The 1,040,883-nt window shown below is 44.2% G+C and overlaps 3 protein-coding genes, 1 long non-coding RNA gene and 3 pseudogenes across 9 annotated transcripts; 3 read left to right on the top strand and 4 right to left on the bottom strand.

Annotated features, from left to right (window-relative positions):
• Positions 1 to 70,808: 70,808 nt before the first annotated feature.
• LOC143803968 (alkaline phosphatase-like) lies at positions 70,809 to 115,819 on the bottom strand (annotated as a pseudogene). Its single transcript, XR_013220966.1, has 11 exons — positions 115,705 to 115,819; positions 109,217 to 109,342; positions 107,996 to 108,111; positions 105,341 to 105,515; positions 99,706 to 99,877; positions 99,486 to 99,620; positions 98,182 to 98,251; positions 97,592 to 97,730; positions 94,841 to 95,031; positions 71,440 to 71,556; positions 70,809 to 71,180 (listed from the first exon to the last, which is right to left on the bottom strand). The product of XR_013220966.1 is annotated as an alkaline phosphatase-like (transcript).
• LOC143808984 (trans-acting T-cell-specific transcription factor GATA-3 pseudogene) lies at positions 95,183 to 96,287 on the top strand (annotated as a pseudogene).
• A 6,785-nt stretch (positions 115,820 to 122,604) lies between the features above and the next one.
• LOC143810566 (U1 spliceosomal RNA) lies at positions 122,605 to 122,758 on the bottom strand (annotated as a pseudogene).
• Positions 122,759 to 125,875: 3,117 nt separating this feature from the next.
• On the bottom strand, positions 125,876 to 570,997 carry DIS3L2 (DIS3 like 3'-5' exoribonuclease 2). 3 transcript variants are annotated; one of them, XM_077290196.1, is made up of 22 exons: positions 570,846 to 570,947; positions 566,062 to 566,601; positions 527,945 to 528,103; positions 526,397 to 526,527; positions 517,961 to 518,014; positions 502,714 to 502,815; positions 439,871 to 440,051; positions 401,928 to 402,028; positions 389,718 to 389,965; positions 368,637 to 368,810; positions 284,447 to 284,526; positions 259,727 to 259,839; positions 248,649 to 248,756; positions 247,893 to 248,126; positions 212,981 to 213,060; positions 142,863 to 143,046; positions 141,414 to 141,500; positions 139,843 to 139,990; positions 134,030 to 134,160; positions 133,724 to 133,828; positions 133,514 to 133,615; positions 125,876 to 127,107 (listed from the first exon to the last, which is right to left on the bottom strand). In XM_077290196.1, the coding sequence occupies exons 2-22, from the start codon at positions 566,579 to 566,581 to the stop codon at positions 127,009 to 127,011; spliced, it is 3,141 nt and encodes a 1,046-aa protein (XP_077146311.1). In that variant the 5' UTR covers positions 566,582 to 566,601; positions 570,846 to 570,947; the 3' UTR covers positions 125,876 to 127,008. The 3 variants fall into 3 exon arrangements, with proteins under 3 accessions (XP_077146311.1, XP_077146312.1, XP_077146313.1); XM_077290197.1 differs by having other exon boundaries at positions 570,842 to 570,856; XM_077290198.1 differs by lacking the exon at positions 566,062 to 566,601 and having other exon boundaries at positions 570,846 to 570,997.
• On the top strand, positions 481,576 to 520,559 carry LOC143808007 (uncharacterized). The gene is made up of 3 exons (XR_013221858.1): positions 481,576 to 481,673; positions 520,074 to 520,133; positions 520,319 to 520,559. It is a non-coding gene; the product is annotated as an uncharacterized LOC143808007 (long non-coding RNA).
• Positions 570,998 to 823,853: 252,856 nt separating the features above from the next.
• Positions 823,854 to 838,900, bottom strand: COPS7B (COP9 signalosome subunit 7B). Its single transcript, XM_077290195.1, has 7 exons — positions 838,768 to 838,900; positions 833,585 to 833,768; positions 833,002 to 833,077; positions 832,379 to 832,467; positions 831,839 to 832,041; positions 826,256 to 826,361; positions 823,854 to 825,457 (listed from the first exon to the last, which is right to left on the bottom strand). The coding sequence occupies exons 2-7, from the start codon at positions 833,744 to 833,746 to the stop codon at positions 825,299 to 825,301; spliced, it is 795 nt and encodes a 264-aa protein (XP_077146310.1). The 5' UTR covers positions 833,747 to 833,768; positions 838,768 to 838,900; the 3' UTR covers positions 823,854 to 825,298.
• A 74,846-nt stretch (positions 838,901 to 913,746) lies between these two features.
• PDE6D (phosphodiesterase 6D) lies at positions 913,747 to 1,039,452 on the top strand. Of its 3 annotated transcripts, XM_077290194.1 has the most exons (6): positions 938,092 to 938,596; positions 938,759 to 939,014; positions 1,025,530 to 1,025,618; positions 1,029,579 to 1,029,704; positions 1,036,267 to 1,036,372; positions 1,038,284 to 1,039,452. In XM_077290194.1, exons 2-6 carry the CDS (start codon positions 938,968 to 938,970, stop codon positions 1,038,363 to 1,038,365), a joined length of 450 nt encoding a protein of 149 aa, XP_077146309.1. In that variant the 5' UTR covers positions 938,092 to 938,596; positions 938,759 to 938,967; the 3' UTR covers positions 1,038,366 to 1,039,452. The 3 variants fall into 3 exon arrangements, with proteins under 3 accessions (XP_077146307.1, XP_077146309.1, XP_077146308.1); XM_077290192.1 differs by lacking the exons at positions 938,092 to 938,596; positions 938,759 to 939,014 and adding an exon at positions 913,747 to 913,838 and having other exon boundaries at positions 1,025,497 to 1,025,618; XM_077290193.1 differs by having other exon boundaries at positions 938,092 to 939,014.
• Positions 1,039,453 to 1,040,883: the final 1,431 nt, after the last annotated feature.

Raw genomic sequence — 1,040,883 nt, 5'->3', positions numbered from 1 at the left:
CCTGGTCTCCTGGTTTTTGCAAGATAAGCTAAGTTCTGCTTTCTTATTTTTGTTCATTTGCATTTGCTCTTATTTTGTTCCAGCTTGTTCAAAATGTGATTTCTGTTTTTGCTGGAAGCTCTAGGGGGCTGAGATTCTCCCCCCACACCGTTAGTCGGTGCGGGGGTTCTTGGATATTCAGCGTGGATATTTTTATAGGGTTTTTGCTGACCGCATAAGTCCTCTTCCTATTTTCTGCTATTAATTAGTGGGCCTCTCTTTGCTAAATCTAGTTCATTCTTACGTTTGTCTTTTCTTCTTGCCTCACCGTTATTATTTGTTGGGGGCTTGTATTATAATTTTGGGGTCTTTTCTCTGGAGGCAAGTGAGGTCTTGTTTTCTCTGAAAGGGTTAGTTAGTTCTCCGGCTGGTGCGAGACGTCTAGAATCAACGTAGGTACGTTCCCCGGCTACTTCTAGTTGTTGTGCTAGGATCAGATATGCGGTCAGCCAAGTTGCCACTTCCCTATGAGCTGGTTTTTGTGTTTGCGGACTTAGCTGGAAGTCCTGAGATCCTCTACCACTAGGATTCATAACAGTATTCCAGGCCTAAAAAGTGAATATTTAAGTCATTGCAGAAGCGGGATTAAAAGAAAAGAAGTTCTGAGTTTTTTTTTTTTGGTTTTTTTTCTTCTTCCCCTTTTTCTCTGAGTGGCTTGAAGCTCTGCTGCAGACATGAATGTTCAGACTCTGATTACTAGTGTGGATCAGCTTGCTGCACGAGTGCAGGGCATTCAGGATTTTGTTACTTGTAGTCCTATGTCAGAGCCTAAGATACCTATTCCTGAGCTGTTCTCTGGAGATCGATTTAAATTTAGGAATTTTAGGAATAATTGTAAATTGTTTCTATCTTTGAGACCTCGTTCGTCTGGAGACTCAGCTCAACAAGTTAAAATTGTTATATCCTTCTTGCGTGGCGACCCTCAGGATTGGGCTTTTTCATTGGCGCCAGGAGATCCTGCATTGGCAAATATTGATGCGTTTTTTCTGGCGCTCAGATTGCTTTATGAGGAGCCTAATCTTGAAATTCAGGCAGAAAAAGCGTTGCTGGCTATATCTCAGGGCCAGGATGAAGCTGAAGTGTATTGCCAAAAATTTCGGAAGTGGTCCGTGCTTACTCAATGGAATGAGTGTGCTCTGGCCGCAAATTTCAGAAATGGCCTTTCTGAGGCCATTAAGAATGTTATGGTGGGTTTTCCCATCCCTACAAGTCTGAATGATTCTATGACTCTTGCCATTCAGATTGATCGGCGTTTGCGGGAGCGCAAATCTGCTAATCCTCTGGCAGTGTTGTCTGAACGGACACCTGACTCAATGCAATGTGATAGAATTCGGACTAGAACCGAACGACAAAATCATAGACGTCAGAATGGGTTGTGTATTTACTGTGGTGATTCTACACATGTTATCTCAGCATGCTCTAAACGTCTAACAAAGGTTGTTAGTCCTGTCGCCATTGGTAATTTGCAGCCTAAGTTTATTTTGTCTGTGACTTTAATTTGCTCATTGTCTTCCTACCCTGTTATGGCATTTGTGGATTCTGGTGCTGCCCTGAGTCTTATGGACTTGTCGTTTGCCAAGCGCTGTGGTTTTGTCCTGGAGCCTTTAAAAAATCCTATTCCTCTTAGAGGAATTGATGCTACGCCATTGGCGGAGAATAAACCGCAGTATTGGACACAAGTGACCATGTGCATGACTCCTGAACATCGGGAGGTGATTCGTTTTCTTGTTCTGCATAAAATGCATGATTTGGTCGTTTTGGGTCTGCCATGGTTGCAGACCCATAATCCAGTTTTGGATTGGAGGGCTATGTCTGTGTCAAGTTGGGGTTGTCAGGGAATTCATTGCGATTCCCCGCCGGTGTCTATTGCTTCTTCTACTCCTTCTGAAGTTCCGGAGTATTTATTGGACTATCAGGATGTATTCAGTGAGTCCAGGTCCAGTGCCCTTCCTCCTCATAGGGACTGTGACTGCGCTATAGATTTGATTCCTGGTAGTAAATTTCCTAAGGGACGATTATTTAATCTGTCTATACCTGAGCATGCCACAATGCGTTCTTATATAAAGGAGTCTTTGGAGAAGGGACATATTCGTCCATCTTCTTCCCCTCTTGGTGCGGGGTTCTTTTTTGTGGCCAAGAAAGATGGGTCTTTGAGACCTTGTATTGACTATCGGCTTCTGAATAATATCACTGTCAAATTTCAGTATCCTTTGCCACTATTGTCGGACTTGTTTGCTCGGATTAAAGGTGCCAGTTGGTTCACCAAGATAGATCTTCGTGGTGCGTACAACCTTGTGCGCATTAAGCAGGGAGATGAATGGAAAACTGCGTTCAATACGCCCGAAGGTCATTTTGAGTACTTGGTGATGCCTTTTGGGCTCTCTAATGCTCCTTCAGTGTTTCAGTCCTTTATGCATGACATCTTCCGGAAGTATCTAGATAAATTTATGATTGTTTATCTGGATGATATTCTGTTTTTTTCTGATGATTGGGATTCTCATGTAAAGCAGGTCAGGATGGTGTTTCAGGTTTTGCGCGATAATGCTTTGTTTGTGAAGGGCTCAAAGTGTCTCTTTGGGGTGCAGAAGGTTTCCTTTTTGGGTTTTATTTTCTCCCCTTCTACTGTGGAGATGGACCCAGTCAAGGTCCGATCTATTCATGATTGGACTCAACCCACGTCTGTTAAGAGTCTTCAGAAGTTCTTGGGTTTTGCTAATTTCTACCGTCGTTTTATTGCTAATTTTTCTAGCGTTGTTAAACCTCTGACGGATATGACCAAGAAAGGTTCTGATGTTGCTAATTGGGCTCCTGCAGCCGTGGAGGCTTTTCGGGAGCTGAAGCGCCGGTTTACTTCGGCGCCTGTTTTGTGCCAGCCTGATGTCTCACTTCCCTTTCAGGTGGAAGTGGATGCTTCTGAGATCGGTGCCGGAGCTGTTTTGTCGCAGAAAGGCTCTGGTTGCTCTGGGATGAGACCATGTGCTTTTTTCTCTAGGAAATTTTCACCTGCTGAGCGGAACTATGATGTTGGTAATCGGGAGTTGTTGGCCATGAAGTGGGCATTTGAGGAGTGGCGTCATTGGCTCGAGGGAGCTAAGCATCGTGTGGTGGTCTTGACTGATCACAAAAATCTGATGTATCTCGAGTCTGCTAAGCGCCTGAATCCTAGACAGGCTCGTTGGTCATTGTTTTTCTCCCGTTTTGACTTTGTGGTCTCGTACCTGCCTGGTACAAAGAATGTGAAGGCTGATGCTCTTTCTAGGAGCTTTGTGCCTGACTCTCCTGGCGTCTCAGAGCCGCTGGTATTCTTAAAGAGGGAGTAATCTTGTCGGCCATTTCTCCTGATTTGCGACGTGTGTTGCAGAGATTTCAGGCTGGTAGACCTGACCCTTGCCCACCTGATAGATTGTTTGTTCCTGATAAATGGACCAGCAGAGTTATTTCTGAGGTTCATTCCTCGGTGTTGGCAGGGCACCCTGGGATTTTTGGTACCAGAGATTTGGTGGCTAGGTCCTTTTGGTGGCCTTCCCTGTCGCGGGATGTGCGTTCTTTTGTGCAGTCCTGTGGGATCTGTGCTCGGGCTAAGCCTTGCTGTTCTCGTGCCAGCGGGTTGCTTTTGCCCTTGCCCGTCCCGAAGAGGCCTTGGACACACATTTCCATGGATTTCATTTCAGATCTTCCGGTGTCTCAAGGAATGTCTGTCATCTGGGTGGTCTGTGATCGTTTTTCCAAGATGGTCCATTTGGTGCCCTTGCCTAAGTTGCCTTCCTCTTCCGATCTGGTTCCTTTGTTCTTTCAGAATGTGGTTCGTTTGCACGGCATTCCTGAGAATATCGTGTCTGACAGAGGATCCCAGTTTGTGTCCAGATTCTGGCGATCTTTTTGTGCTAAGGTGGGCATTGATTTGTCATTTTCATCTGCCTTTCATCCTCAGACTAATGGCCAGACGGAGCTAATTAATCAGACGCTGGAGGCTTATTTGACATGTTTTGTTTCTGCGGATCAGGATGATTGGGTGACCTTCTTGCCATTGGCTGAGTTTGCCCTTAATAATCGGGCTAGTTCCGCTACTTTGGTTTTGCCATTTTTCTGCAACTCTGGTTTCCATCCGCGTTTTTCCTCGGGTCATGTTGAACCTTCTGACTGTCCTGGGGTGGATTCCGTGGTGGATAGGTTGCAGCGGATTTGGAATCATGTGGTGGACAACTTGAAGTTGTCACAGGAGAAGGCTCAGCATTTTGCCAACCGCCGCCGCGGTGTGGGTCCCCGACTTCGTGTTGGGGATTTGGTTTGGTTGTCTTCTCGGTTTGTCCCTCTGAAGGTTTCCTCTCCTAAGTTTAAGCCTCGCTTTATTGGTCCTTATAAAATTTTGGAAGTCATTAATCCGGTGTCTTTTCGTTTGGATCTTCCTGTGTCGTTTGCCATTCACAATGTGTTCCATAGGTCTTTGTTGCGGCGGTACGTTGTGCCTATGGTTCCTGCTGTTGAGCCTCCTGCTCCGGTGTTGGTTGAGGGCGAGTTGGAGTACGTGGTGGAGAAGATCTTGGACTCTCGTCTTTCTAGACGGAGGCTTCAGTATCTGGTCAAATGGAAGGGCTATGGTCAGGAGGATAATTCCTGGGTGGTCACCTCTGATGTTCATGCGGCCGATTTGGTTCGTGCCTTTCACGCTGATCATCCTGATCGCCCTGGTGGTCTTGGTGAGGGTTCGGTGACCCCTCCTTAAAGGGGGGGTACTGTTGTGAACTATACTTTTTGGCTCCCTCTTGTGGCCACTAGCGGTATGGCACTTGGATTGTCTTTCCCCAGGTTGGTACCCACCTGGTTCGTTAGGCCTTGGGTGTTCCTATTTAAACTTCCTGGATACTCAGTCTAGTGCAGTGATGGGCAACCTTTTGAGCTCGGTGTGTCAAAATTCGCCAAAAAACCGAGCATAACTTGGGTGGTGTGTCACCTTGATAAAAAAACATAATTTTGCGACATGTATAGTTTAAATAACAAATATGTATAATTAGAATTAACTTACCTGCTTAGTGACTTCTTTGTTCATCTGTCAGTTGGTTTCTTTTGTTGGTCTTGCTATTATTTAACTTGTGTGGGGTGCCGTGAACTAAGATAAGTGAGGGGGAGGGGGAATTCTTCCAGTGATGGCGAACCTGTGGCACTCCAGCTGTTGCAAAACTACAATTCCCATCATGTCTTCACAGCCAAAGCCTTTGCTTTGAATGGCCAGCCATGATGGGAATTGTAGTTTTGCAACAGCTGGACTGCCACAGGTTCGCCATCACTGATGCCTCCCTCTCACTTATCTCAGTAATGGCCAATGACACCCCACAGTTCACTGGATGATGGTTGCTGTAGTAGTCACAGGGCCTCCAGACAGCAATCACAGGGCCTCCAGACAGCAATCACAGGGCCTCCAGACAGCAATCACAGGGCCTCCAGACAGCAATCACAGGGCCTCCAGACAGCAATCACAGGGCCTCCAGACAGCAATCACAGGGCGTCCAGACAGCAATCACAGGGCCTCCAGACAGCAATCACAGGGCCTCCAGACAGCAATCACAGGGCCTCCAGACAGCAATCACAGGGCCTCCAGACAGCTATCACAGGGCCTCCAGACAGCTATCACAGGGCCTCCAGACAGCTATCACAGGGCCTCCAGACAGCTATCACAGGGCCTCCAGACAGCTATCTCCTCAGGCCTCAGAAGTGCAGCCTGGGACTTCTGGTCGGTGCAGCCTGGGACTTCTGGTCGGCGCAGCAGGGAGCAGTGCAATGTCGCCCAAACAACACAGATCCGACGCAGAGGCCTGGGACTTCCGGGAGCTGCGCCTGGCCTACCGGAAGTCCCAGGCCTAGACGCTCTGCACCGGAGCTCTGTTGTTTGGACCCACAGACCTCCTGCATGGCATCCAATCTGATAAAAAATCGGATCGGATGCCATTATTTAGCATTCCGATACCGCAAGTATCGGGTATCGGCCGATATTTGCTGTATCGGAATTCCGATACCGAGATCCGATACTTTTGTGGTATCGGGTATCGGTATTGAAACAACATTAATGTGTAAAATAAAGAATTAAAATAAAAAATATTGCTATACTCACCTCTCCGACGCAGCCTGGACTTCAGCGAGGGAACCGGCAGCGTTGTTTGCTTAAAAATCACGGTTTTCCTTCCTTACTTGAAGTCCCGGCTTGTGATTGGTCGCGTGCCGCCCATGTGACCGCGACGCAACCAATCACAGCAAGCCGTGACGTAATTTTAGGTCCTTCAGGATTTTAAAATTACATTCCGGCGTTGTGATTGGTTGCGTCGCGGTCACATGGGCGACGCGACCAATCACAAGCCGGGACGTCACGGGAGGCAGGACACGCGCGCATTTTAAAATGCGCGCGTCTCCTGCCTCCCGTGACGTCACGGCTTGTGATTGGTCGCGTCGCCCATGTGACCGCGACGCAACCAATCACAACGCCGGAACGTAATTTTAAAATCCTGAAGGACCTAAAATTACGTCACGGCTTGCTGTGATTGGTCGCGTCGCGGTCACATGGGCGGCACGCGACCAATCACAAGCCGGGACTTCAAGTAAGGAAGGAAAAGCGCGATTTTTAAGCAAACAACGCTGCCGGTTCCCTCACTGAAGTCCAGGCTGCGTCGGAGAGGTGAGTATAGCAATATTTTTTATTTTAATTCTTTATTTTACACATTAATATGGTTCCCAGGGCCTGAAGGAGAGTTTCCTCTCCTTCAGACCCTGGGAAAGAAGCAATTTCTATGGGACCGCGGCCGGCGGCCGGCGTGTCACTGAAAATGACTACGCGTGTCAGCACTGACACGCGTGTCATAGGTTCGCCATCACTGGTCTAGTGCCTGGAATCGATGTAATCAGTCTATGTCTGTTTTCTCCTGACTCCTGGTCTCCTGGTTTTTGCAAGATAAGCTAAGTTCTGCTTTCTTATTTTTGTTCATTTGCATTTGCTCTTATTTTGTTCCAGCTTGTTCAAAATGTGATTTCTGTTTTGCTGGAAGCTCTAGGGGGCTGAGATTCTCCCCCCACACCGTTAGTCGGTGCGGGGGTTCTTGGATATTCAGCGTGGATATTTTTATAGGGTTTTTGCTGACCGCATAAGTCCTCTTCCTATTTTCTGCTATTAATTAGTGGGCCTCTCTTTGCTAAATCTAGTTCATTCTTACGTTTGTCTTTTCTTCTTGCCTCACCGTTATTATTTGTTGGGGGCTTGTATTATAACTTTGGGGTCTTTTCTCTGGAGGCAAGTGAGGTCTTGTTTTCTCTGAAAGGGTTAGTTAGTTCTCCGGCTGGTGCGAGACGTCTAGAATCAACGTAGGTACGTTCCCCGGCTACTTCTAGTTGTTGTGCTAGGATCAGATATGCGGTCAGCCAAGTTGCCACTTCCCTATGAGCTGGTTTTTGTGTTTGCGGACTTAGCTGGAAGTCCTGAGATCCTCTACCACTAGGATTCATAACAGTCAGATCACTTTCAACCTTGAGTTTATCTCACCAGTTCACTCAGATAGTATAATCTCATGAAGCTCCTGTTTGTGTCTACAATCTGCATTTTCTTCATGGCTCATACCTGAGATTGACCCATCATCTGCTAGAAGTATAGGCTCTATGGACTTATTTACAGTCTAATGCTCCTGCTTCAGACTGCATCTTCTCTATAAACAAATTTGCATGTTCATCTCAGTTGTCAGTGATTATCCATTTGCTGATTAACCATTCATTTGCTGTAAGCATATCTGCCTTCTGGACTTGTTCATATCTGCAGGGCCGCCATCAGGGCATTACTACCTTTACTGGTGCAAGGGGCCCAGTGAGCAGAAGCGAAAAAGGAGGGGCCCGGACTGCCTGAGGCACGCTGGCAGAGTGTCTGATCCAGTCCGGTCCATCCTCTTTTCCTTCTTTGTTAACTCAATGGATGTTCGAAGCGCGTAGCTGTGTCTACACTCATGATGGAATGTATTATTATTTTTTAATCCAATAAATTTTTGCAAGCTTCGAAGCTGAATCATTTCCTCTCTTCATTTCTACAAGTGGTTCCTTGCAGAGCCGTGCTTCCTGGGACACCTAGCTGGGGTGAGCTGGTTAATCCTTTTTGCATAAGGAGTGTGCAGACTGTGTGTTTTAATGTGTGTATTGTGTCTGTGCTCATGCAGATGTCATGTATGTATAAGTATGTGCACTTCTAAGTTTAGTGACAGCAATTGAGACTCTCTATCACACTGGTCTCTCTGTGAGCCTGAAGTCTCTTTTACAATGTAGGTCTATGAAGCCTTGTTCTGATCCCCCATAGACTTACATTGTAAAAGTCACATCTGAGCAGGGCCACCATCAGGGCATTGCTGCCCTTACCGGCATATGGGGCCCGATGAGTAGAGGGCCCCAGGGGCATGAGGATCCTGCCAGTTTAGTAACTGAACATGCGTTCTAGGACGCACACTCAGTTATAATCTATTGCCACCAGCTAGTTAATTACCCCCAGAAAATCACAGGCCAGCAGCTGACGTCTGTGCGCAAGTAATGTGCTCTGCAAGAGGTGCTCTAGATAACTGTGTTACTTCCTGCAGAGGTGAGTACTGGCTGAAAGAAGTGATGGCGGTCTGTACTGAATGATGAATAAAAGCGAAGATGAAGGACTTCAGCTAGAGACGTCACTGGTAAGTCAGTATATTAAATGTACACTTACACTATACACTGTATATTATCTACAGAGCTCTTGTGTATAATGTCACTGGTGATCCCTGTATTACCAGTACACTATATACAGAGCTTCTGTGTATAATGGCACTGGTGATCCCTGTATTACCTGTACACTGACACTATATACAGAGCTCCTGGATATAATGTCACTGGTGATCACTGTATTACCTGTTCACGATATACAGAGATCCTGTGTGTAATGTCACAGGTGATCCCTGTTTTACCTGTACACTGTGTACTATGTACAGAGCTCCTGTGTATACTGGTACTTATAGCAAAATTAGTATTGTGTTTTTTTTTTTTTTTATTAATGATCAGTATTGTAGTATTCGGTCCCTATGTGGTGGTAATATGTGGTCTAGTCATATTGTGGCGGAGAAAAAGAATAACGCGGTCAACCTTCTCTGAAACTAAGCTCTGTCTTCATTGCATCCAATTTTCCAGCCATTAAGCAGGACTTCGCAGATTCCTTTTTTGAAGGGAATCTGTCACGATATTTGACCTATCTAAACTATTAATATGGACATACAGGTTATTGACTGCAGAGGAGAATGGTGCCTGAATGTCTCATATCAAATGCCTTGTTGAGAAATCATCTTTTATCACTTTATGTAAATGGCCTTTTTCAGGCTCTGGTGAGAATATTGCCTGGAATATAACTCTACCTCCAGAGATTAACCCCTTAACCCCCGGAGGTATTTTCGGTTTTGCGTTTTAGTTTTTTGTTCCCCTTCTCAGAGCCATAACTTTTTTATCTTTCTGTCAATATAGCCAAATGAGGGCTTGTTTTTTGCAGGACTAGTTGTACTTTTGAACAACACCATTGGTTTTACAATGTCGTGTACTAGAAAATGGGAAAAAATTCCAAGTGCCGTGAAATTGCAAAAAAAGTGCAATCCCACACTTGTTTTTTGTTTGGCTTTTTTACTAGGTTCAATAAATGCTAAACCTGACCTGCCAGTATGATTCTCCAGGTCATTACATTATTCTCCAGGTTCACATACATCAAACATATCTAGGTTCTTTTTTATCTAAGTGTTGAAAAAAAATTCCAAACTTTGTTTAAAAAAACAAACAAAAAATGCCATTTTCCGATACCCGTAGTGTCTCCATTTTTTGTGATCTCGGGTTGGGTGAGGGCTTATTTTTGTGTGCTGAGCTGACGTTTTTAATGATACCATTTTGGTGGACATACGATCTTTTGATCGCTCATTATTGCATTTTAATGCAATATCGTCGCAACCCAAAAAACGTAATTCTGGCATCTTGACTTTTTTCTCGCTATGCTGTTTAGTGATCAGGTTATTCCTTCTTTTTATTGACAGATCAGGCGATTCTGAATACGGCAATACCAAATATGTGTATGTTTAATTTTTTTTAATTGTTTTATTTTGAATGGGGCGAAAAGGGGGGTGATTTGAATGTATATATTTTTTCTAACTTTTTAAATATTTTTTAAATATACTGCTCAGATCGCCTCTATGTAGCAGAATTACTCACTTGCTATGAGCGCCGACCACTGGGTGCCGCGTACAGCAATACGGTAGTGACAATCCTAGAGGTCTCCAGGAGACCTCTGGTTGTCATGCCAATGAACCGGTGACCCACGATCACGTGATGTGGGTCACTGGTAGGTGGGTTTCCGACCTGATGGCAGGAAGTGCAAGTTAAATGCCGCTGTCAACGTTTGATAGTGGCATTTAACGGGTTCCACCCGTGGCTATTCCGGGCACATACTAGCTGTTCAAAACAGCTAATATGTACCGGGAAAGAGGTGGGCTCACCGCCGGAGCCCACCTCAAAGGGAGGGAGTCTGACATCAGCGTACTATTACGCCCGATGTTGGAAAGGGGTTAATATAAATAGAAGGTTAGTTGCCAGTGTGATGTGTAATGGCCGCTCACTGCTCTCTTGATCCCACTGCAGAGCTGTGTGTGATTATACCTGATACATCTGCAGGTTCCTCTCAGCTTCTGGAATGCCCACCAGGGCCATGGGATACTCGGTACCGGGTCCAGTACTTAAGGGGACGTGTCACGGCAGCGACCCGGTCCGTGGTCCTGGGCGCCCATGTAAAGAGGATATTGATTAAAGTTTATGTTCATGACGCCACCTGTGGTATTCGGTCAGTGGGGACAGACGCTGCTTAAAGGGGTCCTCTGGGGTGATGGTATGGCAGCTAAATGGTATAACTTCTCACAGGTGAAGTAGATCCCCAGGGCTCCCGGTGTATAGGTGAAGATGGTGCGAGGTGCAGTAAGGAATGAGGACACAGGTTTGCAGTCTCTTTACCTGGTTTACTGTAGCTTCAGGCAAACGCAGTCCAGGGCACCAGATCACAGGACAGGCAGGGTCCAGCCAGCTTGGAAGCAAATCCAGAGTCCCCTTTACCAGGTGGAGATGAAAGCCTTCCTCAAAGTGCAGTGGTGTTGTAGTCCCTTACTGCCTATGGCATCTGATAAGGTCCTCACAGTTCTTCTCTGTCCCCCATATAGGTTAGGACACAAACCCGTATGACAGGTGAAGCAGGCCTTTTTACAGGGTCTCTATCATGACCCGGGCCCTGTTTATATCACTGTGTCTCCTGGGTGTAAAGGCGGACAGGTAACTTGAAGTTCAGCTGTCCTGCCGGTTTCTGCTATGCCGCTTAAAGTATGGCACGGCATCGGTCTTCCGGCTACCGGAATCTGCGCTAGCCAGGGAGGTAGCCAAATCACTGCTCTGCTCCCCTGGTGTCACTCTCCTGTGCCTTTTCTCTCCTGCACACTTTCCACAAGTTGTTCTTTCCTTCTAAGTTTCCTCTCTCCATGAGCTGTAGTACATCTGAATACACTGCCCCTTCAGACCTTCTGACATCCGTCTGCCTTCGTCTCTGTCCTCTGACAGAATGCTCCAGTCTGCCGTCTGGCACTAACTGTCTCTTTCCCTCCAGATCAGAATGTATTCATAGGGGAGTTCACCCTAAACCAGGTTTAGAGCTCCCCCTTCTGGCCTGGAGTGTGAACGTGTTGTGTGTATGTGATTACCTGGTGAAAGGTATCCTTCATCGCTTCCATGCGTGATATCACTCTACCCATGAGGAAAGCAATGCCACTGTGACAACCAGGACCCTGGGGCATCCCACTTCCATCTTACAGGCAGACAGGGTTTCAATATTGTTGCAATCTAGCATAGCTCAAGAGCTGCAAAAAATGTATTTGGAAGAGAACACACTTCATTTCCATTTTTTTTTTTTAGTTATATTTTTGAAACAATTTTTTTCTTTACTTTTGGCATGCTTCAATAGTCTCCACAGGAGACTAGAAGCTACTATAGCCCGATTGGCTCTGCTTCATAGAAGTGATGTTTAGATCGGCTGTATATAGCAGATACTCAATTGCTATGAGTGCTGACCACTGTCTTCAGGACACCTCAGGTTGTCACGCCAACACACCGGTGATCCACGATCACGTGACAGGGGTCACCGGTGTGCATATTTCCAGCGTGATTCCCGGAAGTGCAATTTAAATGCCGCTGTCAGAGTTTGACAGTGGCATTTAACTGGTTAATAGGCGTTTGCTAGAATGGAAGCCTATGGCGCCGGATCCGTCAAATGATGGAATTCGGCGACGGATTCTGCTTTTTTTTAACTGAGTATGCTCCGATTTATTTAGGATTCAATTAGCTGGATCAGCTAGTTGGATCCAGCGAAAAAACAGATCCGTCGCATCAGTGTTTCACAATCTGCGACGGATCCGTTTTTTTTTCGACATTCGACATATTGTGACTGATGGCAAAAAGCTGATGTGTGAAAGCAGCCTTAATGAGATCTTTTGTGGTGTCCTGTAGCATGATGTTCTAGTATTCATGACAACCTAATTTTCTCCAAATACCTATACTGACACTGTCTTCATGTCAGTTTTTATTTTGAAAAGACTGAAAAAATAATAATTTTTATGCCAAGCTGGAAGAATGTCACTTTGAACCTGACATACCAGCCTTTTTAGATATATCATTTTATCTGATGATCTGTATATGGATGCTGAGGTTTCTGCTATTTTGGATTGGCTACAACCCATAGATCTCAAAGCCCTCCAAACAGTAGCGCAGGTACCGGGGGGACAGAAGGTGCAAGCGCTCTGGGCCCGGAGTTCAGAGAGGGCCCACCTGGAGCTACACTACTGCTGCTCACCGATACAGTTACATCCTGCGGCAGAGCAGGGAGAATCGATCTCCCTGCTCTGCTGCCCGGCCGCTTTGGGGCCCCTGAGCAGGTGGGGGGCCCGATGTCAGCAGTGGGTCCCCGCCCATCACCGCAAGGTCCGCTGTATCGGCATTTAGCCGATACAGCTGACCGCATTGACGAGTGAAGGAGAGCGCAGCGCTCCTTCTCCCATCACCCCCCTGTCAGCGTCTGACGTCACTAACGCCGACACGGACAGTGGGCGCGGTGACGTCACCACCCGGCGCCCGCTGTCAGGAGATGAGTGGGAGCGCAGAGCACCGCTGGAGCAAGGAGGAAGAGAGGTGAGTATTTATTTGTTTTTTTATGTGGGCTGCCTTATACTACAGGGTCTGCCTATGAGGGTGCTGCCTTATACTACAGGGTCTGCCTATGGGGGTACTGTCTTATACTTACAGGTTATGCCTATAGGGATACTGTCTTATACTACAGGGTCTGCCTATGGGGTGCTGCCTTATACTACAGGGTTTGCCTATGGTGTGCTGCCTTATATTACAGGGTCTGCCTATGGGGTGCTGCCTTACATTACAGGGTCTGCCTATGGGGTGCTGCCTTATACTACAGGGTCTGCCTATGGGGTTCTGTCTTATAATACAGGGTCTGTCTATGGGGTGCTGCCTTATACTACAGGGTCTGCCTATGGGGTGCTGTCTTATACTACAGAGTCTGCCTATGGGGTGCTGCCTTGTGCTATAGCGTCTGCCTATGGGTGCCGCATTGTGCTATTGAGTCTGCCTATGGGGAGTGCATTATACTATATTGAGGACTATCTGGTGCATTGTACTATATAGAGGCCATCTAGTGGGCCATCATACAGTGTGGGAATTACAGTGAGGGGGCCATCATACAGTGCTGGAGCCAGCAAACAATTTGGGGGCTACTAAGGGGTCAGTATACTGTGTGAGGGTGCATTACAGTGAGGAGGCATCATGTTATGTATAAGAATGTATAAGAGAGCATCATACTGTGTATAGTGGAGCTGTACAGGGGGGCAGACTAGGGACATTATTCAATTTGAAGTGGGCACTTATTGTTATAGGGGAACTCAGGTTACTGTGACTATTAAAGGGGCACATAGGGCAATATTACTTTCTAGAATGCTTCCTGAATGCTGCAGCCAGGATCATATTCCTCACCAACCGTTACACCGATGCCTCTACCTTGTGCCAGTCATTACACTGGCTAACCATCCACTCCAGTATCCAGTACAAAACTATTACCCTCATCCACAAAGCACTCCATGGCTCAGCACCACCCTACATCTCCTCTTTGGTCTCAGTCTACCACCCTACCCGTGCCCTCCGTTCTGCTAATGACCTGAGGTTAGCATCCTCAATAATCAGAACCTCCCACTCCCATCTCAAAGACTTTACATGTGCTGCGCCAATTCTTTGGAATGCGCTACCCAGGTTAATACGATTAATCCCCAATCCCCACAGTTTTAAGCGTGCCCTAAAAACTAATTTGGTCAGATTGGCCTACCGCCTCAACGCATTAACCTAACTGTCCCTGTATGGCCCATTTAAAAAAAAAAAAACGTTAACCATAATCAAAGTTCCTTGCATCATGTTCTCATACAATTTATATAGTTAATAGCCTCTGTGTCTGTACTGCTACATATTTAGGCAGTTAACTGCTTCTTGCAGCTTTACATCCATGAACACCCAAGCCTTACACTATGGCTGGTACGAATAACTAAAGCAATTGTTACCATTCACCTCTCGTGTCTCCCCCATTTCCTCATAGTTTGTAAGCTTGCGAGCAGGGCCCGCCCTCCTCTTGGTATCTATTTTGAACTGTGATTTCTGTTATGCTGCAACGTCTATTGTCTGTACAAGTCCCCTCTATTTGTAAAGCACTGCGGAATATGTTGATGCTATATAAATAAAATTATTATTATTATTATTTCTAGGGAGTAAAATGTGGGCACTGTTTTCTAGGGCACTTGCACCCGGGATTACTATAATTATACACTGCGTGCAGAATTATTAGGCAAGTTGTTTTTTGGATCACATGATACTTTTTATACATGTTGTCCTACTCCAAGCTGTTCAGGCTTGAGAGCCAACTACCAATTAAGTAAATCATGTGATGTGCATCTCTATAATGAGGAGGGCTGTTGTCTAATGACATCAACACCCGATATAAGGTGTGCTTAATTATTAGGCCATGTTCACACTTTGCGGGTTTTACCGCGGATCTGCGGCGATTTTGATGCTGCGGGTCCGCAGCAGTTTCCATAGCGTTTACATTTACATGTAAACCCTATGGAAACCGCAATCCGCTGTGCACATGCTGCGGGAAAAACCGCGCAGAAACGCAGCGGTTTACATTCCGCAGCATGTCACTTCTTTGTGCAGAATCGCTGCGATTCTGCACCCATAGGAATGCATTGATCTGCTAACTTCCCGCATGGGGCTGTGCCCACGATGCGGGAAGTAAGCGGATCATGTGCAGATGGTACCCAGGGTGGAGGAGAGGAGACTCTCCTCCATGCCCTGGGAACCATATTAGTGTAAAAAAAAAAAGAATAAAAATAAAAAATAATGATCTACTCACCTCTCAGCACTGCACGCGGCTGTCCGGTCTCAGGGTTGCTGTGCGAGCAGGACCTGCGGTGATGTCGCGGTCACATGACCGTGATGACGCTGCGGTCACATGACCGTGACGTCACGAAGGTCCTTCTCGCACAGCATCTTTGGAACCGGACCGCCGCGTGCAGCGCCGAGGAGATCGCAACGTCAGAGGGTGAGTATAACCATTTTTTATTATTTTTAACCTTACTATTGATGCTGCATATTGCTGCATATGCAGCATCAATAGTATAGGAGTAAACCCGCAGCGGAAACCGCAAAACTAACCGCGATAAATCTGCAGGGATAACCGCAGCAGTTTTGCCCTGCAGATTTATCAAATCTGCTGCGGGAGAACCCGCAGAGGACCCCGCAAAGTGTGCACATAGCCTTAGGCAACTTCCTTTCGTTTTGCAAAATGGGTCAGAAGAGAGATATGACGGGCTCTGAAAAGTCCAAAATTGTGAGATGTCTTGCAGAGGGATGCAGCAGTGTTGAAATTGCCAAACGTTTGAAGTGTGATCAACTAACAATCAAGCGTTTCATGGCAAATAGCCAACAGGGTCACAAGAAGCGTGTTGGGCAAAAAAGGCGCAAAATAACTGCCCATGAATTGAGCAACATTACTGGAGTATCAAAATCACAAGGTGTGTGATACTCAGGGACATGGCCAAGGTAAGGAAGGCTGAAAAACGACTACCATTGAACAAGAAACATAAGATAAAACGTTAAGACTGGGCCAAGAAATATCTTAAGACTGACTTTTCAAAGGTTTTATGGACTGATGAAATGATTGTGACTCTTGATGGGCCAGAGGCTGGATTAGTAAAGGGCAGAGAGCTCCACTCCGACTCAGACGCCAGCAAGGTGGAGGTGGGGTACTGGTATGGGCTGGTATCATCAAAGATTAACTTGTGGGACCTTTTCGGGTTGAGGATAGAGTGAAGCTCAACTCCCAGACATACTGCCAGTTTCTGGAAGACAACTTCTTCAAGCAGTGGTATAGGAAGAAGTCGGTATCATTCAAGAAAACATGATTTTCATGCAGGACCATGCTCCATCACTTGCCTCCAACCAGGGCCGGACTTAGCCCAAAAGGCGCCCTGTGCGAGACTGCAGGACGGCGCCCCCCCCCCTCCAAACTTTGAACGAAAACAATAACTCTTTAATATTCACAACAACACGTTTACTTAGAAAACTTGTGTTTCCCTGCAAAACACTTGAAGAAACACTAATATTGCAATAACGGGAATTATAAAGTGCTTTAAAGCGGACCAAAAGGAAAAAATGACGCTTGGTCCAAAGCCATATGGGCTGACAGCCAATCAGAGTGCAGAGCGGCGGCCTGCAAGGCCAAACACCGCCACACCATGACCAGATGACATATTACCACCACAGTGATCGAATAATATCAAATACAAGGAACGAATACCACAACATCATGACCAGACCACATATTACCACCACATAGTGACTGAATACTACAATACTGATCAATAATAAAAAAAACCACAATACTATCACCATAAGTGCCATTATACACAGGAGATCTGTACTTAGTATGCAGCGTCTGTGTATAGGTAATACAGTGATCACCGGTGACATACACAGGACCTCAGTATATAGTATACAGTGTATAGTGTCAGTGTATAGGTAACACACTGACTCACCAGTGACATCTCTAGGTGAAGTCCTTCATCTTTCATCCCGCACAGACCGCCATCACTTCATCCAGCCAGGACTCGTCTCTGCAGGAAATAACACAGTTATCTCGAGTTCCACTTGCAGAACACATTACTTAATTTTCCCAACTTCTACATTACACCACATGAAGAAGGCGACATAGTGTCACTCTACACAGCAATAGGACCGCCCCTCCATTTAAAACAGTATACTCAAAAAATAAAATAAATACATCACTGCAGTAATAATATCCCTTAATTAGCCCCTGTGGTAATAATATTCGCCATCCTGGCCCCCGTGTGTCTCATTCCTGGCGTCAGCCATATATTCTCCCATCCTGCCCTAATGAGTATCTATCCTGCCCCATATGATCTTCCCATCCTGCCCCATCTGTCTCCATCGTATCCATCCTGCCCCATCTGTCTCCAATCCTGCCTCCAGTGTCTCCAGTCATGACGCCATGTCTGTCATCCTGCCCCGTGTCTCCATTCTGCCCCTGTGTCAAGCATTCTGCCCGTGTCCAGCATTCTGCACCAGTGTCCAGCATTCTGCACCAGTGTCCAGCATTCTGCACCAGTGTCCAGCATTCTGCACCAGTGTCCAGCTTTCTGCCCCTGTGTCCAGCTTTCTGCCCCCTGTGTCCAGCTTTCTGCCCCAGTGTCCAGCTTTCTGCCCCAGTGTCCAGCTTTCTGCCCCAGTGTCCAGCTTTCTGCCCCAGTGTCCAGCTTTCTGCCCCAGTGTCCAGCTTTCTGCCCCAGTGTCCAGCTTTCTGCCCCAGTGTCCAGCTTTCTGCCCCAGTGTCCAGCGTTCTGCCCCCGTGTCCAGCGTTCTGCCCCCGTGTCCAGCGTTCTGCCCCAGTGTCCAGCGTTCTGCCCCCGTGTCCAGCGTTCTGCCCCCGTGTCCAGCGTTCTGCCCCAGTGTCCAGCGTTCTGCCCCAGTGTCCAGCGTTCTGCCCCTGTGTCCAGCGTTCTGCCCCCGTGTCCAGCGTTCTGCCCCAGTGTCCAGCGTTCTGCATCAGTGTCCAGCGTTCTGCCCCAGTGTCCAGCGTTCTGCCCCAGTGTCCAGCGTTCTGCCCCCGTGTCCAGCGTTCTGCCCCAGTGTCCAGCGTTCTGCCCCCCGTGTCCAGCGTTCTGCCCTCGTGTGCAGCGTTCTGCCCCAATGTCCTTTCTGCCCCCCTGTGTCCAGCTTTCTGCCCCCCCCTGTGTCCAGCTTTCTGCCCCCCAGTGTCCAGCTTTCTGCCCCCCCCTGTGTCCAGCGTTCTGCCCCAGTGTCCAGCTTTCTGCCCCCCAGTGTCCAGCTTTCTGCCCCCCAGTGTCCAGCTTTCTGCCCCCCAGTGTCCAGCTTTCTGCCCCCCGTGTCCAGCTTTCTGCCCCCCCCGTGTCCAGCTTTCTGCCCCCCAGTGTCCAGCTTTCTGCCCCCCCCTGTGTCCAGCGTTCTGCCCCAGTGTCCAGCTTTCTGCCCCCCAGTGTCCAGCTTTCTGCCCCCCCCGTGTCCAGCGCTCTGCCCCAGTGTCCAGCTTTCTGCCCCCGTGTCCAGCTTTCTGCCCCCCTGTGTCCAGCTTTCTGCCCCCCAGTGTCCAGCTTTCTGCCCCCCAGTGTCCAGCTTTCTGCCCCAGTGTCCAGCTTTCTGCCCCAGTGTCCAGCGTTCTGCCCCAGTGTCCAGCGTTCTGCCCCAGTGTCCAGCGTTCTGCCCCAGTGTCCAGCGTTCTGCCCCAGTGTCCAGCGTTCTGCCCCAGTGTCCAGCGTTCTGCCCCCTTGTCCAGCGTTCTGCCCCAGTGTCCAGCGTTCTGCCCCCCCGTGTCCAGCGTTCTGCCCTCGTGTGCAGCGTTCTGCCCCAATGTCCTTTCTGCCCCCCTGTGTCCAGCTTTCTGCCCCCCAGTGTCCAGCTTTCTGCCCCCCCCTGTGTCCACCGTTCTGCCCCAGTGTCCAGCTTTCTGCCCCCCTGTGTCCAGCTTTCTGCCCCCCTGTGTCCAGCTTTCTGCCCCCCAGTGTCCAGCTTTCTGCCCCCCTGTGTCCAGCTTTCTGCCCCCCTGTGTCCAGCTTTCTGCCCCCCAGTGTCCAGCTTTCTGCCCCCCTGTGTCCAGCTTTCTGCCCCCCTGTGTCCAGCTTTCTGCCCTGGGCCCCCCCCCGATCGCCGCTCTCAATAAAAAAAACAAAAAACAAGTTCTGCTTACCTGACCGCGATCCTGCTCTGTCTGGTTATCGGTGGGGGCGGCCATCTTCCTGAGGCCGCACGTGCGCAGGTGGAGTGCTCTGCTGCCTGGGGCTTCAGGAAAATGGCCGTGGGATGCCGCGCATGCGCAGATGGAGATCGCGGCGGCCATTTTTCTGAAGCCGACATGCGAACAGGTAAATTCTGCGCCGCCGGCGACCCGCCCCCCGCATTGTGCCGCCCCCCGCATTGCGCCCCCCTTCCTACGCCACTGCTTGGCGCCCTGTGCGGCCGCACAAGTCGCACAGGGCAAAGGCCGGCCCTGCCTCCAACTACTCCACAGTGTGGCTGGCCAGTAAAGGTCTCAAAGAAGAAAAAATAATGACATGGCCCCCTTGTTCACCTGATCTGAACATCATAGAGAAGCTGTGGTCCCTCATAAAATGTGAGATCTACAGGGAGGAAAAACAGTACACCTCTCGGAACAGTGTCTGGGAGGCTGTGGTGGCTGCTGCACGCAATGTTGATCGTAAGCAGATCAAGCAACTGACAGAATCTATGGATGGAAGGCTGCTGAGTGTCATCATACAAAAAGGTGGCGGTATTGGTCACTAATTTTGGGGGTTTTGCTTTTGCATATCAGAAATGTTTATTTCTAAACTTTGTGCAGTTATATTGGTTTACCTGGTGAAAATAAACAAGTGAGATGGGAATATATTTGGTTTTTATTAAGTTGCCTAATAATTCTGCACAGTAATAGTTACCTACACAAACAGATGTCCTCCTAAGATAGCCAAATCTAAAAAAAAACTCACTCCAACTTCCAAAAATATTAAGCTTTGATATTTTTGAGTCTTTTGGGTTGATTGAGAACATAGTTGTTGATCAATAATAAAAACAATCCTCTAAAATACAACTTGCCTAATAATTCTGCACGCAGTATAGAGAGGTGCTTTAGAATTTAGAAGGCACAGAGAACCACACAGCAAGTGCAGTAATAGGGACACATACGGCAGCAGCAGCTCAGTATTGGGGTATCAGGTGCAGTAATAGGGACACATATGGCAGCAGTGGCTCAGTATTGGGGTATCAGGTACAGTAATAGGGACACATACGGATGCAGCGGCTCAGTATTGGGGTGTCAGGTGCAGTAATAGGGACACATACGGCAGTAGCGGCTCAGTATTGGGGTATTAGGTGCAGTAATAGGGACACATACGGTGCCAGCGGCTCAGTATTGGGGTATCAGGTGCAGCAATAGGGACACATGCGGCAGCAGCGGCTCAGTATTGGGGTATCAGGTGCAGTAATAGGGACACATATGGCAGCAGCGGCTCAGTATTGGGGTATCAGGTGCAGTAATAGGGTCACATAGGGCAGGAGTGGCTCAGTATTGGGTTATCAGCAGGATGAGGAGTTTGTGCAGGTTGGGAATAGATGGCGATGGGGCTGGAATATGAGATGTGAAATGTGTCTTTGTTGTATTCTTTGCAGGTGAGTTGTTGCTGGAAGAAGTTGTCATGTCGGTCTGGGCCAGATGGAAAAGAGGGGAAAAGTGAACGATTCCTTCAAAAAGGACGTCAGCGGTAAGTCACCATCTATAACTGTGCTGTGATCATTTATATCTTCTGTAGGACTGATATCTACCACTAACCATATGGAGGTAATATCCATGTTGGTCTTTATATACTGATTATTTTCAGTAATAGTGCAGTCATCTGCTGAGGCTCTCCTACATCAACTATTAGGGTGCGTCACCCAGTTGTAATCAAGGTTACCTGGTTAGGGACCCACTTAGAAGTTTCGCCCCCTTTGAACCAAAACACTAGCTACGCCTCTGCATCCGCCTATGTGTGTGACGTTGTAGAGATCAGACTGAACCAAAGAATCCATTTTGTCTTCCTCCTGAGAAATCTGATAGATACAGCAAGAAGTATATTTCTGCAAACTTGACATCTTCTTTGTTTTGTTAGTAATCACGCGCGCATTCCTCCTTGAAATTGTAGCTTTTTTATCCACATACCAAATAATTGTAACTCTACACTAGAATAGACTTGCTTTGTAAGTGATTATGAAATATGAGCGCTTATGCGCATGTCTGAAAAATGTCTAAACTTTTTATCTATATAAAGAAGGGATCGTGCCCAGTGAGGAGAGGCGTGCTCTGAGGCCATCCCTATGTATGAACACACAACCTTTGTGCTGCGTGTCATTTATTTGGATCCCATCCAGGAAGCCAGGGACGGAGAGGACTCAACATTCTTTGGCGCCCGAACAGGGACCCGAGGCGAGAGTATCTACTCAAGATTCACCTGTGGATACGGACAACGGAGATCTGGGATAATGGACGGCAAATGAACTGAAAAACCTGGCCAGGTAAGAGACATTATTAGTTCTCTTTTATCTGCCCTGTATTATCCGAAAGATCTCTATGAGCCGTGTCACGCTGGGTTAGTCTAGTAGTGAGTAGATACCTATAAAACTCGGGTTACCATATTGTATAGATTTATAAGTCCTGTCCCTGGCAGTGTGTGAACAGTGTGAAGGTTGTGGCATGTTGTGAAAGAAGAGCAAAAGTACGTAGAAAATAAGCCGAAATAGTTGGGGTATAAGCCTTATACACGGAAGTCAGCCTAACTGGGTCATGTGCTTGCGTCCTTTCGAGGAGACCTCCGCCCATGCTTGACTATTCATTAAGTGCTTAACCTCCTTCATTTCTGGATAAGGTTTGATAGAATGAGCCCAGGACGCGGTTTCATGAGCCTGGGACAAGTATGCTAACTGAGACAGAAAGTTTTGTGATCTGTATGGTGTTGCTGAGTCTGTTTGCATGTGCAATAGCACTCAAGTACGTCCTGCATATTAGAAGAAACGGAGCAGACGAGCCTTTCAATATTTTAGCTCCCTAGGAGAGAAGGCAACGAGACATCACCACAGAGTAAGTGGTTGTCCAAACGTCACCTAGGGTAGTCATAGCTAATATTGAAAAGAAAAATGGGAAATAAACAGACAAAAACTGTCTTAGGACAAGTGGAAGCAGCAGATATCATACAGGAAAGATGTGGGAAGACAGTCAGAAGACAGATTAGAAGGGTAAGAGAAAAATTGGGAATTTCAGAAGCACTTGTGTTCAGCACAGAATGGGAAAGAATGAGCAAGGAACGAGGTAATAGATGGATTTTTGTAAGTTTGATTGTCTAGACAAAGGAAATTGTTAAGTTGCTGGAAGATTATTTCTTTTTGGCGCAAAGCCAATTTTTTAGAAATCCTTATAACTTTTTGTCTGAACATAATTTTGAAGTTCTGTTTTTATCAAAGTGATATGTTTTGATTGATAATTCTTCGTGCAAAAAATTAGCATTTGGCATTTTGCCAAGTTTTTGTTACAATGTTTGAGAAACAAAAGGAAAAGTTCAAAGCCGCTACTCCAGACTGGAGGACGTTAGAACAACCAAATATTGTGAAACAACGATGTTTAGGAATAGCCATGGATATAAAAGAAAATCATAAGCCTGTCAGAATAGCTGAGGGTTATGATGGGGTAATTCGAACACTGCCATATACTGTGCCCCTAGAGGTCTCATTAGGACCTAAATGTTTTGCATCCAGATTTTTGTATGCCAGAGGTGCCCCAACATGTTTGTTGGGAACTGATGTCCTAAAGAAATTAGAAGCTAATATCAATTTTAGGAAAGATGGCACAGTTATGTTGACTATCCCTGATGATGCAGAATCATTAGAACAATATGTCAGAATTCAGGCTTTTGAGGATTTTACGGAAGAGAAAGAATACACCACAGATCTAGACCTCTCAATGATCCCAGAAACACTGTGGGCACAGGGTGACACTGATGTGGGATTATTGCATATCTCTCCTGTAAAATTATCTGTGCAACCAGGAACTGTTCTCCCACAGCTCAGACAATACCCTGTGAGTGCCCAACAGGAACTAGCGATTACAAAACAGATAGAGGAATACAGAGAGAAAGGAGTTTTGGTAGAGATACAATCACCTGCTAACACTCCTCTGTATCCAGTCAAGAAGAGAACTCTTGATAAGAGTTCTACACCCAAATATCGTATGGTACATGATCTAAGAGAAATAAACAAGGTTCTAGATCCAATCACCCCAGTTGTACCCAATCCTCATACGTTATTATCACAGATACCAGTCAGTTCTCAAGTATTTACTGTAATAGATCTTTCAAATGCATTTTTCTCGGTTCCTTTACACCAAGATAGTTGGCATTTGTTTGCATTTACATTTAAGGGCAAACAGTTGGCGTGGACACGCCTTCCACAGGGAATGATACACTCCCCTACTCTTTATTCAAATGCCCTACAAACAGTCCTTCAGAGGTTTGAACCTGAACCACAGGTAGTAATTTTGCAGTATGTGGATGACATACTACTTTGCTGCCCAGATCTAGAAACCGCAGAAAGGTCCACTGTAAGTTTACTATGTTTTCTAGAAAAAGAAGGGTGTAAAGTGAATAGACAAAAGCTACAAGTTTGTCGGATCAAAGTGGTCTTTCTAGGTCATTGCATTTCTCAAGGTAAAAAGCATCTTACACCTCAAAGAACTGAAGCAATAAGACAGATGAATGAGCCTAGAAATCATAAACAGCTACGAGCATTTCTAGGAATAGTGTCTCATTGTAGACAATGGATTATACATGCCAGTCAACTAATGCAACCACTGTATGACTGTGTAAAAAGTGAACCTTATTTGTTGACAAAAGAAGGTCAGATTTCGTTCCAACAATTAAAAGATGCCCTTGTTTCAGCTCCAGCGTTAGGGCTACCAGACTACACCAAACCATTTCAGCTTATGGCTGCAGAAATTGATTCTCATGCTACAGGAGTTCTTACTCAGAAGCATGCAGGGAAACAAAGACCAATTGCATATCTTTCAGCAAGGTTAGATCCAGTAGCTAGGGCAGCGCCAACCTGTGTACGTGTAGTTGTTGCTGTCTCACTATTGTTGGACAAAGCATCAGAAATTGTCCTAGAGTATCCACTCACAGTTCAAACTACACATGATGTTTATGGGATATTAAACCAGGTCCAACCAAAACACATTTCCATGGCCAGACATTTGCGGCTACAGTGTTCTTTGCTGCTCCCCTCTACTATCACATTTGCAAGGCTTCAGACTCTTAATTTAGCAACACTGCTACCTCTCGAGTCTGAAGGGGGGAATAAGGACACTGATCCACACGCAAATTTTTTCCCTACAGACACACATGATTGTACAGAGCTCATTTTACAAGAAACGGTAGGCTTACCCAATGTATCTGAAACACCACTTCAAAATCCAGATTTAGAGCTGTTTATAGATGGTAGTAGGTTTGCAGATGACACAGGTAACTTCCATACAGGGTATGCAGTTGTGTCAGAATCTGAAACTCTCAAAGCAGAACCGCTTCCACCGAAACAGTCTGCACAAGAAGCAGAACTAACAGCATTGATTGAAGCACTAAAAATAGCTGAGAATCAGACAGCTAATATATACACTGATTCTAGGTATGCACATGGTATTGTGTTTGATTTTGGAGTAATCTGGAGAGCTAGAGGTTACATGACAGCGTCAGGACAACCTGTAAAACATGCTTCTCTGATCAAACAGATCTTAGAGGCTGCACAAGAAACAAAAGAAGTAGCAGTAATTAAGGTAGCTGCACATGTGAGACTCGACACTAGGGAATCTAGGGGAAATGATAGGGCTGACAAAGCAGCCAAAGCAGCGGCAGTTAAACCCTTACAACAGGTCCATACTGTAAACCCCACAGAAAATACTGAAGATAGACTAAGACAAGCACAGGAAGATGCAGGAGAAGAGGAGAGGGACAGGTGGAAAAAGGAAGGGGCAGAAGAACAAGCAGGAATTTGGAAGAAAGATGGACTAATATGTCTACCTAGAGCCTGGTACCCGATTGTAGTTGGTGGACTGCACCACCCTACTCATGTGTCTGCAAATGCAATGACACTGCTGGCAAAGCAAGTCTGGTTGGCTCCAGGTTTTGGCAACTATGCAAGAGACTATTGTGCTGCATGCGCTATATGCCTGGCACATAATCCCGGACAGACAACAAAGACCCCTATGAAGCACCACGTCCGACCTCTCTACCCGTTCCAGCGATTACAGATAGACTTTATCCAGCTGCCAAAAAGTAATGGGTATGAGTATGTGCTGGTGTGTGTGGACATGTTCTCAGGGTGGCCAGAGGCCTATCCAGTTCGGAAGGCTTCAGCTAAAAACACTGCTGTAAAGCTAGTTGCCGAACTGATACCCCGTTACGGTCTCCCTGAAGTGATCGAGTCAGATAGGGGTACTCATTTTACTGGAGAAATATTTCAAAATGTACTGAAAATGTTGGGTGTTGAAAGTCAGTTACACACTCCGTATCATCCTCAAAGTTCTGGTAAGGTGGAACGCATGAATGGAACTTTAAAATTAAAAATACAGAAAGCCATGGCTGAAACAGGAAAGCCTTGGACAGAATGCCTTCCACTGGCCCTGTACTCAATACGCAATACCCCAAGGGGTAAGACTAAACTGTCTCCATATGAAATTTTATTTGGCAGGACTGCCAATTTAGGATGTTATTTTCCACAACAACTTGTATTAAATATTGAGTCATTGACTTCTTATGTACAAAATCTTCAGAAACAATTAACTAAGGTGCATGCACAAGTTTTTGCTTCCCTTCCAGATCCTGACAACACTGAAGGAAGTCACAAGTTGGAACCAGGTGATCAAGTCTATGTAAAAAGACACACCAGAAAGGCTCTTGAACCAAGATTTGACGGACCCTTCCAAGTCCTGTTGACAACACCTACATCAGTCAAGCTTGAAGGAAAGGCATCATGGATACATGCAAGCCATTGCAAAAGAGCAGTATAAAACTCATGATATTGATGTTAATAGTATTAACCACAACGAAGGCATGGGAAAGACTAAATTCTCTAACCCCTTTGAACAATAGATTCGTACAACATCATAGAAAATTAGTGCATGATTTGTTAAATAATATGCAACCTTTGGCAGATTGTTGGATCTGTACCCATTCACCAGTATCAGCTACAAGTATACCTTTTCTAGCAGTTCCCGTGTCAGCAGAAGAAATATTCGCTTGGCCTGATTGTTCAGACAAACTGGCCAACAACCAAACTGGTAATACTAGGCTGTGGAATACTACAATCGCCATACCAATTGTGGGATGGGTAGAATTTCCTTGGTGGCAGGGTAATCTCTCAGGGAGTAATACACATCTACAATATTTAGCATTCAGGGGAGGAAAATGGGTACCTAGAGATAAGACTAGATTAACTGATTTAGGACAGGTCCCCACAGAAAATCTACAGCTCAGTTTCAGTACAACCGTCCCTTCCTCTGATGCTTTTAAACCTGTAGTATTGGAAAGATACATACATAATAGAAAATGGGAACATTCTGAGTTGTTCCCCCAAGGTGATGCAAACAGTTGTACAAGTAAGCCAGGGAACCTGATTTGTAATGAATCCGATGAGTATGTCAAAGGAATGCCTGTATGTGGGAATCCCGCAGCCGGGTACTGTAGTCCTTTGGGACAAAAACCCTCTTGGTGTATGCTTCAGAATGTATCTAGTTTTGTGGATTTGGCTCATAGATTGGTATTACAGCACTCAGCTTTATGGGATCTGCCTGAAGGTACATTTTGGATATGCGGAGAAGGAGCATATAAATGGCTTCCCGTAGGTATAAAGGGTACTTGTACATTAGGACGCCTAACCCCGGCTACTTTCATAATTTCAAATAAACAAGTGAATATGCAAGCCGTGCCCAAGCACACACTGTATAAAAGAGCTGCAGACAATTCACCACGTCCTTCGGGAAGGCCACATATAGTACAGATGGGAATTTCTAACAAAATTGCTAGTACCATTTTTATTTATCCTATGTTAACACAAATGTGGGATAAATTAGTTAGAGCCACGGATTATCTAGATGATCAAATTTGGGATATATTGGATATACTAAACACTAGTATAGCTGTACAGAATCAGCTTATAATAGTCATCAACCAACATACTCTGGTATTGGATTACCTAACTGCCTCACAAGGGGGTATGTGTCAAATCATTGGACCCACCTGCTGTCATTATATAGACCCGAATAGTATTATGAGTATGACATTTAAATTAAAAGACGTACAACGGCTCAGAGATCAGTATGACAAAGACAATGACCAGAACAAGGATAGCTGGTGGTCTGATACCTTCTCATTTCTTAACCCAGCCAACTGGTTCAGAGGGATCAGTGGGTGGATTGCTGGGATTATGCAGAGCATAATACATATAGCTATAATTATTGTAATTATATATGTATTATTCAAGATTGTGCTCAAGGGTATCTCAGTATGCACAGATAAATTTTGTGTAATAGATGCAAGAGTATAAATTTTCTTCTTTATTCTTATGTTATCCTCTAGTGATTCTAATTAATATTACCGTACTAATTTTTGTTTTTATATTTTAGTATACTGCTAAAGAAGAAAATAATTTGCGATAGAAGAATTACTACTAGATTTGATTCTCTTATTAAAATATAAGCGTATATATGTGTAATACCAAAAATAAAGGCTTTGTCTTTGGCCCTGTGGTAATATATAAAAAGAATATGTCAAAGGGGGGAATTGTAGAGATCAGACTGAACCAAAGAATCCATTTTGTCTTCCTCCTGAGAAATCTGATAGATACAGCAAGAAGTATATTTCTGCAAACTTGACATCTTCTTTGTTTTGTTAGTAATCACGCGCGCATTCCTCCTTGAAATTGTAGCTTTTTTATCCACATACCAAATAATTGTAACTCTACACTAGAATAGACTTGCTTTGTAAGTGATTATGAAATATGAGCGCTTATGCGCATGTCTGAAAAATGTCTAAACTTTTTATCTATATAAAGAAGGGATCGTGCCCAGTGAGGAGAGGCGTGCTCTGAGGCCATCCCTATGTATGAACACACAACCTTTGTGCTGCGTGTCATTTATTTGGATCCCATCCAGGAAGCCAGGGACGGAGAGGACTCAACAACGTCACAGGGCAAGAGGATCTCAATGGCAGGGAGATGAAGTGATGGGGATCGCCGAACGCAGCAATCTGTGAGTGGAATCTGACTCTACAGGCAGCAAAAAACTACTGAGGGGAACAAAGCCCAAAATATGTGTGACTGCTATGAGCATATACGTATAGTGAAACTGAAAACAGCATGCTCTTATCTAACATTGACAGACAGGAAGCGGTTACTTCTTTGCTGGACTGGGCGGGCCCCTAAGCACTCTGGGCCCCGTCGCAGCTGCTACCCCTGCAACCTCGATAGTTACATCCCTGATGATAATGACTAATGCTAATCACTGGGAATTGATACCCCCAACTATCTTGAGAATGAGGATCTGAAACTTTAAAAACAGGACTCCACTCATTGTTTTTTGGACTTCTAGAAAGGAGTGAAGGTCAAGTATGCACACCACCACTCCACTCAAGATGGGGTTCTGCAAAGCCCTGGTCTTGTACTTCGGGTCCTTATGCTTGCATTCTAAATGGTTGGACCTCCAACGATAAACAAGTTATCCTGTATCGCATGGATAAGGGATAACTCACAAAATTGGGAAAACTATTTTAATTTTATTTCAGAAAATTAATCAAACCATAAGTGAATCTCCTGCTTCCTAGTAGGGAAACCTTTTGTTTCTTCTAAATATAATATACTTGAATATCATCTCCATATAACATAAGTTTCACAAACTGGTAACCATTCGCACCATTTTTTCAATCTCTACAATTAATTTCTGCCAAGGATTCAATTACCACAGTGTACAAGAGGGGAGACAGAAGACATCATTGTCTAGTTTCTCTTTTCAAAGATAAATCTGTCAAGATCTTTATATAAAATAGTGTTCCAATGTAGAAAATTTCATGGAAACCAAGCTCCTTACATCTGAATTCAATTGTGAGATTGGATGGTAAGATTGTATCTTTCATGTCCCTGTTTCAACAGTTGTTTGCCATCAGCTTTCTCGTTCCTTTGAAACCACATTATTGCTCATCAGCAAAGCCAAATGTTCATGTACTGTTTATGCGTGAGTCGGAAGAGGTAGCTGACTGTAGAATGAGCGCTCAACTATCAGTTATCATGTGGGTATAACCGTCTATGTCTTAGATAGCATAGCTTTATACCTTTATCTTGTAAGATATGTTGTATGAGAACATCTTGGTTAAAGGTTGTTGTTCTGTAATCATGCTCATAACAATGATATAATGGTTTAGTGCGTGTAATCATTATAAGTCAGATATCTCCTGGCTCAGGCCACATAACTATTAAGTTTCTTCCAGCCTGCACAAATTCATCACAAAGTTCAGTCAATTTGATATGAAGCCATAATAATTCAAGAAGATCCACCTGCATAGCATTGGGTTCCAAGTTTATGTTACTCAGCAGCAGTTTTCATGAAAATTATTTGCAACATTGGTAACAAGCTTTGATTTTTATCCAATAAAAAAGGCTAGATAGGGTTAAATTTTGTAGAACATGCACTTAAAATTGTTACTTTTTGTAAAAAAATGTCCATAGAACACCCAGAGCTGTGTTTACTGTATACCAGAATGTCCTATCGGGAATATCAGAGATATTTTCTTAATACAGAACTACAAATCTCACACATAAAACACAAATGTAAAAGATATTATGCTGACCACCTACAGTTACAATTAGAGAGCATAGGAATAGAGATGAGTGAACCCGTAATATGTTCGGGTTCGTTGGATTCAGCGGAACTATAGTTCTACATTTGACTTGGCATTCAAACTTAACCCCAAACCCAATAGAAGTCAATAGTGATCCAAACTTCTGTGCTTTAAAATGGCTGTAAAATCATCATAGTAAGGGCTAAGGGGCTGAAAAATATGGGGGGGGGGGGGGGGGGGTTTAGCCAAACAAGTGCCCTGCAAACAAATGCGAATAGGGAAATGACTTAAAATAACATTTAATTTCTCCCAAAATAAGACCCCCACAGAAGAGGAAGGTCTAAGCCACATAGGCCCCCGTTACCTCGCCCCTCTCCTGATCGACCCTGTGAGTGGCCTTGGGTGCAGTGGGTCATGGGGCAAAGCGACCATGGTGTCCTCTAGAGGTCATTCACCTTAACCTTTCCATGCAAGGGTTGTTTGATGTATGCTTGCCGCTTCGGCACCTGCCAGCACAGTGAGCAGCTTTCCCTTCAGATCAATCCCTCTGTGCCGTATGGGCTCCATTCCATGGTGTCCACAGATAATAATGGATAATCAGTATTCTATTCTGAAGAGGTAGTCTGATAAATGGCTACCACATCCAAGGAAGGCAGCACTCAGCCAAATTAACCACTTAACTGAGTCAACAGTTGATATTGCAAGACAAAATAGCCATCCATGACACTTTAGAGGCTCTGTCATTGGAATGAGCAGATAAATCCTTCAATGAGCATCTATTTGAGAGCAAGTCTGCTGCCAGCATCCAAGGTAGGAGCTTGTCTTGAGGGTGTGTCCAGCAAGCCGCGTGTGCGTGTGTGTGTGTGTGTGTGTGTGTGTGTGTGTGTGTGTGTGGAGCGCTCTCCAGGAGCCAGGAAGCAAGACCATGTCCTGCCTCTCTACTCCCCAGGAGGAGAGTTTATTCATGGGAAGGGCATGGAGCCTCAGTCTCCTGCACCCTGGTCTACACCAATGAGGGGCAGGGAGGCATCATTTTTGGCTGAGGACTCTAGCCCTGGGATATCCTTGACACATAGTGTGGCAGCATCATGCTGTGGGGATGTTTTTCAGCAGCAGAGACAGGCAAAATGATCTGAGTCGAGAGGAAGATGGATGCTGTGAAATACAGGGATATTCTTGAGCAAGCCTGCTTCAGTCTGTCAGTGATTTGAGACTGGTATAGAGGTTCACCTTCCAACAGTACAATGATCCAAGGCATACTGCTAAATCAACATACAAGTGGATTAAGAGGAAATGTATGTGTTTTGAAGTGGCCTAGTCAAAGCCCAGACCTTAATCCAATTGAGAATCTGGAGTCAGACTTGAACATTGCTGTTCACCAGAGGAAACTTTCAAACTTGAAGGAGCTTGAGCTGGTTTGCCTTGAGGAATGAGCTAAAATCCCAGTGGCAAGATGTAGAAAGCTCATGAGGAGTTTTCCAAAGAGACTTGCAGCTGTAATTTCTGCAAAAGAAGGTCCTACAGAGTACTGAGTTCAGGGGAAGTGAATAGATATGCACACTGAAGTTTTCAGTTATTTTGTCCTATTTGTTGCTTGCTTCACAAGAAAGAAAAACAAACATTAACAGTTGTAGTCGTCGTGTTCTTTGCATAAATTGATACAAACCCTCAAAAAAACTGTGAAATTCCAGGTTGTGAGGTAGCAAAACACTGAAAATGCTAAGGGGGTGAATACTGTTGCGAAAATTCATTGTTCTCAGTTTTGCCAGGTGAAACCTGCAGATGTGCTGTTAATTACATGATACCGTATGGGGACAGATTGATCAAGTGTTGGCACCCTTGAAAATTGTTCCAGAAATTGAATTATTTCTCCCAGAAAATTATTGCAATTACATATGTTTAGTTATACACATGTTTATTTCCTTTGTGTGTATTGGAACACAAAAAAATAGAGGGGAAAAAAAAAGCAAATTGGACATAATTTCATACGGATTAACATACTCATGTGTACTCAATGCCAAAACCCTGGTGCCTGAACCTGGTGAGTGCCCCCCCAGTAATTGCTGTGATCTGAGCACTGTAGTTTGCAGTGATTTGCCACCTCTGCTTTGATAATAGTGAGTAGTGGTGACAGAAGGAACACCTAGCTGTAAAATGTGAACTGTGAACAGAGCCTAGTTCACAGCTAATCATGCCACAGTACAGGAGAAGCGGTCGGCGTCAGACCATAGTCTCCTATCCACTGTAGATGCCATATTTGCTGGTTGAAAGTGTCACGATCAGATAATTAAGCTGCATTTACACTGAAATATAATCATGAACAAGCCTTCTTCAGAACATCTGATTCACAATAATGTTTTAGTGTAAACAGACTGCCGATCATCCGATAAACAAGCAAAAACCTTGCTCATTGGTGTCATTTCTCTTGCAGAGTGCTAAAGGTCATTGTTCTCATCAGTGCGTCATCCTGTGTAAACAGAATTTACACTTTCGAGAGGAATGGTAGCCTATACGCACAGGACGATCTATTACAGATCACCCTGCGCTTGGTCGCCTTTGGTCTGCCTCTGGTAACAGGTTGGTAAATTAAAGGTTAATGATCGGTTGTTGTTTAGTACTACCAGTTGATCTGAGTAAATCAGGGGTGGGCAATTCATTTTCCAAAGGGGCCACAGGAGATACTCATACTGCTGTGGAGAGTTAAACCAATTAGCTGAATTTAAAGGGAGCAGTCCAAAACCAAAGGTGAATTTCATTCTAAATCTAATATATAATTGCCTAGAATACTACTTCCTGCAATTTGTGCCAACTTCCGTGGCTTTGTCCGGAGCTAATGTCCGGAGCTAATGTCCAGAGCTAATGTCCGGAGCTAATGTCCGTAGCTAATGTCCGGAGCTAATGTCCGGAGATAAGTGACGTCACCAGTGTCCTACACCCAGGCAGAGCACAGTGGCCCCAGGCAGAGCACAGGGGCCCCAGTCAGAACATGGGGCCCCAGGCAGAGCACAGGGGCCCCAGGCAGAGCACAGGGGCCCCAGGCAGCATATGGGGCCCCAGGCAGAGCACAGGGGCCCCAGGCAGCATATGGGGCCCCAGGCAGAGCACAGTGGCCCCAGGCAGAGCACACACCAAATCGGAGGCCGAGGGGCCCCGCCAACCAAATCGGAGGCCGAGGAGCCCCGCCCACCAAATCGAAGGCAGAGCGGCCCCGCCCACCAAAGCGGAGGCCGAGGGGCCCGGCCCCGCCCACCAAAGCGGAGGCCGAGGGGCCCCGACCACCACATCGGAGGCCGAGGGTCCCCACCCACCAAATCGGAGGCCGAGGGTCCCCGCCCACCAAATCGGAGGCCGAGGGTCCCCGCCCACCAAATCGGAGGCCGAGGGTTCCCGCCCACCAAATCGGAGGCCGGGGGTCCCCGCCCTCCAAATCGGAGGCCAGGGGCCCCGCCCACCACATCGGAGGCCGAGGGGCCCCGCCCACCACATCGGAGGCCGAGGGGCCCCGCCCACCAAATCGGAGGCCGAGCGTCCCCACCCACCAAATTGGAGGCCGAGGGGCCCCACCAACCAAATCGGAGGCCGAGGAGCCCCGCCCACCAAATCGAAGGTCGAGGGGCCCCGCCCACGAAAGCGGAGGCCGAGGGTCCCCGCACACCAAATCGGAGGCAGAGGGACCCCGCCCACCAAATCGGAGGCCGAGGGGCCCCGCCCACCAAAGCGGAGGCCAAGGGTCCCCGACCACCAAATCGGAGGCCGAGGGTCCCCACCCACCAAATCGGAGGCCGAGGGGCCCCACCAACCAAATCGGAGGCCGAGGAGCCCCGCCCACCAAATCGAAGGTCGAGGGGCCCCGCCCACGAAAGCGGAGGCCGAGGGTCCCCGCACACCAAATCGGAGGCAGAGGGACCCCGCCCACCAAATCGGAGGCCGAGGGGCCCCGCCCACCAAAGCGGAGGCCGAGGGTCCCCGACCACCAAATCGGAGGCCGAGGGTCCCCGCCCACCAAATCGGAGGCCGAGGGTCCCCGCCCACCAAATCGGAGGCCGAGGGGCCCCGCCAACCAAATCGGAGGCCGAGGGGCTTCGCCAACCAAATCGGAGGCCGAGGAGCCCCGCCCACCAAATCGATGGCCGAGCGGCCCCACCCACCAAAGCGGAGGCCGAGGGGCCTGGCCCCGCCCACCAAAGCGGAGGCCGAGGGGCCCCGCCCACCACATCGGAGGCCGAGGGGCCCCGCCAACCAAATCGGAGGCCAAGGGTCCCCGCCCACCAAATCGGAGGCCGAGGGTCCCCGCCCACCAAATCGGAGGCCGAGGGGCCCCGCCCACCAAATCGAAGGCCGAGGGGCCCCGCCCACCAAAGCGGAGGCCGAGGGTCCCCGCACACCAAATCGGAGGCAGAGGGACCCCGCCCACCAAATCGGAGGCCGAGGGGCCCCGCCCACCAAAGCGGAGGCCGAGGGTCCCCGCCCACCAAATCGGAGGCCGAGGGTCCCCGCCCACCAAATCGGAGGCCGAGGGTCCCCGCCCACCAAATCGGAGGCCGAGGGTCCCCGCCCACCAAATCGGAGGCCGAGGGTCCCCACCCACCAAATCGGAGGCCGAGAGTCCCCGCCCACCAAATCGGAGGCCGAGGGGCCCCGCCAACCAAATCGGAGGCCGAGGGGCCCCGCCAACCAAATCGGAGGCCGAGGAGCCCCGCCCACCAAATCGAAGGCCGAGCGGCCCCGCCCACCAAATCGGAGGCCGAGGGTCCCCGCCCACCAAATCGGAGGCCGAGAGTCCCCGCCCACCAAATCGGAGGATAAGGGGCCCCACCCACCAAATCGGAGGATGAGGGGCCCCACCAACCAAATCGGAGGCCGAGGAGCCCCGCCCACCAAAAGTAAGTGCGGCCCCAAAAGTAAGTGCGCCCCCGGGTGCAAAAGTAAGTGCGCCCCCGGGTGCAAAAGTAAGTGCGCCCCCGGGTGCAAAAGTAAGTGCGCCCCGGGTGCAAAAGTAAGTGCGCCCCCGGGTGCAAAAGTAAGTGCGCCCCCGGGTGCAAAAGTAAGTGCGCCTCTGGGTGCAAAAGTAAGTGCGCCCCCGGGTGCAAAAGTAAGTGCGCCCCCGGGTGCAAAAGTAAGCGCGCCCCCGGCCCCGGGTGCAAAAGTAAGCGCGCCCCCGGCCCCGGGTGCAAAAGTAAGCGCGCCCCCCAGTCCCGTGTGTGAAAAGTGCTGCTGTAAAGCTGGTAGCGCTGTTCAAGCACCATGTATTTCCTTCAGGAAATGCCCATCTAATATATAATTGCCTAGAATACTACTTCCTGCAATTTGTGCCAACTTCCGTGGCTTTGTCCGGAGCTAATGTCCGGAGATAAGTGACGTCACCAGTGTCCTACACCCAGGCAGAGCACAGGGGCCCCAGGCAGCATATGGGGCCCCAGGCAGAGCACAGTGGCCCCAGGCAGAGCACAGGGGCCCCAGGCAGAGCACAGGGGCCCCAGGCAGAGCACAGGGGCCCCAGGCAGAGCACAGTGGTCCCAGGCAGAGCACAGTGGTCCCAGGCAGAGCACAGGGGCCCCAGGCAGCCTATGGGGCCCCAGGCAGAGCACAGTGGCCCCAGGCAGAGCACAGGGGCCCCAGGCAGCATATGGGGCCCCAGGCAGAGCACAGGGGCCCCAGGCAGCATATGGGGCCCCAGGCAGAGCACAGGGGCCCCAGGCAGAACATGGGGCCCCAGGCAGAGCACAGGGGCCCCAGGCAGAGCACAGGGGCCCCAGGCAGCATATGGGGCCCCAGGCAGAGCACAGGGGCCCCAGGCAGCATATGGGGCCCCAGGCAGAGCACAGTGGCCCCAGGCAGAACATGGGGCCCCAGGCAGAGCACAGGGGCCCCAGGCAGAGCACAGGGGCCCCAGGCAGCATATGGGGCCCCAGGCAGAGCACAGGGGCCCCAGGCAGGATATGGGGCCCCAGGCAGAGCACAGTGGCCCCAGGCAGCATATGGGGCCCCAGGCAGAGCACAGTGGCCCCAGGCAGAGCACAGGGGCCCCAGGCAGCATATGGGGCCCCAGGCAGAGCACAGTGGTCCCAGGTAGAGCACAGGGGCCCCAGGCAGCCTATGGGGCCCGAGGCAGCATATGGGGCCCCAGGCAGAGCACAGTGGCCCCAGGCAGAGCACAGGGGCCCCAGGCAGCATATGGGGCCCCAGGCAGAGCACAGTGGTCCCAGGCAGAGCACAGGGGCCCCAGGCAGCTTATGGGGCCCCAGGCAGAGCACAGGGGCCCCAGGCAGCATATGGGGCCCCAGGCAGAGCACAGGGGCCCCAGGCAGAGCACAGGGGCTCCAGGCAGCATATGGGGCCCCAGGCAGAGCACAGTGGTCCCAGGCAGAGCACAGGGGCCCCAGGCAGCCTATGGGGCCCCAGGCAGAGCACAGTGGCCCCAGGCAGAACATGGGGCCCCAGGCAGAGCACAGGGGCCCCAGGCAGAGCACAGGGGCCCCAGGCAGCATATGGGGCCCCAGGCAGAGCACAGTGGTCCCAGGTAGAGCACAGGGGCCCCAGGCAGCCTATGGGGCCCGAGGCAGCATATGGGGCCCCAGGCAGCATATGGGGCCCCAGGCAGAGCACAGGGGCCCCAGGCAGCATATGGGGCCCCAGGCAGAGCACAGTGGCCCCAGGCAGAGCACAGGGGCCCCAGGCAGAACATGGGGCCCCAGGCAGAGCACAGGGGCCCCAGGCAGAGCACAGGGGCCCCAGGCAGCATATGGGGCCCCAGGCAGAGCACAGCGATATTTTGGACCACTGTGCGGTGTTTCAGACCCCCTGTGTGATGTCTGGGGCCCTGTTCTTAAGTATATTAAAGATTAAAGTAACGTATATTAAAGTATATTATAGATCAAATTTGACACGTTTATGAGCACCATTGAGTGATATACTCAAGAATGACATAATTTTTCAACATTTTATGGTTTCAAACTGTAAACACTCAGAGTTTTTTTTACTTCAACCAGAAAACCTTAACGGTTCATAAAAAACTTGACTGTTCAGGATATGATAAAAGTCATAGTATTCTGAATCTTTAACTTATAAAGATACCTTTACATGGGGTGATTATTGGTTCCAGAGAGGCTTTCGGCCGATAATCGTACACATGGCTGGTGACAGGACAATACAATATAAACGTTCAAAGGTAAACACTGATAACATTAAAATCTAATATATAATTGCCTAGAATACTACTTCCGGCAATTTGTGCCAACTTCCGTGGCTTTGTCCGGAGATAATGTCCGGAGATAAGTGAAAGACAAAGATATATGCCTTCGTGGTGCGCGGCACTTTTCTGATTGGTTGCCGCCTGCCGCGAGCGACCAATCAGAAATGTGCCGTACTGTCAAGAATTGTCAAGAGCTGGTGAGTGCAGCCATTTTTTGTTCTTTCTTACTATTATTTATTAATTGTATTATTCTTACATTTGAATAAATAAAGTATATATGGATTCTAGACTCCCGATTCTTTAGAATCGGGCTGCCATCTAGTGTACAGTATATCATTTTAATGTAAAAATCGAATATCCTTTTCTAATATACTTTGATTAAAAGTTCCCTAACATACCCTCTTCCATTTTGAATTCCTGTCTGATTTTTTTGTGCGTGTTTTTTTTTTAACTTCCATTAACCCTTTGATTGAAAATCTCCAGTGCTTGGTGGAAAACTCAAATAAGCTGTCATCAGTGGCAGGGAGGGTTTTAGACAAAGTTGGGCTCTAAGCAAAAGATAAAAATGGGGCCCCAAATTCTGCACTCAAAAAGTGATTTTACCAGTATGTCCACTAAGCCATAGCTTGTATAATAAGGCATGTGGCTGATACCTGGCAATCATGCATCCCACCAGGTATCTGTAGATGAGACATCATCCATTTATGTCACCTCCTGATGCATAAATGAATAATTCCGGAAAAGCATTTTAAGTAAAAAAGATTCCCTTAAAGGAGTTATCCTTTGAAAACAAATGATCATCTGCCAACCAGATAGTTGATAAGTTATTGATCAATGGGGTCTGACCATTAATTAGCAGAACAGGAAAATGTTATCCCCATTAGAATGACGCAGCAGTGCACATGAGATCTGTGCTCCATTTACTTCATATGATGCAGCCAACCTCTACACTCGGCTTTTTCTGGCAAAATGAATGGATTGGGGTTAGATGTTCGGCGTTCTGATGATTGTAGTGAGTTCAAAAAGTCGAATACCCACCGATCAGTAACTTACCGCCTATGTTGTGGATAGGCATCCAGTGATCAGTCCTGTGTCTGGCTAAAGGCTCATTCAGACTTCTGACTGTAATGTATGATTGTTATCCATGTTTTTCATGGATAGTACTTGTACCTGTGATAGTCTTTGGGGCCATTTCTAGTCACATGAAAATCACAGAGATATGTTCGATTTTGATCCGAGGGTCAAGTGAAGTGATGCTGTTCTGTTTCACAACTGCTAACATCCTTTCTCCTTCACCCAGGACAACACCACGGAGAGAAGGGATCCGCCCTTCAGGGACAGGAAACTTACAGATAAAAGGGTGGTACCTCTCCCTCGCATCAGTTGGTTTCCTGTCCCTGACTAGGAACCTTCAGTTCAGCGTACCTAGAATGAAGATCCGGATGAAGATGGTCCAAGCCCGGCCAGTCCGGTTCAGGCAGCGGGGAGGCCCCTGCCGCAGCTGGTGCCCTGAAGCCACCACCGCTGGGACCGATGAGTCTTGCAGGGTAAGCAGGAGGGAGCGCAGCCACCTCACCAGATTTCAGGTGCAGGGCTTCTGGGTTTCCGGCCAGGGAACACGCTGAAGTGCCCCCTGACGACGCGGTCGGGGGGTCACATGAAGAGGAGGTACTTCTGGGGTAAACCAGAAATAGGGCTGAGGACGCCGGGCAGCTATTTTAAAAAAGGGGGAAAGCGTAGAGAAGCTCTCTGCAACAAGCAGTCCCTGGCATGATGGAGGACAGCGAACCACAGCAGCAGCAACCACCACAGCAACAGCGCCAGAGACAACTGAAACCGCAACCTAAGAGGCATGATTCTGAAGGCAAGTAGAGCAGACGTTACAGCAGCCATTCTATTATTATTATTTATTTATATAGCACCATTAATTCCATGGTGTTGTACATGAGAAAAAGGGTTACGTACAGTGTTATAGATATCCTTTACGGTAAACAAATTTACAATGACAGACTGGTACAGAGGGGAGAGTACCCTGTCCTTGCGGACTTACGTTCTACTTAGCAGAGCAGAAGATCCAGCACAATGGACAAATCTCCGTCCTCAAAAAGCCCCTTAGTGGATTCTGTTCCTCCTCCAGAACCAAAGGATGCGTCTAATTGGTGAGTGATCTTCGTGAAAGTTCACCTTGTAGTTGGGGTCCCCTTTTTTCTCTTTCATTATTCAGGGAAGGAAAAGAGTGGGAAAATCCAAACACAGACGTTGCCCCATGTGTAACAAATAGTTACCACTCTCCTGGGATAAGAGACTATGCCTTTCCTGCATAGAGCAAGTGTGGTGTGAAGAGACCCCAAACTTCACCTCTGAGCTAAGATCGGTGATTAAATCAGAGGTCGAAAGTACCTTTAGATCCCTCATGCAGGGGGATAAGGTCAGAGAGCAGAAAGCCGCCAAGCACCCCCAGTCTGAGTCCTCTAGCTCTGAGGAAAAAGACTTGGATCTATCAGACTCTTCCTCATCCTCAGATGATGACGTGGGGGGCACCATTGTTTTCCTTTGGGGGAATGGCCCAGAAAAAGTGGAGATCCATTCCCCTGAATGAAAATATACAGGCCCTGATCAAAAAAAGAGTGGGAGAGACCTGATAGAAAAAATTATTCAGTACCATCCCTAAAAAGGAAATACCCCTTCGAGGATACAGCGTCAACATCCCGGGATAAAGCCTCGAAATTAGATGTTGCGGTAGCAAAGGCCTCTAAGAAATTTGCCCTCCCTTTCGAGGACATGAGAACCTTAAAAGACCCGTTAGATAAGAAGGCAGATTCCTTCCTTAAAGGGGCATGGGAAACATCGGGGCATAATTTTAGGCCCGCTATAGGCCTGCACCTCTACATCCCTTATGATCTGGGTGGATGAGCAAGAGAAACAGCTCTTGGATGGGGTGCCCAGGAATGAAGTGCCAGAGTCCATTCCCTTGATACGGGGGGGGGGGGGCAGCAGTCTTCTTGGCAGATTCTTCAGCCGACTCAGATTAGCATCTAAGTCTGCAGCTCTCTCGAATGCAGCCCGCAGGGCACTTTGGCTCAAATGCTGGCCGGGAGATCTGCAAACGAAATTAAAATTATGCTCAATCCAATGTGAAGGAGAGTTCTTGTTTGGAGAAACACTTGGATGACATCCTCCAGGCGGCAGGTGATAAGAAAAAAGGTTTCCCTAACCTGGCTACTCCCACTTTCAAAAGGTCCTTTTGGAGTAGGAAATCTGGAGGAGGCCCCCGAGAGAGCAGAGTAGATGGGAAGAAGGGAGGAAGAAAGGCAAGGAATTCCTCTTCGGAAGTTCCTCTCGTGATAGTAAGCCCTGGAAATGACAGTCTTTCCCAGGTAGGGGGGCAGACTATCCCATTTCCTTCCAGCCTGGGAGAAAATTTCAGAGTCCCTGGATATTAAATCTTATCAGGGCGGGCCTGCGGATAGAGTTCCATTCACTCCCTCCACAGAAATTTGTCATGACTCCCCTATGATCCTCTCCAGAGGAACAAGAGGCCCTGCAGTGCAAGGTTTTGGACCTAGTGAGCAACGCTGTTCTCCTGGAGATCCCTCCTTGAAAAAGGAGGGAGGGATTCTACTCCCCATTGTTCCTGGTAAAGAAACCAGAAGGGTCATACCAGACAATTATAAACTTGAGGAAATTGAACGGGTATGTAAAAAAAAAATGTTTCCAATACAAGGCCCTTCCATTCAGTTTAGTGATAGTCCCTCGGGTGTTTACCAAATTGTGGAGGAGGCTATGGCGCACCAGAGGGAACAGGACATTTTGATCGTCCCTTACTTGGACGACTTTCTGGTAATAGGTGACTCAACCCAACTTTGCATAAAATAGCTAGACAGAGTAATGACTACCGTAGTAGATCTGGGCTGGCTTTTAAACCTAAAAAAATCATGGCTCGAGCCAAAGACTGAACAGGAGTTCCTAGGACTGATATTGGACTTCTAGAAGCAAGAGTGCTGCCTCCCAGTAGAGAAAAGGGGGACAATTATAGATTGGTTATCAAGAGCCTCACAAAACCCATCCATGACTTTGAGGAAGGCCATGTCCCTGTTCAGTTCCCTTACCACTTGTTTGCCAGTGGTCCAGTGGGCCCAGATACACACTGGGGACCTCCAGTGGGACATTTAAAAAAAAAAAAAAAAAGATCTCACTAAAAAGTCACTTGGAAGGGCGCATGACTATTTGGCTACTATTCGTTCCCTGAGTTGGTGGGAAAATATAAGCAATCTAACCAAAGGGGTTCCTTGGGTAACAAGAGTGTCCTGGGTAGTTACCACAGATGCAAGCCCCACTGGATTGGGGGTGCTCCTGGGAAACAAGGTTACTCAGGGGGTCTGGAAGGGGCAGGAGCTCGAGGTATCCTCAAACCAAAAGGAGCTACTGGCAGTGAGTTATGCCCTGTTAGAATTCCTGGTTACCCTGCGAGGTCATCATGTACGAATATTTTCAGACAATCAGGTGGTGGTGGCCTATCTAAACCATCAGGGAGGAACTAGGTCATGGGTACTGATGAATGCAACATCTCAGATTTTCAGATTGGCAGAAAGCTATCCCTGTCGGCTTTACACATTCGGGGGGGGGGGGTAGAGAATCACAGGGCAGACTTTTTGAGCCGCACCCAGTTGAAACAAGGCGAGTGGGTGCTGAAGGAGTCCGGTTTCAACCAGATTGTGGAAATGTGGGGTCTCCCGGTCATAGATCTTTTTGCCAATATCACAACGTGAAGGTAGACTCCCTTTGCTCCCTAGATCCCAGAGGGAACCATCAGGCTCTAGATGCCTTTATGAACCCATGGAATCAGAGCCTGGCCTACGTCTTTCCACCAGTCATGCTCATCCCAGCGGTTCTAAAGAATATCAGGGAGGACAGGGCAAGAAAAACACTGATAGCCCCCTTTTGGCCAAGAAAAACTTGGTTCTCCTGGCTGAGGATGTCGTCTATGACCGATCCTTGGGTTCTACCGAAGATACCGGACCTTCTTTTTCAGAGACCGGTGTTTCACCCTCAAGCAGTGAACCTACATTTAACAGCATGGAATTTGAAAGAGCGCTGTTGAGGGATAGAGGGTTTTCATCAAACTTGGCCTCCACTCTGCTCACGAGTAGGAAAATTGTCACCACTAAAGCTTATAGTAAAATCTGGAGGAAATTCGTATCCACCTCAGGGGTGAGAATCCAGGATGGATTTCCAATTATGGCAATCCTGTAATTTCTGCAGAAGGGGTTGGAACGAGGACTGGCAACTAGCACCTTAAAAGTTCAGGTAGCAGCTCTAAGGGCATTATATAATTAAGACATAGCAGGCAATTCATGGGTAGCGTGATTTATTAGAGCCTCTGCAAGATTTAGGCCCATTATCAGCCAGAAATTAGCACCATGGGATCTAAATTTAGTCCTATCAGCCCTAACAGGTCCTCCCTTTGAACCTTTGGATTTGTTCCCTCTTAAGGTCCTGTCCCTTAAAATGGTCCCTCTAGTGGCTCTAACATCAGCCCGGAGAGTAAGCAACATACAGGCCTTATCTGCAGGCCCACCTTCACTAAGATCCTAGAGGATAGTGTTATTTTAAAACCTGACCCTGCTTACTTGCCCAAGGTAGCATCTCAGTTCCACAGGTCCCGAGAGGTAGTCCTTCCTTCGTTTTGTTCTAACCCCAAAAATATGGAGGAAGAAATATTCCACACCTTAGATGTGAAAAGATGTTTGGTTCAGTACCTAGCATCCACCCAGGGGTGTAGGAAGGAAGTATCTCTCTATGCTTTCTGTGGCCTACAAAGGGACTCAAGGCCTCCCAGAGTACCTTGGCGAAATGGATAAAAGATACAATATCGTTGGCCTACTCACCTAGTGGGAATGTTGCCCCGGAGGGTCTGAGAGCTCATTCCACAAGAGCAGTGGCAATCTCCTGGGCAGAAAGGTCGGGGGTATCCATAGAGTAGATCTGTAGGGCTGCCACTTGGTGATCACCTTCTACCTTTTTCAAGCTCTATCGGCTGGACCTAGCCTCTTCTTCTGAACTAACCTTTTTGAGAAGGGTTATACAGGCTGTGGTGCTGTCATGGGGGTAGGAGAAAGACATAATTACTTACCGGTAACAGGATTTCTCAGAGCCCATGACAGCACCCGTTTATTCCCTCCTGTCAAGTGTGGGTGAGCACGCTTTCACTGTTTGTGGTGTGATTTATGTATAAACATGGTGTTTTCTGATAAGCAGTATGATAAAAATATGTAATTGTTGTCAATAACCTGGAGGTAATCCTATGCTCTGTAACCAACTGAAGCGAGGAAGAGGTACCGCCCTTTTATCTGTAGGTTTCCTGTCCCTGAAGGGCGAATCCCCTCTCTCCGTGGTGCTGTCATGGGCTCTGAGAAATCCCGTTACCTGTAAGTAACTATGTCTATCTCCTGCATTGAGAACGCCTGATCAGTGGTGGCAGGAAGCAAAGAAAACTGTCCAGGCATGATCACCCACTGCAGAAATATGACATCATACAGCATGATCACAGCAATGTACTTATCAATAACCCTGACTTCTGACCAGGAGAAATTATCTGTCGGACTGAATTTGCGCCTGACCATAACTTTGACCTTTTTTCCACCTAGTTGGATATTAATAAATTTGTTCGCAATCTAATGGTAAAAAGACATTTCTGGACTTCTGAGTATCGGGAAAGTACATCACCCAATACTGTAAATGAATTCTCCTGTTTGAATTTTCCGGTACAGCAATGTATTATCTGATTACAGTAATTACAGCAGGAATCCCAACCGGACAGATATTCCGTGAACTAGGTCACTGGACTAAAAAACAAAAAGTCATTTTTACCCTATTAATTCTAGGGTGCAATGTATGGATAAGTTTCAGGACAGTAGCTAGAGAGAGCTGAAAAAATTACAGTCATTGGTCCACTCTAATCCTAAACATCGCAATCTTCCTTTTACACAGAATAAATCACTGCAAAAATTAAAAAATATGAAAGAAATAGTCTTAAAAATGTTAAACAAAGGAGGTGTAGTGGTGATGATGGACACAGAAGTTAATAGAGCACAAATCCGTGATTTATTGAACGATAAATCAACATATAACACCTCTCATATAATCCCACTTAGATTTTTTTGATTTTCCCCAAAAAAGTTAATAAACCCATAGATGAAGGGTTTGCACTAGGGGATTTAAATGAGAAATAAAAAGAATTTGTATTAGTCGAACATCCAGTTCTTCCCCACATCCACAACCTGCCCAAAATTCATACAGGCACAGACCCCTGTTGTGAATTTGGATTCTGGGCTCCCCCGGTGGCTACTGGTGGAATTGAACTTGTGACATCATCTTCCCTGTTCACCTGTTCTGATTAGATCTGGGTGTCGCTATATAACCTGGCTTCTCTGTTAGATGCTTGCCGGTCAACAATGTTATCAGAAGCCTCTCTGTGCTTGTTCCTGCTCCCAGACATCTACTAGATAAGTTGGACATTCGTCCATGTTTTGTTTTTGTATTTTGGTTCCAGTTCACAGCTGCAGTTTCGTTACTGTGTCTGGAAAGCTCTTGTTGATCAGGAATTGCCACTCTGGTATTATGAGTTAATGCCAGAGTCCTAAAGTAATTTCTGGATGTGTTTTGTTAGGGTTTTCTACTGACCATGAAAGTATGCTTTCTGTCTTCTGCTATCTAGAAAGCGGACCTCAAATTTGCTAAAACTATTTTCCTGCTGCGTTTGTTGTTTCATCTCATATCACCGCCAATATATGTGGGGGGCTTCTGTCTCCTTTTGGGCATTTCTCTAGAGGTGAGTCAGGTCTTATATTTCCCTCTGCTAGCATTATTTAGTTCTCCGGCCGGCGCTGGGCATATAGGGATAAAAAGTAGGACATGCTACCTGGCTACTTCTAGATGATGCGGTAGGTTTAGTTCATGGTCAGTACAGTTACATCTTCCAAGAGCTTGTTCCTATAGAGGCTTATGCTAGTTCTCTGGCCATGGAGATCATGACAGTTTGACCGGCCCACTAAAGGGTTAAAATCCTTGGCTGAGAAAGGAGAGAAATAAGAAGTCTGCTGAGAGTTTTTTTTTTTTTTTTTTTTTTTTTCCTCTGTGCTCTTAATTGGATCACTTGCCAGTCTGTCTATGCTGCAGTCTTTCTTTTTTTTTCTCTCTCCTTATAATCTTTGAATGGCTTTGTGTTCACCTGTTAATAATGGATCTTCAGAGTGTAACTGCAGGTTTGAATAATCTCACCACGAAAGTACAAAATTTGCAAGATTTTATTATTCATGCTCCGGTATCTGAGCCGAGAATTCCTTTGCCGGAATTCTTCTCAGGGAATAGATCTAGCTTTCAGAATTTTAGAAATAATTGTAAGCTATTTTTGTCCCTGAAATCTCGTTCTGCTGGAGACTCTGCACAGCAGGTTGGGATTGTGATTTCCTTGCTCCGCGGCGACCCTCAAGACTGGGCTTTTGCATTGGCACCAGGGGATCCTGCGTTGCGCAATGTGGATGCGTTTTTTTTGGCCTTGGGCTTGCTGTATGAGGAACCTCATTTGGAACTTCAGGCAGAAAAAACTTTGATGTCCCTATCGCAGGGGCAAGATGAAGCTGAAATTTACTGCCAAAGATTCCGTAAATGGTCTGTGCTTACTCAGTGGAATGAGTGTGCCTTGGCGGCTACTTTCAGAGAGGGTCTCTCTGATGCCATTAAGGATGTTATGGTGGGGTTCCCTGTGCCTGCGGGTCTGAATGAGTCCATGACAATGGCCATTCAGATCGATAGGCGTCTGCGGGAGCGCAAACCTGTGCACCATCTGGCGGTGTCCACTGAGAAGACGCCAGAAAGCATGCAGTGTGATAGAATTCTGTCCAGAAGCGAGCGGCAGAATTTTAGACGGAAAAATGGGTTGTGTTTCTATTGTGGGGATTCTACTCATGTTATATCAGCGTGCTCTAAGCGTACTAAAAAGCTTGATAAATCCGTTTCCATTGGCACTTTACAGTCTAAATTTATTTTGTCTGTGACCCTGATTTGCTCTTTGTCATCTATTACTACTGACGCCTATATCGACTCTGGCGCCGCTTTGAGTCTTATGGATTGGTCCTTTGCCAATCGTTGTGGGTATGATTTAGAGCCTTTGGAAACTCTTATTCCTCTGAAGGGGATTGACTCCACCCCATTGGCTAATAATAAACCACAATACTGGACACAAGTGACTATGTGTATTAATCCGGATCACCAGGAGACTATTCGTTTTCTAGTGCTGTATAATCTACATGAGGATTTGGTGCTGGGATTGCCATGGCTGCAGTCTCACAACCCAGTCCTTGACTGGAGAGCTATGTCTGTGTTGAGCTGGGGATGTAAGGGGACTCATGGGGACGTACCTTTGGTGTCCATTTCATCATCTATTCCCTCTGAAATCCCTGAGTTCCTGTCTGATTATCGTGACGTCTTTGAAGAACCCAAGCTGGGTTCACTACCTCCGCACCGTGAGTGCGATTGTGCTATAGATTTAATTCCGGGTAGTAAATACCCAAAGGGTCGTTTATTTAATCTGTCTGTGCCTGAACATGCTGCTATGCGAGAATATATAAAGGAGTCCTTGGAAAAGGGACATATTCGTCCATCGTCATCTCCCTTAGGAGCCGGTTTTTTCTTTGTGTCAAAAAAAGACGGCTCTTTGAGACCATGTATTGATTATCGGCTTTTGAATAAAATCACGGTTAAATATCAATACCCATTGCCGTTGCTGACTGATTTGTTTGCTCGCATAAAGGGGGCCAAGTGGTTCTCTAAGATTGATCTCCGTGGGGCGTATAATTTGGTGCGGATCAGGCAGGGGGATGAGTGGAAAACCGCATTTAATACGCCCGAGGGCCACTTTGAGTATTTGGTGATGCCTTTTGGTCTTTCTAATGCCCCTTCAGTCTTCCAGTCCTTTATGCATGATATTTTCCGCGATTTTTTGGATAAATTTATGATAGTGTATCTGGATGATATTCTGATTTTTTCGGATGACTGGGACTCTCATGTCCGGCAAGTTAAGAGGGTTTTTCAGGTTTTGCGGTCTAATTCTCTGTGTGTCAAGGGTTCTAAGTGCGTTTTTGGGGTTCAGAGAATTTCCTTTTTGGGATATATTTTTTCTCCCTCTTCCATTGAGATGGATCCTGTCAAGGTTCAAGCTATTTGTGATTGGACGCAGCCCTCTTCTCTTAAAAGTCTTCAGAAATTTTTGGGCTTTGCCAACTTTTATCGTCGATTTATTTCTGGTTTTTCGGATGTCGTTAAGCCATTGACCGATTTGACTAGACAGGGTGCTGATGTTGCTAATTGGTCCCCTGATGCTGTGGAGGCCTTTCAGGAGCTTAAGCGCCGTTTTTCTTCTGCCCCTGTGTTGCGTCAGCCTGATGTGACTCTTCCTTTTCAGGTTGAGGTCGACGCTTCTGAGATCGGAGCTGGGGCAGTGTTGTCGCAGAGAAGTTCTGACTGCGCCGTGATGAGGCCTTGTGCCTTCTTTTCCCGTAAATTTTCGCCCGCTGAGCGGAATTATGATGTTGGGAATCGGGAGCTTTTGGCCATGAAGTGGGCGTTTGAGGAGTGGCGCCATTGGCTCGAGGGGGCCAGACATCAGGTGGTGGTATTGACTGACCACAAAAATTTGATTTATCTTGAGACCGCCAGGCGCCTGAATCCTAGACAGGCGCGCTGGTCATTATTTTTTTCTCGGTTTAATTTTGTGGTATCGTACCTACCAGGTTCTAAGAATGTTAAGGCGGATGCCCTTTCTAGGAGTTTTGAGCCTGATTCACCTGGCAACTCTGACCCCACAGGTATTCTTAAGGAGGGAGTTATCTTGTCAGCTGTTTCTCCAGACCTGCGGCGGGCCTTGCAGGAGTTTCAGGCGGATAGACCGGATCGTTGTCCGCCTGATAGGCTGTTTGTTCCTGATGATTGGACCAGTAAAGTCATCTCTGAGGTGCATTCTTCTGCGTTGGCAGGTCATCCTGGAATTTTTGGTACCAGGGATTTGGTGGCAAGATCCTTCTGGTGGCCTTCCCTGTCACGAGATGTGCGAGGCTTTGTGCAGTCTTGTGACGTTTGTGCTCGGGCCAAGCCTTGTTGTTCTCGGGCTAGTGGATTATTGTTGCCCTTGCCTATTCCTAAGAGGCCTTGGACACACATCTCGATGGATTTTATTTCAGATCTGCCTGTTTCTCAGAAGATGTCTGTCATCTGGGTGGTGTGTGACCGTTTTTCTAAGATGGTTCATTTGGTTCCCCTGCCCAAATTGCCTTCTTCTTCCGAGTTGGTGCCCCTGTTTTTTCAAAATGTTGTTCGTTTGCATGGTATTCCTGAGAATATCGTTTCTGACAGAGGAACCCAATTTGTGTCTAGATTTTGGCGGGCATTTTGTGCTAGGATGGGCATAGATTTGTCTTTTTCGTCTGCTTTTCACCCTCAGACTAATGGCCAGACCGAGCGGACTAATCAGACCCTGGAGACATATCTGAGGTGTTTTGTGTCTGCTGACCAGGATGATTGGGTTGCTTTTTTGCCATTGGCGGAGTTCGCCCTCAATAATCGGGCCAGCTCTGCCACCTTGGTTTCCCCGTTTTTCTGTAATTCGGGGTTCCATCCTCGATTTTCCTCCGGTCAGATGGAATCCTCGGATTGTCCTGGAGTGGATGCGGTGGTGGAGAGATTGCATCATATCTGGGGGCAGGTGATGGACAATTTAAAGTTGTCCCAGGAGAAGACTCAGCTTTTTGCCAACCGTCACCGTCGTGTTGGTCCTCGGCTTTGTGTTGGAGATTTGGTGTGGTTGTCTTCTCGTTTTGTCCCTATGAGGGTCTCATCTCCTAAGTTTAAGCCTCGGTTCATCGGTCCGTATAAAATATTGGAGATTCTTAACCCTGTTTCCTTCCGTTTGGACCTCCCTGCATCCTTTTCTATTCATAACGTTTTTCATCGGTCGTTATTGCGCAGGTATGAGGCACCGGTTGTGCCTTCCGTTGAGCCTCCTGCTCCGGTGTTGGTTGAGGGTGAGTTGGAGTACGTTGTGGAAAAAATCCTAGACTCCCGTGTTTCCAGACGGAGACTCCAGTATCTGGTCAAGTGGAAGGGATACGGCCAGGAGGATAATTCTTGGGTCACTGCATCTGATGTTCATGCCTCTGATCTGGTTCGTGCCTTTCATAGGGCCCATCCTGATCGCCCTGGTGGTTCTGGTGAGGGTTCGGTGCCCCCTCCTTGAGGGGGGGGTACTGTTGTGAATTTGGATTCTGGGCTCCCCCGGTGGCTACTGGTGGAATTGAACTTGTGACATCATCTTCCCTGTTCACCTGTTCTGATTAGATCTGGGTGTCGCTATATAACCTGGCTTCTCTGTTAGATGCTTGCCGGTCAACAATGTTATCAGAAGCCTCTCTGTGCTTGTTCCTGCTCCCAGACATCTACTAGATAAGTTGGACATTCGTCCATGTTTTGTTTTTGTATTTTGGTTCCAGTTCACAGCTGCAGTTTCGTTACTGTGTCTGGAAAGCTCTTGTTGATCAGGAATTGCCACTCTGGTATTATGAGTTAATGCCAGAGTCCTAAAGTAATTTCTGGATGTGTTTTGTTAGGGTTTTCTACTGACCATGAAAGTATGCTTTCTGTCTTCTGCTATCTAGAAAGCGGACCTCAAATTTGCTAAAACTATTTTCCTGCTGCGTTTGTTGTTTCATCTCATATCACCGCCAATATATGTGGGGGGCTTCTGTCTCCTTTTGGGCATTTCTCTAGAGGTGAGTCAGGTCTTATATTTCCCTCTGCTAGCATTATTTAGTTCTCCGGCCGGCGCTGGGCATATAGGGATAAAAAGTAGGACATGCTACCTGGCTACTTCTAGATGATGCGGTAGGTTTAGTTCATGGTCAGTACAGTTACATCTTCCAAGAGCTTGTTCCTATAGAGGCTTATGCTAGTTCTCTGGCCATGGAGATCATGACAGACCCCCCCCCCACCTATGAGACCCATAGTCACGGGAATACGGTCTATTATTATTATTATTATTTATTATTATAGCGCCATCTATTCCATGGCGCTTTACATGTGAGGAGGGGTATACATAATAAAAACAAGTACAATAATCTTAAACAATGCAAGTCACAACTAGTGTTGAGCGATACCGTCCGATACTTGAAAGTATCGGTATCGGAAAGTATCGGCCGATACCGGCAAAGTATCGGATCTAATCCGATACCAATACAAGTCAATGGGACTCAAGTATCGGACGGTATCCCTGATGGTTCCCAGGGTCTGAAGGAGAGGAAACTCTCCTTCAGGCCCTGGGATCCATATTACTGTGTAAAATAAAGAATTAAAATAAAAAATATTGCTATACTCACCTCTCCGACGCAGCCTGGACCTTACCGAGGGAACCAGCAGCCTTCTTTGCTTAAAATGCGCGCGTTTACTGCCTTCCGTCACGGTCACATGGGCGGCACGCGACCAATCACAAGCCGTGACGTAATTTTCTAGGACCTGAAATTCCTAGAATTAGGCATTCAGGACCTGAAATTACGTCACGGCTTGTTGTGATTGGTCGCGTCGCCGTCACATGGGTGGCACGCGACCAATCAGAAGCCGTGACGTCACGGAAGGCAGTAAACGCGCGCATTATAAGCAAAGAAGGCTGCCGGTTCCCTCGGTGAGGTGCAGGCTGCGTCGGAGAGGTGAGTATAGCAATATTTTTTATTTTAATTCTTTATTTTACACATTGCTATTAATCCCGATACCGATTCCCGATATCACAAAAGTATCGGATCTCGGTATCGGAATTCCGATACCCGCAAGTATCGGCCGATACCCGATACTTGCGGTATCGGAATGCTCAACACTAGTCACAACTGGTACACGAGGAGAGAGGACCCTGCCCGCGAGGGCTCACAATCTACAAGGGATGGGTGAGAATACAGTAGGCGAGGGTAGAGCTGGTCGTGCAGCAGTTTGGTCGATCGGTGGTTACTGCAGGTTGTAGGTTTGAATTGTGGGAATTCCCTAGCAACCAGGCAACCCCACATGTACTTATGCTGGCTAACAGCTGTAAATCATTCAGCTGCGGCGATGAAAACTAAATCTCCGAGCACTAAAAAATACTCGGAGGACACCCGAGCGTGCCCGAAAATTCTCGAGTAACGAGTATATTCGCTCATCACTAATCAAGATCCAACATTGTTCTCCATTTTGGAACCAGGATACTCCATTGTAGCCAAGAGAGCACAAACTATAGGGAATATTGTCTCTCCCAGCTTTTTTCATCTAGAGCAGCTTTGGATAGCTGGTTGTCTTACTGGGATTTTTTTCAAATGTGGCACTACTAACTGCCACATACTCTGGTCACCAAAACTTTTTTTTAATTATGACAAAACATGCTCTTACAATATAAGGAAATGTATTAATTGTAATACACGTCATTTATGCAATCAATTGTTTGGCATGCAGTAAAATATATATTGGTTCCACTGTATTTCCGAACACATCAAGGACATTATTAGTACTAATTCGGTAAATCGCAATATAGCACATGCTTCCCATCATTTTATTAAACACCACACTAGGCAAACTGCATTTTTTCAAGTATATGACATTGTGAAAATCTCAGATCAGTTCGGGGAGGGGATTATAGGAGACGGTTAGGCACAAGAGAAGCCTATTGTATGTATCATATGCGTATTATATATGCGAAAGGAAATTATGTATCATTATTGCTCTTCGCTAGGACATATTCTCTCTGTTCTTTGATTTTATCTTATTTTTTACTGTTCTTTCCTTTTTTGTTTGTATTTCTATTTTTAAACCAAGCCATTATGGGTCACATGACATGATTTGTTGACCTCACCTTTGTTTCATTCATGGTGTTCCAAATTGCACTCAAGCAGTGTTCACACCAGCTTTGACAAAGAACGCCTGTGTTGTGTTCAAAACGCGTCGCTTTATGTCCTCTTTTTGATGCACATCCATACCCTGCATCAGATTTCAACCTCTGTTGGATCTTGTCGCATGATGTTAGTTTTGAAACTTATTACTTTTTAATCCATATTTTTTTACATTAATAAATACAAATTTTTAATTGTAGCTGGAACATTTCCTTCATTTCTTTATTGATATTGGAGAGCAGTGATCAAAAATGGCTCCAAATGTCGATACACACAGCACATATCAGAATGAAGGTCATGTACAGTATATCATGCAACATATAAGTCAATAAAGCATGCATCAGACAAAAGACCCCTATAGCTAAAGTACAATCAGTCTGCTACTGTGTCTAGAAAAACATTGAAGTGGTCGGTGCAGACAAAGTATAGACAAATCACAAGTATGTATCAAAAAGCCCTAAAAGTTAAATGCATATTTAACGGCTATCACAACTTAGGAGACAATTGGTAATAAGTGCCCAAAATAGTTTTACACAAGACCATTATTGTATAAAAAAGTCAAGATGGCAAGTCGGTAAATGGTGTGTATAAAATACTTGAAAAATGCAGGTATGAAGGAATATTCAACAGTATATTGTCTATATAGGTGTTAGCACCGGAGAACATAACTAAGGTAAGTAAAATAGCCAGAGGCAAAACGTGCGTTGGGGTTTTGGACACATAATCCCCTTTATTTTACAATTGGGTAGCTGATTCATTACAACCAAGTGCTCCTTCACTGTATGTCTTCTAATACAATCCTGTATTTTGCAACACTGTGAATTCAACCCCTTATATATCTACTAACTTTAGTTTTGTTTTCCGTTGCTAACACCTCTGTAGACAATATACTGTTGGATATTCCTTTATATCTGCTTTTTTTGAGCACTTTATACACACCATTTACATACTTGCCATCTTGACTTTTTTATGTGATAATGGTCTTTTGTAAAACTGTTTTGGGCACTTATTACCTATTATATACTACGATGTGATAGTCGTTTAATGTGCATTTCACTTCCCTTATTTTTTGTACAAAATGTTTTTGGACGTATTAATAAAATATTCAAATTTTTAACATATTTCTATACTTTTTTGGGTGGTTTTAATTTACTCTTTCTTTCTATTTCTTTCTTGGTTGCTCCTCCTCAAGTAAGTAAGATGCAGCAGCTGAGCTCAACAGCCGTGCACAGAGAACTCCTGAGTGCACAAGGCGAGATGGAAGGGGAGAGAGGCCGAGTACATGGCACTATTCAGTTTCCTCAATGCCCTGCAAGTCCTGCCCCCTCTCTGATTTGGTGATCTGACGGGAGAGTGAACAGGAGCCCAAAGGGAGGTGGGAAGTCACCCTTGCTGCAGTCTGCCGCCGATCACACAGATCATACATAGCTAAGGGCCATGCTTACAACAAGGGGCCCCTCTCTGGATTGGGGGTCCTGGGCAAGTGCCCAATCTTCTGCCGCATGACAGCCCTGGTAAGGGGGCAGAGACTGCACTCACTGCCTCAGCCTCCTCTCTGAAATGAAGAATCACCAGTGATGTCCATTTCAAGGGCTGGGCTAATCCCTGCTCTACTGATAATACGCTAGTTATAAATTCCGACTCATGCTCAATATGAGCTCTCTATGTGGCATTCCTTTTGAATGCATAGTGACAGTGCACTCCCTTGCAGGCTCTAAGGAGGAGTGACAAGCCAGAAAGAGAGCGCACTGTCAGTGCCAATTGTAAGGAGACAACTCAGTGGGCAAGGAATAGCCCAGTCCCTGAAACAGATGTCACTGATGCTTCTTATCAAGATGGGGAAAGCAGCTGTGGCAGTAACCACAGCCTCTACCCCCTGATGACGTCCCATGTAAGTATCCCAAAATGCACTGGGATTCTCAAGCAAAACATCATTGGAAGTAAAAAAAAACAAAACACGCAGACAAGAAGTTAGAGTAGAGAGGAAAATTAAATAGACATTTAGTATGAACTTCAGCAAAGGTTTTTGATTGCTCCTTTAATTTTGCACAATATTAATTTTATCGCTTTATAAAAAGCAGTTGATTAGAAGGCTAATTTTCATCCAGAAAAACATGTTTTTTTCCACATATATTGACATCCTTATGGCATCCATTTTTATACATCAGAAGTGAATAAAATTTACAAGAACAACTACATTTTTCTGTGTTAGTAATAAAAAAAGTATCTGTAAAAATTGATTGCTATACAGATGATTCATATGGGATCAAATATATATTTTTTGCACACCCATAGACGTTAGTAGGCGAGTATAACATGGCAATCGGTGGTAACCGAGGGAGAGTTACTTGTTTCTTATGCCCCGGCACATGACATGAAGGTGGGGGTCCTGACTGGGTGTGTGGATTTGTACTATGTTGCAGATGACTTGGGTTGGCCAGGACCAGATGTTGAACAGTTCAATGAGGGAGACCACCAGCCAAAAAAACCCTTTTTGTTGAACAATAACTTGGTGGGATTATCTACAGTAGATAGCGGGTACACAACTTTATGAACGTTTCCTTCAAAATGCAGAACATTTTATACAGACCAGACGTGTAGCTAGGGTTTTGGTTCAGGGGAGCGAAACTTCTGAGTGGGCCCCTAACCAGGTAACCTTGATTACAACTCCGTGACACATCCTAATAGTGGAGGAGAACCTCAGCAGATGACCTCGCTATTACTGAAGATAATCTCTATTTCAAGACCAATATAGATATTACCGCCATATGGTCAGTGGTAGATACCAGCCCTACAGAACATATAAGAGATCACTGCACAGTTACAGATAATGACTTACCGCTGACATTCTTTCTGATGGAATCGTTCACTTTTCCCATCTTTTCCAACTGGCCCAGACTGACATGACAACTTCTTCCAGCCACGACTTGGCTGCAGAGAATACAACAAAGACATGTTTCACTTCTCACATTTTCAGCTCCATCACCTATGGGACTATTCCCAACCTGCACAAACTTCTCATACGGCTGATACCCCAATGCTGAGCCGCTGCTGCTGTATGTGTCCCTATTACTGCACCTACTGTGTGGTTCACTGTGCCCTCTAAATTCTAAAGCAACCATCTACTGTAGAATATTGTGATGCTGGGTGCAAGTGTCCTAGAAAACAGTGCCCATGTTTTGTACCCTAAAAAGTAATAGTGCCCTGTGTACTCCTTTGATAGTCACAGTAACCCAAGTTCCCCTATAACAATAAGTGCCCACTTTACATTTAATAATGTCCTAAGTCTCCCCCGTACAGCTCCCCTATACAGTGTGATGCTCCCTCAATGTACATATACTGACCCCTTAATATCCCCAAAACTATTTAATGGCTCCAACACTGTATGATGGCCCCATCACTATAATCCCTACAAGGTATGATGGCCCCCTACATAGCCTCCATATAGTATAATGCACCATATAGTCCTCAATACAATATAATGCACTCCCCATAGGCAGAATTTATAATATAATGGCCTCCATATAGTATAATGCATTCCCCATAGGTCTCCATATAGTATAATGCACTCCATATAGGCCTCCATATAGTATAATGCACTCCCCATAGGTCTCCATATAGTATAATGCACTCCCTATAGGCCTCCATATAGCATAATGCACTCCCTATAGGCCTCCATATAGTATAACGCACTCATAGGCAGCCTCTGTAATATAATGTAGCCCCCTCTCATAGGCATCCTCTCTATTATAATGCAGCCCCCTCTCATAGGCAGCCTCTATTGTAATGCAGCCCCCCTCTCATAGGCAGCCTCTGTAGTATAATGTAGCCCCCCTCTCATAGGCAGACTCTCTATTATAATGCAGCCCCCTCTCATAGGCAGCCTTTTATAATATAGCCCCCATAGGCAGCCTCTCTATGATAATGCAGCCCCCCATAGGCAGCCTCTCTATTATAATGCAGCCCCCCATAGGCAGTCTCTCTATTATAACGCAGCCCCCATGTGCAGCCTCTCTATTATAATGCAGCCCCCATAGGCAGCCCCACATTGGCAGCCTCTCTATTGTAAAGCATCCCCCATAGGCACTCTATTATAATGCAGCCCCTATAGGCAACCTCTCTATTGTAATGCAGCCCCCATAGGCAGCCTATTATAATGCAGCCCCCCATACGCAGCCTCTCTGTTATAATGCAAACCCCCATAGGCAGCCTCTCTATTATAAGGCAGCCCCACATAGGCAGCCTCTCTATTATAATGCAGCCCCCCATAGGCAGCCTCTCTATTATAATGCAGCCCCCATAGGCAGCCTCTCTATTATAATGCAGCCCCCATAGGCATCCTCTCTATTGTAATGCAGCCCCACATAGGCAGCCTCTCTATTATAATGCAGCCCCTATAGACAGCCTCTCTATTATAATGCAGCCCTCATAGGCAGCCTCTCTATTATAATGCAGCCCCCATAGGTAGCCTCTCTATTGTAATGCAGCCCCCCATAGGCAGCCTCTCTATTGTAATACAGCCCCCCATAGGCAGCCTCTCTATTGTAATGCAGCCCCCCATAGGTAGCCTCTCTGTTATAATGCAGCCCACATAGGCAGCCTCTGTTATAATACAGCCCACATAGGTAGCCTCTCTATTGTAATTTAGCCCCCCCATAGACAGCCTCTCTATTGTAATGAAGCCCCCCATAGGCAGCCTCTCTATTGTAATGCAGTCCCCCATAGGCAGCCTCTCTACTGTAATGCAGCTCCCCCATAGGCAGCCTACTATAATGCAGCCCCCCTAGGAAGCCTCATACTGGATATTAAGTTGTACCAATAGGGCTCTATTGGCAGAAGATACTTACTCCCTACTCATCTCACAAATAGTAACTGAGGAAGGTCCACAGGACCGAAACTTTTTATTGTTAATACTACACAATAAACCTTACAGCATCCATACTTAAGTTGAGTGCCGGGTTTTGTTACATTTACTATAAGGAGTGGGAGCCTACCCGTGCACCTACGACAGCAGTGCTCACGTCTAGTTCACCGCATATGATCTTGTCCCTGACATCCTTATAAAGCTCTTTAGTCTTGCCCATGTTGTAGAGGTTAGAGTCTGACTAATTGAATCTGCGGACAGAAGTCTTTCATAAAGGTGACTATGTAAGTTAGGAGCGTCTAGCTGGTCTGTAGGAGCCAGGACTCTTTCTTAATGGTTGGTAGGGGATCAAATACTTATTTCTCACTGCAAAATGCCAATAATATTATATAATTTATACAATGTGATTTCTGGATTTTATTTTTAATATTCTATCTCTCAATGTTAAAATTAACCTAGCCTCAAAATTATAGACTGTTCATGTCTTTGTCAGTGGGCAAACTTACAAAATCAGCAAGGGATCAAATACTTATTTCCCCCACTGTATGTTGTCAGTATGGCTGGAACTTAACTTCTCTGTCACTGATGCTTCGGAACTCCCGCCTGGGGCACTTTCTTTATCTCATGTATTCTGTCCCATCTTGGCCTCCATTTGATCACTCTGTCCTCCTGTCGGTTTTCCTTTTCTTTTTACTCCGATTCATGCTATCCACCGTCTCGATCTCTCCTCACTTCAGGACACCCATGTCATGCTGCACTGCTTTCTGTTCAGACCTTAGGCCTACTTCAGACCCACACTAGGCCCTATCTGACATTTTGACAGGACAGTCTCTGTCCCTTCACCTTAGCCCCTCCAACTCTCTGCTAGCCCCAAACTAACTATAACTCTCTCTACTGTCTGGCAGAACAGAATAACAAGAAAAAAACAGTGTGCGTGATAATAGACAATCAAATACATCATATTCCTGACGACTGTATTTTCGGTCCAAGTGCTCTCCATGAAAAAAACAAACCTGACCACATACAGACAGCTCTAGGATCAATGTTATGCAATTGCGCCATTCAGATTACAGTTTAATACAGACCAAATTTCTACATGAAAGAAATCATGGCACATACTGATCTCATGGACAAATTGCCCATGTTCCCCCTTGAAGAATGTGCATATTGTTGTATTGTGTAATGTGAACTGTGACATGTGTAAATATTGGTGTTATTCTGTTCTGACATGAAAACCACAAAAAGAGGAAAAACCTCCACTATTCAAGAAAAAAACAAAAACAGGCAGCGATGCTTACCTGTCTAACTAGGCCTCAATACAATTGCACTAACAGGGTGCAGCGGACCCAAGTAAAATGGCAACTGCATTCCTTGTGTGAACATTGCCACATACAGATTATTTTTTTGCATGGGTGTACCACACTGCCAATCCCTGATTGAAGGCTGGCTGTCTCATTAGGTATTATTGCACCTGTGCAGTTGCCATTTTACTTGGGTCCGCCGTACCCTGTCACAGTTCACATTACACAATACAACAATATGCACGTTCTTCAAGGGGGAACATGGGCAATTTGTCCATGAGATCAGTATGCCGTGATTTCTTGCATGCAGAAATTTGGTCTGTATTAAACTGTAATCTGAATGGCGCAATTGCATAACATTGATCCTAGAGCTGTCTGTATGTGGTCAGGTTTGTTTTTTTCATGGAGAGCACGTGGACCGAAAATACAATAGTCAGTAATATGATGTATTTGATTGTCTATTATCACGCACTCTGAGCTCTGCTACATCCAAGAACTGAGTACAAACACGCGCTGTGGGCTTTTCAGACCCCCCCCACTTCACTCTGCCTGAAAAATTCTTCTTCTCTCTTGCCTGCAGGCAACTCCCTCAACCCTGCATGCAGCTGTAATGTGAAACCAGTGTGCTGGGAGCAGGCCTACTCCGCTTTGTGTAAGAGCATGGTAGGGGGGGCATTCCCTTTGTTCTCTTAAACTGGAATATAATCGCGCAGCTTAGGTCTGGAAGCAGGACAAATACATTTTTGGCTTCTGCATCGGCTGGGCCATCACGCAGTGTATTTTCTAAGAGTAGGGACGGAGAGACTGATTAAATGAACCCCATATCGTGGTGAGCATAATGATAATTGTGTCATTCTTCTACGAGGTTTATACGGCGAGTTATGTCTAGAAGTCGCTTGTCAACCTTAAGAAAGGGGAGTATTCAGCGTCTGAGTGAGGTCACCACAGGGGGAGTGCCTTGGTTTTGGGCACAGGGATAAGTGAGTGAGACCTCCTTCACCAGTCTTTGTCCCGGGTGTAGCTGAGAGTCACATCTGTCATGCACTGGGATATATGCCCTTACCCCAGCCGCATGGTCAGCCATGATATGAAAGAACCGTAAGTCTATTTTCTTCCGTTAATCCCGTTTTATTTGTAATTGTTTGTACATACGATACTTGTCTTCCTTTATAATATATTTTTACCCTTTTGTAAACACTCCCTACCTTTTGAGTAAAATATATAAAATTACTAGCTTTGTTTCTCCTTGCTCTATAACGTACTGTCAAGTCCTCTGAAGTGAATTACGCTACAAATATTGGTTGGCTCCTGACCCCTTAATTCAGAGATAGGAGCTGGTGGCAGCGGAAATTGTCCTGCGCTTTTGGGGAAAACTGGCAGCGACGGACGGCGTTGATAATTATTGTTCCCGCCTGAGTGGTAGTTATATCGCCCTCGCTGCAGTGTTCCCTTTAGCCAGTACATAGTAAGGCAGCCTTTCTGGTGACTAATTATCCTAGGTGCAGTACCCTGACTGACCAGAGGGTAAGGAGGGCGGCAGAGAGCTGCCAGCTCCAAACCTGAACTTCGAAGTGTGTTGTGAAATTGGATTTTGGGCTCCCCCGGTGGCCACTGGTGGAATTGAACTGGTGTGCATCATCCCCTCTGTTCACCTGTTTCCATCAGTATGTGGGAGTCGCTATTTAGCCTTGCTCCTCTGTCACTTCCATGCCGGTCAACATTGTAATCAGAAGCCTTTCTGTGCATGTTCCTGCTGCTAGACAACTCCCAGCTAAGTTGGACTTTTGTCCTCGTTTGTTTTTGCATTTTGTTCCAGTGCACAGCTGTAGTTTCGTTTCTGTGTCTGGAAAGCTCTTGTGATCTGAAATTGCCACTCTGATGTTATGAGTTAATACTAGAGTCTTAAAGTAATTTCAGGATGATGTTTTGATAGGGTTTTCAGCTGACCATGAAAGTGCCCTTTCTGTCTTCCTGCTATCTAGTAAGCGGACCTCAATTTTGCTAAACCTATTTTCATACTACGTTTGTCATTTTCATCTAAAATCACCGCCAATATATGTGGGGGCCTCTGTCTGCCTTTCGGGGAAATTTCTCTAGAGGTGAGCCAGGACTATATTTTCCTCTGCCAGGATTAGTTAGTCCTCCGGCCGGCGCTGGGCGTCTAGGGATAAAACGCAGGCAACGCTACCCGGCTACTGTTAGTTGTGCGGCAGGTTTAGTTCATGGTCAGTTTAGTTTCCATCCTTCCAAGAGCTAGTTCTTATGTTTGCTGGGCTATGTTCTCTTGCCATTGAGAACCATAACAGTTTGACCGGCCAAAAAAGGGTTAAATTAATTGACAGAGAAAGGAGAGAAAAGAGAAGTCTGCTGAAGATTTTTTTTTTTTTTTTCTTCCTTTCAGTTCTGAGTGTGCTTGTAATTGAATCTCTTGCAAGTCTGCCTATATTGCAGCCTTTCTCTCTCTCTCTCCTTCTAATCCTGGAATGGCTCTGTGTTCACCTGTTTAAAATGGATATTCAGAGTTTAGCTGCAGGTTTGAATAATCTCACCACGAAAGTTCAAAATTTACAAGATTTTGTTGTTCATGTTCCTATATCCGAACCTAGAATTCCTTTGCCTGAATTTTTCTCGGGGAATAGATCTTGCTTTCAAAATTTCAAAAATAATTGCAAGTTGTTTTTGTCCCTGAAATCTCGCTCTGCTGGAGATCCTGCTCAGCAGGTCAGGATTGTGATTTCCTTGCTCCGGGGCGACCCTCAGGATTGGGCTTTTGCATTGGCTCCAGGGGATCCTGCGTTGCTCAATGTGGATGCGTTTTTTCTGGCCTTGGGGTTGCTTTATGAGGAACCTCAGTTAGAGCTTCAGGCGGAAAAGGCCTTGATGTCCCTATCTCAGGGGCAAGACGAAGCTGAAATATACTGCCAGAAATTCCGTAAATGGTCTGTGCTTACTCAGTGGAATGAGTGCGCCCTGGCGGCGAATTTCAGAGAGGGTCTCTCTGATGCCATTAAGGATGTTATGGTGGGGTTCCCTGTGCCTGCGGGTCTGAATGAGTCCATGACAATGGCTATCCAGATCGATAGGCGTCTGCGGGAGCGCAAACCTGTGCACCATTTGGCGGTGTCTACTGAGAAGACGCCAGAGAATATGCAATGTGATAGAATTCTGTCCAGAAGTGAACGGCAGAATTTTAGACGAAAAAATGGGTTGTGCTTCTATTGCGGTGATTCAACTCATGTTATATCAGCATGCTCTAAGCGTACTAAGAAGCTTGATAAGTCTGTTTCAATTGGCACTTTACAGTCTAAGTTTATTCTGTCTGTGACCCTGATTTGTTCTTTGTCATCTATTGCCGCAGATGCCTATGTCGACTCTGGCGCCGCTTTGAGTCTTATGGATTGGTCCTTTGCCAAACGCTGTGGGTATGATTTGGAGCCTCTTGAAACTCCTATACCCCTGAAGGGGATTGACTCCACCCCATTGGCTAGCAATAAACCACAATACTGGACACAAGTGACTATGCGGATTAATCCGGATCACCAGGAGATTATTCGCTTTCTTGTGCTGTATAACCTACATGATGTGTTGGTGCTTGGATTGCCATGGCTGCAATCTCATAACCCAGTCCTTGACTGGAAAGCTATGTCTGTGTTAAGCTGGGGATGTAAGGGGATGCATGGGGATGTACCTGTGGTTTCCATTTCATCATCTATTCCCTCTGAGATTCCTGAATTCTTGACTGAATATCGTGACGTTTTTGAAGAACCTAAGCTTGGTTCATTACCTCCGCACCGGGAGTGCGATTGTGCCATAGATTTGATTCCGGGTAGTAAATACCCTAAGGGTCGTTTATTTAATCTGTCTGTGCCTGAACATGCTGCTATGCGAGAATATATAAAGGAGTCCTTGGAAAAGGGACATATTCATCCTTCGTCATCTCCCTTAGGAGCCGGTTTTTTCTTTGTGGCTAAGAAAGATGGCTCTTTGAGGCCGTGTATTGATTATCGGCTTTTGAACAAAATCACGGTTAAATATCAATATCCGTTGCCACTGCTGACTGATTTGTTTGCTCGCATAAAGGGGGCCAAGTGGTTCTCTAAGATAGATCTCCGTGGGGCGTATAATTTGGTGCGAATTAAGCAGGGGGATGAGTGGAAAACCGCATTTAATACGCCCGAGGGCCACTTTGAGTATTTGGTGATGCCTTTTGGTCTTTCAAATGCCCCTTCAGTCTTTCAGTCCTTTATGCATGACATTTTCCGTGATTATTTGGATAAATTTATGATTGTGTATCTGGATGATATTTTGATTTTTTCGGATGACTGGGACTCTCATGTCCAGCAGGTCAGGAGGGTTTTTCAGGTTTTGCGGTCTAATTCCTTGTGTGTGAAGGGTTCTAAGTGCGTTTTTGGGGTTCAAAAGATTTCCTTTTTGGGATATATTTTTTCCCCCTCTTCCATCGAGATGGATCCTGTCAAGGTTCAGGCTATTTGTGATTGGACGCAACCCTCTTCTCTTAAGAGTCTTCAGAAATTTTTGGGCTTTGCTAACTTTTATCGTCGATTTATTGCTGGTTTTTCTGATGTTGTTAAACCATTGACTGATTTGACTAAGAAGGGTGCTGATGTTGCTGATTGGTCCCCTGCTGCTGTGGAGGCCTTTCGGGAGCTTAAGCGCCGCTTTTCTTCCGCCCCTGTGTTGCGTCAGCCTGATGTTGCTCTTCCTTTTCAGGTTGAGGTCGACGCTTCTGAAATCGGAGCTGGGGCGGTTTTGTCGCAGAGAAGTTCCGATTGCTCCGTGATGAGACCTTGTGCTTTTTTCTCGCGTAAATTTTCGCCCGCCGAGCGGAATTATGATGTTGGGAATCGGGAGCTTTTGGCCATGAAGTGGGCTTTTGAGGAGTGGCGTCATTGGCTGGAGGGGGCTAGACATCAGGTGGTGGTATTGACTGACCACAAAAATCTAATTTATCTTGAGTCCGCCAGACGCCTGAATCCTAGACAGGCGCGCTGGTCGTTGTTTTTCTCTCGGTTTAATTTTGTGGTGTCCTACCTGCCGGGTTCTAAGAATGTTAAGGCGGATGCCCTTTCTAGGAGTTTTGAGCCTGACTCCCCTGGTAATTCTGAACCTACAGGTATCCTTAAGGATGGAGTGATATTGTCTGCCGTTTCTCCAGACCTGCGGCGGTCCTTGCAGGAGTTTCAGGCGGATAGACCTGATCGTTGCCCACCTGGTAGACTGTTTGTTCCTGATGATTGGACCAGTAAAGTCATTTCTGAGGTTCATTCTTCTGCGTTGGCAGGTCATCCTGGAATCTTTGGTACCAGGGATTTGGTGGCAAGGTCCTTCTGGTGGACTTCCCTGTCTCGAGATGTGCGAGGCTTCGTGCAGTCTTGTGACGTTTGTGCTCGGGCCAAGCCTTGTTGTTCTCGGGCTAGTGGATTGTTGTTGCCTTTGCCTATCCCGAAGAGGCCCTGGACGCACATCTCGATGGATTTTATTTCGGATCTTCCTGTTTCTCAGAAGATGTTTGTCATTTGGGTGGTGTGTGACCGTTTCTCTAAGATGGTCCATTTGGTTCCCCTGCCTAAGTTGCCTTCTTCTTCCGAGTTGGTTCCTCTGTTTTTTCAAAATGTGGTCCGTTTGCATGGCATTCCGGAGAATATCGTTTCTGACAGAGGAACCCAATTCGTGTCTAGATTTTGGCGAGCATTCTGTGCTAGGATGGGCATAGATTTGTCTTTCTCGTCTGCTTTCCATCCTCAGACTAATGGCCAGACCGAGCGGACGAATCAGACCTTGGAGACATATTTGAGGTGTTTTGTGTCTGCAGATCAGGGTGATTGGGTTGCTTTTTTGCCTTTAGCGGAGTTTGCCCTCAATAATCGGGCCAGCTCTGCCACCTTGGTGTCTCCTTTTTTCTGTAATTCGGGGTTTCATCCTCGATTTTCTTCTGGTCAGGTGGAATCTTCGGATTGTCCTGGAGTGGATGCTGTGGTGGAGAGGTTGCATCAGATTTGGGGGCAGGTAGTGGACAATTTGAAGTTGTCCCAGGAGAAGACTCAGCTTTTTGCCAACCGCCGGCGTCGGGTTGGTCCTCGGCTTTGTGTTGGGGACTTGGTGTGGTTGTCTTCTCGTTTTGTCCCTATGAGGGTTTCTTCTCCTAAGTTTAAGCCTCGGTTCATCGGCCCGTACAAGATATTGGAGATTCTTAACCCTGTGTCCTTCCGTTTGTACCTCCCTGCATCTTTTTCTATTCATAATGTTTTTCATCGGTCATTATTGCGCAGGTATGAGGTACCGGTTGTGCCTTCCGTTGAGCCTCCTGCTCCGGTGTTGGTTGAGGGCGAGTTGGAGTACGTTGTGGAAAAAATCTTGGACTCCCGTGTTTCCAGACGGAAACTCCAGTATCTGGTCAAATGGAAGGGATACGGTCAGGAGGATAATTCTTGGGTGACTGCCTCTGATGTTCATGCCTCCGATCTGGTCCGTGCCTTTCATAGGGCTCATCCTGATCGCCCTGGTGGTTCTGGTGAGGGTTCGGTGCCCCCTCCTTGAGGGGGGGGTACTGTTGTGAAATTGGATTTTGGGCTCCCCCGGTGGCCACTGGTGGAATTGAACTGGTGTGCATCATCCCCTCTGTTCACCTGTTTCCATCAGTATGTGGGAGTCGCTATTTAGCCTTGCTCCTCTGTCACTTCCATGCCGGTCAACATTGTAATCAGAAGCCTTTCTGTGCATGTTCCTGCTGCTAGACAACTCCCAGCTAAGTTGGACTTTTGTCCTCGTTTGTTTTTGCATTTTGTTCCAGTGCACAGCTGTAGTTTCGTTTCTGTGTCTGGAAAGCTCTTGTGATCTGAAATTGCCACTCTGATGTTATGAGTTAATACTAGAGTCTTAAAGTAATTTCAGGATGATGTTTTGATAGGGTTTTCAGCTGACCATGAAAGTGCCCTTTCTGTCTTCCTGCTATCTAGTAAGCGGACCTCAATTTTGCTAAACCTATTTTCATACTACGTTTGTCATTTTCATCTAAAATCACCGCCAATATATGTGGGGGCCTCTGTCTGCCTTTCGGGGAAATTTCTCTAGAGGTGAGCCAGGACTATATTTTCCTCTGCCAGGATTAGTTAGTCCTCCGGCCGGCGCTGGGCGTCTAGGGATAAAACGCAGGCAACGCTACCCGGCTACTGTTAGTTGTGCGGCAGGTTTAGTTCATGGTCAGTTTAGTTTCCATCCTTCCAAGAGCTAGTTCTTATGTTTGCTGGGCTATGTTCTCTTGCCATTGAGAACCATAACAGAAGTGGGATATAGAAAAATCCTCTTCAGAAAAGAATCGGGGAAACCAAACAACCCCGGTTCAGGACATATTGGTGTGAGGATGGGGATGATAAAGTTATCCTCCCTGTGATTCGTGACAGTTTTTTTTTTTTTTAATGGAGAGCAGTTGGACTGAAAATACAGTCATGTGAACGTAGTCTGAGAACAATAAAGCTGTTGCAATAAAGCTTATCGTAACAAGTGTTAGCAGTTGATCAAGCAATAAATAATTTGGGAGCATTGAGAAAAAAGTTGTTTGCCCACCATTGTTCTACATGAATAGATCCAGATCGCATATGGGCAGGGCTGCCACTAGCAATTTCGAGGCCCCATAGTGGCAAAATAATCGGGACCCCCTGGAGACTGCCCAGGCTCCACACCAGCCCCGCCTCCACCCTTCAAATCTTCCACAGTCACACCACCCACTCATAGAAAACCTCCACATCTGCGCCACGTCCTCACCAATCACACATTAACAGTTCCTATCACCAGATCACATACATAGCCAGCAGCTTTTGTTTTGGCCAAAAGATTTTTTAAGTCGCCACCACAACAAGGTAGACTCTTTTGGCTGGGCCCTACTCTACTGTAACCTATTAAACATTTGTTAAAATATGCAATACAATTTAGATATATTTTTAAATTTTTAAAATGACCAATAATATCACATACAAGGGACAAATACCATCGCACCATGACCAGTAGAGATAAGCGAATTTGCTCGGGTTCGAACTTATTCGGCAAGCTATAGCACTTGCCGAGTAAACTACAGAGGGAATCCGGCTTCCTGGATCGTGCCGGCCGATAAGCTGATCGGAGCCGAGGCTGCATGTGTCGCGACTATGTCACAGTCATGACACATGCATGGAGAGCCTATTTGTTGGGTCTTCATGCATGTGTCGTGACTGACACAGCCGCCACACATGCAGCTGCGGCATCGATCAGCTGGCGAGATTCAGGAAGCTGTGTTCCCTCTGCAGCTTACTCAGCAAGCACACACTATAGCTTGCCAAATAAGAGGGAATCTGAGCAAATTCACTCATCTCTAATGACCAGATCACATATTACCACCACAGTGACCGGATAATATAAAATACAAGGGACAAATACCACCGCACCATGTCCAGACTGTTATGATCCGGTGACCTTGGAGCCGCATGAGACTCTCAGGAGTAGGTGGAACCTGTACTGACCGCAAACCCTAAACTGTCACCGCAACTAGAAGTAGCCGTGGGGTGTACCTAACACATCCTAGACACCTCGACACAGCCGGAGGACTAAATACCCCTATAGATGGAAATGGGAATTCTATCTTGCCTCAGAGCAGAACCCCAAAGGATAGGCAGCCACCCACAAATATTGACTGTGAGTATTAGAGGAAAGACACACGCAGGCAGAAATCAGGATTTAGCAAAAGAGGCCACACTAGCTAAATAGGAAAGGATAGGACAGAATACTAAGCGGTCAGTATTAAAACCCTAAAAATAGGGCGGCAGATAATACAAAAATTCCACCATCTAACTAAAGACATGGAATGTATATCAGCATCTCCTGAGAATCCAACTTGACTGAAATATCCAAACACAGTCTAAGCTGGACAAGAAAAAACATTGAATAGTACTGAATTGTAAAGCACACAGCATGTGTGCTGCAGAAACAAAACCAGACACTTATCTTTGCTGATTTGGCAGCAGGGCAGGAGGAACCAGACAGAGATGCAAAACCTCCAAGAACAATGGACAACTGTCAAGGGCTAATGAATCCTGCACACCTAAATATCCCAGTCAGAGCTGCAATCAGCAGGGACACCTGCCCAGGATTGCAACCCAGGGACAACTGCATTACTACCAACAACCACCGGAGGGAACCCAAGAGCAGAATTCACAACACCAGACCACATATTACCACCACATGGTGACCAATAATACCACATACAAGGAACAAATACCACCACACTATTACCAGACCACATATTACCACCACATAGTCACCAAATAACAGCACATACAAGGAACAAATACTGCCACACCATGGCCGGACAACATATGACCACCACATAGTGACTGAATACTACAATACTCATCATTAATAAAAGAACACAATACTAATATCACCATAAGTGCCATTTATACACAGGAGATCTGTACTTTGTATGCAGTGCCCTGGGTACAGGTAATACAGTGATTACCGGTGACATTATACACAGGAGCTCTATATATAATGTATAGTGTACAGGTAATACAGTTATTACCGGTGACATTATACACAGGAGTTCTGTATACAGTATCAGTATACATGTTATACAGTGATCAATGACATTATACACAGGAGCTCTGCATATAGTGTCAGTGTACAGGTAATACAGTGATCACCAGTGACATTATACACAGGAGCTCTGTATATAGTATATAGTGTATAGTGCCAGTGTACAGGTAACACACTGACTCACCAGTGACATCTCTAGGTGAAGTCCTTCATCTTCACTTTTCATCTTCATCCAGCACAGACCACCATCACTTCTTCCAGCAAGGGCTCGTCTCTGCAGGAAATAACAGTTATCTAGAACACATTACTTAATTTTTTCCCAAATTATACACTACACCAGATGAAGAGAAAAAAGGCGACAGTGTCGCTATGCACAGTAACAGGACCGCCCCCCCCATTTAAAACAGTATCCTCAAACAATAAAATAAATACATTACTGCAGTAATAATATCCCTTAATTAGCCCCTATGATAATAATATCCCCCATCCTGGCCCCCATGTGTCTCATTCCTGGCTCCAGCCATATATTCTCCCATCCTGCCCTCATGAGTACCCACTTTGCCCCATGTGATGTCCCTGATCCTGCCCCATGATCCTGCCCCATCTGCCTCCATCGTATCAATCCTGTGCCATGATCCTGCACCATGTGTCTCTATCCTGCCCCATGTGTCTCTATCCTGCCCCATGATCCTCACCATGCATCTTCATCATGCCCTATGTGTCTCCATCCTGGCCCACATTCCTGCCCCATCTGTCTCCATCCTGCCCCGTGTCTCCATCCTGCCCCAAGTCTCCATCCTGCCCCGAGTCTCCATCCTGCCCCGAGTCTCCATCCTGCCCCGAGTCTCCATCCTGCCCCGAGTCTCCATCCTGCCCCGAGTCTCCATCCTGCCCCGAGTCTCCATCCTGCCCCGTGTCTCCATTCTGCCCCGTGTCTCCATTCTGCCCCGTGTTTCCATCCTGCCCATTGTCTCCATTCTGCCCCATGTTTCCATCCTGCCCCCTGTCTCCATCCTGCCCCCTGTCTGCATTCTGCCCCCATGTCTCCATTCTGCCCCCTGTGTTTCCATCCTGCCCATTGTCTCCATCCTGCCCCCTGTCTCCATCCTGCCCCCTGTCTCCATCCTGCCCCCTGTCTCCATCCTGCCCCCTGTCTCCATCCTGCCCCGTCTCCATCCTGCCTCCCGTCTCCATCCTGCCTCCCGTCTCCATCCTGCCTCCCGTCTCCATCCTGCCTCCCGTCTCCATTCTGCCCCGTCTCCATTCTGCCCCCGTGTCTCCATTCTGCCCGCTGTGTTTCCATCCTGCCCATTGTCTCCATTCTGCCCCATGTTTCCATCCTTCCCCCTGTGTCTCCATCCTGACCCCCGGTGTCTCCATTCTGCTCAGTGTCTCCATTTTGCCACGGGCTTGCTGCTTTCAATGAAAAAAAAATCTTTCTCCTTACCTGGTCGCCGTCCAGTGCCGATGTCCACCCCAGGCATTTCAAGTGCGTACTCGCCGTCGAATGATAACGACATCATACGCCGGCTATGTGCGCGCTGATGTCAGTTGCCATCTTCTGATTGGCTAGCGGCTTTTAACTATTGCTGTGCGGGCCCACACAGCAATACAGCTTCAAACCCCCTGAAAATAAGGTAGTCATTTAGTTTGTTTCTTTCTTTCTTTTATGTAACTTTGTTCAGGATATCTAGGATTCTGAAGCGCTGAGCTCATGTAATAATGAATATGTAATTATTACTGATTTAAACCTCAGAAAAAAATACTTGCTTTCTAAAGCTTTGTCCTTATATGCATCCTCACTTATTTCATATTGTATCTTCTATTCCAATAAGGAATTATGCCCATAAGAAACATGGCAATGTGATTTCATTCTGCTCTTCGATTTGTTCCCAGTTGTTAGAAGCCAACATTAATAGTCAGTACGTTTCACACAAGTAGTGTCTGCTGTTTCGGAGGAGACGCTCCCTTTAAATGGAATTGTCCTGCATGCTAACAAACGTAATGCAACAGAAAGAGGAAATTCAAATTCTTTTTACTACAAAAATGTTTACAATTTCTTACTAATCAGTAAAAAGAGCTGTAAAACAAGCCTAGCTTTACACTTTTGAAAATATATCTGGTAGTGGCAAATAGATGCTGAAAATACCAGTAATAAGAATTTATGATTTTTTTTCAGTTTATCGCTTGTATTTGATAACATAACACAGAAAAGAACAGTAATGATTTGCTTTATACCTTTATACCATCTCAGAAGGAATTTAACCCCTTTTCTCTTAGACTAAATGCCAGAATTTCTGTAACAGGTTAAATACAAATCATTCAAAAGATTTTTGTAAAAAAAAAATATATATATTGAAAATAATCACCTAATAATATAAAACAAATTATATTTTTAACTTGTAAAAAATGGCAGAGTAAAAATAGTAGTAAAACCTCTTATGTATGTGCCATTTAATTTTCTAATGATTACACAAAACATCAGTGTCTCCCGCACCCAAATAAGGTAAGAAGATCTCTCCTGCCCCCTACTGGATATAGCTGGAATATTGTTTTTCAAGTCATGCAGTACATTGAAAACAGTTACATTCTTAATTATTATTATTCATTTTTATAGCACCATTTGCAATGCATGAACGTTTACAGTTGTTATAAAGAAACTTTCAACAGATAATTTCCAAGTAAAGTAATTTTTATAATAACTGTCTTAGCCAATGTCAAGGGATCTTAAACATAATAACTATCCTTACTATTTGGACTGTTAATAAAATGCATATAGACACCGACTAAGATTTACAATTAAGTAGTTTTATTCAGTAATAAATTTAATAAAAAATCATGATCATCAAAATTACAAACAGACTATATGTATCTGAAATTCTCCAAGATCACAAATGCTTTATTTCTACCACCATTATTACAGCCGCAGCAATAAAGGTAGATGTTTCAGAAGCTATTCAGTGGGCAATTTAGCCTTTAATTGTTCACAGTCTGTATACGGCTCCAGACAGCCTGCATAGGCCATTACGTGGGCAATGTAACTCTGTTCATGGATGCCATGAAAAAGATGGGCAAATGGGCCTTTAGCAAAGATTGCCACATCCTCTCCTCCATGAGTCTCCAACACTAGTGGTATAGCAGCCTGCTGTCTGTAATTATTGGCTTCTGTTGAACAAAAGTAAGACAAAGTTTCAGTTATGGTGACAACCACATCCCAAATTGTGGAAAGAGAAAGAGGTAAAAAAAAGAAAAATGCACCATTTGTTATATAGAACAGGTTCTAAATGTACTAAAATGAAGATTTACTATCACAAATATTGCATTTCATCTCCGTTCATTGTCTATGCCTGCTTTATTTCACCTCTGAAGAAATCAAGACATATTCCCGTCAGGGACGTATCAATTATAGCATGCTGGTTAATACCTGTGTCAATATTTGTGATGTCCTCCCGTACTCCATTAGTGAGTTTAAATCCGAGTCCATTTCCATACAAAAGGCTAGTGAAAGGTTTAATGTCACTGGCTTTATTTGGCGCCAAACCTACAAAGATTAGAAATAAAGGAATAATCTTTTTGGCTATGTGGTGCCTGAAAATAAAGTGGATGAACTTTCTTTATAAATGCTTCATTGTTTTTTTTATTCAGACAACTTAGATGGTACAAGGGTTGTATTCAACACCAGACAGGGACAAATAATCCCACCGGCCCACATATTATAACACTTTCCCCCACCATCAAGGTACAATGCAAGGTTCAGTGAATTTTATTTTACTTAGTTATGCCCTTCACCACTCACTTATAGGAGTTGTTTGAACCCATGAATGGAGTGGATTGACTTTCGCTCCATTTACACAGAGCCATGGTTTTTGGAGGTCCCAGTGGTCACCCACAGTGATGAGATAACTTCCAAACTTGAGAACTCCTTTAAACAAGTTGTCCTAGATTAATTTTTAATTGCCCATAGAATACTGGCCCTCCCCAAGTCAATTGCTACCAATCCTTATATAGAACAGGAGAAGTGGTACTGTGCAGTGTAAATATACATAATGATATAGAAACTGAGAACTACACCCAGTATACAGGACAGGAGAAGTGGTACTTATATAGGATAAAATGAGGCTGCTGTATAAACATCACATACAATACACTGTGACTCCTGTACATATCATATAGGATGCACTAACACTGCTGTATACATCAAATGGGATACACTGAGGCTGTGTTGTATAAACAACATATGATACACAAAGGGTCTGCAGTATATACATCACATAGGATACACTGAGACTGCTGCATATATCCCAAAGGAAACACTGAGACTGCTGTATATACATCATCACAAAGGATACATTGATACTCTGATTCATACTTGATACTCAGACTGCTGTATAAATCACATAGGAGACAATGAGACTGTTGTATATACATCACATAGGAGACATTGAGACTGCTGTACATGCGTCACACAGGATACATTGAGACTGATGTATACATAAAATATGATACCCTGAGACTTCTGCATATATATCATATGAACTGGCATGCTACTGTTCATTATATTGCGAAGGATACAGAGACTGATGCATATATATCACATCCAGGGCCACCATCAGGGCGTTAATACCCTCACTGCTGTAAGGAACCCGGTGAGCAGAAGTACAGAGGGGGGCCCGCATCCAGTCCGGGCCGCCCATATTGTGCTTTTCCTCATTGGGCCCCAAGGTGTAATAAAGTGCTGTGCACCACGGCGCACACTTCAACACTGGGAGATTTTCCGGAGCTCCACGGCCATATACTCAGAATGGTGCAGCGCCCCAGGGTCTTGGTCGTTGCAGTAATATCATTCTCCTCTAGGGGGGAGTGATGTTACGTTTTGAGGCAAAGAAGGACAACTGCATCCAGGTATCACAAACATGCAACACATTTCATACTCCATGCCACCAGGGGGAGCTATGCTCCTATTTATTAGGGCACTTCTTACACTTAGGTAAAACTGGTAGCCTGGAGAGGGAGGTAGTTAGTTGCTGGCTGAGCTTTGCTCAGGTAGTTGGTCCCTGACAGGGGTGGGATCCTGTCAGAGATCGAGGAGAAGGACACAGAGCTGTGCCTGCCCTAACTGCGGCAGCTTCTAGGAAGAAGACACTGAAGGAGAATTGTATTGCAGAGAGGGTGAGAAGAAGTCGTAGCAAAGGAGTGGATACCAGGAGAAGTTCTGCCCTACACAGGCTGCCTCCTTCTGAGGTGCAGGATCCCGGTAGCCAGAACACCGAGGGAGCAACGATACTTTATGCCTTGCTCCAGAGACCGGCAGGACAGCTAATTTCACGTAACCTGCCCGCCCTATACCCAGGAGGCAAGGTGGCACCACTTAGAGGCTGGGGCATGATAGAGTCCCTGTAAAACGCCTCAAGCCACCGGTCATACGGGTTTGTCCTATCCATCTGGGGGACAGAGAGACATACCTACAATATCTGTGAGGACCTTATGAGACGCTTAGCAGTAAGGTACTACAACACTACAGCGCTAGAGGAAGGCTACTGATTTCTACCTGGATAAGGGGACTCTGGGCTTGCCTACAAACCGGCCGGACTCTGAATACCCTGTGGTCTGGTGCTCTGGACTGTGGATGCTGAAGTCTACAGTAAAAGGTAAAGAGACTGCAACCTTGTGTCCTCGTTCTTCACTGCGCCTCTCACCATCCACACACTGGGAAGCCCTGGGGATACACTTCACCTGTGGGAAGGTATACGATCTAGCTGCAATAACATCCCCCAGTGGACCCCTTAAAGCAGCGTCGGTCACCCTGACCGAATACCACGGGTGGCATCACGAACACTTCCCCCATAAAGATCTTTCCCTTTAACACGGACGTCCCTAGGGCCACGGACTGGGTCAGCCACCATGACATCCCTCTGTGAACCGAAGGACCCGGTACCGAGTACCCCACTGCCCTTGAGGGCGATCCATCTTTTGGCATCACGAACAGGATCTACTTAAGCCTGAAAATCAGGTCATGTGCGCCCAGAGACTGTGCCAGAACGGTGATTTATTAAAAGACTTGTTGCCATTTGCCGCCAAAATTCCTGCCAAAACCGCCGCCATTATAGCACCACGAGGAGCGCAGGAGAAGAAAAAGGGCGTGTCATAGTGGGCGTGAACTGACTGAGCGCGCGAAAAATAATGGCCGCCCAGTCCAAATACCTCTGTACCTTGAGGACGTGTCCGTCAGCAGCCGAGATCCGCCTCCAAATCCTAAATAGAGGGAGGAGACCAAGGAAAAGAAACCACCCCCGGAGAAGAGAGCGGGAAAAGGACCAGGAAGGAGCAAGCCACGTGGAGGATGCCATGGCCAGCCGTCTGGAACCAGACAGTGGGTTAGAGGCCGAGGACTCTCCCAGCCACCTGGAAAGACACCGTGGCCAGACATCACCCGTTGGCCCTGACTTCCTGCAGGCCGGCGTGGAGGAGTTAATAGACCAGCTCCTGCAGAAGTGGCTAAGCGCCAAGGCCACATGTCGGACGGCAGCCACGGAGGATCCACCAGCATCGCCTCCAGCACCGCTCCCAGCACCGCTGCAGACTCCGCTACCAGCAGAACTGACCAGCACTGAAGACACCGCTGCGGCAGGTAAGGATGCCAACCCTGCCCCGATGACCGAAGAGCTGCTGATAGGCCCGGTAGCAGCGACACCTCCCCGTGGGTCCAGCCGGCTACAGCACCTCGCTCCCTGGGACCAGGCCATGGGGTGGAGCAGTTTCTAAAGGCCCCGATCCAACCCGCCAGCCTGCCTAGTGAGATCCATGCAAAGAGTCGTATACCGCTGGGTGAATCCCGGGTCAGATTTTATGGGGTTCCCCAGGACGGAGCAGCAGAGAGACTGTGGAAGTCTTAAGTTGGGAGGACTATCAGGCCCAGCTTGCCAGCAGGTGGGAGGAAAAAGATGAAAGATACCAGGCCCAGCGCAGAGCCTTCGATAAGTGGAATTTGCAGGTTAAAGCTCAGGCCGCAAGGCACAGCTAACCAGGCCCAGCGTAAGCAGGGCACCGTGGTCACTTTCAAACTGCAAGGAGGCTGGGGTTTCATAAAGGAACAAGGGTTGTACGCTGAAATATTCGTTAATCGGAGGGATGTGGAATCCCATCTCTGGGAAGGACACCCGGACAGGGACCTGTATCCAGGAGATAGTGTCACCTACACCAGGCACTTTGGTGAAAAGGGATGGTTTTCTTTAAATGTCCACAAGCGCAGAGACTCTATGACACCCAGCTCCAAAATACCAGCTATGCCTCAAGTTGCAACAGCGCCACCTTGTGCCAAAACTGCAGCCACCCTCACTACTCTTACAGCTACTCCTGCTTGCACCCTTACAAGAACCACCGTATGCACTGTTACTACCACAGAAACTGTTGTGGCTACGGAACCAACAGCTATATCCACCAAAGCCGTTGTAGTGGAGCAAAACTCGGTGGGCACTCAGACCCGTCTGGAGCGAAGGAGCCCCATATGTAGCACCTGGTAGCTGCCAGTATCCTAAAGGGCTACCTCCACCAGTGCTACCTCCAGAACTGCAATAGAACATACCAAACAGGAAAACTGACTGTAAATAGTTCTTTAACTCTTTTGCTGCTTTAAACCTGACCAGGGTTATTTCTTAAAGGGGTCCCATGTTAAAGGGATCCTGTGTTCTCGCACAAGTTACTTCCCATTTAAAGAACACTTGAATCATGGACGGTGAATGGTTCAAAAACTGTCTTGTAAATCGTTTGCACCTTCTTAAAGGTGCTTCCTACTGGTTTTACAATGGAGGCTTTTATAGAGACTGCCTCCAACAGAGACTGCTGCTAATCTCGTTGTGAGAACTGCTTTGTTTTTCAGGACCTGAAGAAAAACCCGTTGGTGTGGCAGAATTCCGGGTCTGGATACACATCTTGTAGCCCGCCCAATACCAATGTTGGGGGTTCGTAACGGGTCCCTCGCATCACGTCACTCATGTTGCTAAACTGACTTGAATATTGATGTGATTGATATTGCACTACCTCATTGAGTTATCTGAACCCATAAAGGGTTCAATGTTTGATTGTTGCACTTTGCCAGAAAGTTAACATATTACAGGGTTAATATAGCAGATAAAGTTAAAAAAAATTGAATTCAGATAGAATTGTGGTTTACATAGTCGGTAGTATGTAGTTGAGAATATAGAGCACTTTGAATAAAAATTGAGATTGAGTTAGATGAAAGAAAATGTTTACTGATGCACTTTTGAATAAACTGAAGGAAAATGCAGTGAGCCCGTGGGGGATTGATAGACAGTCCTGCATATGTGAAGAAGAGTTAAAATAATCAGATGGTGATTTCCACGTGAATAAAGAAAAATGTTGATTTGCACTTTAAGTTTTAGGATAGTATACTTGTACGGGTAATTGTAATTCATAATTAATAATTGTTTTCTACTTTTATTAAAATGGGCCCATAATGTACATAATGTTTGTTATGCAACGTTCAAGTGACCTTACCTCCCATAAAGTGAAGCATAGTTAAATTTACTTGTTTCATAGCATTTTAAAAATAGCATTTCTTTTGCTAATGTATTGTTGTTTTCTTTTCCCAGTCCCGGAGTACTGGATTTAACGGTGGGAGGGAGTGCAGCGCCCCAGGGTCCTGGTCATTGCAGTAATATCATTCTCCTCTAGGGGGGAGTGATGTTATGTTTGGAGGCAAAGGACAACTGCATCCAGGTGTCACAAACATGCAACACATTTCATACTCCATGCCACCAGGGGGAGCTATGCTGCTATTTATTAGGGCACTTCTTACACTTAGGTAAAACTGGTAGCCTGGAGAGGGAATTAGTTGCTGGCTGAGCTTCGCTCAGGTAGTTGGTCCCTGACAGGGGGGGGATCCTGTCAGAGATCGAGGAGAAGGACACAGAGCTGTGCCTGCCCTAAGTGCGGCAGCTTCTAGGAAGAAGACACTGAAGGAGAATTGTATTGCAGAGAGGGTGAGAAGAATTCATAGCAAAGGAGTGGATACCGGGAGCAGTTCTGCCCTACACAGGCTGCCTCCTTCAGAGGCGCAGGATCCCGGTAGCCAGAACACCGAGGGAGCAACGATCCTTTATGCCTTGCTCCAGAGACCGGCAGGACAGCTAATTTCACGTTACCTGCCCGCCCTATACCCAGGAGGCAAGGTGGCACCACTTAGAGGCTGGGGCATGATAGAGTCCCTGTAAAATGCCGCAAGCCACCGGTCATATGGATTTGTCCTATCCATGTGGGGGACAGAGAGAGAGACATAACATCTACAATATCTGTGAGGACCTTATGAGACGCTTAGCAGTAAGGTACTACAACACTACGGCGCTAGAGGAAGGCTACTGATTTCTACCTGGATAAGGGGACTCTGGGCTTGCCTCCAAACTGGCCAGACTCTGCTTACCCTGTGGTCTGGTGCTCTGGACTGTGGATGCTGAAGTCTATCTACAGTAAAAGGTAAAGAGACTGCCACCTTGTTGTTATGATGACCTGGTGGTTAGGAGCACTAGGAATGACCTGATGAGCAAACTAGTAATACAGGACAAGCTCTGGGAAGTGGGAGCTCTGCTGACCGCAACCCCTAATCCTATCACAACAACTAGAAATAGCCGTGGAGCGTACCTGACTCTGCCTAGACGCCTCTTCACAGCCTAAGAGCTAACTACCCCTAAAGATAGAAAATAAGGCCTAACTTGCCTCAGAGAAATTCCCCAAAGAAATAGGCAGCCCCCCACACATATTGACTGTGAATTAAGATGGAAGTCACTAACACAGGAATGAAATAGGTTTCAGCAAAGGAGGCCAGACTTAACTAAATAGACTTGAGGATAGAAAAGGTATCTTTGCGGTCAGCATAAAAAACTACCAAAAACCACGCAGAGTGTGCAAAAGAGACCCCGCACCGACTCACGGCGTGGAGGTGCCACTCTGCATCCCAGAGCTTCCAGCTAGCAAGGCAGAATCATGATAGCAAGCTGGACAAGAAAACAGTGGTAAACAAATAAGCTAGCAGGGACTTAGCTTTTGCTGGAGTAGACAGGTCATCTGAAAGATCCAAGAGAGAACTGAACCAGTACTAGGACATTGACAGCTGGCATCAAGTAACGATCTAAGTGGAGTTAAATAGAGCAGCCAGCCTAGGACTAAACGAGGTCAGCTGAGGAAGGAACCTCAGAACCAGCGGCTCCACTCACAGCCACCAGAGGGAGTCCATGGACAGAACTCGCCGAAGTACCATTCATAACCACCGGAGGGAGTTCGAGAACAGAATTCACAACAGTACCCCCCCCTTGAAGAGGGGTAACCGAACCCTCACCAGAGCCCCCAGGCCGATCAGGACGAGCCAAATGAAAGGCACGAACAAGATCGGCAGCATGAACATCAGAGGCAACCACCCAGGAATTATCCTCCTGACCATAACCTTTCCACTTGACCAGGTACTGAAGTTTCCGTCTCGAAATACGAGAATCTAAAATCTTCTCCATCACATACTCCAACTCCCCCTCAACCAACACCGGGGCAGGAGGGTCGATTGAGGGAACCATAGGAGCCACATATCTCCGCAATAACGACCTATGGAACACATTATGGATGGCGAAAGAAGCTGGAAGGTCCAAACGAAACGACACAGGATTAAGAATTTCAGAAATCTTATAAGGACCAATGAAACGAGGCTTAAACTTAGGAGACGAAACCTTCATAGGAACATAACGAGACGATAACCAAACCAAATCCCCAACACGAAGTCGGGGACCAACACAGCGATGGCGGTTAGCGAAACGTTGAGCCTTCTCCTGGGACAATGTCAAATTGTCCACCACGTGAGTCCAAATCTGCTGCAACCTGTCCACCACAGAATCCACACCAGGACAGTCCGAAGGCTCAACCTGTCCTGAAGAAAAACGAGGGTGGAAACCAGAATTACAGAAAAAAGGCAAAACCAAAGTGGCTGAGCTGACCCGATTATTAAGGGCGAACTCAGCCAAAGGCAAGAAGGACACCAAATCATCCTGATCAGCAGAAACAAAGCATCTCAGATATGTCTCCAAAGTCTGATTGGTTCGCTCGGTCTGGCCATTTGTCTGAGGATGGAAAGCCGAAGAAAAAGACAAATCAATGCCCATCCTAGCACAAAAGGACCGCCAAAACCTCGAAACAAACTGGGAACCTCTGTCCGACACGATGTTCTCCGGAATGCCATGTAAACGAACCACGTGCTGGAAAAACAATGGAACCAAATCAGAGGAGGAAGGCAATTTAGGCAAAGGTACCAAATGGACCATCTTAGAGAAGCGATCACAAACCACCCAGATAACTGACATCCTTTGAGAGACAGGGAGATCTGAAATAAAATCCATGGAAATATGCGTCCAGGGACTTTTCGGGACCGGCAAGGGCAAAAGCAACCCACTGGCACGAGAACAGCAGGGCTTAGCCCGAGCACAAGTCCCACAGGACTGCACAAACGAACGCACATCCCGTGACAAGGAAGGCCACCAAAAGGACCTAGCCACCAAATCTCTGGTACCAAAGATTCCAGGATGACCAGCCAACACCGAACAATGAACCTCAGAGATAACTCTATCAGTCCATCTATCAGGGACAAACAGTTTCTCCGCTGGGCAACGGTCAGGTCTATCAGCCTGAAACTCCTGCAGCACCCGCCGCAAATCAGGGGAGATGGCAGACAAAATTACCCCCTCTTTGAGAATACCAGCCGTCTCAGGAACTCCCGGAGAATCAGGCACAAAACTCCTTGAAAGGGCATCAGCCTTCACATTCTTAGAACCCGGAAGGTACGAAACCACAAAATCGAAGCGGGAGAAAAACAGCGACCATCGAGCCTGTCTAGGATTCAACCGCTTGGCAGACTCGAGATAAGTCAGATTCTTGTGATCCGTCAAGACCACCACGCGATGCTTGGCTCCTTCAAGCCAATGTCGCCACTCCTTGAACGCCCACTTCATAGCCAACAACTCCCGATTGCCGACATCATAATTACGCTCAGGAGGCGAAAACTTTCTGGAGAAGAAAGCACACGGCTTCAACACAGAGCCATCAGAGCTTCTCTGAGACAAAACAGCTCCTGCCCCAATCTCAGAAGCATCCACCTCGACCTGAAACGGGAGCGAAACATCTGGCTGACACAACACAGGGGCAGAAGAAAAACGACGCTTCAACTCCTGAAAAGCCTCAACGGCCGCAGAGGACCAATTGACCACATCCGCACCTTTCTTGGTTAAATCAGTCAATGGTTTAACAACACTAGAAAAATTAGCGATGAAGCGACGGTAAAAATTAGCAAAGCCCAGGAATTTCTGAAGGCTCTTCACAGAAGTAGGCTGAGTCCAATCATAAATGGCCTGAACTTTAACAGGGTCCATCTCGATAGTAGAAGGGGAAAAAATGAAGCCCAAAAATGAAACCTTCTGAACTCCAAAGAGACATTTAGACCCCTTCACAAACAAGGAATTAGCACGAAGGACCTGGAACACCATTCTGACCTGCTTCACATGAGACTCCCAATCGTCCGAAAAGACCAAAATATCATCCAAATATACAATCATGAATCTATCCAGGTACTTTCGGAAGATGTCATGCATAAAGGACTGAAACACAGATGGAGCATTAGAAAGCCCGAATGGCATCACCAGGTACTCAAAATGGCCCTCGGGCGTATTAAATGCTGTTTTCCATTCGTCGCCCTGTTTAATACGCACAAGATTATATGCCCCTCGAAGATCTATCTTGGTGAACCAGCTAGCCCCCTTAATCCGAGCAAACAAATCAGACAGTAGCGGCAAAGGGTACTGAAATTTGACGGTGATTTTATTGAGAAGGCGGTAATCTATACAAGGTCTCAGAGAACCATCCTTCTTGGCCACGAAAAAGAACCCTGCTCCCAACGGTGACGACGACGGGCGAATATGCCCTTTCTCCAAGGACTCCTTTACATAACTCCGCATAGCGGCGTGTTCTGGCACAGATAAATTGAACAGTCGGCCCTTCGGAAACTTACTACCAGGAATCAAATTAATAGCACAATCACAATCCCTATGAGGAGGTAGGGCACTGGATTTGGGCTCATCAAATACATCCCGGTAATCTGACAAGAACTCAGGGACTTCAGAAGGATGGGAAGACGAAATTGACAACAATGGGACATCCCCATGTACCCCTTGACAACCCCAACTAGATACAGACATTGATTTCCAATCCAATACTGGATTATGGACCTGTAGCCATGGCAAACCCAAAACGACCACATCATGCAGATTATGCAACACCAAAAAGGGAATATCCTCCTGATGTGCAGGAGCCATGCACATGGTCAATTGAGTCCAGTACTGCGGCTTATTCTTGGCCAAAGGCGTAGCATCAATTCCTCTCAATGGAATAGGATACTGTAAGGGCTCCAAGAAAAAACCACAGCGCCTGGCAAACTCCAAGTCCATCAAATTCAGGGCAGCGCCTGAATCCACAAATGCCATAACAGAATAGGACGACAAAGAGCAAATCAGAGTAACGGACAAAAGAAATTTTGGCTGTACCGTACCAATGGTGGCAGACCTAGCGAACCGCTTAGTGCGTTTAGGACAATCAGAGATAGCATGAGGGGAGTCACCACAGTAAAAACACAGCCCATTCTGACGTCTGTATTCTTGCCGTTCAGCTCTGGTCAAGGTCCTATCACATTGCATAGGCTCAGGCCTCTGCTCAGAAGATACCGCCAAATGGTGCACAGTTTTGCGCTCACGTAAGCGTCGATCGATCTGAATGGCCAAGGACATTCAGACCAGCAGGCGTGGGAAATCCCACCATAACATCCTTAAGGGCTTCAGAAAGACCCTTTCTGAAAATTGCCGCCAGGGCACACTCATTCCACTGAGTAAGCACAGACCACTTTCTAAACTTCTGACAATATACCTCCGCTTCATCCTGACCCTGACACAAAGCCAGCAAGATTTTCTCTGCCTGATCCACTGAATCTGGTTCATCATAAAGCAACCCAAGCGCCAGAAAAAACGCATCTACATTACGCAATGCAGGATCTCCTGGCGCAAGGGAAAATGCCCAGTCTTGAGGGTCGCCACGTAGCAAAGAAATAATGATTTTTACTTGCTGAATGGGGTCACCAGAGGAGAGGAGTTTCAAAGCAAAAAACAGTCTACAATTATTTTTGAAATTCAGGAACTTAGATCTATCCCCAGAAAACAAATCAGGAATTGGAATTCTGGGTTCTAACATCGGGTTCTGAACTACATAATCTTGAATGCTTTGTACCCTTGCAGTGAGTTGATCAACACAAGAGGACAGACCTTGAATGTCCATATCTACACCTGTGTCCTGAACCACCCAGAGATTTAGGGGAAAAGAAAAACAAAACACGCTGCAGAGGAAAAAAAAAAAAAAATGGTCTCAGAACTTCCTTTATCCCTCTATTGAGATGCATTAACACTTTACGGGCCAGCTGTACTGTTATGATGACCTGGTGGTTAGGAGCACTAGGAATGACCTGATGAGCAAACTAGTAATACAGGACAAGCTCTGGGAAGTGGGAGCTCTGCTGACCGCAACCCCTAATCCTATCACAACAACTAGAAATAGCCGTGGAGCGTACCTGACTCTGCCTAGATGCCTCTTCACAGCCTAAGACCTAACTACCCATAAAGATAGAAAATAAGGCCTAACTTGCCTCAGAGAAATTCCCCAAAGAAATAGGCAGCCCCCCACACATATTGACTGTGAATTAAGATGGAAGTCACTAACACAGGAATGAAATAGGTTTCAGCAAAGGAGGCCAGACTTAACTAAACAGACTTGAGGATAGAAAAGGTATCTTTGCGGTCAGCATAAAAAACTACCAAAAACCACGCAGAGTGTGCAAAAGAGACCCCGCACCGACTCACGGCGTGGAGGTGCCACTCTGCATCCCAGAGCTTCCAGCTAGCAAGGCAGAATCATGATAGCAAGCTGGACAAGAAAACAGTGGTAAACAAATAAGCTAGCAGGGACTTAGCTTTTGCTGGAGTAGACAGGTCATCTGAAAGATCCAAGAGAGAACTGAACCAGTACTAGGACATTGACAGCTGGCATCAAGTAACGATCTAAGTGGAGTTAAATAGAGCAGCCAGCCTAGGACTAAACGAGGTCAGCTGAGGAAGGAACCTCAGAACCAGCGGCTCCACTCACAGCCACCAGAGGGAGTCCATGGACAGAACTCGCCGAAGTACCATTCATAACCACCGGAGGGAGTTCGAAAACAGAATTCACAACACCTTGTGTCCTCGTTCTTCACTGCGCCTCTCACCATCCACCATCTACACACTGGGAAGCCCTGGGGATACACTTCACCTGTGGGAAGGTATACGATCTAGCTGCAATAACATCCCCCAGTGGACCCCTTAAAGCAGCGTCGGTCACCCTGACCGAATACCACAGGTGGCGTCACGAACACTTCCCCCTTAAAGTCCTTTCCCTTTAACACGGACATCCTTAGGGCCACGGACCGGGTCAGCCACCGTGACATCCCCCTGTGAACCGAAGGACCCGGTACCGAGTACCCCACTGCCCTTGGGGGCGATCCAATGGCTGTGTAGCTCCAGCTCCCTCCGACTTCTCTAGACTTCTGGTCAGGTGACAGAGAGTATGTGAAGATGTCATCATGTACGCACCGATATGTACAAGCACCACTGGCCATTGCCAGGACACCAGAAGTAGAGTTGCGCCTGCAGGGGATCGTCAATGTGGTAAGTATGAAAAATATTTTTGTTTTTTTCTTTATAAAATTAATTAAATGGGTGAGGGGGACTATAAATGATGAAGTGAGGGGAAGGAGGACTGCAAATGATTAAGTAAGAGGAGAGGGGGACTGCAAATGATGAAGTGAGAGGGGAAGGACACTGGAAATGATGAAGTGAGGGGGAGGGGGACTGCAAATGAAGTGAGGGGGACTGCAAATGATGAAGTGATGGGGAACTGTCAATGATGAAGTGAGGGGGTGGGGGACTGCAAATCATGAAATGAGGGAGACTTCAAATTATGAAGTGAGGGGGGGAGGGGGACTGCAAATTTTGGAGTGAGGGGGTCGGGGACTGCAAATGATGAAGTGAGGGAGCGGGGGAATCCAAATGAAGAAGTGAGGGAGGAGAGGTGGACTGCAAATGAACTGGGGGGGGGAGGGGGACTGCAAATGATGAACTGATTGGGACTGCAGATGAAGTGAGTGGGAAGGGGACTGCAAATGATGAAGTGAGGGGCACTGCAAATGATGAAGTGAGGTGGGGGTCGGGAGACTGCAAATGATGAACCGAAGGTGGGGACACGGACAGCAATTGAATTGAAGGTGGAGAGTGGGGAAAGCAAATAAAGAATTCAAGATGGGGTGGGGAGAGCAAATAAATTGAAGGTAGATGGTGGGGAAAGCAAATGATGACTTGGGAGGCTGGAGGAAGAGCAAATAATGATCAATTTTGGGGGTGGGGGAGTAAATGATGTATTGAGACTGGGGATGGTGGACAGTAAATGATGGTGAATTGAGGGAGGGGACAACTAATCATGAGGAATTGAGAGTGGGCAGCAAATAATGATACATTGAGGGTGGCGGAGAGTAAATGATGTATTGAAAGTGGGGGAGAGCAGTGATAATGAATAGAGGGTAGGGGTGGGAGAGAGAATGAGAGACATGACATAATGAAATGGGGCAGAAGTATTGAATTGAGGTAAAGAGTACAGGTGCTAATTAATTTATATATTTATTACATGGGGAAAGCAGCTATTTATAGTTGCTGGAGGCACATTGGTGGATTACAATTTATATATGGAATGGTGGGTTGCATAATAACTACTTAAATATTAATGGTGGGTAAACGTCTGTATTTAGCTGTGTAGTGTAAAAGAAAGGGAAAAAGTGGGTAATGTGCTCTAGAAGTGGTGCTCTAGGTAACTATGTGTTATTTTATGCAGAGATGAGTCCTGGCTGAAGAAGTGATGGCGGCCTGCACTGGATGAAAAAAAAAAAAAAGCAAAGGTTAAGGACTTCAACTAGAGATGTCACTGGTGAGTCAGTGTATTACCTGTACACTTACACTATATGCCATGTACAGTGCTGCTGTGTATAATGGCACTGGTGATTCCTGTATTACCTATACACTGACACTATATACAGACGTCCTGTGTATAATGTCACTGGTGATCACTGTATTACCTGTACACTAGGAAGAGAAAGACGCATTCTCTTGCTATAATGGAGGTGCAGACTGGACGTTGATTTAATCCTCAAACGACATCATAAAGATAAACCGTCGCAATCAAAAATGTATATCTTTAGTAAACAAAAATATTTATTTCAATCACAAAATAGTGCAATAAATTCACCGCAGTCAGGTCAAATGAGGAAGGCAAAGGTAACGTTTCGACCCTATCTTGGGTCTTTTTCAAACCTTGCTCATATGGAAGGTGTCATGAATCCCCAATGGCTAGGGATAGCACAGGATAGGCAAGTATAAAAAATATCGGACGAGCTCTAGGGTGATGGAACCTGGGCTGACCGCTGCCCTACGCCTGACAAACGCAACTAGAGATAGCCAGGGAGCGTGCCTACGTTGGTTCTAGACGCCACGCACCAGCCTAAGAGCTAACTAGTACTGCAGAGAAAACAAAGACCTCACTTGCCTCCAGAGGAATTAACCCCAAAGATATAGTTGCCCCCCACATGTATTGACGGTGAAATGAGAGGAAGGCACACACATAGAGATGATGTATATAGCTTTAGCAAATAGAGGCCCGCTGAAAACTAGAAAGCAGAATGACACAAAAGGGGACTGAGCGGTCAGCAAAAAACCCTAATCAAAAAAAACCATCCTGAGATTACAAGAACCCATGTGCCAACTCATGGCACATGGGGAGAACCTCAGTCCACTAGAGCAACCAGCTAACAAAGAGACATTCTAAGCAAGCTGGACAAAAAACCAAACAACAGAAAATCAGCACTTAGCTTATCCTGAAAGATCTGGGAGCAGGTAGGCAGGAACCAAACAGAGCACATCTGAACACATTGATAGCCGGCAAGGGAAATGACAGAAAGGCCAGGTAAAATAGGAAACACCCAGCCTCTGATGGACAGATGGAAACCAAAGGCCGCAACCCACCAAAGTCACCCAGTACCAGCAGTAACCACCAGAGGGAGCCCGCAAACAGAATCCACAACAGTACCCCCCCCTTGAGGAGGGGTCACCGAACCCTCACGAGAACCCCCAGGGCGATCAGGGTGAGCTCTATGGAAGGCGCGGACCAAATCAGTCGCATGAACATCGGAGGCGACCACCCAGGAATTGTCCTCCTGACCATAACCCTTCCACTTAACCAAATACTGGAGTTTGCGTCTGGAAACACGAGAATCCAAGATCTTTTCAACAACATACTCCAATTCTCCCTCCACCAGCACTGGAGCAGGAGGCTCGACCGAAGGAACAACAGGCACCTCATACCTCCGCAACAACGACCGATGGAACACATTATGAATAGCGAACGATGCTGGGAGATCCAAACGGAAAGATACAGGGTTAAGAATCTCCGAGATCCTATAAGGACCGATGAACCGAGGTTTGAACTTAGGAGAAGAGACCTTCATAGGGACAAAACGAGAAGACAACCACACCAAGTCCCCAACAAGAAGTCGGGGACCCACGCGGCGACGGCGATTAGCAAACTGCTGAGTCTTCTCCTGAGATAACTTCAAATTGTCCACCACCTGATTCCAAATGTGATGTAGCCTGTCCACCACCACGTCCACTCCAGGACAATCCGAAGACTCCACGTGACCAGAGGAAAAACGAGGATGAAACCCCGAATTACAAAAAAAGGAGAGACCAACGTGGCCGAACTAGCCCGATTATTAAGAGCAAATTCGGCCAGTGGCAAAAAAGCAACCCAGTCATCCTGATCAGCAGAAACAAAACACCTCAAATAAGTTTCCAAGGTCTGATTAGTTCGCTCCGTCTGGCCATTCGTCTGAGGATGGAATGCAGACGAGAAAGACAAATCAATGCCCATCTTGGCACAAAACGTCCGCCAAAATCTAGACACAAACTGGGATCCCCTGTCAGAAACGATATTCTCCGGAATCCCATGCAAACGAACCACGTTCTGAACAAACAAAGGAACCAACTCAGAGGAGGAGGGCAACTTAGGCAAGGGCACCAAATGAACCATCTTAGAAAAGCGGTCACACACAACCCAGATAACGGACATTTTCTGTGAAACCGGGAGATCAGAAATAAAATCCATGGAAATGTGCGTCCAAGGCCTCTTCGGGATGGGCAAGGATAACAACAACCCACTAGCTCGTGAACAGCAAGGCTTAGCTCGAGCACACACTTCACAAGACTGCACAAAGGTACGCACATCCCTAGACAAGGAAGGCCACCAAAAAGACCTGGCCACCAAGTCTCTTGTACCAAATATTCCAGGATGACCAGCCAACACAGAAGAATGGACCTCGGAGATGACTCTACTGGTCCAATCATCCGGAACAAACAGTCTTTCTGGTGGACATCGATCCGGTTTATCCACCTGAAACTCCTGCAATGCGCGTCGCAAGTCTGGGGATACGGCGGACAATATTACCCCATCCCTAAGGATACCAGCAGGCCCAGTATCTCCAGGAGAGTCAGGCACAAAGCTCCTGGAAAGAGCATCTGCCTTCACATTCTTTGAACCTGGCAGGTATGAAACCACGAAATTGAAACGAGAAAAAAATAACGACCAACGAGCCTGTCTAGGATTCAAACGCCTGGCAGACTCAAGGTAAATGAGATTCTTGTGATCAGTCAAGACCACCACGCGATGTTTAGCACCCTCAAGCCAATGACGCCACTCCTCAAATGCCCACTTCATGGCCAAAAGCTCCCGATTACCCACATCATAATTGCGCTCAGCGGGCGAGAATTTTCTAGAGAAGAAAGCACATGGCTTCATCACCGAGCCATTAGAACTTCTCTGTGACAAAACCGCCCCCGCTCCAATCTCGGAAGCATCAACCTCCACCTGGAAAGGAAGTGAAACATCTGGTTGACACAACACAGGAGCAGAAGAAAACCGGCGCTTAAGTTCCCGAAAGGCCTCCACGGCCGCAGGAGACCAATCAGCAACATCAGCACCCTTTTTAGTCAAATCAGTCAAAGGTTTAACAATACTGGAAAAATTAGCAATGAACCGACGATAAAAATTAGCAAACCCCAAGAACTTCTGAAGGCTCTTAACAGATGTAGGTTGTGTCCAGTCACAAATAGCCTGAACCTTAACGGGATCCATCTCAATAGTAGAAGGAGAAAAAATGTACCCCAAAAAAGAAATCTTCTGGACTCCGAAGAGACACTTTGAGCCCTTCACAAACAGAGAATTGGCCCTCAAAACCTGAAACACCTTCCTGACCTGTAGAACATGAGACTCCCAGTCATCAGAAAACACCAAAATATCATCCAAATACACAATCATAAACTTATCCAGATATTCACGGAAAATATTGTGCATAAAGGACTGAAAGACTGACGGAGCATTGGAGAGTCCAAAAGGCATTACCAAATACTCAAAATGGCCCTCAGGCGTATTAAATGCGGTTTTCCACTCATCACCCTGTTTTATCCGCACCAGGTTATACGCACCACGAAGATCTATTTTAGTGAACCACCTAGCCCCCTTAATGCGAGCAAACAAATCAGTAAATAATGGCAATGGATACTGGTATTTGACTGTAATCTTATTCAGAAGGCGATAATCTATACAAGGCCTCAGGGAACCATCTTTTTTTGCCACGAAAAAAAAACCTGCTCCCAGAGGGGACGAAGATGGACGAATATGTCCCTTTTCCAAGGACTCCTTAATATAATTCCGCATAGCAGTATGCTCTGGCAGTGACAGATTAAATAAACGACCCTTAGGGAACTTACTGCCAGGAATCAATTCTATAGCACAGTCACACTCTCTATGGGGAGGGAGCGAATTGAGCTTAGGCTCCTCAAAAACAACCCTATAATCTGACAAAAACGCAGGGATCTCCGAAGGAGTAGATGAAGCGATAGAAATCGGAGGTGCATCATCATGAACCCCCTGACATCCCCAGCTTAGCACAGACATTGTTTTCCAGTCCAGGACAGGATTATGAGTTTGTAACCATGGCAGACCAAGCACTAGTACATCATGTAAATTATACAGTACAAGGAAGCGAATCACCTCCTGATGAACGGGAGTCATGCGCATGGTCACTTGTGTCCAATACTGCGGTTTATTCATAGCCAATGGTGTAGAATCAATTCCTTTCAGAGGAATAGGAACTTCCAGAGGCTCTAGACTAAAACCGCAGCGTTTAGCAAATGACCAATCCATAAGACTCAGGGCAGCGCCTGAATCCACATAGGCATCGACGGAAATGGAAGACAGTGAAAAAATCAGAGTCACAGACAAAATGAACTTAGGCTGGTTTCACACTTGCGTTTTTGTCTGCAGCGTTTTTTGCACAAAAAACGCATGCGTTTTTTTTCCTATATTTAACATTGAAAACGCATGCGTTTTTTTGCACATGCGTTTGGTCGCGTTTTCAAACGCATGCGTTTTTTGTCTGCATGCGTTCATTTTCAAAAATGCTACCTGCAGTATTTTCTTGCGCGTTTTTTTGCCGCGAAAAAACGCATGCGTTTTTTCGCGGCAAAAAAATGCATTGCTGTCTATGTAAACGCATGCGTTTTTAAGCACATGCGTTTGTTTGCGCTAAAAACGCATGCGTTTTTATAGAAAAAAAACAGAAAACACACTGAAAAGCCACCCACCACCATCAAGGTGATAAAGGGATCCAAACCCTAACCCTAACTCTACCCCTAACCTCACCCCTAACCGTTTAATGAACATTTTCTGACAGTCATATTGCCACGTATTTAAGTGCCACGTATCACGTATTTCAGTGCCACGTATGCCACGTGCCACGTATTTAAGTGCCACGTGCCACATATTTAAGTGCCACGTGCCACGTATTACAGTGCCACGTGCCACGTATTTAAGTGCCACGTGCCACGTATTTAAGTGCCACGTGCCACGTATTACAGTGCCACGTGCCACGTATTTAAGTGCCACGTGCCACGTATTTAAGTGCCACGTGCCACGTATTTAAGTGCCACGTGCCACGTATTTAAGTGCCACGTGCCACGTATTTAAGTGCCACGTGCCACGTATTTAAGTGCCACGTGCCACGTATTTAAGTGCCACATGCCACGTATTTAAGTGCCACGTATTTAAGTACCATGTATTTCAGTTGCACGTATTTCAGTGCCACGTATTTCAGTCACGTTTAGGGTTAGGGTTAGGGGTAGGGGTAGGGTTAGGGTTTTCTTGTTTTTTCTTGTGTTTTCTTGTGTTTTTCTATAAAAACGCATGCGTCTAAAAAACGCATGCATTTTACCGCGTTTACATGCGTTTTTCACACATGCGTTTTTTTTAAAAAACGCATGCAGACAAAAACGCAAGTGTGAAACCAGCCTTAGACTGCAGAGTATCAATGGCAAAAGATTTATCAACCCTTTTTGTGCGTTTAGAGCATGCTGATATAACATGAGCTGAATCACCACAATAAAAACACAAACCATTTTTCCGCCTATAATTTTGCCGTTCACTTCTGGACTGAATTCTATCACATTGCATAGTCTCAGGTGCCTGTTCAGAAGACACCGCCAGCTGGTGCACGGGTTTGCGCTCCCGTAAACGCCGATCAATCTGAATGGCCATAGCCATAGACTCACTCAGACCTGTAGGCACAGGGAACCCCACCATAATATCCTTAATGGCCTCAGAAAGACCATTTCTGAAGTTAGCAGCCACTGCGCACTCATTCCACTGAGTAAGCACCGACCATTTCCGAAATTTCTGACAATATATTTCCGCTTCATCATGCCCCTGAGAGAGGGCTAATAAAGCCTTTTCAGCCTGAATCTCTAGGTTAGGTTCCTCATAGAGCAATCCCAATGCCAGAAAAAACGCATCCACACTGAGCAATGCAGGATCCCCTGGTGCCAATGCAAATGCCCAATTCTGAGGGTCGCCCCGTAGGAACGATATAACAATCTTAACCTGTTGAGCAGGGTCTCCAGAGGAGCGAGATTTCAAAGAGAGAAACAATTTACAATTGTTCCTGAAATTCAGGAAGGTAGATCTATCTCCAGAAAAAAACTCTGGAATAGGAATTCTAGGTTCAGACATGGGAGTGTGAACAACGAAATCCTGTATATTTTGAACCTTTGCCGCGAGATTACTCAGGCTGGAAGCCAAACTCTGGACATCCATGATAAACCGCTAAGATCAGAGCCATTCAAGGGTTAAGAGGAGGTAAGAAGCAGCTAGACAGCAATTAAGGGCTAGGCAGCAAAACTCTGAAGGAAAAAAAAAAAAAATTTCCCTTGAACACTTCTTTTTCTCCTGCTTCAGCCCAAACAATTAACACTTTGTGGGCCGGCTATACTGTCATGAATCCCCAATGGCTAGGGATAGCACAGGATAGGCAAGTATAAAAAATATCGGACGAGCTCTAGGGTGATGGAACCTGGGCTGACCGCTGCCCTACGCCTGACAAATGCAACTAGAGATAGCCAGGGAGCGTGCCTACGTTGGTTCTAGACGCCACGCACCAGCCTAAGAGCTAACTAGTACTGCAGAGAAAACAAAGACCTCACTTGCCTCCAGAGGAATTAACCCCAAAGATATAGTTGCCCCCCACATGTATTGACGGTGAAATGAGAGGAAGGCACACACATAGAGATGATGTATATAGCTTTAGCAAATAGAGGCCCGCTGAAAACTAGAAAGCAGAATGACACAAAAGGGGACTGAGCGGTCAGCAAAAAACCCTAATCAAAAAAAACCATCCTGAGATTACAAGAACCCATGTGCCAACTCATGGCACATGGGGAGAACCTCAGTCCACTAGAGCAACCAGCTAACAAAGAGACATTCTAAGCAAGCTGGACAAAAAACCAAACAACAGAAAATCAGCACTTAGCTTATCCTGAAAGATCTGGGAGCAGGTAGGCAGGAACCAAACAGAGCACATCTGAACACATTGATAGCCGGCAAGGGAAATGACAGAAAGGCCAGGTAAAATAGGAAACACCCAGCCTCTGATGGACAGATGGAAACCAAAGGCCGCAACCCACCAAAGTCACCCAGTACCAGCAGTAACCACCAGAGGGAGCCCGCAAACAGAATCCACAACAGGAAGGTCATGAAGAGAAATTGTGCATAAATGGTACAAGAATCCCGGTAGGGCAGGGGTGGGGAACCTAAGACCCCAGGGCCATTTACGGCCCTCGATGACCTTTTATCAGGCCCCCAAGCAGATTCTCAGGGACCGCATTCTTGGGCAGGGAGGTGTATTTTGATTGCAACCAGCTCATTAATTTCTTCTTGCCCTGTTGGCACACACATGCAGGTCATGAAGAGAAATTGTGCACATATGGTACAAGAATCCCGTTAGGGGCTTGCGAAATACGTTGATGTAGACAGCTGTCTACCTCAACGTGTATCACAAGCCCCTAACGCAGGAGTGGGGAATCTTTTTTCTGCCAATGGACATTTGGATATCTATACCATCCTTTCGGGGCCGTACAAACGCTGCCCACAAAGTACATCCTGACTCTGGCACTGGTTTCAGGATGTAATCTTTCATATCATGCCCTTCAGTGTTCAGTAGTGAACACTGCATGTGTGTGCTAACAGGGCAAGAAGAAATTAATGAGCTGGTTGTAATCAAAATACACCTCAATGCCCAAGGAGGAGGTCCCTGAGAATCTGCTCGGGGGCCTGATAAAAGGTCATCGAGGGCCGTAAATGGCCCTGGGGCCTGAGGTTCCCCACCCCTGCCCTAATAAACAAGAAAGTGAAATATCACATGGTCATAAGTATTCAGACCCTTTGCTCAGTATTGAGTAGAAGCACCCTTTTGAGCTCTATACACTGACACTATATACAGAGCTCCTACGTATAATGTCACTGGTGATCACTGTATTACCTGTATATTGACAGTATATACAGAGCTCCTGTGTGTAATGGCAATTAGTATTGTGGGTTTTTTTTATTATTAATAATCAGTATCGTTGTATTCAGTCACTATGTGGTAGTGATATGTGATCTGGTCATGCTGTGGTGATATCTTTTCCTTGTATGTGGTATTATTTGGTTGCTATGTGTTGGTAATATGTGATCTGGTCATGGTGTGGCGGTATTTGTTCCTTGTATGTGGTATTATTCGGTTACTATGTGATGGTAATATGTGATCTGATCATGGTGTGGCAGTATTTGCCCCTTATATGTGGTATTATTCGGTTACTATGTGATGATAATATGTGATCTGGTCATGGTGTGGCAGTACTTGCCCCTTGTATGTGGTATTAATCTATAACCATTTAGCAGCAATATGCGGTCAGTTCGGCCACAGGTCGGTATTATTCGGCCACTATGTGGTGGTAATATGTGATCTGGCTATATTGTGATGATATTTGTCCCTTGTATGTGGAACTAACGGTAATTTTAACAAATGTATGTGACTCATTCCCTTAAAAAATATATAAATAAATATATATATATATATATATATATATATATATATATATATATATATATACATATACACATACATACACACACATACATACCTTAAAAGAGTATTGGATATTTTAAGAAATTTTTAATAGGTTAGAGTAGAGTATTGCGAAACGCGCATGGGGTGTGGTGGACTCCTGGATTCTTTCCATTGTTTTTGGTAAATTTATGTTCTTTAATGTATTAGACATGTGTTTAAGATGGTTGTACTTGGATATTGTGCATGCCGGTATATATGGCACATCTAGCCTTATTTATTAATACCCGGCAGATGCTTGTTCTTTCTGTATGTATTTATTTATATATTTATTCACTCATTGGTATAGAGGTTATAGCACTAGCTAGGAATAAATAAACAAGTGCCATCTTTTGTCTTTCTTCCCAAATTCTACCATCTTTTGCCTAAATGAGAGTTATATCTATACACTAGTATTTATATTATTAGCATCCAGGTCCGTCCATCTTTTTCCTGTGTTTGTTGTTTCTCACCTTTGCCTGTTTCGGCTTTTTATGACCATGCTTAGTCTTGTTTTACATTTTGTCATTAATAAACATTATTCTTATATTATCTGCATGTGGTGCCTCTCTTTGTAGGTGTATTTAGAGTATTGCCTGGCCAAAAGAGTCTACCTTATGGTAGCCGCATAAAAAAATCTTTTGGCCAAAACTAAAGCTGCTGGCTATGTATGTGATATGGTGTTAATGTGTGATTGGTGAGGACATGGTGCAGAAGTGGAGTTTTTCCAAGAGTGGGCAGTGGGTCTGTTGAATATTTGAAAGGTGGAGCAGGGGTGGTGTTTGGGCGGAGTCTCAAGGGGGGTTTAAAATTTAGTCAGTATGGGGCCCTAAAATTCCTGGTAGCAGCCCTGATCACAGCATAGATACTGAGACTGCAGTATATACATCACATAGCATACATTGAGACTGCTGCTATACATAACATTAACCTCATCTCAGGAATTCACCCAGAGATTAAAGACGGGGGAAAATGAAAGGTTCCTGGGTGCCCAGAGACACTGAATCAACTGCCACATCAAGGACAAGATAGCAGAGTGAAAACTCCCCCACAAAAACGGTTCTGATACTGTCAGAGCGGACTTATGACTATATTTATTAATAAAGTAAAAAAATGTAAAAAAACATAATTTCCTTACCAAAAATACTATTGCCACGGTCTGTGTAGCCACCAAAGGTGAAGACGTGTGAGTGGTCTTCGGTCACAACAGTCAGGGTGTCAGAAACTGATGTGAGTTGTCCAGCTAAACAGATAGCTTTGTCAAATTCAACTGCTTCAGTCAATGAATTTTTAGCATTCCCGTCATGGTGTCCATGGTCGATTCTACCTCTTAATTTCAATTCAAAAGGGTAATTGGTATCAATTTATAGGAATCACAAACATATGTTTAATGTACAATTCATTTATCCATAACATTAAAGTATCCTACTTTATCATTATATTTTTAATTTCAGTGGAACTGTATGTCAAAGAGTACAATATGTGGATTAATCAGAGACTGTAATAAAAAGTATAAGAAAAATAATAACCAAAATTAATATGAATACATTGTAGATTAGGATTTGTCATATGCTAAGTGCTCTTTTCTTCTCACCAACAGGTCACTGACTGCACTGGATATATTACTCTAACTTCTTCTTTATTTACTACTTCATCTGATTGGACTTACTATTTTGCTGTGGAAGTTCTGCAGCAGGTCCCAGGTTGTGGTGGCCCTGGAGGTCTTTGCTACCCACCAGCCTCACTGGGTCAGTCACCACCATCACCCGGCTGTACTAAATGGACAACACCCTGAGTCCCATCACCCTGGGATCAGTCACTCGTACATCGATCACTCGCAATATCCTCTTACAGAAGATATGGATGTACTTTTAATATCAAGAGCCAAGGAACCCATGTACCTTCCTACTACAGCAACTCCGTGCGAGCAGTGCCGAGGTACCCAGCTCCACATCATGGACAGGTATGTCGTCCTCCTCTTCTACATCATTGGTTGGATCACAGCAAGGCTATAGGAGGACCTCATGCTGCATCACCATGGAACCTTCCTCCCTTCTTCAAGACCTACAGCCCACCCGGACCCTTACTGTCTACCCTCCAGTTTCATCATCAGTATCTTCCCTGGTTACCGGACATTCAAGCCCCCACACCTCTTCCCTTTCCCCCCCGCAACACTACCAAAAGATGTCTCCCCAGACCCTTCCATATCTAACACTGGATCCACAGTTAATCGTCAAGAGGACAAGGATTGCATCAAATACCATGTGTCCACCAAAACCATGAAACTGGAGTCATCTCACTCCAGAACCTCATGGGGAGAGTCGTCTTCTGCCCACTACAACATCTCCAACTACCAGTCCTATGTCCAAGACTACAGTCCAGAACTCTTTGCACCAAACTTAATTGGGGGATCTCCAACAAGCTTCCCATGTAAATCTAGACCAAAGACACGCTCAAGTACAGACTTCTGCACGCAACAGTTTCATTGTTTATCCAGCAACAAGGAGTTTAATAGGGTTCGGATGTGGCCAGGCTGCCCCGAGGACAGGAGAGCGGATACCCTATACACAGTGAAAGCCCTATGAGCTTGCAATTCATTAATTGCAATGATAGTCAAAAATAATCTTTTATTAAATTGATACATGTCCCTTAATTTGCACACACGCTATACTAATTGTATTGGTCACTGACATATACATATCTAACTATTCTGCATCTATTTAATGTATGTAAACCATGTCTTCTGTCCTGTCGGCTCCTGCAGTGGATTTACAGAAGCCGATGGATGGGTTGCCAGCTATTAATCTCTCTCTCTCTTTGGCCGCCAGGGAGAGATGGATTGATGGCTGGTGGTTCGTTTGTCGGCTTCTGTGGGGTCGCTGCAGGAGCTGACAGGATAGAAGACATGAAGTCTCTGCAATCTATCAAAACTTTTGTGCATGCCCTCATCATCTCCCTCCTCCATTACTGCAACACCCTCTTCCGCGGCCTCCCCGCTAACTCTCTTGCACCACTCCAATCTGTCCTCAACTCTGCTGCCCGGCTGATCCACCTCTCTCCTCGCTACTCCCCTGCTTCTCCCCTCTGCAAATCCCTCCACTGGCTCCCAATTCCCCAACGAATCCAGTTCAAACTACTAACACTGATCTACAAAGCCATCCACAACCTGTCCCCTCCCAATATCTCTGAACTAATCTCCCAATATCTTCCATCACGTAATCTCCGATCCTCCCAAGACCTACTACTCTCCTCCACACTTATCCATTCCTCACACAACTGCCTCCAAGATTTCTCTCGAATATCCCCCATCCTCTGGAATTCCACGCCTCAACACATCCGATTATCCACCACCCTTGGATCCTTCAGATGGAATCTGAAAACCCATCTCTTCAGGAAAGCGTACAGCCTGCAATAACCATTCTGCCGCCTCACCACCACCCGAGCTGCCGCACTCCCGACCTTCTGTCTCTTCCCCATTATCCCATAGAATGTAAGTCCGCAAGGACAGGGTCCTCTCCCCTCTGTACCAGTCTGTCATTGTAAATTTGTTTACTGTAAACGATATCTGTAACTCAGTTCGTAACCCCTTTTTCATGTACAGCACCATGGAATTAATGGTGCTATATAAATAAATAATAAAAATAATAATAATATCTTATAATGGGAGTCAAGTAAAAAGCCATAATATAATATACTGCTTACTTTACATACTATATTATGTGTTATTAGTTTTAGAGCTCATCTACTGTATTTACTGGGATATTACATTTGGACTATCATTCTATTTTGCTTGCCCATTTTCTGACTCTCTTGGCTTATTTTATAACTATAGTGATGATAAAAAATATATATTTTTAGTGATTTTTTTTCTATATTTAAAATGTTATACTCATCTTCTACAAATAGAAAAAATACATTGGGATTTTTGCTCAAGATTTTGATGGCCTTTTCTGTCATTTCAGCAAGGGATGAGTCAGTTGAAGGGTCACGACTCAGTTCATATTTCATGTCTTTTGGCTCAAAAAGACCTAAAAATACAAAGTTATGAAGTTTTGTTAGTAAAAACATCCCATCTATGTTCTCAAAGTGAGAGGCTTGACAAAGTGTTGTTTATATCATTTAGGCAAGGTCTGTCTACACCAATGTTTTCCAGACCTCATGGCCCCCCAATAGATAAGGATTTCCTTAGTTTGGACATATGAGAGAACCTGTGGGAATTTTTGATACCTTGATAGTAATTTCCATCACCTTTTCAATAGTGAGGAAATCCTGTATACATGATCTTCTGGGAGGCCGTGAGACCTGGAACTTGGGAAACACTGGTCTACACAGTGCAGGTTGTCAGCATAAGTGGCAAGCAATTAAGTAACAACTATGGGACAACCACTTGATACTGTGGGTCTCAAGTAGTAAACATACATTGCCCCTTTTTAATTCCATGTTCTCAATGTATAAATATAAATATAGAAGACTCTTTACCCATGAGATAATCGGTTGTATTTTCATTCACTGCATCAAAGTCTGCTTTATTCCGCACATATTTGGACCCCTGTGAGGATAAAATTACCATAAATAATGATGTTTAGTATGATGAATATAACTAAGGTGTCATATACACTATCTGATAATAAACAAGTCGGTTCCTGTGCAAACACCTGATGGACGAGCAATGGGCTTATTTGTTAGCTGCATTTACACTGGACGATTACAGCCATTAAATGACTGCCTTTCGACTACCTGAAAGCCGCTCGGTGGTCTGTACATAGCCGGTTTAGGCAGGATGACTGCACTTCCATATGCACAGAATAATCGTTAATACAATCGTTACGTGAGCATAAAATATCATTGTTCCTGGCAGCACCTTTCCTGCTTACATAGGATAATGTGTTGTCGAGAATGAGGGTCTTAAGCAAGCTTACAAATCATATCAACCTACTAATAATTGGGTGATTGGCGGCTTGTTTAAGCAAGACATTAATTGAAAAATAATTCCAAAAATGCTTGTTCCCAATCATCATCCAGTATAAATGCACCCCAACCTTGCTTAAAAAATCATACTTCTCTGCAGCATATCATCTTGTGTTAGCAGGACATGTGCTGGAAAAACAATTATATTCTAGGCTCACAGAACTATCGTAATATCAATTGTTCTGTGCACATGGAAGCGCTGGAAACCTGTCTCATCAAGCTATTAAACGACAGATGATCAGAGTAGAAGTATCCAATTGATGGTGGATTTTTAGTTATGATAGGACAGACCATTTAAATTGTCGATATTGATTTTTAGGATTGTTATATTCAATAGGTGTCACTACAGCTCAAGTCCTCTAACCTTCTGAAGAGGATATTTGCATATTTAGATTCCCAGAAAAGTATTGCATGGCCTATAGGTCTCCTTAAGTCAGCTTGATACTCTCCACAATGAGAAATATTTACCCTTTAGGTACCTATTCGATGCCTCTCAACCAGCCAAATCAGATCATCTGCTTTGCACTGAAGAGGGGCAAACACCCCAAAACACATGTCTGCAAATGGAGTGTCAGGTATTACTCCTTATCCTAAATCATGTGCCAAGGCTTTTTAACGGGTCGAGATTGTTACATCCAATAGGTGGCACTCAAGTTCCAGTCATTTTTCTCTCTGAAGAGGCTATTTGCACGAAGGAAGTCTGTAACATATGAATGTTCCCATTGGCATTGGATCCATTAATGTATAAATGAGTTATTGTGACTGCAAGTACTATGAGACTTTTCAAGTTTCCATTTAACAGAACCATTTGTTACCTCTCTTTTGTTCAACCACAGATCAATTAGGTTGAGTCCATCTTTTCTTACAGCCTGGCTTGTAATGCTGGTTGGGTATTCTGGGCCAGGTGTTCCTTTTGGATTCATGTAGATTCGGCCTCCTCCCAGAACTACCTGTAAATAATATAATATAGATCAGTAATGTTACTCCATTAAAGACCCTTTTATACACCATCACATATTGTGTACGTCTAGTTACATTAATATCTGTATTGTGCACCAGCTGGTACGCAATGTCCTTGCAGCCATTGTTAATCATACTTTGGTCATCTCATTGTCAGAGTACCATTCTCGGTTTGCGCTGTGAGAATAGGCAGCAGCTGGGGAAGCATGTTGGACGTGGGTGGTTGTCACAATACCTACAGATTTACCTGTCAAATAGGAGGAAATGGAACAGTTACATCAGAACTAGTAAAAGAATAACAATAATATAACAGATAAAAATATAGTTCTTACCGATAACGGTATTTCTCTGAGCCCATGACGGCACCACGGAGAGAGGGGATCCGCCCACCAAGGACAGGAAACCTACAGATAAAAAGGTGGTACCACTCTCCCGCATCAGTTGTTTACTAGAGAACGATGGGAGACTATGGAACAGCTTATTAGTTTCAATATTACTTAACTTAATTGAGATACCGCCTGACTTATCATAAAATAACCTATGGCACTATATTAACGTGCACACCCATAAGTGAAGGGAGGGAATGTACAGGTGCCGTCATGGGCTCAGAGAAATACCGTTATCGGTAAGAACTATATTTTTCTCTGTCGCCCATGACGGCACCACGGAGAGATTTCATAGATTGTACATTCAGGGAGGGACCACTGCTTCCAGAACCCTTTTACCGAAGGTAAGGTCTGAAGAGGAGATAAGGTCCAATCTATAGTGCCTATAGAAAGTGGAAGGTGATGACCAAGTAGCAGCTCTACATATCTGGTCAATAGAAGCTCCGGCCTTCTCCGCCCAAGAAGCTGCCACTGCCCTCGTTGAGTGAGCCTTGACCTCCCCTGGAACGGACATTCCACTTGATGAGTATGACAGGCTGATGGCGTCCGTGATCCATCTCGCCAGAGTGGCTTTGGAGGCTTTTTTCCCCTTTCGGGACCCTGAAAGCACACAAAAAGAGAGGCATCCCTCCCTACTCTCTCTGGTGGCTTCTATGTACTGCATGAGGCATCTCCTGACATCTAGTGTATGTAACGATTCCTCCTCATTTTTTGGGTTAGGACAAAAGGAGGGAAGAGATATCTCTTGAGATCTGTAGAATCGGGATGCCACTTTTGGGAGGTATGCTGGGTCTATTTTGAGAATAACTCTATCCTCTAAAAACTGTGTTTATGGAGGGTTAGCAGATAGTGCCTGTATGTCGCTAATTCTACGAGCAGATGTGAGGGCGACTAGCAGGGATGTTTTGAGGGATAGGAGTTTTAACGGGACATCCTCCAAGGATTCGAAGGGTGGTTTAGTCAGTGCTTTAAGGACCAAATTTAAATCCCATTGAGGGGCAGTTTTTATTGGAAGTGGCCTCGATCTACCTGCTGCCCTGATGAATCTTGAAACCCATCGATTACCTGCCAAATCATAATTAAACAGGGCTCCCAATGCTGCCACATGGACTTTCAGGGTACTCGTGGCTAAACCGATCTCCAACCCGTTTTGTAAAAATTCTAATATGGTTTTAAGGGGGACTTCTTCCCCTATTTTGGTGCCTGATGATGACAGGAATTTTTTCCATATCTTCCCATATTGCTTTGTTGTTACCGGTTTCCTACTTTGTAAAAGAGTGGATACTAGTCCTGGCGAAAACCCTCTATCTTCTAGTAGCTTCCTCTCAAATGCCAGGCTGTCAAGTGTAAGCTCGTAACTTGTGGATGGTTGACCGGGCCTTGGGAGAAGTAAGCCTGGAAGGTCTGGGAGTACCCACGGGTCGGATATTGACATTCTCCTCATCCAAGAGAACCAAGGTCTCTTTGGCCAGAACGAGGCTATTAAGATTACATGAGCCCCGTCCTCCCGAATCTTCCTCAGCACTGCCGGAATCAGAGCAAATGGGGGAAATGCGTAGGCCAGCTGATGCAGCCATGGGATCAGGAACGCATCCAGAACTACTGTATTCCCCCGAGGAGTTATGGAGCAGAAGGAGGTTACATTTTTGTTTGTGTTGTTGGCAAAGAGGTCTATGTCGGGAACCCCCCATTTTTCTGTAATCTGGGTGAATACTGTCTGATTTAGCTCCCATTCCCCTTGCTTTAGACTGGAGCGTCTCAGAAAGTACGCTTTGTAGTTGTCCACTCCCCTTATATGCAGACTTGTCAGGGATAGAAGGTTGCCCTCGGCTATCTGAAAGATTTCCTCGGTTACTTCCATCAGATTTTTGGAGCGAGTCCCCCCTTGGTGATTCAGGTATGCTACTACCACTCTGTTGTCTGACATGACTCTGACGTGGTGAAAGTGAAGGGCCCCCAAGAATTCCTGCAGGGAGAACTTGACCGCTAGGAGCTCTTTCATATTGGAAGATTCTTTCCGCAGGGATGTCGACCAGGTGCCTTGAGCTACTAGGTCGCCCAAATGAGCCCCCCACCCGCTGGGGCTTGCATCTGTTGTCAGTATTTTTGAGATTGGGATTACCCACTGGACTCCCTGGGAAAGATTCTTTTGCGATGCCCACCAGATTAGTGACTGAGTTGTGTTTGGAGATAATCTCAACTGACTTTCTAAACACCCTCCCAGAGAGATCTCCTCTGACAAAATCTGCCATTGAAGGTGTCTCGAATGGAGCTGAGCACATTGGACCGCAGGTATGCATGAAGTCATGGACCCCAAGAGGGACATAGCCTGACGTAGAGTTATAGAGGGGAGAGCTTGTATTTTTGACACTAGCCTTATTATTCTCTGTATTTTTTTCCCCAGGAAGCCAGCATTCTTCCTTTATAGAGTCCAGAGTGAGACCTAGGTATTCCTGGACCTGAGAAGGCACCGATCTGGACTTTTTTAAGTTTATTAGCCAGCCCAGTTCCTCTAGAGACCTCGTTACTGTTTCAAGCTGATTGCTGCAGTGTTGGGGAGAGGAGCCTATCACCAAAAAGTCGTCCAGATATGGTACAATCAAGGTGTCTTGCTCTCTGAGATGAGCCATCACCTCCGCAAATAATTTTGTGAATATTCTCGGGGCTATTGCTAGTCCGAAAGGTAGGGCTGAAAATTGAAAGTGACATAATATCCCCCTGATATGAACTGCTATCCTGAGAAACCTCTGGTGATCTAGGTGGATAGGGACGTGACAGTAGGCATCCTTTAGGTCCAGGACTACCATGAAACACCGAGGAAACAGCATTTTTATAGATTACTTTATTGTCTCCATTTTGAACGGTTGAACCTCTAGGCCTTTCTTACGGGTTTTTTCCACTCTTTTTGATTAGTGCGGAAATGGTCTCATCAAGAGGAAAAGCCCTCTTCTTCTTTTGCTCAAGACCCCTGAACATAATGTCCTGGACCGACCTTTTGGGGTGAGAGTCTACTAACCCCATAGTGCTCCTGACTGCTTTTATGAGGCCATCGGTGTCTTCCAAGGGGAAACAGCTGTGACCCCCAGAGGAAGAAGAAGATTATGAAGAAGAAGAAGAGGAATTAGATGAATCTGAGTCCGCATCATCACTGTCTATATTAGACACCGGAGACGGGGACCTGTGTCTAGTCTTCCTCCGTTTTTTCCCACTCTTGTGTCTTCCACCTGATTTGTAATCAGGGTTTTAAGATCGGCTGCAAACCCGGGAAGCCCCTCGGAAACTGTTTGCTGTATACATATATTACAAAGTCTCTTCTCCCAGGTAATTGGAAGGTCTTCTCTACAAAGGGCACAAATCCTATGCTTAGTTTTTCCTAAGCTTTTCTTCCCCTAGAGTAAAAGAGACAAAATAATACCCTTAGGCTGCGTGTCCATGGTCAGGATGGCCGGCGGTATCTCCGCAGCGGCGAAGCCGCTCGACGCTAAGCCCCGCCCCCTTCCTGGGACGCAATGATGCCGGATGTGTACTGTACACATCCGGGATCATCGCACCCCTCGCCATAGGGCCTTGTGATATTACCTGCGGCGACGCACGGACATGCTGCGATCTGAAAAGACGCGCAGCATGTCCGGAGTCGCAGGCCCGCCGCGTGTGGGTTTCCACGCATAGCGGACACGGGATTTCAAAAAATCCCCTCCACTATGCTGGAACATCTGGACGCTGCGTGTTTGACGCTGCAGCGTCAAACACGCAGCGTTTACTTACCGTGGACACTCACCCTTACTGTCTCTAACTTTCACGAAGATCACTTACCACCTCAAGGACCCATAAATACCGGTTGGGGATGCTCTGCATCTGTCTTTTTTCCCGACGCCGTACTGAACTCCTTGCTATGCTGGGACCTTTGGCGTTCTTTACCGGTGGTATCCTGGTGTCCCTTTTGTTGTCGCCGTTTTAGCTGCTGCTGCGGTGATGCTGGTGGTGGTGGTGATTCTGGTAAGGGTGATGCCAGGTCGCTCATAGTTGACTGTAGGCTGTGTCTTACGTAGGCTGCTGTCTTGTATTGCGGCCGGCTAGTGCTGCGGCTTGTGCTGCGGTTATTGCTGTGGCTGGTGCTGCACTGGTGCTGTGGCTGGTGCTGTGGCTGGTGCTGCGGCTTGTGCTGCGGCTCTTTTTGCCCATGGATGGCTGGAGCAGCTTGCTTTTTATGCGGCAGTGATTCCCGCTGCTTATTTTGAATTTGCGACTGCGCAGAAGCGCCTTGCCTGCCCGCTGGCGCCTGCGCGGAAGCGCCGTACGATGTTGCCTGCGCAGAAGCGCCGACAGCCGGCATCCGCACAGAGGAACGTTATCGTCTCCTAAATCCCGCGCACGCACAGTTGGCCCAAGATGGCGCCGCGCATGGCGCGCATGAGACACTGCCCACTGGAGCTCCCGGTCTCTTGCAGCCTGCTCTTAATGCGCGGTCCCTGCACGCTGGGCGCTATGCAGTGTGCAGGCTGATGCTTTGAAAGGGAGGGCCGCGCCGCTTCTCCCGCAACCACAGAGGGACCCCCCTGGATGTTGCCGCTGCTGCACCTTACCTGGGGAGGTGACCGCGAACTCCATGTCACCTCCCCCGCACACCCTAGAGGCCCACTAGCCCCAGCGGTGGCACCTCGGGTCACCACACCAGCCGAGGCAGGGGGACCCCCGCTGCCTGAGTCGGACTGATTGGCCCCGGAATCCCACGACGATCTTCTTCTGGTAAGTCTGTAGGTCTCCCATCAAGGACAGGAAACCAACTGATGCGGGAGAGTGGTACCGCCTTTTTATCTGTAGGTTTCCTGTCCTTGGTGGGCGGATCCCCTCTCTCCGTGGTGCCGTCATGGGCGACAGAGAAAGAAATAATGGAGAGGAGGAAGTGAATGAAACAGAGGGGAAAAAGAGGATAGTGAGAAAGAAGTAAGACGTGATGAGAGAGTAGAGGACAAATGGAAAGAAAAAAAAAAGGAGAATAAGCCTAGAATTAATGTATTATAAGAAAAGCATCTATTGTTTGAATCAAGTTTTAATGTTGAACACATTTTTTTATTTTTCATTTTGGTGTTTTTTGTTTTCCTCATTTATATTCCATTAACTATATTTACAACCCTTCCTGAAATCTTGCAGCTTTTACTCTGGTTACTGAGCCTCACACTCTCACAACTGATTGACATTTTAAACTAAATATCCCGTATGTATTTAGTATTGCTGGGATGTTTTAGGACTAAATGTACAGCAAAAAAAAACAGTGGTTGTGAGCTGTCTAGTTAGTCACACAGGAAACACATGATGTTTCTCACCTGCTAATTTAGCTCTGTGAAGTATGGATTCAACTTCATTTCTATTGGCGCTTGTACAAACTCCATAATTTGCAGCTGCGCTCACACCCAGGGATCCAGAATTCGTTTTTACCCCGCACAAGTAGGCTGTACCTGTCCCCGCACTGTCAGGGACCTGTGCATCCACATTGTACACCTGCAGTATAAGTAACAGGCAGTATCTTATAGTCTAAAAATGCTGCTGTCATTTATGAGTGATTAAATTGGAAACTGGATCGTGTACCTCTTATTTTAAAGCTCCTGCTTAATAGAGGTTTCCACTTATGATATTTTCCCCCAGACCACCCCCTGCATCTCCAAACATCTGATCTAATCTTCAGAATGAAGAGCTTCCATTTTTAAATGCGCCTTCTGACTGGAGCTATGTCAGACACGCTAGCAACCATTAAAGAAGCACTGCCACCAAAAAAAATTATTCTTTCAATATATTGCAGTCATCATATTATATAGCACTGTGTACTTAAAATTGATAATTTTACCCTTCTATCCAGTCAATTATTCTCTTTTCCGTTAGGTCTATGACATCACTTGATTAAAAACTGACTAACTGAATCCTTCTGAGCTCTATGCAGAAACAGGAGGTAAATTTTCTCTGGACAGGTCATAAGTCACTGCAAAAGTCCCTGGCAGTGTGAAGGAGTGGAGCAGATGGGTCAGGAGTGGAAAAGGGGGATCATAAATGCACGGAATAGAGACATGATTATTCTATATGGAGCAGAGAAAAGAGAAGAATTAGCTGGGTAGAAAGGAAAAATCAGCAATTTTAAGTACACAGTGCTATATAATAGGATAACTGTAATAAATTAAGAGGATAAAAAGTTTGATGAGAGTGCTTCTTTAACATAATATTGATTCACGGGCAGAGTGTTCACTGAAGATGTTATAACGTGTAGAAGATGGAATGCCCTATGAAGTTGGGGCTAAAGAATGTAAACATCAATTACTTTCTTTACTAAAAGGGTCCAATTAAGCTTTGAAAAGTGATAAAAATTTGCTGACAAAGTGGGCAGAGTTGGGGGGACAGGAGGTGTGGTATTCACTATGCCACAAATGTTACTTCAGTCCCAGTAGAGACTGCTGTAGAGTTTCTCGTGAGGAGCACACTGAGGTGTACTCCACTCGTCCAGCACTTCTGATTCATGAAGAGGCATATGTGTCTTTATTCTGGCTGTGTCTTTATTTACCATATAACTATAGGATTAGTAATGGATAGGTGTCGTTTAGGTGCCTCTCCATTTCTAAGCCGTGGGCTTGATCTCACCTGACAATACAAAAATAGCTATGGAGGATATCCCAATATTAAAACATAACATATACCACACATAAACCCAATGTCTCTCTTCTCATTAGGTTTATATGTGGTATGGTGGATGTCCATAGTAGGGCTTACTTGGGGCCTGTCCTTGTGAGGACAGGAGTCCTGCAGGGGCACACCAGGGAAGATAGTGGAAGTAAACTTACCCCCACCCCTTGACCATACTTTTGGACCACCATTCTCCAACTTTGGAGATTGAGAAGCAAACTGCTATATTGATACGTCCGTCCATATTGGTAAGACTGATCCAATTTTTATTCTTGAGCACCGGTTCACTGGAGCACTTTTGGTTTATGTTTGTGTTTTGTTGGTATCCAAGATTTTTTAACTTTATTATATTAAAGGTTATGTTTTAATATTGGGATATCCTCCATAGCTATTTTTGTTTTGTCAGCTCTGAGGGTACAGAAACAGTGTTGCTTATCGCACGCCATAACTATTTATACTCACCTGACAATACAAAGGTGATAACAACCACACAAATATGAACCCTACTTGCCACTGCTACAGGGCAAGTGGGAAGAGCCGGGAAAAGCATCAGAATTGGCGCATCTAATAGATGCGCCTTTTCTGGGGGCTGCAGGCTGTTATTTTTAGGCTGGGGGGCAATATCCATGGCCCCTTACCAGCCTGAGAATACCAGACCCCATATGTCTGCTTTAGAAAGGCTGGTTGAAAAAAAAATGGGGGGACCCCATGCCGTTTGTTTAAATGATTTATTTAACTAAATAAAAAATAAGGCATGAGGACCCCTATATTCTTGATAACCAGCCTTGCTGAAGCTGACAGTTGAGTGTCGCAGCCCCCAACTGTGAGTTTTTACTGGCTAGTTATCAAAAATACAGGGGAACCCATGCCGTTTTTTTTTTGGAATTTTTTTTTTACATCACAGGAGCTGGCTAATGAATACTCCCATCAACTGCTCTTGCTCTCTTGGTTATTAACGGCAGCAGGCGTCTGATGATGGGATCTGTAGTTCCATCAGCTGACACCAGTGACCAGAGGTAAACGTTATACCTCTGATCACAGCTGAACGTTCAAAGACAGCGTGGGAACCGCGGCTCTCTGATCAGCAGGGATGATTTCACCGCCGATCAGAAGCGGTGTTTGCCGCGCTGTCATGCACATAACAGGATGGCAAACATTGGATGTTTGGGCCCCCCCATTCAAGTGAATGGGGTCCGGGTTCGGGTACTGTTCTGGTACCCGAACCTTTTGTAACTGTTCAGTCGAACCTGCCGGACCCGAACATCCAAGTGTCCTCCCATCTTTAGTGTTATCGCCATAATTGCCATCCTCACCTTTGAAAGAGTAACATGAGGAAACTTTTCCATCTCTAATATATTCTCCTCCCCTGGTTGTCCTGCAAGTTGTCCTTGGTATATACGAGCCGCAGTAATTGTAGTTACCCTCATTCCTGAAATTAGATACATTGCATAGAGAAGCATTAATGTATACGATTTTACAGAAATCAGCCTTATTTATCATTCCAGTTGTGATATTGAACACTATCTCTGTATAGAAAATGTATAGAATACCTATAGCCTGCTGAGTAACTGTATATAGGAAGTGCATACTGCATGGCTTGTGCATTTCACATTACACTGCTGAATTACATTACACTGGATGTGTGATAAACTCAATAAAAAAACACTGCTGAATTACATTACACCGGATGTGTGATAAACTCAATAAAATGTATGAATCATAAAAGTATTTTGGATGGTAAACAGTACATATGTCAATTGCTATTTACAAGTTTATATAAAAAGCTACAATAGAAAGGGTGCAAAATAATCACAGCTGATATCCCGAATTTGAGAAGGAGTTGTCCATAAAAGCAACAGAAACATTTTAATAAAAAGTAAAATGACTCGCTTATTTAATTTGCAGTTATAAAGGGGAAAAATGTTTCCCAACAATAATGGCCCCATTCATCATTGCATTTTTGCCAGTTTTTGGCGTGAAAAACTCCCAAATAGTGAGTTTTTTTATTTGCAAGAAATTCATAAAAGGATTGCACCTTTTTTTAAATTACAGTAGTCTTTTGTGGTTTAGTTCGTTTTCTGATTTTTACATTAATTTGGCTTTTCCAGATTTTTAGAATGTCACACTTTTTTTGCTCAAATGTACTCTAGTCCCTTCTGGAGTGTGTTGTATACCACATATGTTTGCAGAAATTTTGTGGAACACATAATTTTTTTTGCCTAAAATGGTGTAAAAAAAAAAGGTTAAGGACAAAAATAATAAAGAAAAAAAACACGGGGGAATAATTGCTTGTCGATTAACCACCAGAATGATTTCTCTTCTCACGGCTAACTAATGTGTATGAGAGACTTTAGCTTTAGACAGCTGTTTAATTAAAGTATATTTGCCAAGCAATCCAGATTCCAGTACAAAATAGATTGTATAATTTCTACTTCTGCCATTTGGCAATAATTGGCAACAACATTTTTGAACAATATTTTCCAAATGGGGAGAGCCCCAGCGTCGCACCTGTATCTTCCCACCACCACAGACACCTATTGGTGATAACTTAGCATCTCCTAAAAACATGATGAGGTTCTTGGCCTTGTTGACATTTGGTTTCAGATTCAGGGCAGCTGCCAAAGTCTCCTTGGCTTGGTACTTGGGGGTCTTCTCAGCTTCTATAAGTCACAATTAAATTATTAATTATGTATGACTAGATGGTGGCCCGTTTCTAACGCATCGGGTATCCTAGAATATGTATGTAGTTTATTTATGAAGGTTTCAGAATAATGCAATGAATACACAGGATTCGGCCAGCCGGGCACGACCAATTAGCGAAGCGTGGTTCAAATCCCATGCCAATTCGCGGCCGGACTGGGCCTGTCGCTGATTGTTCGCGGCCAGCATGCTGCGACCAATCAGTGAAGCCAGGGCCAGCTGCAGATTTTTGAGGGCCCCGGGCGAAAGAGTCTCACAGCCCACGTAGCATATAACACAGCCCACGTAGCATATAGCACAGCTACGTAGTATAGAGCACAGCCACGTAGCATATAACACAGCCCACGTAGCATATAGCACAGCCACGTAGTATAGAGCACAGCCACGTAGTATATAGCACAGCCCACGTAGTATATAGCACAGCCCACGTAGTATATAGCACAGCCCACGTAGTATATAGCACAGCCCACGTAGTATATAGCACAGCCCACGTAGTATATTACACAGCCCACGTAGTATATTACACAGCCCACGTAGTATATTACACAGCCCACGTAGTATATAACACAGCCCACACAGTATGTAACACAGCCCACGTAGTATATAACACAGGTCACGTAGTATGTTGCAATGTGGGCACCATATCCCTGTTAAAAAAGAATTAAAATAAAAAAGTTATATACTCACCTTCTGGAGGCCCCCGGATCCAGCCCTGGCCTTTAGAGATGCTCCTCGCGATGCTCCGTTCCCAGTAATGCCTTGTGGCAGTAACCCGTGATGATGTAGCGGTCTCGCAAGACCGCTACATCATCACGGGTCATTGCCGCAATGCATTCTCGGAGCGTCGCGAGGAGCGGGAAAGGCTGCTGCGGATGCCGGAAGGTGAGAATTATTTTTTTTTTATTATTATTTTTAACTTTATATGTTTTTACTATTGATGCTGCATAGGCAGCATCAATAGTAAAAAGTTGGTCACACTTAGAGAGCTCATGGCAGCGTTAACGGACTGCGTTACACCGCATTGTGCCACGGTGTAACGCAGTCCGTTTATCGGTCTGCTAAAACGCTATGTGGGCGCTGACTGGAGGGGAGTATGGAGGGGACACTGACTGGAGGGGAGTAGGGAGGGGGCAATTCACGGCCAGACTGTGCCTGTTGCAGATTGGTCGTGCCCAGCCGGCCGCGACCAATCAGCGATGCGGGATTTCCGTGACAGACAGACTGACGGAAGTGGAAAGCAGACAGACGGAAGTGGACCTTAGACAATTATATATATATAGATGTTCCAGGATACACGTGTAGTTTTGCAGGCGACGCAGCCACCACACGGAACACAACCCACCCGCCTTGGGAATCTGTCGCCTGCCCAAACGTGGATCGTGCTGATACATTCAGTAATTCTGATGGGACAAAGTTGTACAAAATTAACCATCATATAACCTGTACAACAAGATATGTGGTATATTTTGCCACATGTCCTTGTGGGCTTATATACATCGGCCTTACATCGAGACAACTTAAAGTCCGTATCAGAGAACACGTTTTGGGCATTGAGGCGGCGGTTACCCACACTGAACCAACCACCCTTAAAACAATCCCTCGCCACTTTAAGTTATTTCATAACTGTAATAGTGCTCTTCTCCGAGTACGTGGCATTGATTGTATTAAGATCAATATCCGGGGGGGGAATCTGTCCAAACGCCTTAATCAGATGGAGACCAAATGGATCTGGCGGTTGAACACAGTCCATCCATATGGCCTTAATGAATGTCTCTCCTTTGTCCCTTTTCTATAAATTAGTGCTGTTCTCAAGGGTTGGCTATTTGTGCAGGTTTCTGTACTGTTGGCATTTTAACTTTTTTTATTTTTGTCTTGATTTTTCTTCTTTTATTATGTTTACTTTGGTAGCATTATCATGCCTGTCACCGTGTCATCTACTTGATAAGGAGTTCCGGTGAAGCTGAGGATCATCGTTGGACCAATTTTCTATGTGCCCTCTTCAACATGGACTTTGTTATTTGTCATAAATTCATCTTGTATATGCGCGCACATATATATATATATATATATATATTAATGTTTATATGTATAGAGAGATATATATACACAATATAAGGCTATGCCCCCTGGTCTAGGGGTGCGTTGTTATATGCTCATCATGGTTGTAATGATATACACTGTGTCATATAATTTTTTGCTGTGTATTTTGTTCATTATGTACTTATTACTTAGATTGAATATACACATTGTTGTCGTTTTTCTATACTTATATGGCTATTGAAAATCTTTATTATTATGTTTATGGGATTATGTAACGATAATGTGTTGTATGGTGACTAGTGACCATGTTGTGCATGTATTATATGCTTATATTTGGTTGTATATTGGTATACAATATGCAGTATGGCTATAAATGTATATTATTTGTTTTCATCTTCTTTTCTGTTACATTTTCGCATTTTATGCCCTATATATATTGTGTTATCTATCTATTTGTGCGCAGGAGATGTTTTAAATATACTTTGTTATTACATCTGCATGTGCTGGCACTTTTGCCAGCTTGTAATATGGCTGCATTGTAACCTTGGTCCATGATATGGGTGTAATTTCCCACATCCTTTGCAGCGTTCCCTTTTCCAATATGGCCGCACCAATACTTCCTGTCATGCGCACTGGGTCACTGCCGTACTTCCGGGTCGCGGTCCGGGGTCGGATCACATGGGCCCATGTGTTTCCGGCGCCGGTCTGATGCACTGATTGTGCGGCACCCCTGCGCATGGGCTATCTTTAATTACTGGCACTATATAAACTCCATCTTGTGGGTGATTCGGCACGCCCCCTGAGGAAGGACATCGCCGAAACGCGCGTTGGGGTGGGTCTGGAGTGGATGCGCTCTCCCCAGGACAGCAGCTGGTAGGACTCCTTTAGTTTACATTGTATACTTATATCATGTGATACGTACTGGCTGGTTCACAAATTTTTTTTTTTTTTTTTTTTCGTGTTCCATTTATGGCATACTTATTGAGTCCTAAAAATGTAGCAGTAAGCAAATTATGTTATGCTCTGCCTGTCTGCTGACTTGTGGTGAGGTGCCATTTATCTCCAGCCATACGGTACATGTTACCTGCATCTTTTATCCACCATTTCTGCATTCCTTGTTGTTATATCTTTTATATTTATTTAATAAAGATTTTTGTACATTTTGGACATTTTCTTGCACCATTTTTTTGGCAGCAAGACTATAGGACAAGTAGGCAGTGAAGGGAATATATCAGCAAGAGTTCAAACCCCAAACTTATATGTGCATATACATTTTTCATTTTTCAAAGGAAAATCTATTTTAAACATGGCCAGTCCGGTCCTCTGTTACTGAGAAATGAGAGTTTGAATTGATATGTATATGAGGCTGTAGATCTGAAGCCTCTGTCACTCCAGCTCTGTTCCTCGTGCAGCACTGCCTCCTCCTGCTTGACTGACAGCTTCTATGCTGTGCGACTTCAGACAAATGAGCTGTTAGTCAAGCAGTAGGAGGCAGTGCAGGTAAGGAATAGAGCTGGAGTGACAGAGGCTTCAGATCTACAGCCTCATTTACATATCAAACACTGGCTTCAAACACTGATTTCACAGTAATGGAGAAACAGACTAGCCATGTAAAGATATTCCTGGATTTGTCTATAAAAGAGCAACATGTGCATATACGATAAATAGCATAGTGGGTGAAATTAAGACAAACTATCTTTAAGATTGTACTATAGTAAATGTGCCATAATGTATAAAACTAAATGAGAAAAAAAAACTGGGAAAATAGCGACACAGCTCATAAAAATACCCCATTATTGCAAACTGTTTACAGAAAGCTTCCTTTATTCAGACTAAACCATTTAAACTTGCATTACACTGTGATACCGCGAGCTTCCCTTACAATGTGAAGCTATAGATGCACAAGTAGAGGAATATTGGAATTGGATGCATTTTCGAACAATGTCCGGTCACTGCCAATGACACCATATAAATGAGAGTTCTCCATTTTATCTTCCAATGGAAGTTGGTGTATATTTCTTTCTATAGTGCGTTATCTCTTATCTCAGAGCTGTGGAGATTATTGTATTGAAGATTCTAATTAATTAATATATAGTACATACAAACCAGATACAACACACAGTACAATGGTGATGTCTCAACACTAGTTATCTATTCAATTAAGCATTTTCCTTTTGTTAGCAGCAAAGGCAGCAACTTCAATTCAGCCGCTGTAATGGCATATTTAGAAATACTTATTGACTGTAAAGTATTCATGTTGATTGTCGCTCATTTACTCACTGCATGGGGAAAATGAATTGTTAATACAGTTGTCCTGGTCCCACGCGGCATCATGTTGTCAGCAGCACATCACCTGTTTACATGGGACAAGGTGCCGAAAACCAATGCAAATTTTTATGCCAACATAAATTATCCTATCACAAAACAATTGAGCACTTGGCTCGTTAGTTGTTTCATCATCAGCAAATTTCCATGGGCTAAGAAATGAAAACGAGTTTCTTATGAGTATCGTTCACCAAATATCAACCTGGATAATAAGAGCCTTATTAATAATAATAGTTATTATAATAATTGTATTTATGTAGCGCCAACATATTCCACAGCACTTTACAATTAACCTTAATTGCGTGCAAGTGTCTCACTATTAAAGGACGGCAAATATCTTTAGGCAAAAACTGCGTGTTTTGTGTCCTACAATATCAAAGAATTCTCAAGTGTTTGATGATATTTAAAGAAAATGTGTTCACAATATATGGAAATGAAAATGCTGAATGAATTCTTATTACAAATTAATGAGATTTATGTTGCTTCATGCGGCCCGCAAGCACTGTAGACCCCTTGGCATCCCTGCCTGGGTCAGGGGATCTGCCGACAGCATTTTATTTCAGCTGAATGTGCGTCCTTAGAGGTACATTCAATTGAAATGATGTACCTGCTGTGGTGGGGGAACCACAGCGGCGGAGCTGCGGGACACAGAAGGCAGGAGCCTTCTAAACATTATAAATATTCACTGCTCTCCTAGCCTATGGGAATGGAGAGTAGTGAATATTCATTCTCTTAAGCAGTGGGCAGACGTGATCGCAAGGCCGCAGGAAGCCGGTTACTGTTCCCGCTATTAAAAATCAATGAATATTCACTGCTCTCCACTCCTATAGTCCCAGTGTGGACAGCAATGAGTGTTTCAGCAGCTGTCCTCTGCTTCTAAGCAGCGCATGATGTTACTGCCATATGCTGCTTAGTAGCATAAAATCAGCTGCTGGTATCAAAACAAGACGCTGTGAGGGAGCGCAGGCAAGGTAACGGGACCTGGATGTGGACATAATTACAATATGGGGACAACTACAATATGAGGACCTGGATGGGGATATATCTACAATATGGCGACCTGGATATGGGGACATGGATATGGGAACATGACTACAATATAAGAACCTGGATTGGGATATAACTACAATATGGGGAACTGGAGACATAACTACAATATGAGGAACTGGATGGGGACATAACTACAATATAGGTAAATGGATATGGGGACATGACAACAATATGAGAACCTGGATGAGGAAATAACTATAATATGGGGATATAAATACAATATGAGGACCTGGATGGGGACATATCTACAGTATGGGGACCTGGATATGGTTACATAACTACAATATGGGGGTCAAAACTACAATATGAGTGTACATTTGTTGTCACCATATCCATAATGACCCAATCTCTAAAAAATTTTTAAAAACACAGTAAAAATGTTCAAATGGTGTATAGAAAAAAAATGGTATCCCTAAAAATTTTACTTTCTCCTTCAAAGAATGCGGCCCTCCAAATTAAATTTTTTCCTATTTGCAGTCCATATACCCAGCCAAGTTTGAGACCCCTGCAATAGAGCAATTATATAAGCAGTAGTGAACAACATAGCCAACATAACACAAAAGTTATTGTTAATTTCAGGGGAAAGAATGTTTCCATTGTGTAGGGTGAAATTAAGCACATAGATCCAGTATTTGCTCACCTAAGGATATAGCTGCTCCTGCACAGATTGGAAAAATGCATAAGGCCGTGAGGAGTATCGTCAGCGAAGTTTTATGGAGCAGGTTCATTTTCTCCAGCTGTTCCTTCACTGGTCACTACTCTGAGCACAATCTTTCCTCTGTCATGCTCTACCTATATATACAATGATCCAGGACATCAATTCCTCCACCTTTGAACTGTAGTGTAGGCAAGAGTATCAGAAAAATAGGCATTTATATTTATATTTAGGCATATTATATTTATTTACTTTGTTCAAGGGAGGTCTCGCATTTCCAATATTTAATGTCACACGTGGATAGCAATGAATCTTGAGTAGCAGAACGTGCTTTGTGTGGTAGTGATTTAGGAGAGATGAATGCCATGCTTTGTGACGGTCATTTGTGCATTCAGATCTTTCTTCAAATAAGGGAGCATTTACCCATTTGTATAAAGAAAAACTGAGAAAGGAATCTGCAGAAAACTTTGGTAAAGAATATAAAGAATATGCACGGCAGAGAACAGAGGCCACACAGAGCCACATCGGGCACCAACACATCAGAAATAGTCTCCCTCCAGAACATTTTGACTACGTCTACAGAGCTCCCTTGAAATACAGCCTCTGGCTTGGCTTCAAAGGAAACTGTAAGCAATCAGATGATCGCAGGTTCAAATTGAAAGCGTCGTGAAGGGGGTTAAAGGGACTGTCAGAGCAAAATGACTATTCAGACCAAGTGCAGGCACTCAGTGCACCATGGTTTGGCCAAACATTTATGTGCACCTTCCCACCTGTTTTCTCTGTATCTCTAACCCCCTCTTTGAGTGACAACTCTTGCTTTATAGAGAAGGGTGGAGATAGGAGGAGAAAAAGTAGGGGGGAAAGGTGCACATCATTGTTTGGCCATGCCAAGGGTACATTGAGTGCCTGTATGAGAATTTTGCCCACTGATCAAGTTATCGGCTGCCTGTTTTTAAAAAAGATTATTGTGGAAGAATGTTCTTAAGAAAATGATTAAAGATGTTTTAACTAATTTGCTGGATACAATTTTTCTGTGGAGGACTTATGCACGGAGTAGATTGACATCTTCTACTGTGGGAGTACATATTGCTTATGAAGTTTTGATTAAGCTGGATTCAGCGTTTTATCTTTATGCACTCCTGATGGTTTACTGAGGGATCTCCTCATAAACCTGGATCAGCACATCGGGCAGCTCTTGGCCAGTCTAGCACGTTACTTGGTGTCGTTGGATGCAGTAATACATAATGTCCCAAAAGTTCTCAATTGCATTCAGGTCTGGGGAGTGTAAGGGCATCAATGCTCGTTAGCCAGAATGTGTAGGCAGTTTCTGGGTAACAGAGGCATTATTCTGCACTAGTGTTAGGTCTGACAATTGCTCTGAGGATTATCATATGCCTATCATATGGAGGTCTGTTCACCCTTCCAAAGATATGCCATCCACAGATCATCACTAGCCCACCCCTAAGACCTCATGCTGGATGATGTTGCAGGCACCATAACGATCATAGCACCTCCAGACTTTTTCACATCGGTCACATTTGCTCAGTGTGAACCTGCTGCTGTTTGTGAAGAGATGGAGGCACCATTCGCTGACCTGACAATTTTGTTGTTCTTCAGTGATTGCTAATAAATCTGCATGGTGCTGAGCTGTGAGCAGAGGTCCCACTACAGCTCATTGGCCCCTAATGAACTCTGCTTCTGACAGTTTGGTTAGAAACATGCATACTAGTAGCCCACTGGAAGTTATTTTGTCAATATTCCTCCTCACACAAAGAAGCAGATACCGCTACTGCTGCTGGGTTGATGCCTTTCTTCTGCTCTGTCCTGGCATTCGCTCCAAACTCTTGAGACTGTGCTGAAAGACACAGAAAATGTCTTGAGATGGAATGTATGGATGTGTCATCCTGGAGAAATAGCCTTCACATAGTCCTTCAAATCGTACAATAGCTCCCACATAGCCCTGAAAACAATAATTACCCTAACAGCCCTACAAACAGTAATGACCCCCCTGACACACAGCCCTTCAAACAGTATAATAATCCCTTCCCCCCACATAGACCTCCAAACAGTATATTGCCCCCTACATAGCCCTGCAAATAGCATGTCACCCCCACATAGCCCTCCAAACAGTATAACCCCCATAGACCTCCAAACAGTCTAATAGCCCCACCTAGCCTTCCATATAATATATTGGCCCCCACATAGCCTTCCATATAATATAATGTTACCCACAAGTACTCATTGAATAAAAAAATATATAATGCGCACCTCTCTTCATTAACCACTGCTCTGGTCTGCTCAGGGTGTCATGGTCATAGTGCCCGCTGTGGTGATACACAGAGAAAGAATGATGGATGAAGGAGCATCAGCGTCAAGGATGCCGATGCAGTTGAAAGTGCAATGCTGGGTAAGAAGAGGGGCCCAGTCCCAGTGCTGGCACTGGGACACCCAGACTCATGAGCCCTATAGTGGCCAAGCGGACTGCCGCCATTGGTGGTACACCACAGCATGTAAATGAGGCTTTATTGTGCTGCATGTGAAGTTTATAATAGCAGCACCTGTTTATTTTAATTATTTTGGTAAAACCTAAAAAGATGCATCAACCGATGGATCAATGAAACCTGAAAAGTATATGTTCTTTTGTAGCAGTTGAGGTGTGAGAAAACTGCATGAAAACCACATGCAGAGAAATACATGGTGATTGTTAAGGCTTTTATCAGGTAGTTGTAGCCCATACGTTAAGGGTATATCACTTTAGTTAGGGAATCCCAAATCTGTCAAAAAAAACCTCAGAATTATCACGGAGAGACTAAACAGCTTGCATTATGTCCTGACACAAATGCACAAACAGGATGCAGCGGGTCCCCCAAGATAAAAGCAGTACAGGTGCAAAATACTGAAAACAAGCCACTTACTAACCACCCACCATGCATTTATGGGGCGGCTGCCTGGTATTTCAATTGCACACGTCTGCATAGGGTGTCGTTCACACCATTACGTGAGATATACCTCTAACCGTAGAGCAGCCTATTACCGACGCCCCTCCTATTACATCAGGCGGGCTACAAATAACATATGTGCATCCACAGGCTAGACACCGCACATTACCCAGCCACCACTGGAAAGACCTGGCCTGCACCCTGCAAAAAAATTGATTGTGCAAAAAAGATGTACATTTTTGGCCAAAATACACAAGCTTGCAACCCATGTCATGGGTCCTCATTATCTTGCGAGTCCTACACTAAACCCTTCTCTAAATTCAAAACGTTCATTTCACGAAGGAAAAGAAAATTACCAGGGTGTCATTGACACCATTACGTGAGATGCATATCTATAGCAGCCTATTACCGATGCCCCTCCTAGTACATCAGGTGGGCTACCAATACCATATGTGCACCCACAGACTAGACACCCCACGTTACCCAGCCACCACTGCTATATGGATAGGGCGGCTGCTATACGGATAGCGGTGCACCTCACATAATGGTGTGAACCACACCCTATGCAGACGTGTGCAGTTGGAATACTAGGCAGCCGCCCCACGGATGTTTGGTGGGTTAGTAAGTGGCTTGTTTTCAGTATTTTGCACCTGTGCTGCCCCAGCTTTTATCTTGGGGGACCCGCTGCACCCTGTATGTGCATTTGTGTCAGGACATGATTTTGCAAGTATGGCTGTTTTTTCTCTCTCAGCGATATTGCTAATTTTCTTTTCCTCTTTCGGTGAATTAAAAAAATAAATAAATCAGGCCTAATGTTCCACATGGTCTCTGCATAATCTTGCAGCCTGCTTTACCAACCATACGTTAAAGCAATTAGGTACATGGAAGTGCGCTAAAGTTTACCTTTAATTTGGATCAATAAAAAAAGCACCAGAACAAATGTGTGCCTCATTAGCCATAACACAAAAATGTATGTAATCGATTTATTATGTGGATAAGACCTTGTCCGGTTCATCAGAATTTAACTGCACTAAACTATTTTCTGCCAAACATTAAAGGGGTTGTTCACTACTTTCATATTGATGACATTCTTATTATAAACACCAAGGTGGGAACCAAGGAATTGGCGCAGTCTTTGCCACAGGCTGTAATCAAGGTGAAAATCTTCAAGTGGCTTCAGTGAAGATTTATTTATACCAATAAAACCCATTAAAAAAACATATACACAACACATTTCGGCTGAATACAGCCTTCTTCAGGTGTATAACAAAAATGAACTAAGCCTTTCTTATATCTTCCTCTCTCAGGGAGAGGGAGGGAGTAGAGGAGGGAAAAGTAGCAGGAAAAGGAGGAGGAGTCATACATTGTATGTTTGACTCATTTTGTATTTCAATTTAAGATGTTACAATAAAAATAAATATTTTTAAAAACAATATGGCCGTCAAACAGATGTCTTTTTGTATATCGAGAGCAGAATGTAATATATCAATTCATCACGGAGCAATAAGTGCACTGATCAAAAACATAAGGGGACACTTAAACAACACAATATAACTCCAAGTCAATCACACTTCTGTGAAATCATGCTGTCCAGTTATGAAGCAACACCCACTGTGAATCAATTTTTCCCTGCTGTCGTGAAAAAGGAACTGACAACTGGTAGAAATTATAGACAATTAGTAAGACAGAGAAGAGGTTCTGCAGGGGGTGATCACAGACCATTTCTCTGTTCTTATTCTTTTTGGCTGTTCTGGTCACTTTTGCATTTTGTCGTTGCTCTCAACCTTAGAGGTACTGTACAGGAGCATGAGGTGGTGTCTTCAACCCACAAACTTTTCTCAGGTAGTGCAGCTCATCCAGGATGGCACATCAATGCGAGCTGTGGTAAGAAGGGAAGCTGGGTCTGTCAGCAGTGTCCAGAGCACGGAGCAGATACCAGGAGACAGGCCAGTGCACCCAGAAGTGTGGAGGGTGCCGTAGGAGGGCAACAACCCAGCAGCAGTACCACTACCTCCTCCTTTGAGGAGGAACAGGCGTAGTGCCAGAAGCTCTGGAAAATGACCTCCAGCAGGCCACTAACATCCATGTGTCTGCTCACACTGTCAGTAACAGACTCCAAGAGGGTGGTATATAGGGCCCAAATTCCACAAGTGGGTTTTGTGCTTACAGTCCCAACACTGTGCAAGTCGACTGGCATTTGCCAGAGAACACCAAGATTGTCAGATTTGACATTGGTGCCCTGTGCTCTTCATGAATGAAAGCAGGTTCACACTAAGCACATGTGACAGACGTGAGAGTCTGGAAACACTGTGGAGAATGTTCTGCAGCCTGTAACATCCTCCAGCAAGACCGATTTGGCAATGGGCCATTAATGGTGTGAGGAGTCATTTATTTGTAGGTCCGCACAGCCCTCCATGTGCTGGACAGAGGTATCCTGACTACCATTAGGTACCGGGATGAGATCTTCAGACCCATTGTGAGACCATTTGCAGGTGCAGTGGCCCCTGGGTTCCTTCTGATGCATGGCAATGCTAGCCCTCATGTGGCTGAAGTGTGTTAGAATCTCCTGCGTGATGAAGGCATGGATGCTATGGACTGGCCCGCCCGTTCCTCAAACCTGAATCCAATCGAGCACATTTGGAACATCATGTCTCATTCCATCCACCAATGCCTTGTTGTATTACAGAATGTCCAGGAGTTAACTGATGCTTTAATCCATATTTGGGAGAAGATCCACCTCATCAGGAGCATGCCCAGTCATTGTACGGAGGTCATACGGGCACGTGTCACTTGTCTTGAGCCTGAAATTTGATTTTCCATTTTGAGTATCATTCCAAATGCAGGCCTCAAGAGGATATTAATGTTGCTTTACATTGATCATTTTTATGTTTTATTGTTCTCAACACATTCCACTATTTAATGAAGATTTGCAAATGGAATATTTCATCCAGTGGTATTTTAGTGTTTCCTTTATTTTTTTGAGCCATGTACATACATAGCATGTTGTCATATTAAAAAAATATATATATAATTATATATATCTTGACATTCACTGTTCCTGTTAATTGCCATTTCCTAATTACATTTCAAACTGAGTAAAGGGCAACTTGAAAAGACTCATCTTTTAGCATTCTCCTGCTTTGTGGGACTCTATCATTTTCATAGTGTTACGCAGCTGCTTAGAAGAACCCATGGCTGCGGTTTTTGGCACAATGTTAGAGGAGGCTGACTTTTTATAAAGCTGAGAAATTTGCATTACCTGCCTATCCGAACAGGTTTATGGCTTGCTAATAATAATCCTACAGGTTAATTAAAGGGAACCGGTCACCCCCAAAATCGAAGGTGAGCTAAACTCACCAGCATCAGGGGCTTATCTACAGCATTCTGGAATGCTGTAGATAAGCCCTCGATGTATCCTGAAAGATGAGAAAAAGAGGTTATATTATACTCACTCGGGGGCAGTCCCGCTGCAGTCCGGGGCCTCCCATCTTCTTACGATGACATCCTCTTCTTGTCTTCACGCTGCGGCTCCGGCGTACTTTGTCTGCCCTGCTGAGGGCAGAGCAAAGTACTGAAGTGCGCAGGAGCCGGAGTGTGAAGACAAGAAGAGGACGTCATCGTAACAAGATGGGAGGCCCTGGACTGGACCACGACGCCCACCGCAGCGGGACCGCCCCTGGGTGAGTATAATCTAACCTCTTTTTCTCATCTTTCAGGATACATCGGGGGCTTATCTACAGCATTCCAGAATGCTGTAGATAAGTCCCTGATGCTGGTGGGCTTAGCTCACATTCGATTTTGGGGGTGAGAGGTTCCTTTAAGGTCTGAAAACCTTTGTCAAAGTTATCAGAACACACATCTGCAACGGTGCCAAACTTTTGCAACAGCCCATTTTCCTTTTTGTAGTTTTTAAAATGAAAAAAAAAAAATAAAAAAAAAATCAAAAAAAAAATCACAATATATTTATTTTTTTGCCTATATACAAAGTAAAGGTGTCATCTTTAACTTTAGAGATAATTTCATCTTCAACTTGGTTAACTGTTCACAATAACAGTAATTTTGATCAGGGGTGCCCAAACTTTTACATGCCACTGTATACATTTACACACAGTATTATTCATTTATATAGTATATGGAAAAAATGTGGCACACCTATTAACCATATGTATAAACTCAAGCACTTCGCCATGCAGCCTGCCTTTTCTATTTTAATCAGGGGAAAGCGCAAGCGCTGTCCCCCACTACCACAAATGATGCAGTCGAGTTTCCCGCATTTGGGGAAATCACAGGGGTTAGCGCACACTCGAAGTGCAATGGATGAGCCTCACCCTGGGAGGACCACCTTAGTGATCATGGTATCTTCTGCCTTCCCTTTTAAAGGGAACCTGTCAGCAGGATTGTGCTGAGAAACCTACAGTGCCAGGTTGGCGCTATTATACTGATTAAAATGATACCTTGGTTGATGAAATCAATCTTGTGGTGGTTGTTTGACTGAAAATAAAGTTTAAGGAGATTCTCGTGCTTCGGGGCGGCCTGTTGAGGGGGAGGGGGTGGGTCTTTATGTGGTGCTCTGCTAACAGTCATCTAAAGGAAAGGACAGCACAAACTATAACAGTCCATTATTATGGTGAAATAAATATTTTTATTAATTATAATATATAACGGCAAGTGAGGTAGAGGTGGGGAAAGGATACCAGAAAAAGGACACACCACAAGGGACAAAGAGGATTGCAAGTTACGGTATATTACAAAAAGCAGTATAATTGATGCTACACAAAGTAAAATAAGTAAAATTGAAAATAAAGTGCTCTTATGCCAAATGACCATTGATGGTGTGAATATGTCAGAATATTGCTATGACTGGTATCTCAATATAAAAGGTACGGCAATCAAAAAGAATAGTAGATATGTGCAGATATCAGGAGGGAGGACTGTAATGTGGAAAAAGTGCATGTGCCAAAGAATTTATGAGATGTTAAATAGCCACAGCCATCTATAATATTGATTGAGTGACGTAGTAAAAGTATAGAAGTTAACACTGTGATGTTAAATAAAGTCCTCTTATGATTACCTGATGCACGTGGTGTATGTCCCTTCGATGAATCATGCTACAGCCATACATATAAATATGTAATCAGAGCCCCACAAAGCCCACAGGCTGCTGCAGAGCATGAGAAACTTATTAACTGAATACTACAAATAAAAATTTAACAACCACAAGTCGGATTTCATCACCCAAGATATCATTGTAATCAGTATAACAGCGCCAACCTGACACTGTCTGTAGTTTACCATGCACAGTCCTGCTGACAGGTTTGCTTTAATGGTATAAACCACTTTGATCCCCTGAGGTGGTCAGTAATTAACATTTCATCTATTTCAGACATGCCTGGATCTAAGGATTTCTTTACACACATACAGTTGTGCTCGAAAGTTAACATACCCCAGCAGAATTTATGGCCTTTTTTCAGAGACTATGAATGATAACACCGAAACCTTTTCTCCACTCATGGTTAGTGGTTGGGTGAAGCCATTTATTGTCAAATTACTGTGTTTTCTCTTTTTAAATCATAATGACAGCCCAAAACATCCAAATGACCCTGATCAAAAGTTCACATACCCTGGTGATTTTGACCTTATAACATGCACAGAAGTTGACACTAATGGGTTTGAATGGCTAATAAAAGAAATATCCTCACCTGTGACCTATTTACTTGTAATCAGTGTGTGTGCACAAATGATGAGTTAAATTTCTGGGATCTAGACAGACTCTTGCATCTTTCATCCAGTCACTGACATTTCTGGATTGTAAGTCATGGAGAAAGCAAAAGAATTGTCCACGGATCTACGTGAATAGTTAGTTGAACTGTATAAAACAGGAAATGGCTACAAAAATATATCCAAGGAATTGATAATGCCACTCAGCAGCGTTCAAACTGTGATTAACAAATTGAATATCAGGGGTAATGAAAAAACAAAACCACGGTCAGGTAGACCAACACAAATTTTGTCCACAACTGCCAAGAAAATTGCTCAGGATGCAAATAAAAACCCACAAATAACATCAGCTGAAATACTGGACTCTCTGAAAATTAGCATTGTGGCTGTTTCAAGAGGCACAATAAGGAAGAACTTGAAAAAATAAATGGGCTGCATGATCGAGTCGCCAGAAGAAAGCCATTAGTGCGCAAATGCCACAAAGTATCTCGCCTACAATACTCAAAACAGCACAGAGACAAGCCTCAAAACTTCTGGAACAAGGTAATTTGGAGTGACGAGACCAAAACAACTTTTTGACCACAACCATAAAACATTACATTTGGAGAGAGGTCAACTAGGCCTATGATGAAAGGAACATCATTCCTACTGTAAAGCACGGAGGTGGATCGTTGAAGGTTTGGGCATGAGTGAGGTACAAAGGCACAGGAAACTGTCAAAGTTGAAGGAAAAATTAATGCAGCACATTATCAGCAAATACTGGAGGCAAGTTTGCAATCATCAGCCCGGTAGCTGCGCATTGGACATACTTGGACATTCCAACATGACAATGATCCAAAACACAAGGCCAAGTCGACCTGTCATTGGCTACAGCAGAACAAAGTGAAGGTTTTGGAGTGGCTGTCTCGGTCTCCTGACCTCAATATAATTGAGCCACTCTGGTGAGATCTCAAGTGCGCACTTCATGCTAGACAGCCCAGGAATTTACAGGAGCTGGAGGCTTTTTGCCAAGAAAAGTGGGCAGCTTTACCATCTGAGAAAATAAAGAACCTCATCCACAACTACCACAAACTGACTTCAAGCGGTCAGTGATGTTAGAGGGGGCAATACACGTATTAAGAAATGGGATATGTGAACTTTTGATCAGGGTCATTTGGATGTTTTGGGTTTTCATTATTTAAAAAGAGAAAACAGAGTCGTTTGACAAGAAAAGGCTTCACCCAACCACTAACCATGAGTGGAAAAAAAGTTTTGGTGTTATCATTCATATTCTCTGAAAAATGGCCAAGAAAGCAAAAATTCTGCCTGGGTATGTAAACTTTTGAGCACAACTGTACATATGAGGTACATGTTGAGAGTATTTCCAGATGAATATCTCTGATTTATATTTAAAAAAAAATCATAACTACATCAAAACAAGAGGGCCTCCTATTTGGAAGAATGTCGTCAATTTAACGTCAGAAAAAAAAAAGGGACAAATTAGAATTTTTTTTTCGCACAGTGTTCTTAACTGGGACTGAAAATGTCAGATACACAGTCCACCCACTATTAGGATGCATTTGTCTTATTAAAATTACAGACATTTTCTCATTACAGTTCCTGCACAGGAAGTTGAAATGGATCAATGTTACAGTATAATAAATGGTTTTATGTCTATTACCCATATTTCTAATATGGAAGTAGTAGTAACATAAATGTAGTTCAAATTGGGTGTTCTACATTGTATTATCCGGCGGAGACATCCTTCACAGAGATCGAGACCTTAAGACAAGACAGCAGATCATTTTATTTAATTGTGGATTACAGAAATCAGGAAAATACAAGTCTAGACTTATACAATACTGTCGAACACAAAAGATGGGAATAAGAAGCTCCTTACAGCATGTACAGTATGCAGAAGGTAGACCACGAGTACGGTAATACACAAGTAGTCGGGTGACAGAGATAACCTGTGCAATTATGAGACCGCAACTAATAATTTAATAAAAGAAATTAAAAGGACACAAAACTCCAGCTCATGTCTAATCCATCCATCTCTGGCAATAGTTGGGTATATTCACATCTATCACAAAGTAAATTAATAGTGCAAAATAAAATCCATCAAAAGTTGTAAACATTTTGCTAAAAGATAGAAATAACCCAAGAACAAATAAAATATAAATATTTTGTTAAAAAGTGTAAAAATGAATTTCCAAGTCACTTTTTTTAATGTATATTCCATGAATATGACATAGGAAAGGTTTTACCATCTTCAAACAAAAATAAATCTTAAAGGATCGGTGCACAATCTATTCTTATTGCTCCAGTGAATCTAAAAAACGTGGCAGTGTCATAATAAAATGTCACTGTTTTGTTTATGTTTGGGATTTTTAAGCTGCTAAAACTCTTATGAAAACTGTTTCTTCATGGTAAAAGACTAAACGAACCCCATATAATTTGATCCTACAAATTTAGTCTAATTCAATTATCTCCTACTTGACAGTAACGTGTCCAGATCGATGCCAGTATGAAAACTGGATCAGACAGGTCACAAACGGCAGAAACAAAAGGATAGGAGATATTTAAGTATTTAAGTCCATATGCAAACTTACATTTAGATGCACTGGAAGCAAAAATAGTAAAAATGTACCTATGCCTTTAATGAAGACAAGAAAGCCTCTATGCCATGTTCATCCTCTAATCCACAAAGAAATATAAAGAAACGGGGCAATTAAAATGCTAAATAAAAAGACAAAAGAATGAATAAAAACATCATATTGTACACTGTATGGCCAGTGTGTAGCACATCACCGCACAATCAGTATAACTCAGCCAATTCCTTGCTTTGGATATTGCACTGAAGATAAAATAAGCATTTCATGAGACGTGGGAAAACCCGGTGCTCCGAAGGGTCCAGATCTCAGTTTGCAGCTCCAGGTCTTTTTAGCACTGCCGTGTACTTCAAAGGCACATTATCTGACTTCAGAACCACCTCTAATAACGTGAAGATGCTAATTACCTGCGGAAGGATAGAAAATGGTTTTCCAGTTAGTATTGTGTCATAGCCTAATATTTATGTATGTAGTAGCGGCATTCTGCACTTCTACAACTATACTCAGAGCTCACATCATTACCTTCTCTCCACAACTACATCAAGAAAAATTATATTCATGATGGAAATAGGAATAAACTAGACAAAAACTGGATGGCGAAAAATGTGTGACAATTGGCGCCAAAAGTGACGTTCCATGGAACACGACACACATCACCTTTAAAAAAATTCTAAGTTATTTTCAGAAAGTGCCCATATGACTAAGCAATAAATGTGTTTGTTATATTATGCATGCTCCAACAAAAGATCTATGGCCTCCATGCAGAGAGAATGGCAGCGATGTGTATGTGTATTGGCAGCTATGTGGGTGCAGCAGATTCACAGCAATAAATACATGTAGGGTTTAAAGGCATCCCTAACAAAATATATTGAAAAGTTGGAGCACATATTGGCTTTTAAAATAGAAGGTTTCACAGAAGTCTATTTTTGTCCTCTCTCATTCTGGGGTCCTCTACCAGAGGCCTGGGAGTTCGAGGCTCCTGCACAGGATCTTAGTTGTTCCCAGCATTGCACTTTTCTGGACAGAGTTCAGATGTTGCTCCTGAGATCTGTGGTAGCCATTTTCCCAACTTAGGAGTCACTGCTCCATGTGCTCCTATCACCACTGGAATCACTGTTGCCTTCACCTTCCACGTCTTCTCCAGTTCTCCTTTGAGGCCCTGGTATTTCTCAAATTTTTTCTTTCTGATGTTGCTGTCACTTGACACTGCCACATCTATTATCATTGCAGTCTTCTGATCCTTGTCTACTATCACAATGTCTGGTTGGTTAGCCAACACCTGCTTATTCATCTGGATCTTGAAGTCCCACAGGATTTTAGCCTTTTCATTCTCCACCACTTTTTCTGGGGTCCCCCACCTGGACTTAGGGGGACTTAGCCCATATGCTGTCCAGATGTTCCTGTATACAATCCCTGCTACTTGATTAAGGCGCTCAGTATATGCTGCTCCTGCTTCCATTTTCCATCCTGCCACTATGTATTAGACCGTTTTCTGAGGTTTCTTTGCATAGTCTGCACCTTGGGTCTTGTCTTGTGTGGTAGATTCCTGCTTCTATGGATCAGGTACTTAGTGCTTGCTCTTGTGTCGCTATGATTAGTGCCTCGCAGTGCTGTCTCAAGAGTCCAGCTTTCTCCAGCCATTGGTATATTTCTTCATGACAGCCACCTCCATTATTTGTCGATGGTACATCCCATGCAGCGGCTTGTTTTGCCATGGCGCTTCACGTTCCTGTTCTTCCTTTCAGATCTGTTGTGTTGCCTTAGTCTTTCTCTCAGCATCTCCTCTTTTTGTGCCATTTTTCTGATGTATTCCTGGATATTCCTTGTTTCATCCGTGATGGTGGCTTGGATGCTTATCAAGCCTGGCCCACCCTCCTTTCTGTTGGTATACAATCTTTGAGTGTTAGACTTAGGGTACCGTCTCACAGTGGCACTTTGGTCGCTACGACGGCACGATCCGTGACGTTCCAGCGATATACTTACGATCTCACTGTGTCCGACACGCTACTGCGATCATGGACCCCGCTGAGAATCGTACGTCGTAGCAGATCGTTTGAAACTTTCTTTCGTCGTCAAGTGTCCCGCTGTGGTGGCATGATCGCATCGTGTAACAAAGGTGTGCACGATATTGTATACGATGTGCGCACAGTAACCAACGGCTTCTACATCGCAAATACGTCATGAAATTATCGCTCCAGCACCGTGCATTGCGAAGTGTGACCGCAGTCTACGACGCTGGAGTGATAATGGAGCGACGCTGGAGCGTCACGGATCGTGCCATCGTAGCGACCAAAGTGCCACTGTGAGACGGTACCTTTAGGGTGGAGACCTCCAGGCATTGCGAGGAGCATTCTTGTCTTCGCATCTGCAGCTTCCATCTCTTCTTTTGGCCAGCACACTATGCCAGCAGGGTATCTGATAACTGGCACAGCATATGTCTTGATGGCGCGGATTTTATTATTCCCATTGAGCTGGCTTTTCAGGACCTGTCTTACACTTTGATTTTATTTGGATATTGCTGCTTTCCTTCCCTCGTCATCATTGTTACTGTATCCCTGTGTGATGCAGAGATACATGTAGCATGTCTGCACATCTGCTATATGCCCTGCTGGTAATTCCACTCCATCAGTCTTGACTACCTTGCCTCTCTATTACCAACCGGCCGCACTTCTCCAGTCTGAAGGACATCCCGATGTTTTCACTGTAGATCCTTGTCAGGTAGATCAGTAAAATTGATGTCTCGTTTGTTTTTCACATACAGCTGGATGCCATCCATGTTGAAGAGGTGGCTAACAGTACTTCCACTCCTGAACTTGTATCCATAGCCAGACTACTTATCTGACTGAGTGGATTCAAGTCTATGCTGATCAGCAATGGAGACAGTACATCACCTTGGTATATGCCGCATTTGATGGTCACTTGTGCTAGTCGTCTTGAGCTGACTTCCAATGTTGTACTCAATAGCCCCATTGAGTTTTTGAGGAAGATTCTTAATTTCCTGTTTACATTATAGAGCCAAGCATTCACAGCTCCATGTGTGTGGCATTGAGTAATACACTTTCCTGTAGTCAATCCAGGCTGTGCAGATATTGCTCTGTCTGGATCTTGAGCGAATGCTCTATCTACTAGGAGCCTTTCTGAGCTGGATTCATGTACTGGTTCATATTCTGTAGCTTAATGGCTATGATGCCTGACAAGAGTTTCCATGTTGTTTTAAGGCAAGATATTGGGCGGTAGTCGGATGGAGCGGTTCCTTCATGATCAGCACTGTTCTTTCTTGTGTTAGCCAAGCTGGGTGGTGCTCTGCTTCTAGCAGGTGGTTCATCTGCTTTGTCGTGCGTTCATATACCGCTGTTTGAATAACAGGGAATTTATCTTCTTGGCCTCAGCTTCTCTAGTGTATCTCCCTAGTCTTGCAGCAAGTGCTGTGAGCTTTTGTGTAATAGTCTCTAGGGCCTTTGTACTTATCCAGCTTGGTTTTATTCTTGATCTTTACACCCCCCTTTTGCATTTCTGTTAGTCACCTTGACCTTTGTCCCCAGTCTTTTCCAAGGGGGGGGGGGACTTACTTTTGTTGTTCTTACTGGTTGTATAGCCAAGTAATCCCATGATTGATGAGGCAGTAGCATAGATCAGTTTATGAGTTTGAGTTATGGTGGTGGTAAGTGCTCTATTGGCATCTTCTAGTATACTGTCTCTGGTGGTGTTTCTTTGCGCCTTGGCAGTCGATCTCTGATATTGATGGGGTTTAGTTAATCTAAGGGTAAGTTCACATTTGCGCATATGTGCGCAGCGCATCATCTGCATGCGCAAACGCATGCAAAAACTAGTGCAAAAGCATTCTTATGCAGGAGTGCAAAAAACGCTGCGTGTGGATGCGGTTTTTGCCTGCGTTTGCGTTTATGAGCATGCGTTCGATATTTACAGGAGGGCGTGTCTCAATCAGTTCCTGGACATGCGCAGTCCAAAGTACACAAGCGCATCGAACGCAAGGACATGCGCACGCATGCGTTCTCATAGACCGTAATGCATTTTTTAAACGCACTCATCCGCATGCCTGCACATATTTGACGGATTTTTGACGCTTCCAAAAATGCAACATGTTGCATTCGCTGGACCCCGCCGCACACCGAGAAACGACGCATGCGAACTGATGCAAACGCACGTCCCTGCGTATGCCATGTTAAAGATAGGTACGCATGACGATCTGTGATGATACGCTGCGCACAGAGACGCAAATGTAAAACCACCCTAAGATCTTCTGTTTTCAGATCAGCTGCAGTGCTCTCTAGTTCCAGGATTTTCAGGGGTTGCATCTGTTGTTCTTCTAGGTCTTCCTGTGGTGTGGATCTGCAGTTGATGCATCTCAAGTTGTAATAGTAGCGCTCTATTTATGACACTGAAACTAGTTGTTTCTCAGTCAGTGGAAAGGCAGGTCTTGTATCCAACCAGAGTTTCCTCTTATGCTTCATATATCCTCTCTTTTTTGGTCTGCTATTATAGTAGCAATTCATCAGATACAGTTTTGTTTTGGTCTTGTTCCAGTGTTCCATTTATCATCAGATTCCATCATTGTACCATTTATCATCAGATTGTCCTGACGCAGACCTTGTTAATCCAGGCGATGTCTTTTTGTTCGTGACACTCTTTAGTAGTCTTGCATGCCTTTTCTTGAAGTTCAGTCTATCAGACATCTCCAAGACTATTGTTAGTATACACCGTTGTTCTAGAAATGGGTTAATAATAGCAGCCATATCGAATACATCTAATCAAGACACGACTCCCAGTACTGTAACCATAAAAAAACAACACGTGCACCGCTCCTCTACTGAGCACACTATCGGGGATGCCCTTTAGCACCACATGTATTATAGAAATCAGGCAAAGGCCAACGAGATAAGCTAATAATTAGCTTTCTGGACCAAAGGCTCACTAAATACCACTATGGAAATTGTAATTGTCAAATCTTTATTTTGCCCCGTTTTATAGTTGTGCAGAGAAAGAGCAAGGTTTTAAAACACACATTTACATGGATTCTGCTACAGAGCATAGCCCTGTTTATAATCTAGAAAACAAAATTGAGATACTCAGTTTTTCTACATCCCAAAATTTCTAACAACCCAAGGAATAGCTGAATTACAGTGGGTGCACAGAAAAGCTACCAAGCTCATCAAGGGAATAGCTGGAATGTAGTACCAAGACAGGTTATAACTAGGGAAGAGCGAAAAGCTTTGGATAACTCCAAATGGCTGCATCAGGAACCTGGAGCGCTCCCGATCAGATGTTCAGCGCCGCAGCTGCATGTATAGCGGCTGTGTGACAGTCACAGCACACAGGCACGGAGAGCCTAACACACAGGCTATCAGCGAACAGCTGATTAGCGGGAGAGCCCCAGGAATCCGGGTTACCGATGCAGCTATTCAGTAAGCGCTATAGCTATTTGGATAAGGAGTTATCTGAAGCTATTCGCTCATCCCTATTTATCACAGATGTAGATTCTTTACAGTAAGAACAGCGATACTATGGAACTCTGCCACAGTGTGATGTAATGGTTGTTTCACACACAAAAAAAGTACATGGAGGGAGGGGCCTGGAAGCCTTTTTCAAAAAATATAATATTACAGGCTATGAGTACCAGATTCTGTTGATGGGATGTTGACCCAGGGAAATAGTCTGATTGCCACATGTGGCGTCAGGAAGGACTTTTTCCCTGACTTTGGTAAATAAGCATTTGCCTTATGAGGTTTTGCCTTCCTCTGGATCAATATGTTCGGTTGTAGGTTGAACTTGATGGACCTGTATCTACCTTCAGCCTTAAAACTAAGAAACTCAGACATACAAATCTAATCACTCATTATCTGTTCCTGCTCCAAAATGAAGCAAGGCTGTACAAACTATCTGAAGCTGCTTCCATAGCATACCGTATTTTTCAGACTATAAGAGGCACTTTTCCCAAAAAAAAATTTGGGAGGAAAATGGGGGGGGGTGCGTCTTATAGTCCAAAAGCAGGCTAAATGGGGGGAAGATGCATCAGTGGTGTAGCAGCGTCCATTCCTCAGGGAACCTACAGCAGCATAAGTGTGGCGATGCTGAAGCTCGCTGTCTGTGGTGAGCAGTGCGGAGTGCATCATTGGTTTCCCTGCTGCCATCTTCATGAAGCCGTGGGCCGCCAGAGGCGGAGAGTGGATTGAGATCTCGCCTTACCTCTTGTGCTCCATTTTCCTGAGGCTGTGGGCTTCAGATCTCAATGGCCCTTGGCTTCAGGAAAATGGCAGCCGAGAAACCAATGATGCACTCGGCTCTACTCACCGTGGACACCGGGTCGCAGCATCACCACATTTGTGCCGCCGATATCCTGAGGAAGGGACCCTGCTACATGCAAAGTACTCTGCTCACCGCCGACACAGGACCCACAGCATCGCACCGCTGGGATACCCCAGGACTGCAGCATTGCCCCACTTCTGCCGCCGCCGGCTTCCTGAGGAAGGGACCATACCTCCTGTGACCCCGCTCTAAAACAGCCGGCCCTCAGGTTAGATACCTTAAATTCGAACAATAAGATGGACCCCCATCTTACAAATTTTTGTATTTATTTTTTGCCAGTGAATTTCACTAGTTAGTGAAATTCAGTTATGACAATAACAATTGTTTTCCACCAATCACCGTATTTTTCAGACTATAAGACCCCAGCATCTTATAGTCTGAAAAGTACGGTGTTTTGTGGAAAACAATTTTTATTGTCATAACTGAATTTCACTAACTAGTGAGTCCGATTATCTGGATGAACTAATAATTGCATTCTGTCCTGCTTACCTGCTTCACAGGTCCATGTCCATCTTGTTCTGGACTCCACACAAGCGTCAACTCAGGCTTTTTGCCCACTTGCTGGAAATGTGAGCTCTGGAGAGGTAGAGCCTAAATAAGACACACAAGACCAGTCAATTAGGAGTCATCCATCACTAGCAGCACAAACTGTAATATATGATCTACGACTTATATTCCATTATTGCTCCACCAGCTTACATTACAATAAATCCGCTTCTGAACGCCATATCTCAGGACCAAGACATCAAATGCTTCATTTAAGACCCCCATAACCATGGCTTCTGACTCCAATGGACCACTCTCCTGCAGAAAAATCACAAGATATATATATATATATATGTTAAATATATTGAGGTTTTCTTTTTATTTTACTTTGGTTTTAAATGGTAACGGGAAAATTTTGAGAAATATTTTCAAAAGAAAACGTGTATTTTGCCACCAGGAAATATCTTGTCCAGTGACGACTTGCTGATATGTTATATTAAAATGTAGTTTGAGTCTCACCTTTACAAATACAGAGAAAAAGAGATCCGCACTTAGTTCCTGTACCCTCTTAGATGCAGTTTTGCGGTCATTACAATGGTCGGCCTGATTCTGTATTGCCTGTTGCATTAATTTCAGTGGTGGTCCGCGCCCTAAAAAAAAAAAAGTTAAATAAAATAAAGGTTCTCTCATAAATAACCAGAGGATTGCTGAAGAAAGCAAAGAATTGTCCTCCGCTTTGTATAGCAGTCTTAAAGACAATGAATGGAGAGGTGACCACCACTAATCTGGAAGGAAAACTTCAGATTACATTTCTCAGAATCGTCGGGGGGGTCCCAGATGAAAATCTTAAGGAAATAAGTCTCATCCACAACCTATAAAATTGTTCCACGCATAATTTGACCTGTGGTTTAAATGATACCATTTGTAGCGTGTCAATTCTGATATTGATTTTCGCTGCAGATTTGCCCTCTTAAAGGGAACCTGTCAGCGGGTTTTTAGACTTCTATACCTTTATATTACAAATCTGTGTCTCCAGTGTCTTGGAAGCCACTCTTATGCAATTGAGATTGCAAGAGCAGGGACTTGGACTACACTTCCAGATCTTTGGCCTCTTTCCCGGCACCGACTTCCTGCCAGTGATTGACAGGTCACTTTTCTGTGACCACCGGCTGACATCTCATGCAGGCGCTGTCATTTTCAGGGACGGTGCATGAGCAGATGGATATTCTGGTGCTCACAATGACATCAGAATGTTACTGCGCGTTTGAGTCACCTTAAAAATGATGGCACTTGCGCGAGATGTTGGCCAGGGGCGAGCAGGTCACGGAGAAGAGCGATCTGTCAAGCATTGACAAGAGTCCAGAGCGCGGAGGAGAAAAGTCCAGACCAAGCCCTTGCACTTGAGAGTTAATTTACAGAATTTGCGGATGGATTATGGAACAATGGAGACGTGGACTTACAAAGGTATGAAAGTAATCATTAAAGGGAGTCTGTTGACAGGTTTTAAGACCTCAATGTAGCATTATCACAGTAAACTGACGAAAACCGCTGGTTTACATGTAGACAAAACAACGACAAAACAAGTAACTCTGCAGACAATGAGCCAGCAACAAATTTCTGTGCTATGTCAGTACTTTGAATGCAGCTCAGGACTGAAGGTTCCTTCATCGTGGGCAGATAATCTGCTCATAAATAGTCAGCACTGTGATGATATATGCAAGTACAATAAACGCCAATCATTGCTGCATGCAAATGAACGTACAACTGTATGGGGATAAAAGACCGTAACTCTGCAGCACATCCTGTTTATAAGAGGGATTGTGCTGTCAACCAACAAGGATATTTAGACTAGCATAAGAAAAAATTTTTTTTATATAGCGCGAACATATTCCGCAGCGTTTTACAGTTTAAGGCTACTTTCACACACAGCATATTTGCTGCGTATTTTTACGCGCGCGTATTTTGCTGCTGCTTTACCTGCGTTTTTTTACGCAGGCAAAAAACGCAGCTGCTTTCACACACAGCGTTTTTTGCTGCGTTTTTTGCAGCTGCGTTTTTTTCAGCATTGTGTACTGAAAATAAAGTTTGTTTGAAAAAAAAAAAAAGGGGAAAAAAAAAAAAGAGTCATTGAGGTCATTTCCTGTCTTTATGACTCAGAATACAATACACACTGGAGTTAACATCATGTCGATTCTGCCAGCTGCAATGGCCTTGAGCCAAAGACGCCTCAGCAAGCGGAACAGACATCAGCTGGGGTTTACTAACCCCACTGTCACTAACCCCAGGTTACTAGGGCAGGCGTCAGTCAGACGCCCCCCCTCGTAACCCTGTACGGTAAGGGTATGTTCACACGATCCTGATTTCAATCCTTTTTTTTCAGGACAAAAACCGCAGCTCTTGGCAGAAAACGCAGGTGCGTTTTTGGTGCGTTTTTGATGCGGTTTTTAGTGCGGTTTTTTATGCAGTTTTCTCTGCAGATTGTCTGTGTTTGACACAAATAAAGCTTTAACTGCAGTGGGGGAAAAAAAAAAGAAATGATGTCATTTCCTTGTCCAACCCTTTTCTTCTTCCATCCTTCATTTTGGGACTAAACACCAAAATGAGTGGACGTGTTTTGAATGACAGCGCTCCGCAGAGTGCTGAGCGTAGGCCAGATCACAGCCCGCGGATCCAGCTCTATCCAGCTATTTAAGTCTACGTTCACATTTGCGGTCTGCGCCGCAGCGTCGGGCGCCGCATGCGTCATGCGCCCCTATATTTAACATGGGGGCGCATGGACATGCGTCGCACTTGCGTTTTGCGCCGCATGCGTCACTGCAGCGCACGCATCCGGCCGCAGAGGACGCAGCAAGTTGCATTTTTGCTGCGTCCAAAATCAATCAAAAAAAGGACGCATGCGGCGCACAACGCAAATGTGAACATAGCCTAAGTGCCACGTATTTAAGTGCCACGTATTTAAGTGCCACGTATTTAAGTGCCACGTATTTAAGTGCCACGTATTTCAGTGCCACGTATTTCAGTGCCACGTATTTCAGTGCCACGTATTTCAGTGCCACGTATTTCAGTGCCACGTATTTCAGTGCCACGTGCCACGTATTTCAGTGCCACGTGCCACGTATTTAAGTGTCACGTGCCACGTATTTAAGTGCCACGTATTTCAGTGCCACGTATTTCAGTGCCACGTATTTCAGTGCCACGTATTTCAGTGCCACGTATTTCAGTGCCACGTGCCACGTATTTAAGTGCCACGTATTTAAGTGCCACGTATTTCAGTGCCACGTATTTCAGTGCCACGTGCCACGTATTTAAGTGCCACGTATTTAAGTGCCACGTATTTAAGTGCCACGTATTTAAGTGCCACGTATTTCAGTGCCACGTGCCACGTATTTAAGTGCCACGTGCCACGTATTTAAGTATCACGTATTTCAGTGCCACGTATTTCAGTGCCACGTATCAAAGTGCCACGTGCCACGTATCAAAGTGCCACGTGCCACATATTTCAGTGCCACGTATCAAAGTGCCACGTGCCACGTATCAAAGTGCCACGTATCAAAGTGCCACGTATCAAAGTGCCACGTGCCACATATTTCAGTGCCACATATTTCAGTGCCACGTGCCACGTATCAAAGTGCCACGTATCAAAGTGACTGAGCGCCGGCCCTAAACTGAAAGTGAAAGCAGAGCGGTGACGTCACCGCTGTGCTGTTAAGGCCGGCGCTCAGTCAGTGTCAGGAAGCAGAGGCTGGGGGACGCGCAGGTGAGCATGTACTGTTTGTTTTTTTTACTTTTACGCTGGTAACCAGGGTAAACATCGGGTTACTAAGCGCGGCCCTGCGCTTAGCAACCCGATGTTTACCCTGGTTACCCGGGGGCCTCGGCATCGTTGGTCGCTGGAGAGCGGTCTGTGTGACAGCTCTCCAGCGATCAAACAGCGACGCTGCAGCGATCGGCATCGTTGTCTCTATCGCTGCAGCGTCGCTACACACGCTCTACACACACACACACACACTCACACACTCCATGCTGCTTCACTGGGGGGCGGGGCTTCCCTCTTCCTGTCCGACGTCACGTCCGGTCCTGGGTGTCTGTCAACCCCTCCGTACAAAGACGCCGACACCCAGGACAAAGGCGCTGTGTGTGCACGTTAATATGGGGCCCTAGGGGGATACGCAGACACGCCGCTGCGTAAAGAATTGACATGTCAATTCTTTTTACGCCGGCGTGTTTGCAGACAAAAGCGCCGCGTTTTTTTGCGGTGTGTCTGAACGGCAAAGTGAATTTCTCATTCACTTTGCCGGCAGACGAAAATGACATTGCGCATTTTTGAAAAGCGCCCGCAAAATAGCGCTCAAAAATGCGCTATGTCTGAAAGTAGCCTAACAGTTCATACACAAGTCATAAGGAACAAAGTCAAAATAACAATAATTAAAGCAAAATAAGATGACCCTGCTCATAAGTACAATTGACAGTAAACTAGAATTACAGTTTTGGCTTACTGTCCGATTTCTCACAGTGCACTTCAATTATTGCACAGGAAGGGTCGGAATTCAAATTTTATGCCGGAATATGAGACTAACTCAAAAACAGCACAGCAGTGCAGTAAGCTAGTACTAGCTAGGTATTCATCATTTTACTAGATTTAGATAAATAATCTGACCAGCAGGGCAGCAGGACACAAAGTATTCCGACAATCTATGGGAGGCCGATGTCCATATGATCCATTAGGGGAATACAGATTAGACAGAGGAGGGGTCATCTGCATAAAACTACTTTTCACAGTGGAGGTTTGGAAGAATGAGAAGTCCTCAGCCTGACGCCATGCAATGCTACAATTTCCAATAGAAATGTATGGCCAGTCGCCCCTTTCACTTTCAGAAGTTAAACACAGAAATTGGGTTCAATATATACATGTTATGTAGCATGCTGTATGGATCCATCAGTCTCTTTTCTAGATGAGGACACAGGCTATTTAGTAACTGAACATATTCCTGCACTTTCATTAAAAGTATATTGAGAATGATCATTTATTATGATTAGACTTTTTAATGAAAGCTTATTTTAACGATTTGAGGTTTGAAAAATCACTACAGATATAGGATGACTATCTTCAGTACAATGCAGTTTCTGCAGTAAGGTCAGTGGTAGTGGCATACGGCGTGTACATGTATACATGGAGGACACTTGTAGTAGTGATTGTTCTGTATGCACAATATATTCAGGTGTGCATTTAGACAAGCTAATGATTATGAATGGCTTTGCACTGATTTGCTTGCTCCACAAGATAGGTGATCACTTATTTTTCGGTGGGGAACTTACACTAATTGAAAGAAGGGGGAACTTTTATTTCCTTTGGACTAGAGCAGCAGTGCACATGCTCGATCTGTGCTTCAATTTTTCCTTCTGCGGCTGCCGAACACAGCTCTTGGCTTTTTTTTGGCAGCCCCATATACAACGATGGTGCGATTGTAGGGCATCCGACCAGCTACACTATTTATAGAAGGGATAAAAGTGCCCCATCAAGGATAAAATAAATGCTGCTCTGCCGATCAGCACAAGTCCCAGCAGTCAGATGCCCATCAATCACCTATCCAAATAAAATTATCCCCTTATCAGACTAATGAAATCTGCATCCATCTAGTAACAGCAGCGGTGGGAGGCAGAGAACCTAACAAGTTCCCTTTAAAACAAAAAGGTGGAAATATATCAAGGTTTTACAGAATAAAGTGGAGGAGTGCCCATGGTAACCAACCAAAAGGGCAGTTTTTACTTTCCAAAAGGCATCTAAAAAAGGAATTGAGAAATAATAATAATAATAATCTTTATTTTTATATAGCGCTAACATATTCCGCAGCGCTTTACAGTTTTTGCACACATTATCATCACTGTCCCCGATGGGGCTAACAATCTAGATTCCCTATCAGTATGTCTTTTTGAATGTGGGAGGAAACCGGAGTGCCCGGAGGAAACCCATGCAAACACGGGGAGAACATACAAACTCTTTGCAGATGTTGTCCTTGGTGGGGTTTGAACCCAGGACTCCAGCGCTGCAATGCTATCCACTGCGCCACCGTGCTGCCCATCTAAGAAATCTAATTGGTCACCATTGCCATCTGCTCCACTTTTTACTCCATAAATCTGTAACATTTCAAATGGTTTCTTTCTGTGGCGGTTTGATTACAAAATGGATCCATGGATGTTTAGATAATGAAAAATAAAAAAGTGATACCAATATGAACAGTGTCTTACCCAGAATATAAGTGTAAGGATTAATAAGAACGGACAGCATGAATAGAGGCAGGTTATTGTAGTTTCCTTTATTCTAGAAAACTCACCTATGGCAGCAGCAAGAAGCCGGTGAACTATGATGTCAGCATAGCGCCTTATGGGAGAGGTGAAGTGAGTGTACAGAGGAACATTCAAGGCATAGTGATGGAATAAGGCTTCATCCTTGAGCACTCCAGTACAGAAATACACTGCCATCTACGGGAAATAAAACTCATTATGATCACAAAAATAAGGGAATCCCAATGTCATGTGCACACAGTAATGTAGCAGTACATGGGACTCCATCAGAGCTAGCAGCATCTTCTTATATAAATAATGCGGTATTCATTACAACAGAACAAAGTCCCATGGAAGTCTGTGCTGCCTTTTAGTTTTTTTTTTTAATTTATACTACACATGAAAATGGGCAACTGTGTAATTTATCCCATCATAGAAACCGGCCTCTTTCTCCTTCTGGATTGATTTTGAACTCTAAGTTCAGGGGTAAAATCTGTATTCGATGAAGACAGACCTTCATATTACCGAGATAGGAGATGGCAGCTAGTGCTTTGAGATTCTATGGAGAGGAGCTAGAGGGGGACACAGACGTTCTGCTGCACTTACACTTTAAATCTATGGCATAAAAAAAAAAGTTCAACTTTCCAGAAAAGTTACAACAGAATATCTGTCTTTGTATCTCCTCCCTCCTTCCTAGTATCCTATGATCAGCCACTGCCATCTACCTTCCCAGTAATGGCAAAGTGTGTATTCACTGAATAAGGATTTTACAGATTTTACCCTTGAAATAATAATCAGTCAAGGGTGAGAAAGAAGCAGATCTCCCAAAAAAATGTGCTACAAACCTGCTTATTTTCACGTGCACTACGGATTTATGAAACAAAAATTAAACTGGCAGCGCTCTTGAAGGTTATGTTCACACTAACATTTTTGAGTCAGTGTGCTGACCACGTCCCCGACGGACTATACAAGGATAGACTGACCAATCAAAGCCAGTGCGCTAACGCCCATTAGCAATTTTTCACACGGAACTCAAAAAAGAAAAAAAAAAAGTTGCGGTGCACGAATATTTACAATGCGGATAAGAACAGTGAGCTGCACAGAAACCCAATCATGACCGGCTCAATAAAACATAAATCATCTGAACATAATCTATAAGAAAGTCAATATATACACATAAGCTCACGGATTCATAGTAAAACTGGTAAATAGTAAGTATCTCCCATTCCAATTGATAATCCCACAAAATATAACTTTTAAGCCCTTCCAGTAAAAGTGTATTGCTAGGTGTAAAAGCCCATGATAGGAAAAATTATTTTTGGGGAGTGGAAAATCTATACTTGTGCAAGGACAGAGCACATTTTGCCAGATCTCCACTAGGACTTTGGTTACCAACAAACACTCTATGAAAATGGTAACCTCAGGAAAAAGACTAAAGCAAATTTAGTACGAAACCCCTATTCGATGTGATTTCTATGGTGGAGGAGGTGCAATAAATGTTAATTTATTACAGAAATTAAGAGAAATAATAAGTAATTGAATACAAAGTGATACCATCCAATCATTGAAAGGGTCTACAAAATCTGGAACAGCTAATGGCTACAAAATGAATTTTTCTCACCTGCATAGGTCTGGAGCACATATTGGTCAGAACCTCTTTGCGGGCTGTAGAATACTCATCTGCACCAAATTGATCATTCAAGCTTTTCTGCATGAAAATAAAGGAGAGAGAATATCTGCCACTGAGTAACAACTTGAGGACTTCATTAAAAGTAACCATTTTTTGCTGGCAAACCTCTAAGGCTACGTTCCCACGGTCTGTAATCGGCAGCGTTTTGGATGCAACACATGTCCACTGCGTCCAAGGCGCTGCCGGCTTTTTAACGCAGGTGATTCCGTATGTGTTCATTGAACCCAGCGGAATCACCCCGTCCAATACATTGTACAGGTGATATTTATCTTGTGGAGACTCGCGTCTTTGCAAGATAAATAGACATGCTGCGGTCTGGAAAGATGCTACATGTCCATCTCTGCGGGTGATCGCAGGTGTCGGTGCACGCAGAGTGGCTAGAGATGGGATTTCTTAAAATCCCATCCACTATGATGCAACATCTGGCTGCTGCAGGTTGGACGCTGCAAATGTACGCAACGTCCAACCCACAGTGTTTACTGGTTTACTGACCGTGGGAACGTACCCTGACTGCTCTATACTGTACATATCAGATAACCACAATTAATACAACATGTTAAAACAAAGGCTGTGAGTTTGGGAAGTTTTATTTCTCTTACTCTTTCAGATCGACTTTTTTGTGGGTGGTGGGGGTTCAGTCAATTTTGTTTTTCGGTCTTGTTGCATTCGTTGACCTAATTTGTCCCAAATTCCTTGAAATGTGCTTGGGCGCAGGGGGGATAAGTGCGCGTAAGTGTCAGCGTGTGTGTGTGTGTGTGGGGGGGACTGACTGTCATTTGCACAAATAATTGCAATTTCTAAAAAATAGTGACAACGGATTAATCAACTGAAAACATGTGGAAACCGTAAATCCTGTCCAGAATTAATAAAAAAAAAAAAAAACACATAAAATAAACTTAAAAAGTGAAACAAATTAAAATAATAATAAGACAAGCAAAAAACAAAAAAAAACAACTAAGGAAAACACAAAAAAAAGCACAAATGCAGTAATGAATTTGGCCCCTTGACTCAGCAGCATAAATATAGGAGAGGTGACAACATTCTCTATCACCAATTAAATATCCCAGTTACCAATGTTTTTTTTAACTAATTAGGGTCTTAAATTGATAGAAAATAAATTATATCTTTCTAAATTCTTGTGAAAGTTAATAATTCTACAATAATAACAGATTTTCTTTTAAACCTAATTCCGTACAGTTTTATCAACCATCATTGACTGCTCACCTCTTGTATTAACTATTCAACCGCTTTAGAATAACCTGATGGTTTTTTGTGGCACAAGAAGAAAATTTGCAAAATACAGTGGTTTAGCAGAATTGTGGGCTACCTCCTGTCGTTGGGGATCCCAGCACTTACATATTTTGCTTGATTTTCACTTACATGTAAAGTTCCAGAATTGGTGAAATCCAGTTCAATTCCCATTTGGTCACAGAATTCTATCAAGTCATTCAGCAACTTTGTCTGTGGGGGAGGGTGGCGACGAAGCAGTGCCAGTTCTGGAAAGCGGTGGTAAATTTTATGAGCAGCTGCCATGTTTGCAAGCAACATGAACTCTTCCACCAGCCTAAACAAAACAGAAATACATGTATGAAGGATCATCGAAAATAAAGAGCCAGTTTAAATACTCATCCAGTCACTACTTCGCAAAATAATTTATATTCTCAAGCACAATTATTACTTTAAAAATCAGTATTTATATTTAATGTGAAAAGTAATACATGCAGTCAAGCCTTATGAGGGCCTTCTAACGAATGCTAAAATTAAATTAAATACAAACCAAACTATTAAAACTTTACAGATTGTCAATCAAAAAAACAAGAAAAAAAAATGTGCATTTCAAAACTCAGAAGAATAAAAATGGCCAAATGTGTCACTATATGGAGCTTCATTCATGGAAACACCATATTGTTCCCAAGAAGAATTTGGTGCCTCGCGGATTCTATGGCTCTGTTCACACTCTGGGCAGGTTGACACATTGACCACACAGCTCTAACAGTGTGAACAGATGCATGGTTGTTTTGCAAAAGGTCAGAACTCATGTATGAAAATATCAGCAAAATAGCTTCTTTTTTTTTTAATATTGAAGATGGGTAACAATAATTTGCTTAGGTTTCTAAATGTGTGTCATCTCCATAAACAGTCTAAACAACACAAAAAAAGGATGATACATGGTCAGACAAAGTATTATAACAAAATATATACTTTATTGATAACAATAAAACCAAGTATAGGGAAGGAAATGACAGTGGCTACACAAAGGAGACGCTGTAAAAAATAGTAGGAGGCTCGTACACAGGAATATCAGTCCTCAAAGAGTAAGGTATATAGCCTAAACATACATTCATAAAATGTGCTGGCAAAGTACATAAAAAATCAGCAAAATATGAAAAACAATATAGAAAAAAAACAAACAAACTCAAAGTAAATAGGAATGTGAATGAATTGGCCTATAAAAGGTGGGACACAAAGCTGAGAGCAGCAATATGAGGAAGTGTCCAGAGAGCCATAAAAGTATGGCCACCCATGAGCTACCGATATACTACATCATAATATGCAACTTCCCGTATCAACAATCGCCAAGATATTAATAAATAGCTGCCACAGCTAAGTACCCACTGCAATGAGGACTTGAGGATCCTGGGGACGCGCCTCCGCCCCGGGAAGTTGCATATTATGATGTAGTATATCGGTAGCTCATGGGTGGCCATACTTTTATGGCTCTCTGGACACTTCCTCATATTGCTGCTCTCAGCTTTGTGTCCCACCTTTTATAGGCCAATTCATTCACATTCCTATTTACTTTGAGTTTGTTTGGTTTTTTTCTATATTGTTTTTCATATTTTGCTGATTTTTTATGTACTTTGCCAGCACATTTTATGAATGTATGTTTAGGCTATATACCTTAGTCTTTGAGGACTGATATTCCTGTGTACGAGCCTCCTACTATTTTTTACAGCGTCTCCTTTGTGTAGCCACTGTCATTTCCTTCCCTATACTTGGTTTTATTGTTATCAATAAAGTATATATTTTGTTATAATACTTTGTCTGACCATGTATCATCCTTTTTTTGTGTTGTTTTCATGTATTTGACGATTGGTCCCTTAGGTCTTTTTTTACTAATGGTACAGATTGCTGTGATATTAAGCGTTACCATGGTAATTGGCTATACAAGTTGCTATCCATAAACAGTCTGTGGCATCAATGAAATCTCAATTTAAGCAATGGATGACAAACGTCGTGTTCATATTAATTAGGTTATGTTTACAAGTTATTTTTGTCTTGAGTTTGTTTCTGAAGCCAATACCTTATCTCTTGGCAGTAAAAAAAGCTGCAGTTAAAAATGCAGGTTTGCTTTGTTTTTCAGAATCCCTAAGTTCAGATTTTGAGCATGAACAATACAAGGTGTTAGACCACCATGCAAGACATACATGAAACCAAAAAACATTTTTGGAAAAAAAAATGCAATGTGATCAAATAATTTAGGGGGGAAAGGTTTTTATGTCTGAAAAAATAGTGACCATTCTGAACAAAACAGCTGGATTAATGTATGAAGCACAGCCATGAATTAAGGTTACACGAGTTCATGAATAAGTACACAGTTGTAGAATGTCATTGGTCCGGCATAGTTTACTTTCACGTACTGATAGGGCATTGAAATGGTAGGGCGTTGTTTACTTTAACACATCACTAATTTAATTAAACAGCCATGCTCATGTGGTCATGATGGCTCATTATGGTCTATACTCAGGAGAAATCACAAATATACAGGTGTTTCACATCCTGCAGTACCAGTTTTTTTCCATTAAAAATGCTGCAAAGATCAGCAGAGTTTTTGCACTCAATCATTGCTTTCTATGAATGAAAAATGCTGCAGAATTGCTGAAAGAATCGACATTCCGCAGTTTCCAAAAAAACAGCAGTTTTCCAATTCAGTCAGAAAACAAAACAAGAGTGAGATTTTTAAAATCGTATCACTTTTGCTGCTGTAAAAAGCAGTTTTTAATTGCTATAAAAAAAAACGCAGCAATAAACACAACAAAAACCGAAATGTGTGAACATTGCATTGCTAATAAGGTAAGGCTATGAAATAGGAAGTCGCAGATACGTGCATATCTCCAGACAGGAGCATTAAGAGGTGAGCCACTATTTTTTTTATTGATGGCCTATACGTAGGATAGTTAATCAATATATGATCGGTAGACTGCAGCACCCAGCACCCTCCATCGATCAGCTGTTAGCAGTGGCCACAAGCTCTCAGATGCTACCGGAAGACAGCAGCTTCGTCAATATTAACATCTGAATGGGAGTGGATCTGCAGTACACGGCCGTGGCCACTACAAAAATGATGGAGCTGCTGTGTTCTGTCAGCATCCGAGAACTTCCACCCGCCAGTCACCACTGACCAACGGGGGTGCCGGATGTCACACCCCCACAGATCAGATCTTCATGGGCTAAATAAAAAAAAAAAAAAAAAAGGAGTGGCAAACCTCTAACAAATGCATTTCAGTGGAAACTGTACTGATATGGAAAGCTGTTGAATTAATCCCAACACAAAAGACAACATAACCACTTAGAACTGAACAGACTGCATGCTGTTATCTGAAAAGCAGATTATTAGGAGTCATTAAAGATGACATACGAGGGAAACTCCATTACATATAGCAGGAAAGTCAAGTCATACCTGAGAACTCTCTATACAAGTGTCAATTACAGGATTATTCATTAAGGGCATAGAGGTAGCGATTTCCACAAACTAGCAAAGGAGATTTTTCTTTACATTTCAAAATGTCTTGTGGTATGTGCAGATGATCCGTAAGTGGCAGCGCTTTGGACGCAACGCATGTCCGCTGCTATTGAACGCAGGTAGGTGATTCATTGAACCGTGTGCAATACATTATACGGGGGAAAATTCTCTTGCGCTGACTCGCGTCTCCGCAAGATAGACATGCAGTCTGGAGAGAGGCGCCGCATGTCTGTGTCCGCGGGTGTCTCTGGATGCATAGATCCACTATGCTGTAACATCTGGACGCTGCACAAGTACACAGCGTCCAACCCGCAGAGTTTACTGACCGTGTGCACATAGCCTTAAAGGGAATGCATAGTTAGTACAAGTCTTATTGTTTAAGTTTTTATGTTCAACAAATTCTAATTTTCTTTTATATATTGCACATTACTATCGAAAGTGAGGGTGACTACTCCGACTTATCAGGCCAATACTGCCTTTGGAGATCACTTTTCAGTAATCATCAAAAATTAGTTGATTCTGCTCCAGACTACAGGTTATGGTCCATGTGGTGCTGTTGAGCAGGTTGTTGAAGCAAGAAGCTTAATTATGCACAGAAAATGGAATTAAATCTACAATCGCAAGAAGAAAAAAAAGAAAGCTTCTAGCAGCTTGTATGTATACAATGGATGCTGGTCCAAGGTCCAGCTGTTCTCACAGCCCAAACCTCTAATCACTGTTCCTTTGGGTGGTAAGAGGAACAGCGCTTTCCAACAGAGCTTGTAAGTGCTGCTTTGCAGCTGGCCAGATCACTGAATTTCAGACAGTTTCTATTCCCAGCCACTCCTCCGATGCTGCAGAGGTTAAGCTGCCTTGGCTTGCGGCATCAGAGAATTTAGGCCAGAGGTGCAACAGAGACAGGTCCAGACTGTTAATTAAGCAGGAGAGCACCGTATAGCAAGCACGAAGATGGGAGGATGAGGACCAGTTCAGTCATGACAGGCAATGGTTAACCAAACTTTTTAATATGTCCAAACCAATTTGTTTTTGTGGTATTTTTTCTTTCAAGTCTCTTTAATGTCATAATATTTGCAAACAACCATACTTTTCAAGTGCAAACCTTCATGGCTACCGAGAGAAGCTATTGTGGCTACAGTAGACATGAATGATTTTAGAAGTCAAGCTTTTCAGCATACAGAGACAAGTTTGCTTTCATCACAAACGGTATAACAAAATGTTCAAGTGGCGTACACATCTTTAAACAGCAGGTGGCAGTGTAACTCCTGCGTTTATGACTCATGTAATACCAATTTCGGCAGGACACAGAACCCATACAGATACTAGGGGATACATGCTCCTTCTAGGAATCCGAGAAAGAACAAAACCCTGCAATCTCATCCATTTCTAAAAAGTTCCATGATCTATTTTCTATCTAAGGTCAATCGTTACAAATTTAACAGATGGAATTTTTCCATTTTCCTTAAAAGTTTTCTAGCTTTTTCATTACGTTATGCTGGTTCACGGCATATAAAGTTCTCTTTTCCAAAAATCATTCAACTTTCATTCGTTCCAGTTGCAGAGATCAAATTATCAACTTATTTGCGGTCACGGAGGGCTGTCCTGCAGTGATGGGGTAAATTAACAAAATGAAAAGAAAACATGCCGAGAGTGAAATCTCCATCTGCTCTCACATTCCCAAAGAGGTTACACACAGAGGGTTATGCTCAATAGACTCGAAATTATCCTACTGCCGCGTCTCATTAGACCAGGGGAAGACACAGGGATCCGCAGATCTTGTGCACTGCCCATTTTGAGAGAAGGAAATCGCATCTTAAAAAGAGAACTACGTCACCGCGCTATTTCAAAAATCGGTTTGTGAGTTTGGAATTAAACTTTAATGTGGTTAATACAAATCTAAAACAATTACAGAAAGAAAGTCAACAATGAAAAGTAGCCAATGTTGGCACATTTCCACTAAATATTACATTCGCATGTGGCGGCAAGTCCATGCAGAAAAGTAGTCACTGTCTAGTGCCACTTGGTTACCGAAGAGCCTCGATTCCATGGTCATCCTTCCAGGATGGACCCCCATTCCTATCTAGGCTTATGTAAAAATAACTGGAAGCGTCCATCTCTAATCTCACCGACTGTAAAAATCCAGCTTTATTTCTGTCTCCCATCACATTACCCTCCCTTCTCCAAGTTCGGGAGACATCATTGAATTCGGGGACAGATCGCAGAGATGAAGATAGAAGTGGATAGAATTGGTAAGGGGGGAGTTTTAGGAGCAGTTTAAGTTTTAACATCTTTCCTTTCAAGCCTAAATTCACACACCTCTAAAATCGAGATTAATACTAATCAGCGGGGTCACCTGAACCGAAGAGGAGGAATATAAACCAGCTCACTCGTGATGCATAAGCTGAGTTTCGGGAGCACGGACCCGCTGTGTCCGGGGGTGTAGAATCCAAAAGAAGAAAATGTCCAACTTCACCGAATCCGTGAAAAAAAGTTTTCTTTATTCACAAACTTAAACATGGAGGATACAAACTGCAGCACAAACCATATGGGTACAAATCTCAACGCGTGATGTCATTATTAAGGGAGCTTAGTCTCCAGAAACGCGTTGAGATTCGTACCCATATGGTTTGTGCTGAAGTTTGTATCCTCCATGTTTAAGTTTGTGAATAAAGAAAACTTTTTTTCACGGATTCGGTGAAGCTGGACATTTTCTTCACCTGAACAGAGCAAACTTCTTTTTATATGCCTACGAGACCATTTGCTCAGGTCAGACTGATGATCGGCATCTAAGCACAGACAGTGTTTCAAGGACAATCTCCTATAAAAAAAATGCTATGTTTATATTCATAATTTCTTTCATTTGTGCAGTAGCACAACCACAACTATATAGAAGTTTATTAGAATACAGCACCCTCTAGTGGTAATTTAGATTAACTAGTTTAATATTTGATTTGTACATATCCTCAAATGTCTACCTTTTGTTTTACGGAAAATGGAGTACAATAGATGGTAGATTGACGTCATGTCTACTAAAACATTTCTGTTTGAATTTGTGCAGATCAGCAAGGCTTAAAATGTCACAATATATCCGTATGGTCTATGTCATATGATTTTTTTTCTTTTATTTTTATCCTATGTGAGAATCTAGGAATCAGACAATTGACTACTACCAAGTAGCTCCATGACCTCCAGATAACCCTTAATTGCGGCTGAGACCCTCTGCAAACAGGTAATTAAAGTTAGCCATCTGATAGATTACAGATACCATTTCATAACTTTCAGAAGGAGGTGACAGTTTTCTGGCCCTTGCTTGCCTGTGTCACAGAACTGGAAAACAAAGAACTTTAAGCTGCTTTGTATGTTATGAATTCTGAGGCTTTTATGAACAGCATAGACATGACAGATAAAAGAGTCATTTTTGGAGTCGTATGGAAGTGGTGAACATAACACATTGCCTTACGTCACTGGGCTGTTGCGGTAACACTTTCAAATATCGTACAGATGGATGATGCTATCCATGCCATTTTTTTTTAATCTATAGAAAGGTATAAACGTGACCGTAATATCTACCTCCAGGGGGCCTCCAGGGGCAAAGATATCATAGAAGTTAGGGATCCCATAATTTTCTAAAAAGAACTAGCTACATCCTTTGACTAGCCCTGTTAGGAATCATTGGAGGAGAGGTATGTGGACGCAAGTTGTGTGAATAAAAGCAAATACCAAACGTTGGTCAGTGCCAGTTCTGGGAGATCGTGCATTGTGGTTCGTACTGTTATGCCCAAAAAACTAAGAGCTCCCCTTCATAAGAGACAGAGCCAACACTGCAACATCAGGTTTACTATATTTCTTCGGTTTAACCTTTTATTTTATGTAATTAAATATACTGCATTTTGCCATTTTGTATATTTTTTTATAAACAGTCTACTTTTTGGATTAAATAAAAAAAAATGGAATAGCTACTTTTTTCTTGCTCAAACCGCAACCCTGAAGCAATCAGTACACTATTTGTAATCGGTGTCCAATCGACCTGCACAAATAAATGGTAGTGGCAGCTAGTTACGTTTGCTATTGTGGTGGGGGCAGTGACCATACCAGGGTATGTATATGTATGTATGTCATTTCAATTAAAAAGAATTGGATGTGTATCTACTATATGCTCACTGTAAGTTCCGCAATAAGTGGTAGTAGTGAAAACAGCCATGGCCTCATCCATGACTCGCCGGTCAGATGCCTGACAATTGGAGGTAGAGTGTTCCCTGAAAACTTGGTGCCAGCCGGGAGGCCTACGTGATTCTCCTGGCTGTTCTCTGACAGTTCTTACAACATTCTGTGGAGAGAAGAGAGGAAGGAGAAGCAAGAGACAGATACAGATTCATGTGCAAGTCCTCCCGAATTAACTGCCTTTGCCGCTGCGTTTTTCCTACCGTGAAATGCAGAAATGGGGCAGAAAATTCTGCAAATAGTTCACGCGTGTACTTACTCTTACACTTTAAATGACAAAATCATTAACATTTTTTCACACATCTCATGTCACCATAACTCCCACCCCACTTTTAAAGGAAGCAGGAAAGAAAAAAAAACTCTGAATCGTCGTCATCCCAGGGAGTATCAACAGGCTCAAATTGATGATTGCCCTCTGTTGTCCCATAAGCATACAGCTCTTTGTGAACAGATTATATCTTTCACCTGACCTTTCTTATATAGGCTTAAGAATATACAGTACTGCTTTCCACCAATAGATTCTGCAGATGCAGCAGAGCGCTGTACTGATAAGTTCATCTCTAGAGGAGGGCTATACTGATATGGATCATTCTCTCTCTGTGACCGCTTCAGCCGAGACTCATCTCTTGCTTTCAGGGTCAGGACAAGCTCTTTTGGCACTGAAGGTAATAGCTTCAAAATGTACGCCCCCGGTCTACAGTCCAGTGTGAGACTGCGACCACACATTCTGGCAATATTGTGGCTGAGCCAGACATGGTTTGGATAGTTAATAGCCACATATGAGCACTAATGGCAGCACTTTCACTGCTCTCATTTGTAATCTGATGGAGATGTAAGTAACCATAGCCTGATCGCTAATAAACAATTCACACAACTCTTACTACTTTAGTAAAAAGGTGAATGTTCAGTTACACGTACACACTCTGCACATAGCAATACAGAAGTAAATGGAAGACACGGACGCTGCCGATAAGGACTGTCCAAAGAATAGAGGATATAATTAAGACTCCTTTATTGTTAAGAAATTCGGGCAACAAGTTTCAATAATGAAATTATATCTTCATCAGGCCTGAAAGGTGAATTTCATCCCCCACTAATCATCTATATCTCCACTTTATTGGGTTTAATGTGCTAGGAGGCGCCATGTCTATCTCTTGCAATGATGGATACCCGCTGCCCAACTATAAGACATACAAATAAAAAAATACATCATGCACACCTGTATACACATTTGCCATGCCTGTAAACATCCCTCACAACTGTATACATTTCTTTACACACACTGCACATAGTATACATACTCTGCACACACCTATATACACTATATTCAGGTATGGAGGTTTGTTGGCAACTAAAATCTTTTGAAAGTAAGCAGTACTTGACAGTCTCCCCATTTAGCTAGTAGTTGCGTGATCTGAACTCTCGTGGCTGTGCCATGTTTCCTACATTGTGGCAGTGCCTTGAGAAACTTGCCCAGCACTAATACAAATCACCTGAGTGAAGCAGAACAAAGTTAGAGGGTGTGAGAGGCTCTGCTCTTTAGCAAGTGTGTGCTTCCCTTTATCAATCCTTCATATCTGAAAGAACTAACTTCCTGCTCTTACAGAGTGCAGAGTGGCTGGACAAAAAGTTTAAAGTGTTACTCCTTATTGAAACATAAATGTAAGGGAAAAGAGGAAACCATAGAGTCCGCTCACTGGATCAACGTTGTACTGAAACTGTGTGCTACAACCATGAGTAAGGCGTAGCTGAAACGCGCTAGTTGGAGACCACTGGAGGAACCACTAGCGTTTTAGGATGTCTAAATTTCTGACGTTTTATTCATCTGACTCCTCGCTGGAGATTTTTTTTCTTTGCCGCATACTCCTTATTGCACTCTCACATTTAAAGTTAGATGATGTCATAAGTGGGTGTACCTTTGTCTACTATTGGTCCCGGCTCTGTCTGCAAAGGGCTAACCATATACAAAGAGCTGCTGGATGCTCTACTACGAGGAATTAGAACATCTTAACTTGTCTCAACCAGTCATTGAGTACTGGGCACATCAGGAGATTGTATACCAGATCCTGGAGGCCTTGATGGATGGACTCCAGTGACCACTAGAAATGCGTTACCTATATTCATCCAGGTCCATTTTTAACGTTTACTGTGAAATTTATCTTCCAATTCTGGTGTCACAGTTCGCTGTTAAATAATGGTACTTCCATTAATACTATTTATCAAGCATGTTGTCCTTCAAGAGATCTTGTGATGTTTACGTACGTAAAAAGAATTCTACTCTTTGTAATGGACTCTCAATACAGAAAAGATCAAGAGGTCTTCGCTGGAATACAGCAACAATGAAGAAAGGAAAAAAAAAACAACTATGTTGAAATTGAAATGTTAAGTAAATTATAATAGAGAAAAAAAGGAAACATTTAAAAAAAAAAGTGTAGGAGGGATGTGGAAGAAATAGTAAAAATGATTGCCAAACCTATAGAAGATCATTAGGTCATTCAATACCCAATTGGCATCTTAATGAGTCACTAATGAACAGGTATCAAATATCAGGTCTTGAAACCTTAATGAGGTTTGAATTGCAAAAGGACCAGCAACGCAAGAAAATGAATTAAAGAAAAAAATAATTAGATGTATGTAGTGCACAAATCCCTCGGCGTCCAAACTGTCTTTAGATGGCTGCAAGTTACAAAATGTTTCGAAACTATGGCTCATTTTGCATTACCAGTTGGGAGAAAGCCTACATTGAAGAGATTATGCAGTATGATTCCTAGCTCACTTTCACTTGTAAATTCAGTGTAGAATGATGAGAAAGTTATGTCTGTCATTTCATTTTAGCATGCATTTGTAGCAGACAAGATTCCCCTTGTAGTGAAGAATGGCCCTCAGGAAAATATATACAGTAAAATTCAAAATTATTCACCGTCATTGCAAATAACGTTGGTTAACGAAATGAACAAACTTTCTGCTGTTTGTAATAATCCAATAAAACAATTTAAACAGTGGGATACAATTACATGTTTTCTCAAAATTAACAGAGAATTATATTTTCAGGACTACCGCAGACTCAGAATTATTCAGCCCCTCCATGACAAGAGAGACCTTTGTTATGACCTGCTGAAAACAGGATGTATAGCAAGACACCGGCTTCTGGTAGTGTTCCCGAGGAACCCTCTCTAATATACATGGGCTTACATAATTCAACCACCTTCTGCAAATCCCAAAGATTTGCTCTCAGGTTAAAGTAAGGTGATTGACAGTCACCCCAAAATCGTTAAGGACTACCTCTAAAACCGAGTCTTGTCCTTTTTGAAGGTCCAGTTACGCCAAAACTTCACCTTCCTCATAGAAGGATTTCCTAAACCTTGATTGAATCCAAATTGCCATATACAGGTCCTTCTCAAAAAATTAGCATATAGTGTTAAATTTCATTATTTACCATAATGTAATGATTACAATTAAACTTTCATATATTATAGATTCATTATCCACCAACTGAAATTTGTCAGGTCTTTTATTGTTTTAATACTGATGATTTTGGCATACAACTCCTGATAACCCAAAAAACCTGTCTCAATAAATTAGCATATCAAGAAAAGGTTCTCTAAACGACCTATTACCCTAATCTTCTGAATCAACTAATTAACTCTAAACACATGCAAAAGATACCTGAGGCTTTTAAAAACTCCCTGCCTGGTTCATTACTCAAAACCCCCATCATGGGTAAGACTAGCGACCTGACAGATGTCAAGAAGGCCATCATTGACACCCTCAAGCAAGAGGGTAAGACCCAGAAAGAAATTTCTCAACAAATAGGCTGTTCCCAGAGTGCTGTATCAAGGCACCTCAACGGTAAGTCTGTTGGAAGGCAAAAATGTGGCAGAAAACGCTGTACAACGAGAAGAGGTGACCGGACCCTGAGGAAGGTTGTGGAGAAGGACCGATTCCAGACCTTGGGGAACCTGAGGAAGCAGTGGACTGAGTCTGGTGTGGAAACATCCAGAGCCACCGTGCACAGGCGTGTGCAGGAAATGGGCTACAGGTGCCGCATTCCCCAGGTAAAGCCACTTTTGAACCATAAACAGCGGCAGAAGCGCCTGACCTGGGCTACAGAGAAGCAGCACTGGACTGTTGCTAAGTGGTCCCAAGTACTTTTTTCTGATGAAAGCAAATTTTGCATGTCATTCGGAAATCAAGGTGCCAGAGTCTGGAGGAAGACTGGGGAGAAGGAAATGCCAAAATGCCTGAAGTCCAGTGTCAAGTACCCACAGTCAGTGATGGTGTGGGGTGCCATGTCAGCTGCTGGTGTTGGTCCACTGTGTTTCATCAAGGGCAGGGTCAATGCAGCTAGCTATCAGGAGATTTTGGAGCACTTCATGCTTCCATCGGCTGAAATGCTTTATGGAGATGAAGATTTCATTTTTCAGCACGACCTGGCACCTGCTCACAGTGCCAAAACCACTGGTAAATGGTTTACTGACCATGGTATTACTGTGCTCAATTGGCCTGCCAACTCTCCTGACCTGAACCCCATAGAGAATCTGTGGGATATTGTGAAGAGAAAGTTGAGAGACGCAAGACCCAACACTCTGGATGAGCTTAAGGCCGCTATTGAAGCATCCTGGGCCTCCATAACATCTCAGCAGTGTCACAGGCTGATTGCCTCCATGCCACGCCGCATTGAAGCAGTCATTTCTGCCAAAGGATTCCCGACCAAGTATTGAGTGCATAACTGAACATTATTATTTGATGTTTTTTTTGTTTGTTATTAAAAAACACTTTTATTTGATTGGACGGGTGAAATATGCTAATTTATTGAGACAGGTTTTTTGGGTTATCAGGAGTTGTATGCCAAAATCATCAGTATTAAAACAATAAAAGACCTGACAAATTTCAGTTGGTGGATAATGAATCTATAATATATGAAAGTTTAATTGTAATCATTACATTATGGTAAATAATGAAATTTAACACTATATGCTAATTTTTTGAGAAGGACCTGTAGATGTTTCAGATTTCCAGTGTGAGAGGAAGCAAAGCAGCCCCAGAAAAAAATCGAGACAGCACCATTAATCATTGCAGACAAGTTTTTCTTTTCAACCTGTGTGTTCTTCTTTACCAAGACATACTGCTGATCTGTAGGCTTGAAAAGGTCTAGACTTGTTTTAGCACTCTTCAGAACAGTCACAAAACTTCTGTAGCTTTATTTATACGTAGTATAGCGTATTAAATCTGTATACCGTATATACTCATGTATAAGCCGACCCGAGTATAAGCCGAGGCACCTAATTTTGCCTCAAAAAACTGGGAAAACTTATTGACCCAAGTATAAGCTGGATGTGCATTGTTCCCTAATCCCTATTCTGGTATGAATGGTTCCTCATCTCCGTCCTTCTATGCATGGCTCCTTATTACCATCCATGTATGCATGGCTCCTCATTCCCATCCTTGTATGCATGGCTCCTCATTCCCATCCTTGTCTGCATGGCTCCTCATCCCTATCCTTGTCTGCATGGCTCCTCATCCCCATCCTTGTCTGCATGGCTCCTCATCCCCATCCTTGTCTGCATGGCTCCTCATCCCCATCCTTGTATCCATGGCTCCTTATTCCCATCCTTGTATGCATGGCTCCTTATCCCCATCCTTGTCTGCATGGTTCCTTATTCCCCATCCTTGTCTGCATGGCTCCTTATTCCCCATCTTTGTGTGCATGGCCCCAATGAGAAAAGCATTTGAAAAAAAAAAATCCTACTTACCATCTCTGCGCACCCTCGCAGCATCTTGTTCCGATGTCAGCAGCTCCTGTGACCAAGCAATCACGTGTCCCCGCTCATTAAGGTAATGAATATTCACCTCTCCACGCCTATAGAAGTGGAGAGAGGTGAATATTCATTACCTTAATGAGCGGCACCCGTGATAGCCGGGCAGCTGCTTTGAAGCAGACGACTGATGCTGACACTATGCGCGTGCTATAATAGAAATGAATGTTAACTGCAAGTGCAGTGAATATTCATTTCTTTTTAGCAGCTGGCACAGGCTTTAGCTGCAGCAGCCGCCTTCTGTCTCCTGTCACCCTCTGCTCCCCCTCCCCCGACATCTTCTGGGAGAATGACTCGTGTATAAGCCAAGGGGGTATTTTCAGCATTAAAAAATATGCTGAAAAACTCGGCTTATACACGAGTATATAAGGTAATCAATTTTAATATATTTTTATTTCTATAACGCCAACACTTTCCGCAGCATTGTACAATTCAGTGTTTTAACAATGCTGCATGAACCAGTCACCAGTATGTGTACAAATACAGAAACAAAGTGCTACTGAGAGTATGGAAGGGAGAACAGGGAATAGTTAGTGAAGAGACAAGCCAATCTAAAGAAATGTGTTTTTAGGACACACTTGAAAGTGTGGATAATGTCAATTACAAGGAATGTCTGGGATAGTATGTACCAAAAAACTGGTACAGCACAAGAGAAGTCTTAGAGGAAGTAATGGGAGATACAGTTTATAGCGGATGTTAGTCTTAGATCATTAGTGGACAGAGAATATGGGTAGGATGTAGAGGACTATCTTTGTAAATTTGTGTTTTTATGGGTGAATCTATTCAGTGGAGTGAATAATTCAGTGACTGCAACAAACATCAGATGTGACAAGATTTAAGACTGACGTGAACAACGCAGGTGGTGTGCTGGAGTCAAATGCTCCAGATTTATAAAGAAACATACCCCTTCATGTGTGCCTAACTACAAATCCTACTCCAGTCCCTACTGGAGCAAGATTTTGTGGGGTAGCAAATACTGCCGATCGTCAAGAATCTGACCAACGGCGTTCACTATGCCCCAGTCTAACCCAATCTCTACCCACTTTGTCAGAGCTGGGCAAAAATGACTTGAGATTGCCAAATTGCTAAATTTTAGCGCAACCTCGGGTTGCACCAAAATTATGTGTCTTTTCAAAGATTTTGACTCAATAACTGTGTAAAAGCTTTGACAAATTACTTTTATTTTTGGAGAAACCACTTTTGTTGTGTAGGGCCATTTAAATTGTTCTCATCTGATTGGTTTATTGCAAACAGAACATTTGTAACTTTTGCTAATAAACCTAACTTGAAATGGGGGTTGAATAATTTTGATTGCAACTGTATATACGGAGGGCAGACTAAGCCTCTACAACAAGGCTGCAACTTGATAACCGAAACAACCCATAGAGAATGAAATTCTGAATTTACGAAACAGGATGAGGTGTTTGCAAGGTAGAAAACTAGTGCTACACACCTGTTTTAAGTCCACGTGGAACTTGGAAATTTGGTATTTAAAAGTTTTATTAGGCCTTTGATGTGCAAACCATCTCTGGGCTGAGAACTGGATACAGCAGAGATAAAAGGAGTACCGCAGGAAAAGGTTTACAAATGTTATTCTATAAACTGGTATAGGAAAGTATAAAAGAACAGCAACTATTACTACTGACAGACTGGACCTTCTTAGCATGTCTCCCTATGGGTTTGACTGTTCATTTGCAGTATAAATATTTATAAAGCGTTAAGGAAGTCTCTGCAGCATGTACAGAGCCATAACTTCTAGAATTTACAATAGGTTATTTATATGGAGCCCCTTACCCAAAAGTAAAGCCTCATAGCTCTAGTGGTCAAATGTTTACGATTTACAAAGTAATTTCACAATTTAACCTTATTCTGTATTACTTTGATAGTCCTGAATTACCATAGTGTTTAAATTAGGTTTTTACATCACGTGCATGGCTTTTTTCATACCATACTAAATTAGTAATTTTGCAATTTTTACACTTGCAACTGGTGCATATGTGGATTTGTATCCCCTGTCCTTTCAGGAAAAGTTTTCATCAGGTTCCTTAGGCTATGTGCACACTGAGTATTTGCTTTGCAGAAATTTCAGCAAGGTTTCTGCATCTCTTGGCAGCAAAATCACGCATTTTGCTGCAATTTAGGGTGCGTTTTTGACGTGGCTTTGTATGCGTTTTTTGCATGCTGTTTTGTACAGCAATGAAGGCTTTTTTTTACCTAAATAAAGACATTAAAAAAAAGTTGTATGATGTAATTTCTTGGTTCAACACCACCTTTTTCATTCTGATGCAGTGGTATCAGAGTAATGGAATTAGGGCTTGGTGTCAGCAGCTGTCTTTAACACTAAGCCCTAGGCTAAGTAATGAAAAGGTGTCAGGCCAACACCCTAATAAATAAACAAAACACACACACACTGTAACTAGCCTATGTATGTAGAATAGTGTTGAGCGATACCTTCCGATATGCAAAGGTATCGGTATCGGATTGGATCGGCCGATACCCAAAAAGTATCGGATATCGCCGATACCCGATACCAATGCATATCAATGGGATACAATATCGGAATGGTTCCCAGGGTCTGAAGGAGAGGAAATTCTCCTTCAGGCCCTGGGATCCATATTCATGTATAAAATAAAGAATAAAAAATATTGATATACTCACCCCTCTGACGGCCCCGGCTCTCACCGGTCCAAGCGTCTGCCTCCGTTCCCTAAGAATGCAGAGTGAAGGACCTTCGATGACGTCGCGGCTTGTGATTGGTCGCGTGACCGCTCACGCGATCAATCACAAGCCGCGACGTCATCGCAGGCCCTACACTCACTCATTCTTAGGAACGGAGGCTGCCGGTTACATCGCTAAGGTCCAGGGTCCGACGGAGGGGTGAGTATATCAATATTTTTTAATTTGTATTATTTATTTTTTACATGAATATGGATCCCAGGGCCTGAAGGAGAGTCTCCTCTCCTCCAGACCCTGGGAACCATACGCACCGCACACTTCCAATTCCGATATCGCAAAAATATCGGAACTCGGTATCGGAATTCCGATACAGCAAATATCGGCAGATACCCGATACTTGCAGTATAGGAATGCTCAACACTAATGTAGAATGAAACTACATAGGCTGTAACCAAGTAACTCGATTTAAAGAAAAAGAAAAGAAAAATTGCATGGGCTCCCGCATAATTTTCATAACCAGCAGAGGAAAAGCCGAGGGCTGATGTTAATATTCTGGGAAGGAGTCCATAGCCATAAAGGTTCCCAGGCTATTAATATCAGCTCACAGCCGTTTGCTTAGTCTTTACTGGTTAGTTTACAGGGAGGACCCCAGAAAAAAAAATTGACATAGGGTCCCAATATAAAATGTAATCAACAAAGGCTAGGCAGACAGCTGCTGGCTGATATTAATAGCCTAGGAAGTGGTCATTGGATATTGCCCCCCCTGGCTAAAAAAATCAGCTCTCAGCCACCCCAGAAAAGGCACATCTATAAGATGCGTCAAATCTGGCGCTTAGACTTGCTCTTCCAACTTGCCCTGTAGCAGTGGCAAGTAGGGTGATGGTTGGGGGGGTTGATGTCACCTTTGTATTATCAGGTAACATCAATCTCACAGGTTAGGAATGGAGAGGCGTCAATAAGATGCTCCCATTACTAACCCCATAGTGATATTTTAAAAACACACACGCAGAGTAAAGTCCTTTATTTGAAATAATAACAGTTCTTTATTGAATCTAAATTAAACCACTCACCGAATGCCTATGTCTCCTACAAAAAATATAAAATAAACCACAATATTCCTCACCTGTCCGCAGAGGAGATGATGCATAATGTCCCACGATGATCCTGATGACAGAGCAGTCACTGATGTGGTTAAACTTTTTACTGTATTTAATAGTCCCCTTAGGAGACTTGAACCTGCAATCTTCTGATCACTTGCGCATGTATAGAGAAAGTCAAGATCTATGAATGCCAGGCACGGGGTACTCGCCCGCAGCTTTTAGAGGCATGTGATGGCAGATAAAATCAGCCATCAAACTGCCAGGAAAGATGCCGGCTCAGCGTGCGAGCCCAAATCAAAGGCAGTGACATGACATCTGACGTACATGCACATCATATGCCGTGAAGGGGTTAAACCAGACCTGGGCAAAGAGCCCATGGACAGAGACATCCGTGGGGCTGGAAACCAGAGGTCCACGGGCCACACCGTGCCCGCCTGCTCGCTGTCTCAGTTGTCTCTATAGGCGCTGAATGCATTGGTGGAGGAGGGGCCTCCGGCCACTTCCACCACAGATCAGCGTCTGAAACAGCTGACGCGATGACATTTCATCGCTTCAGCTGTGTAATGCAGAGTCAACGCACAAGAGACAGGGAGAGAGGCAGAGCGCTGGGAAACGGTACCGAGGCGAGTATGTGGTGGTTTTTTTCCCATGTGTATGAGATTTTTGGGTGGACATGGGGAGGCTATGAGGCTGTCGTGCAGAACATGGGGAAGCTATGGGGCTGTCGTGCAGAATATGGGAAAGCTATGGGGCTGTCGTGCAGAACATGGGGAGGCTATGGGGGTGACATGCTGCACATGGGGAGGTTATGGGGTGACATGCTGCACATGGGGAGGCTATGGGGGTGATATCCTGTACTTGGGGAGGCTAAGGGGGTGACACTTCACATGGGGAGGCTATGGGGGCCTCATACAGTATATGGGGAGGCTATGGGGGCCTCACAGTACATGGGGAGGCGGTGTGAGCCTCATACAGTATATGGGGAGTCTGTGGGGGCCTCATACAGTATATGGGGAGGTGATGTGGGGCCTCATGCAGTATATGAGGAGGTTGTGTGTGGCCTCATGCAGTATATGGAGAGCTCATGCTTTATATGGGGAGGCAGTGTGGGGCTCATGCAGTATACATAGGGAGGCTGTGTGGGGCTCATGCAGTATACATAGGGAGGCTGTGTGGGGCTCATGCAGTATACATAGGGAGGCTGTGTGGGGCTTATGCAGTATATAGGGAGGCTGTGTGTGCCTAATGCAGTATATGAGGGCAGCACGGTGGCGCAGTGGTTAGCACAGCAGCCTTGCAGCGCTGGAGTCCTGGGTTCTAATCCCACCTTGGACAACATCTGCAAAGAGTTTGTATGTTCTCTCCGTGTTTGCGTGGGTTTCCTCAGAGTACTCCTCCCACATTTCAAAGACATACTGATAGGGAATTTAGATTGTGAGCCCCATCGGGGACAGCGATGATAATGTGTGCAAACTGTAAAGCGCTGCGTAATAGGTTAGCGCTATATAAAAATAAAGATTATTATTATTATTGTATATGGGGAGGCTGTGTGTGGCTAATGCAGTATATGGGGAGGTTGTGTGGGGCCTCATGCAGTATATGCTGAGGCTAAGTGGGGCTTATGCGGTATATAGGGAGGCTGTGTGGGATTCATGCAGTACATGGGGAGGTCTAATGCAGTAAATGAGGAGGCTGTGTGGGCCTCATGCAGTATATGGGGAGACTGTGTGGAGCCTTAAACAGTAAATGGGAGGATGTGTGGGGCTCATGCAGTATATATGGAGGCTGTGTGGGGCTCATGCAGTACATGGGGAGACTGTAGACCTCATGCAGTATATAGGGAGGCTGTGTGGGGCTCATGCATTATACAGGGAGGTTGTGTGGGGCTCATGCTGTATATGGGAAGGCTGTGTTGGGCTTATGCTGTATATGGGGAGGCTATGTGGAGCTCTTACAGTATATGAGGAGCTGTGGGGGAATTCAAAAGATATACAGAAGGGGTTGTTCTCCGGTTCAAACGATATATAGGGGGTGAGCAGACTTAATTCTGCTCAATATTAAGTAATACAATTAACATTAATATACACTAGTGGCCAAAATTGTGGATACACTTGAAGTTTTTAATAATTTTCTAGGCTTCTGGATCTTTAGGTGATCTTACTTGCTTGACTACATACCATATATACTCGAGTATAAGCCAACCCAAGTATAAGCCGAGACCCCTAATTTTGCCACAAAAAACTGGGAAAACTTATTGACTCTAGTACAAGCCTAGGGTGGGAAATGCAGAAGATACTGGTAAATTTCAAAAATAAAAATAATTGAGACATCAGTAGGTTAAGTGTTTTTGAATATCCATATTGAATAAGGAGCCCCATATAATGCTCCATAAAGTTCACGATGGGCCCCATAAGATGCTCCATATTAAAATAAGCCCCATAAGATGCTGCATAAAAGGTTAATGATGGCCCCATAAGATGCTCCATAGAATATTATGCCCCATATAATGCTGCACACAGGTTGATGGCCCCATAAGATGCTCAATAGAATAATATGCCCCAAATGCTGCTCCATAAAGGTTGATGGCCCAATAAGATGCTCCATAGAATATTATGCCCCATATAATGCTGCACAAAGGTTGATGGCCCCATAAGATGCTCCATAGAATACTATGCCCCATATAATGCTGCACAAAGGTTGATGGCCCCATAAGATGCTCCACAGAATAATATGCAACGTATGCTGCTGCTGAGATTAAAATGACTGACATACCTCTCGTCGCTGGGAGCCAGGTGCCGATGTCGCCGCTGGCTCAGGCCCCCGGCACTTGCAATATTCACCTGTCCCCTTTCCACCGCCACGCGCCGCTGTGTCTTCCGGGTCTCTACGGTGACTGTTCAGGCAGAGGGCGTGCACTAACCACGTCATCGCGCCCTCTGACCTGAACGTCACAGCCAGAGGACGTGGAAGACAGAGCGGTGGAACGGGAACAGGTGAATATCGCATGGCTCACCCCCCCTCCTGGCGCGGTCTCTCTGTATGTCCCTGCTGCTCCGATGGTCTTTGGCGCTCACCGGCAGCTTGTTCCTGTGTTCAGCGGTCACATTGTACCGCTCATTAAAGTAATGAATATGCACTCCACGCCTATGGGAGTGGAGTTGTGTCCATATTCATTACTTTAATGAGCGGTACCACGTGACCGCTGAACACAGGAAGAACTGCGGGCGCCGGAGACCATCAGAGAAGAAGGGAAGTGCAGAGACTGCGACGGGAACAGGTGAGCATGATGTGACAGCAGCCACTCCTGCCGACCCCCTGAAACAATAACTCGAGTGGAGCACTTTTAGCCTAAAAAAAATGGGCTGAAAATCTCAGCTTATACTCGAGTGTATACGGTAATTATATTTATAGCCCAGAGGCGCAATCTGTTACTAAAGATATCGGGTGACTAGTTTTCGATATTTTGTCGGTAGTTTTTATAATTTTGATAAGAAATACTTTACTTTATTCTTTGTGAGTAAAATTCATAAATGTTTAGTTATATGTTAACTTTTCTTTATGTCCACATTAAATTAAAAATAGTGTTTTAAAGATACAGTCGTCACTTTATCCTTTCAGTATAGGTCCTACAGGCTTTAATTTCTTTACAATCTTTTGAGAATTTTTATTTCTTGCATTTTATAAATATTTAAATTTAATTTTTTAACTGAATAATTCTAATTGTCTATTTTGAGCTCAAACTCCTGAATGATTGTTTTTTTTATTTTTTTTTTTAAAGATTTTAATCATGCCAGCCACAAAGAGGTCTAATTGGTCTCCAAAAGAGAGCTATTGTTTTGAGGAAGGAGGGATAAAACTGCTAGGAAGATGGGTGGTGGAGCCACTGCTTCTGGAGTGCAAAAGCTGTGTTCACGTTTTGCCGATAGCTGCAGCATCAAAACTAAAGGTACCTTCACACTAAACGATATCGCTAGCGATCCGTGACGTTGCAGCGTCCTGGATAGCGATATCGTTGAGTTTGACAGGCAGCAGCGATCAGGATCCTGCTGTGCCATCGTTGGTCGGAGCAGAAAGGCCAGAACTTTATTTCGTCGCTGGATCTACCGTAGACATCGCTGAATCGGCGTGTGTGACACCGATCCAGCGATGTCTTAACTGGTAACCAGGGTAAACATCGGGTTACTAAGCGCAGGGCCGCGCTTAGCAACCCGATGTTTACCCTGGTTACCAGCGTAAACGTAAAAAAACCAAACACTACATACTTACATTCCGGTGTCTGTCCCCCGGCGTCCGCTTCCCTGCACTGTGTAAGCGCCGGCCGGCAAGCAGATTACAGCGGTGACGTCAACGCTGTGCTTTCCGGCTGGCGCTTACACAGTGCAGAGAAGCACAGCGCCGGGGGACAGACACCGGAATGTAAGTATGCAGTGTTAGGTTTTATTACGTTTACGCTGGTAACCAGGGTAAGCATCGGGTTACTAAGCGCGGCCCTGCGCTTAGTAACCCGATGTTTACCCTTGTTACCAGGGGACTTCGCATAGTTGGTCGCTGGAGAGCTGTCTGTGTGACAGCTCTCCAGCGACCACACAGCGACGCTGCAGCGATCGGCATCGTTGTCGATATCGCTGCAGCGTTGCTTAATGTGACGGTACCTTGAGAGTGGAAGAGGAAAGAAAAAGGCAACAACTCTAAAAAGAGAGAATTGTTAGGCTAGGCTAGTTTCACACTAGCGCTCGGCAGGGCTGCGGACTTCCTCCGTGAAGCCCCGCCCACTGCCGTGCCTCTTCATTCCGCTCCGCCTACGGCTGCATGCATCCTGCGTACCCCATCTTTAACATTGGGTACACAGGCCACGTGGATGAATGCGTAAGGCTCCGCATGTGTCGTTTTGAAGCTGCGCAACTGCAACAAAATCCCAACATGTCGCCTTAGCCTTGCAAAACAAAAGAGCATCAGCCAAAGAACTCAACCAGCTCTTGCATGATGGAGAAGTTTTTGTGTCGGATAGAACAGTACGTAGCGGATTACTTGATGCCGGTCTTAAAGCAAACACACCAAGGAAAAAGCCATTCCTAAATGTTAAACAGAGAATTAAGAGATTTTCCTGGGCCAAAGAACATCTTAGCTGGACAACTGAAAATTGGAAGAAAGTAATCTGGAGCGATGAAACAAGAATATTAATTTTTGGTAGTGACGGAGTGCGTTACATTCGGAGAAGGCCAAAGGAAGACTGTCTTTCAGCGTGTATGACCGCTACAATGAAACATCCTGAAAATGTTATGTCCTGGCATGGAATTGGGAGAATACAGGTCCTTGAGGGAACTGTAAATGTTTCAAAATATATTCATGATGTCTTTGAACCAAAGCTCATCCCATCAATTCGTGACCTTGGCAGACAGAAATTATTTTTCAACAGGATGGAGCACCATGTCACACTGCAATGCAATGTCTAACATGGTTTAAAAGCAAATACATTTCTGTGCTTTCATGGCCCGGAAACAGTCCTGATCTTAACTATCGAAAATCTGCAGTCAAGATTAAAGCGGTTGGTTCTAGTAAGCGACCGAACAACAAACAGGCATTGATTGCAGTTGTTATCAGGTCCTGGTACCATGTTATAACCACAGAGTACCTGAGAAGTCTTGTTGAATCAATGCCAAGGAGATGCAAAGCTGTTATCGATGCTAAAGGATGCCCTACACGCTACTAAAGAAAGAACACATCGGGATAGCATGAAATTACAATATTAGGACGTGATATTTTGATACGGCCATTCAGCTGTTCTTATAGAAGTAATGAGATGTTTTGTATTATGGTAACCTTTTTTCTATGTAGAGGTGTTCTACCTTAGACTACTTGCAGCATTATTGTTATAAACACTTTGTATGATAGCATGCTAAAAACTTTTAAGTGTATCCACAATTTTGGCCACTAGTGTAATTACCAATAATATAATAATTGTAATATATAGATATTAATATTGAGAAGAATTAATTTCAGCCTATTGGTTCGGACCTCCACAACAGTCACGGTCTCATGTGGCCCCTCGGGAAAATTAATTGCCCACCCCTGGGTTAATAGGCCATTTCCTTAAGATCATTTCACTTAAAAAAAAAATAAATAAATAAAAAAAATTAAAAAAAAGGACGATGGAAAAGCAAAGCTGTCCAGTTTCTACTTAAAATTTCATTCTATCGTGTTAAAAGTTAACAATGATGTACAAAAGTAAACAGATGCTTCCCTCTATCGCTTTAACCATGCTGCATTTAACAATGCGGAGCACATTACTTATGTCTGCAAACTCAGCATTCAGGAGATAATACTCTTACAATTGACTCAATACTTCACTTAGCATCCTTCCATGATCCCTTATCCTCAGCCATTATCCAACCTATTAGTAACCCAAAGAAAAGAAAATTTGGTCCATCTTAGACGCTCATCCATAACAAAATAGTAACCCAAAGAGAAATCGGACACAGGAGCATATCAAGTAACAAAGTAACAAGCTTTAGACAATTCATAAAAACATCAAACAATACAAGTAAAAGGAAGAATAAAAAAGGGGAGAAAAAGGTCTGACCCACTGAGGGATTACGAATATTTTTTTACTATTTAATGTGCCTCAGTTTTACAGCCTTTGTCTTATGCTTTTCTTGCCCCTAGGATTTTGTGCCTACTTTACCATACCTTTTAACCCCCTTTTTTATTATTTCTTTCTACTCGTATTGTTTGATTTTTTATGAATTGTCTAAAGATTGCAACTTTTTTACTTGATATGTCCCTGTGTCTGATTTCTCTTTGGGTTCCCAAACCTATTAGTAGCTTTCAGAAAAGCCTCACTTTTGTCAAACAGTGGTAGAGGAAAAAGTCTGCATCTCTCAATAAAACCATGGATTTTTACGCCGGACAATGCTCCATTGCATGCATTGCAATGCTTGGCTGCCACAGATCAAAAACAATGACATGGCCCCTACCTCACCTGACCTAAACCCTAGAGAACTTGTGAGCCCTTCTAAAACAGGAGATTTACAGTGAAGAACAATACATATACCTCTGTGAACATTGTCAAGGAGGCTGTGGTTGGTGCTGCCCAAAAAGTTGACCGTCCAGATTAAGAAACTGACAGACTCCTAGGATGGAAGGCTCATGACTTAAAAGGGAAAAAATATTAATTATCAGTAACCAACATAGCCACCAATTATTACAAAGAAACTGCATTACTATATATTAAAGACACCTGGCTTATTAGACCCAGGTCATAGAAGCAAAGCCATCACAGCAACCTCAAATACACATGGTGTTTCCATATATACACACAAAAGTACAGATCTACAATGTCACCGAGAAAGACAATGTGGGTAGTACATTTCGGGTGGGTACATACACAACCTGACGGGTCAGGTGTAACAAATGGCGCCAGCTCCATGGTGTGAGGTGGAGCTGACATATTCATTACTTTGATTCCAAACCCCAAGTGGCCTCTTTCCCTATTAGCATTTTCATGACAACTAATTAAGCAGCTAATCTGCAATGGACGCGGGTCGTTTCCCACATGGACAAGAAAGCGTGAGGAGCTTTGTCCAGCTATTAAATTGTAATTTGCAAGGATATAAATAGCAGTGTAGTCAAGCAGTGATGGCTTTCTTGTCAGCGGTATGGAAATGAGATCCTATCTAACCTACGGAAGCATTAACCTCTTAAATTCCATACTGTTGGGAGTAGTATGTTATTTCCGCTATGCTTAATGACACCTTTGTCATTGCAAAAACTGTAACCACATCATTACTGAAAAGAAAAAAACGTAAATTTGTCGGTGTACGTAAATTTATATATATATATATATATATATATATATATATATATATACATACACTCACTGGCCACTTTATTAGGTACACCTGTCCAACTTCTTGTTAACACTTAATTTCTAATCAGCCAATCACATGGCGGCAACTCAGTGCATTTAGGCATGTAGACATGGTCAAGACAATCTCCTGCAGTTCAAACCGAGCATCAGTATGGGGAAGAAAGGTGATTTGAGTGCCTTTGAACGTGGCATGGTTGTTGGTGCCAGAAGGGCTGGTCTGAGTATTTCAGAAACTGCTGATCTACTGGGGATTTTCACGCACAATCATCTCTAGGGTTTACAGAGAATGGCCCGAAAAAGAAAAAAAATCCAGTGAGCGGCAGTTCTGTGGGAGGAAATGCCTTGTTGATGCCAGAGGTCAGAGGAGAATGGGCAGACTGGTTCGAGCTGATAGAAAGGCAACAGTGACTCAAATCGCCACCCGTTACAACCAAGGTAGGCCTAAGAGCATCTCTGAACGCACAGTGCGTCGAACTTTGAGGCAGATGGGCTACAGCAGCAGAAGACCACACCGGGTACCACTCCTTTCAGCTAAGAACAGGAAACTGAGGCTACAATTTGCACAAGCTCATCGAAATTGGACAGTAGAAGATTGGAAAAACGTTGCTTGGTCTGATGAGTCTCGATTTCTGCTGCGACATTCGGATGGTAGGGTCAGAATTTGGCGTAAACAACATGAAAGCATGGATCCATCCTGCCTTGTATGGAGCATCTTTGGGATGTGCAACCGACAAATCTGCGGCAACTGTGTGATGCCATCATGTCAATATGGACCAAAATCTCTGAGGAATGCTTCCAGCACCTTGTTGAATCTATGCCACGAAGAATTGAGGCAGTTCTGAAGGCAAAAGGGGTCCAACCCGTTACTAGCATGGTGTACCTAATAAAGTGGCCGGTGAGTGTGTGTATATATATATATATATATATATATATATATATATATATATATATATATATATATATATATATATATATATATATATATACATACATACATACATACAGTGGGGCAAAAAAGTATTTAGTCATTCAGCAATAGTGCAAGTTCCACCACTTAAAAAGATGAGACGCGTCTGTAATTTACATCATAGGTAGACCTCAACTATGGGAGACAAACTGAGAAGAAAAAAAACCAGAAAATCACAGTCTGTTTTTTTATCATTTTATTTGCATATTATGGTGGAAAATAAGTATTTGGTCAGAAACAAAATTTCATCTCAATACTTTGTAATATATCCTTTGTTGGCAATGACAGAGGTCAAACGTTTTCTGTAAGTCTTCACAAGGTTGCCACACACTGTTGTTGGTATGTTGGCCCATTCCTCCATGCAGATCTCCTCTAGAGCAGTGATGTTTTTGGCTTTTCGCTTGGCCACACGGACTTTCAACTCCCTCCAAAGGTTTTCTATAGGGTTGAGATCTGGAGAATGGCTAGGCCACTCCAGGACCTTGAAATGCTTCTTACGAAGCCACTCCTTCGTTGCCCTGGCGGTGTGCTTTGGATCATTGTCATGTTGAAAGACCCAGCCACGTTTCATCTTCAATGCCCTTGCTGATGGAAGGAGGTTTGCACTCAAAATCTCACGATACATGGCCCCATTCATTCTTTCATGTACCCGGATCAGTCGTCCTGGCCCCTTTGCAGAGAAACAGCCCCAAAGCATGATGTTTCCACCACCATGCTTTACAGTAGGTATGGTGTTTGATGGATGCAACTCAGTATTCTTTTTCCTCCAAACACCACAAGTTGTGTTTCTACCAAACAGTTCCAGTTTGGTTTCATCAGACCATAGGACATTCTCCCAAAACTCCTCTGGATCATCCAAATGCTCTCTAGCAAACTTCAGACGGGCCCGGACATGTACTGGCTTAAGCAGTGGGACACGTCTGGCACTGCAGGATCTGAGTCCATGGTGGCGTAGTGTGTTACTTATGGTAGGCCTTGTTACATTGGTCCCAGCTCTCTGCAGTTCATTCACTAGGTCCCCCCGCGTGGTTCTAGGATTTTTGCTCACTGTTCTTGTGATCATTCTGACCCCACGGGGTGGGATTTTGCGTGGAGCCCCAGATCGAGGGAGATTATCAGTGGTCTTGAATGTCTTCCATTTTCTAATTATTGCTCCCACTGTTGATTTCTTCACTCCAAGCTGGTTGGCTATTGCAGATTCAGTCTTCCCAGCCTGGTGCAGGGCTACAATTTTGTTTCTGGTGTCCTTTGACAGCTCTTTGGTCTTCACCATAGTGGAGTTTGGAGTCAGACTGTTTGAGGGTGTGCACAGGTGTCTTTTTATACTGATAACAAGTTTAAACAGGTGCCATTACTACAGGTAATGAGTGGAGGAAAGAGGAGACTCTTAAAGAAGAAGTTACAGGTCTGTGAGAGCCAGAAATCTTGATTGTTTGTTTCTGACCAAATACTTATTTTCAACCATAATATGCAAATAAAATGATAAAAAAAACAGACAATGTGATTTTCTGGATTTTTATTTCTCAGTTTGTCTCCCATAGTTGAGGTCTACCTATGATGTAAATTACAGACGCCTCTCATCTTTTTAAGTGGTGGAACTTGCACTATTGCTGAATGACTAAATACTTTTTTGCCCCACTGTATATATATATTGCATTTACAGTATAAGTTTAGTCTCGGTCACAGTTACGATAGGTGGACAGTTTTGGCTTGCTGAACGATGCTAAGCAAGCTCTAAGGAAATGCATCCCAACTCCACAGTTCATATTTGCACTGGTCACACTTAGACTTACGTTAAACTACCACCACTAAATGACATGTTGAATACCAAACGAGATTAACATGCAGATGTTTTTTGTATGACACTTTTATACAAAGAGGGTATGTTTAAAAAGGTTGTCCACTACTAGGATAACCCCTTCTCAATCTAACCATTTGCCTCCGTTAAAATAGAAATGCCTTTACTCACCTGCCATGCAGGTGCAGTTCCAACGGTGTTTTTTTAGGTGACGTGAGCCCTGTGCCCAATCAGCGCTGGAGTCGCTGTCCCCACCTTCAGACATATAAGTGATCGAGAGGAAATGAGCGGCCAGCTGAAGGTGGAGACAGCGACTCCACCGGTGGAACGGAAGTGCTGACACGGCTGGAACAGCGCCGGCATAAGAGGGGAGTATAGATGTTTCTATTTGAAGGGGGGGAAACATTCAGATTGACAAGGAGTTGTCCTAATAGAAGACAGCCCCTTTAAAGATACCCTTTTCTAGTCAGTCACTGGAAATTGTACTTAGGAAATAATTTTAATAAAATATTATAGACCTCACTGAAAATAGGTTTTATTTGCACAGGAAAGTGCACATTATCATGGAGTTTAACAATTTATAGAACCTGAATTTTTACACACAAAATAATGTGAATGTATTTAGCTTCCAATTATTTGTTCCGTGTACTATAACAGTTATCTAGTAGTGATGGTTTTCAAATTACCGTATGTGTGTTTCGCAATACAAAAACCCTTATTACTATAACAAGTTTATTTTTGTATAACAGAGAGGGGCTCCACATCAGCATACTAATCCAAAGTGGAAAGTGATAAAGAGCGCTTCCAGGTCTGGAGGACCTGTCCTGCAATACATATGCTTGGAGTCCTATCAGGGAGAACACTACAATCACTATTTTCAGATGACCCTTAAAATAATTAGGCACAGTCCAAAGTAGACAAGCTCTTTAAAAGGAATCTGTCAGTAGGATGAACCCTCCTAAGCCGTCTATATGGGCATGGGGGGCCATAGGAAGCTGAATAAAATGATACCATGACATCTGCGTTCTGATGACTTATTGTAGAGAAATTAAAGTTTTTATTAATATATAAATTAGGTGTTAAGATCTCTGTGCAGGATGGAGCATTTTCCTAAAGATTAGGTTCAGAGCTCATTTAAGGCTATGTGCACACGTCAGGATTTCTAGCAGAAATTTTCCTGACAAAAAACAGACATTTCTGCCAGAAATCCGCATGCGTTTTTTTCTCGTTTTTTGTGCGTTTTTTCCAAATGCATGGAATTGCGGGAAAAACGCAGAAAATCCGCAAAATTAATGAACATGCTGCTTTTTTACCGCGATGCGTTTTTTTAGCAGAAAAAAAATGCACCATGTGCACAAAACATGCAGAATGCATTCTGAATGATAGAATGCATAATGCATGCGTTTGAGTTTTTATAGCGTTTTCATCGCAAAAAAAAAACGAGAAAAAACCTGAACGTGTGCACATACCCTTAATGTCGCATGTTCCCCTGTTTGTAGATTGAGCTCCTTGCATGTGTGACATCAGGCACCATCACTAAAATCTTTATATATTTTTTCTTGCACATTTTTCATCTTTTGCAGGATGCAGCCAGGACCCTTGGTGTTAACTTGGGGAATTGGGGTGAGCGTCCTTGTGGGTTGCACTTGTATAGTGCTCGGCAGCCCGCCTGATTAATAATATGGGAGTCACTAATAGGCTGTATACCAGTGTGCGTGTCATCTGTGTGACTATGCAAATTGCCTCTGCGGAAAAAACGAGGACTTAACTCTATAGCGCCACCTATTGGAAGTAGCGATCCTACAAGTCACAATCAACCCTTTAACGAGTCGTGCAATATGACTTAGGATAAAAGCCAAATCAGTATCTCAATTCGCAGACACGGTGTTTCGGGCTGTTGGCCCTAGTCAGTGCGAAGCATGAGAACTGATTTGGCTAGGTGAGAGGCTCTGGACTGACGCTCAACACAAGCCTTATCCATGTGCATTTATAATTGTAGGCAACCAACTCCTCCATGAACGGTAGGCATGTGTGGTTGTCTTCAGATGGAGTTTCTTTACTGTAAGGATTAAAAAAGGGTCTGGGTTCCTATAATATAAAAAATGAAATGTATTCGCTTTCTAGAGATGAGTCATTAATCAAGGGGTTTACCGTAATCTAATTGCCATATACGATCTTGGAAAGAAATTTGCCCCTAGAATGAGCCATCCCAAATTATTGCTATTTACAAAGAGTTGGTTGAATGTTTGTGAACCCTTCAGAATATTCCATATTTTTGCATAAAACTATACTAGAACACATTTTCACACAAGTCCTTTAAGTAGATAATGAGTCAAAAATATTAGGACGGTCATTTTTTAAATGTAGAAAAAGATCCATTACCACTTGTCTGAGTGGCAAAAGTATCAACTGGAGGAAAACAGTTGATAAAAACTGCGCTACTGGTTTTGTGTTCACAAATAAAATTCCATAAACCGTTTCAGATCTATGAGGCTTTAATCTCAGTGTTTTTCAAAGTTAATATACTCCATCAGGAGAAACGAGTTGTTTTTACCAATTTTCTTCAATCCATTTGATTACTATGTTGATTTCTAACCTATTGGTGTTCAAGACAAAAACTAAAAAGAAGAAAAAAAACAAAAACAAAAAACAAATGGCCACAGTGTGAATGTGCTCTTACCAATTGCACATGTTCGAGTATCTTCCAGCTCAGGTTTTTGTTTTTTCTGTAATCTTTTGTTGTCTGCACAAACATGGGGTGTGCCCCTTCCCCTTCTGATCCAACTATCAATCTGCATAGCTTCCCATGGATGGGTGTCTTATTCGGGACTCGATCCTACTTTTCCCTTATTCACACTTGTATGACACATGGTAAGGTTTTAATGGACAAATTATGACTATCCCTGTAGGATACAGTGATGTGGTTTACTGGCTTTCATGCTTTTTTTTTTTTTTTTTTAAATCAAAACAGCTTTAACCAAGTACTGTATTTACATGTACCGTTAACTCATTGACTTGTGTAGGGTCTATACTATTTTGTTTTATTCTTGGGTTTTGTCTGTGAAATGGCCACAGTGTGAACATGCTCTTACACTTTGGATGAATTCCAGCTTATAGTCTGGCTCAGGCTTTTGGTTTTGCTATTGGTGCTGCAGCAGCAGGTACTACTACCTTCCAAAGAGCAAACATTTGTTGTGCTTCACACTCCTCACAAGGTGAGATGTTATTACATCTTTTAACACCTCACTGATTTATTGGTTAAGACCCTATTGCGCTCGCCATGTCCTTCTCGTTTCTCTAGCGGCAAAAGTATGCGAGCCCATAGGATATGCAGACAATTTGAAAGTGAAATTAAAGTCTGGTGCTTACAGTCAATGAGATAACAGGTGTGGATGGGCTACGTGTTTATTAATTTCCTGTTCTTTAACAACTTAATGACCGCAGATACGCTTTTTAACGGCGGTCGTTAATGGGCATTATTCCTCAGCGCTGCTTTTTAACGAGTATAGCGCCGCCCGGTTGCGGCAATTCCCACGGGTGTCAGCTATGTATGACAGCTGACTCCCTGCAATATCCGCCTCAACCGATCAGGGCCTATTAACCTCTTAAATACCGCTGTCAATCAAAACACCAGTATTTAGGATGTTGCAAGGGGGTCACAAGAACCTTTTAGTAACAGGACCCCAGCAATGAGAATCGTGGGTCCCAACTGCTACATGGTACCCTGAGGTCAAGGGTAGGTAGAGATGAGCGAATTTGTTACTCTCCCTTCTTATTCAGCAAGCTATAGCGCTTAATTTCCAAGAGGAGCATTGCATGGCCGTAAAGTTTCCTTACAAATTGGGTAAAAAAAGTACCAAAAACATGGTTTATGCTGTTTTTGCTGCCAACACCTATTTGTTGCAGACATTTCTGCTGCAAATACCCTGAAAACTGATCGTATTTAGACTAATGTAAAACACAGTGCAACCTCTGGATAAAACTGATCGATAGATACAAGGAGGTAAGTCATGAAACAGAAGTATGTCAAAATGAATGGAGTAAATAAACTGGAGTGCAGTAATATTTGGTGGCATTACATAGCAATGCAAATATGTTCATTAGTCATTTTCTTTCAATGCAGTAAATTAATCAGAAAGACAAGCAGGCAAAAATGAGAGACCTTGCGGAGACCTCCCACGCATGAGACACTTTACACTGTTACTTCATCAAATGGAAACCTGGACTAATCCTGACATTTATATTGTTCTAAAAATGAAGGCAAGAAACTGTAGATGGAAAAATACACAATTTATTTCTGCTATGTAAGTATGCAAACGTATTAACTTATTTTATGGCAGCTAGCCCTTTATAAGATTACAATTCAGTGATAACCAGGGCGCAGACAAGGTTATTGTGTACCTGTTGGAAACATTTTTCTTTATAGCCACATACGCAGCAAGTCAGACCATATCTGTTGTGCATTTTCATTAATATTAACCACTTTAGGACAATCTAGCTTTGCACTTAAGAGAAGGACACTTTTTTTTTTTCTATTTCCACATTCCAAAAGTAATCATTTTTCCCCCCAACAATGAGGGCTTACAGTGGCTTGCAAAAGTACACCGCTCAAAAAAATAAAAGGGAACACTTAAATAGAATATAACGCCAATAAATCAAACTTCTGTGAAATCAAACTGTCCACTTAGGAAGCAACACTGTTTGACAATCATGTTCACATGCTGTTGTGCAAATGGAATAGACAACAGATAGAATTTATTGGCGAATATCAAGACACTCAATAAAGGAGTGGTTCTGCAGGTGGGGACCACAGACCACCTCTCAGTACCAATGCTTTCTGGTTGATGCTTTGGTCACTTTTGAATGTTGGTTGTGCTTTCACACTCGTGGTAGCATGAGATGTACTCTACAGCCCACACAAGTGGCTCAGGTAGTGCATCTCATCCAGGATGGGACATCAATGTGAGCTGTGGCAAGGTTTGCTGTGTCTGTCAGCATAGTGTCCAGAGGCTGGAGGCGCTACCAGGAGACAGGCCAGTACACCAGGAGACGTGGAAAGGGCCATAGGAAGGCAACAACCCAGCAGCAGGACCGCTACCTCAGCCTTTGTGCAAGGAGGAACAGGAGCAGCACTGCCAGAGCCCAGCAAAATGATCTCCAGCAGGCCACAAATGTGCATGTGTCTGCACAAACTGTTAGAAACAGACTCCATGAGATGGTCTGAGTACCCGACTTCCAAAGATGGTGGTTGTGCTCACAGCCCAACACCGTGCAGGACACTTGGCACTTGCCACAAAACGACAGGATTGGCAAATTTGCCACTGGCGCCCTGTGCTCTTCACAGATGAAAGCAGGTTCACACTGAGCACATGTGATAGATGTAACAGTCTGGAGACGCCGTGGAGTGATCTGCTGCCCGCAACATCCTTCAGCATGACTAGTTTGGCAGTGGGTCAGTAATGGTGTGTCGCATTTCTTTGGAGGGCCGCACAGCCCTCCATGTGCTCGCCAGAGGTAGCCTGAAGCTATGGTCTGGCCTGCCTGTTCCCCAGACCTGAATCCGATTGAACACATCTAGGACATCATGTCTCACACAATCCACCGTCACATTGCACTACAGACTGTCCAGGAGATGGAGGATGCTTTAGTCCAGGTCTGGGAGGAGATCCCTCAGGAGACCATCCGCCGCTTCATCAGTAGCATGCCCAGGCATTGTAGGGAGGTCATACAGGCACGTGGAGGCCACACGCACTACTGAGCATCATTTCCTTGTCTTGAGGCATTTCCACTGAAGTTGGATCAACCTGTAACTTCATTTTCAACTTTGATTTTGAGCATCATTCCAACTCCAGACCTCCGTGGGATATTAGTTGTGATTTACATTGATAATTTTTAGGTTTTATTGTTCTCAACACATTCCACTATGTAATGAATAAAGATTTACAACTGGAATATTTCATTCAGTGATATCTAGGATGTGGGATTTTAGTGTTCCCTTTATGTTTTTGAGCAGTGTATTTATGTACACCATTTTATAATTTTTTCAGTGATTTTTCAGCATTTCATTTGGTTTAAGTCTGAAACACTGCAACACCATTTTATTTTTCTGCCATTCCAATGCAGATTTGCCGATGTGCTTTAGATCATGGTCCAGTGGCATGATCCGGTTTCAGTCAAGCTTTAGCTTTTGGATAGAGGTCCTCACAGTTGACTGACTACAAGGTGTTCAGGTCCTTTGGCTGCGAAATAAGCCAAAATCATCAGCCCTCCACCACTGTGCTTGACAGCTGGTATCAGACGTTTGTGCTGATGAGTTTGGTTTTCAACAGAAATGATGCACAGTATTATGCTTTTATCTCTATCAAAAGACATTGCTCCAGAAATCTTGTGACTCCTTCATATGTAAACTTTAGCCGTGCTGCCATATTCTTTTTAGAAAGAGGCAGTTTTTTCCTGGCAAACCTTCGAAAATAAGATATTCTTTTCAATCTTTTTCTAATTGTGCAGTCATGAACTTGAACATTTAACATGCTGAAGACTGTAAAAAGTGTGAGATGCAGCTCTTTCTGCAATTCTGAGATTGGAGTGACCTTGCTGGGGTGCCCACTCCTGAGAAGATTGTCTTCAATGTTTTCCACCTGTGACTAATTTTTCTTACTGCAGAATGGTGGAGTTTCAGTTTTAGAAATGGTCGCCTAACCCCAATAGAAATTGATGAAAAGAAAAAAATGGTTATCCAAGACCACTCTTCATGTCTTTCATCCTTGCCATTGTGTTAACATGTCAGAATGCTTGCAGACCAGTAAATTGCCAAAACTTTTGCTTTTATAGCGGTGTTGACCCTTTCTGATTAACAATTAACGGTATTTGATTAGCAGCGTTTTTGACACCCTACTTCAGCAATTTAACTAGTTTTAGTTAAATAATTACATGGTGAAATTTACCATGTGTTAATCTGAAGTTGTGTTTAACCAATTTTTAAGACCTAAAGACTATATGTTTTGGGGTTTGTTTATTATGTCCTGACACGCAACCATAGAATACTCCTTTATCTACAAAAGATGGTGGACAAAGAGTTAACGTGAACTGCTACAGCTGGGTCTGCCTAGTGCTGCCATTCCAGGAAATGGTGATCTGAACTACAGAAAACCATGAAGGAAGGTAAAAGAAAGGCTACAAAAATAACACCCTGCTGCTTAAATGGGAAACTGAGGCACTGGTTCCCATGAAAAGATGGGCTTGCCAAACCACAGAAAGATAAAACACTGTGCATTTATGAGGCTTTTTGCTGTCCTGTGATCATTTCTGTTATCTCAATGGAAAACAGCAGAATATATGCAAGAGTTAGAAAAACCTCATTAGAAATAGGAACGGGCAACACGTTTGTTGGCAAAGGCATTTGGTATTGTTAAATTTGAACATTTCCAGTACGTCAAAGTCTCGTGAAATCAACATTTATACCAATTCTTCCACATACTAAATTTCTATAAATAAAAAGTAAGACATCATACCAATAGTTGGAATAAATTTTGCAAAATTAGGTCACACGCACACAAAAAAGTATTCCACATGAAGGATAAAACAAAGTTCTCATAATTTGCTCATGATTTTGTGGTTGAAAAAATTAGGCCGGGTAAGAATTATTTTCAAAAGCTTTTTAAAGAGAACCTGTCAGTATGCATGATTTTGCATGTTAAAGTAAAAAAAGGCCATAATGGCACTGTTATACAGATTAAATAGATACCTTTAATGGAAAAATTAGTATGGTGTTTTTTTTAAAATCCGCATTTGGAGTGTTCATGTAATGGGCGTTAGGTGTGTAGAGGTGGAGCTGTGGGTAGGGTCTTGGCCCAGCCCCTACGCCTGCCTCTGGTGCCTGTACAGCAAGTCACTGCTATGTGAGTGACCTGCCTACTGCTTAAACATTCACACCGCGCCGTCCTCGCTTCGGGTGGTGCTTCCGCAGACTGAGCTCCCTGCTGTCTGAACCAACAAGGCATAGGTGGCGGCGCATGCGTACATTGAGATCTCAGCTGTCTTCAGTAAAATGGCTCTGGCAGCGTATGCACAGATGAGCTCAAAGTATTCAAAACACTATTTAAGAAATTTGTTAACCCTGCAAGTGCTTCACATGAATAAATGCAAAGTGGAATGAAATCAATTAAAAATTACAAAAGTGCTTTTTTTAGTCTCAAATTTTAAATTACAAAAAGGTAACAGACAGTAACATCACTAGCATAAAAAAAAATGCTAGATTGGTCGCTGGAGATTCGGGCCTTCAGGCAAGAAGTTGAGAGAAGGTGCCCAAATCTCTAGCGGCCTCCTCAATGAACTCTGAACACTGTTGGCATCATGTTGATGCTAATCTCATGATCGAGGAAGGATTCATAAGCTCACTGTTATCATGCTCCTTATTTGAGGCCACAAGCTGCTGTAGGCTTCCAGCTTACAAGACACCGCAAAGTGCCATGTGTTGTACAAGTCAAAGGAGGAAATAAAGGCTGCATTGGACGGGGAAATCAAGATTTAGCGAGAATACGTTTATTGTGTTTTTATTTTTTTATTACAGTGGGGGCATCACACCATGTGTGGGGGCTATGGTTATCATTGATTGTGGGGCAGTGAATAATGCTGTGGGGGTGAATCATACTATGTATGAGAAGCATTACACTGGTGACATTGTGGCAGCATCACTCTGTGTGGAGCACTATGACTTTGTACTTTGCTGGTAGCACTGTGTGGGGGCTTCTGCACGGCATCATAATATATATATATATGACATTTTTGGGTGCATCATACTCTATGTAGGCCGCCTTTTTGATGTTGCTCTCACTTGGCACTGCCACATCTATTATCATTGCAGTCTTCTGATCCTTTGTCTACTATTACAATGTCCGGTTGGTTAGCCAACACATGCTTATCCGTCTGGATCTTGAAGTCCCACAGGATTTTAACCCTTTCATTCTCCGCCACTTTTTCTGGTATCTCCCAGTTGGACTTAGGGGGACATAGCCCATATGCTGTGCAGATGTTCCTGTTTACAATCCCGCTACTTGGTTGTGGCGTTCAGTATACGCTGCTTCTGCTCACATTTTGCATCCTGGTGGTTGGTGGCTTGGATGCAATGGAGAACAACATTGAAAGTCATAAATAAATTAAAAAAAAAAAAAAAAAAATTATATATATATATATATATATATATATATATATATATATATATATATATATATATATATATATATATATATATATATATATATATATAGTTATAGTCTTAGTTACTCACCGGTTAACGGTGTTTTTCGGAGTCCATGACAGCACTACGGAGAGAGGGGATCCGCCCTTCAGGAACAGGAAACCTACAGATACATAAGGGCGGCACCTCTCCCACGCATCAGTTGGTTTACAGAGCACAAGAGGACCACCAAGGTCAATAGCATACATAATAAACAATGATACAAATAACTAACTATTCACTACCCGTGAATTATATAAATAAAGGAAGAGGTGTACACCCAGAACTTAAGAAGACGGGAGGGTATGTACAGGTGCTGTCATGGACTCCGAAAAACACCGTTAACCGGTGAGTAACTAAGACTTTATCGGTCGTCCATGACAGCACTACGGAGAGAATTACAGAGAGTAACTAACTAGGGAGGGACTACAGCTTGCAGCACCCTTACACCAAACGAAAGGTCAGAAGAGGCACCCAAGTTCAATCTATAATGGTTATAGAATGTGTGTGGAGAAGACCAAGTAGCAGCCTTACAAATTTGGTCGATCGACACCTCCAATCTTTCCGCCCACGAAGCCGCCATAGCTCTAGTGGAATGCGCTTTCAGACCTTCAGGCGCCGGCTTGCCCTTTGAGATGTATGCCAGCGAGATAGCCTCCCTGATCCATCTAGCTAAAGTAGATTTTGATGCCCTGTGACCCTTCCTACTACCCTGATAGGACACGAATAGGGCGTTATCTATCTTCCAGGGATCAGTTACTGCCAGATATTCCAGGATACATCTTTTTACATCTAAAGTGTGTAGCTTCCTTTCCTTATCGTTAGTAGGATTGGGGAGGAAGGATGGAAGAACTATTTCCTGTGTTCTGTGGAACCTGGACACTACTTTAGGAAGATATGCTGGATCAGGGGATAGTATCACTCTATCATCCCTAAGCTGCATGTAAGGGGGAACCCTGGATAATGCTTGGATGTCGCCTATCCTACGCGCCGATGTTAGGGCCACCAGGAAGGCTACTTTAAGTGATACATTTTTAATAGAGGCTGATGCAATTGGCTCAAATGGGGCCTCTGTCATGGCTGAGAGGACTAGGTTCAGGTCCCATGGCATGACCCTATTCTTCACCATTGGCCTGGACCGTTTTGTCGCTCTGATGAATCTGCTGACCCAGTTATTCTCAGCAATGTTGCAGCCAAAGAGGGCCCCTAAGGCTGATACCTGCACTTTAAGTGTATTTGGGGATAACCCCATATCTAACCCTTTCTGTAAGAATTCTAAAATCTGGTCTATTGGTATTGACTGACCAGCTATTACCCCCGAGTTTTGAAGGAACCTCTTCCAGATCCTAACATAAATCTTTGTGGTGATTATTTTTCTGCTCTTCAGTAGAGTGTTAATGAGGCCCGGAGAGAACCCCCTATCCTTTATCAGCGCCCGCTCAAAATCCACGCCGTCAGATGAAGGCCAACCGCCCGAGGATGGTAGACTGGGCCCTGGGACAGGAGATCCGGGATGTCTGGCAAGACCCATGGGTCGGATATCGACATAGCCCTCAGGCATGGAAACCACGTCCTTCTGGGCCAGAAGGGGGCAATTATTATCACTGTGGCTTTGTCCTTCCTGATTTTCCTCACCACCAGAGGAAGTAGAGACAGGGGAGGAAAGGCGTAGGCTAGCCTGAAGTTCCAGTCTATGAGGAGGGCGTCTACTGACAGAGGATTTTCTCTGGGGTTGAGAGAGCAGAATTGTGCCACTTTCCTGTTTTCTTTTGTGGCAAACAGGTCTATTTCTGGTTGACCCCATCTTTCCACGATGAGGTTGAAGATGGAGTCGTTCAGGGACCACTCCCCCTGCCTCAATGTGTTGCGGCTTAAGAAATCCGCTGTAGTGTTTTCTGCCCCTCTTATGTGAAGAGCCGTCAATGAGAGAAGATGTTGCTCTGCTAGATGGAATAGACGATCTGCTACGCACATTAGGGATTTGGAACGAGTCCCGCCTTGGTGATTTATGTATGCCACGGCGACCCGATTGTCCGAGAATACCCGCACGTGGTGGCCCTGTAGATAGATAAGGAGTGATTTAACTGCCTGTTCCACAGCCGTTAACTCCTTTAGGTTGGAAGACATTTCTATCTGATCCTGATCCCAAAGCCCCTGGATCAATGTATCCCCCATGTGAGCCCCCCATCCAGAAGGGCTAGCGTCCGAGGTGACTATACGAGTTACATTATATTCCCAGGGGACCCCTGTGGACAGGTTCTCTTGGACTAGCCACCATCCGAGGGATATAATAGCGTCTTGGGATAGGGTCATCAGGCTCTCCAGACATCCCCCCAACCTTTTTTGTTGTAACAGCACCTCGCCCTGAAGTATCCTCGTATGATACTGGGCCCATCGGACCGCTGGAATACAGGACGAGAGAGAGCCCAACAGAGACATGGCTCTTCTAAGGGACATGGTGGGGTTTTTAGAGGCATTCAGCACCTGAAGGTGCAGGCGATCAATTTTCTCTTGAGGCAAACGGCATTCCTGAACCTGGGAATCCAGAGTCAGGCCTAAAAATCGCTGCACCGTCATGGGCTGTAAGCGTGATTTTTTGACATTTAGCATCCACCCCAGACGCTCCAGAGCAGACATCACTTTATGTAACTGTTCCAGACAGTGATCCACCGTTTTACCTACGATAAGGAGATCGTCCAGGTAGGGGATTATTAGAATGTTGGACTCATGCAAGTGAGCCATAACCTCCGCCATAACTTTGGTAAACACTCGAGGGGCGACCGACATACCAAAGGGGAGGGCCCTATACTGGAAGTGTCTGATTACCCCATCCAACCTTACCGCCACCCTCAGGTATCGTTGGTGACCTGCATAAATGGGGATATGGTAATAGGCGTCCTTCAAATCCAATACTACCATAAAGCAGTTTTTAAACAGCAGCTTTATTGCGGTGTTAATAGTTTCCATCTTAAATGATTGGACGGTCAGGAAATTATTAAGAGCCCTAAGGTTAATAATTGTTCTGAAGGAGCCATCAGGTTTACTTATTAGAAATAGAGGAGAGTAGAATCCTCTACCCTGTTCTCCTTCCGGAACCTCTGACAGGACATTCTTACTGAGCAGGTCGTGAACTTCTGCTTCCAGGGCCGCCTGTTCTGCTGGAGAGGACCTGAGTGGGGTAACTCTGAAGAAGTTCTGAGGGATGGAGGAGAACTCTAGCCGCAGACCCGTGGCTATTAACCCCAAAATCCAATCACTACTGGAGATTTTGGACCAGGCCGGGTAGAAGGCAGATAGTCTACCTCCCACCGGGGCGACTAGTCATTGGGGTGGTTTTTTGACCTCACGGGATGGCTCCTGACGTCCTCCACCTCCAAACATAAATCCAGTACCTTTCTTCTTTTTCTCATCCCATCTGCTCTGGTCTCTGGCTGGTCTCCTCCGAAAGAATCTTTTCCCTGTGAAGGGACGCCTGTAAGAGGTAGCTGGTAGATTGGGAAACTTTTTCTTCTCGTCTCCAGCTTTCTCCAGCAGTTCGTCTAGGACTGGACCAAACAGGTATTCCCCTTCGCATGGGATAGAGCACAGACGGGATCTGGATTGAAGGTCACCTGGCCAACATTTCAGCCATAGGGCCCTGCGTGCTGCGTTTGATAGTCCGGCCGCCCTAGCCGCCATTCTTGCCGAATCCGCAGATGCGTCCGCGAGAAAGGCAGCGGCATTCTGAATTGTTGGCAGGAATTTCAACATAGAGTCTCTGGAAACACCGCCTTCCAACTTAGACCCTAGCTGATCCAGCCAGACCATCATCGATCTGGCTGCACATGTCGCAGCTACAGCAGGTCTCAGGGCACCCGCCGACATCTCCCATGTCCCTTTAAGGAATGAGTCAGCCTTCTTATCGAGAGGGTCCTTTAGGGAAGCCATGTCGTCGAAGGGGATAGATGATTTTTTAGACGCCTTAGACACCGCTGCGTCCAATTTCGGCGCCTTATCCCATGTATTCACCATGGGGTCCTCAAAGGGATATCTGCGTTTAAAGGCAGGTGGAAAAGAGCCTTTCTTCTCCGGTTTTTTCCATTCCCTTTTGATGAGGTTCTGGACCTTGTCATTGAGCGGAAAAGACCTACGTTTTTTAGGGTCTAGACCGCCAAACATTAGGTCCTGTGTAGAGAGTTCTGGCCTTTCATCAGCCACCCCCATGGTGGATCTAACTGACTTAATAAGTTTGTCCATTTGGTCCAATGGGAAACAGAACCGGTTAGACTCCTCTTCCGAAGAGGACGCTGAGGAGACAGAGGCGTCTGACTCATTCTCCCTACTAGGGCCAGCGGACAACTCCGACTCTGAGGCGCTAGGCTCCCTTCTTCTTTTGGAAGACTCCCCCCGGGACAGGGATTTCAGGGAATCTTTCACCTCCTTCCTGATAATCTCCCTAAGGCTTGATGTGAAATCAGGAGACTCTTCCGCCACCTATGGGAGCGGAGAAAAAGGCTATGTAATTTATCTGGCGCTACCGCTATCAGTGTTCCCATCAATTTATTTCCTACCGTCTGCCGTACACACGACTGACAAAGTCTCTTAGGGTAGGCGTCTGGCAAAGGGCAAGCGCATAGCGCGCACTCCTTGTTTTTTGATTTACCAGCGCTTTTTTTCCCCTACGGAAATAAACATAGGAAAAGACTGCATCAGGGTACATTCACGAAGATCTCTTACCCAGGCAGTAGCGGTAGGTACCGGATTACTGGGGGGTCGGTCCAGATCCTTCTGCTTAGATCTGCGACTGGTCTGGTTACTGCGTCCGCGGGTCTTCAGCTGGGGGTTCGCATGGGACTTCTCCGAGGATCCATCCTGCTCCTGCTCCAGCAGACCGACGGCAGCTTCCGGCTCCTCCATAGCTGCAGATGGGCTCACAAGCAGTGCTGCAGCATTCTGTTTGGCTATAAATAGCCCTCCCCCGGATCCGGAATCAGTGCAGGTGTGTGGCCAAATCCACCCCCCCGACTTGCAGGTGACTGCTCCACCCCCCCCTGCACCCAAACGCCCCCCCCCCCGCCCCCGCCGCATGCAGGACAGCGGCGTTTTTAGAAAAAAAACCGGCCGGCGTTTGACTTCCGGTTTTGGCCCCGCCCCCTGCGCGTCACTTCCGGTTTCGGGCAGAACGCTCAGAAACGTGCCCGGAAGCCGGGGAACGGTGCCGCCGGACCATCCAGCCGCCCCCCCGCTACGCCACCGCCGCTTCCACGGCCGCAGCCCAGCGGTGACCGCGGCAGAGGCCGGCGTCCGACCCCCAGCTCCGGTCCCGAATCGAAAGGAGCACACAGGACGCCGCGCTGCACCGCACCGACGGGGATCAGAGTGGGGAAGACCGAGGACCAGGGGGGAGAGCGGACCCCGGGGGGGGACATACTCACCTGCTGACCACTGGGGATGGACCTCCTCCGGACGTCGCTCCACACTGCACCGCTCACTGTCGTGGAGCCCTACCCGGACCCACCGTGGCGCTTCCAGGGACCCGCACTGCCCGAGGTAGGAGACCCCCTCGCTACCTGGGTCGGACAGCCGGCCTGGGTATTGATAGGAGAAACGAAGTCGTATCTGCAGGGAATCCTGTCCTCCAGGAACAGGAAACCAACTGATGCGTGGGAGAGGTGCCGCCCTTATGTATCTGTAGGTTTCCTGTTCCTGAAGGGCGGATCCCCTCTCTCCGTAGTGCTGTCATGGACGACCGATAAATATATATATATATATATATATATATATATATATATATATATATATATATACACACTCACCGGCCACTTTATTAGGTACACCTGTCCAACTTCTTGTTAACACTTAATTTCTAATCAGCCAATCACATGGCGGCAACTCAGTGCATTTAGGCATGTAGACATGGTCAAGACAATCTCCTGCAGTTCAAACCGAGCATCAGTATGGGGAAGAAAGGTGATTTGAGTGCCTTTGAACGTGGCATGGTTGTTGGTGCCAGAAGGGCTGGTCTGAGTATTTCAGAAACTGCTGATCTACTGGGATTTTCACGCACAACCATCTCTAGGGTTTACAGAGAATGGTCTGAAAAAGAAAAAAAATCCAGTGAGCGGCAGTTCTGTGGGCGGAAATGCCTTGTTGATGCCAGAGGTCAGAGGAGAATGGGCAGACTGGTTCGAGCTGATAGAAAGGCAACAGTGACTCAAATCGCCACCCGTTACAACCAAGGTAGGCCTAAGAGCATCTCTGAACGCACAGTGCGTCGAACTTTGAGGCAGATGGGCTACAGCAGCAGAAGACCACACCGGGTACCACTCCTTTCAGCTAAGAACAGGAAACTGAGGCTACAATTTGTACAAGCTCATCGAAATTGGACAGTAGAAGATTGGAAAAACGTTGCTTGGTCTGATGAGTCTCGATTTCTGCTGCGACATTCGGATGGTAGGGTCAGAATTTGGCGTAAACAACATGAAAGCATGGATCCATCCTGCCTTGTATGGAGCATCTTTGGGATGTGCAGCCGACAAATCTGCGGCAACTGTGTGATGCCATCATGTCAATATGGACCAAAATCTCTGAGGAATGCTTCCAGCACCTTGTTGAATCTATGCCACGAAGAATTGAGGCAGTTCTGAAGGCAAAAGGGGGTCCAACCCGTTACTAGCATGGTGTACCTAATAAAGTGGCCGGTGAGTGTATATATATATATATATATATATATATATATATATATATATATATATATATATATATATATATATATATATATATATATATATATATATATATATGTGTATATATAAAATTATTATTATTATTTTTTTCTTTAAGTGATGAGGGGGTTGTATGGGGTGATAAATGATCATGGGCTTAAGTATTACAGTACATATCACCCTAGCAATGCCGTGTTCCTTTAGCTTCTAATTTTTTTTGGACCCCTGCAATTTATTTAGCAATTTTTTGAGTACTTGAGAACTGTTCAACGAAAAAAAAAGTTACTTCCATCCATCTTTTAGTTTGAGATATTTACAATGTCATGAAGTTGGCAGACTACTTTACTTGTCTGTACGATATACAAAAGTAAAATTAAAAACATAAGAGCTCTAGTACTCAAGAATACTGAAAAATACCTAAAACAAAATACCGTATATACTCCAGTATAAGCCGAGAATTTCAGCCCATTTTTTTTAGGCAGAAATTGCCCCTCTCGGCTTATACTTGAGTCATACCCAGAGGTCAGCAGGGAAGGGGGAGCGGCAGCTGTCTAATAATACTCACCTGCTCCTGGCAGGGTCCCTGCACACCCCTGGTTCCCAGGCGCCGGCAGCTTCTTCCTGTAATGAGCGGTCACATGGTACAGCTCATTACAGTAATGAATATGGACCCGGTTCCACTCCCATAGGGGTGGAGCCACATTCATTACTGTAATGAGCAGTACCATGTGACCGCACAATACAGGAAGAAGCTGCCGGCGCCGGAGAACCAGGGACTGCACCGCACCAGGAGCAGGTGAGTATAACGCAGTGCGCAATATTCACCTGTTCCCCGTTCCACCGACGGCCGCTGCTGTGTCCTCCCCGTCCTCTGCAGTGATGCTCAGGCAGAGGGCGCGGTGATGCGATTAGTGTGTGCACCGCCCTTTGCCTGAACGTCAGTGCGGAGGACGGGGAAGACATATCGGCGGCCGTCGGTGGAAAGCGGACCGGTGAGTATAGCAAGTGCCGGGGGCCTGAGAGGTGAGTATGTCATTTTTTTTTATATTGCAGCAACAGCATATGGGTCAAATGTCTGTATGAAGCATCTTATGGGGCCATGTGCAGCGTTATATGGTGCAAATATCTGTATGGGGCATGTGCAGCATTATATGGGGCAAAAATCTGTATGGGGCCATGTGCAGCATTATATGGGGCAAATATCTGTATGGAGCATCTTATGGGGCCATGTGCAGCATTATATGGGGCAAATATCTGTATGGGGCCATGTACAGCATTATATGGGGCAAATATCTGTATGGAGCATCTTATGGGGCCATGTGCAGCATTATATGGGGCAAATATCTCTATGGAGCATCTTATGGGGCCATAATCAGCATTTGTGGAGCATTATACGGGGCAAATGTCTGTATGGAGCATCTTATGAGGCCATAATCATTTGTGCAGCATTGTATGGGGTAAATGTCTATATGGAGCATCTTATGGGGTCTTAATCAACATTTGTGCAGCATTATATAGGGCACATTTTAATATGGAGCATCTTATGGGGCCCATCATAAACTGTATGGAGAATTACATGGGGTTCCTGATTCAATATGGATATTCAAAAACAATTAAACTACTGATGTCTCAATTAATTTTACTTTTGTTGGTATCTTTATTTTTGACATTTACCGGTAGCTGCTGCATTTTCCACCCTAGGCTTATACTCGAGTCATTAAGTTTTCCCAGTTTTTTGTGGCAAAATTAGGGGGGTCGGCTTATACTCGAGTATATACGGTACTAAAAAAGTGCTATGATTTTGCACAAACAATGCTGATTCTTTCCTAGACAAAAAGTTAATTCTACTTATTACCCATATAGTATACGATTTACAAAAGAATTTTACTATTTATATGTACATCACAATTTTTATTAAATATTATTTAGCAATATTAAAAATGGATTGGACCCCTCTACCTTTCACTGTGTAGTAAACAGACCAAGGGTACGTTTTTGGAGCCATCATTTTTTTTTATTTTAAAAGTTGCTCCATAGGGGTGACTTGGGGATACTGGAACAGAGATTGTGGGAATAAATTAAATTTACCAATTCCCCTTTATGTAAAACTCAAAAAAGAGGACAAAGTAGTGACCAATCCTGTTGGGTTTTCTTTGTATATTTTCTTTTTATAGGAAGAAAAAAAAAAAAAAAAGACTTTACGAACATCTGATTGTACTTTGGAGATGAACTTACAAAGTACAAAGATCTCGACTGCTTAAAGCATTACCTGTTACTTCCTGAAAGTGGCGCCCAGTGCATGTAGCAAACACTAACACTATGTATTACCCAGCAATATTAGGTCAGGTCATAAGCAATGCAATTACATCTCTACAGCCCTGATAATGCAACCTTATAAGGAAAAAATGCACTGTCAAAATACACACACAAATATTGAAGAGGTTGTGCTTTGCTTGGACAAGGTTTTCTGAAATGCAGCAGTCATCGGAGTAAAATAAAAAAAAAGCAAACAAAAAAACAAACTTTATTCTCCTCTCCCCTTTCGGAGCCATTTAAGCAATGTCGGCACTAATTATCCTGGACCTTGCATGAATTAAGTCACATGAGCACTGAAGCCAATCAGAAGTCGCTAATGACTGCAGCATTCTCACCTCTGGACCTCCATGATTCACCTAGGGGGAAGTGTGAGCGGGGTCGCTCATTAGCAGGCACTGATCGTCATGTGAACACTGCAGTCGCTGTCACGGAGCGCCGGCACCCACATTGCTAGAAAAAAAAAAACTGGCGCAGGAGGCAAGTTCTAGGTTTTAGATTTTACTACAAGACAAACTCACCCACACATATACTAAAAAGAGGTTTTTGATGGATGCTTAAGAGTGGCATTGGTTTGCCACAGATCATGTAAAAAATAAAGCTATATATACACGGATTATAAAACACACACACTAGTCTACTATGCCATTACATATCTTTTTCTGGTATACTGCTGTCCAAATGGAAGCCAAACAGATATTGGTTCGGCCTCTGCACAATGGACATGTTGACGCATGCCAGGTGTATACGCAAACTCTTATGCAAAAATACACTATGTACATGGCTTTCCTCATTTGAGTAATGGAAGCTTCAGATTTGACAATTCTAAGGATCCAAGTGACTTTAATCATAACAATTAGACAACAGAGTCACACCATCTCCAATACAGAAGGAAAACTAGTGAACTGAACAGAATACACAGAAGAGCCACTGTAGCACCAGGGCCGGATTTAAGAGGTGGGTGGCTCGGGGCCCATTGTGGAGGGAGGCCCATTTTTCAAGGTGTTGCAGTATGTAATGCAAAAAAAAAACCCAAAATGAAATGAATCATTTACGCAGAGTAATTCAGGTAAAATCATTCATTTTTTACAATCCAGGCACTTTCCTTGATTTTCGTGCTGCAAAATCACTAATGATGTCAATTAAAGGGAACCTGTCACCCGAAAAATCGAAGATGAGTGAGTATAATATGACCTGTTTTTCTCATCTTTCAGGATACAATCGGGGGCTTATCTACAGCATTACAGAATGCTGTAGATAAGCCCCTGATGCCGGTGGCCGCAGCTCATCTTCGATTTTTGGGGTGACAGGTTCCCTTTAAGTCCAATTCACGCAGTACTGTATATCTGACTCAATGCTCATGATAGCCAAATTTACACTTACTGAAGAACCAGAGTGAAGTCCTGCCGCGCTCCGCGGTGGAGAATCCTTTTCTCACGTCGACATCATGGCTCCGCCTCCTTCCTCGAAGGTAGCTCAACAATCTCTCACCTGATCTAATCTGAGGGAACGATGATATAGCTTAACAGGTAGCGCCTAGAAGCTTCTGTTGGGATCGGAGAAGGCTGCTGCATGCCATAAGCTAAGCATTAGGAACAGGGAGGGTACTAAGGAAGTCTGGCTAGGCTAGCCAGGTCAGTGGATGCTGACGCAGGTCAGGTGCCATGACTCTGCTGCTGTGCGCCAGCCACTGAGATGTAGGACCGTAGCCAGGTCCAAGGAGTTGGTGGTAAGTTATAGAAGGAAAAAGGAGGATTACTTACCGATCAATATTGCTGGCCAGGAGGTTGAGATTGTTGAGAGCTACAAACATTTTGGGGTTCACCTTGACAGTAAACTCGATTGGAGGTGTCATACAGAAAAGGTTTACAAGAAGGGAATGAGCAGACTGTACTTTCTTCGGAAGCTCAGGTCATTCAATGTGTGCAGTAAAATGCTGGAAATGTTCTACCAGTCCGTTGTGGCAAGCGCCATTTTTTTTGCTATCATATGCTGAGGCAGTAGTATGCGAGTATCTGACGCTAATAAGCTCAACAAACTTATCAAGAAGGCAAGCGCGGCTGTTGGCCTCCATCTGGACTCTTGAGGAGGTATTGGAGGATAGGATTCAGAAGAAGTGTAGGGCTATAATGATCAATAATACACCCACTATACGAGCTGTTCTTGAAGCAGAAGAGCACATTCAGCAGCCGTCTAATCCTACTAAGGTGCAAGAAGGAGAAATACAGGAAATCGCTTGTACCTACTGCTATGGGGATGTATAATCATTTCCTAAGGGTGGTAGACAACAATGACTGATTGCTGGTGTACTAATGTCAATTAACAGTGACTTATATACCTGAACTACCCATATTTATTTGTTATGTAATGTTGGTATACTTGTGCAATGTTGGTATACTTGGTATATTTTATGTACTGCTGTTTGCATTGCTGCTGTAATACCGTAATTTCCCCCGGGAACAATAAAGTGTATCGTATCGTATCTTACACTTTCAATAGTTTCTCTTTTGTTAAATGTTCCTTATCATTAGAAACCGTTCACAGCAAAGAGACGTGTATTTTACATGTTTTGAGATATTTATCCCTATATTGGTGGGGGCCCCCGCTTGGTGGGTGGCCCAGGCCCTTTGGGCCCCCCCTAAATCCGGGCCTGTGTAGCACAAATGGCTGAAAAAATTAATAACTGCTAGGTTACAAAAGTGTGACAACACACTTGGTATCCCAGTCTCCTGTACATGGAGCTACAGAAGGATGATGGTGACCCTTGATCACCAACGAAAGCACTTACAGTGGGCAAATAAGCATTAGTAGTGAGTCAATGAAAGAAGCTGGAGTAATGAAAGTGGATAGCCTGGACTCATAAAACATCTTAACCACTTAATGACCGCCAATACGTCTTTTTACTGACCTGAGATATGAGAGAATAGCATCCCTATACAGGTGACAAACCAGCAGCAGTCAGCTGTACACTATAGCTGACAACTTGCGGTATCAGCCACAATCCGTGTTGGCACCGTCCATATCTGTTTAACCCCTTAGATGCTGCTGTCAATAGTAATTGTATCATATAAACTGTTAACAGAGTGAGGGGGAGCCACACATACCAGGACATGACAGGGGAGCCAAACATAGCAGGACAGGACGGGGGAGCCACACATACCAGGACAAAACGGGGAGCCACACATACCAGGACAAAACGGGGAGCCACATACCAGAACAGGAAGCCACATACCAGGACAGGACAGGGGAGAGCCAGATACCAGAACAGGACAGAACGGGGAGAGGGGGAGGGAGCCACACATACCAGGACAAAACGGGGAGCCACATACCAGAACAGGAAGCCACATACCAGGACAGGACAAGGGAGAGCCAGATACCAGAACGGGACAGAACGGGGGGAGGGGGAGGGAGCCACACATACCAGAACAAAACGGGGAGCCACATACCAGACCAGGACAGGACAGGGGGAGCCACTTGCCATGATAGGGATGAGGGGGACAATGCATACCCTGCTTACACCATGTTCCAAATTATTATGCAAATTCTATTTTACTCGGATCTTCCTAAATGGTTGGTGCAAATATCTAATAAAAGTCATCACCCATTAGAGTATACATCGAATTTTATTGAAGCAACCTCCCAATGATAACAGTATAATCTCCAAAATGAATAAAAACTCAAAATGCACTGTTCCAAATTATTAGGCACAGTAGAATTTATAAACATTTGATATGTTTTAAAGAACTGAAAATGCTCATTTGTTGAATTTGCAGCATTAGGAGGTCACATTCACTGAACAAAAAAAGCTATTTAACTCCAAAACATCCTAACAGGCCAAGTTACATGTTAACATAGGAACCTTTCTTTGATATCACCTTCACAATTCTTGCATCCATTGAACTTGTGAGTTTTTGGAGAGTTCTGGTTGTATTTCTTTGCATGAAGTCAGAATAGCCTCCCAGAGCTGCTGTTTTGATGTGAACTGCCTCCCACTCTCATAGATCTTTTGCTTGATGATACTCCAAAGGTTCTCTATAGGGTTGAGGTCAGGGGAAGATGGTGGCCACACCATGAGTTTATCTCCTTTTATGCCCATAGCAGCTAATGACTCCGAGGTATTCTTTGCAGCATGAGATGGTGCATTGTCATGCATGAAGATGATTTTGCTCCTGAGGGCATGTTTCTGCTTTTTAGACCATGGAAGAAAGTTGTCAGTCAAACTCTATTTACTATGCAGAGGTCATTTGCAGAGGTCACACCTTCAGGAACCTTAAGGCTATGTGCACACGTCAGGATTTCTTCCGGATTTCGCGTTTTTTTGCTATAAAAACGCGACAAAAACGCTTTAAATATGCATACATATGCATACCATCATTTATAATGCATTCCGCAATTTTTGTGCTTATGTTGCGTTTTTTTTTTCGCGGAAAAAAATGCATCGTGGAAAAAAATGCAGCATGTTCATTATTTTGTGTTTTTCTTGCGGATTTCCCACTATATTATTGCATCCCAGAACCTCCGGAAAGAATCCGCAAAAAAAAAGCACAAAAAAAGCGATAAAAACGTGAAAAATCAGCATGCGGATTTCTTGCAGAAAATGTCAGGTTTTGTTCAGGAAATTTCTGCAAGAAATCCTGATGTGTGCACATAGCCTAAAGGGCCCTACCAGCTGTTTCCCCATGATTCTGGCCCAAAACATGACTCCTCCACCTCCTTGCTGATGTCACAGCCTTGTTGGGACATGGTGGCCATCCACTACTCCATCCATCTGGACCATCCAGGGTTGCTCGACACTCATCAGTAAACAAGACTGTTTGAAAATTAGTCTTCATGTATGTCTGAGCCCACTGTAACCGTTTCTGCTTGTGAACACTGTTTAGGGTTGGCCGAATAGTGGGTTTATGCACCACAGCAAGCCTTTGAAGGATCCTACACCTTGAGGTTCAAAGGAACTCCAGAGACACCAGCAGCTTCAAATAACTGTTTGCTGCTTTGTAACGGTATTTTGGCAGCTGCTCTCTTAATCCAATGAATTTGTCTGGCAGAAACCTTCCCCATTATGCCTTTATCTACATGAACTGTCTGTGCTCTGTTTCAGTCACAAATCTCTTCACAGTATGATGATCACAAGTTTTCGTGAAATATCTAATGTTTTCATACCTTGTCCAAGACATTGCACTATTTAACGCTTTTCAGCAGCAGAGAGATCCTTTTTATTTCCCATATTGCTTGAAACCTGTGTCCTGCTTAATAATGTGCAACATTTTTAAGTAGTTCTCCTTTAATTAGAATCACCTGGAAAACTAATTATCCCATGTGTTTAAGATTGATTTCAGTGATCCATTAAGCCCTGAGACAATACCATCCACGAGTTTATTTGAAAAACAAAACAATTAAATCTTTATGACACTTAAATGAAATTTGAAAAATAATTTGGAACACTGTGTATACTCAAGTCAAGCTTACCCAGTTTTCCGTGGCAAAATTAGGTGCCTTGGCTAATACCAAGTTTCGCTAATACTCGAGTATATACGGTATAACAAAACAGAAAAGTCAAGAAGAGATCCTAAGGGGAGAGGAAGAGATGAGCAAGGTTTATGAATCCACCCAAATTCAGGTATGTACAAGTACAATATATGGTGTCTTCATCACAACAGAAGGATTGAGGAGTACTCCGGGTAATCTCTGAAAAAAATCCATCCTTTGCCAAGTACGGAAAAAGTTGTCTGAGCTAATTTTATTATAAGCAGAAAGTCTTTCCATTCTACACAAAAAATCCATTTCAAGAGACATTCTTAGATAGATGGCGTGAACCTAGAACGCTAGTGTCTGGGAATGACTGTTCTAGTGGCGGATAAACAGTGTCTCAGCAATCCTCTTTTGTACAGGTCTATGATCTTGCCTCTGACATCCTTAAAAAGCTCTTTAGTCTTGCCCATGTTGCAGAGGTTAGACTGACTGAGTCTGTGGACAGGAGTCTTTTATAAAGGTGACTATGTAAGACAGCTGTGTTTAATGCATTTAACGAGTTCATTAGGAGCATCTGACTGGTCTGCAGGAGCCAGAACTCTTAATGGTTGGTAGGGGATCAAATACTTATTTCTCACTGCAAAATGCAAATAAATTTATATAATTTATACAATGTGATTTTCTCGATTTTATTTTAGATATTCTATCTCTCAATGTTAAAATTAACCTACCCTTAAAATTATAGACTGTTCATGTCTTTGCCAGTGGGCAAACTTACAAAATCAGCAAGGGATCAAATAATTATTTCCTTCACTGTACACATACAGATACATACATACCTTTAGAAACTTGCCGTCGGGGACATCGGCACACTATGAGGGTCCGATGCCAGTGGCCTTGAGTGGGGGGCCCCCCATTCCTCAAGGCCCCGGTACTTGCAATACTTATCTTTTTCCGTTCCTCCATTGCAGCATCTTCTGAATGACATTTCAGGTCAGAGGGCACGATGACGTGACTAATGTGTGCCCTCTGCTGTGAACAATCACAGTCAAGAGAGCCGGAAGAATGCGATACCGAGGAGCAGCTGCCAGCGAGGGGAAGTGTTTAATTTTTGTTTTGAGCAATGTCTGGGGCCTATCATATACTGGAGCATTATATGGGGCCCATTATATACTGTATGGAGCATTAAATGGGGTCCATTCTGTATGGAGCATTATATTGGCCCATCATATACTATATGGAGCAATATATGAGGCTCATTATGTATGGAGCAATATATAGGGCTCATGATACTGTATGGAGCACTATGTGGAGCCCATAATATTGTATGGAGGACTATACGGTCCAGTTTCTGAGCTATTGTAGAATGTACAATAGATATCACTCATGTATTTATATGATTACCTTGTAATGTTTTCATTTCCTGTTCTGTCCAGATGTCACCGTATCCCAGAATTCCAAGAGGAGGAAATTAACAGACTGCGATATTGGGACACCCAAGTGATGTGTGTCTCAATATGGAAACTGCTGCTGGCACCAATCTATTGCACAGTACCACCAGCAGAACACCGTCGCACCACAAACACACACTCTATATGCCGTACGCACCACAAACACACACAGCGCCTCTTGGGCGGTACCACCAGCGGAACACGGTCGCAAACACTTCGCCGCCGGGATCAGCCGAATGATTCACTGACTGCCTCCATCTTTGTACAGGAGGAGCGCATGCGCAGTATTAATGTGACCGCCACTGTTTGCACAAAGATGGCAGCAGTCTGATTTACTGCGCCTGCGTGAATTACGTACAGGTGCAGTGAATCATTCGGCTGATCCAGGCGGCAGATGCGGGACGTGTCTACAGGCAGAGGAAGCCGGTCATTAAAGGGGTTTTCCCACGAACGAAAGTTCATTTTAAAAATTGACTGTCTGACCGTGTACAGAGCATACCACATCCCCTGGGCAGGGGAGGAAGCAAAAGGCAATACTGACATTACAGCAGGGGATCACAGAGGATTCATTTTGTGAGGTAAAATATTTCACTGACTTTTTTAAAAATATTTGACCTCAAAATGTATCCTCTGCAATCACCTGCTGTAATGTCAGTATTATCTGTTGCTTCCTCCCCTGCCCAGAAGCTGTGGTATGTTCGGTACACGGTCAGACACAGACAATTTTTAAAATGAAATTTTGTTCGTGGGAAAACCCCTTTAAAAAGCAAACAGCAACGTCAACATGGCTCCTCATAAAAAGTACAACAATGACAAAGAAAGGAAAGCAGCAAAGGCACAACGTCGAAGATAACAAAGGGCAAATGAGACTCTTGAAGAGCAACAGGATCGCTGGGACAAAAACAATGCATATAAACGTAGGCGCTAACCTGGAACTGGCCATTATCGCCCCAATCTGCAACTTACATACAGGGAGTCGTGTACCAGCTGCATAGTTAGGATTCCACAGGTTACCCTATCCAATTCTATAAACGATATAGACAACCTATTTAAGATCATCAAGTGAGACAACAGCCTGATAATGACTTAAGGTTCTCTAATACAAATTAACTGTCGCAAAATTTCTATAAAGTGCCTATCATCGCTAATGTTCTCTAAAAAATCCAAATTCATAGATTTATCCCTGTCTTTCTAAAATAAGAAGCTGCAATTCCAGAGAACAAAACTTTCACAAGTTTAAGACAACAAGAGCACAAGTTACAGAGGAGAGGTCAGAAGAGGCATAGAATGCCTCACCGCAGAGAAAAAGCCAGGGAAACTGCTGGATATGGTGTCAGGGGGGCTCCAAGTTCAACCAGAGTGCATCATTCAGGTCAAGTCTATGTAAAGCTGAGGAGCACAACTACAGATCAGAATTTAATGTACATGGGAAAATGGCTTGATTGCTTAAGTTTGAGACAAAAATATATGTGATAAAACACGGCACTTCTGGAGAAAAAGGTGCTGAAGTAGGATCCAAAGCAGTCAGTAATGATGCAAAAAAACTTGGCACTCGTATTGATGTATTCGACTAAATTAGTATTTTATTGTAGAAAATTGCAGACAAAATAAAGAAACGTTACGGCTATGATGCTTAGTCTGAGCGGTGGATACCGCAGACTCTCTCCTTACGCTGCCCTATACAATTTTGCCACTTCCAGACAACTGTTGAAGGTCTAGCTTTGACCGAAACGTTTGTTTCTTTCTTTCGTCTTGAATTTTCTACAATAAGATACTATTTTTGTTGAATACATCAATACAAGTGCCAAGTCTTTTTGCTTCAGTACAAAGGGTTAAGCTGCCTGAAGCCTACTTAGCAAAAAATAAAAATGTGTCATCATTCAAATACTGGCATTTCCACACATTTGGTCAAACTCCAATGCTGCTATTATGATAAATGTAGCAATATCACCTGAGAAGAGGTAAAAGGTCCGGTAACGTCACCCATTTTCTCAATGGGTGAAGGAAGGGGGGATTTATGACAGGTATACCAACAACGTGGGAGAACTTAGCAGTTGCATCACTGTTTAATGTGCAAGACATCATAAGCGTTAGCTCATGGAGGAACAAGACAGCCTTCATTGCCATAGACAACTCTAGACTTGTTCCCATGAGCTCATCCTTGGCACGCGACAGGTGAACATTGTACACAAGCTTAAAGGTTTAACAAGCTCTTCACTAACACAAAGGGCAATATTTATCAATCAAGTGCACATGCAGAGATCTTATCAGCACAAACAGCAGCAGAACACAAGCGCCTCCAGGCAACGTCCATGTGATGGAGCTGTAGGTGAAGTCTGCTGCACAAAAATGTGGCTTACAGACTCGAGAGTTATTTTTAGAGTAATAAAGTCAATCTGCTTACTAAAACATAATTACTCAAATGTAACACTGAAAATTAGTCATTTTTACTAGAAGGAATATTCATGGTGGTAACCTACACGCTTCTGCTTGATTTATCTTTCCAGACCCTTTGTTCCATCTAGGAAATTATATAGGTTTGGAAGTGACTACAGCTGAAATTTCGGACTGCTGCCATAATAATACAGTGACATGTCTGATGTTGATGAAGGACCAAGGAACGTTTGAATTTTGGGGGCATTTATCTGGTATGTTTCACCATGCTCAGATGAGTTTTCTGCAAACTTGGGCCACGCTCCCAACTTCAGTATTTGGTGAGTTTTTTTACATCAGTATTTGTAAGCCAACACCAGGAAAGGAGTAGTCAGAGGAAAAGTATAATAGAGACTCGTCACCACTTTGGGCAGTACGGTGGCTCAGTGGTTAGCACTGCAACCTTGCAGAGCTGGGGTCCTGGATTAAAATCCCACAAAGGACAGCATCTGCAAGGAGTTTGTATGTTCTCTCCGTGTTTGCGTGGGTTTCATCCGGGTTCTCTGGTTTCCTCCCACATTCCAAAGACATACTGATAGGGGACAGCGATGATAATGTGTGCAAACTGTGCGCTGCAGAATATGTTAGTGCTATATAAAAATAAAGATTATTATTATTCTGTATTTTTCACTCACTCCTCCTTTTGGCTTACAAATACTGATGTGACATACTGAGCCTTAATCAAATACCTAGAAAAAATGACTTCTAGTGAGTGTAGAATAGGTTTTCAGAAGCCATCATGAGGGTGAATTAGTCACAAATATTAACTTGGCCACAGATATTGTAACAGATTCATCAAGCAGTTTGACATAATTTTGGTCTAATACCACTTGAAATGTTGTAAACTTTTTTGCCACTTCTGCCAATTTTCTGAAAAGTGGGTGGGTCTCGGGTGGGGCGAGAACAAGGTAGATAAATTCCTTATAATTTACAACAGTGAAGTAGAATAAATGATGATTATATACACTAACCCGACTGGGGTATATTTGTGGTACATGGCCACTAAAAGATAAAGAAAATTCATTCATTACCTGTTCCCGGACCACCTATTGATTTTTATATGTTTGGGCTGTCCCACTCTTAGGCCATGTGCACACGTTCAGGATTTTTCGCGTTTTTTCGCTATAAAACCGTGATAAAAACGCGAAAAAAACGCTAACCTATGCCTCCTATTATTTACAGTGTATTCCGCATTTTTTGTGCAAATGTTGCGATTTTTTCCGCGAAAAAATCGCATCGCGGAAAAAAAAGCAACATGTTCATTAAAAATGCGGAATTGCGGGGATTCCGCACACCTAGGAGTCCATTGATCTGCTTACTTCCCGCACGGGGCTGTGCACACCATGCGGGAAGTAAGCAGATTATGTGCGGTTGGTACCCAGGGTGGAGGAGAGGAGACTCTCCTCCACGGACTGGGCACCATATAAGTGGTAAAAAAAAAAGAATTAAAATAAAAAATAGTGATATACTCACCTTCGATGTCTTCCCGCCTCTCAGGTGCATGCTGCCGCTTCGGTTCCTATAGCTGGTGTGTGGTGAAGGACCTGCGATGACGTCACGGTCCTGTGATTGGTCGAGACCGGTCATGTGACCGCTCACGTGACCGCGACGTCATGGAAGGTCCTGCGCGCGCACACCATCTATACGGAACGGACGCCGGTGAGGAGATCAGCTGTCTGCGGGTGAGTATAAGCATTTTTTTTTTTATTACTATTTTTAACATTCTATCTTTTACTATAGATGCTGCATAAGCAGCATCTATAGTAAAAAGTTGGTCACACTTGTCAAACAGTATGTTTGACAAGTGTGACCAACCTGTCAGTCAGTTTTCCAAGCGATGCTACAGATCGCTTGGAAAACTTTAGCATTCTGCAAGCTAATTACGCTTGCAGAATGCTAAAAAAAACGCGAAAAAAACGCAAAAAAAAAAAATGCGGATTTCTTGCAGAAAATTTCCGGTTTTCTTCAGGAAATTTCTGCAAGAAATCCGGACGTGTGCACATACCCTTACTCTCCAGTGGCTTTCTGTTGATTACCATCTACGCCTTCTTTGTCGCTGTAATAATCATGACTGTATGTAACATGGTTTTCCCCTAAATACCGATTTGTTACTATGTGGATGTGAGCCCCTTGTTTTTAGGTATTATTCCACATTGCTCTGATTTTCCTTGTTATCACCTGAATGTTAATAAACTTGTATTTTTTTTCACCACCCCATAGGGTTTGACTTTATGATCGGATCTGCTCCTCTTTCTTTTCTTCATGAAGACTGGCGTACAAAATGCCAATAAAGACTTATTCATTGAAGCGCTGAATATGCCACGATTTAAGATTCTGGATTGGGACGCTCCTCAACCCTTGGAGGTACCCCCAACTCTCCCTCCGATTTGGAGCAGGAGAGAAGGAAGGGGTTGAAGAGCTTGAGGGGACAGAGGAAGCTTTGTGGCCCTTCCACCTCCCAGACCACGCTGACTTTATCCAGTTTAATGCAGCACTCTAAGGGTATGTGCACACGCTGCGGATTTTGCTGTGGATCCGCAGAGGATCTGCAGCTGCGGGTCCGCAGCAGTTTCCCATGCATTTACAGTATAATGTAAACCTATGGGAAACGAAATCCGCAGTGCACATGCTGCGGGAAAAAACGCGCGGAAACGCAGCGGTTTACATTCCGCAGCATGTCAATTCTTTGTGCAGATTCTGGTGCGGGTTTACACCTGCTCCAATAGAAAACTGCAGGTGAAAACCCGCAGCGGAAACCGCAAAAGAAACTGCGATAAATCCGCAGTAAAAACCGCAGCGGTTTTGCACTGCGGATTTATCAAATCCGCTGCGGAAAATTCCACAATGGAATCGGCAGCGTGGGCACATGGCCTAAAGCCTCTCTACTTGGCATTGAGAAATCTTTAACTTGTACCAGCCGGTATCATTTCAATTTATAAATGCTTTGACCTGTGCCGTAATTTGGTATCCAGGATATAATGCAGTTACTAGGCTTTTAGAAATTAGTGGCAAGTTTCGTGATTAGTTATAGTCCTTCCCTTCTGGTTAGTTTTTGGGGCTTCTCCTGCATATTAGATATACAGGGGATAACGTTCATATAGCTTTTTGTTATCGTTAGGGCTATCAAGGTAGCCTATTTTTTTTTAAGTTATCTAGTGGGCTCATTTATTGCCACATGAGTTACCCCCCTGCCAGGAATTTACCTGGGAATATTGATCTTTATATACAGAGTTATATGTCATGGATTAATGCTAATTGCTGTCTCACTAGCCTCTCATGTCTCTTCCCTCCACTTGCACAGACCCCCTTTTGAGGTCGTGGTTCCCACTGTTAGGCCGGGGTCAGACTAGCGTATGGCATCCGATGCGAGAGATGCTGCGAGCGGGAGCCGAGTGTCATGCGTCTGTGCTCCGAGCCTCTTGCACGGAGAAAATCGGAGCACAGCTGCGGAGGAGGCGGAGAAATGAATTTCTCCATCTCCTCAATTGCCAAGGTCAGCATATATCGCACATCATGTGGATCATATCCGAGTGATATGCGTGGTCTCACTCGCACCTATAGGCTTATATGGGTGCGAGTGAGCCGAGACTTGGCCGAGTGTCGGTGACAATCGCAGCATGTTGGAATTTCACTCACACATTGAAAACAGCAGAGAAAAAAAACAGTGATGTGAGCTGCCCCATAGAGGAATACTGCTCCGAGTGCTATGCGATGTTTTATCGCATAGCACTTGTCCGTATTCATCACTAGTGTGACCCCGGCCTTAAGTAAAGAGTCTTGCCTGACCAGGGTTCTCCTGAGGAGTTGGAAATGGCTCGTTCCAGTGAGTCTTACTAGTGAGTAATATATTCAAAAGAAACCTGAAAACTCAATAATTTATCAATAATAATAAATTGCACTTTTTCACACATTAGGTTTTAATCATGACGAGTCTACTGTCTCAACGTAAAATGTCTTAGCTCCCCAAAGAAGAGGAAAGTAACTCTGCAGGAGTTGAAGAATCAGAGAGCAGACATAGCCTGTCTGCAGGAGACCCACTATGATTAAGTCTGAAAATTTCCACATTGCAGCTAGTCCCTTCCCTACTGCATACTCCGCCTTCAATAATAAAAGAGGGGGAGTGGCGATTTTAATTTCAACAATTTGTCCAACGCAGGTGACCAAATCTCATTTAGATCCGGGTGGCAGATATGTCATACTAGAAGCTCTTTTTGGAGGTAAACCAACCCATTATTTTATGCAACATTTATGTGCCAAACACGGGACAAGTACATTTCCTGAGCAGGGTATTTGCCATCCTCCAGAACTTAAATCTAGAATCTTTGGGGGTTGGGCGGTGACTAACATTCTCCTTCTCTAAAATTTTTGACAGACACTCGGTTATAGGTAACCCTGTGAACTTGGCTCCTCATGAACTGGAGCCTTGGAAAAGTTCCCACGCTCGAGTTCATATGAGGACATCCAGCAGAGGGCGCATCACCGCAACTCAAGGTAAGTACAGATCATCCTGCTTTCCTCTCAGCACCCGGGGTTTACAGGCACGAGCGAGTGCTTTAGCACAGCTCCTGGCTGTAAAATGATTTAACCCCTTCAGATGGATTTACTTCGTGGGTCGTGACAGATCATCTGAAGGTATGTATATTGTTGGTTTATTATTTTTCACAGCGAGGGTCTTCAGGTGGATTGAGAGAGCAATAAAATATTAAAACAACCTGTGTGTTTATTTCATTAAAATACTTTTTAATAATGTGTGTGTGTTTTTTTAACCCTTTCATACAATTGGATTAATAATGGATAGGTGTCATAATTGACGCCTCTCCATTATTAACCTGGCTTAATGTCACCTTACAATAGCAAGGTGACATTAACCCTTCATTACCCCATATCCCACCGCTACACGGAAGTGGGAAGAGAGTGGCCAAGTGCCAGAAAGAATAGGCGCATCTTCCAGATGTGCCTTTTCTGGGGTGGCTGGGGGCAGATGTTTTTAGCCACGGGGGGCCAATAACTATGGACCCTCTCTAGGCTATTAATATCTGTCCTCAGTCACTGGCTTTACCACTCTGGCGGAGAAAATTGCGCGGGAGCCCAAACCAATTTTTTCCGCCATTTAACCCTTTATTTTAGCAGCTACAGCGCCCAAATTTTGCACATACACACTACTAACATTAGTAGTGTGGAATATGCAAAAAAAAAAAAAAAAAAGAAAGAAAAGGGGATATGAGATGGTTTACTGTATGTAAACCATGTCTCATATCCTGTCGGGTTTGTGAAGGAGAAATGAAAAGCCGGCAATTGAATTACCGGCTTTTCACATATATCGCACGGAATTAAATATAAATACAGAATATATATATATATATATATATATATATATATATATATATATATATATATATATATATATATATATATATATATATATATATATATGTATATATATACACATGTGTCTCAATTACATATATATACTGTATATATGTTTTAACGAACATTTGAGCACATAAATCCATTAGATGTCGGTTTTGCAAGCCTGCGAGAAAATATCGCAGTACGGATGCCATACGGATTACATATAGAGGATGCCATGCGCAAAATACGCTGACACACTCTGCCTACGGATGACATACGGATCACTATTTTGGGGACTTTTCCGCGTATTACGGCCGTAAAAAAAGGACCATATTTACATACGCTGAGTGTGAGGCCGGCCTAAGGGGTTGGGTAAGAACTCTGCTAAACTTCCACTGGAGATGTTAACGGCGGCCAGGTGATTGAAAGCATTGATAACAGGTTAGTCCTCCCTCCTATTAGAATCTCCTGAGCAGCCTTTCTGATATTCGGCAAATGGAATAAATGACTGCTATATTGAATGGTAGAGCTAACATTTTTGACACTGAGCCCCCTGGGACTACTTTTGGGCACAACATAATATTTAACATCTTCGCTTCCCCTTTCCTTCCTTTTTTTCCCCTCGTAGTGTAAAAGTGTTTTGTAGTCGGTCTGTTTGCAGTTCTTTCTGCAAGATGAGCATTATTAATGGGTGTGAAGACATGCACAATTTTGCACAGGTTACCTGGGAGAATGGATGAGATCTCCATAAATAGTCTGTATAGTAATACATATTGTGTTATGTAGGGAGGTTATGGATACCTCCTATTTTTTGTTCATGTATTTTCACATTCTCTAACCCAATGTTTGCTATGTTGTATGCTAAACTTTACTTCAATACAACTACAGAAAAAAGAAAAAGATTTTTATTCTTTAACCCCAGGGCCATTTTCAATTTTCGTTTAATCCTCCTCTTATTCCAAGAGCCATAACTTTTCTTTTTCGGTTCACATAGCCATATGAGGGATTGTTTTTTGCTGGACAAGTTGTTCACTTGAATTGCATCATTCATGAGATGCATTGGAAAGTGGTTAGAAAATAAAAGTGCTTATTTGTACAAACTTCTGAATTTTTTTTTTTTTTGGCAACCCCCCCCCCCCCTCCCCATATATACAATTTTTTCTAGTGTCACAATTTTCCAAGACCCCGTAATGCTTTAAACGTTTTGGGGTATAGAGCCGTGTTTTTGAGCTCTAAGCGGACATTCTTGATGATGCCATTTTGGGGTATATATGTTTTGATCGCATTTTATTGCATTGTTGCGGGGCTTGGGATATTTTTTGTGTCATCGGACATTTACGAATGCATGATACCAAATACAGTATGTGCTTATTTAAAAATTTGTATGGTTTTATTTTTAATGGGGCGGGGGGGGGGATTTGAACTTCTCATGTTCTTATTGTCATGTATTTATTAGCCCCCTTAAAGGACTTAAAGCTGCAATCATCTGATCGCTAGTGCTGTACATAGCAGTGAATCAGCAATGTAATGGTGGAAAGTATCCGTTTTGATTTTGTGTTGGACAATATAGTATTTGAGAAGGGGGAAATCTTAAAATTGGAAAAGACTTAACCATTTAAGGACAGGAGAATCTGATTCTGAGCTTTATTTTTTCCTCACTTTATTCCCCTATTTTTGCTTCGACATCAGGGCTTGTTATTTGAAGAAAAAAATATATATATATTTTGCAGTTCTGACTTTTTGGTGTTCTATTTTCACCTTGTTCAATGATCAGTAAAAATTACCTGTAAACATATATACCAAATTTGCACTGATTATTTTTCTGATCGAGTGAAAAAAAAATCTGAAATTTGTATAAAAAAAATAAAAAATAAAATAAAAAAAAACTGCCTTATGTTTTTTAAGACATGACCGCTATACATTTTTTTAATGGCTCTAAGTGAGGGCTTGATATTTGCACGGTGAGCGAGCTGAATTGTTATTGATAATAAAGGGGTGCATAGACTGATAGCTTCTTATTGCATTTTAAGTTAGGGAAGTGTGGTGACCAAAAAAAGAAAATTGGTTGCTTTGATTATTTTTCTCTTTACAGTTTTTAACAACAGCAGTTAATAGATTGAACTTTTCCGAACATGGTATTTTTTTTTTTTTACTCGACTCCAATTTTTCATTTTTTTTTTTTTTTTTCCATATTTCCAAGTTTGTTATCTTCAGTGTCTGACATGTATTCTCACTGTCCAACAAAACAAAAGTTGGCAAATGAAACAATTCTATTGGTAACTAATTATTTAGGTCAGCATTAGTTATAAGTACTGGGGAAGCAGTCTTGACTTATAGATTTTGGAAATACACATATTACACTAATGAACAATTACTGCCTTTTGGATGTTGAGCGCCAAGCTATTTTCCTGAAAACAAATCAAAGCTTTGTCATGGCCTCATTTATCACTATTTAAAAGGATGTATTACTGTTACTTGTTAAATTATATGCCCGAAAGTACAGACTGTAACAACCATCTTCTAAATACACACTAGTTTAGTTTTCTTAAATGTGAATGAAAGCCAATCACAGCCAGTACGAAAGCTACAGATTGTCCGCTCATCATCATCCACACCTGGTTTGCATCTTTACAGTTTAACTAGATGACAAAAAAGTAACTTGAATAAGAAAGCGCATTTTCCATTCCATGTGCAGCAAAGAAACCACCTGGAGGTTTAAGGCTGGGAGAAATCTAGGATACATCTTATTCCACCAATAACTGTTCCGATAAAAAGATTAATGGACATGACTTCATTGCCATAACACTACACAATCGTGATAGCACGCATACAAACCCGCTTTGAGGATGACAAGACAACACATGTGTAATGCACATAGTACATAGCCACTAGGGATACTTTGTCTATGACAGCACACTGCTACGGAAAGGAATAAAAAAAAGTAAAAGATTCTGGATAGGTTTAGCTTGGCCCATGAAATCAATTAATTTGCCATGACTTTTTACAGCTTGAAAATCCTACACAAACAAATATAACCAATCTAGTTTTCATGTAAACTCTTCACATCCTAGAAAGACATGCTCTTATCTCACATTCAGTATTGCCATATCTGTTAAAAGTTTAAACTTAAAAAGAAACAAAAAAAATAAAACATTTAGCTTCTCAAAATATTTCACAAACCATTTTTTTTTTCAGTTTTACCGTATTTGTCAGATTATAAGACGCTCTGGATTATAAGATGCACCCCAAATTTTGAGGAGAAAAATAAGAAAAATTGATTTCTTAATAAAATGGTGGTGCTTCTTATAATCCATTAGTCTTATTGCTTACCGGGGGTGGTGGGTGCGGGGGGTCCCAGGGTCGCTGCTGGAGGAGGCAGGAGTGGGGTGATGCCGCAAGCTAGGATGAGGTGGGGCTCCGATGTGCGGTGTGCTGGTGCTTGTCCGGTGCTGCTGCCGGGTGTCTCCGTTGCCCAGCACTGCCCGGGGCTGTGACGACATTTTTAGACAGGCCAGAGCCCCGGTAATTCCACGGTGTGTGTGTGTGTGCGCGCGGTGGACTCCGGGAATATGGCCGACACGGGGAATATGGCCTCCGCCGGAGCATGCGCAGATGGTTATGCGGCCGCCGGCTATATTCCCAGAGTCCACCACACACGCACAGGGAGCTGTGGAATTACTGGGATTCTGGCCTGTCGCAAAATGTCAGCAGAGCCCCTGCAGCGCCGCACACCCACACAGCACCGCTGGGCACCGGAGACACCCGCAGCACCGGCCAGCAACCGCTGGGCACCCGGAGACACCCCCCTCATCCCAGCCTGTGGCCTACACCCACGGTATCGGTAAGGCATGTTCACTTTGAAAGACGCATCCCCCATTTTCGCCCTAACTTTGGGGGGAAATAAGTGCGTCTTACAAAGAGAAAAATACGGCAAGTTTTTTCATAAACTATAAAAAGCAGCAAAAGCATAAAAAGCCTATACATTTTGTATAATCATATTGACTTGCAGAAACACATCAGACTCTCGCCTACCACGGAAACCTTCAAAAAGGACCTGAAGACCCACCTCTTCCGACAAGCCTACATCCTGCAGAGATCCTTAGTCTGATGAACCACCGCATGACCAGCTCTACCCTCTCCTAGTGTATCCTCACCCATCCCCTGTAGACTGTGAGCCCTCACGGGCAGGGTCCTCTCTCCTTCTGTACTTGTGTGTGCCTTGTTTTGCTCATGTTTATTGTGCTTGTCTATATTTGTCCATTTCACATGTAAAGCGCCATGGAATAAATGGTGCTATATAAATGAATAATAATAAAGAGTCATTTTCTAAAGCATAGTGAAAGTTCTAAAAACAAAATCAGAACAATGGCTAAACTGTGTGTGTGTGTGTGTGTGTGTGTGTGTGTGTGTGTGTGTATGTGTGCGCGCGTGTGTGCGCGCGCGCGCGGGGGGGTTCTCTCCATTCCAACCCACAAGTAATTTCTTTATCAGTTTTTTAGCACTTTATATTGCAAAGTTTTTTTTTAAGTACCGTAGATACTCTAGTATAAGCAGAGTTTTTCAGCCCCCCTCGGCTTATACTCGAGTCACTGTCGCTTAGTCTAGGGGTGGTTGGGTACTGGGCAGGTAGAATATTTAAGATGTCGACACACAATCAGATCATGCATAGGAGGAATCACGTGTGCCTGACTATTTACCATTTTTTTGGGCTGAAAGTCCCCCTCTCGGCTTATACTCGAGTCATACCCAGGGGTCGGCAGGGGAGGGGGACCGGGGGCTGTCTAATTATACTCACCTGCTCCTGGCGCAGTCCCTGGTTCCCCGGCGCCGCAGCTTCTTCCTGTACTGAGCGGTCACATGGTCCTGCTCATTACAGTAATGAATATATGGCTCCACCTCCCATAGGGGTGGAGCCGCATATTCATTACTGTAATGAGCGGTTACAGTGACCGCTCAGTACAGGAAGAAGCTGCGGCGGTGGGGAAGCAGAGACTGTACAGCGCCAGGAGCAGGTGAGTATAACGGGGAGGGGAGCGCTACGCGATATTCACCTGCTCCTCTTTCTGGCGCCACTCCGTCTTCAGCGTCTTCTGCAGTGACGCTCAGGTCAGAGGGAGTGGTGACGTGGTTAGTGCGCGCCATTTGCCTGAACGTCAGTGCAGAAGAGGCTGAAGATGGAGTGGTGCCGGAATGAAGTCAGGTGAATATTGAAAGTGCCGGGGGCCTGAGCGACGAGAGGCGAGTGTGATTTTTTTTTTAATCGCAGCAACAGCAAATGAGGCAAGTGTCCGTATGGAGCATCTTATGGGGCCATAATCAACGTTTATGTAGCACTATAAGGCACAAATATCATTATGGAGCATCTTATGGGGCCATAATCAACATTTGTGCAGCATTATATTGGGCAAATGTGTCTATGGAGCATCTTATGGGGCCATTATTAACCTTTATGCAGGATTATATGGGGCATATTTTAATATGGAGCATCTTATGGGGCCATCATAAACTTTGTGGAGCATTATATGGGGCTCCTGATTCAATATGGATATTCAAAAACACTTAACCTAATTAATTTTACTTTTATTGGTATCTATTTTTACTTTTGACATTTACCGGTAGCTGCTGCATTATCCACCCTAGGCTTATACGCAAGTCATTAAGTTTTCCCAGTTTTTTGTGGCAAAATTAGGGTGGTCGGCTTATACTCGGGTCGGCTTATACTCGAGCATATACGGTATCCAAGTTGAGTGAACCACTAATTAATGAGTGTGTTAATAAATGTGAAAAAAACAATCTGGACATGATAAAGAATGGCAAATTAGAGTGCAAAAATCTATGAAAGATATATTCTGGAAACCGTGTGAAAAGTGTCATGTGTAAGAGTGTAAGAAAACATAAAAGTGAACAACCAATAACCCTATCGGTTAGAAAGGCTAAAGAAAAACAGAAAACTGAGCCAGAGTATGACTTGAAAACATGCATGATGTAAGAGCATGTTCACACTGGCCATGGAAACAAACAAAACCAAAGGAAAAAAACAACAACATGTGCATATACCCTAATGAAAATAAATAAGTAATAAAGCAAGTGCATTAAATAATTAACATAGGGTACTTGGTAAACAGTATTTTTGATCAAAAAACGCATAAAGCTGTTCCACCGCGCCAAGGTGTACCCAACTGGAACAGTAACTACACTCTCTAATGTTAGAAAAGCTGACCACAAAAACTAAAAGGGTTAACTAGTGGGTTAACTAGTGGGACAGTTTTATAGGTCGGGTCGTTGAGGACGCGGTGATAAGTGTGTAGTTTTAATGTTTATTTTTTTATACAAATATTTATTTATAGATACAATATCTTGATGTTTTATTATTTTTGATAAATATCTTTACAATTATTTATTTATTTTTACCTTTTTTTACCTTTTTTTTTTTTTTTTTTTTACTTTGTCCCAATATGGGAAGATCATTTTTTGCAGGCTGATCGCTTCTACAGCTTAGGGATACAGCAGCATTCCCATGCTGTAGAAACTGTCAGCTATGCACTGCCAGAGAAAGTTGCTGATCATGCCCTGATCAAGCAACTTTTTTTAGCTTTGGTGACCTGGATGTCGTCATAACGACATCGGGTGATCATGACAACGATCGTGACCCCGTGTCACGCCACGGGGTCTCCGACCCAAAGGCAGAGAGGCTCTCATCCCTCTGCTGGCTCCGATAGCTTTAGTTCACAGAATATAGAGGGTTAAAGTGCCAGGAGCGGGGTGAGATCGCTCCTGGCATTAAGTGTAGGTGTCAGAATCAGCGGACACCCAGTGGCGATCGCCCACGCACAGTATGTGCGCGTGGGCGATCGCCATGCAGTAATAATACATCCCTGGTCAGATAGGCCCAGGGCACCGGTAGGCATTGTTAGGACATGTCAGAAAGGGGTTAAAGCCATCTTTGGACGGGATAGGAATTTAGATCATATCACCCCCTCGGCAAATGTAACTAATGCACTGTTTTCTGAAACAAACTGTTTTTAGTCTGGTTTTATTTATTTTTGCATAGTCTTTTTCTGTGTTTTTTTTTTTTTGTTTTTTTTATGAGATGTCTCACCCCCTCCCATTTTGTCTCTATGCCTGAACCCGGAATATCTTGTCATTATAGGTTTTACCCCACCAAAAAAAATCTGTTCTACCATCATGGTTACAACTAAGGGAAACCCCGTGGATCTCATTATCATTTGGACTGACCCGCTAATGTAACACTATGGCACTTTTAATTTATCTTATTTTAATTTAATATGGCTGTTGTGCGATAATATACACTAATGTCCTGGCACTGATGCAAAATTTTTTCTTCATACAGGGGTGACCACTGTTCTTTTTATACATTTTTATTAATTATTTGGATTGACAATTGGTTGGTTAACAGCACAATGCATCTTTATTTTTCTTCACTTTTTGGTATTGTTACCTATTTTACGCTTTCATATTTCAGTTTTTTATTTTTTAGAATGCTACACCGCTGATAATATGAACTGTACCACCCCACAGGAATTTATAGGTTTTTGTGATCAGCCTTTCTAACAGATACAGTTATTGGTTGTTCAATTTTACGTTTTACTACAGTCCTACACAACACTTTTCACACTTTCCAAAATATATCTTTCATAGATTTTTGCACTCTAATTTACCATTCTTTATCATGTCCAGATAATTTTTTTTCACATTTATTAACACACTCATTAGTGGTTCACTCTACTTAGTCAGATATATCCCAACACAGGACACCATTCACACTGCTCAGAATCAATACTCTTTCTTGATTTTACTGCACTTTTATCAATTATTTCTTACTATGTTCCATTGGTTTCTTTACATTTATCATTTATTGGAGGTTAACATACTCATCAATTACCGGTATATATTCTTTTCATTTTATAGGTGTTTTCATCATACTTATTTTTACCATTTCCATTGTCTTCAATAGTAGATAACCAATTAACTTTTTTCATTCTGTTTCCATCTTGGGTCATCAAAATACAGAGGATACATTACCTGATTTCTTTATAGCGGCGAGATGAACTTCTACATACCAATGAAGGGGTGGCCTAATAGCATCACTGGTAACCAGGAAGTGCCGTTACGCAAATCTCAATCACCAGCTCACGTGATGGCACACTATGACAACGGCATTGCTGAGACACATGACAACGTAGGGAAACAATGGCATTACCATGTTATCAGGACGCATCGCATCTCTGCTCATTGGATCACATGTTCTAACAACATGAGGCAGCGATGACACAGGAACCGCAAGGGAGGTGCTTTTCTTATATGCAACCATAACAATGGCGTAATCAATCACAGGTTGCCATGCGGCGGCAAGCAATAATCAGGCACACGTGATTCCTCCTATGCATGATCTGATTGTGTGTCGACATCATAAATATTCTCCCTGGCCAGTACCCAACCACCCCTGGATGAAGCATTTCAGTGTAAAACGCGCGTCGGGTGTGGTGGGTCCTCGGTAACTACTCCTGAGGTAAATACCTTTTACCATGTACTTCCTTTATTGTCTGATTTGTTCACTATATGACTGGTTTAACCTCATGAGTCTGACTGGCAGCATTATACGCTTTTGACTACTCAGTCTTAATATGGCAATTTAGCCCCTTTTTTGTATTACCACAAACTTTCTTGTGGTGCTGCTACCAGTTTTCCACAGGTATACATACATCTATTGCCCAGCCATTTATTCTCATTTCTAGACTGCTAATATAGCTTACATCTATTGATTTTTTTTCCTGTACATTATTGGATACCCTAAGTGTTTGGGACCACTTACATACATTTGCAATATGTACAGAGGACTGTATTAATATATGATACTCCGAGTATATATCAATGATTATATGCTATCTGGGTGTACCCACTTTATTAATGTACCAGTGTGCTTTCTCTAAGCAATTTTAGTATATATTTAATAAACTTTATATACTTTAAAAAAAAAAATGTATACTCGAGCCTCATTGTAATGTTTTTTCTATGCTGTTTTTGCTTTACCGCCAAAATAATGAGGGGATAGTTTGATGTACTTTATGTAGCAAGTTAAATAATGGTTTTATAAACTAAATTTGTTCCGCTAAAAATGGCCCATCATATGGCTATAAGTACAAAAAAAAATCTTTAAAAAAATTCATGGCTTTTGAAAGCTTGGTATAAAAAAGGTGAAGTGAAAAAACAAGAAATTGCTTACACAGCGCTTTTCTCAAGTTATTTTCTCAAGCATACAGTACACAAACACCAGCAGTGCAGGCATATCAACAAGAGCGGCTTGTCCCGATTTCCATCTACATTATTTACTCACTTGTTGCTGTCTCTGTAATTGTAGATGTAACAGCCTTGAGGCATCCCACTCTCTTTGTCTAATGTGAAGGAAAGTTTTAGCTGTGAAAGATTAAAATAAAATATTAGTAGGTATTTATTCTAAAAGGTCTTTCATCATCTAATATAGCCTGGCTAAATCACGGTAGAGCACTGGCCACTTGACAACACAATGACAATGCTTATAAATGGTTATATCATCATATATGTTTACATTATTATTATAATATTATTCTTATTTTTAGAACACCATTGATGCCATAGTGCTGTACATGAGAGAGGGTTACATACAAGATACAGATATAAAATAGTGAACAACCTAACAATGACCGACTGATACTGAAAGGAGAGGGCCTGGCCCTTGCGGCTTACAGTCTTTAAAATAATGGGAAAGACGACCGCTGGGGGCTGGTATTCTCAGGCTGGTAAGGGGTCATGGACATTGTACCCCCCCCAGCTTAAAAATAACAGCCCACAGTTGCTCAGAAAAGGCGTATCTATTAGATGCGCCAATTAGATGCACCAATTCTGACACTTTTACTGCCTCTTCCCACTTGCCCTGTGGTGGTCCTTTATCAGTCCGGCACTGGCACTTGCAAAGCAAGAGAAACAGCTGGTAAACACTCAGGTGACCTTACTGTTCTTGTTGACAATTAAAAAAAGTAAATGAAAAAAAAAAAAAAAAACGCATGGGGGCCCTCAATTTTCATAATCAGCAGAGGGAAAGCCAATGGCTGGGGGGCTTATTGTTGATATTATGGGAAACAAACAATATACATAAAGGTTCCTAGGCTATTAATATCAGCTTACAGCTGTAGGCTTAGCCTTTCCTGGTTATTAAAATGGGGAACCCCTCCCCCCCCAAAAAAAAAAAAAAAAAATGTTGTGGGGTTCCCCTGTATTTTTGATAACCAGCCAGGCAAAATTGACAGCTGCGGGCTGCAACCCCCAGCTGTCAGCTTCAGCAAGTCTGGTTATCAAAAATAGAGGGGTGCCCACACCATATTCTTTACATATTTAAATAATTAAAAACAACGGCGTGGGGTCCCCCCCATTTTTAGCAACCAGCCAAACTAAACAAGACAGCTGAGTGCTGGTATTCTCAGGCTGGTAAGGGGCCACAGTTATTGGCCTCCGAGCCTAAAAATAGCCTGCAGCGGCCCCACAGAGAAGGTGCATCTATGAAATGCACCAATTCTGGTGCTTTGCCCTGCTCTTCCCACTTGCCCTATGGCGGTGGAAAGTGGCGTTCATATTTGTGGGGTTGATGTCACCTTTGTATTGTCAGGTGACATCAAGCCCATGGCTTAGTAATGTCGAAGGCATCGCAGTTCATTTGCCCGGCTGATAACACAGCCTCTGTGACCTCAAGGCTTGTCACTGATGCTGCGCTCGCAGCAGCTCATTCATCAGTTGTTCTCAGCATAAACTGTCGCATTTTGGCACCGTCCAGGTTGAAAAAGGTTTATTCCCCAGACTCAGATTACGGCGTGGGACAGAACTACAGACAGGTGAGGAATATTATTGTTTTTTAATTTTGCTTTATTAGAGGAGACTAGGGATTTATTGGAATTGGCGTGAGGCGAGTATAACTGTTATCTAATATATAAAGCTGAATGTGTGTGTGTGTGTATGTATGTATGTATGTATGTATGTATGTCCGGGATTGGCATCTGAACCGTAGCAGCTACAGCCACAAAATTTTGCACAGTCACACGTCTGGACCCCGAGAGCGTCATAGGCTATGTTGTGAGGTGAAATTTTAACCCCGCGCTTTCCAATTCACCAAACAATTTTGCCCCTATCTACATAATGGGGAAAAAGTGAAAGGAAAAGTGTTGGAGGCGTCGCAGCTACAGGCACAAAATTTTGCACAGTCACACGTCTGGACCCTGAGAGCGTCAAAGCTATATTGTGAGGTGAAATTTTAACCCCGCGCTTTCCAAGTCACCAAACAATTTTGCCCCTATCTACATAATGGGGAAAAAATGAAAGGAAAAGTGTTGGAGGCAAATTAACAGCTGCCAGATGTGAACAAGGGGGACTTAAAGAATGACAGCGATGGCACCAAAGAGTATATACTGTACAGTTGCTAAGGTGGGGCCCCAACATGGGATAATCACACCACCACGGGGATATGAACACACACACAAAATGCGCCACACACTACCACGTGCTCGAACACATATACCACCCTCAGTGCACATTTCACCACACATACACCAACCTCGCCACATAAAAGTAGAAACACAAAAGTCGCCGCTCAAAACTCGCCACGCGCAAAACTCTCCACATGCAAAACTCGCCACACGTGCAAAACTCGCCACACGCAAAACTTGCACACGCAGAAAAATTGCCACACGCAGAAAAATTGCCACATGCACAAAAGTTGCAACACATGCAAAAGTTGCCTCACACAAAACTTGCACATACTCAAAAGGCACCACACATAAAACTCGCCACGCGCAAAACTCGCCATGCGCAAAACTTGCTGCACACAACTTGCTACACTAACCTGTCACATGCAACTCGACACACAAAAAGTTGCTACACGCATGTCGCCACACAAAACTCATCTCACAAAAGTCCCTACATGCATGTCGCCACACGCAACTCAACACACACAACTTGACACACGAAACTCGCCCTAAAACACACACAAGTCTGGTATCCTTCAAAAATAAAAATCTGATTAATAAGCAGACAAACTACAAGAGCAACAAATGTACCATATAGGAATCCGGCAGCTGTCAGTCACATGACCAGTCTATTATGTGTATGTGTGAGCTAATATATACTGCCAGGGGGTGGGCTTACTGTTGGCTGGGGATTTATCAGGCTGCCATTTTAGCTTACAAATACTGAGGTAAAAATACTGACCAAATAACGTGTGAACGAGGGCTAATACAGGAGGAGATGGCATACAGCTATATACTATATACAGGAGATGACACAGGTATATACTATTTACAGGGGAGATGACACACAGGTATATACTATATACAGGAGGAGATGACACACAGATATATACTATATACAGGAGAGATGACACACAGGTATATACTATATAGAGGAGGAGATGACATACAGGTACATACTACATACAGGAGGAGATGACATACAGGTATATACTATATACAGGAGGAGATGACACACAGGTATATACTATATACAGGAGCAGATTACCTACAGGTATATAGTATATACAGGAGGAGATGACACAGGTATATGCTATGTATAGGAGGAGATGACATACAGGTATATACTATATACAGGAGATGACACACAGATATATACTATATATAGGTGAGATGACACACAGGTATATACTATATACAGGAGATTACATACAGGTATATCTAATATATAAAGCTGAATGTGTGTATGTATGTATGTGTGTATGTCCGGGATTGGCATCTGTACCGTCGCAGCTACAGCCACAAAATTTTGCACAGTCACACGTCTGGACCCCGAGAGCGTCATAGGCTATGTTGTGAGGTGAAATTTTAACCCCGCGCGTTCCAATTCACCAAACAATTTTGCTCCTATCTACATAATGGGGAAAAAGTGAAGGGAAAAGTGTTGGAGGAAAATTGACAGCTGCCAGATGTGAACAATGAGGACTTAAAGAATGAGAGCGATGGCGACAAAGAGTATATACCGTACAGTTGCTAAGGTGGGGCCCCGACATGGGATACTCACCACACACGGGGATATGAACACAAACACAAAATGCGCCACACACTACCACGTGCTTGAACACATATACCACCCTCAGCACACATTTCACCACACACACACACCAACCTCGCCACATAAAAGTCGAAACACAAAAGTCACCACTCAAAACTCGCTACATGCAAAACTCGCCATATGCAAAACTAGGCTCACGCAAAACTCGCCACACGTGCAAAACTCACCTCATGGAAAACTCACCTCATGCAAAACTTGCACACACAGAAAAATTGCCACATGTACAAAAGTTGCACCACATGCAAAAGTTGCCTCACACAAAACTTGCACATACTCAAAACGCACCACACATAAAACTCGCCACGCGCAAAACTCGCCATGCACAAATCTTGCTGCACACAACTTGCTACACTAACCTGTCACATGCAACTCGACACACAAAAAGTTGCTACACGCATGTCGCCACACAAAATTCATCTCACAAAAGTCGCTACATGCATGTCGCCACACGCAACTCAACACACACAACTTGACACATGAAACTCGCCCTAAAACACACACAAGTCTGGTATTGTCCTTCAAAAATAAAAATCTGATTAATAAGCAGACAAACTACAAGAGCAACAAATGTACCATATAGGAAATACGGCAGCTGTCAGTCACATGACCTGTCTATTATGTGTATGTGTGAGCTAATATATACTGCCAGGGGGGAGGGCTTCCTGTTGGCTGGGGATTTATCAGGCTGCCAATAGCAACCAATCACAGTTCAGCTTCTATTTTGCTACAGTTAATTAACCTGAGCTCTGATTGGTTAATATAGGCAACAAAGACATTCTCAGTATAACAAAGCTAATATATGTTGTGAAATTCTTCTATTAGCTTAGTTTTTGCCTTTTAATAATTACATTTCTATCTATTTGTTTTGTGGTTTTTGTGTGCAGAATAAATTTTTGTTAACACATTCTATTTTGCTAACAGCAGTCATTAACCCGGGCGAAGCCGGGTAGTACAGCTAGTTTTTAAATAAAAAAGTAAAAGTGTGTTTTGTTTAATTTATAATAAAAGGCTTTATTTTGGCTGTGTGTTTATTTACCATACAACTATAGGATAGTAATGGATAGGTGTCTTATAGATGCCTCTCCATTACTAAGGTGACCTCAACCCCACCAATATGAACCTTACTTGCCACCGTTACAGGGCAAGTGTGAAGAGTCGGGCAAAGTGCCAGAATTGGCGCAGTTAATAGTTGTGCCTTTTCTGGGTGGCTGAAGGTTGTGATTCTTAGGCTGGGGGTGCCAATATCCATGGCCCCTTATCAGCCTGAAAATACCAGCCCCCTGCTCTATCTTGGATGGTTGTCAAAAATGGGGGGATCAAAAGCCATTTTTATTTATTTAAATAATCGCTGTGGGGACCCTCTATTCTTACAAACCAGCGTTGCCAAAGCCAACAGCTGAGGATGCAGCCCCCAGTTGTGAGTTTTGCCTGGCTGGTTATCAGAAATACAGGGGAACCCATGCAGTTTTCTTGTTTTAATTATTTATTTACAATGCAGGTGCCGGCTGATGAATACTCCCATTAGCCGTAGCCTGCTCTCTATGTTATTGGAGGCAGCAGGTGGTACCAATACCGGAAGTAAACTTTATTCCTCCGATCATAGCTGCGGGCTCACGCTGTCATTTGAAAGTGTGGAAATAACGGCTGTCTGTCCGGCGGTGATAATTTTACAGCCGATCAGAAGCGGTGTTTGACCTGCTGTCATGCACATGACAGCATGACAAACACCCGGTGTTCGGGGGGGTCAAACCCGAAAAGTAACACGGGCTTCGTGGTGAAGTCATTGTTCGGTGTCCGTGTCCGAACAGTAGGAGTTTGGTACAAACGCCGAACTTTACTGTTCGGGTTCCCCCATTCCTAAATGGGGGACATTCGTGAGAAGTTTTGGAGGTGATTGGGTGAGGAACTTAAGTGTCGAGGAGAGAAAGAAATCTTGGGAGGACTAGAGGTTGTGTGTTGGAACATATCGTGACATTAGTTCGGTGACATACAGAGGAGACAGATTATGGAAGACTTTGTACAGGTCAGTGCTGGCAGTTTCAACTGGATACATTGGGAGCCAATTAATAGATTTTCAGAGGAGAGGAGAACAGTAACGTGGAGAGAGGTGGATAAGTCTAGTAGCAGAGTTTATGACTGGAGCAACACAAGAGTGTTTGCAGGGAGGCAGTGGAGAGGAAATTGCAGTAGTCAAGTCAGGAGATTAGAGAATGGACAAGCATTTTAGTAGATTCAGCATTGATGAGAGGATGGATTCTGGAAATGAGTTTGTGGCGGTCGGACGTAGCAAGAGCTTGGATGTGTGATTAGAACAACAGGGAAGAGTCTTGGGTAAGTGGACTACTGCCACATTTACATGAATTTAATGTTAAGGCTACTAATAAAAACAAAAATCTTAAAAACTAAGTGATTCCTAAAGCATTTGTTCGGTTTTAAAAATATAGAGGATGATGAGACAATGACAAGGTAAGCAATAAAAAGCAGTTTGTACACAGCAGTGAGCTGTAACGTCAATTTTGCAGCAGTATGTACAAGGTAGTCTGAGACACACCTGTCACTGGTTTACACTGCTGTTCTCTGCTTCTTCTGATTGGCTGCTGCGCATAAAGCTTATCGCAATAAAGGCAATACAAATAAGACATTTCCAGTAGAATAAATGAAAAACAAATATTGCACAGATCCCACCAGTGGAGGGGGGGAGGAATGTAATCTTTACAGAAGGATTTTGAGAATTCGAGTTTGTGAAAACAAGCAAGATTGCAATTTACGGTTTATTAAAATTTGTAGTATTTATGAGATATTGACACTCCACAGCTTGTTGACTAGGAGGCCGACCACTGCTGCTGTCTGCACTGAAGCTGCTGGAGGTATCTGGAGTGCACTGTTGGCTCCTATTTCCTGGGTTGTCTGAAGTTGCTTTAACGCAGGTGTAGGGAATAGTGATGATGAGCGAATATACTCGTTACTCGAGATTTCTCGTGCATGCTCAGATGTCCTCAGAGTATTTTTTAGTGCTCGGAGATTTAGTTTTCTTCGCCGCAGCTGAATGATTTACATCTGTTAGCCAGCATAAGTACATGTGGGGGTTGCCTGGTTGCGTATGCAGCATCAATAGTAAAAAGATCTAATGTTACAAATAATAATTAAAAAAAAAAAGGTTATTCTCACCTTCCGACGTCACGGCTGTCCTCGGCAGGTTCCGGTGCCAAGGATGCTATGCGAGAAGGACCTGCCATGGCGTCACGGTCATGTGACCGCAACGTCATCACAGGTCCTGCGCTCATACCAACCCTGGGACTGGAAGCTGCCGCGTGCACCGCACACAGGCGCCAGGAATTCAAGGGGCCTTCGGAAGGTGAGTATATGTTTATTTTTTATTTTAAGTCAATTCTTTTCTTTCTTTTTTTTTTTTTTTTTTTTTTTTAACAGGGACATGATGCTCACATTGCTATATACTGCGTGGCCTGTGCTATATACTGCGTGGCCTGTGCTATATACTGCGTGGCCTGTGCTATATACTGCGTGGCCTGTGCTATACACTACGTGGCCTGTGTTATACACTACGTGGCCTGTGTTATACACCATGTGGCCTGTGTTATACACCATGTGGCCTGTGTTATATACTGCGTGCATGGGCTGTTATATACTACGTGGCTGTGTTATATGCAATATGGGTTGTTATACACTCCGTGGGCTGTGCTATATACTACGTGGCTGTGCTATGTACTCCGTGGGCTGTGGTATATACTACATGGCTGTGCTATATACTCCTTGGTCTGTGCTATATACTATGTGGCTGTGCTATATACTACGTGGCCGGCCGCGAACAATCAGCGACAGGCGCAGTCCGGCCACGAATTGGAACGGGATTTGAACCACGCTTCGCTAATTGGTCGTGGCGGCCGAATCCTGTGTAATCAATGTATTATTCTAAAATCTTCATAAATAAACTACATACATATTCTAGAATACCCAATGCGTTAGAATCGGGCTACCATCTAGTATGATAATATACAGTGGGGCAAAAAAGTATTTAGTCAATCAGCAATAGTGCAAGTTCCACCACTTAAAAAGATGAGAGGCGTCTGTAATTTACATCATAGGTAGACCTCAACTATGGGAGACAAACTGAGAAAAAAAAATCCAGAAAATCACATTGTCTGTTTTTTTATCATTTTATTTGCATATTATGGTGGAAAATAAGTATTTGGTCAGAAACAAACAATCAAGATTTCTGGCTCTCACAGACCTGTAACTTCTTCTTTAAGAGTCTCCTCTTTCCTCCACTCATTACCTGTAGTAATGGCACCTGTTTAAACTTGTTATCAGTATAAAAAGACACCTGTGCACACCCTCAAACAGTCTGACTCCAAACTCCACTATGGTGAAGACCAAAGAGCTGTCAAAGGACACCAGAAACAAAATTGTAGCCCTGCACCAGGCTGGGAAGACTGAATCTGCAATAGCCAACCAGCTTGGAGTGAAGAAATCAACAGTGGGAGCAATAATTAGAAAATGGAACACATTCCAGACCACTGATAATCTCCCTCGATCTGGGGCTCCACGCAAAATCCCACCCCGTGGGGTCAGAATGATCACAAGAACGGTGAGCAAAAATCCCAGAACCACGCGGGGGGACCTAGTGAATGAACTGCAGAGAGCTGGGACCAATGTAACAAGGCCTACCATAAGTAACACACTACGCCACCATGGACTCAGATCCTGCAGTGCCAGACGTGTCCCACTGCTTAAGCCAGTACATGTCCGGGCCCGTCTGAAGTTTGCTAGAGAGCATTTGGATGATCCAGAGGAGTTTTGGGAGAATGTCCTATGGTCTGATGAAACCAAACTGGAACTGTTTGGTAGAAACACAACTTGTCGTGTTTGGAGGAAAAAGAATACTGAGTTGCATCCATCAAACACCATACCTACTGTAAAGCATGGTGGTGGAAACATCATGCTTTGGGGCTGTTTCTCTGCAAAGGGGCCAGGACGACTGATCCGGGTACATAAAAGAATGAATGGGGCCATGTATCGTGAGATTTTGAGTGCAAACCTCCTTCCATCAGCAAGGGCATTGAAGATGAAACATGGCTGGGTCTTTCAACATGACAATGATCCAAAGCACACCGCCAGGGCAACGAAGGAGTGGCTTCGTAAGAAGCATTTCAAGGTCCTGGAGTGGCCTAGCCAGTCTCCAGATCTCAACCCTATAGAAAACCTTTGGAGGGAGTTGAAAGTCCGTGTTGCCAAGCGAAAAGCCAAAAACATCACTGCTCTGGAGGAGATCTGCATGGAGGAATGGGCCAACATACCAACAACAGTGTGTGGCAACCTCGTGAAGACTTACAGAAAACGTTTGACCTCTGTCATTGCCAACAAAGGATATATTACAAAGTATTGAGATGAAATTTTGTTTCTGACCAAATACTTATTTTCCACCATAATATGCAAATAAAATGATAAAAAAAACAGACAATGTGATTTTCTGGATTTTTTTTTCTCAGTTTGTCTCCCATAGTTGAGGTCTACCTATGATGTAAATTACAGACGCCTCTCATCTTTTTAAGTGGTGGAACTTGCACTATTGCTGACTGACTAAATACTTTTTTGCCCCACTGTATATATTTTTATATTTCGGCCACAGTTGCGTTACATAACCAATTTTTCCCCAAACAACCAAGGAATAATAAATGGACAAGGATCTGATGGCCCATTTTATTAAGGCAACCTTGGGAGGAGTTGTACTATTACATAACACTCTCCACCACCAGCTGCAACGCTCTGCCCAGTTTTTTTTTTAATGGACTGCAGTGGCTATGCCATGACTACTGTACACAAGACCTCTGCTGCCAATTACTGGGCTCATTCGCGGTTTACGAGCCAAGTGATTGGCGGAAGTGGTCATCTACTCGGACTCTGTAGTCATGTCATAACTGCAGCTCATTAACAAAAAGACTGGGGGAAACAGAAGAGAGCTGATGCTGGAGCAATGTAGGGAGAGTACAGCAGAGTTTGTGATTTTTAAACAGTTGAAGCTGATTGGTGGGGGGGGGGGGTCAAATTTCTTCCTTAGAAAATCCCGTTAACTTAGAGGAGAGTTTTAACGGGAAGAAGTTGTCTAGACGGTCTGGCAGATGGGGAGACTGTAGTGTGAACTACTTCACTATCAAAAAACGTCACCTCTAATCTAATTTTTTATTAATTTGGGAATTTCACCATCCACGAGAAATGGATTGTTTTACTGGATGTCAGGTGTCATCCTACTTGCAGCCATGTGGCATCTGTTTTTATCTTAAACTTGTTTTTTGTTCACAGTAGAAGTGCGTTTGTGGCTAAGCCAATAACAAAAATATAAAAAGACCCCTGGAAGGTGAAGTTTTATTCAAATTTATCAATGAGCAACAGGTCAGAGTGACAAGGAAGCAAGAACGAAGCATTCCAATCTGTGTCCATGTTTCACAGATCCCCACTGAATTGTTTGGTCGAGTCTGATCCACAAACATCAGATTAGAACGTTGAGTTTCCGATCTCGCTTGTTCTGCAATTTTCACAAATGTATCAATATATCCTTTCAACTCTGTCAGGTGATCAGCGTTAAGTTTTCACGAAAATTGGTTGTTCTTATGAGCGATCACTCTCCAATTATCATCCCATGTAAACAGGCTGAGCAAGCTGTAAATACAGGCCTGTACAAGGGTCATTACATTTTTGCATTGGTCACTTATACTATTACATAATAAGCACAACCCATTTCTCTCACCATTATGCAACGGAACCTTTTTAGTAAGGGATGAAGGAAGGTGGATTTATAGTTGCAAAATAGGAATGTTTCCAGAGAGATCAACAATATGTTTGGTCCTCCAAGTTATGTCACCAGTCTAAATTGGTTGGCACAGATGACAGGCTACAGGAAGACTTTTTAGCTTAAAATATTTGCACATAAGTAAAGCAGGAAACTTTCCTTGCAGTATCCTTCCTCTTACCCTAATCGACTATGTAAATTCCATATAAAAAAAATTATCTAAGTAGCCAAAGGCTAAATATACAAGATGATAAATGGATTAAGTCGTTTTATTCTGGTTTAGCCATGTACATACATTTTGGTTTTGTAGCTCAAAAGGGAAAAAAACAGCATTATAGCAGAAAGTTATAAACTGCTTGTATGATGCAGGCCATATACAACATTCAATAATTAGGGGTCACACTGAAAATTCATGACAACTATCAGTGGGGTCTAACCAATATTCACTAATAGCTAGCTCTGAAGGGCAGCTATCACAAAATCCCCTTTTAACTAAACATTTGTGTAGTATTTGTACATGTCTCTATCTTTCCCCATTTAGGATTTCATCAACTATATTGGAAAAAAAACAACAAATAATTCATTATAACACTTAAAGGGTAATTAACTTTTTTTACTCTTAGATATAAAATCCGCATAACTTCCATTTTGTCATCTTGCAAATGCATCCTGTTCCGAAAAGGAGAGGTAGTGGTTTTATTTGCATTACAAACAACCCGGTTACATTCTGCTCATGCTGAAGTATGTGGACAATGCTAGCACTGGAGGCGTTAACATCATTGGGCAACGCAAGCGCTGTCCAGCCAAAAATGTATTGGTGTGGCTGGGTCTTGTGGTGACACACAACCAGGGATTGTATTTTCTAACAGAATAGCTAGTCAGCAGATCTAATCAGCTCCATGCTGTAGTTTATTGGACAACACCACTTCCTATTTAAACTCCCAAAAGTCTTTGAGATTCTCTCAATTCTCTACTATTTACGCCTTCCTGCTTTATATTTGTTGCTGACCTTGGTTTGACTTCAGCTTCCTCCGACCAGATGATTCTGCCACTGACCTTGGCAACCTGCCTGACCTCATCTCTGTCCCCAAATTTTGTCTTGTACCTGACCTTTTTTGTTTTGACCAGATAAACTGTCCATAGAAGCACTATTAAGAGATGTCAGGTTTCCATGTACAGTTTGCCATTACAAATCTCAGCAGCTAATCAGAAAACCCATCAGTTTCCCATTGTCCCATTATAGAATTGTACAGGTAACGCATTACTTTAATACATTTTTGCCATTTAAATTTCTTTAACTATAACTGAGGATACTAAGCTATATACAAAAACTAATAGGGAGTTGCAAATACTTTCCAGAGTTGGGCTTCTATACTTACAGTCATCAGTGTAATATTCCAAACAGGGAAATGTTCCAAAAATAAATGGCTTTCAAAAACGTAAATCTATGTTCGTAATTTTGTGGAGAAACCATTAATTCCTCACATCAGGTGAAAGATTAACATCCTAGTGGAACACTTTCTTTCTAGTATTCTACATGTTTGACTTCTCAGACTTTCAGATAAAAGCAAACCACAAAATAATTTAATGAAGACTATAGTACACCGATTGTTGCTTTTCAAGATGTAACATACTGATTCACCATATGGAAAGAAGGAATCTCAACACAATGAAAACAAGTCTCAACTTCCTAAAGACCAAAGAGCCGGGTTCTGCCATATTGTAGTTAGACATTCATCATAATCATCAAGCACCACTGAGCACAAGTTGCTTTATAGTTAATCTGTTTGGAAACGAAATGAGGAAAAAAAACAAATGCACATTAGTAAACCAACATCAGTTTCCCATATTATAACTTTTTGTAGAAATCCTCTTTTAAGGACATTCAACTTACTATTAATACTGCCACTCGTGGGTCAAAAAATCTAAAGTGAGACAACAAGAAGCAAAATGTATCTTAGGACAGCATTGTGCTGGCAGCAGGGACGCCAGATTTGTTACAAAATAAACAAGCAGAGACTCATGGTACATTACTTTAAAAAGATCATAAAAATTCATTAGGCAGTATACAAAGTGCCTTGTCGCCTTTCGGTTGACAAGTGGGGAAGGCTAAAGTCTGATCATTGCAATGTGCATGACTGAATCACAATAGAGAACATCACTCACGCAGCACAAAACCAGGCACACACAATAAGTGTTAATACTCATGGGGCCACCTTTAAAATGATTTGCCATGGGCTCTGGTATTCAGTGGAAAAGACTGCCAATGGTCCATTGTGTCGAAACCCTGACTCCTCCAAACCCTCCCAATATGTCCCATTTTCAGGCTTTGAGAACTTCACCTCTGTAAATGGGATTTAGATGTTCTGTGGACAGGGTGTGAGAAGCAGTATTGAAACTGCAGGGCAACTTCCCAAAAGTGCCTTTGTGCTCCCGGTTTTCTAAGTAACAGCAGGAGGCTTCCTCTCACTTCTATGTGTACAAACACAGTAGATGCCATTGGATGATGGGTCACTTAGTGGGAAGGAACCATCCTTCTATTTGTAACCTCCACATTTTCTACATCCAGCAGGCAGCTTCCAAGCTTTGATGTTCATTTGGTTTAAAGCTGTTCTCATCCATCACTGACACCAAGAGGTTCCATAAAGGCCTGGGAGTTGGTTCACCTCTTGATAAACTGTAGAGCCTGAACCTAAAGTGCATGCTTTTGGCCAGGGGAATAGAACCAAGTACACAGCCACACATCTTAATTTAAAATCAGGAATATCTATTTTCAGTCCTTTAAAGAGACCTATACTAAACATTGTGGAAGAGGCACTGGGGTGTTCAACTCTCTAGGCACTAGGTAAATTAGTGGGAACATATTACACTTTGAAAGAAATTGTAGATATTTGGCAGTAAAAGCACTCTGTTGTACTAGAAGTAGAGAAAACCTTTCAAACTGCATGCTATAATCAGTACAAACGAGAATGAAGCCGAGAAATTTCATAATTTAAGCCTTCTCCAAATTCATAAAAGAAAACTAATCTGCCATATCAAAAGGAAACATTACAAAAAAAGTCTACATATCTCCTACAGTGAAGTCAGTGATATTTCCAGTAATAAAGGAAGCCAACAACAAACTGCAATACTCCCAGCTCCTCAACTACTATCAATGTTTCCACCATAGAATGTTTGATAGGTGACAGTGACACTTGACCTAAGCCAACTAGTCATCAGTTGCCTAATTTGGGGCAATCAGAAGATCCACAGTTTAATATCAACTTAAATGAACATTTTGTAAGTACTGAATATACCGCATACGACTGGCAAGAATTGGACTTTGACAGCTTGCAATCTACGGTAAATCCCAATAAATTAAATTATTCACAACAAACAACTAAGACCTTACAGGGATTCCTATTCATATATACACGCATTTTACCTGGATGGCATAAAAGTATACCCAATTTCACAATTCTAATCCATAAGCACTCTAGCACTGCTGGCCCATAGCTCTGTTGGTCTGTGTTTACACTGGCTGCCGCTGTTAATGTGCGGTCAACAATTGAACAGGAAGGCAATATTACCTTTTGGCAGAGCTGAACAGTAGTAGAGAGAGGAAAATGTAAAAAGCTGCCTGGACCAGCCGTGATATTGCAGCTCGTATTTTCCTACTTGTTGGAATCACACATGCAGAATTTGTGGCAGCTTTCTCAAGCAAAACACAGAATGAAAACTATGAAGGAAAGACTGCGACTCATCTCTTTGTAGTGACCTCAATCTGGATCAAGTAACTTATTTATTTATTTTAAAGATAAAAATACTGCGGCAAAAACTGCCAGACAAATTGCATATATATTAAGTATGGCAAAAAGAGTGATGTTCAATACCACATCAGACAGAACAAGGTTTTGTTTAACCCCTTAAAACTAAACTGATAACTCAAAAATAAGCATGTGAATGTTTTATGTTCAACACTTCAGTGCTGCATCTAGGAGTGAATGAGGAACGCAAAAACGTGCTGAGAGGGTGGGTGCCTGCACTGTAGGGACTCTGCAGTAATATTAGTTTCTAATCTCTCTTTGTCCTTTATGTCATAGAAATGCCTGCACTGGTCTTGAGCTAATTGATTAACTATTCAATGAGGCGGATTGGTCGTGGACCTTAGCAGATGCCCCCTATAAATTCTGATCTGGCTAGGGAGAGCACATGTGCAATATATTTATAAGTGCAATATTTCAAAGTGCATTTGCAGTTAAACAGTGCAGGAGACAGGTAAGCTGTACCATGTATTCAAACAAATATGCTACTTGATCATTTGTAATGCATTATGTATTGGTCATATCACTCTGCATCATACATATTTTAACTCTGCTTTATCTCAATTCTTCCACTATCAGGATTCAAACCTGGCAGCTCTTCCCTCAGCTATTCAGCTCGCTGGGCAGTTCCTTGCTAAATCAGATAACTAGTACCTGTGTTGTTCCTGATGGTCTCCACCCTGAGTACCTGTGTTTTTCCTTGATGATCTCTACCCTGAATTACTGATTGAACATCCTACTTTAGTCTACTGTAGCTCCTTTCCACCAGCTGCTTATCCACAAGACACTACTGCTCCTCCGTGTACCGACCTCTGGCTATATCCTGACTACGCTACCTGCTGGTGCTGCCCCTAGTGGTTGTAATATTACTACTCCAACTCAGTCCATAACACCCGGCCCTCCAACACATTCTGTGCATTCTCTCCACATCAGCTCCTCCCTTCTCCCATGTATAACTGATGCTTTGACATTTTTCACTCACCCCAAACCATCCATACCACCATACAGCACTCAAAAAGTTCATACAAATCACTGCAGCACCTGCTCTATTTTCTCCTAGTTGCTGGCGACATCTCCCCCATCCCTAGGCCTCCCTCTACTAGTATACATAACTGTTTTCCAGTTGCATATAAAAACTCTGCTAATCTTCTTACCTTACAGTGCATGCCCTCTCCCATCTGTTAATTGTGCCCTCTGGAACGCACGCTCAGTATGTAACAAGCTATCTTGCATTCATGATTTTTTTTTTTTTTTCATTCCCTTAACCTTTTGGTTCTCACTGAAACCTGGCTCAAGCAATCTGACACCACTGCTGCTGCTCTCTCGTTTGGTGGGCTGAAATTTCCACAGGTCAATTTGCCACAGAAAATACCCATAGTGTGTGGATGAGTAATTTAAAATCTCATCCACTTTGCTTCTGTGAAAAAACTATCTGCATTTCTTTAACTCAGTATCTGCAAGTCAAAGCCAGTATAATAGAAACACGTCACCACTTCTACATTATTCACCCACTCCTTGTTTTGGCCTACAAAAACTGAGGCCACATGCACACGTTGAGTATTTGATGAGTTTCCTATCTTAAAAGGTATGTGAACACATTCAGTAGTTGCAGCAAAAAATTCTGCTGCAATTTATGTATTGACAGAAAAATGGTGTGTAAAAAACACACTTTTTTGCTGCAGATTTGTTCTCACTTTAGTTAAAAATGCTGAAAGAACTGACGCTGCAGATTTACATCTACAAGGAAAAAACGAGCAACGTGTGCATAAGACTTCAGTTATCTCATTTGGTCGATACTAGGAAATCGTTCAGGCATTGTGACAAGACTGCACAGAAATAATCCCCGAAAAAAAAAAAAAGTAAAGTGGACACTAGTGATGAGCGAATGTGTTCGGACAAGGTGTTATCAGAGCATGCTCATGTGCTAACCGAGTGACTTCAGCTTGCTCAAAAACATATGTTGGGAGTCCCAGCAGCTGCACGTCTCATGGCTGTTTGACAGCCGCAACACATGTAGGGATTGCCTGTTTGTTGACACCTTATCCGAGCACATTCACTCATCACTAGTGCGCACATATCCTTAAGTGGTTTTACATGCTATAATAAGGAGTATGAGTAGATACATTTTTATATTTTCGAACACTGATCAGAGATGAAAATTGTTCGCTAAGCAGCTATAGCAGAAAGGATAGGAGAACAGAACAGTCACTTGTGTAATTTTTTTTTAATTTTTAATGCAGAAACACAAGTGTGAACTTAGGCTTTATACCTTAAATGGTCATGTTCTAACCACCGTATATAAGAAACCCGAAAACAAATCCAGCACTACAATTAACCACAAGGTTAACACTAGGCAGATACCTGAATTCAGTGAAGAAAAAAAAAAATGGTTTGTTTGGCCCACCCAACAATTATGCTTCCAGCCAGTTTTCATCTGACATTAGCAGAATGTGTGGCACATGGACTGGATACCAAGTAGTATGTATCACCCTGGATTTTCATGAACGCTAACTATGATAAAGCTGGCAAATATGGTAAAGTGACAATGTGTTTATTTTAAGTCTCTTTAGTTGAGAGGTGCCAGACACCGCATAAAGCACACGGCGTTAATCTACCTGCATGAGAATAAGCTTTTCAACAAGGGCAAGGAAGTTATATGGAAACGCTCTTAAATTAAACACTTTTCATCCTAAAAGCTGGCGAATCCACAAATGCCTCCTCCGTTAATATATTACACTTTTATTTCTAAAAGTATAACAACATTCTTTTCATCTTTACCTGTCATGAGATTACCCAGATGAGGATGGATCACATATGTGACCGAGCCGCGGTGGAATGACATCACTCAGAAATGATGGATTGTGCGTGCCATTAGATTAGCTTTCAATTGCAAATGAAAAGGCAGTTTAAGGCAGCTAAACAGGGAAGACATTTTCTAAGCATGTTATGCGGGCATGAAAAATCTACCATTTTTCGAAAGTTTTATAGTCCAAAAGGTAATTTTCCGCAAATAAAAGTATGAGAAACCGAGGCATTTCGTTGCCTTGTATATATTTGTTGCGTAATGAAGAGGCACAAAACAAGCAGTAAGTAATGAATGTGTAACTTTATGTGCCCTTTAGCCATTTTCTTCGTGTGAAGCATATTTATACTATACATTGAAAAGATCCCAGAAACTGCTACAAATTGGGAATATAGTTCCTTAAAGAGGCACTCCCACTAAGTTTTTAATTCATTAAATGTGTGTGTATGTGCATGTAATGCAGTGCGAAGGGTTATATACTCGCCTACCGCTGCTCTCTCACACCGGTGCCCATCGCTGTTCTGCTCCTCTTCTCTGTGACGTCGCCGCTCTGCAGACTCTCTGGGTCACACTTCTTTGCGTGACCCGAAAGTGACTTTTTGACAATAATGCTAGGAAGGGTCAGAACAAGCCTCCATAGACTTTCATTGTAAAAGACTTCATGATGAACTCCATGTTCCATGCGTGAGCCGGCTAAATGGAATTGTGGTGACGTCAACTGAGAAAAGGAGAAGAACGGCACTGGATACTGGAGAAAGCAGTGGTAGGTGAGCATAGTAATACACTCACACTACATACATACACATGTACTGCATAAACAAAAAAACTTAGAGAGAGTGCCTCTTTAACTAATCAAAGATTTACAGTATATATATATATATATATATATATATATATATATATATATATGTAAAAAAAGCACCAATTTAAACATATCAGAATGGTCTACGGCTATGGTCAAACTGCCTTAAAAGGCTATATTAGCAGATTCTGCCACATGAAGACAAAAGCGTTGTACGCTTGTTGTCACATAACTGAGGGCAACAAAACTGAACCCCAACAAGCAGCAGCAGATGAAAGTTGATAAGTTTGTTATATACGATAACCCATAACGAAAAATGATGCAATGACTTACAAAAGCACTGGTATAGAACAAACACACAAATCAATAAAGTGCAGAAGAAAGATAATGGACACAAATAAGGGATATAGAACTTTTATTAAAGATGAATTACAGAAAGATGTGTGTTCCAACACAGTAAACTAAAAAAAAAAAAAAAAAAAAAACACGTGCTGGTGGGTGAACCACAGGGAGACCCTCATATAGAAACAGCTAGTCACAAAGTAAACTTTAAATACATAAATTCCACTACTGCTATACCAAAAAATCATAATGGTACTTAAAGGGCTTGGACCCCAATTAAAACAGAAACAGTGTGCACACCTCCCATGGCGGTGCTGCTCCGCTACTCTTGGAGGATGACCTGACCTTTGTGGCATCATGTCCCAGCTGCAGCCAATGAGTGGCTACTGTTTGGCTGCAGCTCAAGCAGCTTTGATAAAATAGTAAAGGCTGCAGCCAAACAGTGACTGCCCATTGCAGCGGGCACATGAGACAATATGTCAACCTCTGGGAACAGCGGTGATGGCATTGCTGGGACAGAGACGCTACGGAAGGAGAGTAACCACTTTTATATTTTATTTGGGGTCCTGAATTGATTAGGCAGGGCTTGTTAGAAGTGGACAATCCCTTTAATATTTTTGATCCAAAGTGTATAAGCCAACTGGTAATGACAAGGTTACCTCACTGGAAGCACCCTAACTATAGTCTCACCTCTCTCTATGGCCGACTAGCTCTCAAATTAACGAAGACAGGATCCAATTTAGCTACTGGACAGTATGCCTTTCACATACACCAATAATTTTGTATAAAAAGTAAATTACAAAAAAAAAAAAAATCTTTAATTCTGCTTTCAGCAATCACAGATTGGTCGCATACATAAAAACAATCTGAAATTACAAAAGAACATTTTTTTTTATTACCTATAGCACCAAGCATATCTCCCAGATCAGTTTTTGAGGGACAATAGTTTTGGATTAGTTTCCATTACTTTGGAGCTGAGCAGACTTAAGAAATCTGCAATAAATGTACAATACTACAGTCATTTTAAAAAAAGCAAAATTATGGTCAGATTTTAAAAGCCCCCCCAATTGTATCCAATATCATAAATCAAGGATAGACTCGTTCCTTAGAAATGGAATTCCATTCCTCACAGCACTTCAGCATACCACTAAGCGACATTCTGGACCACGTATGTAAATAAATGTAATACTTACAACATAAGGCTCTGTACTGTATATACAAATTAAGAACTCTTTGATTTAATAATTTCAACATGCTCCAGAATAAAAAAGAATGTACAATTCCCAGTGCAAATCAAAGGTTATAACTTAAAACAAACTATTACATGCGTACACTAGACCGCAATGGCAAGCAGAGTGGACCTACAGCCAGTATCAGGAAAATTTCAGAGGGGCCAGGTAACCAACTCGACCCCTAGAATTTTACTGATCACAGATTTTAAAGCTAAAACCTTAATAGAAACATTTCCTACATAACGGTGGCTCCTAAAAATATAATTTTTTTATTTTGACTTGCTTTTTTTAAACCACTGAAAAAGAGTACCCAGATAATTTTTCCAGTGCAAAACCCGGCAGGAATTTGAGTATATTCCTCTGTACTGGAGATTGGGACCTCTACAATCAGCCGTTGCCAATATACTCCTTTGGCACATTTTGTCTGGGCATTTAGTGGATGCTTACCATTTGGTACTCTGTTTTACATATGTTTCTATTTAATTTACCTACTATATTATGCTTATGAATTAGATTTTATTCTAGGTTATTGTATATGCCTAGTTTGGGCAAAAATATATCACAATGGGCACATTACTATCTGGTATCTTTTATATCTACCGGTATTATTATTATTTATTTATATAGCACCATTAATTCCTTGCAGTTGTACATGAGAAGGGGTTACATACAGGGTTATATATATCATTTACAGTAAACAAATTTAGAATGACAGACTGGTACAGAGGGGAGAGGACCCTGTCCTTGCGGACTTACATTCTACGGGATAATGGGGAAGAGACAGAAGGTCAAGGGTGCGGCAGCTCTGGTGGTGGTGAGGCGGCAGCTCGGGTGGTAGTGAGGCGGCAGAATGGTTATTGCAGGATGTTAGCTTTCTTGAAGAGATGGGTTTCCGGGTTCCGTCTGAAGGATCCGAGGGTGGTGGATAATCGGACGTGTTGAGGCGTGGAATTCCAGAGGATGGGCGATATTCGGGAGAAATCTTGGAGGCAGTTATGTGAGGAACGAATAAGTGCGGAGGAGAGTAGGTGGTCTTGGGAGGATTGAAGATTACGTGAGGGAAGATATTGGGAGATTAGTTCAGAGATATAGGGAGGGGACAGGTTGTGGATGGCTTTGTAGATCAGTGTTAGTAGTTTCAACTGGATTCGTTGGGAAATTGGGAGCCAGTGGAGGGATTAGCAGAGGGGAGAAACTGGGGAGTAGCGAGGAGAGAGGTGAATTAGCTGGGCAGCAGAGTTGAAGACAGACTGGAGTGGTGCAAGAGTTAGCGGGGAGGCCACAGAGGAGGGTGTTGCAGTAATCGAGGTGGGAGATGAGGGCATGCACAAGGGTTTTAGTAGATTGTGGGCTGAGGAAGGGACTGATTCTGGCAATATTTTTGAGCTGGAGGCGACAGAAGGTGGCAAGAGTTTGGACGTGTGGTTTGAAGGACAGGGCAGAGTCGATAGTTACCCCGAGGCAGTGGATTTCAGGTGAAGTAGAGAGCGTGATGCCATTTACCATAAAAGACAGATCAGGTAGGGGGGATACGCGAGATGGTACCTCTCAATTTCACAATTAGGCCTCCTAATGATCAGGAGATGGGGAAACACATCGAGCCACAAGATACAGATATGGAGATGTACTTTATGATTGAACAACGAAACTATAAGTTTTATCTAGTTTTCTATATATGGTGTGCTCTAAACACTTCTTAGAAAAGTGAAAATGTTGTCTAGACTACATTATTTTCTAGGTTATCTGAATATCTAGGGACAAACAGGAAAAGTTAGGGTGAGCCACCGAAGACCAGGGGCGTGCCAACCTCCGCTGGTAGGCAGGTAGAGCCTAGCGTACATTCTAGGGACTAATATGCCCATTTTGTGGTATACAACCTGGGATGACATTACTGACCCGACATAACATAGAAACCAATCAGATCTGTGAAAAGGTATTAGCCAATTTATAACAATTAGATTCATATTTATAGAATATCCTGTTATCAAAGAATGGTTGGGAACAGAGACCCTCTTTTTATGTATACCTCATGCAGACTCCGGCAGACAAAATCCATTTTCTCACTGTGCACAGGGTTGACTGGGCGCATTTTAAATACTTTCTAAATACAATTCATGTTTTTTAAGAGAATTACATACACTTCCCGTTAATTTACCCTTTTTTCTCAAATTAATTGTTGCTTTCTAAGTATTTGCGACTCCTTTGGCACATTTTGACTGGACAGTTAGTGGATGCTTACCGTTTGGTACTCTGTGTTTTACATGTGTTTCCATTTAATTTACCTACTATATTGTGCTTACGAAATACCGTATGTTTTTATTCTAGGTTATATTTTTGCCTAAACTAGTAGGGCTCAGAAATTAGAGCCAAATGTGCTAAACAACTTCACAACTAAGGATCATCCAAAAAGGAGTTGGCTCATTTAGTTGTTAAAGGCATTCACTAAAGAGAATAATATAATAACATTTAATCTTTATCGCCATTTATCAAATCATGAAGGCTCATTCAAAACTACATTTTTGGGAAAGCATAACATTAGCCTTAGTAGTGCATTGTATTCTTCTGTTTGGTGGGTTTTGTAGGTATTTCCAATAAGTGCAACTTGTGATGGTTTTCAAAATTTTCAGGAAAATAAAAATAAAAGTTCTAACAGTTACCATTTTTTGTCATTCACAAAGGATCTCAAACATATCTAGAAAACAGTGGAATACATGCATTGGTGACAAATTTTGTGATAGATTTTTGTTCTAGCTACTCAGTACTGTATGAGGATTGTGTGACTAGATTTTAACAAAAGTTTAGATATTATATTTTATAACTTGTATTATAAAAAGGTAGAAATATTTGTATTTTTAAATTAGAAGACTAGGTTTTGTGACATGTATTTCCAGTTAAATATTTCAGAATTAAAGGAAATTAAATTCTTCTGAATTCCCAAACTAGTAGCACCCTCTCATGGTTGATTGACAGGTCAGTGGCCAGTGAACTAGAGATAATGACTAGTGATGAGCGAGTATAGTCCTTGCTCGGGTTTTCCCGAGCACGCTCGGGTGGTCTCCGAGTATTTGTGAGTGCTCGGAAATTTAGTTTTTATTGACGTAGCTGCATGATTTGAGGCTGCTAGGCAGCTTGAATACACGTGGGGATTCCCCAGCAACCAGGCAACCCCCACATGTACTCCGGCTGGCTAGCAGGCATAAATTATGCAGCTGCACCGACAAAAACGAAATCTCCGAGCACGCCAAAATACTCGGAGACCACACGAGCGTGCTAGGGAAAACCCGAGCAACGAGTATACTCGCTCATCACTAATAATGACCCATCAATTGACCAGTTGGTGCTCCATAACCTAAATGACAGGTTCCCTTTACTGAATAAAGTACTTTCCATTAGTATCACTGGACTGACAGGTGGGCAGTCACACTTCATTCATAGGACTCTCAATTAAGATTCCCTATCCGTACATCTTTGGAGTGTAGGAGTTAAGAAGAGACCATGGAGGAAGCCCGTGCAAACATGCGGAGCATAGAATCTCCATGCAGATGTTGTCCTTATACAGATTTTAACCCCGGACTCAAGCACTGCAAAGCAATACTGCTATCCCCTGAGCCTGGCGCAGCCCTCTAAGGGTTGGTTTGTAGGTCTGTAAACCGTGACAATTAGGTCCGCTACAGACATGGCTACAGAATTTTACTTAATTACTTTTTGCAAAATTGTGTCTTTTTACGCCAGATGCAATGGATCAATATAAATAAGAAGCATTTAAAGGCACGTGAACTAGAAGTGTTTCAGGAACACTAAAATTAACAAAAACCTCCAAAAATATGTACAAATGATGTAAACAATTTAGTTTGACAAAAAAAGTATATTCAAAGGACATTGTGGGGAAAAACTTGTGAACCCGACTACATGTCCCACAGGGTCATCTAAAGCAGGTCCATGACAGATCTAAAATTGTCACACTGTATTGGACCTGTTGGCATTGACTACTTACAACGGCAGTTGAGGTTTCACGAGAAATCTAGCGTCGTGACTGTCTAAACAGTGCACACATGGGGATAATCTGCACATCTTTGCTTCCCTTTTACAGGTATAATTCTGGAATCTATAAACACTTGGTGAGAAATGTTTTGCTAAACTCTGTCACAACCTGTTCTGTTTGTTCTTGCATTGGGCTGCTCTTCTGTCTGGTGTCTTGTCACTTGACAAGCAGAGGAAATAGGGCTCGGCATTTGTTTTCTTTAACATTTGGTATAATTTTGCTGTATTATTTTTTACAAGGCTTTTAAGCTAAAATTAGTAAGGCGTGAAAAATAATAGCTGATCTTTGGAGGGCAAGTGAAGTAAGGAAGTTTGTTTTAACCTGCAGGCAGCAGTTACAATGACTGCTTATCTCGCCTGCCAGTCAGAATTCATAACCCATTCAATGCCGCAGAACACAAACGTTAGGATTAAAAGATAACCTGCTCCCCTTTAAGTAATACCCCACACGGCTTCAAAGCTATATATGGGCCTTTATAGTCAGTCCACACTTGTATGGTCTTCACCAAGGAGGCATTTCTCACAGAACTCTCGGGAGGATTGTCTTTTGCCTGCTCTGCAATATTACCCTGTAAGCAACACCCCAATATTCACATCTCCCCAGGAATTCAGACTTCAGTCTTAGAGAGGTATTCACACTAGACACGTAGGACCCAGCAGTTCTGAGACCACCTTGTAGTTGGCTGCTGGCATGCATGAATTGGCCAAATTATGTGCCAAATGTCTCAATTTTTTCCTAGTATCCACAAGCAGTATTGCTATTCATATTTTATATATTTCATATTGACATGCTTTAGGACTACAGAGTAACTTTTTTGCTTATTGCAGATGTAATATATTAATTAGACAAAGTTATTTTTTCACCCCCATTTGCTCTGTAAACATTTTATATTTGCACATACATTAGCTCTCAGACAAAGAACCATTGGTTTTCAGATGGAAAATGCTTTATTAAAAGCTCAAATCCCTTTTCCACCGTTCATAGTAATGACAATGTTTAGGATGGTGTGATAAATCCCAAGGGGTTTCAGCGTTCTGAAGGGAATCTCATCAAGATGCCACCCTTAAAGGGAACCTGTCACCCCCCCAGTCGTTTCAAACTAAAAGAGCCACCTTGTGCAGCAGTAATGCTGCATTCTGACAAGGTGGCTTTTTTAGTTCTGGGTGCTGTAACTAGAGAAATAATCCGTTTTATACTTTGTCAGAAATACCTGCTCCTCAGTCAAGTGGGCCGGCGTTTCCCCCCTGCTTCAGACAGCACACAGCCGTCACTCACATCTTCTTGGCGCCGGGCGCCGCCTCCTCATCGCTGTTTTGAAAATAGCCGGCGCCTGCGCTCTTTTTTCCTGCCTGGTGCAGGCGCAGTGAGCGCTGCCCGTCTTTCCTCATATGCAGCCCAGCTGACTGCGCCTGCGTGGCTGCCCTGCCTGTGAATCCCAGCCCCGCAATGTGAATAAATCATAAGCTACTGCGGGGCTGGGAATCACAAGCAGGGGAAAAGAGCACAGGCGCCGGCTATTTTCAAAACAGCGCTGAGGAGGCGGCGGCGCCCAGAAGATGTGAGTGACAGCTGTGTGCTGTCTGAAGCAGGGGGGAAACGCCGGCCTCCAGGACTGAAGACAAGGTATTACTGACAAATTCAAAAAAACTGATTATTTCTCTAGTTACAGCACCCAGAACTAAAAGACCCACCTTGTCAGAATGCAGCATTACTGCTGCACAAGGTGGCTCTTTTAGTTTGAAACGACTGGGGGGGGGGTGGCAGGTTCCCTTTAATCCTTGGGCGATTTCATTATTTTCTTCCCTTCTTCCAAGAGCCATAAATTTAGTTTTCCGTCCACATACCCATATGAAAGCTTGTTTTTTTTGTGGGACAAGTGGTACTTTTTAATGATATCATTCACTTTATGTTATGCACGGGAAAAAAAAGTGCAATTTCACAATTTTGGGGGGGGAATTGGAGGTTATTTATTATGTTAACATCACTTATCAGTAAAACTGACCTGGCAATGCACTTAGACACGGGCCTGCCAATGGGAGAGTGGAATGACCCGCACCCCTGCTGGTGTGTGTGAAATGCCATTGTCAGATGTTTACAGCAGCATTAAAAAGGTCAACAGCTGCGGGCTGAGCCCACAGCTGTTAAAGACACATGATAGCCGATTAATTCTGCCATCATCAGCAGGGAAAGATGCGGGCTCGGTGAGTGAGCCCACATCAAACTCTGAGACACAACATAAGACGTAAATGTATGTCATATGCCATGAAGTGGTCAAGCTATAAGAGTATGTAGCATTTTCAAAGACAAGTTTAACAATGCCTTTCATGGCCAGTCCACCAGTGAGAAGTCAGTGTTTTAACTGATATACAAATTGGGCTGAAGAACTATTCGTAGCTCTGAAACCACTCCAGCTCTATCCCCCGCCCAGCACCGCTTAATGAAGCCTCTATCCTAAAGGAGCTGTCAGGTAAGCAGGAGGAAGAAGTGCTGGCCGAAGAATAGAGCTTGAGTGATAGAGGCTTCAGAGCCACAGATCATTTTTCAGCTTCATTTACATATCAAACAATGATTTCTCAGTAAGGGAGGGCCAAAATGGACCATGCAAAGCTGATGCTGGACTTATCTTTTCAAGATAAGTCCAGCAGCTACATGGGCATATAGTCTGGGGTGTGAAATCCTGCTGACAAGAGTCCCTTTAAAAGCATGTTCATTCTGGAAGTCGGTGGCAAACCAAGCTCAGACTTCAACAGTGAGATCTTCATTAGTACATCTATGACATACCATAAGACTCTATTAGTAGGACATTGCTGAAGAAAGGTGTCAAAATTATGGAGAATAGGAAACGATTATTCGTTTGAGATTTTAGTCCTTACTACAATCTACTTATTAGAAATGGAATAGCAATAAAGTGGCTTACAGTGGTAGGAGATTTGGTATGTATGTATGTTAGATGAAAAAGGTGGGAAAAACAAGATAGTCTAGTAGTTATGACACCTTTTAATGGCTGATAAAAATAAAATAAATGATGCTACAAAGTAAGCTTTTGAGACTTGTTCAAGGTCTCTTTCGAAGACATGGTGCAACAGTTTCGGCTGAAACAAATATATGCGCACAAAATAATCCATCTATCTATCCATCCACTAAAAGGTTTTTCACACAGATTAATCTTTTTATCAACTGGCTAGCAAAGTACCAAAAAATTTTTCTTTTAAATAAAAAAAGGTAAAATATAAAACAAGCAAACTGTGTTCCTATGAAGAGAATTATGCATTTTGGTGAATAGAACTGAAATCCAAATAATGCCATTTAAGAACAAGTGGATAGTTGCTTATCCCCAACTAGGAGAAAAAAAAATAGTAGCAAATCTTCAGCATTTTCCAGGAATATTTCATATGTGGGCAATGAACCATATAATAGATGGAAGGAGCATGTCTAGAATAAGTTTGCAAGGAGTGAGGAAGTGAGAATCAAGAATAAGTTCTGGGGGGGGGGGACATTTCAATGTTGTTACGTTGTCATCCTTTTCTTTTTTTAAGTTATGCTGCTTCCACAAATAAAATAAAAGAACTTACTCATCTCCCCAGCACCATTCCAAAGATACTGACGCCAGGTCTGCCAACGCTCGCATGACACTTATTACGAAAGCACTGCGGACAATTAGCAGCCGGTCTATGCAAGTTTCAACTGGACTTTAAAAATCAAATGTAAATTGCTTGTGCAACCATGTGGTCATTAACAATAAGCAGTCAATTTACACCAAACTTCTAATTATTCAGTTAAAAGTCACTGCAACTCATTAAGTGTCTACATCTTGGCTGTGGGGGCGTGCTGACGGCTAGATAGACCCTTACACTGAGGGCTGGGCTCAGACGGCTGGACTAATACTCAGGCCATTCATATCCACAGATCCAGCTCCATACAAGTGTAGGAGCTGACAGTACAATTTGTGAGAGCAGGAACACTGGTTATTTTTGGACAATGGAGGTCTCCAACCTCTCCCACAAGACATGCGGTCATAGTTGTAGAGAAGGCTCTGCCTGCTGGATTGGGATAGGCCAATCCTTCGGTTATCTGTGAAATAAGCCGCTGCCAGATAAATCCAAGTCTCAGAGAACACCGGAACGTGCAACTAAGCCGAGTGCTCCTATGTATGAGGGAGTCGTGAAAAATGATGAAAGCTTATCATTCAGCTCATGTGTGGACTTTTTTTGGCTAATTAAAGTAATGAGAAGTAATGGCAATCTAATCAACTATTCAATAAGGAAAATAAAATTTAACAGCAAGCCTTAAACATGTATAGACAATCCTTTCGACACATTCTTTCAGCATTTAGAAACGCACATGCAAAATCATGTATTGTATGTAAAGACCCTTCATAGATGTAAATGACCCATAACAATATAATTACCCCATCAAAGAGTTACTGTTCACTTCATGAGATAACTGGGTGTGTTCTATTCTAGATACTCATAAGACCAAATGCTACACAAACTTCAAGGAATGTCAATGTAATGTGGATGATATCAGAGTAATAAAGCCATCAAACCCCTTCTGCCAGTCATTGAGACAGCTGAATTAGCCGTACTTCTAAAGAGCTCATCAAACTACTGCTTGCTAGACTCTTCCCAGGATGTGCACAGTAATTCACTTCACATATGGAAACCCATGACTGTAAAGTATTGAAAGGAACGCCATGTGCAGGAAATATTGGCGCACACACATTCTGCAGCTTTCAAAATGTAGCAATCAATATTGAATATCTATTTTGTAAATTGAATGTAAATGAAGATGTAGCTGTATCAAAAAAATAAATGTGGGTTTTGGGTTGAAACGATTGATGTGTCTCTCCCCCGGCATCATTGGGGAAGATTTGGTCAACCAGTCTATGGTCTATGGGGTTCTCATATTACAGCTTAATTCTGAGGATTTGGCCAAATTATATAAGGCTTCTTTCACACTTGCGTCGGTACGGGTCCGTCGCTAAGCGTCGTCGCAACGTACCAACGCACGTTGTCAAAATGTGGCATGACATGGGCAGCAGATGCTTTCAACGCATCCGCTGCCCATTCTAAAGTCCGGGGAGGAGGGGGAGGAGTTCCGACCGCGCATGCGCGGTAGAAAATGGCGGACGCAACGTACGAAAAAACATCCCTTGAACGTTTTTTTTTGTGCCGAAGGTCGGCCAAAACAAGACGCATCCAATGCACGGCGGACGCGACGTATGGCCATACGTCGCGATCCGTCGGCAATACAAGTCTATGGGAAAAAACGCATCCTGCGGGCACATTTGCAGGATCCGTATTTTCCCAAAACGACGGATTGCGACGTACGTCACATGACGCAAGTGTGAAAGAAGCCTAATGTGTATAGGAGAGTGTATGAGTATCGATCAACAAAGCTCTTCAGTGTATGGGAGAATGGCCAAGATGGCTGTCAGTTAAACCATCAGTCACAGCCTTATTCGCTTGACAGCCATCTAATGTGTATTGGCAGCTTTAAGGGGCTGCAGAGAGCTCTTCAATTTTCCTTCTGTACTGATGCATTCAAGGATACTGGCAACACTGTGACCCTCCACACAGTTTATATGGATATGTGTGCCCGCCGCACAATGTATTTGGGCAATCAAATCATCAATATCTCCTGCTGGCAGCTCTCTTTGCAGTTGATGACCAAAGACATCCCAGATGTTCTTGATGGGAGATAAATCCATCGACAGTGCAGGCCATGGCAGTATGCCAAGGCAATGCAAACTGCACACAGTAGTATGAGCAAGATGGAGCCTGACATTGTGTTGAAAAACAACTGAAAAAAAAACACATGTTCCAGCTTCTTAGAAATAAAATTGCAGATTTATTGAAAAATTCTTTAAAAGTGCATACTCCACGGATCTCACAATAGCCCCGGGAGGAAAGCGACGCGTTTCGACTGCAACCGCAGTCTTTATCCAAGCTGATCTATCCCAAAGCCCATGTGGACCTATATAGTACTATGCACCAATAAACAGGAAGTAACACATCACATGATTAAAAGGTCCTGAAAGGCTAAAGCAATTAGATACAAATGAACACATGAAAAAAAAAAAAAACAACACAAATAAATTTCTTATAACACAATATAATATTGATTACTGGATTTTACACAGATTTCAATAATGAAACATTATCTCATTTCAGATAGACTGCAATCTACATGGCTAAAGGCTGTTTCAAGTGCAACACAACTAATTGTTCGACATGCAAACACATGGTTACTATGAAGTCTTTTCAAAATTATAACCATACTAACTCATTCCAAATACAAGATTTTATAAATTGCAACACTCGGAATGTTGTTTATAAAATTGACTGTACCGCATGCGACAAGTCCTATATAGGGTGTACTGGACGAAAATTTAAAAAAAAATCGCATTACAGAACATCTATATGACATTACAAAAAATACAAATCGCAACATTTCATCTGCGGCTAAACACTTTATTGATCATCGCACACGGAATACTTCATTTTTTCGTGTATTGGGTCTGGAGAAAATAAAAAAAACCTTACCGGGGTGGAGATATTCATAGAATGTTATTAACCCGGGAAGCTTATTGGATTTTTGTTTTGGGCACACGTTTTCCGGGCGGCTTGAATCGTAGAAATGAGATAATGTTTCATTATTGAAATCTGTGTAAAATCCAGTAATCAATATTATAATTGTGTTATAAGAAATTTATTTGTGTTTTTTTTTTTTTTTTCCATGTGTTCATTTGTATCTAAATGCTATAGCCTTTCAGGACCTTTTAATCATGTGATGTGTTACTTCCTGTTTATTGGTGCATAGTACTATATAGGTCCGCATGGGCTTTGGGATAGATCAGCTTGGATAAAGACTGCGGTTGCAGTCGAAACGCGTCGCTTTCCTCCCGGGGCTATTGTGAGATCCGTGGAGTATGCACTTTTTAAGAATTTTTCAATAAATCTGCAATTTTATTTCTAAGAAGCTGGAACATGTGTTTTTTTCTGCTGTGAATCCATTGCCTTTCAAGACTGAGTTCCGTGCTTCCAACAACCGGTGAGCTGGCTTGTCCACTTTTTTCTTGAAAAACAACTCCAGGGACAAACTGGAAAAATGGCCGCACCAGAAATTCCATGACCAAATCAATATTACTTTATGTCAACTGACACCATAATCATGGTGGTAGGACCACTGTGATGTTCCTTTGAGAAGTAGTCTCCAGACTATTTCGTCCAAGAGAAAAGCAAGACTCATCACTGAAGATGATAAACTTCTATTCCTTCTTCCCATTGCAGTCATGCTCTGCACCATGATAGACAGATAAATGGTGAGAGGTCAATGAATAGAACTTCACAAAGCAACGAAATACTGGTCCTACCTCCTAGGATTATGGGATTTTCTATATTTTCATGATTTGCATATCCTTAACATATCTACGGATCCTGTGATATCCATAAATCCGACTTTCTTTTTTTTTTTGTTGAAATTTCAATGTTCCGGGGCATTACTTTCTATGCAAGTCATCCATTTACATGTATACACTTGACCCCTAAATACACAAATGTTAGACTAGAATGACCACTTGCTCATTATCTGCAGTGACCTTCTATCCCATTTGTATTAGAAGCATTCAATATTAATTTCGTAACATTAATGGCGACAAGAAAAGTGATGTAAACTGCATTTAATCTATCATGGTGCACTTTGACAGTTTGACTGATTTTCTAATGCATTATATGACTAATGCCCTGATCCAATGTAAGCAGTAGGATAGGCAGTGTACTTACCATAATTAAATACAGGAGAACAGGATATCAATGTTTGTTCTTTTTTTAAAGTAACCATTTCAGAATTCTTATTTTTTTGTTTTGCTATTCATCTTGAGCATAAAATCACTTAAAAGGGAACCTGTCACATTGTACATGCAGTGCGATTTGTGGTCAGCATTGTTTAGAACATGAGACACTAAGAACAATACATAGGTTTGTTGGAAATAATTCAGTACAACTTGTAGTTTGCTGAGGTCCCTCGTGTTTGACTATATTTAAAGTCCATTGGGAGATCCTACTCCGTGAGTGGCAGCCATCTTTGTATGCACAGTCATATAGGGGAACCTGTCAATCAATGAACAGCACCACCCACTGAACTTTTATTTGGCTTGAAGTGCCTGGTGCTTATATACATAGGTTTTACTGCAACTTCTCCCCCAGCAAATGTACATCAATCTGATCAGATCCTCCTGCTCTATAACATCCTGCCTGCAGGTCAGATATCATTTTTTCAACATGACTGGTTCCCTTTAACTCTACCTCCTAAGTTACAGACTGGATATATAATTCAGGCCACCGAATGGCAGAACTTGCAGAAAACGAGACTTGTGTAAACGTGCTGCTGAACAAGCCAGTGATAAACCCATCACTGACATTGCACAGCTGTCACTATGCAATAGGAGATTCGAGAGGGAGAATTACTGAATCAAGTAAAGCTTTGATGTGGTAAAGTTTGTTAAAGTGCTTTGACATAAAATCTCAGTTTTATAAAAGCTCACTACCACATAAAATTAACCTCAAACCCAATTAATGCAAAAATAAAACCATGATAGATTCTATATTAAATCTCAAAATTATATACACTCATATATACATATGGCTTAATTCTAGAAATAATCATACAAATATACATCTCTCTCTCAATGGAGAAAAAGATGCATTTAAAAAACAATCAAACAAAAAAAAAAAAACGAAAAATACCTCTTCATTCATCAGCATTTTATCAATGCCAATTTTGTTTTGTAAAGGGGAATTTAGAAATAAGATTACATTTTGCCAAAGCCTTCCAGATCAAATTTCAAATCACATTAACTTTATACAACTGTGTTCGCATTGAGATTCATTTTATTATTATTTTTTTTAATTCTCCAAAAAGCAGAACTCATGGCTAAAGTATCAGACACTGGTTGTATGTATGTTTCACTGCGCGGTGCTTTAGAGAAAAATCTACTTTAAAAGTTGCCGGGGACAAAGCCGATGCCTTGCCGAAAAGGCGGGTTCCCAGCGGCTTCTGCTTGTCCGCTAATGGCTGACAGGTGTCTCCCTACACATGAACGCAGGTAGAGACCTGACTTAACTTGACACCCGTGCAGCTTCGTCCCCGCGGCTTTTAAAGAGTTTTTCTCTGAGACGCAGCGCTTAAGTGTAAAACTTATATGGCTGAAATTATACAGTCGATGTATTAAACATGCTGCCCGTGGTTTGGGCAGTACATATCCAATGTCAGGTTCCCATTAAGAGACAAGAACGTCAACGAATTTGATATCAGCATCTATTATTTTCAAGGACTAAAATACATTTACATCCACTTTCATGGCATAAATTATCATGCATTTGTGGGCAGTGTTTGACCATGCCACTCCCAGCTAAGCTTTGCTGACTTTTCAAGAAATTGGGGAAGCAAACCAGGAAAAGCAGAAAAAAAATAAGTGACCACATTGACAACAAATAATTGCTCAAAAATGTTTGATGTCAAGCAGTTTTACATCCGAAAGCCAGCTAAAACTGCTTCATGAATTGGGGCCAAAGATCTTCCTAAATTTACATCATTTGTGCCCTGTAAAAAGTGGTAATGTGTTTTTTACTACACAATTATCTAATATCACAATATTATACATTAAACATATACAGGTCCTTCTCAAAAAATTAGCATATAGTGTTAAATTTCATTATTTACCATAATGTAATGATTACAATTAAACTTTCATATATTATAGATTCATTATCCACCAACTGAAATTTGTCAGGTCTTTTATTGTTTTAATACTGATGATTTTGGCCTACAACTCCTGATAACCCAAAAAAACCTGTCTCAATAAATTAGCATATCAAGAAAAGGTTCTCTAAACGACCTATTACCCTAATCTTCTGAATCAACTAATTAACTCTAAACACATGCAAAAGATACCTGAGGCTTTTAAAAACTCCCTGCCTGGTTCATTACTCAAAACCCCCATCATGGGTAAGACTAGCGACCTGACAGATGTCAAGAAGGCCATCATTGACACCCTCAAGCAAGAGGGTAAGACCCAGAAAGAAATTTCTCAACAAATAGGCTGTTCCCAGAGTGCTGTATCAAGGCACCTCAATGGTAAGTCTGTTGGAAGGAAACAATGTGGCACAAAACGCTGTACAACGAGAAGAGGTGACCGGACCCTGAGGAAGATTGTGGAGAAGGACCGATTCCAGACCTTGGGGAACCTGAGGAAGCAGTGGACTGGTCTGGTGTGGAAACATCCAGAGCCACCGTGCACAGGCGTGTGCAGGAAATGGGCTACAGGTGCCGCATTCCCCAGGTAAAGCCACTTTTGAACCATAAACAGCGGCAGAAGCGCCTGACCTGGGCTACAGAGAAGCAGCACTGGACTGTTGCTAAGTGGTCCCAAGTACTTTTTTCTGATGAAAGCAAATTTTGCATGTCATTCGGAAATCAAGGTGCCAGAGTCTGGAGGAAGACTGGGGAGAAGGAAATGCCAAAATGCCTGAAGTCCAGTGTCAAGTACCCACAGTCAGTGATGGTGTGGGGTGCCATGTCAGCTGCTGGTGTTGGTCCACTGTGTTTCATCAAGGGCAGGGTCAATGCAGCTAGCTATCAGGAGATTTTGGAGCACTTCATGCTTCCATCGGCTGAAATGCTTTATGGAGATGAAGATTTCATTTTTCAGCACGACCTGGCACCTGCTCACAGTGCCAAAACCACTGGTAAATGGTTTACTGATCATGGTATTACTGTGCTCAATTGGCCTGCCAACTCTCCTGACCTGAACCCCATAGAGAATCTGTGGGATATTGTGAAGAGAAAGTTGAGAGACGCAAGACCCAACACTCTGGATGAGCTTAAGGCCGCTATTGAAGCATCCTGGGCCTCCATAACATCTCAGCAGTGTCACAGGCTGATTGCCTCCATGCCACGCCGCATTGAAGCAGTCATTTCTGCCAAAGGATTCCCGACCAAGTATTGAGTGCATAACTGAACATTATTATTTGATGGTTTTTTTGTTTGTTATTAAAAAACACTTTTATTTGATTGGACGGGTGAAATATGCTAATTTATTGAGACAGGTTTTTGGGGTTTTCAGGAGTTGTATGCCAAAATCATCAGTATTAAAACAATAAAAGACCTGACAAATTTCAGTTGGTGGATAATGAATCTATAATATATGAAAGTTTAATTGTAATCATTACATTATGGTAAATAATGAAATTTAACACTATATGCTAATTTTTTGAGAAGGACCTGTATATGTAAAGAAAACTAAACTTTTACCTGGTCCAGTCTTAAAGCGCCATCTTTAAATCGTTGCCTGCGTAAATTCTTTGCAATAAGATGCAGGTTGAGAACGGCCTGCTGAATCTCTTCAACTGTATGATCTGGAGACACTGGCGGCAGCTCCTGCACATCAGGCAGTCTGTCCGGACGCTCAATCATGCTCTGTGCGTGGTCATAGCTCAGCTTCACACAAGAGCAGATAACACTTCGACCAAACCACTCTTCAAGGATCTAAAGTGTGATCCAAATAAATGCATATTAGGCCATTAATAAATAGAATTAGAACAATACACCCATTGGGGCTTATGTTTAGTTTTTCCAGCAAATGACTCAAATCAGCAAAAGCATAAACTCACAGCGCTGTTCAGATTGAAATATTGTGTGTAAACGTATAGCTACAATGTAAAAGTCAAACAACTAATCTTACACCGAATTCATAAGACATTCTTCCAGTGGTCAATATTAACTTAAAGCCTATCACAATGAAAAATCCAAGCAATCAGAAAACAGAAAGGATTCAATTTGAAGCAAGGTTAAAAATAACGTAATATAAACTATAATTAACATTGATCGTCAGGACTGTACGTTTGTGGGTATGCTTATCTCTATTGTCCATTACCTGTTAATCAGAAAACCGATTCAACACATAAAAACATAACTGCTGAAACTGAATTAAACACAGTCCTAGTGATCGAGTCCTACACATCCCTTTATTCGTTAATATTTTAAAATTAAATTATAAGCAACACTTACTTTCCCCTGTGGAGTGACTTTCCAGATGACAGAAAAAGTCAGTCTGTCTGCCATTGGATTTAAGCTGCAAAGCTCTTCACAAAGTAATCTGGGCAACATCGGTATGACCTGCAACACAGAAAAAAAATTATGACAATTAAGTTACGGGATAGCATGGTATGTTTTGTAAAGCTTGCTGAATAGAAACTACAATATGGAGTATCATTATAAAATGTTAAGTCTGTCCAAAGAAAATTATTGCTGACACGTGGATGCATCCTACAACTTGTAGGTTTTGAATTAAAGGGGTATTCTCATCTCCAAGATCCTATCCCAATATGTAAAATGTCTAACAATATTAGCAAATGCCTCCAATTAGAAATGTAGCAGTTCTTCTGATTCGCTCTGTCGCTTATGGATGCGCCATTTCTGGGGCGGCTGAGGGCTGATGTTCTTAATGTGGGAGGGGGACAATATCCATGGCCCCTTCCTAGGGTATTAATATCAGTCCACAGCTGTCTGGTTAGCCTTTTCTGGTTAGTAAACATAAGAGGGACCCCATGTGATTTTTTTTGTCGGGCTGTCCCCTATAAAAACCAGTAAAGGATAAGCAAATCACTTTGAGCTGACATTAATGGACTGGGAACCTTTATGACTATTGGCTCCTTCCCAGAATATTAACATCAGCCCCCAGCCGTTGACTTTCCCTCAGCTGGTTATCAAAATAATGGGGGAACCCACACAGTTTTAACATTTTTATGTTTATTATCAAAGACGGTAAATTACACACACACACACACGGAAACCTTAGTTCAAAGCTTCAAGGTATTCCTGCAGCTGGAAACACAAGTAACCTTAAAGTGTCCCTCAAAATTTCCCCATTAGGTTTCTGGGCCTCGCAGCAGCCAGGAGACCCCCGTGGTTGTGAACTCAGTTAATCCTAAAGGTTACCAGAGTTCACAGCCAACGGGTCTCAAGGTAACTTGAGTGCTGGAGTGCCAGACATGCGGTCGTTCATCACTAAGGCAATTTAATGAAAATTCACCGCACACTCTGCATTTTTGTGGCGATACCAAAAAATTATATTTATTTGCAGTTTATAGGAACAGAAAAAAATAGAAATAGGTAAAGCGCAGGAGAAAATTCTAAAGCGACTATATTTGAGTGATGTTTTGACCTGTCCCAGGTCTTATTCAATACGTCGTTGGTAATACCTTAGTCATATAGATAGATGCAGTTTGTATGGGGCTATTTCCCTGATCAGGGTAGTGTGCAAAGTGAGCTGCATAGTCCCCAAGATGAGAAAAATATGGCACTCTGCTTTAAATCACATTACTGGCGGTGCTCCCGCACCTTGTCTGGCCTCCTGCTGCTGCCCCAGAAAAGGCACATCTATTAGATGTGCCAATTCTGCGGTTTGCCAAGCTTTTCGCACTTGTCCTGGTGTGGTGGGGCAAGTGGAGTAATATTTGTGAGGTTCATGTCACCTGACATGAAGCCCAGGGGTCAGTAATGGAGAGGGGTCTATAAGATACCCCCCATCACTAACTAATTTGTGAAAATTTAATATAAAAAAAAAAACCTACACACATGAATAAGTGTTAATTGAACAAAAAACAAACATAAGTAAAAATCCTTTATTTGAAACAAACAGACCTCATCCTCTTTTACCCAATTATTACTGTAAAATTAAAAATAATAAAACACCATATTCCTCACCTGCCCGACGACAATGCATTTGCCCCACGAAGAGGCCAACTCAGCTAAACATCAATTTCACAACTGAACGGTGGCATGACGTGACAGCTCAGCTGTGAATCCGGGAGACACTGAGCTGAGCCTGAGAGCGCAGATCAGTGACCTGCTGTCACGGTCACCGACTTCACTCTGTCTGCCGGATTCATGGCTGAGCGATTCCATCATGCCACAGCTCAGCCATGCAATCCAGATGTAGCCAAGTTGGCCTCTTCATGGGACAAATAAATTATCTTCGGACAGGTGAACAATATGGTGTTTTATTATTTTTAATTTTTTATCAATAAATGGGTAAGAGAGAGTGAGGTGTGTATTTCAATTAAAGAACTTTTCTCTGAGTGTATTTAATTTTTTGAGCCAGAAATGTCTGGGGTGACTGCGGGCTGCTATTTTTAGGTGGGGTGGGTCCAATATCCATGGCCCCTTACCAGTATGGAAATACCAGCCAAGAGCCATCTGATTTAGCTTGGCTGGTTGTCAAAGATGGGGGCATCCCAAGGCTGTTTTTTTTTATAATTATTTAAAAAACTGGTATGGGACCCTCTATTTTTGATAAACAGCCAATATAAAGTTGACAGCTGGGGGCTGCAGCCCGAAGTCAGCTTCACCTGCGCTGTTTAGCAAAACACAGGAGGGTCCCACGCCATTCTTTTGTTTTATTTATTGCACAGGCAGCGGCTGATGAATACTTATCGTACGCTTGTTTTCACTGCTATCATTGAAACCAGGAGTAGGATGATGAGTAGGATGATGAGTAGCACTCATCACCGGCGGTAACAGATGCTGGCTCACACGCCATCATCTGTACGACAGTGTGGGAACCGTAGCGCTCTGACCAGTGGTAACGAACTTACCGCCGATCAGAGCCGGTGTTTCTCGCGCTGTCATACAGATGCCAGCCTGGGAAATGCCGGATCTTCGGGCTGCTGAACCTAAACAGTGACACGGACTTCAGGGAGAAGTCAGTGTTCGGGGTCCATGAACAGACACTACTGTAGATATTCGATACGGACCCCAAACATTACCGTTCGGGTTCGCCCATCCATACTGCTGACATGTCCTCTTTCAAAAGGAATTCCTATCTTGTTCATTTAGGTTATTACCCACAGGTTATGCCACAAACCTAGAAGAAGGTCCCGCGTCTCCAGTGTCAGAAGCATGCATCAGAGACCACTATACACGTTAGATAAGGGTCCTATTGTAACCTTCGCTTAATATACAATTAAGGCATGTCTCAAGAATATGACTACAAAGGACAAGCTGGGAAACCCCCTCTAAACATTTTGCACAGTTTTTTTTTTTTTTTTAAGCTCATGCTCACTGTATGTATGTATGTATGTATATATGTATATGTATGTATGTGTATGTATATGTATGTATATATGTATGTATATATGTATATGTATGTATATCTCGCTGAGGATCTGTTTATACCAAGGAAGGTGACGGGCACAAGGGGGCATTCTTTGCGTCTGGAGGAGAGAAGGTTTTTCCACCAAAATAGAAGAGGATTCTTTACTGTTAGGGCAGTGAGAATCTGGAATTGCTTGCCTGAGGAGGTGGTGATGGCGAACTCAGTTGAGGGGTTCAAGAGAGGCCTGGATGTCTTCCTGGAGCAGAACAATATTGTATCATACAATTATTAGGTTCTGTAGAAGGACGTAGATCTGGGGATTTATTATGATGGAATATAGGCTGAACTGGATGGACAAATGTCTTTTTTCAGCCTTACTAACTATGTAACTATGTAACTATATGTATGTATGTGTGTATATATATTATATATAAATGTATATTCATGCTCTGCTGCAGAATGATAGAAATTTTTATCAGGATTTGGGACCACAATCTAGGCCTATTTTTTGACCAAACTATTTATGTGGACAACATGTCTTTCGTTAAATGTAATAAATGCATGTTTGTTACTAGCCACGACTAGCAACAAAACCATTATATAGAAATTCTACTAGCATTTGGTGACGATGTACATGAATATTTCAACCTTTTGAAAGTTTTTGCAATATTGAAATTGTGACTTGAGGCAGTCATGAGTGTTCTTAGAATGACAGCATTAGGTAATGCAGCACATGCTCCGACAGAGGACGTGCACCTTTACACTAACTATAGATAGGAAGTAAGATGATCCAATACTTAATAACTAGGCTCCTGGGTGTGCTGAGGATTACAGTAAAACTGAAAGCAGATAATGTATCTTTCACAGGTAGGGAATTACCCCATCAAGTGTTACTCAATGTCAAAGAACATAACCAAGCCCTTAGCATAATCCTGCTATACAGTTTACAGTGGAGATAATCCCATAAATAAACACCAATGATCAGTCAATGAGCTAATCACATGCATATGGGACATGAGATGGTGCCACAATTAAAGGGACTTTCACCAGGTGTGCTGCTGAGAGCAGCATAATGTAGGAGCAGAGACCCCGACTCCAGTGATGTGTGACTTACTGGGCTGCTTGTTGCAGTTTTGATAAAAATAACCATCAGCAGAAGATCACCAGAGGATTAATAAAACCTGCTGCCATGTAATCCACTAATAATTTATGAGCTCTACATAACGACATGCCCACAAGAGATCAGCAGCCTTCTGCATATGCACAATGTACACAGAAAGCTGTAATGCAGTGGTGTGGTTGGGGTTATACAGAGCTCAGCATTCAGAGAACTAGAAGATCTACAGAAAAACTACAGCACCCAGTCCAGCAAATGATATCACTGGAATCAGGCCATCTGCCCCTAAATTATATTGCTGTCACATTGGATAGCAAAAACCTACTGACAGATTGCCTTTACCAGGTGCTGTCATGGGTTCTGGAAAATCCCATTACTGGGGAGTAACTTAGATTTTTTTTCCTTCACCAATGACCGCACCACTTGAGAAATTTATAGAGAAAACAATCAACCTTAGGGAGGGACCACCACTTGCAGAACCAGTCTACCAAAAGTTAGATCAATTGAGGAGCCCTTTCCTAGCCCCTTGAAAAGACACAAAACGATTGTGTTTTCCTCCACTTTTTAATTGCTTCCATATATTCAATTAGGGCCCTTCTAATATCCAGAGTGTAGAACTGCTGCTCTCTTGGGTTCCTAGGACTATTAAAAAAAGAGGGAGGTATAATTTCTTGACTTCTATGGAATCTCCACTTTTGGTAGGTAGGAAGGATCAGGTCACAAAACTATGCCATTTTTAAAAACTTAAGCGTATGGGGGATTAATCAACAAAGCCTGAATATCGCTAACTCTATGAGCCAATGTTAACGCCATTAGGGTTATATCCTTTATGGTGAGAATCTTAATGGATAACTCCTGTAGGGACTCCAAAGGGACTTTGTGCTTCCTAAACTAAATTCAAATCCCAGGAGGACTCTCTGGACTAGTGATTGGTCTGGATCTATCACAGGTTTTAAAAAACCTAGTTACCCAACTATTGGCTTCTAGGTTATAATTATACATTATTATTATGGCTGAAACCTGAGCTTTAAAGCGACTGTCACCGCAATTTGGCGGGATATTAAAATGAGTTGTTACCGGTCAGATGGGGGGGCGTATCCTCGTAATTTCTCAACCCCGTCCGTCCCTTTTTTTCGCAATAGTTTAGTGCATAAGAGTATGCGTGCACCATAGTTGGCGCGTGCGCCTGCAGTCTTCGGTGGCGCACACGCAGTATGCTTTGCCCTACTGCGGGTAAAGCCGAAAAGCATTACTGCGCATGTGCCCGCGCACTATGTTCTGGAAGTATTTCGCTGTGGTGCACGCATACTCTTATGCACTAAGCTATTGCAGAAAAGAGGGACAGACGGGGTGGAGAAATTACAAGGATACACCGCCCATCTGACAGGTAACAACTCATTTTAATATCCCGCCAAATTGAGGTGAGAGTCCCTTTAAGGGAGCTGGCTCCAACACTTTTTGGAGAAATTCTGGGATAGATTTTATTGGAACTTCTCCGTCCAGTTTCTCCCTCGAACTAGATAGAAACTTCTTCCAAGTTCTACCACATATTCTTGTGGTCACAGGTTTCCCATTTTTCAGAAGGGTAGATGCTAAGCTCGGGGAAAACCCCTTGTGTTGGCAGCAATCTCTCAATATCAAGACTCAAAGGGAGACCTGAAACCTGGGGATGATCAACTGGGCGCCAAAAGAGATTTGGAATCTCTGGCAGGATCCAAGGTTCTGAAATGGACATCTTCCTCATTCATGAAAACCATGGTGTCTTGGGCCAAAACTATTAGTATCACCCTTGTGCGATCTTCCCTCATCTTCCTCAGTACTGACAGTATCATTACTATAAGAGGAAAGGCATAGGGAAGGCAAAGACATAGGCTAGGTTGGACCTCCACGATATCTAAAAGGCATCTACAGCATAAGGCTCTTTCCTTGTGTTTAGAGAGCAGAACCTGTTCACTTTCCTGTTCCCCCGGTTGGTGAACAGATCAATGTCTGAGACCCCCTACAGACCTATAACCTGTTGGATTTAAGGACCATTCCCTCAGTTTCAACTGATTCAGACTCGGGAAATCTGCCTTGTCGTTCTCCCTCCCTTTTATGTGTAATGTGGTCAAGGAAGATGTGTTCCACTATGCCAAAAATGCCCCCTGTTGTTGCCGTCAAGGAGTAAGATCTTGTTCCCCCTTGATGGTTTAAATATGCCACTGTCACTCAATTGTCTGACCGCATACTAAACATGACGGCCCTGAAGGACATGGAGAAATTTTTCTTAATGCTTTTCTCACTACACTAATCATTTTCTCATGTTGGAAGTACCATTTTCCTCCTGGTTCACCCACACACCCTGGACTACAGAATCTCCTTGATGTGCCCTCCAACCAGTCGTACTTGCATCCGTAGTTATGACATTGTTGATTGGACATGACAATGGAACCCCTGCTGATCAATACTTTACGTTTAACCACCACAACAGAGCGTCTTTCGTGGTAGAAGATAAGATATATGCTTCCTTCTAAACACCTACCTAGCTGCTCTTTTCCCTCATCACTTCCCACTGTAGTTGCCAGGAATGGAACTGGGCCCATAATGCCGGAATGCATGAGGTCAGGGTTCCTAACAACAACATTGCCCTCCTGAGAGATATAACCGGTCTGCTTACTGCTGAGTAAACTAAAGACATTACTTAGTGCTTTTTCTCCTCCGGTGGGAAGCACGTTTTACTTGTCGAGTACAGTATGAGTTGAGTGTTTCAATGCTCCATTGACTTTCCTACAATCCAAAAAACCTTCCAGATATGGAACAATCAGTGTCTCTTCCTATCGAAGATGAGCTGTCATCTCGGACACAATTTTGGTAAAACACCCTTGGAGCCATAGAGAGACCAAAGGGTAAGGCCCTGATTTTGAAATGTCTTAACTTCCCTTTTGTAGGTAGAGCCACCCTTAGAAATTTTTGGTGATATGCATTTATAGGCACATGGTAGTTTGCATCCTTTACATCCAATACTACCATGTAGCAGTAGTCCGAGAATAGGAGTCTTATGGTAGTCTTTTTACTGACTTCATCTTGAAGGAACGATAAACTAAAAATCTGTTTAGGCCCCTTAAATTAATAATGGTCCTGAAGCCCAATCCATATTCTTTTTTTTATTTTTTTTAAATCAAAAGAGGGTGGAATAGAGTCCCCTGACTTCTTCTCTTTCCAGTACTTCTCAAAGGACCTTCTTCTGAACCAGATTTAGAACTCCATTTCCAATGAAGATTGTTCTTTCTGGCAGATGTTATCAAGGTTTCTTGAGGGATTGAATGAAATTCCAGCTTCAGGTCTTCCCGAATAATGCCCAATATCTAGAAATTCTCTAGGCCACAAGAAAAGAGTGAAAGCCTTCCCACTACCTGGATAATGGGGCCACTGGGAAGTCATCCTTCCCCCTGAAAGAGGGACCCTAAACATGAATCCTGGATTGTTCCTCTTCCTCTTCTCCAATCTCTGATTTTTGGGTGGCTTCATTCGGTTATATTTTTTTTTTCTTCTGAAAGGACCTCCCTCCGTACTCTGGAATGGAACAACTGGAAAAACCTTCTGTTAGCAGCTTTTTCTAGGATGTCATCTAACGTCTGACCAAAGGGGAAACCACCTCCGCAGGGAATGGAAAATAATTTAATTTTTGACTGTACATTCACTGGAAAACATTTCAGCCATAACGCTCTCCGGCTAATCTTGCTGCTAGTCTCTGAGTCATCTGCCAGAAAGGCTGCTCAACCTTGAACTAAGGGCATGTTAGCAAGGAATTTTTCACCAAGCAACGTTATCTTTTAGTTGTTCTTCCAACTGCTGTTACAAGAACATCATGGATCTCGCTGAAACAAGCCCCTGCTATGGCGGGTCTCAGAGCACCCACTTAGGTACTTCTCAATCTGCCTTCCTATCCAATTGGTCCCTAAGAATACCCAGGTTTCCAAAGTGTAATGTAGACTTTCGATTACTTGGCTACTGTAATGTTTGATTTTGGGTTCTTATCCCATTATGTATTAACCTCCTATCCAAAGCTGCTTGTTGGGCTCTCCATGCATGTGTCGTGACTGTCACACAGCTGTGACACCTGCAGCAGCGGAGTCAAATCGCTGATCAGCCGGGTGATCCAGGAAGCCGGATTCCCTCTGCAGCTTATTCGGTGAGCACTATAGCTTGCCAAATAAGCCCTGACCCGATCAAAATCGCTCATCTCTACTCACCACCCATTGTTACTCTAGGGTACCGGATTTGAAGGCTGGATCAGGTCACAGATGTTCCTTTCTGGAGTCTCTGGACCTCTGGCTGGTCTTACTGTCAATTTTACGCTCGTGTGACTGCCACTGCTGCGTCTGCTTCTTTGATGCTATGGTTGTAGCTGCTGTCGTCGCTGCTGTTCTCCATTTAGACTTCGAGGAGTGCTGGAGCAATATCGCTCCTATCACAGCCAGCACTCTTAAATAAGGTGCCCACAGAGAGTCTCCCTGCCTCCACCCGGACAGCTCCAGAAGCTAAAGTGCCACTTTCGGTATACATCACTCGAAGCGCTCATTATCAGGGTGCGCCATCTTGCATGTGTGGCAATCGGAGATAATGCTGAAGCCTACTCCGCTCACCCTCGCCTATCACACCAGCTTTCAAGCCCTGAGTTGGAGCCGCCAGGACCCAACATGTGCCACGGGCCAGGTAAACCGATTGTCCAGCCACCAGGTCAGGCCTGGGACCTTTTTTCATCATCATCTGTCATCTTGAGGTCTCACATCAAGGACAGGAAACTGAACTGATGGGGGGGGAGAGGTGTTGCCCTTTTATTTCAGTGGGTTTCCTGTCCTGAATGGGTAGATCCTCTCTCAGGTGTGTGCTGTCATCGGCGAAGGGAAAAATAGCTCTTACTCATTTCTGGTATAAGGTCTTGAAATCACAAAAAAATAAATTAAAAATGAACAGATGATAGTTTTAGCTAAACATTGGCAATCTGTGTGAAGCAGTACAGCCATGTTAAGTAGGTGGCATATTATCACCATTCAACTTTTAATGTTTGCCAATAGCGAGTCTTGTAACATTCCAGTTTTGTCCATAAATATTGGAACAGTTCGTAGATAAGGAATGCATGCTTTATTGTACTCTGATTGGGGTCTGGTTCTGTGTTATGATGCCCAATAAGGTCTGAAGTGCAAATTCCTTAATTGATGTAAAAAGACAAATCCATGTGACACATTCATTCCTGCACTAAGTGTATCAAAGGTTGTCAATTTTATAATCCCAAATTCTACTGTCTCTCTGAGATTTGAAGTTACCTTTCAATACAAGTAATTTCAGGTCCATGTTGCTATGATCAGGCATACAAAAATGTATTGCCACAGGTAGATTCATTCTTTTTTCTCTTATTGTGTGGCGGTGAGAATTCATTCTTGTTCTAAGCTTTTGCCCTGTCTCCCCAACATACAGACCCCCAGTTGGACATTTAGTACAAATAATTAGTTACACCACATTAGATGTGATGCAGCTGAAAGTACCTGTGATCTTGTAGTCCTGATGTGAACGGGGGATATTTATCTTGTCCGTGGTCATTATAAATGGACAGGTTTTACATTTTTTCTGGTTGCAAGGAAGGGTTCCTGCAGCTGTTGGAGAGGACAAGGAGCTTCTGACAATGATGCTTCTTAGATTTGGGGGCTGCCTAAAACACAGTAGGGGGGGTCTGGAAAAATCGATTGTAATCGGGCATCTTTTTGTAGTAAAGGTTGTAATTTCCGTGCAGCTCCCCTTAGCACCTCCAGATTTGGATTGTTGGTGACTACTAGAGGTACCCGGATATTTTCTTCTTTAGCTTTGTAATGTAGCAGGTGAATCCTTGATATTCTGCTGGCTCTTTTGATCTGGTTTTCAATGGATGGTAGCCCTGATTCAAAAAGGTCTTTCTGAGGCGACCAATGTGTTCATCCCTATCCATGGGGTTGGAACATATACGATTGTATCTGATGGCTTGGCTGTAGACAATAGAGTTTTTTATGCGTTTTGGATGGAAACTGTCCCATTTAAGGTATGATGGACGGTCGATTGGCTTCTGATACAGGGATGCCTCTATTTCATTGTTCTACAGCTTAATGATGATTTACAAAAAGTTAATTTCAGTACAGGAGGGTTAAGTTGATGGTGGGATGAAATTGATTAAACTGTTCATGGAACGTCTTTAGCTGTTGCTCAGACTCTGCCCAGATGATTAAAATATCATCAATGTAGCGGTAGTAGGCCAGAGGCCTGATGGTATATGAGGACATAAAGTCGCTTTCAAGCTTGGCCATGAAAAGATTTGCATACTGTGGAGCTATTTTACTTCCCATTGCTGTGCCAATCTCCTGTAGATAGATCTTGTTGTCAAATTCAAAGTAATTGTGGGTGAGGATGAATTTTTTTAAGTTTCACCACAGAATCAGCATCAGTCCCTGTGTTTTCCATGAAGAATTTGCAGGCATTTAATCCATCCTGGAATTTGCACTTCAGACCTTATGGGGCATCATAACACAGAACCAGATCCCATTCAGAGGACAATAAAACATTCACTCCTTATCTACGAACTGTTCCAATATTTATGGACAAAACTGTTTATCACTCTCCCAAAATGTTCTGTGCTGTGTTGTGTATAAATATATGATTCTTCAGATGTTGTATTAGTCTATGGCTGATGAAGAGACCTGAGTAGCCTCGAAAGCTTGCAATTTGTTACCATCTTTTCAGTTAGCCATTAAAAGGTATCAACCACTGAGGACTCAATTCCAAAATATTACTGTACCTGTTAGGAATTCTCACTATGGCAAACTTGGCGAGTTTTACTTCTACATATTCACAAAACAACTTTCATACCTTCTGTACAAGGTACACACTAGTGGCTCTTTCACTTGCCACTAAATCCAGAGCGTTCCCTTCATCAACAAAATAGCTCACGTCTGCAATATGGACTCCAATTTCAAAGGTACCTGTATAAAAACAAAAAAACTGATTCAATTCAAATGTCTAACTATATGCAGTTTATTAACCCTCAGAAGTGTTTTTGTGCTAGTTTAAACATACGTTTGTACACATAGGATTGGGCTCTATTTTAGCTCACCCGGCAGTCATCAAGTACCAGCACATGACTTGTATACTTGCGGTTATGCACCAACCACTTTATTCCTGCTCCCTCAATTGCATAATGAGAGATGCTGAAGAGAAAGGAGTCAGCATGTGATCACAATAAAGGAAATCGGGTGTTTTCCATAAATTAAGAAGGTTTTCATGCTCAGAACAAGGTTCTGCAATGCAATTATCTGCAATCACACTATGTGACAGAAGATTCCAAAACCCTGACAGTGTGCAGTAGACATAATGTCAAGATTCCCCTCTATTTCCAGCTCCAGCGGGTGGTCACATGACTGCAAGTACGCGATTTCCTTATCTGCGGCCTCCATTCAATGCTCTATTTAGCAACAGGTGAGAAGTTGGCATGTTATTGCAGGTGTGTAAACCACATATTTGCTGTCATGTGCCTCCAGCAAGAGCTGGAAAAAGAGAAGAATCTCATTGCAGAAATTTATAATGTGGCCAAGAAACCCCATTTATTCACATTGGATTGGCACAAAGTGAAAATTACAATTTTTCCATAAAAATGCCATTTCAGTGCTTAGTATGTTGTGCCAATCTTAGGCCACTGCATAGACCCTTCTCTGACCTTTATGCTAGGGTTTCTTGTTTAGGTACACCCTGCACATATGCAACTATAAGGCTCAGAAGTGAAAACATCAAACATGTTTTCAGCCTCATTTAGTGATTGACCCAGTAAATGGCCACAATTGCAGAAGCTTTGAAGTTACACGAGAAAATTCTTCAGGAAACCACACACCTCAAAACACTTATTATGGGGAGCAGTGAACATAAGAGTTGAAGGAAAAAGTTCAGCAGCACTGTCCTTTTACATAACTGGAGGGCGATGTGGTAAGAATATTAAACGGAATCTGTCACCAGGCTTTTGCCACCTAATCAGAGAGCAGTATAATGGAGAAAGAAACCCGATTCCATCAGTGTTTCACTTACTGGGCTTCTTCCTGCAATTTTGATAGTCTCCAGCTTGTACAACTGTGATTTTATCACTAGAGGACTAATAACCCTGCTGCCCTGTATAATCCTGTCCCCACCACCGATTGGCAGCTTTCTGCCTATGCACAGCATACACAATCGGTGATGTGGGCAGAGTTCAGAGCTCAGCATTCAGAACTGGCAAATTTGCACAAGATAAAACAGGGATATGTCAAAACTACATCAAGTAGCTCAGTAGGTGACAAATCAATGGAATCAGAAGTTCTGCCCCAACATAATGTTGTTAAAGGGAACCTGTCACCCCCCCCCCCCCCCAGGCATTTGTAACTAAAAGAGCTACCTTGTGCAGCACTAATGCTGCATTCTGACAAGGTGGCTCTTTTAGTTATTGGTGCTGTAACTGCAGAAATAATCCATTTTGTAATTTGTCTCAAATACCTTTCATCAGTCCTGGGGGCAGGTCTTTCCCCCCTGCTGCAGATGCCACACGGCCGTCACTCATGTCCTCTTGGCGCCGGGTGCTGCCTCCTCAGCGGCGTTTTCAAATCAGACGGCGTCTGCGCTCTTTTCTCATGCCTTGGGCAGGCGCAGTGAGCGCTGCCCGTCCTCTGTCCTCATTTGCTGTCTAGCTGACTGTGCCTGTGCGGCCACCCTGCCCGAGATCCCGCCCCGTAGTCTCTTCTGATTTATTCACACTGCGGGGCTGGGATTCCTGGGCATGAGCAGTGCATATCTAAGCCTCTCACTCATCTCCCTCCGCCTTCTACAGACTGTGTGTCAGCTGATCCCTCATCCGTGGAATCGCCTGGAACCTTGTCAAATCCTGACAGCTGGTGTGCGTGTGTTTTGTCTGTGTGTTTTTTATGTTTGTGGCTAAGGCAATTATGGGGGTGATCATTCCACGGATGAGGGATCAGCTGACGATGCACAGTCTGTAGAAGGCGGAGGGAGATGGGTGAGAGGCTTAGACACGCACTGCGCATGCCCGGGAATCCCAGCCCCGCAGTGTGAACAAATCAGAAGAGACTGCGGGGCGGGATCTCGGGCAGGGCGGCCGCACAGGCGCAGTCAGCTAGACTGCAAATGAGGACAGAGGACGGGCAGTGCTCACTGCGCCTGCCCAAGGCATGAGAAAAAAGTGCAGGCGCCGGCTGATTTGAAAACAGCGCTGAGGAGGCAGCGTCCGGTGCCAAGAGGACATGAGTGATGGCGGTGCGGCGTCTGCAGCAGGGGGGGGGAAAGACCTGCTCCCAGGACTGATGAAAGGTATTTGGGACAAATTACAAAATGGATTATTTCTGCAGTTACAGCATCAATAACTAAAAGAGCCACCTTGTCAGAATGCAGCATTAGTGCTGCACAAGGTGGCTCTTTTAGTTACAAACGCCTTGGGGGGGGGGGGGTTTGAGGGGGTGACAGGTTCACTTTAATTGTGGGAGCAAAAATCTGGTGAAAGATTCCTTCTCCACGTTTAATTACTTACCAAAAAAGGACAAAGGTTAAGATTTTAAATAGTTAAACTACACTGTGTTCAAAATTATTATGCACATTGGATTTAAGTATCAAAGATTTAATGGTTTTGTTTTTCAAATAAACTCGGGGATGGTATTGTGTCTCAGGGCTCAATAGTTCACTGAAATCAATCTTAAACACATGTGATAATTAGTTTTCCAGGTGATTCTAATTCAAGGAAAACTACTTAAAAATTATGTTCCACATTATTAAGCAGGCCACAGGTTTCAAGCAATATGGGAAATAAAAAGGATCTCTCTGCTACTGAAAAGCGTTAAAAAGTGCAATGCCTTAGACAAGGTGTGAAAAAAGGGGGTATTTTAGGAAAACTTATGAGTGATCATCATACTGTGAAGAGATTTGTGACAAACAGAGCAAAGATAGAGTTCATGCAGATAAAGGCATAATTAGGAAGGTTTCTGCTAGGTGTAGGATCCTTCAAAGGCTTGCTGTGGTGCATAAACCTACTATTCGGCCTCCCCTAAACAGTGTTCACAAGCAGAAACGGTTGCAGAGGGCTTAGACATACATGAAGACTAATTTTCAAACAGTCTTGTTTACTGATGAGTGTCGAGCAACCCTGGATGGTCCAGATGGAAGGAGTAGTGGATGGTTGGTGGATGGCCACCATGTCCCAACAAGGCTGCGTCGTCAGCAATGAGGTGGAAAGTCCTGTAGAATCATGGAGAAACAGCTGCTAGGGTCCTTTAAAAATCTTGAAGGTGTGAAAATGTCCTCTGCAAAGTAAATAGAGTTTCTGACTGACAACTTTCTTCCATGGTCTAAAAAGCAGAAACGTGCCTTCAAGAGCAAAATCATCTTCATGCATGACAATGCACCATCTCATGCTGCAAAGAATACCTCTGAATCATTGGCTGCTATGGACATAAAAGGAGATAAACTCATGGTGTGGCCACCATCTTCCCCTGACCTTAACCCTATAGAGAACCTTTGGAGTATCATCAAGCAAAAGATCTATGAGGGTGGGAGGCAGTTCACATCCAAACAGCAGCTCTGGGAGGCTATTCTAACTTCATGCAAAGAAATACAAGCAGAAACTCTCAATGGATGCAAGAATTGTGAAGGTGATATCAAGGAAGGGTTCCTATGTTAACATGTAACTTGGCCTGTTAGGATGTTTTGAAGTTAAATAGCTTTTTTGTTCAGTGAATGTGACCTCCTAATGCTGCAAATTCCACAAATGAGCATTTTCAGTTCTTTAAAACATATCAAATGTTTAGAAATTCTACTGTGCCTAATAATTTGGAACAGTGCATTTTGAGTTTTTATTCACTTTGGAGATTATACTGTTATCATTGGGAGGCTTCTTCAATAAAATTCAATGTATAATCTAACAGGTGATGACTTATTAGACTGACTCATTTGGACCAACCATTTAAGGAAAAACGAAAAAAATATCATTTGCATAATAATTTGGAACATGGTGTAAGCAATGGAATGCTACATTACGAAACAGGAGCATATGGGGGTGATCACAGCAATGAGGGATGTCCACAGCTTCATGAACAGTTAGGCTATGTGCACACGTTGCAGATTTTGCTGTGGATCTGCAGCTGCGGGTCCGCAGCAGCTTTCCATGCATTTACAGTACAATGTAAACCTATGGAAAATGCAATACGCAGCTCCCATGCTGCGGAAAAAAACGAGAGGAAACGCTGAGGTTTACATTCCGCAGCATGTCAATTCTTTGTGCGGATTCCACAGCGGTTTACACCTGCCCCATAATAGGAATCCGCAGGTGTAAAATCGCAGGTGGAATCCGCACAGAATCCGCGGTAAATCTGCAGGTAAAACAAGGTGCCTTTTACCTGCGGATTTCGAAAATCCGCTGTGGAAAATCCGCAGAGCTCCTTTCTACGTGTGCACATACCCTTACGATCTAAGCAAAAAAAGCAAGAGCAGTGAAGGAAGCCGGAAATAAGAAGAGCATGGTTAGAGTATCTGCCCAAGAACATTAGGACCTCAAAAGCTAATCGGGAACTTAATCATTCTGATTCACATTAATTTCTTGATTAAGTGCTGATAAGACCAATAAAATATGAAATGACATGTTTGATGGGATACATCTGGAAGATGACATGATACTCTTGAAGTTGAGTCACTGTACACAAGCATCAGGCATCCATATGCTAACCTGATAGTGGGACAGAAGGCGAGTGACCTCCTCCTGTCAGACCACAATGGACCATATCATTACGTGGGCAAAATGAGGGTTCGGTTCTGGCAACTAGGACCATTAACCCCTGGGTGATTTTCAGTTTTTCACTCCCTTTCTTTCAAGAGCCATAACTTTTTCATGTTACCAGCCATATGAGGGATTGCTTTTTGCGGGACAAGCTGTACTTTAGATATACACAATTCATTTTGTGACAATGTACTGGGAAACAGGAAAAAAACTCCAAGTGCGGTGAAATCACAAAAAAATGCAATTCCACAATTTTTTTTTTTCTTTTTTTTTCTTTATTTACCATGTTCGATATATGGTAAAACTGACATAGCAATATGATTCCTCAGGTCAGTACACATTCCAAACATCTATTGGTGAAAAAAAAGTTGTAAAAAAAAAAAAAAAAAAAAGGGGGGTGGGTCGCCATTTTCCCAGACCCGAAACGTTCTCATTTTTCAGGATCTTGGGCTGTGTGGGGGCTTAATTTTTGCACCCTGAACTGACGTTTTTACTGATACCATGTTGAGGTAGATGGTTTAATCGCCTCTTAGTGTACTGCCTTTTATTGCAATGTTTCAGCAACCCCAAAATAATGTTAGCCTGGTGTTTTGATTTTTTCTCATTTTTCCATTCACCGATCAGATTACTTTGATAGATCAGACATTTCTGAAACTGGTGATACTAAATAAATACTCCTGGCTGTCCTGATAACCTGTAGGTGCCCTGATCACGCAATGGGGGTGCCAATGGAAGGGATCAATAATGCGCTTCCTGTCTGCGCATATTAAATACTGCTGTCAATGATTGACAGATAGAAGATCCACCCTCGGCTGTTTGAGGCACTTGATAGCTGATTAAATTAGCCAGCAAGTCTGGGTAAACATGTGTGACCAGTGTGAGCCTGCATCAAAGGTACGGCACCTTAAGGGGTTAAACAATGATTGGGACATTCACCTCAAATATGATCATTTTAAGAGTGTGGACTTTCTTGATGTGTTGGATTCTCATTTGCATTCTAATCTATTACTGAAGTTCTGGATCCTCATGTACTTGTGTAGACACCCCAACCATCGACGCCTTGTTGCCAGGACCCACTTACCATCATTCCTAACCCTTTTATATAAGCAGAGACTGCATAACCCAACCAGCCTCATGTGACAATGTGGCATGCAATCCTATTTATATTGCGTATGAAAAGCAAGAAATAGGAATATTAAGACATGAACTTTAATACATACTAAAAATAGCCTAATCAATAATAAACCAACAAAATCACGCACCACCTATCGTGTCACAATGTGAACAAAATATCAGTACCCAAAAATCTCAACCTTACAATAGGTGTGATTAAAAGCAGAAAGATAACCCCCACTATACACCCTCCAAAAACCTCAACCTTACAACAGGTGTGATTAAAAGACGACAGCCCCCACTATACACCCTCCAACATGGCACATATTGGTGGAATACAGTCCATGTAATAAAGCAGGGATTGCATATAGTGATAAAAACGCAATCTAAAACTATCTCACGAAGGTATATGTAAAATTAATTTGACAGCTCAAAGGTCCATCACCAATGGCACTGGGAGGGGTCCAGACACCCACTCATCAATAGTGACCTAGGGAAACCAATTACTCCCAGGGGGTACATTTAGGAAATTGCTATTGAACTCTAAAAGTTCATAGCTTTTGTTTGCTGCCGACAGACCTGGATTAAAAAAAAAAAAAACTCTTTTGCAGAACGAGCTTTACCTTCAAATAGTACTTTGGTGCATGTGTCTCTTTTTGACTACTTTATTATGGAGGGGAGGTATCCCCCCAAAAGGCAGACATTTTAGAAGGTTTCCCTCCCTCACCCAACCTCCAAGGATCACAAACCTAGATAGACCTAGCTCAGGGTGTTACTAGTGATGAGCAAGCATGCTCAGGTGTTCTCTTGGGTGTGTTCGAGTAATATGTTAGAGTCCCCACGGCTGCATGATTTGCGGCGCAACCCATGGAGGAATTGCGGAACTAACTGGCAATCCCTATTATATATATATATATATATATATATATATATATATATATATATATATATATATATATATATATATATATACATACATACATACATACACATACATATACATACATACATACACACATATATTGTGTCGGTCTCAAATTTATTACTCGTACACACCAGCTCATCATGAGTTATGAAAGTAGTAATTTTTATTTATTTAAAAAAAAGAAAAATTCTGCTGTTAAATATATTAAAATGGAAAAATATATATTTTCCCTTAAATTAACTAGTAGTTTTTTAGTCCCAGTACAGGACTCGAATGTATGATGGTTTGATATAATACACTACTGTATCGTAATTGGCATAGTGTCTTTTAAACCCCGCTTCTGTAGCTGGCAGACCCAGCGACCACGTGTTATCTAAGCATCCTCTCAGGTGACCAGCACTTGTTTTAGCAGCTATAATACACACACATCTTGGTCACATCACCTTTTGGAAAGTAAATTTTGTGAAGACCTATACAGAATTGGTTTGGCCTTTACTGAAGAAATAATTTAGCTCTATGATAGCTTAAACTAAAATATTTCTGAATTGTATCCTCTGCGTAAAATCTTGACAGCCGTAGAGGACTAGAAAACCAATGGTGTATGACAAAAGAAAACAATCAGTGACGCAGAAGACTGTCAAAACTATTGGACTGGAAGATTACAAATGCTGCAGTCAGAAGCAGCTGACAATATCATATCTCATCATTTATGAGAATTAGCACTTGGTCAATGGAGGAAAAACCATAAATCCATGTTGCAGTTTTGCACATGACGTGTGCCCTCCTAACCTCTTCCTTACTTCATAAGGTGCAGATCTCCCTGCAGCACCGAGCTGCTAAGCTCGCGTCAGCACTACTCAGAAAGCTAATTTAATAAGCCCAGTGTTATCCGCCTGAACTTTAAAGCTGGGTTATACAACCGACAAACTGAGAACGATCTCATGACATGAGATAACAGGAGCAGGCAGCCAATTCAAACAAACTGGAAGAAAGTTCAGGATATCCCCCACGGTGGGGAGCCTTTAGCAGACCCCTTGAGATCCCCAACTCTTTAATGGAAGCCCCAAGTAAATATTTGGTTACATATATTTACATAATGTATGCGGTCAGAACCCAGGACGTGATGGCTACGCCTGAAATTTAATGAAAAAAAGAAGAAAAAAAAATAGGAAAGGAAACAATTTTTGTTTCTATGTGCACGATTAACTTTATAAAAAAAAAAAAAAAAAAAACATTTCCACAACGATCGGCTATATCAAAGATTTCTAGCAGCGGATCTGGATCCCACATATCCGAGTTACACACGATCTCCATAATGAGACACAACTGTAAAAAGTACTAAAAGTACTAAAGACCACCCTACAGCCCTAATTTCAATGGAACATAATGTTTAACAGCAAATTAGGAAACTAGAATTCAATTATTTTGACATTAAAAGAAAGGCTGATAGTGATAAGGGACATCCGGTCGTCTGATAAAAGTATGCTATTTGCATACATTTGGTTACATGCGAGAGAGCAAGTCTAGAAGGAATGCATCCGAAAGTAAACCAATGCATTACTTATGGTCACATGATCGCCTGCTCTCAGCGGCAACCCTAGAGAACCCCGACTGCATGCGGTGCGAACACAGTAAGGATTCACTATGACCGCAGACTTCCATCAGAAGACTAGACAACCGCTTTAATTCCAACTTAAAAGTAGTACTTCAGTATTTTTATTCATTCTGTAACTATTGCCCAACATATTCAGCTATGATTACTTTATTGCTACATTATTATCTGTCTACACAAAATAATACAAGTGTCCTCAGAGAAAAAGGTGTATGTAGTGTAGTGTGTTTTAGTATACTCGCCTATCGCAGTCTTCGCCAGTACCCAGCACGTCTTCTATTCTTCTCAGCTAAGACTCCGCAATGTAAACTATCTGGCTTACTCTATGCGTGAGCCGGAAAACTCTTACAGTGGAAGTATATGGAGCCTCGTTCTGGCGCTCCATAGGCTTACAATTCAAAAGACACTTTTGAGTAACGCTCAGCAGTGTGACCGGAGAGTCTGAAGAGCAATGATGTCACTGAGAAGAGGAGCAGAAAAGCGCTGGATCCTGGAGAAGGCAGCAGTAGGCGACTATATTAAAACATTCACTCTACACTACATACATGTTTATCGAGAAAAATAAGTTAATGGGATGGCTTCTTCACGTGGCCTGTGAATTAGGTGCATCGTATACCATCTTAGATGCTCACCAAGACTGGCGCGCACAATGCTAGAGTTAATTTTTTCTATTTAAAATAGTGCTATTTATTCCATATGCAAGAAAAGGTATACATAACAAAAAAACAAAGTACAATAATCTTGAGCATAACGAGTCACCGACTGGTACAGGAGGAGAGAGGAGAGAGGACCCTTTATGGTTTTATTCGCTGCCTCCATTCGGCAGAAACTGACAAGCATTGTCGATTTGGTGCTTGGTGCACCCTTGGCATGGCCAAGATGCTCTAAGCACTGGCCTACCCAATGGTTTTACATGCCCCAGCCTCCTTCGTTGGTGGTGGACAGCATGGACTTGACACTAAGCATAATTAGTATACCAGATTAAACGTCTAAATCGCTGCAGCCATTCAATATCTCATCCACTTCACTTGAACATGCTGAATTTTTTTATCCACATGCAAGTGGAATAACTGCATATAAGCACCCTGAGAATTTAGCCTAAGGCTGGATTAATATATCGGTGTTTTATGGTGAGAGTATGGACCTCAATGCATAAACCGGAACCAGATTGTCTGACCCGAACTGAACTCATATATACCTCACAGAGGTGTGAATTCAGCCCAAAGGTTATAATTTTACATGGATTATATCCCCTACAATGCTAGGTGCTTAGTAGATTCTACTGTATACTGTCAGTTTGGGATGACAAAAATTTAATACATTAAGCCACCAACAGAGGGGCTGCATTGTTCTTAGGGTTAACGTCATCATCTCTTCCAAGTGCCCCTTCAGGGAAATCTCATTCCCTAAAACATTCCATTGCACGACCCTGAAATGGAATTGGGCCCACAGAACTGCCAGCATGCAATAACCTAGGAGGGACATTGCACTCCAAAGGCTATGTGCCCACGTTGCAGAAATGTCCGCAGCATTTCAGCAACTCCCTGCCGCGGGTAAAACGCATGAGGATTTCACATTCGTTTTTCTGCAAAACACAAGCGTTTTTAGCTTGCAGAATGCTTACGCTTTTACAAGCGATTTGAAGCATCGCTTGGAAAAATGATTGACAGGTTGGTCACACTTGTCAAGCATAGTGCTACCTATGCAGCATCAACAGTAAAAGATAGAATGTTAAAAACAAAAAAAATTAAAAAATATGGTTAGTCTCACCTTCCGATGGCCCCCGATCTACCAAGCCGGTCCCGGTACGTTCAGTTCCCAGGGATGCTTTGCGCGAAGGACCTTAGTGACGTCACGGTTGCGTGACCGCGGCGTCATCTCAGGTGATTTGCGCAATGCATCCCTGGGAACGGAAGCCGCCGTGTGCACCGCTGAGAGCCATCAGAAGGTAAGTATATCCCTATTTTTTATTTTAATAATTTTTTTTTTTTTTTTTACAGGAATATTGTACCAAGGGCCTGGAGGAGAGTCTCCTCTCCTCCAAACCCTGTGTACCATCCGCACATGAAGCGCACACTTTACATACGTAAAGTGAGTGTTTCAATGCAATCCTAGGACGGCGGAATTGCCGTGATTCCGCAGAAATAATGAACATGCTGCGGATTTAAACGCCATGCAATTCCGCAGCGGGAAATTCCACAGCATGGGCACAGCAACTGCAAAATCCCAGAGGATTGCATGGGAATGCGGTTTTTAAGCATTTCCGCTGCAGCAAAAACGTGGCGGAAATGCATAAAAAACGCAACGTAGACACATAGCCTAAGGGACATGGTTGGGACTTCCAAGTCTTTTGATACTCGATTCTGAATTCTTTCCATCTTGTTCTCAAGAGTCTTCATTCAAATAAATTATTTTTTTGTGATTTTATTTTTGATAACTGGTTTAGTAATATGGGGTGTCTGATAGACACCTCTTCATTACTAACCCCAGGGCTTGATGCCAGCTGTGATTTTTAACAAATCACAGCTGACATCAATCCCAACTACCAATACCCAGATTGCCCCCACACCAAGGCAATTGGGAACAGCAAGGCAAAGCGTCAGAACTGGCGCATCTAATGTGATGTGCCACTTCTCAGGCAGATGAGACCTGGTATTTTTAGGCTGGGAAGAGCCTAATAACAATGGGCCTTCACAGCCTGATAGCATCAGTCCGCAGCTGTCTGCTTTACATTTGCTGGTTATCAAAAATAGAGGGGACCCCAATTCATTTTTCATTAGCTAAATACAATCAAAGTAAACTACACACGCAGCGTCCAATCTGCAGCGTTTCCTGACCGTGGAAACATACCCTTATGGGAGGAGGAAAGCTGATAGAAGGGTTTGTAATGTGAGACATCTAAACTCTGCTGCGCTGCCTCTCCCCTCACAGGGACATTATCTGAAAGGTACAAGACATCTGTGGTTTTTAATTATTCAGGATGGTAGAAACGGAATGGTTTTATGTCATACATCTCTCACACTGAGAAACCTGCTTTACGCTACAGGGTATTGCTCCCTGGCTATGATCAATAAGAATCATAATGGGTTAAGTAGTACATACGCCCAGTGAAAACCACCTTAGAATACTCACTTGGACTTAAAAGTTAACTCATTAGGTTCCAAATACGGTACATTAATTGCCAAAGTCTCCACAGCAGAGGTAAAGTAAAAAAAAAAAAAAAAAACTTTTTATAACTCTGCAGGTACTAGTCTATCATGTCTCCAGTTCAACATGAAAATTTTAGTGAAAAGTCCTCTTTATGAGACTACTTACACCAAAACTGGAAGTGTAGATATTTTTTTTAATAAGTTCTAAGGCTATGTTCAAATGTTGTGTTTTTGCTGCTTTAATATGCTGCGCTTTACAGTAACAGCAAAAGCTATGAGATTTCAGAAATCTAATGCACACAATATTTTTTTTTTTATCCTGAACTGGAAATCGCTGCGTTTTTGAAAACTGCAGCATGTCCCTCCTTTCAACGTTTTCTCACCCATAGAAAGCAATGAGTAAGTTCAGAAAAAAACGCAGCGCGTTAACATAGCCTAACATTGCAAGAGTAAGATCCATTGGAAAAAAAAAAGATATCATATTATACAAGAAAAGATTATAGATTGGGTTCACTGGAATTCATTTTTTTCTCCATTTGCTAAAGTGTATAATTAAGGTGGCAAGTTTTTAATCATCTGCAAAAACAAGTCAACAGAAAGTAAATATTTTTCAAGTTTTCAATAAACTGACAGTCGAGTGGATTAAAAACTACAAGCGTGTATATAGAATCCTGAGTGTACATGTAGACTACGTTTACTAACTCCAAGACCTGCATAGCTGACACGGTTGCAATCTGTCTATGAAAGGATTAGGAGAACACACAGACTGACTCTTCAGGGGTATAATTCCAATTTGGCCATGGGCCAAATTCCACGTCACATAATGTAGCTGTCAAGTGATGTCATGTCACTGGCATCCCTTTGTATTGAAAGCAAGCATCTGGGGTGCAGCACATAAAGAATGACATCACTGCTGAGCGGACTGCATTAGAGGCATCAGCAGCAGATGGAGCCCAACATAAAAAGCAAGCGACTCTCAAACAAACAGTGCTGACTCTGCTTTTTCCCCTTATATTGGTAGCCTGGCAGGTTCTTCAGCTCACCCCGCAGCTGGCACAAAATGCACGCTTCATCTCCAAGTTCCTCCAGTACAGCTGCCCGAGCCTGGTGGAAGAAATCTCAAAGCTGCGTTATTTCTTTTCCCTCCTCTGTTGGTGCACTTTTACTTTAGACAGATTGAATAATTAGCTAAGTCAATCATATTCACTTAACGTACACTTCTGGATTGGATTGAGAGCATTTACCACCAAGGGTAGCCAAATACATTACATGAAGCCATGCTTAAAAGGGTTTCGCTGGAATCTATTGATTTTTTTCTGTCACACTAATCCGCTGACACAAGGCGCCATGGCACACCATGCCCCTGCATCAGACACAGCTTGCAGTACCATTCACTGCCACTACACCATGTAACTGCGCCACTTCCAATGTACTAAGGTCCCTTTAAATCTGCTGATCTGTGTGGATGTTGGGAGTTGGACTAGCAATTGAACATAAATTGATAGACTACCCAAAGGAGCGCTTAAATAAAATATATTTTAGCCCCAGAAAACATTATTAAAAAGAAAATTATCACCTATATTTGTTATTAAATAAAACCAGATGGTTAAACACTTTTTAAAGCGCCACTCCAGACGGATTTTATCTTCCAGCACTGGAGTGGTGCCTGATTAATATTACAATAAAGCTATTTATATGTTTTATACATGTTGATCGTGTTGCGCCTTCATTGTCTCTATTGGTACTAGTTGTTTGATTGTGAAGAGGATCATAGTTATTTTATTTACAGAGGAATTGTTTTGGTGGGATACCATTATTGTAAGTTCCCTGACACCAATCTTCTACTTACCAGCCGCTGTCTTCAGCTGTTCCTGGTGCCACTCCAGTCCCAATCCACCATCTTGAGGTAACGGTCACAGACTCTCAAATGTAAATCTATAAGGGCCTTGTCCTGGCCTCATTCTGGCTCTTAAAAACTTACATTGAGAAGTGACCTCCGGCTCGCCCAGTGAAGACTGGCACAATTTGGCAGGTTGACAAGAAAAATAAATACTGTACCCCTTAAAAATTAACTTTTAATAATTAATGTAAAAAAAATATTTAAAATTTGCCTCAATCCAAAAGGTGCTTAATTATCCCCACTGGACCTGTTAGTCAGTGGACGTTGAGCGGGGGGATGCCAAACGCTGCTGCCAGGTAGTAGGTTCAGCACAGGGATATAACAAGGGAGCGATAGCTACAATATATGCACCCAATTGTGCCTTTGGTATGGATTGGGGCCAATTGTAAATGTACATTTTTTTAAATTAATCATTAAAAGTTATTTAAAAAGGGTATTTTTTTTCTTGTCAAAACTGTCTATATACTACCTTAATTTTATATAAGCACGACTTGGCAGGTCCGGCAAAAGTAGACAGGAGCGGCGCAAACTGCAGCTGAAAACGTACCTTGTGCGGGGGTCATTGTCAAGGAGGAGGAGGACTTGGGCAGTATCCATTATTTACTGTGAATGGTGGATACGATGTTATCCAAAAGAGCTTTTACCTTTTATTTTGATGTGTTGTGTAATAATTAGATCACGGCTGAAAAGAGATCTTCACAGGACACAAAAGGAAGAATCAGGCCATTTTAGTAACAAGCCATTTTTTTTTCCTCTTCATTCTGTTATGGGAGAGCGCAGAGCTTGGGCCAGTGACATGACCATGTAACTGTCAATCTTCAGGTGTGCTCCACCCTCAGCACCTCAGAAGCCAGGAGATAGAGGAACGACGTGCTCCAGAAGATGAAGGATGTGTTCAGGTATTTTTTGCACATTTTAAGTAGCATATTTGGTGCCTGAAATGTTCAGCATAATGAATGGGATTGCTGAAGTCTCTTACCCACGCTGCTTTAAAGGGCCACTGTCACCCCCCCCCCCAGCCGTTATAAACTAAAAGAGCCACCTTGTGCAGCAGTAATGCTGCATTCTAACAAGGTGGCTCTTTTGATTCATTTATTACCTCAATAAAGCGTTTTAAAAATTGGCCACAAATACCAGATATTGTACCTGGAGGCGGTCCGAATCGTCCTCTATCAATCTCCCAACTGCCGTCACTCTTCTCTTCAGGGGCGATGGTCGCCGCCCCCTTCGCGCTGTTGCTTCTTAAATCCGGCGCCTGCGCTGTGCGTGCCTGCCTGGGGCCCGCACTGTGTTATTCATTATGCACAGTGCGGGGCTGGGGTTCCTGGGCATGCGCACTGCGCTGTTCAGACGCTCCCCCGGTCCCCCGCCTTCCAGCATTGCCGGAATAGCATTAAGCTACTTACGGGTAGCTGCGTTTTTCGGAGGCCCATGACAGCACTACGAGAGAGGGGATCCGCCCTTCAGGAACAGGAAACCTACAGAGATACAAAAGGGCGGCACCTCTCCCTATGCATCAGTTGTATATTAGAGCCTGAGAGGACTACCGCGGTTAGTAGCACACAAATATTATATACAGTTTATATACAAAACTTAATCCAATACAAATACCACACGTGAGATCTATATATATCTCATTATATACATTATAGGAAGTGCAACCCCCCGTGAATAGGGAGGGAACTAAGGGTGCTGTCATGGGCCTCCGAAAAACGCAGCTACCCGTAAGTAGCTTAATGCTTTATTCGGACTCCCATGACAGCACTACGAGAGAATTACAGAGATGTAAAACTACCTTAGGGAGGGACTATAGCCTGCAGCACCCTTAACCCGAAGGTGAGATCAGAGGAGCACCCCAAGTCCAACCGATAGTGTTTGAAAAAGGTGGAAGGGGACGACCACGTAGCTGCCTTACATATCTGGTCGATTGATACTCCAGATCTTTCCGCCCAGGATGTAGCCATGGCCCTGGTGGAATGCGCCCTCAGATTCTGCGGAGCCGGACCTCCACCTGCAGTATAAGCCAGAGAGATAGCCTCCCTAATCCACTTCGCTAGTGTGAACTTTGAAACTCTAAGCCCTTTCCTAGGACCTTGGAAGGATAAAAATAACGCATCCTCTCTCTTCCAAGCGTTAGTGACTGTGATGTATTCTAACAGGCATCTCCTAACATCTAATGTATGGAGTAGTTCTTCTTTGGCGTTAGAGGGGTTAGGGAGAAATGATGGTAACACTATCTCCTGTGATCTGTGAAAATGTGAGGCGACTTTTGGCAAATAGGCGGGGTCCGGTTTTAGGACCACTCTGTCCTGTAAAAACTCTGTATATGGGGAGAGTCTAGAGAGCGCTTGAATGTCCCCTACTCTACGAGCAGATGTTATCGCTACCAAGAACGCTGTCTTGAGGGACAATAATTTAATTGAAGCAGAATGTAAGGGCTCAAACGGTTCTCTAGTCAAGGCTGACAGGACTAGGTTGAGATCCCAAGGTACCGACCTGTTCTTGTGTATAGGTCTAGCTCTACTAGAAGCTTTTATAAACCTTGATACCCAATAGTTATTAGCAACGTTACAAGAAAACAGGGCCCCCAGGGCTGAGACTTGTACTTTTAGTGTACTCGTGGATAGGTTTAACTCTAACCCTTTCTGCAGGAATTCTAAAATTTGGTTAATTGGTAACCCTTCTTCAATTCTGAAATCTGAAGAGGCCAAGAACTTCCTCCAGGTTCTAGAGTAGATCTTTGTTGTGATATTTTTTCTACTCTTCATAAGGGTATCAATTAAGTTTGGGGAAAAACCTCTGTTTTTTAATAATGACCTCTCAAACACCATGCCGTCAAATGGAGCCCCTTCACTTGCGGATGGGTGATCGGACCTTGATGGAGTAAATTGGGAATGTCCGGAAGTACCCAGGGGTCTTCCACCGACATGGTCCTGAGCCACGCGAACCAAGCTCTCTTGGGCCAGAAAGGGGCGACCAGTATGACCCTTGCTCGGTCCTCCCTTATTTTCCTGACCACAAGAGGTAATAGGCCCAGCGGGGGAAACGCATAAGCCAAACGGAAGTCCCATTTGATCAGGAAGGCGTCCACTGCCAACGGATTCTCCCTGGGATTCAGAGAACAGAATTTTTTTGTTTTTCTGTTGTCCCTGGTGGCAAACAGGTCCACGTCTGGATGACCCCACATGTGGACAATCTGACCGAAGATGTCTCTGTTCAGGGACCATTCCCCTTGTTTTAACGTGTTGCGGCTTAGAAAGTCCGCTTTTATGTTTTCTTTCCCTTTTAAATGTAGAGCAGTTAAAGATAGTAAATTGCTCTCTGCTGTCTGGAGAAGGCGGTCTGCTACTTCCATCAGAGCTTCGGAGTGTGTTCCACCCTGGTGGTTTACGTAGGCTACTGCCACCTGGTTGTCGGAGAGGATCTTGACATGGTGACCCTGTAGATACACGAGGAGTTTTTTAACTGCTAGCTCAATAGCCATTAACTCTCTCTGATTGGAGGAAGCTGATGTTTGAGGGTCCCATAGCCCTTGAACTACGATGTCACCCATGTGCGCCCCCCATCCCGTAGGGCTGGCGTCAGTTGTTATTACACGAGTCACATGTGTCACCCAGGGAACTCCTGCCGACAGATTGCCTTCTACTAGCCACCATCTGAGAGATGTAAGTACTACTGGACTTAACGTCACCTGACCCTGCAAGGACCCCTGTAAGGCTCTATCATTGTCCAGAACCTCAAACTGTAAAGGTCTGGTATGGAATTGGGCCCAACGGACGGCAGGAATGCACGAAGTTAGGGATCCTAACAGTGACATAGCCTGTCTAAGGGTCATGGATGGTTTATTAATCGCCTTCAACACCTGTTGTTGAATGTGGAGTAATTTATCAGGCGGCAAACAGCATTGTTGGGTCTCTGAATTTAATAACAGTCCGAGGAATCTCTGAATTTTTAGGGGCTGTAAACGGGATTTGTCATAATTTATAATCCAGCCCAGATGTTCTAGTTTGGCTATGGCTGTCATTGCTTGCGAAAGGCAATGATCTGCTGAATTCCCCACAATAAGGAAATCATCCAGATAAGGTATTATGAGGATATCGGATTCTCGCAAATATGCCATAACCTCAGCGACTACCTTGGTAAATACCCTAGGAGCTGCAGAAATGCCGAAGGGAAGGGCTCGATATTGAAAATGACGAACCATTCCCTCTATAGACACCGCCACCCTCAGGAACCTCTGGAAGTTCTCATGGATAGGAACATGATAGTATGCGTCCTTAAGATCTACAACTACCATAAAGCAGTGTTTGAACAATATCTTTATTGTAGTATTGATAGACTCCATTTTGAAGGTTTTATTAACCAGGAATTCATTAAGAGATTTAAGATTAATGATGGTCCTAAATGACTTATCTGGTTTTTGAATCAGAAATAGAGGAGAGTAGAACCCTCTTCCTCTTTCTGAATCTGGGATCTCAATCAGCACCTTTTTAAGACATAAATTGGTGACTTCAGCTTCCAAAGCCGTTTGTTCAATAGAGGAGGAACGCAAGGGGGTTAATTTGAACTTATCCTGAGGCCAATGGTCAAACTCCAGTCTCAGGCCGTCTGATACAATGCCTCGGACCCAGTCACTATTAGTGATGTCAGACCATGCGGAAGAGAAGGCTGCCAATCTCCCTCCCACAGGGATTGCTAGTCATTGGTCTGACTTTTTACGTTCTTTTGAGGAACGGCGGAACATATAGCCCGTACCTCTCTTGCGTCTATCCTCCCATCTGAAATTATCTCTCGAGGGTGAGGACGCGCGTTTCCTTCCGCGACCAAACCTCCTTCTGTTGAAGGGGCGACGGTAAGATGCTGATGCCAGATTAGGGAACTTCTTCTTGTCATCACTTGCTTTTTCAAGCAAGTCATCCAGAGTTGGTCCGAAGAGATATTCCCCTTTACAAGGAATAGCGCAGAGCTTGGATCTTGATTGGATGTCCCCGGACCAACATTTTAACCATAAGGCTCTACGAGCCGCGTTGGAAAGACCTGCTGCTCTGGCCGCCATCTTGACAGAATCCAATGAAGCGTCCGACAGGAAGGCCGCAGCATCTTGAATTACTGGGAGCGCATTCAGGATTGTATTCCTGGACGCACCTTCCTTAAGTTGTGACTCCAGTTGATTCAGCCAGACCATTAAGGATCTTCCTGTACACGTTGCGGCCACCGCTGGTCTCAGAGATCCAGCCGCCATCTCCCAGGTACCTTTAAGAAAGGTGTCTGCCTTCCTATCAAGCGGATCTTTAAGGGACCCCATATCCTCAAAGGGTAATGCGGCTTTTTTGGACGCTTTTGCCACCGCAGCATCTAGCTTAGGGGCCTTGTCCCAGGTATCAACCGCTGCATCCTCAAAGGGATACCTGCGTTTTAAAGCTGGTGGTAACGAGCCTTTTTTCTCCGGTTTCTTCCACTCTCGGAGAATTAACTCTTGAACTTTATCTATCACCGGAAAAGATCTGCGTTTCTTATGGTCTAATCCGCTGAACATTAATTCCTGCCTGGAAGGTTGAGTTTTTGGCTCTTCCAGGCCCATCGTACCCCTGACCGATTTAACTAGTTTATCAACTCGGTCCAGCGGTAGACAAAAACGGCCAGAGTCCTCTTCCGATGACGAGGAAGAGGGAATAGAGCCATAGGAACCTTCCTCTCTTTCTTCCTCCGAAGACTCAGAGATTAAGGGAGTTCTAGGTTTTGAACTTCCCGCCTGGGATAGAGACCGCAGGGATTCCCTTACTTCCAGACGGATCATCTCTTTTAAGTTAGCCGTAGTTGCAGATTCTTCCGCTACCTAGGGGAGGACAATAAGGTGATACCATCTATCCGACCTGATGTCCCTTAACCCCTACCACACCTGTAGACCTCACCGTCTGCTGTATACAGGGGGCACATAACTTTTTGGGATAAGAATCTGGTAAGGGGATTCCACATAGGGCGCACTCCTTATGTTTCGTCTTTGCACTTTTCTTCCCCTAGAATGACAAAGTATAAGGGGGCCCGCGTCACTGAGTGAACATTCACGTAGATCACTTACCAGTGTACGCCAAGAAAGGTACCGGAACACGAGGGGGTTCTTTCCCAGTCGACGCTCTCGATCCCTGCTTGGACGAGCTTTTGCGGCTGGACTGGTCACTCCTGACATGCTCCTTCTCCAAGGGCTTCTGTCGCACCTCCAGTAGCTGAGGCTGCTCACCACCACTCTCCATGATGGAAGTGTGACCAAAAGCAGGGCTCTAAGTCCGATACCTGCTTAAATCCCCCTGGGTTCCGGTCAGCAGGCTGCCTGGCGTCATCCCATTGGTTTCTGCTTACCAGACTGCAGCTGGGAGGTCAGCGGTAGTTAGTGGGGAATCCGGTGTCCAGGATCGATGGGCGCCGCCATCTTGGATAGACTGCGCATGCGCAGCCATCCAGTAACCCGGAAGCGCCTGCCGACTCCGCCCCCGGCGTCACAGCACTCCGGAAACGCTCCTGAGAGCGGTGCAGGACGCCGGAGATGTGCGACAGCGCTCCGGTCGGCGCCGCTCTCCCGTCACCGCTACCCCACTCCACCGCCGCACCGCATCGCTGCAAGAACCAAGGGGGGAGATATACTTACCAACGCCGGCATAGAATGGAGATCAGGCAATCCTCCGGACCCTGCTCCCTGCTGCCATACGCCACCGACGTGCAGTCCAGCCAGGACCACCGTGGCGCCTCCAGGGACATCCGCACCGGCCGAGGTAGGAGACCCCCCCGCTACCAGATTCGGCCGGCCGGCCTGGGATCCACTACGGAGAATTTCATCTGTAGGATCCTGTCCCTCCAGGAACAGGAAACCAACTGATGCATAGGGAGAGGTGCCGCCCTTTTGTATCTCTGTAGGTTTCCTGTTCCTGAAGGGCGGATCCCCTCTCTCGTAGTGCTGTCATGGGAGTCCGAATAAATACAGGTTTCATTGCTGACGTTTTGAACAGCCACAAAGAACAACGCTGGAAGGCGGGGGACCGGGGGAGCGTCTGACAAGCGTTCCTGCGCATGCCCAGGAACCCCAGCCCCGCACTGTGCATAATGAATAACAGTGCGGGGCGGGGATTCAGGAACAGGGTGGCCGCACTGCCCGCACAGGCGCAGTCAGGCACCCTGCGTCTGAGCTGTGACTGACAATGAAGACTGCGCCTGCCCCAGGCAGGCACGCACCGCGCAGGCGCCGGATTTAAGAAGCAACAGCGCGAAGGGGGCGGCGACCAGCGCCCCTGAAGAGAAGAGTGACGGCAGTTGGGAGATTGATAGAGGACGATTCGGACCGCCTCCAGGTACAATATCTGGTATTTGTGGCCAATTTTTAAAACGCTTTATTGAGGTAATAAATGAATCAAAAACTAAAAGCCACCTTGTTAGACTGCAGCATTACTGCTGCACAAGGTGGCTCTTTTAGTTTATAACGGCTGGGGGGGGTGACAGTGGCCCTTTAATTTCATGCATGTGAATTTACCATTTTTCACTTAAATGAGTGTGTGAAAAAGCAAGTAAATGCGTGTATTATATGTAGTGTTTTTCCCACCACTATGCTGGTTTTCGCCGCAGAAAAACCTTACAAATACGACATGTGTAAGGCCATGTTCACACAGTGCGTTTTTTACTGCAGAACCGCAGCGGTTTTGCCGCTGCGGTTCCGCAGCTGTTTTCCATGCAGGGTACATTACAATGTACCCCTATGGAAAACAGGAACCACTGTGCACACGGTCCTGAATTTCCCTTAAAAAGCCGCGATGAATCGGTGCGGGAAAAAAGAAGGAGCATGTCACTTCTTTCCCCGAAACTGCAGCGGTTCTGCACCCATAGACCTCCATTGTGAGGTCAAACCCGCAGTAAAACCCGCAGATCAAAAATATATCTGCGGGTTTTATTGCGGTTTGTGGTGCAGAACCGCTGCAGCCGGAAGTGCGGGGAAGCGGCCGGAAGTGCGTGGGCGGAAGTGCTTGGGCGGAGAGACATGGAGGCATACCGTCGCATGGGGGTCGTGTCGGCCGTTTGATTGAATTGGTATGTGTGTGTGTGTGTGTATGTCTGTGTGTGTGTCTGTGTGTGTGTGTCTGTGTGTGTGTGTGTCGCCATGCGACGCTAGTGCCACCATTGTGCTAAGTCGCCGTATGGGACTACGACTCCCATCCGGTATTAGGATGGGAGAGTTGTCCCTGTGTCCGGCGACTTAGCACAGTTGTAAAGTTACACCAAACACCTACACACAATACACATACATGACACACAGTACAGTACATACAACACATAACACAGTATATACTCACCAACAGCACACTTGTAGGCGAAGCCCTCGATCCTCCAGGAAAAAAATCACAAAATAAAAAATCAAATTCATACTCCCTGTCCGCAGAATCCATAAAACGAGTGTCCCACGCCGATCCCCTGCTCTCCGGCGATACACTGCCAGGAGCGAAGCTCCTAGCAGTGTATCGCGTACTGTTCCGGAGTTCAATGACTCCGGCGTCTCGGTTAACGGCAGTACAGCTGCGTTGAACTTTCCCACGCAGCACTGCCGTTAAGCGAGAGTGCCGGGGTCAATGACCGCCGGTAAACTCGCTCGCGCATGCGCAGTGACACACCGACAGGAACTATGGCTCCTGTCAGTGTGTTGCTGCAGCCGTGGAGAGCAGACATGTCTCTGGATGTGTCTGTTCTCCATGGAAAATCTTCGTGGGATACGTGGCACTTAAATACGTGGCAATTAAATACGTGACACGTGGCACTTATACGTGATACGTGTCACTTAAATACGTGATACGTGTCACTTAAATATGTGGCACGTGGCACTGAAATACGTGATACGTGGCACTGAAATACGTGGCACTTAAATACGTGGCACGTGGCACTTAAATACGTGATACGTGGCACTTAAATACATGGCACTTAAATACATGGCACTTAAATACATGGCACGTGGCACTGAAATACGTGGCACGTGGCACTGAAATACGTGATACGTGGCACTGAAATACGTGGCACTTAAATACATGGCACTTAAATACGTGGCACTTAAATACGTGGCACTGAAATACGTGGCACTTAAATACGTGGCACTTAAATACGTGGCACTTAAATACGTGATACGTGGCACTGAAATACGTGGCACTGAAATACGTGATACGTGGCACTTAAATACGTGGCACTTAGACTATGTTCACATTTGCGTTGTGCGCCGCAGCGTCGGCGCCGCAACACACAACGCAAACAAAAACGCAGCAAAACGCATGCACAACGCTGCGTTTTGCGCCGCATGCGTCCTTTTTTTTTATTGATTTTGGACGCAGCAAAAATGCAACTTGCTGCGTCCTCTGCGCCCGGATGCGTGCGCTGCAGTGACGCATGCGGCGCAAAACGCAAGTGCGACGCATGTCCATGCGCCCCCATGTTAAATATAGGGGCGCATGACGCATAGCTGGATAGAGCTGGATCCGCGGGCTGTGATCTGGCCTACGCTCCGCACTCTGCGGAGCGCTGTCATTCAAAACACGTCCACTCATTTTGGTGTTTAGTCCCAAAATGGAGGATGGAAGAAGAAAAGTGTTGGACAAGGAAATGACATCATTTCTTTTTTTTTTTTCCCCCACTGCAGTTAAAGCTTTATTTGTGTCAAACACAGACAATCTGCAGAGAAAACTGCATAAAAAACCGCATCAAAAACGCATCAAAAACGCGCCAAAAACGCACCAAAAACGCACCTGCGTTTTCTGCCAAGAGCTGCGGTTTTTGTCCTGAAAAAAAAAGGATTGAAATCAGGATCGTGTGAACATACCCTAATACCAATCACTGCTTTGTGACGACTTCTTGGACAACCCTTTAATGACAGTAATCATTCCTATAAGCTGAACTGCTCTTTCAAATAGCAATTTGTTGCAATAAATGCAGAAGAGAGCAATGGTTCTTTATTCAGCTATGAAAATGCACACAAGGGCTGACCGCAGTTGTCAAGCTATTGAAAGACTTGATTCAGGCATGAAACTTCACATTCAGGGAAAACATTTCATCATGACCCAAACCATTAATGTCCTATTGGTGTGGTCTGGATTTTTCACTGTCACATTGATAAATTAGTCCTTTTTGCTAATACTTGTTTTGCAGATAAATAAAAAAAAAACAACCACATGACCAGTGTAAAGCAACCCTCCAGCTTGGTATTGAAAATGGACTACATTTTCACTCTGACCGGTGCCCTCAATTTACCTCTTCCACTCAGATCGATGTTCCGTTACTCTCCATGATGGCCGCCACTTTAGGATCTGATGAGTACTCCATAAGGAGAAGCTGTCAGAACAATTGAGCAATGTACAGACAAGGCTGTAATGGTGCTGTAATACTGATTAAAAAGGAACCACAGAGTGGATTTCTTCAAAGGCATCACATTAATCAGCAATATAGTTGGTTTCTAACGAGCTTTCTGGGCGCAAGGGCAAACTGTGGGTAGGATCTTCGCCTGCTCTGTCCCCTCCGTCTGCCTATAATATTTCATTGACCTGCTTCCTGTTTGAAATTTTTATTTGAAGATACTATATTGAGCAGAGATCTTTATCTGTGCATGTGCTGCCTCTGGCCCCATTTTATTGAAGACCAGAAGAGTGGCCGTGAACTCAAACTGCACCCATGCTGCCTATGTCAATGATGGAAGCGGCACAACATTTCAAACACTGACCCGTCATTCAAATACCAGAGGCAGGCGGAGAGGCTGGGGCAGGAGAAAACACTACCCACAGTCCGGCCCCTATGCACAGAAATGTCATCATAAGAAAACTTCAAATGCTGATTGCAGAAATCCTCTGTGGTTCTCGCTTAAAGAATTTTATCTGCATTACAGCGACATTATGGCCAGCGATTGCTGAACATTGATGCAAACTCCTCCTACAGCAACCACAGAGGTGGCCCAGGGTCAGATTCCCCCAAAGATCAAACATTAATTGTCTATCCTTTTAAAAGGGTTATCAATGCTTAAGATACAAAAGTCCCAGTAACATATTTAAAAAACTAGATGACAAACATGGATATTTTGAGTCCTACCATCGGGGAGTGGTTTACAGGATAGAGCATCGTCCAAGTCTCTAGCAGTGGCAGGGTCAATGGTGAAGATGCACTCTTTCCTACGAAAACAAAAAGGAGAGGACATGTTATAAACTAGAGAATAGCATTAGGATACATCAGTGTTCTACATAACTGAAGAGAAGCTGGTATGGGGACAACCTTCCAAGAAGAGTCTAAATGGTTTATTGTGACGCTCGACCATTCCCCGTCTGCTAGTCACAGGAGAGCGATCCTGCAAGTGTCAGTGTCACAATTTTAGTTGTGGTCAACATTACTGCCATCCCTGTATATTAAGTACACCATGTAAAATATCTTCCATATTTTTATATATATTATAAACACATTCATGTTTGATGCACAAGACAAAATAAAAAAACAAATTGGTAGGGAAAGGCTTCAAAATTGACAGCAATGCCAACATCCGCTGTTTAGTGATTTTTGTCTCATTTCAAACTGATCTGCGAGTAGAAATGAGCCTCACCTGTCCCACATCTTGCCACTGCTCACTTGACTTTAGCCTATGAACGGCAACTTTAATGCTCAACCCCTTAGCAAAATTTGCTGTACACTTTACTGTGGCTATACTGTGCAGAGTGGACTCAGGAAAGCGGGGGAGCTAGCCCTGTTCACGACAATTTGACCCCTTTGGGTATGTGCACACTGACTTTTCCTGGGGGTACAATCTGTATCCTGCCTAAACAAAAAAGCGCTAAATAAAAGTGTAAATGAACAGTCACATACATTTTTATATAAAACTGACTTTATGTTCAGTTTTTAGGAGCTTAAAAGATGCAACGCGGTTAAAAGAAGAGACTTGATCATTCTTCAGTCTATCACTAGTTTATAGAAACTTTTGTAGGGAAAGACTATGCAAAAAGCTTTCAGGGAACAACCAAAAAGACAAAAAATGAGACTTCATAACAAAAGACGCAGGTGTGTCCTGATATGTCACTAAATCATATTATGTGCAAATATCCTTACAAGTCGCTTTCATTCTTAACAGTAGCAATTGGGGTGGGGGTCCCCCCAACACCCATAGCCCTTCTCAAAATCAATCATGTTGTTGTCAGGGCAGCTAAGAGAAATATGCTGCAATTGTACAATGTTACAGTGCATTGTATAAGCGGTCAAGTGTTCTCAAATTCAAGTACCCTTAATGGATTTATAAATATAAAGATCTTCCAAACATATTAAATAAAAAAAAAGCAAAAAGCTTGGAGAGCTGTATTTGGACATTTTCCTGAAACCTAAGTAGTGAAATACGAAGGATAAACTGACTTGTAATTAGCCAAACTAATGGAATCTAAAAATATTTATCCCATATGCTGCACCCAAAAAAAGGGAGGGAAAAAAAAAAAACAGCGACAAAATGCCACTGACTGTGCTTCCTCTTCTGGACCCAGAAATGTGATCACTGTGTGTAGGGAGTAGTGATGAGCGAATATACTCGTTACTCGAGCTTTACGGAGCACGCTCGGTGACCTCCGAGTATTTTTTAGTGCTCGGAGATTTAGTATTTATTGCCGCAGCTGAATGATTTACATCTGTTACCCAGCATAAGTACATGTGGGGGTTGCCTGGTTGCTAGGGAATCCCCACATGTACTTATGCTGGCAAACAGATGTAAATCAATCAGCTGCGGCAAGAAAAACTAAATCTCCGAGCACTAAAAAATACTCGGAGGTCACTTGAGCGTGCTCAGGAAATCTCGAGTAACGAGTATATTCTCTCATCACTAGTAGGGAGAGTGCACGAGCTGCTGGGCTCTAGGAAACAGACATAAATTGTACAGATGAGAGAATGGTTTTCTCTGCATTAACTGGGGCTAATCTAACGGTCCCAGTTATAGGAAAAATCAACAATAGTATTTGTGTGTTCAAATGCCCCTCTCCCACCACAGATTTGTTGTCATAAAACCCAGACATGGACCAGAGCGACACTGGAAACCAGGGAAGACAGGACTGAGTATATTAACACACGTACACTACATACACATTTACATGGGATTAGCCCATAAAAGTTTCCTGGAACTACAGAAGCCTGTTTTCACGTTCCTGACCAGGCCACATTTTTCAATTCCGACCAGTGTCGCTTTAGGTGGCAATAACTGACATGATGCAACATATTTCAGTTATGTTTTTTTTTTTGTACATATTGTACTTCATATTAATGGCAAATTTAGGTTGAGATGATTTGCCTTTATTTATGAAAAAATTGAAGATTTGATACTTAATTTTTAAGCCCTTAAAACAGATGGTCATACCACTAAAAATAATTATCATTTGCCAAATGTCTGCTTAACATCCGTGTTATTTTTAAAATGTTTTTGATAAAAATGAATAAGTGTTAAAGGTTTAGCAGCAATTTATCATTTTTTAAACTAATTTTATTAGAGGCCACTTCCCATTTGAAGCGACTTCCGCATTTTTTACATATCGGCCCCTAAAAATGACCCCACTTTAAAAACTTCACCCTTTAAGATATTCAAAACCACATTTAGGACATTTGTTAACCCTCTAGGTGCTTCAATTAAAACAAAATAGAAACAAACAAAAAATTAGTTAATTTCCACAAAAATTATGCCTTCACCTCAGATTTTTAATTTTCACAACGGTAACATGAGAAAATGGACAGTACAATTCGTTATGTAATTTTTCCTGACCATGCCAATAACCCATCACGTGTGGAGGAAAGGAGAACTCATTTCAATTTTGGAACACAATTTTGGCTATAAAAGGTTACAGACACCATGTCACATTTGCGGAACCTCAAGAGGTGCCAGAACAGAAACCTCCACAAGTAAAACCATTTTGTAAACTTGTTGCTTTAGGCCCAAATGTTGCATTCTCACAAGGGTGACAATCAAATACTTCAGAAACCATTTCCATTGTTTCTATCTTTTACAAATAGCTACGGTACTTGAATTCTGGAGCGCCATTTTGGCTGGAATGAATTGCGGATGCCATGAGAAATTTTAAGAGTCTCTGACATGCCAAAACAGCTGAAACCACAAAAAGTGACACCATCTTGTACACTACGCCTTTCAAAGGAGTTCATCTAGTGGTATAGTGAGAATTTATAACCCTCAGACGATTCACAGAATTGTATAACATTTGGGCTGCGTATATGAAAAATAACCAATTTTTACCTAAAATATTGCCTTGGTCACAAGTTTTTAATTTTCAAAACCGTTAACAAAAAAAATTGGGTAACAGTGTAAAGATCGTTTTCTCCTGAGTACATCAATACCTCATATGGTCAAAAAAAAATTTTGAGGGACAGCGTAAAACTCAGAAGGGAAGAGGCATCATACAGGCGTGCAGTTTTTGATAGTATGATTTGAGAATGACATGTCACAGTGGCAGAACCACTGAGGTGTCAGAAAAGCGGACCCTACCCATTAGTGTCCATATTTTACAAATTATACTCCTGAATAAATTCATCTATGGGTGCAGTGGGCATATTAACCCCACAGGTGTCTCACAAAATGTTATACCATTGGGTAGTGAAGAATGAATAATTATATTTTTACCACTAAAATGTTGTTTCAATCCCAAGTTTTTAATTTTTATGAGAGCTAATAATATAACTTATAGGAAAAAAGTGCAGATAGTGTCTTATCTCACAAATAATGGGAAGGTTTTAACAGTAAAAAAAAAAAGTGCAGATAGTGTCTTATCTCACAAATAATGGGAAGGTTTTAACAGTAAAAAACTGCTCACCAGATGTAGGTATATTCACAAGACTATAATGCCAGCTGCTGCAGATCCACCGGTGGGCACGTGACAAACAGAATCGCTATATAAAAAGATTTGTGGATTACAGTCCGTGCTGCCAGCTGAATGAGAATGGCTAAGCCCTTGAGGTGCCAGAACAGGAGAGCCTCTCCATGTGACCTTATTTTACAAACTAAAACTCTCAATGAATTCATATAAGGCCACGTTCACAATTTGGTCAGTACTTTAAAACCGTATTTGGAAGTCAAAATCATGAGTAGAAAGATCATAAAAAGTATAATAAAACAAAGTGCACGACTTCTGCATTTTGCACCCACTCCTGGTTTTGGGCCACAAATACTGATGGAAAACATCGACCAAATACTGAACGTGGCTTAAGGGTGCAGTGATCATATTCAAATCACAAGTGGGTCACAGTATTTTATACCATTTAGCAGTAAAAAAAAAATTTCATTTTTTAATTTTAAAAAATACATATTTAGCCCCAGATTTTACATTTTTACACAGAGAAATTGGTAGAAATCCTCAATTTCTGCTGAACAGAACATGGCAATACCTCATACACTACCGTTCCAAAGTTTAGGATCACTTAGAAATTTCCTTATTTTTGAAAGAAAAGCAGTTTTATCCAATGAAGCTGACATTAAATGATTCAGAAATATGCTCTATACATTGTTAATGTGATAAATGACTATTCTAGCTGCAAACGTCTGGTTTGTAATGCAATATCTTCATAGGTGTATAGAGGTCCATTTCCAACAACCATGTTCTTATGGTACTTTGTGTTTGCTAACTGTAAGAAGGCTAATGGATGGTTAGAATACCGTTGAAAACCCTTGTGCAAGTATGTTAGCACAGCTGAAAACAGTTTGGCTGATTTAGAAAACCTATAAACCTGACCTTCCTTTGAGCTAGTTGAGAATCTGAAGCATTACATTTGCAGGTTCCATTAAACTCTCAATATGGCCAGAAAAAAGAACTTCATGTGAAACCCGACAGACTATTCTTGTTCTTAGAAATGAAGGCTATTCCATGCTAGAAATTGCCAAGAAACTGAAGATTTCTTACAACAGTGTGTACTACTTCCTTCAGAGGAGAGCACAAAGAGGCTGTAACCAGAGTAAAAAGAAGTGGGAGGCCCCACTGCACAACAAGACTCGCAGATTAGAGTCTGTAGCTTGAGAAATCGACACCTCACAGGTACTCAACTGGCAGCTTCATTAAATAGTACACACAAAACACCAATGTCAACGAATACAATGAAGAGGCGACTCCGAGATGCTGGCCTTCAGGGCAGAGTGGCAAAGAAAAAGCCATATCGGAGACTGGCTAATAAAAGAAAAAGATTAATATGGGAACAAGAACACAGACATTGGACAGCGGAAGATTGGAAAAAAGTGTTATGGACAGAAGAATCCAAGTTTGAGGTGTTTGGATCACACAGAAGAACATTTGTGAGAGGCAGAACAGCTGAAAAGATGCTGGAAGCGTGCCTGACGCCATCTGTCAAGCATGGTGGAGATAATATGATGGTCTGGGGTTGCTTTGGTGCAGGTAAAGTGGGAGATTTGTACAAGGTAAAAGGGATTTTGAATAAGGAAGGCTATCAATTCATTTTGCAACGCCATGCCATACCCTGTGGACAGCGCTTGATTGGAGCCAATTTCATCCTACAACAGGACAGTGTCCCAAAGCACTTCTCCAAGTTATGCAAGAACTATTTAAGGAAGAAGCAAGCAGCTGGTATTCTATCTGTAATGGAGTGGCCAGCGCAGTCACCAGATCTCAACCCCACTGAGCTGTTGTGGGAGCAGCTTGACCGTTTGGTAAGCAAAAAGTGCCCATCAAGCCAAACCAACTTGTGGGAGGGGCTTCTGGAAGTATGGGGTGAAATTTCTCCAGATTACCTCAGCAAATTAACTGCTAGAATGCCAAAGTTCTGCAATGCCGTTATTTCTGCAAAGGGAGCATTCTTTCACGAAAGCAAAGTTTGAAGGAGAAAATTATTATGTGAAATAACCTTCGAACCTTGTCAAAGTCTGGACTAGATTTTCAATTCACTTGGCAACTCATTTAATTAATAAAAGTATGAGTTTTCATGGAAAACACAATTGTCTGGGTGAACCTAAACTTTGAAACCGTAGTGTATATGGTTGTACTGTGTTGATAAGAGGGATGGAGCGTTATTTGACTCTCTGAGCACAGATTTACCTAGCACAGTTTTTGAACTATGTACACGGCTTCAAAGTGCCAAAAGAGCAGAATTCCCACTCACGTGACCTCTTTTTGGAAATTACAACCACCTGGGATTTTATCTATAGGAGTAGTGATAAATTTGACACCGTGTGCTTATTCCAGAAACAAGCCACAATGGATGTTGAGGAGTGAAAATTGCCTCCTGGGGCGCAGAAGGGGGGCATTTAGATTTGGGAGCGCTGAATTTCTTTTTTTTTTTTTTTTTTTTTGGGGGGGGGGGGGGGAGGCGAGGAGCCATTTTGTTTTTCCAGAGCCTTTGTGCTACCAGTAACAAGGAAGCCCCATATATTCGTTTTTAACATATGACATACCTGAGTACAGACTTTTTTTTTTGTGGATTGATATGGATTAGGTACATTCTACATAAAAATTTGGATCCCATTTAGCCTGTACCCTACAATGAGCACTTACATCGGGGTTTCTATCTAAATCTGAGTGAGGTGATTCAGTTCAAACCCCCGATGGATCCATTCATAAAGACGCAGAGTAAGGCTAGTTTCACACTAGCGTTTTGCTGAGCTGCGGACTTCCTCCGTGAAGCCCCGCCCACGGCTGCTCAGCTCTGCCCACTTCCGCATGCGGCCTAGTATTTATCTTTAACATTAGGTACGCAGGTCGTGTGGATGTATGCGGATGCCTCTGCATGCGTCATTTTGACGATGCGGCGACCCGCGTAAAACGCAGCTGGTTGGAATTTCTTTGTCTCTGCAGCATCAAAACGATACAAGCGGAGGCATCCGCATACATCCGCACGACCTGCGTACCTAATGTTAAAGATAGGTACACAGGCCGCATGAGAAAGTGGGCAGAGCTGAGCGGCGGAGCTGCCGCCGTGGGCGAGGCTTCACAGAGGAAGTCCGGAGCCCTCCGCAGCTCAGCAAAACGCTACTGTGAAACTAGCCTTACTCTCTGGCATTAGTCTGGTCTCTGTTCAGCAGTGTCCTTTTCAGAGGTGCACAAAACTGTGGTTCTTTTACGCATGCTTAAAAATACAGACATTACACAATCATAGGCCAGACGGCATCCAATGTATCTCCATTTACCTCATTATAGGGGATTTTCCATCAGGGGCTTTGTCTGAAACACGTATTTCACAGAATTACATGGAAATCCCGATGAAAGTGCTCAGCGTAGAGAGCAGGATAAATGTGGGCCAAGCCTTACTGCGATCTTTGGGAGGCTGAACAAAACCGCAGATCAATAATTGGTTTCAATTTTTACGCCTTTTTATACCCATGCAGTTTAAGTGATTAGACTACTTTTATACTTGGGGTCGGAGCGATTACAGTGATACCAGATTTATATATTTTTGGGGTTTAGCTATTATCACACACTAAAAGACGCTTTAATTGCAAAAACAAGTTTTTGCATTGCCATATTTTGAGAGCTATAATTTTTCTATATATCTGCTGACCGTCGTGTGAGAACTTGCTTTCAGTAGTATGAGAAAGTTTTTATTGGTATCATTTTTGGGTACATAAATTTTTTGATCACTTTGTATTCCGAATTTTGGGAGGCAGAATGAACAAAGAAAAACATTTTAGGAACTGTTTTTTAATGCCATTCAGTGTGGTAAAATTGATAATACAGCTTCATTCTTCAGGTCAGTACGATTACAGCAATAACACATTTTCACATTTTTATTTTTTATGTTTTGTTGGTTTACACAAAAACAATTTTATATTGAAGAAAAAATTGTTTTTGCATCGCCATGTTTTGAGCGCTATATCTTTTTTTTTCAGCTGACAGCTTTTTTTCAGCTATACCATTTTTATATACAATTGACTTTTTAATATGTTATTGCACTTTTTCCTGTGACATGATTTAATACCATATTTTTTCCACGTTTTTATTTTTTTACAGTGTTCATTGAAAATGGGTTAAATAGTGAGTTTTCTAGATCAAGTCATTCTGGATGTGGCATTACCAAATGTGCACTTTATTTTTGCTTTTACATAAATATACATATTTATTAAGATAATTTTTTTACTTTTCTTGTTCTTTATTTTGCGTTTTTTTATTTTATTTTTTTTACATTTTTGCAATTATTTTTACAATTTTTATTTTATATACTTTTTGTAAACTCGTATACATTGCAATGTACTAGACCTGTCAGTGTTACACTGACAAAACGCCTTTTAGACCTTACTCTTGGCATGGTTTAATAGGCCCCCGTAGTTGACAGACCAGGTCATTATTTGACATCCTGTTCTCATGGCAACCATTAGGCCCCCCGCAATTATGACAAAGAGGAGACGATCAGGTAAAATAGCCCCCTCCCTCTCCTAATCTTCTAAATACATCTAAAAAAAACAACAAAAAATGATCGATGTTTCTCAAACATTTTCTATGAACAGCAATAGGATGCAACTATGAAGCATTTAATGTGCTACCTGAGTTTTCCCTTATCCATAGACATGCATGGGTGAATGATTCAAAGCTGGGATCAAAAATGGATATTCAAGTCTATTTTGTGGACACTATGCAAAATAAATAAACAAACCAAGCAAATGAACTGTGCCATATAATGTATAAGGTATATGTCCTATCCATGAAATATATCGATGGGACACATGAGAAAATCTAAGCATGAATGGAACCTTTAGCTGCATTTAGACAGTCCATCTGTGCCAGTTAAACGACAACTGATACGTGTAAGCACCTTGATCGATTGTTTAAGCAGGACTACCGCAGTTCCATATAGAATGATCACCAATATAAGCTGTTGTGAATTAGACTTTTTTGGCTCCCTCTTGTGGTCACTAGTGATATGACTCTGGGATTGTCTTTCCTCAGTTTGGCACCCACCTGGGTCGTTAGTCCAGGGGTGTTGCTATATAAACTTTCTGGATTCTCAGTCCAGTGCCTGGCATCGTTGTAATCAGTTCCTTTCTGTTTGCTCCTGTCTGCTGGTCCTGGATCTTGCAAAATTAAGCTAAGTCCTGCTTCCTTGTTTTTTGGTTATTTGCATTGCTATTATTTTTTGTCCAGCTTGTACTAAATGTGATTCCTGATTCTTCTGGAAGCTCTAGGGGGCTGGTGTTCTCCCCCCGGGCCGTTAGACGGTTCGGGGGTTCTTGAATATCCAGCGTGGAAATTTTGATAGGGTTTTTGCTGACCGTATAAGTCATCTTACTACAGGTCCTTCTCAAAAAATTAGCATATAGTGTTAAATTTCATTATTTACCATAATGTAATGATTACAATTAAACTTTCATATATTATAGATTCATTATCCACCAACTGAAATTTGTCAGGTCTTTTATTGTTTTAATACTGATGATTTTGGCCTACAACTCCTGATAACCCAAAAAACCTGTCTCAATAAATTAGCATATCAAGAAAAGGTTCTCTAAACGACCTATTACCCTAATCTTCTGAATCAACTAATTAACTCTAAACACATGCAAAAGATACCTGAGGCTTTTAAAAACTCCCTGCCTGGTTCATTACTCAGAACCCCCATCATGGGTAAGACTAGCGACCTGACAGATGTCAAGAAGGCCATCATTGACACCCTCAAGCAAGAGGGTAAGACCCAGAAAGAAATTTCTCAACAAATAGGCTGTTCCCAGAGTGCTGTATCAAGGCACCTCAATGGTAAGTCTGTTGGAAGGAAACAATGTGGAGAAGGACCGATTCCAGACCTTGGGGAACCTGAGGAAGCAGTGGACTGAGTCTGGTGTGGAAACATCCAGAGCCACCGTGCACAGGCGTGTGCAGGAAATGGGCTACAGGTGCCGCATTCCCCAGGTAAACAGCGGCAGAAGCGCCTGACCTGGGCTACAGAGAAGCAGCACTGGACTGTTGCTAAGTGGTCCCAAGTACTTTTTTCTGATGAAAGCAAATGTTGCATGTCATTCGGAAATCAAGGTGCCAGAGTCTGGAGGAAGACTGGGGAGAAGGAAATGCCAAAATGCCTGAAGTCCAGTGTCAAGTACCCACAGTCAGTGATGGTGTGGGGTGCCATGTCAGCTGCTGGTGTTGGTCCACTGTGTTTCATCAAGGGCAGGGTCAATGCAGCTAGCTATCAGGAGATTTTGGAGCACTTCATGCTTCCATCGGCTGAAATGCTTTATGGAGATGAAGATTTCATTTTTCAGCACGACCTGGCACCTGCTCACAGTGCCAAAACCACTGGTAAATGGTTTACTGACCATGGTATTACTGTGCTCAATTGGCCTGCCAACTCTCCTGACCTGAACCCCATAGAGAATCTGTGGGATATTGTGAAGAGAAAGTTGAGAGACGCAAGACCCAACACTCTGGATGAGCTTAAGGCCGCTATTGAAGCATCCTGGGCCTCCATAACATCTCAGCAGTGTCACAGGCTGATTGCCTCCATGCCACGCCGCATTGAAGCAGTCATTTCTGCCAAAGGATTCCCGACCAAGTATTGAGTGCATAACTGAACACTATTATTTGATGTTTTTTTTGTTTGGTATTAAAAAACACTTTTATTTGATTGGACGGGTGAAATATGCTAATTTATTGAGACAGGTTTTTTGGGTTATCAGTAGTGTTGAGCATTCCGATGCTGCAAGTATCGGGTATCGGCCGATACTTGCTGTATCGGAATTCCGATACCGGGATTCCGATACTCTTGTGGTATCGGATATCGGGTATCGCAACAACATTAATGTTAAAATGTGTAAAAGAGAGAATTAAAATAAAAAATATCGCTATACTCACCTGTCCGACGCAGCCGGGACTTCAGCGAGGGAACCGGCAGCGTTGTTTGTTTAAAATTCGCGCTATTACTTGGTTACGTGAATTCCCGGCTTGTGATTGGTCAGGTCGGCCATGTTGCCGGGACGCGGACCAATCACAGCAAGCCGTGACGAAATTACGTCACGGCTTGCTGTGATTGGTCCGCGTCCCGGCAATATGGCCGCCCTGACCAATCACAAGCCGTGACGTCACGGGAGGCTGGACACGCGCCCATTTTAAAATGAGCGCGTGTCCAGCCTCCCGTGACGTCACGGCTTGTGATTGGTCAGGGCGGCCATATTGCCGGGACGCGGACCAATCACAGCAAGCCGTGACGTAATTTCGTCACGGCTTGCTGTGATTGGTCCGCGTCCCGGCAACATGGCCGACCTGACCAATCACAAGCCGGGAATTCACGTAACCAAGTAATAGCGCGAATTTTAAACAAACAACGCTGCCGGTTCCCTCGCTGAAGTCCCGGCTGCGTCGGACAGGTGAGTATAGCGATATTTTTTATTTTAATTCTTTCTTTTACACATTTATATGGTTCCCAGGGCCTGAAGGAGAGTTTCCTCTCCTTCAGACCCTGGGAACCATCAGGAATACCATCCGATACTTGAGTCCCATTGACTTGTATTGGTATCGGGTATCGGTATCGGATTAGATCCGATACTTTGCCGGTATCGGCCGATACTTTCCGATACCGATACTTTCAAGTATCGGACGGTATCGCTCAACACTAGTTATCAGGAGTTGTAGGCCAAAATCATCAGTATTAAAACAATAAAAGACCTGACAAATTTCAGTTGGTGGATAATGAATCTATAATATATGAAAGTTTAATTGTAATCATTACATTATGGTAAGTAATGAAATTTAACACTATATGCTAATTTTTTGAGAAGGACCTGTATATTCTGCTATTAGTCAGTGGGCCTCTCTTTGCTAAATATCTAGTTCATTCTTACGTTAGTCTTTTCTCCTTACCTCACCGTTATTATTTGTTGGGGGCTTGTATCCAACTTTTGGGGTCTTTTCTCTGGAGGCAAGAAAGGTCTATCTTTTCCCTTCTAGGGTTAGTTAGTTCTCCGGCTGGCGCGAGACGTCTAGAACCAACGTAGGCACGTTCCCCGGCTGCTGCTATTTGTGGTGCTAGGATTAGATATATGGTCAGCCCAGTTACCACTGCCCTATGAGCTGGTTTTTTGTGTTTGCAGACTTGGTATGTATTTTTGAGACCCTCTGCCATTGGGGTCATAACAATAAGCTTTCTGTTGACAAGACAAGGAGCTGCCAAGAACAATGATCTTTGAGCAAGCCTAATCATCACACCCAACAAACGTGTGATTTGCAGTTATATTTATACAGCATAAATGCTACCTTAAAGTTAACGTAGAGGGCACAAAATCATTCTCCAAGGTGTTCATTAAAATAACTGGGTAAACGAGATACATAGGCACAAGCAGAGGGACCCCACTCTAACTTGAGACACTCCAAGTCAAATGGTAATAAAGCCAAAAACTACTATCAAGCAAAAGAGCTCCATGACCAGTGCAATACATTTGAGATGTCTGTACATCACTTTTGAAATTGCAAAGTCAGCAGAAAAAATTTACACTATTTACTAAGTTACCCTTAAAGACTAAAGCAGAATGTACGATTGCGTAGTTTTCCTTTTGTCAAATTCACCTCTCCAAGAAAAGACTGAAGTATGGATTGGCAGCAAGTACCATCTTGGCTGATCTTTAAGACCTGCTCTTAACCAAAACCTCTACTTATTAGATCTTCTGCAATGTGATCCAACAATGAACACTCCAAGTGCTACATTTAAAGCACTGTTGCCAATATCCACTGCTTTGATCTGAAATGAAGGATTAGGCTTTTGCAAAATGCTCACATGAGAAGGAATACAGGAGGATTAGAGGCCTGGTCACTGGTATCTCCTTTCATCAAGATGAGAAATTAGGCATTTAACATCAAAATTTCAGATTTAGATTTTAAAATCACTTACTGCTTGTATGATATAACTACCTTATAAAAACCATGTAAAAAACACAGAATAAATAAAGAGATTGTCATGTCACGAATCATTAAACCTCTTCATGTTAAAACTAGTTTTTGATATTTATGCTGATCCAGTTTTTATTCTTCATTTCATTATTCCATTCCGGGAACTATACCTTCTTTTCTTATTTGATGTAGCCATATGAGGGCTTGTTTTTTCGGATCAGTTGGATTTGTAAGGCTGCCTTAGAGGCAGTATTTTGGGATGCAAATACCCTACCTCTTATGGGTGGAATAGAAACAGTATTGCAATTCTGACTATTTTTGTCTTGTGTTTTGGTGTGCATGTTTTAAATGCAGAGGCAGCCTAGACGTTCCCCAAATTGTCACAATAGGCGTGGATGCTGCATCCCATCACACAGGCATTTCTCTTTGTCTATGGCTTCAGCTTGGAGAGAAGAAACTATGATAAAGGGATTTAACTGCACAATGGTGATTCTATTCGTAATAGCATTGACAGTACTGTACAGGGGCTGACACTGACAACTTAGGGCACCTGTTCAAGAAATACGTCTGGGCCTTCCTCCTTTCTCCGGCATGCCGCTTATGAGGACGGCAATCTGGCCATGGGACCCCCGGAGCCTCTGGCTCTGAGCAACAGGCCAGATTACCCTCAGTATCACTGCCCTACAAGCAGTGACGTACATAGAGGTCACCATAGCAAAAGATCTATTTGGGGCCCCTCACACCTCTAAAAACATTTTTTACTGAAATGGAGATATATATCTCAGTTAGGATTCGGTTCTGCTGAGCCCAACCATGTATATATTATATTAAAATTATATGTCCGGTATCTATACCATCTGGTATCTGATAAAGGGTTATTCCCCAAATAAGTCAATTCCCCATTTCCTCACTGATAAGGGATAACTTACTGACTTTTGGGGGACTGACCACTGGGAGCCCCAGCAATCCTGAGAACAGGACTCAGCAACTCAGCCATGAATGGATTGGAGGGGCACATGCTTGATTTCTACTCTATTCATAGTCATTGGAACTGATGGAAATAGCCAAGCGCAACGTTCAGCAGCTCTATAGATAATGGAGAGCAGAGGCCAAGCAAACATGCTGGCACCGGGCCCCTCCAACTCACAGGCTCCATAACGTGTTGTGTCCAGATTGAGTGGGCATCGGCACTTGTTGGGTGCACCGGGTGGTGACACCGGCCCTGCATGCCTGTAAGTGCGCCCCTTCACCTCTGTGCCCCGATGCAGCAGCACAGATATTGGAATGTTCTGCGGTTTGTTTCAATAAAACAGTTTTAAACCCAGCTAAACACCTGCTTCACTTTTTATTTGCAAACAGGGCACATTACAGATACAAACTTCTGAGACAACCGTTATCAGTAGTATGATTTAAAGAGTAATTAATGTACGACAATAATGTGCTTCAATCTACGGTGTCAGAAATATGCCAAGTACAAATGTTTTTTCCTTTTCATCTAGTAAAAAACCAATAGCTGGCCATACACATTAGATGGCCATAGGCCGACAGTTATCTCAGCTGACTCACACATACATAGGCGCGCTCGTTCTGCCAAGCGTTTAGGTGTTCTCTATGAGAAAGCCGCTGGATGACACGTCAGTGAGAACAATGATCGGAAGTCCAAAATCGTACATTCTAGATCAACATCTCTCCCGACCATCAGTTGGCCGGCACATCAACACACATTATCCAGTCTGTTGAACAGGTCGATATCATGGGGTTCAGCCAAGATCAGTGCAATGCATTTGAGGTCCTTTAGAGTAAAAAGTGCCTTAAATGTACCTGTATTCAGATACGCTTTATAAACCAAAGAAAATTTTTTAAAGTTTGTGCCACTGAAAGGAAGCCATAGAAGCTTCCCATAAGTAGATTAAGCTTAGGGACCTTAAAGGACACTCAATGCTGTAGTGAAAGCTATGGGAATGTATGCCATTATGGTAACGTAGCCACAAAAACCTCTCTGACATATTTAAGTCAGAAACAAGGGCTATAATAAGCCCATATAGCAAAAGAAAGTATACCTACTCAAAGCAATATGTTATAACTGGAGAAAAACGAGTTACACTAGGTATGAATAAAGTGAAAAAAAGTTCAAATTTTATTAGAAATACACATAGTATAAGCCAAACATTAGACATAAATGGAGTACAATGGTACATGTGCAAAGATAATACATAAAAGTAACCAGAAAGCCCTCCAATAACCCAAGTCACTTGGAGCCTATCACTCCATATATAAAGTGCGTATGCATAGTATAGGGGCACAGAAAAAGAGTATCCTGCCAAATGAGAGTCTATCTAGTACCACAATGGGAAGATAATTATTTCATAGGGAATTGGCAGTAACTCAGTGCAGACCAATCTATATCTAAAGTGCATATGCATAGTATAAGAGCACAAGGCAATAAGTGTTCTGCCAAACAAAACCCTATCCAGCGCCGCAGTAGGAAGATAAGTGCTTCGTGGGGAGTTGGCAGTCACTTACCGCTGACAGGGGTTGGAGGGTCCTGGGACAGATGTGCAATTAAAAGCTTTTAATTGCACATCTGTCCCAGGACCCTCCAACCCCTGTCAGCGGTAAGTGACTGCCAACTCCCCACGAAGCACTTATCTTCCTACTGCGGCGCTGGATAGGGTTTTGTTTGGCAGAACACTTATTGCCTTGTGCTCTTATACTATGCATATGCACTTTAGATATAGATTGGTCTGCACTGAGTTACTGCCAATTCCCTATGAAATAATTATCTTCCCATTGTGGTACTAGATAGACTCTCATTTGGCAGGATACTCTTTTTCTGTGCCCCTATACTATGCATACGCACTTTATATATGGAGTGATAGGCTCCAAGTGACTTGGGTTATTGGAGGGCTTTCTGGTTACTTTTATGTATTATCTTTGCACATGTACCATTGTACTCCATTTATGTCTAATGTTTGGCTTATACTATGTGTATTTCTAATAAAATTTGAACTTTTTTTCACTTTATTCATACCTAGTGTAACTCGTTTTTCTCCAGTTATAACATTATGGTAACGTGATGGTTCTCTAAACAAAAACAAACCTTGGAAGGACAAAGTTGTACTAATGCACAATAGAAACTAGATCATCATACAGAAAGTGCAAATAGTCCACTCGTCTCTATCACTTGAGGATCCATGCATGGAGAATTCAGAGGTATCCAGCAATAGAAACAGTCATCATAACAGGTAACCAGCAACAAGAATACATTACAAGCATTTCTTCTTATGAAGAGACTGTCCAGGCCTGTACTAGGTGACTGCACACTTTAAATCCTGACTGTGTGCAGAGAGCTGAGAGCTTGTGGTCAGGATCCTCCGGCACTGCTGGTGCGAGAGAACAGTCACGTGATGTATGCGATTTGCAAGCTTTTGCTCACATGCCAACTAAAACAAGCTCGTTATTTCACTATGATTGAGATAGGAAGAGCACATCTAGTTGTGTATATTGCGGTCACATGATTGCCTACTCGCAACAGCAATACTGGAGAATCCTGACCGTGTTCGCACCATGTTGCTAGGATTCAGAAGACTGCTTGCAGAGAGAATTCAGACTTTCATCCCAAGTTTGGACAACCACTTTAAATAGATTTCTGTTCATGGACACCTGTTCTTACGATTTTTATTACTACATTATCACACAGTTTCAAAGGTATTTATTAAAAATAAAAAAAAATTTTAAGACTTGAAAAGTTGAACTTTAGCATATAAAAACCCTGAAACCAATAGAATCCCCACCCACCATAAGAAAGGGAGTGAGAATAGAGGGTCCTAATATGCTGCCAATGGGTTTAGAATACTGAAATTAACCTTTTTCCTTTTTAATTTAGAAACCTGTAAAATCGTGACTGCTCTGTTTAATTCCCTGTGCATGTTTATTTTTTAGTGAACAAAACGCCTTCAAATTCAATGGCTGGTTCTGCTCCAGGTGAGGAAACTGACAGTGTCCTTACTAATGTATTACTCCACTACAATAATAAACCATTCCAAAAGAAGGTCCATTTGGAAGTCTGTACAATCTATTCTAACTACTTGCTTACAAATTTGCTGTCAAGGGGAGTTAACATTGACCAGATTTTTTGATATTTCGGAACAGACAAAAATATGAATTTATGTATAATGTGGTCGGAACAGTTCGTTGTCATAAAAATCTAACACACTAAAGTCGCAACCAGAAATTTCTAACATCTTAGTCAGGCACATTCCACACAACATAACCATGTACCCATTGGTAGCTCGAACCATCTGGACTGGAGAACGCCACCTGGCTACACTATGCAATAAACAGGCAAGGCTGGTTTCTTTTGTCCGCCAGGTCACCTGACCTGATAGGCATATATGAAGCAGTTCACTAAGGTCAGGAGAACAGGCGGTTGTCGGGCTAAATAGTCCAATTTGAGCACAGTCCTTACTTCATAGACTTGTGAAACAGTTTAAGGCTTTACACTTGCCATGATTCTTAAATCGGTAGGTCACTCTTGCACTTTGATGACCACATTAGAATAGGATGCCGTTCTATAAACTGAAAATATTAAAATTAAATAAAACCAACATTTTATTATAACCAATTTATAACACTGGTCAACAGCATTTTTGGTGCCAAAGATATTTCATCGAATTTAGGGTATTTTTGGGGTGCTGATTCTGAATATGTCATCAGTTTTGCCAGATTGGCTCAAGTTTTTGAGATTTTTGGTATCTTATTTATAGCACTTGTTGGTAAATGCGACGCATCATCTCATTAATTTCTTTGGATTAGTACTTGAACTGAGCAGTTCTCAATATAGTTTTGTGTTAATTAGTGTTCTAAAATTTTGTTCATAGCTTGATTTTTGCACTAACTTTATGTTGTTGTCTGTTTTCCAGTGAAAAGCATGAACTCATCAAGAAGAAGTTGTCTTAACGATCCAGACTCATTCTGTTACATTTGTGGTGAATACACACTGCCAAAACATAGAAGAAACATAACAGACTTCGTAAAAAAAAGTGTATTTTGCCTATTTTGGGGTTATGCTTGGGGACCAAGACAAGTTTTGGGCACCACACATAGTGTGCAAAGCATGTATCGAATTATTACGAAAATGGAGCAAAGGACAAAGAAAAAGCTTCAAATTTGGTGTTCCAATGGTGTGGAGAGAGCCAAAAAATCATCATGATGACTGTTATTTATGGTAAACACAGGTACAGGCACATCTTCACAATGAGGGACAGGCCTTCTTGCAGATTCCATGTTACTCCCATTTTCGTTTCTTATGCTTATTGAATCCTTGCACTTGCACTGCACAGAAATAACAGTCAATAACAGCCGCCAATCAGCGACGGGCACAGTATCGACGTAGATGTCATAATGGTTGCCATGGCGACGATGATGTCATAAAGGTTGCCTCGACCAATCAGCGACGGGCACAGTCTGCCGCGAATTCTGGAATCATCATTGTCCATATACTACGGGGACATGCATAGTCTAGAAAACCCGATGCGTTAGAATCGGGCCACAGTCTAGTCTACTATATAATTGTCTAAGGGTCACTTCGGTCTTTCTGTCTGTCGCGGATATTCATTGGTCGCGGCCTCTGTCTGTCATGGAAGCCAAGTCACTGATTGGTCGTGGCAAAACGCCCACGACCATTGCCACGACCAATCAGCGACGTGCACAGTCCGGAAGAAAATGGCCGCTCCTTACTCCCCGCACTCACTGCCCGGCGCCCGCATACACCCCTCCGGTCACCGCTCACACAGGGTTAATGCCGGCGGTAACGGACAGCGTTATGCCGCGGGTAACGCACTCCGTTACCGCTGCTATTAACCCTGTGTGACCAAGTTTTTATTTATTATTGATGCAGCCTATGCAGCGTCAATAGTAAAAATATCTAATTTTAAAAATAATTTAAAAAAATAAAAAATGATTATATACTCGCCTACGCCGCCTTTCCCGCTCTTCGAGATGCAAGCGGCATGTTCAGGTGGCAAGGATGGTCTGGCAGAAGGACCGGCCATGACGTCACGGTCATGTGACCACTACACGGTCATGTGACCGCGACGTCATCACAGGTCCTGCACGACAAGGACCTGCCGTGACGTCACGGTCATGTGACCGCGACAAGGTCACGTGACCGCGACGTCGTCACACCCTGGGACCGGAAGCTGCTGCCTGCACCACACACAGGCGACAGAGCTACAACGCGCCTGCGGAAGGTGAGTATATGTTTATTTTTTATTTTTTTAACCTGTGTCATACGTGGCTGGGCAATATACTACATGGGATGTGCAATATACTACGTGGCTCTGTGCTGTATACTACGTCACTGGGCAATATACTACGTGGCTGGGCAATATACTACATGGCTCTGTGCTGTATACTACGTCACTAGGCAATATACTATGTGGCTCTGTGCTGTATACTACGTCACTGGGCAATATACTACGTGGCTGGGCAATATACGTCACTGGGCAATATACTACGTGGCTCTGTGCTGTATACTACGTAACTGGGCAATATATTACGTGGACATACATATTCTAGAATACCCGATGCGTTAGAATCGGGCCACCATCTAGTATGTGTATGTATATATATATATATATATACACACACACACATTTTATTAGTTTCACACGCATATTAGTGGAAAAGAAAAATCTATATAGGAAAAAAAAATGTGTCTGCTAAAACTTAGAAAAATTAAAACTGAAAAGAAAATAAAAGTGGTAATTAAGGTCTTTTTAGACAGTCATTTAAGCCGAAATGAGGGATAGAGTATAAAAAAAAGAAAAGAATGGTCCTTTTCATTGACATCCACCTCAAAATGATATAAAATTAAAAACACTGCTACTAACACTGAACATGACATTCCGATACTATATGGAAAATCTACATAAATAATCTTTAGCTGTGAATCTTTAGATGTGAGATTGTGTATAGATGTATAGAGCTTACCAATATGTATTTCCAAAGATGTCCCTATATAACTATATTAGCAGCATTGCCAGATTGGGCAGCCCTGGTCCCGTGCTGTATGCTTAGGGGACTGGTTGACTTCAATGGTTACGATAACCCCTCTATTATGGCAGATGCCCTAACAGAAGGAGGCTGGTTTAGCTTTTGAGATAAGCCTTTCAGCAAGCCCCCTTCACACACAACATTAAGGACGTGTCAATACTGAACAGTGTGTTAAAGGGGTTGATCACTACTTGGACAACCTCTTCTTGCTTTAAATGTTTTGCCTCGATAAAATAAAAAAGCCTATATTCACCTCCGTGTTGGCGCAGTTCCAGCAGTGTCAGCACTCGCGGCCCATTAACATGTGTCCCCGATGCCCAATCGGCTATGGCCTCACTCTCCCAGACTTTGGAAAGATCTTACATGAAGAGGAAGTCCAGGCTCCAACTGGGCTCTCAATTTCCCTACGTATTCAATTCGACAGGAGGCGGGAACAGTGAAACCAGAGCAGATTGTAGGCCGGTGTCACGTGTCACATCAATAGAACGGGAGCCTCAGGGAAAGTGTCAACACGGGAAGGGCACCAGCATGGGAGGCGAGTAGAAGGTTTTTTTTATTTTATTGCAGCCAAGTGAGGGGTATGAGAAGAAGTTGTGCAAGTATCGCAAGTTCTATATACTCCCATCAGAAAGACATTTAAAACCGTTATTTTTTTTGAAGTGAGGAAAGAAAAGTAAAAAATATCAACCTTATCTGTATGTAAAGTTGCTTTTGCATCATTGGGGCAAGTTAAAGTTACCATTAAGTATGGTAAAAATCAGTTACAAGACTATAGAGACATTTATGTGAACTTTGATGACATGGAAAATGACTGGAACTACTTCAAGGCTATACACAAACCAAGTCCAACAGCTCGGAAACGTCAGGACTTGTTAGGTGGAAACTACAATGACATATTGAAGTTGATGAGAAAAACAGCGTATATTTATCCTGATTGTCACAGCAGCATCCAAGCCTTTATCATCTGCTAAGTAACTAAGCTCAAAGTTGCAGAAAGCAAGAAACGAAATGAAAAAAAAAGGAAAAAAATGCTTATGTTGTGTTTAAACTTGCAAATCAAGAACGGTTGTCTTGGAAATTGATAGAAATAGTAGACAGTGAAGAAGTTACAAACATTTCTCCACTTCGAGAAAGCACATAGACCATCACAGGACAAATCAAATGGTCTTGGAAAAGCTACCAACAAATGAGTCCTCAAATTTTCCAGATGCATTTTAAAGGGAAGATTTAAGATTTCAACTGTATCCCTTTCAGCTTGCTGCTGCTTACATGTATTGCACAGACAGAAATAAAAGTATCAAATATATACAGCTAGATTCAGAAATATTTGGACAGTGGACGAGTTTTGGCATTTTAAAGGTTTACCAAAACATTCAATATACAGTTAAATAATGAAAATTGGCTCAAAGAGCAGACTACGGTAATTAGAGAAAGGGTTTAGGAATTACAATTCATATGTAGCTGCATCATCTTCAAAAGCTCCAAAAGTAACTGGACAATTATCTCAAAAGCTCTTTAATTTATTGCATTCCCTCATTAATCCATTAATTGAAAAGGTAAAAGGTCTTGAGCTGATTCCAGGCGTGTCATTTGCATTTGGAAGCTGTTGCTGTAAACCCACAAAATGTAGTCAAAGGAGCTCTCAATGGAAGAGAAATAAACCATCATTAGGCTGAAATACAAGAAATAATCCATAAGAGATAGCAGAAAAGGCCAAAAATCAACCGTTTGATCCATTGTGCAAAAAAACAAAAACAAAGCGGCACTGGTGAGCTTGGGAATTTAAAAAGGTCTGCACGTCCACAGACGACAACAGTGGCAGATGACGGCAGAATCCTTTCCATGGTGAAGAAAAACCACTTCACAACATCCACCCAAGTGCAGAACACTTCAGGAAGTAGGTGTAGGCGAATAGAAAACTGCATAAGAGCAAAAACATAGTGTTCACAACAAGGTACTAACCTGTAATTAGCCTTAAAAATAGAAAGGAAAGATTAGACTTTACCAAAGATCATCTAAAGGAGCCAGCCAGCCCAGATCTGGAAAAGCATTCTATAGACAGATGAAACTAAGATCAACCTGTATCTGAATGATGGGAAGAAGAAAATATGGAGAAGGCTTGGATCGGATCATGATCCAAAACACACCATATCCTCTGCAATACATAGGTGGACACAGTGTGACGGCTTGGGCATGCATGGCTTCCAATGGCACTGGTCACTAGTGTTTATTGATGATGTGACTGAAGACACAAGCAGCTGGATGAATTCTGAAGTGTACAGGGCAATACTTTCTGCTCAGATTCAACCAAATGCAGCATCGTTTCTTAGACTATGCTTTACAGTACAGATGAACCATGACCCAAAGCATACTGAGAAAATAAGCCAGGAGTTGCTTTTTTTTTGTTTTGTTTTTTAAGGAAAAGTAGAATATTCCGCAATCGCTGAGCCCATCAACCCCAACGTGCATACATTTCATATGCTTAAGGAAAACCTTAAGGCTACTTTCACACATCAGGTTTTCGCTGTCAGGCTCAACCCGGCTAAATTTAAAAAAAACGGATCCGGCATTTTTTTTTTTCCCATATACTTGTATTGGTGCTGGATTGCGCCGGATGACATTGCGTTTTGTCCGTTTTTCACCAGATCCGGCAAATTTGCAGTTTCCGGAAAAAAGTCCATAGCAATGTTTTGTCTCTGGCGAAAAAGCTGTTTGCTAGAATGGAAGCCTATGGGAGCCGGAAGGTGCAGGATCCAGAAAATGACAGATTCCGGCTTTTTAAACTGAGCATGCTCCAAATTTTTTTTTATCCAATAATTAGATATGATAGCCGGATCCATCGAAAAAATGGATCCGTCGCATCAGTTTATCGCAATCTGCGCCGGATCTGGTTTTTCCAACATTCGCCGGATTGTGCCTGATTAAAAAAACCTGATGTGTGAAAGTAGCCTAAGGCAGAAAGACCCACAAACAAGCAACTGAATTCAGATTGCCGGAAGCTGGCGGAAGGCGCGAGCGCATCGTCGGACTACAGAGAGTATAGCAGTTTTTTTTTAATTATTATTATTTTTAATATTATTTTTTTTTTTTTTTTTTTTTACTATTGATGGTGCATAGGCAGCATCAATAGTAAAACGTTGGGGACACACAGGGTTAATAGCAGCGGTAACGGAGTGCGTAACCGTCACCGCTGGCATTAACCCTGTGTGAGCGGTGACCGGAGGGGAGTATGGAGCGAGCGGGCGCCGGGCACTGACTGCAGGGGAGTAGGGGAGAAACTAATCGGACTGTGCCCGTCGCTGATTGGTCGCGGCAGCCATGACAGGCAGCTGGCGAGACCAATCAGCGACGCGGGATTTCCGTGACGGAAGTTGCCGACAGAAAGACAGACGGAAGTACCCCTTAGACAATTATATATATATAGATGTCTATAGGCAGTGAGGTGCTTATCACGGAAGGGGGCAGAGTTGGATTTGGGCTTACATGCTGCTGTGTGAGCAATTATAAGCTCCTAGACCAGTCATTGCAAGTAAACAGGGAGAATGATAAGAGGCATTCCTGAAATCTGTGTTTTATCCATGCTGTCTTCAGATTACATAGCATAAACCTGCTGACTGATTATCATAAAATGTTAATTTTTAAAGGCAAAGTTAATTTGTCCAATTACTTTTTAGCCCCATAAAATGAGCAGGCTTTGTAGAAAAATGGTTGCAATTCCTAAACGTTTCACAGGATATATTTGTGCAACCCCTGAATAAACCTGAAATTCTACACTTCAATTGCATCTCGGATGTTTCATTTTAAATAACAAAAGTGGCTTGCAAAGCCCAAATCACAGATTCTGTCACTGTCCAAATATGTTTGGACCTAACTGTATATATATCATGATATGAGGAATTATATAAAAAAAAAAAAAAAAAAAAAAAAAATCAGTAAAACACAAAAAACTAATTTAAGAGACAGGTCATTTTCTGAACACAGCTCTCCTGTGCTTGTACTGTGACATCAGTATGTTAAATAAAAACTTTGAAACAGAAGGAAAAAGGTTACTGCAACAATCTATAGTACTTCTCCAGTTTAAAAATTAAAATCAGATACCGTATTTTCCGGCGTATAAGACGACTTTTTAACCCCTGAAAATCTTCTTAAAAGTCGGGGGTCGTCTTATACGCCGGGTGTATATGGTGGGTGGGGTGGGGTGGGGTGGGGGGGGGAAGTGTTCCTGATGACGACGAGGGGGCGTCTCAAAGGAAAGTGCGTGGAGTATCCCCCATTATCTCATCGTAGCGCTGCAGCGTGGGGTCTCTGTGCTGGGAGCGGCGGCTGCTGCTCCTCTTTGTGCCGCGTGGGTGCTGTGCTGTGGGGCGGCGGCGGCTCCTCTTCTGCAGTGTGGGGCCTCTGAGCTGTGGGGCGGCGTATCTTCATGCAGTCAGTCGGGGCTCCTCCGGCATCTCATTAAAGCCCGGAGGCCCCGCCGGCAGCTGCATTGATGCGATGCGGTGGCCTCCGGGAAAATGGCCGCTGCTCAGATTCAGATCTCGTCTCCCGAGATCTCGGGACGAGATCTGAATCTGAGCATGCGCCGCCCCCAGCGGCCATTTTCCCGGAGGCCACCGCATCGCAGCAATGCAGCTGCCGGCGGGGCCTCCGGGCTTTAAGAAGATGCCGGAGGAGCCCCGACTGACTGCATGAAGATACGCCGCCGCCCCCGCCCCACAGCACAGAGGCCCCACACTGCAGAAGAGGAGCTGCCGCCCCACAGCACCCACGCGGCACAAAGAGGAGCCACCGCTCCCAGCAGAGACCCCACGCTTCAGCGCTACGATGAGGTAATGGGGGATAGTCCACTCACACTTTCCTGTGAGACGCCCCCTCGTCATCGGGACCACTCCCACCCAAAAGGCACATTAGTCACCGGCCCTATAAGACAACATACGGCGTATAAGAAGACCCCCGACTTTTAAGAAGATGTTATATTTTAACTGGAAAAGTTGGGGGGTCGTCTTATACGCCCAGTCGTCTTATACGCCGGAAAATACGGTACTAAAGCACCTCTCCCCATACACAGACTAATATAGGCCAAAGCTGTCCCAGAAACACTAACTTTTAGAAAGGGCAACACTCCACAATCAAACGAAACAATGACCCCTAAGACAGTAAATCTCTTAGGATCAAGAAGCGTACAGAAAAATATTGAATATAAAAATCTTTATCAAATACACAAAGAACATACAAATAAGGTGGCTCATGCCAAGAAAATACACAGTAATAAACTTTGTGGGCAATATACAGGATAGCTAAGAGTAAATGGCTAAATTAAATAGTCCTGATACATACACTATGAAAAATAAATAATAGACAGTCATACAGAGTTCCAAATAAAGTGCCCAAGGTGGATCAAGCCAAGTTATTAAATGGTATAAATGGAATTGCCTAAAACCAGAAATGCTGATAAAGTCAACCAGAGGCAATGCTGCATCTCTCCACCCCAACGCGCGTTTTGCCTTGCTTGGATACGCCTCCAAAAGCAAAGCGAAACATGCCTAGAGGTGGAAGGACGCAGCATTACTTGTTTTAGGTAATAACTCAGTTCCTACCATTTATAACTTTGATCCAACTTTGGAACTTGCATTTGGAACTCATGACAGTCTATTGTTTATTTTTCAAAGGGTGTATACCAGAACTACTATATTAGCCAGTGACTGCTAGTTACCCTGTATATTGCCCACAAAAGTTTTGACACTGCGTCTCTTCTTGGTATGAGGCACCTTATTTTTATATTTATATGCTTGTTAATAAAGATTTTTTTTATGAATCAAATATTTTTCTGTACACTTCTTAATCCTAAGAGGCTTACTGTCTCAGGGGTCATTATATTTCAAACACACAGATAGCCTAATGTGTATGGGGGGCCCAGATAATGGATTTTTTGGGGTGTTAAGGATCCGGCGTGTTCAGTTTTGGACTGCAGATCCCTTTGTTCTCCCAGGGATATGCTGCCACTCGTTTCTGGTGGTGACTCAGAACACACAAGTGCTTGAGCAAATTAGCGCTTTGGTGTAAGGGAAAGCCGGCCAAGATGGCTTCCAGGTAAACAATGGTCTGAACTATCACAGTTACATAGGTTGAAAAAAACCTAGGTCTGCCATTATTAACTCTTGTGGTAGGACATTCCACAGTCTGACTGCTTTAACTGTAAAGAACCCCTTTTAGACGCCTATTTAGCTGCTGGAATAGCTTTTCCTTCACCCGTAATGAATGCACCCTGGTCCTTTAGTATGACCTTTGGAAGGAATAAGTAATGTTCAAGTCCTTTGTACTGACCACACACATTTATACATGTAAATGACATCTCCTCTGAAGCGGATTTTTTTCTCATCTAATCAAGCCCAACTTTTCCAACCTCTTCTCATATGAGAGGCCTTCCACCCCTTGTAATAATTAGAGTTGAGCGAATTTGTTCGGGTTCTCTTATTCGGCAAGCTATAGAGCTTGCTGAATAAGCCACAAAGGGAACCCAGCTTCCTGGATCGCGCCCGCAGATCAGCTGAACGGCGCCGCAGCTGCATGTGTTGTAGCCAATGGCATGGGGAACATTACATCTTGTCATTTAGAGGGAAAAATTGATTCAATTAAATTTATAAAAAGAGATACAGAGAGATACAGAGAGATACAGAGAGATACAGAGAGACACAGAGAGACACAGAGAGACACAGAGAGAGACACAGAGAGAGACACAGAGAGAGACAGAGAGAGACACAGAGAGAGACACAGACACAGAGACACACAGACACAGACACACAGAGACAGAGAGACAGATATATAGATATAGATAGATAGATAGATAGATAGATAGATAGATAGATAGATTCAAGATTCAAAGAAGCTTTATTGGCAGGACCAAATACACATCAGTTTTGCCAAAGCAAGTGTATAAAGGCAATAGGGATAGGGACTGTGGGGTTGTTGGGTAGGAGCTGTAGGGGAGGTGGATGGAGGCAGATCCATTGTGGGGGCTATAGTCCATGGCATAGGGGAGGAGGATCGGGGCAGATCCAGGGTGGGGGCTATAGTCCATGGCATCATGGCTGTCTTTCTCGCAGTCTATGACATTCGCTCACATACCGCGCTGCTATCTCCACTGCTCTCTCCTTCTCCCAGCAGGATATATGTCTTCTCTTCCTCCTTCATGGTGATGAAGTCCGGGAAGAGATGTGAGAGTCTCCTGAAGTGAGTGTCCCTCACTGCTGAGTATTTGGAGCAGTGTAGCAAGAAGTGGGTTTCGTCCTCTATGGCCTCCTGATCACAGTGTTGGCACAGTCTTTCCTCCCTGGGCTTGTAGTTCTGCCTGTGTCGGCCACATTCGATGGCCAGACTGTGGGCACTGAGTCTATATCGGCTCAGGATCTTGCGATCTGCGGGGTTCGGGAGTTTCTCCAGATATGGGGCCAGTCTGTAGTCTCTCTGTAGGCTCCGGTACATGATCAGTTTCTGTGAGTTGTTGATATTCTTCCAGTCACTGACATACCTCTCCTGGCCTTCTTCTGCCATCTTCCTGATTCCGGCTTTTGTCAGGTTGCTATGATTGGTGTTCTGGTCCGGTTGGGTTTGGCTTGGCTGTTCCGAGGGTTCTGGTTTTTCTGTTTCACCTGCATGTATCAGTGCTTTATGGTGATGGGAGCTTGGATTGCTCCTATGCAGGTGAGCCCGGAATGACAGCACCCTCTTTAGAATTGTTGGGTGTAGAGGGAATCTGCCCAGCTCGGCCCGACAAGCACTGTTGGAGGTGCTCCGGTGGACCTGGAGAAGGTGCTTGCAGAATTCCAGGTGGAATATTTCTGTTGGACTGGAATCCCACCTTGACCAGTCTGGGTAGGTGTGGGGACCCCAGACTTCGCTGCCATACAGGAGGATTGGGGCGATGATGGAGTCGAAGATTTTTAGCCAGACCCTCACTGGTGGCTTCAGATGGTAGAGTTTCCTTTGGATGGCATAGAAGGTTTTGCAGGCCTGGTCTTTCAGGGTCTCTATGGCTTGTTTGAAGCTCCCTGACCGGTGAATCTCTACGCCCAGGTAGGTATATTTGTCCGTTCCTGTGAGGTCGCAGTTGTTGAGGACAAATGATGGGTGCTGGTCTGATCTTCTCTTTCTCTGGAACACCATGGTGTTGGTTTTCTTTAGGTTGACCGGTAGAGCCCAGGTGGAGCTGAATTTCTCTAGGATTTTCAGGTTGTCCTGAAGGCCTTTCTCGGTTGGTGACAGCAGCAGCAGGTCATCTGCATACAGCAGGAATTTCACCTGCGTGTCGTGGAGGGTGAGACCAGGTGCTGAGGAGGATTCCAGGGCGGTAGCCAGCTCATTGATGTAAATGTTGAAGAGTGTTGGACTTAGGCTGCAGCCTTGTCTGACCCCGCGGCTCTGCTGGAAGTAAGCAGTTCTTCTGCCGTTCACACTCACGATGCAGCGGTTCTCGGTGTAGGAGCTTTTGATGACATCATAGGTCTTTCCTCCTATTCCGCTCTCCAGCAGTTTCAGGAATAAGCCCGGGTGCCACACTGAATCAAAGGCCTTTTTAAAGTCCACAAAGCAGGCGTATATCTTCCCATTCTTTGTATTGTAGACGTGTCTCTGAATGAGGCTGTGCAGAGTGTAGATGTGGTCAGTGGTTCGGCATGAACCCTGCTTGGCTCTTGCTGAGGACGTTGTGCTCGGTGAGGAAGGTGAGGATCCTCTTGTTCAGGATACTGTTGAACAGTTTTCCCAGGTTGCTGCTGACACATATGCCTCTGTAGTTGGCTGGGTCATACCTGTCCCCACTCTTGTGGATGGGTGTGATGAGGCCTTGGTTCCAGGTACGAGGGAAGTAGCCAGCACTCAGCACAATGTTGAAGAGTTTAACCATTGCAGCCTGTATTTCTGGTGGGCTGTACTTCAGCATTTCTGGTAGGATTCCATCCAGGCCACCGGCTTTTCTACATCTTATGGAGGAGAGTCTCTCGGCTACTTCCTGTAGCGTTATAGGTGTATCCACCGGGTTTTGGAAGTTTTTCCCTCCATTGCTTTTAGTTTCGCCATTATGTTTTCCTGTTCTTGGCTTAGTTCTTCCTTTGGAATGTCTTTATAGAGGTCTCTGAAGTATTGGAGCCAGAGGTTGCCATTTTGGATATGGGTGTTGTTTTTCTTGTCTTTGGTGCCCATATGGTTCCATATTTCCCAGAAGGAGTTGTCCTGGAGGGCGTCTTGGAGTTGGTTAAGCTTGGCAGAGATGTAACTCTGCTTCTTCCTCATAGATATATAGATATATATATATATAGATATATATATATATATATATATATATATATATATATATATATATATATATATATATATATATATATATATATATATATATATATAGAGAGAGAGAGAGAGAGAGAGAGAGAGAGAGAGAGAGAGAGAGAGAGAGAGATATATATATATAGAGATATATAGATAGATATATATATATATAGATATAGATATATAGAGATATAGATAGAGATATAGATAGATAGATAGATAGATAGATAGATAGAAATACACTTATAGAAATACATAGATATACATATATAGATATACATATAGATATACAGGGTGGTCCAAAAGAAGGTGGACAGAAAATATTTATTTTGATTTATATATTATTATTTATTGTTATACATAAAATTATATTTACTAACACAAGCATAGCATTGACATTTAAAAATTTTATTCTGAATAATACAAAGGCCCTTAAATTTTATCAACGCAGGTGCTCAAACTGTTTTCCATCACAATTTGCACAGCTTTGAAATCTGCCTCTTACGCTTCGACAAACATTTTTGCACAAGTCTCTTTGGGTATTAATTTCTTGAAATGCATCTCTTATGTAATTTTTAAATCACTGACACTTTTTGGTTTTCAACTATAAACTTTGTCCTTGAGTACTCCCCAAAAGAAAAATTCCATTGAGGTCAAGTCTGGTGAACGTGCCGGCCAATCAAGTGGGCCTGGTTGGTCAATCCATTTAATAGGAAATGTTTCATCAAGATACTCGCGGACTACTCTTGAATAATGTGGAGGGGCCCCATCTTGTTGGAAATAAAGGTCATTTGAATTAAGCTGTTGCTGTAACTGGGGAACAACTTGATTCATTAGAATTTTGAGATACTTCTCTCCTGTGATTGTTCCATAAAAAAAAATGGTCCAAAAACACCAAAAATTGAAATACCACCCCAAACATTAACACCAGGCTCATTTAGTTGTTGCTCTAATGTTAAATGCATGATCTCATTGTACCAGTAAATACAATTATGACTTAATATGGCCAGATAATTTGAAAGAAGCTTCATCACTCCACATACTGTTATCTAAAATTACTGGATTTTCTTAATTTTCGTTAAGCATAATCTCACTAAATTGCAGCTGTCTGGATCATCCTCCAATAAACCATGAATTAGACATGGACAATAAGCTTTCCACCCAATAGATTTCAGGATTCACATGATGGAAGCTCGTGAAATTCCCAATTCTAAAGAGACTCTTCTAGTGGACTTTTTTGGACTCTGAACAAATGTTTCAGCAACAAGTTGTTTATTATTTTCTGTACAGGCTGTTTTGGGTCGACTAGTTTTTGGAGCATTAAGGATTGAGCTAGTGGCATCGAATTTGTCACGAATGCGGTAAATGGTTTGTATCTTTGGGGCTTGAGTACCAAATGTTTCAACCCAATTTGCTCCAACTGTTTCAGCATTTTCAGATTTCCAGTACTCTTAAAATCCATTTTCTTTGATCTGTATTAAAATTTATTTGCCATTATGGGTTATCTGAATTATCTGAAAAGAAAACAGATTTGGGGGAGATTTATCTGTGAAAACTGGATCTGTGAAACTGACTCGGTTGCCCTTAGCAACCAGATTCCACCTTTCATTTTCCAAAGAGTCTGAAGAATGAAAAGTGGAATCTGATTGGTTGCTAAGGGCAACTGAGTCAGTTTAAAGTTTACACTATGTTTGATAAATCTCACCCTTCATAACCCTATTACACATACTGTCCACCTACTTTTGGACCACCCTGTATAGTAACTTCCTTTTTTCTTTAGGGTATGTGCACACGTTACGGATTATTCACGGATTTTTCACATTTTTCGGCAGCTTTCCGCAGCAAAAACGATTAAAAAACGCATACATTAAGCATCCCATCATTTTTAATGGTTTCCTTAATTTTTGTGCACATGTTGCGTTTTTTTCCCACAAAAAAAAAAACGCATGCGGAAAAATAAGCAGGATGTTCATTAATTTTGAGGATTTTAAGCGGATTTCCCACTATATTATTGCATTGGGAACCTCCGGAAAAAACCGCTGACAAATCCGCACAAAAAAACGCGCAAAATACGCGACAAAAACGCATGCAGAATTCCTGCTGAAAACCTCAGGATTTTCTCAGGAAATTTCTGCATACTTTCCGGACGTGTGCACATAGCCTTAATCTGTATTTTTATTGATTCTCCAGAAGTAAGTTTACAAAATTATGACATAAAACAAAAAAATCAATACAAAACAGTTTTACTAAACATTCTGTTAGCAGCAATGAATGATCTCAACCCTAAAGAGTTCACCTCTTATGGTTACATATAAACACTGATGACAGCTAGACAAGACAGGACATTGACAGAGTCGGAAGGGGGAATGAAAAAACAAAGAACAGTGTCACTCCGATATTTCTACATGAACCACTTTTCGTAATTAAAGCCATTAACAAATTATTTGCACCCAATATGTGTACCAAGGAGACCAGATAGCAAAGCGCTCCATTGTGTTATTTAATAGAGCTGTAAGGTATTCCATGCTTCACACATCTTGTATATATGTGTGTGTGTAGTTTATTATCTGACGGGAATTCAGTTACCGTATTTTCCGGATTATAAGGCGCACATAAAATGTTGAGAATTTCTCAGAAATAGAAAGTGCGCCTTATAATCCAGTGCGCCTTATATATGAACCCAACAGTAAAGAGAGAGGTTCATACAGGATCCTTTACCTCTATCGTGGGCGGCAGGGGTCGGCGGCGGCATACCACAGCACCACCATGCTCCTCCCCCCCGTGCGCCTATGAATTTATTCTTCACTTGGACAAACACAAAAAAATACCGCGCTATAACCGCCCCACTAAGGAGGCTACTAGTGCATGAATACCCTATTGGTATATATAAGACCAACTGGCTGCGGGCCCGAAGTGAAAGTGAAAGTACAAATAAAGTGCACGCTTATATTACGCCCCTAATTGGCACCTGGTTCCACAGCACAATCTAGCTCCAACAGTATTAATATTTACTCACATCTACCTGCTTAAGGGTAGAGGATTACCTACTTCAGCCGCAGGGTTGATGAGGCTGGCGTGCAGGGGTCCCGTGACGTTCCTATACAGCAGGTGGGGCGGAAGAGATGCTTTGGCCGCAGGGTGGATGTGACCGGCGTGCAGGGTTGCTGCGCCGCTCCGGATCAGCGGGTAGGACGGAGGAGGTGTGGGCAGTGCAGAGCCAGAGGCGCCCTGGCCGGTAGCGACACTGGATGCACGCAAGAAACAGGACGGTGGCCGATATCAGTCGGCCGCTCGACCTGGCAGTGACGTCACTAGCTACGGAAGCAGCGAAGGGTCAGATTCAACCAACGCGTTTCGAGGTGGGACGCACCTCTTCGTCAGGGTTCTTCACTTGGGTTTTTACAGTATCCATAAATGGATTGAGCATTACGGCCACCGTAGTCAGGAGCCACACTGAGTGATACTTACAGCTCTGTGCGCAGGATCCTTGCAATATATCTGTGCTTTAGCGTTAACTATACCCACTACCCCAAAAAATGCCTCCTGTTAAGAGACATGCTTATGATGCAGGTTTCAAGCTTAAAGCTACAAGTTATGCAGTAGAGCATGGAAATAGGGCAGCTGCAAGAGAATTCAACATTAATGAATCCATGGTGCGTAAGTGGAGAAAACAAGAAGATGCCCTCCGCCAAGTAAAGAAGACCAAACTGAGTTTCCGAGGAAAAAAAAGCAAGGTGGCCACAGTTGGAGGACAAAATAGAACAGTGGGTTATGGAACAGAGAAACGCAGGTAGAAGCGTCTCCACTGTCTCTATTCGACTCAAAGCCACTGCTTTAGCACGTGACATGGAGATCAAGGACTTTCGAGGAGGTCCTTCATGGTGCTTTCGTTTCATGAAAAGGCGTCATCTCTCCATTCGCACCAGAACTACTGTGTGCCAGCAATTACCAAAGGATTATGAAGAGAAGCTGGCCATTTTCCGCACCTACTGCATAACCAAGATAAATGAAAAGAATATCCAGCCAGAACACATTATTAACATGGATGAGGTTCCCCTCACTTTCGATATCCCCGTAAACCGTACTGTTGAGAAAACAGGGACCAGTACGATATCTATACGTACCACAGGAAATGAGAAGTCATCTTTCACTGTAGTTCTCGCTTGTCAGGCTAATGGCCAGAAACTACCACCCATGGTAATTTTCAAGAGGAAGACTTTGCCTAAAGAAAATTTTCCTGCTGGTGTCATCATTAAGGCTAACCCAAAGGGCTGGATGGATGAGGAGAAGATGAGTGAGTGGCTGAGGGAGGTCTACGTCAAGAGACCGGGTGGCTTTTTTCACAAATCCCCATCCCTATTGGTCTGTGACTCGATGCGCGCCCACGTGACCGATACTGTCAAAGCCCAAGTGAAGAAAACTAATTCGGAGCTTGCTGTCATCCCTGGTGGATTAACCAAAGAGCTCCAGCCGCTAGATATCAGCATCAACAGGTCATTTAAAGTTAAATTGCGAGCTGCATGGGAGCATTGGATGACAGAAGGTGACCACACATTCACCAACACAGGGAGGCAACGCCGTGCGAGTTATGCCACTATGTGCCAGTGGATCGTGGATGCCTGGAAGAATGTATCAGTATCCAGTGTCATCAGAGCTTTCAGGAAGGCTGGAATCACCACTGAAGAGCCTAGCAGCAGCAACGAGACCGACTCGGATAATGAAGAGGAGGACCCCATGCTTGATTCCGAAATCGCCCAACTGTTCAACTCCGACACTGAAGATGACGGATTTGATGGATTTCTGGTGGAGGAATGAACTGAAAAAGTACGGTAAACGTTTTGATTTGCAATTACAGCTGAACCAGTTGCAAGTTATTGTTAAAAAGTGTAATAAATTTTGACTTGCAGTCTGAGCAATGGTTTATTTAACGGTAATGTGCTGCGCCTTATAATCCAGTGCGCCTTATATATGAAACAAGATTGCTTATAAGGCGCTCATAGAAAGTGCGCCTTATAATCCGGTGCGCCTTATAATCCGGAAAATACGGTAACCTCTACTTGCACGCTATTAGACATCCAGCAGCAGTAGTCATATGCATTAAGGGTATGTGCACACGTTGCAGATTCTCTGCAGATCCGCAGCGTTATTTGCGATGCAGATACGCTGCAGATCCGCAATTGATTTACAGTACAATGTAAATCAATGAGAAAAAAAAAATGCTGTGCACACTTTGCGGAAAAACCGCTGCGGAAACGCTGCGGTTTAAAAGAAGTAGCATGTCACTTTTTTGTGAATCTGCAGCGTTTTTGTACCCATTCCATTATAAAAAAACCGCAGGGGTAAAAAAACGCAGCAAATCAGCAAGAAAACATCAGCAAAATATATATAGTAGACATTGTCTTTACAGTCTCCACTAAAAGCTAGATAGCCAGTATCTGCAAGTAAGCATCCCATTTATAATCCTTTATGTTATTATGAGAAACTGTGGGTGGTTATTGCATGGAGTCTCCCCAGCTGCCAATTAAATGGTCATTATTGACCGCTCAGAAGTTGAAAACTGAATAGGGCTGCTATGTAAATGATTTGGAGGGCGTCACAGATTAGGCAGCACATGAAAGTCTGAGGGGTGGAGCACATTGTAGATTAGGCAGCACCGAAGGGTTATACTGTTGGACTGATTATATAGTATTAGATACTACAAATATTAATTATGATGATTGTTTAATTAATATTGAATACTACTGTATACAGTATATGCATATGAACACAAATCTCCAAACAATCTTGTAACAGTTTAAAAATTAAAAAAAAACAAAAGTTGATAACATTCTTCACATAGCAGCTCAAAGAATTATAAAACTGAGCAATTTTATATAATAAAAAACATTATTGCAATTTATGGTTGCAAGCGACTACCTGGTAGGTCTACTCTCTGTATCTCAGTAGCTGAAACCTAAAATTGGTGTGAACAGGCCACCTGTCCATACAGTTTAGAAAAGTAATACCCAGTGGGGTGTTCCAAAAGTCCACAAGTGAATATCCCAGGGTTTATTAGCATAAGGCTTCGTAATTTCCTCTTCTTGGATAGTTCAGCCCAAATCTTAAGTATGACCCTTCTCCTGGGGCCAGAACAATTTAAAAAGTGGACCTCTGGGTTTGCCATCTTTCCCTGTTTCTCCTACGCCTGCTAATTTTAGCTCATTGTTTTCTATTTTGGCAGCTGAAAAAGCGACGAATGTAATTTTACCTCTTGCCTCAAATTTCTACTTAAAAAGTGAATACAATGTCCTGTTTATAATAATAAAATTGTTAACTGGCAAAGAAATTGAGAAAGGAAAGAAAAAAAAAAAAAGTATAAAAAAGGAAAAGAAAAAACGAGGAGAGGCCAAGCAAATGGAAAATGTAAAGCAAGCAAAGTCTAAGAGCCAATTCACGCTAAGTGTGAGCAATTGTCCCAAATACGTATCACATATTGAGTTACTTAGAAAATGATAGATTGGGACAGAGGCGAGGCGTAGCTAGGGTTCTGGTTCTGGGGGGTGAAACCTCTGAGCGGGTCCCCTAACCTTGATTATAACTGGGTGACGCACCCTAATAGTGGAGGAGGACCTCAGCAGATGACAGCGATGTTACTGAAATTAATCTCTATATAAAGACCAACATGGATATTACCGCCATATGGTCAGTGGTAGATACCAGCCCTACAGAACATATAATATCACAACACAGTTACAGATGGTGACTTACCGCTGACATTCTTTCTGATGGAGTCGTTCACTTTTCCAGTCTTTTCCATCTGGCCCAGACCGACATGACAACTCCTCCAGCCACAACTCAGCTGCAGAGAATACAACAAAGACATTTCACTTCTCATATTTTCAGCACTGTCCCCAACGGGACTATTCCCAACCTGCACAAACTGCTCATCCTGCTGATATCCCAATACTGAGCCGCTGCTGCTGTATGTGTACTTATCACTGCACCTATTGTGTGGTACTATGTGCCCTCTAAATTCTAAAGTAACCCTGTATAATATAATAATGCCGGGTGCAAGTGCCCTAAGAAAACAGTGCACATTTTGTCCCCTAAAAAGTAATATTGCCCTGTGTGTGCCCCTTTGACAGTCACAGTAACCAGAGTTCCCCTATAACAATAAGTGCCCACTTTACATTTAACAATGTCCCAAATCTCCCCCCTGTACAGCTCTCCTATACACAGTATGATGCTCTCTTATACACAATATAATGCCCCCTCATTGTACATATACTGATCTCTTAATATCCCCCAAACTGCTTTATGGCTCCAACACTGCATGGCCCCCTCAATGTAATCTCCACACTGTATGATGGCCCCCTAAAGAGCCTCCATATAGCATAATACACCAGATAGTCCTCAATATAGTATAATGCACTCCACATAGGCCTCTATATAGTATAATGCAATCCCCATAGACTGACTATATTGTATAATGCATTCCCATAGGCAGACTATATAATATAATGCACCCCCCATAGGCAGACTCTATATAGTATAATGCACTCCCCCATAGGCAGAGTATATGGTATAATGAACCACCCATAGGTAGACTATAGAGTAATGCAGCCCCTAATATAATGCACCCCCATAGGCAGCCTCTACAGTATAATGAAGTCTCTAATATAATGCACCCCCACAGGCAGCCGCTATAGTATAATGCAGCCCCCAATATAAAGCACCCCCATGAGCAGCTTCTATAGTGTAATGCAGCCCCTAATATAAAGCACCCCCATAGGCAGCCTCTATAGTATATTACACTCCCATAGGCAGCCTCTATAGTGTAATGCATCCCCATAAGCAGCCTCTATAGTATAATGCACCCCCATAGGCAGCCTCTATAGCAGTGTTTCTCAACTCCAGTCCTCAAGACCCCACAACATGTCATGTTTTCAGGATTTCCTTAGTATTGCACAGGTGATAATTTCATCACCTGCTCAAGCATTAATTCCATCGCCTATGCAATACTAAGGAAATCCTTAAAACATGACCTGTTGTGGGGTCTTGAGGAGTGGAGTTGAGAAAAACTGCTCTATAGTATGATGCACCCCCATAGGCAGCCTCTATAGTATAATGCACCCCTCATAGGCAGCCTCTATAGTGTAATGCAGCCTCAACAAAAAAAAAAAAAATACTCACCTCTCCTGGTTTCTCAGCTGCCTCCGGATCATCACTGGACTGCAGGTGCCGAGTAGTGACATCATCGCGACCACTGTCAGTGTCTGAATTCAGAAGCTGACAGGGGGATGATGGGATAGGGAGCGTAACGCTCTTTCTCCCATCAATGTGGTCAGCTTTATCGGCTAGATGCCGATACAGTTGAACTTGCAATGATGGGCGAGAACCCACTGCTGGCACCACCTCCCCCGCTCAGGGCCCCCATAGATTCTCCCTGCTCTGCCGCAGGATGTAACTGTATCGGCACGATGTGCATGTCGTTTCAGTTACAGTAGCATAGCTCTGGGTGGGCCACTGGATTGAGACTTTGAGGGAAACAGAATGGGTGTTTTCAACACACCAGTTTCCACAATACAAAAAAACAAATTAAATCCTAAAATACATTTCTAATGTATAGCCATTAATACAGCCAGCACAGTTGTCCGCAAGGTGGTCCTTTATTTAAGCCTTTGTCAATGGTCAGGTTTACACCCTTTCCTTCACAGACATTAGATAGACTGTTGAGTATTCAGCCATCATCTATCCCACCAGAATCCTTTCATACACAGAATGAAGGGTTCAGACAAGTATTCCTGTATTTTCTATGAGATTGCACTGCCACAATAACTGGGCAGCAGCTTATCTCCCGCTAAATAAGATGATCGGCAGTTGAAATTCCAACCCTGGATCCTTTTCTCCCCAGAGCAAACAGTTGGACGCTTCAGCTGACTTCATTGTAATGCTTATGGAGACATGTATTACTTTTGTTCTGAACAGGCTCATCAGCAATTGCACTTCTCTGTCTGCTGTTTCAGGTAGACAGTGGCCGAACCACATGTACCATAACTGCAGCTTCAGACAATTAGCAAAACCAGTTCCATTTCAGTGTTCTTTTTCTTATTAGGGCAACATACTTAAATAGTATCCACCACTTTAATTTTTAATTTAGAAATCAGTAGTACACATGAAAATAAGAAACTTTGTAATTTATCTTAGAAAATTCTGCTTCTCTCCCCACCAAGACTGATGTTTCACTCACAAAATTCTCAACTCAAAGGCAAAATCTGCATTCATTGTCTTCATTACCAAGATAGGAGATGACAGTTGCAGCTGAAGTTTCCATGTTTTCTAATTGATCACCCTAAGATGATAGAATACCGAAGGCACAAAAGCCTAAATAGATATCAGACTAGCTACCATCAATGCAATAATGATGACAGACATTTTTTGAATACGTCTGCATGAAAAGTAAATACAACCTCTTCTGAATATTGAAAATTCGAGCCAATCAGCAAATTTAAGAAGCATTTCTTTTCAGCACCACAAAAGTTCATCTATTTTAGTCTCTGAACCAATTTGGATATAGAACAGAGTAATCTGGCCAGATAATACCGGGGAACATAATTCGTTGTGTTAGATATGACACTTGGATATTGACTAACTTTTGGTAACTGAATCCAAAATTAATCCCAGTTTTTCTCAATCACAACTTTTTAAGCTTCAAGATTCCCTCCCTTTGTCTCGAAAAAAAAAAAAAAAGGTACAAGTAGAAAATAATGCAAAGAATAACAAATGTAATGTTTATTTAAAGCTTTTTTGTTCATACAAAGGATATATTGTTACTTTAAGTCAAATTGCGTGCAAGTAGTAAAGTATGATATGTAATAGATTTTCCATGAAGTGTTTTCGAGAAGGAAGTAATCAAAATTGCCAGACGAATCATCAACAAGATTATATACACAGACAACACATTTATAGCAACAAGAGTAGATAAAATGAAGGACTTATTAAGGAGTGTCAAGCTGGAAAGCTCGAACATGGGACTGCTACTCAACACAAAAGATATTGAGTACTGCCAGGTAAGACCAGGACACATTTGAGGTTGAGAGTGATGAACTGAAAGTAGTAATTGGACTACAACCTACTAGGATTGAAGATCACACAAGATGCTGCGATGACAACAAAAGTCAACAGGAGTATCGCAATGGGCAAAACAACAATGAACTTACTGGACAAGGTGTTAAATTGAGAAACATTTCACTAGCGACGAAGACTGCTTGCACATAGTTTGGACTTTTCTGCGTTAACATATGAATGTGAAACATGAACGATAAAGAAACAAGACGGAACAAAAACGGACACCTTCAAAATGCAGTGCTGGAGAAGGGTGACCTCAATAACATGGATTGCAAGAATAAGGGTATGTGCACACATTCAGGATTTCTTGCAGAAATTTCCAAATTTCCAAAAACCGGAGCTTTCTGCCAGAAATCCGCATGCGTTTTTTTTTTCCGCGTTTTTACCGGAGCTTTCCCAATGCATTAAATAGCGGGAAAAACGCGAAAAATATGCAAAATTAATGAACATGCTGCTTTTTTTACCGCGATGCGCTTTTTTCACGGAAAAAAACGCATCATGTGCACAAAAATTGCAGAATGCATTGTAAATGATAGGCTGCATATGTATGCGTTTTGTATACATTTTTATAGCAAAAAAACGAGAAAAAAAACGAGAAAAATCCTGAACGTGTGCACATACCCTAACAAATATCGACTTTAGAACAACAGAAGGAACAAAGTGAAGAGGATTATAAGCAACTCTATGGCTTGATACAATCAATAACGGCAGAGAAGACTCTGGCAGACTTACCGTAGCTAGACTTGAACTATATCCATCTTCCTACAGATCATTCATCAAGTGGCCATGGCTCGAGATTAAGCCAAAGGCCAATAAATAAGGTATAAATAAAAACCTGGAAGACAGCCAGAGGACTCCTCTGACCCACATTCTGTTAAAGGAAACCACCTTCAACCACCTCTCTCCCGAGCACACTCCGTCCCCTGTGCGCTCTTATGGGTCACCTGGCATACATCCACCTTTCACTGGGAGAAAAAGTGTGCAGGACAGAGCCTTCATCACTGCCCAGAAATGATTCCTCTACAGGATAGTCCACAGGGTCATCCTGGGCTTTTTTTTAACACGGTCGGTCCCACTCAACTGGGTCCATTAGACCTGATTGCATGCAGATCTCATCTTCCACCTAAGCCCAAGATAGCCCATCACCTGAAATGGAGTGCCAATTCACCTTGTAGGCTCTTCACTTAAACTTATTCTATAGCGATTAACATAGACCAGCAACCTCGGCCGACCTACATTCTCTAATGCTGTTGATCCCCACTAAAGATATCTCAACTTTAATTACCCAATCACAGAATGTAAGCTGGAATTCGCCCAATTCCACTCTGAACTCTCAACACTCACTTCCAGGGTTGATACATTATCCCATTCACAAAAATCCTCCTCCTCGGCCATACAAGCTCTGAAGGACACAGTGAATCATCACTCTGTTCAACTACATGCTCTTCAACAAGTATAGATTATCTTGAAAATAGAAATAGGAGGAACAACCAACATATCCAAGGACTTTCTGAATCAATCAATACATCGGACATTCCCTTTGTCCTTGCATCTATTTTTAATGATCTCCTAGAGCATCCCCCTGGGACACATATTGAACTCTATATGGCTCACAGAGTTCTACGCCCACCCAACCCAAATGACCCCCACCCTAGAGATATTTGCAGTGTCCACTTTTTTGCACTATAAGAATCCATCCTAAAGGCAGCCCGGAAGAAAAAAATCTATAAAAACCAATCCGAATTATGCCATATCTTTCCAGTTTTACTGTCGTGCAAAGGTCTGCTTTGAATCCACTCCTGGATGTCCTACGTGATAAGAACATGGTCTTCCGTTGGGGGTTTTCCCTGTAAGGCTACTTTCACACTAGCGTCGGGCCGAGGTTACCGACGCTAGCGTTCTCTGCGCCGCACAACGGGGGCAGCGGATGCATTTTTCCAGCGCATCCGCTGCCCCATTGTGAGGTGCGGGGAGGTGGGGGCGGAGTTCCGGCCGCGCATGCGCGGTCGGAAAAAGCGGACCGTCGGGAGCAAAAAACGTTACATGTAACGTTTTTTGCTCCCGACGGTCCGCCACAACACGGCGCAACCGTCGCACGACTGTTGCGACGTGTGTCAATGCGTCACTAATGTTAGTCTATGCAGAAAAAACGCATCCTGCAAGCACTTTTGCAGGAAGCGTTTTTTCGGCAAAACGACGCATTGCGACGTATTGCAGTTAACGCTAGTGTGAAAGTAGCCTAATCTAACGGTTCGGAGGGCACCAGATCATTTGTTCTACGTTCTCCTGAACGACTCCCTACTTTACTTTCCGGATTGAACTTCCTGAATGGTCTGAGCGGTCATCTGGAGCCCTAGGCCCAACATAGATCTTCTTCTATCTCCACATCTGCCCATCAAAAATGCCTCCCGCCTAGAGAAACATGCTAGAATGGTAAACGAGGTCACCAAACCAGACACCAACGCATGAAAGTCCACCTGACTGAGCTTTATGGCTCATCTAAATATACTCCTTGTGTGGGAATATAACATTGCTTGTCTGCCTTCTCCTGCCTAACAGTTAATGTTACAGTGGGGCAAAAAAGTATTTAGTCAGTCAGCAATAGTGCAAGTTCCACCACTTAAAAAGATGAGAGGCGTCTGTAATTTACATCATAGGTAGACCTCAACTATGGGAGACAAACTGAGAAAAAAAAATCCAGAAAATCACATTGTCTGTTTTTTTAACATTTTATTTGCATATTATGGTGGAAAATAAGTATTTGGTCAGAAACAAACAATCAAGATTTCTGGCTCTCACAGACCTGTAACTTCTTCTTTAAGAGTCTCCTCTTTCCTCCACTCATTACCTGTAGTAATGGCACCTGTTTAAACTTGTTATCAGTATAAAAAGACACCTGTGCACACCCTCAAACAGTCTGACTCCAAACTCCACTATGGTGAAGACCAAAGAGCTGTCAAAGGACACCAGAAACAAAATTGTAGCCCTGCACCAGGCTGGGAAGACTGAATCTGCAATAGCCAACCAGCTTGGAGTGAAGAAATCAACAGTGGGAGCAGTAATTAGAAAATGGAAGACATTCAAGACCACTGATAATCTCCTTCGATCTGGGGCTCCACGCAAAATCCCACCCCGTGGGGTCAGAATGATCACAAGAACGGTGAGCAAAAATCCCAGAACCACGCGGGGGGACCTAGTGAATGAACTGCAGAGAGCTGGGACCAATGTAACAAGGCCTACCATAAGTAACACACTACGCCACCATGGACTCAGATCCTGCAGTGCCAGACGTGTCCCACTGCTTAAGCCAGTACATGTCCGGGCCCGTCTGAAGTTTGCTAGAGAGCATTTGGATGATCCAGAGGAGTTTTGGGAGAATGTCCTATGGTCTGATGAAACCAAACTGGAACTGTTTGGTAGAAACACAACTTGTCGTGTTTGGAGGAAAAAGAATACTGAGTTGCATCCATCAAACACCATACCTACTGTAAAGCATGGTGGTGGAAACATCATGCTTTGGGGCTGTTTCTCTGCAAAGGGGCCAGGATGACTGATCCGGGTACATGAAAGAATGAATGGGGCCATGTATCGTGAGATTTTGAGTGCAAACCTCCTTCCATCAGCAAGGGCATTGAATATGAAACGTGGCTGGGTCTTTCAACATGACAATGATCCAAAGCATACCGCCAGGGCAACGAAGGAGTGGCTTTGTAAGAAGCATTTCAAGGTCCTGGAGTGGCCTAGCCAGTCTCCAGATCTCAACCCTATAGAAAACCTTTGGAGGGAGTTGAAAGTCCTTGTTGCCAAGCGAAAAGCCAAAAACATCACTGCTCTAGAGGAGATCTGCATGGAGGAATGGGCCAACATACCAACAACAGTGTGTGCCAACCTTGTGAAGACTTACAGAAAACGTTTGACCTCTGTCATTGCCAACAAAGGATATATTACAAAGTATTGAGATGAAATTTTGTTTCTGACCAAATACTTATTTTCCACCATAATATGCAAATAAAATGTTAAAAAAACAGACAATGTGATTTTCTGGATTTTTTTTTCTCAGTTTGTCTCCCATAGTTGAGGTCTACCTATGATGTAAATTACAGACGCCTCTCATCTTTTTAAGTGGTGGAACTTACACTATTGCTGACTGACTAAATACTTTTTTGCCCCACTGTATATTTGAGTGATAACCTTTTTGTTCCTCAGATCTCCTGTTAGGGCTTCCACAGCACTGGACCAACACCTGGGAGCCTGAATACATTAATATTTCTACTTTTCACATGTTGCTTTAGAATATTATAAAACCATAAAAATATTACAATAGCTTATTTGTATTGACCAATAATGTGATACTTCTATATGTCTGGTTTCATATTTAAGTACTGTTCACTATAGACTATTTCACTATTGTTTGGATGCCGGTAGTTTAATATATAATTTTTTGTCTCATGTAATTGGAGATCATTCATAGCATGTCTACCCTATTTGCACCCCCATTAGGCTGGTAGCCTCTACCTTCCCTTGTATGGCTATGTATGCTCCTTATACTTGATTGTAATGGTTTAGTTCCTATTGCAGGGCTTTCCCTTGCATTTGTTCTCCTCACAAGTCTGCATGGTTTATTTTCTCACTCTTTTTTCGCTATTTTTGTTTTTACCTGGGGACCAGGCATCACTCCTCCGCAATGAACATCCAACTAAACAAATGGCGGATCTAAAAGTCACCTCTTAACGCAAAGGGACTCAATACCCCAGAAAAGCATGCCCAGATTCCCCACCACATTCACCGACAAAAGCTACACATTATTGGTTTTCAGGAAACATTTCAAAGCAAGTAACCCACCTTTAACTAAAGATGACAATTACATTACCTGGCATTTTGCTCATAACCCAATTGCTCACTCTAAATGCGTGGCAATTGCCATCCACAAATCCCTCACTCAGCAAGTCAGACTGTGCTGTGGACAAGGAGGCCAGGCACATTATCCTCCACCTGTCAGCAGATGGACAATTGTTTACAATCATTAATATGTTTGCCCCTAATCAAGACCAAGCTACTTTTATTATCAAGCTGGTTGATACTGATATTCCTCTTGTTAGAGGCAGTATTATGTGGGTATCTCAATGCCACTCTTGACCCAGGGTTATACAATTCTAAAAAGAAATATCTCATATACAGTAATTAAGCTTATCAAAAGGGCTCTCCTTCAGAAACAACTATGTGACTCCTGAAGAATTAAACACCATGCTCATTGGAACTATAGCTTTTACTCCATTCCCCAGAACTTGTACAGCCAACTGGACTACATCCTAATCCAAACTAGCGCCCTGCTGTGGCTGGTGTCAACCAGTGTGGGTAATATTCTCTGGTCAGACCACGCACCTATATTTTGCTCCCTTAAAATACCCTCACTTACCAAAAAGGGTGATCCTGGCGGCTTAACAAGCCGTTATTACACTCACCTTGTTCCCCTGACATACATTTTTCCATAACCAATTTCAACTCACACCACGTGTCTGATAAGACGGCCCCTTAAGTGTGTCCCGATGGGGGGGGTTTATCAAAAATCAATTACAAAAAGATAGGGCGCAGGTCATTAAAACTGCTCTTCAAAATTATGAACAAGCTAGAAATAACTCAAATAAGCTTTCTCCACTGAAACCCTTAGGGTACGTGTCCACGATCAGGATGGCCGGCGGTACCGCCGGAGCGGCAAACCCGCTCGGCGCTAAGCCCCGCCCCCTTCTGGGACGCGATGATGCCGGATGTGTTCACTGTACACATCCGGGATCATCGCACCCCTCGCATAGGGCCCTGTGTTATTCCTTGCGGCGACGCAGCGTCGCCGCAAGGAACACGGACATGCTGCGATCTGAAAAGACGCGCAGCATGTCCGGAGTCGCAGGGCCGCCGCGTGCGTGTTTCCACGCATAGTGGACACGGGATTTCAAAAAATCCCCTCCACTATGCTGGAACATCTGGACGCTGCGTGTTTGACGCTGCGGCCCCACGCAGCGTCAAACACGCAGCGTTTCCTGAACGTGGACACGTACCCTCAGAAATATACTCAAAGCTAGAATGGAAGTCAGACTTTGTTGGATTTCTCCCATAACAGGATATTGCAAATAGGTCTCCTTAAGTTTTATGAATTTGTGAATAAGCCAGGGAAAATGCTAGGGGATTAAAGTCCAAAGGGAACCAAAATCATACCCCTTGTATTAAAAGCCCTCGTGGCACTTTGGAAAATACTACCCCCGAAATAGCTGACACATTTAGGTCATTCTATTCTAAATTATATAACCTCCTGACAGGCAGAGAATTTCCCCTCAATATCCTCGCCTTTTAAAAAAACTGGGTATTAAAATAGTGGCTGGCCTGGAGACCTCATTTTCTCATACAGAGATAATGGAAAAAGGAAGCCTACCAAATAATAAAAGTCCAGGCCCAGATGGTTTACAACTAAATTTTACAAAACTTATGGACTCCTCCCTGTCACGGGTTCCTTCTCCGGTATCCCACAATCAACAGAGCAAGAGAATAGTGAACAATTCCAAGACCTTTATTTAGGCAAAACACGAAAGGTCCATATATACGATCCATCACACAAAGGGTTACATATTCCAGAACACGAATGCAGATCAGTTACAGAATACAAGTCCAACAATCCAGCACAGAGGATGACAGTCCATATTCCCTTCTTTCTCTCTCTGACGTGCTGTCTTCACATCATGGGTTCCACACAGGATCTGAATTCCCCCCAGCTCCTGTCCTCTCCTTATGTCCAGAAGTAGTCAGACCAGTTGTGGCGGTTTTCAGGCCTCCCACACCTGACAAAGGTGCCTGGTGGATTAAGGCACTACAGGGGGTCATTGTTTCAACAAGCTAGTTCAATATGTCATTAGCATATTAGCAAACAGGTTTATTCACTGACCCTGCCCTGTGGAGAGATAACAGTACAGGAATGTGGGGGCTGATATCAGATGGCAAATAACAGCCATTCATCAATTGGCAAATAACTCATACTACAAGAGAGCACCAGGATAATAAGTAAAGTATAAATATACACAAAATTATATCCACATAACATATCACACCATCACACTCCCCTTTTCCTAGACAGTCCACGATCACGGATGTAGCGGTCATTCACAAAATAGTCAAGGACCCACCACTCATGTTAGAGCTTTTGCCCAATTTCCGCTGCAATACCGGACGTGTGCACATAGCCTTAATGTTTTTCTGTGGTATGACTATCTGGATTAAAAGGGATATTCATTCAAAGTTTGAAAATTGCTAATTCCTTTAACATTTGTCAAATTTTTGATATTTTTTTAACAAATAAACACAAAACATATTGACCTAAATTTACCATTATTATAAATTATAATATGCCATAAAAATAATCTCAGTCACTGAGATTTGTTGAAGAATTCCAGAGTTATTACCACATAAAGTGACATTGGTCAGATTGCAAAAATTTGACCCGGGCACTAAGAGGTTAAACACTTTTCCTCCATCAGTGAAAGACCCTGTTGTACCCACCCCTTAGATTATGAGGGGGGGGATGTGTGTCCCCCTTCCCCCGCCCACATTACCAGAACCAACACAACTTCCCCCCTTTTGTGGGGCTTGGAAGAGAGAACTACTCAAAACTTTTACACATCAATGGATTAAATCTTTTTGCCTTTCCCACAAGTCTGTAATTGCATTCAAATCGCAATAAACTAGTTTTAAGATAGTCTCCAAATGGTCCCTCTCTGCACTGCACACGTAGTACAAAACCATGACTAACATTTGGTGGTCTTGTCCGGATCTAGGAGTCTTGTGGGAGGATGTTATTAAAGTCATTAAACTGATGTACAATAACAAATTGTATTGTAACTTACACATATCAATGGATTTGATTCCACTTCATCCTCACTGCTGGAACTAATACCAGACAATCCCCAAACAGGTACCTTCTACATGTTGCCTAAAATACATAAAGAAGGTAATCCTGGGAGGCCTATCATCTCTGGTTTCGGGACTTTAACAGAGAATCTCTCAGGTTGGGTGGAGAACATTCTGAAACCCTTTGTGAGGCGCACACCCAGCTATTATCCAGGACACCACGGATATTCTTTGCAAACTGTCAGCGCTGGGCCCACTTCCAGAGAACACGCTACTAGCCACCATGGATGTAGTGTCTCTCTATTCAAACACTCCTCATGAGGATGGAATTGCAGCATGTAAATATTTCCGTCAAAAGAACAATCTAGCAACAGAACCAACACTGCAATTTATCAGGTTTGTGCTCCATCACAACTATTTTTCTTTTGGGAACAATTTATACCAACAGTGTATGGGCAGCGCCATGGGAAGCAAAATGTCCCCACAATATGCTAACTTATTTATGGCGAAACTAGAGGAAGAATTTTTGTCATCTTGTTCTGTTAAACCTTTTGCATACTTCCGCTACATTGATGATCTGCTAATAATATGAACAGGCTCAAATGATGATTTACTCACCTTCCACAATAACTTCAACAAGTTCCACCCAACCATCAAGCTCACCCTCAACATTTCAAAGACCCAAATACATTTTCTGGACATGACCATATACACATCAAGGACAATGCCATACAGACATCCATCTACCACAAGCCCACCGGACGTCCGGCTTATCTTAGATGGAACAGCTTTCATCCAAGACACACAAAAAAATCCATCATCTAGTCAAGCTCTGAGATATATTCGGATCTGTTTAGACAGCAAAGACAGGGAACTACAGCTGCGATCACTGAGGAATACATTCCAACAACAAGGATACCATCCACCGGTAATAGATGAGCAGATCCACAGTGCTACAAGGATCCCAAGAAACAGCCTCCAGGATTACAGAAAGGATAACAGGGTACCTCTTGTGGTCACATACAACCCCACATGAGCATCCTAAGGAAAATTGGTACTGATCTCCAACCCATATTCCATAGAGATCACAAATTGAAAGACATATTCCCAGAACTACCACTTATGTCCTACAAACATCCCCCTAACTTAAGGAATCTCCTTGTCAGAAGTGTCTTGTCACCACCATCAGTGACTGGCACATTCCCCTGTAACAATAAAAAATGCAAAACGTGTACCCACATATTACCAACAGATATAGTCTGTGTACCAAACACAAATCAGGACTATAAGGTCATGGGTTCCTTTTCTTGTACATCCTCCAACGTGGTGTACATGATACAATGTATGAGGTGCCCTGGAAGTATCTATATTGGGGAAACTATGCAAAGACTACAAACTAGGATGAATCTACACAGACACACAATCAGGAATGAAATGGACACACCTTTGGGAAAACATTTCTCTGGACCTGGACACAGTATGACAGATTTAAAAGTCTTAATACTAAAAGGTAATTTTAAAGACCACAGGGAAAGAAAAATTTGGGAATGCAAACTAATGATTATGTTTAATTCGTTGACACTAGGACTCATTTTAACACCTGGATTTAAGAGTCACTACATGGATACAATTCACACCTCCAGACTGACTCCAGATAACTAAGAACATTAAGGTACCTTCACATTAAGCGACGCTGCAGCGATGGCGACAACGATGCTGATCGCTGCAGCGTCGCTGTTTGGTCGCTGGAGAGCTGTCACACAGACCGCTCTCCAGCGACCAACGATGCCGAGGTCTCCGGGTAACCAGGGTAAACATCGGGTTACTAAGCGCAGGGCCGCGCTTAGTAACCCGATGTTTACCCTGGTTACCAGCGTAAAATGTAAAAAAAAAAAAAACAGTACATACTTACATTCGCATCCCCCGGCGTCCGCTTCCTGCACTAACTGAGCGCCGGCCCAAACAGCAGAGCGGTGACGTCACCGCTGTGCTGTACTTTCACTTTACGGCGCTCAGTCAGTGTGGGAAGCGGACGCCGGGGGACGCGAAGGTGAGTAAGTACTGTTTGTTTTTTTACATTTTACACTGGTAACCAGGGTAAACATCGGGTTACTAAGCGCGGCCCTGCGCTTAGAAACCCGATGTTTACCCTGGTTACCAGTGTAAAACATCGCTAGTATCGTCGCTTTTGGTGTCAAACACGACGATACACGCCGGTCTGACGACTAAATAAAGTTCTGAACTTTGTTCAACGACCAGCGATATCACAGCAGGATCCTGATCGCTGCTGCATGTCAAACTAAACGATATCGCTAGCCAGGAAGCTGCAACGTCACGGATCGCTAGCGATATCGTTAAAGGCCCCGTCTCACACAGCGACGCTGCAGCGATACAGACAACGATGCTGATCGCTGCAGCGTCGCTGTGTGGTCGCTGGGGAGCTGTCACACAGACCGCTCTCTCCAGCGACCAACGATCAGGGGAACGACTTCGGCATCGTTGAAACTGTCTTCAACGATGCCGAAGTCCCCCTGCAGCACCCGGGTAACCAGGGTAAACATCGGGTTACTAAGCGCAGGGCCGCGCTTAGTAACCCGATGTGTACCCTGGTTACCAGCGTAAATGTAAAAAAAAAACAAACACTACATACTCACCATCTGTTGCCCGTCAGGTCCCTTGGCGTCTGCTTCCTGCTCTGACTGAGCCGCCGTACAGTGAGCTGAGAGCAGAGCGCAGCGGTGACGTCACTGCTGTGCTCTCACTTTACGGCGGCTCAGTCAGAGCAGGAAGCAGACGCCAAGGGACCTGACGGGCAACAGATGGTGAGTATGTAGTGTGTTTTTTTTTACATTTACGCTGGTAACCAGGGTAAACATCGGGTTACTAAGCGCGGCCCTGCGCTTAGTAACCAGATGTTTACCCTGGTTACCAGTGAAGACATCGCTGGATCGGTGTCACACACACCGATTCAGCGATGTCAGCGGGACCTCAACGACCAAAAAAAGGTCCAGGCCATTCTGACACGACCAGCGATCTCGCAGCAGGGGCCTGATCGCTGGTACGTGTCACACATAGCGAGATCGCTACTGAGGTCGCTGTTGCGTCACAAAACTTGTGACTCAGCAGCGATCTCGCTAGCGATCTCGCTATGTGAGACGGGGCCTTTAGTGTGAAGGTACCTTTATTCCCACTGCCTCTCCATTTGTAAGAAAATGCCTAATTTGATTACCTTGGCTTATCTATGGACTCATCACACTTTCCACCCCTTAACAAATGTCCTGCTTTAGCATTCTTTAAATTTTGTGCTTGTTTCTTATTAATCTATTTGTAATCTTGCCTGAAGAAGGAGCCACTGTGCTCTTAAAGCTTGCAAACATATTTTCTGGTTAGCCAATAAAGGTATCACTCCTAGAATACTTCTGTCATCATTGGGCAGAAAAGTATTCACATCGATAAAGTCATTAAAGAAATGAATGGGGTGTCGATTCGCTCTACCCCAGGGAAAGTACTATTGTACGTTTCCCCAAGTCCAAATCCTTCTATTAAAAAAATATATATATCTTAATATATACTTACTTTGTAATGTCTTCACACCCTGCTCCGTCCAGATGTGTCCGGATCCCAGAATTCCAAGTGGCGGAAGTTTACCGACCTCCATATTGGGACACCCAAGTGATGGGTAATCCAAAGTGAAAATTGAACAGCGCTCCAGCCGGGTGTAGTAATATCGTAGAAAAGGTATTTATTCAGCCATGATAAAGCGACGTTTCGACCAACAATCGGTCTTTTTCAAGCAAGTGATGGGTGTCTCAATAGGGAAACTGCTGGTGATACCAGCCTCTTGCGCGGTACCACCAGCGGAACACAGTTGCACGACACACACTGTATACGCCGTACGCAGCCTCTTGCGCAGAACCACCAGCGGAACACCGTCGTGAACACGCCACAGCGATTAGCTGAATGATTCACTGACCGCCGCCATCTTAGTACAGGAGGAGCGCATGCGCAGTTTTAATGTGGTCACAGCCATCTGTCTGCACAAAGATGGCCGCGATCCGATTTACTGCGCTTGTGCAAATAACGCGCAGGCGCAGTGAAGCGCTCCGCTGATCCTGGAGACAGAGGCGCAAAGTGTCTAAAGGCAGAGGAAGCCAGTCACAGAGGAGCTTTACCGCGAACAAAAGTTCATTTTCAAAATTGTCTGTGTCTGACAGTGTATGGAGCATACCACATCTCCTGGGCAGGGGAGGAAGCAAAAGACAATACTGACATTACAGCAGGGGATCAAAGGAGGATTTCTTTTGTCAGGTAAAATATTTCACTGACTGTATTTAAACAATATATTACCTCACAAAATGTATCCTAGGCGATCTCCTGCTGTAATGTCAGTATTGTCTTTTGCTTCCTCCCCTGCCCAGTGGTACAGCAGTGGTGGAGAGAGAGTAAACAAGGGGGAGAGCACATGGGGTACACAGGTCAAAGAAGAGATGACATGAGAGGTGAAGACAGCAGATGGGGAGAGAAAGCGCACAGGGGTGAGGTGACAGCTCAAATGGGACAGCACATGAGGGGAGAACACAGCTGTCCATGATGCTACCACAGCATCTTGCAGCGGCATGCTATTCCATCCGGTTTGCATTTAGTTGGACCATCATTTATTTTTCATCAGGACAATGACCCCAAACACACCTCCAGGCTGTGTAAGGGCTATTTAACCAAGAAGGAGAGTGATGGGGTGCTACGCCAGATGACCTGGCCTCCACAGTTACCAAACCTGAACCCAATCGAGATGGATTGGGGTGAGCTGGACCGCAGAGTGAAGGCAAAAGGGACATCAAGTGCTAAGCATCTCTGGGAACTCCTTAAAGATTGTTGGAAGACCATTCCCGGTGACTACCTCTTGAAGCTCATCAAGAGAATGCCAAGAGTGTGCAAAGCAGTCATCAAAGCAAAGGTATATATATATATATATATATATATATATATATATATATATATATATATATATATATATATATATATATATATATATCTAATATATAATTGCCTAGAATACTACTTCCTGCAATTTGTGCCAACTTCCGTGGCTTTGTCCGGAGCTAATGTCCGGAGCTAATGTCCGGAGCTAATGTCCGGAGATAAGTGACGTCACCAGTGTCCTACACCCAGGCAGAGCACAGGGGCCCCAGGCAGAGCACAGTGGCCCCAGGCAGAGCACAGGGGCCCCAGGCAGAGCACAGTGGTCCCAGGCAGCCTATGGGGCCCCAGGCAGAGCACAGGGGCCCCAGGCAGAGCACAGGGGCCCCAGGCAGCATATGGGGCCCCAGGCAGAGCACAGGGGCCCGAGGCAGCATATGGGGCCCCAGGCAGAGCACAGTGGCCCCAGGCAGAGCACGGGGCCCCAGGCAGAACATGGGGCCCCAGGCAAAGCACAGGGGCCCCAGGCAGAGCACAGGGGCCCCAGGCAGGGCACAGGGGCCCCAGGCAGGGCACAGGGGCCCCAGGCAGAGCACAGGGGCCCCAGGCAGAGCACAGGGGCCCCAGGCAGCATATGGGGCCCCAGGCAGAGCACAGTGGCCCCAGGCAGAGCACAGGGGCCCCAGGCAGCATATGGGGCCCCGGGCAGAGCAGTGGCCCCAGGCAGCATATGGGGCCCCAGGCAGAGCACAGGGGCCCCAGGCAGAGCACAGGGGCCCCAGGCAGCATATGGGGCCCCAGGCAGAGCACAGGGGCCCCAGGCAGAGCACAGGGGCCCCAGGCAGAGCACAGGGGCCCCAGGCAGAGCACAGGGGCCCCAGGCAGCATATGGGGCCCCAGGCAGAGCACAGTGGCCCCAGGCAGCATATGGGGCCCCAGGCAGAGCACAGTGGCCCCAGGCAGAGCACAGGGGCCCCAGGCAGAGCACAATGGTCCCAGGCAGAGCACAGGGGCTCCAGGCAGCTTATGGGGCCCCAGGCAGAGCACAGGGGCCCCAGGCAGCATATGGGGCCCCAGGCAGAGCACAGTGGCCCTAGGCAGCATATGGGGCCCCAGGCAGCATATGGGGCCCCAGGCAGAGCACAGTGGCCCCAGGCAGAGCACAGGGGCCCCAGGCAGCATATGGGGCCCCAGGCAGAGCACAGTGGCCCCAGGCAGCATATGGGGCCCCAGGCAGAGCACAGGGGCCCCAGGCAGAGCACAGGGGCCCCAGGCAGAGCACAGGGGCCCCAGGCAGCATATGGGGCCCCAGGCAGAGCACAGTGGCCCCAGGCAGCATATGGGGCCCCAGGCAGAGCACAGGGGCCCCAGGCAGAGCACAGGGGCCCCAGGCAGAGCACAGGGGCCCCAGGCAGAGCACAGGGGCCCCAGGCAGCATATGGGGCCCCGGGCAGAGCACAATGGTCCCAGGCAGAGCACAGGGGCTCCAGGCAGCTTATGGGGCCCCAGGCAGAGCACAGTGGCCCCAGGCAGAACATGGGGCCCCAGGCAGAGCACAGTGGCCCCAGGCAGAGCACAGGGGCCCCAGGCAGAACATGGGGCCCCAGGCAGAGCACAGGGGCCCCAGGCAGAGCACAGGGGCCCCAGGCAGAGCACAGGGGCCCCAGGCAGCATATGGGGCCCCAGGCAGAGCACAGGGGCCCCAGGCAGCATATGGGGCCCCAGGCAGAGCACAGTGGCCCCAGGCAGCATATGGGGTCCCAGGCAGAGCACAGTGGTCCCAGGCAGAGCACAGGGGCCCCAGGCAGCCTATGGGGCCCCAGGCAGCCTATGGGGCCCCAGGCAGAGCACAGTGGCCCCAGGCAGAACATGGGGCCCCAGGCAGAGCACAGGGGCCCCAGGCAGAGCACAGGGGCCCCAGGCAGAGCACAGGGGCCCCAGGCAGCATATGGGGCCCCGGGCAGAGCACAATGGTCCCAGGCAGAGCACAGGGGCTCCAGGCAGCTTATGGGGCCCCAGGCAGAGCACAGGGGCCCCAGGCAGAGCACAGGGGCCCCAGGCAGAGCACAGGGGCCCCAGGCAGCATATGGGGCCCCAGGCAGAGCACAGGGGCCCCAGGCAGCATATGGGGTCCCAGGCAGAGCACAGGGGCCCCAGGCAGCCTATGGGGCCCCAGGCAGAGCACAGTGGTCCCAGGCAGAGCACAGGGGCCCCAGGCAGAGCACAGGGGCCCCAGGCAAAGCACAGTGGTCCCAGGTAGAGCACAGGGGCCCCAGGCAGCCTATGGGGCCCCAGGCAGAGCACAGGGGCCCCAGGCAGCATATGGGGCCCCAGGCAGAGCAGTGGCCCCAGGCAGAGCACAGGGGCCCCAGGCAGAGCACAGGGGCCCCAGGCAGCATATGGGGCCCGAGGCAGAGCACAGGGGCCCCAGGCAGCATATGGGGCCCCAGGCAGAGCACAGGGGCCCCAGGCAGCATATGGGGCCCCAGGCAGAGCACAGCGATATTTTGGACCACTGTGCGGTGTTTCAGACCCCCTGTGTGATGTCTGGGGCCCTGTTCTTAAGTATATTAAAGATTAAAGTAACGTATATTAAAGTATATTATAGATCAAATTTGACACGTTTATGAGCACCATTGAGTGATATACTCAAGAAAGACAATTTTTCAACATTTTATGGTTTCAAACTGTAAACACTCAGAGTTTTTTTTTACTTCAACCAGAAAACCTTAACGGTTCATAAAAAACTTGACTGTTCAGGATATGATAAAAGTCATAGTATTCTGAATCTTTAACTTATAAAGATACCTTTACATGGGGTGATTATTGGTTCCAGAGAGGCTTTCGGCCGATAATCGTACACATGGCTGGTGACAGGACAATACAATATAAACGTTCAAAGGTAAACACTGATAACATTAAAATCGAATATATAATTGCCTAGAATACTACTTCCGGCAATTTGTGCCAACTTCCGTGGCTTTGTCCGGAGATAATGTCCGGAGATAAGTGACGTCACCAGCGTCCTACACCCGCTCAGGGTGGACAAAGATATATGCCTTCGTGGTGCGCGGCACTTTTCTGATTGGTCGCTCGCGGCAGGCGGCAACCAATCAGAAATGTGCCGTACTGTCAAGAATTGTCAAGAGCTGGTGAGTGCAGCCATTTTTTGTTCTTTCTTACTATTATTTATTAATTGTATTATTCTTACATTTGAATAAATAAAGTATATATGGATTCTAGACTCCCGATTCTTTAGAATCGGGCTGCCATCTAGTATATATATATATATATATATATATATATATATATATATATATATATATATATATATATATATATATATATATATACACACACACATATACACACACACACACATATCCATTGTCATCTTTTGCTGCTAAAGCAGTGCTTCCACATCATAGGAAGCCAACCAACCCTCCTTTTATGGAAGAATGGTTTGCTGAAAAATCCTCGATCCACCGTATGGAAACTTTCATCGCTTAGACTCAATTTTAAAACAATATGGCTATTAAATTGTTTCACTAGGAGGCCTTTCTTCCCCCCCTTGTACAGAAATATTTTGAAATAGGGCACACTTTGCCCACTGAGTTTTATCTGGGTCCACACGCCCTTCTCTTTGCTAATGTTTGTCCTAACTATCCTCCTATATGGCCCATCCCATCCATTAATTTCAATATGATGCTGGGTCCTCAGGTCTAAGCTTTTTGACTTTTCAACCAAATCCTTCTCCCCTACCTCCCTCCTTTTCTTTTTTTCTCCCCCCCATATTCAGCGTTTCCTCCAGGTTTATATTCCCTTTCACATGTCATCTGTGACTTAAAGAGGCACACTATCCCTCATTCTCTCGTTGCTGATTTATCTACTGTCAATGTCACGAGACATGTATAATTTCACGGAGATATTTCTTGAAAAATTTCCAATAAAACTCTAAACATAAAGCATTTTATGTTGCTATAATAAAGAAAAGAATTATTCATTTTGGATTTTTTTTTTTTTTTTTACAAAGCATCCGACAGTATAACTTATCTTGTTTCTTCACATGATTGATAAAGGGTAAGCTATTAACCAGCTTTTAGATCAATAATACTCCTTTGTCGCTGTAGATTTTAGGGAAGTTCTTTTTAAATTTTCAGTAAGACACTTGTTTATGTACTTCATTTCTCCTTTGGTTCTGTTTAACGTGTCCTTTCTAGCATTACATCTCTGTACATTTTATGTACTAGAAAGTACAGCTCCCAGACAGATGGAATCTTAAACACCCATTTTTCTTCAAGATTTTGGTGCATAAAAAGCAGATTAAGAATTAATTTGAAGGGATGCAGAGCTCAAATTCTGATAGACTTTTCAGATATGCAGGGAATTCAAGAGACACTCCCATTTGTCAAAGTTTCTGATCCTTGCCTGCAAACAGCTGGTGTCCATGTTGGTTGGAATTTGTTAGGTGGATCCTCAATGCCTTAGGTGTTGTGAATTCTGCTTTTGGGTTCCCTCCGGTGGTGGTAGGTGGTAATGCAGTTGTCCCTGAGTTGCAGTCCTGGTCAGGTGTTTCTGCTGATTGCAGTCCTGACTGGGGTATTTAGGTGTGCAGGATCCATTAGTCCTTGCCAGTTGTCAATTGTTGTTGGGAGGTGTTGGACCGCTGCCTGGTTCCTCCTGCCTTTCTGCCAAATCAGCAAAGATAAGTGTTTGTTTTTTTTCTGTGGCACACATGCTGTGTGCTTCATGATTCAGTGCTATTCTTTTGCGTTTTCTTGTCCAGCTTAGATTGTGTCAGTATTTTCTCAGTCTTGTTGGATTCTCTGGAGTGGCAGACATACATTCCATGTCTTTAGTTAGATTGTGGAACTTTTTGTATTATCTGCTGTGGATATTTTTGGAAGGGTTTTAATACTGACCGCTTAGTATTCTGTCCTATCCTTTCCTATTTAGCTAGAGTGGCCTCTTTTGCTAAATCTTGTTTTCTGCCTGCGTGTCTTTTCTTCTACTCACAGTCAATATTCGTGGGGGTTGCCTATCCTTTGGGGTTCTGCTCTGAGGCAAGGTAGTATTCCTATTTCCATCTATAGGGGTATTTAGTCCTCCGGCTGTGTCGAGGTGTCTAGGGTATGTTAGGCACACCCCACGGCTACTTCTAGTTGCGGTGTTAGTTCAGGATCTGCAGTCAGTATAGTTTCCACCTACTCCAGAGAAAGTTTCATGCGGCTCCAAGGTCACCGGATCATAACAGTACAACTGGCCAAAAATGAGCTAAATGCATCTCAGAAGAAGGGAAGAAAGGTGTTGAGCCATTTTTTTTTCTGCAGTCTGTTTTGTCTTTTTTTCCCTCTTTATTTATGGGTGGCTGAGGAGTCTTGTGCTAGCATGGATGTTCAGGAATTAGCTTCTCGTGTAGACCAGCTTGCTGCTAGGGTACAGGGTATTTCTGATTATATTGTTCAGACTCCTGTTTTAGAACCGAAGATTCCTACTCCTGATTTGTTTTTTGGTGACAGGTCCAAATTTTTGAGTTTAAAAAACAATTGTAAACTGTTTTTTGCTTTGAGACCTCGATCCTCCGGTGATTCCATTCAGCAGGTTAAAATCGTTATCTCCCTGCTGCGTGGTGATCCACAGGATTGGGCATTTTCCCTGGAATCTGGGAATCCTGCTTTGCTTAATGTAGACTCCTTTTTTCAGGCTTTAGGATTATTATATGATGAACCGAATTCTGTGGATCAAGCGGAGACCTTGTTGGCCCTGTCTCAGGGTCAAGAGGCGGCAGAATTGTATTGTCAGAAATTCAGAAAATGGTCTGTGTTGACTAAATGGAATGATGATGCTTTGGTGGCAATTTTCAGAAAGGGTCTTTCTGAATCCGTTAAAGATGTTATGGTGGGGTTTCCCACGCCTTCCGGTCTGAGTGATTCTATGTCTCTGGCCATTCAGATTGATCGGCGCTTGCGGGAGCGTCAAACTGTGCGCGCTGTGGCGTCGTCCTCAGAGCCAATTCCTGAGCCAATGCAGTGTGATAGGATTCTGTCTAGAACAGAACGACAAGGATTCAGACGTCAGAATAGGTTGTGTTATTATTGTGGCGACGCTTCTCATGTCATTTCAGTCTGCCCTAAGCGGACAAAAAGGATCGCTAGTTCATTTACCATCAGTACTGTACAACCTAAATTTCTGTTATCGGTGTCCTTGATCTGCTCATTGTCCTCATTTTCTGTCATGGCGTTTGTGGATTCAGGCGCCGCCTTGAACTTAATGGATTTTGAGTTTGCCAGGCATTGTGGTTTTCCCTTACAGCCTTTGCAGAACCCTATTCCTTTAAGGGGGATTGATGCTACACCTTTGGCTAAAAATAAGCCTCAGTTTTGGACACAGGTGACCATGCCCATCAGGAAGATTGTCGATTTCTGGTGTTGCATAATTTGCATGATGTTATCGTACTGGGTTTTCCGTGGTTTCAGGTACATAATCCTGTGTTGGATTGGAAGTCTATGTCTGTTACTAGTTGGGGTTGTCAGGGGGTTCATAATGATGTTCCTTTGATGTCAATCTCCTCTTCTTCCTCTTCTGAAATTCCAGAGTTTTTGTCTGATTTTCAGGATGTATTCGATGAGCCCAAGTCCAGTTCCCTTCCACCGCACAGGGACTGTGATTATGCTATTGACTTGATTCCAGGCAGTAAGTTTCCTAAGGGCCGACTTTTCAACCTGTCTGTGCCTGAACATACCGCCATGCGGAGTTATGTTAAGGAGTCTTTGGAGAAAGGGCATATTCGGCCATCTTCTTCACCGTTGGGAGCGGGATTTTTTTTTTGTTGCTAAGAAGGATGGCTCCTTGAGACCTTGTATTGATTATCGCCTCTTGAATAAGATCACGGTCAACTTTCAATACCCTTTACCTTTGCTTTCTGATTTGTTTGCTAGGATTAAGGGGGCTAGTTGGTTTACAAAGATTGACCTTCGGGGGCATATAATCTTGTTCGTATTAAGCAGGGTGATGAATGGAAAACTGCATTTAATGCGCCCGAAGGCCATTTTGAATACCTTGTGATGCCATTCGGGCTCACTAATGCTCCATCGGTTTTTCAATCCTTCATGCATGATATCTTCCGGACTTATATTGATAAATTCTTGATTGTGTATTTGGACGATATTTTGATTTTTTCCGATGATTGGGAGTCTCATGTGGAGCAGGTCAGAATGGTATTTCAGATCCTTCGTGACAATGCTTTGTTTGTGAAGGGGTCTAAGTGCCTCTTTGGGGTGCAGAAGGTTTCTTTTTTGGGGTTCATTTTTTCTCCCTCATCTATGGAGATGGATCCGGTTAAGGTTCAGGCCATTTATGATTGGATTCAACCCACATCCGTGAAGAGCCTTCAGAAATTTTGGGGTTTTGCAAATTTTTATCGCCGTTTCATTGCTAATTTCTCCAGCGTGGTTAAACCCTTGACCGATTTGACGAAGAAAGGCGCTGATGTGGCAAATTGGTCCTCTGCGGCTGTCTCTGCCTTTCAGGAGCTTAAACGCCGATTTACTTCTGCTCCGGTGTTGCGCCAACCGGATGTTTCCCTTCCGTTTCAGGTTGAGATTGACGCCTCTGAGATTGGGGCAGGGGCCGTTTTGTCTCAGAGGGATTCTGTTGGTTCTTTGAAACCGTGTGCCTTCTCCCGCAAGTTTTCGCCTGCTGAACGCAAATATGATGTCGGCAATCGGGAGTTGTTGGCTATGAAGTGGGCGTTTGAGGAGTGGCGACATTGGCTTGAGGGAGCTAAGCATCGTATTGTGGTCCTGACTGATCATAAGAATCTGATTTACCTCGAGTCTGCCAAATGGCTGAGTCCTAGGCAGGCTCGATGGTCCTTGTTTTTTTCCCCTTTTGATTTCGTGGTTTCGTATCTTCCGGGTTCTAAGAATATTAAGGCTGATGCCCTTTCTAGGAGTTTTTTGCCTGATTCTCCTGAGGTCCTTGAACCGGTCGGCATTCTGAAAGAAGGGGTGGTCCTTTCTGCCATTTCCCCTGATTTACGGCGGGTTCTTCAGGAATTTCAGGCTGACAGACCTGACCGCTGTCCTGTGGGGAAATTGTTTGTTCCTGACAGATGGACTAGTAGAGTGATTTCTGAGGTTCACTGTTCCATGTTGGCTGGTCATCCTGGTATTTTTGGTACCAGAGATTTGGTTGGTAGGTCCTTTTGGTGGCCTTCCTTGTCGCGTGATGTGCGTTTTGTGCAGTCCTATGGGACTTGTGCGCGGGCCAAGCCTTGTTGTTCCCGTGCTAGTGGGTTACTTTTGCCATTGCCGGTCCCTGAGAGGCCCTGGACGCATATTTCTATGGATTTTATTTCAGATCTTCCGGTTTCCCAGAGGATGTCGGTTATCTGGGTTGTTTGTGACCGGTTTTCTAAGATGGTTCATTTGGTGCCTTTGCCTAAATTGCCTTCCTCTTCAGATTTGGTTCCGTTGTTTTTTCAGCATGTGGTTCGTTTGCATGGTGTTCCGGAGAATATTGTGTCCGACAGGTTCCTTGTTTCTAGGTTTTGGCGGGCCTTTTGTGCTAGGCTGGGCATTGATTTGTCTTTTTCTTCTGCATTTCATCCTCAGACAAATGGCCAGACCGAGCAAACTAATCAGACCTTGGAGACCTATTTGAGATGCTTTGTGTCTGCTGATCAGGATGATTGGGTGGCCTTTTTTGCCATTGGCAGAGTTTGCCCTTAATAATCGGGCTAGTTCAGCTACTTTGGTTTCGCCTTTCTTCTGTAATTTTGGTTTTCATCCTCGTTTTTCTCCTGGGCAGGTTGAGCCTTCTGACTGTCCTAGTGTGGATTCTGTGGTTGACAGGTTGCAGCAGATTTGGGCTCATGTAGTGGACAATTTGGTGTTGTCTCAGGAGGAGGCTCAACGTTTTGCTAACCGTCGTCGGTGTATTGATTCCCGGCTTCAGGTTGGGGATCTGGTTTGGTTGTCTTCCAGTCATGTTCCTATGAAGGTTTCTTCCCCTAAGTTTAGGCCTCGGTTTATTGATCCTTATAGGATTTCTGGGATTATTAATCCGGTGTCTTTTCGATTGGCGCTTCCGGCCTCTTTTGCTATCCATAATGTCTTCCATAGATCTTTATTGTGGAAATATGTGGTGCCCGTTGTTCCCTCTGTTGATCCTCCGGCCCCTGTGTTGGTTGATGGGGAGTTGGAGTATGTGGTTGAGAAGATTTTGGATTCTCGTTTTTCGAGGCGGAGGCTTCAGTACCTTGTCAAATGGAAGGGTTATGGCCAGGAAGATAATTCTTGGGTTTTTGCTGCTGATTTGGTCCTTGCTTTCATCTGGCTCATCCTGATCGGCCTGGGGGCGCTGGTGAGGGTTCGGTGACCCCTCCTCAAGAGGGGGGTACTGTTGTGAATTCTGCTTTTGGGTTCCCTCCGGTGGTGGTAGGTGGTAATGCAGTTGTCCCTGAGTTGCAGTCCTGGTCAGGTGTTTCTGCTGATTGCAGTTCTGACTGGGGTATTTAGGTGTGCAGGATACATTAGTCCTTGCCAGTTGTCAATTGTTGTTGGGAGGTGTTGGACCTCTGCCTGGTTCCTCCTGCCTTTCTGCCAAATCAGCAAAGATAAGTGTTTGTTTTTTTTTCTGTGGCACACATGCTGTGTGCTTCATGATTGAGTGCTATTCTTTTGTGTTTTCTTGTCCAGCTTAGATTGTGTCAGTATTTTCTCTGTCTTGTTGGATTCTCTGGAGTGGCCGATATACATTCCATTTCTTTAGTTAGATTGTGGAACTTTTTGTATTATCTGCTGTGGATATTTTTGGAAGGGTTTTAATACTGACCGCTTAGTATTCTGTCCTATCCTTTCCTATTTAGCTAGAGTGGCCTCTTTTGCTAAATCTTGTTTTCTGCCTGCGTGTCTTTTCTTCTCCTACTCACAGTCAATATTCGTGGGGGCTGCCTATCCTTTGGGGTTCTGCTCTGAGGCAAGGTAGTATTCCTATTTCCATCTATAGGGGTATTTAGTCCTCCGGCTGTGTTGAGGTGTCTAGGGTATGTTAGGCACACCCCACGGCTACTTCTAGTTGCGGTGTTAGTTCAGGATCTGCGGTCAGTATAGTTTCCACCTACTCCAGAGAAAGTTTCATGCGGCTCCAAGGTCACCGGATCATAACACTTAGGACCAGGTGGGCATATGAATACCAGGTGCTGATGCAGCAAGGACTTGGCATACTCAAGAATCTCTGATGCAGCAAGACAGTTGAAGTGGAACCCAGTAAGTAAAAAAGCAGTATGCACAGAAGTAGGAGCACACCAGAGGCTAACAGTCTCAATCCCAACAGGTGTCAATGCACATACCCACAGGTTTGTCATGGAACTTCCAGCACCACTGTAGTGGTTTCTTTTTTTTCAGCTCTGGAGTGGTGCTTCAAATTCAAGGTCATTGACGCTTAATTTCAAAATTACCTGCTGGCGTCTTCACCTTATAATCGGCGTCGCTCCAGTCCAGAGGTGTCATATTGTGATCACAAATTTTAACTACCCAGAAGTAATGAGCTGTCAAAGCAAGTCTATGAGAGCTAGAACGAGTCTCTCAGACTTGCATTGAAAAGTGACCTTCAGCTTTCTCCAGCAAACACTGGAGCAATCCATCAGGTTACAAACTGCTGGAGATAGAAGGTATTGGTGTTGATGTAAGGTAAAGAAGGCAGCATGTAAATAGGAGAGTAGAGTTAGGAAGTTTATACTAGAAGCACCACGTTGCAAAAAAATGGAATGTGGTGAGCTACAAAAAGGTTTCTTTCTTTGGGTTCTCTAGTTTAAGACGTTCTAGCAATAGATAAACTTGATCACAGAAACTGAGGCAACAAAGATCTTCATAAAGTGGTTGCCATTTCCTAAAGGTACCTTCACACTAAACAACTTAACAACGAGAACGACAACGATCCGTGACGTTGCAGCGTCCTGGATAGCGATCTCGTTGTGTTTGACACGCAGCAGCGATCTGGATCCCGCTGTGATATCGCTGGTCGGAGCTAGAAGTCCAGAACTTTATTTGGTCGTCAGATCGGCGTTTATCGTCGTGTTTGACAGCAAAAGCAACGATGTCAGCAATGTTAAACATGGAGCCAACGACCTGTGAGAACGATAAGTGAGTCACCGCTACGTCACAGGATCGCTCCTGCATCGTTGTGGAGCTGCTGTGTTTGACATCTCTACAGCGACCTAAACAGCGACGCTGCAGCGATCGGCTCGTTGTCTATATCGCTGCAGCGTCGCTGAGTGTGACGGTACCTTAAGTCCCAAGCCATATGCTCCACGAAAAAAAGAGGTTAATTTAGTCACCATCTACTGTGATCTATGCTTTAGTTACAGACTAGAAATTCTTGTTTATAACAAAAAAAGTCTTCAGCCACTTTAAAGAGAACTTTCCTGGTTTATAATATTCTGCTTTAAAATTTATGACTGTCATTCACAAGAAAAAAACACCAGAAACAACAATTCTATAGCCTTAAAATCTTTATTGTAAATAGCATCTATCCGGTTCAGGCATTGTTTCAATATGTTAGGATTTTCTTGGTACTTTAGCCACAGAATCTTTGATCGGTGAAACTGCAGTGCAGTCCTCTGTATGTAGAAAGTGAAAGAGGCTTCAATGAAACGCAAAAAGTAAAATTCACTTTTCTGGATCTCCTAAAAAATAAAAAAAATATCCCAGTTCCGATCTGCCTGACTATTGCCAGGAGACCAGATAAGAGAATATGCATAGTTTTGTTTTATTTACCAGTTTGAAGCAGAAACTCTCCAAATTGACTGTGTGCACATACCCTAAAGGATGTTCTCCATGTCATCCCCCCATCATGGTCATCCTCTTCCGGCCTCTGTGGAACCAGAGAATCATTTTAGATATGCAATAATGTTATGGGATTGGGGTACACAGAAAAAAGTCAGCGGGTTGACATTTTAAAATCAGAGGCTGAGAACTAATGGGTGCCACTGTTGAGGAAAAGTAGCTACATTTCAATGGCCAAGTACACAAAATGTTTTTGCACGACATGGTGTAGGAGGTTCCAGAAATTAAAAAACTGAGCTTCAATTAAATCGTTCCATGTCTACACTACTGAACATTTCACTTCATGGGCAGTCTTCACGGTTGGGATATGGTAGTAATAAAAGCATATTAGCTAAGGATGCTTATTTACGTAATTACGATTAAGAAAGGAGACGGCGTTAGATTTCATTTTCTAAATTTAGTGATGACCAATTTATTTTCATTCTTTAGTCCATAGATTATGAATGATTTCAGATTTTTGGAAACAACTATTCTTGCTTCATGTGTGTACCCTATGAGACTGTTCCCAAACAGACTAAAAAAAAAATAAAAAAAAAAAATGTTAAAGATATTGATAGGAAATTAGTTGGGATTACTAAAGTTAAATGCTAAAGTTAAACAAAAAAAGAGTGCATTTACAGAAACCATTGCGGGTCAGATAGAATAACAAAAAATTCTCCTCACACCTGTCAATCTCCTTAATTCAATACCTAAAATGTGTTAGAACAGCCTCAGACTTAGGGATGATGTTAGAATGGCAGGCTGATCCACCTGCTGACTGGTGTTCATGTTGCTCTTGGAGGGCGAGTCAGCCAGGGGAATCTTTGCAGTAGACCTGCAAGGAGTTTATAAGCCATCAATCAGCGCAGTTCAACTGAGGAGCACTAAGCCGCATAACCAACCATTCCTCTGCCAACTGAAGAGCACTGAGCCGCATAACCAACCATTCCACTGCCAACAGAGGAGCACTGAACCACATAACCAGCCATTCCTCTGCCAACTGAGGAGCACTGAACCGCACACCCAGCCATTCCTCTGCCAACTGAGGACACTAAGCCGCATAACCAACCATTCCTCTGCCAACTGAGGAGGACTGAACTGCATAACTAACCATTCCTCTGCCAACTGAACTGCATAACTAACCATTTTTCTGCCAACTGAGGAGCACTGAACCGTATAACCAAGCATTCCTCTGCCAACTGAGGAGCACTGAACCGCATAACCAGCCATCCCTCCGCCAACTGAGCAGCACAGAACCGCATACCCAGCCATTCCTCTGCCAACTGAGTACTAAGCCGCATAACCAACCATTCCACTGCCAACTGAGGAGCACTGAACCGCATAACCAACCATTCCTCTGCCAACTGAGGACACTGTACCGCATAACTAACCATTCCTCTGCAAACTGAGGAGCACTGAACCGCATAAACAGCCATTCCACTGCCAAGGACACAACTGCATAACTAACCATTCCTCTGACAAACGGAGGAGCACTGAACCACATAACCAGACATCCCTCTGCAAACTGAAGAGGACTGAACCACATACCCAGCCATTCCTCTGCCAACTGAGGAGCACTGAACCGCATAATCAAGCATCCCTCTGCAAACTAAAGAGGACTGAACCACATAACCAACCATTCCTCTGCCAACTGAGGAGCACTGAGCTGCATAACCAACCATTCCTCTGCCAACTGAGGACACAACCGCATAACCAATCATTCCTGTAGAATGTTGAAAACCAGCCTAATGTTAGCTGGCCCCACATTGGCCAATTAATGCTTGACTTGCTTTCTGCTGTACTCCATAGCACTGAAGCTTGAGCACAAATTGTTGCAAGAAGTTTTTAAAAAAGAGGCAGAGTCAGGTGCGCAATCGTTTTAGCTGCACAGGAGCCCCTGCCCCAACAGGAAGTGATGGCTTTGTGCTGTAAGGGAGTCTCCAGCATAGAGGCCTTTATAAATAGGTTTCCAAAACACCACAATTGAGCATGATAGGGCATTACCCAGACATGCTGTGCATTACAGTTGCAATTCTGCTTTCACTTTGTGACGTTGGGTAAGGCACAGCCTGCTGTTTCTCTTTAAGTTGGTGCAAGTTTGAAACGCATAGAAAATTAATTGCAACAACATTAATACCACGTTTCCTGGAATTGCTACAACTAGCAGGCAAGCAAAATCCACTTTTTCTTTCTTCCAACCAACATAGTACTTCGTATTTTCAATCTCATGACGTAGCTGATTTTGGAAGTTAGAACGCAGCATTTTTACATATCTGGCATATGTCATTTTATTCATTTAGATTTTCAATTTGTCTGCCCTTAAATTAGGTAGTTATTAAAGGGACCCTGTCAGTAGGAACAACCTTCTCCCTAAGCAGTCTATATGGATATATAGGTCATGGAAGGTTCACTTAAACTATATCTTGATATTTGCAATCTGATGTTTTATTCCAAAGAAAGGAAAGTTTTTAATATGTAAATGAGCTGTTCAGCACTATGGCAGGACACTGATCTACACGAGAATCTGCCTCCAGAGATTATTTTAAACTAGATGGTGGCCCGATTCTAACGCATCGGGTATTCTAGAATATGTATGTAGTTTATTTATGAAGATTTAAGAATAATGCAATGAATAAACAGAATTTTCCAGGTAAAATATATACATCATTATTACATTTTATTGCTCATACAACTTAATACAACTGAACTAAATTATTAAACAGATCATCAAAAATATATAAACCATTACTTGAATATCTAACTGTATTTAAATAAATCGGATGAAAGAAGTACATAGACACTTCAAATCCCACGCCAATTTGTGGCCGGACTGCGCCTGTCCCTGATTGGTCACGGGCGGCTGGCGCGACCAATCAGCGACGCGGGATTTCCGTTACAGACAAACAGACAGAATTAGACAACTATATAGTAGAGGAAAAGGGGATGTTACCAGTGTGATATGTAATGGCTGCTCTCTGCATTTCACTGCAGAGCTGTGTGTGATTATAACGGACATCTGAAGGGTCCTCCGTTACACAGGTTGAAAATAAGACCTAGGTCCATTACGTTGAACCCATCTCCTCCAAATACACATGTCACTATTTTTTCAATAATTTTTATTGAAATTTTCAGAAAATACATTAACACAGACTGTTGAAAATCAACTGCCCATGCGCAGATGGAGCAGAAAACGACTTGCAAATTAAGCTGGCAAGACAAACAAATTTAAATCTTTAAACTATCAACTATTTGAATATGTGACCTAGCTGACAGTTTTATTGAATATCATGAAAAAACTTATTTAGTAATCAAACAGAAATAACCTCCCCTACTTTAAATCAGCCGCAATAGCCCCAGGTTGTTCTTGAGATTCTCAAGTATATACCATGCTGTATATGTGAAGGGCTCAACCATATTCCTTTTTCCCCCAAATAGCAACAATTCACAATAAATTGCCTCCATTTAAAACTACTCCCTTTGCTCCACCTCCATGAAATGCTTCATTTGTGCTATCAATCCTACAATGGGGGAAAGTTTGGATCTAGACAATATTTCAGGAGAAGTTTCTTCGTCAATATAAGCAAGGTATGCATCAGTATAGGAGGACCACCCACCTTTCTGCCACGATTAACCACATCTCTCCAGAAGTGTAATATGGCTAAATAAGGAGATAGGGTGTACCCTGAGCCCCTAATAGTGTTAACCAAGTTTGAAACTAGTCCCCAAAATGAAACTGATGCAGAGCAAGATCAAAGGCAGTGCATGAGATTGGAGTAGGGTGACATTTAGGACATCTGAATATTTTTATATTGGATTAAAGGGTTTTCGAATTGCAAAAAATCATGTATCAAACCCCATACAATCTTTATTATTAAAATGGAGGGCAAACCATGCCACCAAGAAGTGACCAAAACACAACCAAAACAAAACAAAAACGTGTTCCACCCAGTTTAAGAACTATGGGGTAAAGCTAGCAGTCCCTACACCGGTTCCTAGATGATAGCTGCCTGCCGGCGGAGGTTGGCACCCTAGGGGGGAGCGTATTGGCGCCCCCGCTCCTCGATGACTGACCCTAGTGGCCCTGATGGACCCTACAACCTCTGGTGAATCCCACTACCCGTAGGCTAAAGGACCACTAATTCTAAACAGACAACAACTCTTCTAAGGAACGCTAGCACCCATATATATAAAAAACAATATGAACACATGAGGACCAAACCGGTGATTAAATTGGAAAGTCTGAGCAGAAATAGATACCTCTCTTAGGTGGCTATTTGGCAGATATGCCCCTAACACTCCAAGCTGGGGCTATCAGTAGAAGCCAAAAGAAAGATCAATATGCTGAACACCAAGTGTGTGAAAACAGGATACACTGATACTCGTTTGTCCAGTGTGTGTGTCAGCACAATACGGATCAACCTATATCACCGCAATTCTGATATCAGTGCATAGCCCGCACGTGCTTGAGGCCACCAACTGACACTAATGTACACACACCATCTGTTATCGATATATACACTATTGGTGTTCAGCAGCCACCATGACATAGATACTGTTGAAATTGTTGATACTCATCTGTATCACGCCAGACTTCCCACACCGTCTGTCCTTTCAATATTAACGCCTCAACGCGTTTCGCCTGCCTAGGCTCATCAGGAGGCTCGATGGATTGATAGCTTTGTGTCCCACATAGATCTTAAACTGGGTGGAACACGTTTTTGTTTTGTTTTGGTTGTGTTTTGGTCACTTCTTGGTGGCATGGTTTGCCCTCCATTTTAATAATAAAGATTGTATGGGGTTTGATACATGATTTTTGACATTTAGGACATGCAGTCAGTCTATTTGACAGAGGCTCTTCTCAGGTATATTGAAAGCATAGATGGCTCCATGCATAATTTTCTATTGGGTTTCTCTCCACGCTTCATTTGCATGTTCCTTGAACACGCCCCATCCTGCCCATCTTACTATGAATCTCCTCATAATTCAACTGCTGTTTACAATATTTTAAAAAAAAAATGTCCGGGTGAACCACCAATAAATTGGACCTCATTACAGAGTACAAAACCGGATTGACATCCAACTCGTTCTGGGAAACCTCAAATGTAACAACTTTTAAGTTGATCGTAATGGAGAGTTTGACTTGTTCAAACTGAAAATAATGTTGGAGAGGTACAGTAGATTATATTTCTTCAGACACTGTGCATGTCAGCCATCTCTGCTCAGCTGAGTGGAGAAGGTGTGAGATGTTTTTAACCCCTGTCTGCTGCCATTTGGAAAAAAATAATATTCATTGCCTTAGGGGAATTCAGGATTACGCCATAGTTGAAGGTGTTTTGAGACTCTAAACAATAGGCTAAATTTATTCCTAACTGCCTACCAAGTGGAAATAAACTGCTCAAAAAAATAAAGGGAACACAAACAGAATATAACTCCAAGTAAATCAAACTTCTGTGAAATCAAACTGTCCACTTTGATTGTCAAACAGTGTTGCTTCCTATTTCACATGCTGTTGGGCAAATGGAATAGACTACAGATGGAAATTTTTGGCAATTATCAAGACACACAATAAAGGAGTGGTTCTGCAATTGGGGACCACAGCCCATATCTCAGTACCAATGCTTTCTGGCTGATGTTTTCGTCCCTTTTGAATGTTGGTTGTTCTTTCACACTCATGTTAGCATGAGACGGACTCTACAACCCACACAACTGGCTGAGGTAGTGCAGCTCATCCAGGATGGTACATCAATGCAAGCTGTGGCAAGAAGGATTGCTGTGTCTGTCAGCGTAGTGTCCAGAGGCTGGAGGCACTACCAGGAGACAGGCCAGTACACCAAGAGACATGGAGGGGGCCATAGGAGGCCAACAACCCAGCAGCAGGACCGCTACCTCAGCCTTTGTGCAAGGAGGAACAGGAAGAGCACTGCCAGTCCCCTGCAAAATGACCACCAGCAGGCCACAAATGTGAATGTGTCTGCACAAACTGTTAGAAACTAACTCCATGAGGATGGTCTGAGAGCCCGATGTCCACAGATGGGGGTTGTGCTCACAGCCCAACACTGCGCAGGACGCTTGGCATTTGCCACAGAACACCAGGATTGGCAAATTCGCCATTCACACTGAGCACATGTGACAGACGTGACAGTCTGGAGACGCCATGGAGAGCGATCTGCTGCCTGCAACATCCTTCAGCATGACCGGTTTGGCAGTGGGTTAGTAATGGTGTGGCATTTCTTTGGAGGGCCGCACAGCCCTCCATGTGCTCGCCAGAGGTAGCCTGACTGCCATTAGGTACCGAGATGAGATCCTCAACCCCTTGTGAGACCATATGGTGGTGCGGTTGGCCCTGGGTTCCTCCTAATGTAGGACAATGCCAGACCTCATATGGCTGGAGTGTGTCAGCAGTTCCTGCAAGATGAAGGCATTGAAGCTATGGACTGGCCCGCCCATATCCCAGACCTGAATGAGATTGAACACATCTGAGACATCATGTCTCGCACCATCCACCAACGTCACGTTGCACCACAGACTGTCCAGGAGTTGGCGGATGCTTTAGTTCAGGTTTGGGAGGAGATCCCTCAGGAGACCATCTGCTGCCTCATCAGGAGCATGATCAGGCGTTGCAGGGAGGTCGTACAGGCACGTGGAGGTCACACACACTACTGAGAATCATTTCCTTGTCTTGAGACATTTCCATTGAAAATGGATCAGCCTGTAACTTCATTTTCCACTTTGATTTTGAGCATCACTCCAACTCCAGACCTCCGTGGGATATTAGTTGTGATTTGCGTTGATAATTTTTAGGTTTTATTGTTCTCAACACATTCCACTATGTAATGAATAAAGATTTACAACTGGAATATTTCATTCAGTGATAACTAGGATGTGGGAGTTTAGTGTTCCCTTAATTATTTTAAGCAGTGTAGTATCCTACAAATGACTGATCTTTTAATTGTTGGGGGTAATGAGGCAAACCGGGAATGGAGGAGAGTAATTAAATGGATAAGCATAGTCAGATTCCAGTGTGTGATCAGAATATGTATGTCTCTGGTAGAATCAGTCTATTATATAGCGGGAGAGGCAGGCTAGATTGTAGTTTCCAATACTTGGATAATTGATGCCTCCCCGTCGTCGGTAGATGCCATGAGTTTGTACAGACTAATCCTAGGAAGTTTACCCCTCCAGAAAAAATGGCTGAAGGCCCTATTAAGTATGGTGACGTCAGTTTTAGGAGCAATGGCAAGGTTTGTAGTTAGTATATGAGCCTGGCTGTACTGATCATTTTCACCAAGTGTGCCCTCCCCATAAAAGATAAAGGTAAATCCTGCCATGCCTTTAGCGGACAAGTATTTTTTTTCTTTATAAGAGGGGGATAATTTGGGGTATATAGAGATGTTGGTAATCTACCTATTTTAACTCCCAGATAAGTGATGTACGATGGTGCTAATGATATACTGCCCAAAGACCTAGTTGAGTAAAGTTTTATTCCTCTCTCAGTTAGTGGAAGCATTTCGCTTTTTTTTACATTAACTTTAAAGCCGAAGTAAGAACCAAAATTTTCGAGTATTTCAAGCACTATGGACAAATGATGAGTGGGGTTGACATAAATAAAATTACATCATGCGCAAAAGAGCTGCCTCCCCCGTCCTGTCCTGGTATGTGTGGCTCCCCCGGTCCTGCATGGCTCACCCCCCAGTCCCATCATTGTATGCATGGCTCACACCCGCCCCCCCGTCCTACTCACCCTCCTCACGCCATTGCTGCATCTGTTTGCACGGCACGTCAACTCCCCTGTGCTGAACTGTCACGTGGTACCGCTCATTAAGGTAATGAACATGCGCTCCACACCTATGGGAGTGGAGATGTGGCATATTCATTAAAGAGCAGTACCACGATGGAGATGCAAAGATGGAGATGCAGGGACCTGTTAGAAGTCTTCTGTTAGCCGGCTCCTGCCGCTGCTCCTCTTCCCCCATTCTGGAAAATGACTCGTGTAAGCCGAGGAGGGAGTTTTCAGCACAAAAAAGTGCTGAAAATCTCGTCTTATACACAAGTATATACGGTAAGTATAAGCTCTGCTTCAGCTTCCATCTGACAGGCAACCAGTGCAGCAATATTGTTGCCATAGAGCACAGCTGTTTGATCGGCAGCAAATGTGTTTGTAAGGAGACAAAGTTCAGTTATACTGTTCTGTGTTACATGTCTCACACTGGTAATGCCTTTCTTTTATAATAATCACTGGAGGCAGATTCTCATACACTGTCTGGCTTACTGTTCTTAACAGCTAATTTACATATAAGAAGAACATGGATATCTCTGGATTAAGACACTGAAAATCAAGGTATAATTTCAATCAGCTTCCTATGACTTGCAGGCCTACAAAGCTGGCTTAGGAGGGCTGGTATTTAAAGGGATTGTCACGTACTTTATACTGATTGCCCATCCTTAGGATAGGTCATCAATATGACATCAGTAGGGTTGTGACAAGAGGCCGAGTGTATGTCTCCTACCGTCGGAGACATACTCTCAGCTACTCTACTATATATATATATATATATATATATATATATATATATATATATATATATATATATATATATATATATATATATATATATACACACAGTGTCATGGCCAAAAGTATTCACACCCCTGCAATTCTGTCAGATAATACTCAGTTTCTTCCTGAAAATGATTGCAAACACAAATTCTTTGGTATTATCTTCATTTAATTTGTCATAAATGAAAAAATCACAAAGAATTGTTCTAAAGCCAAATTGGATATAATTCCACACCAAACAAAAAAGGGGGTGGACAAAAGTATTGGCACTGTTCGAAAAATCATGTGATGCTTCTCTAATTTGTGTAATTAACAGCACCTGTAACTTACCTGTGGCACCTAACAGGTGTTGGCAATAACTAAATCACAATTGCAGCCAGTTGACATGGATTAAAGTTGAGTCAACCTCTGTCCTGTGTCCTTGTGTGTACCACATTGAGCATGGAGAAAAGAAAGAAGACCAAAGAACTGTCTGAGGACTTGAGAAACCAAATTGTGAGGAAGCATGAGCAATCTCAAGGCTACAGGTGCATCTCCAAAGACCTGAATGTTCCTGTGTCTACTGTGCGCAGTGTCATCAAGAAGTTTAAAGCCCATGGCACTGTGGCTAACCTCCTTAGATGTGGACGGAAAAGAAAAATTGACAAGAGATTTCAATGCAAGATTGTGCGGATGTTGGATAAAGAACCTCGACTAACATCCAAACAAGTTCAAGCTGCCCTGCAGTCTGAGGGTACAACAGTGTCAACCCTTACTATCCGTCGGCGTCTGAATGAAAAAGGACTGTATGGTAGGAGACCCAGGAAGACCCCACTTCTTACCCCGAGAAATAAAAAAGCCAGGCTGGAGTTTGCCAAAACTTACCTTAAAAAGCCTAAAATGTTTTGGAAGAATGTTCTCTGGTCAGATGAGACAAAAGTAGAGCTTTTTGGGCAAAGGCATCAACATAGAGTTTACAGGAGAAAAAAAGAGGCATTCAAAGAAAAGAACACGGTCCCTACAGTCAAACATGGCAGAGGTTCCCTGATGTTTTGGGGTTGCTTTGCTGCCTCTGGCACTGGACTGCTTGACCGTGTGCATGGCATTGTGAAGTCTGAAGACTACCAACAAATTTTGCAACATAATGTAGGGCCCAGTGTGAGAAAGCTGGGTCTCCCTCAGAGGTCATGGACTTTCCAGGACAATGACCCAAAACACACTTCAAAAAGCACTAGAAAATGGTTTGAGAGAAAGCACTGGAGACTTCTAAGGTGGCCAGCAATGAGTCCAGACCTGAATCCCATAGAACACCTGTGGAGAGATCTAAAAATGGCAGTTTGGAGAAGGCACCCTTCAAATATCAGGGACCTGGAGCAGTTTGCCAAAGAAGAATGGTCTAAAATTCCAGCAGAGCATTGTAAGAAACTCATTGATGGTTACCGGAAGCAATTGTCGCAGTTATTTTGGCTAAAGGTTGTGCAACCAAGTATTAGGCTGAGGGTGCCAATACTTTTGTCTGGCCCATTTTTGGAGTTTTGTGTGAAATTATCAATGTTTTGCTTTTTGCTTCATTCTCTTTTGTGTTTTTTCATTTAAGACAAATCAAATGAAGATAATACCAAAGAATTTGTGTTTGCAATCATTCTCAGGAAGAAACTGAGTATTATCTGACAGAATTGCCGGGGTGTGAATACTTTTGGCCATGACTGTGTGCGTGTGTATATATACATATATATATATACATACATACACATATATACATACATACACACACAGACATATACACATACATATATACACACACACTAGCTATTGAACCCGTTCTACGCCCGGGTGGCGAGCATTTATATTGGTATATGGTCTCCATCCTGGTATGTGTTGCTTCCATCCTGCGCCCTAATCTGGTCATGTGCTGCTACCATCTTGCGCCCCCATCCTGTCATGTGCAGCCCCCATCCTGTTTTGTGTGCCTCCATCTTGTGATGTGCTACTGTCTTCCTGAGCACTCATCCTGTCACATGCTCCCATCCTGTATCCCAATCCTGTCATGTGGTGGTCCCATCCTGTACCCCAATCCTGTCATGTGGTGGTCCCATCCTGTACCCCAATCCTGTCATGTGGTGCTCCCATACTCCACCATAATCCTGTCATGTGCTGCTACCATCATGCGCCCCCATCCTGTTATGTGCTACTATCTTCCTGAGCCCTCATCCTGTCATGTGCTCCCATCCTGCGCCCCCATGCTGTCATGTGCTGCTCCCATCCTGCGCCCTCATCCTGTCATGTAGTGCTTGCATCCTGCACCCACATGTTGTCATGTGCTGCTCCCATCCTGCGCCCCATCCTTTCATGTGCTGCTCTCATCCTGTGCCCTTATCCTGCCATGTGCTGCTCCTATCTTGTGCCCCCATCCTGTCATGTGCTGCTCCCATCCTACCCCCCCGTTCTGTCATGTGCTGCTCCCATCCTGTGCCCCCATGCTGTCATGCGCTGCTCCCATCTTGAGCCCCCATTCTGTCATGTACGGCTCTCATCCTGCGCCCCTATTCTGACATGTGCTGCACCCATCCTGCGCCTCCATCCTGTCATGTGCTGCTCCCATCCTGCGCCCCCGTTCTGTCATGTGCTGCTTCCATCCTGCACCCCCGTTCTGTCATGTGCTGCTTCCATCCTGCACCCCCGTTTTGTTATGTGCTGCTGCCATCCTACACCCCCGTTCTGTCATGTGCTGCCCTATTCTGTCATGTGCTGCTCCCATCCTGCGCCACCGTTCTGTAATTTGCTGCTCCCATCCATATGCCACATACGCTGCTCCATAAAGGTTGTTGGCCCCCATAAGATGCTCCATAGTATTATATGCCCCATACGCTGCTCCATTATGGTTGATGGCCCCATAAGATGCTCTATAGGATTATATGCCCTGTATGCTGCTCCATTATGGTTGATGGCCCCCATAAGATGCTCCATAGTATTATATGCCCTGTATGCTGCTGCAATAAAAAAAAAAAAAAAATAACATACTCACCTATGGTCGGTGGGCGCCGAGTGCCGGGGGCCTGAGCAGGCGAGGACACCGGCGCGCTGTGGGGGTCAGGTGCAGGAGTCGCCGCTAGCTCAGGCCCCCGTCACTTGCTATAGTCACCTGGCCCTGATCCAGCGCTGCGTGCCGCTCCGTCTTCCGGGTCCTCTGGCTGTGACTGTTCAGTCAGAGGGCGGCGCGCATTAAGCTCGTCATCGCGCCCTCTGACCTGAACGTTACAGGCAGAGGATGTGGAGGACGGAGCAGCGCGCATCGGTGGAACGGGACAGGTAAATAGAGCATACTCACCCTCCTGGCACGTCCCTGCTTCTCCGTTGGAGATCGCGGTGTGCGTTCAGTGCTTACGCATACCGCGATCTCCTGGGAGCGTTACTCTGTGGGGTCCAGAATGCGCCGGCGCAGTCTATAAAGGCTTCGGACGGAGTGACGCTCTCAGCGTTATATTATAGAATATATATATATATATATATATATATATATATATATATATATATATATATATATATACACACACACACATACATAAATACACACACACATAGGGGTTGGACAAAATAATGGAAGCACCTAACGTTTTGGCATCATAATCTTCGAACATGTGATAAGCATGCAAACCGTGACATATGGTAATGTTTTGTAGTTGATTATTTGTGTTATGTGATATGTCTATGTGAATTAACTGTTTGTTTTGCATAATTGTATGAACATTGATGAGAACCTGATACCAGTGGCAGACCTCTCGGATTTTCAAAGAGGCCAAATTGTTGGTGCTCGTATGGCAGGCGCTAGTGTAACAGAAAGTGCCCGAATGCTTGGTGTGTCAAGAGGTACTGTCTCCAAAGTAATGACTGCATTTGAAAGAGAAGGAAAAACATCTGCAGCAAAGCACAGGTCCGGCTGAAAGTCAAAGTTGACTGAGAGAGACTGTCGGACTCTAAAGGGAATTGTGAGAGGATCGCAAGACCACGGCTCTGAACATCACTGCTGAGCTCAATGAACACCTACAGAACCCAGTTTCCACGAAAACTCTTCGTTGGGAGCTGCACAACTCTGGATTCCACGGAAGAGCTGCAATTAGAAAACCGCTGCTCTCAATGACAAATGTTTCCAAGGGTTTAGATTGGTGTAGAAACCTCCAGAATTGGTTCCTCGAGCAGTGGAAACATGTGATATTCTCAGACGAATCATCATTTGCCCTGCTTCCGACATTCGGCCGAGTGTACGTTTGGAGACAGCCGAAAGAAGAATTCCATCCAGACTGCCTTCTCCCAACCGTAAAACATGGCGGAGGTTCTGTGATTATCTGGGGTGCTATTTCGTGGAGATCCACTGGGCCAATGATATCCCTTCATGGAAAAATTAACAGCCGAGATTATTTAGGCATTTTGGGAGACCAAGTGCATCCAATGGTTCAAGCACTGTTCCCGGAGGGGAACGCCATCTTTCAGGATGATAATAAACCAATTCATACAGCTAGAATCGTTAAAGCATGGCACGAGGAACATTCTAATGAAGTTGAGCATCTCATCTGGCCCCCACAATCCCCAGACCTCAACATTATTGAGCATTTATGGTCGATTTTTAGAGATTCAAGTTAGACGTCGATTTCCGCCGCCATCGTCGCTCAAAGGACTGGAGGGTGTTTTAACTGCAAAATGGGCTAAAATTCCTTTGGAAACACTTCAAACCTTGTATGAATCTATACCTCAAAGAATTGAGGCTGTAATCGCCGCAAAAGGTGGACCTACACCATATTAAACTAACTTTTGTTGATGTTTCCATTATTTTGTCCAACCCCTGTGTATGTGGAGAGAGAGAGAGAGAGAGACATCTTGAAATCCAGGTAAAACATGGTTATCAACTAAGATCTTTTACATGTGGCCACACTGTCTGAACATGCTGCAAACATACGCAGTGCTCAAATTTACCTCTTCTGTAACTGAAAGTATAAAACAATTACGGTACATCAAATGTAATACGACAAATGTGGGTTCCCCGATTACATGCACAGCCAGTAATCTTCAATATATTGGATGCACGACAGGCCCACTTTAAATCCGCATTAGGAGGAATCTCTCCGGGGCAGTCAAAAAATTAATGCTCAAATGTTCAGCAGTTTCGAGCCATTTTGAAGTGAAACATAATAGTGATGTAACTTTTGTTCAGAGTTACATTGTAGATGTACATATTGCACACTTGATCCCCTTTTGAAATGAACTTCAGACAAAATTTAATATACCATTATTAAAGGTGTTGTCCACTACTAGGACAAACCCTTCTCATTCCCCACCATTGGTATCGATAAAATAAAAAAGCCAATACTCACATCCCATGCAGACGCCATTCCAGCGGTGTCGGGACTCACGGTCCCAGGGCTCTCACGAAGAGGAAGTTAGTGCTGCAGCTGATCACTCACTTCTTCATGTTCAATTCAACAGAAGGCGGAGGCAGGGATGATAGCACTGATTGGGTGCCGGGAACCAAGTGTCATACAGCCACACGAGAGCCCAAGGGACCACAAGTGCTGAAACTCTGCAGGAACGGCACCTGCACGGGAGGAGAGTATAAGCTTTATTTTATCAGGACCAAGCGTGGGGAATGACAAGGGGTTGTCCTTTTATGGACAACCCTTTTATTGATTGGTCATAATTATTTTGTGTTAATTTTGTGCATAATTATAATTCACCTGTATGTCTTGTAAATCTGTGATTTGCTTTCCCGTCATGTGCCAAAAGCAGAATAGGACAACTTTCCGACAGTTCACTATTTTTTACCATGCAATGATTAAGGACATGCATCTGAAATGCAATTACTTGCATTTTATATGTTTTTATATAGTGTCATGGTGTTGAGATTTGTAGGGTTTTTTTAACCCCTTAATGACCTGGCCATTTTTTGCCATTCTGACCAGTGTCCCTTTATGAGGTAATAACTCAGGAACGCTTCAACGGATCCTAGCGATTCTGAGGCTGTTTTTTCGTGACACACTGGGCTTCATGTTAGTGGTAAATTTAGCTCAATAGTTTTTGCGTTTATTTCTGAAAAAAACAAATCTGGAGAAAATTTAGAAAATTTTGAATTTTTATTCTTTTAAACCAGAGAATTATGTGACACAAAATAGTTAATAAATAACATTTCCCACATGTATAATTAACATCAGCACAAATTTGGAAACAAATTTTTTTTGGAAAGTTATAAGGGTTAAAAGTTGACCAGCTATTTCTCATTTTTACAACAAAATTTACAAAACCATATTTTTAGGGACCACCTCAGATTTGAAGTCAATTTGAGGGGTCTATATGGTTGAAAATACCCAAAAGTGACACCATTCTATAAACTGCACCCCTCAAGCGGACCAAAACCACATTAAAGAAGAGTATTAACCTTTCAGGTGTTTCACAGCAGCAGAAGCAACATGGAAGGAAAAAATGAACATTTAACTTTTTTGTCACAAAATGATCTTTTAGCAACATTTTTTTTATTTTCCCAAGGGTAAAAGGAGTAAGTAGACCCCAAAAGTTGTTGTCCATTTTGTCCCGAGTACGCTGAAACCTCATATGTGGGGATAAAACACTGTTTGGGCGCACGGCAAGGCTCGGAAGGGAAAGAGCGCCATTTGACTTTTTGAATGGAAAATTAGCTCCAATCATTAGAGGACACCATGTCGCGTTTGGAGAGCCTCTGTGTGCCTAAACATTGGAGCTCCCCCACAAGTGACCCCATTTTGGAAACTAGACCTCCCAAGGAACTAATATACATGTGTGGTGAGTACTTTCAACCCCCCCAGTGCTTCACAGAAGTTTATAACGCCGAGACGTGAGAATAAAAAAAAAAATTTCCTCAAAAACAATTTTTTAGCCCACAATTTTTTATTTTCACAAGGGTAACAGGAGAAATTGGACCCCAAAAGTGGTTGTCCAGTTTGTCTTGAGTATGCTGGTACCCCATATGTGTGTGTGTGGGGGGGGGGGGGACCACTTTTGGGCACACGTTGGGGCTCGGAAGGGAAGTAGTGACGTTTTAAAAACAAGACTTTGAAGGAATGGTCTGCGGGTGTCATGCGGCAGGGGGGGGAGATGAGCGGGGAGATCCGCAGGGCAGGGGGGAGATCAGCAGGTTAAAGGGGTGATCAGCGGGGCAGGGGGGTGATCAGCGGGGGCAGGGGGGCTGAGGAGATGCAGCATGGAGATGGAGCCGGCAGCAGCAGAGGGGTTGATCAGGGGGGTAGGGGGTGATCACTGGGGCAGGGAGTATGGGGGTGGAATCGAACTGTGGGGGGAGCAGAGGGCAGCAGAGGGGAGTACCGGATGGCAGGCGGCGGCAGCAGAAGGGACATCGCTCTACAGCTCCCACAGAAGGGATCAGGCTGCAGAGCGAGTGCAGCAATATTTCACTCTGCCCCTCCACATCTTATTGGAGCGATAGCGTCACATGGACGCTAGCTCCAATCAGATCTGGGGGGTGGTGACAAAAAGGTCATCAGCGCTATCGTAGCCACAGGGGGGCAAAGCCACTCCCCCAGGGCTCAAGTATAAGTCACCCTATTCCTGCAGGTTGGGTGAAATTTCAGTTAACCCGTTCACCCGACCCGCAGGAACGCGATCCCGCTACGACGCATATGCTGCGGCACAGGTCGGATTGGCACCAACTTTCATGACGAATACACTGCGTCACAAGTTGGGAAGGGGTTAACACTCTTTTGCATAATTAAATGACAGATTTTTTATGGAAGATTTGGATGCTGGAATCCATTTTCTCCTTACTGCATGGTGCATCGCAAGTTTCCGTTCAGTGGATCTCCATTTGTGTGAGCCGATTATCGATATTTTTTTCTCCATTTTTTAATCTACCAGCAGGACGTACCGTACAGAGAAACAGCTTCAAGAACCTATAATGTTCGGATCCTGTAAATTGTAGCTCCCAGAATGGTGGAGGAGCCCATAAGAAAGGAGGGTAATGTTTAAGCAAGGTCTGAGGTTTATATTCCTTGGATGTTGCCTCTGATGTTCAAAGGATACGAGTTACATATTCTTGTTTCCCCTGGAGAAGTGTTTATATTTGATAAACCATGGATAAGGATCTCTGCTATGTATCCTGACTGCTGATGAGAAAATAGAACAGTGTGGTAAATCTCTCCAGAACACTGTCTAGGACTGGTTTTGGACCACTATTTGGTCACTGTATGGCGGTATTTGCGCTTGTATAGTGGTAATGTGTACATTTAGTCTTCGACAAAAAAAAACCTGTCTATGCTTGTCCCAGACCATGTTCTTAGGTTAGTCTATTTACAAGTCGGTGTTGTACATCTAATATTGTATCAGGGCTGTGAGGCTTCAAAATGCTTTTTAGTCTCAGTGCAGCTCTTGTGTCAGACGTTTTAATATTGAATGAAGAAGAGTTACTTTTTTCCAACTAGGTATATCAGTCCTCATTTGCAACCATGCTAGGAAAAATCTGTTTATAAAGTTTATAAAATGAGAGACGTGGGCTCTTAATTAAGCACATTCAATATTATGATAACTAAACAATACAAAATCAATAAAAGCCAGAAAGTAATCAAGGTCAAGGTATAAATTATAGAAGCCATTGCTTCTAAACATGTAATCGAACATTTCACCCATTAAAACAAAGTTGCCTTGACTGGAAAAAGAAGTGTATAAGCAACATGGCCAAGGTCAAGTTTTCTTCAATGGTTTTGTCTGCCACCCAAACCAAAAGAAGAACTTTGGGATAAAGCAGGTAAAAATATATTAATGTACAAAAGATTAGCTAATCAATATCTCGTATATTATGATCAATCTGTTCTCATACGTCCTAGGATGACGCTTCATTCTATTAAACTGGACTTTCATTCATGCATATTTAACTCTGCTCCCACTATTTGTTTGATCTATCATGTTAACATTCCTTTCTGTACCAATAGACACCTGACAAAACCATTTTAACCCTCAATGATCCAAAGGTGAGATGTTCTCCAGCACCAAAGGAAAATAGCTAAAACTTAGCTATTTTCATAACATCATAACATTGGCAGAAAAAAAAAAAACAAAGCTAACGCGTTTAGAGTAGAAAAATCCTTAAGGTAGTGCTTAGTTATAGAGCGCTCCGCCTACTGATAGTGGCCGTGGCAAAGTAGTGCACATCAGCCCCTGAATGTTTTAACTAGGGGGCAGATGTGCAGTACACAGCCACAGCAACAATAACTAGACAGCGCAGCACCATAACCGAGCACTTCCAGCACCCGCCAGCATTAGGAACAGCTGATCGGCGGAGTGCCAGGTGTCACAACCCTACGTATCAGACAATCTACGTATCTACCCTACGTATAAGACGCATTTCTTCCTTTCCGGCTCTTGCTACACACAGATGTCTTTGATAAAGAGCATTCTCTGTTGAAACGCTGGACCATATCTGTTTTGACTCCTTGCGGGATCAAAATAACACTGCAGCAAGTCCTACAGTCCCAATGTCTTTTTTTGTGATGCTGAAGTTTCTACTTTAATTTGTCTGGGCCATAAGTCCCTTCCGCGAGCACACTATTTAAAAAGGACAGTGCTGCTGGGCTTTCACCTTCATCTACCCTAAGGATAGGTCATCAATGTTAAAAGTAGTGGACAACCTCTTCAATGTTTAAAAATGTGTCCTATGCATTTACCAAGCTTAGCTAAATAAACATGATCAAAGTCTGAACCAGTCGGGCAATAAGAACCATCACCAAAGAACAGACCAGTCCTTGAATGCAATGGAAAGGAGCAAGGTTCCTTTTCACTGAAAGCCCCCAATAATTCAGAATTTTGTAAAGTAGCAAGTATAAAGGTACCTTCACACTGAACAACTTAACAACGATAACGATAGCGATCCGTGATGTTGCAGCGCCCTGGATAGCGATATCGTTGTGTTTGACACGCAGCAGCGATCTGGATCCCGCTGTGAGCTAGAAGGCCAGCACCTTATTTCGTCGCTGGATCACCCGCTGACATCGCTGAGTCGGCGTGTGTGACGCTGATTCAGCGATGTCTTCACTGGTAACCAGGGTAAACATCGGGTTACTAAGCGCAGGGCCGCGCTTAGTAACCCGATGTTTACCCTGGTTACCAGTGTAAATGTAAAAAAACCCAAACACTACATACTTACATTCCGGTGTCTGTCACGTCCCCCGGTGTCCGCTTCCCTGCACTTTGTCAGCGCCGGCCGGCCGTAAAGCAGAGCACAGCGGTGACGTCACCGCTCTGCTTTACGGCCGGCTCTTACACAGTGCAGGGAAGCGGACGCCGGGGGACGCGACAGACACCGGAATGTAAGTATGTAGTGTTTTTTTTTTTTTTTTACATTTACACTGGTAACCAGGGTAAACATCGGGTTACTAAGCGCGGCCCTGCGCTTAGTAACCCAATGTTTACCCTGGTTACCCGGGGACTTCGGCATCGTTGGTCGCTGGAGAGAGCTGTCTGTATGACAGCTCTCCAGCGACAAAACAGCGACGCTGCAGCGATCGGCATCGTTGTCTATATCGCTGCAGCATCGCTTAATGTGATGGTACCTTTAGAGTGTTAAATGTTGAGGCAGTAAAACTTTGCACACGTGAAACCATACATTTTCACACACAATGAAAAACGGATATTACAAAGAGACTAGATTAAATATTAAATGAAAATATTCCTGAATTCTGGGCAAATGCCTCCATATTACCTAATTGCTCACCACTTGACAGTCTTAACCCCTCTTAATTTTTACAATGATTACATTTTGAAGAGAAACAATGAAACTAGATTAGACACATTGATTTTAGAGACCAAAAATAGAGCAGCAAACATTAGCAGGTCAAGAGATCAATTTATCTATGAACCTTTATATGAAAAACACATCCGTTTCTCCTGGACAAGGCATTCAATAGTACACAGATTGATTACTGTGTAAATGCAGGAAAAGAGGGATTATTTTAAAATACATTTTTTTCTGTTCTAGGAGCTACTAAGACAATTGCTTTTACAGAAATCAGTTTCGTACAAATTGTTTTAACTTTCCCTTTCCATTCTGATCTCTAAATCCCAACCAATATCCTCATTTGTAAATCCTGTTGAATTTGCCAAGAATCTGCATCATGTGTAAGAATGACTAAACTTGACAGAAACCCCATTTTTTTCCAGTAGTAAGTCAGTAGTATTGTCAGGTCTTTATTATTAAACTTAACAACCTAAGCAGAAGATTTTTTTTTTTTAGTTAAGTAAATCAACATGAGAGTATCCTTGTGAAGCCTAGAACTTAAGGTTCACGTTAGCAGAACTTCCATGAATACTCTGTCTCTCCTATAAAAAGGCAGTTAACTGATTCAGTAACGTTTAGCCTCTAACATTACAATATGAAGCCCAGTCTGGTTTTAAATAAAACTAAAAAAATTGCAGTAATCGCCTTATTCTTTGGGTAGACTTCAGTCTTAAGTCTCTAGACAGCACTGCCTAAAAATTTCTATAATCATCGTATATATTGTAGGGGTCCAGAGGGGACCATTAATTGCTTTTAAGTCCTCCTAGAAGTGCACTGCTCCTGCCTGAGAGAGTGCACACGCAGCAAAGAACACATGCATTAGAAAGCCTATAACTAGCTACTACAGCCATACTCACTGTGTGCACGCCCAGGCAGGCGCGAGGCGCTTTTGTCTCCTGAGCGGCTTGTTTTTAAGAGGTCTTGAAGTTTTGGTTGGGAACGCAGGACCACCTAAAATAAATATCAAATCTCCCAAAATGAACACATTTCGACCTACCTCAAATCTCTCCTCTTTTCCAGCTCCTCTTTAGGTATAGTCCAAGGCAGATTTTGAGGCAAACACTTCAGCACATTATTGGAGAATTCAGAGAAGTCTACTCCATATTCAGTTAATATTCCTTCTGACTCTGGTTCAATCTCACCAGCCTGTCCAAGGCTCTTCATCAGCTTCCTGAAGCCAAAGCAAGTAGGGGAAGAAAGAACATGAATGCTAGAAAAGGTAATCACCATTAGATACTTAGCATTGGTATAATACAATTAAGGCAAGCAGAACAATTAAGGTGTTCCCATTTCTATGGGTTCTTATAAAGTCCAAACAGGAGTAGTATAGTTGGCATCATTGACAATATCAGATAACTGGAAATATCTCACCTTGGGAAAAGCTCTCCTTGAATAGATTCGCCTGGACTAAGACAAACAGGTCAGTCGCTGTCACAGATTGTGGATGGATGCCAGGTCTGGCTTTACCTTCATGCATTACTATGGTCCATTAAATGGAACAGAACAGTGCTCATGCTGCAATATTTTCCACGCAGACCACAGCATCAGTATATGTGTTTAAAATAAACCATGTGCACAGGCTATAATGAACCAGTCTGCGGTCCATTATGCACACAGTTAAATTATAAGCTCGTCTGAACAAGGCCTTAGAAATAAATGCACGCCTTAATAGCTCTCCAGTTCAGAGCTGCTTGGGGCACACACACAATTTTAGCACACAGGAAATACCTTTATTCATTGCATAATACAAATCAGTGTAAAGTTATAAAAACCTAGGTGAGCGTTTATAAACTAATTACTACAAGATCTCAGCACACCATCAGTGAATGGATATATTCCTATGCAAAATCAAATGCATTGATGTATTTAAGGGGTTACTAAGCAGCCCTCATCGGAAGGGGAATGGTGCCAACAAGACTGCATCCCGACAGGTATGTGTTGACAACGCCACTGCTCACTTCTTGATGCAAGAGGTGCCAAATAACCCTTTTAACCCAAATTCTCTGGTAAGCCGTAAATTCACATTGTATTGCTACATGCATAGTGCATAAATCCTACAAACAAGCTACGGAGTATAAAACACCCTCCAGAACAATAATAAAAAGATAACAAATTTTATTTATGGATAAACATATACAAAGGTAACAACAAATATTAACAGACAAGGTACACGTTTTAGCACAATTGTCCCCCCGAGGAAGCTCACGCGAAACGCGCGTCGGGGCCGCCGGACACACACTGGCACTGACTTATTTGTGGGTAAGAATGACAGAACTGTCTAATACTTTTACAATTATGGTTGATTTATGATTGAAGATGAATGGTGGTATTGGGTCCATGGCTACTCATGTAGAGCACTATGCACTTTATAATTACAATCAACAGTTATTTATTGAGTAACATGTTCCCAATAGACATCAGTCTCTGTCTGTTCTGAGCCCCAGGTGCTATTTTCAGTGTGGTTGGTCCGCCATACTTGTGCTAAAACGTGTACCTTGTCTGTTAATATTTGTTGTTACCTTTGTATATGTTTATCCATAAATAAAATTTGTTATCTTTTTACTATCGTTCTGGAGGGTGTTTTATACTCCGTAGCTTGTTTGTAGGATTTATCTATAGTGGAGTTTTCCCTGTGATTTTTCTTGTCCATTTGTGGGTGTTCCCCTTTTTGAGATCTGATATGCATCAGTGGTATCTGTATTATGCATAGTGCATAAAGTAATTCTGCACTCCTTATTAGTGTTTGTGCTTTGTCACATTTTGGACAATGGACAAGGTAATGTGGTTTTTCAATAAAAATTATTAGATTAAAAAAAAGGTTAAAAACGGGATGAATAACTTAAGGAGAATTTGTCCGTAGAATCAACCCTCCTAATCTGTCTATAAAGACAAGTAGGTGATAGGAATCTGAATAAAATTATATTTTGATATCCGAGATCCAAAGTTATATTCCAGAGTAATCCACAATTTTCTCAATATATAAATGAGCCATTACAATCTATTGGCCGGACATAGATCTCCCCGAGACTCTACTTGAGGAGGATATTTTAAAATTAAAGTGGTAAGTACCTGTGTGAGACATGTGACTCACCATCTGCTCTTCTGAGCTACATGTCTCACATTGGTAACTCTCCCTATCATTTAAAATGAGAGCAGATTCTCAGGGACATCAATGTCCGGCCCAAAAATCTTATTGGCTCATTTACATATTAAACAAGTACTCCCATCAAAGTTTTTAACCTCTTAATATATAGGAATTATTATATGGCATGATGTACTGACAACTGCCCATTTTGCCCTTCTACACAGTTAATTCTCTTTTTTATTAGGTCTATGACCACGTGATTAAAAACAGACTAGCTAAATCCGCTTAAGCTCTATGTAGGAAGAGGAAGTCTCTTTTCCCTTAATGAGTCATCCTCCTCTTAAAGTCATGACTTGGATGCTCCCTCTTCTCCCCCCTCCACAGACTTTTGCAGTGACCCATGACACTCATGATTCATGCAGGGAAAAAGGCTTCCTGTTACTACATAGAGCTTAAAAGGATGCAGCTAGTCAGTTTCTAATCATGTTATGTCATAGACCTAATGTCAAAAAGAGAAGAATTAGCTGGGTAGAAGGGCAAAATTAGAAATTGTAAGTACACAGTGCTACATGATGATTGTAACATTAAAACAATTAAAAATGTTGATGGGAGTGGTTCTTTAAGAAAAATGTGGTTTTCTAGGAAATAATACATCGGATGATAAATATCAAAGTATAATTTTAGATCCCCTAATTTGTAAGTAAAATTGTGATTATTTTGTCTTATTTCTGACTGTAAAATTTAATAAAATGTAAAAAATTAGTTTAAAAAGTTTAATTTGACTCAACTTTCTATGACCTGCAGTCCCATATAAAGTGCTTAGGAGGGTTCATTCTACTGACCGATTCTCTTTAACCCCATGTTAAATTAGAAAATGTTATAATTTTTATTATACAATAATTAAAAGCGAGCAGTATAAAGCTGGTTAGGCATCTCTGATACGTTTGGAAAGCGATGAATGTCAAATGTCAAAATGTAACAAATCGATAATCACATCATATTAGTTGAAGATTTAACCGCTTTTTACCCTCCCATCACTGGAGCATAACTGAAAAGTGCTATATTTCTGAAAGGAGTTACATAAACATAAAGTGTTATTTTAAGAGAGATCACATTGAGTGCATAAGTTTATAAAGCTAGAAAAGGCTGATGGACTAGTTGAGACTTATTTATCTCTTAGGTCTTTGAAAAGCTGAGATTTGACAATGAGACCAGGGAAACCTGGACAGCGTGTCGGCAGTTTACATAAAGTTTGCCATGGGCTTGCACGATGAAACAAAAATGTGATTTCATACCTTCTTAACTTGGGGGAATAAAACATAACATTCCTGCCCAAACAAAAGCTTGTCGAGAAAATTACAGGCGTGAGAGAAGGATCTGTATGTCATGATCTAGTTTACTACGGCCTCACCCAGCTCTATCAAATATAACATTTTCCTGAGGACACAACTCTTATATCTCATATGTTCCACAAATACCATCCAGCATGATAGAAATACTTAAAAATATCTGCTACATCATGTGGCTAAGCAAATTATTCCCGTCAGGCTAGATATAAGGAACAGACAAGGAAAAACAATACCCTACCAGGTTTTTTTTGTTGTTGTTGTTTTTTTTTTTTTCTTTTTTTTTTTTTTTTTTGAGAGTGGCCACCTTCAAAATTCAACTATGTCATAGCTACACTGCCATACTCTATGACTCTCTCAAACTTTAGTAGATAAAAATAATGTAGCAAAACTCCACGACACACCGCACTTCAATTAAACAGCAAGGTACTTCATAGAATAAAAAAAAAAAATTGACTATTTGTTACATTTTAACATTCAATTTCAAACATAGCAAAGATGCCCAACAAGCTTTTGGGCTTGTTCACACTATCCTTTTTTTGCTGCGGATTTTTCAGCTGCGGATTTGGAAAAACCGCAGTGCAAAACCGCGGTGGTTTTCACTGCGGTTTTTTGTGCGGTTTCTACTGCGGATTCCACTGCGGGTTTCCAACTGCACTTTCCTATTGGTGCAGCTGGAAAACCGCTGCGGAATCCGCTGAAAGAATTGACATGCTACTTCTTTTTTTCCGCAGAAAATCCGCGCTGATTTTCAAGCGGAAAAACGCAAAGTGGGCACAGCGGTTTTTGTTTTCCATAGGGTAACATTGTACTGTACCCTGCATGGAAAACGGCTGCAGATCCGCAGCTGCAAATCCGCTGCGGATCCGCAGCAAAAACTGCAAAGTGTGAACATAGCCTTATGCAACTCAATTTTAACTATTGTGAAAAAAAAGAATTCATTTTTGTAATGTAACTTGGGTTTAAAGGGAATATATTAGTTGGATCAACCCTCCTAAGCCATCTACATAGAAATGCAGGCAATAGAAAGTTGAATAAAATGATACCTTGATATTTGCTATCCAATATTTTATTCCTGAAAAAAAAAAATCGAAGTTACTTACCGTAAGGCTATGTGCACACGTTGCGGATTGGGGTGCAGAATTTTCCGCACAAAATCCGCATCTCCAGGTAGAAACCACAGGTGCGGATTTGCCGCGTATTTTGTGCGGTTTTGATGTGGATTTTCTGCGGTTTTTACCCCTGCGGATTTCTATTATGGAACGGGTCAGAAACGCTGCAGTTCCGCACAAAAGTAGCATGCTACTTTTGTTCCGCAGCGGTTTTCATGCAGATTTTTCCGCACCATTAGCACAGCCTTTTTTTTCCCCAATTGATTTACATTGTACTGTAAATCACTGTGCGGAACTGCAGATTTTCTGCACGGAAAAATCCGCTGCAGATCCGCACTAATTCTGCATCGTGTGCACACAGCCTTAACGGGATTTTACAGTTACAGATTTTACGGTTAGTAACTTAGATTTCTTTTCCCCTTCTCCCATGACAGCACCACCTAAGAGATTTACATAGATTAAAGCACCCTAGGGAGGGACCACCGCTTGCAATACTTTCTCCGGAAGGGAAGGTCAATACAGGAGGACAGTTTGAGACAATAGTGTCTATAGAAGGTAGAAGGGCAAGACCATGTGGCTGCCTTACATATTTCATCGATGGACACCTCTGCTCTCAGCCCAGGAGGTCGCCACAGCCCTGGTGGAATAGGATTTCAGATTTCCAGGAACTGGTGTACTGCTAGAGGTATAGGCTAAGCTAATGATAAATTTAATACACCGCACACTCTAGAGGTATAATCTGTGACAAACTTAGAATTTATTGAAGTGCTATAAGTTGGCCTGCATCACTCATACCCCTGGCTGGGGCATCCACCCTGAGATCTGACTAATACCCAATACTTTATATCCTCCTGCAGAGATCCTCCACATATAGCCTGATTACAGCAAATGATATTTACACACCAGCACTGTCAGGTAATAGTCCGTACTGCCGCCCCCTATTTGCTACCCCTATCCATTTTAATTATATATCTCCATAACAGATTTTACCTGTGATACAACAAGATTGAGTTACCCACATGCCGATATCATACCACACAAGTCTAACGCCCCCAGTGCTTACAAATACTTCCAGGTAACATCACATGGTACTGCTTAATATACTTCTCCACTTACGTCCTTCTCTGTATACACCCTAACCCTGTACATTGCAATTAGGTTCCATCTGCGGTGCAACAAGATAAATCTAGTTCTGCGCTAATAGCACGCTGTATAAGACTAGACCATTTCCTTGCCTACCAGCACTGCCAGGTAACTTCCTATACCGTCACCTAAAGCGTCCCTTGTTTTGTGTGTCCTACCATATTATATATATCCTTACATTATATACACTCACCGGCCACTTTATTAGGTACACCATGCTAGTAACGGGTTGGACCCCCTTTTGCCTTCAGAACTGCCTCAATTCTTCGTGGCATAGATTCAACAAGGTGCTGGAAGCATTCCTCAGAGATTTTGGTCCATATTGACATGATGGCATCACACAGTTGCCGCAGATTTGTCGGCTGCACATCCCAAAGATGCTCCATACAAGGCAGGATGGATCCATGCTTTCATGTTGTTTACGCCAAATTCTGACCCTACCATCCGAATGTCGCAGCAGAAATCGAGACTCATCAGACCAAGCAACGTTTTTCCAATCTTCTACTGTCCAATTTCGATGAGCTTGTACAAATTGTAGCCTCAGTTTCCTGTTCTTAGCTGAAAGGAGTGGTACCCGGTGTGGTCTTCTGCTGCTGTAGCCCATCTGCCTCAAAGTTCGACGCACTGTGCGTTCAGAGATGCTCTTAGGCCTACCTTGGTTGTAACGGGTGGCGATTTGAGTCACTGTTGCCTTTCTATCAGCTCGAACCAGTCTGCCCATTCTCCTCTGACCTCTGGCATCAACAAGGCATTTCCGCCCACAGAACTGCCGCTCACTGGATTTTTTTTCTTTTTCGGACCATTCTCTGTAAACCCTAGAGATGGTTGTGCGTGAAAATCCCAGTAGATCAGCAGTTTCTGAAATACTCAGACCAGCCCTTCTGGCACCAACAACCATGCCACGTTCAAAGGCACTCAAATCACCTTTCTTCCCCATACTGATGCTCGGTTTGAACTGCAGGAGATTGTCTTGACCATGTCTACATGCCTAAATGCACTGAGTTGCCGCCATGTGATTGGCTGATTAGAAATTAAGTGTTAACAAGAAGTTGGACAGGTGTACCTAATAAAGTGGCCGGTGAGTGTATATCCTTACCCTATGTATCCTAAACAGATTGTATTTGCGGTACAACAAGAAAAGGCTACCCACATAATATTAGTATACTTTATAAGGTAAACCCTTTCCATTATCGAGACTGAAGTGGCTTCTTGTATACGGTCCCTACTAACACTTTCTATTCTTTATAGATACTCTACGCGCCACAAGGATACTATTCATGCTATACCTTTATTCACCTTGCTAAGGTAATCTTCGCTTTGGTACCTTCTTGGGTCCCCCGCCCTCTAAACTGCATGAGTTCATCTTCGGCATACACAGAACCATGGTCTTACCTACTGAGTGATAATCTCTCTTTCACGTGAGACAGGATTTAATACCTGTTATATGCTATGCTATGTTTGTATGTATATATATGTATTTATTTTCCCTATTTCGGGCTTTGTGTGCTACACTATGGAATGTTTATTGTATATACTCTCTGTACAGTTGCTTATATATGTTTTGTTCTTTCCAGCGACCACATGATAAAGACTCGGGAGGAGTCGAAACGTTGTCAGTTTGACTTCTGGTCGCCTTCTGCATTGTTGAATAATAAACTTAGAGCACTTCAATAAATTCTAAGTTTGTCACAGATTATACCCCTAGAGTGTGCGGTGTATTAAATTTATCCTTAGTGTACTAGGACGATTTAGTCCTCTACACCTGCACCTCGCCTTATCTTTATCCTTAGTGCACACCATTCCTTTTCTATAGGCTAAGCTAATGGCATCCCTTATCCATCTAGGTATGGTCCCCCTTGTAACACTACACTCTTTCCTGCTTCCCTGGAATAATACAAATAAGGTAGCATCCTTTCTACATTGCCTCGTTCTGTCTAGGTACTGTATCAGGACCATCCTGACATCTAATGTGTGAAGCCTGTTATTCTGCAGTCTTTGGTATAGGAGGGAAGGACTACCTCCCTACTCCTATGAAACCTGGAGGCCATTTGGGGGAGATATGCTGGGTCTGTCCTCAACACCACCCTATCTTCTAACACCGGCATGAAAAGATGAATAATTGATAGGGCCTGCAAATCACTACCCCAAGGGCTACCAGAATTACCGTTTTTAGTGCTAGTATCTTATCTGGCACCTCATGTATGGGCTCAAAGGGTGATTTTGTTAAGGCTTCCAAGACCAAGTTTAAATCCCAGGGAGGCATTTTTGGGTTTGGCACAGGCTTAGATCTCTGGCATGCTTTAATGAACCTGACCACCCACCTATCCGCTGCCAGGTTATAGTTGTAAAGAGATCCGAAGGCAGATACCTGCACTTTAAGGGTACTGGTGGCCAGGCCCATCTCCATACCCCTCTGAAGGAATTCTAAGATCTCTCTGATTGGGACCGTACCCCCAACAGTCTGCCCTGAGAAAGCAAGAAAGCAAAAAATGTTGCCCATATTCTACAATAAATCCTAGTCGTTATGGGCTTTCTACTCTGCATCAGAGTAGCTACCAAGGCCGGAGAAAAACCTCTCTGTATTAGCAGTGCTCTCAAAATCCATGCCATCAAACGAGTACCTGACTTCAGAGGATGTGACACTGGGCCCTTCCTGAGGAGACCTAGAACATCCGGGAGAATCCAGGAATCTGCCAAGGACATTCTCCTCATCCAAGAGAACCATGGTCTCTTGGGCCAGAAAGGAGCAATGAGGTTGACATCTGCCGCCTCCTCCCAAAACTTCCTCAGCACTGCCGGGATCAACATTAATAGGGGAAATGCGTAGGCCATTCGAAAATTCCAATGGGATCTGTAGTGCATCTACTGCGTATGGTCCTTCTCTTGGGTTCAGGGAACAGAAGCTCTTTGTCTTCCTGTTCTTAATGTTGGCAAAAAGATCGCTCTCTGGCTGCCCCCAAAGATTCAGAATCTGGTGAAAGATAGATAAATCTAGCTCCCATTCCCCCGTCTCAAGGTTGTCCCGGCTGAAGAAGTCTGCTTCCTCATTCTCTTTCCCTTCAGATATCTGAAGCTGATGTTCCTCCATCACCTGGAGAATCTCCTGAGCTAGCCGTATTAGAGGTCGGGAACTTGTGCCCCCTTGGTGATTGATATATGCTACAGAGGACAGTATTCGGACATGGCTCCCCTTAAAGAACGCAGTCAGAGTTCCTTCCTCGCTTAATCGCTAGTAGTTCACCGGAGGTTTGAGGAACTGCCTGCTTTTTCTGACCAGATCCCTTGCATTATATGGTCTCCGAGATGCGCCCCCCATTCATCCGTGCTTGCGTCCATCATCACATCTGATATTGGGAGGGACCCATGGGATGCCGCGCGATAGATTCCCTGGATCCAGCCACCAGACCATGGAGTCTACTGATTCCTGGGAAAGCATAATCCTTCCTTCCAGATGACCAGCCAGCCTCTTTTCCCCTTCTAGGACATCCTGCTGAAAAGCCCTGGAATGACATTGGGCCCACTGTACTGCTGGAATGCATGATGCCTTTGACCCTAGAAGCGACTTGGCCTTCCTCAGGGACGTGATTGGGTTGCAAAAAACTGCTGACACTAGGGCTATCATCTTGTCCTTCACCTCTGGTGGGAGACATTTGTTTTTCTGAGTCTCAAGTCCGAACAAGGATTGAACCTTCAGGGGCTGCAGCCTCGATATATATCATCCAACCAGGATTGGACATGGCGTTTCGGATGTTATTTAGCTGAGCACTGCATTCGCGTTCTGTCCTGCTGATCACTAAAAAAATCATCCAGATATGGTACTACCAGTACATTCTTTTCCCGTAAGTGTGCCGTCACCTCCAGAACAATCTTGGCAGATTCTTTTGGCAATGGACAGATTAGGAATTGCTGGTCTTCCTGATGAATGGGGACATGGTAATATGCATCTTTTAGGTCTAAGACACTCATAACAATAAGATTTTAATTGCGGTCTTTATTGACTACATCTTGAACGGTCTGTAGACTAGGAATCTGTTGAGGCCTTTCAGATTGATAGGTCTGGTTTCTTTATCAGAAACAGGGGAGAATAAAATACTTTCCCTGCTGCTAAACGGGCACCTCCACTAGTACCCAGTTTTGAAGCAAGAACAGCAGCTCCGCTTCCAGGGCTTTTTGTTCCTTCCAGGATCTGTGAGATGAGATCTTGAAGCTGTGCCTGGGAATAGATGTGAATTCTAATTTCAGCCCTAATTTTATTATATTGAGCACCCAGGCATTGGCAGAGATCTTCTCCCAAGCAGTTTGGAAGTGGGACAGCCTTCCTCCCATCTGGAACAGCCCATCACTTGGTGGATTTTCGGTTCCTTGATGAGGAACCCCCAAACATGAAACCCTTGTATGTTGGCTTCTTAGCTCTCCAGTCACCCTGTTCCTTGGGTGGTCTACGCCGGCTATATTTTCACCTCCAAATGGAACTTTTAAACTGAGGACGTGATACAGTAGGGAAACCTTTCTTCTTGTCTGCTGCCTTATCAAGAATATCATCCAACACCCGACCAAAAAGATATTTGCCCTCACACGGAATGGAGCATAGCCTAGTCTTGGACTGAGCATCCCCCAGCAAGTTTTTGAGCCATAGAGCTCTACGGGCAGCGTTTGCTAACCTTGCTGCTAACCTGAGTCCACCGAGGCATCGGCCAGGAAGGAAGCTGCTCCCTGTAACAGAGGAAGATCTGCAAGAATCTCTTCCCTAGGGGTACTGTCTCTAAGATGGTCGCTTAGCTGCTGTAGCCACACCATCAATGATCTTGCCGTGCAGGTTGCAGATATCGCCGGTTTTAATGAACCCGCCGAAGACTCCCATGCCTGCTATAGGAATGGTTCAGCCTTGTCTAAAAGATCTCTTAGAGTCCCCAGGTCTTCAAAGGGCAATGAGGATTTTTTTACGGATTTAGCCACTGCGACGTCAATCTTTGGTTTTTTTCCCATATGCCTGCCTCCTCCTCTTCAATAGGATATCTCCATTTCGAAGATTACGGTAGTGGCCCTTTACTCTCTGGATTCTTCCATTCCTTGTTGATGAGCATCTTGATGTTCTCATTAACCGGAAAGGAACGGCTCTTCCTCTGACTCAAGTACCAAAACAACGTCCTTAACTGACTTGGTTGACTTAGGATCTGAGATGCCCATATGGACCTTATGGCTCTATCCAGCTTGTCAGTATCCCCCGCTGGGAAGCAGGGCCTACCCACCCCACTCAAGTATCCTTATCAGAGGAGGAAGAGGATGACTCCAGGTCCGAACTCTCTCCTCCAAGCTCCACTGATCGTTCAGACTCTGAATACAGTGGGTTCTGGCTTCCCCTGGAGGTAAGCGATGTGCAACCAACCAGCTAGGCCCAGAGCTGCTACGAGATGTCACCAGTTATAGTACACCAACAGGCCAAGCTTGTGATTCATTGTCACCAATCACTCATCGGTCTGTTTGATCACCATCCACACTCCTGCACGGTGTGAGATTATGCCCGGAAACAGATGAGTTTCAGAACAGCTGTCCATTCTCCCTGGCTGTGCTGAAGTTGGTCATGCAGGTGTTACACTGACCGGATGAGGAGGCGGTGGAAGAAGCATAGTAGCAGGAGGAGGAAACATGACAAAAACATCCAGAAATCCACAGTGGTGGTACAATATGTGCCAAAAAGTTTTCCTCCTCAGGCCCAGCCGGCACTACATCTACTCAGTGAGCAGTAAGGAAACTACAGACTGTGGAACCTGGTCCACGTATTGGTTATGTGTACCTTGCCACTTATGGCGTTGCGCAGTGCACAACTGATTTTATCCACAACATATTCGTGCACAGCAGGTATGGCCCATCTGGAAAAAGTAGTGGTCGCTGGGAACCACATACTGTAGGACAGTCATTACTGTAAGTTTTTTAAAAGTATTCTCCACCAGTCAGAATAGAAGAATTTCAAAGGCCAGGGATCATAGGTAGGAAGGGGGATACTTTCTATCCAGTGGTTAGGGGATGGAATGCTGAAAGCTTCCATGGGATGGTGTGGAGATGCTCGCTGACACGGCTGGTGGCGGTGCCATCAAATCCTCTTTTCCAGAAGCCAGGTGGCCCTGTTGCTTGGGAGCGGGAGCAAAAGGTGGAGACCGCAGCAGACCAGAACAGGAGGAGCCTCAGATCTTTCCTTGTGTTTCAGGTGTGCACTGCATTGCAGCTCATGCACTGAATTCAGACGCCTCATCATGCAGGTGGTGCTCAAGTTAAGAACATTTATGCCTCGCTTTAGGCTCTGACAGCACAACGTGCAACCCACTAGTGTCTTGTCAGCATATTGCCTGAAGAAATACCATTACAGGGAGCTCCTGTGACCTAGCTTTAGTGTGCAGTAACAGTTGACGTACTGGTTAGGCTACTGTGCTTTTGCACCCTGCTCTTTCTTTTGCTGTGCAAAGGCAGTGTGGCCACCACCCTCTTCTCTTGAACTGCACAGGTCACTCAGATGACCTTAACTCCATGTGGGGTCTAGGAACTCATCATCCACAGCATCATCTTCCACCCACTGCTCACCCCTGCCCTCCCTGCTGGTCTACACAGTGCAGAAAGCAACAGCAATTGGCACCTGTGTTTCATCATCAGATATGTGCTGCAGTGGTCTACTGACCATGTGCACTAAGCCCTCCCACATACTTATCCTCAAACTGAACCAGTGGCTGGGCATCAGTGCACTCAATCTCTTCCACTTCTGGGGCAGTGCCAGGTGGATGGCCCACAGAACTACAGCCAGCGGTGTCATCAAAAAGCAGAAGTGACTGCTGCATGACTTGGTGCTCATACTGCTTAGCTGATTTGCAAGGGTGTGAGGTGGAAGACCGATGCCCATGGACCGCAGGTGCCAACTCTGCGCTTTCAGCAGGGGACCGGGTGAAAAAGCGAAGGAACTGGAGGCAATTCTCAGCCATCTAAACCCGCCTCCACTTGTTCTGGGCTCACCATTTGTCCATTTGACGCCTGCATGTAGAGGAACATGTTTAACTTGGGTGAAAAAGCAGGTTGTAATAGCTGAGGAAATGCCCACAGTCAAAAAGTTTTTGACTGTCTGAGATGCAGCTTTTTAACAAACTTTATTCAGCATCCGAACTCCGAACACAAATGGACTTCCACGAGACATCAGTGTTCGGATCTGAACATTGGACACTAGGTGACCGGCACAAACCCGGAACTATACAGTTCAGGTTCGCTCATCTAGTCTTAACTAAATAAGGAATGTCCAAAGCAGGCATTTTCACACAATTTATAAGAAATTGTGGCTATCTATTAGGCAAGACAGACTTTCCCATTACAGAGATAGGAGATGGCAGCTGCTACGGATGAGATTCTATCTGGATAGGAGGATGAAGAGGAGGGAGGAGCTCTGCCGCTAACTCTTACCGTCTACATATACTTGTATTAATAGCAACTGCCATCTATCTCGGTAATGGGAAAGTCTGTCTTCACTGATTTTCCCTCAGAATTGAGAATTTTGATAATGGCTTATCAATTTTGACACATAGTAACAAATATTCTCTGATAAGATATTACAAAGTTGCTTATTTTCAGGTGTACTACTGATTTATGAAAAGAAATTAAAATCACGGTTACGCTTTAAAGCTAGAGCTACAGTTACGACCATATATATTTGGACAGAGACAACATTTTTCTAATTTTGGTTATAGACATTACCACAATGAATTTTAAACAAAACAATCCAGATGCAGTTGAAGTTCAGACTTTCAGCTTTCATTTGAGGGTATCCACATTAACATTGGATGAAGGGTTTAGGAGTTTCAGCTCCTTAACATGTGCCACCCTGTTTTTAAAGGGAACAAAAGTAATTGGACATATTAAATAATTTTAAATAAAATGTTAATTTTTAGTACTTAGTTGAAAACCCTTTGTTGGCAATGACTGCCTGAAGTCTTGAACTCATGGACATCACCAGACGCGGTGTTTCCTCCTTTTTGATGCTCTGTCAGGCCTTCACTGCAGTGGTTTTCAGTTGCTGTTTGTTTGTGGGCCTTTCTGTCTGAAGTTTAGTCTTTAACAAGTGACACGCATGCTCAATTGGGTTGAGATCAGGTGACTGACTTGGCCATTTAAGAATATTCCACTTCTTTGCTTTAATAAACTCCTGGGTTGCTTTGGCTTTATGTTCTGGGTCATTGTCCATCTGTAATATGAAAGGACGGCCAATCAATTTGGCTGCATTTGGCTGGATCTGAGCACACAGTATGGCTCTGAATACCTCAGAATTCATTCGGCTGCTTCTGTCCTGTGTCACATCATCAATAAACACTCGTGACCCAGTGCCACTGGCAGCCATGCATGCCCAAGCCATAACACAGCCTCCACCATGTTTTACAGATGATGTGGTATGCTTTGGATCATGAGCTGTACCACGCCTTCACCATACTTTTTTCTTTCCATCATTCTGGTAGAGGTTGATCTTGGTTTCATCTGTCCAAAGAATATTCTTCCAGAACTGTGCTGGCTTTTTTAGATGTTTATTTTAGCAAAGTCCAGTCTAGCCTTTTCATTCTTGATGCTTATGAGTGGTTTGCACCGTGCATTGAACCCTCTGTATTTACTTTCATGCAGTCTTCTCTTTATGGTAGATTTGGATATTGATACGCCGACCTCCTGGAGAGCGTTGCTCACTTGGTTGGCTGTTGTGAAAGGGTTTCTCTTCACCATGGAGCTTATTCTGCGATCATCCACCTCTGTTGTCTTCCGTGGGCACCCAGGTCTTTTTGCATTGATGAGTTCACCAGTGCTTTCTAAGGATGTACTAAACTGTAGATTTTGCCACTCCTAATATTGTAGCAATTTCTCGGATGAGCTTTTTCTGTTTTCACAGCTTAAGGATGGCTTGTTTCACCTGCATGGAAAACTCCTTTGACCGCAAGTTTACTTCACAGCAAAACCTTCCAAATGCAAGCACCACACCTCAAATCAACTCCAGGCCTTTTATCTGCTTAATTGAGAATGACATAACGAAGGGATTGCCCACACCTGTCCATGAAATAGCCTTGGAGCCAATTGTCAAATTACTTTTGGTCCCTTTAAAAACAGGGTGGCACATGTTAAGGAGCTGAAACTCCTAAACCCTTCATCCAATTTTAATGTGAAAGCTTTTATTTTAATGAAAGCTGAAAGTCTGAACTTCAACTGCATATGAATATTTGTTTTTTTAAATTAATTGTGGTAATGTCTATAAACAAAATTAGAAAAATGTTGTCCGTCCAAATATATATGGACGTAACTGTACATGGCGACTTTGGTCAGGTGGGAAAAGATTGGACTTAACTTTTTGCTGATCACCAGGCATGGCCAATGTCGCCAAGTATTTCCAGTCACACTCAGAGCTGCAGTTACAATATGTAATATGCAATAGCATTAACTTATGATAATGAAATAAGGATTTTTAGTAGAAACTAAATTCTTTAATTATAAGATTCTTTCAGCGCCTGAATTTACAGCTTTTGCTCTGGGACAATCATGTACTACCAAAGCTTCTGCCTTTACCAAAACAGCATTCAAGTAACGTAGCAACAAAAGAGCACGCTGTACCCAGTTCAAGTAAATCAAAGGGGTCTGAATTACTTGGAGAAAGGCCATTTATGTTGCTGTAAGAGTCACAGTAGTCAGCAGTTTGTTTGTCAAGGTAGCAAGATGAATTATTACAAAATAAGTACAAGTCCAGAGATGGAAGTTAAAGGAAACTCAGCATTATAAAGCAGAAAGGCTATTCAGAGGAATGCAACGGTCTGATACAAGAGTGACTACAAAAGCAGAGAAATGTTCTTTTAAATGCAAAAAGAGGAAAGAGCCAGAATATTTGGGGCACATTATATGATGTTCGGTAAAATAAAACGTTTTCTTACACACTAGAAGTGTAGATTATCGTATCACTACAGCAGTATATCTTAAGCTCTTATTTGTATTTTGAGCATAGTTTTCCGATCCCAATGTTGATGCCTGATCTGTGCCTCAAACTTCCAGTGAACCAGCCAGTAGAGAAGCCATGAATCCCTCTTGTGATTTCAGCAAATCGTGATTTTTGCTCAGTTTCAGCGTTCTTTTCTGAGGTTTATTAGCCGCACCCAAGGTGCTTCCTCTGTGTAACCTTTAACCCAGCAATTACATGCACGTCGGATCCACTTACTTTTCCTAATCATCATCATAATTATTATTCTTTCCTCTCTTCTCAAATTCTTGCAGTGCAGCTGTGACAAGCATGTCGGGCTTTCTTTAGGATCACAAGACCTTTCTCTGTCCAAATGGCTGATTACTCAGTGTTCCTCCCATCTTCTCAGAACAAGGAGCCCGTGAACCGGTCTTTGTACACAGAAAACACACAGTGACTGGACCGGTGTAGATGCCATGTGCAAAATGCATCTGATGCAGAACGCCATTCTCCATGAGAAGCACCAATTGTACAAAGAGAACTATAAAGTGGCAGCTGAACAAGGTATCATTTTGTGAAGATATATCTATAAAAACCAGTAGCGCTTGTACCTTCATGCACCTGCAGCAGACAGTGTCACGGTCACACCCATCCGTTACTTAAAATAATGATATATAAAAAAGAAAAAAGCTATCTGCGCTGGATTAGAATATCCCCTTCTATATAAAAAGATCCTAAGGAATAATTGCTAAAATAATGGACCTCCAAATAAGAAATAAGAAGAACTGTATGCTCGTTAAAATCAATAAATCGTGTGATAAAATATATATATATATATATATATATATATATATATATATATATATATATATATATATATATATATATATATATATATATATATATATATATACACACACTCACTGGCCACTTTATTAGGTACACCTGTCCAACTTCTTGTTAACACTTAGTTTCTAATCAGCCAATCACATGGCGGCAACTCAGTGCATTTAGGCATGTAGACATGGTCAAGACAATCTCCTGCAGTTCAAACCGAGCATCAGTATGGGGAAGAAAGGTGATTTGAGTGCCTTTGAACGTGGCATGGTTGTTGGTGCCAGAAGGGCTGGTCTGAGTATTTCAGAAACTGCTGATCTACTGGGATTTTCACGCACAACCATCTCTAGGGTTTACAGAGAATGGTCCGAAAAAGAAAAAAAATTCAGTGAGCGGCAGTTCTGTGGGCGGAAATGCCTTGTTGATGCCAGAGGTCAGAGGAGAATGGGCAGACTGGTTCGAGCTGATAGAAAGGCAACAGTGACTCAAATCGCCACCCGTTACAACCAAGGTAGGCCTAAGAGCATCTCTGAACGCACAGTGCGTCGAACTTTGAGGCAGATGGGCTACAGCAGCAGAAGACCACACCGGGTACCACTCCTTTCAGCTAAGAACAGGAAACTGAGGCTACAATTTGTACAAGCTCATCGAAATTGGACAGTAGAAGATTGGAAAAACGTTGCTTGGTCTGATGAGTCTCGATTTCTGCTGCGACATTCGGATGGTAGGGTCAGAATTTGGCGTAAACAACATGAAAGCATGGATCCATCCTGCCTTGTATGGAGCATCTTTGGGATGTGCAGCCGACAAATCTGCGGCAACTGTGTGATGCCATCATGTCAATATGGACCAAAATCTCTGAGGAATGCTTCCAGCACCTTGTTGAATCTATGCCACGAAGAATTGAGGCAGTTCTGAAGGCAAAAGGGGGTCCAACCCGTTACTAGCATGGTGTACCTAATAAAGTGGCCGGTGAGTGTATATATATATATATATATATATATATATATATATATATATATATATATATATATATATATATATATATATATATATATATATATGTATATATATATATGTATATATATATATGTATATATATATATGTATATATATATATATATATATATATATATATATATATATATATATATATATATATATATATATATATATATATATATAAATATATATCTACCTGCTAAGGTTTCTCATAGGGATGAAGTGATCCGTAGTTGAATAAAGAGCCGGTGGAATCACAGTTGCATGCGATCTTACTATGTTCGCAAATCCAGTTGCCGCTTATAATACACACTCCTGTCGGGGTCCAGGCTCTGATACCTCCCGCGGACAAGGACTCCACAGAGTGCCGGGTCTTGCCTCTGGAGTAGCGAGTTGCAGGAACTGCCCCGGCCGGTGGCAGAGAGAAAAATCCTGCACTCGTACTTACTGAGAGACCGGTCAGTGTTGCTCCGGCTTAGCCGTTCGGTACTCTGCCGCAGCAGGATTTAGTGTGACGTCACAGTCACGTGAAACCTCACGTGACAGGCTATGGAGAAAGAATAGGACCAAATCTTACGCGTTTCGGAGCAAAAAAACGAGCTCCTTCATCAGGGATGGTCCTTCCTAAGTTGTATGTATCTATATAGCCTACCGCAATCACATGACCGTAATTTAGGAGTTAAAGGCAAAAAGTTCAATATCGCTATTAAGGCCCTTCGGGATTAAGGTATCAAAAATAAAAATCATCTTTGTTTCTTCTCTAGACATTTTCTGGATAAAATCCCCACCTCTTCGGCATTTTTGTACCAATTTGAGACCAGTAATCACGGTGCCACATATTGACCCTCCATGATGCATCAGGAAATGTTTAGAAAGGGGATGCCCTTCAAATTTTTTATTAATGTTGCTGATATGTTCATTAATTCTAATCTTAAGGGCCCGTTTTGTTCTACCGATGTAAATTTTATCACACGGGCATCTAATAGAATAGATGATCCCTTTGGTATTACAGGATATAAAATTCTCAATCCTCCAATCAATATTTCCCTTTTTACAAGCAAGTTGTTTTTTCGTTTTAAGTAGTTTGCAAGACTTGCATTTTTGACAGGGAAAAAAACCTTGAGGTTTTTGGGAACACCATCTTTCAGTGGGAATAAGATGTGGAACTGTGGGGGCTATTCTGTTTCCAAGATTTCGTGCTTTCTTGTAAATGAAGAGTGGATGTTCAGGAAGTTTTTCACCAATCACCTTGTCTTCTCTCAGAATGTCCCAATGTCTCTGCACAATCTTTCTAAAAAGATGTGTATTTGCATTATATCTAGTGATAATCGGGACACTCTCCAGTGGTACTTGATTGTCACGTTTTTCTTTACTTCGAAAAAGACTGGATCTAGATAGTTTCTCAACCTGGTTTTTTGCCATAGACCAAGAGCTGTGTGAATAGCCCTTCTTCACAAATTTATCCATAAGAACTTCCACCTCCTGGGTGAAATCCTGTGGTCGGGAACAATTTTTATGTGCCCGAATCATCTGGCTTTTGGGAACATTCAGCAGCCAATGGGGAAGATGACAACTGTCTAGAGAAATGTAGTTGTTCCCATCAGTGGGTTTGTGGAATGTTCTCGTATTAATCCTCCCCTCTTCAATAAAAATATTCAGATCCAAAAAATCAATAGAAACTGTACTGGTGGTACCCGTAAATTTTAAAAAATATGAATTTTTATTTAAATTACTGATAAAATTGGACAAGGACTCAGGACCACCAGACCATATAAAAACAATGTCATCAATAAATCTATGCCAGAGTACCAGGTTCGCTCTCAAGGAGGGATCATTATGGATGGTATCATGTTCCCATTTACCAACGTACAAGTTGGCATAACTTGGAGCGAACCTGGTACCCATAGCAGTACCCCATTGCTGGGAGTAGTAGTGCGTTTTAAATTTAAAATAGTTGTGAGTTAAAATGAAACGCATACAGTCCAAAATAAACAAAATTTGGCTTCTGGGAAGTGTGCCCTGTTTATCCAAGAAAAATTCCACTGCTTCACACCCCTTCTCATGCTGGATAACAGTATAGAGGGAGGTGATGTCCAATGTTCCCAAAATAAAATGATCCTTCCATTCAACATTTTCCAAAATTCTCAAAATATGCGTACTGTCCTTTAAATGAGATGGAAGTTCAGGGACTAGTTTTTGTAGATGGCAATCTACATATTTTGATAAGTTGGCTGTTAAACAGCCTACACCCGATATTATGGGTCTACCCGGGGGATTATCAGAATTTTTGTGGATTTTAGGGAGGTAATAAAAATAAGCCATCTGTGGATGATTTATGGTAATAAAATCATGCTCCCGTTTAGTAATAATACCTTGATCCCACCCTTTGATTAAATCCTTCATTTCTAAAATAAAGGTATTGGATGGATCTGTGGATAGAAGTCTGTAGATGTGTTGATCTCCCAATAGTCTCAAACACTCCTTTATATAGTCTTCAGTGTTGAGAATAACAATACTACCACCTTTATCCGCTGGTCTAATAGTAATATCTTTATTAGTTTGAATTTGTATGATGGCCCTTTGTTCCGCATGTGTTAAATTATTTCTGAATTTAGAACACCTTTTGTCAGGAATTTTTCTAATGTCCCGGATCACATTCTTTTGAAATGCTTCAAATGACTCGTTTTGTGAAGGTCAATAAAGAAGTTGTGCTAAAAATCAAGTATAAATCGCAGAATGGGAGGCCCAAAGTCCTCTATGTGATAGGAGAAATAATGCATCGTCTTTGCTGTTTTTGGTGGGGGAATTACTGCGCAATTAGGTGTTTAAAACCAATCTCCTGCAAAGGTTATAATAAACCCCCTTTCAGAATGTCTAACATAGGAAGGCAAGAAAGGAAGACAACTTTTTTTAAAAGAATAACTTTCAGTATGGGAAATAAATCTCCAATATATTGTCCCAAAAGTATTTTTCGTCTAACATGAAACCGATTAATACAGCATTTGGTGTAGTGAGTGGTATAGGATTTTAGATGAAACCCATCATGCTCCAAAGGTATGTGATCTGCAGACAGGCTGTTCTAGAGCAGGAGGAGCGGATTAGATTGATGTACATTTGTGCTGAAAAATTTTCAATAAACCTTGCATTTTATTCATTGAAATCCCTGGTGTTTTTTTTAATGCGTCCAGTAGGCGGTCCTATTCAGTGACACCATCCATCTACACATGCAGTCATACAGGGAAGACTGTCACTTAGCAGGACCGCCCACCCGACTTATACTGGGAATTTCAGTAAAGAAAATACAAGTTATATTGAATCTGCTCAAACAAACCTACACATCATTAGGCTCTGCTTCTTTATACCATGCAATCCACATAGACTGCATGTACAACATGACAGGTTCCCTTTAATAATAAGAAAAAAAAATAAAACAAGGTTTGGCACTTTAACAGTTAACATGATTAGTGAAATTGTTGGTTATCAGCAGTCCTACCTAATGATCCTAAAAAACAACCTCAGGATATATTCGAAATAGAAGGCACATATCCAACATGTATTCGTGAATGCATTCATCATCCATGGACACATTTGGCACCCTTACCCTTCAGCAAAATTGCTGTCTGCTCTCCAATCAATGATGCGGCAGATGAAAAGCGTGCTTGCAAAATCTTGTGGTCGCACCAAGAAGTCTGCAGGGCAGTCAGCATGTGGGACGTATATTCTTGGTACCCTATGGTCAACGGGTGAAAACAAGGCATGTCTTTTGGCAAATTCCCCACTTTTGTCTGTCATTGGTTTAATGAAGCCGGTGGCAGCTCTTGAATGTTTTTTCTCCAATATGAAAACAACCTATTTAGAAAAAAAAAGTAAAAAAAAAAAAGTTTCTGAATAAATCTATATTGCGGAAGTCAATGGGTGCAATAGTTAAACACAACAGAAAATATTTGACTGTACAAAAACCCTCTGAAATGTAACTACCATACTTACAGAATATGTTGGCACCATAGAAATTATAATTACTGTATTACTGCAATAGTACAAAAACAGGAACATACTGGAAAGCATTGTAAGAGGCATTAAACTTACCAAGTATAACAAACTAATAATATTACTCATTATTTGATTTCTGATATTAACCAGTAGTGATAGAAAAAAAAAAAAAGCATGAAGCGCAGCAGTGCACACAAGCTGAGGGGTACAGTACCCCACAGTGGCTGCTGTAGGTGCAGTTTGCTGTTGAACACCTTAAAGGGAAGCCATCAGAATAGAAATTAAAATAAGCTACATTTTTGGCATTCTTTTCATATCACTTTTTAAATTTTTCTAAAAACTTCCACGTAGTGTAGAGTTTTTTTGCAAATCTCAGAGGCAGGACTACAGTTACAAGTAATACCTTTGTACAGGGGTGTCAAACTGCATTCCTCGAGGGCTGCAAACAGGTCATGTTTTCAGGATTTCCTTGTATTGCACAGGTGATCATTTAATCACCTGCACAGAATGATTCCAGCACCTTGTGCAATGAGAAGGAAATCTGGAAAACACGCATGGTTTGAGGCCCTCAAGGAATGCAGTTTGACACCCCTGCCTTTGTACACAGCTGTTAACACCGGATCCATCAGTCACAATAGGCAACGGGACACAGCGCACCCACCCTGCATCTCCTCTTAACATTTGCACACACATTAGATACTTCAGTATAAAAGATGGGGTCAGAGTTTATATTACCCATTTCACCAAACAGTTAAAGATCAATGAAGGCATTAAGAAGGCCCCCAGCTGCCATAGCAACTCCGTAAGACCCCTTTATAATTTTATGTGGGGTGCCATTGACCTGTGGAGTGACGGACATCATGTCGGAGACCCTTTAATCCTTGTGGTCAGACTTGTACATGTATGGAGTCTGTCCTAAAGGGGGTTAAGCTGCCATGCTGAATAAGTCACTGCCTTTTTGTTGATGGGGTCCAATCTCTGCGTCCCCCATTGGCTTCTTGCACTGCATCTTCGTCACTACTTTTTTCCCCTTCTTAGTAATTGCCACGTGAATGGAGCTTTGCTGCAGTTTCTGCAAGTCTGGGTGGCTGGGAGCAATGTTGTGCAGGGAAACCTAAATTACATGGTTTATTCTACTGAACAATACGCAATGGAAGACAGTAGGGAAAATTGGCCAACTTTAACCCCTTAACCCCAGGAGTTTTTGTAAATTTTGTGTTTTCGTTTTTCGCTCCACATCCTTCCCAGAGACATAACTTTTTTATTTTTCCGTCAATATGGCCACGTGAGGGCTTATTTTTTGCGGGACGAGTTGTATTTTTGAAAGACACCATTGGTTTTACCATGGTAAAACTAGAAACTGGGAAAAAAATTCCAAGTGTGGTGAAATTGCAAAAAAAAAGTGCAATCCCACACTTGTTTTTTGTTTGGCTTTTTTGCTAGATTCACTAAATGCTAAAACTGGCCTGCTATTATGATTCTCCAAGTCATTATGAGTTCATAGACACCAAACATGTCTAGGTTCTTTTTTACCCAAGTGGTGAAAAAAAATTCCAAACTTTGCTAAAAAAAAATTAAAAAATAAAACAAAATTCTGCAATTTTCCGTTAACCGTATCGTCTCCATTTTTCGTGATCTCGAGTTGGGCGAGGGCTTATTTTTTTGCGTGCCGAGCTGACGTTTTTAATGATACCATTTTGGTGCAGATGCCATCTTTTGATCGCCCGTTATTGTATTTTAATGCAATGTCGCGGCAACCAAAAAAAACAATTCTGGTGCTTGACTTTTTTCTCCCTACGCCATTTAAAGATCAGGTTAATCTTTTTTATTGATAGATCGGGCGATTCTGAACACGGCGATACCAAATATGTGTAGGTTTGATTTTTTTTTATGGTTTTATTTTGAATGGGGCGAAAGGGGGGTGATTTTAACGTATATATTTTTTTTTCATATTTTTAAAAGCATTGTTTTCTTAATTTTGGCAGGCTTTAATAGCCTCCATGGGAGGTTAGAAGCTGCCACAACTCGATTGCCTCTGCTACATAGAGCCGATGCTCAGATCGCCCCTATAGTAGAATTGCAGCATTGCCATGACCGCTGACCACAGGGTGGCGCTCACAGCAATCCAGCATCAACAACCACAGAGGTCTTTAGGAGACCTCTGGTTTTCATGCCAACGCACCGATAACCCCCGATCACATGATGGGGTCACCGGTGCGCGCATTTCCATCTGGAAGCGCTTGTTAAAGGGAATTTGGGACCCCAATCTACGCCTATAAGCTAAGGCCACCGCCATCAGGGGCTTATCTACAGCATTCTGTAATGCTGTAGATAAGCCCCTGATGTAACCTGAAAGATAAGAAAAACAAGTTCGACTATACTCACCCAGGGGCGGTTCTGGTTCGGTCCGGTCCGATGGACGTCGCGGTCCGGGGCCTCCTATCTTCATACGATGACATCCTCTTCTTTGCTTCCTGTCGTGGCTCCTGTGCAGGCATACTATGACTGCCCTGTTGAGGGCAGAGGAAAGTACTGCAGTGTGCAGGCGCTGGGCCTCTCTGACCTTTCCTGGCGCCTGCGAACTGCAGTACTTTGCTCTGCCCTCAACAGGGCAGTCATAGTACTCCTGCGCAGGAGGCATGGCAGTAAGCAAAGAGGAGGACGTCATCGTATGAAGATGGGAGGTGCCGGACCCAGACCGTGATGCCCATCGGACCGGACCGGACCAGGACCTCCCCTGGGTGAGTATAATCAACTTGTTTTTCTTATCTTTCAGCTTACATTGGCGGCTTATCTACAGCATTATAGAATGCTGTAGATAAGCCCCTGATGGCAGTGGCCTTAGCTTATAGGCCTAAAATGGGGTGACAAAATCCCTTTTAATGCTGCTGTCAGAGTTTGACAGCGGCATTTAACTAGTTAACAGGCGCGAGCTGATCGCAATTCTTCCTGCGCCTATTGCGGGCATATGTCAGCTGTTCAAAACAGCTGACATGTCCCAGCTTTGATGCGGGCTCACCGCCAGAGCCCACATCAAAGCGGGGGTTCTGCCATCGGACATACTATTCCGTCCGATGGCAGAAAAGGGGTAAAATGCTACCTGGTAGACATTTTATAATCAAACAGAAAAAACAATGACGGCAACATACTGGAATTATTTAATGTAGTGCCAATCCAGTCATCCTTCATTGTGCGCAGCGCTGAAACCATATGGTTTTAAAAGGATTATAAAGTTAATGTAAATATAATGCACGTTTGGCGCTATTTATGAGCAGTAGCGGATGGTTAGATCTATGGAGGACACGCCACCCTGAGACAAAAGAATATACCTGTCATTCATCAACTAGACAGTCTCTATCTCGCATAGATTACATATTTGGATCTAGTGACCTGGCATTATGGGTGGATAGTATAGAACATGGTAATAGGGGGATATCAGATCACAGTCCAGTTATTCTCAAATTTAAATATGGTCAGCCAAACAACCATATACCTTGGAAATTGAATCCCTTCTGGTTGAAATTGGTAGATTCTAGTGATAGAACGGTTGATCAGTTGAACTGTTTTGTCTCTACCCACCCAGACCCCTCGAATCTTAATCTGTTTTGGGTTTACTCTAAAGGCATATTTAAGGGGATGTTTGTCCTCCACAATTTCCTACATAAAAAGGGTGACGGCAGGGGAGGATGATGAGATGGAGCGGCGACTGAGGGACTCGGAGGCCGCCTATGTGGCTAATCAGACCAGTGGTAACAGGGTGGAATGACTTACCTCCCAAAGATTATACACCCAACATATAGACACTAAATCGAAGCGCAAATTATTTTTTACCCGTCAATCCTATTTTGAATTGGGGAACCAGGCCAGTACACTCCTAGCCTTTATAGTACGCCAGCATAATACCTCCAATACAGTACTACAGATTCGTGCACTTGATGGTTCGTTGGTATCCTCTACTGAAGAGATTCTTCGATGTTTTTGTAATAAGTCATTGTACGAATCTGGTAGTGGTTTTGGTGTCCCTGAGTGTATGGACTATTTATCGGACATAGCGTTCCCCTCACTGAGTCCAACCCAGCAGGTTTTTATGGAGGCAGAGTTTACTCTGGAGGAGGTGGAGCATGCTATAGTGGACATGGCTACCGGGAAGGCCCCTGGACCTGACGGGTTTCCCGCTGAGTTCTATAAAAAATATCGGAGCCACCTGGCACCACTTTTATTAAAGGTACTCCGGAGCATATGGGAGGGAGAGTTTATGCCTGAAACATTTTACGATGCAAATATTATTGTACTTAAGGAGGGAAAGGACCCCCTGGAGTGTGGGTCATATCGCCCCATATCATTGGTGAATGTAGATTATAAGATCTTCACTAAAATCTTGGCCACCAGACTAAATACGATCATACTAGACCTTATACACCCAGATCAAACTGGCTTTATGCCTGGGAAAAGTACCTCCATCAATATTAGACGGGTCCAATCAGTGATTCAATATAGCTCTTTAGAACTGGATAATAACTGGGCACTGGCGTCACTAGATACAGCCAAAGCGTTCGACTCTCTTGAGTGGCCTTTCCTCTCCGCATGCCTACGGAAATACGGTTTTGGGGACAAATTTATTAGAGGGATAGATACACTATATAGGAATCCTAGGGCACGGGTAATTGTGAATAACTCTATCTCTGATTCTTTTACCTTGCACAGGGGAACCCGTCAGGGATGTCTTTTATCCCCGGCTCTCTTTGCCCTCGCGATAGAAGCTTTAGCAATACGCATACGGTCCTCTACAGATATTAAAGGAATTAATATTGCGGATCGTATAGATACTATTGGTCTTTATGCCGATGACATGATTATATTTATGGATAAAATAGAAAAAACACTACCGCAAGTAATAACGACCATCGACAAATTTAGTAAATTCTCCGGTCTCTATATAAATTGGGACAAGTCTGCCCTGATGCCTCTGTCTCATGTTCCGATACCCTGTCTCGAAAATCTCTCGTCACTACCTGTAGTCTCCAGTTTCAAATATTTGGGTATTCATATGTCCCAATATAGTCGGCTAGACCTACAACTTAACATTCACCCATTATTAGACCTGGTCAAATCTAAATTTATAACCTGGAGCAACCTTCCCCTCTCTGTTGCAGGCCGCATCAATTTAATTAAAATGATATTGCTCCCCAAACTTAATTATTGTCTCCAACACAGTGCCATGCCAATACCCAAGTCTTTCTTCGCAAATTTAAATTCCCTGACTACATCCTTTATATGGGGGAAGACCAGACCCAAACTTAAACTATCTACTCTGCAGAGACCAAAAAGGGGGGGTGGGGCGGCTTTGCCAGATTTCTATCTGTACTATCTTGCCGGACAAGCTAAGGCATTGAGCAAATGGATGCCTAATAACTCTTTACCTAATTCAGAGTGTCATTTACTCCACTCTGCCCGGATTGATTGTCCATTGGGATTTTTGGAAACAGAGAAAGTCAATGCTCCCCGTTTGCTGCCTTTACTTCGACTGGCGAGATTGATATGGAGACAATTCAAAAAAAATTATTAAATTTGCAGATGTAATAGCTGAAATGCCACTATGGCATAATAGTTATCTCCCAGAATTACTGAATCACCCATCTACTGAGTTCTGGATCTCGTGCGGTGTTCTTTCGGTGGGCAATGTACATGACCAAGGGGTTTTTGTATCCTTCGAACAATTACGGGATACCTACAATATCCCAAGATCTCAATTCTTCAGTTATTTACAGCTAAGGTCAGCTTTCCAATCATATATGCGAAATATAGGTGCGGGTCGAACGATCTCGTCTCTACCTCTGATAGGCATTCTCAACTCACAAGGTCCTCAGGGACTCATTTCCTCCTTATATACATATTTGTTATCCGTGGGAGATGGGTTTACTATTAACTCCCTTAAAAAGAAGTGGGAGGGACTTCTTCCCGATACATTGGGAGAGGAATGGGAAGATATTCTAGAGTCTCCAACTAAAGTTTCTCCTTCAGTTAATAACAGGATGACCCAGCTGTACATTGTATATCAGACCTATTTGACCCCAACGCGACTCTTTAAAATGGGTCGCCTCCATTCGTCAGACTGCTTGCGATGTCATGCACGACATGCAGATTTTATCCATATGATTTGGAGGTGCCCGGTAATTTCTCACTATTGGAAAGAGGTCACGACACTATTAACATCTTTATTGTCAGTCCCTGTGCCACTTGAGCCATTGACCTGCTTATTCGGAGTGTGGGATGCAGAGGCCTGGGATCACTATACTGGGATCTTTCTTCGAGAGACGCTCTTCTTAGCACGGAAAGTGCTGGCATTAAGGTGGATGGGTGGTTCCTCCCCATCTCTCAGAGTTTGGATTGACTTGGTGAACTCGGTCATCCCATATGAGAGAACACTGTACCAAAATAGAGGGTGCCCAGGTAAAAATCTGGGGTAGATGGAACTCCTCTCATCATACTCTGTAGTCTGCGCTGATTAGATACATGCACGGGAGAATGGGCTTGTGGTTTTGGGACATCGCTTGTGGAGTAGGATTCAAATCTGTTTTTTCCTTTTGGCGACTTACTGTTCACGGTTAAAGTTGTATAGTAGATATTTTATAGGTGCTAATGATTTAGCATACACAGTTTATTACCCCTGTAAGTTCTGGATATGATGATATTCTGTAATTATTTGTATTCGGTGGTATAATTAATGATGATAAATGCTAATGTATGCATTATTTGTTTATTCTGGAATCAATAAACGAATTAAAAAAAAAATATATAATGCATGTAATAGACATTGCTATTTTTATACTTTGTCAACCATTATATTTCATTTAGCATGCACATACACGTCATACATTACACTGCTCTCAGACGAGGTAGCAAAAACCTGCTGACAGATTCCCTTTAAAGGGAACCTGTCACCACGTTTTTGGAAGATGGGATAAAAATAGCGTTAAATAGGGGCAGAGGTGGGCGTTACATTAGTGTGTTTGTTATGCGTTTATTACCCACCTAAGTTGCCGAAATACCTTTGCAAAGTCTCCGTTTTCGCCTGTCAATCAGGCTGGTCTGGTCAAAAGGGCGTGTTGTCTTCCCCCAGATTTTGCGTAGTTTTCCGTTGGTGGCGTAGTGGTGTGCGCATGCCCAAGGTCCCGAATCCTCTGCCAGGGGATTTAAAAGAGCGCGCTGTTCGTTTTCATTGGTGATCGGAGGGCGCGGCCATCTTCCTTTGGCCGCGCGTGCGCAGAAGCGGCGCTCTGCTGGCCGCGGCTTCAGGAAAATGGCCGCCGCGATATCCATCTGCGCACGCGCGGCATCCCGCGGCCATTTTCCAGAAGCGCCGCTTCTGCACACGCGCGGCCAAAGGAAGATGGCCGCGCCCACCGATCACCAATGAAAACGAACAGCGCGCTCTTTTAAATCCCATGGCAAAGGATTCAGGACTTTGGGCATGCGCACACCACTACGCCACCAACGGAAAACTACGCAAAATCTGGGGGAAGACAAGACGCCCTTTTGACCAGACCAGCCTGATTGACAGGCGAAAACGGAGACTTTGCAAAGGTATTTCGGCAACTTAGGTGGGTAATAAACGCATAACAAACACACTAATGTAATGCCCACCTCTGCCCCTATTTAACGCTATTTTTATCCCATCTTCCAAAAACGTGGTGACAGGTTCCCTTTAAGTAGCTGCTTGCAATTTTTCCTTTAACCCCATAGTGACCGCCAATACGTCTCTGTACTGACCTGCAATATAAGACATTAGCCTCCTCATACGGGTGACAATCCAGCAGCTGTCGGCTGTACACTATAGCTGACAACTTGCTGCATCAGCCAAGATCAGTGTTAGCACCGACTGTGACCATTTATGCCCTTAAATGCTGCTGTCAATAGTGACTAAGGCATCTAGTTGGTTAACTGAGTGTGGACGTTCCCTCTTTAACCCCATCGGCACCCTGAGATCTTGATTGTGTGGTCCTGATGGTTGCCATGGCAGTTCACAGCCAAATAGCATTCTTAGAATCAGCCGACTTTAGCGGCCTGTTCAAAAGTTAGCGACATTTAGGTGGTAAAAATAAACTTTTACATTCCTGTCATGCTACTTTGCATTAATTCCTGAAAAGAACGTGAAGAGTTAATGAACAATGCAAAAGCAAATTTGAATAAGTTGAAGGGTGAGCTTTTTAAAATGTTATCACTTTTGGGTGTTTCCAATATATAGGACCCGCAAAACTCATTTAAAAAGTGAACAGGTCCCTAAAAACATATGTTTTGTAAATTTCCTCGAAAAAAATCAAAAATGACTGCTAGATTTTTAAACCTTGCAAAATGGCAACAAAATAAAACATTTTACAAAAGGTGCTGGTTTCACATATGCATATGTGTACGCAACCACATGCAAAAAACCATGCCAACACAGCGTTTATCCGCATCAACTTACACATGATGGCAAAAAAACCTGCTGTGTTTGCCTGCGCTTACACTTTCTATGCGCATGCATTTGCTATTTCCAGGAGGGCGTGTCTCAATGGGCGTTTCTCAATCAGTTCCTGGATACGTGCAGTCCGAAGTACGCAAGCGCATCAAACGCATGCGTACACATGAATTCCCATAGACAGTAATGCGTTTTTTTAACGCACTCATCCACATGCGCATGTCTGCACATATTTGACTAATTTTTGACGATTCAAAAAAAAATGCAACATGCTCCGTTCGCAGGACCCCGCCGCCCATCGAGAAACGATGCATGCATACACATCCGCAGGCGAGCACATGTCCCTGCATACACCATATTAAAGATATGTACACAGGACACGTGGCTCTATGCGGATGAAACGCTGCGTACACAGACTCAAATGTGAAACCAGCCTAAAGCAGACATGAGGGAGATGTTATTTATATTGTTTGTGTGGTGTGACTATCTGGATTAAAGAGATAATCATTCAAAGTTTGAAAACAGCAAATTTAAAGTTTTTTTGTTAAATTTTCTGATATTTTTATAAATAAATTCAAAACATAACCTAATTTTACAATTCTCATAAAGTATGATGTGTCACCTAAAAACAATCTCAAAATCAGTGTGGTATGTTGAAGCATTCCATAGTTATTACTAGGTAAAAGGAACACTGGTCAGATTAAAAAAAAAAAAAAAAAAAAAGGGCCTGTCACTAAAGGGTTAAATTATTGCCAGTCTAATAGCTACTAAAGTCAGTTGTATGAGCAGTTTGTACATGGAAATAATATGGTGCTATATAAACTCGGCAGCACCCAACCATATAGGTCCATAATGTGCTTTTTTTTGTTTGTTTTTTTTAAAACAAAAACTTGGCAAATGCTGTAAGGAAATGAAGGCTCTTACAGAATATTGCATGGTGATGTATAGAAGTCCAGGTGCAGACTTGCAGGGCTTATGTGGAGGCCTAAATGTAAAGGAAACCCTATGCAATGTGACTACCTGAATACTTCACTACTGATGCAGAAACCAGTTATTATTCAACAGACAAGTCTTAAATTAACTATCGTTTCATATATGTGTTGCCATATAAATATATATATATATATATATATATATATATATATATATATATATATATATATATGTATACACACACACACACACACACATAATACACATATATTTATATTATATATATAATTTCTCTATTTTCATGACTATGAAAATTGTACATTCACACTGAAGGCATCAAAACTATGAATTAATACATGTGGAATTATAAACTTAACAAAAAAGTGTGAAACAACTGAAATTATGTCTTATATTCTAGGTTCTTCAAAGTAGCCACCTTTTGCTTTGATGACTGCTTTGCACACTCTTGGCATTCTCTTGATGAGCTTCAAGAGGTAGTCACCGGGAATGGTTTTCACTTCACAGGTGTGCCCTGTCAGGTTTAATAAGTGGGATTTCTCGCCTTATAAATGGGGTTGGGACCATCAGTTGTGTTGTGCAGAAGTCTGTTGGATACACAGCTTATAGTCCTACTGAATAGACTGTTAGCATTTGTATTATAGCAAGAAAAAAGCAGCTAAGTAAAGAAAAACGAGTGGCCATCATTACTTTAAGAAATGAAGGTCAGTCAGTCCGAAAAATTGGGAAAACTTTGAAAGTGTCCCCAAGTGCAGTGGCAAAAACCATTAAGCGCTACAAAGAAACTGGCTCACATGAGGACCGCCCCAGGAAAGGAAGACCAAGAGTCACCTCTGCTTCTGAGGATAAGTTTATCCGAGTCACCAGCCTCAGAAATAGCAGGTTAACAGCAGTTCAGATTAGAGGCCAGGTCAATGCCACACAGAGTTCTAGCAGCAGACACATCTCTACAACAACTGTAAAGAGGAGACTTTGTGCAGCAGGCCTTCATGGTAAAATAGCTGCTAGGAAACCACTGCTGAGGACAGGCAACAAGCAGAAGAGACTTGTTTGGGCTAAAGAACACAAGGAGTAGACATTAGACCAGTGGAAATCTGTGGTCTGATGACTCCAAATTTGAGATCTGTGGTTCCAACCACTGTGTCTTTGTGAGAAGCAGAAAAGGTGAACGGATGGACTCTACATGCCTGGTTCCCACCATGAAGCATGGAGGAGGAGGTGTGATGATGTAGGGGTGCTTTGCTGGTGACACTGTTGGGGATTTATTTAAAATTGAAGGCATACTGAACCAGCATCAGGGTTTGCGTTTAGTTGGACCATCATTTATTTTTCAACAGGACAATGACCCCAAACACCTCCAGGCTGTGTAAGGGCTATTTGACCAAGAAGGAGAGTGATGGGGTGCTACGCCAGATGACCTGGCCTCCACAGTCACCAGACCTGAACCCAATCGAGATGGTTTGGGGTGAGCTGGACCACAGAGTGAAGGCAAAAGGGCCAACAAGTGCTAAGAATCTCTGGGAACTCCTTCAAGATTGTTGGAAAACCATTCCCGGTGACAACCCCTTGAAGCTCATCAAGAGAATGCCAAGAGTGTGGAAAGCAGTCATCAAAGGAAAAGGTGGCTACTTTGAAGAACCTAGAATATAAGACATATTTTCAGTAGTTTCACACTTTTTTTTGTTAAGTATATAATTCCACATGTGGTAATTCAGTTTTGATGCCTTCAGTGTGAATGTACAATTTTCATAGTCATGAAAATGCAGAAAAATCCTTAAATGAGAAGGTGTGTCCAAACTTATGGTCTGTATTGTGTGTGTGTGTATATATATATATATTATATATATATATATATATATATATATATATATATATATATATATATATATATATATATATATATATTTTAGATCAGTGTTCCCGACCTTTATTACCTAGAGACACATTCTGCTCAGAGATGGTTGTGAGCGACACCCAGAGCACCCCCCTTATAGTGACACCTAGCTCCTGCCTCCCCCACAGTGACACCCACAGACCCCATTATCTGTATAATGACAGCCAATGTTTCCCCACAGAAATAACAATGAGGCAGTGTACTTGCATCCGGGGCTTTCCATCCTTATTCTGTATTCTCACATTAAGGACTCCCACCACCTCCAACTTCAAGCTCCCCATCTTTCTGGTAGTATCATCCCATCTCCAGCTTCACACCTAATTTCTCTTTCCATCCCCAAGGTCCATATAGGCCCATTCAGATCTGGTCTAAGTGGGTCTTCATTGCAGTTTGCTAGACATGATGCTAATACATGAAGTTGGCAGACCGCTACAAACCACAGGTTGAGAATCCCTGAGCTAGATTTTCAAAATAAAAGAAAGGAATATAATGATGAGTCCTGGACTCTTAGGCCTTACCTTTGCAGTCTTTTGAAGCCCATCCTCCATCATACGGCTCTGGTCTGTGTGATTAGAATGTAATTTATTTACTTCAACTTTCTCTGACCTGTCTATAGGGTCTGTTGGGAGAAATTCGAAAAAGAAAAAGGGCACTTAGGCTTTTACAACACAAACCTCTGCAGTGTACACTTCTAGCAATAAAACAAAAAATTCACAGAAAGTTTGTCACTTTTGTAACCTATTAATTATTCTGCATATTGATAGTTCTTCTTCACACAGACTAAAGAAACTGGGCCAACAATCCACAAAGAGCACTACCAAAAATTGGTCATTCATTCTGCACATGCCAGCTTGTTTGAGCCATTACGTAAGAGCCAATTTACCTGTCTATAGTTGACTAGGGCTCGTGTATGAGCAGAAATCGGCAGCTCTAAATGCAGCTTTAATCTTACCGCATTAAAGAGGTCGGCCACCTTATGTTACGGCAGCTTTCCTCGCAGACGGACCAGCGCTTCCGTTCGCACAATGCCTGCTGGTGGAGGAGCACATTGACCTGACCAGTAGACTCCACCAACAGAAAAGTAGCTTTCCCGTGTGAGGAGTCTTACAACTGGAGAAGGCTGGCCACCACCTTTACATGAACAATTGGTATTCAAAACCAGTAGGACCTTCTCCAAGATAATGATGACACTAAAATCGGTGGAATAAATTCTAGACGCAAATAAAGCTTTCAAAGCCTAAATTGCAACGTTAGTTACAGCAAATACAAATGTCTCTAAAAAAAAAAGTAATATATACATATCCATTTATCTATACTTTTATTCTTTATTTTTTTCCTATGGCATGTTACTGTGGTAAAGCAGGGGCCATGTCCTTACACTAATTCATGTAGCCAAAGAAAACTTCCAAATACAGCTACACCTCATTCAAACGAAGCTCAGCAAATGGATTCACATGTTCCACTGAAGAGCCAGACACTTAGTAACATTCTGAATTTTCTGCCAAATGGTGTAAAGCACCTTTGTAATCAGAGAATCATCTTAACTCATCTCTATCAGGTTACAGCGCAATTTGGGAAAAACAGCCTCTCCTGCATAATCTCTGTAATAGATAAAAACAACATTACACTTAACCTTCGCTCTCACACACGGAGTGCTGAAATATTTCCAACACCACCATCATATCCCGAATACTAGAAAGAGGTTTAAACACCTGCAGGTCTAGCAGACAATGGCCACAAAGCCGAACACTTGCGATGCGCTTTTTACAACTATTGGCACACAAGGTCCCCTTCTAAAGACATACATGAGGAGCCAGAATGGGTTTCACATGAGGGAAGGAGTTGGCTGCTTCTGGACACATTTTGGGAATGGGTATTGGTCAAGTTAAAATACAGGTTGGGCCACAAGAGGACTTTCCGAGCTGCATCTATTAAACTGCCTCCTACACAAGCGCTTCAGCTATCCCATTTCATTGTGCAGACATTGCATATATGTAATTCTGGAACAGCAATATTAATGTTTTATCTGTGGGATATAAAGAGCAATCTACATTCAGTGGTCGTCTGGCTCCTGGCACTCCCATTGACCGGCTGATTGACCAAGCTTCATTACTCCTAGAACCTGGTACTGGAGCTACGTCCCAATTAAAGTGAATGGGACTAAGCTGCATCACCAGGTACATCCACTACAAAATCTAAATAGAAAAAGGAGAAGCTAAACATCCATCGGTTTGTAGTGGGGTTCAAAACGATGCAATTAAGAGGGTCAACACCATCTTGGCTGGTACAGATTTTGGTGTCAATGCCTCCCTCCAGCTGTGCCGTCATGCTTCAGCTTCACTGGGAATGCAAGGCTTCATACTTATGCTACATAGCAATACTGACAAGATCAGTTCTATTCTGCAACAAAACTTCTTGACCAGCCTGATACTAGGAGGAATCAAGCATTTTATCTAGATGCCACGAGTTATTCTGACAAATGGAGTTTATTTCTTTTCCAAAACGCCAAAAGGCTTTGGAAATTGGAAATTGTCATAAATGCATGGAAAAACATACATTGTGGACATAATGTGCTAATAGAGTAATGGGACATTGTTATAAAGTGAGACATACTAGGATCAATACGGTATTCCCCTTTAATAACATTAACGCTTGATCATGTGTTTCTTAATTGGTCTTACTCTGATAAATCTATCCATACTTCAACCTTTGGCGACATGAAGGGACTGTTACCGTAATTTCCCCCGGGATCAATAAAGGGTATCGTATCGTTACCTCTGTGGGATGTGAAAAAAGAATAGACTCTCATAGATGACTGAAGACTCGGTTTTAAGATTTGAACTTTGAGATATATATATATATATATATATATCTATATATATATATATATATATATCTATCTCATAGGGTCCATGATGTACAGAAGGTCCACTGTACCATTTCATTAAGTCTCTCTTCTTTTGACTTCTATTTGATGAGGTTTTCTTGCACCCATTTATTTTTATTTTTTTTTAAATGGCACACATTGCTCATGGATTTTGCACGAAATAAAAAGTCTCTTAATGAACTGTTTTAAGAAGGAGAACCTGAGTCATGACTATATAAAAATAATAAAATTACTACATCAAAATACCAATGATAAACATTACCTCAATAAAAATTACTGTGGGTACAAAAGATTTTGATCTGTAGGTGAGACGAAAGAACAGTGACCGGAGGCCAGGTCAGGATTACACAAGAAGTATGCGAACCACGCCTAAATTTTAACAACCCACACAAGAGACACCACCTGAGGAAGCGACATCCACGCGAAACGAGCGTTGGGGTACATGGCTGCAGTCCAGGCAGGATCTTTTCACCTAATGTGTATTTAACCTTTTATTTACCACTTATTGTGTCACATGTATAGCTTGCACCGGATATATACAGTACCATGGATTTCACAATAGACCTCGCATCATAGTGTCCTCACTAGATTGCTCTTTTGCCACAGTTTGGTGTAGACTCAGTAACAAACTAGCATTCTTATATCAAATTGTTTAAATGATGCTGACGTCTCTTGTGTGAGTTCTTAAGACTTAGGGGTGATGAACATACTTCTTATTATGTAATCCTGACCTGGCCTCCAGCCACTGCCCTTTCATCTCACCTACGGATAAAAATGCTTAGTATCCACAGTAATTTTTATTATGTAATTGGTATTTTGTTATTTTGATATAATAATAAAATATCTTTATTATTTTTATATAGTCATGTTTCAGGTTCTCTTAAAACATGTTCTGCTAAAAATGTTGCATAATCTGTGCACATTTTTTTTAGAAGTACTAAAACCACTCCAGAAGGTACCTGTACTAAATGTGTGCAAAATATTTGCAACAGAGGAAAACGAGCAGGGGAGAAAAAGGCTCACATAAGATAGTCTCTTTTTTTTAAAGTTTGCAAATTAAAATAAAAAGGCAAAAAAAAAAATCAAGTGAAATCCCAAAAAAAGAAATGGACAACATAAAAAAAAAAGTTGCAAAACACAAAGTGAGTCCCATGCATTGTTTTGACAAAATACAGTATTTTGTTAACTTGATTCAGCAGACTTGGTTTAAGAATTTATTTTACTAAAGGGGATTCTATCATCAGGTTTTTGCTATGTAATCTGACAGCATGAGGTAGGGACAGAGACCCCGATTCCAGCAATATATTACTTAATTTCCTGGGTGCAGTACTTCAAATAGAAGTCAAAATTTTCCCTGCTACTTATCTAACAGAGCTCAGTGGTTAAACCCACCCATACTGCAGCTCTCTAAACACTGTATAGTGACAGCTGCCAATCAGTGCTGGGGGGAGTGGCTGGACTACCCAGCAGGGCCAATAGTGATAATCTCGTGCTGATGAAACACTGATTGTATTGAAACCACATAACAGAGACCAGTAAGTGAAATCACTAATCAGACTCTCTGCTCCCCCATCATTGTTCTCTCAGATTACATAGCAAAAACACGGTGACATTCTTTTTCACATGACTGCGTTATTATAAAATCATTGTTGACTTTTGAAAAAATTAAATCCATCACATGCATTTATTTTTTTACCCAAAATGTATAACTTAACACCTAATACCTCATCTGTAATTATGTTGATCATAGATTACCCTATAACAAACATCTGACACTTTGCCCTGCAGTGTCGTAGACAAGACTAAGTAGTATGGACTTTAATGTATGCATCATGTATAAAACAAGTTAAAAACGAATGCTCCCAGTACAAATCACATTTTTCCGCTGCTGCACCTAAGACCACCTTGCCACAAGAGTTATGACCAGACAATGGCATTAGCCTTACATCAGACTAATTATTATCCAAGAGCGGATATGGTTCACTCATATAAACATTAGCCAAGGCGGCTCGGCCAAGCCACGTTAATATTTGCTAATCACAAATTAACCCCTTTACCCCCAAGGGTGGTTTGCACGTTAATGACCGGGCCAATTTTTACAATTCTGACCACTGTCCCTTTATGAGTTTATAACTCTGGAACGCTTCAACGGATCTCGGCGATTCTGACACTCTTTTCTCGTGACATATTGTACTTCATGATAGTGGTAAAATTTCTTCGATATAACTTGCGTTTATTTGTGAAAAAAAACAAAATTTGGCAAAAATTTTGAAAAGTTCGCAATTTTCCAACTTTGAATTTTTATGCCCTTAAATCACAGAGATATGTCACACAAAATACTTAATAGGCAACATTTCCCACATGTCTACTTTACATCAGCACAATTTAGGAACCAAAATTTTTTTTTGTTAGGGAGTTATAAGGGTTAAAATTTGACCAGCAATTTCTCATTTTTACAACACCATATTTTTTTTAGGGACCACATCTCATTTGAAGTCAATTTGAGAGGTCTATATGATAGAAAATACCCAAGTGTGACACCATTCTATAAAACTGCACCCCTCAAGGTGCTCAAAACCACATTCAAGAAATGTATTAACCTTTCAGGTGTTTCACAGGAATTTTTGGAATGTTTAAATAAAAATTAACATTTAATTTTTTTTTTTATTTTTATTTTTTTTTTTTACACAAAATTAATTCAGCTCCAATTTGTTTTATTTTACCAAGGGTAACAAGAGAAAATGGACCCCAAAAGTTGTTGTACAATTTGTCCTGAGTACGCCGATACCCCACATGTGGGGGTAAACCACTGTTTGGGCGCATGGCAGAGCTCGGAAGGAGCGCCATTTGACTTTTCAATGCAAAATTGACTGGAATTAAGATGGGAAGCCATGTCACGTTTGGAGAGCCCCTGATGTGCCTAAACATTAAACCCCCCCACAAGTGACACCATTTTGGAAAGTAGACCCCCTAAGGAACTTATCTAGATGTGTGGTGAGCACTTTGACCCACCAAGTGCTTCACAGAAGTTTATAATGCAGAGCCGTAAAAATAAAAAATCATTTTTTCAGAAAATTATCTTTTCGCCCCCAATTTTTTATTTTCCCAAGGGTAAGAGAAGAAATTAGACCACAAAAGTTGTTGTGCAATTTGTCCTGAGTACGCCGATACCCCATATGTGGGGGTAAACGACTGTCTGGGCGCATGGCAGAGCTCGGAAGGGAAGGAGCGCCATTTGACTTTTCAATGCAAAATTGACTGGAATTAAGATGGGACGCCATGTCGCGTTTGGAGAGCCCCTGATGTGCCTAAACATTAAACCCCACAAGTGTCACCATTTTGGAAAGTAGACCCCCTAAGGAACTTATCTAGATGTGTTTTGAGAGCTTTGATCCCTCAAGTGTTTCACTACAGGTTATAACGCAGAGCGTTGAAAATAAATTCTTTTTTTTTTTTTTTTTTTTTCACAAAAATGATATTTTAGCCCCCAGTTTTGTATTTTCCCAAGGGTAATAGGATAAAATGGACCTCAAAAGTTGTTGTCCAATTTGTCCCGAGTACGCTGATACCCCATATGTGGGGGGGAACCACTGTTTGGGCGCATGGCAGAGCTCGGGAGGGAAGGAGTGCCATTTGGAATGCAGATTTAGATGGATTGGATTGCAGGCGTCACGTTGCATTTGCAGAGCCCCTGATGTACCCAAACAGTAGAAACCCCCCACAAGTGACCCAATATTGGAAACTATACCTCCCAAGGAACTTCTCTAGATGTGTTGTGAGAACTTTGAACCCCCAAGTGTTTCACTACAGTTTACAACGCAGAGCCGTGAAAATAAACAATCTTTTTTTTTTCCCACAAAAATGATTTTTAGCCCCCCAAATTTATATTTTCCCAAGGGTAACAAGAGAACTTGGACCCCAAAAGTTGTTGTCCAATTTGTCCCGAGTACGCTGATGCCCCATATGTTGGGGTAAACCCCTGTTTGGGCGCACGGTAAAGCTCGGAAGGGAAGGAGCACTGTTACTTTTTCAATGCAGAATTGGCTGGAATTGAGATCGGACGCCATGTCGTGTTTGGAGAGCCCCTGATGTGCCTAAACAGTGGAGAATCCCCAATTCTAACTGAAACCCTAATCCAAACACACCCCTAACCCTAATCCCAACGGTAACCCTAACCACACCCCTAACCTGACACACCCCTAACTCTAATTCCAACCGTAAATGTAATCCAAACACTAACTGTAGCCCCAACCCTAACCCTAACTTTAGCCCCAACCCTAACCCTAACTTTAGCTCCAACCCTAGCCCCAACCCTAACCCCAGCCCCAACCCTAACCCCAGCCCTAACCCTAACCCTAATGGGAAAATGGAAATAAATACATTTTTTTAATTTTATTATTTTTCCCTAACTAAGGGGGTGATGAAGGGGGGTTTGATTTACTTTTATAGCATTTTTTATAGCAGATTTTTATGATTGGCAGCCGTCACACACTAAAAGACGCTTTTTATAGCAAAAAAGTTTTTGCGTCTCCACATTGAGACCTATAATTTTTCCATATTTTGGTCCACAGAGTCATGTGAGGTCTTGTTTTTTGTGAGACGATTTGACGTTTTTATTGGTAACATTTTCAGACACGTGACATTTTTTGATCGCTTATTATTCCGATTTTTGTGGGGCAGAATGACCAAAAACCAGCTATTCATGAATTTCTTTTGGGGGAGGCGTTTATACCGTTCCACATTTGGAAAAATTGATAATGCAGTTTTTTTCTTCGGGTCAGTACGATTACAGCGATACCTCATTTATATCATTTTTTTATGTTTTGGCACTTTTATACGATAAAAACTATTTTATAGAATAAATAATGATTTTGGCATCGCTTTATTCTGAGGACTATAACTTTTTTATTTTTTCTTTGATGACGCTGTGTGGCGGCTCGTTTTTTGCAGGACAAGATGACGTTTTCAGCGGTACCATGGTTATTTATATCCATCTTTTTGATCGCGTGTTATTCCACTTTATGTTCGGCGGTATGATAATAAAGCGTTGTTTTTTGCCTCTTTTTTTTTCCTACAGTGTTCACTGAAGGGGTTAACTAGTGATATAGTTTTATAGGTGGGGTCGTTACGGACGCGGTGATACTAAATATGTGTACTTTTGTTTTATTTTTTTTATTTAGATAAAGAAATGTATTTATGGGAATAATATTTTTTTTTCTTTATTTAGGAATTTATTTATTTATTTATTTTTTTTACTTATGTGGAAATTTTTTTTTTAACTTTTTTACTTTGTCCCAGGGGGGGACATCACAGATCGGTGATCTGACAGTTTGCACAGCACTCCGTCAGATCACCGATCTGACTTACAGCACTGCAGTCTTACCAAGCGCCTGCTCTGAGCAGGCACTCGGTAAGCCACCTCCCTCCCTGCAGGACCCGGATGTCGCGGCCATCTTGGATCCGGGCACCTGCAGCGAGGAGGAGGTAAGAGACCCTCGCAGCAACGCGATCACATCGCGTTGCTCTGGGGGTCTCAAGGAAGCCTGCAGGGAGCCCCCTCCCTGCGCGATGCTTCCCTGTACCGCCGGCACACCGAGATCATGTTTGATCGCGGTGTGGCGGGGGTTAATGTGCCGGGGGCGGTCCGTGACCGCTCCTGGCACATAGTGCCGGATGTCAGCTGTGATAATCAGCTGACACCCGGCCGCGCTCCCCCCGTGAGTGCGGCTGATCGCGCTGGACGTACTATCCCATCGGTGGTCATACGGGCCCACCCCACCTCGACGGGATAGTACGTCCAATGTCAGAAAGGGGTTAATATGATCAATAACAGCATGTATGTTTTAAACACACATGAACAAAAAGATTACCATAATATATAGCGATTAAGGAGCTTAGGGTACTACATAAATGCAAATAGGACACAATTTAAAAGAAAAATTGAATAACTTATATTTCTAATTTTTTCTATACGAGTAAGCATTGATACATATATACAGTAGAAGCAGTGTGTGAGAGTTCGAGACCCCACCCTATGAAGAGGACACACGTTTGCCAGTTACAGCCAAACACGTTTGTCCTGGTAGAAACTGTGCTCGGGGCGGTTATCTGCAGCTGACAAGCTATTATGTCTGTCTCTTGTGAGGCCACCCTTACTTAGGAAATGTAGAGGTGCCAGCAGGGTACAGGATTGCCCAAGGGGCCACACCTTGGGCAATGAGCCACTTCATTGTTTAATTATACATTGTTTAGTTCCTGTATATACCATTTCTACTGGAACGGTTCCAGATCTATTAAAATTAATTTTATTACAGACACAGAAGCAACAGGCAGGATGGAGAGAATGACTAATGGAAATTATGTAATCTAGTTCATGCAGGATGCTTACAATAAATGTACTTTGATATGAGAAATATTGCAACTCCAAGAAGAGTCAACCTTAATCGTTTTACAAACGGTTTAATATAGCACAACAGTAATGTAATGTTCCACTATATTCTATAATTACATAAACTGGTGCTTAGATTTTAGAACATATATAAAAGTATCAATAACAGGTCAAATGTTACTGTAATACATCCACAGGTTATAAACCAAATCTTAATGGTTGGATCCACTATGATCAACAAGTTATTGCCTATCAGGGGCAGGGCCGGATGGTAGGGAGGCAAAAGCCCCCCGGGCAGCTACCCCAGCAGATGTGCAGAGCCGGACTCCTATGTAACTGTATCGGCGAGTACATTGCGCCAATTCAGTTACATTCTGCGGCAGAGAAGGGAACATCGATCTCCCTGCACTGCCGCCCGGCCCCTGGAGGAGGCAGTAGGGGCCCTGTGTCAGCAGTGGGCCCCCCCGCCCGTCATCGCAGGGTCAGCTGTAATGGCTGGATGCCGATACAATTGACCGCATTGATGGGAGAAGGAGCGTTACACTCCCTCCCCCATCATTCCCCTGTCAGCGTCTGACGTCAACACTGACAGGGGGTCGCGATAACGTCAGTACTCTCCGCCTCCGGAGACGTGGAAGAGAGGTGAGTATTGGATTTATTTTATCGGCGTGCATTATACTATACAGGCTGCCAAATGGGGGCGTATTATACTATACAGCAGTGTTCCCCAACTCCGGTCCTCAAGAGCCACCAACAGGTCATGTTTTCAGGATTTCTTTAGTATTGAACAGGTGATAATTGCATCACCTGGACAGGCAAGCATTCAATCACCTGTGCAATACTAAGGAAATCCTGAAAACATGACCTGTTTGTGGCTCTTGAGGACCGGAGTTGGGGAACACTGCTATACAGGCTGCCTAATAGAGGTACATTATACTGCACTGGCTGCCTAATGGGGGTGCATTATACTATACAGGCTGCCTAACGGGGGTACACTATACAGTACTGGATGCCTAATGGGGGTGCATTATACTATACCGGCTGCCTATGGGACCATCATACTATATATAGGGGAACTGGGGCCACCATATTTATATATATATATATATATATACATACATACACATACACACATACATATATACAGTCATGGCCAAAGGTATTGACACCTCTGCAATTCTGTCAGATAATACTCAGTTTCTTCCTGAAAGTGTTTGCAAACAAAAATTCTTTGGTATTATTATCTTCATTTAATTTGCCTTAAATGGAAAAACACAAAAAGAATTGTCCTAAAGCCAAATTGGATATAATTCCACACCAAACATAAAAAAGGGGGTGGACAAAAGTATTGGCACCGTTTGAAAAATCATGTGATGCTTCTCTAATTTGTGTAATTAACAGCACCTGTAACTTACCTGTGGCACCTAACAGGTGTTGGCAATAACTAAATCACACTTGCAGCCAGTTGACATGGATTAAAGTTGACTCAACCTCTGTCCTATGTCCTTGTGTGTACCACATTGAGCATGGAGAAAAGAAAGAAGACCAAAGAACTGTCTGAGGACTTGAGAAACCAAATTGTGAGGAAGCATGAGCAATCTCAAGGCTACAAGTCCATCTCCAAAGACCTGAATGTTCCTGTGTCTACTGTGCGCAGTGTCATCAAGAAGTTTAAAGCCCATGGCACTGTGGCTAACCCCACCCTAGACGTGGACGGAAAAGAAAAATTGACAAGAGATTTCAACGCAAGATTGTGCGGATGTTGGAAGAAGAACCTCGACTAACATCCAAACAAGTTCAAGCTGCCCTGCAGTCCGAGGGTACAACAGTGTCAACCCGTACTATCCGTCGGCGTCTGAATGAAAAGGGACTGTATGGTAGGAGACCCAGGAAGACCCCACTTCTTACCCCGAGACATAAAAAAGCCAGGCTGGAGTTTGCCAAAACTTACCTGAAAAAGCCTAAACGTTTTGGAAGAATGTTCTCTGGTCAGATGAGACAAAAGTAGAGCATTTTGGGCAAAGGCATCAACAGAGTTTACAGGAGAAAAAAAAAGAGGCATTCAAAGAAAAGAACACGGTCCCTACAGTCAAACATGGCAGAGGTTCCCTGATGTTTTGGGGTTGCTTTGCTGCCTCTGGCACTGGACTGCTTGACCGTGTGCATGGCATTATGAAGTCTGAAGACTACCAACAAATTTTGCAGCATAATGTAGGGCCCAGCGTGAGAAAGCTGGGTCTCCCTCACAGGTCATGGGTCTTCCAGCAGGACAATGACCCAAAACACACTTCAAAAAGCACTAGAAAATGGTTTGAGAGAAAGCACTGGAGATTTCTAAGGTGGCCAGCAATGAGTCCAGACCTGAATCCCATAGAACACCTGTGGAGAGATCTAAAAATGGCAGTTTGGAGAAGGCACCCTTCAAATATCAGGGACCTGGAGCAGTTTGCCAAAGAAGAATGGTCTAAAATTCCAGCAGAGCATTGTAAGAAACTCATTGATGGTTACCGGAAGCGGTTGGTCGCAGTTATTTTGGCTAAAGGTTGTGCAACCAAGTATTAGACTGAGGGTGCCAATACATTTGTCTGGCCCATTTTTGGAGTTTTGTGTGAAATGATGAATGTTTTGCTTTTTGCTTCATTTTCTTTTGTGTTTTTTCATTTAAGACAAATTAAAGGAAGATAATACCAAAGAAGTTGTGCTTGCAATCATTTTCAGGAAGAAACTGAGTATTAACTGACAGAATTGCAGTTTATATATATATGGGAGAACTAGGGCCATCATACTATATATGTGGTGAAAACCGGGGCCATATACAGGGGCAGTGGGGACAATGACACTATATACAGGGGGCAGTGGGGCCCATCATACTCTATATACGTGGCAGTGGGGACATCACATTGTATATAGGAGCTATGTAGCCATTTTACCATATGGGGAGCTATGAGGTCCTCAATGTATAGTAAAGGGCTTTGGGGACTGTGTATATTGGGGGCTCTGTATATGCAGAGCTATGTGGGCTCTCATGACATTATTTGTTATAAATGGGGACATTAACAGTTTTGATATGGGAACTCAGGTTTTTTTTTGGGGGGGTGGGGCCATTGTTAACTTGAAATGGAAATTCAAGAGTATTTGTTGCTGGAAGGGGGCATATGTCATATTATATCCTTCAAAGGAGTATAAAGGCCTTTGCACAGTGGGGGTATTAATACTGTTAAATGGGACACTAATTTTTGGGGGAGGGAGTAATCATAGTAATGACAGTTTTTTAAATATTGGGGTCAGTATTCTATGCCGCATGCAGAGTGGGGAGTTTTTGAAGATTGGGTATAAATTGAGACATCACTAGAAATGTGAGAAGTCAAATGTGTTTTTGTTATCTGTGCAGACAAGTTGTGCCTGGAGAAGTGGTAATGGAGGTCAGGGCGAGATGGGAAAGACGGGAAAAGTGAGCGACCCAAATCAGAAAGATCGTCAGCTGTAAGTCACTATATATAACTGTACAGTACTCACTGGTATCTACCAATATACAGTAACAGTAAGGTGGTAATATTGCTCTGTTTAGTAGACTTTTCTTTTTTTTATTTAGTAACAGCTAAATTTGTTTCAGTCATTATGTAGTAGAAGGTGTATGGTGGCGTCATTGGTCTCTGGTCATATTATATCATGTATTCGCTGTGTAGTGGTGATGGTGGTGGGCATTGAGTAGTTTTATTGCTTTGGTCTTTTACAGTAGTAATTTTGATAATATTGGTCTTTGCATTGTATGTTCTTGGTTAACAACAGTGGTATACTGTAATTATATATGTGTAGATGCTCTTTTAAATGGTTATAGGGGGTTAAATGGGGAGACATGAACTTTGGGCTTGAACCCCTGATCTTTTAAAACCCTAGCAATGTCCCTGCCGTACTGTGTGTTTCTAGATATATAAGTATGTTTGTAAGTAAGCTCAGTTATGGTACCATATTCTAAGCAGTAAGCTTGGTTCTGGTACTGTATTGATGTAGTAATCTAGATTCTGGTAGCATACGCATGCCGTAATCTTGGTTTTGTTCCCGTATATATGTAGTAGACTTAGTAAGCTTGGTTCTGCTCCCTTATCTCTGCAGTAAGCTTGGTTCTGCTCCCATATCTCTGTATTAAGCTCGATTCTGCTCCCATAACTCTGTAGTAACCTCGGTTCTGCTCCTATATCTCTCTAAGGTCGGTTCTGCTCCCTTATCTACATAATCCATCCTTCTCGTGTCTATGTAGTCAGCTTGCTTCGGTTACATTATCTATGTAGGCAGTAAGCTTGGTTCTGCTCCCAAACCTATGCGGCAAGCTCCGCTCTATTTATATATCTATGTACAAGCCTGTTTTTAAAGCCTGCTATCTCTGTTGCTTTAATGCAGCAGCCAGAGATAAGTAGGGCAAAGGTGGGAGACCAACTCGAGGGCCAATGCCAACTTGGTAAAGGGAACAGTCCATTACTATTTTAAGACATGAAAGATAGTAATTTTGTTGAATTGCTAGAACTTTGAGAAGTATCCTAAAGAGCAGTCATGAAAACCATCAAAAGTTATGATGAAACTGGCTCTCGAGAACTGTATCAGTAAATGAAGACAAAATTACCTATGCTGCAGAGGATAAGTTCATCAGAGTTAACAGCATCTCAGATCAACAGATCTTATAAAAGGATTCATAGATATCATGTAGCAAGCAAAAAACAACATTAACTGTCCAGAAAACACTGCAAGAAGCAGGAGATGGTGGTTAAATTGCGGCAAAGCAGCCACTATAGAGGACCGCAAACAAAAAGATAATTGACTGGGCAAAGCAAGAAAGACTGGACATTAGAGAAGTGGAAATCCGTGATCTGATTAGCACCAAAAAATTAAAATTTTCACTCAATGCCATGTCTTTCTGAGAATTAGTAAAGTATGGTTTCTACACGAGTCATGCCCATCATGAAGCATGGAGGGAAGTGTGATATTGCTTTGCTAGTGACACTGGTGGTGATGAATTCCAAATTCAATGGGTCATGGCTAAGTTAGGAGGGTGCAAATGCAAGAGGTTAATCTATCTCCACTTAAATTTGCACTCATTCTCCACTCAGGCTGCAAATTAAGCATAAATGGCTGACACACAAGCACAAGAATACCTTACAATTGCCATTTTTTCTTTATTTTCTTTATCGATTCATTTTATTTTTGTTAAATATCCCCACTCAAAGGCTCAGGTTTTCAGGACAACCAATACTTTCACAAGGGAAATTTCACCTTAACTGGACAGTAATCTAATAAGGGGAAAGTACAATGAATATCAAGGTTAATTTTCTTAGCACTTACAGGCATCTGGACTTTCAAAGGGGCCTCTGAGTTGGGGCCACAAAGAAGGCTGCTGGCTGGAGGAACATGCTGGAGACAAGAGTGTAACAAGGGGTCATTACCAGGAGGGCGGCAAAATCTACATTTACACATCTATGTGACATTCTACTGCTGCAGTTTGTTTTTTTGTTTTTTTTTGTTTGTTTTTTACGACTCACTTATAGAGTTTCATTGATCCACACACACCTCAGTTTAAAAACATATCAGTGTCTCTGGTCCATGAGACTCAGAGCATGTCCTATGTCCTATTCCAATACGTTTTGTGGACCAGACTCTGCCATTAAAGTTTATGGAGATCCATATAAAACTGATGACGCAATAAAAACGTATTTTGTACTTCACAGGTCCATCCCAGCTTCATCAGTTAAGGGAAGAAAAATTGTGAATGGTTAAAAAAAAAGTTTATACAGACTACCTCCTTCCGTGAGGGAAAATAAAAAAGGAGAAAAAAACATGACACGAGTAGAAAAAAAAAGAAAATTACATACCTGTCGAATAGTAACATGCAGCTCAAGTGAAGCAGAATTGGGAAGCAAGTATGTGGCCAAAATATGTACAAAAGTAAGAAAATTAAATTATAATAATACCATGAGAGCAGAAATGTGTACCAGGTCAGTGTGGGTCAGGGATACAGGAATATAATAGCAGCAGTCCCCCCTATGGCTAATCAGCAGGGAGCAATACAAAAATTAATCCCCTAGTGCCCTAGACAGCACAACAAGCCCCAGAGACTACACATTACTGCCGTCATAACACTGCAAAAGAGCGACAGACCCAGAGGAGCTAGATAAGACACTGATTTCATACACGCCCATTGGCCCGTCCTTGGCAGCTTGTACCAACCTGGCAGACATGTCAAGAATAGACCTCTATGCCAAGAGACAAATCTTCCATTAACTCTGGATCCTGCTATATCCACTAAGTATAGCCGGAAATAAAAAAGTTAACCATGTGGATATCAAGACTTCTATATTGTTGCCTTTTCCCATACACAAGGCTCACTCATTCAGCATGGCTAGCAGAGATTTTACAATGACTTGCCAACTCAGTTGATTTGCATATAGTGGTAAAATCAGGTGCTGCAAAAAGACAATGACCCAAAACACCTTCAGGCTATGCAAGGGCTGTGAGACCAGAGCGCTTAGGAATGGAGTGCGGCATCACATGTAGTAGACTGCATCCGAGTGTCCGCCTCCAGTAGGCGTATACGCCCAAAAAGAATGCACATCAGAGCGCACGTCGACTGTCAGCACCATTATTGTCAATGGTCCAGTCAGAGCATATGCGCAAATCCAGTTTTACGGGGGAGAGGTTCAGACTTAAGTCCTGACGGGACCACTGAACGTGGGATAAAGAGCAGTGTAAAAGAACCCTTAAAAGGGAAGGTACCGCCTTAGTAGATCATTAATAAATCAATGTAATGTAGCATAATATGTTGTTATAACCAAGTTTTGAATGCATTTGAAACATATTTCATGTGTTATAGGAGTTTAATGAAGGCACTGGGGGCTGACATCTTGGTTTCACAGTAGCAGCATGACACTTTCAGTGTCATAATACGGCACCCCATGATCATAGGAGATAACAGACAGAAGCTGACCCCATATATTCTAATAGAACAGTCACTCCTGTGAACTGGGCACGCCTCTGTGGGCTGGACAATTCACAATAGTGGAAGAGTTCTGCCGCCATATTCATGGAGCCCTCGGATCTGCTAACATAGGCAGTACTGCTTCCAGCAGAACAGATCCTAGATTGACGGCTGACGGGAGTAAAATGCAGGATAAAACCATGGGCAGAATAGCAGAGACATCAAGGAGGAACAGTGTATCATTATCATTATATGAGCAGTAGCTGTCAGCTGCTCTGCAGGAGTTGTGACTCATCCCTCAGTAAGATAAGGAGCTGCAGTGAATGGCCAGGCATTGTGGAGGAGGGTGAGAGAATCATGTAATCTGGATGAGAGAGACTGATGGGAGAGACAGTAACTGCTGGTGATAGCAGATCACAGGGCAGTCAACCATAGAATGGCGCAGCCCTGTGATGCTACTCTTCATTCTGCCCCAGGAATACTAGAACACCCAAAAGGGGAGGGAAATGGTGATGTCAGCAGTCACTGCCCCAATTTTGCTGCCATCAGTAAAGCTAGTAAGTCTTACTATAGCTGCTTGAGGTCTAAAACAGAAAATGCTCCCCCCCTAGAGAGATTGAATATATATATATATATATATATATATATATATATATATATATATATATATATATATATATATATATATATATATATATATATATATATATAATATTTTTCATATAGAAATGTTTGCAAACCGTGCAAACATTGCATTAATACATTTTAACTACTATTTTAAGCTTAATTTCACAAAAAACAAACTACAAAAAACTGGTGGCACCTTCCTTTAAAGAAGTGACACTAAGAGTTTGTTTGCTCTGATAGTTGTGCTGTATGACCAGTAGCAATACATTTCCATTGCGAAGACAGGGTCACAGAAGGCCAACATGAGAGGCTGAAGTGAGTGTCAGGGCAGCTGGCAAAGTTTATGGGAAAAATAATAAAATGTTTGCATTTTTGTTAGAACGTTATCACAGTGTTCATAAATGGCAATTGTGGGTTAATGCTTACAAAAAAAACAGAACTTTTGCTACAACTGTTTGTTCATCTCAAGTCTGCAAATTTTAAAAGTCTTGATTACAGCTTGCTTTCTAGGAGACCAAACACCGCTGCAGAGCTTAGAATCTAATTTCTATCGAGCTTGTAAGGACTGCTTCGAAGCTGGCTGGGATCACTGGAGAGCAGTGAGCTTCTAATCCCGGCCAGCAACAGTGCAGCGCTTACAAGCTGAATAAACACCATCCATCCAGCCCCATCTTTGAAGAAGGGAATAACCTTCTAATGATCACATGGATGTGCAAAAAACATTTATACATTTTAAAGAGGGGCGTAAAAAGCAGCTGTAATGCCAGCATTAGGCATTCAGACACATGCAGTTACAGATGGGTCGGTGTGTAGAAGCTTCCTCGCTATACCGAGGTGAACGCTACAACTCACAGATTTGTGTTCTGCTCCTTATAAGCAGCAGCCCCCGTGTACTAGCCAGTGCAGGGAGCGCCATTAACTACTGAGCTTTTCCGCCTTCATCTTAACCTATGCTGACTTTTCTAAAGATACCACAATCTCATAATTTATTGTAACAAGAAGACAGCTGATGAGATGAATACCTGAAGAGACTCATTTCCAGGGAGGCCCAGATTTTGGCTCAGCAGCTTCCACTCTGAATATTCTGCCAAAACCAAAAGTTCAGGCTTACATGAGCACAGGATATATAAGTGATCCAAGCAGAAAAGCTTCTGGGAAACATTTCCAAAGAAACGCCAGGGATAATTAAGATGTATAGGACGGTTACGTGGATGTGACTGCATTAACCTGGAGCAGTTGTGCTTGGCTGTAATTTGTCACTTCTCCAGCTGCAGTGCAAGGACAAGACCTCAGCCGTGAACAGCTGTGCGATAGATCCCCGGCTGCAAACCCAGAAAATCGGATCACCGTTATTTAGTGAAAGGTCTCATTCTGGAAGTGTCATCTGGTAAATATCGGCGTATCATACGGGCCATTAGGAACATCCTTTACATTTATTTTGTTGCTTAAATAGCCACACAGCAGTTTCTGCATAAATCAGCAGGATTCTGACTCTGCGTTTTATTGTATATTACATAGCAAAGTCATTATCAAACGTGTTCCACAATTATTAACCCCTTAGTGACCCACGGTGTACATTTTCAACACAGGTCGCTGTGTGGGTGTGTGGAGCAGATGTCGGCTGCGGATGTTACTGTATGTTCACAGAATGTGAGGGTACAAAAAAATATAAATATTTATTTATACACAAGCTTGAAAGGCTCTTCCTATTCGTTTCTATTAGAAAGCCACTTTGCTGGTCTGATGTCCAGATTTTTTAGCATTTTTTACTCCCAATACAGGTTTTAAGAAACACCTGGTGGAAGAAAAAAATTTAAACTTAAAAAGCGTTCCCTGGACTTTTTTTTTTTTTTTTTGCAAAAAACACCACATTCTGTGCACATACTTCTACATAGCCAGCATATGCCTTTAACAACAGATGTGAACTACGGTACTTAGATGTCACTGCTAATCAGACAGTAGCATTTACAATATGATTGCAGGGGGCTGATGGGCTCTTGAGCCGCCACACGTCCCAAAAAATAAAACGTCATGTGTACCTTAAAATTACGGGTTTGAGAAAATAGAAAGTACCGGTAGATCTGTTTTTTTTTTTAACCATTCATATAATTATATAAATTTAAAACTAAACCTTTAAAAGGGGTTGACTGGCCTCAGTCTAATCCTGCAGTCAGCATGTGATTGCAGATTTGTGAGTCCACACATCACACGCACTATATGAATTCTCCGGTGCCGGGAGTGTGACCACTTGTGAGTACGGTAATCTGAATACATTCAGTGATGTGCAGACTAGATGGGCGCTACCTCGCTCAATGCAAGTGCATTGTGTAAGACAGGATTCAGTCTAGTCGGAGTGTGGCCAAAAGTATGTAAATTGCTTACTTGCGGCACATGACCGCCGTCTCCCGGAGCAGACACCGGAGAATCCTCACAGTGTGTAGCCCGAGGCCGGACAACTCCTTTAGTTAAGTTTGGCAACATTGTAATCGCACTGACCTGCAGAATTCTACTGCCACAACATTTTTACTGGACAATGAAATGTCAAAATATACAACTCAAAAACAAAGGGGTGGGACAGCGCTTTTAGGCTATGTGCACACGTTGTGGATTGGTGTGCGGATTTTTCAGCACTGTTAATGCAAAATCCACAGGTAAACCGCACTGCGCATTACCCGCGGATTTGCAGCGGTTTTTGTGCGGAATCCACCTGCAGTTTTACACCTGTGGATTCCTATTGAGGAGCAGGTGTAAACCGCTGTGGAATCCGCACAAAGAATTTACATGCTGCAGAAAAAAACACCGCTGCGTTTCTGCGCATTTTTTTCCCGCAGCATGTGCACTGCAGATTTTGTTTTCCATATGTTTACATGGTACTATACAACGCATGGAAAACAGCTGCAGATCCACAGCGTCAAATCCGCTGCAGATCCGCAGCAAAATCCGAAACGTGTGCACAGCCTTATTCACCATTTCGCACTGCTTAGACTTTTTCAGTATATAATATGGTACAACGGATTGTGTTTGTGAAAGCCCAACATAAAGGCAAAATAAATAAAATATGGCTATGTAGACAGAAAAAAAAAAGTTATGGCTCTTGGAACAAGGAGGAAAACATGCAACAAAATGTTTGTTCTTAATGTGTTAAATTAGCCTAATAAATTGGGTCATGCAGTCTAAACAAAACATACAGGAATGCTCAGTCATAGCAGAACAAGAGAAAAAAAAATGCAATCAAAACAGTACCTAATATGTAACTTGGGTAGCTTACGTTTTTATCATTGCGTATCTGACTTATTGCATGCGTTTTTACAGCTTTTGACACTGCTTTTTGTCTCCCTTTGGCAGGTCATGCTTAAAAGAAAGCCGCTTTATTATGCATACTTCCTGATATTTTGCTTTGATAAAAAAAAAAAAAAAAAAAAAAAAATAGAATTAGTCCTATCGGTAATTCGGGTTCTAGGAACCTTACACGACAGTCACCTTGGAGGAGGTCTCCCCGCCTTAATGGGGGACAGGAAACACAAAGAAGTTAAATAACCCTCCCCTTCCTGCTATCACCAGTGTTTTTTTCTGGACACACTAGCATGTATAGTTACCACCAAAGTGCAGGAATCATCCAATAGGAATATCAGATAGGGAGGGAAATTAGTGCAGTTGTGGAAGGTTCCTAGAAACCGAATTACCGGTAAGACTAATTCTATTTTCTCCAGTCACCTTCCACAACAGTCACATTGGAGTTATACCAACGCTGATTTATTTAGGGAGGGACCACAGCTTGCAGAACTCGTCTGCCGAATATTAGATCCCTGTCAAAATTTAGTCTGTAGTGTCTGGTGAAGGTATGTACAGAAGACCAAGTGGCGGCTCTGCATATCTGCTCAGATGAAGCGTTCCCTCTTGCTGCCCATGATGCATGATGTAGCGACTGACGGAGTGGAGTGAGCCTTTAGTGAGATAGGAGAGAGGTCCCTCGCCGAGTATGCAAGGCAGATGGCCTGCCTGATCCAGCTTGAAATTGTGCTCTTAGCTGCTTTCCTTCATTCATTTTGGCCTGAAAACTGGATAAAAAGATTCTTGTCAATCCTCCAGGCCTTCCACTCTTCCAGGTAACGGAGGACCACGCTGCAGACGTCCAACGTCCAGTGTGGGGAAACTTTCTTCCTTCACATTGGAAGGATTCGGGCAAATTGAGGGCAACACAATGTCCTGACCCCTATGAAAATCCAAGACAACTTTGGGTAAAAACGAGGGATCCAGATGCAAAACAATACTATCAGAATTCAGAGAAAGGTAGGGCTCTTGTATAGACAGGGCCTGCAATTCTATGCGTCTAGCTGTGGTAATTGCCACAAGGAAATCCGTCATAAGCGTAAGGATTTTAAAGGGTTTTGAAGACAAGGGTTCAAAGGGGGCCTGTGTTAGGCTATTGAGCACTAAAATTAGGTCCCAGGGGGGAACCCGGCTAGGGAGTCTAGGACGTAATCTGCTTGCAGAGGTTATAAACCTTTTGATCCAGGGGTGCCTGGCCAAGTCCTGGTCAAAAAAGGAACTAAGGGCGAAACCTGAACCTTCAGCATGCTTGGGGTAAGCCCTAATTCTAATCCCTTCTGAAGGAAGTCTAGCATTTGAGCAATGTTGGGGTGGAAGGGATCAGGTACGTTGAGAAAACACCAGGGAGAGAACTTATTTCATACTTTGCCATAGAAGGCATTGGTCACTTGTTTTCTGCTCTTTTGGAGAGTCTGGATTACCTTGTCCGAGAGGCCCCTGGCTTTTAAAAGGCAGGCTTCAGTAGCCAAGCCGCAAGGTTTAATTTGCTGAGGTTTGGGTAAAGTAGAGGACCCTGAAAAAGGAGGTCGGTCATTTGAGGCAGAGGGGGCCCTCCTGAGCCATATCTACCAAGGCGCTGTACCAGCTTCGCCCCGGCCACATAGGGGCAATTAAGATCGTCGTGACCTGGTCCAACCGGATCTTCTGCAGCATCTTTGCTAGCATAGGAGTTGGTGGGAAGGCGTAAGCCAGGTTGAAAACCCATGGATGGGCGAAAGCCTCTATCCCACGAGCTCCGTACACAGGACTGAGGGAGAAATGTTTTTGATTTTGAATTTTGGGCATTTGCAAAAATGTCGACCTCCGGATTCACCCATCTCGAGGTTAGGGATAGGAAGACCTTGTTTCAGGCACCATTCCCCCGGATGGACGTCCTTCCTGCTGAGGAAGTCCGACTTGATGTTGTCTGAGCCCTTCAGATGTACTGCTGAGATGGACAGCAGGTGTTTCTCTGCCCAAAAAAATATCCTTGCTGCAATTAGTTTCAAGCTGGCATATTCCGTGCCGCCTTGGTGTCGGAGGTAGGCCACCGTAGTTATGTTGTTGGAGTAGATACGAACATGATGGTTCTGAAGGAGAGATGAAGCGGATATCAGTGCTTCCTCCACTGCCTTTAGATCTCTCAGGTTTGAAGATCTGGATCTTATGTCCGGGGACCATAGTCCCTGGAAATATGCTTCCTCCACCACGGCTCCCCCAACCTCTTTGGCTGGCATCTGTACAAAGTACTTTCAGGGGGAGCTGATCCCAGGTCAACCCCTGCCGCAAGTTTCGGCCAATCACCATGAGAGGGTAGAATTCACGTGTCCGGGTAGCGGAATTTTCCTGGACAGAAGATTCCGATACTTCGGTCAGTATAGAAGAACGTGGGTTTGGAGGGTTCATGTATGTGCCTGAGCCCAGGACACTGCCTGGATACACGAATTCAGGGACCCCAAAATGGATATGGACTCTCTAAAGGTTGATTACCTTTGTTATCTGAATCTGGAGATTTTCTGACAGAGGTCGCGCTAACGATCTTCGGGAAGGAAGGACGCCCTTTTCTCTGAGTAAGAGAATCCCCAGGAATTTTTTCCTTGGGGAAAGGTGGAGGCTGACTTCTGAAGATTCGGGATCCAGCCTAGGGACTCGAGTATCTCCAGTGTTTTTGACACATCCCGACTCAGCCGAGATATTGATGAAGCGATGTTGAGAAAGTAGTCTAAGTATGGGACAAGACAAATTCCCTGAAGACGGATGAAGATGACTGCTTCCCTCATGACCTTTGAGAAAACCCTCTGTGCTGAGGATACACCGAACAGAAGCGCATTGAACTGGAAATGGGTGATCCCCTGGTTGTGGGAGACTGCGAACTTGAGGAACCTCCTGTGATCCGGATGGATCGGGACTTGGTAATAGGCGTCCCTCAGGTCTATCCTAGCCATCACCCAGTTTTGTCCGATACTGTAAGAGGAATTGCCGTTTTGATTGACTCCATCTTGAACCTCCAGTATTTGATGAACAGATTCAGAGGTTTTAAATTTATGATCACCCTGCATTTTCCAGAGGGCTTCCTTATGAGGAATAGGTGAGAGTAATGGCCTCTGCCTATGTCTTGCTGAGGTACATGTGAAATTAGTTTTCCTCACAAGAGGTCTTTTACTTGTAGGAGTAAGGAGTCCTGGAGATCTGGAGACTGCAACAGGATAATTTTCCGGCATTTGGGAGGGGGGGGGGCCTCTAATTCCAACTTGGACCCGAATTGTATGGTGTGGAGGATCCACTTTATTGTGGATATGGACTGTCATTGGGCGAGAAAATGCGAGAGTGGGCCCCCCACCGGAGAGTCACTTTGTCAGGGGTCTGCTGTTGTTGAGGGACCAGGATGTTCCTGCCTTTACCCCCTTCGGGTAGCTCCACCTTCCCGATTTACCTTTTCCTCTGAACACCTTCTGAGAGGACTGTTCACGAGAGGGATGAAAAAAACGCTTCCTAGAAATTTTCTATTCAGGAAGCGATTTTTTCCTATCCAAAGCTTTTTTAAGGATATCATCCAAGACAGGCCCAAACACGTGCAGACCCTGAAAGGGGATGGCACAGAGTTTGGTCTTAGAGGTGATGTCCCCCCCCCATGATTTCAGCCAAAGGGCTCTCCTAGCTAAATTAGAGAGGACAGATTCTTCGCCTTTTGGAGAAGGGGTAGGGAGTCCAGGATCTCCTCTCAGGGGGTCCTCTGGGAGAGGCGTTCCTCCAACTTGCGGACCCAGAGAAATAGGGCTCTGGCTACGCATGTGGAAGCTATATTTGTTTTGAGCAAATTTGCAGAAAATTCCCAGGACTTTAGGTGACTTTCTATCTTTCGATCCATAAGATCTTTTAATTGGGAAGAATCCTCGAATGGGAGAGACATCTTTTTGGTCACTTTAGTGGACGTCCACCCTAGGGATTTCCCAAATAGAATCGTCACCTTCAAGGGGAAAGCGATTCCTTAATTCTGAAGGGACGCTAAGGCCTTTTTCTGGGAAAGCCCACTCCTGAAAAATAAGATTTTGGACATTTTTATGAATAGGAAACCCTTTATTACTTTTGGGTTTCAGCCCCCCAAACATCTCATCCTGAACGGAGTGCATTTCATCCACTTCCTCAACCCCCGTGGCGTTTCTTACTATGGAAACAAGCTCTTCCATATCCTCAGAAGAAAAATAGTATCCTCTGACTCTGAGGTATGAATGTTGCCCGAGTCAGAGTGAGTTTCCACCGATGCCATTTTCCTCTTTTTAGGGGGGAGGGGGATGCGGCACTGGCGGCAGGGAAAGGGCGGCCATGGAGGATTGCACCTCTTTCTTAATCAGTGTTTTAATGCTGTCCAGGAGGGAGGGCTGTTCGGCACGTAATATGTTATCCGTGCAGGGTTGGCATAGAGTCTTCTTGTAAGCAGAAGGAAGTCTGGAACCACAAACACCACACTTGCGACTTTTTGTTCTTAGGAGCAGAGACCTTTTCTCCCTAAAAGAGAGAAGGCATACTAAATATCCCATACTATCAAAGCCTGGACAGTGAAGGTCCAGCCCAGCTACTCACGGTAGGAGGGTGAACGCTGGGTTCTGCAGACGCAGGTTTTGTCACCGTCCATGGTCAAACTGTCAACAGTCACACAGACACACTGTCTTACCTGGAGGCTCCTGACCAGGATATGAAGGTATCGAGGTCCAGCGTTAATTGTATGCTCCTCCTCCCATTGGTCTGTAGGGAGGATCCCTAGTAGCGATCCATGCATCGGAGTTCCTGGACCGCAAGAGGTGCGGCGTACGTTCCATAGTGGAGCCCCAGAACATGAACCGGAAGTGCGACGGCACATCACCGCCCCGCTTTACCTCCTTGAGAGGCGCGGGAGGGGGCCCCGAGTCGCATGGAACATGGAGACGGGAGCAGCCACGTGGAGGAGGAGAGAACCACCTGACATCGGCTGCCCAGCATGGTAGGAATACTCTAAGGGCTCTCCTCACTGGCCACGGCAGCACCTGAGACGAACCTCTTCATGCCCCACTGGGGGACAGGAAAAACACTGGTATTAACAGGAAGGGGAGGGTTATTTAACCTCTGTTTTCTGTTCCCCATTAGGGCAGGGAGACATCCTCCAAGGTGACTGTCGTGGAAGGTAACTGGAGAAAAAAAACTATTGATACGGTTGTGGATTACATGAATGTTCGTGTTTTCATATCGGAAATGCACAAAGCATATTCCTTTTTTTCTGTAGATTTTCTGCATCTAATGCGATTCTATGGGTAAATTCTGCACATAAAACTCCGCATACTCACAAGAGAAACTTTCACCGCAGATCAGTTTACATGGGGTGGTGTGTGATGGGTGGTGGCCGAGCACAGTGGGAAGCAGATTTCTGTACATCACATGCACTTTGCTGGAATTGTAAGCTGCTGCGCTTTTGTGCGTGGCTAAGATACCCAGCGGTAACTCCCCAAAAACTCATTATGAGAACTTCCTCCGAGTACGAAAAGTATCAGACCAAGGACATAACCCAGCTGGGAACGCAACGTTGTCAAATTTATTCTTAAACTTCTAGGAGAAATAACACAGGAATGGTACAATATAGAGTTTTAAGAACCAAAAGGTGCAGATTATTTCATGAGGTACACATTTATACCGTATATATACAGACCTGCTGAGAGAGCTGATCTTTATGTACACGTTTCTGTGTAAGAATATTTATAATAAGTGCTCCTGCACACTACCATTTTATAACTGTGCACCATAGTCATAGTCCATTTAATACAGAGTGTCCCACAGCATTGTCACGTGTAGAACAGTCACATCGGGAAATGTGACCGCTCTACCCCCCAGCCTCCGGCGATACACTGCGGGAGCGATTACCACCTGTCAGTGTATCACTGCACAGCCGTGAGAGTTCACTGGAGTTCATCAGCTCCGATGCTCTCACTTACGGCACCGCTGCGTGAGATTCATCAGCTCCGATGCTCTCACTTACGGCACCGCTGCGTGAGAACTTTCCCACGCACCGATGCCGTAAGTGAGAGCACTGGAGCTGATCAGCTGATTAACTCCGGTGAACTCGCACAGTGGCTCAGTGATACACTGTGGGAGCGATTACCTCCTGTCAGTGTGTCGCCGGAAGCAGGGTTTAGCGGTCACATCTCTCGATGTGAATTGTTATGATCCTAGTGGCAAGGATCGCAGGTCGGACTAGCTAAGTAACTGAACAGACTACTAGCTCTGGGGAAGTGGTAACTAGATTGATCCTATCCGCAAACAACTATAGGCAGCCGTGGAACGTTACCTAAAAATCCTAGACGTCTCGTCACGGCCTGAGAAACTGACTATTCCTGGAGGGAAAGTAAGTCCTCACTTGCCTCAGTGGAATGACCCCAAAGATATAGAATAGCCCCCCACAAATATTAACGGTGAGTTAAGGGGAAAGCACAAACGCAGAGATGAAATCAGATTTAGCAAATGAGGCCCGCTAATACTAGATAGCAGAAAATAGGAAGGGAACTGTGCGGTCAATAAAAAACCCTATTCAAAATATCCACACAGATTGCTCGAGCCCCCGCACCAACTAACGGTGCAGGGGAAGCAACTCCGTACCCCAGAGCTTACCAGCAAAAAGAAATCACATATTAGCAAGCTGGACTAGACTCATCATACACAGAAATCATATTGCAGGCAGATGAGCAAAAAATATTCAAACAGAACTTAGCTTATCCTGAAGAGGCAGAAAACGAGATAATCAGGAGTAATCAGAATAGCACTGAATACATTGACAGCCGGCAACAAGTGGAAGTGAAGCAGAGCTAAATAGGAGCCTCCCTGGTGAATAACGAGGCAGCTGATCCAGCAGACCCGCAGGATAATAAACCAAACCACCAGGGGGAGCCAAAAAACCAATGTCACACAATACCATCGGTGACCACAAGAGGGAGCCTGAAAACGGAGTTCACAACAGTGACTGTTCTACACGCGATTTCGCTGTGGGACACCCTGTATAAAATGGACTACGGCGGACAGGGAGTATATGTTGGTTTATTATTTTTGATTGTTTTCAGGAGATGCGAGCGTCAGGGATTAGGGGTTCGGTGAGCATGTATTTTGTATGTGAATATGTACAGTCATATGAAAAAGTTTGGGCACCCCTATTAATCTTAAGCTTAATGTTTTATAAAAAATTGTTTTTTTTTGCAACAGCTATTTCAGTTTCATATATCTAATAACTGTTGGACACAGTAATGTTTCTGCCTTGAAATGAGGTTTATTGTACTAACAGAAAATGTGCAATCTGCATTCAAACTAAAGTTGACAGGTGCATAAGTATGGGCACCCTTATCATTTTCTTGTTTTAAATACTTTAAAATCCGCAGCAAATCCGCAAACCTTTGTACACCTACGCTTTTGCTGCGGATTTGACTGACTCAATGGAAGTCAATGGGTGCAGAAACGCTGCAGATCTGCAAAAACAATTGACATGCTGAGGAAAATAAAACGCTGCAAATAAGGACAGAAATTTACAGATCATGTGCACAACACTTCAGGAATGTCATTAACAGTGCTTACTTAAGTAATCCATTGAGTTTGTGGAGTTTTTCCGAGTGGAAAAAAGGCTGCAGAAACGCTACAAATCCGCATTGTGTGCACATAGCCTAAAGGCATACGATTATACTGTAAAGGCCCCACATCTCAGGGATTCGCCACAGCTTTTTGTGGACTTAGTAGAATTTTATTAAGATGTTACAATAAGTAAACTGATCTCTCTTGACAATGCAATTTAGTTTTTAACAGTTTGCAGAAATCAACCAAGACTGGATTTTCTTTTCTTAAGAAACCACATTCTGTCTTATGCTAGAGTCATCTATCCGGAACAGCAATTAGCAGGAGCTGCAAAATTTCCAAAACCCATCTTTATATATTGGACTTCTGACGACAAAAGGAGATTAAACTCCCTTTTGCTGAAAGTTGATCTGTAGGGAGATTTCGACAAGTGTTTGTGGGCTTCCGTAATAGCAGGAAAAGGCCTATATTCAATAAAAAAAAAAAACACATCTGCACAGCAAAATGGAAAGGGAGGTTATGTATGGTGACAGGCCAGGCGGGGGAGAGGGGATATAGTGAGAGCAGCTTTGTTAACCTAAAATAGTTTTTCCAATGCATTAATGTAGTATCTAGGAACAAATGCTGGCGGGCTCAGCACAACGTGTAGTGCAGCAATGGACTTCACACCATGCAGGAGCTAACAGTACAAAGCAAATCAGTCAAGATGCTTATTGTACGTATTAAAAGAGGTAAGACGTACACAAAGTTACACACTAAATTCTGCTTTTGCCTCGAATATTTTACATGCTTTCCATTCTTCGGGTGCGTGCCCACGATCTACAAAATTGGCGTTCTTGTGCAGTGTCAGACCCGCAGCGTCCAGCTGTTACAGCATAATGGATGGGATCTCCCCCATGCCAACTATGCATCCAGAGACGCCAGTGGAAGCGGACATCTGGTGCGTTTCTCCAGACCGCAGCAAACACGTCAATTTCTCTTGAAGACTTTCACCCATAGAATGTATTGGAGGCGATGAATCTGCACGGTTCAGTGCACATATGCGGATTCACCTGCGATCAATAAAGAGCAGCACTTTGGACGCAGCGAACATGCGTTGCGTCCAAAGCGCTGCCAGGTTGGGATCGTGGGCATATAGCCTGACAATTACACCATACACTGGCAACACAATACCCGGCTCCTATATGTCATTTTCACATACCCTCTAAGTGTTGCGGTTCCAGGGCCCTAGAAATGTAATCTCAGCCCTTACCTTTTTGATAAACCATGAAACAATTTAGCTGTCAGATAAATGGAAGGTTATGATTCTTTCCTTTAGTCTAGTTTATTAGTTCCTTCCGCAGCCAGCGATGCACTTACTCAGCTACACACCAATCATCAATGTTACCTGAGCCCCACTCGATGGTGCCGTAAGGATTGTGGTCATTTATTTTCCTTGAGCCTCACTTAGACATCAGTGTTGCACATACATGTTCGGTCACAGATACAACACGTACTCGTTATAATCTAGGCTATTCACAAGTCCATGTTTTTTCTCAGACTGTCCGCGGAAAAGTCTGAGATCTGGTATTTTCCAGTGTCATGGATGTACAATACCAACACGAGTCTGGGGGTCCATGAAAAACATGTACAACACATGGGTGGCATCCGTCTGCTGTCCGTGTTTAACATGGCAAAGTATAGGAGACAACACCTGTTCCTTTTTGTGCGCCAATTAATTGCAATAATGTCTGACTGAAGCCTTAGTTATATACCCCATCATATCCTGAAGGGCTTCACAGACAATATTAGTGGAATAGTAGATGGACTTAACTGACTGCTTAATATACAGGGAGTTCTATTAACTCAACCCAAGATCTTTGTTCCTTAGGATTACTGGACTAACTTTCGGCTTTATTATCAAGGCATATTTGTCAGCCATTATTTCTGCTAGGAGAACCTTTACTATGCATTGGATGGCCACTAGATCAATCAACAAGATAATTCCATAGAGAAGCATAGACCCCAATTCATCAAGGTATGAGTTTTGTCTTTATATAAAGCGCACTGCAGTAAGCTTTGCCAAATTCATTACGAGGCCGTGCCCTCTCTTGGCTAAGTCTGCGGGAGTCTAGAGAAACAGTAATGTAGACAGGCTGATATGCACTGTGTGGGTGTATGGGGGTGTATATACACATCTATCTGTGCATGCAGTGTGAGTGCGCGTAGTGTGCGTGTGTAAGTGCACAGTGTGTGAAGATATGAGATGAATAAATGTCAATATTTTTTGTTAAAGGAATGTGGATTGTTGTTCTTGGGGGGGAAAAAAAAAAAATAAGACATCCCCTGAAAATAAGCCCTAACCCAGCTTTCTAAATAATTATTTTCGGGGTAACACGATTGGAAAAGCAATTGTTAAGAGTTCACACATAGGAAATATTGATTTTCTCCATATCCCTTGGGGGGGTCGTCCGAGACAACCTGACCAGAGATGAGCGTGCTAGGGTGGACGTCCTGAGGGCTCTCCCGGAGGTGGTATTCAAACCTGCCGATAAAGGAGGTAACATTGTAATTTGGCCAACAGCCCTTTATGAAAAGGAAGCATTCAGACAACTGAACAACAAAGCTTGTTATAAGCGCCTTACATTTAACCCCCTATCATCATTCACTGGGCAATTAGTTAAAATCTTGAATGCCGCAGTGAGTGATGTTATTACAAAAGAACTGGCATCGGCACTTCAGGTGCAGGAACCTATGGTATCTACCATGTACCTGCTACCTAAAATACATAAAAATCTGTAGAGTCCCCCAGGACGTCCAATCATTTCTGGGCCGGGTAATTTTTTGGAGAACGTTAATCGTTGGATCGATTCGAAATTAAAACCCTTGGTTGAGAATCTTCTCTCCTTCTTGCTTGATACTGGTGAGTTCTTGAAGAGGATGGATGGTCTGCACCTGGATAGTGACATGTTGATGGTTACAGGAGACAGTCTTCTCTATACCAGTATCAAACACAGTGATGGTTTGATAGCAACTAAATATTATCTTGAAATGTCAAACTTACCGAGGGGATCATCTGTCTTATTCTCGAGCTCCTAGAATTCTCTCTAACTCACAATTTCTTTGTGTTTAAGGGGTCCTTCATTCTGCAGCTCCAGGGCACCGCCATGGGTGCTTCATTTGCACCGGTGTGTGCAAATTTGTTCCTGCGCCTGTGGGAGAGGGACCTCTCCCTGTCAGATCATTCGTCGATGGACCGCATCCCAATTTGGATGCGGTACATCGACGATATATTCTTGATCTGGCAGGGTACTCCTGATTCTCTGCAGGAATTTATTAAATCAATAAACACAAATGATAAAAATATCTTTGTCACCTATCAAGGTGACAGAGATAAGATTCATTTTTTGGATGTGACGGTATGGAGGGACAGGAATAATATGTTACAAACTACAATATATAGGAAAGAGACCTCCACCAACAGTTTGCTTCATCTTCCCACCCTAGATATATGATCGATTCCATCCCCACTGGACAGTTCCTTCGGCTACGAAGGATCTGTTCTAACAATGAGGATTTTGAGGTGAAAGCTAAAGACTTTTGTGAAAGGTTTCATGAGAGGGGATATGGTAGACGTACCATTAAACGGGCCTACCATAGGGCCAAATATTCGATGCGACAATCTTTGCTGTATGCCCGTGATGGGCGAAAAAATACCTCTAATAAAATACGTTTCGTTACTAACTATCATGCCCAATTCTCTCGCATGAAACAATGCCTTAAGAATGCATGGCCTATATTACAAACTGACTCAATTCTTAAAAATATCCTCCCAGAGACTCCGAGTGTGGTTATTCGGAGGTCAAAAAATTTGAAGGACTACCTTGTCAGGAGCCACTATCAGGTGGGCTCGGGATCTAGGTTTATTGACGGGGTGGGTCCCAGGTGTGGATGTGTGCCATGTGGCTGGTGTGTCGCCTGTCCCAATATAGATTGCACTGATACATTTAGGAATTCTTCCGGTGGGAGGACATATGAGATTAGGAAACATATCACATGTACTACCCGTAACGTGATTTATTTTGCTGTATGTCCTTGCAACCTTATTTACATAGGGCTCACCACACGTCAACTTAAAGTTCGTGTGCGTGAGCACGTACTTGGCATTCAGGCGGCCGCCGGCCATGATGACGCGTCCGCGCTTCGGACTCTACCCCGCCATTTTAAATTATATCACAACTGTGATAGTACCGCACTCACAGTCCGGGGGATTGATACCGTAGATCCTGGGATTCGTGGTTGGAGAGTTAGTTCCAGACTGGCACAGAAAGAAACCAGATGGATCTGGACATTAGATACAGTCCATCCCAAAGGGCTAAACGAAAATATAAGTTATGTACCATTTTTATAACAATTCAACTGATGAAATTAAGGCACATGTCTTTCTTGTTTTTAACACTAATTTTTATCCAGCCCCTTTAGTTATGTTCTTTCCGTGATGAATTATGGAAAGCTACAGACTACACCAACTGTATATAATCGTATCCAGCTGTATACATCCTTGGAATTTCATCCAAGACAAGGGATATCATTGCTTGGCAATTTATAATCTAATTGTATTAGATACTGTATTTTTGTGGTATATTATATTGAATGTATATCCCTTGTATATATTGCTGTTATTAGTATGTGGATGTATACTTTATTTACCAGTACTTAAGTATTGATTACCTTGTACTTATACATAGTTATCATCTATTGACTTGTTATGTGGCTGCCTATGTATTATTAAGAATTACGTTTTACTGTATAATATGATATATGGCCTTTGGTATAGTGACTAGTCACAGAATAAAGTATGCTGTATAAGACGAGTTCCAATACAATGAGTTGTTCCACTCCCGTGGCAAAATCTATTCTGCAGCGATATCACCGCAGTACGCATGCGTGCCATGGTCCTGGCTCCCTCGTCGGCTTGTGGCGTCTCTTCGCACCATGGTGACAGTCATGTGATATGACGTCACGTGGTGCGTGACGCCGCCGAGGCATCCTGTTACCATGGCACTGCGTGCGTCACAGGAAGCGGCTGTAATATCGCGGGAGTTTACATAACTTACAAACGGTATGTTCGGCTGGACACCTGCCATACATTTAGTTATTAGTGCATTATGCACTGATTGGTGTTTGGGGCTTTTTATAACCACAATTCCCCTTCCTTGCTACCCCTTGAGAAAGGCTACATTGCCGAAACGCGCGTCGGGGAGGACGCTCACAGAGATTCCCGGCTTTTTTGGTAATGATAGCAGCCATTGTTGCTGCTTTTTTTATGATTTATACTATGTCTGCTGGGTTATTAATGCAATAGGCCATATGGGTAAATGTGCAATAGGTGCTAATACATGCTGTGGATATTTAAATCCCTTTGACCTATGCTGCTAACATAATCTCCTTTCTGTGGGCATCCTATTCTTGACATGTGTGAGTGGGTGCACCCCCCTCTTTTTCCTTTTGTCATCTGTATCTGGTCTCTTTAATAAAATTAATGTTTATTATGCAAATTATATTGGAAGTTCTCTGTTTTTTCTTCGTTGTATTTTGTCCGTGTGACAACGTTTCCAGTTATGTCCATAAACATTGCAGTATATTCAATATTACAATTACTGTGATGTTTTTTTTCATGAGGTGTTTTGTATACATAGGAAATATGGTCAAATATTAGAGGATAATCTTTTTAACTGCACTTGAGACAATTTTCCTCTATTCAAAGAACAACTTTATTTTTTGGGCAACACATCCATGTGAAAAGCTCAATTTTTTTTTTTTCAGAAAGTTGCAGTTTTGAATGCCACCATTTAATATATCTTCCAATATACTGTAAAATGAAAAATAAAATTTGCAGTGTGGACTGTACATGATAAGGGGTTTTTACAGATGCTACTAAAATGCTGCAGATTTTCCATACGAATTTTCAATTGAAACTCTGCATATATATATATGTATATTACAGTAACCACAAAGTGGAAGATTTTTGACGTCTCATGCACATACTTTTATTATCTGGATGGAATTTATATTGTTATGCAAAAAACTTTTTAATCCACAGAATGTCAACTCCGCTTGCACATTTAGTTAGAATTTTCCCTATAGATATTAATGAGGTGCCTTATATATCGATCCACAATAAACTACACTAGTGAGTTTAGTGCAAAAACCGAGACTATGGAAAAAGCTTGAAAAATTAAAAAAATAAAACTCATGATCCTCACCTCTGACGTACCATCATTTGCGCCCACAACATCCAAAGACTATATAGAGTTCGCCATAGCATTCTGGGATGCACAGAGACAAACATGGAAGCTCTGCACGACATTTAGGAATCTGCAGCAGACTTGAGCATCAGGGGTCCCCACATCACCTCCCGCTACCTTTCTTTCCATAGATGTTGCTGCAGATCTGCGTTATAGACCAGCCACTGCAGACTTCACTTAAAAGGAAGGACCACACAAATGGTCCTCTGAGGCCACTCACAAAGATGGCCACACGCTGGACCTCATCTTCACCTGCCTCTGCTCCCTTACTAATCTCACTAACACACCCCTCCCCCTTTCTGACCACAACCTACTGACATTCTCTTCCCTCTCCTCTCCTAGTGTACAACCCCCACTCCACAAACTCCCTCGCAGAAATCTCAACTTACAATCACTCTCTGAGTTCCTTCTCCCTCTTACCGACATAGCCTCCCTTCATGACACAGATGCTGCTGCTGCTGCTTTTTATAACACCACAATAACAGCAACACTCAATTCGGCCGCCCCGCTCATGCATAGCAAAACTCGTACAATCAACAGGCAGCCTTGGCTGACAAGCCTGACCAAATAATTGAGACGGGCTTCTAGGATCGCTGAGCGGAGATGGAAGCGATCCCGCTCTGCTGACCACTTCACTGCATACAAGCAGTCCCTCGCCAGCTTCAAGTCCGCACTCACTACCGCAAAACAAACTTACTTCTCATCTCATATCCTCCGTCTCACAACCCTAAACAGCTTTTCAACACTTTCAATTCTCTACTCCGTCCCCCTGCACCCCCCCTCCCTCCCCTCATTTCTGCTGAAGACTTCTTTCTTTAAACAGACGATCGATACGATCAGAGAAAGCTTTGGCCCACAGCGCCCACTGCCCCACTTAGCTGCTCACCCCTGCTCCTCCAAAACCAGCTTCTCCACCATGACAGATGATCAGCTCTCCACCCTCCTGTCAAGATCACACCTCACCACCTGCACGCTCGACTCGCTCCCGTCCCACCTCATCCCTAACCTTTCCACGGTCTTCATCCCAACCCTAACGCACCTCTTCAACCTCTCACTCACAACAGGTGTCTTCCCCTCATCCTTCATGTATGCCAAGATCACACCCATCCTCAAAAAGCCCTCCCTCAACCCATCCTCTGTGTCTAGCTGTCACCCGATATCTCTTCTCCCTTATGCCTCCAAATTGCTGGAGCAACACGTCCATCTTGAACTGTCCTCCCACCTCTCCTCCTGCTCCCTCTTTGATCGGTTACAATCTGGCTTCCGTCCCCATCACTCAACTGAAACTGCCCTAACTAAAGTCACCAATGACCTACTAATTGCCAGGAGCAAGCGACACTACTCTGTCCTTCTCCTGGACCTGTTTTCTGCCTTTGACACTGTGGACCACTCCCTTCTGCTACAAATCCTCTCATCTCTTGGCATCACAGACTTGGCCCTTTCCTGGATCTCGTCATATCTGACAGACCGGACATTCAGTGTCTCCCTCCCCCACACCACCTCCTCACCTCGCCCCATGTCAGTCGGTGTTCCACAAGGCTCTGTTCTAGGACCCCTACTCTTCTCCATCTACACCTTCGGTCTGGGACAGCTCATAGAATCCCACGGTATGCAGTACCATCTCTATGCTGACGATAAGCAGATCTACCTATCCGGACATGACCTCACCTCCTTATACTTACCAAAATCCCGCACTGTGTCTGCTATTTCAGCCTTCTTTTCTGCTCGCTTTCTACAACTGAACAAGGACAAAACAGAATTCATCATCTTTCCCCCATCTCATTCTACCCCTCCACCAGACCTATCCATCAATGTCAATGGCTGCTCACTTTCCCCAGTCCCACACGCCCGGTTCCTCGGGGTGATCCTCGACTCTGCCCTCTCTTTCAAGCCACATATCCAAGCCCTTGCCTCCTCCTGCTGCTTCAAACTCAAAAACATTTCCCGGATCCGCGCATTCCTTGACCGCGACACCGCAAAAACACTAGTGCTGCCCGACTAATCTACCTGTCTCACCACTATTCCCCAGCCTCTCCACTATGCTAAGCCCTTCACTGGCTTCCTATCACCCAGAGACTCCAGTTCAAAACCCTCACAATGACCTACAAAGCCATCCACAACCTATCTCCTTCATACATCTGTGACATGATCTCCCGGTACCTACCAACACGCAACCTCCGATCCTCTCAAGACCTCCTTCTCTACTCCCCTCTCATCTCTTCTTCCCACAACCGCATCCAAGACTTCTCCCATGCTTCCCCCATACTCTGGAACGCTACCCCAGCACATCAGACTCTCGCCTACCATAGAAACCTTCAAACAGAACCTGAAGACTCACCTCTTCCGACAAGCCTACAGCCTGCAGTGATCCTGAACCTACTGAACTGCCGCACAACCAGCTCTTCCCTCTCGTAGTGTATCATCACCCATCCCCTGCAGACTGTGAGCCCTCGCGGGCAGAGTCCTCCCTCCTTATGTACCCGTGTGCCTTGTTTTTTGCTCATGTTTAATGTATTTGTCTATATTTGCTCCGTATTTCACATGTGAAGCGCCATGGAATAAATGTCGCTATAAAAATGTATAATAATAATAATAGGGAACCTGATCGCTTCCCCAGACCCTCCCCTCACATTCAGCAAAGAAAACAATTTAAAACTGTGCTGGCAATCTGCTAATTAATGGGAGACTCGTCATGGGGGAATTGCTTTCCCTACTAATCAGGTTATCACGCCCCTGTGGGAACGAGTACCATGATTTACAATAACTACGTCACTGCAGGCCCTTTGCAAGTCTGTGTTGTGTGTGACCACATGCAGTAAGTTGGGGAATTCGCAGTGTGCTGGTGGACCATCAGTGCGTACACCCACCTAACGGTGGCACACTGTCATGGAGGCAGAGATTGGCAAAGAGCCGGCAATAATGCATCTCTTACAAATCACGCTACTTACTCCCACACGGACATGATAACATTAGCGGGAGGACTAGTCTGAAAGAAACCCATCACGACTAGCTACCCACTAATTATCATACTGCAACCAGTGTTATAGTGGTTATAAAATGAGTTTTTGCCATATGAAGAAACCAATGAGACAATGAAAATGGCTTGTTAGTAAGGGTATAAAGAAAGCAAACATTTCATAGTGACTCTCTGAGGGGCCGGGGAAAGCTGACAGATTCCCTTTATGACACCGAGACCTGCTGCAAAAAATGTAAACCGCCAGTCAGCAAACTGTGAATACACACCAATTGGGTTAGCCAATCGAAAGCAATTAAACGCCTTATCTTAACCCATTTGAAGAGGCCAGCTTCATCTAAGCTTTTTTTGCTCGTATTCTGGCATAAAAAGCTTTCAAAACTTGTTCAGTACACACTATTCCCAAAATCTTACCCTAGGAGGGACTAGATTAAGATTTGTTGTTAGGCGCACGCCACTCGTTTGATGGTCCCTATTCATGAAAAGGCATACCCCTCTTCGTAAATCAGGAGAATGTCACTCCAGCACGCCCAGCTCCAGTGGTGTCGGCACTCACAATCCCGTGGTTCACATGAGGTTATGTCACAAGCGCTGTGCCCAAATCAGCATCGGATTCAACATCTCCTTATGGACCATAAACAGGAAGTCAGGGTTGCGGCTGCTCCGACCTCCTCTTGATATTTGTTTTGTTTTAAGGGGGAGACAGATGCCAGTTTGTTTTGGTTTTTACTATTTGACCATCTTTCATTTGAACTCAATCATTTTTCTGATAGCGTTATTTTATATTAATTTTTGTTCAGAAAGATGGGTTAGGGCTTTATTATCCCTGCCTTGAACATGAACAGGAAAGTCAGGGCTCCGGCTGTTCTCCGACTCTATGTTCGATTTGTCCGAAAGCAGGGACAGCGACGCCAGCTGATTGGGCGCAAGGATCACATGACAAACTCCCGTGAGCTACAAGTATGTTCCAGCTACAAGTATGCTGGAACAGCGCCGGCACTGGTGGCTAGTAAAGGTGTTTTTATTTGAAAGGGGACAAAATGAGAATGAGAAGGGGTTGTCCTCCTGGGGAGTAATTTTTATCCCTTATTTTTCCTGCAAATACCGTATTGTCCATAAAAAACAGCATTACTATATTAACACATGGCCTGTAATATTAACAATTTAAATTAGCGCTAGAAAAGAGAGGCAGCATAGTGACCGCTGACAAACTAATCAAGCGCTCTTCATGACGGCAAATTAAATTCCTATCAGGGTGCGATGTATAAACTGTGGATAGAGTCCCTGTTCTCACCGAAAGTATTAGATTTCCTTTACAAACGAATATGTGCATTATGGACAGGAGTGTCCTGGGAAAACTTGGTACATATAACTTTTAGATGTAATTTAAAAAGTAATGTACTAGAATGCAAGAAGAAAAAAAACAAAAAAAGACCACCAAACTTGCCATTTTCAGCATTAAGCGATAACCGAGTGTGGAGGTCTTCTACGCCACACTCAAACTGGGCTTCTATAATGAGATCCGGGCTCTTTGATCCTTCCCGTACATGATTGGAAGCGGCAACGAGCTGCACAGTGTCTGTCACTGCAGAGGTTTTGTCACCATCACAGAGGTCTGGCTTTACAACCTGTAGAATAATAACAAAAAAAAAAAAAAAAAAAAAAAATCAGCCTAGTTAGCAAGATGCAACATATCACCCTTTTACACCCAGCCCACCTGTTTATACTGGCTGCAAAAGTCTCAGACTGTGAACAGAAGGCATACGGGGAGCATCAGGGATGCAGAGTGGGAACAGTGGGGACTAAACCTCTAAAGAATTCTATAGGAGTAATGCAAAGCATTAAGGGTGCATGTCCACCGTCTGTAATGACGGCGCTTTGGAAGGAGCTGAAAACTCGCTCCGCCCAAAGCGCCGCCCCCTTCTGTAGACACGATGATGCTGGATGTGTTCATTGCACACACCCGGAATCTCCGCACCCCATACATAGGGCCCTGTGATTTACCTTGCAGCGACAGAGCATCGCCGCAAGGTAAACAGACATGCTGCGATCTAAAAAGACGCGCCGCATGTCTGTAAACTCAGGGCCGCAGGATGTGTGTTCGCACACATAGTGGAGACGGGATTTCATAAAATCCCCTCCACTATGCTGTAACATCTGGACGCTGCAGGCTGAACGCTGCGGCTGTAATCTGCAGCTAATCCGGATGTAATCCCGCCCATGGACACATACCCTTACTAAATTTTTCTCAAAACGTATGTCACCCCAACTTTTGGGTTTTTCCTGTTGTGCCTTTTAGGCCAGCATCACACATCTACATTTCGCAACTTCCAGACTGACCGGAACCAACAGCCTAATACATGCCTTTGATGCTGTTTAACCTTGCTGTACTGTTTGGGTCTATTTGACCCAAAGAAAGTATATATACACAAGTGTACAGCCAATGTGAACAGAACAGCAGGGTTAAGTTGGGAGATTGTGGTCTGCCCAGATGTTGCAATCAGTAAACGGCAGACCCTTAAAGACAGCTTAAAGGTCCCCCATCCAAGATAGCTGTCGGACGGCGCTCAATTGGCAAACTGCTATCTCAGACGATTCCAGCAAAAAGGACAAGCTGCTGAAATTCAACAAGCCAAATCCTTATTTTTCCCCAACAAAAAGGTGTTGGGTACAAGTAGTGAGGCCCCACGCACAGACTGTCGGCAGATCCCACCGCGATCAGAGCGATAGGCAGACTTTACTGTGTATGGAGGCCTTGGACCTGCTTTACCATAAAGTCACCATAGCAGCTGATAACCCAGAAATGAATGCTATATTGTAACAATAAGTGACAGATGGGTATGTGGTAAACAGCCATCACTTAAAGGAAACGGTACTAATTTTAGTCAGTGGAAAATTAATGAGTGTCGTGCACTTGTTTATTTACAGCTTTTAATCATTGCAAAACCAATGCGAAGCTGCACGTTACGTTACCCGTGTGTATGGAGCCAATCTTTCTCAGAGATTGGGAAAGGAGAGGCGATTGTTTTCAATTCAAAATAGTGGAACATCTCTAAGTAGTAATCCCAACAGCCTAGAAAAGAGTGGCAATTAACACCTATTCTGGAATTAAGTCAATTGGCAGTAAGACCTGCTATTCCGCCTAAGACTCAGCTGTCCCTTCAGAAGACCTTTCACTCTTTAAATAGTAGATGGTGGTTGCATCGCTTTCCCCTAGGAAGTCAAAATGGTCATCAATGACCTGGGAAAACTTATTTTAAGCTCTGTAACATCTAAAAACAAAGGTCTACATATGTTAAACACAAGGATAAAGAAACAAACAGTAAAATAAGTAGCTTTTCTTCAGACAGCAGCATTTAAAAGAGTCACAAGAGGGAGCATATAAAAAGATTCATTTTTATGGAGAGAATTGTAGGAAAAAAATGTATTTGCATGACATACAACTCATCCATAGTAACGATAATGAGCAGACCATTGGAAAAATCGCAACGAAGGGCAACAGGTCAACAAGTACAAAGTTCAGTTCTGCCATAGAGAGCCTTTCCTGTGGCAGCTTCTATTGATCAAGTGACACAGAAGGACAAGAGCAGAAATCCATATCTGTGTATTATGTATAGGAGACATCAGCTAGTCTCCACTCACCAGCTCAGAGACAACAGAAAACTATAGATCGTTTCACCTTTTGCAGGTTCTGACGAGAAATTGATACGGTGGCTCAGTGGTTAGCACTACAGCCTTGCAGCGCTGGGGTCCTGGGTTCAGATCCCACCTTGGACAACATCTGCAAGGAGTTTGTATGTTCTCCTAGTGTTTGTGTGGGTTTCCTCCAGGCACTCCGGTTTCGTCCCACATTCCAAAGACACTGATAGGGAATTTAGATAGTCATCACTGTCCCCATAGGGGCTCACAATGTATGTAAAGAGCTTTGGAATAAGATAGCGCTATATAAGCAAAGCATAATCTAATATATAAAGCTGAATGTGTGTATGTATGTGTGTATGTATGTCCGGGATTGGCATCTGAACCGTCGCAGCTACAGCCACAAAATTTTGCACAGTCACACGTCTGGACCCCGAGAGCGTCAAAGCTATGTTGTGAGGTGAAATTTTAACCCCGCGCTTTCCAATTCACCAAACAATTTTGCCCCTATCTACATAATGGGGAAAAGATGAAAGGAAAAGTGTTGGAGGCAAATTAACAGCTGCCAGATGTGAACAAGGGGGACTTAAAGAATGAGAGCGATGGCGCCAAAGAGTATATACTGTACAGTTGCTAAGGTGGGGCCCCGACATGGGATAATCACCACACCACCACGGGGATATGAACACACACAAAATGCGCCTCACACTACCACGTGCTCGAACACATATACCACCCTCAGCGCACATTTCACCACACATACACCAACCTCGCCACATAAAAGTCGAAACACAAAAGTCGCCGCTCAAAACTCGCCACGCACAAAACTTGCACACGCGGAAAAATTGCCACATGCACAAAAGATGCAACACATGCAAAAGTTGCCTCACACAAAACTTGCACATACTCAAAAGGCACCACACATAAAACTCGCCACGCGCAAAACTCGCCATGCGCAAAACTTGCTGCACACAACTTGCTACACTAACCTGTCACATGCAACTCGACACACAAAAAGTTGCTACACGCATGTCGCCACACAAAACTCATCTCACAAAAGTCGCTACATGCATGTCGCCACACGCAACTCAACACACAACTTGACACACGAAACTCGCCCTAAAACACACACAAGTCTGGTATTATCCTTCAAAAATAAAAATCTGATTAATAAGCTGACAAACTACAAGAGCAACAAATGTACCATATAGGAATCCGGCAGCTGTCAGTCACATGACCAGTCTATTATGTGTATGTGTGAGCTAATATATACTGCCAGGGGGTGGGCTTACTGTTGGCTGGGGATTTATCAGGCTGCCAATTTAGCTTACAAATACTGAGGTAAAAATACTGACCAAATAACGTGTGAACGAGGTCTAATACAGGAGGAGATGACATACAGATATATACTATATACAGGAGGAGATGACACACAGGTATATACTATTTACAGGAAGAGATGACACACATATATACTATATAGAGGAGGAGATGACATACAGGTACATACTACATACAGGAGGAGATGACATACAGGTATATACTATATACAGGAGATGACACACAGGTATATACTATATACAGGAGCAGATTACCTACAGGTATATAGTATATACAGGAGGAGATGACATACAGGTATATGCTATGTATAGGAGGAGATGACATACAGGTATATACTATACAGGAGGAGGAGATGACAGATATATAATATATATAGGTGAGATGACACGTATATACTATATACAGGAGGAGATTACATACAGGTATATACTATATATGAGGAGGAGAGGACATACAGGTATATACTATATACAGGGGAGATGACACAGCAGGTATATACTATATACAGGGGAGATGACATACAGGTATATACTATATACAGGAGATGACATACAGGTGTATACTATATATAAGGGAGATTACAAACATGTATATACTGAGGTGAAAATGAGAGGTGTGAGGTGAAAATGAAAAGGTGTGAGTGCAAAATGAGAGGAGTGAGGGAAAATAGTGGAGTGATCGGAAAATGACAGATATGAGGTCGAAATGACAAGTGTTAGGGGGGAATGAGAGGAGTGAGGGGGAAAATGAGAGGAGTGAGGGAGAAAATGAGAGATGTGAGGGGGAAAATGAAAGATGTGATGGGGAAAATGAGAGGCGTGATGGGAAAATAAGAGAAGTGAGGTGCTATAACTAACCACAGATATTTACTATGCCCAGGCAACGCCGGGCTCTTCAGCTAGTAAATAAATAAAAAGGACACGAGACAATTGCCCGAAATTGTATTTTTTTCTTTTACACATATCTAATTAAAAAAAAAAGCAGCTTGAAATGACATAAGCTCTGAGCAACTCAATGGTAAACTTTCCACACAATATTAGTGTGCACCATTGAAACTTGCAGCATTTCAAAACAGACATAGGAAATGAATGTATGGATGAACAGATTCATACCGGAGCTCTCCAAATGCTGAACTAGCCTGTCCAGAATGAGTAGCAGAACATATATATACACGGTATATATTTTACAATAGTTTGAGCAAGGTTATTAAAACAAAATAATTGCAACTGGCAAGTTCACTAGACAAGTACTCGAACAATTGAATTTTTTTTTTCTTCTTTTAGGAGGACCAAGATTTGGTACAAAGAAGCATTCCCAGCTAAAAATTCTTAATGTAGTTAGAGGTCAATATCTGGTTATGGGACATTACTTTCTGCAGTCAGTAACTATTGCGTTAATATTCCAAGTGTACAGCAAAAACCCTAACCTACATATCACCATATGTCAAGTAATTGAAGGTACAGTAGATCTGATTTGGTTTATCAAGTGTTTTCAATGTGTCAAAGCCCACATACCCATTAGACGGCCATCAGCCAAATGGCGCTTTGGCCAACAGCAATTATAGCTGACTCTCCCATACATAGGAGCGCTCGTTCAACCAAGCGCTCTTGTTCCCTATAAGAATGCTGACGACTAACAACTCCAGAACAATCCGATTGGCATGTCCAAAATTGGACATGTCCGACCAAGCTCTCTCCTTACCATCAGTTGGCTGGCGCACCCCATAGGCAGATTGTAGGCTGAACCAGTCGATATCTGGGGACTTTAAAGGGAGCCCGTCAGCAGAGAAAGGCTGTTCAACCAAGTACAAACGCTCAGTGCAGCCAAAAATTTTAGGGCACCTTCCCACCTACTTGTTTTCTCTAAATCTCCACTCCACCACACCTCCCCTCTGGCTTTATATATAGAATCTTAAAAGTTGGAATGGACCTCCAGGGTCATGTCCAACCCCTGCTCAATGCCGGATTCACTAAACAGATGTCCAGCCTCTATTTGAAGACTTACATTGATGGAGAACTCGCCACTTCTCCTGGCATCCTTTTCCACTCATTGATCACTTTCACTGTCAAAGTTTTTTCTAATAAATTCTCTCACCAAGCAGAACGATACAAAAAATGGTTAGTTATGACTCCAGATGTGTATTGGAAGCGCCACCTTTATCAAATTATTATTTTGCAAAAAAACCATAAAACAGCTTCTCGAGACAGGTTTCCTAGTACTTTGATATAGATATAAATGCTCTCATGTTCATGTTATTCTATCAGAGTACCACCAAAGCAGTGTTATAGGCAAGGTCAAGTAATAAAAGGAGTTATAAAAATGTCATCAAGAAAGTAAAACATGCAGAAGAGATTAGTGACTAGCATTCAGTTTATCCAGATGAATCTAAGCAAATAAGAGGAAGAGGATATTAAAAAAACAAAAAAAAACAAAAACACAATCTGTTAGTGATGGGAGAAAGGCACAAAGCCTTGAGTTTCAGAGTAGAATTGAAAGGGAGAGTTTTGTCAGGAGTACATAAATAAGGAGGCCGGTGTCTCCAGGAGCAGACTCCTCTTCATTACATAAGCAATATGTAAACTTCTGGGACACTCAAGACACTGACAGGCTGAGAACAGCTGATCAATATGTAAAACTACATTTTCAGACCAAATGACTAGAGATGGCGGACACCTGAATGTTCGGGTCCAGCCGAACAGTTACAAATTGTTTGGGGTCGGGTACACGGACCCCATTCACTTGAATGGGGGGCCGAACATCTAGTGTTTGCTGCGCTGTCATGTGCATGCACACCGCTTCTGATCAGCGATGAAATCATCCCCGCCGGTAAGAGAGCAGCGGTTCCCACCCTGTCAGAAGACAGCGGGAGCGCTCAAGCTGTGATCAGAGGTATAAGCTTCACCTCTGGTCACTGGTGCCAGCTGATGGGACAACTACTCCCATCATTCGACACCTGCTGCTGCTGCTGCTAATAACAGTGAGAGCAGGAGAGGCAGATGGGAGTGTTCATCTGTAGCTCCTGCACTGTAATTAAGTAATTTAAAAAAAAAAAAAAAAAAAAAACGGCATGGGTTCCCCTATGTTTTTGTTAACCAGCCAGACAAAACTCACAGCTGGGGGCTGCAACCCTCAACTGTCAGCTTCAGCAAGGCTGGTTTTCAAGAAGAGGGGTCCCCACGCTGTATTTATTAATTGATGAAAGCGCGACAAACACCCGGTGATCGGGCAGCTGAACCCGAACAGTAACACGGACTTCCTGGTGAAGTCAGTGTTCGGTGTCCATGCCTGAACAGTAGGTGTTCAGTACGGAAGCCAAACTTGTTCGGGTTCGCCCATCTCTACAAATGACTAAATGATTGGGAAACCTTCCTTTCATTGTTTGTACTTCAGCTCCAAGCTTTCCATCGCTAACGTGTTTCAATTCATTTCAGGCTTAGGGTCATAGAAAGTGTGTTAAATCAAAGCTGGATGATCCGTACCAATCTGACAAAACAGCCTTGGCACAGCCACACAAGTGGAATCAAACGAGCTGCCAGTAAAGTCTATACTACAGCACATGGCCTTCTATATAAAACCGGCCACGCTACCACCGCAGGGCTCACATTCTGTGTATCCAACAGATGGCACCGAGAAGTGTTATTAATAATGTCTTTGGCCGTTTCATCAAAGACTTCTGGAGTCATTTTGTTTATATTGATTGATCGTTTACAAGAATAAGTTTTATTTGGATTCTAAAAGTGTACAACAGATATAAAAATAAAAATCGCAATGAAATTATACAATACAGATTACAAAAGCATACTTTTATGAGGATACATTTCTTAAAGAATATATCAAACAGGACACTACTGAATGAAGTTTTAAATCAGATTTTCAGCTTGGTCAATGGAGTTAAAAAAAAAAAAAAAAAAAAACACTATCACAGTACCCCATAGAGCAGAGGTCCCCAACCGCCGGTCCGCGGACCGGGACCGGGCCGTTGGGGTTTTTCAGCCGGTCCGCGGCGCCCCTGTTCAGCGGTCACGTGGGACCGCTCATTAGAGAAATGAATAGGCTGCTCCACCTCCCATAGGGGCGGAGCCGCCTATTCATTTCTCTAATGAAGCGGTGCCGGTGACCGCTGATAGAGAAAGAGGCTGCGGCGGCACCGAAGACAGGCAGGGGGAAGGAGCGGGACGCCGGGAGCAGGTAAGTATGTCATATTCACCTCTCCTCGTTCCCACACGCCGGGCGCTGTCTCCATCTTTCCGGCGTCTCTCTCTCCTCACTGACTGCAGGCAGAGGGCGCGATGACGCATATAGTGTGCGCGGCGCCCTCTGCCTGATCAGTCAGTGCAGGGAGACGCCGGAAAGATGGCGCCGAGGAGCTGCAAGCAAGACAGGCGAGTATGTGTTTTATTATTTTTATTGCAGCAGCAGCAGCACAGCTATGGGGCAATAATGGACGGTGCAGAGCACTATATGGCACAGCTATGGGGCAATAATGGTGCAGAGCACTGTATGGCACAGCTATGGGGCAATAATGGTGCAGAGCACTATATGGCACAGCTATGGGGCAATAATGGTGCAGAGCAATATATGGCACAGCTATGGGGCAATAATGAACGGTGCAGAGCACTATATGGCACAGCTATGGGGCAATAATGGTGCAGAGCACTGTATGGCACAGCTATGGGGCAATAATGGTGCAGAGCACTGTATGGCACAGCTATGGGGCAATAATGGTGCAGAGCACCAGGGAAACAAGCATGGTGCTCCCACTCATTCTGAACCTATGGTAAGTTGAATCACATTCTCATTATAAATGTCATAATTATATGATAAGTATGCACTAAGCTCCATCCCTCCATAACCCCACCCCCATATGACCAAAGCCCCGCCCCTGCCCCACCCCCACCGGGCCATGGAAAACTGGTCTTGCTTAAAGCCGGTCCCTGGTGCAAAAAAGGTTGGGGACCTCTGCCATAGAGTAACTGTGCTTCACTCACTGAGAAAAATCTGCTGTTCTGCATCATTTTCCAGAAAATATAGGCGTGGACCCAAGCTGAAGTTATGCCGGTTTCACACTTGTGTGTAGCTGGTCTGTGTTTGGCTGTGTACTTCCTCCCTTAAGCTCCACCTACTTCTGCATGCGTCCTGCGTACCCACCTTTAACATTGGGTACGCAGGGACATGCGTTGTATGCGACGTGCCCACCGACGGCACGGGAATGCAAGTTCTTAGAAATTGGGCATCTTTCACACTTCCGTCTTTCATCTCCGGTCACAATACGTTGTTTTTTGAGAATGCAGGATCCTGCATTCTCTCAGAGGCTCGTATTAGCGATGGATTGTTATGGATGGCCATCCGTTTCATCTGTCTTTCACTGGATCCTGCATAAAAAAAAATCGGTCCGTCGGGCAGAGAAAACGTTCAGAGGAACGTTTTTTCTGCATGTCAGAAAATCGGTCAGCGACGCATCCTGCGCTGCCCGTCGCTGGCTACATTAGTAGCCTATGGGCGCAGGATGCGTCACTGACTGTGAAAAGCAGGAATCCAGCGACGGGTCCCACCTTTTCAAAGAGAGCATGCATGGAAGAATTTCCTGTCAGGGAAATTCTCTCTCGCTTGCTCTCTTTCTCTTTTTACTATTGATGCTGCCTATGCAGCATCAATAGTAACAAAATATAATGTTAAAAATTATAAAAAAAAAAAAAAAAAATCGCATTATTCTCACCTACCGGCGTTCCCGCGCAGCGTCACCGATGTTCCCGGCAGCTAGCGATCCTAGTAATACATTGCAAAATCTCACGAGAAATCGCGGTCTTGCGACTTCTCGCGAGATTTCGCAATGTATTACTAGGAAAGCTAGCTGCAAGGAGCAACGCCGGTAGGTGAGAATACTGCGATTTTTAATCTGGTTTGTGTTGTGTATGCGTTTTCCCAGCGGAAAACCGCTGCGAAGACGCATACACAACAGGTGCACATAGGCTCGACAGGTCCATCAGAAAGATGGGCCCAGTGCACACGTTTTCCACAATCTGCACAGGATCCGTCATTTCAACATCTTGACGGATCCTGTGCAGATTTGTTAGACAAGTGTGAAAGAAGCCTTAGAGGTTTGACAATCTCACTTTAATTTTTAATTTAAAAATCCATTTACATTTTTGAGAAGTGGACATCCTGATTGAGGTGCAGCCTTACACCATGTTCACAAGTTGCGTTTTTGCCAGGTTTTTCCAGCACAAACTGCATCATTTTACTGTCACAGCAAAGTGAGATTTCTGAAACCTCATACACACGCTGCTTTCTTTTCTTTGCAGATTAGAAGTAGTTTCAAGTCTGCGGCACGTCAATTCTTTCACGGTTTTTCACCAATTTTAATGAATCAGGAAGTAAACAAATGCATCCCAAAAACACAAAGATACACAAAACACAGTAAAAAAAAAAATACCGTATTTGACAGTTTTCTTCTGCTAACACAAAATCATGAATGTACAAAAAAAAAAAAACACACTATGTGAACACAGCCTAAGTATGTTCACATGAAGCGTTTTTGCCGAGTTTTTTTTCTGCAGCCAAATCCTGCTCTCTTGGCTGGAAAAATGAAGCAGCCACTCTGGTCAGAGACCCGCCAGCCAGTCCGTGCATTGCTGTCCGATCTATGCAGAGTTATACTCCCATCCGGTGCTGGCATCGTTCCAGCACTCACCTTCCTGGGGCTAATGCGAGGTTGTTCCATCACCTGAGTCCTGCGTCCATCAGAGTTGTCGTCACTGTCCCGCTATCAGACATATAAGTAATCCAAAGGAAGTGAGAGGCCAGCCGCAACGCTGATTCCTAGTAGTGGAGAATCCCTTCAACTGTAAAGGAAATACTTCATTTTTTGGACTATAAGACACATCCAGGTTTTAGAGGTGGAAAACAGAAAAAAATATTTGAAGCAAAAAATGTGGTAAAATATTTAATAACAAATAACATACTATTATATGTGGTGTTATTATATATAAAAGTATGTTATTATGTTGGAAGCTACGGGTAGAAGATGGTGCTGCGGGGACCAGTGTAGTGCCTGTAAAGTACTATATGAAGACACAGGAGGGGGAGTATAAGAATGGGGGCACAGGGCTTATAATTAAAGCACCACTCCAGCACTGAAAAATAACACTAGAGTGCTGCTTTAAGGTCCCATGAGAGAACTATAACTCCCACCATGTCCTGCAGATCCTATGGAATGCTGGGAGTTGTAGTTCACCACAGGAGTGGCAGAGTGCTTTTTTACATGTTGCAATTATTAACTTAATTCTTACTTGTACAGGCTGTGCTCACATCAGTGCAGGTCCTGCAGCCAGCCATGCTAGAAAATTGAAAGTTTCTCTCTCTACATCTTACAGGACCTGTGGTGAGGTAATGAAGGGCTGGAACATCACTGGACAGCACAGAGCCCTCCCTCTTATTACCTCACCACAAGTCCTGTAAGAGGAAACAGCATTGTTTTTAGTGCGGTGTCTGCAGGACCTGTGGTGACATAATGAAGAGGGAGTTCTCTGTGCTGTCATGTGATGCCCCAGCCCGCCCTCTTCATTACCTCACCACAGGTCCTATAATTACAAGAGCACTCCTCCACATCAGCACAGCCCGCGCTGTGCTGTCAGGTATGCGAAGCGGCAATCTCTCCTGTGGCACCCTGCTCCTGCCGCCTCCTTCACCACCGGACACACGATCTCCCCAGCCGCTGCAGGAATCCGGCGCTGGGGAAACCATGTGGGTCCCGCTGTTTAGGTGAAGGAATATTCATTTGCTGCTCCCCGCCCACTGCTCGGCGCTGACAGGTGGGCAGGGAAGCGGTTAATGAACAGTCCTTCACTTTAAGCATCAGGACCACGTGGTTTCCCCAGTGTCGGATTCCTGCAGTGGCGATATTTTCCTGCCTCCTGCGATCCCACTCTGCTGCTGCCCCCTCCCCACATGTTACATTCGGACCATAAGCAGCACTCCACTTTCCTCCCAATTTGGAGGGAAAAAAGTGTGTCTTATGGTTCGAAAAATACAGTGATACAGTAATGACACAATGAAATAAACAGGTCATCTACGTATATTAGAAAACAATAGATGCATTCTAGAAGAACTTCATAGCTGTTAGAAATACTGTCGATCTTCTGACATTGCAAAATTTGTTACGAAAATATTCTAGACTCAGAATGACGTAGAATGTACTTATTTGTTTTACAATGTATTTTGTTCCAAACGCTAAGATGTTCGCTAGTCTCTATGCCATGAGAGGCAGACCCTACAGGGAACTTGCAAAAGAAATAGCTTATTAAACAAAACACACCAATATGGACAGCAGGTTATTACAGTAAAGATCAAAGTGTTCCACTAGCCAAAATTTTAAATGAATTTCCATCCAACTCAAATGGTAAAATATATTAGCATATTTCTATTAAAACAGGTTGGTCTAAAACTAAGACATTGATGACCTAGCCAAATAATAGATCAATATGAGATGGGGTGGGGGTGCTGGGTGTGACACCTGCACAGATCTGATGATATCCGCTTCAGAGAAAACCAGCTGTACACCAAGTCTTCTAGAGGCCGTACAGTGGAAGCTATCGGGTACTGAAAACCCGCCCCTATTCAAGTGAATGGGAGCTGAGCTGCAGTATCCGGGACTGTCCGTAAGCCAGTGTGCAGATAGGGCTCTTTACATCTGACTCCCACCAGAGAAGATCACAATTGCACAGGGTCGGACCCCCACCGATCTGATATTAATGATCTCTCAGATTGGAAATCCTTATTGGTATTTGTCCAGGACTAGTTATTGTTAACCTGTTACGTAAAAGACAGAAAATGATGTAGCTCAACTTTAAAGTCCCTTTACATTTTGATTAGCAAATTTCAGAAATCGGGCCAATTTATAAAGGGAATTACACTGCACCTCCTGTTAGGATGTTTTTTTTCGCTTTATAAATATAATAGGACTTTTTTGCCAAACTAAATAAAACTATTACTAAACGTGGCCCAACTTCGCATTTCCTGATACACTGTATAGCCATTTTTACATTTGGGATGGAAGTGATCTTTAGCAGTTAAGCCCCTATTACACCCAGTATTACGCTTACTCCTTACTATGCTGGTTGCAGGGTCATAGACAAGTCAATACAAGTGTAAGGAAGTTTTAATAAAACGTAATCACATTGCACTTCAGGGAAAATAGCTGACAACACAAACCAGCTTCCCCTCCCCTTTCTAAGGATTATGAATTTTCAAGCCTCAGGCTTTATGAGCAATATAAACAGAGCTTTGTCTGAATCCATAAGCTAAGCATTTTCAAGTACTACACAACAGACGCTGATCCATCTTTATTGGTGGCTGTCGAAAAAATCTTTTTTGGTAAACAGTAAAAAAATAAAACTACCGCACCTCCAACAGTACACAACCGATCCTTTACTTTTGAACAATAATGCTGAAATACAGTCAATATGTCCCTTTCTATGGAGAAGCTAGTATGCCAACAAGTGAGGGATTGTGGTCTTTGTTCAACAATGTGGGATATGTTGGCACCATAGAGTTCAAAAAGACTTTAAAGACTTATGTTAAGCTAAAAAGTAATACCTTCACCTCCTCACCACATCCAAATCGTAAAGAGAAAAAAAATGGTATTAACACTTATTAAGAAGAGAAGCTAGCGCCGATTGGACTCTGGGATCGCATGACACATCAATGTTACGAGAGCCCCAGGGGAGACCACGAACACTGCTGGAATGGTGCCTGCCGCAAGTATTTTACTGAGGGTATACATACGGATTGAGACTTGCCAGAGTAGTGGACAACCCCTTTATTTATCTGGATTTCATAGCGAATGGTGCTTTGGATTTTGGTTCACAGTTGTTTCAGACCATCCAGCAGAGACAATCTCTAACACACAAACTGCACCAGTTTACGGTCCACTGATCGGTGGAGAAATTACACAATTTACGTGCTAAATATATTTCAGATTTTACTATCAGTCTGACCCATGCTTCCTTTTAATAGTTTGCAGTATCACTTTCATTGTATGACATTTCCCCATCCTTCCCCTTTGAACGCACCTACACGTGTAGTAGAATTTGAGCCACAAGGCTGATTGGATTATAAGTATCATATCAGTAAAATCACATTGCCAAGCATTAGCACCTGTACCCTGCTGAAGATCATCTTACAGTAATAGTTACATGAACAGATAAGCTTCACCCCACCAGCATGTGTTAAGTAAGCTTCTTATGCACGCTGCTTGCCAACATCCTACCGAAAGCCTACTAGATAAGCTATAATAAGCACAACACATTTTCATCTTTCAAAGAGGCAATAGAAAATAATTCATCTCACCCCCAGATGAAGGCTTGCACCAAAACACCGAGGCGGGCGTCATCCCAGCAGGAGAAGGAAGTACACATGGGTGTGAGCTGACTTTCGGTCAGTTTTTTCACTCTGGTTACCTTACCTCTCATTAATTACGGATTTCTTCTTGCTCTGTACAATTAATTTTGAGCCATATTTCTGATGAATTCTGATACGCTGCAACTGTACATTCTACCAGATTGTATATATTTATCTCCCTGAGTTATTTTGCTTTTTACTTCTTTAGTTACAGTGGGGTTTTTGCTCATTTTGTTTCTTGTAGGCTTTGTAAGTTATATGGCCAATGTGAACATGCATTTATGTGTCGCATGTATACCAACTCAAACCAAGCTCAATTTCTGTGTTTTTACACGTAATTTCATTGTTGTTCCAGGCTGCGCTGACTCCACTCGAATCTGCTGTAAAATCACAAGCTGGAGCACTGTAGAGCCACGCTTGTTCCACATTACACACTGCACAAGACCAGATGCTCGTTCGACACTGCGCATAGGTGGCTGCCCACTCGACACTGCACCTCCACACTTAACAGCGGATTCGAGCTATGTCTGTGCAACCGGGAATATGAAATAGTGTTGGCGGCAACGCCTGTGACTTAACGAAAATGAAGCACACCCTATGACTAAAAGAGCAGATACAATCTAAGAATATAAAGTGCTTTTTGGACATTATTACAGTGCAGTGTTTAATGAAAAAAAAACAGTGTCCGTGATACACATTGCATCACTATCAATGCACTAGGGATAGTTTATAAACATGCCATGACAGGTTCCCTTTCAGAATTTCTTTGAAGCATGCATTTGCAGAATGGCCATACATGCAAGAGCAGTCGTCCAACGTTCCCCAATACAACATTCATCCTTGGCCAGATATCTACGTTTTTCCAGTCGGGAAATGGAGACAAAAGGCAAAAATAAACTCCAGGTAGGGAAAAACTATCGTCCTTTCACTGTAGATATCAGTCAGTAAATTGTGCGATTCTCTGTAGAATCTGGCAAATTTAGAAAAGTATGTTGTGCATTTATAACTACACACTATCTGTTCAGTGAAAAAGAACTTGGTATCCCATGTGTGCATACAATATAGACAAGAAGTTGTAATCTGGTATCCAGCTTATATAACCGACATCCTGCTGTACCAGACGTCATCAGGACGATGCCAATTCCAGCTGGTTCATTTTTTATGCCATAGCCAATAGGAGCAACACAACAAGTTTGCCAAAGTCGGGGGGCTCCGTCTACCCATTGGCACAGCTGTGATGAAACTGTGGAGATTCAATCGGTTGTAACAACAACTGGAGGGGTAGTATTTTGCCTGTTCGTAAAGCACTGCGAAGCAAAAATACACTATAAGGCTATGTGCACACGTTGCAGATTTCCTGCAGAACTGCAGCGGTTTTTTTTCCGCACAGAAACGCTGCAGATCTGCAAGTGATTTACAGTACAATGTAAATCAATGGCAAAAAAATGCTGTGCTAATGGTGCAGATAAACCTGCGCGGAAAACGCAGCAGGTTCAAAAAAGGACCAAGTCACTTTTGTGCAGATCTGCAGCGTTTCTGCACCCATTCCATTCCATGAAATCCACACAGAATCTGCAGTAAATCCGCAGGAAAACCGCTCAAAATCCGCAAGAAAAACGCATCAAATCTGCACCTGTGTTTTCTGCCAAGAGATGCAGAATCCGCACAGAAAATTCCAGAGGCAAATCTGCAACGTGTGCACATACCCTAATACTATAATACAGGAGTACGGCAGTGCCGAGTTTTCAACTATCTGAGCAAAACCACTTCTTAAATGCTGGTCACTGTGTGGAATAACAAATCATATACACCACTAGTGCACAGGCGCCTTTCCAGTGATGTCAGCGGCAGGTCTGTGACTGTTAGGCTATGTGCACACGTTGCAGGTTTACTGCGGATCCGCAGCGTTTTTTTCCGCGCAGAAGCGCTGCAAACCTACAAGTGATTTACAGTACAAAGTAAATCAATGGCAAAAAAAAAATGCTGTACTAATGGTGCAGAAAGTTCTGCACAGAAAACGCTGCGGATTAAAAGAAGGAGCATGTCAATTAGTTGTGCAGATCTGCAGCGTTTCTGCAACCATTCCATAATAGAAATCCGCAGGGGTAAAAAAAGAAAAAAAGTTAATCCGCACAGAATCCGCAGTAAATCCGCAACAAAACACAAAATCCGCTTAAAAAACGTGCATATTTTGACCTGCGTTTTCAGCCAAGATGCAGAATCCGCACAGAAAATTCCACAGGCAAATCCGCAACGTGTGCACATAGCCTTACACTATGTGAGCAGAGCACTACAGCCAATGTCAAGCGAGCACCAGCATGGACTATCCATAGCCTTTGATGGGCAGCTTCAATCAAATTTCCATCAGACATCAGTTTTCCCGAAGTAGGTGCAAGTAAGCAAGTAAAGTAGCACACTATAAGCCACAGATTGTTATGCTATGTGAGTGCTGCAGCCACTAACGTGACCTCCAGGAGAAAATATCACTGGAACAGTACTGGAGAGGGAAGGGAATTTTCTTTATTTTACACAGGGGACTACAGAATTTAACAAGGTGTTATTCAATCCCTTAAACCAGATGGTGATGCTTGACCCACAGCATCAGCCGCCACACACACAGCCTCTCCCCCCACACGCAGAACGAGCCCCCCACAGTCTCCCCTTACATGTGCAACCTAAGCCATGAACGCACGGTATAAGCCGCCACCCACCATGCTCCCACACATACACGGCATGAGCCGCTGCCCTTCCTCCCCCCCACACGCGGAGTCAACCACACACACGGCATGAGCCACCCTACACACACACAACCACACACACAGCATGAGCCACCCTACACACACACACACACACACACACACACACAAGGCATGAGAGGCCCTCCATGCGGCATGAGCCCCCCTACCACGGCAGCCTCCCTATACACTGCTTGAGGCCCCCAGTCTCCCTATATACTGCATGAGCCCCACAAAGCCTCGATATATGTACTGCATGAGCCCCACACAGCCTCCTTATATATACTGCATGAGCCCCACACAGCCTCCCTATATACAGTGCCTTGCTAAAGTATTCAGCCCCCTGGAACTTTTCAACCTTTTCCCACATATGTTCAGACAAAGATACCAAATGTAAATTTTTGGTGAAGAATCAACAAGTGGAACACAATTCTGACGTTGAACAAAATGTATTGGTTATTTTAAATTTTTGTGGAAATTCAAAAACTGAAAAGTGGGGCGTGCAATATTATTCGACCCCTTTACTTTCGGTGCAGCAAACTCACTCCAGAAGTTCATTGTGGATCCCTGGATGATCCAGTGTTGTCATAAATGCCTAATGATGATAAATATAATCCACCTGTGTGTCATCAAGTCTCCGTATAAATGCACCTGCTCTGTGATAGTCTCAGCCTTCTGTTGGAAGCACAGAGCATTATGAAGACCAAGGAACACAACAGGCAGGTCCGTGATACTGTGGTGGAGAAGTTTTAAGCTGGATTTGGATACAAAATGATTTCCAAAACTTTAAACATCCCAAGGAGCACTGTGCAAGTGATCATATTGAAATGGAAGGAGCATCATACCACTGCAAATCTACCAAGACCCGGCCGTCCCTCTAAACTTTCATCTCAAACAAGAGAAGAATGATCAGAGATGCAGCCAAGAGGCCCATGATTAATCTGGATGAACTGCAGAGATCTACAGCTGAGGTGGGACAGTCTGTCCATAGGACAATCATCAGCTGTACACTGCACAAATCTGGCCTTTATGGAAGAGTGGCAGGAAGAAAGCCATTTCTCAAAGATATCTAAAAAAAAGTGTAATTTAAAGTTTGCAACAAGCCACCTGGGAGACACCAAACATGTGGAAGAAGGTGCTCTGGTCAGATGAAACCAAAATCAAACTTTTTGGCAACAATGCCAAACGATAAGTTTGGCGTAAAGGCAACACAGCTCATCACTGTGATGGTGGGATACGGTATGTGGATATCATTTTATTTGTATTAATATTTTACTGATTGTCGTTGTGTTTTCTTGTAGGATGAGGTATTTGCTAACTGATGAATGGCTGTCTTTGCCATCTGATATCAGCCCCCACAGTACTGTATTGTTGTCTTATCACAGGGTCAGTGAATAATCATGTTTGCTGATATGCTAATGACAATGAACTAGCTTGTTGAAACAATGAGCCCCTGCGACCTTCCCCCTCATGACCTGTGAATGAGGAGGGGGACTTTTAAAATATCAGGGAGGGGAGACACAGATCAGTCCTGTGTGGAACTATGATGTGATCACAGCACCTCAGAGAGAAAGAAGAGTATATGGACTATTATCCTCTGTCTGCTGGATTGTTAGACTCATCTCCCAGGGCTTTTATCATCTTACTGAACTGCATTTGGCTTCTGGACTATCTTATCCTTTGTGTGGTGGATTGTATATGGACCTTTTGTATTTTTGCCTAAATAAAGTTCTTGGAATTGTTCACTATTCTCTTGCTCTGTTGGTTGTGTGATAGCAGAGAAGGACCCTGTGACAATCACCCTGAACACACCATCCCCACTGTTAAACATGGTGGTGGCAGCATCATGGTTTGGGCCTGCTTTTCTTCAGCAGGGACAGCGAAGATGGTTAAAATTGATGGGAAGATGGATGGAGCCAAATACAGGACCATTCTTAAAGAAAACCTGTTGGAGTCTGCAAAAGACCTGAGACTGGGATGGAGATTTGTCTTCCAACAAGACAATGATCCCAAACATAAAGTAAAATCTACAATGGAATAGTTCACAAATAAACGTATCCAGGTGTTAGAATGGCCAAGTCAAAGTCCAGACCTCAATCCAATCGAGAATCTGTGGAAAGAGCTGAAAACTGCTGTTCACAAACGATCTCCATCAAACCTCACTGAGCTCGTGTGGTTTGCCAAGGAAGAATGGGCAAGAATTTCAGTCTCTCGATGTGCAAAACTGATAGAGACATACCGCAAGCGACTTGCAGCTGCAATCGCAGCAAAAGGTGGCGCAACCAAGTATTAAGTTAAAGGGGCCGAATAATATTGCACACCCCACTTTTCATTTTTTGAATTTCCACAAAAATTTAAAATAACCAATAAATTTTGTTCAACTTCACAATTGTGTTCCACTTGTTGTTGATTCTTCACCAAAAATTTAAATTTGGTATCTTTATGTTTGAAGCATGATATGTGGGAAAAGGTTGAAAGTTTCAGGGGGCAGAATACTTTAGCAAGGCACTGTATACTGCATGAGCTCCACACAGCCTCCCTCTATACACTGCATGAGGCTCAGTGTCTCCACATATACTGCATGAGGCCCTCAGTCTCCCCATGTGTAGCATGTCACCACATAGCCTCCCCATGTGCAGCATGTCACCCCCATAGCCTCTCCATGCGCAGCATGTGCCCGTAGCCTCCCCATGTGCAGCATGTCCCCCCAGTAGCCTCCCCATGCGCAGCATGACACCCCCATAGCTTCCCCATGTGCAGCATGACACCCCCATAGCCTCCCCATGCAGAGCATGACACCCCCATAGCCTCCCCATGCAGAGCATGACACCCCCATAGCCTCCCCATGCAGAGCATGACACCCCCATAGCCTCCCCATGCAGAGCATGACACCCCCATAGCCTCCCCATGCAGAGCATGACGCCCCCATAGCCTCCCCATGCGCAGCATGACACCCCCATAGCCTCCCCATGCGCAGCATAACACCCCCATAGCCTCCCCATGCGCAGCATAACACCCCAATAAGGGTAGTCTCAAGTTGTCTCTTGTTCAGTACAGAGCTATGAATTCTTATTTCTCGGTTACTAGCAAGGAAGGCTCTCCTACTTGAGTGACCATTCTGATGAGCAGAGCTGTCACTTCGATCTATGAGGGTACATTCTTACATTTCCAGCAAAGTGGATGGGATTTATAGAAATCTCACACCCACTGTGCTTTTATTTTACTCAGCAAAAACGGACCTGTGGCATGCATTTCAAATTCGCAGAATGTCAATTTCTCATGCAGGTAAACCATTTTTGGACAGATTTTCCCCGACAAACTTGCATTTAACACAGAAAATCCACAGGTAAGAACTGCATTATATGCGGTTTTAATACATTTTTGTGGCGGTAACACATCAAAACAGGATGTTGCCTGCACCAAGTATATCAAATCAATAAAGTTATCTCAAAGCCAAATACCAAGATGTTTGAAACCAGCTTCATTTTTTAACCCCTTAATGACCGCTGATACGCCTTTTAACAACGGCACTTAGGGGGTCTTATTTCTCAGCTACTTTTTAACGGAGCTGAGAAATAAGTGTATAGCGCCTCCCAGCGTTAGAAAATCTCCCTGAGATCCCAGAGAACATGATTGGGGTCATTTTTATTAATTTCTCTCCTCTGATATGATCTAGCACATCAAAGCTGAGAGAAATGGGGTTTCCCGAGCCGGTACCTCCACCATCCCTGGACCCTCCGGCTCCGTCCCCTAGAAGATAATGGTGGGAGCATGTGCAGTGCACCCGCCGAGATCTGCTGGCCGATACCCGGCAACAACAGATTTTTCCTACTGGCTCCTTTTGATCACTGTGATAGGGGTGATTGTGTTGGGGTTACAGGTAGTGGTAGGGTTGGTGTTTGGGCTGTGTTAGGGGGTCTTCAAACGCGACATGGTGCCCGCCATTAATTCCAACCATTGATTCCAGACAATTTTGCGTTCAAAAAGTCAAATGGTGCTCCCTCCCTAAAGTAAATTTTTGCGAAAAAAAAAAGTTAAGCTAATTTTTTTTCTTCCACATTGCTTTAGTTCTCATGAAGTACCTGAAGGGTTAATAAACTTCTTGAACGTGGTTTTGCACACCTTGAGGGGTGCAGCTTTTAGAATGGTGTCACTTTTGGGTATTTTCAGTCATAATGACTCCCCAAAGTCACTTCAAATGTGATGTGGTCCCTAAAAATAAAGGTTGTCAATTTTGTTGGAAAAATGAGAAACTGCTGGTTAACTTTTAACCCTTATAACACCCTAACAAAAGAATTATGTTTCCAAAATTGTGCTGATGTAAAGTAGACATGTGTGAAATGTTATTTATTAACTACTTTGTGTGACAAGACAGATTTAACCCCTACCGATACACCTTTTAATGGCGGCAGTTAAGGATACTTATTCCTCAGCGTCGCTTTTTAACGGAGCTGAGAAATAAGGGTATAGCGCCCCCAGCGTAGGAAAATCTCTGGGGTCTCGGCAACTGGGGGTAGCCAAGACGCCGGAGAACATGATTCTGATTTATTTTTCCATCCAATTTCCATTTTCAGTCCGATTTCCCATTTATTTCTCTCTCCTTTGATATGATCTAGAATCCCCGAGCCACACCCAAACCCCGGTACTTCCAGTGTCCCTGGACCCTCCGGCTCTGTCCCACGGCCCTCAGCATCTTCTTCCGGGAGGACAATAGTGGGCACATGCAGAGCGTCTGCCGGGATCTGCCGTCCCCAGCAACAATAGGAGGAGATTCTTCCTATTGGTTCATTTTGATCACCGTGATGACTACATTAATTTAAGGGCACAACAATTAAGTTTGAAAATTGAAAAATTTTCAACATTTTTGCCATACTTCTGTTTTTTTTTCCCATAAATGAATGCAAGTCATATCAAAGAAACGTTACCACTAACATGAAGTACAGTATGTCATGAAAAAACTGTCTCAGAATCCGTGGAATCCGTTGAAGTGTTCCAGAGTTATAACCTCAAAGTGACAGTCGTCAGAAATGTTAAAACTGGCTTGGTCGTCAAGGTCAAAATTGGCTTTGTCACTATAGGGTTAAGCATGGGTCTTCAGGTATCACTGTATTTACACAAAGATAGCAAGGAATCTGAACAAGCAAATAGCTTTAGATAGCTAGAGGATAGCAGAAAGCCAAAGCCCCAATTAGGAGACCTGTTCTGAAAGGTGGGGCTGGTGATTTATAATTGCATCTCTTCAGAAGCTGGAGAGGAAGGCGAAAGATGCAGCAAGCTACTGTACAGAAATCAATGAGATGAGTTAAGAGTTAATCCCTTTCCTGGAATGTAACTACTGTTCCTGGCTCCATGGAAACCAGCTGTACACTTTAACGATAAAATCTCACAGAAGGAGATTGTCAGCAGATAGACAGCATGAAAATAAGTTTGCAATTTTTAATTGAAGTAATTTAAGAAATTGAGAGAGTAATTTCATGAGCCCATAAATTAAAAAAAAGTTTAAAAAAACTATGGCTCTTGGGAGTGTTTAAATATTTAGCATCATTGCTAAGATATTAAATAGTAGAATAAAATCAAAAGGTTATTGATATCAAATAATTGCATTAAGAGGGGAGAAAAAATACTAAATTATTAGCACGATAACCTGGCACAACATCAACATAGGAATTAGCAGAAGACTTAGGTTAAGTGAACACAGACTATGCACTTAGGAGCTTTTCCCGATATATACTGCAACATTCCCAAGTGTTAGCATTCAACAGATGAAGGCCAAAAGTGTTTTCTTTCGGACTGTCTGCATGGCATATGAAAAGCACAGTGGACTGAAGTTACCTATACATAGGGCCACTGCAAAAATAAATACAAAAGGACATAGTATAATACACAGTATTTTTTTTATGGGTCCCTATGGTGAACAGAGAGGGATGCATTTTTCTACGTTGGCCACTGTCAGGCACCTAGATCCTATATGTATGCATGAAACAGTGGGCAGAGATGTAGTGATAAGGCTGGATTCACACATGTATCGAGGAAAAGCGCAGACCAAGATGCACGGACTGGAAATAGGCCTTCTAACTCAAAACTTGTCGCTTCAATTGCCTATGAGCTTGTGGAGTTTGGGTTGGGAGACCTGCGGCCCAGTCCATAAGAAACGGATGCGAATACACCAAAAGGTTGAGGCCATATAGTCAACTTTTGGCCTGGTCTGAACCAATTTTGAAGCAAAAACCAGATGTGGATCATAAAGGAAAAGAAAATATAAGGCCACGTGCACACATTCAGTATTTGGTGAGTTTTTTACCTCAGTAATTCTAAGACAAAACCAGGAATTGGTGAAAAATGCAAAAGAGGTGACGTCTTTCTATTATACTATTCCTCTTGACTGTTCCACTTCTGGTTTTGGCTTAGAAATTAAGGAGGTTTAAAAAAAAAATAAAAAATAAAAAAAATTTACCAAAAACTCAACGTGTCCATGTGGCCTAATAGAGATACTTTTTTTTCCCTTTTTTAAATCTAGTCCCAGTTTTATCTATAGTAGCTTCATCAAAATCTGACTGTGGCAGAATAATAGCCATTTGTGGCCCTTATCTTTTTGGAACCTAGAAAATGGATGACTAGAAAAATAGCGCAACTACAAAATCCTACAAAACCAGCTTGTTAATGTAACTTATGCTTAACACCTTAACGACCGCCGATACGCCTTTTAACGGTAGCAGTTAAGGAGCCTTATTCCTCAATGCCGCTTTTTAATGGCGCTGAGAAATAAGCGTATAGCGTCCCCAAGCGTCAGAAAACCTCTGGGGTCTTGGCTAAGGGGGTAGCCAAGACTCTGAAGAACACGATTTGTGTCGGTCTTTCCTGTCCCCAGATTGCAAAAAAATAAAAGTTTAATCTCCCTATCATTTGTCTCTCCTCTGATATGATCTAGCAGACCAGAGGAGAGAGAAATGGGGTACCCCGAGCAACACCCGGTACCTCTGCTATCCCCAGACCCTCCTGCTCTGTTCCTCGGCCCACCGCGTCGTCTTCCGGGAAGAAAATGGTGGAAGCATGCACAGTGTGCCCACTGAGATCTGCCGGAAGGTACCCGGCAACAATAGAAAATTTTTCCTATTGTTCATTTTGATCACAGTAATAAACCCCATCACAGTGATTTAAAAAAAAAAAAAATAGTAAACCACCCCCCGTCCCCCCCCCCCCCCCCTTTGTCATCCCCTTAGGTAAAAAAAAAATAATTTTCACAGTTGTAGTGTTGGGGGGGTCTACGGTTGTGGTGTTGGGTATAGGGCTGGAGTTAGGAATTGAGGGGTTTCCACTGTTTAGGCAAATTAGTGGTTCTCCAAACGCGACATGGCGCCCGCCATTGATTCCTGCCAATTTTGTGTTCAAAAAGTCAAACAGTTCTACCTTTCTTCTGAGCCTTGACGCGCGCCCCAACAGTGGCTTTCTCCCTACATACGGGGTAACGGCGTACTCAGGAGAAATTGCACAACAAATTTTGAGGTCCGTTTGAGGGGTGCAGTTTTTAGAATGGTGTCAGTTGAGTATTTTTTGTCATATTGACCCCCCAAAGTCACTTCAAATGTGAGGTGGTCCCTATTAAATGGTTTTGTCAATTCTGTTGGAAAAATAAGAAATCGCTGGTCAACCTTTAACCCTTATAACTTCCTAACAAAAAAGATTATGTTTCCAAAATTGTGCTGATGTAAAGTTGACATGTAGGAAATGTTATTTATTAACTATTTTGTCTGACACAACTGATTTAAGAGCATAAAAATTAAAAAAGTTTGAAAACTGCAAAATTCAATTTTTTGCCAAATTTCTATTTTTTTTTTTCATAAACTCAAGTCATATCAAAGAAATGTTACCACTTTTATGAAGTACAATGTCACGAATCAGTGGAATCCGTTGAAGCGTTCATAAAGTGACAGTGGTCAGAATTGTAAAAATTAGCTTGGTCATTAATGGATTAATGCAAACACTGTTTTAGAATGATAAAAAAACAAAACCCACAAATACACATATAATAAAATTATATATACAAGCACATACACACACATTCATACATTAATAGATATTTTATAAAAATAAAAGCAGGAGGTAAAGCACTGGGTGCGAGGTATGTCACCGTGGTGCATAGCCTCTGATGTAAATCCAGGGAAAGAGGGCTCCAAGTAACAAGTTATTGAGAGGAATTTTAGTAGACTGAATTTTGGATCCGGAATTTAGGAACAAACAAAATAGCTTGGGTGGGAAAGGTCGCAGCAGTACATTCAAGAACAAGGGCTTGCAGGTACTATATATAAGGCAGATTGGTTGGCTCAGGTTTGGTCTGTATTATTGGAGAGGAAAATATCCTTAATGGTGGACAGAATGTGCCCGTGGATAAGCGTTGCCCAGGTACGGACTGGGGCTGAAATTCAGCCCTGGCATTTGAAATCACAGACCCATGTTGTCCCTGTCCCAAAGCATTAGATGGGATATATTACTAATATTACCTTGGATGGAGGAAAGCAAGATTTACCACAAGACCAATATTTATGATACCCATGGCCTGCTGGGGTAAGTGACGGAGTCAGCGACTTTGTGCTCTGTCAAAACTTTTAGCAGTATCGGTGTCTTGAGCACACCAAATCTGTTAACGTAGTAGACAAGGCAGCCCACAACCAGACAGGCCCTTCTGGCATTTGCCAGATTGCCAGTCCGGCCCTGGCGTTGCCTGTACCTCTTTGTGGGGGAGACTGTGCTACCCTGTTGTTCTTAACTTGAGAAAGGAATGTTTTACGTTACTGATTGTTTTGGCTGAAGAAAATCCGTTTACTTTATGTTGAAAGTTTACGCCAGAAAAACATTTATCCTGCTTGACACAGAGTCCTGTGCCTGTGGGTACCTCAGCAACTACCAAAGAGTGAATCCCTTCTTGTCCAGATATATTAGGTAGCACTACAACAGAAGGTTTGCATCTGGCCAAACAACTCAACTAAATTATACAGCATACTATACACCGTATAACTGCTGGACACTGACAGTTACTCTCTGAACAATAATCCTCCAAACACCACCAATCACATTCATTTCATACTCCAACACAGAGGACTGAATACTAAAAGATCTAAATTAGACAAGAGTGGAATTCACCCGTTAGTCTTTTTTAGTATCCTATTAAATAGTCCAAAAGAAAAACAAATTGCTTGTTTCCATGGTATGGTAAAATGAAAACACTAAAATGTAGATGAATATTATTCTTGGAAAATGAAAAGACAAAACAGAATGGTGTGCCATCTGACCGGAGAACATGAAGTTCTAAAGCCAAAGCTAGTCATAGTATCACAAGGATGGGTAACTGTAAACCAATATACTGCTAGGAGATTCAGATATTGTTCTCAGGGTACAGTATAAGCCTTTTCATGACGCACTTGTGGGAAGAAAAGAATCTGGCTTGCAATGAAATCTGCTTTTAGAGAAACACAGCTCAGGTGAGAAGAGAAACCATAAAATAATGTTAAGGTTTATAACATGCTAGACATAAGGGAATTCATTTCATGTTAGTTTCATTAAATGGAATCTGTCACCAGGTCAAAAGTAGACCTCTTTATTTAAAAAAAAAAACAAAAAAAAAAAACACAGTCTTCATGCTTTTCTGAGTATTCTACTTAGTTTTCCTTTAAATCCACCAATTTTGAAGACATGTTTTATTTTATTTAGCGTTAATTTTTATGATGATCTTTACCAAGAAAACGTTGCTCTCAGAGTAACTACAGTTGTGCTCAAAAGTTTACATACCCCAGCAGAATTTTTGCTTTCTTGGCCTTTTTTCAGAGAATATGAATGGTGACACCAAAATGTTTTCTCCACTCATGGTTAGTGGTTGGGTGAAGCCATTTATTGTTAAACTACTGTGTTTTCTCTTTTTAAATCATAATGACAAGCCAAAATATCCAAATGACCCTGATCAAAAGTTTACTTACCCCATTTCTTAATACAGTGTATTGCCCCCTCTAACATCAATGACCGCTTGAAGTCTTTTGTGGTAGTTGTGGATGAGGTTCTTTATTTTCTCAGATGGTAAAGCTGCCCACTCTTCTTGGCAAAAAGACACCAGTTCCTGTAAATTCCTGGGATGTCTAGCATGAACTGCGCACTTGTGATCTCCCCAGAGTGGTTCAACGATATTGAGGTCAGGAGACTAAGATGGCCACTCCAGAACCTTCACTTTGTTCTGCTGTAGCCATGACAGGTTGACTTGACCATGTGTTCTGAATCGTTGTCATGTTGGAAAGTCCAAGTACATCCCATACGCAGCTTTCGGGCTGATGATTGCAAATTTGTCTCCAGTATTTGATGATAACATGATGCATTCATCTTTCCCTCAACTATGACCAAGTTTCCTGTGCCTTTGTAGCTCACACATCCCCAAAACATCAGCGATCCAAAAGTTTTGAGGCTCATCTCTATGCTGTTTTGTGTATTGTAGGCAAGATACTTTGTGGTATTTGCGCAGTAATGGCTTTCTTCTCGCAACTCGACCATGCAGCCAATTTTTCTTCAAGTGCCTCCTTATTGTTCATCTTGAAAGAAACACTGCTAGTTTTCAGAGTCCAGTAATGCAGCTGATGTTATTTGTGGGTTTTCTTTGCATTCCAAACAATTTTGTTGTGGACGAAATTTTTGTTGCTCTACCTGACCGTGGTTTTGTTTTAACAGAGCCCCTGATTATCTATTTGCTAACCACAGTTTGAAAGCTACTGACTGGCACAATCAATTCCTTGGATATCTTTTTGTATCCCTTTCCTGTTTTATACAGTTCAACTACCTTTTCCCATAGGTCCGATGACAATTATTTTGCTTTTCCCATGACTCACAATCCAGAAACATCAGTGGCTGGATGAAAGATGCAAGAGTATCTGGATCTCAGAAACTCACTCAGCTTTTATGCACACACACTGATTACAAGCAAACAAGTCACAGGTGAAGATGTCACCTTTAGTAGCAATTCAAACCAATTCGTGTCAACTTCTGTGCATGTTATCAGGCCAAAATCACCAGAGTATGTGAACTTTTGATCAGGGTCATTTGGATGTTTTGGGCTGTCATTATGATTTAAAGAGAAAACACAGCAGTTTGACAATAAATGGCGTCACCCAACCACTAACCATGAGTGGAGAAAATGTTTTTCTATTACTCATATTCTCTGAAAAAAGGCCAAGAAAGAAAAAATTCTGCTGGGGTAAACTCTTGAGCATAACTGTATATCCCTGTGAGCCAAGTCTCATTGGTAAATACCATAAAAATTAGTGCTTAAAGGGAACCTGTTAGCGGGATTGTGCACAGTAACGTACAGTGTGTCAGTTCGGCGCCGTTATACTGATACCTTGGTTGACGAAATCCATCTTGTGGTTGTTGTGTAATCTTAATTTTCAGCTTGGAGTTAATGATATGCTCGTGCCATGGCACAGCCATGGCACCTGCACTACAGCATAATCACATTTATTGTCCTAGTAACTGCTCTTGATGTTACTGAACAAGTACAAAAAAAAAAATATGAGAAAATGGTGCCCGCCGCACCTGCGTAGTAGCAGCTATCGTTGTGTATAGAAAGCCGATGCTATTGTGCAGGCGCCGCTATGTTGCTGGAGAAGAAAAAAAATAATTCCTCCTCCAAGATGGCGCAGCCGATGCATGCTTAAAGGGAACCTGTCACCCCAAAAATCGAAGATGAGCTGCGGCCACCGGCATCAGTGGCTTATCTACAGCATTCTGTAATGCTGTAGATAAGCCCCCGATGTACCCTGAAAGGTGAGAAAAACAGGTTATATTATACTCACCCAGGGGCGGTCCCGCTGCAGTCCGGGTCCAATGGGCGTCACGGTCCGGTGCATCCTATCTTCTTACGATGACATCCTCGTCTTCACGCCGCTGATCTGGCGCAGGCATACTTTGTCTGTCCTGTTGAGGGCAGAGCAAAGTACCGCAGTGCGCAGGCGTCGGGTGTGTCTGATCTTTCTTTTCCTCAACAAGGCAAAGTACGCTTGCGCCGGAGCTGCGGCGTGAAGACAAGAAGAGGACTAAATTTATACCTTTAGTCAAGGAATTTGCTTTGATGTGCCATGTATCATTTCGCAAATATCCAGTGTCTTTTTAGCATGAGAATTATATAATCGCTTACACAATACATACTGCAGCTTATAAGAAAATTGTTTTTAAAATGTGAAAAAAACGTGCAGACAAACCATAAGCTCGCTAAATCATACTCGAGTTTAGTTTAAGAGCAAGTGGAAAGAATGATCTGCTGCACACATTTGAGATTATTCTGTTAATTATATTTAGTGTTCTTCGTAACTGTACGAGAATATGTTGTTAAGAAACAAAGTGTACTCATTACATTTGTTCTGTAACATGCAGCTGGACACAAATCAATTACTACATCGCTAGTGTTGTCCGATTTAGTTTGAATTTCTTCTTTGCAGTCAATGAATATGCAAGTTAATGGTTTGGCCGATAAATAAAACATATTACGTAGCTTATTATGGACAGCGTGCCCATTGGAATAAAGTGGTGGTCACATTTGCTCTATTCAATGTCTATGGGAGACTGGCTGAGAAAGTGATCATCTATCTACCACCAATCCTGTGAATAGATAAATGCTGTTCATGGAAGCAATCCTTTAGGAAACCACCAAGGTCTCTATATACATAGCATGAAAGACGTTTTCAAACTCAAAGATAATCCAGTTAATCATTCACGGTTCACTAAAGTGGAAAGCATTAAAAGGTGCCTTTGACCAAGATGGTAAAATATTAAAATGTGACAAGCCATAGCACATGTGCAGTCTTACACCATAAAACCTAAATGAGGGCCTCTACCATTATTCCCCATGTGTCACCAACACATCAGGATTTCCTGATTATTGCCAAAGTAATAGAATCATCATCTGGGCAACACAAAGGAAATTCTGAAAACCTGATCTGTTGGTGACTCTTGAGGACTGGAGTTGGGTTAACACTTATACAGGCCACTGGAGGTCCAAAACAGAATCTGTGAGAAACTTATAAAAACAATACCAAAAGGTAAACATGAAATTAACTTACTCGTATTCAGGCGTTTACCAAGTTACATGCCGATAAGTGGAGAAACTACACGTTACCGGCTGGCGTGCCCTAGTTCAGCATGAGACTACCAATACTAACGGACTCTTGGACTATCTCACAGACTTTCCGTACATTTTATCTAAAGAACTTCTACAAAATGAGCACCTTCGGAAAGATCAACGTCCATAGATTCATGTATCTCACCATTAAACTTTAGTTTCTTATTAATGTATAGTTTTGTGCACATGTTCTATAAATTAGCAGCACCTCTATATCCTCTTGGATTGACTGTAGTGGATATTTAGTTGGATTGATATTGTTTGCATTCTACAGAAAGCACAATATGGTTTTTACTTTATGATGGATATGATTGAGAATGGTTCTCACCGACTTCTATTCAATATGTCTGAAATCGGTATCTGGGCCATTTAGGAAAATTATTTTTATAAGTATTGAGAGCAGAGGTCATTTCCTATATTGCCCTTACATGCACAACCTTGTTATGAATAAGAAGAGAACTATCCAGGTTTGTTTCACTTGCAAGTGACATGAGTTTAAGAAGCTACTTCGGGGTCTGTTTTTTATTTTTTTTTTTTTTTGCAAATCCCTAAAATGTATAATAAAAAATAAAAAAAAAAAAAAACACGTTGCCATCTGCTTTCAAAAGGTATGCGAACACCGCTTCATTCTCTCTTAATGGGCAGCACAAATCAGACACTGACTCTTATTTCAGCTATGTATGTTTTACTTTCAAATGCTGCACACTAAGAAAAAATATACATTTAAAGGCTAACCGAGTACCGTGACACTCTGGTGACAAGTCCAAGGGACTGTTCCCTAGTGGCTTCTCCCCGCCTCGCTCTCCTGGAGCGGCAGGTGTCTCCTAAAACATACATGTATGGAGAGACCTAGCTCTCAAGGGGAGAAGGCCGTAGCAATCGGAGACCTACCTCTTGGACTAGTCAGTAGTGTTAGGTTAGGCTTAGGTCTAGTAGTGTTTGTTTAGGGTTTAGGCTTTTTTGTTAGGCAGGCATAAAAAAAAAAAAAAAAAATACCAATGGCCCACAGAACATTCAGTGCGGAGCAGGCGTATACCCTGCTTTGCTCCGCTAGTGAAACAATCTCCCTCTGAAGTGGAGCAATTTTCAGAGTGACGATGACTCTTCCTGCACATGATCTCAAAGCCCGATGGTACTGGAGTCTGTCATAACTGCTGAAGTTTCAGAGGCAGGACCAAGTACTGCAGTCAAAAATATTCCCCCCTTTTTATCAGCCCTTGGTATAAAAGCTGATGTAGCCAGTTTTATCGCCTTTGATTTCCAAATTTTAATTATCCCTGAAGTACTACAATCGATTGCCCACCAAACCAATTCATATGCCCATTAATACATTTCCCAAAAACCCACTGTCTTTCATTCCAGTTGCTGGATCCCCACATATGTCCCCGAAATAAAAAAAAAAATAAAAAAAAAAAAATAGGCATTTCCCTGAACATGGGTTTAGTAAATAAAATTTAAAAAAAAAAAAAAAAAGCACTCCGCTCCTACTGGGCAACTAAATCTGTCCACAGTACCCCTATATTTGGAGATGTCATGTCTCGAGCCAGTTATGAAGCCCTATTGAGATTTCTTCACTTCACTAGTGATAATTTCCAAGCACACAAGAACTGATCTCAATTACGATAGGCTGAACAAATCCCCCCAATTTCCTTCCTGAAAGATTTCTAAATTCATATACCCCAGAACAAAATGTGGCAGCAGGAAAGTCCTTGATGAGCTTCAAGGGCCATCTGTCATTCCGCCAATTCCTCCCCTCCAAGAGCAAAATACGGCATCAAGCTCAACACAAAATGAGTGACGGCACATCAGGCTATACACCCACCTTTAAAATTTACAAAGGAAGGGACTGCCAAATTAGCTTTTAAACCAACCCCAGACAATTGGCATTCCAGGTTAAAAAAAAACATCAAGAGTACCACATGTATACGGACAAGCAGCATCCCCCTATACAAGATCCTATATGCTGAAAATACAGGGACCTGTGGGACAGAAGGAGGCAGTCTTCCAAGCCAGCTTCTGGACATCCTCTACCAGAGCAACACTTTATTCACCTTGTTCCTGCCACTCCCACCTAAAACCATCCCCCAAAAAGATGCAGTGTTTGTAGGAAACACTGTAGAAGGAGAAATTCCCGATATTATTGCTACATGTGTCCACCTCAACCAGGCTTTTGTGTCAGCCAGTTTTGAAATCTACCAAACAGCTTCCCATTAATTTCACATGAATAAGACCAAATTGTGCGGTAGCGCCTTTTTTTACCAAGTAATTTATATTTTCTGCTTAAGCGACCCCAGTAGAGAGGATTTTTTTATTGGACAAGTATTTTTGGGGGTCAGTAAAACACATTTTACTCCATTTCACAATTCTAGGATTTGTACATCACATACCAAACTATTATTTCAGACAACTCCTCATCCACATACCCACGTCTATATACTCCAAAAGGTGGACCCCACAAATGTTCTTGAAAAGTAAGGTCAAATGAATTAATCCCAGGACCTGATTACTCACAAACATTTTTGACCATTCATTTTAGTTTGACTGATTTTAGGTCTTGCTACACAAAACTTGTTTCCCTTGGGACAGGGTAACTGGCACGGTATATGAGAGGAGATATGTGTCACTGCGCATAATGGCATCAGTGATGGGAAACCAGAGTATTTTCCTCCAGCACACCACATCATGTGAGAGTTAAATTAAAGTTGCATATATGGGCTGGTTTTAGGTGGACATCTATAGAGTCGGTGGGAAGATGTTCACCACATCTCCAGCTGCAGCGTCGGCACAGCCGTGTGCTAATAGGACCTGTGTGATGTCAGAGTCATGTGATCAGTCACATGGTCTGGGTTTAAATGGATAGACTTGAGAGGCAGTCTGTGTGTTGTGTTTCGAGAGGAAAGACTCCAACCGGTGTTCCAGGTGGAGCTGAAGACACATGGTGGTCTGAGCGGGCAAAGCCCTCAGACATATGGACTTTGCTATATGTTATCTTTTTGTTTTGCCGTGATGCCAGAAAGTCTTTGTTTACTTTGTTGAACCCTGCTATGGTTTATGCTGTTCCACAACAAACCAGCAGGTGATTTACCACAAGAAGCATTCCAGTGTCTACCTTGTGAAGCAGCTGAGTGAGTCAACCCCTCACACCCTCTATATTACTTGTTCATTATATTGGTGATTTGGGAATGTTCATTTTACAGGAGGATCTCCAGTAATGAAGCTGTTCTGTACTTATAAACTATGGGCTTTACTGCATGGTTCTTGACGAACCTCCTGGACCAGACAATACTTTCAGGATTCTGTAGGGAAAAGGACGTTTGGTGCATATAGTGGTTCCTACATTGGCGGGCAGGAGCCTGCTATGGTGTACCAAGTCTACTGGCACATTCATCTCTCATATAGGGATTGATGGAGCTAAAACGGACGTTGTAAGACCAGTCTCTGATAGGCTGTCATTATAGCCCTGCTGGTGTTCTTTCATTTTTGGAACAAACTCTGGTTTGCCACATAGTTGGCTGCAATTTTCCTCCACATTTTGCCCTTCATTCCAGTACAGTTTATTCTTCCTTAAATATGCAACTGCGAGACAACTTATGGTAGCAAGACCAAGTTTAACCCCTTCATGACCCCAGCTTTTTTCGGTTTTGCGCTTTCGTTTTTCGCTCCCCTCCTTCCCAGGCCATAATTTTTTAATTTTTCCATCAATATGGCCATGTAAGGGCTTATTTTTTGCGGGACAAGTTGTACTTTTGAACGACATCATTGGTTTTTGTATGTCATGTACTACAAAACGTGAAAAAAATTCCAAGTGCGGTGATATTGCAAAAAAAAAGTGCAATCCCACACTGGTTTACTGTTTGGCTTTTTTGCTAGGTTTACTAAATGCTAAAACTGAGCTGCCATTTTGATTCTCCAGGCCATTATGAGTTCACAGACACCAAACATGTCTAGGTTATTTTTTTATCTAAGTGGTAAAAAAAATTCCAAACTTTGCTTTAAAAAAAAAAAAATTATTAAAAAAATTGTGCCATTTTACGATACCCGTAGCATCTCCGTAGATCTGGGGTCGGGTGAGGGCTTATTCTTTGCGTGCCGAGCTGACGTTTGTAATGATACAACTTTGGTGCAGATACGTTTTTTTGATCACCCGTTATTGCATTTTAATGCAATAGTTACATAGTTACATAGTTATTAAGGTTGAAGGAAGACTGTAAGTCCATCTAGTTCAACCCATAGCCTAACCTAACATGCCCTAACATGTTGATCCAGGGGAAGGCAAAAAAACCCCATGTGGCAAAGAGTAACTCCACCATGGGGAAAAAAATTCCTTCCCGACTCCACATACGGCAATCAGACAAGTTCCCTGGATCAACGCCTTATCAAGGAATCTAATAGATATACCCTGTAACATTATACTTTTCCAGAAAGGTATCCAGTCCCCTCTTAAATTTAATTAATGAATCACTCATTACAACATCATACGGCAGAGAGTTCCATAGTCTCACTGCTCTTACAGTAAAGAATCCGCGTCTGTTATTATGCTTAAACCTTCTTTCCTCCAGACGTAGAGGATGCCCCCTTGTCCCTGTCTCAGGTCTATGATTAAAAAGATCATCAGAAAGGTCTTTGTACTGTCCCCTCATATATTTATACATTAACATAAGATCACCCCTTAGTCTTCGTTTTTCCAAACTAAATAGCCCCAAGTGTAATAACCTATCTTGGTATTGCAGACCCCCCAGTCCTCTAATAACCTTGGTTGCTCTTCTCTGCACCCGCTCCAGTTCAGCTATGTCTTTCTTATACACCGGAGACCAGAACTGTGCACAGTATTCTAAGTGTGGTCGAACTAGTGACTTGTATAGAGGTAAAATTATGTTCTCCTCATGAGCATCTATGCCTCTTTTAATACATCCCATTATTTTATTTGCCTTTGTAGCAGCTGCCTGACACTGGCCACTGAATATGAGTTTGTCATCCACCCATACACCCAGGTCTTTTTCATTGACGGTTTTGCCCAGAGTTTTAGAATTAAGCACATAGTTATACATCTTATTACTTCTACCCAAGTGCATGACCTTACATTTATCCCCATTAAAGCTCATTTGCCATTTATCAGCCCAAGCTTCTAGTTTACATAAATCATCCTGTAATATAAAATTGTCCTCCCCTGTATTGATTACCCTGCAGAGTTTAGTGTCATCTGCAAATATTGAAATTCTACTCTGAATGCCCCCTACAAGGTCATTAATAAATATGTTAAAAAGAAGAGGGCCCAATACTGACCCCTGTGGTACCCCACTGCTAACCGTGACCCAGTCCGAGTGTGCTCCATTAATAACCACCCTTTGTTTCCTATCCCTGAGCCAGCTCTCAACCCACTTACACATATTTTCCCCTATCCCCATTACTCTCATTTTATGTAACAACCTTTTGTGTGGCACCGTATCAAAAGCTTTGGAAAAGTCCATATATACTACGTCCACTGGGTTCCCTTGGTCCAGTCCGGAACTTACCTCTTCATAGAAGCTGATCAAATTAGTCTGACATGAACGGTCCCTAGTAAACCCGTGCTGATACTGGGTCATAAGGTTATTCCTCTTCAGATACTCCAGTATATTATCCCTTAGAATGCCCTCCAGGATTTTACCCACAGTAGAGGTTAAACTTACTGGCCTATAATTACCGAGTTCAGTTTTTGCCCCTTTTTTGAATATTGGCACCACATTTGCTATACGCCAGTCCTGTGGTACAGACCCTGTTATTATGGAGTCTTTAAAGATTAAAAATAATGGTCTATCAATGACTGTACTTAGTTCCTGCAGTACTCGGGGGTGTATCCCATCCGGGCCCGATTTGTCAATTTTAGTTATTTTTAGACGCCGCTGTACTTCCTGCTGGGTTAAGCAGGTGACATTTAATGGGGAATTTTTATCACTAGTCATTTTGTCTGCCATGGGATTTTCTTTTGTAAATACTGATGAAAAAAAGTCATTTAGCATATTGGCTTTTTCCTCATCCTCATCCACCATTTCACCCAGACTATTTTTAAGGGGGCCAACACTGTCATTTTTTAGTTTCTTACTATTTATATAGTTAAAGAATATTTTGGGATTATTTTTACTCTCTCTGGCAATGAGTCTCTCTGTCTCAATCTTTGCTGCCTTGATTTGCTTTTTACAGAATGTATTTAATTTTCTGTATTTATTTAATGCCTCCTCACTACCTACTTCCTTTAATTCTCTAAATGCTTTCTTTTTGTCCCTTATTGCGCCCCTTACAGCTCTATTTAGCCATATTGGTTTCCTCCTATTTCTAGTATGTTTATTCCCATACGGTATATACTGTGCACAGGTCCTATCCAGGATGCTAATAAATGTCTCCCATTTTCTTTGTGTATTTTTGTGTCTCAGGATATCGTCCCAGTTAATTGCACCAAGATCCTCTCTCATCCGTTGGAAATTTGCCCTCCTGAAGTTTAGTGTCCTTGTCACCCCCCTACTACCCATCTTATTAAAGGTTACATGAAAACTTATTATTTTGTGATCACTATTCCCCAAGTGACCCCCAACCCTTATATTTGATATGCGGTCTGGCCTGTTGGTTAATATTAGGTCTAGCAGTGCCCCCCTCCTTGTTGGGTCCTGAACCAGTTGTGAAAGGTAATTGTCTCTCAGTTGTCAAAAACCGATTACCTTTGCTGGAACTGCAGGTTTCTGTTCCCCAATCTATTTCAGGGTAGTTGAAGTCCCCCATAATAATGACTTCTCCTTGAGTTGCAGCTTCATCTATTTGCTTTACGAGGATATTCTCCATTGCTTCCATTAGTTTTGGAGATTTATAACAAACCCCTATCAGTAATTTATTATTTTTTCCCCCTCCCCTTATCTCCACCCACAGAGACTCTACATTTTCATTAGATTCACCTATATTATCACGCCGGATGGGTTTTAAGGTCGATTTTACATACAGACACACCCCACCCCCTCGCTTATCTGTACGGTCATTTCTGAAAAGGCTATAGCCCTGCAAGTTAACAGCCCAGTCATGGCTCTCATCCAGCCACGTCTCAGATATCCCCACCATGTCATAATTATGCTCCAACAACATTAGTTCCAATTCATCCATTTTGTTGGCGAGGCTTCTGGCATTAGTATACATGCACTTGATGTTACTCTCTGTACCTCTATTCTTTCTTAAATTACTAACTGTTCTAACCCCACCCCCCATGCCACCGCCACCCCCAACTTCCTTATATGTGCCCAAGTCTCTATCTGCACTATCTTCCCCTCCTATAAAATGAATACCCTCCCCCCCAATCCCTAGTTTAAACACTCCTCCAACCTTCTAGCCATTTTCTCCCCCAGCACAGCTGCCCCTTCCCCATTGAGGTGCAGCCCGTCCCTAGCGTAGAGCCTGTAGCCAACTGAGAAGTCGGCCCAGTTCTGCAGGAACCCAAACCCCTCCTTCCTACACCAATTCTTGAGCCACTTATTAACCTCCCTAATCTCCCGTTGCCTCTCTGGCGTGGCACGTGGTACAGGCAGTATTTCGGAAAATACCACGTTGGAGGTCCTTGCTTTCAGCTTGCAGCCTAATAACCTGAAATCATCTTTAAGGACCTTCCACCTACCTCTAACTTTGTCATTTGTGCCAATGTGCACCATGACCGCTGGGTCCTCACCAGCCCCTCCCAGTAATCTGTCCACCCGATCAGCGATGTGTCGGACTCGAGAGCCAGGTAGGCAGCACACCGTCCGACGATCCCTGTCTTTGTGACAGATTGCCCTATCTGTTCCCCTAATAATTGAGTCCCCCACTACCAGCACCTGTCTGGCCTGCCCTGCTCTCCTTTTTCCCTCCTTACTGGAGCAGTCACTCCTCCGGCTTTCAGAGGACATGCCTGGCTGCAGCAGTGCTACCCCTGTACTGGCACCCCCCTCATCTGCCAACTTAGCAAACTTATTGGGGTGTGCCAGATCAGGACTAGCCTCCCTGGCACTCTTCCCTCTACCCCGCCTTCTATCTGTCACCCAGCTAACTGCCACACTGTCCTGCAGCTCCATCCTACCATCCCCCTCCTCATCTATCCCATTGAGCGTCTGCTCTGTGAGCAGAAGACTCCTCTCCATATTGTCTATGGATCTCAGTGTTGCCAGCTGCACATTTAGATCCAGTATCTGGGTTTCCAAATGCACAATGTGCTCACATCTCGCACAGCAGTATGCACCCTCGACCGGCTGGTCAAGGACTGCATACATGTGGCAAGATGTACACTGGATGGCATTAACAATTGTGGAGCACATTTCCTAATGGGGATTGCACCACACAGAAAAGTGCTGGAGCCCACATCAAAGCAGGGGAACGGACCTCAGACGTACTAATCCGTCCGAGGAAAGAAAGGGGTTAAGAAAAGCAAAAAAATTTTTAGGGGCATGCCTCCCTCTGAGTAATAATGCCTGGAAGGATTTTTCTTGCTTGGTCGTTCAATGTTTCTGTAAGCTTTGAATGGGTCCTGGCATTCCCTCAATTTTACCCTAAAGACCAAATGGTGTGCTATCTATTATAGGCACAGCCATGTGTCCAGTACTCATATTGGATGGATTTTTGAAAACTGACCATCTAATGCAATACAATTTGAGGTGTGTTCCTCAGAAAGTACAAAAAAGATTCATATAAGACCGTGGGGAAAAAAAATGCAAGTTGTAAATTTTCAAAATTGTGTTGCATCAACTGCATAAAAAAAATGATGGTATCAAAGTACTCACTACCTCCCTAGATAAATAAATTACAAGATTTAATTAACAAAAAAGACATTTATGGGGGATTTGATTTCTGTTGCTCTTGAACCACACAGGCTCTGCAAATATGACAATCTATTCCAAACAGAACAAAATTTGTGTTCCAAAACTCACATTGTGCCCCTTCTGTTCCGAGCCCTACAGTTTGTCAAAACAGAACTTTTTGACTACACCGCGCTCGTAAGAAAAAATAGTGGGGTCCACTTTTTGGTGTTATCTCATGCAAAAGTGAGAAATTTGGGGCGAAAGCAAGATTGTGAAAAAAAAAAAATGAACTTTTTCAATGTGACGACCTAATGTTATCAAACTTTATGTCGTAACCAGTGAGTTTAAAATGTTCAATATACCCCTGGGTAAAATCCTTGAGGATGTAGTTTCCAAAATGGTGTCCGTTGTGTGGGGGGGTTCCATAGTTTAGGGACATCAGGGTGTCTCCAAACAAGACATGGCATCCGCTCTCGATTCCAGGCAATTTTCCGTTCAAGAGGTCAAACGGCGATTCTTCCCTTCAGCGCTCTGATGTGTCTAAACAGTGGCATTACCTCATATATAGTATATCGCCGTACTCACAAAAAATTACACAACAAATTTTGTAATCCATTTTCTATTGTTACCCTTGTGAAAATAAAATTGGGATCTGGAGTAAAATTTCTGTGAAAAAAAACGTAATTATTCATTTTTTTCCCTCCACGTTGCTTCAGTTCCTGAGAAGCACCTGAAGGGTTAATAAACGTCTTGAATGTGGTTTGAGCACCTTGATGGATACAGTTTTAGAATGGTGTCACTTTGGGGTATTTTCTGTCATATAGGCCCCTTAAGGTCACTACAAATGTGATGTGGTCCCCCCCCCCCCAAAAAAAAAAGGTTTTGCAAATTTTATTGGAGAAATCGCCGGTCTACTTTTAACCCTTATAACTTCCTATTACAAATAAAAAATGGTTTTAAAAATTGTGCTGATGTAAAGTACGCATGTGGGAAATGTTATTTCCCTTCGGTGTTTTTAAGCAGCATTTCACACATTAGTAAACAGATGCTCCAAATGTAATAGCCTCAAAGTCTTGCAGATAAAAATAGCAGGTGTAATCTAAGCGATAAGAGCAGTTTCTTAAGCTTGCATGCACATCTCTACTGAAACTAAAGCCAGCTACTTCGCCAAGTCTCCTGGTAGATTTGCCCATAACAGCTAAAAACATTATATTTGGTCAGAAAACCAGATTCCCCGTGGCCACTAGAGGTCATGAGGAATCCAAGCTCTCCTAGATAATGGCTGATCGGAGTGCACCTGCAGATGGGCAAGGCGGGAATGGGTTTATTCACATGATGCAGAAAGTGGACCATCTTGAAGCTAGTGATGTCACAGAAGACCAGCATTAATCCTCCTCCAGCTGCTTCATAGTAACAATCTACACTGACTTCATTCCACCAGCTGGGCACACAGGGTGAGCAGACTTCAACAGTTACACTTTTCAGCAAAATAGCTGTGAAACTGCCAGTTGCCAGCAAACACAAAGAAATCGAGTATATATAAAATAAAGTTAGTGATGTTAAGATGACATCATTGACCAATCGTCTGTGGTTTGAGTAGTTTTACAGTAGGGATCAGATGGCCAGTAGAATCAGGATTTGCCAGCTCATCACAAGAGTCACTGATGGCTAGAGAGGCTGTTTAGGTGTTAGACCGCTAGAACCTCCATGATTCTTGCATGAATGAAGCAGTTAAGTGTATGATTGTCCAGCACGTTATACACTTCTATGGGAATGAAAACAGGTTTTTACAAGTAAATTAAGTACTGGTCATGCATTCACACAATTTTAGGACTACCTTTTAACCAGATGGGCATAGGTCCAAGTTGCCTGCAAGCCAATCTTGCATAACCTATTCCTACAAGTTGAGCAAAAACATTAGCACGACCCTAGTCCAGTGGTAATGTCAGCTAGTCCATGGCTTCTGGTCCAGAGTCCTTAAAACCTAACTGCCGACATCCTAGGTGCCTCTAAGTGAAGGCCCAACATAACGTCAAGCCTGCATCACACCCCAAAGCTGGGGTCATGCCAAATCCATTAGAACAGAGGTCCTGGGGACACCAGCAGGTAGGAGGTTCACAGGGCTCTGGTCCAGCAACCATGGACTACAGCTTTGGCTGCTTGTCCAGGGTCCTATAAGCTTTTTGCTCAACTCAAAGGGAATGTTTATGTAATGTATTTAGTAGGTGGGGAAACTTTAATCCAGATCAGGTTAAATTGTTAATATTTCTTCAATTGGCCATCAATAAAATTACTCTCAAAATAATCAGATTTTTATGAAGATTGACAGGCTCCATACCAGAACTGCCACTTGGAATCCAGTTATCAGACCTGGGTCTTCTGAAAAGACCATATAGCAGAGTAACAACCACAGGGATAAAACAGATTTTCAATCCTGGGAATCAGACCATACAGACTTCCACTGAACTACAGCAAGAAGAAATCTTTGTAGAAATGTATTACGAAGCCAAGTTTACGGAAATCTTCACTACCTTTCTCTTGTGTTAATTCTATTTACTAAGACTGTTGCAGAACAGTCACTGCCTTACACAAGGTGATGACATCACAGGAAGCAAGGGAAGATTACACAGAGGGAAGTTTCACTTCACACGAACCTTCGACACCCTGAACTGATGGGAAAGAAAACATTCAAGCACTCCTCCTTATACTTTGCACAAATGCGGATTCTGAGGTCATTGTACCAGGAAAATGCATCAATGTACTATACAATATGAATTAGTACATAAGAAATAATAAGTTTCTTTAACCGTAACCTTTTGGCTAGTAAACAAAATATCCATTAAAGTGGTAGTCTCATCTCCTAGATATTATGTGAATAAGGATGTTTCAGGGTGCTTCCTTCAGAGGATCCTTAACTCAGTTTACAATAAGAGGGTTATATAGCCAAAGAACAAAGTATCTGTTGTTGAATCAGATGACTTTATTGGCCATGTACAGCAAATACAAAGCATTATACAACACAACAAAAAACGTAAAAAAAACAAACACGCGTTTCGCCTTTATCAGGTGTACACATTATCCACGTAGAGGAATTTTTTTTCTAGGAGAGTAAAATCACCATGTTATTACAGACGGCAGCATACCAGTGGAAGGATGACTGTTTGCAAACATTTCCCAATGTTGTGCCTCCTTGCACAACTACACCAGGTGAGCAAGATTCTAGTTGTACTTTTCTCATCAAGTAAGCGTCACTCATTTACAACACTTAGATAGCGCTCTCCCTCGCTTTCCCCTCATCCCTTTCCCAGGACCACATTCTCCTAGATATTACATCTACTACATATTGGGAAAGTAACAACAACAAATACCTCCAATTAGAAATTTAATATAGTTCTTCTGATTCACTATGTTGCTTACCCTATGTGCAAGGCACTGCAGCAGCTTAGGCATCAATGGTTACAACCACTAACAGTTAAATGTCACTTCATATGATTGATAGTAACCATGGATACCTAAGCTACTACAATGCGCTGCACATGGGTAAGCACCATGGCGAATCAGAAGATCTTTATACATTTCTAATTGGAGGTATATGCGATTATCACTCCTACTACATATTGGGATCCTGGAGATGGGAATAGCCCTTTAAGGAAAGAAGGTGAAATAGTTACACAAAAGAAATGTACTCAATGTAAAGATTTCCTCTGGTGATGCAATGCAGCGTCCATTGGGCTCATCCTCCATGTAATCTGACATATCAGACTGCCGTAGCCCACAGGTGTCTCCATATAAATAGCTAGAGGGGGGGAAAAAAAAAAACGTTCCTGAAGCACTTGACTTCAGAGCGTGCAGCTGGCCTGCAGAGATATCAGGCTGATGAGCCGAGACAGATTGCGTACATGAGAACAGCACTGTACGAGCTTGGGTTTATTTGGAAAGTTACACAAGAGGGGAAAAGTGCAGCGATTAATGAAAATGTTCATTAAAACTGGAAAACTGAGGTTTAGTTATGGGAATTGAGACACTGAGCTTACAACTGGGAAATCTAAAAAAGGTGAACTTAGAATTGAATCTTACTGGTAAAGGCTTGCATTTCATTCTCAACCTGTCTAAAGTATGCAAATTCTAGGCAAACAGGCGATAAAAATAAGCGGCCAATTTATCAAAGCACTTTACAACCTAATGTTAAAAACATTTGCCAATTCTGAGACTTCAAAAGTTAGCGGGGCTGATATAAAAGTGGCTGCATCTTAGCATAAAGGTGCAGAGAAGGGCGGACTGACTCAAATACATTTTCTGACTTCATTCCATAGTGTTTACAGACCAGCAGGAAATAAACTACCGAAAATAGGAATCTAGATTTCCTTCCAAACACTAGAATTCGCTTGCTCTTGAAGAAATTGTTCGTTTAAACCAAGATACACACACCACTATATATTAGTATGTGCATCTGTATCGTATACCTATATTAAATAGACAAGCCCGTTATAATCTACTATATAATGGTCTAAGGGTCACTTCCGTCTGTCCTTCTGTCTTTCTTTCTGTCGCGGATATTCAATGGTCGCGGCCTCTGTCATGGAAATCCAAGTCACTGATTGGTCGTGGCAAAACGCCCACGACCAATCAGCGACGGACACAATCCGGCGGCAAAATGGCCGCTCTTTCCTCCCCGCAGTCAGTGCCCGCTCCTTACTCCCCTCCGTCCCTGTGTTCCCTTACTCCCCTCCAGTCAGCCCTCACACGGGGATAATGCCAGCGGTACCGGAGCGCGGTGTAACGCACTCCGGTTATGCAGCTATTAACCCTGCGTGACCAACTTTTTAATATTGATGCTGCGTATGCATCATCAATAGTAAAAAGATTTAATGTTACAAATAAGAATATTAAAAAAAAGAGGGTTATTCTCATCCTCCGACATCGCTCGCTGTCCTCGGCAGTGCAAGCGGCAGGTTCCGGTGTCAAGGATGCTATGCGAGAAGGACCTTCCATGACGTCAGGGTCATGTGACCGCGACGTCATCACAGGTCCTGCGCTCATACCAACTCTGGCACCGGAAGCTGCCGCGTGCACCGCACACAGGCGCCAGGACTTCAAGGGGCCTTCGGAAGGTGAGTATATGTTTATTTTTTTATATTAAGTCTTTTTTAACCACGCATATAGTGCCCACATTGCTATATACTACGTGGGCTGTGCTACGCACTGCGTGGGCTCTTATATACTACATCTCTGTGCTATATACTAACGTGGCTATGTTATATACTGTGTGGCTGCTATATACTGCATGGGCTGTGTTATATATTACGTGGCCAGTGTTATATACTGCGGGGGCTGTGCTAAATACTGCGTGGCTGCTATATACTGCGTGGGCTGTGCTATGCTATATATTACATGGCCAGTGTTATATACTGCGGGGGCTGTGCTATATATTACATGGCCAGTGTTATATACTGCGGGGGCTGTGCTATATACTGCGTGGCTGCTATATACTGCGTGGGCTGTGTTATATAGTACGTGGGCACTGTTACATACTGTGTGGTCTGTATTAACGCAGCGGGTATTCTACAATATGTATGTATGTATATAGCAGCCACATAGTATATAGCACAGGCCACGTAGTATTTGTCTGCTATATACTACATGGCTCCTATATACTACGTGGCCTGTGCTATATACTATGTGGCTGCTATATACATACATATTCTAGAATACCCGATGCGTTAGAATCAGGCCACCATCTAGTAAGTTATAAATAAAGTCCCTGCATGAATTATTTTTTTATAAAAATAAGCACAAAAACATACCCATTCACTTTCCGTATTGAAAATGTATACAGGCTGTGAGCATTCCCTGACGTGATCGCACTCACACAACCCCCAAATCAATGGAACCCATATAAGTCTATGAACCAAGCCAAGCATGTGCAGTTAAGAGGGTCTCAGGAAGTGAAAGTGATTGAGCATGTGCAAAGCTACAGAACAGTGGCTCTGAACTGCGCCGACTCAATCAGCTGATAGACCTCAAGCAGGATAAAAAATGATCATTGATTACATTTTGTAATGAGAACCCCAACAAATTGCCAGATTCTGTGTCCATCAAATACCATCAGTACACCATTAAACCCATTTACTTGAAGCCAGTCGGTTTCCACCATGGAGTCAGTTTTTGGGACAAATCTGAGAAGACCGTTTATGTAGCATAGGTTAATGTGAACCTCTCCCATCATCTCTTCTTCCCACAACCGCATACAAGACTTCTCCCAAGCGTCCCCCATACTCTGGAACTCTCTACCCAAACACATCAGACTCTCGCCTACCACGGAAACCTTCAAGAAGAACCTGAAGACCCACCTCTTCCGACAAGCCTACATCCTGCAGAGATCCTCAGTCTATTGAACCACCACACGACCAGCTCTACCCTCTCCTAGTGTATCCTCATCCATCCCCTGTAGACTGAGCCCTCATGAGCAGGGTCCGCTCTCCTTCTGTACTTGTGTGTGTCTTATATTAGTCATGTTTATTGTACTTGTCTATGTTTGCCCCTTTTCACATGTAAAGCGCCATGGAATTAATGGCACTATATAAATGTCTTATAATAATAACACATAGCAAGCTCAGTCTATGTTCAACACTACTGTCAAAGCCGCAATGAGTAAATATTCTTGCAATAATCCTCAATAGTTGTCATGCAAATGTCATGGCTCCTCATTCATTAATTCCCCACAGGGATACGATGCCCCAACACAAACATTTAGGGTATGTTATATTAACATGGACAGTGGACTTTCCATCTGGATATTTCAGAGAAACATCTGATGCACATTATGGCACCAACACTGGAGATGGGAAAGATCTGTGAACTTCTGCTGCAGATTTTCACTGTGGATTTCACACTTTGCAAAGGATTACACCTGCAGTACAGTGACAGCATTTCCAGGGTGAAACACTTTGTCCCTAGAGAACATGTTTGTGGTGTATTTTTGCTAGGAAAACAAAATCTAAAATAAAAGTATCCAGGAGTATGGCAAAGCACCAGTTTTTTTCAGGACAGAGCACAATTTGGCCATTATGACAAGTAGAAGGAAAGCATTAGACCTCCAGAAACTGTTTGACACCCAGCCGGAGTTGGCATAGACAGAAACCTGCTAATAGATTGGCTGGCATGCTGTAACGTTAAACGTGGCACCTGCTGAGTGACCAGATAAACTGGGGGTAGCAACAGAGATATTACCTCTAAGGAAGAACTAGTGAAATGCTACACCCAGGAATCTCAAGGGCAACGGTACAACATTTAGTGAAATTTTAAGAAATCACAGATAAGAGCAGTATGAGCCCCATATAATAAGCAAGAACAGCTTGGGAAACTACATTACTAGAACACTTGATGACAACATCTTGGAGAAGCATTGTAATATAAGGAAATCCGATCAGGAGGATGAAGGATTAAGATTTTTGGATGATATACGAGGTGCGATACACAAGGGTGGATTTACGCGGCAACATCCTTGCTCAACAGCTCTCTTGCATCATCTTTTCTTACTGCGCACTTAGCTACATAGTGGATTAAATTAAGAATTTTAAGACAGGCAAAGGGGAGCCCCTGAAAAAGCCTTTACGTCTAAGCGGGAACCATAACCATGCAATGAAAATCAAATATAGCTATGACAAGAGACGGCATTTGAGGGACTTTCCAGTCAAATTCTAGGAAAAGGAAAGAAGAAGAAGAAAAAAAAAAAAGTCTATGGTGCCTTTATGTCCCTATGAAGGAAATCATCTCTTGTCTCGGCCTTTCCTTTGTCCCAGGAAGGTGTGGTGGCCCACTCTTATCTAGTGTGGATGGGGAACAGCCCATGGGAACAAAAACAAGACATGATTGCTTGAAAATGACATATCACCAGGGCCCCAGAGAAGATGTGTGCGCTCACCATTTCTCTTCACAACTCTGTTAGGGCAACCTCACATATCCTGGCAGGAAGTATTAGGAAGCATTTGTGACCAGATAAAGAAAAGAGTGAAATACGTTGCTTTAAGCTCTAAGTGTTATCGTAATATTTATTTTTAGTGTGTAAATCTTTCTGGTAATACAGAATGGTGATATTAACAAGAGAAACTAATGATAAATAATAACACTCAAATATTTTAACACCGTCACCTTGAAGACTTTGAAGGCATTCCAATATTCAAACTCAGACTTTTCCGCAAAAGTTCATTTCACTTTTCGGTCAATATCAATTGCTTTGATAAAAATATCAGAAATTTGCCAAAAAATTAGAACGTGCAATTTTTAAACTGTTTTAACTTCTTCACAACATTCGTCATACATGTACGGCACAAGTCGGAAATGGGTGTATACAGAGGGTTCACAGGAGTGAGCCCACCCCATACCCGGCCTATCATGACTGTATAGTACAGACAGGACCTGCCTCTAACAATTGCAGGTGGAGCGGAGCTCTAACCGCGATGTTTAACACTCGGCACCATGGATGCAAGTCATTCCATGTGTCCATCGGTGCACTCGTGATGTGATCACGGGTAGCCATGACAGCCGGTGGTCTGCCGATGACCCCCATCTTTGTCATTACGGAGCTCCTTTGAAACCTTTGGTCGGGCTTCAAAAGAGACAGTGATTTCTGCTATATGCACCAATGCTGTTGCACTGCTGTATATAGCATAAGCGATCAGACAATCACCGCTTCAAGCCCCTTAAGTGGGGTAACAAATTAAAAAAACATATATATACACATACACATATATATATATATATATATATATATATATACACACACACTGTATATACTCGAGTATAAGCTGAGATATTCAGCCCAAATTTTTGGGCTGAAAGTGCCCCTCTCGGCTTATACTCGAGTCACGGTCGGCGGGTGAGGGGGAGAGGGCGCTGAGGCATACTTACCTGCTTCCGGGGCTCCTGGCGCTCCCCCTGCCCGTCCCACGGTCTCCGGGTGCCGCAGCTCTTCCTCTGTCAGCGGTCACGTGGGACCGCTCATTAGAGAAATGAATAGGCGGCTCCGCCCCTATGGGAGTGGATCCCATAGGGGCGGAGCAGCCTATTCATTTCTCTAATCAGCGGTGCCGGTGACCGCTGACAGAGGAAGAGGCTGCGGCACCGAAGACCGGCTGTCCGGGGGAAGGAGCGGGACGCCGGGAGCAGGTAAGTATGTCATATTCACCTGTCCGCGTTCCACACGCCGGGCGCCGCTCTGTCTTCCCGGCGTCTCTCTCTCCGCACTGACTGCAGGTCAGAGGGCGCGATGACGCATATAGTGTGCGCGCCGCCCTCTGCCTGATCAGTCAGTGCAGAGAGACACCGGGACGGGACGCCGAGGAGCTGCAAGCAAGAGAGGTGAGTATGTGTTTTATTATTTTTATCGCAGCAGCAGCAATGGCACAGCTATGGGGCAGTAAGGAACGGTGCAGAGCACTATATGGCACAGCTATGGGGCAGTAAGGAACGGTGCAGAGCACTATATGGCACAGCTATGGGGCAGTAAGGAACGGTGCAGAGCACTATATGGCACAGCTATGGGGCAATAATGAACGGTGCAGAGCACTATATGGCACAGCTATGGGGCAGTAAGGAACGGTGCAGAGCACTATATGGCACAGCTATGGGGCAGTAAGGAACGGTGCAGAGCACTATATGGCACAGCTATGGGGCAATAATGAACGGTGCAGAGCACTATATGGCACAGCTATGGGGCAGTAAGGAACGGTGCAGAGCACTATATGGCACAGCTATGGGGCAGTAAGGAACGGTGCAGAGCACTATATGGCACAGCTATGGGGCAGCAAGGAACGGTGCAGAGCACTATATGGCACAGCTATGGGGCAATAATGAACGGTGCAGAGCACTATATGGCACAGCTATGGGGCAGTAAGGAACGGTGCAGAGCACTATATGGCACAGCTATGGGGCAATTATGAACGGTGCAGAGCGCTATATGGCACAGCTATGGGGCAGTAAGGAACGGTGCAGAGCACTATATGGCACAGCTATGGGGCAGTAAGGAACGGTGCAGAGCACTATATGGCACAGCTATGGGGCAGTAAGGAACGGTGCAGAGCACTATATGGCACAGCTATGGGGCAATAAGGAACGGTGCAGAGCACTATATGGCACAGCTATGGGGCAGTAAGGAACGGTGCAGAGCACTATATGGCACAGCTATGGGGCAATTATGAACGGTGCAGAGCGCTATATGGCACAGCTATGGGGCAGTAAGGAACGGTGCAGAGCACTATATGGCACAGCTATGGGGCAATTATGAACGGTGCAGAGCACTATATGGCACAGCTATGGGGCAGTAAGGAACGGTGCAGAGCACTATATGGCACAGCTATGGGGCAATAAGGAACGGTGCAGAGCACTATATGGCACAGCTATGGGGGCAGTAAGGAACGGTGCAGAGCACTATATGGCACAGCTATGGGGCAGTAAGGAACGGTGCAGAGCACTATATGGCACAGCTATGGGGCAATAAGGAACGGTGCAGAGCACTATATGGCACAGCTATGGGGGCAGTAAGGAACGGTGCAGAGCACTATATGGCACATCTATGGGGCAGTAAGGAACGGTGCAGAGCACTATATGGCACAGCTATGGGGCAATAAGGAACGGTGCAGAGCACTATATGGCACAGCTATGGGGCAGTAAGGAACGGTGCACAGCACTATATGGCACATCTATGGGGCAGTAAGGAACGGTGCAGAGCACTATATGGCACAGCTATGGGGCAATTATGAACGGTGCAGAGCACTATATGGCACAGCTATGGGGCAATTATGAACGGTGCAGAGCACTATATGGCACAGCTATGGGGCAATAATGAACGGTGCAGAGCACTATATGGCACAGCTATGGGGCAATAATGAACGGTGCAGAGCACTATATGGCACAGCTATGGGGCAATAATGAACGGTGCAGAGCACTATATGGCACAGCTTTCTATGGTACAGCTATGGGGCAATAATGAACGGTGCAGAGCACTATATGCACAGCTTTCTATGGTACAGCTATGGGGCAATAATGAACGGTGCAGAGCACTATATGGCACAGCTATGGGGCAATAATGAACGGTGCAGAGCACTATATGGCACAGCTTTCTATGGTACAGCTATGGGGCAATAATGAACGGTGCAGAGCACTACATGGCACAGCTTTCTATGGTACAGCTGTGGAGCAATAATGAATGGTGCAGAACACTATATGGCACAGCTATGGGGCCATAATGAACGGTATGGAGCATCTATTTTTATTTTTGAAATTCACCGGTAGCTGCTGCATTTTCCACCCTAGGCTTATACTCGAGTCAACAAGTTTTCCCAGTTTTTTGTGGCAAAATTAGGGGGGTCGGCTTATACTCGAATATATATATATATATATATATATATATATATATATATATATATATATATATATATATATATATATATATATATATATATATATATATACACATACATATACATATATACATACATATATACATACATACATATATACACACATACATACATACATACCCACACACACATTTCTTTTTTTCGTGTATAAGCTAAGATATTCAGCACTCTTTTTTTGTGCTGAAAAAGCCCTTCTCCCCCTCGGCTTATACAAAAGTCATTGCCGATGGGGAGGGGGGGTGGGGGAGCAGAAGGCATCATACTCACCCTCCTGGTGTCATCACTTCATATCAGTCCCTGCATCTCGGACGCCGGCATCTCTCTTCCTGTCTTCCTTCCTGTATTCAGCGGTCACGTAGCACCGCTCATAAAAGTAATGAAGATGCACGTGTCTTTACTCCCATAGGCGTGGAGCGTAAATTCATTATTTTAATGAGTGGTAAAACGGACCGCTCAGCACAGGAAGGAAGACAGGAAGAGAGATGCCGGCGCCCGAGATGCAGGGACTGATATGCAGCGCCAGGAGGGTGAGCCGGACTGGGGGAGGGTGAGACATACGAAATTCACCTGTCCCCGTTCCACTGCCGCGCTGTGTCTTCTGGGTCCTCTGGCAGTGACATTCAGGTCAGAGGGTGCGATGACGTGTTTAGTGCACGCCCTCTGCCTGAACAGTCACTGCAGAGAGCCGGCGACGCTGAGGAGCAGCGACGAGAGGTGAGGTTTTTTGTTTTTTTTTCAATCGCAGCAGCATTATATTGGGCATATTTTTGTATGGAGCATCTTATGGGGCTCCTGACTCAATATGGATGTTCAAAAATATTTATCCTACTAATGTGTCAATTTTACTTTTAATGGTATCTATTTTTTTAACTTTACCAGCAGCTTATGCATTTCCCACCCTAGGCTTATACTAGAGTCAATAAGTTTCCCCAGTTTTTTGTGGCAAAATTAGGTGCCTCGGCTTATACTCGAGTATATGCAGTACATATATACATACAATAAATAAAGAAAATTTGGCAGCACTACCAAAAAAACGGGCACAATAAACCTGTAAAGGTGATGTCCAAACATCCAAAGTAGAAAATGAGGAAAAAAAAAACTAGGCTGCATTCCCAAACAATCAGATTGAAAAAACGTGGCTTTACTGATCCATTAGCAGCAAAGCTCAGATTTCTCTAACCTTCCCAAGCAAGGACTTTTTTTCTGAATATAATATATATACAGTACAGACCAAAAGTTCGGACACACCTTCTCATTTAAAGATTTTTCTGTATTTTCATGACTATGAAAATAGTACATTCACACTGAAGGCATCAAAACTATGAATTAACACCTGTGGAATTATATACCTAAAAAAAGTGTGAAACTGAAAATATGTCCTATATTCTAGGTTCTTTAAAGTAGCCACCTTTTGCTTTGATGACTGCTTTGCACACTCTTGGCATTCTCTTGATGAGCTTCAAGAGGTAGTCACCGGGAATGGTCTTCCAACAATCTTGAAGGAGTTCCCAGAGATGCTTAGCACTTGTTGGCCCTTTTGCCTTCATTCCACGGTCAAGCTCACCCCAAACCATCTCGATTGGGTTCAGGTCTGGTGATTGTGGAGGCCAGGTCATCTGGCGTAGCACCCCATCACTCTCCTTCATGGTCAAATAGCCCTTACACAGCCTGGAGGTGTGTTTGGGGTCATTGTCCTGTTGAAAAATAAATGATGGTCCAACTAAACGCAAACTGGATGGAATAGCATGCCTCTGCAAGATGCTGTGGTAGCCATGCTGGTTCAGTATGCCTTCAATTTTTAATAAATCCCCAACAGGGTTACCAGCAAAGCACCCCCACACCATCACACCTCCTCCTCCATGCTTCATGGTGGGAACCAGGCATGTAGAGTCCATCCGTTCACCTTTTCTGCATCGCACAAAGACAGTGTGGCTGGAACCAAAGATCTCAAATTTGGACTCATCAGACCAAAGCAAGTCTCTTCTGCTTGTTGCCTGTCCTTAGCAGTGGTTTCCTAGCAGCTATTTTACCATGAAGGCCTGCTGCACAAAGTCTCCTCTTAACAGTTGTTGTGGAGATGTGTCTGCTGCTAGAACTCTGTGAGGCATTGACCTGGTCTCTAATCTGAGCTGCTGTTAACCTGCGATTTCTGAGGCTGGTGACTCAGATAAACTTCTCCTCAGAAGCAGAGGTGACTATGGTGTTTCCAATTGGATATGGAAGAGGAGTGTGAGGTGCTGTCGGAGGAGGCAACTATAAAAGGAGAAAAGTTGTGCTTTATGTGCAATATAATCATAATGTGTTATAACTAACCACAGCTAGCTACTATGCCTGGGCAACGCCGGGCTCTTCAACTAGTATATACAACCCCTGGCAAAAATTATGGAATCACCGGCCTTGGAGGATGTTCATTCAGTTGTTTAATTTTGTAGAAAAAAAGCAGATCACAGACATGGCACAAAACTAAAGTCGCTTCTGTCATGGGGTCCTTCTCCGATACCACACAATCAACAGAGCAAGGGCATAGTGAACAATTCCAAAAGCTTTATTTCGGCAAAAACACGAAAGATCCATAGACGATCCACCACACAAAGGATAAGATAGTCCAGAAGCCGAGTGCAGTTCAATAACCGAATAAATGTCCAAGGAGATGAGAGTCCAATAATCCAGCAGACATAGGATAAAAAATGGTCCATATGCTTCCCCTTCTCTCTGACGTGCTGTGTTCACATCATTCCACACAGGACTGATCTGTGTCTCACCTCCCTTATTTTTACAAGTCTCCCTCCTCATTCACAGGTTAGGGGGGTGGGTTGCAGGGGCTCATTGTTTCAACAAGCTAGTTTTAACAAGCTAGTTCAATATGTCATTAGCATATTAGCAAACATTATTCACTGACCCTGTGGAGAGACAACAGTACAGGACTATGGAGGCTGATATCAGATGACAACTCATCCTACAAGAGAACACCATGATAATCAGTAAAATATAAATATACACAAAAAGATACCCACATATCGCACCATCACAACTTCAAATGGCAACTTTCTGGCTTTAAGAAACACTAAAAGAAATCAAGAACAAAAAATGTGGTAGTCAGTAATGGTTACTTTTATTTTAACCAAGCATAGGGGAAAAATTATGGAATCACTCAATGCTGAGGAAAAAATTATGGAATCACCCTGAAAATTTTCATATCCAAAAATATCACCTGCATCAAATTAGATCTGCTCGTTAGTCTGCATCTAAAAAGAAGTGATCACACCTTGGAGAGCTGTGGCACCAAGTGGACTGACATGAATCATGGCACGAGAGATGTCAATTGAAACAAAGGAAAGGATTATCAAACTCTTAAAAGAGGGTAACTCATCTCGCAATGTTGCAAAAGATGTTGGTTGTTCACAGTCAGCTGTGTCTAAAATCTGGACCAAATACAAACATGGGAAGGTTGTTAAAGGCAAACATACCGGTGTAACAGGCCACATTAACCCCCCACCCAGAATATACCCCAGCTCTGTCTGCCTGGGGCCCCAAGCGCTGTCTGCCTGGGGCCCTAATGTTCCGCCTGGGACCCCGTTTGCTGTGTCTGCCCCCCTGTGTGCTACCTGGGGCCTCGTTCGGTGTCTATTCCTCCCTGTGTGCTGCCTGGGGCCCCGCTCGCTGTCTCTGCCCCATTCGCTGTCTCTGCCCTCCTGTGCGCTGCCAGGGGCCCCGTTCTTGAGTATATCACTCAATTCTGTGCAATGTCTGGGGCCCCTGTGCGCTGCCTGGGGTCCCATTATTAAGTATATCACTCAATGGTTCTCAAAAGCATGAAAAATCTGATCTACAGCAGCTGGGGTATATTCTGGCCCAGAGGGGTATAAACTGGCCTAGTCCAATTTATACCCCGGGGTATAGTTTAGCCTAGACCAGAATATACCTGGGGTATAATGTGGCCTAGGCCACTTTAACCCAGGGTATATTCTGGGTGGGGGGGTTAATTTGGCCTGTTACACCGGTAGACCAAGGAAGACAAAAGCGTCAAGACCAAAAACTTAAAGCAATATGTCTCCAAAACAGGAAATGCACAACAAAACAAATGAGGAACGAATGGGTGGAAATTGGAGTCAACATCTGTGACCGAACTGTGAGAAACCGCCTAAAGGAAATTGGATTTACATACAGAAAAGCTAAACGAAAGCCATCATTAACACCTAAACACAAAAAAACAAGGTTACAATGGGCTAAGGAAAAGCAATCGCGGACTGTGGATGACTGGATGAAAGTCAGATTCAGTGATGAATCACGAATCTGCATTAGGCAAGGTGATGATGCTGGAACTTTTGTTTCGTGCCGTTCCAATGAGATTTATAAAGATGACTGCCTGAATAGAACATGCAAATTTCCTCAGTCATTGATAATATGGGACTGCATATCAGGTAAAGGCACTGGGGAGATGGCTGTCATTACATCTTTAACCCCTTCACCCCGAAGCCTGTTTTCACCTAAGTGACAGGGCCAATTTTTACAATTCTGACCACTGTCACTTTATGAGGTCATAACTCTGAAACGCTTCAACGGATCCTGGTGATTCTGACATTGTTTTCTCGTGACATATTGTACTTCATGATAGTGGTAAAACTTCTTCGATATGACTTGCATTTATTTGTGAAAAAAACAAAAATTTGTCGAAAATTATGAAAATTTAGCAATTTTCAAACTTTTAGTTTTTATGCCCTTAAATTAGAGAGTTATATCACATAATATAGTTAATAAGCAACATTTCCCACATGTCTGCTTTACATCAGCACAATTTTGGAAACATATTTTTTTTGTTAGGGAGTTATAAGGGTTAAAAGTTGACCAGCAATTTCTCATTTTTGCAACAAAATTTGCAAAACCATTTTTTTAACGGACCACCTCACACTTGAAGTGACTTTGAAGGGTCTATGACAGAAAATGCCCAAAAGTGACACCATTCTAAAAACTGCACCCCTCAAGGTACTCAAAACCACATTCAAAAAGTTTATTAACCCTTCAGGTGCTTCACAGGAATTTTTGGAATGTTTAAAAAAAATTGAGCATTCAACTTTTTTTTCACAAAATTTTTACTTCAGATCCAATTTGTTTTATTTTACCAAGGGTAACAGGAGAAATTGGACCACAAAAGTCGTTGTACAATTTCTCCTGAGTACACCGATACCTCACATGTTGGGGTAAACCAATGTTTGGGCACATGGCAGAGCTCGGAAGGGAAGGAGCGCCATTTGACTTTTCAATGCAAGATTTGCTGGAATTGAGATCGGAACCCATGTCGCGATTGGAGAGCCCCTGACGTGCCTAAACAGTGGAAACCCCCACAAGTGACACCATTTTGGAAAGTAGACCCTCTAAGGAACTAATCTAATTGTGTGGTGAGCACTTTGAACCTCCAAGTGCTTCACAGAAGTTTATAATGTAGAGCCGTAAAAAAAAATTCATATTAATTTTCACAAAAAAATGATTTTTGCCCCAAATTTTTTATTTTCCCAAGGGTAACAGGATAAATTGGACCCCAAAGGTTGTTGTGCAATTTGTCCTGAGTACGCTGATATTTCATATATGGGGATAAACCACTGTTTGAGCGCATGGCAGAGCTCGGAAGGGAAGGAGCGCCGTTTGACTTTTCAATGCAAAATTGGCTGGAATTGAGATCAGAACCCATGTCGCGCTTGGAGAGCCCCTGACGTGCCTAAACAGTGGAAACCCCCCACAAGTGACCCCATTTTGGAAAGAAGACCCCCTAAGGAACTTATCTAGATGTGTGGTGAGCACTTTTAACCCCCAATTGTTTCACTAAAGTTTAGAATGTAGCGCTGTGAAAATTAAAAAATCATTTTTTCTTTCCACAAAATGATGTTTTAGCCTGCAAATTTTTTTTCTCCCAAGGGTAACAGGAGAAATCGGACCACAAAAGTTATTGTCCAATTTGTCCTGAGTACGCTGATACCCCATATATGGGGGGGAATCACTGTTTGGGCGCACGGCAGAGCTCGGAAGGGAAGGAGCGCCGTTTGAAATGCAGACTTAGATGGATTGGTCTGCAGGCGTCATGTTGCATTTGCAGAGCCCCTGATGTACCTAAACAGTAGAAACCCCCCACAAGTGACCCCATATTGGAAACTAGACCCCCCAAGGAACTTATCTAGATGTGTTGTGAGAACTTTGAACCAACAAGTGTTTCACTACAGTTTATAACGCAGAGCCGTGAAAATAAAAAATATTTTTTTTTTCCACGAAAATGATATTTTAGCCCCCACATTTTTATTTTCCCAAGGGTATCGGGAGAAATTGGACCACAAAAGTTGTTGTCCAATTTGTCCTGAGAACGCTGATACCCCATATGTTGGGGGGAACCACTGTTTGGGCGCACAGGAGAACTCGGAAGGGAAGGAGCACTGTTTTAGTTTTTCAAAGCAGAATTGGCTGGAATTGAGATCGGACGCCATGTCGCGTTTGGAGAGCCCCTGATGTGCCTAAACAGTGGAAACTCCCCAATTCTAACTGAAATCCTAACCCCAACCTTAACCCCAGCCCTAACCCTAGCCCTAACCCCAACCCTAACCCTAGCCCTAACCCTAGCCCTAATGGGAAAATGGAAATGCATACATTTTTTTAAATTTTATTATTTTTCCCTAACTAAGGGGGTGATGAAGGGGGGTTTGATTTACTTTTATAGCGTTTTTTGGTGGATTTTTATGGTTGGCAGCCATCACACACTAAAAGACGCTTTTTATTGCAAAAAATAGTTTTTGCATCACCACATTTTGAGAGCTATAATTTATCCATATTTTGGCCCACAGAGTCATGTGAGATCTTGTTTTTTGCGGGACGAGTTGACATTTTTATTGGTACCATTTTCGGGCACATGACATTTTTTGATCGCTTTTTATTCCGATTTTTGGGAGGCGGAATGAACAAAAACTAGCAATTCCTGAAATTCATTTAGGGGGGGCGTTTATACCATTCCACGTGTGGTAAAATTGATAAAGCAGCTTTATTCTTCAGGTCAGTACGATTACAGCGATACCTCATTTATGTAATTTTTTTATGTTTTGGCGCTTTTACACAATAAAAACTATTTTATATAAAAAAATAATTGTTTTTGCATTGCTTTATTCTGAGAGCTATAACTTTTTTTATTTTTCTGCTGATGATGCTGTATGGCAGCTTTTTTTTTGCGGGACAAGATGACGTTTTCAGCGGTACCATGGTTATTTATATCCGTCTTTTTGATCGCGTGTTATTCCACATTTTGTTCGCCTGTATGATAATAAAGCGTTGTTTTTTGCCTTGTTTTTTATTTTTATTTTTTGCGGTGTTCACTGAAGGGGTTAACTAGTGGGATAGTTTTATAGAGCGGGTCGTTACGGACGCGGCGATACCAAATATGTGTACTTTTGTTTTTTTTTATTTACATAAATAAATGGATTTATTGGGAAATGTTTTTTTTTCTTTATTTGGGGATTTTTTTATTTTATTTTTATACATCCTATTTTTTTTTTTATTTTTTTTTTACTTTCTACTATTGTCCCAGGGTGGGACATCACTGTTTTGGATCAGATCGTTGATCTGACAGTGTGCATAGCACTGTCAGATCAACGATCTGACAGGCACGGTCCAGAGCCTTGCCGGCGCCTGCTATTAGAAACTCTCAGCAGGCGCCGGCAAGTCAGGTGATTTCATGACCCGGAAGGAGTCCCGCGGCCATCTTCGATCCGGGGACTCCTTCCGGATCACCGGAGCAGCGCGATCTCATCGCGTTGCTCCGGTGGGAGAGTGCAGGGAGCCCCCGTCCCTGCGCGATCCCCCTCTATGCCGCTGTCACTACTGACAGCGGCATCAGAGGGGTTAAATGCCCGCGATCGGCACTAGCGCCGATCGTGGGCATTGCTGCGGGGTGTCAGCTGTCATATACAGCTGACACCCGCACCCGATCACCGCGGTGCTCAGCGCGAGACCGCGGTGATCGATGCGCCGTACTAGTACTGCGGCTGGCACAAATGCAGTTCCGGCAGCGCAGTACTAGTACGGCGCATGTCGCGAAGGGGTTAATAAATGCACAAGTTTATGTTAATATTTTGGACACTTTTCTTATCCCAATTGAAAGGATGTTTGGGGATGATGAAATCATTTTTTAGGATAATAATGCATGCTGCCAGAGCAAAAATTGTGAAAACTTTCCTTGAAAAAAAGACAAGGTCAATGTCATGGCCTGCAAATAGTCCGGATCTCAATCCAACTGAAAATCTTTGGAGGAAGTTGAAGAAAATGGTCCATGACAAGGCTCCAACCTGCAAAGCTGATCTGGCAACAGCAATCAGAGAAAGTTGGAGCCAGATTGATGAAGAGTACTGTTTGACACTCATTAAGTCCATGCCTCAGAGACTGCAAGCTGTTATAAAAGCTAGAGGTGGTGCAACAAAATACTAGTGATGTGTTTGAGTGTTTTTTTGTTTGTTTTTCATGACGAATTTTTTCCTCAGAATTGAGTGATTCCATAATTTTTCCCCTATGCTTGGCTAAAAAAAAGTAACCATTACTGACTACCACATTTTTTGTTCTTGATTTCTTTTAGTGTTTCTTAAAGCCAGAAAGTTGCCATTAGAAATGACTTTAGTTTTGTGCCATGTCTGTGATCTGCTTTTTTTCCTACAAAATTAAACAACTGAATGAACATCCTCAAAGGCCGGTGATTCCATAATTTTTGCCAGGGGTTGTATATATACACATTTTTGAATTCTTTAATTGGTGCAGTTTTTAAATTGGGGCCTTGTTTGGGTTTTGTAACATAGGCCTTTTAAATTTCATCAAATCAAAATGGTCCTTTTAAAGTTTGGAAATTTCGATGAAACATAGTTATTGTTCTTTAGTCTCACATTGTATCAAAATAAAAGGACGTTTTTAAAATTATGCCAACATAAGGTAGATGTATAATGTAATTTAATAACTATTGCATGGTGTGACTAAATGTTATGTCCTTATCCCCTTCACGACAGGGCCAATTTCCATTTATGGCTTTTTTTTCCATTCTTATCAGAGCCATAAATTTTATTTTTTTGACCAGACATATGGGGGCTTGTTTTTTGTGGGACGAGTTGTAGGTTTGAATGACACTATTCTTTTGGAAAATTCTAAGTGGGTATAAATTGTGAGGGAAAAAAAAAATGATATTCTGACATGGTTTTTTTGGGAAATGTTTTTACAGTATACATACACACACACACCAAGCGCATATCACCCCTCTTGCCCCCTTAAAAGTTTAAATATTAATAAAAAAAAGCACATGTGGTATCGCCGTGTTTAGAAAACTCCTATCAATTAACATATACAAAAAATTAACTTTATAGGTATATGCCATAAGCAAAAAAAAAAAAAAAAAAATCAAGAACACTTCAAATGCATTTTTTGCTACCAGCAATTCCCAAAAAAAATGCTGCAACAAGTGATCATGGAAAAAAAAAAAAAGTTGCCTTGACAAAAAAAAAAAAAAAAAAAAAAAGCCCTCACACAGCTCTATCAACAAAAATAAAAACGTTACAGGTCTCGGAAAATGGAGACAACCTCTCAAATATTTTTTTTAAACTTGACTTTTTTCACCCTTAAAATAGGAAAAAACTGGACACGTTTGGTATTGCTTCAATTGTACTGATGAGCAGAATCCTATTGAACTGTAATTTTTACTACAAAAATTTACACCGTAAAAACATTTCCCAAAAAACTGTCAGAATTTCTTTTTTTTTTCCCCACAAATTATACCCACTTAGAATTTTCCAAAAGAATTTATGGCCCTGAGAAGAATGGTGGGGGGAAGAAAGAAAAAAAAAAAGGAAATTGGCCCTGTCGTGAAGGGGATAAGGACATAACCTTTAGTCACACCACGCAATAGTTATTAAATAACATTATACATCTACCTTATATGTTGGCATAATTTTTAAAACATCCTTTTATTTTGATACAATGTGAGACAAAAGAACAATAACTATACTTCATCAAAATTTCCAAACTTTCTTTTTAAAAGGACCATTTCACTTGATGAGACTTTGAAAGGCCTATGTTCTAAAACCCAAACAAGACCCCAATTTAAAAACGGCACCAATTAAAGAATTAAAAACATATATGGGAAGTTTAACCCTACAGATACTTCACAGAAATTAATGTGAAGGAAAGTATGAATTACATTTTTTTTATCTTCAAAATTGTTGCTTTAGACTTAAAGTTGTCATTTTTACAAGGCTAATAGGATAAAAAAAAAAGATCAACCTCACAAATTCTTACATAATTTAATTGCATTGCAAGACTTAAAAGTCTCCTCATCTTGGCATGTTAGGCTTGACATGTCACTCTCCGCAAGGAGAAACGTTACCCTTCGGATCTCGGTCAGACACCTCTCCCCCAGCCAAAACAGATCTCACACTTTGCACTGACTGGCAGTAACCGGAAAAACAGTATCTGCAAACTGAGATTTTGCTTTATATTTTATTGTCATGTGACAAGGCTCGTTAAGAGTGGTGACATTGACTTTTAGGATAGCTACTGTCAATAGGTGGTATTATAGTTCTAGTCCTCTTCCTTTCTGAAGAGACAATTTACATAACTTCACAAATCCAATAATAACCGATATGTGGTCAAAACTACTGCTTGGACATGACAAGATGCCAAAGAGAAGGTGCGCTATTTAAGTGCTGGAGTGCAAATTTTGCTTGAAGAGATTGTGTGTGCCATACCACATTCAGAGCTCTTAAGATGCCAGAACAGCAGAAATCCAACACAAGTGATCCCATTATGGAAACTACACCTCAAGCAATTCATCTAGGGCCTCTGTTAGACCTCAGTTTTGCATAACATGGCCCACAGGAAGGATGCGGCCTGATAAAGGGGTATGTTGCGACCTGCAGGCGTCTGCCAGAATCTCATCATGGCATCTGTACTACAGGTACTAAAGGGATGGGAACGAAACCAATAAGAAAAGATATCAATAAGTTACCTGTATGTAAATGTTATTTGTGATACGGCTTGCGTCTCAGTTTAGTAGTTCCTGTATGCTCAGCCGCCTGACAATGGCTAGTAACAACTCCCAGCATCTCCTTACCATTGTTAAGGACATTCTGGGAATTGTGGGTTCATGCAACACAATTATATAAGGGGCTGACCTGACATTAAAATTGATAGCTGAACTAAACTTGGTGTTGTATACATGTACCGACAGCAGTTCTAGGGATCCATTCTCGCACCGACAGTGGTTCTGAAGCTGCACTCATGTGCTAATGGTGGTTCTGATCTTTCACACATGTAGCAATCCAGAATGTGCTTCATGGCCATGTTAAAGCTTAAAAATTCTCAATACTTTGAGATTATGATGAGAATTGAGAGTTTCCGCTTCAAAGATTCAGTTGTAATTAGCGTGTGATTTTTTTGGGAACAGAAACCAAATATAAGCAATCCAATTCCTCCTCAAATACTCAAAACTTGATTCTTCTGGTGTATTAATGTACTGATAGTGGTTCTGGTTATGTATTCATGCAAGTACCATTTATATTATTGTGGGGGGTACTTAGGCTTGATTTAATATGGCAATAAAGACCTTGGACCAAAAAATGTTGCACACCCCTGGTATAGGCAATGATACATGCTCCTTTAATTGTGTAGACATGCGAGTACTGCATCCAACCACTGGCCACCTTAATATATAGGTTAGTTCTGTGGACAGTGACTACTGGCTGTGAGTTACATGACTGTCCTTGCTGCTGCAACAAGAAGAAAAAAAAATTGAAAACACCAATAACCCTTTAATAGCCAATTAGGAATATAACCTGATACTTTATATAAGGATGGCTGGTTTTTACAATGGATACCTACCATAGAATACTCAATTGTACTAGCAAAGAGCAGTAAACAAATGGAACCAAAAAAAGATACACTCAGATGAAGAACACTGGCAGCTCACATCAACAGCAATGCTATGACTACAAGAAATCATTTCAAGACTTCCGACCATAATAATTTCTATAGTTCTCTACAGAATGCTCATTGATAGAAGGCCATTGTGTTCTCGCCTTTCATGCAATGCCAGGTATTGTGATATACTGACATTAGCAGTCAAAAGTTTATGAATTCTCTTGTTTGGTCCCTTCAAGTAGAACATGGGACAATGTACTGAGAAGTAAATAAAGACAAACTGTGTAGCGATAATGGTTTGTGGCTCCTGCCTGACATTTCTAAAACCCTGGGTACTTCATCTTTTTTTTAACTGAAGTTCTGATTTTACCAGGTCCATCCGAAATTATATACAGTTTTTGGTAGTTTCCTTCAGCTATATTAGGATTTGTAAGATATAGTGATGCGCAAAATAATAAGCGTGTTTAAAACTGAGAAAAAGCTCAAGCCTTGTAGTAGCATTTATTTCCATATAGACAATGGCACTGGGCAATGCACATTACTAACAAACATGAAGATATCAATTTTTAAATTGCAAAGGAAAGGATTAAAATGTAGCTCAAAAAATAGTGTCTGCATTTTCTTTTGATTCACACATAGTAAAACCAACTAATATGTCTACTAGTGTCAGAATAAGTGGAGATTGATACCAACTGTACTACACAACAGCAAGAATCCAGAGAGGAAGTGGCTCATAAGTTAAAACATATTTCTCCAAGATGACTGGCATCAAACTATAGATGTACCGTGCAAGAAACCGCAACCGGGTAAAACAAAAAATGCTGGATCTTGGAAAAAGGGGCACTGGTTGTAATCAGTTTGTCATCTTATAGTGAAAGACCCTTGTAACAAGTTTAGTCACTACTAACCTTCCATTGCTCACGTGGAAGCAGTTTAACAACCACAATATCACCATTCAGAGCTCTATTTCTGGAAACCACCCCATCAATAAAGATGTCCCTCAGACCATCCTAAAAGAGAAAAAAAAGTTAATTGACAAAACAAATACAGAGTTTTCATTGTACAAAAGAAACAAAAACAAATAAGGTGTACGAAACAGATAGTGCCATGCAGTACAGTGTCACAGCAAACAAATTCAAGTATCTGCCATTATTGATTTTCTAGGTTAGATTAGTGGTTGAACTTTCCTATACATGAAATGGCATTTGTAAGACCAACTATTTAACAGTTAATTAGGAATGGTCACAAATTAGTCAATATGGAAAGTCATTACAGGAAACATTACAATAAAACACTCCCCTTCCACTTTCCTGTATGTCAACTCGCAAAAACCTAGAGCAACCAGATGACAAAATGTGGTTGACGAGAACCACTTAAAATATTATATATCTAGGTACATAACTAACACATTAAGAATTATTATTATTATTTATTATAGCGCCATTTATTCCATGGCGCTTTACATGTGAGGAGGGGTATACATAAAAATCGTAGTTACTTAACCGATAACGGTATTTCTCTGATCCCATGATGGCACCACGGAGAGAGGGGTCCGCCCCCAGGGACAGGAAACCTACAGGTGAAAAAGGGCGTACCTCTCTCCCACATCAGTTGGTTTACAGAGCCTTATACAGAACTTCAGCTGCAACTCAACATTTGCACAAATTAAAACTTAACCATTTTAACTTAACAGAGGCACCGTGACTAAGCTAATGACTAATACATTATAGTGTGCACACCTGTGTGTGAAAAGGGAGGGAATATACGGGTGCCATCATGGGATCAGAGAAATACCGTTATCGGTAAGTAACTATGATTTTCTCTATCCCCCATGATGGCACCACGGAGAGATTTGCATAGATTGTAACCTTTAGGGAGGGACCACTGCCTCTAGAACCCTTCGCCCAAAGGTGAGATCTGAGGAGGTCAAGTCTAAGCGGTAATGTTTGAAAAATGTAGATTGGGAAGACCAAGTGGCAGCTCTACATATCTGTTGTATTGAAGCGCCAGCTCTCTCCGCCCAGGATGATGCCACTGCTCTGGTTGAATGGCTTTTATATTCTCCGGAATGGTTGCCCCACAGGATGAGTAGGATAGAGTGATGGCGTCTCTTATCCACCTCGCCAACGTGGCTTTCGATGCTTTCTGTCCCTTCCGTGGACCTTGGAAGCAGACAAACAGAGCCCTATCCTTCCTGCACTCCCTAGTGGCTGACAGATATTGGACCAGACACCTTTTTACATCTAGGGTATGCAATGTTTTTTCCCCCTCATTTTTGGGGCTGGGACAAAAGGAGGGCAAAGAGATCTCTTGGGTTCTATGAAATTGTGCCGACCTTTTATGGAGGTAAGCCGGGTCAGTCTTAAGAATGACTATCTTCGAGAATCTGAGTAAAGGGTGGGCATGCAGACAGCGCTTCTACAGGTCCTTCTCAAAAAATTAGCATATAGTGTTAAATTTCATTATTTACCATAATGTAATGATTACAATTAAACTTTCATATATTATAGATTCATTATCCACCAACTGAAATTTGTCAGGTCTTTTATTGTTTTAATACTGATGATTTTGGCATACAACTCCTGATAACCCAAAAAACCTGTCTCAATAAATTAGCATATCAAGAAAAGGTTCTCTAAACGACCTATTACCCTAATCTTCTGAATCAACTAAGTAACTCTAAACACATGCAAAAGATACCTGAGGCTTTTAAAAACTCCCTGCCTGGTTCATTACTCAAAACCCCCATCATGGGTAAGACTAGCGACCTGACAGATGTCAAGAAGGCCATCATTGACACCCTCAAGCAAGAGGGTAAGACCCAGAAAGAAATTTCTCAACAAATAGGCTGTTCCCAGAGTGCTGTATCAAGGCACCTCAATGGTAAGTCTGTTGGAAGGAAACAATGTGGCAGAAAACGCTGTACAACGAGAAGAGGTGACCGGACCCTGAGGAAGATTGTGGAGAAGGACCGATTCCAGACCTTGGGGAACCTGAGGAAGCAGTGGACTGAGTCTGGTGTGGAAACATCCAGAGCCACCGTGCACAGGCGTGTGCAGGAAATGGGCTACAGGTGCCGCATTCCCCAGGTAAAGCCACTTTTGAACCATAAACAGCGGCAGAAGCGCCTGACCTGGGCTACAGAGAAGCAGCACTGGACTGTTGCTAAGTGGTCCCAAGTACTTTTTTCTGATGAAAGCAAATTTTGCATGTCATTCGGAAATCAAGGTGCCAGAGTCTGGAGGAAGACTGGGGAGAAGGAAATGCCAAAATGCCTGAAGTCCAGTGCCAAGTACCCACAGTCAGTGATGGTGTGGGGTGCCATGTCAGCTGCTGGTATTGGTCCACTGGGTTTCATCAAGGGCAGGGTCAATGCAGCTAGCTATCAGGAGATTTTGGAGCACTTCATGCTTCCATCGGCTGAAATGCTTTATGGAGATGAAGATTTCATTTTTCAGCACGACCTGGCACCTGCTCACAGTGCCAAAACCACTGGTAAATGGTTTACTGACCATGGTATTATTGTGCTCAATTGGCCTGCCAACTCTCCTGACCTGAACCCCATAGAGAATCTGTGGGATATTGTGAAGAGAAAGTTGAGAGACGCAAGACCCAACACTCTGGATGAGCTTAAGGCCGCTATTGAAGCATCCTGGGCCTCCATAACATCTCAGCAGTGTCACAGGCTGATTGCCTCCATGCCACGCCGCATTGAAGCAGTCATTTCTGCCAAAGGATTCCCGACCAAGTATTGAGTGCATAACTGAACATTATTATTTGATGTTTTTTTTGTTTGTTATTAAAAAACACTTTTATTTGATTGGCCGGGTGAAATATGCTAATTTATTGAGACAGGTTTTTTGGGTTATCAGGAGTTGTATGCCAAAATCATCAGTATTAAAACAATAAAAGACCTGACAAATTTAAGTTGGTGGATAATGAATCTATAATATATGAAAGTTTAATTGTAATCATTACATTATGGTAAATAATGAAATTTAACACTATATGCTAATTTTTTGAGAAGGACCTGTATATCGCTAACGCGACGGGCCGAGGTTAAGGCTACCAGGAGTGTGGTTTTTAGAGATAAAATTTTTAAAGGAGCGTCTGCCAGGGGCTCAAAGGGAGGTTTGGTTAGAGCATTTAGAACAAGGTTTAGATCCCAGGGAGGAGAAGTATGGAGGGGAATAGGCCTGGACCTACTTGAAGCTCTAATGAACCTCATGATCCAGCGATTTCTGGCTAGATCATGGTTGTACAAAGCCCCCAAGGCTGCTACTTGAACCTTTAGAGTGTTTGTAGCTAGACCTTTTTCCAGTCCCTTCTGCAGGAACTCAAGGATTTTCTGTATTGGGATTTCCCCTGTTGGGTCTGCGCCGGATACTGACATGAATTTTTTCCACACTTTCCCATATATTTTGGTGGTTACAAGTTTCCTACTCTGTAATAGAGTGGATACTAGATTGGGGGAGAAACCCTTATCGCTTAGTAGCTTCCTTTCAAAAGCCAAGCTGTCATGTGTAGGCTCTTTACATTGGGGTGGAAAACTGGTCCCTGGGATAACAGGTTCGGAGTGTCTGGTAGGACCCAAGGGCTTGATATGAACATTTTTCTTAGCCACGAAAACCATATTCTGCGGGGCCAGAATGGAGCTATTACTATCACTGTTGCTCCGTCCTCCCGAATCTTCCTCAGCACTAAGGGAATGAGGGATATTGGAGGGAACTCGTAAGCGAGACGATAGTTCCAGGGAATTGTGAAGGCGTCTAGCGCTACTGGGCCCCCCCAGGGATCGATTGAGCAGAATGTGTCTACTTTCTGGTTTTGACTGTTCGCAAACAGGTCTATTTCTGGATGTCCCCAACGTTTTATGATCTGGTTGAACACTGATTGTTTTAGCTCCCACTCCCCTTGTTTTAAGCATGTCCTGCTCAAGAAATCTGCAGTTCGGTTTTTTGAACCTTTTATGTGGAGAGCTGTCAGGGATTTTAGATTGTGTTCTGCTATGTGGAATATGGATTGGGTTACCCTCATTAATGCTCGAGACCTGGTGCCCACTTGGTGGTTTAGGTATCCTACCACTACCTGGTTGTCCGAAAAGATTTTTACATGATGGGAGCAAATGAGCTTTAGAAAGTGCGTTAGGGCCAGTTTTACCGCTAACAGTTCTTTCATGTTTGAAGAGGCTAGCTGTTGATTTTGGCTCCAATTCCCCTGTGCCACTTGATCGTCTATGTGTGCTCCCCACCCCCAGGGGCTTGCATCCGTCGTTAGGATTTTTTCCGTCGGTAGTGCCCAAGGAACCCCTTTGGTTAAATTCACTGGGTCTGCCCACCATAGTAGGGAGTGTATCGTGTTTGACGAGATACTTAATCGACCGTCTAAATTTCCGCGCAGACACATGCTTGAATCTAATGTTTCCCATTGCAGGTCCCGGGTGTGACATTGTGCCCACTGTACTGCCGGGATACAGGCGGTCATAGATCCCAGCAGGGACATCGCTTTTCTTAAGAGTAGTGACCGGGAATGTTGTCATCTGTAACACTATCTGTCATTTTTTGGATCTTCCCCTGTGGAAGATAGCATTTCTGCGTGGTCAAGTCTAGGACTATCCCTAAGTACTCCTGTACCTGGGTTGGCACGATTCTGGATTTGGGTATGTTCAGTAGCCAACCTAGACTCGTCAGTGAAGCCATGACCATCTCCAACTGTTTGCAATGTTGGGATGAAGTTCCTATCACCAAGAGATCGTCCAGATAGGGAACTATTAGGACATTCTGTTCCCGTATGTGGGCCATTACCTCTGACATTATTTTTGTGAATACCCGTGGTGCGATGGCTAACCCGAAGGGGAGAGCCCTGAATTGGTAGTGTTTCACTTCCCCCTGGATAGTCACTGCCAGTCTGAGGTATTTTTGATGGTCGTTGTGGATAGGCACATGGTAATACGCGTCTCGTAAATCTAGAACAGTCATGAAGCACAAGGGAAAGAGCATCTTTACACAAGATTTTATTGTCTCCATTTTGAAATGTTGAATCTCGAGGAAATTGTTTAATCTTTTGAGATTTATGATCGCCCTGTGCGATCCGTCCGGTTTCCTGCGAAGGAAGTGGGGAGAGTAGAAGCCCACACCTTTCTCCTGGTAGGGGACTTCTTGTAACACTCCCTTCTGAATTAAGTTAAAAATCTCTTCCTGAAGAGCTGACTGTTCGTGTGATTGTCTCTGAGGTGTTATCATGAAGGAATTGCCGGGAGGGGTGTGGAATTTCAGTTTGAGACCTTCTCTTATTATGCTTAGTATCCAGGTACTGTTTGAAATTTTTTCCCCAGGCTGGAAGAAAACAGGTCAATCTCCCTCCAACCCGGGGAATACGTTAATTGTGATTTTTTATTGTCGGGGGGGGGGGGGGGGGGGGGTTTGTTGAATATGAAGCCTTTGTTCTTATTTCTTCTGTCCTCCCAACCATCTTTGCTCCCTTTTGGGGGTTTCCTCCGCATGAACTTTCTGCTCCGAAAAGGACGCCTGTAAGACTGATTGGGGAACCCGGGAAAAGATTTTTTCTTATCCTCGGCTTTGTCTAAGATGTCATCTAATGTTAACCCAAATAAGAACTCGCCTTCACATGGTATTGAGCATAATTTGGTTTGTTTGTTTGCAAATCCCCTGGCCAGCATTTTAGCCACAGGGCACGTCTTGCGGCGTTTGAGAAGGAAGCTGACCTAGCCGCCAGTCTGGCTGAATCTACTGATGCGTCGGCCAAAAAGGCTGCCACACCTTTCATAACAGACACTGACTTTTGAATTGTCTCTCTTGAGACCTTTTCTTTTAATTGGGAATCTAAGTGCTCGAGCCATACCATTAAAGCGCGGGCAGTACAAGTGGCCGCAATGGCCGGTTTTAATCCACCTCCTGCTGCTTCCCAGGAGTTTTTTAAGAAAGTCTCGGCTTTTTTGTCCATCGGGTCCTTTAAGGTACCCATGTCTTCAAATGGCAGGGCGAATTTTTTAGAGGCCTTTGCTATGGCCACATCCAATTTTGGCGCCTTACTCCAGGATGAGCAGGCTGGGTCGTCGAAGGGGTATTTTCTCTTGGGGGTTAAGAGAACTTTTTTGTCTGGTTTCTTCCATTCTCTTAATTAGAGAGTGAATTTTTTCATTTATTGGGAACGCTCTCCTTTTCTTTTGTTCCAGACCACTGAACATTATATCCTGCGCCGTTTTTTTAGGGCGTTCGTCTACCAGACCCATTGTTGCCCTGACGGCTTTCACGAGGGCGTCGGTCTCTTCGATAGGGAAGCAACTGCGTCCCCCTTCTGAAGATAGCGAAGAGGACTCGGAGGCTGATGAATCACTAGAATCGGATATTTCACTCTCTGACTCGTCCATACTGGATTCAGGGGACCTACTGCTCGTTCTCATAGGGGAGGATATAAGCGGGGACGCGCTGCCCCCTCAGCGTTCTCCTGCCGGCGCCCGCCCACACACATGCTCGCCCTGGCCCAGGCGGCGATGGCGCCAGCGTTTCGGTGGTCCCACGTGTCCGGCGTCTCTCCGCCCAGGACTCCACATACCGGCATCTCGCCTGGGACCCCATGGGACGGTAACCGCCGCTACCCCCATGCACCGCTGTGCAGCGGTACGGAGGCTCTCTCGGTGACCGCCGCCACCTGCCTCCTTCCTCCCTTTTTTTTTTCTTTGGGGAAGGCAGACTTAATCTTCTTCACTGCCTCCCCCTCCTCACTCACCCTCCAGGTCCGCCGACCCCAGCGGTGGTGCTTCAGGGAAGGAAAAAAGGGGGAGAGAAAAACCGATCGACCCAGCCGTGACAGGGCGCCCCCTGCCAGGAACCGAATTAGATCAGCCCCTGGTTTCCACAAAGGATCTTCAGGTACGTGCTGTAGGTTCCCAGTCAGGGACAGGAAACCAACTGATGTGGGAGAGAGGTACGCCCTTTTTCACCTGTAGGTTTCCTGTCCCTGGGGGCGGACCCCTCTCTCCGTGGTGCCATCATGGGGGATAGAGAAAACAAGTACAATCTTGAACAATACAAGTCGCAACTGGTACAGGAGGAGAGAGGACCCTGCCCGCGAGGGCTCACAATCTACAAGGGATGGGTGAGGATACAGTAGGTGAAGATAGAGCTAGTCGTGCAGTGGTTTGGTCGATCGGTGGTTACTGCAGGTTGTAGGCTTGCCGGAAGAGGTAGGTCTTCAGGTTCTTTCTGAAGGTTTCGATGGTAGGTGAGAGTCTAATATGTTGTGGAAGAGAGTTCCAGAGTAAGGGTGATGCGCGAGAGAAATCTTGTATGCGATTGTGGGAAGAGGCGATAAGAGGGGAGTAGAGAAGGAGATGTTGTGAGGATCGGAGGTTGCGTGCATGAAAGTACCGTGAGACGAGGTCACAGATGTATGGAGGAGACAGGTTGTGGATGGCTTTGTATGTCATGGTTAGGCTTTTGTACTGGAGTGTCTGAGTAATGGGGAGCCAGTGAAGGGCTTGACAGAGGGAAGAGGCCGGGGAATAGCGGGGGGACAGGTGGATTAGTCGGGCAGCAGAGTTTAGAATAGATTGGAGGGGTGCAAGAGTGTTAGAGGGGAGGCCACAGAGCAGGAGGTTACAGTAGTCGATGCGGGAGATGATGAGGGCATGGACTAGGGTTTTTGCAGATTCTTGGTTTAGGAATGTACGGATCCGTGAAATATTATTGCGTTGAAGGCGGCAGGAAGTGGAAAGGGCTTGGATATGCGGTTATGGCACAAGTGTAACAAAAGTACATGGTAAACCTGGATTGCTGTATGTTATGTAGTGCTATTACAGTCAAAGTTATTCTACCTTCAAAGCAAATTAGGTTTTGGCAAAACTTACTAGTATTCTGCTGCTTGTTAATGAACAAACAAGTAGGTTCTCCCTACGCAACACAATATTCCACTTTTACAGGGGTTGTTCCCTTTCTGAAACCTCTTTAAATGCACAGCTCGTTTTATCGCAAAAAAAAAAATTCTTTACTTTCTCCAAGTCCAGTGTCTCCATTGTTTGGCTGAAAGGTGATCTGCTGCATAGCCAGACGGCAGCTTCTGTCAGGGTTCCTGAGGAGTTTAAGCCTATTCTTAACGGCTTCCTATTCACAAATATTCTTGAAGCTGCGTGTTGCAACCACCTTCGAACTCCAAAGATTTTCCGGTAAGTATCTCCTAATGCGAGAACTTCATCAACCGGTGCAGAAAAAAAGCCAACCAGGGGCTGCACCAGTTTAGTCAGGTCTCTCGCTATGGCTCCCAGACATCTTTTTAAATGTACTCTCTCAAACTTTCAAGTGAAATCTGGGCCTGGAGTAAGAATTAGATGACCACATGTCGCCACGGCTTACCACATTCCACCCAAGTCCTGCCTTAGCCCCACTTATTTTTACGGAGTTGGCCAAAACTAGCGTGAAAACATCAAAAAGCCCGATATTTACTGCAACCTTGGGTTCTGCAAAAGCCTTGAGACCTTTAAAATGTTTTGTGCCAACACTGATGAATCTGGGCCAAAAAGTTTTTCCATGTAACACCTGGGTACTAGGTGAAACAGTTATGGACAACGCAAATTGAACGCCCACAGCATTCTTATCTTCCATTGAAAATGGGTTGCCCAGTAGTGGTCAACCCCTTTAAAAGCAAATTTAAAGTGCTATAAAAAGCAATGAGAAGACACCAAAATAAAACTAATTTAGTGAGAACTAGTTCTTTACCCAAACTTCATTAAAGATGGCACCTGCAGTACCATAGATGAAGAAATTCCATTGCTGCTCATTTTGTATCAAGAAGCTCTAAAGCTTTGTATTCACTCCTTCCCTCCCTGTTGTGCTCAAATGAGTCTGAAAACAGACACAATTAGTTTTGTGGCGCCCCGAAAATGAAGGAAAATAAAAGCCAGATGCTACAAGTAATGACATGCAAATCACTTGCCAACACATGCCAGGATAAGTTGCTAGGAGGCCTATTTGAGGCCTTGTTAAACTTTCAGGTCTATTTTTTTTTTTAGCATAAGTACAAGTATTAAAAGCAAAAATAAAAATAGAAAATGGATTTCACACAGCCTCACAAAGACTTTAATACAATAGAAGGCTCAGATTCATCAGTAACTTTTTTTTGTCTTTTGTAGTTTCTGGCTTTGCGCTAAATAAAAAAATGCTTTTAAAAATTAACTTTTTTTACATTTTGTTTAGAACAAAAAGTCACATGACCTTTACCTACTTCCTGATATGGCTAATATCAGGGTTTTTTCCCCTGACTTTTCGTTTTTCCCTCCCCTTTGGAGAGCCATAACATTTGTATTTTTCTGTCCATACAAACGTATGAGGGTTTGTACTTCTGAATGCAAAAATGCTGTGAACACACAATTATGACTTTTTGGCAATTGGTTTTGGCAACTAGTCTAGTTTTTTTATTAATAATAATAATAATAATAATAATAATAATAATATTAGGTACAAACTCAATAAAAAAAAAACAAAAAACTGGTTGTGCCCCCCATGCCGAAGCATTGTTAATGCAGCTATTAGATATTGACAGCGGCATTTACCTGGTTAATAGCCTGTTAGAGGCAGATATTCTGGACTGCGTATAGACTAACTTCTGGACAGTGCACAATTGACAGTGCACTGATGTTTTAAAATGTCGATGCAGAGTAAACTTTCACAAGATCATACAGATGAGGGCAAAGCAGTGGCTGTCAGACACATCCAGACATACACAAATAAACCAGAGCTACTGTATACAGATTATGAAGCACTGACCGTGCTTCCTCCCCCAAACCCAGGGTTACGGTAATTTAATTGGCTAGGTGCTGCAGGTTCTTAAGAGATGCAATCAGCTCTGCTCCACAGGCTGGAGGCTGAAATTCCCCCTGTAACTAGGGATAATATGCAGGCTCCAGGATAAGGTAAATCATCAATAGAAATAATTAATTACTATGGACATGTGCTGGCGTGGGCAGGGGGACCTTTTGCATGCTCTGCAGGATTTTAATCCATGGTGCCATAGTGTATTACTAATGGTAATGTTTGAGACTCTGGTCCCAGCTCTCTTCAGGTCATTGAGCAGGTCCTCCTGTGTAGTTATGTGCAGACTCCTGCCCTCTCAGAATCATCCTTACTCCACGTGGAGAGATCCTGCATGGAGCCCCAGACCGAGAAAGATAGTCATCTTGTGTTTCTTCCATTTTCTAATAATTGTGAAAGCAGTTGTTGCCTTCTCACTAAGCTGTTGCCTACTGTCCCGTAGCTCATACCATTGTTGAGCAGGTCTACAATTTTGTCCCCAATGTCCTTAGACCGCTCTTTGATCTTGGCCATGGTGGAGAGTGATTGTGCGTGTGGACAGGTGTCTTTTACACAGGTAATGAGTAGTGATGAGCAAATGTGTGAGTGAAGGGGGGAGGGAAGGGGGCAGGAAAAAGGCCCAGGGTGAAGGAGTTAAGCAATTGGTCATTTTCAGATGATCGTTTCACTTCAAAAGAGTAAGCAGTAATTCCGAAATCCATATTGGACAGGCACAACCTATCAAATGGGACCTGTTACTCAGTTCATGGTTCCTAAAACATTCAGGATAAATATCAGCCAGGTATGTTCTTCTCTGAATCGCTCCAGTGTTTCAGAGATAACAGTTTGAAGAGCTGCCTGAGGACTATGGGTTAAGACCTTATTAGTCCACTTTGGCCTCCAGATGACTTCTCCTTGCCCCTCTCGTTGATTGCAATAACTTTCCTATATATCTACTTAAGGACAAATCTGTCAGTCACCTAGAGCGGAGAGAGAAGTCAGGAAGGGGCCACACCAGACTAGTCAGGTCTCTCCCTATAGTCCTCAGCCGGCCCAATTGGTTAATGTTGTAGCTTTTCAGAGAAAACATACCAGGCTCAGATGTATGCAGCATGAATCGAGTGACTGTCCCTTCTGAGTTAAAACGTGATCACCTAAATAGCTTATTTCAGGATAAAATAGGCAAGTGTAAACTAAAGATCTCAATTAAATGCAGTTTTTTTAACCATCAGCCCAATTTGATCCCACATTACAGTCTGGAAAAGCATCTAACTACTGTCTTGAAGAGGAACATTTACAAGTGACTGACATTACCAGGTATATATCAGTTATAGGACAGATTTTGGCACTTTGCATTGGTCAGGCATGGAAGCAGACTGTTCAAAAGACAAGTTATAGACCATTTCAGTGAGCTTTAGAAACAGAATGTTCCTTGAGACTCTGGAAAGCAGAAACAATCAAATTGGGACAAGAGCAGCAGCTGCCTCCCATGACTTGATGCAGAAAGACTGCAGGCCTGTTTTTAGGGGGAGAGGGCCACCACAGGGAACAGATTTTTGCACATGTTTAATTTTTTTTTCTTCTGCACAGCCATGTAAGGTTAGACCGGTAGGCTTTGCAGACTAGCCAGCAACAGTGTCAGACAGAAAATATAAGTAATCATCTAAGCAACACAAAAAACAGCAAGTTTAAAGAGTCCTGTTACCAGATCAGATGAACTGTCCAGTCCAGATCAAGCGTCAATTGACAATATGGGACATCAAAATAGACCATGATTTTACATGATTAATTAATCGTGAACATTTTATCGTCACTTATGATTTAGACAGCTATAGGCAGAACATTCCCTGTTTCCACAGGAAGATGAACTGCTGATCAATTATGACTTTTAATACATAAAAAAAACAGTCAATATTTGCCATCATTGCGAATCATTTGCTCATTGGCTAGGTTTACACAGGGAAAAGAAAAACCCTTCGAGGGGGAATTTTCATGTCCTTATTAAAGGATCTAATCAAATGATTATTGCCTTGTGAGTAATGCTTCAGCGAGATACAAGCAGAGACACAACATGTCCAATAGAGATGAACAGGTTGATCCGCTGAGGATAGAGTTCGGAGTTGAATTTCCTGAAATTCGCAGTTTCACACAAATCAACATTTTGAGATTCACCAAAAGAGAAAAAAAAAAAAAAGGCTTGGGCACACTGCTGAAGCAACAGAGGTCAGACTAATGTCATTGTGTTGCCGTGTGGGATTTCCCATAATGCTCTGCAGGTATAACATCTTAAGGGTCATCATACTTGTACAGTGGTGGTCAGTATCTGGGCCATCACAGATCACTGGTTCCTAGTGGAGCAGTTTATAAATGGGTAGTTTTCCATGTCCAGAATCACAGGCTAAGTCTATCACATGCAGAGTTCCTATGGTAAGTGGGGTCCCCTCTTTCCTGTAGAGTGGGAACGCTTATGGCCAGCAGGATCCTCTCGCTTTTGCATAGTGTAAGCTCTTCTAGTCAACGGGATCCTCTCTCTCGCACAGTGTAAGCTCTTCTGGTCAGCGGGATCCTCTCCCTTTTGTACAGTGTAAGCTCCTCTGGTCAGCGGGATCCTCTCTTGCTCTTGAACAGTCTAAGATCTTATGGACAGTGGGGTCCTCTCATACTATGCAACTTCTTATACTACAGGAGAGAGATAACTCCACTGACTATAAGATCTTATAGTCAGAAGGGTCTACTCTCTCCCTCCTATATAGTGTAAGCTGTTATGATCAACAGGGATCACTCTCCTGCAGAGTGTAAGATCTTGTGGTCAGCAGGATCCGCTCTCCTGCAAAGTGTAAGATCTTGTGCTCAGCAGGATCCCCTCTCCTGCAAAGCGTAAGCTCTTGTGGTCACAGCAGGATCCCCTCTCCTGCAGAGTGTAAGCTCTTGCTGTCAGCAGGATCCTCAACTACATAGTGTAAGCTTTTGTGGTCAGCAGGATCCTCTCTCCTGCAGAGTGTAAGCTCTTGTGCTCAGCAGGATCCCCTCTCCTGCAGAGTGTAAGCTCTTGCTGTGAAGCAGGATCCTCTCCTGCAGAGTGTAAGCTCTTGCTGTCAGCAGGATCCTCTCAACTACATAGTGTAAGCTTTCGTGGTCAGCAGGATCCTCTCTCCTGCAGAGTGTAAGCTCTTGTGGTAGCAGGATCCTCTCTCCTGCAGAGTGGAAGCTCTTGTGGTAGCAGGATCCTCTCTCCTGCAGAGTGTAAGCTCTTGTGGTCAGCAGGATCCTCTCTCCTGCAGAGTGTAAGCTCTTGTGGTCAGCAGGATCCTCTCTCCTGCAGAGTGGAAGCTCTTGTGGTCAGCAGGATCCTCTCTACTGCAGAGTGTAAGCTCTTGTGGTCAGCAGGATCCTCTCTCCTGCAGAGTGTAAGCTCTTGTGGTCAGCAGGATCCTCTCTACTGCAGAGTGTAAGCTCTTGTGGTCAGCAGGATCCTCTCTCCTGCAGAGTGTAAGCTCTTGTGGTCAGCAGGATCCTCTCTCCTGCAGAGTGGAAGCTTTTGTGGTCAGCAGGATCCTCTCTCCTGCAGAGTGTAAGCTCTTGTGGTCAGCAGGATCCTCTCCTGCAGAGTGTAAGCTCTTGTGGTCAGCAGGATCCTCTCAACTACATAGTGTAAGCTTTCGTGGTCAGCAGGATCCTCTCTCCTGCAGAGTGTAAGCTTTTGTGGTCAGCAGGATCCTCTCTCCTGCAGAGTGTAAGCTCTTGCTGTCAGCAGGATCCTCTCAACTACATAGTGTAAGCTTTCATGGTCAGCAGGATCCTCTCTCCTGCAGAGTGGAAGCTCTTGTGGTCAGCAGGATCTTCTCCTGCAGAGTGTAAGCTCTTGTGGTCAGCAGGATCCTCTCAACTACATAGTGAAAGCTTTCATGGTCAGCAGGATCCTCTCTACTGCAGAGTGGAAGCTCTTGTGGTCCGCAGGATCCTCTCTCCTGCAGAGTGTAAGCTCTTGTGGTCAGCAGGATCCTCTCTCCTGCAGAGTGTAAGCTCCTGTGGTCAGCAGGATCCTCTCCTGCAGAGTGTAAGCTCTTGTGGTCAGCAGGATCCTCTCAACTACATAGTGTAAGCTTTCGTGGTCAGCAGGATCCTCTCTCCTGCAGAGTGGAAGCTCTTGTGGTCAGCAGGATCCTCTCTCCTGCAGAGTGGAAGCTCTTGTGGTCAGCAGGATCCTCTCCTGCAGAGTGTAAGCTCCTGTGGTCAGCAGGATCCTTTCAACTACATAGTGTAAGCTTTTGTGGTCAGCAGGATCCTCTCTCCTGCAGAGTGTAAGCTTTTGTGGTCAGCAGGATCCGCTCTCCTGCAGAGTGTAAGCTCTTGCTGTCAGCAGGATCCTCTCAACTACATAGTGTAAGCTTTCGTGGTCAGCAGGATCCTCTCTCCTGCAGAGTGTAAGCTCTTGTGGTCAGCAGGATCCCCTCCTGCAGAGTGTAAGCTCTTGTGGTCAGCAGGATCCTCTCTACTGCAGAGTGTAAGCTCTTGTGGTCAGCAGGATCCTCTCTACTGCAGAGTGTAAGCTCTTGTGGTCAGCAGGATCCAATCTACTGCAGAGTGTAATCTTTTGTGGTCAGCAGGATCCCCTCCACTGCAGAGTGTAAGCTCTTGTGGTCAGCAGGATCCTCTCTCCTGCAGAGTGAGCTCTTGTGGTCAGCAAAGTTATCTCTCCACTTTCCCATGTGTATTTTCCAAGCAATAAAATCCTTTCTAGTATTAAGATTTAAGCAAGTATGTTTGAGGCAAATTGAATTTTTGGCTGAAATTTGAAAAATTCAAGTTTCAAAAGACACACATCTTTAATGGCCAATGTGTTAACACATGCCATATAATTTGTGCTACAGATCCGATGCTTGGCTATTTTGTAGTACGCGGTCATCTGCTTTTTCGCTCCCATGTATGAACCCTGATGGAGTCTGTGGGAACTAGTGATACTATCTTGTATAAATTAGACATGACAATTAAATAGGTCTTGTACTTTATCTGAATAAACACTGTAAATTGGCTACTGAAACAGAGCAGAAATAGATGGCAAAATTGCTTCAAGGGAGCTTAGTTTAATTCACTGGAAAATGAAGACATCTCAGCAGGGATACATGAAGAGAGTCCTGTTACACTAAGTGGTGGTCCCAAATCAGCTGCTGAAAAAACCCTGTATGCACAGACACAAGCATATTTATGACACCATTGTATGCAACAAAAGAAGAAGTGCGCGTCTTAAAACTATTGAATAGAATATGCAACTTTAGCCACCTGCAGGGGCAATTGTAGATCAGTGTTTTTATATACATATTGTTTTCAAAAGGGACAGGGATATTCTTACCGGTGATGGCAGGAACGCTTCATGGAATTTCTTCGGATTAATCCTCAAGGAGCCCTAAAGAGTAAGAAAACCGAAAATCATACCTCTGTCTTCAAAACAATGGGGCAGGTGCATTAATATAATCTCCTACAATTTTAACAGCATATAATTGGACAAGCCCTACCAAATTTATCATAGTTGTACAGGCCATGTGATAAGTTGAACACATCTTCCACAGTGGTAGATCATTTTCTCCTTACTCCTCTTGTTGGCCAGCTAATTTTGCACTACTGTTTTGGCCCAAAATAATGGAGCAATTAATAAATGTGGTAATTTCACAACACATTAGTTATCTTTTCTAGACACAATCTGAGACTTCAATTAAATATCCATGAGTCACACATGTTCTGTGTTTTTCACCAATGAAACCCGTACCCATTGGATTCTACAGGGCTGTTCACATCTCCGCAAAAAATCATGGAGACATCGCGACTTTTGATCAGAATCATGGCTCTAAATAACCCACACAGGTCTATGGGTCCTTGGTAATCACTGACAGCACACAGTGTTCTGTTTGTGATTAACATTGTAATGAATAGGAGAAGCTTGGTCATTTTTTTTCATCCATATATATCATCGTTTCAGGTCCACTTCCGTCTGTCTGTGTCACGGAAATCCCGCGTCGCTGATTGGTCGCTGGGCGCGACCAATTAGCGACAGGCACAGTCCAGCCGCGAATTGGCCCCTCCCTACTCCCCTCCTGTCAGTGCCCCCTCCATACTCCCCTCCAGTCAGCGCCCACATAAAGGTTTAGCAGTCCATTAACCCTGCCATTAACCCTGTAAGTGTGACCAACTTTTTACCAACTGGCTGTGCTGCATGCTACGTGGGCTGTGCTGCATGCTACGTGGGCTGTGCTGCATGCTACGTGGGCTGTGCTGCATGCTACGTGGGCTGTGCTGCATGCTAGGGGGGCTGTGCTGCATGCTAGGGGGGCTGTGCTGCATGCTAGGGGGGCTGTGCTGCATGCTAGGGGGGCTGTGCTGCATGCTAGGGGGGCTGTGCTGCATGCTAGGGGGGCTGTGCTGCATGCTAGGGGGGCTGTGCTGCATGCTAGGGGGGCTGTGCTGCATGCTAGGGGGGCTGTGCTGCATGCTAGGGGGGCTGTGTTATATTTCTCTGCTGTATCTGTGCATCATGAATTAAGGTATGTGTTAAAGAGGGTGGCCCACAGACTCTTTCGCCAGGGGCCCTCAAAAAGCTGGAGGTGGCCCTGGCTTCACTGATTGTTCGCGGCCGGCCCGGCGCGACTAATCAGCAACAGGTGCAGTCCGGCTGCGAATTGGCGCGGGATTTGAACCACGCTTCGCTAATTGGTCGCTCCCGGCTGGCAGAATCCTGTGTATTCATTGCAGTATTCTTAAATCTTCATAAATAAACTACATACATATTCTAGAATACTCGATGCGTTAGAATCTGGCCACCATCTAGTATTTGAATAATCACTGATGAAACACTGGAGATTAAAACGGATAATGACCAATCACCCATGAAATGCGGATCCAACATAACTAATAGTCAATGGCCTGATTTCAATGCACCTTTCAAGTCCGTTTTAGAATTTTGTGACAGTTTTCACGTTCTTTTCGCCCAGCTTAGTCAAAGTATGGAACTGGGGCAAAGTAACTGTAGCTCATCAAATTTATGACAAGTAGCGACGTTCCTTACTCTAGTCCTCAACTGGAGTACAATTTGTAGCAAGGCGCACGTCACTTTCCCGGTGTGCTGGATTCATTACGGGCATGCGCCTGCTAAAGGAGTGTGACTGCTGCACGCCCCCTAAAGACTGTAAAGACAGGTCATGTCGAACCGGGGGTTTATGTTCATACGCATGATAAAAATCACAGATGTCTCAGAGGTCTAAAATGGTCTAATAAGGAAGGGACTAAAACATTTAAGTTTAGCGCTTCTTGTTTACGCCAGTTTTGCCAAGCCTGGGCACGGGTCTAGTGCATTCTACTTAGTATGTCTCCTTACCGTTTACTCATCATGCATATGGGGTCTCAGTCCAGGAGTTATTTTAGCATGTAGTGCTAAATGCATATCCCAATACAGACTTGCGTTTGTGTTACAGGTTACGTTCCGTCACACACCCAAGTTGCAAGGTATGACAAGAATAAAAAGAACACTTTAGGTAAGCCGCTCACAGCATCCAAAAGACATTTCTTTTATTTAGGCTATTGCACTATGAGATCATGTTTTAAGCAAGAAAAAAAAAATATTCAGGTGCCGAGTTCCCACCAGATCAAGCTCTATATTCCTAGAGTGGTTATTTTATCCTGGCTGTTTGACACATGTTTCACTTCAACCCATCTGCAGGTTCAGTGTTTCCAAGACAGCAAACAGAAGTTCGCCCAAGATTTGACAGACCACATGCCTGCAGCTGCTTGTTTGACTTGCTAGATTCGGTCTTCGAGCAGATTTGTGGGCTCAAGGCCACTAAAAATCAACATGCTGTAATATAAAATACCGAGTACACCCAAAAGGCTTCCAAATACTGAGATCCACAGAATGGTAGACACCGTACCCATCCCACCTACGGGATATTAGGATACATAGGTTATAGAACACTATATATCACATCAGTAAAAATCACAAGAGAAGAAGTGCACAAGAAAACGCAGAACTTCAATACAGTGAGAATGACCGATATGGCAGCGGCACCATGAGCCAGTGTATCATTTACTCCGCATCCTACACCAGAAATATGTATGAGATGCATCATCCCTGGCCCCTCTAACAGCCAATTAACGCACTTAACTTTATATATCTGAGAGCAGATGGGTCCGATATCCTTCCCGACCGAAAACCTATTTACCATGTTACTCATTTCACGCTGTGATCTCATATTTGGAAAGAGCAGCATTTCCCATCTGGGGAGGACAGATGTTTTCGTGTAGAGGGACGGGGTGGTGTTGAGTGGAGGTCTGTCCAGAGAGGACTAGGGGGTCGTCATGTCAAATAACTGGATTCACTTACAATACAAACTTAGGACTAAATTAAACTGCTACTGCACAGCGCTGACATTTTCCAGTAGTTCTTGATGCTACAAGGCTCACAATGGGGGGGGAAGCTATTCCTAGAAGCACTGCAAATAACGGCACCGTGAGGCTACCAACACATACAGCCGCTAGGAAGTTTATTCAACCGCATTGCAAATTAGATTTGCTTCTGAGGTTTACCCAAAAAAAAAAAAATTTCAACTCAAACAAGAATAATTTTAATGCCGCAACAGCCAATATACCGTAACGTTTCTGCAAATTCAATGCAAAATGCTATTTTTATTAACTAATAAATAGAACACCAAAAGAGCTTTATATGCCACCATGTATAGGTTAAGATATTTTTTTTTATCAACTTATTAAAAGATATGTTAAAAAGGTACAGCAAAATACCACAGGTACAATATAATTTTAGGTGGGAAAATCGGGGGGTACAAACGGTCAATACATAATAGTACTACACAAGCAGGTAAACACAGACCATGGTTTAATAGTAATATTGCAATGTCCACAGTATCATTTATAATTAGCGATTCAGAAATGAGGATAAGAAGTCCTCAATACATTCAGGAACAAAAAAAAGGAAAGCTAGGATGCTACCATGTCACATACTTTAGTATAATCGAATAAATGATAGAATTCCTCAGCAAAACATAAGGTATATATAAGTATCCAGGGTTGTTAACGTAGCACTGTGGGTTACTGATAGATGCATAAGATGTGCACACAAAAAAAACAATATGGTACCACAGTGAGGAATGATAAACCAGCAGCATAAAAAGGTATAGTTACCTGAAACACCCAGGGACCCACCACACCCAACACGCGTTTCGCTTAGGAATACTTCTTCCTAATAAATAGTCTCAGAATTACTGATGCTTGTCAAAGGAGTTGACTAATTCTTTGTACAGCACTATTGGCTGTTATGACCTGCAACAAACGTGATGTACAGCCAGACATCAGCTTCAGGTAGTGTTCCTGAGGAGTCTTAGCCCGTACCTCATGGGAAATGACCTTCAGTTAACTAATTTTATTAGGCTTGTGGGCTGCAACTTTTTAAATACCAATAAAGATTTTCTAGTAGGGTTGAAATTAGGCAACAGATGCTTGCAGAAATCTCTGCAAGGTTTCTGCATCTCTTGGCAGCAAAAAACGCTGCGGCAAAAACACCCGTTTTGCCACGATTTTTTGTATTTTTTTGCTGCATTTCTTACATGTGCTTTTGCACAGCAATGACTGCTTTTTTAGCTAAATAAAGAAAAAAAAAAGTTTTGTGATGTTGACCAAGAAATTACACCATCATTTTTTCTAATGCAGTAGCATCAGGGTAATGGGAGTAGGGCTTGGTGTGAATGATACCTGCTGACAGCAAGTCCTAGGCTTAGGGTACTGTCACACAGTGCAATTTTGATCGCTACAACGGCACGATTCGTGACGTTCCAGCGATGCATTTACGATATCGCTGTGTCTGACACGCTACTGCGATCCGGATCCCCGCTGAGAATCGTACGTCGTAGCAGATCGTTTGAAACTTTCTTTCGTCGTCTAGTGTCCCGCTGTGGCGGCATGATTGCATTGTGTGACAGGTTGTATACGATGTGCGCACAGTAACCAACGGCTTCTACATCGCAAATACGTCATGAAATTATCGCTCCAGCGCCGTGTATTGCAACGTGTGACCGCAGTCTACGACGCTGGAGCGATAATCATACGACGCTGCAACGTCACGAATCGTGCCGTCGTAGCGATGAAAATGGCACTGTGTGACGGTACCCTTAGTAATGAAAAGGTGTCAGCCAGACACCCTCATTACCCTCAAACACACACACATTGTCAGCAGCCTATTTAAGAGTGTTAACAACCAACACCAACTCTTAACTTAAATTAAATTAACCTGACGGTTGACGGCTGATGTTAATATTCTGGGAAGGAGCCAATAGCCATAAAGGTTCCCAGGCTATTAAATATCAGCTCACAGCTGTCAGATTTGACTTTTATTGGCTAGTTTACAGGGGGACCCCAGAAAAAAACAGACATACGGTCTCTATTTTAAATCTAACCAGCAAAGACTAAGCAGACAGATGCGGGATGATATTAATAGCCTGGGAAGGAGCCATCGATATTTGTCCCCTCCAAGGGTAAAAACATCAACTCACAGCCACCCCAGAAAAGTCGCATCTATATAATGCGCCAAATCTGGCGCTTAGCCTTGCTCTTCCCACTTGCCCTTTAGTGGTGGCAAGAGGGGTAATGGTTGGGGGGGAGGGGGTTGATGTCACCTTTGTATTATCAGGTGACATCAAGCCCACAGGATAGTAATGGAAAGGTGTCTATAAGACACCTCCATTACTAACCCCATAGTGATATTATAAAAACCCACAACCCAGGGTAAAGTCCTTTATTTGAAATAATGACACTCCTTTATTGAAACTAAATTAAACCATAATCACCGAATGCCTAATCCACTGAAGCCAACATCTCCTGCAACAAAAATAAAATAATAAACCACAACATTTGTCCTTTGGATTGAGGTCTAAGGGTTAAGGTTTCTCCATGTGAAGAGTGACATACCAGCTCTGGCTTGTCAAGGTAAGGAGGCTTAATCGCCGTACAATGCTCCTCTGGGAAATTTAATATGCAAATTGCTTTTTCAGCGAAAAAGACAAACTCTATAGCGCCACCTGTTGGAAGTAGCAATCCTACAAGACACAATCAACCCTTTAACTAGTCGTGCAATATGACTTTGGATAAAAGCCAAATCAGTATCTCAATTTGCAGACATTGTACTGGATTAAACTGTAAAGCGCTGTGAAATATGTTGGCACTATATACAGAATATTATTTATTATTATTCTACATGCTCATCCTATGCAGTGAAGTAAAGACCGAGTATGCCGGGAATATAGTGTCAGACTGGATATGCTCGCAGCAGCAAGTTCTCTTGTTATTCCAGGTGAAAAGACACCAAGTAATATACATGATTAGCTGTCTAATTGGGACTCAAGAGACTGGCTATCCGATAAAAAGGGTTGGTCTCACATGGATATGCTATAAAAGAAATCTGTAAGGCTATGTTCTAAAGGGAGTTTTGCAGCCAAATCTGTCACTCTTACAATACAAATTGCGGTGTAAAAAAAATATCGCAAGTAGCTGCTTTTTTGCAGCACTTTTCAGGCAGAATACATATGGGATTTAGCTATACTACAGGTTTCTATAGATAAAAAAATGCTGCAAAAAAGTAATATTGACATGCTACAGGTTTTCAAAAACACTGTACACATGAGATTTCTGACACAGCTTTTGCTAGTACTGTAAAATATAGCTTCGGTTCTGTAGAAAAAAAGCCACTGTAAAAATGCCACGTGTGAACATAGCTTGAGGATCCTCACTGCTTGGTCACATATCAACCAGATAAAACTTTATGGCATCAACACAAAAGAAAATAGTGTCAAAGCAATAATGGATAAGGTGCAAAAAGTGTTTCTACAGAAGTAACTACAAGCCATGGAGAATGTATCTAAGGGTTCGCTCACACTGGTGTATAACTCGGACGAGTGCTATCCAATGTTTTATCGGATGCCACTCGGCCCAATGTTATACTATGAGCAGTACAGATCTGTAATTTTTTTCTCATGCCAATCGCAGCATGCTGCAAGTGCATCAGATGATCGGATCACGTGCACCTACACAAGTCTGAGGCCATCCAAGTACAGTCTGACGTACATGCAAAGAAACAATAGAGAAGATGGAGAGATTAAGTTCTCCATCTTCTCTGCGCCTTTACTGTGACTCTATAATAATAATAATAATAATACTCTATTTTTATATAGCGCTAACATATTCCGCAGCGTTTTACAGTTTGCACACATTATCATCGCTGTCCCCGATGGGGCTCACAATCTAGAATCCCTATCAGTATGTCTTTGGAATGTGGGAGGAAACCGGAGAACCCGGAGGAAACCCACGTAAACACGGGGAGAACATACTAACTTTTTGCAGATGATGTCCTTGGTGGGATCTGAGCCCAGGATTCCAGCGCTGCAAGGTTGCGGTGCTATCCACTGAGCCACCGTGCTGCCCGGGGAGAGGGAATCGGATTACACTAATAAAATTCGCACAGAATTTGAAGGAGTGTCATTAGTATAATCGGCCCAATTCTCTTGCATTGGAGAATATATGGTAGTGTGAGCAAACCCTTTGAGGTATTTCTACATCTATGCCCACACCCAAATATTGGCATTTTATGATCAGAGTTATTTTCCCCATCAACAGAAAAAGCTGGGACCACACGTAAAGCGTAATTTAGTATAAGTACAAGCATTTATGTGCCAACCAGCGATGAGCGCAAGTGCTCTGGCATTGAGTAGCGCAAGTGCTCTGGCATTGAGTAGCGCAGGTGCTTAACTGAGACTTTTACGTCCCCGCGTTTCGCGGCTGTTAGCCAGGACTGCATGTTTGCAAGGCAATCTCAGCATGTTTTGGGCTTTCTAAAATCTACGAAACATGCGGCCGCAGGGACACGAACATATTACACTGACTGCAGACTTGTGAATGCTCCCAGCATACTCACTGTGCACTGCAAGGATTCAGTGTTGTCTGCAGCAGAAACAGCAGTCAAGTATGTGATATGCATATTCCCAGGCAGAAACAGTCTAGTGGGCAAGGCCTCAGTCAAAACACTTACTGAGCGATGCCGTGCCCACTAGTTGGGTTCTGCCCAGGATTATGCATATCGTATACATGACCGCTGTTCCAGCGGAAGACCACGCCAAATCCTTTTGGCGCACAGTGAGGGCGCTGAGAGCATTCACAAGTCTGCAGTCACACAGAGGGACTACATACTTTGTATTTTAATGAGAAAACCGCTTTAAAATCTGTCTGCAAACCATCCTCCATGAATCCCTCATAGTTATGCGTGCTTGGATTGGCCAAAGCTGAATGATTATTTCAAAGGATAGGGGGAAGTGAAAGAGGATACAAAATGTTATCTAAAATTGCACAACACAAATTTTAGGCGTCAGCTTTACATGTCCTTTTTGAAAGTTGAATGCAAGATTCTTAGTGAATGTCCTTAAACAGAAGTAGACAACCATGACTGATGAGAATGAAAGGGGTTGTTTTTAAAGTGCAAATAAGAATTTTCTAGAATGAGTTTTGTGGCCATTGTTTCACACTAATTATACGAACCCCAAAGCCTGAACCGGCGACGATTGACCTAAACTAATAGGCTCGTAGGAATATATGTGGCTGTTAGTTCAGGTTATGACACCTAGGGCCAGCCCGCTCACAGAGGTCCTTAAACGGACCATGAAATACACATGCCTGAATTTAGACTTGGGCTGACAATCTACAGAAAGTAAACCTGAATAGTCCTGGTTTATTTCATGTCACAGACCTGAATCAATTCTCCTCTCTTCAATCCTGCGGACACTTCTTCTCTGGACAGATAGGCTTCAAATATGTTTCTTTTCCTTGGTTTGTTGTGTTTTCTATCATTGGGTGTGTAAGCGGGGCTGTGACTTAATCCTATGGAATAAAGAAAAAAAAAATCATACAATGTTAGTAGTAAAGTTAAATTTTATTTCTCATCTTTTTAGCGCACAGATAAAAATCACTAAGTGTCAACTTTTTTTTTTTTTTTTTTTTTTTTACTGTCCAACATCCTCTTTACAGAGTTTCTCACCAGCAACTGGTTTTGAAAAAAGTATCAGTAGAAATCTGTTCCCGCCAAAAAAAAATCCTGAAATGTTGTAGCCTTCACCAGCCTCATATAATTAGGAGCGTGGCCAGGTCTATGACAGCTGTATTATGGATGTTGAGGGAATAAAGGTTTGGGTATGTTAAGTGTCAACTCAAAATCTTTTTGTTTGCAAGGAAGGTAAGCCACAATTGAGTCGTCTGACAGCGACCCACAATGAAACCTCAAATATGCTCAGCTAACCTGAGATTGCATCTTTGGAAGGGAGGCTGGGAGAAAATGAAGGGGTATGGATACTTTTACACTTTAAAAACATACCCACAAATGAGGCTTTGCATGCATTTCCCCCCTCCATGTAAGAATTACTAAAAATAGTGCTGCTCATGTGCTTGTCTGACCGGCTGCAGCAGTGATAACTACAGTGCACTTGACCGCTGCATACAATCACTTGGCTCAGCAGTAATATGAAAGCGGTTGGCACAAACCACCTACTAATTGATTGCCCTGGTGTCATCAGGGTATCGTGGACATAGCCTGTCAAAGAACAGGGGCTGTGCCACAAAAGCCTCACTTGATTTGCAGCGGGTGAGAACAGGTCACTTTATTTTGAATCCGGGCAAACCAGGGAAGAAAAATTATTCTTAGAAATGGTCTTCAGAGTATGTTCACATTCAGCCTTTTTTTTCAGTGGACTTTTAAGTGGATCCGCTTTAAAATCTACATCAAAGAATATTCAAAGAGGTTTTCGATGTGGATTTTAAAGCACATCAGTTTAAAAATCCATGTAAAAAAACTAACATGTGAACATATCTTTAAAAAGACGTTATATTGAAAAAGCCAAGTAGAGTACAGCTAGTTAGAAAGGCTTAATAATAATAATAATTTTATTTATATAGCGCCAACATATTCCGCAGCGCTTTACAACTTATAGAGGGGACTTATACAGACAACAGACATTACAGCATAACAGAAATCACAGTTCAAAACAGATACCAGGAGGAATGAGGGCCCTGCTCGCAAGCTTACAATCTATGAGGAAAAGGGGAGACACGAGAGGTGGATGGTAACAATTGCTTTAGTTATTTGGACCAGCCATAGTGTAAGGCTCGGGTGTTCATGTAAAGCTGCAAGGCTTCTGAAAAGGGGAGACCAAATTCTTATCCGCAAAGCCTTGTCACCACTTCCACGCAACATTTTCATCAATTATTTAGAATAAATCAGCACTAAAATAATGGATGCAAATACCTCTTGCTACCCCAGTCTGTCCTGAGATAACTATGGTCTGCTTGTTGGACATGCTTTCACTGTGAGACTCTGGAAGAGGTCGCTTCTTATCGACACCTGGCGGTGAGCTGGAACACTCAGACTTGTCCCTTATCCTGGAAAATCCTCTCCTGTCAGCACCTGTAGTCACATATAAAGAAAATAAGTGAAAAATATGAACACTAACAAAAATATTCCTGCACATCTTTTACTGCAATTCTTTAGCATTATAGCAGATGTATAAGAGGTACAAGTAGTAAACCGGAATTACTAACGGAATTAAACGTGTGGTCTCACCTTGATGGGAGCATAGCACTGCCCAGCCTGCTACTTACCGGGGTCAGTGCGCTCCTGCTTAATTGAAAAGTCAGACAAATGGCATGGTCCCAAACTATGCACTTGCCGATACTGCAGGGCAAAGCTGCCTCCGCTTGCAGCTTCAGAGGAGTGCACTTGCACTCAAACAGGTTGGATCATGCCATGTCTCCAGCTTCAAAGCGGTGCAGACAAACATTCGGCACTATCCATTCCTCACACGAATAGTACGATATTCGTTACACGGCGAGTAATTTGGTATTCGCCTCAGTATAGTCGGGTGACCCGCTCAGCATGTTTGCCGCTTTGCTTGCCAATCACAGTAATGTCGGCACCATCTTTGGTGTGGCTCTACTGTGATTGGCTGCCCTAACACCGGGTGTTTGTTGTGCTTTCATGGGCATGACAGCACGGCAAACACTGACTGGTGGGGATGATTTCACAGCCGATTAGAGTCACGGTTCCCATGCTGACAGAAGACAGCGTGAGGGTGCAGCTGTGATCGGAGGTATAAAGTTTACCTCGGGTCACTGGTGTCAGCTGATAGTACTAGAGAACCCATCAGCCAATGCCTGGTGCTGCTAATAACATTGAGAGCCGGAGAGGTTGAGGGGTATACTCATAAGCCGGCTCCTGCACTGTAAATTTAAATTAAAAAAAAAAAACACAGTGGCGTGGGTTCCCTTGTATTTTTGATAACCAGCCAGGCAAAACTCATAGGTGGGGGCTGCAACCATCAGCTGTCAGCTTCAGCAAAGCTGGTTATCAAGAATAGAGGGGTCCAAATGCCATATTTTTTAATTATTTAAATCGTTTAAAAAAATAAAAAGCATGGGGTTCCCCCATTTTTGACAACCAGCCTTGCTAAAGCAGACAACTGGGGACTGGTATGGGGCCATGGATATTGGGCCCCCCAGCCTAAAAATAGCAGCCTGCAGAGGCCCGGAAAAGGCACATCTATTAGATTCGCCAATACTGGCGCTTTGCCCGGCTCTCCCCACTTGCCCTGTAGCGGTGGCAAGTGGTGTTCATATTTGTGGGGTTGATGTCAATTTTGCATTGTCAGGTGACATCAAGCCCACAGCCGATAGTTATATGGTAAATAAAGACATAAAAATAAAGTCCTTTATTTGAAACAATACACTTCCATTTTTATTTAAAAATAACGTATAATATATGTATAATAATAGTCGTATTCCACCGAAACCCTCGTCTCCCGTAAGAAAACAAAATTAAAAACAATATCCCTCACCTATCAGCCGTTCTGTCCCACGCCGTAATCCATGTCAAGGTTATAAACAGTTTTCAACCTGGACGGTACCAAAATGCAACCATCCAGGCTGAGAACCACTGGTGACTTAACTGCTGCGAGCGCAGCCTCAGTGACTAGTTGCGACTTCAATGAGGTTACCGCAGGTCACAGAGGCTGCGTTCCCAGCCTGGCTGAACAGCAGTGACCTCAGCACCGTGGAAAGAGTCAGTGATGATGTCACCATAGTTCAAACTCAGGGACTTCACAGCAGATCACAGGGAGAATTTCTCACCGTGATTTGTGGTGAAGTCACTGAGCTTGAACTGAGGTGACCTCATCACTGGCTTTTTTCCCACGATTCTGAGGTAATAGCAGTTCAGCCTGGCTGGGAACGCAGCCTCACTGACTGACTGTAACCTTGATGACGTCACCGCTAGTCACTGAGGCTGCGCTTGCAGCGGCTCATTCACCAGTGGTTCTCAGCCTGGATGGTCGCATGTTGGCACCATCCAGGTTGAAAACTATTTATCTCCCCAACATGGACTATGGAGTGGGATAGAATGACTGATAGGTGAGGGATATTGTTTTTTATTATTGTTTTCTTACAGGAGATGAGGGATTCAGTCAAATTAAGTAGGCAAGCAGGTTTGTTATTTTTAAACAAAAATGGAAGTGTTCGGTTTTAATTCTAATAAAGGAGTTTATTCTTGCTGTGTCTTTACTTACCATATACCGTATTTTTCTGACCATAAGACGCACTTTTTTTCCTCCAAATTTGGGAGGAAAGTGTGGGTGCGTCTTATGGTAGGGATGTAGCATGTGGGGAGGGGGGCAGCAGCGAGTGGGATTGCACTGTTATCCCACTTCAGGAGGCAGAAAAATGTCCCCACTGCTGGGAATCAGGGCTGGGGAAACCATGTGGTCCCTATGATTAAGTGCAGTGAATATTCATTAGCTACTCCCCGCCCACCTATCAGCTGAGTGGTGAGCCAGGAGCAGCAAATGAATACTGCACTTAAGCAGGGACACACATGGTTTCCTCAGCACTGATTCCTGCAGCAGCTGGGGGTGTCTGGGGGAGGAGGAGGCAGCAGCAGCAGGGTCCGGGGGAGAGAAGATCGCTGGTACCTTCCTGGGCTGGAGCTGAGTGCTGTGCAGTGTGCACAAGGAGGACCTGTGATGATGTCAGAAGTGGGCGGGCTGGAGCATCAAATGGCAGCACAGAGCCCTCCCTCTTCTTGACATTATCACAGGTCCTTCAGACTCCAACACTAGAATCTGCTGGCTTCCATTACCTGTGCTGTGGAAAGGCAACAAGAGGGAGGGCTCTGTGTGTGCAGCCATGGGATGCTTTTACCTCACTACAGGCTGGCTGCCACAATTAAGAGGTCAGTCTTTCCAAAACACAATAAAGCACTCTGCCACTCCTTTAGTGAACTATAACTCCCAGCATGTCATAGGATCTGCAGGACATGCTGGGAGTTATAGTTCTCCCATGGGATTTTAAAGCAGGACTCGTGTTATTTTGCAGTGCTGGAGTGGTGCTTTCAATATAAGCCCTGCGCCCCCATTCTTATACTCAACCTCCAGCATCTTCATATAGTACTTCACAGACACCACACTGGTCCCGCAGCTTCCAACATAATAACATACTATTATATATAATAACACCACATATAATAGTATGTTATTAAATATTTTACCACTTTTTTTGCTTCAAATATTTTTTTCCCTATTTTCCACCTCTAAAACCTGGGTGCGCCTTATAGTCCGGTGCTTCTTATAGTCCGAAAAATATGGTAACTATGGGATTAGTGATGTATAGACATCTCTCCATTAGTAAGACATAGCTTGAGGTCACCTGACAATACAAAGGTGACATCAACCCCACAAATATGAACCCCACTTGCCACCGCTACAGGGCAAGTGGTAAGAGACCGGCAAAGTGCGAGTATTGGCACATCTTAGGGTAGGTTTCCATGGTCTGTATTAGGCAGCGCTTTGGAAGCAGCATATGTCCGCTCCGTCCAGAGCGCTGCCGGCTTTTGTACGCTCGGTGATTCCGCATGTGTTCATTCAACCATGCGGAATCACCATATCCTATACATTGGACGGTGATATTTATCTTGCGGAGACTGAGCGTCTCCGCAAGATACATTGGCATGCTGCGTTCTAGAAAGACGCGCTGCATGTGCATATACGAAGGGAAACCGGAGGCATCCCTGCATGGATAGTGGAGATGGGATTTCATAAAATCCCATCCACTATGCTGTAACATCTGGCCGCTGCGGATTGGACGCTGCGGCTGTATGCAGCGTCCAATCCAGAGTTTACGGTCCATGTAAACATACCCTAATAGATGTGCCTTTTCTGGGCAGCTGCGGGCTGCTATTTTTACAGTGGTTGGAGGGGGGGGGGGGGTCAATGTCCTTGGCCCCTTACCAGCCTGAGAATATCAGCCCCCAGCCATCTGCTTTAGCAAGGCAGGTTGTCAATGGGGAGACCCCATGCAGTTTTTTTTAATTATCTGTTTAAATGAAAAAATAAGGTGTGGGGACCCCTCTATTCTTGACAGCCAGCCTTGCAAACTGCTGACAGCTGAGGGTTGAAGTCCCCAGCTGAGAGTTTTGCCTGGCTTGTTATAGGAAATACAGGGTGACCATTTTTTTCATTCATGTATTTATTTATAAGCGCAGGAGCTGGCTGATGAATACTCCCATCAGCTGCTCCTGCTCTCACTGTTCTTAGCGGCAGCAGGTGTCAGATGGAGTGCCAAAAGCCACCGCCTGTTGTCATTGTTCTCACTTGAATACAACGCTCCTCATTCTCCCCTGCTCGTGCTGGTCACTGGCAGAGCAGGGGAGAATGATGAGTCGTCTTCAGCAATCAGCGCCGGAGAACAGCGCTTACTGTACCATTGCTTCCCTGGCACCCACCGTGTGGTACTGATGCGGCAGTTGCCACACGTATTACACATACGGACTGACATCTTGGTACAGATTTGACGTTAGCATGAGCGCATTGGGAAAATTTCTACCGTCAGAAAGGTGAAGCGAGTTCATTGGTTGTGAACTCCCAGGACCTTTCTGAAGGCATCAGGAGTGTGAGAACAGTGACGGAAGAATGGAGAGCCACACAATCCAAGCTGCTTGAGGGTCTAGTGTGAAGTTTCCACAATCAGTGATGGTTTGGGGAGCCATGTCATCTGCTGGTGTAGGTCCACTGTGTTATATCAAGGCCATAGTCAGCTCTGCCGTCTACCAGGAAATTTTAGAGCAGTTCATGCTTCCCTCTGCCGACAAGCTTTTTGGAGACGGAAATGCAGTTCTCCAGCAGGACTTGGCACCTGTCTACACTGCCAAAAGTACCAATACCTGGTTTAAGAACAACGGTTTCACTGGCCAGCAAACTCTCCTGACCTGAACCCCACAGAGAATCTATGGGGGTATTGTCAAGAGGAAGATGAGAGACACTAGACCCAACAATGCAGACAATCTGAAGGCTGCTATCAAAGCAACCTAGGCTTCCATAACACCTCAGCAGTGCCACAGGATGATCACCTCCATGCCACACCACACTGATGCAGTAACTGATGCAAAAGGAGCCAACATTTCGGATTTTAAAATAATTTTTCAAGCTGGTCTTAAAAGTATTCTACAACTTACTGAGATAATGACTTTTGGGTTTTCATTGGCTGTAAGCCATAATCATCAACATTAACAGAAATAAACACTTAATAATAATAATACCGTATATACTCGAATATAAGCCGACCCGAGTATAAGCAGAGACCCCTAATTTTGCTACAAAAAACTGGGAAAACTTAATGACTCGAGTATAAGCCTAGGGTGGAAAATGCAGCAGCTACTGGTAAATTTCAAAAATAAAAAAAAATACCAATAAAAGTAAAATTAATTGAGACATCAGTAGTTTAAGTGTTTTTGAATATCCATATTGAATCAGGAGCCCCAAATAATGCTCCATACAGTTCATGATGGGCCCCATAAGATGCTCCATACAAAATACGCCCCATATAATTCTCCATACAGTTTATGATGGGCCCCATAAGATGCTCCATATTAAAATATGCCCCATACAATGCTGCACAAATGTTGATTATGGCCCCATAAGATGCTCCATACAGACATTTGCCCCATATAATGCTGCACATGGCCCCATACAGATATTTGCCCCATATAATGCTGCACATGGCCCCATACAGATATTTGCCCCATATAATGCTGCACATGGCCCCATAAGATGCTCCATACAGGCCCTATATGCTGTTGCTGCGATTAGAAAAAAAAAATTACACACTCACCTCTTAGGCCCCCGACACTTGCTATATTCATCTGCTCCCCGTTCCACCGCTGAGCGCCGCTGTGTCTTCCCAGTCCTCTGCACTGACTGTTCAGGCAAAGTGCTGCGCACACTAATCGCGTCATTGCGTCCTCTGACCTGAGTGTCACTGCAGAGGACGGGGAAGATGCAGCGGCGGCAGTCGGTGGAACGGGGAACAAGTGAATATCGCGCACTGCGTTATACTCACCTGCTCCTGGCGCGGTGCAGTCCCTGGTTCTCCGGCAGCTTCTTCCTGTAGTGAGCGGTCACATGGTACCGCTCATTACAGTAATGAATATGCAGCTCCACCTCTATGGGAGTGGAGTCTGGTCCATATACATTACTGTAATGAACGGTACCATGTGACCGCTCACTACAGGAATAAGCTGCCGGCGCCCGGGAACCAGGGACGTGCAGGGACCGCGCTAGGAGCAGGTGAGTATTATTAGACAGCTGCCGCTCCCCCTCCCCTGCCGACCCCTGGGAATGACTCAAGTATAAGCCGGGAGGGGCAATTTCAGCCTAAAAAAAATGGGCTGAAATTTTCGGCTTATACTAGAGTATATACGGTAACAATAATCTTTATTTATATAGCGCCAACATATTTCGCAGCGCTTTAACAGTTTCAAACAACAGTCATAAGTAACTATGTTAACAATACAATAATTAAAGCAACATAAGACGACCCTGCTCGTGAGAGCTTACAATCTACAATGAGGTGGGGAGATACAAAGTACAGGTGTGTGTTTACAATGATGTATTTACAATGATGGTCCAGCCATCTTCAGGGAGTGGGGATAGATGGAAGTAGTGAATGGGCTACACTCAAACATAAAATGACTTTGATTAGGGAACGTGATAGGCCGCTCTGAACAAATGTGTTTTGAGGGAGCGCCTAAAACTATGCAAATTGTGAATGGTCCTAATATCTTGGGGTAGAGCATTCCAGAGGATTGGCGCAGCACGGGAGAAGTCTTGGAGTTGGGAGTGGGAGGTGGAGGTACGGTTAAGTGCAGAGGTTAGTGGAAAGTCATTTGCAGAGCGCAGAGGTCGGTTAGGCCGATAGACAGAAATGAAATACATCACTGTTTGTAATGTATAACATACGAGTTTCACTTTTTATACTGAAGATCACTTTTTGATGATATTCTAATTTTGTGAGAAGCACCTGTCTATCTAACCCATTTCAGCTTTTTTTTGTCATGCCATTGATTTGCATGATTTGTTATTCGGTACGAATACTCGAATATTACTAATTATTTGTGCAGAGTTTTCCAAATCCAAATATTTCACTTTTCGCTCATCACTAGAAATAAAGTGTCACCTCAATAATTGCGCGCACACACAAGCAAATTCCACACACTTTTTAAACACAGCTGTCACTTCGATAATACAAGAAGGGGTTCAATCGCAGATAAAACACCTGGCAGTATCTTACTGCACACCCCTTTCTAAACTGCTCATTTTTAGTCAACAGAAGTAAAAAAGAAAAGTTACAAAAAATGTTTTTGTCCAAAAACCAAGGGGTCCCGTTTACCAAGGTATGTGTGTACAAACTACATAAAGTACCAGGACACTTAAAATGGTCACAAAGAACAAGTAAAATTCTAGAAAATCATTAATAGGGAACCCATGCAGTTCAATATGTATTCACAGGAATGAAGCTCCGAATATTGACATCCGCCAAACACACATGGGGGAGACGTACTTGTATTACAACCTCCCCCTCCTCCAAATACACTATACAGATACAGAATTGGTTAATTCTCAAGTTATGTTAACGAGTTAGCAAGTCATTCGCAAGCCACACTTCTGTGACCTCTCATGGTTTGCATTTAGAAAAGCATTTTGCAAACTCACATGATAAGCCAAGTCCCAAATAGCACTTCATCATTATCTATGTTAAGGCTGGGCTATGCAGAGAACTTTGCAAAACTCATCAAAAGTGAACATCCTTGAAAAGGCCATTGAAGACAAGCCCATCTTGTAAATGTCAGTTCAAATAAACCGTTCAATAATTATGGCTGCTCTAATTACAAACTTATAAAAGCAGCAACACGTGGGGATATATTTATCAAAGACATTACAGGGGTATTCTAGTCTAAGCAAGTTATCACCAAACCACTGGATAGGCAATTACCGCTAGATCTTTGTGGGTATGTAACAATCACCGGAGGCGACTTGTGTTCTCTGTTGAATTATTTTTGTGTTCCTGTAGCTTGGAATTAAAAAAAATTAATTAAAAAAAAGGACACGGGTGCCATCCTCTGCCGAACTGGGCGAGTCCAAGCAATGGGACCCATACAGATCTAAGGCACACGTTGAGTAAATGGATGCAAAAATTTCTGCACCATTTCTGCATCTCTTGGCAGGAAAAATGCAGCTGCAAAAACACGTGTTGACCTGCGTTTTCTGATTGATGCGAGTGAGGTCAATGAAAAAAAACGCAGGGCAAAACCGCACAGAGAATTCACGGGCTGCAGATTATTTTCTGCACCAAATCTGCAAGTCAAAAATACTCAACGTGTGAATGACACTTCAGGTTTCTCATTTACTTCAGGCACCCGGTTTGCGTCAGGTTTTGCTAGAAAATCTACATGGCAAAAACACCAAAAACGCACCAAATCTGCAACGTGTGCACAAGCCCTTAGGGCAAGTCCACACTAGGCGTTTTCTCCGCTTTTATGCAAATTTTCAGCCGCGTTTTAAAGTACCAGCAAAGTATAAGATACCAGAAATCTCATGCACACAGCTTGTTTTTTGTCATCAGGATTTTTTTGCACAATGGAGCATAACACTTTCATTTTTCACCGGCTGAAATTACCGTAATTGGTGGTGAAAAAACACTGAATAAACACAGGTATCAAGTTTTGCTGAGTTTTTTGTGCTAAATCCTAAGGGTAAATTCACACAGGGTGTTTTTATGCTGCTTTTTTATGCTAATTTTCAGCTGCTTTTTACAGTACCAGCAAAGCCTATGAGATTTTAGAAATCTCATGCACACACATTGGTTTTTTGTGTCATCAGGATTTCGTGCTTTGCTGCTTTTTTTGGACATGGAGCATGCCACTTTCAGCGTTTTTCACCCATTGGCTTGAATGGGTGTTGATAAAACCCTGCAAAAACACAGGTACCATTATTTGCAGCGTTTTTACTGCACAAAGTCAATGGACATTAGCATAGACAAAAAAAAATAAAAACCGCACTAAAAAACACACCTAAACCTTCGTTTTTTCCGCAGCTTCTTTCCTGCCAAGAAGATCAGGTTTTGCTGCAGAAAAAAAAAGGCAGCAAAAATGCCCTGTGTGAATTTACCCTAATTCTATAGAATGGGACACTAAAATATCAGCATGCATAAGAGAAATCTAGCATACAATTGCCAAAAAAAAAAAAAAAAGCACAAAACGCAAGCAAAAAACAAAGAAAACATGCTTTTTTCTGCAGCTTTTTTCCTGCCAACAGATTAAGTTTTGGTGTAGAAAAAAAATCCCACTGAAAAAACGACCTAGCGTGAACTTCTTACAGTTGCCACCAACCAGTGAAAAAAGAGATAACTTATCTAGACTGGAGCGCTCCTCCGCTACTAGAAACAGTAAGGGTATGTGCACACGTCAGGATTTCTTGCAGACATTTCCTGAAGAAAACCGGAAATTTTCTGCAAGAAATCCACATGTTTCTTTTTGCGTTTTTTTCCCGTTTTTTTAAGCATTTTGCAAGCGTAATTAGCTTGCAGAATGCTAAAGTTTTCCAAGCGATCTGTAGCATCGATTGGAAAACTGATTGACAGGTTGGACACACTTGTCAAACAGTGTTTGACAAGTGTGACCAACTTTTTACTATAGATGCAGCCTATGCAGCATCAATAGTAAAACATAGAATGTTAAAAATAAAAAAAAATTAAAAGGGTTATAACTCACCTTCCGCAGACAGCTGATCTCCTCAGCGGCTTCCGTTCCTATAGATGGTGTGTGCAGGACCTTCGATGACGTCATGGTCATGTGACCGCTACGTCATCGCAGGTCCTTCACACACACACCATCTATAGGAACGGAAGCGGCAGCGTGCACCGCTGAGAGGCGGGAAGACTCCGGGGGCCATCGAAGGTGAGTATATGACTATTTTAATTCTTTTTTTTTTTTTTTTTTTACCAATTATACGGTGCCCAGTCCGTGGAGGAGAGTCTCCTCTGCTCCACCCTGGGTACCAACCGCACATGATCTGCTTACTTCCCGCATGGTGTGCATAGCCCCGTGCGGGCAGTAAGCAGATCAATGCATTCCTAGGTGTGCGGAATCCCCGCAATTCCGCAAATTTAATTAACATGTTGCTTTTTTTCCGCGATGCGATTTTTTCGCAACATTTGCACAAGATATGCGGAATACACTGAAAATAATGGGAGGCATATGTAAGCGGTTTTTTTGCGTTTTTATAGCGAAAAAAACGCGAAAAATACTGAACGTGCGCACATGGCCTTGGGTTAAGAAAAAAATTTTTTTGGGGGGAAGGGAAATTAAAAAAAAAAAAAAAAAAAAAAAAGTAACTTTCCAATGTCACATTCCCTTTAACAAGTGGTTGTTTATTAGTGAACAAACCCAAAGGCCGGGTGCACACAATCCGGAAGCAGCAGTGCTATGGACGCTGTGTCCAAAGCACTGCCTTCTATTTAACAAGGGTGAATCCACATGTTTATACTGAACCATGCGGATTCACTACATCTAATACATTTTATTGGCGACAATAGTCTACGCAAAAGAAACATACGGTACATGCTGCAGTCTGGAAAGACGCACCACATGTCAGTCTCCGCGGGTGAGCCGAGGGCGTATATGGATGTCTAGTGGACATGGGATTTCTAGAAATCAAATCCACTATGCTGTAACATCTGGACAATGCTGGTTTGACGCACAAACCGCAGCAATTCCAGATTGTGGACACGTACCTTTAATGATCACCAATAAGTCTTTTTACTGACCTGAGATGTAGGTGATCAGCATCCCGTTGTGAAAAAATACAGCAGCTGCACACTGCTGCGTCAGTGTTTGCACCGACCATGAACGTTTAACCCCTTATGCTGTTATCAATAGTGACTATGGCATCTAGATGGTTAACAGAGTGTGGAGGCTCCCTGTTTAACCCCATCGGCACCCTGAAATTACGATTGTGTTCAGAAATTAGAAACATTAAGGCTGTTCACATGCTGCGTTTTTCCTGCAGTTTTTTTATACAGCTTACAAAAAACAGGTTTTGCTCAGTTTTTAACCAAAAGAGTATATTCCCCTTAAAATTATTTTATTACATTAAATGCATTAAAATCAGAAAAAACTTGGAAATAAACATACTTACTACTGGCCGTAACATAATGGCGACGCCAACCAGTATAACAGAGTAGTAAAAAATGCTTATATCAAATCTAAAAAGGCAACAGTACAGGTTAGGGTTTGGGCTAAAGTTAGGGTTAGGGCTAAGGATAAAGTTAGGGTTAGGGCTGGGGCTAAAGTTAGGGTTAGGGCTACAGTTAGGGATAGGGTTTGGATTACATTTACGGTTGGGATTAGGGATGTGTTGGAGTTAGGGGTGTGGTTAGGGGTGTGGTTGGGGTTAGGGGTGTGGTTGGGGTTAGGGTTTCATTTACAATTGGGGGTTTCCACTGTTTAGGCACATCAGGGCTCTCCAAACGCGACATGGCGTCCGATCTCATTTCCAGCCAATTCTGTGTTGAAAAATTAAAATAGTGCTCCTTCCCTTCCGAGCTCTCCCGTGCGCCCAAACAGGGGTTTACCCCAACATATGGTGTATCAGCGTACTCAGGACAAATTGGACAACAACATTTGGGGGTCCAATTTCTCTTTACCCTTGGGAAAATAAAAATTTGGGGGGCTAAAAAAACATTTTTGTGGGAAAAAAATGACTATTTTCACGGCTCTACGTTATAAACTGTAGTGAAACACTTGGCGGTTCAAAGTTCGCACAACACATCTAGAAAAGTTTCTTGTGGGGTCTAATTTCCAATATGGGGTCACTTGTGGGGGGTTTCTACTGTTTAGGTACATCAGGGGCTCTGCAAATGCAACGTGACGCCTGCAGACCAATCCATCTAAGTCTGCATTCCAAATGGCGCTCTTTCCCTTCTGAGCTCTGTCATGCGCCCAAATGGTGGTTCCCCCCCACATATTGGGTATCAGCGTACTCAGGACAAATTGGACAACAACTATTGGGGTCCAATTTCTCTTGCTACCCTTGGGAAAAAACAAAACTGGGGGCTAAAAAATAATGTTTGTGGAAAAAAAAAGAATTTTTATTTTCACGGCTCTGCGTTATAAATTATAGTGAAACACTTGGGGGTTCAAAGCTCTCACAACACATCTAGATAAGTTCCTTAGGGGATCTACTTTCCAAAATGGTGTCACTTGTGGGGGGGTTCAATGTTTAGGCACATCAGTGGATCCCCAAAAGCAACAAGGCATCCCATCTCAATTCCAGTCAATTTTGCATTGAAAAGTCAAACGGCGCTCCTTCCCTTCCGAAATCTGCCATGCGCCCAAACAGTGGTTTACCCCCACATATTGGGTATCAGCGTACTTAGGACAAATTGCACAACAACTTTTGGGGTACAATTTCTTATGGTACCCTTGGGAAAATAAAAAATTGGGGGCGAAATTTCATTTTTGTGAAAAAATATTTACTTTTACGGCTCTACATTATAAAACTTCTGTGAAGCACTTGGTTGGTCAAAGTGCTCACCACACATCTAGATAAGTTCCCTAGGTTGTCTACTTTCCAAAATGGTATCACTTGTGTGGGGTTTCAATGTTTAGGCACATCAGGGGCTCCCGAAACACAACATGGCGTCCCATCTCAATTCCAGTCAATTTTACATTGAAAAGTCAAATGGTGCTCATTCCCTTCCGAGCTCTGCCGTGAACCCAAACAGTGGTTTACCCCCACATATGGGGTATCGGCATACTCAGGACAAATTGTAAAACTTTTGGGGTCCATTTTCTCCTGTTACCTTTGGTAAAATAAAACAAATTGGAGCTGAAGTAAATTTTTTGTGAAAAAAAGTTAAATGTTCATTTTTTTAAAAAAAAAAATTCCAAAAATTCCTGTGAAACACCTGAAGGGTTAATAAACTTTTTTATTGTGGTTTTGAGCACCTTGAGGGGTGCAGTTTTAAAATTGTGTCACACTTGGTTATTTTCTATTATATAGACCCCTAAAAATGACTTCAAATGTGATGTGGTCCCTAAAAATAAAATGGTGTTGTAAAAATGAGAAACTGCTGGTCAACTTTTAACCCTTAACTCCCTAACAAAAAAAAATTTTGGTTCCAAAATTGTGCTGATGTAAAGTAGACATGTGGGAAATGTTACTTATTAAGTATTTTGTGTGACATTTATTTGTGATTTAAAGGCATAAAAATTCAAAGTTGGAAAATTGCGAAATTTTCAAAATTTTTGCCAAATTTCCGTTTTTTTCACAAATAAATGCAGGTAATATCAAAGAAATGTTACCACTATCATGAAGCCCAATATGTCACGAGAAAATGTCAGAGCCACTGGGATCCGTTGAAGCGTTCCAGAGTTATAACCTCATAAAGGGACAGTGGTCAGAATTGTAAAAATTGGCCCGGTCATTAACGTGCAAACCACCCTTGGGACTTAAGGGTTTAACCACTCATGGCTGGTACATGTGTATACCAGTAATCTGCCAGAATGCCGCACATAGGAACGCCACCTTTTATTCCATTTGAGATACACTTTTTGTGTATTTTGTGTTAAATCTCTGACAAGTAGGATTAGAACCATTTTCTTTCCTTTGAGATTTTGGAGCCCTGAAACTTTTCTTCTTACATTATCAGGCATGATTACAGATAGAATATGGCACAAATAAATATAAGGCCACGTTCACACGTTGAGTGTTTGGAGAGTTTTTTACCTCAATATCTGTACACCAAAACCAGGAGTGGGTGATAAACACAAATGGTGATGAGTTTCTATTATACTTTTCCTCTGATTGTTCCACTCCTGGTTTTGGCTTACAAACACTGAGGTAAAATACTGACCAAATACTGAACCTTACAGGGACAGCCGAGAAAATCCCAGCAGAAAACCCAGTTATGGACCAAAACCTGGCCGCATGAGAGGTACACTTACAGTGGGTATGTAAAGTATTCAGACCCCTTTAAATTTTTCACTCTGTTTCATTGCAGCCATGTTGTAAAGTCAAAAAATGTAGCTACTTACTAGTGATGAGCGAATATACTCGTTACTCGAGATTTCCTGAGCATGCTCGGGGGTCCTCCAAGTATTCTTTAGTGCTCGGAAATTTAGTTTTAATTGGCGCAGCTGAGTGATTTACATCTGTTAGCCAGCATAAGTACACGTGGGGATTCCCTAGCAACCAGGCAACCCCCACATGTACTTATACTGGCTAACAGATGTAAATCACTCAGCTGCGGCAATAAAAACAATCTCTGAAAAAAAAATACTCTGAGGTCACCCGAGCGTAACGGTATTTCTCTGAGCCCATGACAGCACCACAGAGAGAGGGTTCCTCCCATCAAGGACAGGAAACCTACAGATAAAAGGGCGGTACCTCTCTCCTGCATCAGTTTACAGAGCATGAAGGGAACGTTAGATTATTAACAGAAAAAAAATATTCAACATCACTGAAAAATGTAACAGATACCGCTTGATTATTTCTTAAGTAATAGCGTAATTTATACTAAGTGTGCACACCCATACGTGAAGGGAGGGAATGTACAGGTGCCGTCACAGGCTCAGAGAAATACAGTTATTAAGCAACTACAATTTTCTCTGTCCCCCATGACGGCACCACGGAGAGAATTGAAGAGACTGTACATCTAAGGGGAAGGGGGGGGGGGAGACTTCCGCTTCCAGAACCCTTTTCCCAAAAGTAAGGTCTGAAGAAGAGGCTAGGTCCAGCCGGTAGGGATTAAAGAAAATGTAGAGGGGGAAAACCAAGCAGCAGCTCTACATATCTGGTCAATCGAAGCACCGGCTCTTTCCGTCCAGGAGGCTTCTACTGCTCTCATTGAATGAGCTCTTATTTTCTCCAGAGCAGACAATGTTGTGAATTCTGTTGTGGGTTCTGCTCTTAGGCTCCCTCCGGTGGTTATAAGTGGTAGTGCTGCTGTTTGTCCTTCACAGCAGTCATCAGCTGCTTCCACTTTGGACAGGGCTATTTAGTCTGGCTCCTTCCTTTATTGAGTGCCAGTTGTTCATTGTTTTCTAGGGATCCACATCTCTACATTGTTTCTCCTTCTGGATTGTCCAATTCATCAAAGATAAGTCCTGGCTCTGTTTTTGCAGTCCACATGCGGTGGACTTAATAGTTCTGTGAATTGCTATGTTTTTTCTGGTCCAGCTTTGTCTGTGTTAAGATTTACTCAGCCAAGTTGGAAGCTCTGGAGTCACAGAGTTACCCTCCATGCCTTTAGGTGTGGAGATTTTTGTATTCTCTGTGGTGGATTTTGTAGTATTTTTTTATACTGACCGCACAGTACTCTTTCCTGTCTTTTCTTTCTAGGTAGCGTGGCCTCCTTTGCTAAATTCTGTTTTCAGTCTGCGTTTGTAATTTCCCTCTCCTCTCACAGTCAATATTTGTGGGGGGCTGCCTTTCCTTTGGGAATTTTCTCTGAGGCAAGATAGTATTCCTGTTTCTTTCTTTAGGTGTAATTAGTCCTCCGGCCATGACTAGGTGTCTAGGGAGTGACAGGAACATCGCACGGCTACTTCTAGTTGATGTGTTAAGTTCAGGGTCTGCGGTCAGTATAGAGGCCACCTACTCCAGAGCTCGTCCATGCTGCTCCTAGGCCACCAGTTCATAACAAGACACCCCATGAGAGGTATATGACAGCTTGATGGTGTCTCTGATCCATCTTCCTAATGTGCTTTTAGAAGCTTTTTTTCCCCTTCCGAGAACCCTGAAAACACACAAAGATCTATCCTTCATACACTCCCTAGTGGCCTCTAGGTAATGGATCAGGCATCTTCTGACGTCTACCGTATGCAAGATTTTTTTTTTCCTTATTTTTGGGATTGGGACAAAAGGAAGGAAGGGAAATCTCCTGTGATCTGTGGAACCGAGAAGGTACTTTTGGAAGGTAGGCTGGGTCCATTTTGAGAACAACTCTATCATACATGATCTGTGTGAAAAGGGGATTAGCCGACAATGCCTGAATATCACTGATCCTGCACGCTGAAGTGAGAGCTACCAGCAGAGATGTTTTGAGGGACAGAATTCTCAAGGGAGCTTCTGCCAGGGCTTCGAAGGGAGGCTAAAGGTACCTTCACACGAAGCGACGCTGCAGCGATAGCGACAACGATGCTGATCGCTGCAGCGTCGCTGTTTGATCGCTGGAGAGCTGTCACACAGACCGCTCTCCAGCGACCAACGATGCCGAGGTCCCCGGGTAACCAGGGTAAACATCGGGTTGCTAAGCGCAGGGCCGCGCTTAGTAACCCGATGTTTACCCTGGTTACCAGCGTAAAAGTAAAAAAAACAAACACTACATACTCACCTGCGCGTCCCCCAGCGTCTGCTTCCTGACACTGACTGAGCTCCGGCCCTAACAGCACAGCGGTGACGTCACCGCTGTGCTTTCACTTTCACTTTAGGGCCGGCGCTCAGTCAGTGTCAGGAAGCAGACGCTGGGGGACGCGCAGGTGAGCATGTACGGTTTGTTTTTTTACTTTTACGCTGGTAACCAGGGTAAACATCGGGTTACTAAGCGCGGCCCTGCGCTTGGTAACCCGATGTTTACCCTGGTTACCAGTGTAAAACATCGCTGGTATCGTTGCTTTTGCTTTCAAACACAACGATACACGGCGATCGGACGACCAAATAAAGTTCTGGACTTTATTCAGCGACCAGCGACATCACAGCAGGATCCTGATCGCTGCTGCGTGTCAAACTAAACGATATCGCTAGCGAGGACGCTGCAACGTCACGGATCGCTAGCGATATCGTTACAAAGTCGTTTCGTGTGAAGGTACCTTTAGTTAGGGCCGTAAGGACTAAATTTAAATCCCACTGTGGAGCACTCCGGGAGGGAAGGGGTCTAGACCTTTCTGCCTCTAATGAATCTGGAAATCCATCGATTCCCTACTAAATCATAATTGAATAGAGCCCCTAAGGCAATGACCTAAACCTTTAGGGTACTTGTAGCCAGGCATTCTTCCAAGCCCTTCTGCAGGAACTCTAATATGGCTCTAAGTGGAACCCCTCATCTACTTTAGAGCCGGACGCTGAGAGGAATTTTTTCCAGATTTTACAGTACTGTTTGGTGGTTATCGGTTTCCTGCTTTAATAAGGTTGAGACAAGGCTTTGTGAAAACCCTTTATCCCTTAGTAGCCCCCTTTCAAATTCCAGGCTGTCATATGTAACCTTGCTACATGTGGGTGTACTACTGGTTCCTGGGAGAAGAGGTCTGGAAGATCCGGGAGTACCCAAGGGTCGGAAATGGACATCCTCCTCACCCATGAAAACCATATTGTATTTGGCCAGAAGGGGGCTATTAAGACTACACGAGCTCTGTCTTCCCGTATTTTTCTCAGAACAGCCGGGATTAGTGCGATTGGGGGAAAGGCGTATGCTATTCGATAGGTCCATGGAATCGGGAATGCATCCAACGTGACAGGGTTCCCCGAGGTAGTTACAGAGCAGAAGGCATCTACCTTCCGTTTCCGATTGTTAGCGAACAGATCTATGTCCGGTACCCCCCATCTTTCTGTGATCTGATGGAACACTGCCTGGCTTAATTCCCACTCCCCCTGTCTCAGACGAGACCGACTCAGGAAATATGCCCTGTAATTGTCCACCCCCTTTATATGAAGAGTCGTCAATGACCCCAGGTTGTCCTCGGCTACTTGAAAGATGGATCTTGTTACCGGGATAGGGTAATTTAAGTATGCTACCACGAACCGGTTGTCTGAGAATACCCTGACATGATGTGAGTGAAGGGTGTTCAGGAACTCTGAGTGCAAATTTCACCACCAGTAGTTCTTTCATATTGGAAGATGCTGTTTTTGGGTCATCTGTCCTGACCCCCTGTGCTAAGAGGTCGCTCAGGTGAGCCCCCAACCCTTGGGGCTTGCTTCCATAGTTACAACTTTGGAGACTGGAACCACCCACGGGAAATCCCAGGTTAAATTGTCTGTCATCATCCACCATTGCAGCAAGAGTGCGGTCTTCGACAATATACTAAACTGACCTTCTAAATATCCTCTTAGAAAAATTTCCACTGACAAAACCTCCCATTGCCATTTCCTGGTGTGTATCTGAGCCCACTGAACCGCCGGGATGCACACTGTCATGGACCCCAGGAGGGACACTGCCTCCCGCAAAGATATGGAGGGGAGATCCCTCACTCGAGATACCAATCCCACCATCCTCTGGACCTTCGCCAAGGGTAGACGACACTCCTGATTGATCGAATCTAGTATGATGCCCAGATATTCCTGTACCTGGCTTGATACTATTTTGGACTTTGCCAGATTCAAAAGACAGCCTAAGTTGGTTAACCCCTTACCGACCTCCGCCGTACTATTACTGCAGAGGTAGGATCCCCTGCTTTGATGTGGGCTCCGGCACTGAGCCCACCTCAAAGCCGGGACATGTCAGCTGTTTTGAAATCGCAATTCACCCGCCGCTATTAACATGCCGCTGTCAAATGCAGACAGCGGCATTTAACCGGCGCTTCCGGCCACGTGGCCAGAAATGAGCGCATCGCCGACCCCCGTCACATGATCGGGAGTCAGCGATGGTTCAGCATAGCAACCAGAGGTCTCCTTGAGACCTCTATGGTTGCTGATGGGGGCTTGCTGTGAGCGCCACCCTGTGGTCTGTGCTAGTAGCAAGCCTGAAATTCATCTGATGATCGCGGCTATGTAGCAGAGCCGATCAGGCTATGCCAGCTTCTAGCCTCCCATGGAGGCTATTGAAGCATGGCAAAAGTAAAAATAAAAAATAAAAAGTTTTAAAAAATATGAAAAAGTTAAAAAAAAATATAAAAGTATATAAAATTTAAATCACCCCCCTTTCGCCCCGTTCAAAAAAAAAAAAAAATCAGACCTACAGATACTTGGTATCGCCGCGTTCAGAATCGCCCGATCTATCAAAAAAAGGATTAACCTGATCGCTAAACAGCCTAGAGAGAAAAAAAAATTTAAACGCCAGAATTACGTTTTTTTGGTCGCCGCGACATTGCAGTAAAATGTAAAAACGGGTGATCAAAAGAATGTATCTGCACCAAAATGGTATCATTAAAAACGTCAGCTTGGCACACAAAAAATAAGCTCTCAACTGACCCCAGATCACAAAAAATGGAGACGCTACGGGTATTGGAAAGTTGCGCTATTTTTTTTTATTTTTTTTTAGCAAAGTTTGGAATAGTTTTTTACCACTTAGATAAAAAGTAACCTAGACATGTTTGGTGTCTATGAACTCGTAATGACTTGGAGAAAATGGCAGGTCAGTATTAGCATTTAGTGAACCTAGCAAAAAAAGCCAAACAAAATACAAGTATGGGATTGCACTTTTTTTTTGCAATTTCACCGCACTTTGAATTCTTTCCCTGTTTTCTAGTACACGACATACTAAAACCAATGATGTCGCTGAAAAGTACAACTTGTCCCACAAAAAAGAAGCCCTCTGGGAAGGAGGGGAGCGAAAAAAGAGAACGCAAAAACGGAAAAGGGCAAGGTCATGAAGGGGTTAAAGAACGCATGGCCTTCTCTAACTGGGTTTTGCAATGTTCGGGGGGGGGGGGGGGGAGTTGCCGATTATCAGGAAGTCATCTTGATATGGAACAATTAGGGTGTCATGTTCTCTTAGATGAGCCATTACCTCTGCCACTAGTTTGGTGAATACTTGAGGTGCTATGGTCAGTCCCAAAGGAAGAGCTGCAAAGTGATAATGCTTTATTACCCCCCCTGATTGGGACTGCCACCCTGAGAAATTTTTGATAGTCTCTGAATGGGGACGTGATAATATGCATCCCTTACGTCTAGCACAGTCATAAAACAGAGTGGGAACAACATTTTTACTGACGTCTTTATTGTCTTCATTTTGGATGACTGCACTCTTAGGCATTTGTTTAGTCGCTTTAAATTCTTAATTGTCCTGAAGGAACCATCCGGTTTCCTCCTGAGGAAAAAGGGTGGAGTAAAATCCTTCTCTTTCTTGGAGAGGAACCTTCTGAAGAACTCCCTTCCCCAACAGTCCCATAATCTCTTGCTCTAAAGCCAGTTGTTCCTCCCCTGAGGATCTCCAGGGCATCATTAGAAATGATGGTTGAGGGGGGGGGGGGGGGGGGTAATTGAGCTTTAGGCCTGATATTATCTAGTCCAGTGGGGAATAACTTCATTGGGAGGGGCTTTTTTTATTTATTTTTTTTTATTATCAGGTGGGCCTTTGCTGAACATAAACCCCTTGCTCTTGTTCCTTTTGTCTTCCCATCTATCTTGGGTTCTTGGTGGCTTTCTTTGGATAAACCTCTTACTCCGAAAGGGCCACTTGTAGGATGGGTTAGAGAGGATAGGGAAGTGCTTTTTCTTAAAAACAGGAACTCTCCTTAACAGGGGATGGCACATAGCTTTGATTTAGTCTGGAGATCTCCCGGCCAACATTTAAGCCAAAGGGCTCATCTGGCCGAATTAGAAAAAGATGCTGATCTGGCGGCTAGCCTGACTGAGTCAGCCGATGCGTCCGCCAGAAAGGCAGCAGCCCCCCTTATTACTGGTTAAGTATTTAATATAATGTCTCTAGAAGTTTTCCCCTTAAGCTGAGATTCCAGTTGATCCAACCAGACCATTAGGGAGCAGGATGTACAAGTGGCAGCTACTGCTGACTTTAGTCCACTCCCGGCTGCCTCCCATGAGCCCTTCAGGAAAGCATCTGCCTTCTTGTCCATGGGGTCTTTTATGACTCCCATATCCGCAAACAGGAGGGCAAACTTTTTGGATGCCTTGGCGATTGCTACATCTAATTTTGGTGCCTATTCCTAAAAGGAGCATGATGTAATTTTTGCAAATTTATTAAAGAAAAACTGAAATCACACGGTCATCAGCATTCAGACCCTTTGTTCAGTATTGAGTAGAAGCACCCTTTTGAGCTAGTACAGCCATGAGTCTCCTTGGGAATGATGCAACAAGTTTTTCACACCTGGATTTGGGGATCCTCTACCATTCTTCCTTGCAGATCCTCTCCAGTTCCGTGAAGTTGGAAGGTGAACGCTGGTGGACAGGCATTTTCAGGTCTCTCCACAGGTGCTCAATTGGGTTTAGGTCGGGGCTCTGGCTGGGCCAGTCCACAATGGTCACAGTTGTTCTGAAGCCACTCCTTTGTTATTTTAGCTGTGTGGGATTGAATTGGGCAGGTGATGAGCAGGTGATGAGCATTGCCTGGTTTTCTCCACACATACCGCTTAGAATTATCACCATCACTATTTTCGTCTCAGACCAGAGAAGCTTATTTCTCACTAGATGGTGGCCCAATTCAAACGCATCGGGTAATCTAGAATAAGTATGTAGTTTATTTATGAAGATTTCAGAATAATGCAATGAATACACAGGATTCGGCTGGCCGGGCATGACCTATTAGCGAAGCGTGGTTCAAATCCCGCGCCAATTTGCGGCCGGACTGCATCTGTCGCTGATTGGTTGGAGCCGTACAATCAGCGACGCGCGATTTCCGTGACAGAGAAACAGACGGAAGTGGACCTTAGACAACTATAAATATATAGTCTGGGAGTCCTACCTATTCCGTCAGGCCACTTTGCCATAAAGGTCAGACTGGAGGAGGGCTGCAGTGATAGTTGACTTTGTGGAACTTTCTCCCATCTCCCTACTGCATCTCTGAAGCTCAGCCACAGTGATATTGGGGTTCTTTAGTTCTCTCACCAAGGCTCTTCTCCCATGATTGCTCAGTTTGGCTGGACAGCCAGGTCTAGGAAGACTTCTGGTGGTCCCAAACTTCATTCATTTAAGGATTATGGAGGCCACTGTGCTCTTAAGAACCTTGAGTACTGAAGAAATTCTGTTGTAACCTTGGCCAGATCTGTGCTTTGCAACAATTCTGTCTCTGAGCTCCTTGGCCAGTTCCTTTGACCTCATGATTCTCATTTGGTCTGACATGCACTGTGAGGTCTTATATAGACAGGTGTGCCTTTCCAAATCAAGTCCTATCAGTTTAATTAAACACAGCTGGACTCCAATGAAGGAGTAGAACCATCTCAAGGAGGATCACAAGGAAATGGACAGCACGTGACTTAAATATGAGTGTCTGAGCAAAGGGTCTGAATACTTATGATCATGTGATATTTCAGTTTTCTTTATTAATAAATATGCAAACATTAGTACATTTTTTTTTTCAGTCAAGATGGGGTGCAGAGTGTACATTAATGAGAAAAAAAAACTTTTTTTGAAGTCACCAAATGGTTGCAATGAAACCGTGAAAAATTTAAAGGGGTCTGAAAACTTTCTGTACCCACTGTACATGTACATGAGGGACTACCCAGTATTTAATACAGGATCCCACAAAGTGATAGCCCTACCTTCTATTATAGCTGGCTTGGGCAATGTACGAAGACACTCGACCTCCGATTTTTTTTCTCAGTGCAGGGTCACTCAAGCTGCAGTCGCATCAGCAGTGGTGCAGGGTCACTCAAGCTGCAGTCACGTCAGCGGCGGTGCAGGGTCAATAACAAGCTGCAGTCGCATCAGCAGCGGTGCAGAGTCACTAAAGCTGCAGTCGTGTCAGCAGAAGTACAGGGTTACTCACACATGCTGCAAGCGTGTCAGCAGCGGTGCAGGGTCACTCAAGCTACAGTCGCATCAGCAGCGGTGCAGGGTCACTCAAGCTACAGTCGCATCAGCAGCGGTGCAGGGTCACAAGCTGTTGTCGCACCAGCAGCGGGTGCAGGGTTACTCACACAAGCTGCAGTCGCGTCAGCAGCGGTGCAGGGTTACTCACACAAGCTGCAGTTGCGTCAGCAGCGGTGCAGGGTAACAAGCTGCAGTCGCGTCAGAAGCGGTGCAGGGTTACTCACACAAGCTGCAGTTGCGTCAGCAGCGGTGCAGGTCACTCAAGTTGCAGTCATGTCAGCAATGGTGCAGGGTAACAAGCTGCAGTCGCGTCAGAAGCGGTGCAGGGTCTCACACACAAGCTACAGTCTCGTCAGCAGCGGTGCGGGGTCACACAAGCTGCAGCTGGGTCAGCAGCGATGCAGGGTCACTCACACAAGCTGCAGTCGTGTCAGCAACGGTTCAGTGCCTATCTCACCAGCTGCAGCCCACCCTATGGCATTTCATCCAATATAAATAAAAACTTTGCTGCATTCATTTAATATTAGGATGACTACAGTCTCGATCTGTGCACTCCTTTTTTACGGACAGGAATTTCTGGATAGCTGGCAATTCTGTTGATGACCATAAACATACGGTACATTCCTTGCTCCTTACTTACTAAATATGAGTAGTAATTTAAGCCTGATATGGTGAAATTCAGGAATTACAGGACTACATACAGGAATTGTACATTTTGAAATATGACTGGAAGCAAAGAGCTGGGAAACCATGAGAAAATGATACTGGAGATTTATACTTTTATCATACAATAAAATTTTCTGAAATCAGAATAACTTACTGTAACAGGAAGACAATTCTTGCTCCACGAAACTTCTGATAACTTTCAGACATATGGCCAAAATGTGATTGAAAACTAAAGGGAATTTTGAAGTCCCTTATAGGCACATGGGCAGAAATCATTACCGCATGTGCAACTGGTTATTGTGGAGTTTGGCGTTTTGTGCCTTTTTTGTTTGCACCCAATTCATTTTTTAGTTTAGCCAGTTTTATTATTATTTATTATTATAGCGCCATTTATTCCATGGCGCTTTACATGTGAGGAGGGGTACACATTAAAAACAGGTACAATAATCTTGAACAATACAAGTCGCAACTGGTTTTATAAGTGTTTGCCTGTTTTTATAGTGTGCCACTATGGACAGAGTTTAGGGTTTTCCATATACCTGGGCACTTTGGTCCAATGGTTAAGACCACCCCAAAAAAGCTTGATAAACTGTTGTATTTTCTCTGAAGCGTTGGGCAACGAGACACGACTTCTAACAGCAAAAGGACCATTACACCGACTGCAGCATTTGTTCATCTTTTTTCAGTTACTGCATTTTACACTACAAAGTCTCCTTGTGCGCAACACTAAGGACAGACACTGACCGGCAGCGCATGATTCCTGTGCACAAAGATTGCATGGGCACCCCATTATGACAATGCCAAAAAAATAGAATTAGACTTACCGGTAATTCGGTTTCTAGGAACCTTCCACGACAGCAGTTTCGGAGGATGTCTCCCTGCCTTAATAGGGGACAGGAAACAAAGAGGTTAAATACCCCTCCCCTTCCTGCAACCACCAGTGTTTTTTCTGGACACTAGCATGTATAGTAACCACTTAAGTGCAGGAATCATCCAATAAGAGTATCAGATAGGGAGGGAAATTAGTGCTGTCGTAGAAGGTTCCTAGAAACCGAATTACCGGTAAGTCTAATTCTATTTTCTCCAGTCACCTTCCACGACAGCAGTATCGGAGTGATACCTACAGCTAATTTCTTTAGGGAGGGACAACTGCCTGCAGAACACATCTGCCAAACGATAGAACCCTATTGAAATTTAGCCTGTAATGCCTGGTGAATGTATGGACTGACGACCAGGTGGCGGCTCTGCATATCTGCTCAGATGATGCGTTCCCTTCCTCTGCCCAGGAAGTCGAGACTGAACGGGTGGAGTGAGCTTTCAGCGATGCCGTGGATGCAAGCTTACGGGATCAATATGCAAGGCAAATGGCCTGTTTGATCCAGTTAGCGATCGTACTTTTAGCTGCTGTTTTGCCTTTATTCTGTCCTGAGAACTGAACGAATAGGCTTTCGTCTATCCTCCAACCTTCCTTTTGCTGGAGATAGAAGAGGACCAATCTGCTGACATCAAGAGTGTGAAAGGCTTCTTCCTTTGGATTAGAGGGATTTGGACAGAATGAGGGTAGAACAATATCCTGACTTCTGTGGAAGTCCGAGACCACCTTAGGCATAAAGGAAGGGTCTAGCTTAAGGATTATGCTATCCATGGTTATGGTTAAGTATGGCTCCTGTACTGACAAGGCCTGTAGCTCCCCTATACGCCTAGCGGTAGTGATTGTTACTAGGAAAACTTGAGGGTCAGGATTTTTAAGCTGATGGCTGATAAGGGTTAAAAGGGGTCCCCTGTCAGACTATTTAGGACAAGGCTCAAATCCCAAGGAGGGGTTTGGACATGGAGCCTAGGGCGAATCCTAGTTGCAGATGACATGAAACATCTAACCCAACGGTGGCCTGCTATATCCTGATCAAAAAAAAGAACAGAGTGCCAACACCTGAACCTTTAGGGTGCTAGGCGAGAGCCCCAACTCCAGTCCCTTCCGGAGAAATTGCAAGATTTGTGCAATATTGGGATGGAATGGATCGGGTTTGTTTGGGAAACACCAGGATGAAAATTATTTCCAAACCTTGCCATAGATGGCGTTCGTTATTGGTTTCCTAATTTTTTGTAGGGTTTGAATTACGTCATCTGAGAGACCTCTGGCTCTCAGTATCTTGGCCTCAGTAACCAGTCCGCCAGTTTCAGTCTGTGTAAGTCTGGGTGTAGCAGGGGACCCTGCTGAAGAAGGTCGACTATCTGAGATGTAGAAGTATTGGGCCTTCCAGAGACATGTCTGTTAATGTGCCGTACCAGCTTCTTCCTGGCCACATCGGAGCTACCAGAATCCTTGTGACTCGGTCTGCCCGGATCTTTTGTAGCGTTCTTGGTAACATAGGAATCGGCAGGAAGGCATATGCCAGAGCAAACTTCCAAGGATGGGAGAACGCATCCAGTCCCTGTGCTTCGCTTGAGGGGTTGAGGTAGAAGAAAGTACTCGATTTCGTGTTCTGACTGTTGGCAAACAGATCCACGTTGGGACTTCCCCCATCTCCGGACTTCCCCCATCTCCGGACCAGGGATAGGAATACCTCTTGGTTTAGAGACCATTCTCCAGGATGAAATCTCTCCTGCTGAGGAAGTCCACCTGGGCATTGTCTGATCCCTTTATGTGCACTGCCGTGATGGACAGGTGGTGTTTTTCTGCCCAGGAAAAAAATCCTTGCAGCGGTTAACTTCAGGCTGGTGTATTTCGTCCCTCCCTGGTGTCGGAAGTAGGCCACTGTAGTCGTGTTGTGGGACATTACACGTACATGGTGACCTTGGATGAGGATAGATGCGGCTTTTAGCGCCTCCTCCACAGCTTTTAATTCCCTCAGAATTGAGGAGCTGGACCTGATGTTTGGGGGCCACAACCCCTGGAAGTGGGAACCTTCTACCATGGCGCCCCAACCTCTCTGGCTTGCATCTGTTGTGAACACCTTCAGAGGAATTTGGTCCCAGCTGACTCCTATTTGAAGGTTCTGGGAGTTCAGCCACTATGAGGGAGGATTTTAAGTGAGTGGGAAGAAAAATCCTCCTGGTTAATGCATTCTGGCATCCTTTTGAATGCATTAGGATGTGGGACTGAAGGCCTCTTGTGTGGGCCAGGGCCCAGGAGACTGCTTGGATGCAAGACGTCAATGAACCCAGGATTGACATAGAGTCTCTTAACCCCTTCACCCCCGGAGCTTTTTCCGTTTTTCCGTTTTCGTTTTTCGCTCCCCTCCTTCCCAGAGCCATAACTTTTTTATTTTTCTGTCAATTTGGCCATGTGAGGGCATATTTTTTGCGGGACGAGTTGTACTTTTGAACGACATCATTGGTTTTACCATGTCGTGTACTAGAAAACGGGAAAAAAATTCCAAGTGCAGTGAAATTGCAAAAAAAGTGCAATCCCACACTTGTTTTTTGCTTGCCTATTTTGCTAGGTTCACTAAATGCTAAAACTGACCTGCCATTATGATTCTACAGGTCAGTACGAGTTCATAGACACCTAACATGACTAGGTTCTTTTTTACCTAAGTGGTGAAAAAAAATTCCAAACTTTGCAAAAAAATAAATAAATAAAATTGCGCCATTTTCCGATACCCGTAGCGTCTCCATTTTTCGTGATCTGGGGTCGGGTGAGGGCTTATTTTTTGCGTGCCGAGCTGGCATTTTTAATGATAGCATTTTGGTGCAGATACGTTCTTTTGATCGCCCGTTATTGCATTTTAATGCAATGTCGTGGCGACCAAAAAAACGTAAATCTGGCGTTTCGATTTTTTTTTTCATTACGCCGTTTAGCGATCAGGTTAATGCTTTTTTTTTATTGATAGATCGGGCGATTCTGAACGCGGCGATACCAATTATGTGTAGGTTGGGTTTTTTTTTTATTGATTTATTTTGATTGGGGCGAAAGGGGGGTGATTTAAACTTTTATATTTTTTTTATTTTTTTCACATTTTTTTTAACTTTTTTTTTTAACTTTTACCATGCTTCTATAGCCTCCATGGGTGGCTAGAAGCAGGCTCAGCCCGATCGGCTCTGCTACATAACAGCGATCATCAGATCGCTGTTATATAGCTAAAATGCAGGTGTGCTGTGAGCGCCGACCACAGGGGGGCGCTCACAGCCACCGGCGATCAGTAACCATAGAGGTCTCCAGGACCTCTATGGTTACAATGTACAAGCATCGCCGACCTCCGATCATGTGACGGGGGTCGGCGATGCGCTCATATCCGGCCGCACGGCCGGATGCGGTAGTTAAATGCCGCTGTCTGAGTTTGACAGCGGCATTTAACTAGTTAATAGCGGCGGGTGATCGCGATTTCACCCGCCGCTATTGCGCGCACATGTCAGCTGTAAAAAACAGCTGACATGTCGCGACTTTGATGTGCGCTCACCGCCGGAGCGCACATCAAAGCGGGGGTCCCGACATGTGACGTACTATTCCGTCACATGTCGGGAAGGGGTTAAGGTCGGAGTCCTCTGACTCCTGGACCTGGAGATCCTGTGGACGAGATCGACTTGACGGTCCCTGGGTAAGAAGGACATTCTTTTCCTCGAGTCCAGAAAAACTCCTAGGAATTTTTTCCTCCAAGTTCGGAATCCACCCCTAGTGATCTCAGGACCTTCGTCACACCGATTCAGACTAGGAATGGATGGAGCGACAATAAGAAAATCGTCTAGGTACGGGATGATACAGATCGCTTGTTGTCGGATGAAGATCACTGCTTCTGACATGATCTTGGTAAAGACCCGTGGAGCTGACGAGACTCCGAATGGAAGGACACTGAATTGATAGTTGCTGACTCGATGGTTTTGGGCCACTGCAAATCTGAGGAACTTCCTGTGGTCGGGATGTATCGACACATGATAGTATGCGTCCCTCAGATCTAACGTAGCCATTACCCAGTCCTGACCAATCAGCGGGATTGCTGATCTGATTGATTCCATTTTGAATCTTCGATATTTGATCACCTGATTTAGGGGATTCAGGTTTATGATAACCCGGTGTTTCCCAGAGGGCTTTTTTTTTACCAAAAATAGGTGAGAATAGTGACCCTCTCCCATTTCCTGATGAGGTACCTGGAAGATTACTCCTGCCGGAAGCAGACTGAGAATATCTGCATTTAGGGATTCCCGAAGGTGTGGAGACTGTAGGGAGGTAATTGTTAAACGGTGAGGAGGAGGACTCTCGAATTCTAACCTTAGGCCTTCCTGTATGGTACGCAGGACCCACTGATTTGTGGTGATGGCCTGCCATTGGGAGAGAAAACCTGAGAGTTGGCCCCCGACCGGAGAGCAGTCATTGTTTCTCAGGGGTCTGCTGGGATTGGGGGACAAGGATATTCCTGGCTTTACCCCCTTTGGGGTAGCTCCACCGACCCATTTTACCCTTACCCCTATAATCTCTCTGGGGTACTTGCTCACGGGAGGGACGAAAAAAGCGTTTCCTAGAGCTTCTCCGCTCTGGAAGAGCTTTATTTTTGTCTGTAGCCTTGTCTAAGAGGTCATTGAGAGCTGGCCCGAACATATAATGTCCCTGAAAGGGAATAGCACACAGTTTGGACTTAGAAATTATGTCATCTCCCCAGGATTTAAGCCATAGAGCTCTCCTAGCGGAATTGGAGAGAACTGCAGACATAGCGGCTACCTGTAGAGATTCAGCGGAAGCATCCGCAAGGAACCCTGTTGCCTTCTGAAGTGGTAGGGAGTTTAGAATCTCTTCCCTTGATGTCCCATGAGAAAGGTGATTTTCTAAGGTACGTAACCAGAGAAATAGGGATCTGGCAACACATGTTGAGGCCACATTTGTTTTCAGTAGATTAGTAGATGTGTCCCAGGATTTCCTTAGTAAGCTCTCAATTTTTCGATCCATAGGATCTTTGAGCCGAGAGGAATCCTGGAAGGGTAGAGCCGTTTTTTGGGTTACCCTGGACACCTGTACATCCACTTTAGGCATTTCTCATAAAGAACAGTCCCCATCAAGAGGGAAACGATTCTTTAATTCTGATGGGACACTCAAACCTTTCTCAGGTAGGCCCCACTCAGGAAGGACAAGATTTTCAATATGTTCATGTATAGGGAACCCCTTCGGGGTACTAGGCTTTAACCCCCCAAACATATCATCCTGAATGGAGTGGCTCGCTACCTCCACCCCCATGGTGCCCCTCACCATGGAAAATAGTAGTTACTCACCGATAACGGTGTTTCTCTGAACCCATGACGGCACCACGGAGAGAGGGGATCCGCCCACCAAGGACAGGAAACTTACAGATAAAAAGGCGGTACCTCTCTCCTGCATCAGTTGTTTACTAGAGAACGATGGGAGACTATGAACGGAGACTTTATTATTATTATTTTAACATTACTTAGTTGAGATGCCGCGTGATTATTTACACTATTAACATAAGGCACTATATTTCTGTGCACACCCAAGAAGTGAAAGGGAGGGAATGTACGGGTGCCGTCATGGGCTCAGAGAAACACCGTTATCGGTGAGTAACTACTATTTTCTCTGACGCCCATGACGGCACCACGGAGAGAATTGCAGAGATTTGTACATTAGGGAGGGACCACCGCTTCCAGAACCCTTTTACCAAAAGTAAGGTCCGAAGAAGAGGAAAGGTCCAATCTATAGTGCCTATAGAAAGTGGACGGTGAAGACCAGGTAGCAGCTTTACATATCTGCTCGATAGAAGCTCCGGCCTTCTCCGCCCAAGAGGTTGCCACTGCTCTTGTTGAGTGTGCCTTGATATTTCCCGGAACGGGTACGCCACTCGCTGAGTATGACAGGCTGATGGCTTCTGTAATCCATCTTGCCAGGGTGCCCTTAGATGCTTTCTTCCCCTTCCGGGGACCCTGGAAACACACAAAGAGAGAGGTATCCTCCCTACTCTCCCTAGTGGCTTCTATGTAATGCATCAGGCATCTCCTCACATCTAATGTATGTAATGCCTCTTCCTCTTTGTTTTTGGGATTAGGACAGAAGGAGGGCAGAGATATTTCTTGCGTCCTATGGAAACGGGATGCCACCTTTGGGAGATATGCTGGGTCAATTTTTAGGATGACCCTATCATCAAGGATTTGTGTGAAAGGGGGGTTAGCGGATAGGGCCTGGATATCACTGACTCTACGTGCGGAAGTGAGTGCCACGAGCAAGGAAGTTTTAAGGGATAAGATTTTGATAGGAGCTTCCGCTAAGGGTTCAAAGGGAGGTTTAGATAATGCTTTAAGCACTAAATTTAGATCCCACTTAGGGGTAACCTTCACAGGTAGAGGTCTTGATCTACCGGCTGCTCTGATGAATCTGGCAACCCACCGATTCCCTGCTAAATCATAGTTGAATAAGGCTCCTAGAGCCGCTACATGTACTTTTAGGGTATTTGTGGCCAGACCCAGTTCTAACCCTTTCTGCAGAAACTCAAGTATGGCTTTAAGGGGGACACCTTCCCCCATTTTGACACCTGAAGATGAAAGAAATTTTTTCCATACTTTCCCGTACTGCTTGGTTGTAACAGGCTTCCTACTTTTGAGCAGTGTAGATACCAGCCCCGGAGAAAACCCCCTGTTTTCTAGTAACTCCCTTTCAAATGCCAAGCTGTCAAGTGCAAACTCTCCACCCGTGGATGATGAACTGGGCCTTGGGAGAGGAGGTTCGGGAGATCCGGCAGTACCCATGGATCGGAGATGGACATTCTCATTATCCAGGAAAACCAAGGCCTCTTTGGCCAGAACGGGGCTATTAAGATTATGTGGGCCCCGTCCTCCCGGATCTTCCTCAGCACTGCTGGAATCAGAGCCACAGGGGGAAAGGCATACGCTAGTGGCTGGTTCCAGGGAATCAGGAACGCATCTAGAGATACCGGGTTCCCCCAAGGTGTTATTGAGCAAAAGGAGTTCACTTTTTTGTTTAGATGGTTTGCGAAAAGGTCTATATTTGGTTTGCCCCATTTTCCTGAGATCTGAGAGAACACTGACTGATTCAGTTCCCATTCTCCCTGTTTCAAGCGAGAGCGACTTAGATAATCTGCCCTGTAGTTGTCCACCCCTTTTATATGAAGGCCTGATAGTGATTGGAGGTTGGTTTCGGCTATGTAGAATATCGATTTGGTTATCTCCATCAGACTCAGAGTGGGTACCTCCCTGGTGATTTAGGTACGCTATCACCACCTTGTTGTCCGACATTACTCTGACATGGTGAGACTGAAGGGGACCCAGGAACTCTAATAGTGCATACTTGACCGCCAGCAGTTCCTTCATATTGGAGGACACCCTCATCAGATGAGGTGGCCAGGCTCCCTGGGCTAACAGGTCGTTCAGGTGTGCACCCCACCCGCTGGGACTCGCATCCGTTGTCACTATCTGTGAGACTGGGGTTACCCATGGGATTCCTTGAGAAAGATTGTCTAGCGATGTCCACCAATTCAGAGACTGAATTGTGCTTGGAGACAAGTTGAGCCGACCTTCTAAATTTCCTTTTAGAGACTTCTTCTGACAAGATTTGCCATTGAAGCTCCCTTGAGTGTAGCTGAGCCCATTGGACTGCCGGGATGCAGGCCGCCATGGACCCCAGGAGCGACATAGCTTGACGGAGAGTTATGTAGGGGGTGTCTCGCCTTTTGGATACTAGATTTATGATGTTCCGAATTTTCCCCTCTGGGAGACGGCATTCTTGTTTTAAAGAGTCCAGCGTAAGACCCAGGTACTCCTGGATTTGACATGGTGATAACCTGGATTTTTTTAAGTTCACTAACCAGCCCAGATTTTCTAGTGAATGTCTGATTGTCTTTAACTGTTCCTCGCAATGTTGCGGAGAGGAACCGATTATCAAAAAATCGTCGAGGTATGGCACTATCAGGGTATCTTGCTCCCTCAGGTGAGCCATTACCTCCGCCACTAATTTTGTGAAGATTCGTGGCGCTATAGCCAGGCCGAAGGGAAGGGCTAGAAACTGAAAGTGGCATAACACCCCCCCAATGTAGATACCTATCCTGAGGTATTTTTGGTGATCTTTGTGGATGGGGACGTGATAATAGGCGTCCTTTAGATCCAGGACTACCATGAAACACGATGGGAACAACATTTTTATTGAGGTTTTTATTGTTTCCATTTTGAAGGACTGAATCTCCAGAAATTTGTTCAGATTTCTCAGATTTATAATTGTCCTGAAAGAACCGTCCGGTTTCTTTCTCAAGAACAGAGGAGAGTAAAATCCTTGTCCTCTTTCTTGAAGGGGAACTTCCGTAAGAACCCCCTTGTTTACTAGTCCCATGACTTCTCTTTCCAACGCTAGCTGTTCTTCCTCCGAAGACCTTAGCGATGTTGTCATAAAGAAGGGGCGAGGGGTTTTTTGGAACCTCAGCTTCAGTCCTGACTTTATTATACTCAACACCGAAGGACTGCTGGTAATTTTTTCCCAGGCCGAGAGGAAGAGGGACAACCTTCCCCCCACCTGGGGCAAGCCTTCATTGGGCAGGCTTTTTGTTGTCGTTGGGGTTCCTATTGAATATGAACCCCTTGGTCTTATTTCGCTTATCTTCCCATTTATCTTGATTTTTCCCCGGTTTCCTTCGGAAGAACCTCTTGCTCCGAAAGGGCCTCCTGTATGAAGGGAAACTCAGGGCGGGAAAGGATTTCTTTTTATCCCCAGCTTTCTCCAAGATATCATCTAGAGTGGGCCCGAATAGGAATTCCCCTTCACAGGGGATGGTGCATAATCTAGACTTTGTTTGGAGATCTCCCGGCCAACATTTAAGCCAAAGGGCTCGTCTAGCGGCATTAGAAAAAAACGCCGCTCTTGCTGACAATTTGATTGAGTCGGCTGAAGCATCTGCTAAGAAGGCAGCTGCTCCACGCATAACTGGTAAGGTATTTAGAATAGAGTCACGAGATGATTTGTTTTTGAGTTGGCTTTCTAACTGGTCTAATCCATATCATCAGGGAGCGGGATGTACATGCTGCCGCGACTGCTGGTTTAAGGCCTCCACCAGCTGCCTCCCATGAGCCTCGGAGGAAGGCATCTGCCTTTTTGTCCATAGGGTCTTTCAAGACCCCCATGTCTTCGAATGGGAGGGCATATTTCTTGGATGCCTTAGCGATGGCCACATCTAGCTTAGGTGCTTTATCCCAAAAGGAGCAAGATTGATCATCGAATGGGTATTTCCTTTTTGGTGTGAGTAGTGTCTTTCTTACGGGTTTTTTCCATTCTTTCTTAATTAAAGTCTGGATTTTTTCATTAAGGGGGAAGGCCCTTCTCTTTTTTTGGTCGAGCCCCCCAAACATTATGTCCTGGACAGATTTTTTGGGGTGAGAGTCTGCCAACCCCACAGTGCTTCTGACAGCCTTAACCAGACTGTTTCCTCTAAGGGAAAGCAACTACGCCTCCCAGAGGAGGTCGAGGATGATGATGATGATGCCGAGGAGGAAGAAGAGGTGGAGGAGTCTGAATCCATATCCTCCCCTGAATCACCGGACTCAGGAGACGGGGATCTGTGCTTGGTCTTCCTCCGCTTTTTTCCTCCTTTAAGGGACTTGAAGGTCTCTTCTACCTGAACCTTGATCAGGTTTTTAAGGTCCGCTGCGAACCCGGGGAGGCCCTCTGACACTGTCTGTTGGATACACACACTGCAAAGCCTCTTTTCCCACGAAGATGGAAGATCTTCCCTACACAGAGCACAAATCTTATGCTTAGACTTGCCTGCGCATTTCTTCCCCTATAGTAAGGAAGCACAAAAAATAGGCCCTCACTAACATTCACGTAGATCACTTACCACCTTATGGACCCATAAATACCGGTTGGGAGTGATCCAATGTCGGTCTATCCTTAGGGCCGGATGCTGTGCTGGAGTCCTTGCTGCGCAGTGATCCAGAACGTCCTTTACTGGTATCCTGGTGCCCTTTCTGGGGACGCTGCCTCTGCTGCTGCTGCTGTGGCGGCGCCGGTGGAGATGCCCTGGACAGGGGAGATGCCTGCTCGACGTCTCTCATTGCCGGTGAACGCTGGTCGGATTCCATAGGAAGCGCTTGCCCCCATGTGTGTGCTCATTAAGTAGTCGTGGAAGGCGCCATTTTTTTTTTCCCTTCCCCGCGCATGCGCAGTTCCGGCAAGATCGCGCAGAATCTCGCGCCTGCGCCGATCGCCGCGTGTAGCGTGCCACCGCTAGCGCGGCAGCACAGCGCTGTATTCCGCGCGCCTGCGCGGCCCTTCTGCCCGCGCGGCCCTTCTGCCCGCGCGCCGACGGGAATCCCGGCACGAGCGGTGCCACAGCCAGCCGCGCGTGCGCAGAGACCCCTTCTGCGCAGCGGAATCCAAGATGGCGCGCATCACCGTACCCTGTTGCTGGCTTCCCGGAACCCCCGGGAGCTACAGCCCGCAGTCTTACGCCGGAGGAGCAGGATGTAGGCTCCTTATCCACAGAGGGACTCCCCTTGGATCATGCTGCTGCCGGTGAGTCTTACCTAGAGAGGTGGCCATGGTCCAGCCACCTCTCTCCGCGCACCCTAAAGGCCTGCCAGCCCCAGCGGTGGCGCTTCGGGTCACCACACCAGCCGAGGCAGGGGGGCCCCCGCTGCCTGAATCGAGCTGATTGGCCCCGGCATTGACCACGAAGAATCTCTCTTGACGACACCACGGAGGTGAATCTGTAGGTCTCCCATCAAGGACAGGAAACCAACTGATGCAGGAGAGAGGTACCGCCTTTTTATCTGTAGGTTTCCTGTCCTTGGTGGGCGGATCCCCTCTCTCCGTGGTGCCGTCATGGGCGTCAGAGAAATTAGCTCTTCCATATCTTCGGAAGAGAAGAGAGTTGTTATCAGATTTGGGGGTGGAAGTAGAACCCTCATTCTCCCAAATGTCCTCTGAACCCGAGGTATGGATTTCGCCTGAGTCAGAATCAATAGGAGTCATCTTCCTTTTCTTAGGAGGAGGCGGATGCGGTGTCGAGGCCCGAGACAGGGCCACCATAGAGGACTAAACCCCTTGTCTGATGAGGATTCTGATGCTGTCCAGAAGAGAGGGCTGTTCACTACGCAGCACTTCATCCGTGCATGGTTGGCAGAGCTTTTTCTTATAAGTGCAGGACACACATGCACCACACTTGCGGCTGGGCATCTTATCCTTTCTAGGGGGCAGGGACCTTGTCTCCCTAAAACAAGAGAGAAAGATGGACTAAGTCACTTCATAATTAACTGGACAGCAAGGGACCTCATCCACTACTTACAGTAGGAGGGTGAACGCTGGGCTCTGCAGAAGCAGAGTGCAGGGGGTTTGTCTCCGTCCAAAAGGTCAGTCAGTCACCAGTCACAGAGGGACATAGATAGGCCTTACCTGGAGGCTTCCCACTGACCAGGAATATATAGGTATCGAGATCGCCAGCGAGTTTAGTGCTCCTCCCTAGGGTCCGTAGGGGGTGATGTCAGCAACGCCCGTCATGGCTGCCTCAGGATGCCGGCCGGCGCGCGCGTGTGCCCAAGCGCATGGAGACGAAACCGGACGTTCGGGCGCGGCCTCCGGCAGCAGCGAGGGGTGAGGAGAGAGCCGGGGAGCTACAGAAGGACCCCGATGCACTTCACCACCCTGCTTTACTCCACGAGGAGGCGCAGGAAGGGCGGGTCATAAGTCACGCGGCTAAACATGGAGATGGGAGCAGTTACAGGAGGAGGAGAGCGGAACCCCCGACCTCGACTGCCCAGCACATGAAGGCAACAGCGCTCATGATCACCAGCCACGGCAGCACTATCAGCGAACCTCTTCATGCCCCATAGGGGACAGGAAAAACACTGGTGGTTGCAGGAAGGGGAGGGGTATTTAACCTCTGTTTCCTGTCCCCTATTAGGGCGGTGAGACATCCTTTAATACTGCTGTCGTGGAAGGTGACTGGAGAAACACAAGAGGGAACATTTTATTCCTCACAATTTACAATGTATTACACATAATGCACATGTGCCACTCTGTGTGGCATGTATTCAACAAGTGGGCGCACAAACCCAAAGCATGCACCACTGATACATGGTACCAATGCCTCAAATGTAATCCCACAATGTATAAATCTGCTTACTGGACCCACGGGCCGCCCACAGCCTGGACCCATTGGGCCACATGTCCCACCCACAGCCTGGACCCATGGGGCCACCAATAAGCAAGACAAAATACTGACAATATACCACCTATTTATGTCAATTATTCCAAAAAATTGAGTTACTTTGCAAAAATCTCACATCTCCTGTAACTGCCTGTTTGGTACTGCATTCTTTTCTGGCATTTTATACGTTTTAACCCAATTCAGACATGACCATTTGTTTTTATTCCCCTCACCACCCCCACAACCATGCAAGGGCTTGTTGTTTGCTGGACAAGTTTTACTTTTCAATGATAAGTGTTACCTTGCGATGTACCAGTAAACGGGAAAAAAATTGCAATAGACTGTAAAATTGCAAATAAAAACCTGCACAATTTTGCTATTTGTTTTTGCTTTTAAGGCATTCATCATCCAGTTAAAAAATAAAAAATCTGGCAATATAACTGTCGCAAGACGGGGCAATACCAAACTGGAATAGGATTTTCCTTTCTTTAGTGGAGGAAAAAAATTGTTTGTTTGAAATTAATAGAAAACTTTTTTGCTTCTGTCACCATTTTCCAAGACCTGTAATGTTTTAATTTTTTGGTCGATGGAGCTGTATTATGACTATTGAGTGGAGAGTTAACGCTTTCACTGATACCATTTTGGGATAGATTTGGCGTTTTGATCGCTTCTTATTGCATTTTCTTGAGATTTTGTAGCAGTCACAAAACTGCAATTCTGACATATCAGTTTTTTTCTCTTTATGGTGTTCAATTCGTTTTATATTTTGATAGGTCAGACTTTCACGTACACAGTGATATCACTAGTTTATTTTTAAAGGGAGAAAAAAAAAAAACTTAGAACTTCCCTGCACTTTGCAGTCTCATTAGGGAGCTTGGAAGCTGCAGTATAAAGCATGGTCTCCTCTGAAGTCCAGCCAAAGGCTGGTTGTCCATACAGCATTGTCATGACAGGCACTGGGGTCTTCAGCAGATATCTGGCTGTCATGGCAACCCATGGGCATCCCACAATCTGGTTGCAGGGAGAGGGGGGTAGGTGGATAGCCAAGAGCAGGCTGTGCACTGTAAATTCCGCTGTCAGATTAACAGTGGCATTTAATAGGTTATCAAAAGGGATCAGAGCTCACCTCCACCAACAGCTGTTAGAGGCCGATAAAGTCTGAACAAAACTGCTTCCAGCGGGGAAAGATGCGGGCTCCACTCCTGAGCCTGCATGAATGACAACCCAGCATGTGATACTTAGGAAAAGGGTTAAAAACATGTAACTAGAGGACAAAGGACATCTGCTTGCAGTAAACAGCGGCCACGGGACAGATTTCAGTTTACAGAAAACCACTCAACTTGATATTACAACTATCAGGAGGATAAAAAGCCACATATCTAAAAGGCACATAAAGCGTAGAAACAGAAAAACTTTACCTTGGTCAACTATTAAATACTTTCAAGTCGGAGAAAAGCTTTGAATCACAAAAACAAGTCTGCAGCTACATAATCACATTACATTACTCATCTCAGCCACAACAAGGAAGACCCTACCATCAGGTGGTCAGATCGGATCACAAGTGAGGGGTTGGGGGGATTGCACTGAAGCCATACCTTCAATCAAACAAGTCTGAGACTTTGGAGTCTGCTTCTCAGTCTGGGATTCCTTTCTCTCAAAGTCACAATTGCTTTTGGAAGACTGAAGCTTTGCGCTGAGTAAACTAGGTTTACTTTGAGTAGGCGCCTTCTCCTTTGGGTCAAAATCTGCATCTTCATTGCCAAGTGTGCCAAGACGATGCATCTCTGATTCACTTTTCCTATTGGCGTCTCCTCCAGCAAATCCCTTTTCAAATCTTGGGACACTACTTCTCTCAGATAACACTGCATTAGAATAAACAACATTTCTACCAGAACCTCCTTGAAGGCCTTCTACGGTAGAGTCTTTGTCACAGACCATGTCCCCATGGCTGGCTTCTTCCAGCTGCAGTTTCTGAGCTATATAGTTCAAGTAGAATGTAAAGCGTCCACTGTGGTGCTGCTGGACCAGTCTAGCATACGCATTTTTTTGTTGGACGCCTGTCCAGTTTGAACCTTCTTTTCCCGACAAACCATGATTAGCTTTTGAATGCTCCATACTGTATCTTTACACTCAGACTTTGTGGAGAAGAGGGAAAACAAAGAAAAAGTTACTTAATTTACAATAAATCAGACAAAAAAAGCGTGTTTGGCTTTTCTTTCTGTATAAAAGTAGTTCTAAGTCAAAAAATTGCAATGAGTTGTAGAGTACAGGTAAAGAATCTCAGTGAGTGACCCACTTGGTCAGTAAGGTCACTTACCAGTCAGAATTGGGGATTGTGTGACACCTACTCTGGAGATGTGTGGTCTTGGAGGATAAACCCGCATCTATTAGTCATTAGTGGAATTTTCTATGGATAGGTCATAAATGTCTATAGTAAGAACCCCATTAAAGCAAACACTGACAAAGATTGTAAGTTTACCCTTGTGCCAAAATAACCTTAGGAACTAGGCTTCCCAAACTGAACACATGACCGCTTGGTGACGTATAAACATAAGTGAATGCCAATGATATTTATTATGATCCCATCCAAACCTGAACGCAAATAGTAAACCCTAAAAATAAGAGGTAATCACATGCAACAAGCTAATCCTGCCGATGCTGAAGGAGGACTAAAAAGTATCAAGAACCAGAAAAGTAAGTCAAAAGATTGGAAGCTGCGTACTTGTGCAGCGTCCAACCCACAGCGGCCAGATGTTACAGAACTGCGGATGGGATTTTAAGAAATTCCACTATGCATCCACAGACGCCCACGGCTCACCTGTGGAGACTGACATGCAGCGCGTCTTTCCAGACCGCAGCATGTCTATTTCTAGCATCTCCGCAAGAGAAATTTCACCAATATAATATATTGGACACGGTGAATCCACACAGTTCAGTGATCACATGTGGATTCACCTGCGTTCAATAGACAGCAGCACTTTGGAGGCAATGAACATGTGCTGGGTCCAAAACGCTGCTACTTCCAGATCATCTGCACCCAGCCTAAGTCCACAGACACATAAACCTAGGTGTTAGGCAAAACTGGAAATATATTAACTGGTTAACTATACTGGATAGGCCAAAAATGCTTGAAACTCCAGTTCTGACACAGGAACCCCCAATAATTAGCTGAATGAGAGTGACATGCGACCACCAACCACCCATATTTGCTGAATATCCACGGCATCAATATTCTATAGAAGGGGCTGGTTGATGGGTTCCCTTTGTAACTCCCATACACATCCATGGAAAAGGATGCATGTGCGGCTACCACGCCTTGAATGCTGTCAAGACTTACCAAGGCCATGTTCACATCACATTATTGCCAAACATCGGAGGCTCTGAAGGGGTTTCAGACTGAAACCATGAAAAACAGGACACAGGTGTATCTGCCAAGGGGCCTATTTACTTTAATACAGCATTATTGTGATTTGCTTATACAGAGCCATTATTTCCGCAGCGCTTTACAGACATTACCACTGTCCCCCATTGGGGCTCACAATCTAAATTCGTGATCAGTATGTCAGTGGAGTGTAGGAGAAAACCGTATGAACTTGAGGAAACCCACACACACGGAGAACATACAAACTCCTTACAGATGTTGTCCTTGATGGGATCTGAACCCAGGACCCCAACGCTGCGAAAGAACAGTACTAACCACTGAGCCACTGTGCTGCCCAGACTGCATCAACTTGTGCTTTCTGACCCAACTTCCAACAATGTCTGCCTATCTGAGGCAGGCAGAAAAGTGCAGCTGGCCACTTATTTCCCACCTGAAAAAGCCAGACAATGCCAAAAATTAGGATGGAAAGCACAAAGTGACACCATCTGCTTTATTAAAAATCAATGGCCACATTGGCAGATCCACCTAAATCCTGTTTTCAGGGTTCCGGACAGAAAACCTGATGGAGCCACAGAAGTGGCATGTAAACTAAGTGGAATGGGGTGGGGGGTATCTCTTAAAATGAGGCCCTTGGGGCAATAGGTCCTGTTCCCGATAACTAGCCAGGCTGCCAAAAGTGCCCAGGCATTTATATGTTTCATTACCCAAGAAGGTCACTCAAGCTCAATAGTTTCAGACAGGCATATCACAAACTGAACCCCTTAAGGACTGAGCAACTTTTTGCGCTTTTGTTTTATCCTCCTTTTATTCCAAGAGTCATAACTTTTTGATTTCTCAGTCGATACAGGGGTGAGGGGCTTTGTTTTTGCAGGACGAGTTGTACTTTTGAATGACACCATTCATTGTATTATATTATGTATTATGGAAAGTGGGAAAAAATTCCAAGTGCAGCAAAAAAGCGTAATTCCGCAATTTTTTTAATTTAATTTACAGCGCTTATTTTACAGTAAAACCGACCTGGCAATATGATCCCATAGGTCAGTACAATTACACAGATACCAAACATGTATAGCTTTTGTTTTATTTAAGTAATGGAAAAAATAAATAAATACAAATTCTGATTGTTTTAAGAGCCGTAACGCTTTCAATTTTCAGGATGGGGGGCCTTGTTTTTTTGCGCCCCAAGTCGAAGTTTTATTGATATTACTTTGGGGTACTTACGACGTTATCGCCTATTACATTTTTTCTGTTGTTGTGGCGACTGAAAAAAAACGTATTTCTGGCATTTAGCTTTTTTTCTCGTTACGCCATTTACCGATCAAAATAATTTTATAATTTGATAGAGTGGACATTAAGAACGCAGCACTGCCAAATGTGTATTTTTTGGGGGAGAGGGGGGGGGGGTTATTTCCTAATTTTTAATGGGGAAAAATGGGGGGTGGGAAATGGGGGTGCTTTGAACTTTCGTATTTTTTTATTTATTTTTTAAAAACATTTTTCTACTGTCCACTGTACTTGGCTTGTGCTATATACTGCAATGCTGTATATAGAAGAATTCATGGTCTTAAGAATGCTAACCACAGGCTGGTTTTCACAGAAGTACCGTGGTGACAGACACCGGGGTCTTCAGCAGCCCCCTGGCTGTCATGACAACACATTGGCATCCCATAATTGCATGACGAGTGTGTCCATGAGGTGTTAGAACAGTGCAGCCCCCTGCCAATGCACGTTAAATGCCCCTCTCACAGATTGACAACGGTATTTAACAGGTTAACAGTCGTGGGAGAAGCTTCGCTCCACCCACAGCTGTTAGAGGCAGGTGATTGCTCAATAACACAGGCATCATCTGCCGGGAAAGATGCAGGCTCCGTGTGCAAGCCCGCATCAAAGGCAATGAGACCACTTATAACGGACATAGTACATCATAAGTTGCTAAGGGGTTAAAGGGAATCCATCAACAGATTTTTCCCACCTAATCTGAAAGCAGCATGATGTAGGGGCAGAGACTCAGATTCCAGTGATGTGTCACTTACTGGGCTGCATGCTATAACTTTGATAAAAATCACTGTTTTATCAGCAGATCATCACTAGAGGAATAATAAACCTGCTGCCATCTAGTTACCCACATTAATGAGTTCAGTATAATGTCACCCAAGGTTGGCAGCTTTCTGTGTGCACTGTGCCAGTGGTGTAGTCGGGTTATACAGAGCTCAGCATTCAGAGAACTGCTAGATCTGCAGCAGATAAAACAGACTTTATGAAAACAGTAATCAGCCAAGTAGGTGACATTGCAGGAATCAGGGTCTCTGCCCCTAAATCATGCTGCTCTCATATGGGGTTGGTGTCAAATTACCTTTAAGGCCCTCAAAATCATATGACTAATGTCAGCGAAAGCTGCCGACAGTCTAGTGTGTATGGGGGCCTGTATAGATGTGGGCAATGGCCAGTCTCAGACAGCCAGTCCTTTATGGTACGTGCACACTGCGATAGTGCACCACAAGCCATTACTAACAAGGGTCCCATTAATCTGTATGGCCTGTCAGAGGCAGCAAGTGATGGAAGTGACGGCCAGTCTTCAGCAGCTCCACACCGGGACGCAGCTCCACACCGGGGCAGCCGAGCACGCCGTGCGCTGAACCACAAAAGCACCTGTACTGCTTACAACAAGCGTCCAGAAATGCTCAGAATAGGACCAAAAACCATGAATAAAGCAGCTTTACGATCACAAGACACCAAGGAAGAGGAGCGACTCCAGGAGAGCGTTTGGCTGCAAAAACGGAGGCTTGTGACCGCAGAACAAAGCTGCAGTGTGAACATGCCCCGAGAGCTAAGCTGCCACTGTGTATGGGGCTTATTACACAGCATCGCACAGCCGGCCTTAGGGGGTCTCCGGTCCCTCCTCACATCACTGACACACGGGCCGTGCCCCCCACACTGCAGAGCGTCTGCCCGGGCCCTAGTGCTGCGCCCGCACCTCCGCACACCACGCTCACCTACCCGCAATGTCTCCTACAGCCGCGGACCCCCTTTGTCGCGATTTAAATCCCCCCGGGTCGCTGCGACTGCTCCTGGGATTCCTCTTCCGGGTCAGACCGAGGGCTGTGGGCGGGGCTAGTCCGTGGCGACTACCTGACGGGATGGCGGGATCTGCGCACAGTGCGTCTCTCACCTGACGGCAGCATGCTGCGTGTGTGGGGGCTCCGTGCTGCGTGCGAGGGCTCCGTGCTGCGTGCGAGGGCTCCGTGCTGCGTGCGAGGGCTCCGTGCTGCGTGCGAGGGCTCCGTGCTGCGTGCGAGGGCTCCGTGCTGCGTGCGAGGGCTCCGTGCTGCGTGCGAGGGCTCCGTGCTGCGTGCGAGGGCTCCGTGCTGCGTGCGAGGGCTGCGTGCGAGGGCTCCGTGCTGCGTGCGAGGGCTCCGTGCTCTGTGCGAGGGCTCCGTGCTCTGTGCGAGGGCTCCGTGCTGCGTGCGAGGGCTCCGTGCTCTGTGCGAGGGCTCCGTGCTGCGTGCGAGGGCTCCGTGCTCTGTGCGAGGGCTCCGTGCTCTGTGCGAGGGCTCCGTGCTCTGTGCGAGGGCTCCGTGCTCTGTGCGAGGGCTCCGTGCTCTGTGAGAGGGCTCCGTGCTCTGTGAGAGGGCCCCGTGCTCTGTGGGGCTGGTGTGCGGCCACTACTGCGCCATGTTTCACCCTGGCGGCATGTCTCCTGCGCCATTCAAGTCCACTAGGTTGCCAGCGGTCTATGAAAACTCAAGTTGTCGGCTGAGTGCTGGTCATGGAAGGCGATTTCCCGACAACAAAGTCAATTTTAAATTTCATTTTATTCACTAGATCTTAATAATTTCCACAATTGGATTTGATTATACAAAATGTCCCTGTGCTGAGATAATCTATACATGTGCCCCTGCTGTGTACTGTGTTGTCTGACCGTACAGGGACATAGTCTGACCCTATGGCATCTCCTGGGCAGGGGCGACTCGCGGCTAGTCCACAGGTACTGAGGCGCTCTGCCACTAAAGTGCTGCTGCCGAGTCGCTGTTCTCACCTACGTTTTTTAGTTTAGTTAAAAATGTAAAAACAAATATATATTGGACTTGAGTTTTACAAAAAAATGTCCAGAAGGATGCTGAAAGCCGAGGAGGCGTATGTGATGATGAGCTCAAAGATGGACACAGCCAGCAGCGAAAGTGATGACCAATTAGCAGTTCATCTTCCTCCACATCATGTGATGCTGCAGCCACTGTCACAGCGGAGGGCCGACCGTCACAGCGGAGGGCCGACCGTCACAGCGGAGGGCCGACCGTCACAGCGGAGGGCCAATTGTCACAGCGGAGGGCCAATTGTCACAGCGGAGGGCCGACCGTCACAGCGGAGGGCCGACCATCACAGCGGAGGGCCGACCGTCACAGCGGAGGGCCAATTGTCACAGCGGAGGGCCGACCGTCACAGCGGAGGGCCGACCGTCACAGCGGAGGGCCGACCGTCACAGCGGAGGGCCGACCGTCACAGCGGAGGGCCGACCGTCACAGCGGAGGGCCGACCGTCACAGCGGAGGGCCGACCGTCACAGCGGAGGGCCGACCGTCACAGCGGAGGGCCGACTGTCACAGCGGAGGGCCGACTCTCCCACTCTACCCGAACTGCCATAGCAGGCTGCCACGGTTATAGCCCTAACGTTCCTGATTTTATGGCTCCTCAGACTTTCAGATTGATGCCAGGGGCCATTGATTTTTTTCCCTTTTTTTTTTATTCAACCGCCAAATAAATGTAATGGTGGCAAATTTACCCCTCTGCCAGTTTATTTATGGTATATTTTGGCCTATTCAGCCTGTAGCTGAGACTTGATCTTCCTGTGTAAAACTGTCCGGTCTCCTACGATGCAGTCATGTGTATTGCACTGTCTGAGACCAGTGATCACACAAATAAAAATTGAAGTCTCATACAGGGACTAAGTAAAAAAAAAAAAAAGTTTTAAGACTATTTAAAAAAATCACAAAATAAAAGAAAAAATACTAAACCAATAAATACATATATTTATGAAAAAAAACAAAAAAAGTACACATATTTGGTTTTGCCACATCCGGATCAAGCCAACCTATAAAACATTCACACTTATTAACTCCTTTAGTGCACACCGTAAAAAAAAACGGAACAAAAACCTCTGCTTTTTCATCATCCCTCCAAACAAAAAGTAAAAGAAAACGCGATCAAAAACTCAAATCAAAATAAAAATGGTAGCGATGAAAACATCATCTTGTCCCGCAAAAACAAGCTGCCATACAGCTCCAACAGCGGAAAAATAAAAGTTAATAGCTCTCACAAAGGGATGCAAAAACAATTATTTTTTCTAGAAAATTGTTTTTATTGTGATAAAGTGGCATAACAAAAAAACTATAAATGCGGTATCACTGTAATCATACTGACCCGAAGAATAAAACTGCCTTATTAATTTTACTACACACGGAATGGCATTAAAAAAAAAAAATTCCTGAATTCCTGGTGTTTGATCATTCTGTCTCCCAAAACTCCGAATAGAAAGCGATCAAAACAGAATCCAGAGTATCTCTGCTGCCTCATTATAGTGAAGTAGATGGTGGCCCGATTCTAACGCATCGGGTATTCTAGAATATGTATGTAGTTTATTTATGAAGATATTAGAATAATACACTGAATACACAGGATTCGGCCGGCCACGACCAATTAGCGAAGCGTGGTTCAAATCCTGCGCCAATTCGCTGGCGGACTGCACCTGTCGCTGATTGTTCGCAGCCGGCCACGTAGTATATAGCACAGCCACGTAGTATATATCAGCCCACGTAGTAAATAGCACAGCCACGTAGTATAGCACAGCCCACGGAGTATATAGCACAACCACGTATTATATAACAGCCCATGGAGTATATAGCACAGCCACGTAGTATATAGCACAGCCCACGGAGTGTATAACAGCCCACATAGCATATAACAGCCACATAGTTTATAACAGCTCACGTAGTATATAACAGCCCACGCACGCAGTATATAATACAGCTGACGTAGTGTATAACAGCCCACGTAGTGTATAACAGGCCACATAGTGTATAACACAGCCCACGTAGTGTATAGCACAGCCACGTAGTATATTGCACATCCCACATAGTATATTGCACAGCCCACATAGTATATTGCACAGCCCACGTAGTATATAGCAATGTGGGCATCATATCCCTGTTAAAAAAAGAATTAAAATAAAAAATAGTTATATACTCACCTTCCGTTGGCCCCCGGATCCAGGCGAAGCGTTTACCGATGCTCCTCGCACGCTCTGGTCCCAAGAGAGCATTGCGGTCTCGCGAGATGATGACGTAGCGGTCTCGCAAGACCGCTACGTCATCATCTCGCGAGATCGCAATGCATGGAGCCGGGACCGGAATGTCGCGAGGAGCGGGAAAGGCCTGTTCTGGATCCGAGGGGCCAACGGACGGTGAGTATATAACGATTTTTTATTATTTTTAACATTAGATCTTTTTACTATTGATGCTGCATAGGCAGCATCAATAGTAAAAAGTTGGTCACACAGGGTTAATAGCAGCGTTAACGGAGTACCTTATACCGCGGCTTAATGGGGCTGCCATTAACCCTGTGTGAGCGCTGACTGGAGGGGAGTATGGAGCGGGCCCTGACTGGGGAGTAAGGAGCGGCCACTTTGCCGCCGGACTGTGCCCGTCGCTGATTGGTCGTGGCTCGCCGGACTGTGCCCGTCGCAGATTGGTCGTGGCTGTTTTGCCGCGACCAATCATCGACTTGGGATTTCCGTTACAGAAAGACGGAAGTGACCCTTAGACAATTATATAGTAGATGGGTCCCTTGGGGGTTTTAACTGAATCACGTAACTCAGAGATTTAGATGGAAACCCCAAAGTAAGTGCTCAGCGTAGAGCGCTGGATAAATGTGATCCCTGACGTTATGTAAAATGTTCCCAATCAAAGCTTCAACTTAATCCACAAAAATGCAAGCCCCCTCTCAGATCTGTTAATGGAAAGATAGGGGGCTTTGCACATTACTGCTAGTACAAAGGCTCTGGAAAAGCATTATGGCTACTCACCCCCTAAAAGAATTTCTGTGCTCCCAAATTCAAATGCCCCCTCCCTTCTGAGCCCCACAGTGTACCTAAACCACATATATTGTCCACATGCTTGGTATTTCTGTAGTGATAAGAGCCTGCCTAACTTACAAGTGCGTGTCTCCAGAAGAGCGGGCTGGGCATAACGCACTGGTGACTTCAACATTCTGGTCACTACAACGGAGGTTTGCAATTTTCACTCATCAACATCCACTGCTGCTTGTTTCTGGAAAACACTTATGGAGTCAAAACCAACACTACACTTGTAGATAAATTCCCAAAGGGGTGTAATTTCCAAACTGGGGTCACTTGAGGGGGGGATTCTGCTTTTCTGGCATTTAGGGGTTCTGTATTGTATTGTGAGTTCACAAACTATTCTATAATAATTTGTTCTCCAAGAGTCAACCAGCGCTCTGCCCCTCCAGAGTCTCATTGTTTGGCTAAGTAGTATTGCCAAGTTCAGCAGAAATTGTGTGACACATTTTGGAACAATTTTTAACCATTCCCCAGTGTGAAAATGTAAAATCAGGGGCTAAAACATTTTTTTTGTGGTAAAAATGTAATTATTTTTTCTTCACTGCCTAATGGTATAAAATTCTGTGAGGCATTTATAGTGTCAATATGATCAATGCACCCCTAGATGAACTCATTGAGAGGTGTAGTTTGTAAACTGGGGTCACTTACCGGGGTTCTGCTGTTCTGGCACCTCAGGAACTCTGCCAATGTGATATGGCTCCCTCAAACCAATGCAGGAAAATCTGCACTGTAATATGGCACTCCTTCCCATTTGAACTTTGCACTGTGCCTCAAAAGTAGTATTGATGTACTCAGGAGAAATTGCATAACAAATTGTACTGTGCGTTTTCTCCTATTACCCCTTTTGAAATTGGCACACTTGGGGTCAAAGAGACATTTTTGTGGAAAAAATAATATTTCATTTACTCAGCCCAATTTTATACAAGATAGTGAATTGCCTGAGGGTTAAACATACCCCCTACTCCCCTAGATGAATTCCTTGAGAGGTATAGTTTACGAAATAGGATAAACTGTGGGGGTTTCTGCTGTTTTGGAATGTCAGGGGCACATCAAATGGGACATGGTATCCGCAACCTATTGTAGCCAAAATAGCGCTCATTCTCTTTCCAGGCCTACTATGCACCCAAGCAGTCGTTTTTCAACAAATATGGGGTACCTGCGTACTTTGGAAAAATTGCACAAGAAATTTTGTCATCCGCTTTCTCCTGTTACCATTGTGAAAATTAAAAAAATGGGGCTGAAACAACATTTATGGTGGGAAAATGTGTTTTTTTTATTTTCGCAGCTCGACATCATAAAATTCTGTGAAGCCCCCGAGGTTTCAAGGTGCTCACCAGACATCTCAAAGTCCTTAAGGGGTCTAGTTTCCAAAATTGGGTCATTTGTGGGGGGTTTCTACTGTTTAGGCACCTCAGGGGCTCTCCAATCGCGACATGGCGTCGGCTATTGATTTAAGCCAATTTTGTATTTCAGAAGTCAAATGGCACTCCTTCCCTTCCAAGCCCTGCTGTGTGCCCAAAGAATAGTTTTCCTCCACATATGTGGTATTGGCGTACTTAGGAGAAATCGCACAACAAATTTTATGGTGCATTTTCTTGTTACCCTTGTGAAAATGGAAAATATGGCGATAAATAAACCTTTTTCTGGGCAAAAGTTAAATGTTCATTTTTCCTTCCACATTCCATTAATTCTTGTGAAGCACCTGAAGGGTTAATAAACTTCTTGAATGTGTTTTTGAGGGGGTCACTTTTGGGTATTTTATGTCATATGGGCCCCTCAAAGTCACTTCAAATGTGAGGTGCCCCTAAAAAATGGTTTTGTAACTTTTATGGAAAAATGAGAAATCGCTGGTCAATTTTTAACCCTTATAACTTCATAACAAAAAAATTATGTTTCAAAAATTGTGCTGATGTAAAGTAGACATGTGGGAAATGTTATTTATTAACTGTTTTGTGTGACATACAATAACTCTCTGGTTTAAGGGCATAAAGATTTAAAATTTGAAAATTGTGATTTTTTCAAAAGTTTCGCCAAATTTCCGATATTTTCAGAAATAAATGCAAGTCATATTGAACAAATTTTACCACTATCATGAAGTACAATATGTCACGAAAAAACATTCTCAGAATCATTGGGATACGTTGAAGCGTTGCAGAATTATAACCTCATAAAGTGACAGTGGTCAGAATTGTAAAAATTGGCCCGGTCACGAAGGCAAAAACAGGCTGTGGCGTGAAAGGGTTAATCAATCACTTTTGCCAAATGTTTTTCAATTTTATGCCAACAAAGAAAATACTGTTGTAGAGATTAGTTCCTAGTAAGTGTTAAGGGTAGACTCAGATTAAGGCCACGTTTAGACGTTCGGTATTTGGTCAGTATTTCACATCAGTGGGTGATAAATACAGAAGTGAGGACCTGTTTCTATTAAACTTTTGCTTTGATTGTTCCACTCCAGATTTTGGCTTACAAATACTAAAAAATACTGAAAGTGTGAATGTGGCCTTAGACAATATCTCTCAAACAAGAGGACCTGGTATAGCTGCGAAAAATAAAAGCTCTGGGAAAGCACCACAGGGTCCAGCTATTCTTTTAGAATTAATGAGGGAAAGGACGCTATAATAGATCACCCAGAATGCTCTTCCATACTAGGTGGCAGTGACACATTTTTCTGTGTTCTACTCCTTATACATACACTTTACACTAGTATCCCTTTGCTAAAAGTCTTTGCATCACATTCCACAGTGGCCCATGGTACCAAACATAAAAAAGCGGTCTCCCCAAAACTTTGCTGGCTCAGACATTAAGACTGGGAAAGAACATGGCTGTCTATAGCGAAGACCTGCTACTTGTTAAATAAAAATATAAAAAGAGTGTCCTGACCCTAAGCACATCCATGATGGCAGCAGCAATCCTGTCCCGTGCAGGGATTCATCACCCAAGCCCACAAACCGCTGTGCGTACAAGTGTACAATAAATTCATAGGAGGAGCTGTCTGTCCATTTAGTCCAAATAATATTATACCATACTTTTCTCTATGCTGGCATTGAAGACAGTTTACTTCAATTTCAGAAAAAAGCTAAGGTTGTTGTCCTGTCTAAAAAAAAATTCTGCAGTCACTCAATACACTTGTATGGAGCGAGGCTGCACCCACTAGACAGCTTCTTTCCAGGAGTATGCATATCGCATACATCACGGCCATCCGGCACAGAAACCGACAAATCCTTGCAGCACACGTGGCATGCACTGGGGAGATTCTAAGTCTACAGTCACACAGAGTAACTGCAGACTTTTTATTTTAGACTGGACAACCCCTTTAAATCTCTGATATTTGCTGACCAGGAAGAAGAGGGCACTACATCTAGCAGTGATGTCAGTGTAATGCGATAACCAGTTTGGACGATCACATGATATCGGGCTGCGCTGCTATAATAAAGAATCCTTGGGACAAAGATGAGTTAAACGGGTTTTATTTCCAGAACGCGTTTCAGCCATGGACTAGCATCTTTTTCAAGTAAAAAAAAAAATTACATTTTTCACTTAATATGTATTGTGACACGCATTATTAGTGACAATGTTGTAATTTGACCAAGCATTAGGGAGAGTTAGGGTTAATGATTGGGACTAGCCCAGAGTGGGAGGGATGAAAGCAACGGAACATAGACAGTTTCCTGTCATGAGGTCAGATAGGGCTCAGCCTGCAGTGTAAGCAGACTTAAGATCCGACTAGTCAGCATAGCCATGCGACGTAGATTGCAAGATCTGGAGTAGAGACGAGCAAAAGTGACAGAAATACAGAGCGACACCTTGGAGACGGTTCTTGGGAATGGATGCCTAGCAGTACTGTCTCGAGTATGCAAGGCAGAAAGGTAAACGACCAAGGCAGACCAGGGAGCATGAGATGAAGAGAGTGCCCCAGCCAGAAGTTCCAAGGAGTCAGCAAGTAGAGAAGCTAAGTAGCAGCCATAGTAACAAGCTAGCTCCCGGGGGGAAAAGGACGCGAAAACTCGGGTTGAAGTACAGGACTCTCACTTACTGGACTGTAGTACTGTGCTGGGTTTTGTTGAAGGCACAGGAACATGAGGCAGAAACAATGTGTAATAATGCTCCTTGGAAACGTTTGTGAAGTTATGCACTCGCTATCTATTATACATAATTCCCACCAAGTTACTGTCCAGTAAAAGACTGTATATTGTTCACCAATGGCCTCCCTCATTGAATATCTGGTCTTGACCAGCCAAAGTCACCAGCATCATGAGACCGGCAAGGGCATAGCACCCCCATAGACATAGTCCACACATCCAACCAGGGCCCCTATTTTTATGTAGTGTGCAAAACATGAGTACCTCACCCACGGCTACCACCCTGTGCCACATAACATCAGTAGGATAATTCTTGGCCAGAATTTTCCCGGAGTAGTGCCCCCATACTGAAAAAAGGCCTCAGAAAAGATGCTGAATGTGCTTAAAATTAAGAATTAGGACACAATACATCAGTGTTTAACCCACCCCACAAAATCTGGCCTATGATATCATATCCTCTAGATAAATATACTCCTCTAAAACAAAGGACACGTTTCAGACACTTTTGAGAAAAAATTGCACTTGAGGTTTAATTAAAATGTATTTTCCATTAAAATTCATTTTTTCGGTGCATTTACCTTACCAAAAAAAATTGTCGTGAACATATTGATAAATTTGCCAATTGTGCAGATTGATGAGCAACAGAAGCAGTTTTATCATTAGTTTCTTCATTCTAATCGGACTTATATATCATACACAAGTGAACTGTGAGGCTCCAAATGAATCATGAGGGTACAAGTGAACCTTGAGGTTCCAAGTGAAACGTGAGGGTACAAGTGAACCGTGAGTGTACAAGTGAACCATGAGAGTACAAGTGAACCGTGAGGGTGCAAGTGAACTGTGAGGGTACAAGTGAATTGTGAGGTTCCACGTGAAATGTGAGGGTACAAGGGGGCCATGAGGGTACAAGTAAACCGTGAGGGCACACTAACGCATTTCAAGTGAGAACTGTATCTGGATACATTATACAATTTGCAATGCCGATACTGGCGTTGAGGTTTTGTAGGTGAAACACATTTATTTGATATGTTTCCATTGTAAAAATTGTTTTCCATAAGTGTATTTTCTGTATTGTTGCCAATATCTGTCTCAGCCACACCTCAACAACAACGTGTGAATGTACCCTAACCTTTGGTTGTGTGTGTATCTTAATAGGAGTTCATCACCCATAACAAAAAAGCACAACAGAAATGACGTTATTCTCCTGAGATTTCTGTAGACAACAATCTTTAAAGTACACACAGAATATTGCATACGAATCCAGTGAGTGCCAGTTCCTTGGGTTAGACTGTCTTATTGATAAGATAGAGGTCAGAGACTAATACCAGACTGGTTGAAATTACTGGTATGCAAGAGTAACTGACGTAACCCTTTATTAAAACAGTGATATGTAGAAGAACATCTCTGGACTTACAGCACAGGAGGATAAATAAGGTACAATGGTGTGCACTCAGTCAATTGAGAGGTGAGGTGCAGGTGTCATGGACTGTAAAAGTCCTAAAGCAAGTAATATTTAGAAGACACCGCACACTCTAATTGATGCTTATGCAAAATAGTGCAAATTTATTAAACACAACTACACATTAGTGACACATGGGAGCAATATACAATTCAAGGATAAGCGACCACTTGTAGTAACAATTGACGTTTCGGCTCTCCCGAGCCTTAATCATAATATCGCTAAAACTAACAAAAACATAACAAGGGTAAATATACACAACCAAAAAAATATATACATATATACAGCATCCGTGCATGATGTAACAATCAACATTACGCCAAGGTACAAAAGGAATGGCAAGCAACTATATAGACTTCCAAGCACCAAGGAAGCACCGAAGTGAATAAAATTCCTAAAGCTATGCCAGATGTGGATACCCTAGGTGATCTAGAGGTCAAAAAGGTTAAGACCAAGAGAAGAAGAGGAGCAGGACAGTAGACACTCGTTACCTTGATAAAGCAATGATAAGTACACATAGCGAATTCCTCGCTTAAAGGTATAGGTGGTGCTTATCATTGCTTTACCAAGGTAACGAGTATCTACTGTCCTGCTCCTCTTCTTCTCTTGGTCTTAACCTTTTTGACCTCTAGACCACCTATGGTATCCCCATCTGGCATAGCTTTAGGAATTGTATTCACTTCGGTGCATCCTTGGTGCTTGGAAGTCTATATAGTTGCTTGCCATTCCTTTTGTACCTTGGCGTAATGTTGATTGTTACATCATGCACGGATGCTGTATATATGTATATATTTTTTGGTTGTGTATATTTACCCTTGTTATGTTTTTGGTTTTTTAGCGATATTATGATTAAAGCTCGGGAGAGCCGAAACGTCAATTGTTACTACAAGTGGTTGCTTATCCTTGAATTGTATATTGCTCCCATGTGTCACTAATGTGTAGCACAGGAGGATAGACTGCACCAATGGAAACCACACTAGGTTTCAATGCTTTCTAGACCAAACCGTGGTCATATACTTATGAATCGGTATAAGATGTTTATAGCTATAACAAACACGTGTTAGAGTAGAAACCACTTCAACTTTCTGAGATTCAGTTTATGGCCAGAGAGAATAGAAGAAGTACACAGGCATACGATTTTAACAATCTCCCCAAGCTTCCTGGAATATTCATATATTTATAGGCTTCATGAATATAGGCGTTCTGTAATTATTCATGCTCAGCCAAGCGTGCATGTGCTTTTGTATTTTTAATGTGGAGAGTGGAGTAAGCCTCTGCCAGACACATCTGATCGCATCTAATCTTTTGGAAGAACAAAATCTAACACGCTCAATCCTTCTCTTCCCTTCATCATCTGTCAGATGTAAAAAGTGAGGCCCTCAAATACATTATATAGTTTGCCAGTCCCATCAAAGTCAGCAGGTTAGGAACACTTGTATATGATATGTATGGTGACAATTACTCTGACCTCACTTTTTATGGGTCCCATTCCAAGATTGGCATCACCACAGCTCCATTACAGTTTCATGTTGATGACACCAAAACGGATGGTTGAGCACCTGTGACATGACCTAAAGGCTATATTTCCCAGATGCAGTGTCCCATCTATGGCGCAAATATAGGATACTCTGCATGCACAGTTCAGTAGCGCTGCTGTAGTGAAGTTTTGATGCCACTTAGGGAAATTATCAATTATCAGGTAGACCTGCTCATGCTCATCCTGGATGTAACAACCCTGCTGGCATCACTGCATGGCCTTCCATTCCACACCTGCTTGTTACATCAACTCACTCACCCTGTGCCATGCTGTGAGATCTGTCTGCTGCCAGCTCCATGCCATGTGCTCCATGGTCGCTTGCTCTGTGTACACTTCCTGGCTGTGTGCATAGGGGGGCGGCGCCAGCAACTCCGGATTCTTATTGAGACTGTGCACCTCCCTAAGGTGTCCCTGGCCAATAGCCTAGAGGCCTCTGATTCTTAAGGCATCCTCACCCATTGGATGATGCCTGAGCAAACTATTTCCCTCAGTTAGCATTTGCTACTGAGCTGCCAGGTCGTGTCTGTTTCCTGACTCTGAGGGCTGCAATACGCAGGCCTTTATCTGTGTTCTGTTTGTGTCTCTGTGTTCGCCACCCAGTGGGGTGTTGTACCCTGGTGTGAATCTGTGTTCCATTAATTCTGTGTCTGAACTCTGGTCTGTGTCCGTTCCTGTTCCTTCTTTGTTTGTTTCTCTGCTGTGTTTATCTCTACGTTTCCTCTCTGCTCGCCACTATCAGTGGTTCTGCATCTCTCTGCTCTGTTCGCCATTACCCGTAGTTCTGTGCTTCTCTGCTCAGTTCTGCCACAACCTGTGGTTCTGTGCCTCTCAGCTTTGCTCTCCACAACCTGTGGCTCTGCACCCTCTGGCTCTTGGCATTGCCTCCTGCGGTTTACTCTTGGCGCCGCCTCCAGCATCTCCGCTCTTGGCTCCGCCTTCAGAATCTCCGCTCTTGGCTCCGCCTCCAGCGTCTCAGCTCTTGACTCCACCTCCAGCGGCTCCGTTCTTGGCTCCGCCCCAGAGGCTCCGTCCTTAGATCCGCCTCCTCCTCTGCCTTCTCCTCTGCTCTTAGCTCTGCCTACTCCTTATCTACTCTTAGCTCTGCCTTCTCCTTCTCTGCTCTTAGCTCTGCTTTCTCCTTCTCTGCTCTTAGCTCCACCTCCTGCTCTTACTCCGCCTCCTGTGATTCTGCTTTGCATCCACTCCTGCTCTACCTCTGTTCAGCAACTTGCCGTACAGGTCTTTACCTGTTTCTTTATGTTCACCAGTCTGAACAGGTTCTTACCTGTTTCCATACACCCGCCTGTATACCAGTTCCTACCAGAGTACCTGCCCTGTCTGCCAGAGTGCCAGCTGTGCCCGCCTATCTGCCAGAGTGCCAGCCGTGCCCGTCTGCCTGCCCGTATCTCCGTCAAGCCAGTCCACCCGTCAGGGCCTCTGCCGTACCCGTCCGTCAGCCAGTGTCACAGCCGTACCTGCCTGTGTCTTGTCCCCGGTGGGATCAGCATCCACAGTCAGACTCCATCCTGGAGTGGTACCTGGTAGCTTCCTATTGCACAAGTCTGACCTCACCATCAGAGGCTCCAGCGAACACCTAGGAAGCTACTTAGTTACGCCCCTTCCAGAGAAGTTTGATCCGTGGTCCAGTGGGGCCACACCCCCAGGCGCCTGCGCCAACCAGTCTCGGCGCGAGCGTTACACTGATTTGAGTAAACCTCTGGTTGAGTGTTTCTATTGTAAATAGGGTAGGAAATGGGAGTTTGCACTGTGTTTTTTTTTATTGGCAGAGTCACAGTTCACCCATTATGGTCTAATCAAAAGAAAGCATTAGGCTACCGTCACACAGTGCAATTTTGATCGCTACGACGGTACGATTCGTGACGTTCTAGCGATATCGTTACGATATTGCAGTGTCTGACACGCAGCAGCGATCAGGGATCCTGCTGAGAATCGTACGTCGTAGCAGATCGTTTGGAACTTTCTTTCGTCGCTTGATCACCCGCTGACATCGCTGGATCGTTGTGTGTGACAGCGATCCAGCGATGCGTTCGCTGGTAACCAGGGTAAACATCGGGTAACTAAGCGCAGGGCCGCGCTTAGTAACCCGATGTTTACCGTGGTTACCAGCGTAAAAGTAAAAAAAAACAAACCGTACATGCTCACCATCTGATGTCCGTCCAGTCCCTTGCCGTCCGCTTCCCGCTCTGACTGTCTGCCGGCCGGAAAGTGAGAGCAGATCACAGCGGTGACGTCACCGCTGCACTCTGCTCTCACTGTACGGCCGGATCTGTCAGAGCAGGAAGCGGACGGCAAGGGACCGGACGGACATCAGATGGTGAGCATGTACGGTTTGTTTTTTTTTTACTTTTACGCTGGTAACCACAGTAAACATCGGGTTACTAAGCGCGGCCCTGCGCTTAGTAACCCGATGTTTACCCTGGTTACCCGGGGACTTCGGCATCGCTCCAGCGCCGTGATTGCAACGTGTGACCGCAGTCTACGACGCTGGAGCGATAATCATACGATCGCTGCGACGTCACGGATCGTGCCGTCGTAGCGATCAAAATTGCACTGTGTGACGGTACCCTTAGAAGACAAAAGGGGCTTATCACTTCAGTCTTCTCTTTTGCAGTCTAGAGGCTGCATCAATGCTGCTGACTATAGCGAACCTCATGATAAAGTAATTGATGGATGGTTCCCCGCATGACAGAGTTTCTCTGTCACTTATCAGACTCAGTTCAGCTCTGCCAGTGGAGCTCCTATGAATACCTTAGTTAAGGTACCGTCACATTAAGCGACGCTGCAGCGATATAGACAACGATGCCGATCGCTGCAGCGTCGCTGCTTCGTTGTTGTGTGGTCGCTGGAGAGCTGTCACACAGACAGCTCTCCAGCGACCAACGATGCCGAAGTCCCCGGGTAACCAGGGTAAACATCGGGTTACTAAGCGCAGGGCCGCGCTTAGTAACCCGATGTTTACCCTGGTTACCCGTGTAAATGTAAAAAAAAACAAACACTACATACTTACATTCCGGTGTCTGTCGCGTTCCCCGGCGTCCGCTTCACTGCACTGTGTAAGCGCCGGCCGTAAAGCAGAGCGGTGATGATTATGGCTTGCAGTCAATGAAAACCCAAAAGTCATTATCTCAGTAAATTAGAATACTTTATAACAACAGCTTGAAAAATTATTTTAAAATCCGAAATGTTGGCCTACTGAAATGTATGTTCAGTAAATGCAATCAATACTTGGTCGGTCGGGGCTCCTTTTGCATCAATTACTGCATCAATACTGGGTGGCATGGAGGTGATCAGCCTGTGGCACTGCTGAGATGTTATGGAAGCCCAGGTTGCATTGATAGCATCCTTCAGCTCATCTGCATTGTTGGGTCTGGTGTCTCTCATCTTCCTCTTGACAATACAATCTATGGGGATCAAGGTCAGGCGAGTTGCTGGCCAATCAAGCACAGTGATACTGTTGTTTTTAGAACCGGTATTGGTACTTTTGGCAGTGTGGACAGGTGCCAAGTCCTGCTGGAGAATGAAAATTCCATCTCCAAAAAGCTTGTCGGCAGAGGGAATAATGAAGTGCTCTAAAATTCCCTGGTAGACAACTGCGCTGACTTTGGTCTTGATGAAACACAGTGGGCCTACACCAGCATATGACATGGCTCCCCAAACCATCACTGATTGTGGAAACTTCACACTAGACCGCCAGCAGCTTGGATTGTGTGTCTCTCCACTCTTCCTCCAGACTCTGGGACCTTGATTTCCAAATAAAATGCTAAATTTACTTTAATCTGAAAACATCACCTTGGACCACTGAGCAACAGTCCAGTTCTTTTTCTCCTTGGTCCAGGTAAGACAATTCTGGCGTTGTCTATTTGTCATGAGTGGCTTGACACAAGGAATGCAACACTTGTAGTCCATGTCCTGGATACATCTGTGTGTGGTGGCTTTTGAAGGAATGACTCCAGCAGCAGTCCACTGCTTGTGAATCTCTCCCAAATTTTTGAATGGCTTTTTCTTTATAATCTTTTCAAGGCTGCGGTTATCCCCGTTGCTTGTGTACCTTTTTCTACCACACTTTTTCCTTCCACTCAACTTTCCATTAATATGCTTGGATACAGCACTCTGTGAACAGCCAGCTTCTTTAGCAATGATCTTTTGTGGCTTACCCTCTGTCACGGGAGACCTAGGTAGGAAAGAGCTAATAACCCAGGCCCCTGCGATTTCCCTCAGACTAGGGAAACCCTGACTGACCCTCTCCCAGAGTTTACACAGATGGTGTGCATGTCTGGGCGTCCACCCTAGCCCTATCTCCTGTTTCAACCCTAGGCTGAAACCACCACCCAGTGAAGAGACCACACTCCAATACCCACAGTTAGCACAGACAAGGATAACGGAAAAATAAGCACCACGCCGCAGTCACTCAGGAATACACTATAAGTGCAAAGGGCAAAACAAATACAAATATGGGAAGGAGAAAATAAGACAAAGGGAAATACACCACCAGCAACGATACTCCAACTACTTGCTCACCACTCCAGACCGAGATAACCACGCACAAGACATAAGCTATAATCGGCGACACCCAATGTTCAGGAGAACTATTTAAAGGCAGTGGGCATGGCCCAGTGTTATGACCCCAATGGCGAGGGTCTCAGAGGAACGTGGAAGTCTGCAGAATACAAAAATCCAGCTCATAGGGCAGTGGTAACTGGGTTGACCATATATCTACTCCTAACGCCAACACTAGAAGTAGCCGGGGATCATTCCTACGTTGATTCTAGATGACACGCGCCAGCCGGAGAATCTAGCTACCCCTAGTAGAGGAAAACAAAGACCTTTCTTGCCTCCAGAGAAGGGGACCCCAAAGCTGGATAGAAGCCCCCCACAAATAATGACGGTTAGGTAAGAGGAAATGACAAACACAGAAATGAACCAGGTTTAGCACAGAGAGGCCCGCTTACTGATAGCAGAATAAAGAAAGGTAACTTATATGGTCAACAAAAACCCTATCAAAATCCACACTGGAAATTCAAGAACCCCCGAACCGTCTAACGGTCCGGGGGGAGAACACCAGCCCCCTAGAGCTTCCAGCAAAGGTCAGGATATAGATTTGGAACAAGCTGGACAAAAATACAAAAACAAAACAAATAGCAAAAAGCAAAAGGCAGACTTAGCTGATATAACTGGAACCAGGATCAGTAGACAAGAGCACAGCAGACTAGCTCAGATAACTACGTTGCCAGGCATTGAACTGAAGGTCCAGGGAGCTTATATAGCAACACCCCTAACTAACGACCCAGGTGCGGATAAAAGGAATGACAGAAAAACCAGAGTCAAAAAACTAGTAACCACTAGAGGGAGCAAAAAGCAAATTCACAACAGTACCCCCCCCCTTAGTGAGGGGTCACCGAACCCTCACCACGACCACCAGGGCGATCAGGATGAGCGGCATGAAAGGCACGAACTAAATCGGCCGCATGAACATCAGAGGCGACCACCCAGGAATTATCCTCCTGACCATAGCCCTTCCACTTGACCAGGTACTGAAGCCTCCGCCTGGAGAGGCGAGAATCCAAGATCTTCTCCACCACGTACTCCAACTCGCCCTCAACCAACACCGGAGCAGGAGGCTCAGCAGAAGGAACTACAGGCACAATGTACCGCCGCAACAAGGACCTATGAAATACATTGTGAATAGCAAACGACACAGGAAGATCCAGACGAAAAGATACAGGATTAAGGATTTCCAATATCTTGTAAGGCCCAATAAAACGAGGTTTAAATTTGGGAGAGGAGACCTTCATAGGAACAAAGCGGGAAGAAAGCCATACCAAATCCCCAACGCGTAGTCGGGGACCCACACCGCGGCGGCGGTTGGCAAAGCGCTGAGCCTTCTCCTGTGACAACTTCAAGTTGTCCACCACATGATTCCAGATCTGCTGCAACCTATCCACCACAGAATCCACCCCAGGACAGTCAGAAGGCTCCACATGACCCGAAGAAAAGCGATCACATATCACCCAGATAACGGACATGCCCTGAGATAGCGGAAGATCAGAAATGAAATCCATGGAGATATGTGTCCAAGGTCTCTTCGGGACAGGCAAGGGCAAGAGCAAACCGCTGGCACGAGAACAGCAAGGCTTAGCTCGAGCACAAGTCCCACAGGACTGCACAAATGACCGCACATCCCTCGACAAGGAAGGCCACCAAAAGGACCTGGCCACCAGATCTCTGGTGCCAAAAATTCCCGGGTGACCTGCCAACACCGAGGAATGAACCTCGGAAATGACTCTGCTGGTCCACTTATCCGGGACAAACAGTCTGTCAGGTGGACAAGACTCAGGCCTATCAGCCTGAAATCTCTGCAACACACGTCGCAGATCCGGAGAAATAGCTGACAAGATAACTCCATCTTTAAGAATACCAACAGGATCAGCGACTCCAGGAGCATCAGGCACAAAGCTCCTAGAAAGAGCATCGGCCTTCACATTCTTTGAACCTGGTAAATACGAGACAACAAAATCAAAGCGGGAGAAAAACAATGACCAGCGGGCCTGTCTCGGATTAAGGCGTTTAGCAGACTCGAGATACATCAGATTTTTGTGATCAGTCAAGACCACCACACGATGCTTAGCACCCTCGAGCCAATGACGCCACTCCTCAAATGCCCATTTCATGGCCAACAACTCCCGATTGCCCACATCATAATTTCGCTCGGCAGGCGAAAACTTCCTAGAGAAAAAGGCACAAGGTTTCATAACAGAGCAACCAGGGCCTCTCTGCGACAAAACGGCCCCTGCCCCAATCTCCGAAGCATCCACCTCAACCTGAAAGGGAAGTGAGACGTCAGGCTGGCACAAAACAGGCGCCGAAGTAAACCGGCGTTTCAACTCCTGGAAAGCCTCCACGGCAGCAGGAGCCCAGTTAGCTACATCGGAGCCCTTCTTGGTCATATCCGTCAAAGGTTTCACAATGCTAGAAAAATTAGCGATAAAACGACGGTAGAAGTTAGCGAAGCCCAAGAACTTCTGAAGACTCTTAACTGACGAGGGCTGAGTCCAATCAAGAATAGCTCGGACCTTGACTGGGTCCATCTCCACAGCAGAAGGGGAAAAAATGAATCCCAAAAAGGGAACCTTCTGTACACCAAAGAGACACTTTGAGCCCTTGACAAACAAAGAATTTTCACGCAAAATTTTAAAGACCAACCTGACCTGCTCCACATGCGAATCCCAATTATCAGAAAAAACCAAAATATCATCCAGATAAACAATCAAAAATTTATCCAGATACTTCCGGAAAATGTCATGCATAAAGGACTGAAAAACTGAAGGCGCATTGGAGAGCCCAAAAGGCATCACCAAGTACTCAAAATGACCTTCGGGCGTATTGAATGCGGTTTTCCATTCATCACCTTGCTTAATGCGCACAAGGTTGTACGCACCACGAAGGTCTATCTTGGTGAACCACTTGGCACCCTTAATCCGGGCAAACAAGTCAGACAACAGCGGTAAAGGATACTGAAATTTGACAGTGATCTTATTTAAAAGCCGATAATCAATACAAGGTCTCAAAGATCCGTCCTTTTTTGCCACAAAAAAGAATCCCGCACCAAGAGGGGAAGAAGACGGACGAATATGTCCTTTCTCCAGAGACTCCTTGATATATGAACGCATAGCGGTATGTTCAGGTACCGACAGATTAAACAGTCTTCCCTTAGGAAATTTACTGCCTGGGATCAAATCTATAGCACAGTCACAGTCCCTATGAGGAGGCAGTGCACTGGACTCAGACTCACTGAAGACATCCTGATAATCAGACAAATACTCCGGAACTTCCGAAGGCGTAGAAGAAGCAATAGACACAGGCAGGGAATCCTCATGAATACCACGACAGCCCCAACTTGAGACTGACATAGCCTTCCAGTCCAGGACTGGATTATGGGTCTGTAACCATGGCAGCCCTAAAACAACCAAATCATGCATTTTATGTAAAACCAGGAAACGTATCACCTCGCGGTGTTCAGGAGTCATGCACATGGTAACCTGTGTCGAATACTGCGGTTTATTTGCTGCCAATGGTGTAGCATCAATACCCCTAAGAGGAATAGGATTTTCTAATGGTTCAAGAGTAAAACCACAGCGCTTAGCAAATGAGAGATCCATGAGACTCAGGGCAGCACCTGAATCTACAAACGCCATGACAGGATAAGATGACAGTGAGCAAATCAAAGTTACAGACAGAATAAATTTAGGTTGCAAATTACCAACGGTGACAGGACTAACAACCTTAGCTATACGTTTAGAGCATGCTGAGATAACATGTGTAGAATCACCACAGTAGTAGCACAAGCCATTCCGGCGTCTATGAATTTTCCGCTCATTTCTAGTCAGGATTCTATCACATTGCATTAAATCAGGTGTCTGTTCAGACAACACCATGAGGGAATTTGCGGTTTTTCTATCACATTGCACCGAATTAGGTGTCTGTTCAGACAACACCATGAGGGAATTTGCGGTTTTGCGCTCCCGCAACCGCCGGTCAATTTGAATAGCCAGTGCCATAGTATCATTCAGACCTGTGGGAATGGGAAAACCCACCATAACATTCTTAATGGCTTCAGAAAGGCCATTTCTAAAATTAGCGGCCAGTGCACACTCGTTCCAATGTGTCAGCACGGACCATTTCCGAAATTTTTGGCAATACACTTCAGCCTCGTCCTGCCCCTGAGACATAGACAGCAAGGCCTTTTCTGCCTGAATCTCAAGATTGGGTTCCTCATAAAGTAAACCGAGCGCCAGAAAAAACGCATCAAGATCAGCCAATGCCGGATCTCCTGGCGCCAGCGAAAAAGCCCAATCCTGAGGGTCGCCCCGTAAGAACGAAATAACAATTTTTACTTGCTGAGCAGAATCTCCAGATGAACAGGGTCTCAGGGACAAAAACAATTTACAATTATTCACGAAATTCCTAAACTTAAACCTGTCTCCGGAAAACAGTTCAGGAATCGGTATTTTAGGTTCTGACCTAGGATTTCTGATAACATAGTCTTGTATGCCCTGCACACGAGTAGCCAGCTGGTCCACACTTGTAATCAAGGTCTGGACATTCATGTCTGCAGCAAGCATAGCCACTCTGAGGTAAAGGGGAAGGAGAAAAAAAAAAACTCAGAATCTTCTTTCTTATAATCCCTCTTCTGCAATGCATTAAACATTTAATATTGGCCTGGCAAACTGTTATGACCCCAATGGCGAGGGTCTCAGAGGAACGTGGAAGTCTGCAGAATACAAAAATCCAGCTCATAGGGTAGTGGTAACTGGGTTGACCATATATCTACTCCTAACGCCAACACTAGAAGTAGCCGGGGATCATTCCTACGTTGATTCTAGATGACACGCGCCAGCCGGAGAATCTAGCTACCCCTAGTAGAGGAAAACAAAGACCTTTCTTGCCTCCAGAGAAGGGGACCCCAAAGCTGGATAGAAGCCCCCCACAAATAATGACGGTGAGGTAAGAGGAAATGACAAACACAGAAATGAACCAGGTTTAGCACAGAGAGGCCCGCTTACTGATAGCAGAATAAAGAAAGGTAACTTATATGGTCAACAAAAACCCTATCAAAATCCACACTGGAAATTCAAGAACCCCCGAACCGTCTAACGGTCCGGGGGGAGAACACCAGCCCCCTAGAGCTTCCAGCGAAGGTCAGGATATAGATTTGGAACAAGCTGGACAAAAATACAAAACCAAAACAAATAGCAAAAAGCAAAAGGCAGACTTAGCTGATATAACTGGAACCAGGATCAGTAGACAAGAGCACAGCAGACTAGCTCTGATAACTACGTTGCCAGGCATTGAACTGAAGGTCCAGGGAGCTTATATAGCAACACCCCTAACTAACGACCCAGGTGCGGATAAAAGGAATGACAGAAAAACCAGAGTCAAAAAACTAGTAACCACTAGAGGGAGCAAAAAGCAAATTCACAACAGGGGGTCTAGTTTACAATATGGGTCACTTGTGGGGGGTTTCTACTGTTTAGGTACATTAGGGGCTCTGCCAACGCTATGTGACGCCTACAGACCAATCCATCTAAGTCTGCATTCCAAATGACGCTCCTTCCCTTCCCTTCCGCTCTGCCATGCGCTCAAACGGTGGTTCCCTCCCACATATGGGGTATCAGCGTACTCAGGACAAATTGGACAACAACTTTTGGGGTCCAATTTCAACTGTTACCCTTGGAAAAATACAAAACTGGGGGCTAAAAAATAATTTTTGAGGAAAAAAAAGATTTTTTATTTTCACGGCTCTGCGTTATAAACTGTAATGAAACACTTGGGGGTTCAAAGTTCTCACAACACATCTAGATAAGTTCCTTGGGGGGTCTAGTTTCCAATATGGGTTCACTTGTGGGGGGTTTCTACTGTTTAGGTACATCAGTGGCTCTCCAAGCGCAACATGGCGTCCCATCTCAATTCCTGTCAATTTTGCATTGAAAAGTCAAACGGCGCTCCTTCCCTTCCGAGCTCTCCCATGCGCCCAAACAGTGGTTTATCCCCACATATGGGGTATCAGCATACTCAGGACAAATTGTACAACAACTTTTGGGGTCCAATTTCTTCTCTTACCCTTGGGAAAGTAAAAAATTGGGGGCGAAAAGATCATTTTTTGTGAAAAAATATGATTTTCTATTTTTACGGCTCTGCATTATAAACTTCTGTGAATCGCTTAATGGGTCAAAGTGCTCACCACACATCTAGATAAGTTCCTTAGGGGGGCTACTTTCCAAAATGGTGTCAACTTTTGGGATCCATGTTCTCCTGTTACCCTTGGTAAAATAAAACAAATTGGAGCTGAAGTAAATTTTTTGTGATAAAAGTTAAATGTTCATTTTTATTTAAACATTCCAAAAATTCCTGTGAAACACCTGAAGGGATAATAAACTTCTTGAATGTGGTTTTGAGCACCTTGAGGGGTTCAGTTTTTAGAATGGTGTCACACTTGGTTATTTTCTATCATATAGACCCCTCAAAATTACTTCAAATGAGATGTGGTCCCTAAAAAAAAAATGGTGTTGTAAAAATGAGAAATTGCTGGTCAACTTTTAACCCTTATAGCTCCCTAACAAAAAAAAATTTTGGTTCCTAAATTGTGCTGATGTAAAGTAGACATGTGGGAAATGTTACTTATTAAGTATTTTGTGTGACATATCTCTGTGATTTAATTGCATAAACATTCAAAGTTGGAAAATTGCGAAATTTTCCAAATTTTTGCCAAATTTCCATTTTTTTCACAAATAAACGCAGGTAATATCAAAGAAATTTTACCACTATCATGAAGTACAATATGTCACGAGAAAACAGTGTCAGAATCACCGGGATCCGTTGAAGCGTTCCAGAGTTATAACCTCATAAAGGAACAGTGGTCAGAATTGTAAAAATTGGCCTGGTCATTAACGTGCAAACCACCCTTGGGTGTAAAGGGGTTAATTCACACACCAGAAACCTGCTGTGAGTGACAAAACTTCTGTACAGCACTGCGATATAAAATACATAATGAGCAAAAGAATAAATGAATGAACATGCTCTGGGTCACCTAATGTGAAGAACTAGTAAGCTGTAATGTAATGCTATGATATAATGGGATCCCAGGAGTACCGTTTCTCTTTGTGGAGAGTGACATGTCAAGCCTGACATGCCAAGGTGAGGAGACTTTTAAGACGCTATGGTTCTCTGGAAAATCTCACAGACGCACAAAGAGGACTTAAAAATCCTCCAGAAAATTGACAAAAAAATCACAGAGAAAAAAGCAGAGATGGTTACCTGCTGAAGCCTCCAAACAAATGCACCAGCAGGGCGCATCGGACCCGATTAATGATGGCAACAACACAGGTGCAAAAAATACAGATGAAACAACCACTTTCAATCCAGTGTTGGTTGTTTGGCATTAATGCACAAAAAGATAAGCGATAATAGTCTGTATGTGGCATTGTTCACACAAGCAATGCAGAGCATCTGGTCTACAGCCTATTACTAACGCACATACAGGCGGGCTGCCCAGTGCTACAAAATGCATGCTGTGTGAATAGAGGCCTACAGTTTACAGAGCCATCTTGGTCCGACTGCGCCCTGCAAGATAAAGTGCAAAAAAAAACCCCACATATCAATGTATGTAAGGTATTAGTTTATATTGGGGCCTCAACACCTAAGCCGGCAACCCACGTCAAGGGTCCTTACATTTTTGCCGGTCCTAACGCTAAACATTGAGTAAAAGCTCACTGACGCACAAAGAGGACTTAAAAATCCTCCAGAAAATTGACAAAAAAATCACAGAGAAAAAAGCAGAGATGGGGACCACCTATAGGAAGTAGCAATCCTAAAAGTCAATATCGACTCTCCTATGGGCCTTGTCACCTGACTTAGGTGATTGGGGCACCAAACATACTTCATGATTTTCAGGAGTGGTTGTCGATGTTAGTTTATGTACACGTGTAGACATAAGAGCGTACATGAGCATAATAAGAGATCACTGTGTATTTAGTTCATACAGGCTAAGGGTAGGTTCACACAAGAATCATTCAGTTTCATCCAGAAAAATGGGACAATTCTTTTCTCACTTGTTATTCGTGTGCAATCCTTTTTTTACAGCAGCAGCTATTAATCATTTACAGGATCATTTACAATTTCTTATGTTCTAGAATTGCAATGTATCTGTACAAATCGGATTCTATACTGTGGCTCAGTATGGTATTTTATTCATTTTTGCGCACCTATAGACTTGAATGGCCAAGTCTCATCTGATTTGCGAAAAGAAACTATTGCATGCTGCAATTATTATCACACGCAGATTCGATTAGTGAAAAACATCGCCCATCTGCACCGCCCCATTGATTTTTTTCACTGACTGCAGTACAATTATGTGAATGAGCCCTGACACAGACTTTCAGAAGGAAATCTGTTGCTGTAGTTCCAGAAATCTGCTCTCTTTGCAATTTCATTGAGATCATATTTAGTGCTCCCATGTCATCCACTGTGTTACTATGTTGATGTCTGGTTACATTTATCACATGTATGTATGTATGTAAAATAACACTTGTGTGAAGAAAAACAAAAATATAATAATGGGTTAAATCAGGCTGAAATGTAATTATATCAGATGTCATTTTTGGCTTTTATCTAACTGCGAGTCCACTGTCATTGTACATGGACTCAAGCAGACGGGATGTGTTCCCTGCGACCTATCTGTCACCAGTCAGTGCTAAGGTCCTACTAAGGAACTTATCATTATTACCTCATGTGAAAGGGCAGGGCTTGTGTGTCTCAAGCAAACATTTAAAACTATATCCTAAGGAGAGCATATATTGTTATTTTACTGGAAGCTAAGGTCAGCTCTGTGGTGGAGAGCACGTCCACATGTGCACTGAACTTTTGTGTAACTAATGTCACTCGAAAGTGTCTAGCCAAAAGAAACTGTGCCAGTATTGTTTCATGATTTCCCCCTGGTCATTGACGTTGCTGGCATAAGGATTCCGTGGCATTTTTAGGCCAATTCCATGCAGGGAAAAACTCATCGTGTGCACACAGCCGCTACGTTCTCACAATGAGTTTTTAGTGAGTTTTTGACGTTTTGTATTCTTAAAAAAATACAAGGAAACTATTTTAGAAACTAGATGGTGGCCCGATTCTAGCATCGGGTATTCTAGAATATGTATGTATGTATGTATATAGCAGCCACATAGTATATTGCACAGGCCACGTAGTATATAGGAGCCATGTAGTATATAGCAGACAAATACTACGTGGCCTGTGCTATATACTATGTGGCGGCTATGTACATACATACATATTGTAGAATACCCGATGCGTTAATACAGGCCACGCAGTATATAACAGTGGCCGCACAGTATATAACACAGCCCAAACAGTATATAACACAGCCCACGCAGTATATAACACTGGCCACGTAATATATAGCACAGCCCACGCAGTATATAACACAGCCAGGGCCGTATTTGCCACTAGGCACCCGAGGGCACGTGCCTAGGGCGGGGACGATGCGGGGGGCGGCACCAGAGCAAGCGAGCAAGGTTTTTTTTTGTTTGTTTTTTTTTTTCCCACCTCCCGACCGCCCCAACCCCCCCCCCCCGGGACCAGCCTCCCACCCACCCTCCGACCGCCGCCCCCCCGCCTCCCCCCGCCCTCCTTGAAGACGATACTCACCTTGCTCCAGCGATGCCTGGTCTCAGCTTCTGTAGCGCGTCCTGAGTGAGCGGTCATGTGGTACCGCTCATTAAGGCTCATGAATATGCGCATATTCATGAGCCTTAATGAAGCGGTATCACGTGACCGCTCACGCAGGAAGAAGGAGCTGCGAGCCTGCGCCTGTGCGCCGGGAGTCGGGACAGAGAGCCGGAGGGATGTCGCCGTCGGCGCGCCCGCTTGGTGTGAGACAGCTGACAGGTGAGTATGAGGGACAGAGGACAGGGGGGATTGAAGGAGGACGGTAAGCCGCCCGTGCCATGGGAGAAGGAGCGGGGAGCGGAGGGCGGAGGGGGGAGTGATGAGCCATGCATGGGGGGGGGAGGGGGGAGTGATGAGCCATGCATGGGGGGGGGGAGGGGGGAGTGATGAGCCATGCATGGGGGGGGGAGGAGGGGGGAGTGATGAGCCATGCATGGGGAGGGGGGAGTGATGAGCCATGCATGGGGGGGAGGGGGGAGTGATGAGCCATGCATGGGGGGGGAGGAGGGGGGAGTGATGAACCATGCATGGGGAGGGGGGAGGAGGGGGGAGTGATGAGCCATGCATGGGGGGGGAGGGGGGAGTGATGAGCCATGCATGGGGGGGGGAGGGGGGAGTGATGAGCCATGCATGGGGGGGGAGGGGGGAGTGATGAGCCATGCATAGGGGGAATATGAGTCGTGCATACAAGAGGTGGGGGGGGGGTTATGAGCCATGCATACAGCCAGGGGGGCGGATATGAGCCATGCATACAGGGGGGGGAATTATGAGCCATGCATAGGGGGATATGAGGCATGCATACGGGGGGGTGGATATCAGCCATGCATACAGGGGGGAATTGTGAGCCATGCATACAGGAGGTGGGGGGGAATTATGAGCCATGCATATGGGGATATGAGCCATGCATACGGGGGGGGGGGAATTATGAGCCATGCATACGTGGGGGGGATATGAGCCATGCATATGGGATGGGAGGGCGGCATTATACACTATTGAGCATCATATGGGGTCATTATACAGTATGGAGCATCATGTGGGGTCATTATACAGTATGGAGCATCATGTGGGGTCATTATACAGTATGGAGCATCATGTGCGGTCATTATACAGTATGGAGCATCATGTGCGGTCATTATACAGTGTATGGAGCATCATGTGCGGTCATTATACAGTGTATGGAGCATCATGTGCGGTCATTATACAGTGTATGGAGCATCATGTGCGGCCATTATACAGTGTATGGAGCATCATGTGCGGCCATTATACAGTATGGAGCATCATGTGCGGCCATTATACAGTATGGAGCATCATGTGCGGTCATTATACAGTATGGAGCATCATGTGCGGTCATTATACAGTATGGAGCATCATGTGCGGTCATTATACAGTATGGAGCATCATGTGCGGTCATTATACAGTGTATGGAGCATCATGTGCGGTCATTATACAGTGTATGGAGCATCATGTGCGGTCATTATACAGTGTATGGAGCATCATGTGCGGTCATTATACAGTGTATGGAGCATCATGTGCGGTCATTATACAGTGTATGGAGCATCATGTGCGGTCATTATACAGTATGGAGCATCATGTGCGGCCATTATACAGTATGGAGCATCATGTGTGGCCATATTTTTTTGGTTATAATTATTGTATATGAAACAGTTGTGATCAGCAGTGCTAAATGGGTGTGGTTGGGACTTGGATATGGGTGTGACTAGTTGTGAAATGGGTGTGGTCAGAGGCGTGGCCTAAAATTTGCCGCGACGCACTACGTGCGCCGCAACCTTTATACCTCTTTCCCTTCAAGAGTTGGGAGGTATGGTACCGCATTTGCCAGATCACAGCAAGTGCCACAAATCCCATAGGGAATGAATGAAGCCAAGCGCAGTGTTGCCGTAAGTGATCCGTTGTAAGTGATCCGTTACGTGGCAGATGCAAAAAAACTGCCCGATCTGCTGCAAAAGGCTATTTTCACAACAGCGATTCTTGCCAAAGTCACTGCCGATAGTGTCATACTCACCAATGGGGGGGCAGCGCTAAAAGTGCCTAGGGCAGCAGAAACTCTAAATACGGCCCTGAACACAGCCCACATAGTATCTAACACTGGCCAGGTAGTATATAGCAGCCACGTGGTATATAACACAGCCCATGTAGTATATAGCAGTGTGGGCACCATATCCCTGTTAAAAAAAAAAAAGTTATATACTCACCCGCCGGGATCCAGCGAAGCTGTGCCGATGCGCACGCGCCTGCCGCCATCTTCCGTTCCCAGGATGCATTGCAAAATTACCCAGATGACTTAACGGTCTCGCGAGACCGCTAAGTCTTCTGGGTAATTTCGCAATGCATCTCTGGGAACAGAAGCTGGCGGCAGCCGCGTACACCTGGGCGGACTACGGAAGGTGAGAATAGCAGGTTTTTTGTTTTTTTATTATTTTTAACATTAGATCTTTTTTACTATTGATGCTGCATAGGCAGCATCAATAGTAAAAAATTGGGGACACACAGGGTTAATAGTAGCGTTAACGGAGTGCATTACCCGCTGCATAACGCGGTCCGTTAACGCTGCCATTAACCCTGTGTGAGCGCTGACTGGAGGGGAGTATGGAACGGACGCCGGGCACTGACTGCAGGGGAGTAGGCAGGGACTAATTCTCGGCCGGACTGTGCCCGTCGCTGATTGGTCGCGGCAGCCAGGACAGGCAGCTAGCGAGACCAATCAGCAACGCCGGATTTCCGTGACAGAAGTTGCCAACAGAAAGACGGAAGTACCCCTTAGACAATTATATAGTAGATGTTTCACTATATTTGCAACATCAAAAACTAAACAAAAGCTCATCGCGGGAACATAGTCTTACTTAACATTGAGTATAAGGCTATGTGCACACGTTGCGGATTCGCAGCAGTTTTCCATCCGGTTTACAGTACCATGTAAATGTATGGAAAACCAAGTTTTCCAACCGCAGTACACATGCTTCAGAAAATACCGCGCGGAAATGCAGCGTTGTATTTTCCGCAACATGTCAATTCTTTGTGCAGATTCCGCAGCGTTTTACACCTATTCCTCAATAGGAATCCGCAGGTGTAAAACCGCAGGTGGAATCCGCACAAAAAACGCAAATCTGCAGTAAATCCGCAGGCAAAACGCAGTGCGTTGTACCTGCGGATTTTTAAAAAACTGAGCGGAAAAATCCGTACAGAAATCTGCAACGTGGGCACATAGCCTTAAACTCAGCAAATAGCTTCATTTTGCAGCATTTTTTTTTGCTATGGAGGATTACATGTGTGATTTGTCTGCAGTACATGCTAAGAAAGTTCGTTTTATTCACCAAAAACGCTGCTAAGAACTTTTAAAAAATGTAGCACACATGTTATGCTGTATTTTCTTGCAGCATTTTTACACTTTCCTAGGCTGCTTTCATACATCAGGTTTTTGCTGTCAGGCAAAATCCGGCAAATTTTGAAAAAAACGAATCGGTCGCAAATTTTGAAAAACTTTCATCCTTTTTCGCTGGATAAAGCTAGTCGGATCAGGCAAAAAACGGATGAAACGTGAGGCCATCCATCGCAATCCGTCGCTAATACAAGTCTATGAGAAAAAAAAGTGTAATAACATGAAACTTGGCACTCAACTTGATTTTGAAATCCAGTGATATTTTTAATGCAGTCCTGTCACAGTAACATGAGACGTTTCGGTCCTATATGGACCTTCATCAGTCTGTTTACAAATAGGAAAAAAGTGGACCATAGACAAATAAACAATAAGCATAAAGTAATAGTCATCTTAGTTAAGTATATCAAATGTGACGAAATTATATACATTATATAATACATCAAGAATATCCTTATTAGGTGCTTAAGGTGAGGATGAAACGGGAATAATAGGAATGGGTTAGGGTACCTACCCGACTGCTATGGTGATATGGATATATACAGTAGAGGATAATATATGGCTGAAAGTAAGAATAATGAGAATAAGGTATATTGTGAGTCATGGGGAAAGCAAAAGAATTGTCAATGGATCTGCGGGAAAAGGTAATTGAACTGTATAAAACAGGAAAGGGATACGAAAAGATATCCAAGGAATTGATAATGCCAGTCAGCAGCATTCAAACTGTGATTAACAAATGGAACAAAAATGTCGTCCACAACTGCCAGGAAAATTGTTCGGGATGCAAAGAAAAACCCACAAATAACATCAGCTGAAATACAGGACTCTGAAAACTAGCAGTGTGGCTGTTTTAACCCCTTAAAGACCGCCGATACGCCTTTTAACGGCGGCTGCTAAGGGTACTTAAACCACAGCGCCGTTAATTAACGGCGCTGTGGAAAAAGTGAATAGCGCCCCCCAGAGTCAGATTTTCTCTGGGGTCTCGGTTGCCGAGGGTAGCCGAGACCCCAGAGAACATGATTCGGGGGGGTTTTACCGACCCCCGAGTTGCGATCGCCGGTAATTAACCGTTTACCGGCGGTCGCAACAAAAAAAAAAAAAAAAAACGCGATTTGCCATTTAATTTCTCTGTCCTCCGATGTGATCGCACATCGGAGGACAGAGAAATAGGGTCCCCGATGGCCCCCGATAGCCCCCCAATACTTACCTATCTCCCCCGGTGCTCCTCGTGGCTCCCGATGGGCGCCGCCATCTTTTTTCCGGGAAAAAATGGCGGGCGCACGCGCAGTGCGCCCGCCGCCTGGCACCCGGAAGATCTTTGGGGTCTCGGCTGCCGGGGGTAGCCGAGACCCCAAAGAACATGATCGGGGTCGGTTTGCACCGACCCCTGTTTTGCGATCGCCGGTAATTAACAGTTTACCGGCGACCGCAAAAAAAAAAAAAAAAGCGATCTGTAATTCTCTGTCCTCTGATGTGATCGCACATCAGAGGACAGAGAAATAGGGGGATTCGGGGACCCTATCATACTCACCCGGTGTCCCTGGGTCCTCTTCTGTCTCCTCCTGCCGGCCGGCTTTTTCCTCATGGCGGGCGCATGCGCAGTGCGCCCGCCATCTGCTGCCATCTGCCGGCCGGCAGGAGAGACGAGTTGGGGCTAAAATTAGGGTTAGGGTTAGGGCTAGGGTTAGGGTTAGGGTTGGGGCTAAATTTAGGGTTAGGGCTAGGGTTAGAGTTAGGGTTAGGGCTAGGTTTAGAGTTAGGGCTAAATTTAGGGTTAGGTGTTATGGTTCTCAATGGCAAGAGAACATAGCCCAGCAAACATAAGTACTAGCTCTTGGAAGGATGGAAACTAAACTGACCATGAACTAAACCTGCCGCACAACTAACAGTAGCCGGGTAGCGTTGCCTACGTTTTTTATCCCTAGACGCCCAGTGCCGGCCGGAGGACTAACTAATCCTGGCAGAGGAAAATATAGTCCTGGCTCACCTCTAGAGAAGTTTCCCCGATAGGCAGACAGAGGCCCCCACATATATTGGCGGTGATTTTAGATGAAATGACAAACGTAGTATGAAAATAGGTTTAGCAAAATTGAGGTCCGCTTACTAGATAGCAGGAAGACAGAAAGGGCACTTTCATGGTCAGCTGAAAACCCTATCAAAATACCATCCTGAAATTACTTTAAGACTCTAGTATTAACTCATAACATCAGAGTGGCAATTTCAGATCACAAGAGCTTTCCAGACACAGAAACGAAACTACAGCAGTGAACTGGAACAAAATGCAAAAACAAACGAGGACTAAAGTCCAACTTAGCTGGGAGTTGTCTAGCAGCAGGAACATGCACAGAAAGGCTTCTGATTACAATGTTGACCGGCATGGAAGTGACAGAGGAGCAAGGTTAAATAGCGACTCCCACATCCTGATGGAAACAGGTGAACAGAGGGGATGATGCACACCAGTTCAATTCCACCAGTGGCCACCGGGGGAGCCCAAAATCCAATTTCACAACAGTACCCCCCCCCTCAAGGAGGGGGCACCGAACCCTCACCAGAACCACCAGGGCGATCAGGATGAGCCCTATGAAAGGCACGGACCAGATCGGAGGCATGAACATCAGAGGCAGTCACCCAAGAATTATCCTCCTGACCGTATCCCTTCCATTTGACCAGATACTGGAGTTTCCGTCTGGAAACACGGGTCCAAGATTTTTTCCACAACGTACTCCAACTCGCCCTCAACCAACACCGGAGCAGGAGGCTCAACGGAAGGCACAACCGGTACCTCATACCTGCGCAACAATGACCGATGAAAAACATTATGAATAGAAAAAGATGCAGGGAGGTCCAAACGGAAGGCCACAGGGTTAAGAATCTCCAATATCTTGTACGGGCCGATGAACCGAGGCTTAAACTTAGGAGAAGAAACCCTCATAGGGACAAAACGAGAAGACAACCACACCAAGTCCCCAACACAAAGCCGAGGACCAACCCGACGCCGGCGGGTGGCAAAAAGCTGAGTCTTCTCCTGGGACAACTTCAAATTGTCCACTACCTGCCCCCAAATCTGATGCAACCTCTCCACCACAGCATCCACTCCAGGACAATCCGAAGATTCCACCTGACCAGAAGAAAATCGAGGATGAAACCCCGAATTACAGAAAAAAGGAGACACCAAGGTGGCAGAGCTGGCCCGATTATTGAGGGCAAACTCCGCTAAAGGCAAAAAAGCAACCCAATCATCCTGATCTGCAGACACAAAACACCTCAAATATGTCTCCAAGGTCTGATTCGTCCGCTCGGTCTGGCCATTAGTCTGAGGATGGAAAGCAGACGAGAAAGACAAATCTATGCCCATCCTAGCACAGAATGCTCGCCAAAATCTAGACACGAATTGGGTTCCTCTGTCAGAAACGATATTCTCCGGAATACCATGCAAACGGACCACATTTTGAAAAAACAGAGGAACCAACTCGGAAGAAGAAGGCAACTTAGGCAGGGGAACCAAATGGACCATCTTAGAGAAACGGTCACACACCACCCAGATGACAGACATCTTCTGAGAAACAGGAAGATCCGAAATAAAATCCATCGAGATGTGCGTCCAGGGCCTCTTCGGGATAGGCAAGGGCAACAACAATCCACTAGCCCGAGAACAACAAGGCTTGGCCCGAGCACAAACGTCACAAGACTGCACAAAGCCTCGCACATCTCGAGACAGGGAAGGCCACCAGAAGGACCTTGCCACCAAATCCCTGGTACCAAAGATTCCAGGATGACCTGTCAACGCAGAAGAATGAACCTCAGAAATGACTTTACTGGTCCAATCATCAGGAACAAACAGTCTACCAGGTGGGCAACGATCAGGTCTATCCGCCTGAAACTCCTGCAAGGCCCGCCGCAGGTCTGGAGAAACGGCAGACAATATCACTCCATCCTTAAGGATACCTGTAGGTTCAGAGTTACCAGGGGAGTCAGGCTCAAAACTCCTAGAAAGGGCATCCGCCTTAACATTCTTAGAACCCGGCAGGTAGGACACCACAAAATTAAACCGAGAGAAAAACAACGACCAGCGCGCCTGTCTAGGATTCAGGCGTCTGGCGGAATCAAGATAAATTAGATTTTTGTGGTCAGTCAATACCACCACCTGATGTCTAGCCCCCTCAAGCCAATGACGCCACTCCTCAAAAGCCCACTTCATGGCCAAAAGCTCCCGATTCCCAACATCATAATTCCGCTCGGCGGGCGAAAACTTACGCGAGAAAAAGGCACAAGGTCTCATCACGGAACAATCGGAACTTCTCTGCGACAAAACTGCCCCAGCTCCGATCTCAGAAGCGTCGACCTCAACCTGAAAAGGAAGAGCAACATCAGGCTGACGCAACACAGGGGCGGAAGAAAAGCGGCGCTTAAGCTCCCGAAAGGCCTCCACAGCAGCAGGGGACCAATCAGCAACATCAGCACCCTTCTTAGTCAAATCAGTCAATGGTTTAACAACATCAGAAAAACCAGCAATAAATCGACGATAAAAGTTAGCAAAGCCCAAAAATTTCTGAAGACTCTTAAGAGAAGAGGGTTGCGTCCAATCACAAATAGCCTGAACCTTGACAGGATCCATCTCGATGGAAGAGGGGGAAAAAATATATCCCAAAAAGGAAATCTTTTGAACCCCAAAAACGCACTTAGAACCCTTCACACACAAGGAATTAGACCGCAAAACCTGAAAAACCCTCCTGACCTGCTGGACATGAGAGTCCCAGTCATCCGAAAAAATCAAAATATCATCCAGATACACAATCATAAATTTATCCAAATAATCACGGAAAATGTCATGCATAAAGGACTGAAAGACTGAAGGGGCATTTGAAAGACCAAAAGGCATCACCAAATACTCAAAGTGGCCCTCGGGCGTATTAAATGCGGTCTTCCACTCATCCCCCTGCTTAATTCGCACCAAATTATACGCCCCACGGAGATCTATCTTAGAGAACCACTTGGCCCCCTTTATGCGAGCAAACAAATCAGTCAGCAGTGGCAACGGATATTGATATTTAACCGTGATTTTATTCAAAAGCCGATAATCAATACACGGTCTCAAAGAGCCATCTTTCTTAGCCACAAAGAAAAAACCGGCTCCTAAGGGAGATGACGAAGGACGAATATGTCCCTTTTCCAAGGACTCCTTTATATATTCTCGCATAGCAGCATGTTCAGGCACAGACAGATTAAATAAACGACCCTTAGGGTATTTACTACCCGGAATCAAATCTATGGCACAATCGCACTCCCGGTGCGGAGGTAATGAACCAAGCTTAGGTTCTTCAAAAACGTCACGATATTCAGTCAAGAATTCAGGAATCTCAGAGGGAATAGATGATGAAATGGAAACCACAGGTACGTCCCCATGCTTCCCCTTACATCCCCAGCTTAACACAGACATAGCTTTCCAGTCAAGGACTGGGTTATGAGATTGCAGCCATGGCAATCCAAGCACCAACACATCATGTAGGTTATACAGCACAAGAAAGCGAATAATCTCCTGATGATCCGGATTAATCCGCATAGTTACTTGTGTCCAGTATTGTGGTTTATTACTAGCCAATGGGGTGGAGTCAATCCCCTTCAGGGGTATAGGAGTTTCAAGAGGCTCCAAATCATACCCACAGCGTTTGGCAAAGGACCAATCCATAAGACTCAAAGCGGCGCCAGAGTCGACATAGGCATCCGCGGTAATACATGATAAAGAACAAATCAGGGTCACAGATAGAATAAACTTAGACTGTAAAGTGCCAATTGAAACAGACTTATCAAGCTTCTTAGTACGCTTAGAGCATGCTGATATAACATGAGTTGAATCACCGCAATAGAAGCACAACCCATTTTTTCGTCTTAAATTCTGCCGTTCACTTCTGGACAGAATTCTATCACATTGCATATTCTCTGGCGTCTTCTCAGTAGACACCGCCAAATGGTGCACAGGTTTGCGCTCCCGCAGACGCCTATCGATCTGGATAGCCATTGTCATGGACTCATTCAGACCCGCAGGCACAGGGAACCCCACCATAACATCCTTAATGGCATCAGAGAGACCCTCTCTGAAATTCGCCGCCAGGGCGCACTCATTCCACTGAGTAAGCACAGCCCATTTACGGAATTTCTGGCAGTATATTTCAGCTTCGTCTTGCCCCTGAGATAGGGACATCAAGGCCTTTTCCGCCTGAAGCTCTAACTGAGGTTCCTCATAAAGCAACCCCAAGGCCAGAAAAAACGCATCCACATTGAGCAACGCAGGATCCCCTGGAGCCAATGCAAAAGCCCAATCCTGAGGGTCGCCCCGAAGCAAGGAAATCACAATCCTGACCTGCTGAGCAGGATCTCCAGCAGAGCGAGATTTCAGGGACAAAAACAACTTGCAATTATTTTTGAAATTTTGAAAGCAAGATCTATTCCCCGAGAAAAATTCAGGCAAAGGAATTCTAGGTTCAGATATAGGAACATGAACAACAAAATCTTGTAAATTTTGAACTTTCGTGGTGAGATTATTCAAACCTGCAGCTAAACTCTGAATATCCATTTTAAACAGGTGAACACAGAGCCATTCCAGGATTAGAAGGAGAGAGAGAGAGAGAGAAAGGCTGCAATATAGGCAGACTTGCAAGAGATTCAATTACAAGCACACTCAGAACTGAAGGGAAGGGGAGAAAAAAAAAAAAAATATTCAGCAGACTTCTCTTTTCTCTCCTTTCTCTGTCAATTAATTTAACCCTTTTTTGGGGCCGGTCAAACTGTTATGGTTCTCAATGGCAAGAGAACATAGCCCAGCAAACATAAGTACTAGCTCTTGGAAGGATGGAAACTAAACTGACCATGAACTAAACCTGCCGCACAACTAACAGTAGCCGGGTAGCGTTGCCTACGTTTTTTATCCCTAGACGCCCAGCGCCGGCCGGAGGACTAACTAATCCTGGCAGAGGAAAATATAGTCCTGGCTCACCTCTAGAGAAGTTTCCCCGATAGGCAGACAGAGGCCCCCACATATATTGGCGGTGATTTTAGATGAAATGACAAACGTAGTATGAAAATAGGTTTAGCAAAATTGAGGTCCGCTTACTAGATAGCAGGAAGACAGAAAGGGCACTTTCATGGTCAGCTGAAAACCCTATCAAAATACCATCCTGAAATTACTTTAAGACTCTAGTATTAACTCATAACATCAGAGTGGCAATTTCAGATCACAAGAGCTTTCCAGACACAGAAACGAAACTACAGCAGTGAACTGGAACAAAATGCAAAAACAAACGAGGACTAAAGTCCAACTTAGCTGGGAGTTGTCTAGCAGCAGGAACATGCACAGAAAGGCTTCTGATTACAATGTTGACCGGCATGGAAGTGACAGAGGAGCAAGGTTAAATAGCGACTCCCACATCCTGATGGAAACAGGTGAACAGAGGGGATGATGCACACCAGTTCAATTCCACCAGTGGCCACCGGGGGAGCCCAAAATCCAATTTCACAACAGTTAGGGTTAGGGTTAGGCTACTTTCACACTAGCGTTTTTTGGCTTCCGTCGCAATGCGTCGTTCGAGAAAAAACGCATCCTGCAAAAGTGCTTGCAGGATGCGTTTTTTCTCCATTGGCTTGCATTAGCGACGCATTGCGACGGATTGCCACACGTCGCATCCGTCGTGCGACGGATGCGTCGTGCTTTGGCGGACCGTCGGCACAAAAAAAGCTACATGTAACTTTTGTGCGACGTGTCCGCCATTTCCGACCGCGCATGCACAGCTGGATCTCCGCCCCCGCCTCCCCGCACCTCACAATGGGGCAGCGGATGCGTTGAAAAAACAGCATCCGCTGCACCCGTTGTGCGGCGCTTACAACGCTAGCGTCGGTACGTCGGCCCGACACACTGCGGTGGGCCGAGTACGACGCTAGTGTGAAAGTAGCCTTAGGCTTCTTTCACACTTGCGTCGGTACGGGGCGGTCGCAATGCGTCGGCCCGACGTACCGACGCACGTTGTAAAAATTGTGCACAACGTGGGCAGCGGATGCAGTTTTTCAACGCATCCGCTGCCCAGTCTATGTCCTGGGGAGGAGGGGGCAGAGTTACGGCCACGCATGCGCGGAAATGGCAGACGCGACGTACAAAAAAAAGGTTACATTGAACTTTTTTTGTGACGACGGGGCTAAAGTTATGGTTAGGGTTGGGGCTAAAGTTAGGGTTAGGGTTGGGATTAGGGTTAGGGTTTGGATTAGGGTTGGGATTAGGTTACGTTTGGGATTAGGGTTGGGATTAGGATTACGTTTGGGATTAGGGTTGGGATTAGGGTTAGGGTTGGGATTAGGGTTAGGGGTGTGTTGGATTTAGGGTTTTGATTAGGGTTATGGTTAGGGTTGAGATTAGGGCTGTTTTGGGGTTAGGGTTGTGATTATCGTTAGGGTTGTGATTAGGATTATGGATCGGGTTGAGATTAGGGTTAGGGGTGTGTTGGAGTTAGGGTTGGAGTTATAATTTGGGGGTTTCCACTGTTTAGGTACATCAGGGGGTCTCCAAACACGACAGCCAATTTTGCGCTAAAAAAGTCAAATGGTGCTCCCTTCTGAGCTCTGCCGTGCGCCCAAACAGTGGTTTACCCCCACATATGGGGCATCAGCGTACTCGGGATAAATTGGACAACAACTTTTGGGGTCCAATTTCTCCTGTTACCCTTGTGAAAATAAAAACTTGGGGGCTAAAAATCTTTTTTGTGGGAAAAAAAAATATTTTTTTATTTTCGCTACTCTGCATTATAAACTTCTGTGAAGCACTTGAGCATTCAAAGTTCTCACCACATATCTAGATAAGTTCCTTAGGGGGTTTAGTTTCCAAAATTTGGTCACTTGTGGGGGATTTCTACTGTTTAGGTACATCAGGGGCTCTGCAAACACAACATAACACCCACAGACAATTCTATCAAAGTCTGAATTCCAAAATGGCGCTCCTTCTCTTCCGAGCTCTGCCGTGTGCCAAAACAGTGGTTTACCACCACATATGGGGTACCAGCATACTCAGGACAAATTGGAGAACAAATATTGACATCCAATTTCTCTTGTTACCCTTGTGAAAATAAAAACTTGGGGGCTAAAAACTCTTTTTTGTGGAAAAAAAAAATATTTTCTATTTTCACTACTCTGCATTATAAACTTCTGTGAAGCACTTGGGCATTCAAAGTTCTCACCACATATCTAGATAAGTTCCTTGGGGGGTCTATTTTCCAAAATGGGGTCACTTGTTGGGGGTTTCTACTGTTTAGGTACATTAGGGGTCTGCAAACGCAACATAACGCCCGCAGACAATTCTATCAAAGTCTGCATTCCAAAATGGCGCTCCTTCCCTTCCGAGCTTTGCCGTGCGCCCAAACAGTGGTTTACCCCCACATATGGGGTACCAGCATACTCAGGACAAATTGGACAACAACTTTTGGGGTCCAATTTCTCTTGTTACCCTTGTGAAAATAAAAACTTCGGGGGCTAAATATCTTTATTGTTAAAAAATATATATTTTTTATTTTCACGACTCTGCATTATAAACTTCTGTGATGCACTTGGGCATTCAAAGTTCTCACTACACATCTAGATAAATTCCATGGGGGGTCTAGTTTCCAAAATGGGGTCACTTTTGGGGGGTTTCTACTGTTTAGGCACATCAGGGGCTCTCCAAACGCGACATGGCGTCCGATCTCAATTCCAGTCAATTTTGCATTGAAAAGTCAAATGGCGCTCCTTTGCTTCTGAGCTCAGCCATGCGCCCAAACAGTGGTTTACCCCCACATATGGGGTGTCGGCGTACTCAAGACAAATTGTACAACAACTTCTGGGGTCCAATTTCTCCTGTTACCCTTGGTAAAATAAAAATTTGGAGGCAAAAAGATCATTTTTGTAGAAAAAATGCGATTTTTTTATTTTCACGGCTCTACATTATAAACTTCTGTGAAGCACATGGGGGTTTAAAGTGCTCACCACACATCTAGATAAGTTCCTTAAGGGGTCTAGTTTCCAAAATGGTGTCATTTGTGGGGGGTCTCCACTGTTTAGGCACATCAGCGGCTCTCCAAACGTGACATGGCGTCCGATCTCAATTCCAGCCAATTCTACATTGAAAAAGTAAAACGACACTCCTTCTCTTCCAAGCTCTGCGGTGCGCCCAAACAGTGGTTTACCTCCACATATGGGGTATCGACGTACTCAGGAGAAATTGCACAACAACTTTTGTGGTCTAATTTCTCCTGTTACCCTTGTGAAAATAAGAATTTGTGGGCGAAAAAATCATTTTTGTGAAAACAAATGCGATTTTTTTATTTTCACGGCTCTACGTTATAAACTTCTGTGAAGCACTTGGGGGTTCAAAGTGCTCACCACACATCTAGATAAGTTCCTTAAGGGGTCTAGTTTCCAAAATGGTATCACTTGTGGGGGGTTTCCACTGTTTAGGCACATTAGGGGCTCTCCAAACGCGACATGGCGTCCGATCTCAATTCCAGCCAATTCTGCATTGAAACAGTCAAACGGTGCTCCTTCACTTCCAAGCTCTGCGGTGCGCCCAAACAGTGGTTTACCTCCACATATGGGGTATCGGCGTACTCAGGAAAAATTGCACAACAAAATTTGTGGTTAAATTTCTGTTTTTACACTTGTGAAAATTAAAAAAAATGGTTCTGAAGTAAAATGTTTGCAAAAAAAAGTTAAATGTTCATTTTTTTCTTCCACATTGTTTCAGTTCCTGTGAAGTACGTAAAGGGTTAATAAACTTCTTGAATGTGGTTTTGAGCAGCTTGAGGGGTGCAGTTTTTAGAATGGTGTCGCACTTGGTTATTTTCTATCATATAGACCCCTCAAAATGACTTCAAAGGTGATGTGGTCCCTAAAAAAAACATGGTGTTGTAAAAATGAGAAATTGCTAGTCAACTTTTAACCCTTATAACTCCCTAACAAAAAAAAAAATTGTTTCCAAAATTGTGCTGATGTAAAGTAGACATGTGGGAAATGTTATTTATAAACTATTTTTTGTGACATATCTCTCTGATTTAAGGGCATAAAAATACAAATTTTGAAAATTGCAAAATTTTAAAAATTTTCGCCATATTTCCATTTTTTTCATAAATAATCGCAAGTAATATCGAAGAAATGTTACCACTAACTTGAAGTACAATATGTCACGAAAAAACAATCTCAGAATCAGCGGGATCCGATAAAGCGTTCCAGAGTTATAACCTCTTAAAGTGACACTGGTCAGAATTGTAAAAATTGGCTCGGTCATTAAGTACCAAATTGGCTCTGTCACTAAGGGGTTAAGATGCATAATAAGGAGGCACTTGAAGAAAAATGGCCTGCATCGCCGAGTTGCCAGAGGAAAGCCATTACTGCGCTAATGCCACAAAGTATCTTGCTTACAATACGCTAAACAGCACAGAGACAAGCCTCAAAACTTCTGGAACAAGGTAATTTGGAGTGCTGAGACCAAAATTGAACTTTTTGGCCACAACCATAAACATTACATTTGGAGAGAGGTCAACAAGGCCTATGATGAAAGGAAAACCATCCTTACTGTAAAGCACGGAGGTAGATCGCTGATGTTTTGGGGATGTGTGAGCTACAAAGGCATAGGAAACTTGGTCAAAGTTGAAGGAAAGATGAATGCAGCACGTTATCAGCAAATACTGGAGGCAACTTTGCACTCATCAGCTCGGAAGCTGCGCAAGGGACATACTTGGACATGACAACGATCCAAAACTCAAGCCAAGTCGATCTGTCATTGGCTACAGCAGATCAAAGTGAAGGTTCTGGAGTGGCCATCTCTGTCCCCTGACCTCAATATCATTGAGCCACTCTGGAGAGATCTCAAGCGCGCAGTTCATGCTAGACAGCCCAGGAATTTACAGGAACTGGAGGCTTTTTGCCAAGAAGAGTGGGCAGCTTTACTATCTGAGAAAATAAAGAACTTCATCCACAACTACCACAAAAGACTTCAAGCTGTCATTGATGTTAGAGGGGGCAATACACGATATTAAGAAATGGGGTATGTGAACTTTTGATCAGGGTCATTTGGATGTTTTGGGTTGTCATTATGATTTAAAAAGAGAAAACAATAGTTTGACAATAATGGCTTCACTCAACCACTAACAATGAGTGGAGAAAAAGTTTTGGTGTTATTTATATTCTCTGAAAAAAGGCCAAGAAAGCCGGGGTATGTAAACTTTTGAGCACAACTGTAACTAAAAAATATAGTTGCTATTGAAATTAAGTAAACAATACCATCAGTTTAGGGTTTGCGAGAGAAAGATGCTGGACAATCGGAGGAAAAATGTCAGGAAAGTGTGAGACTGTGGTAGGTGATACAGTAAGTGTGTTGTCTGTGACAGCAAAGTTAGATGATTTTTTTCCATTTAGTTGTTTTTCAGTGCGATTTTGTTGGTCTGTAACATTTAAGAATAATTCCTCAATTAAGGGCAGCAACATTACACATCTTTTGCCTGTATATTCTAGTGCCGCTTGTCTCCTGACACAGAAGTGAGTGGCCCCCGGACAACCCATTATTAAGTGAAAGGGTACTGCTTGAAGAAAAACAACATTATTTTTTTGGACTAGCTTATTCTTGATTCATGCTTTGTCAGGGGAAAGTAGTTACTAAATAAAGATAGTACAAAAGAATTGTATGGACATATGGACTTAAAGAGTTTTCATTGTTATTGCATAAATCAATAGCACATGTGAAATAAAAAACTTTGTAATATATCTTATCAGAGATATCTGCTTTTTGCTCCATAAGGACTGATCATTCATTTTCAAAATTCTCAATTCACAGGTAAAATCTATATTCAGGGAATGCAGATTTTTACATTAGTGAGAGCAGAACCAGAGTTGCCACCAGGCACAACCGGGCAAGTGTTGGGGTCCTGGACAAACAGTGTCACTTGCTAGTTACCACGTGTCGTCATCCATCTTCTTCTGGGACCGGTCCTGCTCTGGGGGACCCATCCTGCTGCTGCTGTCGCCCAACACTTCCTCCTTACGGATGTGCAGCAGCGTGGGGGTGTAATAATTATAGGGGATAACTCAGGAGACTCTTTGCGTGGAACAAGACAACTACAGGACACAGTTTTATAAGTGGTAAAGTCTATATTATCACACGGTGATTCAAACAGGTGCAGAGAGAAACTCAAGTCCACAACACTTGGTGCAAATATCAAATGCAGCTCAGCAGTCTATAGGAAACCAGAGGAAAATGCAATCACGCAGAAAGTCTATGAAGCACAATTATTCTTGAGGATACTTGACACGAATAAGTCCTTGCTTAGTCCAAAACACAGATAGATATGCTTATAAGGCAGTTCAAATAATATCTTAGCTCAACCAGGGAGGTCTGGGTAATAGCCTCAGGTTCTTGCAGAGCAGCAACAGCTTACATGTCCAGCAAATGCAGATGGAAGTAAACACGAGCAGCAGATGAAGGAGGATTACTGGAACTGGTGTATGCAGCAGGAACTCAGAGCAGAGTAGCAGGATAACCCCACAGGTTCACAGGAGCAGGTATATAGCCAGGGAGTCACCAGAGGTCAGGAGCTGGATGCAAGGCAGAATACTTTAGCACAGACTGAAGGCTGGGGTGGAGTTTTATAGCAGGAAGACACAGTGCACATGAGACCAAAGACGCCATCTTGGAAAAGGGCAGTAATACACAAAAAGGTAATAAAAAATGTTCAGAGTCCTGACGGGGTGGGGCCCTTGCCGTGAGATTCCAACATGGACAACTTCATGCCTCACCTCAAGTAGTAGCGCGTTGTTTTCCTGGTGTTGTGGTGGCTATAAGTTCCTCTCCCAGTGTTCCCACCTTTTCTGGCTGTAAGCAAAAGGATGAAGTGGGGGGTGATATATATGAAGGAGGGGGCAGGCAAGGCCCTGGAGGGTAATATATGTGGAAGATGAGAGAGCAGGCTGATCCCTGAGGGGCTGCTATATGTGAAGGATAAGGGGGCAGACTGGGCTCTAGAAGAGGTGATATATGTGAAGGATGAGATGGCTGGCTGAGCCCTGGGGGTTTCTATATGTGAAGAATGAGGGGGCAGGCTGGGCACTGGGGGGTAATATATGTGAAGGGTCAGAGGGCAGACAGCCCTGGGGCTGCTATATGTGGAGGATGAGGGGACAAGTTGGCCTCTGGGGAGTGATATATGTTAAGGATTAGGGGGCAGGCTGGGCAGTGGGGGGCTGCTATATGTGAGTGATGAGGCAGGCTGGTAACTGGGTGGTAATATATGTGAAGGATGAGAGGGCAGACTGTACCCTGGGGGCTGCTATATGTGAAGGATGAGGGGGCAGTCTGGGCCCTGGGGGGTTATGTGAAGGATGAGGAGGCGGGCTGGGCCCTGGGGGCTGTTATATATAAAGGATGAGGGGGCAGGCTGGTCCCTGGGGTGGTTGATATATGTGAAGGATGAGGTGTCCATATTTTTTTCTGCAGTATCTGTGCATCATGAATTGTGGTATGTGTTAAAGGATCCCCAGAGACTCTTTTTGCCAGGGGACCACGAAAACCTGGAGCCCCGCCCTGACTGAGAGGTATAATTTCAGGAGTAACTGTCGTCTTCCATGTGGCGGGTAGGGGGAGGAACTACAAGAAGTGCTCCTGCCTCCTTCTCACCTCTCCCATCTCTAAAGAATCATGCCAGTGGTAGCTGCCATCTCCTATCTTAATAATGTAAAGATCTGTCTTCAATGAATATAGATTTTACCCATCAATGGAGAATTGTGAGACTGAAAGATCAGTACAAAAGGAGAAGGACGCAAAATTCTCTGAAAAGATATATATTACAAAGTTTTTTTTAATTTTCACTTGTACTATTAATTTATTAAATGAAAATTAAAACAACAATTATTTTGCTCAATGCTCTGAACCATTTTCTGGTTGACACAGCCTACACTAAAGGACAGAGTTTAAAGAACCACTGGTATTTACGAGGGTCTCCTGTTCTAGTAATGGATGGCTGTCAGAGTCCACTAAGACATCTAATATTTATAACATGCCCTGTTGAGGAAAGACTATTGAAAGTCCAGTATTAAGGGATGAATTAGAATAAAGCCAAGGAACGCTGCCAGGTCAAATCACAGACAGGAAGGCAGAGTAGTCACTTTAATAAGTCAGTCGGAAGTATGACACAATGGGTAGTCCAGTTTAAGAACACTGAAGCTCAGGAAGTTCCTGAACACAATTGGTTGAAAAAGCCAACTGTCCACTGATGTAGTAATTTTGTATCAAAACTAAGGATGAAGGGAAACCCAGTGATAGATTAAGGACTGATGCAGATCACAATGATATGAGTAACCAATGTTAGGGGCATAGCCAAAGGAGATACTAGATATGCTTTTTCATTTTTGTTTTCTTAATTAATGGAAACTTAAGTTAAAACTCTATTAGAGAGCCCAGCAACCACTGCCATGACTAAGTAGTGTTAAGACAAATGCCAGATCAATACTATAAATATAAAACAGTTTTACAAAAGGCCATTTAACTTTCTGCACCACAGCTATGAATGAATACAGAGATTTTAACCCCTTTACCACCGAGGGTGGTTGGCATGTTAATGACCGGGCCAATTTTTCTATTCTGACCACTGTCCCTGTATGAGGTCATAACTCTGGAACGCTTCAATGGATCCTGGTGATGCTGACATTGTTTTTTTCATGGCATATTGTACTTCATGTTAGTGGTAAAATTTCTTTGATATGACTTGCGATTATTTGTGAACAAAAATGGAAATTTGGCAAACATTTCACAATTTTCCAACTTTGAATTTTCATGCCCTTAAATCACAGAGCGGTGTCACAGAAAATACTTAATAAGTAACATTTCCCACATGTCTACTTTACATCAGCCCAATTTTGGAACCAAAATTTTTTTTGTTAGAAAGTTATAAGGGTTAAAAGTTAAACAGCGATTTCTCATTTTTACAACACCATTTTTTTTTTAGGGACCACATCACATTTGAAGTCACTTTGAGGGGTCTGTATGATAGAAAATGCCCAAAAGTGACACCATTCTAAAAACTGCACCCCTCAAGGTGCTCAAAACCACATTCAAAACGTTTAGGCTATGTGTCCACGTTGCGGATTTCTGTGCGGATGTTTCTGCTCAGTTTTTGAAAAAGCTGACCTGGACTCCTTGACCATTCTGACTCACAGTCTTAACTTTCAAGGCCTGCTTTCATTTAATCTCCCCCAACATTTTTTACAACTCTTTTGTGTAATTCCCTTTTAACAGATTAATCATAAACTGCATTCATATTTAGATGCAAAAACCACATAGGACCCGGTTGCCTATTCTCATAACTCACTTCTGATCTGTGCCATAAGTTCATTGTCATGCCACTTTGTGGCATCAGTGACTGTGAGAGTGGAAGGCTGTGGTATTGTTTCCCACCATCCCAAACACCCAGGAAATAATGAGCTACTGGACTGAAATAAAGGTTAGTGGGAGAGCCACTGGACAGACACATACCTGGGGGATATAGTGGGCTTGTTACAAGTGTATTACAAAGGCTGGAGAATGTGGTGGCAACCTGAAGACATGTTCCCTTTAAACAGTATTTTAATCTTGTAATCATCTATTGACCTGACCTTACCTCTAGACTTAAACAATCAACCACAATGTGATCCTTCATCCTGTCTACTAACCTGCAACTAAAATGTTTGATCAACTACTACTTTACCACACAATTTGATACATCACTAAATATAGTTCTACTTTTTTTTTTGCTATTGCTTATATGGTGCAATGCTGAGAGATGTGACCAAAGGCCCTGTGCTTTTTTTGTGGGATTTCAGCAGTCATTTACTGACCTGTTTAGACAGGCTGCGAGACATGATCATTCTGTGTGTACAAAATATAATTATCAGCATATCAGTGGCACATTTCAAGTTCATATGGGCGATACTCACAAATAATGATGATTTCTAAGCCAGCTTAAAAATCATAGCACCATGCAATTTAACATGTTCTTTGTCGATCAGGTGATTGCTGGACTGTGTAGATGGCCACATAGTCCTACAAACTCTCATTTCCTGATTACTAGCCTGTCTAAATGGATCATTTGTCTGTGTAAATCAGTGAAATTATTGGAAACAGCAGATCTCCTCATGTAAAAGGGGATGTGCTGATACAAATATAGAAACTGAATGGATGAGGAACAATCATATTAAAGGGGTATTCAAAAAATCACATGTTTTCTAATAATATTTTTTAATCTGCCTTGTTTTGCATATATCACCCCCATGAGGTTGCCTCTCCAAGGCCCTAGTTACTTTTTCAATTGCCATTGGATTCCTCTTGTAGTTCCAGGTGCCCTGGTCGATCATGCTCATTGCAGTCTCTTTCTCACCTGGCATTCTGCCAGCATAATGGTAGTTTAAATAGAATTTAGCTTTTATTGTGAGTGATGGTGTCATGGAAAGGGATGGAGGCTTCGTCATTACAATGCACAGATCATACCAGGAAGCATCGGTGCCTTTGTGCCAGTTACTAAGCAGCAATCTACTACTTGATTGGCTGTATGATATAATACAGGAGGGGGCTATGTGTGCAATGGACAGAAATGAGAGATGTACTGCAGGATGGCCTGTATATAGAGGGGACAGAAAAGAAAGATATACTGCATGATGTGCTTATGCAGGGGGTTGAGAGGAGAGATATACTGCAGTATGGGGTGTTGTGGACAGGGGTTGAGAGAAGAGCTATACTGCATGTTAGGCTTCGTACAGGAGCCAAGAGGAGAGATATGCTAGAGCCTGAGGCTCTATGTACAGGGTCTGGGAGAATAGGTATGCTACAGGATAGGCTAAATACAGGAGCTTAGAGCACAGATATAATGCAAGATGGGCTGAGATATATTCTGCATGAGTATACAGGGACTGGATTAGTTGAGCTATTTGTTACCTGCTGTTGAGAGTTCAGTGATCTGAAACTAAATTCTGCTCTAACGATACATATTTCAGAGGATTATCTTCTGCTATATGTATCCATTGAGTAACAGTTCCAGTTTGAAATCACTGATCTGTATGCAGCCGGCAACAAACACAACTTTGCACTGCTGTTGTGGGGGAGTGCAGAACAGTTGATCACTGCTAAAACCAAGTAATGATATAATATCACACAGGCAGTTATACTGATTTAGATGGCTGAATACTGTACAGGAGCAGTGTTATACTTAGATTAGTTCAGAGATGGGGCTTCTTAGGAGCAAGCATGTAATTGATAGAGGGAAAGGTCTGCAACACTGAAGAAGCAATTGCTGTTGGCAAATGTAGTTTTACGAGATAATTATAAGGCCATCCCTTCTGGTATGTGAACCTGGACATACAGAAGGGCAGATAGATGAAAAAAGAAACAAGAAAGAAACTATGTTAGGGTTATTCTATATATGATGAATAAGCATGCATTTACTGTGTCTTTTAAAAAAAAATACTATTCTAGGAATAACCCTTTAATGATTATTTGTCCGCATACAGATTGTATTAGCCAATCAAAAGTACAAGTGTCAATTAAAAGTAATAGTACTATCCAATACTCAATGGCCCAAAGAATCATTCATTGCGGAACCAAGTGGAATAACAAGAGAGAGACACCAGCTGATGTATCGACCCATCTGTTCACTGGTCTGTAAGAACCTGTCTACATAAATATGTTTTTCCATGCTTAATGTGTTTTATTACCAACTTCCATAATGCTAAAATAGGAGTTGGGCATAAATCAATATTCTATAACCCATAGAACAGTGAGGCTGTAGCAAGATTACATTTGGGCCATTGCTATAATTCAGTATATAATCCTACAAAGGTGTATAATTCTTTACCTACAAGACACAAAACAACTTCCCTCAGGGTTTCAGGCAATACAGTGTTAATAAATAATAATAATAATTTTATTTATATAGCGCCAACATATTCCGCAGCGCTTTACAAATTATAGAGGGGATTTGTACAGACAATAGACATTACAGCATAACAAAAATCACAGTTCAAAATAGATACCAATAGGAGTGAGGGCCCTGCTCGCAAGCTTACAATCTATAGGAAAAAGGGAGACACGAGAGGTGGATGGTAACAATTGCTTTCGTTGTTCGGACCAGCCATAGTGTAAGGATCGGGTGTTCATATAAAGCTGCATGAACCAGTTAACAGCCTAAGTATGTAAAAGTACAGACTCAGAGGGCTATTAACTGCATGAAATATATGAGAACATGATGTGAGGAACCTGATTAAGGTTTAAGTTTTTTGTTTGTTTGTTTGTTTGTTTTTTTTTTTTGAATGGGCCACACAGGGATAGTTAGGTTAATGCGTTGAGGCGGTAGGCCAGTCTGAACAAATGCATTTTTAGGGCACGCTTAAAACTGTGGGGATTGGGGATTAATCTTATTAACCTGGGTAGTGCATTCCAAAAAATTGGCGAAGCACGTGAAAAGTCTTGGAGACGGGAGTGGGAGGTTCTGATTATTGAGGATGTTAACCTCAGGTCATTAGCAGAACAGAGAGCACGAGTAGGGTGGTAGACTGAGACCAGGGAGATGTAGGGTGGTGCTGAGCCATGGAGTGCTTTGTGGATGAGGGTAATAGTTTTGCACTGGATTCTTGAGAGGATGGGTAACCAGTGTAATGACTGACACAGGGTAGAGGCATCGGTGTAACGGTTGGTGAGAAATATAATCCTGGCAGCATTCAGGACAGATTGGAGTGGGGAGAGTATGTTAAGAGGGTGGCCAATTAGGAGAGAGTTACAATAGTCAAGACGAGAATGAATGAGTGAAACAGTAAGAGTTTTTGCAGTGTCGAAAGTAAGAAAAGGGCGAATTCTAGAAATGTTTTTGAGATGCAGGGGATGAAGGAAAGCTCAGAATCAAGGATGACCCCAATGCAGCCGGCATGTTGCTTGGGAGTAATGGTGGAACCACACACGGAGATGGCAATGTCAGGCAAAGGAGTTAGAGGGAGAGAACACGAGGAGTTCAGTTTTTGTCAGGTTCAGTTTCAGATAGAGGGAAGACATGATGTTAAAGACAGCGGTAAGACAATCACTGGTGTTTTCTAGAAAGGCAGGCGTGATATCAGGAGAAGAAGTGTATAATTGTGTGTCATCAGCATAGAGATGGTACTGGAACCCAAATCTACTGATTGTTTGTCCAATAGGAGCAGTATAAAATGTTCCACAACACCTGCCAGTAGTCTAAAAGACACCTTTTTTTTTTTAAAGGAAAAACCTGGATCTAAAATGTTTCATCATACGTCGGCTGACTCCAAAACTCAAAACTCAGTACTTGAAGGATAATCCAGAAGATTTGGATAATGAAGTAGTCAATACACTTGTCAAAGCCAAAGGGGTGAGAGCACTTATTTTCAATCAAGGCTTGACCGTTAAAAGAGGAAATTTTTGTGAAATTGAAGGAATGAGCAGATAGGATAGAAAATACCTTTTGTATATTGGCAAAAAATTGGGTTTATCACTATGAATTGCAAAAATGTCTAGATTTCCCTAAAATAAGAGGCTAGTACCTTAACCCAAATATTGTACACAAACACTTGAGTGCCTCAGTCGTCTAATACTCTTAGTGCCCCCATACCATCTCTGTATGTGGTTCCCTCTTACCTCTCTCTACACCATTTCTACATTCTGTTCCCGTTACCTCACTACAAGATAGCCCCCCTTACCTCTACATATAGTAATTCTGCCTACTATTACCCTGCTACTTCATATACCTCTATAATATACAGTGTGTCTGTAAAGTCATGGTGCACTTTTGACCAATCACAGGATCTTTTTATAGTTTACATTTTGGTGCCCTTTCTCTGGCCCAATCATATTAGACCTGTTCATGAGGAGAGATAACAAGAACCAATCAAACAACACAAACTCATTTAAGCTGTTGCTGAGCCCCCAGTCAGATTAAGGGTATGTGCACACGTTGCGGATTTCTTGCAGAAATTTCCTGAAGAAAACCGGAAATTTTCTGCAAGAAATCCGCATTTTTTTTTTTGCGTTTTTTTTCCGGTTTTTTTGCGTTTTTTTAGCATTCTGCAAGCGTAATTAGCTTGCAGAATGCTAAAGTTTTCCAAGCGATCTGTAGCATCGCTTGGAAAACTGACTGACAAGTTGGTCACACTTGTCAAACATAGCGTTTGACAAGTGTGACCAACTTGTTACTATAGATGCTGCTTTTGCAGCATCTATAGTAAAAGATAGAACGTTTAAAAATAATAAAAAAAAATTAAAAAAATGCTTATACTCACCCGCAGACATCAGATCTCCTCACCGGCGTCCGTTCCTATAGCTGATGTGTGCGCGCAGGGCCTTCCATGACGTCACGGTCACGTGAGCGGTCTCGGCCAATCACAGGACAGTGACGTCATTCGGCAAGGTCCTTCACCGCACACCAGCTACAGGAACCGAAGCCAGCGTGCAGCACAGAGGCGGGAACACTTCGGGGGCCATCAGAGGGTGAGTATAGGACTATTTTTTATTTTAATTCTTATTTTTTTACCAATTATATGGTGCCCAGTGCGTGGAGGAGAGTCTCCTCTCCTCCACCCTGGGTACCAACCGCACATAATCTGCTTACTTCCCGCATGGTGTGCACAGCCCCGTGCGGGAAGTAAGCAGATCAATGGACCCCTAGGTGTGCGGAATCCCCTGCAATTCCGCATTTTAATGAACATGTTGCTTTTTTTTCCGCGATGCGATTTTTTCGCGGAAAAAAAGGCTACATTTGCACAAAAAATGCGGAATACACTGAAAATAATGGGAGGCATATGTTAGCGTTTTTTTCGCGTTTTTATCACGTTTTTATAGCGAAAAAACGCGAAAAAAACGCGAAAAATACTGAACGTGTGCACATGGCCTTACCCCTGAAAAACTGAACTGATTAATACACTGCCAGGTCTGTGACTACATGCAACCACAAGCTTATGCCAGCTGTGTGGTTTTCCATTCCAATCGAGATGTGGACGGTACAGAGGAAAGTTCAGTGTGTTCTGTGGCTCGCTAAATTCGAATCCGTGACCAAAGTGCTGCGTGAATATCAGCGCGTTTATAACGAAGCGCCACCACATAGGAATAACATTACTCAGTGGGGTAAGCAGTTGAAGGAACCCAGCAGTTTGGTGGAGAAACCCCTTTCTGGTAGGCCATCAGTCAGTGACGAGTCTGTAGAGGCTATACGGAAGAGCTACCTAAGGACCTACCCCTAAAAAATCTGTGTGTGCGTGTGCTCACCAAATACACCTAAGCAAGACTACAGTTCATAAGGTGTTAAAGAAACGTCTCTGTTTTATGGGGTACAAATTGTGGCTGTTGCACGCTATCAAACCGGCGGATAGACCCAAATGATGCTCGTTTGCTACAGGTATGCTTTATGAGATCGACAGTGATGCAAGATTTTTGCAGAAGATTGTGTTTGGCAATGAGGTGACCTTCCATATCTGTGGACATGTTCATCGCCATAATGTCCGAATATGGGCTGCTGAACATCCTCGTGCCTACGTTGAGTACGAATGTAATACCCCTAATGTGAACGTGTGGTGTGGCCTGATGCATGATAAGGTTATAGGCTCATTTTTTTTTTCGCGGTGTGGTCCGTGACGGCAAACACGTATCTTGACATGTTGGAATTATATGCAGTGCCACAATTTCCAGAAGGTGTCATCTTTCAACAGGACGGTGCTCCTCCACACTATGCCACCATTGTTCATGAGTTTCTGGATAGAACATTCCCCCGGCAGTGGATAGGCAGGGGTTCTGTCAAGCCATGGCCACCACAATCCCTGGATCTGACACCCTTAGACTTTTACTTTTGGGGTTATGTGAAGCAGCATGTGTACATTGAACGTATCAATGACATTAATCACTTAAAACAGAGAATCACAGACGTTATTCATTCTGTTACACCAGACGTCCTTACCTGTGTGTGGCAAGAACTTCACTACCGTTTGGATGTGTGTAGGGCAACAAATGGAGCCCACATCGAACTGCACTGAATAGGTATGAAACTGGGAGAGTTTTTCTTTTATTTGTAGCAGATTTCACATTTCTATCATTTTCTTGTTGCTTTCCAGTGACTGGTCAAGAGTGCACCATGACTTTACGGACACACTGCATATGTTCCCAATACATCTCTTCCATTCATATCCCAAAACCCAACCTGGATGCTCTATCTCTTTTATCCAAAACATCCCCTCCCCCTTTCTCTCCTCTTCTCTCACCCACCTATTTGTTTCTGCATATGCACGTGCAGATGACCATAGTTTCTGTCCAATTGCGATTTGTGAAAACATTGGATCACACTCGGACCAATGTTATTCAATCAGGCAGTGCACATGGCTGATTTTTTCCTCAGACTGATTGGTCAGAGGAAAAAAAATTGCAGCAAAAATCGGATGGCACTCGTCCATTCATGTCTATGGATCCGTAGAAAACATAGGACCTCACTGGAATGACACTGGACAAACTGAATGGAGAAACTTTTGTTTTGTAATTGAAGCCAAATAGAAGGAAGCATTGTCTCCAGCATTGATATAGAAATAAAACTTCAACTTTATATTCTTATAAAAACAGATGGACAGGCATACTATTGATAACCTAAAGAATAAACCGACGTGTTTCGACTAGAACGTATTATTCATGGTCTAACATTTTTTTAATCCTCCACATCCGAACAAAAATTGGATTACAGTTTGATCAAACTCCGATAAGAGTGTGATTAGCATAATCAGACCAATTTTCTCAGATGAAGAACATATGTTCGTGTGAGCCTAGCCTTACACAGGTATCTGGAGTTCGCTACAAGGAATCAACCTGGTCACTTTTCCCAAAAAAGTCAGCATCTGATGACAGAAGATTGGTGATTGGTGGCACAACCAAGATGAACGATGAACTGCATAGTCACCAGGAGAGCAGTCCAGAAAAAATAGCGCAATTGCAGAGTGTGGCAGAGTAAGAGTCTAACAATTAGTCAGAAATAATAACAGATGAACAGTGGTGGTGCTGTGTCCAGATGACCCATTTAACTTATGGCAATGACCACAGTTATTCTAAACTTAGGTTTTCTTTCCATATGTAGTAATATTTTGGTGTTTTGTGTATTAACATGCTACATAATATAATTATGCTTCACTCCACATAATAATTATTGCAGAATTTTCTTCATTGCACCTTACATGAACAAATTATGAGGTCAGTCATATGCAGAATGTGCAGGTAAAGGTCCAGACGTTCAAAGATCTAAACCTAGTCTTTGCACGTACTAGGATCAGGAGCTTCTGAGTCATGACATGGAATACTAATACCCCAGGCGATCAATCCTCCTTTAAGAGCAGAAACATTTCAGAGTGGTAGATATGTAATTATAGGAGACATCTGAAACAATAGTCTTTATATTATGTTTGTTTCTACCTTCAGCATATTTCCAGATTTTGTCATACTGGTCCACATCATTTCTGGCAGCTCTCTGGAATTGTCTACTCTGCTTTTCTTTTAGAAGACCTTCATGATGTTGGCTTCTTGTTTTCTCTTATCTGCAGTTTCCATTGCATTTTCTGTTATTCAATTTGATTTCTTTGTTTTATTTCTCAGTTTTTCTTCCAGTCATCTTGGATTATCATAGGTTCTAACCACAGTTTTCCTATAAAACAATGGGCATGTTTTTCATCTGCTTTATTTTTATAGGCTGTCTACTTTAGGTTTTATGCTCCTTAAGGAAAATGTAATTAGACCGTAAACTTTCTCAAGTTCTTGCAAAGTATGGAAAGGTTTACCTAGATATATACCTTATATATTAATAATAACCAATTAAATAGAGAAATTAGGTGGCATTTCATGGTCATTTTAGTTTCTCATCTAGTGGGTGTTCCAGTGTGGGAGTTATAGGGGTGCAGCAAAGGTCATTGAATGACTCATAGAAAACATTGCACAATTTATCGATTGTCTTTCTTCTCACGGATGTTTCATACAAAAAGGAAGGAAAAAGGGCTAGTTACCAGCCACAATGATGTGATGCTGCTTCCATGATAAGGGAGAGCAGTCCTGAAGATTGGATTGTCTGTTATCACATGTTAGACTGATGACCACTATCACATGAACCGTGCCTATGATATACCGTGGCATTGATATGTATGCTGTCCCTGAGATCCATGTCACTAGTTAACTCCCATGTGAATGTAGATGATTTTTAGGAGCTCTGGTGTACCTGATCGTAACCATACTGTGCTTAGCACATGCATGGGGCACGCACATACTTGAGCTAGTAATCGTGAATTGTCCAGTATAACCCAGTAATGATCTCTGTGTACTATGCATGAAGTTGCAGCCTAATAGAAATACGGTAGAAAGTCTATACTAGACTGCTATTGGGGCCCTATAATCATCCAGCCTGCTGTTATCTGCTCAGAGCAGGAGACTTCTGTCTTCTTTAGGCGCCTATTATGTCATATAAATAGGGAGATACTTATGATTTATGAGCTCGTGCTGCCATACATCCCTCAAGTTTTGGCCATCCACCAGTAATGGGCATAAGGATGTTTTACTGGAGAAGTGTCATTCTGATTAGATACTGCTTGTGCTATGGTAATAAAGCACAGGTGCCCTGATATCATCTCACAGTGCACAAGTTACACGTGTGTAATCCTGGCAATGAGAAAAATTGTCCTGCACTTAGCAGTGCCATTGTCTGTATCATTATATGATACTCTCACAAGTACTACAACTGGCAGTCTCAGTGTTAATATCAATTCTGTATTCTCCCCACTAGTTTTTAACTTGGCAATGCCAATGTTTGTATCAGGATAGGATACCTACCAGTCCTGCACTTGGCAGTATCCGTATCAGTTCTCCATATTCTCCACCAATTTGGCTCTTGCCAGTGTCAGTATTTATATTAACATGGGATACTCGCTACCAGTCCTGCACATTGCCGTGCCAATGTCTGTATCAGTGCAAGGTACTCCCCACCAGCTCTGAACTTGGCACTGCTAGTGTCTGTGTCAGTACAAGGTACTACTCACCAGTCCTGCACTTGGCACTGCTAGTGTCTGTATCAGAACAAGGTACTCCCCACCAGTCCTGCACTTGGCACTGCTAGTGTCTGTATCAGTACAAGGTACTACCCACCAGTCCTGCACTTGGCACTGCTAGTGTCTGTATCAGTACAAGGTACTCTCCACCAGCCCTGCACTTGGCACTATTAGTGTCTGTGTTAGTACAAGGTACTCCCTACCAGCCCTGCACTTGGCACTATTAGTGTCTGTGTTAGTACAAGGTACTCCTCACCAGTCCTGCACTTGGCACTGCTAGTGTCTGTATCAGTACAAGGTACTCCCCACCAGCCCTGCACTTGGCACTGTTAGTGTCTGTGTCAGAACAAGGTACTCCCCACCAGTCCCGCACTTGAAACTGCCAGTGTCTGTATAAGTACAAGGTACTCCCCACTAGTTCTGCACTTGGCACTGTTAGTGTCTGGGTCAGTACAAGGTACTCCCCACCAGTCCTGCACTTGGCACTGTTAGTGTCTGTGTCAGTACAAGGTACTCCCCACCAGTCCTGCACTTGGCAATGCAAGTATCAGTTCTGCATACTCTCCATTAGTTCTGAAAGTGTCTGCATCAGTACAGGGTACCCCCACCAGTCCTTCACTACACTTAGCAGTGCCTATATCAGTGGTGCATACTACCCACCAGTCCTGCACTTGGCAGTCCCAATGTCAGTATCAGTACTGCATATTCCCCACCAGTACTGCAGTGCCAATGCCACTATCTGTATCAATACTATATACTCTCCACCAGTTCAGCACTTGGCAATGCTAGCACCTGTATTTCCACAGGGAACTATCTATCTGTTGTGCACTTGGCATTGCCAGTGCCTGTATCAGCTTGCATACTCTCTATCAGTCCTTCCCATGGCATGCAAGTATCTGTAGATGGTACTTTCTACCAGTTCTACACTTGGAACTCCAAATGCTTATATTAGTACAAGGTACTTCCCACCAATTTTCAATTTGGCATAGCCAGTGTCTACATCAGTACAGTATAGGGTGCTTGCACTAGTTCTTCATGTGACAGTGACAGTGCCTGTATCGGTACAGGGTGTGCCTCACCCTTGTATTATGTCTCCAGCCAATAGCTAGGAGACATTTACTACTTAAGGCATCTCCACCTTTTGGGATGTACCTGAGCAACATTCTAGTTAGTGTGTTTCTAGCCTGCCTGTTGTTAGGTGCTTTTGTTCGCATTGTCTGATATAGTTTCAGTCAGGGGCGTAATTACCGCTGCAGCTACTGGGCCTGGCAAGTGAGGAGCCCGCCAAAGCCAGCCCCTTCTGCAGGTGGTTGTGCGTCCTCGGACACACATTCAGCTAAAGTGTATTGCAAAGTACAGACCCATCAGGTCTGTGCACTGCAATACACGCTGCCAGCCAATCAGAGACCAGCAGCTAATGTTGACATGCATGTGACCGGGGTGCATGGCAGTGACGTCATGCTCTACTGTCACACACCGAAGTCAGCTGTTGGCTTCCGAAGTGGACACCAGGTTGAGGCCCAGGATGTGGGCCATATACCAGGATGAGGCCCAGGTTGAAGGCCTTATACCAGGATAGGGGCCATATACCATGATGGGAGCCATATACCAGGATGGGGCCATATACCAGGATGGGGACATATACCAGGATGAGGGACATATACCTGAATGGGGTGACAGACACCTGGATGGGGTGACATACCCCAGGATGGGGCGATATACACCAGGATGGGGCGACATGTACCAGAATCAGGCCATGTACCAGGATGGGGCACATGCACCAGCATGGGGCGCATGTAGCAGGATGGGGGACATATACCAGGATGGGGACCATGTACCAGGATGGGGGCCATGTACGAGGATAGGGTATATGTACCAGGGTGGGGAAACATGTACCAGGATGGGGGACATGTACCAGGATGGGGGCCATATACCAGGATGGGTCCCATATACCAGGATGGGGAACATATACAAGGATGGGCTGTGCATTATACTATATGGAGGTCTATGGGCTGTGCATTATACTACATGGATGTCTATGGGCTCAGTATTATACAACATGGGTGACTATGGTTTGTGCATTTTCCTGTATGGAGGACTATGGGGGCGCATTATACTGTATTGAGGATTATGGAATTAGCATTCTATTATTTGGAGGACTACTGGGAGCGCATTATACTATATGGAGGACTATGAGGGTGCATTATACTATATGGAGGGCTATGGGGAGTGCATTATACTAAATGGAGGAATATGGAGAGTGCATTATACTTCTGCTATTGGGCCCCATTACTTTACTACTGTTCACACCTGGTAAGTATAATGGTTTACTTTTTTTCTATACATTAAAGAACAGCAAAAGAACGGGGCCCATCAGTCTCTAGTGTGTTAACCTGCATCCTGTCTGCTATACAGTCGCACTGAGCCAGTGCCAAGTGGCTGTCCCATCTGCTATCCAGAGCTGCACAGTTTGTACCTATTGCAAGTGGCTGTCCTGTCCTCTATACAGAACAACACAGTATGAACCAGTACCAAGTAGCCATTCTGTCTGCTATCAAGGCCTGCACAATCTGAACCGGTACCAAGTGGCCAAACTGTCTGCTATCTAGGGCCGCACAGTTTGTACCTGTTTCAAGTGGCCGTCCTGTCTGCTATCCCCAGCCGCACAGTCTGTATCTGTTCCAAGTGGCCGTCCTGCCCTGTCTAGGATTCAGTATCCAAACTAAAGTCTAAGACACTTGGGGTCAGCTGCTACTGCTGGACAGTGCACTAGATAGATATTTGGCAGGTACCTGTCTCACAAACCTTACCTTCCCATCAGAGGCTCCAGTGAACAGTACGTAGCTGCTTAGTTACTTCCATCCAGGGTAAGCCTGGTCCGTAGCGCAGTGTGCCCACTATTCACCAGCATTACATTCTGCATACTCTTCATTAGTTCTGCAATTGCCAGTGCTAGTGTCCATATCAGCACAGAGTACTCCTCACCAGTCCTACATTTGGCAGTGCCACTATATATTCCCTACCAGTCCTTCACTTAGCACCACCAGTGCATGTATCGGTACAGGATACTTCCTAAAATATACATATATCATCATAACTTGTAAATTAAAAAGGGGTATAAGAAATAAAAAGCAGAAAAGGAAGCTAAAACCATAAACACAGATACACACAAAGGGGAATGGGATGAGTTTTGAGCATAGAAACTGTAGATAGGTATAACCAGAGAGTGGTTATTAGAGGGATATTTGTAAAACTTTTTCTAGATCCAATCCTACACCTATCCAGAACTCTAGAAAGGTGAGAGGCAATATAGTATGATCTGAAATCAGGTAGAGTTATACCCTCTGAGGACTTTGGATTGTATAGTGTAGTTCTAACGATACGTGGAGGTTTGCTAGACAATATAAATTTAGTTTAGACGGTAGCAAGACTCCTAAAGAAGGACTATGGAATGCCTATTAGAAGAGCTTGCATACCTTCAGTCTTGTCCTTGGACAAAGGCACATTAAATGTTGTCATGATTAAATTAAAGGAGTTCAATAACCTTTCACAGACCTCAGTAGCAGCTTGAACCAACTAATTAAAAATTGTCAAGGTAGTGCAATATGGAAATAAAACCCTTTTCGTACTCGATAACCTACTTCAGAATTTAGTTGAATATTTCAAAATATTTTCAGTAAATTGAGCAGTCCACTGGCAGTCAAAGATCTACGTACAGCTCTGGAAAAAATTAAGAGACCACCACATCGAAACCCTGTCATGGGCAGCCCAATCTCCAGACCTAAACCCCATTGAAAACCTCTGGAATGTAATCAAGAGGATGATGGATAGTCACAAGCCATCAAACAAAGAAGAACTGCTTACGTTTTTGCACCAGAAGAAGTGTGGAAAGCATTCCAAGACGCATGAAAGCTGGGATTAAAAATCATGGTTATTCCAAAAAATATTGATTTCTGAACTCTTCCTGACTTAAAACATTAGTATTGTTGTTTCTAAATGATTATGAACTTGTTTTCTTTCCATTATTTGAGGTCTGAAAGCACTGTTTTAATTTTGACCATTTCTCCTTTTCAGAGAAAAATACAAGATTTATTGCTTGGAAATTCGGAGACATGTTGTCAGAAGTTTATAGAATAAATGAACAATTTACATTTTACTTAAAAATATACCTATAAAGAGAAAAATCAGACAAACTGAACATTTTGCAGTGGTCTCTTAATTTTTGCCAGAGCTGTATATTTGACCCAATTACTGGCATCCCAAAAAAGTGAAGGCATGATGGATGAAAAGGTGAGAGGTGGAAAGCGGATTCAATGTCTGATTTGATTAAAAAGGCGCCAGGCAAGGCCTCAGTCACTGACCATACTGCACTGTCAAAGGAGACATAATTCTGTGCCACCTCTTCTTTTGCTAATAACATCATTAACTGACTTGTCAGGAGAATAAGAGAGGTGGTGCATGAGTCTGTATTCACCTGCTTCTTTTTGGGAACCACAAATGATGGTGATTTTCTTAAGTTATGAAATGGAGACTCTTGGAAAAGACCAGCCATTTGACACAAGCTTACCTTTTTGTCCAATTTGTCTTTAACCACCTTTTGCAAACTTTGTCCCTATTTTAATTTACGAGAGATAAAAGTTGCAGTATTTTCCACATATGGAACAAAGACCTCTAAAAACCTTTAGCCGTTAACTCTACTTCCCCCTTTTAGGGTCGTAACTTAGCCATGGTCGCTTGCGACCACATTCACTAGCGTTCTCCTGCCACCCACCACATATTAGATATTCATTCTTGATGCGGCATGAAGCAAAAAAATCTGCAGTGTCCCTCATTGAAAAGGCAGCTTCAGGAGCGCTGTGACATCATGAGCCATATCCAAATATCTGTCACTTTACATGCCCCACCGACTTCCAGGTGAAAGGCTAGGTGATGGCGAAATTGTTCATCACAATGCCACCATTTTGATCCCCCATGTAGCTCGTGCGCAGAATAATTGTCTAATTAAATAAACAGTTCTTAACAAAACTCATGGTGCTTTTTGCTTAAGACACTAAAATTCTGCAAAAGCCTGCAACCAATTACCAAAAGTTTTTGCAACCTTAGGTTTTTCATCATCCCCATTTTTTCAAACCTCTTTTTAATGAATAAATGATCTTAGGGAGCTAAAATCCATATATCCACATATTCATTTTGTATATTTTATTATGTCCTTGCATGCTCAAATGTGTACCAAGGGGAGAAACAATGCAAAAATATTCTTAAATAATATTCCCATCGCCATCTTAGGCTGGGACAATAGCCCATCTGGAGATTCAACACCCTCTATTATCCAATTTTTCAAATACTTTACTTAAATCCTCCAAAATTTCTTCTCATTTATCCACAGAATTGTTTCTTGATAATGCAGAAATACAACACAAGCCACGCTCTACATGAGTTTGAGACACTGAAGCTGGTCCTGAAGTAACGGCTTCAGCAGAGGGAGCAATCCTGATTATCGTGTCACCCCTCAGCTTCTTCATCCCTGTCCTTATGATTCGTTGATCGCCTGCCTCGCAGACTGCCAGATTGACAGGAGCCGCTGTATGGTGCGCTTACTGAGCGAGAAGAACCCAACCGCTCTCTCTTGGAACGCCCACCTTGCCGTTTATGACCATGTCATGTACTAACTGTGGCTAATTTAGAGTCAGAGTTAGTGTACCGACTACTGGTGTGTGACCTCCTCACATAGTGAGCTGATGCCCTGCAACTATGTGTTCTGGAAGTGAATTACTATAATGGTACAAGGGCAAACTATAACCTTTATCCCTGGGATCATTATGTTGCTCCTCTTTTTCAGAGGATTCATGAATTTCAATACGTCTATGAGTGGACGGGAATATGATTAGGGCTGTATTTGCCACTAGGTACCTGAGGGCTGGTGAATAGGGTGATTGCTTTCAGGAACAGAGATGGTTGGACAGAGTACAAATATATATATATATATATATATATATTACCCCCTCCACCACACCAAGTAGCCAAACCAGCATATTTGCATAGAGGAGAGGAGGTTGGAGGTATGTGGCAGCCATTTGTATTTGCACCTATAGGTCTGTAAGAAGATTATTTCATCATGCTGTAGATATCGTAACATCTATGAAGAGGAGGAGAAGATGCCAAAGCTCAGAGTGGTTAAGCACTCATAGAGCTGAAGATACAGGGGGACTTATACTGTAGACTGTGAGTTAAAGGAGCTTACAGAGTGAGGAATAGTGTGAGGAACAGTATGGAAGGGGAACAGTGTGAAGATGTAGCAGTGTGGGGGGCTTAGTATGGAGAAGGAGCACCGAGTGGGATGCTCAGTCTGAAGAAGGGTAACAAAGGGGCTCAGTGTAGAGAAGAAGCAGCATGGAAGTTCATCATAGGCTGTGAAAGATCATCATGGTTTAAAGACCAGTTGAAAACAAAATGGATGAGAACAACTCCGATCAGTGAAGATGTCAACTATAAAGTACCTGCCTCTAAGAGTGAATTTACGCTGAACAATCACAGTCTTTAAACGACCGGGTATATGAAGCCAATCGGCAATCTCTAATAGCCTGCTTAGGCAGGCCGACCGTACTTTGATGTGCACAGAACAATCGTAAACATCATCGCTCTGTGTTCATAGAATAGCATTGTTCCCAGCAGCACATTTCTACACAGATCAGAATGATGATATTTAATCAAGCTTAAAAATCATTTCCCCCCAACGAACAAAAGTTTTGCTTGTGCATTGGGTGGTTGACAGTCTGTTCAGATATCCCAAAATCCGGTTCTTGATTATCAGCAAGTGTAAATGCACATTAGAGAGTAACTAAACTCTAACGACATGTTTTAGGTCCCTCAGTGTCTTTTGTGCTTTTTTGTCATTTTTTCTGACATCTTTTTGCTGCCAGCTTCTTATATACGTAAATTGTATTGGATAAACACTAGTGAGCAGCTTTCAGGAAGAACCTGGATCAGTCACTTCATTTAAGAGCTTCACGTCTTTGGAAACCTGAAGTGGTTAAAAGTAGCTCCCAAGACTGAATATATGCGTTTTACATTGCTGTACATTTGTTCATTCTTTTTAGCGTTTATTTAACACTTTTTCAAGCGAGTTGTGGAGCGACCTGCCTGAAAAAGACATGATACCCTTAAATATGTGAACACTATACACCGTAACTATCTGCATCGTATTTTAAAAGGAGACGCTTCAGTAAACGCCGGGGGTGTTCCCCTCAAGCATCTTTTATGATAACTATTAGAACATATTTTGCAGGTTGTTGTTTTTTTTTTCATATATAACAAATTGTCTGCTTCCAATCCGCCTGAAGAATGGTCAGATCGCTTCACAGTTTTCGAAGCCTGAAGCTATGAAAAGTTACAAAATAAGGAACATATGCACAGCAATACGTCATTTTGACAGTCATTAATATGTGAATTTTCTCTTTTTTACAGCCATTTCAGACAGAATCCACCTGAAAAAGAGGCTGTGTATACACCTAGTCTGACTTTCCAATGTGGTCGTGACCACGTAAAGTGCCTAGATCAGCATGAGCGGCCCTGGGTATGATGTGAGTATCATGTACACTTCTCTGCTGGGTGTGATCTACCACTACAGCAGGTACTGTGGGGGTCCTCACAGATTTGGACCCTCTGTTCTCACTGGACATTTCGTTTACTGATTGCAGAGACTGAGGAGGAATCTCCTGACCCTGGCGCATGATGTAGCAGTGCTGTCTGTGTGCTGATTACTCTCTGTAGGGAGCACCTGCTGTGCCGTGTCTGGCTGTGTAGGGTCGGGCACACAGTGATTGAGTTATCAGATGCCTGCAGACCAGCAGCATCCCTGAAGGATCGCAGGTGAGGGCTCACTGCTGGGAATTGTTTGTCTTGCTCGCACTGACAGGAGGGGGGCAAGGGCTCAGATGGTCTGGGGTATCACATCTGCACCTTGGCCCACAGGTTCTTGTGTCCGCCACCCTGGGAGCAGGGCTAGGTTGTCAGCCCCAGTACTGATCAGCCAAGCTGCCCCCTCCTGAGCCATCTTTTTTCATATTCTGCACATTGGTAAGGATTCCTCAGCCGTAGTGAAGTTTTCTTTTCACAGCTCCTCAGACAAGGCACTGACTGGATGAGGAGAGCAGGGCAGCCAGAAATTTATAACCTCGCCTCCCTTCCCGCCCAGAGCCCCAGGGCCAATGAGGAAACAAACAAAGCCTGGGAACAAGTTGCAGCTGCTCCTGCCCCATTAACCCCTTCTGCACTTTCGAGGCACCTTCACTATACACTATGATGCCAATCAAGATCCTCCTATCAGTACGGTGATGTCACCGCCCTGGGTTTATAAAATGAATGGGCTGCTGATATGAGAGTTAGAGAACGAACAGGAGGAGGCACCTCTGCCACTTGTAACACTGCAGGATTTCTGACCCTGAGGAGACTGAGTGCCACAGTTAGGATGCACTTCTGTAATATTGTAGGCTGGGGACTGGTGCTGGCTGTGCTGTGCTGCAGGACGGAGGCGAAGCCTGTGGTACAGGCACATCAGAAGGTCAGTGATCACCTGAAGTTCTCTCTCCCATTTATTCCATCCTTTGTGTCTGTGATTCATCCCATTTTTCTGACTTTCTTCGACTGCAGTCCAAATTTCCCCGGCAGTACTCATCCCTCTGTACATTCAGGGTCCTAACACCCCAAGACTCCAGGATGCTGCAGTGGGTGGCAGGTGGCACAGACAAGGGGGCACATATTTTCCATTGATACCAATCCCACAGCTCTCATCTACATTGGGTTAGTTTATGACATACAGAAGGGGCATTAACTTGTACATCCCTGGTTTCTGGGATTCAATGATAATTGTGTCCCGTATAGGTAATCTTTATAGTCAGTTTCTAGAGGTATCATAGTGCCGTACAAATTATGGATAGGGATTTCTTCTGTGCATTCACGGATACACACAGAATCTGACCCCAGTCATACCTACGTGGATTTTGGGCACCCATCTGGTCACACATTGGGATATTAGTGTAGGCTTCATTCAGACTCGTGTAAGTTTATTATTCTGGGATCTGATCCCATCTTTGGTACCAAATATACAGTTCATACATTGATCCACAACAGCCCATAAAATTAAAGTCTCCCCCCCCCCCCAGAAATCTGAAATCCTGCCATAATGGTGTTGTGTATGACAGTGTGGCTTATTTTCTACAATCCTAGTGATAATGGCGATTAGTAAAACAGTTTCTATTCAGGTCAGATACATTTTTCTTTTGTGAGATTGATCCCTATGAGATTGATTGACCATGTTAGTACAGATCTGGTTAGGGAGTAATCTTTGTGTAAGCCATCCATTCATTCCTCCTATAAAATCAGCTCCTCAACATAAATGCAAACGCCAGGGTAAGGCTAAGTTCACACTAGTCATTTATTTTTTATGCAGCAAAACCTAAGTGCTTGGCAGGAAAGAAACTGCGACAAAAATGCAGGTTTTGTTGCTGTTTTGGTGTTTTTTTCCTTTCAATTCAATGGGTGAAAAACGCTGAAAGAAGTGACATGCTCTATGTCCAAAAAACTATGCAAAGCACAAAATCCTGATGACAAAAAACTAAGCTGTGTGCATGAGATTTCTGAAATATCAGAAAAATGCAGCTGAAAATTAGCATAAAAAAGCAGCGAAAACGCCCAGTGTGAACTTATCCTAAGACTTTTCTTTTATATATTTTGCCGTTGTACTTTCTGTTGTGCTCCAGAGATTTTTCTTCATCAGATTCCACTGAAATATCATGGGATCTGCCAAAAGATAATTCCTATGGGCAGCTATCTGTGAAAGTACTGGGAGACCACACATTTAGGACACTATCTCCACCCAGCCAACTCTGCACAGACAACTGTGATATTTCATTCCTGTAGACTCCAGGTGTCTGGCTGGGTACCAGAAGATGCTCTGATTGTGGACGGATAACAGAAGAGAACAGAGGGTTACTAGACATAACCCTTTTGGTACTAAACCATCATTACTGAAACGATGCCTAACAGAAAACAAAATAATTTACGGTTATTAATAGAGGTCACGGTGCGCTCTGTCCATGCATGGCCTCATATAACCCCAGGGAACATCTCAAATTCATGCACAGGTTCTTAATACACGTCGTGTGCAGCAGATGCAGCCGAAAAAAAATTGTAAGATGGGACAAATGAGAATAGAATGTATGCTACAACTACCCCGATATCAGAATATGTTATTTGTGGTCATACATAGAGCTGCGGGAAAAGCTACTCTAATGTAGCCTAAAGTTAAATGACGCTTGAGTCTGACAATGAAGGAGAGATTCATTCACTTCTGCTGCGCTAAAAAAAAAAAGACTGAAAAGAGCAGCATTTAGCTGAAGAGTATTGTAGACCCTCTGCCTACTGAAAATGCCAAGTTTGCCCTTTGTCATTGATGAGATCTATAGAGATCTGTTTGCTGACAGAGGTATGTGTGCACGAGTGTGTTTATATATATACAGGCATATATTTATATACACAGCCATATAAATGATATTCCTTAACGAGCCTCCCAAATTAGTTTAGCAGGTGGTCGTCTGACATTATATTTAAATCAAGGGTCAACCCGCATCGTAGATGCGACTGCCAGGCATGGAAAATGTCTGGAGCGTTAACTCTTTTGTCTCCTAGATGAGAATCATTTCCAGCACTACTTGGAAAAAGTGAGAGGGGGAGGAGAAGTGTTATGATAGAATTACAGAATAATGTATAATAGGACTTTGAGAGTAAGGGAACGAGCTGAGTTCTGGGCATTGTATGTGCAAATGTAACCTCCTCGAGTACAGAACGGGTTACTGAACAGGTGAACACGACGACATGACATAATGCAGTAAGAGGCAATCTCCGGCTCAGAGTCCACTATGTAGTCAGCACAATGCTCCTCGAGGCAATCTACAAATAAAACCCTTTATTGCACTATATACCCCTTTTTATAAGCAGTGGATGTGCCTGACGTGACTAGCTCACCCCAAGAGAAGCCACCTTGTTGTTGAATGGTGGATGCTAAGGAGCAGAAGACAACCTCAAGGGCAGCTGATCTTATCGGGTTATCTCTTGTTATCCCATTATGATGGCTGATATTACCAATTAAAAGTGTGTTATCTCGAAAACCAAGTCTGATAGTTGTTGTCAGCGACGGCCAAGACATCACTCATATCATTTGACAACATCATCACAGATGGATCATAGTTCCCAATCTACCATGCAATGTAGACCTGATATTTAGACCCCTCTTTCTTGGTACCTGCAGGCACTCTATTTCTACTCTCAAGTTCAGGGTGAATTGTAATTGATGGTATCAAGCAAATGAAATATTTGATTCACACAAAATCTTGTATTAAATTTAATTAAATATCTGTCATTTTTGAAGATTTTTTTTTTGTCAAATTTCCAATAATATTTAATTGTCAGTCAATGTAATCCATAAATACATTGACTAATGAATTTCCGTATTTTGCCTTTTTATTCTGCAGTCACTGCGCACATTGCTAGGAGAAGAGCTGGCTGAATATTTGGCCTCTGGAGAAAGGGGAGAAAGAAACATTGACCCCAAGACTCGTGCTCGACTTCTCAGAGATCTACGTGCAGATACACGATCAAGGGCGGCGTGGACCAGACTGCTCAACGAATACCCCAACACCCGCAAATTTAAAGGCGTGAATAAAAAGGGGCTATCCAAAGGCTGTTTTGGTCTCAAACTGGACCGCATCGGAGCCATGAGTGGCTTGGGGTGCTAGAAGTTGGAGCACCATCTTGTGGTGGTCAGTATGAACTACTCTAACATTTTTTCCCTACCCTGATAGTCCTCTAGTAAATTTCTGACTTTAATATTCTCCTGCATAGTCTTATGTAGTTACTCAATGTCTGCCACTTGTTTCTAATGACACATAGTCAAGTGAATTCAGACTCCCATTTTTCAGTCCTGGTTTACGCCTTTTCTGGCATTTACTCCAGTTCATCCTCAAATTTATTCAGTTATGCATGGTTAACTCGTTACTCACATATTATTCAGAGATGTCACTTTCATACATAACACGGCATACAACTCCATTCTTGGAAATTGACTTTCAAAAAAGATAACATTCAAAAACCTAAAATACAGTAAATAATGGTAGGCGTCAAGACAGGAAGGCAAGATTGCACTTGAATAAGTCTATGTTTGTTCTCCAGAACCACAAGCATGAGACTAAAAGGAATTACAAATTGCGAAGCATTTAAAGGGATTCAGAGCTTTACATTTGCTAACAAATATTAGGAAAAGCTAATGGGGGAACAAGCCCCCTACCCTCTTCATTTGTTTGTAAGTGTTGCTGAGTTCTCTTGTCCTACAGAAATGTGAGGTTCAAGTTTCAGCTCCTTCCAGCTGCAGCCAATGAAGGAGCAATACATGCACGGTGTGCAATGTCCCACCATGAGGGTGAGCCCACACAGACGGGTTTTGTTCAGGTTTTTTATGCAGGTGTTGTAGATAAAACCAGGATCAGGTTGAAAAAAGAGGAGCGATCGCGTCCGTCCTTTATACTTTCTTTTCCTTTATGACTCACTACTGGATTTGGCTCAGAAAACAAGAACAAAACCTGAGTTTTAAGTTCCCACAATGAGTATTTAGTGCGTTTTTAATGTTGCAGATTTTCCGCACCTATTAGCTAAATTAGAGTACGTACTGTTTTATCACGATTTTTCAGTTTTTGTCTCCTTTTGGTAGGTCATGTTTTAAAATTGCTTTGATTTGGATACTTCTTCTTACTTGGCTATGATAAATCTATATTGTATGTGCGGATTATATGTGCAGAAACATACTAAAAACAAATATGCTGTTTTAACTGTGCATTTTCCTCAGCTCAGTCGAGTCTATGGGGAAAATCTGCAAATAAAACAATATTTATTGCAAGTGAAATTGACATGCTGCAGATTTCAAACTCTCACCGTGGCTCATTCTATGCAGCGTTAACAAAAAAGCACAGAGGGCATGAGATTTCTATAAATCCCGTTCATTTTGTTGAAACTGTAAGATGGTGCGATTTTTAAGCAATAAAAATACACAGCGCAAAAAAGGGTAAGGGTGACGTGCGCTAGTGTATGCGTATTTGGTGGCGTAAGACGGAGCCTGATCTGTAGGGTGACATGTGCTAGTGTATGCGTATACAGTGGCGTAAGACGGAGGCTGATCTGTAGGGTGACGTGTGCTAGTGTATGCGTATACGGTGGCGTAAGACGGAGGCTGATCTGTAGGGTGACGTGTGCTAGTGTATGCGTATATGGTGGTGTAAGACGGAGGCTGATTTGTAGGGTGACGTGTGCTAGTGTATGCATATATGGTGGCGTAAGACGGAGCCTGATCTGTAGGGTGACGTGTGCTAGTGTATGCCTATACGGTGGCATAAGACGGAGCCTGATCTATAAGGGTAATGTGTGCTAGTGTATGTGTATACAATGGCGTAAGTCGGAGCCTGTTCTGTAAGGGTAACGTGTGGTAGTATATGCATATACGGTGGCGTGAGACTAATCTGTAAGGGTGATGTGTGCTTTTGTATGCATATACAGTGGCGTAAGATGGAGCCTGATCTGTAAGGGTGACGTGTGGTAGTATATGCGTATACGGTGGGGTAAGATGGAGCCTGATCTGTAGGGTGACGTGTGGTAGTATATGCGTATACGGTGGGGTAAGATGGAGCCTGATCTGTAAGGGTGACGTGTGGTAGTATATGCGTATACGGTGGGGTAAGATGGAGCCTGATCTGTAAGGGTGACGTGTGGTAGTATATGCGTATACGGTGGCGTAAGATGGAGCCTGATCTGTAGGGTGACGTGTGGTAGTATATGCGTATACGGTGGCGTAAGACCGAGCCTAATCTGTAAAGGTGATGTGTGCTAGTGTATGCGTATACAATGGCGTAAGTCGGAGCCTGATCTGTAGGGTGACATGTGCCAGTGTATGCATATATGGTGGAGTAAGTCGGAGCCTGATCAATAAGGGTGACGTGTGGTAGTGTGTGTGTGTGTGTATATACGGTGGTATGAGACGGAGCCTGATCTGTAAGGATGACATGTGCTTGTGTATGGCTGTACAGTGGTGCAAGGCAGAGCATAACCTGTAAGGGTGACGTACTCTGATGTATGCCTATACAGTGGCGTAACACGGAGCCTGATCTATAAACTGATGAACACCAGTGGTGGCCGACTGAATCTATTGAGCTATAATGAGGTCCTTTCGGGTTCCGCCATGATGTCTAGCATTTTTTACAGGAAACTGTGGAAAATGTTAGTGGCACGGTGATTGTGAGGTGATTTTCGAAGTGCAATGTTTGTTTGTAAGGTTGTGGTGCCCAACATAGATCAATTGCAGGGTTTGCCTGTGCACAGAAATGTTCAGCCTGTGGAAGGAATACAGTGACAACTCGAGGAAAATGAATGATTTGAGGCCAGAGCAGCGCTTCCCAGGCTTCTGGCACTGAAAATCCCGGGGCTGTGTTATTAATAACTAGGATCATAATTCCATCTGCATTTTCCATGTGCTGTTACAAGCCTCGAAGTGCTGTATGAGAGAAGTCAGAAACCTGGCTTGCCATATGCTAATAACAACATTAATCCACAGTCTTTTTCTCTTCCAGGCTCCTAACATTGACAACGGTTTTCTGATCACTGGTCATTATCCTGTCTTAGTGTAGACGCCCAGCTGAGAGTCTTGCGTTTCCAGAAGATTCTACAGCGGAGGGACAGGCCGGTACGATGGGACATTGGACCTGCTGTTACCACATGTCTGTCATCATTTTGTTGCCAGCGCACAAGAGCCACGAATGTGCGTTTTGTATACACATGTGTAATGAGGGCTGCCTAGATGTTTACATATCAGTGTTCAGACACGTGTTCACCTTTTAGGTGGCCAAGCGGACTGTCCCGTGTGCTCTCCACATGCAAGAGCAGAACCATTCCTAATTCATGGACTGTCATCATTTGAGCTACAAGGAAATCTTCCCCAGGTTACAATTAAAACAATCGTCACATGCCTGACTTTAATTCTACCCTGAGATTTAACCCTTGACAGCTCATTATCCACAGAATGTATTAAGCTACTGTTTGCGCTGTAATGAAGCACCGGAGTTCAGTTACCAACCTGCCATGATCATAATTATGACCTGCCTCTACCAGAGAGGTCCATAAAATGCTTGTCCAACTTCTGCAAAATAATAGGGTAAGACTGCAGCGCTTTCTGGGACAGAGGTCGGTCTCGAAACCTTAGTAGCTGCTTAATTGTTTTTAAACCTTTTTTTTTTCGTTAGTCTAATGTCAGTTTTACGCTGATCTTATGGCCAAGTAAATAAGCTCCAATGCTACAAATGACATGAACTTAACGTTTCATTTTGTGTTTCTACTTTTTAGACGTCTAGCGTTGTTACAAAGCTGCACAAAATAATAGGAAAACAGGGAATTTACTATTTTATTAAGGATTTCTCACAGATCTGGGAAATTAATTTGTAGAAGTTCCAGCCAACATATACGATACTTGATACGATGCTAGCATGATGATGTGTGACTTTGCAGAAATGGTCTACAAGAGCGGTATGAATTCAGACACGAGTCCTTGCACATCCCAGCTTCACATATATTACTAAATGTATCCAACAATATAACTTCTCAGTCATTTTTTTTTTTACTCCTGACACCGAGGGCTCCTTATCTCTACTGCGATATAGTTAGTTGCATGATTAATTATTCTGAGAATTGGACAAATTCAGGTAATCTGTATGCAATGGGTTTCACTGAAGTTGTGCCATATGCACTAGACCGACCGGACTAAGCACACATAAAGTCTTCATTTACCCCATCAGTTCCATTGGAAAGCTGCAAGCTTTGTCGGAGAGGCTCAATCCAGCAGTGCAAGGAGGAAGTCTCTTGGGGTACTCATGTAGACGGAGGGAGGGGGATCTGACAGAGCTATATGTAAATTCTCACCTTGCATCAATGTATTTATGTTGTAAAGCTATTTATATTGTTTATGAAGAGATATTTATAAAGAACTTTTATTTATGTAATGAACCGGGTCAAACAATGTAACATTTTGTCCTGAATAGTTGGAACGTTTTAAGATAAAAAAAAAAATTTAGAAAAAAAAAAGACTTCATTCCATGTACATCTGTAATCTGTCTTTATTTCTGATGTTCTGTGATCAAATTCATTCTGAAGAAAACTATTGAACACACATAATCTATTGAATACACATGTGAATGAAGAACCGCTGTTTAGGAATAGTTTACAGGTTGCCATTTACACTGGAACTATTTTTAATTATGGCTTCTCATTAGATGGGTAAACTAAAGCGCCTGGGACACCATGCAAAATCGGTAGTGGAGCCATCAACTCTCAAACATTGTCTATAGTACTGATCCCCTCAAAGAGAGACCTTTTAGTTAAAGAAGTTATCCACTACTTTTACATTGATGACCTACCCTTAGGATAGGTCATCAATGTCTGATCGTCCGACACCCGGCACCTTCACTGATCAGCTGTTATCCATCTCAGCCCCTGCCGGTCAGAAGTGCTCACTCGCCAAGCTGTTCTGTCTACTTGTAGTGGTTGTCGCAGGGTACTACAAATCCGCCTCCTATTGATTTGAATAGGAGGTGGATGTGCAGTACCAAGCCCCTGCCACTACCAGAAGATGCGGGTGGCAGACTCTGACTGATCAGATATTGATGATCTATCCTATGGATAGTTCATCAATGTAAAAGTAGTGGACAACAACTTTAACTTCAGGCATCGGGTCCTGGAAGAGTATATAATCTCTGCCATTGCTATACTTACTGGTTCTCTTGCTATAGAGGAGAAACCTAGTATTTTAACGTAATATTGAACAGTTCTAATTTGTTTTATCACAGCTCAGTTGTATTCATACAGCTGTGTTTTGTGATTTCCAATCTTAGCACCAGTTCAGGAAATGTTCAGTGCACATAGGCTGCCATTGTTCTCAGCAGGGCAAATCCTCATTACACAGGATGATGCAATGCCAAAGATGATTTTTTTTTTGTGCTGCACAAAAAAATAATTTCTCCCAATAAAAGAGTGATTTGCTCATTCATTGAATGCTCAGCGGCCTGTTTACACTTTAAGATTAGTATGAAACAAGCATTCTTAAGAACACTTGTTCACGATAATCTTTGAGAGTAAATGCTGCATTAGTCACACTGATTATCTACCATCATTGAGCTTTCTGCATAATCTGCACTTCATCCTATGAAATTTTGCTTCCACCTGTCTCTCTGTCTCCTGCTTGTAAGAGCCAGCTGACAGGGAGAAACATATTACAACAAGGAAGCAGGGAAGGCAAGGCTACAGCTACATTATATAGGATACACTAAATGTGTATGCACACTGCATCATCATTATGAAGGAAAATTCCTAGGAATGCTTGATTTACGATAATTGTGAAGTCAAAACAGGCTGCTGATCACTCGACGAACGAGCAAAACACTGGTTCATCAGGTAAAATTACAAGGTGCTTGGTGGCACCTTGTCCTATGTAAACAGAACCGGTCCTGCCAAGAACAATAGCAGCCTATGTGTACAGAATGATCCCTTACTGATTGTTCAGTTAGCTTCAGAAGCGGCGTCAGTTTGTGTAATCAGGCAATTAAATGACCAGCAACCAGCAAAATATGTTGCTGGTCATTGAACGCTGCAGAGTGTAAGTGGACCATTGGACTTTGCAGTGTGGGTCAGGACACATCAGTGGTATATCACTTATCTGTCGTTGTCCTTTGATATGGCTCGGAGTGAACCCCATCTGCAAAGCCATCATGACAAATGTGATCTGCACTAGGGAAACCTTATTACCAGGAAGAAGACATCAACAAGGCGCAGATATGCACAAATGTCTCTAGATTACGCTGCATTGTATGGGCGAAACATGCTTTACCGCTGCAATAGGTTTACAGTCTTGAATCATGGTTGCTGTATTTGTGTACAAAGATATAATAACATTAGATTTATTTTTATTCAGTACACATACTCTATAGTTTAAATGGCATCTCACAAAGTGGCTTAAGATTATAAACGTTATTAAAGGGTGGCAGCTACAGATTCTGTATGTGTGCCTCAGGCGATGTCTCTGAATAGGTTTTATAGAGCACAGCTATTGCTCTGCATTCAAGCATGAGTGTGATGGGAAATGCAGTTAGCTACTATCATTACTATTATAGAACTAGCAGCAATACAATTACAAGTTCAGTCTTAATGAATATATGGCCTGTATGTGTGAGGCATATAAAACGCTTTAATTATCTACCTAACATGGCCTATTTGGGTGTATATTACTGAATTCTCCTTTTACTTCTGCAAATATGGCTTACAAAGATTTAGTCATTATCGACTCACATTGAAGTTGTATTTCTTTTTTTTTTTTAAGCGTTCACAACAACAGCAATATTATAACATATACAAAGACCGAAGGTAAAAAGAAAAAAAGGAAGATAACATTTTTTATCTATGTGAACTTAAATAGGAGTCAATAAATACAGCTAATTAGGCTCAGTGGATGTCAGTAACATACAAGGTTATTTCCATATTCAAGGAAAGATTATATAGTTGTTGACAGAACACACCTGGTTTAACCTCGTGCTAGACATGAAACTGTATGTGATATCATGTACAACAGACCTAGGTAACATGATACTTCATTCCTTCAGAGCTTCCAGTAAATGTGACAAAACTTCATCCATCAGCAAATGTTTAGTTCCTGTAGATGAGCATTCCAACAGTTTTAGAAGGTTATATAGGCAAAAATGTGCTAAAACTTTAGCATTGCTCATCCATGGGGACTAAACATTTGCTTAAACTTTCTAAAACTTTAACCTCCATAAAATGAAATAACTGTGTAGGCAATATTGCAGATCCATATCATCCATATTTCTAATATGGCCGGGTACATGAGAACAGATGACATTACATGGATTGCAGACCATCAAGTTAACTAAGTGTCTAACTTGAATCAATTAATAGTGTCTAATTTTAATGAAATAGTAGTGTATTGTAGTGATGAGTGAACGTGCTCAGTGTTGTGAATTCCGCTCTTGGGCTCCCTCCGGTGGTTGTAAGTAGCACTTTTGTGAATTCTGCTCTTGGGCTCCCTCCTGTGGTTTTGAGTGGTATAGCTGCTTCTTGGATTTAGCATCAGCAGCTGCTTCCACTGATCGTCTTTCTGGCTCGGCTATTTTAGTCTGGCCTTATCCCTCAATCAATGCCAGTTGTCAATTGTTCCTGCTTGGAGTTACTGCTCTTTTGGATTTCCCTGACACTCTGACCAGTTCTGCAAAGATAAGTCCTTGCTTGTCCTTTTGCAGTCCACTTGTGGTGGACTTAATTGTTCAGCACACTCTATGTTTTGCTTATTTGTCCAGCTTATCAGTATGGATCTATTCAGCTAAGCTGGAAGCTCTGGGCAGCAGATTTTGCCCTCCACACCTTTAGTCAGGTGTGGAGATTTTTGCATTTCTCTGCGGTGGACTTTTTCTAATTTTTATTACTGACCGCACAGTGTTCTTTCCTGTACTGTCTATCTAGCTAGAAGTGGCCTCCTTTGCTAAATCTTGTTTCATACTACGTATGTCATTTCCTTCTCCTCTCACAGTCATTATTTGTGGGGGCTGTCCTATCCTTTGGGGATTTTCTCTGAGGCAAGATAGCTTTCCTGTTTCTACCTTTAGGGGTAGCTAGTTCTCCGGCTGTGATGAGGTGTCCAGGGAGTGACAGAAACATCCCACGGCTACTTCTAGTGTTGTGTTAAGATCAGGAACTGCGGTCTGTATAGTTACCACCTGCTCAGAGCTAGTCGCATGTCGCTCCTAAATCACCAGTCCATAACACTCAGATAAGGTGTTATCCGAGCATGCTCGTGTACTAACCAAGTGACTTTGGCGTCCTAAAAAAATATGTTGAGCATGCTCATGGGCTAACCGAGTGACTTCGACGTGCCCGAAAAATATGTTCGAGTCTCCGCGACTGTTAGACAGCCGCAGCACATGCAGGAATTGCCTGTTTGATAGTCTGTGTCTAACTTTAACCAATAGTAGTGTAACTTTGATTTAACTGAAAAATTGTCCTTTCTAAGACCAGATTTAGGTGGTGGCCCAGGACACTAAACGCAGCATCATTTTTCTGTGTCTGCTGCATGAATACGATTATGTTGTGGAAATTTTTAGCTGCGGAATGCTAAGTGTAATACGATACTTTTTTACACTTTGTTTAAACCTGTCTTTCGAAACTTTTCCAAACTATTTGCCTGTGGGTCACATATCTCACCACTTTCTATTACACAAATGTATCTCAGAAACAGGCATGGGTGAATGTGATATATATGATATTTATTGTGGCATTATCAAGCGCATAAGAAGTCTTAAGCAATTTTAAGCTGGCTTTACACATATTGGTTGAACAGCCGAATTCATCAAGACCAGCCAAGCATCTAATGTATATGGGGGCCACACAATCCTGCTGCGGTGGCAGCTGTCAGGGGAGATGGGGACCAAGCAATTGGATTACAACTGCTCAATCATTTTGTTTTTGGAAACCATCTGGCAGCAACCTACACTATAAGGCGAATGTGCATGCTTATGGGACTGTCAGGATATGTGTATGGCCGCTGATCTTGGATTTTGTTCGTTATATCTAAAACTATTAACACCTTTTACAATTAGTGCAGTATTTAAAATGTTTTGATTCTCCTAGAACATAAATTATCAGGTAGCACACAAATGGAATGAGGTGATTATTAGGGTGCCAAGGAAATGCATGGTAAAATAAAGTAGCAAGTTTTTGAAGGTCTTACCTCCTAATTTTGTTCCTTTTTGGTCATAAATATTTTATAATTTTCTTTTTTTAAGATTAGTTATCATTTACTGGTTGCTCAATGTCACATCATATTGCAGTTTTAAATGTTTGTTTAGTATTTATCGTCATGCATATCCCGTGTTATGTATGGTATGTTACGCCGTTTACCAATCAGATTAATTGATTTTATATTTTGATAGATCGGGCGTTTCTGAACGCGGCAATACCAAATGTGTGTGTGTGTGTGTATATATATACACTCACCGGCCACTTTATTAGGTACACCATGCTAGTAACGGGTTGGACCCCCTTTTGCCTTCCGAACTGCCTCAATTCTTCGTGGCATAGATTCAACAAGGTGCTGGAAGCATTCCTCAGAGATTTTGGTCCATATTGACATGATGGCATCACACAGTTGCCGCAGATTTGTCGGCTGCACATCCCAAAGATGCTCCATACAAGGCAGGATGGATCCATGCTTTCATGTTGTTTACGCCAAATTCTGACCCTACCATCCGAATGTCGCAGCAGAAATCGAGACTCATCAGACCAAGCAACGTTTTTCCAATCTTCTACTGTCCAATTTCGATGAGCTTGTACAAATTGTAGCCTCAGTTTCCTGTTCTTAGCTGAAAGGAGTGGTACCCGGTGTGGTCTTCTGCTGCTGTAGCCCATCTGCCTCAAAGTTCGACGCACTGTGCGTTCAGAGATGCTCTTAGGCCTACCTTGGTTGTAACGGGTGGCGATTTGAGTCACTGTTGCCTTTCTATCAGCTCGAACCAGTCTGCCCATTCTCCTCTGACCTCTGGCATCAACAAGGCATTTCCGCCCACAGAACTGCCGCTCACTGGATTTTTTTTCTTTTTCGGACCATTCTCTGTAAACCCTAGAGATGGTTGTGCGTGAAAATCCCAGTAGATCAGCAGTTTCTGAAATACTCAGACCAGCCCTTCTGGCACCAACAACCATGCCACGTTCAAAGGCGCTCAAATCACCTTTCTTCCCCATACTGATGCTCGGTTTGAACTGCAGGAGATTGCCTTGACCATGTCTACATGCCTAAATGCACTGAGTTGCCGCCATGTGATTGGCTGATTAGAAATTAAGTGTTAACAAAAAGTTGGACAGGTGTACCTAATAAAGTGGCCGGTGAGTGTATATATACGTATTTTCCTGCGTATAAGATGACCTTTTAACCCCTGAAAATCTTCTTAAAAGTCAGGGGTCGTCTTAGGCTACTTTCACACTAGTCTGTCCTTACGGGCCATCGTAAACCATCGGCCCGAAGTACCGACGGACAGTGTGTTAGGCTACTTTCACACTAGTCCGTCTGTACGGGCCGTCGCAAACCGTCGGCCCGACATACCGACGGACAGTGTGTTAAGTAGCACAACGGGGGCAGCGGATGCAGTTTTTCAACGCATCCGCTGCCCCATTGTAAAATCCAGGGAAGAAGGGGGCGGAGTTCTGGCCGACATTCGCGGTCGGAAATGGCAGACACAACACACAAAAAACCGTTACATGTAACTTTTTTGTGCCGACGGTCCGCCAAAACACGACACATCCGTCGCACAATGGATGCGACGTGTGGCCATACGTCGCAATGCGTCGCTAATGTAAGTCTATGGGGAAAAAATGCATCCTGCAGACAACTTTGCAGGATATGTTTTTTCTCCTAAACGATGCATTGCGACGTATTCCAAATGATGCTAGTGTGAAAGTAGCCTTATACGCCGGGTGCAGACCAATGTGCATGTGGTGGGTGGGGGGAGTGGTCCCGATGACGAAGAGAGAGGGCGTCTCACAGGAAAGTGTGAGTGGAGTATCCCCCTATTACCTCATTGTGGAAGCGTTGGGTTTCTGTGCTGGTGAGCGGCTGCAGCGGCTCCTCTTTGTGCCGCGTGGGTGCTCTGTGCTGTGGGGCGGCGGCATATCTTCGTGCAGAGTAGGGGCTCCGCCGGCATTTCCTCACAGCCCGGAGGCACCGGCAGCTCCATTGCTGCGATGCGGTGGCCTCCGGGAAAATGACCGCTGGGGACAGCGCATGCTCAGATTAAGATCTCGTCCTGAAATCTCGGGAGACAAGATCTGAATCTGAGCATTATCCTATTTGGCTGCTGTTTTGGTCACTTTTGCATTTTGTCATTTCTATCACCCTTAGAGGTACTGTACAGTAGCATGAGGCGGTGTAATAATTATAGGGGATAACTCAGGAGACTCTTTGCATGGAACAAGACAACTACAGGACACAGTTTTATAAGTGGTAAAGTCTATATTATCACACAGTGATTCAAACAGGTGCAGAGAGAAACTCAAGTCCACAACACTTGGTGTAAATAAAAAACGCAGCTTAGCAGTCTACAGGAAACTTCAGAGGAAAATGCAATCAAGCAGAAAGTCTATGAAGCACAGTTATTCTTGAGGATACTTGACATGAATAAATCCTTGCTTAGTCCAAACACAGATAGATAAGCTTATAAGGCAGTTCAAATCATATCTTAGCTCAACCAGGGAGGCCTGGTTAATAGTCTCAGGTTCTCGCAGAGCAGAAACAGCTTACATGTCAAGCAAATGCAGATCGAAGTAAACACGAGCAGCAGATGAAGGAGGATGTTGTGAACTATACTTCTTGGCTCCCTCTTGTGGTCACTAGTGATTTGGCACTTGGATTGTCTTTTACCAGGTTGGTACTCACCTGCTTCGTTAGGCCTGGGGTGTTGCTATTTAAACTTCCTGGATTCTCAGTCCAGTGCCTGGCATCGTTGTAATCAGTTCATTTCTGTTTGCTCCTGTCTTCAGGTCCTGGTTCTTTGCAAGATAAGCTAAGTCCTGCTTTCTTATTTTTTGTTATTTTGCTTTGTTCATATTTTTGTCCAGCTTGTACAATATGTGATTCCTGATATTGCTGGAAGCTCTAGGGGGCTGATATTCTCCCCCCTCACCGTTAGTCGGTTTGGGGGTTCTTGGATATTCAGCGTGGATATTTTGCAGGGTTTTTTGCTGACCATATAAGTCATCTTACTATTTTCTGCTATTAGTCAGTGGGCCTCTCTTTGCTAAAATCTAGTTCATTCTTACGTTTGTCTTTTCTTCTTACCTCACCGTTATTATTTGTTGGGGGCTTGTATTACTTTGGGGTCTTTTCTCTGGAGGCAAGAGAGGTCTTATTTTCCCTGATAGGGTTAGTTAGTTCTCCGGCTGGCGCGAGACGTCTAGGATCAACGTAGGCACGTTCCCCGGCTACTGTTAGTGTTTGTGCTAGGATCAGATATATGGTCAGCCTAGTTACCACGTCCCTATGAGCTGGTATTTATGTTTGCAGACTTTTGCTGTAATCTCTGAGATCCTTGCCATTGGGATCATAACAGTATGCCAGGCCATGAATAGTTAATGCATTGCAGAAGTGGGATTAAAAGAAAAGGAGTTCTGAGGTTTTTTTTCTCCTCTTTCTTCCTTCCCCTTTTTCTCAGAGTGGCTGTAAGCTTTGCTGCAGACATGAATGTTCAGACCTTGATTACTAGTGTGGATCAGCTTGCTGCACGAGTGCAGAGCATTCAGGATTTTGTTGTTAGCAGTCCTATGTCTGAGCCTAAGATACCTATTCTTGAGCTGTTCTCTGGAGATCGATTTAAATTTAGGAATTTTAGGAATAATTGTAAATTGTTTCTATCTTTGAAACCTCGTTCGTCTGGAGATTCAGCTCAGCAAGTTAAAATTGTTATCTCCTTTTTGCGTGGCGACCCTCAGGATTGGGCTTTCTCGTTAGCGCCAGGAGATCCGGCATTGGCGGATGTTGATGCGTTTTTTCTGGCGCTCGGATTGCTTTATGAGGAGCCTAATCTTGAAATTCAGGCAGAAAAAGCTCTACTGGCTATCTCTCAGGGCCAGGATGAAGCCGAAGTGTATTGCCAAAAATTTCGGAAATGGTCCGTGCTTACTCAATGGAATGAATGTGCTCTGGCCGCAAATTTCAGAAATGGCCTTTCTGAAGCCATTAAGAATGTGATGGTGGGTTTCACAATTCCTACAAGTCTGAATGATTCTATGGCGCTGGCTATTCAGATTGATCGGCGTTTGCGGGAGCGCAAATCCGCTAATCCTCTGGCGGTGTTGTCTGAACAGACACCTGTTTCAATGCAATGTGATAGAAACCCCGATCCAGCAATGCAATGTGATAGAATCCTGACTAGAACCGAGCGACAAAATCATAGACGACAGAATGGGCTGTGTTTTTACTGTGGTGATTCTACACATGTTATATCAGCATGCTCTAAACGCCTAACCAAGGTTGTCAGTCCTGTCTCCATTGGTAATTTGCAGCCTAAATTTATTTTGTCTGTGACTTTAATTTGTTCATTGTCTTCCTACCCTGTTATGGCGTTTGTGGATTCAGGTGCTGCCCTGAGTCTTATGGACTTGTCGTTTGCCAAGCGCTGCGGTTTTGTCCTGGAGCCTTTAAAAATTCCTATTCCTCTCAGAGGAATTGATGCTACGCCACTGGCGGAAAATAAACCGCAGTTTTGGACACAAGTGACCATGTGCATGACTCCTGAACATCGGGAGGTGATTCGTTTTCTTGTTCTGCATAAAATGAGTGATTTGGTCGTGTTAGGTCTGCCATGGTTACAGACCCATAATCCTGTTTTGGATTGGAAGGCTATGTCTGTGTCGAGTTGGGGTTGTCAGGGAATTCATTGCGATTCTCCGCCGGTATCTATTGCTACTTCTACTCCTTCAGAGGTTCCTGAGTATTTGTGTGACTATCAGGATGTATTCAGTGAGTCCAGGTCCAGTGATCTTCCTCCTCATAGGGACTGTGACTGCGCTATAGATTTGATTCCTGGCAGTAAATTTCCTAAGGGACGATTATTTAATTTGTCTGTACCCGAGCATGCCGCGATGCGTTCTTATGTCAAGGAGTATTTGGAGAAGGGGCATATGCGTCCATCCTCTTCCCCTCTTGGTGCGGGATTCTTTTTTGTGGCCAAGAAAGACGGGTCTTTGAGACCTTGTATAGACTATCGGCTTCTGAATAAAATAACTGTTAAGTTTCAGTATCCTTTGCCACTATTGTCAGACTTGTTTGCTCGGATTAAGGGTGCCAAGTGGTTCACCAAGATAGATCTTCGTGGTGCGTACAACCTTGTGCGCATTAGGCAGGGAGATGAATGGAAAACTGCATTCAATACGCCCGAAGGTCATTTTGAATACATGGTGATGCCCTTTGGGCTCTCTAATGCTCCTTCAGTGTTTCAGTCCTTTATGCATGATATCTTCCGGAAGTATCTGGATAAATTCATGATTGTTTATCTGGATGATATTCTGGTTTTCTCGGATGATTGGGATTCTCATGTAAAGCAGGTCAGGATGGTGTTTCAGGTTTTGCGTGATAATGCTTTGTTTGTGAAGGGCTCAAAGTGTCTCTTTGGAGTGCAGAAGGTTTCCTTTTTGGGTTTTATTTTCTCCCCTTCTGCTGTGGAGATGGACCCAGTCAAGGTCCGAGCTATTCATGATTGGACTCAGCCCACGTCTGTTAAGAGTCTTCAGAAGTTCTTGGGGTTCTCTAATTTCTACCGTCGCTTTATCGCTAATTTTTCTAGCGTTGTTAAACCTTTGACGGATATGACCAAGAAAGGTTCTGATGTGGCTATTTGGGCCCCTGCAGCCGTGGAGGCCTTCCAGGAGCTGAAGCGCCGGTTTACTTCGGCGCCTGTTTTGTGCCAGCCTGATGTCTCACTTCCCTTTCAGGTTGAAGTGGATGCTTCTGAGATCGGTGCTGGGGCTGTTTTGTCGCAGAGAGACTCTGGTTGCTCTGTGATGAGACCATGTGCCTTTTTCTCTAGGAAGTTTTCGCCTGCTGAGCGGAACTATGATGTTGGAAATCGGGAGTTGTTGGCCATGAAGTGGGCATTTGAGGAGTGGCGTCATTGGCTCGAGGGTGCTAAGCATCGTGTGGTGGTCTTGACTGATCACAAAAATCTGATGTATCTCGAGTCTGCTAAGCGCCTGAATCCTAGACAGGCTCGTTGGTCATTGTTTTTCTCTCGTTTTGACTTTGTGGTCTCGTATCTGCCTGGTTTGAAGAATGTTAAGGCTGATGCTCTTTCTAGGAGCTTTGTGCCTGACTCTCCTGGAGTCTCGGAGCCAGCTGGTATTCTTAAAGAGGGAGTAATCGTGTCGGCCATATCTCCTGATTTGCGACGTGTGTTGCAGAGATTTCAGGCTGGTAGACCTGACTCTTATCCACCCGACAGACTGTTTGTTCCTGATAAATGGACCAGCAAAGTCATTTCCGAGGTTCATTCCTCGGTGTTGGCAGGGCATCCGGGAATTTTTGGTACCCGAGATTTGGTGGCTAGGTCCTTTTGGTGGCCTTCCTTGTCATGGGATGTGCGGTCATTTGTGCAGTCCTGTGGGACTTGTGCTCGGGCTAAGCCTTGTTGTTCTCGTGCTAGCGGGTTGCTTCTGCCCTTGCCCGTCCCGAAGAGGCCTTGGACACACATTTCCATGGATTTCATTTCTGATCTTCCGGTGTCTCAGGGAATGTCTGTCATCTGGGTGGTGTGTGATCGTTTTTCCAAGATGGTCCATTTGGTACCCTTGCCTAAGTTGCCTTCCTCTTCCGATCTGGTTCCTTTGTTTTTTCAGAATGTGGTTCGTTTACACGGCATTCCGGAGAATATCGTGTCCGACAGAGGGTCCCAGTTTGTGTCCAGATTCTGGCGATCTTTTTGTGCTAGAATGGGCATTGATTTGTCGTTTTCATCTGCCTTCCATCCTCAGACTAATGGTCAAACGGAGCGAACTAATCAGACACTGGAGGCTTATTTGAGATGTTTTGTTTCTGCGGACCAGGATGATTGGGTGACCTTCTTGCCATTGGCGGAGTTTGCCCTTAATAATCGGGCTAGTTCCGCTACTTTGGTTTCCCCATTCTTCTGCAACTCTGGTTTTCATCCTCGTTTCTCCTCGGGTCATGTTGAGTCTTCTGACTGTCCTGGGGTGGATTCCGTGGTGGATAGGTTGCAGCGGATTTGGAATCATGTGGTGGACAACTTGAAGTTGTCACAGGAGAAGGCTCAGCGTTTTGCCAACCGCCGCCGCGGTGTGGGCCCCCGACTTCGTGTTGGGGATTTGGTTTGGTTGTCTTCTCGGTATGTCCCTCTGAAGGTTTCCTCTCCTAAGTTTAAGCCTCGCTTTATTGGTCCTTATAAAATTTTGGAAGTTCTTAACCCGGTTTCTTTTCGTTTGGATCTTCCGGTGTCGTTTGCCATTCACAACGTGTTCCATAGGTCTTTGTTGCGGCGGTACGTTGTGCCTGTGGTTCCTGCTGTTGAGCCTCCTGCTCCGGTGTTGGTTGAGGGCAAGTTGGAGTACGTGGTAGAGAAGATCTTGGATTCTCGTCTCTCTAGACGGAGGCTTCAGTATTTGATCAAATGGAAGGGCTATGGTCAGGAGGATAATTCCTGGGTGGCCGCCTCTGATGTTCATGCGGCCGATTTGGTTCGTGCCTTCCACGCTGCTCATCCTGGTCGCCCTGGTGGTCTTGGTGAAGGTTCGGTGACCCCTCCTTAAAGGGGGGGTACTGTTGTGAACTATACTTCTTGGCTCCCTCTTGTGGTCACTAGTGATTTGGCACTTGGATTGTCTTTTACCAGGTTGGTACTCACCTGCTTCGTTAGGCCTGGGGTGTTGCTATTTAAACTTCCTGGATTCTCAGTCCAGTGCCTGGCATCGTTGTAATCAGTTCATTTCTGTTTGCTCCTGTCTTCAGGTCCTGGTTCTTTGCAAGATAAGCTAAGTCCTGCTTTCTTATTTTTTGTTATTTTGCTTTGTTCATATTTTTGTCCAGCTTGTACAATATGTGATTCCTGATATTGCTGGAAGCTCTAGGGGGCTGATATTCTCCCCCCTCACCGTTAGTCGGTTTGGGGGTTCTTGGATATTCAGCGTGGATGTTTTGCAGGGTTTTTTGCTGACCATATAAGTCATCTTACTATTTTCTGCTATTAGTCAGTGGGCCTCTCTTTGCTAAAATCTAGTTCATTCTTACGTTTGTCTTTTCTTCTTACCTCACCGTTATTATTTGTTGGGGGCTTGTATTACTTTGGGGTCTTTTCTCTGGAGGCAAGAGAGGTCTTATTTTCCCTGATAGGGTTAGTTAGTTCTCCGGCTGGCGCGAGACGTCTAGGATCAACGTAGGCACGTTCCCCGGCTACTGTTAGTGTTTGTGCTAGGATCAGATATATGGTCAGCCTAGTTACCACGTCCCTATGAGCTGGTATTTATGTTTGCAGACTTTTGCTGTAATCTCTGAGATCCTTGCCATTGGGATCATAACAGGAGGATTACTGGAACTGGTGAATGCAACAGGAACTCAGAGCAGAGTAGCAGGATAACCCCACAGGTTCACAGGAGCAGGTATATAGCCAGGGAGTAATCAGAGGTCAGGAGCTGGATGCAAGGCAGAATACTCTAGCACAGACTGAAGGCTGGGGTGGAGTTTTATAGCAGGAAGACACAGTGAACATGAGACCAAAGACGCCATCTTGGAAAAGGGCAGTAATGCACAAAACGCGGTGACAGGCGGTGTCTACAACCCACAGAAGTTGCTCAGGTAGTGCAGCTCATCCAAGATAAAAGATTAATGCAAGCTGTAGCAAGAAGGGTAGCTATGTCTGTAAGCACAGTGTCCAGAGCATGGAGCAGATACCAGGAGACAGGCCAGTAAACCAGGAGACGGGGAGGGGCCGTAGGAGGGCAACAACCCAGCAGCAGGACCGCTACGTCCTCCTTTGTGCAAGGAGGAACAGGAAGAGCATTGTCAGAGCCCTGTAAAATGACCTACAGCAGGCCCCAAACATCCATGTGTGTGCTCAAACTGTCAGAAACAGACTCCATGAGGGTGGTATGAGGGGGCTTTACTTCCGCAAGTGGGTGTTGTGCTTACAGCCAAACACTGTGAAGGGCAATCGGCATTTGCCAGCGAACACCAAGATTGGCAGATTCGACATTGGCACCCTGTTCTCTTCACAGATGAGAGCAGGTTCACACTGAGCACATGTGACAAATGTGACAGAGTCTGAAGACGCCATGGAAAACGTTCTGCTGCCTGCAATATCCTCCAACATTACTGGGTGGCAGTAGGGTAGTAATTGTGTGGAGAGATATTTGGTGGGCCGCGCAGCCTTCCATGTGCTAGCCAGATGTACCCTGAGTGCCACTGGTTACCAGGATAAGATCCTCCGACCCATTGTGAGACTATATGCAGGTGCAGTGGGCCCTTGGTTCCTTCTGATGCATGACAATAATAGGCCTCTTGTGGCTGAAGTGTGTCAGCACTTCCTGCATCATGAAGGTATTTTATGACATTATGAACTGGCCTGCCCTTTCCCCAGACCTGAATCAAATCAAGCACATCTGGGACATCATGCTATAATCTATCCACCAATGCCACATTGCACCACAGACTGTCCAGCAGTTGACTGATCCAGACAATGTCCAGACATTGTAGAGAGGTCATACACGTGGAGTCGGCACACACTACTGAGCATTTCCTTGTCTTGAGGTATTTCCACTGAAGTTGGATCAGCCTGTAATTTGATTTTCCATTTTGATTTTGAATATCATTCCAAATCCAGACCTCCATAGGATATTAATTTTCATTTACATTGATCATTTTTATGTTTTATTGCTCTGAATGCATTCCACTATGTAGTGAATAAAGATTTGCAACTGGAATATTTTGTTCAGTGATATCTAGGATGTGGTATTTTAATGTTCCCTTTATTTTTTTGAGCAGTGTACTTACCTTTCATAGACTTAGAAAATGAACCTGAGAGAAGTAAAATGCAGCTAATGGATAAAGATCCAGCTCACGAGCACGGAACATATTTTTATTCACATAAGTGCGTAACAGAGGTTAAAATCAGGACTTTCATGGTAGCAGTAACATCTGCATGTTTACGGTGACTAGGTACCCTTAGTCATGACTAATGGATCTTTCTCCATTGACTTTTCTAATGCTGTTGTGTCCCATGAATGGGAACAGCTTGTTGTGTATTTTTCTGTGTTATGCATTTAATTCTGCTATTGCTATGGAGAAGCTCTGCCCTCTGATGTTTGTAGCTTTGTCTCCAATGTAGTTGATGATGTTAACCCTTGCCCCTCCCTTCTTCTTCATTATCAGTTTGGCATTACTCTTTCCACCTGCCGCACTGTACTTAATACAAGATTTCCGAGAATTTCAACTCTTTCTCCTGGACTCGTATTACAAGTCTGTATGGCTGCGTTGGCACTGTCTGAGGAAGCCTGTCATGTGAGTACAACAATCATACACATGTGAGTACAACAATCATACAGTTATCTAAGGTATTGATGGCTAAGGATTTAGAGACTCATACTGCCTTGAAGAGTGAGAATAAACGCTAAGACTGAGTGTTTTCCGCGCTCAAAGCCGCAAGGATTTATTAATGATGAGCTGGATCATGTACTCTCCTCTAATAAAAACCTGCCTTGAACATATGAAGAGGAGAGCACAACCAAGATGGACCAAGCTACATATCCCATTATAATCTTTACACAGGGTTAGGGAAAGGACATAACAACTTTTGAATGATTACTGTAACGTCCCATCATGGCATATACTGTAGTTACATAGGTTGAAAAAAAAACATAAGTCCATCAAGTTCAACCTTTCTCCACCAATTGTTAATTTTGTCACTAAATTAACTATAACCCACAATGTTATGTGAATTGAGGAAATCATCCATCCCTTTTTTAAAAGCTGTTTAGTGTCTGCCATCACTACCTCTTATGATAAGGCATTCCACATTCTGACTGATCTAAAGCTATTTAGCTGTCAGAATTGCCTTTTTTCACCGGTAATGAGTGTCACTTGGTCCTTAGTCTGGTCCTTGGAAGGAATAAGTCATGTGCCAGTCCTTTGTACTGACCACACATATATTTATACATATAAATGAGATCTCTTCTGAGGCATCTTTTTTCTAAGCTAAACAAGCCCAACTTTTCTAACCTCTCATTATATGGGGGGTCTTCCATCCCTTGTAATAATCTAGTTGCCCGCCTTTGAGCTGACTCTAATTCTTGAAGGTCCGTTTTTAAATGTGGAGCTCAAAACTGCATCCCATATTCTAGATGTGGCCTCACAAGTGATTTATAAAAGGGTAACAACATGTTGGGATCGCGCAATTTTATCTCTCTTTTTATACACCCTAAAATCTTGTTTGCTTTTGCGACAGCTGCTTGACATTGAGTACTACTACTCAGCTTACTTTTAGCGAGAATACCCAAGTCCTCCTGTTCTGTAGTCCTAAGTATGCTCCCATTTAATGTTTATGCAGCAATAGGATTACTCCATCCTAGGTGCATTACTGTCATGGTTCCCAATGGCAAGGGAACGTCAGAGAACATAAATAACAGAACAGCTCTTGGGTGATGGAATCTCGAGCTGACCGTGAGCTAAACCTACCACACAACTAACAGTGGCCGGGTGGCGTGCCTACGTTTATCCCTAGACGCCTAGCGCCAGCCGGAGGACTAACTAACCCTAATAGAGGAAAAGACAGACCTGGCTTACCTCTAGGGAAATTCCCCCAAAAAGGAGACAGAAGCCCCCCACATATATTGACGGTGAGTTCAGAGGAAAAGACATACGCAGTATGAAGGTAGGTTCAGCAAAGCGAGGTCCGCTTACTAGATAGCAAGAAGATACAATAGGGAACTTCACGGTCAGCTGAAAACCCTATTAAAATACCATCCCGAAATTACTTTAAGACTCATGTGTCAACTCATGACACCGGAGTGGCAATTTCGGCCCACAAGAGCTTCCAGCTACAGAAAAATAACATAACTGTGAACTGGAACAAAAATGCAAAACAAACTTAGGACTAAGAGTCCAACTTAGCTGATAGTAGTCTAGAAGCAGGAACATGCAACAGAAAGGCTCTGGTTACATTGATGGCCGGCACTAGAATAACTGAGCAGCAAGGCTAAATAGGATACACCCATATCCTGATGGAAACAGGTGAACAGAGAAAGTGAAGCACACAAGTCCAGTACCACCAGTGACCACCGGGGGAGCCCAAAAACCAAATTCACAACAGTACCCCCCCCTCAAGGAGGGGGCACTGAACCCTCACAAGAACCACCAGGGCGATCAGGACGAGCCCTATGAAAGGCACGGACCAAATCAGAGGCATGAACATCAGAGGCTGTCACCCAAGAATTATCCTCTTGACCGTAGCCCTTCCACTTGACCAGATACTGAAGTTTCCGTCTGGAAACACGGGAGTCCAAGATCTTCTCCACAACGTACTCCAATTCACCCTCAACCAACACCGGAGCGGGAGGCTCAACGGAAGGCACAACCGGTACCTCATACCTGCGCAATAATGACCGATGGAAGACATTATGGATAGAAAAAGATGCTGGGAGGTCCAATCGAAAGGACACGGGGTTAAGAATCTCCAAAATCTTATACGGGCCGATGAACCGAGGCTTAAACTTAGGAGAAGAAACCCTCATAGGGACAAAACGAGAAGACAACCACACCAAGTCCCCAACACGAAGACGAGGACCAACACGACGACGGCGGTTAGCAAAATGCCGAGTCTTCTCCTGGGACAACTCCAAATTGTCCACCACCTGTCCCCAAATCCGATGCAACCTATCCACCACAGTATCCACTCCAGGACAATCCGAAGACTCCACCTGACCGGAAGAAAAACGAGGATGAAACCCCGAATTGCAAAAGAAAGGAGAAACCAAAGTGGCAGAACTAGCCCGATTATTGAGGGAAAACTCCGCCAACGGCAAAAAGGCAACCCAGTCATCCTGATCCGCAGACACAAAACACCTCAAATAAGTCTCCAAGGTCTGATTAGTTCGCTCAGTCTGGCCATTAGTCTGAGGATGGAAAGCAGACGAAAAAGACAAATCAATGCCCATCCTAGCACAGAACGCCCGCCAAAATCTAGACACGAACTGGGTCCCCCTGTCAGAAACAATATTCTCGGGAATACCATGCAAGCGAACCACATTTTGAAAAAACAGAGGAACCAACTCGGATGAGGAAGGCAACTTAGGCAAGGGCACCAAATGAACCATCTTTGAAAAACGGTCACACACCACCCAGATGACAGACATTTTCTGAGAAACAGGGAGATCAGAAATAAAATCCATAGAGATATGAGTCCAAGGCCTCTTCGGAATAGGCAAAGATAACAACAATCCGCTAGCCCGAGAACAACAAGGTTTGGCCCGAGCACAAACATCACAAGACTGCACAAAAACTCGTACATCTCGAGACAGGGAAGGCCACCAGAAGGACCTAGCCACCAAATCCCTGGTACCAAAGATCCCGGGATGACCTGCCAACACAGAAGAATGAACCTCCGAGATGACTCTACTGGTCCAATCATCAGGAACAAACAGTCTACCAGGCGGGCAACGATCAGGTCTATCCGCCTGAAACTCCTGCAAAGCCCGTCGCAGGTCTGGGGAAACAGCAGATAATATCACCCCATCCTTAAGGATACCTGTAGGTTCAGAATCACCAGGGGAATCAGGCTCAAAACTCCTAGAAAGGGCATCCGCCTTCACATTTTTAGAACCTGGTAAGTATGAGACCACAAAATTAAACCGAGAGAAAAACAACGACCAGCGCGCCTGTCTAGGATTCAGGCGCCTGGCAGATTCAAGATAAATCAAATTCTTGTGATCGGTCAATACCACCACCTGATGTCTAGCCCCCTCAAGCCAATGACGCCACTCCTCAAAAGCCCACTTCATAGCCAAAAGCTCCCGATTACCAATATCATAATTTCGCTCGGCGGGCGAAAATTTTCGAGAAAAGAACGCACAAGGTCTCATCACGGAGCAGTCGGAACTTTTCTGCAACAAGACCGCCCCAGCTCCGATCTCGGAAGCATCGACCTCAACCTGAAAAGGAAGAGTAACATCAGGCTGACGCAACACAGGGGCGGAAGAAAAGCGGCGCTTAAGCTCCCGAAAGGCCTCCACAGCAGCAGGGGACCAATCAGCAACATCAGCACCCTTTTTGGTCAAATCAGTCAAAGGTTTAGCAACATCAGAAAAACCAGTTATAAATCGACGATAAAAATTAGCAAAGCCCAAAAATTTCTGAAGGCTCTTAAGAGAAGAAGGTTGCGTCCAATCACAAATAGCCCGAACCTTGACAGGATCCATCTCAATGGAAGAGGGGGAAAAAATGTACCCCAAAAAAGAAATCTTTTGAACCCCAAAAATACACTTAGAACCCTTCACACACAAGGAATTAGCCCGCAAAACCTGAAAAACCCTCCTGACCAGTTGGACATGAGAATCCCAGTCATCCGAAAAAATCAAAATATCATCCAGATACACGATCATAAATTTATCCAAATATTCACGGAAAATGTCATGCATAAAGGACTGAAAGACTGAAGGGGCATTTGAAAGACTAAAAGGCATTACTAAATACTCAAAATGGCCCTCGGGCGTATTAAATGCGGTTTTCCACTCATCCCCCTGCTTAATTCGCACCAAATTATACGCCCCACGGAGATCAATCTTAGAGAACCACTTAGCCCCTTTTATTCGAGCAAACAAATCAGTCAGCAGTGGCAGAGGATACTGATATTTGACTGTAATTTTATTCAAGAGTCGATAATCAATACACGGCCTCAAAGAGCCATCTTTTTTAGATACAAAGAAAAAACCGGCTCCTAAGGGAGATGAAGAAGGACGAATATGTCCCTTTTCCAGGGACTCCTTAATATATTCTCGCATAACAGCATGTTCAGGTACAGATAGATTAAATAAACGACCCTTTGGAAATTTACTGCCCGGAATCAGATCTATGGTACAATCGCAATCTCTGTGAGGAGGTAGTGAACCAAGCTTAGGCTCCTCAAAAACATCACGATAATCAGATAAAAATTCCGGAATCTCAGAGGGAATAGATGACGAAATGGAAACCAAAGGTACGTCCCCATGAGCCCCCTGACATCCCCAGCTTAACACAGACATTGCTTTCCAGTCAAGGACTGGGTTATGAGTTTGTAACCATGGTAATCCGAGCACCAAAACGTCATGTAGATTGTACAACACAAGGAAGCGAATCATCTCCTGATGGTCTGGATTCATACGCATAGTCACTTGTGTCCAGTATTGTGGTTTATTACTAGCCAATGGTGTAGAGTCAATACCCTTCAGAGGTATAGGAACTTCCAGAGGCTCTAGATCAAACCCACAGCGCCTGGCAAAGGACCAATCCATTAGACTCAAAGCGGCGCCAGAGTCGACATAGGCATCCGCGGTAATTGATGATAATGAACAAATCAAGGTCACAGACAGAATAAACTTAGACTGTAAAGTGCCAATTGAAATAGACTTATCAACCTTTTTTGTACGTTTAGAGCATGCTGATATAACATGAGTTGAATCACCACAATAGAAGCACAACCCATTTTTTCGCCTAAAATTCTGCCGTTCGCTTCTGGACAGAATTCTATCACACTGCATATCTTCTGGAGCCTTCTCAGAAGACACCGCCAAATGGTGCACAGGTTTGCGCTCCCGCAAACGCCGATCAATCTGAATAGCCATTGTCATGGACTCATTCAGACCTGTAGGTGCAGGGAACCCCACCATAACATCTTTAATGGCATCAGAGAGACCCTCTCTGAAATTCGCCGCCAGGGCGCACTCATTCCACTGAGTAAGCACAGACCATTTACGAAATTTTTGGCAGTATATTTCAGCTTCATCTTGCCCCTGAGATAGGGCCATCAAGGCTTTCTCAGCCTGAATCTCTAAGTTAGGTTCCTCATAAAGCAACCCCAAAGCCAGAAAAAACGCATCCACACTGAGCAACGCCGGATCCCCGGGTGCCAATGCAAATGCCCAGTCTTGAGGGTCACCCCGCAGCAAGGAAATTACTATCCTAACCTGCTGTGCGGGATCTCCAGCGGAGCGAGATCTCAGGGAAAGAAATAATTTACAATTATTTCTGAAATTCAGGAAACGAGATCTATCCCCGGAGAAAAATTCTGGTATAGGAATTCTAGGTTCAGATATAGGAGCATGAATAACAAAATCCTGTAAATTTTGAACCTTCGTAGCAAGATTATTCAAACCTGTAGCCAAACTCTGAGGATCCATTTTAATCAGGTGAGATCAGAGCCATTCAAGGATTAGAAGGAGAGAGAGAGACAAAGGCTGCAATTAGAGCAGAAATGCAACTAAGTCAACTATAGAGCAAGCTCAGAGGAAAAAAAAAAAAAAAATCTGCAGACTTCTTTTTCTCTCTTTTCTTCTGCCAACGGTTTTAACACTGGGCCGGCCATACTGTCATGGTTCCCAATGGCAAGGGAACGTCAGAGAACATAAATAACAGAACAGCTCTTGGGTGATGGAATCTCGAGCTGACCGTGAGCTAAACCTACCACACAACTAACAGTGGCCGGGTGGCGTGCCTACGTTTATCCCTAGACGCCTAGCGCCAGCCGGAGGACTAACTAACCCTAATAGAGGAAAAGACAGACCTGGCTTACCTCTAGGGAAATTCCCCCAAAAAGGAGACAGAAGCCCCCCACATATATTGACGGTGAGTTCAGAGGAAAAGACATACGCAGTATGAAGGTAGGTTCAGCAAAGCGAGGTCCGCTTACTAGATAGCAAGAAGATACAATAGGGAACTTCACGGTCAGCTGAAAACCCTATTAAAATACCATCCCGAAATTACTTTAAGACTCATGTGTCAACTCATGACACCGGAGTGGCAATTTTGGCCCACAAGAGCTTCCAGCTACAGAAAAATAACATAACTGTGAACTGGAACAAAAATGCAAAACAAACTTAGGACTAAGAGTCCAACTTAGCTGATAGTAGTCTAGAAGCAGGAACATGCAACAGAAAGGCTCTGGTTACATTGATGGCCGGCACTAGAATAACTGAGCAGCAAGGCTAAATAGGATACACCCATATCCTGATGGAAACAGGTGAACAGAGAAAGTGAAGCACACAAGTCCAGTACCACCAGTGACCACCGGGGGAGCCCAAAAACCAAATTCACAACACATTACTCTACATTTATCTACATTAAACCTCATTTGCCAAGTATTTGCCCATTCAGACATCTTATCCAGATCGTTTTGCAAAATTGTACTGTCTACAGTTTCATGTCATCAGCAACAGCTGACACTTTACACTCAATCCCATCCAAAAGGTCATTAATAAAGAGGGTAAAAAGAATCGGTTCTAGCATAGATCCCTGCGGTACCACACTGCTGACTATATCCCATTTAAAGAACGTACCATTTATGTTGACTGTTATGATCCGGTGACCTTGGAGCCGCATGAGACTTTCTCAGGAGTAGGTGGAACCTGTACTGACTGCAAACCCTAAACTGTCACCGCAACTAGAAGTAGCCGTGGGGTGTACCTAACACATCCTAGACACCTCGACACAGCCGGAGGACTAAATACCCCTATAGATGGAAATGGGAATTCTATCTTGCCTCAGAGCAGAACCCCAAAGGATAGGCAGCCCCCCACAAATATTGACTGTGAGTATTAGAGGAAAGACACACGCAGGCAGAAATCAGGATTTAGCAAAAGAGGCCACACTAGCTAAATAGGAAAGGATAGGACAGAATACTAAGCAGTCAGTATTAAAACCCTAAAAATATCCACAGCAGATAATACAAAAATTCCACCATCTAACTAAAGACATGGAATGTATATCTGCATCTCCTGAGAATCCAACTTGACTGAAATATCCAAACACAGTCTAAGCTGGACAAGAAAAAACATTGAATAGTACTGAATTGTAAAGCACACAGCATGTGTGCTGTAGAAATAAAACCAGACACTTATCTTTGCTGATTTGGCAGCAGGGCAGGAGGAACCAGACAGAGATGCAAAACCTCCAAGAACAATGGACAACTGGCAAGGGCTAATGAATCCAGCACACCTAAATATCCCAGTCAGAGCTGCAATCAGCAGGGACACCTGCCCAGGACTGCAACCCAGGGACAACTGCATTACTACCAACAACCACCGGAGGGAAGCCAAGAGCAGAATTACAACAGTACCCCCCCCCTTGAAGAGGGGTCACCGAACCCTCACCAGAGCCCCCAGGCCGATCAGGACGAGCCAGAAGAAAGGCACGGACCAAATCAGCAGCATGGACATCAGAGGCAAAAACCCAAGAATTATCCTCCTGGCCATAACCCTTCCATTTAACAAGGTACTGAAGCCTCCGCCTCGAAAAGCGAGAATCCAAAATCTTCTCAACCACATACTCCAACTCCCCATCAACCAACACAGGGGCCGGAGGATCAACAGAGGGAACAACGGGCACCACATATTTCCGCAATAAAGATCTATGGAAGACATTATGGATAGCAAAAGAAGCCGGAAGGGCCAATTGAAAAGACACCGGATTAATAATCTCAGAAATCCTATAAGGACCAATAAAGCGAGGCTTAAACTTAGGGGAAGAAACCTTCATAGGAACATGACGGGAAGACAACCAGACCAGATCCCCAACCCGAAGCCGGGAACCAACACACCGACGACGGTTAGCAAAACGTTGAGCCTCCTCCTGAGACAATACCAAATTGTCCACCACATGAGCCCAAATCTGCTGCAACCTGTCAACCACAGAATCCACACCAGGACAGTCAGAAAGCTCAACCTGCCCCGAAGAAAAACGAGGATGAAAACGAAAATTACAAAAGAAGGGCGAAACCAAGGTAGCCGAACTAGCCCGATTATTAAGGGCAAACTTGGCCAATGGCAAGAAAGCCACCCAATCATCCTGATCAGCAGACACAAAGCATCTCAGATAAGTTTCTAAAGTCTGATTAGTTCGCTCGGTCTGGCCATTTGTCTGAGGATGAAATGCGGAAGAAAAAGACAAATCAATGCCCAGCTTAGCACAAAAGGCCCGCCAAAACCGAGAAACAAACTGGGACCCTCTGTCGGACACAATATTCTCCGGAATACCATGCAAACGAACCACATGCTGAAAAAACAACGGAACCAAATCAGAAGAGGAAGGCAATTTAGGCAAAGGCTCCAAATGGACCATCTTAGAGAACCGGTCACAAACAACCCAGATGACAGACATCTTCTGGGAAACCGGAAGATCAGAAATAAAATCCATAGAAATATGCGTCCAAGGCCTCTCAGGGACCGGCAAAGGCAAAAGCAACCCACTAGCACGGGAACAACAAGGCTTGGCCCGCGCACAAGTCCCACAGGACTGCACAAAAGAACGCACATCACGCGACAAAGAAGGCCACCAAAAGGACCTACCAACCAAATCTCTGGTACCAAAAATACCAGGATGGCCAGCCAACACAGAACAATGAACCTCAGAAATCACTCTACTAGTCCATCTATCAGGATCAAACAGTTTCCCCACTGGACAGCGGTCAGGTTTGTCAGCCTGAAATTCCTGAAGAACCCGTCGTAAATCAGGGGAAATGGCAGAAAAACCACCCCTTCTTTCAGAATGCCGACCGGTTCAAGGACCTCAGGAGAATCAGGCAAAAAACTCCTAGAGAGGGCATCAGATTTAATATTCTTAGAACCCGGAAGATACGAGACCACGAAATCAAAACGGGAAAAAAAACAAAGACCATCGAGCCTGTCTAGGATTCAGCCGCATGGCAGACTCGAGGTAAATCAGATTTTTATGATCGGTCAAGACCACAATATGGTGCTTAGCTCCCTCGAGCCAATGTCGCCACTCCTCAAATGCCCACTTCATAGCTAACAACTCCCGATTGCCGACATCATAATTGCGTTCAGCGGGCGAAAACTTATGGGAAAAGAAGGCACACGGTTTCATCAAGGAACCAACAGGATCCCTCTGAGACAAAACGGCCCCTGCCCCAATCTCAGAAGCGTCAACCTCAACCTGAAATGGAAGAGAAACATCTGGTTGACGCAACACCGGGGCAGAAGTAAATCGGCGTTTAAGCTCCTGAAAGGCAGAGACAGCCACAGAGGACCAATTCGTCACATCAGCGCCTTTCTTCGTCAAATCGGTCAAGGGTTTAACCACACTGGAGAAGTTAGCAATGAAACGGCGATAAAAATTAGCAAAGCCCAAAAATTTCTGAAGGCTCTTCACAGATGTGGGTTGAATCCAATCATGAATGGCCTGAACCTTAACCGGATCCATCTCTATAGATGAGGGAGAAAAAATAAAGCCCAAAAAAGAAACCTTCTGCACTCCAAAGAGATACTTAGACCCCTTCACAAATAAACATTATCACGAAGGATCTGAAATACCATCCTGACCTGTTTCACATGAGACTCGCAATCATCGGAAAAAATTAAAATGTCATCCAAATATACAATCATGAATTTATCAAGATAAGTCCGGAAGATATCGTGCATGAAGGACTGAAAAACAGATGGAGCATTAGAGAGCCCGAATGGCATCACAAGGTATTCAAAATGGCCTTCGGGCGTATTAAACGCAGTTTTCCATTCATCACCCTGCTTAATACGAACAAGATTATATGCCCCCCGAAGGTCAATCTTAGTAAACCAACTAGCCCCCATAATCCTAGCAAACAAATCGGAAAGCAGAGGTAAAGGGTATTGAAACTTGACCGTGATCTTATTCAAGAGGCGATAATCAATACAGGGTCTCAAGGAGCCATCCTTCTTAGCAACAAAAAAAAAACCTGCTCCCAACGGTGAAGAAGATGGCCGAATATGTCCTTTCTCCAAAGACTCCTTAACATAACTCCGCATGGCAATATGTTCAGGCACAGAGAGGTTAAAGAGTCAGCCCTTAGGAAACTTACAGCCTGGAATCAAGTCAATCGCACAATCACAGTCCCTATGCGGTGGAAGGGAACTGGACTTGGGCTCATCGAATACATCCTGAAAATCAGACAAAAACTCTGGAATTTCAGAAGTGGAAGAAGAGGAGATGGACATCAAAGGAACATCATTATGAACCCCCTGACATCTCCAACTAGTCACAGACATAGACTTCCAATCCAACACAGGATTATGTGCCTGCAACCACGGAAAACCCAGCACGATAGCATCATGTAAATTATGCAACACCAGAAATCGACAATCTTCCTGATGGGCTGGCGCCATGCACATGGTCACCTGTGTCCAGAACTGGGACTTATTTTTAGCCAAAGGTGTAGCATCAATGCCCCTTAAAGGAATAGGGTTCTGCAAAGACTGCAAGGGAAAACCACAACGCCTGGCAAACTCAAAGTCCATTAAGTTCAAGGCGGCGCCTGAATCCACAAACGCCATGACAGAAAATGATTATAATGAGCAGATCAAGGACACAGATAATAAAAATTTAGGTTGTACAGTACTGATGGTAATTGAACTAGCAATCCTCTTTGTACGCCTAGGACAGACTGAAGTGACATGAGAAGCATCGCCACAATAAAAACACAACCTATTCTGACGTCTGAATCCCTGTTGTTCCGTTCTAGACAGAATCCTATCACACTGCATTGACTCAGGCATCTGCTCTGAGGACAACGCCACAGCGCGCACAGTTCTGCGCTCCAGCAAACGCCGATCAATCTGAATGGCCAGAGACATAGAATCACTCAGACCGAAAGGCGTGGGAAACCCCACCATAACATCTTTAACGGATTCAGAAAGACCCTTTCTGAAAATTGCCGCCAAAGCATCATCATTCAATTTAGTCAACACAGACCATTTTCTAAATTTCTGACAATACAATTCTGCCGCTTCTTGACCCTGAGACAGGACAAACAAGGTCTTCTCCGCTTGATCCACAGAATTTGGTTCATCATATAATAATCCTAAAGCCTCAAAAAAGGCGTCTGCATTAAGCAAGGCCGGATTCCCAGATTCCAAGGAAAATGCCCAATCCTGAGGATCGCCATGCAGCAGGGAGATGACAATTTTAACCTGCTAAATGGAATCACCAGAGGATCGAGGTCTCAGAGCAAAAAACAGTTTACAGTTGTTTTTAAAACTCAAAAATTTGGACCTGTCCCCAAAAAACAAATCAGGAGTAGGAATCTTAGGCTCTAAAACTGGAGTCTGAACAATATAATCAGAAATACCCTGTACCCTTGCAGCAAGCTGGTCTACACGAGAAGCTAATCCCTGAACATCCATGCTAGCACAAGACTCCTCAGCCACCCAGAGAAAAAGAGGGAAGAAAAGACAAAGCAGGCTACAGAAAAAAAAAATGGCTCTTTCTTCCCTTCTTCTGAGATGCATTTAACTCATTGTTGGCCAGTTGTACTGTTATGATCCGGTGACCTTGGAGCCGCATGAGACTTTCTCAGGAGTAGGTGGAACCTGTACTGACCGCAAACCCTAAACTGTCACCGCAACTAGAAGTAGCCGTGGGGTGTACCTAACACATCCTAGACACCTCGACACAGCCGGAGGACTAAATACCCCTATAGATGGAAATGGGAATTCTATCTTGCCTCAGAGCAAAACCCCAAAGGATAGGCAGCCCCCCACAAATATTGACTGTGAGTATTAGAGGTAAGACACACGTAGGCAGAAATCAGGATTTAGCAAAAGAGGCCACACTAGCTAAATAGGAAAGGATAGGACAGAATACTAAGCGGTCAGTATTAAAACCCTAAAAATATCCACAGCAGATAATACAAAAATTCCACCATCTAACTAAAGACATGGAATGTATATCTGCATCTCCTGAGAATCCAACTTGACTGAAATATCCAAACACAGTCTAAGCTGGACAAGAAAAAACATTGAATAGAACTGAATTGTAAAGCACACAGCATGTGTGCTGTAGAAATAAAACCAGACACTTATCTTTGCTGATTTGGCAGCAGGGCAGGAGGAACCAGACATAGATGCAAAACCTCCAAGAACAATGGACAACTGGCAAGGGCTAATGAATCCTGCACACCTAAATATCCCAGTCAGAGCTGCAATCAGCAGGGACACCTGCCCAGGATTGCAACCCAGGGACAACTGCATTACTACCAACAACCACCGGAGGGAACCCAAGAGCAGAATTACAACAGTTGACTCTTTGTTTTCTGTCATTTAGACAATTCCTTACCCATCTGCATATTGTTTCCCCCCAGTCCTTGCTTATGTAGCTTCAGTAAAAGAATGTTATTTGGATCAATATCAAATCCCTTTGCAAAGTCCAGATAAATCACTTCAGCCGCATTAAAAACATCAAGATTTGCACTTACCTGGTCACAGAAACCCAACGTTTGTTAGACACAACCTATCTTTCTTGAATCCATGCTGGTTGTCAGTTATTATATTATTCTCTATAATATATTTCTGCAGGTCATCTTTTATAATGCCCTCAAAAATGTTGCACACTACTGATGTCAGGCTTACCAGATGGTAGTTGCCAGTACCCACCTTCTACCCATTCTTAAATATCATTACCACATCAGCCATCCTTCAATCCTGTGGCACCACCCCTGTTTCAAGAGAATATAAGATAAAGCGGTCTGTCAGTTACTGAGCTCAATTCCCTTAGTATCCGTGGATGAATGCCATCTGAGCCAGGAGATTTGTCAATGTTTAATTTGCTCAGACGCAGGCATACGTCATCTTCTGTTAAACTAGTTATATCAGGTGGTGAGATTTGATTTTTGCCTTGTTGAATGATCCCTGGAACAGTTAGTTCATTGATGAACACAGATGAAAAGTGCCTGTTTTTTTCTTTTTTTTTGTCCTCTATTATTATCTTGCTATTATCATCTTTTAAGGGACCTATACCATCTTTTTTTTCTTTTCTTTTTGCCATTGATGTATTTATAAATAATTTTAGGATTTATTTTAATGTCGCTGGCGATTATTTTCTCTGTGGATAACTTTGCTAGCTTGATTTCTTTTTTACATTTCTTACTTACCCGTATATACTCAAGTATAAGCCAACCCAAGTATAAGCCGAGACCCATCATTTTGCCGCAAAAAACTGGGAAAACTTATTGACTCTAGTATAAGCCTAGAATGGGAAATGCATCAGCTACTGGTAAATTTCAAAAATAAAAATAGATACCAATAAAAGTAAAATTAATTGAGACATCAGTAGGTTAAATGTTTTTGAATATCCATATTGAATCAGGAGCCCCATATAATGCTCCATACAGTTCATGATGGGCCCCATGAGATGCCCCATACAAAATATGCCCCATATAATGCTCCATAAAGTTCTTGAGGGGCCCTATAAGATTCTCCATACAAAATACGCCCCATATAATGCTCTATAAAGTTCATGATGGGCCCCATAACATGATCCATACAAAAAATATGCCCCATATAATGCTGCACAAAGGTTAATAATGGCCCCATAAGATGCTCCATATTAAAATATGCTCCATATAATGCTGCATAAAAGGTTAATTATGGCCCCATAAGATGCACCATAAAGCTTGGTGACCCCATAAGATTCTCCATAGAATAATATGCCCTATATAATGCTCCATAAAGGTTGATGTCCCCATAAAATGCTCCATAGAATAATATGCGTGTGTGCAACATGTAATCCCTTTAAAAAGCGAAAACTTTAATTTTAAATTATTTTTAAAAAACACCTTTACCCAGTGCAGACAAGAAATACAATAAGATCTATAACAATAACCTAGCAATTTCCCTATACTAAACTGCTGCCCCTTCCTAGCAGTGGAGGTTGGCACTCTGATAGAAGCAATTTTTTGGCACCCCCACTCAAAGACGGCTGTCCCCGACTAGCCCTGATTGAGTCCTTCCGTACTATAGGTAGGAAAACAAAAAGCAGTATAAAGAGATGAAGGGAAAGTGCTTATTGCTAAAAGGTCATTGTACCAAAAAATACCCTCATCCAGAGGGATACTAGCCTCTCAAGAATATAGCCAAAAACAAGGGATAAAAAAATCCCACAATATAAATACACATCAGATAATTTTTATGGCCACTATACAGTTATAATAAGACCTATACCCCACCGGGAGGAACCATAAACCCAACAGATAATAGGTTCAGTAGCCTGATTCAAGTAATAATCATCTGTCCAACATAATTCACATCATGGCATAAAGATAAATAGATCTGATGGACATTGATGGACAATTGAGAAAAAGCATATCTGGGTGTTATCCCAGAAAAAGAACTTAGCTTCCCGCCACAGCCTCGACGCATTTCCCCGTCATGCGGTTCATCAGGAGGCGAAATATGGAACCAGCTTCTCCATAGATGCAGGCGTCACGATTGAGAGACAGACCTGTATAGACCTATCTGGGGCTGGTTTAAATAATCCAAGATGGACTCCAGGGGCCAATCACAGCCACCAATCGGAGGCACACCCCTATTTCCCAGAATGCACCAGTTGTTATAGTGATAGAGTCCCTAAATTGACTAATATAATCATAAACAAAGTCCTTATATCCACGCCCATCCCCAAATGGCGCGGCCATGCAGGATCACTGATCAGTAAATAAATAAGGAACAGATACCTAAATGTGCGTTCCAACCTGAGACGCAAGCCATACAGCGCAAATACGCCGAGGATTAGGACGTCACTTCCTGTTTCCAGAGACTGAAAAAAGCGCTCTAGCGCTGAGCTTCAAAAAGCGTCTTGCGCATGCGCCGAGTCCCACGGCGCTGATAGCAGATCGCTTACCACAGGAAATGTCCTGCGCACACACTGAAGACTGTTAATGTTAAAAGGCCGGAGGAACTATCCAAGGGTGCCGGCACAATACACAGAGAACCAAAGGATGGCGCGCATTAAATATCAGCAAACAACGGCAGAGTATAGATGAAAGTATGCCACATAATACCCATTGTAAATTGCTAGTGTAGCAATACGTTTAGGTACCCCATGGATATATAGCCAATGGCGCACTACATTATTAATATTAATATGTACAGCCTAATGCAGTACGTTTGTGTATCTTCTTACAAAGCAACAAACACAATGTCCGGAATTAGATTTAAGATGGTGTACACTGTATATAGAAGCCTAATCATGCTACTGCCACGAATACATTATTTTTCGCCGACTTTTTGTATCTGAACCTAAACAAAGTATTAGGGAATAAAAAATAGAACAGATTCCAGAGTCATAATTGACACTTTATATAACATCAAGATCAGGAAATGGGTTACGCATCCAGGTACCCAAATCATCAATCCTATAGAACAGAAAAGAGAACACAGTCAATCCAAGATGTAATCAGGGGCATAGTGAATAACGGTCTTTACAAAAAACATGTATATGTGAGGGTTTTATTCAACCCCCGCGGTGACACTGATCGTAACCTAAAAATCCATTCTGTCTCTCGATTCAGAATGGCTTTATCGAAATCTCCCCTTGGTTTTGGTTTTTACTAATTCAATCATGCAGAAGGAAATCTCTTCCAAGCAACCCCCGTGTACTTGATTCATGTGACGAGCGATCGGGGTATCCCTCTTGTTTCTCATGTCCCCCAAGTGCTCGCCAATCCTGATTCTAAGCTCCCTGCTGGTTTTTCCAACGTAGTATAGAATAATATGCCCCATATGCTGCTGCTGCTGCGAATAAAAAAAAAAATGACATACTCACCTCTCGTCGCTGGGGGAGAAGTGCCGGTGTCCTGAGCAGGCGAGGGCACCAGCGCGCTATGTAGGGCCAGGTGCTGGAGTCGCCGCTGGCTCAGGTCCCTAGCACTTACGATATTCACCTGTCCCCATTCAACTACCGCGCGCCGATGTGTCTTCCGGGTCTCTGCAGTGACTGTTCAGGCAGAGGGCATGCACTAAACACGTCATCGTGCCCTGTGACCTGAACTTCACAGCCAGAGGACACGGAAGACAGAGTCCGGCGATGGAACGGGGACAGGAGAATATCGCATGGCTCACCCTCCCCCATCGTACTCACCCCATCCTGGTGCTGTCTCTGCTTCTCAGATGGTCTCTGGTGCCTGCAGCTCTTTCTGTGTTCAGCAGTCACATGGTACCGCTTATTAAAGTAATGAATATGTGCTCTACGCCTGTGGGAATGGAGTCGCGTCCATATTAATTACTTTAATGAGCGGTACCACTTGACCGCTGAACACAGGAAGAGCTGCCGGCGCCAAAGACCATCTGAGAAGCAGGGACGTGCAGACACCGCGTCAGGAGGGGGTGAGTATGATGTGACAGCCGCCACTCCTGCCGCTCCCCCTCCCCCGCCGACCTCCTGGGACAATGACTCGAGTATAAGCCAAGAGGGGCACTTTCAGCCTAAAAAATGGGCCGAAAATCTCGGCTTATACTCGAGTATATACGGTAGATCTTTATACTCCAGAAATGCAATTTCTTTATTCTCGGCCTTCAAGATTTTGAATGCCATTTGTTTTAGTCTTATTAAACTTTGAAGTGTCTTATTTATCCATAATAGTTTTTTTTATTCCTGGACGTGTTATTACCAGAGGGTATACATTTTCTACAGGATTCTAGTATCCTTAAACACACCCCATTTATGGTTGGTATCCCCAGTTACCATGAGATTGTACCTGTCTACACGATTAAGCTCTCCCTTTAATTTGTTGAAATCAGCTTTCCTAAAGTTCTTGTTTTTGCATTTCCCTTTTAGAATGTTTGATTGTAAATTACTTTGACACTTACCATATTATGGTCACTGCATGTTGTGATTTTGCTTTTTGCTCCCTCTAGTGGTCATTAGTGATTTGACTCTGGAGCGTCTGTCTTTTTCTATATCCTCACCTGGGCCGTTAGTTCAGGGGCTTTGCTATATAAGCTCCCTGGACCTTCAGTTCAATGCCTGGCATCGTTGAAATCAGAGCTAATCTGTTGTGCTCTTGTCCTCTGATCCTGGTTCCTGTTTTTCAAGCTAAGTCTGCTTCTTTGCTTTTTGCTTTTGTTTTGTTTGGTATTTTTGTCCAGCTTGTTCCTATCTGTATCCTGACCTTTGCTGGAAGCTCTAGGGGGCTGGTGTTCTCCCCCCGGACCGTTAGACGGTTCGGGGGTTCTTGAATCTCCAGCGTGGATTTTTATAGGGTTTTTGTTGACCAGATAAGTTATCTTGCTATATTCTGCTATTAGTAAGCTGGCCTCTCTTTGCTGAACCTGGTTCATTTCTGTGTTTGTCATTTCCTCTTACCTCACCGTTATTATTTGTGGGGGGCTTGTATCTTGCTTTGGGGTCCCTTTCTCTGGAGGCAAGAGAGGTCTTTGTTTTCTTCTCCTAGGGGTAGTTAGATTCTCCGGCTGGCGCGAGTCATCTAGCGATCACCGTAGGCATGATCCCCGGCTACTTCTAGTGTTGGCGTTAGGAGTAGCTATTTGGTCAACCCAGTTACCACAGCCCTATGAGCTGGATTTTTGTATCTTGCAGACTTACACGTTCCTCTGAGACCCTGTCCACTGGGGTCATAACAGTATGCCAGGCCAGTATTAAATGTTTAATGCATTGCAGAAGTGGGATTATAAGAAAGAAAATTTTGAGGTTTTTTTTCCCTCTCTCATTTTTTTTTTTTCTTTTCCCCTTTACCTCAGAGTGGCTTAAGCTTGCTGCAGACATGAATGTCCAGACCTTGATTACAAGTGTGGACCAGCTTGCCGCTCGTGTGCAGGGTATACAAGATTATGTTACCAGAAATCCTAGGTCTGAACCCAAGATTCCGATTCCTGAACTGTTTTCAGGAGACCGATTTAAGTTTAGGAATTTCAGGAATAATTGTAAATTATTTTTGTCCCTGAAACCTTGTTCGTCTGGAGACTCTGCTCAACAAGTAAAAATTGTTATTTCATTCTTACGGGGTGACCCTCAGGATTGGGCTTTTTCGTTGGCGCCAGGAGATCCGGCATTGGCTGATATTGATGCGTTTTTTCTGGCGCTCGGTTTACTTTATGAGGAACCCAATCTTGAGATTCAGGCAGAGAAAGCCTTGCTGGCTATGTCTCAGGGCCAGGACGAGGCTGAGGTGTATTGCCAAAAATTTCGGAAATGGTCCGTGCTCACACATTGGAACGAGTGTGCACTGGCCGCTAATTTTAGAAATGGCCTTTCTGAGGCCATTAAGAATGTTATGGTGGGTTTTCCCATTCCCACAGGTCTGAATGATACCATGTCCCTGGCTATTCAAATTGACCGGCCGTTGCGGGAGCGCAAAACCGCAAATTCCCTCATGTTGTTGTCTGAACAGACACCTGATGTGATGCAATGTGATAGAAAAACCGCAAATTCCCTCATGGTGTTGTCTGAACGGACACCTGATTTGATGCAATGTGATAGAATCCTGACTAGAAATGAGAGGAAAATTCATAGACGCCGGAATGGCTTGTGCTACTACTGTGGTGATTCTACACATGTTATCTCAGCATGCTCTAAACGTATATCTAAGGTTGTTAGTCCTGTCACCGTTGGTAATTTGCATCCTAAGTTTATTCTGTCTGTAACTTTGATTTGCTCACTGTCATCTTATCCTGTCATGGCGTTTGTAGATTCAGGTGCTGCCCTGAGTCTTATGGATCTCTCATTTGCTAAGCGCTGTGGTTTTATTCTTGAACCATTAGAAAATCCTATCCCTCTTAGGGGTATTGATGCTACGCCATTGGCAGAAAATAAGCCGCAGTATTGGACACAGGTTACCATGTGCATGACTCCTGAACACCGCGAGGTGATACGTTTTCTCGTTCTACATAAAATGCATGATTTGGTTGTTTTGGGGCTGCCATGGTTACAGACCCATAATCCAGTCCTTGACTGGAAGGCTATGTCAGTGTCTAGTTGGGGCTGTCGTGGTATTCATGAGGATTCCCTGCCTGTGTCTATTGCTTCTTCTACGCCTTCGGAAGTTCCGGAGTACTTGTCTGATTATCAGGATGTCTTTAGCGAGTCCAGGTCCAGTGCATTGCCTCCTCATAGGGAATGTGACTGTGCAATAGATTTGATTCCAGGCAGTAAATTTCCTAAGGGAAGACTGTTTAATCTGTCGATACCTGAACATACCGCTATGCGTTCATATATCAAGGAGTCTCTGGAGAAAGGACACATCCGTCCGTCTTCTTCCCCTCTTGGTGCAGGATTCTTTTTTGTGGCTAAAAAGGACGGATCTTTGAGGCCTTGTATTGACTATCGGCTTTTAAATAAGATCACTGTCAAATTTCAGTATCCTTTGCCGCTGTTGTCTGACTTGTTTGCCCGGATTAAAGGTGCCAAGTGGTTTACCAAGATAGACCTTCGTGGTGCGTACAACCTTGTGCGCATTAAGCAAGGGGATGAATGGAAAACCGCATTCAATACGCCCGAAGGTCATTTTGAGTACTTGGTGATGCCTTTTGGGCTCTCTAATGCCCCTTCAGTTTTTCAGTCCTTTATGCATGACATTTTCCGGAACTATCTGGATAAATTTCTGATCGTTTATCTGGATGATATTCTGTTTTTTTCTGATAATTGGGACTCGCATGTGGAGCAGGTCAGGATGGTCTTTAAAATTTTGCGTGAAAATTCTTTGTTTGTCAAGGGCTCAAAGTGTCTTTTTGGTGTACAGAAGGTTCCCTTTTTGGGGTTCATTTTTTCCCCTTCTGCTGTGGAGATGGACCCAGTCAAGGTCCGAGCTATTCTTGATTGGACTCAGCCCTCGTCAGTTAAGAGTCTTCAGAAGTTCTTGGGTTTCGCTAACTTCTACCGTCGTTTTATCGCTAACTTTTCTAGCATTGTGAAACCTTTGACGGATATGACCAAGAAGGGCTCCGATGTGGTTAATTGGGCTCCTGCTGCCGTGGAGGCTTTCCAGGAGTTGAAACGTCGGTTTACTTCGGCGCCTGTTTTGTGCCAGCCTGATGTCTCGCTTCCCTTTCAAGTTGAGGTGGATGCTTCAGAGATTGGAGCAGGGGCCGTTTTGTCGCAGAGAGGCCCTGGTTGCTCTGTTATGAGACCTTGCGCCTTTTTCTCTAGGAAGTTTTCGCCTGCGGAGCGAAATTATGATGTGGGCAATCGGGAGTTGTTGGCCATAAAATGGGCATTTGAGGAGTGGCGTCATTGGCTCGAGGGTGCTAAGCATCGTGTGGTGGTCTTGACTGATCACAAAAATCTGATGTATCTCGAGTCTGCTAAACGCCTGAATCCTAGACAGGCCCGCTGGTCATTGTTTTTCTCCCGTTTTGACTTTGTTGTCTCGTATTTACCAGGTTCAAAGAATGTGAAGGCCGATGCTCTTTCCAGGAGCTTTGTGCCTGATGCTCCTGGAGTCGCTGAACCTGTTGGTATTCTTAAGGATGGTATTATCTTGTCAGCTATTTCTCCAGATCTGCGACGTGTGTTGCAGAGATTTCAGGCTGATAGGCCTGATTCTTGTCCACCTGACAGACTGTTTGTGCCTGATAAGTGGATCAGCAGAGTCATTTCCGAGGTTCATTCCTCGGTGTTGGCAGGTCACCCAGGAATTTTTGGCACCAGAGATCTGGTGGCCAGATCCTTTTGGTGGCCTTCCTTGTCTAGGGATGTGCGGTCATTTGTACAGTCCTGTGGGACTTGTGCTCGAGCTAAGCCTTGCTGTTCTCGTGCCAGCGGGTTGCTCTTGCCCTTGCCTGTCCCTAAGAGACCTTGGACACATATCTCCATGGATTTCATTTCTGATCTTCCGGTGTCTCAGGGCATGTCTGTTATCTGGGTGATATGTGATCGCTTCTCCAAGATGGTCCATTTGGTTCCTTTGCCTAAGCTGCCTTCCTCTTCCGATCTGGTTCCTGTGTTTTTCCAGAACGTGGTTCGTTTGCACGGCATCCCTGAGAATATTGTGTCAGACAGAGGATCCCAGTTCGTTTCCAGATTCTGGCGATCCTTTTGTAGTAGGATGGGCATTGACTTGTCGTTTTCGTCTGCTTTCCATCCTCAGACTAATGGACAGACGGAGCGAACTAATCAGACTTTGGAGGCTTATTTGAGGTGTTTTGTCTCTGCTGATCAGGACGATTGGGTGACCTTCTTGCCGTTAGCTGAGTTTGCCCTTAATAATCGGGCTAGTTCCGCCACCTTGGTTTCGCCGTTTTTCTGCAACTCTGGTTTCCACCCTCGTTTTTCTTCGGGTCATGTGGAACCTTCTGACTGCCCTGGGGTGGATTCTGTGGTGGATAGGTTGCAGCGGATCTGGAATCTTGTGGTGGACAACTTGAAGTTGTCACAGGAGAGGGCTCAGCGCTTTGCCAACCGCCGCCGCGGTGTGGGTCCCCGACTTCGTGTTGGGGATTTGGTGTGGCTTTCTTCCCGCTTTGTTCCTATGAAGGTTTCCTCTCCCAAATTTAAACCTCGTTTTATTGGTCCTTACAAGATATTGGAAATTCTTAATCCTGTATCCTTTCGCCTGGATCTTCCTGTGTCGTTTGCTATCCACAACGTGTTTCATAGGTCCTTGTTGCGGCAGTACGTTGTGCCTGTGGTTCCTTCTGCTGAGCCTCCTGCTCCGGTGTTGGTTGAGGGCGAGTTGGAGTACGTGGTGGAGAAGATCTTGGATTCTCGTCTCTCCAGGCGGAGGCTTCAGTACCTGGTCAAGTGGAAGGGCTATGGTCAGGAAGATAATTCCTGGGTGGTCGCCTCTGATGTTCATGCGGCCGATTTAGTTCGTGCCTTTCACGCCGCTCATCCTGATCGCCCTGGTGGTCGTGGTGAGGGTTCGGTGACCCCTCACTAAGGGGGGGGGTACTGTTGTGATTTTGCTTTTTGCTCCCTCTAGTGGTCATTAGTGATTTGACTCTGGAGCGTCTGTCTTTTTCTATATCCTCACCTGGGCCGTTAGTTCAGGGGCTTTGCTATATAAGCTCCCTGGACCTTCAGTTCAATGCCTGGCATCGTTGAAATCAGAGCTAATCTGTTGTGCTCTTGTCCTCTGATCCTGGTTCCTGTTTTTCAAGCAGGTCAAGTCTGCTTCTTTGCTTTTTGCTTTTGTTTTGTTTGGTATTTTTGTCCAGCTTGTTCCTATCTGTATCCTGACCTTTGCTGGAAGCTCTAGGGGGCTGGTGTTCTCCCCCCGGACCGTTAGACGGTTCGGGGGTTCTTGAATCTCCAGCGTGGATTTTTATAGGGTTTTTGTTGACCAGATAAGTTATCTTGCTATATTCTGCTATTAGTAAGCTGGCCTCTCTTTGCTGAACCTGGTTCATTTCTGTGTTTGTCATTTCCTCTTACCTCACCGTTATTATTTGTGGGGGGCTTGTATCTTGCTTTGGGGTCCCTTTCTCTGGAGGCAAGAGAGGTCTTTGTTTTCTTCTCCTAGGGGTAGTTAGATTCTCCGGCTGGCGCGAGTCATCTAGCGATCACCGTAGGCATGATCCCCGGCTACTTCTAGTGTTGGCGTTAGGAGTAGCTATTTGGTCAACCCAGTTACCACAGCCCTATGAGCTGGATTTTTGTATCTTGCAGACTTACACGTTCCTCTGAGACCCTGTCCACTGGGGTCATAACACTGCATCCCAAATGCTCCCTGACCTGCAGATCTGAAATTGTATATGGTTTATTTGACAGAACCAGATCCAGCAGATTACCTCCCCTGGTTGGTTCATCTACCAGCTGAGACAGGTAATTGTTCTGAATTGTGGGTAAGAACTTGCAGCTTTTAGCACAACCATAAAAATCTATGTCCAATTGAATGTCTAGATAGTTAAAATCCCCCATAATAAGGATCCTGTTATTATTTGCTGCCTTTTTTAATTTGCTAAATAAATAAAAAAGTCCACCAGAAGTCTTCCTAGTCAAACTGAGCAATCATGGGAGGAGAGCCTTGGCGAAAGAGGTAAAGAACCCCAAAATCACTGTGGCTGAGCTCCAGAGATACAGTAGGGACGTGGGAGAAAGTTCCACAAAGTCAACTATCACTGCAGCCCTCCACCAGTCAGGACTTTATGGCAGAGTGGCCCAACAGAAACCTCAGTGCAAGACATATGAAAGCCCACATAGAGTTTGCTAAAAAAACACATGAAGGACTCACAGACTATGAGAAATAAGATTCTCTGGTCGGATGAAAGGAAGATAGACCTTTTTGGTGATAATTCTAAGCGGTATGTGTGGAGAATACCAGGCACTGCTCATCACCTGCCCAATACAATCCCAACAGTGACACATGGTGGTGGCAGCATCATGCTATGGGGGTGTTTTTCAGCTGCAGGGACAGGACGACTGGTTGTCATTGAACCAAACATGAATGCGACCAAGTACAGAGATATCCTGGATGAAAAACTCTTCCAGAGTGCTCTGGATCTGACTTGGCCGAAGATTCACCTTCCAACAAGACAATGACCCTAAGCACACAGCTAAATAACAAAGGAGTGGCTTCAGAACAACTCTATGACCATTCTTGACTGGCCCAGCCAGAACCCTGACCTAAACCCAATTTAGCATCTCTGGAGAGACCTGAAAATGGCAGTCCACAAACGTTCACCATCCAACCTGACGGAACTGGAGAGGATCTGCAAGGAAGAATGGCAGAGGATCTACAAATCCAGGGGTGAAAAACTTGTTGCATCATTCCCAAGAAGACTCATGTCTGTGCTAGCTCAAAAGGGTGCTTCTACTCAATACTGAGCAAAGGGTCTGAATACTTATGACCGTGTGATATTTCAGTTTTTCTATTTTAATAAATTTGCAAAAATTACTACATTTCTGTTTTATTCAGTGAAAATGGGCTGCAGAGTGTTCAATAATGAAAAAAAAAGAACTTTGTTTCATTGCAGCCATTTGGTAAATTCAAAAAAGAGTAAAAAATTTATAGGGGTCTGAATACTTTCCGTACCAACTGTACTTTATAAAATGTCAACGTGACTGACCTAAATGGCTAGCCAGTGATTATATTATATTCTATATAGATGCCGTACAGCAATCATACAAAAATATATATAAATATATAGAAAATTGATCTCTATGATATAATAATCATAAAAGCAATATTGATAATATAGTGTTGATAGTGAAAATAAAAAATATAAGTCTGAGTATGTCTACAGTGCTAGTGTTGCCTCGTGTAAAAATACTATTACCGTATTTTCCGGCGTATAAGACGACTGGGCGTATAAGACAACCCCCCAACTTTTCCAGTTAAAATATAAAATCTTCTTAAAAGTCGAGGGGTCTTCTTATACACCGTGTGTCATCTTACATGGTGGGTGCGGACCAATCTGCATATGGTGGGGGAGAGTGGTCCCGATGACGAAGCGAGGGGTGTCTCACAGGAAGGTGTAGGCTGAGTTTCCCCCTATTACCTCATTGTGGTAGCGATGCTCTCTGCGGGTCTCTGTGCTGGGAGGGCGGCGTGGTCTGGAGTCATAGGGACTCAGTCTTGCAGCACGGGTGCTGTGGGGCACCAGGCCGTCAACTCTGCTGGTTCATTGCCGCTGTGGCGGTGGTCGGCGCACGACTCCGCTCCATTAGGGTGCTAGGACCCACTACGAGGTTTGCCGTGACGTGGCATTGGGCTTCAAACAGTCTGAGAATGTTAAGCTAAGAACCTTATGTTCAGTTATATATATTTTTGCCGAGAGGCATTGGATCATTGTAAGATTTTTGGAGGTTCTGTCCTTTCTCTTTTTTGCGCATATTACATATTCAACTCTAGAGCTCTATTTGTATGGTATCAGTTGGCACACTTTTATTTCATATATGTGCTGTATTTGATTGACTATGTCTTGCATAAAATATGTTCATGGTGTAGCCAGGAAGGACTACTATACATTTGGGGTTTGGCAAGAGCACGACCCTAGTGTGGGTCACTGTGTGTTTCTTCTCTTTTTGCAATATGCATTTTTAAATGTTTTTAACTTTGCAGTGTTGTGGTGTTGTCATTTTAATAAAGACTTTGATATTATTTATTTGGTGATCCCTGTGATTTGCATGCTACTTTGCTTCTTTCTTGGTCATGTATTACCCTAGCATGTAACGGGAGATCCCTATTAGTGGTGCCTTCCAATTCTTGTTTGTGTTACATTGTTTGGAGGTCTTTCCCCTCTGTTCTTGGAGTGTTGGTACGCTATTGTAATTTTAGGTATTTACCTAATTGTGATTATGGATTTGTTAGCCCTAGAATCAGCGTGGATCCAAAGAGCTCAAGGCATTTTTGAAGTTGGCAGTAGCGGTCTCATTGAATCCGCTAATAGTGATGGTGGTTTTTCTATAGTAACTAATGAATTGACTAATTTACATAAATCACTTAGAAAGGTATAGTGGAACATTAGGAGTCTGAAGGAGTATAAGGTCACAGGATTGATACCACACGGTCTAAGGGTTCAGATTTTCCCCGCCTGAGAAGTAGATGAGTCCTTCCAAAACACGTGGGAAGCGGGACTGATCAAATGCTCATTATTGCTTATGGAAACAGAAAAAGAACAGACTGGGCCAAAAATGGTATGCACACCCACAAATATTATATCAAACAATTTTATTGAACCTCAGAACAAGACATGGACAGATAAAACCAATTAAAAAGGTCTGAATACACGACCTCATACCATCACCCATGAGTATATGGCATAAATAAGCCTAGCACATGAAAAGATGTAAATACATAAATACAAAATATGTGAATATATATATATACAATGTCTCCTGTACACAAATTATTCCCTTAAATGACAACAGAATATGTACAATAACATATGCTCAATTGGAGCAAGTAAGCCAATCCCAACACACCAAATAACTGATGGTCATACCAATAGTACCTCCCCAGTTATGATGTCAAAATGAGTTTCCAAGAGAAGCAGATGGAAAAATACTTTCCCTGGGGTATAGGAAATAGACACCCAGTAGGACAAAAGAAAAAATGATAAATAAAAAAAATGATAATAATAAAAGTCATGTCCCAGCGGTATACCTATACGGTCAGTGGTCAGTGGTCAGCAGAATTCTGTCATGGAGAGCAATGCCCGGGAAGGACAGGAGGCAAGTATAGGGTGAGGTAGCAAGCCCCACGCGTATCGCTGCAAGCGCAGCTTCGTCAGGGGAAGTGGGGATACACGTCCACCCTGAGGTGTTATATACATAAATATAAATAAGTTAAATACAGACCGGTGTGCAGTAAGGGAGCGCCGCGCCAGGGAGAATCACCGCATGGAGCATACCGGAAGTGGCTATAGCCGGAAAGTGCTGCCGTTGTCATGGTGCAGTTGCACATGACAGAAGGCAGCACTGAGCAAGGGGAGACCGCGCATGCGCTGATATGGTGCATAGAATGCACAGGCGGCTAGATTCGCAACCAGAGAAGAACTGGTATATCAAATATACATATAGCACAGGACATGTATAAGTACTAGACAGAGGAAAACCGCGCATGCACTGACATGGTACATAGAGTGCACAGGCAGATGTGTACGCAGTCAGAGAAAGACGCACATGCCTGATATAAGATGAGCACAGGACATATATGCGTGCAGGTGGGCCACTTAAATATAAAAAATAGAATGAAAAATACAGTCTGGTGGTACCATTTGTTAATATAGTGATATATAGATATATAATAAAGGACCATATGCCAAAAAGTCCAAAAACATCCATTGGTCTGTAAATGTATGAACGACCATAATCACAGAGAAAGAACGAGAAACACAGTGCCAATCATGGAAAAGTGCTAGAGATAATGATAAAATACAGTACTTAGTATAGCGACAACCTGAATTTCGGAAAGAATAATGATATATACAACATTCATCTCCAAAAACACTGGATAACAATACATCCTATAGGCTTGAGTTCATCCGGGTAGGTAAAAAACCCCCATATATCACCAACCAATAGTTGGCCATCCGACATAAATATAGTGATCGTAAGTGGCACGAAGTCTCAAGAAGGTATATATAAACATCTCCAAAATATCCTCAAAGCCTCAAAAATGCCATCAGGAGAAATCCGGGGTTCCAACAGACATTATATCTTGTCTTCATGACCACACCATCATAATGTTCCACAGGTAGTTCTGGAAAAATAAACCATCCTGAGTGTTATAGACTCCAGTGTCCAATTAAATCCCCAAACTGTGTCTTCCATTAGGTAGAAAGATATCTTGAAGGAACTAGAACTCTAGAAATGGAAGCAGAAATAAGGTATATGAATGAGCTATACATATACACACGGGGTATAGGTTTCAAAAGCAGGGGAGATAAAGGAAAGGCAGCAGAATAAACGAATACGCCTGTCCAACCTCTTTTTTCACCCCAGGAACCCAGTGAATAAAAGATCTTCATTCAGTCCTAATGGTGTTGTTGACCGAAGATTAAAGATCCATCTGGATTCTATCCGAAGGAGCTGATTGTGTGAGCTGCCGCCCCGGCCCCTGTATGGTATCTTTTGCAATCCCACAATCCTGATATTAGAGGTAGATCCCCCATGAGTAGACAAAAAATGTGCTGCCACCGGAGTAAGGGGCTTACCCTTACGTTGATCGGCAGCTGCCAAATGGATAGTGGACATGTGTTTCTGAATTCTCTTTCTGAGCTCCTGGGAAGTTTGGCCAACATACGGTTTGCCACATGGGCAGATGATGACGTAAATGACGTCCCTTGTCTTGCAATTGATGTAATGTTTCAGACGGTGAATGGATGAATCTAATGGATTAGAAAAAACATTTCTTGTAGGAATCATGAAGGGACATACAGTACAGTCTCCACAGGGAAATGACCCCTTAAGATAGAGCCCCCTATTTAGTCTAATAGTGGGTCTTGAAAAGTGACTGTTGGTTAGCAGATCTCTCAAATTAGGTGCCCGTCTGGTCGCGAGTAACGGTCTCTCGCTCGTTACCTCTGCCGTCTGAGAATCGGTCCTGAGAATTGACCAATGTCGGGTAATAATGGTCTTTACCTGATCCCAGCTGCTGTTATAATCCGTCACAAATCGGGTTGCTTTGTCCTGGTTATGGGGTCTTGAGGTGAGTAATGAAGCTTGATCCTCACGTCGTGCTCTCTGAAAGGCAGATGAAATAACGCGTTTCGGATAGCCCCTCTGTTTAAATCGACTTGTAAGTTCACGTGCTTGTGACAAGAAATCTGTGTCATGCGTACAATTCCGCCTCACCCGCAAGAATTGACCAATAGGGACACCCACCTTAGTATGTGCCGGATGAAAGCTGCTATATTCAAGTAGGGCATTGGTGGCTGTCGGCTTGCGGAACAGATCTGTTATCAGACGGTTGTCTTCTACCGTAACCTTTAAGTCCAGGTAAGTGACCGAGGTTGCTGATAAAACATGTGTAAGGAAGATGTTGTAAGAGTTGGTATTGAGATCCTGCAGGAACTGTGCACATTCCAATTCGGTGCCAAGCCATAGAAAGAACACGTCATCGATATATCGATGCCAGTGACGCACTTTCTCCTGGAAGATCACAGAGGGGTAGACTACAGTCTCCTCCCACCAGCCCAAAAAGATGTTAGCGTAGGCTGGCGCACATTTGGCCCCCATGGCCACGCCGGACACCTGGAGGTAAAAACTCCTATCAAAAAGAAAGAAGTTATGGTGTAAAACAAATTTAAGCAGTTCCAAAAGAAACATGTGATGACCTGGGTCCTCATGTTGTCTCAGGTTGAAAAAAAATGACAATGCATTAATGCCGTCCGCATGGCTGATATTGGAATACAATGATTCCACATCGCACGTGACTAGATGGAATTCAGATGGTAAGCTGATGTCCCGAATGATCTCAATAAAATGGGCCGAGTCTCTAACGTACGAGGGTAATCCAGCCGCAATGGGCTGCAGAAAGAAATCAATATAATGACAGGCTCTTTCACACAGGCTTCCAATACTTGAAACTATTGGTCGACCTGGGGGCCGTTTGTCGTCCTTATGAATTTTTGGCAACATATAAAATGTTGCAATGATGGGATCCTCCACCCACATGTAACGCTTCTCATTGGGGGTAATAATGCCCAATTGGTTAGCCCTACACAATAGAGTTTGCAATTTAGACATAAAAACCTTTGTGGGATCCGATGGTAATTTGTTGTAAAACCGCACATTGTCCAATTGTCTCATGGCTTCCTCCTGATACATGTGGGTGGGCCAAAGGACGACATTGCCCCCCTTGTCTGCTTCCTTAATAATGAAGTTCCCATTATTCCTTAGATCATAAATAGCACGATTTTCAGCAGCAGACAAGTTAGAGGATGTACCAACCTTAGGAATCATAGCCATGATGTCCCTCTTCACTAATTCATAGAAGATCTTGACCGCGGGGACCAGTGTAAAAGATGGTGTCCTAGTTGATTTGTTCCTGTATGGAAATTTACTACTGGAAGTAGCTGGTTGATTTTCTTCCAGTAAGTCCAGTAGGTCCTGGAAGACCTGGCGCTCATCTTGGGGGATGCTCCGTAAAATATCAGGTTTCTTGTACATAACTTGAAAAATGATGTTCCTGCAGAATAAATAAAGATCTTTAACGAGTGTAAACTTGTCTACCTTATGCGTGGGAACAAATGTCAAGCCTCGCTGGAGAACCGACAACTCCACCTGTGACAAAGAATAATTAGACAAGTTAATAACTTGTAAAGTTTGATTTAATACCTCTGAGTCAAGTGCTGGGACATCCCTGGTATTCATATCCTCTATTTGCGCCTGGTGGAATACTGATGTCGATACGGTGACGTCCTTCCCCGGTAATGTGGTTGACGCTTTTTTGCTGGCATTCTTCTTTCGTCTCCCACGTCTGGTCCGTGGTCGGGCTCGCTCCCCGTTGAAGATAAAAAATCACTGGAACATTATTGCTTATGGACATGCTTATAGCAGAGGACCAGGCCCTATTAGCTAAGCTGAAAGAAGATATTAAGACCAGAGAAAATAAGCTTATGACCTTTGATGATACAACCTTGGTCACACCCTTCAAACAACAACTCAAAACCATCATTGACAAGTTTGAGAGGGATAAATTTCAGAGGGATAAATAGGATTTCAGTAACGGACGAGCGTTTAAATGGAGCCATCGTGGCAATAAGCACCCTGTCACCTTAGAGCCGAAAATACACAGTGACATCAGTACCAGACATGAGTTATCCTCAAGCAATTTTTTATCCTCAGATCCAAGCGATCTAGAAGGGGTAGACTCAAGGCTAGGGGGCATAAAGAAAAGGGTCAGGGGATACAAAACTGTGTCTCCGTTACACAAACTAGAAACGAGATGCAGCCACAGGAAACGTTAACCATTACCCATCCACCTTCCTGTGAACATCCGGTGACACAGAAGTCGGATAATCTACAAATTATAAATTTGACTACACATGTGTTGATACCAACAGAAACGATGGTCTTGGAACATGGGCTCTCCTTTGCCCCCATGAATACTCTTGATAAGTTCACTCTAACTAAAGATGTGTATTTATTTTGCCGTCAGTTGACATTTAAACTTCTGTACCATCATCTCTTTCTAGTTGATCAGCTTCCCAATGATGAAAGGCAAGCTTTTCGGGACCTTGTGGACCTCCTTCAGGAAAATGAGACACCCTCTACCAGAAGAAGGTTTACTGGACGATTACCTTCGCAAGCCACCCCCTCTTTTTCTTTATTTCCAGTGGTCCAGATCTTTTTTAACAGCGTATGCAGGGATATTCAGGATCTCCATCTTGATAGCAACAGGTGTAACAAATTGAGCACCATGGAACGCAAGGCACTCATGGATCTGCAGAGCAACAAGGAGTTTATTGTCCACGAGGCGGACAAAGGAGGTAATATAGTTTTGTGGCCTAATTCCCTTTATTTACAGGAAGCTAAACTGTTATGATCCTTAGTGGCTGAGGATCACAGAATGAACTAGCTAAGTTACTGAACATAGAACGAGCTCTAGGGAGGTGGTAACTGGACTGACCGCAAAACCTGATCCTAACAAACACACTAAAGGTAGCCGGTGAGCGTGCCTAAATTCCTGGACGTCTTGACGCAGCCTGAGAAACTTGCTACCCCTATAGAGAAAGTAAGACCTCACTTGCCTCAGAGAAATGACCCCAAAGATATAGGAAGCCCCCAACAAATAATAACGGTGAGGTAAGGGGAAAATACAAAACGTAGAAATGAAAACAGATTCAGCAAATGAGGCCCACTAATACTAGATAGCAGAAGACAGGCAGGGAACTGCCTGAGCGGTTTACTGAGCGGTCAGTAAAAAACCCTATACAAAATATCCACGCTGAGAATACAAGAACCCCCACACCAACTAACGGTGTGAGGGGAGAAACTCAGCCCCCTAGAGCTACCAGCAAGCAAGGAAATCACATATTAGCAAGCTGGACAAGGACAAATAAATAACCAAGAAACATTGAACACTGATGAGCAAAAAATAACCAAACAGAAACTTAGCTTCTCTTGGCGAGACTGATAACGAAGGGATTCAGGAGAGATCAAAATAGCACTGAATACATCGACAGCAGGCAACCACTGAAAGTCCAGGTGAGCTAAATAGGAAACAAGCTAACATAACGAGACAGCTGAACCAGCCTCAGACCTGCAGAATGACACAAAGAGCCACCAGAGGGAGCCCAAAGACAGCACTCACACAGGACCACTTGTGACCACAAGAGGGAGCCCAAAAACAGAGTTCACAACAGTACCCCCCCCTTGAGGAGGGGTCACCGAACCCTCATCAAAACCCCCAGGGCGATCAGGATGAGCCACATGGAAGGCACGAACCAAATCAGCCGCATGAACATCAGAGGCGACAACCCAGGAATTATCCTCCTGACCATAGCCCTTCCACTTAACCAAATACTGAAGCCTCCGTCTAGAAACACGAGAATCCAAGATCTTCTCCACCACGTACTCCAATTCGCCCTCAACCAGCACCGGGGCAGGGGGCTCAACAGAAGGAACCACAGGCACCACATACCTCTGCAACAAAGACCTATGGAACACGTTATGAATGGCAAATGACGCTGGGAGGTCCAAACGAAATGACACCGGGTTAAGGATTTCCAAAATCTTATAAGGACCGATGAAGCGAGGCTTGAATTTAGGAGAGGAGACCTTCATAGGAACATACCGAGAAGACAGCCATACCAAATCCCCAACACGAAGTCGGGGACCCACACCGCGACGGCGGTTGGCAAAGCGCTGAGCCTTCTCCTGTGACAACTTCAAATTGTCCACCACATGGTTCCAAATCTGCTGCAACCTATCCACCACAGAATCCACCCCAGGACAGTCAGAAGGCTCGACCTGACCCGAGGAGAAACGAGGATGAAAACCAGAATTGCAGAAAAAAGGCGAAACCAAAGTAGCAGAACTAGCCCGATTATTAAGGGCAAACTCGGCCAATGGCAAAAAAGTCACCCAATCATCCTGATCAGCAGAAACAAAACATCTTAAATAAGTTTCCAAGGTCTGATTAGTTCGCTCGGTTTGGCCATTCGTCTGAGGATGGAAGGCCGACGAAAAAGACAAATCAATGCCCATCTTAGCACAAAAAATCCGCCAAAATCTGGACACAAACTGGGATCCTCTGTCAGACACAATGTTTTCAGGGATGCCATGCAAGTGAACCACATTCTGAAAAAATAGAGGAACCAAATCGGAGGAGGAAGGCAACTTAGGCAAGGGCACCAAATGGACCATTTTGGAAAAACGATCACACACCACCCAAATGACAGACATTCTCTGAGAGACTGGAAGATCCAAAATAAAATCCATGGAAATGTGCGTCCAAGGCCTCTTCGGGACAGGCAAAGGCAAAAGCAAACCGCTGGCACGAGAACAGCAAGGCTTAGCCCAAGCACAAATCCCACAGGACTGCACAAAGGAACGCACATCCCGCGACAAGGAAGGCCACCAGAAGGACCTAGCCACCAAATCTCTGGTACCAAAAATCCCAGGATGGCCTGCCAACACCGAAGAATGAACCTCGGAAATAACTCTGCTGGTCCATCTATCTGGGACAAACAGTCTCTCTGGTGGGCAACGGTCAGGTCTATCCGCCTGAAATTTCTGCAGCACTCATCGCAAATCTGGGGAAATGGCAGACAAAATCACTCCCTCTCTGAGGATACCAGCCGGCTCTGAAACTCCCAGAGAGTCAGGCACAAAACTCCTAGAAAGAGCATCAGCCTTCACGTTCTTCGAACCAGGCAGGTACGAGACCACGAAATCGAAACGGGAGAAAAACAACGACCAACGAGCCTGTCTAGGATTCAGCCGCTTGGCAGACTCGAGATAAATCAGATTTTTGTGATCAGTCAAGACCACCACACGATGCTTAGCTCCCTAGAGCCAATGTCGCCACTCCTCAAATGCCCACTTCATAGCCAACAACTCCCGATTACCAACATCATAATTCCGCTCGGCAGGCGAAAACTTTCTTGAAAAGAAAGCACAAGGTTTCATCACAGAGCAATCAGAGCTTCTCTGTGACAAAACAGCCCCTGCTCCAATCTCAGAAGCATCAACCTCGACCTGAAAAGGAAGAGAGACATCAGGCTGACACAAAACTGGAGCCGAAGACAACCAGCGCTTCAGCTCCCGAAAGGCTTCCACGGCCGCAGGAGACCAATTAGTCACATCAGAACCCTTCTTGGTCAAATCCGTCAAGGGTTTAACCACGCCAGAAAAATTAGCAATGAAGCGACGGTAAAAATTAGCAAAACCCAAGAACTTCTGAAGACTCTTAACAGATGTAGGCTGAGTCCAGTCATGAATAGCCTGGACCTTGACTGGGTCCATCTCAATAGTAGAAGGAGAAAAAATAAAACCCAAAAAGGAAACCTTCTGTACTCCGAAGAGACATTTTGAGCCCTTCACAAATAAGGCATTAGCACGCAGGACCTGAAATACCATCCTGACCTGCTTCACATGGGACTCCCAGTCCTCAGAAAAGACCAAAATGTCATCCAGATACACAATCATAAATTTATCCAGATATTCTCGGAAGATGTCATGCATGAAGGACTGGAACACAGAAGGGGCATTAGAGAGTCCAAAAGGCATCACCAAGTACTCAAAATGGCCTTCGGGCGTATTAAATGCTGTTTTCCATTCATCCCCCTGCTTAATACGCACAAGGTTATACGCACCACGAAGATCTATCTTGGTGAACCAACTGGACCCCTTAATCCGAGCAAACAGATCAGATAATAATGGCAAAGGATACTGAAATTTGACCGTGATTTTATTTAGAAGACGATAATCTATACAAGGTGTCAGAGAACCATCCTTCTTGGCCACAAAAAAGAATCCTGCACCAAGAGGGGAGGAGGACGGGTGAATATGTCCCTTCTCTAAAGACTCCTTTATATAACTCCGCATCGCGGCATGTTCCGGTACAGACAAATTAAAAAGTTGTCCCTTAGGGAACTTACTACCAGGAATCAAATTTATAGCACAATCACAATCCCTGTGAGGAGGCAGGGCACCGGATCTGGGCTCATCAAATACATCCTGGTAGTCCGACAAAAACTCAGGGACCTCAGAAGGAGTGGAAGAAGCAATTGACACCAAAGGAGCATCGCCATGAATCCCCTGGCAACCCCAACTTGAAACAGACATAGCTTTCCAATCCAAAACTGGATTATGAGCCTGCAGCCATGGCAGACCCAAAACGACAACATCATGCAAATTATGCAGCACAAGAAAGCGAATCACCTCCTGATGTACAGGAGTCATGCACATGGTCACTTGAGTCCAATACTGAGGCTTATTCTCAGCCAATGGTGTAGCATCAATTCCCCTCAGTGGAATAGGGAATTCCAAAGGCTCCAGGACCAAACCACAGCGCCTGGCAAACGACAAATCCATCAGGTTCAGGGCAGCACCTGAATCCACAAAAGCCATAACCGAATAGGAAGACAAAGAACAAATTAAAGTAACAGACAAAATGAATTTAGGCTGTATAGTTCCAACGGTGACAGATTTAGCAATTTTTTTTACGCGCTTAGAGCATGCTGAGATAACATGAGTTGAATCACCACAGTAAAAGCACAACCCATCTTGACGTCTATGATTTTGCCGCTCAATTGTGGTCAGAATTCGGTCACATTGCATAGACTCAGGTCTCTATTCAGAAAACACCGCCAGATGGTGCGCAGATTTGCGCTCCCGCAAACGCCGATCAATCTGAATGGCCAAAGCCATTGAGTCATTCAGACTTGCAGGCGTGGGGAACCCTACCATAACATTCCTAATGGCTTCAGAAAGACCTCTGAAATTTGCAGCCAGGGCACACTCATTCCATTGAGTCAGCACCGACCATTTCCGAAATTTTTGACAATACACCTCAGCTTCATCCTGGCCCTGAGAGAGAGCCAGCAAGGCCTTTTCTGCCTGGTTCTCAAGATTAGGTTCCTCATAAAGCAATCCAAGTGCCAGAAAAAACGCATCCACATTCAGCAATGCAGGATCTCCTGGCGCCAGGGAGAAAGCCCAATCTTGAGGGTCGCCACGTAACAGGGAGATAACAATTCTAACTTGCTGAGCGGAATCACCAGAGGAACGAGGTCTCAAAGAAAGAAATAATTTACAATTATTCTTAAAATTCAGAAACCTAGATCTATCTCCAGAAAACAACTCAGGAACAGGTACTTTTGGCTCAGACATAGGACTGTGAACAACAAAATCCTGAATGCTTTGCACCCTTGCAGCAAGATGATCCACACTAGAAGTCAGACTCTGAATATCCATGTCTGCAGCTGAACTCAAAGCCACCCAGAGATTAAGGGGATGAGAGAAGCTGGACAGACTGCAGCAAAGGGAGAGGAAAAAAAAAATTGTACTCAGGACTTCTCTTATCCCACTTCTGCGATGCATTAAACACTTTTTTGGGCCTGCTGTACTGTTATGATCCTTAGTGGCTGAGGATCACAGAATGAACTAGCTAAGTTACTGAACATAGAACGAGCTCTAGGGAGGTGGTAACTGGTCTGACCGCAAAACCTGATCCTAACAAACACACTAAAGGTAGCCGGTGAACGTGCCTAAATTCCTGGATGTCTCGACGCAGCCTGAGAAACTTGCTACCCCTATAGAGAAAGTAAGACCTCACTTGCCTCAGAGAAATGACCCCAAAGATATAGGAAGCCCCCAACAAATAATAACGGTGAGGTAAGGGGAAAATACAAAACGTAGAAATGAAAACAGATTCAGCAAATGAGGCCCACTAATACTAGATAGCAGAAGACAGGCAGGGAACTGTGCGGTCAGTAAAAAACCCTATACAAAATATCCACGCTGAGAATACAAGAACCCCCACACCAACTAACGGTGTGAGGGGAGAAACTCAGCCCCCTAGAGCTACCAGCAAGCAAGGAAATCACATATTAGCAAGCTGGACAAGGACAAATAAATAACCAAGAAACATATTGAACACTGATGAGCAAAAAATAACCAAACAGAAACTTAGCTTCTCTTGGCGAGACTGATAACGAAGGGATTCAGGAGAGATCAAAATAGCACTGAATACATCGACAGCAGGCAACCACTGAAAGTCCAGGTGAGCTAAATAGGAAACAAGCTAACAGATAACGAGACAGCTGAACCAGCCTCAGACCTGCAGAATGACACAAAGAGCCACCAGAAGGAGCCCAAAGACAGCACTCACTCAGTACCACTTGTGACCACAAGAGGGAGCCCAAAAACAGAGTTCACAACACTAAACGCCAATTACGGGATTCTTCCTTTTACCTCCTTCTCCCTGCAGATCCTACCGTGGTTTTCAAGGGTTAACTGGACTTGTTAATCGGACGAGCAACACGACATAGCATTGTAATAATTATAGGGGATAATTCAGGAGACTCTTTGCGTGGAACAAGACAACAGGACACAGTTTTATAAGTGGTAAAGTTTATATTATCACACGGTGATTCAAGCAGGTGCAGAGAGAGACTCAAGTCCACAACACTTGGTGCAAATAATAAACGCAGCTTAGCAGTCAATAGGAAACTTCAGAGGTAGATGCAAACAAACCGAAAGTCTATGAAGCACAGTTATTCTTGAGGAAACTTGAGACGAATAGATCCTTGACTTAGTCCAGACACAGATAGATATGCTGTTAGGCAGTTCAAATCATATCTTAGCTCAACCAGGGAGGCCTGGTTAATAGTCTCAGGTTTTGCAGAGCAGAAACAGCTTACATGTCCAGCAAATGCAGATGGAAGTAACACGAGCAGCAGATGAAGGAGGATTACTGAACACTGGTGTATGCAGCAGGAACTCAGAGCAGAGTGGCAGGATCTCTAACACAGGTTCACAGGTGCAGGTGCAAGGCCAGGGAGTAATCAGGAGCTGGATGCAAAGCAGAATAATCTAGCACAGACTGAAGGCTGGGGTGGAGTTTTATAGCAGGAAGACAAGTGCACATGAGACCAAAGACGCCATGTTAGAAAAGGGCAGTAATGCACAAAAGGTAAAAAATGTTCAGAGTCCTGACATTACTCCCTCCTTAGAAGCGGCCTCAGGACGATCCTGGACCTGGTTTCTCAGGGAATCTCTGATGAAAATGAGAAATCTTCTGTTGGGCATTGATGTTTTCCACAGGTTCCCAAGAGTCTTCCTCAGGGGGATATCCCTGCCATCTTATCAGATATTTGAGCCGATTCCTGCGAATCCTGGAATCAATGATTTCCTCCACCACAAATTGTTCTTGCCCATCAATCACCACAGGCTGCGGAGGTGGCACAACATGTCCCTGGAAGGTATTAGGAGATACAGGCTTTAGTAAAGATACATGAAAAACTGGGTGTACCTTCATATTCCTAGACAGCTTCAGCCGGCAGGCCACAGACCTCACAATACCGTTGATCTTGAAAGGGCCAATGAATTTCTGTCCAAGTTTTTGTGAAGGAACGTTTAACTTCAGATTCTTAGTTGCTAACCACACAGAATCTCCTACCTTGAACATGGGTGCAGGTTTACGGAATCTATCAGCCGATCTCTTATAACGTTCTTTAGCTGTGGTCAGGGATTCCTTCAGAACCTCCAGATTTTGCCTCATCGCAGTCAGCCTTTCCTCCACTGCCGGAACCGGAGAATTAATTGGAGACTTAGGTAAGATACACGGATGATAACCCAGATTGGCAAAGAAAGGTGTAAATTTAGTGGAGGCGCTCTGAGAATTGTTATATGAAAATTCGGCTAACGGCAGCAACTCCAACCAATCATCCTGGAGATGGCTGACATAGCATCTTAGATATTGTTCCAGCGTCTGGTTGGTACGCTCAGTCTGACCATTTGTCTGGGGATGGTAAGCGGAAGAAAGACAGACATTAATATTGAGTGCAGAGCAAAACCCCTTCCAGAATCTTGAAGTGAACTGTACTCCATGGTCAAAGATGATCTCATCCGGGACCCCATGTAACCGAAAGACATTCTGTATAACCAAGTTCACTGTATCTTTAGCTGAGGGGAGGCTGGTGCACGGAACAAAAGGAGCAGCTTTAGTCAGGCGATCAACTACCACCATGATTGTATTCATGCCCCCCAATGTAGGCAGCTCCACAATAAAGTCCATTGATATAGACCCCCAAGGGTGGGACGGAACAGGTAATGGTTGTAGAAGACCCGTAGGTGCCACATGAGGAGTCTTGTAACGAGCACATACCTCGCAAGAGAGAACATAGTCCTTGGTATCCTTGAGGCAAGTTGGCCACCAGAAGAATCGGCTCAGGAACTCTTGTGTCTTCTGTACCCCCCTGTGACCAGCCAACTTGGAGTCATGTACCAACTTGAGGATCTGCAGACGGACGACCTCAGGGACGTAGATACGTCGATCTCTGAACCACATGCCACCCTTAAAGACAAGATTAATATCCACAGGTGGGGTGGCCAGAAATCACCGTCATAAGCCTCCCTGCACTCCTTCCACAAGTCCTGATCGTGGATAACTCCGATGAAATTGGCATCAGATAGAATGGTCTTGGACGGGGCTCCAGGTACGGAATTCGCAGCATGGATTCGGGATAAAGCATCAGCCTTCCCATTACGAGAACCTGGACGGTACGAGATAACAAAGTTAAATTGATTTAAGAATAAGTTCCAACGAGCCTGACGAGGAGAAAGACATCTAGCGGATCTAAGGAACTCTAGATTGCGATGGTCAGTTAGCACTATGATCTGTTGTGCAGCTCCTTGCAGATGATGCCTCCATTCTTTGAAAGCCGCAATAATAGCCAGCAATTCCTTGTCTCCCACATCGTAATTCTTCTCTGCTGAGGTTAGTCTATGGGAAAAGAAAGCACAAGGATGTAGCAGACCCTTCTCTCCAGTTCTTTGGGAGAGAATAACCCCCAAAGCATTATCAGAAGCGTCCACCTCCACAATGAAAGGATGTGTTGGATCTGGGTGTATCAACAGCGGTACTGATGTGAAACAGATCTTCAGCCGATCAAAAGCTTCTTGAGCCTGTGATGACCACTTAAAGGGCTTTTCCTTCTTGTCAAGGAAGTAATGGGACGGACAATATCAGAAAATTTTCGAATGAAGCGTCTGTAGAAATTTGCAAAACCAATAAAACGTTGGACCTCCTTAACGTTCTTGGGTACCGGCCAGTCAAGGATAGCCTGAATCTTACCAGATTCCATGTTCAGCCCCTGGGGAGGGATGATATAACCCAAGAACTGTATCTCAGAATGATGGAACTCGCATTTCTCCGGCTTGATATACAGTTGGTTCTCTTTCAGACGTCTTAAAACAGTTTTGACATGTTCTTCATGTTCCTGTAGAGAGTCAGAAAAGATTAGTATATCGTCCAAATAGATCACCACAAACTGGTCCAACAAATCTCTGAAGATGTCATTAACAAGGTGTTGAAATGCTGCAGGGGCATTACAAAGCCCGAAGGGCATCACAAGGGATTCAAAGTGTCCATACCGGCATCTGAATGCTGTCTTCCACTCATCCCCTGGACGAATACGCACCAAATTCTAAGCCCCACGAAGATCCAGCTTAGAGAACACCATAACATGGCGGACTCTTTCCAGTAATTCGTGAATCAGAGGCAAAGGGTAACGGTTTTGTACGGTTACCTTATTGAGTTCCCGATAGTCAACACAGGGTCTCAGGGTCCCATCCTTCTTCTTTACAAAAAAAATGGGTGCCCCTGCTGGTGAGGAAGAAGGGCGTATGAAGCCTTTGGCCAGATTTTCATCAATATACTCCTTTAAGGCTTGAAGCTCTGGTGCCGCCAAAGGGTATACGTGACCAAAAGGAATATCTGCCCCAGGAAGCAACTCAATGGAACAGTCATAATACCTGTGTGGAGGAAGTTGATCTGCATTCTTCTTGTCACAGAGGTCAGAGAACTCTTTATATGCTGGAGGTAAAGAAGATACCTGTACATGTGGTTCCGTAGCCGTGGACTCAGGGACAGCTTCTGTTAATGCTGAGTTGCTCCTTGTTGGAAAGATAATCTCCTTTGTCTCCCAGTTGATAATTGGGTTCCGAGAACGCAACCAAGGAATGCCTAAAATCACAGGAAAATGAGAAGAAATTAGCAAGAAAGAAAGTTGCTCCTGATGATAACAAAATTTCAAGGGGTACGGTCTCCTGATCCACAGGTCCAGAGATTAAAGGTGACCCATCCACTGTTTCCATGGTAATTGGAGAGGCTCTTTGCTGAATTTTAATACCATGTTCCTTGGCAAATGCGATATCCATGAAATTGCCACCTGCACCAGAGTCAATCATAGCTGAACTGGAAATCCACTTTCCTGAACACAGGATCTTAATAGGGAGAGAACAGTGAGAGTTCTTTTCCTTCAGCTCCTTGGGGGGTGAAGTCATAGAAAGTGAATGGAATACAGCGTTTAAAGGCAGGCTACATTCAGAGATGTCAGATTCATCATCACAGTTGTCATACTCCCCTATTGCTGCTAGCACCTTGTTAGGCCGTCTAGGACACTTAGGAAAATTGATCAAGAAGTGGTCAGACTGGCCGCAGTAGAAACATAGACTTTCACGAAGGCAATGCTCCCGGCGCTCATTGATCTCGCGTCTCTGAACGGAATCAATTTGCATGGGCACCTCCTCCACTTCCCGAGATGTTTTACCTGCAGGCTCCTTGGAAGGAAGGGAAAAGTTAGAAATACGGTTATATGCAGCAAATTTCTCCTGCCTACGCTCAGTAAGGCGAATGTCTATGCGCACACAATGCTGTATAAATGTCTCCAGTTCTTTTGGTGACTCTGAGCGAGCTAGTTCATATTTTATAATACTAGACAGACCCCTTTTAAAAATAGGCAATTGTGCATAACTGTCCCAATTGGTATCTACCGCCAATCTCCTGAATTCAGTGGCATACTCAATAACAGAACGTTTAGCCTGGCGTAAAGACAACAAAGCAGATTCAGCAGTTGCATGGCGATTAGGGTCATCAAACATTAATGCCATAGCGGCCAAGAAATCATCCAAGTCATTTAACCGTGGGTCACGAGACTCAATCATCGGATTCGCCCAGGCAAGCACTCGTGAGTAGTGTTGAGCATTCCGATACCGCAAGTATCGGGTATCGGCCGATACTTGCGGTATCGGAATTCCGATACCGGGATTCCGATACTTGCCGCGTATCGGATACCGGAATCGGAAGTTCCAAGATTCAAAATGCAGAAATTCAGCCAATGAGAATGATTCCAAGTGTGGGCACATCCTGTTTAGCATGGAGGGCATGAAAGTACTGGCAAGGCTGTGATTGGCTGCTGAAATGATGTCATGCTGCAGTTTAAAAGTCGCTGGCGCCATTTTGCGATCACTCTGCTGTGAATTCAGTTAGTGACAGGACGCTGTTTGCTGACTGAGGGACAGTTTAGAGATAGCGATTTGCTTCTTTGTGCTTTCCAAAGGCTAATTTAGCAACCGCTGTGTTCACCTACTATTCACCTTGCTTTTGCCTTGTAGCGCTGTTTTCACAGCGATCTGCAAGGTCTGTGTGTGTGTGTGTGTGAGTGCAGCCCACTCTCTAGTCTGAGTGCAGCCACATAGGCCATCCATAGCTGGTTGTATTCAGTTCAGGGAGGGTGGTTCATTGCCTCATACCGTTCTTTTTTTTTTTTTTTTTTCCAAGTAGTGTAGTCTGCTGCTAATTTATTCAAAAAAATCCTATTAGTGTCTTTCCACCCGTCTCCAGCTAATTTGTGGAAAAACACTACATAGGATAAAGTAGAGGAGGGTTTTTGGGCCTTGCAGCGCCGTTTACGGCTGTCTGCACGGTCTCCGTGTGACTGCAGCTCGCCCTGTAGTCTGTGAGCAGCCGTAGCCTGGTTGTCTCCAGCTCAGGGTTGTTCACTGCGTCATACCGCCAAATCAATTTTAATTTTTTTTCAAGTAGTGTAGTCTGCTGCTAATTTATTTAAAAAAATCCTATTAGTGTCTTTCCACCCGTCTCCAGCTAATTTGTGGAAAAACACTACATAGGATAAAGTAGAGGAGGGTTTTTGGGCCTTGCAGCGCCGTTTACGGCTGTCTGCACGATCTCCGTGTGACTGCAGCTCGCCCTGTAGTCTGTGAGCAGCCGTAGCCTGGTTGTCTCCAGCTCAGGGTTGTTCACTGCGTCATACCGCCAAATCAATTTTAATTTTTTTTCAAGTAGTGTAGTCTGCTGCTAATTTATTTAAAAAAATCCTATTAGTGTCTTTCCACCCGTCTCCAGCTAATTTGTGGAAAAACACTACATAGGATAAAGTAGAGGAGGGTTTTTGGGCCTTGCAGCGCCGTTTACGGCTGTCTGCACGGTCTCCGTGTGACTGCAGCTCGCCCTGTAGTCTGTGAGCAGCCGTAGCCTGGTTGTCTCCAGCTCAGGGTTGTTCACTGCGTCATACCGCCAAATCAATTTTAATTTTTTTTCAAGTAGTGTAGTCTGCTGCTAATTTATTTAAAAAAATCCTATTAGTGTCTTTCCACCCGTCTCCAGCTAATTTGTGGAAAAACACTACATAGGATAAAGTAGAGGAGGGTTTTTGGGCCTTGCAGCGCCGTTTACGGCTGTCTGCACGGTCTCCGTGTGATTGCAGCTCGCCCTGTAGTCTGTGAGCAGCCATAGCCTGGTTGTCTCCAGCTCAGGGTTGTTCACTGCGTCATACCGCCAAATCAATTTTCTTTTTTTTTCAAGTAGTGTAGGTTGCTGCTAATTTATTTAAAAAAATCCTATTAGTGTCTTTCCACCCGTCTCCAGCTAACTTGTGGAAAAACACTACATAGGATAACGTAGAGGAGGGTTTTTGGGCCTTGCAGCGCCGTTTACGTCTGTCTGCACGGTCTCCGTGTGACTGCAGCTCTATCTGTTGTCAGTTCAGCCCCCCAAAAAGAAATAAATAATAAAGTTCACCAAACACACCAGTTACACCACTTTACATTTGTGTAGGCCACATTAGCTCATATTAAAGTCTAGTCCACACTTTAGAAAATTAGTGTTTCTTATACCTGTTAGGAGGAGTTGCTCAGGAATAAGCACACAAATCCGTTAGTACTTTTCTGCTTATCTTTATCAGTCAACCAAGATGAAGAAGGCAGTGAGTAAGGCACGTGGGCGTGGGCGTGGGCGCGGAGCAGGGAGGGGACGTGGGGATTCTGTGCCTGCTGCGGGCACCGGTGACTCATCAGCACCCACTTTCACCAGGCAACAGTCGTTCATGCGCAGCTTTGTGTCAGAGCGCCGTACACCGCTGCTGCGTCAAGACCAAATTGAAGCTGTTGTCGGATGGATGGCAGCTAATGCATCAACTTCCATTAGTGCCACATCCTCTCAGACACAGAGCACTGGAGAGCAGCCATCTGTCTCTTCACCACCTGCCAAATTGCCCAGGCAGACAGAGCCCAGGACAGGAGCCGTCTCTACTTCTGTTCTCTGAATCTCTTGGCTTGGAAACAGGGGGCCAGCCAAGCAGCATTGGAGAAATGGAAGAAGAGGCAGGGTGCAGTGATGCCCAACAGCTTTTTCTGTCTTCCTCTGAAGAGGCGGGTGGGCCAGTGGCTCCGGTCACCACATCGCAGGCCGCATCAGCTGATGATGACACTCAGGTGCCACTTACTGGTGCGTGCTCTGCTGCTGAGACTACCCAGGAGGAGCAGTTGGGGGCAGAGGGTAGTGTAGATGATGAGGTCCTCGACCCATCTTGGCGTGAGGGACAGGAAGGTGGTGGGAGCAGCTCTGAGGAAGAGATTCCCCGTACGGCCCAAAGAGGGAGAGGGAGGGGGAAGACTGCGGATCCTGCAGCCTCCGCTTTGGCACCCGTTAGGAGCATGTCTCTTCCAAAAGCCAAAAAGGGCGCTCCCAAGACTTGCAGTGCCTGGTCCTTTTTTGACACAGTTGCAGATGACATTTGCTATGTCAGATGCAACGTGTGTCATCAAAAAGTCAAAAGAGGTCGAAATGTCAGCAACCTCAATACCTCCAACATGTGGAAACATGTGCGCAACAGGCACCCGGCGGAGTTAGAAAAACACACTGAAGAGGTAGGCCAACCAACAGCGGCAGCTACCACCTCTTCAGCTCGTGTTGCCTCTTCCTCTAGCTCACACGCAGCTGGTTCGGCTTCCTCCCAGGATCGCCGTGGAAGAACCTCTGGCCCTGTTGTCCAGAGACCCGCTGTAATTCCACCCGCAGCGCTACTTTCCCAGTCATCCACACACTCCCAGCCCAGTCTACAGCCATCGGTAGTACAGGCATGGGAGAAAAGGCGGCCTTTCTCGTCAAACCACCCACGAGCACAGGCTCTGACTGCAGGCATTGCCAAACTTCTGTCACTGGAAATGCTGTCATTCAGGCTGGTGGAGACTGACAGCTTCCGTGACTTGATGTCATTGGCAGTCCCACAGTACAATGTGCCTAGCCGCTTTTACTTCAGCAGGCAAGCCGTCCCTGCCCTGCACAAGCATGTGGAGGGACACATAAAACACGCGCTACTGAACGCCGTCAGTAGCAAGGTCCACCTCACCACCGATGCGTGGACCAGTCAACATGGACAGGGGCGATACCTTTCCCTCACTGCCCATTGGGTTAATGTCGTTGAGCCGGGTACAGACCGTGCGAGTGGCGCAGGACGTGTCCTGCCCACTCCAAGTATTGCAGGAATCCATTCTGTACGCATTGACTCCTCCTCTTACACCAGTTCCTCAGAATCATCGCTGCAGGAGCCGTCACAGTCCACCTCCACATGGACCCGTGATGAACGTGTACCTGTTACGACCGACATGAGCACAGCCGTGGCCAAACGTCAACAGGCCGTGTTGAAATTAATTTTTTTGGGGAATCGTAGCCACACAGCGCAGGAGCTCTGGAATGCCATCAAGCAGGAGAGCGATGTGTGGTTTGTGCCAGCGAATCTCCAGCCAGGCATGGTAGTGTGTGATAATGGCCGAAATCTGGTGGCAGCTCTGGGCCTCGGCAACCTCACTCACATCCCATGTCTGGCACATGTGCTCAATTTGGTCATGCAGAGCTTTTTGAGGGACTATCCGGATCTTGATGCACTGCTGCACAAGGTCCGCCTAGAGTGTGCTCACTTGCGGCGTTCCAGCACGGCAAAAGCGCGCATTGCGGCTCTGCAGCGCCGACACCGCCTGCCGGAACATCGCATCATATGTGACCTACCTACCAGGTGGAATTCCACGTTACATATGTTGGAGCGGTTGTGTGAGCAGCAGCAAGCTGTAATGGAGTACCAGCTGCTTCAGGCGCAAAAAAGTCGCAGTCAGCGCCGTACAGACTTCACAACCACAGAGTGGGCCACTATGAATGACGTCTGCCAGGTTTTGCGTCCCTTTGATTATTCCACGCGGATGGCGAGTGCAGATGATGCACTAGTCAGCATGACTGTCCCCCTTATCTGCCTGCTTGAAAAATCACTGCAAGCTCTAAGGGATGATGTTGTGGAAGAGGTGGAGGATGAGGATTCACCATTTCCATCATCTTCTGGACAGTCAGCGCCACGTGGTTCCTCACAAACGCGTAGGCAGGGGACAGTTTGTGAGGAGGATGAGGAGGAGTCAATGGAGGAGGAAGACATCCGTCCAGAGGAGGGAGTTACACAATTGTCCAGTACTCAGTGTGTACAGCGAGGGTGGGGTGATGACGAGCGGGCAGAGATCACGCCTCCAGCAGGGGACAGCGTTTCTTGGGCAGTTGGCAGTCTGCAGCACATGGTGGATTACATGCTGCAGTGCCTGAGAAACGACCGCCGCATCGCCCACATTCTCAACATGTCTGATTATTGGGTGTTCACCCTCCTCGATCCTCGCTACCGGGACAACGTAGAAAGCCTCATCACACCGTTGAACCGGGAGCGAAAAATGCGGGAGTACCAAGACACACTGGTCAATTCCATCATCTTCTCCATTCCAACTGAGAGAAGTGCTGCTAGTGCATTCCAAAGCAGCTCAGTGCGTCCAGGCAGTGGTGGAGGCTCTGCACAAAGAGGGAGCAGAAGCAGTGCCTCTGCCCAAGGCAAGACCAGTATGGCCCAACTGTGGCACAGTTTTCTGTGCCCCCCACAAAAGTCTACACCATCACAGACGGCTCCAGTCAGCAGGAGGCAACGGTTCCGTCAGATGGTGACAGACTACATGTCTTGCCCTCTTGCTGTACTCCCAGACGGCTCTTCCCCTTTCAAGTTTTGGGTCTCAAAGCTGGATACATGGCCAGAGCTAAGCCAGTATGCATTGGAGGTGCTGTCTTGCCCTGCGGCCAGTGTATTATCGGAACGTGTCTTTAGTGCTGCAGATGGTGTACTAACTGACCGTCGCATGCGACTATCCTCCGATAACGTTGACCGGCTTACTTTCCTGAAAATGAACAAGGCCTGGATCTCGCAGGAATTTGCCACTCCTCCTCCTGATTAAATAATTAGGTCACTGTATACGTTATCCAGGTCTCCTGTTGTGTTCATCTTTCTACCACCTGAATTTAAATTCCTGGGCTCCAACACCGCCAGTTGAGGCTCAGAAGTGCCGTCTGCACAGTCAAAACATACGACCCAGTGTTATTGGGTTTCAGTAACGTCAGCTGATCCCCAGCTGTGTAGCCGGCAATGTGTCATGCGACCGCCACGCTGACACAACAACTGAAATGTAAGGGAATCTGTCCCCCCCCCCCAAGGCGTTTGTTACTGAAAGAGCCTCCTTGTGCAGCAGTAATGCTGCACAAGGAAAAGGTAGCTATTTTTGTTTAGCACCTTGCACACGCAGAACTTAACACTTATAAAATGTGTCCACTGATACCGTAACACCGTCCCGGAGGTGGGACTTTCCTTCGTAATGTGATGCAGCACAGCCGTCATTCCTACCCCCCCGGCGCCGCGCACCGGCTCCTCAGCGTTGTTTGATTCCGTCCCGGAGCCTGCGCTGTTATGTTATCCCGTGGCCAGGCACACTTAGCGCTGCCCGTCTTCTGGCATCATTTGGTGTCAGGATGGCTGCGCCTGTGCGGCCGCGCTGGCAGAGAGCCCGCCTCGCAGTGTCTTCTGATTTAATCCCACTGGGGGCCTGGGATCCATGGACATGCGCAGTGCATATCTGAACCTCCACCTCTCACTCATCTCCCTATGGCTTCTTCAGACTGTTCGGTGTCAGCTGGTCCCTAATAGCATGCCACGGCCGTGACACCGCACAGTCTTAAGAAGCCGTAGGGAGGGGAGTGAGAGGCGAGGATATGCACTGCACATGTCCATGGATCCCAGGCCCCCAGTGGGATTAAATCAGAAGACACTGCGAGGCGGGCTCTCGGCCAGCGCGGCCGCACAGGCGCAGCCATCCTGACACCAAATGATGCCAGAAGACGGGCAGCGCTAAGTGTGCCTGGCCACGGGATAACATGACAGCGCAGGCTCCGGGACGGAATCAAACAACGCTGAGGAGCCGGTGCGCGGCGCCGGGGGGGTAGGAATGACGGCTGTGCTGCGTCACATTACGAAGGAAAGTCCCACCTCCAGGACGGTTTTACGGTTGCAGGGGACACATTTTATAAGTGTTTAGTTCTGTGTTTGCAAGGAGCATGATGAAAAGAGCCACCTTTTCCTTTTGCATCTTTTGTGCTGCACAAGCTGGCTCTTTCAGCTACAAACACCTTGGGGGGGGGGGTTAAAGGTTCCCTTTCGACTTTCTCAGGCTTCGGCCTACATTGTGTTCCTCTGCTTTTCCACCTGTCCCTGGGCTCCAACACCGCCAGTTGCCGTCCAGAAGTGCTGTACGCACAGTCAACAGTCGCTCCTCTGTTATTGGGGTTCAGTAACGTCAGCTGTTCCCCTGCTGTGTGTGTGGCAATCCCTCCTACCTCCTCCAACCTCCTCCAACCTCCTCCTCCTCCACCTGTCCCTGGGCTCCAACACCGCCAGTTGCCGTCCAGAAGTGCTGTCCGCACAGTCCCGACAGTCCCTCCTCTGTTATTGGGGTTCAGTAACGTCAGCTGTTCCCCTGCTGTGTGTGTGGCAATCCCTCCTACCTCCTCCAACCTCCTCCAACCTCCTCCTCCTCCACCTGTCCCTGGGCTCCAACACCGCCAGTTGCCGTCCAGAAGTGCTGTACGCACAGTCCCGACAGTCCCTCCTCTGTTATTGGGGTTCAGTAACGTCAGCTGTTCCCCTGCTGTGTGTGTGGCAATCCCTCCTACCTCCTCCTACCTCCTCCAACCTCCTCCTCCTCCACCTGTCCCTGGGCTCCAACACCGCCAGTTGCCATCCAGAAGTGCTGTCCGCACAGTCCCGACAGTCCCTCCTCTGTTATTGGGGTTCAGTAACGTCAGCTGTTCCCCTGCTGTGTGTGTGGCAATCCCTCCTACCTCCTCCTACCTCCTCTAACCTCCTCCTCCTCCACCTGTCCCTGGGCTCCAACACCGCCAGTTGCCGTCCAGAAGTGCTGTCCGCACAGTCCCGACAGTCCCTCCTCTGTTATTGGGGTTCAGTAACGTCAGCTGTTCCCCTGCTGTGTGTGTGGCAATCCCTCCTACCTCCTCCTACCTCCTCCAACCTCCTCCTCCTCCACCTGTCCCTGGGCTCCAACACCGCCAGTTGCCGTCCAGAAGTGCTGTCCGCACAGTCCCGACAGTCCCTCCTCTGTTATTGGGGTTCAGTAACGTCAGCTGTTCCCCTGCTGTGTGTGTGGCAATCCCTCCTACCTCCTCCTACCTCCTCCAACCTCCTCCTCCTCCACCTGTCCCTGGGCTCCAACACCGCCAGTTGCCGTCCAGAAGTGCTGTCCGCACAGTCCCGACAGTCCCTCCTCTGTTATTGGGGTTCAGTAACGTCAGCTGTTCCCCTGCTGTGTGTGTGGCAATCCCTCCTACCTCCTCCAACCTCCTCCAACCTCCTCCTCCTCCACCTGTCCCTGGGCTCCAACACCGCCAGTTGCCGTCCAGAAGTGCTGTCCGCACAGAGCCAAACACCTCGCCAATGTGTTAGTGGGGTTCAGCACCGCCAGCTGTTCCCCTGCTGTGCAGCCGGCAGCGTGTACTGCGACCGCCACGCAGGCACAACAAGTTAAATTTAAGGGAACCTGCCCCCCCCCCCCAGGCGTTTGTTACTGAAGGAGCCACCTTGTGCAGCAGTAATGATGCAAAGGGAAAAAGTGCCTCTTTTCGTGGTGCTCCTTGCACATGCTGATCCTAACACTTATGAAAAGTGCCCCCTCCTACCGTGATACCGTACGGTTGGTGGAACTTTCCTTTGTGATGTGACGCAGCACAGCCGTCATTCTTACCCCCTTGGCACCGTGCGCCGCCTCCTCAGCGTTGTTTGAATCAGTCCCGGAGCCTGCGCTGTTAGGTTAGCCCTTGGCCATGCACACATTTTGCGCTGCCCGTCTTCTGACATCATTTGGTGTCAGGCTGGCTGCGCCTGTGCGGCCGCGCTGGCCGAGATCCCGCCTCGTACTGTCTTCTGATTTCATCCCACTGGGGGCCTGAGATCCATGGACATGCGCAGTGCATATCTGAACCTCCACCTCTCACTCATCTCCCTATGGCTTCTTCAGACTGTTCGGTGTCAGCTGGTCCCTAATAGCATGCCACGGCCGTGACACCGCACAGTCTGAAGAAGCCGTAGGGAGGGGAGTGAGAGGTGAGGATATGCACTGCGCATGGCCACGTATCTCAGGCCCCCAGTGGGATGAAATCAGAAGACAGTACGAGGCGGGATCTCGGCCAGCGCGGCCGCACAGGCGCAGCCAGCCTGACACCAAATGATGTCAGAAGACGGGCAGCGCAAAATGTGTGCATGGCCAAGGGCTAACCTAACAGCGCAGGCTCCGGGACTGATTCAAACAACGCTGAGGAGGCGGCGCACGGCGCCAAGGGGGTAAGAATGACGGCTGTGCTGCGTCACATCACAAAGGAAAGTTCCACCTACCGAACGGTATCACGGTAGGAGGGGACACTTTTCATAAGTGTTAGGTTCAGCATGTGCAAGGACCATAATTAAAAGAGCTAAGTTTACCTTTTCCAGCATTAGTGCTGTACACGATGGCTCTTTCAGCTACAATCGCCTGGGGGGGGGGTTAAAGTTTCCCTTTCAACTTGCTCCAGTGCAGGCTTCGGCCTACACTCTGCTCCCTCTCCTCCTCCTGCTGACCCTGGGCTCCAACACCGCCAGTTAGGGCCCGGTACTGCTAGCTGCACAGAGAAAAACACCAGCCAATGTGTCAGTGGGGTTCAGCACCGCCAGCTGTTCCCCTGCTGTGTAGCCGGCATCGTGTCCTGCAAAAGCCACGCAGACACAAGAACTGAAATTGAAGGAAACCTGTCCCCCCTCCCCCAGGTGTTTCTACGTTTTACAGCCACCTTGTACGACAGTAATGCTGCATGTGTGCAAGGTGGCTCAGAAACTTAGTCTCCTTGCCCATGGGGAACTGAACACGTCTAAAATGAGTCCTCTGCGACCATTAAAACGTCCCTCAGGTGTGATTTTCCTTTGTATTGACACGCAACAAGCTCCTTGGTAGCGCTGCCCGTCTTCTGGCATCATGGTTTGGCTGCCTGCGCCTCTGCGGCCGCCCTGACCCACACAACGCCCCTCGTTGTCTTAGTTATTGGGACTGCGAGGGTGTGATTGATGGGCATGATCAGTGCATCAGTTCGCCTGTCCCTCATCTCCTTCCGCCTTCTGCGGACTGTGCGGCTTCATGGCCGTGGCATGCGATAAGGGATCAGATGACGCCGCACAGTCTGAAGCGGGTGTAAGGACCCGAGTGTGAGAGGCGAACATATGTGCTGCGCCAGGCCCTGAATCCCAGCCCCGCAGTGTTTTAACAATGTTAAGACACTGCGGGGCTGGGATTCATGGTCATCGCGAAACGCACCGGCCGACATTAAATGATGCCAGAACATGGGCAGCGCTAACAGCGCTAGGCCAGGGGATAACACGACAGCGCAGACTCCTGTACAGCAAATAACAACGCTCAGGAGGCTGCACCCAGCACCAAGGTGGGATTCTTGACATCTGTGCTGCGTCTCATTACAAAGGGAACTCGCGCCTCCAACACAGTTTGACTGTATAAAGGGCTAAATGTTATACGTGTTTCACTCAGCGTGTGCAAGGAGCGAAATTAAAAGAGCAACCTTTGACTTGTGCAGCACTACTGCTGCATAAGCTGTGGCTCTTCTACTTTGTAACCCCTGAGGGGGGGGTTAAAGGTTACCTTTGAAATTGGTTCAATTAGGCTTCGGCCTACACTCTGCTCCCCCTGCAGAGCCCTGGGCTCCAACACCGCCAGTTGGGGCCCGGTACTGCTAGCTGCACAGAGAAAAACACCAGCCAATGTGTCAGTGGGGTTCAGCACCGCCAGCTGTTCCCCTGCTGTGCAGCCGGCAACGTGTCCTGCAACTGCCACGCAGGCACAACAGACCCAAAAGCTGCCGCCAGTGCAGGCTTCGGCCTACACTCTGCTCCCTCTCCTCCTCCTGCTGACCCCGGGCTCCAACACCGCCAGTTGGGGCCCGGTACTGCTAGCTGCACAGAGAAAAACACCAGCCAATGTGTCAGTGGGGTTCAGCACCGCCAGCTGTTCCCCTGCTGTGCAGCCGGCATCGTGTCCTGCAAAAGCCACGCAGACACAAGAACTGAAATTGAAGGGAACCTGTCCCCCCTCCCCCAGGCGTTTGTACGTTTTAAAGGCCACCTTGTACAGCGGTAATGCTGCATGTGTGCAAGGTGGCTCATAAACGTATTCTCCTCGCACATGTGGAACTGAAAACACGTCTAAAATGTGTCCTCTGTGTGACCATTTAACCGTCCCGGTGGTGTGACTTTCCTTTGTAATGACACGCTGCAACCCCCTTGGTAGCGCTGCCCGTCTTCTGGCATCATGGTTTGGCTGCCTGCGCCTCTGCGGCCGCCCTGACCCACACAACGCCCCTCGTTGTCTTAGTTATTGGGACTGCGAGGGTGTGATTGATGGGCATGATCAGTGCATCAGTTCGCCTGTCCCTCATCTCCTTCCGCCTTCTGCGGACTGTGCGGCTTCATGGCCGTGGCATGCGATAAGGGATCAGATGACGCCGCACAGTCTGAAGCGGGTGTAAGGACCCGAGTGTGAGAGGCGAACATATGTGCTGCGCCAGGCCCTGAATCCCAGCCCCGCAGTGTTTTAACAATGTTAAGACACTGCGGGGCTGGGATTCATGGTCATCGCGAAACGCACCGGCCGACATTAAATGATGCCAGAACATGGGCAGCGCTAACAGCGCTAGGCCAGGGGATAACACGACAGCGCAGACTCCTGTACAGCAAATAACAACGCTCAGGAGGCTGCACCCAGCACCAAGGTGGGATTCTTGACATCTGTGCTGCGTCTCATTACAAAGGGAACTCGCGCCTCCAACACAGTTTGACTGTATAAAGGGCTAAATGTTATACGTGTTTCACTCAGCGTGTGCAAGGAGCGAAATTAAAAGAGCAACCTTTGACTTGTGCAGCACTACTGCTGCATAAGCTGTGGCTCTTCTACTTTGTAACCCCTGAGGGGGGGGTTAAAGGTTACCTTTGAAATTGGTTCAATTAGGCTTCGGCCTACACTCTGCTCCCCCTGCAGAGCCTTGGGCTCCAAAACCGCCAGTTGGGGCCCGGTACTGCTAGCTGCACAGAGAAAAACACCAGCCAATGTGTCAGTGGGGTTCAGCACCGCCAGCTGTTCCCCTGCTGTGCAGCCGGCAACGTGTCCTGCAACTGCCACGCAGGCACAACAGACCCAAAAGCTGCCGCCAGTGCAGGCTTCGGCCTACACTCTGCTCCCTCTCCTCCTCCTGCTGACCCCGGGCTCCAACACCGCCAGTTGGGGCCCGGTACTGCTAGCTGCACAGAGAAAAACACCAGCCAATGTGTCAGTGGGGTTCAGCACCGCCAGCTGTTCCCCTGCTGTGCAGCCGGCATCGTGTCCTGCAAAAGCCACGCAGACACAAGAACTGAAATTGAAGGGAACCTGTCCCCCCTCCCCCAGGCGTTTGTACGTTTTAAAGGCCACCTTGTACAGCGGTAAATGCTGCATGTGTGCAAGGTGGCTCATAAACGTATTCTCCTCGCACATGTGGAACTGAAAACACGTCTAAAATGTGTCCTCTGTGTGACCATTTAACCGTCCCGGTGGTGTGACTTTCCTTTGTAATGACACGCTGCAACCCCCTTGGTAGCGCTGCCCGTCTTCTGGCATCATGGTTTGGCTGCCTGCGCCTCTGCGGCCGCCCTGACCCACACAACGCCCCTCGTTGTCTTAGTTATTGGGACTGCGAGGGTGTGATTGATGGGCATGATCAGTGCATCAGTTCGCCTGTCCCTCATCTCCTTCCGCCTTCTGCGGACTGTGCGGCTTCATGGCCGTGGCATGCGATAAGGGATCAGATGACGCCGCACAGTCTGAAGCGGGTGTAAGGACCCGAGTGTGAGAGGCGAACATATGTGCTGCGCCAGGCCCTGAATCCCAGCCCCGCAGTGTTTTAACAATGTTAAGACACTGCGGGGCTGGGATTCATGGTCATCGCGAAACGCACCGGCCGACATTAAATGATGCCAGAACATGGGCAGCGCTAACAGCGCTAGGCCAGGGGATAACACGACAGCACAGACTCCTGTACAGCAAATAACAACGCTCAGGAGGCTGCACCCAGCACCAAGGTGGGATTCTTGACATCTGTGCTGCGTCTCATTACAAAGGGAACTCGCGCCTCCAACACAGTTTGACTGTATAAAGGGCTAAATGTTATACGTGTTTCACTCAGCGTGTGCAAGGAGCGAAATTAAAAGAGCAACCTTTGACTTGTGCAGCACTACTGCTGCATAAGCTGTGGCTCTTCTACTTTGTAACCCCTGAGGGGGGGGTTAAAGGTTACCTTTGAAATTGGTTCAATTAGGCTTCGGCCTACACTCTGCTCCCCCTGCAGAGCCCTGGGCTCCAACACCGCCAGTTGGGGCCCGGTACTGCTAGCTGCACAGAGAAAAACACCAGCCAATGTGTCAGTGGGGTTCAGCACCGCCAGCTGTTCCCCTGCTGTGCAGCCGGCAACGTGTCCTGCAACTGCCACGCAGGCACAACAGACCCAAAAGCTGCCGCCAGTGCAGGCTTCGGCCTACACTCTGCTCCCTCTCCTCCTCCTGCTGACCCCGGGCTCCAACACCGCCAGTTGGGGCCCGGTACTGCTAGCTGCACAGAGAAAAACACCAGCCAATGTGTCAGTGGGGTTCAGCACCGCCAGCTGTTCCCCTGCTGTGCAGCCGGCAACGTGTCCTGCAACTGCCACGCAGGCACAACAGACCCAAAAGCTGCCGCCAGTGCAGGCTTCGGCCTACACTCTGCTCCCTCTCCTCCTCCTGCTGACCCCGGGCTCCAACACCGCCAGTTGGGGCCCGGTACTGCTAGCTGCACAGAGAAAAACACCAGCCAATGTGTCAGTGGGGTTCAGCACCGCCAGCTGTTCCCCTGCTGTGCAGCCGGCATCGTGTCCTGCAAAAGCCACGCAGACACAAGAACTGAAATTGAAGGGAACCTGTCCCCCCTCCCCCAGGCGTTTGTACGTTTTAAAGGCCACCTTGTACAGCGGTAATGCTGCATGTGTGCAAGGTGGCTCATAAACGTATTCTCCTCGCACATGTGGAACTGAAAACACGTCTAAAATGTGTCCTCTGTGTGACCATTTAACCGTCCCGGTGGTGTGACTTTCCTTTGTAATGTGTTATGGTTCTCAATGGCAAGAGAACATAGCCCAGCATACATAGGAACTAGCTCTTGGAAGGATGGAAACTTAAACTGACCATGAACTAAACCTGCCGCACAACTAACAGTAGCCGGGTAGCGTAGCCTGCGTTTTATCCCTAGACGCCCAGCGCCGGCCGGAGGACTAACTAATCCTGGCAGAGGAAAATATAGTCCTGGCTCACCTCTAGAGAAATTTCCCCGAAAGGCAGACAGAGGCCCCCACATATATTGGCGGTGATTTAAGATGAAAATGACAAACGTAGTATGAAAATAGGTTTAGCAAAATCGAGGTCCGCTTACTAGATAGCAGGAAGACAGAAAGGGTACTTTCATGGTCAGCTGAAAACCCTATCAATACACCATCCTGAAATTACTTTAAGACTCTAGTATTAACTCATAACATCAGAGTGGCAATTTCAGATCACAAGAGCTTTCCAGACACAGAAACGAAACTGCAGCTGTGAACTGGAACAAAATGCAAAAAACAAACAAGGACAAAAGTCCGACTTAGCTGGAAGTTGTCTGGTAGCAGGAACATGCACAGAAAGGCTTCTGATTACAATGTTGACCGGCATGGAAGTGACAGAGGAGCAAGGTTAAATAGCGACTCCCACATCCTGATGGGAACAGGTGAACAGAGGGGATGATGCACACAAGTTCAATTCCACCAGTGGCCACCGGGGGAGCCCAAAATCCAATTTCACAACAGTAATGACACGCTGCAACCCCCTTGGTAGCGCTGCCCGTCTTCTGGCATCATGGTTTGGCTGCCTGCGCCTCTGCGGCCGCCCTGACCCACACAACGCCCCTCGTTGTCTTAGTTATTGGGACTGCGAGGGTGTGATTGATGGGCATGATCAGTGCATCAGTTCGCCTGTCCCTCATCTCCTTCCGCCTTCTGCGGACTGTGCGGCTTCATGGCCGTGGCATGCGATAAGGGATCAGATGACGCCGCACAGTCTGAAGCGGGTGTAAGGACCCGAGTGTGAGAGGCGAACATATGTGCTGCGCCAGGCCCTGAATCCCAGCCCCGCAGTGTTTTAACAATGTTAAGACACTGCGGGGCTGGGATTCATGGTCATCGCGAAACGCACCGGCCGACATTAAATGATGCCAGAACATGGGCAGCGCTAACAGCGCTAGGCCAGGGGATAACACGACAGCGCAGACTCCTGTACAGCAAATAACAACGCTCAGGAGGCTGCACCCAGCACCAAGGTGGGATTCTTGACATCTGTGCTGCGTCTCATTACAAAGGGAACTCGCGCCTCCAACACAGTTTGACTGTATAAAGGGCTAAATGTTATACGTGTTTCACTCAGCTTGTGCAAGGAGCGAAATTAAAAGAGCTACCTTTGACTTGTGCAGCACTACTGCTGCATAAGCTGTGGCTCTTCTACTTTGTAACCCCTGAGGGGGGGTTAAAGGTTACCTTTGAAATTGGTTCAATTAGGCTTCGGCCTACACTCTGCTCCCCCTGCAGAGCCCTGGGCTCCAACACCGCCAGTTGGGGCCCGGTACTGCTAGCTGCACAGAGAAAAACACCAGCCAATGTGTCAGTGGGGTTCAGCACCGCCAGCTGTTCCCCTGCTGTGCAGCCGGCAACGTGTCCTGCAACTGCCACGCAGGCACAACAGACCCAAAAGCTGCCGCCAGTGCAGGCTTCGGCCTACACTCTGCTCCATCTCCTCCTCCTGCTGACCCCGGGCTCCAACACCGCCAGTTGGGGCCCGGTACTGCTAGCTGCACAGAGAAAAACACCAGCCAATGTGTCAGTGGGGTTCAGCACCGCCAGCTGTTCCCCTGCTGTGCAGCCGGCATCGTGTCCTGCAAAAGCCACGCAGACACTTGCTCTTGTACCTTCTGCTCCCCATCCTGGTTCCAGTACCGTCAGCTGGTTCCGGGCAGAGCCTTTGGCTTAGGTGCCTCCCTCTGGGTATCCGAGTTCCACCAACGTCAGGTGGTCCTTGGTAGTGCTTTCAGGCACGGGTACCTCCTGCTTAGTAACCGGGTTCCAGTAACGTCAGCTGGTCCTCGGTAGTTCCATTGGCTCTTGGACCTTCGGCTACCCATCCGGGTTCCAGCACCGTCAGCTGGTTCTCGGCAGTGTCTTTTGCTCTTGTACCTTCTGCTCCCCATCCTGGTTCCAGTACCGTCAGCTGGTTCCGGGCAGAGCCTTTGGCTTAGGTGCCTCCCTCTGGGTATCCGAGTTCCACCAACGTCAGGTGGTCCTTGGTAGTGCTTTCAGGTACGGGTACCTCCTGCTTAGTAACCGGGTTCCAGTAACGTCAGCTGGTCCTCGGTAGTTCCATTGGCTCTTGGACCTTCGGGTAGCCATCCGAGTTCCAGTTCCATCAGCTGGTTCTCGGCATTTTCTCAGCCTTCTTGTACCTTCTGCTACATTTCCAAGTTCAAGAGACTAAACACGATGACCCGGAAGAACACCCCTAAGATGACGACGACACCAGAGACGACAACCACCGTGATGACGACGACCCTGGAGATGATGACCCTGAAGACCACCGTGATGACGACGACCCCGGAGACGACGACCCTGAAGACCACCCCGATGACGACGACCCCGGAGACGACAACCCTGGAGACGACGACGACCTGGAAGACCGAGAAGCAGAAGAACAAGAGGCTGCAGAACAAAGAGCAGAAGAACATTAAGCATAACACTAAATATCAGAGCAAAAAATATTATCTAAATTATAAGCAGAAGAAGACTAAGCAGTGTATGGGGTTGAGTCCGTTCCTCCTCGTGGTGCCCCTGGATAAAGCCTGATGCTGCAGGCCAAACTGAACGCGGACAAATGTAACTGTTTTGTGACAGGCAGAACGGAAGGTGTAATCTTCAAACTTTTATAGATAACAACTACGGGAATGCCTGTCACAAATAAGAATATGATGAAGAAGTAGAATATGATGAAGATAATAGTAAAATAAAAAGAATATGAACAATGTAACCCAAAAAATAATAGGTAGAAGATGAAGAAGAAGATGAATAAGGTGAAGAAGTTGATGTCAAAGAAGCTGATGATGAGGATAATGAAGAAGAAAGCGTGGGAGAAGTAAAAAAGAAGGTGAAGGGCGTTGAAGTAGTGATAGTGAAACATCAATATGTGACATAAAAAAAATAAAAAATAACATAGTCAAATTCTTTCTAACGCCGAACGTCATAAAAAAAAAAAAAAATCCTGCTATTCTATTACATTGGGCTAAACCTCTGTGCCTTTAATGTCTCCGCCACGTCCCCCAATACATCCTACATTATTCTTAGTTGTTTTCCTTCATGTAGAATGAACCTACAAGTGTATAAAGGGTTTATTTTAATTCCGATATTTTCGTCCCATTGACTTGCATTGGGATCGGGTATCGGTATCGGATTGGATCCGATATTTTGACGGTATCGGCCGATACTTTCCGATACCGATACTTTCCGATATCGGAAAGTATCGCTCAACACTACTCGTGAGGTCAGTAGCATTATTACACACAATACTTTGGATCTATCAGTAGGAAAACGGTCAGCATGCACATCAAACTATAGCATACATTGATTCACAAAGCCACGAAATTTGTCGCGATCACCATTAAATCTGAATGGGGGCAACTTAGGTGGGCTAGCTGGTGGCGGTTGCCCAGAGGGTAAAGTCACTTGTGCAGCTATTTGCGTGCTTATGTCCTGAAAAGCCCGTCTATACTGGGACTCTATGCCAGCAAGTTTGTTTTCCTGGGATGCCATGCGATTGCTTAAGTCCTGCAAAGTTTGTCCAAACACTTGTTGATTGTGTTCAAAGCTTCCAAACTTCTTTTGCAGACCTTCCACATCTTTCTGCAGTGATCTAATTATGGAAAACACCTGCTCTGATCTGCTCTCTGCAGTCATTGTTCCAGCAGTCTCCTTTTTTTTTTATGGCTAGATTATCCTGTAATAATTATAGGGGATAATTCAGGAGGCTCTTTGCGTGGAACAAGACAACAGGACACAGTTTTATAAGTGGTAAAGTTTATATTATCACACGGTGATTCAAGCAGGTGCAGAGAGAAACTCAAGTCCACAACACTTGGTGCAAATAATAAAAGCAGCTTAGCAGTCAATAGGAAACTTCAGAGGTAGATGCAAACAAACCGAAAGTCTATGAAGCACAGTTATTCTTGAGGAAACTTGACACGAATAGATCCTTGACTTAGTCCAGACACAGATAGATATGCTATTAGGCAGTTCAAATCATATCTTAGCTCAACCAGGGAGGCCTGGTTAATAGTCTCAGGTTTTGCAGAGCAGAAACAGCTTACATGTCCAGCAAATGCAGATGGAAGTAACACGAGCAGCAGATGAAGGAGGATTACTGAACACTGGTGTATGCAGCAGGAACTCAGAGCAGAGTGGCAGGATCTCCAACACAGGTTCACAGGAGCAGGTGCAGGTGCAAGGCCAGCGAGTAATCAGGAGCTGGATGCAAAGCAGAATAATCTAGCACAGACTGAAGGCTGGGGTGGAGTTTTATAGCAGGAAGACAAGTGCACATGAGACCAAAGACGCCATGTTGGAAAAGGGCAGTAATGCACAAAAGGTAAAAAATGTTCAGAGTCCTGACGAGTATTCTCAGCAAGAAAGAGGTTGATTTTTTGAGTAGTGACAATCCAGTGGTACCGACCGTCTACCTTTTTCCCAAAGTGTACAAGTCTCTGGTGGACCCCCCAGGTAGGCCCATAGTCTTTAACCCCTTCACCCCCAAGGGTGGTTTGCACGTTAATGACCGGGCCAATTTTTACAATTCTGACCACTGTCCCTTTATGAGGTTATAACTCTGGAACGCTTCAACGGATCTTGGCGATTCTGACATTGTTTTCTCGTGACATATTGTACTTCATGATAGTGGTAAAATTTCTTCGACATAACTTACGTTTATTTGTTAAAAAAACGAATATTTGGCGAAAATTTTGAAAATTTTGCAATTTTCCAACTTTGAATTTTTATGCCCTTAAATCACAGACATATGTCATGCAAAATACTTAATAAGTAACATTTCCCACATGTCTACTTTACATCAGCACAATTTTGGAACCAAAATTTTTTTTTGTGACGGAGTTATAAGGGTTAAAAGTTGACCAGCAATTTCTCATTTTTACAACACCATTTTTTTTTTAGGGACCACATCTCATTTGAAGTCATTTTGAGGGGTCTAAATGATAGAAAATACCCAAGTGTGACACCATTCTAAAAACTGCACCCCTCAAGGTACTCAAAACCACTTTCAAGAAGTTTATTAACCCTTCAGGTGTTTCACAGGAATTTTTGGAATGTTTAAATAAAAATAAACATTTAACTTTTTTTCACACAAAATTTATTTCAGCTCCAATTTGTTTTATTTTACCAAGGGTAACAGGACAAAAATAGACCCCAAAATTTGTTGTACAATTTGTCCTGAGTACGCTGATACCCCATATGTGGGTGTAAACCATTGTTTGGGCGCAGGGCAGAGCTCGGAATGGAAGGATCGCCATTTGACTTTTCAATGCAAAATTGACTGGAATTGAGATGGGACGCCATGTTGCATTTGGAGAGCCCCTGATGTGCCTAAACATTGAAACCCCCCACAAGTGACACCATTTTGGAAAGTAGACCCCCTAAGGAACCTATCTAGATGTGTGGTGAGCACTTTGACCCAACAAGTGCTTCACAGAAGTTTATAATGCAGAGCCGTAAAAATAAAAAATCATATTTTTTCACAAAAATGATCTTTCCGCCCCAAATTTTTTATTTTCCCAAGGGTAAGAGAAGAAATTGGACCCCAAAAATTGTTGTGCAATTTGTCCTGAGTACGCTGATACCCCATATGTGGGTGTAAACCATTGTTTGGGCGCAGGGCAGAGCTCGGAAGGGAAGGAGCGCCATTTGACTTTTCAATGCAAAATTGACTGGAATTGAGATGGGACGCCATGTTGCGTTTGGAGAGCCCCTGATGTGCCTAAACATTAAAAACCCCCACAAGTGACACCATTTTGGAAAGTAGACCCCCTAAGGAACTTATCTAGATGTGTTTTGAGAGCTTTGAACCCCCAAGTGTTTCACTACAGTTTATAACGCAGAGCCGTGAAAATAAAAATTCTTTTTTTTTTTCACAAAAATGATTTTTTAGCCCCCAGTTTTGTATTTTCACAAGGGTATCAGGATAAATTGGACCCCAAAAGTTGTTGTCCAATTTGTCCTGAGTACGCTGATACCCCATATGTGGGGGGGAACCACTGTTTGGGCGCATGACAGCTCGGAAGGGAAGGAGCGCCATTTGGAATGCAGACTTAACTGGATTGGTCTGCAGGCGTCACGTTGCATTTGCAGAGCCCCTGATGTACCCAAAAAGTACAAACCCCCCACAAGTGACCCCATATCGGAAACTAGACCCCCCATGGAACTTATCTAGATGTGTTGTGAGAACTTTGAACTCCCAAGTGTTTCACTACAGTTTATAACGCAGAGCCGTGAAAATAAAATTTTTTCTTTTTTTCACAAAAATGATTTTTAGCCCCCAGTTTTGTATTTTCACAAGGGTATCAGGATAAATTGGACCCCAAAAGTTGTTGTCCAATTTGTCCTGAGTACGCTGATACCCCATATGTGGGGGGGAACCACTGTTTGGGCGCATGACAAAGCTCGGAAGGGAAGGAGCGCCATTTGGAATGCAGACTTAAATGGATTGGTCTGCAGGCGTCACGTTGCATTTGCAGAGCCCCTGATGTACCCAAACAGTACAAACCCCCCACAAATGACCCCATATCGGAAACTAGACCCCCCAATGAACTTATCTAGATGTGTTGTGAGAACTTTGAACCCCCAAGTGTTTCACTACAGTTTACAACGCAGAGCCGTGAAAATAAAAAATCTTTTTTTTCCCACAAAACTTATTTTTTGGCCCCCAGTTTTGTATTTTCCCAAGGGTAGCAGGAGAAATTGGACCCCAAAAGATGATGTCCAATTTGTCCTGAGTACGCTGATACCCCATATGTTGGGGTAAACCCCTGTTTGGGCACACGGGAGAGCTCTGAAGGGAAGGAGCACTGTTTTCCTTTTTCAACGCAGAATTGGCTGGAATTCAGATCGGATGCCATGTCCCGTTTGGAGAGCCCCTGATGTGCCTAACCAGTGGAAACCCCCCAATTATAACTGAAACCCTAATCCAAACACACCCCTTACCCTAATCCCAACAGTAACCCTAACCACTCCTCTAACCCAGACACACCCAACCCTATTCCCAACCGTAAATGTAATCCAAACCCTAACCCTATCTTTAGCCCCAACCCTAACTGTAGCCCCAACCCTAGCCCCAACCCTAGCCCTAACCCTAGCCCTAACCCTAGCAATAACCCTAGCCCTATCACTAGCCCTAACACTAGCCGTAACACTAGCCCTAACACTAGCCGTAACACTAGCCCTAACCCTAGCCCTAACCCTAGCCCCAACCCTAGCCCTAACCCTAGCCCTAACCCTAGCAATAACCCTAGCCCTATCACTAGCCCTAACACTAGCCGTAGCACTAGCCCTAACCCTAGCCCCAACCCTAGCCCCAACCCTAGCCCTAAACCTAGCCCTAACCCTAGCCCCAACCCTAACCCTAGCCCCAACCCTAGCCCTAACCCTAGCCCTAACCCTAACCCTAGCCCTAACTCTAGTCCTAACTCTAGCCCTAACCCTAACCCTAATGGGAAAATGGAAATAAATACATTTTTTAATTTTTTTATTTTTCCCTAACTAAGGGGGTGATGAAGGGGGGTTTGATTTACTTTTATAGCGGGTTTTTTAGCGGGTTTTTATGATTGGCAGCCGTCACACACTGAAAGACGCTTTTCATTGCAAAAAATATTTTTTGCGTTACCACATTTTGAGAGCTGTAATTTTTCCATTTTCAGAGTCATGTGAGATCTTGTTTTTTGCGGGACGAGTTGACGTTTTTATTGGTAACATTTTCGGACACATGACATTTTTTGGTCGCTTTTTATTTCGATTTTTGTGAGGCAGAGTGACCAGCTATTCATGAATTTCTTTTGGGGGAGGCGTTTATACCGTTCCGCGTTTGGTAAAATTGATAAAGCAGTTTTATTCATCGGGTCAGTACGATTACAGCAATATCTCATTTATATCTTTTTTTTATGTTTTGGCGCTTTTATACGATAAAAACTATTTTATAGAAAAAATAATTATTTTGGTATCGCTTTATTCTCAGGACTATAACTTTTTTATTTTTTTGCTGATGATGCTGTGTGGTGGCTCATTTTTTGCGGGACAAGATGACGTTTTCAGCGGTACCATGGTTATTTATATCAGTCTTTTTGATCGCGTGTTATTCCACTTTTTGTTCGGCGGTATGATAATAAAGCGTTGTTTTTTGCCTCGTTTTTTTTCTTACGGTGTTTACTGAAGGGGTTAACTAGTGGGGAAGTTTTATAGGTTGGGTCGTTACGGACGCGGCGATACTAAATATGTGTACTTTTATTGTTTTTTTAATTTTATTTAGCTAAAGAAATGTATTTATGGGAATAATATTTTTTTTTTTCTTTATTTAGGATATTTTTTTTATTTTTTTTTTACACACATGTGGGGAATTTTTTTTTTACTTTTTTACTTTGTCCCAGGGGGGGACATTACAGATCATTGATCTGACAGTGTGCACAGCACTCTGTCAGATCGACGATCTGCTGTGCAGGGCTGCAGGCTTACCAAGCATCTGCTCTGAGCAGACACTCGGTAAGCCACCTCCCTCCCTGCAGGACCCGGATGCCGCGGCCATCTTGGATCCGGGACCTGCGGCGAGGAGGGAGGTAGGAGACCCTCGGAGCAACGCGATCACATCGCGTTGCTCCGGGGGTCTCAGGGAAGCCCGCAGGGAGCCCCCTCCCTGCGCGATGCTTCCCTATACCGCCGGTACACCGCGATCATGTTTGATGGTGTGCCGGGGGTTAATGTGCCGGGGGCGGTCCGTGACCGCTCCTGGCACATAGTGCCGGATGTCAGCTGCGATATGCAGCTGACACCCGGCCGCGATCGGCCGCGCTCCCCCCGTGAGCGCGGCCGATCGGCTATGACGTACTATCCCGTCGAGGGTCAGATAGGCCCAGGTCACCTCGACGGGATAGTACGTCTAAGGTCACAGAGGGGTTAAGATTGGTGGTTTGTTTGAAAAACCTTGCATTTACCTAGACTTCTTACAACCGATGGCTAGGGCCCTCAAATCGTTTGTAAGGGACTCAACACATCTTATTCAACTTCTCAGTGACATGTTTGTACCATCACACACTGTCCTAGTCACCAGTGGCGTATCTAGGGGGGGCAGCCGGGGCATGTGCCCCGGGCACAGCTGGCAGGGGGGCGCAGTCGGGCCACCTTATGTTCCGCAGTGTCTCCCCTGGCAGCTGCATTCTGCCACCCTCCGGACTGGGAGTCAGCTGTTCTCTGTGCCGACTGTCAAGCTGACAGCCGGTAGAGTAGCTGCGGAGACACCATCACGTGTTTCTCAACGCAAGCAGTGAATAGCCAGGCCTTTCCCCGGGAAGGAACAACCACGGGAAGGGCAGCATCCGATAAAGGAAAACATCCAATAAAGGAAAACCACCTATGCCAAGCATCGTTTCCATCCACAGACAGCTGTTTCGGGGGTTTTGCCCCTCATCAGTGTGGAGTAGGAAACTGGCTATTAGGAGCAATGCCTAGTAAAAAGGCTATGAAGGTACAGATGATTGACCTCGTGGAGACCAAAACATCCAACACCGCGGAGACACCATCACGTGTTTCTCAACGCAGTGATCCAGAACACTGCCCCAATATGAAAATGCATGTAGAGTAGCTGCGGAGACACCATCACGTGTTTCTCAATGCAAGCAGTGAATAGCCAGGCCTTTCCCCGGGAAGGAACAACCACGGGAAGGGCAGCATCCGATAAAGGAAAACATCCAATAAAGGAAAACCACCTATGCCAAGCATGGTATCCATCCACAGACAGCTGTTTCGGGGTTTTTGCCCCTCATCAGTGTGGAGTAGGAAACTGGCTATTAGGAGCAGTGCCTAGTAAAAAGGCTATGAAGGTACAGATGATTGACCTCGTGGAGACCAAAACATCCAACACCGCGGAGACACCATCACGTGTTTCTCAACGCAGTGATCCAGAACACTGCCCCAATATGCAAATGCATGTAGAGTAGCTGCGGAGACACCATCACGTGTTTCTCAACGCAAGCAGTGAATAGCCAGGCCTTTCCCCGGGCACTGGCACTGCTCCTAATAGTTTCTATCTGCTCTAGACCATGGTCTTTCTTATAATATCTGTACACAACTCATTACATCATATATTTGTATTTATATTTTTTTGTGATAAGAACTCATTCTTGCATAAAATGTTTTTTTCTTTTTCATTCTTGATTTTTTATTTTTTCATTTTTTATATTTTATATATCATTTTTTCATTCTTATTTACATTTTTCTCTATTATTTATTCTTTTGAATATTTCTTACATTACTAATAGGTGGTTGTTATACGTACAGTATATATAACTTTATGCATGTTTATTTTTATTTTTTTTCTCCTTGCCTTTTGTATATCATTATTTTATTTTCTCATCTATTCTCTCAACATTGCAGGTTTGCCAATTTCTTTGCATAAGCTTTCTGAGCATTGAGCTAGCGCTATTTCTGACCCCACTTTGAATCTTAGGCATCCTTGGTTACTATCGCCATGGATCGCAATTTCCCCGCTGTTACTATAACACTGCTGGCATGAGAGACACTATCACATTAACTGTGCTTTGTGACTTTTGGCGGCCATATTTGTGCACCATTCTTAAAGGCTTCACTATATCTAAAGAGCATGCGTGGATTCACTCATGCGCACTGATTGTTCCGGAACTCCAGCACACTCTTGCCATTTCCGGGCTGATGCAGGAACTACAACTGCCAGCTGTTTCATGGCCATTTGATTACATACAGGTATTTAAGACACCTCCGACTGCACTGCGGTCATTGTCCCTGAAGAAGCCAGGTTCTCTGGTGACACGCGTTGGGCATACCTGTGCCCTTGCCTCCTCCACTCCTTTCACCCACAGTACTATCTGTACCCCAGGCAGGATTTCTTCCATGTGGGTGATACTCTTCCCAGGTCCAGGTAGTATGTGACTTGTTAACCCCTTTATTCAGGCCATTTGCATTGCTTTGTAAAAGCTCATCCTGGTTCCTGGGAGAGGTTATTGCTACATAGTAATGAGCGAATATACTCGTTACTCGAGATTTCTCGAGCATGCTCGGGGGTCCTCCAAGTATTTTTTAGTGCTCGGAGATTTAGTTTTTCTTGCCGCAGCTGAATGATTTACATCTGTTAGCCACCATAAGTACATGTGGGGGTTGCCTGGTTGCTAGGGAATCCCTACATGTAATCAAGCTAGCTAAGAGATGTAAATCATTCTGCTGCGGCAAGAAAAACTAAATCTCCGAGCACTAAAAAATACTCGGAGGACACTCGAGCGTGCTCGAGAAATCTCGAGTAACGAGTATATTCGCTCATCACTATTGCTACACTGTGCTTTTTGACAGTAGACCTTATTTGGCCACTTTATTCTATTTGTTACATTGGTTTCCTTTGCAGTACATATTCAACTGTACAGCTTTATTTGTATGGTATCAGTTGGCACACGTTTGTTTCATATATGTGCTGTATTTGATTGACTATGTCTTGAATAAAATGATATGTTCATGGTGTAGCCAGGAAGGACTACAGTACATTTGGGGTTTGGCAAGGGCACGGCCCTATTGTGGGTCATTGTGTGTTTCTTTTCTTTTTGCAATATGCATTTTTAAATGTTTTTAACTTTGCAGTGTTGTTGTTTTGTCACTTTAATAAAGACTTTGATATTATTTATTTGGTGATCCCTATGATTTGCATGCTACTTTGCGTCTTTCTTGGTCATGTATTACCCTAGCATGTAACGGGAGATCCTTATTAGTGGTGCCCTCCAATTCTTGTTTGTGAAGCACACCGCCAGGGCAACGAAAGAGTGGCTTCGTAAGAAGCATATGAAGGTCCTGGAGTAGCCTAGCCAGTCTCCAGATCTCAACCCCATGGAAAACCTTTCCAGGGAGTTGAATGTCTGTGTTGCCCAGTGACAAGCCCAAAATATCACTGCTCTAGAGGAGATCTGCATGGAGGAATGGGCCAACATACCACCAACAGTGTGTGCCAACCTTGTTCAGCCTTCCAGAAAACGTTTGACCTCTGTCACTGCCAACAAAGGATATATAACAAAATATTGAGATGAACTTTTGTTAATGACCAAATACTTATTTTCCACCATAATTTGCAAAATAAATCTTGCCAAATCAGACAAGGTGATTATCTGGATTTGTTTTCTCATTTTGACTCTCATAGTTGTGGTCTACCTATGATGTCAATTACAGGCCTCTCTCATCTTCTTAAGTGGAGTACTTGCACAATTGGTGGCTGACTAAATACTTTTCTTCCCCACTGTAATACATGTGATAAATATTTCTGCTTTTCCAGGCAAATTGTGGATAAAAACAAAATAAACCAATGAAATGCCATATACATTATGAGGTAAAATTATGTCAATATATATATATCACAGTAGCATTATATCACCCAAAGGTGAGTCCACAGTCCATAATAAGATTCATCTTTTGTTCTTATATAGAGTTTCAGCTGCGTCTCAAGGAGTGTAAAGGTAAGTATCTTGAAACATGATGCATCATTTGGAGCCATCCACTCAAACTGAGACCAAAGTCCATTGTTAAAGGCTACCGTATTACTGAATAAATAAACAAACAAATCAACATGAGTATATCTCAAACATAATAATAATACAATTAAAACTAACACTGAAAAACTTAAATACCCGCAATAGACTAAAAAGATCCCAAACCCCTAAAATACATGATCGTCTCTTATAAATACACACCAAAACTCTCATTGTGACCCTGTGCCCAATCTACAATATCCACTTACTTTCCATTTGGACTAGGATCCTTGTCATGTCACCACCTCGAAGGCGTAAATTAACCTGGTCAATCCCCTTAATTTTAAGACCTTTGGGATTACATCCATGAAAGGTCTTGAAATAACGTCTGGGTAGCATCTTTAGGAGAGAATTTTCCTGTACTGTGATGGCCTTTTCAATATCCCGGACATGTTCCCTAACTGTAATCTTGAGCTCACATGTTGTTAAACCCACATAAAATTTACCACATGGGCATTCAGCAATATAGACAACAGCTTTTGAGGAGCAAGTTAAATGTTTCCTAGTATGAAATGTACGTGACCCCTCATGGATATTGAGCATGGTAATTTTGACAAGATTTTGACAAGCTTTGCAACTTCCACAATGAAAGAAGCCATCTATAGATACATTCCTTCTGATGGAAAATGTATTGGGGTCATTATGACTGTGTACTAATTGATATCTGAGATTGGCTGCACAAGAGGGAACAGTTGGTAGAATTTGTTTCATAATTGGATTCCTGTGGAGAATTTTCCAATATTTTTTTGATAATGGAAATTAATTCCTGCAATTCAGTACAATAACTAGAAATAAATCTAACTTGTCCCTTTTCATTTTCTTAGTTTTGCTATCATTACCATACAGGAGTTCATTCCTATTGGTCTTAAGTGCTCTTTTGTAGCAATTTATAATCAGCCTGTTGATGTATCCTCACTGTTGGAACTTGCAAACTAGTTCAGTGGACTGATGTTGGAAAGTGCAGTCATCTGAGCAAATGCGTTTTGCTCTAAGAAATTGTCCAATGAGTATGCCCTGTATCATAGATCGTGGATGCGATGAGTCCGCCCTAAGAAATGAGTTGGTTGCCATTGGTTTTCGATAGATATTGGTGTGAAGATTTCCCTGAGCCGATGGCTGTGATCTTGATGTCTAAAAATTCCAAGGATCTACCTGATTTAAATGTGAGCTTGATGTTCAGATCATTTGAATTTAGTTTGTTCATTAACTCCTCCAATTGTAGTTCTGTTCCCTCCCAAATGAAAAAATAATTGTCTATATACAGTGGGGCAAAAAAGTATTTAGTCAGTCAGCAATAGTGCAAGTTCCACCACTTAAAAAGATGAGAGGCGTCTGTAATTTACATCATAGGTAGACCTCAACTATGGGAGACAAACTGAGAAAAAAAAATCCAGAAAATCACATTGTCTGTTTTTTTATCATTTTATTTGCATATTATGGTGGCAAATAAGTATTTGGTCAGAAACAAAATTTCATCTCAATACTTTGTAATATATCCTTTGTTGGCAATGACAGAGGTCAAACGTTTTCTGTAAGTCTTCACAAGGTTGCCACACACTGTTGTTGGTATGTTGGCCCATTCCTCCATGCAGATCTCCTCTAGAGCAGTGATGTTTTTGGCTTTTCGCTTGGCAACACGGACTTTCAACTCCCTCCAAAGGATTTCTATAGGGTTGAGATCTGGAGACTGGCTAGGCCACTCCAGGACCTTGAAATGCTTCTTACGAAGCCACTCCTTCGTTGCCCTGGCGGTGTGCTTTGGATCATTGTCATGTTGAAAGACCCAGCCACGTTTCATCTTCAATGCCCTTGCTGATGGAAGGAGGTTTGCACTCAAAATCTCACGATACATAGCCCCATTCATTCTTTCATGTACCCGGATCAGTCGTCCTGGCCCCTTTGCAGAGAAACAGCCCCAAAGCATGATGTTTCCACCACCATGCTTTACAGTAGGTATGGTGTTGGATGGATGCAACTCAGTATTCTTTTTCCTCCAAACACGACAAGTTGTGTTTATACCAAACAGTTCCAGTTTAGTTTCATCAGACCATAGGACATTCTCCCAAAACTCCTCTGGATCATCCAAATGCTCTCTAGCAAACTTCAGACGGGCCCGGACATGTACTGGCTTAAGCAGTGGGACACGTCTGGCACTGCAGGATCTGAGTCCATGGTGGCGTAGTGTGTTACTTATGGTAGGCCTTGTTACATTGGTCCCAGCTCTCTGCAGTTCATTCACTAGGTCCCCCCGCGTGGTTCTGGGATTTTTGCTCACCGTTCTTGTGATCATTCTGACCCCACGGGGTGGGATTTTGCGTGGAGCCCCAGATCGAGGGAGATTATCAGTGGTCTTGAATGTCTTCCATTTTCTAATTATTGCTCCCACTGTTGATTTCTTCACTCCAAGCTGGTTGGCTATTGCAGATTCAGTCTTCCCAGCCTGGTGCAGGGCTACAATTTTGTTTCTGGTGTCCTTTGACAGCTCTTTGGTCTTCACCATAGTGGAGTTTGGAGTCAGACTGTTTGAGGGTGTGCACAGGTGTCTTTTTATACTGATAACAAGTTTAAACAGGTGCCATTACTACAGGTAATGAGTGTAGGAAAGAGGAGACTCTTAAAGAAGAAGTTACAGGTCTGTGAGAGCCAGAAATCTTGATTGTTTGTTTCTGACTAAATACTTATTTGCCACTATAATATGCAAATAAAATGATAAAAAAAAACAGACAATGTGATTTTCTGGATTTTTTTTTCTCAGTTTGTCTCCCATAGTTGAGGTCTACCTATGATGTAAATTACAGACGCCTCTCATCTTTTTAAGTGGTGGAACTTGCACTATTGCTGACTGACTAAATACTTTTTTGCCCCACTGTATTTAACCCAATTGTGAACCATCTCCATCTCTGGGATAACATCATCTAGGAATATGTTTCTCTCCCAGGCTCCTGAAAACAAGTTTACATAAGAGGGGCACATGATGCCCCCATTGCTGTCCCTTGTAACTGAAGAAAAATATTGGTGTTAAATCTAAATACATTGTGGTTGAGAATGAATTCTAGAAGGATGACAATTAGATTAATCAATGAATTATATATGTTGCTAGATTGCAGAAATCAGGTTACTGTTCTAAGTCCATCTTCATGTCTGATTGAAGCATTTTTTTTTAAATTTGCTGCAGCTGTCATGATCCCACCAAGGGGTCGGTGTTATGAACTGGTGGTTTAGGAGCAACATGGGACGAGCTCTGGAGGAAGTGGTACCTGTACTGACCGCAGTTCCTGAGCTTAACACAACCCTAGAAGTAGCCGTGGTATGTTCCTGTCACTCCCTAGACACCTCGTCACAGCCGGAGGACTAACTACCCCTAAAGATAGAAACAGGAAAGCTATCTTGCCTCAGAGAAAATCCCCAAAGGATAGACAGCCCCCCACAAATATTGACTGTGAGTGGAGAGGGAAATGACATACGCAGAAGGAAACCAGGATGAAGCAAAGGAGGCCACTCTAGCTAGATAGATAGAATAGGACAGAATACTGTGCGCTCAGTATTAAAAAACTAGAAAAATCCACCACAGAGTTTACCAAAATCTCCACACCTGACTAAAGGTGTGAAGGGTAAATCTGCATCCCAGAGCTTCCAGCTTAACTGAATAAAGCCATACTGACAAGCTGGACTAGAAAAAACATAGAAAGTGCTGAACGATAAAGTCCACAAAATGTGGACTGCAAAAGAACAAAGCAAGGACTTATCTTAGCTGAACTGGTCAGAACATCAGGGAAATCCAAGCAGAGATGTGAATCCAACCAGGAACCATTGACAACTGGCACTGGCTGAAGGATAGAGCCAGGCTTAAATAGCCGAGCCAGAATAGACGATCAGTGGAAGCAGCTGCTGACTGCTAAATCCAAGGAGCAGCCGTTCCACTTAAAACCACCGGAGGGAGCCCAAGAGCAGAACTCATAAAAGTGCCACTTACAACCACCGGAGGGAGCCCAAGAGCGGAATTCACAACAGGTTGGTCAGCGGACGGCACGACTTACACAACGGGATGGAAATGTGGAGAGGAAGGCCCTACTGATAGGGAATGGAGGATGGGACACCTCCTGAGTGCCAACCTGAGCCTGTCCCTGCACTACCCTATTGCCCTAAGTGGGTCTGTCCCCCCACCGCCGTCACCTCACTCTGCTCTGGCTAGTGCACTGGCCGCCAAGGGCGCTAACCTCACCACTGCAGGTGGTACAGCACAGGGGATGCTGACAAGCACGAGACAGACAAGGAAGAAACACCACACTTAGCTTCCAGACTCTGCTGCCAAGCTCTACACCACAGATGACACAGAAACAGGACTCCAAACTCCAGAAGTAGCTGACACCAGAGAGCTGCAACTGCACGGCTGGTCTCCATAGAATAACTCTATCACCAACAGTCAGCTGATGCATCAGGTGACCATTTAAAGGATGGTGGGAGTGGTCAACACACACATCAGCTGACCTAACAACTCTGCAGTTGCAGCAGGATGCCAGCAAGGGAAACTGACATTAACCCCCTTGCTGGCCTGAAAGGAAAAAAGCTACATTTAAAACATAGTGGAAACAGAACTGCCACGAATGCAAAAAATAAATTGTGACAGCAGCATTTCCTCTTCTACCTGATCAGCTATATTAGGAGGATTGTAGCAAAACTCCAATTAGCAGCTTTCCATTATTGCCATCTCCATGTACATTTACCCATACTCATTAAGCACTGGTCTTAAATTAGATTTAATAAAAATACACACACACACATTTTTTCTCTTTCCTGTCTTTTCTAAATGTAGTGTAACACTATGTTTGTCATCCAGCCATGGCTTTCATCCAGCCAGGTTTCCGTAATGTCCACCACATCTTATTCTGTGGCTCACGTAAAAGTCTCTAGTTCATTAATTTTGTTTGCAAGACTTCTTGCATTGCCAGTAGACATTTAATACTATTAGCACATGTATTACTCCTTCTCCCCTTCCTAAGTTCCTTGCATGTCCCAGCCCCCCTAAATCCTCATTGACCCCTACTGTCTCACTCCCTGTGTCTATCTATCCCCTTTTTAGCCCATCTAACCTCCCTCCCCCCAGATCCTAGTTTGAAAGCTCCTCCTTCCATCTGACCATTTTTTCCCCATGCACAGCTGCACCCTGCCTATTGAGGTGCAACTCGTCCCTACCAAAGAGCCTGTAGCCTGCAGGGAAGTCGGCCCATTTCTCCATGAACCTAAATTCTTCCTTCGTGCACCAATTTTTAAGCCACTTATTATCTCCCTAAGCTCCTGCTGTCTTTCTAGTGATGTTCATAGCATTGGCAGTATTTCAGAAAACACCAGCTTGGAGGTCCTGGCATTCAGCTTTTCTCCTAGTTCCCTGACATCGTTTTTAAGGACACCACCCTCTAACTGTCATTGGTAACAATCTGTACCATGACTGCTGGGTTTTCCCCAGCCCCTCCGTGCAATCTGTCTTCTGATCCGTAATATGCTGAACCTGAGCACCCAGCAGACAACACACTGTTTGGCATTCACGGTCTTGGTGGCAAATAACCCTATCTGTCCTCATAATTACAGTCTCCTACCATCAACATCTGTCTGGCCTTTGCTGCACTTCTATCTCCCTTCTTCCTACAGCAGTCGTTTTCCTAGCTTATAGGAGCAACTTCCTGCTGTAGTGATCAAACAAACAGGCATATTTACTAGGTTGTGCCAGATCAGGACTGAGCTGCCTGGCAATTTACCTCTACCTTTTCTTGTAACTGTTATCCAACTAGTTACTTCTGATTCCTGATCTTCCCCATCTCCACCCTCCTCCATATCCTGGCCAAAGGGTTTGCAATGCTTCTGAGTGTTTCCATTAGCACATTTAGATCCATTACCAGGGCTTTCAGACATGTAACTCGCTGGCATTGAGTGCAGATATATTTGTAGCGCCCCCACCGCCGCAGGGCCGAGGGGTACCCGGTACCGGGCCTCTGGGTCTCTGCTCTGGGGTTGTCACGGTGGCTAGACCCGGTCCGTGACCCTGCTGAGGGGCGCCCAATGAAAGGTGTGGATGGTGGTGGTAGTGCGGTGCAGTGCTGGTCACAGTAAATAACGAGGACACCAGGTTGCAGTCTCTTTACCTCTTTACTGAAGGCTTCAGGATCCTCAGTCCGGAATACGGTTAACCAGGCTGCGCAAGTCCGATGGCACCTCCAGAGTTCCCTTTGCAGGTGGAAATCTGTGCCTACCTTCTAGCGCTTGTGTGTTGTGGTCCTCCCCTGCTGTGCCTACGGGATAGTCCCCACAACTGTTGTGTCTGTTTCTCGTGTTCCCTCACAACTCGATTCTGATGTTCTTCTTCGTCCCCCAGATGATATGGCTAGGACGCACCCGTATGACGGGTAGGCTCGGAGCTCTTCCTGGACCCTAGTGTCGCTCTTCTCCTGTTGTTGCCCCCTGTGTCTTCGTAGGTGATTTGTGTGAGACAGCCCGCCTATAGCTGACTGTCCTGCCGTAGGTTTGAAGTATTGCTTGGAGCCTAGTACTTCCTCGGCGTTCCGGCCACCGGCTACGCGCCTCAGTAGGATGTTGCCTCGTCTTACAGCACGACTCCTACTGGTATTTCTCCTTGTTGCGTTGATCTCGTTTCTCACTCAGCACAATAGACCTCGCTTCTTGTCCTTTCTTAGGGCACCGCCGCTATCTCGTGCAGGAGCGGTCCCGTAACATTCTCTCTGTTCGCTAGGCCTCTGTCAGGATCCCACCCCTGACAGGGACCCCCCTGAGTCTCTCCCCGCAACACCCTCTGCCACAGGGTGTTGCCTGTTCGATTCCCAGTCAGCTTCTCTCTAACTTCCTATCCAACCCCCAGTTTTACCAGATTGTGAGGAGTGGCCTAATACATAGTACCCTTAGCTCCCCCTGGAGGCCAGACTGTGAAGTGTATTGGTGTCTGTGATACCTGGTCAGGTGAACTCCTTCAGTGCCATCAGACGTACTATAGCCCCCCTTAGCGGCGGAGCATCAGTACTGCAACGACCAGGACTCTGGGGCGCTGCATATTTACCCTCAAACCGCTGTTCAAGGCATGCATACATCTCACAAGACGCACACCGGGTAGCATTGTCCATGGAGCACATATTAATGGGAATAAACCATAAAGATAAAAGCAGAAAAACACCATACTATGCTATTGTGTTTAACTATGTGCAGCGCCCCAGAGTCCTGGTCGTTGCAGTACTGTGGCTCCGCCGCTAAAGGGGGCTATGGTACGTCTGATGGCACTGAAGGAGTTCATCTGACCAGGTATCACGTACACCAATACATTTCACAGTCGGGCCTCCAGGGGGAGCTAAGGGTTCTATTCATTAGGCCACTCCTCACATACTGGTAAAACTGGGGGTCAGGCAGGAAGTTAGGAAGAAAGCTGACTGGGTTGGAACCAGGCAACACCTTGTGGCAGAGGGTGTTGTGGGGGAAGATTCGGTAGGGTCCCTGTCAGGTTTGGGACCCTGACAGAGGCCTGGCAACGAGAGAGAACGTCACGGGACCGTGCCTGCTCAGCATAGCGGCGGTGCCCTAAGAAAGGATCAGAAGCGAGATATATTGTGCTGAGTGAGAAACGAGATCAAGGCAACAAGGAGAATACCAGTAGGAGTCGTGCTGTAAGACCGAGGCAACTTCCTACTGAGGCGCACAGCCGGCGGCCAGAACGCCGAGGAAGTATTTCTATATATAGCTCCAGGCAATTCTTCAAACCAACGGCAGGACAGTCAGTTATAGGCGGGCTGTCTCACCTAAATCACCTAAGAAGACATAGGGGGCAACCTGTGGAGAGGGGCGACTCTAGGGTCCCGGAAGAGCTCCGAGCCTACCCGTCATACGGGTGCGTCCCAACCGTAACATCAGGGAGGGACGGATTAGCAGAACATCATCTAATCGAGTTGTGAGGGAACATCAGAAACAGACACAACAGTTGTGGGGACTATCCCGTAAGCACAGCAGGGGAGGACCACAACACATAGCGCTAGCAGGAAGGCACAGATTTCCACCTGCAAAGAGAACTCTGGAGGTGCCATTGGACCGGCCGAACTTGTGCAGCCTGGTGAACCGTATTCCGGACTGAGGACTCAGAGACCTTCAGTAAAGAGGTAAAGAGACTGCAACCTGGTGTCCTCGTTATTTACTGCACCGCACCACCACCACCATCCACATCTATTACTGTACGCCCCTCAGCAGGGTCACGGACCGGGTCTAGCCACCATGACAACCCCAGAGCAGAGACTCAGAGGCCCGGTACTGGGTACCCCTCGGCCCTGCGGCAGTGGGGGCGCTACAACTTGGCGTCACGAACAGGATCTACTTAAGCCTGAAGAATCAGGTCATGTGTGCCTTGGAACTGTGATTTATTATACTTGGACTGTGATTTATTGCAAAGACTGTGCCGCGCAATTTACCGCCAAAATCCGCCGCCATTACAGCGCTGAGGAGAGCGCAGGAGAAGAAGAGGGGCGTGGAGTAGGCGTAGACAAGCTGGAGAGCGCGAACGACGATGGCCGCCCAGTCTAAATATTTCTGTGTCCTGAGGACGTGTCCGTCAACAGCCGAGGTCCGCCTCCTGATCCTGTTTGGAGGGTGGAGACCATGGAGACGGGGCCGCCCACGAAAGAGACCGCGGGAAGAAGACGCTGGGGAAGAGATAAAGATGGCGACGCCGGGAGCACCGCGTGTGGATGACCTGACTCGGCATGGAGCCGCATCACCGGACACAGCCTCGGAGACGCCATCGTTGCGGGGACTGGCCCTCACGGAACCACCGATGGGTCGACCTAACTGGCAAATGTCCGAGGAGTGTGTGGCCGCAGCCGAGGCCCGACAGATAGCACGCCGCTTGGAGGCTGATGCCCGCGTGCTCGCTCGGCTGGGCCAGCCCACGGAGGTCCGCCTGTCTCCGGTGTCCCCTGCTCCTCCCAACCCGGCCGAGGCTGAAGGTACGCTGCAGACACAGGGCATGAGAATCCTGCCGGAGGCCGAACACCTGCGGCGCTTGATGACGGCGTGGCGGAGCCGGACCCAGCCTGCAGCCCAGATTGACCTGACCAGCGTGGAAGAAACCCCGCCATCACACTGGGGTGTAGTGGTGTCCTTTAACTCCCGACACGGAAGGGGAGTTATACAGGAGATTGGGGAGCCGCTACAGGTCCGTGTAGACCGGGAGGAAGTGGAGCCCTGCGGAGGAAGGTTCGCTCGCGACCTGGAGCCAGGTGACGCTGTGACCTACACCAGATGGAGGAGGGAGGTCAGCTGGATAGCTCGGGGCGTCCAGCGGTGCGACGCACTCCAGGCCGCTGCCGGAACATCAGAAGACGAACCTCCTGTTGAAAAGGCAACGGAACCTGTCCCTGCGGAGCAGCGGGGAACCCGGACCCACCACGTACCTTGGGGGTGTGCCGGTCCATCAGTGAGAAGGGCATCACGGTGAGGGATCCTGTCATTGCTGGCGCAGGAACCGCTCCTGGGATCGGCAGCGCGACCCGTTGGTCTGGTGAGGCCCAGAAGGAAACCACCTTCTGCACCACAAGAGTAAGATCTTAAAACTCTAAATATGTAAATAGTTCTTCAAACTGTTTGTTTTCTGCTACGTTGCTGCTAAACCCGTCCAGGGTTACTCTTAAAGGGATCCCTTTGTTGACCCGGGATCCCTATTGTTTTGTTTGTTTTCTACGTTTTTTTGCACACGTTATCAAAGAACTGCTGAATCATGAACAATGCATGATACAAACTTCTTGTATATAGTTTGCACCTTCTTAAAGGTGCTCTCTACTGGTTTTACATAAAGATGGACTCTTTGCGAAGATACGGTTCTTGGAACCTGTAATGGAGTCCTTGCTGCATACGGACTTGCAGCTTGAAAAGTTGCACTGCCTCATAGAGACTTGGTCCCCTCTTAAAGGGGATGTTCACATCCTGCACTTATGAACAGTGTTGCCTTAAGATGGTTGAATGGCAATAATGTCTTGAAAAAGAAAGTATTGATGATGTTGATATGTGAAAGTTAAATGTAACCAACTAGTTGATTGTAAGAAATGTTTAATGATGTGTTAGAGAATGAGGACAGGAAGTGAACCCGTAGGGGTTAGTGGTGAGTCCTCTTAGGAGCCATATAGAGATGGCTCAGTGATCTTAAACTGAAAGAAAAATATGTTCTATACTGTGTATAGTAGTGGAGGGACAGTAGGCTCGAGCAGAAAGGAGCGGTCCTGTAACAGAACGGAGAGGCAGTAGGTCTGGAGCGGTTAGGACAGGCGGTCCTGCAGACGTAAAGTAGGAGAATGTAGCACAGTTGCTTAAGCCTTATAACGTGTTATAAGAAGGTCTTTAGTGGATTCAGAGTGTACATCCTTAAAGGCAATGTTAAATTAATGTTTAAAATTTTTTGCACTTAGTAGAATACCCGGTTGGGTAAGAAAAGTTATTTATAGTAAGTTATTTAAAAATAAGTAACCATGTTTGTAACGTTCAAGTGTCCTCACCTCCCATAAAGGGAAGCTCTGTTCAAATATGCTTATTGTTATTGCACTCACAAAAATTGTATGTCTTTTTGCTGACATGTATTGTTGTTTTCTTCCCAGTCCAGGAGTACTGGATTTAACCGGGGTGAGTGCAGCGCCCCAGAGTCCTGGTCGTTGCAGTACTGTGGCTCCGCCGCTAAAGGGAACTATGGTACGTCTGATGGCACTGAAGGAGTTCATCTGACCAGGTATCACGTACACCAATACATTTCACAGTCGGGCCTCCAAGGGGAGCTAAGGGTTCTATTCATTAGGCCACTCCTCACATACTGGTAAAACTGGGGGTCAGGCAGGAAGTTAGGAAGAAAGCTGACTGGGTTGGAACCAGGCAACACCTTGTGGCAGAGGGTGTTGTGGGGGAAGATTCGGTAGGGTCCCTGTCAGGTTTGGGACCCTGACAGAGGCCTGGCAACGAGAGAGAACGTCACGGGACCGTGCCTGCTCAGCATAGCGGCGGTGCCCTAAGAAAGGATCAGAAGCGAGATATATTGTGCTGAGTGAGAAACGAGATCAAGGCAACAAGGAGAATACCAGTAGGAGTCGTGCTGTAAGACCGAGGCAACTTCCTACTGAGGCGCACAGCCGGCGTCCGGAACGCCGAGGAAGTATTTCTATATATAGCTTCAGGCAATACTTCAAACCAACGGCAGGACAGTCAGTTATAGGCGGGCTGTCTCACCTAAATCACCTAAGAAGACATAGGGGGCAACCTGTGGAGAGGGGCGACTCTAGGGTCCCGTAAGAGCTCCGAGCCTACCCGTCATACGGGTGCGTCCCAACCGTAACTTCAGGGAGGGACGGATTAGCAGAACATCATCTAATCGAGTTGTGAGGGAACATCAGAAACAGACACAACAGTTGTGGGGACTATCCCGTAAGCACAGCAGGGGAGGACCACAACACACAAGCGCTAGAAGGTAGGCACAGATTTCCACCTGCAAAGAGAACTCTGGAGGTGCCATTGGACCGGCCGGACTTGCGCAGCCTGGTGAACCTTATTCCGGACTGAGGACTCAGAGACCTTCAGTAAAGAGGTAAAGAGACTGCAACCTGGTGTCCTCGTTATTTACTGCACCGCACCACCACCACCATCCACATCTATTACTGTACGCCCCTCAGCAGGGTCACAGACCGGGTCTAGCCACCGTGACAACCCCAGAGCAGAGACTCAGAGGCCCGGTACCGGGTACCCCTCGGCCCTGCGGCAGTGGGGGCGCTACATATGCACTTACCTGCAGCCCTGTACTTAAAGGCAGCCCTATAATAATCAATTGGCCATTGGGCTCCTGTTTAAATTTAAACTGCTCCAGTTGGTTCGTGTTTGAAGGTTGCCTTTTCCAGACGGCATGTTTCAGCTCTTTCCAAAGATGCTCAATAGGATTTAGGTCAGGGCTCATAGAAGGCCACTTCAGAATTGTCCAATGTCTTCCTCTTAGCCTTGGGTGTTTTTAGCTGTGTTTTAGGTCATTATCATGTTTCAAGACCCATGACCTGCGATTGAGACCAAGCTTTCTTACACTGGGCAGCACATTTCTTTCTAGAATCCCTTGATAGTCTTGAGATCTCATTGTACCCTGCACAGATTCTCTACATCCTGTGCCAGATGCAGCAAAGCAGCCCCAGAACATAACAGAGCCTCCTCCATGTTTCACAGTAGGGACAGTGTTCTTTTCTTGATATGCTTAATTTTTCCATCTGTGAACATAGAGCTGATGTGCCTTGCCAGAAAGTTCCATTTTTGTCTCATCTATCCATAGGACATTCTCCCAGAAGCTTTGTGGCTTGTCAACATGTAGTTTAGCAAATTCCAGTCTGGCTTTTTTATGATTTTTTTTCAACAATGGTGTCCTCCTTGGTCATCTTGGTCGTTGTTGCAATCTGACACTGATGTTCCTTGAGCTTGAAGTTCACCTTTAATCTGTTTAGAAGTTTTTCTGGGCTCTTTTGTTATCTGTCATGGCTACGACCGCAGACGCGGTTGAGCCGACGCCACCTGACCATGACGACGTGGGCGAGCAGGAGAACATCAGTCACCGACCTCGGACAGACGTCAGACTATGGCAGGAGTCATCACGGGTTGATGCAGTCCAGGATCATCTGGCACGGACATAGGATGGCCTCTCAGGTCTCAGGCATAGCCCAGGCTCAGCAGGAGAACATCAGACACCAATCCCGGAAGGACGTCGTCACTGGGTGGACCCCGGGGAACCGGTAGAACATCGGGTCACAGGAAAGACATCAGGACATCGGATACAGGCTGGACATCAGCACATCGGACACAGGCAGGACATCAGGACACAGGCAGGACATCTGGACATCAGGAATACCGGATAGCCATCTGGGACACTGGCATGGCAGCCCAAGTCATCGGCTGGTACACTGGCGTGGCAGCCCAGGTCATCGGCTGGGACACAGATGGCACAGGACCAGGCAGCAGTGGCCATTAGGTTCCTAGCTACAGCCGTCCCCGTCCGGCCCTGAACCTGGGCCGGACGGGGTTAGCAATGCATAGCAGGCTGAGCACAGCATAGTATAAGCTCAGTAAGAACGCCGGACTCCATCTTTAAAAGTTAAGCCCAGAAAGTTCATAGTCACTGGGTACGGGGTGTCAGACAAAAGGACTTCAGGAACATAACACAGGACACAGTTTAGACAGGGTCAGGTACTGGATATGCAGCCTTCAGAATAGGTGGATCTGGGTACTCTGCCCCAGAACAGGTGGAAAAACAAAACACAAACGGACTGGATATGCAGCCTCCAGGATAGGCGGATCTGGGTACTCTGCCCCCAGACCAGGCGGAAAAACAAGACACAAACGAATCTGGGTATTCTGCCCCAGAGCAGGCGGGATCTGGGTACTCTGCCCCCAGAACAGGCGGAAGACAGGTATCAGCTCTCCCAGAACAGACTGCAGACAGAACGGGAGCTGGATACCTCACACACAAGGCTAGACTCAGAAACACAATGCAATGCTCTGGACCCCCAACAGGAAAGAGAGTTTATATAGGAGCTGCCCCTTAGCAATAGGCTGAGGGAGCAACACAGGTGCACACTCAAACCCTAATAAAAGCAGGGTAGATGTGGCCGCGCGCACCCTAAGCACAAACAGAAACCATTAGAGCACAGAAAGCACAGGAACTGTGGCTTAGGGCACCTGGCAGCGACTGCTAGCCTGAACACACATGGAAAGTCATGCACCAGCTGCAGAGGACCTCGCAACCCATGGATAGCTTCCACAGAGGCAGCCAGGGACTGCACATGCGGGTGGTCATGCAGCAAGGCAAACACATCACAGCACATGTACAGCTACGCAGCGGCACAGGGAACTGAGCAGCACCCATACAGGTAACAGACAACAGTATCCCTGCACATTAAGGGGAGAGGAGAAAGGGTTAAAGCAGAGACATGCAGAATAACGCCGAAGTATCAAGGTATAAACCCACCGGCGTTACATTACCATTAGTATTATCCGTCTCTTTGATTTGTCATCAATTTCCCTCCTTCGGCCACGTCCAGGGAGGTTGGCTACAGTCCCATGGATCTTAAATTTCTGAATAATATGTGCAACTGTAGTCCCAGGAACATCAAGCTGCTTGGAGATGGTCTTATAACTTTTACCTTTAACATGTTTGTCTATAATTTTCTTTCTAATCTCCTGAGGCAACTCTTTCCTTCGCTTCCTCTGGTCCATGTTGAGTGTGATACACACCATGCCACCAAACAGCACAGTGAGTATCTGTAGCCCTATATACAGGCCCCCTCACTGATTGTAGACACCTGTGATACTATTTAGTGGACACAACTTTATTTAACATGTCCCTTTTGTCACATTATTTTCAGGAGTACCATCATTTCAGTCCAGGTCTATTTCATGAGTTTTATTTTTTTTTTAAATTCTGTGGAAGTGCAGCGCCCCAGAGTCCTGGTCGTTGCAGTACTGTGGCTCCGCCGCTAAGGGGGGCTATGGTACGTCTGATGGCACTGAAGGAGTTCATCTGACCAGGTATCACATACACCAATACATTTCACAGTCGGGCCTCCAGGGGGAGCTAAGGGTGCTATTTATTAGGCCACTCCTCACCACTGTGGGTAAACTGGGGGTCAGTTATGAAGACATGGGGGGCGCACTAGGAGAGGGGCGACTCTAGGGTCCCGGAAGAGCTCCGAGCCTACTCGTCATACGGGTGCCGTCCTAACCAGAACATCAGGGAGGGACGGAGGAGAAGAACATCATCCGAACGAGTTGTGAGGGAACATCAGAAACAGACACAACAGTTGTGGGGTACTATCCCGTAAGCACAGCAGGGGAGGACCACAACACATAGCGCTAGCAGGAAGGCACAGATTTCCACCTGCAAGGAGAACTCTGGAGGTGCCATTGGACCGGCCGGACTTGCGCAGCCTGGTGAACCGTATTCCGGACTGAGGACCCAGAGATCTTCAGTAAAGAGGTAAAGAGACTGCAACCTGGTGTCCTCGTTATTTACTGCACCGCACCACCACCACCACTACCAACTCCATCATATCTATCACTGTGCGCCCCTCGGCAGGGTCACGGACCGGGCCTAGCCACCGTGACAACCCCAGAGCAGAGACTCAGAGGCCCGGTACCGGGTATCCCCTCGGCCCTGCGGCAGTGGGGGCGCTACAATTTGGCGTCACGAACAGGATCTACTTAAGCCTGAAGAATCAGGTCATGTGTGCCTTGGAACTGTGATTTACTGTGTTTGGACTTTACTTTATTGCAAAGACTGTGTATTGTCACTTGCCGCCAAAAGTTCGCGCCAAAACCGCCGCCATTACGGCGCTAAGGAGAGCGCAGGAGAAGAAGAAGGGCGTGGAAGTGGGCGTGAACAAGCTGAAGAGCGCGAAAGACAATGGCTGCCCAGTCTAAATATCTCGGCCCCTTGAGGACGTGTCCGTCAGCAGCCGAGATCCGCCTCCTGATCCTCAATGGTGGGCAGAGACAGAGAAAACGAAACCGCCCACGAAGGAGAGAGCGGGAAAAGGACCAGGAAGAAGAAGTCAGCGACATGGAGGATGCCATGGCGAGCCGCCCGGAGCCGGAGCGTGGGGTCGGAGCAGAGGACTCCCCCAGCCACCCGGAGGGGCACCACAACCAGGCCTCCACCGCTGATGCTGAATTCCTGCAGGCCGGAGTGGACGAGCTCAGCGACCGACCCCGGCGGACGCAGCTGAGCACTGAGGCCGGGTGGAAGACGATCTTCATCGGGAGCCTCGCCGGACGCCTGTCGGCAGCCTCGTCTGGTCCGGAGCAGGAAAGAAGTTCCAGTGCTCCGAAGCTGGAAAGCCAGGCCCTGCCGGAAAGTGGTATGCTGCATGCAGAGATGACAACGTCGCAGCACAAGGCCCCGCAACCAGCGTTCCAGACCCCAGCGGAGGCAGAGCAGACCGGCACCGGAGGGACCGCATCTGAAGCAGGTATGAAGGACGACCCTGCCCTGACGACCGACACCACTCCGGTGACTGCTAGTGCCACAACTGCTGACTCCATTCCAGTGACTGATCTTGCAGCAGCCCCTACCTCTGCTGCAGCAGATGCCCATACTCAAGCTGCGCAGATCTCCATCGCTGCGCATGATTTAACCGTACAAGAAGGACGGATTAACGGCGTTTGTCCAGCACTGGGTGTAACCCTGGACCTCACTTTTCCCAGGCCAAGAGGGGTTAAGTGCCAGGTGCAGCCCTGGAAGCCGTCCAACTAAACCTCGGAGAACCGAAGATTGTAAATAGTTAACTGTTTGTTTTCCTGCTTTTTGCTACTTTAAACCCGACTAGGGTTAACTCTTAAAGGGATCCCTTTGTTGACCCGGGATCCCTATTGCTTTTTGGTTGTTTTTCTACCTTTTGTTTCCTGTTGAAAAGAACTGCTGGGATCATGAACAGTGCATGATACAAACTGCTTGTAAATAGTTTGCACCTTCTTAAAGGTGCTCCCTACTGGTTTTACTTAAAGAAGGACTCTTTGTGAAGATACCGCACCGGAGCCTTTGCTGAGTATGGACTGGTAGCTTGAGAAGATGTGCTACCTCATAAAGACTTGGTCCCCTCTTAAAGGGGATGTTCACTTGTTGCACTTAAAGAATGGTATTGCTTTAAGACTGATAGATAGCAATAATGTCTTGACAAAAAGGAAAGTGATGATGATGCTTACATGTAAAAGTTATATGTATTCAACTAGTTGATTGTAAGAAATGTTTGATAATGTTGATAGAAGAATGAGGACAGAAAAGTGAACCCGTACGAGGTTAGTCAGCGAGTCCTCTTTGGAGCCATATGGGGATGGCTCAGTGATTTCAAACTGAAAGTAAATGTTATGTTCTATACTGTGTATAGTAGTTGAAAAGGCAGTAGGCCCGGGCTGAAAGGGGCGGTCCTGTAAAGAAAGGAGAGGCAGTAGGTCTGGAGCATCTAGGACAGGCGGTCCTGCAGATTTAAAGAAGGAGTATGAAGTTAATTGCCTTATAATGTGTTATAAGAAGGTCTTTAGTGGATTTAGAGTGTACATCCTTAAAGGCAATGTTAAATTATTGTTCAACAATTTTGCACTTAGTAGAATACCCGGTTGGGTAAAAGAAAGTTAGTTATAGCATGTTGCTATAATATTTAACCATGTTTTGTAACGTTCAAGTGCCCTCACCTCCCATAAAGGGAAGCCTGTTTAAATATGCTTACTGTTATTGCACTCACAAAAATTGTATGTCTTTTTGCTAACCTGTATTGTTGTTTTCTTCCCAGTCCCGGAGTACTGGATTTAACCGGGGGGGAGTGCAGCGCCCCAGAGTCCTGGTCGTTGCAGTACTGTGGCTCCGCCACTAAGGGGAGCTAGGAGTGCAGCGCCCCAGAGTCCTGGTCGTTGCAGTACTGTGGCTCCGCCGCTAAGGGGGGCTATGGTACGTCTGATGGCACTGAAGGAGTTCATCTGACCAGGTATCACATACACCAATACATTTCACAGTCGGGCCTCCAGGGGGAGCTAAGGGTGCTATTTATTAGGCCACTCCTCACCACTGTGGGTAAACTGGGGGTCAGGTAGGAAGTTAGACAGAAAGCTGACTGGGTTGGAACCAGGCAACACCTTGTGGCAGAGGGTGTTGTGGGGAAAGATTCGGTAGGGTCCCTGTCAGGTTTGGGACCCTGACAGAGGCCTGGCTACAAGAAAGAACATCACGGGACCGTGCCTGCTCAGCATAGCGACGGTGCCCTAAGAAAGGATTAGAAGCGAGATATATTGTGCTGAGTGAGAAACGAGATCAAAGCAAGAGGAGAAATACCAGTAGGAGTCGTGCTGTAAGACCGAGGCAACATTCTACTGAGGCGCACAACCGGCGGCCGGAACGCCGAGGAAGTATATATATCTAGCTCCAAGCAATACTTCAAACCAACGGCAGGACAGTCAGTCTCAGGCGGGCTGTCTCACATACATCACCTATGAAGACATGGGGGGCGCACTAGGAGAGGGGCGACTCTAGGGTCCCAGAAGAGCTCCGAGCCTACTCGTCATACGGGTGCCGTCCTAACCAGAACATCAGGGAGGGACGGAGGAGAAGAACATCATCCGAACGAGTTGTGAGGGAACATCAGAAACAGACACAACAGTTGTGGGGTACTATCCCGTAAGCACAGCAGGGGAGGACCACAACACATAGCGCTAGCAGGAAGGCACAGATTTCCACCTGCAAGGAGAACTCTGGAGGTGCCATTGGACTGGCCGGACTTGCGCAGCCTGGTGAACCGTATTCCGGACTGAGGACCCAGAGATCTTCAGTAAAGAGGTAAAGAGACTGCAACCTGGTGTCCTCGTTATTTACTGCACCGCACCACCACCACCACTACCAACTCCATCATATCTATCACTGTACGCCCCTCGGCAGGGTCACGGACCGGGCCTAGCCACCGTGACAACCCCAGAGCAGAGACTCAGAGGCCCGGTACCGGGTATCCCCTCGGCCCTGCGGCAGTGGGGGCGCTACAATTTGGCGTCACGAACAGGATCTACTTAAGCCTGAAGAATCAGGTCATGTGTGCCTTGGAACTGTGATTTACTGTGTTTGGACTGTACTTTATTGCAAAGACTGTGGATTGTCACTTGCCGCCAAAAGTTCGCGCCAAAACCGCCGCCATTACGGCGCTAAGGAGAGCGCAGGAGAAGAAGAAGGGAGTGGAAGTGGGCGTGAACAAGCTGAAGAGCGCGAAAGACAATGGCCGCCCAGTCTAAATATCTCGGCCCCTTGAGGACGTGTCCGTCAGCAGCCGAGATCCGCCTCCTGATCCTCAATGGTGGGCAGAGACAGAGAAAACGAAACCGCCCACGAAGGAGAGAGCGGGAAAAGGACCAGGAAGAAGAAGTCAGCGACATGGAGGACGCCATGGCGAGCCGCCCGGAGCCGGAGCGTGGGGTCGGAGCAGAGGACTCCCCCAGCCACCCGGAGGGGCACCGCAACCAGGCCTCCACCGCTGATGCTGAATTCCTGCAGGCCGGAGTGGACGAGCTCAGCGACCGACCCCGGCGGACGCAGCTGAGCACTGAGGCCGGGTGGAAGAAGATCTTCATCGGGAGCCTCGCCGGACGCCTGTCGGCAGCCTCGTCTGGTCCGGAGCAGGAAAGAAGTTCCAGTGCTCCGAAGCTGGAAAGCCAGGCCCTGCCGGAAAGCGGTATGCTGCATGCAGAGATGACAACGCCGCAGCACAAGGCCCCGCAACCAGCGTTCCAGACCCCAGCGGAGGCAGAGCAGACCGGCACCGGAGGGACCGCATCTGAAGCAGGTATGAAGGACGACCCTGCCCTGACGACCGACACCACTCCGGTGACTGCTAGTGCCACAACTGCTGACTCCATTCCAGTGACTGATCTTGCAGCAGCCACTACCTCTGCTGCAGCAGATGCCCATACTCAAGCTGCGCAGATCTCCATCGCTGCACATGATTTAACCGTACAAGAAGGACGGATTAACGGCGTTTGTCCAGCACTGGGTGTAACCCTGGACCTCACTTTTCCCAGGCCAAGAGGGGTTAAGTGCCAGGTGCAGCCCTGGAAGCCGTCCAACTAAACCTCGGAGAACCGAAGATTGTAAATAGTTAACTGTTTGTTTTCCTGCTTTTTGCTACTTTAAACCCGACTAAGGTTAACTCTTAAAGGGATCCCTTTGTTGACCCGGGATCCCTATTGCTTTTTGGTTGTTTTTCTACCTTTTGTTTCCTGTTGAAAAGAACTGCTGGGATCATGAACAGTGCATGATACAAACTGCTTGTAAATAGTTTGCACCTTCTTAAAGGTGCTCCCTACTGGTTTTACTTAAAGAAGGACTCTTTGTGAAGATACCGCACCGGAGCCTTTGCTGAGTATGGACTGGTAACTTGAGAAGATGTGCTACCTCATAAAGACTTGGTCCCCTCTTAAAGGGGATGTTCACTTGTTGCACTTAAAGAATGGTATTGCTTTAAGACTGATAGATAGCAATAATGTCTTGACAAAAAGGAAAGTGATGATGATGCTTACATGTAAAAGTTATATGTATTCAACTAGTTGATTGTAAGAAATGTTTGATAATGTTGATAGAAAAATGAGGACAGAAAAGTGAACCCGTACGAGGTTAGTCAGCGAGTCCTCTTTGGAGCCATATGGGGATGGCTCAGTGATTTCAAACTGAAAGTAAATGTTATGTTCTATACTGTGTATAGTAGTTGAAAAGGCAGTAGGCCCGGGCTGAAAGGGGCGGTCCTGTAAAGAAAGGAGAGGCAGTAGGTCTGGAGCATCTAGGACAGGCGGTCCTGCAGATTTAAAGAAGGAGTATGAAGTTAATTGCCTTATAATGTGTTATAAGAAGGTCTTTAGTGGATTTAGAGTGTACATCCTTAAAGGCAATGTTAAATTATTGTTCAACAATTTTGCACTTAGTAGAATACCCGGTTGGGTAAAAGAAAGTTAGTTATAGCATGTTGCTATAATATTTAACCATGTTTTGTAACGTTCAAGTGCCCTCACCTCCCATAAAGGGAAGCCTGTTTAAATATGCTTACTGTTATTGCACTCACAAAAATTGTATGTCTTTTTGCTAACCTGTATTGTTGTTTTCTTCCCAGTCCCGGAGTACTGGATTTAACCGTGGGGGAGTGCAGCGCCCCAGAGTCCTGATCGTTGCAGTACTGTGGCTCCGCCGCTAAGGGGGGCTATGGATGGCACTGAAGGAGTTCATCTGACCAGGTATCACATACACCAATACATTTCACAGTCGGGCCTCCAGGGGGAGCTAAGGGTGCTATTTTTAGGCCACTCCTCACCACTGTGGGTAAACTGGGGGTCAGGCAGGAAGTTAGACAGAAAGTTGACTGGGTTGGAACCAGGCAACACCTTGTGGCAGAGCGTGTTGTGGGGAAAGATTCGGTAGGGTCCCTGTCAGGTTTGGGACCCTGACAGAGGCCTGGCTACAAGAAAGAACGTCACGGGACCGTGCCTGCTCAGCATAGCGGCGGTGCCCTAAGAAAGGATTAGAAGCGAGATATATTGTGCTGAGTGAGAAACGAGATCAAAGCAAGAGGAGAAATACCAGTAGGAGTCGTGCTGTAAGACCGAGGCAACATTCTACTGAGGCGCACAACCGGCGGCCGGAACGCCGAGGAAGTATATATATCTAGCTCCAAGCAATACTTCAAACCAACGGCAGGACAGTCAGTCTCAGGTGGGCTGTCTCACATACATCACCTATGAAGACATGGGGGGCGCACTAGGAGAGGGGCGACTCTAGGGTCCCGGAAGAGCTCCGAGCCTACTCGTCATACGGGTGCCGTCCTAACCAGAACATCAGGGAGGGACGGAGGAGAAGAACATCATCCGAACGAGTTGTGAGGGAACATCAGAAACAGACACAACAGTTGTGGGGTACTATCCCGTAAGCACAGCAGGGGAGGACCACAACACATAGCGCTAGCAGGAAGGCACAGATTTCCACCTGCAAGGAGAACTCTGGAGGTGCCATTGGACCGGCCGGACTTGCGCAGCCTGGTGAACCGTATTCCGGACTGAGGACCCAGAGATCTTCAGTAAAGAGGTAAAGAGACTGCAACCTGGTGTCCTCGTTATTTACTGCACCGCACCACCACCACCACTACCAACTCCATCATATCTATCACTGTGCGCCCCTCGGCAGGGTCACGGACCGGGCCTAGCCACCGTGACAACCCCAGAGCAGAGACTCAGAGGCCCGGTACCGGGTATCCCCTCGGCCCTGCGGCAGTGGGGGCGCTACAATTGCATGGTTGAAAAAGCAATGTCTAACTTTCATTTGCTCATTTTCATACAGCTTTTATTTATTATTACTTTTGTCAGATTCAAGTTATTTCTGTGACCATTGTGAGTTTTTCTGTCATTAAACGAGGGGTACCAACAATTTTGACCACGTGTGTATGTGGTTTATCTGTAGGTTAATAGCATTATGAAGGCACCCAGCTGCCATACTGAAAGCATGGCTACCGGGAGGCAATTAACTTTATTTCTCCACGGAGCCGCCAGCTTTCGGTCACACAGGTATGCCCGAAGCAATTACAGTCACCGCTCATGGCACTGAGAGCAATACTTTGACAGCCAGCTCAGCAGTGCAGATCAGTCAAGCTGCCGGGGCATGCTTACAACAGGTCTCAGTGTTGTGAGCGATGACTGTAACTGTTCCAGCATGACTGAATGCTGGCAGCTCCCAGGAAAAATAGTCTGCCGAGACCCAAACCCTTTTACCCCTTTCTGACGTTGGATAGTACGTCCGACGTCAGAAGCCTCGCTTTGAGATGGGCTCTGGCGGTAAGCCCACCTCAAAGCCGCGACATGCCAGCCTTTTTCAACAGCTGACTTGTGCCTGCAATAGGCGTGGATGGAATCTGACAGCGGCATTTAACGCGTGCTTCCGGCCATCGGGCTGGAAATACGCGCACCGCTGACCCCCGTTACGTGATCGGGGGTCAGCGGTGCATCAGTATGACAACCAGAGATCTCCTTTAGACCTCTATGGTTGTTGATGCCAGATTGCTATGAGCGCCACCCTGTGGACGGCGCTCATAGCAATGCTGTAATTCTGCTACATAGGGGCAATCTGCCCCTATGAGCATCGCCCCTATGTAGCAGAGGCGATCGAGTTGTGCCAGCTTGTAGCCTCCCATGGAGGCTATTGAAGCATGGCAAAAGTAAAAAAAAAAGTGTTTAAAAATATGAAAAAAATAAAAAAAACCATAAAAGTTCAAATCACCCCCCTCAAAATAAAACAATAAAGCTAAAATGAAGCCTACACATATTTGGTATTGCCGCATTCAGAATCGCCCGATCTATCAATAAAAAAAGGGTGAACCTGATCGCTAAACGGCGTAGCAAGAAAAAAAATCTAAACGCCAGAATTACGTTTTTTTCGGTCGCCGCAACATTACATTAAAATGCAATAACAGGCGATCAAAAGAACTTATCTGCACAAAAGTGGTATTATTAAAAGTGTCAGTTTGGCACGCAAAAAATAAGCCCTCACCCAACCCCAGATGTTGAAAAATAAAGATGCTACGGGTATCAAAAAATGGCGGGGTTTTTTTTTAGCAAACTTTGGAATTTTTTTTTCACCACTTAGATAAAAGAAAACCTAGACATGTTTGGTGTCTATGAACTCGTAATGACCTGGAGAATCTGGTTCTCACAGACCTGCTAGTTTTTCTTTAAGGCTAGGTTCACATTGTGTTAGGGCAATCCGTTTAGCGCTAGCGCTTGCGGATTGCGCTAACGCAATGTTTTTGTAGGGGCCGCGTTTAGGGGTCGCGCTAACGTCCCCGCTCTCGCAGATCCCCGATCTGCGAGAGCGGGGAACGGACCTCGGGCGCGCCGCGGACGCTGCAAGCAGCGTCCGAGGCGCGCTACAAAAGAACGGCACATCGCTAGCGCGAGCCGAAAAAGGCACGCGCTAGTGATGCGCTACAGGCAAAATTTACATTGCTGTCAATGGGTGCGCTAACGGACCCGTTGCACGGCGTTAATTGCGACATTTTCGCCGTGCAACGCTGTCCTGTTTGAACTCATTACCTATATAAAAGACACTTGTCCACACAATCAATCATACTCCAATCGCTCCTCCATGGCCAAGACCAAAGAGCTGTCTAAGGACACCAGGGACAAAACTGTAGACTACACAATGCTGGGATGGGCTACAGTACAATAGGCAAGCAGCTTAGTGAGAAGGCAAAAATTGTTGGCACAATTATTAGAAAATGGAAGAAACACAAGATGACTGTCAATCTTCCTCGGTCTGGGGCTCCATGCAGGATCTCAATAAATAGATAAACTATATCTGACCACTTGAGACACTGTAGTCTAGAGATGTAGAGTGATTCCAACAATATATTAATAAAACCAATAGTATATTGAGGTATATTTAAAATGAAACATGAAAATAACAATAAATGGAGAATACAGGATTGGAATAAACTAGGGTTGAGCGAAACGGGTCGGCAATTTCAGAAGTCGCCGATTTTTGGCAAAGTCGGGTTTCATGAAACCCGACCCGACCCCTGTGTGGGGTCGGCCATGAGGTCGGCGATCTTCTGAATCTGGAATCGGAATTCCGATACCGATTCCCGATATGTTTAAGATATCGGGAATCGGTATCGGAATTCAGATTTAAGTGTAAAATAAAGAATTAAAATAAAAAATATCGCCATACTTACCCTCTGACGGGCCCTGGTACTAACCGGGAACCTTCCTTCCTTAGAATCAGCCTTCACCGTGACGTCACCGAAGGCCCTGGAAGGGCTGATTCTTAGGAAGGAAGGCTGCCGGAACGAAGCCGAGGGTGAGTATATTCCTATTAGGTATATATACTCACCCTCGGACACGCCCTGCTTCTTTCCGACAGCCTTCCTTCCTAAGAATCAGCCCTTCCAGGGCCTTCGGTGACGTCACGGTGACGTCGCGGCTTGTGATTGGTCGCGCGAGCGGTCACATGGGGGCCGCGCGACCAATCACAAGCCGCGACGTCACCGCGACGTCACCGCAAGGTTTTGGAAGGCTGATTCTAAGGAAGGAAGGTTCCCGGTTAGTACCAGGGCCTGTCAGAGTGTAAGTATAGCGATATTTTTTATTTTAATTCTTTATTTTACACTTAAATATGGATCCCAGGGCCTGAAGGAGAGTTTCCGCTCCTTCAGACCCTGGGAACCATTGGAAACCCAATGCACTGCATTGGGTTTCGAGTTTCGGCCGACCCCGACCCCGACTTTTTTATAGGATCGGCCGATTTCACTCGACCCGACTTTTGAAAAAGTCGGGTTTCGTGAAACCCGACCCGATCCTATAAAAGTAAAGGTCGCTCAACCCTAGAATAAACCTCCAAGGGGGAAAGTGCAAGAGGAAGCTGGATCAACAAATTTGGTCACACTCTAATATAAAGCAGATTGATGCAGGTTGATATTTCAGAATATAAGATTCATTTTAAGGCTATGTCTGTGTTAGGGGTTCCAACAAATATAAAGTGCTTAGTGCAATGAGGAAATCCAAATTGGCAGATCACAGCAGGTTACATTGTAGTGTAACTTCCGGCAATACCAGGGACATCTATGAAGGTAAAATAAGGAAAGTACATCACCTGAAGCAGTGAAGTAAGTAAATGGACCCACAAGGCAGGACCTGGGCAGCCGCACGTCCCCAACCCCTATGCCAATTCGCATAACACTTCTTCCAGGGGTATCCCGAGACAGCCGAGGGGCTGAAAACATTGGCCCACGGTCCGCACCGTGCCCGCTCGCCCACTGTCTCCGCTGTCTATATCCACGCTGACTTCATTGGTGGAGGAGGGTCCTCCAGCCACTTCCTCCACCAATCAGCATGTGAAATGGCTGACACAATGACGTCAGCGCATCGGAGACAAGAACAGAAGCAGAGGTGAGGTGAGTATGTGGTGTTTTTTTTTTTAATTTTTAGTTACCGTATATACTTGAGTATAAGCCGAGATTTTCAACCCATTTTTTTAGGCTAAAAGTGCCCCTCTCGGCTTATACTTGAGTCATTGTCCCTGGGGGTTGGCGGGGAGGGGGAGCGGCAGCTGCCACATCATACTCACCTGCTCCCGACACGGTCCCTGCTTCTCCGATGCCATGGTCTCTGACGCCGGCTGCTTGATCCTGTGTTCAGCGGTCATGTGGTACCGCTCATTAAAGTACGGTAATGAATATGGACGTGACGCCACTCCCATAGGGGTGGAGCGCATATTCATTATTTTAATGAGCGGTACCATGTGACCGCTGAACACAGGAACATGCTGCCGGCGCCAGAAATCATCGCATCGGAGTAGCAGGGACTGCGCTAGGAGGGTGAGCATGACGGGGGAGGGTGAGCCATGCGATATTCACCTGTCCCCGTCCCACCGCCGTTCCAACCTTTGTGCAGCATTATATGGGGCATAATATTCTATGGAGCATCTTATGGGGCCATCAACCTTTGTGCAGCATTATATGGGGCATAATCTATGGAGCATCTTATGGGGCCATCATCCTTTGTGCAGCATTATATGGGGCATAATATTCTATGGAGCATCTTATGGGGCCCATCATGAACTTTATGGAGCATTATATGGGGCGTATTTTCTATGGAGCATCTTATGGGATCCATCATGAACTGTATGGAGCATCTTATGGGGCTCTTGATTCAATATGAATATTCAAAAGCACTTAACCTACTGATATCTCAATCAATTTTACTTTTATTGGTATCTATTTTTATTTTTGAAATTTACCAGTAGCTGCTGCATTTCCCACCCTAGGCTTATACTCGAGTCAATAAGTTTTCCCAGTTTTTTTGTGGCAAAAGTAGGGGCCTCGGCTCATACTTGGGTAGGCTTATACTCGAGTATATAAGATATTTATGTATATGGGATGATTGGCTGCACATGGTGAGGCTATAGGGGGGCTCATCATGGACAGGGGGAGGCTATGGAGCTCTCATGCTAGCCATGGGGAGGCTGTGTGGGGCTCTCATGCTGGCCATGGGGAGGCTGTGTGGGCCCCATATGCTGGACATGGGGAGGCTCGGTGGGCCTCATATGCTGGACATGGGGAGGCTGTGTGGGCCTCATATGCTGGACATGGGGAGGCTTTGTGGGCCTCATGCTGGACATGGTGAGGCTGTGTGGGCCTCATATGCTGGACATAGTGAGGCTGTGTGGGCCTCATATACTGGAAATGGGGAGGCTGTGTGGGCCTCATATGCTGGACATGGGGAGGCTGTATGGGCCTCATATTCTGGACATGGGGAGGCTGTATGGGCCTCATATTCTGGCCTTGGGAGGCTGTGTGGGCCTCATATTCTAGACATGGGGAGGCTGTGTGGGCCTCATATTCTGGACATAAGGAGGCTGTGTGGGCCTCATATTCTGGACATGGGGAGGCTGTGTGGGGCTCATATGCTGGACATGAGGAGGCTGTGTGGGACTCATTCGATATATAGAAGGGGCTGTATTCGGGTTCAAATGGTATATAGGGAGATGTCAGCATACTTAATTCTGCTCAATATTAAGTGATATTAATTATAATTATATACAGTATGTTGATATTAATATTGAGCTTAATTCATTTCAGCCTATTGGTTCGGCCCTCCATCACGGTCTCTCATGTGGCCCCTCGGGAAAATTAATTGCCCACCTCTGCTCTAGAACGTACACTCCCTGACAGAAGTTATGTCGCTTATCCAAATATAAATATAAAAGCTTATAACCTAACATTAAATTCATCCATTGGTTGTATAAATTATTCTTTTGAAAGCTGAAACCCTCCGAAAAATATTTTAGGTTAAGAAAATAAATTTGCATCAATGCAGAAATATTGATCAGTTAATGGACACAGAATGGTCAGATTTTGGCAAGACAAAAGTTTTATCGCCTGGTCATATAATGCACCCAATCCTAGTTTACAGCCTCACCTGTGCTCAGTAAATGATCGGTTAATTAGTGTGTGTGTGTGTGTGTATAAAAAGAAACCCAGCACCCCAGACCTTCACTTGAACTGCAACTTGAGCTCTGACAACATGCCAAAAATCCACCCTGCGACCAAAGCCTGGATTATCAAGAGTCTAAAGAGACCAGATCCACTGCAGATGTGGCTGGCACCTTTAATGTGTCTCAGCGTCAAGTACAAAGAATTAAAAAAAGATTTGAAGAGACTGGAGATGTGTTTGACAAACCCAGGTCCAGCAGACCCCGCAAGACAACTGCTCAGTAGGAACATTTGTTGGTTACGAAATCCAAAGCAACCCCTCTTCCACTGCAGCAGAGCTCCAACAGGCCTGGTCACCACAAGTCCCTGTGTCAGCCAGAACAGTTTGTAGAATTCTGTTTCGAAATGGCCTCCATGGTCGAATCAGTGCCCAGAAGCCAGCACTAAACAAAAGGCAAATAAAAAACTGTGTGACATTTGCAAAGTCCCACATCCTGCTAAACAGATGGACGCTGGAAAAGTGGCAGAAGGTGGATTTCTCTGATGAATCTTCAGTAGAATTACACCACAGCTGCCGCAAATACTGCAGGAGACCTACAGGAGCCCGTATGGATCCAAAATACACCCAGAAAATAGTTAAATTTGGTGGTGGAAAGACCATAGTCTGGGGTTACATTCAGTATGGGGGTGTGCAAAACATTTGCAAGGTGGAAGGCAATATCAATAGCCTAAAATATCAAGAAGTATTAGCTACCTCTTCTATTCCAAATCATAAAAGGGGTCAAATTCCGCAGCAGGATGTGCTCCATCTCATACATCCATCTCTACAACAAAGTTCCTCCAGGCAAAAAAGATCAAGGTGCTCAAGGACTGGCCAGCCCAGTCACCAGACATGAACATCATTGAGCATGTTTGGGGTAGGATGAAAGAGGAAGCTTGGAAGACAAAACCAAATAATCTAGATGAACTCTGGGAGGCATGTAAGACTGCATTCTTTGCTATTCCTGATGACTTCATAAATAAATTGTATGAATCATTGTTGAACCGCATGGATGCAGTCCTTCAAGCTCATGGAAGTCACACAAAATGTTAAATATGTCTCTAATAGCACCACAACTTCATTCACCAATGTTATGCAACATATATTTGTATTTTAACCCCTTAACGACCACGGATACGCCTTTTAACGGTGGCAGTTAAGGGCACTTAAACCACAGCGCCGTTAATTAACCCTAACCCTAGCCCTAACCCTAGCACTAACCCTAATCTTAGCCCTAACGCTAACCCTAGCTCTAGCCCTAACCCTAACCCTAGCCCTAACCCTAACCCTAAATTTAGCCCCAACTCCTCTAGCTGCCGGCCGGCAGATCATGGCGGGCGCAATGCGCATGCGCCCGCCATTTTCTTACCGAAGCAAGAAGCCGGCGGCCAGAAGAGGACACAGGAGGACCCAGGGACATCGGTAAGTATGATAGGGTCCCTGAATCCCCCTATTTCTCTGTCCTCTGATGTGCGATCACATCAGAGGACAGAGAATTACACATCGCTTTTTCTTTGCGGTCGCCGGTAAACAGTTAATTTCCGGCGATCGCAACTCGGGGGTCTGTAAAAAAAACCCAAATCATGTTCTCTGGGGTCTCGGCTACCCCCGGTAACCGAGACCCCAGAGAAAAAGTGGAAAAAGTGAATAGCGCCCCCTAGAGTCGGATTTTCTCTGGGGTCTCGGTTACCGGGGGTAGCCGAGACCCCAGAGAACATGATTCGGGGGGTTTTTACAGACCCCCGAGTTGCTATCGCTGGTAATTAACCATTTACCGGCGGTCGCAAAAAAACCAAAAACGCGATTTCCCATTTAATTTCTCTGTCCTCCGATGTGATCGCACATCAGAGGACAGAGAAATTGGGTCCCCGATCGCCCCCGATAGCCCCCCGATACTCACCTGTCTCCCACGGTGCACCTCGTGGCTCCCGATGGGCGCCGCCATCTTCTTCCGGCAAAAAAATGGTGGCCGCATGCGCAGTGCGCCCGCCGGCCGGCACCAGGGAGATCTTTGGGGTCTCGGCTGCCGGGGGTAGCCGAGACCCCAAAGAACATGATCGGGGTCGGTTTTTACCGACCCCTGTTTTGCGATCGCCGGTAATTAACTGTTTACCGGCGACCGCAAAAAAAAAAAGCGATGTGTAATTCTCTGTCCTCTGATGTGATCGCACATCAGAGGACAGTGAAATAGGGGGATTCGGGGACCCTATCATACTTACCGATGTCCCTGGGTCCTCCTGTGTCCTCTTCTGGCCGCCGGCTTCTTGCTTTGGAAAGAAAATGGCGGGCGCATGCGCAGTGCGCCCGCCATGATCTGCCGGCCGGCAGCTAGAGGAGTTGGGGCTAAATTTAGGGTTAGGGCTAGGGTTAGGGCTAGGGCTAGAGCTAGGGTTAGGGCTAGGGTTAGGGCTAGGGTTAGGGCTAGGGCTAGGGTTAGGGTTAAATTTAGGGTTAGGGTTGGGGCTAAATTTAGGGTTAGGGTTGGGGCTAAATTTAGGGTTAGGGTTAGGGTTGGGGCTAAAGTTAGGGCTAGAGTTAGAGTTGGGGCTAAATTTAGGGTTAGGGTTGGGGCTAAAGTTAGGGTTAGGGTTGGGGCTAAAGTTAGGGCTAGGGTTGGGGCTAAAGTTAGGACTAGGGTTGCGGCTAAAGTTAAGGTTAGAGTTGGGATTAGGGTTTGGATTAGGGTTGGCATTAGGGTTACGTTTGGGATTAGGGTTAGGTTTAAGATTAGGGTTAAGTTTGGGATTAGGGTTAAGGTTAGGGTTGGGATTAGGGGTGTATTGGGATTAGGGTTAGGTTAGAGGTTAGGGTTGAGATTAGGATTAGGGGTGTGTTGGATTTAGGGTTCTAATTAGGGTTATGGTTGTTTTGGGGTTAGGGTTGCGATTATCCTTAGGGTTGTGATTAGGATTATGGATCGGGTTGGCATTAGGGTTAGGGATGTGTTGGGGTTAGGGTTGGAGTTAGATTTGGGGGGTTTCCACTGTTTAGGTACATCAGGGGGTCTCTAAACGCCACAGCCAATTTTGCACTCAAAAAGTCAAATGGTGCTCCCTCCCTTACGAGCTCTGCCGTGCACCCAAACAGTGGTTTGCCTCCTGATATGGGGCATCAGCGTACTCGGGATATATTGAACAACAACTTTTGGGGTCCAATTTCTCCTTTTACCCTTGTGAAAATAAAAACTTGGGGGCTAAAAAATCTTTTTTGTGGGAAAAAAAAATATTTTTTATTTTCACAACTCTGCATTCTAAACTTCTGTGAAGCACTTGAGCATTCAAAGTTCTCGCCACACATCTAGATAAGTTCCTTGGGGGCTCTAGTTTCCAAAATGGGGTCACTTGTGGGGAGTTTCTACTGTTTAGGTACATCAGGGTCTCTGCAAACGCAACATAATGCCCGCAGACCATTCTATCAAAGTCTGCATTCCAAAATGGCGTTCCTTCCCTTCCGAGCTCTGCCATGCGCTCAAACAGTGGTTCCCCCCACACATGGGGTATCAGTGTACTCAGGATAAATTGGACAACAACTTTTGGGGTCCAATTTCTCTTGTTACCATTGTCAAAATAAAAATTTGGGGGCTTAAAAATCTTTTTTGTGGAAAATTTTTTATTTTTTTATTTTCACAACTGCATTATAAACTTCTGTGAAGCACTTGGGCATTCAAAGTTCTCACCACACATCTAGATAAGTTCCTTGGGGGGTCTAGTTTCCAAAATGGGGTCACTTGTGGGGGGTTTCTACTGTTTAGGTACATCGGGGGCTCTGCAAACGCAACATAACGAGCGCAGACCATTCTATCAAAGTCTGCATTCCAAAACGGCGCTCCTTCCCTTCCGAGCACTGCCGTGCACCCAAACAGTGGTCCCCCCACACATGGGTTATCAGTGTACTCAGGACAAATTGGACAACAACTATTGGGGTCCAATTTCTCTTGTACCCTTGTGAAAATAAAAACTTGGGGGCTAAAAAATCTTTTTTGTGGAAAAAAAATATTTTTTATTTTCACGAATCTGCATTATAAACTTCTGTGAAGCACTTGAGCATTCAAAGTTCTCACCACACATCTAGATAAGTTCCTTGGGGGGTCTAGTTTCCAAAATGGGGTCACTTGTGGGGGGTTTCTACTGTTTAGGTACATCAGGGGCTCTGCAAACGCAACATAACGCCCGCAGACCATTCTATCAAAGTCTGCATTCCAAAACGGCGCTCCTTCCCTTCCGACCGAGCTCTGCCATGCGCCCAAACAGTGGTTTACCCCAACATATGGGGTATCAGCTTACTCAGCATAAATTGCACAATAAATTTTGGGGTCCAATTTCTCCTGTTACCCTTGTGAAAGCAAAAATTTGGGGGTGAAAAATCATTTTTGTGGAAAAAATATGATTTTTTTTATTTTCATGGCTCTACATTATAAACTTCTGTGAAGCAGTTGGGGGTTCATAGTGCTCATCACACATCTAGATAAGCTCTATGGGGGGTCTAGTTTCCAAAATGGGGTCACTTGTGGGGGGTTTCTACTGTTTAGGTACATCAGGAGCTCTGCAAATGCAACATGACGCCCGCAGACCATCCCACCAAAGTCTGCATTCCAAGCGGAGCTCCTTCCCTTCCGAGCCCCGATGGGTGCCCAAACGGTGCCCCCACCCACATATGGGGTATCAGCATACTCAGGACAAACTGGTCAACAGATTTTGGGGTCCAATGTCTCCTGTTACCCTTGAGAAAATAAAAAATTGCAGGCTAAAAAATAATTTTTGAGGAAAAAAAAAGGATTTTTTATTTTCACGGCTCTACGTTATAAACTTCTGAGAAGCACCTGGGGGTTTAAAGTGCTCACCACACATCTAGTTAAGTTCCTTAAGGGGTCTAGTTTCCAAAATGGGGTCACTTGTGGGGGGTTTCCACTGTTTAGGCACATCAGGGGCTCTCCAAATGGACATGGCGTCCGATCTCAATTCCAGCCAATTCTACATTGAAAAAGTAAAACGGCACTCCTTCTCTTCCAAGCTCTGCGGTGCGCCCAAACAGTAGTTTACCCCCACATATGGGTTATTGACGTACTCAGGAGATATTGCACAACAACTTTTGTGGTCTAATTTCTCCTGTTACCCTTGTCAAAATAAAAATTTTGGGGCAAAAAGATCATTTTTGTAGAAAAAATGCGACTTTTTATTTTCATGGCTCTACGCTATAAACTTCCGTGAAGCACCTGGGGGTTTAAAGTGCTCACTGTTGTGAATCCCGTTCTCGGGCTCCCTCCTGTGGTCATGAGTGGTACTTTGTGAGTTCTGTTCATGGGCTCCCTCTGGTGGCTTTGAGTGTTATGGCTGGTCTGTAGCTGGACCCCAGCTGCCTCGTTTTCTGCTAGGCTTGCTGCCTATTTAACTCCATCTGGACCTTTACTTGTTGCCTGCTGTCGTTGTATTCAGTACTGGTTCAGATCTCTCTGGGACTTCCCTTGTGACCTGTCTCCTCGTGGAGAAGTTAAGTTCATACTAGTCCATTTTTGCTCATTGCTTTTTGAAAATGTTTCTCAGTATATGAGGAGTTCAGTCCAGCTTGCTTATATGCTATTTGATTGCTAGCTGGAAGCTCTGGGGTGCGGAGTTGTGCCCCTCACATCGTGAGTCGGTGTGGGGGTCTTTTTGTATTCTCTGCGTGGATAATTTTTGTAGTATTTTATACTGACCGCACAGATTCCTTGCTATCTTCTGACTATTTAGTTACTAGCGGGCCTCATTTGCTAAAACCTATTTTCATTTCTATGTTTGTGTTTTCCCCTTAACTCACCGTTATTATTTGTGGGGGCTGTCTACTCTTTGGGGAAAATTTCTCTGAGGCAAGTGAGGCTTTGTTTCTCTCTAGGGGTAGCTAGTTTCTCAGGCTGTGAAGAGGCATCTAGGCCGAGTCAGGTACGCTCCACGGCTGCCTATAGTGTGTGTTTAATAGGATCAGGATTGCGGTCAGTAAAGTTCCCACATTCCCAGAGCTTGTCCTTATTTTGGTTTACTTATCAGGTCAGTTCATGTGTTCCTAACCACCAGAACCATAACAGCTCACCACACATCTAGATAAGTTCCTTAAGGGGTCTAGTTTCCAAAATGGTGTCACTTGTGGGGGGATTCCACTGTTTAGGCACATCAGGGGCTCTGCAAACGTGACATGGCGTCCGATCTTAATTCCAGCCAATTCTACATCGAAAAAGTAAAACGGCACTCCTTCTCTTCCAAGCTCTACAGTGCGCCCAAACAGTGGTTTACCCCCACATATGGGGTATCAATGTACTCAGGAGAAATTGCACAACAACTTTTGGGGTCCAATTTCTCCTGTTACCCTTGTGAAAATAAAAACTTGGGGGGCTAAAAAATCTTTTTTTGTGGAAAAAAAATTTTTTTTTATTTTCACAACTCTGCATTCTAAACTTCTGTGAAGCACTTGGGCATTCAAAGTTCTCGCCACACATCTAGATAAGTTCCATGGGGGGTCTAGTTTCCAAAATGGGGTCACTTGTGGGGGGTTTCTACTGTTTAGGTACATCAGGGTCTCTGCAAACGCAACATAATGCCCGCAGACCATTCTATCAAAGTCTGCATTCCAAAACGGCGCTCCTTCCCTTCCGACCGAGCTCTGCCATGCGCCCAAACAGTGGTTTACCCCAACATATGGGGTATCATCTTACTCAGCATAAATTGCACAATAAATTTTGGGGTCCAATTTCTCCTGTTACCCTTGTGAAAGCAAAAATTTGGGGGTGAAAAATCATTTTTGTGGAAAAAATATGATTTTTTTTATTTTCATGGCTCTACATTATAAACTTCTGTGAAGCAGTTGGGGGTTCATAGTGCTCATCACACATCTAGATAAGCTCTATGGGGGGTCTAGTTTCCAAAATGGGGTCGTTTGTGGGGGGTTTCTACTGTTTAGGTACATCAGGGGCTCTGCAAACGCAACATAACGCCCGCAGACCATTCTATCAAAGTCTGCATTCCAAAACGGCGCTCCTTCCCTTCCGACCGAGCTCTGCCATGCGCCCAAACAGTGGTTTACCCAAACATATGGGGTATCAGCTTACTCAGCATAAATTGCACAATAAATTTTGGGGTCCAATTTCTCCTGTTACCCTTGTGAAAGCAAAAATTTGGGGGTGAAAAATCATTTTTGTGGAAAAAATATGATTTTTTTTATTTTCATGGCTCTACATTATAAACTTCTGTGAAGCAGTTGGGGGTTCATAGTGCTCATCACACATCTAGATAAGCTCTATGGGGGGTCTAGTTTCCAAAATGGGGTCATTTGTGGGGGGTTTCTACTGTTTAGGTACATCGGGGGCTCTGCAAACGCAACATAACGAGCGCAGACCATTCTATCAAAGTCTGCATTCCAAAACGGCGCTCCTTCCCTTCCGAGCACTGCCGTGCACCCAAACAGTGGTCCCCCCACACATGGGGTATCAGTGTACTCAGGACAAATTGGACAACAACTATTGGGGTCCAATTTCTCTTGTACCCTTGTGAAAATAAAAACTTGGGGGCTAAAAAATCTTTTTTGTGGAAAAAAAAATATTTTTTATTTTCACGAATCTGCATTATAAACTTCTGTGAAGCACTTGAGCATTCAAAGTTCTCACCACACATCTAGATAAGTTCCTTGGGGGGTCTAGTTTCCAAAATGGGGTCACTTGTGGGGGGTTTCTACTGTTTAGGTACATCAGGGGCTCTGCAAATGCAACATAACGCCCGCAGACCATTCTATCAAAGTCTGCATTCCAAAACGGCGCTCCTTCCCTTCCGACCGAGCTCTGCCATGCACCCAAACAGTGGTTTACCCCAACATATGGGGTATCAGCCTACTCAGCATAAATTGCACAATAAATTTTGGGGTCCAATTTCTCCTGTTACCCTTGTGAAAGCAAAAATTTGGGGGTGAAAAATCATTTTTGTGGAAAAAATATGATTTTTTTTATTTTCATGGCTCTACATTATAAACTTCTGTGAAGCAGTTGGGGGTTCATAGTGCTCATCACACATCTAGATAAGCTCTATGGGGGGTCTAGTTTCCAAAATGGGGTCACTTGTGGGGGGTTTCTACTGTTTAGGTACATCAGGAGCTCTGCAAATGCAACATGACGCCCGCAGACCATCCCACCAAAGTCTGCATTCCAAGCGTCGCTCCTTCCCTTCCGAGCCCCGATGGGTGCCCAAACAGTGCCCCCACCCACATATGGGGTATCAGCATACTCAGGACAATCTGGTCAACAGATTTTGGGGTCCAATGTCTCCTGTTACCCTTGAGAAAATAAAAAATTGCAGGCTAAAAAATAATTTTTGAGGAAAAAAAAAGGATTTTTTATTTTCACGGCTCTACGTTATAAACTTCTGAGAAGCACCAGGGGGTTTAAAGTGCTCACCACACATCTAGTTAAGTTCCTTAAGGGGTCTAGTTTCCAAAATGGGGTCACTTGTGGGGGGTTTCCACTGTTTAGGCACATCAGGGGCTCTCCAAACGGACATGGCGTCCGATCTCAATTCCAGCCAATTCTGCATTGAAAAAGTAAAACGGCACTCCTTCTCTTCCAAGCTCTGCGGTGCGCCCAAACAGTGGTTTACCCCCACATATGGGGTATTGACGTACTCAGGAGATATTGCACAACAACTTTTGTAGTCTAATTTCTCCTGTTATCCTTGTCTAAATAAAAATTTGGGGGCAAAAAGATAATTTTTGTAGAAAAAATGCGACTTTTTATTTTCACGGCTCTACGCTATAAACTTCCGTGAAGCACCTGGGGGCTTAAAGTGCTCACCACACATCTAGATAAGTTCCTTAAGGGGTCTAGTTTCCAAAATGGTGTCACTTGTGGGGGATTCCACTGTTTAGGCACATCAGGGGCTCTGCAAACGTGACATGGCGTCCGATCTCAATTCCAGCCAATTCTACATCGAAAAAGTAAAACGGCAGTCCTTCTCTTCCAAGCTCTACAGTGTGCCCAAACAGTGGTTTACCCCCACATATGGGGTATCAATGTACTCAGGAGAAATTGCACAACAACATTTGTGGACTAATTTCTCCTGTTACCCTTGTAAAAATAAAAATTTGAAGGCAAAAAGATCATTTTTGTAGAAAAAAATTTGATTTTTTTACTTTCACGGCTCTACGTTATAAACTTCTGAGAAGCACCTGGGGGTTTAAAGTGCTCACCACACATCTAGTTAAGTTCCTTAAGAGGTCTAGTTTCCAAAATGGGGTCACTTGTGGGGGGTTTCCACTGTTTAGGCACATCAGAGGCTCTCCAAACGCGACATGGCGTCCGATCTCAATTCCAGCCAATTCTACATTGAAAAAGTAAAACGGCACTCCTCTTCCAAGGTCTGCGGTACGCCCAAACAGTGGTTTACCCCCACATATGGGGTATTGACGTACTCAGGAGAAATTGCACAACAACTTTTGTGGTCTAATTTCTCCTGTTACCCTTGTGAAAAGAAAAATTTGGGGGCAAAAAGATAATTTTTGTAGAAAAAATGCGACTTTTTATTTTCACGGCTCTACGCTATAAACTTCCGTGAAGCACCTGGGGGTTTAAAGTGCTCACCACACATCTAGATAAGTTCCTTAAGGGGTCTAGTTTCCAAAATGTTGTCACTTGTGGGGCGATTCCACTGTTTAGGCACATCAGGGGCTCTCCAAATGCGACATGGCGTCCGATCTCAATTCCAGCCAATTCTACATCGAAAAAGTAAAACGGCACTCCTTCTCTTCCAAGCTCTGCAGTGCGTACAAACAGTGGTTTACCCCCACATATGGGGTATCGATGTACTCAGGAGAAATTGCACAACAACTTTTGTGGTCTAATTTCTCCTGTTACCCTTGTGAAAATAAAAATTTGAGGGCAAAAATATCATTTTTTGTAGAAAAAATGCGATTTTTTTATTTTCACGGCTCTACGTTATAAACTTCTGAGAAGCACCTGGGGGTTTAAAGTGCTCACCACACATCTAGTTAAGTTCCTTAAGGGGTCTAGTTTCCAAAATGGGGTCACTTGTGGGGGGTTTCCACTGTTTAGGCACATCAGGGGCTCTCCAAACGCGACATGGCGTCCGATCTCAATTCCAGCCAATTCTACAATGAAAAAGTAAAACGACACTCCTTCTCTTCCAAGCTCTGCGGTGCACCCAAACAGTGGTTTACCCCCACATATGGGGTATCAACATACTCAGGAGAAATTGCACAACAACTTTTGTGGTCTAATTTCTCCTGTTACCCTTTTGAAAATAAGAATTTGTGGGCGAAAAGATCATTTTTGTGTAAACAAATGCGATTTTTTATTTTCACGGCTCTACTTTATAAACTTCTGTGAAGCACTAGGGGGCTCAAAGTGCTCACCACACATCTAGATAAGTTCCTTAAGGGGTCTATTTTCCAAAATGGTGTCACTTGTGGGGGGTTTCCACTGTTTAGGCACATCAGGGGCTCTCTAAACGTGACATGGCATCCGATCTCAATTCCAGCCAATTCTGCATTGAAAAAGTCAAACGGTGCTCCTTCTCTTCCAAGCTCTGCGGTGCGCCCAAACAGTGGTTTACCCCCACATATAGGGTATCGGCGTATTCAGGAGAAATTGCACAACAACATTTATGGTTAAATTTCAGTTTTTACACTTGTGAAAATAAAAAAAAAATGGTTCTGAAGTAAAATGTTTGCAAAAAAAAGTTAAATGTTCATTTTTGCCTTCCACATTGTTTCAGTTCCTGTGAAGCACGTAAAGGGATAATAAACTTCTTGAATGTGGTTTTGAGCACCTTGAGGGGTGCAGTTTTTAGAATGGTGTCACACTTAGTTATTTTCTATCATATAGACCCCTCAAAATGACTTCAAATGTAATGTGGTCCCTAAAAAAAAATGGTGTTGTAAAAATGAGAAATTGCTGGTCAACTTTTAACCCTTATAACTCCCTAACAAAAAAAACATTTGTTTCCAAAATTGTGCTGATGTAAAGTAGACATGTGGGAAATGTTATTTATTAACTATTTTTTGTGACATATCTCTCTGATTTAAGGGCATAAAAATACAAACTTTGAAAATTGCAAAATTTTAAATTTTTTTGCCATATTTCAGTTTTTTTCATAAATAATCGCAAGTAATATCGAAGAAATGTTACCACTAGCATGAAGTACAATATGTCATGAAAAAACAATCTCAGAATCAGCAGGATCCATTGAAGCGTTCCAGAGTTATAACCTCATAAAGTGACAGTGGTCAGAATTGTAAAAATTGGCCTGGTCATTAAAGGGACTCTGTCACCTGAATTTGGAGGGAACAATTTTCAACCATAGGGGCGGGGTTTTGGGTGTTTGATTCACCCTTTCCTTACCCGCTGGCTGCATGCTGGCTGCAATATTGGATTGAAGTTCATTCTCTGTCCTCCGTAGTACATGCCTGCACAAGGCAATCTTGCCTTACGCAGGCATGTGCTATGGAGGACAGAGAATGAACTTCAATCCAATATTGCAGCCAGCATGCAGCCAGCGGGTAAGGAAAGGGTGAATCAAACACCCGAAAACCCCGCCCCTATGGCTGAAAATTGTTCCCTCCAAATTCAGGTGACAGAGTCCCTTTAAGTACCAAATTGGCTCTGTCACTAAGGGGTTAAGTTAATTATTTGTTTGAATATCACATTACTTTCTGTGGGCGACAAAACTTTTGTCTTGCCAAAATCTGACCATTCTGTATCCATTAACTGATCAATATTTCTGCATTGATGCCAATTTATTTTCTTAACCTAAACCACGTTTCGGAGGCTTTCAGCTTTCAAAAGAATAATTTATACAACCAATGGATGAATTTAAAGTCAGGTTATAAGTTTTTATTTACATAACATTGATAAGCGACATAACTTCTGTCAGGGAGTGTAGAGAACTCTTTCAAACAGCAACATCTTACACAACCGTATCAGGGGAGGGAAGCTTAGGCTAGGTTCACATTTGCGGTTGTGTCCACAGCATTTCGGACGCAAACGCAATGCAAACACATTCAAACGCTGTGTTTTTTTCCGCCACAACTTACGCATGACGGATAAAAAATGCAACGTTTGCACGCGTTTACATGCATTTTTGCATGCATTCGCATTTTTATGCGCATGCATTTGAAAGGAAACATTGTTTCAAGAAGAATTTCCTTGAAACAAGCCACGCCAAATGGACGTGGCTCATGGGATTTCTCTCTAAACCCTTGTACAGATTAAATCCTCACATTTTACTCCTGTATCCTGTGTCAAGATGGATCTTCTCATGGAGAGTTTCTATCGGAATCTGGATTTGGATGTCATCTTGTTTCTTTCCTTTGCATTTGCTTGTGAGCAAGAACAGAAAAGAGAAAAACAGAGAAGACGGCGTCGGCGCTTTTGGCAGCACCCGATTCTTGAACTACGACAGAGCCGTGGAGCCTACCACTCCTTATTCAGTGAGCTCCGTGAAAACCCACAGAACTATTTCGAGTACACGAGGATGTCTCAAGACAGCCTTATGGAATTGCTGGACCGTGTACAATGAGCCATCAGGAGGCAGGACACCCAGCTCCGTAGAGCAATTCCTGCTGAGGAACGTCTGCTGGTGACACTAAGGTGCGTGTTATTTAAACATTAACGCCTGTCATAATTATTATTGTTCTGCAATGTACTTAATATTTTCCCCTTTTTTTGTTTAGCTTAAATACTGTCCTAAATATTATTGTTCTAAAGGCCATGTTCTTTCTCTTTTTCTTTCTTTCTTTCTTTCTTTCTTTCTTTCTTTCTTTCTTTCTTTCTTTCTTTCTTTCTTTCGTCGCAGACACCTGTCGGGCTTTCTCTGGTGTTCTCCATGCAGAATTTATCCCCCTACCCACCACGGAAATCTGGCAGCAAACTGCAGACCAATTTTTGTAAGTTTGTGATTTCCCCAACTGTTTGGGAGCAGTGGACGGAAAGCATATCAGGATTACCAAATCGGCTGGAACTGGATCAGACTACTTTAATTATAAAAAATATTTTTCCATAGTGCTCATGGCAATTGCAGCTGCAAACTTTAGGTTTGTCGCTATGGACATTGGATCTTTTGGCCATGGTAATGACTCCCAGACAGGGGCTGACTGGCCCAGGTGGCAAAGAGGCAAATGCCCCCCGGGCCACTCCCCCAGCAGCTGTTCAGGGCCGGCTGCCTGGTGGTGGCTACAGCCACACAGCAAATTGTGCGCAGCCATGTCCGCTGTACTGTGATGCGGTCGGCAGCAGAGACAGCCGCATCACAGTTAGCGCACACGTCTGTGCTGGGGCTGGGAGCTATGCTTGGCTGTCACCTTGATGGCTGCACAGCTTCTGCTCCCTTCATGTTCTCTATACTTCCAGATTAGGTGTCGAACATGCGCGATGGCATCATCACGCACGCGCCGACATGTCCCGAAAGCTAGAAGCAGAGAGGTGCTGCAGGGGAGCGACTGGTGAGGTAAGTATGAAAAACTTTTTTGTTTTTTTTATAAAATAAATTTAATGGTGGGTAACCGCAAGTGATTAAGTGGGGGGGTATAAGGAGACTGCACATGATGGAATTTGGGGGTTAAAGGAGACTGCACATAATGGTGTGAGGGGGTAAGTGGGGCTGCACATGATGAAGGGGGAGTGGGGCTGCACATGATGAAGGGGGAGTGGGGCTGTTCATGATGAAGGGGGAGTGGAGCTGTACATGATGAAGGGGGAGTAGGGCTGCACATGATGAAAGGGGAGTGGGGCTGGACTTGATGAAGTTTAGTGGATAAAGGAGACTGCACATGATGAAGTGGGGAGAGTGGGGCTGTACATGGTGGAATGGGGCCGCACATGATGATGTGGGGGTAAGGGGGATTGCGCATGATGAAGGGAAAGTGGGGCTGCACATGAAGTGGGGGGTAAGGGGGACTGCACATGATGAAGTCGGAGGGAGTAAGGGGGACTGCACATGATGAAGTGGTGGTAAGGTGAACTACACATGAAGTGGGGGTAATGGTGACTGCACATGATAAAGTGAGGGGTAAGATGGACTGCACATGAAGTAGGGGGTAAGGGTGACTGCACATGATGAAGTGGGTGGGTAATGGGGACTGCACACGATGAAGTGGGGGAAGGGGACTGCAAGACTGCACATGATGGAGAGTGCCTGAGGTGGGACTGCTCATGATTAAATGGAAGGGGGATAGGGGGCTGCAAATGATGAAGGGGCACTGCAGGTGAAGCGAGGGGGTGATAGGGGACTGAAATGAATGAAGTAAGGGGACTTCAAATTAAAGTGGGGGGACTGCAAATGATGAATTCAGTGTGAGGGACAGGGGACAGCAATGTAATTGAAGGTGGGGGTGGGGAGAGCAAATGATCATTGAAGAGGGGGTGGGGAGAGCAAATGATCATTGAAGTTTGGGTGGGGAGAGCAAATGATGATCTAGGGGAAGAACAAATAATGAATTTTAAGGGTGGGGGAGTAAATGATGTATTGAATGTGGGGTAGAGCAGTTGATAATGAATAGAGGGTGGGAGAGAAAGACATGACAATGAATTGGGGAGAGAGGGGCATGTAACTATACTGAATCGGGGTTAGGGTTAGAGTGGTAGGTACATAGTGGGGGCGTTGAGGATGAAGTGACTGGTAATGAATTGGGGGAAAGAGTACAGGTGCTAATTAATTTATATATTAAATGGGGAAAGTGGCTATTTATAGTTAGTGGGTGCATAGTGGCGGATTATAATTTATATTTGGAATGGTGGGTTAATAATATAATAAATAATAATTATAATTTATTTCTATAGTGCCAACATATTCCGCAACACTTTACATTTTAGAGGGGACTTGTACAGACAATGGACATTAAGCATAACAATAAACACATAGATCAACAGATACCAAAAGGAATGAGGGCCCTTCTCGCAAGCTTACAACCTATGAGGTTGCATAATAACCAATTATATATTGATTGTGTGTGCACCTCTGTATTCAGATGTGTAGTGTAGAAGAAAGGGAAAAAGTGGGGACTGTGCTCTGGAAGCCGTGCTCTAGGTAACTGTTATTTTGTGCAGAGACGAGTCCTGGCTGGAAGAAGTGACGGCGGTCTGTGCTGGATGAAAATGAAAAGCAAAGATGAAGGACTTCAGCTAGAGAAGTCACTAGTGAGTCAGTGTATTACCTATACAGTGACACTATACACTGTATATTATATACAAAGCTCCTGTGCATAATGTCACTGGCAGTGGTGATCACTGTATTACCTGTACACCGACACCTTATACAGATCTCCTGTGTATAATGTCACGAGTGATCACTGTATTATCTTTACACTGACAGTAAATACAGAGTTCCTGTATACAATGGCACTTAGCATTGTGATTTTTTTTAAATTAATGATCAGTATTGTAGTATACAAGCAGTAAAAGGTGTACACTCCCTGACAGGAGTTATGTCGCTTATCCATGTTATGTAAATAAAAGCTTATAACCTGACGTTAAATTCATCCATTGGTTGTATAAATTATTATTTTGAAAGTTGAAACCCTCCAAAATGTGGTTTAGGTTACGAAAATAAATTGGCATCAATGCAGAAATATTGATCAGTTAATGGACACAGAATGGTCAGATTTTAGCAAGACTAAAGTTTTGTCACCTGGTCATATAATGCACCCAATCCTAGTTTACATCCTCACGTGTGCTCAGTAAATGATCGGTTAATTAGTGTGTGTGTATAAAAAGAAACCCAGCACCCCAGACCTTCACTTGAACTGCAACTTAGGCTCTGACAACATGCCAAAAATCCACCCTGTGACCAAAGCCTGGATTATCAAGAGACCAGATCCACTGCAGAGGTGGCGGGCACCTTTAATGTGTCTCAGCATCAAGTACAAAGAATTAAAAAAAGATTTGAAGAGACTGGAGATGTGTTTGATAAGCCCAGGTCCGGCAGACCCCGCAAGACAACTGCTCAGGAGGAATGTTTTTTGGTTAGAAAATCCAAAGCAAGCCCCTCTTCCAATGCAGCAGAGCTCCAACAGGCCTGGTCACTTCAAGTCCCTGTGTCAACTAGAACAGTTTGTATGATTCTGTCTCGAAATGGCCTCCATGGTCGTATCAGTGCCCAGAAGCCAGCACTAAACAAAAGGCAAATAAAAAACCGTGTGACATTTGCAAAGCCCCACAGCCTGCTAAACAGATGGACCCTGGAAAAGTGGCAGAAGGTGGATTTCTCTGATGAATCTTCAGTAGAATTACAGCACAACAGCCGCAAATACTGCAGGAGACCTACTGGAGCCCGTATGGCTCCAAAATACACCCAGAAAACAGTTAAATTTGGTGGTGGAAAGATTATGGTCTGGGGTTACATTCAGTATGGGGGTGTGCAAAACGTTTGCAAGGTGGAAGGCAATATCAATAGCCTAAAATATCAAGAAGTATTAGCTACCTCTTATATTCCAAATCATAATAGGGGTCAAATTCTGCAGTAGGATGGTGCTCCATCTCATACATCCATCTCTACAACAAAGTTCCTCCAGGCAAAAAAGATCAAGGTGCTCAAGGACTGGCCAGCTCAGTCACCAGACATGAACATCATTGAGCATGTTTGGGGTAGGATGAAAGAGGAAGCTTGGAAGACAAAACCAAAGAATCTGGGTGAACTCTGGGAGGCATGTAAGACTGCATTCTTTGCTATTCCTGATGACTTCATTAATAAATTGTATGAATCACTGTTGAACCGTATGGATGCAGTCCTTCAAGCTCATGGAAGTCCCACAAAATATTAAATATGACTCTAACAGCACCACAACTTCATTCACCAATGTTATGCAACATATATTTGTATTTTAAGTTAATTATTTGTTTGAATATCACATTACTTTCTGTGGGCGTCAAAACTTTTGTCTTGCCAAAATCTGACCATTCTGTGTCCATTAACTGATCAATAGTTCTGCATTGATGACAATTTATTTTCTTAACCTAAACCACATTTCGGAGGGTTTCAGCTTTCAAAAGAATAATTTATACAACCAATGGATGAATTTAACGTCAGGTTATAAGCTTTTATTTACATAACATGGATAAGCGACATAACTCCTGTCAGGGAGTGTATGGTGGCATCATTGGTCTTTGTATAGAGTGTAGTTTCATGTAGAGGTAATGGTGATATTATAATATGTATTCACTGTGTAGTGGTGATAGTACTAGACACTGTGTAGCCGTATTGTTGTATGTATGTTTGTAAGTATGCTCCGTTATGGTACCATATCTAAGCAGTAAGCTTGGTTCTGGTACTGTATCAATGTAGTAATCTAGATTATGGTACCGTATGTATGTCGTAATCTCGGTTCTGCTCCAGTTTCAATGTAGCAGGCTTGGTTCCATGTGGTAGACTTATTAAGCTCGGTTCTGCTCCCTTATGTCTGTAGTAAGCTCGGTTCTGCTCCCATATCTCTGTAGTAAGCTTGGTTCTGCTCACATATCTCTGTAGTAAGCTCTGCTCTGTTCCCATATCTCTGGAGTAAGATCGGTTCTGCTCCCATATCTCTGCAGTTAGCTCGGTTCTGTTCCCATATCTCTGCAGTAAGTTCGGTTCTGCTCCCATATCTCTATAGTAAGCTTGGTTCTGCTCCCATATCTCCGGAGTAAGCTAGGTTCTGCTCCCATATCTCCGGAGTAAGCTTGGTTCTGCTCCCATATCTCCAGAGTAAGCTCCGTTCTGTTCCCATATCTCTGGAGTAAGCTCGATTCTGCTCCCTTATGTCTGTAGTAAACTCGGGTCTGCTCCCATATCTCTGTAGTAAGCTTGGTTCTGCTCCCATATCTCTATAGTAAGCTCTGCTCTGTTCCCATATCTCTGGAGTAAGATCGGTTCTGCTCCCATATCTCTGCAGTTAGCTCGGTTCTGTTCCCATATCTCTGCAGTAAGTTCGGTTCTGCTCCCATATCTCTATAGTAAGCTTGGTTCTGCTCCCATATCTCCGGAGTAAGCTAGGTTCTGCTCCCATATCTCCGGAGTAAGCTTGGTTCTGCTCCCATATCTCCGGAGTAAGCTCCGTTCTGTTCCCATATCTCTGGAGTAAGCTCGATTCTGCTCCCTTATGTCTGTAGTAAACTCGGGTCTGCTCCCATATCTCTGTAGTAAGCTTGGTTCTGCTCCCATATCTCTATAGTAAGCTCTGCTCTGTTCCCATATCTCTGGAGTAAGATCGGTTCTGCTCCCATATCTCTGCAGTTAGCTCGGTTCTGTTCCCATATCTCTGCAGTAAGTTCGGTTCTGCTCCCATATCTCTATAGTAAGCTTGGTTCTGCTCCCATATCTCCGGAGTAAGCTAGGTTCTGCTCCCATATCTCCGGAGTAAGCTTGGTTCTGCTCCCATATCTCCGGAGTAAGCTCCGTTCTGTTCCCATATCTCTGGAGTAAGCTCGATTCTGCTCCCTTATGTCTGTAGTAAACTCGGGTCTGCTCCCATATCTCTGTAGTAAGCTTGGTTCTGCTCCCATATCTCTATAGTAAGCTCTGTTCTGCTCCCATATCTCTATAGTAAGCTTGGTTCTGCTCCCATATCTCTGGAGTAAGCTCGGTTCTGCTCCCATATCTCTGCAGTAAGCTCGGTTCTGCTCCCATATCTCTATAGTAAGCTCTGTCTGTTCCCTTATCTCTGTAGTTAGCTTGGTTCTGCTCTCATATCTCCGGAGTAAGCTCGGTTCTGCTCCCATATCTCTGTAGTAAGCTCTGTTCTGCTCACATATCTCTGTAGTAAGCTCCATTCTGTTCCCATATCTCTGGAGTAAGCTTGGTTCTGCTACCATATCTATGCAGCAAGCTACATTCTGTTCCCATATCTGTGTTCCAGCCTGTTTTTAAAGCCTATTATCTCTGCTACTTTAATGCAGTGGCCAGATATATGCAGGGAAATGGAGGGCCACCGCCTTGTGATTGCCCCCCAGGCTGAAAAGTGCCAGCCAGCCCCTGCTCCCAGACATTTAAAAACTCGGACATAGGCCAAAGGTTGTATGGGAATCATTTTAATTTCCCCCTGCCACAACCTCTTCCCAACACTCAAGGCCCGCCAATGCCATTTGTTGTGGTTGGTGATGAGGCCTTTCAGATGTGTGGAAACCTCCTGAAACCATATTCCAGTCGGGACTTGAACCACACAAAAAGGATTTTTAATTACAGACTGACCAGGGCAAGAAGAACTGTTGAGTGTGCCTTTGGTATCCTTGTCTCAAAATGGCGTATTTTAGGGACAGCCATTAATCTAAAAATTGAGACAGTCAATGAGGTGGTCAAGACGTGTGTGGTGCTGCACAACTATATAATGGCTAAAGAGCAACCCAACATTGAACTTGATGAACCTGTTTCTAACCCATTGCCAGATTACCATCATCACCCTTTCAGGACAACGGTTGAAGTTGCCCAAATGAGGGATACATTTGCGTCCTACTTTCTGAGAGTGGACGTCTGTCCTGGCAAGATGACATTGTTTAGTGTTCTTGTACTGTTGTGCAATGTTATGTACCTGTAATTATTAAAATTTACTTTAATGTTTGCTGGCAATAAAACACCTATAGTTAAACATCTGTTCCAAGAGTCCTCTATATTAGAATAATAATTTTTAGACGTTAATAAGGTGATCACCGGTTCACTACTACAGTTTTTATATAGTTCATTCGCTGGATCATGCAGATTGCATGAAACAGGCATTGGATTATAACCAAATTGAGTTGTGTAACCCATGCTTTACACTACACCTCTTCTCTCTGAGGTCAGTGCTATCGTAGGTGACATTGGATTAGCTCCATCATCTCTTCAGTCTGTTTTGCTCTATTTATATATATTACTGCACACTGAAGAGATGATAGAGCTAATCCACCTCATATCTTTACTCACCTGCCCGTGTGTCAGAACTAGTGCACTCAGGATGCAGAAAACACTGCATTTTGAGTGCACTAGTGCTGACACCTGGGCAGGTGAGCATTGTTGACCCCCTGACCTTTTTGCTGTATTAATATATATTTTTGAGGATCTTCATTCCTCTTTGTGATTTTGCCACCTCATAGCTCCATTACACATACAAGAAGCAAAGCTGCTGTGTAAAGCAAATAAAAAAGAGGAGCTGTAGATTGCGTGTTAGGGAGATATGAGGTGGCAAAAACACAGTGTGTGTATATGGCGACATGCGTGTTGCCGGCGACTATAGAGAAAAAGATCAAGCAGTGCTTTAGGGAAAACAACACAAATTTATTTACAAAAAAACCCGAACTTTTACGAACTGAGGGGGAAATGTTATGGACCTGGGGGGGGGTGTAGCTGGGAGGATTGGCTATGGGTGGACGATGGAGGGGTTCCAGGGGAAGGGGTAACTAAACTTGTGGGGTCTGGGAGGTCAAGGTTGGAAGTAGACACATTAGGAGTGGAAGCATGGGACGGGAGAGACACATTGGAAGGGAGAGAAAAACAGGACAACACACACACATTGGGGGGTGAGGGTGGGCAGCCGTACAGGATATTCTGTGTTATGATCCCAATGGCAGGGGACCTCAATATTACAGCAAAGTCTGCAAAACATAAATACCAGCTCATAGGGAAGTGGTAACTAGGCTGACCATATACCTGATCCTAGCGCAAACACTAACAGCAGCCGGGGAACGTGCCTACGTTGATTCTAGACGCCTCGCGCCAGCCGGAGAACTAACTACCCCTATCAGGGAAAATAAGACCTCTCTTGCCTCCAGAGAAAAGACCCCAAAGTAATACAAGCCCCCAACAAATAATAACGGTGAGGTAAGGAGAAAGGACAAACGTAAGAATGAACTAGATTTAGCAAAGAGAGGCCCACTGACTAATAGCAGAATATAGTAAGAAGACTTATATGGTCAGCAAAAAACCCTGCAAAATATCCACACTGAATATCCAAGAACCCCCAAACCGACTGACGGTGTGGGGGGAGAATATCAGCCCCCCTAGAGCTTCCAGCAATACAGGAATCACATATTGTACAAGCTGGACAAAAAATATGAACAATGCAAATGATCAAGAGTACGAAAGCAGGACTTAGCTTATCTTGCAAAGAACCAGGACCTGAAGACAGGAGCAAACAGAAGTGAACTGATTACAACGAAGCCAGGCACTGGACTGAGAATCCAGGAAGTTTAAATAGCAACACCCCAGGCCTAACGAAGCAGGTGAGCACAAACCTTGGAAAAGACAATCCAAGTGCCACATCACTAGTGACCACAAGAGGGAGCCAAAAAGTATAGTTCACAACAGTACCCCCCCTTTAAGGAGGGGTCACCGAACCCTCACCAAGACCACCAGGGCGACCAGGATGAGCAGCGTGGAAGGCACGAACCAAATCGGCCGCATGAACATCAGAGGCGGCCACCCAGGAATTATCCTCCTGACCATAGCCCTTCCAATTAACGAAATACTGGAGCCTCCGTCTAGAGAGACGAGAATCCAAGATCTTCTCCACCACGTACTCCAACTCGCCCTCAACCAACACCGGAGCAGGAGGCTCAACAGCAGGAACCACAGGCACAACGTACCGCCGTAACAAAGACCTATGGAACACGTTGTGAATGGCAAACGACACCGGAAGATCCAAACGAAAAGAAACCGGGTTAAGAACTTCCAAAATTTTATAAGGACCAATAAAGCGAGGCTTAAACTTAGGAGAGGAAACCTTCAGAGGGACATACCGAGAAGACAACCAAACCAAATCCCCAACACGAAGTCGGGGGCCCACACCGCGGCGGCGGTTGGCAAAACGCTGAGCCTTCTCCTGTGACAACTTCAAGTTGTCCACCACATGATTCCAAATCCGCTGCAACCTATCCACCACGGAATCCACCCCAGGACAGTCAGAAGACTCAACATGACCCGAGGAGAAACGAGGATGAAAACCATAGTTGCAGAAGAATGGCGAAACCAAAGTAGCGGAACTAGCCCGATTATTAAGGGCAAACTTCGCCAATGGCAAGAAGGTCACCCAATCATCCTGGTCCGCAGAAACAAAACATCTCAAATAAGCCTCCAGTGTCTGATTAGTTCGCTCCGTTTGACCATTAGTCTGAGGATGGAAGGCAGATGAAAACGACAAATCAATGCCCATCTTAGCACAAAAAGATCGCCAGAATCTGGACACAAACTGGGATCATCTGTCGGACACAATATTCTCCGGAATGCCGTGCAAACGAACCACATTCTGAAAAAACAAAGGAACCAGATCGGAAGAGGAAGGCAACTTAGGCAAGGGTACCAAATGGACCATCTTGGAAAAACGATCACACACCACCCAGATGACAGACATTCCCCGAGACACCGGAAGATCAGAAATGAAATCCATGGAAATGTGCGTCCAAGGCCTCTTCGGGACGGGCAAGGGCAAAAGCAACCCGCTAGCACGAGAACAACAAGGCTTAGCCCGAGCACAAGTCCCACAGGACTGCACAAATGACCGCACATCCCGTGACAAGGAAGGCCACCAAAAGGACCTAGCCACCAAATCTCGGGTACCAAAAATTCCCGGATGCCCTGCCAACACCGAGGAATGAACCTCGGAAATGACTCTGCTGGTCCATTTATCAGGAACAAACAGTCTGTCGGGTGGACACGAGTCAGGTCTACCAGCCTGAAATCTCTGCAACACACGTCGCAAATCCGGAGATATGGCCGACACGATCACTCCCTCTTTAAGAATACCAGCTGGCTCCGAGACTCCAGGAGAGTCAGGCACAAAGCTCCTAGAGAGAGCATCAGCCTTAACATTCTTCGAACCAGGCAGGTATGAGACCACAAAGTCAAAACGAGAGAAAAACAATGACCAACGAGCCTGTCTAGGATTCAGGCGCTTAGCAGACTCGAGATACATCAGATTTTTGTGATCAGTCAAGACCACCACACGATGCTTAGCACCCTCGAGCCAATGACGCCACTCCTCAAATGCCCACTTCATGGCCAACAACTCCCGATTACCAACATCATAGTTCCGCTCAGCAGGCGAAAACTTCCTAGAGAAAAAGGCACATGGTCTCATCACAGAACAACCAGAGCCTCTCTGCGACAGAACAGCCCCAGCACCGATCTCAGAAGCATCCACTTCAACCTGAAAGGGAAGTGAGACATCAGGCTGGCACAAAACAGGCGCCGAAGTAAACCGGCGCTTCAGCTCCTGGAAGGCCTCCACGGCTGCAGGAGCCCAATTAGCCACATCAGAACCTTTCTTGGTCATATCCGTCAAAGGTTTAACAACGCTAGAAAAATTAGCGATAAAGCGACGGTAGAAATTAGAGAACCCCAAGAACTTCTGAAGACTCTTAACAGACGTGGGCTGAGTCCAATCATGAATAGCTCGGACCTTGACTGGGTCCATCTCCACGGCAGAAGGGGAGAAAATAAAACCCAAAAAGGAAACCTTCTGCACTCCAAAGAGACACTTTGAGCCCTTCACAAACAAAGCGTTATCACGCAAAACCTGAAACACCATCCTGACCTGCTTTACATGAGAATCCCAATCATCCGAGAAAACCAGAAGATCATCAAGATACACAATCAAAAAATTATCCAGATACTTCAGGAAGATATCATGCATAAAGGACTGAAACACTGAAGGGGCATTAGAGAGCCCAAAGGGCATCACCAAATATTCAAAATGACCTTCGGGCGTATTGAATGCAGTTTTCCATTCATCTCCCTGCCTAATGCGCACAAGGTTGTACGCACCACGAAGATCTATCTTGGTGAACCACTTGGCGCCCTTAATCCGAGCAAACAAGTCTGACAATAGCGGCAACGGATACTGAAACTTAACAGTGATTTTATTCAGAAGCCGATAGTCTATACAAGGTCTCAAAGACCCGTCTTTCTTGGCTACAAAAAAGAATCCCGCACCGAGAGGGGAAGAGGATGGACGAATATGCCCCTTCTCCAAAGACTCCTTGACATAAGAACGCATCGCGGCATGCTCGGGTACAGACAAATTAAATAATCGTCCCTTAGGAAATTTACTGCCAGGAATCAAATCTATAGCGCAGTCACAGTCCCTATGAGGAGGAAGAGCACTGGACCTGGACTCTGAATACATCCTGATAGTCACACAAATACTCAGGAACTTCTGAAGGCGTAGAAGTAGCAATAGACACCGGCGAAGAATCGCAATGAATTCCCTGACAACCCCAACTTGAGACAGACATAGCCTTCCAATCCAAAACAGGATTATGGGTCTGTAACCATGGCAGACCTAAAACGACCAAATCATTCATTTTATGCAAAACAAGAAAACGAATCACCTCCCGATGTTCAGGAGTCATGCACATGGTCACTTGTGTCCAATACTGCGGTTTATTTTCCGCCAATGGCGTAGCATCAATTCCTCTGAGAGGAATCGGAACCTTTAAAGGCTCCAGAACAAAACCGCAGCGCTTGGCAAACGACAAGTCCATAAGACTCAGGGCAGCACCTGAATCCACAAATGCCATAACAGGGTAGGAAGACAATGAACAAATTAAAGTCACAGACAAAATAAATTTAGGCTGCAAATTACCAATGGTGACAGGACTGACAACCTTGGTTAGGCGTTTAGAGCATGCTGATATAACATGTGTAGAATCACCACAGTAAAAACACAGCCCATTCTGACGTCTATGATTTTGTCGTTCGGTTCTAGTCAGGATTCTATCGCATTGCATTGAGACAGGTGTCTGTTCAGACAACACCGCCAGAGGTTTAGCGGATTTGCGCTCCCGCAAACGCCGATCAATCTGAATAGCCAGCGCCATAGAATCATTCAGACTTGTAGGAATTGTAAAACCCACCATCACATTCTTAATGGCTTCAGAAAGGCCATTTCTGAAATTTGCGGCCAGAGCACATTCATTCCATCGAGTAAGCACGGACCATTTCCGAAATTTTTGGCAGTACACCTCAGCATCATCCTGGCCCTGAGAGATGGCCAGTAGAGCTTTTTCTGCCTGAATTTCAAGATTAGGCTCCTCATAAAGCAATCCGAGCGCCAGAAAAAACGCATCAACATCCGCCAATGCAGGATCTCCTGGCGCTAACGAGAAAGCCCAATCCTGAGGGTCGCCACGCAAGAAGGAGATAATAATTTTAACTTGCTGAGCTGAATCTCCAGACGAACGAGGTTTCAAAGATAGAAACAATTTACAATTATTCCTAAAATTCCTAAATTTAAATCGATCTCCAGAGAACAGCTCAAGAATAGGTATCTTAGGCTCAGACATAGGACTGCTAACAACAAAATCCTGAATGCCCTGCACATGTGCAGCAAGCTGATCCACACTAGTAATCAAGGTCTGAACATTCATGTCTACAGCAAAGCTTCAAGCCACTCAGAGATAAAGGGGAGGAAGAAAAAAAAAAAAAACTCAGAACTTCTTTTCTTATAATCCCACTTCAGCAATGCATTAACTATTTATTGGCCTGGCTTACTGTTATGATCCCAATGGCAGGGGACCTCAAGATTACAGCAAAGTCTGCAAAACATAAATACCAGCTCATAGGGAAGTGGTAACTAGGCTGACCATATACCTGATCCTAGCGCAAACACTAACAGCAGCCGGGGAACGTGCCTACGTTGATTCTAGACGTCTCGCGCCAGCCGGAGAACTAACTACCCCTATCAGGGAAAATAAGACCTCTCTTGCCTCCAGAGAAAAGACCCCAAAGTAATACAAGCCCCCAACAAATAATAACGGTGAGGTAAGAAGAAAGGACAAACGTAAGAATGAACTAGATTTAGCAAAGAGAGGCCCACTGACTAATAGCAGAATATAGTAAGAAGACTTATATGGTCAGCAAAAAACCCTGCAAAATATCCACACTGAATATCCAAGAACCCCCAAACCGACTGACGGTGTGGGGGGAGAATATCAGCCCCCCTAGAGCTTCCAGCAATACAGGAATCACATATTGTACAAGCTGGACAAAAAATATGAACAATGCAAATGATCAAGAGTACGAAAGCAGGACTTAGCTTATCTTGCAAAGAACCAGGACCTGAAGACAGGAGCAAACAGAAGTGAACTGATTACAACGAAGCCAGGCACTGGACTGAGAATCCAGGAAGTTTAAATAGCAACACCCCAGGCCTAACGAAGCAGGTGAGCACAAACCTGGGAAAAGACAATCCAAGTGCCACATCACTAGTGACCACAAGAGGGAGCCAAAAAGTATAGTTCACAACACTTCTGGTGGCCTACTAATGGTGGTGGTGAGCAGGACTTGTCATGGTGGTGGTGGTGGAGTGGATTGCAGCAGCACCCGGCATGGTAGTGGCGGTGTAGTGGTGTGCGGCAGGAATGGGCATGGTGGTGGCCGTAAAGTGATATGCAGCAAAGCTCGGAAAACTGAAGCGGGTTAGTGGTGGCACAGGCGGAAATGCGACCTGTGGCTGCTGTAAGTACCGAGTCTGCTCCATAGCCTGAACATAAGTGGCATTGCAGGCCTGCATCACATTGAGCTGGAGATCAGGCGTAAGGTGTTCTGACATGCCCCGCTCTATCTAATTAAAAAAATGGTGTGCTGGTCTCTGGAGTTCGTCTTCCAGACGATTAAGGCGTTGGTTTACATCCTGGAAAAGTGTGTTAATATGGGTCAGACGACTTTCCAGTCTATCTCCCAGCGCCTTTAAGCCATTCTTGAAAGCCGAGCTCAAGTGAATAAACTCGGGCATGAGTGACCTGTCCGAGGCCTTCTGCCGCTGGCGGGAAGAGCCCCAAAAAAAGAGGAATAGGACTGGGATAGGGGAACACCTGAAGGACCAGCTGCCTGTTCTCCAGCCTGTGACACCGACCCACTTACTGCTTCACTGGTGGATGGCTGGGACTGGTCCATGGCAGTTCGATGAGGGACCGCTCCAGAGGAAGATCGAGGTTCAAGGGTGCTGCTACAGGTTCTGTGAAAAGAAAAGAAAAACATTACTATCAAAAAATAACAATTGTAAAAGCGCCAACTTCTGTGGAATAGAGACATTCAGATTAGGGAATACAGCACAATGGAATACAACACAAAAATACTTACATTCTCTGAGCAAGGGCAGGCCTCAGGAAAGACAGCACCCGGTGGTATTTATATTTCCCGATCCTTGCTGCAGCACCACTGCGAACTTGGATCTCGTATCTCAGGTCCTTGTTGAAGCGATCCTTCATCGAACGCAAACGTTTTTTGACTTTGATCACTGTGAATAGGAAAAAAAAAATTGTTAAACAATGCACTTTAGACCGGGATCCCACAACCGTGTGTGATGCGACAAACTCGCAGGAGTTTATCGCATCACACACTTGTGTGATCCCGGCCTTCAGGTTCACTGCCGTATCAGACCACACTGCAATACTTACGAGAAGCCTTTCTGATCCGTGATGTTGGGTTTTCCCAGTCATCCATCAGCGCTTGGGCCACCTCATTCCACAGCCGCTGAATATACACAGCGTCCAAGTGCTGCTGCTCCCGGGTGTTTCAGGCTTTGAAGTATTCAGTACCATATGGTTATATTGCTCCTTTTCTTGTGTGGTCCATCTTTCCATCACAGTACCATATCGGGTCTCTATTCGGGCCATTTTACACACTCTGGTTCCGTGCCTTTTTCCATTTCCAAATAGGATATAAACAAAGGTACCACCAAAAGTTATTTTTATGCATATCATGCATGGGACCTAATTATTCCCATTGTACATCTTGGCCTGTGATGTTGTATTTCAGCTCCGGACAATATCATAACATCTTTCAGGACTTTGCCCTTTGCTCATTTGTTTATCCGTATCCCTTTTCAGTATTAACAACGTATGGGAATTCAAAGAAGATTACCACCTATTTATTTTGAATTAGAATTTTTTTTATTTTTTTTTGCTGTACATATCTCTTGGCTATCATAAATATCATAATAAATAAAAACAATATACGCATACATTACTTGCGGTACTTTTTTACTTATTAGCTCTCTACAGTCTCTAATATTGCATCGTATTGTGGATTCACTACTTAGTTTCCTGCAGGGCAGCAAGCCTGTGCTATGTCCATATACATTGGCATAGATGTATTTTCGTTATATTCATTGGCATCTGTTTTCTAGTCATATCTCACTTATTTGTTTACTTGTTTGTTCTTTGTTTTTTTGTTGGATATAGGTCGTGTCGCTAATTTGTGTTTGTATATTTTTGTCTGTATGTTGGTCTTGTTGTATGTGCTGTGTTTTGTGTGTTTTAAGTGTTCATTGTTCATTCGTTTTTTGTTCCTTGTTTGTATGATCCGTGCACACATTGAGGATCTGTCTATTATGTAATTTTGCTTTTTTGGGGGTTCCTGTTCCCGATACTTATTGTGGTCCCTTGTTTTGCCATGGTTGATACGCGGCTATATTCTCTATACAATTTAGCTTTTGCCTTTGTGACATGTTACGTGCTTCCTTCTTTACCATTAAATGTCACGTGGCATGCAAATTGTGCCCTTGGGCGGTATTGGTATCTTCAGCGTGACTATATGGCTACGGCCTTTGCTGTGCCGCCCCTCCTCGTTTTTGTCTGTGCCTGTGTCCTTGTTTCGCTCCTTTGCGCGTACGCATTTGCCTTTGCTACTCCTGGGCCGTACCTACTGCGCATGCTCGTCGCTCTGTTCTGCGTGCGTGTTCGGTCATCCCTTGTTGGGTTCACTACACGCTTGCGCTGTGCTCCTTCCTCTGCCTTTTCTTTTTTCATTCAACTTTATTACCATCTGCTGACCGACAACGTGGACAAGATGGCCGCGGCTCTGCATCGTTCCATGTGCCAGATCAGCGATGGTGAGGGTTACAGGTGATTCTTTTCCTAATCACTGTGAGTACGTATATACTCACTGCACACTCAGCACTACATGCTATCTTTTCCCTGAGGAAGCCGCACTTCCTTGCGGCGATACGCGTGGGATCCTATCCCACACCGCTTGTTCCACCTCATTGATGCTGGTTCCTTTTCACTGAATTGTTGGTCTACGGAAGGCAGGGTATACTAATTTCAGAATGGGGCACTTCTTCCATCTTGACCCCTTTTCTTCCATCTCCATTTACTCTGCAATATAATCCTCTTTGCTAGCATACCAACTATACTTTGTTCAACCCATACGGTACTGTGATACTTGTGTAACCACACTTGTTTTTCAGCTGCTTAATGTTGGTGTCTTTATACCAGGATTGAATGCTATCTGGGAACCTTCTTTGTAAAATTAGTGTCTGTTAACTGTGCACATTACATTGCCTGTGTATATGTCATTTCTTTGGGGTGGACTATTGGTGTGAGTTATCATTGCCCCTATACCAGGGCATGATTTCTGTATAGGTATCTTTTGCATGTTTTGCAATTTTAAGTGTTTTTATCAAATTTTTTTTGTGCTGTGTGTTTTCTACCAATAAAGCATTGAATTTTTCATATACATATTGAAGTGTTCCCGTTTATATGGGCATGATCTTTTCTTGATTTTGTCATGTTTGTTCCCAGGCCCATGGTGAACTCTCTTGTTTAACAAATATATGGGTGGTGCCCTCCTGTTCTTTATTAGCTGCTCCCGGGTGTCCCACAACGGAACTCGCTCCTGCACCAGGGTGATGAGGAGGTCGTTGTCAATAAAGTGCTCCTCACGTTGTGGGACCTAGAAATGGAAAAAAAAATGTTAGAAAGATAAAATACTAGGGCAGAGACACACTGCCGTGCGAGAATCGCATTGTAAAACTCATACTGGCTGTCGGCTCTCCTGACCTGGACTTGACAGCTGAATAGTAATCCATCATGCTGTCATACTTGGGTCAGGAGAGGTGCCGGCCAGTCCGTGCAGTGCGATGCGATTATCGCAGGAGGAATACGGCAGTGAGTCTCTGCCCTTAAAGCAAAAACAATTAAAAAAAAACAAGCGTCCCAAAAACAGTCAAGAATAAATTAAAAAAGGCAAGAGTACCAACAACAGTCAAGAATAAATAAAAACAGTCAAGAATACTTACACGCTGTCTTGCCATCGGAGCTTGGGCCAGAGTCTGCTGCTCCTGTTCATCTGCACTGGAAGGGTTCTGTAAAAATAAAAATAAATATTTTGCCACAAGTGTAAAATAGTGACAGTGAATACTTCCCAATCAGCAGCAAATGTACTCACTTCAGTCTCCTGTCTGATCTTCAGTGGAGGACATGATGAGGAATGCTGCAAGAAAGATAGAAATGATTACAGACTGCAGGGAGAAAAACAGACAGGCAGACATATAGCTTGCATACTTACATTTTGCTAGTCTTCCACACTTGAGGCTGCAATGCTTTTCTTGCATCAGAAGTCTTGAGAGTAATGGACTTCCACTGCCCACACCTACTTTTATAAGGTTTGTTTGGGGGGTGGCTTAAAACAAGTTACTAGACATGTTTACTGAGAAGAACGCATGCATACGCAAACACAAGCACTTGTATCCGCATGCGTTCCCATTGACTGTAATGCGTTTTTTGACGCATTCCTTCCGCAAGCGTCCGCATGCTTATGGCGGCGGAAATTTGCCGCCACAAAAATTCTAACATGGTGCGTCAGCTGCACCCGGCCGCACACCGCCAAAAAACGCATGCAAACGCATGCACCTGCGTCTACAATATTAAAGATAGGAAATCAAGACGCATGCGGATGTATGCGTTGAAACGCTGCGGACACAACCGCAAATGTGAGACTAGCATTAGTCAGCAGGTACCGGTGAAGAGGCAGATCGGGCCCAATAAGGGGGCATGGAGAGGGGGGTAATAGAACAGGAAGATAAATTCCTTACTGATGTCCACATAGAATGCCTGGTGGGAGGATCCATTGGGAAGCAGACCACCCCTTGTTAGGCCTCTTTCACACTTCCGTCTTTTTGCCTCCGTCGCAATCCTTCGTTATGGCAAAAAAATGGATCCTGCAAATGTGCCCGCAGGATCCGTTTTTTTGCCATACACTTTAATGGATGATGGATTGCGACGGATGCGTCGTGTTTTAGCGGTCCATCATGACAAAAAAGTTCAATGTAACGTTTGTCTGTCGGATCCGCCATATCCGACCGCGCATGCGCGGCCGCAACTCCGCCCCCTCCTCCCCGCTCATCACAATGGGCAGCGGATGCATTGTAAAACTGCATCCGCTGCCCACGTTGTGCTAAATTTAGCACATCAGTCGGTACGTCGGGCCGACGGTTTGCGACGACCCCGTACTGACGGAAGTGTGAAAGTAGCCTTAAAGCCAGCAATGTGCTGGACCAGGTTTTACGCCTACTCACACCAGCCATCAGGGGAAGGTAGGAGAGCAAGCAATGAGGTAAGGACGTTAACCTCTTGCCCTCTGAACACACAGGCTCTGCAGTCAGGGACCCCTTCCCTATTTGGCTTGTGATCCTAAAAAGTTAATTTTCTATCAGGAGCAGCAGTTTCAGTACTGAAGAAAGGCACATTCCTTTTAACCCATTATCGGCAAGGTTAATAATGTTATCCAACATGACAGGTCCCCTTTAACACAGAAAATGAAAAAAATTGAAAAGTTACCACAATTATCTGATACAGGACAGGGAGGTGGTTCCAACTAACTCAGCGGTGGATCCAACAGTGGCTAAGCCAATGTCAGTGGAAGGCAGAGCCAAGAGCACCAGGAGGTGGAACCAACAGCATTAGACAGGTTTTATCTCCACCCACATAGAACATTGTGAATCTGGCCAATGTAACAGAAGGGATGGAGTCCGTGTGCTCTGCAGCTCAGAGTCTGTGTCTGAGTTACTTCACATTGCCAACAGAGGCAAGATGCTCAACTCAAATCATGGCAGATGCCACCCTGTACATATGCTGCCATCTTTGACAGCTAGTTCTGTAAAAGTTCCGTAGTTATTGTAAAGGTTGGACGCGTGGCAATTTTAATTAGTGAAAAATCATAACAAAGTTGGTCGTTTGGCCGCTGTCAGTGCTTTTCACTTTCTTGTTATTTTTGTAGATATAGCTTCAGGCACTCACTGTATGAGTAAGGTCTAGGTGCACAATTCCTGTCATTAATTTTTTAATACTGTCAATAAGGAATTTGTTTATACTGTTTCTTGTCTGGAATAATGTAGTTTTGCAACTTATGCAGCCCTTACTGTAACCTCAGTGGTGACATGGACTCAACATTTAGAGTTGGTATTACCCAGTTTTAGGTACTAGCAGAGCAAACGCCTCCATACTTCCAACAGGTGGCGCTATAGAGTTAAGTCCTCTTTTTCTCAGAAGAGGCAATTTGCATATTTAATTTCCCAGAGGAGCATTGCACGGCGAATAAGCCTCCTTACACCGTGTCTGCGAATTGAGATACTGATTTGGCTTTTATCCTAAGTCATATTGCACGACTCGTTGAAGGGTTGATTGTGACTTGTAGGATCGCTACTTCCAACAGGTGGCGCTATAGAGTTTAAGTCCTCTTTTTCTCAGAAGAGGCAATTTGCATACACATTAGATTACATTCATCCTGAACCCAGCTATATCGGTGGAATTGACCATCAGTCTGTTGTGTATGGGGACCTCCCATCTCTCCCCCTACAGCTGATGTAGGGTGAGAGAAGGATTCAAACTGCTAAAATTCAATGACCAATCCTGTTGTTCTAACTGGATATAAGCCCCTGTTAGAGAAGACTGACGTTTTCTCATAAAGAATGCAGGAGTGCTCAGCCAAGCGTTGCTATGTAGGGAGAGATAGCTGTCAGTCAAATGATCGTTCATCCAAGAGCTGTCTTATGTGTACAGAGCCTTAAAGCTGAGCTCAGATTGTAAGATTTTTTTTAGGTAGTGCTGTAAATCTGATTAGATTATAAAAATAATTTAACCCCTTCCCAACATTTGAAGTACATGTACGTACATGTACGAAAGGACTTCTCTACTGATGCAGTACATGTACATCATGGCGATCGCCGCCAGGTGTCAGCTGCTTCTGACACCCCGCTCTCAGTCCTAAGAGCGGTGCATGCACCGCTCCCGGCACTTTAATCCCCTAAATGCTGCGATCGGTGTGATCGCAACATTCAGAGAGGCGGCAGAGGGAAGAAAGCCCCTCTGCCCTTGGATCGGAGCCCCCGCTACATCATGGTTTTGAACACCTTGAGGGGTGCATTTTTTAGAATGGTGTCAATTTTGGATCTTTTCTGTCATATAAGCCCCTGAAAATCACTTCAAATGTTATGTGGTCCTTAAAAAATGGTTTTGAAAATTTTGTTGGAGAAATGAGAAATAGCTGGTCAACTTTTAACCCTTATAACTTCCTAACAAAAAAAATTATGTTTAAAAAAATTGTGTGTGATATATCTCTGTGAATTAAGGGCATAAAAAATAAAAGTTTGAAAATTGCTACATTTTTAAAATTTTCATTTTTTTCACAAATAAATGCAAGTCATATTGAAATAATGTTACTACTATCATGATTTACAATATGTCACGAAAAAACAATCTCAGAATAAGGCCGTCTGAGTCTTCAGGTAGTTCCCATTACGTTAGTTAACACATGCTAGCACCCTTATGAGCTACTGCTCAAACACAGTTATTTTATTTCATACATGGCCTTACTTTTGCAAAGTGTGATCTGCATACAAGGCTCTGTTGTATCAAGGTCCTTGTCTGCGCATTCGACTCTGCTGTTCCAAGGTGATTTCCTCACACTCGTTTTTGTAGCATCAAGTTGCCTGTCTGCATACCTACAGTGCCTTCAAAAAAGTATTCATAACCCATGAACTTTTCCACATTTTACACCACATACTTAAATGTATTTTATTGGAATTGTATGTGATATACCAATACAAAGTAGCAAGCATTTGTGAAGTGTAAGGAAAATGATACATGGTTTTCTAATTATTTCAAAAATATAAATCCGAAAATTGTGACATGTATTTCTATTCAGCCCTCTGTACTCTAATTCGTCTAAATAAAATCCTGCATGAGGCATCACAGACTGTGTCTGTGTTCATCAGACTCCAGGACATACCCAGGGTCACTGAGTCTTAACAAATATTTTCTACAACCTCACACCCAGCAGTCAGCAAAGGAACATATTGTATATAAAGCAGCTCTGCCTCACAAAGGACCATGCCCGACGAAGGAGACCGTGATCTTCAATATGTAGGAACTGGTCCTTACGGCGCCTCATACCGTCACGCAAGGTCCTGCTGGCTGATCGCTACATTGCAGACCCTGATCGCGAGCTTACCACGCTCGCGTACCACCAGAAAGGAGGCCCGGGGAGCATGTGTCACCGGCTGGGACAACGCTTCTGATGAAAAATCTTTTTTCCTGAGCTGCTATCATCATCTTTATGGAGGACGACCCTAGTGTAAACTTCATACTTGAGACCTTCACTTCGTCTGTAGAAAGGTAATTTCAGCACTATGTACACTATGCAGTTTGACTCTTAACTCTGCAAATATTTGGAACTTTTGCGCCGGTTGTGTCAGGAAATCATCTGGACGAATTGGACTTTATACCCAAAGTATTGGGATACTGTGACTTTTTTATGCTAATTATTATTATTATTATAGCGCCATTTATTCATGGCGCTTTACATGTGAGGAGGGGTATACATAATAAAAACAAGTACAATAATCTTGAACAATACAAGTCACAACTGGTACAGGAGGAGAGAGAGGACCCTGCTCACAATCTACAAGGGGTGGGTGAGGATACAGTGGGTGAGGATAGAGCTGGTCGTGCAGTGGTTTGGTCAATCGGTGGTTACTGCAGGTTGTAGGCTTGCCGGAAGAGGTGGGTCTTCAGGTTCTTTTTGAAGGTTTCGATGGTAGGTGAGAGTCTGATATGTTCTGGTAGAGAGTTCCAGAGTAGGGGTGATGCGCGAGAGAAATCTTGTATGCGATTGTGGGAAGAGGAGATAAGAGGGGAGTAGAGAAGGAGATCTTGTGAGAATCGGAGGTTGCATGCAGGAAAGTACCGGGAGACGAGGTCACAGATGTATTTGATTGTATTTTTAATTATATTTCTATTAAATATGTCTCTTTTTTGCTACCAGGTGAAAAAGGTATTTATAGCGCAAACGATAAAGTATTTATTGTGTTTGGCATTTGACAACGTTGTGCTATTGTCCTGTTTGCAGCTAATTCCCTTTGGTAGTGGTTACACTTGCGCCTGCCTACATACAGTATTTAAATTTAAGATTTGAAAATTGCTGTTCACAAACGCTCTCCATCCAATCTCACTGAGCTACTGCTATTTTGCAAATAAGAGTAGGCAAAATTTTAGGCCTCTAGATGTGCAAAGCTGGCAGAGACATACCCCAAAAGACTTGCAGCTGTAATTGCAGCGAAAGATGGTTCTATAAAGTATTGACTCATGGGGGCTGAAGACAAATTCACAACACAATATTCAGATTTATATTTTTAAAATATTTAGAAAACCATGTATCCTTTCCTTTACACTTCCCAAATACTTGATATTAAAATCCAAATAAAAAAAATTACATTTGTGGTTATAATGTGATAAAATGTGGAAAAGTATACAGGTTATGAATACCTTTTCTAAGCACTGAAGTAGTAGGGTATCTAGCACACGTGAATAGATCAAATCAATGTTTATTCCACAACTTTTTTAGATTATATTCCATAAAAACAAATTAGGTAAAAGGTCTGCAAGGCATGGGAGTTACTACGTGTTTCAAAGCTTATGGCTATGTTCACACGTTGCATTTTTGCTGCCTTTTTTATGCAAATTTTAAGCTCCGTTTTATAGCACCAGCAAAAGCTATGAGATTTCAGAAATCTCACGCGCACACATTTTTTTCCTGACTGAATTGGAAAATTGCTGCTTTTTTTATGGAAGCAGCATGTAACTTCTTTCAGCATTTTTGCAGTGTTTTTTTCACCCATAGAAAGTAATGGGTAAGTGGTGCAAAAACCTAATGAAATTGAATCATGTTTTTTGGGGGCCGTCCAGGATATCCAGCTCTGCAGCTGTACACTGGTCTACATGCCATCCAGCAAATCTAAGTACACTGTCCCAAACTGCTCCAGGTGCCAACAAGCTAATCTAGCACCACGTGCTGTCCGGCAAATCCAGCTCTGCAGAATCTCACTACATTGTGACAAAATGATTTACTACTTTTTTTTATTACTGTATCAGTTGTACTATTGAGGAATTGAAGGTAAACTGATTAAATTAGCTGTTGGTTAGCAAGGAGGGTTAGCTAATGCTAGAGAAGAGAGAGAGGATTCAAAAACAACTAAACAAAGTGGAAATGTGGACAGCAATTAACAGAATGGTTTTTAACGGAGAAATGCAAAGTCCAACATTTGGGCAAGAAAAATGAAAAAAACATACACAGAATGGGAGGAATAGGGCTAAGCAACAGAACATGAAAAAGACTTGGGTATACTAATAGATCATAGATTGCACATGAGGCAACAGTGTGATGCAGCAGCAAAAAAGGCAAACACAATTCTAGGATGTATTAAAAGAAGCATAGAGTCTAGATCACGTGAAGTAATTATTCCCCTCTACTCCTCCTTGGTCACACCTCATCTGCAATACTGTGTCCAGACCGGGCACCACATTTAAAAAAACGTATTAACAAACTGGAGCAAGTTCAGAGAAGTGCAACAGGAATGGTGAGCGGTCTGCAAACAATGTCCTATGAGGAGCAGTTAGAGGATTTGGGAATGGTTAGAACAGTAGAGGATCTGGGAATGTTTAGCTTGCAAAAGAGACTAGTGAGAGGAGACTTAATAGCTATCTACAAATATCTGAAGAGACGTCACACTGTAGAGGGATCAGCTTTATGCTCATTTACACATGGAAACACAAGAAGGAATGGATTGAAACTGAAAGAGAGAAGATACAGATTAGATATTAGAATAAACTTTTTGACAGTGAGGGCAATCAATGAGTGGAACAGGCTGCACAAGAGGTGGTGAGCAGGGGGTTGGACCAGATGACCCTGGAGGTCCCTTCCAACTCTACCTTTCTATGATTCTATACTATAATGGTATGAAAGGGTGTGGCCTCAAAGGTGGCATAGTTATCAGTGAAAATTCCCTATGTTGTACTTCATGCACTAAACTCCAGGTCCTGCTTGACAGTCAACCCAAAAACAAAGGTTGGTGCTTTGTTGTGCTGCTTATTGTCCTACAATTTGCACTAAATGTGATGAATACAGATTTAGATATTTTTGTACTTTTAATGTTCTTTCGTGACTCAGCTTTGTGTAATGAATAATCTTAAACTTCCTTTTGAAAAATCCCTTAATAAACATATAATTTATAAAATCCTTTTACTGCAATAAAATCACAAGCATTGACCTAATGCTGCCCTAATTGTAGCATCACCGGGCTATGATGTATGATGTTTTTCTGACAAATATCCGTTTGGCCTCCCTGCATATACAATTAAGCTAGCTTCTCTAATGTCCTTTTAATATTTAATTTTTACTTTACTACATTTCTATTACATTATAAATATTATACCATATTTCATATTCATAGTATAATTAATTTTCCGATAATACATTTTCCAATATACTCATTTTCCTAGGTTCAGTTTCCAAGTGACCTGACCCACTAAGTTTTCATTTATTTTCGCATTTAGCCCATTTATGGGATATTTTATATATTTAAATGTATAGTCATTTTTCCATGATAATTACTTTCTCGGGAGCAGCAAAGTGACCTGATCTCCATCTCCCTCTACTCCCTTGACTAAAAGCTAAATGTTGAACATTCACTATCAAAAGATGTTGCAATGTGACTGCATGTGATGATTATGAAATGCAGAGTATCACCTGCAGTCAGCGCTGCGATGGCTAAACTGTTAATTAAAGTCTAGGGATGTCTAGTTCTCACCTTTCAGCCACTGTACCAAGATGTGACCTTTACTACAAAGTATGCCAATGTCACATATTCCCAAGTAGTCACTGACTGGCAGCTTGCATCTAGTAAGAAAATCATGGTTAAAGATAGATCAGAGGGCTTCACAATGAGGGTCATAGTCAGGAGAAAGCCAAGGTTTACAAATCAAGAGAGGTGCAAGAAGTCCTAGTATGGTGGGCAGTTAAGAACAATCAAGAGGTCAATTCAATCAAAAGGCAATCTGGTTGAGAACAGTCAAGAGGACAATTCAACTAAGGGCAATCCAACAATCCAAGTTCTGAGTCAGAAAAGGAGTTGGGTTACATTAATGTAATGTATTTTATACTCACCAGGTAAACCTAAAATAATACTTGAAATGCAAAAAAATGCACGCTGGCACTTTTAAACGGCCAACCAGCTAAGTGAAACTCATCATTGCTTCTACATAATGAATTTGAAATCTATCTTCCATCTATATTCGCTCTATTAATGGATGAACAGATTTGTTCTCCTGATGAACCTCATTATATGAGAGGGGAAACGATTCGACAAGCTTTGAACATCTTGGGACGGAATTTAGCATAATCTCAGATAAGTATTGTGTATAATAATTTTTGCTGTGCCTCCCTGCCTGTGCACAGACATCCCTCCACCGGACCCGGTAATCGCCGCTCGCAGTAGCATACCGGCAGAGGTGTATTTAGGGTTTCTGGCACAAGGGGCAAGAATTCATTTTGGCGCCCCCCCCACCAAGGACATATGCGATTTGCACACTTAGGGTACTGTCACACAGTGGCACTTTGGTCGCTACGACGGCACGATCCGTGACGTTCCAGCGATATCCATACGATATCGCAGTGTCTGACACGCTACTGCGATCAGGGACCCCGCTGAGAATCGTACGTCGTAGCAGATCGTTTGAAACTTTCTTTCGTCGTCAAGTGTCCCGCTGTGGCGGCATGATTGCATCGTGTGACAAAGGTTGTATACGATGTGCGCACAGTAACCAATGGCTTCTACATCGCAAATACGTCATGAAATTATCGCTCCAGCGCCGTGTATTGCAACGTGTGACCGCAGTATACGACGCTGGAGCGATAATCAAGCGACGCTGCAACGTCACAGATCGTGCCGTCGTAGCGACCAAAGTGCCACTGTGTGACAGTACCCTTAGTCATGTACCCACGAGCTCCTCTCCCTAATGCTCTCAATGTTCAGTGAAAAACTGAGAGAAGCAGAAGAGAAGCTCGTTGTCACAGGACCATAAGTCTGAAAGTCGCATATGAGTGAAGTGTCCATGTGATGACTACTGGAACCTGCAGAGCTGAATCCTGACATCACAGACTTCTTAATGCTCACAACTAATGCACTGCACACTATTAGGATTCCCCCTTGCCGGCGGACAGTCATGTCAGCACAAGCATGTGATTTGTATACCTCTGGCCACATTCCGACTAGATGTGCTCGGTCTCACTCAGTTCATTTTTATTGAGTGGGGCCACACATGTCTAGTCAGCTCATGACTGCATGTATGTAAATCGCCAGCACTAGAGAATTCTGACAGCGTGCAGTGCACACTGTGAGAACTCAGAAGTCTGCAGTCACAAAGAATGACTGCAGACTCATTACAAACCTGGACATCCCCTTTAATGCTCCTAACATAAATAAAAACATGAGAGTTAATCAGTATCGCAAATAACATTTACATCCAGGTACCTTATAGATGATGTCGCCTCTGGAGTTGTTCTCCTTCTTTTCTTCATCTTGTCCAGACCCCATGAGAAGTTTTCTCATCCACAGCAGTCTATGCAGACTTCCATCTTCTCTGCTTTTTTGCAGAAAATTTCCACATGATGCCCTTAAAGATACAAGTGTCATTATAATGCTCCTGAATAAAAATTGCCCCTCACTATATTGTCTGCACAAAATATGACCCCCACACTGTCCCTCTTATGGTTCATGCTCTTTACACTGACCTCTCCTCTCCATACCGGCCCCCTCTTCACACTGTCCTCTCATACTGTGTCCCCCTCTATAGGGCTCAGTATTTATATTGTACTCTCTCATCACACTCCCTCTCCTTGGTATACTGTCCCCTCCTGGCTGTGCCTTACACTGCCCCCCCATGCTACGCCCCCACTACTCAGTTTATATTCTGTGCCCACTCACTTTTCTCCCCCCATACTGTCTCATCACACTATTCCCCTCCCTCCTCATACTGTCTCCTCTCACATCCCTCCTGTTCACCATACTGTCTCCTCATATATTTACCCCCTCACTTTCTATACTGCCTGCTCACTTGACTCCCCATACTGAGTCTGCACACATCCCATCACCTTCACTCCCCGTACTCTATCTACATTCATTTTTCACATCTCTACTCATACTGTGTCCACATACATTCCCCAGTTCCCTCCTCATGCTGTCTGCACCCATCCCCCATACTGTTTCCTCATACATGCCCCCCATTCCCCAGTACTGTTTCCTCATACATGCCCCCCATTCCCCAGTACTGTTTCCTCATACATGCCCCCCATTCCCCAGTACTGTTTCCTCATACATGCCCCTCATTCCCCAGTACTGTTTCCTCATACATGCCCATTTCCCCATACTGTTTCCTCATACATGCCCCCCATTCCCCTGTACTGTTTCCTCATACATGCCCCCCATTCCCCAGTAGTTTCCTCATACATGCCCTCCATTCTCCAGTACTGTTTCCTCATACATGCCCCTCATTCCCCAGTACTGTTTCCTCATACATGGCCCTCATTCCTCTGTATTGTTTCCCCATCTCCCCCTTTGCTCTTCATTTTGTGTCCTCAAATCTCCCGCACACATTAAATCCCCCCATCCCCACTACAAATCTCCCCACACACATTAACTCCCCCCCATCCCCACTCCAATTCTCCCCACACATAACAAATCCCCCTATCCTCACTCAAATTGTCCCCACACACAATAAATCCCTCCATCCCCACTCCAATTGTCCTCCCGCGTGCACTTAATCTTCGGTGTCTTCAGCTCCACTGGAGCACTTACCACCAGTGTTCGCCTCTGCATTAGAAGACTATCTGGTGAATTATACTATATTGAGGACTATTTGGTGCATTATACTATATTGAGGACTATCTGGTGCATTATAGTATATGAAGGCTATCTAGTGGGGCATCATACAGTGTGGAGATTACAGTGAGGGGGCCATCATACAGTGTGGGGATTACAGTGAAAGGGCCATCATACAGGATTGGAGCCATCAAACAGTTTGGAGGCTACTAAGGGGTCAGTATACTGTGTATAAGAGAGCATCATGCTGTGTATAGGGGAGCTGTACAGGGGGAGACTCGGGAGATTATTAAATGTAAAGTGGGCACTTATTGTTATAGGGGATCTCAGGTTACTGTGACTATCAAAGGGGCACACATGGCAATATAACATTCTAGGGTGCACAATATGAGCATTATTTTCTAGGGCACTTGCACCTGGCATTACTATATTATAGAGGGGTGCTTTAGAATTTAGAGGGCACAGTGAACCACACAGTAATAGGGACACATACGGCAGCAGAGGCTCAGCATTGGGGTATCAGGTGCAGTAATAGGGACACATACGGCAGCAGCAGCTCAGTATTGGGGTATCAGCAGGATGAGGAGTTTGTGCAGGTTGGGAATAGATGGTGATGGGGCTGGAATATGAGAAGTGAAACGTGTCGTTGTTGTATTCTCTGCAGCCGAGTACTTTGTGGAAGAATTGGGTCGGTCTGGGCCAGATAGAGAAAAGACAGGAAAAATGAACGATTCCATCATAAAGAATGTCAGCGGTAAGACATTATCTGTAACTGTGCAGTGATCTCTTATAAGTTCTGTAGGGCTGGTATCTACCACTGACCATATGGTGGTAATATCAATATTGTTCTTTATATAGAGATTATTTTCAGTAACATCTGTCTACTGCTGAGGTTCTCCTCCACTATTAGGGTGTGCCATCTAGTTGTAATCAAGGTTACCTGGTTAGGGGCCCACTCGGAAGCCTCGCCCCCCCCTGAACCAAAACCCTAGCTACGCCTCTGGGTATGACGATAAAGCATTGTTTTTGCCTCTTTTTTATTTTTTTATGGTGTTCCCTGAAGGGGTTAAGTAGTAGGACAGTTTTATAGAGCGGGTCTTTACGGACGCAGCGATACCAAATATGTGTACTTTTAGGCTATGTGCACATGTTTAGGAATTTTTGCGTTTTTTCACTATAAAAAAGTGATAAAACCGCACAAAAGCGCATACATTAAGCATCCTATTATTAGAATGCAATCCGCATTTTGTGTCCATGGCGGAAACTCAGCATGTTCATTAAAATGCGGAATCGCGGCGATTCCGCACACATAGGAATGCATTGATCCCCTTACTTCCTGCCCGGGGCTATGCCCACCATGCGGGAAGTAAGCGCATCATGTGCGGTTGGTACCCGGGGTGGAGGAGAGGAAACTCTCATCCAGGCCCTGGGAACCATATCATTGTTAAAAAAAAGTATTAAAATAAAAAATTGTGATATTCTCACCTTCCGGCATCCTGCGCAGCTTTCCCGCTCCTCGTGATGCTCCGGTCCCAGTAATGCTTTGCAAAAATGACCTGTGATGACGTGCGGTCTCACGAGGAGCGGGAAAGCTGCGCGGGACACCGGTGCTGAACGCAGCTTTCATCCATTGTTCCCTGCTCTGCCGGTGAACAGTGTGAGCAAGGGACAATGAATCAATGAAAAACCCGCCGTGTGGGTACCCCCTAGTTTATTAACCAACCAGACAAAACTCAGAGGTGCGGGCTGCTATTCTCAGGCTGGTAAGGGGCTATGGATATGGGCCCCCCAGCCTAAAAACAGCTGCCCACAAAAGGCACATCTATTAGATGTGCCAATTCTGGAGCTTTACAGGGTTCTTCCCACTTGCCCTGTAGCGGTGGCAAGTGCAGTAATGGTGGGTTAATGTCACCTTCCTATTGTAATAAGACACCTCTCCTTTACTAATCCTATAGTTAGTAAAGAATTAAATAAAAACACACACATGCAGACTAAAGTATTTTACTGAAATCATACACCACACAGTTTTTCCATCTTTATTAGTCTGGTAATCCAAGCGACATCCTTTATCTCCTGTAAAAAAAACAAACCAACAATATACCATACCTGTCCGGCGTTCAGTCAGTCCCACGCCGTAATCCATATCTGGGGTATATTCAGTTTACAACCGGGAGCGTGCTAATGCAACCGGTCCGGCTGTGAACTACTGGGGAATGAATGATACACAGTGGGCGCAGACTCAGTAAGTAGTGGTGACGTCACTGAGTCTGTCCTCGCTTGCCGGCATGAACTCCTGTGATCTCAGGACCGTGGGAGAATGCAAGTGATGAGGTTACGGCAGTTTAAGCTCTGTCACAGTGACCGCATCACTTGCATTCTCCCACGGTCCTGAGGTCACAGGAGTTCATGAAGGTGAGCGAGCACAGACTCAATGATGTCAGCGCTATTTACTGAGCCTGTGCCCACTGCATATCATTCATTCATTTTCCCCTGCTTGCGCTACTCACCGGCCGAGCAGGGAAGAAGGGATAACAGTCGGCTTCAGCACCACCCGCAGGGGAACAGCGCTTACTGTAGCGCTGCAGTCCCAGCAGCCGTCCGTGTGGTACTGATGTGGCACACGGTTGCCACACGTATACCGCACCTAGTACCCAGACGGACACACGGACAGTGATATCTCCGGTACCGTTTTTTCTGGTACCAGAAATATCACGACATGTGAAACCAGCCTCAAGAAGTTTATTAACCCTTCTGGTGCTTCACAGGAATTAAAGCAATGTGTGAGAAAAAAAATGAAAATTTTACTTTTTCCCACAAACATATTGCTTTAGCTCCAAATTTGGCATTTTCACAAGGATAACAGGAGAAAATGTACCATACAATTTGCTGTGCAATTTCTCCTCAATACGCAGATACCTCATATGTGGTGGAACACTACTGTTTGGGGCACGGCAGGACTCGGAAGCAAGGAGTGCCCATTCTGAAGTGCAATTTTGGCTGGAATAGATTGCGGATGTCATGTTACATTTAAACAGCCCCTGACATGCCAAAACAGCAGAAACCCCAACAAGTGATTACACTTTAGAAACTCCACCTCTTGAGGAATTCATCTAGGGTTGCAGTGAGCATTTTTAACCCCTTAACGACCAGAAGTATTTTTTGATTTTGTATTTCCCTTCTTCCTAGAGCCATAACTTTTTTATTTTTTTGTCAAAATGGCCATGTGAGGGCTTGTTTTTTGCGGGACGAGTTGTACATTTGAACGACACCATTGTTTTTATTTTATATCATCTACTGGAAAATGGGAAAACAAATTCCAAGTGCTGTGAAATTGTAAAGAAAGTGCAATCCCACATTTGTATTTTTTTTTTCTACCATGTTCACTAAATGTTAAAAGTGACCTGCCATTATGATTCTCGATGTCACTATGAGTTCAAAGACACCAAACATGTCTAGGTTCTTTTTTATTTAAGTGGTGAAAAAAAATTCCAAACTTTGTTAAAAAAAAAACCCATTTTCCGATACCTGTAGTGCCTCCATTTTTCATGATGTCGGGTTGGGTGAGGGCTTATATTTTGCGTGCCGAGCTGACATTTTTAATTATACCATTTTGGTGCAGATACGATCTTTTCATCGCCCATTATTGCATTTTAATGCAATGTTGCGGCGACCAAAAAATGTAATTCTCGTGCTTTGACTTTTTGATTGGGTTAATTCTTTTTTTATATTGATAGATCGGGCAATTTTGAACTGAAATGTGTGTGTTTTTTTTATTGTTTTATTTTCAATGGGGTGAAAGGAGGTGATTTTATCTTTCTTTTTTTTTTTTTTAACCCCTTAAGCCCCGAGGGTGGTTTGCACGTTAATGACCGGGCCAATTTTTACAATTCTGACCACTGTCTCTTTATGAGGTTATAACTCTGGAACGCTTCAACGGATCTTGGCGATTCTGACATTGTTTTCTTGTGACATATTGTACTTCATGATGGTGGTAAAATTTATTCGATATAACTTGCGTTTGTTTGTGAAAAAAATTGAAATTTGGCGAAAATTTTGAAAATTTTGCAATTTTCCAACTTTTAATTTTTATGCCCTTAAATCACAGAGATATGTCACGCAAAATACTTAATAAGTAACATTTCCCACATGTCTACTTTACATCAGCACAATTTTGGAACCAAAATTTTTTTTTGTTAGGGGGTTTTAAGGGTTAAAAGTTGACCAGCAATTTCTAATTTTTACAACACCATTTTTTTTTAGGGACCACATCTCATTTGAAGTCATTTTGAGGGGTCTATATGATAGAAAATACCCAAGTATGACACCATTCTAAAAACTGCACCCCTCAAGGTGCTCAAAAACACATTCAAGAAATTTATTAACTAATTAATTAAATTTTTGGAATGTTTAAATAAAAATGAACATTTAACTTTTTTTCACACAAAATTTATTTCAGCTCCAATTTGTTTTATTTTACCAAGGGTAACAGGAGAAAATGGACCCCAAAAGTTGTTGTACAATTTGTCCTGAGTACGCTGATACCCCATATGTGGGGGTAAACCACTGTTTGGGCGCATGGCAGAGCTCGGAAGGAAAGGAGCGCCATGTTACTTTTCAATGCAAAATTGACTGGAATTGAGATGGGACGCCATGTTGCGTTTGGAGAGCCCCTGATGTGCGTAAACATTGAAACCCCCCACAAGTGACACCATTTTGGAAAGTAGACCCCCTAAGGAACTTAACTAGATGTGTGGTGAGCACTTTGACCCACCAAGTGCTTCACAGAAGTTTATAATGCAGAGCCGTAAAAATAAAAAATCATATTTTTTCACAAAATGATCTTTTCGCCCCCAATTTTTTATTTTCCCAAGGGTAAGAGAAGAAATTGGACCCCAAAAATTGTTGTGCAATTTGTTCTGAGTACGCTGATACTCCATATGTGGGTGTAAACCATTGTTTGTGCTCATGGCAGAGCTCGGAAGGGAAGGAGCGCCATTTGACTTTTCAATGTGAAATTGACTGGAATTGAGATGGGACGCCATGTTGCGTTTGGAGAGCCCCTGATGTGCCTAAACATTGAACCCCCCACAAGTGACACCATTTTGGAAAGTAGACCCCTTAAGGAACTTATCTAGATGTGTGGTGAGCACTTTGACCCAACAAGTGCTTCACAGAAGTTTATAATTAAATACAAAATCTCAGGCACCATTAGTATATAAAGTAGAAAGTGGAACCCCACAATACCACTTCAATCAGTATGATAGTGATGCTTCGAACAATATTACCACACACAGCTTTGAAGCAATAACCACAGAGATAGATATGCAACAAATTTATCTTTTATTGACCAATACATTACATTAATAAAATAGTGCCAAACAAAACAATTGATTGGATATAGGTAAATGCAACCAGAGAGGATTAGTATAAGGTACAAAAGTGCACTCACTGAAATGTGTGGCACAGTGGAAACCGCATGAGACTTAAATTTGGATGGTACAGGGCCAATACTAACTACTAAAGGTAAAAAAGTATATAAGGTGTTAGTACATATTGCCCATAGTAGCCTATTGTTTAGTATCCATTGTATAAATGCACTAGTAGTAACAGCCCATCTAGCTCACAATATAAGAGAGCTACTATATCCTGCAAAAACAGTGTTCCCAATCGGTAATCTTACCCATGCTAAGTTCCACGTCTTATATTGTGAGCTAGATGGGCTGTTACTACTAGTGCATTTATACAATGGATACTAAACAATAGGCTACTATGGGCAATATGTACTAACACCTTATATACTTTTTTACCTTTAGTAGTTAGTATTGGCCCTGTACCATCCAAATTTAAGTCTCATGCGGTTTCCACTGTGCCACACATTTCAGTGAGTGCACTTTTGTACCTTATACTAATCCTCTCTGGTTGCATTTACCTATATCCAATCAATTGTTTTGTTTGGCACTATTTTATTAATGTAATGTATTGGTCAATAAAAGATAAATTTGTTGCATATCTATCTCTGTGGTTATTGCTTCAAAGCTGTGTGTGGTAGTACAGAAGTTTATAATGCAGAGTCGCAAAAATAAAAAATCATATTTTTTCACAAAAATGATCTTTTCGCCCCCAATTTTTTATTTTCCCAAAGGTAAGAGAAGAAATTAGACCACAAGAGTTGTTGCGCAATTTGTCCTAAGTACGACGATACCCCATATGTGGGGGTAAACCACTGTTTGGGCGCATAGCAGAGCTCGGAAGGGAAGGAGCGCCATTTTACTTTTCAATGCAAAATTGACTGGAATTAAGATGGGACACCATGTTGCGTTTGGAGAGCCCCTGATGTGCCTAAACATTGAAACCCCCCACATGTGACACCATTTTGGAAAGTAGACCCCTTAAAGAACTTATCTGTATGAGTGGTGAGCACTTTGACCCAACAAGTGCTTCACAGAAGTTTATAATGCAGAGCCGTAAAAATAAAAAATCATATTTTTTCACAAAAATTATCTTTTCGCCCCCAATATTTAATTTTCCCAAGGGTAAGAGAAGAAATTGTACCCCAAAAGTTGTTGTGCAATTTGTCTTGAGTATGCTGATACCCGATATGTGGGGGTAAACGACTGTTGGCAGAGCTCGGAAGGGAAGGAGCGCCGTTTGACTTTTCAATGCAAAATTGACTGGAATTGAGATGGTCCAATATGTAAATGAACAGCGCTCCATCCAGGTGTAGAAATCTTCAAAAAACGCTTTATTAAGCCATAAAATACACAGCAACGTTTCGACCACAAGCTGGTCTTTATGCTTGATAAAGACCAGCTTGTGGTCGAAACGTTGCTGTGTATTTTATGGCTTAACCCCTTCACCCCCGGAGCTTTTTCCGTTTTTCCATTTTCGTTTTTCGCTCCCCTCCTTCCCAGAGCCATAACTTTTTTATTTTTCCGTCAATTTGGCCATGTGAGGGCTTATTTTTTGCGGGACGAGTTGTACTTTTGAACGACATCATTGGTTTTAGCATGTCGTGTACTAGAAAACGGGAAAAAAATTCCAAGTGCAGTGAAATTGCAAAAAAAGTGCAATCCCACACTTGTTTTTTGCTTGCCTATTTTGCTAGGTTCACTAAATGCTAAAACTGACCTGCCATTATGATTCTCCAGGTCACTACGAGTTTATAGACACCTAACATGACTAGGTTATTTTTCACCTAAGTGGTGAAAAAAAATTCCAAACTTTGCAAAAAACAAAACAAAACAAAATTGCGCCATTTTCCGATACTCGTAGCGTCTCCATTTTTCGTGATCTGGGGTCAGGTGAGGGCTTATTTTTTGCGTGCCGAGCTGGCGTTTTTAATGATAGCATTTTGGTGTAGATACGTTCTTTTGATCGCCCGTTATTGCATTTTAATGCAATGTCGTGGCGACCAAAAAAACGTAAATCTGGCGTTTCGAATTTTTTTCTCATTACGCCATTTAGCGATCAGGTTAATGCTTTTTTTTTATTGATAGATCGGGCGATTCTGAACGCGGCGATACCAAATATGTGTAGGTTGGGTTTTTTTTTTATTGATTTATTTTGATTGGGGCGAAAGGGGGGTGATTTAAACTTTTATATTTTTTTTATTTTTTTCACATTTTTAAAAACTTTTTTTTTTTACTTTTGCCATGCTTCAATAGCCTCCATGGGAGGCTAGAAGCAGGCACAGCCCGATCGGCTCTGCTATGCAGCAGTGATCATAAGATCGCTGCTACACAGCAGATTTGCAGGTGTGCTGTGAGCGCCGACCACAGGGGGGCGCTCACAGCCACCGGCAATCAGTAACCATAGAGGTCTCAAGGACCTCTATGGTTACCTTCCTGACACATCGCCGACCCCCGATCATGTGACGGGGGTCGGCGATGCGCTCATATCCGGCCGCACGGCCGGATGCGGTAGTTAAATGCCGCTGTCTGCGCTTGACAGCGGCATTTAACTAGTTAATAGCGGCGGGTGATCGCGATTTCACCCGCCGCTATTGCGCGCACATGTCAGCTGTAAAAAACAGCTGACATGTCGCGACTTTGATGTGCGCTCACCGCCGGAGCGCACATCAAAGCGGGGGTCCCGACATGTGACGTACTATACCGTCACATGTCGGGAAGGAAGCGTTTTTTCAAGATTTCTACACCTGGATGGAGCGCTGTTCATTTACATATTGGATGGTCTTGGAATATCCAGGAAGGTTCCCTGGACGAGGAACGGGCGCCCTAGATAAGTGAGTGCTGTCAGCCCCTTTGTACTTTTTGTGGAATTGAGATGGGACACCATGTCGCGTTTGGAGAGCCCCTGATGTGCCTAAACATTAAAACCCCCCACAAGTGACACCACTTTGGAAAGTAGACCCCTAAGGAACTTATCTAGATGTGTTTTGAGAGCTTTGATCCCCCAAGTGTTTCACTACAGTTTATAACGCAGAGCCGTGAAAATAAAAATTCTTTTTTTTTTTTCACAAAAATGATTTATTAGCCCCCAGTTTTGTATTTTCCCAAGGGTAACAGGAGAAATTGTACCCCAAAAGTTATTGTCCAATTTGTCCTGAGTACGAGGATACCCCGTATGTGGGGGGGAACCACTGTTTGGGTGCATGGCAGAGCTCGGAAGGGAAGGAGCGCCATTTGGAATGCAAACTTAGATGGATTGGTCTGCAGTCGTCACGTTGCATTTGCAGAGCCCCTGATGTACACAAACAGTAGAAACCCCCAAGAAGTGACCCCATATTGGAAACTAGACCTCCCAAGGAACTTATCTAGATGTGTTGTGAGAACTTTGAACCCCCAAGTGTTTCACTACAGTTTACAACGCAGAGCCGGGAAAATAAAAAATATTTTTTTTCCCACAAAAATGATTTTTAGCCCCCCAAATTTTTATTTTCCCAAGGATAACAAGAGAACTTGGACCCCAAAAGTTGTTGTCCAATTTGTCCCGAGTACGCTGATACCCCATATGTTGGGGTAAACCCCTGTTTGGGCGCACGGGAGAGCTTGGAAGGGAAGGAGCACTGTTTTACTTTTTCAATGCAGAATTGGCTGGAATTGAGATCGGACAACATGTCGCGTTTGGAGAGCCCCTGATGTGCCTGAACAGTGGAAACTCCCCAATTCTACCTGAAACCCTAATCCAAACACACCCCTAACCCTAATCCCAACGGTAACCCTAACCACACCCCTAACCCTGACACCCGTAACCCTAATCCCAACCGTAAATGTAATCCTAACCCTAACTTTAGCCTCAACCCTAACCCTAACTTTAGCCCCAACCCTAACCCTAACTTTAGCTTCAACTCTAGCCCCAACCCTAACCTTAGCCCTAACCCTAGCCCTAACTCTAACCCTAACCCTAACCCTAATCCTAATGGGAAAATGAAAATAAATACATTTTTTTAATTTTACTATTTTTCCCTAACTAAGGGGGTGATGAAGTGGGGTTTGATTTACTTTTATAGCGTTTTTTTATATCGGATTTTTATGATTGGCAGGTGTCACACACTAAAAGACGCTTTTTATAGCAAAAAAGTTTTTGCGTCTCCACATTTTGAGACCTATAATTTTTCCATATTTTGGTCCACAGAGTCATGTGAGGTCTTGTTTTTTGCGGGACGAGTTGACATTTTTATTGTTAACATTTTCGGGCACATGACATTTTTTGATCGCTTTTTATTCTGATTTTTGTGAGGCAGAATGACCAAAAACCAGCTATTCATGAATTTCTTTTGGGGGAGGCGTTTATACCGTTCCACGTTTGGTAAAATTGATAAAGCAGTTTTATTCGTCGGGTCAGTACGATTACAGCCATATCTCATTTATATCATTTTTTTATGTTTTGGCGCTTTTATACGATAAAAGCTATTTTATAGAAAAAATAATTATTTTGGCATCGCTTTATTCTGAGAACTATAACTTTTTTATTTTTTGCTTATGATGCTCTATGGTGGCTTGTTTTTTGCGGGACAAGATGACGTTTTCAGCGGTACCATGGTTATTTATATCCATCTTTTTGATCGCATGTTATTCCACTTTTTGTTCGGCGGTATGATAATAAAGCGTTGTTTTTTGCCTCGTTTTTTTTTTTTTTTTCTTACGGTGTTTACTGAAGGGGTTAACTAGTGGGGCAGTTTTATAGGTTGGGTCGTTACGGACGCGGCGATACTAAATATGTGTACTTTTTTTGTTTTTTTATTTTATTTAGCTAAAGAAATGTATTTATGGGAATAATTTTTTTTTTTTTTTCTTTATTTAGGATATTTTTTTTATTTTTTTTTTACACACATGTGGGGAATTTTTTTTTTACTTTTTTACTTTGTCCCAGGGGGGGACATTACAGATCATTGATCTGACAGTGTGCACAGCACTCTGTCAGATCGACGATCTGCTGTGCAGGGCTGCAGGCTTACCAGCGCCTGCTCTGAGCAGGCACTCGGTAAGCCACCTCCCTCCCTGCAGGACCCGGATGCCGCCGCCATCTTGGATCCGGGACCTGCGGCGAGGAGGGAGGTAGGAGCCCCTCGGAGCAACGCGATCACATCGCGTTGCTCCGGGGGTCTCAGGGAAGCCCGCAGGGAGCCCCTTCCCTGCGCGATGCTTCCCTATACCGCCGGTACACCGCGATCATGTTTGATCGTGGTGTGCCGGGGGTTAATGTGCCGGGGGCGGTCCATGACCGCTCCTGGCACATAGTGCCGGATGTCAGCTGCGATATGCAGCTGACACCCGGCCGCGATCGGCCGCGCTCCCCCCGTGAGCGCGGCCGATCGCGTATGACGTACTATCCCGTCGGTGGTCATACGGGCCCACCCCACCTCGACGGGATAGTACGTCTGATGTCAGAAAGGGGTTAAATTGTAACTAGACACCATACGTGAGATCTACATATCACACTATATACATATTAAGAAGTGCAACCCCCACGTGAATAGGGAGGGAACTAAGGGTGCTGTCATGGGCCTCCGAAAAATGCCGCTACCCGTAAGTAGCTTAATGCTTTATTCGGACTCCCATGACAGCACTACGAGAGATTTACAGAGATGTAAGCTACCTTAGGGAGGGACTATAGTCTGCAGCACCCTTAACCCGAAGGTGAGATCAGAGGAGGACCCCAAATCCAACCGATAGTGCTTAAAGAACGTGGAAGGGGATGACCATGTGGCCGCCTTACATATTTGTACCACTGATACTCCAGATCTTTCTGCCCAGGATGACGCCATGGCCCGGGTGGAATGTGCCTTTAGATTCTGCGGAGCTGTCCCCCACTCGCTGTATAAGCGAGAGAGATAGTTTCCCTAATCCATTTAGCCAGTAAATATTTTGATACTCTACATCCTTTCTTTGGACCTTGGAAGGAAAGAAGCAGTGTCTCATCTTTCTTCCAATTATCGGTGACCGAAATATACTGTAGAAGAGATCTCCTAACGTCTAACATATGAAGCTCCTGCTCTTTAGGATTAGAGGGATTAGGAATAAAAGATGGTAAAACTATCTCCTGTGATCTATGAAAACTTGTCGCTACCTTCGGCAGATATGCTGGGTTTGGCCTAAGGACTACCCTGTCTGATAAGATTTCTGTGTATGGGGGAAGTCTGGAAAGTGCCTGGATATCCCCTATCCTGCGGGCTGATGTTATGGCAATCAAGAAGGCTGTCTTATGTGTCAACATCTTGATCGAGGCATCTTGTAGAGGTTCAAAGGGGGGTTTTGTTAGAGAGGACAGAACTAAATTTAGATCCCATGGAACCGTTCTGTCTTTATATACTGGTCTAGTTCTACAAACTGCCTTCATAAATCTCGCTATCCAATAGTTGTTAGCTATATTACAGGAAAACAGGGCACCCAGAGCTGAGACCTGTACTCTAAAGGTACTAGTAGAGAGTTTTAACTCAAACCCCTTCTACAGAAACTCTAATATTTGTTGTATCGGCACCCCTTCATGGATATTAAATTTTGAACAGGTCAAGAACTTCCTCCAAGTCCTAGAGTAGATTTTCGGAGTTATTTGCTTCCTACTCTTTAGGAGTGTTTCTACTAAGTTCGGAGAAAAGCCTTTATCTACTAACAGTGACCGTTCAAACTCCACGCCGTTAAATGGAGCGCTGCCACTTGTGGATGGGAGTTTGGTCCCTGAGAAAGCAAGTTCGGGATTTCTGGCAGTACCCAGGGAACCGATACGGACATCGTCCTGAGCCAGGCAAACCAGGTTCTTCTGGGCCAAAAGAGATTTTGCTCAATCTTCCCTGATTTTCCTCACCACTAGAGGTATCAGGTTCAACGGTGGGAAGGCATAAGCAAGCGGAAAATCCCATTTAATTAGAAACGCGTCCACCGCCAGGGGATTCTCCCTGGGATTTAGAGAGCAAAAAACTTTTACTTTTCTGTTGCTTCTGGTGGCGAACCACCACTGGCTGACCCCATCTGTGGACGATATGGTTGAAAATGTCCTCGTTGAGAGACCACTCTCCTTGCCTTAATACGTTTCGACTTAGGAAGTCTGCTGTTATATTCTCCTTTCCTGTGATGTGGAGAGCTGTCAAAGATTGAAAATTGAGCTCTGCCACCTGGAACAAGCGATCCGTGATCTGCATTAATGTCTCGGAACGTGTTCCCCCTTGCCGGTTTATATAGGCGACTGCAACTCTGTTGTCCGACAGAATTCTGACGTGCTGGCCCTGCAGATATATGAGGAATTTTTTAACAGCCAATTCAACCGCCAACAACTCCCTTTGATTGGATGAGAATGTTGTGAATGGTTCCCATTGCCCCTGGACCACCATGTCTCCCATATAGGCTCCCCACCCCGAAGACCTGGGTGACGTCTACTATCCAGGGAACCCCTGTTGATAAATTTCGTTTATCTAACCACCACCTAAGGGAATCCAATGTTATTGACCCCAACGTTAATTTCCCATTTAATGCGCCTCCTAAGGCTCTGTCCTGGAACAAGACTTCTTTTTGTAGGGATCTGGTGTGAAACTGAGCCCACTTAACTGCTGGAATGCAAGATGTGAGTGACCCAAGTAGGGACATTGTTTGTCGAAGTGTCATGGAGGGTGTATTAATTGCTTTTAATACATAATTCTGAATCAGTTCTATTTTTTCAATAGGGAGAAGACACTGTTGTGTTACTGAATTCAACATTAATCCCAGGAATTTTTGAATATTTAGGGGCTGTAACTTAGATTTTTCAAAGTTTATGATCCAACCCAAGTTTTCTAGTTTAGCTTTAGTAATCTCCCATTGTGACAGACAATGATCTACCGAATTTCCTACAATGAGGAAATCATCCAAGCAGGGGATTATAAGGATATTTGATTCCCTTTAATGCGCCATGACTTCCGCGATTATTTTAGTGAATACTCTAGGAGCCGAAGTTATCCCAAAGGGGAGCGCCCTGAACTGAAAATGTTGAATCCTTCCCCCCATTAGCACTGCTACCCTCAGGTATTGTTGGAAATCTGCGTGAATGGGTACATGATAGTAGGCATCTTTTAAATCCACTACTACCATAAAACAATTGTTAAAAAGCATTTTTATTGTCGAATTGATGGATTCCATTTTGAACGTATGTTTGATCAAAAATTTATTGAGACCCTTAAGATTTATAATAGTTCTATAAGTCTTATCCGGTTTTTGGATCAGGAATAGGGGAGAGTAAAACCCTTTCCCTGCCTGAGTATACGGCACTTCTACCAGAACGTTCTTAGAACAAAGAGTCCTCACTTCCTCTTCTAAGGCAAATTGTTCAGTGGGAGATGAGCGCCAGGGTGTTAACTTGAACTTATCCCGTGGAGTATGAGTAAATTCAAGTTTGAGACCATGGGAAACAGTGTCTTGCATCCAAACGCTGTTTGTGATTTTTTAACATTCTGTTGAGAAATGCAGAAGTCTCCCTCCCACCGGAATTGCTAGTCATTGATCCTGTTTTTTGTTTTCTGTCGGGTTACGGCGAAACATGAGACCTGTACCTCGTTTTCGTTTATCATCCCATCTGGATCGATCTCTACCCGGTGAGAAGGCGCGCTTCCCTCCCCGATTGAACTTTCTCTTGTTGAAGGGACGACGATATGAATTGAATAAACTGGGAAATTTTTTCTTATCATCTCCCGCTTTCTCCAGGAGCTCATCCAGGGTAGGCTCAAATAAATATTCGCCCTTACAAGGGATAGCACAGAGCTTTGCTTTCGCCTGCATATCCCCTGGCCAGCATTTCAACCATAGGGCTCTCCTTGCAGCATTAGAAAGACCTGCTGCTCTAGCCGCCAATTTAACTGAGTCAATTGAAGCGTCCGATAAGAAAGCTGCCCCCTCCTGGATTATCGGTAATGCTGCTAGTATAGAGTCTCTTGAGGCCCCCTGCTTTAATTGAGTCTCTAACTGATCCAGCCAAACCATCATCGACCTTGCCGTACAGGTTGAAGCCACCGCAGGTCTTAAGGAGCCAGCTGCCATTTCCCAGGTCCCCTTTAGGAAGGTATCTACTTTCCTATCCAAGGGGTCTTTAAGCGTTCCCATATCTTCAAATGGCAGAGAGGATCGCTTTGCTACCTTGGCAATTGCTGCATCCAGTTTAGGGGCCTTTTCCCAATTATTTACAGCTGGGTCACCGAAAGGATACCTACGCTTCTGTGCAGGTGGTAAGGAGCCTTCTCTCTGTTTTTTTCCACTCCTTGTTAATAAGCTCCTGTATCTTTTCATTTAGAGGGAATACTCTGCGCTTCCTTTGCTCTAACCTACTGAACATCATTTGTTCTTTAGATAGTTGAGGCTTGGGTTCCGTTATACCCATAGTGCCTCTGACTGCCTTTATTAACTTGTCTATTCTCTCTAAGGATAAACAAAAACGAGCAGCATCTTCTTCCGAGGAGGAGGACGATGCCGCTGAATCGTCTTGATTCTTCGCTCTTGTCCTTATCCACAGATGAATCGGATGTCCACTGAGTCTTCTGCTTAAAGACTCCTGTTTGTGAAAGGTTCTTGATGGACTGCTTAACTTCCATCCTAACCATTTCCTTCAGACTGGCCGCAATAGAAGAGGATTCTTCCGCTACCTGAGGGGGCAAGTAAGGCAAACTAGTCTATGGATCTAATGCCAAACCCCCTCCCCCTCTCCCAGACCTCACCGTCTGCTGGATACAGGGGTCGCATAACTTTTTAGGGTATGAGTCAGGCAAGGGAACCCCGCAGATGGCACATTCCCTATGCTTTGCTTTACTGGCGCTTTTCTTCTCCTGTGAAAACATACACGAGGGGAGACTAGTCACTGAGTGAACATTCTCGAAGATCACTTACCAGTGGATGCCCATACCCAGAAAGCTACCGAAGTACGAGGGGGATTTTTCCTGGCTGACGCTCTGGACCCCGGCCAGATCCATCGCTCCTTTTCTCACGCTCCTTCTGAATAGGCTTCTGGGGTGCTTCATCCAGCAGCAGAGGCTGCTGATCCTGGTCAGACTCCATTCTTACAAGTTTGGAGACCAGAAGCAAGGAACGCGCACCTGAAGCTTGTTATATAGCCCCTCCTTCGGTCAGCGAAATTGCGCAGCGCTCCTTTGGATATCCACCCCCTCCGCAGCTGCAGGGGATCGCCCGACATCTGAGGGAGATCAGCGCACATATTCCGGTGGGCACCGCCATCTTGGAGCTCCTGCGCATGCGCAGAAGCTCCGCGACCTGGAAGTCCCCGCCGGCTCCGCCCTCCGATGTCACCCCCGGTCCACAGCCTGTCAGCGCTGCAACCAGCGTGGGACGCCGAGACATCGCCAGCAGGACTCCGGCGGTGCCACCATGATGTCACCGCCCCAACAGAGCCCCCACAGCACCCGAGGGAGGGGATCCATTATACTTACCACGCGCCGGCTCCGGAGACAGGACACCCCTGGCGACTGCTCCATGCTGATACAGTCACTGCCGTGCAGCCCCCCGGGACCACCGGGACCGCTTCAGGTACCCCGCACCGGCCGAGGTAGGAGACCCCCTCGCTACCTGAATCGGTCCGGCCGGCCTGGAAATCCTAAGTTTCTTCTGTAGGATCCAGTCCCTTTAGGAACAGGAAACCAACTGATGCATGGGAGAGGTGCCGCGCTTTTTGTATCTGTAGGTTTCCTGTTCCTTAAGGGCGGATCCCCTCTCTCGTAGTGCTGTCATGGGAGTCCGAATAAATTAACATTTTTCCCACTAAAATGTTGCCCCAGGTTTTTAATTTTCAAAAAGGATAATAGGAGAGACCGATCATTACAATTTGTTACACAATTTCTCCTGAATACATCAATACCCCATATGTGGTCAAACAGTACTTTTGAGACACAGTGCCAAATTCATAAGTGAAGAAGGGCCATATTATAGTTCAGAAGTTGCTGGAAAAGTTTGTGGATGCCATGTCAAATTGGCAGAGCCCCTGATGTGCCAGAACAATGGAATCCCTCATAAGTGACCCCATTTTACAAACTACACCCCCAATTAATTCATCTAGGTGTGCAGTGAGCATGTTGACACCATATGTGCCTCACAGAATTTTATACGATTGGGCAGTGAAGAAAGAATAATTAAATTTTTACCTCTAATATGTTGTTTTAGCCCCAAATTATTAATTTTAATAAGGGCTATCAGAAAAAAATAGACCTGTTTGTTGTGCAATTTCTCCTGAGTATACCCAACATGTAATATGGAACTACTTTTCAGGCACAGTGAAAATCTCAGAAGGGAAGGAGATCTATATTAAATTGCAAATTTTACTGTAATGATTTGCGGGTGACATGACCCAGTGGAAGAGCCCCTGAGGTGCCAAAACAGCAGAACCCCATACCATTTTACAAATTACACCTCTCAATGAATTAATCTAAGGGTGCAGTGATCATATTGATACCACAGGTGTGTCACAGAATTATTTACCATTGGGCAGTGAAGAAAATTAATTATATTTTTACCATAAAAATTTGTTTTAGCCCCGGATTTTACATTTTCACAAGGGGAAGTGGGTAAAAATGGCACTAAAATGTGTCCCACAATTTCTACTGAATATGGAAATACTCCATTTGTGATTGTACAATAAATACTACTTAGCCACACGGTGAGACTCAGGAGGGACAGAGCACTTTTTGACTGCTGGAACACAGATTTTCCTAGACTAGTTTGTGGACTCCATATACAGAGCCCTTAAGTGCTAGAAGATCAGAATCCCTCTCTCAAGTGACCCAATTTTGGAAATTATATCTTTTTGGGAATGTATCTACAGGTGTAGTGACGATTTTTGACTCCATGGATGTTTTCCAGAAACAAGCAGCAGTGGATGTTGCTGAGTGAAAATTTCAAATCAGCCATTGAAGTGCCCGTACATTATGCCCAGCTTGTGCTTTTGGAGACACGCATCCGTAAATTAAGTGGGCCCTACAGAAATGCCAAACATGTGAACACTAAATGTGGTGGTTTAGGCACACTGGCTCAGAAGGGAGATGGACATTGGGACTTGGGAACACAAAATTTGGTGAATTACTTTTGGGAGGACCATCTCACTTTTCCAGATAGGATTATATAATTTGTTCTTAATATTTTGTTACCCTTACATTTTTGTGCATTCTAGCTAGCTTTTGTTAGGATTTGTTACCTGGGACATTGATCATAATCTTTATTTTTATATAGCGATAACATATTCCGCAGCGCTTTACAGTTTGAACACATTATCATCGCTGTCCCCGATTTGGGGGGGGTATACCTGATTGGCAGGGTGTGTGCGTGTACATATATTATATACACATAAATATGCAGCACTGGCAAAAACGTCTGATTTCTCTCTTTATAGATATATTTTTTGAGTAAAATGTAAATTGCTCAGTGACCGGAGGAAATCCCTATGACATCACCCCCGGTCACTGAAGCTCACCAGTGGTTTTCAGCCGGGACGGTTTGATGTTAGCGCCATCCAGGTTTAAAACTGTATATCTCCCAGATATGGATTATGGCATGGGACAGGTATGGTATATTGTTGGTTTTTTATTTTACTTTTATTACAGGAGATTGAGGGCTTCTCTTCGACTAGGCGTTGCAGTATGGTTTAATTAAGAATAATAAAAGGTGTCTGTAATTTTTTTCAAATAAAAGACTTTATTCTGACTGTGTCTTTATTTAACATAACAACTATAGGATTAGTAATGGATACATGTCTTATAGACGCTTCTCCATTACTAAGCGCTGGGCTTGATGTCACCGGTGACATCAACCCCACAACCATTACCTTACTACAGGGCAAGTGGGGAGAGCTGGGCAAAGCGCCAATTCTAACAGATGTGCCTTTTCTGGGCAGCTGCAGGCTGCTATTTTTAGGCTGGGGGGGTGATTAATATCCATGGGCCCTTACCAGCCTGAAAATACCAGCCCCCAGCTGTGAGCTTTAGCAAGGCTAGTTGTCAAAAATGGGGGGGCCCACGCTGTTTTGTTTAATTACACTGTGTGCAGAATTATTAGGAAGTTGTATTATGATCACATGATACTTTTTATACATGTTGTCCTACTCCAAGCTGTTCAGGCTTGAGAGCCAACTACCAATTACGTAAATCAGGTGATGTGCATCTCTGTAATGAGGAGGGGTGTTATCTAATGACATCAAAACCCTATATAAGGTGTGCTTAATTATTAGGCAACTTCCTTTCCTATGGAAAAATGGGTCAGAAGAGAGATTTGACTGGCTCTGAATAGCACAAAATTGTGAGATGTCTTGCAGAGGGATGCAGATGTCTTGCAGAGGGATGCAGCAGTCTTGAAATTGCCAAACTTTTGAAGCGTGATCACCGAACAATCAAGCGTTTCATGGCAAATAGCCAACAGGGTCACAAGAAGCGTTTTGGGCAAAAAAGGTGCAAAATAACTGCCCGTGAATTGAAGAAAATCAAGCGTGAAGCTGCCAAGATGCCATTTGCCACCAGTTTGGCCATATTTTAGAGCTGCAACGTTACTGGAGTAACAAAAAGCACAAGGTGTGCGATACTCAGGGACAGGTAAGGAAGGCTGAAAAACGACCACCTTTGAACAAGAAACATAAGATACAACGTCAAGACTGGGCCAATAAATATCTTAAGACTGACTTTTCAAAGGTTTTATGGACTGATGAAATGAGAGTGACTCTTGATGGGCCAGAGGCTGGATCAGTAAAGGGCAGAGAGGTCCACTTTGACTCAGACGCCAGCAAGGTGGAGGTGGGGTACTGGTATGGCCTGGTATCATCAAAGATGAACTTGTGGGACCTTTTCGGGTTGAGGATGGAGTGAAGCTCAACTTCCAGACCTACTGCCAGTTTCTGGAAGACAACTTCTTCAAGCAGTGGTACAGGAAGAAGTCAGTATCGTTCAAGAAAAACATGATTTTCACGCAGGACAATGCTCCATCACATGCCTCCAACCACTCCACAGCGTGGCTGGCCAGTAAAGGTCTCAAAGAAGAAAAAATAATGACATGGCCCCCTTGTTCACCTGATCTGAACCCCATAGAGAACCTGTGGTCCCTCATAAAATGTGAGATCTACAGGGAGGGAAAACAGTACACCTCTTGGAACAGTGTCTGGGAGGCTGTGGTGGCTGCTGCACGCAATGTTGATCGTAAACAGATCAAGCAACTGACAGAATCTATAGATGGAAGGCTGTTGAGTGTCATCATAAAGAAAGGTGGCTATATTGGTCACTAATTGTTTTTGCATGTCAGAAATTGTTATTTCTAAATTTTGTGCAGTTATATTGCTTTACCTGGTGAAAATAGACAAGTGAGATGGGAATATATTTGGTTTTTATTAAATTGCCTAATAATTCTGCACAGTAATAGTTACCTGCACAAACAGATATCCTCCTAAGAGAGCCAAATCTAAAAATCCCACTCCAACTTCCAGAAATATTAAGCTTTGCTATTTATGAGTCTTTTGGGTTGATTGAGAACATTGTTGTTGATCAATAATAAAAATAATCCTCTAAAATACAACTTGCCTAATAATTCTGCACACAGTGTATTTAATTTAAAAATATGGCGTGGGGGGGACCCCTCCATTCTTGATATCCAACCTTGCTGAAGCTGACAGCTGAGGGTTGCAGCCCCCAGCTGTGAGTTTTGTCTGGATGGTTATCAAAAACAGGGGACGGAACCAGCGCCGCTTTTTTTTTTTAATTATCGTATTTACAGCGCAGGAGCGGAAGATGAATACTCCCATCTGCCGCTCTTGCTGTCACTGTTATTAGCAGCAGCAGGGGTAGGCTGATGTGAGTAATAGTCCCATCAGCCGCCGGCTGTTGTCTCTTTTATTACTTAAATGTAACTCATCATTCTCCCCTGCTCGCGCGATCGCCGGCAGAGCAGGGAAGAATGAGGAGAGCCATGTTCAGCACCCGGCGCCAGGGAACAGCGCTTACTGTAACGCTTCTTCCCCGCGCCGATATGTGCCACATGGATGATGTGTATTCACAACGTTTTATGGCCCTTGCTGACATTTTAAAACTGTACATGTCAGCATGTTTTGCCCACGGACATGTGCACAGACCCTTTCGCTTGAATAGTAAAAAAGCGTACCGTTGCTTCCAAGTCTCTCCGCATGGCTAAGTAGCACTGTACAGACACATATGGGGTATTGCCATGTTCAGTAGAAATTGTGGAACAAATTTTGTTGCCATTTTTACCCACTTCTTGTGTGAAAATGTAAAATCTTTTGCCAAAACAAAATTTTGGTGGTAAAAATGTAGTTATTTTGTCCTCACTGCCCAATGGTATAAAATTCTGTGACACACCCATGGTGTCAATATGGTCACTAAACCCTTAGATGAATTCATTTAGAGGTGTAGTTCGTAAAATGGGGTCAACAGGTTCTGCTGTTTTGGCACCTCATGGGCTCTCCCAGTGGGACATGGCACCTGCTAACCATAATAGTAAAATCTTGCGCTCCTTCCCTTCTGAGCTCTACCATATGCACAAACAGTGGTTTATCCCCACATATGGGGTATCAGCATACTCAGGACAAATTGCACAATAACTTTTGGGGTCCAATTTCTTCTGTTACCCTTAGGAAAATAAAAAGTTGGGGGTCGAAAAGAGCATTTTTGTGAAAAAAAAATATGATTTTTTTATTGTGAAGCACTTACGGGTTCAAAGTGCTCACCACACATCTAGATAAGTTCCTTAGGGGGGTCTAGTTTTCAAAATGGTGTCACTTGTGGGGGGTTTCCACTGTTTAGACACATCAGGGGATCTCCGATCTCAATTCCAGCCAATTTTGCATTGAAAAGTCAAACGGCGCTCCTTCCCTTCCGAGCTCTGCCGTGCGCCCAAACAGTAGCTCACCTGCACATATTGGGTATCAGCGTACGCAAGACAAATTGCACAACAACTTTTGGGGTACCCTTAGAAAAATAAAAACATTTTGGTCTCAATTAAATTTTGGTGAAAAAAAGTTAAATGTTCATTTTTTTTTTTTTTAACATTCCAAAAATTCCTGTGAAGAACTTGAAGGATTGATAAACATCTTGAATGTAGTTTTGAGCACCTTGAGGGGTGCAGTTTTTAGAATGGTGTCACTTTTGGGTATTTTCCATCATATAGACCCTTCAAAAGTGACTTCAAATGTGAGGTGGTCCCTAAAAAAAAAATGGTGTAAAAATGAGAAATCACTGTTTAACTTTTAACCCTTATAACTTCCTTACAAAAAAAATGTTGGTTGTGATTTAAGGGAATGAAAATTCAAAGTGGGAAAATTGCAAAATTTTCAAAATTTTTGCCAAATTTCTGTTTTTTTTTCACAAATAATCTTAAGTCCTATCAAATAAATTTTACCACTAACATGAAGTACAATATGTCACGAAAAAACAATGTCAGAATCAACGGGATCCATTGAAGCGTTCCGGAGTTATTACTTCATAAAGGGACAGTGGTCAGAATTGTAAAAATTGGCTTTGTCATTAACATGCAAACCACCCGCGGAGTTAAAGGGGATAACATATACACTGTCGATTTTCAATCTGTATTTCAAGATCGAAAATCCACAACATATTGCAGTAGTAGCAGAGTGGATCCACACTGCAGAAAATCAAGTTATGTTGTGGATTTTCACCTAGCAAACACATGCATACACATGGAGATCTTGGGACTAATTTTAATGCTGTTTTGTGGATCCGTGAAAAAAATCCTCAGCCGATTTTAACAACTTCATGACTCAGCCTAATGACCTGGCCATTTTTTGCAATTCTGACCAGTGTCCCTTTATGACGTAATAACTCAGGAACGCTTCAACGGATCCTAGCGATTGTGAGACTGTTTTTTCGTGACATATTGAGCTTCATGTTAGTGGTAAATTTAGGTCGATAATTTTTGCATTTATTTGTGAAAAAATTGGAAATTTGTCGCAAATTTAGAAAATTTCGCAATTTTCGAATTTTGAACTTTATTCTGTTAAATCAGAGAGTTATGTGACACAAAATAGTTAATAAATAACATTTCCCACATGTCTACTTTACATCAGCACAATTTTGGAAACATTTTTTTTTTGTTAGGAAGTTATAAGGGTTAAAAGTTGACTAGCGATTTCTCATTTTTTTCAACAAAATTTAAAAAAAAAAATTATTTTTTTTTAGGGACCACCTCACATTTGAAGTCAGTTTGCGGGGTCTATATGGCTGAAAATACCCAAAAGTGACACCATTCTAAAAACTGCACCCCTTAAGGTGCTCAAAACCACATTCAAGAAGTTTATTAACCCTTCAGGTGTTTCACAGCAGCAGAAGCAACATGATTGCGTTTTTCCGAGCGTCTCCTCCCTGCAGGCCCCCGGATCCAAAAAGGCCTCGGGTGTCCTTCCGGGTCCTGCAGGGAGGTGGCTTGCAAGTGCCTGCTGAGAGCAGGCACCGGTAAGCCTCCTGCACTGCCTGGCAGATCGCTGATCTGACACAGTGCTTTGCAAAGTGTCAGATCAGCGATCTGACACTATAGCATGATGTCCCACCCTGGGACAAAGTAAAAAAAAAAAAAAAAAATCCTAAATAAATTAAAAAAAAAATATTGTTCCAATAAATACATTGCTTTATCTAAATAAAAAAGAAATTCATGAATTGCTGGTTTTTGGTCATTCTGCCTCACAAAAATCGGAATAAAAAGCGATCAAAAAATGTCACTTGCCTGAAAATACCAATACAAACGTTAACTCGTCCCGCAAAAAACAAGACCTCACATGACTCTGTGGACCAAAATATGGAAAAATTGTAGCTCTCAAAATGTGGAGACGCAAAAACTATTTTTTGCAATAAAAGCGTCTTTTAGTGTGTGACAGCTGTCAATCATAAAAATCCACTATAAATAGAAAATCAAACCCTCATTCATCACCCCCTTAGTTAGGGAAAAATAATAAAATTTAAAAAATGTATTTATTTCCATTTTCCAATTAGGGTTAGGGTTGGGGCTAAACTTAGGGTTGGGGCTAAAGTTAAGGTTTGGATTACATACAAGGTTGGGATTAGGGTTAGGGGTGTGTCAGGGTTAGGGGTATCGTTAGGGTTATGGTTGGGATTAGGGTTGTGTTGGGGTTAGGGGTGTGGTTGGGATTAAGGTTAGGGGCGTGTTCGGGTTAGGGGTGTGTTTGGGTAAGGGTTTCAGTTAGAATTGGGGGGTTTCCACTGTTTAGGCACGTCAGGGGCTCTCCAAACGCGACATGGCGTTCGATCTCAATTCCAGCCAATTCTGCGTTGAAAAAGTAAAACAGTGCTCCTTCCCTTCCGATCTCTCCTGTGCACCCAAAGAGGGGTTTACCCCAACATATGAGGTATCAACGTACCCAGGAAAAATTGGACAACAACTTTTGGGGTCCAATTTCTCTTGGTACCCTTAGGAAAATAAAAAATTGGGGGCTAAAAAATCATTTTTGTGGGAAAAAATTATTTTTTATTTTCACGGCTCTGCGTTATAAACTGTAGTGAAACACTTGGGGGTTCAAAGTTCTCACAATACATCTAGATAAGTTCTAGTTGGTGGGTCTAGTTTCCAATATGGGGTCACTTGTGGGGGGTTTCTACTGTTTAGGTACAGTTACAGACCAAAAGTTTGGACACCTCATTTAAAGATTTTTCTGTATTTTCATGACTATAAAAATTGTACATTCATACTGAAGGCATCAAAACTGTGCATTAACACATGTGGAATTATATACTTAACAAAAAAGTGTGAAGCAACTGAAATTATGTCTTATATTCTAGGTTCTTCAAAGTTTTGCTTTGATGACTGCTTTGCACACTCTTGGCATTCTCTTGATGAGCTTCAAGAGGTAGTCACCGGGAATGGTTTTCACTTCAAAGGTGTGCCATGTCAGGTTTAATAAGTGGGATTTCTTGCCTTATAAATGGGGTTAGGACCATCAGTTGTGTTGTGCAGAAGTCTGGTGGATACACAGCTGATAGTCCTACTGAATAGACTGTTAGAATGTGTATTATGGCAAGAAAAAAGCAGCTAAGTAAAGAAAAACGAGTGGCCATCATTACTTTAAGAAATGAAGGTCAGTCAGTCTGAAAAATTGGGCAAACTTTGAAAGTGTCCCCAAGTGCAGTGGCAAAAACCATCAAGCGCTACAAACTGGCTCACATGAGCACCGTCCCATGAAAGGAAGACCAAGAGTCACCTCTGCTTCTGAGGATAAGTTTATCCGAGTCACCAGCCTTCGAAATTGCAGGCTAACAGCAGCTCAGATTAGAGACCAGGTCAATACCACACAGAGTTCTAGCAGCAGACACATCTCTACAACAACTGTTAAGAGGAGACTTTGTGCAGCAGGACAGCAACAGGACAATGACCCCAAACACACCTCCAGGCTGTGTAAGGGCTATTTGACCAAGAAGGAGAGTGATGGGGTGCTACGCCAGATGACCTGGCCTCCAGTCACCAGACCTGAACCCAATCGAGATGGTTTGGGGTGAGCTGGACCACAGAGTGAAGGCAAAAGTGCTAAGCATCTCTGGGAACTCCTTCAAGATTGTTGGAAGACCATTCCGGGTGACTACCTCTTTAAGCTCATCAAGAGAATGTCAAGAGTGTGCAAAGCAGTCATCAAAGCAAAAAGTGGCTACTTTGAAGAACCTAGAATATAAGACATAATTTCAGTTGTTTCCCACTATTTTGTTAAGTATATAATTCCACATGTGTTAATTCATAGTTTTGTTGCCTTCAATGTGCATGTTCAATTTTCATAGTCATGAAAATACAGAAAAATCTTTAAATGAGGTGTGTCCAAACTTTTGGTCTGTACTGTACATCAGGGGCTCTGCAAATGCAACGTGACGTATGCAGACCAATCCATCTAAGTCTGCATTCCAAACGGCGCTCCTTCCCTTTCGAGCTCTGCCATGCGCCCAAAGGGTGGTTCCCCCCACATATGGGGTATCAGCGTACTCAGTACAAATTGGACAACAACTTTTGGGTTCCAATTTCTCCTGTTACCCTTGGGAAAATAAAAATTTGGGGGCGGAAAGATAATTTTTGTGAAAAAAATATGATTTTTTTATGTTTACGACTCTACATTATAAACTTCTATGAAGCACTTGGTGGGTCAAAGTGCTCACCACACATCTAGATAAGTTTCTTAGGGGGTCTACTTTCCAAAATGGTGTCACTTGTGGGGGATTTCAATGTTTAGATGTTTAGGCACATCAGGGGCTCTCCAAACGCGACATGGCGTCCCATCTCAATTCCAATCAATTTTGCATTGAAAAGTCAAATGGCGCTCCTTCCCTTCCGAGCTCTGCCATGCGCCCAAACAGTGGTTTACCCCCACATATGGGGTATCGGCGTACTCAGGACAAATTGTACAACAACTTTTGTGGTCCAATTTCTCCTGGTACCCTTGGTAAAATAAAACAAATTGGAGATGAAATAAATTTTTTGTGAAAAAAAGTTAAATGTTTAATTTTTTTAACCCCTTTCTGACCTCGGACGGGATAGTACGTCCGAGGTCAGAAGCCCCGCTTTGACGCGGGCTCCGGCGGTGAGCCCGCATCAAAGCCGGGACATGTCAGCTGTTTCTAACAGCTGACATGTGCCCATAATAGGCGCTATTAACTAGTTAAATGCCGCTGTCAAACGCAGACAGCGGCATTTAACTACCGCTTCCGGCCGGGCGGACGGAAATGAGCGCATCGCCGACCCCCGTCACATGATCAGAGGTCGGCGATGCTTCTCCATTGTGACCATAGAGGTCCTTGAGACCTCAATGGCTACTGATCGCCGGTAGCTGTGAGCGCCACCCTGTGATCGGCGCTCACAGCACACCTGCAATTCTGCTGCATAGCAGCGAACATCAGATCGCTGCTATGTAGCAGAGGCGATCGGGTTGTGCCTGCTTCTAGCCTCCTATGGAAGCTATAGAAGCATGGCAAAAGTTAAAAAAAATAAAAGTAAAAAAAAATGTGAAAAAAATTTAAAAAAATATAAAAGTTTAAATCACTCCCCTTTCGCCCCATTCAAAATAAATCAATAAAAAAAAAAAAATCAAATCTACACATATTTGTTATCGCCGCGTTCAGAATCGCCCGATCTATCAATAAAAATAAAGCATTAACCTGATCGCTAAACGGCGTAGTGGGAAAAAAATTCTAAACGCTAGAATTACGTTTTTTTTGTCACCGCGACATTGCATTAAAATGCAATAACAGGCGATCAAAAGAACGTATCTGCACCGAAATGCTATCATTAAAAACGCCAGCTCGGCATGCAAAAAATAAGCCCTCAACCGACCCCAGATCATGAAAAATGGAGACGCTATGAGTATCGGAAAATGGCGCAATTTTTTTTTTTTTTTAGCAAAGTTTGCAATTTTTTTTCACCACTTAGATAAAAAAGAACCTAGTCATGTTAGGTGTCTATGAACTCGTACTGACCTGGAGAATCATAATGGCAGGTCAGTTTTAGCATTTAGTGAACCTAGCAAAAAAGCCAAACAAAAAACAAGTGTGAGTTTGCACTTTTTTTGCAATTTCACCGCACTTGGAATTTTTTTCCCGTTTTCTAGTACACGACATGGTAAAACCAATGATGTCGTTCAAAAGTACAACTCGTCCCGCAAAATAAGCCCTCACATGGCCAAATTGACGGAAAATAAAAAAGTTATGGCTCTGGGAAGGAGGGGAGCGAAAAACGAACACGGAAAAACGGAAAATCCCAAGGTCATGAAGGGGTTAAACATTCCAAAAATTCCTGTGAAACACCTGAAGGGTTAATAAACTTCTTGAATGTGGTTTTGAGCACCTTGAGGGGTGCAGTTTTTAGAATGGTGTCACACTTGGGTATTTTCTATCATATAGACCCTTCAAAGTTACTTCAAATGTGATGTAGTCCCTAAAAAAAATGGTGTTGTAAAAATGAAAAATTGATGGTCAACTTTTAACCCTTATAACTCTCTAACAAAAAAAAATTTTGGTTCCAAAATTGTGCTGATGTGGGAAATGTTACTTATTAAGTATTTTGTGTGACATATTTCTGTGATTTAAGGGTATACAAATTCAAAGTTGGAAAATTGCAAAATTTTCAAAGTTTTCGCCAAATTTCCATTTTTTTACAAATAAACGCAGGTAATATGAAATTATACCACTATCATGAAGTACAATATGTCACGAGAAAACAATGTCAGAATCATCAGGATCCGTTGAAGCGTTCCAGAGTTATAACCTCATAAAAGGACAGTGTTCAGAATTGTAAAAATTGGCCCGGTCATCAACGTGCAAACCACCCTTGGTGGTTAAGGGGTTAACATCCTCAATTATCAGAACCTCCCACTCCCGTCTCCAAGACTTTTCACGTGCTGCGCCGATTCTTTGGAATGCACTACCCAGGTTAATACGATTAATCCCCACAGTTTTAAGCGTGCCCTAAAAAAGCATTTGTTCAAACTGGCCTACCGCCTCAACGCATTAACCTAACTATCCCTGTGTGGCCCATTCAAAAACCTTAAACCATAAATCAGGTTCCTCGCATCATGTTCTCATACGCTTTATGCAGTTAATAGCCCTGTGTCTGTACTGTTACATAGTTAGGCTGTTAACTGGTTCATGCAGTTTTACATGAACACCCGATTCTTACACTATGACTGGTCCGAACAACGAAAGCAATTGTTACCATCCACCTCTCGTGTCTCCCCTTTTTCCTACAGATTGTAAGCTTGCGAGCAGGGCCCTCACTCCATCTGGTATTTGTTTTGATTTTGCTGTGATTATTGTTATGCTCACTGTAATGTTTATTGTCTGTACAAATCCCCTCTATAATGTAAAGCGCTGCGGAATATGTTGGCGCTATATAAATAAATTATTATTATTATAAATTCTAACTCCAACCCTAACCCACCCCTAACCCAACCTAACCTTACCCCTAACTTTAGCCCCAACTCACTTTAGCCCAACTCTAACCCTAATGGCAAAACTGGGGCAGGAGGGGGTGATCACTGGGGCAGGGGGTACATCAACGGGGCAGATCAGCAGGGCAGGGAGTACCTGGTGGCGACGATGATCACGGTATGTGGCAGGGCAGCAAGCAGGCACCTCGCTGTTCAGCTTCCATGGACAGCATGAAGCTGGACAGCGAGGCAGCCATGGTTTTCTCCGCCCCTCCACATCTGAATGGAGATAGCGTCACATGGACGCTAGCTCCAATCAGATCTTGGGGGGTGGTGACAAAGAGGTCACCGGAGTGATCGTAGCCACGGAGGGGGCTCAAGTACAAATCCCCCTGTTCCTGTTGGTCGGGTGAAATTTAAGTTAACCATCTCATGCGATCCCACCATGACACATACGCTGTGTCACTGGTCAGATTGGCACCGGCTTTCATGACGCATACGCTACGTCATAGGTCGGGAAGGGGTTAGAGTGAACCCGTCAGCAGGATTGTGCTCAGTAAACTACAGACAGCGTCAGGTTGGCACTGCTATACAGATAAATATTATACCTGTTTTGATTAAATCTGTCTTGTGGTTGTTGTTTAATCTTTATTTATAGTTTTCAGTTAATAAGATTCTCGTGCTCCGGGGCGGGCTGTGGGCGTTATCTGGTGCTCTGCTTACATGCATGTGTATGTGCTCAAGACAGGTCAATGATCCTTCAGTGACCTGCTCCCTATTTTACATACTGCATAGAATATTACTGGCTTAGCAAAAAAAAAAAAAATTTTTACTTTAGCCAAATAGCGCAGCCGCTTGCGCAGTAGCATCTATTGCTTGCCGATAGATGAAACTGCGCATGGGATGCCAGCGCCAATTTTCTGGAGGAAAAAAAGTTGGCTGCAGAAAAATGGCGCCCGCGGAGGCGCTTGCACAGTAACATCTATTGGGAAGAGATAGAAGCTACTGCACATGCGTCACCGCCATTTTGCTGAAGTTAACATTTTTATGTCTAACCCATCAATATTCTATGCAGTATGTAAAATAGGGGGCAGGTCACTAAGGGATCAGTGACCTGTCATAAGCCATGTAGATGAATATGTAAGCAGAGCACCACATAAAGCCTCTAACCACCCCACAGGTGGCCCAGGATCACGAGAACCTCATTAACTGAAAACTACAAATATTAAACAATAACCACAAGATGGATTTCATCAACACAGACATCATTTTAATCAGTATAACAGTGCCAACCTTACACTGTCTGTAGTTTACTTAGCAAAATCCTGGTGACAGGTTCCCTTTAAGTATGTTTCCCAGACTTTATAATTTGCTTTGCATCCGCACAAAACATATTTCCATCACTTCCATACCACCATCATAAAAATGTAGAAATTACAGTTAAATGTTACCTGCAACCACCCCGATTTTATGGACTAATGAGATTATCTCATATTGTAGATGACCATCCATAAAAACTATTAAAAAGACATATTACGCAGATTTGTAATTTTTTAATAATTATATGGAGATTTAGAAGCACAGCAAGGAAACAGTGTATCAACAATAAACTGGCTCCACAACCCCAGAACTGAAAGGCATGTACGGGAGATGCGGTTCCTCAAAGTGAAACCCATGGATCCTAAAATAACACTTTAAAGAAAAGGGAGTTGTGTTTATTACGATGTAGGGAGGCACTAGCTATGGTGCCGCTAGGAGTACTCTGTGAGTTTCTGATGTTGTAGATTTTCTGCACCATTTCTGCACCTATTGGGTAAATTGGCCTACTTACATTCTTTCACTGCGTTTTGGGAGTGCATTTTTTTCTTGTTTTTGATGCTGCAGTTTTTGTCTCTTTTCAATATCATGTTATAAATTAAGCAGATTCATTTTTGATACTACCTGGTATTTGGCTTTGATAAAACTTAATATTGATACAGTTGTGTGCGGATGCGTTTTTAGTGCATTTCTATAGCATGCGTGTTTTTTACCTGTGGATTTTCTGCATCAATGGCAAGTCTAGGGGAAAAATCCACACAAAAAACAGTGTACACGCAACAAGCATGGCAGGCCAGGTTATGCAACCTAAATAAAGCACAGTGGACGTGAGATTTCTATGAATCCCATGCAATCTACTGGACGCTGCGGTTTTGAGCACTGAAAATAAACAGCATCAAAAACTCACCAAATGCTCATTGTGGGAACCTTATGTGTCTATTTTTATCATTTGTTGCATTCTCTGGCAGTTTGTGATCTGTCTTAAGAAAGCACCACATACATATGTGCTACAGTTTTCCATCTTAATCTCTTCCACAAGCCATACAGATATAGGAATATAGGAAATTGCACCTCACATAATAAGTGGACTTTCTCTGCAAGATGACTATTAAAAATTATTTTTATGCATTTCAAAAACTGCCCTCAAATACATGGCATGACAAGATCAGGCAAAATGTCTCATTACAAGAAAGAAAATACAATCTCCTGGAAAAATAACGCTATAACAGGGTGCATTTAAGAAAATAGGAAAACTTACTGTACAGATCTGTCCCTACTGCACATTTTAAATCTCCAGAGAAGAGATGACAGGACCAAAGTCACCTGGGATTTTATAACCACACAGCAATAAGCAGCCATTTCTAGAATCCTCTCTCTGATAGAGAAGGCTACTGTGTACTGCAGTGACTTCCACAGCAGACCTCTCCAGCAGGGAGATGGAGCCACAAACTTATAGGCAAAATGTCCTGATCTGCAAGGACAACAATCTGCAAACCAAGCTGGATCTCAGCTAATGGGTTCACTGTCCCTCTTAGCAGGCAGTGTCTCCAAGGGTTTTGGATGGAAAGAGGCCGATACAATGATGGCGTGTAGTTAAGTCTGTAAACAATCCAGGAGCAGTTGTATGCCACCTGGCGCCTCTTCCATGTTTTCTAGCTTCATTAGTGGCGACTGGAGACCAGACCTTTAACTTTTGACATCTTCTTAGTGGGCTGTCGCTGCTCAGTAAGAGGGGGTCCTTCCCGCTCTGCAAGGTGCTGGTCAGTGTCCTGAGCAGTTGAGGAAGCTGTGGCTTTCAGAGTTTTTTTAATATTTGTCACCTGCAAAACCAAAAGGAAGAATACAGTTTTTAAACTTAAAGATATCAGTTTCTGTTTCAATGAGAAGACATGAAGTTGTAATTAATCTGATGTCTAGAGACATTGTTTCCAGCACTGATAAGGTGGAATTCTCATTTACAAGACAATACATATTTGAGTACAATACACATTTTCCTTTCAATATTACAAAAGAAAGACATCTGAAAGGTGACACTCGATCAGTGTGGATTATCACTAATGGACAGCTTCCGCCCTCTGCTGGCTGCATACAGTAATACAGACGAGAATATTGTGACAGTGGGCATCGTACTCTCCTGCCTCCTTCCTATGTAAGTGGTAAGTTCAGGTCACACCTGCGTCATGGTTCTGCTCAATACAACTGTGGCGTCTGACATTTTGATAGAAAGTGCTATTTATTCTTCGTCCCACGTTTTTTCTTTGTAAAAAAACAATGAAATGTGGAATATTCTCTAAATAGCTGCCATTGCCTGCGGAACATAAATATATAAATCAAAGTATTATTATTATTATGGCCAAGTGCTCACTCGAGCAAGTACAGAATCCTCAAACACCGCCTCTAATGCAGATAAGAGCATCATTTCTATGTATCCACTGCAGGAAAGAAAGCCTTAATGTGAGTGAACTCCAGATTTTTCACTGATGTGTATACTAATAGTATAATAGTTTACATTATAAGAAGATCACTAACATATATTGCCACTGCTGGGCTTGCCTCAAAAAAAATATATACTAAACGGCAGAGCAGCCATGTTTTCTCCCCCATCAAGTGTCACTTACTTCTGTTTCTATTTGCTGCTGTGTACGGATGTGGTTCTCCTTGTATTGGTTTGCCCTTAGCACTTGCTGTTCAATCCCCATTAAGACGGCCTCACAACCATCACACCTGGAACAAGATATATTCAGATGTCAGTGACATGCATGGAAAGTGGTGCAAAAAACATGTGGTTGCAGATGAAAGAATGGATGGACCTGGGGAATGTTCACATCACGTATTTTCCATATTTTGTGTGCATACTGGAAAAGTACTCAAGACAGCCCATAAAGAAGCCCATGGGACTTTACTATCAGATGGAGGCCAAACACTGTCCTGTCTGGAAGCCAGCAGGTGGGTCGGGGAATGACAGACAGGTAGGATTAGACCCCCGTGTACAGTCCGGCCCCTGTGCACAGAAATCTAATTAGCAGAAAATATCAAATGGTGATTAAAGAAAAACGACAAAGTGGATTTCTTCATCAAAGGCATCAATGTAATCAGTAATACCCCGCCACTACAACCATTTATTTACTTTACATTACAAAAATAGTGCTGATGAAAGCGGTGGGAAAAAAAAAAAGTTAAAACTGTAAAACAAAAAATAAAAATTCCTATATCTGTAACGGTTTACATTTTCAGGACATGAGGCTTGTTTTATGTGCTCTGACCCAATGTTCTGATGGTATAATTTTGGGATAGATATGATGTTTTGATCGCCTCTTTTTTTTTCCTCGTTCTGCCATTTAACCAATCGGATTACTTTATCTTATATTTTGATAGATCGGACTTTAAACACAGCAATAACAAATTTGTTCCTTTTTTTAAATGTATTTCTTAATATTTTAATGAGGGGAAAGAGAGGGTGGTTTTATCTTTTATATACAGCAATACCACAGTACTCCTGTATATAGCAAAAATCACGGTCTCCTATGAACGACGGCCACGGGCTGGATATCACAGGAGTGCCATCATGTCAGGCACAGGGTTCTTTAGCACACCACATCACAAGCACACCAATGGACACATAGAATGATGCGCTGTAAATGCCGATGTCTGAGATTGACAGCGGCATTTAACATGTTAACAGCAGCGGGCAGAGCTCAACTCCACCCGCAGCAGTGAGAGGCAGATGATGGGTGTATATCCCAGCCATCTACTGGGAAAGATGCAGGCTCTCCACTAAGTCAGGGACCCGGCACATGACTTATCAGTACGTCATATGTCGGTAAGGGGTTAGTTTGGTATCACCATAATTGTATTGACCCACAGAATAAAGTTAATACTTCATTTGAGCAGTAAATGAAAACCGTAAATTTTACAATGGCAAAAAACAACAGCTGAAAGGGGACTTTTCACAAGTTGGAGTCTGATAAGCTGGCCACATTATGGAATAGTGGCAGCAGAGCTGAGTCTTAGTTTTTTTTTTCTCCTCTCTGTTGTGGGGATATTCGCTTGTAAAGTTTAGGTCATAACTTATTATAAACTGAAAGGGGCGTTTACATAGATTTGTCTCTGAACGGGTGCGCTTCTTTCCCTGGATGGAATTGACCAATCTTACGCAGGCAGCATCATGCAGGGCAGAAAAGAACATGCCCTCATCTTCTCAGTGAGCTCTGCAGCTTCTGTGTAGAGATACAGCGGAGTTATGTACCATCACAAACACATGGCAGACAGTGTGGGGGGAGGGGAGAGCTGACTGCACTGTCAGGAAATCGGACAGAGTTAGGAAAGATGCATAACTCGCTTCAGCAAAAACAAGCCCCAGATATTTGGAAATGTGTCACCATTTTCTGAGACCCGTAAGGTTTGCAATTTTCAGTTGATGGAGCTGTGTGAGGGCTTGTTTTCTGCGCCCTGACCCAACGTATTTTTACTGATACTATTTTGTGGTATAGACAATGTTTTGATCACCAATTGTTGCATTTTTTGTGATGTTGCAGGGACCGGAAAAAAAATGCAATTCTGGAGTTTAAATTATTTTTGTCATTACAGTATTTAATTAATTTAATGTTTTGATACATTTGACTTTCAAGGAAGTGGAGATACATGTGTGTATTTCTCTATTTTTTTATTTCTTTACTTTTAATGGACTAAAAGGGAGCTAATTCAAAAGTTTATATTTTTTATAGTAATTTGAAACACTTATCTAATCCATCTAATCCTATTAATTTTGCCATAAAGTATACGTAATGATAAGATACCAAAAAGAAACACTTTATATAGAGGCCAGTGTAACAAAGTTGTTACCTTAAGAGATCCCGTGTCCAGGGACCCACCACACCCGACGCGCATTTCAACAACTTTATTGACATGACTAGTCCTTTCATGCAAGTATACCTATACGTTTCATACATGGTACGATGATTAGCAATGCTGTATCTGTACCATAATACGTTTTAAAGGTATATATGAGAGAGTGGCATACTTGATTAGCTTTGCCAGACATCTCACTTATTGCCTTAATTATTATTTTTTAAACAGCATAAATAAGAATTTTCTATACAGGTTTTGCTTCACTCTTCCATGACGTACAGCAAGGTATATTAATGTGGATACACATACATGTGTATCTACACTTTAATGTATTTTTTGTTATTGTCTAATGACACTGCAGGAATTTATTGTTGTTACTATGCAATAATGTGTTTTGCCACATCTGTGGTTTTCCCTTTTTAGGTTTCTATATTCATTTATAGCTTGTTTTTATCTATGCTTGTCAAAATAAAGCATTTTGTATTTTTTCTGGCCTCTAGTTAAAGTGTTTCTTTTTGGTATCTATTTTTACTGTATTTTGAAGTCTCCTTAGGTAGCTTGAACTTGCAATCATATGATCGCTTCTACTATACACAGAAATACCACAGTTCTACTGTATATTGGAAAAATCATAGATTCCTATGAACACCAGCCACTGGCTGTCATAGGAGTACCGACATGACGGCACGGGTTATTCAGAAGATCCATCGCCATCATGGCAACCCAATGTCGCCCCACGATCACATAGAAGAAACAGATGGTTGACCAGAACAATTTCCCCCCCATACCCGGCCGCACACTGTAAATACCACTGTCACAGGTTGACAACAGCATTTAACAGGTTAACAGCTGCAGGCAAAGCGCTACTCCCCCTGCAGCTGTTATAGGCAGATGACAGCGGAATAACCGTCTGCCAGGAAAGATGCAGGTTCAGTTCATGAGACCGCATCAAAGTCATGGAGCAAGTTTTGAACATACCAGTATGTTCACCATTAATAAAAGGTTAATGAGTAGTGATGAGTTTGTGTACTCATTGCTCGGGCGACCTCCGAGTATTTATGACTGCTCAGAGATTTAGTTTTCTTTGCCACAGCTGGATGATTTGCAGCTACTAGCCTGCTTGATTACATGTGGGGATTCCCTAGCAACCAGGCAACCCCCACATGTACTCAGCCTGGCTAGCAGCTGTAAATCATTCAGCTGCCGCGATGAAAACTAAATCTCCGAGCACTAAAAAATACTCGGAGGTCACCCGAGCGACAAGTATATTCGCTCATCACTATTAATGAGCACTTCACTAGAAAAAAAATGTAGTAGAGAAAAAAAACACAACAACAATAAAAGACACACTATGAACATGTGTGGAAGTAGCTTTACAGCATCTGTGCCAAATCCAGAGATAGACTGGTGGTAGAATGTAATCTACCAATTGGTCTCCTCTGCATTAGGCCTCACTCAGACATCAGTGTTTTTCACATACGCAAAAAAAAAAGGTACTTGTGTCATCAGTGTTTTTCACATTTGGATAAATAAATGACAAAACTTCTCCTATTCTTTGCAATGTTAAACATGGACAGAACAGACTATACACTGATGCCATCTGCGTGCTGTCCATGTTTTTCATGGACCCATAGACTTGTTTGGGCACTTTTCATCTTTGCTGACAAAAAACCCCAGACATGTTAATAGAAGCGTAGATTATATGTGAAACACAGCGTCTGAATGAGGAATTAAAGCGAGTCCACACATAATGGTCACAGCAAAAGCGATGCGGTTTGGGGCCACAGCATTGTGAGTGCTAGGAGTGAGCTAACACTTTGGATTTAGCTGAAACAAGTACTGCATTTAAGAGATGCTCTAGGGCAGTGGTCCCCAACCTTTCTGACCTAGAGAGCCACATTCCGCTCTGTGAGAGCCTCGCGAGCCACATTCCGCTCTGAGAGGGAGTCGCGAGCCACATATTGCTCCCTCACCCTCACAGTAGTGGCAACCAGAGCTCCCATTATGGGTGTAAAGATAACCAAAGCTCTTCCACAGATATCACCCTGAAGCAGTATAACAAGATCCAGCGGTCCCCACAATACTCCCATTCAGTATTCTCCCATCCAGCACTCTCAACATACTGTCACATTTAGCTTCAAGCACCTTATCCGACAGGTGCTATCATCTTGTCTCCAGCGTCCCATACTCAAATTATCTCTGAAACCCTAAAACCAGTATATGTGCATCAGATCAGCTCTTCTGTTCAGGGCTACACACAAAATTCATCATTTTTAGATTTTCTCATATCTGTTTGCTAAACCTGCAGCTAATGCACCAAGCTGGCAGACAGCAGCGAGCCACAATTCATGGGACTGCGAGCCACATGTGGCTCCCGAACTACAGGTTGGGGACCCCTGCTCTAGGGGGAAAGTTAGTACATCATCCAACCACATTGTTCTTCTAGATGCCAAGCAAAAAAAAAAAAAGAGGAAGGCTCAGTAACTCAACCAGCCTTTGTGTGGTGGTGAAAATCGCCTGGGAAGAAAAAAGTGATATTAGGTCTGTAGAGCAGAGTGTAATCTGCCAGTAAAACTGGACAATCATCTTTCTGTAATACCGTATTTTCTGGTGTATAAGACGACTGGGCGTATAAGACGACCCCCAACTTTTCCATATAAAATATGGAATTTGTGATATGCCCGCTGTATAAGACGGGGGTCATCTTATAAGCCCAGTCATCTTATACGGCGTGTGGTTCCCAGGGTCTGAAGGAGAGGAGACTCTCCTTCAGGCCCTGGGATCCATATTCATGTTAAAAATAAAGAATAAAGAATAAAAACATATGTATATGCTCACCCTTCCGAGAAGCCTGGCTGTCACTGCTGCAAGCGTCTGCCTCCGTTCCTAAGAATTGCAGAGCATGAAGGACCCTCGATGACGTCACGGTCAGGTGACTGGCCTGTGATTGGTCCGTGACCGCTCATGTGACCGGTCACCTGACCGTGACATCATCGAAGGTCCTTCACGCTCTGCAATTCTTAGGAACAGAGGCAGACGCTTACACCAGTGAGAGCCAGGCTTCTCGGAAGGGTGAGTATATACATATTTTTTATTTTTATTCTTTATTTTTAACATGAATATGGATCCCAGGGCCTGAAGGAGAGTCTCCTCTCCTTCGGACCCTGGGAACATCCAGGATCGCTCCCTGCACATGCCGTACCTGGCGTATAAGACGACCCCCGACTTTTGGGACAATTTTTAGGGGTTAAAAAGTCGTCTTATACGCCGGAAAATACGGTACTTTGTTACAGCAGGTTAGTTGGCAGAATAAAAACAACGCATTAATTTCTCTGCATACAGTAGTTCCTCACCACTCTTGAAGGGTTTTCACAATGCTACTTATGTCCTTCTTGGGAATGTCCCGTCCAATGCAGAAATCAACTTCTAGTACATGATTGCGTTGATCCAGTTTACCCTGAATGATGTCTGTGTAAACTGCTTCTATGATTAGATCCTCCAACTCTCGGAGGTTCCTCATATCTAAATCTTTTAGCAGCACAGAGTATGGAATGCACTGACAAGTATAAAAAAAAAAAAAAAAAAAAAAAAAGGATTAGTACAACTAAATAAAAATATAACTATGCAAACCAATCTGCTAACCCGCAATGTAATAATGACAGAGAACAGTATTGTCACAGCAAAACAAGGACCAACCCTGACTGTCATGTCATATACTCAAAATCATGTAAACATACCGAGTTTGGTAATCTAATATATATGCATATTACATACAAATATTGATAAAACAAAAATGTATGCAAGGGAATAGAGCATTAGGCTGGCAGAGGAAGGACAGCACAAAGGGCTCACTTTGTAGTGTACGACCATGTGGATCTTGCCACCCATATTACCTTCATCCTGGACGCAAGGCTCACAATTGTCAGGTGTTTCAGCTTGTTTTTCTGTACAGCCGAAAGTTCTGGCAAACTATCCTTTAATGCTGCAGATAAAACATTTAGACAAGGTTACAATGTCATGTTTTAGGAAGACACAGGATTCCAAGTGCAGCTACAGGGAATTTTTCATGACCAACCCATCGCACCCTTACCACCCAATCCACTTATATAGTCATGGAGTTGCTTGAAAGATGAACCAATCCATACCTCTAATCAGAAAATAACTGAAAACTCCACATCTGAATCTATGTACGAATAAGGTTGCAGTGCTCTGGGTGTGATTAGAGCACTTCTCAAGTTTCTGCCTCTTCAGCTCTATTCTCTGCCCAGTGCCATCTTGCTCTTCTACACTACACAGCCGGTGAGCTGTCAGTCAAGCAAAAAGGGAGGCTAAACAAAGAAACCTGCTGGAAAGGCAGACATTCGGGAAGTGCTCCAATCAAGAAAAGAGCAATTCTGCCTCATTTGCATATGGATTAAAAGTGGATTTTATAGCTATAGATCTTCTTAAAATATAGGTATCAATTAACAAATCGACAGAAATACACCATTACGAAATAAAGCAAAATGAATCTTACCAACATAATCTGGATATGTCCCATAGGCAAACAAATTTAGGAGCTGTAAGTAGCCAGAATGTGGACTGTCTGCAAGCTAAAAGAAAAAAAAAATATCAAGTGTGGTTAACATAACTGGCATTCCATAATGGCACCTGGGAACCCCAATGATTCTGAAAATGGGGAGCACAGGATCCCATTTACCATTTTTACGTGCACATCACCCTTCCAACTACCCAGATGCAGAGCGGCATATATCCTAGTGTAAGCGACTAGTTTTACAGTAGTGATTCCTTCGGAATTTAAAAGTGTTTTTCTCAGAACCAATAGGTAAAGAGGGGCACAGCAGAGTTTACAAAGTGCTCCTCTATGGCAATGAAACGTGCACAATTCCTCATGAATATGCCCATATCCAAAGACAAAAAAAAAATCACCATAGCAGGCCCACTCACTGAAGGGAAGTATGCCATATAAAAATGCAAGATGACATCAGCAGTTATTGATTAACAGCACTAGAGAGGATATGCACAGTAAGTGTGAACACAGCCAAAGAGGTCACTACAGAGTATTCATGTGCTTCCATTTTATAAAGGGGGCGTCTTACCTCTTGTACTGTGGGTAAATCTAAAAGTTCTCCGAATACATAGACTCCTGGGGCGTCTAATACTTGGTTGATAAGAGCTGGAAGAGCGGAGCCTTTAGTGCCTTTGGCTAGTAAGATGAATTGCTCCAGGAGACTACTGGTTGGCTTCTGTTCTCCTGCCATACTACAGCTAGGGGTCTAAGAACTGTAAGAAAGAAGATGCATTATAAGACTGTGTGGACCCAACCTCCAGGAATAAGTGACGCGTCACGCAAACTACACTGAGAATGCACAGATCTCTTGGAGAACGTGTCACTGGAAAGGTCTTCCAGTCTAGGTGTATTCACAATCGTGGACAGGTGACACATGAGGTCTCTTGAAAAAAAACAAACAAAAAAAAAAAAACTTTACTCACCGTCCCCGAGTAAAGAGTCTCATGGTGTAAGTTATTGACTTCAGCCTTGACGTCATATCAACAGCACTGCAACCAATCAGTGAGCGCAGTTGCTCTTGCACACTTCTCAGGTAGAGACACTGAATCACTGATTACACTGATAGCACTGTTAACAGAAAACCCCTTTAAGGTACCAATACACCGTGGAGAACTGCTAACCTCTCCCCCACATGCAAATGCTGGAATGGGCCAGGTGTGCATGCGTTTTCAATTTGGAGAATGAAGTAAAATGCCGCCACACCAAACTCTCCTGAAACCAAAAGGTTCTGACACTGAAACATGCCCAGCCCTTTCTTACCCTAACAGATGATGTCAAGGGAAAGAAGGCTTATGCATGTTGAATTTCAACACCAGATTGGGAAGTCCTCATATACAGCTCTGGCAAAAATTAAGAGACCACAACATCAAAACCCTGTCATGGCCAGCCCAATCTGCAGACCTGAACCCCATTGAAAACCTCTGGAATGTAATCAAGAGGATGATGGATAGTCACAAGCCATCAAACAAAGAAGAACTGCTTACATTTTTGCACCAGAAGCAGTGTGAAAGACTGGTGGAAAGCATGCCAAGACGCATTAAGGCCAGTCTCACACGTCCAGATAATTCCGGTACCGGAAAAAATCGGTACCAGAGTTATCCATGTCCGTGTGTCTGTGAGCTCACGTAGGCCATCCGTGTGGCACACGTGCGGCAGCCGTGTGCCGCCTGGGTACCACACGGACCGTGCAGGAGAGACAGCGCTAAAGTTTAGCGCTGTCCCCTGCATCGTGCTGAAGCCGCGATTCATATCTTCTGTGCAGCAGCGTTTGCTGTAAAGAAGATATGAATAATCCATTTTTTTAGTGCTATTTCGTGTTTAAAATAAAGCTCCATGTCCCCACCCCCTGTGCGCCCCCCCGCTGTTCTGAAAATACTCACCCGCCTCCCTCGCAGTGTCCTGTCCTGGCCGCAGCTTCTCCTGTATGCGGTCACGTGGGGCCGCTCATTTACAGTAATGAATATGCGGCTCCACCCCTATGGGAGGTGGAGCCGCATATTCATGACTGTAATCGGCGGCCCCACGTGACCGCATACAGTAGAAGGTGCGGCCAGGACAGGAAGCAGCGACAGCCAACGAGGGAGCCGGGTGAGTATTTTCAGAACAGCGGGGGGGCGCACAGGGGGTGGGGACATGGAGCTTTATTTTAAACACGAAATACCACTAAAAAAAATGGATTATTCATATCTTCTTTACAGCAAACGCTGCTGCACAGAAGATATGAATCGCGGCTTCAGCACGATGTGGGGGGGACAGTGCTTACTGGAGCGCTGTCTCCTGCACGGCACACGGAGAACGTCCGTGTGCGGTACGTGTTTTACACGGACCCATTGACTTTAATGGGTCCGTGTAATACGTGCGCTCCCACGAACACTGACATGTCTCCGTGTTTGGCACACGGAGACACGGTCCGCAAAAAATCAATGACATCTGCACAGATGCATTGATTTTAATGTGTCTACGTGTGTTAGTGGCTCCGGTACGTGAGGAAACTGTCACCTCACGTACCGGAGCCACTGACGTGTGAAACCGGCCTAAAGAGGTGATTAAAAATCATGGTTATTCCATAAAATATTGATTTCTGAACTCTTCCCGAGTTAAAACATTAGTATTGTTGATTCTAAATGATTATGAACTTGTTTTCTTCGCATTATTTGAGGTCTGAAAGCATTGTTTTTTTTTTATTTTGACCATTTCTCCTTTTCAGAAAAAAGCAAACAAAATTTATTGCTTGGAAATTCGGAGGCATGTCAGAAGTTTATAGACTAAAAGAACAATTTACATTTTACTCAAAAATATACCTATAAACAGGAAAATCAGACAAACCGAACATTTTGCAGTGGTCTCTTAATTTTTGCCAGAGCTGTACATTAGATGGATTGGTCACCCATTTTCAATGAAATTGCTAAGTTCAGTCGACATTTCCTTAAACTGTACGGGAACCATTATCAGTTCTCACAGACTATAGGGCATACATGAAGGCCTCATGCCCTTGTCCGAACTGTGTATAGGAGGCAGAATATAGAATTGGAGACGCTGCATGCCAAAGACTGGTGATACACCGTGCATGTACTTCAGAAATATTCTCTCGTAGAAGCAATAGAAAGCAGCACACTCCCATCCAGTCAGGAGCACCACAACAACTCAAATATATATTGTGTGCACTAATAAATGTAAATATATATATATATATATATATATATATATATATATATATATATATATTCGTCTAAGGGGTACTTCCGTCTTTTTGTCTGTTTGTAACAGAAATCCCGCATCGCTGATTGGTCGCGGCCGGACTGTGCCCGTCGCTGATTGGTAGCGGCTGGCCGTCCGCGACCAATCAGCGATGCGGGATTTTGCCCTTCCCTACACCCCTCCAGTCAGTGCCCCCTCCCTACTCCCCAGTCAGTGCCCCCATAGCGGTTTAGCAGTCCGTTAAACGGACTACGTTACACCGCGACATAACGTGGTGTAACGCAGTCTGTTAACGCTCCTACTATTAACCCTGTGTGACCAACTTTTTACTATTGATGCTGCTAATGCAGTATCAATAGTAAAAAGATCTAATGTTAAAAATAATAATAATTAAAAAAAAATCATTAAATTCTCACCTTCCGGCGCCTTTCCCGCTCCTCGCGATGCTCCGGTCCAAAAATGCATTTCGGCAACGACCGGAGATGACGCAGCGGTCTCGCGAGACCGCTACATCATCACGTGTTATTGCCGCAATGCATTCTTGGGACCGGAGCGTCGCGAGGAGCATCGCGAAACACCTGGGCTGGATCCGGGGGCCGACGGAAGGTGAGTATATAACTATTTTTTATTTTCATTCTTTTTTTAACAGGGATATGTTGCCCGCATTGCTATATACTACGTGGGCTGTGCTATATACGTGGGCTGTGCTATATACCACTATACATATTCTAGAATACCCGATGTGTTAGAATCGGGCCACTATCTATCTATATATATTTATTACACACACACACAGGTATCTTGTGATCACTTTAATAGGTAAAAGAGCATACGCTATCTTTCATACAGAATCCTTTTCCAGTCTTGTGTAAGTAAGACCTACTAACTGTCAGATTAGATATAATGGAATTTTCCAATACACAATGTTTTAGCTTCCCACCATTTTCAGAATCTGACTGCTGTCAGTGTACTGAAACCCACAAAGCAGATTTATAAACAATCCACAAGAGAAGTGTGAACTGTATGATTGCTAGGACCTCAACTAGTTATAACACTGGGGAACCTGTTACTGGTCCTTCCAAAGCCTTTGGAATTACTCTGCTACGTCCATCAGTTCCATAGATTATAAACAGTGGCAGTGTACATGAGCTCCATTCAATCTGGGGCCAGGGCACTCCGGTTCTCATGAATGTAGAGCAGTCATTCATGTATCACCTATCTAATAAACAGCTGCTAAATGTTGTTCGTGGGACAACCTCTTTAAGATCCAGAGTGTGAATACTCACATCTATAAAGAGCAAGATGGGCTACTGAAAATCCTCTGAAAGAAAATGTACATGATAAGCCTTGCGGTTTAGATTCAGGATCCTAAGAGAACCAAGGTCACATGGCCCCAGATTGGAGTAGTGGTGAAAACTTCACACTAGCGCTCAACTTAATGTCTATGGAACTGACCAAGGTAGCCGAGTACAGGACTCTCATTATATGTGAACGAGGTAACCAGAGCTCCAGGCGAATCTGACTGTAGTAGCCTATGAGCCATGAGAGATTTATTCTGCTTCTGATCTATTATTCTGATTTCAGAGACCGTTTTCTGCCTGTACGTGTGGATCTCCGTTCCCTGACAGCAAAAAGATCTTATGAGGAAATGAACACAAAATAAATTAGAAAGGTGAAAAATTGTGATTATGATTCACAAACCATTGAAGAAAAAAAAAAACCTTAAAGGGAACCCGTCTAGAAAAGTTTCCTTCTGACTCTAGTGGCATGACTGCGGAGCACAATATATGAAGCCAGATTTATATTAGTCCGACGGGTCAGTCGTGAGAAGTTAAACTTTAAAGCCATATGTAAATTTCCCAGAAAGTGCATAGGGGGCGTGTCGATGTACTCCAAGCGCGTGGCCCCCAATGCACTTTCAGTAATAAAATCACCCAGACAGGTTCCCTTTAAAGTACTGATCCATATGACGGCACCATAGCCTTCAGGAACAATGGATCTCAGCCCACTGTGGTAAACATGGTGTATGGATCGTGTACAGTCACCAATCTGCCACCAGAACAGCATCAATGGTTTGTCACCCAGTCTCTGGGCTGGTAAATGTGACTAGTTGGCATCACGGCTGTGTGAGGCAGGAGTGACGTGCAGGGGCCTGGGAAAGCCGGGTGCCATCATGGAGATGCCTCCTTGTGTAAGGCTTATTCCTCCCACCACACGGTCAGACCATGCTGCTCCTCCACACACAGGCAGTGCCGTATATGCCGGCCTGACACACACCGCTGACGAAGACACAGCGTGCCGGACCCCTACAGCTTGCCGCATGCCCCCCGGTAACTGCAGAGGCCCGTGGTCCGCTCTCAGGCCCGGCACTTCTCACCCAGTCACCCCTGGCGGAGCAGCACTGGGCCCGGCCCCTCACCCCGGCGGCGGAGTAACACTGTCCCGGGCCTCATCCTCTCTGCACCCCGCGCTACTGCTCCCTATCCCGGTAACCGGGCCTCCGGCACTTCCTACCTTATGACTGCGCTGTTCTGGTCAGGACACACTCTATCCGGCTCTACCGTGTGGTTGTCAGGCAGCCATGACAGCGCCGGGTCCGCTGGAATTGGCTTCCCCCGGAAACAGAGCGCGGACACCGTGGTGCCGCAGGGAATCCGTGACTGTGCACCATTATCTGCGTCCCCAGGCCGAGTGTGGCGTGTGAGCGCTGTGCAGCCTCTGTGGGGTGCCTCATAGTCTCTGCTGTAGCATAGTCCTCCGTGCCCTGTTTTCCCCTCGGTGACCCTGCCGTAATTCTTTGCGGAAATTGCATTGCGTTTTTAATCACTTTTCTTTTTTGTCTTGTGGTGTTTTTTTGCTCCAAATTCTCCCAACTGAAGCATTTGGTTCATGAGTTTTGTGTGAAGTAAAAAAATAGCATTTTTTTTTTTTACCCTTTTTTTTTTGCAATTTTTTAGTGCAAAAACGTTACACAAAATGGCTTAAAAGACGTTCCCCAAACTGTGACGTACCTGAAATGACTCTGCCCACAAAGGCGAACGTAGGAGAGATGTATAGAAATTAGTGCAAAACTCTACAAGCTCTGACAATAAACAGGCGCAACTACATTAATGACTCGGGGAGGAGGGGTTTTCAGGCGGGCAAAAATGACGAGTTTTCTAATAGAAACCTCTTTGGGGGGAACAATTAATTTCCTGAAACAGCTTTGAAGAATGTTTCAAGTGTTTTTGACCTTTTTTTTTTTTTGCCCCAAACTAGGACAGTGCGGATTCCAACAGGAATTATTTTCCCCATAGACCTGCATTAGCGACGGATTGTGACGGATGGTCATCCGTTCCATCCGCCATGCGACGGATCCGTCGAAATTTGGCGGACGTTGTCTAGACCTTGACGGACTTTGTAACGTTTTTTGTCGCCGCTTAATTGGCGGTCCGCGACGGATCCGTCGCGTCCATCATTTTATAGAATGGGCGCCTATGGGCGACGGATCCATCTCGATCCGTCATTTGGCGGATCCGTCGCCCCAATCTGTTTTTTTCAACTGAGCATGCTCCAAAAAGTTGATACTTTTCCCAGACAACCCCAAAACTATATAAACAGGACAGGTGGGCCTCATTTCTCAATGTGCCATCAAGAGAGAACACAGAGCCTGCCAGCAAGAGAGACCCTGCCAGCAAGAGAGATCCTGCCAGCGAGAGAGATCCTGCCAGCGAGAGAGATCCTGCCAGCGAGAGAGATCCTGCCAGTGAGACATACCCTGCCAGCGAGACATACCCGCTAGCAAGAGAGACCCTGCCAGAGACTGCTATGTGAGTACTGCCATCCAGCGTGTGTGTGTATGCCTGCCTTGCATGTTTTTTATTTTTCATACTGTGCTGGTATTTTTAATGGGTGTGTGTGTGTGTGTGTGTGTGTGTGTGTGTGTGTGTGTGTGTGTGTGTGTGTGTATGCCGTGTGATGTGTGCCAGACCGCCTGCCTGCCTTGTTTTTTATTTTTCATACTGTGCTGGTATTTTTAATGGCTGTGTGTGTGTGTGTGTGTGTGTGTGTGTGTGTGTGTGTGTGTGTGTGTGTGTGTGTGTGTGTGTGTGTATGCCGTGTGATGTGTGCCAGACCGCCTGCCTGCCTTGTTTTTTATTTTTCATACTGTGCTGGTATTTTTAATGGCTGTGATGTGACGTGTGTGTGTGTGTGTGTGTGTGTGTGTGTGTGTGTGTGTGTGTGTGTGTGTGTGTGTGTGTGTGTGTTTCTAAATGCTGTGTGATGTGTTCTGCATTTTTTGGTGATTTTTCATACATTAACATACTGTACTGGTATTTCAAATAAAGAGCAGTGTAGCTCCTACTTTCCAAGCAAAAAAAAAGAAAAAAAAAAATTTGAATAAAAATTACACAAAACTGTCCGTAGTATGATTTCAAGACAAATTTAAAACTGGTCTACATTCAATAAAGGTGTTTGAGGTTCTATATCTAAATGCAGAATGCAAACCATTGGTATACAAAATGTTATCTGGTTATAACTAGGGTAACCATAATTATCATTTTTGGGTATTGGTATTTTAACTTTGAATGAGGGAATTTTTTTTTATAAGGTTGAAACTGTCTCTGGACGAGGGGGTGGGTAGGTTTACCAACATGCGCATGATTTATACACAACTGTGATCGAGCCCTAAGGGTCTCTACTGTTTGAATGATTTTTCAGGCATTTTTTGGTACAGATACTCTCCAAAAGACTCCTCAAAAAATTCAGTGCGCATATACCCCTGGTCAACGCAATTTTTCTGGCAAAAGGTTTTAAAACATATTTTAAGTCAATTTTGGCTGCTGATTACGAATATGAACTCCGTTTTTGGCTATCACATCAGGATTTCGAGATACTTTCAAGTTTTGATGAAAATGACTCCTAATGTTTTATGATAAAAACACATGATTTTCGGTACTACATTTTGTATATTTATAATCAAAGAATAGCAAAGATTACAAAGTTTATGTACAGCAAATCAAATATAATTACAGAATTAAACTACAAAATATAAAAACGCACATATATGTCACACAGATGAATGACAAATGGCAGTTATTTCAACTTTCTTTTCTTGGCTGATCTGTGATGTACAGCTTCTGGGTTTTCTCTCATCAAGCTCCAGCAATAGTCAGCCATCATATGTGAGTCCCACCGGCCTTGATACCCTTCTTCCATTGTTTTAATGTCCTGATGAAAACGCTCCTCTTATTCCTCGCTCACATCCCCAAGGTTCTCTGGAAAAAAGTCCAAATGGCTGTGTAAATAGTGAATCTTTATACGCATTCTACATCCAAGATTTCGCAGACTCATTAGTAGCTCTTCCACAATCTCTTCATAGTTGTCTTTCTTATTCCCTAGACAATTCTGCACCACATTACAAAATGCATTCCAAGCTCTTTCTTCTGTCTCATTCATTGATGTGATAAAATTTGGGTCTTTCATAACTGTTCTTATTTGAGGTCCATCAAATATTCCAGCCTTTTTCTTCTTTTCACTAAGACCAGGAAAAGCTGAACATATACTGTATAGTTAAAGCATTCTCCACTGTGATTGAGAGCTTTGACGAACTGCTTCATCAATCCAAGTTTTATGTGTAAGGGAGGAAAGACAATGTTCTTCCTATCCACTAGAGGATCATGGATGACATTCTTATCGCCAGATGCCTAACTCTGTCGCTGAGGCCATTCAGTTTTCACCCAATGCTCTGCTGTAGCTCTACTGTCCCAGTAGCACAGAAAACAAGGGTGTTAGCATAACAAATGGGAATTATGCATGTTCAAAGAAAACAAGGATATTCTCACATTTATTGGGAGACTAAATGAAAACTAAATTTACCTTAGTGAACCGTATAAACCGGCACTTTTCATACACTACTTATATTTATCATGGAATTCATGAAAATGGGCTATATACCTATAGCGCAAAAACGTGATGTGATAGAGAAATTATCAGGTTTGAATTCAGCATCTTCAAATTAGTCTAAAACTGTTCTTAAAGTCCATGCCAGAATTTTTTTTTTTTTGTAGATCAGTGTTATATATGTTTTGAGGGGTTGACTCAGCTGCTTCACAAGGTAGACACTGGAATGCTTCTTGTGGTAAATCACCTGCTGCTTTATTGTGGAACAGCATAAACCATAGCAGGGTTCAGCAAAGTAATCAGAGACTTTCTGGAATCACGGCAAAACAAAAAGATAACATATAGCAAAGTCCATATGTCTGAGGGATTCGCCCGCTCAGACTGTCTTCAGCTCCACCTGGAGCCTCCATTTGGAGTCTTTCCTCTCCAAACAACAACACACCGACTGCCTCTCAAATCCAGCTATTTAAACCCAAACCATGTGACTGATCACATGACAGTGACATCATACAGGTCCTGTCAGCACACGTCATGTATATAACTTTAATTTAACCCACACAACACATAGTGGGCTGGAGGAAAATACTCTGGTTTTACATCACTGACACCATTATGCACAGTGACACATACAGTGGGTACGGAAAGTATTCAGATCCCTTTCAATTTTTCACGCTTTGTTTCATTGCAGCCATTTGGTAAATTCAAAAAAGTTAATTTCTTTTCTCATTAATGTACACTCTGCACCCCCTCTTGACTGAAAAAGAAAGCAGAATTGTAGAAATTTTTGCATATATATTAACAAAGAAAAACTCAAATATCACATGGTCATAAGTATTCAGACCCTTTGCTCAGACACTCATATTGAAGTAAATGCTTGTGATCCTCGTTGAGATGGTTCTACTCCTTCATTGGAGTCCAGCTGTGTTTAATTAAACTGATAGGACTTGATTAGAAAATTCACACACCTGTCTATATAAGACCTCCCAGCTTACAGAGCATGTCAGACCAAATGAGAATCAAGAGGTCAATGGAACTGGCCAAGGAGCTCAGAGACAGAATTGTGGCAAGGCACAGATCTAGCCAACATTACAACAGAATTTCTGCAGTACTCAAGGCTCCTAAGAGCACTGTGGCCTCCATTATCCTTAAATGGAAGACGTTTGGGACCACCAGAAGTCTTCCTAGACCTGGCCGTCCACCCAAACTGAGAAATTGGGGGAGACGAGCCTTGGGGAGAGAGTTAAAGAAGAACCCCAAGATCACTGTGGATGAGCTCTAGAGATGCAGTACAGAGATGGGAGAAAGTTCCACAAAGTCATCTATCACTGCAGCCCTCCACCAGTCGGGCCTTTATGGCAGAGTGGCGCGACGGAAGCCTCTCCTCAGTGCAAGACATATGAAAGCCTGCATAGAGTTTGCTAAAAAAACATATGAAGCACTCCCAGAATATGAGAAGATTCACTGATCTGATGAGACGAAGATAAACCTTTTTGGTGATAATTTTAAGCGGTTTGTGTGGAGTAAACCAGACACTGCTTAGCACCTGCCCAATACAATCCCAACAGTGAAACATGGTGGTGGCGGCATCATGCTATGGAGGTGTTTTTCAGCTGCAGGGAAAGGATGACTGGTTGTCATTGGAGGAAACATGAATGTGGCCAAGTACAGAGATATCCTGGATAAAAACCTCTTGCAGCGTGCTCTGGACCTCAGACTTGGCCGAAGGTTCAACTGCCAACAAGACAATCGCCCTAAGCACACAGCTAAACTAGCAAAGTAGTGGCTTCAGAACAACTTTGTGACCATTCTTGACTGACCCAGCCAGAGCCCTGACCTAAACACAAATCAGCATTTCTGGAGAGACCTGAAAATGGCTGTCCAACAACGTTCACCATCCAATGTGACGGAACTGGAGAGGATCTGCAAGGAAGTATGGCAGAGGATCCCCAAATCCAAGTGTGAAAAACTTGTTACATTATTCCCAAGAAGACTCATGGCTGTACTAGCTCAAAAGGGTGCTTCTCAATGCTGAGCAAAGGGTCTGAATACTTATGACCATGTGATATTTCAGTTTTTCTTTTTTAATAAATTTGCAAAAATTACTACATTTCTGTTTTATTTCAGTCAAAATGGGGTGCAGAGTGTACATTAATGAAAATTTTTTGAATTTGCCAAATAGCTGCAATAAAACAAGGAGTGAAAAATTTATGAAGTATTTATGAAAGTATGAATGCTTTCTGTACCCACTGTATCTCCCCTCATATACCATGCCAGTGACACTGTCACAATGTACTCTGTCTTACTGCAATAAACAAAATTCACTTCACATACAGTACAGACCAAAAGTTTGGACACACCTCATTTAAAGATTTTTCTGTATTTTCATGACTATGAATATTTTGAATTCACACTGAAGGCATCAAAACTATGAATTAACACATATGGAATTATTTACTTAACAAAAAAGTGTGAAACAACTGAAAATGTCTTATATTCTAGGTTCTTCAAAGTAGCCACCTTTTGCTTTGATGACTGCTTTGCACACTCTTGGCATTCTCTTGATGAGCTTCAAGAAGTAGTCACCGGGAATGGTCTTCCAGCAATCTTGAAGGATGCTTAGCACTTGTTGACCCTTTTGCCTTCACTCACCCCAATCCATCTCGATTGGGTTCAGGTCTGGTGACTGTGGAGGCCAGGTCTTCTGGCGTAGCACCCCATCACTCTCCTTCTTGGTCAAATAGCCCTTACACAGCCTGGAGGTGTGTTTGTGGTCATTGTCCTGTTGAAAAATAAATGATGGTCCAACTAAATGCAAATCGGATGGAATAGCATGCCGCTGCAAGATACTGTGGTAGCTATGCTGGTTCAGTATGCCTCCAATTTTGAATAAATCCCCAACAGTGTCACCCGCAAAGCACCCCCACACCATCACACCTCCTCCTGCATGCTTCACGGTGGGAACCAGGCATGTAGAGTCCTTCCGTTCACCTTTTCTGCGTCGCACAAAGACACGGTGGTTGGAACCAAAGATCTCAAATTTGGTCTCATCAGACCAAAGCACAGATTTCCGCTGGTCTGATGTCAATTCCTTGTGTTCTTTAGCCCAAACAAGTCTCTTCTGCTTGTTGCCTGGGCTTAGCAGTGGTTTCCCAGAAGCAATTTTACCATGAAGGCTTGCTGCACGAAGTCCCCTCTTAACAGTTGTTGTACAGATGTGTCTGCTGCTAGAACTCTGTGTGGCATTGACCTGGTCTCTAATCTGAGCTGCTGTTAACCTGCGATTTCTGAGGCTGGTGACTCGGATAAACTTATCCTCAGAAGCAGAGGTGACTCTTGGTCTTCCTTTCCTGGGGCGGTTCTCATGTGAGCCAGTTTCTTTGTAGCGCGTGATGGTTTTTGCAACTGCACTTGGGGACACTTTCAAAGTTTTTCCAATTTTTCAGACTGACTGACCTTCATTTCTTAAAGTAATGATGGCCACTCGTTTTTCTTTACTTAGCTGCTTTTTTTGCCATAATACAATTTCTTACACTCTATTCAGTAGGACAATCAGCTGTGTATCCACCAGACTTCTGCACAACACAACTGATGGTCCCAATGCCATTTGTAAGGCAAGAAATCCCACTTATTAAACCTGACAGGACACACCTGTGAAGTGAAAACCATTTCCGGTGACTACATCTTGAAGCTCATCAAGAGAATGCCAAGAGTGTGCAAAGCAGTCATCAAAGCAAAAGGTGGTTACTTTGAAGAACCTAGATTATAAGACATATTTTCCATTGTTTCACACTTTATTGTTAAGTATATAATTCCACATGTGTTAATTCATAGTTTTGATGCCTTCAGTGTGATTTTACAATTTTCATAGTCATAATAATACAGAAAAATCTTTAAATGAGAAGGTGTGTCCAAACTTTTGGTCTGTACTGTACATGTGAATCAGGTTCCAATAACACCTCTCGTTTTCCTTAGAAAATGTCCAGCTTCACAGTGGAAAACAATCTGCCGCAAAAAGCAGTAGTATGTTTCAATGATAAACCCTAATGAATGATGACAGAGTGTATTCAAGTGTAAATGTCACAACTCTGTTATCGAAATACCCAGCTCTAGCTATCCCTGCCCCATGGAATATTTTCTAATGGTGAAGATGCCGGGGCCACATACCTTGCTGACCTCCTGAATCGGTGATATATATGTCTCCCTCCCCCACCTACACAAACCAGACTAACAAGGGAGGAGGTGCAGGGTTAAATGAAAATACCAAACATACAAAACCTATCTGTCGCGGTACACCCTTGACAGAAAATCTGCAACGGAAGATCTTCTGCACACCCTCAACAAATCCCCAGCATAAACTCGAGGTTTTCTGTATTTCTGTCATAGACATACATGCTGGATATTTGAGGTGTCTCTGTAAGCTGATCTCGCAATACAAACTGCATACATTATTAACCCCTTCCCACAACACATAATTTCATTTTTTTCCTCCCCATCTTCTACGAGTCAGAACTTTTTTTGTTTGCTGCACTAGCGTAGCTACCAGGGAGTGGTGGGGGTGGGGTAGTAGAGGGGGCGGTTGCCCCAGGTACTGCACTTTGAGGGGCTCACCCAAAGCTACACTAGCCCTAAGTATATCGGCATGCACAGCACACTGATATAGTTAAGCTCTGCGGTAGAGCAGTGAAACATGTTCTCCTTGCACTTGCACTACCGCTCTCCATTCTGTAGACCGCAGGTCACTATAATCCTGCAGTCTACATAATGTCTGAGGCGCTGACACACATAGGACGTCAGAGTCTCACACGGGCAATGTCGGACTGGGGTGTCTAGGGCCCACAGGAGAAATTTACTCTAGGGGCCCACCCTACAGCTATATGCAAATACCTGTGAGGCTGGTTTCACACTTGCGTTTTGATCTGCAGCGTTTAGCGCTAAAAAACGCATGCGTTTTTTTCCTATACTTAACATTAAAAACGCATGCATTTTTTTAGCATGCGTTTTGACGCGTTTTCGGCAAGGCATGCGTTTTTTGACGCGTGCGTTCAGTTGCAGAAATGCGTTTGCTTGCATTAAAAATGCATGCGTTTTAAAAGAAAAACACAAGAAAAAACAAGAAAACCCTAACCCTAAACACAAGAAAAAAACAAGAAAACCCTAACCCTAACCCTAAACACATGAAAAAAACAAGAAAACCCTAACCCTAGGGTTACTAGGGATCCTAACCCTAAGGTTAGGATCCCTAGTAACCCTAGGGATCCTAACCCTAACCCTAGGGATCCTAACCCTTAGGGTTAGGATCCTAACCCTTAGGGTTAGGATCCCTAGGGTTAGGGTCCCTAGGGTTAGGGTTAGGATCCCTAGGGTTAGGATCCCTAGGGTTACTAGGGATCCTAACCCTAAGGTTAGGATCCCTAGTAACCCTAGGGATCCTAACCCTAACCCGAGGGATCCTAACCCTTAGGGTTAGGATCCTAACCCTTAGGGTTAGGATCCCTAGGGTTAGGGTCCCTAGGGTTAGGGTTAGGATCCCTAGGGTTAGGGTTAGGATCCCTAGGGTTACTAGGGACCCTAACCCTAGCTATTTCTGTTTATAGTGGGTTTTCTAGTTGATTTTGATGATTGGCAGCTGTCACACACTTCTCAGCATGCGTTTAAAAAACGCAAACGCCGGAAAAAACACATGTAAACGCCGCAAAACGCCACGTTTTTTTTTCTGCATGCAAAAACGCATGCAGATCAAAATGCAAATGTGAAACCAGCCTTAGCTGTTATTCCCTTTATAGTGGAGTTTTGACTGTAAAACACAGGCGGCTCCTGCACATCTACCGTACGCCACCAAAACTGGGATGTACAATTACCATACTTTGCATTAAAGGGTTCTTTGGTTCAAACACACCAATCCATGAGCTCCATGGGATAAGGGATAACTTATTGACTGCTTAGGTCCTACCATTGGAAACCGCATTGGTTGGAAGAATTGGGAACTTTTATCCCTGACAGGAAACTTTTATCCACATTTTAAAATAGAGTGACAAGTGTAATGTGGGAATGCTGCTCCATTCATTGTCTTTTGGGCCTTCCACAAAAAACAAGCGCAGTGCTCGCAGCCACTGAGGGAATGCATGGCTCAGTGGTCGATTCGTACATGCCACTCCTGTCTAATAGGGATAAAAACTCCACAATCCCCCTATTGGTGCAGTTTCCAGCAGTCGGGCTCCACCAATCAATAAGTTATCACTTCTCCTGTGAAGAGGTGATTACATGTTTTCACCAGAGAACGCTTTTAAGTGCATCTTGTTCCAAGCATTTAATCAATAATGAAAATAAAGAATCTTTAACTAATTAATATCAGAGAGAACAAATGACCACCATACACAACCTAATCCACTATAGCAAGACCAATAGTACCACAGACAAGGGAGAAATACCGCCACTCCGTCACCAGACCGCATATTACCACCACATAGTGACTGAATAATACCACTTACAGAGAAGAAATACCAGCACTCCGTGACCAGACTACATACAGTTAGGTCCATATATATTTGGACACAGACAACATTTTTCTAATTTTGGTTATAAACATTACCACAATGAATTTTAAACAAAACAATTCAGATGCAGTTGAAGTTCAGACTTTCAGCTTTCATTTGAGGGTATCCACATTAAAATTGGATGAAGGGTTTAGGAGTTTCAGCTCCTTAATATGTGCCTCCCTGTTTTTAAAGGGACCAAAAGTAATTGGACAGATGAAATAATTTTAAATAAAATGTTCATTCCTAGTACTTGGTTGAAAACCCTTTGTTGGCAATGACTGCCTGAAGTCTTGAACTCATGGACATCACCAGACGCTGTGTTTCCTCCTTTTTGATGCTCTGCCAGGCCTTCACTGCGGTGGTTTTCAGTTGATGTTTGTTTGTGGGCCTTTCTGTCTGAAGTTTAGTCTTTAACAAGTGAAATACATGCTCAATAGGGTTGAGATCAGGTGACTGACTTGGCCATTCAAGAATATTCCACTTCTTTGCTTTAATAAACTCCTGGGTTGCTTTGGCTTTATGTTTTGGGTCATTGTCCATCTGTAGTATGAAATGACGACCAATCAGTTTTGCTGCATTTGGCTGGATCTGAGCACACAGTATGTCTCTGAATACCTCAGAATTCATTCGGCTGCTTCTGTCCTGTGTCACATCATCAATAAACACTAGTGACCCAGTGCCACTGGCAGCCATGCATGCCCAAGCCATCACACTGCCTCCGCCATGTTTTACAGATGATGTGGTATCCTTTGGATCATGAGCTGTACCACGCCTTCGCCATACTTTTCTCTTTCCATCATTCTGGTAGAGGTTGACCTTGGTTTCATCTGTCCAAAGAATGTTCTTCCAGAACTGTGCTGGCTTTTTTAGATTTTTTTTAGCAAAGTCCAGTCTAGCCATTTTATTCTTGATGCTTATGAGTGGCTTGCACCGTGCAGTGAACCTTCTGCATTTACTTTCATGCAGTCTTCTCTTTATGGTAGATTTGGATATTGATACGCCTACCTCCTGGAGAGTGTTGTTCACTTGGTTGGCTGTTGTGAAGAAGTTTCTCTTCACCATGGAGATTATTCTGCGATCATCCACCACTGTTGTCTTCCGTGGGCGCCCAGGTCTTTTTGCATTGATGAGTTCACCAGTGCTTTCTTTCTTTCTCAGGATGTACCAAACTGTTGATTTTGCCACTCCTAATATTGTAGCAATTTCTCGGATGTTTTTTTTCTGTTTTCGCAGCTTAAGGATGGCTTGTTTCACCTGCATGGAGCGCTCCTTTGACCGAATGTTTACTTCACAGCAAAACCTTCCAAATGCAAGCACCACACCTCAAATCAACTCCAGGCCTTTTATCTGCTTAATTTAGAATGACATAACGAAGGGATTGCCCACACCTGTCTATGAAATAGCCTTGGAGTCAATTGTCCAATTACTTTTGGTCCCTTTAAAAACAGGGTGGCACATGTTAAGGAGCTGAAACTCCTAAACCCTTCATCCAATTTCAATGTGGATACCCTCAAATGAAAGCTGAAAGTCTGAACTTCAACTGCATCTGAATTGTTTTGTTTAAAATTCATTGTGGAAATGTCTATAACCAAAATTAGAAAAATGTCGTCTCTGTCCAAATATATATGGACCTAACTGTATTATCACCACATAGTGACTGAATGCCACATACTGTATAAGGGAGAAATAATGCCGCACCGTAAGCAGACCACATATTACCAGCATATAGTGACCAAGTAATTCCACTTACAAGGAAGAAATACCACCACACCATGACTGGGCTACATATTACCACCACATAGTGACTGAATAATACCACATTCAAGGGATAAGTACCAACACACCATGACCAGACCATATATTACCACCATATTGTGACCAAATAATACCACATACAAGGGACAAATACCGCCATCCAATGACCAGACCATATAGGGAACGAATAATACCACATAAGGGGATAACTACTGCTACACCATGATAGGACCACATATTACGACAGTGACCGAATATTACAATACAGATCATTAATAAAAATCACAATACGAACAAGACTGTAATTACCGGCAGTTACATTATGTACATGGGCTCTGTATATAGTAATATAGTAAACAGGTAATACAGTTATCACCTGTGACATCATACACAGTAGCTCTGTTTATAGTGAATAGTGTCAGTGTACAGTTAACACATTGACTTACCAGTCACGTCTCTAGGTGAAGTCCTTCATCTTCACTTTTCAGCTTCATCTGGCATAGAACCCCATCACTTCTTCCAACCCGGATTCATCTCTGCAAAAAAATAAGTTATCAATAGCTGATCCCCTGTAGAGCACATTCCCTGACTTATATACTATACCAGGTGAAGAAAAAAAGCTACATAGTGCTACCCTGCCCAGCAACAGGACCTTTCTTTTGTTCCCCCCATGGAAAACAGTATTCTATAAAGCAAATTATATTAAAGCAGTAATAATGTCCCTTAATTGGCCCCTACAGTAATTGTGTCCCCCACTGTCCACCATAAACTAATGTATGTTCCTCATTTTGGCCTCCATACAGTAATAAAGTCACTCAAACTGTCCCCTTTAACTAATAGTGTCCCACATCCTGGGACCCTATGTTTACCCATCTTGAGTCCCTATGTTCACCATCCAGGCACCCCATGTCCTGGCCCCCGTATGCCCCTTGTTCTGGGCCCCATATATATTCCTCTTGTCCTGGGCTCCATATATACTCCCATTATCCTGGGCTCCATATATTTTCCCCTTGTCTTGGGCTCCATATATACTCCTCTTGTCCTGGGCCCCATATGCACTCCCTTTGTCCTGGGCCCACATTACTCCGCATCCACAGAAGAAGGAAAAAAAAAATTCTGCTTACCTTGCCTCCTGCTTTAGGTCCGGCATGGTCATGTTGAAATGGTCGCCGATCTATTAGAGGCTGGCGGCTAACTTCAATGCACCATGTCGCAGGCAGCACATGACAGTGATGTCATACGCCGGTGATGTCACTGTCATGAGCCGCTTGTGAGGGGTGCACTGACATCAGCGGCTGGCGGCCATGTGTCACGCTCACGCCCTGACTGGTGGGCGTGAGCTCGGGGGGTTTGTGGCCCCACTGTGCCACAAACCAGACTACCCTGGAAGGGGCGTGACTATGACAGCTGCCTGGGTTTTCACTGGAGCCCCTGATGGTGAGGTCAGGCTTGTGCAGCAGGCAGCTGCCAGGTGCTACTCCAGGGTGATGTCTGGCTGTGGCTGCTGATCCCACTTGGGAGACAGGAATACCAGGATTGGTGCGGGCATCAGGCAGGACTGGCAGAAGAGCACGGCTGAAACTCAGACGAGTAGGCTGGCACAGCTGAGACACAGGGCTGGCAGAGACATGGCAGAGAACACAGGGCTGGCTAGGACGGCAGGAAACACAGGACTGGCTAGGACGGCAGGACACACAGGACTGGAAGGCACGGCAGGAACGGCTGGACTGGCAGGAACACTGGATAGGAAGGCACGGCAGAGAACACAGGACTGGTTGATGTGGTTTATGAAGGAACAGGTAGGGACCTGTTCAAACTAGAGGTGCAGGTATGGATATGTAGTATGGAGGAACAGGTAGGGACCTGTTCACACAGGAGGTGCAGGAAAGGAAACAAGCAGAAAGGAATGAGGTATGAAGGAACAGGTTGGGACCTGTTCACATAGGAGGTGTAGGTATGGAAACAAGCCAGAAGGAAAGGAGAAAGAAGCAACAGGTTGGGACCTGTTCACACTAGAAGAGAACCGCAAGGCTGCGGATAGGAGCGGTAGAGCAGCAAGAGATAGCGCAGCAATAAAAGCAGAGCAGAACCACAAGGAATGTGGAGAAGAGCTGCAGCAAGAGAGTCTTGCAGCAAGAGAGTCTTACAGCAACGGGAGCGGAGCAGAGATGAACGGAGCAGAACCGCAAGGAATGCGGAGGGGAGCTGCAGAAAGAGATTCTTACAGCAACGGGAGCGGAGCAGAGATGAACAGAGCAGAACCGCAAGGAATGCGGAGAGGAGCTGCAGAGATTCTTACAGCAACGGGAGCGGAGCAGAGATGAACGGAGCAGAACCGCAAGGAGTGCGGATCAGAGGTAAAAGCCACAAAGGTACAGAGCAGGCAGAGCTGCAAGAGTGCAGAGCATAAGCAGACTGAGAACACAAGGAAAGACACAGCAGGGAAGGAAGCCACAGACAAGGAGACGGAGATAAGACTAAGTACAGACAAGGTAATGGAACAGGACACAAGGACAAAGACACAGGGACCAGGATATTCTGCCTCCTGGAGGGCGGACAACAAGAACAAGGCAAGAATACAGAGTAGAGCCTCCAGCGAGGGAGTAACATAGAGCAAGGCCTGGCAAACTCAGCAGCTAGACACTAACTGAGCAAACACATTGCACAGGCCCAGAACACTGGGTGGAGCTGCACTATATACTGGAGGCCTCTTGGTAATTGGTCAGGAACAGATTAGACAGATGCACCTGATTGCTATAAGAACCAGAGAGTTCAGGCGCCGCCCCCCTATACACAAATCCATGAAGCATGCAGAGAGCAGAGACACAGAACATGGAGCTGGCATAAAACAGAAACCACATCATGGCCTGGAGCAGTGGGTAAGATAGTGTGAGAGATGTGAGGCCTTGACGTGATGCCAGCAGAGTTGTTACACCATGTTAATTACATTTCAACTGAATGTGCTTCCTCAGAGCCCCCTCTACATCCTGCTCTAGAATTGCCCGGTGTCCTGGTGGGCCAGTTCGATCCTGCACATGGGACAGTGTGTTGATCCGCCTGAGCCTTGCCAGTGTACTCATCAGGATCCTGGATTAGGTGAGTATATGATGAATTTTATTTTATTTATTTATTTTATTTTAATTAAACCTTCTGGGGACCCAATGTGGGGAACCCTGAAACAGTGTGGGGGACCCTCATACACTATAGGAACTACTGTGGGAGGCCAATATACAGCGTGAAACCTAATGTGAGGTGTTGTGAATTCCGTTCTCGAACTCCCTCCTGTGGTCATGAATGGTACTTCGGTGAGTTCTGTCCGTGGACTCCCTCTGGTGGCTGTGAGTGGAGCTGCTGGTTCTGAGATTCCTTCTCCAGCTGCCCTCGTTTGGTGCTAGGCTGATTCTCTATTTAACTCCACTCAGATCGTTACTCCATGCCAGCTGTCAATGTTCTAGTACTGGTTCAGATCTCTCCTGGATCTTTCTGAGGACCTGTCTACTCCAGCACAAGCTAAGTTCCTGCTTGTTCATTTGTTACATATGGTTTTTCTTGCTAAGTTCTAGTCCAGCTTGCTATCATGAAACTACCTGGCTAGCTGGAAGCTCTGGGGGTGCAGAGTGGCACCACCGCATCGAGAGTCGGTGCGGGGGTATTTTTTGCACACTCTGCGTGGTTTTTGTAGCTTTTTGTGTTGACCGCAAAGATCCCTTTTCTATCCTCAATCTGTTTAGTTAGACTGGCCTCTCTTTGCTAAAACCTATTTCATCCTGTGTTTGTGATTTCCTCTTATCTCACAGTCAATACTTGTGGGGGGGCTGCTTTTACCTTTGGGGAAATTTCTCTGAGGCAAGTAAGGCTTTGTTTCCTTTCTTTAGGGGTAGTTAGCTCTTAGGCTGTGAAGAGACGTCTAGGCAGAGTCAGGCACGCTCCACGGCTGTTTCTAGTTGTGTTGATAGGAGTAGGATTTGCGGTCAGCAGAGTTCCCATTTCCCCAGAGCTCGTCCTGATTCCGTGTTTAACTATCAGATCATTCCTGGTGCACCTAACCACCAGGTCCATAACAGTACAGCTGGCCCACAAAGTGTTAATGTATCTCAATAGAGGGAAAAGAGAAGTTCTGAGACCATTTTTTTTTCTCTGCAGTGTGTTTTGCCTTTCTTTTCCCCTTAAACTCTGGGTGGTTCAGAACTTAGGTGTGGATATGGACATTCAAGGTTTGCCCTCTAGTGTAGATCAACTCGCTGCAAGGGTACAAAACATTCAAGATTATGTCGTTCAGAATCCTATGTTGGAGCCTAGAATTCCAATTCCTGATTTGTTTTCTGGGGATAGATCTAAATTTCAGAATTTCAAAAACAATTGTAAACTGTTTCTTGCTCTGAAACCCCGCTCTTCTGGTGACCCTATTCAGCAAGTAAGAATCATTATTTCTTTGTTGCGTGGCGACTCTCAAGACTGGGCATTCGCCCTGGCGCCAGGAGATCCTGCATTGCGTAATGTAGATGCGTTTTTTCTGGCTCTGGGTTTGCTTTATGATGAACCGAATTCTGTGGATCAGGCAGAGAAAATTTTGCTGGCTTTGTGTCAGGGTCAGGATGAAGCGGAGGTATATTGCCAGAAGTTCAGAAATTGGTCTGTGCTTACTCAGTGGAATGAGTGTGCCCTGGCAGCAATTTTCAGAAAGGGTCTTTCTGAAGCCCTTAAGGATGTTATGGCGGGGTTCCCCACGCCTGCTGGTCTGAATGAATCAATATCCTTGGCCATACAGATCGATCGGCGCTTACGTGAGCGCAAAACTGTGCACCATTTGGCGGTATCCTCTGAGCAGAGGCCTGAGCCTATGCAATGTGATAGGATTTTGACCAGAGCTGAACGGCAAGAACATAGACATCAGAAGGGGCTGTGTTTTTACTGTGGTGACTCCACTCATGCTATCTCTGATTGTCCTAAGCGCACTAAGCGGTTCGCTAGGTCCGTCACCATTGGTACTGTACAGCCTAAATTTCTTCTGTCCGTTACTCTGATTTGCACTTTGTCATCCTATTCTGTTATGGCATTTGTGGATTCAGGCGCTGCCCTGAATTTGATGGACTTGGAGTTTGCCAGGCGCTGTGGTTTTTTCTTGGAGCCCTTGCAGCATCCCATTCCTTTGAGGGAAATTGATGCTACGCCTTTGGCCAAGAATAAGCCTCAGTACTGGACCCAGTTGACTATGTGCATGGCTCCTGCGCATCAGGAGGATATTCGCTTTTTGGTGTTGCATAATCTGCATGATGTGGTCGTATAAAGACAAGGAATACAAAACAAGCGAAATCTGGTAACACCTCTACTCATGATTGAACATCTATGATATATATGAGAGGCAACTGGCGCTTGTGTATAGGATGTCACAGGACACACCCAAATGATTACTAAAGCAAATACTACCAAAAAAATAGGTGCAAAGAAACGTCCAAATTAAGCAAAAAAATCTTTATTAAATATAAAAATATTGTAACAAGGAATAAAGCAACAGTGGGTAAAAAAGCAGATGTCACATACAGTACGCATGTAGACAGACCGCACCCCCACACATTAGCAGCCAGGCAGGACACAATGGAAGTACAGGGTATTCATTGTTTGCTAACAGCTCCATTCTGAAAATCACTGACCATATCACATATATATATATATATATACTCTCTTTAGGAGCCCATGTACGTGAACACCCATCAAGATGACAGTTTTAAATAAATCCAAAGGGTATCTTACCAGCTGCCACTGCGGGGAGCGTGTCCGCTACAGACCCACCCCGACGCACGTTTCGGCGGTATCCTTCCTCAGGGGGCGTGTTGGGTTTGCCATGGCTGCAGGTCCATAATCCAGTATTGGATTGGAAATCAACGTCGGTGTCCAGTTGGGGGTGTCAAGGGGTACATGGGGATATTTCATTATTGTCAATTTCTTCCTCCACTCCTTCTGAAGTCCCTGAGTTTTTGTCGGATTACCGGGATGTATTTGATGAGCCCAAGTCTAGTACCCTACCTCCTCATAGGGATTGTGATTGTGCTATTAATTTGATTCCTGGTAGCAAGTTCCCTAAGGGACGACTTTTCAATTTGTCTGTGCCAGAACACGCCGCTATGCGGAGTTATATAAAGGAGTCCTTGGAGAAAGGGCATATTCGCCCGTCGTTGTCACCATTGGGAGCAGGGTTCTTTTTTGTGGCCAAGAAGGATGGTTCTCTGAGACCTTGTATAGATTACCGCCTTCTTAATAAAATCACGGTCAAATTTCAGTACCCTTTGCCTCTACTGTCTGATTTATTTGCTCGGATTAAGGGGGCTAGTTGGTTCACCAAGATAGACCTTCGAGGGGCGTATAATCTCGTGCGTATTAAACAGGGCGATGAATGGAAAACAGCATTTAATACGCCCGAGGGCCATTTTGAGTACCTGGTGATGCCATTCGGCTTTTCTAATGCTCCCTCTGTGTTTCAGTCCTTTATGCATGACATCTTCCGAAAGTATCTGGATAGATTCATGATCGTATATTTGGATGATATTTTGGTCTTTTCGGATGATTGGGAGTCCCATGTGAAGCAGGTCAGAATGGTGTTCCAGGTCCTTCGTGCTAATTCCTTGTTTGTAAAGGGATCTAAGTGTTTCTTTGGAGTTCAGAAGGTTTCCTTTTTGGGCTTCATTTTTTCCCCTTCTACTATCGAGATGGATCCTGTTAAAGTCCAAGCTATTTATGATTGGACTCGGCCTACATCTGTGAAGAGCCTTCAGAAATTTCTGGGCTTTGCCAATTTTTACCGTCGCTTCATCGCTAATTTTTCTAGTGTTGTTAAACCATTGACTGATTTGACCAAGAAGGATGCTGATGTGGTGAATTGGTCCTCTGCGGCCGTTGAGGCTTTTCAGGAGTTGAAACGTCGTTTCTCTTCGGCTCCTGTGTTGTGTCAGCCAGATGTTTCGCTCCCTTTTCAGGTCGAGGTTGATGCTTCTGAAATTGGAGCAGGGGCTGTTTTGTCTCAGAGAAGTTCTGATTGCTCTGTAATGAAGCCATGCGCTTTCTTTTCGAGAAAGTTTTCGCCTGCTGAGCGTAATTATGATGTTGGCAATCGGGAGATGTTGGCTATGAAGTGGGCATTCGAGGAGTGGCGACATTGGCATGAAGGAGCCAAGCATCGCGTGGTGGTCTTGACAGATCACAAGAATCTGACTTATCTCGAGTCTGCCAAGCGGTTGAATCCTAGACAGGCTCGTTGGTCGCTGTTTTTCTCCCGTTTCAATTTTGTGGTTTCGTACCTTCCGGGTTCTAAGAATGTGAAGGCTGATGCCCTTTCAAGGAGTTTTGTGCCTGATTCTCCTGGGGTTCCTGAGCCGGCTGGTATTCTCAGAGAGGGGGTAGTTCTGTCTGCCATCTCCCCTGATTTGCGGCGGGTGCTGCAGGAGTTCCAGGCTAATAGACCTGACCGTTGTCCAGCGGAGAAACTGTTTATCCCTGATAGATGGACTAATAGAGTTATCTCTGAGGTTCATTGTTCGGTGTTGGCTGGTCATCCTGGGATTTTTGGTACCAGAGATTTGGTGGCTAGGTCCTTTTGGTGGCCTTCCTTGTCGCGGGATGTGCGTTCTTTTGTGCAGTCTTGTGGGACTTGTGCTCGGGCTAAGCCCTGCTGTTCTCGTGCCAGTGGGTTACTTTTGCCCTTGCCGGTCCCGAAAAGGCCTTGGACGCATGTTTCCATGGATTTTATTTCAGATCTTCCTGTTTCTCAAAGGATGTCGGTCATCTGGGTGGTTTGCGATCGCTTCTCTAAAATGGTCCATTTGGTACCCTTGCCTAAATTGCCTTCTTCCTCTGATTTGGTTCCATTATTTTTCCAACATGTGGTTCGTTTGCATGGCATTCCGGAGAACATCGTGTCTGACAGAGGTTCCCAGTTTGTTTCAAGGTTTTGGCGGTCCTTTTGTGCTAAGATGGGCATTGATTTGTCTTTTTCTTCGGCTTTCCATCCTCAGACAAATGGCCAAACCGAACGAACCAATCAGACTTTGGAAACTTATCTGAGATGCTTTGTTTCTGCGGATCAGGATGATTGGGTGACCTTCTTGTCATTAGCTGAGTTCGCCCTTAATAATCGGGCCAGTTCGGCTACTTTGGTTTCGCCTTTTTTTTGTAATTTTGGTTTTCATCCTCGTTTTTCTTCAGGGCAGGTTGAGCCTTCGGACTGTCCTGGTGTGGATTCTGTGGTGGACAGGTTGCAACAAATTTGAACTCATGTGGTGGACAATTTGACCTTGTCCCAAGAGAAGGCTCAACGTTTCGCTAACCGCCGTCGCCGTGTTGGTCCCTGACTTCGTGTTGGGGATTTGGTTTGGTTATCATCTCGTTATGTTCCTATGAAGGTTTCTTCTCCTAAGTTTAAGCCTCGTTTCATTGGTCCTTATAAGATTTCTGAAATTCTTAATCCTGTATCATTTCGTTTGGCCCTTCCTGCTTCTTTTGCCATCCATAATGTGTTCCAGAGGTCGTTGCTGCAGAGATATGTGGCGCCTATGGTTCCCTCCGTTGATCCTCCTGCTCCGGTGTTGGTCGAGGGGGAGTTGGAGTATGTGGTGGAGAAGATTTTGGATACTCGTATTTCGAGACGAAAACTTCAGTACTTGGTCAAATGGAAGGGCTATGGTCAGGAGGATAATTCCTGGGTTGTTGCCTCTGATGTCCATGCTGCCGATTTAGTTTGTGCCTTTCATTTGGCTCGTCCTGATCGGCCTGGGGGCTCTGGTGAGGGTTCGGTGACCCCTCCTCAAGGGGGGGTACTGTTGTGAATTCCGTTCCCGAATCCCTCCTGTGGTCATGAATGGTACTTCGGTGAGTTCTGTCCGTGGACTCCCTCTGGTGGCTGTGAGTGGAGCTGCTGGTTCTGAGATTCCTTCTCCAGCTGCCCTCGTTTGGGGCTAGGCTGATTCTCTATTTAACTCCACTCAGATCGTTACTCCATGCCAGCTGTCAATGTTCTAGTACTGGTTCAGGTCTCTTCTGGATCTTTCTGAGGACCTGTCTACTCCAGCACAAGCTAAGTTCCTGCTTGTTCATTTGTTACATATGGTTTTTCTTGCTAAGTTCTAGTCCAGCTTGCTATCATGAAACTACCTGGCTAGCTGGAAGCTCTGGGGGTGCAGAGTGGCACCACCACATCGTGAGTCGGTGCGGGGGTATTTTTTGCACACTCTGCGTGGTTTTTGTAGCTTTTTGTGTTGACCGCAAAGATCCCTTTTCTATCCTCAATCTGTTTAGTTAGACTGGCCTCTCTTTGCTAAAACCTATTTCATCCTGTGTTTGTGATTTCCTCTTATCTCACAGTCAATACTTGTGGGGGGGCTGCATTTACCTTTGGGGAAATTTCTCTGAGGCAAATAAGGCTTTGTTTCCTTTCTTTAGGGGTAGTTAGCTCTTAGGCTGTGAAGAGGCGTCTAGGCAGAGTCAGGCACGCTCCACGGCTGTTTCTAGTTGTGTTGATAGGAGTAGGGTTTGCGGTCAGCAGAGTTCCCATTTCCCCAGAGCTCGTCCTGATTCCGTGTTTAACTATCAGGTCATTCCTGGTGCACCTAACCACCAGGTCCATAACAGTGAGGGCCATTATACAGTTTGAGGGCAAATGCATGCAGTTTGGGCGATAATGTGGGGGCCTTTATACAGTTTGGAGCCTAATGTTGGAGCCATTATGAAGTTTTAGGGCTAATGTGGAGGCCACTATACAGTCTGGGGTATACAGTCCGGTAAATCCTACAGTTTGGAGACCACTGTGGGGGTGGGCCATCATACAATGTGGGGGTTAATGTGGGGGACTGTGAAACAGTGTGTGGGGGCCTCATACATTATACAGACTACCAGGGCTGCCGCTAGAAATTTCGGGGCCCCATACTGGCAAAATTTTCGGGGCCCACTTGAGACTCCGCCCAGGCTCCACCCCAGCCCCGCCTCCACCCCTCAAACTGTCCACAGTCCCACCGCTCTCTCTTGGAAAAACTCCACTTCTCACCTATCACACATTAACAGTTCCCATCACCAGATCACACATATAGCCAGCAGCTTTTGTTTTGGCCAAAAGATTTTTTAAGCCGCCACCATAACACGGTAGACACTTTTGGCTGGGCCCTACTCTGCTGTAACCTATTAAATATTTGTTAAAATATGCAATACAATTTAGGTATATTTTTATTTATTTTTCAATTTTTAAAATGACCAATAATATCACATACAAAGAACAAATACCGCTACACCATGACCAGATGAAATATTACCACCACAGTGATCGAATAATATCACATACAAAGAACAAATACCGCTACACCATGACCAGACCGCATATTACCACCACAGTGATCGAATAATATCACATACAAGGAACAAATACCGCAACACCGTGTCCAGACCACATATTACCACCACATAGTGACTGAATACTACAATTCTGATCAGTAATAAAAAAAAAGGACAATACTATCACCATAAGTGCCATTATACACAGGAGATCTGTACTTAGTATGCAGTGTCTGCGTACAGATAATACAGTGATCACTAGTGAAATTATACACAGGAGCTCTGTATACAGTATACAGTGTATAGTGTCAGTGTACAGGTAACACACTGACTCACCAGTGACGTCTCTAGGTGAAGTCCTTCATCTTTCATCCAGCACAGACCGCCATCATTTCATCCAGCCAGGACTCGTCTCTGCAGGAAATAACACAGTTATCTCAAGCTCCGCTTGTAGAACACATTACTTAATTTTTCCCAACTTCTACATTACACCACATGAAGAAAAAGAGGCGACATAGTATCACTCTACATAATAACAGGACCGCCCCCTCATTTAAAACAGTATACTCAAAAAATAAAATAAATACATCACTGCAGTAATAATATCCCTAAATTAGTCCCTATGGTAATAATATTCCCCATCCTGGCCACCGTGTGTCTCATTCCTGGCGTCAGCCATATGTTCCCCCATCCTGCCCTCATGAGTATCCATTCTGCACCATATGATCTCCCCATCCTGCCCCATATGATCGCTCCATGTGATCTCTCCATCCTGCCCCATCTGTCTCCATCATATCCATCCTGCCCCATGATCCTGCACGATCTGTCTCCAATTCTGCCCCCAGTGTCTCCAATCATGCCCCATGTCTCCATTCTGCCCCCTATGTCTCCAATCATGCCCCCATGTCTGCAATCTTGCCACTTGTCTCCAATCATGCCTCCTGTGTCTCCATTCTGCCCCATCTGTCTCCAATCCTCCCCCATCTGTCTCCAGTCATGCCCCCATGTCTTTCATCATGCCCCATATCTCCATTCTGCCCCGTGTCTTGCATTCTGCCCCAATGTCCAGCATTCTGCCTCCATGTCCAGCATTCTGTCCCCGTGTGTCCAGCATTCTGCCCCAGTGTCCAGCATTCTGCCCCAGTGTGTCCAGCATTCTGCCCCAGTGTGTCCAGCATTCTGCCCCAGTGTGTCCAGCATTCTGCCCCAGTGTGTCCAGCATTCTGCCCCAGTGTGTCCAACATTCTGCCCCAGTGTGTCCAACATTCTGCCCCAGTGTGTCCAGCATACTGCCCCAGTGTGTCCAGCATACTGCCCCCGTGTCCAGCATACTGCCCCCGTGTCCAGCATACTGCCCCCGTGTCCAGCATACTGCCCCCGTGTCCAGCATACTGCCCCCGTGTCCAGCATACTGCCCCCGTGTCCAGCATACTGCCCCCGTGTCCAGCATACTGCCCCCGTGTCCAGCATTCTGCCCCAGTGTCCAGCATTCTGTCCCCGTGTGTCCAGCATTCTGCCCCAGTGTCCAGCATTCTGCCCCAGTGTGTCCAGCATTCTGCCCCAGTGTGTCCAGCATTCTGCCCCAGTGTGTCCAGCATTCTGCCCCAGTGTGTCCAGCATTCTGCCCCAGTGTGTCCAACATTCTGCCCCAGTGTGTCCAACATTCTGCCCCCGTGTGTCCAGCATACTGCCCCCGTGTCCAGCATACTGCCCCCGTGTCCAGCATACTGCCCCCGTGTCCAGCATACTGCCCCCGTGTCCAGCATACTGCCCCCGTGTCCAGCATTCTGCCCCAGTGTGTCCAGCATTCTGCCCCCGTGTCCAGCATTCTGCCCCAGTGTGTCCAGCATTCTGCCCCAGTGTGTCCAGCATTCTGCCCCAGTGTGTCCAGCATTCTGCCCCAGTGTGTCCAGCATTCTGCCCCAGTGTGTCCAGCATTCTGCCCCAGTGTGTCCAGCATTCTGCCCCAGTGTGTCCAGCATTCTGCCTCCATGTCCAGCATTCTGTCCCCGTGTGTCCAGCATTCTGCCCCAGTGTCCAGCATTCTGCCCCAGTGTGTCCAGCATTCTGCCCCAGTGTGTCCAGCATTCTGCCCCAGTGTGTCCAGCATTCTGCCCCAGTGTGTCCAGCATTCTGCCCCAGTGTGTCCAACATTCTGCCCCAGTGTGTCCAACATTCTGCCCCAGTGTGTCCAGCATACTGCCCCAGTGTGTCCAGCATACTGCCCCCGTGTCCAGCATACTGCCCCCGTGTCCAGCATACTGCCCCCGTGTCCAGCATACTGCCCCCGTGTCCAGCATACTGCCCCCGTGTCCAGCATACTGCCCCCGTGTCCAGCATACTGCCCCCGTGTCCAGCATACTGCCCCCGTGTCCAGCATTCTGCCCCAGTGTCCAGCATTCTGTCCCCGTGTGTCCAGCATTCTGCCCCAGTGTCCAGCATTCTGCCCCAGTGTGTCCAGCATTCTGCCCCAGTGTGTCCAGCATTCTGCCCCAGTGTGTCCAGCATTCTGCCCCAGTGTGTCCAGCATTCTGCCCCAGTGTGTCCAACATTCTGCCCCAGTGTGTCCAACATTCTGCCCCCGTGTGTCCAGCATACTGCCCCCGTGTCCAGCATACTGCCCCCGTGTCCAGCATACTGCCCCCGTGTCCAGCATACTGCCCCCGTGTCCAGCATACTGCCCCCGTGTCCAGCATTCTGCCCCAGTGTGTCCAGCATTCTGCCCCCGTGTCCAGCATTCTGCCCCAGTGTGTCCAGCATTCTGCCCCAGTGTGTCCAGCATTCTGCCCCAGTGTGTCCAGCATTCTGCCCCAGTGTGTCCAGCATTCTGCCCCAGTGTGTCCAGCATTCTGCCCCAGTGTGTCCAGCATTCTGCCCCAGTGTGTCCAGCATTCTACCCCCGTGTCCAGCATTCTGCCCCAGTGTGTCCAGCATTCTGCCCCCCGTGTCCAGCATTCTGCCCCCCGTGTCCAGCATTCTGCCCCCCGTGTCCAGCATTCTGCCCCCCGTGTCCAGCATTCTGCCCCCCGTGTCCAGCATTCTTCCCCAGCGTGTCCTGCATTCTGCCCCGGGCCCCCCTGGATCGCCACTCTCAAAGAAAAAAAAAACACGAGTTCTTACCTGCCGTGCTCCTGCGCCGGGCGAAGCTCCCTCCAGGCTCCACGCAGGTGAAGACGCACCACTCGCCGGGCCCGGCGGCTGACAATGACGTCAGACGCCGGCGACTGCGCACTGCGGCCCTACTCAGCTGCCAGCCTCCGACTGGCTGGCGGCTGTTAACTATTGACGTGCAGGGGGGGGGCCCGGTGAGCAGATGAGACGGGGCCCGATGCAGGCCCCCTCTGCCCACCGGGCCCCATACGCCAGTCATGGCTGTAATGCTCTGATGGCGGCCCTGCAGACTACTGTGGGGTCCCTTATAAAGTTTGGGGCCTAGTGTGGGGGCAATCATACTATGTGGGGACTACTGTGGGTGGCTCTCATACAGTGTAGGGGGTCTCTCATACATTGCAGGCACATCTGTGGGATCCCCATGAAGTGTGGGTCCATTATACAGCATGGGAGCTAATGTGTGGTTTGAGGGTGATTGTGGAGACTACTGGTGGGGCTCATTATACAGTTTGGGTTCTACTGTGGGGGACATTATACAGTGTGAAGGCTACTGTGAGGCTCATTATTCTGTGTATTGGGGGAGCTGTAGGAGTATCATATTGTGTATAGCAAAGCTGTGGGCCCATCATAATGTGTATAGGGGAGATGTGAGCCATCGTACTGTGTATATAGGAGCTGTGGGCCCATCATACTGTATATAGTGGAGCTGTGGAGACTTCATACTCTGTATAAGAGAGCTGTGTGCCCACCATTCATACTGTGTGTACGGGAGCTCTGGGCACATCATACTCTGTATAAGGTAGCTGTGTGCCCATCGTATTGTGCAGGCCTGCACAACATAGGAAAAAACAAAATGCTATATAGAAAAGAAATACCAAAAATATCTAATAAATGTAAAAGTACTGAATGTAAATCAAACATATAAGCCCAAAAAGATATTAATGAAACACATAAAAAAAATTTTGATTATTTTATTTTATTAGCATATCAGACAAAAATGACAACAATTACATAATAAAAAATATGATAAAAACAAGGAATTTTATTAAGATAATTGAAAATCAAAAATGCAGGAAAATATAATTAAACCTGTATGCAGGGGGCAGGGTACATCAGACCAATTGATAAAAATAAAATACATATATATATATATATCTATCTATATATATAATTGTCTAAGGGTTTTTCCGTCTGTCTGTCTGTCTGTCTTGGAAATCCCGTGTCTCTGATTGGTCGAGGCCGCCAGGCCTCGACCAATCAGCGACGGGCACAGCATGGCGACGATGATGTCATAATGGAAATCTCGCGTCTCTGATTGGTCGAGGCCGCCAGGCCTTGACCAATCAGCGACGGGCACAGTATCGACGTAGATGTCATAATGGTTGCCAAGGCGACGATGATGTCATAAAGGTATACTACGGGGACATGCATATTCTAGAATACCCGATGTGTTAGAATCGGGCCACAATCTAGTCTATATATATAATTGTCTAAGGGTTTTTCCGTCTGTCTGTCTGTCTGTCCTGGAAATCCCGTGTCTCTGATTGGTCGAGGCCGCCAGGCCTTGACAAATCAGCGACAGGCACAGTATCGACGTAGATGTCATAATGGTTGCCAAGGTGACGATGATGTCATAAAGGTATACTACGGGGACATGCATATTCTAGAATACCCGATGTGTTAGAATCGGGCCACAATCTAGTATATATATATATATATATATATATATATATATATATATATATATACACATACAGAGAGAGAGAGAGAGAGAGAGAGAGAGAGAGAGAGAGAGAGAGAGAGAGAGAGAGAGAGAGAGAGAGAGAGAGAGAGAGAGAGAGAGAGAGAGAGAGAGAGAGAGAGAGAGAGAGAGAGAGAGAGAGAGAGAGAGAGAGAGAGATAACATAAAAAATCAAATATTTAATATATATATTAAAACTTCTCTTTCTTGTTTTGAATGATGACTGGTATTGTTGAAATATGTTATATAGACAAATGTGAGTATGAACCAAACAAATACTAAATAATCAAATAAAGTGCAGTGCTACCCATGAATAATTAATAAAAAAATATATACATATAAAGAGGTGGATATATATATATATATATATATATATATATATATATATATATATATATATATATATATATATATACATATACATATAATTGTCTAAGGGGTACTTCCGTCTTTCTGTCTGTCCTTCTTTCTGTCACGGTTATTCGTTCGCTGATTGGTCTCGGCAGCTGCCTGTCATGGCTGCCGCGGCCAATCAGCGACGCGCACAGTCCGGTAGAAAATGGCCGCTCCTTACTCCCCGCACTCACTGCCCGGCGCCCGCATACACCCCTCTGGTCACCGCTCACACAGGGTTAATGCCGGCGGTAACGAACCGCGTTATGCCGCGGGTAACGCACTCCGTTACAGTTGCTATTAACCCTGTGTGACCACCTTTTTACTATTCATGCTGCCTATGCGGCATGAATAGTAAAACGATCTAATGTTAATAATTAAAAAAATAAAAAATCGTTATATACTCACCGTCCATCGGCCCCTTGATCGACAACAGGCCTGCCTGACGCTCCGGCGACTGCTCCATGCTGCGATCTCGCGAGATGATGACGTAGCGGTCTCGCGAGACCGCTACGTCATCATCTCGCTGGACCGCAATGCACTCCTGGGACCGGAGTGCGCGAGAAGCGTCGGTAAAGGCCTCGCTTGGATCCGGGAGCTCCGGAAGGTGAGTATATAACTATTTTTTATTTTATTTCTTTGTTTTAACAGGGATATGATGCCCACATTGCTATATACTGCGTGGGCTGGGCAATTTACTACATGGGCTGTGCAATATACTCCGTGCACTGGGCAATATACTACGTGGCTGTGCTATATACTACGTGGCTGGGCAATATACTACGTGACTATAGAACGTGGGCTGTGCAAAATACAATGTGGGCTGCGCAATATACTATGTAACTGGGCAATATACTACGTGGGCTGTGCAATATACTACGTGGGCTGCGCAATATACTACGTGGGCTGCGCAATATACTACGTGGGCTGCGCAATATACTACGTGGGCTGCGCAATGTACTACGTGGGCTGCGCAATGTACTACGTGGGCTGCGCAATGTACTGCGTGGGCTGCGCAATGTACTGCGTGGGCTGCGCAATGTACTGCGTGGGCTGCGCAATGTACTGCGTGGGCTGCGCAATGTACTGCGTGGGCTGCGCAATGTACTGCGTGGCCTGCACAATGTACTGCGTGGCCTGCGCAATGTACTGCGTGGCCTGCGCAATGTACTGCGTGGCCTGCGCAATGTACTGCGTGGCCTGCGCAATATACTACGTGGCCTGTGCTATACACTACGCATACATATTCTAGAATACCCGATGCGTTAGAATCGGGCCACCATCTAGTATATATACAGTATATATATGCACGTGTATAAAAATTCATATGTAAGTGACCAAATAAATGGATTTCATTAAGAAAGTTCCAGTGCTTAAAAACTCTCCTAACTAAAGTGCAAATATATGGCCAAAGAACAAAATGGTAAATAAACCAGCCACAAATACCAACCGATATGACACACCGCTGCCCCCACACACACCACTCCAACGCACGTTTTGCTGCCGCTTCCTCAGGGAGGCACAAAATAGGGCCTGCAGCTTGCATGCGGCCACCAAAGGATGTTGTGCGGCCTGCAGATTTGTCCATGATACTCCTTTTTAGATGCAAATACATTTTAACACTGGAGCCAGGACAGGAGCAGCCCAGCGCCAGGAGAAGAGACAGCGCGGACAATGGTAAGCGCTCCATCAAAGAGTTGAAGGTTGAATGCCTTATAATAGTGGGATGAGTTGTGGACGGGGTTAATGTTACTGTGAGGGCATATAATGGGGGGTTACAATTTTGAAAGGGGGCATAGTTTTATGGTGGTGGTGGTAGAGGGTACTTTATTCAGCCGCGTAGTGTGCTGGGGATATTTTACAGAGGTGCAGTATGTATGTATACCATCACATATGTCAAACTGCTCGAGACACAATAAAAAATTACTCTTTTTTAGCAACTGTAAAAAGAGCAATCCTTTTATGTTGATTATGTACTTCCCCTTATATGCTGTATGTCTTTCTGGTTACACTTTATCATCTATTCTGAATCGATTGAATAGAAGCCTAACTTTCTAAAAAGAAAAGGGCCAAACAGGCATTCAAATTGTGGGAAAGATTCCTTGTCCTGCTACCACCACACATTAAATAGAAATTAAATCTTGTTTGGTCTCACCACTCCACCTCCCCTTTCTTTTCCTGGATATTGAATGTAGACATTCAATAACTGCCAAACTATATTAAGTGCTAGAATTCAATGTAACAGAAGTTTGTTTAAATTTAAATTTTGATATAACGCGCAAACACTACCTATGTTAATTGTACTACTTTGACGTAATATTTGGGGCTCCCTTTCCCTAGCCTCTTAAAGGACTGATCAACAAAAAAAATGACCTATTGTTTAACCCTAAGAGCTCAAAAACGGACGAGTGTCATGCGAGTGTCGTGAGAGTACAATGCGAGTACAATGCGATTTTCACACCTAGCATCTGATTTACATCCGAGTGCATTGCGATTGATATCCGATTGCAATGCGATTTTAACATGAGCTCTTATATACAGCAGTTCTCTGTATGTAAAAGCTCATTTTAATAGCAAGTAAAGGCTAAGTATACAGCTGTGAGCTGATATTAATAGCCTGGGAAGTTCCATGGGTATTACCCCCTGCCCAGGCTATAAACATCTGCTCCCAGTCGCTGGCTTTCCCTCTGCTGGTTTTGAAAATTGTGTGGGAGCCCACGCCATTTTTTAAAAAAAAATAATCGTTTATTAATGAAATACATGCCCAGTAATTTGCACACACACTGTACTAATTGTATTTGTCACTGACATCTATATATCTACCTATTCTATATGTATTAACTGTATGTAATCCATTAATCCATCTCTTCTATCCTGTCTGCTGCTGCATTGATTTTACAGAAGCCGGCAAAGAATTATTTTACTATTATCTATCTTTCTGTGCAATATAAATATATATGTGTGTGTGTGTTACTGACATGTATATACTGTATATGTATTCTATGTGTATATATCTATTCTATCTTTTCTATTATAACCTGTCAGTGTGATTTTTACAGTAGCGGCATATGAATTACCGACTTTTCAAAGGACATCGGTCCGTAAAAAATGGACAGCGCTTGCATGGTGCGAGTGCTGTGCGTTTATTTCTCGCATCCATTGACTTGCAATGGCGAGTTTCATCTAAGATATGCAGCAAATCGCTGCATGCTGTGATTTATTTCTCCGTCTGATTTCAGCTGAGAAAAAAAAAATCACAGATGAGATGTCACCCATTGAATACCATTGGTCCGAGTTCAATCTGATTTTTTATCGATTGCACTCGTCCATTTTTCTCACAAGTGAGTATGAGCCCTTACATGAAGGCTGACACCCGGCTCTCATTACCAGGAGCGGTGTCCACACCGCCCTCCGGCTGTTTAATCCACCTAAATGCTGTGATCGATATCGAATATAGCATTTAGAAGGGAGGGAGCTCCCTCGCGACTCCAATAGGCGCTCCCACGACGTCATCACGAGGGACCGATCATTGCCATAGTGACCCAAGGTCGTCATGACGACATTCAGGTCACTAGGCTACAGAAAGCCAATGATACTATGCTCAAAAGGCTTGTGTCAGTGCAGCTGTCACGCTCACGCCCTGACTGGTAGGCGTGAGCTCGGGGGGTTTGTGGCCCCACTGTGCCACAAACCAGACTACCCTGGAAGGGGCATGACTATGACAGCTGCCTGGGTTTTCACTGGAGCCTCTGATGGTGAGGTCAGGCTTGTGCAGCAGGCAGCTGCCAGGTGCTACTCCAGGGTGATGTCTGGCTGTGGCTGCTGATCCCACTTGGGAGACAGGAATACCAGGATTGGTGCGGGCATCAGGCAGGACTGGCAGAAGAGCACGGCTGAAACTCAGACGAGTAGGCTGGCACGGCTGTGACAGGGCTGGCAGAGACACGGCAGAGAACACAGGGCTGGCAGAGAACACAGGGCTGGCAGAGAACACAGGGCTGGCAGAGAACACAGGGCTGGCAGGGACGGCAGGAAACACAGGACTGGTTGATGTGGTGTATGAAGGAACAGGTAGGGACCTGTTCACACTAGAGATGCAGGTACGGATATGTAGTTAGGAGGAACAGGTAGGGGCCTGTTCACACAGGTGGTGCGGGAACGGATATGAAATATGAAGGAACAGGTATGAAGGAACAGGTGGGACCTGTTCACACAGGAGATGTAGGTATGGAAATAAACCAGAAGGAAGGGAGAATGAAGGAACAGGTTGAGACCTGTTCACACAGGAAGAAAACCGCAAGGCTGCGGATAGGAAAGGTAGAGCAGCAAGAGATAGCGCAGCAACGGGAGCGGAGCAGAAGCGCAAGGAATGCGGAGAGGAGCTGCAGAAAGGGATTCTTACAGCAACGGGAGCGGAGCAGAGAAGAACGGCGCGGAACCGCAGGAGTGCGGATCAGAGGTAAAAGCCACAAAAGGTGCAGAGCTGCAAGAGTGCAGAGTGTAAGCAGACTGAGAACACAAGGAAAGACACAGCAGGGAAGGAAGCCACAGACAAGGAGACAGAAATAAGACTAAGTACAGACAAGGCAATGGAACAAGACACAAGGACAAAGACACAGGGACCAGGATATTCTGCCTCCTGGAGGGCGGACAACAAGATTAAGGCAAGAATACAGAGTAGAGCCTCCAGCGAGGGAGTAACATAGAGCAAGGCCTGGCAAACCTAGCAGCTAGACACTAACTGAGCAAACACATTGCACAGGCCCAGAACACTGGGTGGAGCTGCACTATATACTGGAGGCCTCTTGGTAATTGGTCAGGAACAGATTAGACAGATGCACCTGATTGCTATAAGAACCAGAAAGTTCAGGCGCCGCCCCCCTATACACAAAGCCATGAAGTATGCAGAGAGCAGAGACACAGAACATGGAGCTGGCATAAAACAGAAACCACATCATGGCCTGGAGCAGTGGGTAAGATAGTGTGAGAGATGTGAGGCCATGCCGTGATGCCAGCAGAGTTGTTACAGCAGCACAGTTATAAAGCATTGCAATGTTCGTGCATTGCAATGCTTTATACCAGGGATCAGAGCTATGAAAGTGAAAGTCCCATTGAAGTCTAAAAGTAAAAAAAATTGTAAAAATAATGTTTTAAAAAATCACTAAGTAAAACAAAACATATATATATTATACACATAAATACTTCTTTTTATGTGAAAAAAAGTACACTTTTGGTATCGCCATGTTCGTAATTACCCGACTTATAAACTGTCACACTAGTTAACTCTCTCATTGAACATTGCATAAAAAAAAAAAAAACTGCTTTTCAATCATACCGTCAAACAAAAAGTGGAATAAAAAGTGATCAAAAAGACGAATGAAAATAAAAATGGTATAGCTGAAAACGTCATCTTGTCTCGTAAAAAACAAGCTTTTTTTCTATAAAATTGTTTTTATTGTGTAAAAGCACCAAAACATTAAAAAAATATATGTGTCATTGTTGTAATCATATGGACCAGAAGAATAAAGCTACCTTATCAATTTTACCACACGCAGAAAGGCATATTAAAAGAAAAACAATTCCTGAGTTGCTGGTTTTTGTTCAACTCTGAATAGAAAGCGATCAAAAAGCGTTATGTGACCGAAAGTGGTACCAATAAAAATGTCAACTATTCCTGCAAAAAACAAGTCCTCGCTCTTTCTGCTGACACTGTCTGCAAAAATATGGAAAAATTATAGCTCTCAAATATGGCAATGCTAAAACTTTTTTTGCAAAATAAATGTCTTTCACTGTGTGGAAACAGCCAAACATATAAAGCAATATAAATCTGGTTTCGCTCTAATCGCAGCAACTCAAAGAATAAAGTTGTCTAGTCACTTATACCTCACCAGGAAAATAAATAAAACAAATTCTTCACCTGTTGTTGATTTGTTCATTATGCCTCCAATAGATCTCAGTAAGGCTTGTTTCTCATTTATCCTGCACTCTGCGCTGAGCGCTTACATCGGTTTTCTCTTTAAATCTCTGAAATACGTGACTCAGACGGAACCCCCAGGGGAAGATATACTCACCGGCCACTTTATTAGGTACACCATGCTAGTAACGGGTTGGACCCCCTTTTGCCTTCAGAACTGCCTCAATTCTTCGTGGCATAGATTCAACAAGGTGCTGGAAGCATTCCTCAGAGATTTTGGTCCATATTGACATGATGGCATCACACAGTTGCCGCAGATTTGTCGGCTGCACATCCCAAAGATGCTCCATACAAGGCAGGATGGATCCATGCTTTCATGTTGTTTACGCCAAATTCTGACCCTACCATCCGAATGTCGCAGCAGAAAATCGAGACTCATCAGACCAAGCAACGTTTTTCCAATCTTCTACTGTCCAATTTTGATGAGCTTGTACAAATTGTAGCCTCAGTTTCCTGTTCTTAGCTGAAAGGAGTGGTACCCGGTGTGGTCTTCTGCTGCTGTAGCCCATCTGCCTCAAAGTTCGTCGCACTGTGCGTTCAGAGATGCTCTTAGGCCTACCTTGGTTGTAACGGGTGGCGATTTGAGTCACTGTTGCCTTTCTATCAGCTCGAACCAGTCTGCCCATTCTCCTCTGACCTCTGGCATCAACAAGGCATTTCCGCCCACAGAACTGCCGCTCACTGGATTTTTTTTCTTTTTCGGACCATTCTCTGTAAACCCTAGAGATGGTTGTGCGTGAAAATCCCAGTAGATCAGCAGTTCACCTTTCTTCCCCATACTGATGCTCGGTTTGAACTGCAGGAGATTGTCTTGACCATGTCTACATGCCTAAATGCACTGAGTTGCCGCCATGTGATTAGCTGATTAGAAATTAAGTGTTAACAAGAAGTTGGACAGGTGTACCTAATAAAGTGGCCGGTGAGTGTATATCCCTATAATGAGGCAGATGGAGGCATTGTGGGTGCCGTGTGGCCTATGATCCAGTGGTGTCCGTTTTTTTAGGCATGCATAAAAGTGCCATCGACCACAGTTTTGTGCACATCTAAACAGAAGGACACCGCTGAACAGAAGTCAGCCGGAGTCCAGATTAACTTTGTTGCCTCATTATAGTGAATGGATGCATCGGGGGTTTAATTTGAATCACGTCACTCAGAGATTTAGATGGAAATCCCGATGTAAGTGCTCAGCATAGAACGCAGGATATACTTGATCCAAAATGTTATGTCAAATGTTCGCAACAAAAGCTTCAAATCAATCCACAAAAATGCAAGTCCCCACTCAGGTCCATTATCTGTTAACAGAAATATAGCTTTCCCATTACTGGTAGTACAAAGGCTCTGGAAAAACTGAGAGGCTCCTCACCCCCCAAAAGAAATTCAGCAAATATTGCATTCCCAAATCCAGATGCCCTCTCCCTTCTGAGCCCCATAGTCAGCCTAAACCACATTTAGCGTCCACATGTTTGGCGTTTTTGTAGCGATGAGAGCTCACCTAATTTTCCGATGCATGTCTCCAGAAGCACGAACTGGGCATAATGTACAGAGCACTTCAGTGGTGTTGCTCCTTAAGACACAAATCTTACTCTTAATGGGGTAATACGTACCTGCATCATCCTCACAGTCTGCTCGGCATCGCGCTCCTGCGCAGGCATACTTATCTGCACTGTTGAGGGCAGAGCAAGGTACTGCAGTGCCTAGCGCCTGCGCACTGCAGGACTTTGCTCTGCCCTCAACAGGGCAGATAAGTATGCCTGCGCAGGAGCGCGATGCCGAGTAGATTGTGTGGATGATACAGGGACGTGTCATCCACATGAAGCAAGCAGATGGGAGGCGCCGGACAAAGAAGAGCGACACCCCTCGGACCGGACCGCCAAGCAGGTGAGAATAAAAGTTATTTTTCTTCTCCTACAGCTTGGGTTAGGGGCCGATATACAGCATTATACAATGCTGTATATAAGGCAGTGGCCGTAACTCGTATCTGCCTAACCTAAGGACAGGTTCCCTTTAAGGATGTATAGGCACCTTAAATTTAATCTGTCACAAGGTTTTTGCTAGCCCTCTGACAGCAACATGATGTAGTGGCCGACACCCTTATTCCAGAGATGTGTCACTGGGCTGATTGCTGCAGTTTTTATAAAAAGCAGTATTCTCAGAATGCTGAGCTCAGTAAAACCCCACCCACACCACTGATTGGCAGCTTTCTGTATACACTAGGCATGGGCAGAAAGCTGCCAACCAGTGGTGGAGATGGGGTTATACAGAGCTCATGAATATGGGGGACTACATGGCAGCAGGTTTATTATTCATCTAATGATAATCTCCTGCTGATAAAACACTGACTTTATAAAAACTACAGCAAGCAGCCCAGTAAGTGACACATTGTTAGAATCAGGGTCTCTGTATCTACATTATGCTGCTCCCAGATTATGTGGCAATAACATGTTGATATATTCCATTGAAATCTCTGAGCACAGGTAAAAATGAAGGATTAAAATTTTATATCACCTCAATAAAATGGCATTTATTGCCAACATAAGTGTGAAATCACATCTAGAATCTATTTTTCATCAAATTACAAATGTCATGAATATTTCTTCCTACAATAGTTTCCTAGGCAGGGTGGGCTGCTTTTTAACTTCTTTACAATCAGTTTTTTTATGGAAATAATCTATAAATAAAAAGTCAAATCTAGAATTCAGTTTCAAGCTTTTAATTTGGCCTTGGGGGGATTAATAATCTTTTCCATATGGATGATCCACCAAACTGTATTTGTTAGTATCTGGCAATTTGCAAGGGGATTTTTCCAAACATTGAAAGCATCTGGTTGTAGCATAGTTGTTTAATTTTTAAAAAAAAAGCTCATAGGAAATATTCATAAGTAAGTCTGCGCAGAACAAAACGTTTGTAATTATTTTGATGATATTTGACTTTATTTTTTTTTACTTTATGTTTTGATACATTTGATACACTAGTGTTGAAGTCAGAGCCAAAGAGGAACCTAATGCTATGATCCTAGGGACACGGTGAGTGACAGTTCAGCCGTCCTATGGATTGCAGGGCTTTGACGGGCTGTCAGCATTTTGAATGACAGCTCGGCCATCCTATAGTATACAGAGGCGTGCTGGTATTGGCCATTACACATCACACTGGTAACACTTCTTTCAATTTAAAATAATCTGTATAGGCAGATTCTCATGCAGATCACTGTCCAACCCATAGCCCTGAACAGCTCATTTACATAATAAAAAAACAAGGATTTCTCTGGAATAAGAAATCAGATTGCAGATATCAAGATATCTGTCATGATCCATTTTTGGATTTGTGGCAGCTCTGGTTCCACTCAGTTTAAAACTTTTTTCCTTTTGGGCCATAAGTGGTTAATGTCAGTTTTTCCCCGCTGGCAATCTGGCGTTACTGCTGTGCTAGCTGATGCAAGTGATGACCACTCCCACCATCCTTTAAAAGGTCACCTGATGCATCAGCTGACTGTTGGTGATACAGTTTCTTTCTGGAGACCAGCCTAGCAGGAGCAGCTCTTTGGTGTCAGCCACGTCTGGTGAAAGTGTGAGAGAAGGTCAGGGCCGTAGTTGTGGCTGAGACTATCTGCTTACACGCTCAAAAGAGAATCAAAAAGACAGTGCCGCAATGGACAGTGATAATAATCTTACGTTTTTAATCTGCCTCCTGCGGCGACGTTTTGGTCCAAGGACCTTTATCAAGCTTGATAAAGGTCCTTGGACCGAAACGTCGCCGCAGGAGGCAGATTAAAAACATAAGATTATTATCACTGTCCATTGTGGCGCTGTCTTTTTGAGTCTCTTTTGAATATGGACTTGTATCCGGGTTGGATCCCCTGGTGTTGACGTGCGCCCTTTTGCACATGGAGGCTGTATGGACATAGGGTGCGGTTTAACCTCTTTTTGGATTTTTATCTGCTTACACGCGTCCTGGCCTCCCGCCACATGCACACAATGTCCCCTTTTTAGCGTACCTTCAGCTACATCATCTGCGCCGTCAGGGTCCCTCAGCGGCCGAAGTTCTGCTGCTGTTGATGCACAAATAGAGACAGAGTTCACGTTCAACTTAAAACAGATAACTTTACTGGTTTCTTCTCTCAGCACATCCATGTCTTTTGCAGCATCAGCATTAGGTTCCACACAGCATATTTCCTTTGCCTTTTCAGTTACAACATCAATATTAGGTTCCACACAGCACATTTCCTTCGCTTTCCCTGTGCTTTTCAGTGTGGTCCCATCCCGCATGGTATTGCAGCGTCCTCCCTGTCCGGCCTGACTACCTTTAGGAGTTCCCTTGTCTATTTTGCAACAGACATAAGGGCATCGGCCCAAGAAGCAAGCTGCCACATTTTCGGAGCAACCTGCGGAACTGTCCTGCTGTGACTCTTGTGGTAGCTCCTGCTCTCACTACCGCTGTCACTACTTCTTGCACTGCTGCTGTCACTGCTTCTTGCACTGCTGCTGTCACTGCACGGCTGGGCTTCCCTCTTGGAACCTTACGGGGCCCACTATGCTGCCCCGGGCCCTAAGGCACTACGGGGATGCCTGGGCTCTCTGGCCCTCCTGGCCTGTCTCAGCTCCCAGGCTACACTGACTAGAAAACAGGAAATTCCCTTTCTTACCCATAGCAGGCCCCTCCTACATTAACTATGTACTAGTCCTATACTATGTGCTGCTAATGCGCCCCCTCTAGTGGCCCCAACATTTTACTACGCTTTATCTTATTTATAATACTGTATACACAGCAACAATAGGAAACTAACATGTACATAGCAGCATTAGATAGTAAGCATACATGGAGCTCCCCCACGTGTAGGGCAATGGGGTACTCGGTACCCGGTCTATCTCTCTCGGTTCTGGGAATGTCACGGTGGCCCGACCCGGTCCGTGGCCCTTCTGAGGGGCGCCCAATTAAAGGTGTAGTAGTTTGTACGGTGTTTGTGACGCCACCTGTGGTATTCGGTCAGGGTGACCGACGCTGCGAAGGGTCCGCTGGGGTGATGGAATGGCAGCTAGATGGTGTACCTTCCCACAGGTGATGTTTCCAGGGCTTCCCAGTTGTATAGGTGGTGATGGTGAACGTCGTAAGGCGCAATGAATAATGAGGACACAAAGGTTGCAGTCTCTTTACCTTTTACTGAAGACTTCAGAGTCCACAGTCCAGAGTACTGTTCACAGGGCAGGCTGAGTCCGGCCGGTGCGAAGGCACATCCAGAGTTCCCTTATCCAGGTGGAAATCAGTAGCCTTCCTACTAGCGCCTGTGTGTTGTAGTACCTCCCTGCTGAGCACCACGGGATAGTCCTCACAACTTTCGTGGATGTTTCTGATGTTCTCTCTCTCTCTGTCCCCCAGATGATATGGATAGGACAACCCGTATGACGGGGTAGGCCTGGAGCTATTTTATAGGGACCCTAGAGATGCCCCTCTCTCACAATTTGCCTCCGTGTCTTCATAGGTAGTAAGGTCGGGCAGCCAACTTGGAATCAACTGTCCTGCCGGTCTCTGAAGTAATGCGTAGAGCCTATTACTCCCTCGGTGTTCTGGCCTCCGGCTACGCCCCTCAGAAGGAGACTGCCGATCTTGGGGCAGAACTCCTTCCGGTATTATCTCCTTGTGCTGTGACTTCATTTCTCACTCTCCACAATACAATTCTCTTCATGTCCTTTCTTAGGATGCTGCCGCAATGGGTGCAGGTGCAGCTCCGTAACGTTCTATCTCGTGCTTGGCCTCTGTCAGGATCCCACCCCTGACAAGGACCCTCTGTCTGCAGCTCAGATGTTCCTCCTTCTCCCCCTGTCTGCCTGACAGGTCCTCTCTGGGTCAAACCCAGGTAGCTTCTGACTAACTTCCTATCCAACCCACCAGTTTTACCCGTGTGTGAGGAGTGGCCTAGTAGATAGAACCTTTGCTCCCTCTGGTGGACTGGAGTGTGAAGTGTAGTGTGTGACTGTGATATCTGGTCAGGTGAACTCCTTTAGTACCATCAGACTGTCATGGTTCTCAATGGCGAGAGAACATAGCCCAGCATATATGAGAACTAGCTCTTGGAAGATGGAAACTATACTGACCATGAACTAAACCTGCCGCACAACTAGAAGTGGCCGGGTAGCATGCCTACGTTTTGTTTTTTTTTCCCTAGATGCCCAGCGCCAGCCGGAGAACTACCTAATCCTAGCAGAGGAAAAGACAGTCCTGGCTCACCTCTAGAGAAATTTTCCCAAAAGGCAGACAGAGGCCCCCACATATATTGGCGGTGATTTAAGATGAAATGACAAACGTAGTATGAAAATAGGTTTAGCAAAATCGAGGTCCGCTTACTAGATAGCATGAAGACAGAAAGGGCACTTTCATGGTCAGCAGAAAACCCTATCAAAACACCATCCAGAAATTACTTTAAGACTCTAGCATTAACTCATAACACCAGAGTGGCAATTTCCGCTCACAAGAGCTTTCCAGACACAGTAACGAAACAGCAGCTGTGAACAGGAACAAAATGCAAAAACACACAAGGACAAAAGTCCAACTTAGCTGGGAGTTGTCTAGTAGCAGGAACATGCACAGAAAGGCTACTGATTACATTGTTGACCGGCATGAAACTGACAGAGGAGCAAGGTTATATAGCGACTCCCACATCCTGATAGGAGCAGGTGAACAGAGGGGATGATGCACACAAGTTAAATTCCACAAGTGGCCACCGGGGGAGCCCAGAATCCAATTTCACAACAGTACCCCCCCCTCAAGGAGGGGGCACCGAACCCTCACCAGAACCACCAGGGCGATCAGGATGAGCCCTATGAAAGGCACGGACAAGATCGGAGGCATGAACATCAGAGGCAGTGACCCAAGAATTATCCTCCTGACCGTATCCCTTCCATTTGACCAGATACTGGAGTTTCCGTCTGGAAACACGAGAGTCCAAGATCTTTTCCACAACGTACTCCAACTCACCCTCAACCAACACCGGAGCAGGAGGCTCAACGGAAGGCACAGCTGGTACCTCATACCTGCGCAACAATGACCGATGAAAAACATTATGAATCGAAAAGGATGCAGGGAGGTCCAAACGGAAGGACACAGGGTTAAGAATCTCCAATATCTTGTACGGGCCGATGAACCGAGGCTTAAACTTAGGAGAAGAAACCCTCATAGGGACAAAACGAGAAGACAACCACACCAAGTCCCCAACACAAAGCCGAGGACCAACACGACGACGGCGGTTGGCAAAAAGCTGAGTCTTCTCCTGGGACAACTTCAAATTGTCCACCACCTGCCCCCAAATCTGATGCAACCTCTCCACCACAGCATCCACTCCAGGACAATCCGAAGATTCCACTTGACCGGAGGAAAATCGAGGATGAAACCCCGAATTACAGAAAAACGGGGACACCAAGGTGGCAGAGCTGGCCCGATTATTGAGGGCGAACTCCGCCAAAGGCAAAAAAGCAACCCAATCATCCTGATCCGCAGACACAAAACACCTCAAATATGTCTCCAAGGTCTGATTAGTCCGCTCGGTCTGGCCATTAGTCTGAGGATGGAAAGCAGACGAAAAAGACAAATCTATGCCCATCCTAGCACAGAATGCCCGCCAAAATCTAGACACGAATTGGGTCCCTCTGTCAGAAACGATATTCTCCGGAATACCATGCAAACGAACAACATTTTGAAAAAACAGAGGAACCAACTCGGAAGAAGAAGGCAACTTAGGCAAGGGAACCAGATGGACCATCTTAGAGAAACGGTCACACACCACCCAGATGACAGACATCTTCTGAGAAACAGGCAGATCCGAAATAAAATCCATCGAGATGTGCGTCCAAGGCCTCTTCGGGATAGGCAAGGGTAACAACAATCCACTAGCCCGAGAACAACAAGGCTTGGCCCGAGCACAAACGTCACAAGACTGCACAAAGCCTCGCACATCTCGTGACAGGGAAGGCCACCAGAAGGACCTTGCCACCAAATCCCTGGTACCAAAGATTCCAGGATGACCTGCCAACGCAGAAGAATGAACCTCAGAGATGACTCTACTGGTCCAATCATCAGGAACAAACAGTCTACCAGGTAGGCAACGATCAGGTCTATCCGCCTGAAACTCCTGCAAGGCCCGCCGCAGGTCTGGAGAAACGGCAGACAATATCACTCCATCTTTAAGGATACCTGTGGGCTCAGAATTACCAGGGGAGTCAGGCTCAAAACTCCTAGAAAGAGCATCCGCCTTAACATTCTTAGAACCCGGTAGGTAAGACACCACAAAATTAAACCGAGAGAAAAACAACGACCAGCGCGCTTGTCTAGGATTCAGGCGCCTGGCAGACTCAAGGTAAATTAAATTTTTGTGGTCAGTCAATACCACCACCTGATGTCTGGCCCCCTCAAGCCAGTGACGCCACTCCTCAAAAGCCCACTTCATGGCCAAAAGCTCCCGATTCCCAATATCATAATTCCGCTCGGCGGGCGAAAATTTACGGGAAAAAAAAGCACAAGGTCTCATCACGGAGCAGTCGGAACTTCTCTGCGACAACACCGCCCCAGCTCCGATTTCAGAAGCGTCGACCTCAACCTGAAAAGGAAGAGCAACATCAGGCTGACGCAACACTGGGGCGGAAGAAAAGCGGCGCTTGAGCTCCCGAAAGGCCTCCACAGCATCAGGGGACCAATCAGCAACATCAGCACCCTTCTTAGTCAAATCAGTCAATGGTTTTACAACATCAGAAAAACCAGCAATAAATCGACGATAAAAGTTAGCAAAGCCCAAAAATTTCTGAAGACTCTTAAGAGAAGAGGGTTGCGTCCAATCACCAATAGCCTGAACCTTGACAGGATCCATCTCGATGGAAGAGGGGGAAAAAATGTATCCCAAGAAGGAAATCTTCTGAACCCCAAAAACACACTTAGAACCCTTCACACACAAGGAATTAGACCGCAAAACCTGAAAAACCCTCCTGACCTGCTGGACATGAGAGTCCCAGTCATCCGAAAAAATCAGAATATCATCCAGATACACAATCATAAATTTATCCAAATAATCGCGGAAAATGTCATGCATAAAGGACTGGAAGACTGAAGGGGCATTTGAAAGACCAAAAGGCATCACCAAATACTCAAAATGGCCCTCGGGCGTATTAAATGCGGTTTTCCACTCATCCCCCTGCTTGATTCGCACCAAATTATACGCCCCACGGAGATCAATCTTAGAGAACCACTTGGCCCCCTTTATACGAGCAAACAAATCAGTAAGCAGTGGTAACGGATATTGATATTTAACCGTGATTTTATTCAAAAGTCGATAATCAATACACGGCCTCAAAGAGCCGTCTTTCTTAGACACAAAGAAAAAACCGGCTCCTAAGGGAGATGACGAAGGACGAATATGTCCCTTTTCCAAGGACTCCTTTATATATTCTCGCATAGCAGCGTGTTCAGGCACAGACAGATTAAATAAACGACCCTTAGGGTATTTACTACCCGGGATCAAGTCTATGGCACAATCGCACTCCCGGTGCGGAGGTAGTGAACCAACCTTGGGTTCTTCAAAAACGTCACGAAAGTCAGACAAGAATTCAGGAATCTCAGAGGGAATAGATGATGAAATGGAAACCAAAGGTACGTCCCCATGAGTTCCTTTACATCCCCAGCTTAACACAGACATAGCTCTCCAGTCGAGGACTGGGTTATGAGACTGCAGCCATGGCAATCCCAGCACCAAAACATCATGTAGATTATACAGCACCAGAAAGCGAATAACCTCCTGGTGATCCGGATTAACACGCATAGTCACTTGTGTCCAGTATTGTGGTTTATTACTAGCCAATGGGGTGGAGTCAATCCCTTTCAGAGGTATCGGAGCCTCCAATGGCTCCAAATCATACCCACAGCGTTTGGCAAAGGACCAATCCATAAGACTCAAAGCAGCGCCAGAGTCGACATAGGCGTCCGCGGTAATAGATGACAAAGAACAAATCAGGGTCACAGATAGAATAAACTTAGACTGTAAAGTGCTAATTGAAACAGACTTGTCAGGCTTCTTAGTACGCTTAAAGCATGCTGATATAACATGAGTTGAATCACCACAATAGAAGCACAACCCATTTTTTCGTCTAAAATTCTGCCGCTCGCTTCTGGACAGAATTCTATCACATTGCATATTTTCTGGCGTTTTCTCAGTAGACACCGCCAAATGGTGCACAGGTTTGCGCTCCCGCAGACGCCTATCGATCTGAATAGCCATCGTCATGGACTCATTCAGACTCGCAGGCACAGGGAACCCCACCATAACATCCTTAATGGCATCAGAGAGACCTTCTCTGAAAATCGCCGCCAGGGCGCACTCATTCCACTGAGTAAGCACAGACCATTTGCGGAATTTTTGGCAGTATATTTCAGCTTCATCTTGCCCCTGAGACAAGGACATCAAGGCCTTTTCCGCCTGAAGCTCTAAATGAGGTTCCTCATAAAGCAACCCCAAGGCCAGAAAAAACGCATCCACATTGAGCAACGCAGGATCCCCTGGTGCCAATGCAAAAGCCCAGTCTTGAGGGTCGCCCCGGAGCAAGGAAATTACAATCCTGACCTGCTGTGCAGGGTCTCCGGCAGAGCGAGACTTCAGGGACAAAAACAATTTGCAATTATTTTTAAAATTTTGAAAGTGAGATCTATTCCCCGAGAAGAATTCAGGCAAAGGAATTCTAGGCTCAGACATAGGTGCATGAACAACAAAATCTTGCAAATTTTGTACCTTTGTGGCGAGATTATTCAAACCTGTAGCTACACTCTGAAGATCCATTTGAAACAGGTGAACACAGAGCCATTCAAGGATTAGAAGGAGAGGAAGAGAGGAAGGCTGCAGTATAGGCAGACTAGCAAGTGATTCAATTAAGAGCACACTCAGAACTAGAGGGAAAAAAAAAAAAAAAATTGTAGCAGACTTCTTTTTTCTCTCCTTTCTCAGCCAGTAATTTAACCCTTTTTTGGGCCGGTCAAACTGTCATGGTTCTCAATGGCGAGAGAACATAGCCCAGCATATATGAGAACTAGCTCTTGGAAGATGGAAACTATACTGACCATGAACTAAACCTGCCGCACAACTAGAAGTGGCCGGGTAGCATGCCTACGTTTTTTTTTTTTTTTCCCTAGATGCCCAGCGCCAGCCGGAGAACTACCTAATCCTAGCAGAGGAAAAGACAGTCCTGGCTCACCTCTAGAGAAATTTTCCCAAAAGGCAGACAGAGGCCCCCACATATATTGGCGGTGATTTAAGATGAAATGACAAACGTAGTATGAAAATAGGTTTAGCAAAATCGAGGTCCGCTTACTAGATAGCATGAAGACAGAAAGGGCACTTTCATGGTCAGCAGAAAACCCTATCAAAACACCATCCAGAAATTACTTTAAGACTCTAGCATTAACTCATAACACCAGAGTGGCAATTTCCGCTCACAAGAGCTTTCCAGACACAGTAACGAAACAGCAGCTGTGAACAGGAACAAAATGCAAAAACACACAAGGACAAAAGTCCAACTTAGCTGGGAGTTGTCTAGTAGCAGGAACATGCACAGAAAGGCTACTGATTACATTGTTGACCGGCATGAAACTGACAGAGGAGCAAGGTTATATAGCGACTCCCACATCCTGATAGGAGCAGGTGAACAGAGGGGATGATGCACACAAGTTAAATTCCACAAGTGGCCACCGGGGGAGCCCAGAATCCAATTTCACAAAATCAGACGTAATATCAGTCCCCCTGGTGGAAGAGCGACATTACTGCAACAACCAGGACTCTGGGGCGCTGCATACACAATTATCAACATCGTACCGAGAGGAGGATGGGGGATCTTTACAGTCTTTGCAACCCCTTACAATTGGAGTCCAGTTGCTGTTGTTATCTTCGGAGTGGAGCTTAGAGGCGATGTTCATAAGCTAAGTGTAGTGTTTTTTACCTTGTCCCTTTGGTGTTTGTCACTGCCCCCTGTGTGTATTATCTGCAGAGGTGAGGCTCATGCTCCTTGCCAGCCAGTGAACTAGCCATGGCAGTAATAGGTGACTACTAGGGACGAGGTATCCTGGTGGCAGTGGGGGGAAGGACCCGCATAGGGCGTTAGAGGAGTGCAGAGTAAGGCTCAGGTTTGAGCTCAGATTGTGACCATTCCCCATTCCCTACCGGTAAGGCCTTCCTCACACCTATACCATTCCCTTTGTATATATATTGTGCGTTTAGCTGACCTACCATCTGTTGGGTCGAGTCACACCGTGACATTATCACAAACACGAAGACCTGATGGTCGAAACGCGTCGGCGTTGACCACCTGGGACCCCCATCTCTCTTTTTTTGCAAATGTTTGCATTTTAAAGTGTTTCTAATAAATTGACTTTTAGAAGATCCATGCTGGAGATTTTTTCTTTTTCATTATCACAAACAGTCACATTTGTTCCAGTGAGCCATGGCTCAAATGCAGACCTTTGCCCAAGTGATTCAAACCCTCACTGATGAGCTTAAGGAGCTGCTCAGTTGCAAGCTCAACCGGAACCCAAGATATCTCTCCCTGAAAGGAGAGAAAAGTTTATGGTTTTTCAGGATGCCTGTAAATTATATTTCAGGCTCCCCCTCATACATCAGGGAGTGTGTTATGATCCGGTGACCTTGGAGCCGCATGAGAGACTTTCTCAGGAGTAGGTGGTACCTGTACTGACCGCAAACCCTAAACTAACACCGCAACTAGAAGTAGCCATGTGTTATGATCCGGTGGAAGGATCACAAAACTGACCTGATAAGTAATCCTGAATTGTAGGACAAGCTCCGGGAATGTGGGAACTATACCGACTGCAATCCTGATCCTATCCACACACACTAAAGGCAGCCGTGGAGCGTTACCTAAAAACCTAGACGCCTCTTCACAGCCTAAGAAACTGGCTACCCCTAGAGAGAAAGCAAAGCCTCACTTGCCTCAGAGAAATAACCCCAAAGTTTAGACAGCCCCCCACAAATAATAACGGTGAGTTAAGGGGAAAATACAAACGTAGGAATGAAAAACAGGTTTAAGCAAATGAGGCCCGCTAACACTAAATAGTCAGAAGAAAGCAAGGGATCTGTGCGGTCGGTACAAAAACTATCAAAAACTATCCACGCAGAAAGTACAAGAACCCCCACTCCGACTCACGATGTAAGGGGCGCACTCTGCACCCCAGAGCTACCAGCAAGCGAAAAATCACATATAAGCAAGCTGGACTGAACACATCATATACTGAGAAACATATTCAAGGAAACAATGAGCAAAAAGAACTAGCAAGACTTAGCTTCTCAGAAAGAGACAGGTCACCAGGGAGATCCAGGAGAGGTCAGAACCAGTACTGAATACAACGGCAGCAGGCAACAAGTAAAGGTCCAGGTGGAGTTAAATAGGAACCAGCATAGCAGGAAATGAGGCAGCTGAGCCCAGCTCCAGACCCGCAGTATCGCTAAAGGCCACCAGAGGGAGCCCAGACGGAATTCACAACAGCCGTGGGATGTACCTAACACGTCCTAGACACCTCGAACACAGCCGGAGGACTAAATACCCCTATAGATGGAAATGGGAATTCTATCTTGCCTCAGAGCAGAACCCCACAGGATAGGCAGCCCCCCACAAATATTGACTGTGAGTATAAGAGGAAAAACACACGCAGGCAGAAAAACAGGATTTAGCAAAAGAGGCACTTCTAGCTAAATAGAAAAGGATAGGACAGAATTCTAAGCGGTCAGTATTAAAATCCTAAAAATATCCACAGCAGATAATACAAATATTCTACATCTAACTAAAGACATAGAAAGTATATCTGCATATCCTGAGAATCCAGCATGACTGAAAAATCCAAACAAAGTCTAAGCTGGACAAAAACACATTGAATTGCACTGAATTGCAAAGCACACTGCATGTGTGCACAGAGACAAAAAAACAGACACTTATCTTAGCTGAATTGGCAGCAGGGCATGAGGAGCCAGAGAGAGATGCAATCCCTCCATGTACAATGGACAACTGGCATGGATCCTGCACACCTAAATACCTAATAGAGCTGCAATCAGCAGAAACACCTGCCCGCATTACAACCCCAAGACAACTGCACTACCACCAACAACCACCGGAGGGAGCCCAAGAGCAGAATTCACAACAGGAGTGAGGATCAGCATGTGGGGATTATAGTCTCCCTTACTAAAGGATGATCCCCAATCCTGGGCCTTCTCCCTGCTGACCAATTCACCATCTTTATGGTCGGTGGATGAGTTTAATTGGCGCTGGTGTGTGGGGATCCTGATGGCGTCTCCCTGGCTGAGTCTCGTCTCCGCAAAATCAAGCAGCTGGGGGGCCGGCCAGCTGAGGAGTACTGCTCAGAGTTTAGGAGGTGGGCCACTGACACGGAGTGGAATGACCCTGCTCTTAGGAGCCATTTTGTCAGGGTCTGTCACCTAGGCTGCAGGATATTCTGATGCAGTACGCTGCTCCCAGGTCGTTGGAAGCCACCATGTCCCTTGCTATCCGGGTGGATAGATGCCTCAGGGAGAGGTATACACGAAATCTGCCCCCTGTTGTCCTAGCTAGGGAGGTGGACACACCGGTGTAGACAGACAAACCCATGCAGGTGGGAGGAGTTTCATCTCAAACAGGATTTCCTGCGGTTCGCCGTGGTGTGGGGCCATGTTTCTATTGTGGGCAGACTGGTAATTTCATCGGAGTCTGCTCAGCTCACGCCAAAGTATCATCACCATCACATAAGCTGCGTCCCCCTGGTTGTGTGGAGGGAGGTGACCAGGGTGCGTATATTTCCTCCATTTTCTCTTCTCAGTGTACCTTACCTGCTGAGTTGGTGGTTGGCGGGGTAACTGAGACTGTATTGGTGCTGGTGGACAGTGGAGCTTTGGTGGATGCTCGCTTTGTTCAAACCCATGGCCTGGTGGGTAGGATGCTAGCGAGGCCTCTAAGCGTACAAGCCATTGACTCTGTCCCACTCAACCAGCGGAGGGTGACCCAAGTCATAGACAATATACACCTTCGGATAGGGACCCGTCATGAAGAGTCCCTGTCGTGCTACGTCTTGGAGGGTATGCCAACTTCAAGGCCTCCCTTGGTTGAAGAAACACAACCCAGTCATAGATTGGTGGTTCAAGGAAGTAGCCAGCTGGGACCAGTCATGTAAGGACTACAGCCCTGGAGCTACGATCTCTGCCGTCTTTTTGCAACCTACCCCTTCTTCTCCGGTGGGGGCAGCAGAGGTGCTGCCAGGGAGTAGGGGCAAGACTCAACCCTCACCACTAGTTAACCCTGAGTGTCGGAGTCCTCTTAGGAGGAGTGGTCAGGGGAGGGTGGTGGTTCCCTTTGTGTGTAGTGGGGGTGTGAATTTGGTGACACAGGAAGACGCCTCTGTTTTCGGTTCTGTAAAGAGTTCACCATCTTGTGGCAAACGTATGCGTGGAAATAAACATTCAGGTCCAGACCCGTGTGTGAACGAGTACGTATGGGTGTCCTCCAAAAACATCATGTGGAAGTGTGCTACTGGGACCTGGAGTTCTAGGGTAATTGGGCCGTATCGGGTGTCGTCTATTCTCAGCCCGGGGACTTTCCAGCTGAAGTTACCCCAGTAATGCACATACACAACTCATTCCACAGGTCGGCGCTCTGGAGATTTGCTGTGCCTCTGGAGCCTACATTATCTTCACTTCCATCGGGCTGCGTTTGCCGTAAACCTGAGTGTCAGGTGACTGCTGAGGTGAACTCTGGTGGATCGAGACGTCCTCACCATGTGTCATTTTCTGGTGAGGTCCAGTGTTAAGGGTCCAGAGGCCCCTCATTGAAAGGGGGGTACTGTCACAATCCATTTTTGGATTTGTGACAGCTTTGATTCCACTCAGTTTAAAACTTTTTGCCTTTTGGACCATAGGGGGTTACTGTCAGTTTTTCCCCCACTGGCAATCTGGTGTTACTGCAGTGCTGCTGGGTCAGCTGATGCAGGTGGTGACCACTCCCACCATACTTTAAAAGGTTCAAGACACAAAAGAGCACAGTGAGGTCAAAAATACTCTGTTGTAAAAAAAATCACAGTAATCAGCAAGTGCTAGTCAAAAGATGTAAAGAAAACAGGGTATTTAGTTGATACGTTTTTTTGCAAAAAAATGTATACTAAGCTGCTCCACCAAATCGTCAAGGTATACCCTTATACAGCAGTCCTAACTAATGTATAGAATCCCTATCTGATGTATTTAAAACCTGGTCATCTGTATAGTACCTGTATAAGCAGGGTTCAGAGAAGGACTTTTGCAAAAAAACGTATCAACTAAATACCCTGTTTTCTTTACATCTTTTGACTAGCACTTGCTGATTACTGTGATTTTTTTTTACAACAGAGTATTTTTGACCTCACTGTGCTCTTTTGTGTCTTCAAGTTTTCTGGTGGTGTGAACAGGTTCCTACAGACTTGTTCAATGTGCAAGTGGCCCATGTGTTTCTGGTTCTATAATTGTTCTCTTGTTTCTACAAGACTGGGGAGTCCACCACTCCTCTGTGGGTCATTTGCATTTAAGCTGTTCCATCCTGCATGTCCACATGGATAGTCCTTCTCTGAACCCTGCTTATACAGGTACTATACAGATGATCAGGTTTTAAATACATCAGATAGGGATTCTATACATTAGTTAGGACTGCTCTATAAGGGTATACCTTGACGATTTGGTGGAGCAGCTTAGTATACATTTTTTTGCAAAAAAACGTATCAACTAAATACCCTGTTTTCTTTACATCTTTTGACTAGCACTTGCTGATTACTGTGATTTTTTTTTACAACAGAGTATTTTTGACCTCACTGTGCTCTTTTGTGTCTTCAAGTTTTCTGGTGGTGTGAACAGGTTCCTACAGACTTGTTCAATGTGCAAGTGGCCCATGTGTTTCTGGTTCTATAATTGTTCTCTTGTTTCTACAAGACTGGGGAGTCCACCACTCCTCTGTGGGTCATTTGCATTTAAGCTGTTCCATCCTGCATGTCCACATGGATAGTCCTTCTCTGAACCCTGCTTATACAGGTACTATACAGATGATCAGGTTTTAAATACATCAGATAGGGATTCTATACATTAGTTAGGACTGCGCTATAAGGGTATACCTTGACGATTTGGTGGAGCAGCTTAGTATACATTTTTTTGCAAAAAAACGTATCAACTAAATACCCTGTTTTCTTTACATCTTTTGACTAGCACTTGCTGATTACTGTGATTTTTTTTACAACAGAGTATTTTTGACCTCACTGTGCTCTTTTGTGTCTTCAAGTTTTCTGGTGGTGTGAACAGGTTCCTATAGACTTGTTCAATGTGCAAGTGGCCCATGTGTTTCTGGTTCTATAATTGTTCTCTTGTTTCTACAAGACTGGGGAGTCCACCACTCCTCTGTGGGTCATTTGCATTTAAGCTGTTCCATCCTGCATGTCCACATGGATAGTCCTTCTCTGAACCCTGCTTATACAGGTACTATACAGATGATCAGGTTTTAAATACATCAGATAGGGATTCTATACATTAGTTAGGACTGCTCTATAAGGGTATACCTTGACGATTTGGTGGAGCAGCTTAGTATACATTTTTTTGCAAAAAAACGTATCAACTAAATACCCTGTTTTCTTTACATCTTTTGACTAGCACTTGCTGATTACTGTGATTTTTTTTACAACAGAGTATTTTTGACCTCACTGTGCTCTTTTGTGTCTTCAAGTTTTCTGGTGGTGTGAACAGGTTCCTACAGACTTGTTCAATGTGCAAGTGGCCCATGTGTTTCTGGTTCTATAATTGTTCTCTTGTTTCTACAAGACTGGGGAGTCCACCACTCCTCTGTGGGTCATTAGCATTTAAGCTGTTCCATCCTGCATGTCCACATGGATAGTCCTTCTCTGAACCCTGCTTATACAGGTACTATACAGATGATCAGGTTTTAAATACATCAGATAGGGATTCTATACATTAGTTAGGACTGCTCTATAAGGGTATACCTTGACGATTTGGTGGAGCAGCTTAGTATACATTTTTTTGCAAAAAAACGTATCAACTAAATACCCTGTTTTCTTTACATCTTTTGACTAGCACTTGCTGATTACTGTGATTTTTTTTTACAACAGTATTTTTGACCTCACTGTGCTCTTTTGTGTCTTCAAGTTTTCTGGTGGTGTGAACAGGTTCCTACAGACTTGTTCAATGTGCAAGTGGCCCATGTGTTTCTGGTTCTATAATTGTTCTCTTGTTTCTACAAGACTGGGGAGTCCACCACTCCTCTGTGGGTCATTTGCATTTAAGCTGTTCCATCCTGCATGTCCACATGGATAGTCCTTCTCTGAACCCTGCTTGTACAGGTACTATACAGATGATCAGGTTTTAAATACATCAGATAGGGATTCTATACATTAGTTAGGACTGCTCTATAAGGGTATACCTTGACGATTTGGTGGAGCAGCTTAGTATACATTTTTTTGCAAAAAAACGTATCAACTAAATACCCTGTTTTCTTTACATCTTTTGACTAGCACTTGCTGATTACTGTGATTTTTTTTACAACAGAGTATTTTTGACCTCACTGTGCTCTTTTGTGTCTTCAAGTTTTCTGGTGGTGTGAACAGGTTCCTACAGACTTGTTCAATGTGCAAGTGGCCCATGTGTTTCTGGTTCTATACTTTAAAAGTTTGCCTGATGCATCAGCTGACTGTTTGTGATACAGTTTCTTTCTGGAGACCAGCCTAGCAGGAGCAGCTATCTGGTGTCAGCCACGTCTGGTGATTGGAGTCCAGTTGCTAATGTTATCTGCGGAGTGGAGCTTAGCAGCGGTGTTCATAAGCTAAGTGTGGTGTTTTTTTAGCTTGCCCCTTTGGTGTTTGTCACTCCCCCCTGTATGTATTATCTGCAGAGGTGAGGCTAGTGCTCCTTGCCAGCCAGTGTACCAGCCAGGGCAGTAATAGGTGACTACTAGGGACTAAGAATCCTGACGGCGGCTGGGAGAAGTACCCATATAGGGCATTAGGTGAGTGCAGGGACAGGCTCGGGTTTGAGCTCAGGTGGTGAGCACCCCCCATTCCCTATGGGTAGGGCCTTCCTCTTACCTTTTCCATCCCGTTGTTTGTGAGTTGTGCCGTCCGTTGACCGACCCCACCCGTAGGGTCGGGTCACACCATGACAATTTCATTTTATTCAATTTCCTATGACATACAGTGCCTAAAAGTAGTATTCAACCCCCTGCAAATTTAGCAGGTTTAATAAGATGCAAATAAGTTAGAGACTTCAAACTTCAAACAAGAGCAGGATTTATTAACAGATGCATAAATCTTACAAACCAAAAAGTTTTGTTGCTCAGTTAAATTTTTATAAATTTTAAACATAAAAGTGTGGGTCAATTATTATTCAACCCCTAGGTTTAATATTTTGTGGAATAACCTTTGTTTGCAATTACAGCTAATAATCGTCTTTTATAAGACCTGATCAGGCCGGCACAGGTCTCTGGAGTTATCTTGGCCCACTCCTCCATGCAGATCTTCTCCAAGTTATCTAGGTTCTTTGGGTGTCTCATGTGGACTTTAATCTTGAGCTCCTTCCACAAGTTTTCAATTGGGTTAAGGTCAGGAGACTGACTAGGCCACTGCAACACCTTGATTTTTTGCCTCTTGAACCAGGCCTTGGATTTCTTGGCTGTGTGCTTTGGGTCGTTGTCTTGTTGGAAGATGAAATGACGACCCATCTTAAGATCCTTGATGGAGGAGCAGAGGTTCTTGGCCAAAATCTCCAGGTAGGCCGTGCTATCCATCTTCCCATGGATGCGGACCAGATGGCCAGGCCCCTTGGCTGAGAAACAGCCCCACAGCATGATGCTGCCACCACCATGCTTGACTGTAGGGATGGTATTCTTGGGGTCGTATGCAGTGCCATCCAATCTCCAAACGTCACGTGTGTGGTTGGCACCAAATATCTCGATCTTGGTCTCATCAGACCAGAGAACCTTGAACCAGTCAGTCTCAGAGTCTTCCAAGTGATCATGAGCAAACTGTAGACGAGCCTTGACATGACGCTTTGAAAGTAAAGGTACCTTACGGGCTCGTCTGGAACGGAGACCATTGCGGTGGAGTATGTTACTTATGGTATTGACTGAAACCAATGTCCCCACTGCCATGAGATCTTCCCGGAGTTCCTTCCTTGTTGTCTTTGGGTTAGCCTTGACTCTTCAGACAAGCCTGGCCTCGGCACGGGAGGAAACTTTCAAAGGCTGTCCAGGCCGTGGAAGGCTAACAGTAGTTCCATAAGCCTTCCACTTCCGGATGATGCTCCCAACAGTGGAGACAGGTAGGCCCAACTCCTTGGAAAGGGTTTTGTACCCCTTGCCAGCCTTGTGACCCTCCACGATCTTGTCTCTGATGGCCTTGGAATGCTCCTTTGTCTTTCCCATGTTGACCATGTTTGAGTGCTGCTCACAAGTTTGGGGAGGGTCTTAAATAGTCAGAAAAGGCTGGAAAAAGAGATAATTAATCCAAACATGTGAAGCTCATTGTTCTTTGTGCCTGAACTACTTCTTAATACTTTAGGGGAACCAAACAGAATTCTGGGGGGGTTGAGGGGTTGAATAATAAATGACCCTCTGAAAAAACTTTTCACAATTTAAAAAAAAAATAAACAAAGAAATAACATTCTTTTTTGCTGCAGTGCATTTCACACTTCCAGGCTGATCTACAGTCCAAATGTCACAATGCCAAGTTAATTCCAAATGTGTAAACCTGCTAAATCTGCAGGGGGTTGAATACTACTTGTAGGCACTGTACATGCCCATATAGACTCCCCAGGAGGGTTGATCCTACTGACAGATTCCCTTTAACTCCTTTACCCCCGAAGGTGGTTTGCATGTTAATGGCCGTGCCAATTTTTACTATTTTGACCACTGTCACTTTTTGTGGTAATTACTCTGGAATGCTTCAATGGATCCCGGTGATTCTGAGTTTGTTTTTTCGTGACATATTGTACTTCATGATAGTGGTAAAATTTCTTCAGTATGACTTGCGTTTATTTGTGAAACAAATGGAAATTTGGCCAAAATTTTTAAAATTTAGCAATTTAACAACTTTGAATTTTCATGCCCATAAATCACAGAGATATATCACACAGCATAGGTAATAGGTAACATTTCCCACATGTCTACTTTACATCAACACAAACTTAGAAACAAATTTTTTTTTTGTTAGGAAGTTATAAGGGTTAAAAGTTGACTAGTGATTTTTCAAACAAAATTTACAAAATCACTTTTTTAGGGACCACCTCACATTGGAAGGAACTTTGATGGGTCTATATCATAGAAAATACTCAAAAGTGACACCATTCTAAAAACTGCACCCCTCAAGGTGCTCCTAACCACATTCAAGAAGTTTATTAACCCTTCAAGTGCTTCACAGAAATTTTCGGAATGTGTAAAAATAATGAACATTTAACTTTTTTTTCACAAAAATATTTCTTCAGATACATTTTTTTATTTTGACAAGGGTAACAAGGAAAAATGGACCCCAAAATTTGTTGTGTAATTTCTCCTGAGTATGCCAATACCCCATATGAGAAAGAAAACCACTGTTTCGGCGCATGGCAGAGCTCGGAAGGGAAGGAGTGCCATTTGACTTTATTAATGTAAAATTTCCTAGAATCATTAACAAACGTCATGTCACATTTAGAGAGCCCCTGATGTGCCTAAACAGTGGAAACCCCCCACAAATTACCTCATTTTGGAAACTAGACCCCTTAAGGAATGTATTTAGATGTGTGATGACCCCCAGGTGCTTCACAAAAGTTTATAATGTCGAGCTGTGAAAATAATAAATTCACATTTTCCTCACAAAAATGTTATTTTAGCACAAAATTTTGCATTTTTATAAGAGTAACAGGCTAAATCGCACCATACAATTTGTTGTGCAATTTGTCCACAGTACACTGATACCCCATATGAGGGAGAAAACTACTGTTTGGGCACACGGCAGGGCTCAGGAAGGAAGGGAGCATTTGACTTTTTGAATGTAAAATTTCCTGGAATCATTAGCGGACGTCATGTCCCATTTGGAGAGCCACTGATGTGCCTAAACAAGGGAATCCCCCCCCGCGCCAGATTTTACTGTTATGGTTTGTAGGTGCCATGACTCACTGAGAGCCCATGAGGTGACAACACAGCAGAACCCACCATTAGTGACCCAGTTTACAAACTACACCTCTTCATGTATTCATCTAAGGGTGCAGTGATCATATTGACGCTAAGGGTGTGTAACAGAATTTCATACCATTGGGCAGTGAAGAAAAAATAACTACATTTTTACCACCAAAATTTTGTTTTAGCTCCATTTTCACACCAGGAAGTAAGTAAAAATGGCACAAAAATTATTCCCACAAATCTCTGCTGACTGTGGAAATACCCCATGTGTGGCTGTACAGTACTGCTTAGCCACACATCAAGACTCGGGAGGGATGGAGTGCTATTTACCTACAAGAAGTGGGTAAATATGACACTAAAATTTGTCCCACAATTTCTAGTGAACATGGCAATACCCCATATGTGGCTGTACAGTACTAGTTAGCCTGTAATAATTATAGGGGATAACTCAGGAGACTCTTTGCGTGCAACAAGACAACTACAGGACACAGTTTTATAAGTGGTAAAGTCTATATTATACACGGTGATTCAAACAGGTGCAGAGAGAAACTCAAGTCCACAACACTTGATGTAAATATTAAACGCAGCTTAGCAGTCTATAGGGAACTTCAGAGGAACATGCAAACACGCAGAAAGTCTATGTAGCACAATTATTCTTGCGGATACTTGACACGAATAAGTCCTTGTTTAGTCCAAACACAGATAGCTATGCTTATAAGGCAGTTCAAATAATATCTTAGCTCAACCAGAGAGGCCTGGGTAATAGTCTCAGGTTTTTGCAGAGTAGCAACAGCTTACATGTCCAACAAATGCAGATGGAAGAAAACACAAGCAGCAGATGAAGGAGGATTACTGGAAACTGGTGTATGCAGCAGGAACTCAGAGCAGAATAGCAGGATCACCACACAGGTTCACAGGAGCAGGTACATAGCCAGGGAGTCACCAGGGTCAGGAGCTAGATGCAAGGCAGAATACTCTCTAGCACAGACTGAAGGCTGGGGTGGAGTTTTATAGCAGGAAGACACAGTGCACATGAGACCAAAGATGCCATGTTGGAAAAGGGCAGTAATGCACAAAAGGTAATAAAAAATGTTCAGAGTCCTGACATAGCAATTCAGAGTGACTCGGGGGGAACACAGGGCTATTTGCCTCCTGGAGCACAAATTTTCCTAGAACAGTTTGATGACTCCAAATACAGAGCCCCTAATTGCTAGAAGAGCAGAATCCCCCCCTCATGTGGCCCTATTTTGGAAACTATACCACTTGGGGAATTTATCTACAGGTGTAGTGATGATTTTTATTCCATGGGTATTTTCCAGAAACAAGCAGCAATAAATGTTGCTGAGTGAAAATAGTAAACTGTCTTTGGCAGCATCAATTTATTCTACCTCCTGATGAGCCATGTGTGGTGAAAAGCTTAGAGGTTTCAAGCAACTAACATAAGTACCTCTTTATGCTGTCTGCCGTATATCAATTATCTTGTAGATTGTTCCCAGACCATCTGGTCCTGCATTCTTCCTTGGGGGACATATCACCTGCCAGGGTCAGCCATTGTTGAGCGGAGGCACCATATCCGCTGTCAAGTAGGGTGCCAACCTCCGCTGCTAGGCATGCCAATTCAGACAGGTGACAGCATAGAGAGGTATATTCATTTATACACATCTCTAAATGTTGGGTATCAATTATGTATCTAACTTATATCTGAATGATGCTTTTCAGGATTCACTCACCCATTTCTTTGACACTGACCTACCTGCATTCTGAGCTTTAGCTGTATGCTGGCCTTGAATAATTTTCCCCTTCATCCCCATTAATGCATGTGTGGGTGATTGACTTCACTTATCTGGAGGGTGAAACAGGGCAGTGAGCGTCAGCCGTCGATGAGCAGGGATGCCATTTTCGTATCAACATAACTAGGGAGTCAACCTCTGCTGGTAGGTAGTGGTCAAGTTGAGGGTCCTATAAACAGGGTGAACTCAGTGTTCACTATTTATGTATGGTGTTTGTGTCAGTTTTAATTATTACATTAAAAGTTATATTTTATATCCTTTTTTTTTTAGGCTTCCAATGTAAGCACTTTTTCTTTATATTGACCAGTACACTGTAGTAACCAGTGCGTTGCAGTCACCAGTACGTTATGCCCAGCTTGTGCTTCTGGAGATATGCACTCGTAAGTTAGGCAGGCTCTTATTGTTTCAGAAGTGCCAAACATGTGGGGCTCAGAAGGGAGGGGGCACTTGGATTTCGGAGGGCAGAATTTGCTGAATTTCTTTTGGAGGTTTATGGAGCCATTTAGCTTTTCCAGAGCCTATGTATACCAGTAACATGGAAGCCCCCTATATTTCTCTTAACAGATGACAGATCTAAGTGAGGTCTTGCTATTTTTGTAGATTGAGTTGAAGCTTTTATTGGGAACATTTTACATAACGTTAGGGATCATAGTTATTCGGTGCTCTACACTGACCACTTACTTTGCGGTTGCCATCTAAATCTCTGATTGACGTGATTCAGATGAAACCCCTGAGGGATCCATTCACTATAATGAGGCAGCAGAGTTCCTCTAGTCTCTGTCTGGCCTCTTTTCAGAAGTGCACAAAACTGTGGCCGATGGCACTTTTATACAATCCTAAAAAGATGGAGACCGCCGGATCACAGGTCAGACGGCATTCACAGTGCCTCCATCTGCCTCATTATATGGAATCTTCTGCCGGGGTTCTGTCTGAATCACGTATTTCAGAAATTTCCACGGAAACCCCGTTGTAAGCACTCAGCGCAGAGTGCAGGATATACAGTGGCGAAAAAAAGTATTTAGTCAGCCACCAATTGTGCAAGTTCTCCCACTTAAAAAGATGAGAGAGGCCTGTAATTAACATCATAGGTAGACCACAACTGTTATGATCACTGTAACAACTCTGCTGGCATCACGTCATGGCCTCGCATCTCTCACACTATCTTACCCACTGCTCCAGGTCATGATGTGGTTTCTGTTTCTTGCCAGCTCCATGTTCTGTGTCTCTGCTCTCTGCATGCTTCATGGTTCTGTGTATAGAGGGGCGGCGCCTGAACTCTCTGGTTCTTATAGCAATCAGGTGCATCTGTCCAATCTGTTCCTGACCAATTACCAAGAGGCCTCCAGTATATAGGGCAGCTTCACCCAGTGTTCTGGGCCTGTGCAATGTGTTAGCTCAGTTAGTGTCTTGCTTCTGAGTTTGCCTGGCCTTGCTCTATATTACTCCCTCTCTGGAGGATTCTCTGTGTTATTTCCTTGGTCTTGTTGTCCGCCCACCAGGAGGCAGAATATCCTGGTCCCAGTGTCTTTGTCCTTGTGTCTTGTTCCATTGCCTTGTCTGCACTTAGTCTTACCTCGGTCTCCTAGTCTTTGGCTTCCTTCCCTGTTGTCTTTCCTTGTATTCTCAGTCTGCTTTCACTCCGCACTCTTGCAGCTCTGCCTGCTCTGAACCTTTGTTACTTTACCACTGCTCCTCACTTCTGCGTTTCTGCTCCTTTGTACTCTGCTTATCTTCTGCTGTTGCAGTTATCCCTTGCTGCAGCTTCTCTCCACATTCTTTGTGGCTCAGCTCAGCTTTGCTGCAGAGACCCCTCCCGCAGCACCTCTCCGCTCCTTGCGGTTCTACCTAGCTCCGCTCCTTGCGGTTCTACCTGGCTCCGCTCCTTGCGGTTCTACCTGGCTCCGCTCCTTGCGGTTCTACCTGGCTCCGCTCCTTGCGGTTCTACCTGGCTCCGCTCCTTGCGGTTCTACCTGGCTCCGCTCCTTGCGGTTCTACCTGGCTCCGCTCCTTGCGGTTCTACCTGGCTCCGCTCCTTGCGGTTCTACTTGGCTCCGCCTCCAGCGCCTCCGCTCTTGGCTCCGCCTCCAGCGCCTCCGCTCTTGGCTCCGCCTCCAGCGCCTCCGCTCTTGGCTCCGCCTCCAGCGCCTCCGCTCTTGGCTCCGCCTCCAGCGCCTCCGCTCTTGGCTCCGCCTCCAGCGCCTCCGCTCTTGGCTCCGCCTCCAGCGCCTCTGCACTTGGCTCCGCCTCCAGCTCTTGACTCCGCCTCCTGCCTGTCTGCACTTGGCTCCGCCTCCTGCATTTCTGTTCTTGGCTCTAGCTCCTGTGCTTTCGCTCTGCATCCGCTCTTGCGGTCTTTATCTACTTGTTCCTAGGTCCTCGTGTCTGAACAGGTTCTTACCCGTTCTACTTACCTGCCTGCAGACCGGTCCCTACCGGTTCTTCCAGTGTACCAGTCCTGTCCACCAGTCTTTCCAGAGAGCCAGCCGTGCCCGCCTGCCTACCAGAGAGCCAGCCGTGCCCGCCTGCCTGTGTTCCTGTTGTACCTGTCTGCCTGCCTATGTGCCATCCGTGCCCGCTTGCTTGTCTATGTTCCGTTCCCCGGTGGGATCAGCAGCCACAACCAGACTCCACCCTGGAGTGGTACCTGGTAGCTTCCTATTGCACAAGTCTGACCTCACCATCAGAGGCTCCAGCGAACACCTAGGAAGCTACTTAGTTACGCCCCTTCCAGGGAGGTTTGGTCTGTGGCACAGTGGGGCCACACATACCCCCGCGTGCTCACGCCTTCCAGTCAGGGCGCGAGCGTGACAATCCTTAGTGGCTGAGGATCACAGATTGGACTAGCTAAGTTACTGAACATAGAACAAGCTCTAGGGAGGTGGTAACTGGACTGACCGCAAAACCTGATCCTAACCAAACACACTAAAGGTAGCCGGTGAACGTGCCTAAATTCCTGGACGTCTCGACGCAGCCTGTCATGGTTCTCAATGGCAAGAGAACGTAATAAGCATACAAAAGGACTAGCTCTTGGAAGATGGGAACTCGAGCTGACCATGAGCTAAACCTACCGCACAACTAACAGTGGCCGGGTAGCGTGCCTACGTTTTATCCCTAGATGCCCAGCGCCAGCCGGAGAACTGACTGACCCTAGCAGAAGAAAATACAGACCTGGCTTACCTCTAGAGAAATTTTCCCCAAAAGGCAGACAGTAGCCCCCACATATATAGGCGGTGATTTTAGAGGAAATTGACATACGAAGTATGAAGATAGGTTTAGCAAATTGAGGTCCGCTTACTAGATAGTAGGAAGACAGAAAAGGGAACTTCACGGTCAGCTGAAAACCCTTTCAAAATACCATCCTGAAATTACTTTAAGACTCTAATATCAACTCATGACACCAGAGTGGCAATTTCAGCTCACAAGAGCTTCCAGCCTCAGAAATATTCAATCACAGAGAACTGGAACAAAAATGCAAAACAAACTTAGGACAACAAGTCCAACTTAGCTGATAGTTGTCTAGGAGCAGGAACATGCAACAGAAAGGCTTCTGGTAACATTGTTGGCCGGCATAGAAATGACTGAGGAGCAAGGCTAAATAGAAAACTCCCACATCCAGATGGAAAACAGGTGAACAGAGGAGATGAAGCACACAAGTGCAGTACCACCAGAAACCACCGGGGGAGCCCAGAAACCAAATTCACAACAGTACCCCCCCCCCTCAAGGAGGGGGCACCGAACCCTCACCAGAACCACCAGGGCGATCAGGATGAGCCCTATGAAAGGCACGGACCAAATCGGAGGCATGAACATCAGAGGCTGTCACCCAAGAGTTATCCTCCTGACCGTAGCCCTTCCACTTGACCAGATACTGAAGTCTCCGTCTGGAAACACGGGAGTCCAAGATCTTCTCGACAACGTACTCCAACTCACCCTCAACCAACACCGGAGCAGGAGGCTCCACGGAAGGCACAACCGGTACCTCATACCTGCGCAACAATGACCGATGGAAGACATTATGAATAGAAAAAGATGCAGGGAGGTCCAAACGAAAGGACACAGGGTTAAGAATCTCCAATATCTTGTACGGGCCGATGAACCGAGGCTTAAACTTAGGAGAAGAAACCTTCATAGGGACAAAACGAGAAGATAACCACACCAAGTCCCCAACACAAAGACGAGGACCAACACGACGACGGCGGTTGGCAAAATGCTGAGTCTTCTCCTGGGACAACTTCAAATTGTCCACCACATGCCCCCAAATCTGATGCAACCTCTCCACCACAGCATCCACTCCAGGACAATCCGAAGACTCCACCTGACCGGAAGAGAAACGAGGATGAAACCCCGAATTACAGAAGAAAGGAGAAACCAATGTGGCAGAACTAGCCCGATTATTGAGGGCAAACTCCGCCAAGGGCAAAAAGGCAACCCAATCATCCTGATCCGCAGACACAAAACACCTCAAATAAGTCTCCAAGGTCTGATTAGTTCGCTCGGTCTGGCCATTAGTCTGAGGATGGAAAGCAGACGAAAAAGACAAATCAATGCCCATCCTAGCACAGAACGCTCGCCAAAATCTAGACACGAATTGGGTTCCCCTGTCAGAAACGATATTCTCCGGAATACCATGCAAGCGCACCACATTTTGAAAAAACAGAGGAACCAGCTCGGATGAGGAAGGCAATTTGGGCAAGGGAACCAAATGGACCATCTTAGAGAAACGGTCACACACCACCCAGATGACAGACATCTTCTGAGAAACAGGGAGATCAGAAATAAAATCCATGGAGATGTGAGTCCAAGGCCTCTTCGGAATAGGCAAGGATAACAACAATCCACTAGCCCGAGAACAACAAGGCTTGGCCCGAGCACAAACATCACAAGACTGCACAAAACCTCGCACATCTCGCGACAGGGAAGGCCACCAGAAGGACCTAGCCACCAAATCCCTGGTACCAAAGATTCCAGGATGACCTGCTAACGCAGAAGAATGGACCTCCGAGATGACTCTACTGGTCCAATCATCAGGAACAAACATTCTACCAGGCGGGCAACGATCAGGTCTATTCGCCTGAAACTCCTGCAAGACCCGTCGCAAGTCTGGGGAAACAGCAGATAATATCACTCCATCCTTAAGGATACCTGTAGGTTCCGAATTACCAGGGGAATCAGGCTCAAAACTCCTAGAAAGGGCATCCGCCTTCACATTTTTAGAACCTGGTAGGTAAGAAACCACAAAATTAAACCGAGAGAAAAATAACGACCAGCGCGCCTGTCTAGGATTCAGGCGCCTGGCAGACTCAAGATAAATCAAATTCTTGTGGTCGGTCAATACCACCACCTGATGTCTAGCCCCCTCAAGCCAATGACGCCACTCCTCAAAAGCCCACATCATAGCCAAGAGCTCCCGATTACCAATATCATAATTTCGCTCAGCGGGCGAAAATCTACGAGAAAAGAACGCACAAGGTCTCATCACGGAGCAGTCGGAACTTTTCTGCGGCAAAACCGCCCCAGCTCCGATTTCTGAAGCGTCAACCTCAACCTGAAAAGGAAGAGTAACATCAGGCTGACGCAATACAGGGGCGGAAGAAAAGCGGCGCTTAAGCTCCCAAAAGGCCTCCACAGCAGCAGGGGACCAATCAGCAACATCAGCACCCTTCTTAGTCAAATCAGTCAACGGTTTAGCAACATCAGAAAAACCAGTTATAAATCGACGATAAAAATTAGCAAAGCCCAAAAACTTCTGAAGACTCTTAAGAGAAGAGGGTTGCGTCCAATCACAAATAGCCTGAACCTTGACAGGGTCCATCTCAATGGAAGAGGGGGAAAAAATGTACCCCAAAAACGAAATCTTTTGAACCCCAAAAACGCACTTAGAACCCTTTACACACAAGGAATTAGAGCGCAAAACCTGAAAAACCCTCCTGACCTGTTGGACATGAGAGTCCCAGTCATCCGAAAAAATCAAAATATCATCAAGATACACAATCAAAAATTTATCCAAATAATCACGGAAAATGTCATGCATAAAGGACTGAAAGACTGAAGGGGCATTTGAAAGACCAAAAGGCATTACTAAGTACTCAAAATGGCCCTCAGGCGTATTAAATGCGGTTTTCCACTCATCCCCCTGCTTAATTCGCACCAAATTATACGCCCCACGAAGATCAATCTTAGAGAACCACTTGGCCCCCTTTATTCGAGCAAACAAATCAGTAAGCAGTGGCAAAGGATACTGATATTTAACCGTGATTTTATTCAAAAGCCGATAATCAATACACGGCCTCAAAGAGCCATCTTTTTTAGCTACAAAGAAAAAACCGGCTCCTAAGGGAGATGACGAAGGACGAATATGTCCCTTTTCCAAGGACTCCTTAATATATTCCCGCATAGCAGCATGTTCAGGCACAGATAGATTAAATAAACGACCCTTTGGAAACTTACTGCCCGGAATCAGATCTATAGTACAATCGCAATCTCTGTGCGGAGGTAGTGAACCAAGTTTAGGCTCCTCAAAAACGTCACGATAATCAGATAAAAATTCCGGAATCTCAGAGGGAATAGATGACGAAATGGAAACCAAAGGTACGTCCCCATGAGTCCCCTGACATCCCCAGCTTAACACAGACATTGCTTTCCAGTCGAGGACTGGGTTATGAGATTGCAGCCATGGCAATCCAAGCACCAACACATCATGTAGATTATACAACACAAGGAAGCGAATAATCTCCTGGTGATCCGGATTAATACGCATAGTTACTTGTGTCCAGTATTGTGGTTTGTTACTAGCCAATGGCGTGGAGTCAATACCCTTCAGAGGTATAGGAACTTCCAGAGGCTCTAAATCAAACCCACAGCGTTTGGCAAAGGACCAATCCATAAGACTCAAAGCGACGCCAGAGTCGACATAGGCGTCCGCGGTAATAGACGATAAAGAGCAAATCAGGGTCACAGATAGAATAAACTTAGACTGTAAAGTGCCAATTGAAACAGACTTATCAACCTTCTTAGTACGTTTAGAGCATGCTGATATAACATGAGTTGAATCACCACAATAGAAGCATAACCCATTTTTTCGCCTAAAATTCTGTCGTTCGCTTCTGGACAGAACTCTATCACATTGCATAATCTCTGGCGTCTTCTCAGTAGACACCGCCAAATGGTGCACAGGTTTGCGCTCCCGCAAACGCCGATCAATCTGAATAGCCATTGTCATGGACTCATTCAGACCTGTAGGCACAGGGAACCCCACCATAACATCTTTAATGGCATCAGAGAGACCCTCTCTGAATTTCGCCGCCAGGGCGCACTCATTCCACTGAGTAAGCACAGACCACTTACGAAATTTTTGGCAGTATATTTCAGCCTCATCTTGCCCTTGAGACAGAGCCATTAAGGCTTTTTCAGCCTGAATTTCTAAATGAGGTTCCTCATAAAGCAACCCCAAAGCCAGGAAAAACGCATCCACATTGAGCAACGCAGGATCCCCTGGTGCCAAAGCAAATGCCCAATCCTGAGGGTCACCCCGGAGCAAGGAAATTACAATCCTGACCTGCTGTGCAGGATCTCCAGCGGAGCGAGATCTCAGAGACAAAAATAATTTACAATTATGTTTGAAATTCTGGAAGCGAGATCTATCCCCAGAGAAAAATTCAGGTAAAGGAATTCTAGGTTCAGATGTAGGAGCATGAATAACGAAATCCTGTAAGCTTTGAACCTTCATAGCGAGATTATTCAAACCTGCAGCTAAACTCTGAGGATCCATATTAATCAGGTGAAATCAGAACCATTCAAGGATTAGAAGGAGAGAGAGACGAAGGCTGCAGTAAGCAGAGATGCTAGTGAATCAACTAATGAGCAAACTCAGGAAAAAAAAAAAAAAAAAAAAAAAATCTCTGCAGACTTCTTTTCTCTCCTTTCTTCTGCCAATTATTTTAACTCTTGGCCGGCCAAACTGTCATGGTTCTCAATGGCAAGAGAACGTAATAAGCATACAAAAGGACTAGCTCTTGGAAGATGGGAACTCGAGCTGACCATGAGCTAAACCTACCGCACAACTAACAGTGGCCGGGTAGCGTGCCTACGTTTTATCCCTAGACGCCCAGCGCCAGCCGGAGAACTGACTGACCCTAGCAGAGGAAAATACAGACCTGGCTTACCTCTAGAGAAATTTTCCCCAAAAGGCAGACAGTAGCCCCCACATATATAGGCGGTGATTTTAGAGGAAATTGACATAAGAAGTATGAAGATAGGTTTAGCAAATTGAGGTCCGCTTACTAGATAGTAGGAAGACAGAAAAGGGAACTTCACGGTCAGCTGAAAACCCTTTCAAAATACCATCCTGAAATTACTTTAAGACTCTAATATCAACTCATGACACCAGAGTGGCAATTTCAGCTCACAAGAGCTTCCAGCCTCAGAAATATTCAATCACAGAGAACTGGAACAAAAATGCAAAACAAACTTAGGACAACAAGTCCAACTTAGCTGATAGTTGTCTAGGAGCAGGAACATGCAACAGAAAGGCTTCTGGTAACATTGTTGGCCGGCATAGAAATGACTGAGGAGCAAGGCTAAATAGAAAACTCCCACATCCAGATGGAAAACAGGTGAACAGAGGAGATGAAGCACACAAGTGCAGTACCACCAGAAACCACCGGGGGAGCCCAGAAACCAAATTCACAACAGCAGCCTAAGAAACTTGCTACCCCTATAGAGAAAGTAAGACCTCACTTGCCTCAGAGAAATTACCCCAAAGATATAGGAAGCCCCCAACAAATAATAACGGTGAGGTAAGGGGAAATTACAAACGCAGAAATGAAAACAGATTCAGCAAATGAGGCCCACTAATACTAGATAGCAGAAGACAGACAGGGAACTGTGCGGTCAGTAAAAAACCCTATACAAAATATCTACGCTGAGAATACAAGAACCCCCACACCAACTAACGGTGTGAGGGGAGAAACTCAGCCCCCTAGAGCTACCAGCAAGCAAGGAAATCACATATTAGCAAGCTGGACAAGGACAAATAAATAACCAAGAAACATATTGAACTCTGATGAGCAAAAAATAACCAAACAGAAACTTAGCTTCTCTTGGCGAGACTGATAGCGAGGGAATTCAGGAGAGATCAAAATAGCACTGAATACATCGACAGCAGGCAACAACTAATAGTCCAGGTGAGCTAAATAGGAAACCAGCTAACAGATAACGAGACAGCTGATCCAGCCTCAGACCTGCAGAATGACACAAAGAGCCACCAGAGGGAGCCCAAAGCCAGCACTCACACAGTACCACTTGTGACCACAAGAGGGAGCCTAAAAACAGAGTTCACAACACACAACTATGAGAGTCAAAATGAGAAAACTAATCCTGAAATCACCTCGTCTAATTTTGCAAGATTTATTTTGCACATTATGGTGGAAAATAAGTATTTGGTAACCTAAAATCGCTCTCACAGACCTGTAACTTCTTCTTTAAGAGGCTCCTCTGTCCTCCACTCATTACCTTTAGTAATGGCACCTGTTTGAACTTGTTATTAGTATAAAATACACCTGTCCACAACCTCAAACAGTCACACTCCAAACTCTACTATGGTGAAGACCAAAGTGAGAGAACTTGCAGAATTGGTGGCTGAATAAATACTTTTTTTCCCAACTGTATGTGCACGAACCTTACTGCGATCTTTGGGAGGCAGAATGAAAAAATCAACAGCATGTGAAGAATTGGTTTTATTTATTTTTTACACCGTTCCTCATGTGGTATAAGTGATTAGGCGACTTTATTCTTTGGGTAGGTGTGATTACAGCGATACCAGATTTATATCGGGTTTTTGTGTTTGGCTGCTGTCACACACTAAGGCTATGTGCACACCTTGCTCAAGCAATGTCAATCAATGGGAATCCTGAATTGGTGTGCCCATGCCGCGGATAATTCCGTCCTGATTTGCAGCGTTTTATTTTAGGCAGCATGTCAATTCTTTTTGCGGATCTGCAGCGTTTCTGCACCCATCGACTTACATTGAGTCAGTCAAATCCGCAGCCAAACTGCAGGTGTAAAAAGGTTTGCGGATTTGCTTCGGATTTGCGTGCCAAAAAAAGCTGCAGAAAGGAAATTATGGCAGAAGGAGGAAGAGTGTGTGGGCAGAGAATGAGTGTGGGCAGAGAATGTGTGTGGGCAGAGAATGTGTGTGGGCAGAGAATGTGTGTGGGCAGAGAATGTGTGTGGGCAGAGAATGTGTGCGTGGTCGTAGAATGTGTGTGAGAGGAGAATATGTGTGTGTCTGTCTGTGTCTATCTGCGGGTGTCTGTGTGTCTGTCCGAGGGTGTGTGGGCGTGTCTGTCTGCAGGTGTTTGTGTGTGCATCTGTCTGCGGGTGTGTGTCTGTCTGCGGGTGTGTTTGTGTGTCTGTCTGTGGGTGTTCGTGTGTGCACCTGTTTGCAGAAGTGTGTCAGTGTGCGGGTGAGTGTGTCTGTCTGCGGGCGTGTGTGTGTGTGTGCCCAGGGATCGTTTGATGAGACCACTACTCCCTTCCGGCTATCTATGCTGTCACATATAACAGTGACTTTGGAGCGCCCCCAGACGCAGGGCAGTGGGGTACTCGGTACCGGGTCCCTTCTGTCTCAGTTCTGGGGATGTCATGGTGGCCCGACCTGGTCCGTGGCCCTGCTAAGGGGTGCCCAATTAAAGATGTAGTTAGTTTGTCAAGTGTTCGTGAGCCGTGACGCCACCTGTGGTATTCGTTCAGGGTGACCGACGCTGCTTAGGGGTCCGCTGGGGGTGATGTTATGGCAGCTAGATGGTATACCTTCCCACAGGTGAAGTATGTCCCCAGGGCTTCCCAATAAGATGGATGGCGATGGTGTAAGTCGCAGTAAATAACGAGGACACAAGGTTGCAGTCTCTTTACCTTTTACTGTAGACTTCAGCGTCCACAATCCAGAGCACTGCTAACAGGGCTGGCTGAGTCCGGCCAGTCCGAAGGCACATCCAGAGTTCCCTTTGCAGGTGGAAATCAGTGGCCTTCCTATTAGCACCTGGGTGTTGTAGTACTTCCCTGCTGAGCACCACGGGATAGTCCTCACAACTGTTGTGTATGTTTTTGTTTCTCTCTCTCTCTACGTCCCCCAGATGATATGGATAGGACACACCCGTTTGACGGGGTAGGCCTGGAGCTATTTTATAGGGACCCTAGAGACGCCCCTCTCCCACAATTTGCCTCTGTTGTCTTCATAGGTGTAAAGGTGAGACAGCCAACCTAGAGTTAACTGCCCTGCCGTAGTTTGAAGTAAAGCGTAGAGCCTATTACTCCCTCGGTGTTCCGGCCACCGGCTACACGCCTCAGAAGGATGTTCCACGATCTTAAGGCAAGACTCCTCCTGGTGTCACCTCCTAGTGCTGTGATCTCGTTTCTCACTTCTCCACAATATACTCCGCTTCTTGTCCTTTCTTAAGATGCTGCCGCAATGAGGTGCAGGCGCAGCTCCGTAACGTTCTATCTCTCGCTCAGTCTCTACCAGGATCCCACCCCTGACAGGGACCTCTGTCTGCAGCTCGGATGTTCCTTCTTCTCTCCCTGTCTGCTTGACAGGTCTTTCCTGGGTCTCACCCAGTAGCGTTCTCCCTAACTTCCTATCCAACCCCCAGTTTTACCCGAGTGTGAGGAGTGGCCTAATACATAGAACCCTTTGCTCCCCCTGGTGGCCAGAGTGTGAAGTGTAGTGTGTGACTGTGATACCTGGTCAGGTGAACTCCTTTAGTACAATCAGACGTAACATCACTCCCCTTAGTGGCAGAGCGACATTACTGCAACGACCAGGACTCTGGGGCGCTGCAATAGCATGAGTCGATGATGGGAGAGTAGTACCATCATACGGCGACTGTGTTCAATTGTAAAAAAAACAAAAACATTTACATACACAACACATACTCACCAAACACCTAATCCCCGATACCCTCGTCTCCTGCAAGCAATAAAAAATAATAAACTAACATACTTACCTTTCCGCCATAGTCCATTTAATAACGAGTGTCTTATGACAATCTCACATGTAGAAAAGTCACATCGTGAGATGTGACCACTTTACTCGGCCTCCGACGATACACTGACAGGAGGTCAGTCGCCGCAAGAGTTCACCAGAGTTTATCAGCTGCCATAAGTGACAGCACCGGAGCTGATGAACTCCGGTGATCTCTCAGTGATACACTGCTGGAGTGATTACCTCCTGTCAGTGTATCCCCGGAGGCCAGTATCACCGCTGCGGCCACCCGGTCCTACTATGCTCATCTCACTTCCCGCGCTCCTGGGTCCCAGTGTGCTGGTGGATTGGGGTCTCGCCGCGACTCCTCAATACTTCCGGTGTCGCGGCCTCCTCGGTATTTTCGCTGTTCGCGCATGCTCCCTGCGCACCTTAGGTAGCAGCGGCATGCTACTCCGGCGCTTTATGCAGCTGCAAGATCCTGACCCGAAAGTGTCACCCTCCTATCAGCGGTCAGACATGTGGGTTTGATGTCACCTGTCAATACAAAGGTGACATCAACCCCACAAATATGAATCCCACTTGCCACCTCTACAGGGCAAGGTTGAAGAGCAAGGCTAAGTGCCAGAATTGGCACATCTATAAGATGCACCATTTCTTGGATGGCTGAGAGCTGATGTTTTTAGCCTGGGGGGGTGCCAATATCCATGGCCCCATCCCAGGCTATTAATATCAGCACGCAGCTGTCTGCCTAGCCTTTGCTGGTTCGATTTTATAGGGGGGGCCCATGTCAATTTTTGGGGGGATTCCCCTGGAAACTAGCCAGTAAAGGCCAAGCAAACAGCTGTGAGCTGATATTAATAGCCTGGGAACTTTTATGGCTATTGGCTCCTTCCCAGAATATTAACATCTGCCCTCAACCATCGGCTTTCCCTCTTCTGGTTATTAAAATTATGCGGGAGCCCACGCAATTTTTATTTTTTTTATTTTTTTGAAAATAAACAGATATTGCCTTTCTTACAGTTTTCTGACAGTTGCTTTTTTGTTGCAGCATATGTACAGTAGGTTAATTATGTTAATGCTCCTATATAGGCTGGTGTGTGTGTGTGACTTTATTTAATATTGAGGGTATCTGGCTGAAGAGGTTGAACAAGGAAATGACATTATAATTCTTTTTTATAATACTATATCTTTAGGTAGCTCCATAGATTTACAAAAACGCATGAAAATTCGCATCAAAAACCCATCAAATCGGCATAAAACCGATTCTCAACTGCATTTTCTGCCAAGAAAGGCAGAAACCGCGCAGAATTTTACACAAGCAAATCCGCAACGTGCGCACATAGCCTAAAAGATGCTTTTGACTGCAAAAAAATAGTTTTTGCATCATCATATTTTGAGAGTTATAATTTTTCCATATTTTGGCCCACAGTCATGTGAGGGCTTGTTTTTTGCGGGATGAGTTGACGCGTTTATTGGTACCATTTTTGGGCACATGTCCTTTTTTGATTGCTTTCTATTACGATTTTTGGGAAGCAGAATGTACAAAGACCAGCAATTCAGGATTTTTTTTTTTTTTTTTTTTTTGGGGGGGGGGGGGTTATGCCATTCTGTGTGTGGTAAAATTGATAAGGCAGATTTATCATTGGAGCCTGTACAGTTACAGCAATACTCAAATACTCAGCGTCAGACTGAGTATTAACGGACTGCTAAAGCTATGTGGGTGCTGACTGGAGGGCAGTAGGGAGGGGGCACTGACTGGACGGGAGTAGGGAAGGGCGAATTCGTGGCCAGACTGTGCCCGTCGCTGATTAGCCGCGACCAATCAGTGACGCTGGATTTCTGTGACAGACAAACAGACGGAAGTGACCCTTAGATGATTATATAGATATTGTATATACTCGAGTATAAGCCGAGATTTTTAGCCCACTTCTTTGGGCTGAAAGTAACCCTCTCGGCTTATACTCGAGTCATACCCAGGGGTCGGCAGGGGAGGGGGAGTGGAGCTGTGTAATAATTCTCACCAGCTCCTGTCGCGGCCCCTGCACGTCTTTTCCCAGGCGCCGGCAGCTTCTTCCTGTAGTGAGCGGTCACATGGTACCGCTCATTACAGTAATGAATATGGACCCCACTCCCATAGGGGTGGAGCCGCATATTCATTACTGTAATGAGTGGTACCATGTGACTGCTCACTACAGGAAGAAGCTGCCGGCGCCGGGGAACAGACGTGCAGGGACCGTGCCAGGAGCAGGTGAGTATAACTCAGTGCGCTATATTCACCTGCTCTCCGTTCCACCGTCGGCGGCGCTGCGTCTTCCACATCCTCTGCATTGACGCTCAGGTCAGAGGGCGCGATGACGTGATTAGTGCGCACCGCCCTCTGCCTGAACGTCAGTGCAGAGGATGGGAAGACACAGCGGCGGTCGAACAGGGAGCAGGTGAATATAGCGTGTGCCGGGGACCTGAGAGTTGAGTATGTGATTTTTTTATTTTTTTAATCGCAGCAACAGCATATGGGGCAAATATCTGTATGGAGCATCTTATGGGGCCACGTGCAGCATTATATGGAGCAATTATCTGTATGGAGCATCTTATGGGGCCATGTGCAGCATTATATGGGGGAATTTTCTGTATGGGGCCATGTGCAGCATTATATGGGGCAAATATCTCTATGGAGCATCTTAGGGGGCCATAATCCACATTTTTGGAGCATTATACCGGGCAAATGTGTCTATGGAGCATCTTACGGGCCATAATCAGCATTTGTGCAGCATTGTATGGGGCAAATGTCTGTATGGAGCATCTTATGGGGTCATAATCAACATTTGTGCAGCATTATATGGGGCTTATTTTAATATGGAGCATCTTATGGAGCCCATCATAAACTGTATGGAGCATTATATGGGGCGTATTTTGTATGGAGCATCTTATGGGGCCATCATGAACTGTATGGAGCATTATATGGGGCTCCTGATTCAATATGGATATTCAAAAACACTTAACCTACTGATGTCTCAATTAATTTTACTTTTATTGGTATCTAGTTTTATTTTTGAAATTTACCAGTAGCTGCTGCATTTTCCACCCTAGGCTTATACTCGATTCATTAAGTTTTCCCAGTTTTTTGTGGCAAAATTAGAGGGGTTGGCTTATACTCGTGTTGGCTTATACTCAGTAGCGTAGCTACTGGGGGGTCAGAGGGGGCCGTCGCCCCGGGCCCTGTCACATGAAGGGGCCCACTGGGAGCCAGGGCCACTCTGTGACAAGGCAGAACACCGCATAGGAGCAGAGCAGTATAATGTCTGCTCCCGTCTGACAAGCTGCACGCTGCTCGCACAGTGGCCGGCTGCAAAGTCTCCCCCCTGCAGTGAATGGTTTCGCCCATCTGACCTGATCATGAAGCTTTCCCTGGCTGCAGTTTTCTTCAATCTGTGCACGCTGGGATTGGCTCAGGAACGCTGGGTCCTAGTGCCCACCTTGCATTTCACTGACATTTCCTGGTCCTGCAGTGCAAACTTTATCAGTAAGTGGGGATGGAACTTATTAGGTTTATTAAATTCAGGTATGTCACTGTGAGACCGTTGGGGTATTGTGGGGGCTGAAAGTGAGTGAGGGGGACAGGGTACTGGGGGGTGAATGTGAGACCATTTGGGTGTTGTGACGGCAGAAGGTGGGTGAGGTGGGACAGGGCACTGAGGGGGTGGATGTGAGATGATGGGGGCATTGGGGCTGAAGAGGGAGACAGGTCACTGGGGGCTGAATATTATAATGTTTAGTTATGATATTATATGTACTCCATCACATAATATTTGCTGTCTGCGGAGGCTGGAGATTGGGGGGGAGGGGGGTTAGGGGGCTATTGATACGTACCACCGGGGCCTTTTATGAGTATTAGTATAAGGAGCCCCCATACAGTAACCAAGAGCTGCATCACATTTACAGCACCACTCCGGCATTATTTTTTATTTCATTGCTGGAGCGGTGCTGAAAATCCACGTCCCCTGCCCCCTGTCTGATACTCTTCTGGCGTTTTCATCTGTTTTAGTCTCCGCTCGGCTCCGTCTCCTACAGTTTGTGGCCTGTCCGAGGCTCCAGTGTTTTATGGAGCAGCGCAGAGGTCACTAATCAATGTGAGTCTGTGGGAGCCTCGTTCTGGCCTCTTTCTCACTATCAGGCTGTGTGCACACGTTGCGGAGTCGCAGCAGTTTTCCATCTGGCTTACAGTGCCATGTAAACCTATGGAAAACCAAACCTGCAGTGCCCATGGTGCGGAAAATACCGCGCGGAAACGCATTGTATTTTCCGCACCATATCAATTCTTTTTGCGGATTCCACAGCGTTTTACACCTGCTCCTGTATAGGAATCCGTAGGTGGTAAAACACAGGTGAAATCAGCACAAAAACAGGAAATCCGCAGTAAATCCGCACACGAATCCGCAACAAGTGCACATAGCCTCATAGTCTTACATTGAGCGCTTGTGACATAGCTTCTAACTTCTGGCCTGTCAGAAGCTGCGCTCACAAGTTTGAGCAGCGGCACTGCAGCAGTGCCACAAAATAGTGAATACGCCGGAGGATGAGTAAATGACCGGGGCATCCAAATCATGACAGGGAGCTGTGAGTCCATCATACTGTGTATATGGGAGCTGCGGGCCAATCATACTGTGTATAAGGGAGCTGCGGGTCCATCATACTGTGTATAAGGGAGCTGCGGGCCCATCATACTGTGTATAAGGGAGCTGCGGGTCCATCATACTGTGTATAAGGGAGCTGCGGGCCAATCATACTGTGTATAAGGGAGCTGTGAGTCCATCATACTGTGTATATGGGAGCTGCGGGCCCATCATACTGTGTATAAGGGAGCTGCGGGCCAATCATACTGTGTATAAGGGAGCTGCGGGCCCATCATACTGTGTATAAGGGAACTGTGGGCCCATCATACTGTGTATAAGGGAGCTGCGGGCCCATCATACAAGTATACAGGGGAACTGTGGGGGACATCATACTGTTTGACGGGAGCTGCGGGCCCATCATACAAGTATACAGGGGAACTGTGGGGGACATCATACTGTTTGACGGGAGCTGCAGGCCCATCATACTGTGTATAGGGAAATGTGAAGGCATATTGTGCATATGGGAGCTGTTGGCCCATTACACTGTATGTAGGGGAGCTCTGGGGGGCATTATACTTTCTATACTGGAGTTCTGTCAGCATTATACTGTGTATAGGGGAGCATTGGGCTCATATTATCTATAGGGGAGCAGTGGGAACATCATACTGTGTAGAGGGGAGCAGTGGGAACATCATACTGTGTAGAGCGGAGCAGTGGGAACATCTTACTGTGTATAGGGGAGCTGTGGGGGCCTTAGACTGTGTATAGGGAAGCTATACACCATACTGTATAATGGAGTAGTACATGGGGGAACATAGGGAACATTATTAAATGTTAAGTGGGCACTTAAGCATTATTGTTATAGGGGCACTCAGAGTATTGTGACCATCAAAGTTGCATATGGTCACAATATGGCGGTAAAGTCAATGTTCGTTTTTGTATATAGATTTATTTTCAATAACAGTAGGGTCATATTGTGAGGTTCCCCTATATTCACAATTAGAGTGCGCAACCGTAGCTGTAATCAGGGTTAGCTGGTTAGGGGCCCACTCAGATGTTTCGCCCCCCCTAAGTTGAAACCCTAGCTACGCCTCTGCTTATACTCGAGTATATACGGTAGATAAGCACAGAAAGAGTGTATTAATTAGACATGTGCCGCACATACACACACACCAGACACATGACACATACACACCAGTCACATGCTAGACACAGGACACATACAAGCCAGTACTAAGAAAATATAAAGCTGCACTTTGGATTGTTTAGAATGGTAAATCTAGAAAATTGGAACTGCATTACTGCCATGGAAAAAAGGTAAGTGGCATATTATGTACATATGGAATTTTGAAAAATTGGAAATACAATATTGCTATAGGAAAATATACACACCAGTCACACACTAAACACAGGACACACGCACACCACTCACACGCTAGTTGCAGGATTAAAGATGGGCAGACCTTTGTATATTCGGGTTCGGCCGAACAGTTAAAAAATAAAAAGTTTGGGTACCAAAACAGTACCCAGACTCCATTCACCTGAATGGGGGTCCCGAACATCAAGTGCTAGTCATTCCGTCATGTGCATGACGGTGCAGCAAACACCGCTTCTGATCGGTGGTAAAATCATTACTGCCGGTCAGATAGCAGTGATTCCCATGCTGTCAAATGACAGCGTGAGCCCACAGCATTGATCATAGGTATAAAGTTTACTTACGGTCACTGGCTTCGGCTAATGGGACTACTGCTCCCATCAGCCTATGCCTGCTGCTGCTAATAACTGTGAGAGCAGGAGCGGCTGATGGGAGTGTTCATCAGCTTGTGCTCTAAATAAAACAATTAGAAAAAAAAATGGTGTGGGTTCCTCTTTAGTTTTGATAACCAGCCAGGCAAAACTGACAGCTGGGGGCTGCAACCCTCAGCTGTCAGCAAGGCTGGTTATCAAGAATAGAGGGGTTCCCACTCTGTTTTTTTTAAATTATTTAAATAAATAATTGTAAAAAATGACATGAGATCCCCCCCATTTTGACAACCAGCCTTGCCAAAGCAGACAGCCGGGGGCTGGTATTCTCAGGCTGGTAAGGGCTTATTGATATTGATCCCCCTCCAGCCTAAAAACAGCAGACCACAGTCACCCAGAAAAGGTGCATCTATTAGTTGTGCCAATTCTGGCCTTTTGCCTGGCTTTTCCCACTTGCCCTGTAGCGGTGGCAAGTGGGGTTCATATTGGTGGGGTTGATGTCATCTTTGAATTGTCCGGTGACGTCAAGCCCACGGCGTAGTAATGGAGAGGCATCTATAAGACATCTATCCATTACTAATTCTATAGTTATATGGTAAATATATAAACAGCAAGAATAAAGTCCTCTAATTGAAAGAATGACACAGACTCCTTTAATGGATCTAAATTAAACCATACTCACATCATCACCCATTCCATAGAAGCCCTCGTTCTCCTGTAATAAGACAAAAATTAAAAACAACAATATCCCTCACCTGTCCATTGTTCTGTCCCACGCCGTAATCCATGTCTGGAAGATAAACAGTTTTCAACCTGGACGGTGCCAAGATGCGACTGTTCAGGCTGAGAACCTCTTGGGAATGAGCTGCTGTGAGCATCGGTGACATCATCGAGGTTATCATGGGTCACTGAGGCTGCGTTCTCAGCCGGGCTGAACTGCGGTGACATCGGTGAGATTACAACTAGCACAATCAGAAAGTCTCACGGTGCAGTGCTGAGCTCAAACAGTTCACTGCAGTTGAGTTTGAGAAATTGCACAGAGAGGCTTTTTCTCACTCCCCCTTCTCTACACAGCCCATCATCATCCCCCCCTTCTCCACACAGCCCCTCACCATCATCTTTCCTATGCAGCCCCACTCAAGTTATATCAACCACTTTCCAAAATACATACTCAGAGCCAGTGGCGTAACTACAAAGTTATGGGCCCCGGTGAGAACTTCCAAATGGGGCCCCCCCCTACCCCCGCCCCCCCACCTTCCCCTAGATACGCCTCGGACTGTTGCAGGAATCTCCTGCACTGCAACATGGTGTTGGGTGCCAGCACAGCCCGCACAGTGGTATATCCAGCACAGCCCGCACAGTGGTATATCCAGCACAGCCCGCACAGTGGTATATCCAGCACAGCCCGCACAGTGGTATATCCAGCACAGCCCTCACAGTGGTATATCCAGCACAGCCCGCACAGTGGTATATCCAGCACAGCCCGCACAGTGGTATATCCAGCACAGCCCGCACAGTGGTATATAGAGCACAGCCCGCATAGGGATATATACAGCACAGCCCGCACAGGGATATATACAGCACAGACGGCACAGGGGTATATAGAGCACAGCCCGCACAGGGGTATATACAGCACAGCCCGCACAGGGGTATATACAGCACAGCCCGCACAGGGGTATATACAGCACAGCCCGCACAGGGGTATATACAGCACAGCCCGCACAGGGGTATATACAGCACAGCCCGCACAGGGGTATATCCAGCACAGCCAGCACAGCGGTATATACAGCACAGCCCACATCACATCTCATCTCCCCCCCCCCCCCGATAATGGCACCACAGTCCGGTTAAAAAAAACAAAAAACAGGGGTATATAGAGCACAGCCCGCACAGGGGTATATAGAGCACAGCCCGCACAGGGGTATATACAGCACAGCCCGCACAGGGGTATATAGAGCACAGCCCGCACAGGGGTATATACAGCACAGCCCGCACAGGGGTATATACAGCACAGCCAGCACAGGGGTATATCCAGCACAGCCAGCACAGCGGTATATACAGCACAGCCCACGTCACATCTCATCTCCCCCCCCCCTCCCCCCGATAATGGCACCACAGTCCGGTTAAAAAAAAAAAAAAAAAACTCTCCTCACCTTTCCTTTTGCCCGCGCTGCTCCCGGCGGCTGCAGTCTGCCCAGGACACTGCAGGTGCGCGATGATATGACGTCATCGCGCACCCGCAGTGTACTGTCAGAGGCAGAGCGGGGAATGATGGGAGAGGGAGCGTCAGGTGACGCTCTCTCTTTCATCATTGCATTGAACTATACCGGTGTCATAGACGCCGGTATAGTTAAATGCGGCGGCGGCGGCACTGGGGGGGGGGGTTCCGGGGGAGGAACAGTGCAGCGGCCCACTACTGGCATCGGCTCTTCTGGCATTTGCCAGAAGTGCCCGATGGCCAGCCCGGCCCTGCTCAGACCTGCCAGCCCGGGGCCCCTGACCTGCGGGGCCCGGTCGCAATGGCGACCGCTGCGACCGCGGTAGTTACGCCCCTGCTCAGAGCACTCACACTGAGTCCTGCATCCTCATTCCCATCTGTACAGTGGCCTTGGTGCAGCCCCTCAGTCCTCTCCTCACACAGCTCCATGTTGCAGCCCCTCAGTCCTCTCTTCACACAGCCTCATGGTGCAGACCCTCAGTCCTCTCACACGGCTCCATGGTGCAGCCCCTCATTTCCCTCCTTTCCAGCAGCCTCAGTCAGCATGGCACTGCTTCGTGCTATTGGACTGAACTGGACTGAAGGAGGCCCCACCCCCTTCCGGTGACATAATTCCCTCCAATAATTACCTCAGTTCTAGACACTGACACCCCGTGCTGTGTGCGGCTGCGCAATCTCAGTGTGTGATGGAGACGGTTGTGATGTGAGTGCGTTATTCTATATTCTACACCCGGTGCCGCCGTCTGCACTGCTCAGTAACTAGTGATGTGAGTTGAGTGCTTTCTCATCACCTGCTGCTGTGGCTTCTATGGATCTCATCGAGCACTGTGCAGCTGAGAGCGGTGAGAGCAATGAGATCCCTAGAAGCGGCAGCAGCAGGTGATGAGATAGAGCTCACATCACTTGTTACTGAGCAGTGCAGGCCGGCACCGGGTGTGGAATAACACACTCACCACTCGGTGCACCCAATCAATCACAACAGAGGGCAGAGCAGGCAATTGAAGGAGGCAGTAGCTGTGGTGCTGGCCAGGGGGTGGGCCCACCGGAGGTTTCTCCAGTTTCCCGGTGGGCCAGTCCGACCCTGGCAATACCCTATTTATATCTTGTTTATGCTTTGGCGCTTTTACACAATAAAAACTATTTTATAGAAAAAATAATTATTTTGGTATTGCTTTATTCTGTTTATTTGTATGTGCCTTTTTTATCTTTTTTTATTCATCTTTTTGTTCAGCGGTATGATGATAAAGCTGTCACAATCCATTTTGGATTCGTGACAGCTCTGGTTCCACTATGTTTTAAATGTAGCTTATTTTCCTTTCAGGCCAATGGGGGTTAATGTCAGTTTCCCCCGCTGGCAGCCTGCTGCAACTGCAGAGTTGCTAGGTTAGCTGATGTGGGTGGTGACCACTCCCACCATCCTTTAAATGGTCACCTGATGCATCAGCTAGCTGTAGGTCATAGAGTTATTCTATAGAGACCAGCCTTGCAGTTGCAGCTCTCTGGTGTCAGCGCTGCATCAGCTACTTCTGGAGTTCGGAGTCCTATTTCTGTGTCCTCTGCGGTGTGGAGCTTGGCAGTGGAGTCTGAAAGCTAAGTGTGGTGTTTTTACCTTGCCTGTCTTGTGCTTGTCTCCACTCCCTGTGTTGTACCATCTGCATTGGTGAGGCTACCACCCTTGCAGGCCAGTGCACTAGCCAGGGCAGTGCTAGGTAACAGTGAGGGACGAGGTTCGTGACGGCGGCGGGGGGAAGGATCCACATAGGGTGTTAGGGGAGTGCAGGGACAGGCTCAGGTTGGAGCTCAGGAGGTGTCCATCCCTCATTCACTATTGGTAGGGCCTTCCTCTCCTCATTTCCATCCCGTTGTGTGTGTGTCGTGCCATCTGCTGACTGACCCCCTGGTGGGATCGTGACAAAAGCATTGTTTTTTACCTTTTTTTTTATTTATTCTCTTATGGTGTTTACTAAAGGGGATAACTAGTGGGACAGTTTTATAGGTCAGGTCATTGCTGATGCGTCAATACCAAATACGTGTACTTTTATTGTTTATAATTTTTTCATACAAATATTTATTTATAGATACAATATCTTTTGTTTTTTATTATTTTTTTATTTTTTTTTTTTATATATTTTTACAATTATTTTAAAAAATGTTTTTCTTGTTTTAACTTTTTTACTTTATCCCACTGTGGGATAATCAATTTTTGAAGGCTAATCGCTTGTATAGTATGGAGATGCAGCAGCATCCCCATACTATGCAAGCTGTCAGCTCAGCAGTGACAGGGAAAGTTACTGATCATGAACTGCGCATGATCAAGCAACTTTCCTACCTCTGGTGACCCGGATGTCATGACGACATCGAGTCACCATGGCAACTATCGGGACCCTGCGTCACCGATCCAAAGGCAGAGTGTCTGTCATCCCTCTGCCAACTCCCGGAATGCTGCGATCACGTTCAAACGCAGCATTCAAGGGGGTTAAAGTGCCGGGAGCAGTGCGTGACATCAGCTGACTCCTGGCAGCGATCGCCCGTGCACCACCTGTGTGTGTGGGCGATTGCGATGACATAATAATCCGTCCCTGTTCAAATTGTCCCAGGGCATATGGACGGATTATTATGTCCGATGTCAGAATGAGTTTAAATAAAGTGCTTACAGTGGAGTGGCTGTGACATTGGTACCTTCTGACGTACAGTTGGTCTCCTCCAACACCTGTAATGGTCCTCCCTGATAAATTATAAGGAGAGAAAAAACAGTTTAGCATGTTCAAGGAGAGCTATAGGCTAGTTTTTACCCTGCAGTCTTCAGGGGATGAGTTCCAGCAATTGTGTGGGGGGTCACAATTCAGGGATCATACTGTGTTGGAGTCACCATACTTTGCCTTGTGAGTTGAGGTGGGGTACTATAGGTTCATTATACTGTGAATGTAGAGGCTAATGAGGAGAACTTCAGCACAGGGGTATCATACTGTGTTTGGGGGGCACTTTTGTTGGCATCATACTTTATGGGGACAATGAAAGAGGAATCTAGGACTTCAGCAGGACAAAAACTACTATGCAAAGGCTGGAAAGTTGTGAGATATGCTGTTCTGTGACCCTTACATTTTTTTTTTGGGGGGGAGGACAATTAGAACTTCTGCTATGGGGCTACATGATTCCTATGTACACCCCGGTATTTGGGTTATCCAATGCACCTGCTGTATTTCAAAATTTTATGAATTATATTTTCTCTGATTGCATTGAAGATTTGTTGTGATTTCCCTGGATAATATTCAAATTTTCTCACTTTATTTGGATTCTCACCAAGAACGTGTCCGTGTAATATTACAAAGGTAGAGGGAGAACTCTTTGTTTGCTAAATTAGAGAAATGTGTTTTTTGGAGTCAGGATATTTTGTTCCTGGGGTTTATTTTGTCAAGAGAAGGGTTTTATATGGATACTGGAAGTTGCAGGTCATAATTGATTGGGTTCAAGGGTGACCTTTAGGCTATGCGCACACGTTCAGGATTTTTCACGTTTTTTTCATGGTTTTTCACTATAAAAACGCGATAAAACAGCGAAAAAACCCACATACATTAAGCATCCTATTATTAGAATGCAATCCGCAATTTTTGTGCACATATTACGTTTTTTTCCGCAGCGGAATCGCATTCCGGAAAAAAACGCAGCATGTTCATTCCTTGTGTGGAATCGCAGGGATTCCGCACACATAGGACTGCATTGATATGCTTACTTTCCGTATGTGGCTATGCCCACCATGCGGGAAGTAAGTAGATCATATGCGGTTGGTACCCAGGGTGGAGGAGAGGAGACTCTCCTCCAGGCCCTGGGAACCATATAATTGTTAAAAAAACAACAAATTAAAATAATAAATCGTGATATTCTCACCTTCCGGCATCCCTTGCAGCGTTCCCGCTCCTCGCGATGCTTCCGTTCCCAGTGATGCTTTGCGGCAATGAGCTGTGGTGACGTAGCGGTCTCGCGAGACCGCTACATCATCTGAGGTCATTGCCGCTAGCCATTATTGGAAAAGGGAGCATAGCGAGGAGCCGGAAGATTGCCGGGGATGCCGGAAGGTAAGAATATCACAATTTATTATTTTTTCTATTATTTTTAACATTAGATCAGTTTACTATTGATGCTGCATAGGCAGCATCAATAGTAAAAAGTTGGTCACACTTGTCAAACACTATGTTTGACAAGTGTGACCAACCTGTCAATCAGTTTTCCAAGCGATGCTACAGATCGCTTGGAAAACGCTAGCATTCTAGCCTACAAATAATATAACAAAACAGCTCACAAAGAAAAACTCAAAAAAACACATCCCATAAGATACGGCCTTCCCAAAACCCTGTCTGATGACAAATGCACATCTGGCAGGATGCAGCAGGCCCCCACTGGTGAAGGCAAGGGGCAGCACAGGTGCAAACTACTGATAAAACAGCCACCGCCCACACATACCAGAACATATCTGTTTTTTTATATTAGTGGTAGGACTCGCATGCATGAGGGTCCTTGAAATTGCGTTGTGAGCTTATTTATTTTAGACAAAATATTAACCAATACATTTAGTGTATTTATACAATACATACAGTAGTAAAAACATATTTATTAATAACTTTGTAGGGGGCATACCAAGTAGAATTTCAATTTTTGCAGATGACACTAAACTCTTCAGAGTAATCAATATAGAGGAGGACAATTTTATATTACAGGATGATTTATGTAAACTAGAAGCTTGGGCTGATAAATGGCAAATGAGCTTTAATGGGGATAAATGTAAGGTCATGCACTTGGGTAGAAGAAATAAGATGTATAATTATATGCTTAATTGTAAAACCCTGGGCAAAACTGTCACTGAAAGACCTGGGAGTATGGGTGTGCAACAAACTCACATTTAGTGGCCAGTGTCAGGCAGCTGCTACAAAGGCAAATTAAATAATGGGATGTATTAAAAGAGACATAGATGCTCATGAGGAGAACATAATTTTACCTTTATACAAGTCACTAGCTCGACCACACTTAGAATACTGTGCACAGTTCTGGTCTCCGGTGTATAAGAAAGACATAGCTGAACTAGAGCGGGTGCAGAGAAGAGCGACCAAGGTTATTAGAGGACTGGGGGGTCTGCAATACCAAGATAGGTTATTACACTTAGGGCTATTTAGTTTGGAAAAATGAAGGCTAAGGGGTGATCTTATTTTAATGCATAAATATATGAGGGGACAGTACCGAGACCTTTCTGATTACGTAGACCTGAGACAGGGACAAGGGGGCATCCTCTACGTCTGGAGGAAAGAAGGTTTAATCATAATCACAGACGTGGATCCTTTATGGAACTCTCTGCCGTATGAAGTTGTATGAGCAGGTACAGACTGGGGCTGAATTTCAGCCCTGGCATTTGAAATCACACAGGCCCATGCTGTCCCCGTTCCCATGAACCAGATGGGATATATTACTAATATTATCCTGGATGGAGGAAAGGAACATTTTCAACAAGACCAATATTTCTAATGTTACCTGTGGGCTACGGGGTTAAGTGACAGAGTCAGCAACTTTGTGCTCCATCACAACTCTTAACAGTATGAGTGTCTTGAGAACGCTGATTCTGTTAAAGTAGCAGACAAGGCAGCCCATGACCACACAGGCCCTTCTGGCATTTGCCAGAATTATCAGATGGCCAGTCCGGCCCTGGTAATGGGTGATTCATTACTAAAATTTAAGAGGGGTCTGGATGCCTTTCTTGAAAAGTATAATGTTACAGGTTATAAATACTAGATTCCTTGTTAGGGCGTTGATCCAGGGATCTAGTCTGATTGCCGTATGTGGAGTCGGGAAGGAATTTTTTTTCCCAAATGTGAAGCTTACTCTTTGCCACATGGGTTTTTTTTTGCCTTCCTCTGGATCAACATGTTAGGGCATGTTAGGTTAGGCTATGGGTTGAACTAGATGGACTTAAAGTATTCCTTCAACCTTAAAAACTATGTTACTATGTTTCCTGTCTGCTCCTGTTCTCATTCAGCACAATCTGCAAGAGCCTTTTTTGGGAGGTTGATATTTCGGAGGTCGGGTAGGGGCCGTTTTATCACAGGAGTTCAAAATTCTGACTAACCTTCATCCTTGTGCATTTTTTTCTAAAACATTCTCGACTTCTAAAAGAAATTATGATTTTGATAATCATGTGTTACTTGCTATTAAATTGGCCTGGATGCATTTTTTGGATGGGGCAGTTCATCAAGTTAATGTGGTCATTGATCATAAGTATCTAGCTTACAGTGAACAAGCTAAATGATTAACCCCCAGACAGGCCAGATGGTCCTTGTTCTTCACTAGGTTTAGTTTATCACATTCAGGCCGGGGTCCAAGAATGTGAAAGCTGACGCGTTATCTCGCAATTTTGATTCAGTTTCTCCTCCAAAAGCTCCATCTTCCATTCTTCCTCAGGGCATAGTGGTTTCCATGATATCCTCACATTTGGAAGTGGAGTCCAGTCGTTGGCTCCTTTCGCTACTCCAAAGTTCAAATCTCTTGTGCGTGTGTATTTAAGATTGTTACATGTTACATTGTTTCATGATTCCGTCTTGAGTGGTCCTCCTGGGGCCAAGAGGTGACTGTAGTGGCATCAAACTGTGTGGAGCATTATACGGTGTGTGGGTTATGGGGACATCATACTGTGTATGGGCTGTGGAGGACATCATACCAGTAGCGTAGCTGGGGGGGGCAGAGGGGGCCATCGCCCCGGGCCCCGCGCTCTGAGGGGGCCCACCGGGAGCTACGCCACTGTAACTGCATCGGCGTGAGCAGCGCGCCGATGCAGTTACATTCTGCGGCAGAGCAGGGAGAATTGATCTCCCTGCTCTGCCGTTATGGGGCCCCTGAGCAGGCGGGGGGGGGGCCCGGTGCCAGTAGTGGGCCCCCCGCCCGTCATCGCATGGTGAGCTGTATCGGCATCTAGCCGATACAGCTCACCGCAGTGATGAGGGAAGGAGGGTTGTGCTGCGCTCCTCCCATCATCCCCCACATGTCTGACAGCGGGCGCGATGACGTCACCGCCCAGCGCCCGCTGTCAGATGAGCGGGAGCAGGAGCAGGAAGCAACGCTGGAACAAGGAGTTAGAGAGGTGAGTATTTATTTACTGTGTTTTTATGGGGGCTGCCTGATATACAGGATCTGCCTATAGGGGGGAGTGCTGCCTTATATACAGGATCTGCCTATGGGGGGGAGTGCTGCCTTATTCTATAGTATTTGCCTATGGGGGGAGTGCTGCCTTATATACAGGATCTGCCTATAGGGGGAGTGCTGCCTTATATACAGGATCAGCCTATAGGGGAGGGAGTGCTGCCTTATATACAGGATCAGCCTATAGGGGAGGGAGTGCTGCCTTATATACAGGATCTGCCTATGGGGGGGAGTGCTGCCTTATGCTATAGTATTTGCCTATAGGGGAGGGAGTGCTGCCTTATATACAGGATCTGCCTATAGGGGGAGTGCTGCCTTATATACAGGATCAGCCTATAGGGGAGGGAGTGCTGCCTTATATACAGGATCTGCCTATAGGGGGATTGCTGCCTTATATACAGGATCAGCCTATAGGGGAAGGAGTGCTGCCTTATATACAGGATCTGCCTATAGGGGGGGAGTGCTGCCTTATATACAGGATCTGCCTATAGGGGAGGGAGTGCTGCCTTATATACAGGATCTGCCTATGGGGGGGAGTGCTGCCTTATTCTATAGTATTTGCCTATAGGGGGAGTGCTGCCTTATATACAGGATCTGCCTATAGGGGGGAGTGCTGCCTTATATACAGGATCAGCCTATAGGGGGGAGTGCTGCCTTATATACAGGATCAGCCTATAGGGGAGGGAGTGCTGCCTTATATACAGGATCTGCCTATAGGGGGAGTGCTGCCTTATATACAGGATCAGCCTATAGGGGAGGGAGTGCTGCCTTATATACAGGATCTGCCTATAGGGGGGGAGTGCTGCCTTATATACAGGATCTGCCTATAGGGGATGGAGTGCTGCCTTATATACAGGGTCAGCCTATAGGGGAGGGAGTGCTGCCTTATATACAGGATCTGCCTATGGGGGGGGGAGTGCTGCCTTATATACAGGATCTGCCTATAGGGGGAGTGCTGCCTTATATACAGTATCTGCCTATAGGGGGGGAGTGCTGCCTTATATACAGGATCTGCCTATAGGGGGAGTGCTGCCTTATATACAGGATCAGCCTATAGGGGAGGGAGTGCTGCCTTATATACAGGATCTGCCTATAGGGGAGGGAGTGCTGCCTTATATACAGGATCTGCCTATGGGGGGGAGTGCTGCCTTATATACAGGATCTGCCTATGGGGGGAGTGCTGTCTTATTCTACAGGATCTGCCTATGGGGGGGGGTGCTGCCTTATTCTACAGGATCTGCCTATGGGGGGATAGTGCTGCCTTATATACAGGATCTGCCTATGGGGGGGAGTGCTGCCTTATTCTTCAGGATCTGCCTATGGGGGGTAATGCTGCCTTATTATACAGGATCTGCCTATGGGGGGGTGCTGCCTTATACTACAGGGTCTGCCTATGGGGGGTGCTGCTTTAAACTACAGGGTCTGCCTATAGGGGTGCTGCCTTGTGCTATATTGAGGACTATCTGGCACATTATACTATATGGAGGTTATCTATGGGGCCATCATACAGTGTGGGGATTTCAGTGTTGGAACCATCAAACAGTTTGAAGGCTACTAAGGGGTCAGTATACTGTGTGGGTGGTACTATACAGTTAGGGGGCATTATACTGTGTGTAGGGGAGCTGTACAGGGGGGGAAACTCTGGACATTATTAAATGTAAAGTGGGCACTTATTGTACTAGGGGAACTCAGGTTACTGTGACTATCAAAGGGGCACACAGAGGGCATTATTACTTTCTAGGGGGCAAAATCTGGGCTCTGTTTTCTAGGGCACTTGCACCCGGCATTACTATATTATAGAGGGGTGCTTTAGAATTTTGAGGGTACAGAGAACCACAGAGTAGGTGCAGTAATAGGGTCACATACGGCAGCAGAGGCTCAGTATCGGGGTATCAGGTGGAGTAATAGGGACACATACGGCAGCAGCGCCTCAGTATCGGGGTATCCGGTGCAGTAATAGGGACATACACTCACTGGCCACTTTATTAGGTACACCATGCTAGTAACGGGTTGGACCCCTTTTGCCTTCAGAACTGCCTCAATTCTTCGTGGCATAGATTCAACAAGGTGCTGGAAGCATTCCTCAGAGATTTTGGTCCATATTGACATGATGGCATCACACAGTTGCCGCAGATTTGTCGGCTGCACATCCCTGATGCGAATCTCCCGTTCCACCACATCCCAAAGATTTCATGTTGTTTACGCCAAATTCTGACCCTACAATCCGAATGTCGCAGCAGAAATCGAGACTCATCAGACCAAGCAACGTTTTTCCAATCTTCTACTGTCCAATTTCGATGAGCTTGTGCAAATTGTAGCCTCAGTTTCCTGTTCTTAGCTGAAAGGAGTGGTACCCGGTGTGGTCTTCTGCTGCTGTAGCCCATCTGCCTCAAAGTTCGACGCACTGTGCGTTCAGAGATGCTCTTAGGCCTACCTTGGTTGTAACGGGTGGCGATTTGAGTCACTGTTGCCTTTCTATCAGCTCGAACCAGTCTGCCCATTCTCCTCTGACCTCTGGCATCAACAAGGCATTTCCGCCCACAGAACTGCCGCTCACTGGATTTTTTTTCTTTTTCGGACCATTCTCTGTAAACCCTAGAGATGGTTGTGCGTGAAAATCCCAGTAGATCAGCAGTTTCTGAAATACTCAGACCAGCCCTTCTGGCACCAACAACCATGCCACGTTCAAAGGCACTCAAATCACCTTTCTTCCCCATTCTGATGCTCGGTTTGAACTGCAGGAGATTGTCTTGACCATGTCTACATGCCTAAATGCACTGAGTTGCCGCCATGTGATTGGCTGATTAGAAATTAAGTGTTAACAAGAAGTTGGACAGGTGTACCTAATAAAGTGGCCAGTGAGTGTATATGGCAGCAGCGGCTCAGTATTGGGGTATCAGGTGCAGTAATAGGGACACATATGGCAGCAGCGGCTCAGTATTGGGGTATCAGGTGCAGTAATAGGGACACATATGGCAGCAGTGGCTCAGTATTGGGGTATCAGGGGCAGTAATAGGGACACATATGGCAGCAGCGGCTCAGTATTGGGGTATCAGGGGCAGTAATAGGGACACATATGGCAGCAGCGGCTCAGTATTGGGGTATCAGGTGCAGTAATAGGGACACATACGGCAGCAGCGGCTCAGTATTGGGGTATCAGGTAAAGTAATAGGGACACATGGCAGCAGCGGCTCAGTATTGGGGTATCAGGGGCAGTAATAGGGACACATACGGCAGTAGCAGCTCAGTATTGGGGTATCAGGTGCAGTAATAGGGACACATACGGCAGCAGCGGCTCAGTATTGGGGTATCAGGGGCAGTAATAGGGACACATACGGCAGTAGCAGCTCAGTATTGGGGTATCAGGTGCAGTAATAGGGACACATACGGCAGCAGCGGCTCAGTATTGGGGTATCAGGGGCAGTAATAGGGACACATACGGCAGCAGAGGCTCAGTATTGGGGTATCAGGTGCAGTAATAGGGACACATACGGCAGCAGCGGCTCAGTATTGGGGTATCAGCAGGATGAGGGGTTTGTGCAGGTTGGGAATAGATGGTGATGGCTGGAATGTGAGAAGTGAAATGTGTCTTTGTTGTATTCTCTGCAGACGAGTCCTGGCTGGAAGAAGTTGTCATGTCGGTCTGGGACAGATGGAAAAGACGGGAAAAGTGACGACTCCATCATAAAGAACGTCAACGGTAAGTCATTATAACTGTGCTGTGATCTCTTATATGTTCTGCAGGGCTGGTATCTATCACTGACCATATGGTGGTAATATCCATGTTGGTCGTTATATAAAGATTATCTTCAGTAACAGCGCTGTCATCTGCTGAGGTTCTCCTCCACTATTAGGGGGCGTCATCGAGTTGTAATCAAGGTTACCTGGTTAGGGGCCCACTCAGAAGTTTCGCCCCCCTGGACCAAAACCCTAGCTACGCCTCTGCATCATACTGTAGGGGACATCATACTGTGTGAGGGGAACTGTAGTGACATCAAACTGTGTGGGGCATTAAGCGATGAGTTATGGGGACATCATACTGTGTATGGGCTGTGGGGGACATCATACTGTGTGTGTGTGCTGTGGGGGGACATCATACTGTGTGTGTGTGCTGTGGGGGGACATCATACTGTGTGTGTGTGCTGTGGGGGGACATCATACTGTGTGTGTGTGCTGTGGGGGGACATCATACTGTGTGTGTGTGCTGTGGGGGACATCATACTGTGTGTGTGTGCTGTGTTTGACAGCATTCTGTGTGAGGGATCATTTTGCTTGGTGTAAAATTAGCATCAAATAGAAATTTGGGGGCAATGTTGTGAGGTTTGCACTACATTCACGTAGTCTGCCGTGTAATTTCTACAGGAAAGCTATATATAGCTTGGTACCGTTTTAAAAAGTATCACCCACTGAGGACTCTCAGGTCTAAATGTAATTTCTAACAACTAATTTTATAAGGCCACGTTCACACGCTGCGGGTTCCTCTGCGGGTTAATCCCGCAGCGGAATTGAAAATCTGCAGGGCGGGGGCGTGTCCTGGCCATGAGGAAGGAAGACTGCTAATTCCCTGAGCTCCTGCTTCCCCGGCCGAATAAAGCCCTGCAACAGCCCAGAAACTGACTTTACCGGAGCCTATGCCTGCTAAACGGAAGCCTGCATGCCCCACCATCCCTTCTGGACCCCCTGTGGAGTTCTCTGCAAGTATATCTCGCTTTTTAAGAAGCTCTGGGAAGGGGCCTTGGAGCTGCACTGTTCCTAAGATGGCTGATCCCTCCCCCAAGCCCTGCAGCACTACACATGAGGCAAAAAACAAACAGAGAGAGAAGGAGACACCTCAGGCCTGCACGGAGGTTTCCAGAGCATCTGTCACCAGACTGTTTACTCAGGAGAGGCCCCTGGAGGCCCCCCTGCAGGGGGTCTCAGATGAAGGTACCGCAGGGGAGAGGGAGGATGGTGGGGGCTCGGATCATGAGACTGTACAAACAGAGGGAGAAGTGGTGAGGTCCTGGACACAGAGAGCAGAGCTCTACCCCTCCCAAACTGAGTGGCCTCTGCTGCAGGAGACTCAGCTGCCTCCTAGCCTGTCTCCTCAGCCACTTACACCTGCAGAGGGGGTGCTTCAACAACTCTCTATTCAGAAACCGGGCTGTGGAGCAGGTTATCTCCCCCCTTTACTAAATCACCCCACAGAAGCCACAGGGGGTGAGAGACGAGTGGAGCCGACCATCACTGGAGGCCCCAGTGGTTCCCCTATTTTACAAAATATGCGGCCACAAGATAGCCCTGACCCAGACATGTGGGAAGCTTTTAAGGCCCGTATTAGCAACGTCCCAACTAAAGAGGAACTTGAGGGCTTTATCTCCAGGGTGGAGAACTCCTTTAAAGCTGAAACAATGGCCCTGAGAGGGGACGTCTCAGCTCTAGCGGGCAGAGTCACACTTACTGACACTACTGTGGAAAATCTCTCCAGCAAGATTCTAGCCCTTGAGGATAAACTGTCAGCCCAGACGTCCACCTTTGAGAGCTTTCTAGACCATATGGAGGACTTGGAGAATCGGGAGAGAAGGCAAAATCTAAGAGTGAGGGGTCTACCGGAATCAGTCCAAGCCAGTGACCTAACTGCGACTCTTCAAGCTTTGTTCAATTCCGTTAGGAACACTGCCCCGGAGGTGGGTATTGAATTTGACAGAGCTCATAGGTCGCTGGGCCCTCTCCCCGAGGATGGAGGTCTGCCTAGAGACGTGATTTGTCGTTTTCATAGGTACCAAGTGAAGGAAGAAATCCTCAACTGTTCCAGAAAGACCCAGGAGATCCGATTCCAAGATTACCAATTACAGTTCCTCTCGGATCTGTCACGGAGAACCCTCCAAAAGAGGAGAGCTCTGCGACCTCTACTTAACCTCCTTCGCCAGAGCCAGATCCCCTATTCTTGGGGATATCCGTTCCGCCTTCAGGTTCGGCGGGGAACCTAGATGGTGTCCTTATCTCACCCCAGGGAGCATCGTTCATTTCTCTCCCTTCTGAACCTCGAGGATCTGGGCTTACAATTCCCTGACTGGCCTTATCCCGTTGGTCAGGATATGGGCCCTATGCCACAGCGCCGAAAGAGGGCGCGTCGCAACCGTGGAAGAGGCCGCACTAGATCTCGTGGTAGAGGACAGAACTGTAATGATGTATCTGAAGACGGCTGATATGCAAGCGTCCAGTATTTTTGGTTCAGTCGGTTGTAGACCTTTAGGTCTTTGGTCTAGCTTCAGGCAGTAATGGCCGTGTTGATGATATATGCTTTGCTCTTTTCCCTTGGTCATTTTCCCTTCCCTCTCCACTATTCCATTCTCTTCCTTTCCCCTTCTATTCTTCCCCCTCCCTCTCCTCTCCTTTGATTACCCCTCCCCCCCCCTTTTTTTCTTCTCCCTTTCCCTCCCCCTCTGGTGGTTCGGTTGGTTGTACTGGGTAATTTTGTGTATTTTCTTTGTCTCAGGGTAGTTCGCCGGGGAACATAGTGTGTTATACAGATATATTGTTTATCGAATCCGTCGGTATACGACTTATTTTGTTATATATTGTTTTGACTTTCTTCCTTTCTTCAGTGGAAAGGACACGACTCGTTACGGGGTTATACGGTTGGTCCAAACCGTGATATTCGTAAAACGACTATACCCCATATCTTCAGTAAGAGTTTTCAATTTTCAGCTCCCCCAGGGGTACAATTTACTGCTACATTCCTTTTTTCTTCTATATTTGCCTACTCTTTTTCTCTTCTTTTTTTTTCAAATTTGCTGCGTCTTGTTTTCTGCTCTATTCTCTCAGGTGTCAGGATAACCCCTTTTTGGGGCCTAACGGTTGGGTACTCGACGTTCTATTGAAAAATGGGTTCCTTAAAATTTGGGTCCCTAAATGTACGGGGTTTCAATACTCCCCAAAAACGAAGCCACATACTTTCAGATATGCACAAGCTAGGGGTTCAGATACTCTTTCTTCAAGAAACTCATTTTAGAACTGACCGGATACCAGTTATCGGGGGTAGACTTTATGATAGATGGTCCCATAGTTCCAACCCCGAATCGAGGACAAAAGGTGTCTCAATAGCCTTTTGTAAGAACTTAAATATCATATTGATAGACACGGTCATAGATGAAGGGGGACGCTATATTTTTATGAAAGTTAAAGTTGCTGAACGGATCCTGACCCTTGTTAACTGGTATCTCCCGAACCGGGAACAGCCTAAGGTCTGCAGGTCTCTATTGTTGAAACTGTCTTCATTTGCGGAGGGCCAGGTTGTGATAGGTGGAGATTTTAACTTTGTCTTTGATCCCAAACTAGATACCTCCTCTGGTCGGGGGGCGGTCCCATCGAAAAAGGTGAGAGCCCTACAAAAATTCTTACTTAAAGGGAACCTATCACCCCGTTTTTTTCGGTATGAGATAAAAATACTGTTAAATATGGCCTGAGCTGTGCATTACAATAGTGTAGTTTGTGGACCCCGATTCCCCACCTATGCTGCCGAAATACGTTACCAAAGTAGTCATTTTCGCCTGTCAATCAGGCTGGTCAGGTCGGATGGGCGTGGCTTCTTCCCCCAGATATTGCGTAGTTTTCCGTTGGTGGCGTAGTGGTGTGCGCATGTCCAACGTCCCCAATCCTGCACGGGGGGGTGAAAATAGCAGCGATGTCCGTTATTCCATTGGTGGTCGGTGGGCGCGGCCATCTTCCTTTGGCCGCGCGTGCGCAGAAGCGGCGCTCTGCTGGCCGCGGCTTCAGGAAAATGGCCGCCGCGATCTCCATCTGCGCACGCGCGGCATCCCGCGGCCATTTTCCTGAAGCCGCGGCCAGCAGAGCGCCGCTTCTGCGCACGCGCGGCCAAAGGAAGATGGCCGCGCCCACCGACCACCAATGGAATAACGGACATCGCTGCTATTTTCACCCCCCCGTGCAGGATTGGGGACGTTGGACATGCGCACACCACTACGCCACCAACGGAAAACTACGCAATATCTGGGGGAAGAAGCCACGCCCATCCGACCTGACCAGCCTGATTGACAGGCGAAAATGACTACTTTGGTAACGTATTTCGGCAGCATAGGTGGGGAATCGGGGTCCACAAACTACACTATTGTAATGCACAGCTCAGGCCATATTTAACAGTATTTTTATCTCATACCGAAAAAAACGGGGTGATAGGTTCCCTTTAAACTACATCTGATAGATGTCTGGAGAATCCTCAATCCTAGAGGTAAGGATTATACTTTCTATTCTACTCCACATAACTCCTACAGCAGAATTGACCTTTTTCTGGTCAGCAGGGGGGTCTTATCTTGGAGGCCTGATGCCAGGATTGGTAATATGGTTCAGTCGGATCATTGCCCTATTTTTTTATCCTTGGAGATACCTGGGCTGGCTATGAAAAAATTCTCATGGAAATTGAATGGCAACCTTTTACGAGACGCAACCTGTTTGAGTGATTTGAAATCTGACATTGCAGCGTTTGCCCATACTCATGCGACAGATCCCACACCTCAGGCAATTAAATGGGAAGCACTGAAGTGCGTCATGAGAGGCACCCTAATCAAACATGGGGCTAGAATCAAAAAACTTCAGACTGAGGAAATAGACGCTTTGTTGTCACAAATTCAGACCCTGGAAAGCAGGCATAAGAATTCGAGGTCCTCTGAGACTATGGTCGAGCTCACTAAAAAAAGGCTTGAACTTAAAGGCCTGCTGGATAGACGGTTTATGGGTGACAAGGAAAGAACTAAAGGGTTTTTCTACAAAAGAGCTAATGTTTGCGGGCGCCCTCTAGCACGACTGCTTCATCCCAGATCGGGTCCCACCCTTATCTCATCACTAGTGTTGAGCGATACCGTCCGATACTTGAAAGTATCGGTATCGGAAAGTATCGGCCGATACCGGCAAAGTATCGGATCCAATCCGATACCGATACCCGATACCAATACAAGTCAATGGGACTCAAGTATCGGACGGTATCCCTGATGGTTCCCAGGGTCTGAAGGAGAGGAAACTCTCCTTCAGGCCCTGGGAACCATATTAATGTGTTAAAGAAAGAATTAAAATAAAAAATATTGCTATACTCACCTCTCCGAGGGAACCGGCAGCGTTGTTTGCTTAAAATTTGCGCTTTTCTTTCCTTACGTGAAGTCCCGGCTTTGTGATTGGTTGCGTCGCAGTCACATGGGCGACGCAACCAATCACAGCAAGCCGTGACGTAATTTCAGGTCCTTAAGGATTTTAAAATTACGTCCCGGCTTTGTGATTGGTTGCGTCGCAGTCACATGGGCGACGCAACCAATCACAGCAAGCCGTGACGTAATTTCAGGCCCTTAAGGATTTTAAAATTACGTCCCGGCTTTGTGATTGGTTGCGTCGCAGTCACATGGGCGACGCAACCAATCACAAGCCGTGACGTCACGGGAGGCTGGACACGCGCACATTTTAAAATGCGCGCTTGTCCAGCCTCCCGTGACGTCCCGGCTTGTGATTGGTTGCATCGCGGTCAACCAATCACAAGCCGGGAGGCTGGACACGCGCGCATTTTAAAATTTTTAAAATGCGCGCATGTCCAGCCTCCCGGCTTGTGATTGGTTGACCGCGACGCAACCAATCACAAGCCGGGACGTCACGGGAGGCTGGACAAGCGCGCATTTTAAAATGCGCGCGTGTCCAGCCTCCCGTGACGTCACGGCTTGTGATTGGTTGCGTCGCCCATGTGACTGCGACGCAACCAATCACAAAGCCGGGACGTAATTTTAAAATCCTTAAGGGCCTGAAATTACGTCACGGCTTGCTGTGATTGGTTGCGTCGCCCATGTGACTGCGACGCAACCAATCACAAAGCCGGGACGTAATTTTAAAATCCTTAAGGACCTGAAATTACGTCACGGCTTGCTGTGATTGGTTGCATCGCCCATGTGACTGCGACGCAACCAATCACAAGCCGGGACTTCACGTAAAGGAAAGAAAAGCGCGAATTTTAAACAAAGAACGCTGCCGCTTCCCTCGGTAAGGTGCAGGCTGCGTCGGAGAGGTGAGTATAGCAATATTTTTTATTTTAATTCTCTCTTTTACACATTTTTACATTAATGTTGTTTCGATACCGATACCCGATACCACAAAAGTATCGGATCTCGGTATCGGAATTCCGATACCCGCAAGTATCGGCCGATACCCGATACTTGCGGTATCGGAATGCTCAACACTACTCATCACTCAAAAATGATAAGGGCCAACTGGTCCATAGTAATGAAGAGATCCTAGAGGTCTTTCAAAAGTTCTATAAATCTCTATACAACATTAGGGGCAGGTTCGCTGATTTGGATCCCACCACGTTGAAAAATAAAATTAAATCTTATATGAATAGGATCAAGGTCCCGTCCCTCCTTGAGGCGGATTTGGCTGTCCTGGAAAAGGACGTAACCCCTGAGGAGCTGTCAGAAGCTGTTAAATCCACGTCCACCTCTAAATGTCCTGGGCCGGATGGGTTCACTCCCTTATTCTATAAATCCCTTCTATCTGACTTGCTTCCCCAAATGGTCCTCACCTTTAATGCGATTTCTGAGGAGAATAGTTTTACCCCCCAGTCTCTAGAGGCTCATATTTCTGTTTTGCTAAAGCCTAATAAAGATCCCCTACTGGCCGGGAGTTATAGGCCAATCTCCCTGATCAACGTCGATGTAAAATTATTTGCTAAGATATTGGCTGACAGATTGTCGGGACTTCTCCCATCTATTATCGACATTGATCAGGTGGGCTTTGTCAAGGGCCGGGAGGCGCGGGACAGCATTATCAGGTCTCTTCTCCTTATTGAGAGGACCAAGATGCAAAAGTCCCCTCTTTGTCTTCTGTCAATTGACGCGGAAAAGGCCTTTGATAGAGTCCATTGGGATTTTCTACGGGAGACCCTGACCCATATTGGCTTACAATCCAATTTCCTGGGGAAAATTATGTCATTATATTCAAAACCCTCAGCTCGTGTTAGAGTCAATGGATCTTTGTCCGATCGTTTTTATATCCAGAACGGTACTAGACAAGGCTGCCCGTTGTCGCCCCTATTATATGTTTTAGTTATTGAGCATTTGGCTAAGGCTATCCGAGTTAATGACAGTATCTCAGGGATTCAGGTTGGAAACTCTAACCATAAAACGGCCCTATTTGCCGACGACATCCTCCTCTTTGTCTCTAACCCAGTCGTCTCTTTTCCAGTGCTTATGAAGGAGTTCGAATCCTTCGGGGATTTAAGTAACTTCAAGATTAATTACTCCAAAACTGAGGTCCTAAACATTTCTCTATCTTCTTCCGTGGTGGCTTCCTTGAAGCAGGCCTTCCCCTTCAGATGGCAACGGGATCAGATTTCATATCTCGGGGTGAACCTCACCTCGGATCCTCTTCAATTATTTTCTTTGAACCATCAGGTCATTTTGAACAAGGTGGGATCCCTTCTGGAGTCTTACGGCCCATTGAGGCTGTCGTGGCTCGGTAGGATTCAGGTGGTAAAGATGGATATCCTGCCGAGATTTCTTTATATCTTTCAGGCAATTCCCATTTGGCCACATAAATCGTTTTTTATTAAAATACAGTCCTTGATTTCCCGTTTTATCTGGAAGGGGAAAACACCGAGGGTGAGTTACAAGGTTTTATCTAGGCCACGCCAGTTTGGTGGGGTTGGTCTACCCAACCTCCGAAACTATTGCAGGGCGGCCATATTAGTTCGCCTCTTGGACTGGAAATATAAAATTAAATTTAAAAAATGGGTAGAGTTGGAACAAGAATGGTCCAATTTGCCTCTTCGGTATCTTCAGTGGATCCCCAAGCAATATGCTCTTCAACGGGGGAGATTTTCCTTCTTAACCTCAGAGGCTATGAGGGCATGGCACTGCAGTGGGGTGAAGGGGTCCGCTCCTTCTGGGGCCAGCCTTCTTACACCTATTTTTTGCAACCCGGCATTTCCTCCGGGCATTCACAGGAAAGCCTTCATGGGATGGAAATACGAGGATGACATACGGGTTGGTGATATCTTACAGCGTGGCGAGATTCCCACCCTCTGTTCCCTCCAAACCCAATCTCTCTCCACTAAACTTCTATGGTGGGAGTACTTGCAGGTCCGGTCTTTCCTGGCCTCTTTGAATTTGCCTAGGGGTTCGAACTGTAGACTCTCTCCCTTGGAACTGTTGTTTGCTGGTGGTGACGCCCCGAGCAGGGGAATCTCTTCCCTCTACTCAATTTTTTCAACACCTGACTCTGACGCAAGGCTCTATTTCCAGTCTGCTTGGGAGAAGGATTTAGGGCGGACTCTGTCGGATGAGGATTGGGAGCGTTGCTTCCTGATGAACCATAAACTCCCGAGTTCCAGTGAGGCCTCGGAGAAGGGGTATAAACTGCAATATAGGTGGTACCTCACACCTGACAGGTTACACAAATTTTCTCCCTCAATTTCAAACTGCTGCTGGAGGTGTGGAAATGGCATTGGCTCCCTTTTGCATATCTGGTGGGACTGCCCCTTGATTAGAACATTCTGGGACCAAGTGTTCCGAAATTATGGTTTGATCACAGGCAAGCACATCACCGGTACTCCGGAGATGGCATTGCTCTCCATGATTCCCGGTTCGGTGAGATCCCAAAAAAAGGACATCCTTAAATTTTGCCTAGCAGCTGCTAGAACGGTCATCCCCCGCCGATGGCGAGACCCGGTTCCCCCCGATGTTGTGGAGTGGTTTTCAGAATTTGAAACCATCTTTAGGATGGAGGAAATTGAAGCAGACCTTTCACAGACAAGGGTCTCCTTCTTAGGTACCTGGACTGAATGGATTCTGTTTAAAGATTCTGCTCGTTTCCCTGACCTGTTTACCTGAATACACCTGTCTATTCTACAGTCGATTACTAAGCTACTCTTCCTTTCTTTTCATGTTCTCATTTTAAATATCTTTTCTTGAGCCCCACCTAATTGGGCTCCCCCCTCTATTTTTTCTTTTTTCTATCTCCCCCCTGGGTGAGCTGTTCACCTTCCACCAGCTCGGTGTGATAGGTCTGTACCATGATTTACCAGTTACTTTTATAATGATACCATCTGCGTGCATGTCTCGCTTTAGGGGACATGGGCGAACTGATTTTAGGTATGCTTTACTTTATTTACGGTAATGAAAGTCCTCGCCTGTTGCGGGGGCAAGGAGTCATTGCTTATATGTTAAAGATACCGTAGTCATTCTTGAGGGTTTACTCCCTCTAATTTATTTTTTTTTTTCTCTCTTTTTTGTAAGATTTATGCAAGGTTTGTGAATGAGTGTTTTTTTGTGTTACTCTTCTCGAATTGTATATTATAAGAAAAAGTACTTTGATCATTGACGTAGTTTTCAACTACTGTTTTTCTTGTAAAATTCTCTTCTCTTTAATAAAAATATATTTAATCAGAAAATCTGCAGGGCAAAACCGCTGCGGTTATCCCTGCAGATTTATCGCGGTTTGTTCCGCGGTTTCCGCTGCGGGATCACTGCTGTACTATTGATGCTGCATATGCAGCAATATGCAGCATCAATAGTAATGTAAAAAATAATAAAAATTGGCTATACTCACCCTCTGACGTCGCGATCTCTCCGGCGCTGCAAGCAGCTGTGCCGACAAGGACCTTCGTGACGTCACGGTCATGTGACCGCGGCGTCATCACGGTCATGTGACCGCGACGTCACCACAGGTCCTGTTCGGCACAGCAACTGAGACCGGACGGCCGCGGGCAGCGCTGAGAGGTGAGCATAACATGATTTTTTATTTTAATTCTTTTTTTTTACACCCAAATATGGTTCCCAGGGCCTGGAGGAGAGTCTCCTCTCCTCCACCCCGGGTACCACCCGCACATTAGCCGCTTAACTTCCCGCAACGTGGGCACAGCCCCATGCGGGAAGTTAGCGGTTCAATGCATTTCTATGGGTGCAGAATCGCTGCGATTCTGCACCAAGAAGTGACATGGTCCTTCTTTTTTTCTGCAGAAAATCCGCGCGGATTTTCCACAGAAAAAAAGGATCGTCGGCACAGCGGGTTTTGTTTTCCATTAGGTTACATTGTACTGTAACCTACATGGAAAAAGGATGCGGACCCGCAGCTGCAAAACAGCTGCGGGTCCGCAGCAAAACCCGCAGCGTGTGAACATAGCCTAAGACATTATGGTTATTTATACGTTATATGATCAGACATTATGTTGCCATGGCATAATGTGCTTTTTTATCTCATAGTGTCAGTTTCAAGCAGGCGAACACTAGCAGTATCTGTTTTACTGATAGAAGCGCTAATTCTTTTGTCCTCCCTCTCTTCCCGTACACAGCTAGCCGTTTCTATGGAACGTCACGTTGCTGGGCAGAGTGACGCGCATATGGCCGCTCTAGAACGTTATCAGCACAACCTAACCCTGTGGATTATACCACGCCCATTGAGGGCGGCCTTAAATGTTACCTGGCTCCTGATTGGTGTAACGTGCTTTTCGTTAGGCAGTATCCTGACAGGTACAGGACAGTTACGGGGTTTGGTTACACACACAAGGCGTTACAGAGAGCCGAGGGAGGAGCTGCAGTCTGTACCATAAATCCGCTTAGCTGGAGCCGGAGACTACCTGATAATGAATAGCGGCCTCCGCACCGGGGTTGTAGCATGCAAAAGGCCGGTTCTGCCCACGGCAATGTAGAGTCGCCACTGTCCGTAGTAATAATAGCACAGACTTGCGGAGCCCGACGCTTCCTTCAAGAATCTGCCACTGCGAAACTTTGATACAAGAGACAAGTCCCATCCGTTACCGGAATGCGGCACTTGTCACCGGTGCACAGCCCTCCGGCTTAGGTTTGCCCTTCAGCTGTAACCGGTGCCACTGTGTGATCCACTCTGCTGCAGGTCTGTGATCCACTCTGCTGCAGGTATGTGATCCGGTCTGTGATCCACTCTGCTGCAGGTCTGTGATCCAGTCTGTGATCTACTCTGCTGCAGGTCTGTGATCCAGTCTGCTGCAGGTCTGTGATCCACTCTGCTGCAGGTCTGTGATCCAGTCTGTGATCCACTCTGCTGCCCGTCTGTGATCCACTCTGCTGCCAGTCTGTGATCCACTCTGCTGCAGGTCTGTGATCCACTCTGCTGCCAGTATATGATCCAGTCTGCCGCCGGGCTGTGATCCACTCTGCCACCGGTCTGTGGCATTTCCTATGTGCCCAGCCTAGGTGACAGGTACCACGGGACAGGTGACATCTGGACGTGTTGCTACCGGTTTCATCATTGTAGAGTCTTCATCAATCCTGATACGGAATAGACTCCAGGAAGACACTCAGCATGTCCAACAACGAGCGAGCGAAGAAGATCATGGAGGGATTCAAGCTGTATCCTAATGTGTGAAAGGTGGTGTCAGTCGGGGCTACTGTGGGTTTTGGCTATATGCATCATTCCATAATTATCACATTATGTATTAATCTGTCGCTGTAAAAATAACCGGTCAGTTGTTTTTTTTTTGTCCCAAACCAACATAAGTCCGTGATGGTTCTCTTCCTACTGTCCCCAAAAGTGTCCTTAGTCAATGAAATCTGAAGGGCATTTGTGACCTTGTCATTTAGGTTCAGATTGTGGAGTCATGTGGTCCATACCTTATATACAGTGGGGAAAATTAGTATTTGATACACTTCTGATTTTCCAAGTTTTCCCACCTACAAAGAATGGAGAGGTCTTCATTTTTTTTAATCTGTGAGAGACAGAATCTTAAAAAAAAAATCAAGAAAATCACATATGATTTTTCAGAAATTATTAGCATTTTATTGCATGAAATAAGTATTTGATACAATAGGAAAACAGAACTTAATATTTGGTACAGAAGCCTTTGTTTGCAATTACAGAGGTCAGACGTTTCCTGTACTGCAGCAGGGATTTTGGCCCCTCATCCATTCAGATCTTCTCCAGATCTTTCAGGTTTCGGGGCTGTCACTGGACAACAATGAGTTTCTACTCCATCCAAAGATTTTCTATTGGGTTAAGGTCTGGAGACTGACTAGGCCACAACAGGACCTTGAAATGCTTCTTACTGAGCCACTCCTTAGTTGCCCTGACTGTGTGTTTTGGTTCATTGTCATGCTGGAAGACCTAGCCATGACCCATCTTCACTACTCTTACTGATGGAAGGAGGTTTTGTTGGCCAAAATCTCACAATACATAACCCCATCCATGCTCCCTTCAATATGATGCAGTCACCCTGTCCCCTTTGCAGAAAAGCACCCTCAAAGTATGATGTTTCCCCCACCATGCTTCACAGTTGGGACAGTGTTCTTGGGGTTGTACTCATCCTTCGTCTTACTCCAAACTCTGGGAGAGGAGTTGATACCAAAAAGTTTTATTTTGGTCTCCTTTGACCACATGACCTTCTCCCATGTCTCCTCTGGATCATCCAGATGGTCATTGGAGAACTTCAAACGGGCCTGGACATGTGCTAATGTGAGAAGATGGACCTTGCGTGCCTTGCAGATTTTAATTCATGGCGGAGTAGTCTGTTACTAATGGTAATGTTTGTGACTGTGGTACCAGCTCTCTTTAGGTCATTGACCAGGTCCTCCCGAATATTTCTGGGCTGATTTCTGACCTTTCTCAAAATCATCCTTACCCCAAGAGGCAAAATCTTGCATTGAGCCCAAGACCGAGGAAGATTGACAGTCATCTTGTGTGTTTTCTAGTTTCCAATAATTGTGTCAACAGTTGTTGCCTTCTCACCAAGCTACTTGTCTATTGTCCTGTAGCTCATCTCAGCCTTGTGCAGGTCTACAATTTTGTCCCTGTTGTCCTTAGACAGCTCTTTGGTATTGGCCATAGTGGAGAGGTTGGAGTGTGCTTGAGTGTGTGGACTGGTGTCTTTTATACAGGTAACAAGTTACAACAGGTGCAATTAATACAGACAATGAGTGCAAAGTAGGAGGGCTTCTAAAAAAACAAAAAAAAAACTGAGGGCCAGACATCTTGCTCGTTGGCAAGTGATCAAATACTTATTTCATGCAAGAAATTTCAATTTAATTATTTAAAAATCATACAATGTTATTTTTCTGTTTTTGTTTTTTTTAACTATTTAGATTCTGTCTCTCACAGTTGAAATTTACCTACGATAAAAATGACAGACCTCTCTATTCTTTGTAGGTGGGAAACCGTGCAAAATTGTCAGTGTATCAAATACGGTACTTATTTTCTGTAGCTTGATTCGCCTCTCCTTGGACAGGGATTATCATCACCAGCTGTGCTCTCTGGGACATAAGTCGTGCCTGTCATGGGTTTACTGTGACAGAGAGGAGCCAGAAGTCCGCAGTGTCTGATTTCTCCTACTCCTGCACTGATTAGAAACACTGCACCTTCATATTAAACGGTGTAAGTTTTCTTTAGCTGTGCAGTGGTTAATCTGCTCAGTTTAAAGCTCCTGGAAGATTTCTTGTGTTTAGGCTCAGCTGTGGACGGTTAGCCAGTCCAATTTCCTATATAAACCTTGGTCCTGGCTAGCACTCATTGTCAGGTTATGCTGCATGGCTGGAGGTTGTTGGTGGTTATTATTGGAGAAGGCATTTGGTGGATTTATCTGTGACTGTTGCTAGGTTTTGAGTGTGATAATTTCCTTTCTTCTCCTGCTTTAGTTTATCCCCATTATTATTATTTATTATTATTTCCTCCACTCCCCATGTTTACCTCTGTTGTTTATGTGTGTATTTGTATGATTGGTATTTTCCTTTATCCCTATTAGTATTACCTTCTTAATCTGGTGTATTATGGTACACTACTACTCCAGTCTTCCCTGGGTGGGGGATGGGTGCAGACTGAGGGCGGATTCAGGAGCTAAGGCGAAGTATTTTGACCCCGTCTTCACGATCAGAAGTCATCCGGGGAACAGGGCGAGCTAGGGCGCACTTGGCATTCAGGACAAGGAAGAAGCCCATGGGATACCTGACAATAGAGTCGTGACATAAACTCTGACTGAAACCATTATGGTATTACTGCTCTGAAAGGGCAACTGCAGAATCTCAACTGCCCAACTGCGGGCAAAGCCGAAAAGCATTACTGCATGCATGCGCCCGGAAGTATTTTGCTGTGCTGCGGGACATAGTGCACGGGCGCACGAGCAGCATGTCCCGCAGCACAGCGAAATACTTCCGGGCGCATGCATGCAGTAATGCTTTTCGTCTTTGCCCGCAGTTGGGCAAAGCATACTGTGCGTGCGTGACCGAAGATTGCAGTGCGCACGCGCCAACTATGGAGCACAAGTACTCTAATTCACTAACATATTGCGGACAACAGGGACGGACGGGGTGGAGAAATGAAGATGAAACGCCGCCCATCGGACAGGTAAAAAGTAATTTAAATATCCCACCAATTTGAGGTGACAGAGTCCCTTTAAGGCATCCGCCTAAATCTTGTTTTCCTGGGTGTGAAGATAATTGTGAACCAGTTCCTATACAACAAAAAGGGGTGATTATTGCATCAATATCCTCTGATCTTGAGAAGGAGGTTGTTGAGGCTCAGGGGGACGCCCCTGCTGCCTTTCCATCAGGGAAGCTGTTTGTACCTGTCAATCTCCATCTGAGAGTTCTTAGCGAACATCATGAGTCGGTCTTAGCTGGATATATCTGTAATAAAGCCACCGCAGATCTTACTCAGCATTTTTGGTGGTCAGAGGTATATCCGGATGTCCGGGAATATGTAGCTGCCTGAAGTGTCTGTGCGCATTCTAAAACCTCTCATACTTGTCTGTCTGGGTCTCTCCAACCATTGTCAATTCCCAGTGGACCATAAACTCATTTGTTGGTCGAATTTATCATTGATCTACTTGTGCTGGCAGGTAATACTGTCATTTTGGTGGTGGTGGACAGATTCAGTAAAATGTCACACTTTATTGCGCTACATCCTTTACCTAACACAAAGACCTTGGTGCAAATTTTCATCAGTGAGATTGTAAAATTTCATGGGATCCTTAGCAATGTTTTCTGAACAGGGGGTGCAGTTTATTTCCAAATTTTGTAGGGCGTTTTGCACTCGTTTGGGGATCCATCTGTCATTCTCTTCAGCATTTCACCCACATTCTAATGGGCAAACTGAACGGGTTAACCAGAATCTTGAGACTTATCTTAGGTGTTTTGTTTCTGAGAATCAGGAGGATTGGGTTACTTACCGCCAGTTGAATTTGCGGGAAATAATCGTCATGAGTCTACTGTTCCTAAGTCCCCTGTTTTAGGGCATGCGGGTTTCATTCTTAGTTCAGCTCATTTTAATAGGGATCGTTCTACTGGAATACCTGAAGAACGGTTTACATCTATTACGTCCGTGTGGCAGGGGGTTCGGACCTGTGCGTTGGTGACTTGGTGTGATTGTCCTCAAGGAACATTAATCACTTCACGACATGTGCCGTACATGTACTGCACATGTCATGTCTCTTCTTTTGATGTGGGCTCCGGCACTGAGCTTGCATGTTTTTCGGCACATGTCAGCTGATTTAATCAATTGATATGTGCCCCTAACAGCCATGGGTGGAGTCGTGATCCACCCAGAGCTGTTAACATGTCAAATGCCACTGTCAATCTCCCACAGCGGCATTTAACCCCTTAATCCCATTTGACCTACTATCCCGTCAAGGTGACCTGGGACTTAATTCCCAGGGACGGGATAGTACGTCATAGCGATCGGCCGCGCTCACGGGGGGAGCGTGGCCGGGTGTCAGCTATGTGCCAGGAGCGGTCACGGACCGCCGCCGGCACATTAACCCCGGCACACTGCAATCAAACTTGGTCGCAGTGTTCAGGCGGCATAGGGAAGCATCGCGCAGGGAGGGGGGCTCTTTGCGTGCTTCCCGGAGACCCTTGGAGCAACGCGATGTGATCGCGTTGCTCCGAGGGTCTCCTACCTTCTTCTCCCTGCAGGCCCTGGATCCAAACTGGGCGCAGGGCTGCATCCGGGTCCTGCAGGGAGGTGGCTTCCAAGCGCCTGCTCAGAGCAAGCGCCGGGAAGCCCCCCTGCTGTGCACGTCAGATCGCTGATCCGACACAGTGCACAGCAAAGTGTCAGATCAGCGATCTGTCACTTTACTGTGATGTCACCCCCCGGGGCACAGTAAAAAAAAAAAAAAAAACTCAGATGTGTAAAATATATATATATCTCTCCAATAAATGCATTCCTTTATCTAAATAAAAACGTCATCTTGTCCCGCAAAAAACGAGCCGCCATACAGCGTCATCAGTGAAAAAATAAAAAAGTTATAGTCCTCAGAATAGAGCGATGCAAAAATAATCATTTTTTCTATAAAATAGTTTTTATCATATAAAAGCGCCAAAACCTAAAAATATAATCTAAATGAGGTATCGCTGTAATCGTACTGACCCGAAGAATAAAACTGCTTTATCCATTTTACCAAACATGGAACGGTATAAACGCCCCCCCCCCCCCCCAAAAAAAAAAAAAAAAAGACATGAATAGCCGGTTTTTGGTCATACTGCCTCACAAAAATCGGAATTAAAAGGGATCAAAAAATGTCACGTGCCCGAAAATGTTACCAATAAAAACGTCAACTCGTCCCGCAAAAAAACAGACCTCACATGACTCTGTGGACCAAAATATGGAAAAATTATAGCTCTCAAAATATGCTAACGCAAAAAATATTTTTTGCAATAAAAAGCGTATTTTAGTGTGTGGCAGCTGCCAATCATATAAATCCGCTAAAAAACCCGCTATAAAAGTAAATCAAACCCCCCTTCACCACCCCTTTAGTTAGGGAAAAATAAAAAAAACTTAAAAAATGTATTTATTTCCATTTTCCCATTAGGGTTGGAGCTAGGGTTTGGATTACATTTATGGTTGGGATTAGGGTTAGGGGTGTGTTTGGGTAAGGGTTTCAGTTAGAATTGGGGCTTTCCACTGTTTAGGCACATCAGGGGCTCTCCAAACGCGACATGGCGTCCGATCTCAATTATAGCCAATTTTGCGTTGACAAAGTAAAACAGTGCTTCCCTTCCGAGCTCTCCCGTGCGCACAAACAGGGGTTTACCTCAACATATGGGGTATCAGCGTACTCAGGACAAATTGGACAACAACTTCTGGGGTCCAAATTCTCTTGTTACTCTTGAGAAAATAAAAATTTAGGGGGCTAAAAACATTTTTGTGGGACAAAAATGATTTTTTATTTTTACGGCTCTGCGTTATAAACTGTAGTGAAGTACTTGGGGGTTCAAAGCTCTCACAACACATCTAGATAAGATCCTTGGGGGGTGTAGTTTCCAATATGGGGTCACTTGTGGGGGGTTTCTACTGTTTAGGTACATTAGGGGCTCTGCAAACACAATGTGACGCCTGCAGACCAATCCATCTAAGTCTGCATTCCAAATGGCGCTCCTTCCCTTCCGAGCTCTGCCATGCGCCCTAACGGTGGTTAACCCCCTACATATGGGGTATCAACGTACTCAGGACAAATTGCACAAGAACTTTTGGGGTCCAATTTCTCCTGTTACCCTTGGGAAAATACAAAACTGGGGGCTAAAAAATAATTTTTGTGGGAAAAAAAAGAATATTTTCACGGCTCTGCGTTATAAACTGTAGTGAAACACTTGGGGGTTCAAAGCTCTCACAACACATCTAGATAAGATCCTTAGGGGGTCTACTTTCCAAAATGGTGTCACTTGTGGGGGGTTTCAATGTTTAGGCACATTAGTGGCTCTCTAAACGCAACATGGCGTCTAATCTCAATTCTAGCCAATTTTGCATTGAAAAGTCAAATGGCGCTCCTTCCCTTCCGAGCTCTGCCATGCGCCCAAACAGTGGTTTACCCCCACATATGGGGTATCCGGGTACTCAGGACAAATTGTAGAACAACTTTTCGGGTCCATTTTCTCCTGTTACCCTTGGTAACATAAAACAAATTGGAACTGAAGTAAATTTTTTGTGAAAAAAAATAATTAAATGTTCATATATATCTTTTTTTTAAACATTCCAAAAATTCCTGTGAAGCACATGAAGGGTTAATAAACTTCTTGAATGTGGTTTTGAGCACCTTGACGGGTGCAGTTTTTATAATGGTGTCACACTTGGTTATTTTCTATCATATAGACCCCTCAAAATGACTTCAAATGTGACGTGGTCCCTAAATAAAAATGGAGTTGTAAAAATGAGAAATTGCTGGTAACCCTTATAACTCCCTAACAAAAAAAAATTTTGTTTCCAAAATTGTGCTGATGTAAAGTAGACATGTGGGAAATGTTACTTATTAAGTATTTTGTGTGACATACCTCTGTGATTTAAGGGCATAAAAATTCAAAGTTAGAAAATTGCGAAATTTTCTAAATTTTCGCAAAATTTCCGTTGGTTTTTTTTTTTTTCACAAATTAACGCAGGTAATATCAAAGAAATGTTACCACTAACATGAAGTACAATATGTCACGAGAAAAAGATGTCAGAATCACCGGGATCCGTTGAAGCGTTCCAGAGTTATAACCTCACTAGATGGTGGCCCGATTCTAACGCATCGGGTATTCTAGAATATGCATGTCCACGTAGTATATTGTACAGTCCACGTAGTATATTGCACAGCCCACGTAGTATATTTCCCAGCCACGTAGTATATTGCCCAGTTATGTAGTATATTGCCCAGTGACGTAGTATACAGCTCAGAGCCATGTAGTATATTGCACAGCAATGTAGTATACAGCACAGAGCCACGTAGTATATTTCCCAGCCACGTAGTATATTGCCCAGTTACGTAGTATATTGCCCAGTGACGTAGTATACAGCTCAGAGCCATGTAGTATATTGCACAGCAATGTAGTATACAGCACAGAGCCACGTAGTATATTGCCCAGCTACGTAGTTTATTGCCCAGCCACGTATGTCACAGGTTAAAAAATAAACATATACTCACCTTCCGAGGGCCCCATGTAGTAGTTCTGTCGCCTGTGTGCGGTGCAGGCGGCAGCTTCCGGTCCCAGGGTGTGATGACGTCGCGGTCACATGGCAGGTCCTCGCATACCATCCTTGCCACCGGAACCTGCCGCTTGCATGGAGCGGTCACCGGAGAGTCGCGAGGAGCGGGAAAGGCGGCGGAAGGTGAGTATATAATGATTTTTTATTTTTAAATTTATTTTTAACATTACATGTTTTTACTATTGACGCTTCATAGGCAGCATCAATCGTAAAAACTTGGTCACACAGGGTTAATAGCGGCAGTAACGGAGTGAGTTACCCGCGGCATAACACGGTCCGTTACCGCTGGCATTAACCCTGTGTGAGCGGTGACTGCGGGGAGTATGGAGCGGGCACTGACAGCAGGGGAGTAGGGAGGGACTAATCGGACTGTGGCCGTCGCTGATTGGTCGCGGCAGCCATGACAGGCAGCTGGCGAGACCAATCAGCGACTTGGATTCCATGACAGACAGAGGCCGCGACCAATGAATATCCGTGAAAGACAGACAGAAAGATGGAAGTACCCCTTAGACAATTATATAGTAGATAAAGGGTCAGTGGTCAGAATTGTAAAAATTGGCCCAGTCATCAATGTGCAAACCACCCTCGGGGCTTAAGGGGTTAACATACTTGCGCTGAAAGCGCATCACATGACCACAGGTTGCCGATGGTTTGGCATGACAACCCGGGGTGGTTGTCATTGCCAGATCACTATGAGCGCCCCCCTGTGGCGTGAACTCACACGATGGAGAAATCTTGTTCTCCATCTTCTCCTCACCTGTGTTCTGATTCCACCCATCAGAGAGAATCAGCTCACACTATGCTGACAGGAGGTTACGTTTGTGTTAGCGAGCCCTTAAATGTATGAACATTGAGGCTATGTGCACACGTCAGGATTTTCTGCAGAATTTTCCTGAACAAAACCGGACTTTTTCTGCAGGAAATCCGCATGTCTTTTTTTTTACGTTTTTTTTGCCCGTTTTTTTCCGGAGCTTCCCAATGCATTAAATGGCGGGAAAAACACGAAAAATCCGCAAAATTAATGAACATGCTGCTTTTTACCGCGATGCGTTTTTTTTGTGGAAAAAAAACAAACACATGATGTGCACAAAAATAGCAGAATGCAGTAAAAATGATGGGATGCTTATGTATGCGTTTTTTAAGCGTTTTTCCAGCGGAAAACGGCCAAAAAAAAACGCGAAAAATCCTGAACGTGTGTACATAGCCTCGAAGTTTGAAAATTGCAAATTTTTTTTAAAAATGTCAAATTTCTGATATTTTTATAAATACAAAATATACTGACCTAAATTTACGATTAATATAAGTAAGTAAAAGAAAACAGTTTCAAAATAACTGGTATATGATGGAACATTCTAGAGTTACTGCCACATAAAGTGACGCATGATTTTAAAAATGTGGCCTGATCACTAGGGGGTTAAAAACGAATCCATGTGACTGGTCTGAGACTGGAGCAGTTTCTATTATTTCCAATTATTTCCTGTTTTGTGTATCAGACTCGGCCTTTCGCGACATGCGCCGTACATGTACTGCGCATGTCGGGTCCCCTGCTTTGAGGTGGGCTCCGGCGGTGAGCGCACATCAAAGTCGCAACATGTCAGCTGTTTTGTACAGCTGACATGTGCGCGCAATAGCGCTATTCACCCGCCGCTATTAACCTGTTAAATGCCGCTGTCAAATGCAGACAGCGGCATTTAACTACCGCATCCGGCCGGGCGGCCGGAAATGACGTCATCGCCGACCCCCGTCACATGATCGGGGGTCGGCGATGCATCAGGATGGTAACCATAGAGGTCCTTGAGACCTCTATGGTTACTGATGCCGGCCTGCTGTGAGCGCCCCCCTGTGGTCGGCGCTCACAGCACACCTGCATTTCAGCTACATAACAGCGATCTGATGATCGCTGTTATGTAGCAGAGCCGATCGGGCTGTGCCTGCTTCTAGCCTCCCTTGGAGGCTATTGAAGCATGGCAAAAGTGAAAAAAAAACTTTTTAAAAATGTGAAAAAAATATTAAAAATATAAAAGTTTAAATCACCCCCCTTTCGCCCCATCCTAAATAAAACAATTAAAAAAAAAAAAAAACCTACACATTTGGTATCGCCGCGTTCAGAATCGCCCGATCTATCAATTAAAAAAAAACATTAACCTGATCGCTAAACGGCGTAGCAAGAAAAAAATCCGAAACGCCAGAATTACGTTTTTTGGTTGCCGCGACATTGCGTTAAAATGCAATAACGGGCGATCAAAAGAACGCATCTGCGCCGAAATCATTAAAAACATCAGCTCGGCACGCAAAAAATAAGCCCTCACCCGACCCCCAGATCATGAAAAATGGAGACGCTACGGGTATCGGAAAATGGCACTTTTTTTTATTATTTTTTTTAAGCAAAGTTTGGAATTTTTTTTCACCACTTGGATAAAAAATAACCTAGACATGTTAGGTGTCTATGAACTCGTAATGAGCTAGAGAATCATAATGGCAGGTCAGTTTTAGCATTTAGTGAACCTAGCAAAAAAGCCAAACAAAAAACAAGTGTGGGATTGCACTTTTTTTGCAATTTCACCGCACTTGGAATTGTTTTCCCATTTTCTAGTACACGACATGGTAAAACCAATGATGTCGTTCAAAAGTACAACTCGTCCCGCAAAAAATAAGCCCTCACATGGCCATATTGACGGAAAAATAAAAAAGTTATGGCTCTGGGAAGGAGGGGAGCGAAAAACGAAAACACAAAAACGAAAAAGGGCTGCGGCATGAAGGGGTTAAAATCCAGACCTCTTTCCCCTCCTACTGAAATGTTCTCACAAAATGTAGACTTGCCCAATATTGATCCTAGTCTCGGATCAAACCCGTCAGCGCAAGTCTATAGGTTAGTGTAAAAATTGGACAATAATTGGATCCATAAACTGTACGTTTTTCAGACTTGTCAATGAAAAAAGCTTGTGAAACCTCCATGAGGTTTTTTTTTTTTCTTTAATCTAAGAAAAACTGCTGAAACTCTGATGGTAAAAACTGAAACTGATCAAACTCTGATGAGTCTGATCTAAGACGGTGATGTAAATTTGGACCGTTTTTGTGTATTAGGAAAATCACTGATATGTGAATGAGCTCTAAGGCCGAGGTCACACTTGCGAGTGTGATGCGAGAAACTCGCACATCAATATCCGGCACAGCCGCCGGTAATCGGGATCGGAGCGTGTGGCTACATGTATTTCTATGCAGCTTAAAGCTCCAGTCCCGAGTGCCGGCGACAGTGCTGGGTATTGATGCACGAGTTTCTCGCATCACACTCGCAAGTGTGACCTCGGCCTAATACTGAGATGTGTGATTTCAGCTTCACTTGCATTCAATTTATTGAAATTTCTGCTCATTCTGGTCTTCGGAGTCATTGGGGTGGTCCTAATTAGTGATTGACAGCTGTCTGTGTGTATAATTTACGTGGGAGATACACCTTCTACCACACAAGAATGAGAAGTGATCATCACCCATGGCATCATACACCGTATATTAAACTGTTCAGATCATCCAGTTATATAATAAGCTGTCCATAGATGGCATACGGTTTCCAAGCTGAAATGTTCACTTTAAAGGGAACCTGTCATGTTGAAAATTGTATCTGACCCGCAGGCCGGAGGCTATAGAGCAGGGGAGCTGATCAGATTGATAGACACTTTTTTTATACAATTTAGTAAACCTTACATTTTATTGTTACCTGGTATTTTGTATCTATAAGTTAAGTGGGCGGCCTATTCAGTGATTGACAGTCTTCCCTGTGTGACTGTGCATTCAGAGATGGCTGTGAACCCCTTAGGCCGGTTTCACACGTCAGTGATTCCGGTACGTGAGGTGACAGTTTCCTCACGTACCGGAGACACTGACACACGTAGACCCATAAAAATCAATGCATCTGTGCAGATGTCATTGATTTTTTGCGGACCGTGTCTCCGTGTGCCAAACACGGAGACATGTCAGTGTTCGTGGGAGCGCACGTTTTACACGGACCCAATAGAGTCAATGGGTCCGCGTAAAACACGGACCTCACACGGACATTCTCCGTCTGGGGTCCGTGTGCGTGCAGGAGACAGCGCTACAGTAAGCACTGTCCCCCCCACATGGTGCTGAAGCCGGTATTCATATCTTCCCTGTAGCAGCGTTTGCTATAGAGAAAATATGAAGAATAGTGTTAAAAATAAAGATCCATGTGTCCGCCGCCCCCCCACCCCCCTGTGCGCCCCCCCGCTGGTCAGAAAATACCCGCTCCCTCGCTCCTTCCTGGTCTGGCCGCGCCTCCTACTGTATGCGGTCACGTGGGGCCGATCATTTACAATCATGAATAGTCGGCTCCGCCCCTATGGGAGGTGGAGCCACATATTCATGACTGTAAATGATCGGCCCCACGTGACCGCATGCAGGAGAAGCCGCGGCCAGACCAGGAAGCAGCGAGGGAGGCGGGTAAGTATTTTCTGACCAGCGGGGGGGCGCACAGGGGGTGGGGGGGCGGCGGACACATGGATCTTTATTTTAAACACTATTCTTCATATTTTCTCTACAGCAAACGTTGCTGCAGGGAAGATATGAATCGCAGCTTCAGCACCATGCAGAGTGGGTACCACACGCTCCGTGTGGTACCCACTCGCCATACGGGCGGCACACGTGTGCCGCACGTATGGCTTCCGTGAGTTCCCCGGCGTCTGCTTCCTGCTCTGACTGAGCCGCCGTACAGTGAGAGCAGAGCACAGCGGTGACGTCACTGCTGTGCTGCGCTCTCACTGTACGGCGGCACTCAGGCCGGCGTCACACTGGCGAGTTTTACGGACGTAAGAGCGCAGAAACTACGTCCGTAAAACTCGCATTACATACGGCACAATTATTCTCAAAGGGAACCTGTCAGCAGGATTGTGCATAGTAACCTACACAGTGTCAGGTCAGCGCCTTTATACTGAATAAAATTGGTTGATGAAATCCGTCTTGTGGTTGTTGTGTAATCTTTATTTTCAGTTTTGCACTAGTTTGCATAATGAGTATATGGACAGTACAGACCAAAAGTTTGGACACACCTTCTCATTTAAAGATTTTTCTGTATTTTCATGACTATGAAAATTGTATATTCACACTGAAGGCATCAAAACTATGAATTAACACATGTGGAATTATATACTTAACAAAAAAGTGTGAAACAACTGAAAATATGTCTTATATTCTAGGTTCTTCAAAGTAGCCACCTTTTGCTTTGATGACTGCTTTGCACACCTTTGTCATTCTCTTGATGAGCTTCAAGAGGTAGTCACTGGGAATGGTTTTCACTTCACAGGTGTGCCCTGTCAGATTTAATAAGTGGGATTTCTTGCCTTATAAATGGGGTTGGGACCATCAGTTGTGTTGTGCAGAAGTCTGGTGGATACACAGCTGATAGTCCTACTGAATAGACTGTTAGAATTTGTATTATGGCAAGAAAAAAGCAGCTAAGTAAAGAAAAACGAGTGGCCATCATTACTTTAATAAATGAAGGTCAGGCAGTCCAGAAAATTGGGAAAATTTTGGAAGTGTCCCCAAGTGCAGTTGCAAAAACCACCAAGCGCTACAAAGAAACTGGCTCACATGAGGACCGCCCCAGGAAAAGAAGACCAAGAGTCATGCTTTGTACATGCTCCGCTCCGCTCCGTTAGGGCGTTAGGACCCACTACGAGGTTTGCCGTGAAGTGGCAGTGGGCTTCATACAGTCTGATCAGAATGTTAAACTGAAAACCTCATGTTCAGTATATAAATTTTTGCCTAGCGGCTTTAGATCAACGTATGATTTTGGGATGTGCGGTTCATGCTCTTTTTTTTTTTTCTTTTTTTTTTTGTACGAAGACCAAGAGTCACCTCTGCTTCTGAGGATAAGTTTATCCGAGTCACCAACCTCAGAAATCGCAGATTAACAGCAGCTCAAATTAGAGACCAGGTCAATGCCACACAGAGTTCTAGCAGCAGACACATCTCTACAAGAACTGTTAAGAAGGGACTTTGTGCAGGAGGCCTTCATGGTAAAATAGCTGCTAGGAAACCACTGCTAAGGACCGGAAACAAGCAGAAGAGACTTGTTTGGGCTAAAGAACACAGGGAATGGACATTAAACAAGCGGAAATCTGTGCCTTGGTCTGATGAGTCCAAATTTGAGTTCTTTGGTTCCAACCACTGTGTCTTTGTGCGACGCAGAAAAGGTGAATGGATGGACTCTACATGCCTGGTTCCCACCGTGAAGCATGGAGGAGGAGGTGTGAAGGTGTGGGGGTGCTTTGCTGGTGACACTGTTGGGGATTTATTCAAAATTGAAGGCATACTGAACCAGCATGGCTACCACAGCATCTTGCAACGGCATGCTATTCCATCCGGTTTGCGTTTAGTTGGACCATCATTTATATTTCAACAGGACAATGACCCCAAACACACCTCCAGGCTGTGTAAGGGCTATTTGACCAAGAAGGAGAGTGATGGGGTGCTATGCCAGATGACCTGGCCTCCACAGTCACCAGACCTGAACCCAATCGAGATGGTTTGGGGTGAGCTGGAGCGCAGAGTGAAGGCAAAAGGGCCAACAAGTGCTAAGCATCTCTGGGAACTCCTTCAAGATTGTTGGAAGACCATTCCCGGTGACTACCTCTTGAAGCTCATCAAGAGAATGCCAAGAGCTTGCAAAGCAGTCATCAAAGCAAAAGGTGGCTACTTTGAAGAACCTAGAATATAAGACATAATTTCAGTTGTTCCACACTTTTTTGTTAAGTATATAATTCCACATGTGTTAATTCATAGTTTTGATGCCTTCAGTGTGAATGTACAATTTTCATAGCCATGAAAATACAGATAAATCTTTAAATGAGGTGTGTCCAAACTTTTGGTCTGTACTGTACATAGTGGAGAGGAGAAAAAAACGCTTCTGCAGGCCGGTACCTGCCGTGGCACCTGCGCTGCAGCATAATCGCATGTTTACTGTGCACTTTATCTCTTTTGCTGATTTAATTGAGCAAAGACAAAACAAAAAAAAGCAATTTGAAAATGGCGCTTGCAGCGCCTGCGCAGTAGCAGCTATCGGTGTGGATAGATTCGACAGGCGGCGCCATCTTGCTGGAAGAAAAAAAAAAAAAAAGATTTCCTCCTCCAAGATGCCCCAAGAGCTGCTATTGCGCATGTGTGACGGCGCCGTCTTGGAAGAGGAAATCTTTTTTTTTTTTTTTTTTTTTCCAGCAAGATCGCGCCACCAGCGCTTGCGCAATATCCGCTATGAAATCCATACACACCGATAGCTGCTACTGCGCATGCGCAGCAAGCGTCATTTTCAAATTGCTTTTTTTCTTTTTTTTTTTGTCCTCGCTCCGTTAAATCAGCTAAGGGACTAAGTGCACAGTAAGGCTACTTTCACACTAGCGTTTTTTTGCATACGTCGCAATGCATCGTTTTTGCGAAAAAACGCATCCTGCAAAGTTGTCTGCAGGATGCGTTTTTTTCCCCATAGATTTACATTGGCGACGCATTGCGACGTATGCACACACGTTGCAACCGTCGTGCGACGGTTGCGTCATGTTGTGGCGGACCGCCGGCAGCAAAAAACGTTACATGTAACTTTTTTTGTGCCGACGGTCCGCCATTTCCGACCGCGCATGCGCAGCCGGAACTCCGCCCCCACCTCCCCGCACCTCACAATGGGGCAGCGGATGCGTGGAAAAACAGCATCCACTGCCCCCGTTGTGCGGCGCTTGCACAGTATGCGTCGGTACGTCGGGCCGACGCAGCGCGACGGCCCCGTACCGATGCTAGTGTGAAAGTAGCCTAAACGTGATTATGCTGCAGCGCAGGGGCCACAGGTGGCACCTGCTTCAGAAGCTTTTTTTTTTTTTTTCCCCTCCACTATGTACATATATTCAGTATGCAAACTAGGAGGCAAGTCAGTGAGGGATTTAGGGGACGAGAATCTCATTAACACAAAACTGAAAATACAGATTAACCCCTTAAGCCCCGAGGGTGGTTTGCACGTTAATGACCGGGCCAATTTTTACAATTCTGACCACTGTCCCTTTATGAGGTTATAACTCTGGAACACTTCAACGGATCTTGGCGATTCTGACATTGTTTTCTCGTGACATATTGTACTTCATGTTAGTGGTAAAATTTCTTCGATATAACTTGCGTTTATTTGTGAAAAAAACGAATATTTGGCGAAAATTTTGAAAATTTCGCAATTTTCCAACTTTGAATTTTTATGCCCTTAAATCACAGACATATGTCACACAAAATACTTAATAAATAACATTTCCCACATGTCTACTTTACATCAGCACAATTTTGGAACCAAAATTTTTTTTTGTGACGGAGTTATAAGGGTTAAAAGTTGACCAGCAATTTCTCATTTTTACAACACCTTTTTTTTTTTTTAGGGACCACATCTCATTTGAAGTCATTTTGACGGGTCTATATGATAGAAAACACCCAAGTGTGACACCATTCTAAAAACTGCACCCCTCAAGGTACTCAAAACCACTTTCAAGAAGTTTATTAACCCTTCAGGTGTTTCACAGGAATTTTTGGAATGTTTAAGTAAAAATGAACATTTAACTTTTTTTCACACAAAATTTATTTCAGCTCCAATTTGTTTTATTTTACCAAGGGTAACAGGAGAAAATAGACCCCAAAAGTTGTTGTACAATTTGTCCTGAGTACGCTGATACCCCATATGTGGGGGTAAACCACAGTTTGGGCGCATGGCAGAGCTTGGAAGCAAAGGAGCGCCATTTGACTTTTCAATGCAAAATTGACTGGAATTGAGATGGGACGCCATGTTGCATTTGGAGAGCCCCTGATGTGCCTAAACATTAAACCCCCCCACAAGTGACACCATTTTGGAAAGTAGACCCCCTAAGGAACTTATCTAGATGTGTTTTGAGAGCTTTGAACCCCCAAGTGTTTCACTACAGTTTATAACGCAGAGCCGTGAAAATAAAAATTATTTTTTTTTTTCACAAAAATGATTTTTTAGCCCCCAGTTTTGTATTTTCACAAGGGTATCAGGATAAATTGGACCCCAAAAGTTGTTGTCCAATTTGTCTGGAGTACGCTGATACCCCATTTGTGGGGAGGGACCACTGTTTGGGCGCATGACAGAGCTCGGAAGGGAAGGAGCGCCATTTGGAATGCAGACTTAAATGGATTGGTCTGCAGGCGTCACGTTGCATTTGCAGAGCCCCTGATGTACCCAAACAGTACAAACCCCCCACAAGTGACCCCATATTGGAAACTAGACCCCCCAAGGAACTTATCTAGATGTGTTGTGAGAACTTTGAACCCCCAAGTGTTTCACTACAGTTTATAACGCAGAGCCGTGAAAATAATTTTTTTTTTTTTTTTTTCACAAAAATGAAATTTAGCCCCCAGTTTTGTATTTTCACAAGGGTATCAGGATAAATTGGACCCTAAAAGTTGTTGTCCAATTTGTCCTGAGTACGCTGATACCCCCTATGTGGGGGGAACCACTGTTTGGGCGCATGACAGAGCTCGGAAGGGAAGGAGCGCCATTTGGAATGCAGACTTAAATGGATTGGTCTGCAGGCGTCACGTTGCATTTGCAGAGCCCCTGATGTACCCAAATAGTACAAACCCCCCACAAGTGACCCCATATTGGAAACTAGACCTCCCAAGGAACTTATCTAGATGTGTTGTGAGAACTTTGAACCCCCAAGTGTTTCACTACAGTTTACAACGCAGAGCCGTGAAAATAAAACATATTTTTTTTCCCACAAAAATGATTTTTAGCCCCCCAAATTTTTATTTTCCCAAGGATAACAAGAGAACTTGGACCCCAGAAGTTGTTGTTCAATTTGTCCCTAGTACGCTGATACCCCATATGTTGGGGTAAACCCCTTTTTGGACGCACGGGAGAGCTCGGAAGGGAAGGAGCACTGTTTTACTTTTTCAACGCAGAATTGGCTGGAATTGAGATTGGACGCCATGTCGTGTTTGGAGAGCCCCTGATGTGCCTGAACAGTGGAAACTCCCCAATTCTACCTGAAACCCTACCCCTAACCTCACCCCTAACCGTTTACTGAACATTTTCTGACAGTCATAAGTGCCACGTATATAAGTGCCACGTATTTAAGTGCCACGTATTTAAGTGCCACGTATTTAAGTGCCACGTATTTCAGTGCCACGATATTTCAGTGCCACAATATTTCAGTGCCACGTATTTCAGTGCCACGTATTTCAGTGCCACGTATTTCAGTGCCACGTATTTCAGGCACTGAAAAATACGTGGCACGTAAATACTTCAGTGCCACGATATTTCAGTGCCACGTATTTCAGTGCCACGTATTTCAGGCACTGAAAAATACGTGGCACGTAAATACGTGGCACTTAAATACGTGGCACTTAAATACGTGGCACTTAAATACGTGGCACTTATATACGTGGCCACTGAAATATCGTGGCACTTATATACGTATATACGTATATAAACGTATATTTCAGTGCCACGTATTTCAGTGCCACGTATTTCAGGTTAGGGGTAGGGTTAGGGTTTTTTGTTTTTTTCTTGTTTTCTTGTGTTTTTCTATAAAAACGCATGCGTTTTACCGCGTTTACATGCATTTTTTCACACATGCGGTTTTTTTAAAAAACGCATGCAGATAAAAACGCAAGTGTGAAACCAGACTAAAAGACGCTTTTTATAGCAAAAAAGTTTTTGCGTCTCCACATTTTGAGACCTATAATTTTTCCACATTTTGGTCATTCATTCTTTGAACTGAAATATCCTGCATGTCTATTGCTCCATTCCCTGACAGCAAGCAAGCTTGAATGGTAACATATCATTCATTCTTTGAACTGAAATATCCTGCATGTCTATTGCTCCATTCCCTGACAGCAAGCAAGCTTGAATGGTAACATATCATTCATTCTTTGAACTGAAATATCCTGCATGTCTATTGCTCCATTCCCTGACAGCAAGCAAGCTTGAATGGTAACATATCATTCATTCTTTGAACTGAAATATCCTGCATGTCTATTGCTCCATTCCCTGACAGCAAGCAAGCTTGAATGGTATCAGAGTCCTTCTACCTTCGGCATTGATTCCTGCTTATATCTATATTTGTTAGCCAGCTTGTTATGCAATTGTTTTTGTTTCTAGATATTTAATTCTCTTCTGCTTGTCCTTATGCCAAGAGTTCGCATAACTTTTTCAAAGGGGTTTATGATCCATGTAGACCTGGACATTTGTTTATCTGATCACTACATTTATTGTGCCCTGCTGTCTCAATTGAGTTAGATTGATTGGTAACGAGAGGGGGGAAGACCAAAAAAAAAAAAAAAAAAAAGTGAGATCTAAGAGCTGGCCACCTATAAATGTAGATATAGCTCGGGGAAGCATTCATGCAGGGGGCATTGGTGCACTATTATTCGTGTACATTTTTTTTTTTTTTTTTTTTTCAAAGTACTTTTTTTTCTAAGTATTCAGCAGTTATAACATGGCAGTTAGACAGGGCAGGAGACAGGTAAGACAATCAAAATCTATTCCCTATTCAGTTGGCACACAGCAAATACTCACCATATGTATTTGTATAATCTATATCATGGCTGCTGCTTTCACACACAATCACCGCCCTTGCATCAACTCTTTACACTCCATCCATATTGGCCCCTCTGTCCTGGCCTCTCCTATGTATAGCACTCATGCTCTGTTCACATTGCTTAACAGTACAGATCCATTCAGTCCCACCATCCAACACAAGAGACGCTCTCACAAATCACTTAACCATCTGCTCACTCTTTCTATCCTCCTTCTCCTAGTTGCTGGAGACATCTCTCCGAACCCCGGCCCCCCATGTTATAGCCAGTCAAACCTCCCAACTGCTACACCCAGAAACCCCTCTAACCTTATTAATATTCCATGCATGCCTTCTGTCTCTTTCAATTGTGCTCTTTGGAATTCTCGCTCTGTGTGTAATAAACTCTCCTTCATTCATGACTTCTTCCTTTCTAACTCTCTTAATCTCCTGGCTCTTACTGAAACCTGGATCCAGCAGTCAGACACCACTGCTGCTGCTGCTCTCTCATTTGGTGGACTACACTTTTCTCATACCCCAAGATCAGACAACAGAGCAGGTGGAGGCGTTGGTCTGCTCCTTTCACCCAAATGTACCTTCCAAGTTATCCCCCAAGTACCCTCACTTGTATTCCCTTCCTTTGAGGTCCATGCTGTCAGATTCTACGTCCCCTTCTCCATGCGAGTGGCGGTGGTGTATCGTCCTCCCGGCCCCTCTCACCAGTTCCTGGATCATTTTGCCACCTGGCTTCCACACTTTCTCTCTTATGACACCCCCACCCTCATCATGGGTGATTTCAATATCCCAATTGCTTCTCCCCTCTCCCCATCTGCTTCTCACCTTTTATCTCTAACCTCCTCTTTCGGCCTCTCGCAGCATACTAACTCTCCAACACATGATGATGGAAACTCCCTTGATTTGGTCTTCTCCCGGCTTTGCTCACTGGATGATTTCACAAACTCCCCTCTCCCGCTCTCTGACCACAACCTTCTTTCATTCTCTATCAAGAACTGCCATCCCGCTCAGGTCATCCCCACTTTCCACACTTATAGAAACATACAGGCCATTAACACCCAGAAACTTATGAAGAACTTGCAGTCTTCATTGGCCCCAATCTCCTCCATCTCTTGTCCTGATTCTGCTCTGAAGCATTACAATGAAACCCTGCAAAGTGCCCTGGAAGAAGCTGCACCTCCTATACATAGAACAACTCGGCACAGACGGCGACAACCGTGGCACACGCTGCAAACACGTTTCCTGCAGCGGTGCTCCAGGTGCGCCGAACGTCTGTGGAGAAAATCTAATCTGCCCGAAGATTTCATCCATTATAAGTTCATGTTAAAAACATACAACTCTGCCCTTCACCTCTCCAAACAAACCTATTTCAACACCCTCATCACCTCGCTGTCCAATAACCCTAAACGTCTCTTTGACACTTTCCGGTCCCTACTCAACCCAAGAGAGCAGGCCCCAACCACAGATCTCCACGCTGACGATCTGGCCAATTACTTCAAAGAAAAAATTGACCACATTCGACCGGAAATCATTTCCCAATCTCTTCATACCAAGCACTGTCCTCCCTCCCCCACTGCATCTAGTTCACTCTCTGACTTTGAACCAGTTACAGAAGAAGAAGTAAGCAGGCTCCTTGCATCTTCTCGCCCGACCACTTGCACCAGCGACCCCATTCCGTCGCATCTCCTCCAGTCCCTTTCCCCGGCTGTCACCTCTCACCTAACAAAAATATTCAACCTTTCCCTCACTTCCGGTATTTTTCCCTCCTCATTTAAGCATGCCATCATACATCCACTACTTAAAAAGCCCTCCCTCGATCAAAATTGTGCCGCTAATTATAGACCTGTCTCTAATCTTCCCTTCATCTCTAAACTCCTGGAACGCCTGGTCCACTCCCGTCTTACCCGCTATCTCTCAGATAATTCTCTTCTCGACCCTCTTCAATCTGGTTTCCGCTCTTTACACTCTACTGAAACTGCCCTCACTAAAGTCTCTAACGACCTGCTAACAGCTAAATTTAATGGTCACTACTCCATGCTAATTCTATTGGATCTCTCCGCAGCATTCGACACTGTGGATCATCAGCTCCTCCTCACTATGCTCCGCTCCATCGGCCTCAAGGACACCGTTCTCTCTTGGTTCTCCTCCTATCTCTCTGGCCGATCCTTCACTGTTTGTTTTGCTGGTTCCTCCTCCTCTCACCTTCCCCTTACTGTTGGGGTTCCTCAAGGATCAGTCCTAGGCCCCCTCCTCTTCTCTTTGTATACTGCCCCTATTGGACAAACAATCAGTAGATTTGGTTTCCAGTACCATCTCTATGCTGACGACACCCAATTATATACCTCTTCTCCTGTTATCACGCCGACCTTTTTAGAAAACACCAGTGATTGTCTTACCGCTGTCTCTAACATCATGTCCTCCCTCTATCTGAAACTGAACCTGTCAAAAACTGAACTCCTCGTGTTCTCTCCCTCTACAAACCTACCTTTGCCCGACATTGCCATCTCTGTGTGCGGTTCCACCATTACTCCAAAGCAACATGCCCGCTGCCTTGGAGTCATCCTTGATTCCGAGCTTTCATTCACCCCCCACATCCGATCACTGGCTCGCTCTTCTTATCTGCATCTCAAAAACATTTCCAGAATTCGCCCTTTTCTTACTTTCGACTCTGCAAAAACTCTTACTGTCTCACTTATTCATTCTCGTCTGGACTATTGTAACTCTCTACTAATTGGCCTACCTTTTACCAGACTCTCCCCGCTCCAATCTGTCCTGAATGCTGCTGCCAGGATCATATTCCTCGCCAACCGTTACACCGATGCCTCTACCTTGTGCCAGTCATTACACTGGCTACCCATCCAATCCAGAATCCAGTACAAAACTACTACCCTCATCCACAAAGCACTCCATGGCTCAGCACCACCCTACATCTCCTCTCTGGTCTCAGTCTACCAACCTACCCGTGCCCTCCGCTCTGCTAATGACCTCAGGTTAGCATCCTCAATAATCAGAACCTCCCACTCCCGTCTCCAAGACTTTACACGTGCGGCGCCGATTCTTTGGAATGCACTACCTAGGTTAATACGATTAATCCCCAATCCCCACAGTTTTAAGCGTGCCCTAAAAACGCATTTGTTCAGATTGGCCTACCGCCTCAACGCATTAACCTAATTATCCCTGTGTGGCCTATTAATAAAAAACAACAACATAATCACGTTCCTCCATCATGTTCTCATACACTTTATGCAGTTAATAGCCTCTGTGTCTGTACTGTTACATACTTAGGCAGTTAACTGGTTCATGCAGCTTTACATGAACACCCGAGCCTTACACTATGGCTGGTCCAAATAACTAAAGCAATTGTTACCATCCACCTCTTGTGTCTCCCCTTTTCCTCATAGGTTGTAAGCTTGCGAGCAGGGCCCTCATTCCTCCTGGTATCTGTTTTGAACTGTGATTTCTGTTATGCTGTAATGTCTGTTGTCTGTATAAGTCCCCTCTATAAGTTGTAAAGCGCTGCGGAATATGTTGGCGCTATATAAATAAAATTATTATTATTATTATTATTATTATGTGAGGTCTTGTTTTTTGCGGGACGAGTTGACGTTTTTATTGGTAACATTTTCGGACACGTGACCATTTTTTATCACTTTTTATTCCGATTTTTGTGAGGCAGAATAACCAAAAACCAGCTATTCATGAATTTCTTTTGGGAGAGGCGTTTATACCGTTCTGCGCTTGGTAAAATTGATAAAGCAGTTTTATTCGTCGGGTCAGTACGATTACAGCGATACCTCATTTATATCATTTTTTTATGTTTTGACGCTTTTATACGATAAAAACTATTTTATAGAAAAAATAATTATTTTGGCATCGCTTTATTCTGAGGACTATAACTTTTTTATTTTTTTGCTGATGATGCTGTATGGCGGCTCGTTTTTTGCGGGACAAGATGACGTTTTCAGCGGTAACATGGTTATTTATATCCGTCTTTTTGATCGCGTGTTATTCCACTTTTTGTTCGGCGGTATGGTAATAAAGCGTTGTTTTTTGCCTCGTTTTTTTTTTTTTTTTCTTACGGTGTTTACTGAAGGGGTTAACTAGTGGGCCAGTTTTATAGGTTGGGTCGTTACGGACGCGGCGATACTAAATATGTGTACTTTTATTGTTTTTGTTTGTTTTTTTTAGATAAAGAAATGTATTTATGGGAATAATATTTTTTTTTTTATTATTATTTATTTAGGAATTATTATTTTTTTTTTTTTACACATGTGGAAATTTTTTTTTTTACTTTTTTACTTTGTCCCAGGGGGGGACATCACAGATCTGCGATCATACTTTCATCGGAGCAGGCTGCAGCTTTCATCTGCAGCCTGCTCCGACCCGGAAGTGCTCCCTGCAGGACCCGGATACAGCCCCTCGGCCATTTTGGATCCGGGGCCTGCAGGGAGAAGACGTTCGGTACGAGGTGAGTACATCACCTTGTACCGATCGTCTCAGGGAAGCCCGCAGGGAGCCCCCTCCCTGCGCGATGCTTCCCTGTACCGCCGGTACACCGCGATCATGTTTGATCGCGGTGTGCCGGGGGTTAATGTGCCGGGGGCGGTCCGTGACCGCTCCTGGCACATAGTGCCGGATGTCAGCTGCGATATGCAGCCGACACCCGGCCGCGATCGGCCGCGCTCCCCCCGTGAGCGCGGCCGATCGCGTATGACGTACTATACCGTCACCGGGAATTAAGGCCCACCCCACCTCGACGGTATAGTACGTCATATGGGATTAAGGGGTTAAGAAACAACCTCAAGACGGATTTCATCAACCAAGGTATCATTTTATTCAGTATAATGGAGCCCTCATAGTGAGCGGTCAGGACGAGGTGCAGCGCATTGCAGCAGCCCCCGGTTCGGGAAACAAGCCCTTTTCTGGTCCCCTGATGAACCCCGGTTTATATTCCGGGGGGAAACACGTTGGGTTGGGCAACAAACCGATAAGTACTATCTGTACTATTTTTCCTATGACCATGATCTAACTATGGATCACCTAAATTCCTGCAGTGTGCTATATAACTAGGCATTTATTATTATCTCTGATTGAGCATTTGTGAGCATTTCTGTGCCTTCATAACTATGGCTATATTGTGACTTATGATACTGGGCAGTTTGATTATGGTATGAATTGAATCACTAGCTGGCTGCTATATATTCTCATTATGGTATACTAATTTTTGTGGTGTATAATAATACTTCATAAGTATCCACGAGCGTGATAGTGTCTCTACAATTATGGATATATCTTAATTTATCTGTCTTTGAGAATATAACATCTAAATGAACCAGCAATACCAATACTGTCCTGCATTGGTTATTTCTCTCTCTGTATACTGTCTAATATCTATAACTGATGAGTTAAGACCTATTAGCCTATATTTGTTCTGACATAAGATGTATCAGTTCATATCTTAATATCAGGCACATACCATAACGTTATCAATCTCTGCTCACAAATTGCACCCTAGTTATTAGGCATCAGGACTCATATCAACGAATCCTGAAACAAAATATTTGGTATATGAGAAAATCGATATATACCTTGCAGGTGTTATTTAAGCACTTTACCACATTAGCACTTAAAGGGAACCTGTCACCTCGTTTTTTCGGTATGAGATAAAAATACTGTTAAATAGGGCCTGAGCTGTGCATTACAATAGTGTATCTTGTGGACCCCCGTTCCCCACCTATGCTGCCGAAATACGTTACCAAAGTAGTCGTTTTCGCCTGTCAATCAGGCTGGTCAGGTCGGATGGGCGTGGTGTCTTCCCCCAGATCTTGCGTAGTTTTCCGTTGGTGGCGTAGTGGTGTGCGCATGTCCAAGGTCCCGAATCCTGCACAGGGGTGTGAAAATAGCAGCGATGTCTGTTATTCCATTGGTGATCGGTGGGCGCGTGCGCAGAAGCGGCGCTCTGCTGGCCGCGGCTTCAGGAAAATGGCCGCGGGCATCCGCGCGTGCGCAGATGGCTATCGCGGCGGCCATTTTCGTGAAGCCGAACTTCGTGAAGCCGTGAGATGCGAGATGTGTGAGACCCACAGCCAAGTGTAAGTAACCCCCAACCTAGTGCTAGTCACGGCCAACCTAGCACTAGTGCCCCTGTCTGGACCCCCGTCCCTGAAAATTTTGCTCCACGGATTCCTGATTTCATTCCCCAATCAGGAATCCAATTCGAGACTGCCAACCTCAGGGAAATAGACTTTTTCAAAGTCTTTTTCTCGGAGTCAATTGTCAGTCTCATGGTGGAGCAAACAAACTTATATGCCCTGCAATTTTTTGCCCAAAACCCAAGTTCATCATTTACTACTTGGAATCCCGTTGACTCCGTAGAAATGATGAAATATTGGGGACTGGTCCTTCACATGGGGATTGTGAAGAAACCAGAAATTCGCCAATACTGGAGTACTGATATTTTATATCAAACTCCAATATATGGCATGGTTATGAATCGCAAACGTTTTGAGGCGATTCATAAATTTCTCCACTTTAGGGACAATACGGACATCCTTCCCCGCGATGACCCGAATTTTGATAGACTGTTCAAAATTCGGCCGGTCATCGAACACTTCAGCAACAAGTTTGCTGAAGTGTACATTCCCCAAAGGGAAATTTGTGTTGATGAATCCCTCATCCACTTCAAAGGGAGGCTTCAGTTCCGTCAGTACCTGCCAAGCAAAAGGGCGAGGTACGGGATTAAGCTCTATAAGATCTATGAGAGTACCTCAGGGTACACTCTCAGCTTTAGAGTTTATCAAGGAAAGGACAGCAGTATCCAGCCCCCAGAATGTCCACCTGCTCTGGGGGTGAGTGGGAAAATAGTGTGGGATTTGGTCCACCCACTGCTTGATAAAGGTTACCATCTGTACGTTGATAACTTTTATACAAGCATCCCACTCTTTCAATCCCTCTCTGTCAGAGCTACCGTCGCTTGCGGTACCGTGCGCAGAAACAAGAGGGGTCTCCCTTTGTCGCTAATTGAGCAGACTCTCCCAAAGGGTGAGAGCCGGGCCCAATGTAGAGGCAACATGCTTGCGGTCAAGTTCAAAGACAAAAGGGACGTCTTTTTCTTGACCACAATCCATGGTCCCGGCACCACGGCCACCACCGTTCGAGGTACCCCAGCACAGGTCCACAAACCGGACTGTGCCCTTGGGTACAACAAACACATGGGGGGAGTTGATCTTTCTGATCAAGTCCTCCAGCCCTATAGTGCCATGCAGAAGACGAAGGTGTGGTATAAAAAAACTGGCTGTGCACATCGTACAAATGGCACTGTATAACGCATACGTGCTATCACGTGCAGGTCAGACCAACAACACCTTCCTTCAGTTCCAGGAGGCGGTGATAAAGGCCCTGATTGGAGGCGTGGAAGGAGCGGGCCCCAGCACCCCTGGAACTCAAGGTTCCCGTATGGTACCAGGGCAACATTTTCCCTGTGAGGGGAGAGCAAAAAAAAGGTGCCGGGTGTGCTATAAAAGGGGGATAAGAAGGGAAACTTGTTTCCAATGTGAAACGTGTCCCGACAAACCTGGACTGTGTTTGAATGAATGCTTCAGAATTCATCACACGTCCGTGGACTAGCCACATCCTGATATTCCACTACAGAACTCACCCACACCAGGCTGATATACACAACACCACACACACACACCAACCTGACGTACACTACACCACACCCCAACCTGACATACACTACACCACACACCAACCTGACGTAGTGTGTCAGGTTGGTGTGTGTGGCGTAGTGTACAATCAGGTTGGTGTGTGGTGTGGTATAGTGTACGTCAGGTTGGTGTGTGTGTGTGTGTGTGTGTGTGTGTGTGTGGTGTACACTACACCACACACACCAACCTGACGTACACTACACCACACTCCAACCTGACGTAGTGTGTCAGGTTGGTGTGTGTGGCGTAGTGTACATCAGGTTGGTGTGTGGTGTGGTATAGTGTACATCAGGTTGGTGTGTGTGTGTGTGGTGTACACTATACCACACACACCAACCTGACGTACACTACACCACAGCCCAACCTGACATACACTACACCACACACACCAACCTAACATACACTACATACCTTCCATACACAACATGGTGTCCTCTAACGATTGGAGCTAATTTTTCATTCAAAAAGTCAAATGGCGCTCCTTCCCTTCCGAGCCTTGCCGTGCGCCCAAACAGTGGTTTACCCCCACATGTGAGGTATCGGTGTACTCAGGAGATATTGCCCAACAAATTTTAGCATCCATTTTACCCTGATGCCCATGTGAAAATGAAAAAAATTGAGGCTTAAATAAAATTTTTGTGAAAAAAAAGGACTTTTTCATTTTTATGGATCAATTTGTGAAGCACCAGGGGGTTCAAAGTGCTCAATATGCATCTAGATAAGTTCCTTGGGTGGTCTAATTTCCAAAATGGGGTCATATGTGGGGGAGCTCCAATGTTTAGGCACACAGGGGCTCTCCAAACGCGACATGGTGTCCGCTAAAGATTGGAGCTAATTTTTCATTCAAAAAGTGAAATGGCGCTCCTTCCCGTCCGAGCCTTGCCGTGTGCCCAAACAGTGGTTTACCCCCACCTGTGAGGTATCGGTGTACTCAGGAGAAATTGGCCAACAAATTTTAGCATCCATTTTATCCTGATGCCCATGTGAAAATGAAAAAAATTGAGGCAAAAATAAAATTTTTGTGAAAAAAAAGGACTTTTTCATTTTTATGGATCAATTTGTTAAGCACCTGAGGGTTCAAAGTGCTCAATATGCATCTAGATAAATTCCTTGGGGGGTCTAGTTTCCGAAATGGGGTCACTTGTGGGTGAGCTCCAATCTTTAGGCACACAGGGGCTCTCCAAACACGACATGGTGTCTGCTAACGAATGGAGCTAATTTTTCATTCAAAAAGTCCAATGGCGCTCCTTCCCTTCCGAGCCCTGCCGTGCGCCCAAACAGTGGTTCCCCCCCACATATGAGGTTTCAGCGTTCTCAGGACAAATTGTACAACACCTTTTGGGTCCAGTTTCTCCTTTTACCCTTGGGAAAATAAAAAAATTGTTGCTAAAAGATCATTTTTGTGACTAAAAAGTTAAATGTTCATTTTTTCCTTCCATGTTGCTTCTGCTGCTGTGAAACACCTAAAGGGTTAATAAACTACTTGAATGTGGTTTTGAGCACCTTGAGGGGTGCAGTTTTTAGAATGGTGTCACTTTTGGGTATTTTCTCTCATATAGACCCCTCAAAGTGACTTCAAATGTGAGGTGGTCCCTAAAAAAAATGGTTTTGTAAATTTTGTTGTAAAAATGAGAAATCGTTGGTCAAATTTTAACCCTTATAACTTTCTACCAAAAAAAAATTTTGTTTCCAAAATTGTGCTGATGTAAAGTATACATGTGGGAAATGTTATTTTTTAACTATTTTGTGTCACATAACTCTCTGGTTTAACGGAATAAAAATTAAAAATTTGAAAATTGCGAAATTTTAAAATTTTCACCAAATTTCCGATTTTTTTTTAGAAATAAACTCAAAAATGATCGGCCTAAATTTACCACTAACATGATGCCCAATATTTCACGAAAAAACAGTCTCAGAATCGCTAGGATCCGTTGAAGCGTTCCTGAGTTATTACCTCATAAAGGGACACTGGTCAGAATTGCAAAAAATGGCCAGGTCATTAAGGTCAAAATAGGCTGGGTCATGAAGGGGTTAATTTTCTGATTTTACTGTGTGTTATTGATTTCTGAAATTAAAATAACTGTTCTGCCCTAAAGGTACCTTCACACGAAACGACTTTGTAACGATATCGCTAGCGATCTGTGACGTTGCAGCGTCCTCGCTAGCGATATCGTTTAGTTTGACACGCAGCAGCGATCAGGATCCTGCTGTGATATCGCTGGTCGCTGAATAAAGTTAAACTTTATTTGGTCGTCCGATCGCCGTGTATCGTTGTGTTTGACAGCAAAAGCAACGATACCAGCGATATTTTACACTGGTAACCAGGGTAAACATCGGGTTACTAAGCGCAGGGCCGCGCTTAGTAACCCGATGTTTACCCTGGTTACCAGTGTAAAATGTTAAAAAAACAAACGGTACATACTTACATTCGCATCCCCCGCCGTCTGCTTCCCACACTGACTGAGCGCCGCAAAGTGAAAGTGAAAGCACAGCACAGCGGTGACGTCACCGCTGTGCCCTGCTACTGCCGGCGCTCAGTCAGTCAGTCAGTGCAGGAAGCGGACGCCGGGGGACGCGAATGTAAGTATGTACTGTTTTTTTTTTTTTTTTTACATTTTACGCTGGTAACCAGGGTAAACATCGGGTTACTAAGCGCGGCCCTGCGCTTAGCAACCTGATGTTTACCCTGGTTACCCGGGGACCTCGGCATCGTTGGTCGCTGGAGAGCGGTCTGTGTGACAGCTCTCCAGCGATCAAACAGCGACGCTGCAGCGATCGGCATCGTTGTCGCTATCGCTGCAGCGTCGTTTCGTGTGAAGGTACCTTAAGGCTTCGTGCACACATTCAGTATTTGGTCAGTATTTTACCTCAGTATTTATAAAACAAAACTAGATGGTGGCCCGATTCTAACGCATCGGGTATTCTAGAATATGTATGTATGTATATAGCAGCCACATAGTATATAGCACAGGCCACGTAGTATATAGGAGCCATGTAGTATATAGCAGACAAACAGTACGTGGCCTGTGCTATATACTATGTGGCTGCATACATACATACATATTGTAGAATACCCGATGCGTTAATACAGGCCACGCAATACATAACAGTGGCCACTCAGTATATAAACACAGCCCACGTACTATACAACACAGCCCACGTACTATACAACACAGCCCACGTACTATACAACACAGCCCACGTACTATACAACACAGCCCACGTACTATATAACACACAATAGTTATATACTCACCCACCGGGATCCAGCAAAGCTCTGGCAATGCGCGCGCGGCTGCCGCCATCTTCCGTTCCCAGGATGCATTGCGAAATTACCCAGATGACTTAGCTCGACGGAAGGTGAGAATAGCAGGTTTTTTGTTTGTTTTTTTAATTATTTTTAACATTACATCTTTTTACTATTGATGCTACATAGGCAGCATCAATAGTAAAAGTTGAGGACACACAGGGTTAATAGCAGCGATAACGAAGTGCGTTACCCGCGGCATAATGCGGTCCGTTACTGCTGGCATTAACCCTGTGTGAGCGGTGACTGGAGGGGAGTATGCGGGCGCCGGGCACTGACTGCAGGGTACTAGGGAGGAACTAATCGGACTGTGCCTGTCGCTGATTGGTCGCGGCAGTCATGACAGGCAGCTGGCGAGACCAATCAGCGACGCGGGATTTCCGTTGCGGACACAAAGACGGAAGTACCCCTTAGACAAATATATATATATATATATATATATATATATATATATATATATATATATATATATATATATATATATATATATATATATATATATAATGTATATGTTAGAAATGGAACAATCAGAGAGAAAGAGCTTTGTTTTTTATGCAAATGAAACTCTGCATTTTACAGTGCCAGCAAAAGCTATGAGATTTCTGAAATCTCATGCACACACTTGTTTTTTGTTCCTGACTAAATTGGAAAACTTCTGCTTTTTTTTTTTTTTAATTTCTTTTGTTTTTTAAACTGCAACATATTAGTTTAGTTGTCACTAGTGATGAACGAGTATACTCGTTGCTCGGGTTTTCCAGAGCACGCTTGGGTGGTCTCCGAGTATTTGTTAGTGCTCGGAGATTAAGTTTTCATCTCGGCAGCTGAATGATTTACAGCTATTAGCCAGGCTGAGTACATGTGGGGGTTGCCTGGTTGCTAGGGAATCCTCACATGTAATCAAGCAGGCTAGTAGCTGTAAATCATTCAGCTGCTGAGATGAAAACTTAATCTCCGAGCACTAACAAATACTCGGAGACCACCCGAGCGTGCTCTGGAAAACCCGAGCAACGAGTATACTCGCTCATCACTAGTTGTCACTGTTTTTGCAGCGTTTATATCGCCTATATGAAGCAATGTGTAAACCCATTTATTTTTGTAATCTTCCCCAGTTTGAACCATAATATCTTGGTATTCTCACGTGAGCATGGATGTTAATATAAACAGTGCCCTACCAATTCTAATTCCCCACTGTTTTTTCAGTATTGCATATTTTTTCATGAGCTAATATACCCTAAGTTAATGGCTGTGCTTCGTACATGAATCCAGCTTTTTTGTTCAGAATAGTCACTATTTTTTCAGACATAAAAAAACCTGTTCCTTATTTGATCAATTTGCCCTGTTTTATGGTGTCACATAAGTCTTGCATTGGTGGCCTAACACCTGGTATTGTTCCTTCTTACAAGGTGGAAGCAAAGCTGAACTTCCGGTATCCTGAAAAATGCAGCAAAAAAAGGCAACAAAACCGGCCTTTTGGCTGCATTGTTTACATTGCCAAGAAATCAGGTTTTGGCTGCAGAAAAAAGCAGCAAAAAAGCAACGTGTGAATATAGCCTTATTTTTACTGATGTGTCACAATATTTTTCTTGTTTCCATTGAAAGTAACACTGTTGATAATAGTTACTTTTTCTGTATGGGGTTTAGGATTTTGTAGCCTTTTGCAATACTGATTGTATCAAACTTAGGGTACCGTCACACTGAGCAACTTTTGAACGAGAACGACAGCGATCCGTGACGTTGCAGCGTCCTGGATAGCGATCTCGTTGTGTTTGACACGCAGCAGCGATCAGGATCCTGCTGTGGCATCGCTGGTCGGAGCTAGAAGTCCAGAACTTTATTTCGTCGCTGGATCACCCGCTGTCATCGCTGGATCGGCGTGTGTGACGCTGATCCAGCGATGTGTTTGCTTGTAACCAGGGTAAACATCAGGTTACTAAGCGCAGGGCCGCACTTAGTAACCCGATGTTTACCCTGGTTACCATTGTAAATGTAAAAAAAAGCAGTACATACTTACATTCCGGTGTCTGTCACGTCCCTTGCCGTCAGCTTCCCGCACTGACTGTGAGCGCCGGCCGTAAAGTAAAAGCAGAGCACAGCGGTGACGTCACCGCTGTGCTGTGCTTTACGGCCGGCACTGACACAGTCAGTGCGGGAAGCTGACGGCGAGGGACGTGACAGACACCGGAATGTAAGTATGTAGTGTTTTTTTTTTTTTTTTTTTTTTACATTTTACAATAGTAACCAGGGTAAACATCGGGTTACTAAGCGCGGCCCTGCGCTTAGTAACCTGATGTTTACCCTGGTTACCCGGGGACTTCGGCATCGTTGGTCGCTGGAGAGCTGTCTGTGTGACAGCTCTCCAGCGACCACACAACGACTTACCAACGAACACGGCCAGGTCGTATCGCTGGTCGTGATCGTTGGTAAATCGTTTAGTGTAACGGTACCTTAAGGCTACCGTCACACTAGCAGTATTTGGTCAGTATTTTACATCAGTATTTGTAAGCCAAAACCAGGAGTGGAACAATTAGAGGAAAAGTATAATAGAAACATATGCACCACTTCTGTATTTATCACCCACTCCTGGTTTTGGCTTACAAATACTGATGTACAATACTGACCAAATACTGCTAGTGTGACGGCAGCCTAAAACTCATGTTTTGGAGTTTGGTCCATTTTTCTTCCGCAATATAGACAAGGGCTCTGCAACTAAGAAATTCTGACATGTGTTGCACTTGGATACTCACCATATTGCTATCCATATGTCTTATGTGTTGCTCTAATATTTTCAACACCGGAATTTTTTTCTGTAATCCAGACAAAATCTGTGAACATCCATCTGATCATTCTAGTCTGGGTTCTGTCCTTTTTTTCAGCTACCCCATTTTGCTTTGTTGTTTATGGGACTGTCTTTTAATGCTTTATCCTATATGGTTCTAGTCTTCTATTTGGAGTCCTGAGTTTGCTTTTGAAATATGAGGGTATTATACTGAAACTTGTAAATTGTCTTTTAGTTTAACTAACTATCCACTTTTTTTCATTGGGTAAGTGACTGTGTATCTTGAATAGTCCTTTATAAAGGACAACATATCTTTTGTTGACTCAGGCCTTAAGGAGGTTTATTAGAACATTCTGTGTTAAGGTACCGTCACACTAAACGACGCTGCAGCGATAGCGACAACGATGCCGATCGCTGCAGCGTCGCTGTTTGATCGCTGGAGAGCTGTCACACAGACCGCTCTCCAGCGACCAACGATGCCGAGGTCCCTGGGTAACCAGGGTAAACATCGGGTTGCTAAGCGCAGGGCCGCGCTTAGTAACCCGATGTTTACCCTGGTTACCAGAGTAAAATGTAAAAAAAACAAACAGTACATACTTACATGCGTCCCCCGGCGTCCGCTTCCTGCAATGACTGAGCGCCGGCAGTAGCAGGGCACAGCGGTGACGTCACCGCTGTGCTGTGGTTTCACTTTCACTTTGCGGCGCTCAGTCAGTGTGGGAAGCGGACGCCGGGGGACGCATGTGAGTATGTGCTGTTTGTTTTTTTTACATTTTACGCTGGTAACCAGGGTAAACATCGGGTTACTAAGCGCGGCCCTGCGCTTAGTAACCCAATGTTTACCCTGGTTACCAGTGTAAAATATCGCTGGTATCGTTGCTTTTGCTGTCAAACACAACGATACACGACGATCGGACGACCAAATAAAGTTCTGAACTTTATTCAGCGACCAGCGACATCACAGCAGGATCCTGATCGCTGCTGCGTGTCAAACTAAACGATATCGCTAGCCAGGACGCTGCAACGTCACGGATCGCTAGCGATATCGTTTAGTGTGACGGTACCTTTAGCCAAACCAGAGCTTCACAATTGATTGACCTATGTTTAGGAAATGGTGCCCTTGTAGCTTTTGGGTTTAATGCAGTCTTTGTACAAGTAGATACTATGTTGTACAGGGAGATACTATGAGATCAATTTTCATGCTCCATTATTGCTGTTCCTTAAAGAAGCACTCTTTAAAGTTTTAATCCTCTTAATAAATTGCAGTCATCCTATTATATATAGCATTGTGTACTTACAGTTGCTTATTTTGCCCTTCTACCAAGTTAATTCTTCTCTTTTCCATTAGGTTTATGACATCATGTGATTAAAAACAGACTAGCTGAATTATTCTAAGCTGTATGTAGAAACATTAAGCCTCTTTTTTCCACGACATCCCTCCTGCCAGCACCTTCTTCCTCTTACAGAGACCGGAAACACATCAAGAGGTTAAAAGGCCCCTCCCCACCCACCTCTCTGTGTTTTTCCTGTCCCTGCATGGAGGGATGCACAAGAGAGCAAGCAGGAGCTTACCAGATGGGCTCAGGGCGATAGTGCGGCACAGCTAATCCTTCCCCCTGTCAAGAAGCAGACATTCTCCGGTGGGGAGTCCCTCAGCCACAGAGACCATTTGAGCAGAAGCCTCCTTGGTGGACCCGCTTCTCCCGATGGGGAGCTCTCGGCTCCGGCGCTGGCCGGTAGGGCGCTGCATCTTCCAGAAGATGGTGCATCTTCCGGTGATGTCACAGATGCGCCGGGGTCGGAGTGCGTTCCAGGGTGGAAAGCGGAAGTGATGCAGAGACAGGTAATAAGACCATTACCTGGGTCTCGGGAGGCACTCGGCACGCACGAGGCCACTATGGAGGAAGCTGGCAGAGGAGATCAGGACTGCATGGTAAGTGTGCTTGATGCAGTCCCACCTTCTTGGCAGTATCCTGATTATCCCTTCTCTCTATACTAAAATAGAATAAGGGAACCCCTTCTATGTCCCTCCCTACTCCTAAGAGGTCTGGCAAGGCCTCTGTTAAGTCCAGGCGATGCCCTATATGCAGTATAAAATTGCCGGAGACATATGGAAGAAAGCTCTGCGAGGGCTGCACCACCAAAGTTGTGAGGGATGAACAGCGGTCCCTCCTGTCTGAAATGAGGTCCTTAATTCGTGAGGAGGTCTATGCCTGTATGTCTAGCATCACACTGCCACAACCTTCCAATCCAGGTCCAAGAGCTAAGAGACCTCGATGGCAGATGGAGCTAAACTCTGACAAGGAGTTCCAATCTCCTGCATCAGACCAGGAGGAAAAAGGGAGTTAGTGATGGAAAATCCAGAAAAGGGCAGATGATACTTATTTGCCTTTGAGGATACCGACGATCTAGTCCAGGCAGTCAAAAATATGATGCAGGTGGAGGAGGTCCCAAAACCGCAGTCCATACAGGATGAGTTATTTGGGGGTCTCAGAGCCCAGAAGCAACGGATGTTCCCGGTGAATGACCATATCTGTGTTGTGGTCCTGGAGGAATGGGAGTATGCAGAGAAACGCCTGGTGGTACCATAAAACTTTAAAAATAGTTTGCCTTTTAATCCTGAGGACATTAAGATCTAGTAGGAGGTTCCTGCGATAGACATTCCGGTGGCTAAAGTAACTAGGAAAACGTCTATACCCTTTGAAGACTCATCGAGACTGAAGAAGCCTATTGACAGAAAGGCGGATAATCTCCTGAAGCGGGCTTGGGAAACGTCCCCAGCATTGATTAAGACCAATATAGACGCCACTTCAGTGGCCAGGACCATGTTTCTATGGATGGGGTAACTGGAGGAGCATTTAAATAGTAAGACTCCTAGGGAAGATATCATAGCCTCCTTCCCACTCATGAAATTGGCCACAGCCTTTTTGGCGGATACGTCCGGCGAGTCAGGAAGGTTCTAATCTAAGGTTAAAACCAGCTCTTTGTCTAATGCAGCCCGGAGGGCCATATGGATGAAGACCTGGTCAGGGGACACCAGCCAAAAAGCAGCACTCTGTATGCACTGAGATATAAAAGAAACATTGAATATGTACACTGCATTAGGCTATGTGCACACGTTGCGGATTTTGATGCATTTCTGCAGCGTTTTTGGACCCGGGGAATTGCATCAAATCCGCAGTGTAGTGCACAAGCAATGTTCGTCAATGGGAAATTGAGAATTGTTGTGCACATGCTGCGGAAAAAAAGTGCGGATTTGCAGTGTTTTATTTTCCACAGCATGTCAATTCTTTTTGTGTATCTGCAGCGTTTCTGCACCCAGTGACTACCATTGAGTCAGGCAAATCCGCAGGTTTAAAAAGATCTGCGGTTTTGCTGCGGAGTTGCCTGTGAGAAACGCTGCAGATCGGGCGGAGGAAGTGTGTGGGCGGAGAAGATGTGCGTGTCTGTGTGCGAGTGTTAGTGTGTATCAATGTGTGCCTGTGTGTGTGTGTGCGGGGGTCTGCGGGGCTGTGTGTGTGTGTGTGTGTGTGTGTGTGTGTGTGTGTGTGTGTGTGTCTGTGTGTGTTTTAGGGGCTGTGTCTATGTGTGTGTGCGGGTCCGTATGTAGGCAGGCATCGTCCGATGGAACAACTAGTCCCATCCGGCTATGCCTGCCACAGTGACAGCTAGCCAATGATGGGACAGTAGTAGTCCCATCATCCGGCTACTGTGTAAAACAAAAAAAAAATAAACGCATATACAGTACATACTCACCAATCACCTAGTCCCCGACGCCCTCGATCACCTGTAACAAAAATCAAAATAATAAGCCAACAGTATACTCCGTGTCCAAAAAAGACTTTATAATGAATTTTTTTTCCCTCAATATTATTACATTATATACATAATAATAGTACCTGCCATACTGGCATGGATATTTTATTTTTCACATATCTGAAAAAGACAATAAAAACATGTGAGCATATATCATAAAATATTCCACAACCTCATACAGAGAATCAAAGCATACAGCTCCCATATCAAGGATGGATTTATACTATTGTATGTAATTTAAAGTCAATATTAAGTCCTCCAGGCTTTAGGGTATGTGCACACGTCAGGATTTTGTCAGGCTTTTTCATCAGGTTTTGTAGCCAAAACCAGGAGTGGGTGATAAATGCAGAATTGGAGCATATGTTTCTATTATACTTTTCCTCTAATTGTTCCACTCCTGGTTTTGGCTACAAATCCTGATGAAAAATCCTGACAAAATCCTGACGTGTGCACATAGCCTTAGAGTCTTTGGGTATGTTCACACAGGGCGTTTTTGCTGCGTTTTTTTTTTCTGCAGCAAAACCTGATCATCTTGGCAGGAAAGAAGCTGCGCCAAAAATGCAGGTTTAGGTGTGTTTTTTTTTCATGCGTTTTTTTTTCTTTGTGCATGCCAATAAAGTTGAGTGCACACATAGAAAAAAAAAAGCAACCTCCTGTAGATAGGATCAGCTGACACCAGTGACCGGAGGTGAAGTTTACACCTCCGATCACAGCTGATTGCGCCAGGGCTCTCTGACCGGCAGACTCGATTTCCCCGCCGATCAGAAGCGGTGTTTGTCGCGCTGTCATGCATATGACAGCGTGTCTAACACTAAATGTCGGACCCCCAATTCAAGTGAATGGGGGGGTCCGCTGCTGGATGCCAGGCTGCATGCACGCACCATGCAGCCTGCCATCTAGATGTAGCAGAGCCGAATGTGACGTCACATCTTGCTGTCCTTGACTTTTCTGCAGCAAATACGCTGCAAGAAAAGTTAACCTAGCGTATTTGAAGCGTTTTTTCACCACCCATTCAAGTCAATGGGTGAAAAACGCTGAAAGAAGTGACATGCCCTATGTAAAAAAAAAAAAAACTCTGCAAAGCACAAAATACTAATCACACAAAAACCCAATGTGTGTGCATGAGATTTCTGAAATCTCATAGGCTTTGCTGGTACTGTTAATAGCAGCTGAAAATTAGCATAAAAAAGCAGCACAAATGCCCTGTGTGAACCTACCCTTAAGCTCATAAATCCACCTGAGTTCTAACTTTTTGAGAGTCTCCATGCAGTTACCACCTCTCCTGTGTATGGGCACATGATCAATAATATGGAATCTCAATTCCTTTTCTGAATAACCTTTTTCACAAAAGTGCTTAGGTACAAGTAGGTCCTTTTCTTTTTTTTTTTTTTTACGAATATCGCATCTATGTTGGTTGAGACGCGTTTTAAGATCACATGTCGTCTGACAAACATAGTACTGTGGACAAGGGCATTGTAACATATAAATCACATACTCCGATGAGCACATCAGGAAGTGTTTAGTCTTAATTTCTTCTCCCGTTGCTGGAATGGGGAAGGAAGGGCCTTTTAGCATCAGTGAACAGTTGACACATGAGAAGCACGAAAAACACCCTCTCCTTTCTGTCCCGGTCATTGATGTTTGTATTACTTTTCTAAGAGGACCTACATCAGATTTCACCAGTTTACACCGATGCATTTGCTTCTCCGGTACGCCATAATTGGGGGATTTTGGAACTCGTTTACCCCAGGAACTCCCCCCTACTCAGGGTTGGCCAATGTCGATCTGATGATTTTTGCAATGGCGTCGCTCTCTTCACGATATTCACTTACAAAGGGAATTCTTTTTGCACTGTTTTGTTCCTTTTGTACAAATAAATCCTTTCTCTCCACATTGATAGCCTTAGCCCTTTGTCTATCCAGAATATTTTTTGGATAGCCATGCGCTCTAAACTTACTTTCCATTGCGTTTAAGGGCATATCCAATTTCAATTCGTCTCCCACAATTCTTTTTTCCCCTTAAGAACTGCCCATAAGGTATTACCTCTAACATCTTTCTAGGGTGATGACTTGAAAAATGTAAAACATTATTCCTGTCCGTTTTTTTTTTTTTTTAGAAAATTCTGTACTCATTTTGAGTCCTTCCTTGATCACAAGCACATCAAGAAATTGTAGTCTATTCTCAGAGCTTTCCATTGTGAACTTTACAGTTGCATTAATCATGTTCATTTACTCAAAAAGCATTTCAAGCTCTGTTACAGTACCATCCAGATAAAAAAAATCATCTATATATTGCCACCGTCCCCCAACTTTAGAGAAACGGGGCGACATAGTCGAACTCCTCCAACATACCCATGAGTATATTTGCACACGAGGGTGCCATGTTAGCGTCCATGGCGCACCCTCTTAGCTGTTGGTAATACTCTTCTCCAAATAAAAAGTAGTTCCTCGTCAAAATCATTCTTAACAGATCCAAAATCATTTTACGGGCCTCCTCTGAAAAACTGCACTCACTCAGTCTTTTCTCAACTGCAGCTGTACCACCTTCATCATGTGAAATTGACGTATATTGTGATCCTGTTCCCCCACTTTCAATCCTTCAAATTTGACCAAGACATCTGTAGTGTCCTTAATAAAGGACTTTGCCCCTTGTGCCAACGGATTTAAGACCCTATCTAGGAACACCCCAATGCGACTGAATACCGAATCAGATCCAGCCACAATGGGGCGCCCTGGTTGACTCTCAATGTATTTATGCACTTTTGGTAAAGCATATATCACAGGTGTACATTGCAGAAGGTTCAACAGAAAATTATACATATCTTTTATCAGTTATCTTTCCTTCTAAGGCAGAATCTAAAATTGCCCTGATTTCTCGATTCACTTGAAATTAAGGATCATAGTAAAATCTTTTATAGACCTGTTAGTTCTCAGTCTGTCGTTTTATTTCACTAACATATATATCCTTGTCCATGATGACCACGGCCCCACCTTTATCAGCTTTTTTTTATAACTATCGTGTCATCATGGACAAGGTCATTTAAAGCCTAAATTCTTCCTTCCTAATGTTGGGATTTTTGAACTTTTTTACAAGTGATAAGCTCAAATTTTCAACATCTCTTAGTCACTGCTTCTATAAAGGCCTCTATCGCTGCTGGACTGCTTGGTGATCATGAACATACTTTTATTACTCAAACCAAATTTACTCAAACATAGCTCACTTTCCTGGACTGTCTCCTTTCTACTTTTGTTACTGAACCATTCTTTTAAGTTTTATAGCTCTAAAACATTTGTATCAAATCAACTGTGCATTTCAACTAATCAAAAAAACGACAAGCTTTTGTTAAGCAAATCTCTATGTACATCAGTCAATACCTTTTTTGAGATATTTATAATTAGGTCTGTGGGCTGTTGCTGGTCACAAGGGATCTCAACGGGGCTTATTGATTTTTCTGTTTCGCCCCTCTTTCCTTTCAGCAGAGGGGCGTCCAACTCTACTAGAAGCAATTATACAGTTAGCATTGGTTTTCATATTATTACATCTCCTAATGTCTCTATTTGTATCCTTGTGACCTCTCTTTCTCCATCTGATATTATCTTTCTGCCAGTTACATTCATTTCCTGACTTATAGTCCTCCTCATCACGGCTCCATTTCTTCCTTTTAGAATCCTCCAATTCAGCTCTTACTTTATCCAATCTACCCTTTACCACATCTTGAAAATATTTCGACTCTTCCTCCTTCAAACTCTCCTTAATTTTGGTGGTCAAATCCAAAACGCCTTCCTGTAACCCTTTCAGTTCCAAATGCAAATACTCCACATTCAGTAAAATGTCAATTGCATATTTGTTAGATATGTGGCTGAACCGCACACAAAATTGAACATTGTTCATCATAAGATTAGGTCTAACATTTGATCTCAAGCCTCTGGGTATAATTTTCGCTCAGTAATACCCCCCCAGTGTAGTTGTAGGGTTAAAATTTATTCATCTCTCCCTCATATTTTCTTTTCAAATCTTTCAAAGCCATCTCAAAAGCTTGCTTTGTAACATCATTCACTATACTTTGTTAGCCATTAGCCCCTTAAGCCCCAAGGGTGGTTTGCACGTTATGGACCAGGCCAATTTTTACAATTCTGACCACTGTCCCTTTATGAGGTTATAACTCTGGAACGCTTCAACGGATCCCGGTGATTCTGACATTGTTTTCTCGTGACATATTGTACTTCATGATAGTGGTAAAATGTCTTTGATATTACCTACGTTTATTTGTGGAAAAAACCCAGAAATTTGGTGAAAATTTTGAACGTTTCGCAATTTTCCAACTTTGAATTTTTATGCCCTTAAATCACAGAGATGTCACACAAAATACTTGATAAGTAACATTTCCCACATGTCTACTTTACATCAGCACAATTTTGGAACCAACATTTTTTTGTTATGGAGTTCTAAGGGTTAAAAGTTGACCAGCAATATCTCATTTTTACAACATTTTTTTTTTAGGGACCACATCACATTTGAAGTCACTTTGAGGGGTCTATATGATAGAAAATACCCAAGTGTGACACCATTCTAAGCCCATTTTGAGCCCTCAAGGTGCTCAAAACCACATTCAAGAAGTTTATTAACCCTTCAGATGTTTCACAGGAATTTTTGGAATGTTAAAAAAAAAAAATGAACATTTAACTTTTTTCACAAAAAATTTACTTCAGCTCCAATTAGTTTTATTTTACCAAGGGTAACAGAAGGAATTGGACCCTCAAAGTTGTAGTGCATTTTGTCCTGAGTACGCTGATACCCCATATGTGGGGGTATACCTCTGTTTGGGCACATGACAGAGCTCGGAAGGGAAGGAGCGCCGTTTGACTTTTCAATGCAAAATTGACTGGAATTGAGATGGGACGCCATGTTGCGTTTGGAGAGCCCCTGATTTGCCTAAATAAAACCCCCCACAAGTGACACTATTTTGGAAAGAAGACCTCCTAAGGAACTTATCTAGATGTGTTGTGAGAACTTTGAACCTCCAAGTGTTTCACTACAGTTTATAACTCAGAGCCTTGAAAATAAACTTTTTTTTCCACAAAAATTAGTTTTTAGCCCCCGTTTTTTTATTTTCCCAAGGGTAAGAGAAGAAATTGAACCCCAAAAGTTGTTGTCCAATTTGTCCTGAGTACACGGATACCCCATATGTTGGGGTAAACTCCTGTTTGGGTGCACGGGAGAGCTCGGAAGGGAAGGAGCTCCTGATGTGCCAAAACAGTGGAAACCCCCCAATTCTAACTGAAACCCAAACACACCCCCAACCCCAACCCTAACCCCAACCACACCCCTAACCCTAATCCCAACCCTAACCACACCCCTAATCCCAACTATAAGCCTAACCACAGCCTTAATCCCAGCCTTAACTGTAGCCCCAGCCTTAACTGTAGCCCCAACCCTAACTGTAGCCCCAACCCCAACCCTAACCCTAATGGGAAAATGGAAATAAATACATTTTTTTAATTTTATTATTTTTCCCTAACTAAGGGGGTGATGAAGGGTGATTGATTTACTTTGATAGCGGGTTTTTTAGCGTATTTTTATGATTGGCAGCTGTCACACACTAAAAGATGCTTTTTATTGCAAAAAATAGTTTTTGCGTCTCAACATTTTGAGAGCTATAATTTTTCCATATTTTGGTCCACAGAGTCATGTGAGGTCTTGTTTTTTGCGGGATGAGTTGACGTTTTTATTGGTACCATTTTCGGGCACGTGACATTTTTTGATTGCTTTTTATTCCAATTTTTTGTGAGGCAGAATGACCAAAAACCAGCTATTCATGAATTTCTTGGGGGGGCGTTTATACCGTTCCACGTTTGGTAAAATTGATATAGCAGTTTTAGTCTTCGGGTCAGTACGATTACAGCTATACCTCGTTTATATCTTTTTTTTTTTTATGTTTTGGGGCTTTTATACGATAAAAACTATTTTAATTTTTTCGCTGATGATGCTGTACGGAGGCTCATTTTTTGCGGGACAAGATGACGTTTTCAGCGATACCATGGTTATTTATATCATTCTTTTTGATCACGTGTTATTCCACTTTTTTGTTTGGCGGTATGATAATAAAGTGTTGTGTTTTTTTTTTTTTTACGTTGCTCACTGAAGGGGTTAACTAGTGAGACAGTTTTATAAGTCGGGTCATTACGGACGCGGCGATACTAAATATGTGTACTTTTATTTTCTTTTTTTTATTTAGAAAAAGAAATGTATGTATATATATATATATATATATATATATATATATATATATATATATATATATATATATATATATATATATATGTGTATATATATATATATATATATATATATATATATATAAAATTTTTTTTTTTTTTTTTTTTTTCTTTATTTAGGATTTTTTTTTTTTTTTTACACATGTAAAGATATATATATTTTTTTACTTCATAACATTGCCCCGGGGGGGGGGGGACATCACAGTATAGTGTCAGATCTCTGATCTGACAGGCACTGCAGGGAGGGTTGCTGGCGCCTGCTCTGAGCAGGCACTTGTAAGCCACCTCCCTGCAGGACACAGAAGGAGCCCCGTGGCCATTTTGGATCCGGGGCCTGCAGGGAGGAGGACGTAGGAGACCCTCTGAACAATGCGATCACTGTTGTGAATTCTGCTCTTGGGTTCCCTCCGGTGGTTGTTGGTAGTAATGCAGTTGTCCCTGGGTTGCAATCCTGGGCAGGTGTCCCTGCTGATTGCAGCTCTGACTGGGATATTTAGGTGTGCAGGATTCATTAGCCCTTGCGAGTTGTCCATTGTTCTTGGAGGTTTTGTATCTCTGTCTGGTTCCTCCTGCCTTGCTGCCAAATCAGCAAAGATAAGTGTCTGGTTTTGTTTCTGCAGCACACATGCTGTGTGCTTTACAATTCAGTACTATTCAATGTTTTTTCTTGTCCAGCTTAGACTGTGTTTGGATATTTCAGTCAAGTTGGATTCTCAGGAGATGCAGATATACATTCCATGTCTTTAGTTAGATGGTGGAATTTTTGTATCATCTGCTGTGGATATTTTTAGGGTTTTAATACTGACCGCTTAGTATTCTGTCCTATCCTTTAGCTAGCGTGGCCTCTTTTGCTAAATCCTGATTTCTGCCTGCGTGTGTCTTTCCTCTAATACTCAAAGTCAATATTTGTGGGGGGCTGCCTATCCTTTGGGGTTCTGCTCTGAGGCAAGATAGAATTCCCATTTCCATCTATAGGGGTATTTAATCCTCCGGCTGTGTCGAGGTGTCTAGGATGTGTTAGGTACACCCCATGGCTACTTCTAGTTGCGGTGACAGTTTAGGGGTTGCGGTCAGTACAGGTTCCACCTACTCCTGAGAAAGTCTCATGCGGCTCCAAGGTCACCGGATCATAACAGTACAACTGGCCAACAATGAGTTAAATGCATCTCAGAAGAAGGGAAGAAAGAGGCATTTTTTTTCTGTAGCCTGCTTTGTCTTTTCTTCCCTCTTTTTCTCTGGGTGGCTGAGGAGTCTTGTGCTAGCATGGATGTTCAGGGATTAGCTTCTCGTGTAGACCAGCTTGCTGCTAGGGTACAGGGTATTTCTGATTATATTGTTCAGATTCCAGTTTTAGAGCCTAAGATTCCTACTCCTGATTTGTTTTTTGGGGACAGGTCCAAATTTTTGAGTTTTAAAAACAACTGTAAACTGTTTTTTGCTCTGAGACCTCGATCCTCTGGTGATTCCATTCAGCAGGTTAAAATTGTCATCTCCCTGCTGCGTGGTGATCCTCAGGATTGGGCATTTTCCCTGGAATCTGGGAATCCGGCCTTGCTTAATGTAGACGCCTTTTTTCAGGCTTTAGGATTATTATATGATGAACCAAATTCTGTGGATCAAGCGGAGAAGACCTTGTTGGTCCTGTCTCAGGGTCAAGAAGCCGCAGAATTGTATTGTCAAAAATTTAGAAAATGGTCTGTGTTGACTAAATGGAATGATGATGCTTTGGCGGAAGTTTTCAGAAAGGGTCTTTCTGAATCCGTTAAAGATGTTATGGTGGGGTTTCCCACGCCTTCCGGTCTGAGTGATTCTATGTCTCTGGCCATTCAGATTGATCGGCGTTTGCGGGAGCGCAGAACTGTGCGCGCTGTGGCGTTGTCCTCAGAGCAGATGCCTGAGTCAATGCAGTGTGATATGATTCTGTCTAGAACGGAACAACAGGGATTCAGACGTCAGAATAGGTTGTGTTTTGTGGCGATGCTGCTCATGTCATTTCAGTCTGCCCTAAGCGGACAAAGAGGATCGCTAGTTCATTTACCATCAGTACTGTACAACCTAAATTTTTATTATCTGTGTCCTTGATCTGCTCATTGTCATCATTTTCTGTCATGGCGTTTGTGGATTCAGGCGCAGCCTTGAACTTAATGGACTTTGAGTTTGCCAGGCGTTGTGGTTTTCCCTTGCAGTCTTTGCAGAACCCTATTCCTTTAAGGGGCATTGATGCTACACCTTTGGCTAAAAATAAGCCCCAGTTCTGGACACAGGTGACCATGTGCATGGCGCCAGCCCATCAGGAAGATTGTCGATTTCTGGTGTTGCATAATTTACATGATGCTATCGTGCTGGGTTTTCTGTGGTTGCAGGCACATAATCCTGTGTTGGATTGGAAGTCTATGTCTGTGACTAGTTGGGGATGTCAGGGGGTTCATAATGACGTTCCTTTGATGTCAATCTCCTCTTCTTCCACTTCTGAAATTCCAGAGTTTTTGTCTGATTTTCAGGATGTATTCGATGAGCCCAAGTCCAGTTCCCTTCCACCGCATAGGGACTGTGATTGTGCGATTGACTTGATTCCAGGCTGTAAGTTTCCTAAGGGCCGACTTTTCAACCTGTCTGTGCCTGAACATACCGCCATGCGGAGTTATGTTAAGGAGTCTTTGGAGAAAGGACATATTCGGCCATCTTCTTCACCGTTGGGAGCGGGATTTTTTTGTTGTTGCTAAGAAGGATGGCTCCTTGAGACCCTGTATTGATTATCGCCTCTTGAATAAGATCACGGTCAAGTTTCAATACCCTTTACCTCTGCTTTCCGATTTGTTTGCTAGGATTAAGGGGGCTAGTTGGTTTACGAAGATTGACCTTCGGGGGGCATATAATCTTGTTCGTATTAAGCAGGGTGATGAATGGAAAACTGCGTTTAATACGCCCGAAGGCCATTTTGAATACCTTGTGATGCCATTCTGGCTCTCTAATGCTCCATCTGTTTTTCAGTCCTTCATGCACGATATCTTCCGGACTTATCTTGATAAATTCATGATTGTATATTTGGATGACATTTTAATTTTTTCCGATGTTTGGGAGTCTCATGTGAAACAGGTCAGGATGGTATTTCAGATCCTTCGTGATAATGCTTTGTTTGTGGATGGGTCTAAGTGTCTCTTTGGAGTGCAGAAGGTTTCTTTTTTGGGCTTCATTTTTTATTCCTCATCTATAGAGATGGATCCGGTTAAGGTTCAGGCCATTTATGATTGAATTCAACCCACATCTGTGAAGAGCCTTCAGAAATTTTTGGGCTTTGCTAATTTTTATCGCCGTTTCATTGCTAACTTCTCCAGTGTGGTTAAACCCCTGACCGATTTGATGAAGAAAGGCGCTGATGTGACGAATTGGTCCTCTGCGGCTGTCTCTGCCTTTCTGGAGCTTAAACGCCGATTTACTTCTGCCCCGGTGTTGTGTCAACCGGATGTTTCTCTTCCGTTTCAGGTTGAGGTTGACGCTTCTGAGATTGGGGCAGGGGCCGTTTTGTCTCAGAGGGATCCTGTTGGTTCCTTGATGAAACCGTGTGCCTTCTTTTCCCGTAAGTTTTCGCCCGCTGAACGCAATTATGATGTCGGCAATCGGGAGTTGTTGGCTATGAAGTGGGCGTTTGAGGAGTGGCGACATTGGCTTGAGGGAGCTAAGCACCGTATTGTGGTCTTGACCGATCATAAAAATCTGATTTACCTCGAGTCTGGCAGGCAGCTGAATCCTAGACAGGCTCGAAGGTCCTCTGTTTTTTTTCCCGTTTTGATTTCGTGGTCTCGTATCTTCCGGGTTCTAAGAATATTAAGGCTGATGCCCTCTCTAGGAGTTTTTTGCCTGATTCTCCTGAGGTCCTTGAACCGGTCGGCATTCTGAAAGAAGGGGTGGTCCTTTCTGCCATCTCCCCTGATTTACGACGGGTTCTTCAGGAATTTCAGGCTGACAAACCTGACCGCTGTCCAGTGGGGAAACTGTTTGTTCCTGATAGATAGACTAGTAGAGTGATTTCTGAGGTTCATTGTTCTGTGTTGGCTGGCCATCCTGGTATTTTTGGTACCAGAGATTTGGTTGGTAGGTCCTTTTGGTGGCCTTCTTTGTCACGTGAAGTGCGTTCTTTTGTGCAGTCCTGTGGGACTTGTGCGCGGGCCAAGCCTTGTTGTTCCCGTGCTAGTGGGTTGCTTTTGCCTTTGCCGGTCCCTGAGAGGCCCTGGACGCATATTTCTATGGATTTTATTTCTGATCTTCCGGTTTCCCAGAAGATGTCTGTCATCTGGGTTGTTTGTGACCGGTTCTCTAAGATGGTCCATTTGGTGCCTTTGCCTAAATTGCCTTCCTCTTCTGATTTGGTTCCGTTGTTTTTTCAGCATGTGTCTGACAGAGGTTCCCAGTTTGTTTCTCGGTTTTGGCGGGCCTTTTGTGCTAAGCTGGGCATTGATTTGTCTTTTTCTTCCGCATTTCATCCTCAGACAAATGGCCAGACCGAGCGAACTAATCAGACTTTAGAAACTTATCTGAGATGCTTTGTGTCTGCTGATCAGGATGATTGGGTGGCTTTCTTGCCATTGGCCGAGTTTTCCCTTAATAATCGGGCTAGTTCGGCTACCTTGGTTTCGCCCTTCTTTTGTAATTTGGTTTTCATCCTCGTTTTTCTTCGGGGCAGGTTGAGCCTTCTGACTGTCCTGGTTTGGATTCTGTGGTTGACAGGTTGCAGCAGATTTGGGTTCATGTGGTGGACAATTTGGTATTGTCTCAGGAGGAGGCTCAACGTTTTGCTAACCGTCGTCTGTGTGTTGGTTCCCGGCTTCGGGTTGGGGATCTGGTCTGGTTGTCTTCCCGTCATGTTCCTATGAAGGTTTCTTCCCCTAAGTTTAAGCCTCGCTTTATTGGTCCTTATAGGATTTCTGAGATTATTAATCCGGTGTCTTTTCGATTGGCCCTTCCGGCTTCTTTTGCTATCCATAATGTCTTCCATAGATCTTTATTGCGGAAATATGTGGTGCCCGTTTTTCCCTTTGTTGATCCTCCGGCCCCTGTGTTGGTTGATGGGGAGTTGGAGTATGTGGTTGAGAAGATTTTGGATTCTCGCTTTTCGAGGCGGAGGCTTCAGTATCTTGTTAAATGGAAGGGTTATGGTCAGGAGGATAATTCTTGGTTTTTTGCCTCTGATGTCCATGCTGCTGATTTGGTCCGTGCCTTTCATCTGGCTCGTCCTGATCGGCCTGGGGGCTCTGGTGAGGGTTCGGTGACCCCTCCTCAAGGGGGGGTACTGTTGTGAATTCTGCTATTGGGTTCCCTCCGGTGGTTGTTGGTAGTAATGCAGTTGTCCCTGGCCTGCAATCCTGGGCAGGTGTCCCTGCTGATTGCAGCTGTGACTGGGATATTTAGGTGTGCAGGATTCATTAGCCCTTGCCAGTTGTCCATTGTTCTTGGAGGTTTTGCATCTCTGTCTGGTTCCTCCTGCCCTGCTGCCAAATCAGCAAAGATAAGTGTCTGGTTTTGTTTCTGCAGCACACATGCTGTGTGCTTTACAATTCAGTACTATTCAATGTTTTTTCTTGTCCAGCTTAGACTGTGTTTGGATATTTCAGTCAAGTTGTATTCTCAGGAGGTGCAGATATACATTCCATGTCTTTAGTTAGATGGTGGAATTTTTGTATCATCTGCTGTGGATATTTTTAGGGTTTTAATACGGACCGCTTAGTATTCTGTCCTATCCTTTTCTATTTAGCTAGCGTGGCCTCTTTTGCTAAATCCTGATTTCTGCCTGCGTGTGTCTTTCCTCTAATACTCAAAGTCAATATTTGTGGGGGGCTGCCTATCCTTTGGGGTTCTGCTCTGAGGCAAGATAGAATTCCCATTTCCATCTATAGGGGTATTTAGTCCTCCGGCTGTGTCGAGGTGTCTAGGATGTGTTAGGTACACCCCAAGGCTACTTCTAGTTGCGGTGACAGTTTAGGGGTTGCGGTCAGTACAGGTTCCACCTACTCCTGAGAAAGTCTCATGCGGCTCCAAGGTCACCGGATCATAACAGATCACATAGCGTTGTTCCGAGGTCTCAGGGAACTCCCTGGAAGCACGATGCTTCCCTATGCCGCCGAAATGCTGCGATCATGTTTGTGCTGTACTATGCCGTCCCAGGAAATTAAGTCCCAGGTCACCTCGATGGGATAGTACGTCATATGGGATTAAGGGGTTACAAGGTATCTCACCAACAAGATTCCTATTTTGATTCTCCCACTGAGAGCACGTTATATCTTTTTTTTCTACTGGCTAACACGGTACCAAATCACTTTTTTTTTTTTTTTTTTCTTTTCAAATCCAACACAGTGGGATTATTTAAAAAGGCACCATCTCCTCCTATGGCTCCCAAGAGTTGCTCTGCTTGCCGTCCTCCTCTGTATATGAGAATACACCTGGATCCTTGTTAATATCCCTAATCCACGGACACCAAACAAGAAAAAAAATGAAACAAAAATTTTAAAAAAAATTTTGGAAAAAAATGGTGTGCAAAAAAACCCTGTAATAATTAAAGAAAATTTGGCAGCACTACCCAAAAAAAAACGGGTGCAATAAAACATGTAAAGGTGATGTCTAAACCTCCAAAGTAGAAAATCAGAAAAAAACAGGCAGCACTCCAAAAATCTAAATGAAAAACCGTGGCTTTACTGATCCCTTAGCAGCAACGTTTCTGCAGATTTCTCTGCCTTTCTCAAGCAGTGGACAAACATCAAGTGAACATTTAAATAGTGTTTCCACAGTATACCATCCATATATCTATCTATCTCTAGATCTATATCTATCTTTTATCTATCTAGCTATCTAGCTATCTATCTCTAGATCTATCTCTAGATCTATCTCTATCTGTGTGTAAATATTATTCTTCAATGCAGTATGTAAATGAAGAGGTTGGACAAGAAATGACATCACAATTCTTTTTTTTTTTTATCAGATCTTTATTTAGGTTACAAAAACGCATACAAATCTGCATCAAAAGCGCATCAAATCCGCGTGAATTTTTACCTGCGTTTTCTGCCAAGAGATGCAGAATCTGCGCAGAAAATTCCACAGGCAGATCTGCAACGTGTGTACATACCCTTACTGTTATATTGAATATACATAGAAAATGAAGGTACTTAACAGGCTTGTTGGCCTCTTTGTATATGCTTACCAGCTACGACAAGGCGACCTGACAAATTAAGCTCATCCCGCAAAAAAAAACCACGTTGATAGAAAAATTCATCTGGGATATGACAATGCAGAAAAAAAAACAACCAATACAAATGTTGGTCCTTATAGTGTTAATATGCACAATAACACAATATTTTATAATTACCATCATCTTTACCTCTCGTGTAGGGGGATGGGTAGGACATGTATCACATTCAGGAGGGATGGAGCAGCGTAGCCCTGGACGCACAGATGCTGGGATCCCAAGCTAGGCTGCTTGCCATCTGTTATTCTCTGTATATGTCATTGCAAACAAATTAGATTCGATTTCAGCAATGTCGAAAGAAAGTCATAAGGAAGAACTAAAGAAAAAGAATAGCTTTCTTGCTTCCCTTTGTCCATTGTGACAGATATTAAGGGGGGAGACATATGGGGTACAGGGGCACATTTGTGGTTAAAGTTCCTATTCCTAAGAGAAACAGACAAGAACAGTATCTCAGGGCATCAACAGCCTTGGCCTGTAGCGTCAGCTGCATCACCGTTATGATTAGTGTGTCCCTATGTACAGACCAGACACAGTTTGTAAGTTGTTTACTGCCAAGTGGTCCTTTGAGTCCCTGTCCCTTGTCACACTTCTGATTCAGTGTTCCTGACAGTTGTTCGCAGTGATGATGCAACAATCTCTTGCATTTTCCACAGATTAGTACTGATGCTCATGTAACATCCTATATTAATTGTCTGACTTCTTGGCATAGCCCAAAATAAGAAGATTCGCTCAACTAGACCACTGTGTACAAACACCAATCCATAAAGTGGTAGAAGAGCGAAGGTCGTCTTGTGTTGTGTTGATTCCTTCGAGAACACATTTTTGTCAGACTTCTGCTGTTTGATAGGCTGATGAGATTTTCCAATCTTTGGCACCCACCTGTACCTCTGTGTTCAGCTGGAGTGAGCCTCACATGGCAAATAACTCTGTTCCATTTTCAGTGTCTGCATAAGATCCCAGATGGTTGTGTAGCTAAGGGAGTGATCCTCATTTCCTGATGAATCATTTGGTTGTTGTCTTGGTGCCAAGGTAAATTAAATTTTGTCTTGATGATAAGGGTAAGTTCACACGAGGCGTTTGCTAGTTTTTTTTCTGCAGCAAAACCTGATCATCTTGGCAGAAAAGAAGCTGTGCCAAAAACGCAGGTTTAGGTGCTTTTTTTTGTCGCGTTTTTGGTGCTTTTTTTTCCTGCTTTTTTTTCTCTTTGTGCATGCCAATAAAGTCGAGTGCACAGTGAAAAAAAAACCAACTTTCTGTAGATAGAATGAATAGAATAGATACATTACCTGTGGTATTAACTTCCCTGGCATTTTCCCACGGTGCAGAGGTTACCTCAGGCCAGGCTGTGAGGGAGCGTAGGCTCGGTGACATCACCGCTCGTTACTGAGCCTGCGCCCGCTCCGTCTCAATCATTCCCCAGTAGCTTACAGCCGGGAGCGGTAGCATTAGCAGTGCTCCCGGGTGTAAGCTTTATCTCCCCCAGATACTGCATGGGACACTCGTTATATTGGACTACGACAGATCAGGGAGTATACTCTTGGTTTATTATTTTATTTTTATTTCAGAAGATCGATGGCTTCGCTTGGAATGGCAGAATAATAAAATGGTAAAACTGTGTGGTTTTAGTTTCAACAAGTTTTTATTTTCAAACTAAATCCAAAAAGTTTTACAACAAAATCCCACGCAGGGGAATATACTTGAATATTATCAAATTCCAGAATAACTTTAATGGTATTTGAACAATACAAACAAACACATAGACAAAGACAGGTAAATGGAAAGAGCAAGAGGGAAGGGGGGGGGGGGAGTGGGAGTAAGAGATCCGTAACTGCATCATAGTGGTACCAGTCAAACAATCAATGGTCAGGTATAAGGAGCGAGTCCAATAGAAACCATCGGATATTAGATTAGCCTTATAGAGATAATGTTAAAACTTGATCAAGATTACTGTTAGGATTCCTTTCAATCCCCGGTCTCCACACTTTATGATATGACTCCCAGGAGTCCTCTCTTGTAGCTTGTATTCGTTCACATAGCATAATAGTGTTCATCTTATCAATTACTGGGGAGAGAGATAGAGTGGCTGTTTTCCATTTCGCTGCAATATGCAGCTTAGCAGCAAGAAATAGTTGATTAACTAAATTATGAAGCTTGTTGGAGAAGCCCGGATATCTGGCCCCCAGTAGGAATACTGTTATTTCTAACTGGATCACCCCACCATACAGCTCCTTTACAATAGTTCTGATTTTTGACCAAAAGGTTGACACAACCGGGCAATCCCACCACGTATGTTTCAGATCTCCCAGAGCACCACACCCTCTGAAACACCGATCCGATATGTTTGAGAAGATAGCATGTAGCTTGCTCGGGACTAGATATGTTCTATGTAGGAGTTTGATAGACGTTTCAACTATAGAAGTCTGGAGACTGCCCTTAGTGAGGGAGCAACAACATTTTTGCCAATCTGATGGGGACATTATCTTATTGAAGTCATTTTCCCACTGTATCATATATTTAAGTTTTACATCTTCTGGAATTGCATTTGGGTTTGAATAAGTTAAAGAGATAGCTCCCCCGCCCAGTGGATCACTTAAACATATTTGTTCATAACCCGATGGGCGGTGGGTGGAACCATGTCCCAGTATCTGTTCAGCGAAATGAAAAATTTGGATGATACGCAATATTTCAGCGCTTGGTGGAGAGTATTTTTGGATGAACTCTTGCTTGGTGAGTAGAGTGTTAAGTGGTGAGGTAAGCTGTTTAAGGGTAATTAAACCCCTAGATGTCCAACAACTGAAAGGGCGAGGATCTAACCCTGGGGAGAAAGCCGGATTGTGGAAGATATGTGTCATTAAGGAGGTCCTGGATTGCAGGGAGTGTTTAAATCTCTCCTTCCTCCAGAGCATCAGGGAGTGTGCTGCAAAAGGGGCTGACTTATGAATCCCCTTTGGCAGTCTCTGCAACGTCCACATGAGGCCAGGAAGGGTAAATGGGGATAGGAGGTGAGATTCGAGATTCACCCATCTGGGTGTGCTGTGTTTGTCCGCATTAGTACTTATTAGCTGGGCTAGTTGGGCCGCTCTATAATATAAGATGAAGTTGGGTAGGGACAGACCTCCCCGTCTTCTGTTAATAAACATAGTCTTAAGCCTTATTCTAGGCCTCTTCCCCTGTCATATGAATTTAGAAATCATGTTGTGAATATCTAACAACGTTTTGGCAGGGAGAGGAATGGGCAAGGATCGAAAAACATACAGAAATCGTGCCAGAATAATGGCATGGAGTCTACCCAACCAGGACAAGGGCATGGATGACCATCTGGTGAGGTCCGATTTGAGGTTAGAAATTAAGGGGGCATAGTTCCATTTAAATAAAGTCGACCTGTGGGAAGTTAAATTTATGCCGAGATAGGTTAAGTATTGCTCATTTCTGGTAAATTTGAATTGTGCTGTTATGTTGTTTTGTGTGTCCCTGGGAGTATTAATAAATAGGGCTTCAGATTTATCTACGTTAATCTTAAGGCCTGAGACCAATTCAAATTCACGGAGAGCGACAAAGATTTGGGAGTGTAATTATGGGATTGACTAAGGACAAAAGCAGATCATCTGCAAAAAGGCTAGCCTTGTAGTGGTCACCTCTGATTGTAGGTCCATTTATGCTAGGGTTGGTTCTAATAGCTTCCGCTAATGGCTCCATGGCTAGGGCGAATAGAGCTGGAGAAAGTGGGCACCCTTGCCTGGTGCCACGTTGAATGTTAATAGGGGTAGGCTGGTTTGAAGGTAACTTTAGATAGGCCGTGGGGTGATCGTACAGAAGTTTAAGACAAGAGGTGAGACCACTCGGAAAGCCAAATTTCGCAAGGACTTCGAACAAGTACGACCATGACAACGAATCGAAGGCTTTCTCTATATCGAGTGCTAGCAAGAGTAGGGACTGTTTGGAGTGATTAGCTAAATGTATTAAATTGAGGTTCCTCCTAATATTGTCTGGGCCCTGTCTTCTGGGAATGAACCCCACTTGATCCCGGTGAATTAGGGTAGGCAGTATTTTATTTATTCTGGCCGTGATTATAGATGTAAAAAATTTTAAGTCTATGTTTAGTAGTGAAATAGGCCTGTAATTTTTAGGGTAAAGGTGATCTTTCTTCGGTTTTGGAATCACGGTGACGTGGGCAACATAAAATTCGGGTGGCATTTGGGCTCCGTTTAGTAAAGCATTACAAAAGCTTTGTATATGATGTATAAGTATGCTGTCAAATTTTTTATAGTACTGCGCGGTGAGCCCATCAGGCCCCGGAGCCTTATTTTTTTTTAAGTTTTTGATCGTTGCCTTTATTTCTTCAGAGTCGATTGGCGCTTGAAGGTGTGCTATATCAGAGTTCGGGACTTTTGGTAATATCAGGTCTTTGAGGAAATTCTGAATGCGAGTTGGAGAAGGAGGCCGTGGGAGAGAGTAGAGATTTTGATAAAATTGGTGATACGTTTTATATATTGCATCGGGGTGGGCAGTGATACTGCCTGAAGAATCCTTAATATGGGGGATATTATTCAGGAGCTCTCTACTCTTAAGTTTACGGGCCAACATGCTGCTTGGTTTGTTTGCATATTTGTGAAAAGTAGATTTCGTTCAAGCCAGGGCTCTTTCTGATCTATTTGTTAAAATGGTATTGAGTTGTAATTTAGGGGGGAGAGGAGGGAAGGGGGGGAAAGAGAGGGGGGAAGGGGGGGAAAGAGAGGGGGGGAAGGGGGGGAAAGAGAGGGGGGAAGGGGGGGAAAGAGGGGGGGGAAGGGGGGGAAAGAGGGGGGGGAAGGGGGGGAAAGAGAGGGGGGAAGGGGGGGAAAGAGAGGGGGGAAGGGGAAGAGAGGGAAGGGGGATGGGGGGAGGGGAGGGGAGGGGGATGAGGGAAGGGGAGAGGGGATGAGGGGGGGTGAATTACAGAAGAAGAGGGGGGTGGGGAAAAGGGAACTAAATAATGCATTAGCAGGTAATACAACTGTAAATAGACCGAACATTAACTGCTAGATAGATAATCTAAATCCAGAGCAGGGCAAAGTCAATAACTGGCCCCATAAACACAACCTAGAGAATATTGATGAATTTGGGGATATCTAATCTTGAGTTATGTAAATCAGGTAATCTGAGTGTCTTGACTTCTTGTTCTGGGATGTTTTGACCATTCCCTTGTTGGCCTGGGTTTTCTTTGCGGAAGCAAGGGAGTCTCTGAAGATAGTGGGATACCAGCCTTGATCAAGGCCTGGGTTCCTTCTTCTAGCGACCGGCATGTATAGAGTTGAGACTTGAAAGTGAAAATAAGAGCGAATGGAAAACCCCACTTGTATTTAACCTGAGCCTCTTGTAGGGAGGTAGTAATTGGCTTGAGGGCCCTTCTTCTGGCCAATGTAGTGGGTGCGATGTCTGCATAAATGTGCACTGAATCAGGTAGGCCAGGTAAGATAGGTTGGTTTCTAGCCGCCAGCAGGATCTGATCACGGGTCTCCTCATAGTGCATCTTTAGTATTACATCCCTGGGCATATCATTAGATCTTGGCTTACCCAGTGCCCTGTGTATTCTTGTAATATGGAGAAGGGCCGGGTCTAGTTCAGGCAGAAGGGCTGCAAAAAGGGCTGCTGCTGTATCTTTAAGGGCAACCACATGTTCAGGGAGTCCTCTGATTCGAATGTTGCTTCTTCTGGACCTATTCTCATAATCCTCACATCTCAATTCCAACTCAGCAATACGGTCTGTATGTCGCTTGAGAGTCTCCTGATCCTCCTCCAGCGCGTCAGATACAACATCCATTTTTTCCTCCCAATTGTTTGTGCGCTGTGCTAAGTCTTGCAACTGGGAAGAGATACCCTGCATGGCGGTGGTAAGCTCCTCTCTAAAGGTTTCTTGCAAGGACCTTGTGAGAGCAGCCGTTGAGATAATTGCTTCAGAGTTTGAGGAAGTTTCATCTCGCTCTGCACCCCCGTTACCCTGGGTTGCAGAAGCGGACGGAGGGTTAGTTGCTGGAGCCATTTTGGAGGGGGTGCCGTTCATAAAGAGGTCTGAGATGGTGCGGCCTGACGGCTGTGCTGCTCCCCCCTTTTTCGGCATTACAGATTGCCCTGCTCTTAATGATAGTCCGTCTCCGGGAGGGGGATATTTACCAAGCTTCGGTCATTGGAAAGGGTTGAATGGGGTTCGTCGGGTAGCAGAGCTCAGAATAACATGTCTGTCATTGCTGTACTTTGCACATGCGCCCGTCAATAGAGTTTTATTTACTTGCCGATTTCACTTAGTTGCAGAATGAGCTTCATGTATGGGGTGGTCGCGAGGGCTGGAAGCTACTGTTACTGCTCTCAGTGTGGTCAGTCCCGGCTACAGTGCCCACTGGTTTCTGCTGGATTGAAGGGCCTCGTTCTCAGCGCAGCCGCAGGATTCTGGGGGTCTCACACCCTATTTAGATTGTGACTCCGGAACCTCTGATCGGGTCTGCAGCACTGAGGTGGCGCTTGGAGCAATCTGTGAGCTCTCAGAGAACCTCACCCTCCTCTGTTAGTGTCCCCTGCGAGTCGCCGCTCCACTGAACCAGGCGGGTAGGGGGACTCTTTTTCCTCGTGCCGATATGCTGTGAAGGAGGGGGAGGAAGGAGGAGAGGTGCCCGCGGCCGCGATCGTTCACTCCGGAGGCCTCAGAACGGTGGGGGTCCAGCGGTACTCACGACTCTGTCTGGGAATTCCCCCGTCGCTCCGATATGGACTTCACCCCGCTGGTCCTGCGTCTCTGCTCCGGCGCTATGAGGGGGACGCTCAGCAAGATGGCGCCGGCCAGGTAATGGCGCCGGGTCCCTCCGGAACCTCCGCGCTCACCTGCGACCGCTCGGCCCCTCCACCGGCCTCACTGCTGTCTCGGCGGGGTCACGGCAGTGTGGGGACACCGCAGAAAGTCTTTTTATCCACCTATGGGAGTAGTGATAGCGGGTCTTTCAAACTGTGTGGTTTTATTTAATTGAAATACTTTTTTCTGCATGTGTGTGTTTATTTAACCCTTTAATTACTATAGGATTAATAATAGATAGGTGTCTTATTGACGCCTCTACATTATGAAGCCGGTTTAATGTCACCTTTCAATAGGAAGGTGACAATCCCTCATTACCCCGCTTGCCACCGCTACAGGGCAAGTGGAAAGAGCCGGGCAAAGTGCCAGAATTGGCGCATCTAATAGATGAGCCTTTTCTGGGCAGCTGCGGGCTGCTATTTTTAGGCAGGGGGGGGGGGGCTATATCAATGGCCCCTTACCAGCCTGAGAATACTAGCCCCCAGCTGTGAGCTTTAGCAAGACTGGTTGTCAAAAATGGGGGGGACCCCATGCCGTGTTTTTATTTTTTATTTCAATAATAAAACAAAAAAAAGCATCAGGACCCCTCTTCTTGATAACAAGCCTTGCTGAATCTGACAGCTGGGGGTTGCAGCCCTCAGCTTTGAGTTTTGTCTGGCTGGTTATCAAAAATAGGGGGGAACCCACACCATTTTTTTTTTATTATTTATAGCGCAGGAGCGGCACCCATCCGCTGCTCCTGCTCTCACTGTAATTAGTGGCTGTAGGTGTCAGATGATGGGAGCAGTAGTTCCATCAGCTGACACCAGTGATCGGAGGTAAAGTTTGCACTGCCGATCACAGCTGAGCGCTCCCGCTGTCTTCTGACACCATGGGAAGTGTGGCTCTCTCACCGGCGGGGAGGATTTCCCCGCCAATCAGAAGCTGTTTGCCGCGCTGTCATGTATATGACAGCATGCCAAACACTGTATTGTCGGGCCCTCTGTTAAAGTGAATGGGGTTCGGGTCCACTCTGCTGGATGACAGGCTGTATGGACGCATCGTGCAGCCTGCCATCTAGATGTAGCAGAGCCGAATGTGACGTCACATCCTGCTGTCCTTGACTTTTCTGCAGCAAATACGCTGCAAGAAAAGTCAACCTGCGTATATGCAGCGTTTTTTCACCATCCATTCAAGTCAATGGGTGAAAAAACGCAGCAAAACACGTACCGTATTTTTTGGCATATAAGACGCACTTTTTCCCCCCAAAAAAAGGGGGGAAAATGGGGGGTGCGTCTTATATGCGCAATGCAGGCTTACCGTGGACCGTGGCGGCAGAGGTGCGGCGGCAGAGGTGTGGCGGTGGAGATGAGGAGGCGCAGTGAGCGGGGTCCCTTTCCCCGGTGAGTTGATGCTGCAGCCCCGGTAATGCACAGAGCCGGGTGAATCCTGTTGTTATCGGTGCGCGCGGCCATCTTCCTGAGGCCGCGCGTTCGCAGATGGAGCTCTAGTGCCCGGGGCTTTAGGAAAATGGCCGCGAGATGCCGCGCGTGCGCAGATGGGGATCGCGGCGGCCATTTTCCTGAAGCCCCGGGCACTAGAGCTCCATCTGCGAACGCGCGGCCTCAGGAAGATGGCCGCGCCCACCGATATCAACAGGATTCACCCGGCTCTGTGCATTACCGGGGCTGCAGCATCAACTCACCGGGGAAAGGGACCCCGCTCACTGCGCCTCCTCATCTCCACCGCCACGGTCCACGGTAAGCATTACCGGCTGCTGCATCACCTCACCGGGACTTTGGACTCTGTATCCTGTATCCTTTTGCTTCCCAGGATGGGTGCAGCAAGGTTCAGGAAGGATCTCGTGGGCACATGGACTGGAGATGATGGAGGTAGTGGTGTACATTGTGAAGCGAGTATTCCACAGGCGCTCATATGTCTGAGTCCTTGCCGCTTCCCGGCGCTCAGACATCTGAGCTCCTGTGGAATACTCGCTTCACAATGTACACCACTACCTCCATCATCTCCAGTCCATGTGCCCACGAGATCCTTCCATCACCTCACCGGGGAAAGGGACCCCTCTCACGCCATACCTCTCACTGTGCTTCCTCATCCCAGCACCTCTGTCGGTAACCACTGCTGCCACCCTCCCATGGACACCAGGCCGTGGCGTCGCCCACCTAAGCAGGAAGGGACCCTGCTCAGGTGCACGCCGTACCGCATCACCCCACCTCTGCCGCCACCATGCCTCCTGTGACCCTGCTCTGCCACCACCAGCCCTCAGGTAAGATACTGTAAATTCGGACAATAAGACGGACCCCCATCTTATAAAAAATCTTTTTTTCTGCAATTTTCACCCCAAATTTGGGGTGCGTCTTATGGTCCGGTGCGTCTTATATGCCGCGAAATACGGTAATACTGATCAAACAAAAAAACAATGTGTGTGCATGAGATTTCTGAAATCTCATAGGCTTTGCTGGTACTGTAAAAAGCAGCTGAAAATTAGCATAACCCCCCCCCCCCCAAACAACAACTCCCTGTGTGAACTTACCCTAAAGAGTTGATCTTTATTAAAGCTTCACCCCACTTGTAAAACCATTCTTCTGGAATCTAATACCACTAAAAACCATGTAACCCATTACTGTGTTTTTCTGTAACTTCAGCATGGCTTTTCTCATTTGGATATTCAAATTAAAAAAAATGTATATATTTTACAGTTCATGGAGCATAATTGTTATATTACTTTAGTTTTGCTCATATCGAGGCTGGGAGGATGATGTGAAGAGAAATTGGAAATACGTATTTATTTTTCAAATTTTATTTTCTATGACCACAAGGGACAAAAGTGTACATTGTGTTCCCCTTTCCTTTGAAATTATTTGTATTTATTTCTACTGAGGAGTAGCGTTAAACATTGACCAGACTGGGGTTATATTTTTTTTTTTCTCATTTATTTTACAGTGTGCCCCCACCATAAGTCCGTAACAGACTTTTGTTGAACACTTGAACTTATTAATGTTATGAATTGATATTGCTGATTTCCCCTGTAACTGAGGATGGTGTGATAGTCCCAGTTACAGGGGAAATTTGTCTTTATTGGCTGGCTTGCTACACCAACAGTCACATCATCACTGGGTCCTAATAAGGAAGCGCCTAATCTATATTCACAGGACTCTTTCAGCGTTGTGTGCACAGCGATCAGGAAGGCTAATATGATAATAAATCATCTCTGACATCTCTGTGGGTAGTCTGGCTGTTCACAGCCTACTCCCCTCCCCCTGCAATGACATTTTAGAAGAATGTTTCTAAATATCACTTATTACCTGTTTACATGTGCCCATGTTTATTAGCCAAGTAACAATTTGTTTTATCCTACCACACTATAGATATTCTGCCTGGAACAGCTCCTGTTCTGCACAGCTTAAAAAATAAATATCTCCCGTCAAGCAGTGGGGGTTTGGCAGCCACACTCCCCTGAAAAATGCCACTTTTAACTGGAGTATGCTCTCATTTTGTCATTCTAAGGCCACTTTCATAGTCAGTATTTTATTGTGCTGTAATGCTCTGGTTCCTCTGGGACTAGATGGATACTAATTTTCCTACGGAGTGATCATGAATAGATCATATGTGGTCCAGTCCTGCTTTTTTTTCATTCTTTGTAACTGCTAACTTTCCTTTTTGAATTATTGGCAAAGTATTAGACATGAACCTGCGTCATGCAGAGACCAGGGGAAAAGGGATTACTGTGCTAAGTAACTGTTGCATGTTTCAGCCGTCTGTTTTACTGCTCCAACTGCACCAAACCTGGAAGAACTAGACAAGATCTTGGTAGGATAGTGCCAGTATGGTATAATAGAGGTGTACCACCTCTGTGTAGGGACTACTGTGACTATTTTCCTTTTTTAATGCTTATTCTCCTTGTGCACTGCACTTGAACCAGTGTGTGGTTATTCTATTGCTGCTGGGACCTATCTGAGTCACGGTCCGTGTTTGTCCGTGTGGAACGCACTTGCTTTCTACCAACTCTATAGGTTCACACTGGCCTTGTTTTAGGTATGACTGGGGACCAAGCCAGACGCTCTTGTCATGATGTTTTTGGGCTCCATCTTGTCCTATTTATAGGAGACCTCTTAAGAGTGGAGCACTGAGTGCGTTCCAGGCCATGAGGGCTGTATCATGTGTCTTTTGAAAACCTGCCCCCTGATGAACTCCTATTAATAGAGAGGGGAACGCATTGGGAGTTGGGGAACGTACAGTACCGTACAGACTAAAAGTTTGAACACGCCTTCTCATTTAAAGATTTTTCTGTATTTTCATGACTATGAAAATTGTACATTCACACTGAAGGCATCAAAACTATGAATGAACACATGTGGAATTATATACTTAACAAAAAAGTGTGAAACAACTGAAATTATGACTTATATTCTAGGTTCTTCAAAGTAGCCACCTTTTGCTTTGATTACTGCTTTGCACACTCTTGGCATTCTCTTGTGAGCTTCAAGAGGTAGTCTCCGGGAATGGTCTTCCAACAATCTTGAAGGAGTTCCCAAAGATGCTTAGCACTTGTTGGCCCTTTTGCCCTCACTCTGCGGTCCAGCTCACCCAAAACCATCTTGATTGGGTTCAGGTCTGGTGACAGTGGAGGCCAGGTCATCTGGCGTAGCACCCCATCACTCTCCTTCTTGGTCAAATAGCCCTTACAAAGCCTGGAGGTGTGTTTGGTGTCATTTTTCTGTTGAAAAATAAATGATGGTCCAACTAAACGCTAACCGGATGGAATAGCATGCCGCTGCAAGATGCTGGTTCAGTATGCCTTCAATTTTTAATAAATCCCCAACAGTGTCACCAGCAAAGCACCCCCACACCATCACACCTCCTCTTCCATGCTTCACAGTGAGAACCAGGCATGTAGAGTCCATCCGTTCACCTTTTCTGCGTCGCACAAAGACACGGTGGTTGGAACCAAAGATCTTAAATTTGGACTCATCAGACCAAAGCACAGATTTCCACTGGTCTAATGTCCATTCCTTGTGTTCTTTAGCACAAACAAGTCTCTTCTGCTTGTTGCCGGTCCTTAGCAGTGGTTTCCTAGCAGCTATTTTACCATGAAGGCCTGCTGCACAAAGTCTCCTCTTAACAGTTGTTGGAGAGATGTGTCTGCTTCTAGAACTCTGTGTGGCATTGACCTGGTCTCTAATTTGAGCTGCTGTTAACCTGCGATTTCTGAGGCTGGTGACTTGGATAAACCTGTCCTCAGAAGCAGAGGTGACTCTTGGTCTTCTTTTCCTGGGGCGGTCCTCATGTGAGCCAGTTTCTTTGTAGCGCTTGATGGTTTTTGCCACTGCACTTGGGACACTTTCAAAATTTTCCCAATTTTTTGGACTGACTGACCTTCATTTCTTAAAGTAATGAATGATGGCCACTCGTTTTTCTTTTCGTAGCTGCTTTTTTCTTGCCATAATACAAATTCTAACAGTCTATTCAGTAGGACTATCAGCTGTATATCCACCAGACTTCTGCACAACACAACTGATGGTCCCAACCCCATTTATAAGGCAAGAAATCCCATTTATTAAACCTGACAGGGCACACCTGTGAAGTGAAAACAATTCCCGGTGACTACCTCTTGAAGCTCATCAAGAGAATGCCAAGAGTGTGCAAAGCAGTCATCAAAGCAAAAGGTGGCTATTTTGAAGAACCTAGAATATAAGACGTATTTTCAGTTATTTCACATTTTTTTGTTAAGTATATAATTCCACATGTGTTAATTCATAGTTTTGATGCCTTCAGTGTGAATGTACAATTTTCGTAGTCATGAAAATACAGAAAAATCTTTAAATGAGAAGGTGTGTCCAAACTTTTGGTCTGTACTGTACATCTGCTTAAAAGGCACATGATAAATATTTTTCTGGGCATCGCCCCTCCCTCAGTGACCTGCCCCCTAGTAATGAAGAAAAAAAAACTTCTGAAGGCAGATGCCGGCCGTGGCACCTGTGCTGCAGCATAATCACATGTGTACTGTCCTAATGATAACTGTGTTTGATGTTATGTGCAAAAAAAAAAAATCAACTTGAAAATGGCGCCTGCCACACCTGCGCAGTATCAGCTATCGGTGTATATAGTGACCTTATAGCTGCTATTGCGCCGGCGGCACCATCTTGCTGGAGAAGAAAGAAACGTTTCCTCCTCCAAGATGGCGCCGCCCGCTCCTGCTCAGTAGCAGCTCAATAACATCAAGAACAGTTTTAACTAGGACACTAAACATGCGATTATGCTGCATTCTTCAGTACGCCATCTGCAGCTTTTTGTATGGGGGACCAGAATAGGGTAGCATATACCAGGACTAGCTATTGACCCGGTGGCATGCATTTTTATTATGTGCATCGTGGAGGAGGACTTTTTTTTTTTTTTTTTTTTCTTCTTTAGCAAGATGGCGCTGCCAGTGTATGCGTAGTTGCAGTTATCCGATTACCTCTATATACACTGATAGCTGCTACTGCGCAGGCGTGGCAGGCTCCATTTTAAAATGTAATTTTTTTTATACTCAGGGAAAGCAAGGCACATTCATTAACTGCACGTTAAACATGCGATTATGCTGCAGCGCAGGTGCCACGGCTGGTGTCTGGCTGCAGAAGGTGTTTTGTTTTTTTAGTATGTACATATATTCATTATGTAAACTAGGGGGCAATGAGGGATCAGTGACCTGTCAGAAACCATACAGATGAATACCTAATCAGAGGACCACATGAAGACCCCCACAGGCCGCTGCGGGGCACGAGCATATCATCAACTGAAACCTATAAATAAAGATTAAACAGCAACCACAAGATGGATTTCATTAACCGAGCTATCATTGTAATCAGTATAACGGCGCCACCCTGACACTGTCTGTAGGTTACTGAGCATAATCCTGCTGACAGGTTCCCTTTAAGGCTACTTTCACACTAGCGTTTTTTTCAATACGTCGCAATGCGTCGTTTTGGCAAAAAAACGCATCCTGCAAAAGTGCTTGCAGGATGCGTTTTTTTCCCATTGACTAACATTTGCGACGCATTGACACACGTCGCAACTGTCGTGCGACGGTTGTGCCGTGTTGTGGCGGACCGTCGGCTGCAAAAAAACGTTGCTTGTAACGTTTTTTGCGGCCGACGGACCGCCATTTCCGACCGCGCATGCGCGGCCGGAACTCCGCCCCCACCTCCCCACACCTCACAATGGGCCAGCGGATGCGCTGGAAAAATGCATCCGCTGCCCCCGTTGTGCGGCGCAGAGAACGCTAGCGTCGGTAACCTCGACGCTAGTGTGAAAGAAGCCGAAGTGTGTGTGTGTAATGTGCACAAAATTCTCTTCTGAGTATTCTTTCTAGTAACCATTCTAGGTCAGAGCTTTAGGTGTAATCCTATCTGCTGTATCTTTGCCATATATCACATTTGGGAAGGCTTCATACACCATAAATCAGTGAGATTTCCCACTACCGCACTCTCCTTTCGGTGGGCAGCTTTATTAGGTAATGCTCTCGGCTTGTGGACAAAATGTATCCACAGCCCTGGCTCAGTAATGAAGTGCTATGTGACCACAATGAAAGCTAGCTTTACTGCTGCTCATGGCAGGTAGCTAGAAGGCTTTGGCTCTGGCTGTGTGGGTTTATTGAGTGGCCTGCACGTATGGAATTTATGGTGCATCTAGGAAATTAGCACCACCACGCGGTGTTCATGACAGGCACACATTCTAGTTAATGTGCTTAATGCAGGTGTACACATCTTGTTGTCATTTATAACCGTGATCAGGGCCAGGTCTATTTTCTGCGGCGCTCGCCTCTGCCATAAGTATGATGGGCTTTTAATGCTCTCAGGAAGATTGCTAATACATGGTGTCATTATGGGATAGATGGAGAGAGACGGATAATATTCCAATAACTCGGGCAAAACCTTGACTTGAGCCTGCTGTCAACTACTCGCCATTAAATATGTAAAATGTGTAATCCGTTAAACATGTGAGGAAAAAAATCAATTACATCTGTTTTTTGTTTTTTTTCCTTTAATGCAAGGTTCCTAGGACTGCATCCAGAGTAGATTATGTTTAAAAGGGAAAATGTATTCTAGCAGTATCCATTGTAGGAGCCGCACAACAGCTGGGTCAAAATTACAACCATCATCAGCTCTGGCTCATTCAAGAATTTTTTAGCTAATGGAAGTTGTAGTTGTCAGGTTAGGGCATTACAAGCCCTCTTTGGTTAAAAACAAACAAACAAACAAACTTCAGCTGTCATGTAGAAAATCAACCAAAATGGTCACAGAGTTTGTAAACCTGCTCTCGCGGGCTCCTGAATGGGAAATCTTCATGAATAAGGGAGAAGGCAATGTATCACTGCATAGATAGCGCATGCAGATTACATTGGGCTCTCAGCGCTGAGTGACACCCCTATAAAGCTGTATTGGCAGATATAGAAACGCCTGAAAACAGTTAGAGGACCATTCTAATACTTGAAGGGTTTGTGAGGGGACCTAAGTTTTTGTTAGAAACAATGCAGAATGGTGTAGAATAATGAGTATTAATCACCCAAATGATTCAATGCTGCTCCTATTCTGACTCTTTCTGTGATGTTTGGACAGACGTAGGACCACTGATGCCATTTCCTGACAATAGCTGTGACCTATTGATTACCTCTTGTGATGCAGTGACTGGTGTTACATGTGAGGGTCTCTGTATGTTCCCCCCCAGGTTGCGTACGGAGGCATATTGAGGCCATGAGAAGGCATTGCAGTCACAGGTGTAGCTGTTGTTGCAATGCAGACTAAAGTGAGTATTGGTCTTGGACATTCTAGTTGTCCAAGGCAGATTTAGGGAAATCCTGCTGTGGGCTTTGGTGTTTTGAAACAGACTGCAGATGCTAGTGTTGCAGTCCGTTTCATTCCTGGCTGGGTTTTCCATGTGGCTGAAGACCACAGTTTGCTAGTTAAAAACCCTGCAGTATAGGGTTTGGGTGTGTCGTGATAAGAGAGTGTCCGTTTGGTGTTTGGAGGAGTACAGAGCAGTCAGGTCTGCAGAGCTCCATGCTGTGTAAGGCAACACAGGCCAGAGGAGCTGAGACGCCTGGCACCCACAGCATGCACAGCGGTGCAGTCGCCCATGGTAACGGGTCTCTGAGGTGGACTGTCCTGTGACCGGAGGTTGACTGTCCTGTGCCTGAAGGAGGACTGGTGTGTTTAGTGACTGTAAACTGGAGGATATGGTTCCAGGCTGCAATCCGGAGGATATCATGTACGGTGTAAAGCTGTGAGTAGAACATGAACAGGGTGGTGCAGTCGCCCATGGCAACTGGTCTCAAGAGGAGGACTGGCGTGTTTAGTGACTGTAAACTGAATATCATGTACTGTGTAAAGCTGTGAGTAGCACATTAACACAGCAGTGCAGTCGTCCACAGCAACAGGTCAGAGGTGGACTGGCGTGTCTAGTGTGTAACGCTCGCGCCCTCACTGGGTGGCATGAGCAAGGGATTGTGGCCCCACTGTGCCACAAACCAGACTACCCTGGAGAGGCATGGCTAAGCAGCTACCTTGGTGTTCACAGGAGCCTCTAGTGGTAAGGTCAGGCTTGTGCGGCAAGTAGCTGCCAGGTACCAGTCCAGGGCGGTGTCTGGCTGTAGCAGCTGATCCCACTGGGGAACGGAAGTCTATTGACAGGTGCGAGCAAGTACGGACGAGCATGACTGGTACTCAGGCGGGCACGGCTGGCACTCTGGCAGGCATGGCTGACACTCTTGATGGGCGAGTACGGCTGGCAGGACTGGAACTGATTCGGATAGGACAGGGACATAAAGAGGTACGAGTGGGAAAAGGGAACAGGTAAAAACCAGTTCAGACTGGAGGACAGGAACTGCTTTAGGGGATACGGGAACACAGGCAGGTAAGAGTAGGGAATAGATGAGAACCAGTTCAGACTGGAGGGACAGGAATTGGTAGAAGCCAGTACAGACTAAAGGAGCAGAACCGCGGGATACGGAGCAGAGCAGGACCCCAAGGTGCACAGCAGAGCAGGACCCCAACGTCGCTTTCTGGGCTGATTAAATAGCTCCTTTTCACTACAAAACAGTGTGCTGCCTCCAATTTTTCTGGATTTTTATAATTGAGGTTTTGTATTTGACTGGGGGGCTCTGCACCCGGACTCTTTCTTTGTGCTGCTCTAATTCTCTTTCTGTCTGTCTATCTATCTATCTTATTATCTAAGGTCCACTTCCTTCTGTCTGTTTTCCACTTCCGTCTGTGTGTCTGTAACGGAAATCCCACGTCTCTGATTGGTCGCGCCTAGCCGACCGCGACCAATCAGCGACAGGCTCAGTCCGGCTGCGAATTGGCCCCTCCCTATTCCCCTCCAGTCAGTGCCCCCTCCATACTCCCGTCCAGTCAGTGCCTATCCAGCATCAATAGTAAAAACATATAATGTTAAAAATAATTTTAAAAAAAATTCATTATATTCTCACCTTCCGTTGTCCGCGCCAGCCTTTCCTCGCGACGCTCCGGTCCCAAGAATGCATTGTGGCAACGACCAGTGATGACGTAGCGGTCTCGCGAGACCGCTACATCATCACATGTTATTGCCACAAGTCATTACTGGGAACGGTGCGTCGCGACGAGCATCGCTAAAGGTCTGGGCTGGATCCGGGGGCCGCCGGAAGGTGAGTGTATATAACTAAATTTTTATTTTTATTCTTTTTTTAACCTCTTTCTGACCTCGGACGGGATAGTACGTCTGAGGTCAGATACCGCGCTTTGATGCAGGGCTCCGGCGGTGAGCCCGCATCAAAGCTGGGACATGTCAGCTGTTTTGAACAGCTGACATGTGCCCGCAATAGCGGTGGGTGAAATCGCGATTCACCCGCCTCCATTAACTAGTTAAATGCCGCTGTCAAACGCTAATAGCGGCATTTAACTGGTGCTTCCGGCCGGGCGGCTGGAAATGAGCGCATCGCCGACCCCCGTCACATGATCGGGTGTCAGCAATGCTTCTGCATTGTAACCATAGAGGTCCTTGAGACCTCTATGGTTACTGATGCCGGCCTGCTGTGAGCGCCCCCCTGTGGTCGGCGCTCATAGCATACCTGCATTTCTGCTGCATAGCAGAGCCGATCGCGTTGTGACAGCTTCTATTGGCAGGCTATTGAAGCATGGCAAAAGTTAAAAAAAAAAAAAAAAAAATGTGAAAAAAACATACAAGTTTAAATCACCCCCCTTTCGCCCCATTCAAAATAAATCAATAAAAAAAAAATCAAACCTACACATATTTGGTATCGCCGCGTTCAGAATCGCCCGATCTATCAATAAAAAAAGGATTAACCTGATCGCTAAACGGCGTAGCAAGAAAAAAATGTGAAATGCCAGAATTACGTTTTTTTGGTCGCCGCGACATTAACAGGCGATCAAAAGAACGTATCTGCACCAAAAAGTTATCATTCAAAACGCCAGGTCAGCACGCAAAAAATAAGCCCTCACCTGACCCCAGATCATGAAAAATGGAGACGCTACGGGTACCGGAAAATGGCGCAATTTTTTATTTATTTTAGCAAAGTTTGGAATTTGTTATATACTGCGTGGCTTGTGCTATATACTGCGTAGCTGTGCTATATACTACGTGGCCTGCCGCGAACAACCAGCAACAGACGCACTGGTCGTGGCCGGCTGAATCCTGTGTATTCATTGCATTATTCTGAAATCTTCATAAGTAAACTGCATACATATTCTAGAATACCCGATGCGTTAGAATCGGGCCACCATCTAATATGTACGGTATACAGGTCCTTCTCAAAAAATTAGCATATAGTGTTAAATTTCATTATTTACCATAATGTAATGATTACAATTAAACTTTCATATATTATAGATTCATTATCCACCAACTGAAATTTGTCAGGTCTTTTATTGTTTTAATACTGATGATTTTGGCATACAACTCCTGAAAACCCCAAAAACCTGTCTCAATAAATTAGCATATCAAGAAAAGGTTCTCTAAACGACCTATTACCCTAATCTTCTGAATCAACTAATTAACTCTAAACACATGCAAAAGATACCTGAGGCTTTTAAAAACTCCCTGCCTGCTTCATTACTCAAAACCCCCATCATGGGTAAGACTAGCGACCTGACAGATGTCAAGAAGGCCATCATTGACACCCTCAAGCAAGAGGGTAAGACCCAGAAAGAAATTTCTCAACAAATAGGCTGTTCCCAGAGTGCTGTATCAAGGCACCTCAATGGTAAGTCTGTTGGAAGGAAACAATGTGGCAGAAAACGCTGTACAACGAGAAGAGGTGACCGGACCCTGAGGAAGATTGTGGAGAAGGACCGATTCCAGACCTTGGGGAACCTGAGGAAGCAGTGGACTGAGTCTGGTGTGGAAACATCCAGAGCCACCGTGCACAGGCGTGTGCAGGAAATGGGCTACAGGTGCCGCATTCCCCAGGTAAAGCCACTTTTGAACCATAAACAGCGGCAGAAGCGCCTGACCTGGGCTACAGAGAAGCAGCACTGGACTGTTGCTAAGTGGTCCCAAGTACTTTTTTCTGATGAAAGCAAATTTTGCATGTCATTCGGAAATCAAGGTGCCAGAGTCTGGAGGAAGACTGGGGAGAAGGAAATGCCAAAATGCCTGAAGTCCAGTGTCAAGTACCCACAGTCAGTGATGGTGTGGGGTGCCATGTCAGCTGCTGGTGTTGGTCCACTGTGTTTCATCAAGGGCAGGGTCAATGCAGCTAGCTATCAGGAGATTTTGGAGCACTTCATGCTTCCATCGGCTGAAATGCTTTATGGAGATGAAGATTTCATTTTTCAGCACGACCTGGCACCTGCTCACAGTGCCAAAACCACTGGTAAATGGTTTACTGACCATGGTATTACTGTGCTCAATTGGCCAGCCAACTCTCCTGACCTGAACCCCATAGAGAATCTGTGGGATATTGTGAAGAGAAAGTTGAGAGACGCAAGACCCAACACTCTGGATGAGCTTAAGGCTGCTATTGAAGCATCCTGGGCCTCCATAACATCTCAGCAGTGTCACAGGCTGATTGCCTCCATGCCACGCCGCATTGAAGCAGTCATTTCTGCCAAAGGATTCCCGACCAAGTATTGAGTGCATAACTGAACATTATTATTTGATGGTTTTTTTGTTTGTTATTAAAAAACACTTTTATTTGATTGGACAGGTGAAATATGCTAATTTATTGAGACAGGTTTTTTGGGTTATCAGGAGTTGTATGCCAAAATCATCAGTATTAAAACAATAAAAGACCTGACAAATTTCAGTTGGTGGATAATGAATCTATAATATATGAAAGTTTAATTGTAATCATTACATTATGGTAAATAATGAAATTTAACACTATATGCTAATTTTTTGAGAAGGACCTGTATGTATGTATGTATATACACATTATATATGTATGTATATATAAAATATATATATATATACAAAAAAAAATGTATTTTTTTTTGTCTGGCGCTTGTGGGCATTTTTACCTTTTTCCAAGATGGCGTTTTGTAAACTTCCGGTCGGTCCACTATCCGGTGACTAACTGTGGACAGCTGGCTATAATTGATCAATTGTTTTATACATGTTTATCACTAGTACTGTACAGTTTTGCACTATCATTGTACTATGTCACTTTATATGATCTGTTAATATTGTACTCTTATGTACTGTGCTTAATCACCATTATAATGGTATTTATTCACAATATTGCTGCTAAATACTTGTTAATTTGGTTGCCTTAAATATCCTGTTTATGCACTTCTGTAATTGCTTGAGAAAGGTCTGTACCAAGGACCGAAACGTTGCCACATGGGCTATTAAAAAGGACATTATAGTTTTGGATTTGGCGTGCTGCCTCAACTTTTTTTGATAAGTGTGTGTATATGTGTATATACACACTCTCTGTAAGTAGGGTCAATCCACCCCCCTTCCAAGCCTTCTATGTGGGCGTGTAGGTGATAGGAAGTTGAATAAAATGATATCTTGATCCACTGTCTTATTCCAGAGAATGCCTTGCTTTTCTTAATATTAATGAGTTATCTATGGGCCGGACATTGTATTAACCCCTTAAGCCCCGAGGGTGGTTTGCACGTTAATGACCGGGCCAATTTTTACAATTCTGACCACTGTCCCTTTATGAGGCTATAACTCTGGAACGCTTTGACGGATCTTGGCGATTCTGACATTGTTTTCTCGTGACATATTGTACTTCATGTTAGTGGTAAAATTTATTCGATATAACTTGCGTTTATTTGTGAAAAAAATGGAAATTTGGCGAAAATTTTGAAAATTTCGCAATTTTCCAACTTTGAATTTTTATGCCCTTAAATCACAGACATATGTCACGCAAAATACTTGATAAGTAACATTTCCCACATGTCTACTTTACATCAGCACAATTTTGGAACCAAATTTTTTTTTGTGACGGAGTTATAAGGGTTAAAAGTTGACCAGCAATTTCTCATTTTTACAACACCATTTTTTTTTTAGGGACCACATCTCATTTGAAGTCATTTTGAGGGGTCTATATGATAGAAAATACCCAAGTGTGACACCATTCTAAAAACTGCACCCCTCAAGGTACTCAAAACCACTTTCAAGAAGTTTATTAACCCTTCAGGTGTTTCACAGGAATTTTTGGAATGTTTAAATAAAAATGAACATTTAACTTTTTTTCACACAAAATTTATTTCAGCTCCAATTTGTTTTATTTTACCAAGGGTAGCAGGAGAAAATGGACCCCCAAAGTTGTTGTACAATTTGTCCTGAGTACGCTGATACCCCATATGTGGGGGTAAACCACTGTTTGGGCGCATGGCAGAGCTCGGAAGGAAAGGAGCGCCATTTGACTTTTCAATGCAAAATTGACTAGAATTGAGATGGGACGCCATGTTGCGTTTGGAGAGCCCCTGATGTGCCTAAACATTGAAACCCCCTACAAGTGACACCATTTTGGAAAGTAGACCCCCTAAGGAACTTATCTAGATGTGTGGTGAGCACTTTGACCCACCAAGTGCTTCACAGAAGTTTATAATGCAGAGTCGTAAAAATAAAAAATCATATTTTTTCACAAAAATTATCTTTTCGCCCCCAATTTTTTATTTTCCCAAGGGTAAGAGAAGAAATTGGACCCCAAAAAATGTTGTGCAATTTGTCCTGAGTACGCTGATACCCCATATGTGGGTGTAAACCATTGTTTGGGCGCATAGCAGAGCTTGGAAGGGAAGGAGCGCCATTTGACTTTTCAATGCAAAATTGACTGGAATTGAGATGAGACGCCATGTTGCGTTTGGAGAGCCCCTGATGTGCCTAAACATTGAAACCCCCCACAAGTGACACCATTTTGGAAAGTAGACCCCCTAAGGAACTTATCTAGATGTGATTTGAGAGCTTTGAACCCCCAAGTGTTTCACTACAGATTATAACGCAGAGCCGTGAAAATATATATATTTTTTTCCACAAAAATGATTTTTTAGCCCCCAGTTTTGTATTTTCACAAGGGTAACAGGATAAATTAGACCCCAAAAGTTGTTGTCCAATTTGTCCTGAGTACGCTGATACCCCATATGTGGGGGGGAACCACTGTTTGGGCGCATGACAGAGCTCGGAAGGGAAGGAGCGCCATTTGGAATGCAGACTTAAATGGATTGGTCTGCAGGCGTCACGTTGCATTTGCAGAGCCCCTGATGTACCCAAACAGTACAAACCCCCCACAAGTGACCCCATATTGGAAACTAGACCTCCCAAGGAACTTATCTAGATGTGTTGTGAGAACTTTGAACCCCCAAGTGTTTCACTACAGTTTATAACGCAGAGCCGTGAAAATAAAACATCTTTTTTTTTTTTCTCACAAAAACGATTTTTAGCCCCCCAAATTTTTAATTTTCCCAAGGATAACAAGAGAACTTGGACCCCAGAAGTTGTTGTTCAATTTGTCCCGAGTACGCTGATAACCGATATGTTGGGGTAAACCCCTTTTTGGGCGCACGGGAGAGCTCGGAAGGGAAGGAGCACTGTTTTACTTTTTCAACACAGAATTGGCTGAAATTTAGATTGGACGCCATGTCGCGTTTGGAGAGCCCCTGATGTGCCTGGACAGTGGAAACTCCCCAATTCTACCTGAAACCCTTTCCCAAACACACCCCTAACCCTAATCCCAACGGCAACCCTAACCACACCCCTAGCCCTGACACACCCATAATTCTAATCCCAACCCTAATCCAAACCGTAAATGTAATTCAAACCCTAACTTTAGCCCCAACCCTAACCCTAACTTTAGCCCCAACCCTAACCCTAACTTTACCTCCAACCCTAGCCCTAACCCTAGCCCTAACCCTAACTCTAGTCCTAACCCTAACCCTAATGGGAAAATGGAAATAAATACATTTTTTTAATTTTATTATTTTTCCCTAACTAAGGGGGTGATGAAGGAGGGTTTGATTTACTTTTATAGCGTTTTTTATATCGGATTTTTATAATTGGCAGCTGTTACACACTAAAAGACGCTTTTTATAGCAAAAAAGTTTTTGCGTCTCCACATTTTGAGACCTATAATTTTTCCACATTTTGCTCCACAGAGTCATGTGAGGTCTTGTTTTTTGCGGGACGAGTTGACGTTTTTATTGGTAACATTTTCGGACACGTGACCGTTTTTGATCACTTTTTATTCCGATTTTTGTGAGGCAGAATGACCAAAAACCTGCTATTCATGAATTTCTTTTGGGAGAGGCGTTTATACCGTTCCGCGTTTGGTAAAATTGATAAAGCAGTTTTATTCGACGGGTCAGTACGATTACAGCGATATCTCATTTATATCATTTTTTTATGTTTTGGCGCTTTTATACGATAAAAACTATTTTATAGAAAAAATAATTATTTTAGTATCGCTTTATTCTCAGGACTATAACTTTTTTATTTTTTTGCTGATGATGCTGTATGGCGGCTTGTTTTTTGCGGGACAAGATGACGTTTTCAGCGATACCATGATTATTTATATCAGTCTTTTTGATTGCGTGTTATTCCACTTTTTGTTCAGCGGTATGGTAATAAAGCGTTGTTCTTTGCCTCGTTTTTTTTTTTTTTTCTTACGGTGTTTACTGAAGGGGTTAACTAGTGGGGCAGTTTTATAGGTTGGGTCGTTACGGACGCGGCGATACTAAATATGTGTACTTGTATTTTTTTGTTTTTTTTTATTTAGATAAAGAAATGTATTTATGGGAATAATATATATATTTTTTTTATTATTTATTTAGGAATTTTTTTTTTTTTTATTTTTTTTTACACATGTGGAAAAATTTTTTTTTTACTTTGTCCCAGGGGGGGACATCACAGATCGATGATCTGATAGTGTGCACAGCACTCTATCAGATCACCGATCTCACTTACATCGGTGCAGGCTTACCAGCGTCTGCTCTGAGCAGGCGCTCGGTAAGCCACCTTTCTCCCTGCAGGATCCGGATGCCGCGGCCATCTTGGATCCGGGACCTGCAGGGAGGAAGGAGGTAGGAGACCCTCGGAGCAACGCGATCACATCGCGTTGCTCCGGGGGTCTCAGGGAAGCCCGCAGGGAGCCCCCTCCCTGCGCGATGCTTCCCTATACCGCCGGTACACTGCGATCATGTTTGATCGCGGTGTGCCGGGGGTTAATGTGCCGGGGGCGGTCCGTGACCGCTCCTGGCACATAGTGCCGGATGTCAGCTGCGATAGGCAGCTGACACCCGGCCGCGATCGGCCGCGCTCCCCCCCGTGACGTACTATCCCGTCACCCGGAATTAAGTCCCAGGTCACCTTGACGGGATAGTACGTCATACGGGATTAAGGGGTTAAATGCAGGGAGGCGCTACCATTGTGAGACTTAAGGCCCCGTCACACACACCGATGCTGCAGCGATACAGACAACGATGCTGATCGCTGCAGCGTCGCTGTTTAGTCGCTGTGTGGTCGCTGGAGAGCTGTCACACAGACCGCTCTCCAGCGACCAACGATGCCGAGGTCCACGGGTAACCAGGGTAAACATCGGGTTGCTAAGCGCAGGGCCACGCTTAGTAACCCGATGTTTACCCTGGTTACCAGTGTAAAATGTAAAGTAACAAACAGTACATACTCGCCTTCGCGTCCCCCGGCGTCCGCTTCCTGCACTGACTGAGCGCCGGCCCTAACAGCAGAGCGGTGACGTCACCGCTGTGCTGTGCTTTCACTTATGGCCGGCAGTCAGTCAGTGCGGGAAGCAGACGGCAAGGGACCTGACGGACACCGGAATGTGAGTATGTAGTGTTTGTTTTTTTTTACATTTACGATGGTAACCAGGGTAAACATCGGGTTACTAAGCGCGGCCCTGCGCTTAGTAACCCGATGTTTACCCTGGTTACCAGTGAAGACATCGCTGAATCGGTGTCACACACACCGATTCAGCGATGTCAGCGGGACCTCAACGACCAAAAAAAGGTCCAGGCCATTCCGACACGACCAGCGATCTCACAGCAGGGGCCGGGTCGCTGGTACGTGTCAAACATAGCGAGATCGCTACTGCGGTCGCTGTTGCGTCACAAAGCTTGTGACTCAGCAGCGATCTCGCTAGCGATCTCGCTATGTGAGACGGGGCCTTTAGTTGTAATGACTGACAATCCGCTCTCCAGATCTCACTTCAGAGTTGTGTTGTAATTACAGCTAACACAGTACAGCAGAGCTGATCTTTATCTCATTACAAGCATAACTGCACATGTACCTCTCTCATAATGCCTTCAGCACTGCTGCAGAGCTGTGACTGATTACAACTACATGGAAAGAAGAAGAAATACAGCAACAGTGGAATTAAAACATAACTTTTACTAATATTGGATAAAAGTCAAAACAGTGTCACCCAAAGTGATATAAAAATATGGGGCAAAGACCCCACCAAGAGACCTACAGAGGACCCCCGTTAGGATTCAAAAAAACTCTGCCTACAATGGCGCTAGCGGAATATATGCAGACCAACGTATGGTTTAAACCATAGCTGCCAGAGACATATACATATGAATAGCAGAACCGTATCTCATACAATTGGTTGCACGTAAAACAATTATCGCTGTATAGAAAAAATGGCACCTACAATGATGGTGCTACAAATAATTGTTAAAATGAAAACCGAAAAGGAACAATCTCACCAATTCCAAGATGCGTGAGCAGGAGCACCGGAAAACCTCTGGTCAGGGAATAATCCGGGACTTGATGAAAAGAGACGACAATACCCTGTCATTCCCTATGGGGCTACCGGTAAGCTATCCCCAGAGCTCCTGCCCTTACAAGGGCAGTCCACATCTACCCCTGTAATAGAATGCCCTGCACTCTCCCTGTGGTCAGTCCCGACGCGTTTCCTCCAAGTCAATCATCAGGGGACCTGCTTGTATAGAGAGATGAGTGCCTACATGCTAAGAAAGGGAGACAATGAGTTCTGCCACCCCCTGTGCTGTCTTACAGCATGACAGGGTATTGTCTTTTTTCATCAAGTCCTGGATTATTCCCTGACCAGAGGTTTTCCGGTGCTCCTGCTCACGCATCTTGGAATTGGTGAGATTGTTCCTTTTCTATTTCATTTTAACAATTATTTGTAGCACCATCATTGTAGGTGCCATTTTTTCTATACAGCGATAATTGTTTTACGTGCAACCAATTGTATGAGATACGGTTCTGCTATTCATATGTATATGTCTCTGGCAGCTATGGTTTAAACCATACGTTGGTCTGCATATATTCCGCTAGCGCCATTGTAGGCGGAGTTTTTTTGAATCCTAACGGGGGTCCTCTGTAGGTCTCTTGGTGGGGACTTTGCCCCATATTTTTATATCACTTTGGGTGACACTGTTTTGACTTTTATCCGATATTAGTAAAAGTTATGTTTTAATTCCACTGTTGCTGTATTTCTTATATTATTTAGTGGGTTCATCTGTCCAATTTAAAAAATTAAGTACAGATTGTGCTATACATGTGTAACATGGGTAACACCCCATTTCAGTTAAAATAAGCTCTGTGTCACTGAGTTATCGCAACAGACAGGAGCCAGAAGACCACAGCATCTGATTGCTCCTTCTCCTGCACTGAAAAGAAGCACTTCACCTTCTTTTTGAACTGTGTAAATTTCTTTTGGCAGTACAGGGGTTTATTGGCCATGTTGGGAGCTCTGTGAGCTAGGGCTCTCAGACGTGCACTGTTAGCCACTCCTATCTCCTATATAATCTGGGTCCTGATTGTCACACATAGTCAGAGCTAGCTTTTACTGCATGACTAAGAGGGTAGGTGTTGATGGTTATATGAATAGGAGTTTGCTGGGTTTCTGTGATTGTTGCTTGGTTTAGTAAGTGTGATAATTCCTTTTCCTTCTCCTACTTTGGTTTTACCCCATCTTCCACTCCCTGGTGCATTCCTCTGTTATATGTGAGTGAATAGTTGTAAGCTTGGAATTTTACTTTCCCCTGTTCGTGTTACCTTGTTCCTCTGGTTTGTGTACTACGGTATATTGCTACTCCCCTCTTCCCTGGGTGGGGGAAGGGTACAGACGGAGTGCGGATTAAGGAGATAAGGCAAGGTACGTGGCCCCGGCATCTTCACCTTCAGAAGTAAACCAGGGAATAGGGTGAGCTAGGGCACCCCCTAGCATTGGGGACAGGGAAGGAGCCCCTGGTCCTAGGTCACCCCACAACAGTCGTGACACTCTGGAGGCAGATTCTCAGAGAGATCTGTATCTGGTTCATAAATCTTAACGTGGTTAATCCTACTGATAGATTCCCTTTTATAATTTTCTTTTAGGTAATAAAGTGGAATGGTTTCCATCTTAAAGCAAACTTTTGCACAAGTTGCATTTGTGTTTTGTGTACATTAAACAATGTATTGTGTGATATCACAGATTTTGCTACATTACCCATCAGCATTATCCCCACCATAAATGGGTGTTTGGTTTGTCTTAATATGTGTTAATCTAGTGGAGTAAGGTACCTTTTTAGTGTCACATGAGTTGCAACCAATGATAAAATCACATACTGGAAATGTTGGGGGATAGTTCATGAGACTCCATAGAAATTTGTGGTGGTCCTTGGCTGCATGAGAGCATTAGGCAGAGAGATTTCATAACGTTTCCCCTCCCCCCCCTTTACTAATCCTCATGTGCCTATAAGCCGCTCGTGGCACAGTTGCACATCCCCAGCCTCTATTATATTTTTCGTGAGTGGTCAAAATGAAGCTTGTGGCAAGCATTAATAAAATAAGCCCCATCCCTCGCGATCTCCACAGTGTCTGTCAGATTTAAAGTACTTATTCCTAGAGCTTACAAAGCACTGTTACCTCAGACTGTACTTGCTGTAATCCTAGTGTTAACCACTTTTCTGTTTCAGCAGCCTGAGATGTTCCCAGAGCAGCACCTGCTGTGTATAGGGAGAGGGCGGCATAGGAGGTATAACAATCACCACCTGCAGTGTATGGGGAGCTCTGTTGAAGGTATGGCCTAGGAGGTAAAACAAGCACCACCTGCTGTGTATGGGAAGCTCTGGGGAAGGGGTATCCTAGAAGGTATAACAAGCTGCACCTGCTGTGTATGGGAAGCTCTGGGAAATGAGCAGTCTAGTAGGTATAACAAGCAGCATCTGCTGTGTATGGGAAGCTCTGGGGAAGGGGCAGCTTAGAAGGTATGACAAGCAGCACCTGCTGTGTATGGGAAACTCTGGGGAAGGTGCGGCCTAGAAAGTTTAAAAGGCAGCACCTGCTGTGTATGGGAAACTCTTGGGGAAGGTGCGGCCTAGAAGGTATAACAAGCAGCACCTGCTGTGTATGGGAATCTCTGGGGATGGTACGGCCTAGAAGGTATAACAAGCAGCACCTGTTGTGTATGGGAATCTCTGGGGATGGTATGGCCTAGAAGGTATAACAAGCAGCACCTGCTGTGTATGGGATTCTCTGGGGATGGTATAGCCTAGAAGGTATAACATACACCACCTGCTGTGAATGGGAAGGTGTGGCCTAGAAGGTATAACAAGCAGCACCTACTGTGTATGGGGAGCTCTGGGGAAGGTGCAGCCTAGAAGGTATAACATACACCACCTGCTGTGAATGGGAAGCTCAGGGGAAGGCATGGCCTAGAAAGTATAACAAGCAGCACCTGCTGTGTATGGGAATCTCTGGGGATGGTACGGCCTAGAAGGTATAACAAGCAGCACCTACTGTGTATGGGGAGCACTGGGGAAGGTGCAGCCTAGAAGGTATAACATACACCACCTGCTGTGAATGGGAAGCTCAGGGGAAGGTGTGGCTTAGAAGGTATAACAAGCAGAACCTGCTTTGTATGAAAAACTCTGGGGAAGGTGCGGTCTAGAAGGTATAACAAGCAGCACCTACTGTGTATGGGGAGCTCTGGGAAAGGTGCGACCTAGAAAGTATAAAAGGCAGCACCTGCTGTGTATGGGGAGCTCTGGGGAAATGGCAGCCTACAAGGTAAAACAAGCACCACCTGCTGTGTATGGGAATCTCTGGGGAAGGTGCAGCTTAGAAGGTATAACAAACACCACCTGCTGTGAATGGGAATCTCTGGGGATGGTACGGCCTAGAAGGTATAACAAGCAGCACCTGCTGTGAATGGGAAGCTCAGGGGAAGGTGCAGCCTAAAAGGTGTAGTGAGCACCACCTGCTGTGTATGAGATGCTGGGGAACTGCGGCCTAGAAGTTATAACAACCTCTTGTAACACAATGATGTTGTTTTCCTGAAGATTTTCAGCAAATGTATTCCATATCAACCTCACGCACACAATCCTCACCCTGGAAACATCTCCCTCTGATCAGCTTCACCAGCTCTACATCTGGGAATACTATTACTCAGTTACAATGGTTAAACTGATGCCTCTAGCTTTTCTACATGCAGCAATGTATCAGCATTCACTTTTGTCTATGCATTGATAAAGAGCACCGGTATCTTCTCTCCCAGACAATTTATTACTTGTTTGAGAAGGTCTATGGCTTATTTCTAAATGTTGCATGCCACAATGTAACCAGCTGTTCAGACTGCAACGTAAAACTGAGCATACATCTCCCCTGCAGTTGCGTGTCATGTGAGAGTATTACGTAGTGCCGGAGAAGTAGTGAAAAGCAAAACAAGTTTTATATCACTCAAGTTCTCTGACCACTTAAGCAAATTACATACATATGTATATGTGTGTATGTGTGTGTATGTATGTATGTATGTGTATATATATATATATATATATATATATATATATATATATATATATATATGTATGTATGTATATATATATATATATGTGTGTGTGTGTGTGTATATATATATATATATATATTTATTTATTTTAGTTATGTTTTATAGAATGAGAAATGATATATTTTAAAGTGTAGATATATTTGTGGAATATATTTTATTCCGAGATCTATTAAAGTGTATTTTATTTCTTGGTATAACTCCTTTAAGTAGGATTGTAGTAATAATTTTTATCTCTGTAGCGCCAACATATTCGGCAGCACTTTAAAATTCAGAGGGAAATTACATGGACAATAAACACAATATAGAGTAACACCTAATTCAACGGATACCAACAGGTGTGAGGGTCCTGCTCGCAAGCTCACTATCAATGAGGAAATAGAGGAGACACGAAAGATAAATGGTAAAAAGTGCTTGTAGTGGATGATACAGCCATAGTATACTAAATAAGGTATTCACATAACGCTGCATGAATCGGTCACCAACCTCTGTGTACAGTACAGACACAGAGGGCTAGAAGTGCAAGGAGCGTGTGTGAACAGATGCTACGAGGGCCCAGCTTTGGAAGAAAATTTTGGAAGGACAAAATGGGCGTAGTTACATACTTGAGGCAGTAGGTCAGTCTAAAGAAGCGCATTTTAGGACACGCTTAAAACTGAGGGTATTGGGAATGAATCAAAATTGTCCTGGGTAGTGTATTCCAGAGAATTGGCACAGCACGTGAGAAGTTTTGGAGACTGGGTGGAAGGTTCAGACTATTGAGGATGTTAGTCTTGGGTCATTAGCGGAACAGAGAACATGAGTAGCGTGATAAACAGATGTGAGGGAGGAGATGTAGGGTGGTGCAGAACTGTTCCTCACGACACGTCTGCACAAAGTAGGCACAAGCAGAAATTTTGCCTTTCGGCTTCTTAGGGTCACCTTTAGCCAAGTTGAGTCTGTATTATTCGCTGTAGTGTGGTCCTCTGTGTGCACGCCGTTCACTAAGCTAGCTTGAGGCTGTGAGTCAGCATTAGTGAGCGGCATGCACATGGAGGATCACACTACAGCGGACAATACAGACTCAGCTGGTACAGAACTGTGGAGAGGTTTGTGGATGAGAGTGCTAAGTTTATATTGGACTTTGTAGCGGATGGGCAGCCTGTTTGTAGGTGATGATCCCATGGTAAAGAAATCCTCCACTTTGGACAATTCTTGTTGGGGTCAGTTTACATGGACTGACCAGTTGCACTAAATGACCGCTTATCAGTAAATATTATTGATCAGTGGTCGTACAGTAGTCTGATAACACATACAGACTCTAGTAAACGATAAAGAGAGTGATCTGTCAGAGATCACTTAATGCGCATGGTCTGTCACTGTGCCACTTAGTGTGCATGGGCTGCCACAGGAGGATACGCTGCTGAGAACGATAATCTTTTATGCTGCGCAAAAGGCCATAACACTTTATGAACACGCGTTTTGCTCATACATCGAGAGCCAGTTTACACTGAAAGATTATCATGATAGTTGTGACGACTCAACGCTTTCTCTTAATTATGCCAGATGTAAATTGTGTAGGCCCAGTATCATAAACTGTTGTCTAAAGTATTAACTCTTCTTGTAGGACGAATATTAACCCCTAATATTATCTCCTACAGTTTATCTTCTGTTATCTTTGTAAAACAGTAATGCATGGCCACTGAACAAATATGTTTGCTGATGTGCTAATTATGCATTGAGTTATGGACCTGTTTGTTGACTTTGAAAGCAGAGAGGGAAAAGTATGCAAATAGTTTAAATAATCAAGTAATGCTACTTGATCTAATCACCATTCTTCTCCCCTATCTGTGATGCTAGACTGAAGGACACTTGTTAAATCTGAAAATAGGTTACATACCACTATATAAAAAGACTTTTTCTTCTGGTCGGTGTGACTCTTCAGGATCTCGGCTTAGGGTACTGTTGATCCGGCTAGTAGAACACATGACTGCTTCATTGACCATCACTGAAACCCCAGAGACGTCTTAAAGAATCCAGATTGGGACAATCGGGTCACCTGACCACATACCTCACTGCTCTCGGTTAGCTTCCTAAGCTTGTCAATACCTCCTGATTGTGGGGGTCCACCAAAAGTGGGGAGCCACTGGTGGGGGTAAGTGACACTGGAAGCAGCTCTATTTCCGGCAAGTCAGCGGAAGGGTGAGACTCTGTAATTTTCACCATCTTGGGTATTTGCTGGGACTGTTCTGTATGCTATTGTGTGTTGGTGGTTCAATAAATTATTGCCACATTGTTTTACCCCCACCCTGTGTTGTCTGAGTAGTGTTCTGTCCACATTAAAAGGAGAGCGGGCATTTGGCAGGACGATCCATGGTCCATGCGGTTCCAGCGCCCACCGATCCCGTGTCTGCACAATAGTAAACACTCATTTCACAATAAACTTTCAGTGTAAAAGCCTCTTTAGGAGGTGTCCAGTGACCAAAAGCTAACTAAAAATATCTTTGTTCGGGCCCCATATCAAGCATGTCATCAGTCCTGTGAAGGTGATTAGTACTAGTTTGTTTCTATAGCTATGCTAGCCCTCTTTTCTATGACAGCCGATGCATAGACAATCTGAAGCTTATGTGTTGTCTAATACAAGCACAAACTTAAAAAAATGGTTAAAGCGAGCCTGTCACCAGGTTTCAGTGCTTATCTACAGCATTCTATAATGCTGTAGATAAACCCCTGGTCCGACCTGAAAGATAAGAAAAATAAGTTTTATTATACTCACCCCAGGGTGGGGGGGCGGTCAGATGGGTGTCGCAGGTCCGGGTCCGGCGCCTCCCATCTTATTGCAATGCCGCCCTCCTCTTGCTTCATGGCTCCCCAGCATCGTGCTCCTGCGCAGGCGTTCTTATCTGCCCTGTTGAGGGCAGAGTGAAGTACTGCAGTTCACAGGCGCTGGGCTTCTCTGACCTTTCCCAGCACCTGTGCACTGCAGTATTTTCCTCTGCCCTCAGCAGGACAGATAAGTACGCCTGTGCAGGAGCGCGATGCCGGGGAGCCATGAAGCAACAGGAGGGAGGCATCGCAAGAAGATGGGAGGCGCCAACCCGGACCTGTGACACTCATTGGACCGGACAGGCCGCCGGGTGAGTATAATAAGGCCATGTTCACACTTCGCGGTTTTTACCGCGGATCCGCGGCGACTTTGATGCTGCGGGTCCGCAGCAGTTTCCATTAACATGTAAACCCTATGGAAACCGCAAACCGCTGTGCACATGCTGCGGGAAAAACCGCGCAGAAACGCAGCGGTTTAAAACCCGCAGCATGTCACTTCTTTGTGCAGAATCGCAGCGATTCTGCACCCATAGAAATGCATTGAACCGCTTACTTCCCGCATGGGGCTGTGCCCACTTTGCGGGAAGTAAGCGGATAATGCGCGGTTGCTACCCGGAGTGGAGGAGAGGAGACTCTCCTCCAGGCCCTGGGAAGCATGAATAGTGTAAAAAAAAAAGAATTAAAATAAAAAATGATGCTATACTCACCTCTCAGCGCTGCACGCGGCCGGCCGGTCAGAGTTGCTGTGCCGAGCAGGACCTGTGGTGACGTCGCGGTCACATGACCGTGATGACGCCGCGGTCACATGACCGTGACGTCACGAAGGTCCTTCTCGGCACAGCAGCTTTGGAATCGGACCGCCGCTTGCAGCGCCGAGGAGATCGTGACGTCAGAGGGTGAGTATAAACCATTTTTATTATTTTTATCATTACTATTGATGCTGCATATTGCTGCATATGCAGCATCAATAGTATAGGAGTAATCCCGCAGCGGAAACCGCGGAACAAACCGCGATAAATCTGCAGGGATAACCGCAGCGGTTTTGCCCTGCAGATTTATCAATTCCGCTGCGGGATAAACCCGCAGAGCACACCGCAAAGTGTGCACATGGCCAAAAACTTATTTTTCTTATCAGGTCAGACCGGGGGCATTATAGAATGCTGTAGATAAGCCCTGAAAGGCAGTGGCCGTATCTTATATCGGCCAAAACTGCTGACAGGTACCCTTTAAGCTAAGCAGTTTTTAATACACTGGAAATGTATTTTTCACTGATACCCTGGTAATTCATATCCGACATAAGTCCAATATACAGTAAGTTTAATCAGTTGTGTCACAATCCTAGAGTGCGGAGTCCTGTGTCACTTTGGCAGCCTTTTGCTGGTTTCGCCATCACATATACAATCCAGGACCACTTTCCAAATTGAAGCAGTGTTAGACTATTTGCACACTTTCAGGACTTAATTGGGATCCAGTCTTGAATTTTCTGTGAATTCCCCATTGGGGTGAAAATATTCAATATGCTTTTCTCAAGAGAAATCCTCATGAGAAATCCGTGTGTGTGTGTGTTTTTATTTTTTTCTATAACATTCTTTAGTTATGACCAAGTATCTGATTTTGTTTTCTCTTTCACACGTTTTTGAAAGTTTTTGGCATCAGTGTAAAATGTGGTGCAAATTCTGTGAGGAACCCATTTAAAAGAAGTTACATGTCACTTTTTCCACAGTACTGTTTTTTTTGTTTTGTTTTTTAATTTTTTTTTCTTTTAAACTACTTCAAGGAAGAAAAACTAGTCATATAAATGGCTATATTCCCACGATGGGCTTTTGATGAGTTTTTGAAGTTGCAGATTTTCTGCACCCATGAATTACACATAGGTTACTTACATTTTTTCCAAAATATGAAGTGTAAAAAAAAAAACTCATTAAAAACTCATTGTGAGAACGTAACCTTATTGAAATCAATAGAATGCCTTTAAGATTATTTGAAGTTGTTTTTTTTAATGTGGATTTCAGAACAGAATCCACTACAGACTCCACATTGTAAGTCTCTGTATGATCATACCATAATACTAACCATCCAGTGCAAGAACATGGAGGATTTTATGATTGCCCGTTATCATCCTGGAAAAAAATCATCTTAGATTTTTGTTTGTAACGGGAAGATGAGGATCATTTTGTTTTGCCAGTAATGAGCCAGTGTTTTTTTTTGTATATTTACAGATATCGTGTCAGCTTTATTGTAGGAATGATGCTACGATTAAGGCCAGGAGTCCAAAGTGATTCTATCAACCTCCTAATAGGAATTGGCTCTGACGTGGTTTTCACTGGAATCCTGTTTTTGTGTGATTCTGATTCAGAGCTGGGGGTTGACACTGCATTTGTGTGAGCCTAGGCTAATGTTTGATGACTTTACGTATGATATAACCATGTTAGGCTATTCTTGAATTCATTGTGTGAAGTTGCTAATCTTCTTGGCCCTCTGGGTGAAGAAAACTTAAGCTGTTTATATCGCATTAGCAGATAATGCCTCAGCCATGCTGCAAGGACTCTCCTTCACTCCGAGGTGTTTTCATTTACGTTGTGAGCCATCACAACCTCAATAATTTGGGTCCAATACATGTTCTCAGGATATGCATTGCATCAAAGGAACCTGTCTGGTGATTCTTGCTTCCCAACTATAGGCAGCAGAAATCGGGGACAGGCTCCCTCTATGCAGGCATGCCGCTAAAGAGAAAACCTAGCCGGAAATGAAAATTTGAATGGAGAGACCAATCGTTTTGGCTGGTACCTTCTGACTTTTTCTATTCCGGCTCAGTTTAGTTGACCTGTCTATGGCTATGTCCTGTCAGTCGTGTCGGTCTTGGAGAAGCAGCACAGGTTACTCTCCTCTGCATACAGTTTCTTTTTAAACTTTGTGTACTCTGAAATACTGCAGCGAAATAAGCAAAGATTTGCAATTCTGGACTTGAAAAATGCTTCAAGTAAATTGTAAAATCATTGGTGGAGACAAGTCTGGTGTGCAAGGTCCATCTTCATTTAACTGCATTAGAAAGTACTTAGAGGTCGCAGTCACCATTTTAGTGGAGATTAACATCCAGGATTCAGCATCTGTGTGGTCATTAAATGCTCGTAAAAAAAAAAAAAATCGAAACATTTTGAAGAGGTTGTCTGACTGCGGCAAGCCCTGTCCGTGTACTGAAAAACGTCCTGGAGACTATGGCAATATTTACCCAATTTTTGGATGTATAGTATGAGTTGCATGATAAGCCAGCCGCATCTTTTGTTTGGAGTTGGTAATGTATGAATTGCTGAATGTTTTCGTGTTTTAGATCACTGCAGGTTGTATTCCTTAATCCTATTAGAAATTCAATGATTCTCCGGGATGGTGAAACAGGGAAGACGATGTGGCAGGGAGCAGAAGATTTGTCATTTCCAGGAGTTGAACATGAAGGTAAGTTTTATTACCATATATGCTTGAGTATAAGCCGACCCGAGTATAAACTGACCCCTAGTTTTGCCGAAATAAACTGGGAAAACTTATTGACTCGAGTATAAGCCTAGGGTAGGAAATGCAGCAGCTACTGGTAAATTTCAAAAATCAAAATAGTTATCAATAAAAGTAAAATTAATTGAGACATCATTAGGTTAAATGTTTTTGAATATCCATATTGAATCAAAAGCCGCATATAATGCTCCATACAGTTAATGATGGGGCCCCATAAGATGCTCCATACAAAAAGTATGACCCATATAATGCTGCACAAAGGTTAATAATGGCCCTATAGGATGTTCCATATTAAAATATGCCCCATATAATGCTGCATAAAAGGTTAATGATGGCTCCATAAGATGCTACATAAAATAATATGCCCCATATAATGCTCCATAAAGGTTGATGGCCCCATAAGATGCTCCATAGAATAATATGCCCCATATGCTGCTGCGATGTAAAAAAAATAAATAAAATGACATTCTCACCTCTCGTCACTGGGGGTCAGGTGCCGGTGTCCTGAGCAGGCGGGGACACTAGCGCGCTATGGAGGCCAGGTGCCGGTGCCGCTTGCTCAGGCTCCTGGCACTTGCAATATTCACCTGTCCCTGTTCCACCTCTGCGCGCCTCTGTGTCTTCCGGGTCCTCTGGCTGTGACTTTTCAGGCAGCGGGCCCGCACTAAACACGTCATTGCGCCCTCTGACCTGAACGTCACAGCAAGAGGACGTGGAAGATAGAGCCCGGCGGTGGAACGGGGACAGATGACTATCGCATGGCTCACCCTCCGTCATACTCACCCCCTCCTGGCGGTCTCTGTATGTCCCTGCTTCTCCGATGGCATACGGCGCCGGTAGCTTGTTCCTGTGCTCAGCGGTCACATGGTACCGCTCATTAAAGTAATGAATATGCACTCCACGCCTATGGAAGGGTAGACTTGTCCATATTCATTACTTTAATGAGCAGTACCATGTGACCACTGAACACAGGAACAGCTGCTGGCGCGCCAGGAGGGGGTGCATATGATGTGACAGCTGCCGCTCCCCCTCCCCTGCCGACCCCTGGGACAATGACTGAAGTATAAGCCGAGAGAGGCACTTTCAGCTTTAAAAATGGGCTGAAAATCTCAGCTTGTACTCGAGTATATACGGTATGTCCTTTTTAAAGGGTGCTTCTTGCTATTTATTTTTTTTTATCCCACTAAAGCCGATCTGTCACCAGATTTCACTATAGAAAGGTGCATAAATTATTAAATAGATCCTTTAGACAACGAGTGGTAAAATGATTCTCCAGGTCAGTACCATTACAGGTATACCATCTTGTATAGCAATATTTGTCTTACCAATGGAATTGGTTTGTGTCACTATTTTCTGAGACCCCTATTTATTTTTCCATCAGTGAAGGTTATGTTTTGTTCTGTTTTTTTTTTTTTGTTTGGTTTTTTTTGTGTTGATGATGATTTTTTTTTTTATTTAATACCATTTTGGTACACAAGATTTAGCATTTTTTTAAATCTGGTGTGTTTTTTTTTTTTTTTTTCCCCTCATTACGGTGTTTACAGGTTTGGGTTGATCAATCTAATATTTTGATACATTGTATCTTCTCAGACATGACAACTCCAAATATGTTATTTTATTTATTTATAAAGTGGGGGGGGGGGGGAGGATCTGCCGGGTATCCTGCAGGCTCAGCTCCTGAGCCCACTCCATGCATGCGAACATCATGTAGGACATACTATTACGTCCTACATCAGGAAAGGGTTAGTAATATTAGTATTTTCTATTGTGTTATCCAGTGAAAGATCCGCTTTCTCTACAGTTCTCCATAAACGACTAATTCCTATATCTGTTTTCATACTTTACTTTTTGTAATGTTCCATTTGAGCCTCTGTATTCACTCAGGATTATGAAACTGGACGTCCTCAGAAGGCAACGTTGTGTTCGCTTGCCACAGCTTCTTTCACCTCTGTGCCCTGATGACCTATCGATTCAATCACAGTGATCATAGTGAAAGAAGCAGGGACAAGTGACCACAACACTGCCTCACAGCTTGTGTCACTACCCTCATCCAGGCTGCAGTGATTAATGATGATTATGATGTCCTGTTAAGCATGGGATTGCAAATGATTCTTTATTTGAAGTAAAACATTGTTTTAAAACTGGCAGTGAAATGTTTTATCTCACAGAAAGAATCAGCTGTGATCCCCTGCTGTCCTGTCTGTATACTCTCTTTTGCTTCCTCCTCTGCCCAGGAGCTGTGATATCATCAGACCATGTTCCTGCACAGTCAGACACAGCCATTACATAGTGCACAGAAGGGGCCCATTTATAAGATCATCTCAGCACAGGGACATTTTATTTACACACATCCAATTGTGGAAATTAATATTATTCCTAGATCTATTGATTAAAATGAACTTAAGATCGTTGGAAAATCCCTTTTAACTTTTGTATGTATTATTTTTAATTATTAATCAATAAAACTGTCATTGTTTCCTTTGTTATTGTGCCTTGCACTCTCTCCCCTTTATCGGTTTTCGCTATGATTATGAGCTGCAATGCCTGAAATGTATAATATGAACATGCAGGTTTTTAAAGTGTATCAGTAAAGGATTTTGTTTTTATGGTGTGCTGATTTTTTGAAGAATCCACTATATCAGTAGTGCAGATCATAAGCAATAAGCTCTATACAAACTAAAGCCAGAGGGGATTACAGGGGATTTCAGTTGAGAATCCTGTTGAGTTACTAAAATCTTTAAAAAAAAAAAAAAAAAAGTCAGTTTGTCTTTCTAGTAATTGAGTAGTGCAATGTATGAGAGTAGCTCAGCTTTTCTGTAGATATTATCCATATGAGAACTGTACAAACTGCTCATAGTAGAAGATGCCCTTTAAGTATTAACTTCTAACGAGCAATTTCATGATTTTCAGACGAGCATGAAACATGTGGTGTGGCTCGCCTTGTTTACAGGTGTGGTTGTGAATGTTCTGTATAAAATATCTACATTTTCTGCCAGCAAAGTCGGGCACTTATGCAGACAAAGACAATAGAAAGTGATAGTCTTTTATTTGTTTTTCAGCAAAAAGTATTGATCCCTGCTAATTCTTATGGTGCCTTCACACTGCGTTGGTCCCCTCCGGAGCTTACTTTCGAAACCCCCATAAAGTGAGATTTGGCTGTTTGTGCCGACTTGGCCATAGACTATAATGGTGCTGACAGAGCGAACGTGCTCTCTGCCGTGCATCATTTTTGGGTGTGTACACCTACTGGAGACAGGCAGTCGGACATAGTAGACTCACAAGGTTACACCGGTACAAAAAGACCCCTTTCTTGTATAGGCACATCATTTGTTTGTAATCATGCCTGGTACTACAGCGTAGCCTCATTCATAACCTTACGTAGACGGGTATTTCCAGCAAGGACGTTTGTGGTATATGCAAAGGATAAAATGGCAAGAATGAAGAAGTCCAGCGCAGGTGCCGCCACCATGACTGAAACAGGAGCGCTGCTGGGGTGAATAAAGTTGCTTTTCTTCCCGCAGCGTTGGGCTACGTGCAGGGAGCAGGCAGCATAATAACGGTAATAACCTGCAGATTAACCCCATATCTGCAGGTTAATAGCATTTTTTCTGATGACAGGTTCCCTTTAAGAATCAATCTTCCCTGTACAATTGAGATTTGCAAAGCTCTGGTCTAGCAGCTGCGGACTATCGATTTGGCCACTGGACTACAGTCCCGTGAATCTTTGCTCAACTCTTAATGCTGCGAAACCGAAGGAGCTTACTGCCCAAACGCAAGTCACGATGTCCTTCATTGAATATAATAGAGATATATTGTACCAATTCTAGCAATACATCTATTGTAGATCATACAACTGTGGTGCTTATGGGTTTTTGTTTTTTTTACATTGTTTGCTTTTTCCTACAGCTCGGGTGCCCAAGAAAATCTTGAAATGTAAATCTGTGTCCAGAGAGATAAACTTTGCATCTGAAGAAGAGATGGAGAATTTTAGACTAGAACAGAAAGTCTACTTTAAGGGGCAGTGTTTAGAAGGTATGTTTTCTTAAAGGAAATGAATGCGATTCTCAAACCTGGAGATTGATTTAAAAAGTATATTACTTGCCATTCGAGCTGTCTCTTTAGAAACAAGAGCGGGAGTCTAATGCTTCTTCATTAGTTTTCTAAATCTTAACGCACTGTTTAATCTTTGTTTTATGCCCTGGTTACACAGCTCATCCCTGCTAGTAGAGTATGACTGTAACATTTTCATTACAAGCACTTATATTTTATGTTCACACTAGATGGTGGCCCGATTCTAACGCATCGGTTATTCTAGAATATGTATGTAGTTTACAGCCACGTAGTATATAGCACAGCCACGTAGTATATTGCCCAGCCACGTAGTATATGGCACAGACACGTATATAGCACAGCCACGTAGTATATAACACAGAGATGTAGTATATAACACTGCGCATGCAGTATAAAACACAGGCCATGTAGTATAGAGCACCGCGATGTAGTATATTGCCCAGCCACGTAATATATACCACAGCCACGTAGTATATAGCACAGCCCATATAGTATATAGCACAGAGATGTAGTATATAACACAGCCCACGCAGTATCTAACACAGGCCACGTAGTATATTGCATATACCCTCACAGTATCTAACACAGCCCACGTAGTACATTGCACAGCCCACGTAGTATATTGCACAGCCCATGCAGTATCTAACACAGCCCACGTAGTATATAGCAATGTTACATAGTTATTAAGGTTGAAGGAAGACTTTAAGTCCATCTAGTTCAACCCATAGCCTAGCATGCCCTAACATGTTGATCCAGGGGAAGGCAAAAAAAACCCATGTGGTTAAGAGTAAGCTCCATCATGGGGAAAAAATTCCTTCCCGACCCCACATACGGCAATCAGACTAGTTCCCTGGATCAACGCCTTATCAAGGAATCTAATATATATACCCTGTAATATTATACTTTTCCAGAAAGGAATCCAGTCCCCTCTTAAATTGAAGCAATGAGTCACTCATTACAACATCATACGGCAGAGAGTTCCATAGTCTCACTGCTCTTACAGTAAAGAACCCGCGTCTGTTATTATGCTTAAACCTTTTTTCCTCCAGACGTAGAGGATGCCCCCTTGTCCCTGTCACCGGTCTATGATTAAAAAGATCAGCAGAAAGGTCTTTGTACTGTCCCCTCATATATTTATACATTAACATAAGATCACCCCTTAGTCTTCGTTTTTCCAAACTAAATAGCCCCAAGTGTAATAACCTATCTTGGTATTGCAGACCCCCCAGTCCTCTAATAACCTTGGTTGCTCTTCTCTGCACCCGCTCCAGTTCAGCTATGTCTTTCTTATACACCGGAGACCAGAACTGTGCACAGTGTTCTAAGTGTGGTCGCACTAGTGACTTGTATAGAGGTAAAATTATGTTCTCCTCATGAGCATCTATGCCTCTTTTAATGCATCCCATTATTTTATTTGCCTTTGTAGCAGCTGCCTGACACTGGCCACTGAATATGAGTTTGTCATCCACCCATACACCCAGGTCTTTTTCATTGACGGTTTTGCCCAGAGTTTTAGAATTTAAGCACATAGTTATACATCTTATTACTTCTACCCAAGTGCATGACCTTACATTTATCCCCATTAAAGCTCATTTGCCATTTATCAGCCCAAGCTTCTAGTTTACATAAGTCAGCCTGTAATATAAAATTGTCCTCCCCTGTATTGATTACCCTGCAGAGTTTAGTGTCATCTGCAAATATTGAAATTCTACTCTGAATGCCCCCTACAAGGTCATTAATAAATATGTTAAAAAGAAGAGGGCCCAATACTGACCCCTGTGGTACCCCACTACTAACCGTGACCCAGTCCGAGTGTGCTCCATTAATAACCACCCTTTGTTTCCTATCCCTGAGCCAACTCTCAACCCACTTGCACATATTTTCCCCTATCCCCATTATTCTCATTTTATGTATCAACCTTTTGTGTGGCACCGTATCAAAAGCTTTTGAAAAGTCCATATACACTACATCTACTGGGTTCCCTTGGTCTAGACCGGAACTTACCTCTTCATAGAAGCTGATCAAATTAGTCTGACATGAACGGTCCCTAGTAAACCCGTGCTGATACTGGGTCATAAGGTTATTCCTCGTCAGATACTCCAGTATAGCATCCCTTAGAATGCCCTCCAGGATTTTACCCACAGTAGAGGTTAAACTTACTGGCCTATAATTTCCGAGTTCAGTTTTTGTCCCCTTTTTTGAATATTGGCACCACATTTGCTATACGCCAGTCCTGTGGTACAGACCCTGTTATTATGGACTCTTTAAAGATTAAAAATAATGGTCTATCAATGACTGTACTTAATTCCTGCAGTACTCGGTGGTGTATCCCATCCGGGCCCGGAGATTTGTCAATTTTTGTGATTTTTAGACGCCGCCTTACTTCCTGCTGGGTTAAGCAGGTAACATTAAATTGGGAATTATCATCACTAGTCATATTGGCTGCCATGGGATTTTCTTTTGTAAATACTGATGAAAAAAAGTCATTTAGCATATTGGCTTTTTCCTCATCCTCATCCACCATTTCACCCAGACTATTTTTAAGGGGGCCAACACTGTCATTTTTTAGTTTCTTACTATTTATGTAGTTAAAGAATATTTTGGGGTTATTTTTGCTCTCTCTAGCAATGAGTCTCTCTGTCTCAATCTTTGCTGACTTGATTTGCTTTTTACATAATTTATTTAATTTTTTGTATTTATTTAATGCCTCCTCACTACCTACTTCCTTTAATTCTCTAAATGCTTTCTTTTTGTCCCTTATTGCGCCCCTTACAGCTCTATTTAGCCATATTGGTTTCCTCCTATTTCTAGTATGTTTATTCCCATACGGTGTATACTGTGCACAGGTCCTATCCAGGATGCTAATAAATGTCTCCCGTTTTCTTTGTGTACTTTTATGTCTCAGGATATCGTCCCAGTTAATTGCACCAAGATCCTCTCTCATCCGTTGGAAATTTGCCCTCCTGAAGTTTAGTGTCCTTGTCACCCCCCTACTACCCATCTTATTAAAGGTTACATGAAAACTTATTATTTTGTGATCACTATTCCCCAAGTGACCCCCAACCCTTATATTTGATATGCGGTCTGGCCTGTTGGTTAATATTAGGTCTAGCAGTGCCCCACTTCTTGTTGGGTCCTGAACCAGTTGTGAAAGGTAATTGTCTCTCATAGTTGTCAAAATCCGATTACCTTTACTGGAACTGCAGGTTTCTGTTCCCCAATCTATTTCAGGGTAGTTGAAGTCCCCCATAATAATGACTTCTCCTTGAGTCGCAGCTTCATCTATTTGCTTTACAAGGATATTCTCCATTGCTTCCATTATTTTTGGAGATTTATAACAAACCCCTATCAGTAATTTATTATTTTTTCCCCCTCCCCTTATCTCCACCCACAGGGACTCTACATTTTCATTAGATTCACCTATATTATCACGCAGGATGGGTTTTAAGGTCGATTTTACAAACAGACACACCCCACCCCCTCGCTTATCTGTACGGTCATTTCTGAAAAGGCTATAGCCCTGCAAGTTAACAGCCAAGTCATGGCTCTCATCCAGCCACGTCTCAGATATCCCCACCATGTCATAATTATGTTCCAACAACATTAGTTCTAATTCGTCCATTTTGTTGGCGAGGCTTCTGGCATTAGTATACATACACTTGATGTTCCTCTCTGTACCTCTATTCTTTCTTAAATTACTAACTGTTCTAACCCCACCCCCCATGCCTCCGCCACCCCAACTTCCTTATTTGTGCCCAGGTCTCTATCTGCACTATCTTCCCCACCTATAAAATGAATACCCTCCCCCCCATTCCCTAGTTTAAACACTCCTCCAACCTTCTAACCATTTTCTCCCCCAGCACAGCTGCCCCTTCCCCATTGAGGTGCAGCCCATCCCTAGCATAGAGCCTGTAGCCAACTGAGAAGTCGGCCCAGTTCTGCAGGAACCCAAACCCCTCCTTCCTACATCAATTCTTGAGCCACTTATTAACCTCCCTAATTTCCCGTTGCCTCTCTGGCGTGGCACGTGGTACAGGCAGTATTTCAGAAAATACCACGTTGGAGGTCCTTGCTTTCAGCTTGCAGCCTAATTCCCTGAAATCATCTTTAAGGACCTTCCACCTACCTCTAACTTTGTCATTTGTGCCAATGTGCACCATGACCACTAGATCCTCACCAGCCCCTCCCAATAACCTGTCAACCCGATCAGCGATGTGTTGGACTCGAGCCCCAGGTAGGCAGCACACCGTTCGACGATCCCTGTCTTTGTGACAGATTGCCCTATCTGTTCCCCTAATAATTGAGTCCCCCACTACCAGCACCTGTCTGGCCTGCCCTGCTCTCCTATTTCCCTCCTTACTGGAGCAGTCACTCCTCCGGCTTTCAGAGGACATGCCTGGCTGCAGCAGTGCTACCCCTGTACTGGCACCCCCCTCATCTGCCAACTTAGCAAACTTATTGGGGTGTGAAAGATCAGGACTAGGCTCCCTGGCACTCTTCCCTCTACCCCGCTTCCTAACTGTCACCCAGCTAACTGCCTCACTGTCCTGCAGCTCCATCCTACCATCCCCCTCCTCATCTATCCCATTGAGCGTCTGCTCTGTGAGCAGAAGACTCCTCTCCATATTGTCTATGGATCTCAGTGTTGCCAGCTGCACATTTAGATCCAGTATCTGGGTTTCCAAATGCACAACGTGCTCACATCTCGCACAGCAGTATGCACCCTCGACCGGCTGATCAAGGACTGCATACATGTGGCAAGATGTGCACTGGATGGCATTAACAATTGTGGAGCACATTTCCTAATGGGGATTGCACCAGACAGAAACGTAAAAAAAAAATAAATACAAAGTATTAATTAACACTTGGAACAGCAATTCCTCCCTTGGAAACTCCCTGATTCCAAAGTCACTGAGTCACAAGTCACACTTACCGCCGTCCACACTTACGCTCAGGTCACACTCAGCTCGCTCACACTCGCTATGCTGAAGATTTAAAGATTTTTATTTATTTTTTTCCCTCTATTTCCCTTCAACAACAAGCCACCTTGCTGTTCAACTGCACTTCCAAAAAGGGATTGAGCCCCAAACAGCTGCCCCTTATAAACCCTTGATTATGAGCCCCCACCCTAAGTTAACCCCTTGTGACTATAGCTACTCCCAATTCAACAACTCACACAAATTCACACAGGTATTTGTTAAAGGCCTTCCAAATACCTCCTCACTGAGTCACAAGTCACACACTTACCGCCGTCCACACTTACGCTCAGGTCACACTCAGCTCGCTCACACTCGCTATGCTGATTATTTAAAGATTTTTTTTTTTTTTTTTTTTTTTTTTTTTTGTGGGCACCATATCCCTGTTAAAAAAAATAATTAAAATAAAAAATAGTTATATACTCACCTTCCGGAGCCCCCGGATCCAGCCAAGGCGTTTACCGATGCTCCTCGCGATGCTCCGGTCCCAAGAGTGCATTGCGGTCTCGCGAGATGATGACGTAGCGGTCTCGCGAGACCGCTACGTCATCATCTCGCAAGACCGCAATGCATGGACCGGTCACCGGAATGTCGCGAGGAGCGGGAAAGGCCTCGGCTGGATCCGGGGGCCCACGGAAGGTGAGTATATAATGATTTTTTTATTTTTTTAATTATTTTTAACATTAGATCTTTTTACTATTGATGCCGCATAGGCAGCATCAATAGTAAAAAGTTGGTCACACAGGGTTAATAGCAGCGTTAACGGACTGCGTTACACCGCAGCATAACGCGGTCCATTAACGCTGCCATTAACCCTGTGTGAGCGCTGACTGCGGGGAGTAATGAGCGGCCATTTTGCCGCCGGACTGTGCCCGTCGCTGATTGGTCGTGGCCGTTTTACCGTGACCAATCAGCGACTTGAGATTTCCGTGACAGAAAGAAAGACAGACAGACAAAAGGACAGACAGAAAGACGGAAGTGACCCTTAGACAATTATATAGTAGATTCAGCGGTAAAGTATGTAGGTCAATCTAAAGTCTCTGGTCATGTTGATGTCATATTAAAGGTATGTTACTAGCAAATCGATTCACAAGACCGCGTCAATCAACCCCTTCAGTAATCGGCAACCGCTAGACCAGAGCCTTGAAAGCCGCCTTTTACGTGAGGCATCTACAGCTCTTGTTGTGATATGTCGGCCTTGTGGGACGTCACACGTGCTTTACGCAGCAATGATGGCGTCGCATCAGGCCGACTAATCAAGAGGAACTGCAGATGCCATCATGCATTAGGCGGATCACACGGCTCTCATCCAGCAGCCACAGATTACTGATGTGGTCCATGGACCTGGTCCTGTAAAGTGATTCTCACCAACTCTATATTGTACTGCTGTGAATCTTATTCTTGTCCATTGTGTATTTATCTGCATTCCTTTTTTTGGGGGGGGATACAACAGATATTGTTTCATGACCGTCCCACACAAACACTACATTTGGTTTAGCCTTTAAATATTTCATTACGTGTTACCTATTTTTTGTCTTGTCTTTCAGAATGGTCTTTTGAGTTTGGTTTTGTAATGCCCAATTCTGTGAACACCTGGCAGTCCATGATAGAAGCAGCACCAGAGTCTCAAATGATGCCCGCTAATGTTTTAACGTAAGAACTTGGCCATGGTGGAAATTTGATTGGGAACCTATATTTTCATAGCATTTAGTCTACTATCACACAAAGTCTTTCTGCTCATCACAAGCCTCTACCTGAAGCCTAGAAAGCTGTAACTTTCATGGATTAGTGTATTTCAGCCACAAGAATATCTTTAGGGTTCAAAATGTTAAGGTGCACAATTGACAATCCAATATAGACAGTAAAGGCCCCGTTTCACTAAGCGATTTACCAACGATCACGACCAGCGATACGACCTGGCCGTGATCGTTGGTAAGTCGTTGTGTGGTCGCTGGGGAGCTGTCACACAGACAGCTCTCTCCAGCGACCAACGATCAGGGGAACGACTTCGGCATCGTTGAAACTGTCTTCAACGATGCCGAAGTCCCCCTGCAGCACCCGGGTAACCAGGGTAAACATCGGGTTACTAAGCGCAGGGCCGCGCTTAGTAACCCGATGTTTACCCTGGTTACCAAAACAAACAAACAGTACATACTCGCCTTTCGGTGTCCAGGTCCCTTGCCGTCTGCTTCCTGCTCTGATTGAGATCCGGCCGTACAGTGAGAAGTGAGAGCAGCAGTGACGTCACCGCTGTGCTCTCACTTCTCCCTGTACGGCGGCTCAGTCAGAGTAGGAAGCAGAAGCCAAGGGACCTGACGGACACCGAAAGGCGAGTATGTACTGTTTGTTTTTTTTGGTAACCAGGGTAAACATCGGGTTACTAAGCGCGGCCCTGCGCTTAGTAACCCGATGTTTACCCTGGTTACCAGTGAAGACATCGCTGGATCGGTGTCACACACACCGATTCAGCGATGTCAGCGGGGCCTCAACGACCAAAAAAAGGTCCAGGCCATTCCGACACGACCAGCGATCTCGCAGCAGGGGCCTGATCGCTGGTACGTGTCACACATAGCGAGATCGCTATGGAGGTCGCTGTTGCGTCACAAAACTTGTGACTCAGCAGCGATCTCGCTAGCGATCTCGCTATGTGAGTCGGGGCCTTAAATGTGTCACCCAACTTCAATTCTCAGAAAAGTCTCTCTATAAACTTCTGTGCAACTTTTCTGCAACCATCTGTTGCGCGACTATTTAAGAGCTGTAATTTTGCCGCAAAAAAGTGTCGCACACAAGTCGCAGTCACAAGTGACGACTGCGCATTGCATTGAAGTCTACTGCAGGTGAATTGTGTCCAGTGATAGAAAATCCTGCAAGTCTAGAAACTGTGACACAGGTTGTAAGGTGACACCGTAAGAAATCATTAAATATGATGTTGCATCGCAAACAAAATTGATAGACTTTATTTTATTAGCAGGTGCAGAAATGAATTTATTAGAGGAACTTACAGGAAGATAAATGTCTTACAGCAAAACTACTTAAAGGGAATCTATCAGCAGGTTTTTGCCATGTAATCTGAGAGCAGCATCATGCAGTGGCTGAGACCCTGATTCTAATGATGTCACTTAAAAGACTGTGTGTTGCTGTTAATCAATAAAGTCAGTGTTTTATCAGCAGATTATAATTATAGGACTAGCCATCTCATGCCTCCCAGTCCTTCTGCTCTGTGTATCCTCACCCCCACCACTGTTCAGCAGCTTTCTGCCTATGCACATTGCACACATAAAGCTGTCAATCAGTGTTGTGGGCAGAGCTTAGCATTTGAGCACTGCTAAATCTATAGCATAGAAAGCAGTGATTGTATTAAACATACAGACCAGCAAGTGACACATGACTGGAATCAAGGTCTCAGCCCCTACATAATGCTGCTCTGAGATTACATAGCACAAACCTGCTGACGGATTCTTATAAACTCTTTACCTATTCTAATAGAGTACCCTTGTAATAGCTGGGCTTTAGAATTAGGTGTGTTGCAGTAATAGTTTAACAGTTTTTCTATTTTCTTTACAGTGGCAATGTAATCATAGAAACCAAGTTCTACGATGCTGAACTTCTTGTCAGTACATCCAGAGTCCGGCTCTTCTACGTTTGAAAAATAAGGAGTTACGGGATTTTTTTTTACCCTTTGTTCTATTTCTAATTTACATTTTATTCTTTTCTGGGGAAGATAAAAAAACATTTGTCGAGTGCTAAGGACTTGAATGCATTACGGGACTATGCCCATGTTTCAGTACACAGAGGGCACACCATGCAGCACATGACCCTGTCCTCACGTGGAGCAGAATCTGTTATTCAGTTATTGTCGCTGTCCGCTGCATCCTCCGATACAATACTATTTAGTTTGTTCACAGCAGACTGCTAACCCACCTGTTGTGTTTTCTCTACTTTTTGTCTGTTCACTGTTATCTGTTAAAATGGTTTCTTCCCAGCGAGCATATGGTTAGGCAGCGGTTCAGGTACATGGAAATTCAGGGGTAGTTATAACATATAGTTGTATTAACTCCATCTCTTATCAGATTGCGGGTTTCGATGTGAATGTCACCCCTCCCTTCGAAATTGGTGAAATTTAGAAAGCCGAAGATATAAAATTCCACTTCACAGGTCAATTGTTTGCGTGGAATAAGTCCGTAGTACATGGATGAGATTTTTAAAAAGTAATCCACATCTCCAGGATTGTAAACCGTTTAACTTCAGAAATACACAGAAATGGTATGTTCATGTTCACACATTATAGTTGTGCTGCAGATTTCTGACATTTTGAACAGACTATCAGGGGAATACAGTATCAGTAAAGTGGTCCGCAGCATGTCCGTGTCACCTGCTTATCTTATTGCGGATTTTCCCCATATATATGATTGTGGTTGCAAAGTGTGCAGGCGTGACTGCAGTTACTGCTCACAGTGCTGTGAGTGGCGGGTTTAAGCGCCCTGGACGTTTGACTGACAGCCAGATCTGTACTGAAGTACTACAGAGCCTGCTGTCAGTCACGGTATAGTGAGCGATGACTGTAGCCACGCTGGCACACCTACATGACTGAAATCCGGCAGCTCATGGGAGGAAAAAAGTGCATTTTGTTTTTCCTGGCACCACACTTTTAGTACTGCGGCCGTGCACCTTCATAACATTATTACCCTACAGGTTAATAACATTAGTAGACATGACAGGTTCACTTTTAAGTACCGTAATAAAAAACGCCACTCACTCGCAGGAATACCTGCCGTTGTAGACTTCCTTGCAGATACTTGTGAATTTACTGTGTTGGAAGTAAAACTCACAATGTCTGAACAAACCTAAAATCTGCTACATTTCTGACCTGTGAAAACATAGCGTTAACGCTTTCTTGATTTTTACCCTTGATACAATATAATCTGAGACCCTGTGGAGCATGTAGATGAAAAAGTGACTACAGCGACTCGGAGCTCGAAATGTTTCTTGAGCATTGACGTTCCCTTCACCTACATATTGTCCTACGGCTGCATGCACACATCCATGAGTTACCATCCGAGAGAAGTATACCCTTCTTTTTATCTCGGGTCTTGAGTCTGTTTGGCTACGTTCACATTTGCGGCCAGCGCCGCAGCGTCGGGCGCCGCAGCGGCGCCGCATGCGTCATGCGCCCCTATATTTAACATGGGGACGCATGGACATGCGGCGCACTTGCGTTTTGCGCCGCATGCGTCGCTGCGGCGCCCGCGTCGGGGCGCAGAGGACGCAGCAAGTTGCATTTTTGCTGCGTCCAAATTCAATGAAAAAAACGACGCATGAGGAGCAAAACGCAGCGTTGTGCATGCGTTTTGCTGCGTTTTTGTTTGCGTTGTGCGCTGCGGCGCCGACGCTGCGGCGCACAACGCAAATGTGAACGTAGCCTTTCATATCACGCTTTTGAAACTTTTGAAAGCTGCACTTTTTTTAAACTAATCTGTTGTAAAACTGATACAAACTGTAAAAAAAAAAATAGCAGATAGAAACAAAAATGTGCACAAGCATAATATCCACCATACATTTTTTTCCTATTCTTGTTCCTAACGTTTACCTACGCCTTTTTTAAAGTACAAATACTGCGGGGTCTAACAGGCTTAATATTAATATTAAAATTGTTTCATTTGTCTTTTTTTCTCCTTTTTTTCCCAAGTAGACTTAACTATTTTAATATTAGTTTAATTTAAAATAAAATAATATTTTATTAAATCTTAGCAATGGATCAATTAAGGTAGGATGAACACAGAAGACATACTTTGTACTCCTGAGTTCCATCCATTTTAGATGGATCCCCATAGACTTTAACCCACTAAATAGATGAGAATAGGACCTGCACTAACTCTCATAGATCTCACTCTTGGATCCATGATTTTACCGGATACGTTAATACTTCCAGTCTATTCTATGGGTCCGAGTGCTGTCCAAATAAAGAAATAAAAAATCTGACCTCACTAGGACATGTCACATAGATGTGTGAATGCAGCCTAAGGCATCATGGTCTGGAAATGGTCCCGAATGCAGGGTTTATGGCCATTGATTGTAGCTATATGTATCAATATTACCTGGTTTAATCTTGGGCAATGTCTCAGATATTTACTTCTATTTACAACATTGTTCATCATTACCCTTTC

This window comes from Ranitomeya variabilis, chromosome 2, assembly GCF_051348905.1.
Source record: "Ranitomeya variabilis isolate aRanVar5 chromosome 2, aRanVar5.hap1, whole genome shotgun sequence".
Taxonomy (NCBI): Eukaryota; Metazoa; Chordata; class Amphibia; order Anura; family Dendrobatidae; genus Ranitomeya; species Ranitomeya variabilis.
This window is presented reverse-complemented; position numbering and strand designations above follow the sequence as displayed.

What these genes read in the sequence shown, in the direction of transcription:
- DIS3L2 (XM_077290196.1), bottom strand. Translation starts at nt 566,581, where the DNA reads ATGGAGCATTCAAAAGCTAATCATGGTTTGTCGGGAAAAGAAGGTTCA. An exon ending in AATTACAGAGACAGCAACAA is followed by an intron (nt 143,047 to 212,980) that starts GTGAGTAAATAA and finishes TGTTTTGTTTAG; the next exon opens with GCTGGTGGAAGAGTTCATGT. An exon ending in TGTGCTCCAGACCTATGCAG is followed by an intron (nt 139,991 to 141,413) that starts GTGAGAAAAATT and finishes TATTTCCCGTAG; the next exon opens with ATGGCAGTGTATTTCTGTAC.
- COPS7B (XM_077290195.1), bottom strand. Translation starts at nt 833,746, where the DNA reads ATGGCAGGAGAACAGAAGCCAACCAGTAGTCTCCTGGAGCAATTCATC. An exon ending in GCCTTGCGTCCAGGATGAAG is followed by an intron (nt 832,042 to 832,378) that starts GTAATATGGGTG and finishes TATACTTGTCAG; the next exon opens with TGCATTCCATACTCTGTGCT. An exon ending in AGCAGCAAATAGAAACAGAA is followed by an intron (nt 825,458 to 826,255) that starts GTAAGTGACACT and finishes TTGGTTTTGCAG; the next exon opens with GTGACAAATATTAAAAAAAC.
- PDE6D (XM_077290192.1), top strand. Translation starts at nt 913,792, where the DNA reads ATGGTAAATCTAGAAAATTGGAACTGCATTACTGCCATGGAAAAAAG. An exon ending in ATTACTGCCATGGAAAAAAG is followed by an intron (nt 913,839 to 1,025,496) that starts GTAAGTGGCATA and finishes TTCGTGTTTTAG; the next exon opens with ATCACTGCAGGTTGTATTCC. An exon ending in TCCAGGAGTTGAACATGAAG is followed by an intron (nt 1,025,619 to 1,029,578) that starts GTAAGTTTTATT and finishes TTTTTCCTACAG; the next exon opens with CTCGGGTGCCCAAGAAAATC.